Below are 1,153,433 nucleotides of genomic sequence, written 5' to 3'. Positions count from 1 at the left end.
AAAACAAAGACCATATGATTCTCCCAATTGATGCATAAAAAGCTTTTGATAATATCGAGCATCCCTTCATGATCAGAACACTTAAGAAAATTGCTATAGAATGGACATTTCTTAAACTACCAGAGGCCATCTACAGCAAACCCACAGTCAATATCGTATTGAATGGAGTTAAATTGAAATCATTTCCATTTAGATCAGGAACCAGGCAAGGTTTCCCATTATCTCCATTCCCCTTTAACATTGTAATGGAAGTTTTAGCCATTGCAATTAGGGAAGAAAAGGCGATCAAAGGTATCCACATAGGGTCAGAAGAGATCAAACTTTCACTCTTCGCACATGATATGATCATATATCTGGAAAACACTAGGGACTCTACTACTAAACTCTTAGAAGTGATCAAGGAATATAGCAATGTCTCAGGCTACAAATACAACACCCATAAATCTGTAGCCTTTATATATACCAACAATAACCAAGCCGAAAAAACAGTCAAGGACTCTATTGCTTTCACAGTAGTGCCAAAGAAGATGAAATATTTGGGAGTATACCTAACAAAGGACGTGAAAGATCTCTGTAAACACAACTATGAAACTCTAAGAAAAGAAATAGCTGAAAATGTTAACAAATGGAAAAACATACCATGCTAATGACAGGGAAGAATCAACATTGTTAAAATGTCCATACTACCCAAAGCAATATACAATTTTAAGGCAATTCCTGTTAAAGCTCCACTGTCAAACTTTAAAGATATTTAAAAAATAATACTTCATTTTATATGGAATCAGAAAAAACCTCGAATAGCCAAAACATTACTCAAAGCAGGAGGAATCACGCTACCAGGCCTCAGACTGTACTATAAATCGATAGTGATCAAAACAGCATGGTACTGGCACAAAAACAGAGAAGTAGATGTCTGGAACAGAATAGAGAACCAAGAGATGAATCCAGCTACTTACCGTTATTTGATCTTTGACAAGCCAATTAAAAACATTCGGTGGGGAAAAGATTCCCTATTTAACAAATGGTGCTGGGTGAACTGGCTGACAACCTATAGAAGACTGAAACTGGACCCACACCTTTCACCATTAACTAAGATAGACTCTCACTGGATTAAAGATTTAAACTTAAGACATGAAACTATAAAAATACTAGAAGAGAGTGCAGGGAAAACCCTTGAAGAAATCGGTCTGGGCGAGTATTTTATGAGGAGGACCCCCAGGGCAATTGAAGCAGCTTCAAAAATACACTACTGGGACCTAATCAAACTAAAAAGCTTCTGCACAGCCAAGAACACAGTAAGTAAAGCAAGCAGACAGCCCTCAGAATGGGAGAAGATATTTGCAGGTTATGTCTCCAACAAAGGTTTAATAACCAGAATCCACAGAGAACTCAAACGTATAAGGAAGAAAAGAACAAGTGATCCTATCGCAGGCTGGGCAAGGGACTTGAAGAAAATCTTCTCTGAAGAAGACAGGCACACAGCCTACAGACATATGAAAAATGCTCATCATCTTTAATCATCAGAGAAATGCAAATCAAAACTACTTTGAGATATCATCTAACTCCAGTAAGATTAGCCCATATCACAAATTCCCAAGACCAGATATGTTGGTATGGATGTGGAGAAAAGGGAACACTTCTACACAGCCATTGGGAATGTAAATTAATACATTCATTTTGGAAAGATGTTTGGAGAACACTTAGAGATCTAAAAATAGACCTGCCATTCAATCCTATAATTCCTCTACTAAGTATATACCCAGAAGACCAAAAACCACATTATAACAAAGATATTTGTACCAGAATGTTTATTGCAGACCAATTCATAATTGCTAAGTCATGGAGAAAGCCCAAGTGCCCATCGATCCATGAATTGATGTATAAATTGTGGTATATGTACACCATGGAATATTATGCAGCCTTAAAGAAAGATGGAGACTTTACCTCTTTCATGGTTTACATGGATGGAGCTGGAACATATTTGAATATTCTTAGTAAAGTATCTCAAGAATGGAAGAAAAAGTATCCAATGTACTCAGCCCTACTATGAAACTAATTTATGGCTTTCATATGAAAGCTATAACCCAGTTATAACCTAAGAGGGAAGGGGGAGAGGGGAGGATGGACAGAGGGAAGATGATTGGTGGGATTACACCTACGGTGCATCTTACAAGGGTATATGTGAAACTTAGTAAATGTAGAATATAAATGTCTTAACACAATAACTAAGAAAATGCCAGGAAGGCTATGTTAACCAGTGTGATGAAAATAGTCAAATGGTCTATAAAACCAGTGTATGGAGCCCCATGATCACATTAATGTACACAGATATGATTTAATAAAAATAATAATAAATAAAAAATCTCTAGTAACCTCAATCAGAAATGATAAAGGGGAAATAACTGATGCCACAGATATACAAGAGATTATCTCTGAATACTACCAGAAACTCTATGCCCGGAAATTTGACAATGTGAAGGAAATGGATCAATATTTGGAATCACACCCTCTCCCTAGACTTAGCCAGGACAAAATAGAGCTCTCAAACAGACCAATTTCAAGTACTGAGATTAAAGAAACAGTATAATTTTTTTAAAAAAAAGTTTTTTATGTTTGAGTATATTTGTATATAAGAAGGAAAAAAAAATGAACTGATACATACCATGGTTAACATTCATTTCAAAGAGTGGGGAGAGAGGGTCTACAGATTGGAAAGAGAAAGGGGAGAGCTAATATATGATTTGCCACATTGTTAGTTGGGGTATTTAAAAATATAGATATCTGCTGAAAGCAATATAGTGCCACTGTTCACTAATACTTTTTTCATTTAAAACTTCATGTGATAAGACACTGCCTGTGGCTCATGAATGTTGTATGTTAACTTGACTAGACTAAGAGATGCCCAGATAGCTGGTAAAACATTATTTCTGGGCATATCTAGAAAGATTTCTCTAATAGACATTAGCATTTAAACCTGAAAATGAGTAAAGAGCTATCCACACCAATATGGGCAGGTATCACCCAGTCCTTTGGAGAGTAAGGATAGAACAAATCTGTGGAAGAACGGCAAATTCACCCTCTCTCTCCTTGAGCTGGGACACCTGCCCTTAGATATCAGAGTTCCTGGTTCTGAGACCTTTAGACTCAGACCAGGATTTACCCTATCACCCACCCCCCACAACCCCAGTTTTCAGGCCTTCTTGCTTGGACCAGAACTATACCACTGGCTTTCCCAGGCTCCATTTTGCAGATGGCAGATCATGGTACCTTTCCACCTTCATAATCATATGAGCCAATTCCTCGCAATAAATCGCCTTCTATATATCTATATATAACTGCCCTCAGTATTTGAGAGGGTTGGTCCCAATACACCCCTGGAGAACCAAAATTTGCAGATGCTCAAGTCACTTAGAGCTGGCCCTCCAATGATGAGGCGTCCATAGATTCTCTAGCAAGCCCTGATTCATACACTTCACCTGTTCCTTTCACCTACTGCCATAAGCTCATAAACCAGGTTACTCATAGCTAAACTAATCACTCTAGGATTTAATGTGACTCAAAACATTTTACTTATTAAAATACTGCCGAACAGTACCCTAATAGAATCTCCCTAATAATTAATAGTCAAAAGAAAATTTCATCTTGTTTTTCCCTGTATTTCACAGAAGGGGTAAGAAAATATAATCCAGACTTAGGATATCACAGCTTGCAGAATGTGTGAAAAAACAATCTGTGCTGTGAGTTTTCTATTCATTGTAATGATATGGGCCTGGGAAAGGACATATGAAACCAGCACAGTCATTTACCAGATTGTTTTCTGAAACTAGATTCATTGACATATGAGGGCTTTTTTTTCTTTTTTTTTTTTTTTTTTTGCAGTTTTTGGCTGGGGCTGGGTTTGAACTTACCACCTCTGGTAGAAGGGGCCAGTGCCCTATTCCTTTGAGCCACAGGCGCCACCCAACCCTTTTTTTTTTAATGTAAATACTCATAAAGTGTTACTTTCTTTTACTATTTTCTGTAGTAAAAGCATAGTTTTCAAAATCTGGAGTACTTTTGTAACTGCAAAAAAAAATCATTACGGCCAGGCGGGGTGGCTCACGCCTGCCCAACACTCTGGGAGGCTGAGATAGGTGAATTGCCTGAGCTCACAGATTTGAGACCAGCCTGAGCCAGAGCAAGACCTCATCTCTAAAAAAAATAGCCAGGTATTGTGGCAGGTGCCTGCAGTCCCAGCTACTTGGGAGGCTGAGGCAAGAGAATCGCTTGAGTACAAGCTATTTATTTATTTTAAAATTATGACTGACATATAATTATGCAGATTTATGGGCCACAACACGATGTTTTCCTACTTGTATAAACTGTGTGATTATCAAAATCAGGGTAATTAGCGCATCTACTCCCTTAGACATTTATCATTTCTTTGTGACAAGAGTATTTGACAAACTCTGTCCTACCTATTTTGAAATGCACATTATTATTAATTCTGGTCATCCTGCTATGCAATAAAACACCAGAACTCATTCCTCTCATGTAACTGCAGTTTCTTTCTTTTTTTTTTTTTTTTTTGCGGTTTTTGGCCGGGGCTGGGTTTGAACCCACCACCTCTGGCATATGGGGCCGGCACCCCACTCCTTTGAGCCACAGGGGCTGACCTGTAACTGCAGCTTTTTGATCAATTGTTCAAGGTCTCCTCCTCTGTTCCCTCCCCACCATCATGAGTCTGCTCTCTGCTTCTATGAGAACAACTTTTTAGATCCCACATCTGCAAGAGATCATATGGTATTTGTCTTCCTGCACCTGGCTTACTTCACTTAACATAATGTCCTCCAGGTTCATCTGCGTTTTTGCAAATGACAAATTTCATTCTTTTTTAGGACTGAACAATATTCCACCAGGAATGTGCACCACTTTGTCTTTAGCCATTCACCACTGATGGACACTGAAGTTGACTCTAACCTTGGCTATTGTGAACAGTGCTGCAATCACCAAGGCAGTGGAGATATTGTTCAACATTTTGCTCCATTTCCCTTGGATATATACACAGTACTGGGCTTGCTGGATCATATGGTGATTCTATTTTTAATTCTTGGAAGAGCCTCTATATGTTTTTCATAATGACCCTACTAATTTACATTTCCACTAGCAGTACAGAAAAGTTCCGTTTGCTCTACAACCTTGCCAACACTTGTTATCTTTCGATTTTTTTGATATTATTCCACTCCAGTTGGAATGGTTATTATCTCATTGTAGCTTTGATCTGCATTTCCCTGATGATTTATGATATTGAGCACTTTTTCATATATCTTTTGGTCATTTGTATGTCTTCTTTTGAGAAATGTGAATTCAGCCCTATTTTTCGTCTGTTTAAAATATCTGTTTTTGAAACTCTTTAAAACCCTTGAAGCTTCCCAAGATCTGACCTGCATTTTCCTGGAGGGCTCTGGAGAATGCTCCCTCACCTTTTAATTGTTCTTTGGCAACAGGGAAAGAAGTTTATTCCATGTACTATGTGAGGATCGAACTGGCACTGCAGTCCTCCAGAGTAATACATCTACAGATAAAGATAACTCCAAAAACTTAAGGAACAGAATCTTGGGGGAACCAGCTTACATTTAGTTAACTTTGCACATGCACAAAGGTGCCTTCTAGAAACACAAGTTTGACTTCCCAGCTTTTTTATTGCCCATGAGGATTTCTGATAAACTGATTTCCACCATGGAAACTAAGCTAAGAAGTATTATGATATGGCATCAGAGAGATTGAAAAAAAAAAAAAAAAAAAAAAAGATTGACAAGAGATTTGTTGTAATAATCTTTCTGAATCAGCGTGTGCGTCCCAGCAGGATACAGATGGCACGGGTGCTGTCAAAGAAAATATGAGGAGAGATAATAAAAGGACTTTATTAAACTTACAGAGATTAAAGCAGAGTATGAGACATCATAAGAACCTTGGGGCCAGTAATTTGAGCACCACTCTTAAGCCTGAAGAGAGAAGGGGAGTCAGAGAGGGCTGTATGGAAAAGCCCACATTGTAGGAGCTGTGATTGTCCTTTGAGTTACACAATCAGCCAGTTGAGAACCCACAAGTCAGAATCTGGAGGACCTTCCCAACAATGATCTGCTGGTGGTGCCCCCTAACTGGCCAAACCCAACTCACCATGAGAAAACCAGGGAGACTGTGGATGCAACCCCAAAACATCAGCCTGCTCGGTACAGAGTAGAGCTGAGAATGAGGGAGAGTGACTTCACAGAGGTAGAGGTAAGACGCCAGCACAGCGTCCGTCTTACAGAGCAAGGACTGCAGCAGGCTAGACGGATGATGGCTAAAACCAAGGAAGCTCGCAGGGTCATTTGGCGGAGTCCATGGAACAGACATATATCATCCAGATCCCAGAGTGAGTAGCACAAACAGGCCTTTGCAAGTGAGTTCAAAGGACAGGGATTCATTCATTGCTAGGGAATGTGTCCTTCCCAGGAACAAAAAGATCATTAATTTTGGAGTTTGCTTCTCCTAATCTGTAGGAACCAAATACATTACAAACACACACATCTGCGGGGTCAGCATAAACTTGTAACCCCATTTCCTTAGCCACTTTCATAACGGCACCTGACAGAGAGAAAATTGACGGGGAACTGACAGAAAGCAGGGAAGATAAAGGTCCTTGGAATTATTACAGGCCACGTGCACACATTTTAAACACTGTTTCCAGCAAGTCAAGGCCATGCTGCTGACTGACTGTGATGGTCTCCAGTTGGACCAATAATCATTACATGTGTCCAGGAAGGGTCATTTCTCTGTGTGTGTGACATTGACAAACTATGAGCCTGTATGAAGGGCCTGGAGTTTCCTTCCTCTCTTGGTAATATTTCAAAAGTAATCTCAACTGATAGCCAGGACTTGTGACTTTAAGATGACATGTCACTATAAGATTTTACTATATGGTAAATCCAGGATGTTAACCTAAGACCTAAGACTATATTATACATTAATACCAGGATAACAAAAAGTATTACAGAATCTCTTTTATATTGCCTGCTTGCTACAGTTTGCAGCCTCTCACTCCCAACTCTCATGAACACATACACACACACACATCTACAGTGTGTGTATACAGACTTATACCACCTTTCTCACCATTTTATTCAATTAAAAAATCTAATTTGGCTCATTTCTTAGGCTAAAGAGATCAAATTTCCAACTGGGAATTTCAGAAAAGCTCACACTGTATCAGAAACAAAAACTGAAATCTTCTTTCAATAATCAGTTACTATTTGATTGCAGAATGCTTCAATACTGAGGTGTTAGCAAGCACCCCTGGTGATTTTTATGAGATGATTTCCTGCTCCCTAGAGCCCAATTTGTGAAAGAAATTTCAAAAGTGGACTGATGGAAAACTTCAGGCCCAGATGGTTTCACTGGCAAATTTTTAAGGAAGAAATCATATCAATTCTGTAAATTCTATCAAGCATTAAAAAAAAAATGGCAATTCTGCATTCTTTTCCAAGATATAAAAGAGGAAGGAAGACTTCTCAACTCATTTTATGAAGCCAGCATTGCCCTGATACCAAAATAGACAAAGACATTACAAGAAAACTACAGACCTCATGAACATAAATCAGTGTCAGCACCCTCGGTCAGCAGGCTGGCCTTCCGTGAATAAGGTTTTATGGAAATGCAGCCATGTCCTTTTGCTTTCTATGGCAGAGTCAAGCAGTTACAGGTGGGACAGAAACCACTTGGTCCTCAAGTCAGCAATATTCCTGTGTAGGAAACTTGGCCAACTCCTGACCATAAGATGTAAAGTTCCTGAACCAAACAGTAACAAGTTGAGTCTAAAATATTTAAAAGCATAAAATACATACTGACCAAGTTCACACAGAAGGGAATGAGGTGGGAGTGGGCATCAGAGCCAAAGCTCAAAGTGAGGAGAGAACCTATGCACAGGCACAGGGGCAGCAACACCTCCACGCAGGGTGTGCAGGGCCTGAGTAGACAAACAAGATGCTGTGCAGGGCAACCCCGGCCTGAGGTGAGTGCAGGGACCCAAGGGTGCTCATGTTCCAGGAGGCAATGGCAATAACAAAATAGGGAATTAGGCTTGGCACATGTAGCTCAGCAGCGAGGGCACCAGCCACATATACCAGAGCTGGAGGGTTCGAACCCATTTTGGGCCTGCCAAGGAACCATGACAACTACAACCAAAAAGTAGCCAGGCGTTGTGGTGGGCACCTGTAGTCCCAGCTACTTGGGAGGCTAAGGCGAGAGAATTGGTTAAGCCCAAGAGTTGGAGGTTGCTGTGAGCTGTGACGCCACAGCACTCTACCTAGGGTGGCATAGTGAGACTCTGGGGAGGGTGGGAGGGATAGTAGGGGGACCACAACTATGGAGCACATTGCAAGTACAAGTTGGTTCTATCATGCATAGAACACAAATGTCCTAATGCTATAATGGGGTAAATGAGGTGAAAGCTATGCTGATTAGTATGATGTAAGCACTCCAATTTGTACAAATAACCAACACACTGAAATTGGCATAAATGTATTTATGATCTATGTATAAAAGACTTAATTAAAAAAACTATATTTGAAAGAAAAGTTGCAAATACTCAGAACTGATCAGGGAGCTCAAACACCTCACTCCAAGCCTCTGAGGCCCAGAGCAGACACTCATTGGCTTTGGCTCTGTTGCCCCGCACAGAAGCCCTTTGGACCCTGCACCCTCTTCCTCCTAGGTGGATCCTTACCTAATTTCCCCTGTAGAGGTAAAATTGTCACATGCAGCCCTGGACTTATATTTTAAGAGGTCAGCATTGCTGGAGACAAAAAGCTTTCTTTCCCAATAGTTGTGACAAATGTTCCAGGGCTGACACTGACTGTTTCGATTTAGGTCACACAATCATTCTTCCGCCAAGTGGTGTGGAGGCAGTGGGGCAGGAAGATTGGGGTGGAATGCGTTGACTGCACAGGCCAGGGGCAGGTGCTGAGGCTGGAATCTGGTGACTAGGTCGGCTCCTCCAGGACTGAGTGGCTGAGGATGAGATGGAAGTTGGTTCTCTGAAGGAAAACCACTATGGGACTAGAACAAGGAGGAGGAGGGGAGAGCAGAGCCAGCAACACAACCTCACAGATACCACATACTCAGGCAACAAAGGAGAACAGAACCAACGAAAAAGGCAAGGAAGCAGCCATTCAGGTCACAGCACTGCCGCATGCTAACATCATAGGATGCCAAGGAGGGGGAGAGGCCACGAGTGTTTTATGCAGCAAACATTGGAAGAATATTCAGAAAGAAAAAGACTTTGTACGCAGCAATCAGCAGCGACCTTTCAGGGGGCCACTTCAGCATAGTTGGGAAAATGCAAGTTGCAGTCCATGGGCTCAGGACTTGAGCTGATGGAGAGGAGACAAAAGCAATAGGAAAACACTTTCAATTTTTAAGAAGTTTGGCAGTGACAGGAAGAAATGAGATAAGATATTTAAAGGTACAATTTTTTTTTAAGGAGGAACCATGGCCTGTTTACAGGCAAACAGGAAGAAACTAATAAATTATGCCACATTTGGGAACACTGGAAATTTACTCAGATAAAGAGATTAGATAGCTAAATAGTCTGCTACTTGAGCTGTGCTCCAAATGATGTTACTTGCATATTTTCTAAGAAATTATTTCATTCTGTAAGCCAAGAATGTGCAAAGGGCAGGCAGGGTTCTACTCATCAGTTTACAAAAAAAGGCTGCCACAGTGGCTCTGAATAAATTAATTAGTAACCATAAAACAAAAAGAAAAGAAAAGAAAACTGGGGATTCTGGGACAGCCTGTTAACATATGGAAAAATGGAAACACTTTAAGCATGCTCTGTTGAAACAAAGGGTTCAAGGTTGACAAATTTGCACTTGGAAATCCTCGGATTGCAAACCTCCACTATGAAAAAAATAGAAGCATAAAAAAACAAAAATAATATAACAAAAGCTGTGAAAATGCCATAGGGAGACATGTCCAAGTAATTTGGTCTTTACACTGCAGCACTGTATGCTTACCAGGTAAGTCATTCAATTCCCGGCAGATATTTTGCTCAATCATTTATGCAGCAAATATTCAAGTGCCAACTCTGGATTTTGATCACACGCACCTACAATGTGAGTCTCCTTTAGCACAGATTGTGTGGTTTTCAGTGTAATCTAACAATATCCATCTGGGACACTAACAGATCCCCTTGGGAATCTTGATACATTCACAAATGAGAGCATGCTATGCCTGGGGCAGGAGCTGGCTCTCCCCGTCTCCTTTCTCTGTTGTCCTACCTTGAGGATAAAACAGGGTTAGAAGAACAACTGCCCATCTGAACAGTGAGCATCGCTGCATACTCAAGAGGGTCCTTCGACATCTCCATCTATATAACTCTGATGAAAAAGAGTGAGAGGCAAGTGAAGAAAAGTCCTCTCCTCCCACTGGAATTTGTAGGTTTTTGACTTTCCATTTAGTCAGATTTGGCCAAATGTTCAAATGTGTATTAAATCTTGCCCAGGGCATAAAAACAGATGCACAGTGAGAAGGGCTATTGTTCTTCTATTCTACCAATTCTATACAAACACGCATGTTGTCAGGGCACATAATAGAAATTTTACAAGCAAGTTTAGCTCCTCCTTTGAACACAGGAAAGGTGGGTTCATCCCCCAGATGAGAAAGGAACTCTAAGTAAACCGGTTCCCCTGGTCACATTCTGTCCCCTCTGCCTCAGTGCTGCCTCCCTGTTTCCCAGCCAGTAGCTAGCAGGGGAAATTGCAGAGCAGCTGTGAGATCCATCTGCACTGGGAAAACCTAATTAAATAAATGGTCACCTCTGACCATGTCACACTTGGAGCAAATATATCCCCCCCATTCTGTCCCCACCACCTCCTCACAAGAATTTTTTCCTGCCATCTGGTTCCCATTCCCCTCTCCCGACCATCCCTGGGTTGGCCCAGTCCTCCCTCTGCCCACTCCATGTCCTTTACACCTTTTTACAAATGGTTCCATTTGCCAGTGCAGCTTTCCCCCCAGGAAACCAAAATCTCCTCCTTATGCTGCAGGCTTACCTGAGAAAATAGGAAAATCAAGGGTGGAGCAAGATGGCGGCCAAGAAACAGCTTCTTTGCAACCAGGCACAGTGAGATTGGGGAGAAACGACTCCAGGCACCGCTGGCTTGTGGGCTCTGCCCAGAAATATCCCTTTAGGGATGCAAGGAGGCAGTAGGAGACTTCTGTACCCCAGGAGGAGGACGAAAGCAGTGGCGAGGTGGCAAGTGTTTGCGTTAGGTCTGAGGCCATGGCGACTGAGGCAGTTGCAGCAGCAATGAGTATGCAGACAGGGAAGGCCTTCCCGTGGGTTTTTTGTTTTTTGTTTTTTGGACTTGGAAAATAGGTTGAGTTACCTTGGGAGACCTTGGCGAGTGAGCAAGTGACTTTGAACAGCACCCAGAGATGGGGACTGAGGTGTCAGGGAAGACTGGAGCTTTCATTGTTTGGCTACAGGCTGCTGCAGAGCCACTGTGGGAGAGCTGCCTTGCAGACTCAGCCCAAAGGGGTGTAGAGCAAGGCCAGTTCAAGCTCACCTGATAAGTGGGCAGACACTCCGGGAGAGATCCCAGCAACACATGCTTTCCTGGAAAGCAGGCTGAGTAGAGATTTAGGCTCTCAATCCTGCAGGGTTTGAGGGCAAAGAAGTCAGCAGAGGTCCAGTCTCCATCTTATACACTTGTTTCAGCATTATGATTAGCATCTCATACCCCAGAAGATCATCTGTTCACCTGTTGCCCAGGCAATATTCAGCAAGATTTTATATATATATACATACATACACACACACACACACACACACAAGATATATATATACATACACATAAATTTATATATATACACACAAATTTTTCCTATCAGCAAGATATATATACAAAATTTTATATATCAGCAAGATATATATATATATATATATATATATATATATATATATACACATACACACACAAAATACTTTTTTTTGAGACTGTCTCAATTGGTCACCTTTGCTATAGTGCTAAGGCATCTTAGCTCAAGGCAACCTCAAACTCTTGCATTCAAGTGATTCTCTTGCCTCAACCTCCTAAATAGCTGGGACTACAGGTGCCTGCCACATCACCCAGCTATTTTTTAGAGATGAGGTCTTGCTCTGGCTGAGGCTAGTCTCGACTCATGAACTCAGTAATCCCCCTGCCTCAACCTCCCAAGTGCTGGGATTACAAGCGTGAGCCACCACGCCTGGCAAGATATATGCCTAGCAAGATATATATCTTGCTTTGTTTGGGTTTTGTTTCTATTTTTCTTTCTTTTTTTTCCTTCCAACTTTCTCCCTCCTAGATTTTTCTTTTCTTTTTTTTGCTTCATTTTTCTCATATAAATATAATTTTTCATTGTGGCCTTCTTTAATAAAAAGAATTTTGTTTTTTTTTCTAGTTTTTCTGCCCCTGTTATTTGTTTCCCCCTCCCCACACACACACACACACAATTTTATCCTGTAAGGTTTTTGTTTGGTTGTTTGGTTTGATTTATAGTACTTTTGTTTTTCTTCTCTATTTGGTGGAGGTGGGGGTCCTGTGTCTGCTGCAGACATCGAGGGAACCACCCAACCCAGTACCCCCAGAGGTTGGGGTTCTTTAGGTGTGGGTCCAAGTACCTTACTGTACACCTCTATTACTCGTGCCTCTCTCTTTTTGTGCCTCTCTTCTTTTTTTCAATCTTCCCTTTTACTCACCCCCTTTCCTTTCTATTCTTTCTTTTTTATTTTTATCTTTTATCCCTTCTTGCTCTTCAACCTTCTAATCCTTTTAGTCTTGTACCAAAAGGACACATCAACACCTTAGGCCAGAAGCTTAACTTAAAGAGCAAGAGGAAGTTAAAGGAAAAAGTAGGGCAAGGAAACAGACCAAAAGAAAACACTCAGGAGGAAGAAACATCAGAAAGATCCTGACAACATGAAAAACCAGACCAGATCAACACCCCACCCACCCAAAGGGACCATGAGGTAGCTACTGCAGAGGATTCTACCTATAAAGAAATTTTAGAAATGACAGAAGGGGGATTTAAAATATGGATGATAAAAACAATGAAGTAAATTGCATGAGAAAGTCCAAAAGAAATAACCAAAAGGAAATCCAAAAACCAGAATCAAATAAGAGATGATGATTTCTACTGTTCTTAAAGATGCAGTAGCAAGTATCAATAACAGATCAGACAATGCAGAAGAAAGAATCTCAGAGGTAGAGGACAAAGCTGTTGAGCTAACTCAGATAGTTAAAGAATCAGGAAAAAAGAGAGAAACTAGAATGTTCACTGATAGAATTATGGGGCTTCATGTTGCTTTTGAGCATATGAGTTATAGGTATGCCAGAATGGGAAGAACACCCCAGAGGAATGAATGACATACTAGAGGATATCACAAATGAAAATTACCCAAATATCACCAAAAATTCTGACACACTCCTTTCAGAGGAATATTGGACCCTAGGTCATCTCAACTCAAATAGATCTTCTCCAAGACACATTGTGATGAACCTGTCCAAAGTCAAGACAAAAATAAAAGGTTCTTTAAGCTGCCAGGAGTAAGCACCAATTGACCTACAGGAACAAATCCATCAGAGTGACTGCAGACTTCTCTAATGAAACTTTTCAAGCCAGAAGACAATGGTCATCTACCTTTAATCTACTAAAACAAAACAATTTTCAGCCCAGAATTCTATATCCTAAGCTAAGCTTTAAAATTGATGAAGAAATCAAATCTTTTACTGATATGCAAACACTGAGGAAGTTTGCCACAACAAAATCTATTCTAGACACTGACCATCACAATGAACCACCAGCAAAGTAAGCACCCATAAACCAAAGGACAAAACCTAGCTTCCACAATGATGCAAAAGATAAAACTAAGCAATGGACTTTCACAGAAAGTGAAAGATGAACAGACCACCACCACACTTATCAATTATCTCATTAAAAGTTAACAGCTTGAATTCCCCACTGAAGAGGCATAGACTGGTTGATTGGATTAAAACACACACACACGCCATCCATTTGCTGTCTTCGGGAAACACAGCTAGCCTCAAAGGACAAATTAAAACTCAGGGTTAAGGGATAGAAGACAATTTTCCAGGCAAATGGAATTCAGAAGAAAAGAGGGGTTGGAATCTTATTTTCAGATACAAGTGGATTTAAAGTAACTAAAGTCAAAAAAAACAAAGATGGACACGTCATATTGGTCAAAGGAAAACTACAACAAGACGACATTTCAATTCTAAATATTTATGCACCCATCTTAAATGCTCCCAGATTCCTGAAACATACCTTAATTAGTCTGAGCAATGATATCCCATAACACCATAATAGCAGGGAACTTTAACACTCCTCTTACAGAGATGGACAGATCCTCTAAACAAAAAGTAAAGATACAAGGGACTTTAATGTGACCCTAGAACAACTGTTCTTGACAGACCTATATAGAACATTCCATCCCAAGCTAAAGATATATGTTCTTATTGGCCCATCGAAAATTCTCCAAAATTGATCATATCCTAGGACACAAAACAAACCTCAACAGAATCAAGGAAGTGAAATTTTGCCTTGTATCTTCTCAAACCAGAAGGCATTAAAGGTGGAACTCAACTCCAACAAAAATGTTCAATCCCACACAAAGGCATGGAAATTAAACCATATGCTGAATGACAGTTGGGTGTAGGAAGAGATAAAAGAGAAAATCATTAACTTCCTTGAGCATAAAAACAATGAGGACACAAGCTACCCAAACTTGTGGGATACAGCAAAAGCACTCCTGAGAGGAAAATTCATCACTTTAGATGCCTACATCCAAAAAACAGAAAGAGAGCACATCAACAAATTCAAGAACCATCTTGTACAATTAGAAAAAGAAGAACAATCCGATCCTAAACCCAGCAGAAGAAAAGAAATAACCAAAATGAAATCAGAGATTAATGAAATTGAAAACAGAAAAATCATTCAGAAAATTAAAACACAAAGTTGGTTTTTTGAAAAGATAAATAAAATGGATAAACCTTTGGCCAGATTAACCAGAAACAGAAAAGTAAAATATCTAGTAACCTCCATCAGAAAGGATAAACAGAAAATAACAACAGATGCCACAGAGACACAAAGGATTATCTCTGAATACTACAAGAAACTCTATGCCTAGAAATTTAACAATGTGAAGGAAATGGATCAATATCTGGAATCACACCTTCTCCCTAGACTTAACCAGGAAGAAATAGATCTCCTGAATAGACCAATTTCAAGCACTGAGATCAAAGAAACAATAAAAATCTCCCAACCAACAAAAATGCCCTGATACTGATGACTTCACGAGAATTCTATCAAACCTTCAAAGGAGAGTTTATTCCCATGCTGCAGAAATTATTCCAAAGAAGTGAGGAGGAAGGAATCTTCCCTAACATGTTCTACGAAGCAAACATCACCCTGATACCAAAACCAAGAAAAAAAACAACTAAAAAGGAGAACCTCAGACCAATTTCACTAAGGAAAATAGATGCAAAAATTCTCTACAAAATCCTAGCCAATAGATTACACTTATCATCAAAAGTCATACATCATGATCTAGTAGGTTTCATCCCAGGGATGCAAGACTGGTTTAACATACACACATTCATAAACATTATTCACTGTATCAACAGAAGCAAAAACAAAGACCAGATGATCCTCTCAGTAGATGCAAAAAAAGCATTTGATAAAATCCAGCATCCTTTTCTAATTAGAACACTGAAGAGTATAGGCATAGATGGCACATTTCTTAAATTGATTGAAGCTATCTATGACAAGCCCACAGCTAATATTTTACTGAATGGAGTAAAAATGAAAGGTTTTCCACTTAGAACTAAAACCAGACAAGGTTGTCCTCTATCACCATTGCTATTCAACATAGTGCTGGAAGTTCTAGCCATTACAATCAGGCAAGAGAAGGAAATAAAGGGCATCCAAATTGGAGCAGAGGAGCTCAAACTCTCCCTCTTTGCTGATGATATGATCTTATACCTAGAGAAGCCCAAAGACTCAACCACAAGACTCCTGGAAGTCATCAAAAAATACAGTAATGTCTCAGGATATAAAATCAATGTCCACAAGTCAGTAGCCTTTGTATATGCCAATAATAGCCAAAATGAGAGGTTAATTAAGGATACAACTCCCTTCACCATAGCTTCAAAGAAAATTAAATACCTAGGAATATACCTAACAAAAGATTTGAGGACATCTATAAAGAAAATTATGAAACCCTAAGAAAAGAAATAGCAGAGGATATTAGCAAATGAAAGAACACACCATGTTCATGGGTAGGAAGAATCAACATTGTTAAAATGTCTATACTTCCCAAAGCAATCTATAGATTCAATGCCACCCCTATTAAAATACCAACATCATACTTTCAAGACCTGGAAAAAATAATTCTTTGTTTTGTATGGAACCAGAAAAAAAAAAAAGCAATTTTTAGTAATAAAAAATACTAAGGCAATTCTTAGTAATAAATACAAAGCCAGGGGCATTACCCTACCAGACTTTAGGCTATACTACAAGGCCATAGTGGTCAAAACACCATGGCATTTGCACAAAAATAGAGACATAGACATCTGGAACTGAATAGAAAACCTTGAGATTAAACTAACATCTTACAGCCATCTAACTTTTGATAAATCAAACAAGAACATACACAGGGGGAAAGAATCCCTATTCAATAAATGGTGCTCCGAGAACTGGATATCCACATGTAAAAGACTGAAACTGGACCTGCAATTTTATCCCCTCAGAAAAATTGATTCAAGGTGGACAAAAGACCTAAATTTAAGGCATGAAACAATAAAAATCCTCAAAGAAAGTATAAGAAAAACACTTGAAGATATTGGCCTGGGAAAAGACTATGAAGAAGACTTCCATGGCAATTGCAACATCAACAAAAATAAACAAATGCGACTTAATTAAACTGAAAAGCTTCTGTACAGCTAAGGAGACAACAACCAAAGCAAATAGACAATCTGCACAATGGGAAAGAATATTTGCATATTTTAAATCAGACAAAAGCTTGATAACTAGGATCTACAGGGAACTCAAATTAATCCACGTGAAAAAAACCAACAATTTCAGGATTGGATTAAAGATGGTGACCGAATAACAGCTTCCCTGCAACTGGGCACGGTGAGTCTGGGGAGATAAGACTCCAGACATCCCTGGCTGGTGATATCTGCCTATCATCATCCCTTTGAGGATACAGGGAGTCAGCAAGGGACTTCTGGACTCCAAAAGGAGGACAAAAGCAGTGGGAAACTGGCAAGTGGTTGCATGTGTTCGATCGAACTAATCACGCCGGCAACCGTGAGTACAAGCAGCAGTGAGACTGCAAACCTGAAAGGCCTTACCTGTGAACTGTTTCAGTGTTTTTGAACTTGGCACTCAGTTGAACTGCCTTGGGGAGAGCTTAGGCAGGAGTGTGGAGAACTTTGGGCAATGTCTGGGGCCCCAGACAGAGCCACTGAGCTGGGCTGCAGGGAGCCATTGTGTGAGAGAACTGCCCAGGCAAGGTCTGCCCTCAGGGTCCCAGAGCAAGGAGCGAGTGGGACCTAGTAACCCAGCAACTGAGCAGCCTAAAGGTGGGGACTCAGCTGCCTTACAGCCTTAACCCTTAGGGGTAGAGTGAGATGGTTTTGGCACACTGGGGGCTCGGGATGTTGCCCTGGGTAGAGTGCCGTGGTGTCACAGCCCATAGCAACCTCAAATTCCTGGGCTTGGTGCTGCCTGGACCTCCATAAGATCTGTGCCAAGACCCCACAACAACCGGGCCTCCGCATGCCCTGACCAGGAACTGCGGGAGCCGTGCAACCCTGCGTTCTCCCTCCTGTGCCCTCCCAGCCTCCACACTGGCCCATTCATCAGGCCAGGGATACTGGTAGCTGTGTGTCCTCTGCAGCCCTCCCTGCCTCTACGCAGAGCCCTTCTCCTGGCCAGAGACTGCTGGAGCCTTGGGCTCTCTGTCCCAAAGTCACAGGGTGCCAGGCACTCCCAGAACCATGCGCACCACCTCCCACCCTATTGCTGGATCCGGGTGTGTCACACACCAGAGCTGCTTCCACAACCAGAACTCCCTAGCTGGAGAAGCCCCAGAGGAACTACACAGGGTCACTCCCTACAAAGATGAAGCAACAATAGAGTAATCCCACTGGGATCTAATCTTGGAGAGACACCTCCCCAACTCTGAGGACAGCCAGAGGCAATGGTGAAAAACAATCATGAGGCAAAATCAACAGAAAAACTCTGGCAATATGAATACTCAGGGTAGATAAACTCCCCCAGGGATAAATGGGGCAGACACAGCACAAGATCCCATGCACAAACAAATAGCTGAGATGTCAGAAATCGACTTCAGAATCTGGATAGCAAATAAGATTGAATTAGAACTCCAAGCAGTAACCCAAAAAATATCTCAAGAATTCAACAAATTCAAAGACCAAATGACCAAAGATTTGACACACTGAGACAAGAAGTTGCATCCCTCAAAGATCTGAGAAACACAGTAGAATCCCTCAGTAACAGAATGGAGCAAGCAGAAGAAAGGATTTCTGACATTGAAGACAAAGTTTTCAAACTCTCAAAGAGGATGAGAAATGGAGGGCAAAAACAGATCACTCTCTCAGAGAGCTCTGGGATAATTCAAAGAAAACTAATATTTGTCTTATAGGGATCCCCTAAAGTGATGAAGTGGCTTCACAAGGCACAGAGTCTCTTCTCCATGAGATTATGAAGGAGAACTTTCCAGACATGCCAAGAGATTCTGAAATTCAGATAGAAGACAGTTTCAGAACTCCAGCACGACTCAGCCTGAATAAGACATCCCCCAGACACAGCATAATCAATTTCACTAAAGTTAATATGAAGGAGAAAATTCTGAAAGCTGCCAGATGAAAGAAAACCATTACCTACAAAGGGAAGAATATTAGAATAACTGCAGATCTCTCTGCTGAAACCTTTCAAGCTAGAAGAGGATGGTCATCAACTTTTAATCTCTTAAAACAAAATAACATTCAACCCAGGATCCTATACCCAGCTAAACTGAGTTTCATTTATGATGGAGAAATTAAATACTTCAATGACATTCACATGTTGAAGAAATTAGCAATAACTAAACCAGCTCTCCAGGATATTCTCAGACCTATCCTCCATAAAGACCAGTGTAATCCTCCACCACAAAAGTAATCTCACCCAGAAAATTTTGATAAAATTCCAACTTCTACAGTCACAAAAGGATTAAAAATGTCCACTGGACTCTCAAAAGGCTTATCAATATTCTCAATTAATGTGAATGGTTTAAACTGTGCTCTAAAGAGGGACAGGTTGGCTGAATGGATACAAAATCTCAAGTCAGATATCTGCTGCATACAAGAATCACATCTTACATTAAAAGACAAATATAGACTCAAGGTGAAGGGATGGTCATCTATATTCCAGGCAAATGGAAAGCAGAAAAAAGCAGGCATTGCAATCCTGTTCGCAGACGCAATAGGCTTTAAACCAACCAAAATAATTAAGGATAAGGATGGATACTTCATATTTGTTAAAGGTAATACTCAATATGATGAGATCTCTATTATTAATATTTATGCACCCAACCACAATGCACCTCAATTCATAAGAGAAACTCTAACAGACATGAGCAACTCAATTTCCTCCACTTCCATAGTAGTTGGAGATTTTAACACCCCTTTAGCAGTGCTGGATAGATGCTCCAAAAAGAAGCTAAGCAAAGAAATTTTAGATTTAAACTCAACCATTCAACATCTGTACTTAACAGACATCTACAGAACATTTCATCACAACAAAACTGAATACAATTTCTTCTCATCAGCCCATGGAACATACTCCAAAATCGACCACATCCTAGGCCACAAATCTAACCTCAGCAAATTTAAAAAAATAGAAATTATTCCTTGCATCTTCTTAGACCATCATGGAACAAAATTTGAACTCAATAACAACAGGAACCTGCATACCCATACAAGAACATGGAAGCTAAACAACCTTATGCTGAAGGATAGATGGGTCATAGATGAGATTAAGAAGAAAATCACCAAATTTTCAAGACAATAATCAAGACATGAATTACCAGAACCTCTGGGATACTGCAAAGGCAGACCTAAGAGGGAAATTTATAGTACTGAAAGCCTTCCTCAAGAAAACGGAAAGAGAGGAAGTTAATAACTTAATGGGACATCTCAAGCAACTGGAGAAGGAAGAACACTCCAACCCCAAACCCAGCAGAAGAAAAGAAATAACCAAAATCAGAGCAGAGCTAAATGAAATTGAAAACAAAAGAATTATACAACAGATCAATAAATCCAAAAGTTGGTTTTTTGAAAATATCAATAAAACAGATAAACCTTTGGCCAACCTAAGCAGAAAAAAAAGAGTAAAATCTCTAATTTCATCAATCAGAAATGGTAATGATGAAATAACAACAGACCCCTCAGAAATTCAAAAAATCCTTAACGAATACTACAAGAAACTCTACTCTCAGAAATACGAAAATCTGAAAGAAATAGACCAATACCTAGAAGTACGCCACCTACCAAGACTTAGCCAGGCGAAGTGGAAATGTTGAACAGGCCTATATCAAGTTCTGAAATAGCATCAACTATACAAAATCTCCCGAAAAGAAAAGTCCAGGACTAGATGGCTTTACGTCAGAATTCTACCAAACCTTCAAAGAAGAACTAGTACCTATATTACTAAACCTCTTCCAAAATATAGAAAAAGAAGGAAAATTACCCAACACATTCTATGAAGCAAACATCACCTTGATCCCCAAACTAGGGAAAGACCCAACAAGAAAAGAAAATTATAGACCAATATCACTAATGAATATTGATGCTAAAATACTCAATAAGATCCTAACAAACAGAATCCAACAACAAATCAAAAAAATTATACACCATGACCAAGTGGGATTTATCCTAGGGTCTCAAGGCTGGTTCAATATACATAAATCTATAAATGTAATTCAACACATAAACAAACTAAAACATAAGGACCATATGTTTCTTTCAATTGATGCAGAAAAAACTTTTGATAATATCCAGCATCCCTTCATGATCAGAACGCGTAAGAAAATTGGTATAGAAGGGACATTTCTTAACCTAATAGAGGCCATCTACAGCAAACCCACAGCCAATATCATATTGAATGGAGTTAAATTGAAATCATTTCCACTTAGATCAGGAACCAGGCAAGGTTGCCCATTGTCTCCATTGCTCTTTAACATTGTAATGGAAGTTTTAGCCATTGCAATTAGGGAAGAAAAGTTGATCAAGGGTATCCACATAGGGTCAGAAGAGATCAAACTTTCACTCTTCGCAGATGATATGATCGTATATCTGGAAAACACTAGGGATTCTACTACAAAACTTTTAGAAGTGATCAAGGAATATAGCAATGTCTCAGGTTACAAAATCAAAACCCATAAATCTGTAGCCTTTATATATACAAACAATAACCAAGCCGAAAAAACAGTCAAAGACTCTATTGCTTTCACATTAGTGCCAAAGAAGATGAAATATTTGGGAGTATACCTAACAAAGGATGTGAAAGATCTATACAGAGAGAACTATGAAACCTTAAGAAAAGAAATAGCTGAAGATGTTAACAGATGGAAAAACATACCATGCTCATGGCTGGGAAGAATCAACATTGTTAAAATGTCCATACTACCCAAAGCAATATACAATTTTAATGCAATTCCTATGAAAGCTCCATCGTCATATTTTAAAGATCTTGAAAAAATAATACTTTGTTTTATATGGAATCAGAAAAAAACTTGAATAGCCAAAACATTACTCAGCAAAAAAACAGGAGGAGGAATCACGCTACCAAACCTCAGACTGTACTATAAATCGATAGTGATCAAAACAGCATGGTACTGGCACAAAAACAGAGAAGTAGATGTCTAGAACAGAATAGAGAATCAAGAGATGAATCCAGCTACTTACCGTTATTTGATCTTTGACAAGCCAATTAAAAACAATCAGTGGGGAAAAGATTCCCTATTTAACAAATGGTGCTGGGTAAACTGGCTGGCAACCTGTAGAAGATTGAAACTGGACCCACACCTTTCACCATTAACTAAGATAGACTCTCACTGGATTAAAGATTTAAACTTAAGACATGAAACTATAAAAATACTTGAAGAAAGTGCAGGGAAAACTCTTGAAGGAATTGGCCTGGGTGAATATTTTATGAGGAGGACTCCCCAGGCAATTGAAGCAGTGTCAAAAATACACTACTGGAAAAAAAAAAAAAAATACACTACTGGGACCTGATCAAACTAAAAAGCTTCTGCACAGCCAAGAACATAGTACGTAAAGCAAGCAGACAGCCCTCAGAATGGGAGAAAATATTTGCAGGTTATACCTCCGATAAAGGTCTAATAACCAGAATCCACAGAGAACTCAAACGTATTAGCAAGAAAAGAACACGTGATCCCATCCCAGGGTGGGAAAGGGACTTGAAGAGAAACTTCTCTAAAGAAGACAGATGCACAATCTACAAACACATGAACAAAAGCTCATCATCCTTAATCATCAGAGAAATGCAAATCAAAACTACTTTGAGATATCACCTAACCCCAGTAAGAGTAGCTCACATAACAAAATCGCAAAACCAGAGATGCTGGCATGGATGTCGAGAAAAGAGCACACTTCTACACTGCTGGTGGGAATGCACACTAATACATTCCTTCTGGAAGGATGTTTGGAGAATACTTAGAGACCTAAAAATAGACCTGCCATTCGATCCTATAATTCCTTTACTAGGTTTATACCCAGAAGACCAAAAGTCACAATATAACAAGGACATCTGTACCAGAATGTTTATTGCAGCTCAATTCATAATTGCTAAGTCATGGAAGAAGCCCAAGTGCCCTTCGACCCACGAATGGACTGGCAAATTGTGGTACATGTATACCATGGAATATTATGCAGCCTTAAAGAAAGATGGAGACTTTACCTCTTTCATGTTTACATGGATGGAGCTGGAACATATTCTTCTTAACAAAGTATCTCAGGAGTGGAAGAAAAAGTATCCTATGTACTCAGCTCTGCTATGAAGCTAAATTATAGCTTTCACATGAAGGCTAAAACCCAACTATAGCACAAGACTATGGGGAAAGGGCCAAGGAAGGGGAAGGAAGGTGGGAGATTTTGGTGGAGGGAGGGTAATGGGTGGGGCCACATCTACGGTGCATCTTAGAATGGGTACAGGCAAAACTTACTAAATGCAGAATACAAATGCCTACATACAGTAACTAAGAAAATGCCATAAGGGTACATGGAACAGTTTGATCAGAATATTTCAGATTATAGATGAAACCCACACATTGTACCCCTCGATTGCACTAATGTACACAGCTATGATTTAACAATAAAAAAAAAGCCAACAATCCCATACATCAATGGGGAAGAGAGATGAATAGAACCTTCTCTAAAGAAGACAGATGAATGATTAGCAAACATACGAAAAAATGCTCATCATCCCTAATTATTAGAGAAATGCAAATCGAAACCACCCTGAGATACCATCTAACCCCAGTAAGAATGGCCCACATCACAAAATCTCAAAACTGCAGATGCTGGCATGGATGTGGAGAGAAAGGAACACTTTTACACTGCTGGTGGGACTGCAAACTAATACAGTGTTTTTGGAATGAAGTATGGAGAACCCTCAAAGAACTCAAGCTAGACCTCCCATTTGATCCTGCAATTCCATTACTGGACATCTACCCAAGAATGAAAAAAAAATCCTTTTACCTTAAGGACACTTACACTAGACTGTTTATTGCAGCTCAATTTACAATCACCAAAATGTGGAAACAATGTAAATGCCCACCTACCCAGGAATGGATTAGCAAGCTGTGATATATATATATATATACCATGGAATACTATGCAGCCTTTTAAAAAGATGGAGACTTTACATCTTTTGTATTAACCTGGATGGAAGTGGAATACATTATTCTTAGTAAAGCATCACAAGAATGGAGAAGCATGAATCCTATGTACTCAATTCTCATACAAGGATGATAAAATGACCTAGTACCGGTGGGGAGGAGGGGCAGGGGATAGGAGAGGGAAGGGGGATCATGGTGTGTGATACACCTTTTGGGGGTGGGACACAATTATAAGAGACTTTACCTAACAAATGCAGTCAATATAGCCTGGTTCTTTGTACCCTCAATGGATCTCCAACAATAAAAATAAAATAGAGAGGTGCCTGTGGCTCAAGGGAGTAGGGCGCTGGCCCCATATACCGGAGTTGGTGGGTTCAAACCTGGCCCCGGCCAAAAATTGCAAAAAAAAAAAAGAAAGAAAGAAAATAGGAAAATCTTCAAAATACTGCCTCATTGGCATGTCTTGCAATCTATAAAATGAGCCTAGGTTTCAGTCTAAAGTTTTACTTTTCATCTTCTTTAGTGAAGCCTAAACTCGATCCTCAGTAATCTACTTCAAATTGGTAAATCATTGGAGTTCTGATGAAAATAACACCAAAGAAACATCAAGAGAAATATCCGACATCATACATATGGTGGGTACAATTTGACTTTCAGCTTAACTATACACATATATGGGTTATATTCTGTATTAAATTTGAAGACACTATTGCTGGCTTCCTTTGCTCACTTACAGCTGAAATATCAAGTGGTTTATCAGTATCAATAGGCATCATCAAAATTTTTTGAGTGATCAGTCATTCAAATGCTGTAATTAAAGCCTATCATTTAAAAGATCTTTAGATACTGTAACTTAATGCCGGGCATGGTGGCTCACACCTATAATCCCAGCACTTTGGGAGGATGAGGAAGGAAGCTTGAGGCAGGTGTTCAAGACCAGCCTGGGCAACAGAGTGAGATCTCCTCTCTACAAAAAGTTTTTTTTGTTTTAAATTAGCCAGGTGTGGTGGTATGTGCCAGTAGGCCTACCTACTTGAAAGGCTGAGGCAGGAGGATCATTTGAGCTCAGGGAATTGCTTCAGCTTCACAGTCCCAGACTACAGTGAGCTATGATCATGCCACTGCCCTCTGGTCTGGATAACACAGCAAGACCCTAGATCCAAAAAAAAAGAAAAAGAAAACTGTAACTTAAGCTATTGAGGCACTTGGGGATTCAAGAAATTCATTTCCTGTCAAATCTCATGACCATCATGTATCATTCCTGTAAAGACAACTATAGCATTAAAAGAGCCAGAAATATTTATATTCTACAATAGAACTAATTAATCTAGTCTTAAGATAAAAGTTCCTTATAATGTCTGATAAATATCAATAACGAATATCTCAATTATATTCATGAGAATTTAGAGAATTTGCTCACCAATGTATCTTGTGTTTCTCTCATACATTTTTCTTCCTTTTATCCCCAAGTTTTGATGACGTCTATACTAAAGACCAGGCTTTCTATTCATTTTCCTAAGATAATTTCTTGTTCTTCTTGAAGAGGGAGCAAGGAAAATGGAGGTGACAGCAGAACAAAGTGCCATGAATAATGATGGCAGAAATGCCAAAAAATGGCCCACCAATGACAACAAGATGAGATGCTGGGGTCTTTCTCTGATAGGTACATGAGAATTGAATTGATTGACAGCTGACTTGAGTCCAGCTGCTCTTGAAGACAGGCTCCCTCAGCACTTCAATGTCAGATGAAGCTAGTTGAAAAAAATTCCCAAATGAAATCAAACCTAATTGATAAAAGCTGGAAGAACTTCAAAACACAATGCATATAGCAGACATCCTCAAACTGCAGCCCGCGGGCCACATAAAGTGGTGTGAATTGTATTTGTTCCCATTTTGTTTTTTACTTCAAAATAAGATATGTGCAGTGTGCATAGGAATTTGTTCATAGTTTTGTTTTGTTTTTAACTATTGTCTGGCCCTCCAATGGTCTGAGGAACAGTGAATTGGACCCCTGTTTAAAAAGTGTGAGGACGCCTGGCATATAGTGTTGGTGTTAGAGAGAGTTTCTAAGCTTTGGAGAAAGAAGGATTCTTTCACCCAGAAGAGCTATTCCAAGCACCAGCATCAATTAAATGATTGTTCTTACTTTGGGTGGGAATGCCTCAGCTCATCTCAGTCAACCTTCTTTCCTTTCTCTTGATGAATTAAAAATAAGGGACAAATTCAAATAGTGTGTGTTATTCCACTTGTTCATATTTTCAGACATTGCCAATCATGTTAGACAATCACCCTCAAGCCTTTTCATAATATTATCACATATTTATATGCATGTCAGAACTTTGTGATCACCGTCTTCAGCAGTTCTTTCAGGGTTTTTACTCCAAAATTGGACCCTTCAGAAAAAATTATGAACAGAAATAATTTTTCTCCCTTCTAGGTTTAGCCAGCAAACTAAAATATGGCAGCCATCATTTGTCTTTCCATTGTGAAGGAGAATCTCTCTCTTTCCCCCTCCCACTCCCCCTAAACATATTTCTTTTCTGCACCAATTTTGTCCTTTGTTTTCCTCTGCTTACTTTCCCTCCAGGCTCTGTTTTTCATCCCCACACTTGATATTTTAATAACAAGCCTTCTGAAAACATTTTAATAGCACATCAGGACCCTCAGGGAAACAGAACTTGGTTAGCCTAATGATTAAATCTGGTTTTATTGAAAATGTATCTGCTTTTTCAATACAACACAAAATAAGGCCAGTTTTTAAACAACTCATTGTGCTTTCTGAGAACTGGACACAGAAAAGTAATTTAAAAAAAGAGTTTATTAGGAGTGGCAAAGTAGACTCTGACAAAGCCTTAGGACTGAATGAAGACACTGGACCTAGAAGTAGACGTACCATATGTACCCTGGTACGTATGACAAGGTTACCCTAGGGTACATATGATTAAATTACATCGTTTGCATTTGTACGGTAAAGTCTGAATTGCAATTGAGTCCCCACCCAGGTAACATGCCATATACTCCTATATTGTACCCATTACGTGAGAACTTACCAAACTCTCTCCCCCTTCCCACTTTGTGAATTTAACTGAGTTTTTCTCCCATGTGGGCTGGTAGTTGTTGATCTACTAGTTTGAATATGGTATTGAGTAGATGGGATGTTTGCTTTTCCATTCTTGAAATACTTAAAGTGAGAGTCCACTCCCTTAGAGATACTTAAAGGGAACTCGAGGCTGCTGAGATTTTGAATGATACCAAACCAGTGGTATCTGCTCAGTGACTTAATTCTCCTTCACTGTAGCATTAGGAAATGAAGGAAAGGGCTGCCTTCTCCCACAGGAACTCCTTACAATTTCTGCTCTCCCCAACTTCCTGTGCCATTGTATCAGTTTTCCTTATCTAGAAAAAATCCAGCCTTAGATTATGTCTGGCTTGAAAGAGAGTTATCCCTTGGTAGTCTTCTCTCACAAAGATTAATTTCCCTGCAGTGCCTAAGATGATTTCCAACTTGGCGTGTTAGTGCTTGTATCTGTTTCCATTATCCAAAGATGACAAGGCTTGTCATCCAGCCCCACCCGCCACTTTCCCTTTCAGCCATTTACAGCTTGTTTAATTTAAATCAGAGGAGAATTTCCACCCTGTTTGCATGAGGTGGAATAGAGACTCAGAAAAGTGAAAGCGTTTTCCCAAAGGTCACTGCAATACTTAGTGAACAATCCATTTCCATTAATAATTCCAATCTACTGTGCTTTTCTTAAATCATGTATATCATTGATTCAGAGTCAGAGTCTGACTATCTGAGTCCCAAAAGAAAAGAAATTTCTCACAGAGGGCATAAATGATAAGACTTTGAGAGATGATTTACAGAAGCATGAGCAAGTTGAGGAAATATTGACAAAGAATGGTGACATACCTAAAAACTAGAGACGGGAGCTTGCTGGTGGGGAGGCAAAAGCATCACAAGCACAAGCGTTGGAAGACACGGGGAGAAAAAATCATCCTTGTAAGAATTGGAGCTCAGGAGAGGAAGCCGCCTGCAGGAGGAGAAAAGCTCTGTCTCCTCCTCCCTCTGATCTCCGGCTGGTGCTTCTCAGCACCTGAGCTCCACCCCATGTAGACTTTGATAGCTCAATATTCCCCTGCAGTTACTGCCAATATCCCAGGGAGAAGAAGGTTTTTCCCTGGCTCTTCATGATTCTTTCTAGACTGGGCCTGTCACACACACTCAACTGGTATAGCTATTGGCCCCAAGATCCCTCCTAAAAGTGGAATAGAATTTCTTGGCCAGCCTGTGGCATATGCTGTGGAACCTTTATCTTTAGAGTTTGTGTCTGTAAGAAGGTGACAACTCAAAGAGAACTCTAGGCCCAGCTGTGACTTTTAAAAGGCAGGCCCTGCTTCCTTCAACGTTCCTTTTCTTAGCCCTTTGTGATTTCCTTCACCTTCTTCTTTCCCTGATACCTGGTGCCGTTATAAATGCTTCTCCTTTTCTTTGATCAAACTGTGTTTGGGAAATTCGTTTGCCCTGGAGGATAGATCACTAATAACAACTTAATGCATAATCCACCTGACCTCACCTCACCTTACTCCACCTGCAGCAGGAGTTGAATGTAGGCAGTGATCAGAATCAGATGGGCAAGGAGCAAGCCTGTAGAGGCAGAGGTTGTTTTCCAACAGCAAAAAATGTTTTTAATTTTGATGAACTCCAAGTTTATCTACTTTTCATTTTGTTGCTTACATTCACATCTAAGAAGGCTTTGACTGAAGCAAGGTCCCAGAGATTTATATTTACTGCTAAGAGGTCTATTCTTTGACACCAAATCCCCTGAGTTCCTGGCTTCTGCTTACCCCAGTTCTACTTTTGCTTTTCCATCCTAGAGATCTATGAGCCCTCTGTGCTTCTACCAGACCCAGAACTTGGCCTCCTCTTGCTTTTTTCTTAAATAAAACAGATTTATTAAGATACAGTTCATCCATTTAAAATGTACCATTCTACCGTTTCTACTATAGTTAGCGTACTTCGTAATATTGTATTATTTAGTGTATTTCCAAAGAAATTTTTACCATTTTAGGGTGGCACCTGTGGCTCGAAGGAGCAAGGCACCAGCCCCATATGTCAGAGGTGGCAGGTTCAAAACCAGCCCTGGCCAGAAACTGAAAAAAAAAAAAAAAAAGAAAGAAAGAAAGAAATTTCACCATTTTACATTTCCTTCATCAGTGTATGATGATCTGATTCTTCCACAACCTTGTCCACACTTGTTGTCTTACAATTGTGAAGTGGTTTCCATCAGGGTTTCGACTTCCTTTTCTCTGGTGGGTGGTGATGTTCACATCATGTGCTTATTCACCATCTTAACATCATCTTTGGAGAAATGTCTACTGAGACCCTATCCCCATTGTTATTTGGGTTATATGTCTTTATCATCAAGTTTTAAGTGTTCTTTATAGATTTTAGACATAAATCCCTTATCAGATATATGCTTATAAATATTTTCTCTAACAATAGGGGTTGTCTCTTTACTTTCTTGATAGCATCCTTTGAGGCCCAAAAATTTTTAATTTTGATGAACTCCAAGTTATCTACTTTTTATTTTGTTGCTTACACTCACATCTCAGAAGGCTTTGACTGAAGCAAGGTCACTGAGATTTATATTTACTCCTAAAAAGTCTATCATTTTACCTGTGACATTTAGTTCAATGATCTGTTTTGAGTTAATTTTTGTGTATGGTGTGCAAAAAGAGTCCAGTTTTTTTTCTTTGGCCTGTGGATATCCAGGAGTCTTGGCATCAGTTATTGAAGACGCTTTCTCCTATTGTATTCTCCGGGCTCTTCTTGAAAATCAATTCAACATAAATGTAAAGGTTAATTACGGACTCAACTCCATTCCACTGTTCCATATGGCTATCCTAATCTCAATACCGCATTTGGTTGATGAATGTTGCTTTGTGATAAGATTTAAAGTCAGAATGTATGGACCCTCCAACGTTATTCTTTTTCGAGATTGTTTTGGCTATTCTAGGTTCCTTGAACTTTCATATACATTTTAAGAGCAGCCTGTCAATATCTGTAAAGAAACCATCTGGGATTTTGATAAAGATTTGTTTAATTTGTAGGTCACCCTGGGGAATATTGACACCTTAACAATATTAAGTTACCAGATCTGTGAACATAGGATGTCTTTCTACTACTTAGAGCTTCTTTAATTTCTCTCAACATTTTTTTAAATTTTCAGAATATAAGTTTTATACTTCTTTTGTTAAATTTATTTCTTAGTATTTTGTTATTTTTTACTTCAGATTAATGTCTGAAATAAAAAAATAACAAAGTCTGTGAAGCTAGTGAATGATGCCCCATGATAATATCAATGTACACAGCTATGATTTAATAAAAAAAATAATAACAAAAATGACCTCATTCAGTTACAAAGTTTGGGTTTGTCAGATATTTGTTTGTTATTTTTGATGTTGTTCAGAACAGAATTGCTTTTTCAATTTATCTTTCTGACTGCTCATTGCTCTAAACTAGCAATAGTGTATTTGAGATCAATATGCAAAAATCAATTGAGTTTCTATAGAAACTTCAGCCTAATGATCCTGAATCTTGCAACCTTGTTTATTAGTTTGCATAGGTTTATTATGTGGATTCCTTAGAATTTTCTGTATACAACATTATTTAATCAGCAAATAGACATAGTTTTTCTTTTCCTTCTCCAATCTGGAAGATTTTCATTTATTTTTCTTACTTAACTGCCCTGCCTAGATCCTCTAACATAATGTAAATACAAGTGACAAGAACAAACATCTTTATACCTAATATTAAGGAGAAAGCATTTGGTCTTCCACCACTAAGATTGACTTTTACTATGATGTTTTTGTAGATTCCCTTTACCAGTTTGAGAAATTACCTATTTTAAGTTTGTTGAGTGTTTTTATCCTGAAGTCATTGCATTTTATCAAATGCTTTTTCAAGGATTTGGAGATGATTATGTGGAGATTTTTGATCCTTTACTTTATTGATATGGAGTATTACACTAATTTATTTTCTGCTGTTACACCAATCTTAAATTCTTAAGATAAATCCCACCTGATCACAATGTATAATTCTTTTCCTTGCCACTAAATTTTGTTTACTAGTGTTTTGTTGGGGATTTCAGCATCTATGCTCATAAAGAATATTGGTCTGTAGTTTTGTTTGTGCTAGGATTTAAATTTATCCCCTCCAAAATTCATGTGGAAACTTTATTACTATTGTGGTGGTATTAACATGTGGGCCTTCTGTGAAGTGATTAAATCATGAGGACTCTGCTCTGATGACTAGATCAGTGTCTTATAAAAAGGCTGGCGGGACCACCGCTAGCCCCTTTTGCCCTTCCACCTTCGCCATGTGAAGACACGGCATCTGTCCCCTCTGACAGACACAGCAACAAAGCATACCTGGGAAGCAAGGAAAAGGGCTCTCACAGACACCAACCTGCTAGGACCTGGATCTCGGACCTCCGGGCCTCCATAACTGTGAGAAATAAAGTTGTTCTGTTCTTTATAAATGACTCAGTCTCAGGTATTGTGTTATACCACCAAAAATGGGCTAAGATAGTTTATTTGTTTATTTGTCACACAGTGAAGCCATCTGTGCCTGAAACTTTCTTGGTGGATAGTTTTTGGTGACTAATTCGATCTCTTCACTTGGTATAGGTCTATTCGGAGTGCCAGTTTCTTTTTGAGTCAGTTTTGATAGTTTGTCCTTCTAAAGAATTATCCATTTTTTAAAATTACATCATTTGTTGACATGCTATTATCTTCTTGTAATCCTTTTAATTCCAGAAAGTCAGTAGCAATGTCACTTTTTTATTTTTGATTTTGATAATCTGAGTCTTTTTTTCTTTTATTCTTGGTTGGTTGTGTTAAACATTTGTCAATTTTTTTAATCTTTCCCTGGAACCAAGTTTTGGCTTTGTGGATTCTCTGTCTTTTTCTTTCCCCCATTCTCTATGTTATTAATGTCCTCTCTAATTTTGATTATTTCCTTTCTTCTGCTTACTCTGGTTTCATTTGCTTTTCTTTATTTGGTGTTGTTGTGGTAGAAGAATGGGGTTTAATTTGAGATCTTTCTTCTATTTTAATATCGCCATTTGCAGCTACAAATTTCTTTCTAAATACTGACTTAGCAGCATCCCAGAAGTTTGGATAAGTTTTGTCATCGTTTTCATTCATTCAAAGTACAATAGAACCTCCATAGTTGACACCTACCTAAATTGACCAAATTTTCATTGGCTATACATGTATCACATGTACTCAATGGAAGAGTGAACTCTGTATAATTAACCACCTCTGTAAGTTGTAACTTGACCATTTGGACTGTAACATACAAAATTAATTTATCCTCTATAACTTTACCAGTTGAGTCCACTCTACACCAAGAAGTAGAAGATGTGGACTTTAGTCCTTAATTGTATGATTTTTCTTTAGTATAACTTCTTTTTTCATGTTTTATTATTACAAATGTTGGATTAGGCATAAAGTCCCTCTGTTCATCATGTGGAGTGGAAGATTTTTTTCACCATGAAGGATTGGTCTGAATTATAGGTATATCCTACAATTACTGAGAGATTTTACAGTTAATTGAGACATGATGACCCAAAAGAAAGAACTGAAAGAGCTGAGATTGAGAAAAAGATTGATCTACATTTTCTGGAAAGTAGTAGCCAAAGAAAGAGGCAGAAAATTTTGGTGTTAGTAAAACCACACTTAGCAACATTGAAAAATGTAAACGTGAGTAGTTGGTAAGAGAGATACAGTAAGGAACGCAGAGACCTACCACAGAAAAGGAGGAAAACTTCCCTCCATGAGGTCAACACTGCCACGTCAAGTTGGTTCAGACAAATGAGGGCAGTTAACCCCCAAATCTCCAGCAGATGAGATTTAGGAATGTTCTCCAACTCATTTAGGAATGCTCTCTAAGTTAAAAATCAATATCATGCCTCAATTACTAAGTATTACTATACATGTATACATGTATTATCTCTAATACAATATTGCAAGGGAGAACACCCATTTTGTAGATTAGAAAATAAACTGAGTAATCCTCTCAAAGCAGCTAATAAGTAGCAAAGTCCAGATTCATACCAGGTATCCCTGGATCCAGAGCCTGGCTTTTCCCACTGTTATGTAGCCAATCCCCAGGCTTCCCTCTTAACATTTTATTCTTAAAAAGGTAACCCTTGGCTTCACAACTTAAGAACACAGTGTTATTTAGGGAAGACATGACTTTAAAAATTGTAAAACTATCCTCATTAACAAATTCTCTTAGAGGTTTGAAAAACTATTTCCAGAGTTTTCCTGTTTTGTATAAACCTTCCACTTTTCCTCCTCCGCATTCCTCCATCTGATTAAGTCAAGGCAAAGACTATTAGACATGTCTGGTATGAGATCCTTATTAAAATCCTATACGGAGATCTTCACCGTGGTCCCTAAAAAATGCTGAAAAATGCAAATACTTCATTAAGATCAATTTCTGGAGCTGCTGGATGGCCAGAGTGGGGAGAGAAGACAGCATGTATTTAGTGGTCAGTATGCTAGGCATGTTCACAAAATTATCTTCTCTCCCTCTGTCAACAAAAGTGAGAAAGATAAAGGCCATAAGCTAATAAACTGTGGAAGGAGAAACAGGTGTTACAACTTTAAACGCGAGGTCTCCTCCCCATTCATAGAGGGGGACTCATCTCACTCTTGTGTTTCCCTGCAGTTTGTGTGTTGTGTGCTTTTGTTCTACAATAAACGTATGTTAATGGTGAAAAACAAAAACACTTAAAATAGTGGAATGAAAACTGAAGATAAAGTAAGAAAAGTTCATTTGGACAGAGAACTCAACCCTTTAAGAGCTGGAATAACTACTGTGACGTTTCTAATGACTTCTCACAGGATGAGTATTTAGCATAATTTTTCAATTTGGTCAAAAAATATTGCAAATACTGGCATGAATCTCCCCATAACTTTAGAGATTACTGTAAAGTCCCAGGACTTGGGAATTGGCAGGTTGACAAACTTCTGAAGATCACAGAAGGTATCCACACCAAGGTTCAAACCCAGGGCTGAGAGCAACATTTGCACTCTTAACTATATTTTGATTTATAAACAGGATTATTCTTGCATCACCACTGGTAGAAAACTATAGATTGGAAAATTCTTTTCAAACAGCATGACCTTGGGTAACAGTCTCAATTTCTTGAAACTCTAATATCTCATCTGTACAATGAAGACACGAGAAGTCTAAGTGCAGGCATTTAGCACCATACCAGGCACAAAACAGGTTATAAATCCATTTTATTTTCTGCCTTTAATATGTCCATGGAAAATATTTAACTTAGAAGTTCTCTTAATATGTGACTTAATGATCTTAAGACAATTACATTTTGTATTCTATTCTGAATATGATAATTGGGAATGATGAAACAAAAGATTGAAAATAAACAAAATACATTTTTTATAAGAAAAGTTAAAGGTGTGGAAAAATATGTGCAAATTATCTTTGTTAGTTGGGCTCCACGCAAATAAACCACTCTTAATCAACTTTGCCAGTGGTACTTGAGCAATCTAAAAAGCAGAAATTTAAACAGGTATAGATCATACCTCTGCTTTCATTTGGCAACTCTAGAAATGTTCTGATTAAAGGTGTTTCCCATTTGACTTGCTTGTTTCATGCTTCCTGGATAACTGTACCAAAATCTTGGTGAGTGACAGCCGTTCCTATAATTACTTCTCTGAACAAAACATCAATTTTATAACAAACTCATTGTCTAACTATCCTGCCAGCCACTCTTTGGGGAGTGGCTTTTTGATGAAAGAAGCTCTTTTTGATGAAAGAAGATAAAACATCGTTTCTTATGTGGCATTTCCTGTGCACCTGAGGCTTTTTTTCATTAATAACTCAATGAGTCTTTGGAGCAACCTCTGTATCTTGTTATGCACCATGAAGAACAGAAGGTGAAACTTTTCCTGTAGTCTCTTCTAGCCAATTATTCCACTCTTCCCTCTTCATGTGGCCTTGAATGCACAAATATAGAATTGTACCATTTTTAAAAGCACAATTGTACAAGAGCCCAAAGTGATGGCTCCCACACCGTATAAAACACCCACAATGGCATCCTCCTCTGCTCTGCAACAAAGCAGGCCTGAAGAACTCCAACTACACATGAATTATCCAACCATCACGCAGTATTTTGGTGAGCTTCAAACAGAACTCTGATATGTCAGGGAAAATTTTGTTTCTCCTAAAATTATTCATTCAACAAATATTTGTTCACACCACCTACATTTCAGCACTGTGGTGGCTACTGGACAAAATAAATGTGGTGCCTTCCCTCGTGGACATTTGTTATCCAGCAGGAAAGGAAAACATTGAATAAGAAATTATTAGTACAATAAAGGATGTCAAACAGAAAGTAAGTGGTATGAATGGACAGTGCAGGGAATTCAAACCTTGAAAGCATCAGGAAAAGCCCCAAGAAAGTGATACTGCTTCAGCAAATCAAAGGGCGAGAAGGGCTCAATCAAATGGCGATAAAGAGTGTCCCAGGTAAGAGAGACAGTGAAGCCTCAGGACTAAAAAGGGGTAGAACAGGAGAAAAACAACTAGGAGATAAGTGTGGTATCATGGTGCCAAAAAATCGGAAGGGCCCAAATCCCTGATGGCATGTGAATGAGCTTTGATGGGGTTTCTGGACTAGACATCATGAAATGAGTTTAAGAAATGCAGTGATGTGACTAGACTTGCATTCTTAACAATCATTTTGGCTGCTATGCTCTGAGAAAAGAAAACTGGGTCAGAGGGATGGAGGAAATCAGATCGCAGATTCCTACAGAATCAAGACAAGACAACGAAGCCTAGAGGAAGACAGTGTGGTGAGAATACAGAAAGTAAACGGCTGAAAGATGTTTAGGAGATAGGATCAAAAATAATTAGTGATTGATGGGACGTGGGAGGCGGCGGAGAGAGCAAAAATCATGTTAATCCCCAGTTTCTAGGTTAAGCAATTGAAAGAATGGTTGAACCACTCACAAAGACAAAAAACACCTGCAGAAGGCTAATGTGGGAAGGAAGGTGTGAGATTTCATCTTGTTCATATCAAGTTTTAAATGCCTAGAAAACACCCAATAGAGATGTGCCAACACATTTGGACACATTTACCTAAAGGCTCAGAAGGAACCAAGCTAGAAATATAGTCACTGGCTCAAAGAGGATGTCCAAAGCTATGGAGAAGAGAAAATTTTTTTATCCCAGCTGATCCAATGACTCACCTAAAGAATATATAATTGGGTGGTGCCTGTGGCTCAAAGGGATGGGGCACCAGCTCCATATGCTGGAGGTGGCGGGTTCAAACCCAACCCCGGCCAAAAACTGCAAAAAAAAATTAAAAAAAATATATAACATATAATTAAAATAAGTATTTTCTTAGACCTCCATCTCCAGAATGCTATATGAGAATCTCTAGATGATAGATAATCTGGCTCCTTGTCTGTACTTTATAACCTGATGAGCTTTTAAAAACTCTTATCATCAATCCTCCCCCTAGTCCAATTAACAAGAATTTATGAAGGTGGGATTCAATCATAGTATTTTTCTCCAGTCCCCCAGGTGATTTCAGGGTATATGCAAAGTTCACAGCTGTCACTCTAGGCATAGGGCTGGTAATCTGTCACATTGTGAAAGGCTCTAGATGACACAGTCCTCAGACAGACTTGGGCCACACACTTTCAGCCATTCTTCACCCAGGTCTTGGCTCAAAGAAGCATTTTCCCTGACCTGTCTACCTGAGCCAGCACACATGTGGCGCACCATGCACACCCAGCATTCTCTGTCCTCCTGCCTATTTCATTTTCCTTCATAGCACTTATCAGCCTCCAGCTTTCTGCCATGCCTATTTATTTATTGTCCATTTCCCACCCTAAAAATGTGATCCCCACAAAGGAAGAGATGTGACCCATATTTTCCCATGTTCTCAATAGAATCGCAGCACCATTCTAATAGCAATATTGAATGCAACATTATTAAATTAAATACTTAATGTAATATTTGTGGAAGTTAGGAATGAAAAGAGATCATTCAGAGTTCAAAGAGTAGAGATATTTTTTGTTGAAACAGGAGGAAGGAATGTGTGCAGGTGTAGGTGGTTTTATAGCTTACTGTAGAAAGGTGAATTTCCGGTTTAGTGTCTCATTTCTGCCTGAAATAACCACTTAGATGAGAAGTAGCATGATCAGGATGAAATACAAGATGAGAGTTTGCAAATTTTTGAAAATAGTTGAGAATACGGCTAGTCAATTCCCAAGCAATGTTGACGGGGATGTTCAGGTTGGTCAACACGGAGTCATAAACACAATAATCAGCCTCAATGGACAATTTTCTTCAAGTGTGCCCAGTATTGGGAGGTACAGTCATAGAGATTGTGACTAGTTGGCATAATCTGGAGTTAGGGTTTTAATATGTACAAGTGAAAGAAGGATAAATGAGTAAGGAATTTGGGCTTATGTGAGTAACAAGATATTAAATGGAACTTTTCCTTTTGACTCAGTTGGACAAGTGGCTATAAAGGTGAAACAACCATTATGTATCACCCACAATCTGAAGAAAGCCAGAAAACACCTTCCCACAGGACTTTTGAGAAGTGGCCAAAGTGGCCCTGCCAAGTAAACTATCACTCCACTGCCCCCAAATAGCCCATTTTTGTAAAAGACTGAACATCAAGAAGAATCCACTGAAGCAAGCAATCCTTGTCATAGGACGGAGAGCTATGACTTTGACCTTCCATTACAGAAAGAGTGCTTCAAACTTCATGCAAGTGAGCCGAGTGAAGGAGGCTCTAAGAGAATCACAGATTGAGAAGTGTCTACAAGAATGGCATGTTACTATATCCATGGGTATCAGTCTGTGTGTACCTGAATGGGGAAAAATAAATGAGACATGGCAAGGCAGAGAGAGGAAGCATTCCTGGGGACAGACTCCTTGCACTTGGCTTATCAAGGATGTTTGGGTTTCCTGTGGCTAAATGATAGCAAGATGTGAACCACCCTGTTGGGATCCCCCCTAAGTGGACTTTAGGCAAGGGCAAAAGACCTTAGCAAGAAATAGCTGTGAAGCGTCCCATGGGAGCAAACACTGAGTGGCACTGAGAGAGGTCAATCTGAAAATAACTGGACAGTAAGCAGGGCCCCCACAGGCTCCCTGAAACACACACGCAGGTATCCAGTGACAGCAGCAGCCTGGGCACCTTCCACACAGTAAGCACTCACACCCAACAGAGGATCCTAAGTGACACGGGTTAAGTGAGGAGAAAACCTTAACCTCATCTTCCTCAGGCCCCTTCCTCTACCTACACCCAGGAGAAACCGAATGAAAGCGCTGATACACCATCTCTGCAGTCCAAGTTCTACGTCAAATATCTTGCTTTAAGGTAGAAAGGAAAACAGACACTAAACTGGATTCAAGACTATAGTTTTCAATTGGATTGGACCAAATTGGAATATTCACACTTGAAATAGTCCAAAGGAAATGAGATCCGTCTGAAGTATGTTAGAGAATAGAAAAAGGATATTTGTGAAGCGTGACTGAAGTCAGTGGCTAAAGAAAACAGAACTAGTTTTGCCCTCCCTTAGCGTTAAGGCTGTTCAATAAACAATACACCACCAAGACATGGAATCCAAGCTAGTTGAGAAAGTGAAGGCAAGGAGAAGCTGAGGGACAGAAAGAATGAAGAATAGCCACATGGAGTGTCGGGATGAGGTTGAAGGACAGTGGGCTACCTGCCCCATGAGCTGCAAGCCACAGAGAAGTGCAATGTCTAAATGAGTGCTTTCCAAGTTCAAGTCCAAGTCAAGACCTTGGAGAGACTGAGTATCTGAGGTTGAGTAAGAGAAAAAGTTTGGAATATAAGAAGGTCATATAATTGAGGATGTTGACAAAAATCTCTCCCAAAAGATGGTCGATATTGGGGTGGAGGAAAGGACTGAGGGCCACATACTAAAGCCTGGACTGAATGGGGTAAAGTAATCACTAATTAAATAGGTTGTAGTGATGGGGAGTTAGGAATGAGCCTCCAGTGATAAAGGCTTTTTATAGGACCAAGAAGAATTATTGGCCTGGAAGCAGAGCTGAGAAGTTAGGAAGCACGTCTCCACCTACCAAGTCTGCAAGGCATAAACGTGTCTTCAGGTTCGAGGCCGGTGAGGAAACTGTTTATAGCACAGGCTGAGGATTTGGGGGAGAGGGAATTAATAATGGAGAGGGAATTCCAGATAGTTCAGTGGAAGAATTGCTAAGACAGGAGGAATAGAGGAACAGGGGATTGGCAGACAGAGTCAAGATGTGCAGGGAAGTCAGCAGAGGAACACCTGAGGAACACCACATGGGGGACATGACATGATCAGGCTAACATTTTAGATTAATTACTCAGGCAGCTGTGTGGAAGATTTTTTTTTTTTTTGAGGGGGTTCAAGAATCCAAAAGGGAGACCATTTAAGACACTGTTAATTATGATCATGACAAGAAATCTCAAGTGTCTGAAATTGAGTAGTCACAAAGGATGATTAAGACATACATAGGCTAGACTTAACTGATTGAACATGAGACATGAAAGAAGATTTACAATGACTCAAATTTCTAGCCTGAGTAATTGATGGTTGATGGAACAGTGGAGGAAAATCATATTCGCAGGGAGATATGTTCAGATCTGGACATCGTGTCAAAGACTAAAGCCTTAAGCTGACCACCAGTAGTCATTTCTTTCTTAGTCCTAGAGTAGCTTAGTCCTAGTCCTTAGTACTTAGTCCTAGAGTAGCTGATTGTAGAGGGACATATGGCCACTGGACTAAAGATGGAATTTCCAAATTCGTTTATCGCTAGATGTAGCCATATGACTAAGGTCTGGGTATATAGTATAAATTGTGTCCCCCACTTCCGGGAAGTATCCTTAAAAGGAGGGATTTTTTTTTCTCCTTCCTGCTGAGGAATACAGACATAATACTAACCACTTTGGATTATAAACTTAATTTGGGGACAGAAACTACAAAAAGCAGAGCAGTGAGATGGGTCCTTCTCCATCATGATAAATCAAGAAATTTCTCCTTCTTTAAGGCTCTGTCATTTCATAACTTTCTGTTACTCACACCTGAGCCTAAAATTAATAAACACCAGATGAGTTAAGTGTGGGGCGTCTGGGGAATGTCAGGGAGGAATACACAGCATGGCTGGACACGTTGATATGGAACCTGGTGAGAGAGCAGGGCTGGAGACAGGGAACATGGGCCTTTCTGAAAAGCAATCCACGTGATCTATTCAGTTCACCAATAGCCTTCACTAATCTAAAAATGAAAAAGTTAATTCTGTTGTACAAAATAGTCTATAAAATACTCAGAAATCAGGAACTAGGTAAATGTTATTTGTAAATTTGAAAAACTTTCCCCTTGTAGACTTCATTAGAAGCTACCACCTCTTCTCACATTTATTTTGGACTATTTTCTTAAAAGCTCTAGGTCCAAATAGAGATTACACATAGTCAATTTCTTAGAATGCTTCCAAACTGAAAGAGCTAGAGTATTTCCAGTTGTTCTGTATTCACCTCAAAAAATGTTTGAATAGTAAACCAGCATGTATGTGTTTGATTTTCTGGAAATATACCATGAGTTGTAAAAGCCAAACTATCTGGCCTCCTACCCCCAGAGTTCATATGTGTTCGATCAAGGATTACAAACATAATTTTAACATAAAATTCAGCAAACATAAATAACAAGTAAATACACTATGAAAATAAAAATCACAACATGTATCTCAGCTGGTTGTTAGCATAGGGTTATCCCCTAGTTAGGATTGCCATGGCCCCCAGACACTTCTCCCAACACAGAGTAGAAGGCAGTGAATCAAGGCATTGCCAAGATCTAAATGCAAACCCACACCTAGCCCATAAGGGAAGGGGCAATTTCTTTGTGCCTCCAATCATGTAGCCATGGAACCCCACTGGGTCAGGGACAGGAAGATGGATCCATCTTTAGACTCCTGGTACACAGGCTCTTCGTGGAAGAGTATCAGAAACCCAAATGCACCAGAAACTAGTCAAACTAGACTAGAACTCTGAAAGCTCCTGCTGAGAGAGTAAGTGGGATAAGGAGGGGAGAGCAATCTGGTGATAGACTTGGTTAAGAACCAAAAGACCGGTGGGATCACACCTGTGGTGCATATTACAGGGGTATTTGCGAAACTTGGTAAATGTAGAATGTAAATGTTTTGGCACAGTAACTGAGATAACGCCGGAAAAGCTATGTTAACCACTGTGATAAAAATGTGTCAAATGGTTTATGAAGTGAGTGTATGATGCCCCATAATCATATCATTGTATACAGTTATGATTTAATAAAAAATATATAAAAAAATAAAAAAAAGAAATTAAAAAAAAAAAAAGAACCAAAAGACCTAGAGACTTAGTCTTGTTCAGATGCTAATTAGAGCAGTCTGTTTCTTCTTAAATAAAGCAAAAGAGTTGAACTGGGATAGTGGCAGTGGTCTCTTCCACCTTTAACAACGTGCATGTTGGAAATCACAAGTCAAGGCCGCGAGTTTAGCAATTTGCTAGAAGCTTCCTAAATGCAATATATTCATGTATCATCTATTCCTTTTGATCTTGATCTCCAAAAAGTATCCAGATTCTTATTAATTTAGATGTTTTGCTCTACAGAAAACTTTCTTCCATTCACGTCCATTGTTTTCAAATCAACATTTACATCATTTTCTTTGATATTTAGAATGGTTTTATTGCATTTGTAAGTGGAGACCCAAGGTATCACTAAAAATTTCCATGAAGGAATTTTCCTTTTTACAATTAAACACAGTGTTGGGTGAAGCATGGTATAGGAAAGTGACTAAATGCATACGAAATTATGTGGGCTGTTAAGAGATTATTTGGTTGTTTGGGGTCTCCTAGGATACCTAGCTGTTTTTCCACCAACCCACACATCCTCTATATTCCTAATAAAGCTTTTGGAATCTGCTGGGCTTTTTAAGGCTCTCACCAAGCTCTTTCTATGACTTCACCATATCATTAAAAAATCTAAAGTTATTTAGCATAATTTAACAGTATTAGCAAGATTTGTAACTGTATCCAAGGATATGAACTTGTTTGTTGTAACAACCGCCTAAGCAGTCCAAAAGGCCCTTCAAAGAAAAAAAAAAAACATACAATGTTGAATTTTCAGTAGTTTTATTGAAAAATGCCTCTTTTGTTTCAGAAATAAATAATATAAGGCAGTGAAATTCACAATCTGCAGTTAAAATATAAAAGCAGCAATTCTATATTCATAGTCTTGCAAACATTTTCCAACTGCTTTTGATAACTAAGAAACATTATGTTCTGGAAAAAAAGTTCATACTAAATATACAACACAAACATGCACTTCCATCTCTACAGAATTATCTGCAATTTGGCTTAAATGTTAGTGTGTCTACAAGGAGGTTTAAGGCAACTGTATCCAGTCAGTCGATGCACTAACTTCAGCTTATGTGGCTTCAGGTTGTGGTTGTCAAAGATGTGTAAGAACTTTCTATGCCCTAAGGTATGACAAAGATAGAGGTCTAAGATAAATAAGCACGGTGGAGCTGACGGTTCCCTCCATTTTGGTGTCAGGAGGGGAAGTGACTTGAATCGTGGTGTAGTTGAATTGCAAATAAGTATAAGGAAAGATAAACTGCCCTCTCAAAATATACAGTAGCTCTGGGTTCCAGGCCTTACTGCCTAAGAGTCTCACTGAGGCCGCCCACCGGGCTAACTAAAGGCACGTGGCTGGTTCTCTCTTTGCAGGTTTTGAGCACAAAGTATTTTGCAAGCATTTCAAGGGCAAAGGCCAAACCGTCTACACACTGCATGCTGCCAGCTAGGCTTCCTGCGGAAACAGGGTTCTCTACAGTCGGAAAGGGCGCCCCCGGCTGAAACCGCCGAGAAGAAGCGATGTCTGGAAACGCGGGCTCTGCTGTGTCTGACCCCGTCTGGAAACGCCGGCTCTGCTCTGTCTGACCCGCCCGAGCGTCCCCGCACCTCCCCCCGGGGCGCGCGTCTCAGGGTCGCCGCCCGGGGCCGTGGGGCAGGGCGCGCCGCCAGCGCGCAGGGGCAAGTGGCTCCTCCCCGGGCTCGTCGGCGCCGTAGTCCTCGTAGTCCGCGCTGCGCTCGGGCTCCACCGGCACGATGAAGGGCTCGCGCTCGGGCAGGTAGGCCCCGCCCTCGGGCACGTAGGGCTCTGTCCGAGTCAACATTACAGTTATGGCAGGATGCGGAAGGCACACACACAGCAAACGCTAAGTCACCACCCCAGCTGGTGGCGCTCCGGTCCTGATCTCCCAACTATCAACAGACACGTTACCACGACCTGACACTACTTCTGTTTGCAGAGAGAATTTGGTAAAAATCAAATAAGGAAATGGCACTTTCTTTAAAAAAAAAAAAACTTTAAAAGATCCAGCAGTCGATACAATCATTGCACAAAGGCCTGGGAAGGGTCAGAGACTGGGCCGAAGGCTGTAAACGCGGGACCTGGGTAGGATTTTCACAAATCCCCCATGAGTTCAAACTCCTCAGTTCAAAGAACAACTTGCAAAGCTGAGGAGGTGAAGGGAAGTTTTATTGGCTCCTAGAAACTGAATTCTGGAGGTGAAAGGCGACTGTCACCAGGTCATATACAGTACGTGACATTTCCCGTGCCTGCCCCTCACCCAGACGGTTACAGCTGGAGAGGGAGGAGCGCCAGGGACTACAGCAAACAGGAGGAAAGGGTGATTTTAAACTTTGGTCTGTCGTTACAAAACCCAAAGGAGTACACGGACAAAATAAGAATAACAAAAACACGCGTGCCCTGAATCAGACGAATCGCTTACAAGCAAGAGATGAGAAGATTCCATTCGGGGTTATTCCAGCACAGAGCAAGCGGCAGGCTTTGATGCACAAGCTTATTGTAGAATTGATAAGTAATTTTAGTGGACAGGATTCACATACAAATCATTTACAAGCCACAATTAGTTTATTATTTACATTAGACATTTCTCTTTAACCAGATGAAAATGGCATAACCTCCGCTGGTTAGTAGTTTTATTATGCACCTCTTTTCACAACTGAGGCTCCCCATGGCTTTGTGTTTGAACTTTAAAAATAAAAATTTTCTACATTATTACTGAAATGCATCAGGCTTAAAAACTGACACCACTGCTTTTTTTTTTTCTTCATTCAAGTTAGTCTAGAGTCTCCACCCCCCTGTGTGATGCCCACCCAGTTGGTGAACCATGTCTGTGGTGAGATTTCCATACAGACTCATTTTCTAATAAGCACGTGCGCAAACATCTCAGAAACAGGATTTTCATGTATTCAAACTGTAAGCAGCACTGGAGACTTAGAAAATGTGTTAGCCGGAACCTGAAACAGGTCAAAGATGATAGTTTTTAAAAGTTGAATTACTATGTAAAAAATATATATTTATATACATCCATCTACGTATGTAATGGTTAAAGTATACATACATATATATCCATATATTTTCAGTTATTCACACACGATAGTGGCAATTTAAATTTATTTTATTAAGAATCAAATTGTAATTTTGTGACTAGGTTGCATAAGCAACCTACGTGAAGATTAGTTTGGTCATTATGTAATTATGCACATAAATATATAGATATATACATACTCAGATATCAACTACTCATGCACTATTTGCAAGTAGCAAACCATATCAAACAGCAGTATCATTTTTAAAACTTGCAAGATGCTGGAGGGTGCACTAATGAGATGGGCACCGTGACTACACACAGCAGATCTTACTTCCAGATCAGCAAAACCCCCACAAAATCAGGCAGAGGAGACATCTGCCCTCTGTAATTGTCGAACACTGGAATTTCATTAATAATGCTTTTTTAAAAATGATCAAGGCTCTGATTTTTATAAATGTTAATTCCACAGCCTCTGTGGGACAGTTAATTATGTTCGTTTGTATGTACCATGTTATCAAATAGCTCACCTGCCCATGACAGTCCCAGAGCAATGTTTAGATGTGCTCTTGGCACACTCTATAATACAACTGTATTCAACAAATCCCTGTTCTTATCCTTTAGGTTGAGAAAGGAAAGAAAAGTCAATTGGTAGCATTTTCTGAAACCTCAAGAGAAACAAGGGAGGTTTAAGATATGATTTGGAAAGGCAGAAATAGGGATAAAAGAGAAAGTAATTAGCAGTGAAATAATGTTTTCTACTTTGGGAAAGAATAATATTATCACATAATCGAAACAGAACTGAAAGAGTTGATAGCTTCAAGAAATCCTCAAATCAAAATCCTTCCTTCAATCCTAGGGAACTTCATTTCTACAAAGGTTCTTTACTTCCGGTGGATGTGGGTGCCTATAATGGCAACAGCATACCTGGATAGCCTTGGCCGTTGTATGGGATGCTGGCACACTGGGACGAATCACAGTACCCAGGAGGACCTGGGGGCCCTCGGATACCTGAGTTTCCAGGACGACCAGGGGGGCCAGGAGGACCTCTGGAACCTGTGGACCCTGGTGGACCTGATCTGGATTCTCCTTGTGGACCTAGGGTGGAGGTAAGACAACACATTTCCCCTCTTATTGAATACGCCTCCTGAGGCAGTAAATGATACTCACAGTGACATCTTCACAGCCTCAAGACTAGACCGTTCACTAGTGCATAGTAAGAAAATATTTTCTCTAGAGACACCCAGTACGAACCAACGTGTGATGGGACTTTCCTGCCAATGAGTCATCAAAGTTAATGGCAGACATCCACTATGTTAAACAGATTTGTTTAAGGAAAACTTACTTGGCAAGAATTAAGCCAAGTTCAAGAGGAAAGTGGAGTTCTCTGGTTGGCTTCCACTCTCACAGAGATAAAAGCTTCTGATGGGGGGGGGGTCCATCAGGCAGCCACACCAGGCCACTGTGGAAACTCAGCAGTGGCTGCTCCACACCTCCAGTATCGGGAGCAATGTTGTTTCTGGACAAGTGATATTTAGTTATGGTTAGCATAAATGTAAAGATTTAGTCCCTGAGCTGACGTTGGTTACAAGGCTCTCACAAACCTTATGATGAAGAGAAGAAAATTCATTTACAACTTAGTACATTAAATGCACAGAACAACTCAACCATTATTATTTCTTTCCCAAAACATTAGGAAAGAAGCAGTGAATGAAATTTTGTAATGTGTCAGGGCTCTAAATGAGAATATATCTTTGTGGTCGAATGGATGAATAAATTGTGGTATACGTACACCATGGAATATTATGCAGCCTTAAAGAAAGATGGAGACTTTACCTCTTTCATGTTTACATGGATGGAGCTGGAACATATTCTTCTTAGTAAAGTATCTCAAGAATGGAAGAAAAAGTACCCAATGTACTCAGCCCTACTATGAAACTAATTTAGGGTTTTCACATGAAAGCTATAACCCAGTTACAACCTAAGAATAGGGGGAAGTGGGAAGGGGGAAAGGGAGGGGAGGGAGGGGGGAGGTGGGTAGAGGGAAGGGGATTGGTAGGATTACACCAGCAGTGCATCTTACAAGGGTATATGTGAAACTTGGTAAACAGTCTGTGAAGCTAGTGAATGATGCCCCATGATCATATCAATGTACACAGCTATGATTTAATAAAAAAATAAATTAATTAAAATAAATTAAAAAAAAGAGAATATATTTTCCCAGTCTAATAGCTCCATAGTGGAGACTTACCAGAATAGGAAATACAACCATCCTAGAAGGGTAGGAGGCCAAATAGAACAAATAAGAATTCTGGGGAGGGGAATTCCCTCATATATTAAAGTTATAATTAATATTGAATAGAACATACCCATTTTTTGAACACAAGGAACATTAAAGTTACATAAGTTGAACTTCTTGCTAAAACACATACCATGGCTATACACATGCTCAAAGCTAACAGGATCAGGATGCACTTGTCAATCTCATGGGGACTGGGTGCCCTCTTGGTATTAATGCCCTTTCCCTATTTGATGTACTAGTGAACCTACCGGGGGGACCAGGCAGCCCTCGAGGTCCTGGAGATCCAATCCCCCTTTCACCTTTCTCTCCTGGCAAACCTAGACAAGGACAAAGAGAGGAAGCCCGGGGGAAAAATGAGCTGGAGACGTGTCGTTTTCATCTTATCTGACGATACTTAATATTAAGTAATTCATTGCCTTAGTGAAAACAGAGACTAATTTTTCACAGAAGTTCACTCTTTCACCCAAATTCTTTCTAGACATTTGTGTAATTCCAGATTCATGGCCAAGAAACAAAACTGGCTGCAAGTCACGGGGAAAAAATTATTTAAAGGAAAAAAAAGTTTAATATATTTTTAAATAGTAATTAAGAACAGAAATCTTGAGTAAATAATTATGAATCACGAAAAAACATCTTAAAAGACATTTTCTCTTCATTAGCCCTAATATTACAGCATCTAAACCATCAAAATCATACAAGTAGCTTAAGTTTTCTCTGGAATATTAACTCCTCTTTTGACAGAAGTGGGTACCTAGTGTCCCAAAACATCTGGAATCAGATAATCCTATTTTTCTTCTTTTCTTTCAATTGCAGTTATCTACTATGAAATTAAAATAAATAATGATGATAATATAAACCATACAAGTCCAGCACCAGGCCTGAATAAAGGAACCAAAAGAATATGGATCTAAAACTACTTGCCACAGTCACAGCAATTAATAAGATTTGGGTGCTGATTTAGTTTGCCAAGATAGATTTTCCAATTAACAACAACAAAAAAAAATCAGCAAATGGCATTACGTTTACCATGACCTTGTGACAAAAGCACTGTGATTCTAAGAAAATGTCTCCGTGGCCTCTCCAGTTTGCATAGAGAGGGTGACCCATTCACAGACAAATAGCTCTTCTGAGACTGTCCAAACACGACTAGTGAAAACTGTTTTCCATGCTCAGGCTCCTACGTGTTTTCCACCCAACCCAGCCGGTACATTTACAGATCCCTTCTTATCCCTGTAGAGCAACCAGAAATGCCCACCTCGTTCTCCAGGCGGTCCCTGCGTGCCTGGTGTGCCTGGGAAGCCCGGGCGCCCCCCAGGTCCTGGCTCCCCTCTGGCTCCTGCACTGCCAGGGGGTCCAGGAGGTCCAGGGGGCCCTGGTTGGTTCCTACTGGAGTGGTAATCATTTGGAATCTGATTGAGCATCTGATTGAATCTGTTCATTTGACCTACAAATAGAAATATGACTTGTTGACTTCCAGCAAGGGAAGGATGAGGGTGTCTGGTGCTGTCATAATGTCTGGTGAAGTCCATCTCCATCCCACCCGCCTCCAGGAAACATTCTAATTAGAACGTTTAGAATTAGAACCCTAAAAATAAAAAGAAGATGCTGCGGTCACCCAGTACAAAAGGGTTCCCAACAAACAGTCTTTGCCACACCATGCTGACCCATAAGCCACAACCATTATATGAGCATAAAGAAGTTATTAAATTTAATGTGGCTTTCAAATAGTCTCGAGGTTTTTCCAGATGATGTCACTCAAAAAAGAGCCTTTTTAGGGCAGGTGGAGGGATTGGTGGGATTACACCTACGATGCATCTTACAAGGGTACATGTGAAACTTAGTAAATGTAGAATATAAATGTCTTAACACAATAACTAAGAAAGTGCCAGGAAGGCTATGTTAACCAGTGTGATGAAAATGTGTCAAACGGTCTATAAAACCAGTGTATGGTGCCCCATGATCTCATTAATGTACACAGCTATGATTTAATAATAAAAAAGAGCCTTTTTAAATTAAAAAAATTATACCATTTTTGTGTGTGACTAAGGCTATGATAATCAGGTTTTAGTGCAAACTGGAATTCCCTGTGAGATACATTGAAAAATACAGATTTCTAGGCCTTGTCTCCAAAGATAATGATTCATTAGGCTTCAGGGATGGCCCAGGAATTCTGTAACAAGCAAGTGGTTGTAGGGTGGGTAGGTGTTCCTGAGGACCATACTTTGAGAAACACTGATTAAGGGGGAGCCCTCAGTTTAAAGCCCATTCTCATATTATTTAATAGACTCCCTGAATAAAAAGAAAAAGTCTGTGAAAAATAGGGAAATTGATTGTCTATGATCAAATTAATCATGGTGGCCTCCTTCCTTAAGGTCATAGTATAATTTAAAGGTCATAACGTAAGGGATCCAGTGCTTTGGGATTTAAGAAGTTTGCTGCTTCCAGGAACACTCTGATGAAACTCATATTGGGGGTTTTAATATGGAAACTGGAAAGTCCTTTTAAAATACTGTTATTTTCCTATCTGACTAAATTTAAAGATAACAGGCGATTATTTCACCTTGAGCTCTTACTTTACCTTAGCAGCAACCTTTAAAATATCATTAGTTTTTTCTAATCTGAAACAAAACTGACAATGTCTGAAAACAAGAGGTCATCAAAAATGAAACAGAAACATATCTCTTAGGAACTTCGTGATGTGAACTCCACATTTTACTGCAAGTAATTTAAAACCATCCATACGATAAAAAGAAATGTTACCGCTTATTAACTGTTCACAGACTTGTCTTGCAACTGCTCGCATCATGTTCTGGGAAGCAATGTCTCCCTGGTTAATTAAATAAGGAGAGTCATTAGAAGGTTATTTCTATAGTTTTAGAATTTAAGGTTTAACACACAAAATAAAAGTAGATTTTAAAAAATACATACTCTATCACCTTTCTCTCCTTTCAATCCAGATGGACCCTGAAATACAGGAGATTCATACATGAGAAACTAACAAATACGGTCCACAATGACGTGTGAATGGACGTGATGAAATAGAACAAGGTCTGCTTTTTAACGAATTCACAAAATTGACACATGACATTCATAGCCAGGTTACAGTCTGCTTTTCTGTCAAAAGAAATCTGAGTGCTTTCTCTCTGTCTTTCAGAGGAGCCCATGTCCCCCAAAACAATGCATACAACTGTAAAAGTGATGTGCCATGCAAGCTTCTCAGGATGCCAGTCATCATATAAGCTTGGAACTAAAACATATGTGAAGATCGCCCTTGTGCCCTCACACTTTGCTTCATGTCACGGTGGTTGGTTAGCTCAGCTGGTTATCGTGGACCGTCCAGGAGGTTAGTCTTTGTTCAGTCTAAGGACCAGTGGGCTTTTTCAACTCCTTCTTCCAGGGAGTCTTTGTACATTGGGTAGAAAAGGAGCAAGGCATCTTCCTTATGAAGTAACTCAATCCAAATGGTCCCACATCCAAACACAACCACAGAATATTTGTCCTTATTCTGTCATAGGCCTCTTACTAACCACAAAAGGTCTTAGAACAAGTTCCCCTTAGAGTGCTACAAGTTTTTGCCTTTCAGTAATAGATTTTCAGGCTGCAAACTGCTGTCACAGAAGAAACTCACAAACCATTGACCAATCCGATGTTTAGATAACATCCCACATCAAACCACAGCTTACCATCCCCAATATCCCACACCAAACCATGGCTCACCATCCCCAATATCCCACACCAAACCACAGCTTACCATCCCCAATATCCCACACCAAACCATGGCTCACCATTCCCAATATCCCACACTAAACCATGACTCACCATCCCCAATATCCCACACTAAACCACGGCTCACCATCCCCAATATCCCACACTAAACTGTGGTTTGCTATCCCCAATATCCCACACCAAACCATGGCTTACTATCTCCAATATCCCACACCAAACCACGGCTTACCATCCCCAATATCCCATACTAAACCACGGCTTACCATCCCCAATATCCCACACTAAACCACGGCTACCATCTCCAACATCCCACACTAAACCACGGCTACCATCCCCCTGGAAACACCATGGTCCAAACCAAGACTCTGCCTGAACTAATCCTGTGCACTCCTAAGTGGTCTCGCTGCTTCCATTTTACCCTTTTATACGTATATAGTCTGTTCTCTAGAATGATTTTTGTTTTTAAGGAAAATCAGATCATGTCCCTCCTTTGGCTCTAAGAGCTTCTCATCGCACTTAGAATAAACTAAGAATTCTTTATGAGATGGTCCACGCCCTCACCTCCGCCCAGCTGCCTGCCCTCGCCCTCCATCCCCCTTCCCTTCACTCCCTTTGGTGGATAGTCCAGCTTCGTGATGTCTCACTCACATGGGAGACTCATCCCTTGACCAGGGCCTATGTTCACACTGTCCCCTCTCCCTGGAGTCCTTTTCCCACAGATCAAACGGCATGATCCCTCCCTTCATCGCAGTGTCACTCCTCAGAGACAGTTCCTGGCGACTGTATCTGGAGTAGATGGCTTCCCAGCAGCACTGGCTCTCTCACCCCTGACTCTGTTTCTTGTTGCTTCACACCACTCGCCGTCCCTGCCATCCCTGGGAACCACATTATTTATTTACATGGTTTTCATCTATATCTCTCTCTAGAATCTTTACAAAGGCAAGGACTTGGTCTGGTTTACTGTGGTACCCCCTGGCCCTAGAACACTGGCTAGCTGCGTGCACATTGTATGTACTACATGTGCATTGATTAAATTAATAAAATAGTCCCCCAGGGGCTCCTGGAAACATCCACTATAGCACATCAGGTATCACAAGTTATAAGATAGCAGCCGCTTATAACAGCTAGTGACATAAGATTTAAACACGCACACCCATCGCTGTTTTTTACTTTTGAAACTAGAGGAAGATAAAATAAAAGAGTAAAGAAAAGGAGAGGAAATTTGCCATCTTGGAAGGAAGAGGAGCAGGAAAAAGGGAAGAACTGAGGTCCCTTTACATGTTTGAGGATGCAAGAGCATTCATCCCTCAAATATAAATGTATACCAGATTATCATAAGAAAAACGGGAGTTTGTCTATCCCTTTAGCAAAAGTATTCAATTGTTGTGGAAACACTAATATTATTGAATTTGGAGCATTTTGAAAATGCGGGGATTTTTTTTTTTTTTTTTACAATTACTGCTATTTTAAGATTGTTCTAATATGTATTTTTTTAGCTTACTGACATTCTGAGATTGTTGTGCATGGCTTGTAGAGATCATCTTTATTGCCAATATTTATGGTTGATATTTTGTGTAAAAGCAGTGGACATTTCATTCAGGCTTCCAGCTGCAGCCATCAATCACATCAGTAATATTCTTACATACACTGTTGAGGTCATAGTAAAATGAACTAGAACTCTGAATAGGTAGAAAAGTCCCCTGTACTTTTTACTGCTTTCACAAAGTTTCTGCCATGATCCATTAAGGAAAAGAAAGTCGTAAAAGACACGCTTTGGGTGCACACAGATTATAAAGCTTGTCAGGCACCCTTCCAGCCTTCTGTTGCCTGCTTAATTTTATGCAATCATAGAAGGCAGCCGATGTCTCATAAATAATCTACCCTGTCTGTCTAACATTATACTAAACTTGGGTTTATGTAACTTAAACAATACTTAAGAAAAGAGAAGGTCTGTCCAGAGAACAGCCCTGATAAATTTTTGTCTCTGCTAATTGTCAGATTTAATTATCTTTCAGATAAATTTTTATATTTCAGAATGTAATTTAGACCCAAAAAAGTGCTTAAAATAAATGTGCACTTCCTAAATACAAATAAGGACAAGCTTGACAAGCATATGGAGGCCAACAGTTATTACAAATACTTGTGGGGAGTTCAGATAATTCACATTCAGTTTTGGAGATACTAATTCCGGGATGAATGTTCTAGCACCCTCAGTTAAAGAAACAAGAACCACTGGCACAGCTGGGTAATGCTCCCAAAGGGTTAATGTTTGCAAAGTACGGACAGAGGCTCCATGCACCATGATCATGTATTTTTCCATCTTCAGCAGCATACCATTTCTAAATAAAAAGAATCATTTTGCTAACCCAGCTCTGAGTGTTTATACAGGGCAGAAATATGTGTCTTGGGTCATAACCCCATTCTCCTTATAAAGAAACCCAATGACCACAGTTTTCATCCCAGAATATTATAATAACCCAGGGAGAAAAACTCTATAACTGCTACTAAGTCAAATCCCTGGGGTTAGCACAGTTTTAGCCAATGCTTCAAACACGTTGCAGCAGAGATAACTTAAACTCCACACAGCCTTGCGGCCCTCACGCTTCACGACCACGGTGACGGACGGCACAGACATGCAAGCTGTCCGCTCACCGGCCTGCCGTGCTCCCCGGGCTTTCCTGGTTTCCCGCTCGGTCCCGTGACTCCTGGAGAGCCTGGGCTTCCCTGTAACACACAAGCAAACAAAGGAAATGTTACAACGACAAAAGGAAAATCCTATCTAAAGTAAACTACAGAGTGCAGCCTGTTTCAAAAGCTTTTAAAAGAAAGAGCATATAATTACACATTAAGGAAGAATAAAACCAAATGTTAAGATGACATAAAGAAAAACACCTTGATAATTCCAATTCTCTCCAGACTGGGGAGTTGTAAATGTATTTTGAGACCATTTGGAAAAAATATATATATATATGTGTAGACTGTGACCCTAGTAAATGGGTTACAAAGTGGGCCTGCAGAGAGCAATTCCTATTTTTTAGTTATTTCTATTACAAAACCAGAAAAATACTTCAAAAGATAGAGTTTGAAAACTTTGGCTGGGGAAGCATTAAGAAGGTAGCCACTTTTATGCTAAGCTGGACACCATGGTAGCAGAGTCCTCCCTTGTGGGCGAGGAAGTGTATCCAGGTTGGAAATTCATGATTTCTTTTGTCACATTCTTTGGTTTTCATTCTCTTCTATCAGATCAGCCCCTTCACCCCACCAGAACATTAAGAATTTCTTCTTGTTGCTTTTAACACAGCGTCCAGATATTTCCTCCATATACTTACCATAACATTTATAATATCTAATAGCCAACATACCATGTTCTAAAGCAGCAGTTCTCAACCTGTGGGTCACGACCCACAGGAACTGTATTGAAGGGTTGTGGCATTAGGAAGGTTGAGAACCACTGATCTAAAATTTCCTTAAGATAGATTCATCAGATCTTGTAAAAACAATTTTGTACTCTAGCAGTTATATAAATTTTAAACTCATAGTAAATAACTTAAAATGAAAGTTTTCTATGAATTTGCCCCCATCTAAGAACACATGTATTAAATATAATAAAATTATCTTAACATTGGACTTGAGGCTTCATGTCTTTCCATACAGACATGGAGAGAATCCCTCACCTCAAGGAATTTAATCGTGATCTCACGTGGATGCGTCTCATACCCACGCGACTTCCAAAATCATTCCCTTCAGTATATTTTCCTAAGATCTTAATTAGAAGACCCTTGTGGATAAAACTTACTTGCTTAGAACTAATGATTTCACGGTAATAAATGCTCTTGAAATTCAAATATATTAGGCCACCAATATTTAAAGTTCTAGAACAAGAAGTAACCAGTGAGGGTGTTCATGTGGGGATGACAGAACAGAGGCTTAACCAGCTGGTGGCCACGTTAGGGATTTTTTTTCTTTTTTTTTCAAACACAACTTAATTAAACAAAAAGCCTCTGTATTTTAACACATTGGCTTTGCCTCACACATTTTAATTTAGGAAAATAAAAACAGCTCCCTGGCTGATATACTCCATACGGTAGATGAAATGTGTTTCACAGGCAAGTTATTGAGCCCTTCTCTAGACAAATGGGAATAGAGGGTGGGGTGAGAGGACACCAATGTAACCCCTTTGGTTCTTACCGGTGGCCCAGGTGGGCCCCTGGGTCCCATGGCACCGTCTTTTCCAGTGAAGCCCTGTTGTAGAAGTGAAAGTAATTACAGATTAGGGAGGTGACAAGCAAGTGAAAAGATGGTAAACGGTTTGCTAAGGGTGAAGAAAAGGTTTAGTACATGTGCTGTTTGGCAGGGAAACATACAACAAAAACCCTTCCAATTAACTGATCCCTTTTACTAAATAATTAATTGCTATGCTCACTTGTTTGTACAGTTATAAATAAAACCAGTTTAAGAGACAAACTAATCTTCTACCTAGAAAGTCCATTTCTTTCACGATGGCACAACCTCTGTTGAGAGTATGGAGAAGTTTAGAGGAAGATGGGCCCTTTCCACAGAAAAGCCAATGTTCACAGACTGGCCCAGGAAGGATCAAAGTGGGATGAAAGGAACCTTGCTGAGAAAAGTGAGTGCATCATAAAAGGTGACTCCAGGCGGCAGAGTCTTCTGAATGCTGGACTCACACTGTCCACCTGCATTCAGTATTTCCTGAGGGGCGTTTGCCCACAGTTTCATTCTGTTCTGTCGTATCAGCACCCTTTACCCCACCAAAACTGTAAGAATTTTTCCCTCTTGCTTTTAACATAGTTTCCAGACATTTTAGCCATATAGTCAGCCAATACATCAAGTTATAAATCCTAAAATTCCCTTAAGACAGAATCTTCAGGTTTTGTAAAAACAATCTTTTACTCCAACAATCATACAACTTTTCAGCTTGTAGTAATTACTTAAAATGAAAGTTTGTCACTACACATTTAAAGCCCCTTCTATCTAAGAACATATATACCCTGTTTCCCCGAAACTAAGACAGTGTCTTATTTTAAGGTGTGCTCCCAAAGATGGGCTAGGTTTTATTTTCAGGGGACGTCTTATCTTTCCTGTAAGTAGGTCTTATTTTTGGAGGATGTCTTATTTTCGAGGAAACGGGGTACTAAACACAGATAACAGAATTACTTTTAACACATTCTCTTGAGGCCTCACATCCTACCATACAGACATGTCTGGTTGGAGAATGCCGACCACCTGCGTAGAAAACGCCAAGATTCCTTGAGCAACTGTGGACAGCTAGGGCAGGACTAGTCATGTCTCCACTCCTGGTGAATTTCTCTCCTCCTCCCCCCAAAAGAGGAAGAGCTGTCTTCACTTCTGTCTACTCAAAAGACAGAAAATCCTCAGTCCAAATAATTAGTTAATTTTTAAGTAGTCATCTCTCCTCATCTCACACAAAGGCCTCGCTTCCAGCTGGGAAGGGAAAAGCTCTCACAGGCTTCCTCTGGAGCTTGTGCCCTCGTTTATGTGGGGGCTCAAGCCCTTGTACAGCTGTCTCTCCCCATCCCCACTCTCTCTCCCTCCCACCTCTCCCCTCCACTCTCTCTCCCTCCCTCCTTCCATCCTTCTCTCTCTCTCTTCCCTCCACTCTCTCTCATTCTCTCTCTCTAATGCTAAATGACCACTGCCTGGAATGATTCACCCTGATACCCAGTCAGCGCTTATTCCCACCAGCAGATCTCTGAAATCAGCCGAGGATCTCTGAGTCAGATCACATTTTGTAGTTGTTGCGTTCCTATGTCAGGGAAGATTTTGTCTCATTTTCTGCAGAGCATACAGAGTGATCAATTTCATCCCTATACTTGGGTTCTAGCAAAAGTCAGGATCATTTGCATCCCCTCCTTCCCATCCTGTGCTAAGTACCCACACTCCTTAGCCCACTGATTTTATAGTAGGGGAAGTTGAAATTAATTCTTTAAAATTTGTTAGAAATACTCCACCACCACCCCTTACACAGAAAACAAATTTTTTTCAGAAACTTATAGGGAAAATATTTCAGAATGTTTTCTAAAAGATCTAGGCCTGATTAACAAAATACAGATCCCAGATCCATCTGGTAGAACACCAGGCCTCTGAGAGCCACTGAAGAAGCACAGATGCCCCAATAGCATAAGGACGATTTGAATGGCATTTCTTCCATCTAAATTTCTCCACCTACTATATAAGATGCTCTTTCTCATTTTGTTTTGGATAAGTATCATATTTATAAACAATTCTCTTTATATCAGCCTAAAAACTTCCTGATCCATGATTTTTTTTTAGGATAAAACTTATATCTAAGTTGGAATAAGGACTTTATTCTGATATCCTTAGAAGGGCAGCTTGTGGTCCTGTGGATAGTCCCCAAAGCTGAGCCTCATTCTGCAAATCATCTGTGCCGAGAACACCCGCATCCCGTCCCTACCCACGCGATGCTGATAGCAAGGCTCCCTTCTTCCTCAACGGCAGCTCTTGGCCCTGCTCTCCTGGGCTTTCTTCACCTCCACCACTGAATCTGAGTTCTGTTTTTATTTCCAGCTCCTCCATACCCAGAGTCTCTTTAACTTTCCAAACTCGTTTCTTTCCCCCCACTGCACAGCACCCTGTCAGCATCAGGGGCAGTTTACTGGGCAGGAGGTCAGTGCCCAAAGCTGGGAAGGGAAGAGGAGAATGATTTCTTGAAAAGTTTCCTCGCCCTCGTCCCAGGTGACCTAGATGGGCTTGCCACAAAGTTGGACCCAGATTAGAGTTTGAGAATGGATAAGCATCATCCCTCCCTTTCCAAGGATGCAGTAACAGTGGTGACAGCTGCCTGACCACCCGTTTAGGAAGAATGTTGATGGGAAGTGCACACACTGGCTGTGTCCCACCCGGCGCCACGCTGGGCCAGGCGTGGGCACAGCAAGGCTGCACCAGGAGCGGCAGCGAGCAAGGCAGCCTGCCAGCTCTTCTCAGTTGCGATACTTTGGGGTTTGGTTTCTATTCAACAAAGGCTGACTCGTCACCCTTGAACTCTCACTGCTGTCCTTTATTTTAAAATAACAACTCAAAAAAACAAACAAAAATATAAATAAATAAAGTGCCACCCTCAAAATAGTCAGAAGAATGTACAGACCAGGGCCACCTCCACATCCTAAATCCCAGAAGACACAGTTTCCTCTCCGACCCTGTCTTTCTCCCTCAAACTCACAAGAAGGTAAGAGAGCAAATCAAGTTCATTGGCATGTCCTCTGCCATTCTGTATTATCTGAGCAAGTCTTTGCCCCATCCGAATGCCCTGCCTCTCTGACCCACAGTGTCCTGGACGTATTAAGGTTAACAACTCAGGGTTTGGTGACAGCTGTTCCAGCCCTGCTCCCTCGCACCCTGAGAGTCACAGGCTTTAACCTGACTGGTGAGTTAGAGTACAGACTACTTTCAGACTATTTGCAGAATGATAAGATGCTGAAAAGTCATCAGTTTCCTTGTTTTGGGCCACTCTAAAATCTCTGGGTTGTTTTTATTAAAGCATCCATGGTATTCCTTGGAACCAAATGTTTCATAACATCAATGAACATAGCACAGAGGTTGTGTTCACCACGTGCTCACGTATTCATACTAGGACAGTTTGGGTTTCCCACACTACTTTCATCCTGAGTCAAGAGCAAACCTGAAAGCTGCCACAATGGGCAAAGTCCTTATGAAGCACTGCACAGATGAGCAGCTGTCTAGCCCATTGTCAAGGCCTGGAAATGGTGCTGGGCTCTAATGGTACGGAGAGGAAGTCCTGGCGCAGGACAGAAGGGAGAGGTCCATGACAGTCAAGGGTTCTCTCACAGTTACATGAAAACCGCCTTGTCATGACATTTGTAAAGTTAGAGTTTAAAACAATTTGCTAAGATTCTTAAATCTCTTTTTAATCAACTAAAACTCCTTTCATGGACTTCTTTTTCTGAATATGACAAAATGAAAGATTTTCCCACAATTAAAATTTCAGTGACTCCCCTAGTTTCCCACCATTTTGTTTCAGAGACCTTGAGATTGATGTGGGTTGGATGGTCCACTGACATTAACTGTGCAGACTTCCACAAGAAACGTGGAGTGCACATCTCCAGCCATGCAAATTGGATCGTAGACCATTTTTGAATTAATAGCCAACATCATTTCCTACATCTTTACAGCCTGCCCAAGAAAACTTACTCGATCTCCTGGAGGTCCCATTGGTCCTGGTGGGCCAGGTAATCCCGGAGAGCCCTATGTGGAAGGAAGCAAACAAGTGAAACATTATATTTCCAGAGTGGGAAAGAATCCTTATTATCCTCCAAAATGGTCTGAAGAAAAAAAAAAAGTCACAGGGACTCTGAAAAGTAACAGGAAACCAGAGCCAAACACAGGGCCAGACATACAGTGCTGCTCCAGCACCAGGCAGATACCTGACAAACAGCACCACTCAGAGATCAGACCAGGGTGTGGGGTGGAAACATGGGACGTACATATCCAGGTTCATCTGGGTTGACCCAGTGAGGCCCTACAGAGGCGACCTTTCCAATAATACATGGCGGGGGGGGGGGGGGAAGTGGCGGAGGCAACTTGAAGACCAACTCACTGTCCGGCCCGGGAGCCCTGGCTCTCCAGCATCCCCTTTCATCCCTTGGCGACCCTACAGGAAGCAACAGGAAAGCAGGGCTCAGGCGTTTTGCTGAGATTAAGTGAAAAGGGAAGACGTGAGTCACCTCCGAAACCTTCATCACTCCATAAATCCAATGTAAGGATTAAGAGGTGAGCACCTGCTAGCGACTACTTTTGAAGGGAGATGAGTAAAACAGTTTTTTGGATTAATATTTTTAAAACTACAAATGTTATTACAATTTCCACTCACAATGTTATGAGATAATTTTATATAATTATGGGATAACATACCTACTTAAAAGAACATAATTTAACATAAGGGATACACGTTTCTGCATTACTTTTAAGAAATTTTTTAATAAGGTCAAATATGTAGCAATATTTTTTTCTGCACATTTTTTCTTACTATGTGTACTATTTAGATATCTGAACTGAAACAACAGTAAGGTGTTATCTCAGGGACTAGCCTTTTTAGAAAACATTTGAGTTTGTCCAATGCATAAGAAGGTCCTGTTAAACTCAATGTTAGTTAGCTCTTCATCCTCATTTCATACAGAAAGCCTTTGTCCTTACTTGTTCTCCCGGAATAGAGAGTCCATTGGGTCCCTGAGGGCCTGGAGGACCCTGGGGGCCTGGAGGACCTGTATCTCCACGAGGACCAGGGGGCCCCTACAACACACAAGACAGAGATACACAAAGTAATACAGGGCCCTTTCAGGGCCAGCATTCAGCCAGAAACTTGTCTTCATGACTCTAAAACATCAGTCAAATAATCTTTGCAAACACTTCAAAAATCTACAGCCATGGAAGTATTTATTAACATCATCTCTTTTTTAACCTTTACTACTCATTAAAAAAGGGAAAGTGCAATAAATTCACAAGAGGTCTTCAATTTCCATAAAAAATTCTATTAGAAGATTTCTTTTAATAAAAGACATTGAATATAATACACTCATATACAGGTTTGTATACTCATACTTTCATGTAAGATCAAAGGTCTTGATTTATTTCAAGCTATTCCTGATTTCTCATCATCTTAGGCTTATTCCTGTATAAATTAACATGCTCAGGGACAAGGCACCCATCCTGGAGCTCTTTTACAACATGTCCAGGTGGAAAGGGTACGAACTGGGATTCAGACAGACCCGGGTTAACATCCCAATTTCACCCTCTCTTAACTGAGTCATTTGCTTCTTAATGATATAGGGACCAAAGGCTACCCATTATCTTTATAAAATGTTTTCTGAAAAGCTTGAGTTGTCTTATAGAAGAGCAATGTGGTGGGACTGGCAGAAGGGGTGGTGAACCCCAGTGAAAGCAGAAGGAGCCACTCAGCGTTTGTTCTGAGACAGATAAAAAAAAAAAGAGAGAGAGAGAGAGAGAGAGAAGCAGACAGGCTCCTTCCCAGCTCCAGTTCTCTGGCAGGATCTGCTCTTTGAGGTGGGGTCAAGGCACCCCACACACACACTTCTCTGTGTTCTGGAAGAGCCCTACAGCTGCTTCTGCAGATTCCCGTGTGGAATTGTTACAGCTGTGAGATGCACGGTATGCATTTTCTGTTCTGGCTAGTCTATTTTTAAAATGTCTTTTATTTCAGGTTAATGTGGGATTACATGTTAGATTACATGCTTCGCTTTTGTAAGGTTAACGTTCAGATTGCAGTGGTGCTTTTCACTCAGAAAGTGTGCAGCGTACCCGTGAATGTGTCTGCTGAGTGGAAATTTACCCAACCCCTGCAGCCTCTCCCCTCTACTTCAATGTAATAGAGTTTTTCTCTCAGGTGAGCACGTAACTGCTAATCTACTGTTTCTGCTTAAGTACTGAGCACACGTGGTGCTTGTTTTTCCATTCTTATGATATGTGTACTTTGCTCAGGAGAATGTTCTCATCCATCATTTTGACATCCAGAGACAAGGCAGTGGTAACTGTATTACCTGAGGTGCACTGACCCTGAACTAACTTGCTCAAGGTCACATACCCCCTTCATGGAAATCTGAACACCCAGACTTCAACGTGTAGATGAAAATGTAAATGCACTCTGAAATATACTTACAATTGCCCCACTGATACCTCTTTCCCCTCTGGGACCTTTCACGCCTGGTCCTCCCTAAAATACACAATCAGAGCACAGTTTAGTGTGAACATTTGGAAAAGTAAGAAGAAGTTGAGATACATATTTTTGATATATATTTTTTTCCAAGAAAAAGTGCATTTGGGAGATAATTACTTCTAAGCTACCTGCAAAATATTGAAGCAGATATTTCATGTCATACAAATATGTGAGGAAAGAGAATTTCAAAACTTGGTATATTCTAAGTGCCTCTTATTGTCAGTAAAATTTGAAGTTCATTTAAAAATGGGAGGTTTATTGAGAAAAGCAAACATTACTTGAAGATAGTAAAGAGAAATATGTGTTTTGGAATTATATGAATTGTATTCTTCAGAGAAAATGATACATAAAAAGAATATCTTTAATCTCTCAGTATCTCAGAACATGGGCTTCAGTATTATAATAAGAATATAATAATAGGAATTCAGAAACCATTAAACAAAGAAGAAATAAATATGGTAGTCATATCCAATAAATGTTACTTCACAACCAGAGGGGGGAAAAATCCCCACTCCCCAAAACTTCTAAGTCACATCCAGGATATAAGTTCATGTTTGCAAATATAAATCAGGCACGTCACTATTATTTTTTAAATGATGATAATTTCAGTGAAATTTTTATTCTGTGTATAAGAAGCTGGTTTATAATTAACTTAAAATCAATTTTCAGTATCTGCTATGGACCAAGTATAGTAAAATTCAGTGTTCCCATGTTAATTACCCATTTTCTTAAAAGAAGCCAACAAGGCTTAGAGCTATTATTTCAAATCCTCAAAACTCTCCCCAATCGGATGTTGGTATGACCAAACCAAGGGGTTACACATTGATCATTGAGGTCTCACGCAATCCTCAGCCTTTTCCCTTGCACTTTCTTTGGTCTTCTCTCCTCCCATGAATAAACCTGGCCATTCTTCTCACTTAGGTTATCCCAAACCCTACCACTTCCATCCCGAGTGTACAATGTGATCACGTACGGGATGACCCTCTTTACATGTTATTCTCATGATATGTCTGCTGCATTAGGTACACGTGGTCTAGGCTCTTAACACATTGTTCTTGGGTCAGCCTCTCAATCATGGCTTTACACCATGGGTACAAGAAGGTTTCAGAAGATGTAAGGTCAGTCATATAAGTATAGATAAAACCCAGGTTTATATCTTTAAGAGAAAAGCTCTTGGAGACTAGATAATATCATGTGCCTGCATGGCTGGAGAAATATGTTCAATGCCTGAATTAAATATTCTTCTTGATTTTGCTCCATCTCAGACATGTAAATATCCTACAGAGATGGTCTGCAGTTTAGCTTGTATTATTTTTAAAAACATGGATGGATGGAAGTATTTTATGGATCCAAATTGGAAAACAGGTGGCCACCCCAAAAACGTCAAAGGAAGAACAACAGGGCTCATTTTGGTTTCCTTACTGCAGGGCCTGGTGGGCCTGGGGGTCCAATGCTGTCCTGTGTGCACGTGCAGGCATTTGGAAGAGCGGGGCATTTTGCTTCATCTCTCTGAAATTTTGAAAAGAATATTTACCTATAAATTCAGGGATAAAAAAAACGACTTCCCATCCTTACCCCCACTTGCATACGCAAGGACGAATGTTCCATGACTTGCAGGAGTCGTTTCTAGCTGTCATTGCAAGTCACCCTGTGTGGAGACCTGCTTTGCTCCTTTATATCTTTATTTTACACTTTAGGGACCTCATATGACAAAGAAATGTCTACAAAGCCACCAGGACTATGGGAATTTAACCCAATTTTCTCCAATCCTGTGCATCTCAAATATCAACTCCCATTTCATTCAGAAAAAAAAAAAAAAATTCCAAAATTCTTTCCAGGACCTACAAGACCATCCGCATTCTGAAATCAGCGCCCTACCAACTTGCCTACCTCATATCCTATCACTCTGCACCCTGGATTTCACTCTACTCCTGCTCCAATGACCTACTGAGTGTTTTCCTAGATATCTGGAGCACACTGTGGAGATGGGGCCTTTGCATTCACAGTCCCCTCCAGCTGGACTGCTCTGCCTCCATTATCCACACGGTTTGAATCCCGCCTTATCGTTGGAGGCTGATGGCACCACATTGCTATCCCTTGATGCTGATTTGATTTTCATCCTATGACTTTCACTCTTACAGCACAGTATATGTGCTGCATATTTGTTAGTTATTTCTCTCCCTTGCCTTTCACTGGCATACTCACCTCTTACTGGGTGTAACCCTAGCACACAGATAAATCCCTGGCCTATAATAGGAGCTCAAAAAATATTTGTTGCATAATAACACACCCTCTTCTGTGGACACATGCAGGTCCAAAAGCTTCTAATTCTTCACCAGCATTCACCTTTGTAACTATGACTACCTCCACAGATACCCTGAAGGAAAGCCATCATCTCAGAAAGAAACTCGATGGTTATTTCCACCATCTAAAAAACCTTAGATATCCAGAAAGGTGATGGCTTATTCTATAAAATGCTGGCTTTTCACAGATAATAAAAGGGCTTTGCAGTAAGAAGGTTTATCAAACACATTAACTTATCAACACTTTTCTGTTAGGGAGAATTTCCAGATATGATCTGAGCATTCCTAGCTTGTGAGAGAGGGATCACACACAGGCACAGAATTGAGCTGTGGTAGCTGGTGAGCACGTACACACTGGTGTCTTTAGCTCCATCCCGGGGACTCAACTGCTGAGTGCTACTTCCTCTCCCAGACTCAGCGATTTATTCCTGGGGGACAGTTAAAGCCATGACAGGATTCAGTTCTGGTTTACTTACCCTAGAGGGAATATCACAGCATCTGTCTCTGCTGGTCCACACCGGGCTGCAGACAATGTCAAAACTCTGGATTTGAAACTACAAACAACCAACAAAAACATCATTAAAGATGCATGTATATTACATTTCCTCCTTTTGACCTTTGCCAGCTTCTCACACAGACTCTCTCAAGGGTTCAAGCCCTAGAGAGCAACGTGACTCTTACTTCATAAGGAAAGAACTTGAAAACATACGCCTAAGAGTAAGAGATAGTAAAGTGAAGTGTGTTATGTGACATGTATACTCCTGATTCACTTCCTTGGCTAAAATGAAATATGTGCATGAGTTTTGTTTCATTTCTTTAAGAGAAAATTAATTTCTATATTTAAAGTAATTTTAAAACTTACACACATTTAAGTCAAATTTTAAGAGTCCACTTTTGTAGAAAAATAACATTAACATAAATTAAAGAACAATTCCTCACTTACTCTGTAGTTAATGCTCTTCTTTTCAGAAATTATTACTTAGGGGTTGAGTAATAACTTTTCTGGTGACCCTTAACTGTTTCAATACAGTTATCTTCCTGTAATACAGTCTATCTTCCTACATTTTAAAAATAAAACTCTTTTGATAAAAAATAAAAAGTTGTTTAGATAGCATTATTCTTTTTTAAAACTTGATATAATTGTTCCACTTACATATCAAATCTAGCTTTCAACAAAAAGTTCGGATTTTAATCATAATTATGTTAAATTTGGACTAATTGTTTCTATATTGCGAAATCAAAATTCCCCTTTTGAATTAGAAGAAAATCTTATCCCTGGAAGAAAGCTAAATTATCAATAAATAAATAATCTCATTTTTAAAATAATAATAATAGAAGCTAAAGAGATTGACTGGCTTTGCTTTTAAGATACTATGTTTAATGGTTGACATTTACTATGAAGTTAACTAGCTTGCTACAGTGAAAACTGTAGAGTTAGATTTTTACTTCTAAATAGCACTGTAAATAGGGCTGGCATGCTTCTACTAACCTGGGGGCAGTGAACCTCGTGAGTAATGGGGTCAGTTGGCTGCCCTACTATACTGATCGTTTCAGAGACGGACAAATGATTCCTCTGTGATGGAACAGAGATCTGGTGATAGTCACTGCTAGCGTTCACAAATGCTTGATGTTCTGACTACACAAATCTGTATTAACCATTAGCTTTGAGGAACAGGAAAGGAAATATTTTAGACTTCAGTCAATACGCTGGCAACTATCTGTGTTGCATTCTCCAATTTGATCCCATTTCAAGATGACCACATGGTGTTCCCTGGTGCCTTCACATCGCTCTTTGCTTCCAGGAAGTAAAGTACATCATTGTGATCTGTGGGCAGCAAACTTTCTCAACGTAACTTTTCCAACATTTCAATGACCAACAAATTTGACCATTTAATACCAAGGAAAAGATAAAAGAAAACTCACTAAGCGATTTAGAAAATGCAATCTCTATCTTAACACAAGCTACTGAGAAAAATAAAAATGTTTTATTTTTAAAAATAAAAAAAAGTGTTACTTACTGCAGCTGATTTCCTCTCCCCTTTCAGGAGTTTCCCAAGAATTTCATAACCATCCGTCGTGATATTTCCAGCTTCTTTGATGTCTTTTTCTATAATTTCATAGCAATCAATGTAAATCTTAACACTTTTTGAAGTCACAACAATGTGAACCTAAAAAGATAATTTGTTCCCATTGTAAAATTTCAGTAGAAATTTTAATTCTGCATAATTCTAGTCACATATTTCTTTAAAAAAAATGATCCTTAGGCCATTCTCATTCTAAATCAAGAGTCTTGGAATAAAAATCCAAGCACCAGATTGTAATCTCAGGGGTGTAATTTGTTAATAATATGGAATTAGATAAACCACTTAACCTCTGGTCCCATTTTCCTCCATCCACATACGCATGCCTAATTTCTTATTCTCCCACTGTGTATTCTTACAAAAATGACCAGAGATGACAAAATGAATAAAATGACTTTGTAAACTACAAAGAGCTATCCAAGTAGAGGTTACGAAATCATGTACCTATTACTCTACTCAGTACAAAGGAGCCTTAGGTGTCTTTCACTGGTTTTGCTAAATCCACTCTCTAGTTTATCATTCCCCAATCTCAGCCAAAAAATACCTGAACGCCGTATAACTATCTAATACAGTAAAGAACTAGCAGATGTCCTCGATAGAGATTAAACTTGGAAAATCAATAGAATCTGGTATTCAGTTTCCTTTTAAGGAAAAAAGCATATGTTGATACATTTTTTGGTCAAATACTGAGGACATATAGAATAGTAATAAATCTATTAGTATAGATAACCAATAAAACTTCTGTATTTCAACAATGTGAAGAATGGTCCTGGCTAATCCTTGACTTCATAGCTATGCTCAGGGTTTCCACTTATCACAACACAAATACTCAAGTAAGCACTCGATGATTGCTTTGAAAAGTTTGGCAACAAGTTAAAAGGAACAAAAATTCCCTTAAAATGCTCTTGGTCAACAGGCATAAGAACAATTTCTAAAGCTTTATTTTTAAACTAAATATTTTTCCCACATGGAATCACCACCAAAACACATTTAGGGCATCAATGATAAATATGAATTACATATTTCTTTTTTATAAAAGTGACATACAGCTCACTAAAAATAAAGTTTAAATGCCTCCAGGGCAATCAAGTAATACTGAGTTCAAGAAGAACATTATACAAGCACTTCTAGGATATTTATTATCCAAAGAGAATTAAAACTTTTGCTGTAGCCACAGAAGCAAACATTCCCTGAGCATCTGAAAAGCCACAGAACCCGGAAAAATTGTTGTAGAATCAAAACTGTTTTAATTTGTGTCCAAATTGTTCCAAGTACACTTGTCATTCAATGCTAACCATAAAGAAGCACATCCTAAAAGCACATTTTGCTATAATTTGTTTGACGTGTTTTATGTTAACCACATGTACAGTTACACTTCACATTAAGCTCTTCATCTGCAAATCATTGTCCCAAGTATTTAGGGTAACCAGTGTCTGTCCTGACTGTCAAACTTGGTTGGTTCCAGACCAGTAGAAAGAAACAGGGACTTTCTTGTTACTCATCTCCCTTCTCAGGCTCTGCCTTTTTATAAATCTTTTTTCTCCTAGTCTAGTTCTTCCCCTTATCATAAATTTCTCACATTGATCTTTGTCATCTCTTAACAACACAAAGGAAATAGGAAGCTTTTCTTTCTTTCTTTTTTTATTTCAAAATGCTATTTTTGGTTACATGGATCACTTTTGCAATGCTTGAGTCAAGGCTGTAAGTGAAGACACAAAGCTTTTTTATTATTAACATTAAATCATAGCTGTGTACATTAATGCGATCATGGGGCACCATACATTGGTTTTATAAACCGTTTGACACATTTTCATCACACTGGTTACCATAGTCTTCCTGGCATGTTCTTAGTTATTGTGTTAAGACAATTATATTCTACAATTACTAAGTTTCACGTGTACCCTTGTAAGATGCACCGCAGGTGTAATCCCACCTATCACCCTAAGAGACACAAAGCTTTGAAGAGAACCCACGGGAGCAGGTACTATCTGCCACTTCTTAACTAAACTGTTTTAGCTAATCTCTTCTCTTGTCCTCCTACCACCGTCACTAACTCCTGCTCTCAGAGTAGTGCTTATCCTCATCCCAAGGTTGAAGAACTTCAGGAATTAGATGGAAAGTGAAAGGAGGATGCTTAAATCCTTGGCTCAATAAGAAATGTAAATAGCTGATAGGGACTAAAGGTGACACTCGATCCAATGGGATAAATAAGAATAAGTTAACAGCATGGTGTGGGGGTATTGTATACTTGTCACTTGTTAGGACGCTAGATCTTAGATCAAATCTATTCAGCACACACACACAATGGTAGCTGTGTCAAGGTAACGGATATGTGAATTAGTTTGATTATAGACATCATTTCCCAACATCCATGTAAATCAAAACACTTCACTGTACACCTTAACTATATACAATTAGCATATGTCCATGAGAACTCCGTAAAGCTATTATTAAAATAAAGAATGGGGTAGAGGAATGAAGAGGAAGAGCATAGCAAAAAAGGAAAGGAGAAACTAAAAAAAAAAAAGACAGATTAATAAAAAAAAAAAAAGAGGGTAGCAAATTTGGAGAGAAATGACACAGCTCACTTGTGAGGACAAAAAAAATAAGCACCGTATAAAACTCAAGAATGCAAATACCTCTTGGGGAAGGCAAATGTATGAAGAAAGGAAGTCAAAAAGTCAAAAAAATAATTATCTTGATTTGTAATAATTAATGACTATTACTACAGACCTCCAAAAAATACTGCCTTTTTGGCCCAGATAAAATAAAGCATTCCATGAAAGTTGGAATTTTAAAAATAACAGTTACTAAATGGCTATCAGTTGCTTCGTGGAAGATGAGATTCTCAATATCTGCAGTGGGTATGAAAAGAAAAATAAAATAGTTCTTTTTAACAAGTTAGTCAAATGCAATTTTGACAAATGTATCAAGGAGCCAAAAAAGTTCATAAGATCTATGCCAGATCCAACATCTATTATTAGATAAGGATCAGTTAAAGCCAATGACATTTGCTTTCCCAACGAGGCATTTACTTTAACTCACTTCACTATGAAAATCTGTAAACTTTTAAGTAGATACACTATTGTATTCAGAGACTTTTGATTTTTCCTTTATTTGGGGCAGGGATTATCATTAATGTGCACACTGAAGCCTGTTTGAGCTTGATGAGGAGAGACCGTCACCCTCCTTATCAAGAATCTGATTCATGATGAGAAAAACATTCTAGAAAGAAACTAAGATTCCTTGGGAGTAGAAACAGCAAGGAATCCTGCTAAATCTACTCAAGTGGAGAAAGGTTCTTCAGTTTTCACTGAGGAATGAGATTGAACTAGATATTGTTGTCTTTTATATATGGGGGCAGATATTTCTTCACACCACATGGAGAAAATTTAGACCACTTGTATAACAACTGGACTCTTGTTAAGCTAACCGAGTGGTGAAGAAGTGCTATTAAAACGTCCATTCCCAACCTTTTTTTTTTTTTTTTTTTGTAGAGACAGAGTCTCACTTTATTGCCCTCGGTAGAGTGCCGTGGCCTCACACAGCTCACAGCAACCTCCAGCTCTTGGGCTTACATGATTCTCTTGCCTCAGCCTCCCGAGTAGCTGGGACTACAGGCGCCCGCCACAACGCCCGGCTATTTTTTTGTTGCAGTTTGGCCGGGGCCGGGTTTGAACCCGCCACCCTTGGCATATGGGGCCGGCGCCCTACTCACTGAGCCACAGGCGCCGCCCCATTCCCAACCTTTTTCTTTCTAATGCTTCTAGCTTCAGTACTTCTTAAGAAGTATTTCTTATTTGTCAACCAATCATCCTTTAGAAATCTGAAAGAAAGTTTCCACTATTGTCTGGATGTTGACATACAAAAAATTAAGATCACCAAGAATAAACAATCCCCTAGAATGCACCTTAGACTTTTTAATAAGATTTCTTAGAGAATTGTGTTTTTAGAGAATACGTGCATTTGTGTTAAAAATTAATCTCATAAACATTGATCTTAGTTATTTTGGTGGATATCAGCAAATATGGACTGATAAAGATGGTAATGCTGTATTTCACTGGCAGGTTTGTAACTTTTCAATCAATGAACAAGTAAAAGAAGACCACTATTCTCTATAATAGAATAATCTTATCGTGCTCCCTTCGGCAGCACATATACTAAAATCAGAACGATACAGAGAAAATTAGCATGGCCCCTGTGCAAGGATGACATGCAAATTCGTGAAGTGTTCCATGTTTTTTCAAAAAAAAAAGAATAATATTATCAGTTAAAATATAATCCACTATAATTAAGCTATTCAAACTAAATGATGTAAAGGTTCACAATAAAATGATAAGTAAAACATAGGTTAATACTATCATATATACTATATGATTCAAATTTTATAAAAATATATGAGGTCTGACAATTAAGCTTACAAACTCATTCTAGACAAAGTGCCTCATTGCTGAATACCACTGTGGTCACCTTTGAAGTGCTCCTCTTGACCATCTGGTGACCATAGCGATATTCAGCAATGAGGTATATAGCCCTTTTTCCAAGGATAAGTTCACAAACTTAATTGTCAGACCTCATACAACAACAGTGCTAATGGCCATTCCAGAAAAAGAATTCCAGAATTTCATTGAAGGCTGGACTAGGCACTGGTGACATCAGTGCACAGCTTCCCAAGGGGAGTGCTTGGAAGGTGACCATACCGATGTTCAGCAATGAGGTAGGTAACACTTTTTCCAGGATGAGTTCACGAACATACTTCATTATCGAACTTCATAAGCACTTACAGAGTAGAACCTCTATAAACTAATCACCCAAGGGACTGTAACAAACTGGTCAACATAGGGAACTAAGCCAACTATACTGATATGTACATGTCGTGCATATCCAAAGTATGAAAATTAGGTCAACTTAAGGACATGGTCAGTATAGGCTGGTGGTCAACTATGGATGTTCTACTGTATATCAAAATGTCATTAGTAATTATCTCTTGATGAGTATAATTGTTTTAAGTGTTCTTTGAATAAATTAAATTCTCTAAAATAAGGCTTTATTTTTTTTTTTTTTTATTGTTGGGGATTCATTGAGGGTACAATAAGCCAGTTACACTGATTGCAATTGTTAGGTAAAGTCCCTCTTGCAATCATGTCTTGCCCCCATAAAGTGTGACACACACTAAGGCCCCACCCTCCTCCCTCCATCCTTTATTTTTAAAAGATATAGCTATGAATCTACCACTTTCCCATGATAGTTAATAAATAATTTAAAAAATCAGTTAATTTTTAAGACTTTTTTTCTACAAATAAGACTCAGATCATCTTGTTTTTACCTTATGAAAACTTCCATAAAATAATGTCTTTACTTCATCCGTGTCAAACGTAACAGTTTGTACCTCGCCTCTTGTATCCTTGTTAAAAAAGGACAATGTCTTGCTAGAAGCTGTAATCAACATAAAATTGTTATTGAATCACGAGACTGGTATATTTTTTATTGAAAGTATCAGCAAATTAATTCTTGTAGAGATTTCTAAAATATGCAATAGTATCAACTGTGATAAAATGCAATTAGAATATCTACTGATGCGTCACAAAAGTATAAACATAAAAACACATATCAAGTAAAAAATACAGATATACACATACATATTCGGAAGGTTTTTAAAGGGAAAAGAGAAGGAAAGACATGATCAAAACTATGTATTTATGTGTCTTAAAATAAGAGAATAATCCTTACGGTCTGCGATCACGCCCACTTGTGGTCTGTAGTCTCTGTCTGTGATTTGCCAAATTGCAAAAGGTTCAGTGGGAGTTTCCGGAAGAAGTTTGAACAATAATATAATTGTGTATGAAGGAGGGAGTCCATTGGGGTGCAGATCTCTATTAGATAAAATGAAAGGAAGAAAAGAAAAAGATTGACTTAACTTCAGGAACAGAGACTATTTTAAATCTTTGGCCAGAATCTCATTGTGGGTAGTATTAGAAGCTATTTATAATAATCTGGCTCCTTCTGATTTCTCTTTAGAAGGAGAAAAATTTAGGAAACACATCAAAAGAACAAACACTAAAGACTCATTATGTAATTGTAATAGATTATTTATAATTTAACAAAGTCACAAAAGTGTGGGGAAATTACCAGATAGTATTTTATCCTTCTATTAATAAATAATTTTTCTAGACACACAGAAGATCATAAAATGATAATTTTAGAGTCATAGACATTATAACTATGGCTATCATTTAAAGAGAATGAATCTTACTAAATACACTTAATTTGCAATGTCAGGCATACAAGATCATAAAACGGCTTAAGATTTTAATTCCTCTCTTCCTATCGCTAATAGTTTTTCCAATTCTTTTTTTTTTTTTTTGAGACTCACTATGTTGCCCTTGGTGCAGTGCTGCGGCATCACAGCTCACAGCAACCTCAAACTCTTGGGCTTAAGCGATTCTCTTGCCTCAGCCTTCCAAGTAGCTGGACTATAGGCGCCCACCACAACGCCTGGCTATTTTTTTTTTCTTTTTTTGTTGCAGTTGTCATTGTTGTTTAGCTGACCCAGGCCACGTTTGAACCCGCCACCCTCAGTGTATGTGGCTGGTGCTGTAACCACTGTGCTACAGGCGCCGAGCCAGTTTTTCCACTTCTTAATTACTCCCTTGAAATCAAATAAATTCCCTCCACAGCCCACATATTCCCCAAAAACCGATTGTAAATGCTAAGGCCACGTACATGTGCAAATGTTTAGTGATGATAAAAGAAAAAGAATGTGAGTCAATTAAAGGGAAATGTTTCTTGGCTTTAAGCTGTGAGACCAAAAAAAAAAAAAAAAAAAAAAACAAAAATCCAATCCCATATCCTTCCAGAGTTGAGTTAATCATTGTTCGGGGGGAATCTCTGAAGCAGAATTGATGGTTTTCTGTGTGAGACCAATTAATAACACTCTCTCTGAAGGCAAGAAAAAAGCCTCATAGTTCTACCTCCTCGTACCACGTCCCTTCTGGACTATAATGATGTCTAGCTTCTTAAAACACAAGCTCTAGACAAGCTAATGTGATTCCTTTTACGAAGAACTTCTTTATAGTTCTACAAACTTCTATAAACCATAAACTTCTTTATAGTTCTAGAACTATCTTTATAATATTCTGTGTTAAAAATATTATTTCCTCTATATTATCTCAGCTCTCACCCGGCCCGTTTTTCTCCTTCCCTAGTTATCCAGTGCTTGGGGGTGGGAGGGGACAACAATAATTTCATTGCATTTATATGCTTCTTTCCTGTCTGACAAAAGCTCTGACTCTTGGGAGGACAACTGGCTATCCTAAGTTAAAATGTCGTGATCATATCTTAAGGTGACTGGAAGAGTTAGACACTGAGTATTGAGTTTTCACTGAAAAACCTAGAACTTTGAACCACGTGCTTAACCACGAAAGTGTCAGGAACTCGCAGTGTGGTCAAACTACAACAATATGATCTGTGCCTCCTTAAGATAAATTAGTTTCGAGTTTAGTCGGAATTTTCTGTCAGCTTTCCCAGAGTATTTCAAATTTTCTAACTCTGTCCTAAGTTTCTGGTAGTTTTCTTTCCTCTTCTTCCTTTCTCTCCATAAACTAGAAAATACATATTTTTTAACATAACAGAAGTTTTCACATTGATGAATAAAAAATACATTTTTCGGTTATTATTCCCAGGTGTAAACTTTCGTGAAGCAGAGTAACACTAGCAGAGGTCCTCAAACTTTTTAAACAGGGGGCCAGTTCACTGTTCCTCAGACTGTTGGAGGGCTGGACTATAGTTTAAAAAAAATCTATGAACAAATTCCTATGCACACTGCACATATCTTATTTTGAAGTAAAAAAACAACAGGAACAAATACAATCACACCACCTCATGTGGCCCATGGGCCGTAGTTTGAGAACCCCTGATCTAGAGTTACCCAGCAGATTGCTAAAACATCAACCAATAAAAACCAGCCACTGAGTATCTGGTCCTGGGCAAGGGAAACTATGCAACCGTTCGTTCTCCAGAGGTCTGAAACCCTAAAAAAAAAAAAAAAAATGCTTGCTCCAAGTTTTTACTTAATTCCACCCAGTCCTGCACCCCAGGGAGAAATGTTCAAAATAATAAGTTGGCTTCCTATTTTAACAGCCTCCCTTAAAAGAAGCGTAACTACAACTCTACAATATCAGGCTGAGATACTTAGGCCTGGGAATAATGAACTAAGCTTGAGTCTTAGTCTCCTGAGTGCAAAGCACTAATATAACCTGTTGGAAAACAATTAGCCCAACTGTATTTAAGAAAACCTAATTAGGTTATTGGTAAGAAATCTTCTGACAATTCTAGAGTTCCAGGATTCTAGGAAGCCAGAAAGATTTCAAGAACTTCTTGCCTATTAAAAGAAAAAAAACAAGAACCTCCTGTTGTCACACTTACACTGTTGGCTGATTGACAAATGCATTCTTCTGAAGCCTGTAAGCTGAGTAGCTGGGGAAAGACCCTGACTCCAAAGATACACCTTGAACAGATGCAAAATTCTTTTCTGTCAGGTTGTATGCTTCAAGCATCTTAAAACCTTTGTATCAGAAAAGAAAATATTAAAATGAGTACATTTTAACTATTTTATTGATTAAATTTTGAAATCAATTAGCACAAAAGTATAAATGCTTACCTGGTGAGGTGTAGCCATCCAAATAAATAAGTGGGCAACCTGAAATATATAGGGTTCTTTAAGCATGAGGCACCAGCGTGATGTACAAACAGCAGATACGCACAGAAAGCACCAATGTCTGTATTTCAAGTAATGAAACTGCTCATTTATTTCTTTTAAAAAAATTATCAATTTAATCTTTCATATATTATTTATTGTGAACTTCCTAATGTGTAGGAGAAATTATACTATCAACCATTGTCACAAATGTTTTCTGAACATTCTCCAGTTCAATTGGGATTTTACAGTGTTACTATGAATAATAAAATGGAGTTAAAGGGGGAAGTTCACAACAGATTAAAGAACTTCTCTCCCAGAGACTTTGAGAGCCATGCAAAGGTAGGAGGAGTCTGTCCTTCCCCAATGCTCTTCTCTGCCCTGCCCCTGAGCCTCGTGTTGGCCACCAAACATCATGTAATGGCAACAAGTGTTCAGTAGTTTTCTCCCTGGACCCCCGAAAGCCTGGGGTACCAGTGAGTTGCATTCAGGGCCAGTTGGAATGGAAAGTGGGCAACTGTAACCCCCACCCCTTTCACTGGTGCAGCCCCACTCTGGACTTCAGCAGAAGTTTTCACAGTAAACCATTGAGGTTTGTTTTACTCTAACCAGAGTTTTGCATTTTTAATATGATTTTTAATGGGAGGGAAATACTATACTTACAGATCACACCCCTGCTAGGACAAGGGATCTAGACCACCACACAATTGTCTCCATAACCTGATACCCTAGAAATTGGTGCCAATGGAGGGGGAAGGAGATAAATGGGCTTAAATAATCAATCTTTGGTCCTTTACTGTAGTTTAAAAGCCGAATTTGAAAATCTAAACCCACACAAACCCATGGGAATCAAATGAATTTCTGTGGAGCACACACACAGGCCAGTTAGCCCAGGGCTTTCTCAAAGCGTGGATGTTGACAGAGCAAATGCCAATTGATTACTAACGGGGAAAACCTTCATTTCACAGAAATGCTTCTGTGCTGAAAATGAATGTAGTCAAAAGTCCACGGGCATGGGGGGTGCAGGGAAGGGTATATTAAAACAGTTTATTTCCATCTAAGGAAATTACATCTTCCAGGCTAAAACTGGATCCCTGACAAGCACACGGTAAGTTTGATCTCAGTGATTCATCAGGTTCTCGAGTGATTTCCCAGGATCTATTTATGCACAGACTTGACAGAGAATTTTCTAGTCGGCGGTTATTTTTCGAAACCAGGGAGGTCACGGATCCATGTCAACCTTGACTTACTTGAAGTGGCAGTTTCACAAACAAATGTAATAAGATTGTCCTCAATCTTCTCAAAAGACTCGAAGTCATCCACAATGAAGACATGCCGTTCGCTGGGTTTGCTGGCAATGTTGGCAAGCTCGTTATAGTCCACGTCGGCCACGCCAACTACGAAGACACTGAACCCTGCAGAGGGGAATAGACGGAATGAGTCCCAGGCCCCTTCTGCTGCCCTTTAGTGTTTGAAAAATTCAAAATAAAATCTTATCATATACCATGCTTCAGTGTATGCAACAATTCCATTTATGTGACATGAACTCTTTTTAGCGAAAAGGTCTTCCTATTCTCTGGCTGATAAAATTCCATTAACTGGATTTCCTAAAATAAACTCTTAACAATTAGAAGATGAAGCTGTCAGTAGAAAGGCTTCATATGATGCTCAGTGTCTTCCACAAATCCACAGTCCTGACAGACACGTGAATTCTGCAGCCATTAACATGTTAGGCTTAGGTGGCTCAGAAGCCAAGAATGGGATCATTTTAAAATCTGAATTCTGGCTCAGCGACTGTAGCTCAAGGGGCTAGGGCGCCAGCCACATACACCAGAGCTGGGTTCGAATCCAGCCCGGACCCATCAAACAACAATGATGATAACTACAACCAAAAAAAAAAAAAAAATAGTCGGGCATTGTGGCAGGCACCTGTAGTCCCAGCTACTTGGGAGGCTGAGGCAAGAGAATTGCTTAAGCCCAAGAGTTGGAGGTTGCTGTGAGCTGTGACACCACGGCACTCTACCCAGAGCAACAGCTTGAGACTCTGTCTCAAAAACAAAAATAAATAAAAAAATAAAAATAAAATTTGAATTTTTTTTTTTTTTTTGAGAGACAGTGTCTTACTTTATCATCCTCGGTAGAGTGCTGTGGTGTCACAGCTCACAGCAACCTCCAACTGTTGGGCTTAGGCAATTCTCTTGCCTCAGCCTCCCAAGTAGCTGGGACTACAGGCACCCACCACAATGCCCAGCTATTTTTTGTTGCAGTTTGTCCAGGGCCGGGGGCCAGGTTCGAACCCACCACCCTCAGTATATGGAGCCGGTGCCCTACCCTCTGAGCCACAGGTGCTGCCCTAAAATTTGAATTCTTGAAACTGATTTTCTCAGCGAACTCAGGCCCCAAAGCAGCACTTTGGTCACATGGGAAATGGAATCACAATTTCCACTGGCAACAGACTTTCCTTTATTTAGGCTATTACAAACAAACAAATTTTTCACTCCAAAAGCTTAATTTGACATCAGAAAAAATAGGCTATATAACAAATTAACATATAATCAGCTATAAATAAGATAATTTGAACATCAAGTATTCATAATCCCGATTTAAGTCAGCTAGGAACCCAAAGTATGCAGAAGTATGCTTAAGGTTCGTAACATAATGGCAATAAATTATAAAAGATTAGAACAAAGAACACTATTGAAAAGCAATATGACTTAGCACTGGTCATGAGTTATAATTTTAGAGAAAGAGTCATGTTTGTGCTAATGACAAAGTCTGTGTAAGGAAGAACTTCCCTGCAAGAGATTCTGCACAGAATAGGATGTGGGCGGGGGCATTAATCAGAGTACTGAAAGATCTAGTTTCATCTCTAATAACCCCGAGTAACTAATCTCAAGGCTGCTGTTACTAAGAGGCTCTCCGCAAGTTTGACTGACAAGATCTACCCGGAGAGTCTCCCTGAGACCTTGGTGTCCCTCCTGTGCAAGGCACCTCTCAGCGGGCTGCATCAGGTCTGCGTCTGCGTGGATGTGCTGAACAAAAGGCTTCCCCACACCTTTCCTTGTGCAGAAACCAGTGTAGGACGTTTCTGGTGTGGCAGGAGGCCTGCTCCAGGATTATCCCATTATCATTGCTTTCTATAACCTTCCAGCTACTCTGGGAAACTTGGCTTACCCCTTTACCACCCTGAGTCACATCTTACTTATAGAAAGAATACATCATGTCATTTTTGAGCAATTCCAAAGCCATCCCATATCAATATAAACTACAATTACAAGAGTATAGAGTACAGAGTAAAACAGTAACAGCAAAGTAAAATGAGCAATTCTGTCCTCAGCAGTCATTCCTGAACATTTACTGATAAAGCTGTCAAGACAGTGAGCGCTCTCAAATGCGCGATGGGCTTACCGGACTGCTGGATGACCAGAGCTGCCTTCTTGACCTCGTCCTGTGATCGGCCATCTGTGACCACCACCAACACCTTGGGGACATTCTTCCTCATGCCGCTCTCCCAGGTCAAGACCTTCTCCTTGATAAACGTGAGGGCCTTACCTACAGAGTGTAACATAGAACATTTTAGTGTCACATTTCTGGGAACTACCCAAATGCCGTTAGCCATGCCCAGCTGATGAGAGTCTGGTCATGAGAGGGAGGTGACAGCTCAGTTCAACCACTCCAAATGCTTCGGGCAGGGAAGGCCTCCATATTCCATGGTAACTATACCTGTTCTCGTGTTTCCTCCTCTGTACCTAATATTCTGGAGGGCCCCGAGGGCCAGGGCCTTGTCATTGTACGTGTTCAGCTTGAACTCGGACTTGACCTCATCACTGTACTGCACAAACGAAACCTGAAAGGCAACGTGGTGTGACGTAAGCATACGTCATCTCATCACACGTTTCAATCTTTGAGTGATTCCTCTCGCTGCAGGATAAGAAAGTAACGTGTCTCAGACCTGACGGAATATTAGAAGCTAATATGATGACTCTGACTGCCGCTGTCTCGTTAAACATTCTACTTTTCAATCTGTAATGAATTGTCATAGTTGGCATTAATAATGAAAACGCACTGTATTCATACGGGGCTTTTCTCTGGCATATGGAAGACGATGGGTAAATCTAGGGAGTGGTGAGGTCCCAGGATTAGAAATGAGAACGCACCATCTCAAAACCAAATGTTGGTTGAACAGGTGGCTCTGAGCCAGCTGCTCCTTCTCACTGACTACATCTGTTTCTTCTTCATGGTAACATAAAAATGTCACATGGTTGATAATAATCAGCACTCATCACAAACTCAGTTAAAATGTGATTTAGTGGAAAAAGTACACACTTTGTATTTAGGATTCACTGGGCTCAAATTCTAGCTCTGCCAATTAGCAGCTGTGTGATAACAGGCAAGCACTCTAGTTTCCTTATGAGGAATAGAGACATAACTGCATTTACCCTCTAGAGTTGTTTGAAGGCCTAATAATCCTGTATACAAAGTAACTGGTACAAACAAGTTAATAAAATACAGGAGCTATTTTTTATTAGAAATCCTAATTTCTAAAGGGATGAAGAATACCTTGGCTATTGACACATTAAATTAAGAATATAACTACTGAATTTTTACCCTTCTAGATCTGGAACGATGTCTGCAGGATTATTTGAAATTTAGTTTACAGTATTGCAAAAACTACTAGTCCATAAAAGAGGATGTAGTTTATTTGTGAAATTGTTTGTGGCTTATTTCAAAATCTCTTATTCTTGTAATGCCTCTAAGATGCCACAGTGAAGTATAAACTGCAAAAAATCAAGACAAAAATTCACCAAAAGGAATAGGGAAAAAAAAGAAGGAGAGAATTTTTAAAAGAAAAGAAAAAGATACTCCTGCTTTGAGTAGTTGATGATTTGGATAGAAGAAGTTTACACAAGTAATGACAAAATAAAGTAATGGTGTAACATCATCAATGCAGACAAAGTACTTCCAGGGCACAGACTAGCTAATGTCATTAGGGAACCTCTCCAGAAGGTGGAAAATTTGAAGTGCATCTTCCAGATTATAGAATCCAAGAAATAGACATTAAGAGCTTGAGTCAGATTCCTAAAGGGATCTGGGACCCAAGTGTTCATTAGTTCATGTGTATGTTTTGATGGTGATGGAAAGTCTCAAATTTACAGGCAGTTTAGGGGTTAAAGGATGACTTATTCTTTGAGGCCTCTCATGGAAATAGAAACTTCTCTAAGTACTCTACTACAACAAATAAATTTGGAGTGATTCCACAGGGAGATAATTGGTCGTCATCACTTTAGGAAAACAAATGAAATACCATTTGGGTCAATAAAGAACATTCTTTGGGTCAAGATAACAGCTGCAAAGTAATGACGGAGAAGCAGGAGGTCCTTCCCACCCACTCCAGTTGCTTTTCATCACTGAAGCATCGAACTCCACAGAGCAGGACACTCACAATGCATTGAACGTCCACAACTTTGGATGACCTCTCACGAAAATGTATCATTGTTGGAAGTTTTAAGCAGGAAGTTAAACTCAGAATCCTCTAAAATCTCCAACAGGAATATCAGCTAGCCAAAACTACAAGCTAGAGGAATACTTATTTTTCTATTTACTTATCATTTATATCCAATTCCTTCCTAAAAAGACATATGTAGAGGAGGAGATAGCAAATAGTAAAAGTCAAAATAGAGTTCATATTGAAGGCTGTCTACTTAAAAAGAGAAGTTCAGAAGAAATTTCAGGACATTACAAATGAGTAGCCACAGGTGGAATAACACTCACCTGAATCCCAGCGGGACTGATTTCGTCAAAGCCTCCCACGGTATTGAAAATGAATTTTACAACTTTGTTAAAATTATCATCTCCAATACTCCAGGAGGCGTCAGTCAAGAACACAATATCTGCCTTGGCGCCTTTGCAAACTGGAAAAAAAAAAAAAGCAGAAGAAGTCCTAAATCTCATGAATTCTTTCATCTAAATGAAATTACATAATTGAAAAATGTAGTATAATGTCTTGCTTCTCAAACTGTGAGTCAGTGTCAACAATACTGCCTGAGAGAGTGTCAGAAATACAGAATCTGGGGTCCTACCCTAGACTTTCTGAATCAGAACAAGCAATAAGTAGTTAGATACCCAGGTGACTCATACACACAATAAATTTAAGGAGCACTGGTCTAACCGACCCTCCTTTTCTGCTCTGGAATGACTGTATTTATTTAGATCCATTATATGCAAAGATATGATCTTGCCTCAGAGAACATTTCAAGTAGCTTCAAATAATAAATGAAGGAGGGGAAATCAAATAAAAAGCTACAATGTCCAAACTAAAGGAAAGCTATTAGTAGGGTTAAAGATTTTGAACATAATTATTAAAGATTTCGAGCAAATAAGTTACTTTTTAATTTTAAATTAGGGCATGAGATCAGATATGTGGAGGAAGAGTAGAAAATAAGGTAAAAACAAATCTTTAATTTAAATCCCCAGACTTGAAGGCTAAAAACAAAACAAAACAAAATTAACAAAAGTCTACTTTACAAGAACTTAACGTATAGAATGTATAACAAGAGAGAACCCTATGGTAAACTGGACTTCAAATGATTATAAACTGCCAACATAGGTTCAAGTGTAATGAATGTAGTACTGTGGTGTGGGATATTGATAGTGGGGGAGGTTACGCTAGTGTGGGGGGAAGGGGCATATTTGAGAGATGGAACATCTCTGTTCCATCTCCTCAGTTTTACTGTGAACCTAAAACTATTCTAGAAGATAAAGCCTACTTTTTAAAAGACCATATTTTTAAGCTAAGGTTGTTTATTAAATTTGTTCCATTAGTCTAATTTAAAGAAACCCACCATTGCCTTACCCTACAACAGTACACTTTGAATTTTACTGATATAATAGGTTTAATAAAGTTGCAATATTCCAGATACTTCTAAGATGAAAGAAAAATACATTTGAAATCTAGATCCTTCTAAAATGAAAGAAAAATATATTTGAAATCTGTTTCCTATTAAATGATGGAAGCAGAATATGGGAAAAAAGAATAATCCAATAGTTAATTAGCTTAAACTTAATTTGATAAAGTGTTAAAGAACTGCCCCCAAGATACTGACAGATCAGCCTTAATAGATCCGTAAGTCTTCTTACCAGTTTGCAGAAGGTGACAGTTATGTTTCAGACTTTGGTGAATGGAAATTTTTTTAGCTTTGTGTAATCCAGGGTGCTTCTTAGGTCAGAAGCCAGGCATTCCAAAGCTAACAGCCTCAGGGGTTAGGCTGCAGATAGAGCCAAGGGGGTTCAAATGCTTATTGATGCCAGCAGCCAGCAGAAAAAACGCCCGCCATGTGACCGTGTACTACGGAAGGTATTACTTGGCCTTCATCTTCAAAATTGAGGAAACAGTTCCAGCTGAATGAAGGACTGGAATAATTTATGACTGATTTTATTTACTCTAAACTGTGCCCAGAGAAGAAGAGGGACAAATTCCCAGTCACCTTTTCTTTCCATCTAAAAACTCTTCAGCAGGAATAATAAATCAGAAATGTGCTCTATCCATTGCAAGTGATGTTCATGGAACACAAATAAGAAATCTATAAATCCCTGTGAGAGGACTGATGGCCTCCTCAGCTGTACTCACCGTCCCGGGCTGGTGGGATGGTGGGAGGGGGAGGTGGCGTGGGGGGCTCTGTAGGGGCTTCTGTTGGCTTGACGGCTAGAATTTAAAAACCATAATTAGAAAAATGCGACATGTGCATAATTCATATCCCAGAAAGTAAATTTTAAGGGCAACTTAAGTCCTGGATAACAGATCAAGTCTCAGAAAATAAGGCTCCAGCATCATGGACGCTGGCACCCAGGGGATTCTGGGTGCCATCCAAATCCCGTGTTATTGGTAGCCATTCCAACTGACTACAGCTACAGGCAGCAAAGACGCAAAGGGAGAACGTGAGGTCTTCAAGTGGGGTCAACTGAGTAAAAGCCACTAATATAGCCGCATGTGTACCTTTTCGGGTTAGCTGTAGCCTCCGTCCCTCTTTTAGCCCTTAAAGTCTCCCCAACCCTGTAGAAGACCACCCAGAATTGATTCACAAAAAGGTCCTGAACCAGCTTTAGATTCCAGGAACCTGCCATCAGCCCATCATTACTGCTGCCCAGAGGGAGTCACGTAAGTCTCCCACACCTAGAACGGTGTATTCTGAAGGCTTACAAAGACTTTCCAGGTCACTACGAAACTTACTGGTATGTTCTTTGACAAGGACACCTGGTCCCTCAAGATTTGGTGTCTGCACGAAAACAGTGACGCCATAATCGGTCTCTGGTGACAGGCCAGTGAAGCAGTGACTGGTTTCCGATCCCCGCACTGTGATTTCCTGTCCTCTGGTTCCTGATGATGTCAACAGAGGAAAATGCCAGTGTCATCATCAATTATAGTAAAAGAGATTTTGATATATCATTTTTATAAGCAAAATGGCCTCTTTTTTTCTAGAGTCTACAGTGTTCCCACTGCATTCTCCAGTTCATCTTCTCTTTACACACGTACCATCAGCAGGGCTTAGTTTAAGCCTGTAGGACGTGGCTGCCCGGTGAGGTGACCATCTGACACAAAATGTATCCCATCCAATCTGGTAAGTTTTCAGATCGGTTACATTTAAATATACTGCAAAATGAAGAAAGAAACAAGTAGATTTACGTTCTAAATAAAGGCCAAAAGAAAGGCATACTTTTAATCATAACACAATTTTCATATTTTCACTAGGGCTGGCTGAAAAACAAAATGTCTAAAATCATGATATGTTTTCTTATAAGAAATACACATGAAACGTATATGAAAATGTGGTACAGCCAAAACAGACTTTCCTTTCCACCACTGATTTTCAAGGAAGGGATATTCCATATAGGGCCTCTCAAAACTATGAATGTCAAAAGTTTCTCACAGTAAAGAATAAGAAATCTTCTGAAAAGCCATCTGCTAAGTCCTTCAATAGTTATCAAAGCATTTGGTACAACAAAGTTTATCTGAGGGCCAAATCAGTAATCATGATTCAAAAGTTAAATCAATACACTCAGGTAATATATATCTTTATATCAATGTCAAGAAAAACTAAATCATATCACAGATCTAATTTTACAGGACGTTCATGAAATTTCTACAACTTTTCCTTTAAATTGAAAATACAATATTTTACGTGAAATAAACATCATTTCTTTATCATATACATTTTTATATACTCAGTTATATAACCAATTCATTTATATAGATATTTTGTCTACCTAGACACAAAATGACCTGCCTACGTAATACTGAGGAAACTCATATGTTCAGAAAAAGTGAAATTAAAATAGGCTGATCTGGTCATTTGTACCATACTTTTTCTTACAATCATGAAAAGATCCACGACTCACGTGTGGTGCCTTGATCTGTCAAGGGGACACTGAGTCCAGAGTCATACTGAGCATAAACGTTCACATCATAGGTGGTGCTGGGATTGAGATTGTGTAAAGTGTATGATGTCACTTCTCCAACAAAGACTTCCATGGGCTCATTGGAACCTTTAATAAGAATCACATACACAGAAATATGCTGTCAACAGCCCCAAGTTTTCCTTAAAATTAAAGATCTTAATCATAGTCAGATGATTAGTTTAAGTTGGAAGTTATGAACAGAATTAATTCCGTAGCCCTTCTGCACTTGTTCACTATAGCACGCACTGCTTTATATGGTTAATATAAAACTGTAAGCAGACACTGAATTCTTCACTCTCTTATTCTTAAAGCATAGCACAGTACCTAGAATATAGTAGGTATATAATCAGCATTCCTTTGGTGAATAAATTCTTGAGACTCTTTTCTAAGCCCTGCTTTGCTGGCATAGTGTTTTGCATATAGTAGGTGTTCAATTAACACTTTGACTTGTTGTAGAGATGATCTCAGAAATTCTGTTTTGTACCTTATTCCACATAGTTTGGTTGCTGAAAGTCTTCAGTTACGGGCTGGGTGCAGTGGCTCACGCCTGTGATCCTAGCTCTCTGGGAAGCTGAGGCAGGAGGATCCCTTGACCTCAGGAGTTCAAGACCAGCCTGAGCAAGAGCAAGACCTCATCTCTACTAAAAATGGAAAAAACTAGCTGGGCGTAGTGGTGGGCACCTGTAGTCCCAGCTACTCGGGAGACTGAGGCAACGGAATCTTTTGAGCCCAGGAGTTTGAGGTCGCTGTGAGCTATAATGCCACAGCACTCTACCCAGAATAACAGTGTGACACTGTCTCAAAAAAATAAAAATAATAATTAAAATTTAAAAAACGTCTTTAGTTACCAGCTCCCTTTTCTTCTCTAAAGTCTTTCCTATTTCTTATACAGATTCACAATTTCCTTTCTCTTGTCATATCTCCTTCATTTCTTTCCTAGTTCATACTCTTGCTGAATACCTGGAAGATGCCCAGAAAATTTACTAAGAGCATTTATCTTCCAATTTTGCCATGCATATAGATAGAACAAAAATAGCAAATAATTTAATCAAGATGATATTGATTTACATGCAAATGTCAACAGAAATTTTGAAAGCAAGCCTGCCATGAATAAACTACAAGACATAAAATCTATGGCCCAAATAAAATAACACCTGGACGGAAAAGGAAAAATAACAGAAGTTTATATTGATGAAATACGCATTACTTCATGATCATAACGTATAAAGTGTACGAAGACAAGCATCTTTGTGTGATTTTATGGACCAGGTCAAACTTTCCAATCACGAAATTTAGTAAGAATCTCATCTCCATCTATAGTAGCAAGGGCACTTTAGACCATTATTTCCAGAAACATTAGATCTGATGAGAGGAGACTTTTTGTGATAACACAACTATCAGGAGATTCCAATAGTGGACGAAACAAGGAGAAAACACCCTTGTATGTAAAGAGCCCTCCAAAAGCATTTCCATGACAATAAGGTGCTTCCTTACCCACTGGCTTATACACAATTTTATATCCAAGAACCGGAGAAGGTGAAGGATCCCAGGACACTCTGAATCTCGTGTACCATTCATCAGAGATGTGTATGTTCTGAGGAGGAAGCAGTCCCACTGAAAACAAACATGGGCACACATGACTGACTTTTACTGGCACACAGGGAGAGCACAGAACTTTAAGAGTTTGATAGGGCAGCCCCGTCCTCCAGAAAACAATGAAAAAGCATGGGAGCATTCAACGAAAGCTTAGTAGTTTGCCAAATTCAAACAGCAACTCAGACTCAAGACTGTTGATTTTCTGAACAGCCTCCTTAGCAGGAAGAAAGATCCAGAGCTGGTATGTTTTATGGCCCAGAATTACAAAAAGAAAAAAAAAAGAGAGAGATCTCAGGCCACTTTTAGAATGTCATAGATGACAAATGGTTGCAAGCGAGAAGAGCTGGAGACCACAGGGGCCTGCAGATTATTGGAGGACTGTTTTCCTCATCTGTGGTGTCTCATCTCATGAAAAGCATGCACAGACCTTTTTTTTTAATTATTGCTCATCAACTTTCATTAATGTTTATGTATATAATGTGGCCCGAGACAACTCTTACTCTTCCAATCCACGGCAGAAAAGAAAGAAAGTTGGACACCCCGATGCTAGTCCAATCATTTTATCATATACATGTGATTTGCCCAAGACCACATGACTAGCTAATCATTCACACAATGTACTTTCCCCACGCCACTCTATCCCTCACCAAAATAACCTGGAGTAAATCCTTAAGGCTCCAGAGGTACTGCCCCCAAACTTCCTACTTATAAACTCTGTGGTATTCAATTAGAATATTAAGTAGTCACTAAGATTATTATTCATAGCATTGCATGAATAACTAATCCAACTTGAAAACCATTTTTTCACAAAAAAAACTAAACATGGCTGTGGCTCTGCTGGGAAAATTCAAGATCTAGTAGAGTTTTTTTATATATTTTGATAAGCTCAAAATTCTGAAATATGCCATTTCCCCAGAGAAGCATCAAAGTATATTTTAAAATCTATAAGAAAGTGAAAAAAAGGAAGTTTTTAAATCATCTTGAGTCATCAGATGGAGTTTCCACTGACTCAGTTCTGTAGATAATAATAGATTCCTGACCTCAGGAGACTAGAGTCAATGCTAGTCTAGCTTTTCTCTTAGAAGCTTTTAAATGTTACCTCTCCCCAAATCTGTAATGTTGTCAAGATCATTTAAGCACAAGAAGAGTTTGAGCAAGTGAATGTAGAAAGGAACCTGAAATCATGTTACCTAAGTAGATTTTTGCTGAATGAAGTGGAAAAGAGCATGCCAGTGTTTGCCAGCAGGAGAACTCAGACTTAGGGCTCACCCTGCCTTCATGCTAAGCCACTGGCTCTTAGCTGTGGCTGCACATTAGCTAGAATATCAGTAGGCCCGTCCCACACCTCACACTGGTTACATCAGCATCTCTGGGAGTGATACCCAGGCATAAGCATATTTAAAGCTGCTCAGGGAGTTCAATGAACAACCAAATTAGAGAATCTTTAAATCATAGCAATTACCAACAGCATAGAGTTTAAAAGGAAGGACTGAACATTGATAATTCTTTGCAAGTTACTTGATGATGATAAAAATATATACTTTTTAAAAAGCTAAATTTGTAGACAGATGATTGCTAATCATCTTGCTGCTTTATTTATGGCTGAAGACTGAATCACAATGGCACATTTTTCACTGATACTATATTAACTCAACAGCGACGGCCTTAACTGACACCACACAAACTAAAATACCATTCACAGAATATGCAATCGTTTAAAAAAAAAATGAAACATTCTCAAGCAAAGAAAAATATGCAGATTTGGGTCTTTTTCTTCTCTTGTTTCAACCTTTAAAAAGTTAGAAACAAATGCCTTTCTTGTGTTATCATTTTGACAAAATATCTAATATAAATGTAATGCAATATTAATATAGTATTTGAGATGCATTGGCAAAGAAAAAATTTAAGAATTCTAAAAGGTATAAGAAGCAAGATTAAAATCTTAACAATCAAAGCAAAAAAAAATGAAAAAAAAGTTATGAAACATTTACCAGTTCTTCCATTTCCTACTAGATGGCCGCCATCACCATCTTCATACACAGCAGTAACAGTGATTTTATACGGAGTATCAGATTGCAGAGGCTGCAGTATTACATTGTTCCTTCTGCCTGGGACTGTGGTCTATAGAGGAAGTTAAATCACAAATTTATTACCCTCTAGAGGGTTTTTAGATTAAAAGACAATATTCTTTTATATATTCCCATAAACGGTAATAGTTTCTTTATATTTTCTTTTTGTTGCACAATACTCATGGCAAGGCACACCATCTGTGCTGCTTCTGTGCAGCATGGGAGAATGGTTTTAGACTCAGACCTGGGCTTGAATCCCAGATCAGCCACTTAGCAGCTATGGGACTTAATATCTCTGAAGGAAACAGTGAGGATTAAAGGTGATTGCACCTACAACACCTGAGCATCGCCCATACATCTCTGCCCTCTATCTCCCATCTTTATGTATCACGCTTCCATATACGGATGTGCGCTCAGCACCTGCGTGGCACCAGGGGCTGGAAGTCCATTGGTGAGCAAAAACAAATTCAGTTTCTGCCCTCAACAATGTCAGCTTGGCTGATACGAATTAGATGGAAAAAGGGAAATGAAGTCTATACTCAACTATGTCCTCGAAGAGGAAATGAACCAGACATCTCCCAATCTCTCCTGAAAACCTACGCTTCGCTTCTATGAATAACATGGATCAGCTATGCTGGCGAGTCTCAGCCTAGAGTCCCATAACTACAAAGGAGAAACTGTATTTTGAATGCTTTCAGAAAGCAAAGGGAAATTGCATATTCATCCACAGCGAGGCTGAACGAACAGTAACCGTGAGCTTCTCTGCTTTGCAAACTAACCTTTGTAGTACAGTTTATCTCACTGTGATCAGAAACTGTGATTGCCAATTACATGTGTTTCTTATTAATAAGAATGGAGAGTTTAATTAAAGGTTACTATATCAAGTTTAAATAGATGAGATATTTAATCACATGAGGTTCATAGTGGGGGAGAAATGACCTACAAAGATGTATGTGGTACAAAGATGGCAAACCACAGACCTAACTCCTTTACAATCAACATTTTGTATATTCTTCCAGAATCTATCATAGCTGTTAACCAATACATTTCAAATCAAGTGGTAAGTTTTTCTATACATAATGAGGGCTATGGGCTGTGATGAAGCCACCAGAACCTGGTGTCTGGTTTTGGAAAGACCAGGTAACACACTCAAAAAGTTTGCAGCTAACAGAAGAGAATATGTATATCGATTCTAAAACTAAAGTGCACCACAAAACATCACGTTTAGAGAGAAAAGAGAAATCAATTAGCTCTGGGGTATTTAAGGGAGACTTTGTAGAGGAATGAGAGTTGAAGAAAGGGTCGGATTTGGATAATCATATAATGTGAACTTTAACTTGGATATTCCAGAATAATAGGTATCATACACGTATTTCACCAGAATTAGTTTCTATGGTATAATTAGGTGGCTGCAAATATGCAGGTAATCATGACATACGATGGTTTTTCTATCTGATTTTAGAATAAAAATAAGCCCAGAGACATAGCTTCTCCATGGTGTGAGAGGCCAGACTAGGGACATTTTGCTGGTCCCAATTTCCTGGCAGAGAAAGTCATAAAATGCAACTGTCACAGGAAAAGTCAAGCATCAGCTGTATCACAACATTCTTCTAAAGGCAAAGTTTAACTTCTTCCCCTGCAACCGCCAGGGTTATAAATGTGCTGATGTGGGAGTGAAACTCACATATTCATCAATGGGGTCCCCGACAGTCGGGGAATAGATGATCCTGTACTGCCGAACCGGCCCGTCAGCGTGGTCCCAGGTGACAGAGAGGCTGTTGGTCGTCTCCCCAGACACTCTCAGATTCCGTGGTCCACTCCGTGGAACTAAATGAATAAAATCCAGCAGAGTGTGATTCCTGTCTGCCAGCAGGACCGGGTGGGATGAAGGAAGCTGCTCACAGGTGTCCCCCATTCGCTATGATCTTTACTTGTTTATGATAAAAGGCACATCTTCTACAGTTTTAATGTGAAATCATAAACAGTATAAAGGGCTCAGAGCTACATCACATGTTGAACTTTCAGCACCCAGAGTTAGATGTAACCCGAAACATACCGACTAGGAAAAAAGGGGATTCTTTTAATCTCTATGACCACATCCATTTAGTGAAACACAGAGGCCAAGCCCTCAGATTTCCAAAGTGCACATTTGGTGAGAAGATTCACCCCAGGGCAGAGGACAGAAGGAAGCTCCTCCTTGATTTAGGTCCCAGACAAGAAAACAACTGAATGAAATTCACTGGGCACAAAGCACAGCCGTGGACCCAAAGCTCCAGCCTGGGACGTGGATGTGCGGAAGCCCAGACAGGGTCCACCCCGCCTGCACACAGGGGAAAGCTCCCTGAACCCTCCATTGCCACCGGCCTCCCACCCTCACTCACTCGGACGGCCCCTGCCAATCTAGCTACGCAGGAAAGGGATGGAGAAAGGATTTCTGCCTCACGCGTTTGGCCCTGGGCAGGGCTGGGATTCCCCTCTCCGTCTGAGTAGACAGCCACAATGTCCACAGAGTAGAGGGTGTCTGGGGTCAGCTGCTCCAGGTGCACCGAGCGGCTATTTCCTGGCACCACGATCTGCGGGGGGATGGGAGAGGCCAAATTCTGCCTGATGACAACCCAAATGCTTACCAAGTCTTTGGTTAGTTAACTCAGTAATATATATAATAAAAGGTTGAGCCCGGACACATCAGAAGCCAGGAGACCTACCCAGACCACACCCTTAGACGCAATTTGTCCTTGTGAATTCCCTCTTTAAGGGAAATTAGTTCATCCTTGACACTTAGTAGCTTCAATTATCTCCATTTACATTTACAACAAAGATTCTTAAATACAATATCTAGGGCTCATGTTATTTACCAAAAGAACGAACTGCATGTTACAGGTACATAGGAGAAGCATTCCCAGACTGGAGGAGAGATTTTTGTGTTGACATGAAGCCTCTATGCAATGGATAAGGGTAAAGTTGTCAAATTATCTCCTCCCATATGCAGGGACATGAAAATCAATATTCCCACAGAAAACAAACAAACAAAAAAGTATTGCTTATCATTTGTTTGTTTTTTGTCTTTGCTTACTTTTGCAAAGACTTGGAAGTTAAATTAATTTATAAATGTCCTTTTCCTTAGGAAAGCACTATCCTAGTTTCTGGATACTTTCTGATTCTCTGCTTATTCAAGTGAATAATTTTCGATTTTTAAATCATTAATCTACTTACAAAACTAAGTAACATTGTGAAATAAAGATAGATTAAACAATCCGTAAGAGCCAGTGAAGGTAAACTGTAAGATATTTTCAAAGCAAAGACATCTGTATTTTACAACAAAAACCCATATTGATAAGCTCTAACAATAATTCATATTTATCATTAGGGTTTTTAATTCATACAGTAATTTACATTTTCCCAAGATACTCTTTTTATTCTAATCCTATAATTGATACATCTACCTTAATGCATCAGAAACAATGATTTAAGGACGAGACGTGGGCATGTTTGTGGCTTGTGCTCTCCAATGCTGCCGAGCATGACAGAAACAAGTAACTACCACATTCATCAGGAAACGCAGCTTCCATGACAAAATTACTTACAGATTCTGAGGGTCTCGTGCCAGCCACAGGGGAATACCTAATACTGTACTGCTGCACAGGCCCGGGCGCAGGGTCCCAGCGCACATCCAGGCTGTTGGGTGTCGGATTGTACACCTGGACATTTCTTGCCAGCCCTCTCACCACTGAGGAAATGAAAGCGAACATCTATGTTTTAAATCTATTTCACAGTCAAACTTTTCTTATCCCTTTTCCAGAACTTATACTCTGAAATAGGATAAACACTATGACTGCCCTTAAAAAATTCCCAATTACCTACACACAAAAGCTGATTAAAAGTCTCCAAATCCAAATTTAGTAAAAATTAGCAACTACTGCCTTTGTCTACATGGAAGCAACATTGTTTTCAATAAAAACAAGCTGGTAAAAATAGGAGAATTGGATTGGCCATAAAAGGAGGGACATGAGACAAGGAAAAATCAATATGAAAAGGAACTTCATTCTCTAACATAGGTTAATGGAGGGAGAGAGAAGAAAAATGGCCAGAGTCAGCCTTGGGAGTAAAATTGACAACAGCTATGGAGAGCATCTAACTCAGTCACCTGATTCCCATCATTCATTCCTTCTCCACTCAACAAATATCTACACAACACTTTGTGTGATTAAGAGAAAAAGCAAAAGGAGGTGGAAATAGTTCTCAATTAACTGCCCCTGTAGATTTTTAGAAAAATCTACAAATTAATTCTACATACTAACCTCAAACTCTAATTTAAACAATAACACCATCTCCTAGACCACTAATCCTTTACCAAAGGAAGACATCCAGGCTTGCTCTCTGTTAACCATCAGTCAAGTATATTTTTAAAGCAAAAGAAATCTTTATGATCTGCACAAACTCTTTAAGCGATACTTCAAAAAATTGTAAATCCACTGTAAACTGGTTTCTCAAATAAAAGCATTGATTTTTAAGACCAAAAAAGCACTTCAGCAAACCAGAGCAATGTGCAACCAAGTAATGTGATGAACAGATTTCCAGCATTCGCACTATGAAAGCCAATTACAAGTGTCACTTTACATGATTTATAAGGCACAAAGTAAAACTCAATGAATTTCTGTCAGTGAAAGAGAATATCTCAAGTGGCAGACCAACGATTATGCACCCATCCACAAATCCTGAGATTGTCATTTCAGAAGAAGAATGCCATTAGGAAAGTGTCATTTCACATACCAAAATGTTAACACTAGGTAATGTTTGGGAGATGAACAATAGGTAATTATTGTGCTTTTAATTCCATCATTCTGAATTTTCTTAACTTTCTTTAATGAGTCCATATGGTCCCCACAATGAAAAGCAAAAATTATGACAAAAAGTTAAGGTTTCAGTTTTTTGACTTACAAGTCCTTCCAGTATCTGATGTGCGGCCCCCCTCGCTGTCAGCATAAACAGGAACTACCGTGACGGTGTATGCGGTATCCGGCTGCAGGTTCCTAAGAATGGCATAATTGGTATTCCCAGGGATTGGTACCTAAAGATTTTAATAAAATATAAATCATTTGATTTGAAAACTTACAAAAGAAATAATATTTCAAACAATACAATACCATTTCAAGACCAAGTCAAGAAGCAAGCTCTTAATATTGGGATGTGATGTTGTGTTTCTCTGTACCTACACTCCCCCGATTCTCCCCCTCTAGAACTTCCTGGAACAACCACTTCTTCCTGCCCCAATCCCACCACCTCTCTGCTACCTAGGCTCAAAGGCACCAACTATTTACTCTCTGCCAAGTCCTATTAAAGGAATATAAACTTCTTCAACTCTAAAGTTCAATTTTAAATCACTTGGCTACAGTTTAAACAAACTATCATTTTTCACTATAGGAAATAGTTACCAGTTCCTCTGGACCACCTGCTGTCGGTGCATAGAAGAGCTTGTACTGCCGAGGAGTTCCCTCCGCGTGGTCCCAGCGCACATTCAAGGTGCTGGTAGAAGGATCATACACTCTCAGGTTCCTCACGGTGTTCAGAGGTTCTGAAATGCACAGAGATCACATCACAGTATCATCCTAACAACCAGGCATGCATGAAACACAGGTTCATTAACATCTCCCAGGCTCCGCACAAACATCTGTGGAAGTAACAAATCAAGGGCACACACACAGTCTCCTAGGGTCAGGTGCGTGTGCCACACCTATCCAGAAGATACTTTTTCCTAGGGTAAAAAAGTCTTTCTCCATAAACAGATATTGCCCAGCAAGGGTGTTTAAAAAATACCATTTTTTTAAATGAATTTTAAAACATCGGTAAAACTTTGCATCACCCCGGTTTTTCCAGATAAAGATGGGGTTCCATTGCAGCAAGAGTTATTTACAGTAGCTACAGGTACTCTGGTTTCACTTACTGGTCTTTCCTCGCCCCGTCATCCGACCTCCTTCACCGTCGGGATAGAGAGAGGACACAGTGATTGTATAAGGTGTGTTGGGCTTCAGTTTCTGCAGGACCACACTGTTCTGTCGTCCTCCTATTGTGGTCTGGGGGTAAAACAGGTCTTGATGAGACTTACTGGCCTTGTTCTTTCCATCTCACTAACGGGTTAGAAAAAGTGCTTTCTCCAGAGCAGCCATGTGAGACCGATGCCACGTTCTGCCATCAGCCCACAGAGAATGCTTAAAATATATCTCATGGGATCATTTCAAATGTGAAATATGCACTTCACATCATAAAAAGGATTCCAAGCTTTAAACTGGTGACCTCAAAAAGATATTTCAACTTGTTGGCCGCCGGCACTGCAAAATTTCATCCAAAACACATTTCATAGCACTCTTCAAAAAAAAGGCATTCATCATAAGTAGGTTACAAAGGGACTTTAAGACACCAAGGAATTGCATAATTTCAGAGTCTCCACACCATTCAGTATTACTCTTACTAATTTCCAGATGTTTTCTATTTGCTTTAGAAGCACATTAAAATGATTCAGCAAAAGATCTAAAGCTCTTGGTGTTTCCCCTAAAACACTGTCACTCTGACAGCGTTAGCTGTGTAAGACGACGTGACCAGACCCTTTGCCAGGCCACATTCAGGCAGGGGGTTCCCAGGGTCTCCATGATACTAGCTTCGTGGTATGAAACTTTTTAATTGCTTCCAATTATGGAGTTTGAAGTTTTTTATTCATTGCTTAAGGCCATGTAGCTATCTTGTTGAAAGAAAATTTGTACGATTTGTTAACAGTCTACTGAATTCCGATGTTTATGCCATACTAATTAAAATCGCAGGAAAATGGCACGCTGCCCACATGAGCCATGTAGATGGCTGGAAGTGCTAGTACACACCAGATGTTTCCAACTTAGCACCCATCCACCCAGGAGGTCTGAATGCCAGAGAAAACCTCTGTGAATCACTGTAGTTATCCCCAATATGAGCAAATTGAGCTCCAGTGGCTGATTATAATAAATGTCATATGTGAGGGTATGAGAGAAAAGAATCAATATTACTAGAAGCCCTTTTTATAAAGATCTGATACATAACAAGCCTGAAAGCATCTGCTTAAGAGAACTCGTCTTATGAGTAAGCAGAAAGGTACCTATCTACCTACTTCTGCCACCGAACTCTCCAAAAAAAGCTAGCATTAGGGATTAATGCCCTTGATAATTTCATTGACTAGCAGTAAAATGCATGTACCCGTAAGAATAATAAACTCTCAGAGGTTTAATACTTTCCAGAGGACAAGCTCTATGAGACTTTTTCTAATGATAACAAACAACTAAGGGACAGTAAAAGAACCCGTTAGAGCCTAAGTGCCACCAAGAAGGCATATATGGAGGCCAAGGTTCACCTCCTTCATAGTTTTACAGAAATCCGGCCTGGCATAGAAAAAAAGACCTTTGCCAGAATTAAAATATCAGTCCACCTGTTCTCCTAGCCTCTGGGAAGCCAAGGCGGGTGGATCACCTAAGCTCAAGAGTTCAAGACCAGCCTGAGCAAGAGCGAAACCCCATTTGTAACTAAAAATAGAAAAAACAGCTGGGCATTGTGGTGGGTGCCTGGTTGTCACAGCTACTCAGGAGGCTGAGGCAAGAGGATCACTTGAGCACCGGAGTTTGTGGTTGCTATAAGCTATAATATCACAGCACTCTACTTGGGGTAACAGAGTGAGCCCTGTCTCAAAAAAAAAAAAAAAATCAGTCCACCTAATTTGTTTATCTTATTTTTATGTAAAAGTCAATTGATTACAGTTGATGTTTTGTTTATTATTGATAATCAATTTAACTAAAACAGATGAATTTCCCAGTCTAAAACATCAGACTACCTAAGACTTGAGCTATGAAAACCTCAGTAGACCAAGTCAAAAGTCACACTATGGATGGGACAGTTTCTGATTCAGCCAAGCACACATACAATGTAGTATCAGAGACTTTTAATGATATGCTTGAACCACTGCCAGCCTCTACCTCTGCTTACACCTCTAAACTGGTAAAAGACAGGACCCGAGGAGGTTAATAATGCATGTGTCTCTAAAGCATTATAAGTGAATATTATATACAAAAAGTCAACCAAGTTCTGGACCTGACCAATAGAGATATTTGAAATGAATCTGAAGGCGTAATCCTATCTGTGTAAAAAACCATAGCACTTCCTGATTTAGGACAATATGCCCAGTTAAAGTCACAACCTTCACAAAGTTGGAGAAAGACCAAAGGCAGACAACTAAAGTACGGAAGGTCAATGGACAAAGGCCCTACTAAATCAGGGAAGAGAGTAGGAAGACGAAGATGCAGGTTGGGTGTATAGCCCTTCTGTCTTTCTTGGGTACTTCCATTTATTTGGACAATATAAAAATGATAAATAGCATGAATTAGGTGAAGAGGCTTCTGGATCTGGAAATAACAAATATAGAGCATACCCTATGATATACAAAAACCAGAGGAAAAATGGAATAAGTAAAAGAAAATAAACTTTATAAGCAAATTTAGCAAACTTTCAGCACTTAAGTTAAAGGGATGTTTTAAATATCTGTGTAGATTCAACAGCTATCTAGACAGCCCCATGGATAACCCAGCCCTAATAGTTCTTAAGTGAAATGTGGGTGCGTGAAGCATGTGCTCATTGCTTTGAAGCCATTGTCAAGAGCAACTGTCATCACCTGTGAGAGCATCTACTGATCCCCACAATGGCGCCTCGATGGAATGATGGATAAAGAGTCCCATGACTTCATCCAGTACAGAAAAACCTACATCCCTTAAAATGACAGGCGTGACCAGCTAAACATTGAGAGGGGGAAGAATTAGGGGGAAATGGGGTGAATTTATCATTACAGTTTTTATAAAACAAATTACCGTTTGTTCATTGCCTTCCCCCGATGAAGGCTGATAAATGATTCTGTACTTCTGCACACGACCACTAGCAGGATCCCACTTCACCGTCAAGCTGTTAGACGTGGCATTGTACACCTGAAGGTTGCGGGGGCCACTTTTGGGAGCTGAAAGAATATTGTGGAAAAACAGAGTAAGAACACAGAATGTTTCCCCCTTGGGGAAAAAATACACACACACATATATATATACAGTTCCCATGAAAATCAAGAGAATTATATACTTCTAGGTTGAGAGTTAAATTTGACCCCTTAATAAACAAGGCCATTGAATCTCAAATGGCTCCTTAGTATGGAATGAATGCTTGCGTCCTCCCCCAAATGATATGTTGAAGCTCTGACCCCCCAATATGACAGCATTTAAAGATGGGGTGTTTGGGGGGTCATTGGGGTTAGCTGAAGTCATGGGAGTGGGATGGGTCCTTCTGAGAGGAGGCAGGAGGGAGGCCCCCCAGAACCTCGTCAGATAACACTGCCATCTTACACTCCCAGCTGCAGAGTTAGGAGCATATACATTTCTGATGTTCAAGCCGTCCAGACTGACATTTTATCATGGAAATCCAAGTTGATTAATACATTCCTCAGCAAGTATCAGCAAAACAAAGCTTTTCAAAAAGAGGCCCAAAATGGACACCTTACAATTTAAAAGCAGAAGGACTAATGTACTTACAGCAATTCATAAGGTACTTGAAGCATTTTCCCTCATTTATTCATTTATCCTTCATTTAGCATTTATTCATTCAATGATGCACATTAAAGTAAATTCTTACCTGGTGTTGTTATGGGTATCAAACGAGCTAAAAGAAAACAAATGGGGGAAATATTACTAACGCAGCTTTAGCTCTAGTTTTGCATAAATTAACTTCAAAATATCAATGTCCTGTTTGAAAACTGAACACCTACGTGTGCGCTCACTGCCAATCAGGTCATCGCTCTCCGACTCATCGGGATAGATGGCAGTCACGGAAACTTCATAGAGAGTGTTGGGGTTCAGGTTTTCAAATACCAAAGTATTTTCATCTCCATTTAGGATGGTCTTGAAAAAGAGGACAAAGACATATCCACACAAAATTAAGCCTCCGCTTACATCTTATACACTGTTTACATCTTATACACTCAATAGCAGTTTGTCGATATCATTTCAGACAGATGTTCCTCCTCCCACTCTGAAGAATGCCATGAGCTGAAGCGTCATCAGCAGGAAAGGATGCCTATCTAGTAGCAGAAGTAACACATATCCGAAATAAACTTCCCTATAATGAAATGGGGCAGGAAGGGGAGAGCAGAAGGACAGAGAAAGAAGAGGGAGCAATTAAGGGAGTTAACACTACCTCCATCTTATCTGAGCTTCCCGCAGGTGCCCACGTTATCCTGTAGAGAGACACGTCTGTAGCTCCATGATCCCAAGTGCCTCTGAAACTCTCTGGTGTTACGTCAGTAATTCTTAGGTTTGTTGGGGCTGGCACAGATCCTAAGATGACAAAAAAGCAAGACTAAGTTTTTGCATGTGAGCTACAAACTTATGATAGTAGAACTGCCTTGTTACATTTGAATGGACATGAGAAACTGATTAAGTACTTTGCTCGGAGCTAAATATTTCACCAAATATTTCAGCAGTTCATTTGAAAAATAGACATAATGTGGAGCTCTGGAAATTGTATTATTTGGATACAATAAGTTAGTATTGACATTCTATTAAAATAATTATTTAGGGGGAGGGGGAGGTTAGGTGGAGGGAGGGTAATTGGTGGGACCACACCTACGGTGCATCTTACAAGGGTACATGTGAAATTTACTAAATGTAGAATATAAATGTCTTAACACAATAACTAAGAAAATGCCAGGAAGGCTATGTTAACCAGTTTGATGAAAATATTTCAAATGGTATATAAAACCAGCACATGGACCCCATGATTGCATTAATGTACACAGCTATGATTTAATTTTAAAAAATTATTGCTTTTTTATTTTTTAAATGATTATTTTTTAAAGGTACGATTTAGTAATATTCCTCTAACCCAGTGGTTTCTAACCACTTTGTGTCTCCAAGTTTTTGAGGATCTAAACCAGCCCACAGACTCTTTTTCATAACAATACACAAATCACAAACTCTGGCATAGAGAGAGGATGGACCTTCTCTAGGTCATCAGTGACCCCGGACACACACTTGGGCCCTGGGTTAAGAGGTGCTCTTTCTTACCCCAAAATGTCATAAACTAAACATATCATTCACCCAAGATGATGCCCAAGGAAATAGTTAAGTATATTTGTTGTTCAAAATCTATTGTTATAATACCCAAAAAGAGCTTCATTTTTATTTTCTTTAAATACACGCATCACTGCTGTTACCAAATAAGCGTCTACCTTCCTTTAAATGACCTAAAAAGCAACATGCCCTGACCACTGACTACCACGTGCCATCCTGACCACACAGTGAGAGCATCACCCCTGACCACTGACTGCCACGTGCCATCCTGACCATACACTGAGGGCATCACCCCTGACCACTGACTGACAGGTGCCATCCTGAACACACAGTGAGAGCATCACCCCTGACCACTGACTGGCATGTGCCATCCTAACCATACAGTGAGGGCATCACCCCTGACCACTGACTGCCACGTGTCATCCTGACCACACAGTGAGGGCATCACCCCTGACCACTGACTGACACCTGCCATTCTAACCACACAGTGAGAGTATCACCCCTGACCACTGACTGACACGTGCCATCCTGAACACACAGTGAGGGCATCACCCCTGACCACTGACTGACACGTGCCATCCTGACAACACAGTGAGGGCATCACCCCTGACCACTGACTACCACGTGCCATCCTGACCACACAGTGAGGGCATCACCCCTGACCACTGACTGACACATGCCATCCTAACAACACAGTGAGAGCATCACCCCAACCACTGACTGACACGTGCCATCCTAATCATACACTGAGGGCATCACCCCTGACCACTGACTACCGAGTGTCATCCTGACCACACAGTGAGGGCATCACCCCTGACCACTGACTGACACGTGCCATCCTAACCACACAGTGAGAGCATCACCCCTGACCACTGACTGGCACGTGCCATCCTGACCACACAGTGAGGGCATCACCCCTGACTACTGACTGGCACGTGCCATCCTGACAACACAGTGAGGGCATCACCCCTGACCACTGACTGGCACGTGCCATCCTGACCACACAGTGAGAGCATCACCCCTGACCACTGACTGGCACGTGCCATCCTGACCACACAGTGAGGGCATCACACCTGACCACTGACTGGCACGTGCCATCCTGACCACACAGTGATGGCATCACACCTGACCACTGACTGGCACATGCCATCCTGACCACACAGTGAGGGCATCACCCCTGACCACTGACTGGCACGTGCCATCCTGACCACACAGTGATGGCATCACACCTGACCACTGACTGGCACGTGCCATCCTGACCACACAGTGAGGGCATCACCCCTGACCACTGACTACCACGTGCCATCCTGACCACACAGTTAGGGCATCACCCCTGACCACTGACTGCCACGTGCCATCCTGACCACACAGTGAGGGCATCACCCCTGACCACTGACTACCGCGTGTCATCCTGACCACACAGTGAGGGCATCACACCTGACCACTGACTGGCATGTGCCATCCTGACCACACAGTGAGGGCATCACCCCTGACCACTGACTATGGCATGTCATCCTGACCACACAGTGAGAGCATCACCCCTGACTACTGACTACCGCATGTCATCTTGACCACACAGTGAGGGCATCACCCCTGACCACTGACTGGCACGTGCCATCCTGACCACACAGTGAGGGCATCACACCTGACCACTGACTGGCATGTGCCATCATGACCACACAGTGAGGGCATCACACCTGACCACTGACTGGCACGTGCCATCCTGACCACACAGTGAGGGCATCACACCTGACCACTGACTGGCATGTGCCATCCTGACCACACAGTGAGGGCATCACACCTGACCACTGACTGACATGTGCCACCCTGACCACATAGAGCATCACACATGACTACTGACTGGCACTTGCCGGCCTAACCACACAGTGAGTTCTAGCCTAGAAGTTTCACCACAAGAAAGAAACTCTGAGCTTGTTACAGTCCTAGGGGTCCATGCATAACCTTTTCCCTGTGGATCATGATATGCACAAGACAATAATGGCCACATCCAGGGAACAGAATGCTTGGAGACCATACAACTGCTGAAATCCTGGTTCTCACCAGCCCCTGCCCAGCACCCTGGTTGGTTTGCACCACCAGCATGTTTTGATGTCTGCCACCAGTCCTGAGCTTTCATTGTCAATTATTTCTCTCTCTCCTGGTAACTGAAGCCAACTACAAAAAACCCTGAGCCATCAAAAATGTGTTCTAAGAGGCTGAGTACAGCAGCTCTCGCCTGTAATCCCAGCACTCTGGGAGGCCGAAGCAGGTGGATTGCTTGAACTCAGGACTTCAAGACCAGCCTGAGAAAGAGTGAAACCCTGTCTCTAGTAAAAGTAAACTAAACTAATTACTCAAGAGGATTGCTTGAGCCCATATATTTGAGGTTGCTGTGAGCTATGACACCAAGGCGCTCTGACCTGGGGTAATAGAGTGAGACTCTGTCTCAAAAAAAATAATAATAATAAAATGTGTTCTGATAATTACAATAAAAATGCCCACTGAGATAAAATGAGTGGTACCACTAACAACTGCAAAACAAACCAATGATTGATACTTAGAATATCTCTAAATATCATTTGGAAATCATACAGTTTGAAACATATTGAAAATGCTAATCTAGGATGCTACATTACCTGTTTCACTAGCCTTTTTCCTGGTTTCTTTTTCTCTTTGCTATAATTATATCACTTTCATGCACAACTGTCTGTCTACTCATGCACGTATATCCATTCTTTTTTTTTTATTAGTATTAGATCATAGCTGTGTACATTAATGCGATCATGGGGCACCATGCACTGGTTTTCTAAACAGTTCGACACACGTACATCCATTCTTATCTCTAGCTGTGACCTTTACCAGAACCAAGGCCCAGAACACAAACAAAACTTCTAAGAAGGAAGGAAATAATGGAGTCAAAAAAGAAGACAAGGACACACCTGAAGTTAAGGGGCCCATTGTGACATTTGACCAGACACCCAGGTGTCGACAGCTGGGCACTAAAGAGGAGCTACTGAGTCCTTGGTGAGGGTTCTACTGGCTGGGAGGTCAAAGTTCCAGACCACGGATCCCACCATTAGATTCCCGAATGAGGCTGAGCAGCCCATATAAATGTCCACAGTGGAAGCCACCAGCCACGTGTGGTTATCCAGCACTTAGAATGTGGCTAGTCTGAATTGAGATGTGCTGTGCCATACAACATACTCCAGACCATGAAGAATTATTACAGAGAAAATGAAATATCTCATTGATAATTATTACACAGATACATGTGGAGATGGATAATGCTTGGGATACGCCAGGTTGAAGAAAACATGAAAATTAATTTCATCTATTTTTACTTCTATTAGTTTAGATACTAGAAAATTTTATATTGCATATGTAGTGCACTTCTTGGGAACACTGCAGGCTCTAGACCTCAGTTTTTTGTTTTTTTTTTTATTGTTGGGGATTCATTGAGGGTACAATAAGTAGACCTCAGTTTTTTTAACCACTATTTGGATGAGGGCATTACGTGCTGAGGACTGGATTAGATCCTTATGTGCCAAGCAGCCGAGATACCAAGTTGATCAACATAAATGTCACTGCCTTCACCAGGAGGGAGCAAAGGAAGGGAGAATAGACAGAGAAAGACCAACAGACGGTAATAACTGGGTTAAATACCATGGAAGCACCATGAGATGGGGAGACACTGACAACTCTGGAAACCAGGGCAGGAAGGAGGGCCCTTGACAGGACGGTGGGGCCTTGACAGGTCGGTGGGGCCTTGGCAGGAAGGAGGGGCCTTGGCAGGAAGGAGGGGCCTTGGCAGGTTGCCCTGGGGCTTGGCAGGAAGGAGGGGCCTTGGCAGGCTTCCCTGGGGCTTGGCCACCATTCCCTATGGTCCTCTTGCTGGGAGTTTCCCTTCCTCTGAGATGTGACAGTGCACAGTCTCACAGCTGTGCACCTGATCTCATGTGTCATTAATTATCTTTTATCTGCACAAATAAATCATGAACTGTTGAGAGAAAAGATGCTTATGTTTTGTTACCCCAATATCACTTAACATAGAGTAAGACTTCAGAAAATATCTGATACCTAATGCATCTTTTGCAGAACAAATGTCTAACATGAATCTGAGAATGTGCTTTCCTACCCACCCACTTCCTACACACACACACCCCAAAGTAGGTGAAAGATGAACTAGTGATAGTCACTGACAGAAAGAAATTATCATGAAGAGGGCCAGGCGCAGTGCCTCATACCTGTAATCCCAGTACTCTGGGAGGCAAAGGTAACAGGGTTGCTCAAAGCCAGGAGTTCAAGAGCAGCCTGAGCAAGGACAAGACTCCACTTCTACAAAAAACAGAAAAACCCTTTTCTGGGAGTTGGGGTGGATGCATGTCATACCAGCTCCTTGGGAGGCAGAGGCAGAAGGATTGATAAGCCCAGGAGTCTTGAGATTGCAGTGAGTTATGATACTGCCACTGCACTCCAGCCTAAGGGACAGAGCAAGATGCTATCTTCAAAAAAATTAAAAATGAAAAAAGGAACATAAAGAAATGAATTCAAAGATAGAAGATGGGACACTTTCTAACAAGGAAATACATGAAAACAATCTATGAATCCAAGCATTATTAATTAAATACTGGCAGAAAGTACCATTAAGAAATGAAATGACCACTCCATAAGAGCTGCGCCACAACCCCCGACCCATGACCCACACACACTCGGCCTCCGCATGCCCTGACCAGGAACTGTGGGAGCCGCACAACCCTGCGTCCTCCCTCCTGTACCCTCCCTGCCTCCAAGCCAGCCCGCTCATCTGGCCAGGGACTCTGGTAGCCCCATGACCTCTGTAGCCCTCCCTGCCTCTGCGCAGAGCCCTTCTCCTGGCCAGAGACTGCTGGAGCCTTGTGCTCTCTGTGTTAAAGTCACTGGGCACCAGGTACTCCCAGAACCGTGCACACCACCTCCTGCCCTGTTGCTGGATCCAGGTGTGTCACACTTCAGAGCTGATTCCACAACCAGAACTCCCTGGCTGGGGCAGCCCCAGAGGAACTACACAGGGTCACTCCCTACAAAGATCCAGCAACAATAGAGTGATCCCACTGGGATCGAATCTTAGAGAGACACCTCCCCAACTCTGAGGATGGCCAGAGGCAATGGTGAAAAACAATCATGAGATGAAATCAACAGAAAAACGCTTGCAATATGAATAATCAGAGTAGATCAACTCCCACAAGGATCAATGGGGCAGACACAGCACAAGATGCCCATGCACAAACAAATAGCTGAGATGTCAGAAATCGAATTCAGAATCTGGATAGCAAATAAGATTGAATTAGAATTCCAAGTAGTAACCCAAAAGATATCTCAAGAATTCAACAAATTCAAAGACCAAATGACCAAAGATTTTGACACAACGAGACAAGAAGTTGCAGCACTCAAAGATCTGAGAAACACAGTAGAATCCCTCAGTAACAGAATGGAGCAAGCAGAAGAAAGGATTTCTGACATTGAAGACAAAGCTTTCGAACGCTCCCAAACTCTCAAAGAGGAAGAGAAATGGAGGGCAAAAACAGATCACTCTCTCAGAGAGCTCTGGAACAACTCAAAGACAACCAATATTCGTCTTCTAGGGATCCCCAAAAGCGACAAAGTGGCTTCACAAGGCACAGAGTCTCTTCTCCGTGAGATTATGAAGAAGAACTTTCTAGACAGGCCAAGAGATTCTGAAATTCAGATAGCAAGACATTTCAGAACTCCAGCACGACTCAACCTGAATAAGACATCCCCCAGACACATCATAATCAATTTCACTAAAGTTAATATGAAGGAGAAAATTCTGAAAGCAGCCAGATGAAAGAAAACCATCACCTACAAGGGCAAGAATATTAGAATAACTGATACTAGAATAACATCAGATCTCTCTGATGAAACCTTTCAAGCTAGAAGAGATGGTCATCGACTTTTAATCTCCTAAAACAAAATAACTTTCAACCCAGGATCCTGTACCCAGCTAAACTGAGTTTCATTTATGACGGAGAAATTAAATACTTCAATGACATTCACATGTTGAAGAAATTTGCCACAACTAAACCAGCTCTCCAGGATATTCTCAGACCTATCCTCCATAAAGACCAGCGTAATCCTCCACCACAAAAGTAAACCCACCCAGAAAATTTTGATCAAATTCCAACTTCCACAGTTGCAAAAGGATTAAAAATGTCCACCGGACTCTCGAAAGGCTTATCAATATTTTCAATTAATTTGAACGGATTAAATTGTCCTCTAAAGAGGCACAGGTTGGCTGACTGGATACAAAAACTCAAGCCAGATATCTGCTGCATACAAGAATTGCATCTTAAATTAAAAGACAAATATAGACTCAAGGTGAAGGGATGGCCATCTATACTCTGGGCAAATGGAAAGCAGAAAAAAGCAGGCGTTGCAATCCTATTCACAGATGTAATAGGCTTTAAACCAAACAAAATAAGGAAGGATAAGGATGGACACTTCATATTTGTTAAAGGTAATACTCAATATGAGATTTCAATTATTAATATTTATGCACCCAACCAGAACGCACCTCAATTTATAAGAGAAACTCCAACAGACATGAGCAACTTTCCTCCAGTTCCATAGTAGTTGGAGATTGTAAAACCCCTTTAGCAGTGCTGGATAGATCCTCCAAAAAGAAGCTAAGCAAAGAAATTTTAGAATTAAACTTAACCATTCAACATCGGGACATAACAGACATCTACAGAACATTTCATCTCAACAAAATGGAATACACATTCTTCTCATCAGCCCATGGAACATACTCCAAAATCGACCACATCCTAGGCCACAAATCTAACCTCAGCAAATTTAAAAAAATAGAAATCATTCCTTGCATCTTCTCAGACCATCAGGGAATAAAAGTTGAACTCAATAACAACAGGAACCTGCATACCCATACAAAAACATGGAAGCTAAACAACCTTATGCTGAAGGATAGATGGGTTATAGACCAGATTAAGAAGGAAATCACTGGCGGCACCTGTGGCTCAGTCGGTAAGGCACCAGCCCCATATACCGAGGGTGGCAGGTTCAAACCCAGCCCCGGCCAAACTGCAACCAAAAAATAGCCGGGCATTGTAGCAGGTGCCTGTAGTCCCAGCTACTTGGGAGGCTGAGGCAAGAGAATCGCTTAAGCCCAGGAGTTGGAGGTTGCTGTGCGCTGTGTGAGGCCACGGCACTCTACCGAGGGCCATAAAGTGAGACTCTGTCTCTACAAAAAAAAAAAAAGAAGGAAATCAAATTTTTGGAACAAAACAACAATCAAGACACAAATTACCAGAACCTCTGGGACATTACAAAGGTAGTCCTAAGAGGGAAATTTATAGCACTGCAAGACTTCCTCAAGAAAATGGAAAGAGAGGAAGTTAATAACTTAATGGGACATCTCAAGCAACAGGAGAAGGAAGAACACTCCAACCCCAAACCCAGCAGAAGAAAAAAAATAACCAAAATCAGAGCAGAACTAAATGAAATTGAAAACAAAAGAATTATACAACAGATCAATAAATTCAAAAGTTGATTTTTTTAAAAGATCAATAAAATAGATAAACCTTTGGCCAACCTAACCAGGAAAAAAAGAGTAAAATCTCAGTTTCATCAGAAATGGTAACAATGAAATAACAACAGACCCCTTAGAAATTCAAAAAATCCTTAACAAATACTACAAGAAACTCTACTCTCAGAAATATGAAAATCTGAAAGAAATCGACCAATACCTTGAAGTACGCCACCTGCCAAGACTTAGCCAGAATGAAGTGGAAATGTTGAACAGGCCTATATCAAGTTCTGAAATAGCATCAACTATACAAAATCTCCCTAAAAAGAAAAGCCCAGGACCAGATGGCTTTACATCAGAATTCTACCAAATCTTTAAAGAAGAACTAGTACCTATATTACTAAACCTCTTCCAAAATATAGAAAAAGGACTATTACCCAACACATTCTATGAAGCAAACATCACCTTGATCCCCAAACCAGGGAAAAACCCAACAAGAAAAGAAAATTATAGACCAATATCACTAATGAATATTGATGCTAAAATACTCAATAAGATCCTAACAAACAGAATCCAACAACACATCAAAAAAATTGTACACCATGACAAAGTGGGATTTATCCCAGGGTCTCAAGGCTGGTTCAATATACATAAATCTATAAATGTAATTCAGCACATAAACAAACTAAAAAATAAGGACCATATGTTTCTTTCAATTGATGCAGAAAAAGCTTTTGATAATATCTAGCATCCCTTCATGATCAGAACACTTAAGAAAATTGCTATAGAAGGGATATTTCTTAAACTAACAGAGGCCATCTACAGCAAACCTACAGCCAATATCGTACTGAATGGAGTTAAATTGAAATCATTTCCACTTAGATCAGGAACCAGCCAAGGTTGCCCATTGTCTCCATTGCTCTTTAACATTGTAATGGAAGTTTTAGCCATTGCAATTAGGGAAGAAAAGGTGATCAAGGGTATCCACATAGGGTCAGAAGAGATCAAACTTTCACTCTTCGCAGATGATATGATCGTATATCTGGAAAACACGAGGGACTCTACTACAAAACTTTTAGAAGTGATGAAGGAATACAGCAATGTCTCAGGCTACAAAATCAACACCCATAAATCTGTAGCCTTTATATATACAAACAATAACTAAGCCGGAAAAACAGTCAAGGACTCTATTCCTTTCACAGTAGTGCCAAAGAAGATGAAATATTTGGGAGTATACCTAACAAAGGATGTGAAAGATCTCTATAAAGAGAACTATGAAACTTTAAGAAAAGAAATAGCTGAAGATGTTAACAAATGGAAAAACATACCATGCTCATGGCTGGGAAGAATCAACACTGTTAAAATGTCCATACTACCCAAAGCAATATATAATTTAAATGCAATTCCTATTAAAGCTCCATTGTCATGTTTTAAAGATCTTGAAAAAATAATACTTCGTTTTATATGGAATCAGAAAAAACCTCGAATAGGCAAAACATTACTCAGCAAAAAAACACAGCAGGAGGAATTATGCTACCAGACCTCAGACTGTACTATAAATCGATAGTGATCAAAACAGCATGGTATTGGCACAAAAACAGAGAAGTAGATGTCTAGAACAGAATAGAGAACCAAGAGATGAATCCAGCTACTTACTGTTATTTGATCTTTGACAAGCCAATTAAAAACATTCAGTGGGGAAAAGATTCCCTATTTAACAAATGGTGCTGGGTGAACTGGCTGGCAACCTGTAGAAGATTGAAACTGGACCCACACTTTTCACCATTAACTAAAATAAACTCTCACTGGATAAAAGATTTAAATTTAAGATATGAAACTATAAAAATACTTCAAGAAAGTTCAGGGAAAACTCTTGAAGGAATCAGCCTGGGTGAATATTTTATGAGGAGGACTCCCCAGGCAATTGAAGCAGTGTCAAAAATACACTACTGGGACCTGATCAAACTAAAAAGCCTCTGCACAGCCAAGAACTTAGTAAGTAAAGCAAGCAGAAAGCCCTCAGAATGAGAGAAAATATTTGCAGGTTATACCTCTGATAAAGGTCTAATAACCAGAATCCACAGAGAACTCAAATATATTAGCAAGAAAAGAACACGTGATCCCATCTTAGGGTGGGCAAGGGAATTGAAGAGAAACTTCTCTAAAGACAGACGCACAATCTACAAGCACATGAAAAAAAGCTCATCATCCTTAATCATCAGAGAAATGCAAATCAAAACTACTTTGAGATATCACCTAACCCCAGTAAGAGTAGCTCACATAACAAAATCCCAAAACCAGAGATGTTGGCGTGGATGTGGAGGAAAGGGCACACTTCTACACTGCTGGTGGGAATGCACACTAATACGTTCCTTCTGGAAGGATGTTTGGAGAACACTTAGAGACCTAAAAATAGACCTGCCATTTGATCCTATAATTCCTTTACTAGGTTTATACCCAGAAGACCAAAAATCACAATATAACAAAGACATCTGTACCAGAATGTTTATTGCAGCCCAATTCATAATTGCTAAGTCATGGAAGAAGCCCAAGTGCCCATCGACCCACGAATGGACTAGCAAATTGTGGTACATGTATACCATGGAATATTATGCAGCCTTAAATAAAGATGGAGACTTTACCTCTTTCATGTTTACATGGATGGAGCTGGAGCATATTCTTCTTAGCAAAGTACCTCAGGAATGGAAGAAAAAGTATCCAATGTACTCAGCCCTACTATAAAGCTAAATTATAGCTTTCACATGAAGACTATAACCCAACTATAGCACAAGACTATGAGGAAAGGGCCAAGGAAGGGGAAGGGAGGGGGGAGGTTAGGGTGGAGGGAGGGCAATGGGTGGGGCCACACCTACGATACATCTTAGAATGGGTACCGGCAAAACTTACTAAAGGCAGAATACAAATGTCTACATACAATAACTAAGAAAATGCCATGAAGTCTACGTTGAACAGTTTGATGAGAATATTTCAGATTGTATATGAAACCAGCACATTGTACCCCTTGATTGCACTAAGGTACACAGCTATGATTTAACAATAAAAAAAAAAAGAAAAAAATGAAATGACCAAGTAATGATCACGAATGTGATGATCCCCCGTACACATAAAGCATTGATTCTCAAATATGTATCAAATACAACTCACGGGTAGTTTCTTGAGCAGTCACTGGAGGGGACTCGCCTTCATCATACACTGCGGAAACACTGACCGTGTACAAGGTTTGTGACAACAGATCTTTGAGAGAGGTGCTTGTCCGTGATCTGTCCACGTCTACCTATAATAACAGCAGAGCAGTGGAACCACTTTTACAAAGGGTTTAATTGTGATATCTCTCTGTTGTTAGCTGTATCTCTAAGCATATGGACATAAAAATTGTAGTAAGATAAAAAAGCAGGTTTTCCAATTTGCATAAGAATCCAGAAACTGGGCAAGTTCAAATGTTTCCAGAATGGAAGAAAATGTATGTACTATGGCAGTACCTGTGACAATCGTCTAGCCAATAATGACTGCCTATGGATTCAAACTTAACCATTCTTCACCTGTTGCACTTTGCTTTCTTTCTTTCAGAAACATTCTCTTGTGCATGGCAGTATTTCATTTCCTATGTATAAGAATCTTGTGCATCTTGGGAGAATCACCAGCCATTGTACACCCTTTTAGACGGGAATGCGGAATGAAGTAAATGTGTGCCTATGTGCCAATGAGCTTTCGTGGACTCCACACGTGACCAGCAGAATCAGCAACTTAGAACTTCTATGTTCCAAAAATGCCTCTCTGATGAAAATTCTCTCTTAAGCACATGCAAGTTTTAAATTCGTTCACCTGTGAAACCTTGTTAATTTGTTCCCACTTTGAATCAGGACGTCATGGAAACAGCTCTTTTATGCTTCAACATCATCTCAAAAATGTTTGCTTTTGAAGGGCCACCCTCTGACAACATATCCCTCCATTCTCTCTGTCCTGCTCAACTGTCTTATCTTCCCATTATCTGCCAATTCCCCCCACCTCGTTCTTTCCTGCATCCTCCTGTTATTTTTTATTTTTAGAAACATAATGACATTTTTTAGTAATTCATACAATGGGGTGCACCATATGAGGCAATTGAATGGCAAGGAAATACCATTTAGAGTCTGTAACTCTTTATCTATTAAGAGATGATGTTTGGGAAACTAATATCACACAGGAAACATTTTTAAACTAAATAAGAAACAGTCCAATATATTATTGATTTTCAAAAGTGCTTAATATCACAAGTTTTCAACACCAGGTTAATAAAGTGACGTGTTCAACAACACACGCCATCATCTGTACTTGACAAAGTTCTTTTGGTAAACCCACTAAGAAAACAAGTATTTTCATATCCATTCTAAACCTACCTCTTTGACATCCTCTTCTGGTGTTTTATACCGAACGATGTATTTACGCACTTTCCCGGGCACGGGTTCCCAAAAGACACTCATGGTGCTGTGAGTCACGTCTCTGAGTTTGAGATCCTGAGGTCTGGGCAAAGGCACTAGAGAAGCAGGAGATATTAGATCCAGATGCGGTTCTCAACCACAAAGCCCTAGAGCATCCACACAAGCTTTTAAGAAGTTCTTTGGAGAAATCTTAAAAATGTACAGCAAAATGACTGGGGGAAAAAAATGATTATGGTGATAAAAGTACCGTGATTCTATCATATAGAGCTAAATTCTTCCTACGGAGCTTTGAAAAAAGTAGTATATATTTAATTTTTTATCACACTTGCTAACATGCATTTATACGTTAATCTTCTTCCATGGTATTTAAATTAGCTTTTACTGGTTGCTCAGTCATAATAAATCATAATTCATCATAAATGTATAGCTCATGTTTCTTTATCAGATATTTAAATCAGTTCAGCTAGAAAACAACATTCCTAAAGTTATGCTAAGAATGTGAATTAAAAAATGCTTGCAGGTGGGCAGCTCCTATGGCTCAAGGAGTAGGGTGCTGGCCCCATATACCGGAGGTGGTGGGTTCAAAACCAGCCCCGGCAAAAAAATAAAAATAAAAATAAAAATAAATGCTTGCAGGAGTGAAGACTAAAGATGGGCCAAAATTAAGTATCCAATAAGCTTAAAAGAAAACCCACAGAGGCCTAAATGGCTAGAAGAAAACCCAAACAATAAATTTTTACCAGGTCTAACGCAACTTCACCTCAAAAGGGGAGGAGGCTGATAATGAGCAGAGATTTCTCTCTCTGTGTGAGGCCCATCTCCCTCTTTCTAGCTGCCCGTCTGACTCCTCCGCTCTGTCTGTCATTCTGACTCTGCGCATCTCTGTTCCTGAATCCCTACCTCCATCTCCACGTCCCCGCACTTGCGTTTCTTCACTGCGCCGTCTCTCAGCCTCCCTCCCTCTGCCCTCCCTGCCTCCTCTGTTGCAGCCCAGCGTCCCACTGTGACTCTGGCTCTTCTTTCTCGGCACTCTCAAAACTCACGTCCCCATCCCTGTCTCACTCCTCCCCTCCTTCCATCGGCCACTACCCTATTGCCACAAAAACACCAGCTCTAGACAGGATCTAACATACAAAAGATGACTTCAAAATATCTGTTTTCAATGAACTTATACTAATCCACCCTGCGGGGGCTCTTTCTCTTCTCCACCTCATCTCTTCAGTCCCTTGAAAGTCCTTCTAACTTCTTACTTTCCATAGAAATATGGGCTGAGAGTCATCAAATTTAAGCCAAGTCATCCATCCCAGCTCATCCACCTCTCCAAGCATGAAACAACATACCAGCTGGGTAAAGCAAGGGTGCTAAGGGCAATCTTTGTCACTTTTCAAGAAAAAGCACCCAAATGCTTAGTGAAAGAAGCTGGAAGTACAAAAGTTTGGGCAGATTACACGAGAGAAAGGCAAGTCCTGAAGGGGCCACACGCTCTACTCTGCCCTGAGTTATTCTGCAGTATATTCCCAACACCTAGCCCAGTGATGTGTTTTCACTGATTAATTCATTAATCAGTTAGTGAATTGATTAACTGATAATTGATTGATTAATCAGTTAATAAATTAATTCAGTGAAGTAAAACATACTTATTCATGTATACCATAGACTTTCTATTTCAATAAGAACTTGGGACAGCTTGATCTTAATCCCAGCATTTTCCTCTAAAACTGTCTTCACTCAACATTCCCATTCTTACCAGTGGTATATACCATATTTCACAGATCGACAACAACATCCGTGCTAAGAGGTACTATTACTTTATATTCTATGTCCCGATTGACACCTGACCAAGAGCCACAGCAAGACACCATTCATTATAAGATAAACCCCTATACTGGGCATGTTAAATGTGAAAAAGAAAAGAATATACATCTTAAAACCACGTTAACATGCTTCCGTCAGTCCAGAATTTAAATATTTATTCACAAATTTAGTTGTCAAAAGTAATACCTCTGTAACCTACACATGAATTATCAAATTATTGATAGCATCATGAGAGAGAAATATTGTAACGAATGTTACATTTACAGCGATAAGAGGGGAAGGAAAACTAGCAGGAGCTTACAGGTGGCTTCCCGGACGGTGACAGGCTCACTAGTGAGGTCATGCAGGGCGGCCTGGACCGTGACGGCATACTCAGTGTCGGGAGACAGGTCCGTCAGTGGCACATCACTCACCTCGGGCCCCACACGCATCTGCACACAGACGTGTTAAAGGGAAACGGGGCGTTCAAATCAAACATGTCCACTGACCACAGATGGCCGAGTGAAGCCAATTTGATTAGAACACAACTTTTATTTTTCATTTACAAAAGTTCCATTTTCCTTTTCTTCAGGCTAATGTTTTCTAAAATGTGTCATAGGCCGCACACCTACTTTTCCATTTTTCTGTTATGTGTGTACAGTTATAAATTAGTTCATCGGTAATTGTCATATCCAGGGGACTGGACAGCTGTAGAGTGTCCACACAAGCTTTTAAGAAGTTCTGGGAGAAATCTTTAAAATGTACAGCAAAATAACTGGGGGGAAATGATTTATATAAAATGATTTACATAGAGACACCTCTCACCTCTTTGGGTTTTGTCGGTTCTGCAGCCTGAGTGGGTTGGTAGGACAAGAGGTAGCCAGTAGCTCCCCCTACAGGCTGCCACTGCACGCGCATGGTGGTGGGGCCCACGTCGTAAATGTTGAGGCTGACCACAGGGACTGGCACTACGGAAACATAAAAGCTGACGTAAGACTTATTCCTCTCATCCCACTTATTTTTTAAATCATCATTTCCCACTTTATTGATGACATTTGCATATGCTAAATAGAGAACGGGTTGCTGTGGGAAATCAATAAAAGTTAACATAACCCTTCCTATCCACACCCAATCTCATTGTCCACTGCACATCATAATTAAGGCTGCATGTGACAAAAGCTGTGTCCTAGACGGGAAAATGTTCACATTCAGATGGCAAATGGCATTCCAGTGAGCCAATACAGAAGCCAAAATAGATGCCAACTCTTCGAGCCTTTAGTCTCCTTTTCTGAAACATCACTAAGTTGACTATTTTTATTCTTCAATCATAGAACTTCATATATAAGTAACCAACAGAGTGTTTTTTAAATCTTTCTTTCAAAAAATAAATTTTAAATGAGAATGTTACACATTAGTAACTGGAACATCAGAGGTATATGGCTTTTTGAAGGTAAATCCAGAGGCAGTGTAAGAAGTCTGCAACCCTTGTTAACACCCATATCTCTTTCAATTATTTGCTGTCCAAAAGTTGAGTGTAAAGTGGTAAGGAATTCTCACGTTAATCCTGCCGATTATGAAACGCTTCATTTCCTGGCTTCTATGGTCTAGTAAAGTGGTTCTCAACCTTCCTAATGCCACGACCCTTTAATACAGTTCCTCATGTTGTGGTGACCCCAACCATAAAATTATTTTCATTGATACTTCATAACTGTAATTTTACTACTGTTATAAGTCGTAATTTAAATATCTGATATGCGGGAGACCCACAGGTTGAGAACTGCTGGTCACGACCCACAGGTTGAGAACCGCTGGTCACGACCCACAGGTTGAGAACCGCTGGTCACGACCCACAGGTTGAGAACCACTGGTCAAGTATAAGGAGTAAAAGGGAGAGTGAAGCACTGAAGGGACAGAGCAGCAGCCAGTCAGTTCCTGCCTCTGACGGATGCGCACGGCTTCCTCTTACAGGCGGCTTCCCTTCTTCCCCCTGGAGCATTTTCCTATGGACTTGGAAACCCCACCAGGAATAAGAGCAAGGAACATCTCCCCCAAAAGCTCAAAGTCAAAGCCTTTAGAGCTTCTTTCCTAAAGGCTGGAGGCCAGAAAGAAAAAGATCTCACATGCAGCAGGGAGAGCTGGCCCTCAGCAGAGGTGGATAGATCATCTCTGCATGGCTCCTCTTCCTAATCTAGATCCACTGCCCACAGGGTACCTTTCCTCATCTTATGCTGGAAGAGCTTTGTTCTTTTATAAAATGTCACCATATAACAATCAAAGCCAGGTTTAAAGCATTATCCCTGAAAGATCTATTTGCACTTTAAGAAACTTGCTTGAGGCTCGGTGCCCATAGCACAGTGGTTACGGTGTCAGCCACATACACTGAAGGTGACAGGTTCAAACCCAGCCCAGACCTGCTAAACAACAACTACACAACTGTAACAAAAAATAGCCCAGCGTTGTGGCAGGCACCTGTAGTCCCAGCTACTTGGGAGGCTGAGGCAAGACAATCGCTTAAGCCCAAGAGTTTGAGGTTGCTGTGAGCTGTGACACCACAGCACTCTACTGAGGCGGCATAGTAAGACTCTGTCTCAAAAAAAAAAAAAAAACATAAGAAAAGAAAAAAAGAAACTTTCTTGAAAGTACAAAGGCTTATGACCCTACGATGTGAATTACTGTATTAAAAATATTTTTCCCTCCAAATTATTATCACCATGACCACATATTGCACCAGCAGCATCCCCTGATGTCAGAGCAGCCGGGAAGAGCAGAAAACCATTGAGCATTTGGGGAGCGCCTGCATGGAGAAAGCACTTGGTAAACATGTGTTGAATGAGGCCGGGCGTGGTTGGCTCATACCTGTAATCTGAGCACTCTGGGAGGCCGAGGCAGTGGATCTCCTGAGCCCAGGATTTCAAGGCTAGCCTGAGCTAGAGCAAGACCCCATCTCTACTAAAAATAGAAAAACTAGCCAGGTGTGGTGGAAGCCTGTAGTCCTGGCTACTCGGGACGCTGAAGCAGGAGGATCGCTTGAGCCCAAGAGTTTGAGGTTCTCTAAGCCGTGGTGACACAGCACTCTACCCAGGGGGACAAAGTGAGACTGTCTCAAAAAGAAACAAATGTATTGAATGGACAGTAAAGGAATGATTTTGGAAGGCTGGCAAAAACCCTACCTGGGCATTCCCTCTTATCTTAGGAAACAAAACACTGTTATTTTTTAGAAATCTGACTTACAGGTTTTCTCTGTGCCTTTCAGAGGCTCACTGTACTCGTCCTCCACCACGGAATACACATTGACAACGTAGTCGGTGTCTGGCTTCAGATCCTTCAGCACTGTGCTCCTGTCAAGTCGGCTGACATAAAACTAGGGAGAAAGAATAACCAACATGTAAAATCAGTTCCTTTTCTCCTGCTATACTTAGTAGTTTTAAAACAAAGCAGTTAACTGCAATGAGGTTAGAAATTATATTTCAATGAGGTCATTATCTTGCTTTTGGAAACTACTAGATTTTGATAAGATCTTGGACAATCCACGTAATTTATCCTCCCAGCTGTTGTTTCCTTATTTGTACAATAAGCAGGCAAATAATAGATCATCTTTAATGTTTCCCGCCAACTCTATGATTCTACCATAAACTCATGTATAAATTAAGCATCTTCTAATAAAATTTCAATAAAAAAAAATCATATTGATCTTCTGCAACTCTCAGAAACCATAAGAATTTCACCAAAGCTCTTTACCTTTCATTAAGTCCATGGGCTGCCTTGCAAAGTCATTCCTAGTTCTGGTCTGGCCTCCCTTCCTCCCTCCTGCCCCTTGCCCAACTTTATTCTCAGCACCCTCCTGTGAGGGACCCACTCGCAACATCAGGAAGGACTGGGCCGCCTACTCACTTCTTGGCGTCTTCCTCCAGAAACCGGGTAGTATTCCACCTTGTATCGGTCCACACTGTCAGAGGGAGGCGTCCAGCTCACTCTAAAAGAACGATGGGTTCGCTCAGAAATAACTAAGTTAGAAGGGGCTTCCAAGTCACCTACACATGGAAATAAAGCACAGACACTTTTTTCATTATTGCAGCAAGGTGGTGAAGTTTGAAATTAGATCAAAAGAATATTACTCTCTGCATTCAAGCTTGGACACACTTGATTTCACACACTAAGTAGCTACAGTAAATCAGTATCATGACTGAGTCACTGACTGGATGGCTTCTCTGAATGGGTGGCGGGAAGGTTCTTTAGCCTCAGGAGAGTCACACCTGACTGTCTTTCCTTAAAACTTGATCTGCCTCGTCCTTAGGAAGTTTACCAGTTTGCCAGTCACCTGGTCTCAAAACCTCTCCATATTCTTAGTAAACCTTCTCCTCTTTTTCACCTTTGTGGGTATAATCAATAAATAAGAATTTGGGTCCTGACAATTCAGCTCTGTCCTTTGTCCCAATCATTATTGACTCCATCAACTTCACTGCCCTTGTTATAATTTTGATTATACATAGTGTGCTATTTTAAATTTCCCACAGACTTTACGGCTACCCTTCATATAATCACATCTTATCTCCTTAACCAAAGGTCATGCTTTGTGAGGACAGAATCAGTTTTAATTCCCTCGCTGTAAGGGAACTGAACATGAATAAGAGAAAACTAACAACTTTATCACTTAAGCAAGAGTGAAAACAAGCATTTTATAATTTGGGAACATCCCACTACCTCTGATTGAGCTCCCTGGGTGGACGCGGGTGAAATAACTGATACATGACTGTATCTAAACAAATATTAATTCAAATAGAAATATTAAGCTCACTATGGCCAACAGGAAGACGTCCCAAATAGTAATTTAAAGAGAAAGAAATGAATCCAATTGAGTCCCTGAGTGTGATAAATCATTTTCATATAAACTCTTTTTTTTTGTGAGCCCAAACTGGAGAAAGCATTTCCTTTGTTACTATCCTAACCTTTATTGTATTTGGGTCATAGTCAAGCCTACAAAATTATCAGGCAATTTTACTGTCTGGGAAACCAGAATGAATGTAGCAGTTGATTAAAAAAAAAAAAATGAAAACAGATAAAAGATGTTTTCATCCCACTCAAAGCTCTCTCTAGCTGAATAAAACTACAGCTGATTCAGAGCCAGGAGCCTACAAAAATTCTAGCTGCCCAGCTGGACTATTTCTCCAGAGAAAAGGTCAATCTGTGGTTCAAAATCTAAAAAAGAAAATCTGCAAAACTATGGAGAGACAAACTAAAGAAGGAAGCTTCAAATTAATGTATCCTCAGTAACCAAAGTATCTGAATCCTTTCTGCCACATTGTCTGCAGAACTCATTCCAGTTTCTTCCAAAACCAGAGTAAGTGAATGAAGAACAATTTTTTACCATAATCTATATGTACTTAAAAAGAATTTTTCTCATATAATAAGGACCATAATTTCTATCATTAACTTTACGAAACACTTCAAATTTGGTGCTTACTATGTTCTATCCTATGGTTTACACAGATAGTAATCATTCTGTCTTTTGTCACTATAAAACCCAGTTCTGTAATTTTATTTCTAAATCCTAATTCCTTATCCATAGCTACTTTTTTCAAAGACCCTTAAAAACATGTGTAACCATCTGATGCCGACTAAGCAATGTACTTCTCTAGATCTCTTTCTTCTCTGGTAAAGAAATATTATGTAATTCCTCAAAGTCCAAACTCTCAAACTGTTACTTCACTATAATTTAGGAATTTTAAGTGTCAGATCTTATCCTCTATCGTTGAGGCAAAGCAAACTAAACATAAGACCCCTCTTCCATTAGTACTCATATCAGGAAAGCAAAAAAAAGTATCAAACTTTAGAAAACAAAAGTCTGGGAACAACCATCTAATAGCAACATAATAATTAAATAGAGTGAAGATGCTTTACCAAAGAATATTCACCAGAAAAGAAAGCACTACTCTTTCTTTACACCCCCATTTACATATGGGGAGGTGTGTGTGTATGTGTGTGTGTGTGTGTGTGTTTGTGTGTGTGTGGCGTGCAGGTACAGATAAACTAAATGTACACTTAAATAAGCTAGAAGCACTTTCTAGTTTGGTGCCATCCCAAGAAATAAATAAAAACGAAATATCAGGAACTAAAGGAGTGATCGTCACCTGGGGACAGGGTTCCCTCCTGAAGACATTTGGCAACATCTAAAGGTGTTTTTACCTGTCACAGCTCAGCAGATGCTGCATCAACTGGACGGAAGACTGAGACATCTTACAATGCACAAAATAGGCCTTGCCATGCACCACAAAAGAATGATCTGGCCCAAAATATCAACAGTGCTAAGAGGGGGAAAGCCCGGGCTGGACTCACCTGGACCTTTGACACTGTTGCACAAGTTAATGGTGAGGTCGTCCACAATCCTGGAGAGTGACTCAAAATCTGCCACGTTGTACGCGTGGGTGTCGTCAGGGTCAGTTGCAATCATCTTTAACTCGACCTCATCAGCGTTTTTAATACCTTAGAAAATGGATATATTCAAATTAAAAGCACTCCTCAGAAAAAAAAAACAATTAATAGAACAAAGTAAATGTGTTAGGGCTTTCTTAATTGATGGCTGCTTCAAAACAACCATGAGTGTTCATTAATGTATTAATAAAATGATATAATATTTTCCTCAATAATAAAATGATTGCTTATTTATAGTGATAAAATAGAAATAAAAACTAAAATATAAACTGAAAGTTCTTCTGAATTTCCATATTCTAAATGCTGCTAGAACCATTTTCCTGCCCAAAAGTGTCTTTTCTGTGTTTTCTCTGACAAGAAATAATGGACATCAAAAATAAACATGATTCTGTAGAAAAACAAACAGGAATTTTTCCAAAGCTTACTAGTGGCACATTTTTATCTTGATCCATTAATTTTCTTCTAAGAAATGATATAGTTTTATCTCATTACAAGGAGAAAAGAACAAAATGAATTAACTCCCTAGGCCATCATTTTGATAAATCATGTGATAGGGAAAATACATTTGTTTGTTTGTCTCATGTTTCAGATCATATTTTTAACTACAGAATTATTCCCAGCACATTTGTAACCCTGAGGGCATCACTATCCTTTTCAGCACTTACCTATAGCAAAGAGCTCCACGCCTTCATCCTTGAGTTTTTTTGAAGGTGCCTCCACGTCGTCTTGTGATTTTCCATCAGTAATGAGAACCCCAATTTTGCGAGCTCGAGGCCTCATGCCAGCTTGGGTCTTGAAGTTCTGCTGGCGAATGAAATTCAAAGCCATGCCTAGTGGGATTTCCAGAGGAGGACAAGTCACATCGCTACTTGGCCACATGCTTTGACCCAAAGCACTAGCTGGCAGAATGCCCCACCGTCCCCCTACCTGTGAGAGTGTTGCCTCCTTTGTACGGTAAGTTGGCCACTGCCTGCAACAGGCTGTTCTTGTCTCTGTAAGCATTTAACTGCCACTCTGTTCGGGGATCCCCACTGTACTGAGCAAGGGCTAAAATTACACACACAACTGAGGTGAGCATTTGTACAAGCAAAATGGAAACGTCTGAATGTCTTCAGTACTGTCAGAACTTACCAATTTGTACTCTTTTGGGGCCAATCTCAAAGACTTCCACAATACGAGAAATGAAACTCCTCACAGTTCTAAAATTGGCCCGGCCGATGCTCCAGGATCCATCCACCAGCAACACGATGTCTGCCTCGGCTCTAGTGAGGCACTCCATCCCTGACACAGGAATCGTGAGATAAGGCAGTGAGGAGCAGACGGTCGGCAGGGCTGCTTCCTACTCAGGCCTCTGCCAGTCCCTGGAGGCTCACTGACCCTGACTATCCAGGTCTCTACGTGTAACTTGGCTCAATAACATACTCTCAGTATGAGACTCTGACAGTATGATCATGTGATTTATAAACCTCAATTAACCGTCCTGAGAATCAATTCTTCCAAAGATCAGGTCAGTGGCCAATCTTTCCTTCATCTTTAACTACATTTTCTTCCACCTTCATAGGACCTGGAGACTTCAATTAAACATCATTATAAATTTGATGGGCTCACAAACCCAAGAGCTGAAATAAATAGGGGAGAATGTATCATACCACTAACTATAAGGCATTAATAATTTTAAGACAATTTAATGTGATTAAAAGATCAGATGTTGCATTCTTCTGGCAATATTTAATGGACATTAGAAGACAAGAATGATAACATCTTTAAACTAAAAAAGGTTTTAGTGAGCCAAAAAATATCTTTTGAAATAATTAAGCTCCCAGGTAACTACTACCACATATATTATGAAGTAATGAGATACATGACTCTTAAAATTAGACTTTCTTAGAGCAAAGACACATATTTTGAAACCTGGTCCACTATTATATTATTTAGTAATAATATAATTCTATTATTATATTATATATGTATTAACAATATAATAAATATATTATTAATATAAATTAAGTATACTATTAATTAGTTAAATAATTAACATCATCTTCTATGTATAAAAATCACGTAGATACAGATGGTAAAGTTTGCACATTAAAGAATCAAGAAAGATGGAAGACAGTTTAGAAAAGTATGCAAACAAATACATAAACTGAGAGGTGTGGACACAAGCACAAACACTGATACAAAGAAAAAGCTTTGGAAAGAGCAAATAATCCCAACATCCTCAGTGTACAAGCTACAAAATAAAAACATAAGTTGTTAATATCATCATAAGAGAAACAACAGAACATTAATGCAAAACAGCAAGATTTGACACTTTATTTTGTCCACATCCATTGATTTAATGTTCTCTTTTCCAATAATTTATATCACAAGCTATGAATTTTCTAACTTATTGCAATGTTAGCATTCAATCTTTACATCACCAAAAAAAAAAAATTACTAAAAAAACTCAACTTTACTCATCATCATACTCCAAAGTACAAATGTGACTCATGTCTTATACAGCACATCAGGACGGAGGCTCCCCAAATGCTACCGCAGACACCTGCAAGCTGCTGCTGTACCACCCAGATCTACCTTGTCTTAGGAAATAATGAAAAATTTATAGGTAAACTCTGTCCACCATCTCCTCCCCTAATAATGTTAAAAAGTAGCTTCACCTACATCAAGGCTGTAATCACGACAGTGGCAGAAAATGGAAAGGAATGATGTTCCCATTCTACATGCCAAGTCGTGGTTGCCACCTGTTTATACACCTAACTCTGCTTGCCCACCCCAAATGAATTGTTTCTGCAATGACTTTAACAAAAGAAAACTGCATCCTCGTCTCTAAAAAGTGAAAAAAAGGTACAATATTGACACTTAGCCAAAACCCATCTTTAAATAATACAATATTATGTAACTAATGCAAGGCTGACAAGAAAAGCACAAAATTAATAATAATAAGACTGTCCAGGCGGTGCCTGTGGCTCAAGGAATAGGGCGCCAGGGCCATATGTTGGAGGCGGCGGGTTCAAACCCATCCAAAAAAAACTGAAAATAATAATAATAATACTGTCCAAAGTATGTTTAACTGGATATTTGAAAGCGTTTCCTCATTAAGTATATAAATTACTGAAAAAAATTTTTGTGTAAACATTTTATAGTCACTTTTCATTGTACGGTAACCTAAGAATTTATACTTGAGATAGTTTCATAATGTTAAGCAGGGGAATGTAACTCAATTTCTTACCAGAAGATAAAATTGGCATGACAGTTGTGTCAGAAAGGGTTGTCATTTCTTGTCCAACGAGTGGTAAACTTTCTCCTCCATCAAACATTCCAAAAACATTGACTTTATAGGTGGTGCCTGCCCTGAAATGGGAAAGTACATCGTCTGTACGGACCATTGGTCCATGTGGTAACAGTTTTTGACTTTTAGAAAGACATACTTCTTGACTTATAACTTTCACTCAGAAGAACTTATAATATTCAACATAAGAGAAGAAAAATAATTTCCATCATGTTCTAGCTTATGCCTACCCCAGGAAGTATTGAGGGACAGCAGACAGCAAGCCTTCCAGAGAAACTAGAGCCACAGCACCAGCGTCGGCCTTCCCTTTCTATCAGGTGCAGAGCCCCTCCCGTCCCTTTTGCGTGTCAGGGAAGCAGCAGGCTCTTCATTCCTACCGCTTCTAGGCAATGGCTCTTAAGAAAATGATTGAACTGGGAACCTTACAGAGTAATGCGAGGCACTGAGCAGAGCGCCTAACGCAGAGCTCAGTGTATGTCATTCTCCCTACTCTGCTAAAAGTAAGTAACAAGCATTACTATAGATTTCAAGACTGATGAATGAATGATTGAAAAACAAACTTTCCAAATGCAACACACAGTTGTCCATTCTCTCTACTGTAATGAATGGAGGGTGCTGTTCCAACTCTAACTTCCTTGTTTTCCACTATACAGCCTGAAGCTAGACCTTTAACCGGCCCAGCCTTGCCCTCTCCTGCCAGCTGGCACCCAGCATAAAGTCCAGTCTCTTCTGTATCACATGGGGGCAGGATTCGCACTCAGCCTGAGTTTCCTGAGCACTTCCCAAAAGCACAGGAACCTGCACATTTGCACATGGCTAGAATTTTGGTAACGTTGTGTAATACAGATATCAATTTTTCAAAAGCAGGGTGTTACTGAAAAATGTTACTAGTCTCTTAATAATAAAACTCACTTAAACATGACAGAAAATCCTGCTCCCCCAAATTCTGTTGCAGGCGTTTGATTCCTAACCTTAACCCAGCAGCATTGCATAAGAAAGCAGCTGTCACTGATTTTAAACACCAAACTGTCAGACTGATTAATGATTATTTGTATGAAGTCCCTTAATTTACAGAAGTTATTCAATCTTTCAACCCAAATGTACTTCATTCCTACCTAAGTTCCTCCAAAACAACTGTGTTGTCATAGGGTCCAACCACTAACTCCCCCAGCCTTCTGTCTTCGCCCGTAGGGTGGAATGTGACTTTGTAACCCTTCACTTCCCCAGGGGCAGGCTCCCAAGTCACTCGGAAGCTGGACATCGTCGGGTCAGATGTTTTGAGGTTTCTGGGAGACTTAAAACGAGACGCTATAAACACAGAAAGATTTTAAAGTATCAGTGAGACTAGGTTCTCAAGGTTTAACATTAACCCCTACGAAAATGTATATTTATAAAAAAGGTCAAGTCTGGCAACACAAGACATCGTGCCCAATACAAGTCCTGACAACTGACTGCCACCCAAGGAGGAGAGTGACTAATTCTCAGAACACGGAATCAATTCACCTGAAAATTTTACCAGAAACTAGAATGGTAGAAAAGAAACATTCCCTAGGCATCGTGTTTAATAATTACAATTTAATTTATTTAGAATCAGTCTTAAATATTTACAAATGATATATAGAAGTCATCTTCAGATTATGCTTAGTGAAGTAAGCCAGACACAGACAAGTATCACATGATTTCACTTATATGTGGAATCTAAAATGCCAAGTAGAGCGTAGAACAGCAGAGAGGAGAAATACTGGTCAAAGTTTCAGTGCGACAGGAAGACTAAGTTTTGGTGAGATTGCACAGCTAGGCGACAAGAAGAAATAGTAAAGAATTGTATGTTTCCAAATTGCTAAAAGGGTGTGTTTTAAAGGTTCTCATCACAAGAAGTGATAGGTGTGTGAGATGGTTAGTATGAGAATTGGCCTGATTCGTTCATTCAGCAATGTACACGTGTATTAAAACATCACATTCTGCTCCATACATAGATATAATCATTTGCCACTTAAAAATACAAATAAAATTTAAAGAAAGAAAGTCATCTTTTGAAACATTGTATACTTTCCTCCAAAAAAAAATATTTTGTACCTGTTGTTCCTGACCCTTGCCTAAGCTTTCCTTCTCCTGCCTTGTAAATGGGGAGAACTGTGATGTTGTACGTGGTCTGGGGCTGCAGTCGCTTCAGCACTGTGGACGTGACCGTGGGGGGCACCTTCGCCACCATTTGTCTTCCTCCCCCCTGGGGGCGATACACCACGCGGTAGTTGACAACTTTCCCCGGCGCTGCTTTCCACGTGACTCTCATCGAGCTTTCTGTTTCTTCATCCACTTTTAAGGTTTTGGAGTCTTGAGATACTGTGAGATACAAGGAAGATTAAAAGCTAAACCGTGTTGAAAGAGACTAGCTGCCCTTCTCTCCATCTATGTGAAAAGAAACTTAATCTGCGGTTTCTTATATACGTACGCTGTGCCCTTGCTCAGTACCATAATCACTCATAAATCCGTGATGGTGTGTGAGCCTAATCTCAGGGAGGCCTCCGCAAGATGTTTTCACTTTATCTGGCTAACACTGAAAAATGGAAGTTCATATTGCAGGCATTTCCTATTTGCATCCTCAAGACTGTAGTAAAGAAAACATCCATTTCCGGAGATGAGGTTTTAGAATTTTTATTGTTTTCCATCTGTAAAAAATGCTCCCAGGAACAATGCTTTAGGGTCTACTAAAAGTCATGAATGCAGGGGTAGAAATTTTATATAGGTGTTTTCAGAAAAAGTCACCATCATGCTACAGTTGACACTGTTGTTGCAATTGCCATGTACATAAGACGGTGAGCATGAAAGAAGAGGAAATTCTAACACATTAAAACATCACAAGGGCTTAAAGACAAATGGGTGTCGGCTGAGTATTAACACTGTATGTCAGTGGTGTTTGCTTAAGATGTTATCAATATTGTTTATTAAATTATCTTTTACTAATACTTCATAATTATTCATAACTGTCAGAAACAGTTCACCAACATCCACAAACAACCAAAAACATTTTTTCTTATACATACATGCTTACAGTTTATAACCAGGATCATTCCATTCGGTTCTATATCACAGTGTTCAAAAGGACATACACATTTTCAATGGGAAAGACTACCAGGGGTCCTCAAACTGCGGCCCGCGGGCCACGTGAGGCGGTGTGATTGTATTTGTTCCCGTTTTGATTTTTTACTTCAAAATAAGATATGTGCAGTGTGCATAGGAATTTTTTCATAGTTGTTTTTTTTTAAACTATAGTCCAGCCCTCCAACGGTCTGAGGGACAGTGAATTGGCCCCCTGTTTAAAAAGTTTGAGGACACCGCAAACTAAAGGAAATGTGAAATCAACAAAGGATCTTTCCTGATTTTAAAAGAAACTGATGTTCAAATGTGCAAGAACCATTTGAAACAACTAACAATACTGAAGAAAAACTAAAAAAAAAAATACTTTTCAGATCAGACACTGGTCCAGTGACCCCCGTGAGAGATGAGGGGCAAATGAGAATAGCCTATTGCTCACCCCAGCTTGCTGCTTGGAGTTTCTACTCCCCAGTATAAAAAGGAAGAATCCAAATGGAACCTGGAAGCCCCCCTTAATTGATGAGATAGTGCTCAGAGTTTGGAGAATCCAGGGCAACTGGGCCCCACAGAACAAAGAACCATAAAGGAGAGAGTGTCGCAGAGAAAATTAATACTTGAGTCTTCAGTCCAGTATTAACCAGTTCAGGGAAGCAACCCCAGAAAAGGAGCAGAAGGAATCATTTCAGGAGCTCACACAGGGCTAGAAACATTCCCCCTAGCCAGAGAGAAAACCTCATAACTCAAGGGACATCGTGTTGGGCACTCAGGAGGTGACTGCCTCAACAAGGGGGCAAAAATTAGCTCTAAACTAAAACAGTTTAAAAGTGAGCTTCAGAAAGATCAAACTATTTCCAAGTAACTTAACAATATTTTAGAACAAAAAATAAGAATATGAAAATACCTAGCCCTCGACAAAGTAAAATTCACAATGTCTGGCACCCAAGAAGGAAAAAATTGTAATCCATGTCATGAAATGAATGATTGTGTTCCCCCAAAATTCAAGTGGTGAAGCCTTAATCTTCCATGTAATGTTATTTGGAAATGGGGACTTTGGGGAAGTCATTTGGGTTTAATGAGCTCATACAAGTCCCTAATCTGATAGATTTGTGTCTTTATAACAGAAGGAGAAGGCACTTGACAGCACTCCTCCTCTCTCCACATGGCACAGTCTGAGAAAAGGCCATGTGAGGATGTGCGGAGGTGACTATCTACAAGCCAGGAAGAGCGACCTCACTGGGAACCAAATCCTGCCAGACCTTCATCTGGGACTTGCCAGTCTCCAGAACTGTGAGGAAGTAAACAGAGTATAAGAGGGAAAAAAATCAATAGAGACAGAACTCGACAGAATTAGATAAAAGGGGATGTTAAATAGTTATTATAACTACATTCCAAATGTGAATAATGGTAGAAGAAAGATCAAGCAAAAATAGAGATATGGAATATATATATATATATATATATAGAGAGAGAGAGAGAGAGACTCAAATCAGACTTTTAGAGATAAAAAATACCATGTCTAAGATGAAAAACACATAGGATGAAATTTTTAGCAGATTAGAAATTGAAGGAAAAATGATTAGTGAACTTGACTATCTGATAATAGAAACTATCCAATATGAAACAAAAGGGAGGAAAAAGATGAAAAAATTGAGCACAGCCTCAGTGAGCTGTGTAATCACTTCCAGCAAACTAATATGTTGGAGAACATATTGGAAGAAATCATTTTTTATTTAAATTTTTTGAAATTCTATAAATTTCAATTTTTTTCAAATTCTGTCAAAACTATAAACTCAGAGATCTGAAAAGTTTGACAAATTCCAAGCACAAGAAACATGAAGAAAACTAAACCAAGATACATGATATTCAGGTTATTTGAAATCACTGATAAAAAGAAAATCTTGAAAGCAGCCAGATTTTTTAAAGATACAATATGTATAGAAGAAAAATATAAGAAAGATAAAATAGGTAAATTCAATGTATGATTATGAATTATATTTCTGAGAGATGCAAAAATATAATTTTAGCCAAAAGTAAATTGGTTGCAATATGTTTTATGGCTTAAGAAAACTATAACAACTCTCTGCCAATTTTATTGCTTTCTAGAAATATTAAAATCCATTAAAATTGATCTATTCAATTTGATCTTTAATTATCTATTACTATTCTTCAAGTGAGTGAGCTATCAAAAGAAACCATATTTCCAGTGTCTCCCAACATACTTGTTTTTGGTTAAAACAAATCCTTACAGACATTCTCAATCTCAAATAATCATCTTAAATCTCAGAATTTTTGGAAATAGACAAAATATAGGAGAATATTTGAAAAAAATCCCTCTAACTACATTACTTTTATCATTTCTCAGCCACATGAATGGTATCAAATACTTTAGTTATATAGGTCATATCCAGCCTAAGTTTACAATCTGGCTTCTTTTTACAACAAATGAATTTTGCCAGAAATAGAGAATGATTTTCTGACAGGTTTTCATAAATTACACCAGCCAATATATTTCAGACACAAGATTTCATTTACTAACACGGAAACCAATCACGAGAATATCAGAGAAATTTGTTTTTTCATATATTTACATTTCCGATAAGGAGCTTGATTTTTTTAATCTGGTTAATTTAGATACAAATTTAAACTTCTTTCATAAAAAATAATGAATTCCTCAGAAGAATCAGGCCAAAAGTTTTTAGTTTAAGACTTGAAATCAGGATATTGGACTTAGCTGAAATTGCTCATGGCACTTCCTCTAACTTCCTTTGCCAGAAAAATCACCAAATCCCTCTGCTTTTTTGCAAGAATGCCCCAATTCAAAATCTTCTTTTTCTAAAAGAAGAATAAAATTTTCTGCTACAAATACTTAGAAATGCCCTGGCTTAACCAATAATTTTTATTTTAGTTTAGTCTTTTTTTTTAAATAAACTATTTTTTACAGTAGTTTTATGTTCCTAGCAAAAAAAGGTACAGAAATTTCCCACATATTCTTTTCTGCCCCACCCAGATGCACACCCTCCCCCATTGTCAACATCCCCCACCAAACTGGGACATTTGTTACAATTGCTGAGCCTACATTGAAACATCATTATCACTTAAACAAATGACTTTCTAGGAAAATGAATTAAGAAATCCCAAATAATCCAAATGCCAAGCTTTAGCCAATCAAGAAATGTCTCTACTTTGTTCCCATGTTCAGCCTGTAAAAGCTCATTGCCCACGCTGTGGGAGTGAAACCCTCTGAACCTCACCCAGTTTTGAATGCTGCCTGATTCATGAGTCCTTTAATGATCAAATAAACTCTATTAAATTCAAAAAAAGAAAGAAAGAAATTCTGACACATCCTTCACTGGCCAGATGACAATGGTAGGTCATTCATAATTGTGCATAAGAAATATTGAGATTGAGTTAAATCTGAGCCACCAGAAAATTGGGCTTTTGATTTAACCTTATCAAATACAATAAGGTTAAATACAATTTAACCTTATCAAATACAAGTAAAAAAAAATCTACAACCGTTTCAGCAACCACTCATTATTTATCAAACATCTCTAAGTGGCTAAGCACTGTGTTGGTGCTTTGTACATTTTTATTACATTTAATCTTCACAAGTCTAGACAAGATTTTTTAGATGCCCTCAACAGATTAGGCAACTGAGGCTGAAAGGTTATGTAACTTGGCCAAGGTTGTGCAGCTATACATGTGCCTGAATTCTCTTTGTCTCCATGGCTCTTGATCTTTCTACTGATTAGGTCTGCCATTGAATTGATCATTTGACCAGAAAAAATAAAATAAATAAATATGAATACATGTATACATGTGGGCAGTTGAAAGGGATAAGTGAAATTTTCACTATTTCAAAATTCGATATAATCTGTAGAAACTAATGTAATGTTAATTTGAACCAAATTCTTTAAAGATCCTAATGCTTCAGTCCTCATTTACCATATGAAGAAAAAAATGCAAGTGGTTAAACTGTATGTCACTTGAGCCGATAGCTATTAGGTGGCATCAATACACATCCCAACACACCCATGATGTTACCTACATTCAGTTGTGGCATCTCCAGTCAAAGGTTCTCCTTCTCCACTGCTGTAAGTTGCAAATACTGAAATTTTGTATTTGGTCTCTGGCTGCAGATTTTCTATCAGAGTATGAATTGCATCTCCAGGAAGACTTTTTTCTCCAGCCTCAACATCATCATAAAGAGATTTCCACGAGACCCTGTAACCACGAACCATTCCAGGAGCAGACGTCCAATAAGCCCCAATTGATGTGTCCGTGATGTCTTTGGTAACTAAATCTCGAGGTGAACCACGTTCTGCAATAGAAATTTTAAAAAGAATTACTTTTTAAAATATCTAATAGATACTTAAATATTCATTCTTCCTGGTAGACATCCTGACTTCCTAGTCTCAAACTTAACTTCTCTAAAATTGCCCTTCTCTTCAGCTGAGCATGGTGGCTTATGCCTGAAATCCTGGCATTTTGGGAGGCCAAACCAGAAGGATCACTTGAGGGCAGGAGTCTAGCCTGGGGAAAATAATGAAACTTCATCTCTACAGAAAATTTTAAAATGGCCATGGATGGTGATGTGTGCCCGTGGCGCCAACCTCAGGAGGCTGAGGCAGGAGGATCCTTTGAGCCCAGAAGTTTGAAGTTCCAGGGAGCTATGATGACACCACCACGCTTCAGTCCAAGGGACAGAGTGAGACTCTGTCTCAAAAAATATTAATAGTAACAAATTTCTTCTTTTTGAGCTATCTGCTCTGTCAGCAGAACAGATCTATGGAATAAAACTTCACAAATATAGTTGAGTCCTACCTATCAACCTTGCTCCCATATGCCCAGTAAGGTTGTAAGGCCCTTCAGGAGAAGAATGACATATACACTTAAATTTTTTCTAAAGGAAAAAAATATGTGCAAATCCCGAAATTTTATCACACATTTCAGTCTGCCTTATGACATAGTCCATTATTCATACACATTTTATTTCCTTAACATGATCTTTTCCTCTCTGAGTTAATTTAAATAACCTTGGTTTCAATGTATGCTTTACAATAACTGCAACAATCTAATATCACTTGCAAACCTTCATTCCGATCATTGTTGTCTGGTGAAACTTTTACTTGTTTATGCAGTTAAAAAGGTAGAAGTACAAACTTTTAATATAGCTTAACCCTAGTGAAACTAAAAACCACCAATTCTTCTGAAAAACTTAAAAGCAATTAGTCATCAAAATAAAACACACCACTTGTTCTAGCTGATCGAAAACGTCTGCTACTAGATTTTGGCTCTTTCATTCAAAAAAATACAACCCAAATGGAAAAATATGGAAACCTCAACTTAATGGGAGGCACAGATGTCTTCCAATAAAACCCTCATTTTCCATATTTTAAATGTAAGATAAATATACAGATCACTTTATATTGGCTACTTTTACTAGGGTTTATGCCACGGTATGACATAAATATGAAACTATCTGCTTCCCCAGCATACATTTGACCAGTAATTGTATATTCATGCAAATGATATATCACCCTCTTACAAAAGAATTTTGAAGGCTATTATTTTACTTGAGTCAAAGAGTAAATATTAATAACCTAAAACTACTTTTTAATTAAACAATTATATTTCACTATGAAAAACAAAGATAACAATGAATGAAAAAGAAATCTAGATGGACAAAAAGCTATCATATGTGGTTGGAGTTTCAGGGCAAAAAATAAATAAAACAGGAGCTGGGCAGCCTACCAGACCCAGAGCCCAAATGGAAAATTCTAACTCCATTATAAATAACTTTAACTGCTGAAAACACATCTCATCTCTGGAAGGAAATTAGTTACATATTTCACTGCAACAAAGAATACTTATTTTCAGGAACACATTGACTTTGTTCCCTCAGTACTCGAGGCTAATTCCCATTTCAAAGTCTTCTTAGCTGTCTTTGCTACTTAAATGGGCCTACACTTTTACGCTTTCTCTACCTGTAGGAATACGCAAGTACAGCTTTAAGCTGTTTGTTCATTTTTTTTTTATTTGGTTTGATTGGGAGGTTTTCCTGGTTTTTTAATTCGTTTTGATAGTCTCTAAGTTTTAAATGCACAGCATTATTTTCCCCTTGTTTGATATACACTGTTTTTCCACATGTGCCTTTTTTCCTAAGTTTCCTAAATTTCAGTCGGGAAGAGCTGCTATGGAATGACCATACTTGAAAGTGACTGAATGTAAATAAGCTGAATGCTGCATTAATGACATTTTTAAAAATACATAAGACAAATAAAGTTAGCAAGAATGTGGGCAGCATCTTCCAAATCAACAGTCGGGTCATTTAAAAGCAATCATTTCAGCTTCTCCTTTTCCTCAAAGCTGTGCTTCTCAGCCTATTTTTCATTCCACTTTCTACAGCATTAGATTTGTGACATTGTTTATTTCCATGACAACAGACATCAATTTCACAAACACAGGCAAATGAGTTCACTGTCAGAAAAATAATAGGAAGAGAATTGTGGTTGAAGCAAAAATACATTCACAAAGACATTACTGGGCTTAAAACAAAAGGCTGCTGCATCATGAGACAAGTCACCCCAAGGATTTTAATCAACTATGTTAACACTCTCAAGGTCTGGAAAGTTAGAACAAAATTCAGGAGGACTTTTGCCAGGTTTATCAACGTCCTGAAAATAATCTCCCAAAGCACTTTTTAAGATACAAATGAAAAAATCAACTAAAAACTATTCCTGAGTTCTTATTAATGCATGACAACCCTAATCTGGTAAACACAGAAAAAAATCCCTTAAAAATTGTAGTTTCTGCCTCTGGTTTGCAAAGGCACTATTGGTAGACACTGGCAATACAGCATTCTGTACTTGTGATAAAAAAAAAATATATATAGACTCTAAAGAAAGAAGAAAGATACTTTGATCCAGAAGCCAAGATTGGAAAAGATAAACTCCTCCATATGAGTTTTCCATATGTCAGTCAGTTTAATAAGAATATTCCTAAATATTAAGCCTATACTGTTCTCAAACACATGGATAACTTTTTCTCAAAAAGAGAAAAAAAAGGTAGGAGGGAAGGCTGAGTATTCTGCTGCCTTATACCCAAGAATTTTGAGCATTGATATACCCATGACAAATAAATTTTATCAGAATTCTTTAAAACCCTTGAATTTTTAAAAAATGAGATCTTGGTTTGGCTAAACATTATATTACAAAAAATGAAGCAACCAGATCACATGTATCCTGTGGTACAGTTTGCAGAAGGCAGGCTAACCAGTGGCCGAGCTGGTATTGGGGCCAGGTGGGCCAGCAGCCGCGCAGGCCACCAGTGAGCTCCGTCACCTCCTCAGGTTCTGGAGTTCTCAGCATCAAAGTAATGAGGCGGAACCTAAACAGGTGCCCAGAACTGCCTGAAGAGCCAAAGGCTAGTCACTTCCCAGATCAATTAAACTGGAATATTTATGGATGTACCTAAGTATGGTGCTTTCTAAAAATCTTTTAAATCTACCCTGTGGTTCTAAGTCCTCTATGATTCCTTATTCTTTTCCCCATGTCTTTCTTTTGTCTTCTTTGCACTGCTCCTCTGTGAGGCCTAGAGCAGCATCTATTTGGAAGTTCTGCTTGGTTAGTGTGGAAGGAGACCCTAATCCTCACACTTGCTTGCCCTTAGGAAAAGCCTTCTTCAAAATAAAGACAGGTGCAGTGAAAGTAAACGGGTCACAATCACAGGACACATGGCACTATGTAGGACTTCCTGACGGGTTAGGTATTGTAGTTACACTTTCATGCACGACAAGTCACCCCTTTAGGCAGCTGAATGATCTCAAGGCTGGTTCTCAAAGAACTGAGAAGCTGACTTAAGCTTCTTATCACATCTTCCCGTCCTGCAGCACACATCAGGTGTTTTCTGCTCTCTGCTCCCCTCCTTCCTGTCTGGACAGGAAATGACTCTCCATACACACTTGTCATTGAAGAGTTGACCACGTTTTCATGTGGGTGAGGTTCAAGTGTTACCTGGCCAGGCAATTGCTCTGTTTATAATATACTGTAGCTATTGTCCTCAATCAAAGGAACTCCAGACATCAGTGACTACAGGGAAGGCTTAATTGGCTCATCTTGGTTTAGTTCGGTTAGGTTTGTTCAGGAATCCCTTTTAAGAGCACATAAGAGGGAACAGGAAACAGTGAAGAGTAAGACCCTTCTCCAGGGAAAGTTATCGTTCCTCAAAAGGTGAAGGCATAGAAACCATGGGCAGTGAACCGAAATCAGCTCTGGGAGAATTGTTGTCACTTTGTCACTACCTGGCCCTGAACCTGGATCCACTGCTGTTTTAACAGGGACTCCCTCCCTGAGTTCCTCCTCGTCCTCTGTCCCAGGACTTACAAGTGCATGATCGGCACCGGGGTGTGTAAGGCGTTTTTACCTGTGTCACTGTTTTCAATGATATTTAATCTCATAGCACTTTCTTCTGCTCTAGACCACACGCCTGTGCGCTCTGTGCCACTTTCATCTCAGGGAGTTGAAATCCTGGCAACCTTTTCAATTGTCATCTGGAATGCTGATGTGCCTTCATTTTTGTTGCTTTGATTCCATCACAATAGTCTTTCCATATATCCTATTCTTACCAGTATAGTAATACTCTAGTTATAAGGAATGACAATGCATTTCTGTCATAAATTTAAAGGTACAAAATTCTGGAATTTTGATGCTCAGCATTTCTGTGTGTTATCAAACATAGTCACGTAAAATATTTTCATAAATATTCAAAAACCACTTCTCTAGAGCCCACTCACATGTGTCCCTGGACTGCTGCTACAGGAAGTAATTTAGACAGGTGCATTTTTCATGATCCAAACATCTACAAGGGGTTGATTTCTACACTGCTTTTTTTCCACATCCCAGGCCAAAGAACTAATACCTCATTTAAGGAACTTTCCTATGTTTCCTTAGACCTTTTCCATTTGCTTTCAGAAAAGCAAATTATCATCCAATTCAAATATAATTATAACACGAATTAGCCAATGATGATAACTGAAAAATTAATCATCATGAAGTGAAACTGTATTTCATCTTATAGATTATGCCAGCCAGCTTTCAGTGAGTTTCACATGCCACTTTCAAAAATAGAAATTAAATTGAAAATGTAATGTAAACTTTCTTCTAAATCAATTTGTCTTTTCCGTTGGAGCTCAGCTCAAAAGTCATCCAACTTTCCACAGCAATACAGAAGACCTGCTTGTGGAGGACGTTCATGTGGAAATACTCTTGATTTATAACCAATGAATTAGAGCTATGCTTCCAAAGGACAAAGTTCAGTATTGATAAGTTGTCTCAGTTACTTTAAGCTCTATTCAATTCTTTTAAAAATCTTTTAACAATTAAATTACCATTCAACTTCAAAGCCTGCTTCAGCAAAAAAGAAAAGAAAATCACTTCCATAATTATTATCTCTCCAATTTAATTTAGATTTTTCTCTGATGAACAATCAACTCACAGAAAAGGAAATGGGACTGTGCTGAGGTTGCCTGGCAACATCAAAGTTCTTACACCCAGAATGTATGATTTTTTCAAATTATGAGATAGGAAATCTAGGAAAACACAGAGGCTTTGTTGAGTCCATCTCAGAAAGGCGCATGTTACTCAACATCATGCAGGATTCCTGTGACATGCTAAAAACCTCATTGTAAGAAAATGTCAAGCGAGTTAGCCTGGTTTGATCTGCAGGAAGGGACACTGGCAGGTCGCTACAGTAATTGAAACAGAGGAAATTCTGAGAAGTCATATTTTCCTTAGACAAAAAACAACTCTCAAAAATTTTAGAGAGCCATATTATTCCCAAACTGAAATTTTCATTCATTTGTAGTGAATCTCTGAATTAAAGCAGGCATTATTTATTTCAAGGTTCATAAAAATGGCTTTTCCTGTCTCTAATCACTTTTGGTGACAGCTAAAGGTTCCATGAAGACTTAGAAGGCAGTGACATAGACAGTGGTGTTTTAGAAGTCACGTTCAGTCTACCTGACCGGGTTAACAACAACAACGGGCACGGGGGTTGGGAGGAGGACAACGTAAATCAAACCTAATGGTTTGTGCTCAGATGCCTCTGAAGTTTGGGTCTGAAATAGTAACAGACTCTGCCTTTGGGATCCTGCTGCACATGGTACCACAGCCAACTGGGAACTTCCCCAGTGCTAATAAATAAACTTCCCCATTGCTAATAAATCTCTCTTGCAGAGACAAGGGAATTTTCTGATAATTGGCTGCATTTCAAAACCTGTATCAGAAAACAGATTCAAGTCAGGGACGGTTGTAGACCACACCACGTATTTTTTTTAAAAAAATCACTTTCTTTTTGTATCGAAAGCCATAATGTGTTGAGGTAATCTGCAAACTGTGAGCCCTACAGAACGCTCCTGCCTGCTGCCTCCCGCCTCTGGACAGAAGAAACATTCCTTCAAGTTCTGTTCTTACCACCTCCTTTCCCAAGAGAAAAACCGATTAGAAAAACAGCAGCCCTCAAAAGCAGCCTCCTGGCTCCACGTCTGGCATTTCCACTCCCTGCATTTACCATCATATCCTATTCCTGTATATGGTATGTGGATTTGGCTCAGTTAATATAATAAAATGAAATGGAATAACCAGGGGCAAAAATCTTCTATTAATTTAGTCACAACTATGCTTTCACATATTTGTCAAGTTTACCACACATAATGCAATGGGATAAATATGTTAATAAAATCAGGCTGGCAGCATTTTTTGTAATCCTTTACTGTAGCAGACAGCTTTCGTGTAAGTGGGAAAAATATTTTTGATGATTATACTTCAGTTACAAATTAACTATATTTTTTAAACACACCTAAAATTTATCCAGCTTCCCTCTGTCTCAAGAAATGGTAATCAATAGTTTTTAAACAGTATTTTGATACCTGTACATCTTCTTTAGAGATGACTTCTGGTCAGCTGTGTGCAAGTGTGTACCCTCAGACACATGTACAAGTGGGTAGCTTTTCTACATCACTTGTGCCGAGCTACAAAGTTATAAACATTCAACTCTACATCCAATAAAATGTGTTTGCTATAAAGTTAAAAATGCATTTTGTTATAAAAGATTTTTAATACATTATTTGGGGGGGGGGAAATGCCTTAATTTTTAGAATCAAGATTTTTGACAAAGCATGAATATAGTTTTTAAGAGCAAGAAAATGCAAACCAATTTCAGAAGATTAAAAGATATAGTTGGAAGTAAAACTACTAAATTATCTCCAAGATATTCCTTATAAAGAAGAAATATTCACAAATATAATCTATATTTATTATGTAAAAAGTATGATAGAAAGTTTATCCTTTGTATTTTTTTTTTTTTTTGAGACAGAGTCTCATTCTGTCACCCTGGGTTGAATGTCATGGCATCGTAGCTCACAGCAACCTCTGGTCCATGGGCTCAAGTGATCCTCTTGCCTCAGCCTCCCGAGTAGCTGGGACTACAGGCGCCTGCCACAACACCTGGCTATTTTTCTAAAGAATGGGATCTCGCTCTTGCTCAGGCTGGCCTTGAACTCATGAGATCAGGCAATCCACCTGCCTTTGCCTCCCAGAGTGCTGAGATTACAGGAGTGAGCCACCACACACAGCCAGTTTATCCTTTTTAAACAACCCTATGATCCTAGGAACAATCTAAGCTTAAAGCCTATGGAAAGTATATCAGAAAGAGAACTTTAAAAGGTCAAAAGAAAAGGACAAACTTCTCCAAAATTCTAGAGGTTGCTCCAGATATAAAGATCTCATGTTTTTATTGCTTGGATTATGACTCTGTAATTAAGGCAACTTCTATTTCTACTTACTTTCAAAACTTTTGTGTAACCAATCCATTATCTCTAAGATCCTTGAACAACATGGCTTGGAGCTGCACATGTGTCCACTTACATGAGGATCTTTTGCAATCAAATGCAGAAAAGAAAGCCACTTAGATGGGGGCCAGCTTTCCCCACACAGGGGTTCCTCGAGACAACCTCTGAACACTGTGTATGTGGCTTACAGAGGGACAATTCTATTTTTAGACAGCAGTTCCAAAGTTAAGTTATTTCTTTTTAATGAATTTTACATATTTGTTTATATTACTTTACAGTCTCCAGAGAATGTCACTTACATTCTCCCATTTGATCTCCACAATAACCCTGGGGGTGGGGGGGAGGAAAGAGGATAATCATCCCCTCTTTAGACAGATAAACTGAGGTTCAAAGGGGTAAAAAAATTATTCCAAGGTCACAGAGTGAGGTAGCACAACCAGGATTCTTCAGTGCTTTCTATATTTAATCTCTCATTTAAATCCTTTTCTAAAAACATGTCATGGACTATGGGGAGTCAACTCTTGATTGCTATTATTTTGATTAGAATATGTATTTTTATTTGTTTTTAATTCTTAACTAAGTCTTGAAGTTTCCAGTCTGTAAGCCTTGTCCCTGCCAACTACAGTGAGTATAAAACTCTCAGTTCCTGGAGCCATCACCTTTGATGGGTCTTTTGCCTAATATCATTGTGATTTCACATCACAAAAGATCTTTCAGATCCATTTTCTTCCTATAATCTTTTAAGATAAGTCACATAAAATATGATGATAAAGAGAAGGAAAACTAGTGCCCAATAGCCCATTTAGGCCCCCAACTATAGAATCGAGTCAACATCATCATAATCATACACTGATGATGTATCCACGCTCAGTGTGGTTAAATTAAATTTGCGCTTCTCTCTCCTACACTACTTAGTAGTTGTGGTGAGTCCGCCATAAGCTGCAATTACATCACAGAAGATCCTGAGAAACATAAAGCCCCCTGACAATTAACTCTAGAGACCCTAGAAAACAGCTCCAGCCTTGATGCTTCTTGCTAAGGTCTATGCTGCATTAGCTTTGAACGTCTAACACAAAACTGAACTTTAGTGGTCACTTAGAAAACAAATGAACATGGCTTGGACCTATAGCTCAAGTGGCTAAGGTGCCAGCCACATACACCAGAGCTGGTGGGTTCGAATCCAGCCCAGGCCCGCCAAACAACAATGACAAATGCAACCCAAAAATAGCCGGGCGTTGTGGCAGGTGCCTGTAGTCCCAGCTACTTGGGAGGCTGAGGCAAGAGAATTGCTTAAGCCCAGGAGTTGGAGGTTGCTGTGAGCTGTGATGCCATGGCACTCTACCCAGGGCAACAGCTTGAGGCTCTGTCAAAAGAAAAGAAAGAAAAAGAAAGAGGGAAGGAAGGAAGAAAGGAAAGGGAGGAAACAGAAACCTAGATTATCACATTTCTCAAGCTCTCCTGAATGCTTTCATGAATGGCGAATGGAAAAAGCATATGAATGAAAGTCAGAAAATGGGTCCAATCTGGACCTGGATGACAGCGCCAACTGAGTAAACTTGGACAGTCCCAAACCTTCTCTATCCACAGATGTGCCTTCCTGCTCTGAATGCCACACTTGTCTCCCTTCAATAAACCCATGGCTCTATAAAAACACCTCTATTACCTTATACACTCAGCTCCCTAGGCTACTTCCTCCTAATCAAGTTTAATTACTTCAGCTGCTTACGTTCTGCATCTCTGAATAACAGTGATTACGTTGTTTTTCAATATAAATTCCTCTGAAGAGAAAGAATTATAGGCCAGGTGCAGTGGCTCACACCTGCAATCCCAGCATTTGGGGAGGCCAAGGCAGGAGGATCACTTGAGCCCAGGAGTCCGAGACCAGCCTGAGCAACATCATGAGACCCCATTTTCACCAAAAATAACAAATAAGTAAATAAAATAAGAGCCATTCTTAAACAAAGAGAGAGAAAAATATACACATGTCTAGGTTTCATTCTCAAGCTTCCTAAAGGAGAATCACAAGTAAGCTCAGAGATTTTCATAAAAAGAGCAATTACCTTCCAGTGTTGTTCCTTCTCCAGAAAGGGCATCTCCAGCGCCCGATGAATACAAGGCCGTCACAGATAAGGCATACCGTGTCCCCTCCTCTAACCCCCGCAGCACGGTACTGGTGGTGCCTCCCTCCACAGTGACCTCTTGAGTTTCACCTCCTGCCACGGGGGTGTATGTGACAAGATACTGCTTCACTTTTCCTGGCGCTTCACTCCAAGATAACTTCATAGTTGATGTCGTAGGATCAGAAACTCTTAAGTTCCTTGGATTCCCTCTAACTTCATTAAAAACACAACAACAAGAACATCAAAACCCATTATTTAATAAACTGACTTGCAAAACACTCTGTTACTGTCCACATGCATGACAGTAAATTTATATCCCATGCGAGACTATGGCCATTTTAACTTTTGACTAGCCAACACGTATAAGCATTTCTAAATTAGACTCTACACACTAGTAGAAACAAAGCAAAAAGACAACCGGTTCATTTCCATGAAAATCTTACACATAAAATCTTTCATGTTAGAATCTTTCCTATAGAATACAATAGTTTCCCTAAATTTTCCCTTAAAGGAAAACAAAGCACTTATAAAATGTGTACATATTGATGAGTGTTACAGTGTCGATTTCAACTCCTCTAGGAAATATTCAGTAAATACAGTTAATCAAGGTCGTTCTGTGAACATCCATAGGTAACAACCAAGAAATAATGCTGATAGGATAAAAACAATAAATGATAAAAAATGATGCTGTCTCTATGAAAGAAAAAAAAAAGCAAGAGAAGAAAGCCTGAGACCTAGCCTGGGACAACCCCAGGGGCACCTATCCCTTTGCAATTATGCTGTCTGGTATTTCATGACCTTATTTGCAGATTGCCGGTGTGATCTCTGCAGAGTCTCAAGGCACCAAACTTTACGACACTCTCTACTGAGCACACAACTGCCAGCCAGGTTTACTCCAGGAAACAGGAAGATGAAGATTTTCTGAGTCATTTTATAGTGTCTAGCACAAAGATTTCCAGCAAGAGAGAGAGTGAGATAATGAATTCCTAAATGAAGAGAGGAGAGAGAAAGCAAGTGGAAAGAGAGAGGGTCTCCAACAGGAAAAGCTAATGGCCAGAATACAGAGAGAGAGAGGAAGAGTGAAACAGAGGGGGAGGAGGAAGAAAGTGGGAGGAGGGAGAGTGAGACAGAGGGAAGAGTGGGAGGAGGGCAAGGGAGAAGGGAGAGTAAAGCAGAAGGCGTGGGAGGAGGGCGAGGGAGGAGGAGGAGTGAGGGTGAGGGAGGGAGAGTGAAGCAGAAGGAGAGGGAGGAGGGCGAGGGAGGAGGGGGAGTGAGGGTGAGGGAGGGAGAGTGAAGCAGAAGGAGAGGGAGGAGGGCGAGGGAGGAGGGGGAGTGAGGGTGAGGGAGGGAGAGTGAAGCAGAAGGAGAGGGAGGAGGGCGAGGGAGGAGGAGGAGTGAGGGTGAGGGAGGGAGAGTGAAGCAGAAGGAGAGGGAGGAGGGCGAGGGAGGAGGGGGAGTGAGGGTGAGGGAGGGAGAGTGAAGCAGAAGGAGAGGGAGGAGGGCGAGGGAGGAGGAGGAGTGAGGGTGAGGGAGGGAGAGTGAAGCAGAAGGAGAGGGAGGAGGGCGAGGGAGGAGGGGGAGTGAGGCAGAGGGAGGAGGGAGAGTAAAGCAGAAGGCGTGGGAGAAGGGCGAGGGAGGAGGGAGAGTGAGGGTGAGTATGGAAGGAGAGTGAAGCAGAAGGAGTGGGAGGAGGGCGAGGGAGGAGGGAGAGTGAGGGTGAGGGAGGAGGGAGAGTAAAGCAGAAGGCGTGGGAGGAGGGCGAGGGAGGAGGGAGAGTGAGGGTGAGGGAGGAGGGAGAGTGAAGCAGGAGAGGGAGGAGGGCGAGGGAGGAGGGAGAGTGAGGGTGAGGGAGGAGGGAGAGTAAAGCAGAAGGCGTGGGAGGAGGGCGAGGGAGGAGGGAGAGTGAGGGTGAGGGAGGAGGGAGAGTAAAGCAGAAGGCGTGGGAGGAGGGCGAGGGAGGAGGGAGAGTGAGGGTGAGGGAGGAGGGAGAGTAAAGCAGAAGGCGTGGGAGGAGGGGAGGGAGGAGGGAGAGTGAGGGTGAGGGAGGAGGGAGAGTAAAGCAGAAGGCGTGGGAGGAGGGCGAGGGAGGAGGGAGAGTGAGGGTGAGGGAGGAGGGAGAGTAAAGCAGAAGGCGTGGGAGGAGGGCGAGGGAGGAGGGAGAGTGAGGGTGAGGGAGGGAGAGTGAAGCAGAAGGAGAGGGAGGAGGGTGAGGGAGGAGGGGAGTGAGGGTGAGGGAGGAGGGAGAGTAAAGCAGAAGGCGTGGGAGGAGGGCGAGGGAGGAGGGAGAGTGAGGGTGAGGGAGGAGGGAGAGTGAAGCAGAAGGAGTGGGAGGAGGGTGAGGGAGGAGGGGAGTGAGGGTGAGGGAGGAGGGAGAGTAAAGCAGAAGGAGTGGGAGGAGGGCAAGGGAGGACGAGGAGTGAGGCAGAGGGAGGAGGGAGAGTAAAGCAGAAGGCGTGGGAGGAGGGCAAGGGAGGAGGGCGAGGGATGAGGGAGAGTGAGGGTGAGGGAGGAGGGAGAGTGAAGCAGAAGGAGTGGGAGGAGGGCGAGGGAGGACGAGGAGTGAGGCAGAGGGAGGAGGGAGAGTAAAGCAGAAGGCGTGGGAGGAGGGCAAGGGAGGAGGGCGAGGGATGAGGGAGAGTGAGGGTGAGGGAGGAGGGAGAGTGAAGCAGAAGGAGAGGGAGGAGGGCGAGGGAGGAGGGAGAGTGAGGGTGAGGGAGGAGGGAGAGTGAAGCAGAAGGAGTGGGAGGAGGGCGAGGGAGGAGGGAGAGTGAGGGTGAGGGAGGAGGGAGAGTGAGGGTGAGGGAGGAGGGAGAGTGAAGCAGAAGGAGTGGGAGGAGGGCAAGGGAGGACGAGGAGTGAGGCAGAGGGAGGAGGGAGAGTAAAGCAGAAGGCGTGGGAGGAGGGCAAGGGAGGAGGGCGAGGGATGAGGGAGAGTGAGGGTGAGGGAGGAGGGAGAGTGAAGCAGAAGGAGAGGGAGGAGGGCGAGGGAGGAGGGGGAGTGAGGCAGAGGGAGGAGGGAGAGTGAAGCAGAAGGAGAGGGAGGAGGGCGAGGGAGGAGGAGGAGTGAGGGTGAGGGAGGGAGAGTGAAGCAGAAGGAGAGGGAGGAGGGCGAGGGAGGAGGGGGAGTGAGGCAGAGGGAGGAGGGAGAGTAAAGCAGAAGGCGTGGGAGAAGGGCGAGGGAGGAGGGAGAGTGAGGGTGAGTATGGAAGGAGAGTGAAGCAGAAGGAGTGGGAGGAGGGCGAGGGAGGAGGGAGAGTGAGGGTGAGGGAGGAGGGAGAGTAAAGCAGAAGGCGTGGGAGGAGGGCGAGGGAGGAGGGAGAGTGAGGGTGAGGGAGGAGGGAGAGTGAAGCAGGAGAGGGAGGAGGGCGAGGGAGGAGGGGGAGTGAGGAGGGGGAGTGAGGCAGAGGAAGGAGGGAGAGTGAAGCAGAAGGCATGGGAGAAGGGCGAGGGAGGAGGAAGAGTGAGGGCGAGGGAGGAGGGTGAGTGAGGAGGAAGAGTGAGGGCGAGGGAGAAGGGCGAGGGAGGAGGGAGAGTGAGGGCGAGGGAGGAGGGTGAGTGAGGAGGAAGAGTGAGGGCGAGGGAGGAGGGTGAGTGAGGAGGAAGAGTGAGGGCGAGGGAGGAGGGTGAGTGAGGAGGAAGAGTGAGGCAGAGGGAGGAGGGTGAGTGAGGAGGAAGAGTGAGGCAGAGGGAGAAGGGCGAGGGAGGAGGAAGAGTGAGGGCGAGGGAGGAGGGTGAGTGAGGAGGAAGAGTGAGGGCGAGGGAGAAGGGCGAGGGAGGAGGGAGAGTGAGGGCGAGGGAGGAGGGTGAGTGAGGAGGAAGAGTGAGGGCGAGGGAGGAGGGTGAGTGAGGAGGAAGAGTGAGGGCGAGGGAGGAGGGTGAGTGAGGAGGAAGAGTGAGGCAGAGGGAGGAGGGTGAGTGAGGAGGAAGAGTGAGGCAGAGGGAGGAGGGTGAGTGAGGAGGAAGAGTGAGGCAGAGGGAGGAGGGTGAGTGAGGAGGAAGAGTGAGGCAGAGGGAGGAGGGTGAGTGAGGAGGAAGAGTGAGGGCGAGGGAGGAGGGTGAGTGAGGAGGAAGAGTGAGGGCGAGGGAGGAGGGTGAGTGAGGAGGAAGAGTGAGGGCGAGGGAGGAGGGTGAGTGAGGAGGAAGAGTGAGGCAGAGGGAGGAGGGAGAGTAAAGCAGAAGGAGTCAGAGGAGGGCAAGGGAGGACGGAGAGTGAGGCAGAGGGAGGAGGGAGAGTAAAGCAGAAGGCGAGGGAGGAGGGCGAGGGAGGAGGACTGTGAAGCAGCCTGGGTCTTAATGGATATTCCTGGTAAGTGTCTACAGAAGGTCAGTAAAATCCACAAACTCAGATTCACCACTTACCGGCTACATGACTCTAAGTTAGTATCTCATTTCCTTAGCCTCAATTCCCTTATAAAGCTAAGATAACAATAAAAACTTTGTACAGTTCATCCAGGGACTAAATGAAATTAATATATGAAAAGCCCCCTATACAGAACTTGACAGAAATGGGTATTCAATAACCATTCACTATCACTAATACAATATGTCCTTAGCATTATTGTTGCTACTAAAATTTTTTTTCTTTTTTTTTTTTATTAAATCATAGCTGTGTACATTGATATGATCATGGGGCATCATTCACTAGCTTTACAGACCGTTTACCAAGTTTCACATATACCCTTGTGCTACTAAAATTTTTTAACAATAGCAACTATAATGAAAATTATGAATACCTTCTTTTTTCTCAATGAAATAACATATTAAATATCAATAATTAATAGTAAGTATTATACTGTATCCTGGGATCCTAACCATCTCATTTAACTGAAAACAAGTTAATATTCAAAACTCCTCCCCAAAAGTAAAATGTAATCTGTGTTAATGGTGAAGAGAAGTTCAATTTTTATTCAGTCATCCCTTGATTTATATTAGAATATTTAATAATATTATTTTAAAAGAATATTGCACCCACAAATAAATGATGTCATGAGTAAGTTAAAAATTCACATGATTCAAGTATGAAAGGACTACGGTCTAAGATACTCAGATAACTGAGAAGTGTCTCACGACTTCTAAGTGTCTAAGATCTTGGCTGCTGCGAGGTGGGCAGCGCCTCTGTTACCTTCCTCGGTGGCTGCGTTCCCAGTCACTGCAGACCCAGGTCCTGAGATGTACTCGGGAATCACAGAGACTTCATATTTTGTGTCTGGAGTCAGGCTCTCGAGTGTTCTCCTCCTCTGGTTGGGTGGATTGACAACTTCTTTGCTTTCTCCACCAGCAACTGGTCTGTATATAATTCGATACCTTAAAACTCTCCCTGGAGCTTGAGTCCAGGTAATTTTAAAACTATCTGTCGTTTCATCTGTCACCTTTAGGTTTCGAGGTGCTCCTTTTACTGAAATAAAATACATACATGTATGTTCAAACATAAGATGACTGATTTTTTTTATGAAAAATACAAATACTAGCTTTTGATGACACAAGTGTAGCATTTCTCTTAACAAATCGACCAGCAGAGTTTTGACAAAGACCTGGGTCATCACAGTCACTTAGCTGGAGATTAACTAGACCTGCAAACAGCAAATAAATATTCTGCAATAACCAAAAAGAAACTAAGTACTGTTAACTTTTTAATTAAAGATGTGTGCTATAGCAAACTTTTGAAATCATATTCTGTTACATGCTAAGGTTATATTTCTATAAAATTAGAGAATAAAAACAATCCATTTATTTGAATATAAGTAGCCAAGACTTTCTCTCTCACTACAATTTCTCAGGGAAGTAGGAAAACGTCTAACACAGGTTTCCCCTGTGTACCCACGGGACCAAGCTATCTTACCCCATCCATCCCACACTGTTTTTTCTTTGCACAATCACTTGACTTGGAGAATAACTGGACCCTACATAGGATGGATGGAGAAAGCATGTGACAGGTTCCCAGTTAGATCCAATTCGTGAAGCTGAACTGCAGTGCAGGTAACACCCATAGCCTCACAGTTTAAAATAAAATTTTCATTAAGCCCAAACAAGAACATGATTTGGCTTTGTGTTTAGTAAACATGTTTTGATGACCTATTTGCTCAAAGGGGCAAACTGTCCAAATAGAGAACACATTCAGGAAAGGTGAATGGAAGGTCCTTCACTTCTCAGTTCATGGGGTAAAACTCTACAGCACCAATCTTCAGGTACCCCACAAACAATGACAAGTTCACGTGCATGTTCAACACATCGGTCCATCACCCCAGGGAGAAAAAAACGAAATGCATCTCTCCAGAGAAGGAAAGAAAAAAAATGGTAGCTGGCCAACTCACATCCATGATTCATTTTGTATGGCTAGAAAAAAGACTAATCCAGTCAGAATAAATGAGGCTGATAGACAGGTGGGCTCGAATTCTGGGTCAAAGCTTAAGAGAGAGGTAATTTTGTGCCTCAGATTACCTAGCAGTGAAACAGGATGACTTACAGAATTACTGAAGTGGTTAGACGAGATAATCCAGAGAAAACATTTAGCATAGCACCTGATACGAACCAGGAGCTTAATAATTGTTAGCTTAATCAAAGTATTGAATCTGTGGGGGGTTCCATGGTATACTGGTGAGTACTCTGGACTCTGAAAGTATTGAATCAGAAACTTCCTTATTGACTAAAGAAAGCTTAAATCCCAGATTCCACCACAGACAATAGAATTGAAAAGACATTTACCAAATTGTCAAAAACTAGAGTATATATTAATGTAGTCCCCTCTACTCAAGAAACTGGTAGACAAGTTTTCTCTTGAGAAAGACTTTATTCCCATCCCAAAATGCTCCAGGAAAGGGGTCAGCCCATCAGCAGCAGTGTGGGAGTTACAGGAGAAATATCTAAGAATGAACCTCTAGGTTACAGGATCACAAAAAAAAAATCATTAAATGAAGGACACGACACCATAGGTCATTTCATTTATTTGCCAGCCTTCAGGCAGAAATATACCTACAAACCATGCCCAAAAGAAAAATATCAATCTTATCTGAAAAACATTTCAGAGAAAAAAGATGCACTAGCTTTTCTCCATAAGGTATGTCAATGTGAGCCATCCTTATGAGCAAACAGTTCTTTGTAACTATCATAAATTGTTCTTTCAGCCCTTCTCCCTCCTATACTCAGTAAATATACGGAAGAATAATTGACGTGTCTTGAAATCATCTCTACGCTTACATGAAAGAGCAATTGCCTTGTCTTAGCCTTCTGAGAACCAGGTTAAATTGGAGCCTTTTAAATGTCAAATGTAGTGAATTATCTTGAAAATATTCAATTCTATCTAAGAAAGAAGATACTTATAAACAAATCCTGCCTCAAACACTGGGCGAAATTCGTGCTCCCGTGTTCTTGGCAGCCTTATGCACAATAGCTAAAGCGTGGAAGCCATGTACATGTCCACCCCGGGATGAGTAAACAAGACGTCACAAACACGGACGGCGGAATATTACTCAACCTCGAGAAGAAGGGAAATTCTGACATACGCGTCATGAATAAACGGTGAGAACATTATTCTAAGTGAAAGTCGTCTATCACGAAAAAGACAAATACTGTATGATTCCATTCAGATGAGGTTCTTAGAGCAATCAAATGCATGGAGACCACAAGTGGGAGGGTAATTTCCAGGAGCATATTGTTTAATTGATGCAGAGTTTCAGCTTGAAAGTACTAGAGACGGACGGTGGTGATGGTGGTGCCACATGGTGAAGGCGCTCGGCAGCACTGAAATGTGTGCTCAAAAATGACGAAATGGTAACTTTTACATTATGTGTATTTTAGCACAATTTTTTTTTGGGTCCAGGGCTGGGTTTGAACCCACCACCTCCAGCATATGGGGTTGGCGCCCTACCCCTTTGAGCCACAGGTGCTGCCCCTTTACCACAATTGTAAGAGAAAAAATGGTACTATAAGTTTGCCATTAGCATCTTCAGAAGTATTTAAAACGTGACAATCCTGAAGTGTGTGCAGAAGAAGATGGATAAGCGATATTTCAAAAGTGAATTCCAGAATTATTAACAGTTCTCTGTGTCTCTTAACATTACATTTCTCAAAATAAATATAAGGTTTTTTACTTAGAATTTTTTTCTCATTTGCAAAGATCTCCAAAAAGCTGTGTTTTAACAATGCCAAAGCTTACAAAGGCATTCCCAGTTCTGAACTATAAAGCCAATGGCTATTACAGACTGTAACTTTACTCTGTAATAAATCCCGAGTTTTGCAAAGCAGTGGTAGAAACCCCAGCGCACCTTCTGCAGTGGTCTCCTCGCCGGCTAAGGGGACACTGAAGCCATCCTCATACTCTGCAGTCACGTTGACCAAGTACAGAGTCTCTGGCTTCAGACTGTTGAGAACAACACTAGTGCTGGGTGCTGGTGCCACCACCGTGACCTCGTCATCTCCACCAGCTTCCTTGTAGGTGACGTGATATGAAAAAACATTTTCTCCAGCTGGAGACCAGTCAGCTTTGAAACTATAAGAAGTCACCTCAGAAAAACTAAGATTCTTTGGAGGCACATAAGCTATTAAAAAGAAAGAAAGAAAGAAAAGACTTAGTTTAAAATGTTCAAATCTGTGAAACACAAGTGAACTTAATGACTACCTGTTTCTGCAGTGACTTATAGTCACTCGGGAGAATGACGGTCCTGGAGACCAACATTCTCGGTATGTCTGCCACACTTGAGCACTGAGAGAAGGCCTCCCACGTGCAGCTCAAACGTGCCGTCCAGAAAACAGAAAGGACCTGAGTACAACTAGAATATTCAAACAGGAACAGACTAGAATGAACCATCAAAATCTTCCCATTCATCCCTGGTACTTAGATATTAACCTTTGGTGGTCGTTAGATATTTCAAAGTCATAATTCAGGAATTTTTCCTAATGAAAGAAAATATTAAACTAAGCATTTCTTAAACCAAATCATAGGACGAAAACAATGGTTTGTTTTGTTTTTGTTTTGTTTTGTTTTGTTTTGAGACAGAGTCTCACTCCGTGGCCCTGGGCTGCAGTGCCCTGCTTCACAGCTCACAGCAACCTCAAACTCCAGGCTCAAGAGATCCTCCTGCTTCAGCCTCCCTGGTAGCTGGGACTATAGAAGCCAGCCACAATGCCTGGTTAGTTTTATTTGTTTTGTGTTTTCTTTTCTATTTTTAGTAGAGATGGCGTCTCACTCTTGCTCAGGCTAGTCTTGGCTTCCTGAGCTCAAGCAATACACCTGCCTCAGCCTCCCAGACTGCTAGGATTACAGACGTGAGCCACCCAGTCCAGCCAAGAAAGACGATGTTTAACACAACTGCATGTCCTCAGGGGACACACAACCATATTGGAGAAACAAGAGAATACAAGGTTTTTAACAACAAAACAAGCAGTATATATGAATGCCAAGGGGCTGGACCCAGTAGTGTTACAGCACTAGAACAGCCGAGAGAGGCTTGATGGGAAGGATGGAACGTAACTAAACATTGAAACGACCGATTTTAGAAAAATGAATAAAAGAGGGTAGGATATTATAGATGAGAAATGAAGCCCAAAAATGATCCAGGAAAGGGAATGCATAAAAGGAATTCAAAGGTCTAGTACTATATTCTAGTACCCAGCTCATAATAAACACTCAATAAGTGTTTTTTTTTTAATTGGATATAACAAACAGGTTGAATAAAGCTCATTCCTAGTCCTGCTTAAGCATATATGGGTAGAAACATTTCATAACTCTAACAAGTAAACTGTTTTTTCACCAACAAAAAAATGATCCATGCCTAGAAGAAAATCATATTATCAGAGCTAAATGAATTTAATTCAATAGTTTTCAATAACATAGGAAAGCTAATTTCTTCTGTCTATACAAGGAATTAAAGGAGCATATTATCCACAATTGTGGAGCAAAAAAAAGAAAAATACATTGTTCATGAAGAAATAACTTTTACTCTACAAAGTCTACTAACCTTTTTTCTTTATAGCTGCCAATTCTTGTTCAATTCTAAGACAGATAGACTGTGTGAGTTCAAAAGATATCCTCTGAAAAGCGTCAAAGTCTTCCACTGTGAACACGTGGGTCTCAGCAGGAGGAGAGGCAATTGCTTCCAATTCTGAGCGAACAGCATCCTTCACACCAACTGCGAAGATTTCAACATCCGAATTCCTTAGTTTTATAGCAGGATCTCTGAAAGCATCCGATGATTTCCCATCAGTGATAAGAATCATGACTTTCGGTACATTGCTTCTTGAACCCTTGCTAGGCACAAATATTTTCTCTCTGACGTAAGTCATTGCTTTGCCAGTGTTTGTAGAGCCGCCTCTGTAGGGGAAGGTGTTTATGGCTTCAATTATATCTTCAACCTTGTTGAATTTTTTCAAAGTGAACTCAGTGTGAGGATCGCGGCTATATTGGACAAGACTTATCTGTACCCTATTTGGTGAAATGTCAAAACTCTTTACAAGAACTTCCAGAAAGGCTCGAACTTTCACAAAATTTGCAATCCCGATGCTATAGGAACCATCAACCAGAAACACAATATCAGCTTTTATATCCACACCACGTGAGCATTCTGCAAAGAAAAAGAAAGTCCATTAACATACAACACATATGAATCAATCATTGGAATATAGTTATCTGGATTTCCTCGCCAGCATGCTTCTCTAAGAGAAAACTATTGCAAATCTTTAGTCCAAAACTAAGTCCAAAGCAGTCAGACATTCTGTCAAATGGACCTTCACGTATTCCAAACACAGAGCTGGACCCATCTACTTACCCACTTGAACTTTCATTGGCTGAGTCTTCTCCATTATTGAAATGGGTTCACTGGATGTCACCCCCCTCATGGCAAAAACACTGATCTGGTATTCTGTGTCCGCTGAGAGGTCACGGACGCTGAGCATGGTTGTTTGAGGCCCCACACTCAGAGCATGTTGTCGGCTTCCCGCAGTCATTGGTGTGAGGACAACTTTATAGCCGGTCACTGGGCTAGGAGATGGATTCCAATTTACCTTCATATATTTCGATGAGACTTCCGTGGCAATCAAATTTGAAGCAGGCTCGACAACTAAAAAGTTAACAAGCAGACCGATTAATAACAGTGAAAAGCAGCCTTAGACACTGTTCCTCAGGTGTGGAGCTTCGATTCACCTCAAATTAATCACACACACATCAACAGCAGTTGGCTGACACCTTCCTCTGCCCCCAATTCCCCCCATCCCTATCAAACCAGAAATGACTCAGTGCTTGATTTTTACTGAGATTGCTCAGAAGTTTATGAAATAAGAAAGTCTTTGGAAGACAATAATAAAGGACATCTCCTGCCTAATTCTTCTCCAAATCCAGGATTTCCAGTCTGGTTTTAAATATCTCATTCATTGTCTTTATTCTCAGGTCAAAAAGTAGGTACTCAAATATTTATTAAATTAATTATTCACCCAATTCTTTAGAAAATTATCTTTTAATAATATCATGAGTAAAACCTTAATCTTTAAAGCATACCTTATAATATGCCAAGAAAGAACGCATTTAGCAATTCTTAAATAATGAGCTCTAATAATTTTAAACAAATTTTATTTTCACTTCTTTCAGGATAAGAAAAAAGTTCAACTATGTCTACAGTGCTATGAAACACTAGTGAAATAATGGTTTGTAACATGCTTATGGACACACAAATGTCAAACATCTGAAAAGTTTTGAGGCACAGTGGCTCATACCTGTAATCTTAGCTCTGTGGGAGGCCAAGGAAGGAGGATTTTTTGAGGCCAAGAGTTGAAGGCTAGGCTGGACAACATTGTAAGATCCCATTTTTATAAAAATGTTCTTTTAATTTTAAAAATTAGCCAGTAACAGTGGCGCACACCTCTAGTCCCAGCTACCTGAGCGACTCAAGTGGGAAGACTCTTAGAACCCAGGAGTTCAAGGTTACAGTGAACTATGATTGGGTCATGCACTCCAGCCTGGGTAACAGAGTGGGGCCTTGTCTCAAAAAAGAAAAAAATGTATTCTTATTCAATGTGGAACATAGTCATGCATTTAACAGTTAACATAAAGTATTTAAAGGTATTTTAGATAAATATTCAAGATTTGTCAATGGCATCTACTCCTCGGAAAATACAGTCTAATGCAACCTGAAAGAAGGGTATGCAAAAACAGGCACAAGTTTACACATCACCTCCTCAAAAAGGCAATCAGACGTAGAGCTAAAAAATGATGTGAATGAGAAGTAACTGAAGGGAAGCCGCACAGGCACCGACTGGAAGTCTGGCCCGACCTTCGGAGTGAGGCAGAGGCGGAACAGAGAGCAGAGGACTCGGCTAGTCCAGCAGCAGAGAAGGTGCGAAGAAAAGTGTGGACACCTGGGACGCAGCCACCCCTCCCCACACAAGGAGCATCCAAGTGGCAGAGTGACAGCATGGCCACCTCTGCATGCAGCCAACTGCACCTCAGTGAAGAATTAGAACGTTTAAAAGATTGAGTAGAGATTGAGTACAGAAAGGTAATTGGACAAAGCGGAGAAGGATTTGATAATAATACAGAGCAAGAAAGCCAGGCATTAGAAGAAAAGCATTCAGGGCCCGTGAAGTTCTGAGAAGTAGTGGGAGACAGAATTAGGAACAAGGAGCGTCTGCAAAATGCTGGGGCCTTGGAGATGAATGCCTTTATACGAATGGAGATGCAGCTGTTTAGAACTGATGTTTAATCACTTGTTGATTCTGAAGCTAAAAGGAGAGCAATCACAGAAAGACATAAAGCCTTTGAATTGTAACTTTTAATGTTGAAGAGGATACTTACAAAATATCTTAAGAAATGTCCGTGTTTCTCTCTTTTACTTAAAAGTAGTAACTAATAGAAATGGGAAATTTTTCCAGACATAGGGGGATCAAATAGACTTGATCTTTGAAATATATTTAAAAGCTTTGAAATCATTATGCAGAGTATAATGCTGGAAATGTTTTGTCCATTACTGGAAACAATATTATAATTATTTTCAGTTGTAGAATGCTAAAATTAATACCTCTCCAGCCCACCAATGTTTAAATCAGAGTGCAAAATAATCAAGGCAGGACCAGAATAGCATGAAACACGTCTACGCACATTGAATGTCTATTCAATGTATACAAATGGTCTTAAAAAAACAGCAAACCAAAACTTGTCCCAAAATATTTTTTTTAACTTTACAATACTATAAATATTTTATCGAATGTTCCACTCTGCAAGGGGGTGGGATCAAATGGTGTCGACAAGCTGAGTTACTGAAAAACAATGCAAATGGAGTACACGGTTGGAGACTCACCAAAGGATATAGTTAAATAAATCTGTCTACTTCTAGGACACCTGAGAAGCTGTAAATGCTATCAAATCATGGAAAAGGCTAACACATGGAGAACACTCAACAAGCAGTCTACTCACTTTCTTCTCCACTAACCAGTTCACCGAGTTGTTCATCAACACCTGAGCACACCTGGGAAATGATCTCATTCTGAATATCCACAATGGCATCAAAGTTGGCCACGTTGAAAACGTGGTTCAGCGAAGGTGTGGAGGCGATTTGTTTGAGTTCTTTGGCATCTGCCGCTTTAATGCCTTGAAAACAAAAGGACAAAGATATATTGAAACAGGAAATGTGCTGGCTGACTTGGAGCTCTTCGCTTTGTGAGTCTTTTGCCACTGGAGACATTTGCAAACCCTTATGAAGTCATAGACCAGAATTGCTTTGCTTCATAACGAATGAGCAACTATCCAGATGACAAAAGTATCTTATAATTTCACATGAAGTGGCCAGCCAGAGCAGAAAACAAATGGTTAGTGAAACAGAGTGGGCTTTCGTCCCAACCCTGCCATCATATGTCTCTGCCGTCTGTAAAGATAATTCTTTTTTCTTCCAGAGTCCTGAATAAGCTGGAGCCCTCTGAATTCTTCTAGTATTACACAATATAGGAAACACATAAAAAAATACTTAATGATAATACAAGGAGGATCTTTATTAGAATCATTGGCCCAACATTCTTTGAAAAGTAGAGATCTGGCAAAGAATGTGAATACCACCTTGCTTAATGCATACGCTAATGGATTTATATAAGGGAGATAAGCAGAACTTTTACTTAGAGATGATTTGGCTTAATCTACACTATAAAATTCAGTAGACACGTCCAACAGTATCCTTCCTTGAGGAATCCATCTTTCATCTTCCTAAACATTAAGGGTGCTAAAGCAGTTCTAAAATGAAAATAATTAACCAAACTTAACCTACCCAAAGAGAACACTTCAACCCCAATATTACGAAGCTCTCTTGCTGGAATCTCCACTTCATCCTGGGATTTTCCATCCGTAATAACAATGGCCACTTTGGGAAAGCCAACTCTTGCTCCAGCAGACTCCGTGAAAGTATTTTTAACTAAATAATCAATGGCATCCCCTAAAGGGAAAAAGACACACGTTCATTCACTCTGTACTCCACAATTTTGCCAAAGTAAAAAACTCTGTGATTAATTTCAAAATTATTTCATATATGATAATTGTGCAATGTGTAATTTCTTTCCAAAACAGACATGTCCTTTGTTTTAAGCAGTAACAAAATCTGTAAAACATACCTGTCATTGTGTTTCCACCTTTGTATGGTATTTTTTTAATTGCAGCAAGAAGTTCATCCCGTTGGTAGTACTGATTTAAGTTAAATTCAGTCCTGGTATCGGAGCTGTACTGAACAACTCCAACCCTTGTCTTCTCTTCCCCAATGTCAAAAGCAGACACCAGTGCAGCAATAAAGTCTAAAATGTACTTGAAATTATTTCTTCCCACACTCCAGGAGCCATCCACAAGGAAAACCAAGTCAGTCCAGGCACTGACAGAGCATTCTGAAATACATTTGACATACTTTTAAATAATGTTATAGTAAGTCAATCTATCATTAAGAAATACAGCCTAACATTGCAAACATACTGGCTCCTTAAATCATTCTGTTCATTAGAGCATATTCCCCCTTAGCCAGGCATGGTGGCTCATGTCTGTAATCCCAGCACTCTGGGAGACTGAGGCAGGTGGATCGCTTGCACTCACAGGTTTGAAACCAACATGAGCAACAGCAAGATGACCTCTCTAAAAACAAATACCTGGGAGTTGTGGCAGGTGCCTGCAGTTCCAGCTATTTGGGAGGCTGAGGCAAGAGAATCGCTTGAGCCCAAGAGTTTAAGGTTGCTGTGAGCTATGACACCACATCACTCTACCAAGGGCGACAAAGTGAGACTGTGTCTCAGAGAAAAAAGGAACACATTCCCCCATTGTTCTTTATTCTCATCCACAAAAAAATACATAAAGTTTTATTAGCACACATTGTAATGCCTTCATGGAGAAGGCACTAAAAGTATGCAGTTAAATATTTTCCCCAAACCATCAATATTTATTCTAAATCAAAGCATTATGCCAAATATGGACTTTATAGAACTAGGTATGCGTTTATGGAACTAGGTGTCTTTAAGTTGTATATAAGACATTGTACAAGCAAGCAGAGATCAATCTATACAGGGTGGCCATAAAACTTTATGTATATGTAAAGTTTTATAAACTCTATGTTTATGTAAAGTATTTATAACTTCATATATGTGACCCCCTCTCTAAGGACTTATATTCAAGCACTATCAACCTATTTTTATAAACTGTATCCTTACTCTTCCTTCCAAGTAGAAAATCACATAAAACATCTGTGAGACATACAAAAGAAACGCAAGCAAAGTGTTTTCATTCGTTGGTATTTATCAACAAATACAAGTAAGCACAGTTGAGTTGGAAAAAAGAGCACATTTTCATATTCTCTTGCACTTTTCAGTATAATTGTCAGTTAGCAATAGCGTTCACCTAAAGGGTTAATGGAATTTAACAGAAATTTTAAAAAGCATCAAATGATGCAAAATAGCCAAAGTATCTTGTACTAATTGTCAACGTACTTCAATTTGATAACTAAAACCTACTTTTACTAAACAAAGACGGTGAACAATCATGTATAAACGATCACCTTATAACTATCTTTCCTTCTCTCTAGGGTGAAAGTCAGGTTGATTTTCATGAAAGTCTGTATGTAAGACAATGCTAAATCAATTCTCTGAAGGTGTCTATGTCCCTGCAGTCAGCTGGTAGATAATAAAAAAAAAAAAAGTATTTGGCTAGGAAGAGGAGAAAAGGTCCCTGGAAAATTTTGCCAGCCAAATACACACTGCATGCTTAAATAATTTTTGCACATTATTTAATAGATTGATTTAGGTCTATCTATAAAGTCCATATTTGGCATAATGCTTTGATTTAGAATAAATATGGATGGTTTAGGGAAATTATTAGCATTATAACTGCATACTATATACTATATTTCAGATTATTAGGCATCCGAAAGAATGATTAACAGTAACCTGGAGGGAAATTTTCCAGATAAGGAGGTCTTTGTGTCAGGCGGTGCCCGTGGCTCAGTGAGGAGGGCGCTGGCCACATACACCCAGGCTGGCGGGTTCAAACCTGGCCCGGGCCAGCTAAAACAACAATGACAACTGCAACAAAAAAATAGCTGGGCATTGCGGCAGGTGCCTGTACTTGGGAGGCTGAGGCAAGAGGATCACTTAAGCCCAGGAGTTTGAGGTTTGCTGTGAGCTGTGACGCCACAGCACTCTACCCAGGGCGATAGCCTGAGACTCTGTCTCAAAAAAAAAAAAAAGAAGAAGTCTTTCTGTCTATAACATTTCTATTGTCATTCTGAGTCATACATCCAACTTTTACAAAGTGGCAAAATCAGAAGTCCAAGAAACCCCTCAAGGGTCCAATCTGACAAACTAGGAGAAAGATTAATAACTGCAAAAGCCAGACTGCATAAAATTTCTCTCATCTGATTACAAGTGCATCGATTTATCAGAAAAGTCACAGAGACTGGAAAGGTTTCAGCTGCCATCAACCAAAGCCATGTAACTATCCTGGAGATAAGCACTCAGACACACGGACTCAGAGCACTCAGACACACGGACTCAGACACCAACTGTGGGCACAGGCATCTCTCGGCCCCAGCGCTGTGTCTCTCAGACGCTCTGTACTTCTCAGCACTTCCTATTTCTATCACTTTGACCTTAAGAAATGAGTTGAGTCCAGGGATGGGGTCTGTTTTTCACCTACTGCCAAAATTCTGCAGGAACCATGGACATGCACCAGTTCAAAACACTTCCATTAAAAAGAATGTTTAGTCAATAGAATAAAAAATTGGCTAGACAGTCAAAACTTGGGTATTATAACTGCTTGGTTATATATTATTCTTATATTACCTGGGCTACTTCCAGATAAGCTTATGGAAATTAAAATAGAAACAAGAGCAACATACGTATATACCTGGAAAATCAACTGACTCCTCTGAATTCTACAGACCCAAGAGAAAATGTTAAAGTGGACACTCACTCTGTAGCTCTGTTTTTCCAGGTTTCTTCTCCGCCGGCTTTGTTGAACCACCTGTTTGAACTGAATCATGACAGAATATTACAAAAGGAAATGAGCCCCAATATTGTCTTTAAAAAAGAATAAATACATTGTCTTTTGCCTTTGTCTTTCACATGTCTGATCTGTGTGCAGCTTGTCAGAGAACACTGCCAAATAAGCATTCCCTCCCAAATAATTTATTTTTAGCACAGTTTTAGAGATAGTGCAGAGAGACATCAATGTTGTTGCCCAGCAGAGTTTAACATTTTCAATAGGCTTCATTCATAACATTCATTCCTGCTGCTTCCACAGACCAGGGTTCTAAATCAGGAGTGATTTATATCCACTAATAACCAGGATCACGGAAAAAATAGTTAATGTTGATACTAGTTAACTCTGCATAACAAGAGATTAAAATCTGAAGTTGGGAAAGCCTGCCACAAAATAAAAAGTATCCAAGGATTTGAATTGATATGAGTGCTTACTTGTCAGCTGGCCTATCACTGGGACACTCTCTTCTACTTCATCATAAGAAGTTAATGTTACCACATATTCTATTTCAGGTATAAGATCTGATAATAAAGTCTCAGTGGTACTAGCTGCAAGGGTAAATTCTTTAGTGGGCCCATCTGGAAATATAGAAAGAAAAAAGTATGAAGGCAGCAATACGTTTTCCACCTAGAACACAACACCACACACCGTAATGCCCAGATATCTTCAAAATCTGAAAAATTCAACACATACTTTTTCTTCAGGGCATCCAAATATTATTTCTTTTCTTCCAAAACTAAAACTTTGAACTTCAGAAATTCAATAAATGGACAGGTATTGCCTTTACTATTACAATCATATTTAATATTTGAGGATACAAGATTTTTCTAGATTTAAAGGTATACCATAATTTCAAACCAAAAATCTCTCCTTGTTTTTGAAAATGAATGGTAGATAACAAAATTTTTCTAAATGAAGCAGAAAAGAATTTAGTCTTAAATTATGCATTGGAGGGGAGCAGAAAAAGACAAATAAGTGATAAAAAAAAAAAAAAGAAAACTCAAGGAAAACAAACCTCATAAGTTAAGAGTAACCCACACTGGGAAACAATTTGTGGAAAGCAATGCACATCCGTACTTAACTAGGGCTCAGCTGAATGGGTAACCGGGGACTTCTGAATTGACTTAACTGGGTACCAAACACGTTTCAAGGGACAGCATACTAAGTGTTTACTTATATATTGACAATTATAAACGTCCTCCTAGATTCTGGTAATTCTCCATTCCATCAGGATACATGGTGGTTTCTAGGAACTAAGTGTCTGCTGATATTTTTAATTATACTAATTATACTAAATTTTAATCAAAACATAAGTAATCAGGAAAGGTAACAGGTCCTACAGAACCATAGGAAATGGTCTTGGTTTAAATGTGGAACATGCAAAAGCAACCAAGACCCTTGTGGCATAAAGACTCAAGGCCTCTGCTGGGTTGGGTGGTCCCAGTGCCAGTTTGGACGTGTTGTGATTCAGGAACTCCCAGCATCTGAAAGCAGTAAGGATGGCTTCTTGGCCTTTGGCTAAGATCAAGTGTGAAAACAGCATGGACCCTATTCGAACCACTTTTCTGTTTTTGATTGAATGAATTAGTTAATTGAAAATATATTTGGGAATAAAAATTTTAAAGAGAAAAATAAATTCTTGACCCTTTTTAAATTCGCAGATCATATTTGTTTTTTAGGTCCCTGATAAATCAGTATTTAAAGTCACTGGTATTTTTAAAGACCAAAAGAATAGAACATAGTCGTAGTGATAAGTTATGTTGACATCATCCATCTGTATGGTCAACCAGTCAAAATTTCTTCCTACCATTGGCTCAAGTTATTGGAAATGGTTATTTTCCCATTCCACTTTTGAGCTAAAATTTAACTGACGGAAACTGGTTCTTTACATTTGGGCAACATCATTAACACTAAATACAATGCTTGAGAACCACGGAAACAAAGTTTGTTTTGTTTTATTTTCCAAGGATTCAGCCTTGTTTCAACAGAATCCACCTGGCTGAGCTAAATTCTTGCCTTCCATCATGACTGATCCCAACATGATGATTCCTAAGCCCTGGAATGCACAGGACACAGGGTGAAGCGGAACAACTGCATCCCTGATACTTCAAATGTCGAGAAGATTAAGTAATTAAGAACAATCACCAAGAAATGAGAATTCCATTTTATAAGATCAACAATTACTAACAAAAAGTGTCCATTTTTAATAACAACAGCTTAGCACAGCAAACCTTATCAATAAAGCTCAACACAGCACTAAAATATAACAGTGGGTACGAGACTGAAAATTTAAAACCAGAGTCCATCAAATATCGGGTGACCTTGACGAGATCCCTCAGGCTTTCCAAATCTCATCTTTTTCATGATGAACTTGAGGAGGAGGAGAGACATTTTAATGTCTCTGTTCTAAAACCCCAATGTCTTAAAACTTACCTGTTGTGGGGTCCACCGTTATTCGATAACCCACAATTGGATCAACCGGTCTTGCCCATGACATATGAACAGTGTTTTCATCTATAATTTTAAAATTCAAGTCTGAAGGTGGGTCAACTGCAAAAGAGAGAGTTGATATTAGTTACATTTTCCAAAGTCACAAAATGGTCAATTTAATTAATAAAGAATTGTGTTGAGCAAAGCTTACTAAAATTGTCTTTGCATAAATTTGTTTCCAACAAATATAAAAGATATCTTGTTGGATAAGAACAAAATTAAAAGCTGACGAGATACGACAAAACATCAGAGAGTAAACGTATTATAGAAGACAGCACAAAACACTTTTGATTCTTGAGTTGCTAGGTCATTCAAGAATGGCCAGCAAAATCAAGCTTCATAGAAACATATTTTGATACAAGTACATACAAGTACAATGAAATCACACATAATAACCACATATGCAAACAATTCACATAACAATTAAAGAAATTTCGATACATGCTGAGTGCATTTTGAACAAGCATGCCAAATCACAACCTGCTTACAATCATAGGAGTCAATTTAGAACACTGACATAATACTTTCTTTTTCATACTGTGGAAAAGAATCAATGATGTCTTTGGCTCATTCTCTGCACCGCTTCCTTTGTAATTGTTGTTTGATAAATCTCAATCTGTAGCAGAGATGATGAATATATTTTCATGGAAAGGAAGAATCGTGGGAAAGTTTGTTTAAATGTATATTCATATGTAGGCAAATACTGAACAATAATAATGTTAATAATTTGTAAGTCTATAAACAGTAATATTCAGATGTTTATAAAACTATTATTCTGCCCGTTTACACCCACTTGCTGTATGTTCCAAGGTGTAAACCAACATTGTCCTTTCCTTTGCAACAGGTGTCCTCCATACTAGAAATGGCATTTTAGATTAAAATGCCAGTATGGTCCTTTGCAGAACAATGGTTAATTATGAAAAGACAACATCAATGTATCTTTATGGACATTTATTAAAAACTTAAAGAAAACAGGGAAGAAGGATCAGCAATCTGAAGACATAATGGGGCATAAAAACTTGGACAAGTCGATGACAGGAGTCACTGAAAAGTACAGGAAGGATAGTTTACATACAAAACTGCACAGCGTCATGCATGTGTCAATGGAATGTTGGCTTGTTTTTAGTTTCCCACAGTAAACAAAAGCCTCCATGTACAGTGGTGATTACACAAAGACATTTCTTCAATATCTTATAATGATATTCTCTCTGCAGTGTTCACGCCTCCTCATGCAGCCTGGTACTGATTCACTGTCAGTGCATGGTCGATGCATTAAAAACGGTCACTTCTGAAGCAGGTTGACAAAGTAAGATGACCTTCAGCCTTACTCTTCTTAGAATGTTTTCATCTGAAAGTATTCCTTGTGAGTCAGAAGGTTTGCATGTTTTGAGAGATTACAATCTCCTTTGAGGTTTTTACAAAGGTCAATTAAAATAGAGTAGTTGCTTGGAGACCTGAGTCATAGAATTTAACTGGGGTTAAGCATTTATCTAATGCTAATAGCACTTTTTAATGGAAATAAAACAAATTAAGCAAACACTTGCTTTAATGAACTGCTGTCTCCAACTCTAGATTTTTTTTTTAATGGATACATGATAACTAGAATGAATGCTATGTTCTTACTATCCATACACAGGCAGTGAGATTAGACTATTAATCTACATGCAAAGTTTAATTAGTCAACATTCTTCTGTCTGTAATCAGATTTGGAGATTTAGCTGTACTCATCCCTTAGTATAACATGCATGCAACAGATGTTAATAGGACAACAGGTATTAAGAATATCATTATAAAATATTGTTCCAATAGCAATGGCTCAGGACAAATTTAATGCAAAGGCAGATAGAACTGGCCTGAGCACGCTGTGAAAAAAAAATCAGTACATGGAAAAATAGTACCACCAACCTTGGAAGGACATTGACCTGACGCAGCAGACATTAGCTTAAAACTGCTGAAGGGCAGCAGCCCCCTTGTTGATATCCAAATGACCAGGATTCCAGATAAACTGAAAAATTGACTGTGGGGAAAAGTCTTTAACATTTCAGAGGAGTTGAAGTTGTCCACAGAAACTCGGATGTGGTGTGCGGGAATCAAGAGGAAGAGAGAATGGCCGACCAGCATGTGTACAACAAAAAACATATTCAATTTTCTTTTTCCTGATTTGATCACACATACGACCTTAGAGGCTCATCATTCTATTTATACATGCTCATTTATTTTATGAAAAAAATAATAATGTATCAGGTGTGTGACCCATGTGAACATAACTCAAACATTTTCTTTGACATGAAAATAATTCACAACCACCATTATGTCATTACAGAGTGTTCCTAAAATAATGCTGATGCTGGAATAGTTCCAATAAGAACTAGCTATGGCTCGGCGTCCGTAGCTCAGTGGTTAGGGCTGGCTACGTACATCAGGGCTGGTGGGTTCTAACCCAGCCTGGGCCTGCTAAACAAACAAGCAAGAACAACAACAACAACAAAAAGAAAAAAAAAGCTAGGCATTGTGTCAGGCACCTGTAGTCCCAGCTACTCGGTAGGCTGATACAAGAGAATCACTTGAGCCCAAGAGTTTGAAGTTGCTGTGAGCTATGATGCCATTGCACTCTACAGAGAGTGACAAAGTGAGACTCTGTCTCAAAAACAAAAAAAGAACTAGCTATATATGGGTTATAATTATAAATACCCATAACTGCGTTGAATAAGAAGAGAAATCGAGAGAAATATAACTAAAATTATAAATAAATAATAATCTGATAGTCATAAAATGTGCATATGTATAGTGAAGTAACTAAAATTTTAAGTATTTGTAACTCTAGTAGTTTAATTCTGTGTTTATGAATAATACTTTTTATTATCAAGCACTATGCTATGAAAGCCTCATTCTGATGAAATTTTTGTTACATAAATTGGCAGGATTTAGGACATTTTAGGAATGTTAATAATAGCTAACATTTGCTGAATGTCTTCTATAACAGAGAACTAGTTATTTCATACATTGTCTTTTCTTCTCCCCTCATAACAACCCAATGGTGAGCTTCATTCTATCTGTTTTACAGATGAGTCAGTGAAATTCAGAGATGTTATCACAGCGGATAGAAAACACACTTTGATTCCATGGTCTGACTGCAAAACAAAGAGTTTTCTACTCTACTAAATGTAAAAAAGAAGAAATAATTCAGCCAAAAATTAACTTTAGAAACCAGTATTTATATGTGGTTGCCTGTTAATAAATATACACTTTCTTGTATTCTATGAAAAAACATTACTAGAACAAATGATGCCTGATTAATAATAAGTAAGTATATGGTATTCGGATACCTCCAGTTCAGGCATAAATAGAATTTGATATATTTAGGTTCAAATAACTTTAAAAGTGTCTATCTTGATATATAATAAAGAAAACCTTTTTTTAATTAGGGCACCCAAAAAGAGGATGAATCCAAGGATTTACCAACCATGACAGAGATAAATGAATGAAAGGAGGGGGATGGGGGGATGGAAAGATGGAATTTTAAAGGAGAATAGTGATGAACTAGTAAGACCTTTAGTCTGATATTTGTGATAATAGCACTGGAAAAAATAGTACCTGAAGGATAGAAACTTTTAGACATATGCAAAATATGATGAGTTTACTTGATAGGTATTAATTTGTGTTTTCTTTGCAAATTTAGTATAAATTTAATAATACTCCCCATGATCTAAAAATTCCTTTCATTTGTGTTTACAAGATAATAAAACGGCCAGCTGAAAAGTTAATATTTCAGACAAGTGACAGATTATTTTGTACACATTACAAAATGTGTTCTCTCATTAAAGGAAGCCTGGCACTAAACAAAAATCAGAAGACCTGGGCCTTGTCTGTGATTAGAACCTAAGTTTAGATGACCAAGCTGTTCAGCCTCTCCAGGCCTCATTTTCTCATTTGGAAAATGAGAGAATTAAGGTAGATGATCTCTAAGTTCTCCTCTAGTTTGAAATTTCTAAGTTAGTCAGAGGATGATAGAAATATATCTTAATTAACCTCTTAACCTAGACACAAGACAATTAAAGCTTATGAGTTTAAACTCACTGATAAATTGATAATATCTCAATGTTCACGACATGCTATAAACTATAAATCAGACTTACCAAATTAAAACTCTGTTTTTCACAAAATTTGTGTACATCTCAAATTCTATATTAATTAGAAAGGTGTCCATGGAGAAGCATGAATCCTATGTACTCAATCTTGATATGAGGACAATTAATGACAATTAAGGTTATGGGGGGGGAAGCAGAAAGAGGGATGGAGGGAGGAGGGTGGGGCCTTAGTGTGTGTCACATTTTATGGGGGCAAGACATGATTGCAAGAGGGACTTTACCTAACAATTGCAATCAGTGTAACTGGCTTATTGTACCCTCAATGAATCCCCAACAATAAAAAAAAAAAAAAGAAAGGTGTCCAGGAGGCCGGGCACGGTGGCTCACACCTATAATCCCAGCACTTGGGAGGTGGATCACCTGAGCTCACAGGTTGGAGACCAGTGTGAGCCAGAGCGAGACCCCATCTCTAAAACTAGCTGGGTGTTGTGGCAGCGCTTATAGTCCCAGCTACTCAGGAAGCTGAGGCAAGAGAATCACTTGAGCCCAAGGGGTTGCTATGAACTATGATGCCACCACACTCTGGTGAGACTCTGTCTCAAAATGAGACTCTGTCTCAAAAATAAAAAGAAAGAAGGAAAGGTGTCCAAATTCTCAGGTAATACTGGCCATTAACCTTTAGATGCAAAGTGTTACATTTTCTAAGAAATAATTAATGCACTGTATGCTATATGAATCAAAAATAATTCATACATCCTAGGCCATACAGAGCCCTGGCCAAGTTATTATGTAAGGCTGATAAAATCTATTCTGTGGCTAAAAGTTACAAATACCGAAGGCAAAAAAAAAATTATTTTCACCTTTACTTCTATGATACCATAGCGGAAACACGTAGGGAGAAGAAAAACAATAGGACAAAAATGGTTCCACCATAAAAAAGAAGAAATGCAAAAAGTAAACGCCAAAACCTTTAACTAATTCAAAAAAAAGTATTGGGTTTCCAGCATATAAAAAATTAAGTAAATAGAAAATAGGGAGAAAATGGTAGGAATATAAGAGTCCAAGCATGAATCATGAAAGAGGAAAAAAAAAAAAAAAAAGGATTAACTATGTCTTAGGGCCAAGATCAAAATGGCACAGTACCAAATGGGGTTGCAAGTTGAAATTCTGAATCACTCCAACAGCAATATTTCAAAGAAATTCTATTTCAACCCATTGTCCCCAGAAAGGCTTTGGCCACAAATTTTGTTAGCCTTTCAAAAGCTCCTGAGGCCACTTAGTTGGTAGTTAACACCAGGGCTGTGCTGTCCAACAGGAGAGCAACCAGCCATGGGGCCATCAAGTGTTTGAAATGTAGTCAGTCTAAAAGAAAATGTGCTACAAGGATAAAAAACACCCAGTGTCAAAGCCTTAGTAAAAAAATGTAAAAAAAAAGATCTCACTGACAATTCTCATATTAATTGATAATATCAAATAATTGATATGATACTATCAAGTTAAATAAAATATATTATTAAAATTAATTTCTCCTTTCTTTTCTTTTTTAATGTGGCTAGCAGAAAAAAATTATGTTCCATGTATGGTTTGCATTTTTGACTGTAATTATATTTCTATTTCACATGACCAAACGAGAGAAGAAGGCCAAAAAAAATGAGTCCTATTAAAATAATTATTAAATACTGACTTAAAGGGATGGGGAACAAGGAAAGATATAACTTTCAAAGGCAAAAGTACCTAATGGAAATCAATATAAATGAAAAAGATAAAACATAAGAAATACAATAATAATCAGAAAAGAAGATAGTAAAATGTCCTTCCTCACTGCACCCTGCTAACCATTTATTATCCAATTCAGAATTGGTTTTTTTTCCACTTACATCATTTCCACCCAAATTCTTTTGCCCACAATTTTCAAAACTTTCTGATTTTCAAATAACTATGTTCATAATGAGCAATAAAGGGGCTGCTTCAGTGAATTATCTAAAAATATCTTGAATAGAGCTTTCAAGAGTTCCTCAAACAAAATTCCTTCCTCACAGGAACATAGAAAGGAACACGACAGCCACTGTCCTCTGAATGTTACTCTGTGACCTCTGCATCCGTCATCAAGAAAGGACCCAGCGAGCGTCTGTCACTTTGCTAAATGCGCCATACATTTTGGAAACATGCTGTGTTCCCAGCTTTGGGTACCTGCAGTCTGGCAGGAGAAACTCAAGCATATGGGAACTTTGACAACTGTCACGAAGCAGCCCCACTTTTCCCACCTCTAAAAAAGCACAACCCCCCTGGGACGTTCGCAGCTCTCGCACACAGGGGTGTATCTTTTCTCCTTTAATTTTATTAGGGGTATTTCTTTATTCAAAAAAAATTTAAGACATCTTTTGTATCATTACCCCGTTTATCTTGCGGAATAATAAAACTAGTTTGTCAGGTCTCCAAAGATCACGGAAGCAACAGAGAAGTAAGTACCCATGAGGTCAAGGAGCAAAAATGGCTTGTTGGGTGAATACTAAGATTTTAAAGCATCCAGTGCGCACACCGACAGAATCAGGTTGGAAATCTAACAAAACCTCTTCGTTTTCTAGAGGGCGTGGCCCCAGGGATGGTGCTGGAGATCGGTCTCCAGGCTCCTGACCGCCTTTGCGGGAAGTCAGACCCCGGGGCACCCCAGGGCGAGGCAGGAGACAGCCGGGCAAGGGCGCTGGAGGCGGCGCCCGGCTCCTCTGGCGCGCGCTGGCTTCCCGGGCTGCAAACCTTGGCCCAGACCCAACCTGTCTGAGCTGGGCTGGGCTGGGCCGCAAGCCTTGAAGCCCCACGAGCCAGGCGAGTACAGGAGCCATCCCGGGCACGCGGACACCCGGGGTCCCAGATCTCTCTCTGCGGGCGATGGGGGTTTGACGGTTTGGACTGCTGCCCATTTGCCTGCACGGTCCACCGAGCCGACTGAGCTCCCCACAAAACACACAAACGCGCAGAGCCAGCTCTGGGGGAGTCTTTTATTTCGTGCTGTCACCGAGGTCGCAGTCCCGAGCCAGACGGTTACCAGCCAAGGAAGCGAACGAGCTCGCCCGCGCTCCAGGGTTCCTGGTACCACCGGAGGCGTCCTGTGGGTAGAGCTGGGTACAGCCGTCGCCCACTCCCAGGAGCATGGTCCTCTCAGAAGGCCGCAGTGTAGGTGGCAGTGTGGACAGCACACCGCAGAGACAAGTTCGAGGAGGCCACACAGCACTGTACGAAATGGATTAGGCAGAAGACGAAAGAGCTGGATCTGAGAGCTGAGAAACGGACAAAGCTCAGGAGAAGGGGGGTTTCCCTGGAGGAGAGAAACACCACCGCAGAAAGCACGAAGCGCAGAGAAAACAGAGCAAGCAAACAGAGGCAAGAAAGACTCATCTTTTCCTTTCTCAAATTCAGCGTTATCGCTCGGGAGGGGGAAGGAAAAGCCTTTTACCTTCTGCCTCAATGGAAGACAGGAGCAAGGCCGCGCCCAGGGCGGCGAGCGCTGGGGGAAGCCGGGTCCGCATGCTCGGCCTCTGAGCTCACAGCCACATGAAGGGATCTGCGGAAGAAGCAGTGACCGCATCAGAACCGGGTCTGGGCAGGCCTGGACCCAGGTTAGAACCGGAGCCTGGACCCCGTCCAGAACCTGACCATATCTGCCTTAATAACCACAGGGCCGAGCCCAGCACATAATGGGCATATTGTGGAGCAGTGGAAGTCAAGTTCATCAACTGAAGTTTCATGAAGGCGCTAGGAGGGAGTTGCAGTTTAAAGAGGGTCCTGTTTTCCTGGAGTCCTACTTAGCATCCCAGATGAAGGCCTTACCAGCCCCCCACATGACTTCATCCTGCCCCTGCAATGGCTAATTCAGAGGTCATTTAATCCCTGACTCAACGAAATGGCTCTTCCAGCTGGGGAGTTTATTTGGCTGCTTTTTCCTAGCTGGTGAACTCTTCAGGTAGCTGTACCTTAGAGGTGTCAGGGCAATTTGGAAAAGTATAGTAAACTTTTTTTCTCCTTTTTCTTCATTTTGTTCTGCCTACAAATACGCAGCCCTTTTAAGTTCTGAAATGGATTGTACAGAAATATGTAAGACCCAGCTGAAATCTGACCCTCCTGCTTAACTCTTGTTTTCACATCTGATAAATCCTTTACCCTAGAAGGGGGAGAACAACTTTCAAATGGCTAATAAAAAGAGACAGTACCATAGAAGAGGTAAAACACCCTCGTCTGTTTTCCCAAGGTGTTTTTTTAATAAAAATTCTCAATAAGTCTCTCTGCAGTTAACCATTTATTTATCCTGGAAGAGCTCGGGTATGCGTGTGCCTGTAGAGAAAGTGTTCTATTCTGATCATTCCTGATTGTGTAACTAGATTATTAAATTTTAAAGACAAAGAGTCTTACTCATTTTTGTGGTTGCCCAGCACACAGTAGGTGCTTAACCCATGTCTGCAGAATGGAATTTCCTAAAACAGTCTAAGTTCCAATCTAGAGACAAAAGCTACTAGCAATGAACTAGCAACTGGAAAGCTGCCAGGGGCAAAGCATAAAGAGAGAGTTGACTCTGAAACAGCATAAATTATTGTAAGGCAACAGGCCTCTGAAAAATGGAGAAGACCAGGGGGGCTGTCTTGCTTGCGAATCCAAAAGATGGAGCCCTCTTGGAGAAAAGAAACGGACAATCCCCAACCATGTCTTTCCAAATTATTGGCACCAGGAATTAAGGCAGCTTTCCTCAGCCTGAGTGTAAATTACATATTAAGTGTCTGGTCAGCAGGCTGCCAAACTGCTCAGAGCACTTTTTTATGAAGCCAAGATTAAAAGTTTGGCACTGCCCTGGGCATCTAAGGGCTCTAGCAATTTCTTTCTTCCTAATTAACAACTGTTTGACATTTCTCTCTTAAAAGCAAGAAGTGAGACTGGCCCATTGTTCCCATCATCTGGCCTTCACTTCGCCACAGTTATTTCCAACTCGGTTGGCAGTCCTGCTCCGGAAAAGTTAAAGGCTGATGTCGACCCACCAAACGCTGTGTGCAGATTCTTCTTTTAAACAGCTGAACTCAACAGAAACCTGAGCCCTGGAAGGATTTTTGACCCAGTCTAGAGCACCACCTATCGGCTTCCTGACTCGTGGGCGAGAAGCTCGCTTCGTGGTATCTGAACGCGCAGCTTGAGCCAGCCAGCTAGGCGTTCAGTTCATACATGTTTTTAAAACAAAAGGTTTTCTCTCCTTTTTAACCCATTCACTTGAATTCTTAGCAACATTTCACTGAGCATACTCAGACATAAATGTCTAAAAGTGGCCGGGGCGATCCCGTCGTGGCACAGAGGATTCCCCCACTTCACCCTCATGAATGAAAATGAGTGTGCGTGGAGGGGGTGTGCTAAGGGGACCCGACCCCTTCTGCCCCTTGGCTGGAAGAGGACAATTCCTTAACTCTCGCGTCAAGTTACAAAAGGAAACTGCAGACACATACCCAGGGTCCCTCCAGATCCCTTGCGCATCACGCACCCCCCTCCGACCCAACACGACTTTGACATTTGTTAGCCAAGAGGCGGCTTAGAGCTCATTTCCTTTCCTGCCCAGTCCCTCCTCAGCATTCTTTAGAAGGCTTCATAGTCCTGGTCACTGGAGAGGGTGTCCTGGGGAGCCCCAAACTTGTCACCGGAGCGTTCCTTACGACGCCAAATTTGAAGTACCTGCCCTACTCCTGTGCTCCGGTCCGCTCCTTAAATGAGCCTGATGCCCCAGGCTTTCTGAGTCTACACCGGCTAGATTTTGAGCTGGAAACCACCTCAGAGGTCCCACAGACCAATGCATCTGCGGGGAGGAGAGTTGGAAAGGGGACTTTCTCCAGAAGCTGGGGGAAGCAGGCCCAGGATGTGTCCCTTATAGCGAGCCTAAACCACCACCTCGGACACTTTGAAAAATGGAGGAGGACGAAGGCTGAGCCCTTGACCAGGAATCTGCCTGGAGATGCCACACACAGCCGCGCAGCCTGGACGAGCTGCACAGCCCTTAGCCTGCTCTTCGAAGAATTCTGCACAGTGCGTCACCGACACAGTAATACCTTCCTGGCGCCCCCGCTGCTCCACTGCACTCCCGAGTAAAGCCACAGCGCGAGATAAGGAACAAGTGGTGGCCGCAGAGCCCGGCGCGCCCTGCGTTGAAATAGACAGCATCTATGGACAAGATCCCTTCACAAACCCAGACATCGAATGGGCTCCTTTGCGCGCACACTACCGCCCTGCATCGACTAAGAAAAGCGACCTTTGCGTCTGCCCTCTAAACACCAAATGAATGACAAAAGCCCAGTGTCCCGGGGAATTTCTCTGGCACAGCTACACCATTACAAGTCCAAAAGGTCCTCACCCGGGATTCTCCACGTCTCCCGGCAAAGTGTGAGCTGGAAACAAGTTTCCCTGGTTATCTTCGAGAATAATGGAGTTGGGGAAAGGGGACAGAATCCAGACTGACCTGAGGCGGCGGCAGCTACGAGGTAGCAGCGGCGGCAGCGGCTCCCGGCGTCGGAGAAGCTGGCGCTCTGTGCGACCCCAGCACTCTCGGGTGTCAGGCGCTGCTCTGCTCCAAGAGCACCTGGCGGCCGCCTGGGCGTGGGCAGCAGCGGGGAGGTCCGGGAGGAGGAGCAGGAGGATCCCAGGAGGAGCTGCAGGCGCGGCGGGACCGGGGACTGCCCGGGACGGCAGCGGCGGGCGTGCGGGCGCGTCTGGGCCGCTCGCCTGCGCCAAGTGGGAAAGACTCCGCGCCGCGGGCTACTTAATAGAGGGCTGTTCCCAGCTCTCACTTTACTCGGTTACGAAACGCCTGAGAAGGTGGACGGCTGCCACGGGGTGATGTCTGCTCCGCGGCGGTGAGAGAGGTCTACTTTTGGGAACGTGTGCATACTTGGAGCATTCCTTCGGCGTGAGGTGGCGAGCGCAGTAGTAGCGGCGCCCCGCGTGGGGCGGGGAGGAGGGAGGGCGCTGAGCGGGGGACAGCCGCCGCCGGACTCCCTGCCAAGGGAAGCCGCGCACTCCTCCGCTAGGGGCGGAGAGCTCGGGTTTCCCTATCCGTGCGATTTCTTTAATAAATGTGTCTAATTTAAGAAGAATGGAGGAGGGAGCGACTCTGGTTTTCAGAACTGCCGGGATGCTTAACCCATCCACCCCCGCTCCAGCCTCTCCCCATCCCCCATGACCACCACCTACACCTTCCTCCCCCTCCGTCCTGGGTGCACTTAAAACCGATTTACAGGATTTCCATTAACTAACTGTCTGCGCTCGCGGGGCGCCTTCTGTCTTTTTCAATCGCGCTGAGCGGCTATCGGAAACCCGGACTGCAGCCCGCGCGGGGCTTCCGCATCGGATGGGTTTCCCAGGCCTGTCTCCCTCCCTGGGTGCTTTGGGACAGAACTGGGGAGCTTAATTTGAGCCAAGGGAAAGGAAGAGGACAGTTGTGAACCTCAAGGGTCCTCGGAACAGGAAGCCGCTCCACAACAAGTTCAATCCACCATAGAAATTTCTCACTCGGTCTGAACCAAAACCAGCCCGGGTGGACGCCTTTGCCCTTAAAAGTCCGCAGGGTTAAAGGGACACAGAGGACCAAGTTTGACGCCCCCAAACGCCCTAAACACACTTTAGTGGAAGTCGGGGGATGAGGGCGACCCACACTCACCTTGGCACCCCACCCGCGTCCCTGAGCAGGGAGTCCAGCACTCAGGGTTGCCAAATTGTACAAAGGCGCATGGGATGAGGCTTTGGGCGCCCACACCAAGTCATCAGAGAAACGCTACACACGTCTGTGCTGGTCCCAGGCCCTGCACCTTTGGGGCTCTTGAAGCCCAGGGGTTATCTCTGCCAGGCTGAACCACGGAGGACTGGGGTGGAGAGGGAGAGGGAAGCCGAGAGCGGCATCCGCGCAATTAATTGCAATAGGGTAACAGGATCTTGAGGACATCTCCTCAGTGTAAACCCCCTTCTCTATTCGATCTGACGTCTGCAAATGCTAGGCCTGGTAGTCTCCGAACTTGCCTTTAGAATGACAAGAACTCGCAGGGCGCCCCCCTTCCTGAACCTCTCCCCACGCACAGGATGCCTCCAGCAAAAGCCAGCGGAGCAGGACAAGGACTGGAGGGAGGCACTGCAGACAAACGGGAAGGGCCACCTCTGCACATTCCCGAGCACGCACAGCCCACGCGAAGTCCAGTTGGGCAGCTCGCACAAAGAGCCTACACATGCTCGGGCTTTTCCCCCTTCAAATCCTCACCACCAGATTATCTGACAAGCCCCCGGGCGTGAGCACCCGCAGCCAGCGGCCTCAGCAGCCCGGTCGGGTCTGCAGCCACGTCGCCCTGCTACCACTGACACCTATCTCAAGCTTGTGGACAGCCAACCGAGCACCTGGGCCAGCCTTTCGCCCACATCCCCACTCAACAGTTCAGGGAACCCGGTCCAATCAGGCTCAGCGACGCGAGTGGGCAGGTGGGTGGGTGGCAGCCGCAGGGACAGAGCGCAGGAGCGAGAAGTCCCCCAAAACGCTGTTGAGGCCCCCAGCCGAGCCACGCCGCGCCCAAGAATGTCCTGGCGGCCCATGGGCCTGGAGAGGCCAGGGAAGCCCCCGGGACAACGTCACCCCCATCCAGAAAAGGAAAAGTAAAACTGCTGCGTGGCGCGCCCGCCAAGGTTTGCAGTTCGCCCAGTGGTGGGTGGGTGTGTGTGCGCGCGCGCGCTCGAGAGCACTCTGCTTTATGTACTTTAAAAAAAATCGTGATGGCGACGGTACTGACTACTGAGCAAGTAACGCCGTGTGTTCATTTTGTTGGCTTAACAAGAGTTCTCTCTCGTTGATTTGGCTTCAGGCTGCAAAAGCCTCCACCAGTCCGGGAGCTGAGCAGTCACCCCCCTCTCCAGGGAGCCGAGGGCGGTACAGGCTGGAGGCCGCAGCCCGGGAGGAGGCGTCTGCCCAGGGGACCAGCGCTGTGCTCTCCAGGCGGGAGCAGTACTCTGGGGATCCACGTGAGCGTCTTCTCTAGCTCGAGGCCTCGTGGCCCATGTACTCAGATTTAAGGCATTTGAAAATAGTTGCTGCAAAGAAGTGTAGGTAACACAAACCACCGCCTTCAAACGCCCTCTCTCCCTCAGAAAAAGGATCGTACAACATTTCCAGAGTAGGACTAGAGAAAGGGGAAGGAGGGCAGCTGGGCTGAGGAGAATCCAGAGATTCAAGTACACCCATTCCCAGGGGGCAGGAGTGCAATTCCAATGTATCCAAAGATATCTCTCTCTCTCTCTCTCTCTCTCTCTCTCTCTCTCTCTCTCTCTCTCTCTCCTCTCTCTCCTCCTCTCTCCCTCTCTTTCTCTCTTTCTCACTCCCACTCTCTCACTCTCTCTCTCTCACACCCTCTCTCCCTCTCTCTCCTCTCCCCACTTTCCCTGAGGTTCTGCTGCCACCTCGTCTCCCTCCGAGTCCTGGGTTCCCGGCGGTTCTAAGCCCCAGATTTCTTGTCCGACAGCACCATCTAGCGGTCAATGCTAACCTTGGCATCCGAGGTCAACGTTACAGAACGAAAGGGCTGAGTTCTTGACAGTTTGACAAGCCCTGGGTGAATTTTTTTGAAAAAGGTGTCCTTCATCTATTTGATCCTCAGTCCTGACTGACTGAGAGAGGGCCGGGTGGGAGGACGAGTGAGAGAAGGACACACACTTTCCCTGTGCCGGCAATTAACTGTCGGTACCTGTTCCTTCCCCAAGTCTGCCACGTTTGGTCAGTTTTCTTTAAAGAAGGGGCAGGTGGACAAGGGGAGAGGTATTGATTTCAGGAGGAAGTTAGGGCTACAGCGCCGCCCTTAACTTCTGTATCTTAACTTCTTCAAAGGCAAGAGGGGCCTCTTCACTGACTTGTGTGGGGTCAACGTAGCCAGCCTTCCCCCCGACAGGTGAGACAGTGTCTAAGGCGTTTCCATTATAAGTTCTGGCTGACTCACCTTGAAGAGAGAAAAGGGGCTGAAGGGACACTGGTTGTCCATCTGGTGGGGCTGCGTGTATGCTGTCCCGAGTCTGGGCTATAATGGTCTTAGGTAAAGAAGGCCCCTGGGCATAAAGTGGGAGAAGAGGAGGGAGTATTGCACCTGCTCCCGATTCTCAGGGACAGAAGGGACACCTGGCCAGCAAGAGTCAGAAAGTGTCTGAATCCTCTTCCTTCCATCTGTGCGTGCAACTCAAGTCAACACACATTTAACAAGCACTCTCCATGTACCCGTACTGGGCCACGGTCTGACTGCTCAGTTAAGACAGCAAAGGTAGTGAAGGCAAGGACTTGCCCTCAAAGCTCTGTCATGAAACACCTGGGGTGTGGAAGGCAAATTCACGTTGTCCACTTAAGTCTCCCGAAAGATTGTGCCTTCAAAATATTTTAACATTGGGCCGGGTGCAGTGGCTCAGCCTGTCATCCTTGCACTCTGGGAGGCTGAGGAGGGTGAATTGCTTGAGCTCCAGAGTTCAAGACCAGCCTGAGCAAGAGCCCCGTCTCTAAAAATAGCCAGGTATTGTGGTGGGCGTCTGTAGTCCCAGCTACTTGGGAGACTGAGGCAAAAGAATCACTTGAGCTCAAGAGTTTGAGGTTGCTGTGAACTATGATGCCAAGGCACTCTACCAAGGGTGACAAAGTGAGACTCTGTCTCCAAAAATCCATATCTGTTTAACATTAAAAGTAAGACCCTGTAGACAAGCAACCTTTTCCTACTGCCAAAGCTTAGGAATCTGGAGCATCTTGACAGGAAGGAGCAGATAGCACTGCACTCCCCCCTCTTGACAAGTCTGTTTCTTCATAAAGCACTTTGTGCGTGCTTCACCCGTCCAGCTCATGCCACTGAAACAACCTCCCCTACCCACTATGAGCAACTTTAGAGCAGAAAGTAGAAAGTGTATCAGATTTCCCTTCCTGTACAAAGTGGCTAGCTCACACATCATGTGACCTCAAAAAGTCGTGGTTGCATAGGAAACTATGAAGTTTCAAAAAATACTGCATCCACATGCAACATCTTCTCAAGGTGAATCTCAAGATTTAATAAAAGTAAAATGGTGCTAGGAATTTATTTTTCCATTAACTCTGACTTCCTTAAGCAAAGTGTAAAAGACAAAAAGAAATCAATTTACTTAAGAGTTAAGAAAGCAACACTCTTCCACTTTTTTCTCCCTAAGATTCAATACTGTTTTAAGTCACCCTGCCACCACAGGTAACTTGGAATCTATTTATTTTGTAACTATCAAAGTTGCATAAGGTACAAAATTTCGAGTCGGGCCATTGCTCTATATACATCAGCAGTCAGTGTGTCTATACTGACACTTCCAGATTGGTGAAAAACATGAATAGGAACTCATTTTTCAAAATTCAGTCTTGGCTTTCAAATTCCTTACCTAGAAGACTAAAATGAAATCTTGGTGAAAAGAGGTTTCGTTCGTCTCAAATGGAGTTCCTGTATAGAATGACATGTAACCAGACCAGGGCTCCGATTAATAACACGTTCATTTTTTCTTCTTTTCTTTCTTTTCTTTTTTTTCCCAGAAATAAGGTTTTTATCTGTTGTCTCAGCTGAAATGCAGTGACATGTTCATAGCTCACCGCAACCTTGAACTTGGGCTCATGCAATTCTTCCGCCTCAGCCTCCCAAATGGCTAGGATTACAGGTGTAGGCCAGCGCACCTAGCTGCTAATACATTTTTATACATTTACTGCTTCATTCAACTGCGTCTGTAAAGTACTAACACCCAGGGTACCGAACAGACAAGAATGCAGATTGGAATACTCCGAAAAGTAATGTGCAATGCGCCCTCTGGTGGAGAAGAGGGAAGGGACAGCTGTCTTCTGACCGTACTCAATGTTTAAATCATTTTTACCTTGAGCATTCATTCAGCAAATGCTAGTCCTGTAGTCATAATGTTCATTAGGAATTGTGGGAGATTTTTTAAAAGAAAAACTCAAAAAAGCCTTGCCCATAAGAAGCTAAAATGTAGTAACAAAAAACAAAAATAAGCATATGTGAAAGTTAAATATGATTCAAGAGAGGTCTGAAGACTGTGTAATTGAAAGCTGAAGGATCAGTGCAAAAAAAAATAATTTGAGAGGAAATGCGTGGCACAGAAGAATAAGATAAATGACATCACAGGAAGCAATCGGCTCAATACAGGATCTGGAACATTCCACGGGGAAAAAAAAAACTAATAGAATTTCTCCACAAACTAATGATAAGGGAAAAGGAGAGAAAGAGTAGATTGTTATGAAAAAATTATTTAGGGGCTATAACGACCAGACAATAATTACAGTTGTCAGTAACTGTTTGGAACCTGAGATTTCTATCCTACTTGTAAGCTAGCAACTTAACTTGCTGTAGTTTCATGGATGCTGAAAAAACACACGAAGAAATCAAAGACAAAGGACTTTCTTGCTTATAGTGGTAACAGTAGCCAGAGCATTATCATTTACACCAGTTTCTCAGTCCCAATTCCCACAGGGCAACACAGAAAGAGCCAGGTAATATTGCAGACTCCATAGCTAGCACTGTAGGAGTCCGAGCTTGGGGTCTTTTATAAGGGCAGTAAGCCTGCCTGGCCTTTACCTTGGAGAAACACATTATTTTTGTTATACTGGACAGTAAACAAATCTGCCCTTTGCTCTGGAGGCAGAAATTATCTCTCTCTGGAGGCAGAAATTATCTGGAGAAATTATCCAGAAATTTCTGGAGGCAGAAATTATCTCTCCAACTGTAAGTATACAAACATCCTTAAAGAGATCATGTAGAACTCGGGCAGTCAGCGTCTGCTTAGCAGACATGCAGAAACATGAAAGGTCCATGGACAAATAATTCCCAGCATTAAGAATCATTAGGAGTTCTTGGGAGGTAGAAAGTAATGTGTTCTGCACTGGTCCCTGAAGGATTTCTAGAGAAGAAAGATTGTAAAAGGCCAGAGTGAGCATTCTAAGCACAAAGTTCATTAATAAGAAGTCAAAAAAATAGCAGAGAGCAGGCAATGTCTTGGGCAATAATAAAGCAGAGTGGTTTTAGCAGAAAGTTTGTAAACATAATTGGAATAGAGCTTGGAAGTAGCTAAGACTTTATTCCTCAAACACCCACTGTATTTTATATACTACACAAGGTCTTTTACAAAGGTCAGTCCATGGAATTTTATTTTTATCTCTGTGCTGTAGTTAAGGAATTAAGGCTCAGAGAAGTTAAGTTATTTGCTAGTACATTTTGTAACCAGGATTTGAACTCAAGAGCTCTCTGTCATCTACGTCTGTGGTCTTTCCATTACATGTGCATTAAAATGAATGGTGGTTAAACCATAGGAATGATAACAGATTAAAAAAAAAAGACGGAGACTTTTCCTCTTTTATGTTTACATGGATGGAGCTGGAACATATTCTTCTTAGCAAAGTATGTCAAGAATGGAAGAAAAAGTATCCAATGTACTCAGCTCTAGCATGAAACCAATATATAAGCACCCACACTTCCATGTGAAAGCTGTAACCCAAGTACAGCCCAAGATGAAGGGAAAAGAGGAGAGGGAGGTGAGGGAGGGGTGGGCTAGGTGGAGGGAAGGTAAGGGGCCCGACCACATCTATGGTGCATTTCATAAGGGTACATGTCAACTCTACTAAGTGTAGGATATTAATGTGAAAGTGTGGTGAAGGCTATGTTAACCAGTTTGATGAAAGTATTTCAAATTGTATGTAAAACCAGCACATTGTACCCCATAAGCGCATTAATGTACACAGCTATGATTTAATAAAAAAAAAAAAAAAATCTTGTAAAAAAAAAAAAAAAGTCTAGTCTGGCAGCAGGTCTCCGTTTAACACGCTAGGAAAACACCCTGCAACAAGAGACTGGGGAGAGGGTAGCAGAGCCCAGGTAAGAGGTGCTGAGGGTCTCTACAGCAGCAGCAAGCGAAGAGAAACAGGGCGGGCTTTAGAAAGAAAGGGCAGAGAAATATCTTAAGATGATGGGGCAAAGCCAAGTGGTGATGCCATGAGGGAAATTAGGGAAGTAGGGCGGGGGAGCCAGTTTTAGGCACCAGCGTGAAAGGGCTTTACACTTGCCCTATTTACGATCAAAATTCTTGGACATATATTAATACAATTTGAGTAGTGTCTGAGAGTCAAATACAGAAGATATTTTTTAAAGAAATATATTATTTTCTTTTATTCAGGAAATTGCAAACCATAACCAAAAAAAACCTACTAACGAGACGTTTCCCCTCCGTGCGGCCGTTATTCAGAGGGAGAACGGTGGCGCTGCTGTTTCTGCTCTCCAGCAAGCTTGTGCTCGGGCGCTAGGTCCATAACACAGAACACCTTGTGTGATGCAGAAGCTTCTGGGAAACGCTCAGCTTCCTCCGTCCTCCCTCCGTCTGCTGCCCAAGTGTTGGACTCATCAAGCTGGAAGTACAGAAAGTCCCCACGGGTTGTTTAAATTGAGAAAAGCAGTTCAAATCCTCACACAGTCCACTTTTTAAAACAAAATGTGGTTGTACTTTACTGAATGCTTTTTTTTCTTCGTATTTTTTATTTTTCCTTGGTAGTAAAAGCTTGAAAATAAAACCACAAACTGCCTCCAAGATAAGTTCCTGATCTTTGATATCAGGAACACCTAAGGACGTGTTCACAACCAGGACCACAGTTAGAAACCCAAATATTATTTTTTTATTTAGACGTGTGAAGCTGAGAGGACAGGTCTTGCACTTTCTAGCAGTGCTCACTGCTCATTCCGATTCTTTCCCAGGAGGTAAGCTGAGGGTCTCGGTGAGAGAGTGAAGCGTTGTCCCAGCAGGGCCATCGGGTGGGCTCGATACCCATCTCCTCACCTCCTCCTTCTGGCTCTGCCCCACGGGCTGGAAGACCCGCTAGAAGACCACCTGTGGCCTCAAGTGGCCCTGGGAGGTCACAAGCCAGATTGCAGGAAAACAATCACTAATGGGGACAGAAAAACTTTTATATTGATGTGTGAATGCCACCCTCAGACCAGGGTGAGGGCCGGGCATTTGTCCATTTTTAAAACTGCCTGGGTAATTCTGCTGGCCAGTGTTGGCCATGAAGTCCATGCTAAGATGTGCTGGGCACTCAGCTATCACTATACGGAGCAAAAGCAGTCATCTAGAGCTAGTAGACAAGAAAGGCCTAACCACCTGTAAGGTGGGCTCCAAACTAATGGTCCAAATGGGGGTTTAAATTTGGGTTCTGGCCAGGTGCAGTGGCTCACACCTGTAATACTAACACTCTGGGAGGCTGAGGCAAGTGGATAGCCTGAGCTCAGGAGTTTGAGACCTGCCTGAGCAAGAGTGAGACCCCATCTCTACTAAAAATAAAAAACTAGCTGGGCATTATGGCAGGTGCCTGTAGTCCCAGCTACTCGGAGGCTGAGGCAGAGTTTGAGGCTGCTGTGAGCTATGATGATGCCACAGCACCCTCCACAGGGCAACAGAGTGAGACGGTCTAAATAATTAAATAAATAAATTTGGGTTCAGTTGAGCTAACAGTAATCGGGAAAATTTTTATTAGGAACTGCCAACCTCAGAGAAAAGTTGATTGGCCCGGTCATAGAGCTGGTAAGGTCAGCGGCCAAAATCAAAGCTAGTCCCTCCTGCTTCCCGGGTCTGCACCCTTCCCACCGCTGAGTTCCTCTTGGGAGAAATTCAGTTGAATGCTGCCATTGAGTTTCAACCAGACAAAAACATAGTACAGTTTTATTTGCCAAAGGACGATCCAGATGCTATTTATTTCTGGTTCTTACTAATATTAATTCTGAAATTTATCCAAAGATGAGAAAATGTTGCTTTATTTTTTCTGATGAAATACAGAGAATTTTTTCCTGTATTTATATTCAGCAGGTTAGTTTCACACTCACAGAGGAAGCGATGAGATGTGTGGTAGACCCAACCTAACAATGACGGTGTAATAATTGCCACCGTGATGGCAATAATCAGTCATTCTCACCTTAGAAACGATGCAACCCATTCCCTCCTGAGGAGTGGAGCAGGGAAGCAACCTGCTCAAGGTCATGTCTCTGTCAGTGGTGCCAGGATGAGAATCCAGGCCTCACTGCCTGGGGGTCTTCTTCCTACCACTCCAGACACCCTCCTCCCGGGCATGTCATTAATTTTGTAAAACATGTTGGAACTCATTGCCTTCCTGACTCAAGAATGGAGCTGGACTGGAGCCACGGGAGGCTGCCACCCATCACGGTATACCCGCATCTGCTACCATGAAAGCAAGCCGAAACTTGCCGCAATAGGCAGTGGCACTTGCCACTAGATGGCCCTGGCCCACCCGGCACTACCAGGACAGCTGACAGAGCTGCCTCAGCAAGCCCAGGGGAGGTGTCCCCATTATCTGTCTGCAGCGGATACCAAGCAGCACCAGGTCTGTCTGTGTCCACACGCTCAAGGGGAAGGGCAGACCCAGCACGGCGGACTTGTGTCCTGTGACAGGCAATGTCTGCTGTCTTCCCAAGGTCACCTTTGGAAATCCATGGGAACGTTGCCTCGCCCACCTTTAATCATTCCTCTCCTGAGAGTGTCACAACTGGTGCTGTCCTGCGGCAGAGCAACAGGAAGAGAAATAACCGGGGCACTCGCGAGAATCAAGAGGCCGCTGATGTGGCTTCCCCAAATCCTCAGACACCCAGCCCTTCTACCCGCTTGCTCCCCAGATTAGGCCGCTAGAACCACTTTGTCCAAAATGGCTGCACCAGCTTAAGACACAGTGTAAGAATTTTAGCCACAGGGAAAAAGCAAAGGACAAAACAGGGTTGGGGCAGAGGCATAAATGGTGGTTCTTGTTGTCTTTGAGGGAGATTCTCACAAGCTGCTCTCTGACAATTGGCTAGAGCTTCATCACATGGAAACAGCTGTCTGCAAGTGAGGGGTTTGGAAATGTAGTTTATTCTGGACACCCACGTGATCATCTAAAACCCTGAGTCTCTATGACTGTGGAAGAAGGAGAGGAGGGATAATGACTGTACCCCGGATGGAAAGCAATGTCATGGTAAACATCTGTACCATTCTATAAAAAGAAAAATGTTTAAATTGCTCTTAGGGAAGGCAAATAAAATGATATTAGTTCAGAATAATTGAGGAAAATTGTTCTGAAAAATTAAACCTGAATTATTCAAAGGGGTACATCTTTACTCATATTAAATTCACACCAGAATTTAAAATGATACTCACAGAGGGTGTCTAGGAGAGTAACCGACGTGGAGAAGTGGTGGAGAGTTAGTCCTGTATGCACACTGGATGCGAGCTCAGCCTACATTGCTGGAGAATGAAATGGTTAGAAACCGTCTCATCAGTCTGGGCTGCTCTAACAAAAATACTGTAGACCGGCCTGAATCCCAAACATTTATTTCTCACAGTTCTGAAAATCCAAAATGATGGAACGAAGATGCAGGTGAGGGAACGCTCCCTGATTTGCAGATGGGCATCTTCCTGCGTCAGCAGACGGCAAAGACAGAGAGAGGGAGAGAAAGGAAGCCCTTGCTCACATCTCTGCATCCCTGCAGGCTCCATCCCCAGGACCTGCCCACCTCCAAGACACCCATCTCCAACATCGCCACATGGGGGATTAGGGTTTCAACATAAGAATTGGGGGCAGGGGGACACAAACTTTTGACCAATAGCAGGAACTTTTTTTTTCTTTTTTTTTTTTTTTTTATCAAATCATAGCTGTGTATAATAATGCAATCATGAGGTACTATGTGCTGGTTCCATATATAGTCTGAAATATTTTCACCGAACTGGTTAACATAGCCTTCATGGCATTTTCTTAGTTATTATGTTCAAACCCTTATACTCTACACTTAGTAAACTTCCTCTTAAGAAAGTAAATGCTAAAAGCAGAGAGAGGGAAGAAGGGAGGGGGCGTGGCCTTGGTGTGTGCCACACCTTCTGGGGGCAAGACATGATTGCAAGAGGGACTTTACTAACAAATGCAATCAGTGTAACCTGGCTTATTGTACCCTCAATGAATCCCCAACAATAAAAAAAAAAGAAAAAAGAAAGTAAATGCTTTATGTTTATACTACCAATTTAAGTGTATAGATTCCTTTCTTCCGCAAATAGTGATTGGTCACCTTCTGTGGACTGCTGTGGGCACTCGATGTCTGGCAAGCAAGATAAGCCAAACCTTATCCAGTGTAGATACTGCTGCTAACTGACATTAGATTTAATAAGACTTTAAGTGAAACTTTGATTTGTTTCACTCAGTCTGGATAATGGGCAGCTAAGCACAGGGGAATCTCCTCTGCACTTTGGGCTCCAGAAATTCTTTAACTCTTGGCCCTCACACTCATCATGATTTTGAGCTTGGTTTTACTTGGAAGCAGAACTATCCTGTGAGCTGGATGGCCTGTGGAAACAGCAAGTCCCCAGAGAACAATGAGGCCTTGGAACCGTTTTTGGTGACTTCAGTGCCTGGATATGTGTTTTCCCTAACGAGTCATTTATCCCATTAAAACAATTCATAACAAACTTCATTTCATCTTTCCTATCATTGAGGACATCGAAAGAATTACATGACATCTTTTCTATAAACAAACATTACCCTGGAAAGTGAAGAAGCCAAAACAAATGCGGTTATGAATAGAAAGGGAATATAGACTTCCAGGAAAATGTAGGCGTTTTAGGGATGGCCATGACTGAGTCACACTTGAGGCATACAAGTAAGTCTTGTCAGCTACAAACAAGTGGCAGAAGGACTCCCCTATGCTCTCAACATTTAGGACACCTCTTTCTAGCACTTCGAGTTCTCTAGCACATCGCTATGAACTCGATGTGCTTCGAGTTCTCTAGCACATCGCTATGAATTGTGAGTATTCTTGGACATAGCACCGTGCCTGGCTCTGAAGGGCACGTCTCAATCACACCTAAAACCTCACAATTGTGCTGTCTGTGGCTGAGATGGATAGAAGTGAAAGGAATTTATCACAGTGCCTCAGATTACAGATTCCAAAGGGTCTAGGATGACCCAAAGGGGCAGGAAAAGAGATTATATGAGTCTGAGAAACGCCATTGACATGGTAGGTCTGGTGGACCTGCCAAGAGAAGGTTAAACGGAAGAGAATTACCGGGAGGAAAAGCATTGACCACGGAAAACAGTGTTTTTCAACCTCTTTTACCTCATGGCACCCCTGAACCTGTAGTCAAACTTCCACAGCACACTTCAACTACATTGACCAAAAAGAAAAAAAGAGTAAAAAAAAACACTTAGTGTGCTTCAACTTCTCTAAAACTAGCCAGCGTTGTGGTGGGCGCCTGTAGTCCCAGCTACTCAGGAGGCTGAGGCAGGAGGATCACTTGAGCCCAAGAATATGAGGTTTCTGTGAGCTATGATGACACAGCATTCTACCAAAGGTGAAAAAGTAAGATTCAAAAAAAAAAAAAATGTATTCAAGAAAACGTGGTTTGAGATTTTTCAAATCTCAGATCTTAGAAAAATGTTTTTTTTTTTAAAGAATTACATATTTACTGTAAGACAGGCACTTTGTTGGAAACTAGGAATACAGAAATAAAAGGCATTGTGCATGACTTTACAGAGATTGTCATCCAGAGGAGAGGGAGGAGCAAACAGAGCCACAGCTCTGAGTAATAAGTGCATCCTAAGGGTACGCACAGGGACACACAGCAAGGGCAGACTTCTGAAAATCACAGACTCTCACAAAGAGACATGCTTGGGCTGAGCCAGGGTGCTGTAGGAGTCAGTCAGCCAGCTAAAGAGGAAGGGCATCCTTAGTTCAGGAGGTAAAGAGCACAAAAAGAGAGAGAGAGAGACGGTTCATAGGTCGGAAAATTACCAAAATATATCATGTAATGAATGAAAAGGAGGAAATTTAGACAATGTATCAGAAAATATATTCTAAGGTTGTAAGACTTATTAAAATATGAGTTGCTCTTTCCAAGGAAGTGGCCAATGAGTTTGAGAATCCTGAAGACCAAGTTTATAAATGAACCGGATTCTTACCTACGAACAGTAAGCTTATGTTGCTCTACCACGTAGCCACTTATCAGTTCTTCAGTGACTCAAGATGAACACAAATGTTACCTGGTACATGTCTAACATCTTCTACTTTACTTCTTCATGACCTGTTAACTTCAGTTTCTGCATTCAGTGGCTTGACTCCAACTTTCTTCTATTGTTTTCAGTATATAAAAAAAAAAAGCACAGAAAAAACTTGGCTGGCTGACATGCTTCAACGTCCTGGAACATACAGAAATCATTTAGCAGGATGTGTTAATTCATAGTACAAAATTCCCCTCCAAAGAGGTGATGAAAACAATAGAATCTGGTTATCTAACTAAAGATAACATAGACTCATAAAGCAGGTTCTTACAAGCTATCCCACAATACTTCTGTTTCCATTCTATTGGCCAGAATTTAGTCACATGGCCATGCCTCACTGCAGGGAAGATGGGAAATGTAGTCTTGTGCCCAGCTGCTAGTAAAGAATGGGCATTCCAGGATAAGCAAGAGTTCCTGAGTTAAAGATCAAAGTCCCCTATCCCTCACAATACTGGGACCATGCAGATAATACACTTTTAGTTAAAATGTGAATTTAGGATTTAATTATCAAAATTTTTTTCTAATTTGGAGCTGTTTATTTCTTCTTGCAATGTAATCCTAGAGACTCAGATATTACAAAGCACTAAAGGCAATGTCTAACACAAAGTAAGGGCTAGATTAAGGCCGTGGTCAGTTTGTAATAGAATCTGATGGCTACAAAGGAGATAATTTAGTCTAATCCTCCCCCATTCTCCTCCCATCCTCCTCCCCTCCCCCATTCTCACACACACACATATTCATTTATAGTCTTGGTAACCTACACAAAAATAAGAAGATGAATTGATAGAATAGCACTATACAAAAGCAAGTAACATTTAATAAGATATTTACACAATGATAAATCTTTTCACGGAACTGTTTTCTTTTAAAAATTATTTTTAAACCATTCAATTCCACCTTTTTAAGACTTCCTTGAAGCTTCTGGGGCAGATTGTAATGAGTCAATATGCTGAGCTGGTACTGCCTCTAATCATTGGAAGTCTGTATGTAAATTATTTTTTCATTTATAAGGGTTAAAATTCTGTAAACAGTTCCAAACTTTTCAAATAAAAAGTTCTATTTTTGTATGCTTATTTTTCTAATTATTGGTCGTTGATTTGTTATAACCAGGCAAGTTTTGCAACAAATTGTCTACATTCTTGGTGACAAAACAAAATCACGCTCACCTCTTCCAGTTTGTATACAGTTGCCCTCAACTACTTTTCTCAAATTTGCATATCAATATGTCAAAGACAATTGGTTTTCTTTAATAAGTTCAGTTTTTCATGTCCAAGAATGTCACTGAAAACTGGGCAAGAAAACACCAAAAAATTCAACTTTCTATGAACTACAGTCTAAAAAATACCATTTTGGTGTGCGTACTAGTGTTCTATTTTGGTAGATAAGGTATTTCCTGATGGTTAATTTTGCAGGGCAGACCTGAGAAAACCTTGATAAGATTGCTGGTCTATTATGTTTATTTTATTAAAAAGTATCCTGGGTAATTTCCATAGCACCAAAATGATCCCAGGAGGGAAAAAGAGGAATAACTACATATTTCCATTAATTGTAGTATTATAACAATAAACAAATACTATCAAAGACATTTCCATTGGATTTTTCTTTTTTTAGGAAATTAAATAGAAAACAACATTATAATTTACTTGGAGACAAACTGTTTTGAGAAGTGAATTTAGAATCAGGCCAAAAGACTAACTGTATCATGCATTATTATACAAAGAGAACAAATTTGCCTCTAAATAACCTTTAAAATGACTCAATGCAGCAGATCATGAATCATATTATTTAGGCAACTATCTAATGACTGTTTTGGGAACTCTGAGCAAAAGCAAAATCTCTAAGTGTCCCCTTATCCTAAAGTGTTAGCAATGTTTTAGCATCTTTCTCTCAGGGTATCAGCAGTCTAAAATCAGTGATGCTCAAATTTTATTTTTTCTCTTTCAGAAAGAGTTCATTATCACAGAAAAGGCTCCAAGACCTCTTTCCATGAAAAATACTTCTCTCACCACAATCTTTTGGAAAGGATCTTTTTCTTTCCAAGATTAGAGTGGGAACTGTGGGCACATTTGGCAGCCTAGTCATTTAATGTCACTAAAATCTTCAAAACTTTATTTGACCTACAGTGCAATGTGATGAAATTGATTGCCTATTAATAAAAATTGTGTACTACTTCAAACGAAGTGGAACCGTGAGGGGTGGGACTGGAGGTCAGGTCTCCATGTTCCCAGATTCTGAGTTCCCAGTACCAAAGGATGGTTACCAGTTACCGGTACCGAGCGAGCAGAGCAAGCAGGTGCGAGCAGGCAAAGAGCCAAGTTTAAAGGAGCTGCTCGCAGCTGGCTCACCAAAATGTTAGGGCAGCGCGGTGACGACTCAAGGTAGCCGCTAAAATAATTGAACAGAGCAAAAGCAAGTAAATTCTACCAAGAAAGAAAAAGTTTGTTTCAACAGCTCGAATAGCAAGCCTGGCCTTCTCCTAGAAAATGGGCATCACAGAGAGCGCAGTGCTAGGTTATTTTTTTTTTTTTTGTAGAGACAGAGTCTCACTTTATGGCCCTCGGTAGAGTGCCGTGGCGTCACACAGCTCACAGCAACCTCCAACTCCTGAGCTTAGGCGATTCTCCTGCCTCAGCCTCCCGAGTAACTGGGACTACAGGCGCCCACCACAAGCAGTGCTAGGTTTTATATACAACTTTTGAGCGGTGTCAGCTGCTTCTTAGAAATGTCCCAGGGTCCTAATCAGGCTGTTCCCATAACCACTCATATCTATTTGTCTACATCAGAAAGTCCCAGGGGCATTAATTAGACTTCTCAAAACAACCAGCTGTCCCCCACCCCAGATAACCCCTGTAAAGTCTTACACCTTCAAGATCTTAATTAGCCCATTCTCACAACAACTCAGTCCAGTCTGACCCAGGCAGGTTCTAAATAGCCAAAATAGCCTAACCTCATCCACCACTCACCCTGCTCACGTCTAACTCCCTTCCTAATAGAACTGGATATAACACAGCATTGTAACTTGTAAAGAAATGTCTCTTAAGCTACAGGTTTGTGTGTGTGTGTGTGTATCTCCAGTTATGAGTAATGAAATGAAGGCATAAAAACACTACAACTTAAAAATGTCACAGAACTGGTGTGTGAGTTTTCTAGGGATGCTATATCAAAATACCAGAAGCTGGCGGCAAAAACAACAGAAATTTACTTTCTCACAATTCTGGAGGCTGGAAGTCCAAGATCAAGGGGTTAGTAAGTTTAATGTCTTCTGAGGCCCCTGTCCTTGGCTTTCAGGACCACTTTCTCACTTTGTCCTCACGGGCCGTCCCTCTGTGAGCAGATGTTTCCCTAACTCTCTCCTCTCTGTGTTCTAATCCTCTCTTTCCCAAACAACACTTGTCATACTGGGTTAGAACCCACCTGATACCCCGAGGCAATGTAATTACCCCCTTAAAGCCTTGTCCCAAATATACTCACCTTTTGAGTGAAGTACTGAGGGTTAGAATTTCCGCATACAAATTTTGGAAGGACACATTTCAGCCCATAACAGCTGGCTGAATTTGAAAATCAGACAAAGAAGGACCTCATTCCAACCTCCTGTCAGCTTTTGACTGCAAAAATTCTCCGAGTTAAGTCTCTCACATGGCATTTCTTATCTTCACTTTGGTACTCCGAATCATTTTCTATAGGAGGACATTTGCAAAAACAAAAGGAACGAAAATAAACTCATTTACTAGTTTGCTTCGACTTGCTAAAGCTGAGTCAGTCTCCTAAAGAACAAAAAGAAAAATAGCAAAATAGTTCCTCCTTTTATTAAGTGCTACTTTTCAGCTTTCTTTGGAAATATTTGGAACTGAATCAACTCATTGAAAATCCACAATGTATTTTAAACCTCCTGGGGAGGAAAAACTCATTCCTTGAAAGCAACATTGTATCAAGTGTATCAGTTGCACTTTTAGCCACACACACAGCAGGTCCTCTGTACCCTGACCACCCAAGGGACAGTAACAAACTGGTCAACATACAAAGATGTTCAACGTACTGATAGGTGCATGTCTGGTCTATAAAAATTACGTCATTATAAGGAGGTGGTCACTGTAGGAAGGTGATCAACTACACAGGTCCTGCTATAATAGAAAATTTTAGTAACAGGGATTTAAATGATAAGGATCTTTCTTATGTAACAGAGCTGGCAGTTCCAGGTTTGTTAATTCAGAAGGAAGATGAATGGGGCTACTGGTCTCCCACCTCTCACCTTTGCCGAGTCATGAATTGGTTTCTGTCATCCCGTGGATGGAAGCGGGATGCCAAGCACCAGCCCTCCACCCAAGCACAACCTTCATTGATCAAGGAGAAAAAGTTTTCTCAGCAGACTTCCCCTTACATAACACTGTCCTGTTCTTTCCTAGACCACCCCAGGGAAAGAGAAATGAGCTTCATTCTGTTGCTTTTTACAACGGTGCACAGCCAAAATAGGCACCTGCTGGACCGAGAACATTTTTGACTAATTTCCTCACAAGGCCACCATCTGTGTTAATAGCAGTGCATCAAATTATATTTTCACAGAATTTTCATGAGAGAATTTTAATTTATAAACATCATTCTTCCAATGTATTCTGCAATGAATGTTTGGATGTGGGTCACAGGGAGCCATTGTGAGCAATCTGCCCCAGCAAGCTCTGCCCTCAGGGTCGCAGAGCTAGAATCGCGTGGGAGCTGGTAACCCAGCAAGTAGCCTAAGGGTGGGGTCTGAGCTGCCTTGCAGCCCTAACCCTAAGGGGCAGAGTGAGACCGGTTTTGGCACACTGGGTAAGTGGATAGCCACTTCAGCAGTGATTCCAGTGACAAGCACTTTCCTGGGAGAGCTTCTGCTCAGCAAGTTTACAAGTTCAAAGTGCCTTTTAAGTGGGCTGAAGAGAGATTTAGGGTGTCTACCTGCAGGGGGTTGAGAAATCAGCAGCCTCCAGTCATATCGCAACTGTGATTAACATCTCATACCCCAGAAGACCACGTGTTGCCCAGACAATATTCAACAACATATACATACTGCTTTGTTTTTGGTTGTGTTTTGTTTTCTCTGGTTTTTTTGTTTGTTTTTGTTTTTGTTTTTTTGGTTTGGTTGTTTTTTTATTTATTTTTATGTTGTTGATGTTGTTTTGTTTTTTAATTTCAACCTTTTCCGTACAGATCTTTTTTCTTTCTCAATTTTTCTAGTTTAATTATAATTTCCCATTGCTGACTTTTTTAAAAACTAGAACTTCATTTTTGCTAGTGTTTCTACCAGTATTATTTGGTTTTTCACCCAATTTTCTCCTGTAAAGTTTTCTGTCTGCTTGTTTTGGTTTGATTTATAGCATTTTTGTCTTTCCTCTCTACTTGGTGGAGGTGGGGTACTGTGTCTGATCAGGTTAGCAAAGAGCTGCTGACCTCAAGGGAACCACCCAACTGGGCACCCCCAGAAGGTGGTTTTCATTAAAGGTTGTGTCAAAGTATCTTACTGTACACCTATATTGCTCTGTCTTCCTCTTTCTGTGCCTCTGTTCTTTTTGTCAATATTCCTTTTACCCACCGCCTGTCCTTTCTCTATTTTTTTTTTCTTTTCACTCAGTCCTCCTTTCTTTCATCCCTTTCTTGCTCTTCAACCTTCTCACCCTTCTGGTCCTGTACCAAAAGGACTCATCTAACCCTTAGTCCACAGGCACGAGAACTTAAAGAGCAAGAGGAAGTGAAAGGAAAATTAGGGCAAAGAAACAGATAAAAGAAATCACTCATGAGGAAGAATCAGCAGAAAACTCCAGGCAACATGAAGAACCAGTCCAGAACAACCCCGCCAAGGGACCATGAGGTAGCTACTGCAGAAGATTCCACCTATAAAGAAATGTTAGGAATGACAGAAAGGGAACTTAGAATACACATGATGAAAACAATGAAAGAAATGATGGAAACAATGAAGGAAACTGCTAATAAAGTGGAAAATAACCAAAAGGAAATCCAAAAACAGAATCAAATAAGAGATGAACGATATGAAGAATATAGAAAGGATATAGCAGAGCTGAAGGAACTGAAACAGTCAATTAGGGAACTTAAAGATGCAATGGAAAGTATCAGCAACAGGTTAGACCATGCAGAAGAAAGAATTTCAGAGGTAGAAGACAAAGTTCTTGAGATAACTCAGATAGTAAAAGAGGCAGAAAAGAAGAGAGAGAAAGCAGAACGTTCACTGTCAGAATTATGGGACTTTATGAAGCGTTCCAACATACGAGTTATAGGAATTCCAGAAGGGGAAGAAGAATGCCCCAGAGGAATGGAAGCCATACTAGAGAATATTATAAAAGAAAATTTCCCAAGTATCACCAAAGATTATGACACACTGCTTTCAGAGGAATATCAGACCCCAGGTCGCCTCAACTCTAACCGAGCTTCTCTAAGACACATTGTGATGAACCTGTCCAAAGTCAAGACAAAAGAAAAGATTCTGCAAGCTGCCAGGAGTAAGCGCCAGTTGAGCTACAGGGGCAAATCCATCAGAGTGACCTCAGACTTCTCTAATGAAACTTTCCAAGCAAGAAGACAATGGTCATCTACCTTTAATCTACTTAAACAGAACAATTTCCAGCCCAGAATTCTGTACCCTGCTAAGCTAAGCTTCAAAATTGATGGAGAAATCAAATCATTTACGGATATACAAACATTGAGGAAATTTACCACAACAAGACCAGCTTTACAGGAAATACTTCAACCTGTTCTGCACACTGACCACCACAATGGATCAGCAGCAAAGTAAGAACTCAGAAATAAAGGACAGAACCTAACCTCCACACTGATGCAAAAGATAAAACTAAGCAATGGACTCTCACAAAATAAGACGAATAGAATACTACCACACTTATTAATTATCTCAATAAATGTTAAAGGCTTGAATTCCCCACTGAAGAGACATAGATCGGCTGACTGGATTAAGAAACACAAGCCATCCATTTGCTGTCTGCCAGAAACACACCTGGCTTCAAAAGACAAATTAAAGCTCCGAGTCAAGGGTTGGAAGACAATTTTTCAGGCAAATGGCATTCAGAAGAAAAGAGGAGTTGCAATCTTTTTTTCAGATTCATGTGGATTTAAAGCAACTAAAGTCAAAAAAGACAAAGATGGTCACTGTACATTGGTCAAGGGAAAAATACAACAAGAAGATGTTTCAATTCTAAATATTTATGCACCCAATTTAAATGCTCCCAGATTCTTGAAACAGACCTTACTCAGTCTGAGCAATATGATATCTGATAATACCATAATAACAGGGGACTTTAACACTCCTCTTACAGAGCTGGACCGATCCTCTAAACAGAAATTAAACAAAGATATAAGAGATTTAAATGAGACCCTAGAACAACTGTGCTTGATAGACACATATAGAACACTCCATCTCAAAGATAAAGAATATACATTCTTCTCATCACGCCATGGAACATTCTCCAAAATTGATCATATCCTGGGACACAAAACAAATATCAACAGAATCAAAAGAATTGAAATTTTACCTTGTATCTTCTCAGACCATAAGGCACTAAAGGTGGAACTCAACTCTAACAAAAATGCTTGACCCCACACAAAGGCCTGGAAATTAAACAATCTTCTGTTGAATAACAGATGGGTGCAGGAAGAAATAAAACAGGAAATCATTAACTTCCTTGAGCATAACAACAATGAAGACACAAGCTACCAAAACCTGTGGGATACTGCAAAAGCAGTTTTGAGAGGAAAATTCATCACTTTAGATGCCTACATTTGAAAAACAGAAAGAGAGCACATCAACAATCTCACAAGCCATCTTGTGGATTTGGAAAAAGAAGAACAATCTAAGTCTAAACTCAGTAGAAGAAAAGAAATAACCAAAATCAAATCAGAGATCAATGAAATTGAAAACAAAGGAATCATTCAGAAAATTAATGAAACAGGAGTTGGTTTTTTGAAAAAATAAATAAAATAGATAAACCATTGGCCAGACTAACAAGAAATAGAAAAGTAAAATCTCTAGTAACCTCAATCAGAAATGATAAAGGGGAAATAACAACTGATCCCACAGAGAAAGTCTATACCCAGAAATTTGACAATGTGAAGGAAATGGATCAATATTTGGAATCACACCCTCTCCCTAGACTTACCCAGGAAGAAATAGAGCTCCTGAACAGACCAATTTCAAGCACTGAGATCAAAGAAAAAATAAAAAAATCTTCTAACCAAAAAAAACCCTGGTCCGGATGGCTTCACACCAGAATTCTATCAAACCTTCAAGGAAGAGTTTATTCCTGTACTGCAGAAATTATTCCAAAAAATTGAGGAAGAAGGAATCCTCCCCAACACATTCTATGAAGCAAACATCACCCTGATACCAAAACCAGGAAAAGACCCAAAAAGGAGAATTTCAGACCAATCTCACTCATGAATATAGATGCAAAAATTCTCAACAAAATCCTAGCCAATAGATTACAGCTTATCATCAAAAAAGTCATTCATCATGATCAAGTAGGTTTCATCACAGGGATGCAAGGCTGGTTTAACATATGCATGTCCATAAACGTTATCCATCATATTAACAGAGGCAAAAATAAAGATCACATGATCCTCTCAATGGATGCAGAAAAAGCATTTGATAAAATCCAGCATCCTTTTCTAATTAGAACACTGAAGAGTATAGGCATAGGTGGCACATTTCTAAAACTGATTGAAGCTATCTATGACAAACCCACAGCTAGTATTTTACTCAATGGAGTAAAACTGAAAGCTTTTCCTCTTAGAACTGGAACCAGACAAGGTTGTCCTCTGTCGCCTTTACTATTCAACATAGTGCTGGAAGTTCTAGCCAATACAATTAGGCAAGACAAGGAAATAAAGGGAATCCAAATGGGAGCAGAGGAGGTCAAACTCTCCCTCTTTGCTGACGACATGATCTTATACTTAGAGAACCCCAAAGACTCAACCACAAGACTCCTAGAAGTCATCGAAAAATACAGTAATGTTTCAGGATATAAAATCAATGTCCACAAGTCAGTAGCCTTTGTATACGCCAATAACAGTCAAGATGAGAAGCTAATTAAAGACACAACTCCCTTCACTATAGTCTCAAAGAAAATGAAATACCTAGGAATATACCTAACAAAGGAGGCGAAGGACCTCTATAATGAAAATTATGAAATCCTCAAAAAGGAAATAGCAGAGGATATTAACAAATGGAAGAACATACCATGCTCATGGATGGGAAGAATCAACATTGTTAAAATGTCTATACTTCCCAAAGCAATCTACCTATTCAATGCCATTCCTATCAAAATACCAACCTTGTACTTTCAAAATTTGGAAAAAATGATTCTGCGTTTTGTATGGAACCGGAAAAAACCCCGTATAGCTAAGTCAGTTCTTAGTAATAAAAATAAAGCTGGGGGCATCAGCATACCAGATTTTAGTCTGTAGTACAAAACCATAGTGGTCAGGACAGCATGGTACTGGCACAAAAACAGAGACATAGACACTTGGAATGGAATTGAAAACCAAGAAATGAAACTAACATCTTACAACCACCTAATCTTCGATAAACCAAACAAGAACATACCTTGGGGAAAAGACTCCCTATTCAATAAATGGTGTTGGGAAAACTGGATGTCTACATGTAAAAGACTGAAACTGGACCCACACCTTTCCCCACTCACAAAAATTGATTCAAGATGGATAAAGGACTTAAATTTAAGGCATGAAACAATAAAAATCCTCAAAGAAAGCATAGGAAAAACACTGGAAGATATTGGTCTGGGGAAAGACTTCCTGAAGAAGACTGCCATGGCAATTGCAACAACAACAAAAATAAACAAATGGGACTTCATTAAACTGAAAAGCTTCTGTACAGCTAAGGAGACAATAACCAAAGCAAAGAGACAACCTACACAATGGGAAAGGATATTTGCATATTTTCGATCAGACAAAGTTTGATAACTAGGATCTATAGAGAACTCAAATTAATCCACATGAAAAAAGCCAACAATCCCATATATCAATGGGCAAGAGACATGAATAGAACTTTCTCTAAAGATGACAGACGAATGGCTAACAAACACATGAAAAAATGTTCATCATCTCTTTATATTAGAGAAACGCAAATCAAAACAACCCTGAGATATCATCTAACCCCAGTGAGAATGGCCCACATCACAAAATCTCAAAACTGCAGATGCTGGCGTGGATGTGGAGAGAAGGGAACACTTTTACACTGCTGGTGGGACTGCAAACTAGTACAACCTTTCTGAAAGGAAGTATGGAGAAACCTCAAAGCGACTCAAGCTAGACCTCCCATTTGATCCTGCAATCCCATTACTGGGCATCTACCCAGAAGGAAAAAAAATCCTTTTATCATAAGGACACTGGTACTAGACTGTTTATTGCAGCTCAATTTACAATTGCCAAAATGTGGAAATAGCTTAAATGCCCACCAACCCAGGAATGGATAAACAAGCTGTGGTATATGTACACCATGGAATACTATTCAGCTATTAAAAAAAATGGAGACCTCACATCCTTTGTATTAACCTGGGTGGAAGTGGAAGACATTATTCTTAGTAAAGCATCACAAGAATGGAGAAGCATGAATCCTATGTACTCAATTTTGATATGAGGACAATTAATGACAATTAAGGTTATGGGGGGAGGAGGAAAAGCAGAAAGAGGGACGGAGGGAGAGGGGTGGGGCCTTGGTGTGTGTCACACTTTATGGGGGCAAGACATGATTGCAAGAGGGACTTTACCTAACAATTGCAATCAGTGTAACCTGGCTTATTGCACCCTCAATGAATCCCCAACAATAAAAAAAAGAAAAAAGAAGAGAGGAGAGAAAACTGAAAAAAAAAAAATTTGTCTCACTGGTTTTAAGTATTTCTATTCGTAACCATGATGTTATAAATATTTGTTTTTGGAGACTACATTTGTTAAAGTGTTTTAGAGGACCGCTGATTAGGAGTGGTAAGCTCTGTTCACCAAGAAAGGTCGATTTTATCCTCCAACCTTGTGCAATTGGCCCACTGCTTTTGACTTTGCCGATCGAGCTCCAGCTGACTCAGTCAATTAAAAAAGAAAGACAGAAGAAGACAAAACAGCTTCTTAAAGTTAGAAACTTTGTTGAAAGCATTCCTACTTGTAAAAACTTTGTTATACAAAATATCTCTAACAGATTAAAACAGGCTGCAGGCTATGTTAACCAGTTTGATGAAAATATTTCAAATTTCATATAAAACCAGCACATTGTACCCCATGACTGCATTAATGTACACATATATGATTCAATTAAAAAAAAAAAAAAACAGGCTGCAGAATCTCGCTCTGCCACGTGTGATAGGTGATGCGGAAGAATCCTCTGCCTCTCATTTCCTGACACTCCTGCCTAGAAAATCCTCCCTTCTGCATAAGAAGCACATGTGAAGGATAGGCAGAGAGTCACTTTCAAAAGAAAGACATGTGTAAAATATTCATAAACATAATGGAAAATAAAAAGAGATGATATAGGGGATTAAATTGTGACATAGGTCCCAATTCTATCATTTTTTATGATTGCATAAAAATTACATCAATATTAAAAGTGACAATGAAAGGAAATGGTACATGCTGTCTCATGATGATTAACATAGCTAGAGAACACTCATAGGGAGGCTAGAAGACGTGGCTTGGTGACTTTCTACACGACAGCTGACCTGGGGTGTTTACACAGGTACAAAAGAAAAAGGGAAAGGGGGGCACTGTCGGGGCTTCTAAGAGTCTTGGGGCATTCCAGGAGATGTACTGTGGTCCTTGGTAAGATCCTGACTTCAAAAAATATGTAAAAGACATGTTGGGGTCAGTTGGAGAAATGTGAGTATAATCAGTACATTAGGAAATGGTTGTTCATTTATGAGGAGGGATAATGCCCCTGTATTACATAGGATAATACATTGAAGTATTTTTGAGTGAAATTTCATACCGTTTACAATTTAAAATGGTTCAGTGAAAAAATACATACCCGAAATGTATGTGGCAAAGTGAGAACTTGTCGGATATAGACAGTGAGTATTGAAGTGTTGATTATAGTCTTCTAATTTTCTCTATGTTTGAGATTTTTCAAAATAAAAAAAAAGTTTTTAAAAATGAGTATTATTTCTGACCCAAACTTAAAAAAGAATTCTTTAAAAGATATGTTAAAGTAGGCTTAAGAAGATAGAACCTGTAATTTCAAAGTAAAGCAAACAAATACAGCAAGTGCTTTTCTTCCAATGAAAGGCCCTTGTCATTAAAATGAAACAAAACTAGAGATGTTTGATAACTCTCCATATTCATGGCTTGATAAGATTGTGCCAAAAGCACTTCCTTCATGCGTGTCAGCCTGGAAGTTCAAGGTCTAAATCATACCCTAGCAGCTAGTGGTTTCAGTGTTTCTCTCAAACTGAAGAAAACAATTAGCATAAACCTCTGTGCACACAGTAAGAGCAACACAATGGGTGCCATTATCAATGGAAATAATGCCCAGTGTTTATTAAGCATCAGAGAAAGGCATGCTAAGTTGGTAAGTTGGCATTGAAGATAGAGCTTCAGTATCACTGACAGATAAGGTACGCTGCACACACGGGGCTGTGTCGTTATTAAGGGTAGTCTTTCTTTAAGCCAAGTGTCCAACAGAAGTTCATTAAGTCTCTTTCTGTAATACTTCCGACTCTACATCAAAACTTCAAAATTATAAAAGAATGAAGAAAGTTTATGAAGTTTTCAGAAAAGCATCTAAAGGGCAAATATTCAAGGCATAGGAATTCAAGAAGAAGGAAAGAAAGGGGTAGTAAGCTAAGAATAGAAGTGAAAAGTTACTGGATACAGTGGCACACCCCTGTAGTCACAGCTTCCCCAAAGGCTGAGGCAGGAGGATCACTTGGTTCTAGTTGTTTGAGGCTACAATGCAGTGTGATCTTCCCTTGTACTCCAGCCTGGGCAACTTAACCCAGCCTCTTTTTTCTTTTTTAAAAAGGAAAAGGATGGAAAAAGATATTCCATGAGAATGAAAACCAAAAGAAAGCACCAAAGAAAATTTAGGATCGATGGCTTCACTGCTGAATTCTACCAAATAGTTAAAGAAGAAATTATATCAATCCTTCTGAAACTCTTCCAAAAAATTGAAGAAAAGGAAAAATATATAAATTCATTTTATGAAGCTACATTGATACCCTGATACCAAAGGCAGACAAAGACACCCGTAAAAGAAGAAAATTAGAGGCCAATATCCTTAGTAAACATACATGCAAAAATCTTCCACGAAATACTAACAATCTTAATTCAACAGCACATTAAAAAGATTGTTCACTAGGATGATCAAGTAGAATTTGTCCCTGGAATGCAAAGATGGTTCAACATCAATACATGTAACACAGGACATTAACAGAATGGAGTACAAAATCCATAGGATTATCTCAATAGAAGCAGAAAACATATGCAAAAATTCATCATCTTTTCATAATAAAAGCTCTCAGCAAGTCAGGTATAGAAGGAAAGGTCCTCAACATGATAAAGGCTACGTACAGCAAAGCCCTAACATCGTGCTCAGCAATGAAAGGGTTCAAAGCTTTGTTTCTCTGAGGTTAGAAACAAGATGCCCATGGCCACCACTTTTTTTCTTCTTTCTTTTTCTTGCAGTTTTTGGCCGGGGCCAGTTTGAACCTGGCACCTCCGGTATATGGGGCCGGCGCCTTAGTCCTTTGAGCCCAGAGGTCACCCCCAGGGTCACCACTTTTATTCAACATGCTTCTGCAAGTCCTAGCCAGGGCAGTTAGCAAGAGAAAGAAAGAAAGGCATCCAATTTGGAAATAAAGAAGTTAAATTATCTCGGTGTGCAGAGCACATGCTCTTATATTTATAAAACCCTGACCATTCCATTACAAAAAAAAGTTTTGGAATAAACCAATTGAGTAAAGTTGCAGAATACGAAGTCAACATACGACTATCGGCCACATTTCTGTACACTAACACCAAACTGTCTACGAAAGAAATTAAGAAAAAAACTCAGCTGGGCACCATGGCTGACAGTTATAATCCCAGCACTTTGGAAGGCTGAAGCTGGAGCATCACTTGAGGCTAGGAGTTTGACTCTAGCCTGAATAACATACCAAAACCACACCTCTAAAAAACTACAAAAATTAGCCAGGCCTGTTGTGTGTCTATAGCCCCAGCTACTTGGGAAGCTGAGGCAGGAGGATCACTCGAGCCCAGGAGGCTGAAGGAAACTGTAATCATGCCACTGCACTCCAGCTTGGGCAATGAAGCAGACCTTGTCTTTAAAAAGAAAGGAAAGGAAATGAAAGGAAGGACAGGGGAGGGAAGGGAAGGGAAGGAAATTATAGGCCAATATCCTTGGTAAACATAGATACAAAAACCTTCCATGAAATACTAACAAACTTAATACAATAGCACATTAAAAAAATCATTCACCGTGGGCGCCTGTAATCCCAGCTACTTGGGAGGCTGAGGCAAGAGAATTGCTTAGGCCCAGGAGTTGGAGGTTGCTGTGAGCTGTGTGATGCCATGGCACTCTACTGAGGGCCATAAAGTGAGACTCTATCTCTACAAAAAAAAAAAAGATCATTCACCATGATGATCTTCCCTCTATGAAGGGAAGGGAAGGGAAAGAACTCACTGGTAATAGCTAAAATAATAATAGCACTGATAAAATATCTTGGAATAAATTTAACTGAAGAGGTTAAGGATTTGTACACTGAAAACTATAAAACATGGATGGAAAAGATTGAAGAAGATACAAAGAAATTTTTAAAAATCCATTTTTATAGATTAGAAGTTAATATTGTTTAAATGTTCATATTACTCAAAACTGTCTACAGATTCAACATAGTCTCTATCAGAATTCCAAAGACATGTTTCACAGAAATAGAAAAATAATCCTAAAATTTATACAGAACTACAAAAGAACCTGAACAGCCAAAGCAATCTCAAACAGAAAGAACAAAATTGAGGCATCAATATTACTTGATTTGAAAATCTACTACAAATAGCCGGGTGTTGTGGCAGGCGCCTGTAGTCCCAGCTACTCGGGAGGCTGAGGCAAGAGAATCGCTTCAGCCCAGGAGTTGGAGGTTGCTGTGAGCTGTGTGATGCCATGGCACTCTACCGAGGGCGATAAAGTGAGACTCTGTCTCTACAAAAAAAAAAAAAGAAAATCTACTACAAAGCTATAGTCATCAAAACATCCTGGTACTGGCACAAAAACAGACACATAGATGGATGGAACAGAATAGACAGCCCAGAACTTAATCCACACATTTATAATCAATTGATCTTCAATAAAGATGCTAAGAACACACAATGAGGAAAGTACAGTCTCTTCACCAGTGTTAGAAAAATAGGACATGTATGTGCAGAAAAATGAAATTAGACCCTCATCTCACACCACACATAAAAATCAACTCAAACATAAGACCTAAAACTGTGGTTCTACTAGGAGAAAACTTAGAGGAAAATACCATGACATCAGTCTGGAAAAAAAAATTTTAATGTGACCCCAAAAGCACAGGCAACAAAAGCAAAAATAGACAAATGGGATTACACCAAACTAAAAAGCTTCTGTCTAGTAAGGAAAAACAATCAACAGATTGAAAATACAGCCTATGGAGTGGGAGAACAGACTTGCAAAGCCTACATCTGATAAAGGGTTAATATCCAAAATACAGATAGAATACAAACTATTCAGTAGTAAGAAAACAAATAATCCCATTAAAAAATGGGCAAAGTGGGCCACGAGGTGGCTCATCCCTGTAATTGTAGCACTCTGGGGGGCCAGGGCAAGTGGATTGCCGTAGCTCACAAGTTCAAGACCAGCCTGAGCCAGAGGGAGATCTCGTCTCTAAACCTATCCTGGCATTGTGGTGGGCACCCAGCTACCTGGGAGGCTGAGGCAAGAGAATCACTTAAGCCCAAAAGTGTGAGGTTGCTGTGACCTATGATGCCACGGCACTCTACTGAGGGTGACAAAGTGAGACTCTGTCTCAAAAAATAAATAAATAACTAAAATGGGCAAAGAACATGAATGGACACTGTTCAAAAGAAGATTTATGAATAGCCAACAAGTATATGAACAAATACCCAACCTCACTAATCATCATGGAAATGCAAATTAAAATCACCATAAGATATTACCTCACACCTGTTAGAATGGCTACTATCTAAAAGATAAAAGATAACATGTGCTGATGAGAATGTAAAGGAATGGATTCCCTTGCACACTATACTAATGTAAATTAGTATAGCCATTATGGAAAATAGTATGGAAGTTCCTCAAGAAATTATAAATAGAACTCCTGCATGATGCAGTGATACCACTATTGGGTATACATCAAAAGGAAACAAAATCAGTAAGTCATATTTGCCCTACATGTTCATTGCTACATTACTCACAACAGTCAACTTCTGGAATCAAGCTAAATATTCATCAACAGAGGAGTGGATAAAGAATATGTGATGTATAGACAGGAGAAGACTATTCAGCTCTTACAAAGAGGAAAATTCTGTCATTTGTAATGACACCGATGTACCCAGAGTACATACTATTAAGCGAAAGAAGCCAAGTGCAGAAAGAGAAACAGCACATGACTCCACACTTACGTGGAGTGTGAAAAACTCTGACATAGAAAACACAGTAAAACAGTGGCTACCAAAGGCTGCGGGCTGGGGGAGTGGGTGATGTTGGTCAAAGGACACAAAATTTCAGTTAAACAGGAGGAATAATTTAGAGAGGGCTATTGTATGTCATGGTGACTACAGTTAACGACAATATATTGTATATTTGAAAATTACAAAGAGGTTTTATATATATATATATATATATATATATATTTTTTTTTTTTTTTGGAGACAGAGTCTCACTATGTTGCCCTCCCAGCATCCTGGTGTCACAGCTCACAGCAACCTCAGACTCCTGGGCTCAAGTGATTCTCTTGCCTCAGCCTCCGGAGTAGCTGGGACTACAGGTCTCTCTGAGGTTCAGGTTGGTCTCGAACTCATGAGTGCAAGCCAATCCACCCCTTGGGCTCCCAGAGTGCTGGGATTCCAGGTGTAAGCCACTGCTCCCAGCAAGAGGCTAAATTTTAAGTTTTCTCACTACAAAAGAAAAAATCATGTGAAGTAGTACTTATGTGAAGTAGCTACATTTATCTCTTCCACAATGTGTATGAATAGCCAAACCTCATGTTGCACACTGTAAATAGATACAATTTTTACTTATCAATTAAAAGTAAAGAAAAAAACTTCAAAATTGCTTTTTTATAAAATATGTTCCAAACATTAACTCAGTATATATTCAAGGGATGCTCCAACAATATGCATTTCTTCACAAATACTATGCAATACACCCAGGAAGTACAAGATAGCCCTTATACTTCGAGGAACTTGCTATTGAACAAGAGAAATAACCGAGGGCATACTTGCCATTCCACACAGGAGTTAAACAAAACAAGGAGACGAATTGTTACTGGCGAGATCCTGATGTATTTTATTTTTATTTCATTTTTATTTATCTTTTTATTTTTAAGATGAGATCTCACTCTGTCACACAAGACTGAAGTGCAGTGGCGAGATCATACCTCCCTGTGACTTCCATCCTCCTGCCTCAGCCTCCCAAGTAGCTAGAACTACAGGATCCTGATATTTTAAATTTAGATTTTACTGAAACACAGTATTTAATTTTGCGGTAACACGTTTCCTTTTCCTCCCTTTCCAACACTGCCCTCTAGTGGTACATGGCTCCTTTGCAGAGCCTCTGGAGTCCCTGTTGGGTGGAGAAGGGCTGCAGTCCCCACCCCCAGGCACCTGTTAACCAGAGCACAGCACCACCGCCTGAGATCGGCCTCCTGTCCCATAGCCCCTACATCCCTGGTCCGTGGAAAAAACAACTTCGACGAAACTGGTCCCTGGTGCCAAAAGGACTGGGGACAGCTGCAGAAAAAGATGTGGGAACTTTCCACAAATTGTTGCTGAATCTGACTTGATTTGTGAACATAGTTTCAACTGTGAGCCATTTGGGGGAAAGCCTTTGTTCACTTAGAAATAACTGTTGAAATCTTCCAGGAAAATGGCGTCCTGCCAAAAAAGTAGTATGGCTGATGGAAATCCTTATCACAGGATGCACTGGGAAAGGCGGTGATCCCTGAAAAACAAGACAAAGGGGGGAAAAATAGACCTTTCATTACTTTCGTGAAAAATCCACTTCCTGTGTCCAGGCTGCTGCTGAGAGCAGCTTCTTTGTAGAGGCTGCTAAGGGAGGATGAAGCTCAAAGTTCCCTACATCTGGATCTGATTGAAACATCGACCTAAGAACTTTGAAATCTAGATGCAGGTATCAAAAGTCAAAAATCCTGTCCTGTAGTGGGGCGGAGACAAGATGGCTGACTGAAGCCAGCTTTCCACAGAGGCTCCCATCCAGAAGGAGAGTTAAAGGACAGAAATTTAGCAAGTAACCTGGTGGATTAGAGCTGCACCAAGAGAGAAGGTTGAAGAACGCATATCAACCCCGCTGAGGTGAGCTGCGACTCTAAGGATACAAACAAAAGGTACAAAATTTATCACCAAGTGGACAGGAGTCCCCTCCCCCATGAGAACAGCTCGGAGTGCCCCACAAACAAATGAGCAGAGTTCAAAGGTCCTCCTACTACACTTATGGGAGAGACCCTCTAAAAACTGGACCTACCTCCCCTATTAGGGTGCCACGGCGTTCTCCTGCCAGGCATAAAACTGTATAAAACTGTATATATTCTCTACCTGCAACTCTGAGCTCCCAGCACTCCCCTCCACTCTCACTCTGAGGTCTGGAGGCCTGTACTCCAGGAGTCCAGATTCTTGGGTGATTTCTCGAGGGGTGTGGACAGGGCCTAAACTGTAGCTGGTCAGTGCTGACTCTGCGGCACAGGAGTGAGGAGAGGAAGGTTGGCTGAGAGGGAACCACATTGGGGTGGCGGTACCCCGATGCGCAGAGCAACAGCCGTCTTTTGGCAACAATAAGGCTCACTCCCGGATAATCCGAAGCCACACCCCCTGCCTCCCTGGGAAACCAGAGGAGGCCGGGCATCTACTCAGGTGGCAACCACCATGGAACAGATCTGGGACGGAAACTCAGGCCCTGTGCGTAAAGGGTTTGCAGGAGGCGGTACCGGCCAGGGTGGAGTGTGGGGACTAGAAATGCATGCCAGAGCCAGGAAGTTCCCACGGCAGGGCTGACCCAGAGGACCACTTTACTGAGCCTAAGATGCACCCAGCCCTTCAGGGGATCATCAGCCTATAGACTAAGGAAGGCAGGAGGCTAGAACTGACAGCTAACCAAATATAAACTTGCAGGAGCAAAGACATAGCCTGAGGCGCAGGCTCTGGGAACTCAAAACAGCTTCTCTTCTGCAGTGGAATTTAGCAGGTGACAGAAACAAATTCCCGCAAAGTTGTTCTGTTCTGTTCTGTCAGTAACATCAATCAGGGGCAGGGCTGGAACTGAGTGAACACCACGCAGCCTCCATCAAGCGCCCGAGGTTGTCGAGCCTAACCTCTCCCTGCTAGATAGAGGCAGAGCGGCCTGGCTGAGCAGACATAGATTTCCTTGTGATTCAGGCAGGTACAAATACCTGGAATATTTGCTCACTACAGGCAACTGGTCACAGCCCAGCAGGGCTATCAGTGACTAGGTGTGACAGAGGTGCAAGGTGGGGAAGGAGGCATCAACGTTCCCAGACTGAACTATTTGCTGGGTGGGTCCTCCTGACTCCATGGAGCACCAGAGCAAGCCATATCTGAGTAGTCACCAGACCCCTGCAATACAGTTGCCAGAGATCTTTTAAACTCTCCCACCTGAGACAGGTGCTGACTGAGATAATTGATTTGGAGTTTTTGAACTGAGCCAATCACCTGAGGGCAATTCAGGGGGTGCCCTGAGTGTGTGGTTGTAGGAAAGTTTGATTTTCCTTTTCCAATTGTTGCCTGTGGGGGTCAGGGTGACTTAATTGCTGGTATTTCTCCACAGCTGAGACTTCAACCCAGAGTAACTGTTTCACTAGGGTCGGTCAGAGACCAGCTGAAAACAAGACAGAACCACTTATCAGCACCACACCAAAGAGGTCCCCAGTTTCTCAGGCCATAGCACTGTACAGGTCCTCAACAAAGCTCCAGGGGAAAAATGAAATGGTGTAAAACAATCATGGGGCGGAATCAGCAGAAAAACTCCGGTAACATGAATAACCATAATAGATCAACCTCCCCAAGAAAAGATATGTCAGATGTAACTGAAGATACCATTCATAAACAACTGGCCAAGATGTCAGAAATCAAATTCAGAATTTGGATTGCAAACTAGATTAATAGAATGGAGGAAAAATTGGAATTAGAAATTCGAGCAACAATTCATAAGTTGGAATTAGAAATTCGAGGAGAAATTCAAAAGTTATCTCAAGAATTTAACGAATTTAAAGACAAAACCACCAAAGATTTTAACACACTGAAGCAAGAATTTGCAGCCCTCAAAGATCTGAAAAATACAGAAGAAGCCCTCAGTAACAGAGTGGAGCAAGCAGAAGAAAGGATTTCTGACACTGAAGACAAAGCCTTTGAACACTCCCAAACTCTCAAAGAGGAAGAGAAATGGAGAGCAAAAATGGATCATTCTCTCAGAGAGCTCTGGGATAATTCAAAGAAGGCGAATATCCACCTCATTGGAATCCCTGAAAGTGATGAAGTGGCCTCACAAGGCACAGAGGCCCTTCTCCATGAACTTATGAAAGAGAATTTTCCAGACATGCCAAGGGATTTTGAAATTCACATAGAAGACAGTTTTCGAAACCCAGCATGACTCAATCCGAATAAGACATCCCCCAGGCATATTATAATTAACTTCGCTAAAGTTAATATGAATGAGAAAATTCTGAAAGCAGCCACACGTAAGAAATCCATTACCTACAAAGGGAAGAATATTGGAATGACTGCAGATCTCTCTGCTGAAACTTTTCAAGCCAGAACAGGGTGGTCATCAACTTTTAATCTCCTAAAGCAAAATAACGTTCAACACTGGATCCTGTATCCAGCTAAATTAAGTTTCATTTATGATGGAGAAATTAAATACTTTAATGACATTAATATGTTGAAGAAATTTGCCATAAACAAACCAGCTCTTCAGGATCTTCTCAGACCTAGCCCCCATAATGACCAGCCCAATCTGCTACCACAAAGTAAACTCACTCAGAAACTTTTGATCAAACTCCAACTTCCACAGTGGCAAAAGGATTAAAAATATCCACTGGACTTTTGAAAAACTCAATACCCAAAATTTTACAAGACTTATCAATAGTCTCCATTAATGTGAACAGCTTACACTGTCCTGTAAAGAGGCACAGGTTAGCTAACTGGATACAAAAACTCAGGCCAGATACTTGCTGCATACAAGAGTCACATCTTACCTTAAAAGATAAATATAGACTCAGGGTGCAAGGATGGTCGTCCATATTTCAGGCAAATGGTAATCAGAAAAAAGCAGGTGTTGCAATTCTATTTGCAGACACAATAGGCTTTAAACCAACAAAAGTAAGGAAGGATAAGAATGGTCACTTCATATTTGTTAAGAGTAATACTCAATATGATGAGATTTCAATTATGAATATTTATGCACCCAACCAGAATGTGCCTCAATTTATAAGAGAAACTCTAACGGACATGAGCAACTTGATTTCTTCCAGCTCCATAATACTGGAAGATTTCAACACTCCTTTGGCAGTGTTGGATCGATCCTCCAACAAAAAGCTGAGCAAAGAAATTTTAGATTTAAACCTAACCATCCAACATTTGGATTTAGCAGACATCTACAGAACATTTCATCCCAAAAAAACTGAATACACATACTTCTCATCAGCCCACAGAACATACTCCAAAATTGATCACATCTTAGGTCACAAGTCTAACCTCAGTAAATTTAAAGGAATAGAAATTATTTCTTTCATCTTTATGGACCACCATGGAATAAAAGTTGAACTCAGTAACAACAGGAATCTGCATACTCATACAAAAACATGGAAGATAAATAGCTTATGCTGAATGATAGCTGAGTCAGAGATGAGATTAAGAAGAAAATTGCCAAATTCTTGGAACAAAACAACAATGAAGACATGAATTATCAGAACCTCTGGGATACCGCAAAGGCAGGCCTAAGAGGGAAATTTATAGCACTGCAAGCCTTCCTCAAGAGAACGGAAAGAAAGGAAGTTAACAACATCTCAAGCAACTGGAAAAGGAAGAACATTCCAACCCCAAACTCAGTAGAAGAAAAGAAATAACCAAAATTAGAGCAGAAATAAATGAAATTGAAAACAAAAGAATTATACAACAGATCAATAAATCAAAAAGTTGGTTTTTTGAAAAGGCTAATAAACTAGATAAACCTTTGGCTAACCTAACCAGGAAAAAAAAGAGTAAAATCTCTAATTTCATCAATCAGAAACAACAAATATGAAATAACAACAGACTCCTCAGAAAGTCAAAAAAAAATCCTTAATGAATATTACAAGAAACTTTATTCTCAGAAATATGAAAATCTGAAGGAAATTGACCAATACGTGGAAGCACGACACCTTCCAAGACTTAGCCAGAATCAACTGGAAATATTGAACAGGCGAACATCAAGTTCTGAAATAGCATCAACCATACAAAATCTCCCTAAAAAGAAAAGCCTGGGACCAGATGGCTTCACGTCAGCATTCTACCAAACCTTTAAAAAGGAACTAGTACCTATATTACACAACCTGTTCCAAAATATAGAAAAAGGAAGACTACCCAACACGTTCTATGAAGCAAACATCACCCTGATCCCCAAACCAGGAAAACACCCAACAAGAAAAGAAAATTATAGACCAATATCACTAATGAATATAGATGCAAAAATATTCAACAAGATCCTAACAAACAGAATCCAGCAATACATCAAACAAATTATACATCATGACCAAGTCGATTTTATCCCAGGGTCTCAAGGTTGGTTCAATATACGTAAATCGATAAGTATAATTCAGCACATAAACAAATTAAAAACCAAAGACCATCTGATTCTCTCAACTGATTCAAAAAAAAATTTTGATAATATGCAGCATCCCTTCATGATCAGAACACTTAAGAAAATTGGTATAAAAGGGACATTTTTTAAACTGATAGAGGCCATCTACAGCAAACCCACAGCCAATATCGTATTGAATGGAGTTAAAATGAAATCATTTCCACTCAGATCAGGAACCAGACAAGGCTGCCCATTGTCTCCACTGCTCTTTAACATTGTAATGGAAGTTTTAGCCATCACAATTAGGGAAGAAAAGGGGATCAAGGGTATCCATATAGGGTCAGAAGAGATCAAACTTTTGCTCTTCACAGATGATATGATTGTATATCTGGAAAACACCAGGGATTCTACTACAAAACTCTTACCAGTGATCAAGGAATACAGCAGCGTCTCAGGTTACAAAATCAACATTCATAAATCGGTAGCCTTTATATATACCAACAATAGTCAAGTTGAAAAAACAGTTAAGGACTCTATTCCATTCACAGTAGTGCCAAAGAAGATGAAATATTTGGGAGTTTATCTAACAAAGGATGTGAAAGATCTCTATAAAGAGAACTATGAAACTCTAAGAAAAGAAATAGCTGAAAATGTTAACAAATGGAAAAACATACCATGATCATGACTGGGAAGAATCAACATTGTTAAAATGTCTATACTACCCAAAGCAATATATAATTTAAATGCAATCCCTATTAAAGCTCCACTGTCATACTTTAAAGATCTTGAAAAAACAATACTTCGTTTTATATGAAATCAGAAAAAACCTTGAATAGCCAAGACATTACCCAGAAATAAAAACACAGCAGGAGGAATCACACTACTAGACCTCAGACTATACTACAAATCAATAGTGATCAAAACAGCATGGTACTGGCACAAAAACAGAGAGTTAGATGTCTGGAACAGAATAGAGAACCAAGAGATGAATCCAGCTACTTACCATTATTTGATCTTTGACAAGCCAATTAAAAACATTCAGTGGGGAAAAGATTCCCTATTTAACAAATGGTGCTGGGTGAACTGGCTGGCAACCTGCAGAAGACTGAAACTGGACCCACACCTTTCACCATTAACTAAGATAGACTCTCACTGGATTAAAGATTTAAATTTAAGACATGAAACTATAAAAATACTAGAAGAGAGTGCAGGGAAAACCCTTGAAGAAATCGGTCTGGGTGAGTATTTTATGAGGAGGACCCCCCCAGGCAATTGAAGCAGCTTCAAAAATACACTACTAGGACCTGATCAAACTATAAAGCTTCTGCACAGCCAAGAACACAGTAAGTAAAGCAAGCAGACAGCCCTCAGAATGGGAGAAGATATTTGCGGGTTATGTCCCCGACAAAGGTTTAATAACCAGAATCCACAGAGAACTCAAAAGTATAAGCAAGAAAAGAATAAGTGATCCCATCGCAGGCTGGGCAAGGGACTTGAAGAGAAACTTCTCTGAAGAAGACAGGCGCACGGCCTACAGACATATGAAAAAATGCTCATCATCTTTAATCATCAGAGAAATGCAAATCAAAACTACTTTGAGATATCATCTAACTCCAGTAAGATTAGCCCATATCACAAAATCCCAAGACCAGAGATGTTGGCGTGGATGTGGAGAAAAGGGAACACTTCTACACTGCTGGTGGGAATAAAAATTAATACATTCCTTTTGGAAAGATGTTTGGAGAACACTTAGAGATCTGAAAATAGATCTATTCAATCCTATAATTCCTCTACTAGGTATATACCCAGAAGACTAAAAATCACATTATAACGAAGATATTTATACCAGAATGTCTACTGCAGCCCAATTCATAATTGCTAAGTCATGGAAAAAGCCCAAGTGCCCATCGATCCATGAATGAATTAATAAATTGTGGTATGCATGCACCATGGAATATTATGCAGCCTTAAAGAAAGATGGAGACTTTACCTCTTTCATGTTTACATGGATGGAGCTGGAACATACTCTTCTTAGTAAAGTATCTCAAGAATGGAAGAAAAAGTATCCAATGTACTCAGCCCTACTATGAAACTAATTTATGGTTTTCATATGAAAGCTATAACCCAGCTATAACCTAAGAATATGGGGAAGGGGGAGAGAGAGGGGCGGGAGGGGGGAGGATGGGCAGAGGGAGGCTGATTAGTGGGATTACACCTGTGGTGCATCTTACAAGGGTACATGTGAAACTTAGTAAATGTAGAATATAAATGTCTTAACACAACAACTAAGAAAATGCCAGGAAGGCTATGTTAACTAGTGTGATAAAAATGTGTCAGTCTATAAAACCAGTGTATGGTGCCCCATGATCGCATTAATGTACCCACTATGATTTAATAATAATGATAATGATAAAAGCTTTTAAAACTGTAGATGGCCACTGCATAACAAGTGTTATTTTTCAACGATGTATTATTAAAATATATTTTCTTCTTCTATTAAAAATAATACCATTTGTTATGATGCCAATTTATGAAAAGTAACTAATACAGCAGTTTTCAAAGGGAATGAAGTCTGTGTAAAAGCAGCAAAGTTATCCTACGCACTTTTTTTCTTTCCTCTTCTAAGAAGTACCATGGTTCAAAACAGATAAACAATGGACTTCAGAATAAGAGATCTAGGTTTGAAATCTAGTTCAAGAGTGCTTGCTATGTATTTGATCTGTTTTCTCAGCTTCTAGTTCTTGCTAATAATAGTAACAATAACTGACTGGAAAAGATGACCACGTTAATTTATGTTTGGGATTCTTGCTAAAGCAGTATTCTGGTTATCTGTTGCATAATATTATGAAAACAGGAAAGATTAGTCTATAGCCAGTATGTAGGGGCATGGCCATTTACTGTACTGGTCACTGGGGAAGAGATAACAATTGCTGCTTTCTCCAGCTCCTTATGTTCCAACAACACTGGTCTTCTTTCAGCATTTCAGCCAGGCAAAACAATTTTCCTTTCCCTGTAAGGCTTTTCTCTTGACTTTTAGCTGGCTCCTTTTTCTCTGGTCTCAGTTCAAATGTCAGTTCCTCTATAAGCCCTTTTTCTAGCTTCCACCTTACCATTCTTCCCAACAGATCACGCCTGCTGATCTGCAGTTCTCACCATCGGATATTATCATGGTTATGAATTAATTTGTTATCTCCACCAAGCGGAATGTAAGCTCCATGAAGGAATTTGTTGATCCATTTCATAGTTGTTATTTCTGAGTCTTGAATAGGGCCTTATAGAAAGTAGACTTTCAATAAGTAATTATAGGATGAATGGATGGATGGATGGATGGATGAAGGATCTAGTTGAAGGGTCTAGGTGTAGTAAAGATCCTACTCTCTTCATAACCTGACTGCTTTTCAACACTTTCATGATTAACACGTTCTTAGCCTCCATCACCTCTCACCTAGGTTGCTACAGAAGGCATCTCAATGGCTCTTTCTACCATTGGCCCCCTATGGTTTAACCAGGAGCCAGATTAATCCTCTTTGAGCCATGGAAGTCACTCTTTAAAAAGAAATCCTGTGATGACTGCCCATATCACACAGAGTAGAAGCTAAACTCCATGCAATAGCCCACAAGGTCCTACTTGGTGTGGCCCCTTCTTAACTCTCCAACTTCCTTTCATTCACCCACTCAGCAGTATCTGCCCCTACCTTCCTGTTCTTTGTACAAGCCGGACACCTTAGGGCATTTGTTCTAGGACTTCTTTTTCCTAGTGTGCCTTTTGCCCATATACTGTCAGCCCTCTGTATCCGTATGTTCCCCACTTGCACATTCAACCTACCACAAATTGAAAATATTCAGGGGGGAAAAAATGATTGCATTTATGCTGAATATGTACAAACTTTTTCATGTCATTATTCCCTAAACAATAAAATTTACATAACATTTATGCTTTATTAGGTATAAGTAATCTAGAAATGATTTAAAGTATATGGGAAGGCTAGGCGTGGTGGTTCACGCCTGTAATCCTAGCACTTTGAGAGACTGAGGTAGGCTGAGCTCAGGAGTTTGAGACCAGCCTGAGTTAAACAGTGAGACCCCATATCTATTAAAAACAGAAAAATATGGGAAGCTAAAACAAGAGGGTCAAGATGGTGGCTGCGGCCCAAGAGTTTGAGGTTGCTGTGAGCTATGATGCCATGGCAGTCTACCCAGGGGGACAGAGTGAGACTCTGGCTCAAAAAAATAAAAAATAAAGTATATGGGAGGATTTGCATAAGTTACAGGCAACAAATAGGACACAATTTTACATAAAGGACTTGAGTATCTATGAATCTCAGAATGCACAGGGAGTCCTAGGTACCAGTGACCCCGGACACTAAGGCACATTTGCATCTGATTGATCAGCTCACCTATAGCCCCTATTTAAAGCTGACTTTCTCACTGAGACCTACCCTGACCACTTTAAAACTACAACCAATCACCTACTCTCAATGAAAACTCTCGCCTTTTGTCTTTTTTTCCATAGAACTTATCTTCTAACAATCAGTACAATTTTTTTAAATTAACTATCTTACCTGCTACTGCTCATAATGTAAACTTTCCAAGGGCAGGAAATCTTATTTTGTTCACCAATGATTCCCAGGCACCTGGGACAGTGGATGATACACAGCAAGCACTCAGTATCTGTTGATGTGAATCATCAATCCCAAATATAAGTATATACAAAGAAAAGTCCTAAGTAATGGTTCACAAGACAGTGTTCTTCACAAGGGTGCATACCAGCACCCAGGGAGTCCCAAATTAGTTGTCTATGAAAATACTAATCCTGCACATAGCTGTCTCAGGAAGGACTCTGCAAACCCTGAACCAAACTGCCTATAGCAACACAGTTCATTCATGATCCTTTTATTCTCTAGTTGCATTTTGTGTTTCCTAAGTAAGTCTTTCTGAAACACTTCTGTTATGAAAAACCAATAATGGGATCGGAGCCTGTAGCTCAGTGGCTAGGGCGGCCAGCTACATACACCAGAGCTGGCGGGTTCGATCCAGTCCAGGCCTAAACAACTATAACCAAAAAATAGCCGTGACACTAGGGACCCAGGAAATCCTGCCCTCATTGGTTCCTGACTGGAGATACCTACTTGAACCCATTATGTGTGGAAAATACTGAATTATTTTACAGACATTCTACTAAAGCCTAATTCTAAGCTATGGAATGCATCCAATATTAAACACACTCTCACGTAACTGAGAAAAAAATCAGACCGCAGGAGCCAAAAATCAACCTGCTTCCACCAGGTTCTAGCATACCCCAGGATAGAGTCTGAGGGCTGGGTGGTAGTGAGAAGACAATGTGCTTTCAAGTGTCAAACTCAACTGAAGTTGAAGACCATTCACTATATAAGTTTCAGCTGTTAAAAGTAAAATTTCATTAAAGTAACAACACAATAACAGTACTTTATACTTAATGACAAAAGATTATTATTATTTTTTTTTGCTCCTAAGACTTACAAGGCTGACCAAATGTCGAAATTATTGGTGTACTGCATCCTAAGTGATACCAGACAAAGCATGGTTAAAGACTGCTTTATTGGTGGCAGTTAGTACAAGTCAATAAATATTGATCCCCAAAGAAGAGCTCAGTTACTCATCAGTTTACTGGTCCATACAGAGCTAAATGAAAGTGAACCACGTGATCACTGGGATGACTGAAGTCAATCCTGCTTCTTGGGAAATGAAGCCATAGCCAGCTGATATATGGCATATGCTGTTCCTGAAAAGTAAAAACAAAAAACAAACTTACCAGAAATTCTAAGACTTAATTATATAAACCTAACATTTCAGCTCAAAAGTTGTAAGATAAAGGCAAAGTTTGCATCAAGACTACTTTAGTGGGAACACAAAAAGGTATTTTGATAGGTGCTGGGAAAATTTTATATTCAATCTAGTTTTAGTATTAGTTCATTTTCAAAGAAAGGGATATGGCAGAATAATGTATTTGTTAACTTAACAATATGTAAATTTTGAAAAATAAATTTAGAGGTCAAAATATGCAAAGCCTTCCCCAAAGTGTAATAACAATGGTAAAATCAAGGAAGAGTGATATAATTTCAAAATAATCAAATTTGCTGTAAAAATTGCTAATAACCAGAATTTTATCTTTAAAATCATGTACCAGAATGTCTAATAGTCACAATGGTTGAGAAGAATTTAGAATTATCTTGTTAAAAAGCCTAAATGTCACTATATGGTTTTTGTCTTGATCAATAAATGTCCCTTCTATTTTAAATATACTCAATTCAAGCCAAAGAAGGCACATTGGCATGAGCAGGGGAATTCTGTAATTATTTTGGATAATTAATACAATATCTTCATCTTTAAAATGAGGACACATTAGAGACTTCGTGAAAGTTACACAAGTGACAGTATATGGCACTCCTATCAATATGATGGGCACACAATAATTGCTCAAATTGCTTTTCCTTCCCCAGACAGCAATCATTGGAATCCCTACTGCTACTCCATCAATTTGTGATGTACCTCTGCCCACGCTAATGGACCTTCCTGTTCCACAGGAAAAATGTTAGAGCACTTTACATGTGGTAAAAGTATTATTCTGTGCAAGTTTTGTTTCAATTATGTACAGAATTTAGATATAAAATATGCTTTTATTATGCATCACAGCCAAAATGTTTAAAAAACCCTGCTATAGAACAGGTGTTTTCAGGTAAAACAGTCTCCAGTGGAACCAGAGTTACACGCAGAAAACCAACTCCATCACAATCATCAAAGCTTATTGGTGTATTTTTTTTTTTTTTAGGAAGACATCAAAATACTCTTATATAGGTAGTTATGTATCAGTCACCCTCTTGAATATTATATGAGATGTAGGGAGATGTCAGATTCTGGAGAAAGATTGTTAAAATCCACTCTGTTACTTGTAATTATCTGTTAAAATACAATACAAGAGCAAAACCAAAGACATTGTTAGTTATCCTTACTATCACTTTTATAAACCTTCAAACAATCCAAATGCCTTACCACCAACTGTAAGAACCATGGTGACTCTATATAGGAGGGCATCAGCCAGGCCACCCTTTAGGTGAACTGGAATCCCATTATCCTCCTAGGTTAAAAAAAAAAGAAAAGACATTAATAGATATATCACTTGCTTCCAACTAAGTTTCAAAAGACTAACTGTTCATATAAAATGAAATAACACTTTAACCTCTAAAATGAAAATATTCTAAATATCAAAATTAACCTACAATTTTCTTCTTTCTCTACTCCTACCTTTTAAGATAAAAATGCCTAGAAGTCAGCATTCTTCTTTCAAAGCTAAGTTGAGATCCAATACAGTGGTCTTTCTAAGGAATATAATGTTAATACTATAAAATATATACATTGAGCTCAAAAAACTTAAATATAACAAATACAAGAGTCAGTAACTGTCACACTTCAGATTTAGTTATGGGGACTCTTTTTCCCTTAAAAAAGTGGGAAAGGGATTTTGTTTAATAACCGTAAATATTATCCCTACCAACTAGTCCAGCATCTGGCATACATAGATATTTAATAATATATTTGTTAAAAGAAGTATTTATTTATATAGTATATGCGATATAACTTTTTGTATCACTTGAAATTTTATTTGGGAAAAACTAGAAATCCTAATTTTTAAAAAATTTATAATCTAATTACTTAAAAAGATAAATTGCTCTGCCCCACTAAGTTTTTCTCCAAGAGATAACCAATATTAACAGTATGGTACATATCCTTTACTAATTTTTAATGCCTACATTGTCATATCTTCTAATTTATACACATACTTGTTTATCTCATTTCTACCTTGTGGTAATCTAATTACAACTAACAATCTCCTATAAAATATTTCAATACCTGAAACAGCTTTTGCTTCTCTGGAACTTTATTTTCAAAATGCCTGCGTGAAGCAGTGCTTATGGTCCTCTGCGAAATCTGACGGAGAGCCTGAAATGAAAAAACCAACCATGTTCAATCCTTCATAGTATAGAAGAGGGAAGCTAACATATAAACATAGCTGATTTGTCAGAAGCAAAGGCATGGACCAGCATCCAAGTTTTTAAATTTTTTATCCATCCTCTGCTTTTCACATTACATTCTGCAGTGTCCAAACACCATATTTGAGAAGCAGTTCAGTTAAATTCTAACCGAAAAAAATACCCCGTGATCTTTACCTGAATTGAAGCAATAGTATTTTATAGTCCTCGAAGAAAATATATTGATATACACTATTAGAGAAACAATGGTAAACCAAAATACACTAAGCTTCAATGTTTTCATAATATCCTACCAAAGTTATTCAAACAGCAAAATATACTGGCATAATTCCTACTTAAAATGCTTCTCTCATTACATTTTTTTCTAAAAGTATTTGGAGAGTGTCAATCTTTTAAAAAAGATTTGTATCCCGTATCTAATTGAATTAAATAATGAAACAAATATACACTCCATTTTCTATAACAAATGATATTGAGAAGCTCAGTAAAACTTCACTGAATAATTATAAAAGAAAAAATTGTTGTTACATTCTCCTTTTCTTTTCCAAAGATTTGGGAAAGTATTTCAAGCTCTCAGAGTGGGTGGCAGGGTGAAGAGCCCTGCAGCCTCGTGACGGAAGCACCCCTGCGCTTTGGCCCTGCCTGCTCCGACAGTCTCATCCAATTGAATGACTCGGTTTTTAAACCGCCCTCCGAAGCTTACAAAGCTCAGAACCATCGTAACGTAAAACCTTCCCAAACCAGAGGAACACATTTCTGCTCGATGCTTCAGGGTATCAGAAACTCCCCACGTAGTCCTTGGTTTTCTCAGATCAGAGCTACTAACCTCCTCAACCACCCACAAGGTCAGGGGCGGTGTCTCCGGGCCCAGGACGGGGCAAACCTGTTCCTGGCCACCTGCCTAGCCTCGCCAATCCCAGCGTCTACCCGGCAACGGCCGGGGTGACAGTCACGTCAGGAGTAAAGGACACCGACCAAGGTGACTGCAGAAGCCGCCTTCCGCCCCCCTTTCGGGAGAGGGTTTGCTGCAGTGCTCCCTCAGCCCACGGTCCCCAAACCGCCCCCTTCCGAACGCAAGCAGAGACGCTCCTCACCAACAAATTCCGCAGCATCTTGCCTCAGTTACTGCCCACCAACCGCGACAACCGAACACAGAGAACCAAAGGCGCCACACCGGAACCGGAACTACCTCCGGACCTCGCGCAAGCGCGCGGGCGCCTCGCTGTCCGGGAGGGGCGGGGCGGGGGCGGGGCCTCGCGGCTCCGGTGGCTGGGCCGTTTGTACTCCCGGGTCCCGCTCCTGACCTTCCTCGTGCCCTTCTGGGCCCTGGAGCCAAGCTGAGGGAAAGCAATCGATTTTCAAATCAGGGAGACGGGAGTGCGTTTTAAGTACTCTTTTAACAAAGCTTAGACAAACGTCCAGGCTGTCACGTACATTTATATATTTTGAGCGAAAAGGCGCCAAACTGAACATCTTTGAGTCACTGGCGGACCTACAGCTGTTGGAGCTGGATGAAATACAAGACAGAGAGGGTGTTGGTAACACCTCTTACATGGATTCAGTTTTTTCTACGGAAGAGACGGTTGTGGGAGTCGTATTGTACCTGTTGCTGAGAATGTGCCGGGAGGCCAGTTTCTATCGTTGTACCTTCAGATCCGCCCCACTCCCCACGCGAGTTCTTCCCGTGTCCCGAAACTGTGGAAGCGGCTTGCTAAATTCTCTTGAGTCTGGGGAAACGCTGAAAAGGGAAGAAAATTTAATTGGGGGAGAGAAGTGGAATGCAAATCTGGTCTCAGTAATCTGCTGTCTGCTCTCCTGCAGACCGCTACCTTCCTTGGCGGCTGCTGCGAGGCAGAGCGATTGTCTACCGTGCGGAAAGGCCTTCGGTGTATCTTGCGTCAATCTTGCTTAATCTCCATTGCAAGTGTTTAATGTGCAAACAACCCTCCCCGGTGAACAAGTATCTACCCTGCATTGCAATAAATATCTTTCCACCTTCCTACAAAGTTAAAAATTATTCCATTATCATTTCAAATAGAAGCTAATATTATGTGGGCTGGGGAAAGGTGAAATGTGTGGATAAAAATTAGTTAATACTGAAATTCTTCCTTGTAATCCTTGGAGTTTTCTTCTTCACTCTACTGTTTGTTAATAGGTCCATCAAGTTACCGGTCCCAGTTCAAATTCTCTTCAACAAAGTTTATCAACACCCTATTCACGTCTTCCTTAGATTGGGACTGAAAGGTCCTGGTTTTCTACCCCCTCTTACACAGTATAACCAAATCTTTGAGCACTATGACCATGTGCAAATAGCTGGGGGATGAGGATTCTTTTAAAATAGGCTAGACATTGAACTTGTTAAGGTTGTATGTGCTCTATGTTTTCTCCATTTAGCAACTAGATTGTAAATTTCTCAGGAATACAGGTTATGAGAATTTCCTACTATTCCCCAGCACTGTTTAAAGGGGGAGTTCACTAACCAACACATGATTAGTGATATAAATTGGATGACAGATGCAGGAGGCTTAGGAACCTGTCCCCAAAGAACCAAGGATTCACATTAAATGGATCCTAATGTAGACGTAGATCCTTATGTGCTTTTCACTTAGTCAATACAATTCCCCCCTTTTATTGGATCATTCCATTAATACATTTTATTTATTTATAGACAGAGTCCCCTTTTGTCGCCTTGGTAGAGTGCTGTAGTATCATAGCTCACAGCAACCTCCAACTCTTAGGTTTAAACAATTCTCTTCCGCTCAGCACCTGTGGCTCAAGTGGCTAAGGCGCCAGCCACATACACCTGAGCTGACAGGTTTGAATCCAGCCCGGACCCGCCAAACAATGATGGCTGCAACCAAAAAATACCCGGGCATTGTGGCAGGCGCCTGTAATCTCACTACTTGGGAGGCAGAGGCAGGAAAATCGCTTGAGCCCAGGAGTTGGAGGTTGCTGTGAGCTGTGATGCCACAGCACTCTACCCAGGGTGACAGCTTGAGGCTCTGTCTAAAAGAAAAAAAAAAAAAAATACAATTCTCTCGCCTCAGCCTCCCAAGTAGCTGGGACTACAGGTGCCTGCCACAATGCCCAGCTATTTTTTTGTTTTTGTTTTTTTTTTAGCAGGCTCAGGCTGGATTTGAACCCACCAGCCCCAGCGCATGTGGGCAGTGCTCTAACCACTAATCTTCGGGCACCCGGCCTGTTAATACATTGTGATTAAAAACAAGCAAAAAGACCCTCCTTTTTATTTCACTTACTATCCCATTTCTCTTTTCCTTGAAAATAAAACACAGAATTTGTGTATTTGTCTGTCCTTCCTCTCCTCCTGATGTTTTCTTGATCCCATTTTGGGCAGCCTTTTACTGCTTTTGTTAGAATCACAAAAGCTTCCGTGTTGCTTTCAATAAATGATCTCAATTTTCATCTCCATCTATCAACAGCATTTAACATAGGTGATGGCTCCCTCATGATATAATTTTTAATTTGGAGATAAACATGAATGCAATGCAGGATAACATGATGAGTAGTCAGAAATGCAGTCTTAAGTAGCTTCCATATACTAACTACTATTTTGGTGGTTCTATTTTTACAGTTGCTCCTTTTAGTTTCCTCTCCTGGATCCTTATCCTCTCAAACTTTAGTTACAGAATATCTGACCTTTTTTCTACATTCATCCTTTTTGTGAACTCATGCAACCTCAAGGTTTGAAATACCATTTGTGTGCTGACAACTCTCACATACCTCCGGCCTGACCTTTCCCTTTAGTTCAAACACCCTGACTTAAATGTACGAGCATCTCAAATTTACAAGCAAAACTGAATTCTACTCTCCACTCTTTATTCCCAAACCGTTGTAATTTTCCTTAATTTCAACTCCTAAACTTGGACTGTTTTCTGTCATATCCTGTAACCAATTCATTTTAAAATGCTGAATAAAATATTCTACTCATTGCATCTGACTCAGACTCGTCTTTATCTCTAACACTACTGCTACTCCAGGCCACTCAGATTATTGCAAAAGTCTTTTTAAATGATTTTCCTGTTTCCACTCTTTTTCACCTATCTTCCACTGAGCAATGACCCTTTTAGAAACTTAAGTTACATACTATGACTCTGCTCTAAAATTCTGTTTTGTTCACTGGTGTTATCTCCAGGATCTAGAATAGTTAACTGGCATACAGAAAATGCTCAGTAAACAGTGGTTAAATGAATAGAATGCTGCATAAAAGAATTAACTTATTGAGTATAAAAATTTAGAAAATCTTTTTTAATACTTGCACTCCTTCCAAACACTTTTCAGTCCCAGAGGTCCTCATACATGTCTCCTAGCTTCTGTTCTGTAAATTTTGGTTATTCTGAAAGAAAAATATGGCTGAAATTTGCCTGAGTGCCTATCAAATTTTATTGGATCTTTCTAGCCACACTTGAAATGTTACCAGATTTCTGTAATAAATTCATCCTCTGAACCAGAATAGTTTCAAAATAGGTTCCTTTCCAAACCATCAGTTTAGAGTTCTTCTGTAACATTAGAAAATGGCTCTTTTGAAAAATACTTCTTTCAGAGGGTTCTGTAATAGTATAACAGAATTGTCCATGTGTGAGCAGTATGAGGTCAGCAAGGGTTAATCCAAGTCTTGTCAATAAAATGCACATCAGATATGAAATTACTGATACAAAGTTACCAAAGCAGTTACCCAATCTTTTTTCCTTTAAAAAATAAACTAGATGACAACCCTGATTTTGATCCTGTATCTGTAAACACAAAAACAGAAGGAAGCCAGAATAGAGTTTTGTGTGATTTGGATGTGTATCTGTAACCATGTGTAAGCCACTTCCAATTTTACAAAAGCAATATAGTGGAACAGCTTCATGTGAACTTTGATATATAAAAACTACTGGTTAGATTAACAAAGATATTTCAATATAATTACAAATATTTGTTATCACACAGTCCCATGAATCATGTTTGGAAAACAGGAAACTCTGTTGTCTCTTAGTTGCTATATCCTTGTTAAATAATTTACTTAATTGCAAGCCTCAGTCTTTTTTTTTTTTTTTTTTTTTTTGTAGAAACAGAGTCTCACTTTACTGCCCTTGGTACAGTGCTGTGGCATCACACGGCTCACAGCAACCTCCAGCTCTTGGGCTTATGTGATTCTCTTGCCTCAGCCTCCCGAGCAGCTGGGACTACAGGCGCCCGCCACAACGCCCAGCTATTTTTTTGTTGCAGTTTGGCCGGGGCTGGGTTTGAACCCACCACCCTCGGTATATGGGGCCAGCGCCCTACTCACTGAGCTACAGGTGCTGCCAAGCCTCAGTCTTTTAACACTAAAGAGGCTAGAGTAATGATCTTTATCTCTGGTTCTAAAGTCCTTATACTGTACGTGAAAAGGTTTCATAAAACTCTCTCTCTTGAATACTTTATTTACCCATTATTAATTTAATACTTTGCAATATACTTGGGTAAATATTTTTTAAAGTTCCTGACCTTTCAGAGCTTGTAACTATGAATATACACATAATAGTAAATTTAATGCAGACATAAATTACAGTCCAGGTGACTGATACAACTAAAGTTGTAATAAGAAATTTAAGGAAAATAGTGGGCTTAGGTTTTAAAAAGAGAATTTTAGTAGGGTCTGGTAGAATTAGAATAAATGGAGCAGAAATAAAAATGCATTCCAGATTCTGGACAAGAACATGGTTCACAATCTGAATTTGGACTCGAGCACTGATATACTGCAGTAACTATAAAAACAGGGGCCTACATGGGGTGAAGAGAGCAAAAATATTGTTGGAATTAGAACCTTGGAGGTCAGGTCCTGAATCTGTCACCTACTAATAGTGACAAGACTGAAGGCAAGTTATTAATATGTAATCTATACTGGTTTCTTTTAAATGGATTTAACAGTATTCACCATCATTGAGTGACTGTGAAGACTGAGACAACTCAACAAATGTTAATACAGGAGAAAAGGTTGGGTAAGGAGAAATAAAAAGAAACATCTAGGCAGAAAGCACAGCATATGCAGAGGCAAGGAAGACAGGGTGAGCTGATGTGCTGGGACTGCAAATGGGATTCGCAGAGAAAAGATGGAGGACTGAGGTAGCAGAGAACGCCAATTTCAATTATGAATTTAAGTACCTTGAAGGTTCCTTAGGGCCATTTAAAGGTTCAAGCAAAAAATCAAAAGCTGTACTTCAAGATCACTCTTCTCTGAACGACCAGCCTGCACATGAGTTACTAGGCTCAAAGAGTCAGTTAGAAGGCTCTTAAGAGTAATCCAAGGAAGGAGGAAAGCCTGAATTAAATAAATCAGCAGCAAGAGATGTGGCTGAAGGGATGTAGATGAAGAGATGGATGAGAGATGCATCTAAGAGGAAGTACCTACAAAACCCCAGAGTGTAGTTATTTGTTGTACTGGGCAGCTGGAGAGGAGAGCTAGGATTTCTGGCTTACCTGATGATGTTGGTAACGTCATTCACTACATTGAGGAATAAGAGAGAAACCCCAGGCTAGGGTGGGACAATTCCTCTTTGACTTATTAACCCCAGGCTTGTGGGGAATGATTCCCACTTTAGCCTTACTTAGATTAATCATTATTATCCTAATCAATTAACCTTATTTCTCAAGAAATGAACAGTAAATAATCTAGAGCTCAGGAGACACATCATGAACCAAGACAAGTCAGAGTAAATATAGTAGCGGAAATGATAAGGGATTTAAGCTTGTGTGGGGAGAATGTGAAGTAAGAAAAGGGCACACCTTAAAAAAACTCAACATTTTCTATGGTGAGTATAACTAATAAATACGTAATGGAGATGAAGGATCAGGTAAGTAAAAAGAAAATTAGGAGAGCTGTTCACAGAAGCCAGATGCTAACGGTGGAGAGAGAAGGAAAATGCCTAGTAAATGGAGCAAAAAATTCAAGGTGAGGGTGAGTTCATTTGATTCGAAAGAAATAGGAATTGTTCACTATTCTTCTATACTTAGTAAAATGCTTTTCATCTACCACTTTGCTTATCCCTCAAAACAAAACCTGTCAAGTGGGTATTGGAATCCCTATTTGCCATTTAAGGAAATGGTAAGTGGTTTAGGAGATTAAGCAATCAGAAAGTACTGTTTGTAAGCCTAAGGACCACATCCACCTACTTCTAAAAGCCATACTCTTGCAACCGAACCTTTTGGACAGAGGTGGCAGTGAAGAGTGCATGACCCTGACATGAAAGCCTGGCTGAAGTTGAAGACAACAATAAAACACAGACATCATACTTTGTACAAACATACGACAAGCTTAGTTGTACTAAGGAAAACGACACACCCCAGGGATTATTTTAGAGCACTGATTCTCAAGGGCATGGCTGGGGGGGGGGGGGCATAGTTCAAGTGCAGTTTTTGTAAATCCACTTTGTGTGCAATTCTGGTGCTAGAAATAAAGTAGCTCGTCAGGCTTGAAAAGAATGTAGGAGTTCAATCTTCCACTTACCACAGATAGAAAAGCTTGTGATACAAAGACAATATCCTATTAATATCACTTAAAGTATATCAGTTTATCTTATAAAGCCTTTTTTTAATGTTATAAAATCATCAAGGATGAAGGTTAAATGCAATTCAAGGTGTTTCTGGGTTAAGATAGTACATTGGCCTCCCAAATTTATTTTCTCCCTCCCGCTGCAGTAAAATGAAGGAAATAACAAGGTATGAGAAAAACTAGGGATAGACACATCATCATAGATGACCCTTGAAGTCATTATGCTAAAAAATAGAATCCAGCTTCAACAGGTTACATATGGTTTCCATTTATAATATTCTAGAAGATAAAACAATGGGGATGGAAAACAGATCAGTGGTTGAAAAAGGGTTTTGAGTGGGGGAAGGGCTGACCACAAGGAATTATACATGGGAGGTTTTTTTTTTGGGGGGGTGGTACTTCTCTATATCCTATTGTGGTGTTAAAACCCACAGAACTGTACACTACAGAAAAAGAAGTTTACCATATGATAATCAAAAACAATTTTTAAAAAGGAACGAGCCCCAAATATGCATTGGGAGGAGATAGCAACAGATAAGCAATTTCGACAATTCTGGAAGACAGAAAGCAGACAGAATATGACTGACTACTCCAGGCAGAGGAAGCTGCAGTCCAAAGGGACTGCAAGGGTGTTACTGGTGAGAAATGCGCTGATTTGTTGGTTCCACGACCCCTGAGAAGCTCACATTTGGAGGTAAGTTATAGTAAAGAGTAGAGATAGGGACAGGCCTGAAAATGTCAAGTTGAAAATCACATAAAACAGAATGGTCAAATCCCCAAGTCCTGTGCTCCCTCCTCCTCCATCACAAAAATAGGATCTCTCATTTCTATTGCTATCTCCACAGATAGAAGACCAGAAATTAATATATGGAGAAATTAATGGTAGACAACTAGATGGAAGGGCGATGGAGGGGGCAGGCAAGTGGAAAGGTGTGAAACAGAAATCACCACGCAGTGGCTCATACTGTAATCCCAGCACTCTGGGGGGCCGAGGAGGGTGGACTACCTGAGCTTACAGGTTGGAGACCAGCCTGAGCCAGAGTGAGACCCCGTCTTGAAAAAAATAGCCAGGTATTGTGGCAGGGACTTCCACGAAGTCCCAGCTTCGTGGAAGGCTAAGGCAAGAGGATCATTTGAGGCCAAGAGTTTGCGGTTGCTGTGAGCTAAGACACCACAGCACTAGGGTGGCAAAGTGAGACTTGAGACTGTCTCAAAAAAAAAAAAAAAAATCAGAAGGTAAGGTGGAGGACAGGAAGAAGTAGAGTTGAAAGCAGTGAAAAACAAACTTTGCAACTCCCTTCCTTCTGCAGAAGATTAGAGAATTCTTCCCTAGAGAAACTAAAATCCCTGGAGAAAAGTTCCCAGCCCAAGGACTGGCCTCCTACCAACAACTCCCTAGCACAGTGCTTCTCAAAACACCACATGGTCTAGCTGTGGAGGCTGACCTTCCAGCTACTTACTACTTGTCTAAGCTTCTGTCATGAACAAGGTAAAAATCAACTGAATGGTGCTATGCTAGAGAGGCCTATCACTTTCAAGTACTGTCCAGGAACATAGAACTTTCATAAAGTTTTCTGGGAGTGAGTCACATATTGCCAAGACTAACCAGAAATACCAGGAAAATTATTTATATGAAGATAAAAAACAAATTAAAATAGCAACAAAAACATCTTGGTGTCAATAGAGTAGGAAGCTACGCATGCGCGCACACACACACACACATAATATACATATATGATGTATATAAAATATACATATACAGAGGTGTCAAAAAATGTACACACATTTTAAGGAAAAAACTTATTAAAATTGTAATACCCAATATATACCCACTACATCTGTTATTTTGTATCTCCTGGAATGGCAGAAGCCAAACGTGACTTGAGTATTATAATTTTAATTCCTTTCTTAAGATGTGCATACCTTTGGCATCCTCTGTATACACACAAACACACACACACACCCACTCTCTCAGAAAAATAAGATATTCTATCTATGAACTAAGACTAGATATTCTGGAAACAGAATAGAATGAAAAACGTCTTAGAAATTAAAATATTTTTAGAAATGTTATAAATTTAATAGAAGATAATGTTGACAGATCAAACTGAAAAATTCTCCTAGAAAGAACAGAGAGAATAACATACAACTAGCAAAAAACAGAAGAAAACCAAGCTTCAATCTAGGAGGTCCAACATCTGACCAAGATCGGATAGAATTTATTGAAAACAAGAATGGACGCCAGAAGAGGGTGGAACAATGCCCTTAAGACTCTTGACAGTTACTTTTTAAATTATACATGTATTCAAAATATCAATGAATTGCGAGGGTGAATAAGGACATTTTAGACATGTAAAAACTGAGAAATTTACCTTTCGTATACTATTTCTCTGTGTTTGAGCAAGTGTTCTAGTATGCAAGAGAATAAACTGGGACACAGGAGGTCCAACACAGGAGCATGAGAGGTCACGGGATGAGCACTGTGAAGCAGGCCCAGACAGCAGCCAGTACGGATCGGCACAGGACAACTGTGCTAGTAAAAACAGCAGTGTTAGCTGGTATCTGGGTAAAAACACCCTTCAGAACAGTGATGGGACCATAGCAGATCTGACAGAGAAGCTGGAAAAATTATAAGGGATTTATATGAGTGTTAAAACAACAAAACTGGCTCGGCACCCATAGCACAGTGGTTACAGAGCCAGACACATACATGGAGGGTGGCGAGTTCGAACTCGGCCCAGGCCATATAAAGCAATAATAACTGCAACAACAAAATAGCCGCGTGGTGGCGGGCACCTGTAGTCCCAACTGAAGCAAGAGAATCGCTTAAGCCCAAGAGTTTGAGGTTGCTGTGAGCTGTGATACCACAGCACTCTACTGAGGGCCACATAATAAGACTGTCTTCAAAAGAAAAAAAAAAACATGATTATTAAATCCAAGAAAAATAAAATTATGCAAAAAAATGTAATCATGGCACACTGTTTTCTCTACAGTATACAATTATCTATTAAAAAATTAAATAACAGCTAGCGCATTTACGAAATGTGATGTAACTACATGAGAGAAGGCGGAGGCCAGGTGTTAGAGGTGAATCCTTGGGTAACATTACCAAGAAGATAATGTCTGAAACTGTATCAAGCACCAGGAGAACAGGCATCCATGTATTACTTAGACACACTGAGATAAACAACAGAAGAAACAACTTTTGGAGTCAAAGCAATCATGTTTAGGAGGGATCTGAAGGCAAGTTCAGGCGGGGACTACTGTTTTTCATCATAAAGCCTTTAAACTTACTATCTGATACTTTAAACTGTGCACACAGTTTTATAGATATATGAAATTTTATAGATATATGAAAGCAAATAAGGCCACCATGGTCTGATTTGGTTTTAGACAAGATATTTATTTTGAAATTTCAAATTACATTAGGAGAAAAGTGATGTTTATGTTTACTGAATGGTGTATGGGCTAAAAAGGAGTTCATTAACACTTTACTAGATCAGCCAAACTGTACAACAGACACTTGTGCATCAAAATTGTTCTTGTAATAGCAGGACTTCTGCACTCCCGCTACCCACCCCAGCCATGTTCACAAAGAACAAAACTTTACAGCTTAACCAACAAAGATGTAGCATACAATAATTCTAAAGCAAAGTTTCCATGAAGACAGGAGGCAGCAGGCTGAGCAGCGCTCATTAACCCAACCTCTCCATGCTTCTCCTCACCAGCCAGGCTTTTCATTTCTCATGTGCCCACTTTGTTATTTTCATCGCCTTTGCCTCTCTTTCTATTTATTAGACATTCCCCTTGATCTAATAATACCAAACTTAGTCAGCCTGTCTATAACTCAAGTGACAATCTGACCACTTCCTGCTAAGAACAGATGGTTAATGTTGTCAGAGTAATTAATAAATACGAATATGGTAGTTAATTTAACAATGAATGACATTTTATCAAGTCATGGAGAAATTAAGCCTGGACTCATCAACTCTGGGTTAAAGTTTAGTGCTAAACATTAGCAACAATTCTAGGCACTGTTAATTTAGCAAGTTGTCTGAACACAGTAAAATTTTGTTCATTCTTACTAACAGAGAACATATTAACAGAATGTTGTAATATAATCAAGGTTACAAAGCGACTGTCCCTAACCAATAAACAAATAGTATTCACTTGGTTCTTCTCTTGATTAATCCTCTATTACTGTGTTATTTTTATCAATTTATTCTTAAACTGCCTTATGATGTCAGCGAAATGTCATAGCTTTTACTCAATGAATAATCTGTCCAACAGGGAAGCTCTTCATATGTCATAATATGTCCTGTAGAGTAAGGCATTCTTTAATGCCTTCTACTTAGCTTAGTTGCCTTAAATTGCAATGATTATTTAGAAGCTGAATATGACATCAATGTTACCTACATGAGTATAAAGCCTATAAGAAGAAATGTTTTTTCCTTCCTCTATACTTCATAGAGGCCATATGAATGTTCCATATTCTCCACATTTTCCAACAGGAGTCCCTTAGAGCTCAAATGGAAGGAGACAGGGAACTTAAACCATCGATGTACTTGTAAAATAAATAAAACTCCAAATAAATTTTAAAATTCCATCTTATCCATGAGGAAAGTGTTAAAAGAGCTCTTCTACTTTTCTTTAGCAACATCTCAGTCCCCCAGTTAGAAAAAGAGATGCAGGATGGTAGTCCTCCTTAAAAAGCATAAATTCCATCTGGAAAGACTGGATGAAATTCCTCTTCCCCAATGATGTACCCCAGAAAACAAAACTGCCATGCACAAGAAGGCCAGTTTTCAGAACAAATAACATTCTGAAAGACTGACAAAACAAAGAAAATTTTCTGACAAAATAAAAAAAATATATATATATATATACACACACACTATATATATACTCAGAAATCTCAGGATCACAATACATCGAGTACTTCATGCAAGTAATATTTTTATCAGTAAAAAGTCACTATGAATTACAAGTATTTTAAACTGTATTTCATGTTATATAAAACTTAAGTGTGGCACATTTCTACTATTAACTATTACACTGTTTTGTTTCTTTTTTTAAAAAGTATACATTAATCAAAATTGATACATTACCCAGACCTTTTGATTTAAAATATAACTCAAGGAAATCATTACAAACTCTGAATAAAACAGGCATTCTTCTACACAAACATGAGTTACTTTAGGTTAAAAAAAAAAAAAGTTCATTTCAATGTAATTAAGCCACCTCTGATTAATAAATACATTGTTATGCATATGGAAAAATAAGTTTACATTCACTTTAAGTTCCATAGCAAACAAATTATAGCATTTATTCAATACGCAATATTAAAATAATTCCAGTTAGTAAAAAATAAAATTACTTCAACCATATAGATTATCATTTATCATGTACATACACTTCAAAACCCCCAGAATTTAATTAAGGATAGAATATCTTTTTAAAGTGTGTCACAGGAAAACCAAGTGAAAAAGAGAATGTACATACACATCTACATTTGACCTATATGCAGAAATTGAACAAAATACAGAAGAAATTAAAGTTACTACTTTCAAAATTTTCTGGAATATAATTAGTAGTTAAGACAAAACACTTACCTGCAAAATAAAAACAGCTTGAGATACTTCCAATACTGAAGTAATTTTCTGAATGTTAAATACCCCAAGAATGAACATAGTCTCCTTTGAGCAATCACATATGTTTATAGTTGAGGCAGAAGATGAAGGTCTGCCCAACAGTTTTTCCATCTCACTCCTATTTTCTTCCCTTATGAAGTCTCAGGATCAAGGGAAGTGATCACATGTGAAAGCATTCCAAGTGAGCTGAGGTTCCTGACTGCAACTTTGGAACCACATGGGAAGAACAATTTTAAATCCTCCTACCTGGGACCTCCCTGAACTCTTCAGGCATAGTGTTATTAATTCCTGTGCCAGACATAAAGGGAAGTATGTTCTTTGGAATCAAAGCTAAGTTTGACAAAGAACTGTACTGGATAAACTGAGGACATGACCATCTCCCCAAAGATGGTAGTGTAAGCCTTTACACACGACACATGAAAACCATGAAGTGTTTTATTTAGATTTGGTCTTTCTTCATCTTTCTGTAACTCTGAATCCTGAAGGGTTAGCAAGTCTATATACTCATACATCTTGTAAGCCCTCTCTTCACACAAGAGCACACATATACAGCACTATGTGTCAATATAATATCATCAATACAGCACAAACAACGAAGCAGGAGATGCGGTCACATGAAAGAGGCTCTATGCATCACATGGCCTGTCCCAATAAAAAGCAAACATTAGAATGCCATTTCAGTAGTTATAGTGTTGATATAATCAATAGTTAATTTTTTATACCCATCATATATTTTCATAGGTCATCCATAGGAAAAAAAGCAAAGGACAAAAACTGTTTTCAAAAAAAAATGTTATGTGCCAACTTCAAAATGACATACTAACCAGATGTCAGCAGTGGAAAGCTAGGTTGAACAGGACTGGCTTTGATGCACATGCAGTAGATCTGTTTTCAGAATATAAAATTAAATGGTAATGTCAGCAGTATTACTACTGTTTCTATATTTGTGATTAATTACTAGCAGTACAACTCCCAGAAGGAAAGAGATGGATCCAATGGTGATGTAAGCAATCCCCAAAAATGGATTTTTTCCTCCCATCCATGAAATAGTGCTCAAGATCATCCGTTTTCGTCCATCAAAAGAATGTACGGGGTAATCTGAAAAGGGTATAGGAAGACTTTTCCATCTCTGGTTACTTGATGCTTAAAATACAATTTTAAAAGTTGGCATTTTATTGCTTGGAATTCATCTGTATAATTCTGTGACGCACAGGTACCTTACCCATACGTTCTAAATCAAAAATAAAATTATATTATCACAAAAGACTAAATTAGCAAGTTAAATGTTACTAGTAAAAGTCAAAATATTTTACCAAAACAACCAAATTTAAGGGTGATATACTTTTTGAGTTCTTTAGCTCTCATTACACAGAAGAGGCAAAAGGCCTCAAAAGAATGTAATGTGAAAAAGTACTTTAAATGAACAGCAATGAAGCCTCCACAGGAAGAGGAGGCTGACAGATCAGGAGAAAATGAGAGAATCAGAGACTGGAAGTCTCTGCAAGCTCAAAGAGCATGTCTAGCAGAAGCTGTTCTGAGACTCTGAGAGGGGTCTGAGCACAGGTCACACTGTGTGACACTGAGGTTTCAACATACTGATGTGGAGCAACAAAAAGACACAGCGGACAGAAAAAACAGAGTGAAGTGAAGGCTGAACTGAGAGGATGTGTGAAATAAGACCCCAGAGTAGTGGATGAATTATCTACATGAACTAGTTCTAGGATTTTGGCAAGAGGTACACAGAGAAGACAGTTAGGCTGCATCTGTTTCCTGAGTTTCACCAACATTTCATCCCCAAAGATGGGGCCCTATGACTCCAAAGGGCAGGTTCAGTTCTGCCAATTCTTTTTTTTTTGTAGAGACAGAGTCTCACTTTATGGCCCTTGGTACAGTGCCGTGGCCTCACACAGCTCACAGCAACCTCCAACTCCTGGGCTTAAGCGATTCTAACATCAACTCCAACGTGAGGCAGGAATGATTTTAAGAAACTTGGTAAATGTAAATGTAAATGTTTTGGCACAGTAACTGAGATAATGCCGGAAAGGCTATGTTAACCACTGCGATAAAAATCTGTCAAATGGTTTATGAAGCGAGTGTATGATGCCCCATGATCATATCAATGTATACAGTTATGATTTAATAAAAAAAAAAAAAGAAAGAAAGTAAAAGACATTTAAAAAAGAAAAAAAAAAAAAAAAGAGCTCTACTAACCAACATTCTGGGGGACACAGTATCAAGTCACCCATGCTAGTCTCTCACTTAGTATCCTAATCCTAAAAAAAATGGGGTTTAATTCTAATATTTAGTTCATACCTTATATATCCAGTTTTGGCAACTTAACCTTTGATGTTTTGTAGGCCCAAATTCTTGCCCTCTCAATGTCTGAGACTGTAAGACAGCTTGCATTCCTCTTGAATGACAAGTTCTTTATTCAGTGCTGGGGCCCTGGTGCAGACTTCCTGAATGCAAACTGTTACCTAAGAATTCCTGCAGTTCCACAAACTTCCTTCTCTTGTGTTCTAGACTACAAAATGATATCAGCCCTTACTCTTTATATTTTGGAGGCTAATTGTACTGGAGCTGCCTTCTATTTTGGCCATCATCTCAGGATAGTGTTTTTTCTACCAGTACCTGAATTGGGTCTTTCTGTCCAAAATTGCTCCTATGTGAGAGTAGTTTCTAAAACTTGGTTCCTTTCAGTCTGCCACTAGCAGGCCACGTTCAGTTGTGTATACAGGTACAACATTAAAGGACTCAGATCTCAAACAAACTTATTTTGAAATAGAGTATATTAATCTAACCATTTACTAATCCATCATAAACCAAAACTATATACTTATGACTCATTAGGATTACAAAAAATAAAAAGTACAAGATCAGCAAACATTTAAATTCTAATATTTTCATTTACAATATGTGTAAAAAAAGGGCTAGAGATTAAAAAATATAAGGATTCTATTCAGAATAAAAAGAATTATCCAATATTTCCCTCCTAAGAAGACTTTACACCTATGTAGATTTGTGTTGTTCTGACTTCCTAAGTGAACTATCTAGGGACGTGGACTAGGCTGGCAGATGATGGTACCACCATGGCCTTTGGTGTCAACAGCCCAGATATGAAGCCCTTCTAGTTATTACCTGTGTAACCCTGGGAAAGTTACTTAAATGCTACTTTTTTCCTATATTCTTGTCTATAACACTGAGATATGTTACTCCTTGAATTCAATAAAACAGTGAATGGAGAGTACACAGCAAAGTGTTGGCATATAGTTAGAATGAAAAATATTTTTTAGCATTGAAAGTAAACCTAAGTTATTAATGTATAACAATCTAGCTAACGATAAAAATACTTTGATACTACAAACAAATCAATAATTATGAACAATTACATAGATGTGAATTAACACATCTGCTGATTTTTAATATCTAAAAAAGTATATTTAAACAGCCCAGTACCACTGACACTTATTTAGTGTTAGGCACTCAATGGCATTTGCATTAAGCTCAATTACAAATTCCCTTATAAAATAGCTAGCTTATTTATAAATCAAGCACCTATACTCTAAGTAATTTCACCAAATGATAGGCCTGAAAACTCAGTACGAAGTATATACAAATTTAAGAGATGTCTAGAAGGTATAGAAGAAACATTGTAAAAATACAGAGATCTTGTCAAAATGCAGAGATCAAAACTAAAGCACAAGGTAACTTGCCATGTAACTCAGATAAATTTGGACTAGATCCCTTTCAAGCTCTAAGAATCTACAAATACAGACAAAAAGGATACTGTATGTGATATTCAAATAGTAGCGTCCAGCTGGTAATGTTGGATGTAAATCGCTTTTCCGCTCTATGAGACGATATAACTTACGAAAAGTAGGTAATGCTGCAGTACGCATCCACACAATAAAATCCTCATTTATGAATCCATTATTATCCGGGTCAGAGTCCAGCATGTATACTGGGTGAAGCCAGTTCACTGGCTTTGTTGTATCTTTAAAAGGAGCAGGGAAGGGATGAGGAGACAAATATTCAATTATGAGTTAGTCTACTAAAACAAAGATGTACAAAACATAATCTTGGTATTTTTCTTATTTTCAAAAGTATAAATATATTCATATTCTAAGAAGCCTAAAAATGTAGAGAGAAACCATTTCTTCATGGAATAACTTAACAAAATATTTACAAATATTTGGTTAGTATCTGAATTAATTTGTATTATTTACAAATATTTGGTTAGTATCTGAATTATATAGCCTAAAAGTAGGCTATATAGTATATACAAAAAGGCAGATTACTTAATGCAAAGATATTAATTTAATGTGAACAAATATAACATTGTGAAATTAAGGTAGCAAAGAAACAAAAATAAATTTACATAATAATATAGGCTTGTTCCAAAGAAACTCTGCTAAAGTTTTAAAAGAGTATAGCTGAAATGCTTCTAAGAAAACATCAGAAAAATTATATTCTTTATTAAAAGTACACATTTTCTTTAGAATTTCAGTACACTGGCACATTAGTAGGAAGCTGAAGAAAGAAAATTTGTTACTGTTGCTTTAAAAAATATAAACTTTTAAGATTCTAAAGAAAATTTAAAATACATTAAAACTTCTAGTGGTTTTTTTTTGTTTGTTTTTTTGAGACAGAGTCTCACTTTGTCACCCTCAGTAGAGTGCTATTGTATCACAGCTCACAGCAACCTCAAACTCTTGGGCTTAAGTGATTCTCTTACCTCAGCCTCCCAAGTAGCTGGGACTACAGATGCCTGCCACAACGCCTGGCTTATATTTAGAGATGAGGTCTTGCTCTTGCTCAGGCTGGTCTGGAACCTGTGAGCTTAGGCAATCTACCGCCTCCACCGCCCAGAGTGCTGGGATTACAGGCATAAGCCACCATGCCTGGCCTTTAGTTTATTTTTTTTAAGGAATGTCTTACCTTTAAATCGTTCTTCCAGGCTTTCTCCTCCAGGAGGATTTCTGAATTTTACATTTTTATCTGTCCACCAAGCAATACCTTTCTTTTTCAAAGTAATAGGAGTAGGGTCAGAACCATTGCCAATGTGAAACAATTCTAACGTATCTAAAAAACAAGAAAAGGAAGATCTTACTAAATGTCTATTGTAAACCCATAGGACCTACTTAACTTTATAATTCCAGATGGACTTTCCTTGCCTCAGTAGAGGTATAATTCTCTTTTATATATGGCTAAGTTATATGTGATAAGATCAAATGTTTTAATATTAACCCAAATATAACTGTAAGGTAAATCTGCCTGTCCTCTCTTCTAATAATTCATTCCTAATAATTTCTAAATTTTCCATTTATCTGCACTATCCAATACCTTGGCCACTAGCAGGGACATCCAACCTTTTTTCTTTTCTGCCACACATTAAAAGTGTTAAGAGTTGCCTTGGGCCATGCAGTAAATATATAAACTTAATGAAAGCTGATTAGCAAAAAAAAGGTCCATGCATACTTTTTGTGACATCCAACATCACAGAAAAACAAAAACGGTCCTAACAAAATCAGCATGAGGCTAGTGGCCCACAGGTTGGACACCCTTGCCTAGACATGAATGATTACTACCCCCTTAAAATACGGTTGGTTCAAATGGAGTAGATTCTATATATGATATACATCAGATATCAAAGACTAAGCATAAAAAAAAAATCTCTCAATAGCTTTTATATGCTATGTTGAAATAACAGGATCTTGAACATACTGAGTTACTACTAAAATCAATTTCACTAGTTTTTTAATGGTTTTTATTATGACTACTAGAAAATTTACAATTACCTACATGAATAGCATTTATAGTTCACATTATATTTCTACCAGACACATTATATTTCTACCATTTAGAGCTGCTCTAAATGATCAACTGTAGCTCCTTTTCAGTGATATAAATAAAATTAGTGGAAAGACAGCCTGGGTTTTATTTTATCTTATGTGAAATAGGAAAGCTATCAAAATGTTTCTGCTTCTTTCTTCTCAGAGACAGAAATCCATTCCTAAAACATGTTTGCTCAAAAGAAAAGTCACAGAGCATTTTAATACTTCATTCAATCCCTAATTTATCTAATTATACATGTCTCTATCTACGTTGATGTTCATGTCTGCATCATACCATTAAACATACTGTTGGCAATAGCTCCACAAGGAGCGATCGGTTTGTCTTCATTTCTTCGGTAAGGCTCACATTCCTTACTAGGGTTCTGGTTTTCAGAAGGACAGAAAGACAGAAATTATTACCCAGGCCTCTGGGAAGTCTATGAGCTATCCCTAAATTCAATCCCTATATTTTTCTCACTTGTAATGCATACATTTATAATATACATAGGCTATAAATAACACATTTAAATACTCGAAATGTATTCCTTAAAATTACTAGATTACCTTTTTAATATAACCTTTACCCCCATGTTTTGTCCTATATGCATAGATCAAATTAACATCTTTTTGATTTTCATTATCAACACAGAAACCATAACCACAAAGCATTTTCTGCCCAAGAAAAATCAAGAAATTGTCTATTGTCAATCCAAAAAAAAAAAAAGTACTCAAAGGAAGGAGACCAGAGGCACTAGTTCCTTGGGCAAATCCCTTGATTAAACTGGGCCTCACTTATAAAATTACATGTTCAACTAGTAATTTGGGGTTAAATCTCACATTTAAGAAAGAAAGGAAGGAAGAAGTTTAATGCAGATTCCTAGAATATGCTCCTCTTTAAATTGTGCACCCAGGTCCAAGGAAAACAAAAATGTTGAGACAGAACCATTTGCCTGTCCTCCAGATTTGGTTTTGAATTAGTCCCTACTGATGAGCTACTGGTGAGTGTATTTTGTAGCCACCAAATTCTTAACGAAGTTTTAAAAGGAAATATTATTTACCGCCTGTGAATCAGGTACTAAAACAGGCTGACAACTTTGCATTAGGAAAGCTATTTAATGAGTACCTAATATGTATTACATACCATGCAAGGTGTAAGAAACAGAATCATTCCCTGCCTTTTGGCCACTCACAGTATAACAGAGGAAATAGATCAATATAAAATCAACTACAATACTAAGTAAGAGCCATGGTAAAAATGTCTATATTCAGTCAACAAATACTTATCAAATGCCTTCCAACGTGCCAAGCACCAGTCAGGAGCTTGGTGAAGAATGATTAAAGAAAGTCATGCTCCCTGTCCTCCTCAGCTTACAACACAGTTGCAAAGACAGATAATAAATAAGTGAACAAACATGTAATTACAAATCACAGTAAATGTTATGAATATGTTGCACAAGTGACTGATGGGGAGAAGGGGAGGAGGAGCTGAGCTGATTTAGAATCTATGCTAATGATTTTGCTTCACTCTGGAGAATTATCACATAAGGCCTAATAAAGAAGAGTAGGAGCCAGCCACGTGAACAGAGTTTTAAGCAAACAGAACAGCACGTGCTACTAAGAACTTGTTACTTCTGAGGAAGTAAAGTTGAATGTAGCTGGAGCATGACAAGAGGGAGAATAATATGCAAGGAGGTTGGAGGATTATGCTCAGATCATACTAAGACTTGGAGTACCAAGTGTTAATAAACCATTAAAAGATTTCAAGTAGAGAACTGGTATTTATATTTTTTGAACGATCACTACAGCCGCAAAATACTACAGATCTAACCAGAACCCTGTATATACCAGGGAATCTTTAAACAGATGTGTATCTCTCAAAACCTACATTAGGAACTAGCAATAAAACCAGTTAGGACAACCCAGGGCAGCTATATATAATGTTTACCATGCCCGCTCTGGTCACAGCACAGTCCTGAATTGTACTCTAAGAGATTCCCAATTCTAAGAGATCCTAAATTTTTCCAAGCCCCTGAATGTTTGCATTGGCAACAATAACATAAAATACTTAAATGCTAACTTCTACTATGGAAAGTTGAACAACAGTGAAGAAAGTAAGATTGCCTAGTCCACAGATTCCCAAACCAGGCTGGACGTCAGAGGGGTAGCACATTAAAAATAGATATTACAGAGCTCCATCCTTCCAAACACTGACATATTAGACAAGAGAATTCTGGCATTAATATTCTCAAATAGCTCCTCAAATAGTTTTTCAGTAACCCACTCTTTGAATTTTACTGTTCCTATTTCTACAAGTTAAAAAATGAAGAGGTGGGCGGCGCCTGTGGCTCAAGGAGTAGAGCGCCAGTCCCATATGCCAGAGGAGGTGGTGGGTTCAAACCCAGCCCCGGCCAAAAAAAAAAAAAAATGAAGAGGTATGTTCAATTTTAAAACACAACTCCAGAAATTAAAAGCAGCTATCTTACCTAGTGCAGTAGAAATGAATAAACCCAAACAAAACGTATTTACACTCAGAATGTTAGACTCATCAAAATCCTATTACAAACAGATTAATGAAGAAAACAATCCCAATGACACTACGAGAAGCAAGCAGATAGAAATGCACTCCCCTGGCTGTAGGACATCATTATCTCTGCAAATTCATGACAAAAATATTTTAACTGCAAAACCTCACTATGCAAACTATAAAGGACAAGTAAACTTTAATTTCATTCTAACATTATAAAATTAACATTTCTAAGTGAACAGTTACTACGGGTTCTTCACAGATACCACCTTTTCCTATTTCATCATTTTACTTACAACCAAAGCACTAGGATCTCCATTTAGTTGACTATCATCTCTAGACTTCACATAACGACGATGGTTTTGATAGAAATTAGACAGTCCATAATACATAAACACGTTGCCCTAGAGAAACAGAGAAAGAGAAAAAAAAAACTGTCACAAACTTGTTTCATGTATACATAAAAGCTATGTAATTTCGACTTTACTAGTTTACAATTTGTCATGAAAGGTAGTGGGGTGAATTCTATTAGCACTCAGCAATCTAAAATGGTACAATTGTAAATAAGGTTAAAGGTATGTTACCAAAATCCAAGAGTCAACCCTGAAACTACCCTTAATAACTTCAGAGAAGTACTCTTTACGTTAAAAAGCAACCTTTTGCTTTTGCCTGACTGTGCCAGGCCAGTGACTCCTACCTATAATTCTGACAGGTTTAGAGTCCAACCACAGTGGCAATCCCAGCACTTTGGGATGCCAAGGCCAGAAGAATGCCTGAGCCTAGCAGTAAGAGACTAGCCTAAGCAAGAGCTAGACCCCACCTCTACAGAAAGTAGAAAAATTAGCCAGGCACGGTGGCATGTGCCATAATCCCAGCTATTCAGGAGGCTGAGGCACAAGCTAGAGGTTGCAGTGAGCTATGATGATGCCACTGCACTTTAGCCCAGCCAACAAAGCAAGACCTTGCCACAAAAAAAAACAAAAAACAAAAAACCTTCACAGAAAGTATTAGCCTACTATGACCTATTTTAATTTTAAATTTCCACCAAAGTAGCACCAACTTTTCAGAGATATAATGGTCAAACTTCATTATTTTTCCCAATAAATTCTGAAATTGAACTGGGATATAATAAATTTCTCAATAGGATACTATATAATATTAGCAATTAAACTAGTAATCAGCAAAGTAAGGTAATAAGTCCTCTACTAATCATCAAGAAAAGTTATTTATTTAGTGGAGCCAATGTCAAAATAACTTAGGAAAGAAAGATCATCTACATACACACAAGTATTTAGATACTAAGAAGCCATTTTCAATAACTAAAAATGTTTAGAGGTGACAAAAACATTAAGCTATTCTCTCCTTTCTGGCTGCTACCTCTATTTTCTATATTCTTATCCTCAATTGAAGGGATTTCAGTTAACACTGTAAGTACGCTTTGTTTGACTTGCAACCTTCACGTGTGGTATTATTTAGTTAAAGCTTGATTTTCAAATGTTAAACCATGCAAAATGTCCCACTCTATACAAAGAAAATTATTTACATGAAAACCTTTTCAGGAAGGGCAGGAGTATCAAAATTGTATCAAACACAAACAATGAATATGCTTTTAAAAAATATATTCTCTCAATTTAAGATTCAGCATACTAAATTCAATCTGCAAAGTGAAAAACAGATCCTTTCTATTAATTCTCAGTTAAAATAACCTACTTGAAGTTCCCTGAAAAGGCTTTAGTCCATTTCAAAGTTTGGGCTTATGAAGAAACACAAAACCCACCAGAGAATAAATCTAGGATTTATCACCTCTACAGAAAGTAATTTCTGAAATAAGTGTTTTTGAAATGGGGGAGGAGACAAACTGAGCTTCTCAATCACTATAAATATCTCATTAATTCTGCCCTTTCTGACAAAAGCAAAACTTATTGCATCTTTAGAGTTTGCCCATCACATTGAAAAACAAAAGACTTTTAAATATGCTTAAAATTTTTATTTTATCTCTGCTGGAACAAAGTTAAATAATTAAATTTCTGTCTTTTACCAAATTTGTTTCCATGTTTTTTTCAAAGGTGACATTATCCTGTCCTTCACCTCAGTGCAAGAGCACCTATGACCACTAGATGGCAATCTCTGGTTACCAGAGATTATAACATGGTCCCCACTACCTTTAAAAAATGTGAACCGTATTAAGAGTATAATTGTTTTACCATAAGAAATAAGTGAGGTGATGGATGTGTTAATCAGTTCAATGTAAGCATTTCACATTGTATATCAAATCAGTACACTTTACCCCATAATGCACTGTACATAGTTACGATTTAATAAAGAAAAAAATGTGAAGACTAGAAAATCTAAAAAGTTGGTGTGTATTATAGCAGTTTTGCTCCCTGAAGAACAATTCTCAGGTAGGGGAGACTACAAACTGGCCTTCCCATGCCTATTCTGAATCTTCATGTCCTTTAGCACATGCTCAGTTACCAAGAATGGCAGGTCAGTGTGAACACACACACACTGGAGGATTTGGAACTATTTATGGATTTCTTACTACTTATCAAAAAATTAAGATTTTAATAAGTGCTTACATTTTTTATAATTCTTCACAGATCATAAAAATTCAATTAAATGATATGAAAATTAGTATTTATTTTCTAATGTAAAACTTGTTTTAGTATTTTAAGTATGCAAAACAATTTGAAAAATATCTTTCAAAATACAAATATATATAAAGTTGATATAAACTTACGTTTACAATTATAAAATTTTCCAGTGAAAAGATAAAACACGTCTTCAATTTTGTTTGAGTACTATCTAAATCACTCAAATAAATGTATTTAATTTTCAGACTGCAAAGTGGAACAAACAGATAAAGATCTTCCTCAAAAGTATATGGATTCTAGAAAACTAAAGTGACTTCTCTACAAAAGGAAAATACCAAGTAAAAAACGTTTAGTACAATGTCAGAATTTTCAAAAGGATGTTTTTTTCTAATATATCACTTGGAAACACAGACCTCGAATGACTTTTCCAGTGTGAAGTTAATGGTACAAATGCAAGGTGTCACATCAGGAGACAAACATTTATGGCAGGGACTAGAAGGCTCGATTCCGGTATAATCAATCTGCAAGAAAAAAATATAACTAAGCATCTTCTTGGAGAAAGTAGATACCTTAAAACACTCTGAAATACCTTGCTAATAAAGAGGAAGTAAGAGTAATGAAGCAACCCAGATCCCAGACAAACACTGTTTTCGGGTTATCTGTTCATTTAGACAGTGTGAGGCAGTAAACTGGAAAGGGTCCTTCCTCTGTTGTCCTACTGGTTGATCTTTCCAGCAAAGTCCTCTCTCCTTTTGACCAAAAGAAATACATAAATATATTCGTAAATGTAACCATAAATGTAAAATTCAAAACTGGATGAAGAAGATTTAAATCACTATAAAGTCTGAACTATTAAAATTATAAATAAATCTGCATTTTTCTTAAATCTTTCGATCTTAAGATGTGGAATCAACCCAAGTGCCCATCAACACATGAATGGATTAATAAAATGTGGTCTATGTATACCATGGAATACTATTCAGCCACATAAAAGATGGAGACTTTACTTGAATGGAGTTGGAGAACATTCTACTTAGTAAAGTATCACAAGAATGGAACCAAGTAGCCAATACACTCAGTACTAATATGAAACCAAGAGAAAAATAACAACATGCCCACATAAAAGAAAAACACAATTAATTCAAGTAGAAGGGGGGAGGGGGAGAGAGAGAGAGAGAGAGAGAGAGGTAGAGGGAAAGAGACTGGGGTGTTCTCATCTAATGGGCACAAGACAGGGGTCTACAGTATGCCCGCTGGGTGAAGGGTTCAACTACAACTTAGACTTTCCAAATGCAAACAATGCAACCTAATCTTTGGCACCCTCATATCAACCTGAAATTAAAAAAAATCTTTCAATCTTAAATGCTTATCAATCACCTCAGCTTTCCATGGTAGATTTTCAAATAATAAAGCAAAAAAGGGCTACTATTTTTTTGGAAAACCTAAAATTGAATTTGTCTTGACTTTATCTTGGGTTCCTGGCAGGAAGCTTTTTATCCTCAGAATTTCCCAGGTGACTCACACAGAGATGGCTCAAGAAGACAGCTCCTCACCAGGTCACCAGAAAGACTAACAGTATGATTGGGGGCTCCGGCCCAGCCCAAACTGTAGGGAGCAGTGTGGGGCTGGAAATCTAGTTCAACCAGTTAGCCAATGATAAATCATGAAGTTCCAATAAAAACTGAACAATGAAATGAAGGAGAGCCTTCTGATTTGTGAACTTGATGTGCCAACAAGGTGATATGCTCTGAGTATACAAGGAAATGGCATGAAAGCTCTGTGTTTAGGAATATCCCGAACCTCACCCCAAATGTCTCTTCCAGAACCCCCCCTGAACACACAGCCAGTTGGTCAGAAGTATGGATGACCTGGAGATCCCCAAACTTGTGACCAGAGTGGGAAATGAAGCAAGGCTCACAGGGAAACAGCACAGAGGGTCTCGGGAACAAACTCCCTGGATTTGAAGCCAGCTGGAAAGAAGTGTGAGTGGCCAAGGGGCTTGATTTGCAGTTGGTGACAGAAACAGGGGCAGTCTTATTGGGGACTATGCCCTTATACCTGACACAGGGCGGTTACTATGGGAACTGAATTATAGTATATTTTGGGTGATGTCAGAAGACTTGGCCTGATAGCTAAATTTCATATAATGAGCATGAAATTTTGTAAACAGGCTTTATTTTTTATAGTTTTAGGATGACAACAAAATTGAACAGAAAGTACAAAGTTTCCATATACCCCCTGAACCCCCCCACAACACACACACACAACTTCCACCACCATCAACATCTCATACCACAGTGATATATTTGTTATACTCAATGAACCTACACTTACACACCCATCACCCAACATCCACAGTTTGCATTAGGGTTCACTTTCATGCTACATATTCTATGGGTTTTGGCAAATGTAATAATGATACATATCTACCACTTTAAAATCACACAGAGTAGTCCCCCTGCCATAAAAATCACCTGTATGCTAAAAATCCTCATCCCTCTCTCCCTGCTAATCCTGTCAATGACTGATCCTTTTACAGTCCACAGTTATGCCTTTCCCAGAATGTCATATAGCTGGAATCACTATATGCAGCCTCTTCAGATGGGCTTCCTTTACTTAGTGATATGCACTTAGGGTGCTACGTCTTTTCATGCGTTTATTGCTCCTTTCTTTTTAGCACCGAATAATACTCCACCATCTGGATGAACCAGTTCACTTAATCCATTCAACTACCCTACATCGTGGTTGCTTCCAAGTTATAGCAATTATGAATAAATTTCTATGAACATTTTTGTGTAGATGTAAGTTGTCAACTCACTTGAGCAAATACAAAGAGTGCAATTACTGGATTACGTAAGAGGTTTCTTTTGTAACTAATTGTCAAACTATCTTTCGAAGGGGCTATACCATATTGCATTCTCGGTTTTTTTGTTTTTTGTTTTTTTGTAGAGACAGAGTCTCACTTTATGGCCCTCTGTAGAGTGCCATGGCCTCACACAGCTCACAGCAACCTCCAACTCCTGGGCTTAAGCGATTCTCTTGCCTCAGCCTCCCGAGCAGGTGGGACTACAGGCGCCTGCCACAGCGCCCAGGTATTTTTTGGTTGCAGTTTGGCCGGGGCTGAGTTTGAACCCGCCACCCTCAGTATACGGGGCCGGCGCCTTACCAACTGAGCCACAGGCGCCGCCCTGCATTCTCAACATCAATAAATGATAGTGTTGTTACACATTCTCACCAGCTTTTGGCATTGTCGGTGTTTTAGATTTTTATCACTCTACTAGGTATATAGTGGTATCTCATAATTGTTTTAATTTGTAATTCCCTAATGATACTATGAAAATGAGCATCTTTTATATGCTTATTTGTCATCTAAGTTATACACTGAATGTTTGTGTTCCCCCAAAATTCTAATGTTGAAACTCTAACCCCCAGTGTGACAATATTTGGAAGTAGGTTCTTTGGGACATAATCAGATTTAGATGAAGTCAGGACGGTGGAGACCCCATGATGGTATTCGTGTCCTTGTAAGAGAAGGAAGAAAAACTAGATCTTTCTCAATCTCGATCATGTGAGGACACAGCAAGAAGATAGCCATCTACAAGCCAGCAAAAGGGCCCTCACTATGAACTGAAGTCTACCAGCACCTTAGACTCGGACTTTAAAACCTCCAGAATTATGAGAAATAAAAGTATGTTGTTTAAGCTACCCAGTCTATGCGTTATAGCAGCCCCAGTATGCCATTTGCAAATATTTTCTCCTAGAATGTGGAGAAAGTATTTTCTCATTCTCTGAAACAATCCTAATTACCGATACCTTAATAACATAAAAAAATTAAGTCATCTAATCTTTATTTCTAAAAAAAAAAAAAAAAACTGAACACATAAACTTTACATATGGGTGTTCAACTTATTTTTGTAATTGAAAAAAGGAAAGGCGACAAGATGGCTGACTGAAGCCAGCTTTCCACAGAGGCTCCTGTCCAGAAGGAGAGTTAAAGGACAGAAATTTAGCAAGTAACCTAGTGGATTAGAACTGCACCAAGAGAGAAGATTGAAGAACCCACATCAACCCCGCTGAGGCGAGCTGCGACGCCAAGGATACAAACAAAAGGTACAAAATCCATCACCAAGGAGACGGGAGATCCTCCCCCATGAAAACGGCTCAGAGTGCCCCACAAACAAATGAGCAGAGTTCAAAGGTCCTCCCACTACACTCCACGGGAGAGACCCTCCAAAAACTGGACCTACCTCCTCTACTAGGGTGCCATGGCATTCTCCTGCCAGGCATAAAACTGTACATATTCTCTACCTGCAGTTCTGAATCCCAGCACTCCCCTTCACTCTCACTCTGAGGTCTGAAGGCCTGTCCCCCAGGAGTCCAGATTCTTGGGTGATTTCTCGAGGGGTGTGGACAGGGCCTGGACTGCAGCTGGTCTAGTGCTGATTTTGCGGCACGGGAGTGAGGAGATGATAGTCGGCTGAGAGGGAACCATGCCAGAGTGGCAGTGCCCCAAGGCGCAGAGCAGCAGCTGTTTTTGGCAACAATAGGGCTCACCCCAGGATATTCCAAAGCCATACCCCCTGTCTCTCTGGGCAACCAGAGGAGGCCGGGCATGTTCTCAGGTGGCAACCACTGTGGAACAGATCTGGAACAGAAAGGCAGGCCCCGCTGAGTAAAGGGTTTGCATGAGGCGGTACGGGCCTATGGAGCGTGGGGACTAAAAACACACACACAGTGCCAGCTGACTCCCAGGGTGGGGCTGAACCAGAGGACTGCTTTACCTAGCCTAAGACGCACCCAGCCTTCAGGGGATCGTTCGTCAGCCTATATAGACAAAGGAGTACAGGAAGCTAGAACTGACAGCTAACTGAGCTGCGAATACAAAACTTTGCAGCAGCAAAGATGGGGCCTGAGGCGCAGGTTCTGTGAGGGGACTCAAAACAACTTCTCTTATGCAGGGGAATTTAGCCAGGACAGAAACAAATTCCACAAAGTTGTTATGTTCTGTCAGTAACATCAATCAGGGGCGGGGCTGGAACTGAGTGAACACCCCCAGCCTCAATCAAGCGCAGAGTTGTCAGGCCTCAACTCCCCCTGCTGAATAGAGGCAGAGAGCAGTGGCCTGGCTAAGACGATATAGATTACCTTGTGATTTAAGCAGGTGCAAATCCCTGGAGTATCTGCTCATTGGACGCAACTGGGTCACAGCCCTATGGAGCTATCAGTGACTGGATTTGACAGAGGTGCAAGGTGGGGAAGGAGGCACCAACCTTCCCAAATTGATCTATTTCCTGGGTGGGTCCTCCTGACTTCACAGAGCACTTGAGCAATTCATACTTGAGTTGTCAGCAGACCCCTGCGATCTAGTTGCCAGAGACCTTTTAAACTCTCTCACCTGAGACAGTCGCTGACTGAGACAACTGATATGGACCTATTGAACTGAGCCATTTGCCCAAGGACTATACAAGTGGTGCCCTGGGTGTGTAGTTGTAAGAAGGTTTGATTTTCCTTTTCCAAATGTTACCTGTGGGCGTCGGGGTGACTTAATTACTCATATTTCTCCACAGCTGAGACTTCAACCCAGAGTAACTGTTTCACTAGGGTCGGACAGAGAACAGCTGAAAACAAGAAAGAACCACTTAGCCCCACCACACCAAACAGGTCCCCAGTTTCTCAGGCCGTAGCACTGTACGGGACCTCAACAAAGCTCCAGGGGAAAAGTCAAATGGTATAAAATAATCATGGGGTGGAATCAGCGGAAAAACTCTGGTAACAAGAATAACCAGAACAGATCAACGCCCCCCCCCAAGGAAAGACATGGCAGATATAAATGAAGATCTCATTCATAAACAGCAGACCGAGATGTCAAAAAGCGAATTCAGAATTTGGATTGCAAACAAGATTAATAGAATGGAGGAAAATTTGGAATTAGAAATTCGAGGAACAATTCAGAAGTCGAATTAGAAATTCGAGGAGAAATTCAAAAGGTGTCTCAAGAATTTAACAAATTTAAAGACAAAACCACCAGAGTTTGATGCACTGAAGCAATAATTTGCAGCCCTCAAAGATCTGAAAAATACACTAGAAGCCCTCAATAACAGAGTGGAGCAAGCAGAAGAAAGGATTTCTGACCTTGAAGACAAAGCTTTTGAATGCTCCCAAACTCTCAAAGAGGAAGAGAAATGCAGAACAAAAACAGATCACTCTCTCAGAGAGCTCTGAGATAATTCGAGAAGGCTAATATATGCCTCATTGGAATCGCTGAAAGTGATGAAGTGGCCCTGCAAGGCACAGAGACCCTTCTCCATGAAATTATAAAAGAGCATTTTCCAGACATGCCAAGAGATTCTGAAATTCAGATAGCAGACGGTTTCAGAAACCCAGCACGACACAATCCGACTAAGTCATCCTCCAGGTATATCATAACTAACTTAACTGAAGTTAATATGAAGGAGAAAATTCTGAAAGCAGCCAGATGTAAGAAATCCATTACTACAAAAGGAAGAATATTAGAATGACTGTAGATCTCTCTGCTGAAACTTTTCAAGCCAGAAGAGAGTGTTCATCAACTTTTAATCTCCTAAAGCAAAATAACTCTCAACCCCAGATCTTGTATCAAGCTAAACTGAGTTTCATTTATGATGGAGAAATTAAATACTTTAATGACATTCATATGTTGAAGAAATTTGCCATAACCAAACCAGCTCTTCAGGATATTCTCAGACCTATCCTCCATAATGACCAGCCCAATCCTCTACCACAAATGTAAACTCACTTAGAATCAAACTCCAACTTCCACAGTGGCAAAAGGAATCAAAACGTCCACTTAACTTTCAAAAAACTTGATACCCAAAATTTTACCAGACTTATCAATATTCTCCATTAATGTCAAAGGCTTAAACTGTCCTGTAAAGAGACACAGGTTAGCTGACTGGATACAAAAACTCAGGCCAGATATTTGCTGCATACAAGAGTCACATCTTACCTTAAAAGACAAATATAGACTCAGGGTGAAAGGATGCTCATCCATATTTCAGGCAAATGCTAACCAGAAAAAAGGAGGTGTTCCAATTCTATTTGCAGAGACAATAGGCTTTAAATCAACAAAAGTAAAAAAGGACAAAAATGGTCACTTCATATTTGTTAAGGGTAATACTCAATATAATGAGATTTTTATTATGAATATTTATGCACCCAACCAGAAGGCACCTCAATTTGTAAGAGAAACTCTAACACACATGAGCATCTTGATTTCCTCCAGCTCCATAATAGTCAGAGATTTCAACACTCCTTTGGCAGTGTTGGATAGATACTTCAATAAGAAGCTGAGCAAAGAAATTTTAGATTTAAACCTAACCATCCAACATTTGGATTCAGCAAACATCTACAGAACATTTCATCCCAGCAAAACTGAATACACATACTTCTCATCAGCCCACGGAACATACTCCAAAATCGATCACATCTCAGGTCACAAGTCTAACTTCAGTAAATTTAAAGGAATAGAAATTATGCCTTGCATCTTCTCAGACCACCATGGAATAAAAGTTGAATTCAGTAATTACAGGAATCTGCATACTCATACAAAAACATGGAAGTTAAATAACCTCATGCTGAGAGATAGCTGGGTCAGAGATGAGATTAAGAAGGAAATTGCCCAACTTTTGCAACACAACGACAATGAAGACATGAATTATCAGAACCTCTGGGATACGGCAAAGGCACTCCTAAGAGGGGAATTTATAGCACTGCAAGCTTTCCTTAAGAGAACAGAAAGAGAGAAAGTTAACACCTTAATGGGACATCTCAAGCAACTGGAAAAGTAAGAACATTCCAACCCCAAACCCAGCAGAAGAAAAGAAATAACCAAAATTAGAGCAGAATTAAATGAAATTGAAAACAAAAGAATTATACAACAGATCAATAAATCAAAAAGTGGGTTTTTTGAAAAGGTCAATAAAACAGATAAACCTTTGGCTAACCTAACCAGGAAAAAAAGAGTAAAATCACTAATCTCATTAGAAACAACAAAGATGAAATAACAGACTCCTCAGAAATTAAAAACATCCTTAATGAATATTACAAGAAACTTTATTCTCAGAAATATGAAAATCTGACCTTCCAAGACTGAGCCAGAATCAAGTGGAAAGTTGAACAGGCCAATATCGAGTTCTGAAATAGCATCAACCATCTACAAAATCTCCCTAAAAAGAAAAGCCCAGGACCAGATGGCTTCACGTCAGAATTCTGCCAAACCTTTAAAGAGGAACTAGTACCTATATTACTCAACCTGTTCCAAAAGGTAGAAAAAGAAGGAAGACTACCCAACACGTTCTATGAAGCAAACATCACCTTGATCCCCAAACCAGGAAAAGACCCAACAAGAAAATTATATATTCACTAATGAATATAGATGCAAAAATATTCAACAAGATCCTAACAAACAGAATACAACAACACATCAAACAAATTATACATCATGACCAAGTTGGTTTGATCCCAGGGTCTAAAGGCTGGTTCAATATACGTAAATCGATAAGTGTAATTCAGCACATAAACAAATTAAAAACCAAAAACCATATGATTCTCTCAATTGATGCAGAAAAAGCTTTTAATAATATCCAGCATCCCTTCATGATGAGAACACTTAAGAAAATTGGTATAGAAGGAACATTTTTTAAACTGATAGAGGCCATCTACAGCAAACCCACAGCCAATATCGTATTGAATGGAGTTAAATTGAAATCATTTCCACTGAGATCAGGAGCTAGACAAGGCTGCCCATTGTCTCTATTGCTCTTTAATATTGTAATGGAAGTTTTAGCCATTGCAATTAGGGAAGAAAAGGCAATCAAGGGTATCCATATAGGGTCAGAAGAGGGGAATTTATAGCAAACTTTATTTTTAGCAAACTTTTGCTCCTCGCAGATGATATGATTGTGTATCTGGAAAACACCAGGGATTCTACTACAAAACTCTTACAAGTGATCAAGGAATACAGCAGCATCTCAGGTTACAAAATCAACATTCATAAATCAGTAGCCTTTATATATACCAACAATAATCAAGCTGAAAAAACAGTTAAGGACTCTATTCCATTCACAGTAGTGCCAAAGAAGATGAAATATTTGGGAGTTTATCTAACAAAGGACGTGAAAGATCTCTATAAAGAGAACTATGAAACTCTAAGAAAAGAAATAGCTGAAAATGTCAACAAATGGAAAAACATACCATGCTCATGGCTGGGAAGAATCAACATTGTTAAAATGTCCATACTACCCAAAGCAATATACAATTTTAATGCAATCCCTATTAAAGCTCCACTGTCATCCTTTAAAGATATTGAAAAATGATATTCATTTTATATGGAAAATATAAAATGAAAAAAAAAAAAAAACCTCGAATAGCCAAGACATTACTCAGATATTAAAAAAAAGCAGGAGGAATCACACTACCAGACCTCAGACTATAATATAAATAGATAGTGATCAAAACAGCATGGTACTGGCACAAAAACAGAGAGGTAGATGTCTGGAACAGAATAGAGAATCAAGAGATGAATCCAGCTACTTACCATTATTTCATCTTTGACAAGCCAATTAAAAACATCCAGTGGGGAAAAGATTCCCTATTTAACAAATGGTGCTGGGTGAACTGGCTGGCAACCTGAGGAAGACTGAAACTGGACCCACACCTTTCACCATTAACTAAGATAGACTCTCACTGGATTAAAGATTTAAACTTAAGACATGAAACCATAAAAATACTAGAAGAAAGTGCAGGGAAAACCCTTTAAGAAATGGGTCTGGGTGAGTATTTTATGAGGAGGACCCCCCCGGGCAATTGAAGCAGCTTCAAAAATACCCTACTGGGACCTGATCAAACTAAAAAGCTTCTGCACAGCCAAGAACACAGTAAGTAAAGCAAGCAGACAGCCCTCAGAATGGGAGAAGATATTTGCAGGTTATGTCTCCAACAAAGGTTTAATAACCAGAATCCACAGAGAACTCAAACGTATAAGCAAGAAAAGAACAAGTGATCCCATTGCAGGCTGGGCAAGGGACTTGAAGAGAAACTTCTCTGAAGAAGACAGGCGCACGGCCTACAGACATATGAAGAAATGCTCATCATCTTTAATCATCAGAGAAATGCAAATCAAAACTACTTTGAGATATCATCTAACTCCAGTAAGATTAGCCCATATCACAAAATCCCAAGACCAGAGATGTTGGCGTGGATGTGAAGAAAAGGGAACACTTCTACACTGCTGGTGGGAATGCAAATTAATACATTCCTTTTGGTAAGACATTTGGAGAACACTTAGAGATCTAAAAATAGATCTGTCATTCAATCCTGTAATTCCTCTACTAGGTATATACCCAGAAGACCAAAAATCACATTATAACAAAGATATTTGTACCAGAATGTTTACTGCAGCCCAATTCATAATTGCTAAGTCATGGAAAAAGCACTAGTGCCCATTGATCCGCGAATGGATCAATAACTTGTAGTATATGTACACCATGGAATATTATGCAGCCTTAAAGAAAGATGGAGACTTTACCTCTATCATGTTTACATGGATGGGGCTGGAACATACTCTTCTTAGTAAAGTATCTCAAGAATGGAAGAAAAAATATCAAATGTACTCAGCCCTACTATGAAACTAATTTATGGCTTTCATATGAAAGCTATAACCCAGTTATAACCTAAGAATATGGGGAAGGGGGAGTGGGAGGGAGAGAGGGGGGAGGATGGGCGTAGGGAGGGTGATTGGTGGGATTACACCTGCGGTGCACCTTACAAGGGTACACGTGAAACTTAATAAATGTAGAATATAAATGTCTTAACACAATAACTAAGAAAATGCCAGGAAGGCTATGTTAACCAGTGTGATGAAAATGTATCAAATGGTCTATGAAACCAGTATATGGTGCCCCATGATAGCATTAATATACACAGCTATGATTTAATAAAAAATAAAATAAATAAATATGTCAAATGGTATATAAAACCAGTGTATGGTGCCCTATGATTCCATTAATGTACACAGCTATGATTAAATAATAAATTAAAAAAATTAAAAATAAAAAGATAAAAGGCAAGGAAATTAAAACATGTATCTAGAAAATGGAGCTAGCATCGAATTACAAGGTTTTAAAAATAACGGTTGCTTAAGAAAACTTGGTTTTGTCAAATTCTAATAGACTCTACTTAAAAATGTTTTCCATCCAAGTTCATTTGTTTAGTAGTGAAACTTTGTTTAGAGAAAATTTTCTTTCACTGCAAAGAATTGAGGCACATAGCTAAAATAAACTAAAAACACAGGTCTCCTAAGCGGGCCACAACCTTGCACCCAGGACCTGTTCACACATAGCAGATCACTTAAACATCAAGTTTTATGTTACTGAAGGGATGAAAGATGGACCATTGAGAAGAACAAATATTATTTTAAAATCTCTATACATTTTCTCCCTCTTTCTTAACACTAATCTAAGGATTTTTTAAGATACCAGCTGGGGCTGTTTGCATTTTATACACTTTTGAACAGAAACCCCTCAAATTATTCTTTAGCATTAGTTTCTAGGGCAAAGTCTGAAAGAGAAATCATCAGTTACGATTAAGCAAGGAGATAAATTCTTTATTTAACTGAATAAAAAAATCTGAAATCTAATAAATTATACTAGACCAAAATAAAATAGAACATTTTATTGGAATTAAGAATAATCACTGAATACTAAATTACACTTAAGAAAAATCAAAGGCTTAGTGTGTGTCACACTTTATGGGGGCAAGACGTGATTGCAAGAGGGACTTTACCTAACAATTGCAATCAGTGTAACTGGCTTATTGTACCCTCAATGAATCCCCAACAATAAAAAAAATAAAAAAAGAAAAAAAAAAAAAAGAAAAATCAAAGGATAACTATAATATTTTCATCACTATCGATTATAATTTTTTAAATGTATAAAAAAATTACATGTCTTTTGATTCCAGCATAATCTGATAGAACTGTTAAAAAATCCACCATTATCCTTAACTAATAAGCCTTTGTATATGTTAAAGCATGACACACATCAATCACACTTCATGCAGTTTACACAACGCTTTCTTTCATATGCACACCTCATCTGATCCTCACCAAAATCCTATAGTATTATTTCAATTTTACTTAAAAAGAACACATTCAGAATCTTGCCCAAAGTCACACAAGAAGCAATAGCTGGTTCTAGAGAACCAAGAATTTCTGACTCTAAGAACAATGTTCCTTCTATAAACTTCCTTTTCCTCAAGAATAGTTAGTCCCCTTTGCCCTCTAGTAGACTACTTTATCAAAGTCAGCATAACACAAAGAAAACTACTATAAAATTCTACATGCCAAAATGGATGGCATAAAGGAAAAATAACCACTACTTTTCACTGAGAAGAAACAAGGATTGGAACACAGCCATATATAAAAGATGGAAAAAAGAGCAGGGGGCATGTGAGAAGAAAGCACAACATTTATTTAAGAATAAAAAGCATAAATATTTTGGATGTATGATACGTTTTCCGCAGTGGAAGGAAGTGAGCCAAGATTAACAAGGTAAACTTGAGCCATAATTATACACTGTGCTTCACTGACTGTTCATATGCTGAATGTGTACTGACTGCCAGGCATCAGGCGAATAAGCACTTAATACACATCATCTCATTTTAAAAGAACAATAGCCCTGCAAAGCATTTTCCTTATTTCAAACTAGGCAATTGCTATTTAAGAAGGTTTAGTAATTTTCCCGAGATCACTGGACACTATGCTCTTTCCATCATACCATGCTGTCTCATGAAATGAACACACCCTTTGTAGAGAACAGAAAGGTGTCCGGAGTACAAACTCAGGATGTTCAGATTGTAAGAATGAAGAGAAACCTTTTACAGATAATTAGAGTTTGTTTTACTGTTGCTGTTGCCTGGCATCCAAACACATTCGCAAGTACTGTGGAATTCTCCACTATGAGAGTTCTGGAGGAATAAAGGGCCACACCTCCACCTCAGAAACCAAAGGGAGAGATGGATCCTTCCTCTCCCTCACCCCATGGTAGCCAGTGCAAGGACACAAGATCCAGATCTAGCACTCCCACATAAGTCACCAAATCCTGGGAGACAAAAGACAAGAGTGTGTATGACTGCCTGAGCTCAAAGTTCAAGGCCAACCTGAGCAAGATCAAGACCACCTCTCTACTAAAAAAAAAAAAAAATATAGGAAAAATAACTAGCCAGGCATTGTGGTGAGCACCGATAGTTCCCCCTACTCAGGAGGCACAAGGATAGCTTGAGCCCAAGACTTTGAAGTTGCTGTGCGCTATGACGCCACGACACTCTAGGGCTATAGAGACTCTGTCTCAAAAAAGTAAAAAAAAAAAAATAAAAAAGAGTAGGTAGCTCAGCGCCCATAGCACAGAGGTTACAGTGACAGCTACATGTACCAAGGCTGGCATGCGGGAACCTGGCCTGGGCCAGCTAAAACTATGACAACTGCAACAAAAAAATAGCCAGGTACTGTGGCTGGCGCCTGTAATCCCAGTTATTTGGGAGGCTGAGGCAAGACAATCACTTAAGCCCAAGAGTTTGAGTTTGCTGTGAGCTGCGATGCCACGCACTCTACAGAGGGCAACATAGTAAAACTGTCTCAAAAAAAAAAAAAAAAAGAGTATTATTAAATCAGCAGCTAAAGCGGCAGTAGACCAGAAAGAACTCAGCAGCAGCTGTGGCATCTGGCCTTCAAACCTCCCTTACTTTCCACTTGCCTCCAAACCTGATTCTTTGGACTTCACACCCATTTTGGGTAAGAGCTACCCAATCCTTCTCTAATAAATTCCTTTCCCATCTAAGCCAGCCAGAGTTGGTTACTGCTGCTGACAACAAAGTCTCTGAAAATTAAGTAACCCTGAATGCTACAATGTCCTGCAGGAACTGGAGAGATTTTGGGGGAATGTAACGTAATCAAGTATTTGCATACAGATTAAAAGAGAGTCTAGGAAATAGGACTTACATTTCTTCCTGAATGTCCCATCATGATATAATTTTCTTTTCCTAACTATTTAGTGAGTGCCCCACATATTCCAGGCCTTCAGGATCAGCCTAATACCTGACCTCTGGAGTTCAGTGTCCAATATAGAAAATAGTTATTAAAATTAAATGGATGTTTTGATGAAATTAGTAAAATACTATGGAAACACCTAGACTAGTCACAAATTCCTCCATGAGAACTGCTGAGTAGATATTATCTGTGGCACAACGAGAGACCACATCTGATCAAGGGCTTAGCATATGAATAGACCCAAAAGGTATATGAATTCAGAACTTCAAATAAAGTTATAAATTGGAAATAAAAAGCTGAGAATCAGGGGTTCTCTGGTTATCTAACTTTCCTATAATATACCTTAATAAAACAATTAACAATCAGTAATAAGAAAAATTGAGACCTTGGGGAGGGGAAAAAAGTGTCGTTAGACTGCAAAGCAAAAGTTAAAAGGATAATTTTGAGATTTTGAACCACTACAGGTTATAGTATGGCTTTGTAGCCCAGGTGACAAAAGGTGGAAAGGGCCATTCCAGAACTCTACAATTCCTGGTAGTGGCAGCAGTGAGAAGTTCAGGTGACAGCAGGTACAGCAGGCATCAGGTGAGGCTAGAAGATAACATCAACCCTACTCTAAGTACCAGAACAGATAACTTCAGTTTTACGAGTCTAATACTGCCACTGGTTGACACAGCAGTAGCAAATTATTCTTTATCAAGCAACAAGAGAATGCTGTAAGAGCTGACCGGTTGTCCATGTTCTCACCAATGAGGAAGTAATGTAAATTACACCTTGCTTCCTACCCAAGACTCAAAGTGAGTGATACCACTAAGTTCCCCACAGAGGTCACCATCAGTGCAGACTAATTTGTAAATGCAGGCCCTGGTGTGAAAGAAAGTAGGTATGGATTTTGAGAGTAAGAGGAGAGTGAAAGGGTACAAAAGGCTATCCTGGAGTAATGAACATTTTTAAAGCTTGTTTCTTTTAATTTTTAAACTAATCCCAGGATAGATTACATTTTTAAAGTACTTAAAATGCTTCCTTTTTATTAAATAGATAATACATCAATATAGCAAAATACCCTCCTTCCTCTCAAATAGAAATGAACAGGACAGCCAGATTAACCTAATTGTTTTTAAAAAAGCAATGGTAGAGGGCGGCCCCTGTGGCTCAAAGGAGTAGGGTGCCAGCCCCATATGCTGGAGGTGGCAGGTTCAAACCCAGCCCTGGCCAAAAACTGCAAAAAAAAATAAAATAAAATAAAAGCAATGATAGAACTAGGATTTAGTAATCAGATAAAAGGGGTAGAAAAAAGAAATAACCATATTTAAATTATTTAGAACCACATAAAAATTACTGCAGTTGAAGTAAATTTTTAGAAAACTCAGTCACTCAATTAATGACAATTAAGGTTATGGGGGGGAAGCAGAAAGAGGGACGGGGGGGTGGGGCCTTGGTGTGTGTCACACTTTATGGGGGCAAGACATGATTGCAAGAGGGACTTTGCCTAACAATTGCAATCAGTGTAACCTGGCTTATTGTACCCTCAATGAATCCGCAACAATAAAAAAAAAAAAAAAGAAAACTCAGTCATTTTAGATTATTTTTGAAGATTATGTAGTTCAAAAAAAGATTAAAAGCTTAGTTCTGGGCCAGCCACAGTGGCTCATGCCTGTAAACCCAGCAACTCTGGGAATGCCAAGGCAGATGGATTGTCTCAGTTATGAGTTCAAGACAAGCCTGAGCCAGAGCGAGACCTTGTCTGTAAAAATAGCCAGGTGTTATGACAAGTGCCTACAGTCCCAGCTACTTGGAAGGCTGAGGCAAGAGGATCACTTGAGCTGAGTTTGAGGTTGCTGTGAGCTATGACGCCACAGCACTCTACTGAGGGTGACGAAATGAGACTCTGTCTCAAAAAAATAAAAAGCTTAGTTCTAAATTTGTAACTACAAAAAGTTTAATCCTTATATTCTAAAAAATTCTATGGGTTACTTGAAATTTATTGTGTTTCTATAAATTTGAAAGTCTCACTCAATCACCCTACGTAGAGTGCCATGGCATCCTATCTCACAGCAACCTCAAACTCTTGGGCTTAGCAATCCTCTTGCCTCAGCCTCCTGAGTAGCTGGGACTGACTACAGGCATCTGCCACAATGCCTGGCTAAGTTTTTCTATTTTTAGTAGAAATGGGGTCTTGCTTTTGCTCAGGTTGGTCTCATACTCCTGAGCTCAAACAATCCACTGGCGTCAGCCTCCCAAAGTGCTGAGATTACAGGCACTAATTATGAGCTATGCCCTTCAACTACTAGGATTATGAGTCCCTCCTCCCATCCCACCCACACCTCCATAATGCAAAGGCTCTTCTAATCCATTCAATAAATCACAATTTCAAACTTGGAAATAAACAAATTAGGTAATTCATAAATGTAGATTGTCTCTGAAGAAAGGAGAGCAAAAGCAAAGCCAGAGATTATTTTCCAAATACCTACTCCACCCCTGAACTGTTCTTAGTCTTTTACAAAAAGAGCAAAGTGAGATTCAGAAGTTAAATGGCCAAGACCAAAGCTAGTATGTGACTATATCAGTTTCAAGGACTGCTGTAATAAATTATCACAAATTAAATGTCTTAGTACAAGAGCAACTTAGTCTTTCACAATTCTGGAGGCCACAGGAACAAATTCAGTGTCAGCAGGGCCTCCGAGGTTCTGGGTAAAAACTGTCCTTGCCTCTTCCTTACTCCTGGCAGTGGCCAACAATCCTTGCAGTTGTTTGGCTTCCAACTGCATTAACTGTGTTGTTAGATGGCATTCTCTACATCTGTCTTCCCTGTTTCCTTTTTTTTTTTTTTTTGTAATTTCAGGTTAATTTGAGGGTACATAGATTAGGTTACAATGTTTGCATTTGTTAGGTATATACCCGCCCCCAGGAAGTGTGCCATATACCCCACATTGTGCCCATTAAGCAGGAACACAACAATCGCCATCCCTCCTCCCCCTTCCCCCTTCTTGAACTGAGTTTTTCTCTTGTGTGGATGTGAAGTAGATCCTCTACTGGCTTCATATCAGTATTGAGTACACAGGATACTTGCTTTTCCATTCTTTTTTTTTTTTTTTTTTGTTTTTTATTGTTGGGGATTCATTGGGGGTACAATAAGCCAGTTACATTGATTGCAATTGTTAGGTAAAGTCCCTCTTGCAATCATGTCTTGCCCCCATAAAGTGTGACACACACTAAGGCCCCACCCCCCTCCCTCCATCCCTCTTTCTGCTCCCTCCCCATAACCTTAATTGTCATTAATTGTCCTCATATCAAGATTGAGTACATAGGATTCATGCTTCTCCATTCTTGTGATGCTTTACTAAGAATAATGTCTTCCACTTCCATCCAGGTTAATACGAAGGATGTAAAGTGTCCATTTTTTATAATAGCTGAACAGTATTCCATGGTATACATATACCACAGCTTGTTAATCCATTCCTGGGTTGGTGGGCATTTAGGCTGTTTCCACATTTTGGCAATGGTAAATTGAGCTGCAATAAACAGTCTAGTACAAGTGTCCTTATGATAAAAGGATTTTTTTCCTTCTGGGTAGATGCCCAGTAATGGGATTACAGGATCGAATGGGAGGTCTAGGTTGAGTGCTTTGAGGTTTCTCTATACTTCCTTCCAGAAAGGTTGTACTAGTTTGCAGGCCCACCAGCAGTGTAAAAGTGTTCCCTTCTCTCCACATCCACGCCAGCAACTGCAGTTTTGAGATTTTGTGATGTGGGCCATTCTCACTGGGGTTAGATGATATCTCAGGGATGTTTTGATTTGCATTTCTCTAATATATAGAGATGATGAACATTTTTTCATGTGTTTGTTAGCCATTCATCTGTCGTCTTTAGAGAAAGTTCTATTCATGTCTCTCGCCCATTGATATAAGGGATTGTTGGCTTTTTTCATGCGGATTAATTTGAGTTCTCTATAGATCCTGGTTATCAAGCTTCTGTCTGATTGAAAATATGCAAATATCCTTTCCCATTGTGTGGGTTGTCTCTTTGCTTTGGTTATTGTGTCCTTAGCTGTACAGAAGCTTTTCAGTTTAATGAAGTCCCATTTGTTTATTTTTGTTGTTGTTGCAATTGCCATGGCAGTCTTCTTCATGAACTCTTCCCCCAGGCCAATATCTTCCAGTGTTTTTCCTATGCTTTCTTGGAGGATTTTTATTGTTTCATGCCTTAATTTAAGTCCTTTATCCATCTTGAATCAATTTTTGTGAGTGGGGAAAGGTGTGGGTCCAGTTTCAGTCTTTTAAATGTAGACAACAAGTTCTCCCAACACCATTTATTGAATAGTGAGTCTTTCCCCCAAGGTAAGTTCTTGTTTGGTTTATCGAAGATGAGGTGGTTGTAAGATGTTAGTTTCATTTCTTGGTGTTCAATTCCATTCCAAGTGTCTATGTCTCTGTTTTTGTGCCAGTACCATGCTGTCTTGACCACTATGGCTTTGTAGTACAGACTAAAATCTGGTATGCTGATGCCCCCAGCTTTATTTTTGTTACAGAGAACTGCCTTAGCTATGCGGGGTTTTTTCCGGTTCCATACAAAACGCAGAATCATTTTTTCCAAATCTTGAAAGTACGATGTAAGTACTTTGATAGGAATGGCATTGAATAGGTAGATTGCTTTGGGAAGTATAGACATTTTAACAATGTTGATTCTTCCAAGCCATGAGCATGGTATGTTCTTCCATTTGTTAATATCCTCTGCTATTACCTTTCTGAGGATTTCATAGTTTTCTTTATAGAGGTCCTTCACCTCCTTCGTTAGGTATATTCCTAGGTATTTCATTTTCCTTAAGACTATAGTGAAGGGAGTTGTGTCCTTAATTAGCTTCTCATCTTGACTGTTATTGGTGTATACAAAGGCTACTGACTTGTGGACATTGATTTTATATCCTGAAACATTACTGTATTTTTTGATGACTTCTAGGAGTCTTGTGGTTGAGTCTTTGGGGTTCTCTAAGTATAAGTACATGTCGTCAGCAAAGAGGGAGAGTTTGACCTCCTCTGCTCCCATTTGGATTCCCTTTATTTCCTTGTCTTGCCTAATTGTATTGGCTAGAACTTCCAGCACTATGTTGAATAGTAAAGGTGACAGAGGACAACCTTGTCTGGTTCCAGTTCTAAGAGGAAAAGCTTTCAGTTTTATTCCATTCAGTAAAATATTAGCTGTGGGTTTGTCATAGATAGCTTCAATCAGTTTTAGAAATGTACCACCTATGCCTATACTCTTCAGTGTTCTAATTAGAAAAGGATGCTGGATTTTATCAAATGCTTTTTCTGCATCTATTGAGAGGATCATGTGATCTTTATTTTTGCCTCTGTTAATATGGTGGATAACGTTTATGGACTTGCGTATGTTAAACCAGCCTTGCATCCCTGGGATGAAGCCTACTTGATCATGATGAATGACTTTTTTTTTTTTTTTTTTTTTTTTTGTAGAGACAGAGTCTCACTGTACCGCCCTCGGGTAGAGTGCCGTGGCGTCACACGGCTCACAGCAACCTCTAACTCTTGGGCTTACGCGATTCTCTTGCCTCAGCCTCCCAAGCAGCTGGGACTACAGGCGCCCGCCACAACGCCCAGCTATTTTTGTTGCAGTTTGGCTGGGGCTGGGTTTGAACCCACCACCCTCGGCATATGGGGCCGGCGCCCTACTCACTGAGCCACAGGCGCCGCCCGATGAATGACTTTTTTGATGATAAGCTGTAATCTATTGGCTAGGATTTTGTTGAGAATTTTTCCATCTATATTCATGAGTGAGATTGGTCTGAAATTCTCCATTTTGTTTGGGTCTTTTCCTGGTTTTGGCATCAGGGTGATGTTTGCTTCATAGAATGTGTTGGGGAAGATTCCTTCTTCCTCAGTTTTTTGGAATAATTTCTGCAGGACAGGAATAAGCTCTTCCTTGCAGGTTTGATAGAATTCTGGAGTGAAGCCATCTGGACCAGGGCATTTTTTAGTTGGAAGCTTTTTTATTGTTTCTTTGATCTCAGTGCTTGAAATTGGTCTGTTCAGGAGCTCTATTTCTTCCTGGCTAAGTCTAGGGAGAGGGTATGATTCCAAATATTGATCCATTTCTTTCACATTGTCAAATTTCTGGGCATAGAGTTTCTGGTAGTATTCAGAGATGATCTCTTGTATCTCTGTGGGATCAGTTGTTATTTCCCCTTTATCGTTTCTGATTGAGGTTACTAGAGATTTTACTTTTCTATTTCTAGTTAGTCTGGCCAATGGTTTATCTATTTTATTTATTTTTTCAAAAAACCAACTCCTTGTTTCATTAATTTTCTGAATGATTCTTTTGTTTTCAATTTCATTGATCTCTGATTTGATTTTGGATATTTCTTTTTTTCTACTGAGTTTAGGCTTAGATTGTTTTTCTTTTTCCAATTCCATAAGATCTCTTGTGAGATTGTTGATGTGCTCTCTTTCTGTTTTTCAAATGTAGGCATCTAAAGCGATGAATTTTCCTCTCAAAACTGCTTTTGCAGTATCCCACAGGTTTTGGTAGCTTGTGTCTTCATTGTTGTTATGCTCAAGGAAGTTAATGATTTCCTGTTTTATTTCTTCCTGCACCCATCTGTTATTCAACAGAAGATTGTTTAATTTCCATGCCTTTGGGTGGGGTCGAGCATTTTTGTTAGAGTTAAGTTCCACCTTTAGTGCCTTATGGTCTGAAAAGATACAAGGTAAAATTTCAATTCTTTTGATTCTGTTGATATTTGTTTTGTTTCCCAGGATATGATCAATTTTGGAGAATGTTCCATGGGGTGATGAGAAGAATGTATATTCTTTATCTTTGGGGTGGAGTGTTCTATATGCGTCTATCAAGCATAGTTGTTCTAGGGTCTCATTTAAATCTCTTACATCTTTGTTTAATTTCTGTTTAGAGGATCTGTCCAGCTCTGTAAGAGGTGTGTTAAAGTCCCCTGTTATGATGGTATTATCAGATATCATATTGCTCAGACTGAGTAAGGTCTGCTTCAAGAATCTGGGAGCATTTAAATTGGGTGCATAAATATTTAGAATGGAAATGTCTTCTTGTTGTAGTTTTCCCTTGACCAATATAAAGTGACCATCTTTGTCTTTTTTGGCTTTAGTTGCTTTAAATCCACATGTATCAGAAAATAAGATTGCAACTCCTCTTTTCTTCTGAATTCCATTTGCCTGAAAAATTGTCTTCCAATCCTTGACTTGGAGCTTTGTCTTTTGAAGCCAGGTGTGTTTCTTGCAGACAGCAAATGGATGGCTTGTGTTTTTTAATCCAGTCAACCGATCTATGTCTCTTCAGTGGGGAATTCAAGCCATTAACATTTATGGAGATAATTGATAAGTGTGGTAGTATTCTATTCGTCTTATTTGGTGAGAGTCCATTGCTTAGTTTTATCTTTTGCATCAGTGTGGAGGTTAGGTTCTGTCCTTTGATTTCTGAGTTGTTACTTTGTTGCTGATCCATTGTGGTGGTCAGTGTGCAGAACAGGTTGAAGTATTTCCTGCAGAGCTGGTCTTGTGGCGAATTTCCTCAATGTTTGTATATCCTTAAATGATTTGATTTCTCCGTCAATTTTGAAGCTTAGCTTAGCAGGGTACAGAATTCTGGGCTGAAAATTGTTCTGTTTAAGTAGATTAAAGGTAGATGACCATTGTCTTCTTGCTTGGAAAGTTTCATTAGAGAAGTCTGCGGTCACTCTGATGGATTTGCCCCTGTAGGTCAACTGGCGCTTACTCCTGGCAGCTTGCAGAATCTTTTCTTTTGTCTTGACTTTGGACAGGTTCATCACAATGTGTCTTGGAGAAGCTCGGTTAGAGTTGAGGCGACCTGGGGTCCGATATCCCTCTGAAAGCAGTGTGTCAGAATCTTTGGTGATGTTTGGGAAATTTTCTTTTATAATATTCTCTAGTATGGCTTCCATTCCTCTGGGGCATTCTTCTTCCCCTTCTGGAATTCCTATAACTCGTATGTTGGAATGCTTCATAAAGTCTCATAATTCTGACAGTGAACGTTCTGCTTTCTCTCTCTTCTTTTCTGCCTCTTTTACTATCTGAGTTATCTCAAAAACTTTGTCTTCTACCTCTGAAATTCTTTCTTCTGCATGGTCTAACCTGTTGCTAAGTTCCCTGATTGTTTCATTTCCTTCAGCTCTGCTATATCCTTTTTATATTCTTCATATCGTTTATCTCTTATTTGATTCTGTTTTTGGATTTCCTTTTGGTTATTTTCCACTTTATTAGCAGTTTCCTTCATTGTTTCCATCATTTCTTTCATTGTTTTCATCATGTGTATTCTAAATTCCCTTTCTGTCATTCCTAACATTTCTGTATAGGTGGAATCCTCTGCAGTAGCTACCTCATGGTCCCTTGGCGGGGTTGTTCTGGACTGGTTCTTCATGTTGCCTGGAGTTTTCTGCTGATTCTTCCTCATGAGTGATTTCTTTTATCTGTTTCCTTGCCCTAATTTTCCTTTCACTTCCTCTTGCTCTTTAAGTTCTTGTGCCTGTGGACTAAGGGTTACAGGACCAGAAGTGTGAGAAGGTTGAAGAGCAAAAAAGGGATGAAAGAAAGGAGGACCGAGTGATAAGAAAAAAAAGAAAGATAGAGAAAGGAGAGGGGGTGGGGATAAGGAATATTGACAAAAAGAAGAGAGGCACAGAAAGAGGGAGACAGGGCAATATAGGTGTACAGTAGGGTACTTTGACACAACCTTAAAAAACCCCACCTTCTGGGGGTGCCCAGTTGGGTGGTTCCCTTGAGGTCAGCAGCTCTTTGCTAACCTGATCAGACACAGTACCCCCCCTCCACCAAGTAGAGAGGAAAGACAAAAATGCTATAAATCAAACCAAAAGAAGCAAACAGAAAACTTTATGGGGATAAAATTGGGTGAAAAACCAAATGATAGCGGTAGAAACACTAGCAAAAATGAAGTTGTAGTTATTAAAAAAGACAGCAATGGGAAATTATAATTAAACTAGAAAAATTGAGAAAGAAAAAGGGATCTGTATGGAAAAGATTGAAATTAAAAAACAAAAGAACATCAACAACGTCAAAATAAACAAACAAAAAAAAACAACCAAACAAAAAAAAAGAAAAAAATACACAACCAAAAACAAAGCAGTTTGTATATGTTATTGAATATTGTCTGGGCAACACGTGGTCTTCTGGGGTATGAGATGTTAGTCACAGTTCTGATACAACTGGAGGCTGCTGATTTCTCAAACCCCAGCAGGTAGACACCCTAAATCTCTCTTCAGCCCACCTAAAAGGCACTTTGAACTTTAAACTTGCTGAGCAGAAGCTTTCCCAGCTTTCTCGCTGGAATCACTGCTGAAGTGGCTATCCACTTACCCAGTGTGCCAAAACCGGTCTCACTCTGCCCCTGAGGGTTAGGGCTGCAAGGCGGCTCAGACCCCCACCCTTAGGCTACTTGGTTGCTGGGTTACCAGCTCCCACCCGTTTCTAGCTCTGCGACCCTGAGGGTGGAGCTTGCCGGGGCAGATCACTGACAATGGATCCGTGTGACCCACCGCCAAACACTATTAGCTCCGTCTGGCTCAGCGGCTCAGACTGGGGCCCTAGACAACGGCCAAAGTTCTCCGCACTCCCGCTCAGGTCTTCCCCAAGGCAGTTCAACTCAGTACCAAGTCCAAAGACATCAAAACAGTTCACAGGTAAGGCCTTTCTGGTCTGCAGTCTCGCTGCTACTGAACTTACAGTTGTGGGCGGGTTTAGACGGATTGAACACACGCGACCACTTGCCGGTTTTCCACTGTTTTAGTCCTCCTCTTGGGGTCCAGAAGTCTCTCACTGACTCCCTGTATCCTCATAGGAGTGATGATAGGCAGTTCCCACCAGCCAGAGATGCCTGGAGTCCTATCTCCCCAGACTCACGGTGCCCAGATGCAAGGAAGCTGTTACTCGGCTGCCATCTTGCTCCACCTCCTGCTTTTCCATTCTTATGATACTTTACTAAGAAGAATGTTTTCAACTCCATCCAGGTTAATACAAAAGATAAAAAGTCTTTGTCTTTTTATGGCTGAATAGTATTCCATGGTATACATATACCACAGTTTGTTGATCCATTCCTAGGTTGGTGGGCATTTAGGCTGTTTCCACATTTTGGCAACTGTAAATTGAGCTGCAATAAACAATGTAGTACAAATGTCCTTATGATAAAATATTTTTTCCTTCTAAGTAGATGCCTAGTAATGGGATTATGTGGTCAAATGGAAGGTCTATTTTGAGTTCTTTGAGGATTTTCCATACTTCTTTCCAAAGAGGCTGTACTAGTTTGCAGTTCCACCAATAGTGTTTCCTCTTATAAACTCATATTGCATATGAGCACACCCTAATAGCCTCATCTGCAAGAACCCTATTTCCAAATAAGGTCACATTCACAGGTATGTGGAGTTAGGATTTCAACACATCTTTTGGGGAACATGATTCAACCCACAATAGTGACAGAATTAGATCTGTCTAGCTCCAATGCTGACTGCACTGCTGCTTCCCATAATCTTAAATATGTATTCCACCATAATTTAAATATGAATGTCAATTTAAACATTATTATTTTAAAATAAAATTGGTGCCAATCATTAATATGCCAATATTTTAAACAGTACTACCAAATCTTCATATTTTCAGTCTAAAATAAAGATCAAAAGCAAATTTGTCATGACAGCAGCCATCATCCCAAGACCATCCAAACTATTAGTTTGAAATATAATTTTATAATACAAATACAATACAAATATAGTATAAATTTCCATACACACAAGTTTCATATATGGCATTTAACAAATTAAAAAAATAAATTCCCTGTGAAGTTTCACTTTACCCTTTAAAAGTCTTACTGAGTTACCAAGTATAAAAACTGCTTAGGACACAACTGATAAAAAGGGCTTTGTTAAGTATGCCCTGGCTATAAAATAGCAGAGTATATCAAAGAAATGAATAATTAATATGAATAAAACAAGGCTCTGTATTTACGGAAATACATATATGATCTTTCTATACAGAACAATTTTCATAAAGCACTAATATTCAAATAGTAGTGGCCTTTGCCTTTGTATCCATGGTTACTTCTCAACGACATTCTCATGCTGCCTTGTGTCACGTGCCAACCTTATAATCACCCCCTCTAAGTCATCACTGGTCTTATCTCTACCTTGAGTCCCATTTTTATGCCCCTAGATATACTTGGTTGAGTACATCTTCCTTCCTATACATCATACCATCTCTATTTCAAATCCACATCTTTTGAAAATTAAGCCATACATACATGATATTAATCTTTTTTGATTATGCTTCACTAAACACTTGATTAAAAAAAAAAATCCATAGCCCATTGAATCTCTTTAACCTCACAACCAACTGTGGTCATCTGACTAACACCTGTAAATGTACCTACCATCGTCCCAAGCATCCAACCTCAAAATTGTGGTATCATCTTTGACATTAGTCCCCACATTCTGCTAATTCTTCCTTAACAATATACTTACTATCCTAGAGAAGTAAAAGAGAGAAGAAAAAGTACATTGTTTTCTTAAAAAATCAAGAGGAAACAAATAATTTCTAAATATTTTTTAAAACTAAATTGTACATAATGTGAGACCTGAAACTTAGAACGAAGCCAACTAGTTCTGTATTGATGAATGATGTTATTAGATAACTATGTCACATAATCATTCTTACATTTTAATTAATTTTAGAAATTAAACTACAGCAAAGGATAACTGGTGGTGTAGAACAGAGTTGTCCAACCTGTGGCCCATGAGCCACATGCTTATTTTGTGAGGTCTTTTTTTGTTTATCTGTGGTGTTAGAGATCCTACAAAAAGTACTCATGGACCTTTTTTTTGCTAATCGGCATTCATCAGTGTTTGTGTATTTAATGTTTAGCCCAAGACAACTCTTATTCCTCCAATGTGCTGCAGAAAACAAAAAGGGTTGGACACCCTTGGTCTGGAATTTCCAGTTTTTCAGTATAAATGTGTAACAGTACTTCCTTCTAAACTAAGCCTCAAAAAATGTGTGTTTAGGGGTTCCAATTTACGTGTTTTCCCCTCCTTGTGGCAGTATTTGCCAATTTGTTTGCCAAATTTTCGGCAACCCCTCTTGATAGGCGAATTTGTTTTGCCTTTAGATATGGACAGATATCATAGTTACGCAAGTCTGTCTTATAGCATATATCATTTTCCTTGGCTAATTTTAGTAACTCCTTCAGAGCCATAATACCACTCAATAAACTGCTTTTAAGATGTGTTGATTGTGTCCACTGAGTCTTTCATGAATTCATACCTGAGTTCCTATTAGGTGTCAGGCACTGTGCTACTGAATGGGAATACAAAACGGAAAAACATATTGTTTGTGTCAGAGAAGAATTTACAAACTAGTGGACCAGAAAGTCAGATTTATCAGTAAGTATAGTATATAATATGATAATGTTGTGACAGGCCCATAAGTTAGTACTCATAGAATCTTAGAGAAGCAGGTGGGCAAAGAAAGAAAATCACAGAAAAGTTGCCATAGTATTGACAGGAACTAACTTTCAAAAACATGGTAGAAGAAATGGAAGGTCATTTTAGGTAAAGCTATTGGCATGCCACATTCCAAAAACTATAGTAGTTGCTGTGGCTAGAGCAAAAGGTAGGGAGTTGTAGGAGATGAGGCCAGAGAAGCAGAAAGTAGTCTATCATCAAGAAAATTACAACAGATGTTAAGGTTTGAACAGTATTCTGAATGCTATAAGGAGCTAGCTGGAGGAGAAATTTTAAGCAAGAGAGTGAAATATTCAAACTCACCTTTTAAAAATATCCCTCTAGGGCAGCCAGACCAGAAGCAGAGAAAATAGAATGCTACTGCAATATCCTAGACAAAAAATGCCCAGCCTGGGCAACACAGTGAGACAAAAAACTAAAAAATATTCCAGGTATGATAGCACACAGTTCTAGTCCTGGGTACTCGAGAAACTAAGAAGGGAGGATCCCTTGAACCTAGGAGCTCAAGGCTGCAGTGAGCCATGATTATGTGGCTACCTTCTACCCTGAGCGTCAGAGTAAGACCCTGTCTCCAAACAAACAAATCAACGAAGCCACATATCTAATTTGCTTTTTTAAGATAAAAAATAATAAATGCTTTTATTATGAAACCGGGTGCAATACACTATTATAATCAATGTAGAAACGCAACCACTATTAATTCTAGTGTCTGAACTACTAGGCTCTCACATCTAGCTTTCACACAGATGACATACCATTTTACCACCAGATAACTACTCCTATAACCCTGTCTTGGAGAGACTGCTAACAACCCCCAACACCAATTTCTGTGCTAACTTTTTTTCACATAAAACTCTTACTAAAAATGATTATTTTTTCAGCCTTCCTGGAAACTGTGGCCTTGACATTAAGTGGATGGGTAGGTGGCAACTTGGAAGAATCTGCATTAAATGCCTTTATCTCCTTGTTCTTCACCCTTTTCACACTACTGAAGGGAAAATGAGATTAGGACCCCAGCCTTCATCCTGGAGTAGGCGCATGACAGTAATTCCCAAGAATGGCAGGGGATTTGACTATCTGTGCCTTCATGTCAGCAGCATACTGTGTTCCTAAAGCTTTTTACATGAGAATGAAATCTTAATTATTCACTGCTGAACCCAATCCTAACTGATAGACACTTTCCTGATTCACACTCACTTTCCTGATTCGTTATCAAATACCCAAGGCCATCCACAATCTGGCATCAGCTAATTTGCCCTTATTGCTATTTCCTCTATACATATACCTTTTGATTTCCCACCACTAAATCACTGCTCATATTAATCATCTCCCTTGGAATGCACCCAAACCTCTCCTTTAGAAGTGCTATTCATCCTTGAAATTCCAACTTAAACTCGGCTTCCAACACAAAGCTTTCCATGGTCTTTGGAGACAGATCTCCACTACGAAAGCATATTCTGTCTGTGCCACTCACCTGGCAATGATTAGTTTTCCTGTCATGTGTTTGTCTCATCTTCCCTCAAAGATTCCAGGCTTCTTAAGAAAGGATTTCTCTTTAAAAAGAGAGAAAAAAAAAGAGGTCTGTCCTCAAACTTTTCCTATGGCTCACTATGCTCAGAGATGTACTTTGTATACAGAAAATGCCTGAGATTGATTAAAATCCTTGATAAATTTAACTCAGTTTATGAGCTCTTACTACCATGTGATCATTATACCCTTTGCTACCTAAAATTCAAGGGTAGCCTGACCTAATGCTCAGATTGTACTAAAATCTTTTGGGTATAACATCCTATCTTCAGAAAACAAAGTTCATACTAAAGTAAATAGTTCCTATCTTGGAAAGAAAAAAGGCTAAAGTGGAAGAGGAGCTATAGTTCCCTTATTTAAAAAAATTAATGCTTACTAAATGTCAAAAGCATATGAGGCCAATGCAGAATTCAATGATTGTCTGGAGACTTGCCCATTAGCTTAAATCCAAAGACAAAGAACCAGAAACGAAACAGTACAGATGCAGATGAGTAGATTAGTTTAAGAGTGATCCGATTTCTCAGCTTTGTTTAGCTACCGCTGTAGCTGTAACTGTTCATCTAAATCAAATTGGCATGTATTCTTAGTAATTCTCAAAATATATCCTATTCCTAAGAAACAGATACTGAATTTAATGCAGTAGGAAAGGGGAAATTTGAAGGACATGCATTTTTTGCCCCGTGTAGAAGGAGGACTGGAAAACTTCCATTATGAATGTAAATCTGTCTAAAAGAAAATCAATAAGACCTAAACAGGTCACTCACCAAAATGCTGAGTAATAAAGTAAATCATTGTAAGTATTAATCAAATTAAGTTAAAAATGGTATTTTAAATACCCCTTAGATAATGATTCCACACTAAAGAATTTATATGGAGGCTCTCTACAGGCTCTCAAAAAGACAAAATTTTAAAAAGCAACTTTCTTTAGGCTGCTTGAATTTTATCTGTGACAAAGAAATGAAGAATGGTGTTACCTGAGCCAAGATTAAGGGAAAACTGAACTGAAGTATTTGTTATCTATTTAATCTGGAGAACGACAAAAGAACTCATGCATGGACCAGGGATTCATGTTACACCTCAACATTTACTGAGGATTTGAACATGTGCATTAGACCCAGTATTCTTGTAGCAAAAAGTTAAATTTGCTAGTATGTTTCTTTAGAACTGTAATTTAAAAGCAGGAGGCAATTCTCTTCTATAAAGGGCCAGAAAGTTAATATTTTAGGTTTTGCAGAAAAAGAAGCAAGGTTGAGGGTATTGGATAGATTCTTATGAAACAAGAGAGAAAATAAATTTGCACAATTTTTACTGATAAAATTCAAAACATAAAATATTAATGTAAAAAATATATATATAAAGTTCACAGTTCTTTGTTACATAGGTCTACTAATGAGAAGAATGTAATTCTTTTGGGGGGAATAATATTTCACATAATTGGGATTCAAAGGTATTGTTCCTTACCATCAAATCAATTGCAAATTCTCATCTGTAAAATCAATGTAGGTTTCCAGGCCACACAAAACATTCCATCCATACTTACTTTGTCATCCTTTGCTCTAAATATTAAAATTACTTGAGAAACAAGTTTAAAACACTAACACCACAAAACCTTGGTACGGAAAGTTCAGTACTTATCCCCATGTCCAAGCAAGGAACAAGGAAGAGGACAAGTGGTTTGAGGAAAAATAAAGAGAAGTTTACTAATTCGCCAGCAAACGAGAAGGGCCATGGTCCTAACTACAGTATAAGAAACTCAGCACTTTTAAAGGGAATTTTCAGCTTTGGATTATAGCTGTTTAACTACAGCATCTTTGGTGAAAACAACTATGACTTATGCCCAAACAACCCCTCTGAGCCATCTCCTGTGGTACTCTCCTCCCCGAAAAAAAAAAAAAAATTAATTAAAAAGAACACTCCCTCCCCCTTGGATTAATAGTTGGGCAGGAATGCAGGTTAAGATTCCCAAAAAAGGGAAACAGTAAAATGTTTCCCATAAAATATTTTACCCTTTTTCAGGCATTAACTCTGTTACAACCTTAATTTCCAAAAGTCTACTTATAAATAGCTAAAATCGACATGAATATAAAAATCTTCAAACTTCTTAACATAAACCACCTAATCTTTAACAACTATTTCTACAAAGCAATTTGTTCTCCCTTGACTCTTAGCTAAAGGCTAAGTATAAACCAAGATACTGAACACAGATGGGAAATCTAATCTTAAAAATCTTACAACCTTAAGAATTCAACTTACATAGAGTAAAAATATAAATAAAAACGCATTTTTATCAGAAACTACGGCAATAGAAAATAATCAGGATCAAACAATTGAGGACGGTAAATGAAACAATAGTAAGGTGAATAAGAGGAAACCTAGGAGTTTATCAAACGTGGGGAATACAGAGCTAATTCACTAAGATTTCATTCATGAAATGTGTCTTGAACACTTTTAGCAATATTAATTTGTAGTGAATGTTTAGTTTCTAAAATTTACTTTGAATAACAACTTCATCTGATTTTAACCATTAATTTAAAACTAACTTCACACTGATGAATGCTTTTGCAAAAATTAAGAATAACCTTTTTTTCAAGAAATTTTGTATCTCAGCATCACTCACTGACAAAGGCTCTAGACCTTTATGGGAGAAAAGTGAGCCTGACTCCTACAATTGCCAAATTAAATACTCATTCCTTGTTCCTAATAATAAATGAAGATATCAAACCTTAATGTTAAGTGAAGATACTACACGTTCATAGTATTTTCTCAAGAAAGATAAAATTAATAACTGTAGTTTTCTTATATATCCTCATTTTATTTAGATTACGTAAAATCACAAACCGAATAAACAAGATACATAAACCAAACAAGAGGAGGAAATATGCTGCCAAACGTAATTACTAAAATCTAAACACACTCTTTCTTACATCTTTTTCATGGGAGTCCAAGGCATTTTACAAAAGTAATAACTTTTACTATAACATTTCTGGGAGAATGAGACAGATTTACTGATTTTTATACTTTAAGAAATATTAGATTTATATTTAATAAATATTGGATTTCTGATCTTAGCACTTTAAGCTATATTACAAAAGCATTTTGATTTGACAAGTCTCCTTTGCCCTAGTAATATGAATTAATATAGCAATGAAAGTTTTTAAAATAAAATTAAAAAAAGGAACTAAAAAAATGTGAGCAACTTAAAGTATGGAAGTGAATGCTGGCTAGGACTCCTCATTATCCATTTACTTAAGGATAATACTCAACTTAATACTCAACATACTTTTATTGAAACTAGTGGTCAACAAAGGGTAGAGAACAGGCAGAAACAAGTATGTGTGTTTTGGAAATCTTCCTAGGTTTTTCAATAACTCCACATCTGATTCAGAACCACTTCTCTACATATATAACACAAAAATTCTAAAAATAAATATACATAAGTGTTGGTACAAAACTCCCAGTTACTCTTCCATGTCAGTGTTGGTATAAAACTCCCAGTTACTCTTAATAAATTTTTATTTCCTCTTATTTCAAACGCTATATTTTTTAAAAAAATCACATTTTAAGTTGGAAATCATAGAATTTTAGATTTGAATGGCACCTTAGAGATCCTCTAATATAAATCTTTAGTTCTTAAGGAAAAGATTTGGACTTTTCTTTAAGATAATTAAAAATTATGGACTCAAGATTATGCCTGAGATCCTAAACTAGAGAGAGATGGAACTGGGATTTCAATTCCAAGGCCCGAACTCTTCAATGCCCTTTTAAACTAAGCTGCAGCAGACTCTTCAGGCAACTTGAAATAAGAATTTCACATGAGAGTCTGGGCACAATTGGCTCTTGCCTATAATCCTAGCATTCTACAAGGCCCATTTGAGCTCAGGAGTTGAGACCAGCCTGAGCAAAGCAAGACTCTGCTAAAATAGAAAAATTAGCAGGCATGGTGGCTGAACTTATAGTCCCAACTACTCAGAAGGCTGTGACAGGAGAACTGCTTGAGCCCTGGAGTTTGACAAAGCTGTGAGCTAGGTAATAGAGTGAGACTCTGCTTGCAAAAAAAAAAAAAAAGAAGAAGAAGAAAGAAAAAAACTGACACATGAGAACTATTTAAGAAATTTCCAATTCACCTACTGTTTAGTATGAAGAACTTTATTTCAAACTCAAAAGTTTTAAAGTTAAAAGAAGTTGATTTCTGATAATTTAACAAATTCTCACATAAAATTCCAAATTATTGCTACTTTCATCTTATATCTTGAGAAGTTTAAACAAAATGACTCAATTTTCTAATGTTATTTTCTTCTACTTTGCTAACATTACAGTAAAGACCTTAGTGCAGTGTGAAAGCTTAAAGCTGGGAATTAAGACATCTGGGTTTCTGTCTCATTTCTACAACACTCAACTAATGTACTGTCAAATCTCTACCTCTCTTTTTCTCATCTGCTAATTAAGGATCATGATAACTTAGTGCCAGACATCTTAACTATGTTGCTTCTTAATCTCTTATTTTAGAAGATACACATTATTCTACCTACTCTACAGATAGGGAAACTGAGGCTCAAATAGATTAAGAAACTATGAGTTAATTAACTATTAACTCAGTTAATGGCTGAGCTGGAAATTAAACCCGGCTCTGTTTGACTCTTAGAGCCCATGACACCACCATATGCTCATACCCGGATCCGATGTGTGGTCCTAGTGCAGTAAGGAGGACAAGATATATCTGCAAGACCATTAGTGAGATACAGAGGATAAAATAAAAATATATGCAGACACTTTCACTAGTTATTAAACTGAAAACGAATTTTTAGTAAAAGACTTTGAAACTAGGTATGCTACAGATACTATTACTGTTGTTAATAACACTGAGGCAAGAAGGAATCAAAAGAACGTGGTAACCAGTTTCCGTCCTTCCAAACAGATAAATACCCTCAGATAGACAAGAAAGAGGATGATCAGATGCTTAATACGGGACACCTACATGGTATTTACATTCTGTCAACCCATCTTCACCACTGAAGATAATAATGATACTGCGACTGCTGCTCTGGCAGACTCTAAATGGTTCCCCAATAAAAGTTTTTCTGTCATTTTTTATGTAAGCAAAAAGGTCAGTAAAATTAATATCAGCAAAAGGTTTGGAAGACTGTGCACCCTTTGTGCAGTCGCTGGCTCTTTTTGTAATGTTTTAAAATCTACAAAAGGGGGAGAGGGGAAGTCTAAAGCAAAACCAGAAATGAAATTTCAGGTTATCTTTTACCCGTATCATGCCGTACAACTAAAGCATCTAATTAACTCCAAATGAAAGTAGTAACCGTGCACATGCATGACCCAGTAACTTATGACGGTTTCTTTACATAAAAATCAACACTTTCATGACTGTAGGTCCTTCTCCCAACAATGGGCAAGGTGTTAATTCCTGTGTCCTGGGATAATCCCCACACAGGTAATGACACTCCGTGCCTCCAGGTTACGTCTACGTTTTCTCCACTTCTCTTTTCACGTCGTCGAACACCTAACTCCCTAATCCGCACGGAACCACGCAAACCGCCCGTGGAAGAAGTGCTCTCCACCTGACCCCCCTCGGCATTAAGCGTTCATTCCGTGGCTAAACTGTAAATCGTGAGCAGGAGGAAGAGAGGACACTATTGCAAATTCAGGAAACCCACACTCAAGAGAGAAAAAACCACACAGAGAGAACGCTGCGAAGGTGGGGGGGCGCAGGGAGGGACACCCCCACCCCCAAGTCCCCTCCGGGTTCGGGCGCGGAAGACCCCGCGGCGGGGCGACGCCAACCCCCACCGCCGTCCCCTCCGCTCACCTCGATCTCGCGGATGTTGTTGGAGGTGACGAAGATGCCGATGCCAATGGGGATGAAGATGAGGCCGATGATGAAGAAAGTCGGGAGCACCGTGCCAGCCGTGAGGATGGGCTGCCAGGCGGGAAGCCGTTGCTGTTTGAAGGCCGTGTTATCCGGTCTCCGCGTCTTAGCGGTGCCCCCGGGAGCGCACGGGGGCCCGCCGTCCACCTCATCCTTCGCGTTATAGTTCATCGCCATCGACACCCGGGGCGCGGCTCCGAGACGCGCAGGAGGACCGCCCAGGGACCCGCCTGCCGACCCCTACCGGAGACTTGCAGGCGCCGTCGCCGCCGCCGTCGCAGCCGACGCAGCCACCTCCGCTGTGGAGACGGAAGAGGCGGGACACACTTCCGCGAAGGGCCCCTGACCGGAAGCGAGAGTCGGCCGCAGACACCGGAGGGAGGAAAAGAGGAAGGAGGGAGCAGACCCGGGGCCGAGGGGAGGGAAAAGGGGAGGACGATGGAAAGGGGAGGGAAAAGGCGGACGCACCCTGATCATCTGCCCTGTGACGACAAGGTGAGTGGCTCGGCCCCTGGAGCGTGAGGCTACGTGGGCGCATGCGCGGCCCTGGAGCGCGGCCTTGGCGCCTGCGCCGTGGGCGCCTCTCGGCTGGTTCGGCCGCCGCCTGTGTTCGCGCCCCCGGCTGGGTGGCCAGGCGGCGCGTTTAGGTCGCCGATCCCTCTTCAGGCACCGTGGTTAGTCCTGGAACTGCCCACAGAGAGATCTGACACTCTGGCGCCAGACGGTTTTCCTTCCGTCTCTTAAGGGAATTGGAGCGTTAAAAGGCTACATCAAGGTGGCTTGAACGTGGCAGGGTTGGTAGTATTTGCTTGGGTTATAAAACCGCGACGTTCTCTTATTAAAAAAAAAGAATCATTACCCAAGATATAAATATGTGTAAGTTTTAACTGAGACGCATGACAGACAGCCGTTTTGTCCTAACGTCAAGAACCAATAATAGGAATTAGTTAACCCTATTGTCTCTAATTGAGCTGTTATCACTTATTTTTCATCCGTTAATGGTCTCACGTTACTTTTTCTGTGATAAGCTTGTCCCATTTTCTTTTAGTAATTAAAAACACACAAAACAGTTTAAAACGGCCAAGTATTGTAATGACCCAAGCAAATAAAGATATTAAAAAGTCATTAAATCAAGATACCAAAGTCGTACAGAGACTACAGAAATATACAGCACAAATAAACTTCCATTAACTTTGTTTCTTTGCACTTTGCTGTATTTCCGAAATTTCAACAATAAGCATATATATCATTTGTAAAATTTAAATGATTATATACAATCCACATTCTACTAACATCTTTGATATCTAGACCAACCAGTAAATCACATCATCTGAAAAGTAATACCCAAACTTTTTTCAAGACTTTGTCTGCTTGGTCCTAATAATTTATAATGAAATATTTTTTTCAAAATGACAAGTCTCAAGACAATTAAGGTCATGGTGGGGGTGTGGGAAGGGAAAGAAGGAGGGAGGGGTGGGGGAAAGAAGAAAAGTGAGAGAGGAGGGATGGGGGTGGGGCCTTGGTGTGTGCCCCACCTTCTGGGGGGAAGACACGATTGCAAGAGGGACTTTACCTAAAAAATGCTATCAGTTTAACCTGGCTTATTGTACCCTCAATGAATCCCCAACAATAAAAAATAAATACAAAAAAAAAGAGTATGATCCAATCATGTGTACTTGGCAATGTTTGGAGGAATACTTGGTGCTGTCTAATAACTGACTTGCTTGGCTTTGCACTTAGGTAACATCATCTCTCAAATTCTTAGCACTACTAACATGCTTAAGTCTATGTTTTGATCTGTTATGTTTACCTTCGACTCTAGGGTTGAATAATAAAAGAGACAAGGAGTTAACCAATCTGCCCTATGAACAAACATAATTGGAAAAGGCAGTTTTAGTAAAATGGAGTCTTTCCTTTCACTAAGTTCTGTTAATAAAAAGGTGTATCAGAATATGGGGCATAATTCAGAAGTACTGAAGAGAGCTTTAACCTTGAAATCTCTTGCCCAAATTCTTTTCTAAGAGACTTGGTGAGCGACACCCTACAAACCGTAAAAGCTCATTGAGTGGGTTTTGTACAGCCCAGTATAATGTGGTTTACTTTCCAGCCTGACTCTGGAATAGCATCACAGGAGATAGCAGACCCCCTCATCTTAACTCATGCATTCCTTTCTGCTGAGTCCAGCTCTTTAGGCTTAACTCCTTCAACCACCTGCCAACTAAAGAATCCCTAAACCCACCTGTGATTTGAAAGCGCTAATTAGAGATGTCCTGCCTTTCTAGGCTGAACCAATGTATACCTTCCAGGCTGTCTCCTGGTGTTCTCACACCTTCCAGGTGTTGATTTATGATTTTACCTGTAATTCCTGTCTTCTTGAATGTATAAATTCACTGTAGCGCAGACGTGTTTCTCAAGACCTCTTGAGACTATGCTCCCCAGGCCATGGTTGCATATGATATGGCTCAGAATAAACTTCTTTAAACATTTTGGCAGAATTTGGTTTTTCCATCAGCTACATGTAAGGCAATTTGTTCTCCCCATTTCTGCCTATATCATCATACCAACTTCATTTGATAGTTCCTTGATCGATTTGGTATTCTAGCATTCTGTATTGATGATCAATTATTATGCCATAAGGGATTTTTGGTTGTTTTGCTGTTCTAGGGATCTGTATGATCACAATGTATTTATCTGGTTCCTTTTCCAGTTTTGTTTGTTCATGGGAACAAAACTGGTTAACTCCTTGTCTGTGTTATTAGAAATTCCATTTTGACTGAAACAGACTTATAGAACTAAAATCTTCCTTAGGTTCTCATCTAAAACTTACGTTTTCAGATGAGGCCGGAATGGGTGAAGTTGTTTTTTCAGATCTCTTGTTACCTCTCCATTTCTTTTACCACTACCATACAATGCTACCACAATGTGCTTCTCTCACCAGTGAACACATTTTTTTTTCATCTCTATATCATTATCTAAAAGGACTCAGAATTTTATGATTTCCTTGGTCACACATCGTTTTATGATAGTCCTTACTTGGTAGTTGTTCATTTAATCTGCTAAAGTAGGAATTTTTAAAGTGTCAGTGTTTCTAGGGCAACAAAAGAGAATGGTTATCCTCACAATGGGTTACCAGTAGTTGCATCTTCAGACTGTGGTTGCTAAGAGTAACTAAGTGTGTGTGTTCCTGGTACATTTAGATAACATTTGTATTTTCAAGTGGTTGTTCACTTACTGATTCCATAAAAGTGGAATTTATGTGACTAAATGACATTAATGCTATGAGGTCAACATAATAAATATGCAGTGAATGCATGATCCCAAATATAAAAGTAAATCCCAAACGAGAGGACACATGTAAACCCAACAGTCTGAAAAGTTGTGTATTTTTAGCATTTGGTGGGGAAGTTTTATACAGTTTTCATTTTTTAGTTCAATTCCTGTGTCTTGCCCCTGAAGTAGGTAATCAGAAACATAGATGTAAAAAATACAGAATAACAATTGGGTACCTTCAGGAATGAGCAAGAGGAAACTGAAACTAGTCTTTTTACTATTTGGCTAAAGTAGGTTTGCCACATAAATTTGCTTGTTGGGCTCTTTTGATGTTAGGTGCTGTTCAAATCATTTCATTCACATCTGTGACTTACAGATGTTTAAGAAAGGGCTGAGATATGTGTCATAGTTTCTACCAACAGGCATTTCAGAGGAAGTTCTCAGTGACTGGAAATGATTCAAATTGTTTCAAGTGACTGGGTTATATTTTTGCTTGTTTAAAAATACTTTTCCCCCTATTCAGTATCTATGGCAGCTTATTTTCAGGAGAAAGTGATGTAGGATTTGTATACCAAATTAAATTTCTTGTATTTATCACAGCAGAGATTAATTGATTGTATTCATGACATCAGAAACTGATTTTGAAAAGTGACTTTTTAAAATTGATCTTTTTCTGATTTTTATTAGTATATTTATTGAACTCCTGCAGTTAAATACGTAAGAAAATCCTTTTGTTCTCACATTGAGAGATTGTCTGATTAGCCTACAGTCACTGACATGATGAAAGATTTTGTAAATTCTTGAGCAACCAGTCAATTATCAGAAATACAAGTCAAACCAGATAGCTTTAGTGTCAGTAGAGCAAAGAGTAATGTCACCAAAATTCTGTAGTAGACAGCCTCAGAATTCTGTTTTGGAAAGAAAAGAAATGTGTTTCGTTTCTCATAATTCCACACTTCCCGTGAATGAAAGAATATAATTCTAATGAGACTTCAGATTTCATGACTTCCACTGCATAGACCAGGCGTCCTCAAACTTTTTAAACAGGGGGCCAATTCACTGTCCCTCAGATGGTTGGAGGGCCGGACTATAGTTTAAAAAAAAAACAAAAAACTATGAACAAATTCCTATGCACACTGCACATATCTTATTTTGAAGTAAAAAACAACGGGAACAAATACAATTCACACCGCTTCATGTGGCCCGCGGGCCGCAGTTTGAGAACGCCTGACATAGACTGTTTCCGTTAATTCCATCTCCATGGCACCTATTTTTTCAATAGGTGCCATCAATTATAGATAAGGTCTTTTCTTCAAATATGATGTTGCTATCTCTAGGTTGACAGCCAACTGACATCTGTTACATGTATAACAGTGAAAGTAATTATTTTAAAAAGGGGCGCGGAATTAGGAAGAGGTTTAGCTTACTCCATGAGAATCATCAAGAGAGAGACCAAAGTAGGCCAGGCACGGTGACTCACCGCCTATAACCCTGCACTCTGGGAGGCCAAGGTAGGATGATTTCTTAAGGTCAGGAGTTCAAGACCAGCCTGAGCAAGAGGGAGACCTCATCTCTACCAAAAAAAAAATAGTAATATTAGCCAGGGATGGTGGCATGTGCCTGTAGTCCCAGCTACTCAGGAGGTTGAGGCAAGAAGATCACTTGAGCCCAAGAGTTTGAGGTTTCTGTGAGCTGTTTGAGTTGCTGAGAGCACTCTGGTAGCCTGACAACAAAGTGAGACAGCTTTAAAGCAAAACTGAGCTTTAAAAAATGGTCATTCTTGGGCGGCGCCTGTGGCTCAGTGAGTAGGGCGCCGGCCCCATATGCCGAGGGTGGCGGGTTCAAACCCAGCCCCGGCCAAACTGCAACAACAACAAAAAATAGCCGGGCGTTGTGGCGCGCGCCTGTAGTCCCAGCTGCTCGGGAGGCTGAGGCAAGAGAATCACGTAAGCCCAAGAGTTAGAGGTTGCTGTGAGCCGTGTGACGCCACGGCACTCTACCGAGGGCGGAACAGTGAGACTCTGTCTCTACAAAAAAAAAAAAAAAAAAAAAAATGGTCATTCTTATAAATTATATGTTTTGGCTAATTTTAGATTTATTTTAGACCTTTCTATTTTTCTAAGTTTTAAATTATTGGAAGTCTGGGGAGCAGAGGGCATTTCATTATGATTCTTTTTTTTTTTTTTTTTTAAGACAGAGCCTCAAGCAGTTGCTCTGGATAGAGTGCTGTGGCATCACAGCTCACAGCAACCTCAAACTCCTGAGCTCACGCGAGTCTCCTGTCTCCGCCTCCCAAGTAGCTGAGACTACAGGTGCCCGCCACAACGCCCGGCTATTTTTTGGTTGCAGCGGTCATTGTTGTTTGGCGGGTCCGGGCTGGATTCGAACCTGCCAGCTCAGGTGTATGTGGCTGGTGCCTTAGCCACTTGAGCCACAGGTGCCAAGCCTGATTCATTTTTTGAAACACTTGAGTCCCTATCATCTGTGAAGTTATTCTTTTATTTCTTGAAAATCACTTTAATTTCTTCGTGAAGGATGACCTTCATAAAATGGGCTTAAAAGTGAAAGTTGACTTCTTGTGGAGCTTCAGAAGTAAAAGACGTTTTATTAGTCAATCACATTAACTAAATATTTATGACAACAAAGGCCAAGACTAAGGCTTTCCCTCTGACCCACACACCACGAGACACAAGGCAGGAATTCAACAGTCTTACATCATTTTTATTGTCACTGAGTCTTCTGATGGGAGTCATCTGCACTCACTGTATTTTCTTCCTTGACCCAGTTGCTCAGAAAAACATTGCTCCCTTACTTCTGACCTTACCTGTACTGACGCTGCCTTGCTAGTTAATTCTGTCTCAAACTTTGAGATTCAAGTCAGTAGCCAATTTAAGGAACATTTCTTCAACCCCGTGGGCAGTGGTAAGAGCTGCTCTCTGAGGCTCAAGGCAACTTATACATATCTCCATCTTTGCGCTTATCATATATTATCTACAAATACGGTTTTTCTGACTAGATACGAGTTCTTCAAGGTCAGAGATTGTTTTTATTCATTTCTAAATCTCCAATGCTTGGCAAAGTGCTTAGGCCATAAAAGGTACTTGGTAAACCTTGTTAAAATGACCTGAGCTACTTTCAATGAATTCACATTTTAATGAGAGAGACAGCTTGCTGACAAATAATTGAAATACAGTTAAGTCAGTGCCCTATCTGATGGGTGTACCAAGGATTATAGGAGCTCCAAGGAGGTACCATACCTCATTCCCTTTGTGATATAAAAATTAAACTCTAGGGAAGTAGGAATTACAATTGGAGTGATAACTGTGGTTCTCCAGCTGGGGGAATAGAGAAAGTTGAGTTTTATGCTTTACGTCCTGCCACATGCACATGCACATAAATGCTGTGCGAGACTGCGTGCCTTCGGGCAACATGTTCTTTTTCTCAAGTAACATCTCAGCAGGTTGTGGTTGGCATGGAAACAGACGTCTCTGGGTTCCTCCATTTCTAGGACATAATTCAGTTTAGTTCATTTGTCCATTGCCTGCGTGTGCCAGTGCTCCAGTGAGAACCAGTGCTCAGCCTCCATTAAGTGAAAATGAATGCACCTGTCTCACTAAAGTAGGGCAAACCATCTTGTGGCCTAAGAAGGCTCTTGTCTTTACAGAGAGCATATCTTCTTTTAAAATCAGTGATAATTGAGGATCTTTTCTTATTTAATCTAGATCACCTGCATCTGAAACTGTCAGTGGGCACAGAGCTTTCTTCAAGGGAAGTGTCAGCAATCGACCAAGCTGGCGAAGCAGATCTGGCACTGAATGCCTGGAGCAGCCCTGTGGCATTAGGAGACAAGAATTAGGTGCCTACAAAACACCTGGCAAAGTACTTAGGCCATAAAAGGTACTTGGTAAACCTTGTTAAAATGACCTGAGCTACTTTCAATGAATTCACATTTTAATGAGAGAGACAGCTTGCTGACAAATAATTGAAATACAGTTAAGTCAGTGCCCTATCTGATGTGTGTACCAAGGGTTATAGGAGCTCCAAGCTAGACCACTTTGACTAGACATTCCTTGCTGTCAACGAGGTGAAAGAACTGTGCACTGAAAGGCCAAAGAAAGAGAATATGGTTGCAGTCATGGAACGGGTCTTGGAATATTGGGGAAAAGGTGATAGGAAGGGTAACAAAAGGCCACTTCATAGGAGGGGTAATTGCCTTTACACACATTTATCCAGTGTCTTGTGTTCACTGTCAGGAGTGTGCAACTACGGCTTTTAAGAAGCTTACAAACAGGAGAGACAGCTTTTCACACCAACATCAGTCAATATGAGGTAGAATGGGACAAATGAGTTCCTGGAAGAAAGAAAAAAGGTTTTTATCTTAGGAATGCTTATCTCTGAAAGAAGTACTGGGGATAATGCCAGAGGAAACAAAGGGATGATGGGTTGTCTTTTAAAAAAGGAAGGAAAATTATCTGTGAAGTCCAGGTAGGTGGATTCCAATTCATTTTGGATCAGGTAGTTGTGCCTGAAGCCCCACATAATCCACTCAAAGGGAGGCCTCACCTCAGTGTTTGACCTTTTCATAGGTCCTTTGAAAATACAGATTTCAAAAATAGATTTTAATGACATTTAAAAAGAAAGTACCATGCAACGTGTCCTACTGCCAAGAAGCATAGGGCCCAGGCAAGTCGCTCTGGCTTCCCTACCCAAGGGAAAAGCCTCTTTCTTGCTCACTAAAAATGACGCTATCCCAGGGATCAAAGGGAAATTTATTTAATAGCCTGAGACTCCTTCTGTTGGGAAATTATGAAATTAACAGACACTGACTTTCAGTAGCTGCTCTCAAACCTAGAGCACAAGGGCTCCACTCCTCCATAGGAGAGGCCACAAAACTGCCTGTGGGCAAGAACCCCAACATCTGCGCTTTCCCTACAAAAAGCATCTCAGCTTGGACATCACCCTTGCCTGGGTTTTTGATGGGTATATCTTTAAATAATAAACAAAGGAAGCCCATTTCTTTGTCCCAATTAAGGATCTGTAGATCACAGGGCTGATAAAGCGGGTCAGTGTGCAAGCCAACCTCACCCGCAGCCCTCTTTGTGGAAATTATTACCCAACTGCCTCTCTAGAAGCTGGGCTGCAGGCCTCTGGCAAAGCCTCGGGAGCATTCGCTCTGAGTGGTCTACCTCGGATTGGCAGCAGCAACAGAATAATATCTGAATGTTGACTGGTGATGTATTTGGTAAGGATAGAGAGAAACCCTCTAACCAGTTTCCATTTCTTGGAGTCTTCAATTTTCATCTCACTAAAGTATCAAACTAGGGTGTAACTAGGAGGAAAAGTATCCCTCGTTAGGGTAGCCCTGCTGACCTATGGGCTTATGTATGTTGAAAAACATTGTATTTTTGTGAAAATACAAAATGCAAAAGTGAAAACTTAAAAAAAAGATTTTAAATAAAAAGATGGTTGTATGCCCATTTTAAATGATTTTAATTTTATGAATATTATGTTCCAACTCAAAAAAGAATATTGCACAGTGCTTTAATGTTACAATTGTTTTTTTCTGACACTTTAGTGAGATTTTGATAAACAGTTGACTGGAAGTAACACAAAAGGTGTCTTAATTGGTTAAATAATTCCATTACCTGTGAAAGCAGGGAATTACATTCATATAAAAGACAAGTACATATCCATAGATTGACTTGGCTTCAGTGAAAATAACAAACTTCTCATGTACTTAATAAAACTTAAAGAAGACAAATTGAGAATGGTAAGAAAAAATAGAATATATTTCTAAAATTTTTCAATGTACTGTCTTGCTCTTGAAAATCCATTAAACCTGAATTCTAAGAATATCAGATCACATTGTAAGCCTCTTAAATTAGAGAAGCTAATTTACCTGATACTTCCAAAACGAAATCTAGATTAAATAAATACAGTTCTGCACTATTAAAATAACAAACCCTGTGATGGTAAGGTAAAATTCCCCCAAGTAACATAAACAAAAAACAATGCCAGAAAATAATGTATTGTGTCATGGCGTCTATAAACATTTCTCTTCAAATTTGTGAGTCTACAGCATGTCTCCTGGGTAACAAACAGTCGTATCACATAGTTAGGGAGTAAATACTGAAAATTTAAGAAAAAAAAATTAATGGTCACTAGGCCAAAGTGAATTCTACCAAATCATCTCAGTTTTTATAAATTTATTACAGCAATTTTTAGTTTTCCCTCTTTGCCTTCTACTTAGAATTTTTAAGAGAGGCATAACACTGGGGTACATAGGAAGACATATGCCTGAGGTACCTATTACGTTTTTTTAAACTTCCATTCTGCCTTTTGCTACTTTTAGATTTGTTATTTATCAGATTTATTAGCACACACTATCTTGCTATTTTTAAAATTCATTTCCAGGAAGATTTGAACACAGATTTAGGAGAAAAGGCAAAAACATTACATTGCTTGATACACCATTTCCTCTTGCTCTGGAATTGATTTTTATAAGGTGTTAATTATTTCAATATTGGCATCTTCATTAAAGTGTAAACTAGAACTTCCACCATGAATATTTTTGTTGTCCTTAGGTATAAAGAATTATTCACATTTTATGAATATTCCAGGCATCAGACATCTGATGTATTTATTTCATTATCTTTATCAAACCTATTTTATGAAATACATGAGAAAAAAATCTCTGCAGAAGATTCCCTCAGAAAACACTCTCATCAAAAAGACAAGGTAAAGCAATTAGTTCAATTGCTGTGCCTTGGCCTAGAAATACTGATTATAATTATATTTCAGAAAGCAAAATCATTCTAATCAAAAATGACTCTCGTTAGACCGATGATTGGAGATTAGATATAGAAAGATACAGGTGTTATGTGAGTCTAGGATAGTGCCAGGATGGCTCATGTGGACAGTTTTTTCAATTGGATAGAGACATGACTATTTATGATCTCGATCAGGATATAACCAGTCAGTGTTTTCTATTTTCTGTTCATTTTGTATTGCTCATATTTTTAAATTAATCTGATTCCTTTTAACCATCTGTCACTCAGATTGCATTTGGGTTTAAACAGAGGACTTAATCATAACATGGACAGAGAAAATCTCAACATCCGTCTAAATGACTCTGATTGTATCATCATCCTCACTGTCCTTGCAAGAACCAAATTTCATTACAAATTCAGGAGAAAAAAAATCTCTTCAGATCCAAATATACATAAATTACTTTTAATATTTTAATTTGTAGTTAGGAAGTGTGTAAAATATTACTCTCTAACCTTTTCACTATTAGTATAATAAAATTCTCACAAATTGAGAAAAAGATTCAAATACTAATCTATGATATATCAGAATTTTTTGCCATCAGAGGTATAAACTTAGCAACTAACAAGCTTAACTGTGAGTCAAAAAATAAAACAATACTAAATAAAACTATTTTCTAATTGAAAATGTGATTATAGTTCCACATTTTCAGAAAACAAAACCCAGTAACAAAAATTTTTTAAATCTTCACACATACACACTCTAGTTTTCTTTGTCAGAAATCAAAACTCCAGAAGGTTAGGTGATGCTTTCATAATCGTTTAAGCTCGGGCAAGCCTACTGTAACATTTCTTTCATTTTAAAAGATCAAAAATTATTTTAAAGTAAAATACAGTTATTTAATGATAATATATGGTGAGTATGATTTGTCAGTTCCACAAAACATACCTTAAAACTTTCCAAGGTTACATGAGGGTGGAAATCCAGCATTATTCTTTTCCCCCAGACTCACATAGGCCTCCTTTTGTGTACTTAAAAACCTAGACACAACCTGTGAACTGGAGAAACGGCCGACAGTATTCCCTGTGTGGCTTTCAGCCACCCTGTGACACTCAGAAGCATTCTCTCTTTAATCTCAGTGAAGTTCCATAATAAATGGTTCTGAATACAGAAAGTATTCAGAAACTGTTATGTTGACTTTTGATTTATCTTTAAAGTTATCTCTGAAGACCTTATTAATAACATATCCACATTTATAAACTCTTGTAAAAAAAAAAAACCTACATTACTAGAGTTTCAAGTAGACCTTGGATGCACATTGTCACATAAACCTAAATTTAACAGGAGCTCTGATGTTAAGATTTGAGTTATGCACGTTACACTTTTAATCTTTAAAGAATATCTTCTCCAACCTACATGTGGTTATGAAAATCTGTCAAAATCAAGAGAAAAAAGTTATTCTAGGATTTCTTTTATCATTTTTTGAAAGATGCTGACATCTAGGTCAGTTATTTTTGATTCGAGCTTTCATTTGGTTAAATTGTGAGAAATATCTTAAAATATCACGGTACTTAATAAGTCTTGTACATGTAAGTAAAGGAAACAGAAATATAATTGAACTGTCAGTGGAAGCTGTTCCTAATACCCTTACTGGTTAAACTGGTACATCTCCTTTTATGAACTTGTTCCATATGAAAATCAATTCATCCAGGGTTTGGGGGCCCAGAACACCAAAAAGAGCAACTTTAGAAATTAGTTTGAAGTATCTAAAAGTTCTTAAATTTAAAAAAATTTAAAAGCAGAGCATTATTTGTAAAGTATTGAACCATGATTAGAACCATAGCATTGTATAAGCAATAAGAAAACCCCTTCCAGAATCTCCTGCTTCAAAGTTTTACCTGTTGAATTTATCTCTGAAAATTTAGTGTTGTACTTTCTCTTCTTTAGGAATAATAAATTGATACAAAGAAAATAATTATAGGTTACCATTTTAAACACAACAATACCAATACTTTGAAGAACCTGACAGTGTATTCTATAGATATATGTGCCATAGACTATGAAAAAGGAAACACTTCAGGGGAAAAAAAAATCACATTACAAAATATATTATAAAAATAAATTACATAGCATGTGCCCACAGACCTGAAGCCTTTGCAAAAGTTTGAGAAATTTCTTCTGGCACAAAGTTTAAATTGCTCTTGCTACATGTATTTTCATATTATCAGCAAGGCCATTCACCTTTTACATTATCCACGTATTCTCCAAAAAAAAAAAAAAAATCAGTAGCATGGAGGACTGTAGTGATGACGGAGATTTGTTGAAACACTATCCATTCAACAGGGAGTCAGAGGAAGGGCACACACCCAGTATGTGCTTGGTTTACCATTTCATCTGGAGTTCATGCGTAACTGGTGAATGATGATGCTTTCTACAAAGAGAAGAAAGATACGGCATTTTCAATGAAGCTGAAATTCTATCAGTAGTTTATTTGAGAATCAATACCACATCAATTTCACTAAAAGACTGTAGATGTTAAACAACAAACAAAAATAAAAACAGCTACATGAACCGGAGAGGATCCCTGCAGTCCTTTACTGTTCTTGGGTAACTTCTTTATTTTGACATGTGTGCTTTACCTCCAGATCTCGTAAAAGCCCTCTAGAAACCATGTCTACTATGCTAAAAATATTAGATCGACTTGGACCAAGGAAAGAACTGAACGCAAAAATAGTCACTACTACTAATACATACAAACCCCTTAATGGGAAACTAGACTATTTCCCAGAAGAAACCCCATCCTCCCAGCTGAACTCTTTCTGATCTCAACAATGTCCACACCTCTTTATTTCTTTTTCTATGTTTATGGGTTAGAATTTTTTAAGATTATCTTGAAGTAAGTGTTTATTTTTTTTCTTTTATTAAGTCGTATATGCATAGATCACGAATACATGTATGCCTTTGTGATAATCAGTGTGTTGGTTTTTTGTACAAATTGGAGTGCTTATATCCAACTGATCAACATAGTTTTCACCTCATTTACTTAATAACTGTGTTAAGACGTTTGTATTCTATACTTGATAGACTTGATATGAGTTAGAATTTTAATAAGGAAATATTCGTTGTTTATTCCTAAGACGTCGATAAACAGGGATGACTTACTTTTGTCTCTAACTGCTTCTTTTTGCAAAACACTCTATGCTTTTTGCAAAACACTCTATGCTTTTAAATCAAAATTCATTCTTGTAAATTAAAAATAGATTGAGATAGTAATTATTATAGAGTAGTCCTGCTACATTATGGATATTTAATAATGATGTTTATTTTGTTGGTTTTCCTTTCATATTAACATTTCCGTCTTCATGAACATGTATCATCAGCAGTTCTTTTTATTCCATCATTAAGAACCATTGAGGCCATGTACTGTCCTAGGCATGGAACTATTTTGGTGGTCACAGCGAGACAGAGTCCCACCATTCCTGAGATCACACAAAGCAGAGGAAAGAAAGTAAGCCTCAAATAGTTTCTCCACCTGAAAATTGTACTCCCTGCCTGTCAACGTGTGGCACATGTTTTGAGTGCAGAATGTTATATCAGAGTCCATCCAGCATGATGAAATTTCCACCTGTTATTTTCAATTTAATTTCAAATGCGTACTGTTTCTAAGTTTTATTTTTACTTAGGTAGTTAACATATAGATAAACATTAGTTAAATATGCCTACAGGTTAGGTCTATAATTATGCATGGTGGATGATCCTTTGTCAAAAGGAAAATGTGGGTGTAGGGTGGATGCGGGGAGGGAGCTGGGCGGGCATGGAGAGCTTTGCTCCAGGGACAGGTGCCCTCAAGACTGACCTGACCACAACGCAGGACATCAGTGCAGCAGAATTGTACATGTGCCCCATGGATATGTACAAATAAAAGTAAATTTACCCAAAAGTATAAATAAATGAAGGGAAAGCATTAAAATAAACAAACGAAGTTTTCTTAAATTTGTTTCATTAACTTTACCTCATGATTACCAGTAGGTGGAGATATTTCCATTTTTTCCCCTCAGCCTTTTGGCTTGAATTTGAGGTAAAACATTAAAAAAAAAAAAAAAAAGCAATGTAAAATGAAATATTATGTCTTATATGCTTAAGAGTATTTAGTTATGATGGTTTTATAAAGCTTTTAATACATACATATGATATTTCACTGTACCAAGAAGTCTTAAAAAATTATATTTTTCTTTGAAAACTAGTGCTAGTTTCAACTTCTTTAATAACTAAAAATATATCAAAATCATTAGGCAAAAAAATTGAAAACATTAATTAAATGTTATGTAGTTGGTAATTAGCATCCAATATGAAAACTCTCGTTACATTTTAATTTCTGTAGTAGGCTTCAAAGAATATAACAACCTAGGTCTCAAATCCCCCTGACAAAAGTAAAGTATCTTTAATTTCCTTTCCTTAAGAAAGCTTAGATAAAGAGCAAAACCAGAATGTTTCTTACTTTGGATGTAAGTGAGAAGTCTTGTGCCTTTGTTTCTAGATACAAGTTTAATTAACATTTTATGATACTACAACACCTTCTTCCTTCTCCTTGAGGGTGCAAACCTCTTACTTGTACAGTTGCCTTGTCTTAATCCTAACATTTTGAAATTTCAATCATAATAATATCTTTTTAGAATTAGTATTTGATGAAAATACATATGGCAAAAGGGTCCATACATTGAAGAAACAATGTCTTGGTTGGACCACTACATTATTTTTAAATTAGCAAACTGGTAACCCACACACGGTATGTATGCTAATGCTATTAACCAGATTATGTTATTAAACAGGATGTCCCCAAAATACTTCATAATGGGAAATATATAGTAAGAGTTTATTTTACATAAATGCTATTTAAATAATAAAAGATGATATTTAATATCTATGTACATAAACTTTACTTAAAAGGATACTAAATCCAAATTATACATGGAGACGTATTTCATGTCATTCTTAGAGTGGTGAGACAAGATGTATATAATGGCTCTATTAACTGAAACTTATTCAGCAGATTTATTAAATTCATAGTTGCTTGTTTAGCTATGTTTTCTCCAAATCTCTGCTGAATTTACTCATATAAGAATCACCCATCCAATACACAAAACTGCGAGAAATTTTGCTTTGAGCCATTAAATTTTGAAGTAACTTATTATATAGCAAAACTAGTTGCCAGCAAAAACTACTAATGCTTTGGGAATTGATGCCTTTATTTGTACTTTTTTCAAAGGTGCAGGGGAAGAATTCTTGAGTCTCTTCCTATCTTTTCATATTTAGTACAATACAATAAATGTTATAAGCTTTATTGACGTTACAGAGTCACTGACCAAATCTTAATCTACTTTTTTACTGTCTTCATTTCATCCCAGAACAAGACCCAAATGTAGGTCATTTAAAGTCTCTAATATGACCTTAGTAAAATCAGGTATAATGCTGTTGATTTTTCTTTTGCCCATACCATTTTTCTGACATTAGTTATTTATAGAATATTTAATAGGCAGATTGGAAAGGAAGACCATAGTTAATTACCACCTCTATCAGCAAACTCAAAATAGCCAAGTACTGAAATTTGGAGCCCCCTGCTCTGCAGACATTTATTAACACAATTTCCTTTTCTTCTCATTGGAAGAAAAACAATCCTCTAAATCTTAATGAGCATAGACATATGGGAGACATTGAGTTTTTACATATTTTTGACATTAACAATTTACCAACGTGCCCATAAAGACATTTTCTCCTGTATGTTTCTCTCCTGTGTTATCTTGATGGTATTTTCCTTAAGAAACTTCAGGTAACACATAAGTATGTCATTATAACATTATTGTGAAATGATGTGGCATATTGATTCTTTTATTGCACTAGCTATTAAATAACTTTCATGGTAAGGAAGTTCAATGTATGAGCAATGCCTAATTACAATTGATTTCTGGCCTTCCTAAGTGCTCATCCTTGGCTGGATCCCAGAACTACTGGCCAGCCAGATAACTTGAAATCCAAAATTATGCATATGAGATGGGATGGGGAGAAACTTGGGGGAGAATGTCTCTTGAGCATAGAATGGGGCAACCTCACAACAAATTAGAATTCTCTTTCTTCCCAGGAGAACTCCTTGGAAAGTCAAGGCCTCCCTCCCAGGCAGTGCATATGTTTCTACTCTGCCAGACTGCAAGGGAACACTTGAGCTCTGAATTTTAAAAATCGGCGGCGCCTGTGGCTCGGTGAGTTAGCCCCTGCCAAACTGCAACAAAAAAAAAAATAGCCGGGCGTTGTGGCGGGCGCCTGTAGTCCCAGCTGCTCGGGAGGCTGAGGCAGGAGAATCGCGTAAGCCCAAGAGTTAGAGGTTGCTGTGAGCCGTGTGACAGCACGGCACTCTACCGAGGGAGGGCGGTACAGTGAGACTCTGTCTCTACAAAAAAAAAAAACTGCTATAGTACATGAGACAATATTGCTTTAATAGCTAGTTTCTAAATTCACACACAAAACGCAAAACATAGCAGTTCAACATGTTGCAGGACACTGAACCAATGAAGAAACACGGCTTCATCACAGGAAACCGTACACCAAGTGACGGGAGGAAACATAGCCTCTTGGATTTTGCGTCGATTTGGCGGCCTGCATGTAGCCTGCGGCCAGTTCCTTCCCTGCAGGCGCTCTGCCTAGAGGTAGCAGCTCAGGGCTCCCGCTGTTACTCCTCTCCTACTACCAAACTTCGGCTCTGAATCTGCTGCCCTCAGGACAATCTACCCACTGCAAAAATGTCCTACATTCTTATACACCTTCTAGAAATAGGAGTGCCTAGTTACTATTTAAGTTTCTCATTTTCATAAACTGCTTCGGGGTTCAGTCCTGTTATTATCACATTCAGAAATTAATCATAGTTCTTTTAAAACATCTGTTTTAAATGGGAAGTTCAGTAAACTTCCTCTGTTGACTTGGACTTGTATTCCTTCTTTTGGACTCAGCTCCGCTAATTAAAAATACTTCCGCTAATCAGTTCTGTCATTTTATCTAGGAAACTTTTGAAACAGATGATATAAACTCTCTTGGGGTTTTTCAACCACCTAATAGTTTATTTGCTTCCTTCAAAACATTTTCCACTCCACGGTCAGCCCAACTCATCCCCTTTCCTCCCAGGTTGCGGGATTTACCAATAATCACAGTTACAAATGATAACTTCTGTTTTCGGAAAGCTAATCTTTTATCTCTCTAGCATAGATTGCTGTTTTGTAGATACAAGCAAATTTGAACTAGTTCCCTATTTTTCCATCATTAAGTAACAAGTAAAGGATGGAAAAATAGGTATTTGAGCCAAGAGTGCTTAGCTTGTACTTTTTTGGACATAGGTGCTAAATGCCTAGATTGTACTAAGTCTATGGCTGGTCACAAAATAGCATAAAAATTATGTGTGAAAACTAAAGTTATTACACTTTTTAGGTGAGAACAACTATGCATTGAAATTATTTTAAGGGGTGGTGCCTGTGGCTCAGTGGATAGGGCGCCAGCCCCATGTACCGAGGGTGGTGGGTTCGAACCCAACCCTGGTCAAACTGCAACAAAAAACAGCTGGGCGTTGTGGCGGGTGCCTGTGGTCCCAGCTACTCAGGAGGCTGAGGCAAGAGAATCACCTTAGCCCAGGAGCTGGAGGTTGCTGTGAGCTGTGATGCCATAGCACTTTACCGAGGGCAATAAAGGAAAACTCTGTCTCTAAAATAAACAAAAAGAAAACAAAAGAAAGTTATTTTAAGAACTTTTTCACATGTAGTTTCTATGTGGTTATCTCAGTAGCTCAAGATCATTTGGCATCATCATTTTGGTCCACTGAGTGTGAATATTTTAGTTTATGTTTCAATATACACTTTGTTGACTTGAAGTATTTTCATCGTATGAAATAATAATGTATTGGGAAAACTGAATAAATAAGTTTTGATCCTGGTTTATCATTAATAAGGTGATTAGAGATCTCTAAGCCTCAGCTGTTTTGTTATTATTATTTGTAATTATGATCTTTGGGGTTTTTATTGCTGTTGTTCTTTAAAAATAGAGATAATGAACCTCTTGGTCTCTAAGGTCTGGTTCAGCTGGCACCAGCTCTGTGATTTTGCACGTACCTAACATTGGCACAAGTAGAGAGGCCAGAAGTCCTTTTCCCAGCTGAGCAGTTAATCATTAGTTCTTAGGGAAAGTGTTGTAGCGGAATCATGTAAGTTTCTAAAGAACAGGGAAGCACAGCGTGTTTTGACTGTGAGAGTGAATGCCAGAATCTTAAAAGATTATAGCTCAGTGCTGAATGGTAATCCACAACAAAGTGACTCGCCGAAGGGTACACAGCCTTTTTGTGGCAGAAGAGAGCATGGCTCTCGTCTCCTGGTTTCCAGTCTTCTCGGGTATCCAGGCCATTCTCTGGATGTTCACTCTGATAATCTGCCCTAAATCTAAGTCCTGCCTGTGGGTGTTGTCTGGTCATTTAAAATGTGAGCCCCTCTACCCTATTTTGAGATGCTACGTGAACTTGAAGAACATGACAGACCCCTGAAATCTTCTTTCCTAATGTACCCTTCACACTCCTCTGTAGGAGTCAGAGAGGGGGACGAAAGAGCCACTTGGAATTCATGTTTGTGCTTCACAGAAAGCTCTCAGGTCTCATTCTGCACACAGTGGTGGCCTCAGACACAGCACTCCCCAGTCCAGGGGTCCTGGCTGTTGTATCCATTACTGCTATTTTGCCTTTGGAGGGACGTAGAAGTAATTGTCACCCTCCAAAATGACAGTACCTGGATTCCCTCTAACCCCATCACGTCTTTACCTCTGTGTTCTCACACATGATTTGCTAGTTCCTTCCGTGTCAATTTCACAAGGTTTGTGTTGCAAGGGGAGGAATCAAGAGCACCTTTTTCTTGCCCAACTTTCTGCCCTTCTTTAGCTGCCAATTTTGTTTTTCCACAGGGAATGCCAAGCTTCTCACAGAGGCCTTTGCTGCAGCATAGATTCTGAAATAATTTATCTTCCTAGAGGAGGCAATCTTTGTAAAAAGGACTGTGAACAGAGAAGCACTCAACTGACAGAAGGGAAAACAGGAGAAAGTGCAGTTCAGGGAGAAGGAACAGGGTGACCAGGATGCGGCCTGACATCCAGGCAGTCACATAAGCCTGGTGTGCAGGGCTCCTGCCAAGGAAAAGGGAAAGGCACTCAGAAGACTGGGTGGAGGAGCCCAGTCGCAGGGAGCCTCAAGTGCCATACCAAGGAGCGACATTATATTTTGTAGGTAGTGAGGAAACGTTTGGGGGTGGGTTCAAATAGAAGAGTGATGTAATCAACTTGCACTATAGAAAATAAAACAAAGAATAGGTTTGAGGGTTTTGAGGCTGGAGATTATGAGAACAGTTAGGAGTATATCCAAATAACCCAGATGAGAAGTTATTAAAATGTTATTAAACATGGTGAGGAAAATTAACAGGTGGATTTGGCTGCTAGAGATGTCAATGGGTTAGAATAAGCAGGACTAGGTCCAGCTCAGTGGTTCACACCTGTAATCATTGCACTTTTGGAAGGTGGGAGGATCACTTACAGCCAGTTCAAGACCAGCCTGAGTAAGAGCAAGACCCCATCTCCACAAAAACAAATAGAAAAATAGTCTGGTGTGGTGGCAGGCACCCAAAGTCCCAGCTACTCAGGAGGCTGAGGCAAGAGGATTGCTTGACACCAGGAGTTTGAGGTAGTAGTGAGCTATGATGACGCCACTACATTCCATCCCCTGCAACATAGCAAGACCCCCAAAAATAAAAGAAAAGAATAAGCAGGGCTTGCTGAATGAGTCTACTTGAGGGCTGAGAGAAAAGGAGATGCCTAGATGGCTGCCAGGTTCCTAGCCTAGGTGACTGGGTGGATCAGGATACCCCTGCTTTGGTGGAGAATAATAAGAGGAAAAGATTGGGAAGGGAGAAAGGATGGTGTTGGAGTGGTTTTAGACAAGCTGGGTTGGAGACATAGTACAAAGTTGGAAACAGTTGTAGATAGAGGCTTGCGAGTCATCAAATGTGGGTGCCTAGATAAAAAATAAGCAGAGCAGGCACACAAAGTGGGAAGATAGATGGCTTTTGATAGAAATGTGGAGAACATGAACCCTTATCATGTGTGCACAAAATAAGGAGCCAGTCAGGCAGACTGAGGCAAAGCTGTCAGGTCAAAAGAGATCACACGTCTCGGTCGCTGAGGGAGGAACGCACACCCTAACTCTATCCTGACCCTTCCCAGAGACCAGGGGCTTATTTTCTAGAAAAATTGACCTAAGAAGTTCAGGATCTAGGCACAAGAATCAGCAGCATAGACTGAATGCAGGGGACTAAAAAGTTTAAACCCTTCCCTGACCCAGGATGGCTCCCTTTAGAAACTACTATAAGATGTACTTCAAAACAAAGATAGATAAGTGGATGGATGGATGGATGGATGGATAGATAAACAGATAGATGATGGATGGATGGACAGATAGATGATGTATGTATGTATGGATGATGGATAGATGATGGATGGATAGACAGATAGATGATGGATGGACAGACAGATGATGGATGGATAGACAGATAGATGATGGATGGACAGACAGATGATGGATGGATAGACAGATAGATGATGTATGGATGGATGGATGATGGATAGATGATGGATGGATAGACAGATAGATGATGGATGGATGGACGGATAGATAAATGATGGATGGATGGATAAACAGATAGATGATAGATGGATGGATACATAGATGATGGATGGATGGATGGATAATGGACAGATGATGTATGGATAGAAAGATGATGGATGGATGGACAGACAGATAGATGGATGGATGGACAGATAGGTAGACGTCAGATGGATGAAAGAAGTAGAAGATAAGACAGAACAGAACAGAGGACTCCACATATGCAACAAGACAGCAACCATGCTGCAGGCCTAGAGGACAGGAAGGAAGGAAGCAGATGGCTGAACTAGGAAGGCCTCCAAGGAAAAATATGAAGACGATGTGTTTAAGTGTTTGGAAAAATTACTGGTAAGTGTTTGGCGGATCTAGTGGAACATTTGGAAAAAATATAGACACATAGAAAACCAAGCAGATATAAAATTAGGGCAATTATTCCCTCAAAGAGAAAAAAGTTGTAAGGGGTATGGAGCATAACCATGGCACACTACTCTGCTCGACAGTATTTACATTTATGCATTTCTACATTTTTATGTTGAAATGTTGCTGAAATGTTGCTGCCAATTTATCAAAAAATGTGTGATACAATCACACTGGGAGAATGGGAAAAAGGGAAGGGAGAGGGTAAGTGAGAGGGCTAAATCTTCCACAATCAAAATGATAATGGGAAGACAAAAGATATCTAAAATCTGGAAATAAGAAGTCAGGCTATCAGTACATTATTTAGAAATATGAACATAAATGACAAAAGAAACGGCTAAGAGTTGAAAGTGGTTTTCTCCAGAGGGGGGAAACTGAAGGAAGGGGTAAGGAACATCTATTTTCACTGTCTTTTAGTACTCCCTGATACTTAAACTATATATATATATATATATATATGAATTTCTTTAATAAAACCAAAAAGTAATTAAAGAATAAATGAGCAGTGTGAACGCAGAAGAGGGAAAGGTGTTGGGTCTGTGGCTTCCCTGGGCACGGAAGGAGACAGGGCAATAAGCTATAGCGGACTGCACAGCTGAAGGAAGACTTTGCTAAAATGGAAGAGGTCAGAGCACGTTTATATCCTGTGTGGAAATAGCAAGTGAAAAGAAGTTGAGACAGAAGAGAACAAAGACATAGCCGCTGACGGGACCCTGGAGGAGGAGGGCGAAGGGAAACGCTAAACTTCACCTGGGTTGGGGACATTGTGCAAGCCCACCTCCCATTCACTGGGAAATCCTCTCTGTGCTCACCTCCTTCCTGGCCCTCTCTCTCTGCCCTCCAGCCTCCAAAATAAATCTCTATCCCTGTGGTTTTTTCCCAGTCAGAAAAGTCTCATCTTCCCTCAGTATTCTGAATCTAAGAGGGAATCAAAAATATACATCTTTCTACATCTTACGATCTCAGACTTTGTTTCCACATCCCTAAAATTTTCCTCTTCCAACCCTACAGATCAAAGCTATTTTTTCACTTCTTTCTTGAAGACATTCTAGTGAGAGATCTAGGAACACCATTAATGAATCCATTAAAATTGCCGCCCATCAACCAGTCCTCACTGGAGATGTAATAGCAACTCCACTAGAAACTGAATAACCAACCCTGTTTAAGCAGATGACCTAAACATAAAGATGTCATTTTCAAAAAGTGATAAATACCCCTAGGGCCATGACCCACACTGAAACATTTCAGGGACATGCATATGAGGTGGCCACCATCATAGTATGCTGTAGTAGTTGACGTGTCAAAATTATTCTCAGACCAGGAGGACCAGGGTTTCCTCTGTTGCTGTGCAGATTGCATCCTGTGTGTCCCTGAAAGTTATCATCACGTTGAAGTCCGTGGCAAAGGCATAAAGCTCCCCCCGGAGTCCTCCAGCCACCCAGAATTTTTCAAGGTGAGATCGATCTGAGCAGCAACTGTACACATCAGCCATGGCGAGACCCCTTTTATTTTACTAGACAATGCATGCCAGGGCGAAGAATCGATTCTAAACTTTTGATCCTATTTATTCCCAAAAGCACAGCAAATTGCATCTTAAAAACATTATGTTCACAAATGGAAGCTGGAGTTGGCGTGCATGTAATGCTCCACCTCTTATCCCCGGTGGATTTTATTTCTAATATGTGGTTAAAAGTGAAGCCATCCAATACATGTAGAGTTGGTTCTAAAACTACACAGAAAAATTGCTACGGCAGTTACTCCTTATCATCTCTGAAAAGTGAATTCCATTATTCTGCCAAGTTTTCTTAGCAGATGTTCTTTGTAGGTGGCTCTCTCCCAAGACCCAGATGTCTAGACATCCTGTACACGCACTGTTAAGCCTTCAGAACACGCTCCCTGCAGATGGGATGGACTTCCAGGAAGAGAGACGGCATAAGCGTGGTGTGAGCAGGTAAAAAGCAGAAACAGCAGCAGGTGGCAATATGATTATGATAAAAGTTACTGAAGAACGATTGGTGAAGTGAGAAGGAAAGCAGCATCTCATTCTTCGGACACGTATGTTATCATACGGTCCCACTAAAGACTTCACAAAGGCCAGGTAGGCATTAGTAAAAGCAGCGAATGACCTTGCTTTTACAAGGGTTGGATGCTCACATTATTCAAAGGGAAAAACTCCCTTTAAAAAAATACAAGTCGGTACTCTACGTGGCAAACTCTCTTGTTTAAACTTGTCAAAAATCTAATTTCATAAACTATCTTTTTTCTCAGTCTCTCTCTCTTCTCCAGTCTTGAAATCCCATTACGATGGCATGTCCTTAACATGGTTGCTCAACATTGTTTCTTACATATGCTGAGGACTGATGAACAGTGGGGCAACCGAGTTGGGGTCACAGTGGGTGTGCACACTGTACCCTGTCCACATCTACCACCACCATACACGGTTCAAGACCAAAGTCTGCAAGCAATAAAAGAACTCAGACAAGGGCCTCTTTATTACAAAATATTGATGTGCGAGCTAAAACGAATCCAGCATCTTTTCTTTTAGTCTGCCTTTCCTAAACTATCAAAAGCAGGGACTGTCCACATAATTTGGGTGCCTTCACAGTTCAAAGATGGAGAAGTAAAAATCGGTAATGTTGCTGTTATATGTATTTTTGTAAAGTTTACTCAGTTGGCTCAAAAATGTTGGCAAAGGTGTGGCTTCTGTGAGACCTTGCACGCTGAGTTGTGGGTTACTAGCTGTCAGCTCGTTGGTATTTCTCTGACTGTGACACACAACGTCGTCTTTACCGTGGTTAATGTCACAAATACACCTGGCGTTTTGCATTCTGTTTCATGCTTATTAAAACATGCTTAAAGAAAATTATTCAAACATGAATAAAAGTGACAGCAATGATAATTCACTTCTCCACACCACACACACACACCCCAAGTCATGAACTGGTTCTCCATTTGCAAGTAAAGTTAATACTTCACTGAGGAAAATATTTGAACTCCACTAAGCTATGCATGATGTGTGTGTTTTTTTTCCCCCTTGGCATTAGTATCAAAATTTGCTTTCTGCTATTTTCAATCTATTGCCATCTCTGTTGAGTTACAAAAGGCCGTTTGGCAGCTCTATTCAAACTGCTCCACAATTTAAATCAATTGCACCCTTGAATAGAGCATGAGTCTGACGTTAATGGTTCTAAAATTATTGCCAAAGAAATTCTGGTGATTTTTTGGAGGGAGCTAAAATTTCTATAATACACACAGACACACAAATAAGTAAAACTCTGTTTTTAGCATTCCATATTTCATTTTCCACTTTATTTCACACTCAAATTATTACCTGAAATTGTTTTAGAAGCCTGCATTTCTGCAAAATTTTAGAGATTCAGGCCCTGTGATAGCTACATGATTTTTTTTCCCCAGCATATAAAGCAAATTCAGAATTTGATAGAAGCAAATGAGAGTTTTTAAACTACATCTTATTTAATAATAGAATTTTTGAAAAGCAAAGTACTGTGAAACAAGGTCTATTCAATTTGGCTTACAATTAGGAAATATGGCAGCCGGCCTTGGAGAGCATGAGATCCAGCCCCCACGTCTTACTGAACCAAGAGTTGGTGCCTCCTCGGTTAACTGATGGGTCCATTAGACCTGTTTCTAATGATTAGAAACAAACCAGGACTGGAGGCCAGGCCCCGTCCCGGTGTCCTCAAGAGACCATGGCAAACAGTAGTTTTGCTAATTAATTCTGTTCCCCAGTGTCAAAACAAATGCACAAAATAGGAAAGACACATGGCCATTAGTCGGTTATTTTATAAACAAGGTATTTCAAACTTAAATTAGTACACATAAGGCGTTGGCGCAGGCAGAGGGAGGCTCAGGTCACAGCAGTACTGGCATCGGCCACATACCCCCTGGGCCACTGCCCTCAGCCCTTCCCCCCGCTGAGACAGGTCCCGCTGCTGGCAGCAGACTTCTTCAGCTCTATTTTCATAGACTGAGTCTCAGCTCGAGGCTCGAATTTGGTCAGATTTCCTGCTCCTGGAGCTGCCACTACTGGCTTTCCTGCTTTCATACCTTTTGACATAGGAATGCGGGTGGGTGTAGGCCGCTGGGATGACCCGTCCTGTCCTGACTGTAAGAGAGAAAATGTAGAGAGAACAAGGCAGACGGTGAGGTGAGTTCCCCGGGACATGCCGTCCATCTGAACATTAGCAGGAAGACCCACAGGTGACCCTTCTTCAGAGTTGGGAGAAATCTGGAGTTGGTATCTAGACACCCCCCCCCAGATGACCTCCTCTTGAAACATCTTTGCTTGAAACTTCCTTCCCTCCTCAACCACTAGCCTGCCTCCTTTACCCTGATTGAAGATGACCTTAACTTCTAGTTCACAGAGAAATTACAGGTCACCAGGCACAAACTCGGCAGCATTATCCCAACTATCCCCCAGTTACCTCCACTTTCCTCCCTTTCAGATGAAGCAGCAATTTTTTCCCCTCAGAATGACCTTGGAATTTTTTTTATTGTCACTGTTGACCACACCCTGCTTCTTGAAGTGCTACAGATGCTCCCTGGCTGTGATTTCTTACCAGAGTCTCTTCACTTCACCTCCTGACAACTCCTCCTCCAGCACTTGCTGACTTCTGAATGTGAGGGTCACCATGTTCCATTCTCAGCCCCCTCTTAATTTTTCACATTCATGCGTAAGCTATTATTACCCCATGTGTCCAAGCCCTGGGCCCTCTAGGTGTCAATGCTGTCCTGAACTGCAGATGTGTGTTCCCAGCTACTCAGTGGACATGTCCAGCGTCCCCAGATCTCTTAAATACAACATGGTCCAAACATCACTTTCCCTAACCAGTGGATGCCCCCAAGTTTCTCATCCTACCCACCCAGACGCCCAGACAGAAACCCCAGAGCCACCCTCTGTACTCAATTTTTCATAAAAGCATTTCAATTCTGTGTTGGGTATAGCTCTGTCCTCATCTCACTACCATAGTTCAAGCCAACCCCACCTCTAGCCTAGAAAACTATAGCAGCATCCCCGTCCTTAGCCCCTGTGCCCTCTTGTTTATTTTACTTTTATTTTTATTTTTATCTATTTTTAGAGACAGAGTCTCACTTTGTCACCCTCGGTAGAATGCCATGGTATCACAGCTCACAGAAACCTCCAGCTCTTGTTCTTAGGTGATTCTCTTGCCTCAGCCTCCTGAGTATCTGGGACCACAGGCACCTGACCTAATGCCAGGCTATTTTCTTGTTGCAGTTTGGCCGGGGCTGGGTTTGAACCCACGGCCCTTGGCATATGGGGCCTGCACCCTATTCACTGAGCCACAGGCACCACCCTCTTCTTTATTTTTAAACTATTTTCTAGATTTATCTTCCTAAAACATAAATAATGTAATTTTTTCTCATGATCATTACCCTTTGATGGCTCTCCCATCACATCAAGAACCTCTAAAGTCATCTTTTCATGCCGGCATCTACCCCAAGGCCTAAAGTACAGCTGACACTCCACAAATGCTGAATGAACAAATGAGCAAATGAGCTAGCCTGTTTAAGAGGGGTGTCCCAAACGTTTTTTTGATTTGTTGTCCTTGATTTTATAGAATCTAATATACCTAAAATAAGTGGGCCATCATTTGGGCCTTAGAAATCTTAGTTGTTTTAAAATTCCTTTGTGTCTGGCGTTTAATCAATAGTCAAAAATGTTGCCACAGAGGGTAATCGTAACCTTAAAATGGGAATAAAATGTTGCAGCAGAAACTCTAAGTTACAATGACTTACACCTCCACTATCATTTTATAAAATGCAATGGAAAGAAGCCAGACCCTACACAGCCAAGCTGTCCTCTGCGTGGACGAAAAGGCAGCATTGAACCCTCTGAGGAGGATGAACAATTCCAAATGCCGCGTGGCTCCTGTTGAGCCGCTCACGAAAAGATTTACTGGCAAAGCAATTAGTAGTTCACACTTTGAAGTGTGTCTTCAGTCTATGTTCATGAAATAAAGTAAATTATATTAAGGGTATGGGAGAACAAGCCACAGTTTCTATTTAAATTATGAGCCTCCCGTCTTAAGATTTCGGTATCTGTTGTAGAATTTGTTCACAGTCTAGGAATCATCGTTTCTAGCGTGTTGGCTTAGATTAACATCTAAATAGTACACGCCCTTCTTTAATTACATTTACAATTTGCCTCTAAAAAATGAAGAAGACTATTACTGGAAGTATTTTGAAAAGCAGAATGTATTTTCAAGCTCTGGGTTTTGTACTTTGGACATAATTTTTCATAATCAGTCCTTTAGCCTTCCAGCTAGTTATTAAATAAATGTTTATGAAGCAACTGCTTTTATAACTATGATTAAATGAAATAGTTTCTAAGCACATAAAATTATTTCTTTTTTACTTTTAAAAAAGTTTTGTTACTAAACTATTTCAATCTTATTTTTGGAATAAAGTATGACTATTGCCATACACAACCACATATTGAATATTTTAGGTTGTAAAAACATAACCTAGGAATAGCTTTAATGCTTCTTGCATATTAACTGTTTCCCCCAATCTGCATTTAAGAAAGTACTTTAGGCTGGGCATGGTGGCTCACGCCAATATCCAGCACTTTGGGAGGCAAAGGTGGGACAATCACTTGAGGTCAGGAATTAAGACCCGCCTGGGCAACATAGCAAGACCCCATTTCTTTTTTTTTTTTTTTGGCCTGGGCTGGGTTTGAACCCACCACCTCCGGCATATGGGACCGGCGCCCTACTCCTTGAGCCACAGGCGCCGCCCTCAAGACCCCATTTCTACAAAAAGTTAAAAAAAAATTTAGCCAGGTGTGGTGGTGCACATCTATAGGCCCAGCTACTTGGGAGGCTGAGACAGAAGGATCACTTGAGCCCAAGACTTCAAGGTTACAGTGAGCTATGATTGCACCACTACACTCCAGACCCTATCTCTACAAAAATAAATAACAAATAATAAAATAAAATTTGCAAAAGCATTTTAAACATGAAAATCAAATTTTAAAAATTGTCATTATTGTACATTACCATTTCAAAGAGGCCATCTTTGCATTTTGAGGTCTGCATAATAATTTCCATAAGTAAGTGAAATTTTCCCTCAAAGTTGGCCCAATTTGTCAAAGTGTTAGGTCACTTTAAAATTTCATTTCTCAGCATAGCTTATCCTCTAGGACGCATCTGGCGGCTGGTCCAGGCGGAGTGAGAGACGTGTGCTATGTGTTATGGTCAGAGCGACGTTAGTCTCGCCACTCGGCTCTCCCCCACCACCCCACTGGCCTGCACTTCGGAGCCTCTTCTACTCACCACTGACTGGGTTCCTCGAGCGGATGAGGTTGTGACTGGCGTGATGGTAATAGTGCTTGTCACTTTGCTCGCACCAGGTCGTGAGGACAGATGGTTCCTGGGAGAGCGAAGGACGGTGCCAGTGGAAACGTCCTTTTCAGCTGTCACACTGACCGGCCGGACGGTAATAACTGGATTCACGCCTTCAGCTGAAGTCCCAGGGGATCGTTTATACTGAGAACCTAAGTGAATGTGAATTTTATTGTCTTCCGTGGTTATAATATTGGCATTGGAGTTGTACTTCCGTACTGGAGTGGGAACAGTCTGTTTCTCTGGGGTGACTTTGAGGATAGTCCTTCCTACGGGCACTTCCTGGGATTCAGGAGAAACTGCAATTTCAGCTGGTGCTGCTGAAGTAGACACTGTCATGATCTGAATGGGGGACGTGGGCCTGTCCACAAACACGCCTCTTCCACTCTCTGGGGTCTTCTCTCTGGAAAATGTAGTGATAGTGACAGGGGACATGGCTCGTTCTGTGCCAACAGTAGGATCCCCACTTTTCTGCTTTTGAGACATAACGTTGGGTGATGGAATAATGGTTATCCTTGGTTTCTGATTCCCTAAGGTAGGAATGACAGTGGTACTAGAAAAAAATTCTTCAGATGTCGGGCTTGTTATCTCCAAAGTCGCAGTACTGTTCTCATGATCTGGTGTCACTCGAATATGCAGGGGTTGGCCCTGCTTTGGAGAAAGGATGAGCTCTCCAGGGTGCCCTGGGCTGGAATTTGTTCGAGGCCCTTTCTCCTGAGTGATTGTGGGGCCATTTTCCCTTTTTCTCATCCATGGAATCCAAGACTTTCTCATAGTGAGCTCATTTGCCGCAGGAGGATACCTGTCCAGCACAGAGGAGCGTTCCACGGGCTTTTTCAAGCCCACCTGTCGAAGATTACTCATGATATGATTTTCTTCTTGAAAGGACTTCCGTATGAAGACTGCCGGCGTTTCCTCCTCAGCAGCTTCACTGCTGACCGAGTCAGTCTGAACTCCAGTTGAGGTCACGGGAACATCCACCATCCTCCTTCCGTTCACACTGGGCCTAAGAGCTCGGCTGTAGCGCTTGGAGAGCTCCAACTCTTTGGTCAGATTGAGGACCTCTTGCCCCATGTTTTTGTTCTTGCTTTCTTCTTCCATAAATCTTTGTTGAAGGACAGAGTAATCTACTTGGAGCTGAGAGAGTTGATCTTCTTTGTTCATCAGTTCGTGAATTTTCTCTTTAAGAGCTTGCACTTCAGCTTTTAAGTCTCGACTTTTAGCCTCTTCCAAACGAAATCTGTGTCTCAGCTCAGCCTCCTGGCTCACCACCTCGCCTTTCTCTATCGCTTTGTTCTTGGCAATTTGGTGCTTGATTTCTTCTAGCTGCTGGGAGAGGAAGTTAGCCTTATCCTGCTCGGTTCTAAATTTTTGCTCCAACTGATCATACTCATCCTCTGTCTTCATCAAATCCCCTTCAACCACCTCCAGTTGTTGGAGACGTTTCTTCAGTCTCTCAATTTCAAGCGTTAGCTCCTTAATCTTGTTATCTTCTGGGCAGGTAAGCTCAGGTCCTTTCCGAGATCTTCCTCTTGTGATTTCTCTTTCCACTTCCTCCATACCATCCAGTCTCTTCTTTAATAAATCAACACTGCAGCTTAACTCTGAGGATCTTTCTTCTTCACTCTTCAGTTTGCCTATCAGTTCATCTCTCTCTCTCGTCAAACTGTATACCTTTTCCTCCATTTCAGATTTCAGTTTTAGAAGCTTCTTACTTTCTTCAATTAGTTTTTCAGTTACATCCATAACCTTCCCTTGTTCCACCTTAAAATTTTTATTCAGTCCGTCCACTTTTCTTTCTTCCTGCTTTATTTTCTCCATCATGTTTTTCCTTTCATCAACCAGCATCACAGTAAATGACTTCAGCTTCGTGAGATCATCTTTTAGGCTTAATTCAGCCTTTTCCAATCTACTTTCAGAACACTCCAGTTCTTTAACTCGACTCTTGACCACTTCCAATTCATTTAGCAGATCTTTGGTTAAGTTCTTTTCTTTCTCCAGATTTAAATGTAGCTGGGTGCATTCCGACTTACTCTTGCTAAATGCTTCCTCCAGTTTCTCCAGTTCGGACATTCTCTTCTGTAGCTTCTCCACTTCGAGTTTGAGCTCCTTGCTGTGGTGTTCTTCCTCCTGCAGCCTCTTTCTCAATTCCCTGCACTGAGATTCTGTTTTAGTGATTTCCTCGTCTTTCCCCTCCATTTCCAGCACGCGCTTCCGGAGATTTTCCACCTCGGCCATAAGGCTGGAGTTTCCACATTCCCCTTTGGCAATCTTATCTCTCAATTCCTGCAGTTCTTCCTCGGCCTTTTGAAGGTTTCTGTTGGTCTCTTCTAGCTCCTCGATTCTTTGAGTTAAGCCAACCAGCTTGAGTCGAAGTTGCCTGTTGTGAGACTCCTGATTGGCTAATTTAGCGTTCATCTCTTCATGCTCTTGAGAAAACCGTGAAGCCTTGTGTTCAAAGTCCACTTCTAACTTGAGCAATTTCTGTCTGTCTTCTTTGGATTTGGAGGTGATGGCTCGGAGCTTTTCTTCCTCTTCCCGCAGTTTCTGAGTAAGATCCTGCACTTTCTGGCTTTGCAGGCCAAGCTGCTCAATGTGCATCTGCCTTTCATCCACCAGCATGAGGGCAAAGGACTTGAGTTTGACAAGCTCGTCTCTTAGTTTATTGAGCCGTTTCGCATTTTCCTTTTCCTTTCGGGCTTGATAGGCCTTCTCTTGTTCAAGGAGCTTTTTCAACCTAGAAAACAAAATATAAGTCTATGTTAAAAGAGTCATCAGCAGATGGGTTTAAGTCTTAATATTAAATAAAAAACAAAATGCTACTACAGTAAGTCTCTTATCCATAGCTGTGACATATAAGTTTTAAAAATAGCCACTAATGAAACTAATTGGAATTCAGGAAATCAGTTACCCTTAGAGAGGGGTAGTGAGCAGAAGGGGGTCGGGAGGGCTTTTGGGGTACTAGTTTCTGTTTTGCAATTTACATGCTGGTTATACAGGATTGTTTAGCTTACAAAATTTCCATAAGCTGAGTACTTATGAGTACATTTCTGCATGTAGATTATATTTCAATAAAGTAACCATTATGTAAGATTGAGGTTGTACAATACTAGTGACTATTTAGTATTCTAGGCATTAGTATTTATTTTATCCTTACAGCATCCCTACCAGATATGTGTTCTACTGTCATCACTATGAGGAAAATGAGGCACAGGGAGGCTGCATAATCTGCCCCAAATCACACAGCAGGTGGCAGTTCTGGGATTCAAACTCAGCCCGTGGGGCTTCAGAACCTTTACTCCTCCCCTCTGTACTGTCTGACTTAAAGAGAGAAATTTACTTTAAATGAAAGGGAAGGCCAAACAGAAGAACCTTTGAGGTGGCACCCGTCGCTCAGTTGGTAAGGCGCCGGCCACATACACTGAGGCTGGCGGGTTCAAACCCAGCCCGGGCCTGTTAAACAACAATGACAACTGCAACAACAACAAAAATAGGTGGGTGTTGTGGTGGGCGCCTGTAGTCCCAGCTACTTGGGAGGCTGAGGCAAGAGAATGGCTTAAGCCCAAGAGTTTGAGGTGGCTGTGAGCTGTGACGCCATGACACTCTACCCAGGGCCACAGCTTGAGACTCTTGTCTAAAAAAAAAAAAAAAGAACTTTGAGTTTTCTTATTTTGAACCCTTGAAATAAAGTATGCAAATAGCACCTGAGAAGAGCCAGGGTAAGACAGGCTTTCTGATACAAAGGCTGATCTATCTACACTGTTAGTGAGATGTTAGTTGACACCAGGACTGGCACAGGATGTTTTGATTTAAACAATTTTTTTTTCACATGAAAAGTCTTTATTAATCCTCTTGTGAAAAAATCTATACAATGGCTGCAGATAACATCACTGTAGAGTCTTTAGTCCTTCCCCTGTTATCCAATCTCCAGCTCACTTCTTTTTTGCCAGCACCAACATTAGCCTTTGCAGTCCCCCTGACTTTGTTCATTCTGTTCTTGCGTTCCTTTCGCTGCTTTCTTGATGTCTTTTTCTTCTCATACAGGCCATGCCTTGCAAGCCTATGTTTGGTTCATTTTTCTTTGCATAATCCAAAGAATCGTAAATCATGCCAAAGCCCGTTGTCTTCCCACCACTAAAGTGAGTTCTGAATCCGAATACGAAGATGACATCAGGTGTGGTCTTGTACATTTTGGCTAGTTTTTCTCTAATTTCTGCCTTTGGTACTGTTGCCTTCCTAGGGTGAAGGACATCAATGACCATTTGTTTCCTCTGAAGTGGTCGGTCAGTCATGAACTTCCTGGTCCGGATAGTTACTGTGTCATTCATGATGGTGGGCGATCCTCGAGCCAACAATTTTTTTTTTGATACAGAATTAGATAGAGAGGAAGTCTGTACTACTACCAACACACAAATATGGCAGCCATGAAAATTACTATGTTTCACATGTATGAAATGCATTTTCTCTATGGTATTTATGTGTTCCTTTAGAAAGTAGGAATATAAATATGTGAGAGTAACCATTTACCAATCTTGCACTGGTCACTTAATTTGTACCAGTTATTAATAGTTATTTTCATATACCCATGAGAACAGAGTTAAAATTATAATCATAGTCACCATATTTTAGTGTAAGAATGCATTTTAGTAATTAATATGTTTGCCAGAGAAGCACATTTAAAAAACCACTAACATGTATGTATTTGTTTTAAGTACATTTTACTATTTTGATATGTTTTGTACCTTTATTATTCTGGCTGATTCATTTCATATTTTTGACTCGATTAGCTGATAGCCAAGTAAATAGACTTTAATAGTCTCATATTGCGTTGTGCAAAAAATGATTGCACATAGAGAAACTATAAGTAAATCTGGTGTGAGATAATTACTATAGAAATGGCTGTGATGATGTCATTAAGGTTTTTTTCACAGAATTTATTTTTATAAAATATCATTGTGTTTAAGCAGCTCTAAACTAAATGTATAGCTTCCAAAACCATTATGCCATTATGACCTAATCCCTAAAATGAGAGGGAAAGATCATTTTCAATTCCTACAGATTCACATGAGCAATACTGTAATAGCTTCCCTACCTGTGGTCCTTGTGTGTGTAAAAGGGAATTTTACTGACCATCTTCTTTTGGAGTCCAAACAACTGAAATAATGTCACAGAACCACAGTGTAAGACAGTCTTTTCAGCATATCTTCAACATAAAATGCCATTTTCAAACGCTTTGACCTTAACTAGACTATCAGAGATGAATTCATTAAAAACATCGCTACTTTCAATTCTAAGCTTAACATCTTAAAACTTCTAAAATTAATTTTTGAATTTTTTAAGAATACGATGTCTCTGTGCTGTTAGAAGCAGTAGGTTGGAGAAGCTAAATCACAGGGTTTGGAGCCAAGTGTGAATGGGCTCTGCCACTTTCTAACTGTGTGATCTGAAACTTCCTGACCCCCAGTTTTTTCACCTGTAAAGGTGGGAGGGGGGATATGAATACCTCCCTGATGGGATTGTTCTGAAGATTACTTGAGATAGTAGAAATACAGTGACTGACACATAGACTCAATATGTGGATGTAATAAAACCCCCAAACAAATATTAAGATAAGAACTAGAGAGTATGCTAATTCCCTCCATCGAGAGAGACTCTCGGTGCTTTCTATGTTTAATCAAGAAATATTGTTATGTATTATCCTGTCTTTACTAGTAAAACCTGGGGCACTAATGCTTTAACCAGAGAAAAGCAGACGGCGTTCTGATCAGTAGGAAATCCCCTGAGTGAGCGCAGGAATTTGGCTTCTAGGAAACCACATTTTTCAGGTTCTTCTCACTGTGATTGTTTCAGTTTTTCGAAACCTATTAGCTCTTCTTCCTACCATATTTTATCACACCTTAATCCGTTCCCATCTCACAGTTAAATTGGACCTCACAGCAATGCAGGCTCCATTCTCTGTGTACTCCCAAACACACTTTCCCAGTTGGTGCAGCTGAGGGTCAGACTCAGGACCAAAGGGAAGGTGCTGGGCTCGGTGGGGACAGCCTGCCTCAGTGCACACAGACCTGCATGCAGACTTCTACGGGCACAACACTGGCCATGGGAATGACAGAATGAATCATGAGGACTCTGCAAAAAGTAACTGGAATGTGACACCTCACTTGCTGGCAAGAAAGGAAAAAAACAGAATGAAAATCTTTCCACAGCAGAGTGTGGTGCTGGTTCACACCTGGAATCACAATACTTTGGAAGGCCAAGATGGGAGGATCATTTGAGCCCAGAAGTTGGAACCAGCCTGGGCAATATAACAAGACCTCACCTCTACTAAAAATTAAAAAAGAAGAGAAAGTATTTCTAGGTGTTGGGTTTGAATAACTGCAAATAATGATACCATTAACAGGAAATACAGATGGGAAAGGGTTTTTGTAGAAAACTGATACAACAGCGAGATAATCAAGTTGAAATTTAGAGGCAATTAGAAAGGTGGTGCTTTGGAGATGAGTTTTATCCATTTTATAGCCTGTCTGTGCCTTCACTCTATTGCCCTAAAGCCTCCCCGCTGTCATTACCCCAGTCCAAGCCCTAAGCATCTGTTGTTAGTAATTCTGCAATAGCCTCCTGACTGGTCTCCTCACATCTCAGCCCTGCCACTTATTAGCTGTATGATCTTGGACGAGTTAGTTAATCTATCTCTCTACCTCAGTTTCCTGACTTATCAGTCAAGCATCAAAATAGTACCTAATTCACAAGGTTTGTGTGAAGCGCATGTTAGTTAATGTACGAAAAGCACAACAGTAGCCACAGAAGTGTAGTTTTAGATATCTTTATTATTGTTATTGTTTACTCTCACCCAAATACAGCTCTGACCATGTCACTCTCCTGCTTTCTATGGCTTCCTAGTGCTCTAGGCACAGAGGTGTGACAGCCGATAGAGACCCACTTCCAACTCTCTTTGGAAGTGCTCTCAACTTTCCCTTTGTTCTTAAATAAAATTGCTCTTTGTTACACTAAAACTGACGCAGATTGCTTTTACTTTCTATTCCTGCCACCTGTGCCGCTCCAGTTTTATTTTCAGCCACCTTTGCTTCTGATTCGCGCTGTGCCTCAGTTGAACTTTCTAGCTCAACCGAATAATAGAACCAAGTCAGCTAAGTTAGGGGCACCGGGACCCCAGGGACCCCAACATTAGCCACAGCATGACTCTGACTCCTGGCACCCTCGTCCCAAGCCGATACCCCCCCTCCACCCAGTCTCGCATTCTCTGCACGGGCTGCGCCCTCCGCCAGCTGTTTCTTGCTCCTCCTGCGTGCTCGTACACACTCCTGAACACACCTCGTTGATTTTTCATCCTTCAAGTTTCACTTCAATGCCACTTTCTCCAGGACCAACTCCAAGTCCATTAAGTCAGATCCCCTATGGACCCTAAGACCCTGTCGGGCTCCTTTCCGGCACCCCCCGCTTGTCTTCCTGCTGCTACCTCCATCCATGCAAGTTCCATGGAGGCAGGTGCCCACTCTGTCTTGTTTGCTCCCTAACACAAAGCCGGACGCCTGGGAGGGCTGAAGATAAACAAGGGGAAGAAGGAATAAATAAGCTTGAGGTAGAAATACACAGAAAGTTACCCATGTGGAGATGTTTTAACTAAAGGCCCTCATGAAGCTGAGCTGATTATGAATGGATGTCTGTTGAATGGATATTACAGTTGTTACAAGGCCAGTAATTTGACATTATTAGTGGGCATTACACCATAAGTGTCTCTCAACTAGAGAGAGTGGTTCTCCTTGAAGAATGCGGTCATCGTGGTCATTCTAGTTGTCAGTTTTTTAGACAAGAAGTACGTATGTCTCTCAACTGGGAAACCTCCGGTGAGGGAGGCCGCCCTCTGCAGGTGGACACAGCGAGGCACTCTTTACGACCTGTCTACCTGGGGCTTTGGAAGTGGAACAACCTCTGTTTAACCTATAAAACGGCTAAGAAACTATTAGAACCCAAACAAAAACAGCCTAAATTAAGACTTTTTGTCTCTCTCATAGGTTTTTGTGTTTTTTAATGTCCTTTTTGTTTTATTTGCTGATTTGTGTTAGTTCTTTTTTTAAAAATTCTAACCTCTGCTACAGAGAAACAAAAGAAGGGATTTTGATCCACGGTGGGTTGGAGCAGTTCACCCTGGGGTCCAGCAGGAGGAACAGTGTGAGTTAAAGTGAGGGGACTTGGAGGGGGGAAAATCACAGGGAATCGTGGGGCTGTTTTGTCAGCCACCCCTCCCCATGTAGGACTCTCACTGTGCTGAAAGCTTGGTGATTCTTGGATTTTTATTTCCGTGAGGGAGGCGATATTCCCTTAGACATAGAAATAAATGTGATCTCCAAAGAAGAAAATACGTAAAGAGAAAAAAGGAGAAGATAGAGAAAAACTTTGGGAAATGCCCCCAAACAAGGGGCAAAGTGAATGAGAAAAAACCGTCAAGGACAGAGTGATAAGAGGAGGAAGATAACTAAAAAGGAACCCTGGAGCAACCGGGAAAGGCAGGGATGGCGCCTCTTTTGCATTTTATCTAGAAATCCTCATTTTGCATTAAGCAAGCATTCAGAAGCACTGGCACCTGTCTACCCACAAAACAGAATGCCTACAGCATGTTACATCTCTTTTTCCCACCAGTTTTCTAGTAGTTACAATTTCATTCTATACTTCAAACATTAATTTGCTCTTCATTATGGACACCATTTCCATGTCATTATGCTCTTTGAGGAGCAGAATTAGAGGCTTAAGTGTCGCTTGTGACAATTGTTCTGAACTGCCTCCTCCGTTCACCATCCATCCCATTCTTCAGCTCTACCCTGATTCCAAACATATTTGCATAAAAAGAAAACAAACCAGAAGACCAACACTAAGACAAGGAATTAGGACCTAGATTCTCATCAACAGTTACAAGCAGATCCCTGAGTATCCTGAAATAAAATTTATTCTTAGCAAGTTTTTAATTTTCTGCAAGCATTTTATTTTATTTAGTGGATAAAAGACAAGTAAACGATCTAATAGATTTCTTTAAGATTCTCTTGCTTTTCTTAATAACTATTCTTTTTTTTTTTTAACAGAGCCTCATTATGTTACCCTCAGTAGGGTGCCGTGGAGTCACAGCACCCTCAAACTCTTGGGCTCAAGAGATTCTCTTGCCTCAGCTTCCCAAGTAGCTGGGACTACAGGTGCCTACCACAATGCCTGGCTATTTATTTGTTGTTGTCATCATTTTTGTTTAGCTAGCCCGGACTGGGTTTGAGCCTGCCAGCCCTGATATATGTGGCTGACCTCCTAATCACTATGCTACAGGCGCCGAGCCTTAATAACTATTCTTAAATGTATTCTTCATTTCCTATTTCATGCTGACTAAAATTGTATTTTTTAACTTGCAAATCTGTCATTTACAAGCATGTCCAGAAATTTATTTTCAGCTATAAGACTTTAAAAGTATAGACCCAAATGTTCTGTGATTGGTGGTGGTATATACGTTGCTTAAGACAGATCAGATTTGTGCGGTGGTTCATGCCTGTAATCCTAGCAATCTGGAGGCCAAGGTGGATAGAAAGCTTGAGCTTATGAGCTCAAGGCATTGTGTTGGGTGCTGTAGTCCCAGCTCTTAGGAAGCTGAGGCAAGAGGTTCGCTTAAGCCCAAGAGTTTGAGGTTGCTGTGAGCTGTGATGGGGGCAAGCTCTATCAGGGAAAGTGAGACTCTGTCTCAAAGGGAAAAAAAAGACTGATCAAATTGTATAATTTAAGTTGGTGAATTTTGTTGTATGTAAATTATGTCTCAATAAAAAAAAAAAAAGAAAGAAAAAGAAATGAAAGCCTTAGAAAGTGTTCTAAGATATCAGATAAAGGGAGAAAGTTTGCAAACAAATATTATTAGAGAATGACTTAAAATATGATAGAAAACATAATATTGGTTATTAATCTTAAGGCAAAGAGAGGTGAAAGCAGAAATGGGGAAGACAAAGAGAAGAGGGTTGACATTCTCAGTGAGGGCCACAGGAACTGACAAAAATATTTGTTCTGAGGAAGTGATGGTCAAGTCCTAAAAAAATCTCTAGTTCTAATATTATTTCTAGAGCCTGCTTGAAAAGGGGGCTCACTTAAGAGCCCACTCCCCAATGCCGATATTTGCTAATTCCTAATTTAAAAAAAAATAATAAGGGATAGAAGGAAAGGTGTTCTAGGTGTTATGTGCTTGATTATTTCCTTTGTCATATAACTTTTTGTGCAAGGCATTACTGAACCATGTTATAAATAAGAAAAGCTCTTAGACTTAATCCTGAGAAGAGGCAGATTGGCATTTTGAACCAGATATGTTTGTACAAACACTGTGCTTTAATAACAATGCTATTCCATAAACAGATACTGCCTGAACAGTTCAAATTTGTAAGAGTTTACTTAGGTTAACTTCATTTTGCTTGATTCAATCTATCCTAGAATTATCAAGATTATCTGACAATTATCCTGGACTTTGTTCTGTCACCCAAAATAACAGCTTATAGATAGCATTGTGTCAATGGCAAAATAACCCCAATTATTAATAAAAGGAAAGGTCAATGCACAGAGCCTTCAAACACTCTCCAGACCTCCCTCCTGCTGACATCAATCCATTCATGGCATGGACACTGTCAGTCAATTAGCCATGAGCCCACTGGGCGGTTCATTCTTATCTCCTCTGAGCTCCCAGTCCTCCCTTTGAACCTGGTCCAACCACTCCTTCCATATGCTCAGACCCAAAATCTAGACCTTGAGTCCTCTCTTTCTCTCACATCCCTGCATTCGATTCCTCTGCAAATCTTGTCAACTCTACCCTTCAAAATATATGCTAAATCCAATTACTTCTCATCTTCTCCATTGCTATCACCCTGGCCCACGCTACCAGCATCTCTTATCTGGATTTTTGCAATAGCCACTTGATCTGACTCCCACCTTCCACTCTTGCCAACCTATAGTCTGTTCTCTCCCAAGACGCCAGAATGATTGTTAAAAAAAAAAAATCAGATTATGTCACTCTGCTTATAAAAAGAAGAAGAGGGAAGTGAATACAGAAAATGAAGAGGGCAGGATTAATACTTTAGTATTAAAAAATAATGTATATGTGTGTGTACATACACATATATTACTGTCACGCCACTGTAGATATATGTATAACACGTTCCTTCTTATTTAAAGCTCTTTTTCTTATAGTAATAGTCCAGTTAATAAAGAAATGAGAGCAGTGCCTATGGCTCAGTGAGTAGGGTGCAGACCTCATATACCAAGGGTGGCAGGTTCGAACCCTGCCCCAGCCAAATTGCAACAAAAAAAAAAATAGCCGGGCGTTGTGGCGGGCGCCTATAGTCCCAGCTACTCGGGAGGCTGAGGCAAGAGAATCGTTTAAGTCCAAGAGTTTGAGGTTGCTGTGAGCTGTGATGCCACAGCACTCTACTGAGGGCAACAAAATAAGACTCTGTCTCTAAAATAATAATAATAAAGAAGTAATAGTAGCCTGCCACTGTTAATACTTATAGAATACCACCATTTGCAGTCCCCAGTAAAACTATGGATATAGGGAATGTTCATCAATGTCTCTGAAAAAGAAAGACAGCCAGACTGTATACATATACACCTCCACCCATGGCATAGTCTTACAAAAAAACATTGAACCTGAATCGGATCAACTTTGCATAACTAATTACCAGTTTGCAGGAGAGACAGGGGCAAGAAATGGCTAAATGACATCATGATGATGCAATTGGAAAAGTCCACGATCTGAGCAGCGATCAAGAATAAACAACCTGGGCGGCACCTGTGGCTCAAGGGGTAGGGTGCTGGTCCCATATGCCGGAGGTGGTGGGTTCAAACCCAGCCTGGCCAAAAAAAAAAAAAAAAAAACTTCACTAATTGCAATAAAAAAAAAAAGAATAAACAACCTAGTTTTTCCAGTAAATACACTGCAAAATTAAAAGGAAACAGGGAAGTGAACTAATAGATTAAAAGAAATTTAGAGGACATTATCCACCAACTCTAATCTTTGGGATTCTTAGTCAAACTTTTCTAAAATGAGACAATTGGAAAAGTTATGTTGTTGAGGAATTATTATTAATTTTTAGGATGGATAATAGATTGTGGCAATATTTATAAGAGCCCTTATCTTTTAGAAATACATATTGAAATAGATATGAAATCAAATGGTATGTCTGGGCTTTGTATCAAAATAACTGAGGGAAGTAGGGATAGGTGAAGCCAGACTGGTCCTGAGTTGATGAATTGTTGAAGCTAAGTGATGGTCGCATGGGGGTTCATTACACTATCCTCTTTATGTTTGCAAATGTTTGAAATGTTTCATAATAAAGGTTTTTTTTAAATGCCCTTTTGAAATCTCTAGCTTTCCCCTCTCCCTTCAAGTCTCAGCTTCTTTGGTCCCCAGCTATATTTTCATTTTCCTTACAGTGCCATGTGACTCTCACATTTGTCCGTGATTGTGAGTGATTCTTTCATTCATTTCCATGTTTATATATTTGGTTTGCTAGAGATTTTTCCTTTTTCTTGCTTAGATCCATTAATGCGTACTCAACACTTATGCTATATAAAGTATCTTCACTCTGTTCAGTTCCACAGATACTTGTTAATTTATCTTCCCTTTTATTGTCTTCTGCAGGCAAACTTTTTGGGGCGGAGGGTAATCTTATTCTGATTATCCATTCTTGTGATAAACACCTTCCTTGGAACAGCTGTCAATCTATGTTCCTAAAAACTCCAGGCGACACCTGCCTACCTTTTTCCTTCAACTTTCTCAACAGCTCACGCTTTTCAACCATTTTTCTAAATTTATCAGCATTAGCTCCAGAACAGCAATTACCTCTTTGTTTCCTTAAGATGTTATCACTTGTCCCTATCTTACTCCATCAGATCCCATTTTGAAACACTGATGTCACCTGAAAGTCATCCCAGGCTTGTTTCTCAGCCAGGCCATGCTAATTTCCCTTTTCAGCACACCATTCTTTTGCTTTTCTTCAATTCTCCCTGTATGTATGCCTCTCTGTCTTCCAAGAGAGAGGGCAGGTTAAAACCAGCAAGGGCATGATAGTAATTAAAGATGAATGAACCTCAAAAGAACCAAGCTTGCATGCAGTTTGAAGTCTTTAATCACAATGCATTTTTTCCCAACGACAGCAAAGGACAGGGCTCAGCAGCTTATTAACATGATAGGGCATGATTTTACCACATATCTCAGGAAGAAGTGCTATATTTTAATAAAGCACTTCAGTCCCTCATGATAGTGACTATCATAATAATTATCTAGATTTAATCTAATATACCTAATATCCTGCATAGGGCTGGGATTAAAGAAAAGTGGATGAGGCTGGGTTGTGCTGTTCCAGTTAAGACTCTGTGCTCATTTGAAATTCTAATATTTTCTTCACCATGGATGTTTTGCATTAATTTTTATTTATGTATTTACATTTTAGTTTGTTTTTAATCATTAGAGTCTTTTTTTCCCTCTCTCTATTAGTAAGACAGGATCTGGATCTTGCTCAGGATGGTGTGGAACTCTAGGCCTCAAGTGATCCTCCTGCCTTGGCTTCCCAGAGTACTAGGATTATAGGCATGAGCCACGATGCCCAGCTTTAATTTTGGCTTTTTAAAAATAGTAATCAAGACATACTATATTTTAGTGCACTGAGTTTGGAGCCTTAAATTTTGCACCCAAGTTCCTCACTCAAGTCCTAGCTCTGATCACTGACTGCTAGAGAATCATTTTTATAGAGGGAGATATGGTGAATTTTTCTCAATAGGACGCAAATTTTTGAGCTTTTTGTTTTGTATTTATTAGCAGTGGGAATGTGTTTACAAGCACCCTGGTATACTTTTTTCTCTTCCCTTATGGTGAAGACCAGTAGTATTTTAGAGTATCTGATCGCAAACGTCTTGACTCAAGCTCAGTAGAGTGGGATAGAGGGCCTATCTCACCCATTCCCACTCTGAAAAGAAACTTGACAAAAAATTAAAAGAGAAGAAAATAAAATCAGCAAACTTGTTGTAGCAGCTTTTATGGACTGCATTTATTTATTTATCCTTTCATTCATTCTTTAATTTATTTTGGGACAGTCACCCTCACTCACAGCAACCTCAAACTCTTGGGCTCAAATGATCCTCCTGCCTCAGCCTCCCAAGCAGCTGGGACTACAGGTGCCCATCACGACGCCTGGCAAGGTTTTTCTATTTTTAGTATAAATACAATTTCATTCTTGCTCAGACTGGTCTCAAACTCCTGAGCTCAAGCAGGGGTGAGCCACCGTGCCCAGCCAGTGAACTACTTTTATTTCAGAAGAGAAAACCCTGGAGTTACATTCATAATTTTATATTATAAAACTATATCCTATAACTTTAAAAATAATCTACTAATTTTATTACATTTACTTTGATAGTATAATCCAAGTAATCCAAATAGCATACACATACAAATCTCAAACAAATTGTTACTAATGAAGTTTTACTCTTCATCAGATTTCGAGGGGATTAGTTATAATTCTGCTCTAGAATAGGCATATTGACAATGTGTTTTGAAGTCTAGTTGAAGATTATAAACCAAGTATATGCATTATCAACTGTCTGTGAGTTAGCTCAACAACCCACAACAAACTAACTGATTACCCATAATAATTTATCTTTAAAGTACATGGATGGCCACAACTTAAAACCATAAAAAGTTCAAGACTGATAAGTTATTCTTCTTAAAGAGTATGGGATTTCCTACTACAAGGTGAACAACTTGTAAAAAGTGTGAGGCAGCCAGACTCCATTACAAAATGCCAATTTAGTTTTTTGTTTGTTTGTTTAAGACAGAGTCTCTAACTCTGTCACCTGTGGTGACGGTATCTTAGCTCACAGCAACCTCAAACTCTTGGGCTCAAGCAATCTTCTTGCATCATGAGTAGCTGAGACCATAGCTACCCGCCACCACACCCAACTAGTTTTTCTATTTTTAGTAGAGATGGGGTCTTGCTCTTGCTCAGGCTGGTCTGGAACTCCTGAGCTCAGGGGATCCACCTGCCTTGGCCTCCCAAAGTGGTAGGATCATAGGCATGGGCCACCATGCAGCCCACCAATTTTCAAGCAAATCTAGTAACATGCTAATTTAATTTATAAGTGCTACTACACATACATATTTAAAAACAAATCACTTGGCTGGGCACCCCCTCCTCATTGTACTAAATGTTAGGAATGAAGTGTATTAGATGTAGTAAATGTTAGAAATGAAAATGTATATTGCAAGGCTGTGTGAAAAGTGCCATTTATGCTACTGAGAGACACCAAGGGTAGGCTTGTGGATGGAGGAAATCGTGGCTCAGTGCTTTTTTGACTGTCCTTTCCAATGCTCTTCCCCTGCTGTCAAGGGTACAGCCCACGGGGCACCTTTGTGAGAACTAGGTAAAGGTCTCCGTACTACCCTGTTTCCCCGAAAATAAGACATCCTCCCAAAATAAGACCTACTTACAGGAAAGATAAGATGTCCCCTGAAAATAAGACCTAGCGCATCTTTGGGAGCACACCTTAAAATAAGACACTGTCTTATTTTCGGGGAAACAGGGTATGTAACAAGTCCCATGCTGAATGAACTGGATTTCAGCACCCATTGTTTCACTGGTCAGATGCCCCTGCAAGCTAAGCATACATAACTGCAATGGACTGAATGTCTATATCCTCCCCATATTCCAAAATTCATATATTAAAATTCTAACTCTCAATGCAATGGTATTAGGAAGTGGGGCCTTTGAGGCCAGATTACATGAGAAGGGTGGAGCCCTCACAAATGGGATTAGTGCCCTTAGAGAAGGGCTCCCAGAGAGCTCTTTCTGGCTCTCACCTGTGAGAAATACAAGGAAGACAAGCAGTCTGCAAATGAGAAAGGGGCCCTCACCAGAGCCTGACCATACTGCCACCTGATGTCGAGCTTCCAGCCTCCAGGACTGTAAGAGAAAAAATTGTTGTTTATAGCTATCCGTCTATGGACTTTGTTATAGCAGCCTGAACTAACTAAGGTAGCAGCCCGCAATAGTCCTGTGGGCTCTTCTCATCCTTCAGGTTTCAGTTCACATGTCCTCTCTATACTATGTTTTTTCACATTTCCTAAGTTGTTCAAAATACTTTTCCAAAGACCCTCTCAGATTGCTCTGATAGAAGAAGATACTATTCTTTCTTTCTGATGATGTTTATAAAGAATCAGCTAGGTGAATAAATTGACTTAAGAATTTTCTCTAGGAACAGAAAACACTGTGAGTGATAGAAGTTTGTCACCTAATTGTGCAGCCTTCCAGGTGGTCCCTTTACCCTCCCTCCCTAACCCAAACAGGATTTCCATATCCATTCCCAAAGAATGTGTTGTCCAAGTTCATCACACCCAATGATGAATCAGATGCTCCATCTAAGAAACAGTGTGAGTGGCCACGGGAAGCTTTCTCCCTTCGAAAATAACTTAAATGAAGATTTCCTTAAGGAAGCCAGAGAGTGGGAAGGCTATTTAGAGGCAGGTAGGTTTTTTAGTCCCTGCAATCACTGTGTGAGGGTTTTCTCCCACGTGCTTCAGGACAGGAGCCTCTGCCCTGTGGGACAGCATTCTGGTTACCCAGAATGGGAGGGGAGGAGTTGGCAGCTTGAATGAGATTTCCTGAGACTATTTAAACAAGTTGAGGACACTCCACATAGGTACCAAGGACCTCACTTTACTCCACACATCCATTTATAGAGTGGTGGGCAAAACTCATGGTTTTAAGTTTATACATTATTTGAGTTCACAGTATAAAAACATATTCTATTATAAACCTTTTCACTAAGATATTATTAATCTAATTTGTCTCTTGGGTAAATCTGTTTACATAAATAATTTTTTTTAAATAACATAGACATAAATTAAGCAGCGAATTAATTAATGTATTTCCATGCATTCATTTACTTAGAAATGTAAACCTCTCCCTCTTTACAATGTAAGCTGAACTCATTGCCAATGTATTTAAAGGTCTGGAAAAAAATTTTTAAATATAAGGTTGTGTGAAATTTTACCAAACATTTCAAAAATTATTATGGTAACATTTATTTAATTATTTTATCCAGTTCGAGAACAATTTTAAAACTGAAGCAAAAATTAAAAAGTTAAGACAATAAACAAAACCTCAGATTTAATTTTGTATTGATCTTGACTATTAATCTAGAAAAAAAGAAATATGAGCACCTTTCTGTTGTAGAAAGGATGTTTAGCCTTACAAGTAAACACAAGTTCATTCAATCACACAGAATTAAGAATTCAGGAAGATCAAGGTTGTGAACTCAGGACTTGCATCACAGTTGAACTGAAGATTTTCATCACTTTCAACACAGAGACAAAATGTTATTAACAACATTATACAAATTAAATCTACAAAAATGAAAACCATACCCTCTGCCCTTATTTCGAATCTCTATAAAACAGGCCATGAGAATCTGAAATCATGCTGTAAAAATTTGGCTTTGGCCACATGAAGTTCTTTTGTGAACGGCTCACAGGACCCTCCAGCCTACTGAGCACTAAACACCAGCTATTTACTCTGATACACTCTGCTGAACTCAGACAATTTTTTTGGCATTTTGAAAAATTACGGAAGTTGACCTTTTTATGCAATTGTTTAACATAGTGCAAACTTTAGTCTCCTTCCCACTTTGAGATTAAACCCCCTGTTTGCTTTGTTACCCTTATCACTGCTACTCTGAGCTCTCAGACACAAACACGGCTTTCTTTGGATCTCTGAGCATTCTCATTCATTGCCAACTTTCACAAGCCTTTCCACACATCCAAAGAGAGATCTGCAGAAAATCCACATAACAATAACAACAACAACAAACCTTTAAAAACAGTGTATTTACCTCACATTCATGCTTAGCTCAACAAGAAATCATAATTTAGAAGATGCATTTACAGTATATAAAAAGGCTGCCTGTTAAATGCCTTCACAACACAATAGTAGGACTGATGGTAGTTAAGATAAAAGATTTTTCAGTTCTGATACACACTCCCCAAGGTTTCCGTAGGATGAGATTACTTTTCCCCTCCATAGAAAAACAGGATCAGTCCTCATACCACAAGGAGGTGCTTCTTGGCCAGTTCCAATCAAAGATTCTGAGGCTTGAAGGAAAAGTCGCAGTAAGATGCTAATTTTCAAGGGTTTTCACCATCCACACTCAGTGAAACCTGTAGCTCCAAACTGAAAAGCCTGTCGAGTTCTTACAGCCCCTGTCAGATTAGCCAGGGCTCTACAAGGTCCAAACCAACTTCCAAGATGCTCTTTGCAATAACACTTAGAAATGAGTTCACTGCCAAGTAAGCCTATTAACAAATGAACTGCGCATGGACGAGAGTAACTAACATTGCTTAAATCAAAACAGATCTTGACTTCCTTACCTTCATACTAGGAAGCATGGTAGCTTTTGTTTTTGTTTGTGTTTTTTATAAGGGGGTATACTGAAGTTTGCTCAACAGCAGCAAGCCCTGCTCGGCCCCCTACTCCACAGGGAATTAACCGTCACATTCCAGCTCTGTCATCAGAACAATGAAAGGTGAATGTTGTGCGAAACAGCTCGGGACCACTAACTGATGATGTCATTCCTCCCTTATATGGTTCATTATTGTGCAGATTTACTTTGGTCTGTGAGAAGGGGTGGAGCTGCCCAAGACTGGAAGGGAAGGCAGCTCTTAAGAAGAAAAGCAAGTGAACGGGAATTATGCTCCACACTGAGGGAAATGCACTGGGGAGAGGAGGGAAGTCAGGGAGGAAGAATGAGATAAAGAAAAGATATGCATAAAATGTCAAATGGGCCTCACTCCTGATTTCTCAAACTAGCTAAACTCTATACAGTTCTATTCAGCACACCCCGGAATTTAAATAGGGATCCCTCTGGAGCCTAATCTATGATTCAACTAATAGGAGAAAATTCACATCAACCGAGTGCCTGTTAATTGACGTGTATCTAAATGAAAACACTCCAGAGTAGGGTATAGAGTGCCAAGTGCCCTTTAGTTTAAAGATCATTTCGACTTTACAACATATTTATATTTGTTTTCCCTAAAAGTGTTTTTAAATGGAAGAAAAAACTGCCATGCACACAAACAAAAATGGGTGAACACGTTCAGCCACATAGCATTGTTTACACAAAGTTTTCAAAATCTTCTATCACCTTCAAATTAGTTTTGTCCTTTCTTTTTTGCTCTTCTTTTCTTTTTCCCCCTTGTTTTCTTTATTCCTTCCTTCTTCCTGAGTGATATAAATCTAGTCAAAAAGCCATTAGGTAAATTAAAGTCCAGCACAATTTTTTTCTAACCCATATGCATAGAATACATCTGTCACTTTTGCTATGAAATTCCATTTCGATTACATATAAAAGCGTCATGCTAGAGAAATTAATCAAATTAACTTTAAGGTCACTAGGATTAAATGTTTGCAAAGCATTTGTAAGTCCTCATATATCTTTTATCTTACCTAAATATAAGTCATTATGTTATGGCCTAGGGAAGAGTAGGAAGAAAAAACTGTGTTGAGATCACTGCTTTCCTACAGCCCTGATGTTCAATCATGACTTTTGCTTTAGAATACGTCTTAACTTTTCGTTAGCCTGAAGTGAGTGTAATAATTTCTGCATGTTTCAAGGTCACAGTACTGAATAAATGTGATTTGATTAAAGAGTTATATTCAAAGTTTGCAACTTAGTGTAATAGTTACATAAGGAATATTCATGGGCGAAGGTAAAATTACAGATACTAACCAACTAGCTAGTTGTTTTGGTTTTCGTCATTGTTTTGTTTAGCTATTTTAATGTGGTTGGGAAAGCTGAAATTGAGGGGAAGAGGCATCTTGGTGATTGACAGATATAGAGTGAATGTGGGCTTGGAAGGTGACTGAGGAATGATGTGTAACCCCTCTGGTTTCAGTTCACTCAGCTATCTACCACAGATGTGGATTTTAACTTGTGGGGCTATTATGAGAATTAAATGAAATAATGTAAGCCAGGCCACAGAGGGAATACACAATGGGCCACAATAAATAATAATGGAATGATGCACAGTTTATTCCCTTTGATGATGGTAGGCACTTGGCAAAAGTAAACATTTGTGGTCTAATTTTATCACAGGCAATATAAAGCCATTTGAAGAAAAGGGAAGAACAGGTCAAGGCTAGTTAAATAGTCAAGTTACATTGTGGGTTCAAACGAGTTAGAATTCCAAGGAGGCATAGATTACGTTCAAACCACATTAAATCAATATTTACGGACGAATGATAATAGCAAGAGGAATTATTTTATTACCTTTAAAAATTAAAAAAAAAACCCATGAATGTTAATCACAGTCATGTTTTTTTCCCTCCTTGTTTAATACCACTTGAATGGTGGTATTAATACCACCTTTCAAATTAATTTAAAACCTCACTATCAAGACTCATTCAAAATGGCCGTACTTATTAATAACTACCACTCCCTGGCTAAATGATATTACTTGTTGGAAGCCTCTTGGAACCTAGAGAAGATGTTTATTTACATGCTTATTTATTACATTTTTCATTTCATATATTTAGGGGATACATCCAGTTTTGTTACATGGATATATTGTACAGTGAAGTATGGGTTTTTAGTGAAAACCATCATGCAAATAGTATACATGGTACCCAATAGGTAATTTTTCATCCCTCATCCTCCTCCCACCTCCCACTGTTTGGAGTCTCCAATATCTACTATGCCACTCTGTATGACCATGCATATGTACCACTTAGTGCCCACTTACAAGTGAGAACATGAAGTATTTTATTTTTCATTCCTAAATTACTTTACTTTGGATAATAGCTTGCAGTTTCATCTAAATTGCTGCAAAAACCCTTATTTCATTCATCTTTATGGCCGAGTACTATTCCATGGTGTATATGTACACCACATTTTCTTTATCCAAAGAGCAATTGATAAACATCAGATTGATTCCATATCTTTCCTATTGTGAATAATGCTATAATAAACATATAAGTGCAGGTATCTTTTTGATATAATGACTTATTTCCCTTTGGGTAGATACCCAGCAGTGGGATTACTGGATCAAATGATAGATCTATTTTTCGCTGTTTGAGAAATCTTCATACTGTTTCCCATAGAGGTTATGCTAATTTACATTCCCATAAACTGTAAAACCATTTCCTCTTCTCTGCATCTGTACCAACATCTATTGTTTTTTGTCTTTTAAATAATGGCTATTCTGACTAGAGTAAGATTGTTAACTTATTGTAGCTTTAATTTGCATTTCTCTGATTAGTGATGTGAAGTATTTATTCATATGTTTGTTGGCCATTTGAATATCTTCTTTTAAAAAAATGTTTGTTCCTGTCATTTACCTACTTTTTAATGGGGTTATTTGTTTTTTTCTTGTTAAGTTGTTTGAGTTCCTTATAGATTATAGATAATAGTTTTTTTGCCAGATGTAGAGTTGCAAGTATTTTTTTCCATTTGAATATTTCTTTTGCTGTGCAAAAGCTTTTTAAGTAAGTTCCATTGTCTATTTTTGTTTTTGTTGTGTTGCATTTGCTTTCAAGGTCTTAGTCATAAATTCTTTGCCTAGCCTGATATCCAGAAGTTTCTTTTATTTTTCTTTGAGAATTTTTATAGTTTTTTACCTCTTACATTTGAGTCTTTAATTCATCTTGAGTTAATTTTTGTATATGGTAAGAGATGGGGATCCAGTTTTATCCTTCTATATATGGCAATCCAATTTTCCCAGCACCATTTATTGAATATAGGGTGTCCTTTTCTCAGGGTATGTTTTCATCTGCTTCATGGAAGATCAGTTGGTTATAGGTATATGGCTTTTCTGGGTTCTCTATTCTGTTCTTTTGATCTATGTGTCTGTTTTTATACCAGTACCATGCTGGTTTAGGTACTATAGCCTTGTAGTGTAATTTGAAGTCAGGTAATATAATGCTTTGAACAAAGTCAGCTTTGTTCTTTTTGTTTAGGATTGCTTTGGTTTATTTGGGCTCTTTTTTGGCTCCATATGAATTATAGGATTGTTTTTCCTAATTATATGAAAAATTACAATGATATTTTGATAGGAATTGCATTTAATTTATAGATTGCGTTGAGTAATATAGTCATTCAGAGTATTGATTCTGCCAATCCATGAGCATGGGATGTTTTTCTATGTGTGTCATCTGTGATTTATTTTGTCAGTGTTTTTGTAGTTTTCCGTGTACAGATCTTTTACCTTGTTGGTTAAAGATATTCTTGAGTATTTTAATTAATTAATGTATTTATTTTTGCAGCTATTGTAAATGGGATTGAATTCTTGATTTGATCCTCAGCTTGGTTGTTACTTATGTTTAAAATGCTATTGATTTTTGTATATTGATTTTGTAACCTGAGACTTTACTGAATTCATTTATCAAATCTAAGAGTCTTTTGGTGAAGTCTTTAGGCTTTTCTGGGTATAACAATTACACCATCAGCAAACAGATTATTTGACTTCCTCTTTTCCAATTTAGATGCCCTTTATTTTTTCTCTTGCCTAATTGCTTTGCTAGGACTTCCAGTACTACACTGAATAGAAGTGGTGAAGGTGGGCATCTCTATGCCCACAAACAGAAAACTTATGGGAAATGCACAAATTCTTGTAAACATACAATTTCTCAAACATGAATCAGGAAGAACTAGAAATCTTGAACAGGCCAATGAGTATAGGAGTTACAAATATACAACTTACATACAATTTGCACTTACAAATAGAGACTATTACAATAAGTCCCCGAGTTACAAACATGTGACTGATGTACGACTTAAACTTATGAATGGAGACTATTATAGGTAATAGGTAAATTTACCTATTCCAACATACATACAAATTCAACGTAAGTACAAACGTACAGAACCTATCTCGTTTGTAACCTGGGGACTGTCTGTAATGAGATTGAATCAGTAATAAACAATCTCCCAATAACCACCCCCAGGACCAGACAGATTTATAACCAAATTCTAACAGATGTACAAAGAAGAACTGCTGCTAATCCTACTGAAACTGTTCCAAAAGATTGAGAAGGAAAGAATCCTCCTTAACTCATTTTATGAAGCCAGTATCACCTGATACCAAAGCCAGGAAAGGATCCAACAAAAAAGATAACCACAGACCAATATCCATGATGATCACAGATCCAAAAATGCTCAGCAAAATACTAGCAAACTAAATCCAACAGCACATCAAAAAGCATTTTGGCCCAGTGGGTTTTATTCCAAGCATGCAGGATGGTTCAACATATACAGATCAATAAATATGATAGACTCATATGGTTATCTTAAGAGATGCAGAAAAGCATTTAATAAAATTTAGAATCCCTTCATGATAACCTCAACAAATTAGGCATAAAAGAAACACATCATAATAAAAAACCCTGTAGGATATCCTATAGAATTCTCTCACTATTAGATCCTAAAGGGTAGAGACCACATCTTTCTGTGTCTTTCCAGGAAGTATCTTGTATTCACTCATTCAACAAATACTTAATTGCTTGCTCACCAAGGACCAAAAGTTGTCTCAGGCACTGGTGGCTAATTTTTTTTACATGAATCATATACAACCAGATGGGAGGTTTTCCTCTCTTAAACTCTTTAGCATGTATTAACCGAAATGTGTACTGCAATGCAGTGTGATGCACATGGAAAGTATTGTTATTGTGGGTCCCTACAGCAAGTATGGGTGGGGATCTTCTAAAAGAAATCATAGCTTTTTTAATTACTGGATCCCAGAGACAGACTATCCAGGCTCTTATCATCCTTTAAGCATCCGGTTGCCACTGAGCATTATGACTTGACCAAATGACTCTTAAAGTCTTCTTATAATTGTTCCTATTCAGATTGATCAGGAAAAGAAGAAGTAAAGAGGACACGATTCCTGGACGTTCATGAGAAGGATCTAGTTTAGCATATGGCAAGCTGGAAGTTTCTCAGTGTGTGGGTGATCCCTGGGCTTGCCAATTCAATGTGCTTTCATCTCAGGAGGCACTTCTTACAGTAGAGGAAGTTGTGCTCTAGAACTTCAAATAGTGGCTGCAACTGGGGGGTGGGGCTGGAGCGCGCAGGCAGGAAGGACATGGTGGGACACCCTAGAAGAACTGCACCTGCATTTCTTGGTTGCGGAAGGAGGTCTTGGGGTGGGGTGGGCGGGTACTTTTGGATCTCACCCTGGAGGCTTGGAAATGGTATATCAAATGTGACCAATAGTTCTGCCTACAATGATGATTCCTCTTGGGAGAGTGAGATAGTGTAAAACTTCTAGTATGTTATAGATTCCAGAACTCAGACAAATCTGAGAGCTGAACAAATCAGAACGAACCAGAGGGAGGAGTGACAGTGTAGATACGTGGATGAAGGAAGTAAGAATACTGTCTGGATTAGAACATGGGACTGGTGACATTGAAATAAATGACCAAAAAAAGGCAGAATAGAGCATTCTTCCCACACTGGAAGGGGAGCACTCAGAGTCCACCATTTCCTGTTTTCTTTACAATTCAGATCAGATGAATGTGCTTCCTTAAGCATTTAAGGATAAAATAAATAGCTCTTTTCTGTGGCGCCTGGGAGGCGTTCAGATACTTCAGGATGAAGCTGAATATCTCCTTCCCAGCCACTGGCTGCCAGAAACTCATTGAAGTGGACGATGAACGCAAACTTCGTACTTTCTATGAGAAGCGAATGGCCACAGAAGTTGCTGCTGACGCACTGGGTGAAGAATGGAAGGGTTATGTGGTCCGAATCAGTGGTGGAAATGACAAGCAAGGTTTCCCCATGAAGCAGGGTGTCTTGACCCATGGCCGCGTCCGCCTGCTGCTGAGTAAGGGGCATTCCTGTTATAGACCAAGGAGAACTGGAGAAAGGAAGCGCAAATCTGTTCGGGGTTGCATTGTGGATGCCAATCTGAGTGTTCTCAACTTGGTTATTGTAAAAAAAGGAGAGAAGGATATCCCTGGACTGACTGACACTACTGTACCTCGGCATCTGGGGCCTAAAAGAGCTAGCAGAATCCGCAAACTTTTCAATCTGTCTAAAGAAGATGATGTTCGCCAATATGTTGTGAGAAAGCCCTTAAACAAAGAAGGTAAGAAACCTAGGACCAAAGCACCCAAGATTCAGCGTCTTGTAACTCCACGTGTCTTACAACATAAACGCCGGCGCATTGCTCTGAAGAAACAGCGTACTAAGAAAAATAAGGAAGAGGCTGCAGAATATGCTAAACTTTTGGCCAAGAGAATGAAGGAGGCCAAAGAAAAGCGCCAGGAACAGATTGCCAAGAGATGCAGGCTGTCCTCTCTGAGAGCATCCACTTCTAAGTCTGAATCCAGTCAAAAATAAGGATTGTTTTTGAGTAACAAATAAATGAGTTCTTATCTTTAAAAAAAAAAAAAAAGGATAAAATAAATAAAAGTAACTGTCAGTGAACTCTTATAGGATATGAGGAGCTATGCAGAAAATATAAAGAAAATCCGTAAGGCACAGCACTTCTTAACTTCAGAGGAACGAGCTAAGACTAAGTAAAGTTGATCTCTAGTTTGTTTGCAGTTGAAGCTCACATTCAGCCCCTCAATATTATTTGAATTGTTTCTTGGCTAAAAGTTCACATCTAAAAGCTGAGTATGTTATGCATTGAGCATGAAAGACTCAACCTTTGATTAATCTTTTCTGTTCAAACATTTCACCACCATGAAGTACTTTCCAAACACAAGCATTCTTGGAAAAATTGTGCACACACAGTCGAAGCCAGAGAGGGGCAACCTCCAACACCAAGCACCACCTTCAAGTCCCAGCTATCTCTCTGGAATCCAGGATTTGTAATGATAACCTGAGTACCTTCTTCCATCCTGGGAAAAAAGTAAAACTATAAAAGTAATGTAATTATTCACTGTGGTGCTAAGAGACAACACATTTTTATGGCACTTCCTTTCTTAACTCTTTCTTGGTGTATGAATTTGTGTGTAAACAGCATTTACCTGGTATTTATGGTGAAGAGAATGGCTGCCAGCACGGAGCAGCATGGCCCTGAGGGTTTCATTCCAGAAGTATACTCTCCCTTCTTACTTTTCAATATTCGATGTTGTCTGCAATGCTGAAATAACCTACCAGCTCAATTAAAAACTCAATCCAACTACTTTGGAATTTGGGGAACAAAAACTCCCATTCAATTGTTGGAAGTTGTCATTTTTAATCTAATTTCTTTCATAATCTGGGTTCATTTATTCTCTCTGGAATTTATACATCTCACTAACACTTTAGTTCATCAAGAAAAAAACCTACAAGAGACTTTGGTTTGGTATTTTCTGACATAAAGAATGCTTGTCAGAATTGATCAATTGCTTGGGAATACAAATGCCTGGATTACAAGTGAAGTATCAATGTATTGATAAACTAGCAAGGATTTTAAAACTCTGTCACTACAAAGCACTACTATTCACTGAATGTTTGTCACTTGGGTAGATTCTGGGGCTGTAATTATTGACTGAAAATGTATCTGTTAAAGAGGTATTCTAGCTGATTCTAACTGGACAGCTTATTATCTCCTAATGGTCTTCACGGTGTATTTCTTAAAACTTCTCATCTGCTCTGGTTCCTAAATACTGTCTAATTTACAGTGAAAAACAGGCATGAATTTACATTTGTATACAGACATCACTCGCAATCAACTGTTTTATCCAGAAATTATAAAGTAAAACTGTATTAAACTTTCTAAATAAATAAATTTGTATCTATTCTCCACTAAATAATACACAATTACTTCTGTGAAAAATATATACATTTAAGGCCGGGTACGGTGGCTCACACCTATAATCTTAGCACTCTGGGAGACTGAGAAGGCACATTTTCTGAGCTCATGGTTTCAAGACCAGCCCAAGCAAGAGCAACACCCGGTCTCTAAAAATAGCCGGGTGTCGTAACAGCTGCCTATAGTCACAGCTACTTAGGAGGCTGAGGCAAGAGAATCACTTGAGCCCAAGAGTTTGAGGTTGCTGTGAGCTATGACGCCAAGACACTCTCAGGAGTCCTCAAACTACGGCCTGCGGGCCACATGAGGCGGTGTGATTGTATTAGTTCCTGTTTTGTTTTGTCTTTACTTCAAAATAAGATACGTGCAGTGTGCATAGGAATTTGTTCATAGTTTTTTTTTAAACTATAGTTCAGCCCTCCAACAGTCTGAGGGACAGTGAACTGGCCCCCTGTTTAAAAAGTTTGAGGACCTCTGCAGGGCTATAGCGAAGCCACGGCACTCTACTGAGGGCGACAAAGTGAGACTCTGTCTCAAAAAAAAAACAAAAAACCTATAGATTTAAATCTTTTAGTTTGGTAGACTATTAGGTACAGCCCTTCCGAGTATTCTTTTTCCTCAAGTAAAGCAGTTTGTTTTATGCAGCTGTTAGGAAAAAAAATTATTATTCTCCACATTATTCTAATAAGCCAATCCAAGTTGTTTTTAATCTTATCTACTTTTCAAGATATAAAATGTGTCCTGTCACTTCTTTTTAATTTATTCATTTCAATATACACAGTTATAGAAACACAGCAGTAAACTTATGACCTCAGCAAAATTACTTCCTAAGGGTGATGCTTATAGTTATCACATATTTTACTTCTTATAGAATTTTATGTGACTGAAAATCATAACATTGCCTTTTTTTATAGAAAGTAAGACATTAGTTTCCAGCTATAAATTTCATGGTTATAGTATTCTCCTCAAATATAATTTTATTACATAGAATTTATCTGTCCTTTGGAAACTGAAAAAGTAAATGCTAAATTTTCCTCTGAGACAAACCACAACTGTTACATGACTTCTTCTCCTGAAGTGCTAGAAACCAGATTAGGCCAGAGGAAAGAACCCTGACTAAAATATGGTCAGTTGTTCCCCGCATTTACAAATAAATTATCTGTACTACAGATAAAAATTATTATAGTAATAGCCATTACTGAGGGGCAAAACTTTTTCCCACTGATTTGGAGTGTCATCTTTAAGATACCATACTATAAAGTATTTCCAGAAATCCTCAGCTCCATAGATCTGTCTATTCATGTACAATACTACACTATTTTACAAACTGTAGCTTAAAAATTATTTTTTGTTTTTAGTAGAAAAACTTTGTTTATACTACTTTTTAAAACTTCGCCTATTCTTTGCAATAAACATTGGGAAATTAAAAAGAAAATTGACCTTTTTTTTTTTTATACATAAAACGAATATCCCTTCATTTAGTCTCCACACTTTAAAAAAAGCATTTTTAGGATCACATTACATTTGGTATTTTTACTAGGATCATGTTAAATTTGTGGAATAATATAAGGATAGTTAATATCTTTTTTTTTTTTTTGTAGAGACAGAGTTTCACTTTATTGCCCTCGGTAGAGTGCCGTGGCCTCACACAGCTCACAGCAACCTCCAACTCCTGGGCTTAAGCGATTCTCTTGCCTCAGCCTCCCGAGCAGCTGGGACTACAGGCGCCTGCCACAACGCCCGGCTATTTTTTGGTTGCAGTTTGGCCGGGGCCGGGTTTGAACCCACCACCCTCGGTACATGGGGCCGGTGCCCTACCGACTAAGCCACAGGCGCCGCCCCAGGATAGTTAATATCTTTATGATGTGGCGTCCTTTAGTTGTAGAGTAATTACCATAAGGATTATGGTAATCCTTTTCATTAGTCTCGGTCTTTTAGTTTTTATTTATTTATTTTTTTTTAGACAGAGTCTCATGTGGTGTCCTAGGTAGAGTGCCATGGTATAATAGCTCACAGCAACCTAAAACACTTGGGTTCAAGAGATTCCAAGTGCCTCAGCCTCTGAAGTAGCTGAGACACACTGGCGGCCACCACAACTCCAGGCTAGATTTTCTATTTTTACTAGAAATGGGGCCTCGCTCTTATCAGGCTGGTCTCAAACTCCTGAGCCCAAGCAATCCACTTGCTTCCATCTCCCAGATCACTAGGATTTTAGGTGTGAGCCATGGTTGCCCAGCCTGGTCTCAGTCTTTTTGTCTCTAGGCAACATTTAAAATATTTCTTGCAACATTTAAAATATTTCTTTAGGTAGATCTTTTACATTCTTAAGTTTAAGATATCTCATATTTAATATAGTTTTATTAGTTTGTCCTTTGGAAATAAGAAAACTGTTGATTTTTGAATATTGATTCCATGTAGTTTTGTACTTTACCACCTGACTTTATCGAATCCTCTGATTGCAGTAGGTTTTCGGTTTTCCTGCATCTATGATGCAATTAAATACAAAAACAAATGCCTCCCAAACAATAGAAGAGTTTGCTTTTCCAGTACTTTGTGTTGTTCTCAAAATGTCTTAGTTTGATAAAATGTAAAAGTGAGTTAGTGACACTTGCATAGTTTTTCCTCTAAGTGTCTAATACACAGGTGAGCAGGAGAAGTGATCACTTTCAAAAGGTATCATAGGCTGTGCTTTGGGGGTGGGGCTTTATAGTGATCTCGGGATCATAAAACTCTGTGTGATGGTCACTAGGTTATCCTTATTCTGTTGAAGAAAAAAACCAAGAATCAGAGAGGTTAAATAACCCACCCAAAGACGTAGAACAGTAAGTGGCAGAGTCAGGATTTGAATTCAGAGGTATCTGGCTGCAACTGAAATGCGGAGACTAACAAGACCACTGTGTCCAGGTTACAGATTTTGAGGAGCTCTGGCACCAACTAGCTAGATACAGGGGTCCTCAAACTGCGGCCCCCAGGCCACATGAGGCAGTGTGATTGTATTTGTTCCGTTTTGTTTTTTTACTTCAAAATAAGATATGTGCAGTGTGCATAGGAATTTGTTCATAGTTTTTTTTTTTGTTTTTTTTTTTTAAAGAAAACTATAGTCCGGCCCTCCAACGGTCTGAGGGACAGTGAACTGGCCCCCTGTTTAAAAAGTTTGAGGGCACCTGAGCTAGACCAATTTAGGGAAGAAACTGACTGTAGTCAAAGAGGTTACATTTAGCTCAGATGATCCTCTGAAGGTCACAAGGTATTTGTACTCTAGAATCAGCCACAATGCCACATTATTTCTCCTTAGCACATACATGGATCATTTTGCTGGTGATGGTGGTATTAATTACAAACTTCAAACTTACGTGTGCAAGACATAGAATTACCTTCATTATTCTGTATATCTCTTTTCATTTCTATTACTGGCTCCCATTCCATAGGTGACAGAAACTTTGTCTTCCTTAATTCTGGGGAAGCTCATCCCACCCGATTTTCTCTCAGTAGGCTTGAAGACTTTTTAGTCAAATTAGGATTTCCTGAATTAATTCTGGGGCTTCAAGACCTCATTTCCGGAGTCAGGACTAAGTGCTGGGACCATAAGGAAGGAGATAAGAGGTCACCTGGTCATCATCCTTCCATCCTGGCACCTTCTGAGATGTACGCTGTGGTCTCTGATCTCAGCTGTCGCTCTGCTCAGGCTGCTGTCCAAGTCATGGACAGTTCTGCCCGCTGGTCCAGCCCTGCCTCAGCTATTCCCACAGCCTGCCAGGGACGTGGGAAAAACAAAGAGATTCTATTAAAGTTGCAGAAACTGAGGCCGTATCAAGGTCTCTCCAGCAGAAGATATCAGATGCCATTTTTGCTCTATTTCTCCTGAATTCTTGAAGGGAGACCCACAAGTCTTGTCATTCCCTGTGCTATGGACTAAATGGCGCACACACCCCACCATACACTGAAGCCCTAAGCCCCAGTGTGTTTGGAGATAGGGATTTAAAGAGGTAATTAAGATTAAAGAAGGTCTTAAGAGTGGTCCCAATCTGTTAGGACTGATGACTTCATAGGAAGAAGTGCATGTGCCCCCAGAGAAAGGCTACGCAAGCATAGGAAGAGAAGGCTGCCATCTGCAAGCCGAAGGCACCCCCAGAACCCAAACTTCCAGCCCCTAGAACTGTGAGAAAATAAATTTCTATTGTTTAAGCTGCACGGTCTATGGTAGTTTGTTATGACAGACTGAGCTAACTTATATACCCCTGGATTCCACCTGGGAGTTCCTTCAGTCCCAAATTCCCGACACTAAGTCTATCTCGGGATTATATGACCCACCATCTCTGCTCCCCATGGCCTCTGGGGAACAGAGCCTTTTCTTCTGGACTCTCCCTTCCCCCAGCACAGACTTCCCTTCTCTGAAAGGACGCTTCTGTTATCTCAGAGAAGCACCTTCTCTAAAAGGGGAAAAAAGGGGAATGATGAACAAAACTTGGATTCACTTGATCACATGCTCTTTCTACTGCTAGACCCAGATCCTTGCTTCTGAGATCCAGAAGACAAGATACTGACCTCTCTCCTTCAGTTGTGACAAATTTCCACTGAGGGAGTGGTCGCTCTAGGGGGGCTGCTCAAATGGGGACAGGCCACAGAGTATTAGAAAATGCTAGGTAACAAAGATTCAATTCTTGTCACGATCAGTAAATTTTTATAACTGAGCATGGACAAATGATGATGTCAAAGCTATAACAACTGTGTACTTCTATAACTGGACCACTTAGTCTCTGAGGTTGTACTCAAGATAATAGGAGTTCTTAGAAAGAACACCCCCAAAAGTGAATTAATATAGAAAACTGTCTTCTCAGCCAACCAGGCCCAGAAAGAACTGAGTATTGTTCATTGTTGTTTAGCATACACCTATGGTTCTAGTAATACAACAACAATACTTGTGAGCCAATGCTCATCACCCCTCACAAATAACTGTCCATTGTAACCCTATTCCTATAATGTGGATTTATTCTGTCTTAGAATTTCTATGTGCTGGTGGTTGTTTTTGTGTGTGTGTGTGTTGTTTTTTTTTCCCCTAGGCTCCCTTTGTCTTTCGTTCTCTCTGTTTTATACACCTCAAGAATGTCTCAGTGGTCTAATTGGTCACCATTAACCAGGGCACAAGATTTGGCAGGGTTCTTATGATGGGCCACTGCATAGGCCCCACTCTCCTTGACATCCAGACTTCCAAAGGTTGCACAATAGCCACTTGAGAGACAAAACAGCTCAAGCCACGCGTGCTACAGACCTGGGCCTGTCTCGTTCCCAACTGCCCACCTCTGAAGGTACTTGAGTTTGAGGCCTCTGCAACTTTTGTCCAGGACAGCTGCCAACTTGCTGGTCTAATGTGTTGTAACCAGCATTTACTGGGTCACGAGGCAGCTAAGTGAAAAGAGCTCCTCTATTTCTCTTAGTAAGAAGAGGCCTCTTCAATGAACCAGGAACTTGGAGTTTCAAGGAATAGCTGTTAACATTTTGAAAACGTTTTGAAAGAAATCAGCTTTCTCAATGAATTGTTCATATCTAGAGAACATCCTGCCAACCTGTCTCCCCTTACTGGGTTCTCTTTATTTCTAATATTTGATTCCAATGCCATCTTTCAGGCTCACGTCTCTTAGGGCTTTTCTAGAATAAAGAGCTCAAACACCAGGATTGAGGCATTCTTACAGGGCTTGTTGAAATTATATACAGTAAAGTGTGTTTCTGCCCATTTTCTCTCAAGTCTTTTCTTTCTTTCACCACTTTTACTCTCATTGCCAGTTTTCTTTATTATCTCACTCCTTTGTACAGTATCCTTAGGCCACTGACTGGGACTGGTGCAAGTTCAATTGTTGTGGATATAAAAGCTTAAATATATTGAATCTAATCAATTAAAACTCTCAGCTTGGTTCAGCCCTAAGATCCAGAAAACATCTTCACCATTCTTATCTATAGTAAAATGCAACCATAACTGATGCTTAGGTTTAAATATAACCTAACAGGCTCTGAGGTTTTGAGGTACAGAGTCACCCAGGCAGCTGCGGCACTGCAAGACCCTAAATCATCAAATATGACTTAACTGGATTTTATAGTACATTTTAAACATTTTTCAGGAAAGAAAAATGCACTTTCTAAGTATTTCCTATAGCGGTAAAAGTAAACTATATCATAATCCTTCATCAGAAAATTTTGTTCATCAGATAACTCATTTTCCTACACATCTTAATAAAAGTTGTATCACTAAGACTCTAGCCTAAAAAGTCTTTAATCAGAGGCTGTTAGCTCATTGACCTTGAGAATCAGAGTCCTATGAAGTTTGGAGAAAAGATCACACCTGCCCCGGACCCAGTATTTTTTAACAGGTGGGATGTGGTGAAATGAAACTCAGAGGCATTTTTAACCTAGGAGATGCCTGGAAAGATGAGCGACATGCTCACAGATCCTCAGTGGACACGTTCGTCCTCTTCTAGCTTCCCAGGGTTACCTTTTTGAGTTGCTGTGATTGTCTGTTCCCTTCAGGTAAGATGTATAACATCACTTCCTTTACACTCTGTCCCCCCAAACCCCAAAACTTAAACTGGAGCTGCGTCCTAGTGATAGCACAACGTCAACTCAGCCTCCTTTATAGTAATTACGTTTTCCAGTAGGAAGTAGGGTGTATGTATTTCAAAGAAGAATTAGAAGGTGGAGTTTGATGCTGCATTATTTCAGAAACTACAAAACATATCCCAGCTTGGTTATTGGGCCTCTGAATTCTAATCCCTCTCCTTTCAGAAAAACTGTTCCCAGAAATTTTCTTGGTCTGAAAGATACTGACAGTAGTTGGTATATCTCACAACCAAATTCAATTCAGGTCTATGAATTTGAAACCTACTTTTTTTTAAAAACTATCCCAACTTTATTTTTATTTTATTTTATTTTTGAGACAGAGCTTCAAGCTGTCACCCTGGGTAGAGTGCCATGGTGTCACAGCTCACAGCAACCTCAAACTCCTGGGCTTAAGTGATTCTCCTGCCTCAGCCTCCCAAGTAGCTGGGACTACAGGCGCCTGCCACAATGCTTGGCTATTTTTTGGTTGCAGCTGTCATTGTTGTTTGGTGGGCCCGGGCTGGATTCAAACCTGCCAGCTCAGGTGTATGTGGCTGGCACCTTAGCAGCTTGAGCCACAGGCACCGAGCCTATGAATTTAAATCTTAAACCACAGTTCAAGTCACTGGCCAACTTTGCAAATCACCTTTCATCCTCGGTGCAGAGGGCTTCACTTTCATAAGTGCACAAGCGTTCACTTTAAACAGAAGGTAATAAGTTGAAAGTAAAAAAGTTGTTTGTACTGAAAATAACCCCATTCAAACCCTGATTCTGCCAAGTAATTATTGGCAAATGACTTTGGGGAAGGAACTTGAAGGAACTTAACCTGTCTGCTCCTCTATCTGCTGAATAGAGATAATAATTATACATCTGCTAGCTTTATACGGACTGAACGATATGTGTTCAGCTTATCAGGGGGTCAGTAAGAGCTAACTACGCTCAGCACGGGGAAGCCCCAGCTGTGTCCTGCTGACACGTTTCACCTAGTGGCTACTTTCTGCTTGATGAGACTTGAGCATTTATACAACATCAGCAACCTTTTTCTACAGAGTGCTTTATTTAGGTTTTCTGAGCTACCAGTGAGAAAAGTCAATAGAAACGTAAAGAGATTGTGCCAGGGAACCAGACATGAATCTTTCTCCATAAAGAAAATCAAGAATATTTTTGAGGTTACCAGTCCACCAGAGCAAGCTTATAAGATTAGTGCATTCTGACTGGTCATTCCCTCGCATAGGCAAGTATAATAGTGCAGACTGTCCAGTGGACCACCAGGCAAATGCCTGACCCCCTGCACATTGATTTGAAGGAATAACACCAAAATGAGCCCGGAAAGCTTCCCCTTTCTTCAAGCTGCTGTTTCTACAGTCTCTGCTTCACAGGTTAAGAGATTTCTCTGGAGAGGCTGATTTGCACTTTAAAAAAAATGAACTTATACTTGGAAGGCTTGCTGCAATATTATATGATGATGTAATTATTTGTGTAGTCCCAGCTGAGCCTATAAAATCCAAAGGCTTTAAAATCTATATCTGCCATGATAGGTTTAGACAGCACTCCCCATATCTCTCTCTCTTACACACATGCACCCCTCTTCCCCTCAAATATTTCTTTAAGTTCCAGACCACTTTTTGATGTAACTGTGTTCTCTCTATTTTGACATTCTTGGAACAGCCCTAGTGAAGTTTAAGATTAAAATCACAAGGCTTAAAGTTCAGACAGGGAATAAAGTATGAACTTTGAAGGTGATCTCATGAGCTCAGAATTATGCCTTTAAAGGTCAAGTTGCTTTGAAATATGGACCAAACCAAATACGGTGTTTAGACAAGGGAGGTTTTATTATCTAATCTTAATTAATGCAATGAAAGAAATTATCATCTTTATTATTAACAATGCTAATTGAGCCGATATATTTTTTTCATGCCATTTTCTTTTGAATTTGGGACTGTGACTATTTTTAAAAATAGATATGTTGTAAATGAGAATGATAAATTACAATCACAGTCTGCTGACTTAGAATAAAGGAAACCCAGAACATATATTGCCCATTTTAGATACTTAATTTATAGAATTTTTCTACAAAATAAATTTAACCACCTCATGAAAAGTGAAAAATAATTTCTATAGTTTTTACACTTGTAGGGGCTAGGTTAGTGGCAATAACAAGGGGATGAGTTGGGGGCGGCTTTATGTAGTTCCTCCATAAATATCATCGGTCCCCTATCACAACTACCCCAAATAGGATGCAAGCCAAGTAAAACAGTATGTACGTTATTCAAACTCACTTCAAAACAAGTCCCCCGGCTGCTTCTTCCAACAGACTGCTGTCTGGAAGCCTCTACCTTAAAAGTCTGGAGGCACTGTTTGTGCTTATACCTTCATGACAACCATCATTCTGCCTTTTAAATTTTTGTGTCACAGTTTGGACATCAGAGCATTGAGGTAGGGAGCCTACACACAAAAAATAAAACATAAAACAAGCCATTTTGCAGAAAGTATTCCTTTATACAAAAGTGCTAGATGGGCTGCTCTGCATGATCTTCTTTGAGCTATGAAATTGGGACTCAGTGTCTCCACCTGTAAAAAAATGAGGGCCTTGAAAGGGCAGTCTCAGAAATGTTTCGGAATGCTCAGAGCCTCATCCCGGCTTCCTGGCTTCATCAAATACCTGCCTCTGGATGTCTTATCTGCACCTGCTATTGACTGTGTATGTGTATTGAGTGCCTTATTACCAGCAGTCCCCCAGTTACAAACATCTACCCATGCTCGACTCCCACTTACCAACAGGGCTGTTACGGGTAAACGTACCTGTTTCATTTGTTTCAATGTACCTGTTCCATACCAATTCAACTTAAGAACAAGCCTACAGAACCTGTCTGGTTTGTTACCTGGGGACTGTTTCTTTAACCATTTTTCTCTGGAGGAAGGTAAATGACGCTTCCAGAGCAAGTCAGGTGTGGAGAATGCAGCTCAGGTGCTGGGGGCAGCAAGCCAGCCCTGGCTGCCCAGGCCGGGCCTTACTCCCCCAGCCTGGCAGTAAGCAGCCTTGGGGGGGTGGGGGGGAGATACTCGTCTTTACTCCAGCTCATGGGGAATCAGAGGGAAGTGTTTCTGAAAGAAAGTTCTCGGCTCAGTTTTTGCTCACAAAAGGGACTTTTCGGGGGTGGTGCCTGTGGCTCAAAGGAGTAGGGCGCCAGTGGGTTCAAACCCAGCCCCAGCCAAAAACTGCAAAAAAAAAAAAAAAGGACTTTTCAGGGAACGGGGAAGGGAGTGCAAAACAAGAAGCCAACACTGAGGTGAAGATATTGACTAGTTTGATGTAAGCATTCCTAATTGTATATAAAATCAATCAGCACATTGTACCCCATAAACCAAGGCATCAATGTATACATGATCTATGTGTTTATGACAATTTTAAAAAAGTCAAAAAAAAAAAAAAGCCAACAGAGACCTTGGGACCTCTCGGAGAAGATTCCCCCAGCGCCCACACGGGCCGGCTCCTCGCTGGCCGCGCCCACCTGTCCCCGCGGGCGCTGTGACCGCGCTGTCCCCGGGGAGCGTCCAGCCCGGCCGAGCCACCGAGAGGCAGCGGCCACGGCCCGCAGGCCCAGTCGGGAGGGCGCCACAGACTCGCCGCGGGAAAGTTAGCCTCGGGTCAGCCCCTTCCAGCTCCCATAAGTAGATCTAATTATGACCGCTTAGTTCAAAAAGAGGATTTAATCCAAAGCAGATTTAGCGGGGCAGTTTCCAAAGGGCTGCAGGAATCTGAAGCTTGACCTTTGAAAAATCCTGAAGACTTCACTGCCCCAGGAATTCAGGGAGCCAGTCACCGTGGACGCCTCCGATGGCAGAGAAATTTAGAGACGCCAACTTAACATTATCAGGGCGTTAGTGGGGATGTTTAATTTAAAATAAAGTGTCTGTCTCAGCGTGCCTGTGGTGTGCGCACTGGTGGTCAGGGTATTGAGCTAAGAAAAAACATTGACACTTAAAAAAATGTTTACCTATTGAAGTGTAACCTGTTCCATCAAAAACTGTTTTAAGTTATTTTAAAACCATAAAGTGGCTTGAAAATTAAGCAAGAGTCAAAGGTCTCTTAGTGAATTCTTATCTACACTTGATCTTGGCCGAAAGGGCAAAAGGAACGTGATGTCTTATCTAAAACCTGAAAATTTGGTGACATATCCTGGTGGTGTTGATTAAAGAATCAAAAGCACGTTAAGATAATTAAAAAAAAACTATCTTGATTTTTAAAACTTTCTACATAGCTCTTTACTCAGGAGAAGCTTTTTATTTTTTTATTTCAGATTAGTATGAGGGGACAAATAATGAGGTGACATTGTTTGTATTTCTAAGGTAAACAACGCTAATTAAGTTGTAGCGGACACCCTGGGGGTGTGCTGTGCATGGGGGGTGAGAACTCACCAATGCCCCCTCCCGTCTCCCTTTCTTGCCTCCCTCCCTACTTGAATATGTGGGTGTGTAGTTGTTTTTCTATTGGTTTCATATTAGCATTGAGTACATTAACTTTAGAAAGAGGGAGGGTATTGGAATTGCTCACCTTGTGACCAACGTGAACTGAGTAAATAGACGCACGCGTGGCACAGGCTCCCTGTGGAGAGACTGTAAGAGCACTCTGAACTGTAGCCCTGCCCATGGTATGTTATTATTTCTTTCTTTTTTTTTCTTTTTTTTTTTTGAGACAGAGTCTCTGGGTCACACTTAGTAGAGTGCCACAGTGTCATAGCTCACAACAACCTCAAACTCTTGGGCTTCCCAAGATTCTCTTGCCTCAGCCTCCCAAGTAGCTGGGACTATATGCCCCCGCCACAACACCCGGCTATTTTCTGTTGCAGTTGTCTTCGTTGTTTAGCCAGGCCCAGGCCAGGCTCGAACCTGCCAGCTTTGGTGTATGTGGCTGGCGCCATAACCACTGTGCTATGGGCACCAAGCCCATATATTATTATTTCAATGATTCTCATAGAACCCAAAACTTAGGAAAACAAAAGAGAAAGAAAAAGAAATAGCCTAGATAAAAGTCTACATCAAGTTGCTACTTTTCCACCTGACCACAGTCCAACACAGGACACCTAACCAGATGCATGTTACAGGCAAAGTCATGCACCACATGATGACATTTTCACCAACAAAGGACCACGAGATTAGACTGCATTTTTATTGTACTTTTGATATGTTCAACTATGTTTAGATACACAAATAACTATGTTACAATTACCTACAGTGTTCAGTAAGTGACATGCTGTACAGGTTTGCCTAGGAGCAATAGGCCATCCCTTAAAGCCTAGGGGTGTAGCAGGCTATGCCACCTAGGTTTGTGTAAACATGCACTATAATGTTTGCACAAGGACAAAAACACCTACTGACAAATTCCTCAGAACATATCCCAGTTGTTAAGTAATGCAGAACTACGTATGTCCTTCATACTGTTTAGAACCCGGTTTGAAATATCTGTAGCTTGAGGTTAGGAAGTTCTTTGAGGAGGAAGGATTTATTCTCACTGGTTACCCCAAAATACCAAATCAGGTCATCTTTTTGTTCAAACCTGAAGATGGTAAACTTCAGCTTATAGGAACTTCAGCATAAAGAAACCATCAGTTAGAGACATACCCCACACGTGACACTTCAGCCATTGTTGTCCCTTCCATTTCTCCTTCCTCAAGGGATGTCCCAAGTCCAAAAATAAGTAAACAAGATCAATAATTTTTCAAAACGTTTAACACAGACCTGTTCTGTTTCATGATTTTATTTAGCCTTTTATTGAGATAAAAGGTAGGATGTAAACTAATGTGAGAGAACATGTCTCTGTAAGGAAATACATAATAAAGTTGGGTAGCCTTTCCCTAGGGGCTGTCAATTTGCAAGCCCTAAACACAAAAGCAGACATGCTTGGTAATGCAAAGCATCTGGATTCAAAGTCATTGGTTTCAAAGACTGGAATTCACACACATAGCCATTCAGCTAAAAGAAAGGGAAGGAGAGAGGAATTTTAAAGATACTGTGGAAAAGACTAAATACTGCGGGAAAGACTAAATACTGCAGAAGAGTTAACTACAAAGCTTTTCAATCTGAGGTCTCTGCTTCAAATGTGACAATCTCTGGTCTTAGCAAATTAAATACCTACAATAAACACCAAGGCTCAATATGCTCGTTTTTCGTTGGTTTAATTCGATGGGTTATTTTTTTCCACTAGGTTTTGAGAGTTATGCAACCTTCAGAAAGCTAAGCAGGTGGTTCTGTTCTTTAGGTAATCTATAATCAACCAAATATTAAGATTTTCTACACTGGTATTAAGAAGTAATACTATTCATTTAGAATGGTTAAAACTTAAAAGTTTGCCTTCCTAAAGACAAACTTTGGATTTCAACCCCGAAGAGAAAAACTAGATTATTTCAAGTAGGAGGCAATAGGTAGAGAGGCTTTTTACATGTAGGTGCTTTACTGTAGGTTTCTACTTCAAGTTCAAATAGAAGCTCCTTGGGTTTCTTTCGAGCTTGGAGATTTTAGGGTTTTTAACATCCGTGTAGGAATCCGGCACCCTACTCACCTGCACTCCCAGACATATTCGTGGAATAATCTCAGGGGCAGTTTGTCTCACTCTGTATGGTCACAAACCACTTAGAAACCAGAATTAAGCCCTGGACACCTGTCTGTGGTTCCCTTGGACAGGAGAACGATCCCTGATGGGAGGGACAGACTGGGAAGGGCTGGTGGCACCCGGGCGCGCCTTACCTCTCCCGCTCCTGCTCCAGCAGGTTGGTGAAGTCATCGCTCTTGCTCATGTAGTCCGTGTGCTTGTGCTTCTCAGTCTCCAGCTCGTACACGGTGCGCCTATGACACTTCTCCGCCAGCAGCAGCTGCTCCAGCATGCGCCGGTAGGTTTCCTTCTGTTTTTCCTCAAGTCTGTCCAGCTGAATGAGCAAAAGGGTGGGAAAGAGCTTGATATTTTATTCCATTTGCATATGATTCTAAATAATCATGTTTGCGTTGTTCTGGTAATTTATTGCCTGAAGGAGAGAACAGTGAGACTGGGTTTCACTGCCATTTCCCCTTCCCCATCATTTTCTCCTATGCCAATTGGCTTTATAAACTAGCCATAATCATGCCACCGTCACTGGTGGTCTTCCAGCATTTTTTTGTTTGTTTTGTAAATTTCTAGTATGGTTCTTAAATTTTCAGGAGAACAAACTCTTTCACAGTTCTAATGAGATAGTAAAGGCCCTTATTCAGAAAGAAAGAAAATAATATCCCTCCTGATCTCAGAAAAATGAAGATCTCAGCACATACATATACCAAACTTCTTCCCTGGGAAATAATTATCCTTTTCTTAGAACTTACAGTTATGTGTATTTCTAGGAAATGTATATGGAGCATCTAAAGTCCTCTTTTTTCATGAAATGCTAAATATAGGAAGGATTAAAAAACTTACACAAAATACATATCTTTAAAAGAGGTCTTAGCAAATGTTACATGATTTTCTTGTGTCTTTTCCCCTAGCCAGCTATAAAGATTTTCAAGGGGTCATGTCTTGATAATCTTTTTAGTCCCTAGTACCTAGCACAGGGCCTGGAACAAAGTAGATGTTCAGTAAATGCCTGTTAAATGAACCAAATCTTACATTCCTGATATTTTCCTAGCCTGCTCGCTACCCTAACTCTCCCGTCTGGACTCTAGTCAGGGCTTCTCAACTTTGGCACTGCTGAAGCAGGTAATCCTTTGCTGGGGGCATGCTGTGCCCTGAGGATGTTTACAGCATCCCCAGCCTAGATGCTGCTAGTAGCACCATCTTCAGTTGTGACAATCAAACTACTCCAAATTGCCGAATGTCCCCTCAAAGGAAAACCATCACCACCGCAGTTGAGAACTACTGATCCAGGTGAAACCTACATATTTAAAATATACTCTCAGTTTCACAATCAACTCCCCCAAACCCAGGGGTTAGTTCCACACGGTCTCAGCATCGGAGCAGTTCCCCACCATGGTCTATGTTTGCTCTTCAATCATAAAGAGGATTGAGGCTCCCTGTATAATTGCATTATGTGTTCGTTGTGAATGGATCATTTCTGAGGCCAAAGATAAAAGAGGAATTGCTCCCATTATCCTTGGTATCTTCTTCCCAGATCTCTTTGTTTAGAGGCAGGTGACCAGAGACTGGTGGAGATGCCCAAGTTACCTGGTAGCTAAGACTATCTGAGATCATCAGGAATTGGCAAATTTTATTTTTTGTCCTATGATAAATTTTTGTAGTCTTAAAGGGACAAACTATCCAAGAAGTTTTCCTATTGGTATAACTCACTACTACAAAATATTCTCCCCTAAGAACTCCCAATTTTTACAAGCTTGCTTTTCACCATATTTTATAGAACTTATCAAGCATTGCTGAAACATAATCACCATCAAAAATGTAGGAAAAGCAACAAAAATAGGACTCTCCATCCTTTGGAAGGTATGTGAAGATCAACTTCTGCCTGTTTCTTCACACTTTCCCCCCTTTCTTCCTAACAAAGGAGAGATGACTTATTTGAAGGGCATATTCAGATTGGGAACTGGAAATGTACAGCTCAGCTTTTTAATCTCTTAATTTTTATTCTGCCTGTCATACGATGACACATTGTGCTCTGAAGGCTCAAACTCTTCTCCGGGATTTCTCCATACATTCAAAGACGTCTGGAGGGAAAGTGGTGGCATTATTAATTGGATGGTTGACTGAGAAATCCAAAGTGTCACTGCATGTGTATGAGGAGGAAAAAAAACACCACATGGAAGAAACATCAAGTGTTGTGGGGCAGCCCGGGCAGTAGGTAGACCTTAGCCTTCATGCTTTCTGTCCATGTGGGTATTTGAAACTGGTTGTTCACAGTAGCTATGGCCCCGGGCTAGGCCACTGTAGTAGGTTGGGGGGTTCTCTGTGGGTAACGTTCACATCATTCACACTAGCACAACTTGACCCCCAAAGTAACTACATTATCAAGAAGGCAGTCTTTTCATCTCTTAATGCTTAAGTGACTAAGATATTGGTGTGTGTGGTATGTTTTTTAGACAGAATTGCAGATCCAGGCTTTAAACCGAGGAGGCAGTAAATTCTTCTGCTGTAAAGCATTAGCGTGTGAGGACCTAGCTTTTGATTTTAAATCTTGGATATCAAGAACTAATGTAAGTAGCAATAGGTCATCTCTGCCAGCTGCTGTTTCTTATGTCTGGAACTGTATTAAACTCCTGGGAGAGAGCTGAAGTAACCTATCTTCTTGGCTCTGTGCGGCTTGTCCAGAGATTCCGAAGACCACCTCCCATAACTAAGAATTTTCTAGCTTCATTAATCATATGTGCACCAGGCTTCTGGATTTTAGGATCCATGCTGTGGCTGAGAACACCGGAATGGCTTTTCTGTTAGTTCTTTCTTTTTTTTTGGAGACAGTCTCACTATGTCACCCTGGGTAGAGTGCTGTGGAATAACAGCTCACAGTAACCTCAAACTCTTGGGCCCAGGTGATTCTCTTGTCTCAGCCTTCCAAGTAGCTGGGACCAGGTGCTCACCACAATACCTGGCTATTTTTTTTGTTGTTGTAGTTGTCATTGTTGTTTAGCAGGCCCAGTGTATGTGGCTGGCACCCTACCCACTGTGCTATGGGCTCTGAGCCACGGAATGGCTTTTCTTAATGAATAGTGAAAGTGGATTGGGCACCTATTACTTTGGAAATATAGATCTACTTGAACAGAGGTGGAAGGAAAGTTGAATGATACCGTCGTAACATCAAAGGCCAAAACTTTACTAAGGAAGGGGTGTACTTGGTCTTAAGCTAATGAATCAGGCTGGTGGAGAAGTTCAAGAACCTGAGAAGACATTTCAGCACATTTTAGATAAAAGGATCATGGTTTAGGAGGTGGTTTTAGTGCTGTTGTCCGCAAGGAAGAGATAAATCTACTTATGAGAAAATATGAAGTCTTAAAGACCAAATTGGATTTACACAGAAGGGAAATGGATCTAAGTGCTCTCAAAAATAGGGCTTAAGAAGGGAGGTATTTTGAGGTATTTTGGTCTTTGTTGAATCAAGAAGATAGAGACAGGAGAGCCCAGAGAACACAGCAGTGTCACTCCACTCACAAAGAAGGTGCCGGGATCCAGGAAATAGTCAAGAAGAATGCTATAATTCTGCAGATGGTCATTCATGAGATCAGGTGGGGGCCCATACCTTGAAGGAAGCAGCTATTTAAAGTAGTTACATAGAGGATAAACAGACTTGGGCCAGGCACGATGGCTCACGCCTGTAATCCTAGCACTCTGGGAGACCAAGGCAGGTGAATCACTTGAGTTCAGGAGTTTGAGACTAGCCTAAGCAAGAGTGAGACCCTGTCTCTGCTAAAAATAGAAAAATTAATCAGGTGCTGTGGTGGTGCCTCCCAGTTACTCCAGAGGCTGAGGCAGGAGGATCACTTGAATCCAGGAGTTTGAAGGTGCCATGAGCTACGCTGATGCCAGGGCATTCTAGCCTGGAGCAATTGAATAAGTCAGTCTGTCTCTCTCTCCCTCTCTCCCTCTCTTTCCCTCTCTCTCTACATATATAAAAACATGCTTAAGAATTATATATTATAATATATATTATATATATAAAACATGCTTAAGAATTATAATCTGGGAAAATTAGGGTTTCCAGATATATATATATATATTTTTTTTAATTTTTTATTTTTTTATTTTTTTGGCAGTTTTTGGCCGGGGCTGGGTTTGAACCCGCCACCTCCGGCATATGGGGCTGGCGCCCTACTCCTTTGAGCCACAGGCACCACCCTCAGCATATATTACGAATGCAACTTTGAAAATGATAATGAATCCAAGGAAAAAAAAAAAAAAAAACTTTACCCAGACAATCAATTGAGATCCCTCTGGCTAAGATTGAGCAGAATAAGAAATAAGGAAGGAAAAAAATAAAAATATTAAATTTGGGGGGGAATTTTGCTTAAAAATTATCAACTGTGATATTCTGGACTTTTATTTACAAGTAAATGCAGGGGGATTTAATATTGCTGTTTAATTTCTCCCCAGATATTTGGCAAGGGAAAGAAGTCCACCATTCTACCATGCTGGGTTCACTGATTACCTTCTGATGAGTTCTACTAGATAACCTAACTGAGCCTAATTTGGTATAGAAATTAGAATAAGCACTGATTTTTTTTTTTTTTTTACTTTAAGTACAACATTGCCTTTAGGAATAAGAGCCAGAAACCGTTCTCATAGCCCCAGGTGTTTAAAGGAACAGTGACATGTTGGGATTCCTTCCTCATGAATTTGAGAGCACTACTACAGCTTCCAGGTACCGAGGCTTAACGGTTAATCCCGAAGAGATTAATAATCTGTATGTGGGGAAAGAAAACCTTTTCTCTTATATTCTATTTTTCTCACAAAACAGGGCTTCATTTTGGCAGTCCTCTTTGAAAAGAGTGGTTTCTGTCTTTCTCTCTCATCACCCCCTCGCTCATTTTTCCCCAAGGGGGCGAATGACTCTTCATAGTGTTGAGTCAAGAGGAGAAACAAACTGCAAAGTGTGACCAGCTCAGCCAGTTCCAGAAGGACAATTCACAGGACAGGTGTTTTCTGCTCTGCTTCTTTGTCTGCAAGGTAGGAGTATTCGCACCTGCCTACTTTCTGAAGGCCACTCAGAAATTCCTCTGCCTGTGTTCTGCCCGCAGAACTCAGTGGACTGGAGGCAGTGATTTTGGGTACGTGTGTCTGCTCTGCAGGCCTGCCTCTCCCTTGGGGGTCATCCCACACTCTAGAAAAGAATTAGGAATCCCAAAGGAGACCATTTATCCCAGCTATGTTCTCTAAACCAGACGACTATTATAAAACAAATGTGTTTTTGACCTCCATATGTCCTTCACACCTCAAATCTTCCCACATTTGGAACTACTTAAGGGTATGAGCAATTATCATCCTCGAATCTCAGCAAATACTAATTATTTATTAAGTACCTTGTATCTTCCAGACACTATGTTAATAGCTTTGCAAGCATTGCCTCTTTAAATGCCCACAACAACTCTAGGAGGTGTACATCGTGGTTAAAGAAATGCAAGTTTCAAGAACTTCTGTGATCTGCCTACAGCAAGACCCAGCAAGTAGTGGTGGATCTCACCGTGAAAATAGACCCAGCCTGTTGACTGCATGCTGTCATAGAATCATCTCCTAGCATTTTAAGAAAAGATGAGAATACAGCTCCCGCTTATCCTTGTTAACAAAAATTAGAAAATTATAGAACCATCAATCTGCCGGGTGTGCTCTCTAAAGGAGATCCTATCTCGGAGATCTGTCAAACTGAGTTTCTCCGGAGGCCTGATGCAAGTTAAAGTTAGATGTATAATGAGTTTCTGTTCTGATTTCCATTCCTGCTACTAATTTCACATCCGTAAGTGTTTTTACATGAATTCCAGAGAGTCAGTATAGCTATAAAGTTTATATATCTATAAACCAGTGGCCTAATTTGGCATCAAACTTCTACCACAATGTCATAGCATTTTTAAAAATGTGGTATCGGCTCAGTGCCTGTAGCACAGTGGTTACGGTGTCAGCCACATACACCAAGGGTAGCGGGTTCAAACGCGGCCCAGGCCAGCTAAACAACAATGACCACCGCAACAAAAAATAGCCGGGTGTTGTGGCAGGCACCTGTAGTCCCAGCTACTTGGGACTCTTGCTTAAGCTCAAGAGTTTGAGGTTGCTGGGAGCTGTGACACCATGGCACTCTACCCAGGGCAACAGCTTGAGACTCTGTCTCAAAAAAAGTAAAAATAAAAATGTGGTATCATAAGTAATAATAATATTCAATAGTTTCTAACATAATCTTATATACAAGTTATTAAATATAGCCCTCTTAGAATTACTTTCATCTTAAAGAATTTTCCCAAGCATTTCATTGAGATTTTCCCTCAATTATTGTATTTTAACTACTCATATAAGACAATTTTGATTATGATAGAGGCTATAAAATACCAAAAAACAGTGACCTTATAACTATAAATATCAATTATAAAATCAATTTAATTTTAGGTTACTAATTTGATAATAATCCCAATAACTCAATATTAAAACTGATAAGCATTTCAAATTTTTATAGACATCATTTCTTAGAGAATAAGATATGTAACTATAATAATCACATGCAAAAAATATATTTCTGGCTTTAAGTAGGTATATTTAAGGAAAAGCTTCTAAAATTATTATTGAAATATATCCACTATAACCCTTGAATTATTTAATTATGCTTTCATTCTATATTAGTAAATCATAAAAATTTTGCTTTTCAAAGAAATGTAAAAGCATGTAGATGGAAGAATGTGGAGATGTCTCTCTGAGGCTCCCTCCCAGGAAGACCTGTGAGTGTTGGTTATTACCTCTGAAATGGGTTTCTCGTAGACATCTTCTCCTATGGACTTCTCTTGGGCAAGGATGGCATCTCGGTGCAGGATTCGAAGCACTTTCTCCGGCTCCGCAGACCCGTAATGAGCCTCCAGCACCTCCGGCTTGGTTCTCTCCGTCTTCAGCATATGGATCACATCTTCTCTGGCCTGTGTTAGGAAAAGCAGCAAGGTGAGACAGTGGACAATGTAAGTCACATACTGGGCTCACTAAACCAACACGGGGCATGTTGCATCCGTCCCCACCTCTTCAAGGCTAGTGGCAAATTGATTGGGTATTCTGCTTGTATTTTTCTTTTTCTTTTTTTTTAACCAAAAGCAAATTGGCAAGCATACTCTGTTTCAGGTTGCTAGGAAGCAGGCAGGCAGGAAAGAGGGTTTGTGCTAATATTAACTACATAAAAATTGCTTTATCTAAGTAGCAATGACATGGGGGGTGGGAAGGCAGGTAGAGCTGGTCCTGAGATACTCAACCCATTTCAGTGCACATGAGGTCAATGACAGTCTAAAATTTTCTAGTTTCAGCAGAAAGAGGGACAGAGGGAGGGGGTGGGGCCTTGGTGTGTGTCACACTTTATGGGGGCAAGACATGATTGCAAGAGGGACTTTACCTAACAATTGCAATCAGTGTAACCTGTCTTATTATACCCTCAATGAATCCCCAACAATAAAAAAAAAAAAATTTCTAGTTTCCTATTTATGCTTGCAATGTAGTAAGCAAATCTGGTTTAAAATAAAACCCTGCTGCGTCCAGTCTAGCTACAACTTCATAGGTAATTAACAAACAGCCTTTATTGGTGATTTTCTGTTTTTCATCAAGTGATTCATTTTGCACCAAAACATATGTTTAGGAACCCACATAGTGTGAGGCTGTTCTTTTCAATCTAATGTATTCAACCTCCAGACTGTCAGGCAGATGAGTCAGGTTGGTGGGTCAGGCTGGGTTGTTCCTTTGATTTCTTAACACAACATTCACATACTGCTGAAGCTCTCAAGAAAACCACAATTATAGGTTATATATCATATTGTCTTTGGTCCCCATCACATATTGCAAATACATCTGGATATTTTGTGCCAATTAGTAGGGATGATATTTCTCATCATGATGGAGCTGATATTTGCTGAATGTACTTCCATCTGGGCACACACTCGGAGCTGTTTTTCCGATAGTGGTGATGGGTAAGAAGAATCCTGACTTCATTCCAACTGTACTAAAGAACAAACTGGTTGGAAACAGAGTTTCAGTCCATGGTAATGGAATAGAGTTTTCTCCTGTATTAATGCTAACTATAGGTTTGAAATTATAGATCTGGTTCTTGGTATTCTAAAGCAAAAAGCTAACGACATGATTGCAGGAGGGACTTTGCCTAACAATTGCAATCAGTGTAACTGGCTTATTGTACCCTCAATGAATCCCCAACAATAAAAAAAAAAAAAAGTGAAAAAAGAAAAAAGCTAACTAGTCAACCACAGATATTCACAATATGGCTGTTATAAGTTGGTCTTTCTGAAGTTTCTCACTTTTATTGCTCTTTTAGTCACCAAATTCATCCAATTACACATGGCTGAAGACTAATCAATTACTGAGACATCCATGAACTTGAATTTGCAGATTTGCAGTGTCTCTGCCACATTTACATAGGCTTATTTCAAGGAAAAAAAGGAAAATATTTAATTTAAAGAACCTACATGTGTGGACTGTTAGTGAGAAAAAGTCAGAAAATAGTTTAATGGAAAGGCAATGTGTCTCTGCAAAAGGTAGAGGAGCATTCAGTGCAAACACAGTGTCAGGCCAGCCCATTCATCACACTAATTAGAAAAAAGTACCTACTTCATCTAAGTCCCAGGGGTCCTCAAACTGTGGCCTGTGGGCCACATGAGGCAGTGTGATTGTATTTGTTGCTGTTTTGTTTTTTTACTTCAAAATAAGATATGTGCACTGTGCATAGGAATTTCTTCACAGTTTTTTTTTAAACTATAGTCCAGCCCTCCGATGGTCTGAGGGACAGTGAACTGGCCCCCTGTTTAAAAAGTTTGAGGACCCCTGATAAGAGATACAGCCCTGAGCTAGAGGCAGCTTACCTAGAGAACGAAGAGTGGGTTCCATTTTAGCCCCTGTTCAGCCCCTCTCCCAGGCACCTTTGTGCAAGACATAACTCCATGACTGCACTGAAGGAGCCTTAAGTTCCATAGATTGATATTGGTCTTTAGGCAGGAAGTGCTTCTATGTTCATGTGACACAGATGAACACAGATGAACATACTGAACATAGTGTCCCCTACAATCATGGCTCTCAAACCTTACTGCATTGGAATCATCTGAGGATCTTTAAAAAATCCCAATGCCCCAGCCATTTCAGCCCAATTGCATCCCAAATGTTTTTAGAGATGACCCCAGGCACCTGCACATGTTAAAGCTCCCAGGTGCTCCCAGGATCGAGAGTACTTGGCCACACTAATAGTGAAGAGATACAGTGACCAAACTGAGTACAGATACTTGGCACTTTCCAACCCAAGCTTTCCCACTTCAATGCAAGTCCATTTCCTTTTTCTCTTCTTAGAAATGTGTGATCACCTTCTGCCTTTAAATCAAATTCACACCTGAGGTCAATCTTTTGCTTTAGCCAAAACTGAAGGAAATAAATTTTATATTGAAAGAAGAAACAGGACTGTGGATTTAGTGACTTATGTAATGACAAGGAAGGAAAATTGAGAACCACATTGAAAAGTGAAAAAGTGGCGATGATAGAACATTGGCAAGCTGGAAGTCTCGATAAAAAATGACTGTCTCTTTTCCATCTTTAAGTCAGATGAAGTAAAAGCTGTTTTCTAGAGCTCACATTTTTATCCTGTGAAATGTAAAGACTTATGGTGCAGTCCTAGACTGTGCCATCCTGTTACCCATGTGATGAGGGTTCAAAAAAAAATTCTACTGTCCTTTGAAAAAATAAAAATTTTTAAATGTAAAAAGTAAAAAATAATTTACATACTGTCTTTTGTATTATAAATTGAGGTATTAATTCAAAATGAAATGTAAATATTTCAAACAGTCTTCTCATCTGCTATTAAAACAAATTATAGTGGATATCTAAGAAAAGAATATAATAAAAGCAGAACCTCAAATTCTTCAAAATCATTATAAAAGCTTAGAATTCCGGGCAATGCCTGTGGCTCAGTGTGGGGGTGCTGGCCCCATATACAGAGGGTGGCAAGTTCGAACCCTGCCCCAGCCAAACTTTAACAAAAAATGGCCAGGTGTTGTGGCAGGCACCTGTAGTCTCAGCCTCTTAGGAGGCTGAGGCAAGAGAATCATCTAAGCCCAGGAGTTGGAGGTTGCTGTGAGCTGTGATGCCACAGCACTCTACCGAGGGCAATAAAGTGAGACTCTGTCTCTAAAAAAGAAAAAAAAGCTGAGAATTCCTAGTACTCCGGGAGGCAATGGCTGGTGGGTTGCCTGAGCTCAGGAGTTCAAGACCAGCCTGAGCAAGAGCGAGATCCTGTCTCTAAAAATAGCTGGGCATTCTGGCAGGCTCCTGTAGTCCCAGCTACATGGGAAGCTGAGGCAAGAGAATCGCTTAAGCCCAAGAGTTGGAGGTTGCTGTGAGCTGTGACACCACAGCACTCTACCGAGGGTGACATAGTAAGACTCTGTCTCAAAAAAAAAAAAAAAAAAAAGCTTAGAAAATAGATTTGGTCATATAGTTCTTGGGTAATTTTAAAAATTCTTAAAGAAAATGGCTTAGAAGATAGGCACTAAAATATTGGGTAGTGAGATTAAGGGTTGTTTTTAATTTCTTCTTTTTGTTTATACAGGACGTACAGTAGAGCCTTCACAGTTGACAACCTCCCTACACTGACCACCTCCTTAACTGGACTTAACTTTCAGAGACCAGACATGAGCCACATGGACATATCAGTAGAGCAGGCCTAGATCCTTACTCTGACCACCTCTGTGTGTTGACCAGTTTGCTGCAGTCTCTAGGATGGTCAACTTATAGAGGTTCTACTATATTTCCTAAATTTTCTATAGTGAATATGTAATTAATTTTATAAAGAGAAACTTCATAGTTGTATAGTTGAAAAGAGGGAAGAAATACTTCATCATTCCTATTTCTCATAAATGAAACAAAGGCAAATATAGTAGGACCTCTGTAAGCTGACCACCCGAGGGATTGTCACAAACTGGTCAGCACACAGAGGTAGAGGGTCAACATAAGGAAGTAAGCCCACTGTCCTGACGATGTAAATATGGTGCATGTCCAGTCTATGAAAATTAGGTCAATTTGAGGAGGTGGACAGCTCCAGCAGTTCCACTGTATTTCAGACACAGCAGTAAAGATGGCGACAGCACAGCTAATACGCTGGGTAAGAGCACTGAGAACAGAGTGGTGTAAGGATTGCAGGTTTTCCCACCTCATATTTATTCTGACTAAACAGCTGAAGGAGTCACAGCCAAACTGTTTCCATAGAGCATTTCTACAAATGACATCCTGAAAAAATGGTTGTCTCTAATTATGGGTCAAGGTCATGGGGTGGGGAAGGAAAAGCAGAGAGAGGGAAGGAGGGAGAGGGGTGGAGCCTTGGTGTGTGCTACACCTTCTGGGGGCAAGACATGATTGCAAGAGGGACTTTACCTAAAAAATGCAATCAGTGTAACCTGACTTATTGTACCCTCAATGAATCCCCAACAATAAAATAATAATAATAATAATAAACATTACTTCTCAGTGAAAAAAAAAGATCAGAAAGTAGCTCTCAAATGTAATCTGTATAAAATAATCTTGAGAGCATACAGGGGACTGCTACTTAGCACAAGGCTACATGGCCTAAACATAAAGAAAACTAAATAAATCTCAAAGCTACCAGACACATAAGAATCTGAAATAAAACATGGAAATAAAATCCACACAATGGTGCAGTAGAAGGAGCCCAGCTTAGAAGACTCAGACTCAGTTTCCGATCTCAGCTATGCTGTGTGACTTACACAAACTGCTCATACTGCTTTGACTAAATTTGATCATCTATGAAATAGGATCATAATAACTTCCTTATACAACTGTCCACTTGAAATCAGATATAAATACATAAAATGCCTAATTTAGAATGTTGTGCATAGTAGGTGCTGAGTTAATAGTTAACGATTTGCCGTACTTTCTCTTAGGTCTCCATCATTAGCTGACTTCTTGCTGCATGAGGAGAAAAGGAATTTTATAATACATATTTTTTCCCAACTAAATATAACATGTAATACTGATATAGTTTAACTGTCTAGACATTTCAACCTGTTCTTAAGACTATTTTTTCTTTTCTTTTCTTTTTTTTTTTTTTTTTTGAGACATAGTCTCACTTTGGTTGCCCTTGGTAGAGTGCTATGCCTTCGTAGCTCACAGCAACCTCAAACTCTTGGGCTTAGGTGATTCTCTTGCCTCAGCCTCCTGAGTAACCGGGACTATAGGTGCCCACCACAACGCCTGGCTATTTTTAGAGACAGGGTTTTGCTCTTGCTCAAGTTGGTCTAGAACTCATGAGTTCAAATAATATGCTAACCTCAGCCTCCCAGAGTGCTAAGATTACAGGCATGAGCCACTGCACCTGGCCTAAGAATATTTTTTCAAAAAGGAATTTTTAAACCAGAGCAGCCTCATTCCAAAAGTTATTTAGTCTACCCATCTCAGTTTCCTTGTATGTAAATTGGGGAAACCAACCCCTCTACTTTATAGCGGCTTTGTTATGCCCCGATAAAATAATACAAACAAAATGCTTTTAAATCTGTATTAGGGCCTGGCACAGTGGTTCATGCCTGTAATGGGAGACTAAGGTAGGAAAATTGCTTGAGGCTTAGGAGTTCAAGACTAGCTGGGCAACACAGAGCGACTCCCACCCACTCACCCACACACACACGCACACAAAAGAATTAGGCAAGTGTGACGGCATGTGTCTGTAACCTGTAGTCCTAGCCATTTGGGAGGCTGAGTAGGGAAGATGGCTTGAGGCCAGGAGTTGAAGGCTGCAGTGAGTTACGATTGTTCCACTTCATTCCAGCCTGGGCAACAAAGCAAGGCCCTGTCTCTGTAAAAATAATAAAATAAAAAATAAAATAAAACTGGGCAGCACCTGTGGCTCAAAGAGGGCACCGGCCCCATATACCGGAGGTGGTGGGTTCAAACCCAACCCCGGCCAAAAACTACAATAAAATAAAACTATAAACAGGCAGCTATTTCAGTTTAAAAGTTTAAGCTATTCAGTTTTAAAATATGCAAATAGTATTGATATTTATCTTCTTGACCAAATTTTCTTAATAGTCTTTTATTTAATTTTTTTTCAGATTAATATGCAGATACAAGCAATTAGTTTACAATGTCTGCGTTTGTTAGGTAAGGCCCCTGTTGCAGTTGTGCCCGTCACCCAGGAGGTGTGCCCTGTACCCTTAGGTTGTGCCCATTAGCTGAGAGCTCACCAATCCCTGCCATCCTCCCCTCTCTTCTTTCTCTCCTCTCCCTCTTCCCTCTCCCCCCAGCTTGAATTAACTTGACTTTTTCTCTTGTGTGGGCATGAATTTGTTAACCTACTGAGTATTGAGTATATTGGATACTTGCTTTTCCATTCTTGTGATACTTTACTAAGGAGAATGTTTTCAAATCCACCGGGTAAATAAAAAAGATGTAAACTCTTCATCTTTTTTATGGCTGAATAGTATTCCGTGGTGCACACATGCCAGGGCTTGTTAATCCATTCCTGGCTTGATGGCACTTGGGTCATTTCCACATCTTGGCAATTGTAAATTGAGCTGTGATAAAAAATTCTTATGACAAAATGATTTTTTTCTTCGGAGTAGATGCCTAGTAATGGGATTATGGGATCAAATTGAAGATCTATTTTAAGATTTTCCCAATTTTTTTTTAAAGATATCTTCTTTTGTTCCAACTAATGTGAAACACTTATTACTTTTCCCTGTAAAAATACACTTGTGCTTGAACTATATTAATCATGATGTGATATACATATGATGTATTTCATCTTAGAATTATTATCCTACATACTAATTATCTAAGAAAAAGAGGATACGGTGATGTGACCCTGTGCATTGTATATTTGGAAGCACCCCATTCATCGTGAACTTACTAAAGGCTCTTAATCACTGTAATAGAAATTATGAAAGGAAGAAAAATATTGCCTATAAATTACTGCTTAAACCTTAAAAAGGTTTAATATAGTAAATCAATAATTATTGTGGTATCTGTCTAATCAATGGATTAAGAAAGATGACTGTGTTCACAATAATTTTTTTTACTACTTGAAACATATGATTCAATCTATACAAAAAAATCCTGTATCTTGGGGATAAAACTACATCTCCATTTTTGACAAATGTATTAATTTTTCTATAAAGGAATAAAATTTAAAACGTTAATTTTTAATTTAATGTTAAGAAAGCTTCTGTTTTGAACATTACTATTGTCACACGGTGGTTTGTCAGAAGTAGTTCTAAGGCTCTGGGGAACTGTTCAATAGACCACTGTATGTAAATGTCTGTAAAATGATCCAGGGACAAGAAAGGTTTGAAGAGCCCTTCAGAAGAGCTGCTGCTGTCTGCTGTTGACGGGAGAAGGGGATTGGAGGAGAAAGAGACTTAACAAAAATATTCAACTTAATCACTCCTGAGAATGGGGTGGAACAGACGTGAGATTCGGGTATAGGTACAGTCACAACCTTCTCTTCCATCACACGGAGCTCCTCAGTGCCAGAGCAGGCCCAGGGGGGCAGAACAAGGGAGTCCCTGGAGAACTGAACTTCACCAGCTGGTCATCTCAGTTGGCTGCAGAAGGGCTGATTCAAAACATGTGGGGGCAGCAAAGAGCTGCTCTGCAGAGCCTAAGACCCAGGTGCACGTGGGAGTCACCTTAGAAAGTCAAAGGAGCCACTGGGATCTGCTGGGGGAGGAGAGGTGGGGTGGGGGCGGGAGACAGACTAAAACTCAGGGCAGGCAGAACCCACACAGGTGGCACAGATTCACAAGGGGGCTGACTCCCATCATTCATTCCATCAGTTTGTGTACGCGTTGCTCTGGGCAATGCACGGTAATCAGTACTGAGCTATAATTGTATCCTTGGTAATTCAGATTTGAAGAGACACAGACAAGCAATTGAAAGTCCTTTACAATGTGACACAGTATGACTTGGAATGGAAGGGACAGAGGGGACTAAGACCTTCATCTACAAGAATACTTAACTTGAATCTGCACTAACAAAAGAGGCTTCCTAGGGGAAATCAAATCTCACATTGAGCACTTGAGCCAGAAAAAGAAGAGGAAGCAAGATGAGAATGTTCCAGGCCCCAGGAAGACTACACAACGGCCAGACAGACTTAGACGCCTGGGAAGGTGCAGCATGAGGCTGGAATGATAAACTCAGGAAAGCCTTGTAAGCCATGCGCTGAGCCTGCGTTTTGTCACCAACAGTAAGAAGCTTTGGGGTTTTTAGACAGCAGGACAGCAACATAGTCAGATTTGTGTAGTGGAAAGATAATTCATCTGCTGCATTAAAGACAAAGAAATTCCAAGTTCCCCAGTCTGCTGGTGCCGCCCAGAAACTGCGTTTTGAAACATGTCCACAGGGGATTTTAAAGCACAGCTGCATTTGGAAACCACTGCTGTAGGACAGATGGACCAGTTCAGTGTCAAAAGCACTTGAAACTTTGGCTGTGGTAGCTCAAGATTCTTGACAGGGTTATCTGATTCCCAGGGACTTGCTTGCCCCAGAGGTTTCTAGATGTTCTCCCTGTGTTATCAATCCCTAACCTTTCTGTACAAAAAGATCATGGTGACTTCAGACTAGCAGCAGAGACCAGGAAGTTCTCTGGAAACAGTTGGAAGCCTTCGCCAGTTCTAGACAAATGAGAGTGGACCAACTGTCTCAGTTTGCCTAGGACTAAAGAGAGCCGAGTTTTATGAAGCTAGACTTTTGAAAACCAAGGCAGACCCAGGCAAACTGGGACAAGTTGGTCACCCTTTAACAAACACCAAGTCAGAAGGTTTCAAAATGTAGCTTTCTTTACAGGCAAAATGCTATTATTGATTATTGTATCTGGTGATAATTTTAAGTATATTTTATTTTTTTCTTCTTTTATTTATTTATTTTTTTTATTGTTAAATCATAGCTGTGTACATTTGTGCAATCAAGGGGTACAATGTGCTGGTTTCATATAAAATATGAAATATTCTCATCAAACTGTAGCCTTCATGACATTTTCTTAGTTATTGTATGTAGACATTTGTATTCTGCATTTAGTAGGTTTCGCCTGTACCCATTCTAAAATGCACCGTAGGTGTGGCCCCACCCATTACCCTCCCTCCACCCTGACTTCCCCCCTCCCTACCCCTCCCTTGGCCCTTTCCCCATATTCTTATGCTATATTTGGTTATAGCCTTCATATGAAAGCTATAAATTGGCTTCATAGTAGGGCTGAGTACATTGAATACCTTTTCTTCCATTCTTGAGATACTTTGCTAAGAAGAATATGTTCCAGCTCCATCCATGTAAACATGAAAGAGGTAAAGTCTCCATCTTTCTTTAAGGCTGCATAATATTCCATGGTATACATGTACCACAATTTGCTAGTCATTCGTGGGTCGAGGTGCACTTGGGCTTCTTCCATGACTTAGCAATTATGAATTGGGCTGCAATAAACATTCTGGTACAGATGTCTTTGTTATGTTGTGATTTTTGGTCTTCTGGGTATATACCTAGTAAAGGAATTATAGGATCGAATGGCAGGTCTATCTTTAGATCTCTAAGTATTCTCCAAACAGCCTTTTAAAAGGAACGTATTAGTGTGCATTCCCACCAGCAGTGTAGAAGTGTGCCCTTTTCTCCACATCCACACCAATATCTCTGGTTTTGGAATTTTGTTATGTGGGCTACCCTTAACTGGGGTTAGGTGATATCTCAAAGTAGTTTTGATTTGCATTTCTCTGATGATTAAGGATGATGAGGTTTTTTTCGTGTGTCTGTCTTTTTTAGAGAAGTTTCTCTTCAAGTCCTTTGCCCACCCTGAGATGGGATCACTTGTTCTTTTCTTGCTAGTACGTTTGAGTTCTCTGTGGATTCTGATTATTAAACCTTAATCAGAGGTATAACCTGCAAATATTTTCTCTCATTCTGAGGGCTGTTCACTTGCTTTACTTATTATGTTCTTGGCTGTGCAGAAGCTTTTTAGTTTGATCAGGTCCCAGTAATGTATTTTTGATACTGCTTCAATTGCCTGGGAGTCCTCCTCATAAAATATTCACCCAGGCCGATCCCTTCAATAGTTTTCCCTGCACATTCTTCAAGTATTTTTATAGTTTCATGTCTTAAATTTAAATCTTTTATCCAGTGAGAGTCTATCTTAGTTAATGGTGAAAGGTGTGGGTCCAGTTTCAATCTTTTACAGATCGCCAGCCAGTTCACCCAGCACCATTTGTTAAATAGGGAATCTTTTCCCCACTGAATGCTTTTAATTGGCTTGTCAAAGATCAAATAACGGTAAGTAGCTGGATTCATCTCTTGGTTCTCTATTCTGTTCCAGACATCTACTTCTGTTTTTGTGCCAGTACCATGCTGTTTTGATCACTATCGATTTATAGTACAGTCTCAGGTCTAGTAGCGTGATTCCTCCTGCTTTGTTTTTATTTCCGAGTAATGTTTTGGCTATTCGAGGTTTTTTCTGATTCCATATAAAATGAAGTATTATTTTTTCAAAATCTTTAAAATATGACAATGGAGCTTTGATAGGAATTGCATTTAAATTATATATTGCTTTGGGTAGTATAGACATTTTAACGATGTTGATTCTTCCCAGCCATGAGCATGGTATGTTTTTCCATTTGTTAACATCTTCAGCTATTTCTTTTCTTAAAGTTTCATAGTTCTCTTTATAGATATCTTTCACGTCCTTTGTTAGGTATACTCCCAAATATTTCATCTTCTTTGGCACTACTGTGAAAGGAATTGAGTCCTTGACTGTTTTTTTGCCTTGGCTATTGTTAGTATATATAAAGGCTACAGATTTATGGGTATTGGTTTTGTTGCCTGAGACATTGATGTATTCCTTGATCACTTCTAAGAGTTTTGTAGTAGAATCCCTGGTGTTTTCCAGATATACAATCATATCATCTGCCAAGAGTGAAAGTTTGATCTCTTCTGACCCTACGTGGATACCCTTGATCACCTTTTCTTCCCTAATTGCGATGGCTAAAACTTCCATTACAATGTTAAAGAGCAGTGGAGACAATTGGCAGCCTTGTCTGGTTCCTGATCTGAATGGAAATGATTTCAATTTAACTCCATTCAATACGATATTGGCTGTGGATTTGCTGTAGATGGCCTCTATTAGTTTAAGAAATGTCCCTTCTATACCAATTTTTTAAAGTGTTCTGATCATGAAGGGATGCTGGATATTATCAAAAGCTTTTTCTACATCAATTGAGAGAATCATATGATCCTTTTTTAGTTTGTTTGTGTGCTAAATTACATTTATAGATTTACGTATATTGAACCAGCCTTGAGGGCCTGGGATAAATCCCATTTTGTCATGGTGTATAATTTTTTTGACGTGCTGTTGGATTCTGTTTGTTAGGATCTTATTGAGTATTTTTGCATCAATATTCATTAGTGATATTGGGCTATAATTTTCTTTTCTTGTTGAGTCTTTCCCTGGTTTAGGGATCAAGGTGATGTGTGCTTCGTAGAATGTGTTGGGTAATATTCCTTCTTTTCCTATATTTTGGAAGAGGTTTAGTAATATAGGTACTAGTTCTTCTTTAAAGATTTGGTAGAATTCTGACGTAAAGCCATCTGGTCCTGGGCTTTTCTTTTTAGGGAGATTTTGTATAGTTGATACTATTTCAGAACTTGATATGGGCCTGTTCAACATTTCCACTTCGTTCTGGCTAAGTCTTGGTTAGGTGGTGTACTTCTAAATATTGGTCGATTTCTTTCAGATTTTCATATTTCTGAGAGTAAAGTTTCTTGTAATATTCATTAAGAATTTTTTGAATTTCTGAGGGGTCTGTTGTTATTTCATCTTTACCATTTCTGATTGATGAAATTAGAGATTTTACTCTTTTTTTCCTGGTTAGGTTGGCCAAAGGTTTATCTATTTTATTGACCTGTTCAAAAAACCAACTTTTGGATTTATTGATCTGTTGTATAATCTTTTGTTTTCAATTTCATTTAGTTCTGCTCTGATTTTAGTTATTACTTTTCTTCTGCTGGGTTTAGGGTTGGAATGTTCTTCCTTCTCCAGTTGCTTGAGATGTCCCATTAAGTTATTAACTTCCTCTCTTTCTGTTTTCTTGAGGAAAGCTTGCAGTGCTATAAATTTCCCTCTTAGGACTGCCTTTGCAATATCCCAGAGGTTCTTGTAATTCGTGTCTTGCTTGTTGTTTTGTTCCAAAAATTTGGTGATTTCCTTCTTAATCTCATCTATAACCCATCTATCCTTCAGCATAAGGTTGTTTAGCCTCCATGTTCTTGTATGGGTATGCAGATTCCTGTTGTTATTGAGTTCAACTTTTATTCCATGATGGTCTGAGATGATGAAAGGGATAATTTCTATTTTTTAAAATTTGCTGAGGTTAGATTTGTGGCCCAGGATGTGGTCGATTTTGGAGTATGTTCTGTGTGCTGATGAGAAGAATGTGTATTCAGTTTTGTTGGGATGAAATGTTCTGTAGATGTGTTAAGTCCAGATATTGAATGGTTAAGTTTAAATCTAAGATTTCTTTGCTTAGCTTCTTTTTGGAGGATCTATCCAGCACTGCTAAAGGGGTGTTAAAATCTCCAACTACTATGGAACTGGAGGAAATCAAGTTGCTCATGTCTGTTAGAGTTTCTCTTATAAATTGAGGCTCATTCTGGTTGGGTGCATAAATATTAATAATTGAAATCTCATCATATTGAGTATTACCTTTAACAAATATGAAGTGTCCATCCTTATCCTTCCTTATTTTGGTTGGTTTAAAGCCTATTGCATCTTCAAATAGAATTGCAACACCTGCTTTTTTCTGCTTTCCATTTGCCTGGAATATAGATGACCATCCTTTCACCTTAAGTGTATAGTTGTCTTTTAATGTAAAATGAGATTCTTGTATGCAGCAGATATCTGGCTTGAGTTTTTGTATCTAGTTAGCCAACCTGTGCTTCTTTAGAGGACAATTTAAACCATTCACATTAATTGAGAATATTGATAAGCCTTTCGAGAGTCCGGTGGACATTTTTAATCCTTTTGTGATTGTGGAAGTTGGAATTTGATCAAAATTTTCTGGGTGGGTTTACTTTTGAGGTGGAGGATTACGCTGGTCTTTATGGAGGATAGGTCTGATAATATCATGGAGAGCTGGTTTACTTGTGGCAAATTTCTTCAACATGTGAATGTTGTCGAAGTATTTAATTTCTCCATCATAAATGAAACTCAGTTTAGCTGGGTACAGGATCCTGGGTTGAAAGTTATTTTGTTTTAGGGGATTAAAAGTCAATGACCATCCTTTTCTAGCTTGAAAGGTTTCAGCAGAGAGATCTGCAGTTATTCTAATATTCTTCCCCTTGTAGGTGATGATTTTCTTTCGTCTAGCTGCTTTCAGATTTTTCTCCTTCATATTAACTTTAGTGAAATTGATTATGATGTGTCTGGGAGATATCTTATTTTGGTTGAGTCGTGCTGGAGTTCTGAAACTGTCTGCTATCTGAATTTCAGAATCTCTTGGCATGTCTGGAAAGTTCTCTTTCATAATCTCATGGAGAAGAGACTCTGTGCCTTGTGAAGCCACTGCATCACTTTTGGGGATCCCTATAAGACAAATACTGGTTTTCTTTGAATTATCCCAGAGCTCTCTCAGAGAGTGATCTGTTTTTCCCATCCATTTGTCTTCCTCTCTGAGAATTTGGGAGTTTTCGAAAGCTTTGTCTTCAATGTCAGAAATCCTTTCTTCTGCTTGTTCCATTCTGTTACTGAGGGATTCTACTGTGTTTCTCAGATCTTTGAGGGCCTTCTTGTCTCAATGGGTCAAAATCTTTGGTCATTTGGTCTTTGAATTTGTTGAATTCTTGAGACATCTTTTGGGTTACTGTTTGGAATTCTTATTCAATCTTATTTGCTATCCAGATTCTGAATTCGATTTCTGACATCTCAGCTATTTGTTTGTACATGGGATCTTGTGCTGTGTCTGCCCCCTTGATCCTTGGGGGAGTTGATCTACTTTGATTATTCATATTGCCAGAGTGTTTCCTTTGATTTTGTCTCATGATTGTTTTTCACCGTTGCCTCTGGCCATCCTCAAAGTTGGGGTGGTGTCTCTCCAAGATTAGACCCCGGGGGGATCACTCTATTGTTGCTGGACCTTTGTAGGGAGTAACCCAGTGTAGGTCTTCTGGGGCTGCCCCAGCCAGGGAGTTCTTAGTTGTGGGAGCAGCTTCAGAGTGTGACACCCCCGGATCCAGCAACAGGGCAGGGGGTGGTGTACACGGTTCTGGGAGTGCCTGGTGCCCAGTAACTTTGGCACAGAAGTCCCAGGGTTCCAGCAGCCTCTTGCCATGAGAAGGGCTCCATGCAGAGGCAGGGAGGGCTCCGGAGGGCACACGGCTACCAGAGTCCCTGGCCACAGGAGCGGACGGTGTGGAGGCAGGGAGGGTACAGGAGGGAGGACACGGAGTTGTGCAGCTCCTGCAATTCCTGGTCAGGGTGTGGGGAGGCCTGGCAGGTGGGGTAGCAGGTTTCTGTGCATCTCTTACCGGGGTCCGGGTGGGCGCAGCTCTTCCAGAGGTCCAGGAGGGTGCCGATCACGGGTCCCGGTGTAGGTCTTCCAGAGGTCTTAAGTATATTTTAAATGTGTATAGTTTTTCAATCTTTTTTTTTACAAAAGCCCCATAGTGTGCCGGAAAGAATGCTTAGTTCTTGTGCCCCTATGACATAGCTTTTTGCAAACTTCTAAAATGGGGGTGTATGTAACCCTGAGAACATGGGGTGGGATGATTGAGACTTTCAGCTTGAAGATAAACACGGTGTGTCCTCCTAAAGTACTAAGGCTACTGGAAGACCCAAGAGTGGGTGGGGGATAAGTAGTTTAAAACAGGGGATATCAGTACCATTTAATGTTTACCCAAGTTTTCATAACAAAACATGAGGCATTTAAAAAAAATACCCTGGCCAGTTTTGGTGGCTCACGCCTGTAATCTAGCACTCTGGAAAGCTGAGGCAGAAGTTCTAGACAAACCTGAGCAAGAGTGAGATCCCATCTCTACTAAAAATAGAAAAGTTAGTTGGATGTGGTGCTGCCTGTAGTCCTAAATACTCAGGAGGCTGAGGCAGGAGGATCAGCTGAACCCAGGAGTTTGAGGTTGCTATGAGCTATGTGAGCTAGGCTGATGCCAGAGCACTCTAGCCTGGGCAATAGAGTAAGACTCTGTTAAAAAAAAAAAAAAGTCAAACCATTTGTTTGTGGCAGACAGCTTGCAGACTCTCAGTGCAACCATAATCACGAGCAAGGTGGCCCACTCACTTGGCTGGGAAGTTTGAGAAGCCTGCCTCTCCCTAACAACACTACACATGTTCAACAAGACACTCGTGTCAACAGCTGCTGACTTTAAATGAGGAATCCATTTAAAGGGTAAGTCCATTCTGTGCTTATGGAACAACTAGAACACAGTTCCCAAATACTATCACTTCTTTGTATTATTTAGGCAACTGCTTAAATGTGGTCCCAGCCACGAGCCAAGGAGCCCTAGAAATGAGGGTCCTGGAACATCAATTCATGCTCATTCTGTGATCGCTTTCCCATTCTGGGAACTCGACCACTCTGTGTCTATTCGCATAAAGTAATTTATTAATTTCCTTATCTATCTCCTTCTTGGGCTATGAGCTGCTGTGAGGACAGGGACTGTGTCTACAGTGCCTAAAAGTGTGCCTGCCATACAATAGTTACTCTGTAAATATTTATTGAAATAAGGAAAAGTAAAATCAAGTGATATGAAGTCAGAGAGGCATAAACTGGCACTGAAAAGCTCAAAACAACCTTAAATACTTAATCTTGCTCAAAAGATCTAAACAATTGCATTTTGTCAACCTCTTCACTCTTTCATCTGACATCTTTGTCTACAATTTAGGAGTCACTTTGCTCTTCTTAAGTTTATTCCAAAAAGAAAATATGTAAACTGAATAAGGAAAAACATTCCACCCAAATGTTGCAACAGGAAATGGGCTATCTTTATATCTCATGCAAACTGAATTATACCAGTTACCCTGGTTAGCTAAATACTAACATTATAAGTAGATTGAAAGAAAAATTTATGTAATTTATAATGTTATTAGCTATTGCTATAGAGATTAAACCCATTTTTTTCTCCTGAATTTTAGAAAGTTAACACAATAAGTGATACAACAACATACAAGGACAACATTCAGACACAGTTTAAAGAGCCATTGGAGCTAAAAATGTGACTTTATATGGTGAAGAGTAGCTTAAAAGTCTCTGTAGAACTTGTTCATTAAAGATTAGCACTTTGGACTACCATTAAAAGAAATCTTTTATTAAAATATCAGAAGCAGATGCTATTTGTCATGTTGCTTTATTCCTCACCAAGATAGCTTGGATTTTTTAAAGTAAAATTTGCAAAATCTCCGTGATGTTTTTTGCAAAGATAGGAAAATACATACTCAAAATTCATATGGAATCTCAAGGGACCCATGAGATTCCGTATGAATCTCATGCATGAGAACAAAGAGGTCTCTGCTTTCTGATTTCAAAACTTACTACAAAGCTACATTAATTAAAATAATATGTACTGTCCTGGACAGACATATAGATAAATGGAATAGAATACAAAGCCCCCAATAAATTCTTGTACATAGAGTCAAATGATTTCCCACAAGAATACCAAGACCATTCAATGTTCCACAGAGAAAGGAGAATCTTCTCAATAAATGGTATTGGGAAAACTGTACAGCCACATGCAAAAGAATGAAATTGGACCCTTAAAGGATACACAAAAACTAACTCAAAATTAATAAAAATGTAAGAACCAAAATTATAAAAACCCTTAGAAAAAAAGCACAGGAGAAAAAGCTTTATGATATTAAATATGGCAATTATTTCTTGGATGCGACACCAAAGCACAGACAATAAAAGGAAAAACAGGTAAATTGGACTCCATCAAAAAACGTAGAGGCATCGAAGAACACAATCAAAAGAGTGAGAAGTAATCAACGGAATGGGAAAAAGTATCTTCAAATAACATACAACTCAAAACAAGTTTTTCAAATGGGCAAAGGACTTGAACAGATATTTATCGAAAGAAGATATACAAATGGCCAAAAAACACACGAAAAGATGCCCAGTATTACAAGTCATTAGGGAAGACAAATCAAAACCACAATAATTTATACCCATTAGGAGGGCTATCATCGAAACAACCAGAAAATGACTGGTGTTGGTGAGGATGGAAAGAAATCAGAACACTTGTGTACAACTGGCAGAAAAGTAAGAAAACAGTATGACAATTTCTCACAAAGTTAAAAATGATTACTATGTAACCCCGTAATTCCACTTCTGGGTATATAACCAAAAGAATTGAAAGCAGGGACTCAAACAGATTTTTGCACACCCAAGTCCATAGCAACATTATTTACAATAATCAAAAAGCAGAAGACTGAGAATGATGGTGATAATAAGAGGAGTTAAAATATTTTTTTAAAGGTAGAAAAAACTCAAGTGTTCATTGACAGAAAAATGGATAAACCAAATATTGTATATATGTGCAATGGAATACTATTCAGTATCAAACAGGAAGAAAATTCCGACACGTGCTACAACATGAATGAACCTTAAAGATGTTTTGCTGACTGAGAGTCACTTACAGAAGGACAGATACCATGTGATTCCAATTATATGAAGTACTCAGAGTAGTTAAATCACAGAGACAGAGGTAGAATGATGGTTTCCAGAAGCAGTGGACAGTGGAGGAAAGGGGGCTATTGTCTACAGAGTACAGAGTTTCCAGTTTAGGAGATGAAAACATTCTAAAGATGGATGGTGGTGGTGGTAAGCGTCACGACAAGATGAATATACTTGATGCCACTAAACTGTACACTCAAAAATGTTTAAAATGGCCAATTTTATATTGTGTATAGTTTGCCACCATTTAAGAAAACATATAACTATCTTGTTTGCCCCTCAAAAATTCAAATAAGAAAATAAAATAAAAATTATCCCCAATCCTTCACCTAGAGATTAGCAATTATTTTTAAAAAACTAAAATTCCATGTAATAAATTATAAAAATGGAGTCATATTTTTCCCGTGATTAGTTATCTGAATATCGTTGTCATCCATGGATTTAAATGCATTTTTAGTACTTATGTGGTTTTCTTATTTTTTTCTTTTTTATACTCACCAGTATATTAATAGTATGACAGCTGCTGTGTCCTGGATTAGAAATTAGATAAGGTCACAGGTTCCCCCACGCAGTGCTACGATCCTAAGTGTATAATTTCTTAAATTCCAAAAGACTACAAGCTTTTTGTTCTGTGCTAATGCAGACTTTGAGCAGAGTCCTTAAACTGACCTCCTCTGTATGTAATCAGCAGATAGGGTCCAGCTCTCTATAAACCAGGTGAGAAGTTGAATTCCTTAGAACCTGGGGGAAGTCACTGCTCAGGCACAACTAGATGGCATTTTCTTACTCTGGTTTTTCACCCAGCTCAGCAGACTTACTCCTCAACATAAAGCAGCTAGATAAGACCGAGGACAGACTGAGCGTATGTGGTGGACACAACTTTGCTTGCTAGGTTATATTTCCTTCAGCCCCTTCTTACTTTTTTCTATGAAGGACCCATTTTCAGTCAGCCTCTAGAAGTGCTTTCCCCAGTTTGAGTGCAATCCTTCTATGTAATTTCATCTGGAGGCCTGCCGGGCAGGGTGGCCTTGCCACAGAGCTATTCGCATTGGGGACCGACTGAGGCTTTTCCTGGGAAAAAACTCATCCCTAAGGAGGAAGGGCACCATTTTGGCTGAAGGACAATGAAGCAGGGTCAGAGGGGAAGGGTGACTCCAAGTGCAGCACAGAGCCTGTCACTCAGGCTCTTGTCCAGCCCACCCTCCTCCACCCATGCCTGAGTCCCAGGGTGAGGGATTGCCATGAAAGACCCAAAAACTAAAGGAATAAAAACTAAAGGAATTGAAAAATTAGAATTCAGAGCATCACAGCTTCAGCAGTCAGGGGGACGGAGGGGAGGAGCAGCCCACATCACGCTCTCAGTGTGGACATCAGCCTGAGTAGCCTGCAATGAGACACCACAGACGTGAACAGGAGAGAGCCGTGGGGCACGTGTGGGCCACGCATGGGGCTGTGTTGCCAGGGGCACTGGCAGGGTCAGCCATGGCCAGCTGCGTGTGCAGGAGGTAAAAAGGGCAAAATGGCAAATGCCGTGTCGGCCCAGAGGAGCCTGTGGAACCTGTGTGATTCATTCCCTGAGGTCTGCTAAGACTCAGGAGAGAAACTAAAAGGAGCTCGCATTCCCATCCGGCAGGAGAGGGAAAAGCTACCTTTACAAACTCTTGGATCTTATCTTTGTCCCCAGAGTGGTGAGGGCTGGGAATACTCTTCAAAAAGGGAAACTATTTCAGCCTAACAAAATAAGACTACATTGTCTAGATAGGATTTATACACAAGGTTTATGTAAATCACATAACAATGAGTTCCTTTAGGTTTACTCTATCTTTTTTTTTTTTACGTAGCAAAAAATAACATAATTGAACAGAGAAATACATTTCTACAGTAATTGTTGAGAGTTCAATATCTCACTTTCAATAATGGATAGAGAAGTGAGAAAATAAAGGACTTAAATGATACAATAAACCAACTTGTTCTGACAGACATATACACACACCTCTCCCAAACAACAAAAGCAAACAGTCTTCTTCCTGGGACGTTTTCCAGGATAGACGCTATGTTAGGCCATAAATTAAGTCCCAATAGATTGTTTTCTTTTTTGTCTTTTGAACCAGGTTACCTTAATTGCATTTGTTAGGTAAAGTCCCTCTTATAATTGTGTCCCACCCCCAAAAGCTGTGTCACACACTATGACCCTCCCAACCCCTCCCTCCCTCCTTCCCTCTCTCTGCTCTCCCCTTCCCCCACCCCCCACCGTGTACTAGGTCATTAATTGTCCTCATATCAGAATTGAGTACATAGGATTCTTGCTTCTCCATTCTTGTGATGCTTTACTAAGAAGAATGTCTTCCACGTCCATCTAGGTTAATACAAAAGATGCAAAGTCTCCATCTTTTTTAATAGCTGAATAGTATTCCATGGTATACATATACCACAGCTTGTTAATCCGTTCCTGGGTTGGTGGGCATTTAGGCTGTTTCCACATTTTGGCAATTATAAATTGAATTGCAATAAACACTCTAGTGCTGGTGTCCTTATGGTAAAAGGATTTTTTTCTTCTGAGTAGATGCCCAGTAATGGGATTGCAGGATCAAATGGGAGGTCTACCTTGAGTGCTTTGAGGTTTCTCCCTACATTCTTCCAAAAAGGTTGTATTAGTTTGCAGTCCCACCAGCAGTGTGAAAGTGTTCCCTTCTCTCCACATCCATGCCAGCCCATCTGCAGTTTTGAAATTTTGTGATGTGGGCCATTCTTGCTGAGGTTAGATGGTATCTCAGGGTGGATTTGCATTCTCTAATAGATAGGGATGATGAACATTTTTTCATATGTCTGTTAGCCATTCATCTGTCTTCTTTAGAGAAGGTTCTGTTCATGTCTCTTGCCCATTGATATAAGGGACTGTTGGCTTTTTTCATCTTGATTAATTTAAGTTCTCTATAGATCCTAGCTATCAAGCTTTTGTCTGATTCAAAATATGCAAATATCCTTTCCCATTAGGTAGGTTGTCTATTTGCTTTGGTTGTTGTCTCCTTAGCTGTTCAGAAGCTTTTCAGTCTAATTAAGTCCTATTTATTTATTAATTTTTGTTGTTGTTGCAATTGCCAACGCAGTCTTCCTCATGAAGTCTTTCCCTAGGAAGATATCTTCAAGTATATTTCTCATGCTTTCCTTGAGGATTTTTATTATTTAGTGCCTTAAATTTAGGTCTTTTATCTATTTGAATCAATTTTCCAAGAGTGGAGAAAGGTGTGGGTCCAGTTTCAGTCTTTTACATGTGGATATCTAGTTCTCCTAGCACCATTTTTTGAATAGGGATTCTTTCCCCCAGTGTACGTTCTTGTTTGGTTTATCAAAGATTAGGTGGCTGTAAGATGTTAGTTTCATCTTCTGGTTTTCTATTCGGTTCCAGATGTCTATGTCTCTATTTTTGTGCCAATACCATGCTATTTTGATCATTATGGCCTTGTAGCACAGCCTAATGTCTGGTAGCTGATGCCCTTGGCTTTGTTTTTATTGCTAAGAATTGCCTTAGGTATATGGGGGTTTTTCTGGTTCCATACAAAATGAAGAATTATTTTTTCCAAGTCTTGAAAATAGGATGTAGGTATTTTAATAGGGATGGCATTGAATCTGTACATTGCTTTGGGAAGTATAGATATTTTAACAATGTTGATTCTTCCCAGCCATGAGCATGGTATGTTCTTCCATTTGATAATATCTTCTGCTATTTCTTTTCTTAGGGTTTCATAATTTTCTTCATCTATATCTGTATCTATATCTTTTGATCTATTCATTTCTGCCTCTGACCTAAGTGAATTCCATATTTGTAACAAACATTTGGCTAACTTAGCAAAACTGCAGAATTTTTTTTTGACAAAAATACAAGTAAACCTCAGCCATTCTGAATCCATGGGGAATGTTACATTGGATATATACTTTTACAAAAAAACTAGAATGAGCACTTTAAATACTAGAGATTTTCATTTTAAGGGTTTGGGCATAGGATACATCCTCAACTGTTTATAAAGTACTTCTCTGCTTAAAAAGAATATAACATACATAAATCATTGTCAAAAATTCAGGTTGGTCATTATTAAGAATCAAATTTCTTTGGGAGGCTGAGACAGGTGGATTGCTGGAGGTCAGGAGTTCAAAACCAGCCTGAGCAAGAGCAAGACCCCATCTCTAAAAAATAGCTTAGTGTTGGGCGGCGCCTGTGGCTCAGTGAGCAGGGCGCCGGCCCCATATACGGAGGGTGGCGGGTTCAAACCCAGCCCCGGCCAAACTGCAACCAAAAAATAGCCGGGCATTGTGGCAGGTGCCTGTAGTCCCAGCTGCTCGGGAGGCTGAGGCAAGAGAATCGCGTAAGCCCAAGAGTTAGAGGTTGCTGTGAGCCGTGTGACGCCACGGCACTCTACCCGAGGGCGGTACAGTGAGACTCTGTCTCTACAAAAAAAAAAAAAAAAAAATAGCTTAGTGTTGTGGCGGGTGCCTATAGTCCCAGCTACTTGGGAGGCTGAGATAAGAGGATCACTTGAGCCTAGGAATTGGAGGTTGCTGTGAGCTACGACACTACAGCACTCTACGAAGACCAAGAGAGTGAGACTCTGTCTTGAAAAAAAAAATTGACTTTCTAATATACTGAAGATGAATACTGTTATGTGCTACTGAATCCATTTGCTTTTTGTTTTTCTTTTTTAGCAAGTTACTGATGTAAACTTAGAGTTAGGTTTTTGCTTATTTTTACTTCCACTGAAGAGATGTAATATGGTGGGGAAAGCATGTGCTTGGGAACCTTGTATTAGAAATAAGTTCTAGCGTAACCTTGAATGAATGAGTTAGCCTTTCTGAACTCAGTCTCTTCATCTATAAAGTGGACACAGCAGTAGCTCCCTTACAGATTTTGTATGAGCCTATGTATGCAAAATGCCTGGTCGATTAGTTAACCTCACACCTTGGGAGTCAAACAGACAAATTATTGCTCTACCATTTACTATCTCTATGTGATCTTAGCCCGTCGGCTCTGAACTTTAGCTCCCCAACTGTAGGAGAACGAAATACTTGTGAAGTGACTGAAATAATACCTGGCATACAGAAATGCTTAATAAAGGATAATATCATCCTTTTTTCTTTTTTCCTAATAGGGGTAAATTGCCTAACATGGAATAGCTCAATCTATTGGGTGACATAACCAAAGGCTTCTTTCCACAAACTGAATCAATAGGTCAAAGGCCAAGGAAGTTTTTCTCATCCTTGCTGCTGCTGATGCCCTGTGATGGCCCAAACTACTCAACAACACCTGTGATTCCTGTGCCACGAACCTAACAGACCACTGGCAATCCCCGTCAGCTTGTGCTGCACTTCTGAGCCTCCTGTTCTATTGCTGATGTGATTTGAGGAAGCAGCTCTCTCTCTAATTCAAGAATTTGGACTACAGTTTACTCTAGAGCAGAGGTGGGGAACCTGCAGCCTTAAGGCTGCATGTGGCTGCCTGAGTGTGGCCTTTTTTCTTTTCTTTTCTTTTCACTCTGTCCCCCTGGCTAGAGTGCCACGGTCTCAGCCTACCTCATAGCAACCTCACACTTCTGGGTTCAAGCAATCCTCCTGCCTCAGCCTAGCAAATAGCTGAGAAGACAGGAACATGCCACCTATTTTTTTTTTCTATTTTTAGTAGAAACAGGGGTCTCACTTTGCTCACACTGGTCTCAAGCTCCTGACCTCAAGAAATCCTCCTGCCTTGGCCTCCTAGAGTGCTAAGATTACAGGCATGAGCCATAACCCATCCAAGGGTGGCCTTTTGACTGAATCCAAATTTTATAGAATAAATCCTTTTATTTTTACAATACATTTGTATTCCTTTTATATTTTTATTTTATTTTTAAAATGAACATATTCAAAATACCAAAGAATAAAATGAATTTCAGCAAAGTAATATGTCCAGACTGACTGGTACAGGTAGAACATTAGTAAGCCATCAGGGTTAAACTGATGGCTGCTATGCTCAAGAGTTCTAACTTCCCCCACCTGACCACACAAAGCTAGTTGGAGAGAGTTTATCGGATTGAGTAGGCCAGTCTGTTATTAGCTTTTGACAATGGTGCACAGTGTTTCTGTTTGAAGTGGAATTCATAAGTAGTTGCACAGCCTGACTGTATCTTTTAATTCTGTCTGCGTAACAGCCACCACGTCAAAGAGTCCTAGAGAATAACGAAGGAAGAAAACAGATTTTTTTTTTTTTTATTGTTGGGGATTCATTGAGGGTACAATAAACCAGGTTACACTGATTGCAATTGTTAGGTAAAGTCCCTCTTGCAATCATGTCTTGCCCCCATAAAGTGTGACACACACGAAAACAGATTTTTTTTAAATGAGGATTAAGAATCACAATATTATCATGTTTCTGCTAAAGATAAGATGATTTGCTTGCTTTGTAATGCTGCAATATCAACATTAAAGAAATCCAGAGATCATCAGCTTTATAACACTCATAAGGACCACACATATTTTAAACTAGACAGAGAGGTACAAAAGGTTGTATTGTAGAAATTAAAATATGACAAGCAAAAGCAAAGACAGTTCTTTCAAGCAGTATTATTGGAGATAATGCCACTGCAGTAACTTATAAAGTAGCTTATATACTCGGGATAAAGGGAAGCCATTCAGTGACATAAAAATTGTGAAAGAATGCATTGTGAAGTTGTAGGATGCTGAGATCCTGTTTCAAAGTACAAACAACTGCCTCTTTCAAGGAGAACCATAACTTATCAGCAGTATGAATTAGTCTTCGACTTAACAGAACAACTTCATGCAATACTTCAAAAGGAAAAACATATCCAGTATTATAGAATCACTTTGGATGAATTCATCAAAACTACTGACTCAATGCAGGTTTTAAGCTACAATCAGGTCATAATAGAAGATTTTCTTTGCTACTCTCTTGGGGCACTGTTGGGAACAGAACACAGGGAATAGATATCTTCAACAACTTTCAAGATAAATGTCATGAAGTTGGACTAAATTTGGTAAATTTAGTGAGTGTATGTACGGACGGTGCACCTTCCAAGACAGGAAAACATGAAGGGTTTACTGCACGGATTTTTAAGTATTAGCAGATCTAGCTGCTCTCATTTCTCTCCATTGTGTCTTACATCAGCAAAACCTCTGTGTGAAAGCTACTATCTCAAGTGACACTTTGCAACAAGTTATAAGTATTGTTAATTGTATTTGTACAAAATGCAACATGGCATTGTCAGGTGCTTAAAGACACCTTATTTAAATTTCTTAACATGCTAAAGCTAAAGTACTCAGTGTTGGTTTGCTGTATCATTCTAAAGTACATTGGTTATTGCAGGGACAGGTGTTAGCTCTGCGAGAACAGATAGTTAAATTTCATGAAGAACAGAATCAGCAGTGTGAGTTACTGAAAGTAGATTTCCATAGGAATGCAGCCTTGCTGCATGGATACCATGTCAAATCAAAATGACTTGAATATTTCTTTGTAAGGTAAAACAGTCTATATGTTATATGTGGCAAAAAAAATCCAAACATTTCAGGAAAAAAGCTATCTTTTCTCAAGACACTTCTTCAAAAGAAAATTTCAGATGAACAATTTTCCCCAGTTAGCAAAGGTCATCAATGAGAGGGATGATATATGTGACTCATCTGCAGAATACACAGCTGTTAGAGACCTTGTAATCGGAGAATACAACGAAAGTTTCACTGACTTTGAGAATCATGACATCGCACTCAAATCAGCATCTCAGCCTAACCTCGTTGAGTTACCTAAAGAACCACAGATGACATTGATTGAGCTCTCAGTCGATGTCATTTTAAAGATATTGATGCTAAGAAAGATGTGATTGAAATATGGGGGGTGATGCCTGTGGCTCAAAGGGGTAGGGTGCAGGCCCCATATGCTGGAGGTGGCGGGTTCAAACCCAGCCCTGGCCAAAAACTGCAAAAAAAAAGAAATATGGGAAAGTGCAATAGAATACCTACACCTTTGGCAACATGCTCCAAAATGCTTTCTTGCTTTTCAATCACTAATTGCTGTGAATCTACATTCTCCTACCTAATCCAAATCAAGATGTCCTTAGGGTCACAAATGACTGATGCTCGTCTAGAGGATCAAGTGAAACTGCAGCCCTTCATGCCGCACCCCCAAACTGATTTTCACCCTCTTGGGAAGAATAATGCTTAGATTGAGAATACATGTTCTAAATCTAAATAATCTATGTTGAACTGGTTTTACTTTGATACAATATATTTTTAAATAAGTTCTGAAGCAGGTTTCACTCAAAGGAATAAATCTCTCACAATAGAATGTCTGGTCATCTGGTACCTGAAATTTTGAAACAATGGTCTTTCTTGTTACGCCTAAAATTACTGTGCAAATAATTTAATAACAGCCAATACTTACATTACACCCTAGGGTGGACAACATTTTTTTCAGGAGCTTTATTTAGGGTACATCTCTTAATTCTAATCTGCAGGTGAAAAAAAAATAAAGTTCAAAGAAAATTAAATAGTCTGCCCAAGATCACCTCATTAGTAAAAAACAAAACTATCTGATGCTAAAATGTTTGTTCTTTCCATTACATGCTGCTGTGGGGGTTGGTAACAATTTTCTGCAGAAACCTTATGTAAGCACAGAGCAGAGGAAGGGCCAGGAATTTAAAGTCCCTGGGTGATGTTTCCCGTACTAACGTTATCCTCAAGTCATGCAGTTTCCCCACACAACACACTTTGTTTGGCTCACCATGATCTTGCCAACGTGTTTTGAACATTGTCAGTTTTTTCAGTAACTTCCTTAAGAATGCCTGCCTTCCATCTTCAGGCCAGAGCACGTGAGGCAGTGAACCCAATCCTGTAAACTGACTTCTCCGACTCTCCCAACACCCCTTGCCAAGCTGCTGCTGCTGGGAGACGGCCCTGGAGCATGACTTCTTGCAATGTACTTTGAAGTAGATAAAATATGCACTCATGGACATCTGTCTGTTATTTCCTGCACTCACAGCTTTGTTCTTCTCTATTGCCAAAGAATTCTATGGGTGATGTCACTTTTTTTCTGAAGAGAACAGACCATCAGAGCTTTTTCACTGACATAATTAATTATCTGTAGCTTGATTCTGGGCCAGAAAATTCTCAAGGCACAGCCCCTCAAAGAATTAACTCCACTGTGCTTGCTAGTCTTAAACTTTTAAAGAGACAGGGTGCTATATCTTTTTTTTTTTTTCTCAGACACTGATAATGGTATTTTTTGTTCAGTGATATCAAGTAACAGAAAGTGAACTGGGGCAGTATTCTGTGATTTCACAAGGAAGACCTTCGGTTCAATGGGCTGCAAACTCCAAAGGTCGCTGCAGATCAAGTATACAAAGCAAAGCTTTTAGAGCTTAGTCTTAAATGCTACAGGAATGCATCACAATTACTGAATGGACTCTTTGGGGGATCTTGTGAATCTGCAGGCAGAAAAATGAGATCTCAACCAAAGCTAATCGTGTTAAAATTAGCCACAAGGTGAAAGCCTTTGGTTTGTCAGCCATGAAATCCTAAAACATCAATGTATGTAAACCTTAGAAGAGATAAGACGTTACCTGAATGGGGACCATACACTTCGAGAGTTTTTACCTATGTTTTTACAGGTAGATCTATAACAAATTAGCTAGTTCACCAGAAGACTTGTTACCCTCCACTCTTCTGGGTTTCAAGATTATGCAAATGAGCTGTTTCATGTCTGGGTTAAACTAAGGGGGGTGGGTGGGGGGCATGAATGAGCCACACTAGACGACATGAAGGTGGGGGCGCCCCAGGGAGCTGGAGCTGTTTCTTGCCTGCTCTCCACTAGGTGACATGTAAGGTGAGACCCAGGAATCCCCTCAACTTCCTCAACTCTCATGGAAATTACAAAGTCCTATCTCATGCAAAGGATTAACTGAGACCACAGACGTGAATACATATAAATATTGTCCCCCCTCCAAAACGTAATTGTTATTGATTATCTTGTCTACTGCCTGATTCTGCATCAATGAGTTTCAATCCGGCTCTTTCTTCATTATGTGGTAAGTTCCCTCTTTAGATATGCTATCAAAATGTTTTAAGATTTAAAACTATGATGTAAAAATGTTTGTTTTACAAAAACTATGATGTAAAAATGTTTGTTATATAAAAAAAATCAACATTACAGAGTGATACAAGAAAAAACGGAAAGGTGTATACCGATGACGCATCCTCCCACAGAACACTTGCTAGGCCTAATTCCATAACTTGAAGTGGATCTTTTCAGAACTGTTTCTCTCTTTAGCTGTACAAATACAGTAGCAACACACACACGCTCCCGCTTTGCCTACCCTTTCTTGAACCCCAATACTATTAGTTACTTACTATATGCTAGGAAATATGTAAAGTGCTTTGCAAACATTATCTGTCTTAAGCCTCACAATAACCTTATTAGATAGACACTATTTTCATCACCATTCTGTAAATGAGGGCCCTGAGGAAGGTGCAGAAAAGTTTGGTAAGTTGCTCAAAGTCACCTAAATAGCAAGTGGTGGTATGAGGGTGTGAGACCAAGCAATATGACTTTAGATCTGCCAATTAATATGCATATGTCCACATAGAACCTCTCAAATATGTACCACTTTATTTTTTAAAATTCAACAATAAAATGGAAAGTTCAAGAAAATTAAATTCTATTGATTCTAATACTCATTTCAGGATAACTAACAGTTAGGTCATGCTTATTTCTTCTTTAATAAATTGAGTCTCTTCTATTTTTAGGTCCCTCCCTCAATGGACTTTTTCAGTTTTCTCAATTTATTTTTTATCTGAATTTATAACCCAAAGTTTAGATCAAGCATTAATACAAAAATAATTCCGAGGAAAATGTCAATTGTGGTAGACTGGAATTCTAGCATGTTGAATTTGTTGGAAATAATAATCTCCACTGTGATTTATGCCTGTAAGTAATTAAATCAAATCTTTAACATCTCTTTGATTGGTCCTGCACTCTTCTTTCTTTATATTTATGTATTTCTTTATTTCTTTATTTTTTTTTTATTATTTTTTAGACAGTCTCACTCTGTCACTCTGGGTAGAGTGCCATGGAGTCATGGCTCATAGTAACCTCAAATTCTTGGGCTCAAATGATCCTCTCGCCTCAGACTCCCCAGTAGCTGGGACTATGGGCATCTGCCACAACACCTGGCTATTTTTAGAGATAGGTCTTCCTCCTGCTCAGGATGTTCTGGGACACCTGAGCTCAAGCGGGCCACCCATCTTGGCCTCCCAGAGGCCCACACCTGGCCTGCGCTCTCTCTTCATTAGATGTAAGTTGAAAACCTTTTTCTCTTTCCTTTAGTACCTGCACACCCTAAATGAAGCAGTTAGCTGTCTCCTACCTCCTCACTTCTTATTCCTCCCTTTTCACCCTCCTTCCTTCCATCTGCCCATTTATTTTTCATGCAGCAGCTGTGTGTGAGATATTCCGCTAGCTGTGTACAGCCCACCAGAGTAGGGCATACACATCCATAATCCTAAGCCTATGTGACTTTATAATCTAGTAGGAGTTTGAGTAGGAAAGGGAATTCCTACAGCTGATTGTTCCTCAAGCACCTTTTGGCAGGAAGGGAGGAAAGTTCCAGAGGGGAGAGAGTGCTGGGAAGTCATCAGGAGTGATTAACCTCAATTCCGGGTTTTTGACCAACGTAAGTGGTTCCAAGCATTAGCAAACCAGCTGGTTCATATATCACAAGCATTTAGAGCAGGGGTCCTCAAACTACGGCCTGCAGGCCACATGTGGCGGTGTGAGTGTATTTGTTCCCGTTTTGTTTTTTTACTTCAAAATAAGATATGTGCAGTGTGCATAGGAATTTGTTCATAGTTTTTTTTTTTAACTACAGTCCAGCCCTCCAACGGTCTGAGGGACAGTGAACTGGCCCCCTGTTTAAAAAGTTTGAGGACCCCTGATTTAGAGTAAGAAAGAACTTCAATCTCTTCATTTATAGCCAAGGAAACAGTAGTTCAAAGAAATTGATGATTTGCCCAAGGAATACAACTAATTGGTTATTAATCACTTATTGGAACCCCAATCTCCTGATTCTCATACCTGAGATCTCTACATCATGCTAAATCACTAGTAAATACATTGCAACAATTTCAAGTAGGAATTAATTAATTTTTAAAATGTAAAATGAGCATTTTTTGACCAAATTGATTTTTTAAGTAAGTATTTGAATACCACTGGACACATCTGACATCATGTGTGGTCTATGACTATAAAATCAATGCCCTAAAAAAGTAATTAACACTGGGCGGTGCCTGTGGCTCAAAGGAGTAGGGCACTGGCCCCATATGCCGGAGATGGTAGGTTCAAACCCAGCCCTGGCCCAAAACTGCAAAAAAAAAAAAAAAGAAAAATTGGCATTTCACTGAAATTTGATTGTGTGTTCAGCTACGTTATTGGTCCATAAGTGAAACAATGAGATTCCTGAACTCAAAATACTTGATGTGACCTTTTTGCCTTACTGTACAAAGTGTTACATCATGCTTTCTTCTGGTGTGCAGTTCCTGCAGTCAGCCAGCAACCAGGTGCTAAGTCTGATTGTCTTCTTAAGGGAAGATATTGGAAACACTTGATCAATCATCAGTCCAAGTTGGAAACCCTCAGCAGAAGCATGTTACATATCATGGTCCCATTACTTGCAACCCCTTAGGATTTTTTTCCATGCTTGACTAGTCTTAATCTGGCAGCATGACGTTGATTCTGGTAGAGAACCTCTGCTCCAATATATCTGCTTTTTCCAAATAAATGACCAAGCACCACTGGCCAAGATTTATATTAATAGCTCAAAACTTTCAGGGAAAGAACTTTCTTGATTATGATCGAGTCCATAAAATGGCTCCAGGGTCTCCTAGTTTATCCCAAACTCCTGCTGCCAGACATTATTGTTTCAGATAATTGATGCGCGCTGACCTCTACTGAGTTTCTGTGGTCGGGAACCTTATCTGAGCTGTCCTCATCACGCTGCGCTTCGTCATCCACAAGCAGATGGGCAGATGAGAGCCCGGTGCAGATGACTAAACAGCAGAGGCAGGTGGATGAGATCAGCCAGACAGTGGTGCCAGATTTCTCAGCACTGAACTCATCATTTTGTTCAACAGAGGCCAGTCTTGCTGAATAACATGGGAATAGCCTTAGACTTCTTTCAGAGTTCCCCATGACCTTCAAGGCCAACAAATACGTAGTCTGAAAGCTTGCTTCCTGCAGCCACTCTTCACACATGCTTCATCCTAACAGCTAATTTAGCAAGACAACACACGGCTGCAGCAACATAGGCACATCTGTTCCAGTTGAAGTCCCAGTGACTGTCCCATGGACAGCTTTCATTCACGGGGATCACTTCTGAAGGCTTATATCTCAGGACAACTTCACCACGACAGGGCCGTTTGAAGCATCTCTTCCTGAGGTGTCTGGCTTTGCCTTACTAGGGCCACACCTAAGGATTCACCAAGGCCACAAATGAAGGAGATAATTATGGACTTCTGATATGGGAGGAGGCGGCTCTTGGTACTTTTGGCACGACAAGTAAAACCTAGAGAAAATTCATCCCTCTCCAAACTCAAATGTGTATTTGACTCTGCCGTCATCTTTTCTTTCTTTCTTTCTTCTTTTTTTTTTTTTTTGGCAGTTTTTGGCTGGGGTCTGAGCCTGGGTTTGAACCCATTACCTACTCCTTTGAGCCACAAACGCTGCCCATAAGCATTTCTTATTATTTTTTTTCCATCATCTTTTCTAATCCTTTATTTCACCTATCCCCACCTCCTAAAATGCTTTCACGATGCTTCCTGAAACTCACATTCAAACCACAAGTAAACTCTGCTTTGTTTTTTTTTTTGTTTTTTTTTTTAATTAAATCATCACTGTGTACATTGATATAATCATGGGGCATCATTCAGTAAACTCTGCTTTGCTCACAAACTCTTCTTCTGAGAATTGTTCCCTTCACCTCTTTGCTCAATGGCAGTGATTCTCTAATTTGGAATCACCTGAAGCTTCTTTAAAATAAAATACTGATTCTGGCTCCTACCTCCAAAAGTTATTATTAAGTTGCTCTGGGATATGGCCTGGGCATCTGCAGCCAGGTTTGAGAACCACTGTCCTAAAGATTCTCAAGGGAACCCTGGCTCTCCTGAGGACCTGCTTGCCCAGTGGCACAGAAGAAGCTGGTAGTTTTGCTCCTGCTCTCCTTGTACCCGTGGGGGTAGATTAAAGGTAGGGTAGATTTCCTCCTTGCTCCTCATTACTGCTTCCAGGGTCATTTTCTCCCCATTGTCCCTAAAATGAATCTCATGTCATCAGCTAATATCAACTAGTACCCTTTCCGATTCCACTCTGTGCCATTCAGATGCCCTGACTCATCATCCCCCCACCCCTCCTCCCACCTTGAAGATTTCAGCTTCTGGATTGCTGTTATTCTCTCTCGCCCTACTTCGTTCAAATTTCTTGGTGATTTCAACACCCCCTTCGATGGTTATTTTCATACTCTGCCCTCCCAGTTCCCTGAACTTCTCTGCTCTAATGATTCTGTCCTTCACACTGCCTCAGCCCTCACTTCCGTGGCCATACCCTAGAGACAAGCGGCTTGTCACTATTATCAAAATTGCAACCATCTATAATTTCCACTCTCCACCACCATCTTGTATATTTTCAGCTCCCTTTCTCTACCACCCCAATTCCAACAACTCTGTGATGACAGCAAAGTCTAGAACCCATTGATTCCGCCATCTTTTCACTGGCCTTTACCACTCCTTCCCCCATGAGTTCATCTTCCTTCTTATTCAGCTTCAGCTTCAGTTGTGCACACCCTCAGCACCAGGCCCCTTCTCACACATGATTGTGCTCCAAGACCTAATATAAGGAGGTTCTGATCATCATAAATAATTTTTAAAAATCCATAAATAAATAAATATCACTTTTTTTAATTGGCTCTGATTTGTAAGTTCTTTTAAAGATCCTTTAACTATAAAGTTACCTTTTATTTTATTTTTATTTATATATATATATATTTTTTTTTTGAGACAGAGTCTCATTTTATCACCCTCAGTAGAGTGCCATGGTGTCATAGCTCACAACAACCTCAAACTTTGGGGCTCCAGTGATTCTCTTACCTCAGCCTCCTGAGTAGCTGGGACTACAGGTGTCCACCACAACGCCCAACTATTTTTGGAGATGAGGTGGCTCTGGCTCAGGCTGGTCTCAAACTGGTGAGCTCAGGCAATCTACCTGCCTCAGCCTCCCAAGTGCTAGGATGACAGGCAAAAAGTTATCTTTTAAAAAGAGAAGTATAGCTGGAAAAATTCAACAAAAAATGTAGTGAAAAAAGATTACACTTTCCATCTATGAAAATATTTAGTCAACCTACAGAGGTTCTATTGTATTACATTATAGGATAAAAGTGACATTTCAAATCACAGGGGAAAAGAGATGGTTCAATTAATGGTTATTTATCATCTCTCAGTTATAAAACCATTTATCTCCATTCTACTCTGTGATACTAAGCTGGGGATTCTGCAAATCACATTTCCCAGACTCCTGTACTAGCTGCTTCCTGTTGAGGTTCTGCTAATAAGGGTCATCGGAGGGCTGTTAGAAGGTGGGAGGGAAGAAAGGAGATTTCTTTCTATTTGGGCCTGTTTCTGACACTGCTGTTCCAGAGGGAGTCAGCTCTAGCTCCTGGTTCTCCAGATGTCACAGAACCAGCCTCACCAGGTCCCTCAGAGGTACTGCAGAGGGGTCATGCCTCTCAAGGCCTGCTGCTGATAACGTGGGTCTTCCCCTGCTTTCCTCAGCCCTACAGGTGGTAGTTGGTTCTGGCAGTTCTCTCCGGTTACCTCTTTCTACTGTTTCAGCCTTCTAACATCTGTGTAACCAAATCCCTTTACTGATTCCTTTCTGTCTGAAATATCTATTGTGCTTTCTGTTTTCCTGAGTAGACCCTGACTAACACAATAGTCGTCTGTAAAAAAAATAAAGTGGCTTACATTAAACTAAGAGGAATTCCAGATGAATTAACTATTTAAATGAGAAAACTAGCAGGGAAGTACTAGAAGAAAATTTGGAAGAAGTTTTTCATAATCTCAGAGACCTTTCTCATTACATAATCTCAAAGACCTTTCTAATTACTACCCACATTAAAAGCCATGCAAGGAACAATTGATGTCTGACTAATGATAATAATAATAAATTCTGTATAGCAAAAGTGCCAAAAGTTGTCAAAAATAAAAAGTGATAGGGGCTCAGTGCCTGTAGCACAGTGGTTACGGTGCCAGCCAGGGCCTGCTAAAGCAAAATGACAACGGCAACAAAAAATAGCCAGGCATTGTGGCGGGCGCCTGTAGTCCCAGCTACTTGGGAGGCTGAGGCAAGAGAATCATGTAAGTCCAAGAGTTTGATGTTGCCGTGAGCTGTGATGCCACGGCACTGTACTGAGGGCAACATAGTGGAGACTCTGTCTGTCTCAAAAAAAAAAAAAAGAAAAGAAAAAGTGATAGGAAAAATCCCTTGATTTACAGCTGATATCACAAAGAATTATTTTTTTTACTATATATTCTTATTAATAAAAGACCAACGCTCCAAATAGAAAAACGAGCATAGAATAAGGACAGACCAGTAATAGAAAAGGAAATGCAAATATCTCTAAAAACATTTGAAAGGATGCTCAATTTCCTCCTAAGAGAAATGTAAAGTACGGCTACTAGAAAATATCCATGTCACCTATCAGATAAAGGAATTACACCATCAGATTGGTAAAACAATCAACAATGTACTGTGTAGGCAAGAGTGTCAGAAAACAGACCCTTGAAGAGCAACTTTAAAATCTGCATATGCTTTGACTCAGCAATTCCACTCTGGGAACGTTACCAAAGGAAACATTTGTACATGTTTGATAAGATATATGTATAATGTATCCACGCACATTGACTGCGATGGCAAAAAAAGGAGTACAGCTTAAATGTCCATCAACCGGAGACAACCATATGTGTTTAACTATCATATCCTTACAACCATGAAAAAGAACGTCAAATCTCCTTACGTACTAATAGGGATTTCCAAGGCATTTTGAGAAGGGCCTGTTTCAGAGTAGTATACAGAATATGCCCACATTTGTGTAAAAAACAAAAAAGAATATAGTATACATACATGCTGACATTGTATTCTTGTATTTTTTTATTGTTGGGGATTCATTGAGGATACAAGAAACCAGGTTACACTGATTGCATTTGTTAGGTAAAGTCCCTCTTGCAATCGTGTCTTGCCCCCAAAAGGTTTGGCACACACCAAGGCCCCACCCCCTCGCTCCTTCCCTCTCTCTGCTCTTCCTTTCCCCACCCCTCCCTCCTTCTTTCTCTCTCTGCTCTCCCTTCCCCACCCCTACCATGTCCTTAATTGATCTCATGTCAAACTTGAGTACATAGGATTCATGCTTCTCCATTCTTGTGATGCTTTACTAAGAATAATGTCTTCCACTTCCATCCAGGTTAATACGAAGGATTTAAAGTCTCCATTTTTTTAATGGCTGAATAGTATTCCATGGTATACATATACCACAGCTTGTTAATCCATTCCTGGGTTGGTGGGCATTTAGGCTGTTTCCACATTTTTGGTGATTGTAAATTGAGCTGCAATAAACAGCCTAGTACAAGTGTCCTTATGATAAAAGGATTATTTTTCCTTCTGGGTAGATGCCCAGTAATGGGATTGCAGGATCAAATGGGGGTCTAGCTTGAGTGCTTTCAGGTTTCTCCATACTTCCTTCCAAAACGGTTGTACTAGTTTGCAGTCCCACCAGCAGTGTAAAAGTGTTCCCTTCTCTCCACATCCACACCAGCATCTGCAGTTTTGGGATTTTGTGATGTGGGCCATTCTCACTGGTGTTAGATGGTGTCTCAGGGTGGTTTTGATTTGCATTTCTCTAATAGATAGGGACGATGAACATTTTTTCATATGTTTGTTAGCCATTCATCTGTCTTCTTTGGAGAAGGTTCTATTCATGTCTCTTGCCCATTGATATATGGGATTGTTGGCTTTTTTCAGCCTAAAATCTGATATGGTGATGCCCCCAGCTTTATTTTTATTACTAAGAACTGCCTTAGCTATACAGGTTTTTTTTCTGGTTCCATACAAAATGCAGAATCATTTTTTCCAAATCTTGAAAGTACAATGTTGGTATTTTGATAGGAATGGCATTGAATAGGTAGATTGCTTTGGTAAGTATAGACATTTTAACAGTGTTAATTCTTCCCAGCCATAAGCATGGTATGTTCTTCCACTTGTTAATATCCTCTGCTATTTCCTTTCTTAGGATTTAATAATTTTCTTTATAGAGGTCCTTCACCTCCTTTGTTAGGTATATTCCTAGTATTTCATTTTCATTGAGGCTATGGTGAAGGGAGTCGTGTCCTTAATTAGCCTCTCATCTTGACTGTTATTGGCGTATACAAAGGCAACTGATTTGTGGACATTGATTTTTATATCCTGAGACATTACTGTAATTTTGGATGACTTCCAAGAATCTTGTGGTTGAGTGTTTGGGGTTCCCTAAGTATAAGATCATGTCGTCAGCAAAGAGGGAGAGTATTATATTCTTTTTAAAAATTTCAACAACATGTATGTATTACTCATTCAAGATTCTAAATATTTTTAACTAAAATTTCTTTAAATATATAAATCTTACCCTGAGAATTATATTGTCATGTTTTGCTTGATTTTCAAACTGAGGTTTACTGCAGAATCAAAGCCTATCTCCATCCACACAGTTGCCTTATTTTATAATTGCGACATGATCCCTGAGCGTGTGATTACAATAAGACTCCACTTTGGAAGTGACACAGGAATGACGCTTTATGAAAAGATAAAAGAATCTCTGTACACCTGGACAGGACAGAAGTCCTCTCCCCTGAATCCCGGAAGAAACACATGAATAAGTTACAACAAATAACGGAACAAGCCTTTCCGCATTAGCCTAACGGTAGGTGTTCGTATGGAGAATTGCTTTCCTTGCCTAACAACCTTCTACTTAATGTGGAAACAACATTAAAAATACCGTAAGACAAAAATCAATGAAGAGAATCAATGCACTGTGCTCATCAGCCAACCTTGGACATGGGGGGCCTTAGTGCCTCTTACTTCAAATCGCTTGCGTTACACAAAATGAAAGAGAAAAATAAAGCTCTCAACACTTCTCTCAGTGTAAGAGAAGAAACATTCAGGGGACTACAGGTCAGATGACAGGACCACAGATGGGGGGATACAGGGAAAAATAATGCCGGAGCGGTGAGCAGGGGCTGGTCTCGCCTCTCGGGACAATACAGAGCCTCTGAGTGTTGTAAACAGAGGGAAGACTTGATTGATTCTGTATTTTAAAAGGCTAACTCTTGCTGTGATATGGAGAATTAACTAAAGAGCCACAGGCCGGTCAGAGAAGGCTGTTGCTATAAACCATGAGAAAGGTGGTGGTAGTGCCTGAAGTGGAGCCATGGTGGCAAAAATCATGTCCCTCTGTCTGTGTCAGGTCAAAGATTCTGTAGCTTACTCTTCCCCTACATTCTGTCCATTGCCTGGCCGGTATTCCTGGCCTGACACTTATTCCCTTGTCAGTTGGATCAGCTGTCAAGTGGTGGTAGATAATCATAATAAGAATGACCAGGCTGTTGATCCCATTTCTGCTACAGGTAGACAACAGCGTGATACCTGTGAATAGCATTGCGGTGTGACAGCGACACTCAGGAGGGGATGGGATCTCACACCCTATCTAACAGATGACAAAGGGAAGCCTATATCCCTCCCCCACTTGAGCACTTACAGCTCCAGAGAAAAGGAGAGGGTGTGTGATGTTCAGAACTCTCCATGTTCCACTGTTTGGTGATCCTAGAAATATCTCTGAATCAGTGTGCGCTTCCTTTTGGCAGAGGTCCTTACCGGGGTCAACTGCAGTCAGCCTACCTGGTGCCTCAAGCTGACTTATTATGCCACAGCAGTCTATGAGCAAGTCCTGTCAGATACTGCAAAGGTAATCATCTTAGGGCTCACACTTTGTACACAACATTGGACTAATCTGCACCCAAATGCTTGTCCTTTGTAAACTCAAGGCCAAGAGTTTACATTCCATTAAAGGAAAAGGCATGCACTTTTTTGTTTGTTTGTTTTGGTTTTATTTATTTATTGTTTGTTTCTTTGTTTGTTTTGGTTTTAGAGACTGTCTCACTCTGCTGCCCAGGCTAGAGTGCTATGGCCCCAGCCTGGCTCACAGCAACCTCAAATTTCTGGGCTCAAGCCATCCTCCTGCCTCAGCCCCCTGAGTAGCTGGAACTACAGGCATGCACCACACAGTGCCTGGCTAGTTTTCTTTTTCTTTTTTTTTTTTAGTAGAAACAGGGTCTCATTCTTGCTTAGGCCAAAAATCCAGCCAGCCTCTGGCCTCCACCTGCTAGAGTGCTGAGATTATGAGCTTAAGCCACCCAGACTGCACATTTTGATTATTTCAAAGCGTAGTTCATCTGGTACATTGCTTGTTTTCAGGTTTAAAAAGTTCTGTAATCAAGTATGTGTGTGTGTATTTTTTATATGTAACATACAAAGAAACATAAAGCCTATATATGTGTGTGTGTAGGTATATATATATATGTATATGTTTGTTTTTTATTCTGAGATAGCAGGAGCTACAACACGGAATCTCAGGCAAGGCACATTTAAAGTTCAAAAACAAAACCATCACTGTTCAAGGGTCACTCACTTTCACTGGTGCAAGTGTGGGTGCTGAGCCTGTGAGACTGTTCCCTACATCTGCTTAGGAACATAGAAACCTTTCTTTATTGCTGATCTTCTCACAAATTAGCTTATCCTCATTGCACTATGGATTTGCAAGTGTGCTTTTATTATTACTATTTTTAAAGAGCAGGGGGAGGGTGACCACTAAAATTTGTGCACATTGCTTTATGTTTCCTCTCAGGCCCCTGGTCAGGAAATGTTTCACATCGTAGTCAGTATTCCTAGAGATTAAGGGCTGCTGTTTGGAAAGGTCAGCAGAAGTCCTTTCCTGTCAGTACAAATAGCCACACTGTTGAAGCACAAGGATGTGTCCACGGATAGGACTGCGTGGCAGCTGAAAGGACCCAATGACGGTGCTCTTTGTTAATGAAAGTTTACGTCCTTTCTTTTGATTATGCACTAATATCACAGCAAACGGATTTTAACAATTGTCATCAAAGCCCTGCTTTCTCTCTTCAATAAAGTTTGGATAAAAATATTCCTCTGTTGAAAGCCATATGACATGAGTCTCCTTGACACTTGTTTGAAACTGGTCTATTAAAGTGCCTTTCTTGGTGCTTAGAAAGTCAAACTTCAAATCCCAGCTGGGCCAGTGAACTTGGCAAAGAAAGACATTCCGTCTCCTTTGCACTTGTAACCCCACCTGGCAAACTCAAAGATGCCACAGCTCACGCAAGGTTCAGAACAAACCCTCCATCACTGCAGCACCAGGAGGACTCCTGAGGATCACTTGGGCCAAAGAGAGGGGCCATCGCGGGGAAGAAAATACCTAAGGAAGGGCCATTCCTTATCTACCAAGTCTTTGCCCAATGATGTTCAAGAGTGTCGACAGAACTGTTCAGAAGACAGACAGGAATTAAAAAAGAGGTTAAAGACTGCTCCAGGCATCTGCAAACATGTCAAGGTGCTGAGAGTGGTGAGTGGTGTGGCACAGCGACATTCTCACTAATTTGGGCACCGTCAGTTTATGTCCACCATGGTCTGGACATGCTGCTCTGCATTTATTCTTAAAAACATTTAATAACTGTAAAAAAACAGTTTTATTTGAAGTCATAGTATAAACCAGAAGGATGCATCAGACTGCGTTCTGTCCTTACTCTCCCCAAAGGAAGAGAAGAAGGACCATCGATGGCAAACGGTAGTGGCAATGACCCAGCAGCAAGAGCCGGTCTCACGCCCGGGAGAGAAAGCTGAGTCCCCCCCACCGAGGTTTTCACAGGTCTCTGCACGTTCAGAGAAACTTTCCCTAGTAACAGACTATAAAAACAATCCCTGAAAGTATAGTCTTTTTCTTTACTTTTCGATGCTTTAAATTGCCAATTTGTCGACGGCCTTGGCCTAAGTCACGACTTGTCATTACAAGTGATTTCTATTGTCTACGTTGTTAAAATGCTACAGAGAAAAGTGAAGAGCAAGACGCAGCTGGTGGGTGATGCAGACCTTTCAAGGGAAACTAAACTTCAACTCAAGCTGTGATTTAGAGACCAGCAAAGTCATCCCAAGTTTCGTAAACTTCAACATTTGTTGTTTTGTATGGGGAAAAATCCTGCTGACAAATAATTGCTATTTCTTCTCGGCTGTGGAATAGGATTCTCTTTTCAGTTTGAGTTTGCTCTTCTGCTTGGCTGCTAAAACGAGACTAGTACTTTAGCCTTCTGGCATACAATAGGCCCTGTATGCATGTGTGTTGATTTGAAGTGACTCGAAATCACTAGCTTTCAGTCTGTAGCACAAAGTAGAATTATTAAAAAGCAAAACAGTGTGATACCTCAGTTTGGGGGGAGAGAGCCCTGGCTTTGGGATCAGAAAGGTCTGGCCCCCTGTACAAGGAAGTGCTCTTGGGGGAGTTTACTTATACCCTCTGAACCTCTGTTTATTCTTCATCTAACTTCTTGAGTTATTGTGATTTTTAAATAAAATAATGACAACCCTGGCATACATGAGGCAGCACAGGAAGGAGAAGTATAAACAACTATTATTTTTCTTTTACCATTTCCTATCTTTTTTGTAACTTTGTACACATATTATGGAAAAGTTATAAACATGCCAAAGTAAACGGAAGAATCGAAGGAGCCACCTATCTACCTCTCCGTATACTTTTTTTGTGAGGAGGAACTGAAGCATTTTAAAGGAAAATTCCAGGCATCCTCTCATTTCACCTAGGACTCAAGAGATCATGTTCTCAGGGCAGGGTTCCAGCTGGTCCCTAGCTGGGAGACATCTCTGCCACTAAAGTTGGCCTAACACATCCAAGGAGAAAATACATTAAGAGATTCCAGGATGGGTACCGTGAAAAAAACCCAGAGTGTTGACCATGACTTGACGCTTCCTTAGAACATCCCCACATTGGTCATTATGCTGAAGGTTCTGTCAAACCCAAACCTCTGGATTTAACACATAATTCTTAAAAAAAAAAATAATAAACTAGTAATCTTTTTTTATTTCAGAAAATAAAACCCTTTTTATTAACCAATAAGTAATTTTCAAAAAGCATTTATCAAAGTGCTTTATAGACATTGTCTATCCCTCAAGAAGTTTGTGATTTAAAATAGGTTTGTTTGTTTTTTGTTTGTTTTTGATCTGACTCTCAAGCTGTCACCCCAGGTAGAGTTCCATGGCGTCACAGCTCACAGCAACCTCAAACTCTTGGGCTTAAGTGATTCTCTTGCCTCAGCCTCCCAAGTAGCTGGGACTGCAGCCACCCACCACAACGCCCTGCTATTTGGGGGTTGTAGTTGTCATTGTTGTTTGGCGGGCCTGAGCCAGTTTCAAACCCACCACCTTGGTGTATGTGGCCAGAGCCCTAGCCGCTGAGCTATAGGCACCAAGCCTTAAAATACTTCTTAAAAAGAAAGACACGGACAAGTAGAAGTCTTGTTAAAAATAGTCAAACGATGCAGAAAAGTTAGAGATAACTCTACCTATGTGAGGATCTAGGGACCTGAAGTGGATAAAGGAAAAAAAGAGAAACAAACGTGTAGTCAGAGGAAGATCAGAAGAAAGGGACCCAAACATTTTATGTCCAGATTCCTGGGGGTTAGGTGGAGACCTTTCTGGAGCTTCTATCAGTCTAGCTCCCTGTACATGGAAAGTTTCCAGGCCTCCTCCTCCTAAGCTGGTGATGCAAACCATAGGGACTGGAGAGAGGGAGATTCAGGCTCAGGGAGAAGGGCAGGAGCTGAGTCAGTCAGTCTGGGAAGGCCGTAGGATCACATCAACAGAACGAGCCTTGACAAAAAGGGAAACTTTACTCTTAGGGAAGCGGGACAGGGAGGAAGGCCAGGCAATGAATGGAGGCTTCTGCTTGGAGAGAAGCTGAGGCTTCAACCTCCCAGGCAAAATATATCTACTCCAAATCATCTGTGGGGGCCAAAGAGACCAAGGGTAGGGCTGAGGATTATGAGAAGGGAAGTCTACATTTAACATCTGCAAAGCTTTTAAATGTCCCTTTCCAAAAAAAAAAAAAAAAAAAAAAAAACAGTCTTTCCCTGTCCCTATTATTCCTCATATACGCCTCTTTCTCTATCCATGAGCTTGTCAAAAGAGGAGTTTGCCTGAGCACTTCTGGACACCAGCAGTCCACTGTCAACCCTCTCCATCCCTTTGAAACCACATCCTCCCCAGGCCAACCACCCTCCAGCTCAGCAGCAGCCTGGAGAACTATAAATGTCTTCTTCTTAAACATCTCTCCTCCCTCTGATCTGTGATGCAACAGGTTCTTTCCCAGCCTTTTCTCTTTAACCACATCTTCTTTTCCTCTTTGATCAGTTCTCTGAGCCCATCCTTATGCATAGGTCGGCTCTAAAAGTGTCTTGGTTTTAATTTTTCCTCTTATCCTCTGTCCTTTGGCTTCAGATGTGTGCCCTGTTTGTTTGCTCTGTATTCATGCTGGTCGATACAGTAGCCACCAGCCTCATGCGTCCACTGATATTTAGATTAATTAACATTAAATAAAATTAAAATTCTGTTTCTCAGCCTAATGAAATTTCAAGTGTTCACAAACGACATATGGCTAGTAATTAGACATAGGGACAGGGTGTATATACATATATATATATATATATATATATATATATATATATATATATATATATACCACTTCCTTCTTCAAAGAAAGTTCTACTGGATAGCACAGGTCTGGACTGTACCTCCTCCCTGAGCTTCAGATCTGGCGACATTCTCCCTGGCATCTCTCTTGGAAGTCCTTCTGAAATCACAGACTCATACCCCAAGTCCTGCTCCATCCAGCATACATTCTCATAACATGTGTCTGTACAAACTCCAATTTTATTTGAAAATGGCTCCATGTATGTGACAAGAGCACACACACAGTGATTGGGAAATATTTACACAGATATATCAGATACAGTTGTGTTTACTGAAGTAATGGAGACCCCTTTCACAAGAAAAGTATAGGCTCCAGCCATTTGGGGGAAATCTCCTTCTTTCACATATAACCCGAGTCTGTAGTACTTTTTCATGTCCAGAATCCCTTAAAATAATAAAAAGATTTTATGAGATTTTACTTTAATAGTTTTTTTTCTATTTCTTGATGAAACTCTTAAGTTCTCTTCTGTAATGCCAGTGGGCACATTAACTCTCACTGCAGAGAAGCCAACTTTCTGATTCCATTAGGAGCACTGAAAGTATTATGGCTGAGACAATGAAACTCGGACGCCAAAGCTCTTTGCCAAAATACTGACAATACTACTGGACACACGAGATTCTGAAACATAATATGCAGCAAAGAATAAGATCTGGTCCTGATTTTAATCAGAAAGCAACCTGTCTCTCTATTGCCTCCTAAACTTAGCAAAGACATACCCTTCTCAGCACGCTGACTGTTTTGGTGGTGTGAGGTTTCACTGGGCAGCCTTGCTCAGGGTGACCTCAGCCTGAGATTCTAAAGATGGAGCATATTAAGTGCAGGTGAGTCATCAATTTAAAAAACCATAGAGCGTAACTGAAAGCCTCATTCTTCAGAAGCACAGGGATTCTACTGGAGGCCTTCCCATGTGACAAATGGAATTCATTCAGGAAAAAGAAAAGCCATCTTTAAAGTAGAAGTGATCAATGGCACCCCTGTAGGATAAGCCTATTGTGCTTGGATGAGCTGGGTAATTCCATCTGAACCAATTATCACCATCCCCACTGGGTCAGGACATCTCTTATTAAAGATGACAGAAAAGTGGAATCATACTATTGTAGTCAGAACACTGCTGTAAATACTTGTGACCATTACTGTTGATTGAATAATATTATACATAATGACATTTTTACTTTGTGTAGTTCAAAGTGTTTTGCAGACATTAAAATACTAATCGTATGACTGTTTCATAGGGCATATAAATATTAGGCCGTTCTGAGATTACTCATCCATTGCCAGTAGACTGACAATGACAGGCCGAGCCCTTTTTTTAGATACAATAATAAAGGCCAGGGAAGAAGCACAAGACAAAGCTTCTTTCAGGAAATGGTTCTGGACAACAAGATATAAGCACATGAATTTGGGAATGTGTCTGTATGAGATGCTGCGGTTCACACTTTTACCAAAATAATGTAGTATTTCGCAGCAGAAGAGAGGCAAGTGTGGGGAGCACGAAGTTAGAAAAGTCTTCGGACAGGAGGTGAGGCTTCAGGAATAGTGACTGAAGTGGGGGGGCTGTACGGATCCTCACACATTCTGAGTCTTTGGGGGAAGGGGATCTTTTATTTGTCGTCTCCAAATAGAGGCTGATATGCTATGGATCTTTGTCCCCTCTAAATCTCATGCGGAAATCTGATCCCTGGTGTTGGAGATGGGAAGTGTTTGGGTCAGGGGGACAGACCCTTCCTGACTGGCTTGGGGCCTCCTTGCAGTGATGAGGGAGCTCCTGCTCTATTAGTTCACACTAGAGCTGGCTGCTTAAAAGAGCTGGGCACCCCCTTCTCTCTCCTGCTTGCTCACCAGGTGACACACCCGTTCCCCCTTCTCCTTCCACCCCAATCAGAAGCCCCTGAAGCTCTCAGCAGAAGCAGATGATGCTGGCACCATCTGCAGTTGCTACAGCCTGCAGAACTGTGGGCCAAATAAGATTCTTCTCTTTATGAATTACTCAGCCTCAGTTTTCCTTATAGCAATGCAAAGTGGAGTAAGAGGCAGTAGTTTTACCTTCACCGAACACTTCTTCACAAAAGCCAGACGACCCTCTGATGAACCTGGCCCAGACCTTCCCAACCTGTGTTTGATCCTGCTCAGGCTGTTCCCTGAGCTCATTTGCACCTGTACATCCACAGCCTGCCCATTCTTCAAGGTCCAAGTTTTTAAGGAAGCTTCCACTCGCCTTCTGAGATAGTCAGAATCTTTCCTTCCCTTGCACTTGTGTGATTTGGGTTGCATTTACCCTACAGCATAGTCATTCCTGTATATTCCCATCTCTCCTCCCAGGTCATAAGTCCTTTCACTTTGACTGCTGCAATTAATACATGTACCTAGTAGCTAAAACTACACTTGGCACAAAGCAGGATCTCATCACATTTTAGTTATACGTATTATGTATCTTTGCATCCCTTAGACCTCTCACATAATAATGTTTCTTAAATATTGCAAGAGCAATCAATTTTGAATAAATTAATTATTAATTAATGAAAACCCTAATAAAGAATGAATTCTCTCGGTGAGAAAGAAGTATAGATAAAAGGCTCACCTATGGCAGGTGGGAGACAAGGAAAGAGAAATCAGTGAATGATATGAAAATATTTAGGAACCCCAAAAGAATGTGTTTATGGGGCAGGAGGTTACGGAATAGAGGGGGCTTCTAACAATCCACACACATATTATCTACCTCATAGCTTATCTTTGAAACACACCATCTTTTTCTGCCAGTCTTAAAGTGCCAGTGACTGTGTCCTTGACTTAGCCTGGAGAACACCAAAGCCAAATGGAACAGTGGGCATTACCTAGTTTCATTACCTGGTTTCTCTGTGCTTCCTCTAGGACGGGTAGAAGACACTAACTATAATGATAAAGGGGAAAATTATGAAACCCAACTTGAGGTTTTTATTTTTTTCTAAAATACATTCAAGTGAATATATCAAGGGAATTTGCTATATTAAATGGCTTAATCTTTTTGCATTAAAAAAAAGAATTAATTTGTGCCTTGTTCTTGAAACATTTTACAAGAATATCCTTTTGCCAAGGCTTCTGTGTGATGGTTTTTTGATGTGAATGCCGTTTCTTTTGAACTTTTGTCATTTTTAAGACAGCCAAGTTGACTAGCTTTTTTAAAGTGCTATTTTTGGACAAATACAAGGAGAAACTAATCATGGTGCCCAAGTGATGGCCCGGAAGTATTATTTCATTACTTTTGGTTTAGTCTGGGAAATACGTAACCAGTTTTTCACCCAGAGAGTAAAAATGTTCCAGTTTATTAGAAAGTACTTGTTATTGGAAGCCATCAGTGACAGACGTGTAATAATAGAAACCACCTCAGCTACTTCTGTGCAGGCAATGCTGGCCTGTTGTCATGCTGAGGCACCAGGCCTGCATTTGCTGTGGTGTGGCTTGAAAAGTCTCCAAGGCGTCCCTCTCCAAGACAAGGCTCACGGCATTGCTGGTTCTGAACAAGACACCTTAAAATGCAAAAATCTCTAGGAGGGGTAACTCCATTGCTAATACACATCCATTAATGGTACATTTCAAGAGTTCATAAGATACCTAGATTGGTGAACAAAATAGCAAATTTGCCGATGTTGTGAAGAGCCAACACCAACATTGAATGCTGTCTGTAGTGTTGATTCAACAAATTACCATAGATCACTCAACAGATTCCGAAAGTGATAGGATCCTGGTGTACCAGAAAATGCATGGAATTATCCACAGTGTCCAAGATGCTGAAGATGGAGACAATGAGACAGATCAAAAGGGAGTCTGAGAAGGGGAAAATTGGCATAAAAAGCCTGAAAGAGCCTCCATCTCCTCCTGTTCCCCGAATCACTTCCAAGGTAGACTTGATCTTGCTCTCGTCTCCCCAATACCACAGGCCCTTTTCTCTGTGAGTCAGTCCCCCAAAGACTGCACCACCCACAGAGCAGTGAATGAGGCCCCCGGAGCTGCACAGGGCCCAGCCTGCACGGCCACATGGCATCCCCACCTTCCCCATTTTTCTCACTATGTAAACGGCACCAAACTTCAAGGCTCAGATCCCTTTCTGTGTCCCTGATGTGAAAGAAACTTTCCTCAATTTCTTTTACCTAAGATGTCTCATCATTTCACAAAATGGTTTTGGCTCATGAGTTTACAATGTTAAATCTACTTGTAAAGGAAATTCTGGAGGCCAAGAATACATACATAAATAGTTCTGGAGCCCAGGAGTTCTGAGTTCTTTGAATGTCCTCAGAACGTAAGTGACATAATAGGAAAGACCTTGGACCGAGAAATGGGGAATTTGCCTCTGAAGCAACCTTAATTAAATTTCTGTATGACCGCAGGGAAAGACACCTAAACTGTGTGTCACTTTCACATTTGTAACATAAAGGAGGTGAAGGGCGGCGCCTGTGGCTCAAAGGGGTAGGGTGCCGGCCCCATATGCCAGAGGTGGTGGGTTCAAACCCAGCCCTGGCCAAAAAAAAAAACATAAAGGAGGTGAAGTAGATAAGTCACCTCAAAGGTGCCCAACAGGTCCAGTATTTATAGAATCTTGGAACACCATCCCCACAGTAAAAACGTTGAGTCACTTACAGTCACCCTATAAAGGGACAACCAGTGGCTTTCAGGAACCCAGGAAACAACCCATCAAATGCTCCTTATGTGTCACTATATGTCAAGCCACTTGTATGAGGGTAGTTCTCCTCACAAGGCATATTCCTGCCTCTCATTCCAATATCAGCTCTTCAGATGCATTTTTCCCCCTTTTCTCTAGTTTAGGAACCATAGCACATAGCTGTCATATTTTCACCAGCCCACTCCCATTTGCTAATGACAACTGCCTCCAATTTCAGCTGCCACACCCCACCCTCATCTACGACAATACTAACAGAGTACCTTCTACAAGAATACGTATCTACAGCTCTAAATATAGAAACATTCTCATTTTAACAAATCTAAAAATATAAAATTTGTGTTTATTACTTCATATACCTTGTACATCGTACTTACGCATACCTACATACATATCTATAGGACAGATTATTTGTTTTGCACATGAACGCACCATGGAATTTCTTAAAATACCAGGTCCTTCATTTCTCTCTCTCCTCACCAACTGCCCCTCAAATGATGTCTTACATGTTTTACTTATTTATAGATGTTCAAAAATATGTCTATTGTATAAAGTGGGTATCTTGTATTCATAAAAATTAATGAAAATCAGAAATGCACTTCTTTGGAGTCAGAAATTCTGACTAATTTCTTTGATGTCTCAGGTGTGAAGTTTATATTTTGCATAGCTGGGACATGAAACTATATATAACAACATTATGAAAATAGAAGCCACAAGAATCTCTTCCAGAGTCCACCATGATATGATGCCTTCTATAAAAATTGGAGTCTGCAAGAGCGCCTGACTTCATAAGAGAAGTGACTGACGGTGCTGCTTTGAGAAGGTTTCCAAGGCTCTTAAGAGACAAACCTTTGCTCAGGTCAGTAGGTGTTGGCTGAGGCATCTTAAAAAGATGAAGTAATTCTGCCTCCTTGCACAATAAATGTTAATAGACAAAATACTAACCACATTTCTGGGAGTGGTGAAGCTATTTTTAGTAATGGTGGCACTCTGGAAAATTTCATCTTTTGCTGTGAAATGCTAATGTAATTTTTCTCAGTTTGCAAGTGGTAAACTCAATCATGTTTGTTGTTTTCTTAAATTTGACTTTTGTTTCCATTCCTCTTTACCCCAGGGGTTCCTTATCTGTAGGCACACAGAGGAGAACAGGAACAGAGTGGCCCACCCTACTTTAGGGTAGGTTGCAAATTACCTCTTTGATGCTAACAGCACCAGTAAGTCAACAAAGGTTTTGTTTCATCCAATTGTTAGTATTCCCTTAGAGGCTCATACAAGTTAAGAACCTAACAAAAAGGAAAATAGCAACTGCACTCTTAAGTCATCCTCTTTTCAAAAAACCCCACAGAACGTTATTGTTTTTCTACTTCCAGAAATACAATCAGTTGGGGCTCAGAAACTCAGAAGAACCCCACTGTCTCCTGGATCCCTAAAAACATAAACTTAGTGGGAAAGATCTAGCTCATGACAACTAAATAAAGCTGGGGGGCAGAGGCAGAGGAAAGAGCACTGGATCAAGAGTCAGGAGACCTGAGATGGGATCTGGACAAACCATTTAACCCTTCTGGCCTCAGTTTCTTCATTTATAAAACACAGATAATGATACCCATACTTGTGTTGTGATCCTAGGAGATGATAAACTTGAACATGCTTAGGATACTATTAGGTTCTTCATAATGCAATGTTTTGCTTATTCATGTACATCTCAATCTTGTGCCATTATAGAAAATTGAGGCTAAATGTTACCAAAAAATGCGAAAAGACTGGGTAAGAAAGTTGGTTCAGTGAAGACTTCTTTCTCTACCCCTCTCCCTTTCTCAGTACTTCTCTCTCTTTTATTCTACCTTCTAGAAAAAAACAAAAGTAGCAATTGACCTTAACTCTTCCTTCGCATAATCATTACTTTTCTACATTTTTCAACCACAGTCAATATCAAAATCAGATAATTGATTACCTACTAAATGTAGTAAATTATCATCAAAATCATATCAATAAGAAATGTTCTGCTTCTAGAGAAGCTTAAAGTTCGAACTGGCACCTTTTTGTTTATCAGATATTTTATTTGATTTAACAAATATTTATCTACTGCAAACTTGTGCCAGACACAGGGATTTAGAAATGAACAAGGAAGACTTATGTCCTTCCCCCGTGAAGTTCACAGTGCGGAGGAGGGATAGATTCACAGTGTCTTAGTTTATAGTTTAGGAACTAGAGACTCCAGTTGCTGAGAAAGCCCAACTCTACCTGCAGCTCCCCTTCCATTATACTGAGCAGCCGGACGAGGTCTTCCTTGGATAACTCCAGGGATTTCTTAGTCTTCCGTTCACTTTCCCCAGAAGTTTTTAGATGTCGTTTGACAGTTCCTGAGGCCGTGACATCCTCCTCCTTCTTATTTGATTTGTTCTTCTTTTTTGCATCTTCTGAGAGGCTTTTATCACCAGCATTGCTGATGATGGAGGACTTGGGGCAGGAGATATGCCCATTAGATGAACTTTCACCTCCTTGGTTTCGGGATCTCATTCCCACCTACAATACGTGAAAAAAGACAAGATATCTGTTGTCACCGAATTCATTTTCGCCTAAATACTTAGAAACTTATGCAGTACTACAACATAACCAAAAAAGAAAAACCAAATACATATCATTAAAATCCCCAGGAAACCCTTCCAATGGTCTTTGGGGGAAAAAAATGAAACACGATTCTAACACAATAAACACCTTGAGTCCGGTGATCAGGACCAACCTCAGCAAGTGCTCAGTGATGTTAAGAGTGGGTATCTTTGATGCTGTACGATAAGAAGGGCACTTTATCTTTGTGGTCTTTCTCCCCAAAACATCATATACTAGTCTAATAATGAGATGCCAGACAGATCCCAATTAAAAGACATTTTACAAAATTCCTAAGCAGAAATCTTTAAAAATGTCAAGATCATCTTCCATTTGATCTCACAATCCCATTATAGGTATCTACCCAGAAGAACAAAAATCATTTTACTACAAGGACATTTGCACCAGAATGTTTATTGCAGCTCAATTCACAATTGCCAAGTTGTGGAAGCAACCAAAGTGCCCATCAACCCATGAATGGATTAACAAACTGTGGCATATCTATACCATGGAATACTATTCAGACATAAGAAAAGATGGAAACTTTACATGTTTTGTTTACCTGGATGGAGTTGAAACATATTTTTCTTAGTAAAGTATCTCTAAAATGGCAGGGGGGAGTATCCAATGTACTCAGTACCAATATAAAACCAATATACAGTATAAACAACTATACACTCATTGAAGAAAAAGAAAAAACACAAGTATAGTCTCCCAAGAGGGAAGAGAGAGGAGAAAGAAGAGGGGAGGGTTATTGGCGGGATCTCACCTAACGTGCACAGTGTGACGGTGTTCAGCACGACCCCTGATTGAAGGGCTCTACTATAACTTGAACTTTACCTTAGAATTGAAAACAATGTAACCTAAACATTTGTACCCTCATATCCGAAATAGTTATTTTTTTTAAAAAGTTTCAAAATCATCAAAAACAAGAAAACCTGAAAAACAGTTGCAGCCAAGAGGAGCCTAAGGAAAAAGTATAGCTAAATGTGATTCCTGGATGGAATCTTGGAACAAAGAAAAAAGAATAAGGAAAAACTTAAGAAATCTGAGTAAAGCACAGATTTCAGTCAATAATAAGTTTTCAACATTGGTTATTAACTATAATAAATGTACCATACTAACATAAAATGTTAATTATAAAGACACTGGGTGTAGGGCCTATGAGAACCTCCTGTCTTATCTTTGCAATAATCCTGTGGATCTGAAACTGTGCTAAAATACAAAGCTTATTTATCAGAAAATTCAAACCTCAAACCCTGCCAGGAACAAATTGGATGTTACAATGTGCAGAAAAATCCACCTAGGGTGGAGGGGGTTTGAGTGGAAAGAGGAAAAGGGGAGAGCAAAGGGAAGAAGATGATGGTTTAATTTTAAATAATATGGAATTCTATTTTTCCAGAGCTTATTTTTCAAAATCTAGTCTTTTTATGTCAGTAATTTCCAGTAATAAGAGCACAAAGAATTGGGAGAAAATACATCAATTTCAGAATCAAAAGTCTAAACAGTATTTTGAGGTAAAAATAGAGGAAAAAGCCAAAGCAGCAGCCAAGATACGAACTTGTCCCACGGGAAGCATGTTCAAGTCACAACATGATAAATGCCCCACGGATTCTGTCAGTCTCTGAGCAAAAGAGCTCAACCAACAGGTGCGTTACAAACAAACACACTGACTCAAAGGCCAGGGCTCAAGGGCTCTGAGAAGAGCTCCCATATCCTGGGGGCTGTACTATAAAGTTTGCCTAAATCATCACTATAGTAGTTTAGCTCATGGCCTTATTTCAAACTTACACTATTAATAGCCCTTTCTCTAAACAGCTAAGCAACAAGATTTTTATTATTCATTCTAGATAAAACACAGGGATTTTGCTATCTGAAAGTAAATTTCCTTTATAAACCCAACCATACTTAAGAAACTAAAGGAATTTTTATTTAAAAAAATTAGGTTTATAATAAAAAAAAATAAGTACAGTGTGATGTTTCCTTTCAGATAGTGAATATTCGATTCTTCCAAGGAATCTTGAAATCTATTCTCATGCTCCTTTGTGAACTGAACTATTACAACCAAATGGACTCTTTTTATGCGTTGTGAACTTTCTGCAGCACCCTAACTTTGAACAACATAAACCCAAGGAATGGCCTTTGACACAAGGCACCCTGTTTTCTGGTTCACTCAGTGACTAGTTCTCAATTTTAGAGCATCTTTTGTGCTTCCCTGAAGAACAAAGAATAGCTGTTTGTTTGTAACAGAAGCCAGAGCATGTTAAAGCAGACCTACTGTTTCATAGCTTATTTCTGAGCAGAATGGGCTGACTTAAGTTCCAAGCCAAAAACAAAACAAAACAAAACAAAAGACAGAGAGAGATGATGATGAATAGAGTTTCAAATTTAACTCATGACCTGTTACACATCACGGCTAAGACCCATGGGGTTCCCAAGTTGAACTGTGATTTCTTACCACTCCGTACCACATGTGAATTCCTTTTATCTGAAATAACTTTCTCTATAAGATCTTAAGGTTTTTTTTTTTTGAGATTATGCATCAACTATTGATTTGATTTCAATTTCAATTATGAGTTAATGGGGATCCCAGACAATAGTCCCCACAGCACAGCCACTGAGGAGGTGATGTTTTAAACTTCATCATCACAGCCTGAATTTTGCATAGTGTTCGTATTTGACTGTATCATGTAATTAATTATGCCTTATCTTCCTGAATCTTCTACATCATTTATAGGCTAAAAGCATTAGGATATTCCCAAGAAAGAATGAGTGCAATAACTATCTGTGCGATACAGGCATGTACCCAATCATGATGACAATTGCAAACGTACAGAAAGTGGAGTTTTTAGTACCCACTTTCTTTATGTGTAGTTCTTTCTAAAAAATTTAGTCTGAAATCAATGTTTTTAAATAAAATACAATGTTTTAAATAAAATAAAATGTTTTTAAATAAATGTTTTAAATAAATTTCATTATAGTATTATGGTAATGACTTTCATAGAAAAAACACATTTTAGAATTATCGAATTATCTTATATCATTTATCAAGTTAAAAACTTGAGTTTCCTGTTCCCTTCCACATTAATTCACTTTGGCTATTGGAAAAATCTCACGTGGCAGACCCGTGTTGTTAATTATGTCTTAGCAAATATTTTTCCTTTGTGACAATGAAATTTCACATTAATTACTTTTCCTTTGCCATGGGCACATAGATTTTTGTTCTTTCCTGGAAACCCAAGCACAACCTTTTCTCTTTATCATCACGACAAATTCAACGATCAGCACCTGTTCTATTTCTCAGGAATGCAAAGTACTCAGTGATAACACTGAGTCAAGAAATGTTTTAGGAAGAAATTAGCATCTATGAGGGAGAAAAACATAATTTCTCAATAGTGTAGCCAAGCCTTCCATCAGTAACGTCCACCTTGAAATGCTTCATATGATTATTTTGTAGGGAGGAGCGATCCAAACAACAATGGACTTCCATATATCACACTTGGTAACATTCATACTCTTCAATTGCTCTCACTTAATGTTCCTTAAGTGTCAGACAATGTAAGAAGCATTTTACATACAGTATCTCATTTAATATTCACATCAGCTCTGGGAAGGAGGTGCTATTATTCTCAGGTTGACAGATGGGGCCACTGAGATTTAAAGAGATTAACTATTTTTTCCTGTATCAAATAGCTACTCCTACTGAATAGAAAAGCTAGGATTTGAACTCAGATCTGACTCTAAGTATCTATTCACTATACAACTTTCCTCTAAGGTCCTGAACACGTGCAAAATGGAAGGGGAGGGGAGAACACCTCATAAATCAGAGGATGAGGAAGAAGTTACAAGTGCTCGCTAAAATAATGTTTTCTTACTCCCCACTATGGAATTTGAGAAATCCAGGTGTATGTTTTCCTCCATGGGCACTCTTACAAAACACACATAGCAATTTAATTTAGATTTCTAAGCAATAGCACTTTTTCTGAAATCTTTAACCACCTGCAGAACTTATAAAATAATGAGTCTTTCAAAACCCTTCCTGAGAAGCAAGCTGTTCAGTTATCAAGGGTACAGGTTATGAAAACAGGATGCAAAGTCTGACCAGGGACCACTACAAACTCACTGCGTGAAAACCCCAAGGTGAACAATAGTAAACATTTGGTTAGAGTTGGCCCAATCCTGTCTGTTGTGATTACAGGGGTAGCAGGCAGGTGACAGAAAAGGCATCTAGAACTCCATAGGTTTCTCCTTAGTTGATTGGACAGCTGCAAATGTAAGACATGCAGATAACAGACTTTCTGGAGGAAGCCGAGAATGCTTTCGCTTCAGTGCAGTCTACAGCTTTAAAGAAAGTTCTTCCCCAGAAAAAGGTATAAACCAATGGAAGATTCAGATCAGCATTTATAAACATTATTATTATTATTGGAATCAGTGTTATTTGGGGCAAAGATTCTTCTCTTTAATAAGGAAATTATCTTAACACGAACTATACTGACTTTTCCTTTTTTAATAGTCAGCAATACTTGCATGGAATCTGCTGACCAGAGTGTGAAGTAAAGAAAGATCAGACATGCTTCTAACCCCCCCTTTCATCTACCGTCGTCTCCCTTCTTCAGGCCCCGCATCCCCCCGAATCTGCAGCACACATCCTGGGCAATGCCAGAGCTCACAGTCAGATGAGTAATTCCACAGGAACCAGAAAATGTGAAGACTGTGAGTCATTGTGCTAAAATAACAAGTATTTCTAGAGCATATGAGCAGGGAAAAAGAAATAATAGTGTCTAACAATTCTAGTTCCCAGGCTTTCTTAGATTCCCACAATTTTCCCTACTATTTCTCACTCCCGCTCAAGCGCCTCTTCAGAGCTGTGTTTTTCTGCTGTGATTCGACATTTGTCAAAATATTCCCATCCCCACGACCAACAAAAACATCTCTTCTGCATAAATTAGGTTTTGGCATCTTTCCTGTACTTTTCAAGCACCCAGCTCCTCTCCGTTCCTGGCTTTATCTGTATGCATTTTTTAAGACCCTACATAATACATAGGATGAGATGTATTTATAATTTTATTTCTAAAGCATTTTGTAGAACTACAAGGAAAAATTATAAGACATAGTAAAAAGGAAAGCACATAATTACAGAAAAGCCAATATTTTACAGTGTGGCCTGGCAAAAGGCCTGCTGCACGTGGGGCTTCCAGAACATCACCGCAGATCCGCCCTGCTTCTTCCTTTCAGATGGAAATGACAATACCCAAAGCACCCAAAACTGAAGGCAGAAGAAAACATCTGTTCTAGTTTTATGTCATCAGTGAATTTCAAGAGGCAAAAGACCAATTAAATCAACTAGTTCATTCTCCATCAATGCCAGATTATTTCCTGTGTGTATCTTGTTTACTTGGTTAAATCTGCTTATAAATATCCCAACTCATGAAATGTTCAAACATTTCTCATGAGGTTATCATTTATTCTAACAGAACACATTGTTCAGAAATGCCCCTAGGGTTCACCCTAAATTCTCTTTACAATTTTCTTCCGTTATTTTTATCCTATTTATGCAACGAGCCCTGCCAAATGTTTTTTTTTTTCACTTCTCATTATCTACACTCATCAAGCCCTCAATATAGCTAAGGATTTTGCTTATTTAAAGTATTTGTTATCCCACTAGGGCAGATTTATCCAGACAAATTGAAAATGCCTTGAAATAATTTCAAAAAAATATTAGAATTCAGGGAAAGGACAATGTAAGGGTGTATGGCACACCTCCTGGGTGTGGGACACAACTACAATAGGGACTTTACCTAACAAATGCAAACACTGTAACCTAATGGTTTGTACCTTCATATTAATCCGAAAATTAAAAAAAAAAAACAAAAAACAGAATTCAGGGAAGAGGAGTCTTCTGGAGTCACTGCAGTGATATTACAACCAAAGGCTAAGAAAAATTTGTAACTGTGGCAAAATAGAAACATATTATTCCACACCAGCTTAAAACCAGAAAAATATTTTGCTTAATATGGCAAAATATTTTATGAAGTTGAAAAATTCTTCAAGGATGTTATCAACAGACCTAGAAAAGTTTCCAGAAAAAAGACAAAAAGGGACAAGAGAATAAATAAATCAGAAACTACAATGAATAAGAAATATTTAAAAAAAAAAAGGAATATTTTTAAATTAGCATGCCTGAGGATGGAAGAATGCACAAATTGAGTTTTAAGCTTTGATAGTAATATAAGGTGACCTCTTTTACGAGCATTTTGATTTAAATTCCCAGATTGATTGACTCTTTTATCATAATATTTTTTATCATATCTCCTGCAACTGCCTTTGACTTCCCATTCCACCATCCATAACCTAGTATTCAACATCCTCCATTTCCAAAAACATTATATTTACAGCTTTACCTCTCTCATGCATTTACCACATTTATTCACTGACTAAAAATTATGTCTGGGGCCAGGCACCATAGCTTACAACTGTAGTTCTGGCACTGCGGGAGACCAAGGCAGGAGGACTGCTTGAAGCCAGGAGTTTGAGACTGCCTCAGCAAGAGCAAGACCCCATCTCTACAGAATTTAGAAAATGTATCTGGATGTGGTAGGCACCCGTAGTCCCAGCTATTCAAAAGGCTGAGGCAGGAGGGTCACTTGAGCCCACAAGTTTGAGGTTGCTCCTAGCAACTATGATAATGCCACTGCACTCAAGCTAGGGTAACAGAGGGAGACCCTATCTCTTAAAAAAAAAAAAAAAAAAAAGAGTGATATTAAGAGATAAAATTATAATATGTAGTATATTTTATTTTTGTATCTTTGCTCATGAATTTCTTTTTATTATTATTAAATCATAGCTGTGTACATTAATGCGATCATGGGGCACCATACACTGCTTTTATAGACCGTTTGACACATTTTCATCACACTGGTTAACATAGCCTTCCTGGCATTTTCTTAGTTATTGTGTTAAGACATTTACATTCTACATTTACTAAGTTTCACATGTACCCTTGTAAAATGCACCACAGGTGTAATCCCACCAATCTCCCTCCCTCCGCCCACATCCCGCCTCCCTCCTCTCCCTCTCCCCCTTCCCCCTATACTTAGGTTATAACTGGGTTATAGCTTTCATGTGAAAGGCATAAATTAGTTTCATAGTAGTGCTGAGTACATTGGATACTTTTTCTTCCATTCTTGAGATACTTTACTAAGAAGAATAGAAAAAGCTTTTGATAATATCCAGCATCCCTTCATGATCAGAACACTTAAGAAAATTGATATAGAAGGGACATTTCTTAAACTCATAGAGGCCATCTACAGCAAACCCACAGCCAAAATCGTATTGAATCGAGTTAAATTGAAATCATTTCCATTCAGATCAGGAACCAGACAAGGCTGCCCATTGTCTCCACTGCTCTTTAACATTGTAATGGAAGTTTTAGCCATCACAATTAGGGAAGAAAAGGAAATCAAGGGTATCCATATAGGGTCAGAAGAGATCAAAATTTTGCTCTTCGCAGATGATATGATTGTATATCTGGAAAACACCAGGGATTCTACTACAAAACTCTTAGAAGTGATCAAGGAATACAGCAGTGTCTCAGGGTTACAAAATCAACATTTATAAATTGGTAGCCTTTATATATACTAACAATAGTCAAGCTGAAAAAGCAGTTAAGGACTCTATTCCATTCATAGCAGTGCCAAAGAAGATGAAATATTTGGGAGTTTATCTAACAAAGGACATGAAAGATCTCTATAAAGAGAACTATGAAACTCTAAGAAAAGAAATAGCTGAAAATGTTAACAAATGGAAAAACATTCCATGCTCATGGCTGGGAAGAATCAACATTGTTAAAATGTCCATACTACCCAAAGCAATATACAATTTTAATGCAATCCCTATTCAAGCTCCACTGTCATACGTTAAAGATCTTGAAAAAATAATACTTTGTTTTATATGGAATCAGAAAAAAACCTTGAATAGCCAAGACATTACTCAGAAATAAAAACAAAGCAGGAGAAATCACACTACCAGACCTCAGACTATACTATAAATCGATAGTGATTAAAACGGCATGGTACTGGCACAAAAACAGAGAGGTAGATGTATGAAACAGAATAGAGAACCAAGAGATGAACCCAGCTACTTACCATTATTTGATCTTTGACAAGCCAGTTAAAAACATTCAGTGGGGAAAAGATACCCTATTTAACAAATGGTGTTGGGTGAACTGGCTGGCAACCTGAGGAAGACTGAAACTGGACCCACACCTTTCACCATTAACTATGATAGACTCTCACTGGATTAAAGATTTAAACTTAAGACATGAAACTATAAAAATACTAGAAGAGAGTGCAGGGAAAACCCTTGAAGTAATTGGTCTGGGCGAGTATTTTATGAAGAGGACCCCCCAGGCAATTGAAGCAGCTTCAAAAAATACACTACTGGGACCTGATCAAACTAAAAAGCTTCTGCACAGCCAAGAACACAGTAAGTAAAGCAAGCAGACAGCCCTCAGAATGGGAGAAGATATTTGCAGGTTATGTCTCTGACAAAGGTTTAATAACCAGAATCCACAGAGAACTCAAACGTATTAGCAAGAAAAGAAGAAGTGATCCCATCGCAGGCTGGGCAAGGGACTTGAAGAGAAACTTCTCTGAAGAACACAGAAGCACGGCCTACAGACATATGAAGAAATGCTCATCATCTTTAGTAAGTAAGATTACCCCATATCACAAAATCCCAAAACCAGAGATGTTGGCGTGGATGTGGAGAAAAGGGAACACTTCTACACTGCTGGTGGGAATGCAAATTAATACATTCTTTTTGGAAAGATGTTTGGAGAACACTTAGAGATCTGAAAATAGATCTGCCATTCAATCCTATAATTCCTCTACTAGGTATATACCCAGAAGACCAAAAATCATATCATAACAAAAATATGTGTACCAGAATGTTTATTGCAGCCCAATTCATAATTGCTAAGTCATGGAAAAAGCCCAAGTGCCCATCGATCCACAAATGGATCAATAAATTGTGGTATATGTACACCATGGAATATTATGCAGCCTTAAAGAAAGATGGAGACTTTACGTCTTTCATGAATTTCTTTTTTTTCTTTTCTTTTCTTTTTTTTTTTTTGAGACAGAGTCTCAAGCTGTCACCCTGGGGAGAGTGCCATGGCATCACAGCTCACAGCAACCTCAAACTCTTGGGCTTAAGTAATTCTATTGCCTCAGCCTCCCAAGTAGCTGGGACTACAGGCACCCACCACAACGCCTGGCTATTTTTTGGTTGTTGTTATCATTGTTGTTTGGAAGGCCTAGGCTGGATTCGAACCTGCCAGCTCTGGTGGATGTGGCCGGTGCCCTAGCCGCTGAGCTATAGGCACCGAGCCATAAATTTCTTTTCTAAAATGATCTATTCTTCCCTTTTCAGGCCCCCTCTGATTATTTCAACATGTGCCATTTCTCTTTCTTGGCAATTTTACACACTTATTTGTTCTTTATATTAATTATTTGGCACTTTCATATTTACTTATATGACAGTCATTACCTCAAACATATAATCACCTTGAGGAGATTTAATAAAACTTTTTAAAATCATCAAAAGACCAATTGATGGAAATCATTTGATGGTTTGAATTTATAACATTTTAGAACTTACTGTTTCCAATTAAAATGGCCAGATAAAAATATAATTATAGAACTTACTGTTTCCAATTTAAATGGCCAGATAAAAATAAAATTAGAATCAAGAAAGATTTAGATACACTTATAGTTAACAGAGGCCAAAAGTAATTGGTAATACATATTTGGCAAAATTTCTAACACTAACACAATTAAATTCTGCTAAAGTAATACATACACTTTGTGATAAACACGCCAAATTAAATACTTGCCTTTATTTCCACTCTCTCCTGAAATACACTAAAATAAAAATAAACAAAAAGTGACAGAGAAAATAGGAGTATAAATGACATATGTGTCATACCATTTTGGAGCATGGAAAGGGATGGAGGAATGTGCGCTGACTAGGACGCCTGAGTACTGGCAGTGTGGGAGGTGAAAGAGACAGAAACAGCCCTACTTTTCCCCCATTTACCCTCAGGCTAGGGAGGTATCACCTCTACAGGGCATCAGAGTAACCAGAATGCCCCCAGTCACAGAGCCTAGGTGATTGGCAAGATTCAAACCAGATCGCTCCAAGTTGAACTTCTTGTTCTATTCCTGTCACTGAGCCCGGCATGTGGTACACGCATAATCGTAAGCACCTGCTGGCCACCCTTCCACAGAAGCTCTAGTCCCTGCTCTAGCTCACACAGACTCTTCCTTTGCTAACCTCCTATAGCACACCTAGTGTAAATCACCCATTTATCGCCTAATTATATCTGGTCTAGCACAGGTCTTGAAAAGCTTCTGGAGTTAGTCTTGTTGACCCAACCTCAATAGAAACCAATTTGCATAAGAATAGTGTTTGTAGTTTATCTCCCTGAAACAACTAGCATGCCATACTCCTCCCACTTTCCAGCTGAGGAAACAGAGGCTCAGAGCCACACAGCTAGGGAGCGGAACAGTTGAAACTAGGACCCAACTCCTTAGGAGCATTTCCCAAACATAACACCTTGATCAAAGGGTCCGTGACCCTGCAGGCTAGGTATCACACGTCACCTCTTTACACTCATTTCCAGCATCTATAACAGGGTTTTTGTTTTTGTGTTTTCTTTTTTACTTCCTTTAGAGAAATAAGGTTATTATCAATTATATAAAAGAGAAAAGCATTTAGCTACCTAGCAATATATTGCTATGTACAGTAGTGATGACATAAAGACCTTCTTTCTGCCATTTTCAACATCAGTGATTCATGCTTCGACCTCAAATACATTTTCAAATATATTTATATTTATAATACTTTATTATAATAACTATGATGTCACTGTTCCAATGGACATAATATATAATATAATCATTGATTTGATAAAAAAGAGTAAGGGTCTCAGATTTAGATGGCTATGATAACTGTTTGGTTCCTGATAAATTTTGCCTGTACTTTTCCTGTTTGACTGCTGTAATCTTTTCAGACATTTTAATAGCATTGTGTGGCCTCCGGTGGGTGGGGAGGGAAAGGAAAGGTCTCCATTTACTCTAATTAAAGTTGCTAAACATCTGGAAAATTACCAGAGTGCTAGTTAGCCAGGACCAGCATTCCTTCCTATATTTCATAATCTTTAAAAAGTCCCAGACCCACAATTGAATAAGAATCAGTCATTTCTCTGACACCATCAAAACATCTCTATCTATAGCCAGAAAGACAAGTACATACTTAGACTTTTCTCAGCAGTCTATATTTGCTGCATTACTGTTAAATATTACCTTTGTTCTCAGAAACGGTAATGACAAGAGTAACTGGCATTTACTAAAGAGCTTTCTGTGCCCTGAGCAGGGGGGTGAAGCACTTGGCAATGCAGTATATCCCATGGTATGCTCCTAATAGTCCAGTAAAGCAGATACTATAATGTTTCCTTTTATAAAGATGTAAAAAGTGAGGCCAGACACAGTGGCTCACACTATCATCCCAGCACTTTGGGAGTCTGAGATAGGAGGATCCTCTAAGACCAAGAGTTTGAGACCAGCCTGAGCAACAGAGAGAGTCCCTATCTCCACAAAAAATAGAAAAATCATCGAGGTGTGGTGGTACATACCTATCGTCCCAGCTACCTGGGACACTGAGGTAGGAGGATCGCTTAAGTCTAGTCCAAGAGTTTGAGGCTGAAATGAGCTGTGATGACATCACTGCACTCTAGCCCTGGTGATAGAGTGAAACTATCTGAAAGATAGATAGATAGATAGATAGACAGACAGACAGACACATGGAAAGTGAGGCTCAGAAAGTTGAAATAATTTCCCCAAATAATATGGCCATTATCTGGGAAAGGCTGAACCAGAACACAGAATTTTCCCTGTGCCAGGAGAAGTCTGAATAGCAGCTTTTCCACCGTGTACTACCAATGCATTCAGAGCCACCCTTTCATGGGGCCGAAATAAGTTTAATCGCAGGTACAGCATCCCCAAGCCAACTGAAACAATAACCAATATGAAATCCCACTATTCCAGTAGATTCCTTAATTTCCACTCTTGTGATACATTTTTCTTCTAAGATTACATTCTCTTCCCTCTTGACCCCCCCCCACACACACTGCCTTTCTGCTCCTTAATACTTGAGACTTTCAAAGAAGCTAAAGGATAACTTTGCTCTTATAGTCTTGACTTTTGACTTTTTGAAGTGGGAAAGTCATTAAGATTCCAGAAATATAATAATTTTATGACAGCTAGATATGCGCTAAACTTATTTTTTTAATTAGCCAAATTAAGAGAAATTCTAGTTTGTGGATCAGCTAATTCTTAATTCTGTGAAGCCAACTGTACAAAATTTCTCAATAGAAAAATATTTGTCTTTATAGAACAAGTATTCTCAAAAAATGTTACTGCATTTTCAAGAAATGTGAGGCAAATCCCGATTGATGGTCAGTGTGAAAAAGACTAGTTAACATCCCCGGGCGGAAAGACATTCAGTGGTTTGGCAGGTATCACTGCTTCATGCTGACAAAGGGGAGAAATGAAATACTGCAACAATCACCCCATCTGCGTGCTGACCATGACTTCATGTGTTCTAATGTCCTGCACACATATCAACTATATTCAGGTGTTCTTTAAATGCCTTTCCTTCCAAATCCCTAGATGAATACTTAACATAAAAAAACAACTTAAAATCAGGTTGTGATTACTTTGAACCCCTCCTGACTTCTATCTTTTCTAGTTGGCCCTGAGCATCTTTTGTCTTAGATGAGATCAAAGTACAGGGAACATAAATGGAAAACAGACCATAGCTACTTCATAAACCAAGAAAAGAAAAAAGTAAAAATTGTACCTATTAAAACATGTCCTATGAATGCAACTGAAACCACACGATTGTCAAAGATGTTTATGTGGTGTTTGAAGATGTTTATCACTCTGATATTGTCTTAAGAGGCTGTGAATATTGTATCAGTCAGCAAATCTGCATAAACTTAGTTGCCCTATGAATGCAAAGGCTGGCAAGAGCCATGAAGTGGTACAACTTTGGGAAGAGCTAAGTAGTGTGCGCTGGGAAGTCATTGTATCTAAAATGCTGTGCCACAATGCAGGAGTTTCAGACTGAATGTGTAGGCAGGAATTATATAAGAAAATGAGCCACCACCTTTGGAATAATTTTTTCAAACCCACAATGACCCCTAGCCACCTCTCTTCTCCACCCTCCAACTATCCCATGCTAGCAAACCACCCAACCCCACCGTGGACCTTAGACCTCATACACGAACTTCTGTAACATTTGTTTCCCTAACTGGCTGAATCATCCTGGAAATGCTTGTCATGAACCCTGAGGAATCAAAAAAGCTGTACCCCTAACCGCACACACTAATTCTCAGTCTCCTCATCTGTAAAACAAGCATAATACTGCACACATGTACCACCCGCTATACGTATGTGAAACCACAATGCCTGTTCTACTCTCCAAAGTATTTACTAGCACTATTAAGACAAGAAGCTTTTAACTTATGGCAGATTAACTATAAGAGTCACCAAACACCTCTCAATACCCCTATTTAGGCAGCACTTGGGAGAAAGCCATTTTGGTTTCAACTGTGAGCATCTAGCACAAGGTTGGTAAACTTTTTCTACAAAGGAGCAGATATTTCAGGCTGTGCATGCCACCTGGTCTCTGTCGTATCTACTCAGCTCTGCTACTGTAGCACAGACACAGCCACGGACAATATGAAAGTGAATGAGTGTGGCCAGAGTTGACCCTTTGCCCTTAGTTTGCCATCCTCCATCCAGACTAGGAGCCAAAGATGACTGATGGGTCCATTTAAACTGGGAGAAATAGAAATGGTCTCTGCCACTCCCATTCCACTTTACAGTAATTTGAAATATAGCTGAAAAAAAGCGAGAAGAAAAAGAATGCCTCTCCCCCTTCTCTTCCACATAAATTGAGGGAGGTCATGAACATAAAAGGGTTTCCCTGAGTTTGAGGACTCCAAAGGGGAAGAACCTGATATTTTGTTTGATGGCTAAAATTTGAGAGTAATATTCCCACTGACACTGTGTCATAAAATACACAGACAGACCACACAGATCTAGCAGCACGTGTCTCCAAAAAGGAGCTGATGGAGACTAATGCCCTCCAAGTGTATGAAGGAGATACAGAAGTGGCCATGGGCCCAGTGAAGGTGGAAGGTAGCTTGGAGAGGCAGCTGGCAGCCGCCAGGAAAAGTCAACAAGCCAGAGGGCTTCAAAGCAGATCACCCAAGGTGGGGTTAAATGGAAGGCACAGATAGCCTCGAGGGATAGTCCCAGGGTGAGTTATGGTGGAGTTCCAAGACAGCAAGAGAGCTGCTTCTAACCAAGAAGAGACATGGGTGCTGCCTTCACCAAGAGCCAGGCTGAGAGATGACAAGAGGAAACACGGGCAGCCTGAACGTCACTGGCACATGACCTGTGCGGCCACACCAGTTCTATTCTAGGCTTAATGCTCTGCTGTTGCTATCTCAAAATTCTTAATTATGTTTGAAGAAGGGGCCCCACATTTTATTTTTGCACTAAGCCCTCTAAATTATATAACTATTCCTGAGAGCAGCAAGGAAGCCAATCTCAACCAGATATTGGATGTGCTTCCACTGTGCCGCTTCCACCAAGCTAATCATTTTCATGATTCACTAATGCCCAGTGTTTGTGAGGATGGAAAGAAAGACTAAAATAGAATTTTGATTGATCTAGGACTGAGTTATGCAATTGAATATAACCAGGGGGAAAATATTAACAGAGAAAACTGATTTTACCAAGAAATTTCCAGGTTAATTTCTCTATCTCTGGTGTAGAGATTACAGGGCAGGAGCACAGGAAGGGTAACTAAAGGGCAAAGTTGAATGCAACCACAAAGAAATCGAGTACTAGGATTGTGCCCTTGAGTTTTATGGGTGTCTTAACTTTGAGATATTATATTAGTTACAGTTATTTGTATAAACCATAAGGAACTACAGGACTTTCAGGCTATGTACATAAAGGAGTTTTCCTTTAAGTTTCATCACTATTCTTCCTGCTGTAAGTTAAAAAAAAGAAAGGCAAGAAATTTTTGGAGGCAGTGTGAAGAGTGAATAAACCAGAGTGGGAATGGTGAAAAATGAGAGAAGACAACGAAGATCACACAAGGTAAAAGTGATGGGGCTGGGAGGTCTGGCTCAGCTGAAGGCTGCAGCCAGCACCCAACCAAGTAACAGCTTTATTTAATAGTACCTAAACTAGGGTGCTATACTAACAATGTTGCAAATCAGCAGGGAAAGCCAGTGGGAATATTTTCATCTTATAAGGCTGAGGGGAAGTAAGGGTAAAGATTACCTTTAGGGAGAGAAGGCTATGTGCTTTTAGGCAAAAGATATTTACAGAAGCTACATGACTGCTGGCAGAGGGAGCAAGGAGAAAGAATTATTTTTTTAGGAAGGGAGAAGAAGCAGTTTGGGGGTCGTTCCTTGAACGCACCTCCCAGGCTGTGAGGGTCTTGCCACCGCACAATCTGCACACCACAACAAATAAGATTCACGTGGGCCCTGGAAACAGCCAGAGTTCAGGGACTTTCTGACTGGAATTTCTGTGCAGCACCTCTCCGAGCTTTCCGAAGAGAGATTTGTACAGGGTGCTCTGCCCCAGTGCTGTCCGCTGCCTCCTCTGTTCTTTCTCTGCCTTCTTTCAGGCACTTTTCCTAATTTCCCATCTGTGTTCCTTTTCTGTGCCTTCAACTGGCATTACAAATATGTGATGCCAGCGACCCCACTCTGCTCCAGAAGGGACCTGTCCAGTCCAAGCCTCCCTGAAGCGCACCCCCAAAACCTAAACATGACGGTCTCCTTCCAGAATCTTAGAGGTTTAAAAATCAGGTTGGTTACATTTAAATCACACAGCAGCACCTTAACTCTATATTCCTCGGAGACTGTTTGTTAACCTAGTGATTCTTTGGAATTAAAGCAGAAGTAGCCATTTATAAGATATTATGTTGAAGGAAAGTCAAGGAAGAAATTGCTTTAAATCAAATCACTAGCCTATTTTTTAAAATAAATTCTGAGAGAGGGCGAGCAAAAAGAAATTTGCAGAAATATTTTTTTCCTCCTCTTCCCTCTCTACATACTTAATTCACAAATCCCCTTTTTTCTGCTACCAAGTGCCCACTTCCTCTTCAGAGTCTGGGTCCTTATTTCTCTCTTGGTAGAGCCGCGCTGAGCCCTGGGTTAGGCATCAGACGTGTCCAGGCTCTTTATACCTGGTGTTGAGGGTGGCGTAACCCGGGACCAGGTTATGCAGCCTCAGGGCTGTAGGAGCACACAGCAAGTGGAAAACTACCTCTGAAAAGCGAGAAAGGACACTAAGACCAGGGCTTCCAGGAGGTGGGAGGGGACCTGGCTGCTGAACCCGGAAGTTTGCAGGGCCCGTAGAACACGGGTGTGAGGTAACCTAGGTAACCAATGACCAATAGAAAGAGACCACCAGTGACCAATAGGAAAGGACAATGGGGGGCAGCCAGGCCAATGAAAGACTGGCAGCCAATTTCAAACGGAGCATTTGTGCCCTGCAGGCCTTTGCATTGCACTCTCACCTTTTCTCCTTCAAGAGAGGAACTCACTTCCAACTCTCCTTGGAAGTGCTCTGAGCTTTCTTTTTGTTCTTCCTAATGAAATCTGTCACCCTGATAGTTGTGCAGGGTACTTTTACTTCCCATCCACCCTGCCCATGCCACTGTGGTTGTATTTTCAGTTTCCACTCACTTTTCCTTTTAGTTACTGCGTTCCACATGACTCAGTTGAACGTTCTAGCTCAGCCGAGTAATGGAACCAGGTCAACTGGGTTCATGGAATCACGACCCCCAATCCCCAACAAAAAGTACCTAAAGTAGTGGTGCTCGAAGTTCAGTGCACACCAGACCCACCTAGAGGGCTTATTAACACAGATTGTTGGCCCTGACATCTGGAGGTCCTGATTTTGTGAGTCTTGGGTGGTGCTGGAAAATTTGCATTTCTACTGAGTTCCCCAGTGATGCTGATGCTGTGAGTCCCGGGACCACATGTTGAGAAACTGTCCACCGGGCTAGGTGAACAAAGTCGGAGGACCAAGTGAGGGCCAGCAGACTGCAAAGAGGCCCCAGAATTCTCTACCTTTTTCAATCAGCAACTTTCTCCCCTTTCCACTATTAAACTGGAAATACTTCTTGGACAGACAAAAATATTAACTATAACTGTTTACACGGACAGATTATATACTGCAGTATTGTTCATCTCCCATCAAGGTCTCTGTTCCAGGGTTTAGGCTTGTGAGTTACAAAATGACAATGGTGTGTATGTGTTTGTGTGTGCATGTGTGTGTACATGCATGGTTGTGTGTTTAAAGAGACACTTGTTATCAGACTTCAAAAATTATGTATTTAGATTTTATTGAAAAAAATCAGAAGATCTGGTGCCAGTGGGCCAGTAGTCCCACATCACTAATTGAGCTGGAGTGGAGTAGTAGATTACCCATTTAGATGAAGCATTTACTAGCTAGTTTACCACAGTCCTTATCACTCTTCATTACCTCTCAAGCACTGAGATTGAGAGTCAGCTTCCATGTATTTATTAAGATATTTGCACTGTTGGTAGAGAAATTCTTCTCTGTACCTACAGGGAAAATAAAAGCTACACCGAGAAAGTTTCATGTTTCAATTTAAAAAAGGAGGAAAGAATATTTAGCACATAGGGGTTTAGTGCACAACTATTCCGCTGGCTTCACCTGTTTAGTATTCATCTGTCCTCTGAAACCAGGGAGTTTGGGTCCAGTCTGAGCAAGCATGGATGTCAAGCAGACATGAATGGGAGAGGGATGGAGACAAAAGGCAGACTGTGTCCAGGGAGCTCAGAGGAACCTCCTAGAACGGAATTGTCCAAAAAGAAGAAGCTGCACTCCATCCACAAGCTTGATCTAAGAACAATGCCACTTTCCAAGGGCAGGGAGAATGTTATGTATAGCAGGGGATGCATCCTCACAGTGTTTCTACAGGCCCATAGCCAATGCTGAGGCCTGTGGGAGGATGTAAATAGAATAATTTATAGTAAAGCTGTAAATAAAAATGGAGAAACATAAGGAAAGGTTCTGCAAGGAGAATTATTGGCTGTGCAGGCAACAGGAAGTGGATTTGGAGACTTCTGAGTGGTCATGGTTTGAACCAGCAGAGGTAGCAGAGTCATCAATAGACCTTAAAGGCAGCTCTGGAGCAGGACAGTATTTGGAAGGCCTAATGGACACCCTTGGGGATCACCTCTTAAATTAACCCAGAGGAGCACTGGCATTAATTCAGGTAGAAGCAAACAAAAGAAATACTACAGTGATCTTTCACTGTCAACCCCCAGGCTTTCTCAGCTTGAAAATTACGGGTTATATTTCATCCCACAGACTACTTTCGTGGTATCACTACACTATATAATAAACATACTAGTTCCATGATGGGTTAAAGGACAGACACACAAAAAAACTTGCTGCTTCCTTTAGAATGTCAAAGAGTTGTCTTCAATTTTTTTAATAGACCCTCATATTAATCTGAAATGAAAAAAAAAAAGAAGTATTTCCCTTGGGGGGAAAATTTTACTAGTTCAATTCATCAATAAAAAACGTAATCACTTTTCCCAGCATTGCACATTTATATAAATTGTAAATGCTTTGCTAATCTCCTATTATCTTAGGTATATTATAAATTATATTTAAAATAGAAAAAAATAACAAGAAAAATATTTATATCTTATATAAAAATATTGTATGTATATAGTATAATATAAAAAAATCATAAGGGGGGGGCAGAGACAAGATGGCTGACTGAAGCCAGCTTTCCACAGAGGATCCCGTGCAGAGGGAGAGGTAAAGGACAGAAATTTAGCAAGCAACCATGCAGATTAGAGCTGAGCCAAGAGAGAAGGTAGAAGAATGCACATCAACCCTGCTGAGGTGAGCTACGACCCCAAAGATACAAACAAAAGGTACAAAATCCATCACCAAGCGGACGGAAGTCCCCTCCCCCATGAGAACAGCTTGGAGTACCCCATAAACAAATGAGCAGAGTTCAAAAGTCCTCCCATTATATCCCATGGGAGAGACCCACTAAAAACTGGACCTACTTCCCCTACTAGGGGGCTATGGCGCTCTCCTGCCAGGCATAAAACTGTATATTTCTCTACCTGCAATTCTGAACTCCCAGCACTCCCCTCCACTATAACACTGAGGTCTGGAAGCCTGTCCCCCAGGAGTCCAGATTCTTGGGTATTGTCTCAAGGGGTGTGGACAGGGCATGGACTGCTGCTGGTCAGTGCTGATTCTGCTGCATGGGAGTGAGGAGAGGACAGTTGGCTGAGAGGGAACCACACAGAAGTGTCAGTGCCCCAAGGCACAAAGCAGCCGCCATTTTTTGGCAACAATAGGGCTTGCCCCTGGATATTCCAGAGTCACACCCCCTGTCTCTCTGGGCAATCAGAGGAGGCCAGGCATCTTCTCAGGTGGCAGCCACTGGCAGAACAGATCTGGGACAGAAATGCAGGCCCCATGAGTAAAGGGTTTGCCTGAGGCAGTACCGGCCTGGGTGGAGTGCTGGGACTAGAAAACACACTCACAGAGCCAGCAGATTCCCAGGGTGGGGCTGACCCAAAGGACCGCTTTACTGAGCCTAAGACATACCCGGCCTCAAGGGGATCATTAGCCCAGACAAAGGAGGGCAGGAGGATAGAACTGACAGCTACCCGTGCTGCAAATACAAACCTGCAGCAGCAAAGACAGGGCCAGAGGCACAGGTTCTGTGAACTCAAAACAGCTTCTCTTCAGCAGGGGAATTTAGCCAGGACAGAAACAAATTCCGCAAAGTTATTCTATTCTGTCAGTAACATCAATCAGGGGTGGGGCTGGAACTGAGTGAACACCCCCAGCCTCCATAAAGCGCCTGAGGTTGTCAGGCCTCACCTCCCCCTGCTAGATACAGGCAGAGAGCAGTAGCCTGGCTGAGCAGACATAGATTTACTTGTGATTCAGGCAGACGCAAATCCCTGGAGTATCTGCTCATGGGAGGCAACTGGGTCACAGCCCTGCGTGGTTATCAGTGACTATGTGTGACGGAGGTGCAAGGTGGGAAGGAGGCATCAACCTTCCCAGACTAATCTTTTTGCTGGGTGGGTCCCCCTGACCTCACGGAGCACTGGAGCAAGTCATATTTGAGTTGTCAGCAGACCCCTGCGATCTAGTTGCCAGAGAACGTTTAAAGTCTCCCACCTGAGACAAGTACTGACTGAGACAATTGATTTGGACCTTTTGAACTGAGCCAATAGCCCAAGGACTATCCAAGTGCTGCCCTGGGTGTGTGGCTGTTGGAAGGTTTGGTTTTCCTTTTCCAATTGTTGCCTGTGGGGGGCAGGGTGACTTAATTGCTGGTATTTCTCCACAGCTGAGACTTCGACCCAGAGTAACTGTTTCACTAGGGTCAGACAGAGACCAGCTAAAAACAAGACAAAGCCACTTAGCCCCACCACACCAAACAGGTCCCCAGTTTCTCAGGCTGTAGCACTGTACGGGTCCTTGGCAAAGCTCCAGGTGAAAAGTCAAATGGTGTAAAATAATCATGGGGTGAAATCAGCAGAAACACTCTGGTAACATGAATAACCAGACTAGATCAAACCCCCCAAAGAAAGATATGGCAGATGTAACTGAAGATCCCATTCATAAACAGATGGCCAAGATGTCAGAAATCAAATTCAGAATTTGGATTGCAAACAAGATTAATAGAATGGAGGAAAATTTGGAATTAGAAATTCGAGGAGCAATTCAAAAGTCAGAATTGGAAATTTGAGGAGACATTTGAATTCTCAAGAATTCAATGAATTTAAAAACAGTCGGTAAGGCGCCGGCCCCATATACCGAGGGTGGCGGGTTCAAACGCGGCCCTGGCCAAACTGCAACCAAAAAAATAGCCGGGCGTTGTGGCGGGCGCCTGTAGTCCCAGCTACTCGGGAGGCTGAGATAAGAGAATCGCCTAAGCCCAGGAGTTGGAGGTTGCTGTGAGCTGTGTGAGGCCACGGCGCTCTAGCGAGGGCCATAAAGTGAGACTCTGTCTCTACAAAAAAAAAAAAAAACACTAAAGATTTTGATACATTGAAGCAAGAATTTGCAAACCTCAAAGATCTGAAAAAATACAGTAGAATCCCTCAGTAATGGAGTGGAGCAAACAGAAGAAAAGATTTTAGACATTGAAGACAAAGCTTTTGAACACTCCCAAACTCTCAAAGAGGAAGATAAATGGAGAGCAAAAACGGATCATTCTCTCAGAGAGCTCTGGGATAATTCGAAGAAGGCTAATATCCGCTTCACTGGAATCCCTGAAGGTGATGAAGTTGCTTCACAAGGCACAGAGGCCCTTCTCCATGAAATTATGAAAGAGAATTTTCCAGACATGCCAAGGGATTCTGAAATTCAGATAGCAGACAGTTTAAGAACCCCACATGACTCAACCCAAATAAGACATCCCCCAGGCACATCATAATTAACTTCACTGAACTTAATATGAAGGAGAAAATTCTGAAAGCAGCCAGACGTAAGAAATCCATTACCTACAAAGGGAAGAATATAAGAATGACTGCAGATCTCTCTGCTGAAACTTTTCAAGCCAGGAGAGGGTGGTCATCGATTTTTAATCTCCTAAAACAAAATAACTTTCAACTCCGGATCCTATATCCAGCTAAACTGAGTTTTATTTATGATGGAGAAATTAAATACTTTAATGACATTCACATGTTAAAGAAATTTGCCATAACCAAACCAGCTCTTCAGGATATTCTCAGAGCTATCCTGTATAATGACCAGCTCAATACTCTACCACAAAAGTAAACTCACTCGGAAACTTTTGATGAAACTCCAACTTCCACAGTGGTGAAAGGATTAAAAATGTCCACTGGCTTTCAAAAAATTCAATACCAATATTCTCCATTAATGTGAACGGCTTAAACTGTACTCTAAAGAGGCACAGGTTGGCGGACTGGATACAAAAACTCAGGCCAGATATTTGCTGCATACAAGAATCACATCTTACCTTAAAAGATAAATATAGACGCAGGGTGAAAGGATGGTCATCCATATTTCAGGCAAATGGTAATCAGAAAAAAGCAGGTGTTGCAATTCTATTTGCAAATACAATAGGCTTTAGAACAACAAAAGTAAGGAAGGATATTCTTCTCAGTAAAGAATCTCAAGAATGGAAGAAAAAGTACCCAATGTACTCAGCCCTACTATGAAACTAATTTATGACTTTCATATGAAAGCTATAACCCAGTTATAACCTAAGAATATGGGGAAGAGGGAGGGGGGAGGAGGATGAGAGGATGGAGGGTAATTGGTGGGATTACACCTGTGGTGCATCTTACAAGGGTACTTGTGAAACTTAATAAATGTAAATATAAATGTCTTAACACAATAACTAAGAAAATGCCAGGAAGAATATGTTAACCAGTGTGATGAAAACGTATCAAACAGTCTATAAAATCTGTGTATGGTGCCCCATGATAGCAGTAATGTACACAGCTATGATTTAATTAAAAAAAAAAGTAAGGAAGGATAAGAATGGTCACTTCATATTTGTTAAGGGTAATACTCAATATGTTGAGATTTCAATTATTAATATTTATGCACCCAACCAGAATGCGCCTCAATTTATAAGAGAAACTATAACACACATGAACAACTTGATTTCTTCCACTCCATAATAGTCAGAGATTTCAACACTCCTTTGGCAGTGTTGGATAGATCCTCCAATAAGAAGCTGAGCAAAGAAATTTTAGATTTAAAACTAACCATCCAACATTTGAATTTAGCAGACATCTACAAAACATTTCATCCCAACAAAACTGAATACACATTCTTCTCATCAGCCCATGGAACATACTACAAAATCGATCACATCTTAGGTCACAAGGCTAACCTCAGTAAATTTAAAGGAATAGAAATTATTCCTTGCATCTTCTCGGACACCATGGAATAAAAGTTGAACTCAGTAACAACAGGAATCTGCATACTCATACAAAAACATGGAAGTTAAATAACCTTATGCTGAAGGACAGATGGTTATAGATGAGATTAAGAAGGAAATTGCCAAATTTTTGGAACAAAATGACAATGAAGACATGAATTATCAGAACCTCTGGGATACCACAAAGACAGTCCTAAAAGGGAAATTTATAGCACTGCAAACCTTCTTCAAGAGAACAGAAAGAGAGGAAGTTAACAACTTAATGGGACATCTCAAGCAACTGGAAAAGGAAGAACATTCCAACCCCAAACCCAGCAGAAGAAAAGAAATAACCAAAATTAGAGCAGAATTAAATGAAATTGAAAACAAAAGAATTATACAACAGATCAATAAATCAAAAAGTTGGTTTTTTGAAAAGGCCAATAAAATAGATAAACCTTTGGCTAACTTAACTAGGAAAAAAAAAGAGTAAAATCTCTAATTTGATCAATCAGAAATGACAAAGACGAAATAAGAACAGATTCCTCAGACATCCAAAAAATCCTTAATGAATATTACAAGAAACTTTATTCTCAGAAATATAAAAATCTGAAGAAAATTGACCAATACTTGGAAGCACATCACCTTCCAACACTTAGCCAGAATCAAGTGGAAATGTTGAACAGACCTATATCAAGTTCTGAAATAGCATCAACCATACAAAATCTCCCTAAAAAGAAAAGCCCAGGACCAGATGGCTTCACGTCAGAATTCTACCAAACCTTTAAAGAGGAACTAGTACCTATATTACTCAACCTGTTCCAAAATATAGAAAAAGAAGGAAGACTACCCAACACGTTCTATGAAGCAAACATCACCCTGATCCCCAAACCAGGAAAACACCCAACAAGAAAAGAAAATTATAGACCAATATCACCAATGAATATAGATGCAAAAATATTCAACAAGGTCCTAACAAACAGAATCCAACAACACATCATGACCAAGTGGGTTTTATCCCAGGGTCTCAAGGCTGGTTCAATATACGTAAATCCATAAATATAATTCAGCACATAAACAAAATGAAAAACAAAGACCATATGATTCTCACAATTGATGCAGAAAAAGCTTTTGATAATATCCAGCATCCCTTCATGATAAGAACACTTAAGAAAATTGATATAGAAGGGACATTTCTTAAACTCATAGAGGCCATCTACAGCAAACCCACAGCCAATATCGTATTGAATGGAGTTAAATTGAAATCATTTCCACTCAGTCAGGAACCAGACAAGGCTGCCCATTGTCTCCACTGCTCTTCAACATTGTAGTGGAAGTTTTAGCCATCGCAATTAGGGAAGAAAATGCAATCAAGGGTATCCATATAGGGTCAGACTTTTGCTCTTCACAGATGATATGATTGTATATCTGGAAAACACTAGGGATTCTACTACAAAACTCTTAGAAGTGATCAAGGAATATAGCAGTGTCTCTGGTTACAAAATCAACATTCATAAATCGGTGGCCTTTATACATAACAACAATAGTCAAGCTGAAAAAAATAGTTAAGGACTCTATTCCATTCACAGTAGTGCCAAAGAAGATGAAATATTTGGGAGTTTATCTAACAAAGGATGTGAAAGATCTCTATAAAGAGAACTATGAATCTCTAAGAAAAGAAATAGCTGAAAGGGCAGTACCTGTGGCTCAGTGAGTAGGGCGCCGGCCTCATATGCCGAGGGTGGTGGGTTCAAACCCAGTCCCAGCCAAACTGCAACAAAAAATAGCCGGGCGTTGTGGCTGGCGCCTGTAGTCCCAGCTGCTTGGGAGGCTGAGGCAAGAGAATCGCGTAAGCCCAAGAGTTAGAGGTTGCTGTGAGCCGTGTCATGCCACGACACTCTACCCGAGGGCAGTATAGTGAGACTCTGTCTCTACAAAAAAAAAAAAAAGAAATAGCTGAAAATGTTAACAAATGGAAAAACATATCACGCTCATGGCTGGCAAGAATCAACATTGTTAAAATGTCCATACTACCCAAAGAAATATACAATTTTAATGCAATCCCTATTAAAGCTCCACTGTCATACTTTAAAGATCTTGAAAAAACAATACTTCATTTTATATGGAATCAGAAAAAAACTCGAATAGTCAAGACATTACTCAGAAATAAAAACCAAGTAGGAAGAATCACACTACTGGACCTCAGACTATACTATAATTCGATAGTGATCAAAATGGCATGGTACTGGCACAAAAACAGAGAGGTAGATGTCTGCAACAGAATAGAGAACCAAGAGATGAACCCACCTCCTTACCGTTATTTGATCTTTGACAAGCCAGTTAAAAACATTCGGTGGGGAAAAGACTCCCTATTTAACAAACAGTGTTGGGTGAACTGGCTGGCAACCTGTAGAAGTCTGAAACTGGACCCACACTTCTCACCATTAACTAAGATAGACTCTCACTGGATTAAAGATTTAAACTTAAGACATGAAACTATAAAAATACTAAAAGAAAGTGCAGGGAAAACTCTTGAAGAAATTGGTCTGGGTGAATATTTGATGAGGTGGACCCCCCGGGCAATTGAAGCAGCTTCAAAAATACACTACTGGGACTTAATCAAACTAAAAAGCTTCTGCACAGCCAAGAACACAGTAAGTAAAGCAAGCAGACAGCCCTCAGAATGGGAGAAGATATTTGCAGGTTATGTCTCTGACAAAGGTTTAATAACCAGAATCCACAGAGAACTTAAACGTACAAGCAAGAAAAGTACAAGTGATCCCATCGCAGGCTGGGCAAGGGACTTGATGAGAAACTTCTCTGAAGAAGGCAGGCACACGGCCTACAGACATATGAAAAAATGCTCATCATCTTTAATCATCAGAGAAATGCAAATCAAAACTACTTTGAGATATCATCTAACTCCAGTAAGATTAGCCCATATCACAAAATCCCAAGACCAGAGATGTTGGCGTGGACGCGGAGAAAAGGAAACACTTCTACACTGCTGGTGGGAATAAAAATTAATACATTCCTTTTGGAAAGATGTTTGGAGAACACTTAGAGATCTAAAAGTAGATCTGCCATTCAATCCTATAACTCCTCTACTAGGTATATACCCAGAAGACCAAAAATCACATTATAATAAAGATATTTGTACCAGAATGTTTATTGCAGCCCAATTCATAATTGCTAAGTCGTGGAAAAAGCCCAAGTGCCCATCGATCCACGAATGGATTAATAAATTGTGGTATATGTACACCATGGAATATTATGCAGTCTTAAAGGAAGATGGAGACTTTATCTCTTTCATGTTTACATGGATGGAGCTGGAACATATTCTTCTTAGTAAAGTATCTCAAGAATGGAAGAAAAAGTATCCAATGTACTCAGCCCTACTATGAAACTAATTTATAGCTTTTCATAAGAAAGCTATAACCCAGTTATAACCTAAGAATATGGGGATAGGGGAGAGGGAGGGAAGGGAGGGGGGAGGATGGGTGGAGGGAGGGTGATTGGTGGGATTACACCTGCTGTGCATCTTACAAGGGTACATGTGAAACTTAGTAAATGTAGAATATAAATGTCTTAACACAGTAACTAAGAAAATGCCAGGAAGGCTATGTTAACCAGTGTGATGAAAATGTGTCAAACGGTCTATAAAACTGGTGTATGGTGCCCCATGGTCACATTAATGTACACAGCTATGATTTAATAATAAAATAAAATAAATCATAAGTATAATGAAAGCTCACCCCCAATGATTTCTCCTATGACAGTTCATCTACTAAATAGACATTTAAATGGATTTAAAAATTAAAAGGATCCTACCATCCTGAGAAGCTGAGTTAGGAGGATTGCTTGAGGGCAGGAGTTCGAGATCAATCTGAGCAAGGGCAAGACCCCATTTCTACAAAAATACAGAAAAATTAGCTGGGCATCATGGTGCATGCTTGTGGTCGCAGCTACTCAAAAGACCAAGGTAGAAGGATGGTCTGAGCCCAGGAGGTGGAGGGTGCAGTGGGCCATGACGATGCCTCTGCACTCCAGCCCAGGCAAGGAAGCAAGACCATAATCTCAAATAATAATAATGATGATGATGATGATAATAAATAAAGGGAATCCAGGGACATTTGTTAGCAGCAGTCTCAATGCTGAGCATGAACTAGACCTGATCCTGAATAACTCCTAAGATCATAAGAAACTGGAAACATGCAGAGACAAATGGCTGTAGATTAGAACAGACACTGGTGCTAGGGATTGAGCATGTCTCAGATGCTGCTGCTCCAGTTGAGCCTGAGGATGAGTTAGCTCTTTCCAGGCTAAGGGAAGAGCACAAGGACACATAGTTGTCCAGTGGCTTGTTGTGAACCTAGGAGGACTTCAGAATGGAGGACAAATGCAGCAAAATAATAATTATGTGTCTCACAAACCACAATGGATTAACTCAGGCAAGTTGCATATTAGAAAAAGACCCTGAATTTGCATGTGCATCCTTCAATTTGTTCCTCATACATCACTGTTATCCTTTCACATCATAAAAAAAAAAAAAATAGTGAGCCTCGGTGGTAGCCATGGTAACTAAATAACTGGGACTGAGGGCAGAGGAGGGTCAAAGAATGTTCTATAGTTACACATCAAGAAAGTACAAAACACAGGTTATTTTTAATTTTGGCTACATTCCTATAATTTTTAATGTCTAAAAATTAAGATGTACATAAATAGTAAAGGCTGTAGCCATGAGAAAAAAATACTTTCCCAGTAACTCAATACTACCTTCTTATTTTGTTGATGTTTTATTTTCATCAGCTCCATTTGAGCCAAGAAAAATGCCCAAACTGAGTGTTTTCCAAACTTGTGACCTGGGAGGGTGTCCTCTTCCCTCTCCTCCTTGTTTCTGTTCACCTGGGTCCTTCTTAGTACACGCGTATGACTCACCGTCCACAGAACACCAATGGAGAACTGCATTTCTAGGAGTGCTGATGTGTTTGCCTTTGGTCATCCATACCCTCTCATCTAATGATACTTATGGCCAAGGACAAAAATTTGCTAGGCAGCTGAAAACCAAAGAGACGGTGTGGCATAGCCTATGAACAAAAGAACTTGCCCCCACACTGGGCACAGCCAGCTGTCCTCAGCCGAGAAGCGCCTGTAACACTGGATTCCTGGGCCAACCAAGGTAATGGGCCTAAACACCCCTCTGTCTTTTCTGCACGTCTGCTCTAAGGGGGTGTGCCCAAGAAAAGGAGAAATATAACAGAGAAAAAAAAAAAACACTCAAACCTCAGCAAATAAGAGGAATACTTTTTAAAACACTCTATGGTACCATATGCAAAATATATTAACATATGTGAAATGTGTAAAAATAGAGTTTCTCTTCTAAGGACTATAAATAGCTGAATTCTGTTTGAACAAAAGTCCTAGCCAAGACCACAGACTTACAGGCTTTCTATTTCTCTACAGATTCCACTATTGGTTTAGATCATAAACCAGTTTATGCCCTGTATTTGGTAGACGATTGTGATTTTCCCAAACAGTCCCACTGTTTCCATTAGTTTTGTCACTTGCCTATTTATGAATATCATACCCTGAATATAAATGTGTCATTGAAAGGGAAATTTCAGAATAAAATTTCCTGTAGTATAAACCATTTTAAAATGTATTGCTCAAAACTAAATCTGAAGATAAAATTGATATAACTGTTATCTGTGAAATTATTCTCAAGATGTACTTTATTATTTTCATTCAATATGTACTTACTGAGTGAGTTCAAAGTGCCAGGCATTTGACAAAGAAGAGAATTAAAGATGGTTTGTGCCATCAGGGAGCTCACAGTCTTGGGAAATTGTTTCAGTTGAAAGGATAAGTCAGGGAGGGAGCTGGAGAAACTAGTAAGGTCTTTTGCCTAAGGCAGTGGATTGGTAAGTGAAAGGCAGGATATATTTTATCCACAGTGGCTCAAAGAGAGTAAATTTTAAATGTAGTCTTTTTAAAAATTGAAAAAGTTTTACATTTTTGATGTTGAATATACTTTTGAAGAATAAAATTATATGTACAGTGGCAAGTCATAGGCCCATCAACTTTGATCTCTGTTCTTCAGAAGAGGATTTTAAATTATTGGAGATTTGTTTGCTTTTTTTGAATCTTTATATATAAATAAATGGATAAATTATTGTTAGAGGCTTAACCAAAAATTAAATCATGTCTGATTTGATCCAGATTCCCCATTTTTGTGCCTCTGCTGTTTCAGAAAATAGGAACTGGAAGTAAAAATACGGCCTCTCAAACTCATCTCCCCTCCAGGACTGGGGTCCAAAAGGCTGTCCTCAAAGACTCTCACTCAGCTATTTCTCGAGGTCCCCATCTCTCCACTGGGGGAGAGATGAATAACTGTCTCCTAAATACTGTCTGGACAATTACAAAAAGACGTTCTTGCATTTCCTTCTGACTTACTCTTTCTGCTAAGCGGCCTCTGTAGTCATCACTGAAGCTGCTGAGACGTTATCCAAGGCACCAAGGAGGAGAATCTCAGGAAGGAGCAGAGCCTCCAGGGTTTAACTCCCAATGCTCAGCTATCACCAAGCTTCCCCACACTGAAGAAAACCATGGGGCCAGCATCCTGCTGCTCTGAAGCCCTTGGGATCACACAGAAGCCACAGGAGTCACTGAAGCCACTGCTGCGAAAGGCTTCCACTGCAACTGTGGATGTCCCAAATTTGGGAACAGGCAGGATGGCTGCTGAGTTTCTTCTAGGGACAGGAGATCTAGTGTGAGTAATCTGGTTTGAAAGTGAGCTCAGAGGAACCCTAAATTACCTTGAAGCTGTGTTTGCTTAGAAAGCACACTTTTGTGTCACAAGTAAGTATTTATTCTTAAAGAGTTACTTATGGAGATTATGGGGCAGATAAAGCTCTGCCCCCAAGGTATCTTTTTTTTTTTTTTTTTAAGACAGAATCTCATTTTCTTGCCCCTAGTAGGGTGCCTTGGCATCACAGCTTACAGCAACCTCAACCTCAAAGAACCTGATCCTCTTGCCTCAGCGTCCCAAGTAGCTGGGACTACAGTGACCTGCCACAACACCAGGCTATTTTTTAGAGACAGGGTCTCATTCTGGCTCAGGCTGGTCTTGAACTCTTGAGCTTAAGCAATCCACCCACCTCAGCCTCCCAGAGGGCTAGGATTACAGGCATGAGATACCGTGCCCAGGCTTCCAAGGTATCTTTTAATGATGACACATGTGGAGAGAACTCATCTCTTTCTGAGTCATTTGGGTTACCACACTATACCAGAAGTTTGGTGAAGTTTTTACTGGACACTGGCAGAAATCCTCTGGGTATAGATCAAGAAAAACAAGGGCAATGGGGTGCTGCTAAGCCAGCTCTCCGGGAAGACAAAAAGAAGAAAAAGAGAAGTCTTGATTGTTAGCATTTGCAGGTTTCCATGGTGTAAACGCCCCCTTGGTGGCCAGTTTCAAGCTACCAACATGATGAGCATGGAGTTGAGAGGAGCCAGCAGCACCAGCTCCTGCACCCAGGGCCCGCTGGCTCCGGCACACCACTGAGGAAGGGCCAGGTGACTCCTGCGGCCCCAACTCCCTGCTCTTACTTTTCCATGAAGATGGAATCAAATTGGAGACATTTCCCTGCATTCCTAGGTAAACTATTATGAAGACAGAACTTGGAAGACAAATACATCAGAGAAACCTGGCATCACTCACCGCTTCCTTCTTTTAACCCTCCATCTCCCTGACGGGGATGAAGCACATTCTTTTTTTTTTTTTTTTTGTCACTCTGGGTAGCATACCATGGCGTCATAGCTCACAGCAACCTCAATCTCCTGGGCTCAAGCAGTCTTCTTACCTCAGTTTCCCAAGTAGCTGGGACTACAGGCACCCACCACAATGCCCAGCTATTTTTAGAGATGAGGTCTCACTCTTGCTCAGGCTGGTCCTAAACTCCTGAGCTCAAGCCATGCACCAGCCTCAGCCTCCCAGAGTGCTAATAAAGCTCATTCTGACCAGCCAGCTCCTAGTCCAGTGTTACGGCTGATTCAGAGCAGACTGAAAAGCATGAAGGAGGAGGAAAAAATCAGAAGGAAATCATTTGTCTTCTCAAAGTATATGACAATAACTGGGGAGAAAATATGTGCATTTTGTATGGATAAACTTAAAACGAATGGCCTCTGTAAAGAAAACAAGCTGGAGTTTGAACTGCAGTCGATGTTTTGTTCTTGTTTTTCTTTCTTTTATTAGAAATAAAGCTTAGTTCATAAAGATATTGGCTTTCTCATCTTCCTCACACTCCTCGTTTCTGCAATTCTCTTGGCCGGAGACACCTCCCGGGAGAGCCTGGGTCTGTGATATTTCGGTAACAGTTACCGATGTGTTGATACAGTCAGGGATCTCTCCGTGCTCACTATGAGGTAACTGCCTCAAGTACAGTCCAAAAAGATGATGTCAAAGATATATACAAACAAACAGTGACCTTAAAGACTTCCAGCGCATCTCGAATGGAACAAGCAGAACTGTGCTCATTGGTTGGGGGCCCTCACAGTTTGCTAAGAACATGTTTGAGCTGGGGAAGAACTGTCAGAAACCAAGGATTAGTCATTAGCAATGTTGGCTGAGAGACGAACTGGGCATTCCAAAGAAATTAACCGCTAACTGGACATTTTAAAGAAATTAACCTCTTGCTTTATGCCTTAGCGTCTCCACTGTAAGGTGGGAAATCAGGGACTGTTTTGCTTTTTCTTTAGGAGTAAGCTATGAGGTTTTGAGAATTAACTTATTGAAAAGAAAGATTTTAGGGACAAGGCCCTGTGTGCCATGGTTGTCTCAGCCTGTTGCATTGTAACAATTCCTGCATTATCTGTGTTAAACATTCTATTACTGTGGCACAGGGACAGTTGAATGATATAACCAGTTTTGCTGTCATGAATTTTTAGGACATGCTCCTTCCAGATGGGCGTAGTTGTATGCCTGCTAGAAGGTCCTTTGGGGGCAGGAAACAGTAGTTAAAGAGGGTTAATGCTTCATTACAGGTTATGTATAAATAGTGAGGCCGTAAAAGGTACACTACTATGATTTCTGTCATTAATTGAGCTATAATGTGAATCCAACATCTGGACTTCATACATTGGAGCAAGCCTAGTCACAGCAACAGATGCCTATACTCAGCCTGGGGATTTTGCTTTTTTTTTTTTTTTTTTTTCCTGGCTCTCCTTCAATCCACAGCACTTTGATTAGAAAGTTTTAGATAAATTTAACACAAGCAAGGTATAAAAACGGAAACAGAAATTATATTTATTTTTGTCTGCATGTTATAGCTTTGGGGTACTTAACCATTTCTTTCATCCCACAAGACTATAAACTGCTTAAGGGCAACAACTGTCTAATTCATTTTGTAACCCCTGCAGCAATTAGCCCAGGGTGTACACACAATGTACAAGCAATATATCTTTGTGTAACTGGGTTAGGCAGGGCTTGGGAAAATGCAATGGACATCAGCATATTCTGCTTGACCTCCTGGAAAAGATGGCCCTATTCTGGCTCAAATAAATTGAAGAATGTAAAAAATGTGGACAGATGTCTCAAAGGTGCTCAGAATTATAAAGCCTAGAATAGTAGAATGTAGCTTATTAGTGGCAAGATTCTACTCAGGGGCTCTTTGTTAAAAGGAAGAAATTACAGGATTTCCCAGAAATTACAGAGAAATCAGGAAAGCCAAAATGAGTACTATGTTAAGAAACTTGATAAATTTTGAATGGCTCCAATAGGAAAGACAGCTCTGCCAGAGACAAGGGTTACACACAGGCTGCTGACCAATTTGATAGGCCAATATTCCATTCTCCCCAAATAACCTCTAATGAAACATCTCCAGATCTCTGAATTCTCCCCTCAGCATGTTAACACAGAGAGCCCACATCCTAGCAATCCCTGGTTTGCTTGAGCAGGAAATCTAAACTCAAAGTTCTGAGAAAAGGTGAATGGGTAGGAAGCTAACGTGGTCAGGACAGGAGTATGCAAACCCATGGTCTCATTTTCTTAAAGTGCAGAGTGACAGTTACAAGGTGCAAGTGTAGGCAGAAGTCCTTTCAGTACATGGCACAGGACAAAGAAGAGGAAACTTTTTAACACTATGGAATAAAGAATATATTCACCTCTTGGAAGGAGTCAAGCAGCTCAAGTTTGAAAGGATTTAGACCAGTGGTTCTCAACCTTCCTAAAGCTGCTATGTATTTTCACTGCTACAAAGGGCCCGCGACCCACAGGTTGAGAACTGCTGATTTAAACAAATAGATGATCCTAATTTATAAAAGGATACTAAAAAGAAGTTACAAATGTTTACACACCCTAGCCTTTGAGTATAATGTCCCAGAGAGCAACTGCCACTCTCATCCAGAAAGATCATTAGGGACGCCAGCTCACAATATAATAAAACGGGGTTAAAGATACCACACATCTGAACCAGTGCACAGTGAGTACTCATGGCTGTTAAAAGCCATGCAGTCGATAACACAGTGATACTGAGAACCATCGGTGAAGTGGAAGGGCCAGCGAGATTGGCTTCTTGAGATGAAGCATCACATGAGTCCAAGAGACTACACAGGGGAGGGCCCACTGGGAAGAGCCCCCACTGCAGTCTTTGACTCTGCTAACTTCTCGTCGGAAAAGGGTATGAGAGAAGGGTTGAGTTTACTCTTTTTTCCAACTCCATTTCACTTATGTTCCTTCCCAAAATCCACACAAATCCAGTCTGCAAACATGCAGGATCCCAAGCCACTGTTATCAGTGGAGAAGCCCCTGCCTGATTCCTTGATACCCTTTCAAGTTGAATGGAGAACCAAGGAGTTCTCACAAGGGCAATCTGTTTACCATTAGAGAGGAAACAAAGGGAAAAATGTTAAAAGTTAAGCTATGGAATAACCTGGAACTGTGGTCCACAGTGAAAAATCTTGTAGAGAAAGTGGGAAGTTTCTTAATTGTTTAGAAAAATAATTCCTTAACTTATTCTTACACTTTTTAAAATTGAATGAAAAATGAAGAGTATTAGAAAATTTATAGTTAGAATTCATTCTGCTTCTAAAAGATCTATTAAACAAAAATAAAAAGAGTCACTTCGTAGATTTTTTTTTTTTCTTTAGAAATTTTATTTTACAGGCTTGGCACCTGTAGTTCAGCGGCTAAGGCGCTGGCTACATACACCAGGGCTGGCAGATTCAAACCTGGCCCAGGCCTGCCAAATAACAATAACAACTACAACAAGAAAATAGCCAGGAGTTGTGGTGGGTGGCTGTAGTCCCAGCTACTTGGGAGGCCGAGACAAGAGAATCACTTAAGCCCAAGAGTTTGAGGTTGCTGTGAGCTGTGACGCTATGGCACTCTACCCAGGGTGACATAGTAAGACTCTGTCTAAATAAATAAATATAAAATACAACATTGACTTCATCAAAAAGTCAACTTTTCTTTTTGGCTTGGTGCCCATAGTACAGTGGTTACAGCACCAGCCACATACACTGAGGGTGGCAGGTTTGAACCTGGCCCAGGCCAGCTAAACAACAATGACAACTGCAACAAAAATGGCTGGGTGTTGTGGCAGGTGCCTATAGTCCCAGCTACCTGGGAGGCTAAGGCAAGAGAATCTCTTAAGCCCAACAGTTTGAGGTTGCTATGAGCTGTGATGCCATAGCACTCTACAGAGGGCAACAAAGTGAGACTCTGTCTCAAAAAAAAAAAAAAAAGTCAGCTTTTGTCTCAGTTTGTTCAGTTAATACTAAACAGGTTGGATTCCCAAATGGGCTTCAGCCAATTAAAAGAAAACAGTGTTCTTTGGTTATATTTTCATCTTCTCCACTTCTGGTTGAAACCAGCTATGAGTATGTGATTTGCAGAAACCGCTGATTCTACTTACCATATTTGCTAAGTACATAGCCTACCCCTGGCTATTCGTATTAAATCCAGACAATCATTTTAACAGAGAGCTCACACAGGGCTTACTTCTCATTCATACAACAGCTGCAAATGAGCCCACACTGAACCTCACGGGGGTTTCTATCATAGGTGACTCCCCCACTTCAATCTGCTCTGCAGCCAGTCTGTCACTTGCCACTCACTACCTCATTTCCTCAGCCACCACTCCCTTCATGCAGAACACTGCTTTATTAACCATGGAGCCTACATGGACCTCTCCCACTATGTGACTGGCATGGCTTTATCCATACTTTTTTTTTTAATTAAAGTTAACTTGCACATACTGCTGTGTGTGTTTATATATATGATATATAAAAATATATATATTTGCAGTAAAAAAATGTGTACATTCTAGCCCAACAATACTTTATGTAACAAAATTTCAGACAATTAAAATAATTTATAACCCCCTTGGAGTTTGTGTTATTTAAATTTTTACCTGGAATTATGTAACTATTACTTCTATCACCTTAGAACTTGCAACTGGTTAAAAAGAATGAGGCCAGTGTAAAGGGTCTTCCCCTCACTTTCAGTCTGCCATAAACTTGAGGCTGAAGCAGGCTGGGAATGGAACTGAAGTAGTCTACACAGCCTCCAGCCCTACCTGCATGCACACTCCTCCCACCGCTGCAATAACCACTCTACCTGCAAGAGAAGTCCCTCCAACTCACACTCTTCCGGGCTCTCAGAAAAACATGTTTTGCACAAAAGTATTTTTGTGTCAATCCTTTGCTCAAGATTCATAAGTCATTTGCCATTTCCCATAATAAGCTACATATCCTATATGATGTACGTTTATGAAGCTTTTTACACTCTCTCCCACCCTTCCCTTCAAAAACTCCCATTCTCCAACTATGCCCTAGCGACCTCTGTTCCCTGACCACACTTCCTTCTCCAGGCCTCTGGGCCTCCACCCGTCTCCTTCTACCTGCATACTAGTCCACTCTTCTTCAGTCTCAGCTCAAACTTCACTTTCTCTTCCTTGGTTTCCTTAGGACAACTTAGCTACTTTCTTTCTTTCTTTACTCTCCCTGAGCATAGGTCACATGTAACTATGGCAGCTACCGCTTTTATTTGTCTATATCTGAGCTTCTTCAAAGTTGGAACCACATTTTTAAATTTTATACTCCCAGCAACCAACACGGTGCCTAGCACATTGCCTACAACACAGTGTCTGTTAAAAATTGAATAAATGAACCTGCTGAGTTCCTACAGCCTATATATTTGCAGATTCCATTCTACAAAGTCATGAGACTGTTCTTGTTATCACTACAACTAATTAATAATACATTTTTGCACAACTTTATTTTCAATACATTTTGTTTTGTTCATTTATTCAATTGGGGCAACCCATCTGCTATAATAATAACAACACTTGCAATCATTAAAGTACAAAAAAAAACCCCCAACAATAATAAAACTACATGATCCCATCAACACAGTAAGATCATCATTTTGTAACATCCTACAAATGTGAAACTTCCTAAGTAGTCAGAGCATGTATATTGAAATTTATGGGATGGCCATGCCATAGACTACATTGAAAATTAGTTTTCAGATTATATCATTAGACTTAATAGAGATTACAGAGCTAAAACTCAAAATATTTTCTTACTTATAATCACACAATTTTTAAAAATCACAAAATTTCCATTTTATGAAGTTACAAATATAATTAAAATTCCCATGAGAATAAATCCACCCCCTTGTTCCATTTACCATTGAGATCTTTCTTTTCAGAGCCAAAGGCGTGTACTCTGCTAACCACTATGGAGAGGTAGAATCATTTTAAAATATGACAAACTCTTACATTAAATAAGGCAAAGCCCAGATTCTCTACAGTGACATAATGGTGTTTCTTATTAACTGAATGCTGTGGATGTAACCACTACCCATCTTGGTAAAATCGCTCTCTTGCATGTTTAGCCCAAAACACCAATGAGCTAACCTGCATTTCACAGTCATTCACAGAGAAGATTGTGGCCGTATACAATGGCATGCACCCTGGGAGTGTGCTATGCATCTTGGTGGTTTCAAATCCAAGGTGGCTTCTTTCAGCAGTAAACATTTCATGTACCTGAGTTCACACCCCTTAGCTTTCACTTGGACAAACCTGAAAGCTTAAGAAAGCTAGAACTGCCAACTTTTGCACAGTTTCTACCCACAACCATCAATCTTTCCCTGGCAATAAAAGGAGACTAAACCTTGGTTTGCCCCAGTTCACCTGGGAAGAGGATGACTCTTTCAATGCTCTGAGCCAAGGATGACGTTCCCCAGCAAATGCAGACCGGGTGCACAGCGTACTCCCAGTGCTACAATCTGGGGAGTCAGATTCTTCATGCACAATGTGGCACGTTTCCTGGACTGGCTAACTATGGCAGTTGTTCTAAAAAGCTAATGCCACAAGTCTGCCCAGTCATGCAAAACACCTTCCCTTTTGGATTTTTAATATTCAGCATTCAGGAGGGATTCTGGGAAGATGGCTGACTGGTAGCAACCCTCGGCAGAGGCTCCTGAGCAGAGGAAGAAATACTGGATGGAATTGGACTCTATGAAGCCAAAGGTGGGGAGCTGAGCCAAGAAAGAAGTGGGCAAGCTGTAACTCCAAGGAAGAGCATTCAAGAAAACAAATTATAGGTACAAAGCCTATTGACTAGAGGACAGGAGATCCCTCCCCTGAGCAGGAGCCCTGCTGCAGGGCATCTGCAAACAAGCAGGGAACAAAAGACCTCTCATTTTACCTCGCTAGAGAGAGCCACTAAATTCCAGGTTTCTTTCTCCAGGGAGGTCCCACTTATGAACCTAGACACCACCCCGCCAGGCATAAAATTGAATAGATATTTTCCCCCAAAAGTCCAAACTCCCAGTTCACCCTTTCCCCCTCCATGGTGGTCTGAAGTTCTGCCCCCTGCAGAGCACAGAGTGTTTGGTCTTGTCCTGAGAGATCCGGGCATAGCGTGAACCACCAACCATCAGGACAGAATCTGTGACTAATGGGGAAGAAAGAGGGTGTGGGAAGAAAGGGATACTTGGTGGGAGGAGGAGCAGTCCCCCGGTTATGACCTTTCCCAGCCAGTAGTGGTGTTGACCCTCGGTTTGGGCTGTGTCTGGCAGGACAGGGTGCAGAACCCCCAGCTCTGACGGCACCCACAAAGGGAGAATGGTTGCCCTGTTCGGCAACCACTGAGTTCGGCAGACAGGGCTGGTCCCTAGCCCCTGCTGGGCCTACAAGCAGAGGCTTGCTAGGCATGGACTGAGACCTGAGAGCAAGGGCATGGTCCCCTTATTCCAACAGAACCCTCAAGCAATGGCTTGAGGGTTGGTTCACTGGGTGTGAACCAAGACCTGAGGGCTAGGGCGTGGTCCCAGTCTCTAAGGGGGCTCATAAGCAGAGGCTTACTGGATGATGACTGAGACCTGTGGGCAGAGTGCAGTGCCCTGACTCTAATAGAGCCTGTGAACAGAGGTTTGCCAGGCAGTGGACTGAGACTGGCAGGTGGGGGTGTGGTCCCCTGACTCCAACTGATCTGGCAAGCAGAGGCTAGCTGGGTGTGGACTGAGACCAGTGGGCAGGGGTATGGGGCCTGTGAGAAGAGAATCTGACAACTGTGTGGATTGAATCTGACAGGTGGGAGTGTGGATTCCAGGCTCCAATTATTCTGTTGGAGACCCTAGAATCCCTCTCTGTTGAGCAGGGTTTGCACTGCCTGAGACAATTTAATTGGATCCTGTGTCTGGGGCTGTCCACTCAGGGACATTCTGAGATTGACCTTTGAAGTTCTGTAGCAGAAAAGAACTGAAGGGTGGGGGCTGTGGGCACCACAGCTGTTTGTTTCTCTTCACAGTCAAGATTTAAACCTAATACTGTGGTTTCTTAGGGTAGGGTAGAGGTTGGCTGATATCAAAACAGAGCCAGCTTGTGCTCTCTCACCAAGTAGGTCCTCATATCTACGGCCAAAACACTGAAAGACGCCTTTGTAAGGTTGTAGGAGATAAGCCACAATTACAAAGCCTAGCACTTTGGTAAGGGGCTATCTCTACTATCTGGGAACCCCAATTCGATCTCACCCTACCAGTTCTAATAAGCAAATGATGGAAAATAAACATGGTGTAGACCCAACAGAAAAACTCTACCAACATGAATAACCAGAATATATCAACCCTTCCCCCCACCCAAGAAATGACAAAGGAGATACAACTCAAGATGCCATGCATAGACAAATGGCACAATGTCAGAAATTGAATTCAGAGTATTGATTGCAAATAAGATAAATAGAATGGAAGAAAAGATAGAAATTGAATTCCAAAGAGTAGTTCTAAAGTTGTCTCAAAAAATTAATGAATTCAAAGCCCCAGACACCAAAGATATGGACATAATGAGAAAAGAGATAGCAGAACTCAAGGAAATGAAAAAGTTAGTTGAGGAGCTCCAAAATACAGTAGAATCCCTCAGTAACAGAGTTGACCAGGCAGAAGAAAGGATCTCCAAAACTGAAGACAAAGCATTTGAACATTCCCAAACACTCAAAGAGGCAGACAAATGGAGAGCAAAAACTGATCATTCCCTGAGAGAGTTGTGGAATCACTCCAAAAGATCAAACATTCATCTTATAGGAATTCTCAAAGGAGAAGAGGATGGTCTCAAAGGTACAGATGCTCTGCTCCAAGAGATTTTGGAGGAGAATTTCCCAAACATTGCAAGAGATACAGAACTTCAGATAGTAGTTTCAGAAGCCCAGCAAGATTCAATCCAAATAAAGCATCTACTAGACACATTATGATTAACTTTGCCAAAGTTAAGATGAAGGAGACAATTCTGCAAGCAGCCAGACGTAAGAAAAGCATACAAAGGGAGAAGTATCAGAATGACAACAGATCTCTCAGCCGAAACATTTCAAGCCAGAAGAAGATGGTCATCAACCTTCAATCTCCTAAAACAAAACAACCTCCAGCCAAGGATCCTGTATCCAGCTAAACTGAGTTTCATTTGTGATGGAGAAATCAAATACTTTAATGACATAGACATGTTTAAGAAATTTGCCGTAACTAAACCAGCTCTCCAGGATATTCTCAGACCCATCCTCCACAATAACCAGCGCAATGCTCTACCTCCAAAGTAAACTCACCCAGAAATTTTTGAACAAAACCCAACTTCCACAGTGGTGAAAAGATTAAAAATGTCCACTGGACATTTGAAAATCATGACACCCAAAACACAACCAGGCTTATTAATTCTCTCAATTAATGTGAATGGTTAAATTGTCCTCTAAAGAGGCACAGGCACATAAACTCAGACTGAATATCTGCTGTATACAAGAATTTCACCTTACTTTAAAGGATAAAAATAGATTCAGGGTGAAGGGATGCACTTGTATAATACAGGCAAATGAAAACCAGAAAAAAGCAGGGGTTGCCATTTTAGTAGCAGATACAATTGGCTTTAAACCAGCAAAGATAAAGAAAGATAAGGAAGGTCACTACATATTTGTCGATAATTAACATTTATGCACCCTACCAGAATGCTCCTCAATTCATAAAGGAGCATGAACAATTTGATATCTAATGGATATGAACAATTTGATATCTTCCTGCACTATAATAATTGGAGATTTTAACACCCCTTTGACAGTTTTGGATAGATCCTCCAAGAAGAAACTAACCAAAGAAATATTAGACTTAAACCTAACCCTAGAACAAATGGACTTTACAGACCTCTACAGAACATTTCACCCTAATAAAATTGAATATACATTCTTCTCATCAGCCCACAAATCATCCTCCAAAATAGATCATATCCTAGAACACAAGTCTAACCTTAGAAAATTTAAAAGTGTAGAAATTATTCCTTATATCTTCTCAGACCACCATGGAATAAAAGTTGAACAGCAATGGGAATCTTCATACTCAAACAAAGTCATGGAACCTAAATAATCTCAGGCTGAATGATAGCTGGGTCAAAGACAAAATTAAGAAGGAAATCACCAAATTTTTGGAACAAAATGATAATGAAGACACAAATTATCAAAACCTGTGGGATACTGCAAAGAGGGAAATTTATAGCATTGGAAGCCTTCATCAAGAAAACAGAAAGAGAGGAAGCCAACAACTTAATGGATCATCTCAAGCAACTGGAAAAGGAAGAACACCGCAACTCCAAACCCAGCAGAAGAAAAGAAATTACCAAAATTAGGGCAGAATTAAATGAAATTGAAAACAAAAGAATCATTCAGAAGATCAACAAAACAAAAAGTTGGCTTTATGAAAAGATTAACAAAATTGATAAACCTTTGGCCAAACTAACCAGAAATAGAAAAGTAAAATCTCTATATTGTCTATCAGAAATGATAAAGAAGAAATAACAACAGACACTTCAGAAATTCAAAAAATCCTCAATAATTACTACAAAAAGCTCTATTCCCAGAAATATGAAAATCTGAAGGAAATGGATGAATACCTGGAAGCATTTCACATTGTATACCAAAGCAGTACCCTGAACCCCATAAGTGCATCAATGTACAAAGTTATTATTTAATAACAAATAATAATAGATAAAAATAAATATTCAGCATTCGATTCCTTGGTTAATATTGATGTCATACCAAATGAAGTCACCAAACCTCAGAAAGGAGACAACTTGCCTCCCAAAAAGTAGCAAATTATTCAGAGATGCTTAGTCAGAACCAAAAAAGAAATGATTAAGGCATTAAGTTGGCATGAACAAGTCTGCAAACTTGAATAGTATTAAAAGTTTATACATATATTTAGCTAAAACAACTAAGTTTGAATGTAGGTAGAGAGAAAAGAGAGAAAATAGCTATAAAAGTAGAAATTTTTTATTTCTTTAAAGATTTTTTTTTTTTTTTTTTGAGACAGAGTTACATTGTGTTGCCTGGTTTCTACAGTGCAGAGGCTTCATCATAGCCCCCTACAGGCTCAAACTCCGGGGTTGAAGTGATTGCCTCCCTCAGGCTCCTGAGTGGCTGAGACTACAGGCATGCACCACCACACCTGGCTCACTTTTCTATTTTTTGTAGTGACAGGGTCTTGCTATCTTGACCAGGCTGGTCTCAAACTCCTGGCTTCAAGTGATTCCCCCACCTTGGCTTCCCAAAGTGCTGGGATTATAGGCGTGAGCCACTGCACCCTACCTAAAGAATTTATTTTTCATGCAAGCAACGCTGGCAGTAAAGCTTAACACTTAATTCCCTAAAAATTGGTTTTGATATATATTTGTCTTCTTCCTTTGTTTTTAATTGGTAGGAAGCATTTTCAATGAAAACTGTAGCTCACTGCACATGTTAGCTTGAGCCAAATGATTTTGTAAATCTCAGAAGAACTTTGGATGAGGTCAAGTTCACCTAAGGGAAATTGTGAAGGGATCCCTCCCTGAGCATCCACTGGCCATCTGCAGAGGAGACCAGCACTCTGCATCACTGGGTTTGTAGACGTGAGATGATTTCCACTATTCATAGGACAAAATGAAAGATGGAGGCTAGTTGTCTATGGAATAAATAATAGTGAATTTTGAAAGCTAATGATAAGGACTAAAAGGAACTGAAGTCTTTTTTGTATTCCAGGTGTATGTGTTTTGATCAAGGAAACTTTGGAAAAGGTCTTTATTTTTCAATTGTGACTCAAGATCTGTCTAATGAGCCCTCGGCTAAATACCCAGGCAAGTCTACATGTACCAAATCTTCATCTTAAAAGTAAACTATATTTAAAAACTTAAACACACCCAGAGGTCATCACAAATGCAAATCCAGGCTTGTTTTCCTATTCTTTGAAGATTGAGTCCTGGGTGATAAGTACACTTATAAACCTGACTTAAGCAGTGCAAAAGCAATCCATGTAACCAAAATATCTGTGCTCCTGTAATATCCTGAAATCAAAAAAAAATAAAAGAAGAAGAAAAGAAAAAAATCAAATCAAGGATCAATATAAAAGAAAAAGAATTTTCTCAGGATTCTTCATTGGCATTTTTCAAATAGAAAAGGTAAAAATAATTGTTATATTTAACATTTTTACAGAGAGCTGTTCCCTACAAAAAGAATCACACTTTCCATATAAATGAGGGGAAAAAGTCTTTGTAATTTTGCTTCAAAGATAGCTTACCAGAAACTAAGTAAGTTTCAAATTTATGTTTGCACTTGAAATTTCAAATTAATTACATTCACTTTAAACTGGGTGGTAAACACACAGAGTGATTTTGTCACACCCTCCTTCTAGATCACTAATTAGCTGTGGTACCCTTTCCCTACTGAGCATGAATACTTCTCAACACATCATTCGAAAAGCCTCTACCAACATATCAGAGTTCCTGTTCAACCTAACTCATTTACTTGACTTTCAGGGTCTCTGCAGTCATTGAAATGTTTGACATTTCTGCTGTCAATTCTTTTAAAATGAAATGTGATTAATCCTTGTGTGCTCCTACTGTATGTATAAACTTGCAAAATACATCAAATTATTCAACAGACATTTCTGGGTGGTGAAATTGTGTATGATTATTTTTCTGTACACTTATTTTTTCCCAAGTAGTCTACAGTGAACATGTATTACCTTTGCATTAAATTTTTATTTAAAAAGTAAGGGATAGGGCGGCACCTGTGGCTCAAAGGAGTAGGGCACCGGCCCCATATACCGGAGGTGGTGGGTTCAAACCCGGCCCTGGCCAAAAATTGAAACACACCAACAAAAACATACGGGATGACACCATTCAATAAGAAGGTGTCATATTTTTATGAGAGAAAGAGACAGGTAGAAGAAAGAACCAATGAAGAATGTTGGTAACTGAAAGCCTGGTCCCTAATGGTAGGTGTTATGAACTATAAATTGTACACCATCATTCTCAGCAAGGCAAATGTCACAGTCTCACCACCAGCCTCAATCCAAGTCTAGTACACACACAAACTGGTCATCTTGACAAACCAGTGCAGAGTTTGGGGGCTGTCTCTTTTTCTCCTGTCCTTCCTCCCTTTTGCTTTGCTTAAATCAGCTTACCCGATGGATAATCTCCTCTGTGAAATCTATGTCAACCCACTGCAACCTCTTTCCCCCTAGAGATGTATTGTCTATACCTCTCATTGGCACTTAACTTCAACTACATTGTCCTGTTTGGGGGATTCTTTTTTTACATTTAGACTTTGATCCCCCAACTGGATTATTATTTTTGTTTTATTTTGTGAGACAAAGTCTCACTTTCTCATTCTGGGTAGAGTACTGTGGCATCAGACCTCACAGCAACCTCAAACTCTTGGGCTCAAGTAATCCTCTTGCCTCAGCCTCCTGAGAAGCTGGGACTACAGGTGCCCACCATTATACATGGCTATTTTTAGAGATTGGGTCTCACTCTTACCCTGACTGGTGTTCAACTTCTGAGCTCGAGCAATCCATCACCTTGGCCTCCCAGAATGCTAGGATTACAGGCATAAGCCACCATGCCTGGCCCCATCTGGATTTTTAAACTCCATTAGGGAATGGATAATATTGAAAATTCTTTTGTAGCCCTATTCAGTCATTCAAATATCTATTGAGCACCAAGTGTGCACTAGACACTGAGGTGCAGGGATTTATAGGAGAAAGTTTTTTTTTTTTTTTTTTCTTTTGTAGAGACAGAGTCTCACTGTACCGCCCACGGTAGAGTGCCATGGCGTCACACGGCTCACAGCAACCTCTAACTCTTGGGCTTACGCAATTCTCTTGCCTCAACCTCCCGAGCAGCTGGGACTACAGGCGCCTGCCACAACGCCCGGCTATTTTTTTGTTGCAGTTGGGCTGGGGCTGGGTTTGAACCCGCCACCCTCAGCATATGGGGCCGGCACCATGCTCACTGAGCCATAGGCGCCGCCCAAGAGAAAGTTTTCTAAGGGAGAGAAAAAAAATCCTCTGCCCTCAAGAGCTTAAAATCGAGTGGCAGAGACTGTTACTTTGTGTCACATCATAGGTGATGTAAATAATAAGTTATGACAGTGGTGGTGCCAGTAAGGAAGACAGAAACAATGACACACAGCTTGAGCTAGTTTTCCACGGCTGCCATGACAAATTACCATAAATTTCATGGCTTAAACCAACACACACTTGTCATCCCATAGTTTCTGTGGGTCAGAAGTCTAGGTACAGTGTAGCTCAGATGGTTCTTCTGCCTTGGGGCTCACAAAGATAAAATCAAGGTGTTGGAGGGCTGTGCTCCTGCTGGAGCTCTGAGAAGGAAGCTGTGCTCTCGCTCATTCAGGGTGTTTGTAGAATTCAGTTCCTTGTAGTTGTAGGACTGAGGTCTCCATTTCTTTCTGTTATTAGCTGAAAGGCCCTTCCCTCCTACAGTTCTCTTCCTTGGTCTTCATACATAAACCCCAACATCTCAGTGTCAGCAACAGCATGTTGAATCCTTCTCAGGCTTGAACTCTCTCTGACTTCTTTTGTTGCCTCTCTCTTGCCTCCAGCTGGATAAAATTCCCTGCTTTTAAGGATGTTTGGGAGCTCACGCCTATAATCCTTGCACTCTGGGACACCAAGGCAGGAGGATCAATTGAGTTCAGGAGATCAAGACTGCCTGACCAAAATTAGGCCCCATCTCTACTAAAAAATGAAAAATTAGCCAGGCATTGTGGTGGGTGCCCATGGTCCCAGCTACTTGGGAGGTTGAGGCAAAAGAATTGCTTGAGCCCAGGAGTTTGAGGTTGCTCTAAGCAAGGATGACCCCACTGCACTCTAGCCTGGACAACGGAGTAATACTCTTGTCAAGAAAGAAAGAAAAAAAATGGGAAGGGCACCTGTAGTCCCAGCTCCTCAGGAGGCTGAGGCCAGAGAATCTTTTTAGCCCAGGAGTCTGAGGTTGCTGTTAGGTATGATGCCATAGCACTCTACCAGGGGTGACAGAGTGAGACTGTGTCTCAAAAAAAAAGGGAAGGGAAGGGAAGGATGCATGGGACTAGATTGGAACCAACTGCATTATCCAGAATATCTCCCCCCTTTTTAAAGTCCAGAATCTTAATCACATCTACACAGTCTCTTTAGCCATTTAACATAACATACTCTGGGGAGCCACAGATTAAGGTGTGGACACTTTGGGGAGCCATCTGCCTACCACAAAGAGTGATAACAAAGGATAACCATATGGAATACTCCTAACTAGAATTATGGACTCAGGAAATTTAATTGAATTCCATGAAGCCCAATGCCTTTTCTTCTTATGAGAAACATTTCTCATAATGGGCTTGATTTCCTGATGACCAGATGGCGTGCACATTGATAATTTTTTGTTTGTCAGTGTTTCTAATTAGCAGAAACCAATTTTAGCCATAAAACTGAGTTTTCTCCTAATTACCCACTCCATTTTTGTTGGATCAACTAATTTATTCTCGTCTTTGTCCTAACATCAGTCAGACGTTGAGAAATCCCAGGAGTAATAGATGTTTGCCTTGTGGGGGTAGGGGAAGAAAAAGAAGAGTTGTGCACCACCTCATAACACCCCAAATTATGTAACTTCTCCACAGGACAAGATCATATCCTGCTGTAAATAGAAAGAGAACTTAGGAGATGAGTGCCTTAGAAAGAAGGCTGTCTGGCCTCTCTGGGGATGGAAAGAACAGAGTGGTCAGGGACTAATCCTGTGGCACCACAAACAGACTTTCAAGAGATTGTGGAAGGGACAATGCCAAATTCATATGACAGACAGCTCTTTTAACGCTTGTACAGTGCCACTTATTCATCTGAGAAAGCAAAAGGAAATGCTTTCTACCCGGATCCCAGACACAGAAAGAAGGCCAGACTTCAATGCCCCTCCCTGCCCAGGACACAGTGCCACTCCACGGCATCCTTGCCCATGAGGCAAACCAGCTGCCCAGGCCCAGTGATGACATCACACCTTGAGGAATGAAAAAAATAAATTGTGAGGTTTTCTTTCATGGCATGAAATGTATTCAAAGCTCATTTTTATAGCAATGTCCAAGCACCAATGTCAGTTGGGAATAAAAACAACTAAAGAAAAAAAAATTTATGTAATTGATATTAGATTTGGGGTGGCTAGCAAATCAGAAAATTCAGGCAAAGGTACACTATCAACTGTGAAAGAAAAAGATTTTTTGTTTTTTTTTAATTTTTTATTGAACAGTAATAATAATAATAATGCAAAAAAAGAAAAAGATTTTTTATTTCTTTATTTTTTTATTGAGCCATAATCATCATCATCATCATCATCATGCAAAAAAAGAAAAAGATTTTTTAAACATGGTTGCTAATTTCTTTCTTTTTTTTTTTTTTTTTTATTGTTGGGGATTCCTTGAGGGTATAAGAAACCAGGTCACACTGATTGCATCTGTTAGGTAAAGTTCCTCTTAAACATGGTTGCTAATTTCTACTCTCAATTCCAACTCCCTTCTCTCACCAAAAGAAAACAGAGCCCAGAACAGTTTGACTTTCTCAAGGTCATGTCACTCCCTGGCTCAAAGATCGTTCAAGCACTCTACATTGCCCATCAGAATGAGTTTCACCCCTTGGACTTTCATTCGAGGCTTTCTCTTCTTGATACACTTACCTTTCCAATCAAATTACTGATTAATTACTGAACAGCTACTTAAGTCAAGCCAATATGCTGCCAGCATTGGCAGAATAACAAAACAGGTTCTATTTCTTAAAGAGTATGACAGTCCTACTATTTCTCAGATGGACAGTAACTACATAATTAAATTCATCTGCCTGCTATACCCCAAACATACCCTCAACTTTTCTACCTTGTCATCTTTATTCATGCCATTTTACTCAGCTAATCTGCTCTCCCTCTCACCACTTGCTTCTTTCAAAATCCTGCCCATACTCCCAGAGCCCTCTCAAATGCTATCTCTTCTGAGGAAGTCAGACACACACTAACAGACCAGAGGTTCTCAACCAGGGAGAGTTTCCTCCCCAGGGCACATCTGACAATATCTGGAGATTCCATAGATGTTTATGAGTAGAAGCCAGACATGCTGCTAGACTTTCTAGGCTGTGCAGAACTGTGCCCCTCCCCCCCAGCCTACTATGTCAGAAATGCTGGAACAGAAACGCCTTCTACTAGAAAGAAGCAGTCAGTACCTCCTGTGAACTCCCAGAACACCAAATGTGGGAACAATCTTCTGGCATCTATAATATGTATCCATTTGTCATATTTAGCAAATTAATATACAGGATGCTCAGTTACATGTGAATCTCAGATAAAGAACAAATACATTTTTAATATAAGTATTTTCCATTCAATATTTTAGACATACCTATGTAAAAAAAAATTATTCATTCTTTACCTGATATTCTCTTTGCTACCTTTTCACAGTCTACATGTATTCTTTCCCTGAATTATTGGTAAGTGTAATTTCATGCCTATAGGAAGTATTAGGAAAAACCTTTATCAATACAGTGGCAAAATATTTTCCTGTCCTTTCATACCTACGAGTACTCGAGGTCAGTTGGCACTGCCATGTTTCACCAGTTTCAATATCCCAAGATGCCCTTGCCTGTATGCTGAGTCTTCACGCCTCCTGATTCTGTGAAGAGAGGAAGTCCCAGCAGAAAAAAATTTCCAGGCCGTAACTTGGTCAGGTGAGCCTGGCTCAAGTGGAAAAATCAGTGTGTCCAGTTTGGCACAAAACAAAGATATGTACCTACATCTGTTCGTTTGACCATCTGTTTCTCCACATGCACACGTCTTTACAGAACCGTGCTCTTGATACGCAACTTCTCAAGAGCTTAGAGTCAAAAGAAGAAGACTCAGCTGCATGTGGCAATCCCTCCTCTTTCTGTTATAGCTAACCTGGCGCAAAATGCCCTAAATTGGAACAGAATTAAAAACTCAAAATGCCTTAGGCACTGAAAAGATTATCCTTCACCACGTTGTAGTATAGAATTCAAAGTAAGTTCAATAAAGTTACAATTTCCCCCATGGTCTCTAGTGTACTGGTGCTTTTTAAATATATCTCATTCTCTCTCTCTCTCTTTCTCTCTCTCTCTCCTGTTTTATTGATGGCCCTCAGCACATCTCATTCTCTCTCTCTCTCTTCTGTTTTATCAATGGCCCTCAGCACATGTTTAATCTTCCCAGAGGGAAATCATCAGTGGCTAAAATGAATGGTCATTGTATGATATCCCTATCCTAACAACACTAAAAATATTATTTTCTAGAACAGATAGTTTTATAAATGTAAAATTAATCAAACAGAAACATCTCCAAAAACCTGTTCTAATGGAATTCTGGCCTATGCTTATGATTATTCTAATCTGGAAAACTCCAGGGAGAATAGAACTATATCTTCCTTAAAATTTTTACCCAAGACAATGGTTTTCAATGGGGTAGAGAGAAATTTTGCCTCCCCTATTACCACTAATAAAGCCATCAGATCTAGCAAATAAATACCCAAGATGCTCATTGAAATCTGAATTTCAGATAAAGAATAAACACATGTTTAGTATGTGTCCTATAAAATATTTCCGACACACCTATACCATAAAATTATGCATTCTTTATCTAACAAACAAATCAACTGGGTAGCTAGTATTTTATTTTGCAAACTATCCCCAGGGGACATTTGGCAGTAACTAGAAAAAATTGGGGGTGTCAAAACTAGGGAGGATGGTACGGCATCTAATGAGTTGAGTCCACAGAGGCTATTACGCATTCTACAATGTCTATGACAGACCACTACTATGTCAGTAATACTAAAATTGAGACATTCTGATCCAGAATGACCTTTGAAAACATTTAATCTGCCCTCTTCTTTTTATCAGAGAGGAAGAGAAGGCCTGGAGCAGGTAAAGTGGCTCACTCTAAGGCTCACAGCTAATTAATTCCAAAGTTGGTCAAGTTAGAGGCAAACCCAGAAAACTGGTTCCATTTCTGTGTGGCCTGGAAACATTACCTACTAAAGCAGATACTCTTAAGCTATCCAAGAGGAGATTCCTTCAGACTTCTCCAATAGAAAACATCAATCAAGCCCCTGGGTGGCCTCTGGCTGGGAAGAACAGAAGGTATCGGGGTTTGGGATTAAATTTTTGTTCAAATATTTTTCCAAATCTCTTTCTCCATCCCTAATTTTATTGATAGGAAAAGAAGGAAGGGAAGACCGTGAATGCTGGCTTGGCATCAGCCCCAATGATGTTCACTGTGTCCTACTCTCACTTTTTCTTTGACCAACAAAGATAGATTGTTCCAGTCTCTGAAAGAGCCTAACGCTCCTTTTTTTAAGGAAGTTTCTGCTAATACAAACCACCTGAAGAAGTTACAAGTATTACAAAAGGAAAAGGAAGGCACTGATGAAACCTACTAAAGATTATTTGGGGGACAGCCAAATGTCAGAGGCCTGTGAAATAACACGAAGTGGTAGACTGAAAATGTATTCATACGTCAATTCTTGCCACATTCGGTTTGCTTGGAGGCCCCAAAGCAAGCAACATGGCTCATCTAAGTTAAGAGCGAGCCAAGATAATCTAATGACCTAAGAATCTAGGGACACTATACACTGTCTCTGATTCTACTTGGTTTTATTTTAACAGAGCGATTTTTATTACTTCTCTTCTGTAAGTGTCTATAATGATTCCCTGCCACTGCTTACTGAAACATTTTTTAAATTATGAGTTGAATTTTTCAAAATGCAGTTCTCAAAACATTCATTCAGCATGTTATTAATTACTAGTATGAATTTTTGGCAGGACTGGACTAAAGAGGAATAATTGCTTTAACCACATTATCTAACCAAGGAGGTACTCGCCCTACTAAAAGTATTTTTGCATGAAACATAAAAGTGAATTTAGTAAGGGCATATATTCCTATGAAAATATCGGATAAGAGTCTCTTGTTCCTGCTCAGTCCCCTTAGCCCTATTATTCAATGACTTACAAAAGAAATAAGACTTTGCCATTGTCATCGCTCTCACCAGGCCTGCTACAAGTTAAGCTCTGAATCAATTGCTTTTTAATATCCTCTTGAAATATCCACCCTGTCATTATTATCTATATTAATGTCTACATTCCCTTACAGACACATAATGTTCTGCTGTTTTTTTGATCCACTGATTTAATAGAAAAGTATGTCATTTACAGTCTTTCCAATTGCCAAATAGTTCCTGTCTCTGAATATCTAGGTTACACATGCACCCTGTATTCCCAAGAGAATTAGAAGATAATTTTTAGAATCCTCAAGTCACTTATGTATTTCCTGGGAGACAACTTTCCTAAATATTTACATTAACCCCTTCAAGTAAGTTAAATTATTATAGGTAATGCAAATCAAATGTTATTTTAAAAGAAGAAATGCTACTGAGTCCTGGCTCTAATTTTTCATTTAGCTAGACAGCTAATAGAGACAATAGTGCTCCTGTGACTAGAAGTCCCCCAAATTCCTTATGCTATTAGCTCTTCACCTAAAAGACTTGCTCCCATTGAGTTGGAGCAAGTCTAAGGCCTCTTTGTTTAGAACTCCTTCAAGAATTTAGAGTGAGGGTTGCGCCTGTGGCTCAAGGAGTAGGGCACGGGCCCCATATATGGGAGGTGGTGGGTTCGAACCCAGCTCCGGCCAAAACTGCAAAAAAAAAAAAAAAAAAAAAGAATTTGGTGTGATGTCCAGAACTGCAACCTTCTTCAGGAGATAATGAAGCACCCCCAAGCTAACTAGAATTGCCAAGGTATTTCTGCTAAGTCTCAGCAAGTATATGAAGACTAAGAAAGGATAAAGATGCTTTCCCCAGAATTTAGTAGCACCCTTAGAAGAAAGTTGCCTTTTTGCTATTCTATAGGTACTCAGCTATTATATACCTTTTTGGTGACTTAAAAGTCATTATATGTACATCGACATTTTTTTTTAAATAATCTAAACATTGTTTGGCAGAAAGCATATCACATCCTAAAGTAGACTAAATTTTACCTTGGAGTAATGTTGGATTTAAAATCATTTCCATAGTTTAGAATTCAAAATCAATAAATTATTTTACAAAGTAAATACCTAAGAATTTCAGCTGCCTTAGAGTGAAATAATTGTCAGAATTACTAATAATATTTTCATTTGCTACTGAGGGTTCATTTAGAACTAAAGTGGAAAGTTCTTTGGGAAATAGGAATTCATCCTCTATTTCTGAGTCCAGTGTGAGTCAGTCCCAATTACATGTTTTTGTGCATCTCATCTCAGAAGATTAACCGAGGCATTTTGGCCAAAAGACAAGATAAAAGACTTAAGCTTTTCTATTACAAAAAAAAAAAAAATCTGTTGAATCAGAATACTAGTTAGCACTTTTTTTACAGCTTTGATGGACATGGTTTGTTTATAAGAGAGATAAGATATGCTGATAAAAATAGAACTGACTCAAACAAGCTGATGTATGAAGAAATATTTAGTACTTCCTTAAGCTACTTTTTTTTTTTTTTTTTTTTTGGTTTTTGGCCAGGGCTAGGTTTGAACCCACCACCTCCGGCATATGGGACCAGCGCCCTACTCCTTAAGCCTCAGGCACCGCCCAATATTTAGTACTTCCAATGTTTTCTGTGGCCAACATGTTAGGTATATAACTCACAGTTTACCATAATAACCCCTCACAGACATCCCACTCTAACTGACCTTTCACTTTTGTACAAATGTCTCATCAAATGTGAGTCAAAAGAAATCAAGTCTCTCCTACACTTTAAGTTGTAGAAAACATCAGCCCACAAAAAAATATGATAATAGCAATAATTAACATATATGGCCCTACTACGTGGACATTGCACTAAGCCGGCGTTTCTCAACCTGTGGGTTGCGACCCACAAGAACTGTATTAAAGGGTTGCAGCATTAGGAAGGTTCAGAACCTAATTTAGCTCTAAGCTAAATCATCTTGCATAACTATCAGATCTTCCCTGTAAGATGGTACATTAATTCCTATTTTACAGAAAAGAGAGCTGAGGGATAGGGAAGTCAAGAAATTTGTTAAATATTTCTTTGCTAGAACTTGAGCCCAAGCAAGTTAGGGTCCAGAGTCTATTCTATTACTGATGCTCATGACACCATATTGTCTACAGTGTAGTAGAATTATCCCTGGATCTCAGGGACATAATACAATTATTTAATTTCTTTAGACTTCTTTTATTCTTGCATTTGCAAAATGAGGTAATATCCAGATTCTAGGCACTATGTCTAGACATACGAAACATTCGAGAAATCTTACGAGCACCACTCTAACAAGGTTAGAGTATATGCATACAACACAGGTGCTCAGCAGGAGTGAGTGTGAGGGTTCATAGGAGGCAAAAGGAAGTATTTTCTCAAAGGCACCTACAAAGGGTGGCACCTGTGGCTCAGTGAGTAGGGCACCGGCCCCATATACCGAGGGTGGTGGGTTCAAACTCAGCCCCAGCTGAACTGCAACCAAAAAATAGCTGGGCGTTGTGGTGGGCGCCTGTAGTCCCAGCTACTCGGGAGGCTGAGGCAAGAGAATTGCGGAAGCCCAAGAGCTAGAGGTTGCTGTGAGTCCCGTGACATCATGGCACTCTACTGAAGGCAGTAAAGTGAGACTCTGTCTGTACAAAAAAAAGGCACCTACAAGAACTTTCAGGTAGGGATATGGGCCTGGGTGAAGGAGTGGCTGCTCAGGGCCATCCAGATACAGGATATGCTGGTTCACAGCACCTTTCTCCAGCTCTGTGTCTTTACCTCTCTTCCCACAGCCTCCCTGTTCCTTTTTCTCATGCCTCATATTTGTTTCCATGCTTCTCTTTCTTCCCCTACCAACTATGAAGCCCACATGGACCTGCCCTTTCTAAGTATCTCATCTCTTTAGAGCCCAGCTCCAGATGATATCACAACCAGAGGTGATATTTTAAATATTTAACAACCAATCAGAATGAATGTCAACTATAGTGCTAAAGTGAGGTTCTGAGTCCCCATGTGGTGCCAAGCCTGAACCATTTAGCTTCTGGATTCTGAGGAGGCCCAGAAAATCCCCAGGGACAGGCTACCCAGCTAGAATGGCAGGGTTACTGGCCAAACAGAAGGGACTGACCCAATCAGAACAGGGAACAGCTGCAAACAACCAGTGTGCCCCTCCTGGTGTGTACCACATGAATAGAAATCCTGCTGATAATCAAAAATATTTGCAGATGGCGGTGCCCATAGCTTAATGGGTAGGGCGCCGGCCATGTACACTGAGGCTGGCAGGTTCGAACCTGGCCCGGGCCAGCTAAAACAACAATGACAACTGCAACAAAAAAATAACCAGGCATTGTGGCAGGCACCTATAATTCCAGCTACTTGGGAGGCTGAGGCAAGAGAATCGCTTAAGCCCAAAGAGTTTGAGGTTGCTGTGAGCTGCGATGCCACAGCACTCTACCAAGGGTGACAGCTTGAGACTCTGTCTCAAAAAATATACATATATATTTGCAGGTAAGATTAAATCTCATCAACTAAATCTCATGTATTCACATATACATAGAGGTTTTTTGCATAGATACAGCTATTCACAGCGGCTGCTCTTTCCTCTCTCAAATAATTAATTAATTAATTTTTTTGTTCTTGTTTAGAGACAAGATGTCACTTTGTCACCCAGATTAGAGTGCAGTAGCAACATTATAGCTCACTGCAACCTTAAACTCCTGGCTTCAAGAGATCCTCCTGAGTTGGACTCGTAAAGTGCTAGGAATACAGGCATGAGCCACCATACCCCATCTCCTCCCCAAGTCTAAACTCTAAAAACCTCTCTCTCACGTTCAAGCCAATCCCACCGCCCAGTCTGTGTTACTTCCCTGGCATCTCATGGCTCTTTGGGGTTCAGAGACAGGCCATTCTGTGCGAGCAGCCCCCATCCCTTTACTCACTCCAGTGAAATCACCTTCTTATTATCTCCACTTTCCACTATCCCTATCAGGACCACAGAGGCCCAAAAGTAGTTTGGGTGGATGTGGGAAAGTCTGTGTTTGAGGTACAGGGGTCACGGGGGGTTGTCAAAGACTGTGGCCACTCAGACATTTGTTTATTTTTTACCATCACACAATTTCATCTCTACCTGAGTTCTTCACAGCGGCCACAAAATAAAAGAAGAGTACAGGATATGTGAGAAATGTGAAGGTGAAATACTTGGCTCTTGGTAGGGAATAAAGAAATTAGACTGGTAAGAAAAGGGCACACCTGTAAGCAGAAGGCCTCAAGGCCATGTCCAGAGTCTGCAGTCAGGGCAAGGGTGTTCTCACTGCACAACCAAAACTCTCTATTGCGCTCCTACATATCCCATACCTCCTTTTTCTAAATTATAATCTCATGGAAAGAAAAATATTCATTGATTCAACATAGACACTTCTCAGCAATTAGTATTCAATATACAGAATAAGCGTAAATCATTGAATTCTCTTGTTCTTTTTCAACTGGCTACAATGTGTGTGTGGGTGTGAGTGTGCGTGTTGTGTGTGTGTGGTGGCAGTGAAGCTTAAAAGAAAAAAAAATAACTAGGTAATTATGCCCAATTGTAAACATAGCAAAATATCTTTTCTTTTATATAAATATCCAGTTTTGGATTACTCAATTAAGAAAGCAAATCAGCTGAAAATAAACAGACTGAATGAGTTTTCTATGTTAACTCACATACTTCCTCTGAAACTTCCAAAACAGTTTTCTGGTTATTATAAACTAAAGGTCCTTTGCATAGCACGGACCGTTATAATACATTTGACCTAGAAAAAAGCCAGAAAGTCATAACGGGACAGAAATATAGTAAAAGGATTATAGTTAAAAGCAACATAAGTTAAACCTAGAATAAGATATCTAATGCTTCTTATCTTTGTTTATTCATGTTAATTCCCTCAGATTTCATGAGCCGAACTCAGAGTTGGTGAAATTTTTCCTTACCACTCTATTTCCTTATCCAGAGATGTCTGTACACAGTCGTATTTCTGAAAGAAGGTGCTAACTTAATTATGTTAACTAAGAGTTAACACGGGTTAGAAGCTTGGTAGAGAAAGGAGATGACAGCTGAAAGAATTGCTATGTTTCTGCGGCTTTAAAAAAAACAATCCATGCTGCATGAATTAAAACCATGGAAAACTATCATGATGTCTAAATATTTAAAAGGAAATATTATCCTCCACAGAGGTCATTCTGGCACAGAAGTTGGACTGTTCCATGTCTGCCCTTAAGAATCCAAGACATCAGACTCTTGATGTCATTCTTGTAAGCTTATAACACTCTGCAATTTTGATTAACTTATTTTTATGAGACTCGGGCCTGATGCTCAAGTACTTCGCATTATTTCATTCTTTTAAATTAACATCAAGATTTTCTTTCCTATGACTAAGAAGAAATTATGCTGCCGTGGTAAATAAAACATATTTAAGGCATAGTAATTTGAGTTCAACTGCTAAAAATATAATGGGGCTGGGAGGAAATTAATATTGGCATTTTGATATTAACAAAAATGTTAAAGGGCTTTCCGTGAAAATCACAGAAAAAGCCTACATACTAAACATCCATGCCTGCAGGAAACATTTCCTTCTTGAAAGCCAAAATTAATGCCTGGACATTTTGCAAATGTTTGCAAAGCAAAATTTATGAACAGGTCTCTTAGCTTATGCTAAGAACAAAATGATGATATTTTTACCCCACCTCATAGCCAACAAATACAAACCCTGTGATGTGTAAGGACCTGCAGTTCATTAGCAGAAAATGTTATTGCTAACCTATCATTAACACTATCTCACACAGTTCTCCCTAATCTGTACTTGTATATCCAGCAGCCTGTTCGACTTATCTCAAATTCAACAGAACTTACCTTCTGGTCTTACTCTCAAACTGCCTCCTGCAGCCTTCCCCATCCCCACTAATGCCAACCTCATCCTTTTAGTTGCTAGGTGGAAACTCTGATTACTCCCTTTCTCTCACATCCACATCCAATCTATCCAGAAATCTTATAGTTGTATATAGAAAATACATCCAGACTCCACCACTTTTCACCACTACCACTGCCGCCACCCTGAACCTGGCCACCATTATCTTCCACTTGGATATTGCAACAGCCTCCAATTGATCTTCTGGACACGTCTTCCCACCACAGGAGCTAGACTGTGCCTTTTAAAACTTAAATCTGGGAGCCACCACAAGCTCAGGAATAAAAGTCCCTTCCAATTTCTGACTATTGAAAGAACTCAAAGGTGGCCAGAAAGAAGTAAAAGATGGTACAGTTACTTGGGGTTTAGAAGACAATGAAGACATAACACAAGATGGACAGAGATGATAATTGGGCTTCCAAAAACAATTTGTGAAAATTGAACATACAGCCCTAAAATAGAATGTGGACCTAAATACCCAGAAGCACTCACCCTTTGTAAGATTTGTAACAAAAATGAATATAAATAAAGTTAATTGTTCTAATGGAGTGGTAGAGCCAAGAGCCATGTTAGTACTAGCAAAACAGCAGAGCTTCTATAGCATCAAAATTGTCTTGCAAAAGCTTTGGCACCTAACAATATCTAAAAATATATGAAACTTTAGCCACAGTTACCGTGTTACAGTCTAAAAGAAAACCTACGGGCCTTTCCCCTTCCCTCCCATTCAATATAAACAGTCTTCATTTTCTTTCTTTTCTTTTTTTGCAGCTTTTGGCAGGGGCTGGGCATATGGGGCCTGCGCCCTACTCCTTTGAGCCACAGGCGCCGTCCAAAACAGTCTTCATTTTCTATAGTAGTAGATTTTTTTAGATACATTTGCGAGGCCTTGAAGTACTAGAGAGGAAGCTTCCATTCAAAGGCAATTTATCTCAACATATTGCAAACGGTACTAATTTATTTGTCCATTTAAAATATGTAAGTTGTGCTATAACAACAGCAGCTCAAAACTTAAGTCAGGCCATGTTCCTTCTTTGCTCCAAACCCTTAAAAGAGGAGTCAAAGTCAAAATTCTTACAATGTTCTACAAGCCCTCACTGATGTACCCACCTGTCACCTGTCAGATGCCTTCTGCTTTTTTGTTTGTTTGTTTTTTGAGACAGAATCTCACTATGTCACCCTCGGAAAAGTGCTATGGTATCACAGCTCATGGCAACCTTGAACTCTTGGGCTTAAGCAATTCTTTTTGCCTCAGCCTCCCAAGTAGCTGGGACTACAGGTGCCCGCACAATGCCGGCTATTTTTTTGTTGCAGTTGTCATTGTTGTTTAGCTGTTCTGGGCCAGGTTTGAACCTGCCACCCTCGGTGCATGTGGCTGGTGCCGTAACCACTGTGCAATGGGCACCGAGCCTGTCAGATGCCTTCTGCAACTGCTCTTGCCCTTGCTCATTGTCTCCACCCGCATCAGCCATCCTGCTGTTTTTGAGCACCCGAGGATTAGGGCTACGCAACTAGGCTCTCTGCCTGGACTACACCTTACCCCAAAACTCATATGGCTTACTCTTCCCCTCTTTCAAGTCTTTACTCAAACATTACCTGCTCTGCAAGGTATAATCTAACTATCCTATTTAAAATTACGATCCTCATTTCTCTACCCACATCAAGCATTCTTGATTCTTCTCACTCTAGTATTTATTTTTTATAGCATTTATCCCCTTAAAACTTGTGATATTTAAAATGTATTAATCGTGTATGTTAATTACACTAGCACCCGACCTCCAGTGTGTAGCTCCACTGGGGGAGTAATTTTGCCTGCTTACTAATAGATCCCAGGCACCTACAGCAGCACCTGGTGTACAGTAGGCACTCCATAAATACTTGTTGAATTATTTTTTTTTATTTATTTTTATTAAACCATAGCTGTGTACATTAGTATGATCGTGGGGCACCATACACTTGGTTCATAGATCGTTTGACACATTTTCATCACATTAGTTAACATAGCTTTTGTAGTATTTTCTTATTTTGCTAAGACCTTTATATTCCACATTTACTAGGATTCACATATACCCTTGTAAGATGCACCGCAGGTGCAATCCCGTTAATCCCCCTCCTTCCCCCTCCCTCCCCCCTTCCTCCCCTCCCTTTCCTCCTTCTCCCTATTCTTAGGTTATAACTGGGATATAGCTTTCATGTGAAGGTCCTACATTAGTTTCATAATAAGGGTGAGTACATTGGGTACTTTTTCTTCCATTCTTGAGACACTTTACTAAGAATACTTGTTGAATTATGAATGGATGAATGAATGCAGGGGGTTTTCACATAGTGGGAATTCACTGCTAGTCTTCATTCCACGTATCCATTCATCAACAATTTTACTAATTATCAAGTCTCTATTCTATAACCCTAACTGAACTCCATCTTCCTGTCTGACTCTCTGGCAATTAAAATCTAGAAGTATATTTGATATAGTAATCTACAGAAATAAAACTACTGGTATATAAAGAACCTACATTAGGAGGTAACAATCCTTATGAACCCCCCCAAAGCAAACTGATTTTGCTATGTGGTATACTGATGTCCCTAGAAAGACAATAACCCAAGTTGTAACAGAAGGAATACCTAAACAAGGAAAAAAAATGAATAACAATTTTGCAATATGCAGGCATGTGTCTTTTTATATTTTCAATAATAATTAGACATTTTCCATGTAGAAATACTATATATTTCTGAAGAATTATTTCTATGTATTTCATATTTTGTGTTGTCATGCTAACTTTAATTCTCTAATTGTTAATGGTATACAATGAATATTTGTATATTGAACTTTAATTCAAAAAAAAAACAAAGAAGGCATACCTTGTTGAGCTGTTTTGAGGACTTAATGAAATAATAAATGCATAGAAATCTTTTAACACATTTGAAAAAGAGAGAGAGATCACCTAGGTCAGTGCTGTCTAACAGAGAGATCAGTGACGATAGAAATGGTCCCTATCTGTGCCACCTGGTAAAATGGTCACCAGGAGCTATTGGCACCAAGCAAGGCTCTGTCACAAGGAACTATTGAACTCTTAAAATGCAACTAGTACAACTGAAGAACTGAATTTTTATTTTATTTTATTTTATTTTGCTATGTTAATTAATTTAAATATAAGCAGGCACATGTGGCCAGTGATTACTACAGGGACAGCACAGCTCTAGTTTCTCTTTGCCTCCATCTACAGCTTTGCCTCAGAGACCCAAGGCAGATTGTTAACTGTATCACTTTGTTTCTCAGCAAAGATAATTAACAGCTAGTTACTGCTTTCTGGTAACTATCCTCTCTGTGGTTCATGAATGGCCTATACTTTGGAATTATTGTTGCTTTGTCAGCAGAGGTAACACTTTCATAAACCAATTTATAAATCTGATAGCACTACTGTGGTCTAAATCCCATAGCACACTTTACATACTTCAATCCTTACATGACACCATTTCTTTGACTTTCTCACTTAATTTTCCAGCTTTACCGAAGTATCATTGCTGTACTATAAGCCATGAATATTTCAAGTGAGTCATATGATGAGTTTTAAGATAGGACTATGCTCATGGAATTATCCTTGTGCATAACTTAGTTTAAAGCTCAGATGACCAGGGCCACTGCTGACTCCTGTCATCCTCCCTCTGGTTTCCATCTCAAGGTGGTAGAATGGAAACAGATTGTACTCTCTTCTTCCCACTGGAAACATCAAATTGTTAGAGAATTTTTTTTTTAATTCATATAATCGGAGAACAGTGACAAGCTTTGGAGAACCATAAACTTTGAGAAGACCCTGAAAGGTGGAAAGTAGATGGTATTATAAGGCAGATTTAAAACCACAGCCCAAAAAAAGAATAGGAAAGTGCTGCCAGAAGGGTTGGAAATGAATATAAAGGAGGAGAGGGTGCTGTGGAAAGCAGGCAGAGTACTTGATGGCAGACAGTGTGGCAGGAACAGCAGGCTGAATCATGAACTTTCCCTCCACCTGCCTGGTCTACATTTTGATTCAAAGAGAAGCAACAGGAGTCAAGGCCTTCGGCTTGGAACTAAGGGTGTGGAAGCTTGCCTTAGAGAAACAAATACGCATCCTGGATGCCCTGGATGGATCAAGTTTTTTGTTATTATTATTATTATTATTGCTGCAAACTATCAATTAAGGGAGCAAAAGTATTTTTGCTACACAAATATCCTGTATGAGGCTTAAGGCGGGACTTTTGGTGTGCCCCTCTGCTACACTCTCGGAAACTGACTGAAATCCAAGTTGCAGCAGAAAACCTGCCCTTCCCCCTGAGCAGCCTGCAGAGGCGCATGGAACAGAGAGCCTAATAAGGAATCTCAGCTACAGGAATGAATGTTCAGGAATCAGTAAGCACTGGCAGAAGGCCAATACTATTAAAAAGAGATACAACAGCATTCTTTGTTTTTAAAACATGAGGACCATACACCCAGGGACCAAAATTCATATAGAAGTCAGAATAGAATTTTAGAATAATTATAATTCATATCAACAGAAATATCTGAGGGAATATTAAATCCATAGAAAATAATCAGTTAGAAACTAAAGCTATTAAAATTTTGATTTTTTTATTATAGTTTGGGATTCATTGAGGGTACAAAGAATTAGGTTACACTGATTGCATTTGTTAAAATCCCCCCACCCCCAAGAGGTGTGCCATACACTGTTACCCCCCGCCCCTACCCCCTCCCCACTCTCCCATTCCCCTACTCCACCCCTAGTATTAACTCATTTACTGCCTTCATATTAGAATTGAGTACATTGGATTCTTGCTTCTCCATTTGTATGATGCTTTACTAAGAAGAATGTGTTTCACTTCCATCCAGGTTAATACAAAAGAAGTAAAGTCTCTATCTTTTTTAATGGCTGAATAGTATTCCATAGTATACATATACCACAGCTTGTTAATCCACTCCTGGGTTGGTGGGCATTTAAGTTCCTTCCACATTTGGGCAATTGTAAATTGAGCTATGATAAACAATCCAGTGCAAATGTCCTTATGATAAAAGGATTTTTTTCCTTCTGGGTAGATACCTACTAATGGGATTGTAGGATCAAATGGGAGGTCTAACTTGAGTTCTTTGAGGATTCTTCCTTCCAAAAACTTTGTGTTAGTTTGCAGTCCCACCAGCAGAGTAAAAGTGTTGCCTTCTTTCCATATCCACTCCAGCATCTGTAGCTTTGAGACTTTGTGATGTGGGCCAGCCCCACTGGGGTTACGTGATCTCTCAGGGTAGTTTTGATTTGAAAATGTTCATCTTTTACATACTCAATTAGTAGATCAAATAACAGAATGAACGCAACAAATAAATTGTTTGACTCTAACATTAAACCAAAAATTTCTCCTAGAAAACAATAAAAAGTGATGAAGGGATATAAAGTATAAAATAAAAGCTAGGAATCATGTAAAATAAACCCAAATTGTCCTGTAATTCACATGATTGGAATTACTAATAGAGATATTAGCAGGAATAGAAGGACAGTGATATATACACTAATCTCTATGAGGACCAACCAAGTTCTGAATAAGACAAATATTAATTTAAAAAACCTATATATTGTATTAACATTTTAGAAAACCAAGAATAAAGGATTCATATGCTAAAATTGTTAGGAAAGAAAAAATAGAATCTCTCCTACCAAATCTCTGTGATAACACATGAATGAAATCAAAGGAACAAGAAAAAAAGATATCAAACCTGTAATCTGATACCCAACCAAACTATCATTCAAGTATGACGATGAAACAGGAAGGAACAAGAAAGTTTACCACTTACAGTAATTCTTTGATACAATTGTGTCAGGCAAAATAAAGATAAATGTAGTAATAAGGAAGTTCTAAAAAGCAATAGTATATAAAAAATCCACTAAATTATATAATTAACCCTAGATAAGTGTTGATTTTTTTTTAAAACAACAGTAATTTTTAAAATAACAGTGTAGAACTAGAATTCCAAATTACATTTAACATGAGAAGGAATGGGTATGGGAAAGAATATTTCAAGTAAAATTGAAGCATACAAAGATTTTGGTTTTGTGTATTGAACGTAGAGACACTAATTAATTCCGAATATTAATATAAAGACATTTAGTTGTACATGCTAAAAATTTAATAAGGCCTAGAAAAACACAAATATAATTTATAACTTTTATTTATTTGTTTTTTTTTTTTTAGAGACAGGGTCTTACTTTGTCACCCTCGGTAAAGTGCTGTGGCATCACAGCTCACAGCAACCTCCAACTCTTGGGCTTAGGCGATTCTCTTGCCTCAGCCTCCCGAGTAGCTGGAACTACAGGTGCCCGCCACAATGCCCAGCTATTTTTTGTTGTTATTGTTGCTGTTTGGCCGGGGCTGGGTTCAAACCTGCCGCCCTCTGTATATGGAGCCAGTGCCCTACTCACTGAGCCACAGGTACCACCCTAATTTATAACTTCTATACTATCACAAAAAAAAGGTAGAAGAAAACTGAGTTAGTCCAACAAAGGCACAAAAAAAAATTTCAAATAGTTATCAAATATGTAACCCCCACCACCACAAAAAAAATTATCAGGGCCACAAAATGTACAGGCAGTTTTTATGAACTCTTTAAAGAACTACAAATTTAGGGCAGCGCCTATGGCTCAGTGAGTAGGGCACCAGCCCCATATACCGAGGATGGCGGGTTCAAACCCGGCCCCTGCAAAACTGCAACAAAAAATAGCTGGGCGTTGTGGCAGGTGCCTGTGGTCTAGCTACTGGGGAAGCTGAGGCAAGAGAATCGCCTAAGCCCAAGAGCTAGAGGTTGCTGTGAGCTATGATGCCACAGCACTTGACCGAGGGTGACAAAGTGAAACTCTGTCTCTAACAAAAAAAAGAAGAAAAGAAATGGAAATTTATATTTTAAACAAACAAGACTAGAAAAAAGATCAGAATAGTCTTTTTTTGAATCTTAGTTTAAGATTCACTGGGAGACATTTTGATCTCCATTGAATGTTCTGTGATAAGGTGTTAAAGAACTAATTTAATTTAGCTTTTTCAGTATACAATGTGAGACTGTGAAGGCCAAACATACAAACATTTATTTCTTGATAACCACAAATGACCTGTGATTAAGACAGAACCTGATAATTTAAGGAAAATTGACTTGTCTAAAGTGAGAACAGAGAATAATTCATGAATGTACTAATTTTTCTTCCTCCTTTCCCATTAGTCTACATTGGTCTTTAGCTATGACATGTACAAACCAGTGGGAAAACATTAACTATGGTTAATGGACTGAATGGATTTATTTCAGAAGAAATATTTAAAGAACTAAAAGCATCAAATTATCTCCATAACACATATATTGGTCACAGAGACATAATATAAAATAGGCCATAAATTTCACTTCTTCCAGAAACCCCATGTTAAGCCTACAGAGACTGAAAGAAACAGCACATTTCAAATCTCAGTCTCGTAGCCATATTTTTACTTTTCTTTTCTCATCACCTATTTCAATATTTTTCTACCTGTCTAATTAAGGCCTATACCCTAGGGAAGTTGTGGGCATGGGAGAGCCTGAGCTTTTTCAGTCATAGAGTCTGGATATGAAATCAGCTCTGAATACTTGCAAACCTACTCAAATTGAGAAGATAATATGTTGTTTCTGTAACTTTACTTTATGCAGTCCCTGAGGAAGGATTATTTGTGTGGATAACTGTAAAGTGCCTATTTATGACATCATAACATTGCAGGTCCTTAAAAAAATATATCAAACAAATGAAAAATGAAAGCAAAGTGCATTTGAAATTACTAAATATTCCATGGACTCTTAAGAACAAGAAACTTCTGTATTGGTGACGGAAAGGTATTAAATAGGAAATCGATTTTTAAAATTCAAGTGGAAACACAAAGTTCATTACATTACATTTAAAGGGAAATAATGGTGCCTCTCTTGAAAGCCATTTCCACATTTAATAGACAAAAGTCAAATATGACATACTGTAGATGGAAATACATAGTAGAATCTTTGGTGCTTTTCCTGCTTTAATGCGAGTTTCTCAGAAAAATTTTAATCCCTACAAGAGCCTCTAAATGTGAAGGCAATCATGGCAGAAAGACCCCAGTAAGTACAAGCAGAGTTCACAGTCCTTCACCCTCCTTTAGTAAGAATCCAGTAGTTGAGCCTGAAAACTGCTGTGCAAAAAAGGACACTCAGGCTCTCCCACCGACTGCACCAACCTCCCCGGTCTTTGGTCCTCGCAAAGGCACCCAGCACTATAAGGATCCTTTAAGACACATCTTCTGGGAAGCACCTGGGGCTCAAAGGAGTAGGGCACAGGCCCCATATACCGGAGGTGGTGGGTTCAAACCCGGCCCTGGCCAAAAACTGCAAAAAAAAAAGACACATCTTCCTGCCTCAGTCTCCCAAGGAGCAGAATTATACACTTTAATTAGAAAGGTAGAAAAACATTGGAATAGTTGTAAAGAAAATAAAGTAAAATTACAGCCTAAACACTCTACATGGCAAAGTTTTCAATGAATACTGACTATGTACAGGTATGATTGGTGACACCTGGGCATGTTTTTCTGAGTTTACTATAAGGGGGAGTGAATGGAAGTTCAATTTTCCAGGAATAACATTGGCCCACAGACCCAAGCCCCAGCCTGCCTGAGGCATAGTTCTGCCAGTTTACATGCTATAAGCCTTTCCTCTGATAGAGTGGGCAAAGCCTCCATTTGCTTCATAGGAATATTAAGGCAAATGACTAATATAAATTACTAGAAAAGCAATCATATTTTAGTGAATCTCTTTTCTGCACTAACTTCAGAAAGTAAGAAAGTGCAGAAAGTGTGGTGAGAATCTGTCACATTTTAAAATTCTCAGTTCTCAAACTCTTCTAGCACAGGCAGTTGAATTGAATCCAGTATTTATCGAGGATCCCTGTACTTTAGCCATATTTCAGGGTAGTAGAGGACACAAAATAGGTATAACTTTCTGCCTTCAAGAGCTTCCGATTAGATAGGAATACAAAGCAATGAGGTGAAACTGAGCAAACATGCCAAAAGGTATGAAATCAACCACTAAGTGGAAAATAATTTCTTGCCAAAATGTACAAATCAAACAATGTCCCCTTAAGGAAAAGAAAGAACAATGGAATTGGAAAATTCTATTTGTTATTGAGGAAAAATGGAAGTAGCTTCTTTTGCTTTTGGTTGGTTGGTTAGTGGATTTAATAGACTTTGAAATGAAAATGTGTCAAACGATCTATGAACCAAGTGTATGGTGCCCCATGATCATATTAATGTACACAGCTATGATTTAATAAAAATAAAAAAAGGAAAAAAAATAGACTTTGAAAGATAAACAACATTCATATAAACACCAAAGAAGTCTTTTTTTTCTTTTTTTGAGACAGAGTCTCACTATATCGCCCTCAAATAAAATGATTGGCTTCACAGCTCACAGCAACCTCAAACTCTTGAGCTTAAGCAATTCTTTTGCCTCAGCCTCTAGAGTAGCTGGGACTACAGGCGCCCACCACGAAACCTGGCTATTTTTAGAGATGGGTGGGGTCTTGCTCTTGCTGGGACTGGTCTCGAACCTGTGAGCTCAGACAATCCTTTTGCCTTGGCCTCCCAGAGTGCTAGGATTACAGGCATGAGCCGGCCTAGAAGTTGTTTTTTTTTTAAAGGTGCTCACCAAGACTGATGCTTGCTAGTAAAACAGACACTGTACCAACTGGGCATATTTAGTATTTAGAGGAGATACCATTGTTAGAATATGATGGAACAACATAGTCTTCTATCTGGTTATAATTAAAAGAAGATGAAACTCAAGTGGAAGAACAGAGAGGGCCTACATGACTCTACTCTGTTTCATGAAGAGTTGAATATCAATAGGATTCAGATCAGCAAAAGAAATGAGCTACACCAGCTATTCTCAAGGAAGGGAAATTTCACTCCTCGGGGGCATTTGACAAGGTCTAGAGACATTTTGGTTGTTACAGCTTGGGGTCAGGGAGTGTTACTAGTATCTATCCAGTAGAGACCAAGATGCTGATAAAACATCCTACAGTGCACAACACAGCCCCCCAACAATTATCCACCCCAAAAAGTCAATTGTGTTAACATTGAGAAATTCTGAGGTAGAGCTCATGAGCAAAGGCAAGACTATCTGCTACAATTCATGGGGCAGAACAGGCTGGATTAAAATTTAAAACTGATGTGAAAGTTATAAACAGTGGAGTCACATGAAATCCTATTGAGATTATGGTCTTCTTGTGTCCATAAAGTTACAGTTCTGATTTCAAAAAAGACAGGGTTTTGCTATTAAAAACAAATGTTCTGCCAAAGATGCATATGCTAAATCTAATCATGAAGAAACATCAGACAGACTCAAAATGAGGGGCATTCTACAAAATAAATGACCTATAATCTTCAAAAGGGTCACAAAAAAGAGCTAAGGTTGTGTAATGAACGGAAATAAACCAAAGAGACACAACCAGATGCAACATGTGATTCTGAAATAAATTCTTTTACTATGGAAGACGTTGCTGGGACAATTGAGAAACTTGAATGGTTTCTGAGGATTAGATGGTAATAATGTATGAATGCTAATTTCCTAATTTTTTTCATCCTTTACATTTATTTTTTATTTTAAATTAATATGAGGGCACAAGTTTTTAGGTTACATTATTCTCACTTCCAGAGTAAAGTGTCATTTGTAAAAGAGTCCCTCACCCAGGGGACGTGTTATATACCCTCACAATGTACACGTTAGGTCAGATCTCTCCTCATGCCCTCCCTCCTTGTGAGGATCATCCTCCCCCGTTCCTCACCCCTCATCCCCCTCTACCCCTGTAATTTCCTAATCTTGATGCTTGTGTTATAGTTATAGAGAAATAATGAGACCATCAGATTAAAAATTACCCTCCAGGGCGGTGCCTGTGGCTCAACAAGTAGGGTGCCGGCCCCATATGCCGGAGGTGCTGGGTTCAAACCCAGCCCTGGCCAAAAACTGCAACCAAAAAAAAAAAAAAATTACCCTCCAATGGTTAAGGGGCAGAGGGGGTGAAGAAAGGCTTTTGTACCACAGTTCCAACTTTTCTATAAATTCACAATTGTTTAATTTTTAAAAATTATGTATTCCTGGGAAAGCAAAATGTCCATGTGTATGCTAACCAAGCATTTTTTTTTTTTAATTTAAAAACATAGAGGGCAGTACCTGTGGCTCAAAGGAGTAAGGTGCCAGCCCCATATGCCGGACCTGGCGGGTTCAAACCCAGCCCTGGCCAAAACTGCAAAAAAAAAAAAAAAAACATAGAAACACTGTTTTAACAATACCTGTGAAATCTATATGAGAACCTTTTAAGATCTTTTATAGAAGAAAGTAGGGTATAAACACATACATACGTAATACATATGATTTTGCCACTATTACCTCCAGAGGTTATCTTATTCAATTACGAGTTTAAAGGAAGTATTCGTTATCTGTTTGAGCATGTGAACTAATCTATTAAATTATTTTCCAATAATTTCAACTTTTTTCCTTATTAAAAATGATTTATGAGGTAAGTAGCTTGTTTGAGCTCAGGAGTTCAAGATCAGCCTGAGCAAGAGCGAGACACCCATCTCTAAAAATAGCCGGGCGTAATGGCAGACGCTTGTAATCTCAGCTACTTCAGAGGCTGAGGCCAGAGGATTGCTTGAGCCCAAGACTTTGATTTGCTGTGAACTATGATACCACAGCACTCTACCAAGGATGAAAAAGTGAGACTGTCTCAAAAAAAGGGAAAGATTTGTGCTTATTGTGGAAACTTAAAGTCAGCCACTTATCTCTCCAAACAATGATAACTACTGTTAATGGTTGAAATATAGACTTCTAATTTTTCCAATAGAATCGTAAAGATAATTTCTGTAATGCATTTATTTTTACTTAATATATTATTAAATAGTCATTTACTCTCAAGTTTATGTCTGCAGAGATTGTCATTATGTGTAGGTACTGAGAGCAACTCAAATTCTACCTTTTCTTAATAATACCCTATTATTAAAACATGCTTGTTTCTTTTTATTTTTACTTATTTATTTATTTTTACTGTTGGGGATTCATTGAGGGTACAATAAACCAGATTACACTGATTGCATTTGTTAGGCAAAGTCCCTCTTGCAATCATTTCTTGCCCCCCCAAAGGTGTGGCACACACCAAGGCCCCACCCCCCTCCCTCCTTCCCTCTCTCTGCTCTTCCTTTCCCCACTCCTCCCTCCTCCTTTCTCTCTCTGCTCTCTCGTTACCCCCCCACGACCTTGTCATTAATTGTCCTCATATCAAAATTGAGTACATAGGATTCATGATTCTCCATTCTTGTGATGCTTTACTAAGAATAATGTCTTCCACTTCCATCCAGGTTAATACGAAGGATGTAAAGTCTCCATTTTTTTTAATGGCAGAATAGTATTCCATGGTATACATATACCACAGCTTGTTAATCCATTCCTGGGTTGGTGGGCATTTAGGCTGTTTCCACAGTTTGGTGATTGTAAATTGAGCTGCAATAAACAGTCTAGTACAAGTGTGATAAAAGGATTTTTTTCCTTCTGGGTAGATGCCCAGTAATGGGATTGCAGGATCAAATGGGAGGTCTAGCTTGAGTGCTTTGAGGTTTCTCCATACTTCCTTCCAGAAAGGTTGTACTAGTTTGCAGTCCCACCAGCAGTGTAAAAGTGTTCCCTTCTCTCCACATCCACGCCAGCAGCTGCAGTTTTGAGATTTTGAGATGTGGGCCATTCTCACTGGGGTTAGATGGTATCTCAAGATGGTTTTGATTTGCATTTCTCTAATAGATAGGGATGATGAACATTTTTTCATATGTTTGTTAGCCATTCATCTGTCTTCTTTGGAGAAGGTTCTATTCATGTCTCTTGCCCATTGATATATGGGATTGTTGGCTTTTTTCATATGGATTAGTTTGAGTTCTCTATAGATCCTAGTTATCAAGCTTTTGTCTGATTCAAAATATGCAAATATCCTTTCCCATTGTGTAGGCTGTCTATTTGCTTTGGTTGTTGTCTCCTTAGCTGTACAGAAGCTTTTCAGTTTAATGAAGTCCCATTTGTTTATTGCTTGTTTCTAATTTTTTACTATAATAAAAATTCTGCCATCTTATTGCTGTGATTCATTGTTTTCATTAACAACACCCATGCTCTATTTATTGTCACCTTCCAGTCCCACTACCCCAGGACAAGCAGTGAAGGAAGAGGTAACTAACTATCTGTCAGACCCAACAATCTCACAGATTCAGGAATAGTCAGTGTGTGCAAAGAGAAGGGAAGAAAGTAGGACCTCTTTTCTGCTACTTGTAGTTCCCACTGAGATGTGGGAATGTTTTTTCTTCCAGCACTATTTGTTTGGAGGTCTACAGTTGACATGGTGGCCGTAGGTGAACTGTTGGGTTCCCCAGAGAGAGCCATTCCTCTTTCTAAGAGAGTATTACACTCATTAGCTATTTAAAGAAGGTAATATCAGACAGAAGGTTATAGGATCTCTATTTTAAAACAAGTATAATTTAAATTTCTCCATAAATGTATCTCAAGTATAAACCAATGGTAATTTGAATTGCAAATCACCCACAGTCTGGGCTGGTCAGTTCAAGTAGATCCATGGAAGTTGGTGAAGATTGAAGATTTGCTCTAGGAGCCAATAGCTTTCAACAAGGAAAAATGTCATTTATAACCTGAACTAATCATGAGAGGAATCTGGGATGGCTCAGAGCTAACTCAATTCCCTTCTGAAATCAGCTCACAATCCTTGTATTTATAGTGGCTGGACATTATCCATCTTCCCTCCATTCCCTGCAAGCTGGCACATCTTAATATGACATGTTATTATTATATATTATGATGATTGTTATCAAATATGATTATTGAGATAATAAAAAATCTTTTCTAAAGTTTAGAAAGTTAAAATGCCTCTGGATATGGCTTACGTTCTTGACTCTGATAATACCTTAGTGAGTAAATTTTTCCTTCGTGGTCAGGTTTTATACACCAATCAAACTTATTAGAATATCTCTAGGGAAAAAAATCATTTCATGAGCTTCACTCTGTTTTCTAAACTCTAGCTATCTGAGTTTCAGACATTCCCCAAATTTTGATGACAAGGATCAGATCACACCTTAAAGAAGAATTTTTAAAAAGCATGATTATATCTATAAAATGGGAATAATAGTTATTATTCTATAGACACAAAGCATTTAGCACAGCTTCTGGTATGTAGGAAGCACTCAGTAAAAGCAACTGTGATTATTATTATTCTGTCGTTTATTTTCTTTCTAAAGCCAATAGCTATTAGTTACGTTAAAATTAACATTAATGACTGTCATATTTACATGAGCTTGTAGATAGGGTCTATCAGTATCATTGTTCCTAATTTTTCATTCAGTTTAATTGGACTTCAAGTGACAGACACTGGGAAAATTCCTAGACAATTGCTTCTGGAGTTAGGTTCAGGTCACATGCAGAATAAAAGGTCATATGTAACCTTCTATTTGGTGTGATCCCAATTAAGTAAATAAATCAGCCACTTAGTCATTGCAAAATAACTAAGAGAGTTAATTATTGGTAGATAAATGGTAGATAATACAGATGACGAAAATGTCAATTGGCTTGATTTAATCATGCCACATTGCAGACATATACCGAAACATCACATTGTACCCCATACATGTATATACTTACATGTGTCAACCAAAAATAACACCAATAATTTTTTTTCAAATTTTGTAAAGGAAAAAGGTTCTCAGAAGAAATAGATACTAAGGAATGAGCCCAGGAAAGCATAGAAAGTCAACTACAAAGCCCAATGGGGAAGGTCCCGACGGAAGGGAAGGGACAAGATTTGTAGTTATGAAGCTTGAGCCCAGAGGGAAAGGATGGGGGGAAGAAGTTCCCACAAGTCACAGTCTGATTATGTGAGAGAGACAACGAAGGATAATGTGAAACAAGAACGTAAGGATGATATTGTCTAGGATGTTTACAGAAATGGGGGCTATAAATGGACAATCTGATGAACTCACTAAATGCACTGTTAGCTAAATCACTCTGTCTGGCACTCACTAAATAGAAGTCGGAAATAAAGCACAGTTGTTGCCATTATTCGAACTTACACTGTAATTAACGGGATCATGTACAATGCTTGGGCTCGCTCCTCTTTACCTGTGGGTATGAGAAAAGTAAGGAGATCTCACTCAGTTGCACCCAGCATGAAAAATATCCCTTGAGAGGACAGTAGATGTGGGAGGGTGACACTATTCATCTCAGCACACTCTGTGCAGGACCTCCCTAGCCAAGGAGGACCTAGGTTCCAGGCTGGCTTATCATGCTTCCTCCTTAGCCTTACTCTGAGTAACCCGTCACTGGCTTCTTTCAAAAAAGGACTACCCCGGAAGAAAGCATAAGGTCGACACATGAGGTCTTGAGTGAGATCTTAGTCACATCACTGCGTCCTGCCCATGCCCAGAAGATCTCTGCTCTCAGTGCAGCAAGCAGCAGCTCCGAGTCACACGCCTCCCTTACTGGACCCCTCACAGGACACACTGCTCCATAACTAGAGCCCGGGCTTGCAGAAGCCTCCCTCCATTCCCTGAGATAACAGGCAGGATCAATGGGTAGAAAGCTGGCGAAAAGTCCAACATCTTACTCTGGGAGGTCGAGGAGGGTGGACTGCTTGAGCTCAGGAGTTCAAGACAACCTTGAGCAAGAGTTATATTTCATCTCTATCAAAAACAGAAAAACTAGACAGGTGTAGTGGTGCACGGCTGTAGTCACAGCTGCTTGGGAAGCTGAGGCAAGAGGATTGCTCAAGCCCAAGAGTTTGAGGTTGCTGTGGGCTATAATTGCCCCAGCACTCCACACAGGGAAAGAAAGAAAAGAAAAGAGAGAGAGAGAGAAAAGAAAGAAATGAAATAGAAAAAGACCAACATCTGGTGGTGCCAGAGGCCTGATAAGACAAAAAAGGAATGAGTTCTACACAACACGCACCTGGGGAAACAAATCAAAACAGGTGGTGGTCTAGATTCTAGGAAGATAACACAGTAATATCTTGTGGCTTAGACATGAATTCATAGGTCTGAATTAATAAGGTAAATGACCTTGAGAAAGTCAAACTTTCAGAGTCTTAGCTTCATCACCTCTCATACAAAGAGGTTGTAGATCATCTCTTGGAATATACCAGCATCTGCAAATGTTATGGTAAAACAATTTTTTTCTCAGAGTAATTCGTGAACATCAAAAATAGTCCAAAACTTGAGCGTCAGTACCCCTTTCCTGGCTCAGCCCAACCCTAGTAAGTTTGAGCAGTTTTCTGCTACATAGCGATCAAAAGTAAGGAGTTCCTTGGTCCAGGGCCACCTTTTATCCACTTCCTCCCAGGTCCTTCACCCTCAGGATTTAGTCATAAATGGATCCATTTTGGCTATCAGTGTATGTTTTGATAATAACATCACTCAGGAAGTAAGTTGCCATCAATATGTACGGGACGCATTAGTGATTAGGCAGAGTGGACTGTGTTGCCTTGTTACAACAACTCTAATCCAGCAAGGTCCCTCCTAGGAAATCCCACCAAGCTTTCCTTTTTAAAAGTAAAAAAATAAGAGTCTCTAGGTCTGCCAAATCTTTAGAAGTCAGCAGGCAAGATCTGAGAATAGGAGGAAGAGAAAACAATGTGTTTAGACTCTTCTGTTTCTCACAATGGAAGTGCCCTTACTTTTCTTCTGATTGTAAGGATCGTTGCCGTGGATTGTTGAATTGTTTTTCAGGAAACTTGTCCCAGTTGACTTTCTCACCAGCAATATGTAGTGACCACATCCTCCCACCAAGGCCATACGGGATGTTGAATCATTTCGTCTCCGTCAAGGTACTGAGTGCAATAAAACTATCTATCTTCTTTTAATTTAAATGGTTAATTATCAGCAAGGTTAAACAGTTTTGCGAATTATTTATGGCATTTGTGTCCATTTTTCTATTGTGTCTCTTTTTCTTTACTTATTTAAAAGAGCTCTTTATATTAAGGATATTTGTTCTTGATTATTTTTCTCACAAATTGCAGTTTGAATTTTAAATTTGTTCGTGAGAGTTTACAGGGGATATTTTTCAGTGTAAAACTTTTCATTCGGTTTTTATGGAGTCACATATGTTAGTCTTTAGTTTTACCAGGTTGTGTGTGTGTATATGTTGATATTTAGGGCTTTCCCACTTCATCTATATGTGTATTTTTTAAATTCTTATTTATTTATTATTTTTAGTATTTCACTTTCATTTTTAACACTTAAATTTATGGTCCATCTAATACATATTTTGATATAAAGTGTAACATAGAGATTTAATTTTATTTTCTTCCCGTTGGTTCGACGCTATTAATTGAGCAATCCATATTTTCGCTATAGTTTTGAAATGCGTCTTTTTTTTCTAACACTAAATTCCTATATATAGGTGTATATTTTCCTGGACTTTCTACTATTTTCCCTTGACCTCCCCTTCTGATGTGAACTGATTCTACACAACAAGTATTTGGGGAAATAAATCAAGACAGGTGGTCGTCTGGATTCTAGGAAGATACTGCAATAATATCTTGTGGCTTATATATGAATTCATAGGTCTGCTTTAATAAGCTAAATGACCTTGAGAAAGTCAGACTTTCTGAGTCTCAGCTTCATCATTATTTGAATTAATGTGATTTCAAAATTCTTTTCTGTTTTCAGAGATGGGAGTCTCACTATGTTGCTTCAGTTGGACTAGAACTCCCAGGCTCACGTGATCCTTGGTCTCCAGAGTAGCTGGGACTTCAGCCACGTGCCCCTGCACCGGGTCAAAATTCATTTTAATAAAAAAAAAAAAAATTCATTTTAATATGTGGTAAGGCAATATTCTCAACTTGTGCTTCAAAAATTTCCCAGCTCGGGTGGCGCCTGTGGCTCAAAGGGGTAGGGCGCCAGTCCCATATGCTGGAGGTGGCGGGTTCAAACCCAGCCCTGGCCCAAACCCACAAATAAATAAAAATTAAAAAAAAAAAAAATTTCCCAGCTATTATGCCAGTTTGTTGCCTTGGCAGCAATTAGACACTTGAAGTGGAATATTGAATATATATTTTTTCAAAGTACACAAAACTGTAAAAGTCCTAAAGCAAATACGTTGATAGGAAGCATTCATCACCTGTTTCCAGACATATGGAGAGTGGTCACAATTTAGAAAGAATACTCAGCAATGTGGTGGGGAGGGTCGGGCAGAGATGCATATTTGACTGGCTCATTCATGGCCACTAAAGATTTAAGTATGATGAACTTATACGTACATAGAAGATCTTCTTCATCACATTATTTTTTTAAAACGTTAACATTATCACATTAAGTGAAAGAATGTAACTTCCTGATCGTTCTCCACCATTTGCAGAGCTGTGTGGACTTGCTTCAACAAATCAGCCTTTCCATCACTTGCATTTCTGTGGCATTCCCTTAGCCCTTGTTTGTCAAGTCCTGCCTTGTTTTTAGCCTCTATAGTCCCCTTCCCCACAGTGAGAGTCAGTTTACTCCATCCTGATTTCTGAGCCAATCAATGACCTCCCCAAACCACATAAGTGGTCCCACTTCCGTGTTCCCACATCTGTGATCCCACAAAACCATTTACTCACTAGTCACATGGCATTGACATTGCCCTTATTTTACCTGAAAGCCTTGCAAGAGAGTAAAGATAATATAATATTCACCACAATCCCTAGCGTTGTGCCTAACACATATGAGTCTCGGTGAATATTTAATGAATGAGTGAATTATGCAAAATGTGAATCAGGAGAAAGACAAAGAGCTCTAGCCCGGTCCTGGGACTTAGCAGGCCACAACTGTTTTCACGTTGTATTACAACATCTCCAGGACGACTTGCCCTCCACAGCTATTTTGTTCCTGAATACCAACCCCCCACCCTACCCCCATCCTTCCTCTTCTGCTGACAAGCTTGCCCAGACACTCACTGACTCCTCCACCTGCCTGCCGGGACACCACATAACCGCACAGTAGACCCTCAGAGGCCACCTGCTAGCTTAGATCCACTTTTGCCATCCAATACCACTCGTGACTCAGCACCAGTCCAGCCCAGCTTCCAGCTACAAACTGCCCGGGCCTCAACTGAGTGAGCCTCAGTTTTCTTCAAGATGAACAGATTGAGTGGACCTCTCTCTATAATCACAGCCCCAGTCTTTTCAAACTCTCCCACAATCACAGCAATAGCACTGCTGAAATCCATCTCTTAGGAAAAGTATCTGGGAACAGAAATTGAAATGGTAATACGATCCAGATATAAATTAAACTGGAGGAATTTAATCTTTCATTAATACCACATAGAAAACAAGAGCTCTGCTTCTTCTCTAATCTCTCTCTGAAAAAAGACAAAACTCTTCGCTTTCTGAGAAACTGCAAGTCACTTTCATCTGGCTCCCCCCTTGTCCTCTTCACTGTTGGAGCTCAGCATTTCACGTGCTCATTTTGGTGAGAGTCCATGTTAATACATCACCGGGAACACATGTGCTCTGCTGGGACTTTATTCCCTGGAAGATGGAAATGGTGATGTAAATAACAGCATCACTGGAATTTAGAGGAAGTGATTCGAGAAAGAAAAGCTCTGGTGAAATAAGGCAAAATCAAGCAACCATAATCAATATTGCCTTCTGAAGTAGCATGGACACTGTTGAGGTTGATAGGGAAACCTAATGATGCTCAGCCGGAACTGTCCACAGAAACATTAATTAAATGGGAGCTGTGTGTTGCTTTACTACGTGGACAGGAGAGGAGCAAGCCTAGCTCCAAAACAGATTCCCAAGGAGGAGAGCATTTCCAGCTCATGAACTATAATAAGAGCCTGGTTGTGGGTTGGGGTAACAAGTTGCAAGGAGACTTTTGTCAACAGTTATGTCTTATGCCACCGCACACCTTAAAGTAAGCGTTCTAGTCAGTTAATGGAACACATGTATTATTCTAATTGTCCAGCTCCCACTCGGTTACACATTGGTCATTCTGTGATACTCCAGTGAACATTTAAAACGTTTGTTAATTTTTAATTGATATTGTTAGAGAAGCAAAATATGACCATTAAAGGTTTGCAAAAAACCAAGAAACAGGGTAATAATCGCCCACGGTCACTGATTATTATCACCATGTTTATCAAGGAAACAATTATGTTCAGTTCAATCAGGGGAAACTAGTCAGTGGTGGTTACTTTCTCAATTTCATGATACTTAACAGATTCAATTTTATAAACACTTACTGAGTACTTATTTTGTGCAAGGTGATTCTAAAAATGCTGCCACGTCACAACTGTATTTATCACATTAAATTTTTTGAGTTGAGGGCAGCGTCCATAGCTCAGTGGGTAGGGTGACACATATACCACATATACCACATATACCAAGGCTGGTGGGTTTAAACCCGGCCCAGGCCAGCTAAAACAACAACACAACAACAACAAAAATAGCAGGGCATTGTGGCGCGCATAGTCCCAGCTGCTTGGGAGGCTGAGGCAAGAGAATCGCTTAAGCCCAAGAGTTTAAGGTTGCTGTGAGCTGTGACATCACAGAACTCTACCAAGGGTGAAAAAGTGAGATTCTCCCTCAAAAAAAAAAAAAATTTGTTTTAGCTGACATGTAAATATTCCTTATAGAATAATTATATTAACCTTTCACCTTTTGTTTCTTTCTATTGCTTAGAAAATTCGACGCTATAGTATTGTCATGGTTATTTTCATCTCAGTGATGTTCATTTTTTTAATTTCATATTAATATGAGGGTACATATGATTAGATTACAGTATTTGCGTTTGTTAGATGAAGTCCAAGTTGTAAAGTGAGGTTCATTTATCCAAACAATGCATGCAGGTTTTCCTGTAGGTGTAAAAGTCTGTTTGGTAGAATTTCGAAGTAGTAGAATCAATCAGATGCTACCTAAAAATGTAGATTTACAAAATTCTTCAGAGTACATTGACCCACTGACCTGTCAAGTTTCACAGAACAGATCAGGTTGTTTCCAATGCACCTGTTGCTATAAGAGAAGCAAAATGATTAATCCCTTCCCGTTGCTGCTGATATTATGAGAGAAGTTAGGGAGTAGTATAAAAGGGAGCAGTATAAAAGTCCAGACAGGGGAATCCCAGGGAAAATGGGGAACACAGCCAAATTCACAGCACTAAGGAAAAAGTCAAGAATCTAAATAGCACGGAAGAGTTTGTTTAGGATGTCTACAGAAAGGCAAAGTGAACATGTGCTCAAAAGTAGGGCATAAAATATTATGTTGGGCCACAAGGAAAAAGAAACATAGGACTTACGAAACAAAGTCACATGCCGATGATATGACATGACAAAAGAAAGAAAGAAAACAAACAAATAAGCAAAGGGAGGGAAGTGGAGCACCTTAAAACAGTCTTGAAGAGAATAGGTTGCCTCTGACCTGGTCACTCACTGAAAAAATAGAGAGGGCAAGGCCTGGATTTCCAGCCAAGCAGAAAGCCCATTACCAGAAACTAAGGGCAGCAGAGCCAGCTGCCACAAGACCCCGATGCTGAAACAAGAAAGCAGCTGCCATTCAACACCTTATATTCTCAGAGCAGGCTCCAGAATAGCAAAGTGATTAAGAGATTATGAGCACAGGCTGAGGAGGGCAATTGTCAGGACTCATCCCAGACTTGCTAACTGCTTAATAGGGCGAGGTGGGGAGAGGGGCAATTCTCTCAGCCTCCTTATCTGTAAAATACAGAGCACATGAGTATCTGCCTCGTACACTGGGATTGTTAGTGTGTAATATACAAAAGCACTCACTATGCAGGAGCTACTTTATTGTTCATTACGGTCATGTGCCAGAGAGAACAGGAGGCTGGGACTCAAGTTCTGTTCCTTGCTCTGCTTTGTGCTCCAGCCATGTGACTCCTGTACAGAATGGAGGTGCAGTCAGAGAAATGGACCCAGGAGGCAGTCAAGGAGCCTGAGTCCAGATCACAAAGCAAATCCGGGCAGCAATCCTGAGTGTCAGTTCACTTGAGACAGACACAGTCCGTGCAAGGTGTGGAGCGTGCCCACAGCTAAGGGCCAGGTGCACTTGGTTCCTGCCCCACTTCCACCTGCAGAAGACTTTGTAATTTTAGCTGAATGACTTTTCTTCCCTCATTCTATTTTTTTTTATTTTTTTTTATTAAATCATAACTGTATACATTGATATGATCATGGGGTATCATACACTCGCTTCATAAACCATTTGACACATTTTTATCACAGTGGTTAATATAGCCTTTCCGGCGTTATCTCAGTTACTGTGCCAAAACATTTACATTCTACCTTTACCAAGTTTCGCAAATACCCCTGTAATATGCACCACAGGGATCACACCCTCATTCTATTATAATACTGTCTCTTTCAAAACCATGAGGTGGTACTAGAAACTGGTTCTCAACCCCGGATGCACATTAAAATCATACAAACACTTCCAAAATAGAACAATACTTGACCTTCTCATGAAAATTTGAATCAGAACCTCGGGCGTTTGCATTTTTAAAGCAATTCAGTGACTCTGATGCACAGGGAATGTTGAGAATTACACAACTAGATGATCTGATGGTTCCAAGTAAGCTCAGAGTCTAGAGATTTCTATTCTCTTTGGTTTCCTGCAGAATATGGGTGAGCCCAGGACCAAGCCATGTAATCATTGACAGCGTGAGACTCAGAACCCAATCCTGCACGCAATCAGACCAGGTGCCAAGAGAACTAGGAAATATTACAGAAGTCTTAGATAGCTCTTGAGTGAATATGATAAATTGCTAGTATCTTCCATTTATGAGGCATTAGCTAAAGACTAATGTGGAAATTATCACTTAGTTCTCTGCCAAGAGAAATTTAGAATAATTGAATGAGGGAAAAAAAAAAAAACTTTCAGAAGCCAACCAGTCAAATCCATTGTCCGCAAAGGATAGAACACTAATTTTCCTTTGATGTTGTGGCACCTTTTTACATTCAGACAGCACAAAAGAAATCCTGGGTTTATTGCAAGGAAATCAGAAGATACCATGTCACTAAAACAGGGGGCCTTGAGGAAATGTAATATATCTTGCCTTTATTGTTTTTAATTGGTTTGGATTAAATAGATCTGTGACACGAAGCAGTGTACGTGCTTCAGGCAAATGTTTAGCCTGCCAGGTAAGCAGCAGTGTAAGCCTTGTGCATTGACCAATAATAAATGTGTATGTGTGTGCTGGGGGGCTTTGGGTGTGCAGGCACATTGGGGTGTGACAATATACTGTTTTCAACTGATTGGAATCCAATTTCTCAGAGGGTGGTGATTATCTCTTACGCGCATTCATTCAGATGACCCACTTGTCTTGGCAGGACAGTCACTTTCACTGCCTTGGACATTTGACACACTGGAAAGTGGAGTATTTATGGCCACTGGCAGATGAGAAAGCAAAGCGTTATCTGCCCCATCAAAGTTTTATTAGAACTATTCTCCTTTTACTTCAGAGAATTGAAAGTTAAATGTCAGGTATGTAAATAGAAACTCTAAAATCCTGATTATTTCCTAACAGTAGGACATTTGGACACCATGCAGGCAATTCTTGGTTAATAAAGATAAAATAAGTAAAAATAGCCAGTAAAATGTCTTACGCCATGGCTCCCCAGCAGCAAACTGCTGGCTGAAAAAGTCTTAGGTGATTCTCCTTAAACGATAGCAAGCACTCTGTTTTATTTCATTTTTTGAAGGAACAACATGCTGCCAGAACGACAACTCACCACCTAAACAAAGTCACTAGGAGCCAATAAGAAACTTTTATGTGGAACAAGCCTCCTGTCCCCTTCCTTACTGCCTCCTCCAACCAATAAACACACACCCCCACCACCTTCTGGAAGGCCGTGTATTCTACCACCAGCTGGGATAAGTATTTTGTAGAATTCTGTCTTGAGTCCGCTTCACAAAGGGAATGATTACAACCCAGAGACCTACAGAGCATTTACATGTTACAGTAGAAGGCGGGGTTATGAATGGTCAGCAGGAGCAACAGCAGACAAGACCCCAGTGGCACCAAAGAATGTGGCTCCAACAGCAGCCATAATACACCATAAACTCAAATGCTCCCTGCCTCATGTCCTCGGGAATCAAGTCAGTAGTGTAGAAACCGAGAACCACATGGCCAATGGGTAAGTGGCCTCGCCCCCATGGGTTGCCCAACTCCACTGGCCCCTGAAGCTCTTGGTTCCACTTAGGGACCCTGGAGAAGGACCCCTGTTGGCTTCTGGCCTCCAATCTCTTTATTCTTTGCTCTTAGTGTATGGCCCCCCACAGTGCCACAGTCTACACCTTTTATTAAAACATCTCATAGTTGTCTATGTAGGTGGGGGGGGTCTTCCTTGAACAATCACCTGCAATACAAAAAAGTGGTTGAAAATATGGGGCAAATAAGGTCAAATCGCCTAGAATTGAATTTCAAATCTACTAATGGGCAAGTTACTTTACATATATAAACCTCATTTTATTTTCCTATTTTGTAAAATAGGGATTAAAAATAGTACCTCATAGGGTGGTTGGGAGAAACAGTTAAAATCATCCATGTACCTTCTAAGAGTGGCTAACAGGGTGGGGGAGGGGGATTGGAGGAAGGAGGGAGGGCAATGGGCGGGATCTCACCCAATACAATGTGAGGGTGTTCAGCACGCTCCCTGGTGAAGGGCTCTACAACTGGAACTTTACCCTGAAAGTGAGAACACGGTAACCTAAAAATTCGTACCCTCATATTAATTTTTTTAATTAAATAAATATTTTTAAAAAACTTAAAATCATCTACATAAAGCATTTGCCACAATTTCTGGCATGTTGCAATCACGAGTATATGCTAGGCTTTATTATCGTCATTTTTACAAAGTAAATTTATTGCATATTCCATAGGTAACATACATTACAAATAGCTATTATTACTATCTATGGAATGAGCAGAATGTAGAAGGTTGGGATGTCTTACCTAAAGTTGAGGGGCCCCTGGGTGAACCCTACCAGCACAGCTGGCTTCCGTAAGGACTAGAATAACAGGTTATGACCAAAGCAGCGGGTTTGATGGTGTCCAAACCCGAAGATGGTATCTATCAAGACAGCATGTGAAAGTTAAGCTTCAGGGTAAGGCCACTCCCTGGTCTAAATACCAGGCTGCTCTTCAAGCATGTGTCACTTACTAAACAGTTAATGAGACACAAAGAGCCTGGAATGCCTCCAGTGTCACATTGCAAGACTTACAGAATAATTAGGAAAAATCTGAGCTGGCACGACGCTCCCTGTCTCGCCCTGGGGAGCAGACCCTCTTTGTTTTCCCTGAGTGTGTGTTGTCGTCACAGTAACTGCAGAGCTCCCAGATACAGACCCGGGAGTCACTTCCTCATACATACTTAGGCCATGGCACTGAAATAGCATCCTGAACTCAGCAGTGCTCTTCCTTTCCTGTTGTGCTATTGTACCTCAATCAAGGGAGAAAGGCCTAAAAGGAGTCACTTACGACATTATTATATAGAAAAAAAAAGAAAGTCATTTACCCTTATTACTGTATCATGCGTGTGTGCGTGTGTGTGTAAACCTTATTTTTGTACAGATCTTTTAGATAAACAAGGCGAGTCAACGGTCACTAGATTGTCTTGGTGATCTCAGTGGTCTACTGTTACCATTCAAACCATCTTTGAGCCTTACATCTTCAGCAAATTATGTTTTAAAGAATGCGTTTGGCCAACTCTGATAGGTCTGATGCATAAAATTTTTTAAACTTTTCCTTACAAAGGTAAGCAGCAGATAATTCATTTCTTCAGAAGAACCTAGGAAGATCGCAGTTACAATTATCCACAAAAGCAAAAGAGACTGTTTTCTGGGGTAGATGCATTGGGTCCTTGGCCAGTGAAGTAACAAACATCGTTTTCCTCTGGAGGAGCTGGGCCAGAGCATCTAAGCAGGAAGCTAAAAACAGAAAAATTCTTAAACCTTCAGGACGCGAAGTCAGATCACTTGAAATAAATCCTGTATTAGCTTCAGAAATTCTTTTCAGTTTGTCTTTCACAGGCCTGAGAAACACATAAATCACCCGATATTATGCACGTTGACACCATTTCCCAAAAATGGGGAAAAAACCCAAACCTTCTTTTTGCTTCTCAGTACTGCGATGGCTTAAGTAAGGCTCTCAGGGGCGAAGAAGCACGAGGGTGCTGGTTAACGTTGTGTTACTACATTTCTGTTCTGGGAGTTTCTCAAGTTCTGCAATCAACTGGTTAACAGCCAACGAAAGCTGCTCACTGGATTCACGTTTAACTTTCCTTATTCTAAGTCCTTCCACAACAGGCTGCTATCTTTGAAATTAAACTGCCTCAGCTACCGCCACAGAGAAAGCTGTATTTTGCCTGCAGGCTCTTCCCTTCTCTCATTAGTTAAAGACCATTTAAGGAAAAAGAACAGAATCCTACATATTTTCCTGAGGTTCCTATATTTTTTGCCTGAGTGTCTCTAGAATATATTCTTAAAAACCAGGAAGAGTTCCTTCCCTCTTTTCTTTAACTTTTCTTTCCTTCTTCTTTACCTACCTTCCTACCTTCCTTTTTTTCCCTCTTTCCCTAAGAAGGTTTTCATTAGAGAATGACAATTCCAAAACTCAGTTGCCTCATCTTTTTAAAGACTCATCTTTTCTGCTGAGAAACATAAAGTAAAATGAACAGATCTGAATCACGTTTGTCCTGCAAAGGATTTGTTACCACTAAAGTTACTAAGAAACTTCCCTAGTTATGAGTGCTTTATATATTTTTATTAAATTAAGTACACAGAATATTAAGCAGCATATATGTACACATCTTTATAACAGTATGTTTGGCCTTCTAGGAATAGCCTTTCCTCGTTTTGTTTAAGAAAAATGAATAGGATTAAGGACAATGAATAGAAAGAATTCATTTCCATTTGGTAAGGTTGAAGTTAGCTTAAGATAACCTTTTTTGGTCTTTTCGTTTTTATCTGTTACTATGTTAGTAAAACAAAACAAATCATCTAAGGAAAGAAATTTTTAAAAAATGACAACTTTAACAATGCGTCCCTCTGTGGAGGAGGAAGCCCCCATTGTTATACGTCACCCAATGTAGTCGGCTGTTAAAGAGATACCTAAGCATATGTTTAAACACACTTTATCTCTCAGTGCAAATATAGAAACCATAGGACAGTCTGTGCTGTGGGTTATTTCTCAACCTTTTTAGCAATGATTTTATAAGGCAGCAGACTGCTGAGTGATAAGTGAGAGTTTGAAGCATAAATTCCATCCTAAATCATTGGCCGCTGTTCAAACTGTGTCTGCTTGGAGTACCCAGCAGCAAAGTATGTCCCAAACAGGATTCCAAAGTCAAACAATACATTCTTCTGCTTTTCCTATGATCTATGAACTTGAGTTTGCACACTATCTGCATCCAAGAATTTTGTTTGCAACAAAGATTAAAGTAAACAAATAACTCCATTTAAGGTGTAAAGCCATCAGAGCTTAAATTTATTAAAGAATAAATTACAAACTGTAAATTTTAGTAAGTCATTTAATTTTCAAAACAACTCCATGAGGAAAAAGCAATATTATCCTTATGTATAGATGAGGAAAACGAGGCACAGAGATTAATTTTCCCAAGGTCACATTGAGCTGAAAGCGGGATCCAGGCCAGCTGGCTGCCTGTGTGGCTGCCTTTTCTGCTTCTCTCTCTCTTTTTTAACTTACCCTTGTTGTTGCAGCTTCGACTTAGATTTAAGAAAACCAAATATATTTTTATTAGCTTATTATTCAATTGACATATATTTAAAATAATTAATGTTGCTGGCTTTTCTAACAAGTTGTTACTAATCTTTTTTCTCTTACACCAGGGGTGTCCAATCTTTTTTCTTTTCTGTTGCACATTGGAAGAGTAAGAGTTGTCTTGGGCCACACATACATAAACACACAAACACTAACGAAAGCTAAGTAACAAGAAAGAAAAAAATTCTGCACATACTTTTCATGATATCCAACACCACAGATGAGCAAAAAAAGCCCTCACAAAATCAGCATGCGGCCCACAGGTCACAGGTCGGACACTGCTGTCCTAAACCTTTCTATTGAAATAGATCTCAGCCAAAGTTTGCCCCTCTCGCTTCTCATGGTGCTGCCTAAAACTTACGAGCCTAAAGAAATAAGATTAGACAAATGAGTGCAAGTGGGCATTACCAAAACTTTAAAATTACGTGTCTCAAGGTGCCTGTTTAACAAAGAATTGCTCACCTACCAAAAAAAGAAAAACACAAGTGGTATCGTTTAGAATTAAACCCCAAAGTTTCACTTCTAAAGAATAAATAAAATTTGTAACAAAAGGGAAACCATTGTTTAATGGATATAGTAAATATTTCACAGATTTCATTTTTAAAATTCCATTTGAACACCCATTTAGACAGGTAAGGCTAACCTATTGACCATCTTAACATGTAAAGAGAACATTTTTCTTTTGGTAGATACAGAATAGATTGCTTCCAAGGCCTGATTCATGCTTTATCTCATAGAAGTAAAGCTATAGGTTTCATGAATGATTAAAGATAATACTTAGAAATGTCTCCTTTTGAAAAAAAATATCTAGAGAGGAAGAACAGAAAATGGATCATACCATATTTAAATGTTTTAATGTTCAAGAACAGATGCTAACCCATTACCCACAAATATAAGGGGCCATAATGAATTATACCAAAGGTACCTATAAATAGAATCTGGCACCAAAAGATGATGGAAATGGACGAGGTACAGTATTTACAGACATATGTATACACTCGTTATATCCCCTCCTTTCTGTTTCATTCTTGATATATACAACATCATCACCATAATTGGGTACATGAGTATAGTTAAAATGACTCATAACCTTTCTGTGCATAGCAAAACTTTTAAGATATCCCTTGAGAAATTTTTGAGGTAAAAAGCTATTAACCACGCTTACCATTGCTTCTCTTGGTTTTATCCTTATCCATACTTTTTAATGTCATCATCATCAGAAATCTAGAGTCACAAATTTTAATAGAAAAACCACAGAGTCCGTAAGCCAAGTGATGCTTAGGATACTGCCTAGCACCTCATAGACGTCTTAAAATTATTTTGAGTTTAATGAGGAAAAACCCTAGTCCAAAGTACCCTAATTTTTTTTTTTTGTAGAGACAGAGTTTCACTTTATTGCCCTCGCTAGAGTGCCGTGGCATCACACAGCTCACAGCAACCTCCAACTCCTGGGCTTAGGCGATTCTCCTGCCTCCGCCTCCCAAGTAGCTGGGACTACAGGCGCCCGCCACAATGCCCGGCTATTTTATTGTTGCAGTTTGGCCGGGGCTGGGTTTGAAACCGCCACCCTCTGCATATGGGGCCAACGCCCTGCTCACTGAGCCAGAGGCGCTGCCCCAAAATACCCTAATTTTAACAGAGTACGAAATGGTCTGAAGGAATCCTTTCTAAAATGTATGATCCGTGGAAGACACCTCAGTGCCTCTGAAAGAGCCGACAAAGTTCCTACAGGAAGAGAGAATAGATGTGGTCCGGGCAAGGGGATGACATGGGCAAAGGCAGGGCATTGTAATGTTCACAGGGTATGGGCTGCGGGTTGGAGAATGGCCCCTAATCTGAAACACCTGAAGAAGAAGGACCTTGTTGAGTAGTGATGGTGAGACTGGAAAAGCTAAGTAGGTGCCACATGATCGAAAGTTTTCAAAATACCCCAGCCTGGGTGTTTTGGCAGCAACCCAGAGTCCCAGAAGATAACTGAAGAGCAGACACACAGGCACGGCAGTGCTGTCGGATAACTGACCTTGTGGTCGTGGGCAAGAGGATTTGGATGGCAGCGAAGGGTGCGAGGGGAGAAGTATTGCTACCATCGCCAGGCCGAAGGGAACAGGCCTTAGAGTGGCAGAAGACACAGCAAAGGACTCTAAGGACTCTCAAGCCAGAAGAGAAAGGGAGGGCTCCAAAATGACACGGAGGTGTGAACTTGAGCCAACAGGTGAACAGATCTGCGTAGTTCATGGAGTGGAGGAAACCACATGGTTTCACCTGAGCTGTTCTAGATTCTCAAGAGGAAACTGAACCTGGCATCAGTCTCTAGTGTTCAAAAATAAATAAATAAAACTTATAACCATGAAGAAAATTAACGATACTCAGAAATTCACTCTATCAGGAAAGCTGGCTTTCACCCAGGGCCCAATGCTGTGCCTCCCTGTCCACACACTGTCCCACTGACTTCAAAAGAAATTACATGCTAGGACTGATGGCAGATTTTGGCTTTGGCTTTACACATCTATTTGTAAGCCACCGATATAACCCTTCTAAGGATAAAGACAAGAAAAATATAAAACATTTAGTTCAAAACTCTTTCACAACAAAGATTTTCATCTCTCCTAACACACCAGAAGTTTCATTCTTCAAAAACAAGGTTGCCAAAGTGCATTTTGTTCTATTATTATTTGTACATATTCGTTGTCTATGATTAGCACATTTATTTTGTAAACCATTCAAGTAATCAGAATTATGAAACATAATATGTACTGAAATGTGTGTCCTATTTCATTTTCCTGAACATATAATATATAAGCTTAATTGGTCTTTCTTAAAATAGGAACTTTTTTGGAAAAGGCTGATATAGTCCTACTTGTCGACAATGTGTTTGAAACTGGTCTTGGGTAAATTCTTTCTTTATATTGACAAAATAGACTAAAATAATTCCTTATAAAAAGTGTTTCTGTATAATCTTTGATATTACCCTTAGAACATTCATTCAGATTATCATGTTCACTTTAAGGAAAAATCTTTCTATGCAAATCCAGCCCAACTACAGATCATCCAGTGTCAACATGAACCACATCACCAATGTACAGCCACAACTTGTCAGATTGGACATGAAATTAATCACTCTAAGGAATTCTGATAAAAATTGCTCATGGAAAGGGGTAACGAACACCATCCGAGAAAAAGGAAGATTTCCTTCTCGTGACAGTAAATATATTCATATGCATATACATGCAACTTAAGAAGGATATTTTTCCTCATTTATTCAGTTTAAGTTTTGAAAACAGAATTTGTTATGTCTAAATACAAGCAATTACTCAATTTATTTAAAACACACACACACAAATAACATTCTCCTGAGTCGTTACATTTAACAACTGTAAAAGCAGTGATGTGATACCAGCCGTATTTTGTGCCTACTCAGAAGCATTAGAGGTGACCAGGTGTATTGAGGTCAGGACCAGCACAAGGTGTACCAGTGTCATCAGAGAGTTAGGCAAAGGGACACATGTAAAGTAGCAAACGTCTAGCAGTGCCAACACCACACATGGGACTTTCCTCTCATTTACCACACAAGCTGCTCAGCCAGTTTCAATAAATGAAAGTTATTTTGCTTCTAGGAAAAATATCCTCCTTTCTTGCTTAGCCACCCAGAGGTGAAAAGGGCTGCGAAATTACCCTTTGTCCTATTTCTATTACCTGCTGAAAAGTGATAACTTGGCAGAAATATTTTGATGGCTATTAAAACATCATAAGATGCTCTGTGTTTAAAAGGGAATCAGTATAATTCTAAGAAAGAGATGATGTTTCTGACTTTTTAAAATAACAATGATGATCACAATTTCTCCATGTGTTATCACACAGAAGAACAGGAAGAATCAAAGGAAATAAACAAAACAGGGTCGGAGAGAACTCTCCTCTTGTGGAAACAGAAATTCTTGACAGTCAGCAGCTATTTATTTTGGTCTTACCTGATGGCAGCTCGTCTCACCGAAGGTATGTCCTCTATGGAGCTAGTTTATCCTTTGAAGAATTCAGTGGCTTGTCCACAGCCCAAGGCAGATTTGAGTTCTGGAAAACTATCCAGCCCAAAAGAATACAGAGGGGAAAAAAAAAAAAAAAAGCTTTTCCCACTTTCTTTCCTAGGACTAGCCAATAGCTGAAGTCATGCAGGAAACTGGGGAGAGAGGGGAAAGCAGCTTCTTCTCCCTGAAATCCCGGTCAGCAGCAGGAATTGGGAGTTGTTGTCTATCTCCCACCCAGACTTCTGTTTAGAAGTTTTTTCAACTGTTGCTAGGTGTTGTTGGGTTCTGAGATTAGGTTTCTCCTCCTGTGCTCTGTTCACAACCCTCTCGGAGCAGTGACTTTGTTGAGGAGCTGAGCTCGCGCGTGCTATATTTAACCAGTGTTCTCAGCGAGTCAAGCCTGTCGACAGCTGAGAAGTTTGGAGCCGGCTTCACTCAGTTCCTAGGCAGCTGGGTTATCAGTGGTTAGAGTCGCCGCTGCTCGCCCTGGGAGAGACGGCGGGGAAATCGGCAGACCCTTTTAAGGACTGCTGCTCATTTCACAGAGGTAATTACTGTTTGAAGCTCTTAACTACAGACTGAGATTTGGAACTTAGGTTTTAAAATCTGAAAAGAAACAGAGCAGCAGTTGTCTTGGGCAGAGCAATTTCCTAATGCAATATTCTTCTCAATTAGGCTCTCTCAGATACATATTCTGAAATAAAAAATGCTTTTAAAAGTGTATCATGACTGTTGGGAAAATTCCCAGTAAGAGATCATTTCCAAATAGCTTTTGACACGGGCATATTACGTTTGTACCTAGGTCACTTCCACAGTCATATCAGACCTGACCACCTATGTACCTGAATATTAAAATAAGATTCCCCAAAATGAATGACTGTAACATTATGATTTTGAAAGGAGTAGGTTAAGAAGGAAAGTTAAGTGTTCTCCCTCAGCTCATTCATTCAAACTAACACATGGTGAACACTCCGGGAACACCAGGACCTGACATGCCACTGCCTTGTTTTTAACCCTCCAGTCTCCACAACCAGAGAAGGTCACTTCTACCCTGAACTCCAACATGAAGAATGTCTCACAATATTTATTTTGCTTCATTTTGTATCATAAAACAGTATGAATCTGCCAGGATTAAGACTCAAAATGTGTGTTTAACTTGGGACTGCCAATTGCATATGGGAAATTAACAGTAGCGGGAACTGAGGGAAGTCTCTGGTAGAGAAGGAAGGCAGAGAGAGAGAGAGAACCCAAGCCAGCTAAACAACAATGACAACTGCAACAAAAAAATAGCCAGGCCCTGTGGCGGGCACCTGTAGTCCCAGCTACTTGGGAGGCTGAGGCAAGAGAATCGCTTAAGCCCAAGAGTTTGAGGTTGCTGTGAGCTGTGACACCACAGCACTCTACCAAGGGCAACATAGAGAGACTCTGTCTCAAAAAAAGAAAAAAGAAAAGAAAAAGAAAACATCTCCATTCTTCTCATCCCAGTCAGCACCCTGACAGCCAGCATCCTCTCCCCTTACTGTATTTATTACCATGCACACATAAAGTTGCATTTGTCCAGATCGGTTTTTCCTAGTCTGAGCCAACACTGATTTAAAAAAAAACTACAAAGATAAAAGAACTTTTTATTTATTTTTTATTTATTTATTTATTTTTTTTTTGCAGTTTTTGGCCAGGGCTGGGTTTGAACCCGCCACCTCTGGCATATGGGGCCGGTGCTCTACTCCTTGAGCCACAGGCGCCACCAAAGATAAAAGAACTTTAATGTGAAATTGACTGACTCTTCCAGAACACTAATGGATCTTTCAGAAAATTCACCTATTCACAGTCCCCCAAAGTGGATTCTGGTAGGGGTAAAAAGCATGTGACTGAGATGTGGTATCATTCAAAATCACCAAAAATTACAATGGGGTAGGATGCAAGGAGGTTATTGTTTGAAAAATAGGCACACTCCCCCATATACCACATGCAGCAGCCTCAGATCAAAAACCACTGGAGAGAATTCTGGAAACGGATCATTTCACCACTACTAAAGGTTCACTTCATGGACGGATCCAAACCAAAATGAAGCAGAGGAAAGTATAGCCCAATGTCTAGATAACTGAGGGGCAATGACCCAGTTTGTCTTTACTGGCTGAGACAATTCCATCAAAAGGGTGACAGTTATTTCTTCTGCAACTATCCTGGTAATTAGAGTTTTCCATTTTGTTTTACAAAAGCTTAGTCCTCCACTATTGTTTTCCTTAACCTTTGGGTTAGCTGTCTATTGTTGCTTTTAGTCTATTTTTAAACAATGTAGTGACAGGAAATAGCACTGAGTATTTCATATAATTAAATATTTCTGCTACCTGCAAATTATGTTCTTTAATTACACTGGACATATGTGTGTGACTGACTCAGTATTCTACAATTAGACTCTCTCCCTTTCTGACTCTCTCTCTCTGACACACGCACTCTATAAAGTGAATTTATTTTAAAGGCTTCCCTCCCCCCCCCCCCGGAATAATTATTCAGACGAAAGTATTTCCTGCATAATCCACAGAGGAAGCAGGGCCGTTGAGAACCATTAGAGATATGTGTTTTGTATACAGTCAACAAGGAACTGATGTTTCAACACATATTGTTAATGTATTACGGTTCAGCGGCACCCTTTCCCACGTTCTTAAGTGTGAGCATTCTGAGAGCCTCTGGTAACCTTACAACTAAAGTTGGATTTCCCAACTTGAAGAATGAGTCATGGTGAAACTTTTCAATAAGAAGATAGATGGATGCTGTTTACCAGTGGGGGAAAAGGCAAATGAATTGAATTAAAAGAACTGGTCCATTATCTCTCTACGCCCATTTCCAAAACCGAATTTCCCCACCTTGTTTATTTAAATAAGTATAGCGATATTTATTTATTTATTCATTTATTTGAGACGGTCTCACTCAAGCAATTCTCTTGCCTCAGCCTCCCAAGTAGCTGGGACTACAGGCGCCCACCACAACACCCAGTTATTTTTAGAGACAGGGTCTCACTCTTGGTCAGGCTGGTCTAGAACTCATAAGCTCAGGCAATCCACCCGCCTCAGCCTCCCACAATCCTAGGATTACAGGGGTGAGCAACCGCGCCAGGCCTCATATAGTGATTTTTTTAAAAGCAAAGCTAAGTTGTTATTTAATAAGTCCTTTATATCCAGTGTACTCAATACCAATATGAAGCCAGTAGATGAACTAATAATACATTCCCACACAAGAAAAAAACTATTCAATTCAAGTTGGGGGGTGGGGAGACAAAGCAGGGAAGAGAGGGGAGGAAGGAGGGGGATCGGTGTGCTCCCACTTAACGGGCACAATGTAAGGGTATATGGCACACCTCCTGGGTGTGGGACACAACTACAACAGGGACTTTACCTAACAAATGCAAACACTGTAACGTAAGCATGTGTGCCTTCATATTAATCAGAAATTAAAAAGTAAGTTTTTAATATACCAATGAAGAGAAAAACAGACATTTGCTTCAAAATGACGTTTACATTATCAATGGGGGGGCAAGTTTCTAATTGAACTTGCCCTGTTAACATTTATTGCTTGCCTCTGAAATTTGAGTAAGCTCCTGGGTTGCAGATAATGTTTCTATTTGTTCCTTCTTAACTACCCAAGCACCATGATAAGTGCTCAGAAAATGAGAATGCCTGAATAAGCAAATGAACATATAAAAGGTTGAAAAAAGGAAGGAAACTTTAGTGCATACAGAATCTGCCTCCAGGCTCTCTGAGCAGAGTGGGGCCATCATTAGCTACATAGTAAAAGTTGTAAAAATTCTTTGATTGTGGAGTAATTATTTGGAATTTGTTAAGATTTCAAAGGACAGCAGGATTTAAAGATAATAAAAACATCCACACCATACTTACTATAAGCCAGGCAGAGCTGTAAGGGCTTGGCATAGATTAACCCACTTATTCTCACAATAACCTTGTGAGGTAGGTATTATTATTATTCCCCCATTTTACAGGCAAGAAAACTGAGACACAGTGGTGTGAATGAGTTGGCGGAGGTCACATGTTACCAAATATGAGAACCAGAAAACCAGAATTTGAACCAGGAAATCTGGCTTCAAATTAGTTCCTAACCACTTAACTGCCTTTTAAATTCAACTGTCACAATAGCCTGTTCTTAGCAGTCACTGAGGGTTAAAGTGTAGAGACAGACTTCACTATCCCTGAATATATATACGTTGGACTAAAAGTTTAAAAAAAAAAAAAAAAAGAAAGAAATTTTAATTCTACAGCTCTGGAAGCAGATAGAAAAAAAAAAATGGGATGACTTTTCATGATCAGCATAGAAAAATAAAATCTCATTGGAACTGACGTCTTGTTGAATACCACAGAAGAGAAAATTGGACTGAAAAAAAGATAATTGCTTTAAGAGGGGAAAAAAGCCTATTTTTAAGCAAAGGCTATGAGCTATTCAATATTCCCTCTAAAACAAGCAATGCATGATGTTTTATGATGAATGAGTTTACTGCTTAATGAAATTCTAAAATTACATTCTAAAAATAGACTTTTGGTCTATGATTTGATAAGTAATTTTAAAATGTTTATGAGCTATGTGTCTCAAAGATGTAATAAATAAGAAGAAAAAACAGAAAATGATAGAAGAGAAACCATGCATGAGCTAGTTCTCAGGCAACAAAATGATATTGCGAGCCAGTGTGGGGGCTCACACCTGTAACCCTAGCATATTTTGAGAGGCTGAGGATGGAGGATTACTTGAGGTCAGGAGTTCAAGACCAATCTGAGGACTAATAAATAGGCAGAAAAATTAGCTGGGCATGGTGGCTCACGCCTATAGTCCTACCTGCTTAGGAGGCTAAGGCAGGAGGATCTCTTGAGCCCAGGAGTTTGAGGTTGCTGTGAGCTATGACTATACCACTGCACTGTGGTGACAAAGCAAGACACTACCTCAAAAAAAAAAAGAAAGAAAGAAAGAAAAGATATTGTGTTATACTTGATAAAGTCAGGTTTTATAATTTGAAAATATGTAGTGCTTGTATTTTCTACTAATCTAGTTATTCTTCTATTTAGATTTTATAAAACTTTTTTTAAACTAGTGCTAATACTATCTATAAATATTTATAATAAAATAAATACCTATTCTGTTGATTAATAAAATAAATACCGTCATACCTAAAAATAGTCACAAAATAGTAGATTATTTTTCCAACTGCTTCAGAACAAAGAGAGCAAGGCTAGGTTTAAAAAATGTTATAGAATATTATTTTTACATTTGCTTGAGCAAAGTAAGCACTTATGTGCATATACTGGACGTTAAAATTCCTATTTCTCTGCCTATAAGCTTGAAAGTAGGTTATCAGAACTTAGCCCTGAAAGTTACTACAGGACCAAATTCTAAACACATTTAACAGGTCCCAAGAATCCCACCTTTCGGTAGGTCAGAAGATAACATTCTCCTGTGTATATCTCTTGCTTCTTTTCCTACGCCAGAGTCATATTACAATGGTGCTCCATACTCTGATTCCTAGCTGTAATGGGTAACTTTTAACAAGTTTTTAAAAGAGGGTGGGACTTTACTCTCCAAGAAATGTACACAGAATCAGAAAGGCTGTCATTGGGCACAGAGCCACACAGAAAATGCATTTTCTCCACAAAGCCTGTAAGTTTGCCTATAAACACTATATAAGTAACTGTAGTTAACTCTCAAAAACAGGCTTTCTTAGTCAGGTATGGTGGCTCACACCTATAATCCCAGCCACCGGAGGATGATTTCTGGCCAGAAGTTTGAGATCAGCCTGGGCAACATAGCAAGGCCCCGTCTCTACAAAAAAAATTTAAAAATTAGGCAGGCATGGTGGTACACACCTATAGTCCCACCTACCCAGAAGGCTAAAGCAGAAGGATCACTTGAACCCGGGAATTATAGGCTGCAGTGAGCTATAATCAAGCCACTGTGTGACAAAGAGCAACCCTATCTCAAAAAGAAAGAAAGAAAGAAGGAAGGGAGGGAGGGAAGGAGAAAAATAGTGGTTACTATCTGCCACATAGACAATAAAAATGTTCATTGCTATTTCAATTAATGATATTATGATGACTATCATTTCAAAATATCCATTAGCTGAACTCTGGATCCAAATGAGTCTTCACACAGAAATCATAGAAGTCCACTGTTGTCATGAGATAATTAAGAAAAGAATCAAATTTATAATGTTAATATACACTATTAGCAATTGAGATAAGAAATTAAACAAGAATCACAGTGGGAGATTAAAAATAAATCAATTAATTAATTTTAAAAATTGAGCAACCAAAAAAGTAAGGAAATTAGAAAGGCCAGCCTGAGGTACTTAGTTCAAAAACCACTGGAAAACAGGCTTGATCCCTGCTTTCATTAATAAAACTCATTGGCATGTTGTTCTTGCCTGTCTGATAATGAAAGGGAAAAATATCAATGAGTAGATCAACAACTACAGGCCCACACGAGAGAAAAACAATTACATTCAAGAAGGGAAGAGAGGCAGGTGGTGGTTGGGAAGTTCCCACCTGGCAGGTACCATGTAGTGGTATATGGCACACTTCAGGGCGAAGGCCTCAACTACAACTCAAACTTCACCTTACAAATGCAAACAATGGGGCAGCGCCTGTAGCTCAAGGAGTAGGGTGCCGGAAATGCAAACTATGTAATCTAATCATATATACCCTTATATTAATTCAAAATAAAGAAAGAAAGAAAGTTAAGGCATCCGGGCAGCAAAAGCTAAAGGCCAACACAGGTAGTAAAAATAACAGGAAATGCCATCACCAAGGTCAAACACTCAGGTTGAAAAATTCAGGGGTAAGAAATGTTCAGAAACACTTGAACTTGACATCCATGTAACAGCTGAGCAGGCCCTTAAATGCTAAGTATTTGCATTCTTCATTTTCTTCATCTGAAAATGGATAATAATTCACCTTCTGGGAGAGGTGGAACAAATAATCAGGGACAGGCAAGTGTTTTTGAAATAATAAAATATCTGAATACTGCCGCGGACCGCCCTGTAGCGCTGCCTCACTACGGCTGTGGTGCCGTGGGTGCGGCAGAATACTGTGCCTCAGAGCTTTCCTTCCAGTCATCTACCTTGAGAACTACGATGTGAGTCACCCACATGGAGAAAGTTCTTTAAAAAGCCATGTGTTAAATAAATGCAACATAAAGATGAATGTGGAAATGAGAATCATTAGGTAGAGGGAGACAATAAAGAAATAAATTAAAACTACAGAACAGTAATTTTTAAAAAAAAATAAAATTGACCTATATAAGATAAATACAAGTTCCTTATTGTCTCTTTAGCCATTAAAAATAACATGCGAGATGAATATGTGGAAGAAAATTCACTGAAAGTTAAGTGAAATCAGCATGTAATAAAACATCATTCAATGTACTATCTTATTGGAACACAGACAATATTGATGTAGGCACAGATATGTAAATAGATAATGATCTTCCCTCCCTACACCATAGATATGTATTTATACAGAAATGGATATGTCTTTATACAGAAATACATTTCCATATGTATATATGAGTGTGCATGTCTGAAATAAGTAAACCATAGTAATCACAATGGTTCTCTTCCCTTATGTTTTCTAAATGTTTCATATAGTCCGGGCACAATGGCTCATACCTGTAATCCTAGCACACTGGGAGGCCGAGGAGGGTGGATTGTCTGAGCTCATGGGTGCGAGACAAGCCTGAGCAAGAGTGAGACCCCGTCTCTACAACATAACCAGACCAGACGCTGTGGCGGACACCTGTAATCCCAGCTACTCGGGAAGCTTAGGCAAAAGAATCACTTGAGCCCAAGAGTTTGAGGTTGCTGTGAGCTGTGACGGCATAGTACTCTACCCAGGATGACAAAGTGAGACTCTGCTTCAAAATAAATAAATAAATGTTTCATATACACATTTTGTTTTTATTAATATAATAGGAAAATAAAATAATTTAAAATCATTTTCAATGGGCAGTTTTCCAATATTTGCTGAGGTGGAGACTTGAAGCTTCATGTTTGTTATTACTTACATTTCTTCTTATTCCTCAGGATCTCAATGAATTTGCCCCAGGATAATGTAACGATAATAATAATAATTAAGCAAACAAACACAGTTGAATTTTGTGTGGATCTAGCGCTCATTTTCACTAATTGAATTCCTCTTACTATTTGCTCACAAGAAGAAGAAAAATGGTAAGAAGAATTAGGTAATTCCCATTACCTAATAATTTTGAAAAATGAACTAAGGCTGCTTTGGTTTCTTCTGGTGCTACTTATGAATTTTTCTGTTCTTTCAACCTTACACATGTCTGAATTCTTGCCTACATTGTATCATTTCATTTCCTTACTGTAGCTGTCCCCCATGACATTTTTCCTTTGAGCTATAGACTGTGTTGGGGTCTAACTGGAAATCCTGCGTGATGCAGGAAAGAAATATTTTCTCCTTTGTTGCGAACCTGAGGGAAGGTTCCAGCCACTCTGAGGCTGTTGGTCTTAAGTGGTAGGAGACAGAGAAACACTTTTTGTACTTCCCCAGCGATAGCTGAACCATGACATCACTATCTGAATGTATCTCATGCCCTGGGAAAAAGAAGACTTTGTTCTGACCCCATCTGGCAAGATGATTTTTTAAAATCATTTAATCCCTCTGAGCCTATTTTCTCAATTGTTAACTGGGGATAACCAAGCTTAGTCTATGACTCCCCCAACACGACTCCGTGCTCATCCACCACCACCACTGCCATTCCTCCCAGTCATGGTACCAGCAATGATGGGAGCCAGTGCTGGCATGGCGGGAATGGAGCAGGAGAGGAAGGAGACAGCAGTGGCCCCAGTCAATTCCCATTACCTGAAATTATTTTCTTTTTTTTTTGGTTTTTGGCCGGGGCTGGGTTTGAACCCACCACCTCCGGCATATGGGACCGGCGCCCTACTCCTTGAGCCACAGGCGCCGCCCCTGAAATTATTTTCATCACCTAAAATGTATTCCTTGTTATAAGTTTTATTCCTAACATAAATATCTTTTTTAAAAAATATTTTTTACTGCTTAGGTTTTTATACATAATTCTAAGCTGTTGAAAACACTGCCAAATGGCCGGGCATGGTGGCTCACGCCTGTAGTCCCAGCGCTGTGGGAGGCCGAGGCGTGTGGATTGCCTGAGCTCAGAGGTTCGAGACCAGTATGAGCAGCAGTGAGCCAGAGTGTAAGATCCCCGTCTCTACTAACATCAAAAACAGCCGGACGTTGTGGTGGGCGTCTGTAATCCCAGCTACTGGGAAGGCAACGGGACAGAGCATCGCCAGAGGAAGTATTGAAAAAAAGAAGAAAGAAAATGAACAAAAAAAAGAGTACTTGAAATGAAGAAGAATGATGAACAAGCAAGCTGAAATTAAAAATAATAATAAAAAATATATATATATAAAGGAAAGAAAGAAAACACTGCCAAGTATGTGAAAAGAAGAAAGCAGGAATTCTTTTCAAAAGTTGTGGATTTAATTAGATGTAGCCTCACTAAAGGAAAACAAGAAGTTATGATTCTGAGGTCAAATTTTGCTCATTTATGCCAACGAATAGTTAAGTATTCCAAACACAGTTTGTGACTATGTGTGCTTGGAAACTCCGTCATCTGTCACACAGGTGCATTTGAACGTAAGAGGACTGACAAGCATCTGACAGAACATGAATACATGTGATACGGAAGCAGCAGACTTCAGCCACAAACCTGCGGATGTCTTCAAGCTATAAGTAAGTAGAGAGAGCGAGAGGACAGGTTCCGGGGGGAGCTAACACTGAGTGGTGACAGGGGCGTAGCTCAACCTAGTGCCAGTTCAGACCCGCAAACAAGAAGGCTGGCCCAACAATCCACTAGTTTCCTTGAGAAAAGGTAAATCCCATTTCCCTTTATGGGATTCGATCAGGATCTTTAAATGTATGGAAAAAACAAACGTCGAGCACTTTCTCTGTGCAAGGCCCTCTAAAGCAATGGTTCTCAATCAGGAGATATTTTGTCCCCGCAAAGGGACGTCTTTGGTGGTCACGGTTGAGGGGTGGAGTGGTATCCAGAGGCTAGAGGCCAGGGATGCTGCTAGTTATCCCACAGAGCACAGGACTGATGCCCAAAACAAAGAACTATCTGGCCCGAAGTATCACTAGTGCCAAGGCTGAGAAACCCCGCTCAAGGAGATTTAAAAAAATAACAAGAATCAGACAAAAACTACCCTCGGGAGCTTAGAGTCTGGCAATGAAGATGAGTCTGATGCATAACAAAACAGGAAAGCAGGAAGAGCTGTAAGGAACGTACAGAGGAAAAATTACAGCTTCAGGGATCAGTGAAAATGTTGAAAAATAAGACTGTGAGTGTCCATCCGAACATTCCCCAAATAACTAAATTTAAAAGTGCCAGTTATTTTTTATAATTCCTTTTTGGTATAAATAAAGAGAAATTGACCACCAAATATTTATAAAAACATCCACTCTATCCTTGCAACTGTATTCAAGTCTCTGGAAAGCCCAAACTGGAGTAAAACAGAGTCACTATCACGTGGAACCAAGTAGAGTTACGACTCTAATCCCTAATTAACATTATTGAGATTCATTCTTTTCATATGCCTTGAGTGCCAGTTACGTGCCAGGCGCTTTGTAAGACACGGGACTTAGGTGAGATCTTGCCCTTGTGGAACATGCTCTCTGTTGGGACAGACTGACCAGCCAGTACACAACTTCAGTGTGTGATGTCTGTTTCCAACAACACTGAGCTATGGCCGAATAACTCTGAAAATCTCTTTCACGCGTATCACCTAGAAATGCTACAATAGCACAAACATTCTTTTAGAAACCTAGCTGAGCATGGAAGAAACTAGAGAGAACTCCTTGGAGTCAAAAACAAAGAGGGAACAGAAAACCAGAGCGGTTGAGTATAAGCTAAAAATGTGGTCCCTGGGATCTGGGGAGCCTGTTACGTTAGTCCAAGAAACCGACAGATTTTAATGACCAGCTAGGGACAGGATACGAGGCCTCAGGCTCATAGAGATTAGAAGATGAATTACGACCCCTGGATAAAGTTAGAACTGTTGAACCTGAAAAGAGAAAGGAAAAAAATCAACCAAACAAACAACAACAAGAAGAAATTACAGGCACAGGAAAATAAGAAGGAAACTTACCTGTCGTAACCTGGCTCTGGATGAGGGAAAAACAGCCTGTGCTGAGAATTCCTCATCACAAATCAGGCTTCAATGGGTTTGATGAGCAAATACACACCACTCATGTTGTCTAAGAATCCCCAATCCAAGACGTTACATAAGAAGCTCCAGATTGGTAATCCTCAAAGAACACAGCAGAGCAGAAGATGTGTACTTAGGTCAGCTGCCCCCTGTGACCAGCTGTCGCTCTTCACGGCTTGTCCTGAAGCCATGGGCAGCACTGTCACGCTTCACCCAGCTTTGCTTCCCATTCTTCCGTCCTCTGCATTGCTGTGTTTTCCTCGTCTTACTGCCCTATGCTTGTACCTTCCAAATAAAGCATAGTGCGTAACCCTTGTTTCGGTTTCTGCTTTCCAGGGTACCTGAGCTAAGGTAGGAATTCCCATGAGTGAGAGCAGGCCTGTGTGAGGAGCTGTCACTCCAAACTGAGTGGATGACAAGACTAGAAACTACAGAGGGGAGGAGTAATCCTGGCAGGGGTATGGGACAGAGTGGCAGACCATAGGAAAGAGAAGTTTAGGAAACTACATAAAAGCCCAGGCTTTCAGAACAGAGGTCTCAGGCCTAGATCTGGCTTATGGCTATCTGTGTGTTTTCTTAATGTAGTTGCCAGAAGTTGAAAATAAGGAGATGTCATATCATTATATCTGGAGTTTGAAAATTTTCCAAATATCTGTCAGCAATGGGCCTGCCTTCTTCCCTGGCAACCCTCAGTGGATGCAGCCCCTCAAGACAGGACCTGTGACCTCGCATTCAGCACCGTCCCGATTCACTCTTTTCATTCATTAGTGTTGCCTATTTGACCTCCATGGGCATTTGAATTTCTAGCTCCTAATTTAGGACCTTACAGGTTATGATATAAAACAAATAAAAAAAAACTTGGATCCCAAAGTGCTAGGATTATAGATGTGAGCCACTGGGTCTAGCACCCTTCCAGAGTTTTCTTTTTTCTTTTTCTTTTTTTTTTTTTTTGAGACAGAATCTCACTTGGTTGCCCTGGATAAAGTGCTATGGTGTCTTAGTTCACAGCAAACGCAAACTCTCAGGCTCAAGCAAGCCTCCTGCCTCAGCCTCCCAAGTAGCTGGGACTACAGGCGCCCACCATAACACTTGGTTATTTTTTTAGACACAGGGTCTCACTCTGGCTCACACTGGTCTCAAATTCATGAGCTCAAGCAACCCACCTGCCTCAGCCTCCCAGAGTGCTAGGATTACAGGCATGAGCCACCACACCCAGCATCCACTTCCAGAATTTTCAAGAACTATTGTGTCTTTGCTACAAGGGATGGCGGAAAAGCCCAGGAAAGCTAAATTCTGAGGGCTCCGCCTAGCCACATTGCATAGCCAAGTTCAGTTTGTTGTGGCTGAGTCCCACGTTAGTCCAGGGTAACCCAAAAGGCAATCTCTTTCCAATCCAAAATGGAAGGAAAAAGCCTCCCACACAACTATTTAACCACCTTCACCTCTTCAAGCCAAAGCCCACAGAGAAAAAAACCTCAGTTGGATGCCATCTGGGAACAGGTATCTTCTCTTCACTATGAGAAACACTCTGTGACCCAAGTTCTCCAGAATTTCCCTTTGGCAGGTAAAAATCAAAGCCACAGAAGTTTAGGAAAACACTCTCAACTCTAAAAACCTTGCCTTTAAGTCCTACTGTCTTATTAAAGAAGTCCATTACCTATCTTCTTATCCTGGACTTGGAAGCCTCAAGACCCAGCTTTAGAAGTAGCAGACAGCAAAGGAAAATGATTTAAGGAAAAGGAAGAAATAAAATGCATGGGTTTAATACTTGCAAATTGGAGTAACTATAACATATAGAAGTGCTCATTTTGGTAGCACCTGTACTAAAATTGGAACGATAGAAGATTAGCATGGCCCCTGTGCAAGGATGACATGCAAATTCGTGAAGCATTCCATATTTTTAGATGAAAATATTTCAAATTGTATATAAAACCAGCACATTGTACCCCATGATTGCAAATCACAGCTATGATTTATAAATAAAAAAACATATAGAAGGCTGCTTATGCTTAGTCCTGTTCTGAACATAATCAGAGAAGTATTTAATGTCATGCAAAATACAGATTCTTAACACAGACCTGATAAGCCAAATAAACAGATGCCCTTTGTGAGATACTCTGTCAGAATGATTAGATCTTCAGAGGTCAAGGTTCAGCTGTTTTTAAATACTGTTCTAAATATTCTATGGTTTTTGTGATCTTTATCTTTGAAAGGCCAAAAGGTATTCAATATCAAGTTTCCACTTAGGACTTTGCTTACTCATTTGAGTGTCTCAAGCCTAAACTGCAACTCTTAATGTTTTAGAGTGGCATTAAATGGTTTTCCAATATTGAGCAGGGATTGCTGAGAGGTCCCTGAAGCTTGTGATGCTTCACAAGGGCATTCTAATGGGTTCATTGTGCTATTTATTCCATTTAGTACCAGGCATTCGAAACAAATGCATCTCAACGTATATCGTTATTTTAGTCAATTTTGAATAACCCTAACCAAAAAAGTTCTGCATGGCAATGTGTGGCTTTCCAAACATAAACAGAAATGCACACAAATGTTGAGTAATCAGGATTATGAAAAGGAAGAGGCCAGGTGATGAACAAACCTAAGGAAAACATCTGAAGCTTCTTTGAAATGTTAAGAATGAACCATTGGAGAACAACTGTGCTTCAAAGAGCAGCAAAGTATGCAAGGCCTCATCTCACTACCGGGACAGGGATGGGGGCAGGAGGAATCCTATAGCCCCAGTAAATTATTCAGAAAGGAATAGAAGGCTGAGTTCTACCATCTTAGAAGAATTTCTGTTTCCAGCAAGTCGAGCTATGCCCTCCAAACTCTAAACTCCTGAACTTCCAAGATAGTTTCTTGGCAATTTGTGCTGCACAACCACACTTACCAGAAACGCAGCTCCCTGTTGCATACCCAGATTAGATGGGACTTAACAAAAGGAAACCATATGCAAATCTGGATAGTTTTATAAAATATCTGTAGTACTTTATCTGAATGAAAATGGGCTTAAGAAGCCAAATAAAGAAGACATTCAGCTTCACAAATTATATCGTCATCAATACACATTCACTGAGCACCAACAATGAACAAGGCTTGTTCTTAGTGATAAAAAGTGTTTTAACTTTGTCCTTCCCTTCAACAAATTTCATCTAGTTAGATTTATAATTAGAATGTGGTAGATTTATAATTAGAATGTGGTAGATTTAAAATTAGAATACACACAATTATAATTAGGGCAACATACAGTAGGATTAGAAAAAAGAATCATAAATATTGATCTCTAGTGCGGGAGTTTGTGAGGAAGAGAACCCCTTTGTGAAAGGGTCTGTGTAAATCAGAGATGCAGCCGATGAATGTTCTACAAAGAATACACTACCTACAGAAAGTGGGGATTAGCCAATTCTCAATTACTCGTGATTATAGACAAATATTGTGATTCAACTATTATAATTGAAATACACGTATGAGTTCCTCAAATTTCACATATTTAAATTCTAAAAATCCCATGTTTTTAAATATTGTGTGTCAATTCCTCTAAACCATAGGGCCTCAATGAGTGTTTCATAATTCACTTCACAGAAATTTTTTTTTTTAAGACAGTCTCACTTTGTCACCGTTAGTAGAGTGCTGTGGTGTCACAGCTCACATCAACCTCCAGCTCTTGGGCTTAAGTGATTCTCTTGCCTGAGCCTCGCAAGTAGCTGGGACTACAGATGCCCTCCACAATGCCCAGCTACTTTTTGTTGCAGTTTCCACTGCTGTTTTAGCTGGCCAGGGCTGGGTTCAAACCTGCCACCCTTGGCATATGGGGCCAGAGCCCTACCCACTGAGCCACACGCGCTACCCTACCCACTGAGCCACAGACATCGCCCAACAGAAAATTATTTTAAGCTGCCATAAGGTGGTACTACATCCAAGCTGTTGCTGCTAGAAGAGAAGGCTAGATCTCCATCAGAATAGCAAGCAGAGGGTCCCTCACTGGCTTATGTTTGTGGGAACTGGCCTATGAGTTTAGGAGCACCTCCAGCAGTCCCCCATACCCTATGCCTGATAGAAGTCACATACGTCCTAGACCAGGGTTCTCCAGAGAAACATAACCAATAGGATGGATGGTTGGATAGATATGTACATCATTACAAAAGTTTTAAGATACTCAAAAATCAAGAAACACAAACTCCTTGCAGATGGCAACAATTGAAGCCATCCCAGAAACACCAATAAGCCAAGCAGGTTGAAACTCGCATGGGTGAATCATAAAGGATGCTGCTGAATGTGTTTCTTGAAAGTGAAATAATGGACCATAACACAGTCTGTCTCAAACTTTCATTGACAGATAGATAGATAGAGATTTATTATAGGATTGGCTCACACTATTATAGAAACCAAGACTGCCACAATTTTCTGTCTGTGAAGTGGAGAACTAGGAAAGCTGGTATAATTCAGACTGAGCCCAACTTTCTGAGGACCAGAGGGATGGGGTAATAATTGTGTAAATCCTGGTGCAAGTTCAAAAGCCCAAAAACCAGAAGCACTGATGTTTGAGGGCTGGAGAAGACAAATGTCCCAGCTCAGAGAGAGAAGCAATTCACCCTTCCTCCTAGTTCTTGTTTTATTCAGCCCCTCAATGGCTTAGATCAGTATTTTTCAAGCTTTCTTTTATCTCATGGCACACTCAAACCTATAGTTAAGCTTCTGTGGCATGCTGAAATTATGTTGATAAAAAAAAAAAAAGAGAGAGCGGCTCAGCACCTGTAGCTCAAGCAGCTAGGGTGCCAGCCACATATACTGGTGCTGGCAGGTTCAAGTCCAGCCCGAGCCCACCAAACAACAATGATAACTACAACAACAACAACAAAAAAAATAGCCTGTAGTCCCAGCTATTTGGGAGGCTGAGGCAAGAGAATCACTTAAGCCCATGAGTTTGAGGTTGCTGTGAGCTGTGATGCCACAGCACTCTACCCAAGGCAATAGCTTGAGAGACTCTGTCTCAAAAAAAAAGAACATACTTACTGTGCTTCGGATTTCTTTTGAAAATAATTTAGTTAAGGATCTTTAAAAATTTTCTCAGCATACCTAAGACTCTCTCATGGCACACCAGTTGGAAATCACTGGATTAGAAGATGCTCACTTACACTGGTTAAACATGACCTTTTTTACTCAGTCTCCTGATTCAAAACTAGAAACACCCTTACCAACACACTCCAAAATAATTTTTTACCAGCTATTCGGGTATCTCTTAACCAGTCAGGTTAACACATAAAATTAACCCTCACAAGTTCACCCTTGTCAACCTGGCACTCACACACATCTCCTTAAACCATATTTAATCTCCAAATAAAGGCAAAAACAAGGTCATAATTCTACCTAACATGACACAACTATTCTATGTACAACTGAAAACATACAAATCTCTTCCCCAGAAAAGAAGGTAAAAAAAGTCCTTGAATGGTGTTTACCCTTCTCTTGACATCCCATAATTTATATACTATGATGTAAAATGAACAATACTCAAATACTGATACAAGGTCAATACACTGATGGTACATGATAAGGGAATAAGAGAGCAAAGAACTTATTTAATATATAACATATACATATAAACCATAAGGAGGAAATACTCCTGACAATTTTGGTCCTTGGTGTTCTGTAACTGGTCACATAGCTGATATGACTATCTTCATACATAAATATATTACCCATGTTGTATTCCCTTTGCCTTCATCAAGCACCTCCGCTGGTCACAGTTCTTCACTTGGCAGGATGACTCGCATCTTCCTTACTGAAGAGTCCGGGCCATTAGTGGTCCTGCTTGGATAGAGTGGTCACAGTTTTCCATTGACCTTAACCCCAGGCATCACACCAAAGGACTAAAGGGCCTCCAGACATACTCTTCCTCACTGTACCTCCACTATGGAGCCGTCGTCCAATCTCCCTTTGGTATTCCGAGATCAATCACCCAGCCAACACCATAACTCTCTTCATTGCCTGTTGAATCAGATGCATAAGGAGTCCAGACTGGCCAGGTGGCAGTTTTAATCTCCAGTTCAATGAAATCATTAGTATCACCTGATAAAAGTGTCCTTTCCTCTGCAACTAAACCGTTAGGCCAGCAAAATAAACTTCCAAGAACAGGAAGGAACAATTTTGCTGGTGGGTCTTGAGGGATAGTAGTGAGGGTGCCATCCCTTTTCCACCCTCTTGGATCCTTGAATCCTGGCTACTGGAGAAATCATACCATATATTAGACACTGATTCAGAGCACGTACAACCTTTTGGAGAACTTTCCTAGTAACTGGTGTTGTTAGAGTCTTCATAAAGTTATTTTCCCATTTCATCAAGCCAGCTGCTTCAGGTGGGGACCATGATAAGATCAGTGAATTCCTTGAGCAAGGGCCCCTTGCCACATGTCTTTTGCTGTGAAGTGTTCTTTGATGAGAAGCAAGGTCGTGTGGGATACCGTGACAGTGGGTAAGGCATTCTGAAAGTCCATGGATAGTATCTTTGACAGAAGCAATACATGCAGGAAGGGCAAATCCGTATTCTGAGTTAAGTGCCTATTCCAGAGATCAGCATTTGAATTGGCAGACTGAATAAAGGAGCAGTTCAATATAATGAACCTATCACCAGGAAGCTAGCTAATCACCCAGGGAACTGTGCCATATTGGAGGGGGTGTGCTTGGTGCTGGTCTCTGCTGCGGGCAGATTTGATTGGACACTCAGCAGTGACCTTAGCCATGTTGGTGAATGGAAATCTATGTTGCTGAGCCCCGTGTATTGCCTCCAACCCTGACACCATGGTGGGGCTAGGGAAAGAGGTCGACCGGTAACCACCGAATGAGTCATCCTCTCCAGCTGATCCTGCCCTATCCTACCCTTTGCTGAGCTCATCTTTTGGTAAGCATTTATAGGGGAGACAAGTATCTTCACAGGTTTTTCCTATTCAGAGAGGTCTATCCACACACTTTTCCCCCATGTTTCTTTCTTTACCAATTTTCCAATCATGCTTCTTCCAAGTCCCTGACCATTATCCAAACCATCAGCTCTAGCCCAAAAATCAGAATGTAATCATGTGTCTGGCCAATTCTCTTTCTAAGCGAAGTGCACTGCCCAAAGTCCTGCCCACTGGGAGGATTTCCCTTCACCACTGTCCTGCAGGGATATGCCAGGGAGGGGCTGTGGCGTTTCAGCTGACCTCTTTCAGGTGGTGCCTGCACATCATACAGAGCCATCTGTGAACAAAGCCTGAGTCTTCTCTTCTTTCAAGGATCACAGGGAACTCCCCATGAAGCTGTAGGGGCAGGTCGGGAGAGACAAGGCAGTGTAGCAGGAGTGAGGACCAGGGGCTTTTCGGCTACTTCCTCGAGTGACTTATTTGAGCCTTCAGGACCTGCTTGCGTTTGATGATATAGTGATGACATAGATGGCCAACTTCATGGCCTGATGGGGCAAATATTATCCAGTTTAAAATGCAGATGCTGGAAGCCTGGTAACTTGGTGGCCCAGGGACCACCAGCTTCCACTAGGCCTAGTAGCAGCAAGATCTGTCTCTCACAAAAGTGGTTACCTACAGATGATGGCAGGTCATTCCTCCAAAATCCTAAAGGCCTACACTGCAGTTCACACATAGGTACCTGCCAAAGGCACAAAGAGCATCCTTATCTGCAATGACACTTCTGCACCACTGGAACTTCTGGATCATGTGGCCTAAGAGGAAGAGCAGCTGGTATAGTAGCCTGGACCTATTGTAGAAACATCTCTTGTCCTGTCCTACTCAAAACCAGCAACTTTTAGGGTCACTCAGTAAGTGAACTGGAGTGACACACCTGTATGAGGAATATGTTGCTTCTAAAATCCAAATAGGCCCAATGAGCATTGTGCCTCTTTCTGGATTGTAGGAGAAGCCAGATGTGACAACTCTTCCCCCTTGGTATTGATATCTTGATATTCCCCCTACCACTGGAACCCTAGAAATTTTACTGAGGTAGAAGACCCTTGAGCTTTAGTCAGATTTAGTCCCTATCTTCCCACACAGAAATGACTCACTAAAACTTCTAGAGTAGTTACTACTTCTCCCTCACTGCATCATCTAGCATAATGCCGTCGGTGTAATGGACCAGTGGTATCTTATGGAAGGGAAGGAAAATTAAGATCCCTGCAAACTCAATTATGGCACAGGCTGGAGAGCTAAGGGCAATGAAGGTGTGCTCTTGGCCTCTCCAGATAAAAGCAAGCTGCTTCTGCTTGGTCTTGTGGACAGCTAAGAGGAAAAGGCATTTGCCAGAATAATGGCTGCATACCAGGTTGTGTTAATTTGCTCAAGCAATAAAACCACATCTCCTGCAACAGCTACATTTGTAGCTACCACCTGGTTAAGCTTACAGCAGTCCACTGCCATTCTCCAAGATTCATCTGTCTTTTGCATGAGCCCAATAGGAAAGTTGACATCACCCCTTTAAAGTTCTGATGGTGGCACTAATCTCTGCAATCCCTCCTGTTATGCTGGATTGCATTTGGTTTACTTTTTTTAGAGATAGATCTAATGGCTTCCACTTGACCATTCCCGATAATAACCCTCACTCCATAGTTAAGGGAACGAATGTTTGGATTCTACCACATGATTAGTACATCTATCCCCAGTATGCATTCTGGAACTTGGTAAATACCCACAGAATGGGTTTGGGGACCCATTGGCCCCACTGTGGGATGGACCTGAGCTAAAACTCCATTCATCACCTAACTTTCATAAACCCCTACTCTGGAGGGCCACAGTGACATTTCGGGTCTCCTGTAATCAGTGTCAGTTAAGAGCAAGTGCCCAAAAGTCATCAAAAGGTGTGATTATTTTTTCTCCAATGCACAGTTATCCATATAAAAGGCCATAGGTCCTTTGGGGGAAGGCTGAGAGAAAGACTAATACAATAAATTTTTCAGTGGTGCCCCAGGGTCTTCTTCAGGGAGACCCAGCCTCTCTTTTACTCAAAAGGCTCTGAATCTATAAACTAGCTCGAGTCTGCATAAAAAAGGAAAAGTAATTTTCTCCCACCCTTCATGAGTTCTTTTTTCTTAAGATCTTTATTTATTTTTTTAATTAATTTATTTTTATTGTTAAATCATAGCTGTGTATATTAGTGCAATCAAGGGGTACAATGTGCAGAGTTCTTATCTGGGATTCCCCATAACAAAAAAAAAATAGATTAACAAAAGAAGAATAAAAAAAACTTTAATAATGTGTATTTGTATGCCTCCTGCATATATGGGAGATGACCCAAATACATAAGTCTTTGGAGTAGATTTCAAGGGGGTGGTATAAACTTCAGGTTTATATACTATTGTTTGTGGAAACAAAGAAATGACAGTGTGGGGAAAGGCTAGTTACCATGATGTGTTCAGAAAAAGCACAGTAAACAAGGCTGAGATTTGCTAATGGATTTAAGCACCTCCATTGATTAAGAGCCTCTAGTGATTAGTCATCTTGTTCTTCCTGGTGGAGGAAACACCTTACAAATGGAGATTCCCTGTGTAAATACAAATTTCTCTGAGGAAAGAGTAACTTGTTCTCTGTTTTCAAAGCTTCTCCTGTATCTAGAGTTTCTCAAAATATTCCTTATGCCAATGAGGTGTGTTTGAGGTAGCATATTCTGATTTCCTACAGTGGTATTTTGGGGTGGTGAGTCCTGATCCCCATCATATGCAAACTGACGGAGGGGCCGTGATTCTCTATTTTTATGATTCAAGTTAGGCTTTTCTTCACTTGACCTGTAACCTTTCTGCTTACTCAAATAAATAATAATTTAGTAAATTTTCAATATATTTCACTTCTAAAAAATACTATGATTAGTTAGTAGCCAACACCAGAGGTCTGAGCACATCAGACTATTCTAATTATCGCTTTGACTGTTCTTTTCTTTTCTTTCTTTTCTGTTTGTTTTTTTTTGAGACAGAGCCTCAAGCTGTTGCCCTGGGTAGAGTGCTGTTGCATCACAGCTCACAGCAACCTCCAACTCCTGGGCTGAAGAGAGGTCTCCTGTCTCCGCCTCCCATGTAGCTGTGACTACAGGCACCCACCACAACACCCAGCTATTTTTTGGTTGCAGCCATCATTGTTGTTTGGCGGGCCTGGGCTAGATTCGAACCCACCAGCTCAGGTGTATGTGGCTGGCGCCTTAGCCGCTTGAGCCACAGGTGCCGAGCCAACTGTTCTTTTCATTATGATAACTATGCCCACCTTGTCTTTGGCAGATGCGTGTCTTTGGCCCCTCTCACTCCAGAACCCAATTACTTCAATTGCATTTGGGATTTCTAATGGAGTGTCTATGGTTCCCACTGTAAAGTCTGGCCTACAGAAAAAAGCCACCATCGAGCTCTTCAAGGATACTAGGAATCCTCCACCAAATGTATTTTTCAAATTATTGGTAAAAGATCTATCTTCTCTATCCTCCCAACATAGGTGAGTAGGTCGTAGGTAACAAATCGACTCTAACATTGCAATTTCTCTAAGCCTTTCAATCCCTTCCTCCACATCAGTGATTTTTAACTGGTGTGCCATGAGAGGACCTTAGGTGTGCCACAAAAATTTGTAAAGATCATTAATTAAATTATTTTTGAAAGAAATTTAAAGCACAGTAAGTATATTTTTTTTTTACTCTTTTTTTGATCAGCATAATTTAAGTGCACTGTGGAAGTCTCAGGATGGGTTCAAGTGTGCTGTGAGATAGAAAAGGTTGAAAAACACGGCTCTACAGGAGACCAAGGGTGGTCAGGCATTTCCCACTCACAATGAGCCTTTCACGTGGAATCTAGGAACATTCATCAGTCATCGGTGTGTATCAATGTTTCTCAAAGTTGGTCCTTTTTTTTTTTTTTTTAAGACATTGGCTCTCACTCTGTCACCCACATTGTAATCAATGCTGCAATGGAAACCTCAAACTCCTAGCCTCAAGCAATACTCCCGACTCGGCCGCCTGCGCACTGGCTGAGTAGCTGGGACTACAGGAACAAACCACCAGGCCCAGCTTATTTATTTATTTTTTCTATTTTTTTTTTTTTTTTCAGAGACAGGGTCTCTACTATATTGCCCAAGCTGGTCTCGAACTCCTGGCCTCAAGCAATTCTCTCACCTCAGCCTCCCAAAGCCCATCTTTGATCTATATTTCAGCCAAACAAACTATTAGAGGTCTTTCTAACTCCCCAGACTGCAACATTAAATGCAGTATCTCTGCTTAGTAAAGGCCCTCACAAAGAAATCTGGCCTGATCCAACTTTATGTCCTTCCACCATTATCCCACGCCCTTAAATATCCACTCCACACGTGCCCGCTGGGTTCCTGTTCTCTGGAGTGTCGCACACCTCCTCCTGGGTCACACTTCCTTACTTCACTTTTAGGGGCCTGCTGGGACTTGAGTTTGAACTTAAGTATTTTATTCCATCACTTTGCTCCTTGGTTATAGGTCTAGAAGCAAAGAGTTGGGGTGGGGGCTACTGAAAAGAATCCACACTGGTTTCTATGACAACTGCTTTAGGGCAGTCTTACCATCCCCTCTTGCGAAGTGGGGTTAATCCCCTCAGATAGAAGTGAGAAGGCTGATGCCACCTGTGTGGGGAGGCTACTTCCACTGGAGATGAGGACACCTCTTCCACCAGCCAAGAAGACTCTTCTGCATTTAGGGGTTCGATGTCCCCAGCTTTGTCAGTGTCTTCCTGCAAATGCTATCTCAGCTTACTGTGTCCCATTCTTTCCCAGTCAATGCCCTCACTGTAACATCAGACACCTGTGAAACTGGAAATTTAACTTGCATCATAATTCAGCCAATAGAAAGATGAAGCTATGCCACAGGAAAAAAAGGCTCTCCTTCTGGGCACACCTAGAAGCTAGTTTAGCAAAAATGTTCAAAAGGGGCTGGGTGTGGTGGCTCACACCTGTAATCCTAGCACTCTGGGAGGCTGAGGCAGGTGGATTGCCTGAGCTCAGGAGTTCCAGACCAGCCTAAGATAGAGCAAGACCCCATCTCTAAAACTAGCTGGGCATTATGTCAGGTGCCTATAGTCCGAGCTACTCAGGAGGCTGAGGCAAGAGGATCGCTTGAGCCCAAGAGTTTGAGGTTGCTGTGAGCTATGATGATGCCACAGCACTCAACCCAGGGCAACGGAGTGAGAATCTGTCTTCAAAAAAAATTTTTTTGTTTTCAAAAGAATCATAGAGCCACTTATATTCTTGCTGGTTGTGAGTGGCTGATTAAGAGGATCCAAGGCAGATATTTGGCATTTCCCTATAAATAGTTCACACCAGACTATCAGTGTTCTCTCTGCTATTCAAAATAGAGTATTTGTGGCTTTAAGACTAATCAGGTTAGACAGCCAATTCCAGAAAACAGAACCAACTCAGAAAACTCATCTTCAAACTTCTGTCCCTCTAAAATCACTCTTGACACCAAAACCTGTATTAGGAAGATATGAGCACTATCCAGGAACTCAGAGTTCTCTGGAGAAGTAAAATCAACAGGAGATACATAGAGTATAGGAGTTGGCTTGTGTAATTATGGAGGCCAAGGAATCCCCCAACCTGCCATGTGCAAGGTGGATGACCAGGAAAGCCAGAGGCATGATTCGGTCCAACTCTGCAGGCTGGGAATTGAGGGGGCTGGGAAATTAGAGGCTGGGGGATGATGATAAGTCCCAGTCAAAGTCTGAAGGCCCATGGACCAGGGGTGCCAATGACCAAGAACAGGAGAAGATGGATGTCCCAGTGCAAACAAAGAGAGTGAATGCATCCTCCCTCGGCCTTTTTGTCTTATTTGGGCCCTTGACAGATGAGATGATGCCGCCCACACTGGTGACAGGACCTTCTTTATTGAGTCTACCAATTCAAATGCTAATCTCTTCTAGAAGCACCTTCACAGACACACCCCCAAATGATGTTTTACCAGCTCTCTGGGCATCTCTTATATTTCTCCAATTTATAAATATAATTAACCATCATATGTCCACTCTAGCAGATCCCAGATACCAACCCATTTCCAGTCCTCTCCTGAGCTCCCAAAAGCCCCACCCCAAAGCCCAGGGTCAAAAACCTGCTTTTTTCCCATGAAACCTCTAATGCAACATTCCCTCCAAACCCCATAACCCACCATCCTCCCCTTTTCTTGTCTCCGAAGGAGCATCACACAGATGGTAGATGGATAGCAGACAGTAGATAACCTTACCATGCATGGATCACAGGCGCACCAGGTAATGGCAGGAAAACCTCTTCTCTCATTCCTGCTCCAGGAGCGTACTGAGTCCTGATACTCATTTTTATTGTTTATTCCAAAATTCTTTTTGATACGTGGAATTGTCTTTGATACTCATCAAAACAGTGCCGAGGGCACGGCACTCTGCCCAGGTAGCTACAGAGGGCAACAAAAATGTGGAGCATCCCTAATGCCAGGAACAGGCAGCACAGGCCCCACAACTTTGAACATCTCATCCAAACGCCACACGAAAAAATTAGCCTTTACTTGAAATGAACTTAGAGATAGTAGTGTACTGTTCCTCCTCTCTCTGAGAACAGAATCCCTTGCGTAATATATCAACTTATCAGAGACTTTCTGATACTTTACTTTCTAAAATTGCTTTTATACAGTATTATGTATGGGAGTGCAGGACTCCCTGCAAAGACTTCCATTCATTCCATTTCACTTCTCTCTTTTCAATCAATGAAGCAATGGAAGTTATTCAGTAGGAAGTGGAAGGGAGGTGCGCGCGCACACACACACACACAAGATTAGGCAAGGCTCAAGGTGAATATGCGTTATTGATAAATCAAGATATCAAAGTATTTAGACATACAAAAGTACCGGGGGGAGAAGGTATACTTCTAGCTAAGTATATTACTGGGTGAAGAAGAGAAATGAGGTGAAAATCCAGGATATTATCATTAGTATATAAAAGCTCTGTGACTTGATTTGAGTAAAAGATGCCAGACAGGTTGACAGTTTCATACATGTAAACCACTCTTTGTGGTTTTTGTAGACCGTATTTCCTGAGCCTACAGTGCCATTTTGCCCTCTTTAATCTGTGAGAATTCTTCTCATATTGTAAAGCACAGCCAAAATATTATCTCCACAACTAATACTTTGTAAGTCTCCAGCCACAATTAGTAACAGCCTCCCTTATGACTCTCACAGCATTGGGATGGATTCCCATTATGGCTTGTGTCCAGTCCAACTTAGAGTTCCTCTAGCCTGTGAACACCATGTGCAGAAACCACCTTCCATCTTCCTCAGAAACCAGCACAGAAGTTTGCCCATCAAAGTGGTGTTCAATAGCAGCTACGTGTTGAATTAAATCTATAAAGTCCATATAAAGAAACCAGCACAGAAGTTTGCCCATCAAAGTGGTGTTCTATAGCAGCTACGTGTTGAATTAAATCTATAAAGTCCATAGTAACAAACCCTAACCCAACATTATAGCTTGATTCTCCATGGAAAGAGAGATGTGAAAGACATTATACTTCTCCTTTATGACACAGTATTCTAGTGTGACTCGTGAGATTTACAATCCAAAAATAGATATGATACTACAAAGACGTGGCAGAGTGCACTGGTTGTTCACAAAAACCCATTCTCCCTCTCCCCTTAATAGCTGAGGTATACTTAGGTATTTGATTACCCAGCTAGCTGGCATTTCCCGACATCCCTTGCAGTTAGATAAGGCCTGTGACTAAGTTCTCTCAGCCTCAGCAGGACTGTAGTTCACCATTCCTGGGTGTGGGCCTCAGACAAGGGGTGTACCGTCCTCCCCACTCTTTTGCTCTCCTCTCTGACTGGAACCAGGACAATTAACCTCCCCAGCAGCAGCCCTCAGCTAATCACCTCATTGCTTTGTTGGTACCTAAATATTCCACCTTCCCCACCCCTTTGGATGAAATAATTCTGAAGTGCATGCTTTGGGCCATTTTTCTAAAGTTTCCTTACAGAATTTAGCCCCTGTTGCCCCTTGCAATAGCTGGCTTCCCCAGGCCCTCAGTCACTTCCTCCAGTTGCTCCCCACCATCTCTGAACTTCCCACACAAACTGATTCCATCTGAATCTTTGCACTGGGGTCCGTTTCTGGGAAAATGCAAATTAAGACAGATGGCTACTTTGTATTCACCCGCTCAGCCTAAACCAATTCTCCAAGACAGCCATTATTATCAGATAGTGGGATACTGTCTCAATCAGTGAAGAAATTGAATTCCTTGAGGAGGTAAGTAACGTGACCAGGGTCAGTACCAGAGCTAGAATTAGCACTTCCAAAAAAGTGGGCCTTTTACCAGATGTGGAAGTTTTCCCTTTCCTACTGATGCAAATTTAAGTAGATGGCAATGCCAGTTGTATGACCAGAAGACAAACGAGAGCTATCCGGGAACTCTCCAGCCGTGTAACATGAAAAACACAGACACGTGGACATCCCTCCTATTTCAGGGAAATTAGACATAAAATGGATTCGACATTAGTCCATGGTATTTTGTATTAAATAAAATATCTCTAGTAACATTTTTTGTTAAGCAGAACATTATTTTCCTGAACAGGTAGGAAACAAGAAGCACACTGTTATTTGTTAACAAGTTTGCTTAGCGCTATTCAATCAAATCTGGACTAGAGGTAATTCTTTTGAATAAATCTTAAGATGGTCTGCATATATTCTTTCTTTCTTTCTTTTTTTTTCTAAAACAGAGTTTCACTATATCACCCTCGGTAGAGTGCTGTGGCGTCCCAGCTCACAGCAACCTCAAATTCTTGGGCTCAAGCAATTCTCTTGCCTCAGCCTCCCAGGTAGCTGAGCCTACAGGTACCCGCCGTAATGCCTGGCTATTTTTTGTTGCAGTTGTCATTGTTGTTTAGCTGGCCAGGGCAGGGTTGGAACCCTCCAGCGTCAGTGTATGTGGCTGGCACCGTAACCATTGTGCTAGGGGCACGGAGCCCATATATTCTTTCTGATAGAAACCTATCTTTACTCACTTTCCTATCAAAAGAAAAGTGATAATAGGTGAATGTACATCATGGCATAAACAACACATAGCCTTAAAGGACTCAGGAATTTTTGTAGTTGAAAAAAGAATTCAATCTGTCTACCCATGGAACTATTGGAAATTTTGTTTTAGTATTTCAGAAGTCAGTCAACAAATAAAATTTAGAGATACTTGTTGAGATAAGATTGCCTGTTCTACACTTTTTAACTCTACGTAAGGCAAAGCAGGCAGAGAGAGAGGGTAGTCAAAATCTTTATCCCTTTGGCTTAGCTATTTAATCTGTGGATTCTTTTATATTTTAAGTTAATGGTCTGGCAAGAAAAGCCCTGCGAAGTTGTTACACACAGGCAATACATCAGGTTAAATAATGATATTGTAAAGAGCATGGATGTATGACAGGATTTTAGAGGGAGGAAAAAGCTGTCTGTTTACTCTCTACCGCCACGAGATATAATCTAAACATTGCATTCCTAAAAGGACACGCAATCTCACTCACTTTCAGTCTAGGCAACTGCCTTCTTCCCCTGGTCTGAGTTGAACTCTGGGGCATGATCTTACACGTTGGCTATTTGAGGTACACGAACCCTGTGGTCACCCTGCTTCAGCTGAAGCTGATGTCAACACGTCCAGGCCTGAGTGAGGACACTAAAAGCCTAAAGCACTGAATATCTTCAGAAAACGTAATGGGTCAGTTCCTACCCATATTGATGTCAGATTTTTATAGGGAACATTACATCACATAAACTCTGAAAAAGAAAGGAAGCCAGAGTAAGCAGAGCAGTGAACCCGGGTTAGCTCATCTAGTCATATTCATGTGATTTTTATTCAGACAGACAGAGGGAATAAAATGGAAACATGCACACTGGATCTAGGCACATACCTAACTTATACACAGAAAAATGCACTTTGGAAATACGCACTGATCTAACTTAAGGTAAGTGTACAAAATTCTGCATACACATGTAAATGAAAGGACCTCACCTATCTCCAGAAATGTGAAATGTATGTGCTTTTCCTATGTCCAATGTCTCACACGTGAGATACACAAGATATACAAATTTAATGAAATCACGAAATGTAAACATATACTGTACGCTATGTGGTAAATGCACTTCATCTTAAAAATCTTTCTGCCTTTTAAAAAAATTTTTTAAGTAAATCAAATTTATATGAGGGTATAATTTTTAGGTTACATTGTTCTCACTTCCAGGGTAAAGTTCCATTTTAGAAGAGCCCCTCACCTCTGCCTTTTTTTAATTCAATATTTATTCAACATCCTACAGAACCTACTCATTTTAAGCTCTCAAGGTTTAAACATTACTTTACTGAAGATGTCAGACTGCCTGATTGAGCTTTAAAACAAAATTACGCATCAAGTGCTCCAGCAATGGGATAGTGGTATTGTGATCACGTGGGTTTTTCTTTCTTTTTTTTTACGTTCTCATCTACTGGCGATACAAACTTATATATTTACAGGCACAATGATATGATCTATCGGGTAAGGTTTAAAAATACTTCAGAAAAGTTAAGAGCGTATAGATGAAACCCTGACAGAATACTGATAATCAGTGAAGGGGGATTTCAGTGGACCTCACAAGGACTCCCTGCACAGTCACTCCTGGATGTGGGGGAGGTGACGTCTGTGAGCACTCAACTGCCACAGCGTGCCCTGCCGAACGTGCCGATAGGAAAAGTGGCCCTTCATATGTGCAGGCTTCTGTACCTCACTAGATCCCTGTTTAGTTGAATAAAATCCAGGTATCAGTGGACCCACACAGTTCAAACCGGCGTTGTCAAGGATTGGCTGTATTTTCTTCTCTTCTTTTGTATATGTTTAGAATTTCCCATAAGAAAAACATAAAACTAAAATAAAAATTGAATAGGGATAATACAAATTTGACTTCATGAATTTAAATTACCATGTTAAGTATTTTCTGTGATAGATAGTTTTTTGTTTAGGGGGGGATTTTTTGAGAGACTGAGTCTCACTTTGTCTCCCTCGGTAGAGTGCTGTGGCATTACAGCTCACAGCAACCTCAAACTCTTGGGCTTAAGTGATTCTCTTGCCTCAGCGTCCCGAGTAGCTGGGACTACAGGCGCCCACAATGCCTGGCTATTTTTTTGTTGCAGTTTTGGCCAGGGCTGGGTTCAAACCCACCACCGTCGGTATATGGAGCCGGCACCCTACTCACTGAGCCACAGGTGCTGCCCTGTGATAGATAGTATTAAGCAGCATGGGCCTAAAAGGGGGGTTTAGGGATTCCTTTGGGGGGCTCTCTTCTGTCACCCAGGCTGGAATGCAGTGGCCTGATCATAACTCACTGTAATCTCCAACTCCTGGGCTCAGGTGATCTGCCTGCTTCAGCCTCCCAATTAGCTAGCACTACAAACACCCACCACCCAGCCTGGTTAATTTTTTATTATTTATTTTTGTAGAGATGGAGTCTTCCTTTGTTGCCCAGTTAGTCTTGAACTTCTGGCCTCAAGCAAACTTCCTCCCACTTTGGCTTTCCAAAGTGCTGGGATTACAGGCAAGAGGTAGTACACCCAGCCTTAAAAGGTTTTAATTAAATATAGAAGGCTTAGTGCTGGTAGCTCAGTGGTTATAGTGCCGGCCACATGCAACAAGGCTGGCAGGTTTGAGCTGACCAGGGCCAGCTAAACAACAATGACAATTGCACCACCACCAACAACAAAAAAAAAAAACAAATTAGCCAGGCGTTGTGGCAGGCACCTGTAGTCCCAGCTACTTGGGAGGCTGAGGCAAGAGAATCACTTAAGCCCAGGAGTTTGAGGTTGCTGTGAGCTGTAACGCCAAGGCACTCTACCACAGGCGACATAGTGAGACTCTATCTCAAAAAAAAAAAAAAAATTACATATAGAAGCTTCAAAATTATCTTCAGTATGTTCAAATGCTCTATTAAAGTACTTATAAAAAGGTAAGTTTAGGCTCGGTGCCTGTGGCTCAAGAGGCTAAGGTGCCAGCCACATACACCTGAGCTGGCGGGTTCGAATCCAGCCCGGGGGCCGCCAAACAACAATGACAGCTGCAACCAAGAAACAGCTGGGCATTGTGGTGGGCGCCTGTAGTCCCAGCTACTTGGGAGACAGAGGTAGGAGAATCACTTGAGCCCAGGAGTTTGAGGTTGCTGTGAGCTGTGATGTCACAGCACTCTACTCAGGGTGACAGCTTGAGGCTCTGTCTCAAAAAAAAAAAGGTAAATTCATGAATAAAAAATATGATATTCTTAGGAAAGAAGTAGATTCTTATGTTCATCATTTTCCATATTTTTGAACAGGGTTTGCAAAGGTTTAACTAATGTAGTCATATTCATATGATTTTTATTCATATGAATAAAGAAACAAATCAGAGGGATAAAAGCTTCTCAATAGCTCAGTAACCCTGTCTGAAGTTCTCTCTTGCATGGGCATTCTGGCCATTTTCCTGACTATTTATTGATATGTGTTTTCAAGTATCTAGTCAATAAAATACAATAATTACATATGAACTATCTCCTTCTGTTCTGCAGTTTGCAAGAGGAAAAACATTGTGTATTTACGGCAGATAAATTATGCAATTTTATCTTAGTTTAGATGGATTTTTATAATAGGGTTTGTGGTTTACCCACTTATAAGTGAAAAAATTCTTAAAATTATGTACTTTTGTTTTCCAAGTTATTCTAACATTGATGTGTGGTGCTTGAGCGCCACCTGGTGGCTATCCTCCTCTACATATCTCTCCTCCATCCTCTGGCAGAAGGGAAATCCCTGCACCAGCCTGACACTCCACTTGTTAAACTGAAATAAGACATTACTTGCCAAACAAATGGATCATCTGTTCAAAGACTGTGGAATCCTAAGCCTCTTAACACAGTAAGATCCATATTTTTAAATCTATAGATTATTCTGTTCCCCTACAGTTGAATACTCTTAAAGACACAAAAACTGAAAGGCAAAAAAGATAATATTTGTTATTATTATTATTGAGACACAGCCTCACTGTTGCTCAGGCTAGCATGCTGTGGCATCAGCCTAGTTCACAGCAACCTCAAACTCTTTGGCTCAAGGGATCCTCCTGAGTAGCTGAGACTACAGGCACCTGCCACCATGCTCGGCTACTTTTTCTTTTGAGACAGTCTCAAGCTGTCACCCTGGGTAGAATGCCGTGACATCACAACTCACAGCAACCTCAAACTCTTGGGCTTACGTGATTCTCCTGCCTCAGCCTCCCAAGTAGCTGGGACTACTGTCGCCCACCACAACGCCCAGCTATTTTTTGGTTGTAGTTGTCATTGTTGTTCAGCAGGCCTAGGCTGTATTTGAACCCTCCAGTTCCAGTGTATGTGGCTGGTTCCCTAGCTGCTTGAGCTACAGGCACCAAATCATTGTCTAATTTTTCTATTTTTAGTAGAAACTCTTGCTCAGCTGGTCTCTAACTCCTGACCTCAAAGGATCCTCCCACAAAGCTAGGATTACAGGCCTGAGCTACCACTCCTGGCCAAAAATTTAGTAATACTTGCTCTTTTTAATAACATATCATATGTTAACATCCTAATTCAGTATCATGAGTTATTTTCACGCTCTTGGAGGGTGTGTGAGATTTGGAATCAGAAATCCAGATATTGGGGGAGAGGGAGCAAGACGGCATCCGAGTAACAGCCTCTTTGCAACCAGGCGCTGTGAGATTGGGGAGAGAAGACTCTAGGTATCTCTGGCTTGGAGGCTCTGCCCAGAAACATCCATGTGGGGATGCAGGGAGACAGTGAGAGACTTCTGGACCCTAGGAGGAGGACAAAAGCAGTGGAGAACTGGCAAATGGTTGCCATTGGTCTGAGGCTTCTGCAGCTGTAACTACAAAAAGCAGCGAGATTACAGACAGGGAAGGCCTTCCCTGTGGATTGTTTTGTTTTTTTGGATTTGGGCACTTGGTTGAATTACCTTGGGAGAACTTGGGCGAGAGTGCGGGTGACTTAAAAGTATTGTCCAGAGTCCATGACTAAGCCCCTGTGCCTGATAGAGCTAACATTGTTCATCTGTGGGCCCAAGAGCAGCCATTGTGGGAGAACTGCCCTGCAGGCTCTGCCCTCAGAGTCTCAGAGTGAGGCTCAGGCTGGGAGACCTTGGGCAAGTGATCTGGTGACTGTGAGCAGCATCAAAGGCCAGGACTCAGAGGAGAGAGACAAGATGGCGGACTGAAGCCAGCTTTCAACAGAGGCTCCCATCCAGAAGGAGAGTTAAGGGACAGGAATTTAGTAAGTATCCTGGTGGACTTGAGCCTCACCAAGAGAGAAGGTTGAAGAACGCACATCAACACCGCTGAGGCAAGCTGTGATCACAAGGACGCAAACAAAAGGTACAAAATCCACCACCAAGCGGACGGGAGTCCCCCTCCCCCATGGGACCAGCTCAAGAGCCCCACAATTAAACAAGCGGGCAGAAATTAAAGGCCCTCCCACTACACTCCACGGGAGAGACCTTCTAAAAACTGGACCTACCCCCCCTACTGGGGTGCCGTGGGGTTCTCCTGCCAGGCATAAAACGGAATAAAACTTTGGGAATCCTTCGCCGGCAACCCTCCCGGCACTCCCCTCCCGCCCACTGAGGTCTGGAGGCCTGTCCCCCAGGAGTTCAGATCCTTGGGTGATTTCTCAAGGGGAGTGGACAGTCCCCGAGTTGCGACTGGTCAGCATTGACTCTGAGGCGCACGAGTGAGGAGAGGGCACCGGGCTGAGGGGGAGTCACGCCTCGCGGCACTTCCCTGCGGTACAGTGCAGCAACCCTCCCCGGGCACAAGACTGAATAAGACTCTAGCTTCCCCGCTGAGAGCTGAGAGCCCCTACTCTCACTTGGGGTCTGAGGGCCTATCCCCCAGGAGTTCGGATCCTTGGGTGATTTCTCGAGGGGAGTGCACAGTGCCTGAGCTGCGTCAGGTCAGCGCCGACTCTGGGACACGTGAGCAAGGAGAGGGCACTCTGCTGAGGGGAAATCAAGCCTTGGCAGCACTTCCCTGCGGTGCAGTGCAGGAGCCCTCCCCGGACCGTAGTATTGCGTAAAACTGAATGAAACTCTAGCTTCACCCCCCCCCACTCCCAATCGGGGTCTGGGGGCCCATCCCCCAAGAGTTCTGATTCTTGGGGGATCTCTTGAGGGGTGTGGACCCAGCACAAACTGCGGCCGCTCAGTGCTGACTCTGGGGCGCGAGACAGAAGAGAAAAGGGTCGCCTGAGTGCCCACACCAGAGCAGCTGTTCCCTGGAGGTAGATCAACAGCCGTTTTTTCTTTAACGGCAGAACGCTCACTTCTGGATATTCTGAGGCCACACCCCCTGTCTCCCTGGGCAACCAGAGGAGGCCACCCGTGAGCGGGGGATTTACTGACACTGCTCACAAACCCGGGAAGCTTCCAGGGCGGGGCCGACCCAGAGAGGTGATCGGACTCAAACCTCCAACACCAAAGACGTTTGAACTCAAAACAGCTCGTCTTCTGTAGGCGATTTCGACAGGAACAGAGACAGAACCCCGCAAAGTTGTCTGTTCTGTTCTGTTCTGTTAGCAGCATCCATCAGGGACGGGGCTAAGCCTGAGTGAACACCTCCCTCCCATCACCTGCATCAAACACTCATAGATGTCAGGCCCCATCCCCTCCTGCTAGATAGCAGCAGTCTGCGGGGGCCTGGCAGACTTCCTTGCGATTCAGGCAGGTGCAAACCCCTGGAGCGTCTGTTCACTGCAGGCAACTGGGTTAGCCATCTGCAGAGATACCAGTGACTGGGTCCAACAGAGGGGCAAAGTGGGGAAGGAGACGTCAACCTTCCTAGACTGCTCTGTTTGCTGGGTGGCTCCTCCTGACTCCACGCTACACTGGGGTGAGCCGTGTCAGAGGAGTCACCAGGCCCCTGTGATCCAGTTCCCAGAGACCTCTTGAACTCTCTCACCCGAGACAAGTGCCGATTGAGACAGTAGATTCGGACCTTTTGAACTGGGCTAATAGACTGAGGACTTTTCAGGCGGTGCCCTGGGTGTATGGTTGTAGGAAGGTTGATTCTCCTTTTCCAACTGGGGCCAGAGGTGGGCAGGCGGGGTGACTTAATTGCTGATTTTTCCACACAGCTGAGACTTCAAGCCAGAGTAGAAGTTGCAATAGGATCGAACAGAAACCAGCTGAAAATAAGACAGAACCACTTTGCTCCACCACACCAGACAGGGCCCCAGTTTCTCAGGCCACAACACTGTACGGGCCCTCGATAAAACCCCAGGGGAAAAACCAAAGGGAGTAAAATAACCATGGGGCGGAATCAGCGGAAAAACTCTGGTAACATGAATAACCAGAATAGATCAACCCCCCCAAGAAAAGATACGGCAGATGTGATTGAAGATCCCATTCATAAACAACTGGCTGAGATGTCAGAAATCGAATTCAGAATTTGGATGGCAGACAAGATTAATAAAATGGAATTAGGAATCCGAGGAGAAATTCAAAAATTGTCTCAAGAATTTAACGAATTTAAAGACAAAACCACCAAAGACTTAGACACACTGAAGCAAGAACTTACAGCCCTCAAAGATATGAAAAATACAGTAGAATCCCTCAGTAACAGAATGGAGCAAGCAGAAGAAAGGATTTCTGACATTGAAGATAAAGTCTTCGAACGCTCCCAATCTCTCAAAGAGGAAGAGAAATGGAGAGCAAAAACGGATCACTCACTGAGAGAACTCTCAGATAATTCGAAAAAAAGCAACATAAGGATTATAGGAATTTCTGAGAACGATGATGTGGCCTCCAAGGGCACAGAGGCCCTTCTGCATGAAATTATGAAAGAAAATTTTCCAGACATGCCTAGAGAATCTGAAATTCAGATAGCAGACAGCTTCAGAACCCCAGCACGATTCAACCCCAATAAGTCATCCCCCAGACATATCATAATTAGCTTCACTAAAGTTAACATGAAAGAGAAGATTCTCAAAGCAGCCCGGCGAAAGAAAACTATAACGTACAAAGGTAAGAATATTAGAATAACTGCAGATCTCTCTGCTGAAACTTTTCAAGCCAGAAGAGGCTGGTCATCAACTTTTAATCTCCTAAAGCAAAAAAACTTTCAATCCAGGATCTTGTATCCAGCTAAGCTGAGTTTCATCTATGATGGAGAAATTAAATACTTCAATGACATTCATATGTTGAAAAAATTTGCCATAAGTAAACCAGCTCTTCAGGATATTCTCAGACCTATCCTCCACAATGACCAACCCAATCCTATACCACAAAAGTAAACTCACTCAGAAACTTCGGATCAAACTCCAACTTCCACACTGGCGAAAGGATTAAAAATGTCCACTGGACCTTTGAAAAACTCGATACCCAAAATTCCACCAGACTTATCAATACTCTCCATCAATGTGAATGGTTTAAACTGTCCTCTAAAGAGGCATAGGTTAGCTGACTGGATACAAAAACTCAAGCCAGATATTTCTTGCATACAAGAGTCACATCTCAACTTAAAAGACAAATACAGACTCAGGGTGAAAGGATGGTCATCCATATTTCAGGCAAATGGTAATCAGAAAAAAGCAGGTGTTGCAATTTTATTTGCAGATACAGTAGGCTTTAAACCATCAAAAGTAAGGAAGGACAAGAATGGTCACTTCATATTTGTTAAGGGTAATACTCAATATGATGAGATCTCAATTATTAATATCTATGCACCCAACCAGAATGCACCTCAATTTATAAGAGAAACTCTAACAGACATGAGTAACTTGATTTCCTCCAGCTCCATAATCATCGGAGATTTCAACACTCCCTTGGCAGTGTTGGATCGATCCTCCAGAAAGAAGCTGAGCAAAGAAATCTTAGATTTAAACCTAACCATCCAATATTTAGATTTAGCAGACATCTACAGAACATTTCATCCCAACAAAACTGAATACACATACTTCTCATCAGCCCACGGAACTTACTCCAAAATTGACCACATTTTAGGTCACAAGTCTAACCTCAGTAAATTTAAAGGAATAGAAATTATTCCATGCATCTTCTTGGACCATCATGGAATAAAACTTGAATTGAGTAACAACAGGAATCTGCATACCCATACAAAAACATGGAAGTTAAATAACCTTATGCTGAATGATAGCTGGGTCAGAGATGAGATTAAGAAAGAAATTGTCAATTTTTTGGAACAAAACGACAATGAAGACACAAACTATCAGAACCTCTGGGACACCACAAAGGCAGTTCTAAGAGGGAAATTTATAGCACTGCAAGCCTTCCTCAAGAGAACGGAAAGAGAAGAAGTTAACAACTTAATGGGACATCTCACGCAACTGGAAAAGGAAGAACATTCCAACCCCAAACCCAGTAGAAGAAAAGAAATAACCAAAATTAGAGCAGAATTAAATGAAATTGAAAACAAAAGAATAATACAACAGATCAATAAATCAAAAAGCTGGTTTTTTGAAAAGGTCAATAAAATAGATAAACCTCTGGCCAACCTAATCAGGAAAAAAAGAGTAAAATCTCTAATATCATCAATCAGAAACAACAAAGACGAAATAACCACAGACTCATCAGAAATCCAAAAAATCCTTAATGAATATTACAAGAAACTTTATCCTCAGAAATATGAAAATTTGAAGGAAATTGACCGATACTTGGAAGCACGTCACCTTCCAAGACTTAGCCAGAATCAAGTGGAAATGTTGAACAGGCCTATGTCAAGTTCAGAAATAGCATCAACTATACAAAACCTCCCTAAAAAGAAAAGCCCGGGACCAGATGGTTTCACGTCAGAATTCTACCAAACCTTTAAAGAGGAATTAGTACCTATATTACTCAACCTGTTCCAAAATGTAGAAAAAGAAGGAAGACTACCCAACACGTTCTATGAAGCAAACATCACCCTGATCCCCAAACCAGGAAAAGACCCAACAAGAAAAGAAAATTATAGACCAATATCACTAATGAATATAGATGCAAAAATATTCAACAAGATCCTAACAAACAGAATCCAGCAACACATCAAACAAATTATACATCATGACCAAGTTGGTTTTATCCCAGGGTGTCAAGGCTGGTTCAATATACGTAAATCTATAAATGTAATTCAGCACATAAACAAATTAAAAAACAAAGACCATATGATTCTCTCAATTGATGCAGAAAAAGCTTTTGATAATATCCAGCATCCCTTCATGATCAGAACACTCAAGAAAATTGGTCTAGAAGGGACTTTTCTTAAACTGATAGAGGCTATCTACAGCAAACCCACAGCCAATATCATATTGAATGGAGTTAAATTGGAATCATTTCCACTCAGATCAGGAACCAGACAAGGCTGCCCATTGTCTCCATTGCTTTTCAACATTGTAATGGAAGTTTTAGCCACCGCAATTAGGGAAGAAAAGGCGATCAAGGGTATCCATATAGGGTCAGAAGAGATCAAACTCTCGCTCTTCGCAGATGATATGATTGTGTATCTGGAAAACACTAGGGACTCTACTACAAAACTCCTAGAAGTGATCAAGGAATACAGCATCATCTCAGGTTACAAAATCAACATTCATAAATCGGTAGCCTTTATATATACCAACAGTCAAATTGAAAAAGCAGTTAAGGACTTTATCCCATTCACAGTAGTACCAAAGAAGATGAAATATTTGGGAATTTACCTAACAAAAGACATGAAAGATCTCTATAAAGAGAACTATGAAACTCTAAGAAAAGAAATAGCTGAAAATGTTAACAAATGGAAAAACATACCATGCTCATGGCTGGGAAGAATCAACATTATCAAAATGTCCATACTACCCAAAGCAATATATAATTTCAACGCACTCCCTATTAAAGCTCCACTGTCATATTTTAAAGATCTTGAAAAAACATTACTTCGTTTTATATGGAATCAGAAAAAACCTCGAATAGCCAAGACATTACTCAGAAATAAAAACAAAACAGGAGGAATCACACTACCAGACCTCAGACTTTACTACAAATCGATAGTGATCAAAACAGCATGGTATTGGCACAAAAACAGAGAAGTAGATATCTGGAACAGAATAGAGAACCAAGAGATGAATCCAGCTACTTACCGCTATTTGATTTTTGACAAGCCAATTAAAAACATTCAGTGGGGAAAAGATTCCCTATTTAACAAATGGTGCTGGGTGAACTGGCTGGCAACCTGCAGAAGACTGAAATTGGACCCACACCTTTCACCATTAACTAAGATAGACTCTCATTGGATTAAAGATTTAAACTTAAGACAAGAAACTATAAAAATACTAGAGGAGAATGCAGGGAAAACCCTTGAAGAAATTGGTCTGGGTGAGTATTTCATGAGGAGAACCCCCCGGGCAATTGAAGCAGCTTCAAAAATACACTACTGGGACTTGATCAAACTAAAAAGCTTCTGCACAGCTAAGAACACAGTAAGCAAAGCAAGCAGACAGCCCTCAGAATGGGAGAAGATATTTGCAGGGTATATCTCTGACAAAGGTTTAATAACCAGAATCCACAGAGAACTCAAACGCATCAGCAAGAAAAAAACAAGGGATCCCATCGCAGGCTGGGCAAGGGATTTGAAGAGAAACTTCTCTGAAGAAGACAGGCGCATGGCCTTCAGACATATCAAAAAATGCTCATCATCTTTAATCATCAGAGAAATGCAAATCAAAACTACTTTGAGATATCATCTAACTCCAATGAGACTAGCCTATATCACAAAATCTCAAGACCAGAGATGTTGGCGTGGATGCTGAGAAAAGGGAACACTTCTGCACTGCTGGTGGGAATGCAAATTAATACATTCCTTTTGGAAAGATATATGGAGAACACTCAGAGATCTAAAAATAGATCTGCCATTCAATCCTGTAATTCCTCTGCTGGGCATATACCCAGAAGACCAAAAATCACAACATAACAAAGATATTTGTACCAGAATGTTTATTGCAGCCCAATTCATAATAGCTAAGTCATGGAAAAAGCCCAAGTGCCCATCGATCCACGAATGGATTAATAAATTGTGGTATATGTATACCATGGAATACTATGCAGCCTTAAAGAAAGATGGAGACTTTACCTCTTTCATGTTTACATGGATGGAGCTGGAACATATTCTTCTTCGTAAAGTATCTCAAGAATGGAAGAAAAAGTACCCAATGTACACAGCACTACTATGAAACTAATTTGGGACTCTCACATGAAAGCTATAACCCAGCTACAACTTAACAATAGGGGGAAGTGGGAAAGGGAGGGGGGTGGGTAGAGGGAGGGGGATCGGTGGGATCACACCTGTGGTGCATATTACAGGGGTATTTGCGAAACTTGTTAAAGGTAGAATGTAAATGTTTTGGCACAGTAACTGAGATAACGCCAGAAAGGCTATGTTAACCACTGTGATAAAAATGTGTCAAATGGTTTGTGAAGCGAATGTATGATACCCCATGATCATATCAATGTATACAGTTATGATTTAATTAAAAAAAAAAAAGAAAAAAAGAAAAGGCCAGGACTCAGACACGGGGTAAGAGCAGAACTCTTGGAAGGCCGCCATGCAGCCTCAGCCCTCAGGGACATAGAGTAAGGCTGGTTTTGCCGCACCAGATAAGCAGGCAGACACTTCAGGAGAGATCCCAGCCACAAGTGCTTTCCTGGGAAAGCTTCCGCTTAACCGAGGTTAAAGTGTCTTTAAGCAGATTGAGGAGAGATTCAGGTTCTCAACCCTGAGGGGTTTAAAAGCAAAGAAGTCAGCAGAGGCCTCCAGTCTCCATCTCATACAGCTGTATCAGCATTGTGATTAGCAACTCATATACCAGAAGATCACCTGTTGCCCAGACAATATTCAGCAAGATATATATATACTGCTTTGTTGTGTTTTTTTATTTCAACATTTCCTCCTAGATTTTTCTTTTTTCTTTTTTTTCCTTTCTTCATTTTTCTAGTTTAGATAAAATTTTCCACTGGTGCCTTCTTTAATAACAAGAACTTCATTTTTGCTAGTGTTTCTACCTGTTATTTGTTTTTTTATCCTGTAAGCTTCTCTGTTTATTTTTTTGTTTTGATTTATAGTGTTTTTGTCTTTCCTGTCTATTTGGTGGAGGTGGGGTACCGTGCATGTCTGCTCAGACTAGCAAAGAGCTGCTGACCTCAAGGGAACCACCCAACCCAATACCCCCGGAGGTTGGGGATTTTTAAGGTGTGGGTCAAAGTACCCTACTATACACCTTCATTACTCCTGTCTCCCTCTTTATATGCATCTCTTCTATTTGTCAATATTCCCTTTTACTCACCCCTCCTCTTTTCTCTTTTTCCTTTTTTTGTTTTTTTAAATCTTTTTCCCTTCTTGTTCTTCAATCTTCTCATCCTTTTAGTCCTGTACCAAAAGGACTCATCAAAACCTTAGGCCAGAGGCATGGTAACTTAAAGAGCAAGAGGAAGTGAAAGGAAAATTAGGGCAATGAAACAGATAAGAAAACAATCATGAGGAAGAATCAGCTAAAAAAATCCTGGCAACATGAAAAACCAGTCCAGAACAACTCCCCACACACATACCAAGGGACCATGAGGTAGCTACTGTAGAGGATTCCACCTATAAAGAAATGTTAGAAATGACAGAAGGGGAATTTAAAACACAAATGATGAAAACAATGGAAGAAATTGCTGAGAAAGTGGAAAATAACCAAAAGGAAATCCAGAAACAGAATCAAGTAAGAGATGAATGATACAAAGAATATAGAAAGGATATAGCAGAGCTGAAGGAACTGAAACAGTCAATCAGGGAACTTAAAGATGCAATAGAAAGTATCAACAACAGATTAGATCATGCAGAAGAAAGAATCTCAGAGGTAGAAGACAATGGTCTTGAGATAACTCAGATAGTTAAAGAGGCAGAGAAAAAGAGAGAGAAAGCAGAACTGACAGAATTATGATAGAATTATGGGACTTCATGAAGCGTTCAAACATACGAGTTATAGGTATCCCAGAAGGGAAGAATCCCCCAGAGGAATGGAAGCCATAGTAGAGAATATTATAAGTGAAAATTTCTCAAATATCACCAAAGATTCTGACACACTCCTTTCAGAGGGATATCAGACCCCAGGTCACCTCAACTCAAATGGAACTTCCCCAAGACACATTGTGATGAACCTGTCCAAAGTCAAGACAAAAGAAAAGATTTTGCAAGCTGCCAGGAGTAAGCACCAATTGACCGACAGGGAGCAAATCCATCAGGGTGACTGCAAACTTTTCTAATGAAACTTTTCAAGCCAGAAGACAATGGTCATCTACCTTTAAATTGTTCTACTTAAACAGAACAATTTCCAGCCCAGAATTCTAATCCTGCTAAGCTAAGCTTTAAAACTGATGGAGAAATCAAATATTTTACTGATATGCAAGCATTGAGGAAATTTGCCACAAGACCAGCTCTCCAGGAAATACTTCAACCTGTTCTACACACTGACCATCACAATGAACCACCAGCAAATTAAGTACCCAGAAATTAAAGGACAGAACCTAGCTTCCATAATGATGCAAAAGATAAAACTAAGCAATGGACTTTCACAAAATAAGATGACTAGAACACTACCACACTCATCAATTATCTCAATAAATGTTTTGGGTTTTTTTTTTTTTATGTGTGTGTGTGTGACAGAGTCTCACTACATCATCATCTGTAGAGTGCTATGGCATCACAGCTCATAGCAACCTCAAACTCTAGTGTTTAGCTATTCTCTTGCCTCAGCCTCCCAAGTAGCTGGGACTACAGGTGCCTGCCACAACACCTGGCTATTGTTTTGTTGCAGTTGTCATTGTTGTTTAGCTGGCCCAGGCTGGGTTCGAACTTGTCAGCTTCAGTGCACGTGGCCGGCACTGTAACCACTGTGCTACAGGCACTGAGCCTATCTCAATAAATGTTAATGGTTTGAATGCCCCATTGAAGAGACATAGATTGGCTGATTGAATAAACACAAGCTATCCATTTGCTATCTGCAGAAAACACACCTAGCCTCAAAAGACGAATTAAAACTCAGAGATAAGGGTAGGAGACAATTTTTCAGGCAAATGGAATTTAGAAGAAAAGAGGGGTTGCAATCTTATTTTCAGATACAAGTGGATTTAAAGCAACTAAAGTCAAAAAAGACAAAGATGGGGCTCGGCGCCTGTGGCTCAAGTGGCTAAGGCGCCAGCCACATACACCTGACCAGCAGGTTCAAATCCAGCCCGGGCTCACCAAACAACAATGACGGCTGCAACCAAAAAATAGCTGGTGTTGTGGTGGGTGCCTGTAGTCCCAGCTACTTGGGAGGCGGAGGGAGGAGAATCGCTTGAGCCCAGGAGTTGGAGGTTGCTGTGAGCTATGATGCCACAGCACTCTACCCAAGGCGACAGCTTGAAGCTCTGTCTCAGGGGACTTTAACACTCCTCTTATAGAGCTGGACAAAGATATAAGGCACTTAAATGAGTCACTAGAACAATGGTGCTTGATAGACACATATAGAACACTCCATCCCAAAGCTAAACAATATACATTCTTCTCATCGGCCTATGGAACATTCTCCAAAATTGATCATATCCTAGGATGCAAAACAAACCTCAACAGAACCAAAAGAATTGAAATTTTACCTTGTATCTTCTCAGACCACAAGGCACTAAAGGTGCCTCCAACAAAACTCCAACAAAAATGTTCAGCCACACACAAAGGCATGGAAATTAAACAACCTTATGCTGAATGACAGTTGGGTGCAGGAAGAAATAAAATAGGAAATCATTAACTTCCTTGAGCATAACAACAATGAAGACACAAGCTACCAAAACCTGTAGGATACAGCAAGAGCAGTCCTGAGAGGAAAATTTATCACTTTAGATGCCTACATCCAAAAAACAGAAAGAGAGCACATCAACAAACTCACAAGCCATCTTATGGATTTGGAAAAAGAACAATCTAAGCCTAAACCAGGCAGAAGAAAAGAAATATCCAAAATTAAATCAGAGATCAATGAAATTGAAAACAACAGAATCATTCAGAAAATTAATGAAACAAAGGGATTGGTTTTTGAAAAAATAAATAGAATAGATAAACCTTTGGCAAGACTAACTAGAAATAGAAAAGTAAAATCTCTAGTAACCTCAATCAGAAATGATAAAGGGGAAATAACAACTGATCCCACAGAGATAGAAGAGATCATCTCTAAATACTATAAGACCTTATATGCCTAGAAATATGAAATGGATCAATATTTGGTATCACTCCCTCTCCCTAGACTTAACCAAGAAGAAATAGATCTCCTGAACAAACCAATTTCAAGCACTGAAATCAAAGAAAAAATATAAAAATCTCCCAACAAAAAAATGCCCTGGTCCAGATGGCTTCCCACCAGAATTCTATAAAACTTTCAAAGAAGAGCTTATTCCCATATTACAGAAATTATTCTTAAAAATTGAGGCGGAAGTTAACTTCCCCAACAGGTTCTACTATGCAAACATCATCCTGATACCAAAACCAGGGAAAGACACAACTAAAAAGAAGAATTTCAGACCAATTTCACTAATGAATATAGATGCAAAAATTCTCAACAAAATCCTAGCCAATAGATTACAGTTTATCATCAAAAAAGGCATACATCATGATCAAGTAGGTTTCAACCCAGGGATGCAAGGCTGGTTTAAGATATGCAAGTCCATAAACGTTATCCATCATATTAACAGAGGCAAAAATAAAGATCACATGATCCTCTCAATGGATGCAGAAAAAGCATTTGATAAAATCCAGCATCCTTTTCTAATTAGAACACTGAAGAGTATAGGCATAGGTGGCACATTTCTTAAACTGATTGAAGCTATCTATGACAAACCCACAGTGATATTTTACTAAATGGAAAAAAACTGAAAGCTTTTCCACTTAGAACTGGAACCAGATGAGTTTGTCCTCTGTCACCATTACTATTCAACATAGTGCTGAAGTTCTAGCCAATATAATTAGGCAAAACAAGGAAATAAAGGGAATCCAAATGGGAGCAGAGGAGGTCAGACTCGCCCTCTTTGCTGACGATATGATCTTATACCTAGAGAATCCCAAAGACTCAACCACAAGACTCCTGGAAGTCATCAAAAAATACCGTAACGTCAGCTCAGTGCCCGTAGCACAGTGGTTACAGTGCCAGCCACATACATCAAGGGTGGCGGGTTTGAACCCGGCCCAGGCCAGCTAAAGAACAATGACAACTGCAACAAAAAAATAGCCAGGCATTGTGGTGGGCACCTGTAGTCCCAGCTGGTTGGGAGGCTGAGGTAAGAGAATCGCTTAAGCCCAAGAGTTTGAGGTTGCTGTGAGCTGTGATGCCACAGTACTCTACCTAGGGCAACATAGTGAGATTCTGTCTCAAAAAAATGTAGTAATGTCTCAGGATATAAAATCAATGTCCATGAGTCAGTAGCCTTTGTATACGCCAATAACAGCCAAGATGAGAAGTTAATTAAGGACACTATAGCTTCAAAGAAAATGAAATACTCAGGAATATACCTAACAAAAGAGTTCCGAAGGACCTCTATAAATAAAATTATGAAACCCTAACAAAACAATAGCAGAGGATGGAAGAACATCCATCCAGCATGGGCTCATGGCTGGGCAGAATCAACATTGTTAAAATGTCTATACTTCCCAAACCCATCTACAGATTCAGTGCCATCCCTATTAAAATATCAACAATGTACTTTCAAGACTTAGAACCAGAAAAAAACCCATATAGCTAAGGCATTTCTTAGTAATAAAAACAAAGCCTGGGGCATCAGCATACCAGACTTTAGGCTGTACTACAAGGCCATAGTCGTCAAAACAGCATGATACTGGCACAAAAATAGAGACATAGACATTTGGAATTGAATAGAAAACCAGGAAATGGGGCAGCACCTGTGGCTCAGTGGGTAGGGCGCTGGCCCCATATACTGAGGGTGGCGGGTTCCAACCCGGCCCCAGCCAAACTGCAACAAAAAATAGCTGGATGTTGTGGCGGCGCCTGTAGTCCCAGCTACTTGGGAGGCCGAGTCAAGAGACTCACCTAAGCTGGGAGTTGGAGGTTGCTGTGAGCTGTGACACCACGGCACTCTACTGAGGGCGATAAAGTGAGACTCTGTCGCTACAAAGAAAAAAAAAAAGAAAACCATAAAATGAAACTAACATCTTACAGCCACCTAATCTTCAATAAACCAAACAAGAACATACACTGGGGGAAAGAATCCCTATTCAATAAATGGTGCTGGGAGAACTGTAAAAGACTGAAACTGGACCCACACCTTTCTCCACTCACAAAAATTGATTCAAGATGGATAAAAGACCTAAATTTAACCCATGAAATGATAAAAAGTCTCAAAGAAAGCATATGAAAAACACTGGAAGATACTGGCTTAGAGAAAGACTTCATGAAGAAGACTGCTGTGGCAACTGCAACAACAAAATAAACAAATGGGACTTAAACTGAAAAGCTCTGTACAACTAAGGAGACAACAACCAAAGCAAATAGACAACCTACACAATGGGAAAGGATATTTGCAAATTTTCAATCAGACAAAAGCATAATAACTATGATCTATAGAAAACTCAAATTAATCTACATGAAAAAAGGCAACAATCCCATACATCAACGGACAAAAGAGATGAATAGAACCTTCTCCAAAGAAGACAGACAGGGCGCCTGTGGCTCAAGCACCTAAGGCGCTAGCCACATCCAGATGGCTTCACACCAGAATTCTATCAAACTTCAAGGAAGAGCTTATTCCTGTACTGCAGAAATTATTCCAAAAAATTGAGGAAGAAGGAATCTTCCCCAACACATTCTATGAAGCAAACATCACTCTGATACCAAAACCAGGAAAAGACCCAAACAAAAAGGAGAACTTCAGACCAATCTCACTCATGAATATAGATGCAAAAATTCTCAACAAAATCCTAGCCAATAGATTACAGCTTATTATCAAAAAAGTCATTCATCATGATCAAGTAGGCTTCATCCCAGGGATGCAAGGCTGGTTTAACATATGCAAGTCCATAAACGTTATCCACCATATTAACAGAGGCAAAAATAAAGATCATATGATCCTCTCAATAGATGCAGAAAAAGCATTTGATAAAATCCAGCATCCTTTTCTAATTAGAACACTGAAGAGTATAGGCATAGGTGGCACATTTCTTAAACTGATTGAAGCTATCTATGACAAACCTACAGCTAATATTTTACTGAATGGAGTAAAACTGAAAGCTTTTCTTCTTAGAACTGGAACCAGACAAGGTTGTCCTCTGTCGCCTTCACTATTCAACATAGTGCTGGAAGTTCTAGCCAATACAATTAGGCAAGACAAGGAAATAAAGGGAATCCAAATGGGAGCAGAGGAGGTCAAACTCTCCCTCTTTGCTGACGACATGATCTTATACTTAGAGAACCCCAAAGACTCAACCACAAGACTCCTAGAAGTCATCAAAAAATACAGTAATGTTTCAGGATATAAAATCAATGTCCACAAGTCAGTAGCCTTTGTATAAGCCAATAACAGTCAAGATGAGAGGCTAATTAAGGACACAACTCCCTTCACCATAGTTTCAAAGAAAATGAAATACCTAGGAATATACCTAACGAAGGAAGTGAAGGACCTCAATAAAGAAAATTATGAAATCCTAAGAAAGGAAATAGCAGAGGATATTAACAAATGGAAAAACACACCACGCTCATGGATGGGAAGAATCAACATTGTTAAAATGTCTATACTTCCCAAAGAAATCTACCTATTCAATGCCATTCCTATCAAAATACCAACATCGTACTTTCAAGATTTGGAAAAAATGATTCTGCATTTTGTATGGAACCAGAAAAACCCCCGTATAGCTAAGGCAGTTCTTAGTAATAAAAATAAAGCTGGGGACATCAGCATACCAGATTTTAGTCTGTACTACAAAGCCATAGTGGTCAAGACAGCATGGTACTGGGACAAAAATAGAGACATAGACACTTGGAATCGAATAGAAAACCAAGAAATGAAACTAACATCTTACAACCACCTAATCTTCGATAAACCAAACAAGAACATACCTTGGGGGAAAGACTCCCTATTCAATAAATAGTGTTGGGAGAACTGAATGTCTACATGTAAAAGACTGAAACTGGACCCACACCTTTCCCCACTCACAAAAATTAATTCAAGATGGATAAAGGACTTAAATTTAAGGCATGAAACAATAAAAATCCTCAAAAAAAGCATAGAAAAAACACTGGAAGATATTGGCCTGGGGAAAGACTTCATGAAGAAGACTGCCATGGCAATTGCAACAACAACAAAAATAAATAAATGGGACTTCATTAAACTGAAAAGCTTCTGTACAGCTAAGGAGACAACAACCAAAGCAAAGAGACAACCTACACAATGGGAAAGGATATTTGCATATTTTCAATCAGACAAAAGCTTGATAACTAGGATCTACAGAGAACTCAAATTAATCCACATGAAAAAAGCCAACAATCCCATATATCAATGGGCAAGAGACATGAATAGAATCTTCTCCAAAGAAGACAGAGGAATGGCTAACAAACATATGAAAAAATGTTCATCATCTCTATCTATTAGAGAAATGCAAATCAAAACAACCCTGAGATATCATCTAACCCCAGTGAGAATGGCCCACATCACAAAATCTCAAACCTGCAGCTGCTGGCGTGGATGTGGAGAGAAGGGAACACTTTTACACTGCTGGTGGGACTGCAAACTAGTACAACCTTTCTGGAAGGGAGTATGGAGAAACCTCAAAGCACTCAAGCTAGACCTCCCATTTGATCCTGCAATCCCATTACTGGGCATCTACCCAGAAGGAAAAAAATCCTTTTATCATAAGGACACTTGTACTAGACTGTTTATTGCAGCTCAATTTACAATCGCCAAACTGTGGAAACAGCCTAAATGCCCACCAACCCAGGAATGGATTAACAAGCTGTGGTATATGTATACCATGGAATACTATTCCGACATTAAAAAAAATGGAGACTTTACATCCTTCGTATTAACCTGGATGGAAGTGGAAGACATTATTCTTAGTAAAGCATCACAAGGATGGAGAAGCATGAATCCTAGGTACTCAATTTTGATATGAGGACAATTAATGACAATTAAGGTTATGGGGGGGAAGCAGAAAGAGGGACGGAGGGAGGGAGTGGGACCTTGGTGTGTGTCACACTTTATGGGGGCAAGACATGATTGCAAGAGGGACTTTGCCTAACAATTGCAATCAGTGTAACCTGGCTTATTGTACCCTCAATGAATCCCCAACAATAAAAGTACTTTGAGTCCAAAAAAAAAGGCTCCAGCCACATATACCTGAACTGCGTGTTCAAATCCAGCCCGAGCCCACCAAACAACAATATCAGCTGCAACCAAAGAATAGCCGGGCATGGTGACAGACGCCTGTAGTCCCAGCTACTCGGGAGGCAGAGGCAGGAGAATCGCTTGAGCCCAGGAGTTGGAGGTTGCTATGAGCTGTGATGTCACAGCACTCTACCCAGGGTGACAGCTTGAGGTAGAGTGTCTCAAAAAACAAAAAAAAACAAAAAAAAAAGAAGACAGACAAATGGCTAACATATGAAAAAATGCTCATCATCCCTAATTATTAGAGAAATGTAGATCAAAACCACCCTGAGATATTATCTAAACCAAGTAAGAATAGCCCACATCACAAAAATCTCAAACCTGCAGCTGCTGGCGTGGATGTGGAGAGAAGGGAACACTTTTACACTGCTAGTGGGACTGCAAACTAGTACAACCTTTCTGGAAGGAAGTATGGAGAAACCTCAAAGCACTCAAGCTAGACCTCCCATTTGATCCTGCAATCCCATTGCTGGGCATCTACCAGAAGGAAAAAAATCCTTTTATAATAAGGACACTTGCACTAGACTGTTTATTGCAGTTCAGTTTACAATCACCAAAATGTGGAAATAGCCTAAATGCCCCTCAACCCAGTATACCATGGAATACTATTCAGCCACTAAAAAAAATGGAGACTTTACATCCTTTGTATTAATTTTGGTTGGAAGTGGAAAACATTATTCTTAGTAAAGCAGCACAAGAATGGAGAAGCAAGACAATTATAAGAGGGACTTTACCTAACAAACGCAATCAGTATAACCTGGTTTCTTGTACCCTCAGTGAATCCCCAATTAAAAAAAGAAAGAAAGAAAGAAATCCAGATATTGGCTCAGCACCTGTAGCTAAGTGGTTACAGTGTAACCTGGTTTCTTGTACCCTCAATGAATCCCCAATTTAAAAAAGGGGCGGCGCCTGTGGCTCAGTGAGTAGGGCGCCGGCCCCATATGCCGAGGGTGGCGGGTTCAAACCCAGCCCCGGCCAAACTGCAACCAAAAAATAGCCGGGCATTGTGGCGGGCGCCTGTAGTCCCAGCTGCTTGGGAGGCTGAGGCAAGAGAATCGCGTAAGCCCAAGAGTTAGAGGTTGCTGTGAGCCGTGTGACGCCACGGCACTCTACCGGAGGGCGGTACAGTGAGACTCTGTCTCTACAAAAAAAAAAAAAAAAAGAAAGAAAGAAAGAAATCCAGATATTGGCTCGGCACCTGTGGTTAAGTTGTTACAGCGCCAGCCACATACACCAGAGCTGGCAGGTTTGAACCTGGCCCAGGCCTGCTAAACAACAATGACAACTACAACAAAAAATAGCCAGGCATTATGGTGGGCACCTGTAGACCTAGCTACTTAGGAGGCTGATGCAAGAGAATCACTTAAGCCCAAGGGTTTGAGGTTGCTGTGAGCTGTGATGCTACAGCACTCTACTGATGGCAACGTAGTGAGACTCTGTCTCAAAAAAAAAAAAAGAAAAGAAAAAGAAATCCAGATATTATGTGTTTAATGTGATCCTTGAGCCAGTGAAGAAAACTGTCCCTGTTTTGAGTGTAACAAAAAAATTTTGAGGCTTGGTGCCATAGCTGAGTGATTAGGGTGCTGGCCACATACACCAGGGCTGGCGGGTTTCAACCCTGCCTGGGCCTGCCAATCAACAATGACAACTACAACAAAAAAATAGCCAGGCATTGTGGCAGGCACCTGTAGTCACAGCAACTTGGGAGGCTGAGGCAAGAGAATCATGTAAGCCCTAGAGTTGGAGGTTGCTGTGAGCTATGACGCTACAGCACTCTACCCAGGGCGACATAATGAGACTCTGTCTCAAAAAAAAAAAATTTTTTTTTTAAATACTCTCTTTTCTACATACTTTTTTGTATCCTTTCCCTAATCAGTACAAAAGGGTTGTTAAGTTAAGAGAATAATAAAGAAATAAGCCTAAGCAAGAGGAGAGACCCTGTCTTTACAAAAAATTGAAAACAGGCTGGGTGTGGTGGCTCATGCCTGTAACCCTAGCACTCTGGGAGGCCAAGGTGGTGGATCGCCTGAGCTCAGGAGTTCTAGATTAGCCTGAGGCAGACTGAGACTCCTGTCTCTAACTAATTTGGGACTCTCACATGAAAGCTATAACCCAGCTACAACTTAACAATAGGGGGAAGTGGGAAAGGGGGGGGTGGGTAGAGGGAGGGGAATCGGTGGGATCACACCTGTGGTGCATATTACAGGGGTATTTGCGAAACTTGGTAAATGTAGAATATAAATGTTTTGGCACAGTAACTGAGATAACGCCGGAAAGGCTATGTTAACCACTGGGATAAAAATGTGTCAAATGGTTTATGAAGTGAGTGTATGATGCCCCATAATCATATCATTGTATACACTTATGATTTAATAAAAAAATTAAAAAAAAAAAAAAAAAAAAGAATAGCTGGGCTTTCTGGCAGGTGCCTGTAGTCCCAGCTACTTGGGAGGATGAGGCAAGAGAATCACTGAGCCCAAGAGTTTGAGGTTGCTGTGACATCATGGCACTCTACCAAGGGTGACAAAGTGAGACTGTCTAAGAAAAAAAAAAAAAAAAACAAGAATTGTATACTTAGCTGGGCGTGGTGCACACCTGTAGTCCCAGTATTCAGTAGGGTGAGCCAGGAAGGTCCCTTGAGCCCAGATCAAGATTGTGGTGAGCTTTGATGATAGCACTACACTCTATCCTGGGCTACAGAACAAGACTCTATTTCAAAAAAAATAAAATAAAATCGTCCCTATTCAATGTGGCTTGGGTTTGTTTAACGACTTACAAACTATGTCCCCAGGGGAGCAGTCTGTCAAAATTTGCACCGTGAACAAACTTGCTTCTGCCCAGGTAAGGGACTACGGGGGTCACCAGGCCTGTCAGGGAGGTGAGCAAACAGGATCAGGACCCAGAGGGAACCCGCGCCTCCAGAGGTCAAAGCTATAGAGAGGACAGCAAGCAGGGTCAGGACTCCGAGAGGACCCGTGCCTCCAGTGCTCAAAGCTACAGTTTGCAGAACTCCATCCTTGAATGTTAGGCTTCTTTCTTTCTTGTTTGCAAATCAGAAAATTTAGGACACGTCATCTTGTCAAATCATTGCTTTCTGTCTCTGAACCTCCAGCGAATCTTTCTGCTGAGCCCTGAAAGGTGTTAAAAGTGGCAGCCAGAGATAAGACCATAGTGGAGATGTTCAGGCCAGGTTTATTGCAAGGGGAGGGTGACCTACCTAGGCTTGCAAAGGTGGCACCTGCACCTGGGGATGGTTAGAGATCCCTTTTATATGGGGCCATAGTGGGAAAGAAAATTCCCCAGCTCACCAAGCTCAAGGTTTTGGTGAGTTAGGGTCATTTGGCAGAACTTTTCCTCGGGTCAGGAAAGTTCATGTGGCTGCGATAGGCCTTCCAACAACCCCATCGTTTTACCAAGATTTTCTTTTGGCCAGGGCTGTGTTTGAACCCACCACCTCTGACATATGGGGCCGGTGTCCTGCTCCTTTGAGCCACAGGCGCTGCCCCTTTACCAAGATTTTCTAAGTACATTTGCCACCATAGTCCCCATAGTACCTGCCTTCATTTTCACCATACTCCTCCCCAGGCAACTCAGTTGCTCTCTTCCATGTCTTCCTCCTCTCAAAGCATGTTTATCCTCTGAACACAAGTTTAAACCATGCCCGTTCCTGAGTACAAATACTACCAGCCTGAGAGGATCCTCCCATCCCCTATATACCCACCAGCCCTGAATCCCACGGGGGTTGGGGGCACAGACTTCCTGAGAAGAAGGGAGAAAAAGAACGTGGAGCAGAAAAAATAAGATGTAACCACTACAGTCACAGCAGGAACAAATGAGAACAAACTGTTCAGCAAAGTACGAAGGCCAGTTCCTCTAGGGGTGTAGGAATACGGAGGGAAAAAAGGACGTGGCACTCTAACGTGGGAGTTAGTGAAATGACAGGCTGCAGAAAGTGGAAAGCCACTGACTTTTTTTTTTTTTTGAGACAGAGCCTCAAGCTGTCGCCCTGGGTAGAGTACTGTGGCATCACAGCTCACAGCAACCCCCAACTCCTGGGTTCAAGCAATTCTCCTGCCTCTGCCTCCCAAGTAGCTGGGACTACAAGCGCCTGCCACAACGCCTGGCTGTTTTTTGGCTGCAGCCGCCATTGTTGTTTGGCGGCCTGGGCTGGATTCGAACGTGCCAGCTCAGGTGTATGTAGCTGGTGCCTTAGCCACTTGAGCCACAGGCACCAAGCCTGACTTTTCTTATAAAAAAACACAATGGCATGATTTGATCTGGGATGTAGGAAGGTTTATTAGTCATCGGTGTGCTAATAATGCTTCTCAAAGTGTGACCTTTGGCAGACCAATATCAGAAATCACCGGAGAACGGCTCCTGTGGCTCAGTGAGTAGGGCAACGGCCCCATATACTGAGGGTGGCGGGTTCAAACCCGGCCCTAGCCATACTGCAACAAAAAAATAGCGAGGTGTTGTGGCGGGCGCCTGTAGTCCCAGTTACTCCGGAGGCTGAGGCAAGAGAATCGCCTAAGCCCAAGAGCTGGAGTTTGCTGTGAGCTGTGTAATGCTACAGCACTCTACCAGGGGCAACAAAGTGAGACTCTATCTATGAAAGAAAAAAAAAGTAAGAAAGAAATCACCTGAGTACTTGGGTTTAAAAATGCAAATTCCTTGGGTGGGTGCCTATAGCTCAGTGAGTAGGGTGCCGGCCATATACACCGGGCCTGGCAGGTTTGAGCTTGGCCTGGGCCTGCTAAACAACAATGACAACTGCAACCAAAAAATAGCTGGGCGTTGTGGCAGGCGCCTGTAATCCCAGCTACTTGGGAGGTGAGCCAAGAGAATCGCTTAAGTCCAAGAGTTGGAGGTTGCTGTGAGCTGTGACTTCACAGCACTCTGCTGAGGGTGACAAAGTGAGACTCGTCTCTTAAAAAAAAAAAAGGAATCTCTGAAGGTGGATCATGAGTATCCACATTTTAAACACACATCACAAGTAGTATTTCCGCATTCTAAAAAGCTGACAACAAATGAGGTAGTGTTTTTATAGGAAAAAGGTCTCTAACAGTAAGCCTACACGATTCATTTTCAAAATGCTTTACAGGGAGTCCCTGGGTTATCAACAAGATAGGTTTTGTAGGTTTGTTCTTACATTATTTATATGTAAGTTGGAACAGGTACATTTACCTATTACCTGGAATAGCCTCCATTCATAAGTGTAAGTCGTACATCACTTGGATGTTTATAATTGGGGTATTTACTTTAGTTGCCTCCATTCGTAAGTGAGGGTTATATATGAGTCAGATGTTTGCAACTCGGGAACAGTCTGTAATTGGAAACTTCCCACTTACTCCTCATGTATTTTGTCTGTTACTAGCTGTTTATGGGGAAATAATTTAACCTCTCTGAACCATCGTTACCCAGACTGTAAAAAAGTAAAATTTGAACTAATTAGTCTTCTGCGTCTTTTAAACATTATGACACCATGATTTGTCAATTCTGCTCTTTGAAATACTTTTATACCAGTACACTGTCAAGGGTTAATTTGGCAGGCATTGTTGCAAGAAGAAAGGGCCTGGGGAAAAAATGGCAAAAATATTTCCTGTCTCCCAACTCTTCTCAGGCAAGTGGTCAGGAGGGGCAGGGAATGTGTCTTGTTCTTTATGCCACAGAAGGCTGCTCAAAGGGATCACCTGGGGAAGATCACAAGACTATCTCAGCTGAAGAGGGGATAAATCCAGGTGGAGGCCATGATACTGCATTGGCCCAAAATGGGAGTGTGGGATGACAGCCTTTAAAAGCTCTGTGCTTTACTCAGAAGCAGAAAGTTGGATTTTGAGACCATTGTCTGCCACTTTCCACCTTTGCCAGCAAAGTAATAAACTTCTCTTTCCTCTCTTCAGCTGCATCAGAAAAAGAGGGATAAGCAGCTTAAGGAGAACCACAGAGCTATAAAAGGTTCTGATTCCATAATCCTATCTTGGGCCAAGATAATATCATGCCCTCTGCCTGGATTCATCCCATCTTCAACTGAGACAGTCTTGTGACCTCCGCCCCGACGATTCCTTTAAGCTGCCCGGGGCACTGAACAAGAAACCTTCCGTGCCCCACCACCACCACCACCACCACCACTCTCCTGAAGCAGGGACATAGGTTTCCATTATCCAAAAGTTGGGAGACAGAAATATTTTTGCCTTTTTTTTCAAGCCATTCCCCCTCCAACACTGTTGGTTACTCAAACTTTGCACATACCAGAGAAAAGACTTTTGACCTAGTTCTGGGAGAGAACTTCTGAATCCTTGCAATATTCTGCCTAAGAAGAGTGTTTTTATACCTCAGGCCCGGAGCCATTCTGTATGGGGTTGGCCTCTGAGGGGCTAGAGACTAAGTAGCTAAGGTCAGTCACGCGGCCACTGCATACCTATGTGACTGTCATTACAAATCCTGAACCCTTAGTCTGGAGAGAACTTCCCTGGTTTGCAACACTCCACACCTGCAGTCACACGTCATTGCTGGGAGAATTAAGGGCATCCCAGGCAAGGTCGCTGGAAGGCAACAGGTGGAAGCTGTGCCTGGCTTCCCCTGGACGTCAGCTCTGCACCTTTTCCCACTGTGAATTTTAATCTGCGTCCCTTTGCTATAATCATGAATATACCTGCTTTTCTGAGTTCTATGAGTCCTTTTTGTAAGCCCAAGGGTAGTCTTGTAACCCCTGATACAACAGCCTTTCAACATTATGGTATTTTAATGTGATCTTCAACTCCAGTAAGCTTTAAAATTAAGTATGACATTTTGAATTGATTTTTTTAAGGTTGTAGAAATTGATTAGCTTTATTAAAATAAAAATGTAAAAATCACAAGGTGAGTCATTCATTCTAAAGTAAAGCCCCCATCCCCTTTTTCTTTCTCTATTTGCATATTCTTTACAGAAAATCAAAAGCAAGGCCCAGGAAGGAGAGGGTGCCCACACTAGGCCTCGCTACTGGCTAGAATTTAGAACCAAGGACAAGAGTTGCTTTGGCTGAATCTTGGTTTCGCAAAAAGCTTACAAATACAGCTTTTTAATACGCCTGTTCCATTCCCTTTTCTGGAATTCTCTCCGTCTTCCTTTTCGTCCCAGGGTTACCATCTCGTGTCTTCTAGAGCTGTGGAGCTGATGCCAGTATGTGGCTTTATTAAAAAGAAAACAGTCCCAGAATCTTGTCCTTCGTTGTGTCCAGGAAAGAGAATAATCTTATTGTAGGTTTTTGATCTGTTACAATAGTTCAATGGGATTTTTTCCCGTCTAAGTCAACAGAGCCTGCCAATGTTTCAAATCTCTAATAATAACTCGAGAAAAACTTATAATGCTGATTTGTGTGTGTGTGGAAATGGAACACAATTTCCCCGCTAAATTTGGCAAGACTAGTCAGGATAAAGTCAGATAGATAACTTAAAAAATAATCCGTGACAATCTAAAAACTATCTGTAAAATGGGGATGAGAAATTAAAGGTTGATTACAAGCCACTCTCCAAGCCCTTCTAAAGGGCCAGCTCTGGTCTGGAATACTTTGGCTCACAGCTCCAGCCTGGATGACCACAGGTTTTAAAGGCATCACTCCTGAATATCATAGATCTCACCTTAATTCACTCCACTTTGAATACTTTAGTTTCCAAAGCTATGACATAACATTCAACTTTTAAGAATGTCTTTCTATAGAGAGTACCCTGAATTAGACATATAGAATTAGTGCCATTAGAAGATCCAATATAATTTTATATTACTTTACAGTTAACAAACTTTTACACACATCACAGGCCCTGTTCAGCAATGTTCCTGTGTATTTACAAACACATAGCTGTACATATATACATGTTAACAAAATACAGGGCAATCTAAAAATTAGATTCATCTCAGTACTTTTTTTTTATGTTATTCAACCAATACCTTTTAAAAATTACTTCCCCATAGGGGCGGCGCCTGTGGCTCAAGTCGGTAGGGCGCCGGCCCCATATACCGAGGGTGGCGGGTTCAAACCCGGCCCCGGCCAAACTGCAACCAAAAAATAGCCGGGCGTTGTGGCGGGCGCATGTAGTTCTAGCTACTCGGGAGGCTGAGGCAAGAGAATCACTTGAGCCCAGGAGTTGGAGGTTGCTGTGAGCTGTGTGAGGCCACGGCACTCTACCAAGGGCCATACAGTGAGACTCTGTCTCTACAAAAAAAAAAAAAAATTACTTCCCCATAATCTAAAGGAATTCCCTTCTTCAGAAATCAATATGGTTTCTATTTGTATGTTTCCCTGTGAGGATTTACTTTTCCTCATTCCTGGACATCTTCCCCAAACCATATTCTGGTTTTGCCTCCAATTTAATACCACAGTGCAGCCTCTCTTCCTGGGGTTTGCATCTGGGAGCGTCTCTTAGGCTGCTGGGTGTCTCAGGAGTCCAGCTCCAACTGCCCTTGATTTTCACTGAGTCTTAGCATAAGCTGCTGTTCATAGTAAAGGCTCTTTGCATAGTTTATTTCTTACAATAACTTGACAGCGAGGACCTCAGATTTCACATGGACAATTGGCTTCTGGTGGGAAGCGCCCGGATGGAGACACCACTGCCCGTGCTCACGGAGTTTTTGATCACCTGCACATACACCTTCCCGTGGTCTTTGGAGACAAGGCAGTGGTAGAGAGCATCGTATCTGACTTCTAGGAAAATGGCCTCGCAACCCGCGTAGTTGCCACTCTTCAGGAAGTAGACAGCTTTGGAGGAAATAAGCACACAGTAGCTGTCAATGTTCTCCATGGCTATGAAGAATTCATCTTGTATGTTGTCCGTGAGTTTGAAGAGCTGCTCCTGCCCTTCAGCCTGGCTCTCAGAATAGCAGGGAAGTAGCACCTGGGGCCCCATGCAGCAACGTGGCTTCCGAACCCTCTGTGCTTGAGTCCTGTGAACTGTTTCGGTGTTTTTGGACTTGGCACTCAGTTGAACTGCCTTGGGGAGAGCTTGAGCAGGAGTGCGGGGAACTTTAGGTATTGTCTAGGGCCCCAGACTGAGCCACTGAGCCAGATAGAGCTAATAGTGTTCAGCTGTGGGCCGCAGGGAGCCATTGTGAGAGAACTGCCCCGGCGGGCTCCGCCCTCAGGGTCCAAATTAATGTTTTATCTTGCTACTCTTTGACCCAAAATCTACTAGAAATTTGTCCTAAGGAAATCATATGAAATAAGAAAAGGACTACAGGTATATGAATTAAAATGTTCATTATAGTGTAGTAGAAAATTGAGAGCAACCTAGGTTTCAAACATTATAAGAACAGCTTAGTGATTGATGATATGTCCACGAAGCAGAAGAGTATATAGTTATTAAAATGTTTAATTAAAGAACATAACTCTTGACTCGGCACCTGTAGCTCAGGACTAGGGCACCAGCCACATACACCGGAGCTGGCAGGTTCAAATCCAGCCCCAGCTAACTACAACCAAAAAATAGCTGGGTGTTGTGGCAGGTGCCTGTAGTCCCAGCTACTTGGGAGGCTGAGGCAAAAGAATTGCTTAAGCCCAAGAGTTTGAGGTTGCTGTGAGCTGTGATGCCATAGCACTCTACCCAGGGTGACATAGTGAGACTCAATCTCAAAAAAAAAAAAAGAACATAACTCTTACTGAATTGTGTATGTATGTGGGAAAAAACTAAAAGAAAATATGGACAAATAAAAGATAATGACTTGTGGTGGTATTTGGGTATTTTTTAATTTTATTATTGTCCTAATAAAACTACTTTCATAATAAGCATACATTTTTAAGCACCTAATTATAAATTAAATTTAAATTTAAATAAATTATAAATTTAAATTCCCTGGTTTAATACTAATTCAATTTTTAAAATCTGAACTTCTGAAAATCATGGATCACTGATATATACTCATCCATTAACTAAAATAGAAACTTGAGGTTCTATGTGGAATCCCTTAAATATGGAATTAGGAAATAAAATGGAGTGTTGGGGAGACAGCATTACATAATGGAAGAGGGTGAAATTTAGAGCCACACCTGAGTAGGTTGTGATTAGGGATGAAAGGAGGTTAAAAGATCTACAGGGAGGTGGAAGAGAATTACAGCCTTCTAGACAAGAAATCTGGAAAGGGCCCAGAAGTGAAACGAGGAATTTAGTGGGGAGGGGGGTTAACATACCAGTTAACCAAGTATGTGCTGTCCCTGTAAAATATAACTTCTAGCCAGGCACAGTGGCTCACACCTGTAATCCCAGCACTCTGGCGGGCCATGATGGGTGGATTGCCCAAGACCATGAGTTCAAAACCAGCCTGAGCAAAAGTGAGACCCCCATCTCCAAAAAGAATAGCTGAGCATTGTGGCAGCATCCAATCTACTTGGAAGGCTAAGGCAAGAGGATCACTTGAGCCCAAGAGTTTGAGGTTGCTGTGAGCTGTGACAGCACAGCACTCTACCAAGGGCAACAAAGTGAGCCTCTGTCTCAAAAAAAAACAAACATATATATATATGTGTGTGTGTGGTCATGTATATAATGTTTAATATATATTAAACACATATATATTTAATATATATATATTAAAAACATCTAGCCTGTGATCCATGACCTCTAGCCCATGAATGATCTCCCCCCATAAAACAAAAACAAGGATCCCCAGCACAGAGCAACGCACACCATGGTTGTCACAAACATCACAAGACTAATAGACACAACCACACCATCTCTAGTAAAATAACAGATAATAATTATTGACAGAGTAAAGAAAATTGAATTTATGTGATATCTGAGATGATCCATGACCAGTGAAACAGCCTGCCCAAAGGCTGAGGGGAGCCACTGGAAATTCTTACAGATAAATGTAGGAGAAATGAGGATGAAGGTATTATATTGGTATATTGCCTCTGGGTGGGGTCTCACTCACCAGGGAGGCCCTTTTCCACTCTCTGGAAAAGTCTGTGCTTGTTTCTGCTTGACTATTTTTCTTCATTTTAAATAAACTTTGCTTCTATTCTGCTCCACTGGAGTCCCAGCTGCCTCATTTCCACTCCCCCAGCATCTTCTCTCCCTTGGACTCAGCCAAACTTGCAAGTTCTGCTGGGTGAACCGGAGAAGGTCCACTGCAGGGAGCCAGGTCCACTGGGCAGGGCAGAGGTGAACTCTCACCCAAACGGGCTGCTCCTCCACTTTACCTGCTACGAGCTTTGAACAGTCTCCTTCACCTCGCAAAGCCTGAGTCTCCTCATTTGTGAAGTGAGAATAATAATGACAACTACGCTGTATAATTATTGCAACAAGTAAATAAAGTATTCAGTACAGAGCCTGGCACTGAAGAAGAGCTGAATAAAGGTGAAGTTCCTTCTCTCTCCCTCAGTTCTAATCTTTAGGATTCTAGATGTTAATCTCTGTATACTATGCATTTTAAAGTGCTTTTCATCCTAGGATACCTAGTTTCAGTGTCATATTACTTACAGAGCAATGTAGTCTTCAGGGCATAAATAATTATGGCTTAATAGATATGAAAAGAAATGTTAATTTTAGGTGATTGATTTAAGGGTTGATAAATGCATACATTACATTTGGGATTTTTTTCAACTAAGTCATAAATCTAATTTTGAAAATCAAATATTCTTATTAAAATCTCTATTACTCATTTTCAAATCCAAAACAGAGCAGCATTAGCATAATAAATATGCATAAGAAGGCATTAATGAACCAAAATCAATAGCAATAATAAAAAAAAGAGAGAAATAATGGAATAAAATAATGGATAGAAACTCTTACCACAGCCACTGTCACTGCCTTCCAAAAGCTTCCGGGCATTGTGTTTTGCTAGAGAATTCAAAGATGGAAAATTTTAGAAATCTTTTCTCTATTTTTAGGTGCACAACAGAAAATTGTGTTCAAATTGTCTTTCCTTGGTTAGTTCAAAAGCAAGTTAAAAATGAGAGTGCACCACTATTTTCCTCTGCTTTGCGATGTTTCGTTGCCCATCTAGCCTATCTGATGATGTTGCTTTAGTTGTGTTTCCCTGTGGGAAGTATTGTCTCCAACCAAACCATGCTCTTTATTTGGTCAGACAGGAGATTCAGAGAAAAACAAGTAAGCCAATTTCCATATTTTTACTAGTGGGAGTCAAATATGCATTGAGGAAATATTTGTCATGTTCACCATATTTTTGTCATGTGCTTATCTCGTGGAGCCAGTGTATAACTTAGAAAAAAGAATGGGCGCTGTGTATAATGCTGGAGAAATGCTCCCTGACGCCCACCTTCCCTCCCACAGGGTTGCCAGGACAATCTTCCTAAATTCTAAATCTAGCTCAAGTTTTCTTAAGGTCTCCTTTTTACACGTATCGCCTGCTTAACATTCAGACTTTCCAGCCTGTTGGCAACCATCTTTCCCCTCAAAGCACCTCACTAACAGGGCCCGACTGGTCCAGCTCTGTGTCTTTGCTCATGCAGCTGTACCTGCTTAGTATGACTCTCATCCAAACCCTAATCATCTCACAAGACGCAGCTCAAGCTCTCTCTCATTCATCAGACTTCTCCTAGTCCTGATAGCTCACGCTCCCTCTGAACGCCCACAGCGGTTCTTGTCTGAACTCTTTACAGCACTTAACAAAATATTCTTTGTCCTTTGGCCATTGCAAGTAGCCATGGCCTTTTCATGATCCACTTATTGAAAAACTGTAATATGTGGAAGCAAAAAGTGATGGTTATATCTATGGTCAATTATGTTATTGTTTGCTATTATTTACTTCTTTTTTTTTTTTTTTTGGGGGGGGGGGGTTGGCCAGGGCTGGGTTTGAACCCACCACCTCCTGCATATGGAGCCGGCGCCCTACTCCTTTGAGCCACAGGCGTCGCCCTACTTCTTCCTTTTTAAATGAAATATTAAGTCTCCACCCCCTTGACTTTGGGACTGGACATGGAAATTGCTTTGGCCAATAGAATATTTGCTACCTATGTTACTTCCAAACAGAAGCTTTTAGAGAGACTCCACAGTCACCTACTTCTTGTGTCCTTTGCCTAAAGAAAATCACACAAGGCTCCCCTTCAGTTTAGGTCCCTAAATAAGATAATGGAGCAGCCCCAGCCTGCAGTCTGAATAAAGTGACAGCATTCAGCTAGCAGCTGATAACATGCACCTAAGGCAAGAAACAAGTATTTGTTATTTTAAACCACTGAGAATTTGACATTGTCATACAAGGAAAGCTGACCAGTAAAACATCCAATTAAATGTCTTATTTAATTGACAGGTAATCCTGTGGCCTGTACTTTATTATCCTCACTTTACAAATGTGAAAACATGGGTTTCAAGCCCAAAACACACAGCACTGAAAGGTTTTAGAATCAGACATATCTGGCTTCAAAGTTAGATTCTGTCACGTATAAAATACAGTACCATAGGCAAGATACAATCACACTAAAACTCAGTAAAACAGAGATAATACTTAAGTTCTTCTCACAAAGTACACTCCTCACAGCTATGATTTAATAAAAAAAAAAAGAAGGAAAAAAAAAGAAAGTGCACTCCTAAGGGATGCTGGGAAGATTAAATTAAACAATGTGTTTGAATGACCCAATGGTTTAATAAATGGGTGTTTTAATTTATATTACCCCTACATTAGGCCCTGAGATAAAGGCTTAGAAGTAGGTAGTTTAGGAAACATGTGTAAGGACTGAGGAAAAGTGAAACAGAATGAGAAAAAGAAAATGATAAGGTTACAATTTGGGGAAATAGGCTCAATCCCACTAAAATACCATGTGGGCAATGTCCCAAAGACCAAATAAGATCCAACCAGGCTCAACCGTTTCACAAATTAGAACTCATGTTTAGGCCAGACACTGCAGCTCATGCCTAATCCTACCACTCTGGGAGGCCAAGGCGGGAGGATTGTTTGAGCTCAGTAGTTGGAGACCAGCCTGAACAAGAGCAAGACCCCTTGTCTACTAAAAATAGAAAAACTAGCCAGTAGTTTACCAAGTTTCACATATACCCTTGTAAGATGCACCGCTGGTGTAATCCCACCAATCCCCTTCCCTCTACCCATCTCCCCCCTCCCTCCCCTCCCTTTCCCCGTTCCCCCTATTCTTAGGTTGTAACTGGGTTATAGCTTTCATGTGAAAACCCTAAATTAGTTTCATAGTAGGGCTGAGTACATTGGGTACTTTTTTTTCCATTTTTGAGATACTTTACTAAGAAGAATATGTTCCAGCTCCATCCATGTAAACATGAAAGAGGTAAAGTCTCCATCTTTCTTTAAGGCTGCATAATATTCCATGGTGTACATATACCACAATTTATTAATCCATTCATGGATCGATGGGCACTTGGGCTTCTTCCATGACTTAGCAATCATGAATTGGGCTGCAAGAAACATTCTGGTACAAATATCTTTGTTATGATGTGATTTTTGGTCTTCTGGGTATATGCCCAGTAGAGGGATTACAGGATTGAATGGCAGATCTATTTTTAGATCTCTAAGTGTTCTCCATATCTCTTTCCAAAAGGAATGTATTAATTTGCATTCCCACCAGCAGTGCAAAAGTGTTCCCTTTTCTCCACATCCGCGCCAACATCTCTGGTCTTGGGAGTTTGTGATATAGGCTAGTCTCACTGGAGTTAGATGGTATCTCAAAGTAGTTTTGATTTGCATTTCTCTGATGATTAAAGATGATGAGCATTTTTTCATGTGTCTGAAGGCCACGCGCCTGTCTTCTTCAGAGAAGTTTCTCTTCAAATCCCTTGCCCAGCCTGTGATGGGATCCCTTGTTCTATTCTTGCTAATGTGTTTGAGTTCTCTGTGGATTCTGGTTATTAAACCTTTGTCGGAGACATAACCTGCAAATATCTTCTCCCATTCTTAGGGCTGTCTGCTTGCTTTACTTACTGTGTTCTTGGCTGTGCAGAAGCTTTTTAGTTTGATCAAGTCCCAGTAGTGTATTTTTGAAGCTGCTTCAATTGCCCGGGGGGTCTTTTTCTTTGCCTTTCTTACAGAGACAGAGTCTCATTCTGTTGCCCAGGCTACAGTGCCGTGGCATCATCCTAGCTCCCTGCAGCCTCCAACTACTGGGCTCAAGCCATCCTCCAGCCTCAGCCTCCTGAGTAGCTAGGACTACAGGCGTATGCCAACACACTCCACTAATTTTTTTATTGTTTGTAGTGAGTCGATTTTCCTATGTTACCCAGGTTAGCCTCAAACTCTTGGCCTTGAGAAATCCTTTCACCTAAGCTTCCCAAAGCACTGGGATTACAGATGGGAGCCACTGTGCTTGGCCTTGACTTTCTAATCAAAATTATTACACTAATCTCATTTGTCAGAATTGTCTTAATTATTGTTGGGAACCAGCCCCAAAGTATACCATGAGTTCTCTCCCAGTAGTTGGCAGAGATGGGAGGATGAGGAAAAATGAAAAGTCAGAACACAGAGAAGTTAAGAGCAGCTGGGTCGAGATGGCTAACCACCTTCAGACGTGAGGTCTGTGGACAACCCCTCACTCCAGGCCAGCTCCATTTTTATTACACACATCACTGTTTTAATAATCAATATAATGGGGGAAGGCTAAACCCTCATGTCATGGTTCTTGCTGGGCTTGCATTTTCTAACCAAACTATTTCTTTAACTAACTACATTAATTAGACGTATTTTCCTCTTACTATTATTGCTCTAAGTTATTATGATCTTCACACAAACAGAGCATATGACAGGGAACACAATCAAAGCAGACCCCAATTAGAGCACACACAAATGACAGCAGCGGCAATTAGCACTCGGGAAGCCTTGTGCTCAGGAAGTCCGGCACTTCTCCCCATACTGAGATGGCAGAAGAAAGGAGATGCTTTTCTCCTTATCTTTTCCTGATTTTTTTCTTTCTTAACGAGGTTTAGACATTCGTGTCTTCAATGCGTTTTGCATTCCCTAACTCCCCAAACCACTCACTCTCCCTGAGAGGGCAGCCCCACCAGGGTGAGCGTTGCCTGCTCAGTGACCTAACAGTGGGAGGGATGAACATTTCCCCACACAGTCTCCTTGTCTTAAAGGGCCAGGCTCACAGGCTGTGCATTTTACAAAAGATTTTAGATTTCTCTGATCTACATCTCTCCTGTCTCAGTTCCCTTTTGCCCATCATCTACAAAAATGTACTTAATTCAATTCCTAACCTACTTATATTAGTTTTAAACTTATTAAATCATTATTTCTAACAATGCAAACATCAAAATATAACTCCTCCCTTAAGTATCCACATGTACACTGCAAATTATATAAACTGAAGTTCTTAAAATACATGTATTCCTAAATCAGCAATTTCTGTTATAAGAACTTCTTTTTTTTTTTCTCAGTTTTTGGCTGGAGCTGGGTTTGAACCTACCACTTCCGGCATATGGGGCCAGCACCCTACTCTTTTGAGCCACAGGAGCTGCCCATAAGAACTTCTTTTTAAATTCAGCACATGTAAAATGTTAGAAGTTAATTGTCCTTGTTTTATGGAAATTTTAGGGACATTTGGTTTATAGAAGCATCTGTTTAACTCTATAACCATTCAAAACAGAGTACCTCTAAATCCAGGCTCAGTGGCTCATACCTGTAATTCTAGCACTCTGGGTGAGGTGGGTGGATAGCTTGCACTCACAAGTTTGAGACTAGCCTGAGCAAGAGCAAGATGCTGGTCTCTAAAACTAGCCAGGTGTTGTGGCAGGTCCCTATACTCCGAGTTACTTGGGAGGCTGAGACAAGAGGATCACTTTAGCACAAGAGTTTGAGGTTGCTTTGAACTGTGACACCACAGCACTTTACCAAGGGCGTCAAAGTGAGATTCTGTCAAAAAAAGAAAACAGAAATTATAATCTAATTTATTAATATTTTCTAGAGATAAGAAAACATATCATACAAATAAGTTGAAAGGGCCTTTCTGAATAATAGACAGACGCAAAGACAGATAGGTTTAGACACACAAAAAATTTTGAGACTCAGTTCTACAACTTCAGCCATACATTGAGTAAACACAGAAATACAAGACTCGATGGTGCAGATATAAAGGGGCCATTTTCCTTCCCAGTGAGCATAAAATTCTTAATTGATTTGAACTCAAAATAAACAAACAAAAAACCCCCCCAAGAAACAGATGTTCTGTCATTTTTCACACAACAGAAATATATCTCTACCATCCATTTACAGAGATCACCAAATACACTATACCATAAGACCAAGTCTTGAATCATTGCAGCTAACAATAAGAGATACCTATTTGTAGTGTGTGAAACAGAAAGAAAAAAAGTACAAAGTCAACAGAAAGGAAAAACTAGAGAAACAGAGTCAGCCAAATTCAAGTTCTACTGACATGTAGGATTATTTTGGGATCCAAGAAAAAAAAAATTGCCTAAGTTAAGTGACTCATGTGGTATAATTTCCCAACAACTCAGAAATTTGTGGGAAACAATAAATTTCCCACAACTTTACCTGGCATTGTCCCTGGGCATCTCAGTGGATGACCATCAAAACTGTTAAAGATAATTTTTTTAAAGGTAAAGTTATGACTATCATACAAATATAAAATTAACACATATCAAAGATTCAGCTCATTTAATTAATGTAGGAACCAGTAAGATGTTACTTGCTCAAAGGAGAACTTAAAGAAATTAACTTGTTGATAGATATGAAATAGGCCTCTTGGGAGAAAGGGAAATCAATTGCCTCCCCATCAGACAAAATTTATTTGTATTACTTCCGGTTTTCTCCGACTTAGTGTTTTATTTTTCGGTTTTGGGGGTGGGTTGTTTTTTTGTAGAGACAGCGTCTTATTTTATCGTCCTCAGTAGAGTGCCATGGCATCACAACTCAGCGCAACTTCCAACTCCTGGGCTTAGGTTATTCTCTTGCCTCAGCCTCCGGAGTAGCTGGGACCACAGGCACAACACCCGGCTATATTTTTGTAGCTGTTTGGCTGGGGCCAAGTTTGAACCCGCCACCCTTGGTATATGGGGCCGGCGCCCTACCCACAGAGCCACAAGCGCCGCCCTCACTTAGTGTTTAAAATAGCATTGTTAAGATTCATGTACAGAACCCTCAAATATCAAGTAATCTGGAAGTGTTCAGTAAAGAATGCTTAGTATTCAGGCTTGATGTGGTGGTTCACACCCATAATCATAGCATTTGGGGAGACCACTAAGATGGGAGGTTTGCTTGAGCCCAGGAGTTGGAAGTTGCAATGAGCTATGATCACACTGCTGTGCTCTAGCCCAAATGACAGAGCAAACTCTGGCTCAAATTTTAAAAAAAGAAGAAGAAAGAAGAAGAATGCTTAATATTTCATTGAAAAGACACTCAGTAATTTTTTTATATTTTTTTTGTTTGCCCACTCAATCCTTTGCAAGTTTACCTAACAATACAATGAACCATTATTAAGACTTAAAAAATAATAATAAACATTTTTGTGCAAGGATGTGGAAAGATCTCCATTATAATTAAGTGAAAAAAAATACTAAGGAGCAGGAATGGCCTTATAAATGTAAAAGAGTGTGTGGGAATAGAGAACATATACATTTTGGTATACGTATGAATAAAATATCTCTAGAAAGATTTTAAAACTGGGGGCCTCCAGCAAAGGTAACAGGGTGACCAGGAATCAGTGATGAGAAGCTTCTCAGAGACCTATGTTTTTGAATTTTGAAACTTGAGATCATAATTCCTAGTCATTTAAATTACATTTTAAAAAATAACATAAAGACTGGATACCTGTAGGTTTTCAAGTAATCATGGCAATATCCTTCTTTTCAGATTCTCTTTTTGTTACCTATTCCCTAATTCTTCAAATACTTTTAGATACATAAGGTTTAATATGTCTAAATATTTATATTCTTATAATCCCACTTTCATCAGAATTTTGTAGCAAATTTTTAATAATAGCTGGATGATTAAAGTGGTAAAATTTATATATATTTTTTTGAGACAGAGTCTCACTATGTCACCCTTAATAGAGTGCTGTAGTGTCACAGCTCACAGCAACCTCAAACTCTTAGGCTTAAGCGATTCTTTTGCCTCAGCCTCCCAAATAGCTGGGACTACAGGTGCCCGCCACATTGTTTGTAGTTGTCATTGTTGTTTGGCAGGCCCAGGCTGGATTCAAACCCACCAGCTCCGGTGTATGTGGCTGGTGCCCTAGCCGCTGAGCTACAAGTGCCGAGCCTATTTTGTGTATATTTTACCCCTGTATATTTTACCAGTCTTTTCAAAAAAAGTATACCTTGTACTTTCCAGGCACTAGGATGATTCCTTCCCTGCAACATATGTAGGCTGAGTCCCTCCTTCAGTAACAGATCATTATTTCCCTGGGTTTGTCAAGGATGTGTGAGGAATGCTGGGATAGATGTTATAGAAGCTCTGGCTGGGTCAGTAAGAGAAGTAAGCTGATACCAGCGGACTCTTCCCAAACCAGAGACTAGCACATTATAGCAGATCCATAAATCTTTGTTGAATAAATTAATGAATTGCTTTTTCTAATATTCAGTTAGCACTGTTTTCATATTTGAAATATTTGAGCTATTCATCATCTAGTATTTATCCTGGTTCTCTGATCTATCAGTCACAGATCAGACTGCCATAAGCCATAAATCCTCCTGGATTCCACTTGGAAGGAGAGGTATCCAATTAATTCCTACACACAGGATTAATCTGAGAGACTGACTTACTCTTGTCTCCTGCAAAGATTAGAAAACATTTGAGCCTTTAAGAATTCTTTTTTTTTTTTTTTTTGTAGAAACAGAGTCTCACTGTACCGCCCTCGGGTAGAGTGCCGTGGCGTCACACGGCTCACAGCAACCTCTAACTCTTGGGCTTACACGATTCTCTTGCCTCAACCTCCCGAGCAGCTGGGACTACAGGCGCCCGCCACAACACCCGGCTATTTTTTTGTTGCAGTTTGGCCAGGGCTGGGTTTGAACCTGCCACCCTCGGCATATGGGGCCGGCGCCCTACTCACTGAGCCACAGGCGCCGCCCGAGCCTTTAAGAATTCTCACGAAAATCCTGTGTACTTCTCATGACAGTAACTTTCCCTTTCAATCAGACAGTGAATGCAATTTAACATAAAAATATCCAGAGAAGACAAGGGAACTCTCTCTCTTTGTGACTCCACAAAGAACACAGTTATGTACTAGGAACTCTTCAAACACAGGCAAAAAGCTTGAACCTCACAAATATTAATCCCAGGAGATTTCCCAAATGTACTAATATATTCAAGTAGTATAATTCTGACACCAAGTGGCAAAAAAAAAAGTATAACCTCTTTGATCAAAAAATACAGAAGGTATTTTTATGGGATATTTGGTTGACCAAAGAAGGTACATACAGCCTTTCAGTCAATGATATTAGTCCATTTCATTTTCTTTGCTTGTCACAGAACCCCTGAAATTAGGTAATTTATAAAGAAGATGAGCCAGGGGCAGTGGCTCACACCTGTAATCCTAGTACTCTGGGAGGCTGAGGTGGGTGCATTGGCCGAGCTCAGGAGTTTGAGACCAGCTGAGTGAGAATGAGACCCATCTCTACTAAAAATAGAAAAATTAGCTGGGTGTGGTGGTGGGTGACTCTAGACCCAGCTATTAGGAGGCTGAAGCAAGAGGATCACTTAAGCCTGGGAGTTTGAAGTTGCTGTGAGCTATGATGCTACGGCACTTTGCCCAGGGTGACAGAGTGAGACTGTCAAATAAAATAAAATAAACATAAAAAATAAATATAAAAATAAAATAAAACAAATATATAAAATAAAATAAAATAGAAGAAAGAACATTATTATTGCTTTCTACCTAAAGTTGTTGTGAGAACTGTTAGTAACAGAAAAAGAAAATCATTATTTTTTTCAAACTAGAGACAGCTTGTTTGCAGCCTTGCATGGTGAGACCGGGGAGAAAAAGACTCCAGGCACCTGGAGGTGGGCTCCAGGTGGGAGCCCTGACTTGTGGGCTCTGCTCAAAAACATCCCTTCAGGGTCACAGGGAGGCATCAGGGACTTCAGGACCCCAAGAGGAGGACGGACGCGTGGAGACACGGCAAGTACTTGCATGTGGGCAGAGGCCAGCAGGTGCAGGATGGCAGCAGTGGCAGCGACAGTCTGCAGACAGAGAAGCCCTGTTCTGCAGAGTTTTTGTTTGGTTGGTTGGTTGGTTCTTCGTTTTTTCCTTTTTTGGACCTGGGTACTTGGTTGAGTTACCTTGGGAGAGGTTGGATGAGCAAGCAAATGATTTTGAACAGCACCTAGGAGTTGGGACTGAGCCACCAGGTGGAGCAGAGCCTACACTGTTTGGCTGCAGGCGGGGCACAGCTGTTGTGAGAAAGCGGACTCAGCCTTCCAGACTCAGCCCTCAGGGTCCTCATGTGAGACTGGTTCTTGGGGGGCCTGATGAAGCGTGGCAGCCACTTCTGGGGAGATTTGAACAACACATCTTTTCCTGGGAAAGCCACAGCATAGCCAAAGGACACGGTTTGGAAAGGTTCAGGCATGTCTATTAAGTAGGCCGAGGAGAGCTCCAGGCTCCCAACCCTGGGGTGGGGGGTGGGGCGGGATTGAGGGCAAAGAAGTCAGAAAGATGGGACCAGGTCTCCTGGGCAAGGCAGAGATTTACAGTCTCCATCTCATACAGCTGTGTCAGCATCGTGATTAACATCTTATACTGCAGAAGATCACCTGTTGCCCACGCAGCAAGATATATATATGGAGAGAGAGAGACAAAGAGATTTATATAAGGAATTTAAAAAACTATATATATGTAGTTACATATATGTATAACTATACATATGTATATGCATATACATAGATAGTTATATACATATATAGGTTTTTTAATAGTGAATTTTATATTTCTTTTTATTTATTTATTTTTTTTATTGTTCGGGATTCATTGAAGGTACAATAAGCCAGGTTACACTGATGGCATTTGTTAGGTAAAGACCCTCTTGCAATCGTGTCTTGCCCCCAAAAGGTGTGGCACACACCAAGGCCCCACCCCCCCCTCATTCCCTCTCTCTGTTCTTCCTTTCCCCACCCTCCCTCCTTCTTTCTCTCTCTGCTCTCCCCTTCCCCCATCCTCACTGTGACCTTAATTGTCATTAATTGTCCTCATATCAAAATTGAGTACATAGGATTCATGCTTCTCCATTCTTGTGATGCTTTACTAAGAATAATGTTTTCCACTTCCATCCAGGTTAATACGAAGGATGTAAAGTCTCCATTTTTTTTAATGACTAAATAGTATTCCATGGTGTACATATACCACAGCTTGTTAATCCATTCCTGGGTTGGTGGGCATTTAGGCTGCTTCCACATTTTGGCGATTGTAAATTGAGCTGCAATAAACAGTCTAGTACAAGTATCCTTATGATAAAAGGATTTTTTTCCTTCTGGGTAGATGCCCAGTAATGGGATTGCAGGATCAAATGGGAGGTCTAGGTTGAGTGCTTTGAGGTTTCTCCATACTTCCTTCCAGAAAGGTTGTACTAGTTTGCAGTCTCACCAGCAGTGTAAAAGTGTCCCCTTCTCTCCACATCCACGCCAGCATCTGCAGTTTTGAGGTTTTGTGATGTGGGTCATTCTCACTGGGGTTAGATGGTATCTCAGGGTGGTTTTGATTTGCATTTCTCTGATAGATAGGGATGATGAACATTTTTCCATATGTTTGTTAGCCATTCGTCTGTCTTCTTTAGAGAAGGTTCTATTCATGTCTCTTGCCCATTGATATATGAGTTTTTGGCTTTTTTCATGTGGATTAATTTGAGTTCTCTATAGATCCTAGCTATCAACCTTTTGTCTGATTCAAAATATGCAAATATCCTTTCCCATTGTGTAGGTTGTTTCTTTGCTTTGGTTGTTATCTCCTTAGCTGTTCAGAAGCTTTTCAGTTTAATGAAGTCCCATTTGTTTATTTTTGTTGTTGTTGCAATTGCCATGGCAGTCTTCTTCATGAAGTCTTTCCCCAGGCCAATATCATCCAGTGTTTTTCCTATGCTTTCTTTGAGGATTTTTATTGTTTCATGCCTTAAATTTAAGTCCTTTATCCATCTTGAATCAATTTTTGTAAGTGGGAAAGGTGTGGATACAGTTTCAGTCTTTTACATATGGATATCCAGTTCTCCCAACACCATTTATTGAATAGGGAGTCTTTCCCCCAAGGTATGTTCTTGTTTGGTTTATCGAAGATTAGGTGGTTGTAAGATGTTAGTTTCATTTCCTGGTTTTCTATTCGATTCCAAGTGTCTATGTCTCTATTTTTGTGCCAGTACCATGCTGTCTTGACCACTATGGCTTTGTAGTACAGACTAAAATCTGGTATGCTGATGCCCCCAGCTTTATTTTTATTACTAAGAACTGCCTTAGCTATACAGGGTATTTTCTGGTTCCATACAAAACGCAGAATCATTTTCTCCAAATCTTGAAAGTACGATGTTGGTATTTTGATAGGAATGGCATTGAATAGGTAGATTGCTTTGGGAAGTATAGACATTTTAACTATGTTGATTCTTCCCATCCATGAGCATGGTGTGTTCTTCCATTTGTTAATATCCTCTGCTATTTCCTTTCTGAGGATTTCATAATTTTCTTTATTGAGGTCCTTCACCTCCTTCGTTAGGTATATTCCTAGGTATTTCATTTTCTTTGAAACTATGGTGAAGGGAGTTGTGTCCTTAATTAGCCTTTCATCCTGACTGTTACTGGCGTATACAAAGGCTACTGACTTGTGTGTGATTTTATATCCTGAAACATTACTGTATTTTTTGATGACTTCTAGGAGTCTTGTGGTTGAGTCTTTGGGATTCTCTAAGTATAAGATCATGTCGTCAGCAAAGAGGGAGAGTTTGACCTCCTCTGCTCCCATTTGGATGCCCTTTATTTCCTTGTCTTGCCTAATTGTATTGGCTACAACTTCCAGCACTATGTTGAATAGTAAAGGTGACAGAGGACAACCTTGTCTGGTTCCAGTTCTAAGAGGAAAGCTTTCAGTTTTACTCCATTCAGTAAAATATTAGCTGTGGGTTTGTCATAGATAGCTTCAATCAGTTTTAGAAATGTGCTGCTTATGGGCGACGCCTGTGGCTCAGTGAGTAGGGCACTGGCTCCATATGCAGAGGGTGGCGGGTTCACACCCAGCCCCAGCCCTGCAACAAAAAAAAGCCAGGTGTTGTGGTGGACGCCTGTAGTCCCAGCTGCTTGGGAGGCTGAGGCAAGAGAATCGCCTAAGCCCAGGAGTTAGAGGTTGCTGTGAGCCATGTGACGTCATGGCACTCTACCCGAGGGCGGTACAGTGAGACTCTGTCTCAAAAAAAAAAAAAAGAAATGTGCCGCTTATGCCTATACTCTTCAGTGTTCTAATTAGAAAAGGATGCTGGATTTTATTGAATGCTTTTTCTGCATCTTCAATAGAGGATCATATGATTTTTATTTTTGCCTCTGTTAATACGGTGAATAATGTTTATGGACTTGCATATGTTAAACTAGCCTTGCATCCCTGGGATGAAACCTACTTGATCATGATGTATGCCTTTTTTGATGATAAGCTGTAATGTATTGGGTAGGATTTTGCTGAGAATTTTTGCATCTATATTCATGAGTGAAATTGGTCTGAAATTCTCCTTTTTGGTTGGGTCTTTTTCTGGTTTTGGTATCAGGGTGTTGTTTGCTTCATAGAACGTGTTGGGGAAGATTCCTTCCTCATCAATTTTTTGGAATAATTTCTGTAGTACAGGAATAAGCTCTTCCTTGAAGGTTTGATAGAATTCTGGTGTGAAGGGCATTTTTTGATTGGAAGCTTTTTTATTGTTTCTTTAATCTCAGTGCTTGAAATTGGTCTATTCAGGAGCTCTATTTCTTCCTGGCTAAGTCTCGGGAGAGGGTGTGATTCCAAATATTGATCCATTTCCTTCACATTGTCAAATTTCTGGGCATAGATTTTCTGGTAGTATTCAGAGATGATCTTTTGTATCTCTGTGGGATCAGTTGTTATTTCCCCTTTATCATTTCTGATTGAGGTTACTAGAGATTTTACTTTTCTATTTCTAGTTAGTCTGGCCAATGGTTTATCTATTCTATTTATTTTTTTAAAAAAACCAACTCCTTGTTTCATTAATTTTCTGAATTATTCTTTTTTTTTTTTTCAATTTCATTGCTCTCTGATTTGATTTTGGATATTTCTTTTCTTCTACTGGGTTTAGGCTTAGATTGTTCTTCTTTTTCCAGTTCCATAGATGACTTGTGAGTTTGTTGATGCACTCTCTTTCTGTTTTTTGAATGTAGGCATCTAATGCAATAAATTTTCCTCTATTGACCAAAAATAGAAAAGTAAAATCTTTAATAACCTCAATCAGAAATGAAAAGGGGGAAATAACAACTGATACCACAGAGATACAAGAGATTATCTCTGACTACTACAAAAAACTCTATGCCCAGAAATTTGACAATGTGGAGGAAATGGACCAATACCTGGAATTATATCATCTTCCTCAAATTAACCAGGAAGAAATAGATCTCAAGCACTGAGACTGCAGAAACAATAAAAAAGCTTCAGTTAAAAAAAAAAAAAAAGCCCTGGACTAGATGGCTTCACATCAGAATTCTATCACACCTTCAAAGATGAGCTTGTACCTATACTGCAGAATCTATTTTAAAACATTGAGAAGGAAAGAACATCCCCCAACAGGTTTGTGAAGCAAACATCACCTTAATTCCAAAACAAGGAAAGGACCCAACTAAAAAGGAGAACTACAGACTAATTTCACTAATGAATATCTATGCAACAATACTCAACAAAATCTTAGCTAATAGTAGGCTTTATCCAAGGGATGCAAGGCTGATTAACATATGCAAATCCATAAATGTAATACATGGTATGAGTAGAAGCAAAAACAAAGACCATCTGATCCCCTCAATAGATGTGGAAAAAGCATTTGTTCTGAGGAACAAACTGTTTGGAATCCTAATGGTTTTATAATACTTGGTTCAAGATTAGAGAATGTCTTGAATTATATACTTGCCCATAGTTTTAAGAGATACATCTTTATCCTTGTAATAAATTTCTCCTCCTTGCTAAATCCTTTTTTATTTTTTTTAGATAGAATCCCACTCTGTTGCCCTTATAAAGAGAGTGTCATGGTATCAACTCACAGCAACCCCAAATTCTTGGGTTCAAGAGATCCTCTTGCCTCAGCCTCCCTAGTACTGGGACTACAGGCGTCTGTCATGACACCTGGCTAGTTTTTCTATTTTTAGTAGAGAAGAGGTCTTGCTCTTGCTCAGGCTGGTCTGGAACTCCCAAGTTCAAGCAATTCACCTGCCTAGACCTCCCAGAGTGCTGGGATCACAGATGTGAGACACCACACCTGACCTCCTTGCTTAATCTTGCTTTGGTGAGTTTGTTATTTTCTACTAAGTAAGCATGGCTTAGCCATTGGATAAGCTCAAACATTAATAACTCACCTAATATTTATCCTGAGTAATTAAAATTTTATTCCTTTAAATATCTGGGTACCACTCTTACATAATGTAATTTTACACTCTAAGATAGATACTGTTTTTCACCAATAAAGTAGCTGGCGGGGGTGGAGGGAGGAGTGTAGGATGTAAAAAACTATTAATCTTGATTCTTTTATTAAGAGGAAAATACATTTTTGTAAACCTACAGAGAAAAAGGATATATTTGAATTTTAAATTCTATAAATATTTAACTAGATTTTTCCCAGTTAATTAAATTAATAGGTATACTATGAAAATTATGTCTCACAAGCACAAATGTATCAAAGGGAAACTATGACAGGTAAAAAAAAACTCATCTAGTGTAGAGATCAAGAGAGGAAGACTATTATGTTTCTGACAGGCCAGCTCTCACAGTTTATGCATGTCACACCATAGTCATTGCATTTAAGAAAAAATGTAAATCAAGTTTTGGAAGTACTTGTTCAAATTTAAAATACACAGAACTTTTTAAGAAAGAAATCATGTAGCACCCCACCACCAAAAGATATTTTCTTTGTCTATTTTTCCACTCTAATACCTTTTTTACACAGATAATGGATAATAACTGTGCAGGTTTTTATCTTGCTTTTATCCACAATAAGTGATAAACATTTTTCTCATTACTAAACAGTTTCCAAAACTATTGTCATTGATGATTGAATGACAGGAGGATAGGAGGGGAAAGAGACAGGTTGTCTATGTGATCTGAGCCCTGTTCAGTCACACAAATACCATGTTTTTAAAATGTTCTCTTGCTCTATAAAAGCTTTTTGAGACACATGGAGCCAAGTACAGTCCTTTATATATGCAGATACTCTCCTACACAAATAGAGCAAACACAATTCTGTGAGTGGTTTGCTGACTAACAGGAGTAGAAAGGATGTGAACAGAAACCACGGTTCTATCCTAAGCTTGGGTTACTTCTATAAGTTCCTCCAACATAGTGCCACAGTTTGCTATGATCCTATCTCTCAAAAAAGTATACACCATAGAGTATACACGAATGGTCAGAGAAATACGTATCCTTAGTTTAGAAGAAAATGTATCAGGATGTCTACTCAAGTCCCTCAAACCCTTCACATCTAGATATGGTCAGCTAGAACTGCTATTCCACATTCTATGAAACTTCCTGACATTCTTCAATCTTTTTGAATATCTGCTGGGAGGAACCTTGTTCACTGTCACCTCTGCTCTGATGTTTGTTTCTGCATAATCTATTTCTGTTTTGCAGCAAGAAAAACGAGGTAAGAAACTCAGCCTTTTTCTTTTTTTTTTTTTGTAGAGACAGAGTTTCACTTTATTGCTCTCGATAGAGTGCCATGACGTCACACAGTTCACAGCAACCTCCAGCTCTTGGGCTTAGGCCATTCTCTTGCATCAGCCTCCAGAGCAGCTGGGACTACAGGTGCCCGCCACAATGCCCAGCTATTATTTTTTTTTTTATTGTTAAATCGTAGCTGTGTACATTAGTGCAATCAAGGGGTACAATGTGCCGGTTTCATATACAATCTGAAATATTCTCATCAAACTGTTCAACGTAGCCTTCATGGCATTTTCTTAGTTATTGTATGTAGACATTTGTATTCTGCATTTAGTAAGTTTTGCCTGTACCCACCAGCTATTTTTTTTTGTTGCAGTTTGGCGGGAGCTGGGTTCTAACCCACCACCCTCGGTATATGGGGCCAGCATCCTACTCACTGAGCCACAGGCGCCGCCCAAAAACTCAGCTTTTTTCTAAGTTCAGAATACACAAGGAGGTTGTGGGGCGAGGGGGAGAGAGAGAAAGGAGGTATTTGCTTGCCAAATCCTTCATTATTTTAGCAAAAATTTACTGAGGATGGAGAGAGGAATGTGTCTGAGGAAGGGCTTATATAGCATAAACACAAACTCAAATAGCACCCTGGATGCTGCTGTGCTTAAAATTCCTCTACAGATTGCACTGGTAATTTTTCGGCAATTGTTTTGCTCCTTTGCCCTCAAGCCATCTCCTTTCATGTCCAGCCTATTTCTCATTTCTTCCTTCCCAAATTGCTCCAAGAGTTCCAATTTTCCTCCCTCTACTGCAGAGCACTAACCAACAGACCCAAGAAGGGGATAAGCAGAATAATAACACCTTTGGTTTAACAGGATCTAACCTAACCTTCTGATTTAAAGAACAAAGAATAAAAAAGGCAATTCCTCTTCTCCTTACAGAAAACCACCATTTAAAGGCCACCAAGATAATAAGAAATTCATAATTCATTTTTGATGAGACTAGAGACAGCTCATATCCAAGCCACAATATAATTGGAAGAGAAACCAAAGCCAGAGAAGAGAAAATAATGTCAAAAGGGAACAGTCCTCCACTCTACCAGCTGAGCCGGTCAAGAGAAGGGAAGAGAAGGGAGACGGTCAGAAAGGAATAGAAAAAGGATGTCTGTTGCTGAAAATCTTAGAAATAATCAACAATGTACATTTCTCATAAGCAAAGAATTCTGTATTATTCACGGTTCTTCAGAGAAGCAGAAGCAATGGGAAATATATATATATATACATGCGCATACATACATACATAATTTGTATATATTAATATACTATAAATTTATATAGTATATATTTTAATATATTATAATCTATTGATTCCGTTTAAATGCTATACATACATATACACACATCTATCCTAAGGAATTGCATCTCACGCAATTATGGAGGCAGGCAAGTCCCAACATTTGCAGTATGAGTGAGCAAGCTTTAGACCCAGTACAGCTGATGGGTTAGTTTCAGTCTGAGTCCAAAGGCCTGAGAACCAGGAGAACTGATGGTATAATTTCCATCCAAAATCTGGCAGGCGTAAAACCTAGAAAGAGTTAATGTTTCAGCTTAAGTCCAAAGGCAATCAGGAAGGAAGAATTCTCTCTTATTTAGAAACAGTCAGTCTTTTGGTTTTATTAACACTTTCAACCAACTGCTTGAGGCCATCCCCTACATTGGGGAGGGAAAGTCTACTTTATTCAGTCAACCTATCTAAATGTTAATCTCATCCAAAAACACCCTCAGAAATATCTAAAATAATCCTTGACCAAATATCTAGATATCCCATGGCCTAGGCAAGAGACAAAATTAATTATCATGATCTGGAATGCCATAGCTCATACCTATAATCTCAACACTTTGGGAGGTAAAGGCATGAGGATTGCTTAAGGCTAGGAGTTCAAGACCAGCCAGCCTGGGCAACGTAGAGAGATCCAGTCTCTGCCAAAAAAAAAAAAAAAACTTTTCTTTTTTAATTAGCCGGGTGTGGTGGCATGCCTCTGTAGTCCTAGGAAACTGAGGCAGGAGGATTACCTGAGCCCAGAAGTTCAAGGTTACAGTGAGCTGTGATCTCACCACGGCACTGTATCCTGGGCAACGGAGAGAAAACTTTTCTCCAAAAAAAAAATAATAATAATTATCATGATGCACACAGAAGTATAAACCTGAAATGACTTGTCAAGAATAAGAGCCATACATACATAGACCAGTAATAAGAACATTTAATTTTTTCTAAAAAAAAAGCAGAGATAGGAAACCTAAATCATAAATAACACAGATTTTTCAGGAATTAGTCTGCCTCTGGGCTGGTGGGACTGATACGAGGTGAAGACAAAAGGAAGGAAGGAAGAGAGAAAAGGTGGGAGAAGAAGGAAAGAAAGATTTGGCTTCCAGCCTGGCACAGTGGCTATGCCTATAATCCCAGCACTTGAGAGGCCAAGGCGGGTGGATTGTCTGAGCTCACAGGTTCAAGACCAGCCTGAGCCAAAGAGAGACCTGGTCTCTAAAAACAGACGGGTGGTGTGGCGGGTGTCTGTAGACCCAGCTGCTTGGGAGGCTGAGGCAAGAGAATTGCTTGAGCCCAAGAGTTTGAGGTTGCTGTGAACTAAGACACCACAGCACTCTACGGAGATTTGGCTTCCAAGGAAAATTTTTTCAAAGCTGGAATTTGGCCCTGATGCCTTTCCCACATACATCTCCAGAAAAACTTGAACCTGGAAAAACTCACTTCACAGAAAAAAAATCTAAAAGGAACCAGCACAGAATTCATTCATATCACATTATATCCTTAAGCAGAGGTCCTCAAACTGCAGCCCGCAGGCCACATGAGGCGATGTGATTGTATTTGTTCTCATTTTGTTTTTTTACTTCAAAATAAGATATGTGCAGTGTGCATAGGAATTTGTTCATAGTTTTTTTTTTTTGTTTTTTTTTTTGTAGAGACAGAGTTTCACTTTATTGTCCTTGGTAGAGTGCCGTGGCGTCACACAGCTCACAGCAACCTCCAACTCCTGGGCTTAGGCGATTCTCCTGCCTCAGCCTCCCGAGTAGCTGGGACTACAGGTGCCTACCACAACACCCAACTATTTTTTTTGTTGTTGTTGCAGTTTGGCCGGGGCTGGGTTTGAACCCGCCACCCTCAGTAAATGGGGCCAGAGCCCTGCTCACTGAGCCACAGGCGCCACCCTATAGTTTTTTTTTAAACTATAGTCCAGCCCTCCAACGGTCTGAGGGACAGTGAACTGGCCCCCTGTTTAAAAAGTTTGAGGACCCCTGGGTGGTGCCTGTGGCTCAAAGGAGTAGGACACCAGCCCCATATGCCAGAGGTGGCAGGTTCAAACCCAGCCCCAGCCAAAAAACTGCAAAAACAAACAAACAAACAAACAAAAAAAGTTTGAGGACCCCTGCGAGAGAAATGATGACAAAATGAATGGTAAAAACTGAGCAAATGAGAAGAACTTGCAGAAAATATTGCCATAAAGCATATGAGAATTATGATCAGGGTGGCGCCTGTGGCTCAGTGAGTAGGACACAGGCCCCATGTACAGAAGGTAGAGGGTTCGAACATGGCCCCAGGCAAACTGCAACAAAAAAATCGCCAGGCGTTGTGGCAGGTACCTGTAGTCCCAGCTACCCGGGAGGCTGAGGCAAGAGAATTGCCTAAGCCCAAGACCTGGAGGGTGCTGTGAGCTGTGATGATATAGCACTCTACCAAGGTTGACAAAGTGAAACTCTGTCTCAAAAAAAGAAGAACATAATGAAGTAATTATAGCTTTTTTGTTTTGAAACAAAGTCTTGCTCTGTTGCCTGAGCTAGAGTGTCATGGCATCAGCCTAGCTCACAGCAACCTCAGTTCCTGGGCTGAAGTGATCCTCCTGCCTCAGTCTCCTGAATAGCTGAGACTACAGGCGTGTGCCACCATGCACAGCTAATTTTTTCTGTTTTTAGTAGAGATGGGATCTTGCTGTTGCTCATGTTGGTCTCAAATTCCTGAGCTCAAGCCATCCTCCCACCTTCCAGAGTGTGCTAGGATTATAGGCATAAGCCTATAGGCCCTAGTATTTACAACTATTAAGCAAGAATACAAAACAAAGATAAGAGAGCTCTAGAAAGATATGATAATAATAAAGCATAACCACTGACAGATCATCAACCAATCTAACCAAGAAACCAAAAGGAGATGAACAAAGCATAAATATAGTAAGTGTAATAAAAAGAAAATAACAATAAATTTTTAAAGAAATTAAAATACTCTTAACAATTTTTTCACATCAAATATATGTTAAAATGAATAATTTTCTTTTTTTTTTTTTTCCTTTTTTTTCTTTCTGAGATAGAGGCTCACTATGTAGCCTGGGGTGGAGTGCTGTGGCGTCACAGCTCACAGCAACCTCCAACTCTTAGGCGTAAGTGATTCTCTTGCCTCAGCCTCCCAAGTAGCTGGGACTACAAGTGCCTGCCACAATGCCAGGCTATTTCTAGGTTGTAGTTGTCATTGTTGTTTGGCAGGCCCAGGCTGGGTTTGAACCCGCCAGCTCCAGTGCATGAGGCTGATGCCCTAGCCGCTGAGCTACAGGCATCCAACCTAAAATGAATAATTTTCTAAGAATAAAATTTACCAAAACAAATCCAGGAAAAGAAGAAAATCTAAACAAGACAATTATCATAGAAGAAAGAAAAGAAGACTATAAGAGAAAACTCTCTCCAACAAACGACCTGATGAATTCATTTGTTTTTTATTTTTTATTATTTATTTATTACTATTTTTTATTGAGACAGCATCTCACTTTGTGGCTCTTGGTGGAGAGCTGTGGCTTCATAGCTCACAGCAACCTCCAACTCTTGGGCTTAAGTGATTCTCTTGCCTTAGCCTCCCAAGTAGCTGGGACTATAGATGCCTGCCACAACACCCAGCTTTTTTTTTTTGGTAGAGACAGGGTCTCACTCTGGCTCAGGCTGGTCTCAAACCTCCAAGCTCAGAGCAATCCACTCCCCAGGGTCCCAGAGCAAGGATCGGGCAGGAGCTAGTAACCTAGTGACTGAGCAGCCTAAAGGCGGGGACAGAGCTGCCTTACAGCCTTAACCCTTAGGGGCAGAGTGAGTGGTTTTGGCACACTGGAGCCTCGGGCTGTTGCCCTGGTTACAGTGCCGTGGCGTCACAGCTCATAGCAACCTCAAACTCCTGGGCTTGGCACCGCCCAGACCTCCATAAGAGCTGTGCTGCGACCCCCAACCTACGACCTGCGCCCGCAGGGCTTCTGCATGCCCTGACAAAAACTGCGGGAGCTGCGGGAGCTGCGCAACCTGCCTCCTCCTTCCTGTATCCTTCCTGCCTCCACACCGGCCCGCTCGTCTGGCCAGGGATACTGGTAGCTGCGTGCCCTCAGGAGTCCTCCCTGCCTCTGCGCAGAGCCCTCCTGGCCAGAGACTGCTGGAGCCTTGGGCACTCTGTGCCAAAGTCACTGAGCACCAGGCACTCCCAGAATCATGCGCACCACCTCCCACCCTGTTGCTCGATCCATATGTGTCACACACTGGAGCTGCTTCCACAACCAGAACTCCCTAGCTGGGTCAGCCCCACAGGAACTACACAGGGTCACTCCCTACAAAGATCCAGCAATAATAGAGTGATCCCGCGGGGGTCTAATCTTGGAGAGACACATCCCCAACTCTGAGGACGGCCAAAGGCAACGGTGAAAAACAATCATGAGGCAAAATCAACAGAAAAATGCCGGCAATATGAATAATCAGAGTAGATCAACTCCCTCAAGGATCAATGGGGCAGACACAGCACAAGATCCCATGCACAAACAAATAGCTCAGATGCCAGAAATCAAATTCAATCTGGATAGCAAATAAAATCGAATTAGAATTCCAAACAGTAACCCAAAAGATATCTCAAGAATTCAACGAATTCAAGGACCAAATGACCAAAGATATTGACACATTGAGACAAGAAGTTGCAGCCCTCAAAGATCTGAGAAACACAGTAGAATCCCTCAGCAACACAATGGAGCAAGCAGAAGAAAGGATTTCTGACATTGAAGACAAAGCTTTCCAACACTCCCAAACTCTCAAAGAGGAAGAGAAATGGAGGGCAAAAACAGATCACTCTCTGAGGGAGCTCTGGGATAATTTGAAGAAAACCAATATTCGTCTTATAGGGATCCCCGAAAGCAACGAAGTGGCTTCAAAAGGCACAGAGTCTCTTCTGCATGAGATTATGAAGGAGAACTTTCCAGACAGGCCAAGAGATTCTGAAATTCAGATAGCAGACAGTTTCAGAACTCCAGCATGACTGAACCCGAATAAGACATTCCCCAGACACATCATAATCAATTTCACTAAAGCTAATAAGAAGGAGAAAATTCTGAAAGCCGCCAGACAAAAGAAAACCATTACCCACAAGGGGAAGAATATTAGAATAACTGCAGATCTCTCTGCTGAAACCTTTCAAGCTAGAAGAGGATGGTCATCGACTTTTAATCTCCTAAAACAAAATAACTTTCAACCCAGGAGCCTGTACCCAGCTAAACTGAGTTTCATTTATAATGAAGAAATTAAATACTTCAATGACATTCACATGTTGAAGAAATTTGCCATAACTAAACCAGCTCTTCAGGATATTCTCAGACCTATCCTCCATAAAGACCAGCGTAACCCTCCACCACAAAAGTAAACCCACCCAGAAAATTTTGATCAAATTCCAACTTCCATAGTCGCAAAAGGATTAAAAATGTCCACCAGACTCTCGAAAGGCTTATCAATATTCTCAATTAGTGTGAATGGTTTAAACAGTCCTCTAAAGAGACAAAGTTGGCTGACTAGATACAAAACTCAAGCCAGATATCTGCTGCATACAAGAAGGGATGGTCATCTATATTCCAGGCAAATGGAAAACAGAAAAAAGCAGGCGTTGCAATCCTGTTCGCAGACGCAAAGGCTTTAAACCAACCAAAATAAGGAAGGATAAGGATGGACACTTCATATTTGTTAAAGGTAATACACAATATGATGAGATCTCAATTATTAATATTTATGCACCCATCAGAACACACCTCAATTTATAAGAGAAACTCTAACAGACATGAGCAACTCGATTTCCTCCAGTTCCATAGTAGTTGGAGATTTTAACACCCCTTTAATAGTGCTGGATAGATCCTCCAAAAAGAAGCTAAGCAAAGAAATTTTAGATTTAAACTCAACCATTCAACATCTGGACTTAACAGACATCTACAGAACATTTCATCCCAACAAAACTGAATACACATTCTTCTCATCAGCCCACAGAACATACTCCAAAATCGACCACATCCTGGGCCACAAATCTAACCTCAGCAAATTTTAAAAAACAGAAATTATTCCTTGCATCTTCTCAGACCATCATGGAATAAAAGTTGAACTCAATAACAACAGGAACCTGCATACCCATACAAAAGCATGGAAGCTAAACAACCTTATGCTGAAGGATAGATGGGTTATAGACTATAGAGATTAAGAAGGAAATCACCAAATTTTTGGAACGAAACAACAATCAAGACATGAATTACCAGAACTTCTGGGATACTGCAAAGGCAGTACTAAGAGGGAAATTTACAGCACTGCAACCCTTCCTCAAGAAAACGGAAAGAGAGGAAGTTAATAACTTAATGGGACATCTCAAGCAACTGGAGAAGAAAGAACACTCCAACCCCAAACCCAGCAGAAGAAAAGAAATAACCAAAATCAGAGCAGAACTAAACAAAATTGAAAACAAAAGAATTATACAACAGATCAATAAATCCAAAAGTTGGTTTTTTTTTAAAGATCAATAAAATAGATAAACCTTTGGCCAACCTAACCAGCAAAAAAAGAGTAAAATCTCTAATTTCATCAATCAGAAATGGTAATGATGAAATAACAACAGACCCCTCAGAAATTCAAAAAATCCTTAATGAATACTACAAGAAACTCTACTCTCAATAATATGAAAATCTGAAAGAAATCGACCAATACCTGGAAGTACACCACCTACCAAGACTTAGCCAGAATGAAGTGGAAATGTTGAACAGGCCTATATCACGTTCTGAAATAGCATCAACTATACAAAATCTCCCTAAAAAGAAAAGCCCAGGACCAGATGGCTTTGCATCAGAATTCTACCAAATCTTTAAAGAAGAACTAGTACCTATACTACTAAACCTCTTCCAAAATATAGAAAAAGAAGGAATATTACCCAACACATTCTACGAAGCAAACATCACCTTGATCCCCAAACCAGGGAAAGACCCAACAAGAAAAGAAAATTATAGACCAATATCACTAATGAATATTGATGATAAAATACTCCATAAGATCCTAACAAACAGAATCCAACAACACATCAAAAAAATTATACACCATGAACAAGTGGGATTTAACCCAGGGTCTCAAGGCTGGTTCAATATACGTAAATCTATAAATGTAATTCAGCACATAAACAAACTAAAAAATAAGAACCATATGATTCTTTCAATTGATGCAGAAAAAGCTTTTGATAATATCCAGCATCCCTTCATGATCAGAACACTTAAGAAAATTGGTATAGAAGGGACATTTCTTAAACTAATAGAGGCCATCTACAGCAAACCCACAGCCAATATCGTATTGAATGGAGTTAAATTGAAATCATTTCCACTTAGATCAGGAACAAGGCAAGGTTGCCCATTGTCTCCGTTGCTCTTTAACATTGTAATGGAAGTTTTAGCCACCGCAATTAGGGAAGAAAAGGCGATCAAGGGTATCCACATAGGGTCAGAAGAGATCAAACTTTCACTCTTCGCAGATGATATGATCGTATATCTGGAAAACACTAGGGATTCTACTACAAAACTTTTAGTAGTAATCAAGGAATACAGCAATGTCTCAGGCTACAAAATTAACACCTATAAATCTGTAGCCTTTTTATATACCAACAATAACCAAACTGAAAAAAACAGTCAAGGACTCTATTCCTTTCACGGTAGTGCCAAAGAAGATGAAATATTTGGGAGTTTATCTAACAAAGGATGTGAAAGATATCAATAAACAGAACTATGAAACTTTAAGAAAAGAAATAGCTGAAGATGTTAACAAATGGAAAAACATACCATGCTCATGGCTGGGAAGACTCAACATTGTTAAAATGTCTATACTACCCAAAGCAATATATAATTTTAATGTAATTCCCATTAAAGCTCCATTGTCATATTTTAAAGATCTTGAAAAAATAATACTTCGTTTTATATGGAATCAGAAAAAACCTCTAATAGCCTAAACATTAATCAGCAATAAAAACAAAACTGGAGGAATCATGCTACCAGACCTGAGACTGTACTATAAATCAATAGTGATCAAAACAGCATGGTACTGGCACAAAAACAGGGAAGTAGATTGTCTGGAACAGAATAGAGAACCAAGAGATGAATCCAGCTACTTACCATTATTTGATCTTTGACAAGCCAATTAAAAACATTCAGTGGGGAAAAGATTCCCTATTTAATAAATGGTGCTGGGTAAACTGTCTGGCAACCTGTAGAAGATTGAAACTGGACCCACACCTTTCACCATTAACTAAGATAGACTCTCACTGGATAAAAAATTTAAACTTAAGACATGAAACTAAAAATAGTTGAAGAAAGTGCAGGGAAAACTCTTGAAGGAATCGGCCTGGGTGAATATTTTATGAGGAGGACTTCCCAGGCAATTGAAGCAGTATCAAAAATACACTGCTGGGACCTGATCAAACTAAAAAGCTTCTGCACAGCCAAGAACATAGTAAGTAAAGCAAGCAGACAGCCCTCAGAATGGGAGAAAATATTTGCAGGTTATACCTCCGATAAAGGTCTAATAACCAGAATCCACAGAGAACTCAAAAATATTAGCAAGAAAAGAACACGTGACCCCATCTCAGGGTGGGCAAGGGACTTGAAGAGAAACTTTTCTAAAGAAGACAGATGCACAATCTACAAACACATGAAAAAAAGCTCATCATCCTTAATCATCAGAGAAATGCAAATCAAAACTACTTTGAGATATCACCTAACCCAGTAAGAGTAGCCCACATAACAAAATCTCAAAACCAGAGATGTTGGCATGGATGTGGAGAAAAGGGCACACTTCTACACTGCTGGTGGGAATGCACACTAATACATTCCTTCTGGAAGGATGTTTGAAGAATACTTAGAGATTTAAAAATAGACCTGCCATTCGATCCTATAATTCCTTTACTAGGTTTATACCCAGAAGACCAAAAATCACAATATAACAAAGACATCTGTACCAGAATGTTTATTGCAGCCCAATTCATAATTGCTAAGTCATGAAAGAAGCCCAAGTGCCCATCGACCACGAATGGACTGGCAAATTGTGGTACATGTATACCATGGAATATTATGCAGCCTTAAATAAAGATGGAGACTTTACCTCTTTCATGTTTACATGGATGGAGCTGGAACATATTTTTCTTAACAAAGTATCTCAGGAATGGAAGAAAAAGTATCCAATGTACTCAGCTCTACTATGAAGCTAAATTATAGCTTTCACTTGAAGGCTGTAACCCAACTCTAGTACAAGACTATACAAACGGTCTATGAAACTAGTGTATGGTGCCCCATGATCACACAGCTATGATTTAATAAAAAAAAAAAAAAAGAGAGAGAGAGAAAAAAAGAAAAAAGCAAGACTATGGGGAAAGGGCCAAGGAAGGGGAAGGGAGGGGGGAGGTTATAGTGGGAGGAGGGTAATGGATGGGGCCACACCTATGATGCATCTTAGAATGGGTACAGGCGAAACTTAGTAAATGCAGAATACAAATGCCTACATACAGTAACTAAGAAAATGCCATGAAGGGTATGTTGAACAGTTTGATGAGAATATTTCAGATTGTATATGAAACCAGCACATTGTACCTCTTGATTGCACTAATATACACAGCTATGATTTAACAATAAAATTTAATAAATTTTTTAAAAGTGAGATTCTACCTCAAAAAAAAAAATATTCCAAATCTGGGAGGCGCCTGTGACTCAAGGAATAGGGCGCCAGCCCCATATTCCAGAGGTGGTAGGTTCAGGCCAGCAACAAACAACAAACAAATCTTTAAAGATTAGATTATTCTAATATTATTAAATGCCCTGGGGAATACAGAATGAATATTTAACAAATTTTTTTATAAAACACAACATTGGGCTGAGAAAGGTGGCTCATACCTATAATTCTAACACGCTGGGAGGCCAAGGCAGGTGGATTGCTTGAGCTCAGGAGTTTGAGGTTGCATTGAGCTAGGACCCCATGGCACTCCACGTAGGGCACAAAGTGAGACTCTGTCCCTAAATGAATAAACAAATAAATAAAACACAACATTCATACTAAAATTTAAAGATAACACAGGAAAAGAAAACCATAGGACAAACATATTTATAAATGTACTGAATGTAACATTAGCAAAGGGAATTCAGTAGCACATCACAGGAACAACACAATAACAATAACAACAACAACGACGAACAAATGTTGTCTATTCCAAGAATGCAAAGATAAATCACAACTTCAGAAAGTTTCTAAATATGACACAAGCCCCAAACCAGATAATAAAAGATTTATAAATTCAATCACTTTAAAAAATCTAAAATATGGGCCAGGAGCAGTGGCCCACACCTATAATCCTAATGCTCTGGGAGGCCGAGAAGGGTGGATTGTTTGAGCTCAGGAGTTCAACACCAGCCTGAACAAGAGCAAGACCCCCATCTCTACTCAAAAACAGAAAAACTAGGCCAGGCGCAGTGGCTCACACCTGTAATCCTAGCATTTTGAGGGCCAAGGCGGGTAGATCACCTGCACTCAGGAGTTCAAGACCAGCCTGAGCAAGATCGACACCCCCCCCCCCCACTCATCCCCGTCTAGCCAAGCGTTGTGGCAGTGCCTGGAGTCCCAGCTACTTGGGAGGCTGAGGTAAGAGTTTAAGGTTGCTGTGAGCTATGATGACATCACTGCACTCTACTCTGGTCAACAGAGAGAGACTCTGTCTCAAAAAAAAAAAAAAAGAAAGAAAAGAAAAGAAAACACAGGGCAGCTCCTGTGGCTCAGTTGGTAGGGCACCGGCCCCATATACCGAGGGTGGCGGGTTCAAACCCGGCCCCGGCTGAACTGCAAACCAAAAAATAGCTGGGCGTTGTGGCAGGCGCCTGTAGTCCCAGCTACTCGGGAAGCTGAGGCAAGAGAATCGCTTAAGCCCAGGAGTTGGAGGTTGCTGTGAGCTGTGTGAGGCCACGGCACTCTACCGAGGGCCATAAAGTGAGACTCTGTCTCTACAAGAAAAAAAAAAAAAGAAAAGAAAACACAATTGATCTCTTGGAGGAGACAGAGAGTAGAGTGATGGTTACCAGAGACTGAGAAGAATAGAGGGGAGAGGAGGATAAATCAAGGATGGTTAATGGGTACAAAATTATAGTTAGATATTAATAGTTAGAATGAACAATAAAGTGACTATAATCAACAATAAATTAGGGTATACTTAACAAAACTGAAAGAGTGGAACTAGAATGCTCCTAACACAAAGAAATGATAAATGCCTGAGGTGATGGATACCCCAGTTATTCTGATTCATATTGTAGGATACCTATACAAAACATCACGTGTACCCTATAGAGATATACAACTCTGCCCTTGAGTATGGGTTGGACTTAGTGACTCACTCACTGCCAGCAGATAGAATACCAACCACAACAAAAGTCACCTCCAGGACTAGGTTACAAACAGACTACAGCTTCCCTTTTTTTCTCTCTCTCTCTTTCTCTCTTCACTTTCTGTTACAGTCTAAGGAAGGTAGATGCCATGTTGTAAGCCGCCCTGAGAGGCCCTGTGGTGATGAACTAATGTCTTCAGTGAACAACCAGTGACAAACGGAGGCCTACTAACAACCACGAGAGTGAGCTGGGAAGTAGACCATTCCCTCAGGGGAAACTGAGCCCTGATCTTTAGCATAAAATTTGCTTCCTGCTTGAGAGTCCTGGAGAATCACGAGAACAGCATGTGAGTTGCGTGCGTGCAGGAGATCAGAAAACTGGCCTCTAAGAGAGAATGTACATGTGAGGTGTGGCAATAACAATTATAGTAAAGATTCTCTAGATTCCAAAGGTGCCTTGACGCTGGAGGCAGAGGTTGTGCTCAAGGTCTGCAGTTTTGCAAATACAAAGGTGGAGACATTCCATCTGACCTTCTCCACATCCTCCCTGATCAGCAGTTAGGGGGTTAGTGTTGGGCAAGCAGCTTTTGTTTACTCCTTCACATTTTATGATAATAAATACAGACCTGAGGTTTACTCAGGAGGGCTCCTCCCAGAGTTCCGCAGTCCCCCAACACAGACTCTGTGTCAAGCCTCATCTCACACCAAGACCCTCTCATCTGGTGACCCCAAGCCCCTTTAATCCCCCAGTCAGGACTTCAGATAAGCACACAGCCCTGCCTGATACCTTTTTTGCAGCCTATGAAAAATCTTGAGACAGAGGCACCCAGATAAACTGTACCTGGATTCTGAACCCACAGAAGCTGTGAGGTAATAAATGATTGGTATTTTAAGGTGCTAAATTTGGGGATAATGCATTATGCAGCAGGAGATAGCTAATACAAATTGCTAAGATAAGATCATTACCATAGGCTGGGCCCTGTGGCTCATGACTATAATCCTAGCACTCTGAGAGGCCAAGGCGAGTGGATTGCCTGAGCTCACAGGACCAGCCTGAGCTAGAGCAAGACCTCGTTTCTAAAAACAGCCAGGTGTTGTGATGGGAGCTACTTGGGAGGCTGAGGCAAGACTGCCGTAAATATGATACCACGGCACCACCAGCCCTCCCCCAAAAGCCAAAGGCAACACAGTGAGACTCTGTCTCAAAAAAATAAAATAAAATAAAGGAATAAAAATTTTTAAAAGCTCATTACCACATGGAGTTCATAAATAGATGACACAAGTTTTAAATGTCAATATTACAAAAATTTAACATTTTGGTTAATTGTTAAGGCTCAGAAAATCTGGCCTATACTTGATTTCTAGCACAATCTTTTTCCCGAATCCCCAGTAGCTTCTGACCCTCTGATAAGACCTCTGCAAAGGAGCACCAGTGCCTTCCTCTACTCTTTCCAAGCACATCAATTTCTGAAGAAGTGTGCGTTTTAACGACATACATCTCACTTCATTAGCTCCCAAACCCCACATTAAATTTTGCTTTCCTGGATGAGTTTGGTAGCGATCATTTTCATGAGCTCTGGGCAACTGAGCAGGAGCTTCACACAGTTTGCTTTCTCCGAGTTTGTTTCAGGCACTTTTCTGTGATTTCTACACCATTAACATTTTCCCTCTATTTTAGTGCTAGTCTTCAATTCAAGAAAATTAGTTCAGTTATTTTCCAAAAGCTAAACAACATAACATTGCAAAACCACTAGCAGATGTTAAGACTTATGTGTTTTCAGGATTACAGGCGAGTAAGCAGTCTGGTAGCTGAGGGTATGACCTCCACCTAGTTAAAACCATAATCTCCAAATTGCATATCGATCACATTGCCCCCATTGTACTTCTCAAGCCCAATTATTTCTATGAGGTGTACCCAGGCTATCTCTAAATAGATGACCCAACAATAGCAAAGCAAACTATCTTTTGAAGGAATTCAGCTAATTTGAAACACCAAAGTAGGCTAAATATAGATAAACCCCAGGCGTAAGCATTATATCCTAAAATAGCCTTTATCAATCTTGTATCAGTGCTGGATTACATTTTCAACTTCTTGTTTTTAAACTCCTACTACCTAGTCCAGTCCTAAAGAAAACTTTTGTCTACTAGTAAACAATTGAAGAAGGAAGGAAGGTGAATATGGGAAGAAGAAAGGGGAATTTTATTAGCTTGAAAGGTAAATATTATCTTAACATTTTGCCTATAATTTGCTAAGTGTCCCCAAAATGTTATGTCTTAGAAACTTAATCCTCAACGTATCAGTGTTGAGAAATGAAAGCTGCACCTCATGGGTGGATTAATGCCATTATAAAAGGGCTTGAAAGAGAATTTACACTGTTGTCCTTTGCTTTCTTCATGTTGAGGACCACAGTGCTCCTCCCCTCCAGGGGATGCACTTTTCAAGGTACCATCTCAGAAGCAGCCCTCCCCAAAAAGCCAAAGTTGCCATGACTTGAAATTCCAAACCTCCAGACTGTGACTAATAAATTTTCTGTTCTTTATAAATTACCCAGTCTTGGGTGGCACCTGTGACTCAGTGGGTAGGGTGCCAGACCCATATACCAAGGGTGGCGGATTCAAACCTGGCCCCAGCCAAACTGCAAGAAAAAAAAATAGCCAGGCGTTGTGGCCAGCGCCTGTAGTCCCAGCTACTTGGGAGGCTGAGGAGAATCACCTAAGCCCACACTTTGGAGGTTGCTGTGAGCTGTGATGCTACGGCACTCAACCCAAGATAAAGTGAGACTCTGTCTCTAAAAAAAAATAAATAACAAATTACCTAGTCTGGTTCGCTGGGCTGCGGTAGGGACAGCTCCTCTCCAAGCTTCGCAATGCCTCCCAAGGACGACAAGAAGAAGAAAGATGCCAGAAAGTCAGCCAAGAAAGACAAAGACACAGTGAACAAATCTGGGGGCAAGGCCAAAAAAAAAAAAAGTGGTCCAAAGGCAAAGTTCGGAACAAGCTCAACAACCTAGTCTTGTTTGACAAAGCTACATATGACAAACTCTGTAAGGAAGATCCCAACTATAAGCTTATCACCCCAGCTCTCTGAGAGACTGGAGATTCGAGGTTCCCTGGCCAGGACACCTCTTCAGGAGCTCCTTAGTAAAGGACTTATCAAACTGGTTTCAAAGCACAGAGCTCAAGTAATTTACACCAGAAATACCAAGAGTGGAGATGCCCCAGCTGCTGGTGAGGATGCATGAACAGGATCCAACCAACCATGAAAATAAAACTTTATTGAATAAAAAATATTAATTAATTAATTTAATTAACCCAGTGTGTGGTATTTTGTAATAGCAGCCCAAACAGACTGAGGCATTAAGTAATCCTTATCATCTTACGCATCCTTGTTTATCCAATTTTTCTACCTCCAAAGGAAGCTTAGATACAAGTTAGTAACATGTTTAAAGATACTGAACATAATTCCATGTGCTTGAATACCAATAAGATTATTTGCATAAAAGTATCTTAAAACTGTTAAAATATATGTAGTGCAGAATTAATTCTATCATAATTATAATCATTTAATATTATCAAAACTATGACCTTTCCAGTGACCTACACAGTGTAAAAGAAATCTTAAGGTTAATAGCAGATAAAGCAGGGAATTTAGAAACACACATTTTCCTACTAAAATGTTTAATACATTTAAGTCATCATTTTATAAGAACAAAGAATGTGTTCACATATGCAAAGCACTTAATACTTAGCACTTCTATGAAGCTTCTTTGTCTTTTTTAATATCAAGAATCTTTTTGGCTTGGCGCCTGTAGCTCAAGAGGCTAAGGCACCAGCCACATACACGAGAGCTGCTGGGTTCGAATCCAGCCCGGGCCTGCCAAACAACAATGGCAACTACAACCAAAAAATAGCTGGGTGTTGAGGTGGGCGAGTGTAGTCCCAGCTACTTGGGAGGCTGAGGCAAGAGAATTGCTTAAGCCCAAGAGTTGGAGGTTGTTGTGAACTGTGATGCCAGGGCACTTTACGGAGGGCCATAAAGTGAGACTCTGTCTCTACAAAAAAAAAAAAAAATTTTTTCTTATTTTTAAAACAGTAGCTCAGATTTTTAAAATCAATATTATATTTGATGATTAGAAAGTAATAAAATCATTGCTCTGTTGTAAAGTTTTTATAAAATAGAAACAAAAATTTCCCACCATAATGCAGGTAAATTAAGGATTGAGTTCAGGCTGCCACCAAAATATTTAGTCCTAATTGTGTGACCTTTGTAGATTTATAATAAATCTTGAATGCAGGCATCCAGTTAAACACAGCAGATTGAAAATACAGAATTTACTGTCTCTCCCTCCTAACCTCCCACTAAAATGACAGTAAGTAGATTTTTTTTTTTTTAACCACAAGGAGAAAGGGATTTAAAAGAAAGATCACAGCAACAACATTTTGGAGGCTGGAAAGCACATGGATAAGTGGTAATACCTTAACCCAGAGAATACTAAAACTTAAGCCAGTATAAGGAAAATCCAGAAACAGACTGCAGATTCTCAGAAATGCTCAGAAAATTGAGGCAATAATTGCTCTGGAAAGTCAAAGTTGGTACAGATGGATTTAATTTTTTTTTTTTTTTTGAGATAGAGTCTCACTTTCTCACCCTCAGTAGAGTGCTGTGACATTGTAGCTCACAGCAACTTCAAACTCCTGGGCTCAAGTCATCCTCCTGCCTCAGCCTCCTGTGTAGATGGAACTACAGGGGTCCATCACAATGCCCAGCTAGTTTTAGAGATGGAGTCTCTCTCTTGCTTTGGCTGGTCTGGAACTCCTGAGCTCAAGCAATCCACCCACCTTGGCCTCCCAGGGGGCTAGGATATAGGCACGAGCCACTGTGTCCTAGCCTGAATATGCTTTTCAATTGCAGAGGTCCAATCTGTGGTTTGCTCCCAGAAGGTAGACATTTCCAAATTTGAACAATATTCATAAAATAGATGAACTAGATAAGTATAACATCTTGGCTGCAGCCAATGGACAATATTCCCTGGAAGTTTATCCTGTTCTGATCCACTTATTAAAGTCCCTCTTTTCTTTAAATATTGTGGGGGGTGGAGGGCAGGGTAGGGATAATAAACTTTAAAAGTTCAATAAAAGAGTTGGAATATAAAGTTTAGGAAATCTCCCAGAGCATAGAAGAAAAAACAACAAAAAGACGGAAAATAGGAGAGAAAATGTTTAAAAAATTAAAAGATCAATGTAAAAAATCTAACAGCCTACAAAAAAGAGTTTCAGAAAGAACAGAGAGAAAAAGAAGAGAACATTTTCAAGGAAATAATTAAAGAAAACTACCCAGAACTTTCTAAATTGAAAGAGACTAACATATCCCCAGCATAACAAAATATAAGAAAGGGGTGGCACCTGTGGCTCAAAGGAGTAGGGCGCCAGCCCCATATGCCTGAGGTGGCAGGTTCAAACCCTGCCCCGGCCAAAAAGTGCAAAAAAAGAGAAAGATCTACAGCAAGATAACATCATAATAAAATTTCACAACACTAATACAAATGGTCCTAAGAGATTCTGAGGTGGAAGAGGGAAAAAACATATTTTAAAAATCAGAAGTCAATATGGCTGGGGGAGCTGGGCACAGTGGCTGACAGCTATAATCCCAGCACTTAGGAGGCTGAGGCAGGTGGATTGCCTGAGCTCACAGGTTCGAGACCAGCCTGAGCAAGAGAAAGAACCCCTGTCTCTAAAAGAAAATAGCCGGGCATTGTGACGGAACCTTGTAGTCCCAGCTACTTGGGAAGGTAAGGCAAGAGAATCGCTTGAGCCCAGGAGTTTGAGATTTTTGTGAGCTAAAACACCAGGGCACTCTACAAAGGGTGACCAAGTGAAATTCTGTCTCAAAAAGAGAGAGAGAGAGGTCACTATGGCTGATGACTATTCAAATGCAATTGCAATGCTTTCAGAATTTTAAGGGAAATCATCTGTATCTTAGAATTACATGCACAGCCAAACTTCCAAACGAATGTGTGGGATAAAAGAACATTTTCAGACATTTAAGTGATACCGGAATTTCGTCTTCAGTAAGTCCTTGGTCTAGATGATTCGAAGAATGAATCCACAGACCACAGATCACTGGTAAGACAGGATTTATTTATTTACAGAAAAGAATACAAAAACACCAAAGCTTCTGGCAGAGAGAAAACACAAGTTGGGAGGAAAAACTCTCTCTCTGGGGCTGGGTTTCCAAGGGTATATATTGTCTCCTAGGGTCCTCTGTAGTTACATTTAGTGGGAATGGTAGTTAAATTTAGCCTGCAGGGCCCTCTGTAGTTACATTTAGCATGCATGGGTCCTCTGTAGTTAACATTTAGCATGCATGGGTCCTGTGTAGTTACATTTAGTGGGAATGGTAGTTAAATTTAGCGTGCATGGGTCCTCTGTAGTTACATTTAGTGGGAATGGTAGTTAAATTTAGCGTGCAGGGCCCTCTGTAGTTACATTTAGCATGCATGGGTCCTATGTAGTTACATTTAGCATGCATGGGTCCTCTGTAGTTACATTTAGCAGGCATGGGTCCTCTGTAGTTACATTTAGCATGCATGGGCCCTCTGTAGTTACATTTAGCATGCATGGGTCCTCTGTAGTTACATTTAGCAGGCATGGGTCCTCTGTAGTTACATTTAGCATGCATGGGCCCTCTGTAGTTACATTTAGCATGCATGGGTCCTCTGTAGTTACATTTAGCATGCATGGGCCCTCTGTAGTTACATTTAGCATGCATGGGTCCTCTGTAGTTACATTTAGCATGCATGGGCCCTCCGTAGTTACATTTAGCATGCATGGGTCCTCTGTAGTTAGATTTAGCAGGACTAGGTAGCAAATGAATGGCTATAATCCCTTTCATTCCCAGGCCTAGGAAACTTGCATGAAATTGACCAGGCCTAGGAAACTTACATGAATTTGACCTGGCCTATGAAATAGGGGTTCCCTCTTCAGCCACAGGTGCAAGGGGATGGAAGCCCAAGGTGCTGGTGTCTCCCCAGCAGGAGCCTGGCCGCTGGTGGGGGGAGGGCCTGCCTACCTTCCAGCCGGCTGGTTCCCCTTCTTGCTGCCACCTACCAACACCACCAAGGCGGAGGCAGCAGGTCCACCCCTCAGCTCCCCTGAGCTGGCTGGGGCCTGCCTGTCCTTATCACAAGCTCTTTAAAAACTCATCTACCATTGACCTTTGTATTAATTGTCTTTTGCCAATTCCCCTAAAACTTAGCAGTTCAAAGCAACAAAAAATTGCTGTGTCCCAATTTCTCTGGGTCAGCAAACAGTTTAATTATGGGTTTTCCCTGAAGGTCTTTCATGTGATTGCCAGTCAAGCTACAGCCAGGGAGGCAGTTATGTCAAGTAGAAACTGCTGGAGAAGTTACTTCCAGTATTTCTCACATGGCTGTTGGCAAGTCCCAGTTCCTCGCTGACTGTTGGTGGGAGACCTCAGTTCAATACACAGGCCTCTCCGCAGAGCTGCTTAAAACGAGGCAGCTTGCTTCTCATAGAGCAAACAATCCAAGAGATAGAGTAATTTCTCACAACAGAAGCTGCAGTTTTTCTAATTTAATCTCAGTATTGAAGTAACCATCACTTCTCTCATACCTTGCTGAGGGAGGATTACAGCAGATGTGAACAACAGGAGCAGGGATCAAAGGGGGCCTGACCTCCTGGAAGCTAGTAGAAGATACATTCTGCCATAACAAGGAGATAAACCAAGAATGAGGAAGATGTGGGGTCCAGGAAGAAAGAGAGAAAGAGAATCCCCCAAAAGGTAGTGAAATAAAAACCTCAGGTGGACCGTTGAGCACAATTAGTAGAGATTGGAACAGGAAGATGGAGGCCTCAAAGAGGGCTGTCCCTAAGAAAAACTTAAACAGGGCGGCGCCTGTGGCTCAGTCGGTAGGGCGCCGGCCCCATATGCCAAGGGTGGCGGGTTCAAACCCAGCCCTGGCCAAACTGCAATCAAGAAATAGCCGGGCGTTGTGGCGGGCGCCTGTAGTCCCAGCTACTCGGGAGGCTGAGGCAAGAGAATCGCTTAAGCCCAGGAGTTGGAGGTTGCTGTGAGCTGTGTGAGGCCACGGCACTCTACCGAGGGCCATAAAGTGAGACTCTGTCTCTACAAAAAAAAAAAAGAGAAAGAAAAACTTAAACAAATAAATTGGAAGCCAGGGAAAGGATGAACAGACACAAAGATTGCTACTGTTAGCAAATTTTGGGAGGTACAGTTGTGAAAAGTATATGTAAAACTGGCTGGGTACAATGGCTCACATTTGTAATCCTAACATTCTGGGAGGCCCAGCCAGGTGGATTGCTTGAGCTCAGGGGTGAGACCCTGTCTCTAACCAGGGGGTTATGGTGAGCGCCTATAGTTCTCAGCTACTCTGGGAGGCCTGCGGCAAGAGGATCACTTGAGCCCAAGAGTTTGAGGTTGCTGTGAGCTATGGTGTAACAGCACTCTACCTGGGCAGGAAAGTGAGACTCTGTCTCAAAAAAAAAAAAAAAAGAAAAGAAAAAAGCCAGACACAGTGGCTCATGCCTGTAATCCTAGCACTCTGGGAGGCTGAGGCAGGATTGCTTGAGCTTATGAGTTTGAGACGAGCCTGAGCTGGAACAAGACCCTGTCTCTAAAAAAATAGCTAGGCATTGCGGTGGGCGCCCGTAGTCCCAGCTACTTGGGAGGCTGAGGCAAGAGAATCACTTAAGCCCAAGAGTTTGAGGTTGCTGTGAGCTATGACGCCACAGCACTCTACCAAGGGCAACAAAATGAGACTCTGTCTCAAAAAAAGAAAAAAAATAAAATATATAAATGTAAACTAAGCAACCAAAATCAATTTCTAACTCCAAGTTAAGCAAATGAATTACCAAAAAAGGAAGTGTAACCTCTGTATGCTGCATGAATAAAGTAATAATTTAAACACTAAAAACTGAGCTTATAGAAATTATTATATAACTCAACATGGTGAGAAGATGAAAAGAGAAGAAGTGTTTGTCAACCTCAGGGTGTATTTTTCCCCCCTGAGGGTATATTTGGATAAAGGTACTAATCATCATCTTTCATAGTTGACAGCCAATAGAAAATATCAATTACAAACTTAGTAATTAGTAAGTATTAATTACCAACTTAAGGGTAATATTTAGATACATGAAGGAAAATATCAGAAAAAAAGCTAGAAGATTTGAAATGGTGAGGAGAATCTTGTGTGGAAATAGTGAGACAGTAGCCTGCAGCTTTTCTTTCACATTATTGACTATTTTGTTTTATTAACTATGATATACACCTATAACTTAGATTTTTAAAATACAGTAACCTTATTTTTCCTGAATATAATTTTAAATTCAATTCAACTTTAAATTCAGCACTAAGTTAAGTAGACAGTGATTATATTTGTTTTACCCATAGTAAAATAATTTTATTAGACTATATATATAAATATTCTGAAAATAAAATTACACACATTGAAAAATATGGTAACAAATAGGAAATTATATTAAGAAAGTGAACTATTTTATGAAGGTTCTGAAATGTAATATTATTATATAGTATTTATATAATACTATATACTGTCTTTAAAACTGATAATTTTCAAAATGCTGTTACAAAACAAGCAAAAATGGATGCATCATAGTGGTTGTTCTTATGAAAATTTAGATAGAATGGATTTGACCCCAAAAAGGAGCTACTCATTATATTATTAAAGTACCACTCAAGCTGTATATTAAACTTTTTCTTAAAAGATAATTTACTGTAAAAAAACTCAAATATTAAATATTTATTAGCTCTTTTATAATAAATGTAATGTTATTATTTTGAATACTTAGGAATAGTCACGCTTTTTGCTCATCTTGAGTGTAACAGAATAATTCCATTTATTTTGACATGTAAAAAATAGTTTACATCAAGTAAAGTCTCTTTACAGGAAGGAAGGAAGGGAGGAACACAGGGTGAGAGGGGAAAAAGGGAAAAAATACGTTTCAGAGTGTACATATTATTTTTGTTGTTGTTCTTTTTTTTTTTTGAGAGTACAGATTCTTGAGCGTGTAAGTCACTTCATTCCAGAACAGATGAGAGAAGAAAGGCTCTCTATTATTATTCCCCTTGCCTACCTTAACATTCAAACCTCAATAAATTAGAACGCAAGCAGGAGCCACTAGCCAAGACCAACTGAAATACATATATTCTTTGCCCAAATGTGGCACTCAAACAATAGAATAAAGTTGTGTATATCACCACGTTTTACACAGGTTAAACGAAAAGTGCTGGTGTTTCTCTTATTGCTAGAATCTTTGGAGTCCTGTTTATTTATAGGTCCAATTACTCTATTGTTTTGTTAAAAATCAAATGAATACTTTATGGTTTTTGGCTGGGGCTGGGTTTGAACCCGCCACCTATGGCATATGGGTCCGGCACCCTACTCCTTGAGCCACAGGAGCCACCCAAATGAATACTTTAAATCTCTTTCATTTCTCTCCCCCTTCTGTTTCCTTTTCATCCTATTCACTTCCGTTTCTGTTTCTTTTACTTCCCTTTCTTTTCTGTTCCCTTCTCAATAGAACAGTAATGAAGAGGTGAATGAGGTATTGTGCAGAGGTGTGTCAGCTGCCCAAACCCCAGGGGAGAGTGCAAGGTGAGGAGGAGGAAGCAGGATGAGGCTCACCAGTGCTGTGCCCACTGGTACTGACAGATGTGGGGTGGAGGGAGGGCGAGCACAGAGATGGGGAGGGAAGGATAAGTCGATCCATAGAGCCAATGTACTTAAATTGAAAGTAATGAGAACCAGATTTTCCTACTGGTGGAGAAGGCCCATACCTACTGGAAAGGCTAAGACCAAAAAGAACTCTGATGTGTTGAACTGGAATTGGAGGCATCCTGTTTAGGTATGATTTTGAGATTTTCTTCAACAGAACTTTCCCTATATAATTCCTATCTCAGTCAGCCTCAAGCCAGTAGGCACTATGACAGCGCCTGCAGAGATCTTCATTAGAACAGGTAGGGGGTAGAAACTATTTTTCTTCTTGTTTTCTCTTAGAGATCACCAAATAAAATCTAAAAGAAAAAGAATATCTTCCATAAAAATTAAAAAAAAAAAAAGGCTGGGTGTAGTGGCTCACACTTGTAATCCTAGCACTCTGGGAGGCCAAGGCAGATGGATCCCTTGAGCTCAGAAGTTCCAGACCAGCCTGAGCAGGAGACCTGTCTCTGCTAAAAACAGAAAAACTAGCTGGGTGTTGTAGTGGGCACCTGCAGTCCTAGCTACTTGAGTGGCTGAGGCAAAAAGATTGCTCAAGCCCATTTGAGGTTGGTGTGAGCTGCGATGAAGCCAGGGCAGTCTACCCAGGGTGATAGTGTGAGACCCCATCTCAAAAATAAACAAACAAACAAATGCCAAACCTTGAAATTATCCACAGAATATTTTAAAAATGCAAATACAATTACTTTAGTATAAATGTATATGTAATGATTCAGTATATGTGATAAAATATATATCGGTAGCTCATACACAAGTCAGATCGACAGCAACTAAAAAACAAAAAAGTAAAAAAAGAAAAAACATATGTATATATGTCATGCTGTGGCAATGAAATAGAAAAAAAAAAAGCCTGCAGATTGATTGCATGAAAAAATATCCAGTGAAAGTTGAAAACAACATTCTGGCTGGCAGTAAAATTGCACAGCTGGTGCCATTTGGGGAATAAAAAGGAAAAAATATTTTTAAAGCCTAGTGATATTTTTAGAGGCTCTCAAAAGGAAAAAAAAAAAACCCTCCAGTTTCTTTAAAATATTTTTTGTTAACTTGAAATCTCATGCTGTTTTCCCCATAGATTTAATAATTCCAGTCAATATTTCAAGGGAATTTTTATTTTAGAACTTGAAAACATGTTACTGAAAATTATATAGTATGACTAGGTGAGAAAAGAAAGCAATGAAGGGAGAAAAGCCCTACTAATAATTCAAATATATTATAGAATAACAATAATCTGGCTGAGTGCAGTGGCTCAAGCATGTAATGCTCACACTCTCGGAGGTCGAGGCAGGAGAATCACTTGAGCTAAGGAGTTTGAAACCAGCTTGACCAAGAGCAAAACCCCATCTCCACAAAAAATAGAAAAATTAGATACACACCTGTAGTCTCAACTACTCAGGAAGCTAAGACAGGAAGATCACTTGAGCCTAATGAATTTGAGGTTACAGTGAGCTATGATGACACCACGGCACTCTGTCTCCAAAACACACACACACACACACACACATACAATAAGGCCGGCCACAGTGGCTTACGCCTACAATCCTAGCACTCTGGGAGGCAGAGGCAAGATTGCTGGAGCTCAGGAGTAGAAGACCAGCCTGATCAAGAGTGAAAATCTGTCTCTACTAAAAAGTAGAAAAAATTAATGGGGCATGGTGGCAGGCACCTGTAGTCCCAGCTACTCAGGAGACTGAGGCAGGAGGATCACTTGAGCCCAAGAGTTTGAGGTTGCTGCAAGCTAAGCTGCTGTCATGGCCTCTAGCCTGGGTGACAGAGTGAGACTGTCTCAAAAAGAAAAAAGTATCAACATGGGGGAAGTGTAGCTATTTCCTTCTCTTCTTTTGCCTTCAGCTGCTTCCACAAAGCTTTCCAGTAATGCCTACTCAACCTTCTTGCTTTATTCCTTAGGCGTGGAAAAGAAAGGCCTAAAAAGAATTACTGTGTTTTGGCTCGGCACCGGGCCAAACTGCAATCCTGCACACAGTTTGAAGCGGTCCGTTTGATGGTAAAGAAGGGCTCCTTTATCTGTATCTACCACAACCTGGATGGGAAATCTTCCCAACCACTAAACTCCCTTACACTCACCAAACCCTGTTATTTGGTTTCCCAACTGCTTTAGTTGTCAACTAATGGGTATTAGGTAAGAGACATACAGAATCCATCACACAGATCACTTGATCCGTTGAGTTTCCAATGATGGAAATATTGATCTTTTAAAAATTATTAATAAAGTAATCCTCCAGCACACACAGACACACACAGGCCTATTATGTGCTTGGCTAAAGTAAGCCAGTTATTGGGAGAGCTGTGATTATGAAAGTTCCAGAACTTTGGAGAAGGATGACCACATCCTGGCTCTGTAGAAATTTACCAGAATTCGGCAGCACCTGTGGCTCAGTGGGTAGGGCGCTGGCCCCATATACCAAGGGTGGCAGGTTCAAACCCGTCCCCGGCCAAACTGCAACAAAAAAGTAGCCTGGCGTCATGGTGGGCGCCCGTAGCCCCAGCTACTCAGAAGGCTAAGGCAAGAGAATCGCCTAAACCCAGGAGTTGGAGGTTGCTGTGAGCAATATGCCATGGCACTCTACTGAGGGCGACATAGTGTGACTCTATCTCAAAAAAACAAAACAAAAAATAAATAAATAAATCGAAACTAGTAGATAAACATTACAGGCCCACATGAGAGAAAAACTCAATTAAATTCAAGAAAGGGGGAGGGGGAGTTCAATATGTTCCTGCCCAACTGGAACATGGGTATATGACACCCTTCCTGGGTGAGGGACATGACTGCAACTGCAGTTTGACCTTACAAACAATTAATAATCCTATGTACCCTCACGTTAATCTGAAATTTTAAAAACTCCCTAAAAAATAATTAGAACTAATTGATCAATGCCCACATTCCCATCTGGTAGTTAAACTCCATGGAAATCAAGCAGGTGGGAGTGGACAGGAGGTAGGGGTAAATTCACACCTCACAGTGAGGGGCATATTTATAACTTGGACTCACACTGTACAAAACCAAGTTATATAATCAAAACATTTGTGCTCCTGTAATATTCCTAAATAAAAGCAAATTTAAAAATATTTTAAAGTCACAACCTATTTGATTCTTAATTTAGAAAAATGAAACAAAGCACATGAGCTGCCTAAGGTTGCACGGATAAAATAAGTATATTTATCTACACAGGGTTAAGCAAAGTTGTTCTGTGGATTTAATGGAAAATTATTTAACTGGCATAAAATTACAGTAATCCTCCCTTATTGGTGAGAGGTACATTCCAAAAACCCCACTGCATGCCTGAAACCTTGGAATTCAGTAAGGAGTTGAACTTCTTTTCTATTGATAACCTATAGGTCATTGGGAAGGTCGTAAGATTCCGGGTGATGTCTGAGTACTCAGAACTCAGGGATTCCTCTGTCCCTGAGTAAAGGATCTTATCATGAGTTCCTCAAATAATTTACATACTGATTAATGCATCACTTCCTGACTCTGAAAGGGACTCTGGCATTTCTGAATCATAAAGTTTACTGATTATCTTGTTTGTAGACATTTTAGCCTGTATGTTGCAATCTGTATGCAATGATGATAACCTCTGCGTTGTTCCCTCCCACATGAAAGGACAACTCCAACACAAGTAATGCCCCTCTCCTAAACTTTCCCATAAAAGCCTTCCTACTAGAGAGTCCAGAACATGCCCAACTTCTTGGTTTGTTTTCCTTCATTCCCACATTTGGCTTCCATTAAACCTTTATAAAATCATTTCTACCCCAACAGCCTTCATTTTGATCAACATCAGCAATTGGAACACATTTCTGTTTATGTCTTCCATGCACAATTTTAAGGCCTTTTCCATTTAAATAAGCATTTATCATGAACTGTGGCTGTCACTTATGTAGTTTGATATTCAACAGCAAAACTAGCCTGACTTTATTTTTCCTTCTTCACAATTTCATGAGTAAAAGATCTGTTCTTGAATTTTTATGGTTTCATGCATTACATTTAAGTCTTTAATCCATCTTGAGTTCATTTTTGTGTATGTTGAGAAACAGGTGTCCTGTTTCATTTTTCTGTATATGGCTATCCAATTTTCCCGGCACCATTTATTGAACGGGCATCCTTTCCCCAGTGTATGTTGTTATCTGCCTTGTCAAAGATCAGTGTTCTAAATAAATGGTTTTATTTCTGGGTCCTCTATCCTGTTCCATTGGTCCCTATCTCTACTTTTATAAAAGTACAATGTTGTTTTGGTTACTATAGCCTTGTAGTAATTTGAAGTTAGGTAATGTGATGCATACAGATGTGTTCTTTTTGTTTACGAAAGCTTTGCTGTTGAGCCTCTTTTTTGGTTCCAAATGAAGCTTAGGATTATTTTTTCTAGATCTATGAAATGATGATGCTAGTATTTTGATGTGGATTTCATGAATCTGTAAATCACTTTGGGCAACATGGATTTTAACAATGTTCGTTCTACCAATCCAAGAGCAGGGAGGTTTTTCCATTTGTGTGTCATCTGCAATTTCTTTCATCAGTGTTTCGTAGTTGTTGTAGAGTTTGTTAGCCTCCTTTGTTGAGTATGTTCCTAGTTATTTTATTTTCTTCGTAACTTTTGTAAATGGTATTGAGTTCTTGATTTTACTCTCCACTTAACTGTTATAAAGTACACAGAAATGCTGTTGGCCTGGCGAGGTGGCTCACTCCTGTAATCCTAGCACTCTGGGAAGCCAAGGTGGGAGGATCACTTGAGGTCAGGAGTTCAAGATCAGCCTGAGCAACAGCAAGACTTGGACTCTACTAAACATAGTAAAAAATTAGCCAGGCTAATCCTTCTAAGGAGGATTGGTATGATACAAGGCACCTGCTATGTTCAATATAAGAAATATTGGGAAAACACTAGTCACCAGGACTCACGGAACCAAAATTGCATCTGATGGCCTCAAGGGCCATATATTTAAAGTGAGTCTTGCAGAATAATGAGGCTGCATTTAGAAAATTTTACTGTTTGTGTGACTGCGAAAACACTGTGGCCCATTTACACAGGATGGTGGGCAAAGGTTTGGTAAACTTTGAAGTCATCTAAGCATCTTCTCAAAAAATACAACTTTAGGAAACAGTCAACATTTGTGTTAAACTATGTTCTTCAGAAATAAAAGAGAGAAAGAAAACCAATAAGAAACTTACACACATACCACACATAGAGGGAGAAAGATAAAGTGATTATCTCACACGTATGGATGTTTAGTAAAATGATAGTAAGAAGAATTGATAAGGAAGCTAGTTATAAAATGAGACTTTTATCCTTAGTTGAGGCAAAGGGGTTTAATGTCCAAAACTCAGGCCAGGTGTGGTAACTCGTGCTTTGAATCTCAGCTAAGGGAGGATAAGGTGGGTGGACTGCCTGAGCTCACAAGTTTCAGACCAGCCTGAGCCAGAGCAAGACCCCATCTCTAAACATAGCTGGACACTGTGGCAGGCACCTGTAGTCCCAGCTGCTTGGGAGGCTGAGGCAGGAGAATCACTTGAGCCCAAGGGTTTGAGGTTGCTGTGAGCTTTGATGCCACATCACTCCACTGAGGGCAAGAAAGTAAGCCACTGTTTCAATAATAATAAAAATAAAATAAGTAAAGTCCCAAATTCAGAGTGCTAGTTAATCCTTGTATTGTTTTACATTCTGAAGATTTAAGTTTGGTCAAGCTGCAGAGGAGACAAAGTAGTTCAAAAGTGAAGTTAATGAAAAATCAAAGATCTTAATCAGCTTTAGCTTGGAGTCAGCATTAAGAAGAGCACTTTCAGAAAATTGTGTTACAGTCCCTCTGCTGTTATTACAAAGAGATAAGAAGTGAAGAATCAATAGCCAGAAAGATGAAGGCAGCTATCAGCAGACTACAACAAGGAAAATACAATAATGATAGTCCAGGAAAGTACCATTTTATATACATTATTTCATGTTTTAAAATCTGCTTCTAGGCACACTGATTGTATTACCTATCATTACCACATGGTGATAATCAGAGAGCATAAACTTTGGAGTCTAGGTGGATCGAGGCTCAAATTCCAGGTCTACAATTTTCTAGCTAAGTTGCCTCGGCAAAGTCATTTAAACTTTGAGTCTCAGTTTCCACTTATAAAATAACACTAGAAGTTTATCAAATGTTGGTTAGGAGCTCTGACAGTGTACATAGCACATCATAATGGGTGCATTGTCTTTGCATAAATAAAATTGTGACATTACCCTGAAGGTGTGGGCAGCAGCATTATTACCTTTGAGGTTACCTGCTGAATCAGTCTGGGATACGGCCCAGGAAACTCTTGTTTATACTCTCCCATTGATACTTAAGTGAGTTAAAATTTGAGAACCATTGCCTTAAAGCTCACATTCTTTCTTTCTTTCTTTTGAGACAGAGCTTCAAGCTGTTGCCCTGGGTAGAGTGCCGTGGCATCACAGCTCACAGCAACCTCCAACTCTTGGGCTTAAGCGATTCTCATGCCTCCGCCTCCCAAGTAGCTGGGATTACTGGCACCCACCACAATGCCCGACCATTTTTCGGTTGTGGCTGTCATTGTTGTTTGGCAGGCCTGGGCTGGATTCAAACCAACCAGCTCTGGTGTATGTGGCTGGCACCCTACCTGCTTGAGCTATAAGCACCAAGCCCATTTCTCTTTCTCCTTTTCTTTCTTCCTTTCTTCTTTTTTTCTGAGACAGAGTCTCACTCTGCCATCCAAGCTAGAGTGCTGTGGGTCATAGCTTACAGCAACTTCAAACTCCTGGGTTCAAGCAATCCTCTTGCCTCAGCCTCCCAAGTAGCTGCAACTACAGGCAAGGGCCACCATGCCCAGCTAGTTTTTCTATTTTTAGTAGAGATGGGGTCTCACTCTTTCTCAGACTGGTCTCAAACTCCTGAGCTCAAGCAATCCACCTGCCTCTGTCTCCCAGAGTGCTAGGATTATAGGCGTGAGCTACCGTGCCCAGCAAAAACTCACAATTTTTTCATGTGATCATTTCCATTAATGAACGTGAAAGGATCCAGCAAACCATCTGCAGAACCTATTTACCCATTACACAGGGAAGGCACCAGGCCCAGGGCCAATGATACTTTTAAAGTCTTATGAAACAACAGTTTTGTTGTTGTTGTTGTTGTTGTTGTAGAGACAGAGTCTCACTTTATCGCTCTTGGGAGATAAAGTGGCATCACACAGCTCACAGCAACCTCCAACTCCTGGGCTTAAGCGATTCTCTTGCCTCAGCCTCCCAAGCAGCTGGGACTACAATGAAAATGTTTTAATGATCTTTCTTTTAAGTCAGAAGAAAGGCCTGGCACAGTGGCTGGTGCCTATAATTCCAGCACTTTGGGAGACTGAGAGGGGAAGATGGCTTGACTCTAGGAACTCGAAGTTACAGTGAGCTATGATCATGCCACTGCACTCCAACTGGAGCAAAAGGGCAAGACCCTGTCTTTAAAAATATAAATAAGAAGAAAAAAAAAAGGAACATAATGATTATAATAAACACTTAACAATGAGTCCATATGGATTACATTTTGTCTCTATACCAAAGAAGTTGTAAAATTAACTACCTTAAATTTAAAAATACTGTTTTACATACGTGCATAACATTTAAGTCTGACTAAAAAGGTTTGACATATTTCTTATGGAGGAAGGGCATCATGAAGTCATAGAACCCAGGGCCCAGGACAGTCATAATGTAGCCCTGGTCACCTAAAAACTTCCCCATTTAAAAATTCTGACACTGAAGGTGCCTGGTAAGAACTGACTCTATCTGGTTATTTTGAGGCTATATTCACTGGTAATTTTATTTTATTTTTTAAGGCAAGGATGAAACAAAGTGTATTGAGGAAGACAAAGGCAGGCTTACAGAGAAAGAATGTTTACAAAGCAGCTTTTGTGTGTCTATTCGCCATAGACGGCGAACGGGGCCTCCATAGCCAGGGCAAGTAGGCAGAGAGGCCCATTTACAATTTTTAAAAGATTAATTTGAGTATCACTTAATTTGACCTTTACAATTGTAAGCATTAAAATGGCTAATAAATCACCTGATAAGAACCTAGGGAAAAAATCTGCAACATGGAAGAGGGACAGAAAGAAAATTTGACTACAGAGAAGAACTGGAAATAAAAAAGGAACACAAAAAACATAGTAGGATTAAACAAGAACAAAATAGGATAACCAACAAGTTGAAAGTGAAATGGAATATCAAAAAAATTATGTTAGAAGTTGTGAAACCAAAAAAAAAAAAAAAAGTTGTGAAACCGACCATCTTCTGAAACTTGTATTTAGTCAGACTATATCCTGCACATCTCAGTGCATTTAAAAGAATAAGATTAATAGTTGTGTTTTCAAAGAAATATGTGTGTTAAAACTGGATCATTATGTTATTAATAATCATTAAGCTCTACCAACATATAACATGTATCAGTTTGTCCAAAAAGTTTTATATATAGCTTTTTTGGGGGGTAGGGGGGAATGCAGAGTCTCATTCTATCACCCTGGATAGAGTGCCATCACATCATAGTTCACAGCAACCTCAAACTCTTGGGCTCAATTGATCCTCTTGCCCACCTCCCAAATAGCTGGGACTACAGGCCTCCACCCAACACCCAGCTATTTTTAGAAACAGGGTCTTGATCTTGCTCAGGTTGGCCTCCAACTGCTAAGCTCAGGTGATCCACCACCACTCTTGCCTGCCAGAGTGCTAGGATTACAGGTGTGAGCCGCGGCCTTTGGCTTATACATATATAGCATTTTAAATGGAGGAAACATCAGCTGTGATACCAAAGAAGAATTTGTAGCTGTAGGGATGAAAATACAGAGAGGAAACTTTTGTTATTATGTCGGGCAACAGACTCTAGTCTTCCTTCTGTCACTTCTCAGCCTTCTCAAAGCAACCCAATTATTCCAGCCTTGTAATTTTCAAAGCCACACACTGGTTCACACCTGAGTTACTGATCCATGTTGGAGTATCTTTCCTAGATTTCTACCACAGTGTTATTTGGGACAGACGTTTTCTGCACATCTAAGAAGATTGTGTTACATGGTCTCTAAGGAGCCTGGGTTCTAGAATTCCGTGATTCTAAATTTTACTTGGGAAAGATTATTTTAAATACGTCGTATTTATTGTTTGTTTATTCAGTAGGTATTTCCCAATATCTACTGGTGCAAAATTCTACTCAGACAAAAAGTGCATTGCAGATGAAGGGTGAAACGTGTTCAATGGCTCTGATTTAGAAAAGAAACTGAAAGAAGGGGAAGTGGTTGGAGCTTAAGAGAGAAGGTGAGAGGGTGGTGCCTGTGGCTCAAAGGAGTAGGGCACCAGCCCCGTAAGCCAGAGGTGGTGGGTTCAAGCCTAGCCCTGGCCAAAAACTAAAAAAAAAAAAAAAAGAGAGAGAGAAGGCGAGAATGCTATATGCTATAAGATGAGCCTAGTGAGGGGGGTAAGCAGGTCCCAGGACTCAGGATTTTATCCTATGAGCAAGGAGAAACCTCTGAATAGTTTTTAAACAGAAAGTTGCTGTGATCTAATTTTTTTTAAAGGTTACTGTGGCTTTTGTGTGAGAAATGGGGCGAGAACAAAAAATGATGTGTTTAAATTTATGACTAGTATGGTTGAAAGGTTATAGTGGCTATGACTAGGGTGGAAATATTGAAACAGTGTAAAAAATATGAATAGATTCAAAGAGAGTAAGGAAGTAGACTTGATTAAAAGAAAGAAAGGGAAAGTATGGGAGAGAGAGAAAAAAAAGAAGAAAAGAGGAGTAAAGAGAAACAAAGAGAAGCTCAAAGGAGTAGGGCGCCAGCCCCATATGCCTAAAGGTGGTGGGTTCAAACCCAGCCCCGGCCAAAAAAAAAAAAAAGAAACAAAGAGAAAAGGAGACATGAGCTGGTCCCAGTTTTCTTGCTGGTGAAAGTGGGCAAGTGACAATGCTCTTCACTGAGCTAAGAATCCCAAGAGAATAGCAGCTTTGGGAAGGCTGCCTGCATTTTGTCTCTGTCCTATTTTCTTCTGTTTACATGGACTGTTGGAGGATGTTGGCCCCCTTGGTCGTCACCATTTATTATTCTTTCCTGGAGGATTTAGACTTCATGGAAGACTGAGGAGGTTCTTAATATGAGGACTCATAAATACATGTATGTGTCTTTGAATCAATTTAAGTAGGTGACAGTTACGCTGGTGAATTGCCTGCAAAGTTGTCAAATGTATGGTGTGGTCAAACATTGTAAAGGTTATAAAGAGTAGGACCAATACTTTCTGCTACAAAAAAAATCCACTGGGCTGGCTGGGTACCTGTAGTTCAGTGGTTAAGGCACTGGCCACATATAGCGGGGCCGGTGGGTTTGAACCCAGCCTGGGCCTGCTAAACAAAAAAAAAAAAATTAGCTGAGTGCTGTGGCAGGTGCCTGTAGTTCCAGCTATTTGGGAGGCTGAGGCAAAAGAATCACTTAAGTTCAAGAGTTGGACGTTGCTGTGAGCTGTGATGCCACGGTACAATAGCGAGGGTGACAAAGTAAGACTCTGTCACACACACACACACACACAACAAAAAAATTCCACTGGCTTGAGAAAAGTGGGCCTCTTGAGAAGGCACTAGGGTAGGGGACCTATAGAATATGTGGCAGGATTGAGTTAAAGAAGGAAGAACTCTATATTTAACAGCAGGAAACAACAGAGAGGTACAGATGCAGATAGTCTTTGGTATACTAAGAGAATCCCCATCTTATGGCGTGTATCTCTTTTTCTTTTTGTGTGTGTGTGTAGAGACAGTCTCACTTTACTGCCCTTGGGTAGAGTGCCATGTCGTCACATGGGTCACAGCACCTCCAACTCTGGGCTTAGGTGATTCTCTTGCCTCAGCCTCCCGAGCAGCTGGGACTACAGGCACCCGCCACAACGCTCGGCTATTTTTTTGTTGCAGTTAGGCCGGGGCCGGTGCCGCGTTTGAACCCGCTACCCTCGGTATATGGGGCCGGCGCCCTACCCACTGAGCCACAGGTGCTGCCCACGTGTATCTCTCTTTAAAGTAGAAATCAAGGAATTACACTGAGAGTGATAAGGACACAGTTGAAGAAGTGTGAACCAGTTGTCATGGACAGCTGGAGATGATGTCCATTTGGTCACAGAGACATTCCCTATGAGACGGCAGCCGTGATGTCTTAGTGGAACCAGTCTTTTCTACTAGATGACTTGTCACTCTGCTATGTCCCAACAGGGAAGGCAAGTCATAGCATTTACTGAGGGTGAGAATTTTAAGAGAAAAAAGCAGGAAATAGCAGAGAAGAAGGGAGTTGAGAATAGAATCAAGAAAGTAAATGAAATAACATACCATGCCGTCTAAACTAAGTAGAGAGAAAGGTCAAGAGAGAAAATGAAGGAGTCAATGGGTTGAGGGATGAGATTAAAAACGGTCACAGTGGTTGTGGTTGTAGATGGAATATTTGAATTATAGGTATAACTTGGAGATATTGTGGGATTCCAGGCCATCACAATAAAAAGGATATTGCAATAAAGCAAGTGACACGACCTTTTTGTTTTCAGTGCCTGTAAAAGTTGTTTATTCTATCCTACGGCCTATTATGTAATAGCGTTATCAATAAACACACAATGTATATATCTTAATCTTAAAAATAGCTCGTTCAGCCTGGGCAACATAGTGAGAGCCCCATCTCTACAAAAAATGTAAAAATTAGCTGGTCATAGGGTTGCATGTCTGTAGTCCCAGCTACTCAGGCAGCTGAGGTAGGAGGATCCCTTGGGCCCAAGAGTTTGAGATTATGACCTATGATCATGCCGCTGTACTCCACACTGGCAACAGAGTGAGGCCCCATCTATAAGTGAAATGAAATGAAATAATTTATTTCTAAAATATTCTAATGGTCATTTGAGCCTTTAGCAAGTTGTAATCATTTTTGCTGGTGGAAGGTCTTGCTTCAGTGTTGATGGCTGATGACTGCTGAAGACTGGGTGGGCTACAGCAATTTCTTTTTTTTGGAGACAGAGTCTCACTATGTTGCCCTCGGTAGAATGCTGTGACGTTACAGCTCACAGCAACCTCAAACTCTTGGGCTTAAGCGATTCTCTTGCCTTGGCTTCCCAAGCAGCTGGGACTACAGGTGCCTGTTAACAACGCCCGGCTATTTTTTAGAGACGGGGTCTTGTTCTTGCTGGGGCTGGTCTCAAACCGGTGAGCTCAGGCAATCCACCTGCCTTGGCCTCCCAGAGTGCTAGGATGATAGGCATGAGCCAGGGCACCCAGGCCCCACAAACGTATTTTGTAAATACTCGAAGGTTGAACTTAACTCCTTGATTCATGGGCTAAAAAATGGATGTTGCTTTAGCAGATGTGAAAACGATATCAATCTCTGTGCACACGGCCATTACAGCTCTTAGATGACTAGGGGCACTGTCAATGACCAGAAGTAATATTTTGAAAGAAATCTTTCTTTCTGAGGAGTTCTCACTAGTGAGCTTAAAAATGTTCAGTAAAGTATGCTCTAAACAAATGTGCTGTTCAGGCTTTGTTCTATTTATAGAGCAGAGGCAGAGTAAATTTAGCACAATTCTTAAAGAGATTGTTGGAAAAGTAAATGAACACTAGCTTCCACTGAAAGTCATCAGCTGCATTAGCCCCTACCCAGAGTTACCCTGTCCTTTGAAGCTTCGAAGCAACACGTTGACTTCTCTCTAGCTAGGAAAATTCTAGATGGCATCATTTGCCAAGAGAAGGCTATTTCGGCTTGGCGCCTGTAGCTCAGTGACTAGGGCGCCAGCCACATACACCCAAGGTGGTGGGTTCAAGCGTGGCCCAGGCCTGCTAAACAACAATAACAACTGCAACCTCCCCCCAAAGAAAAATAGCCGGGTGTTATGGCAGGCGCCTGTGGTCCCAGCTACTCAGGAGGCTGAGATAAGAGAATCACTTGAGCCCAAGAGTTTGAGGTTGCTGTGAGCTGTGACGCTACAGCACTCTACCGAGGGCGACATAGTGAGACTGTCTCAAAAAAAAAAAAGGCCATTTCATCTACATTGAAAACCTGTTGTTTAGTGCAGCCACCTTCCTCAGTTATCTTACCTAGATCGCGGGAGACCTTGTTGCAGCTTCTTGTCTCTTCTTCACCCTGGACTTTTCTTCGGCAGCTCTCGTGCCTGTCTTGCAGCTTCATTAAATAAGAGTCAGCATCTTGGTCTGGATTATGCTTTGGCTGAAGGGAATATTGTGGCTGTTTAATGTTCTATCCAGATCACTTAAGTCTGCTTTGCTTTCTTATTATTTTTGTGTTCGTGGGGTAACATTTAATTTTCTTTTTCTTTTTTTTGCAGTTTTTGGCTGGGGCTGGGTTTGAACCTGCCACCTCTGGCATATGGGGCCGTTAGGCGCCGCCCAACATTTAATTTTCTTTAAGAACTTTACCTTTGCATTCACAACTTGGCTAACTTGGCTAAGAGGCCCATCTCAGATTTCACCACTAAGCTTATAACCTTTTCATTTAAGGTGAGAAACATGTGACTCTTCCTTTTTCACTTGGACACTTAGAGGCCATTGTATGTTTTTTTTTTTTTGAGACAGAGCCTATGCTAGAGTTTTAATAAAAATTGAATGCATAACTCAAAGAACTGGTTTTGCAATTGAAAGGCATTCTTCATACATCTCCGAGCTTTGAAAATGTTACGTATAGGCAAGGGGTGGGGGGTGGGGCGCAAAAAAAAAAAAAAAAAAAAAAAAAAAAAAAAAAAGAAAATGTTACGTATAAGGAAGGTGTAATTGAATATTTTTGTACATACACTAAATATATACAATAAATATATATTCCCAAATACACCTAACTTTGGGAATATCCTAAATCTGAAAATTTCTAGGCCCTGAATCCTGGATAACAGTACACATGACACTAACAACTCTCAGTTGATCATACTCATATGGCAAAACATTGATTTTTAGAAACTATTTTTAATGTATCTCTGATTATGGAAACTTGTAATACTACTTGTAATTGTAGACTCATAGAATTTGAATAATTGAATTGGAAAAGCTTTTAGGAATTGTTTAATTTAGTGGTTCTCAGAGTGCAACCTTGTGATCAGCCGCATCTGTATCACCTGGAAACTTGTTACAAATGCAGATTCTCAGGTCCCACTCCAGAGCTACAGAATCAGAAACTCTGGAGGTGGGGCAGAGCAATCTGTTTTAATAAGCCCTCCCAATCATTCTTATTGCATGATAACATTGGAGAACCATTGGTTTAATCCATACCTCTCATTTAAAATTGGAATTATGGAGTCCCACAGAGATTAGCTGAAAATAATAGCACTTAAAACAATGGGCTTTGTCTGAAAGATCCTAACTCAAGTTGCTTAAAAGACTTTTTAAATACAACTCTACCTTGTTCCCCGTTCTATGCAGTATTATAACAAATTACGACTATTTAGCAACTTAACACAAATTCTCTTACAGTTCTGTAAGGTCAAAAATCTGTCTTGCTAGGCTAAAAACAAGGCGTGTTTTTTCTTTCAGGAAACTTTAGGGGAGACTCAATGGCCTTGCCTTTTCCAGCTTCTCCCACCCACATTCCTCGACTCCCAGCACCTTCCTCCATTTTCAAAGCCATTTCAATACGTATGCATTTTAATATGTAATAATTATTTATTTTATTTTCGTTGTTGTTATTTTTTTGAGACCAAATCTCAGTATCACTCTGGATAGAGTGCCCTGGTGTCATCATCGCTCACAACAACCTCAAACTCCTGGGTTCAAGTGATCCTCTGGCTGCAGCTGCCTGGGACTCCAGGCCAGCCCACCATGCCGCACTAGTTTTTTCTATTTTTGGTAGAGATGGGGTCTCACTCTTGCTCAGGCTGGTCTTGAATTCCAGAGCTCAAGGCATCCTCCCAGCTCGCCCTCCCTGGGAACTAGTATTACAGGAATGAGCCACCACACCTGGCCAAAGATTTTTTTTTTTAAACTAGACTATGGAGCCTGTACTAAGGACCAGAGGCTCACAGTCGCCTGTTACCTGTTCTACAAACCTCAGGATATTATACTGCCATTGGCACAGACACAGAACTTCACAACCGGATCATATCCCCAGGCAACAAAAGTAACAATTTGTAATAATAAATTATATTCATTACTTTCACTGTATCAGGAAAGTTGACTGGTTCATTTTAGAAAAAGATTTTTAAATGTCTTAATAAGGTTCCTGCTTAACCCTGGGTCTACAGGACAATTGAATTAGAATAATTCAATCCCCAAACATGGCACTTCATCATACCCCCCAACCCCTGCCCGTACATAATTTTAATTGCTGTTAACTTCTCATTAACTACAGGATTTTTGTTCGTTTTTTCTTTTTTTTTTTTAAAGATAGCTATTGCAGAACTTGAAAATGCTGATTCAGGACTACAAACCTACGAGAGTTTTAGTGACGGAACCGTGGGGTAAGGTATAATCATTTTCTGCGTTTTCCGTATTTTCATTAATGAGAATATATTATTTTTATAATAGGAAAAAAAGGGGCGAGGAGGAAAAGAAAAATCAAAATGCTGTCACCTGCAATTATAAGGCCTGACTGGGAAAGCATGGTTTTTGAAACCTCGTAAATGACAAAGGACTTTCCCCCTAAGCCTGCCATCCCCAACGTCCCGGTACAATCTTCCCTGATGAACTATTTTTAAAAGTTCTTTAAAAATAAATGTGCACACAAATCTCTTTCTAAGCATGTGATCGCACTACCTCACTATCTTTTTCCCTCTCGGTTGGCTGCGGTTTAAATTCCGAGGCCTCCTGGAAGACCCGAACTTTTCCCGAGGCCCGGGCGCGTGTGGCGCCGCGGGAGCAGCTCCACCGCCGGCCCAGCGGCGCCGCGCTCGCACCGGGGCCTGCCCTGGGCCGCGGCGGCCGCACTCGGTAGGAAGCGCCCCGGCCGAGCCGGCGCCATGCGGGGCCGGCCCCGCCGACGGCCCGGGCGGCCGGCACCCCCGAGGCAGGGCGCAGCGCGGCGCCGCAGCCCGCTCCGCCCGCGAGCCCAGGCCCGGCTCCTGCGGGGGAGCCGCGCTGGGGGCGGCGGCGGCGGCGGCGGCGGGGCGGGGGCGGGAGCCGGGCAGCAGCTCCAGCGCCCGTGGGGGAGGAGCGGCGGCGGCGGCTGGAGCTGCGGTGGCGACCGACGCGAGGCGGTGGCACAGGAGACCCACCCCTGTCCACATGGACAGTCGCGAAGGCCTCCGCTGATGCATTCACGCCTGGGCGGGGTGGGCGGACGGTCGTAGCGCGGCCGCGGCTGGACACGGAGCGAGGGGCCTGGCGGAGCCGGACGGTCGCGGAGACCTCGCCGCTCCGGCGCGGCGGGTGCGGCCATTTTACGGCCCGGCTCTGAGAGAGGCGCGCTGTGTGCTGGCCCTGGTCCTCCTTTCTTGGGGCCCCGCGGCTCAGGGAAGCTTTTCAGACTGCCTGGGCGGGCGGTGGATGGGGAGTCGTGGGCCGAGAGGAAGCAGGCCCGGGAAGCGCCGCCGCCGCCGCCGCCGCTCGCGTTCCCCCGGAGGGGCTTGAGGAGAAGCGCAGGCCGCGGGCCTCGCCGCCCGCCAGCCCGCGGACAGGCCCGGGCGCGCCCGGCCCGCTTTTGTGTAGGCCCGTCTGGAAGAGGGAGCGCCGCCCGCCTGCCGGCCGAGCCCGAGGCCCGCAACCCTGCGGCGGCTACCCTCCTGCGGCGCGGCCCCTCATCCCGGCGAGCACGGCGGCGGGGTGGGCCATGGATTAAGGCGGCGGCGGCGTGGGAGGAGGAAGATGGCGGCCGGCAAGAGCGGAGGCAAAGCTGGGGAAACTACTTTTCTGGAAGGTATGTCTGTCTCTGCCCTGGCGGGGTGGGGGGAGAAATACGGGGAAACGCGGCCCGTGGAACGCTGGAGGTTCAGTTTTCTTGGCTGGGCGGGCTGGGGGGCGGCGGGGGGACCGGGGACGGGCATGGCGGGAGGGAACGTGTTCGGAGCGCGGCGGGTTCGAGTCTCCGCAGCTCGGCGGCGAGGCCGAGGGGGCCGCGGGGCGCGGGTGGATCGGGATGGGGCGCGCGCGGCCTTTGAGAGGGCGCGCTTCAGTCTTGGACTTTTTAAAACCTTTTGGTGGTGGCCTAAGGAGGAGAGCAGCCTGCATTCAGATCTTTTTTGGTGTTCACGGAAAGTTTCTGATGGCTAAGGTTGGGCACCGGTGGGGGCCGGTCCCAGGAGGGAGGCGAAGGGTAAGTGTAGGGGAGGCCTGCGTTAGACCCCCTGGTCTTTCTGCTTCCTTTGGCAGCCAGTGTTCAGACGAGGGTTGGGCTTCTCCGATATTCTCATGGAATGCATTTTGCCAAAACTATTTTACAAAATAATTTAATTGTAGAGAGAGAGTGAGGTTAACGATGTCAGTTTTGGGACCATCACGAAAGCTCACAAAGAAAGTTTTGGTGTTTTACTCACTTGTGAGGGGAAAGTTAAACATTTACTTCAAGTGGACTAAGCCAGTTTTTAAGAAAAGCTATATGTTTTTGATGGGGATAGTGGTAATGAATAATACTATTGGCTTTTTGCCCGTGTGTGTATATAGACTCCGAAACAGCTAAATTTTATTGCAGTTGTGGACCAGTAACTTAAAAAATGCTCACATTATATAATTTGACCGTGGGTTCAGTGTTTGCACTGGTAATTGAGTTTATCAATATGGCATTTAAGAAAATGGGCGTCTTATGGGGGCAAGACATGATTGCAAGAGGGACTTTACCTAACAATTGCAATCAGTGTAACCTGGCTTATTGTACCCTGAATGAATCCCCAACAATAAAAAAAAAAAAAAAAAGAATTACCTACTGTTTGGGTAATTTTGCAAAGATGGTTTTCATTGCAGTATGTCATGAGCGATACTTAAAAAGCTTTAGCAATATTACTGAGTTAAGAATGTACAAGTTAACTTAAAATTAAGAAAGAACCTTAGTAGTAATAGGCTCGATAAAAAGGTATTAAAGACCTTGTCTACTGGTTTACCAACAGCACCTCCCTTAAACAGTGCCTAAAACACAATAGGTACTCAATATTAGTCTAACACAGTGGTTCTCAACCTTCTAATGCCATAACCCTTTAATACAGTTACTTCCTCGTGTTGTGGTGACCCCCAACCATAAAATAAGGGGGCCACCACAACAAGAGAAACTAACTGTATTAAAGGGTCACTGCATTAGGGAGGCTGAGAACCACTGGTCTACTGGAAGAGGCAGGACTGATGGAGTATAGGTGAAGGAGAAAATGATCTTGTTGCAGCCTTTATCTAAAAGTGGTGAGCGCTTTATGTGAGATTCCTGATAAGCAGATAGGAAAAGCTTGTGAGTTTTTCTGCACTCATTTCATATTACCTACCTCCTTCTGGATGGTGCAGGATAGGTACTTGTCAAGAGGTTGACATGGTGCAACTTGTTGTCACCAGAGGTAGTGGTGCTGCTACCGCGGACTGATTTTGTTTTGAAATTGGAAACTCAAAAGATGACTCACTGGTGCTTATTGCATATGCTGATGATTATACTTTGTGCTGTAGTAAATTTTGGGCTTCTTTAGACTTATTATTCAGTTTGAGTTCTGATTGGATGAACGTAAGAAGAATAAAAAAAGCATAAATAAAGCCAACATATACATAGTTGATGTGAGTTTCAAACTGTCACTTTTATTCTAATTTAAGGGTCTTTGAATGTACAGGTGTGATAGTATAAAGAAACCATATGGTAACTTGTTTAGCACATGAGCCTAAGAAAAAGGAAGGATTTCAGTTCTTCATAATCAATTTTCATATACTGTATTGAATCTTTCCAAATAAATGATATTTATTACTGCATCTGTTTTCTGTTGAACTTTACAAGATTCCTCTGGTTACTTACACTTTTAATGATAAATCGTCCACTGTAATTTGCGATACATTATGTTTTATGTTTTCAAAATGTTTTCCATAGGCTCTTAGGATTTACTCTTCAAACATACACACATTATCCTTTCTTTGCTTTATAGTAGACTTATTGAAAAATTGGGGTAGGTTTTCATTCATTCATTCATCAGATATGTATAGCAGCCTTCTCTATTAGTCTCTGTACCGAGGTGAATAGAAGAGTGCATAGGGAGGCTGGGGGCAGTGGCTTACACCTGTAATCCTAGCACTCTGGGAGGCCCAGACCAGTGGATTGCCTGAGCTCATGGGTTCGAGACCAGCCTGAGCCGGAGCAAGACCCCTGTCTCTACTAAAAATAGAAAAACAGAGGCAAGAGAATCCTTTGAGCCCAAGAGTTGGAGATTGGTGTGAACTATGATGCCACAGCACTCTACCCAGGGTGACAACTTGAGACTCAGTCTCAAAAAAAAAAAGAAAGAAAGAAAGAAAGAAATAATAATAAAATCCATTTTTTAAAAAAAGAACAGTGTGTAGGATAGTCAAAGTCCCTATCTTTGTAGAACTTAGGTTTTAATGGAAAAGATTATCAATAAGTAAAAAAAAAATATATTTAAAACAGTGTTACTCCAATTTTGAGAATTTAATTTTATTGACATATCGTAGATACATACATAGATATACATAGTTTCAGAGTGCATGTGATACTTTAATACATTCGTATAATTTGTAACAGTCAAATCAGTGTACATAGGCTATCTGTCCCCTTAAATATTTGTCTGGTTTTTAAGCTAAAAACATTCAAATTATTCTCTTGTAGCTATTTTAAAATGTACAGTAGATTATTACATAGTTACTCTGTGATCTAACACTACATCTTACTTCCTTATTTCTTCCATCAAACTGTACGTTAACTCAATTTTCATATTGTTCCCTTCTTCACTTTATTCAAGTATATTCAGACTTCATATCCTTCTGAAAATGTCATGGTGCCACCCATGTTTGCACTCACAAACACATGGCATTACCTTTTATTGTTTTAGTTTTTGTATTGGCACTTATCACACAATATATTTATTTATTTAGACAGAGTCTCATTTTGTTGCCCTTGGTAGAGTGACACAGCATCATAGCTCATAGCAACCTCAAACTCTTGGGCTCAAGTGATTTTCTTGCCTTAGCCTCCCCAGTAGCTGGAATTACAGGTGCTTACCACAATGCCGGGCTCTTTTTTTTTTTTAGAGATGGGATCTCATTCTAGCTAGCGGCCCTCAAACTCCTGAGCTCAGGCAATCCGCCTGCCTTGGCCTCCCAGAGTACTAGGATGACAGACATGAGCCATGGTGTCTGGGCCTTTATTTCTTTTTCTTTTTCTTTTTCTTTTTTTTTTTTAGTTTTACTAAGTCACGTCTGTCATAAGCTTTGTGAAAGCAATAACTATCTGTTCACATGTGTTTATTGCACCTGGAACATACTTGTTAATGAAATAAAACAGACGATAACAGTGTGATAAAGACTATGGAAGAAGCAGTAATGATAGAGAAGCCATTTTACTTCCTGTTAAAGTCAGGAATGACATCCCTGAGGAAGTGACTCTTGAGTTAAATAAACACCCTAAGAGGTGCTTCAGAGTATGGAAAAGGATATGATATGTATAGAGGTTCAGAGGTGATAAATGGTTCCAAAAAGGAGGTCATTATGGGTGAAACACAGCAAACAGAGGAGAGTGACACTAGGGACAGGAGATCTATCATCAGGATCATGAAGAACTTTTATTTCATTCTCAGTCATGGGAAGTCATTGAAGAGTTTGAGATAAGGGTATGTCATGATAAGATTTAAAGGAAAGCGAGGAATTGAAGGGTTTTAGATTCAGATACTGGTAGAAAATGCCATTTACTGAGATGGAGAAGACTGGCAGAGAATAAGGGGGAAATTAATAGCACCACTTTGTCCTATTAAATTTGAGATGTCTTTAGAATGGGTACAGGCGAAACTTACTAAAGGCAGAATACAAATATCTACATACAATAACTAAGAAAATGTCATGAAGGCTATGTTCAACAGTTTGATGAGAATATTTCAGATTGTATATGAAACCAGCACATTGTACCCCTTGTTTGCACTAATGTACACAGCTGTGATTTAACAATAAAGAGAAAAAAGAAATTTGAGATGTCTGTTTGATACCTTTGTTCTAAAATATATTTTATATCCTTGTAACTGCTAAGTAAAATTCTGATTCTGTTACCTTTTATAGCTTCTCTATGGAAAAGTAACTGCACTGGCTACTGTTGTACCTTCTTTATTTTGTTTGTATAATTTCACGTTAAAATTCTATGACTTTCATTAGGCTGCAGCTTGTGTTGAATTTTTTGCTTCCCCTACTTTCTTTTGCTTCTGTTCACTTCCTGTTGCCTCATGTCCCTTTTCTACCTGTGATGGGTGGTTTTGGCAAATTTCTCTTCTGTGTTTGTTCATTTGTTCAGTGGATATTTATTGAGCACCTACTATGTTCACAGCACTGCAATGAGAGTCATAATGGTGGGGGGGGGGAACATCGTTTCTCCATAAAGTCTTCAGTTAGTCTGGTGAAGAGAGTCATTAATCAAATAACTATACTTTGTAAATGTAAAATTATAAATGTCAGGTTGAGCATCCCAAATCCAGAAATCTGAAATGCTCCCAAACCCAAAACTTTCTGGACACTGACATACTCAAAGGAAATGTTCATTTCGGATTTCAGATTTTTAGATTTGGGATGCTCAACTGGTATAACGTAAATATTCCAAAATGTGAAATATGAAACGGTTTTAGTCTGATGCATTACAGAGAAGGTATGCTTAACTGATAATGATGAGAACTGGATCTAATCAGGTGGTTTAAAGGGTGTATAGTAGAAGGGTGGGTGGGAAAAAAAGAGCTTTGTAGGCAGAGGGAATAAAGTAAGGGCGCATGAGATGTTTGGGGAACTTAAAGGAGTTAGGTGTAGTGCCAACATGGATAGTGGTGCAGGATGAGGCTGGAGGTGACGTCATCAAATTTGTTTCCAAAACGGTTATTAGCTACCACCTGGCTTAGAGGGGAAACACATTATCTGGGAGACCACTTAGGAGATGGTTACGCTCCAGGGCAAAGGTAACGGTAGCTAACCTTTCTTGGGATACTCCCTGTCTTCTTGATTCCTCTGTGAGAGCTCTGACTAGTCTGCTTACTTTCATTTGCTTCTTTTTCAGACTGCACTTGTTCATATCCAGCTTTCTTTTCCCTTGCTTTTTTTTTTTGTTTCTTTATCAGCTGAATTGCTTCACTTATACATTTTCTCCCATTTTTTTCTGAAGTAGTTTTTTTTCCTTTGCCTTTCCTTTCTAATATAATATATATTACTACTTTAGTTTGTTTCTCTTTTCATTTTGAGTCATTCTCTCTTTATGAGTCTTGTCCACAAGGCTGAAAAGACTGGTGTTACACTACTGCAGTGCTGCCTTGCTTACCGGGGCCAGCAAAAATGGTTGTCTCCAAATGAAAAGTGTTTTTCATTTCTTCTGTATATTATGTGTAAACTCAGTCTAGAACCTACCCAGTTTTGCAGTTTTACTGGGGACAGGAAAACTTCACACTGTCTGTTGAACAGTTTTCCTAAATGATTGGCATTCCATGGAGTATGAGCAAGGTTTTTAGTTTCTGCCAATTTAGGGGAAGACACCTCTTTATCTTTTGATTTCACTACTTTCACAAACTACATCATAGTGTCATTCCTTATTTCTTCTTTAAGTATGTTTACTTCCTGGTTTCATCCCAGTTGAAATGATGATTTTGTTTATCAGTGGTTTTCATGTACTCACATGAAACTGTGGAGTAGACCTCACTTGGAATAAAAGAGATTTTTCACTAGAAATGTGTTGAGAGCATGAACTCAGAAGCCAGAATCCTGAAGTTGAATCACTGGCTGTGTTCCTTATTAGCTGTGTAGCATTGGACAGATTACAGAACCTCTCTGTGTTTTCTCATCTGCAGAACATGGATTAATAATTGTGTTACCTTAGAATGCCATGAGGATTGAAGGAGTTAATATATATTTAATACTTAAAACTACATCAGGCATGTAATAAGCCTTCTGTTAGTTGGTATTACTTCTTTTCTTAGCAGATAAAGAATTTATTTCCTTGCTTTTGTTTTCTTTTTGTCTTCTCTTTTATTTGAGTTTTAGGTTTATTTATTTATTTATTTATGAGACAGAGTCTCATCATCAATGAAGAAATACATTAAGAGGGCAAAAGGGGAAAGCCAAAGATCTCTTAAAAGCCCAACCGCAGAAATTACAGTGTCACCTTTACCACATTGTATTGGCCAAAAAGACAGAGCCAGCCCAGGTTTAAGGACAGGGGAAGTAGACCCCCATCAATCAATAAGAGTAGCACAGAATTTGTAGCTATTTTTAATCTCTACAGCTGTCTTTCCTTTCCCATACCTACCTGGTATTTTCCCCCATTCTGTCAATAGTCTTAGTATTTCTCAAACTTGAAAATGATAATTCTTTTTTTTGAGACGGAGTCTCACTTGTCACCCTCGGTAGAGTGCTGTAGCATCACAACTCACAGCAACCTCAATCTCTTGGGCTCAAGTGATTCTCTTGCCACAGCCTCCCAAGTAGCTGGGACTACAGGCACCCACCACAACGCCCAGCTATTTTTTTGTTGCAGTTGTCATTGTTGTTTAGCTGGCCCAGGCCAGGTTCAAACCCACCAGCCTCACTGCATGTGGACTGTTCTACGGTCTCCGAGCCTGAAAATAACAATTCTTATGAAATCTAAAAATTTCTAAATTTTGTTCAGTTTAGAAAGCTAAAGAAAGAAAAAACAAAATAGGCAACACAATTTGTAGTTTGTTTGAAAAGTATACGTAATAACAGAAATAGTTTAGCTTTTAATTGATTAGGAACTGATGCAGAAATTTCTGAAACAAGGCAAACATAAGAAAAAAAAGAGGAAGGATGTTACATAACTTTTCCTTCCTCTTTTCTTTTTGGAGTTGTTATTGCACTCTTTCTCATTATCATTACCCAGACTCTTAGAAAACATAGCCAAACTATTAACAATGCTAAAAATTAAATAGTATCTTGATGCAAAACATCTGTTAATCCACAAAGTCAAACTGATTATGCTCACAATTATAGCACACTTAGACATTGAATTACTTGGAGTGATGCAACATTGGAAGATTCATTACTGTGAACTGCAAATTTTGTTTGCAAACATTAGGTAAAAAACAATGACAGCAGTTATAGAAAGTGATACATAATCTGTACCATATCCATTTTATAGTAAAAACAGTCATGAAGTTTTCTCTCTGTGGCCCTTTTAAAAAGGACTGTTGGGTGTGGTGGTTCACACCTATAATGCCAGCATTTTGGGAGGCCAAGGTCGGGGGATCACTTGAGGCCAGGAGTTCAGACCAGCCTGGGCAACATTATCAAGACCCTGTGTATACACAAATAAGAAAAATTAGCTGATGTGGTGGCAAGTGCCTGTAGTCCCAGCTACTTGGGAGGCTGAGGCAGGAGGATCACTTGAGTTAAGGAATTGGAGGCTACAATGACCTATAATTACACCATTGTATTCTTTTTTTTTTTTTTTTGGCCAGGGCTGGGTTTGAACCCGCCACCTTCGGCATATGGTACTGGCGCTCTACCCCTTTGAGCCACAGGCACCGCCCTACACCATTGTATTCTAGCCTGGGCAACAGAGACTGACCCTGTTTCTGGGGGGAAAAATTCTCCTTTTCTCATATTCTTTGTTGTTGTAAAATCTCACTGATAAAAATTGTTAGGAAATATTTCACATCTGTGTGAATGTAGATAGAATTACATAACAAACAGTTGTGTTCTACTTCCTAGCCTAAAGAAGAAAATATTACGAACAGTTGAAACTGAAGCTGTAGGCCAGTGGTTCTCAACCTTCCTAATGCCACGACCCTTTAATACAGTTCCCCATGTTGTGGTGACTCCCAACCATTGTGGTTGGGAGTCACCACAACATGGGGAACTGTATGTTTATTTTTTTATTTAGAGACAAAGTCTCACTTTGTCGCCCTCAGTAGAGTACTGTGGAGTCACAGCTCACAGCAACCTCCAGCTCTTGGGCTTAGGCGATTCTCTTGCCTCAGTCTCCCGAGTAGCTGGGACCACAGGTGCCCGCCACAATGCCTGGCTATTTTTTGTTGCAGTTTGGCCCGGGCCGGGTTTGAACCCACCACCCTCGGTATATGGGGCTGCACCCTATTCACTGAACCACAGGCGCCGCCCACGAGGAACTGTATTAAAGGGTCGCAGCATTAGGAAGGTTGAGAACCACTGCTGTAGCTCAGTGGATAAGATGCCTGCCACATACGCCCAGGCTGGAGGGTTTGAATCTAACCCTGGCCAACTAAACAGCAATGACAACTGAAACAAAAAAATAGCTGGGCATTGTGTCAGGTGCTTGTAGTCCCAGCTATTTGGGAGGCTGAGGCAAGAGAATCGCTTAAGCCCAAGAGTTTGAGGTTTCTGTGAGCGATAATGCCACAGATGCCACAGCACTCTACTGAGGGCAACATAGTGAGATACTGTTTCAAAAAAAAAAGAAAGAGAAAGCTGCGGTACATCCGGACTCACCCCTGTACCCCTCACCCTTATCTCTTCTGCTACTTTGTGTGTGTGTTTTCCTCCCCTTCAGGGGTAGCCACCATCCTTAATTGGGTGGTATTGTTCTCATAGTTTTTTTACATTTCTTATGTATGTATCTCTTAACTTTACATATGACTATATATGCACAATTATATATATATCATATATATATATATTTTTTTTTTTTTGAAACAGAGTCTCAAGCTGTCACCCTGGGTAGAGTACCATGACATTTTAGCTCACAGTAACCTCCAGCCCTTGGGCTCAAGCGATCCTTTTGCCTCAGTTTTTCTATTTTTCATACAAATGCGGCCTTGCTTTTGCTCAGGCTGGTCTGGAATTCCTGAGCTCAGGCAGTCCACCTGCCTCGGCCTCCCAGAGTGCTAGGATTATAGGCATGAGCCATTGCGCCCAGCCTGTTTTGCATGTTTTAATTAGAAATCATGTCATATCATATTTATTCTTTTTTAACTTTTTATTCTTAATGCATTGTTGGAGAGATGCAACAACATTGATTACAGTAATCCTAGTGCTTTCATTTTCATTGTCGTTTAGTATTCCATGGTATGACTATAATAGCTTATTTATACATTCTCATATTTGTGTAAATTTAGTTCATATCCAGCATTTTACTGTTACATACATTGCTGCTATGAACATTTTAGTATGTCTTATATTGCTACTATGAACTCTTTTTTTTCTTTTTTAGAGACAGCGTCTCAATTTATTGCCCTTGGTAGAGTGCGTGGTGTCACAGCTCACAGCAACCTCCAAATCCTTGGCTTAGGCGATTCTCTTGCCTCAGCCTCCTGAGTAGCTGAGACTACAGGTGCCCACCACAATGCCTGGCTATTTTTTTGTTGCAGTTTGGCCAGGGATGGGTTCAGACCCACCACCCTTGGTATATGGGGCCGGCACCCTACTGAACCACAGGCACCGGCGGCTACTACGAACTTCTTTTTTTTTTTTCTTTTTTTGTAGAGACAGAGTCTCACTGTACCGCCCTCTGGTAGAGTGCTGTGGTGTCACATGGCTCACAGCAACCTCTAACTCTTGGGCTTACGCGATTCTCCTGCCACAGCCTCCCAAACAGCTGGGACCACAGGCGCCCGCCACAACGCCCGGCTATTTTTTTGTTGCAGTTTGACCGGGGCTGGGTTTGAACCCGCCACCCTCAGCATATGGGGCCGGCGCCCTACTCACTGAGCCACAGGCAGCCGCCCTACTACGAACTTTTTAAAAAATTGTTTCCTTGTACATATGTATATTTCTCTAGAGCAAAGGGTGGCAGCCTTTTTGTGTAAAGAGCCAGGTAATAAACATCCTACACTTTGTAGAGCACAGAGTGTCTGTCACCGTTACTCAACACTACCATTTCAGTGAGAAGGCAGAGAGAACACAAATGAGCATTGCTGTCTCAGAGAGACCTTACTTCTTCACAGTGACGTGGAATTTCATATAATTTTTGTGTGTCATGAAACATTATTCTTCTTTTGATTTTTTTTTTTTCTGCCAGCCATTAAAAGTGTAAAAGCCATTTTCTTAGCTCATGAGCAGGACAGATTTGGCTGGGTCCTAGTTTGTTGACTTCTGACCTAGGGTATCCCTCAGTAGGGCATGTGCAATTTCAGCTTCTCTGGATGTTGCCAGATTGATTCCAAAGTGAGTTCAGTAGCAGTTTTTAAGTTTTCCTGTTTCTACTTATAACATCACATGCTTGATGTTTTAATTTTTGCCAGTCTCCTGGGGTTATCAGCTGGTAGTTTGAATGATAATACTTCTGTGTTTTTCATTTTTGTTTTTTTTTGTCACTCTGTCACCTGGGGTAGAGCGCTATGGCATCATATTTCACAGCAACCTGAAATTCTTGGGCCCAAGCAGTCCTCTTGCCTCAGCAAGTAGTTGGGACTCCAGGCACCTCAAAACCAGCTGGCTTATTTTTCTATTTTTAGTAGAGATGGTGTCTCACACTCTCGCTCAGGCTGATGTTGAACTCCTGAGCTCAAGCAATCCACCCGTCTCAGCCTCCCAGAGTCCTAGGATTACAAGTGTCAGCCACGGCGCTTGGCTGTCCATTCTCTTACACTACCACTGTGCAGTTGTAAAAACCAGAAAATTAACATTGATTATAATACCAACCAACTTATACCTGTTAACCTAAAAATGTATGTTTTTGTTTTTGAGACAGAGTCTCACTGTGTCGCCCTCGGTAGAGTGCTGTAGTATCATAGTTCACAGCAACCTCAAACTCTTGTGCTTAAGCGATTCTCTTGTCTCAGCCTCCAAAAGAGCTGGGACTATAGGCACCCGCCACAACGCCTGGCTATTTTTTGTTGTTGTCATTGTTGTTTAGCAGGCCCGGGCCGGGTTTGAACCTGCCAACTTTGGTGTGTATGGCTGGCGCCATAACCACTGTGCTTTTTTTAGGCACCGAGTCCTAAAAATGTTTCTCAGTAGCAAAAGAGTAAAACCTTTTGGTTCAGAATCTGATATAGAATCAGGTATTACATTTATTTGTAATGACAAGTATTACATTTATTTGTCTCCTTTGATCTGGAAATAGCTTTTCAGGCTTTCTTCACCTTTGTTGACCTTGACAGACAGAACGATTATTTTGTGGTTTGGGTTTATCTGATTTTTCCTCATGATTAGAGTCAGGTTATACATTTTTTATAAGGAATGTCATACGAATGATCTTTTGTCCTTCTCAGTGTGTAGTGTTTAGATGCCATGATGCAAGTTTATCCTATTACTAGTGAAGGTAACTTTGATCACTTAGTTAATTTAGGTGGTGTTTGTCAGATTTCTCTACTGAAAGTTACCATCTTTATTACTAATGTGTGTGGAGAGATGGTTTCACTCAATAAATAGCTTGTTTCTCATTTTAGCACCTGTTGATGATTCCTGCTTGATCAGATACTAGTAAAATAGTTCCCAAATGATGATCTTCTTATAAAAATTTTCTTTATACATTTATTAGTTCACAGTCTACTAAATATATGTTCCTTAACTGTAACCTGGAATTCCTGGGGTCAAGCCATCTTTCTGCCTCACCCTCGTAAGTGGCTGGAACTACAGAAATGTGCCACCATGCTGGGCTAATCTCTAAAAATTTTTATAGAGGGTAAAAATTTGATTTAAAAAAATGTTTCTTTATCCGGGCTGGTTTGGACTCCTGGCCTCAAGTGATCCTCCTGCCTCAGTCTCCCAAAGTGCTGGATTATAGGTGTGAGCCACCACGCCCAGGTTTTATTTAATTATTATTTAATTAATTTAAATAGAGTCTCACCCTGTGCCCTGGGGTTGAGTACAATGGTGTTATAGCTCTCAGCAACCTCAAACTTCTGGCTTCACGTGATGCTCTTGTTTCAGCCTTCCAAGTAGCTAGGACTGCAGGCATGTACCACAATGCCCAGCTGTTTTATTTTATTCAGGCGTTATAACCCAATGCTATTATTATTTATTTTTGCTAAAATTATTCCAACTTTAGCTATTCGGGGTTCTTTCAGATTGATTTCTGTAACCTTTTGACATGTCTCATCTCTTCCTTTCTTAAAAAATAAGTTCCTTGCATTCTGACACTGCACAGTACTCTGTGTTCATCTTATTTTTCCTGCCTCTTCTGTAGAATCAGTCATTTCTCCCAGGAGCCCTGGCTCCTTTTATTGGAGAGAATAGTGTTTACAAACCAAGATCTGGCAGTAGGTGTGCTCATTGCTACTGGAGCATCAACTAGACCTTGTCAGAGAACAGAGCCGTAGCTCTGTTTACTAACCCATATTAAAAACACACATCCACCTGTATATGTGTTAAATAAACATGAGTTCAGGGACTAAATTCTGACTAATCCAGCATCACAGGGTTCCTCGTAGCTTAGTTGCTTTTTTTCTTGCTTAGTTGCTTTTTTTCTCTGACAGATCTACTTTTTATTTACTTAGGTTTTCAACCTCAGTATACATATTTCAGATTTGCTGTTAATGACTTGTTTCCTCCTGTTTCATGATATTTTTTGAAACTCCTTCAGGACTTGCATTAAAATTTTGTATATTTTGGAGAGCATTCATATTTGCTTCTGTTAGTCATTTTGAAGCTTTTCTTCCTTTTATTTTATTTAATTTATTTATATTTTTGTTTGAGACAAAGTCTCACTCTGTGGCCCTGGGTAGAGTGCAATGACATCATAGCTCACAGCAACACCAAACTCTTTGGGCTCAATTAATTCTCTTGCCTCAGCCTCCCGAGTAACTGAGACTACAGGTACCCTCTACAACACCCAGCTAATTTTTCTATTTTTAGTAGAGACAGGGTCTCATTCTTGCTCCGGCTGATCTTGAACTCCTAACCTCAAGCAATCCACCCACCTCAGCCTCCCAGAGGCGTGAGCCACCTCTCTAGGTCCTTTATTTCCTTTTTGTTTTGTTTTGGTTTTTTGTTTGTTTTGAGACAGAGTCTTATTTTATTTATTTATTTTTTTTTTTGTAGAGACAGAGTCTCACTTTATTGCCTTCAGTAGAGTGCCATGATGTCACAGGACTCACAGCAACCTCTAGCTCTTGGGCTTCAGTAATTCTCCTGCCTCAGCCTCCCGAGCAGCTGGGACTACAGGAGCCCACCACAATGCCCGGCTATTTTTTGGTTGCAGTTCATCCGGAGCTGGGTTTGAACCCACCACCCTCGGTATATGGGGCCGGCGCCCTACTCACTGAGCCACAGGCGCCACCCTTGAGACAGAGTCTTAAGCTGTTGCCTTGGGTAGAGTGCTCTGGTGTCACTGGTGTCACAGCTCACAGCAACCTCAAACTCAGACTTAAGCGATTCTCTTGCCTCACCTCCCAAGTAGCAGGGACAATGCCACAACACCTGGCTATTTTTTTTTGTTGCAGTTTTTGTTGTTGTTGTTGTTATCATTCGTTTTGTTTGTTTGTTTGTTTTAGCTGGCCCAGGCTGGGTTCGAACCTGCCAGCCTTGGCGTATGTGGCTGGCGCCCTACCCACTGACCTATGGGCACCGCCCATTTTCTTCCTTTTGAAAGCATTTTTTGTTGTCATGAAATATAGATAAAATGTGTCATTTTAACCATTTTCGAGCACATATTTGTATAGTTCATTGGCATAAAATATATTCACTATATTATGCAATACCACCAATATCCACTTTGGAACGTTTTTATCATCTCAAATAAAAAGTTATCTATTAAACAATACTTCTACATCTGTTCCTATCCCCAACAAGCCCTGGTAACCTCTTTTCTACTCTTCATCTCTGTAAATTTGCCTATTCTTTCTTTTTTTGAAATAGGGTCTTGCCTGTCGCCCAGCTTAGCTCACTGCAACCTCAAAGTCCTGGTGGGCTCAAGCCATCCTCCTGCCTTAGCTTCCCAGACACCGAGCTAATTTAAAGACAGGGTCTCAGTTTGTTGCTCACATTGGTCTCAAACTCCTGGGCTCCAATGATCCTCTTGCCTCAGCCTCCCAAAGTGGTAGGAATGAGCCATTGCACCCAGCCATATTAACCTGTTCTCTTACAGCAGTGGTTCTCAACCTGTGGGTCGCAGCCCCTTTGTAACAATGAAAACACATCCTGCATATCAGATATTTACATTATGATTTAGAATTAGCAAAATTACAGTTATGAAGTAGCAGTGAAAGTAATTTTATGGTTGGGGGTCACCACAACATGAAGAACTGTATTAAAGGGTCGCGGCATTTAGGAGGCATTAGGAAGGTCTTACAGGTATGTTATATAACTATAATCATATGGTATTTGTCCTTTTGTGTCTGGCATGTTTCACTTACTGTAATGCTTTCAGGTTCCTCGTGTGGTAGCGTGTATCCAAGTTTCATTTCTTCATGGCTGAATTAATTCATTGTGCGTGTGGTATACGTGTGTACATACATACCATTTTTCATATTGTGTCTATCCATTCATCTGTTGATAAACATTTAGGTTGTTGTACCTTTTGGCTTATTGTGAATAATACTGCTGTGGACCTTAGTGTACATGTTTGTTTGAATTCATGCTTTCAATTATTTGGGGGTATATACCTAGAAAGGGAATTGCTGGTTCATATGTTAAATCTGTGTTTAAGTTTTTGAGGAACTGTCTCATTCTTTTCCACAGTGGCTGCACTGTTTTATTACTATCAGCAATACACAAGGGTTCTGATTTCTTCCACATCTTAGTCAATACTTATTACTTTCCATTTAAAAAATAATAATAGCTGTCCTTTCAAAGCACTGACCATAGAGTGGATATACTTTAGTTCAAGTCGGAAAAACCAGAGCCAAGTGTAAGATACCACAATTATCCCTATTCTCTTTTTCTTCTGTGAATTTCTTTTATTTTTCTTAGTTCTCCTAGTCAGGCTGTTGCCCTTGAGGTCTTTGGTTTTCATTTTGAACTCTCATCTCACTACTGCCCCAAATTTAATCTTTTTAAATTCCTGGTTCTTAGATATCAATTGTTTGTTAAATGGCACCAAGGGAAATGCCAGCTTTGGACTTCATTGGTCTCTCTAGTTCTCACTTTCTAGATATTTATGGCGTCAGGGGGTTTTAGCAGCATATTTATAAAAACCTTTTAACTTGGAAGGACCAAGTATTTGGTGTTCTAATCTAGTTTTTCTAGTTGTCAAGTTAACCATATTGCTGACACAGAAAACCTTGTCTGGTTTTTCTTCTATTATGTGGCAGGGAGGATCGAGTTTAAGGAAAAGTCTTAGTGATGGAGATATAGGCAAGCAGGCTATTTAGAGATACTAATTTCTAGAATCAGTGATCAAAGGTTGAAAAGGTTGAAATTGAGGACAATTTATATAAGCATACATAATCATCTATTCTCCATTTTTATTATATTTTAACTAATTTGAGCTTCTTTGTGTAGCAAATACACGTGTATGGATGCCTGTAAATTAATAAAAATTGATTTTAATGTGTTCTTTTTCTCTTAGAGGAAATAATATATTTATAAGAAATAGATAAAAAGCAATCAAATTAAAAGAAAAATCTAGATTAATCAAAGAGCTTGGGAAATGCTTGAATTTGTTTTGTATTGAATAGCTATATTAGTGAATACTTATCCCAGTTTGTTTTTATTTCAGCTTTGGCTAGATCAGAATCTAAGAGAGATGGAGGTTTTAAAAGTAAATGGAGCTTTGATCATGAAGAAGAAAGTGAAGGAGATACAGATAAAGAGTAAGAATTTTTTTTCCCCTCAGATATTTTCTAAGATGAAACTTTTCATTAGAAAAAACAATTTATATTTCATGTAAATATTCTAGTAGTATGGTATTTTTTACTTAATAACATTTAACTTTTTTGTAGTAGTATTAAGAAAAAGAAAATGCAGTTCTTTATTGGTAAATAGTTTTGCTGTTGCATTTCTTCATCTTTTGAAATGTGTAAATATAATACATGTAACCTTATGATTAAAAATTAACCATAAAACAGAAGATTTCAAATTAAGACATGTTTTTGTTGTTGTTGTTTTGAAAGGCTGCCTGTTGAAGCAGCAATTTGAAAAACTACCTTTTATCATTAGGGAACCCAGATAAGACTCTTGGATTTTATACGAAAGTTTAAGTGTTACACTATCTTTTTCCCCCCTATTTATGGCTCCCCCTGCCAATGTATCTCAGATCAGATTTTTCACCAGAGAAAACAGAACCAGTATAAATGATAAAAACAGGTGTTTACCCAGACAGAAGTTAAGCAAAGTGTTCATTACACTTTGTTAATGTACTTGGAATGACTACTGCGTAAGAATTTTAAATAATAGTTTTAATAGAATTTTTTGCATGTCATGAGTTTTACATTAGAAATTCAATATTGCTTTTAGCTTTTTGATTTATTTATCTGGTTTTCTGGTGGCCTAAAGAAACAACAAATTCAGAGACACAAGTATATACACAAAGTTCTACCAAAACTATAAATATTTTTTTGGAAATTTTTATACAAGGAGTTATTCAGAGTATATTGGCTAAATATTGTAGGTGTTTTCACTTCTGTCTGGGCAACAGCTCCATTCATCATTACCACTCTGTGTGCTTTCACCTTTGAGATGTTGGTCTTAAGTGAAGTTTTATTTGAAGGAGAGCTTTGACCTGGTAAGTTTCTCATTTAAAGTCGTATTTTGTTCTTTCCTTCGTTTCTTTTTTCTTTTTTTCTGATTATTTTTTAATATAAAATGATTTTTATCACCTTCACTTTATGTAGTTTTAAAATTTTTATATTAAATCTTTAAGCTGCATAGAAAGTATATCACTTTTTTTTTTTTTGCATTTTTGGCCGGGTTGGGTTTGAACCTGCCACCTCCAATATATGTGGCCAGCACCCTACTCTTTCGAGCCACAGGCACCTCCCGAAAGTATATCACTTTTTGAATATTTTTGTTCAGTGTTTACAAGAGAGAATTTTAAATATTAAGTTGAGATGTATATTAACAGTAGTGAAAGAAAACATTTTACATTTTTTTTATAAGTAGCTAGAATTTTACTATAAATACCTTAGCAGAGTTGTCTTCAAAAAGGTATATTTCACTTCTATTTTCTTGCCATAACTATTGCTAAAAAATTGTCTTTTACATATCATTGTATACAGTTATGATTTAATAAAAAAAAAAAAATTGTCTTTTAACTGCTAGCTGTCCAGTATATTTCATTTATGAAATGTTCTCTTTGGTTAATCACAGGTCCTAAGGACAGTTTTTTGAATATGTACAGATTAATGTGTTATCTCTATTATATATGTTAGTAGATATATTAATCTGATTTTTGATAATCTCAGGCCAGTGATTCATCAGCAAAGTGTTGATATTTCTAAGAATGGTGGAGATATAATTTATTATGACAGTACCATTGGATTTATTTTCTTTTGATTAGTTAAGGTTTTCTTCTCTTACTGGTTTGTTTCTTCTCCGCTGTTTTCTCTGTCTTCTGTTATTTTCAGTCCACCACAGAATGGGAAAATGAGAATAAATAAAATCCATAGTTAAAAAACAAGTCAGGGGCGGCGCCTATGGCTCAGTCAGTAAGGCGCCGGCCCTATATACTGAGGGTGGCGGGTTCAAACCCGGCCCCGGCTGAACTGCAATCAAAAAATAGCCGGGCGTTGTGGCAGGCGCCTGTAGTCCCAGCTACTCGGGAGGCTGAGGCAAGAGAATCGCTTAAGCCCAGGAGTTGGAGGTTGCTGTGAGCTGTGTGATGCCATGGAACTCTACCAAGGGCCATAAAGTGAGACTCTGTCTCTACAAAAAAAAAAAAAAAAAGTCAGAAGTGTGTGTTCATTCATGGTAGGGAGCATCAGCAGACTTTGGCCCATGGCTTGATCTTTCCTGTTATCTGATTTTATTAATACTTTAATTCGAACATAACCACACATATAGTTTATGGATGTTTTCATACTACAATGGCAAAGATGAATAGTTGCTATGTAGACCACAGGGCCTGCAAGCCTAAAAATTTGCTTTTTTGACCCTTTCCCTGAAGTAGGTGAGCATGGATGATAAAACTTCTGAATTTAATGTTTAGATTGTGATTATTACTAAGGTTTTTTTTCCCCTTTATTTTCTATGTAGTGGGGCAAATCTACTCAATGTAGATGAAGATGAGGATTCTGAAACCTCAAAAGGAAGAAAGGCAAGTGCAGCTTTAAAATTTTTTGTTCAGGTTACATACTAAAATTTGTTACCTCAAAAGAAGCTTTAATATTTTTAAACTGTAAGCCTCAACCACTTACTTCCCTGCCCTATAGGCAAAGAATGTTCCTAGTTTCTTCTTTATCCCTTCAGAACTATTTGATACATTATAAAGAAGATGTGTATTTCTACAGCTCCCCTCCCCCTTTTACACAATTGGTAATATACTCTGTGCAGTTTTCCCTATCTTACTTTAACTTTATGTGTCTTGGAGACTGTGGTATCATACACACACACACACACACACACACACATATGTATATATATGGTTTTTGTCCAAATGGCTCATGGCTCATAACTCCCATAGTCCTTTTTATAATCTTGGGGCTCTTTAGGCTTCAGGAGCAGACCTCAGGAAATAGAATTTCTCTGGCTTCCCCTGCCTTTCTGATTGTGGGTCATAAGATCCTTATTCCAGAGAGGGTCCCACCCCATAATCTGAAGGTTAATTACATTTCCACTCGATCGTCCAGAAGAGACAAAAGGACTGGGTTCAGAGAGCTTCCAGTAGCTAAACAGGTAGGTTCCTGGAGACTAGCATTCCCTGTGTTCCTTCCTCTAGACCTCACCTAATGCATTTCTTCAACCATAGCCTTTTGTAATATCCTTGTGATAAACCAGTAAACTAAGTAAATGTTTCCCTGAGTTCTGCGAGCTGCTTTAGTACATTGATTGACTACAAAGAGGGGATCATGGGAATCCCATTTTGAAGCCAGTCTGTCAGAAGTTCTGGAGGCCTGGACTTATAATTGCTGGAAAAGAGGGATTAATTTTGGGGACTGAGTTCTCAGCTAGTGGGATGTGATGCTATCTCTGTATAGATAATGTTAGAATTGAATTAGAAGACAGGATACCCAACTGGAGTCTGCTGGTTGGTGTGGGATGTGTGGTCACAGAAGTCTTCTGGTTGATTGTTGTGGAGTTTCAAGGAAAGCACAGTTTGAGGAGAGTTTTTCCTAAAATAGAGACCATTCATTCGAGTTTTTACTAGTTTTCGAGAGAGAGTCTCCTTTGTTACCCACTGTGGAGTTACTGCAGCATCATAGCTCACAGCAATCTCAAACTCCTGGGCCCAAGTGATTCTCTTGCCTCAGCCTTCCAAGTAGCTGGGACTACAGTTGCCCGCCACAATACCTGGCTAGTTTTTAGGGATAGGGTCTCACCCTTCCTTAGGCTGGTCTCAAACTCCTGAGCTCAGGCGATTAACTTGCGTTGGACTTCCAAAGTCCTACTATAACAGGCATGAACCACTGTGCCCTCATAAGTTTTTAAAAAGCACTCTCATTCCTTTCAGTGTGTGCTTAAAGTACTGTTTTGTGTGAAGTACTGTTAATCAGTACCACCACACTGATACATATTTACAGTGTTGGCCAACTTTATTATTATTTTTTTTTTTTTAGAGACAGAGTCTCACTCTATCACCCTCAGTAGAGAGGTATGGCATCACAGCTCACAGCAACCTCCAACTCCCGGGCTTAGGCGATTCTCCTGCCTCAGCCTCCCGAACAGCTGGCACCACAGGTGCCCGCCACAACGCCCAGCTATTCCCCTGCTGCAGTTTGGCCAGGACTGGGTTTGAACCCACCACCCTCAGTACATGTGGCCAGTGCCCTACTCACTGAGCCACAGGCACCGCCCAGACAACTTTAATTTTATTCTAAAACAATGTATGTAGCTCAGCACCTGTAGCTCAGTGGTTAGGGCGCTGGCCACATACACTGGGGCTGATGGGTTCGAACCTGGCCCTCGCCTGCTAAACAACAATGACACCTACAACAAAAAGACAACTGGACATTGTGGTGGGTGCCTGTAGTCTCAGCTACTTGGGAAGCTGAGACAAGAATCACTTAAGCCCAAGAGTTTAAGTGATTAAACTCTTAAATTCGGCACTCTACCAACGGCGATACAGTGAGACTCTGTCTCAAATAAATAAATGAATAAATAAATAAATAAAACAATATTTAAATTAGCATTCTGTATGGATTCCTTTGTATAAATGCAAGCATGTCTATAGGGTGCATTCCTAGAAGTAGAGTTGCTGAATCAGGACAGGTACATTTCTCATTTTGGTGTATACTTGATTTATACTTTTTATCAGCAATACCTCAAAGTACCTGTTTTTTCACACTTTTGTCACAATGCTATCAACCCTGTAATCTTCGCTAAAGAAAAATAGTGTCTCAGTATGATCTTAATTTACAGTTCTTTTATGAGTGAGGTTGAACACCTATTCATATGTATAATCCATTCCTGTTTCTTTTCTGGTAATTGCCAGTTAATATTATATATTAACTAAAATTATAATACTATAATATTAGTCATAGGATCTTTTTATTTTACTTTATTTTATTTTATTTCATTTTATTTTATTTTTTGAGACAGAGCCTTAAGCTGTTGCCCATTACAGCTCACAACAACCTTCAACTCCTGGGCTCAAGCGATTCTCTTGCCTCAGCCTCCCAAGTAGCTGGGACTACAGGTGCCCGCCACAATGCCCAGCTATTTTTTGGTTGCAGCTGTCATTGTTGTTTGGCGGGCCTGGGCTGGATTTGAACACGCCAGCTCAGGTGTATGTGGCTGGCGGCTTAGCCAGCCTATTTTAGCGAGCCTATTTTATTGTTTTTTTAATTTCTGTTTTTAGAGACAGAGTCTTGCACTGTTGCCCAGTCTGGAATATAGCAGCAGGATCATGGCTCACTGCAGCCTCCATCTTCTGGGCTTAAGCAGTCCTTGTGAGTAGTTGAAGTTTTAGGTGTGAGCCATCATGCCTGGCTAGAATTATTTTTATATGGAATCTAAGACAATTTTTTTCACATTTTGAGATCTCTGAAATGTAGATGCATCTTATAATAGTAGTAGTATGACATCATTTAATTTATTTTAAAACAATTTTTTGCATGGTATTACATATGTTGGGTAGATAGTGAGGGGCCACTGGCTGGGGGCAGGGTGGTAAGTACCCGAAAAGAAGGAGTGAACTGCCAGTCAGAAGTTATCCAGCTGGCTACAAAAGCTGCCAAGGATTTCCCACCCCACATGGGTGAGGTAGGATCTGGAAGATGATACCAAAAGTAACTTTTGGCCAGTTACATGTCATTAGCATAAATCTGCATTGTGGCTCTCCCCACCCCCACCCAGTGGACTTTCAGAGAGGCTCCTGGATTTCAGGAAATCTGTATGCACAGTGAGACAATTTTAGTTAACAGTCTTAAGTCTCCTGTGTAACATGGAAATGTATCTTTCTTTTGCCCAATAAACTGCCTCTTGCTTGCTTTGCTCTAGGTATATTATGTTGTCATTCTTTGGCAAGAGCACACCAAGATCAAAGAACAGACCATTGGCCTGACACAGACAGTAATGGTGCATCTTTTTTTTTTTTTTTGAGACAGAATCTCATTGTGTCACCCTGGGTAGAGAGAGTGCTATGGCATCACAGCTCACAGTAATCTTAAACTCTTGGGCTTTAGTGATTCTCTTGCCTCAGCCTCCCAAATAGCTGGGACTATAGGCATCCGCCACAATGCCCAGCTATTGTTTGTTGTTGTTGCTGCAATTGTCATTGTTGATTTTAGCTGGCCTGGGCCAGTTGGAACTCACCAGCCTTTGTGTGTTTGGCTGGCGCCCTACTCACTGAGCTACAGGTGCTGCCCAGTAATGGTGCATCTTATAATGGTTTCATAGCTTTGAAATATAATATTTTTGGAGAAACTAGCCCTTTGCTGTGATACTAGTAGGTAATATTTTAACCCAATTTTTTTTTTAAGTCAACTTTAGTATTATTATTATTATTATTATTTTGCAGTTTTTGGCCAGGGCTGGGTTTGAACCTGCTACCTCCGGCATATGGGGTCAGCGCCCTACTCCTTTGAGCCACAGGAGCTGCCCCTTAACCCAATTTTTTGCTAAGACTTTTTCTTTGTGTTACAGTGGTTGCCTTGGGAAGAGGTATTTTTTTCTGTTGTCACATATATCATTTTTCTTTTAAGCCTTTTGAGTTTATAGCCTTTGTTCAAAATGAGGTAATTTAATTACTTATTTGTTTTATCCTATTAGATATTTTAAAGTACATTAAAGTAATACTGACATAATTACTAATTAAATAATATTAAAATTATTTTGTTTCCTTGCTGTTTGTTTCTGGTGACATTATCAGGTATGTCCCACTAAGAACATGTGTTTAAATTCTTGTGGTTATTGTGTGTTTTGTTTTTGTAAGAGACCGAGTCTCACTCTATTACCCAGACTGGAGTATGGTGGTGTGGTCTTAGTTCACCGCAGCCTTCAAATCCTGGGCTCAAGACATCCTCCTGCCTCCGCCTCCCAGGTAGCTAGTACTACAGGCACATACCACCCATGCCTGTCTAATTTTTCTAATTTTTTTTTAGAGATGGGATCTTTCTGTGTTGCCCAGGCTGGTCTTGAAATCCTGGCCTCAAGTGATCCTCCCACCTTGGCATCCCATAACTTACTGTGTTTTAAAGTCAGTAAGTTGAAATTATTTATTCCTGGTTGGTATTCTACCAACTGTATAGAAAGTTAGGTTTATTTTTTTAACTTTGTTTTTTATTTTGAGTAATTGCTTTTTACTTTCATTTACTTTGTAATTATGTAAAAAAGATTTTAGATGGTTACAATGTCACATCTACAAAGAAATTATATTCAGAAAAGTCTGGTTTGGGTCCTTATTCCTTTGTCTTTTCGCCTATGTTTTGTTTTAAAAATTATGTAACTTAGCCTTCCATTATTTTTTCTTATTTTCAAATATAGGCATAAACTGTACCTCCCTTCTTAGAGAAATTATCCATACTGTCAGCCACCTTGATTTTTTTTTCTTTTTTAACTATATATTCTGTAGATTCTACAGCAAAGTATTCAGAGATCTTTATCATTCCTATTATCGTTAAATAGTACTTCATTTGATGGATTTGCTGTGAATGTTGAGTTAGTCCTCTCTTGATAAAAAGAGATTTTTCTTAGTCTTTTGCTGTTATACCGAGTGCCTTACTAAAAAAGCCCTGTTTGTATGTGTATTTTTTTCGTATCTGTGCAGTTTATTTGTGGGATAGATTCTTAGAATCGCAGTTGCTATTTCAGAGGGTAAATTCACCCGTAATCTTGCTAGATATTGCCAAATTCCCTATTCATGTGAGAATTTGCCATTCTCATTAGCTGCGAGTTCCTAATTCCCCATAACTTTGCAGAATGCATGTTCAGACTTGAATTTGTGCTGATTTTGAACATAGTACCCTCTTCACATACTATTTCACAATTTTAGAGAATTTTCAGTACTTTTCTCGAGTTTTTTTCTCTACAGCATCTCTATTTTGTTACAGTTTAAGGAATTTATTGAATTTGGTGTTTTCCTTTCTTTCTCTCTCTCTTTTTTTTTTTTGGAGACAGTCTTCCTATGTTGTCCTTGGTAGAGTGCCTATGGCGTCACAGCTCACAGCAACCTCAAACTCTTGGGCTTAAGTGATTCTCTTGCCTCAGCCTCCCAAGCAGCTGGGACTACAGGCACCTGCAACAACGCCGTGCTATTTTTTTGTTGCAGTTGTCATTGTTGCTTAGCTGGCCCGAGCTGGGTTTGAACCTGCCAAGCTCGGTGTATGTGGTCGGCACCGTAAATCACAACTGTGCTACGGGTGCTGAGCCAGGTATTTTCCTTTCAATACTATAAAATTTTTCTTGATATTCACACTGAAAAAGTATAAGATTTTTCACACCGTGGTGTTTCTAACCTTTATTTTAACACCTGGTTTCCCTAATGTGCTGCCTTTTAAGCTATTCTTTAGGTAGACAGGAAAAAGTAAACTTTGTAGAGAAAAATGAAAGATGTTTTCTATTACTAAATTAGGACATTGGTCTTCATATATATACTTGCTTGCAAATTTTCCATAATATATTTTGAGAAGTACATGTTTTTTCTTTCTTTTTTTTTTTTGTAGAGACAGAGTCTCATTTTATTGCCCTCAGTAGAGGGCTGTGGTGTCACAGCTCACAGCAACCTCCAACTTCCAGGCTCAGGCAACTATCTTGCCTCAGCCTCTGGAGTAGCTGGGACTAGGTACATGTTTTTTCTTAAGGCTGTAAATATTGATGCATTAAAATAAAGCGATAGGACACTTAGAGACTGATCTATAGAGATCACTGAATACATCAGATTTGTTATTATCTCTTAATTATTATTATTTTTTTTTTTTTAGAGACAGAGCCTCACTTTGTCACCCTTGGTAGAGTACCGTGGTGTCACAACTCACAGCAACCTCAAACTCTTGGGCTTAAGCGATTCTCTTGCCTCAGCCTCCCAAGTAGCTGGGACTATAGGCGCCTGCCACAACGCCTGGCTATTTTTTTGTTGCAATTTCGCTGGGGCTGAGTTTGAACCCACCACCCTCGGCAAATGGGGCCAGTGCCCTACTCACTGAGCCAGAGGTGCCGCCCGTATTATCATTTAATTTTAAAAATCCATGATATACTGGATTGTTATTGCAACTGAGTTTACAGTTGTCAAGATGTGGAAGCAACCCAAGTGTCCACTGGGTTGGTATTCCATGGTATACATGTACCACAGTTTATTACCCATGAATGGATTCCATTCACTGTGGTGTGTACACCATGGAATACTATTGAGCCTTAACAAAATGGAGACTTTCCATCTTTTGTATTAACCTGGAGAGAGTTGGAGAATATTCTCTTTAGGAAAGTATCACAAGAATGGAAAAGCAAGTATCCAGTGTACTCAATACTAGTAAGTAGCCCATAGACAATCTAATACATACTCACATAAGAGAAAAACTCAAGTTGGGAGGAGGGGGAGAGGAAAAGAGAGGAGGAAGGGAGATACATGGCACAGCTCTTGAGTGTGGGATGCCACATCAAGGACTCTACCTAACAAAGGCAAGCATTGTAATTAATGGTTTGTACCCTCATACTAATGTGAGATTTAAAAATTTTTTAAATTAACAATTTTTATGTAATTAAATCCATATTTTTGTGTAATTAAATCTTTTTATTACCCTGTCATACTTTACTGTAATAGAGAAATTTAACATTAAATAAAATTTCTGTTACGAAGTTTTTAAGGTTTTTAAGTCAGATTGGGTTATAATTAATAAACATTTGATCTAAAAAGTATATTCTAAAAATATTCTACAAATAATTACAATTAAGCTTATTGTGTGAAGTAATATTGGAAACATTTTTAAAAATGAATGAGGCTGGTGTTTTCCTGTTTTCATTCAGTTCATGTATTCATGAATACATTTATTTATTTATTTATCTATTTTTTAGAGACAGAGTCTTATTTTATCACCCTCGGTAGAGTGCTGTAGTGTCACAGCTCGCAGCAACCTCCAGTTCTTGGGCTTAGGCAATTCTCTTGCCTCAGCCTCCCGAGTAGCTGGGACTACAGACACCTGACACAATGCCCAGCTAATTTTTTGTTGCAGTTTGGCCAGGGCCAGGTTTGAACCCTCCAACCTTGGTATATGGGGCTGGCGCCTTAACCACTTAGCCACAGGTACTGCCTGAATTTATTGCCTGAGTGAAACTTTCAGAGCAATTTTTTTTTGATACATAAGTATTTATGGGGTAATTTTCAAACTTTTTTTTAGATAAAAGTGCTGAGAAATCTTAGTCACCTAATAAATAGATGAATATGGAAGTAGTTTTGCTATGGTATTATCATTTAGTTCTTTCCTTTTGAATTAAATGCCAAAAATGACACAGTAATTGTATGAAAGGAATTCTTATAACCCTGACTGGAGTGCAGCCATTTTAGAAAACCTTGTCAGAAACCGGCAATCCCCTCCACAGACTTCCTGGAATGCCTCAAGACCAGAGTTCCTGGAAACACTCTCCCCATATCCTGCCGGGTACTAAAGATACCCTGCACTGCACTAGGAGAGTGAGCTGGGGCAGTACTCCAGGCTCACCGCTCCATTTCAGCTATACTGATGAGGCTGACCTGACACCTAGTCAGTCTCCATTCTCCTTTTTCCCCCTCTGTTAAAGTCTTTCCTTGTCCCTGAACTGGCCTCCTTTCCTTTCTTGCAAACCCGCATCCCCTTGTATGCCAGAACTTCTCAGTAATCATACATTAAAAATTAAAAATAATTTGTAATCTAGTCTTTAGAGGCCCAGTGTGACTCAATGCCTGTAATCCCAGCACTCTGGGAGACCAGGGTGGGCGGGGCGGTCGAGTTCAAGACCAGCCTGAGCTAGAGCAAGACCCCTCTCTAAAAAACAGCCAGGCGTTGTGGCGGGCACCTGTAGTAGTCCCAGCTACTTGGGAGGCTGAGGCAAGAGAATTGTTTAAGCCCAAGAGTCTGGGGTTGCTGTGAGCTACGACACCACGGCTCTCTGTTGGGGGAGTGGGGTGAGACTGGATCTCAAAAAAAAAAAATCTAGTCTTTTGAGTTACTGGCTTTGTTATTCTGGGGAAATGCACTTAAAAAAAAAAAAAAAAACTTTGCCAAGATTTGAATGGCTAGTAAGTTATACTTTTTACTGACACCACTGCACTGTAGCCAGGCAATTGAGCAAGACCCTGTCTCAAAACAAAAATTAAAAAAGCAAAAGCAAAATAAAAGAAACAGTTCCTGAATTGGTTACCAAGTATTTATATTAAAATAACGTAAGGTGGCTCGGTGCCCATAGCTTAGTCATTAGGGTGCCAGCCACATACACCATGGCTGGTGGGTTTGAACCCAGCCTGGGTCTGCTAAACAACAATGACAACTACAAAAAAAAAAAAAAAAAAAAAAAATGGCTGGGCGTTGTGGCAGGCACCAATAGTCCCAGCTACTTGAGAGGCTGAGGCAAGAGAATCACTTAAGCCCAAGATTTCGAGGTTGCTGTGAGCTGTGATGCCTGGCACTGTACCTAGGGCAACATAATTTCTCAAAAAAAAGAAAGAAAAATTATTGCGTGGCTATATATTGTTCTTTGTATTGCAAATTCCAGGAATTGAAGGTAATGAGCAGGGCTACAATTTGCTGCATTTTAGGTGATTTATCAGCTAGATAGCAAACTATGGGCATGGAAGAAAAGAAAAAACAAAATGCCTTTGAAAGTTGTCTCCAAGCATGGCTTGGTATAAGACTGAGGTCCTGTATACATGTCTCTCTAAGCCTGATAGATTTTGCTTACCTTGGTTTATTATTATGTAGGCCCATTTTAGGGTCATTAGGATAGCCCTTAGCTATTATCTCTGTAGGTATTGCTTTTCCAGATTATTCTTTCTGGGCCTCCTAGTAGACATAGTCTTAATATTCACTAATTGAGCAAGTATGTATTGAGTGCACTATTCTAGGTGCTGGAGCAAAACTGATAGTTTTTTTGGTTGTTTTTCCTATAGAACCTAAATTCTAGTAATTTGCTGATTACTTAATGAATGTTATAGGGAATGGTTTTGACATTTTTAAATGCTAGAAAAAGCAATCAAAAGAATACTATTTTGGGCGGCGCCTGTGGCTCAAGGAGTAGGGAGGGCGCCGGCCCCATGTGCCGGAGGTGGTGGGTTCAAACCAGCCCCAGCCAAAAACCGCAAAAAAAAAAGAAAGAATACTATTTCATGACATGTGAAGATTATATGAAATTCAAAATTTGTGTCCATAACTAAAGTTTCCCTGGAAAATGGCCAGGCTCGTTTGTCTGTGTGTTGTCTGTGGCTGCTTTTGTGCTACAATAGATTTGCGTATTTGAGCAGAGTAGATAAAACAGACTATGCGACCAACAAAGCCTAAAACATCTCTAGCCCTTTCCAAAAAACATTTACTTATTTCCTATGTCTTTGTTTACACTATGTAAATATAGGCCATGGATTAATATCCAGTTGAGAGAAACACACAGTAACCCCCCAACCCCCATCCTTGAGGGCTACATTCTAGGACCCCAAGTGAACTCCTTAAACCTTGGGTAGGTAGTACATACACTATAGATTGGGATGAGGAATTGTGGAACCATTGTATCAACAAAGTAGCTATCGCCATGCTTTCTAATTAGGTTGCCAGAATGTGAGAGCTTTTGCTCTGTATACTACTCCTGGCTTCATCATATGCCCCACAGCATTGCCATATAGTTTCAAAGTTAATTTGTTTATTCATGTTTTATGCTCTAGGGCCTTATTTGCACTTTTATGAATTAGTATATATTTCTCTTGCCTGAATGTTATTCTCAGTCTCAGAAAAATTCAATGATTTAGCAAAACTTTTATAAACAATCTCAGTACCTATTGATAGGAGAATGGTTAAATTAAAATATTTTCAGACCACGGTTGACCATGGTTAACTGAAACCACAGAAAGCAAAACCACAGATAAGCTTTTATGTAGCATTTTTGTGTGGGTAGTATATTATAGTAGTTAATAAAAATATCCAATTCTACGCCTGCTAATAACTATCACTTTATAGAATTGTTGTGAGAGTTTCATGAGACTGTAATTTACGTAGTGCATGGCACTAGCTTTTTTTCATACATAGCTACATTTTGTTATCATTATCACACAGTGTTATTGGATCTTTGTAAACTGGGGTTCATTTGCAAATTTAGTTGCAGATCTGATGTTAGAAGACCCCTGATTATAGTTGGTTTTCCGGTAGTGTGATCTGGTTTTGAACAGATGGATTGATCTTTTCAGAGTAGTTCTCCTGGTGCTATGCTTACATGCCTGGAAAACGATCTTAAGCTGGTAGGAGGCAGTTTACAGTTTAGGAATCTTCAGACTGAATATGTTATCTTGATTTTAGGAGTACTGTACTCTATGAGATAAGTAGCCACACAGTTTTTTGCTTCTTTGTACCTCTTTCCTCCCAGTAAATTTAAAGTAGATTCATAAGATAGGAGCATAAATAAAATGATGGAAAACAATTAGAAGAGTAGTAAATGTGCCAGGTCTCAAATAACTCATATGTTGTGTTTTACTTCAACAATCGCCTGTGAATTTTCTGTAAGCTAGAATTGTATCCTATAATTTTGTAATTGTGTGAAAAGAATTTTCATAAATTTATACTCTTAATGTGCTGCTGTGTAGTGATTTTTTTTTCCCTAGAGCTACATTCTAAGTGTAATATGGTAGGGACTCTTTTTCTAAGGAAACTTGATGATACAATAAATTATGTTTTTCATGAAATGCATAGTTATCTGAAAAAGCTAGAAGTTGTATTTTTGTGGCGTGAAGTATATATAGCTTTTGATAGCAACCTATGGGCAACAGAACTGGGAAATTTAAGACTTTGACGATCTGTATCTTCTTGCTTTGGGTTGATTTGGGTTGTCAATAGCTATGCCCAAATGCGTCCTCAAAAAAAAATTTGGAAAATTTGTAATCACTTATACAGAAACTTGGTTGAATTACCTGTTATGTACCTATCTATATATTTGGATAGATAATTTTGGCTTAAACAATTCTTAAGAGGAAAGATTAATTTGCACATCAATGTAAAGACATTTTTAGTATTTCAGATATATTTTATTGATTTATGAGATATTCTGTGCCTTAATGGTTTTAAGCCTTCATTGAAGTAACATTGTTTTCACCCTTTGTTAAGAACCACCATTTATATTTCTACAAACAGCACTATAAAGATTCCTCTTGCAATGTAGTATATAGGAAAGCATGCGTTTTGGAGTCAGACCAATCTGTCTTTTCATCCATTTACTTAGTTTGGGAAAGTTACTTTGCTTTTTAAGCTCAATGGTCTTTAAAACATAGGGATACAATTGTTACAAAGTTTAAATGCCATATGGTGGGCTTTCTCTTTGAAGATACCTGTGTTTCTAACTGGGAACTAATAGTTACTGACTTCCTACTTGTATGTCCATTCTTGGGCCAGGCAATTTGTATGTGATGTCTTTGTTAATGCATGTAATAACCACATGGTTACAGGGAAAGTTACTTGGCTAGCTGTGACGTTTGCTATACCACAGTAGTAACAGTCCATTTCCTGTTAAAAAAAAAAAAGTGTCACCAAACCCAGAAGTGATTATATTCTCTTCCTAAGGGTGATAAAGTAGTGATAGCCCCATTAGCTTTATCTCTTATAGTTCAGTTCCTATTTTCAGTTTTTTCTCCAGATATTTGATCATGTTATCTTATTTCTTTATGAGCCTCATTATGAATGATAGATACTACATATGAAAAATGGCTTCATTTGTGGCTTAGGATAATCTCTTACTCTAGAGAGGATGTACATTTACTTTAGTCCTAATGACCAGTAGCACTACTAATCTCAGATTACCTCAGTCCATGGGTTCTCACATGTGATTCTCTGATCAGCACATCAGTGTCAACTGGGGATTTGTTAGGTTATTAAGTATGAAATGTCCTGTTTCCTTAATTACTAAGTTTGACAGATGATCTCTCTTGACATTTCACTTTGGCACTTTTATTTTTATTGTGAGGTACTTCCTCATTCTTTCAAACACACATTTTAGTTTGCAATTATCCTTCAGATTTTTTGTAGAGCAATTTTTGTGAAGCCATGAATGTGAGTTTTGTATAGAACAAGGGCAACACAGAGTACCAGCAAAGTGTGTAGGAAAGATGTGCCTGATGAACATACAGTGTGTTCATGGTTTAAAAAGTTCTCTTCTGGTGGTTTTAATCTTGAAAATGAGCCATGTGGGCAACCTGAGACCAAGGTGGATAATGATGAGCTGAAGTGGAAATGAATCCATCTCTACCTGTGTGTGAATTAGCAACAAGGTTTGATGTTACTAACATATTGCACCCTTTGAAGCATATCAGCAATGTAAAGAAGTTGGACTAATGGGTTCTGCATGAAATTAAGTGAGCATCAGAAGATAACTGTCTGAAAGCTTGCCTTTTCTTTGCTGTCACAACATAAAGCCAAACCATTTCTGTACTGTGTTGTGATATGTGATGAAAAATTGATTCTTTTTTTTTTTTTTTTTTTAATTTAAATTTTTTTTTTTTGCAGTTTTTGGCCAGGGCTGGGTTTGAACCTGCCACCTCCCATATATGGGGCTGGCGCACCACTCCTTTGAGCCACAGGTGTTACCCAAAAAAATTGATTGTTTTTGATAATTGCAAGGATTCAACAGAATGGTTGGATAAAGGCAAAGTGCCGAAAGATAGTTCTAAATTAAATATTCATCAAAGAAAGCTAGTGGTGTCTATTGGTGGTCCAGCACTGAAATTATTATCCATGGCAGCTTCATGAAACCAGGTCAGTGCAACCAGTTGTAAGATAGAGAGTATGCTTGTGATTATGCACCCAAGCTTGGTCCATAGAGACCGGCCAGTCGTCTGGCAAGACCGTGCCCAAGTACATGTTGCACAAATAGTGCTTCTAAAGCTATAGAGGCTGGAGTTGGAGGCTCTCTGTTATCCGTGTATTCATCAGACTTTGCACCTAATGCAACTAATACCATTTCTTGTAAGAAAAAATACTCAGTTTTCAACAAGTTGTGGACACCTTTCATGATTTCATCTCCAGGCTTCTTTGCTGCTGGCATAAACAAGCTACTGTTGAGATGGCAAAACTGTACAGATAATTTAGGCACATACTTTTATTATTGTACTGCTTCTTGCTTGAGACACAAGCTAAACTTATGATTCAAAATAATACATTTCATATTTGATTACTAATAGATGTGCAAGTTCTCGGGCCTACCTGGGAACTACTGAATCAGAAAAAAAATGCAAGGGTGGGACATAACAATTTGTTGTAACAAATCATCCAGGTAATTCTGATATATTCTATAATTTGATAACCGCCTTAAGCCAGCTAGGAAGTGAAATGATTAGAAGCTGAATTTCAGCCTGTGAGTACTATAATAGTTCTCATTCATCCTTATTTGAAGACTATAATCCTAATAAAAAATTTTTAATTTTTTTTTTCCCCCCAAGACAGTCTCACTCTGTTGCCCTGGGTTGGGTGCCATGGCATCATGGCTCACAGCAACCTCAAATTCCTGGTCTCGAACAGTCCTCCTGCTTCACCCTCCGGAGTAGCTGGGATTACAGATACTTGCCACAATGCTTGACTAGTTTTTTCTATTTTTAGTAGAGACTAAAAGGTCTTGCTCTTGCTCAGGCTGATCTTGAACTCCTGAGCTCAAGCAGGTTTTGAACTTCTGAGCTCAAGCAATCCACCCGCCTCGGCCTCCCAGAGTACTAGGATTACAGGCATGAGCCACCATGCCTGACATAAATTTTTTTTTTTTTTTTTATCTATAAAGGTTTTATTGTGCACAGAGGGAAGGGGGTTTCAGTCCTTCTTGGCAGCTGCTTTCCTCATGGCGGCCAGGATGTTGCTCAGCTCCTCCCGCTTCCTTTTAGCACGGATGTGTGTCCCCACTCTTTTCTTGATGAACTTGAGGGCCCGTTTGTCCTTGGAGACCTTGAGCAGCTCCATGGCACGCCGCTCATACGGGGCAAAGCCACACACTTCTCGGATCATGTCCCGCACGAACTTTGTGTGTTTGGTTAGGCGCCCGCGACGGCGGCTGTGCCTCGGTTTGCTCACGTTCTTGGTCACCTTGTGGCCCTTGTTGAGACCCACGGCCATGGGGTAGCGCAGAGCCATGGCTGCAACAACAGCGGGAAACTCCAATGGCGGCCGTGGCGGAAGGCTGACATAAATTTTTTAATTAAAAAAATTTTTTTGAGACTCTTGCTCAAGCTGGCCTCAAACTTCTGGGCTCAAGTGATCTTCTCACCTCCAAGACTACAGGTGCATGCCTCTGCACCTGGCTCCTCAAATGTTAGGTGTTTATGAGGCCTTCTGTATTTGGTGGGTCTAGGACTCCACTCTTGTTTCCCTAGCTATTTGAGTCTATTGGAAGTTTGATTCAGTTTCTCAGCCCCTTAGTTAGCATCCTCTGGAATCAACAGGTGCATCATGGGAAAGTAGCTTCAAATTTGGACTTAGCCCTCTGACCTTGTTCCTCATAGTCTGTTACCTCACAAGACAGTAGGAAATAAACCCTTGAAAGAAAGAGGAGGAGATAAACAGTTTGTTAAAAACAGATTGATTTGGGCGGCGCCTGTGGCTCAGTGAGTAGGGCGCCGGCCCCATATGCCGAGGGTGGCGGGTTCAAACCCAGCCCCGGCCAAACTGCAACAACAACAACAAAAATAGCTGGGCGTTGTGGCGGGCGCCTGTAGTCCCGGCTGCTCTGGAGGCTGAGGCAAGAGAATCGCGTAAGCCCAAGAGTTAGAGGTTGCTGTGAGCCGTGTGACGCCACGGCACTCTACCCGTTTTGTGAGACTCTGTCTCTACAAAAAAAAAACAACAAAAAAACAAAAAACAGATTGATTTTTGGATTATGGCATGTAGATGTGCCAACAAATGAGAATGGTGTTGGTGTTATGAAGTCTCTTCATAGGAGGACTTCTTTTTTTTTTTTTAGTTGTTTTGCTTTTGTTTTTGTTTTTGAGCACACTATGGCATTTCTATAGAACAGCGATTGTTGACCTGTGGGTTGCGACCCCTTTTTAACAATGAAAATACATTGTGGCATTAGGAAGGTTGAGAACCACTGCTATAAAATTAACTGGGGAAAGGGAGCCTGGTGCCTGTAGTCTCAGCTACTCAGAAGGTTGAGGAAGAAGGATTGCTTGAGGCCAGGAGGTGGAAGCTGTGATGTGCTGTTTATGCCAGTGAATAGCCACTGCACTCCAACCTGGGCAACATAATGAGAAACCCTCTCCAAAGAATTTTTTTAAATTATATTAATTCAAAAAATATATATCTGGAGAAAAAGTTAATTTATTTTTCTATTTTCTTTTTTTTTTTTGGTCGGGGCTGGGTTTGAACCCGCCACCTCCAGCATATGGGACCGGCGCCCTACTCCTTGAGCCACAGGCGCCGCCCTATTCTGCTATTTTCTTATAAAAGAGTAAATAATGTTAAGCTGTTTTTCAAATATAAAATTAAAGTAGATAAGAATGATTTTTAAAAGTGTTTTGGGGAAATTGTCACTAAGAACTGAAGAACTTTTGTCTTAAAGATTCTGAAGTCACCTTTCAAATGTCTCGTGTAATGAATGCAACAAAGGCAGGTTTCTTTGTTGAGAAGACTTTAAGGGGGCATCCTGTTATACTGTGATCTCCCCAACGTGACTGTTATTATTTGGACCTATAAATGTATGAAGACATTATTTCAGTTTTTGTGTTTATATAGAAACATTCTTGTTAAGGCAAAAGTCCTTAGAAAAAGCACAAGTCGAAATGACATCTAATTGCCATATTTGGTAGTATTGTTCTCCAGATAGCAACAAGGACTGTTAAGCTGAAGAAATGCTTATTTTTCATTGTCTGGAGAAAACTGTGCTAAGATTCGCTGCCCTAATTTTATAAGATATCTTTGGAGAGATTTACATGAAAAGAAAATAATGTAATAGGCCTCCATGTTTGTCCTTAGAAGAAAAGTATCACAGTTGAACTGTCTTAGATCCATGCCTGTGCCACCCTTCTGCCTCATCCCTAGTAGCGCTACATATTTACTGCCTTTTTATAAACGGATTTTCAAATAGTTGTTGATAGATCATCATATTACGGCATTTATTGACTCTTTAACATTTATGGATCTTTTTTACAGTTAAATCGTCGATCTGAAATTCTTGCTACTAGTTCTGGTGATTTCATCTTGAAGACATATGTAAGACGAAACAAGACTGACAGTTTTAAAACTTTGAAAGGCAACCCAATGGGACTTAACATGTTGAGCAACAATAAGAAATTGAGGTATAGGTGCTTCACCACACATTCCTACAGAAAAGATAAAGAAAGGGTTTGACACCAAAAGCTAACTGCCTTTTTGACCAATAGGCCCAACTTTTGACATTGTTTTGAAATTGTCAGTAGGGACTAGAGATAGGATAGTTCCTGTGTGTGGGTTTTTTGTGGTTTTTTTTTTTTTTTTTTTGCTTTGAGTCTTTGGGTGTAAGATTGATTGCAGTGATTTCTTTGTTCTGAATAAAACATATGGAAGAAACATTTCAGTAGGCTGGGATCTCATGAGTTTGCTTTCATATAGTTAGTAGAATCTCAGTTATAATATGAAAAGTAAGCAGATGACACCATAAGGCAGGTAGTCATCTTAGGAGATGTTAGGATTATGTCCACAAGGAACTTTTTTTTAAAATAAAGATTTCTTATTATTCCTCTTCTCTTACAGATATAACTCGCCTTCTCTAGTGGTTGACGTAGTGAACCACTGCTACTGATAGGATTGGTCTATTAGTAACACCCCAAGAATAAGGTTGAAATTACTATTTTATGTGTCAAATTATACATAGACAACTGGATACATAAAGGCTAAGTAACTGTCGAGTCAGTGGCAGAATTAGAAGTAGACGTTAAGACTCCTGATCTATGTTATTCTACTATTCTCCTGTATTGTTTTCGAGTTAGATTAGAAACATTTATTTTAAAGACAAATGTAGGAAGTGGAGAATTGCTAATGGACAATTTAACATGGCTAATTGCATTTATCTGTAAACCTTTTTTTGTTTGTGATAAAGATTTTTCTGTGCTTAGATTTTAAAGATTTGTTTCGTAAGTGTGTAATTTTTACCTGGTCAAATTATTTTTTGTTTTTTAAATCTGCAGTGAAAACACACAAAATGCAACGGTATGTTCTGGAACTGTAGTTCATGGTAGACGTTTTCAGCATGCTCATCCACAGATAAAAACAGCAGCCCAAAGGTAAGGATTCTACTTGTCTTTGCTGAGTATGTACATACTATTCTCTTTAATGAAGTTTTTCACTATTTTTTTCCCTTTGTGAAACTTTACTGTTACCACTGTCTGTAAAGAGATGTATCTCTGAAATACCTTATGACCTGGAATTTTATATCTGCTTTTCAATTAATCACATCTTATAAAGACTTTTTAAGTAAGAGCCGTTCTCTCGCATTACAATTTAGAAGATTTAAGAAGATATTTAAATTAAATGGATTCTTAACATTGACTTTACAGTGTTTAACTAAGGTGTCTTCAGCTGGTAGTTTAGCCCTAAAGACAACACTATAGTAAGTAAGGTTTACAGGATTTCATAATATCAAAACAAATCACATTGTTAGTTTTAAATGTGTGAGAAAATGTTTATTTTAGTAGTTCTAGTTAGATCCAGGAGTTTGTTCTCATTGGTCTTGAAAGTACTGCTTAAACCTTGAAATAATGAAAGTAACAGTTAGGGAAAGCTTGGCATTTTAAATGCTTTTGATGACTATTTAGAACCACTTTTGGAATGTTATATTTCCTTTTAGTTTGACTCAAGTTCTTTAGCTCCAGCTGTTGCAGAATCCATTTATTGCATTATAAATAGTTTTTTTATAACTTATAAGATTTAAAGATTTGGTGTATATTTTAGATGCTATTCTTCATTCTTTTCATACGTCCCATTTAGGCTGTTTGTTCAGAAAATATGCCTTTAACTTTTTTTTAACTTTAGGAACCCTTGCTATATATGCTACTTATATGGATTTGTTATTACATAGTTTTTTGGCTTAAAAACCTTAAATTTCTCTGATACTTTTAAGGTGATAAACCTTTCTTTTGCTTAAATATATGTGTTTTGTCGTAGTTTTCACATAAAGTACTTGAAAAATTCAAAACTTTAAAAGGACAGAAAGAGAAATTACTGCACATAACAACAATTTGCTTGCTCTGTCACAAGGTCCACAAACAAGTCAAGCTCTCTGGTCTACATGTTGTGGCATAAAAATGAGAATAAATAATGAATATAATTAGGGGAGGGAGAACAAAGTGACACTCTTTCTCACACACTGGTCACTGATAAAGATGTCTTCTTAATATTCTGAAAATGAAAGTTGAAATGCAAATGTAAGATTTATAATCAAGCTAGGTAATACATGAACAACCAAAATTATTAAATTATTAGTGGTTTTGAAATTATTAAGTAGTTTGGGATTCTTTGCATAGTGCACTTTTTTCCTTCTCCATCCCTCATTTCCTTGTTGGTAATGTTAAAAAAATGGTTACAGTCTGGAAATTGGGTTGTTTTGTTTTATTTGAGGTCTTGGCACCTGTTTACTCTGTATTGTCATTGCTTGTTTTTATGAATGATTAGGTTCATATACTAATGAAATATATACTAATATATACTAATGAAATATTGTTTCTTATAAAACAGCAACCTAAGCTGGGTGTGGTGGCTCATGTTTGTAATCCTAGCACTATGGGAGGCCAAGGCAGGTGGATCACCTAAACTCAGGAGTTGGAGACCAGCCCGAGCAAGAGCAAGACACCATCTTTACTAAAAATAGAAAAATTAGCCCGGCATTGTGGTGGGTGCCTTTAGTCCCAGTTACTTAGGAGGGTGAGGCAGGAGGATCACTTGAGCCCAGGAGTTTGAGTGTACTGTGAGCTAGGACACCACTACACTCTACCCAGGGTGACTGAATGAGATTCTGTCTCAAAACACAACAACAACCTGAATTAATGTATATTTAAAAGAAACAGTCCAGGAGGTGGCAGCAGCTCATGCCTGTAATCCTAACACTTTGGGAAACTTAAGACAGAAGGATCCTGTGAGTCTGGAGTTCTAAACCAGTCTAGGCAACATAGCAAGAACTCTACAGAAAATAAGAATTACCTGGGGATGGCTGTGTAGTCCCAGCTGCTGGAGAGCTGAGATAGGGTTATTGGTTGAGTTTAGGGGTTTTGAGGATACGGTAGTGTGAGCTGTGATCATGCCACTGCATTCCAGCCTGGGTTAAATAGAGTGAAACCCTGTTTCTAAATGAATATCAAATAACCAATCCTGAGTGGAATATTTCACAAGAATGATTAGAGGCAGTAAAGAAAACTATAAAGGGTCAAGTCAGCAGGACAGATTCTACTTAATTTGTCTTTTATTTATTCTGTACAAGAGTAAACATTTCTTTTTCCAACTGTGGTCTTCTGTCATTAAAAAATGTTTGTTGTTGAATGACAGGTTCATGTAGAGCAGTGGTTCTCAACCTTTCTAATGCTGCAGTGTATTTTCTTTCTTTTTTTTTTTTTTTTTTTGGTAGAGACAGAGTCTCACTGTACCGCCCTCAGGTAGAGTGCCGTGGCGTCACACGGCTCACAGCAACCCTAACTCTTGGGCTTACACGATTCTCTTGCCTCAGCCTCCCGAGCAGCTGGGACTACAGGCGCCTGCCACAACGCCCAGCTATTTTTTTGTTGCAGTTTGCCCGAGACTGGGTTTGAACCCGCCACCCTCGGCATATGGGGCCGGCGCCCTACTCACTGAGCCTCAGGCGCCACCGCAGTGTATTTTCATTTTTACAAAAGGGGGCATGACGCACAGGTTGAGAACCCCTGAATTAGAGTTTTAAAATTTTTGGCTGGGCATGGTGGCACTCACCTGTAATCTTAGCACTCTGGGAGGCTGAGGCGGGTGGATTGCTTGAGCTCACGAGTTGAGACGAGCCTGAGCAAAAGTGAGACCTCGTCTCTACTAAAAATAGAAAAACTGAGGCAAAAGGATTGCTTGAGCCTGCGTTGGAGGTTGCTGTGAGCTATGATGCTACGGACTCTACCCAGGGCGACAGCTTGAGACTCTGTCTACAAAAAAAAAAAAAAAATGTTTTTTTCCTTCTTTCAAAAACATTGAGTGATGTTTGTGGTACGTACCAAGCATAAGTTGAGTGAAGAGTATTCAAAGATGACTATGTCAGCATTCCTGTCCTTGAAGTTCAAGTTTGATCAGGGTAGAGATTGATTCGGATATCACTAAGGAAAGATTAAAGGAGCTTTTGAGTGTACCAGGTATAAAAGGACACTTCATGCAATGCTTTTTTTTTTTTATTAGTTAGCCAACAGATTTATTTTATGTAGATCTTTTTCTTAATTCATCGCAAAATCAAATTTCATGTCATATTAATGTAAGTTTATGATTCTTTTTCTTACACTTGAAAAATTTTTAAATACATGTTTTTATGAATGTTTATGTAAAAGCAAGTTACCATATTTCATTATTTTTATTTGCTAGGATTGAATTAATATAACATATGATAGAAATGTTTAAGTTAATATGGGGATTTGAGAATTTTTAAAACTATGTTTTGCTTCCAGTTTTGAATATTTAGTTCCTTTCATAATAAAGAGGAATAATTTTGAGATATGAATCTTATTTTATTCTAAGTTGAGGGCTTATATAATTTTACTCTTGAATAATTGATGCTGATAGCTTTCTGGAGTTTCCATGAACTTTGGAGAAAGTAGAACTGTATACATTAGTCATGTGATAACGGGCCATGATTTTAAATCACAGGCCTTTCCTTGGGTCCCAAATTATGTAATGTATTTAATCTAAGACTTTTGTATAAAAGTTCCAGAATAAAGCCTTTTTTCACACAAGATCAAGTAATCATATCTGGTCTTACAACTAGAATTACTAAAAATTTTGTAACCTTTAGGAAATGTTATTGTTCCTTGAAAACTGTTTACATAAATCTACAATGGTCCTCTTCTTGCATTCAGGGTTTACAGTTACCAGTAGTTAACTATAGTCCAAAAAATATTTTAACTTAACCATTCCAGAACTACCCTGTTTCCCCGAAAATAAGACAGTGTCTTATTTCAAGGTGTGCTCCCAAAGATGCGCTAGGTCTTATTTTCAGGGGACGTCTTATCTTTCCTGTAAGTAGGTCTTATTTTTGGAGGATGTCTTATTTTCGGAGAAATAGGGTATTAGTAGATACTGATTCAGTTTCTAAGTTTGCTATGATAGCATCATTAAATTTTTTTTTTTTTTTTTTTTGAGACAGAGCCTTAAGCTGTCACCCTGGGTAGAGTGCTGTGGTGTCACAGCTCCCAGCAACCTCCAATTCCTGGGCTTACGCGATTCTCCTGCCTCAGCCTCTTAAGTAGCTGAGACTACAGGTGCCCGCCACAACACCCAGCTATTTTTTTGTTGTAGTTGTCATTGTTGTTTGGCAGGCCCAAGTTGGATTTGAACCCGCCAGCTCTGGTGTATGTGGCTGGTGCCTTAGCCACTTGAGCTACAGGCGCCGAGGCATCATTGAATTTTTCAAAGATCGGGAATGATGTTCAGGAAAGGGAAATACATACAAATTCATAAAAGTACAAAGGCATCAGGGCATAAAATAGGAATAGATAGATTAACTTGGTACAATATGGTAGTGCTGTGGGGCTTATGATAAAGCCAAGAGTAGTGTACAGAGCAAAGAACAAAAGTATTTTCAAAAATAAAAATAAATTATCTGCCCATGTTCTGGCACTGTAAACCAGAAACGTGAGTAAAAGCTGTCTTATTTATAGAATGGTTCCACCAATGCTTCTTTCCAGTGTATTGATTTGGTACTATCCTCAGTTTTGGGCACTAACCAGTGTCTTGGAAAGTTTCCCCCGAGGATAAGGGGAGGACTACTGTATTTAAAAGAAAAACTTGAAATATTTGATAGTTAAATAAAGCCTTTTCAAGAATTTTTATAGTTATTTAATTCATCTTTCTTCCTGTTAAATATTTGAGAAGATTGTTTAGATTAAATTATTATGTGTATTGACAAAAATTGGGGAAAAATTAGACAAAATTCAAAACATAGTAATATATGTAAATGTGTTTAAAACAAATTGATCACATTATAATTTTGCCTTATTGACTATAGTTACAACAACTACAATGATATATCAACAATGAGGTCCTTCCTCTTACATTTTTTTTCTTTTTCATGTTTTAAGCAGTCTGGACCGAAACGAAAGGTAAGCTTTAATATTGATGAAATTAGAGTATGGATATAGCTATTAAATATTAAATTACTTACGTGCCTTGAAAAATACCCATTGAATTGGAGTTTATCCTTAAAGCTTATTAATTAAAAATATTTCCTTATCTGACACAATTGTGCATATTTATGGGATACAGAGTTATATTTCAATACATAAGTACAGTGTTTAATGATCAAACCAGGGTAATTATAGTTAACTGTATTCACCCTTCAGTGCTATAAAACACCAGAGAATTCATTTCTCCTATCTAGCTGTAATTTTGTATTTAACTAACTTCTCCCTATTCTCCCCTCCCCCTACCCTTCCTATCCTCTAATACCAACAATTCTCTCTAATAAAAAGAAACTTGTCCGGGTGGCGCCTGTGGCTCAGTCGGTAGGGTGCCGGCCCCATATACCGAGGGTGGCGGGTTCAAACCCGGCCCCGGCCAAACTGCAACCAAAAAATAGCCGGGCGTTGTGGCGGGCGCCTGTAGTCCCAGCTACTCGGGAGGCTGAGGCAAGAGAATCGCTTAAGCCCAGGAGCTGGAGGTTGCTGTGAGCTGTGTGAGGCCACGGCACTCTACCGAGGGCCATAAAGTGAGACTCTGTCTCTACAAAAAAAAAAAGAAAAAAAAAGAAACTTGTCCGTAGTATAACATGTTTGGTTTATGTTGGTGGTGTTTTAATATTCTCAATATACAGTTTTCTATGAATGATTATTATATATTCTGATGTTTGACTACGTTCCTTTAAAAATAGAATATTTCGATGCCTTAATAGTAAAGTTGCTTTCAGTTACATCACAAAATCCTAGTTTTTATATATTAGTGATAACACTCTGGTATTTACATGTTATAGTAGGCTGGAGTGAGGGAGAAAAGTGGAATTTAAATACTTAAGCATGAAGTTAGAATTTTAAACCTCAAAAATACTCTACTCTGACCCCCAAATGTGTGACTGTATTTTTTCAAACCTTCTTCTGTCACTATTTGTTCCTTTTGTAAGAACATGGACAAACACATATTCTTTTAGAAGAAATATGAGTAACATGAATGTCATGGATAAGTTTTTTATGAATGCACATTTCTTTGAATAGTGAAACAGTTTTAATTGTTAAAGCCAGTGTCTATAAGAGCAGTTTCTTTCTCTAAAGGTATGTATGGGGAGTATCTTTTGCATGTGCGTGTTGTATTTTTCTTGGTTTGAAGAGATTTTCAGAAGTCTTGAGACACCTTGTTACTCTTCCTCCAAATGGGTTAATCCTGCTTGTGTTAAAGCAGTAATTTGATGTAATCTTTGCGTGTCAAAAGAAGGGGCATTCTGGAATTTTGTTTAATTCTTTTTAAAGTTTCATAATAGAAAATGACATTGTTAAGATTTTCCTACCTTTTTTCAGATTTTTTCTATGTAATTTTTAATGCCCTTAACATATGAAGTCATAATGAAAATGCAGCTCTGTATTCTGAATTTTCACCTAACATGTCCTCAACGTTTTTCCATGTCATTAATTTGGCTTCTAAAGAATAAATTTCAGCAACTGTGTAACAGCTTGTCCTGCAGATATACATGACTTATTTACCCACTAGCCCATTTCTGGTTGTTTTATACTATTTTATGTGACATACCAGTGAACAACTTTGTTTGCATCTCTTAGAATAAATCTCTGGCCTATGTCGAACAGTTTGATGAGAATATTTCAAATTGTATATGAAGCCAGCACATTGTACCCCTTGATTGCACTAATGTACACAGCTATGATTTAACAATAAAAAAAGAACCAAAATAAAAATTATCAATAACAAAAACCTCTTGAAAATAAATGTCACACCTTATCTCAAAAAAAAAAAAAAAAAAGAATAAATCTCTGGAAATGGACTTTTTGCCAAAGTTACAAGTGTTTTTAATGCTTTTGATAAGTGCTGATAAATTGTTTCTCAGAGAGTTGGAACTCATTCATAATAACAACTTAAATTGCTATCTGAAGTGTCTGAAAATAAAATTATATTCAGATAAGGGCGGCCCTTGTGGCTCAAAGAGTAGAGCGCCAGCCTTATATGTCAGAGGTGGTGGGTTCAAACCCAGCCTTGGCCAAAACTAAAAAAAAAAAGAAAAAAAAATTATATTCAGATAATACTATCTTCCTTGGAGTAAGAATCATCTAAGCCTTTGGAAATAATAAGCGTGGAGCAAGATGACAGGCTACAACTCTAATAATAATAATGATTTTAAAAATAATTATTGATCTCTAATCGAGATACATATTATCTCAATATGTATACATATTATATATACATATTATCTCAAAAACATGAGATACATATTATCTCAATTGATATTAGGCCAAAATAGTCACAGCAGCACCTACGATTAAATATCTAGTAATAAAATTAATAATGAGTAATCCCTTATAAATGTATGTAAAGAACCTAATCTGAGGCATATATTACATTCCTTGTTGGTATAAGACTTTGTTATTTGATCCCGGAGCTTCTTAAGATAAAGTGAATTTTATGTGATTGTAGTCAGAATCTCAGTGAGTTTGTTGTTATTTTAAGAAATTTAGCAAATTTGCGCGGCGCCTGTGGCTCAAGGAATGGGGTGCCGGTCCCATATGCCGGAGGTGGTGGGTTCAAACCCAGCCCCGGCCAAAAACCACAAAAAAAAAAAAAAAAAAAAGAAATTTAGCAAATTGACACTAAAGTTCATTTAGAAGAGTAAATATATGAGAAGAGTAACAAACTTATCCTTTTCCTTTCTTTTTTTTTGAGACAGAGTCTCACTAAGTTGCCCTTGGTAGAGTGCTGTGTATCACAGCTCACAGCAGCCTCAAACTCTTGGGCTTAAGTGATTCTCTTGCCTCAGCCTCCCAAGTAGCTGGGACTACAGGCTCCCGCCACAGCACCTGGCTATTTTGTTGTTGTTGTTGTTGTTGCAGTTGTCATAGTTGTTTTAGTTGGCCCAGGCTGGGATCGAACCTGCCAGCCTCATTGTATGTGGCCGCCGCCCACTGAACTAAAGGTGCTGCCAAACTTACCCTTTTTAAACTAAGATAAATGAGGGAAGAGAAGAATGACTCATCTTGCCACGTAATAAAACCTACTGTATAGAAAACGGTGATAATACATGGAAACAGTAGGAAAAGACTAGTAAGATAGTAAACAAGTTAGAAAGGCCAGATGCATTCAGTGTCAACAAACCTCTCCAATAAATAAGAACAACTCATAGTGCCTTTTAAGCTTGATTTTAATATTTGCACATTGGGTGACAAAATTTTGGCTTACTATAGGCTCTACCTAGTGGCCAGTGGTTCTGTTTTGACAGCATTACCATCCTTGGTAATGACATTGAATATTTGTGCACTTGTTTGAAATGATGAATATATTTCTGATTACATACTACTTTTTGGGTATACATTTTTACTTATTCCAAGTGTTTATTGACCACTGTGGGCATAAAGATGCAGTGATGAACAAAACAGACAAGATCATTGCACTTCTATAGTTTACATTCTGATGGGGGCAAAGACTACGAATAAACAAATAAAACATGAAATAGTTCTGTGTAGAGAAGTATATGTTATAGTTTAATGTTACACTATAAGGTTTTGGATATTACGTGACTTATTTAGCACACTGTCCCTTATTAACAATGCATGGGTTAATATACTGTGTCCAATTGCAAAGAGGACAGTTGAGTTAATGTATCATTTTCATCAGTCCCTGCACACATGTATGATTTACCATCTCAAATGATTTACGTCAGTTATTTTGCTGAACACTTGTGCTTTTAGTATCCCAGAATTAAGCAGGTTTGAACTGAATATAAAATTTGTATTTCCAAATTTTATGGCCACCTATAATGAACTGTCAAGTAGTTATTTTCCTTGTTGATAATCTTTAGTATTTCACAATATGTTTCATGTATATGTTTCAAAATATATGTTCACTGGTTTAAAAATACATGTTACTTAAAGAAATTTAGCTAACCCTCACTAGGGAGTTTACCACAATAATATCATATTTTGCTGCAGGTTTATTGCCTCTGTTTTAAAGTTGGCATTTTAATTTTTCCAAAGTATAGAGTTATAAAAATTAGGGTTTAAAATCATCAATTCAGTTTGGAGAAAGATTATAGTATGTTCTCTAATATGAAAGTGTATGGAATATAAAAACATGCATTTTATTTATTTTTATTTATTTTTTTCATGTATTTTATTTTAATCCTGATAAAGTGTAGTTAGCCGAAAGCCTACCCTCTGTTTCTGTTTTTTAAGAGATGGGCTCTCACTATGTTGCCCAGGCTGGACTGACTCAAATTCCTGGCCTCAAGTGATTCTCCTCAGCTTGCCAAGTAGCTAGGATTACAAGTACATACCACTCCCCGGCTCCTACTTTCTTTCTTATTAAGACTATTACTACTGGGCGGCGCCTGTGGCTCAGTGAGTAGGGCACCGGCCCCATATGCCGAGGGTGGCGGGTTCAAACCCAGCCCCAGCCAAACTGCAACAAAAAAATAGCCGGGCGTTGTGGCGGGCGCCTGTAGTCCCAACTGCTTGGGAGGCTGAGGCAAGAGAATCGCTTAAGCCCAAGAGTTAGAGGTTGCTGTGAGCCGTGTGACGCCATGGCACTCTACCCGAGGGCGGTACAGTGAGACTCTGTCTCTACAAAAAAAAAAAAAAAAAGACTGTTACTACTACTACATCTAAGACAAATTCTTGTCTTTATAATTTATATCCTCACAGATTTTAAAATTTTGGAAAGGTAGAAACTGCCCACTTGTACCAGATGTTGCTCTGCTCATCAACATTGATTGCAGTTTGCTTAGATTCATACTTTATGATTGCCATTTAATGATTATGTGACAATAAGCAAATTAACCCCATTGTGCCTCACCTTCTTCATCTACAAAGCACTAATAATAGTATTTATTTATGAGGTGTTTATGAGGATTAAAGGAATTAATAGATAAAAAGCACGTGGAATAGTACATGGCACATGACATTTAATGTTTGCTAGCTGCTATTACAGTACGCTACTATCACCACTCATTTTGTTCTTTTGTTATTTTCATATTTGATTTCCATTTTAAGCGCTTTAACTTTTTTTTTTACTCATATAAGAATATGAAATTCTTACAAGAAAATTTCTTTGGGATTTTTGTTAAACTAAATTGCATTACTTTAGTAAAGAAGATACAGATCACTAGTGTGAATAATTTTACAAACGTTCTTAGCTTTTATTTTTAATTCCTTGTTTAAATAAAATGGGAATGCTTTTAGAAGCTTTTATTTAGAGTGGGAACATACCCAGCTTCTTAGCTCTCTGTTCTGTTGCACTTTTTTATAATTCTTACATAATCTTTTTATCTCATAATTAGTTACAAGGTTTTGACTTTCTTTGAAAATTTGTGTCTGTTTGGATTCATGTAGACATAGTATTTAGGACCCTTCGTGACTAAAGATTTTTAAAATCCTTGAATTCAATTCTATATGAGATTTGACTAATTTAATATTTTAAAGCAAATAACACTCATATCCCTGCCCTATTGCAGTCATATCACAACACTAAAATAATTGCTTCATGATTGCTGGTTTTGTACATAACAATTTTAGAATTATCTTCAAGACAGTCCTATTCAACATTTATTCATTCATTGATTTATTTTTTCATTGATTTATTTTTAAACAACTAAAATACATTTATAGTAAGATTGGACAAATTGAATATTATTAAACTGAGAATTTTTTTATTCAAACTAAGAAATGTTGACAACAAAGTATTATGAGTTTTTTAACATAGTTTTTATCAACTGATTTTGAAGGCAGTTCTAAAAGAAAAATTTTAAAGGTTTTTTTCATCTGAGGAATAAATATGTATAGCTTTCCAAGTGAACTACTTTGAAAGGACAATAATTTGGATTCAGTTATTAAATATTTATTCAACAGTTTGACTTGTAGGCTCTGATAGATTGACATTGTAAATAAAATATAGTCATTGTTCTTGGGGACCCTGTAATGTATTTAAGTATTCACATATTTATAAAATACAGTTTTGCTATTTTATAGTACTCTTTTTTTATATGGCAAAGAAGCTATGATTTGCTTTTAACAACATATTGTAAGGGGCGGCGCCTGTTGCTCAGTGGGGAGGGCGCCGGCCCCATATGCCGAGGGAGGTGGGTTCAAGCCCAGTCCCCGCCAAACTGCAACCAAAAAATAGCCGGGCGTTGTGGCTGGCGCCTGTAGTCCCAGCTGCCTGGGAGGCTGAGGCAAGAGAATTGCGTAAGCCCAAGAGTTAGAGGTTGCTGTGAGCCACCGTGTGACGCCACGGCACTCTACCCGAGGGCGGTACAGTGAGACTCTGTCTCAAAAAAAAAAAAAATAACATATTGTAAGTATCCCCTTAACGTTTTCATTTTGAAACAATATTTTCTGTTAGAATAAAACTATATGAATTTCCTTTTCTAGGAAAGAATATCCACCTCATGTCCAAAAAGTTGAAATTAGTCCCATAAAGTTAAGTCGGCCCCAAGGTGTTGGTAAGTGTGCAGTTTTATTTGTTACATCTGTAAAGGGTATTGAATCGCTGTATGAAAAGTGCAAACAGATGAGACATGGACTTTAGAATATTCCCAGGTGTAATAGAAATTGGTAGAAAACTTTTTTGCAACTGATTTGAGAATATCTTTTGTGGTATATTTTCAAGGGATAGTTGCAGTCAGGTGATTACTATTTAAAATCTTTTGATCATAGTAGCATTTTTATGTTACAAATCCATATATTAACTGTAGCTGAATTGTAGCTTTGAGATTGGTTTTCCTGAACTACATTATAATGTCGTATTATGTAATTATCTTTTCATTTAATGGTTTTTATTTAGAATGCATTAAGGAACTACTCAATTAAAATCGGGCCATGCTTAGTATTACTGTGTTAATAGTAGATGGTAGAAAACCAGTGTAAGTAAAAATTTATATTTGTATTGATTGAAACTATCTTTAATATATTGGTGTTATATTAATATAAAAATAAAATAAGGGCACATAACTTTATAAAAATATTTTACCATCCAATTAATTTTCTTTGTCTGCAATAATAACTCTTAGTATGTGTCCAGCTTGCTTGTCCTAAGCCATTGCTTGTTTAAATGGCTCTGATGGCTCTTAGTTCCAAAATCTAATGATTATAAACTACTAGACTTTCCTGATAGCTAAGAGTGTGTTTTTTAAATACTCATCTTCTTTCTTTGCTTTGGTTGAAAAGTCTTTTATACATTTACTGGACATGCCTCTTTTATAAAAAGAATATTACAAGTTTAGTTTTATTCTTTCTTAGTTATGTGCAGTTATTATGAATGTGAATTATCATATTTAACAGTGGATATTAATGCTAAGTTTATTAAGTTTTGTAATAGTGATCCTCCCTTCAACATTCATTGTTTTACACCTTTAATCTTTATCAGACTCTTTACTCTGTACTAAATGCCATAAAGTCAAATGCTTTATATTCATTATGTATTTTATCCTAGCTTTCTATCCCCCATAAGCTAAGTTATACATTTACCTGTATTTTGTACAGAGGGGGAAACAGAGGCATGAAAGGATTACATAACTTTCTCAGGGGCACAGAGCTATTGGTAGAGCTGGTGTAGAACCCAGACATGTTTAGTGCTAAATAACGTGCTCTTAACTGTGCTTTACTATTTTCTTGCTTGGTCACAAAGAAAATTACCTTTAATCCTCACAGAAGAATTAACTTGGCAAGAGGTATTGTCATTTCCATTTTACATGTGCATTTCAGAGAGGCTTAAGTGATATGGCCTATTAATACAGTTTTAGATGGCAGTTAGCCAGGCTTGTTACAGATAATTTAAAAATTTTATTTAACATACAATAAATAGGTCAGAATATTCTTTTTTTTCTGTTAACTTGTGATTAGTATTTTCAGATAATTTTAGGCTTACAGAAAAGTTGCAAAATTAATACAGAGGGGTATCATTGACCCTTCACCCCAAGTCCCCTATTGCTAACATCTTTATAATCATAGTACATGTACCCAAAACCTAATAACTTAGCATTGATGTGGGGTTCTTTTCTGAGACAGAGTCTTCCTATGTCGCCCTCTATAGAGTGCGATGGTGTCACAGCTCACAGCAATCTCAAACTCTTGGACTTGCCTCAGCCTCCCAAGTAGCTAGGACTACAGGTGCCCACCACAACGCCAGCCTATATGCTGGCCTAGGCTGGGTTCAAACCCTCCAGCCTCAGTGTATGTGGCTGGGGCTTCAACCACTGTGTGCGCCCAGGCCTTTTTTTGTTGTTATTGTTCTTGGCAAAGCTATAGGTTTGTAGAACTTGTTCAGATTTTGCCAGTTTTTCACTAATGTCCTTTTTCTGTTCTGGTATCCCACCTTGCATTTAGTTGTCATGTTTTCTTAGTTTACTTGACCATTTTGAAGACTAGCAGGCAGTTGCTTTGTATGTTGCCTCATCTTGGATTCGATGATGCTGTCTTAATAAATTTAGTCTATTCTTTTTTTTTTTTTTGAGACAGATTTACTTTGTTCCCCTCAGTAGAGTGTCCTGGCATCATAGCTCATGGCAACTTTAAGCTCTTGGCTCAGGAGGTCCTCTTGCCTCAGCCTCCCAAATAGCTGGGACTTCAGGTGCCTGATACAATGCCTGGCCAGTTTTTCTATTTTTAGTAGAGATGGAGTCTCACTCTTGCTCAGGCTGGTCTCAAACTCCTGAGCTCAAGGGATCCACCCACTTTGGCCTCCCAGAGTGCTAGGATTTTATAGGCATGAGCCACCACACCTGGCCTTAGTCTGGGCATTTTTGACAAGACTTTCACAGAAACAATGTGGCTTTTTCAGGGGTCACAAGATGTTGATACGTCTTATTATTAGTTATGTTAACCATGGTCACTTGCATAAGATAGTTTCTACTGGGTTTCTTCACTGTAAAATTACCAATTTTTTTCTTGGTACTTAATAAAGATCTTATAAGAGATACCCTGAGATTGTGAAAATACTGTTTCTCCTGAAGCTTTTACCCACTGATTTTAGCATACAATGCTAGATCTTTCTTGCAGCAGTTGCAGCTTGATATTTGTCTAATGGTGATTTTTCTGTTTTCTTCGTTTCTTTGACATTTATTAACTGGAATTCTGTAAAGAAGAGCTGTGTCCTACCTATTTATTTGATTATTTATAGCTGCGGATTCATCGTTCTCATAGGTAAACTTTAGGAGAGGAATGTTGGTATATTTAACTTGGAAACTTTGTTTCACCTCCTTTGGTATTAGGTGGATAGATGAAGATTGTACTTTATTTTGGGATTTCCTTTAGAAATAGTTTTTAAAGTATTGAGATTTCAAACCCAGCATCACTAGTTACTGACATAGCACCTAGAATAATTTACCCGTATACATAGGTCACTGTCATTCTATAATTCTTAACACCCAAGGCTATTTTCTTTATTATCATTTTTGCCCCCTTTATTTTGAATTTAAGAGGCACTTAATATGAACTTAGATAAGTTGTAGCCATATTCTAGCACTTACTATCATTAGCAGGCAGTTCTTCAGTATAAAATTAAAGCTATAAGCTGTTAAGTATAATTTTTGGTCTCACTACATGTCCTATTTTTATGACTGTATCTCAGCCTGGGCATGGTGGCCCATATCTATAACCCCAGCACGTTGGGAGGTCGAGGCAGGGGGATTGTTTGAGGCCAGGATCTTGATGTCAGCCTGGGCAAAATATCAAGACCCCTATTTCTACAAAATTAAAAAAAAATTAGCCCAGTGTGGTAGCTCACACTTGTAGTCACAGTGACTCTGAAGTTTGAGGTGGAAGGATCACTTGGGCCCTGGAATTTGAGGTTGCTGTGAGCTGATTGCACCAATGTACTACAGACTGGGTGACTGTCTCAAAAAAAAAGAAATTTCATTTTTTTCCCTACTTTCTCTTTTGTTTCTTTAGCTTCCTTTTTGTTTTCCTGACTGATTTTTTTAATTCTTCAAAACGAGAATGAATAGATATATGCCATCACTGAATATACATTTAATTATATTCCTAATATAATTATATCGTGTGATTACAACTCAATCACCTGATTTAGCACTATGTAATTCATATGCACAGTGGAAAAAATATCCCCTCCCACTCAATTAGTCCAGGGTAACTGCTCTTAGTTATTTTATTACATAACTTTCAGAACTTATGTATGTATATATGTGCCCCTTTTACAGTATGTACGTTCATACTAGGTATACTGTTCTATAACTTGCTTTTTGAATTTGTTGCGGTATTTCCTGGTTTCTGTACTCTCATTTAAAGATATTGGAATATCAGAGGAAAGCCAATGTGGAAAAAGCAATTAAGAACTTTGAAGGAAGTTTAAGAATCAAATATGGATTGATTCCTTACATGTAGGAATAACTTCCTTACAAGTTAATGTGTCCGAGTCTCTGTAATTAAATAAAAGTGAACATACAGTGACCCACTATATATTCATAATTATAATTTCATTTTTAGTGTTTTGATATTATAAATAATATTATACTAGCACATGCATTTTGTGTATTTGATTTTTTTATTTTTTATTTATTTATTTTTTTGTAGAGACAGAGTCTCACTTTACTGCCCTTGGTAGAGTGCTGTGGCGTCACATGGCTCACAGCAATCTCCAGCTCTTGGGCTTACGTGATTCTCTTGCCTCAGCCTCCCGAGTAGCTGGGATACAGGCGCCCGCCACAACACCTGGCTACTTTTTTGTTGCAGTTTGGCCGGGGCTGGGTTTGAACCCGCCACCCTCGGCATATGGGGCCGACACCCTACTCACTGAGCCACAGATGCCGCCCTATTTGATTTATTTTTTACATCAAATTTTTTACATCAATCATTTATTTTTTACAAATAAAATTGCAAGGATGAAAGTTATGTACTTTTTTTTTTTTTTAATAGAGAAACAGGTTCTTGCTCTGTTGGCTAGACTGAAGAATAGTGGTGTGATCATAGCTCATTGCAACCTCAAACTCACTGGGCTCAAGTAATCCTCCTGCCTCAGTTTCCTGAAGTGAAGACTACAGGCTCATACCACTGTCTGTGGCTGATTAGTTTTTTGTAGAGACAAGGTCTCACTATATAGGCCAGAATGGTCTCAAACACTTGGCCTCAAGCATTCCTACAGCCTCAGGCTCTCAAAATGCTCGGAGTACAGACAAGAGCCACTGTGCCCAGCCTAGGCACATTTTTAAGATACATGTATTTTACTGCCAGAATACCTTGTATAAAGTTTATAAGCTTCTATCAGTTTTATTCACAGAAAAATTGGCTTTTACAGTGAAAATGCATATATCTACAAAATAGATTATATAGATAATACCTTTCTATTCTAAACACTTAAGCAGGCATATCAATAACTTTAAAAGTTCAGTATGTATTTACAGTATAATTTTTTATTTTTAAGCAAAATTTATATACAACAAAATATACAAATCTTAAGTGTACTGTTCAGTAAATTCTGACAAATATTTATCTCTTTTTAACCCCTGTGAAGGCTTCATACAGATGTTGTTGTCACCTCATTCTCTTCCTCATTCCCCACCCATTCCCCCTGAAAGGTAACCATTGTTCTGATTCTTCCCAACATGGATTAATTTTACCCATTCTACAACTTCATAGAAGTGGAATAATGCAATATGTACTCTTTTATGTGACACTTCTTTCGGTATTATTATGTTGGGATTCCTTCATGTTGCTGCATGCATTGGTAGTTTGTTCCTTTTCATCATTCTAGTGTATGATTGTACCAATTTATCCCTTTTCCTGATGGTGGACACCTGAGTTGTTTTCATTTCTTGCCTACTATTAATAAAGTTGCTCTGAACATTCTTTTCATAGAGGCTTTTTTTCACTTTGGATTTTAAAATTCGCTCTATGTCCACTCTTTATGTAGATGACTTGTTCTTATCCAGTAATATCTTCCATCTCCTCTTTCCTGCATTTCTGGAAATAGTATAGTGTATTTAAAAGGGTACTGTGGCTGGGTGTGGTGATTCACCCCCCACACCTGTAATCCCAGTGCTGACAGAGGCTGAGGCAGAAGTCTCACATGAGCCCAGGGGTTAGAGATTACAATTAGCCATGGTTGTGCCATTACACTCCAGCCTGGGCAATAGAATGAGATTCTATCTTTAAACAATAAAAATAAATTTAAAACACATTAGCTAGAAAGTCCAGCAGTGAATATCTTAAAATTTTGGTGTTCCTACTGTGTGATCTGGGATAAACACTCTGTTATCCCTAAAAGAGGGATCCAGCTAAAGGAGTGTCTCAAGTACCTTTCTGGAGCAACTGTTAAGGATTTGCTACATCATGAGTTAGCAAAAATCACTTTCATGATCAGTTGGCTAGTAAAACTTCACGTGAGCCACTTACTAACTATTTGCCATTCCTGGGCAAGTCAAGTCTTAGGCCTTTTGCCATTTTGTTTCTGACTGTAATGGGAGACTAGCTAATTTTTACTTGAATTACCATAATCTTCTCAAAGTTTAGCTCTTTCCCCAGAGGGCAGAATCCTAAACGAATTCCTTTCTTAAAAACTTTTATTTTTAGGGCGGCGCCTGTGGCTCAAAGGAGTAGGGTGCTGGTCCCGTATGCCAGAGGTGGTGAGTTCAAACCCAGCCCTGGCCAGAAACTGGGGGGGAAAAAAAAAAAAAAAAACATTTATTTTTAAATAGATTTAAGGGGTGGGGTACAAATGGGTTTTTGTTACATGGATGAATTATATAGTGGAGAAGTCTAGGCTTCCGGTGTACCCAACACCTCAATAGGGTACATTGTACTTAGCAGGCAGTTTTTCATCCTGTGCTCCTTGTGCTCAGTCTCCAGGGTTCATTATGTCACTCTAAATGACAGTACATGCCCGCTTCTTAGCTCCCACTTATTAGTGAGAATAGATAGTGTGTGGTTTTTTTGTTCCTGGGTTACTTAACTTTGGATAATGGTCTCTAGTTCCATCTAAGTTACTATAACAGGTATTATTTCATTTCCTTGCAAAAGTTTCATCTTAGCATTGTGGATTATGTCATCCCTTGCCTTTTCTCTTATTTTTAGAACCTTACAGATAGCTTTGATTTAGAGATTCATATTTTAATATAATTTTTCTCTACCTATTCCCAGTAGAAGTCCTCAGTTATCTCAAAGCTTGGGCCATTTGTTTCCCCCCTTTGTTACTTATGGTAGGGAAAGAAAATGTGTTTTTTGTTTGTGTTTGTTTGTTTTTGGTGGGAAGAGAGCTGTGGCTGCCTGTGCACAGCTGCCTACCCTGATACTGGTTTTTTTAATGTCATTCTCTAAGTAGGATCTGGCAGAAAACTAATTAGATACATATTTGAGCAAAATGATGTGCAAAGATAACTGTATGGCTTATAAAAACTGATTGTGTTTATAAGGATAAAGCTTTCCATTGTGTAAATTGTAGAATTTAATAAGGTCAAAAAACCTTGGGAGTTGGGGGCTACCCATGTTTTAAGACTGCTGTACATAAATTAAAATTTTCGGATAATTGTTTGCGTTTCAGATAGCTGTGTTTATACATTTTCTGAATCCTAAAATGTTATCTGCCTCTTTTTTTACTTAGAATGCCACATTGTAACTCTTTTAATAATCACTTGTATAGAAACTGCTTTTTAGGGGCCGCACCTGTGGCTCAGTTGAGTAGAGCACCAGCCCCACATACCGAGGGTGGCAGGTTCAAACCCGGCCCCGCCCAAACTGCAACAACAACAACAATAACAAAAATAGTCAGGCGTTGTGATGGGCACCTGTAGTCCCAGCTACTCAGGAGGCTGAGACAAGAGAATCGCCTAAGCCCAAGAGCTAGAGGTTGCTGTGCTGTAATGCCACAGCACTCTACCCAGGGCAACAAAGTGAGGCTCCATTTGTATAAAAAAAAAAAAAGAAAGAAACCACTTTTTATATCAGCAAAGTTTGTCAGCCTTCATAGAAATAATAACCTTGGATTGCATGCTCTGGACTGAAGCAGCTTCTCTGTAGCCTCAGGAGAGAGAGGGAAAATAAAAAAGAGAACATAGTACCTCTCCTCGGCTGAAGGCTTAATCTTTGTGGTTCTAGATCTATTCATGAATCATTATCTCTGTGCGGCAAATGGATGAGCGATTTCCAGATAAGTCATAATAAGGATACCATCTCTTCCCTGAGCCCTGTACTTTCATCTTTCTTCTGTATCATATGGTTTTATCTCTCTCATGTGATTCATTAATCCAAGTAAACATTTGTTAAGCATTTTACTTGTTAGTTTCTAGATGCTGGGAAAACAAAGTTTTTCCCTTAACCATTAGAATCGTGGAGAAGTTTTAAGTATTAGAATGACCGTCAAATTTTTGTGTTCAATCATTTTGTCTGTAGAGGGGAAGGATTTGAAGGGAGCAAATTGGAATGAAGAAGACCGTTAAGGCAAGAGTTAAGCATCTGAAATATAGTGGCAGTTGGGTTTGGAGAGAAGAGAGAGAATTTAAGAACTATTAGAAATTAGAGTTACCTTGAAGGTGAGGAAGGAGGGATGAGTAGTAGTTCTCAATTACTTAGAACTCTACCTTTGGTGTCTAGCAAAATAGAAGCACAAAGAGTGAGGTGATAATCACTTACTGAAACTTTGTGTGATTACCCTAAGCAAGAATGCTATCAAACTAAATTATTAATATATAATGTTGAATTTTATTTGTGTATACTTTTATCTAAAAAATGGAAAGATAAAAGGATATTAACAAGAGGAACATAGAAATATGTAACAAAACTGGGATTATTCAAGTAGGATGTTTTATAGACTCATTAACTTTCTTTTTTTGAGACAGAGTCTCACTCTGATGCCCTGCCTAGTGTGCTGTGACATCATAGCTCACAGCAACCTTAAGCTCTTGGGTTCAAATGATCCTCTTGCTTCAGTTTTTCTGTTTTTAGTAGAGATGGGGTCTTGCTATTGCTCAGGCCTGTTTGAACTCCTGAGCTCATGCAATCTACCTACCTTGGCTTCCCAGAGTGCTAGGATTATAGGCGAGAGCCACTGCACCTGGCTGATTCATTGACTTTTATTTTTGAAACATGTTGGGCTTTTTGCATAATTCATGAGTTGGTCCACAGTATGAAGAATCCTGCTTTGAAGAGTGAAGAGAGTAGCCAGTATATGACTGTTGGCTTAATTTTAAGGTTCTTGGTTATTCTTTATTGCGCCTTTTGAAACCCTAGTTTATTTTAACTAAAACTAGTATTTTTTTCATTACAAAGATTATAGGGAATTTATAAAACTTAATTTCATTGCTTTTTTCCCCCTTTAGAACATATAACAAGGAAAACAGAAGAATCTGAATCACACATGGAGCCTGAAATTAAGAGGAAAGTGCAACAGAAACGGCACTGTAGTACACACCAGCCTACTCCTCTGTCTCCTGCTTCAAAAAGATGTTTAACACATTTAGAGGTAGGTAGAGAAATTATTTATTACTAATCAGATAGTATTTTTATTATTTTTAGTACTTATTAAATTCTATGTAATCTTTTTTATATAAGACCAAAAGACACCTGGAAATGTTATTTAGGCAGACTTTTCTGCCTTCAATAAACCATTTTCTTACCTGTCCAAACTACAGAATTTTTTTTTTTTATGAAAACAGTTTATCTGTGCCTTTCTGTATTCACTCCAAGTTGTAACACACTCCAAGTCATTGCTCTTGACCAGAACTTTTTTGAAATAAATTTAAGAAAAGTTAAAAATAGAGTCCCTGGTTTGGTGGTTGTAGCTGTACCACAGTGGTTACGGCGCCAGCCACATACACCAAAGGTGGTGGGTTCAAACCTGGCCCACACCAACTAAACAACACAACAAAAAATAGCCAGACATTGTGGCGGGCGCCTGTAGTCCCAGCTACTTGGGAGGCTGAGGCAAGAGAATCGCTTAAGCCCAAAAGTTGGAGGTTGCTGTGAGCTATAACGCCACGGCACTCTACTGAGGGTGACATAGACTCTATCTCAAAAAAAAAAAAAAAAAGAAGAGTCCCTATTCCTCTCCCAGACTCCCTGGTTGTTCCCATTAGCTTTACAGTCCTTTTCTCTGTGCCCTTTTACCTCTTCCTTCCTCCCCCCATAACCATTTGTGTATATATATTTTTCCATACCATCTGAGTATGTACCACCTAATAGTTCAGTGTGCTTCTTTTTTTTAAGAACAATACAATTCTTGTGCTTCACTGAGAAGAATGTCACAAATATAAGAGGGATTTTATGTAACAAATACAAGCAGCATAACCTGGTTCTTTGTACTTTTAATGATTTCCCAACAATAAAATATATTACATTGTAAATTTAAAAAAACTCAACAAAATAAAAGGTTGGATGTGGAGGCATTTTTCTATATAACCAGAGTGCAGCTATCAAAATCACAAAATTAACATTGATTCAGAATTATCATTTGCCATAAGCCCTATTCAAATTTGACAAGTTAATTAATAGGTATTTCTATACTCACTTATTAATAGGACTTTTAATGTAAAGTAGAGCTTTTCCTTACTACCCGTTTACTTCACTATTTATGTCAGTGTGGACACGTGGATTCTTGTTTTACTCAAAGGGCTATAGTTTATAACTTCCATTATTTTATTTTGATACTAAAATTATTCTAGATGTTGTCCACACTGGCCCTTGTTTATTTTTGACATGTCTGCTTAATTCATTGAGTACTTGTTTACTCTTTGGTATAAGAAGACTGATCGTGTATTTCCCTGTCTCAGCCCTCGAGTCACGTATTTGTCCAAGGAGTCATTAATGCTTCCCTTAAGTAGAGAAGATATTTGGGCACTAGTTATGTTCATTGATACTGGTATCATTGTTTCTAGGCCCTCTCAGTGGACAGAAGGAAATATATATATGTGTGTTAATAGTTAATGCATTAATAACGCTAATTGTAGCCCAACACTACGGTGTTTTAGTCTTTCTCACTTTGCATGTAACTCCCTCCTCTCATAGTAAGAAACCTGACTCCTAGTCATCCCCATGTATTTACCTATTTGTTCAGTTTTCTTTATGTGATCAGTCTTCCGCCATGCCAACTTAAGTGTTGCTCAGGCCATCCTGACATCCTGCACTGCCTGGCCCAGGTGACAGAGGAGGAAGGATGAAAGCTTCCCAGACACAGCACCCTTTCTCCGGAGGCATGCCAGCTGGAAACCTCAGAATTTTTTTAATGCCTCAAATAAATTTTTCTTTTCTTACTCTTTATTCCCATGCCAATTGTTCTTATTTTTTTCTTAGTGGTTTTTCTTTCCACGTATAGTCTGAAATTCCACCCTCTTTATTGCTTATAGGAAAAGATTTTGAATTTCATGACATTAATTGGAATTAAATGTTTTTAGGATATATAATAAAAACAACATTTTCTCAGTAGTGTCTCCTCAATAATACACTCATTGTTTCTAAGTATAGTTGGTTATTTATGGGTAGCGACTTACAAATAGTATGTGATATATAATTTGGAATTATTTTATTCTGTAAAATTCTTCCATTGACCAAAAGGGGGAAATGAGATTTTAATCAATTTTTGTTTTCCAAAAGAAATTATACATAACATAAAATGTTATGAAATTTTACTACTTTATATAAAGTCTGCTAAAACTAATTGAGCAATGTTGAGATTCTAGTCGTTAGACCAGTAGGTGGATAAAATTCTTAATCTCTAGTTTTTATCCTGAAACATGTTATTTTCCATTGAGTTGATCTGCATTTTGTTCCTAAGTTGTAAAAAGTTCTAACATATAAGGTGAGGGAAGGCATATACTAATAGCTTAGGATATATTTTATTCTATATTTTAATGTTGAGAATTTTAATAGTAGAGATATACTTCTTTCTGTTTTTGTATCAATTTTATAAAAGGAAATAACTGGAAGTATCACTTTTCTGTGGAGTTCTTTTCACTTAGATATATCCTATTTATCTTTATTATAGACAGTAAAGTATTGGAGCCAGTCAGCACTCAACCTTGATCCATATCCTCAGATTCTTAAAGCCAGAATTAATTTATATATAGCTGACTGCTGGACTAGATGGTCTTGAAAATTTCTTGCAGCATTCTGATGCTAAATCCCAAGTAACATGACTTATTCCGGATCTCATGGTAGCCATGGTGGGGATGTGGGGGACTTAATTTTGAGGCTTGGAGGGGGGAGGGGTTTCCTTTTTTTTGAAATAAAATGCCAGAATCTTTTATGTCTTTTGTTCTTTTGGAACTTAAAGTTTCTGAACAGCTTGAATATTGTCCAAAATGTGGAAAAGAAAAAGAAAATCAGACCAAATGCCAAAGTTTTGGTGTTCTTTTTCCTAAGGATTTGCAAAGAAATTGCAGACAAGCTGTAAGTTTGAATGATTCTACCGGACCATTATTGAGAACATCAATTCATCAGAATTCTGGAGGACAGAAATCACAAAACACAGGATTAACAACGAAGAAGTTTTATGGCAACAGTGTGGAAAAGATTCCAATTGATATTATTGTGAATTGTGATGATAGTGGACACAAGTATTTACAGACTAATGGAAGAGTCATTTTACCTGGCGCAAAAATACCCAAAATCACAAACTTAAAAGAAAAGAAAACAAGCCTGTCAGACCTAAATGATCCAAGTAAGTATTTTGCTTTCTTTGATAATATTTACTTCAATCCAATATTTATATCTATACATACATACATCTTTTTTTTTAATGCCAGTATTGGTATTAAAAAACTTTGTTCTCATATGGTCCATCTTAAATGTTTGAAAAGTCCGAAAACCATAGACCTTGGCATCAATCTTAGGTCTGAAGACTGATTGTGCCTTGCTTTCTGACTTTGGCCAAGTTAATTTAATCTCTCTGAAGTAAATGTATTACTGCTGATTGTGTTTTTAAAGGAGTAAATAAAAGAATATATATGAAGTGGGCGGCGCCTGTGGCTCAGTGAGTAAGGGCGCCGGTCCCATATGCCGGAGGTGGCGGGTTCAAACCCAGCCCCGGCCAAAAACCACAAAAAAAAAAAAAAAAAAAAAAAAAGAATATATATGAAGTGCTTAGTGTAGCCCAGTAAAATATTTGATACATAGAAAGGACTCATGGGAGGGAAGCGAGAAAGAGGAGAGAGAAATTGTTTGTAGGCAACAGATGTCTGAAGAAAACCAGAATCAAGAGACTAGGTGTCCTCAGAGAAATACTGATACTCCAGTCGCAAGTATCTTTTTATTCCCTATTTCCAGTTTCCAGAATCTCAACTCTGCTCTTGATTTCCTTGAGTTCTCCTCGCATTGTTCATTTATTTTGCGTCATTCTTGAAAACCCAAGAACTTTAACCAAGACATAAATTAAATCAAAGCTTTACTAATCTCATCATTGAAAAATCAAATGGATTGTGAGGATTTTATAACATTCTCAAGTCATTTAATATTTTGTTTTGTTACAGGAAAAAGATTTTATTATCATATTTGAAAACATTTATAAAAAAAAAAATAGGGCGGTGCCTGTGGCTCAGTCGGTAAGGCGCTGGCCCATATACCGAGGGTGGCGGGTTCAAACCTGGCCCCGGCCAAACTGCAACAAAAAAATAGCCGGGCGTTGTGGCGGGCACCTGTAGTCCCAGCTACTCAGGAGGCTGAGGCAAGAGAATCGCTTAAGCCCAGGAGTTGGAGGTTGCTGTGAGCTGTGTGAGGCCACGGCACTCTACCAAGGGCCATAAAGTAAGACTCTGTCTCTACAAAAAAAAAAAAAAAGAAATAAAATTTATCTCTAATCCCCGCCCACAAACCCCAAAAGGACTCAGTAAAAATTAGTTTCCTTACCACTTTTGTGCCTCTCCTAGATCTTTTTCCTGTCTTTGAATATATTTGTATGTGTGTGGATGTGAAAGGCAGTCCTGTTGTAATAAATAGCAAAAGATGAGAAATAATTGGAGACAGTCTGAATAGAGTATGCACTATAAAGGGGGGAAGACCTGGTATAATACTCTATAGAGTGATTGTCAAGATATTTAATGATGGGAATGAAGCAAGCTGCAGACAACAGTGTTTATTATACAAGATGGAAGAATGAATATATAGTCAGTTTTAAAAAATGGAAGCCAGGCACAGGGGTGCTATCCTGTAGTCCCAGCTACTTGGGAGGCTGAGATGGGGTTTGAGTCCAGCCAGGGCAACATAGTAAGGCCCTGTTTCATTTTTCTTTTCTTTCTTTCTTGTTTTTGGAGACAGAGCCTCAAGCTTTAGCCCGGGGTAGAGTGTCGTGGCATCACAGCTCACAGTAACCTCAAACTCTTGGGCTTATGCAGTCCCCTTGCCTCAGCCTCCCAAGTAGCTGGGACTACAGGCACCTACCACAATGCCTGGCTATTTTTTGGATGTAGTTGTCATTCTTGTTTGGCAGGCCCGGGCTGGATTCGAACCCACCAGCTCTGGTGTATGTGGCTGGCGCCTTAGCCACTTGAGCTACAGGCACCAAGGCAAGGGCCCTGTTTCTTAAAAAATAAAATAAAATAGAAAGATTATGAAAAACTAATAGGCAAAAAAAAGATTGAAAAGGGGAAAAAAACATACTATGCAAAGTTGAGGATGTGCCCTGGAAAAAAACCACAGAACTGTGGCTGTTTTTCTGAAGGGAAATTGGAACTTTCAGCATTTTAAAGGCATATAGTGGGGAGGGGAAAGGCAATGAGACAAAATGGTTGCATTCTCGTGAGACCCAGGAAAATTTACATCTCTGTTTTGCTGCCTGTAAAGGTAAACTTGTGATTCATTATTAGCGTGGAATCCAATAGACTTTAGTTTTACGAGCTACTAGACAGCAAGCTGTGGACCTAAAGTTACAATTTTCATTTCCTTGGTTATGAGAGGTCAACAAGGAATTTCCTTAATGAGTGATTTAGAGAGCCAGTTCTTTACAGGTGCTTGAGGCCTTTACCTTTTCTTTTACATATGGAGTTGGGGGAGGTGGTCCAGAAATTTTTATTTTCTTTTTATAAGGTGTTAGGGATAGATGATAGATTTTTATCAAATATACCTTCTTTTACAGATTTGACTTTGGAAACATGTAGATATTTTACATAATTATAAAACAAAATTAAATTTTAAAAAATTTAAAAACAAATTCAAAGACAAAATGAGCAAATGAACTTAATTACATAGAAAAAGTAAATAACCCTAGTTCACATGTCTGTAATTTTAAATGCCATTTCCCAGTAAAAATAACCAGAGCTCCTCAGAAAAATAGTTGATCTAGGTCTGGAGCATGTAACATAAAAATAACCTAGATCATCTATCAGGAAGCAGTCACAAACTAATAATGGACCTGTCAAAAAAGACTTGGAGCTACAATGAAAGGGCTTCCACTAACCACTGAATGGACTGCTTGAGTTACAAAATGAATCATTACTATTAGCTAGTCATTTAAATATGTCAAATATTCCACCCCCTCACAACCCCACTTGCCTGGCTTTAACAAATATATGTCTAATATATTAAATTCAAGTAGTTTATCATGATGCCTGCTAATATTATAATTATTGATGATGGGCTTTTTTCCTTTTGGAAAAGGGAAAAAGCCCTTTGTTTATTTGTAGGCTTCAGAGTTCCAGACTGTATCTTGCTCTGCTGCCTCAGCTAGAAGGCAGTGACGTAATCATAATTATCGATGATGGGCTTTTTTCCTTTTGGAGGTTGCTTAGGGTTCTAATGTGTTATTCTGAAAGTTGGTGAATAAAGGGGAAAATATTAGGAATTTTTTTTACATGTCGTGCAGAAGTTTTAATGTCATTCAAGCACCATAAAGATAATTATAAGCCAGGCACGGTGGCACACACCTGTATTTAGTCCCAGCTACTTGTGAGGCTGACGCATAAGGATCACTTGAGCCTAGGCCTTGGCTGCACAATTTAAAGATGATAATAATTATTGATAGAACACTTTTCCCTTTTAATATATATTTTTGTGCTTTTTTTTTACAAACATCATACCTCAATAGACTTTTTAAAAGCTACATATTTATATGTTTTTTACATGTCATTTGCTTCTTGCAGTAATTCAGTGAAATAGGTATTCTTATTGTCCCCAATTTCACAGCAAAGAGTAATTAAGCCAAATATAACTAAAGCAGCAAAACCCTAACTTTTAAATACTGCATGTGTAGATCTGCTTAGATCTTCTAATATGTCCTGTTAGGCTTTCTGTAAATAAAAGACCAGTTCTGGAAAAGATACAAGCACCTGAGATTGGACACCAAAATAAAAAAGTGGAAAAAAACTGGGGATGATGCTTCTCTGGGACATGTACATTACTCAGTAAATATTAACGAAACTTTTATGTGTGGGATACTGTAACAGAAAATTCTCCTATAAATTCATGCATTTTTCAATACATGATTTTTTTTTATTTTTTTTTTCCCACATGTAAGGTACTGTTTTAGGCCTAGGAGTATAGCAGTGAACACGACAATGTTTCTATGTTCTTGTAATTGATAGGTAGTAAGGAAAGATAAATGAGCAAGTAAATATCCACAATAAAGAACAACAGGAAATTTAATTTAGTTTATATGACTGAGTTCCTGTGTACTTAACTTTAGATTGAGTTATCAATCAAAAAGTGATATTTAAGCTTATAATTGGTAGCAAAAATTGCAGGTTGACAGAAGCACAGTCCAGACAGGAATAAGCTTGTAATTGTGGGACAGAAATATTAGCTAGTGTGCCTATAGCATACACAGAGGAAAAAAAGAGTAGTACGAGAAAAATGGACAAATAGGAGCCAGATGATGTAAATCTGCACACCAGACTAAAAAGTTGGTGTGGACTCAGGTACAGTATGGGTGGCTCTAGGGAGTTATATAGAGGTGGGTATGATAAGGTGCAATAATGAGTGCAAAGTGTAAGAGCAAATTGCTTTCATAATGCCATTTCTTAACCCACATTTATTTACTCCACAAGGTACATTAAGCATTAGGCATTGGTCCAGATTTTCCCAAGGACTTACTAAGATTTTAGTGATTTCCTGTGTAGGCTAAAATTGCTTGGTTACATGGAGTTTTGCATATATTTCAAATGCATGCTATTTTGTAAGTAAGTTGTATGCAAATTAGTTTCACACATTAAATTTTTGGAACTCTGAAGCCTACAAATAAACATTTAGTTCTTCTTGTAACTTGCTTATGTTGCTGTGTGGGTGAGTGGCAACAGACTATGGAATCAATTTTATATTTGCATAATAAGGTATTTATTTTTAAAACAATTCCCAAGTTTTATGCTTTCTTCAAATTTAACTTTTCATCAGATAAAGTAGATAATATCTTTAATTTTTTCTTTCTGAGACTGTATCTTGCTCTGCTGCCTCAGCTGGAATGCAGTGACGTCATCATAGCTCACTGTAACCTCACTCCTGGGCTGAAACAATCTTTCTGCCTCTGTCTCCCCTGTAGCTGGGACTATAGGCAGATGCCACCATGCCTGGCTAATTTTTTTCTGTTTTTTTTTTTTTTGTAGTGACAATGTGTCTCATTATGTTGCTCAAGTTGGTCTTGACCTGTTGGCCTTAAGAGATGCTCCCACTTCAAACTCCCAAAGTCCCAAGATTATAAGTGTGAGCTACCATACCTGGCCCATTGTTTTTTTCTCAGTTATGAGAAAGATCAAAAAAAAAAAAAAAAAAAACTAGTGTATTTCTCACTGTGGTAATTTATTTACTTTTTTTTTTTTTTTTATTCTGACCACTAGACCACCAGGGATTATGAACATTCCTAACTGACAGAAATGAAATATAAAATTACAATTTTAATATAAATTTGAATATAAGCTGTAAATTTTTTTATAATTTTAGTTATTTTGTCCAGTGATGATGATGATGACAACAGTACTAACCGAAGAGAGAGTTTATCTCCTCAACCTGCTGATTCAGCATGTTCTTCCCCAGCACCATCTACTGGAAAAGTAGAAGCAGCACTAAATGAAAATACCTGCAAAGTAGAGCATGATCTAAGAAGCAGTCCAGCTGACCCAGAGTTAAATACAGTTACATTGTCAAGAAAAGCAAGAATGAAAGACCAGGTACTTTTCACATTTGTTCAGATTAAAGTCTCCCTTTTAGGGTGTAAATATTTTTTTTAAGGGCAATTTGACAGTGTCAGTAGGAGAAAAAGATTGATTACTCTTTAAGTGGCGCTTAAACACCATGTAGAAAATTATTTGAATGAACATTAAACCATATACAAAAATAAATTTCAATTAAACTTAGGGCTTAAAGTATAAAAAAATTCAACAACAAAAAAAAATAGTATCAATCTTACAGCAAAATCTTAGTGTATGTATAGATAAAGGCTACCAAACGGGGAAATCATTTTAACTTGGACTTGTTTTTACAGTAATATTGTTATGTTTTATCATATTGTGTTTCATTTTATAATTTACTATATAAAAATTTCACAATGGAAATGGGTAGCATGAATAATGTTATAGCTAGGTATGCCAAGCTAGCTACTCTAAAGGCCAAGGCTAGAAGATTGCTTGAACCACATGTTCCAGGCTACATTGACCTATGATTACACCACTGCACTCCAGACTGACTGACAGAGCAAGACCCTGTCTCTTAAAAAAAATTCTATATGTGTATGTCTGGGCTTATAGGAGTACAGATGAAAATATGGAAACATAACATACTTGGTTAAGCTGGGAACCTTAAGAAATGAAAAACAGCATAAAGCAATCATAAGGGTAATAAAAAATATGGATTAATATTTTTATATAATCTTAAGGAATGCCTTTCCAAGCATGACAACACAAGCAAAAGAGTAAATGAAGAGATGAATATTGGCTTGGCACCTGTGGCTCAAGCAGCTATAGTGCCAGCCACATACACCTGAGCTGGTGGGTTCAAATCCAGCCCAGGCCCGCAAAAACAACAATGATGGCTGCAGCCAAAAAATAGCCAGGCATTGTGGCAGGCGCCTGTGGTCCCAGCCACTTGGGAGACAGAGACAAGAGAATCGCTTGAGCCCAGAAATTAGAGGTTGATGTGAGCTGTGATGCCACGGTGCTCTACCCAGGGTGACAACTTGAGGCTCTATCTCAACAAAAAAGAAAAAGAGATGACTATATTTGATTAAGTGAAAAGTACTGAACAGCAGAATTCTACTCCAAGCAGAATCTGATAGGTAAATGTAGATGGGAAATTATGAACTTTGTGACAAAGTATAAATTGGTCCTTTACATGTTTTTAATTTTCTAAAAATCAAGACATAGAAGCAACCCATAAGAAAATGAGTAAAGAGAATGGGGTTTCAAAAAAGGGAGTAATCCAAGTAGTGAAAATGAGATTAAAATGCCATTTGTTAACTGTTGAAATTGCCAAAAATATTTATCGTACAATAGTATCTCATCTTGGTCAGTGTTTCGGAGTCTAAAGTGATATGACTTTGCTAGAGGGCAGTTTGGCAATAATTCTATGTGTATCGTAGTTGAACTGCAGAAGTGCTCTTTGGTAAATAGTTTGTCATGGGGAAAGATCAGAAAGAACTTAGATGTCCAGCACACAAGAATTTAGTCAAATAGTGGATTTCCAGGTGATGAAATTTGTAGGTAAGTACTTTTCAGACTGGCACACTAAACCATCAGGGTACCTTGTTGTTCTTATCAGTGATGCTTCATAGGGAAGTGTGGACCATTCAGATTCTAGCCTTAGTCCTTCTACTGTGGATTCAGCAGAAACAGCTCTTAAATTGTCTTTTTTTTTTTTTTTTGAGACAGAGCCTCAATCTGTCCCTCTGGATAGAGTGCTGTGGCATCACAACTCACAGCAACCTCAAACTCTTGGGCTTAAGCAATTCTCTTGCCTCAGCCTCCCAAGTAGCTGGGACTACAGGCGCCCGCCACAACGCCTGGCTATTTTTTGGTTATAGTTGTCATTGTTGTTTGGCAGGCCCAGGCTAGATTCAAACCCGCCAGCTCTGGTGTATGTGGCTGGTGCCTTAGCCGCGGCTACAGGCGCCAAGCCTGTTTTTTTGTTGTTGTTTTTAATCTCTCTCAAGTCAATCCCTTGACTTCAAGTGATCCTCCCACCTTAACCTCCAAAGTGCTAGGATTACAGGAGTGAGCCACCGTACCTGGCCTAAGTAACTTCTCAGGTGAAAAAATCACTCTAAAGCTTTAAAAAAATATTTAGTCATATAGGGAAATATTCACGATAAATCTATTAACAAGCCTGAGAAAGCAATTTACAAAACCACAATAGTATATATGATAATTACATTTTGTTGTAAATATTTTTGCCTATGACAGTAGGTCACAGAATGTTTCTAGGTAGATAATAGGAATGGTGCGCTTTCAATTTCAGCTGGCTTGTTCAATCTTCTTCGTTTGAAGTATTTTCTTTCTTTTTTTTTTTTTCTGTTCTTCCTTTAGAATTCTCTTGCCTTTTACCTCCCAAGTAGCTGAGATTACAGACACCTGCCACAACACCCGGCTTTTTTTTGTTGTTGTTGTTGGTAAAGACAGGGTTTCACTGTGGTTCACTCTTGCTCATACTGGTCTTGAACCTCCGAGCTCAGACAATCTGCCCACCTCGGCCTCCCACTGCACTGGGAATACAGGCGTGAGCCACCACGCCCAGCCTGCAGAAGACTTTTTGTTTCCCCTTTTATTTTCTGTCAAGCTTTTTTTTTTTTTGTAGAGACAGTCTCATTTTAGCGCCCTGGGTAGAGTGCCGTGGTATCACACAGCTCACAGCAACCTCCAACTCCTGGGCTTAGGCGATTCTCTTGCCTCAGCTTTCTGAGTAGCTAGGACTACAGGTGCCTGCCACAATGCCTGGCTATTTTTTTTGTTGTTGTTGTTGCTGTTTTGGTGGGGGCCAGATTTGAACCCGCCACCCTTGGTATATGGGGACGGCGCCCTACCCACTGAGCCACAGGTGCCCCCACTTATTTTTTATTTTTATGATGATAATAAAGATACTGAAATACTATAATTCCTTTTAATTTATACTGTATACTTATATAAAATGCATTGTTCTTGGCAGTAGTTTATTGTCCACAGTGCTTAAAGAACTTTTTTTTTTAATTTTGAGAGAATCTCGCTCATTAATGCCCAGCTTAGAACCCAGGCAGTGTGTTTATATTATGATTAATTTGTATTTAGAAATGACTATGAAATCATAAAACTATAATTTAACAGATCTAATATAATTTAAATGTAAATATTAAAAATACTTTTTGTAATGGAAATAGCCATTCCCCTAAATTCCTTCTTTTCTAAAAAATGACTGTTTTAATTCAAATACTGCTACCACTACCTACCACAGTCACTAGCAGCATTTTACTCTGCACGAAGTACTCGGCTAATCTGTTTGTGTGTGTTAGCTCACTGAGTAGTCACTCTTTTCATGTTTTAAAGTTTAGGAAACCAAAACCTTAGCTTTATGAGATCATTAAAAGAAAGTGTGGCTGTTTGAACCCAGGCAGTTTGATTCCCTAAATACTGTTCTTGACTGCTCTACTATTACTTGAATTTGAAATATTAATAACAGCTAAAGTATAGCTAAGTAACAAAGAAGGAATTTACTATCATACAGCATAAAAACCAGTGAATTATTTTATCTAATACTATTAAAGGGAAATTTAATGTGATGTGTGATGATCATTGGGTCTTATTTGCATATGTGTGTTTAGTTTACAGGCTTATTTTAGTAAATTATTAAGTGAAAGCTATCTTTTTCATTTCAGTTCGGCAATTCTATTATCAACACACCTCTAAAACGTCGTAAAGTGTTTTCTCAAGAAACTTTAGTTGATCCTTTATCTTTAAGCTGCCAAAATTCCTTTGAGAGTATCATTTTGAACTGTCGAAGTATACGTGTAGGAACACTCTTCCGGCTATTAGCAGAGCCTGTAATTGTAAGTACATTCTTAAGCTCTTTATTGTATCAATTACTAGCTTTAAAGATGTAATACTTAAAATTTGTTAGGTTAAAAGATGTAATTTAATAGAACATCAAAATTATTTTAAGATTTCAAATTGCTTTATGGGTATATAAATAGTAGCATCTCATTATTAAAAATCAGTGTATAAAAATCTATCGTAATGTTTAAAGTAGTAGCATATTCATTTTAGGAAGATACTTGTGATAATCAATGAGTTAGAAAAACTTCCAATTTGTTGTTTTTCTGTTGTAATGTGGATGAAAAGAATATATTAAAGAATTGTAGTCAGAAAATTCAAAAGCTTTGGGGTTTGCTAAAAATTGTATTATAGCATTAAACCTCCTAGAATTAGATTATTGGAGTACAGTGACTGCCTGAGAGGCATTGTTCTTTATGGTAGTTTATTGTCCGTAGAGCTTAAAGAATTTTTTTTTTTAATTTTGAGACAGAGTCTCACTCTGTTGCCCAGGCAAAGGTACTGTGGCATCAGCCTAGCTCACAGCAACCTCATACTTCAAGGCTCAAGCCATCATCCTGCCTCAGCCTCCCAAGGAGCTGCTACTGCAGGCACCTGGTACAATACCTGGCTAATTTTTCTGTTTTTAGTAGAGATGGGCTCTTGCTCAGTCTGGTCTTGAACTCCTGAGCTCAAGGGATCCTCCCACCTTGGCTTCCCAGAGTCCTAGGATTACAGGTGTGAGCCACCTCGTCTGACCTGAAAGAAGTTTCTATAGTCCTCATACCTGTGTACTTTTTATTCTACTGCTGCTAATTCAGATTTTTGTTTTCTATTGGAAATTTTAATATGATCTCCTTAATCAGCCTTCTTAGTCATTATTTTTCTTTCTAATGTGTTCTAAACATTCTTGGTTTAAGGTTAATCTTCCTAAAGCACTGAATTTGTTCTGTACTCCTTTATTTTACAATGCCCTAACTCAGTGTCCCTCTTTGTTTCTAAATGTTGGCTCCTAGTATTGTCTCTTACACATAAGGCAGTGTCTTTAAGAGAATATATTTTACCACAGCAGGAAAGTTAAAAAGTGATTTTATTATTTAAATTATATTGAATAAATACCTATTGTTTTCTGTTTAAAGTTCATGGTTCTGGGATATAATATGATCAAAAGAAAAAAATACAGATTTGTTTATAGAAGCAAATGAAACATGGACATGGTTTCTTAGCAGATCAAACCTCCATAGGAATCCAACAATTTTTTTTCCATCAAACAATTTCAGCTTCTCACAGTTTAAAAACTAGAATGTTACAGAATGCCCAGAGTTTAAAGCAAATTATGAGGTCTGACAATTAAGTTCATGAACTCACCTTAGAAAAAGTGCTGCATACCTCATTGCTAAATATATTATAGTCACCTGTAAAGTATTCCCTTTGCGAAGCCAGGCACAAACATCATTGGGGGCCAAGTAGAGAAGGTGTTCAATGCAGTACTTGTTCACTGGCTAAACTTTCCTCACAGAGCCATGAGTTTTTGGCCAAGATTTGCATTGAAGATTTTCCTGTTTCTCTATCCATTGTTAATACTTGGCCTGCTATGCTTCTCACAGTCAGCCAATGATTTTGACACACAGTTCAATGAATTTTTCCAGTGTTTTCATCAATTCTGCTGGTTACTGGCTGCCCTGACCTTTCTTTATGAGAGACACTTTCTTTATCAGAGACGCTTTCTCTCCCCTCAGAAAATGTTCATTTATGTATACCCTGTCATTTTCTCCATGGTATTATCTCCATAAACTTGGATTAACATGTCCCTGGTTTCACTTCCATTCTTGCCAAGTTTAGCAAGAAATGTATGAATGTTTGTTATTCTAATTCAAGCTCCAACATTCTTTTAGTAGCACACAAAAACACACAACAACAACGAGTGCCACATGTTGACATGAGCACAGCTGTGAGACACTGGGGTACTAAGGTTATGAAACCTCACCAAATGGTTTATACAGTACTGCCAGTGTAAACACACAGTGGCAAGTTCGCGAATTTAATTGTCAGGCCTGTACATATAGACTGTCTACCCTTTATTGGTCAGAAGCATTTACAATATGCCGAAGTTTTCAGGGGTATATAAATTTCATGTCTACATACCCCTGCAAGCTTTCATAGTCACATTATCTTTCCTAGTTTCTGTCAGTTAACAAAAGCATCACTCTACGTCAACTTCATACAAAAGTGTCCTGGTGCACCTATAGGTTTTATGGCTTTCCTCCACATCAGAGCTGCTATTGTACACTTTTTTGATGAGCTATATTTTGCTGGTGATCTAGACATTTAACCGAAAATTGCATATTTAGTTTCAAAAGTATCTATTAAGAGACACATTAAAATTTAGATTTTTTTCATAAAAATTACAGATTAGGTTGTATATGTTGCAGTGAAGACTAACTTTGTAAATTTAACTGAAGAAATAAAAGACGATATGTGTAATATAAAAATGTTTCTATGTCTTAAAAAAATTAAAGTCCTAAATACAATATTTAGCCAAAAAGTACAATGTAGAAATTTGCAGTATGTTGTTAACCTTCCTTATAGCATGGAATTTTCCCAAAGGACACTGTTCATTGAACTTGTTAGTGGAACCATAATTTCTTCAGATGGTTTTATTAAAACGGTTATTTGATATTTTCTTCTTGAACATAACTTCCTAATGTTTTGTAGTGAAATGATTTATCTGCCAAGTTACAATTAATCTGAGAAATAGATTTGAAATGTTTTATAAAATCCCACACTCTTTTATTATTAGATAATTTAATCATTTTAAATCCGTTCAGGAATAAATTGGCACTATTGAGAAATGTTAGTTTCATTTAAAATTAAATACTTTCATTAAAAAGTAAAATGGTTTAATACTGTTAGGAATATCATATATACAAAAATACAAAGCAGTCCCTAATTTTATAATGATAATATATAAAATCAAAGTGTTCAGTCAATTTAAATTTAGAAACTTTTGTGATATAGATGAAATAACCCAATGTCTGTTTATAGTGTTGATATATACCAGCAGTTCTCAACCTGTGAGTCGCTACCCCTTTGTAACAATGAAAATACATACTGCATATCAGATATTTACATTAAGATTCATAACAGTAGCAAAATTACAGTTATGAAGTACCAACGAAAATAATTTTATGGTTTGGGGGTCACCACAACATGAACTGTATTAAAGGGTCGTGGCATTAGGAGGCATTAGGAAGGTTGAGAACCACTGGTATATACAATTTAATTATGCACATTTTTTTAAATGTTGGGACTGGTTGTAATTCCATTTCTATTGAAAAGGTTCATAAAGAGAACTAAATGAATTATCATTGATGAAGCACTTATTACAATAAACACCATAAAACATTTGCTATAAAGTAAATAAACATAAATGTGGAAAACTACATAGGATGCATACATTCAATTATACCTACTTTCGAAGGTGGTCATGCTCTTTTAAAAATAGTTCAGTTCTTCTGTTGTTTACTCCAGACCCACTTTTGTATGACTCAGTACCTTTTCGTACTGATCCACGAGAGTCTCTCTTTCCCATATTGCCATAAAGTTTGCTTTGGTTTTATGGAATTCGTGTGTATAATCAAATTTATAAATTTCTTGCATCCTTTATTTTTATGGTTTCTTTTTCTACACATAAATTTTTGATCCATTTGGAATTTATTCTGGATATGAAGACTGAGATTGAAGTTGTTTCTTACTCCCTGCAGTATGTCTCTATGTCGCTGTAATGTATGCATTAACGCATTCAAGGAGGGCACACCTGCACTGTTAGTATATTCTGCCATTTTATCATTTACCCCTGTACGCCTTGCCAGTCGTTGTTCAATCTCAATTGCCATTGTCTCGAGCATTCTGTCCTGGCTTGATCCATTCAAAAGGGGTGTTGTGTCAGAACTATACCTGTCGCATCTTCCATCTCTGGCATTGCTATGACTGTAACTTGTACATAGTTTACTGCAGGAAACCAGTTTCAGGTCAAGTTCATTTTCCGGAAAGCTGTCAAGCCTGTTTCCTGAAATCTTCCCAGTAATTGCTGGTTCCTGCCACCATTTTTGTTGTCCCAGTTATGCAAAATTTTAAGATATAAAGATTTAGACATAACTTTCAATTTCTTCATATCATGCAATAATTTTATTTAAATGCCTTATATTATTATTGTTTGTCGTTATCATTGTCACTTTTTTGGTTGTGTGACATATTTTTTTGAAGCATATAACACATGTGCCAGAATGCTTCCCAACTATTCCCCTACAACTATTCATTCTTTTTTTTTTTTTTTTTTTTTTTGTAGAGACAGAGTCTCACTTTATGGCCCTTGGTAGAGTGCCGTGGCCTCACACAGCTCACAGCAACCTCCAACTCCTGGGCTTTAGGCGATTCTCTTGCCTCAGCCTCCCGAGTAGCTGGGACTACAGGTGCCCGCCACAACACCCAGCTATTTTTTTTGGTTGCAGTTTGGTCGGGGCCAGGTTTGAACCCACCACCCCCGGTATATGGGGCCGGCGCCTTACCGACTGAGCCACAGGCGCCGCCCCTATTCATTCTTGATATCCCCAAATAATGTGTTACTTTTCATTGAAACCAATTAATGTATTACTTTCAAGTGCAATCTTTAGAAGGTATGTTTTGTGGCACTCTAGACTTTGGAATTATTGTAGTAATTACTGAATTTGTATTTCTTTACTTTTTTTACATTATGAAAATTTTCAAACTGAAAAGAATTTTACTTCCAAGCTAAGTTCTCCCGTTAGCATTTTACTGTATTGTATTAGCTTTTCCCATAGCTATTCATCTCTATATATATATCAATCTATCTTTTTTAAATTCCAGATTAATATATGGGTTCAAAGGATTAGGTTATTGTTTGCATTTGTTAGGTGAAGTGCAAGTTGTAGTTGAGCCCTTCACGCAGGAAATGTGCTGTATACCCCTGAATTGTGCACATTAAGTGAGAGCTTACTAAACCCCCTCCTCCTCCCCTCGTCACTCTCCCCACTTGAATTTAATTGTGTTTTTTTTTCTTATGTGGGCATGTAGTTGTTCATCTACTAGTGTCATATCAATATTGAGTACATTGGCTGCTTGCTTTTCCATTCTTGTGATACTTTACTTAGGAGGATGTTCTCCAAATCCATCCAGGTAAATACAAAAGATGTAAAGTCTTCATCTTTCTTTATGGCTGAATAATATTCCATGGTGTATATATACCACAGTTTATTTATCCATTTATGAGTTTCCACATCTTGGCGATTGTGAATTGAGCTACAATAAATGTTCTAATGCAAATGTACTTATGATAAAATGATTTTTTTTTTCTTCTGGGTAGCTACCTATTGATCGTATGGTCTATTTTTAGCTCCTTGAAGATTCTGCATACTTCTTTCCAAAAGGGCTGTATTAGTTTACAATCCTGCCAGTAGTGTAAAAGTGTTCCCTTCCCACGCCAGCATCAGTCTATCTTTTAAAAAATGCATTTTAAAGCACTGCCTGCTTTCTTAATTCTCTTATCTGCTGTAAACATGCAAAATCATCATTAATTCAGGTTGCATCAGGCTTAATGTGTTTTCTCCACATTGAAACAGTTAGTTAGAAAAATCACTATTTTATAACCACCAATAATTAACCAGTTCAGACAAGGATCTTTAATGGATGCTAAAACCATTGTGTGAAAGATTTTTAGGGCATGGGATATTCACAAGGTTTCAAGTATCTCTCCACAAATTTTCCAACTCCAAAGGGAAAAGATAATGGAAAGACCTGGCAGTCTATGCCTTAAGAAATGATTAAGCTTTATCAGTGGTAGGACAGGCTGATAAGCTGCATCTTCTGATGTGATATAGTGGGTGGTATCAGCGCCTCACCTGTGTGCTTTTTTTGGTAATTTTTGATGCGAGGAAACACAAGTCTAGGATATTGGATGTTTTATAGAACCTCCCTAGAGTGGGAAAGGTTTCTGGTCTTGATTGGAATAGGTAAAAAAAGATAAATACAACCTTAAAAAAGAATTGTAGAGGGTGGTGCCTGTGGCTCAAAGGAGTAAGGTAATCGGCCCCATATGCCGGAAGTGGCGGGTTCAAGCCCAGCCCCGGCCAAAAACTGCAAAATAAAAAAAGAATTGTAGAGTGGGGAAAAATTAGAACAGCAGTGAAGGATAATTCTGAGCAGTTTGGAAATTTGAGTATGAATTATATGTTGAATGAAGTTAATCTTGATTTCTTAGATAGACTAATGATTGGTTGTAAAGGAGAATGTTCTTGAGAGACTCTGGTAGAAGGAATTAGGGCAGAAATGTTACAATGTCTGCTGCTTTATGATGGCTTAGCAAACGGGAATGAGTGTATGTGTAGAAAGACAGAGAGGATATGTCAGGATGGCAACAGTGAATCTAGGTCAGGAGTATTCAGGTATTCCTTGTAATTATGTCAATTTCTCTGTGAAGTTTTAAAGATAAACTGTAATACAAGAAACATTCTAAGTACTTGAAGAAAAAAGTAAAGTACTGCCCTTCTGAGAGAATTGGGGGATTTTTCATCTTGTACACATGGTAGATGGCTTAGATTTTTCTGCCCTCTATAGATTTAAGGTGCAACTAACATGTTATTTGGGGTGTATGTAGCAAAATCTTTATACATCTGTGATCAATACTAATCTATTTTATTTTTTAGTTTTGTTTAGATTTTATCAAGATACATCTAAAAGGTAAACTACTTTGTATCTTTTTTATTCATTAACTCTAGATCTCTTTATAGGAATAAATGAGATTAAATGACATTCATACATTTCATTAAGATGATCAGTCATTACATATATCTTCTTAACAAAGAACATATATCTTGGTCTAATTTCATTATGTAGTATCACAAAGCCTAAATTTTTAGAACCCCCTTTTCATATGGGAAAAGTGTAGATGCTTCTTTAAGGTAGTTGCAAAGATTTTTCTTCATTTCCCATGAAAGTTCTTGGCAGAGCAGTAATAAATACATGCTTAACTTTAAAGTTATATTTCCCCACAATTTCCTTCATTCATGATTCGCTCTTAAGAATTGATTCCTTTTCCATTTCCATTTGTTTTCCTTCAGAACCAGAAGGTGATCCTGTAGATATTATTTTACATACCTCTGATCTAACTAAATGTGAATGGTGTAATGTCCGAAAATTACCAGTAGTGTTTCTTCAGGCCATACCAGCAGTTTATCAAAAGCTGAGCATGAAACTGCAAATGAATAAGGAGGATAAAGTTTGGAATGATGGTAAAGGAATAAATAAGTTAACAAGTAAGTTATGTAGAACAGATTATAATAATACATATAGTCTGTTGAATAGAAGAATGTGGGTGCACTTTGATAGACGCCTTAGTTGTGTGTTATCTCCGGTCCTTGTATTATCTACCACTGTCTTGTACAGTAGGCATTACTTCCTCCATCGTACAGATAAGGAAAAACCCACAGAAAGTGGAAGGGCTGAAGGTAAAACCTAGGTTTACCCATTTAGGAAGTTCTAAAGTGGACTAAAACTAAGACGACCTGGGGAGGGGGAAACTTAAAAGATCAGACTCTTTAACACTGTGTAGCTGAGAAAAATGATTTTTTTTAACTGATAAGATTAAGTATAAATAAACCATGTACATCTGAAGCCTTGAAACATAGCCTGAATAGAAGTTTTCAAGTTCATAGAATCTTTACAGTACAGTCTTTATAATACACAGGTATGATTCTCTTCTGTAGTTTGTTTCCCTTCATCTCTAACATTTATGACATAGTATGCCTGCTTATAAAGTAAATACATTTCAGGAGTAATTAATTGCTGATTCAGCTTAATAATGAATAAATAGTAGTTATCACTAAAGTTGGAAGAGTCGGCACCTTAGTGAACAGCAGGTTTGCAGTGAAGTTTTCTAGAGCTACTGTCAGTTCACTTGGCAGTTTCCTATTTATATTTGACAAACAAGTTAACCAATGTAGGATTTTATGACTACAAATAGATTTGGAATTTATTAGATGAAGTAAATTAGTTACAATCATGAATAGCTTTGTTCTTAAGCTGTTGCTAGAGTAATATGCCCTGGTTCCTTCTCTTAATAACCTGGGTAACATTACCAGGTAATATTCACTAGTCTTTATTCTAGAATCTATTGTGTATATTTACTATGTGCCAAACATTATTGTGGACGTTTATACCAGGGTTCCTAGAAATAATTAGATGTTACTCTTTTTTACATTATCTATTTACTTGTTTTGTTCTTTTAAACTTATAGTTATATTTGTTTCTTTTCAGATTTGGAAGAACAATATATAATTTTAATTTTTCATAATGGCCTCGATCATCACTTCAATATAATATTTGAAAATATTATTAATGACATTGGTATAAAGAATAATATTTCCAATTTTTTTGCAAAAATCCCCTTTGAAGAAGCCAATAGCAGACTTGTTGCCTGTACAAAAACCTATGAAGAAAGCACGAAAGGAAGTTGTGTGCAAAAAGAAAATAAAACTAAAACTGTAATTATATTTTAAAGTGTCTTAAAACAATTTTAAATAATGGATAGTTTTAAAGAGAAACATGTTTTATTACAATACTGCTTGTTTCAGTGTTAAATCTTTAAATTCCATTTCAGAATTACTTGCTTTTATATGAGATTTGTAAATGATCTTGGGTCAAAACAGTTGTGGGTAAGTGTGAATGAGAGTACGTGATGCAGGTCTCAGGAGTATTTTTTGTTCTCTATACTCCAGTCTTACCTTTACTTTTTATCTTTTTTTCTCTCTTCCTTTACACCATGCGCGCACACACACACACATTGCTATATGCAAATTTATTGTTACCCTTTGTCTTGGGTTTGAAGGAATTTTGGTCCCTAATGTGTTGTATGTTTATATGTAATACAGACAGGCATATGTGGTTGAAAACTTGGGAAGTGAAGAATACACAATTATTTGACCTTGGATGTCAAAATACGTATTCAATTCTAGAGTAAGTCTTTGTTATTCATGTATTTAGGAAATTTTTTGTTTGTTTATTTTGTTTTGTTTTTGAGACAGCGTCTCACTTTGTGGCCCTGGGTAGAGTGCTGTGGTGTCATAGCTCACAGCAACCTCAAACTCTTGGGCTCAAGAGATTCTCGTGCCTCAGCCTCCAGAGTAGCTGAAACTACAGGTGCCTACCACAACACCCAGCTTTTTTTTTTTTTTTTTGAGAGGGTCTCACAATTGCTCAGGCTGGTCTAGAACTCCTGAGCACAGGCAGTCCACCCACCTCGGCCTCCCAAGTGCTAGGAGTATAGGCTTGAGCCACTGCACCCAGCTGTCTTTAGGAGACTTTGAAATTCCCTGAACCCAAGACTATGGTAGTACTGTAATGTTAGTAAAATATATGCAGTTTTAAAATTCTATCCCCTAACACAGCAAGTAAATTTTGCTGGCCTAATATATTAGAACTAAATCTCTCAACTTGGCTACAAACTTGGAAATATGGCCATTCAAGGCACAATCTTGGTAATATTGAGCAAGACCTCACCAGAGAAGCGCTATTCACAGAGTTAGTGGTTTGGGAAGAGAAGGAATCATTCTCCTTCTTTTGCAGAGTTGGCTACTAGAGATAGTGTCAAAGGCAGAAAAAAGCAGCAGAAGCCATAGGATACCTGGGATGGACTCAGGTTTCAATGGAAGGGTTCTCTGCAAGGATCCCATTTCATATAGCTGAAGCTCCCTGGCCTGTGTTCCCTGAGCCTCTGCTTCTATACCTTATGGATGGCTGAGCCATTGAACTTAGGTAGACCTCTACTCCTAGGAGAAAAAAACCACTTTGGTTTTTGGAAAGGTTCTCTGAATCTTTGTAGCATAAGCTAATTTAATATAGATGGTTGAGATCTTAAAGAAAGGTTGGAAAACCATTTTACATACATAGGGTATCACTAGTTTTGCCTCTTTCTTGTTTGTTTTTTTCCTTCAGTTTATTTTTTGTTTTGATAGACTTTTGTTCTGTTTTGTTAGGATATAGTGGCATCGCAGCTCATTCCAACCTCAAAGTCCTAATCTCCTGCCTCAGCCTCTCTCACTACATGTGAGGCCAAGGCAAGAGGTCTGCTTGAAGCCAGCCTGAGCAAGAATGACATCTCATTCTTGCTCAGGCTGGCTTCAAGCAGACCTCTTGCCTTGGCCTCACAGAGTGTTAGGATTACAGGCATGAGCCACCATGTCTGGCCCTGTTTCTTGTTTTTATTTTATTTATTATTTATTTTTTTGAGACAGAGTCTCACTATGTCGCCCTCGGTAGAGTGCTATGGTGCCACAGCTCATAGCAACCTCCAACTCTTGGGCTTAAGCCATTCTCTTGCCTCAGCCTCCCAAGTAGCTGGGACTACAGGCACCTGCCACAACACCCGGCTATATTAATCTTTTTTAATTGAAAAGTTATCTTGCCTCAGGCTTACCCTTTTCATTGAAAATTTTTCCAATTGACTTTGTGAATTTCCTTATTAAATTTCTTTTTTCAGGTATCCTTTGAATCTAAAATGCAACTTAGAAACAAACAGGAATTCCAGTTTTTTGATGATGAAGAAGAAACTGGAGAAAGCCACACCATCTTCATTGGCCCAGTAGAAAAGTGAGAGACTTGCTTTACCTTTGCAGTGCTCTTAAATTGCTTTCACCATTTTATTATGTTTCAGTTGTATATATATATATATATATATATATATATATCTGTATAGATTTGTTTATTTGCTTGTTTCTTTATGTTGTTATAGATTGATAGTATATCCACCACCTCCAGCTAAGGGAGGCATCTCCGTTACTAATGAGGACCTGCACTGTCTAAATGAAGGAGAATTTTTAAATGATGTTATTATAGACTTCTATTTGAAGTAAGTTAATTTTCTACTAACCTTTTAGCAAATCTTTAGCATTTTATCATTGTTTATCTTTATTTTCTAGAGTCACATTGTTTCAGTTTTAAATTTCATCACTACCATTTACTGTGTGACATTTGGGAAGTGATTTAATCTCTCTATGTGTCTGCATTATAAAATAAGGGTAATATCTAAAATAGTTGTGAGAATTAAATGAGAGAATGCATGCCTAGTCCTAGGAAAAATACATAGCCACATAGAAAGTATTCATAAAGAGCAGCTTATTAGGTTGTACTGTTAAAGGTTTTAACTCTTTAGAAATTTGCTCCTAAAAATAGAAAAACTGAGGCAAGAGGATTGCTTGAGCCCAAGACCTGGAGACTGCAATGAGCTGTGATACCATGGCACTCTACCCAGGTGACGAGACCTCAAGACTCGGTCTCAAAAAAAAGAAAGAAGGAAAGAAAATTGCTCCTACCCTAAGTTAGGTACATGTTGAGCAAGTGCAAAAATATGAGTTCATTCATTTCCTTTAATAAGTGTTCGTGAGTGCCGATTATGTGCCAGGTACTATATTAGAAGGAAACACAAATGTGGGATTAAAGAATGATAGAAGAAATAACATGGTACAGGCACAGCAGATGAAAGAATGTTTCATTCCCTTTGGGGGCTGGAACATCTGCAGGACCGGAAAGCTTTCCTGAGAGAGCTTACATGATGACTCAATATATACATGTATGCCTGTGTGCAGACTGTTGACGCATGTATAAATTGGTATATGTTTACCAGTTTTTGGTATAAAATGGAGTATATGTAGTATATGAAACAAATGGAACTTAGTATATCCAATACTTTATAATATTTATAATATTTTCTAGTGTTTTGTTTTCCTTAAACAATTTTTTTAAATACGTGTCAAAATCTGTATTGATTTTATAGCCTACTAATAGTTGCAACCCACAGTTTGGTGGGGAAAAACACATTCATTGTTATAAAGAGTGAAGTTTGGGGTTTGGCGCCCATAGCACAGTTGTTATAGTGCCAGCCACATGCACTGAGGCAGGCGAGTTTGAACTCAGCCTGGGCCAGCTACCCAGCAAAGACAACTGCAACAAAAAAACAGGAGCTGGGCATTGTGGCAGGTGCCCGTTGTCCCAGCTTCTTGGGAGGCTGAGGCAAGAGAATCACTTAAGCGCGAGAGTTTGAGGTTGCTGTGAGCTGTGATGCCACGGCACTCTACTGAGGGTGACAAACTGAGACTCTGTCTCAAAAAAAAAAAACAAGGGTATAAAACGGTGGTTCTCAACCTTCCTAATACCTCCTAATGTTGCAACCCTTTAATACAGTTCCTCATGTTGTGGTGACCCCCAACCATAAAATTATTTTCGTTGCCACTTCATAAACATAATTTTGTTACTGTTATGAATCGTAATGTAAATATCTGTATGCAGGGGCGGTGCCTGTGGCTCAGTGAGTAGGACACCGGCCCCATATGCCGGGGGTGGTGGGTTCAAACCCAGCCCCAGCCAAACTGCAACAAAAAAATAGCCGGGCGTTGTGGCGGGCGCCTGTAGTCCCAGCTGCTTGGGAGGCTGAGGCAAGAGAATCGTGTAAACCCAAGAGTTGGAGGTTGCTGTGAACCGTGTGAAGTCATGGCACTCTACCCGAGGATGGTACAGTGAGACTCTGTCTCTACAAAAAAAAAAAAATGAAAAATAAAAAAATATATCTGTATGCAGGATGTGTTTTCATTGTCACATAGGGATTGTGACCCACAGGTTGAGAACCACTGGTATATAAGAACTCAACAACACCATCAACCAACAGGATCCACTCAACATGGGGATAATATATTCTCTTCAGGGTAACTGTATCCTCTCTTCAGGGACACCGTTTTTCCTTTTAATGATGGAATATGTTTCAGGGAGATAAAATGTGTCATATACTTTCTGATATAAGAAACTGCCCTAGATTTTAAATGCCTAACTTTTCCAGACCCCTTAGAAATCTAACACACATTCAAGGACAAAATTAAACCAAGTTCTTCCTAGCTGGGTCAAAAGCTGTTATCTAGCTGGGTGCAATGGCTCGTGCCTGTCTGTAATCCCAGAACTTTGGGAACCTGAGGCAGGAAGATTTCTTTTTGTTGTTTGTTTGTTTTTCTTTTCTTTTCTTTTTTTTTTTTTTTTGTAGAGACAGAGTCTCACTGTACCGCCCTCGGGTAGAGTGCCGTGGCGTCACACGGCTCACAGCAACCTCTAACTCTTGGGCTTACGCGATTCTCTTGCCTCAGCCTCCCGAGCAGCTGGGACTACAGGCGCCCACCACAATGCCCAGCTATTTTTCTGTTGCAGTTTGGCTGGGGCTGGGTCCGAACCCGCCACCCTCGGCATATGGGGCCGGCGCCCTACTCACTGAGCCACAGGTGCCGCCCTGTTTGTTTGTTTTTCTTTTGAGACAGAGTCTCACTATGTTGCCCTGGGTAGAGTACCGTGGCATCACAGCTCACACAACCTCAAACTCTTGGGCTTAAGTGATTCTCTTGCCTCACCCTCCCAAGTAGCTAGGACTACAGGCACCTAGCACAATGCCTGGCTATTTTTTTTGTTGTAGTTGTGATTGTTGTTTGGCAGGCCCGGGCTAGATTACAACCCACTAGCTCCGGTGTATGTGGCTGGCGTCCTTAACCCCTGAGCTACAGGTGCCGAGCCAACAGGAGGATTTCTTGAGCCCAGAAGTTTGAGGCTGCCGTGAGCTATGTTCCTGCCACTGCACTATGTTCCTGCCACTGCACTCTAACCTGGGCAGCAGAGTAAGACCTTTTCTCTTTAAAAAGGAAAAAGCTTATCTCAGAAATGCTTGAGAAACATATGAAAAGATTCTTAAGGACGCTAATCATCAGTAAAGTCCAAATCAAAACCACGGCACCATACCACCTCATATCCATTGGGATGGCTATTGTTAAAGAAAAAAAAAAAAAAACAGAAAATAAGTGTTGGTGAGGATATGAAAAAATTGGAACCCTTTTACACTGTTGGTGGGGTTATAAAGTGGTACATTTGCTATGGAGAACAATACATAGGTACTTGGGAAATTAAAAATAGAACTACCACATGATCCAGCAGTCCTGCTCCTGGGTATACAATCCCGCACTATATAATGATGTCTTGATCAGTGGTGGGCCCTGTATCTGACAGCAGTCTCATAAGTATATAATACTGTATTTTTACTGTACCTTTTCTACGTTTAGATGTGTTTGGGTACACAAATACTTACCATTGTGGTAGATTTGCCTACAGTATTCAGTACAGTAACAGGCTATACAGGTTTATGTAAGCCATACCATCTAGGTTTGTGTAAGTATGCTTTATAATGTTTGCACAACTTTGAAATCACCTGATGCCTTTTTTAATACATATTCTTATTGTTAGGCAATTCAGGACTATATTCAAAAGAATTGAAAATAGAGTCTTAAAGCGATATTTATTATTGCAGTAGTAGCTAAGAGGTGGTAACAACCAAACTGTTCATTGATGAGTGAACAAACAAAATGTGGTGCCTATGTGTGTGGAATATTATCCATCCTTTAAAAGGGAGGAAATGTCACATATTACAATATGTATCAACTTTGAAATGGAATTAGTCACAATGTGACAAAGACTATATGATTCCACTTAAATGAGGGCTCTACAGTAGTCAAATTCATAGAAACAGAGAGTAGAATTGTTGGTTACCAGAGGCTGGGGGAGGGAGGAAAAGAGTTGTTTAATGCCAGATGAGATTCTGGAGATCTTTTTGTGACAGTGAATATACCTCAGTATAACTACTGAATACTACTCAAAAATGGTTAAGATGGTAAATTTTATGTTTTTACCACAGCGTAAATGAAAAAGCTCTCTCTCTCTCTCTCTCTCTCTCTGCTGGGTGCAGGGACTCACGCCTGTAATCCTAGCACTCTGGAAGGCCAAGAAAGGTGGATCACTTGAACTCAAGAGTTCAAGACCAGGCGGCACTTGTGGCTCGTGGGTAGGGCGCTAGCCCCATATACCAAGGGTGGCAGGTTCAAACCCAGCCCTGGCCAAACTGCAACAAAAAAATAGCCGGGCGTTGTGGCGGGTGCCTGTAGTACCAGCTACTCAGGAGGCTGAGGCAAGACAATCACTTAGGCCCAGGAGTTGGAGGTTGCTGTGAGCTGTGTGACACCACAGCACTCTACCAAGGGCGAAAAGTGAGACTTTGTCTCTACCAAAAAAAAAAAAAGAGTTCAAGGCCAACCTGAGTAAGAGGGAGACTCCTCTCTACTAAAAATAGAAAACTATCTGAGCATACTGTAGTCCTAGCTACTTGGGAAGCTGAGGCAAGAGGATCACTTTAGGCCAAGAGTTTGAGGTTGCTGTGAGTTGCCATGGCACTCTACTCAGAGTGACAGAGTGAGACTCTGTCTCCCAATATATATAACATATATATATATATATTCTTAGTCCTAATGTATATAAGACTTTAATAAACCAAGTTCCTGAAAAGCCTGAAGGGAATGGATAGTGTTGAATGGCGTGTTCTTTGACTGTCAGGGGGGGTCGAGTGGGTTGATGCTACTGCTCAGATCATCTTTATCCTTAGGGATTTTCTGCCTGCTTGCTCTACCAGTTTGAGAAAGAGTTAATGAAATCTCCAATTATAATTATGAATTTCTCTATTTCTCCTTTCAGATCTATACCAGTCTTAGCCACGTGCATTGTGAAACTCTTGTTAGGCACATACACATTTATATCCTGGAGCATTGACCTTTTTGTCCTTAATGTAATGTCCCTCTTTACCCTTGAAAATCTTCCTCGTCCTTAAGTCTACTTTGTTAAACATGAATATAGCTACTTCAGCTTTGTTTTTATTTTCATGGTATACATTTCTTAATCCCTTTACTTTTAGCCTACTTATTTATATTAAAATGATTTTTTGGGCTCAGTGCCTGCAGTATAGTAGTTAGGGCGCCAGCCACATACACCAAGGCCGGTGGATTTGAACCCAGCCCAGGCCTGCTAAACAACAATGACAACTGCAACAAAAAAAATCACCGGGCATTGTGGCAGGCACCTACAGTCCCAGCGACGGGGGGGGGGGGGGGGGGGGGGGGGGGGGGGGGACTGAGGCAAGAGAATCATTTAAGCCCAAGTGTTTGAGGTTGCTGTGAGCTGTTACACCACAGCACTCTACCAAGGACAACATAGTAAGACTCTGTCTATAAATAAATAAATAAAATGATCTTTTGTTTTTTGAAAGCATTCAGCTGAATCTATAGGAGTTGAACACCTGTATTTTTTTTTATGATGTAGTTTAATCTGTTTAAATATTCTGTACTTTTTTATATTATGATAGAGATTTTATAGTGACTTGTTTATAATCCTGGAGGGCACTTCCTGTTTTAGTTACACCTTAAAATGAATTTCATATAATAAACGTAAAATACCTACAGGTCAGCTTTCTCTGTAGAGAATCTACAGGTAGATTCTGTATACCAAATGATAAAGGGTATAAAATTCATGATTTAAAAAATTGTATGTGAATTTAAAAGAGAAAACTTTTTTGTCACCTAATAGTCTTGTTCACATACATTTTTCTTAACTTCCCTATTAAAATGAGTAACTTCTACTACTGGAGCTGCTCATTCTTGTCCATTTCTAGCTTTTACTATCATAATTGGAAACAAACTGTTAAACAGATTTGCCAACATTGCAAGAAGTAGAAGGGCTTTGCATCTGGAAAATGTTACTACAGTGAAGAAAAGGATTATTTTAATAAAAACTACTTTCAAAGTAACTTTCATAACGTTGCAGATTAACCTTAAACTCTTTAAGTCACGATGTCGTGGTTAGGTTTTCCACTTTATGAAATAGCAAGTTAATAGCTTCACTATGCTTCAGTATTTATTTATGCACTAATAGAAATTAATTCAACCAAATGGAAGAAATTCCACAAATTTTCGTAATAAACTTGGATTTTTCCTTTAATTCTGAAATAAGATTTAAGGTTAGTCTTACTAAAATTAATAGTTGATTTTTTTTGTTTTGTTTTGTTTTTGATGTAGAGTCTCACTTTCTTGACTAGGTAGAGTGCTGTGGCGTTATAACTCACGGCAATCTGAAACTCTGGGATTCAAGTTATCCTATCATCTCAGCCTCCCAAGTAGCTGGGACTACAGGCACCAACCACATCTTCCAGCTGTTTTTTAGAGATATGGTCTCGCTCTTGCTCAGACTGGTCTTGAACTCACTGGCTCAAGCAATCCGCCCGCCTCAGCCTCCCAGAGTGCTGGGATTAAAGGCGTGAGCCACTGCACCTGGCCCCTAAAATTAATAATTTTAACACATGTACATTAAAAAAGCCCAGAACTATAATCACAGAAGTTCTTTTGGCTATATAAAAGAAAGACGAAGCTACTTATTTTTAAAGGCATAAATTTCTTAACACTATGAGGTAGAATCAATTTTTTTAATTTAAAGATGTTTTTCCTTTTATTTATTTATTTATTTTTAGTTTTTTTATTATTAAATCATAGTTGTGTACATTAATGCAATCATGGGGCACCATACACTGGTTTTATAGACCATTTGACATATTTTCATCACACCGGTTAACATAGCCTTCCTGGCATTTTCTTAGTTATTGTGTTAAGACATTTATATTCTACATTTACTAAGTTTCACATGTACCCTTGTAAGATGCACCATAGGTGTAATTCCACCAATCACCGTCCCTCCACCCATCCTCCTCCCTCCCTCCTCTCCCTCTCCCCCTTTCCCATATTCTTAGGTTGTAACTGGGTTATGGCTTTCATATGAAAGCCGTAAATTAGTTTCATAGTAGGGCTGAGTACATTGAATACTTTTTCTTCCATTCTTGAGATACTTTGCTAAGAAGAATATGTTCCAGCTCCATCCATGTAAACATGAAAGAGGTAAAGTCTCCATGGTGTACATATACCACAATTTATTAATCTATTCATGGATCGATGGGCACTTGGGCTTTTTCCATGACTTAGCGATTATGAATTGGGCTGCAATAAACATTCTGGTACAAATATCTTTGTTATGATGTGATTTTTGGTCTTCTGGGTATATAACTAGCAGAGGAATTATAGGATTGAATGGCAGATCTATTTTTAGATCTCCAAGTGTTCTCCAAACATCTTTGCAAAAGGAATGTATTAATTTGCATTCCCACCGGCAGTGTAGAAGTGTTTCCTTTTCTCCACATCCACACCAACATCTCTGGTCTTGGGATTTTGTGATATGGGCTAATCTTACTGGAGTGAGGTGATATCTCAAAGTAGTTTTGATTTGCATTTCTCTGATGATTAAGGATGATGAGCATTTTTTCATATGTCTGTAGGCCGTGTGCCTGTCTTCTTCAGAGAAGTTTCAAGTCCCTTGCCCAGCCTGTGATGGGATCACTTGTTCTTTTCTTGCTAATACATTTGAGTTGTCTGTGGATTCTGGTTATTAAACCTTTGTCAGAGACATAACCTGCAAATATCTTCTCCCATCCTGAGGGCTATCTGCTTGCTTTACTTACTGTGTTCTTGGCTGTGCAGAAGCTTTTTAGTTTATAAAAAGGTCCCAGTAGTGTATTTTTGAAGCTGCTTTAATTGCCCGGGGGGGTCCTCCTCTTAAAATATTCGCCCAAACCGATTTCTTCAAGGGTTTTCCCTGCACTTTCTTCTAGTATTTTTATAGTTTTATGTCTTAAGTTTAAATCTTTAATCCAGTGAGAGTCTATCTTAGGTAATGGTGAAAGGTGTGGGTCCAGTTTCAGTCTTCTACAGGTTGCCAGCCAATTCACCCAGCACTGTTTGTTAAATAGGGAATCTTTTCCCCACTGAATGTTTTTAATTGGCTTGTCAAAGACCAAATAATGGTAAGTAGCTGGATTCATCTCTTGGTTCTCTATTCTGTTCCAGGCATCTACTTCCCTGTTTTTGTGCCAGTACCATGCTGTTTTGATCACTATCGATTTATAGTAGGGTCTGAGATCCGGTAGCGTGATTCCTCCTGCTTTGTTTTTATTTCTGAGTGATGTCTTGGCTATTCGAGATTTTTTCTGATTCCATATAAAACGAAATAGTATTTTTTCAAGATCTTTAAAGTATGACAGTGGAGGTTTAATAGAGATTGCGTTAAAATTGTATATTGCTTTGGGTAGTATGGACATTTTAACAATGTTGATTCTTCCCAGCCACGAGCATGGTATGTTTTTCCATTTGTTAACATTTTCAGATATTTCTTTTCTTAGAGTTTCATAGTTCTCTTTATAGAGATCTTTCACATCCTTTGTTAGATAAACTCCCAAATATTTCATCTTTTTGGCACTACTGTAAATGGAATAGAGTCCTTAACTGTTTTTTCTGCTTGACTATTGTTGGTGTATATAAAGGCTACAGATTTATGAATGTTGATTTTGTAACCTGAGACGCTGCTGTATTCCTTGATCACTTGTAAGAGTTTTGTAGTAGAATCCCTGGTGTTTTCCAGATATACAGTCATATCATCTGCGAAGAGCAAAAGTTTGATCTCTTCTGATTTTTCCTTTTTTAAATTGAATTATCCCTTTATTCAGTTCAGTTTTACAATGTAGTTTGGTTCATCCATATGGATGGACTTACAACTGGTTCGCTACATTGCAGTAATTATTATAGAATTCAGCAATGGATTTAACTGTCTTGCACAGAGTTATTGTCTTATGTTATGTCTTGTAAGGGTATGTATGCTGAGTTGCCTGAAAGCAAGAATTATTTTAAGTTATGTCCTTTTCATTAGAACTTGAGCTTGGAATTATCAAACATTAACAATAAAAGAAACAGTTCTCAAGAATGTGCACTCTAGGAGGACAAATCTCTTAAGCATTTGCTGTTTCTGTGTAAGAACTTTGGTAAAATGCATACGGTCATAAGCTTAAATTTGCATAGTTCCTGTGAGAAAGAAACTTCTTTTTGTGATATAAAGGACCATAGTAACTAGTTTTGATATAGATCTATAGAGAAAATAACTAAGACAAAGAAAAATTAAGACCACTCTAAAAAGTCACTGTTACAACCTCATCACTGTCTGTGTTCTATTTATTTTCTGTTTTCATAAAGGTCGTATATGGCTGAGTCTTCATGGTTTATTAGCTGAATTGTCTAAAGTAAAATAAAGAATACATATCTCTTTATTGAGATATACTCCACATGCCATACTGTTCACCCATTTAAAGTGTACAATTTCGTGATTTTTAGTATATTCAGAAGTTGAGTCAATCAATATTAGAACATTTCATTACCCCCCAAACCAACCGAATACTTGCTGGCAATCACTCCCTATTTCTCTTCAACCTCACCCCCAGCCCTGGGCAACCACCAGTCTCTTCTTTATCTCTATGAATGTGCATATTCTGAACAATTTGTATAGATGGAATCATATCGTATATGGTCTTTTGTGAATAGCTTCTTTCATTTAGCATAATGTTTTCTGGGTTCTTCTGTGTTATAAGTATTAGCACATCAGTTCTTTTTATTCCTAAATAACATTCCATTATGGATATAACATTTTATTTTTCTATTCATCAACTGGTGAGCATTTTTGTTTATGCTTTTTGGCTATAATGAATAATGCTGCCATGAAAGTTTATGTACAAATATTTGTGTGGGCATTGCTTACTTCTTACTCTTGATCTGGACATGCCCTCGTCTTAAAACATTAGATAAACATTAAACCTTTCAAATTATAATTTTACTCTCAAAATTATATCACTATCACTTTGCATTGCCTAAAGATAATCTGGTGGTTATCATTGCCTAGAATGTGAAGTAAATTTTGCTAATAACATCTTTAAGTTCTAAGGAATAGAGATTGTTGGTGGTAGCTAAATAGATTTGATCTTTGATTGACTTTTTAATATGAAGTGAATGGTTACATTCATACTATTTGAATTATTTTTGTGTAAAATAGATATTTGGTGCTTGAAAAACTGAAGAAAGAAGAAGCTGACCGAATTCATATATTTAGTTCCTTTTTCTATAAACGCCTTAATCAGAGAGAGAGGAGAAATCATGAAACAACTAATCTGTCGTAAGTCAAACTCTGAAAATATGTAACAGGTGTAATATGTCACTTAAATTTAACTTTTTTCAAATTTAAATCACACAATTGAAAGAAAACACAGACTGTGTGGTTCACTTAGTTGTTTGTTTGTTTGTTTGTTTGTTTTTAATTCTGTAGCCAGGAAGGGAACACACCGAATCAATGACTTACTTGCTGGGCGGCACCTATGGCTCAGTGGGTAGGATGCTGACCACACACTGATACTGCCTGGTTTGAACCCAGCCTGGGCCAGCTAAAGCAACAATGGCAATTGCAACAATAACAACAAAAAATAGCCAGGCGTTGTGGCAGGCGCCTGTAGTCCCAGCTACTTGGGAGTCTGAGGCAAGAGAATCACTTAAGCGCATGAGTTTGAGGTTGCTGTGAGTTGTGATACGACGACAGTCTACCAAGGGCGACATAGTGAGACTTTGTCTCAAAAAAATAAATAAATAAAAATGACTTAATTGCTACATACAGATTATTTTGTCTTACCTTAGATGTTCCGTCCATAATACATAAGAGAAGAACCTATGAATCAGTACTTTTAATAAGCACTTTGGTAGATTCTTCTTAGACAAATTAAAGAAATACTGTTCTTCATGTTATGCCTGAGTTATTTTGTTTATAATTCCCCTCAAGTGATGGCATGTAGTTCTGCTACTTGGTAATAATTGGTCAAAAGGTACACTTAAAAGTTGGTTATTTTTTTCATACCTACTACTAAATGTCTTGAATTGATAACTGCTGTGCATTATAGAAATAGTATTTCCTTTTTTTCTTTTTTTTTTATTTTTTGTAGAGACAGAGTCTCACTGTACCGCCCTCGGGTAGAGTGCCATGACGTTACACGGCTCACAGCAACCTCTAACTCTTGGGCTTACGCGATTCTCTTGCCTCAGCTTCCCGAGCAGCTGGGACTACAGGCGCCCGCCACAACGCCCGGCTATTTTTTTGTTGCAGTTTGGCTGGGGCTGGGTTTGAACCCGCCACTCTCGGCATATGGGGCCGGCGCCCTACTCACTGAGCCACAGGCGCCACCCGAAATAGTATTTTCTACTATTTCAGCAGTTCCTAATTTTGCGTCTTAGGGGTGATGCAAAATGATTGATTTCTAACCAGTCTCACAGTCTAGACTGTTCCATCTACTGTCAGATAAGGCTTATTTTTCCTGTATCTCCTCAGTTACTGTACATCATGCTGTTATAAATCTCTCAAAATAGTTGTAGTACCAGTTCTGCAGTAATAAATGTAGTAGAGAGGTCTAGGCAAGATAAGCACTGGAATCTGTGCGAGTTAAATATCTCTTTCCTCCAGATTTGTTGATGGGGAATCCCAGGCCTTCCTAGTTCCCGTCTGAGATGCTCTGTTTTCTTTCCCCAACTTGTCAAACCATTTTATACAACTGTTTTAGCTGTTACATCTGAATCTTCATAACTTGTAAGGCACTGCATGTAATCTGAACCACTGGAGATATTGCAGAAGCTTATAGTTTATTTCTGTTTTACAGCATACAACAAAAGCGACATGGGAGAGTAAAAACATGGACCCGGCATGTAGATATTTTTGAGAAGGATTTTATTTTTGTACCTCTTAATGAAGCGTGAGTAAGAATTTCCTTTATGTAAATGTGATGGCAGTTTTTTTAAATGCACTTAGGAGGTAAAGAATTCATCTGTTTTTACACTTCTTTCTAAATTTGTTGTGTATACTGATATTTGTGCTGACTATTTTATGGAAACTAATGCAGTTTCCTGGTGAATCGTGTAAGATGTTGAATTTTGCAAACATAAACTAAACCTTTCTAAGTTCATTTTATTGGTAAATGTTTAAATAATGTCATTTAAAAAAAGTGGTGCTTATAGTCTAGCAGATAGCCTATAGAAATTTTATATACAAATAGGTGATTAGGTCACAAGAAGGAATTAGAATCTATTTAACTTTTATTTTAAACAGAGTCTAGTTCTGTTGCCTAGGCTAGAATGCAGAAAACAGATTCACTCTATAGAGTAATCAGACTCTTTTTGTTTAAAATTATATTTAATCATGAGACCTGCACCGTCTAATTAGCCTGACCAACGATTAGTTCAAAAAGAGAGCTGAAAAGGTACATAGTTTTCAATCACAATGTCATAGTAAAATTTAAAACCAACTTTAAAGCTAATCTTTAATTTCTTCATTCTCAAAAAAGGGTTGGTGGGGTGTTTCTTTGTTTTTATTTTGAGATGGTTCTCAGCCTGGGCTGAACAGCAACCTCAATTTCTGGGCTGAACCAATCCTCTTGCTTCAGTCTCCCAAGTAGCTAGGACTTCAGGAGCATACCACCATAGCTGGCTGATTTTTATGGTTTTTGTGTTTGTTTGTTTGTTTTGTTTTGTTTTATTGTTTGGGATTCATTGAGGATACAAAGAATTAGGTTATACTGATTGCATTTGTTAGGTAAAGTCCCTCTTATAATTGTGTCCCACCCCTAAGAGGTGTGCCATACACCATGACCCTCCCTCCCCTTCCCTGATTTTTATGTTTTTTTTTTATAGAACAAGGTCTTGCTGTATTATTCAGGCTGTTCTTGAATTCCTGGCCTTGGCTTCCCAAAGTTTTAGGAGTACAGGCTATGAGCCACTGTGCTTTGCCCCAAAAAGGGTTTCTTGACATTAATTTATCCTACAAAGTGACATGTGAGCTGCCTACTGGGTGAAAGAGGAGGGGAGAGCCATTTGTCAGAAATGAATTATAAAAACTGAAAGTGGAAATGTAATGAGACACTCACAATTGAGAGAGGCACAGCCTTCTCGGTTACTGTGTTGGGTCAGGGGAAGTTACTACCAGTGCTTCTAGTGATCTTGGTAAAGGGTAGAGAATGTCTAAAATGTAGGGCCACTGAAAGAGTGTGTACAAGGACTGTACCATTTGTATTTGAAAAAACCTACAAATCGGGCAGCGCCTATGGCTCAGCGGGTAGGGCGCCGGCCCCATATGCCGAGGGTGGCGGGTTCAAACCCAGCCCCGGCCAAACTGCAACAAAAAAATAGCCGGGCTTTATGGCGGGCGCCTGTAGTCCCAGCTACTTGGGAGGCTGAGTCAAGAGAATTGCCTAAGCCCAAGGATTTGGAGGTTGCTGTGAGCTGTGTGACGCCATGGCACTCTACCGAGGGCAATAAGGTGAGACTCTATCTCTACCAAAAAAAAAAAAAAAAAACCTACAAATCAAGAGGGCTTGTTTTGTTTTGGAGTGTTTTTTTTTTTTAATAGGTAAAGCTACCAATAATTATATACATGAATTATATTAGATAGGCTGCCATGTATTTCATCTATTTTTAACTTTCTGGTGGTACTAATGTTTTTTAAACTTACGTTTCTAAGCTGTTTATTAAAATTTGTCAGTTTCAAGTCCATGAGAGCTTTAAAAAATGCCCCAATACTTGGCAAGGAGCACAAATTTGATATTTGTATCTAATACATCTAAAGATCTAATACATCTTACCTGTTCTCACCTCTCTTCCACTGATGATTTAAAATTAACATAGTTGCTGTTAAAAGAGATCATTAAAGCAAAACTCTGGCTCTTAGAGGTTGGAAGTGACTGTCTGATTCAGCTTTCTCTTTCGGGGAGGCAAAACAAAATAGGTTTTTTCATAGTTGTTAGGTGAGGCAAAAGTTGTAGCTTGTCCATATGGCATAGTTAAGAAATGTTAAGAACTGTAATAGACTTCAGTTACAGATATTGGTTGAGAATCACTTTTTTTATACCATATTTCATCAATTTTTAAAGCATATGATTTTACATTTTAACATTTCTAAAATTGAGATATTTATATACAGACACATGTTAAAGTTGATGAAATAAGGAAGTTGGCATGTTCTTTCTACTACTCTAATAGCACTTTGTCTACCTACTAGTTGGCCCTTAAACAAATTTCTTTAGTTATAATAAAGAACCCATAATCCTAGCACTTCTGGGAAGTTGGGGCTGGAGGATCTCTTGAGCTCAAGAGTTCCAGACCAGCCTGAGCAAGAGTGAGATTCTGTCTTTACTCAAAATAGAAAGTATTTAGGCATGGTGGTGGGCACCTGTAGTCCTTGCTACTCGGGAGGCTGAAACAGGAGGATCACTTGAGCCCAGGAGTTTGAGGTTGCTGTAAACTACACTGATGCCATGACACACTAGCCTGGGCAACAAAATGAAACAGTGTCTCAAGAAAATTGATTAACAAATATTAGCTGAGACTATACAGCTTCTTATTGGTGGCCTACACTGTGTCGTTGGGAAGTGAGATACCTGAATCCATCTATATCATGAGACCCACTTGAAAGCTGTAACTCTTTACTAGTACTTGAATTTTTCTAACAATGACTATGTTTGGTATGTTATTTCCTTTTAATGTATTTACCGTTCAATAGGAAACAAAAGATTACTTGTATTCATATTTTCAATATTAAGCCCTTTCCTACCTTGTTGATAATAATAACCCAAATATAGTAAAAGTTAAAAAACCTATACGTACATTACTTAGTGTTGAAAAATTACACAGTCTAATTAGACTTCTAAAGACATTTTAATCTTAAGACCAGATGGATTTGTATCCTTTATATAAAGATGCCAAAGGGAAGCCTAATGGGAACAATGAATTATAAGGTGACATGATTACCACAAAAAGATGAATTTTTCATTCCAAAAATAAGGAAAGGTTCAAAAGATGGTTTGCAAAAGTGAATATAGGTTACATAATTCTAACAAAAATTATATTATTTTGGAATAGACATCATATTCTCTTAACAATCATATAAGTAAGCTGATTAAATGGAGAATTGAAAAAATTAGGCATTCTTGGGTGGTGCCTGTGGCTCAAAGGAGTAGGGCACCAGCCCCATATGCCGGAGGTGGTGGGTTCAAACATAGTCCCGTCCAAAAACTGCCAAAAAAAAAAAAAAATAGGGATTCTTTTTTTTTATTAAATCATAGCTGTGTACATTAACGTGATCATGGGGCACCATACAAATTAGGCATTCTTAATAAATTTGTTCTCAAATTTTTTAGGAACAATCATTTCAACTGATAGGTATTGCCAAATATAAGAAACTTTTCTAATACTATATTTAGTAGTTTCATTTGTATTTTACAGTGCACACTGGTTTTTGGCTGTTGTTTGTTTTCCTGGTTTGGAAAAAGCAAAGTATGAACCTAATCCTCATTACCACGAAAATGCAGTCACACAAAAAGGTTCAGCCGTAGAGGACAGTTGTACTCCTCCTTCAGCCAGTGAAATGGACAGTTATTCACAAAACTCTTCTCCCAAGCCTATAATTAAGAAGATGCTAAACAAAAAGCATGGCATAGCTGTAACTGATTCTAATGCTGGACAGGAAGAAAATGACCCTCGTTACCGGAGAAACATATATAGTGTGAAAAAAATAAATCATACTCCAAGTGAAAATGAAGAATCAGATATAGGAGAGTCTGTGTGCCAGAAAGTTGCTGATAGGACTAAAAGTGAGAATGGCCTTCAGAATGAATGTTTAAGTTCTGCATCCAAAACAGGTATGTACCTAAATGTGTGTGGGTGGGGGGGGGGGTTGTTCTTGTTACTGTTGGTTTGTTTTTGTTTTGAGACAGAATCTGTTCCATTTCCCTAGGTAGAGTGCAGTGGCAGTGGGCGCCATTGTCATTGTAATTCACAACATCCTCAAACTTCTGGGCTTAAGTGATCCTCCTGCCTAAGCCTCCTGAGTAGCTAAGGCTACAGGCACATGATTTTTCTGGTTTCTGCTGCCTGATTTTCCTGGTTTTTTATAGAAATGGGGTCTCTTATCTAGACTGGTCCCAAACTCCTGACCTCAAGGGATCTTCCCACCTCATCTTCCCAGAATATTAGGATTACAGGCATGGGATGCCACACCTGGCCCAGTGTTGTGAAAGAATGAAGAATAAATTGAGTCTTTTAATAAATAGGATAAAAATATCATTTAAAGAAGCTTGGCATCTGTAGCTCAGTGGCTAGGGGGCCAGCCACATACACCAGACCTGGCGGGTTCGAATCCAGCCCAGGCCTGCCAAACAACAACTACAACAAGCAAAAAATAGCCGGGCATTGTGGCGTGCGCCTGTAGTCCCAGCTACTCGGGAGGCTGAGGCCAGAGAATCACTTAAGCCCAAGAGTTTGAGGTTGCTGTGAGCTGTGACACCACAGCACTCTACCCAGGGCGACAGCTTGAGACTCTGTGTGTCTGTCTGTCTCTCTCTCTCTCTCTCTCTCTCTATATATATATATAGATATAGATATATATAATTTAAAGAATTAAAGTTTTTTTGAAAGTTTTGTTGAGGTATAATTTAAACGACATTCACTCGTTTTATGAGTATAGCTCAGTAAGCTTTGATAAATGTATGCAGTCATGTAATCACTACTGCAACCAAAATGTAGAGTCTTTCAATCATCAGAAGTCCCTTGGTGCCCCCTTTGTAGTCATTCTCTTTTCCTTATCCCTAGAGAATGCAGTTTTAGGATTATAGTACAAGGTTTACATTTTCCATTTTTAGAAACTTAGATTTGTTTTTATTTCACAAGAAGTTTATTGAAAATAATTCCACAATCTTAGATCTATAAGGCAAATTACTTCAGTCTTCTCAATTTATAGATTGCTAAGAGATCAAGTGGCCCAAGGCAGAAATTAAAGCTTTCTTCTCCAAAACAGTTGACATTCCAGTTAAAAGCTTAGTTCCACTCATGTCTCACTCTCCTAAACTGTTATCAACGGGAAGAGGGGCACTGATTTCATCTCTGCTTTTTTATTTCCCTTTAGCTCTAATAAGTTGGTTTTTTTCCTTTGAGTTAGTTCCATATTTTTGATGCCTATTAAAGAAATGTATAGTTTCTGTTCAGATTTTTAGTTTGATATCACATCAATTGTATAATTTTCTCTTTAACCCATTAGCAAAATAGTTACTCCATAAAAATCCAAACATGTTGTAATATGTGCCTTGCAAACTTACTAAACTGTGAATAGATGTAATAAATTCTCTTTGGATGAAAAAAGTTGGTATAGAGCATAAAAGACATTATGTGGATTTTATACTTTAAATGGATATATTATGTGGCATACAAAATAAATTTCAGTAGCGCTATTTAAAAAAAAAGAAGTGTCCATTTGATCAATAATCTTATGTACTTTAATGTGAATTAAAATACAAAATGAAGTCAGGCACAGTTGTTTGTACCTGTAATCCTAGCTACTCCAGAGGCTACGACTGGAGGATCAATTGAGGCCAGGAGCAAGGCCAGCTTGGGTGATATAGTGAGACCCTGCCTCTGAAAAAATAAACTTAAAGCAATGGGCCAGAATGTAAGGCTTCATATATACAAACTCCAGAGATTCCTAGTGCCCTCTCTTACAAATTAATTTTCTGATTGCGTTAATAGCTGGTTAAATTTGAAAAAATAACCTCAAAAATCCTAGCGGAGACCAAAGCAAAAACTAATCTGTATTTTTAGGAACAAGATCTTACTCTGTTGCCCTGGCTGCAATGCAGTGGTATAAACATAGCTTATAGCAGCCTCAAACTCCTGGCGTAAGCGGTCCTCTTGCTTCAGCCTCTTAAGTAGCTAGGACTACCAGGCATGCACCATCACCTGACTAATTTTTTTTTATTTTGTATTTTTTGTAGAGACAGGGGGCTTGCTATGTTGACCTGTTTAATCAGGCTGCTGTTTATTACATTTATTCATTTTTATTATAGTTTATGCACTTATTAATACTTTGTTTTGATTTTAGTATGTGTATATGATAATTTATATCTTCCTTAAAATCAGACTCTAAAGCGACTTTCACAAAATATGGGTTTATCATTATTGTATGGGTAAAATTTTGGTATTTTCTGTCTTTTTTAATGATGACTTTAATCCATTCCTGATAGTGTCCCACACTTTGAAAAATGTTGCTCTAGGGTAGGTCTGCACATTTTTCAGTAAAATCTACTGCTTTCCTTTTTTTTTTTTTTTTTTTGTGGTTTTTGGCCGGGGCTGGGTTTGAACCCGCCACCTCCGGCATATGGGACCGGCGCCCTACTCCTTGAGCCATAGGCGCCGCCCAAGATCTACTGCTTTCATCAGATACATTGAAGAGATTGTTGACTGAAAAGTACTTTAGTAAGAGTGCTTTCTAGAGGTACCTTTACTAGATGAGTTAGGAAATATGTACATTATACAATTGCATACTAAAAGTTGGGATAGGAAGGGCTTATAAGATCACATTAATGTACACAGCTATGATTTAATAACAAAAAAAAGAAGGGCTTATAAAAGTTTTTGTGATCTAATTAATTTATCCATAATTGAGTTCTATTTGGTCTGTGAGTATACTTGACAGGATTTAAATAGTTTATTTTAGACAGCTTTTTTTTTTTTTTTTTTTTGTAGAGACAGAGTCTCACTTTATGACCCTCGGTAGAGTGCTATGGCCTCACACAGCTCACAGCAACCTCCAACTCCTGGGCTTAAGCGATTCTCTTGCCTCAGCCTCCCAAGTAGCTGGGACTACAGGCGCCCGCCACAACGCCCGGGTATTTTTTGGTTGCAGTTCAGCCGGGGCCGGGTTTGAACCCGCCACCCTCGGTATATGGGGCCGGCGCCTTACCGACTGAGCCACAGGCGCCGCCCTATTTTAGACAGCTTTAACATAATTTTAACTTATCAAACACATGTAGACACAAGTGTTGACTACTGGTGTCATAACCTGCTGTAGTAAATAAGGGGATTGTGTCTTATTGTCAAGGTTGGGTTTATATGATCAGCTGTAGGAAAATAACCATATGTGCTATCACTGCTTCCCCTGGTGTTTTTTCATTTGGCACCATAAGAAGTGGCCAGGTGCAGTGGCTCACACCTGTAATCCCAGCACTCTGGGAGGTGGAGGTGGATGAGTTGCTTGAGCTCAGAAATTCAAGACCAGGGTGGCGCCTGTGGCTCAGTGAGTGGGGCGCTGGCCCCATATACCAAGGATGGTGGGTTCAAACCCAGCCCTGGCCGAACTGCAACAAAAAAAATAGCCAGGCCCTGTGGTGAGCGCCTGTAGTCCCAGATACTCGGGAGGCTGAGGCAAGAGAATCACCTAAGCCCAAGAGCTGGAGGTTGCTGTGAGCTGTGACAGCACAGCGCTCTACCTAGGGTGACAAGGTGAGACTCTGTCTCTAAAAAAAAAAATAATAATGTATGCCAAAATAAATTTTATCTTGTCTAAAATACCTAAGTCATGTTTTTGAAAACTTCAAAATGATATTCTTTGTAGTAAACTGTATCAGTGTTTTTGGCATTAGTCTGTGATCCTTTTTCATTGTTTTCATGTAAAGCTTATGTTTCTTTTAAACATTTTGTGTGATTAACTTCTTTCAGCAAAATGATCGGTTTTTATTATTTGTATTAAAAGCAAGCCTGTTAATTTTAATGATGTCCATTTTTTACCCTATATTGAGTAATTTCCATATTTTCTCAATTTTAATTATAAAATCCTACATTTCTATTTTATGTTCTACAGTTTTCTGACTGTTCCTGTTATTGGACATTTAGGTTATTTTCAGACTATTGTAGCTTTCTTTATTAGTTAAAGATATTTGGCATACTTAGCAGGAAAATATTTATCTACATATGTGTACGTAAGTATACATACATGCAATCATATTACCTATACCTAGTTTTTAAATTTATTTTATCTTAATTAATTTATTTTTTTTGACCCAGAGTCTCACCCTAAGCCTTGGGTAGAGTGCCATGACATCATAGCTCACAACAACATCAAACTCTTGGGCTCAATGAATCCTCTTGCCTCAGCTTCCCAAGTAGTTGGGACTATAGGTGCCCGCCACAATACCCAGCTAATTTTTATTTTTTTTCTTTGTTTTTGAGACAGAGCTCACTTTGTCACCCTCAGTACGGTGGTCTTATTCTGAGTGTCTTCTCTGTGCAAGTATTTTTTTTTTTTTTTTTGAGGTAGAGTCTCACTATGTTTTTTTTTTTTTGAGGTAGAGTCTCACTGTGTCACCCTCAGTAGAGTGCAAGGATATCACAGCTCACAGCAACCTCAAACTCTTGGACTTAAGCAATTCTCTTACCTCGGCCTTCTTAGTAGCTGGAACTCCAGATGCCCACTATAACTCCCAGCTGTTTTTAGAAACGGGGTCTCCTTCTTGCTCAGGCTAGTCTCAAATCTGTGAGCTGAGGCAGTCTACCCACGTTGGCCTCTCAGTGCACTAGGATTACAGGCATGAACCACCGTGCCCAGCCCAGCTAATTTTTCTGTTTTTAGTAGAGATGGGTCTTGCTCTTGCTTAGGCTGGTCTTGAACTCCTGAGCTCAGGCAGTCAGGTATGAGCCACCACGTCTGGTCTAGTTTTTAAATTTTAATGAATTTTAGGTCCTGAATACTAGAAACAGCTATGTAATTGACATGTCAACCTAAGATTTTAGTTAAAGTAACTTACTTATATTTGTGATATTACATACTAAAGCACATTTTCTACTTTTAACTACTGTATCAGTTAATTACTAGCATTAATTTCAACAATATATCATGAGTTCTAGGCATGGCCTTTTTTTATTATATAATGTTTCTTTTTGATACAGATAGCTTACGCAAAATCAGTGTAAACTGTGGTGATGAATCACCTGAAGGTGGTAAAATGCTTGAAGATGACCTCATTGACTTCTCCGAAGATCAGGATAACCAGGTAGAACTTAATGCTTGCTGAAAAGTTCTAGTGTTTTATTTGAATACAAGTTTCCCTTGAAAGTTTTATAAACATTTCCCTTCAGCCAGTAACTCAGTGTGGCTTTTGGATTTGGATCACATCTCAAACCACAAATTCAACTTTCAAGTCAGAAGTTGCCGGGATAAATTTATTAGTGCTGCTGTTGCTCTTACCACTGTGGAATGGACTGAACTTTAATATAAAATTAATTCTGCCAATCCAACCTCGCTACCACCACTACCCCATAAGCAGTTTGTGGGTCATATATAACTCTGACTTAACATTCAAGAAGCATGTGTTTAAATTTTCAGTTATGTGATATACCACAACATCTAATTTTTTTTTTTTTTTTTTTTTGTTGAGACAGAGTCTCACTTTACCGCCCTGGGTAGAGTGCCGTGGCATAACACGGCTCACAGCAACCTCCAGCTCTTGGGCTCACACGATTCTCTTGCCTCAGCCTCCCAAGTAGCTGGGACTACAGGCGCCGGCCACAATGCCCGGCTATTTTTTTGTCGTTGTTGCAGTTTAGCCTGGGCTGGGTTTGAAGCCACCACCCTCGGTATATGGGGCTGGCGTCCTACTCACTGAGCCACAGACGCCACCCCATTATCTAATTTTTTTCTCATTTTTCCGGTGCCTTTTTTTCTGTCCAATTTAATGTGTGCCTATCATGGCAGAAGCAGAAAATATTAAATTAAAATTAACATAGGTCAATTCCAGTATTTTCTTAGTTTCTCATTTGCCCTAAAAACATTATTAGCAGTAAGAATAAAGTACTTTTGAAAATATTTTATAGCTTCTGTTAATAAGAATTTTATTCTGAGAGAAAAGTGTGTAAGAATCCTGCAGCATGCTGGATCTTCAGTTCTCTGAGTCTTCCTTAGTTTTTAGTTCAAACTGAGTTCTTTAATAGTGAAGATAGCTTTATACCACACCATTTTTCCTTTTTGGTTATTACTTTTCTTGTGAACAAAGCTATGTTTTGTGATAACCCTTGGTTTACCATGTATGGCTATAAAATACAGTTTTTCTTTCCAAAATTATAGGGATTGCATTCATTATAAACTTATAAGGAGCACTTACTTACTCTTCAGCTCTTTTGGTGATAGCAGTTAACTATGAACCACCTAATCCAACTGTGCTTTATAATTGCTGTTATTCCTACTGTTGATTATTCCATTCATAAAGTTACCAGAAGCTGTCTCAAAATGGGTTACTTATTTTATATTCTAGAGAATCTACACAGTAGGGACACAGTGTCCTTAAGTTAGCTTCTCTCACGTGAAGTGAAAATACAGGTGTCTAGAGGAAAATAATGTTTCATAGAAAACCTTTAAATATTTCTGATGTGAAAAAATTATTCACGTAAACTAATATAAGTTATTCATGTCCTATTGTGAAGCAGCTGTCTTAGCAAGCAAACTAAATTTTTGTAAAAATAAAATTGTCCAATAATTTTTATAGAAGAGTCAGTCATAATATATTCGATCTTTAAGATTTATTCTGGGCTTGGCGCCTGTGGCTCAAGCGGCTAAGGCGCCAGCCACATATACCAGAGCTGATGGGTTCAAATCCATCCCAGGCCTGCCAAACAGCAATGACAACTGCAACCAAAAAATAGCCAGGCATTGTGGCGGGTGCCTATAGTCCCAGCTTGGGAGGCTGAGGCAAGAGATTTGCTTAAGCCCATGAGCTGTGAGCTGTGATGCCATAGCACTCTACCCAGGGTGACAAGTTGAGGTTCTGTCTAAAAAAAAAAAAAGGCTATTTTGGCTACTTGTTGCTGTCTGCCCACCCCCGCCACACATGCACGCACACACTGTTGTGTTTGAAATGTATAGTTCTGTCGAATGTCAGCACTTTAGCATTAGATAGTTGGAATCCAGAAACATAGCACATTTTCTAGTGTCTGATCACCTAAATGGAAAATTTCTTTATGTTGGTTTCAAAACTGTCTGTCCCCAATGATGCTGTTTTGTTAGATTGCATATGCATACATTTAATTTTAACAATAGGCTGTTTTTTATAGGATGATAGCAGTGATGATGGATTCCTTGCTGATGACAACTGCAATTCAGAAATAGGACAGTGGCATCTAAAGCCTACTATCTGTAAACAGTAAGCATTAACTGTTTATCTTCCAAACTACATGATAATTTTAAGTTAAGTATATTCATAAAGTAAAACATAACTGAACAGTTTTTATTTTACTTATTAAAACAAGTAGTTTTATTTAAACAGAACTCACAAATGCTTTCAAGGTCACTGAGGAAACTTAGGGCTTTCTCCACAGGAATTAAGGAGTGGAAAATGGGTATTCATTTCAGTGCTCCAATTACCAATTTTCCCAGCCTCTCCTTTCACAACTCTGCAGACTCAGTTTTGATTATGAACCACTATTTCTTAGGGCAGTGATTCTCAACCTTCCTACTGCCGCAGTGTATTTTCATTGTTACAAACGGGTCATGACCCACAGACAGAACCACTGCCTTAGGGTATATAGTTCTTTGAAGCAGAAAACACTACATATCAAAATAGAAACACAGGGTTAAAGTTTATCTTGGTTTCATAGCTACTACATGAAGTCCTAAGAGTTCAAGCAGTCTAAGAGACATGTTCCAGACGGGGACCCCAAATAAGAGTGAGTGAGTGCTGGTTTCAGAAATACTATATTTTGCCCTGCACGGTGCACTCCTCTATATAATGCGGACCCATGTTTTTGGCCCAGACTTTCTGTTTCCATGCTCTTTTAGCATGTTTAATAACTGTTAGCTTAAAGCTTAACAGTGTCCAGAAACTTTTGACATTTTCCAAGGGATTTTTCAGTAATTTTTGTAGAGATATCAGTGTCGATGAGAAATACGCCACTCTTCATTGGTCAAAACTTTTTTTTTTTTTTGAGACAGTTTTATTATGTTGCCCTTGGTAGAGTGCTGTGGCATCATAGATCACAGCAACATCAAACTCTTGGGCTTAAGCGATTTCTCTTGCCTCAGCCTCCCAAGCAGCTGAGACTACAGGTGCCCGCCATAACGCCCAGCTGTTTGTTGTTGTTGTTATCATTGTTGTTTAGCAGGCGTGGGCCAGGACTGAATCTACCAGTCCCAGTGCATGTGGCCGGCGCCCTAATAACTGAGCACAGGCGCCAAGCCCAGTACTGCTTTTGTTGCAAGTTCATCGTAAGTTCAACAAAACTGATAACTGTATTCCAGGGTATTATTTTGCATACAGATATTGTTACTGCTTTCTAGAGTTACACTTTAAACACATTAAACATAAATATAATAGCAAATAAATATTACCCATGTATAATGCGTATCCTTATTTTTCCCTCAAAAATTTGGTCAAAAAGTACACGTTATTCACAGCAAAATAAGGTGCATGGTTCTTCTGAAGTCTCTCCAGAGACTCTAAACTTCTTAGATTAAAGCATTACCTATTTCCAGGCTACATCTTCTTTGACTTTTTTTTTTTTTTTCAGTGAAGGTTAATAGAAACTCCATGAAGAGACTTTGAAAAGCAAGCTTGATTTATAAAGGAAAATAGAAAGACCTAGTATAGTTAGGGGATCTGCTCCAAATTTCATAAAATCTTAAGAAGAACCTAGATCTTTATAAACATTTGGGGGACTTTTGGCACTATATTACCCTTCTACCTTCTTTGAGTTTATGACATAATTTTGCAGAATTAAAATGTTGAAGGTTTCATATGAAGTGGAATCTTGGAAAAAACACAGCATTCTTTTTTTTTTTTTTTTTTTTTTGTAGAGACAGAGTCTCGCTTTATGGCCCTCAGTAGAGTGCCGTGGCCTCACACAACTCACAGCAACCTCCAACTCCTGGGCTTAAGCGATTCTTTTGGCTCAGCCTCCCGAGTAGCTGGGACTACAGGCGCCCGCCACAACGCCCGGCTATTTTTTGGTTGCAGTTTGGCCAGGGCCGGGTTTGAACCCGCCACCCTCGGTCTATGGGGCTGGCACCTTACCGACTGAGCCACAGGCGCCGCCCCAAAACACAGCATTCTAAACTAATTTTTTTATGTGATGACTACTTCTATAAACCTATAGTAGGTTTTAGTTAAAATTGGGTTATTCTCCATCTGCTTTTGCATGGTCTTTTATTGATTTGGAGTATGTGTATGTTCAAATTTTCAGCATTATTTTGACTTCTTGCTGATTTTGAAATATTTTTAGGAATGAACTATAGAATTTTACTGTAAAATATTTATAACTAACATGGTTAAATTAATATTTTATAATATTTAACCAGAAATAATTTAAGTATTATTGGGCTATAAGGTCCACATTTTGTTTACTGAGAGGCATACAAAGGGAATTTTAAAGGTTTTAAATTGTGTTGTAAATATGCCACTTTTAATCTTTTTATACCTTTGTAATATTATGAAGTCTTTAACTTTGGTTATTTGTACCCTGCAGACCCTGTATCTTACTTATGGACTCACTCAGAGGTCCTTCTCGGTCAAATGTTATAAAAATCTTAAGAGAGTAAGTTCAGAATTACACCTCGCATGTTGTTTTCTTTTCTGGTGGGGATACGGTATGGGTACATTCTTACTTTATGTGTATTATTGCAGGTATTTGGAAGTGGAATGGGAAGTTAAAAAAGGAAGCAAAAGAAGTTTTTCCAAAGATGTTATGAAGGGCTCTAATCCCAAAGTACCCCAACAAAACAACTTCAGCGACTGTGGTGTATACGTGTTGCAATATGTAGAGAGCTTTTTTGAGGTAGGTTTTAGTTTTTTGGATCAGATAAAACACATAATAAAGGGTGGTGCCTGTGGCTCAGTGAGTAGGGCGCTGGCCCCATATACCGAGGGTGGCAGGTTCAAACCCGGCCCCCACCGAACTGCAACAACAACAACAAAAAAAAAATAGCCAGGTGTTGTGGTGGGCACCTGTAATCCCAGCTACTTGGGAGGCTGAGGCAAGAGAATCACCTAAGCCCAAGAGCTGGAAGTTGCTGTGAGCTGTGATGTCATAGCACTCTACTGAGGGCGACAAAATAAGACTCTGTCTCAAGAAAAACATAATAAAATAGTACATTTGACTGCATGTTAGTAAAAAAACAAAAACCAATGTGTTAAGGAATTTGAAAATTATTGTTTCAGAAGTTATTTCAGGGAACAAAAACTTCAAATTGGGGAACTTTCAAGGCATAAAAACACTGTATTTGTAATTCATCAAATCCAAGGCTTATTCTGATTGATCAATTTACCCTTTCTTTTTTTTTTTTTTTTTTGGCCAGAGCTGGGTTTGAACCTGCCACCTCCAGCATATGGGGCCAGTGCCCTACTCCTTTGAGCCACAGGCGCCACCCCAATTTACCCTTTCTAATGGGTCTTTCCACCTTAAGAAATCTGTCCCATGATTCAGACTGCCTCTTTTACTCTCTCTTCTCCTCTTCACAGAAATATTTCTTTGAAGTCTTTGGGGTTTTTTGTTTGTTCTGTATTTGAGACAGAGCCTCACTCTGTTGCCCTGAGTGCTGTGACATCATAGCTTGCAGTAGCCTCAAACTCTTGGGCTTAAGCAATCCTCTTGCCTCGGCCTCCCAGTTAGCTGGGACTATAGGCACCTACCACAATGCCTAGTTAGGTTTTGCTCAGGCTAGTCTAGAAATCCGGAACTCAGGCAGTCCATCCCCTTCAGCTTCCCAGAGTGGTAGGATTACAGGCGTGAGCCACTGCACCCAGTCTTTCTTAAAAGTATTTATATTCACTGTCACCATTTTCACAAATCTACTTAAACTTCTCAATTACCTAAAATCTGGCTTCATTTTTAACCTTATGAGAAAATTGTTCCTGATCTCCCTGTACCTTTTGCCACCGTTGACCATTTCCCCTCACTTTCTGGTTTGACTTCAGATGTGTAGTTCCACACATACCTCCCAAGATTCTAGTTGACAGTTTCTTGACACCTTCCTTCTTCACTCATCATCCAGCATATCAACCACCAAGTCCTGTGAATTCTCACTTAATGTCAAATGTGTACATTTCTTTAAAAAAAAAAATTTGTCATTTTAGGTGTTGAATCATTTATTTCAGGCTAGCTGCCAAGCCTTTTTTTTTTTTTTTTTTTTTTTTTAATAAAGAGACGTGTCTTGATCTGATACCTATGCTGGAGTGTAGTGACACAATCACAGCTCACTGTAACCTCAAATTCTGGGGCTTAGGTGATCTTCCTGCTTTAGCCTCCTGAGTAGCAAGGACTATAGGAAGTGCCACCAGGGCTGGCTCATTTTTGAAATATTTTTATAGATAGAGTCTCAGTTAAGTTGCTCAGGTTGGTCTTGGCCTGGCAGACATTTTTATAAAGGGCCAGATGGTAAATATTTTAGGCTTTATGGCTATACGGTCTCCATTGCCACTCTCAGTTTTGCTGTTGTGTAGTGATCCACAGACACAGTGTGTAAATGTGGTGGTATGGCTGTGTTCTAGTAAAATTTTATTACAAAAACAAGCAAAGGGCAGAATTCGAGCCACTGGCTGTAATTTACCAGCCCCTGATCTAGACTGTAACCTCTATAGGCAGAAACCATGTCTTAACTACACGGTGCCTAGGACAACACCTAGCATAGCGCCAGCATGTGGTAGATACTCACGTGTAATTGCAAACACATACTGAATTAGCTATTGTTTTTCTCCCTTTTTTTTGCAATTAAAGTGTTTTATTCCGTCTAGAGTGCAGATGGGGTGAGATTCCTTTTTTTAATTTTGTAATGCTTATGTGATTAAAACCAAATTGTCATTTACTGTAATTTAAAATATGCATTTAATGTTTTTATTTTTAGAATCCAATTCTCAATTTTGAACTACCCATGAATTTGGAGAAATGGTTTCCTCCTCCAAGAATGAGAACAAAAAGAGAAGAAATCCGAAACATAATTCTGAAGCTGCAGGACGATCAGAGCAAAGAGAAAAAAAAGCATAAAGACACTTACTCAACAGAAACATCTTTAGGCGAAGGAACAGAACAATATGTCAACAGTATTTCAGATTGACCATTTCTGTTGCTTAATCAGTTCTGCCTTCAGAAACTAAATGACTTTCAACTGTGGGTATAGACAGTAAAGAACTGAAGTGCTCACTACTCAGAGTGACTTGGAAATTTTAATGCTTGTATAAATGTCATATAATTAATTTCCAAAGGAGTATGTATTAAGTAAAAGTCTGTAAATATGTTAATGAGGCCAATTTTTCCAGCATTTATAATTATTTTTTTCACTTATTAGGAAGCTTTTGTTGTGTATTTTCTGTTAATAGTACTTAAAATTGCAACTTCTAAACACAAAATAAAAAGAAAATATTTATAGGAGTAAACGATTGATATTCTTTAGTGAACGTTGTATAATTTCTCAGTGGGTGTGACATATTTCATGGAAATACTCAAGTATCTATGATAATCTTTTGACCCTTTACAATATTTTCATAACTCAAAATGTGAAAATAAAACTAAATCTAAAATATGTTAAACTAAGAAGACATCTTCATATGCTTGTATAGCAGGATAGAAATAATATCTTTTCAATTCATATTCTCTGTTCAGACAACACAGAAATTAATAAATATTTATAATTTTATGCAAATACTTAAGCAATAGTCAGAGCAATTCCAAACAAGGAATCTTGAATTACACTACTAAAAATAACTAAGTGTGCTTGCACACATCCTTGTCATATGCATTTTCAAAGACATCAGAGACTCAGGTTAAAACTGTTTTGGTAAGTGCAGCTTGAATTTAAATATCCCATGTTACCTTTCTATATTACAGCTAAAAGTGTACATTACAGTCTATGTGATAGAACTTTTGAGATTTAAAATATATATATTTTTTTACAGTCTTTTTTTTAAACAATTAATTTTTAAATATACGTATCAAAAATAGTTGAGAATGAAAAGAAGGCCCTTTTTATCATTGGCAGTTAGTTATTTTATTTAGAATGTGGCCATCTCTGGCATTGTGACCAACATTTTAGGCTATTTTCTTAAATTTAATTAAGTCCACAGGACGTTTGAGGTGTTATTTAACAACAACCAAAACCAGTCTGCTGAGATGCACCCAGTAAGCAGAATATTAAAATGTGAGCTTATGGGAGGTCACTGCCAAGTGGTGTAAATTCCAAAGTAGTTTCTTTGTTGCTTTGAACTATCCTCACAAATTTTTAAAATTTTTGATTATTTCTTTTTAGTGTTAACCTAGAGCTATTAGTTCAGATATCTTAACTAGCTTGGATGTGAAAAATAAGAATTTGATTTTTTATTTACTGAATGGCAAAAAGCCTTTTTCTTTTTTTGGCAAAATGCTTTTGGATCTCAAACTAAGACAAAAAATATGAAAGTTTTTTTTTTTTTTTTTTAATCTAAGAGCAATAAGTACAATTGGCATGTTTAATTTTTTTTTTTTTTTTTTTTTTGGCCAGGGCTAGGTTTGAACCCGCCACCTCCGGCATATGGGACTGGCGCCCTACTCCTTGAGCCACAGGTGCCGCCCTTTTTTTTTTTTTTTTTTTTTTTAATAGAGACAGAGTCTCACTTTATCGCCCTTGGTAGAGTGCCATGGCATCACACAGCTCACAGCAACCTCCAGCTCTTGGGCTTAGACGATTCTCTTGCCTCAGCCTCTGGAGTAGCTGGGACTACAGGCGTCTGCCACAACACCTGGCCATTTTTTTGTTGCAGTTTGGCCGGGGCCAGGTTTTAACTTGCCGTCCTCAGTATATTGGGCCGGCGCCCCACTCTCTGAGCCACAGGCACCACCCTATATTTAATTTTTTATTTTTTTTTATTTATTTATTTATTTTTTTTGGCTGGGGCTGGGTTTGAACCCACCACCTCCGGCATATGGGACCGGCGCCCTACTCCTTGAGCCACAGGCGCCGCCCAATTTTTTAAATAAACTATTTTGTTAGAATTCGAAGATACTGAAGAAATATTCAAAATCCTTAATTGTTTTAATTTCAAATGATTACCTTTTGCACTCCTAGATAATTTTTAAGAAGATAAAAATATAATTTGTCCCTATGGCCAATTCAAGTCAATTATGTTTTGATGTGAAACATATAGATGGATGAATGTGAGCTTTGTAGAGGTAGAGCACTCAGCTATTTGATGGCATTTCTCCCACTTTATGTCCAATTTTATTTTTGGAGGTTATACTGATGACTTTGCAATATATATATTGAAATCTTCGGAGACTGCCAGGTTGGGGTATCTGCACATTCACTTGACAATTGTGTGCTCTGGTAATTCTGTGTAATTTAAAGTGTATATCAACCTTTTGAAATGTGTTGTTAGTACCTAGAAGCTGTGAAACAGAACTTTTAGAGGATTGTTACTAGACACTGAAACTGCATGACAAGTATCTGGTGTCTTAACTAATTAGATGGAGCTGTTGTATTGGTTTTCTTGTTGGATAGAATAACAGTTAATCATTTTTAGAAGAGTTTTAGATTACTTGCCATAAAATTTGTATGTCTCAGCTCTGGTAGAGCAGAGGTGGTTGTGTTTAGTCTCTTTGATGTTACTATACCCACTGCAGACAGCTGAAAACATAATGGTATTATTTCAAGCTCACGTAAGCCAAAAACAGTTAGCTTTTCTTTACTTAGAATCTGTGCTTAAATTCTTAGTCAATTAAATGTAAGAGGTTTTATTTGAAAGCATAAAATTTTCTAAATTATAACCCATTTTAAGTCCCCAAAATGAATTCTCTATTTTTTCCTTAAAAACCATCTATGATCTCTGAAGACTGTAAGACAATGTAAAAAGAAGAATATTAATTTTCCAAAAATCAAAAAAATGTACTTAGACAATTCACTGAACAAGAAAAATAAAGAACATATTTTAATGTATAATATACGACCAAGACTTGTTGGAGTAAAGATACTGGATTATGATAATGGAAGGGAACAAGGAAGAAACAGAACTCTTGAGACATGAGGCAACGTTGTGCTGCGTGTCTGGAGGAGAGAGACCACAAGGCTGGCCGTAGATCACGGGAAGGACAACAGGAGAGGGAGGAGGTGATTGTGAGAGCACACTGCAGACTGTCTAGGCAAGTGAAGGCAAGTGAATAGTTTTGACAGTTGCAGACAACCAAGCACACGGAACCAAGACCAGACTGTCTCAGGAAATGTACTGACATGCTCCAACAGTGGTTTCTGGTCCATCTGTTATTTTCCTACTTTCTGGAAGAAAAAAACTGGTTATGAAAACCACTGTTCCAAAACAAATTAAATTTAAGTGTAAAGGGAGAATTGGTTGGTGAAGTGAAATCAATGTGACTATAAGGAAAGTAACCCTACATCAAGGAATAATGATGTTATCTAAAAATACCACTGGGAAATCAATATGTAATGTACTCAAAGAAATATGCCATAGACCCATACATGGCATCAAACACTCATAAAGAAAAGTGGAAAGCTTAGATGTCTTTATTGCAAATGTTACAGTTACGTTATTTAGAGATGATTACAATGAGGAGAAGGGTATCCCAAAGTAGAATTTTTTTCTAGAAATGTGCATAAACATCACCAGGGAGTTGTGGGGGGGGCGCTTTTCAAACCTCATATACCCAGTGTCTCAATCCCAGTGGTGCCAAATATTTTCAGAGTACATCCCAGCTATTTTGCCTACTTCCTGGGGGCAAGCCACTAATTCAAAGGATCACTCTGTGTCTTGATGGTTATCAAGTTGCTGGTCCCGAAGATAATGAGGCTTGTCTGCAGCTTCTTTTCTCAGACACTTTAAGATACCACTTCACTTCCTCCCAAATTCCCATCATGAACTTGACCATGAGTTCATTAAATTGCTGTTACTAAGCCTGGAGAAATTAAAGTACAGATTGAGTATCCCTTATCTGAAATGCTTAGAACCAAGGTTGGGTTTTCTTTGCTTTGTTTTGTTTGTATTTTGGAATATTTGCATTATATTTAACTGTTGAGCATCCCAGATCCAAAAATCCAAAATGCTTCAGTGAGCATTTCCTTTGAGTGTCATGCTGGTGCTCAGAAGGTTTTGGGTTTGGGAGCATTTTGAATTCTGTATTTTTGCATTTGGGATGCTCAACCTCTGTTAAAGTACTCACAGATTAAAGACTTGCAAATGTCCTGATTTTCAAAGGAAGAAAGTAGTTTCTACAAATTATATAGCAGTATACATCAACTCTTGGTAAGATTTTAAGGTGAATTACTAGAAGTCTAACTATCCATTGTGCCACAGAGCCAGCTCTAAGATCAATTATGAAATAGCTGGTTTGTGAACTTTAAGTAGGGTTTACCAGGAGTCGGGGGCCCAGTAAAGGTTGGTGTATGTATGTATATATATATACATTTTTTTTTTTTCTTTGAAAGCAATTTATTTGTTTCTGGGTTAAGAATACAGGGAAGGAGGGCGGCGCCTGTGGCTCAGTGAGTAGGGCGCCGGCCCCATATGCCGAGGGTGGCGGGTTCAAACCCAGCCCCGGCCAAACTGCAACAACAAAAAAAAAAAAATAGCCGGGCGTTGTGGCGGGCGCCTGTAGTCCCAGCTGCTCGGGAGGCTGAGGCAAGAGAATCGCGTAAGCCCAAGTTAGAGGTTGCTGTGAGCCGTGTGACGCCACGGCACTCTACCGAGGGCAGTACAGTGAGACTCTGTCTCTACAAAAAAAAAAGAATACAGGGAAGGAAACAGCCTGTAACCTGTTGCACATCTTTCCTCCCTGGTCTGTGCCTCTATGAATACTTTGTACAACACCAAGCTTACATTGTCCCCTCAAGTGTCTTCTCACACTCTACCAGACGCAGAGCATAGTGTTGATCAGGGGAGAAGGTAAACCAGATGCCCCACTCACAAGGCAGGGCCCCCCACAGTTATTCAAACTTAACTGGTGGTCCTACTGATTTTCTTAAAACTCATGAACAAGAAGGTCATAAATTATGTTGATGCAAGTCCTAAAGCCACTTAACCTTACAGACTTGCAGTATATACGGTCCTTTCCTTTCTAAGTCTCAGGGTGCCTGCGGCACCCAGACTGCTCCCCTCTGGGTCCCCCACATCCCAGGGTGGCGATGGAGGAAGGGCAGGCCAGGCCAAACCTAAGGAATAAGTCTTTTCTGGGCTCAGACCAGGAGCCCGCAGGTCTTGAGGACCTCTGTGTATTTGTCAATTTTCTTCTCCACGTTCTTTTTGGCCTGTTTCCGTAGCCTCATGACCTGTTTTTTCTTCTGGTAATGGATCTTAGCCTTCTCCTTCCTCTGCTCCTCCAGGGTTGCTGTCACTGCCTGGTACTTCCAGCCAACTTCCCGTGCCAGGCGCCCCAGGTAGGCAAACTTTCTTGTAGGCTTCAGATGCACAACTCTGAGGGCAGCAGGAACCACCATCCATTTTTTTGTCATAGGGTGGTGGGATCCCATCGAACACCTTGAGGCATCCAGGGCAGCCTGGCCATGCTTGGTCTTGTGGGGCAGCATGCCTCTCACAGTGTGCCGGAAAAGGCGGCTGGGGGCCTGGAAATGGTAGGGGCCACGGGATGGGTTGGCCCACAAAACGGATAGTTGTGTTCATCTGTTACAGATACTTTAACTTGTTTCTGTAAAAATTGCCAGACATGTTGATGCCCTCAAAACGCACAACCACCACCTTCCAGCCCAGCAGTACCTGTTTGGCCACAACAGCCGCCAGGCAGACTAGAAGATGGCCTTTGCCATCCAGCACCAGGACCTGGCCCTCCACTATCTTAGCAGCTGCTTGGGAAAGAAGCATTTTATATTTTTCATAACATTCTGGACTAGTTAATATGTAGAATGCAGGTAGACCAGCAATTCTCAAGTGTGTTTCATTACTTAGTTTTAATGGATAATAGATTCTGTGGTCAAGAAAGTTTAGAAAACAGATTTTCTCAGCACCAGGAGCTTGGCCGTATGTGTATTTGATGAGGGCATTAAAGAATAACTGATGTCGGTGATACTACAGGGTCGATGGCAAGTTCGTTTTCACAGATTACCCGGCCTCAGGTGTTCTTTTGTGGCAACACAAAATGGAGGAAGACATCTCCTTTGAACCCTCATATGACTGGAGGGAAGGAATGAAGGAATGTCACACAGGGTCACCAAGAAGAACCTGAGCTTTGCCAAGTTCCCCTCAGCTTCTTACAATGAGATTATACTCTTTCGTCTTTCAGTCATATTTCTGCATGACTGTCCATGAAAACACACAGGTTTCCCCATTTCTTTATGTCTTCATTTTCCAAGTCTCCTGCGTCATGTAAAATGTATATTAAACAAAATGGTTTGCTTAAAAAAAAAAAAGGAAAGTTTAGAAAACAGTTTAGACTAAGTTAGCAGGTTTCTTTATGGGACATGTAGGAGCCTCTACTGTGCTAACATGCAGAATGCGAGGCATGCACAGAGGACAGCTCACGACAGAACTTGGCTGTAGCCTCTTCCTCTCTCAGCCTGGTTCTCACTACTCCCTCATAAATATCACTCATCAGGAGGCATAGACTTAACCGTGTGGCTGGGGCAGGCAGGGGTTTGAGCTGAACTTAAATAGGAGTGGCTTTTGAAACAGATTTGAGGATTTTTTTAAAATAATAATGGTTGGGCATATGATTTAGAAACTTTTTTTTTTTTTTTTAGAGACAGAGTCTCACTTTTTCATCCAGGGTAGAGTGCTATGGTGTCACAGCTCACAGCAACCTCCAGCTCTTGGGCTTAGGTGATTCTCTTGCCTCAGCCTCCTGAGTAGCTGGGACTACAGGCACCTGCCACAACGCCTGGCTATTTTTTTGTTGAAGTTTGGCTGGGGTCAGGTTTGAACCCACCACCTTCGGTATACAGAGCCGGCACCCTACTCACTGAGCCACAGGCACTGCCCTGATATAGAAACTTTTTATTTTTTTTATTAAATCATAACTTTGTACATTGATGCATTTATGGGGTTCAGTGTACTGCTTTGATATACAAGGTGAAATGCTTACATTGAACTAAGTAACATCACAATGGTTTGGAAACTTAAAGAATAAGTGACTAGTGTCTTGGAGAAATTAATTTCCATGAGGAGCATTTTTCTTTAATCATGTGATGAAAATAATCATAGTAATGATAAAATTAGTAATCTGATTCTTTTGTACAAGTTGATTTTTTTTTTTAAACAGTCTCACTATGTCACCCTCGGTAGAGTGCTGTGGTGTCATAGTTCATAGCAACCTCAAACTCTTAGGCTTAAGCTATTCTCTTGCCTCAGCCTCCAAAGTAGCTGGGACTACAGGTGCCTGCCACAATGCCTGGCTATTTTTTTTGTTGCAGTTGTCATTGTTGTTTAGTTGGCCCAGACCTGATTCGAACCCACCATCCTCAGTGCCAGGTGGCCGGCACCATAACCATTGTGCTATGGGCACTGAGCCATATACAAGTTGATTCTTGTCAAAAAGTGGATTTGGTGACGATAAACTTTTGTAAGATCACCAGATCCCTTTCTTATACACAAGAAATTGTGGGAAACTATGAAAGTGAATTGAAGATTATCTGGAGGCTTTTTTCTGTTTATATCGGAACCACTTAACTGCTACATTAAACCTCCTCCAACTTCCACTTCATCTATTTTGAATTAAATCAAAATACACAAACTATATCTGGAAGCATTTTTTCTTCTAAAGAAATCTGTGCAGAAAAGTCCTACTTATAAGCTAGAAAGTATTAATATACTTCCAATATTTTTAACCTTACAAATACTGAAAATGAGGCCAGGCGTGGTGGCTCATGCCTGTAATCCCAGCACTCTGAAAGGCCAGGGTGGGTGTCCTGCCTGAGCTCAGGTATTCAAGACCAACCTGAGCAAGAACGAGGCCTCATCTCTAAAAATAGCCAGGCCTTGTGGCAGGCGCCTGTAGTCCCAGCTATTTGGGAGGCTGAGGCAAGAGAATTGCTTGAACCAGAGTTTGAGGTTTCTGTGAGTTATGACACCACTGCAGACTCTGTCTCAAAAAAATAAATGAATAGGCTGGGAGTGGTGGCTCACACCTGTATCCTAGCACTCTGGGAGGCCGAAGCAGGTGGATTGCTTGAGCTCACAAGTTCAAGACCAGCCCGAGCAAAATCGAAACCCCCATCTCTACTAAAAATAGAAAAACACTGAGGCAAGAGATCACTTGAGCCCAAGAGTTGGGGGTTGCTGTGAGCTATGATGTCACAGCACTCTCCCAGGGCGACAGCTTGAGACTCAGTCTCAAAAAAAAAAAAATATGGGTGGCGCCCGTGGCTCAGTGAGTAGGGCGCCGGCCCCATATGCCGAGGGTGGCGGGTTCAAGCCCAGCCCCGGCCAAACTGCAACAAAAAAAATAGCCGGGCGTTGTGGCGGGCGCCTGTAGTCCCAGCTACTCGGGAGGCTGAGGCATGAGAATCGCCTAAGCCTAGGAGTTGGAGGTTGCTGTGAGCCGTGTGACGCCACGGCACTCTACCGAGGGCGATAAAGTGAAACTCTGTCTCTACAAAAAAAAAACAAAAAAAAATAAAAAATAAAAAAATAAAAATATATATATAGTATTTGTATATACATACATACTGAAAGTTGTTAAAACCTATTATAAAATGCATTATGTTTTCAAAATTAGCTATATATATGGTGACAGCGGAGGATTTGATCAGATTAGATGAGAAGAAATTAATCCTCACATACTGAATAAATGTTTTGAGTACCTATCTTATACTAGGTGTTGCCAGTAAAACAGGGAGCCAAAGGTCTAACCATCTTTCCCCCTCATAGAGCGTCCTTAAGTATAATGGGAAAGGCATCGATTGTTAACCAGCCTCACAATTTTTTTTTTTTTTTGAGACAAGAGTTTCACTCTGTGCTAGGATTACAGGTGTGAGCCACCGTGCCTAGCCAATCAGCCTCACAAATTAATAATTTCAAATAAGTGCCATGCAGGAAAAGTATAGAGTGTATTAAGACAAAATAGCCTATCTGGGAAGGTTTAGGAAGTCTTCCATGAGGGCGACATTTGAACTACTGGTAAACAAAACTCAACAAAGGAGGCACTTGTAGACTGTGCAAAGGCCCTGAAGCAGGAAGCTGGGTGTTTGTCTGAAACGTTAATGGGCTCATTTTTTAAAGCATGTACTAAATGCCAGACATTGATGAATTCATTTGTTCCTCACCACAATCTTATGAGAGATATACTATTATTACTCCCAATTTCCAGGACAGGTCCAAAGAAACAGCTTTACTGGCAAAGCTGGACTTCAAATTTACAATCTTAGAGGTGAGGTTAATCTGTACTAGATAAGATGAAAATAGATAAGATGTACAAGGTCTGACAATTAAGTTCAGAAACTTGCCACATGTAGGTTCGCAGAACTGAATAGAAAACTCGGTAAGGATTTATAACCTTGGTATATTGGTGTCTCACACTTGTGTTCGTGTCAACGTACAGCAATGTCTTGCTGAGTGGCATTCATTATTGTCTCATGATTTTGTGCCATTGTGAGAATGTTGGAGCTTGAATTAGAGAAATAAACAAACATTAAATTTCTTGTTAAATCTGGCAAGAGTGGAAGTGAAATCAGGGACACATTAGTCCAAGTTTATGGGAATAATGCTGTGAAGAAAACAGCAGTGTACACATGGATTAAATGTTTTTCTGGGGGGAGAGAAAGCATCACTGATGAAGAGAGGCCAGGGCAGCCAACAAAGAGCAGAACTGATGAAAACATTGCAAACATTTGTCAAATTGTGCATCAAAATTATCTGCTGATGGTGAGAAACATAACAGACCAAGTAAACATATGAAGTGAACATTTATAGAGAAACAGGAAAATCTTAACTGAAAATTTTGTTTATTTTTTCTTTTTGCAGTTTTTGGCTGGGGCTGGGTTTGAACCCACCACCTCCGGCATATGGGGCTGGCACCCTACCCCTTTGAGCCACAGGTGCCACTCCTGAAAATTTTGGCATGAGAAAAATTGTGCAAAAATGGTCCTGAAGGAGGTCGCCGATGAACAAAAGCAAAGGAGAGTCAAAGTTTGCCAAGATCCTTTGGAGAGGCGAGACAATGTTTTGGGCCATGTTATCACTGGTGATGAAACACGAGTGTGCATCAAAGTGCACAGTGGAAGTCAGCCAGTTCTCCATGACCAAAATAGTTCCTTCAGTCCAAACAATGTTGCTATTCTTTTTTTTTTTGTAGATCAGAGTGATAGTTGATTATGAATTTGTACCACCTGGACAAATAGTTAACCAAGTTTACTATTTGGAAGTGCTGAAAAGGCTGCATGAAAAAATTAGACAAAAATGACATGAACTTTTCTCCAACAACTCGTGGCTTGTGCATCGTGACAACGCACCAGCTCACACGGCACTGCCTATGAGGGCATTGTTACTCAGTATACGAATATCTGTTTTGGAGCACCCTCCCTACTCACCTGATCTGGTTCCAAATTACTTTTTTCTTTACTGGAGGATAGGAAATATTGGAAGGAAGACATTTTGATGACATTCAGTACATCAAGGATAATATGACATCTCTGATGACCGTTTCTGATAAAGAGTTCCAAAATTGCTCTGAAGAGTAGAGTGGGTGCTGGCTTAGTGTGTAGCTTCCCAAGGGAGTATTTTGAAGGTGACCATAGTGATATTCAGCAATGAGGTATGCAGCACCTTTTATATATAGGATGAGTTTGCAAAATTAATTGTTAGACCTCATATGTATTTTTTCAGAGATGCAATGTGGCAGAATCTTGATTTTTATTGAAACTGGCTATATAGGGGCTGTTGAATTACGGTGTTTTTGCTTTTGTTATTTCTGTTTTTGAGTCCAGGTGTCCCTCTGTTGCATGGAGTGGAATGTAGTGGCACAATCTAGCTCACTAGCTCACTGCAGCCTTGAACTCCTGGGCTCCAGCAATCTTCCTGCCTCTGCTTCCTAGAGTCCTAGGATTATAGGTTTGAGCCACTGTGCCCAGCTTTTTATAACCCCTTAAATAAAATTGGAGGAGTCCTGTGTAACTGGGGCTTAGAGTAAGGTAGAAAGGTAGGCTGAGACTTAATCACGCAGGGCCTTGAAAGCATGTTCAAGATTTTGGTTATATCCTAAAAAGTCACTAAAGCATTTCAAACAGAAGAATAATACGATCAAATGTGAATGTTGAAAAGATCACAATAGTAGTGAAAGCATTACTAGGGCACAGAACGAGTGCAAATTCCAGTACAGTATTTTCAACTTATTAAAAATTACTATATTTAGGGCAGCACCTGTGGCTCAGTGAGTAGGGCACCAGCCCCATATACCGAGGGTGGCAGGTTCAAACCCAGCCCTGGCCAAACTGCAACAAAAGCTGTGGCGGGCACCTGTAGTCCCAGCTGCTCGGGAGGCTGAGGCAAGAGAATCACGTAAGCCCAAGAGCTGGAGGTTGCTGTGAGCCATGTGACATCACGGCACTCTACCCGAGGGCAGTACATTGAGACTCTGTCTCTACAAAAAAAAAAAAAATTACTGTATTTAAAGTAAAGCATGGTTATGACTGATCATAGGAATGCTGAAATAACAAGACATAATTTGGATATTCCATTTGAAATGTTCCCTTAGAAACAGGCAAGAAGAACAGAAAAGGGTGTTTCTTTGCCTCAGCCAGCATTTTCTATTTTCTGTCTGAAGAAAAGATTATGAAAGACACTTACGTGTACACAGCTGAAAAACCAACCGAAAACAAGCCAGGTGTGGTAGTGTGCACCTGTACCCTTGTAAGGTGAATTGGTCTTATTTGTGCTCCTTGAGGTATGAGGCGCTGAGAAGGAACATTTCCAGTACTTGGGCTGCAGTCATGCCTTAAAGGAAAGAATGTGCCTGAGGGTCCTCGCCAAGTTGTAGCTGGAGACAGATCATCTGCCTGGGGCAATGGACCCTTGCACTTAATCCCCTACCTCTATTTACACAATAACTTTCAGTTAGTCATATAGGACAACCCAGCCCTTTGTCGTTCATCTCCATTGTTGTTTATCTCCAAATAGGATATTCTTGGTTTAGAAAGGTGTGTACGTACTTTGCTGTATTAACACTGATAAGGAATCTTTACCTTTTGTCTTCCTTGTTCTTGGATTATTTTTATCTGATGATTTTGAGTATATAAAAAGTGAATAAAGACAGTTGATCGCTGATGTGCCTGAGCAAGCAGTAGCCATCCCTTTTAAAATCAATCATTTCGTCTGAGGTGCTATCTCTGGGTCATCAACTAGAAGCGTGGTGGACAGCAACACTGCAGTCCCAGCTACTGGGGCGGCTGAGGCAGGAGGATTACTTACGAACAGGAATTTGAGGCTATAGTGCACTATGATCATGCCTCTGAATAGCCACCACACTCCAGCCTGGGCAACATAGTGAGACAGACCCCAACTCTGTGTGAAAAAGAAAAAAAGAAGAGAAAGAAATGACTAAGTGAAGATATTATTGAGAGAAAATTGACTTTAGAAGCCAAATTATAAAGCACATGACACTACCAAAGAAAAAACTTTAAATTTTTTTGGAACACTAATGTTTTAAATATAAACATAAAATATAAACATAAATATAAACATAAACTGGGTAGGGTGCTGTGGCATCACAGCTCACAGCAACCTCAAACTCTTGGGCTTAAGCAATTCTCATGCCTCAGCCTCCCAAGTAGCTGGGACCACAGGTGCCTGCCACATGCCTGGCCATTTTTTGTTGCAGTTGTCATTGTTGTTTAGTTGGCATGGGTGGGGTTTGAACCCGCCAGCCTCAGTGTATATGACTGGCGCCATAACCATTGTGCGATAGGCACCGAGCCTATAATATAAATGTTTAAATATAAATAGAAAACATGAAATTAGGATGAAATACCATTCCATTGTCTTTGCAGGAAAAGTACTTTATTGGTGAGAACTAAAGCAATTTATTCATTTATTTTTTGCAGTTTTTTTGGCTGGGGCCGGGTTTGAACCCTCCACCCTCTGGCATATGAGGCTAATGCCCTACTCCTTGAGCCACAGGTGCCACCCCTAAAGCAATTTATTATAGTTGACTTTGGTAACATTTCCAAACATGTTTCTTAGGGAAACCATCCTGTAACGTGGCCAGCTGGGCCTTGTGTCTTGGTGTCTTCCATCCTGTTCCCCTGTCATAGCTAAGTGGATTTAAGGTGGACACCTGATTGTGAGTTAGTTTGTAGTGATGTGTCCCAGCAAATAAAAAGCAAACGGAACAAAAAAGGCCAATCAGATCTGATTATTGGGAATTTAGATAGAAAATAAGGAAAGAATTTGTAAATTGAAAGGCGAGAGATGAGTGTGTTAAGAAGTATCTAACAGGCTGGGTGCCTGTGCTCAGTGGTTAGGGCGCTGGCCACATGCTCCAGGGCTAGCGGGTTCGAACCCATCCTGGGCCTGCTAAAAAAACAACAAAAAAAGATGTGTTTAATAAATTATCTTATTTCTTTCTTTCTTTCTCTTTTTTTTTTTTTTTTGTGTAGAGACAGAGTCTCACTTTATTGCCCTCTGTAGGGTGCCGTGGCGTCACACGGCTCACAGCAACCTCCAGCTCTTGAGCAACCTCCAGCTCTTGAGCTTACATGATTCTCTTGCCTCAGCCTCCTGAGCAGCTGGGACTACAGGCACCCACCACAACGCCCAGCTATTTTTTTGTTGCAGTTTGGCAGGGGCTGGGTTTGAACCCGCCACCCTCAGTATATTGGGCCGGCACCCTACTCACTGAGCCACAGGCGCTGCCCAAATTATTTCTAAGAGGGACATTCCCCCTACATGCATGCACATTTGAACCTCTGAAGTAAGGCTACATTGTATCAACTAAGGAAAACTGAGTTACATCAGAGTCACCCAGAAGGTTTGATGAAACAGATGGCTGGTCCAGGTCCCCTGACTCTGATTCACTGCAGATCTACATTTCTAACAAGTTTCTGGGCAAGACTACAACATATGAGGCTTCTTAGTAATGTTTCCAGCCAGGTGTATGAAAACTTCTTGATGCAGATAAGACCAACAAAAGCATCAAAGCATCAGGATTCATAAAATATTATAAAAATTACTTGATAGTATTTGTTCAATAATATTTATAATTATGACTAAACAAGTGAATAACAGGCATGTGGTCATACCATAAAGCTTGACTTTTCTTATTATTATGATCTGGATTTTAATTATCTTTATAACCTGTTTTAACTCTGTACGTATTTTTTGACATTTTTCTCTATATTCAGATTATCTTTTGTATACATCTATATATAATGTATATAATATAATGTGTAACATATGTATAAAGACTTTTTGTTAATTTTTTAAATAAAAACTAGGATAATTGATATAAACATTTTTCAGCATCTTTTGTCTCAGCATATTTTGTGGCAATCTACCCAGGCCATGTGGTGTAGTCAAAGTTCATTTTATGATGGACCATAATTTATTTAGCTATCCTCTTTCTCTCTCAATCCTAATAGGCTTGGTGGTTGTGCTTTAGCAACAATTGCAAAACCTCAGAATTTACCCTTCCCCAAAAGGCTTTGTTTTTTTGTTTTTGAGACAGTCTCACTCTGTCTCCCTGGGGAGAGTACTGTGGCGTCACAGCTCACAGCAACTTTAAACTCTTAGGCTCAAATGATCCTCCTGCCTCAGCTTCCTGAACAGTGGGAAGATAGGCCCCTGCTATAACACCCCGGCTGGTTTTTCTATTTCTAGCAGAGATGGGGTCTCACTCTTGCTCAGATTGGTTTCAAACTCCTGAATTCAGGTGATCCACCAGCCTCGGCCTCCCAGAGTGCTAACATTAATGCACTGGCTTGTTGCATAAATTTTGAAAACAATCTCTAACATTCTCAATTTGAGGTTTAAAAAATGTAACATGTTTGTGGGAGGAACTATTTGGAGGGTTTGTATTGAGACAGACTGCTTTATAATTATTTGGTTAATTTTGAAATTATTAGCATGATCAAATTGTGGTGATCTAAATACATTTCTCTACATTTGTTCTAAAATATCAAAAGCAGGGCCGTGCCTATGGCTCAGTGGGTAGGGCGCCGGCCCCACATACTGAGGATGGCGGGTTCAAACCGGGGCTTGGGCAAACTGCGACAACAACAAACAGCCAGGCAAGGGGCAGCACCTGTGGCTCAAAGGAGTAGGGTGCCAGCCCCATATCTCGCAGGTGGTGGGAACTTCCTGTTTAGTGACTACTCAATACTTCCTTGATCTATTTCAAGACCACTATTTTGGCTGGGTGAGGTGGCTCATGCCTGTAATCATAGCACTTTGGGGAGTGAGGCCAGAGTGAGGTCGAGGCTGGAGGATTGCTAAAGGGCAGGAGTTCAAGACCAGCCTAAGCGCCTGTAGGCCCAGCTACTCGGGAGGCTGAGGCAAGAGAAGCGCTTAAGCCCAGGAGTTGGAGGTTGCTGTAAGCTGTGTGAGGCCACAGCACTCTACCAAGGGCCATAAAGTGAGATTCTGTCTCTACAAAAAAAAAAAAAAAAAAGACCAGCCTAAGCTGCTATGGGCGCAGAGCTGAGAATTATCTATTTATAAAAGACATTTCTGGGGTGGTGCCTGTGGCTCAAAGGAGTAGGACACCAGCCCCATATGCGAGAGGTGGCGGGTTCAAACCCAGCCCTGGCCAAAAACTACAAAAAAAGGAGACATTTCTGCTTTAATTTTAGTCCTTCATTGAAAATTTTCCTTCCTTCCTTCCTTTCTTCCTTTTTCTTTCTTTCTTTCTTTTTGATACAGAGTGTCACCCTATCTCCTTGGCTAGAGTGTGTGGCGTCAGCCTAACTCACAGCAACCTCAAACTCCTAGGCTCAAGTGATCCTCCTGCCCCAGCCTTCCAAGCTGGGACTATGGGCACCCACCACACCTGGCTAATTTTTTCTATTTTTTGTAGAGACAGTGTCTTGCTCTTGCTCAGGCTTGCTCTTGCTCAGGTCTTGAACTCCTGAGCTCAAGTGATCCACCTGCCTTGACTCTCAGAAAGTGCTAGGATTACAGGTGTGAACCACTGCCCGGCCATATTGAAACATTTCTAAAGTATATTAGCCTACTTTCTTTCCAGAGTAAATTCAGGATAAACATCCTTTAATCTTTTTAGAGAAATACTTCATGATTTCACAGTGATTACATTAAACATTAGGGTTTTTCCAGGATAAGCTATGGTAGATGCAGACCTTGATGGCGTATGAGTATGGGTTAAAGGGGGAGAAGTTGTAAGACTATCTCTTTAGCAACCTGCTTATTTCCTGCAATTTATTTCCCTATAAATTTCCCATGATTAAAGTTAGTGCAGATTTGTTAATAATGGAGGAAAAAACCAAACGTCTCTTAGAAGTTACAGTGTCATAAATATCTCACTCACTTATCCGTTAAATAAACTCCTGAGCACCTACTCACTCCTCTTTTGTAAAATGGGGATAATAACAGAACTTCTTTGCATTGGGTTCTTGGGTTAAAGGCAAATAGAAATAAACTATGGCTCACTTATCCAGAAAAAGAATGCACTGAAAGAACACTACACAGCTCACAGAATCACTGGGAATAGTGGAGAACAAGCAGTGAAAATGGGAAGGGCCGTCTTTAGGATGCCATTGTTGACACTGTCACTAGCCGACTCCGACTCCCACAACCATCTGCGCTGCTGTGAGTCATTTCTCTATCTCCACGTCTTTTTCCTCACTTCGTCCAGATTCTAACTTCCAGGTGAAAGCATGCAGTGGGGTGGAGAACATCTGGTCTTGGGGCCACAATGTGGCCTTCTGGATCTTTGAGTGACGTCTTTTGATGGACTCCAAATTTTATAGAACAGATCCTTTTAATAAAGGAATTTGTGGGCCACATGTCATGGCTCATGTGTGTAATCCTAGCGCTCTGAGAGTCCAAGGCAGGTGAATCACTTGAGCTCAGGAGTTTGAGGCCAGCCTGAGTAAGAATGAGACTTCATCTCTACTAAAAATAGAAAAACTGGCTGGCGCTGTGGCAGACACCTATAGTCCCAGCTCCTCGGGAGGCTGAGGCAAGAGGATCACCTGAGCCCAAGAGTTTGTGGTTGCTGTGAGCTAAGATGATGCCATGGCACTCTAGCCAGGGCAATAGAGTGAGACTCTATCTCAAAAAGAAAAAAAAAAAAAAGTAAGCTCATACTAATCTGAAATTTAAAAAAGGAGACAGTTCATGTAATAATTAAAAAAATAGTTAAAGGAATCTGTTCTGTGAGGTCTGGATTTGGTTGAGGGGCTGCACTTGAGGATCTGGAGGGCCACCTATGGCCCTGAGGCTGCATGTTTCCCACTGGGCAACAGCCCTAGCTGCCAGGTAGTGGGGAAAAGAGCCTTGGCCTAAATCAGTTTCCAAAGTGTGAGGTGGGCTCTGCCTCCATTAAGAGACAAAATTAACATGTCTCCAGATAAGATGGAGTCCATTAAATTAGGTAGGCAGAAAGCAAATGCTTACCACATTGCATCATAGGGCTGCGGAGGTTTAAGAATGATTTATGTTGGTGGGGTGTGGTGGCTCATGCCTATAATCCCAGCACTCTGAGAGGCCGAGGTGGGTGGATCGCCTGAGCTCAGGAGTTCGAGACAAGCCTGAGCTAGAGTGAGACCCTGCCTTTAAAAAAAAAAAAAAAAAAAAATAGGGAGGTGCCCGTGGCTCAAAGGAATAGGGCACCAGCCCCATATGCCGGAGGTGGTGGGTTCAAACCCAGCCCCGGCCAGAAAAAAAACTGCAAAAAAAAAAAAAAAAAAATAGCTGGACATTGCGGCAGTTACTTGTTGTCCCAGCTACAGGTAAGAGAACTGCTTGAGTCCAAGAGTTTGAGGTTGCTGTGCGCTATGACGCCATAGCACTCTACCGGGAGTGACAAAGTGAGACTCTGTCTCAAAAAAAAAAGAAAAGAAAAGAAGAATGATTTATTTAAAGTCCTTAGCACAGTGCTGGCACGTGGTAAACATTCAACAAATTTTAGTATTGTTATTTTTATTAATTCAACGAGGCAGCCAATAACAGGGAAGAATTTTTAATTTAAAAGCTCAGTCTTGGCTCAGCGCCTGTAGCTCAAGCAGCTAAGGCTCCAGCCATGTATACCAGAGCTGGCGGGTTCGAATCCAGCCCGGGCCTACCAAACAACAGTGACAACTACAACCAAAAAATAGCCGGGTGTTGTGGTGGGCGCCTGTAGTCCCAGCTACTTGGGAGGCTGAGGCAAGAGAATTGTTTAAGCCCAGGAGTTGGAGGTTGCTGCGAGTGCTGTGTCGCCACTGCACTCTACCCAGGGTGACAGCTTGAGACTCTGTCTAAAAAAAAGAAACACAAAACACCTCAGTCTTTTAGAGGGTTATTAGAGGGAGAAACAGACATTAGAGAAAAACATAATTATAAAACGACTAGCAAGTGCTACAACATAGGTATGAAGCAGATGTTCCAGAAAATGGGGAAAAGAAAAACTAATTCTGCCAGAAAGTCAGGGTGGAGAACACAGTCAGTAACCCATGTTTTGAAGATTGAGGAACGTCATGAATTAATATGGGAATGTTTGAATTCCTATGACCGTATAGGCATTTGAGGGGCTCTGTATACCATATGAATGAGCTTACGTTTTTCTGAAGGGTGTTATAGAAAAACCTACTTGATGATCCTTATTATAGCATGTGAAGCAGACATTCCCCAGGACCATCATATTTGGCATGGGGCAGTTTCAATGGGATTTGGCAGTGGGGCAGAGAGACTGACCTTGTCAATACAGCATAGGTGAGTGGGAATTTACAGTCAAGGAGGAGGGTGTGGGTTAGTGCATGGAAAATTACTAAAAGTATTACTAACAGGTACCATTGGGGCTCAGAGGGGTTCTGGCTGAACCAATTTTTACTAAAGATAGGCCGCAGTGATCAGACATCAGACCCAACTGAGGGACAGGAGACGAGGAAGAGCCAAATCAGATACCGAAGGTGATCAGATAATGTGACGGTGGGACTGTTTGCTAAACTGACTGAGCAAAGTTCTTGCTACAACTGGACGTATGAAGGAAGTGCACAGCTGGGCTAGCAGAAGGTTCAGAAGCCTAACTACGGTTTGGTCAAGCAAAGAATCTTTGCCGAAAGCACCAGGACTGGGCAAAGGGGATGACATAATCAGATTTGGAGGAGGGGTGAGAGAGCGGATGTAGAGAGCAGATTAGCATGAGCAAGCAATGCCAAGGGTTTACAAAAAGACGATGGTCTGTACTAATGGAAGATGGAGAGGAAAGGCACCCCTGGAAATACTTTAAGACTTAGAATGAATTGGATTTTGTGACTCCAAAACCAGGGTTGAAGCAGGAAGGAGCAGGAGGTGATTTCAGCCCCATCAGCTGGCATGACTCTGCATAGTCAAAATAGGGCCTGAGAATTCAGAGAATTCAGGCAGTTGGGAGGGAAAGGGAGTTTCTGTGATGTACCTTTACTTGTTCAGCCTGCTGCATTTAAGAGTTGGCAACATGGGCTGGGCTCAGTGGCCTGTAATCCTACCACACTGGGAGGCACGGTGGGTGGATTGCTTGAGCTCACAAGTTTGAGACCAGCCTGAGCAAGTGCAGGACCGTCTCTACTAAAATTAGAAAAACTAGCTGAGCATTTTGGCAGGCGCCTGTAGTCCCAGCTATTTGGGGGGCTGAGGCAAGACAATCGCTCAAGCCTAAGAGTTTGAGGTTGCTGTGAGCTATTGCGACACCATAGCACTCTACCTAGGGCAATAGAGTAAGGCCCTGTCTCAGAAAAAAGGAGTGCAGTTGGAGCTGTTAAAGTGGGCATCAGCCAGGGAAGGTGCAGAGAGCTTTACATACCTGTCATATGCCAGCCAGTCCTACAAAAATGAAGACACAAACCCACAACATTTTGCATATAACTTCAGGCAAGTTCATGGAGCTCATATCTATGATAGAGAAACAGTTTAGGAATTTCTGGGGTGGCACAATACCCAGGGAAGAGTACGGGTATTGCAGATATTTAATGGGTGAGAATGTATCCCTATAGTTAAGTGATGCATGACCATATAAATACGAAATAAATTGCTAAGATGAGTTTTGGTAACAAGTTACATCCATCATGCTTAATGATAGTACATACAATTTTAGAATTGCCAACTCTTATGCCATTTGTGATACCTGCTCATGTTAAAAACAAACTTTTTTTGCTATTTGTTCATCCATCTGTCCCGTTTATTCAATAGCAACACTAACAGTAGGCACTATTTAATGAGTGTTTACCATGTGAAAACTACTGTTCTGGGTGCTAAGGAAACAAAGACCAGTTTACAACTCCAAGAGCTTTACCATCCAGTTGGGGGAAGCTTATGTTATAAGTAAACTAAGTTGCAAAAGTGAAATATCTGTTGGAAGAGATCTGTGCAGTGAGTGTTTTAAGCCCAAGTTGGAAAGAGGGCCAAAGTGCACCTTAGGATTTGTAACAAAGGAGTTTAGGGAAAGCTTCCTTAGGGAACAAATAGGCTTTGTTCTGCAGGATGAATTAGATTTAGCTTGGGCTCCACAGTAATAAATAACACAGTAGCATAGCTATCTGTTGTGGGACACACAAGCACTTCAGAATGGCTTGAGTACAAGAAATGGAGAAAGCCAGGGTGCAGAAATGAGATTGGACAGCTAAGCTGGGCTAGGATAGAGGGCCGAAATGCAAGGGAGTTCAAAGACAGGTGACATAGTGTGAACAAGTCTCATTTAGGACAGCTTTGTGGGGCTCAGGACAGTGAATAGAGGACCACAGAACCAAAAAAAAAAAAAGCATTCAAATTCAATGAAAAGAAATCTTTATTTGCTAGGCAAACAAAAACAGCTAGTTTGTGACTGGTGGCACAAGACAGAAGGATCTTCAAGTCTTTGAACTGTATACTACGTGTGGTGGAATACCATCACTAGGAGTTTAAACACAGGACAAGGCTGGGCGTGGTGGCTCATGCTTGTAATCTCAGCACTCTGGGAGCTGGAGGCAGGTGGATTGCTTGAGTTCAGGAGTTCAAAGGTAGCCTGAGCACAAGTGAGACACAGTCTCTACTCAAAAAAATAAACTAGCTGGGCTTTGTGGTAAGTGCCTGCAGTCCCAGCTACTGGGGAGGCTGAGGGAAGAGCATCACTTGAGCCCAGAAGTTTGACGTTGCGTGAGCCACGATGATGCCACTGCACTCTTCTCAGGGTAACAGTGAGACTGTCTCAAAAAACAAACAAACAAAAACCAAAAAACCCAAAAAACTAAATAAACAGAGGACTAGATAACCAGACTTTTATAAAAGATGAACTGGTGACACCATAGAGACTGGATCAGAAGGGGACAAGGCTGGGAAAGGAACTGGTTAGATGGCTAAGGCAGCATGTAAGTCTTGCAAAGATGGTGACCTGAAAGAAGACAATGGCTTTAAAGAGGAACTGGATACATTAGAGGTATGTTGCAGAGCTAGAAGCAAAGGATTGAAGGGGGAAACAAAGGACAAACAAAAACTCATGAGCCACAGAAAACTTGAAAATATTAATATATCGGCTTCTATTGGTTTGCCAAAGGCTTTCGAAATTAAATCCAAAATTAAGTCAAGGCAGTGAACTGAAACGACGATCTTCATCTTCTTTCTTTCAATTCGTTTTGAAATTTAGTTTCATGAGTTACCTTCCGGCAATTGGAATTAAACTGAGATTGCTGTCAATTATTTCCTTTCCAGCTTTCACTTCCTCTTTCATTACTTCCCTATTTGAATCTTTGTATTTTATTGTTTTAGTTGAATGCTAAAGCATCTTATCAAAACTTAGTTCACACACCAAAAGAACTGTGGCGCCTCTGAATATCTGAAATTTGTCTCCTCTTCAGAACTTCCAGATTTCCGTAAGCTTCCAAGTTGCTACTTACAAATGTTGCCACACAGTGCGATCGTCCTGCGTTAAGTCCGCTTTTTTCCAGCAGAGACGTGTAGCCTTATAGTCAAGATTATTTCATTGTCTTAAAACAAGCTTCCTTTCGTCACAAAGGCGATGTATGGTTTCATCGTATACTTCACATTTGCACAAGGACTTCATTTTTAATTTTAAAAGATGACTCACAGATATGTCACTTATAAAACCGTAAAATTTAAAAGACCGATACTAAAGGGGGTGTAAAAAGCAAATGCAGCGGCGGGGGTGGGAGGGGAAAGCCGAGAGGTGCAAAGTCCAGGTGAGGCCTGGTCTCCAGAGCCGGACTGGAAAGCTGGCAGCGCCGCAGGGTCGCAGCCGGCGGCTCCGGGGCCGGGTTGGCGGTGGCCGCGCTCCCGCTCCGCGCGGGGTCCCGAGGGCCGGGGCGCAGGTCAGCGACCCGCGGCGCCCGGTTCCTCGCCCTCTCCCTGAGAAGCTCTGTCCCCGCTCGCACGGAGCCCGGACTGCTGAGACTGCCGCGGTCACACCCCCGCGGCGCCAGAGGCAGCGCGAGGCACGAGCTCGCCCGGCCGCCCCCGCCCCCGCCCCCGCCTCGAAGCCCCGCACAGCGCAGCACCCGCCCCGGCCCGGAGTCCCCGCGCCGCGGAGCGCCCGCCCCGGCCCGGAGTCCCCGCGCCGCGCAGCGCCCCCCCCGGCCCGGAGGCCTCGCTCAGCGCGCGCCCGGAGCCCGGCTCGGAGCGCGCCCCCGTGCCGCGCGTCCCCGCCCGGCCCGGCCCGCCCGCGGCGCCCCCGCCCCTTCGGGCGCTCCGTAGCCGTGACGTGCGCGCGGCGGGCAGGGGACTCGGCGGGGCGCCGGCCGGCGGGCGGAGACGGACCCGGGCGCTGTCCGAGCAGGAAGCCAGGAGCAGCCCGGCGCCGTCGCCGCCCGCCCGGTGCCCGTCCGCGTCGTCGCCCTCTTCTCTCGCCCTCTCGCGTCTCGCCCCTCCCTCCGGCCTCACCGGCGACAGGTAGCCCCGCCGCCGCGCACCTGCCTTCGCTCCCGCCCCGGTGAGTGTGCGGACCGCGCCGCGCGGCCTCGGCCGTCCCGGGTCGGTCTGCGTCGGGCCTCCTCGGCCGCCCGGGACGCGCCGGGAGAAGCAGGTGGCGGCGGCTCGCGGGGAGACGAGGAGAGGGACCCTCCGTGGGTTCCTCAGAGACCTCTGCGTGTGTCTCTTCTGCTCCCGGGTGGAAGCAGAGCCTTCAGGTGTCCGTCTCTGGCTGGACGCTCCGTGATAGTTTTTTTTTTTTTTTCTTTCGTAAACACGCTTCCGAGTCAGTCCTGGAAGAGTCCAGTTTGTTCTGAGATATGAAGATCAAATGATGCCATTTACTAGGCTAATCATGTAGAAGGCCAGGTCGGGACTTTAGAGCTTTATTTTTAGTCCCTGGGTGGTCCCCTCACTACCTTGACTATGTTAATTTACTGCTAGGCTGCTAAACAACAACTTATCTCCAAAACTCCTTGAACCGGTCAAAGTGCTCAAACTCTGGGATTTTATACTAAGTAGGAAGCAATTTGATAGAGTCATTGCTAGGATATCTCAGAAATATTTCCACATAGTTTCAAAAAGCGCATTACATTTTTTTTCTGTTTTAAACTTTTTTTTTCTGTTTTTATTGTTGGGGATTCATTGAGGGTACAAGAAACCAGGTTGCACTGATTGCATTTGTTAGGTAAAGTCCCTCAAAAAGCGCATTACATTTTATGTGACATAAAGTATGTGGTGGACGGATGCTTAGACCCTCATCTACAGATATTAGTGGGGAACCCCTGCCTCAACTTAGTAGACTCCTTTGTACGGGTTGTTAAAAGTTTCATTTGCTGTTGCTCTCTGGTGGTGTAGGTGCAACATATCTAAATATAGTTACTTTGAGAGTTTTAAAAATGAATATTCTTAAGGGTTAGCCGAAAGTGTTTCCAGACCATAAAATGTGAATCTTGAACTTAGACTGGTAGTACTCATGGTACAAAGGTTGGCAGCAGAATAGTCTTTCTGTACAAATTAACTGAACTTCATAGATGTCTTGAGTTGTAGATTTCCAACTGGAAAATGTTTAGTGAAAAAAATTACCTTCCAAATGTTACAAAGTGGGCTCTAGCCGGAGCTTGAAACAATGCAGCCGTTCACAATAGCTCATTGACTTGTAAATAGCCAGCTCATTTGGAGTATTTTAAGTTGTGCAGGAATTATATGTACAGTGGTAAACAGACTCATTTTCATCTTGAGCACATTTGCTTATTTGCATTTATATTTTTTATGTGGCATTCTATTTATTATTCTCTCAGCTTTTTAACATTTTTTTCCCCAAAAATTAAATGTAAAAGGCAGTAACAGAGGTATGAATAATTTTTAAGGAAAGATTATCATGGTTAAAAACTATGTACTATACAAAACAATATATTCATATTAAGCATATAATGTATTCCTTACTCGGGCCTAGAAACATGAACAAGAAAAATGTAATGAACAATTATAACATTGAATGTAAATTAATGCAAGATGTTAAAAACAAAGATCATAAATCATAACCCATAGGGTTTTTCTGGAATGGATTTTTTTCCCTGTTTATGTTTATGTGATCGAATTTTAAAATAACAGTGGCCAGGAAATCTGAGAGAGGCTGAAGGCTCTTTTCTCATCCTGTTGTGACTTTGCCTGGAGTCTGTGGTGTATCATGTAGCCCATTGTTTGGACAACTGAGCTGTATCTGAGTTCCCTAATGCAGCTTTCTTTTGAGAAGGCTGATAAATGGGAGGTAGAAGATGAGCATGAAGTGCCATCATGGTACTATTAATGTTTTTAATAGATGAATGGACTGAGGTTGGCAGTTAGCTTTTCTTGTTAGAGAGTTTTTAAAGAAAGTCAACAGTTAAAGTGAGAAGAAAATGTTTCAGAGGAATTTTGAAAATGACTTTTATTCTTTGGTATTTATTTATTGGTATTTATTTGATGAGTATGCCTGCTTTTGTAATGATTCACTACAGTCCCAAGGTGTGTCTAGGTTGGTTCCTGTGTGTCTTCATTCATTCAAAACATATTTTGAGTGTCTGCCACAGATCAGGCACTGTTGTAAGTGCTGGGGATACACTGATTTAAGACCAAGTCCCTGTACTGAGTAACATTTTATTGTTGTTTTGAATTAAGTTAATTATAGACTGTTCATACTAGTATGTAATCAACAGGGCTGACCCTAAAGTTGGGAAATAGACACTTGTCAAAGTGGTGCAATTTGAGGGCTACTAAGTGACTTATTTGCTCTAAAATATTACCCTCCAGACTCCCAGTCTGTTGGGATATGGTGCTGTTACCAGCCTTCTCCTGATAACTGTAAGTTATGTTCCATTATTTATCACAGTTTCAGGAAACAAGGCTGAGAAAATTAATGAGACCTAGAGTTGGGTGTGGTGGCACATACCTGTAGTAGTCTGAGCAACTTGGGAAGCTGAATTGGTAGGATCACTTTAGCCTAGGAGTTTGAGGCCAGCCTGGGCAACTTAGTGAGACCCTGTCTTAAAAACAAAGAAAAGAAATGAGACCTAAGACTAATAATGTTGGAGAAAAGGTTGGCAAAGTAGATTTATTTATTTATTTATTTAGACAGAGTCTCACCCTGTTGCCCTGGGCAGAGTGCCATGGTGTCATAGCCCACAGCAACCTCAAACTCCTGGGTTCAAGCTATCCTCTTGTCTCAACCTTCCCAAGTAGCTGGGACTATAGGCACCTACTGCAATGCAGAGCTTGTTTTCTATTTTTAGTCTTCATGTTGGTCACGCAGGTCTTGAATTCCTGAGCTCAAGCAATCCATCTGCCTCTGCCTCCCCCAGCCCAAAATATAGTTTTAATACCAGTTATTGTTTATTGAGCTTTTGCTATGCCAAGTAAGTACTTTCTGTATAATATGTGAGTTTAATCACTGTTGTTACCTGAGTAGGGGTGTCATTATGACTTTGATTTTACTGGTTGGGACACTGAGCCCCAGAGGTGTCCTACCATTGTACCAGTATGAGTGGTAGGTCCTGGAGACGTAGGGGGTGGGGGAGGAAGAGTTGGGGGAGTCAAGAGAGCAAGGGTGGGAAATTGGAGGGGTGCAGGAGAGAAGGGTCATTAGCCTAACTACTTGGCTCTCAGGCTTCATCTTCCCTGTGATAGCCCTGGGGCTCCAGAGTTGCATTTTGCACAGGTAAGTGCTTCTCTGAGCTCTTGGGTTAGAAGTTAGGCAGACCTGAGGCCCTGGTTTTGCCACTCATTAACTTGGTCAGATAAATGAGTTGCTCTGGGTTTCAGTTTTCTTGTAGGCGACAGTATTCCCTAGCCGGTGTGGTTCTTGTGAAGACTGAATGCTGTAATAATGTGTGTAAGCGCAGCTCAAACTGCTGCAGTATACGTTATTACTGTTAGGAGTGTGTGTGTGTGTTTTGCCATGTTTAACGTGGAATTTTCATTCAAAATGAAAACAAGCAATATTAGAGATCTGGGTAGACTCTTAGTAGTTGTGAAATTCAGGGGTGCATCAGAATTACCAGGGGAACTAGTGAGAACACATAGGTTGGGAAGCTTTTTTTTTTTTTTCTTACACTGGGTACATTAGTGCAATGAAGGGGTACAATGCGGTGGTTTCATATACAATCTGAAATATTTTCATTAAGCTGTTTAATATAGCCTTCATGGCATTTTCTTAGTTATTGTTTGAAGACATTTGTATTCTGCATTTAGTAAGTTTCACCTGTACCCGTTCTAAGATGCCCTGTAGGTGTGGCCCCACCCATTACCCTCCCTCCACCCCACCCTCACCCCTTCCTTCCCCTCCCTTGGCTCTTTTCCCATATTCTTGTGCTATAGTTGGGTTATAGCCTTCATATGAAAGCTATAAATTAGCTTCATAATAGGGCTGAGTACATTGGATATCTTTTCTTCCATTCTTGAGATACTTTGCTAAGAAGAATATGTTCCAGCTCCATCCATGTAAGCATGAAAGGTAAAGTCTCCATCTTTATTTAAGGCTGCATAGTATTCCATGGTATGCATGTACCACAGTTTGCTAGTCCATTTGTGGGTCGATGGCGCTTGGGCTTCTTCCATGACTTAGCAATTATGAATTGGGCTGCAATATACATTCTGGTACAGATGTCTTTGTTATATTGTGATTTTTGGTCTTCTGAGTATATACCTAGTAAAGGAATTATAGAATCGAATGGCAGGTCTATTTTTAGACCTCTAAGTGTTCTCCAAACATCCTTCCAAAAGGAACGTATTAGTGTGCATTCCCACCAGCAGTGTAGAAGTGTTCCCTTTTCTCCACATCCACACCAACATCTCTGGTTTTGGGATTTTATGATATGGGCTAATCTTACTGGAGTTAGGTGATATCTCAAAGTAGTTTTGATTTGCATTTCTCTGATGATTAAGGATAATGAGCATTTTTTCATGTGTCTGTAGGCCGTGCACTTGTCGTCTTTAGAGAAATTTCTCTTGAAATCCTTTGCCTAGGGCGGCGCCTGTGGCTCAGTCCGTAGGGCGCCGGCCCCATATACCGAGGGTGGCTGGTTCAAACCCTGCCCCGGCCAAACTGCAACCAAAAAAAAAAAAAAATAGCCGGGCGTTGTGGTGGGCGCCTGTAGTACCAGCTACTCGGGAGGCTGAGGCAAGAGAATCGCTTAAGCCCAGGTGCTGTGAGCTGTGTGAGGCCACGGCACTCTACCAAGGGCCATAAAGTGAGACTCTGTCTCTACAAAAAAAAAAAAAGAAATCCTTTGCCTAACCTGAGGTGGGATCACTTGTTCTTTTCTTGCTAAAACGTTTGAGTTCTCTGTGGATTCTGGTTTTTAAACCTTTGTCGGAGGTATAACCTGCAAATATTTTCTCCCATTCTGAGGGCTGTCTGCTTGCTTTACTTATGTTCTTGGCTGTGCAGAAGCTTTTTAGTTTGATCAGGTCCCAGGTTGGGAAGCTTTGGTGGGGCTTGGGCATTAGTATATAATATGCTTCCTTGTTGATTTACTTGTACACCAAAATTTGAGAACTGTTGGTTTACACCTTTTCTTCCTTAGGGAGGGTTTCAGTGAGAATAACAGCAAATTGCTTGGATTAACCAGGCAGTGAATGGTAGAAAGAAGCAAACTATCTGGTTACCAGAATCTCATTGGTTGTTTTTTTTAAAGCTTATTTAGGGCTTTTATAGCATTTATATTGAGATGACAGTGCTGTGTTAAATTTCACACCTCAACTAAATTGTAATGACTGTTTCAGCTTTTTAGCCAGCTTCCTTTGGAAGTGAGTTCTGTTTAATTTTTTAACAGTTACGCAAATAGCAATGAGATATAAATGCTTGCTTAAAAATGCTTGCTTATATAGATTTTAAGAGTTTTGAAAAACTTTTTAATTGGATTTTTTAGAGGGTGTACTGTTAAATAGTCAGACTTGGTATTGTTAGTCTCATCAGGCAAAGTCCCAACAGGAGAGATTTCATCCTTGATGGTTCAAGGAGGCTATTTGTAGAGGTTCAGGAACAAACAAGGGTGGCTAAGCACCCAGGGACTTGTAATAGCAAGAAGCCCTTAGCTCTCCAGAGATTACTGGAGCAGAGAGCTGATCTTGCGGAGGAGGGCTCCAGGGAGCTGTGGTTTTGAAAGGTGAGGAGTGAGAGGAAGTTCCCTGGCCTCTCCTCCCCCTGCCGTCAGTGACTCCCAGTGCCCAGCTAGGAAGCCCACGTGAGGATCTTTGCAGGCTTGTCCAGCTCAAGAGTCAAGCAAATAAGGGACTGAGGGTACAGTGGAGCAAAAGGAGAATAACTAGGACCTTAATTAGAACCTCTGGGAATTTGTGACACTTCCTTGGTGCATTTTATTTTATTTATTTATTTTTGGCTGGGACTGGGTTTGAACCCACCACCTCCAGTATATGGGGCCAGCGCCCTACTCCTTGAGCCACAGGTGCCACCCTCCTTGGTGCATTTTAAAAGCCTTTCAGCATTGTGATACATCTGCACCACTTGGGACTACTTGTCTTACACAGGCTTGTAGAAGATAATCTTATCTACTTCCTCATTTAACCAGTTTTTCATATTTTAGGAACTTTGGTAATCCATATAGTCCAGTGAGAAACATAACTTACATCTCTTAACATAAAACACTTATTAATAATTTTTTTTTTTTAATAGGTTTTTTTTTTTTTTTTTGTAGAGACAGAGTCTCACTTTATGGCCCTCGGTAGAGTGCTGTGGCCTCACACAGCTCACAGCAACCTCCAACTCCTGGGGTCGAGCGATTCTCTTGCCTCAGCCTCCCGAGTAGCTGGGACTACAGGCGCCCGCCACAACGCCCGGCTATTTTTTGGTTGCAGTTTGGCCGGGGCCGGGTTTGAACCCACCACCCTCAGTATATGGGGCTGGCGCCTTACCGACTGAGCCACAGGTGCCGCCCTATTAATAATTTTTTTATCCCTTGATGAGTTTTCTGAAATTTCCTTCATTGGGTTGTCTTGGTTTAATGGAATAGATGTTTTTTTCTTTAAAAATCTCTTAGTGACTAAATTAAAAAACTTTTTTCAAGAAAAGTCCTTTTGAAAAAAAAAAGAAAAGAAAAGTCCTTTTGTTGGGTTTTAAGACTGCTGCCCTGGTCCTTGGTTCTTGGAATGCTCTTGGTTGAAAAATGCCCAGATACCGGAAAGTAAAGGGAAACGTGAAACAATGTTTATTGATAAAGAGAAAGGTAGATTTTCAGACTAAGAGCATGATAGATTTGCCATAGAGAGCAAACGGCCCCCATCATCACAAGGAAAGGGCATGGGTCATGGCTGCTGATCGTCTTTTATACTTTCTGGAACAGACCTACCTCATGGTTCAAAGGTCACCTGGAACCAGGGTCTTTCTATGCACTTAGACCTCCCCACGAGCCTGAGAGCCCATTGAGAGTGTGGATTACAGTGTAGATTTAAGCTAATGAAATGATAATTGGTCTAAAGGTTGTTCTATATCACCTTTATGACTCTGTTGCACCTGTTGCTAGACTAGAGCGGCCTCTGCATCCCTTTGCATTTGGCACACAGTGTTCTGATTGATAGGTTGGTAGGACTGTCCTTCCTCCCACTTGTGAGCCATCTCTTGGGACAAAATTAAGGTGGCTGCCACCAAGATGGAAGCCTGTGAGTCCCTGCCTTGTCCCCTTCCCAGGAGAGCCCTTCCTGACTAACTGCCTAACACTTTGTTTTCTGGAATATATACTTCTCATTCACGTGGACCTTTCTGATGGCAAAAATACCAGCACAGTGTTGTTAATAATGGTTAATAGAAGCAAGATTATTGTGAAAAAATTGTCCTTCCTCCTCAGGTTCTGTGTAGATCTGTTGCTGTTTGCTGTTATTTAGATATCTTTTGCTAATGCCAGTTCTATTCAGGCCAAGAATTCAGGCCAAGAATTCATACTCTTCATTTTGGATTCCTGAAGGTTACTAAAGAAAAACGTTTCTCTTCTTAAAGAGATGGTGTGAAGGATCCTAGTTTATAAGCAGTACTCCCCCCAGAACAATTAGGTTATGTCTCATATTTTCTTTCATCACTTAAGGGTTCCAGGGAAGAAGAAGTGCAAGATCTTACCCAGATTAGGAAGCAACTAGAGGGGGTTATGTGTAGGACTTCCAGAAAAGGAAACGCCATATTGCCCAGGGTTGAGCAAATTAATCAAATAGCAAACACCTGTCTATGAGAAGTTAGCATACAAATAAAGGATACCTCTGTATGTAAATGTCATAATTGAGCTTAAAAATGTGTTTCTCAGCTTGTCCCTTTAAAAAAGAGTATGGTGAAAACGAGAGACAGATCTGGAATCCACTGAATAGCACCTGGATTTGGATATCGTGCATTTAGAAATTTTCTCTAAGTGGGCCTTTTCTTTCTCTTTCTTTTTCTTTTTTTTTTTTTTTTTGAGAAAATGGATTTCAAGCTTTTGTGGGATCTTCTAAAAACGTATTGTTTATTTTGATGTGACACCAATGGAATTAGTATCCTGCGGAGAGAGTTGAGGCTGTTGGTTTTTCCATGTTATGTTCTTTGAATTTCCCTGATTTGAGGACTGAGTTATTCCAGAGAGAACTTTCCTCCTCTTCCTTGTTATTTTTTTTCTAAAATTAGATGAACCAGCTGTGTTTTGGCTTGTGGGCATGATTTGCTGTCTGTTATCCTTTGGGTCTTAGTAATTGGGGGAAGAACAAAGAATGTGTGTGTTTTGAAGAGGAATGTATTAGTTTCTCTGCTTTTCCTGTTCATCATGGCTGATGTTGAAGATTAGAGGAACAAAATGGTTTATGTATCTCTTATGCTTGTGTTTGAGGTTTCAAACAAAACCCGGGCTGTGTTGGCCACTGAGATGATGGAGAGAGCAGAAGAATGTAAAGTGTAAAAGTAGGCCTCGCGTATCCACATGGCTAATTGAGGAGGTTAGAAAGATCTTCTATCAGAGGGGGAAGGAGGGTGGAAACAAGGCGTTTGACCCACTGTTGCTGCAGGTTTTTAGAAACCAGAACAAAATGTTTATTTTGGTCAGAATTCTTTTTTTTTTTTTTTTTTGTAGTTTTTAGCTGGGGCTAGGTTTGAACCTGCCACCTCCGGCATATGCGGCCAGCGCCCTACTCCTTTGAGCCACAGGTGCTGCCCATATTTTGATCAGAATTTTATATTTCATAGGGATGCATTGTACCAATAAGCTTGTTTTTTAAGAGCACGGGAACATAAATTGGCAGTTATACGATAGTTAATTTAGTGATTTAATGAGTCATTAAATGGAGATAGCCTGATGACTGCATATGGTGATGTGTGTCAGGAACTGGGTTATCATTTATGAACTGATCCAGGACTTTTTTACTGTATGGCATGTTGCAGGTCACTGTGAGTGAACATGAAAGGCTTACATCAGATGGGTTGGGAGGTTGGGAGTATGTTCTAATGATGAATTGAGTGAATGATATAAAATAATCACAGAACAGTACAGTTACAACACTGGGTCAGGGATACACCACTTGGAGTGTTTTGCAATCTTTCCTCATTTTATTCTCTTGTTGACCTCTGAGGTGGCTATTCTTATTATCCCTTGTTGCAGCTGAGAGAGCTGAGGTCTAATTAACTTACCAAAAGACACCTTCGCTAGGTGGTCTGGCTCCAGGCTTTATCCCATTGTAATTCTGAGTTCCTCTTTTCTATAATTCTGAGTTGCCCTTCTTGCTATATTGCCCAGGCTGGTCTCAAATTCTTGGGCTCAGCCCACCTGCTGGAGTTGTTGGGATGACAAGCTTGAGTGCGTGTCTGGTCTCTGTGCCTTTTTAAAGACATAGAGCTTTGAAAATCCCATAAGGATTAATCCATTCTATCTTTATGTATCTACACAAGGGATGGTAGCACTCACAGCACTCATGCAGCTGTTAACTCAATTTCAAGTTCAAGGGAGGCAGCTTCTCTGTGGTACCCACTTTTTACCCACCCTCAGATTCCTGCTCCACCAAGGGCTCCAGGCTCTGCTACCAGCTGATGGCAGAGGGGAGACCTGGACACAGGAGCCTATGCAGTTCCTTAACAGCTCTTAAACCTCTTAACAGCAACCTGTTTTAATTACACATTTGATGTATATGCTTTCAGCAAATGTATTCCTGTACAGTTTTGTGTAAATTAAATAATGAATTACAGCTGTTTTACCGTCCTGGGAAAGCTGCTTATTTTAAAGGATCTCAATAGTGATTTCTTTTGTAAAAAGAAGAATCTTTTTGTATAACAAATGAGTGTTTTCTAGATTGTACTAATAAAAATATGGATTTTTTTCATACATTACTTTTGTATAAACATATGTCCAACTAAATACACATTTGATATAAATATGCCAAAATGAAATTTGATCTCACTGTGTTTCATGTTAATAATAAAAACTATTGAAAAATAGTTTTTTTCTTGAATAAATATCATTTGTTGAATTTGCAACTGCAGTTTACTTCAGTAGGTGTATCTGTAATAAGAATGATGTTCTTTTAAGCAGTAGGCTTAGGTTCATAATGGTGTATTCTTTTTGTGTTGTAAAATTCATTAGGTAAATGCTAGTGTTCTGCTGTTAAAATATCAAAAATCAGTGTTTTATGTAATTCCAAAATAAAGTCTCTGAAAATAGAAGTACATTTTAGAGAGATAACTTATTTTAAAACTGTTACAGTTGAAAACTTAGCAATTTTTAGAAACAATTTTTGAAAACATATTTTCTGGTAGCCCTGGGTCAAATATTTATTTCCTGATATCATGATAAAGAATCCTTGATCCCAGATTCTTTGTAATCTGTGCTTTGTCCCTAACCACGCAGCAGTGACTGCTCTGTAACCTAATTAATGGATGTTAATAGATCCAGCGGCCTCTATTTAGAGTGATTTAGGTCATCATTCTTTTCCAGCCTCTTCAGCTGTGGACGTGCCTGGGTGGCCCTGCGCCCCCTCTGGTCTCCTGCATCACGTCACCCGTTTTATTGCTGATTTTCCTCTGCCTTTGCCTTTAATGTTCCTGCTTTGATAAAATCCTGCGCTTGGCTCTCTGCTGTCTTCACTCTGTTCTTATTTACAGTAATTTTATCAGCCCATGGTTTCAACTGTCATCTTTATGTTTATTTTTTGAAAATTTCTTCCTGTGTCATCTTGACTAGCATTTCCCAGAGCAATGTGCTATAAATACCTTAAAATTTCAGAGTCCCCATCCAATCTACTTTCAGAAGCTTGCATCACCTGTTTTCCTCGGGGCACCACCATTACCCTCCGGCAGTGTTTTTCAACCTTTTTTATCTCACCGCATTCTTGAACTTACAGTTAAACTTCTGTGGTACAGTTAAATTATGTTGATCAAAAAAAGAAAAAGAGTAAGAAAAAGAAATATATTTACTGTGCTTTAAACTTCTTTCAAAGATAATTTAATTAATGATCTTTAAAAATTTTTGTGGCACACCAGTTGAAAATCACTGCCCTGGGATTTCAGCTCGACCCCCCCTCCTTGACCTTTTCCCTTCCTCACGTGGCAGTTAGTTGCCAGACCAGGTTCTGCCTCTGGGAGGCCTTGGCTTCCTACCCCCTCACCTAGCACCCGTGTGTACAGCTCATCCTGCGCGTTGCCACTGGAGTTTTCACAGCCCAACTGATTCTCATATTCTGTTGCTGAGTAAGAACTTCTAGAGGCCCTTCCTTAGTATGTGTCAGGATCTGCACTCTTCCTGTGGGGTGTGAAACTCTTTGTGACCTAGTCCTGGCTCATGTTCTCACTACCGCCTTGCCCTTCTCCGCTCTAGCCGCTGGTTCTCCCTCAGACGGGTCTCCAGTCCCCTGTGCCCTTGCTCCTGCTCAGACCCACCCTTGGTCTGGAATGCACTTTAGTCGTTCTTGCTCATCTTTCAGGACTTGCTTCTGTTAAATCTTTGAAAGCAGCCCCCCAGCGTTACTGTTCGGATGGTACCTGTGTTCTAATGTCCGCCGCAGCTTACGTGACATCTGTGCATCTTCATTCTCGCTGTTATCACCAGATTGTGAATGACTGGAGGGTACGAGCTGCCTGGCAAAGGGCTTTGTAAGGTTTCTGTACATCAGTAGATCTCAGGTCTCAGGACTCTTATTTTATACTCTTAAAAATTATTGCGGTTGCCATAAAGATTTTTTGATTACCTGGATTATTATTATTATTTTTTTTGTAGAGACAGAGTTTCACTTTTATGCCCACAGTAGAGTGCTCTGGCATCACAGCTCACAGCAACTTCCAGCTCCTGGGCTTAGGTAATTCTCTTGCCTCAGCCTCCCAGTAACTGGGACTACAGGCACCCGCCAGAATGCTCGGCTGTTTTTCGTTACAGTTTGGCGGGGGCTGGGTTTGAACCCGCCACCCTCGGTATGTGGGGCCGGTGCCCTACCCACTGAGTCATAGGCACCGCCCTATGTGGATTATATTTATCAGTGTTTACTGTATTAGAAATTTAAAAGTTATTTAATACATCTAAATATCAATAATGAATGCATATTAACAAAAATAACATTTTACAAAAACTGTTTTCCAAAACAAAAAGTGAGACAAGTGACGCTACTGTACCTTGGTGTAAGTCTCTCTAACGTGTAACAGTAGTGCGAGTGCACTGTTGCGTTTGTGTATCCACACTTGTTACTCATTCCCTGTGTTGCTGTGTTGTGGTTGGAGTATTGTATGTGAAGAAATCATGGCTTCGCACAGACACGCTGTTGGGAAAAGGAGAAGTATGTATTTAACCTTTTCAGATAATTATACATATTCTCTGTTTATGTTTCGCCCAAACTCAGCAAGTAGTAATTTCTTAAAGTTCCAATGAAGAATCTTAAATGATAATCAGTGAACATTTTGTACGCTATTAAATTACAATTCACTGGTCTGTTTCGTACCTAGGTGGACCTTTTATCCATGCATGGTTTTATGACGTGATGTATCAATCATTTGGAACATACTGTTTCACTGAGTTATGTAGCTCTTCCATATTTAGGTAGTATTTAAAAATCATACTCTGGTCTCATCCGAAATATCTGTAAGTTTCGGAAGGCTGTTAATACTCGTGGTGGCCGATATTAAGTTCTGCTTTAATACTTTTAATGGGAAAGCTCAAATTTCATCTTGCCAGCAAATATTGTCAGTTGTTTTCCTTGAAGGTAACACAGGCTTCACTACTTAAACCAAAAACAACGAAAAAATCCTGGCAAATTAAAGTCTTCCAAATACCCAATAACTTACACAGATGTGTGTGTGTATACCTTATATATATGTATAGAGATTATATAGATGCAAACTTAAAAATTAATGTACCCTAACAGGAGGTTATTAAATTATATATTTTTATTTTTTTTAATTTTTTTTATTTTTTTTGTAGAGACAGAGCCTCACTTTATGGCCCTCGGTAGAGTGCCGTGGCCTCACACAGCTCACAGCAACCTCCAACTCCTAGGCTTAGGCGATTCTCCTGCCTCAGCCTCCCGAGTAGCTGGGACTACAGGCGCCCGCCACAACGCCCGGCTATTTTTTGGTTGCAGTTCGGCCAGGGCCGGCTTTGAACCCGCCACCCTCCGTATATGGGGCCGGCGCCTTACCGACTGAGCCACAGGCGCCGCCCGGTTATTAAATTATATTAATTATAGGAATTAAATCGGGCAGCGCCTGTGACTCGAAGGAGTAGGTCCCTGGCCCCATATGCCGGAGGTGGTGGGTTCAAACCCAGCCCTGGCCAAAAAAAAAGGAATTAAATCATATATATTATGTATTTCAATATGTGAAGGCTCAGACACTCCTATAACCAAAAGCAGAATAAAGCAATCAGTTGCTCATATCCATGTGTAGAATAATCCTGAAAGCAGCAGCTTCCATTTAGACTGGTATGTAGGTGTTATGATCGCATGATTAACACTGCTCTCTAAAATGATTTTTCCGGGCAGCGCCTGTGGCTCAGTCAGTTAGGCGCTGGCCCCATATACCGAGGGTGGCGGGTTCAAACCCGGCCCCCGGCTGAACTGCAACCAAAAAATAGCCGGGCGTTGTGGCGGGCGCCTGTAGTCCCAGCTACTCGGGAGGCTGAGGCAGGAGAATCGCTGAAGCCCAGGAGTTGGAGGTTGCTGTGAGCTGTGTGAGGCCACGGCACTCTACCGAGGGCCATAAAGTGAGACTCTGTCTCTACAAAAAAAAAAATGATTTTTCCGGAGTGATGAATACCTTTTGGTGTGGTTCCAAATAAAGGACAGTCTTTTAATTCAGTTTATGTGATACTGTATTTCTGGAAAAGTCTGTGTATGAGTATATTAAAATAATGCAAATACAAATATTTTAAATACTGGATTATGTCCTGGGTTCACTTCTGTATATTCTCTTCTAAGTTTGCTGTTTATTTTGCCTTTTCTACATCACTAATGGCATCAGAATCATTTGAAATTTTGAAATAAATGATTAAAAGCCCTTAACCCTTTACCCACAGGAGCTAGACCAGCCTGGAGCATGTCTAAGTGAGACACTGAAGCTTTTAAATTCTACATTCTGAATGGAAAATACAAAGTATAAATGAGATAATAAAAATATTTATACCGATGTAATTTAGAACTATAATAGTATAGTTCTTAAGTACATTGATTTACAAATTCCATTCTTAAACAATTAAATTCACGGAAACTTCTTGCATTTTTAAAAAACGAATTTCCTACAAAAATCATGTTTTGCTTCCCTAGTCACTTTACTACCAGCAATTTTTTTTTTTTTTTAGACAGAGCCTTAAGTTGTCGCCCTTGGTAGAGTGCAGTGGCATCACAGCTCACAGCAACCTCCAACTCCTGGGCTCAAGTGATTCTCTTGCCTCAGCCTCCCAAGTAGCTGGGACTACAGGTGCCCACCACAATGCCTGGCTATTTTTTTGGTTGCAGCCATCATTGTTGTTTGGCCAGCCCAGGCTGGATTTGAACCTGCCAGCTCAGATGTATGTGGCTGGCGCCTTAGCTGCTTGAGCCACAGGTGCCAAGCCTTTTTTTTTTTTTTTTTTTTTGAGATTAACTCTGTAGCCTAGGCTAGAGTGCTGTGCTGTCATAGCTCACAGCAATCTCAGTTTCTTGGGCTCAAGAGATACTCTTGCCTCAATCTCCCCAGTAGCTGGTGCCCACCTCTACTTGGGGCTAGTTTTTCTATTTTTAGTAGAGGCAGGGTCTCACTCTGGCTCAGGCTGGTTTCCAACTCCTGTGCTCAAGAGATCCACCTGCCTCAGCCTCCCAGGGTGCTAGGATTACAGGCATGAGCCACCCCCTGGCTGGCCTACTACCAGCATTTTTTTAAAAAAAGAAACACTTGAAGGTGTGGTACCTGTGGCTCAAGGAGTAAGGGCACCGGCCCCATATACCAGGGCTTGCTGGTTCAAGCCTTGTTCTGCCCCAAATGGAAAAAAAAACAAAAACAAAACAAACAAAAAAAAAAGCACTTGAAGAATTTGCATTCTCAGGGGCCATGCTAATTTTCTCAGTAGAGTTCCAGTTTTAGTACACATGCATGCTTCTGAAGTGAGCACCTCTCAGCATCCTTATGGCCATCTCTGTTGCAAAATACAGAAATAACCTTTTTGCCTGTAGTTTTAGAATATTGAGGTATCACTAATCGGGGCTATTTTGGATCCGAATTTAAATATAGGAAGTTTTCTTTATTTCATAAGAGAGAGCTTTTCTTCAGATGTAAATAATCCATTTTTATGCCTTTTGAGCACTGGTTCTCAACCTTCCTAATGCTGCAACCCTTTAATACAGTTCCTCATGTTGTGGTGACCCCAACCATAAAATTATTTTCGTTGCTACTTCATAACTGTAATTTTGCTACTGTTATGAATCATAATGTAAATATCTGGTATGCAGGATGTATTTTCATTGTTACATAGGGGTCGTCGTGACCCACATATTGAGAACCGCTGCTTTAGAGAATAGTGAATCTGGGAATAAGCAAAAGCTAGAAGCAAAATGTATGAATTCTTTTGCCACAGAGAGATTACCATAAAGATATTAAAGAGATTCTATAAAGAGAAAACATACCCAGAAAGAATTTTCTTGTTTATTATTTAAGTATTTGTTGTTCTGTACTTAGTATTTAAATTTCTAACCTACCCTCCCCTACTTCATAAAAATTTTCCGGTGACTATAATTGAAAGCTGTATGGTTTTAATTGATTAATATTTCCTGATTTCTTGTCACATTGACAAGTTAGCTGAATCTTGACGGATAACAATATAAATAAAAATGTTAGTATTGACAAAGATAGTATAGGTGGCTTTCCCCAAGAAATACACAGAAATGTAAACTTGTAAAGACACATAGGCACATTAGCAATGCTTTTCCTTACTGAAGTTTTCTTTGTAAGAGGATTCTGGGAAGCACCCTTTTACTGGGTCTGCTAAAGTGCGCATGTGTTTCCCAGGAGTTTGATTAATGAGTAAAAAGGAAAGAAATGAGTGAATGGGTATTTTAACTGGTTACATTTATCTGTACTGGTATCTATATTTGGATACCAGATTTTTTTTTTTTTTGTAGAGACAGTCTCACTTTATTGCCCTTGGTAGAGTGCCGTGGCGTCACATGGCTCACAGCAACCTCCACCTCTTGGGCTTATGTGATTCTCTTGCCTCAGCCTCCCGAGCAGCTGGGACTACAGGCGCCCGCCACAATGCCCGGCTATTTTTTTTGTTGTTGCAGTTCGGCCGGGGCTGGGTTTGAACCCACCACCCTCGGTATACGGGGCCGGCGCCCTACTCACTGAGCCACAGGCGCCGCCCTGGATACCAGATGTTAACAATGTTTCTCTATAAATAAAACTTAGGGGAAAAGCTCATCTACACAAAGAGAATGAGCAATTAAAGATTCCCTTAGATTGTATAAGATAGCATGAACTTTTTTGCTTACTCCTCTCTGCAATATAAACGAGAATTTCCAAATAATCATATGAACATGAAATTGGGAGAATTCACATTTGCTGCTGTCACAAGTCAGAGGATATGGTTCTGGGCTGGGATGCCTTTGCTACATCCTAGACCCTTAAATCCCATATCTTGGAGGATGGGCTCTGTGTCAGTGCTGTTTCAGAGGTCTCTGGGTAATTATCCATAGTTCAGTCATTATCTTTTTTTATATTAAATCTGTGTAAATAAAACTTTTTTTGTCAAGTATTAAAGAAACTCTTGGAGGCTGAGGCAAGAGAATCACCTAAACCCAGGAGTTGGAGGTTGCTGTGAGCTGTGATGCCATGGCACTCTACCGAGGGTGATAAAGTGAGACTCTGTCTCTAAAAAAAAAAAAGAAACTCTTGGTGACCAGAATGTTTTAAAAATTTATTTTTTGTACACTAATTATTAAAATGTGTTGTGGCTTGTTGAGGAATTAAAAAAAAAGTTCTGTTTTTTTTTAAACAGTGTCTCACTCTGTCTCCATGGGTGGAGTGCCGTGGCATCATCATGGTTCACATTAACCTCAAACTCCTGAGCTCAGGTGATCCTCCTGCCTCAGCCTCACAAGTAGCTGGGGCTATAGGTGCCCACTGTAACACCTGGCTAGTTTTTTTTTTTTCTATTTTTAATAGAGATAGAGTCTCCTTTCTCAGGCTGGTCTTGAACTTCTGACCTCAAGGAATTCTCCTGCTTCAGCCTCTGAGAGTGCTAGGATTATAGGCGTGCGCCACCCTGCCCAACATGGTACACTTGGTAGAAAATTTGAAAGCAGAAGCTAATTAATTCTGTTGAGCTCAGTTTTCTGTTTCCTGCAGATCATATTTAAACTGTTCAAAACAAGTCAGTCACTGTTTTATCTTTATCTTAAGGAGCTCAGGCGAAGTTTCTGTAACCTCTTTTTGTCTCCTGTTCATCATGAAGATTGTATGTGTCTAACCTAAATCGCTCTTTATTTGTATTTTGTCTCCTGGAAATGTAGGCCATTCGATCCCTGGTACATGTGCACACAAACACACAGCCCTGCATACGCAAACATGTGTTTAAGCCTTCTCGTTCACATAAAGACAAATTCTTTCTGATTTTAGTCTAAATAGCATAATTTACATGAACACTTTTCACAATCCATTGAGAAAACTAATTTTGTGTGCTAGTTTAGGTTTTCTCCAAGGGGAACATTTTACGTTAGGTGTTACTGTTTCAGTAGCCTCCTTCTGGATAAAGAGAAGAGTGGTTAGGAAGTAACTAAAATCGGTTTGGACAGTACACAGTAGAACAAACGTTCAGATTCAGGAAGGGGTGGGAACAGATGGGGCTAAGAGGACATGTGGAGAAACAAGCTCTGGAAAGAGTTTTGGGTTGCGTTCCGGTGTGGGTGGATGAGGGTACAGATGTGTTTTCAGTTGGAAGGGCAGAGTATTGAAGAATTTTGTACATATTGGGTTATTTTTTTCTATCAGGCAGATTGTCCTGATTTCTACGGAATGGAGGCAATATTGTGGCCTTTAAGAGACAGTATATGAACTGTTGGTGATCTCACAATTTTATTTAGTGTATTGATTACTAAAGCACATTTTTCAGTTTCCCTGTTCAAAGAATTGGGTTTTTAAGTGTATTTACCTGAGATGTCTGTGCTGAAACCTAGACCCTTTTCAGAAAGTGTTTGAATTATAAGTTGATATATTTTTAATATTTTTTTTAAGAAATAGAGACTTTGCTACCAAGCCAGAAGTACAGTGGTGCAGTTATAGCTCACTGCAACTTTGAACTCCTGGACTCAGGCATTCATTCCTCCCATCTCAGCCTCCAAGTAGCTGGGACAACAGGCACATAGCACCACACCTGGCTGATTTTTAATTTGTAGTAGTGGGGTCTCACTATGTTGCCCAGGCTGGTCTTGAATTCCTGACCTCAAGTCATGCTCCTGCTTGGCCTTCCAAAGTGCTGGGATTATAGCTACAAGGAATTACACCTGGTCCCTGTCTTTGTGGTTTTTCTTTCTTTTTTTTTTTTTTTGTTGTTGTTGCAGTTTGGCTGGGGCTGGGTTTGAACCCGCCACCCTCGGTATATGGGGCCGGCACCCTACCGATTGAGCCACAGATGCCGCCCCTCTTTGTGGTTTTTCCTTCTTTTTTTTTTTTTTTTTAGAGACGGAGTCTCACTTTGTTGCCTTCAGTAGAGTGCCTTGGCGTCACAACTCACAGCATCCTCCAACTCCTGGGCTTAAGCCATTCTCTTGCCTCAGCCTCCCGAGTGGCTAGGACTACAGGTGCCCGCCACAACGCCTGGCTCCTTTTTTTGCTGAAGTTTGGCTGGGGCTGGGTTCAAACCCCCCACCCTTGGTATATGGGGCTGGCGCCCTACCCATTGAGCTACAGGCACTGCCCTCTTTGTGGGGTTTTGATGGTTAAATAAGGACTAAGAAATTGTCATAATTATGACAGAGAATCTATTAGAAGTGAACTAATACATATTGGTATAAATAGTACACTGTTGAGTGGTCAGATTGAAACAGACTCTTAACCAATTTGAAATTTCATATCCTCGTAGGGCAGGCTATTTATTTACATTTGAGGGATTTTTTCTTTCTTTCTTTTTTTTTTTTTTTTGAGACAAAGTCTTACTATGTCACCCTCAATAGAGTGCAATGGTGTCACAGCTTACAGCAACCTCAAACTCTTGGGCTTAAGAGATTCTCTTGCCTAAGCCTCCCAAGTAGCTGGGACTATAGGCGCCCCACCCCAGCGCCTGCCTATTTTTTTGTTGCAGTTGTCATTGTTGTTTAGCAGGCCCGGGCCGGGCTTAAATCTGCCAGCCTTGGTGAATGTGGCTGGCACCCTACTTACTGAGATATGGGGTGCCGAGCCATTTGAGGAATTTTTTTAAAACTTGATTGAATGTCCCCAAACTTTATATAAAATTATGAATATTTCTCCAGTTATGATTAGTAGTAAGTAAAAACTGGAATGTTTGGATTACTGCTGAACTCTGTAACTCTACAATTCCTGAACCATTGTGGGCAAACTGGGGTTCAGAATGAGAGCCCCATCATTGGAGAAGATGGTAGGAACCTGGAATTAAGGTGAAAGGGAAAAGAGTACTGAGGGGATTCAACATATTTCTGAACACAGAAGAGAGTGATCGTATGTCAACCAGCATTTTTTAGTGAAAACAGAAGAAGGCTTGATCCCTGGCTGTATTGTGGGTTTTAGACCTGTTTGTTCATTTATTCATTTAGAGCCATTTGTCTGCTGGGGAGAGGCGCTGTGGCGAGTTCTAGAGAAGGATTTGTGAACAGTACAGACATGCGTTCCAGTGGGGAGGTGGCCATGAAACAGTGACAGTAGAACCTCTGCAAGGTGACCACTGAGGGACTGTCACAAACTGGTCAGCACAGGAGGAGGTCAGTGCAGGGATCCAGGGAGTGGCCACTATGGAGGTTCTCCCGTGTTTGTCCTATGACTGTGCTTCAGAGCGATCTGTGGGTGCTGTGAGAGCTTGCGGTAAGGGAAAGATGCAAGAAAGAGCAGGGTTAAGGTGGTGGCAAAACATCAGGATGGGTAAAGGATGCCTATGGGGAATAATCTAGCCCCCTCCTCTCCCCGCACCCCCTGACTACAAAATCAACTCATTGTTTGTTCATTGATGTGATTAGGAATCTGATATTTCTGCTATGTGGAGGTGATCATTAGTTTTTTGGAAGCCTATAAAGATTAAATGTATGTTAATCTTCATAAGGTTAAATTCATTTTTAGACCTGGAATTGATGATTTTTGTGTGTTCTCTATTGTTGCTGTATAAAGAAGAATAACTACCCTTGTGATACTGCTGTAATTAATTTAGTAACTGCTTGATGAATTATGTAGATGAATATCCATTTATAGTCCAAAGCAAATTTTTACTGAGGTGGCATATGTAACAGGTAATACATATAAACCGTGTTTTTTTAACATAATAAAATAGTAATGAATTATATACTTATTTTTCCAAGGTTAATATAATTTAAAAGCATGAGAGTTAATGCTTTTATACCAAATATGATGAATGAATTTATACTAATTATAGCCCTATACAAATTTAAATAACTGATAGACACCCCTCCATAAGTTAGTAGTTGTAATAAACTTATGTTTTATTTTCGACATGTTTCTTTCATGCATTTGTGTGTCTTTTTGCCACTAAACTGGCTGATAGCCTTTTATTTTCCGTTGGCTCTTTTTTGCCACTATTAGAGAATGAATGTAATTTAATGTTTTATGTGACTGTTTAGCACTTTAAATATTGAAATATATTGAAGCAACACGGGTTTACTTTTCATGTGGTAATTGTCTTCTACCTTTTAAAACATAGCTTCTTAAATAATAGTTAAAATTCTGTGGTATATTTCTTAGATATTTTCCTGAATGAGGTAGATCAAGGAATTGAAGTCTGCCCCTTAATTTTTAATCCCTTCTCCCTATTTTTATGAAATAGTGCTTAAAAAATTTGGCAGTTTAGGAGGGGGATTATTTTATTTTACATATACAAGATTAGACTTTGATACTATCATTTATACATTGTAAAGAAGGTATTGCAGAATTTAGTTCTGTCTCAATGGACTAGCCAGTTTTCTCTGATAAGTATGATCCTCCTAAGACTTGGAGTTTGTGGTTGCTGCTGGTAAGATGGGAGTGTGCTTTGTGGCTGGGCTGAGCTTTCTTCTGTGGCTTTTAGCAGGCATGGAAGAAAGTGTGCAGGGCACCTCTGGGTCGGGAGCACGGATGGAAGGTACTTCTGCTTTGCCTCCTGGCACCGGAGGCTGGGCTGGCCCATGTCCCTGGATGCGTAGACTGAGACGTGTTGGCGGCTGTCCAGATTGGAAATACACCTTCTCAGGTTCCAGGCCCACCTGGGCTCTCTGCTGTGTGGGGATAGCAGCACCTGGGTGGACGCCTGCGTTGTCTCTGATCGGTCTCCTGCCTTGGGGGCTGTGCTGCTTATCTACCGACAGTCTGGGAGCAGATTGCCAAATACAGGTCAGGAGGTTTATATGACCTGTAAAAGGATCCGCTCCTTTTCCAATGAGGCTGTTCAAGGCTTGAGCTTTATCTCAGTTGTTTTAAGGTTATTTTGTTGTTGGTTAACAATTTTGATGTCTAGTCAAAGTTTAATAATGTGTTCGTTGGAGAGAATATGGCCTGTATCAGAAATTCATAATGCTACCTATAGACAGGAATGGAAAATTACCTTTCAATGGAGTTGAATAGTGTATTTCTTTTTTTTTTTTTGTAGAGAAAGAGTCTCACTTTATGGCCCTCGGTAGAGTGCCGTGGCATCACACAGCTCACAGCAACCTCCAACTCCTGGGCTTCAGTGATTCTCTTGCTTCAGCCTCCCAAGTAGCTGGGACTACAGGCGCCCGCCACAACGCCCGGCTATTTTTGGTTGCAGTTCAGCCGGGGCCGGGTTTGAACCCGCCACCCTCGGTATATGGGGCCGGCGCCTTACCGACTGAGCCACAGGCGCCGCCCTGAATAGTATATTTCTAATAAGAGTAATTTGTAACATTTGCAAGGTAGTTTGAATCTTGATGTTTAGAGCACGTTGGTGTTTTTTGTTTTGTTTTCACGGAATGTGTAGCATATCAGTACTTTAAGATTTCATACTATTCATCTTTCATTGCTCAGTTCAAAGGAACATTTTTTTGTCCTTGCCCTTCACCCATCCCTTGCAGCCGGTGCCTGTGCCTACTCCGTGTACTTGTGTACATTGCAGTGTACTTGTCTTTCTGTTTTAGTGGGTTGTAAACATTCCGATTTTATTCCTGTGTCTTCAGGGCCTGCTGCTATACTCTGTTACACTAGATCCGTGGTTCTCAACCTTCCTAATGCCGCATTGTACCCACAGGTTGAGAACCGCTATAGTAGATGCTCAGTTGCTGGCACAGTGGCAGGCGCCTGTAGTCCCAGCTACTCGGGAGGCTGAGGCAGGAAGATCACTTGAGCCTGGGAGTTGGGGGTTGCTGTGAGCTGTGATGGTGCCACTGCACTCCCGCCTGCATGACAGAGTGAGACCCTTTTGTTAAAAAAAAAAAAAGGAAAAAAACGCTCAACATAATGTCTATTTAGTAAATAAAAATAATTCTGTTGTAAGTTTGAACTGTGAATATATTGTCTACTTCTTATAAAAGTTATTTTCTCCAAATATAAATTCTAGGTCATCCCATTAACATAAAACCTCTTAGCGGTAGAAGTAGAGAGATTGAGACAGTCCAGGGTGTAATGAGCCAGGGCCCTTAACAAGAGCAGCAGTGGTCAGAGGGGTTTTTAGGGAAAGCGAGCGGTGGCCAGCAGTGTTTCCTTAAACGCTCTTAAGCTGTTTCTCTGCACAATCATTTAAAACCAGAAAGCCAGTTTCAGTTACTTGTGCACATTGTTTTCTTTCTTAGGTTTTATGAACTCTTTTTGGCCTGAGGGTTGGACAGGTTTGACCATGTGAGAGAGATTCTTAGTTATAAACACATTTTCACTTATAGCCCCAATTTGAGTTTCTGTAGAATTTATTATTTTTTTAGAAAGAAATCATTTTTTTTTTTTTTTTTGGCCAGGGCTGGGTTTGAACCCGTCACCTCTGGCATATGGGGCAGGCACCCTATTCCTTTGAGCCGCAGGTGCCACCCCCTGGGAGGAAGTCATTTTAAAGGTAACACTTTTTTCCCCCTGATTATAAAAGCATTAAGTATCCTTTGGAAAATTTGAAAAATACGAAATGTGTAAAGGAGAAAATAAAAATTATTTATGTCACCAATTAGAAATATTAGTGTTTACATTAATGTATTTAAATCAGATAAATGTTATACTCTGTCTTCAAGGTCATTTTGTGTTATTTTTTGTAATTAACTGTGATTTATCTGGAATTTTGGACTGTGGTTGGAAAGTTATTTTAAAATGGTAATATTTAATCACTTTCCTTTTTTTACCACTGAGAAAGAAAAATTTGACCTTTTAGATTGTTATTAGGGAAGGCTTTATGAAGAATTCTTTGTATTCTGAATTAAAGCCCCCCAAATCTTTTTGAACAGTATCTTTTACATTGTGTTTATTTATTTAATTAATTCATTTTTGAGACAGAGGCTTACTCTGTTGCCCTGGATAGAGTGTCATGGCATCATCATAGCTCACAGCAACCTCAAACTTTTGGGCTCAAGAGATCCTCTTGCCTATGCCTCCCTAGTAGCTGGGACTACGGGCGCCTGCCACAAGGCCTGGCTAGTTTTTCTATTTTTCTTTTTTTTTTTTTTTTTTTTTTTAATTTGGCCGGGGCTGGGTTTGAACCCGCCACCTCCGGCATATGGGACCGGCGCCCTACCCGCTGAGCCACAGGCGCCGCCCTAGTTTTTCTATTTTTCGTAGAGACAGGTCTCGCTCTTGCTCAGGCTGGTCTCAAACTTCTGAACTTAAGCAGTCTACCTACCTCAGCCTTCAGTGCTAGGATTACAGGCGTGAGCCACAGAGCACGGCCCTTACATTGCGTTTATTTTAAGTTAATCAACTAGTAACTGAATGCATTCTTTCACTAACAACAAACGAAAATTAATACAGCTATTGCCATTGCCCTGGCCACCACCAGGTTACACTTCTCTGTTCAGATCCTAAGCACTGCTCTCATTTGGGTGTGTATACATCTGTATCTTTCACTGTTACTTACATTTTTCAGCTTGTAGAAAAAAAGTTGAACAAAATTAACAAAACAACAAAAAAAAACAGAGATTTTTGTATGAAGAAACACTTTCCTCCACCAAGTTCATTTGAATATAGTTTTTATTTGACTTAAGCGGTAATGCAAAGAAAAAAAGGATTCTTTATTCTTCATTTCCCAGAATCAGATGATCTGAAGGCTTGGGAAACCTTTTCCCAAGGTTTTCCTTTGGGGAAACTTGACCAAACACAGTTTATTTACTACACTGTGGAACCAAGATAAAAATAATAAATATTTTTATTTTATTATATTCTGATTTAAGGGAATAGAGAAATAAGAATAAATTTTAGAGTGGCTTGGAAAGTAGGCAAGTAATGAATTAATTAGAATTCACATACACTGCAGAGAAAAAAAACCTTTGAAAGTGAACGAGAATATAAGGTAATCCTTTCTCTAATTCCTCCTACTGCCATTTTTAATTTTTAGAGGTGACATCTTGCTCTGTCACCCAAGCTGAAGTGCAGCGGCACAATTACAGTTCACTGCAGCCTTGAACTCCTAGGCTAAGGTGATCCTCCTCTGTCAGCTACTCAGCTGGGACTATAGGTACCTGCCACCATGCAGAGCTAATTTTTAAATTTTTTTTGTAGATTTGGGGTCTGGCTTTGTTGCTGAGTAGTCTTGAACTCCTCGTCTTAATTGATCCTCATGCCTGGGCCTCCCAGAGTGCTGGGATTACAGTGTGAACCACTGCTCCTGGCTTCTACTGCCATTTGACTTTGCTAATTAATTAAATTCTTACTGAAAAATGCTTTTTAAAAAGATGTGCATCTTGAAGACTATATTTAATATTTTTATTGAAAGTTATCTTTCATTTTTAATACATTAATGGGTCTGTTTCACTTTAGGAACTATATTTTGTGTTCATTAACATTTTTGGGTGAAGGTTATAATAGGACACCGTAAAGGTGTGATGTAAAATAAAGTGCTACTTAATGAGTGTTTTGTTCTTTACAGAGACAAGTGAAGTATATGCTGGATTTGAAGTTTTGTAAAGATGAACTATAATAACAACACGTTTGTTTCCTTGGAAGCTTTAATTTTAGCATCTGAGACCATATAGTCTCTACAGGCTCTAGCTGAGCACATAGCTGTGTCTAGCCATTGGGGTTGAAGAGGCTGTTCTCTACTAACCTGTTCAATGAACAGATATTTAATGATTCCCTGTGCGTGACGTGATATACTGTATGAGGTGCTGGCTATTTATGAATAAGCAGAGATTAAAATTTAACAACAAAGCAAAGAGAGGCTAAGGCTATGTAAAGTTAAAAGGCAGGTGTAGAGAAAGGAGGGCCTAATCCTGAGAAGGGATATGCCAAAGAGTTGAAGGAAGAGGGGAGATTCGCTTAATTTTTGAAGCAGTAAATAGAAATGTGTATCTGAAGAACAGGGGAGAGGCCTTGTTGGTAGGAGGAGTGCAAATCGTGTATGTGGTAGACATGCTGAGTGCAGAGCAGACCCTGGGGGACATTGACCCATTCAGTGCAATGAAAGGTGCACTGTCTGGAGTGCCTCCATCTCCAGTGTGGAGGGACCTGCTCATCTCAGCTGGTGATAACTCAGCTTTCCAGGTGTTTAAGATTGCCCTGTGTTTCTTCTGGTGTCTCTTGGTGAAACTGTTTCTATTCAAGATAAGATAAAACAAAGGGCTGGGGGGGAGTGGGGTGTCACCTAAACCGCACAAGGGCAGATGAAGACCTGTGCTAGAGTTCAGAGTGAAACTAATTATTCTGAGTAACCTTACTCCAAATATTACTGTGAGGTGAGTCTCCTGTGTGTGGGCTGGATAATAATGGAGATGACTTTGGAACGGAGTTCACGCGTCTCTGGCTTAATGGAATTTTCATAAACACTTCCTTTTGCATTTTGAATCTGAATTTGTCCTAGGCCTTACGTTGCGAGGTGGTGATGGATTGAAATTCGACTACTATTCATTAATTAGCTTACTTAGTGTCGGTTTAGAATAGTTTTATGGTGCTGTGGATTTATCTTGATTCCTGTCTTCACTTACCATTATATTCAAGATGATGGTGTCGTTTTGCTGCTGCTTCTGCAGAATCTTGGACAAAACAGCATTTCTCTATAGTTGGTTGAAAAGAAAAGTTATAAAGAAAAATATTTCTGTTTTACTTATTTAGTGGGGTGATGATTACAGATCTCCAGGTTCTCCTTTGCTTCTGTCAGTTTGGTTTGCCCTGCTGAATAACTTCACATTTCCTTACCCAGCTTGTTCCTGTTACTGTTATGTTTTTCATCCTTGCTCTGGCAACCCATCTCTAGATTCAAGTTTCCTTTCTCTTCTTTCCCTTTTAAGTCTGTTTTTGATCTGTCCTTGTTTTCTTGCCCTGTATCTATTATTTTTGTGCTTACTCTCTCTATAGCCGAAAACAGATTCTCTCTGTCTGACCAAGGGTTCTGTCCTCATGAATCTCCCTGAAATCTACTTGTTGCAAATTTAGCTTTGCACAGAAGAACAAGTGATAGTCTTTGATATTCCCAGATAGCTTTTTGGGCTTGCTTTCTTCAAAGCCTCAGTTTTCTCCCAAAGTTTTAGTTTTCTCTGTCCTTGGGAAATAGCCTACAGGCACAAGGTCTTGTTTTGATTTTGAATGGGAAATATTTCATGGTTCACATAATCGGATTCACTGAACGTGTAGCCCAACTTGCAGAATTAGGGCGTTGAAGTAGGCCTGTTAAATTGGGCTTTCAGCATTCCTCCCTTTGTTTCTTCCTGTATTTTGATGACAGCTCACAGGGTGGAAGTGTTTATTTTAATAATGAAAATTTTACAGAGGGCGTAGTTCTGCCTCTCAGATGGCATTTGGTGTCACATTTGTCATTGCCTTTTTAAGAAGCACCCCGTTTGTCTCTGCAGTGCCGGCACGCACCACAATTAGGGCCTTTGGGCTGTGTCTAAAATGTCTGTAAAATCGATTGACAATAAAGGCAAGGGTTTTCCGTTCTGATTATCATTCAGTATTTGCAAGCATTGTTGCAAGAGTTGAAATGTATCTGTATCAGAACACAATTATATGACCTTTACTCATATTTGTGAATCTTCCAAGTGGGAGGGGAACAAAAAGGTAGGGTGTGTTTTAGGGAGAAGTCAGAGTTCTGTCTTAAAGTAGAAGGGATGAAGGAAGAGGGTTGAATCTAGTTCTTGTTTATCAGAGTTTGGCCCTAGGATCATGGTAGAAGGATTTTTTTTGCATGAGTGGTGTGAAGGGGGAGACTTTATTGAGGGCCTGGGGGTTGGGAGGGAAGTTTAGAATAACCAGGATTGGCCTGGAGAATGGAGGTGAAGTTGAAAGCCAGAATTAATACTGTAATAGAATCAGGCTGAAAGCCAACAGACCATGGGATGTGGCAGTAACAAAAAGGGAAGTTTGTACTTCAAAGAGGCAAAGGAAAAAGGAGAGTGGAGCAAAGGACTAAGTATCAGCTTGCAGGAGGTTGAGGGATATTGCTATAGTTTGAAACTTTTTTGTAGATAAACTGAAATCCATTTGTTTAATTTGTCAGTCCTTGGAATTGGTAGGGGATGGACAAAGTGTAATGGCGTGAAGAGTCACTTTGTAATTTATTAAATTTTTATATTCAGTGTATACTTTCAATTGTCCTCCAAATAAGGATTTGTATAATAACATATGTATAATGTTTTCATTAAGTAAATACAAGTCTTCACTCATTTAGTCATTTATTCAGTGGATATTTTACTCTTGCAAGTCAGGAAAAAGAGAGAAAAGTCAATAAATATAGTCTGTTCTGTTGAAGGGTGTACAGGGGATGAGTTCAGCGTACTGTGGAAGCTGAGTTGGCCTGCACCTGCTCTTCCCAAGTTCACCCTCTGAAGCACAGGGGATGAGTTCAGCGTACTGTGGAAGCTGAGTTGGCCTGCACCTGCTCTTCCCAAGTTCACCCTCTGAAGCACAGGGGATGAGTTCAGCGTACTGTGGAAGCTGAGTTGGCCCGCACCTGCTCTTCCCAAGTTCACCCTCTGAAGCACAGGGGATGAGTTCAGTGTACTGTGGAAGCTGAGTTGGCCCGCGCCTGCTCTTCCCAAGTTCTCCTTCTGAAGCACAGGGGATATGTTCAGCGTACTATGGAAGCTGAGTTGGCCCTCACCTGTTCTTCCCAAGTTCGCCTTCTGAAGTACAGAGTGGCAGGCTTCCTCATGTTCAAAAAGAAAGTCATGGCCGCATATAAGCCATAAGAAAAGCTGCAGACTCTCCTGCGGTGCTTTCTTCCAGGGAAAGCAGTTTGCTGCATCGTTATGAAAATTCTCCTGCAGTGTGTTCTTGGGCGTGGTAGAGCAGTGAGCTGTAGTGTTATGAACGTTAAGTTCTTAATGGGTTAGATCTGTGCATCTTTTCTTTTGTGGTGAATTTTTTTTTTGTTGTTGTTGTTCTTTGTAGGGTTTTTTTGGTTTGTTTTGCTTTATTTTATTTTATTTTATTTTTGAGATGGAGCCTTAAGCTGTCATCCTGGGTAGAGTGCTGTGGCATCAGAGCTCACAGCAACCTCCAACTCCTGGGCTCAAGCGCTTCTCCTGCCTCCGCCTCCCTAGTGGCTGGGACTACAGGTGCCCGTCACAATGCCTGGCCATTTTTTGGTTGCAGCCGTCATTGTTGTTTGGCCATCCTGGGCTGGATTTGAACCCACCAGCTTGGTGTCTATGGCTGGCGCCTTAGTTGCTTGAGCCATAGGCACCAAGCTGCTTTATTTTATTTTGTTTTGTTTTCTGAGTCAGGATCTCTTATGTTGCCCAGGCTGGAGTCCAGAGGCTGTTCACAGACCCCATCATTGCACCCTACAGCCTTGAACTCCTCCTGCCTCTGCCTCTCACGTAGTTGGGACTATCGGCGTGTGTCACTTGGGGCCTCTTTTAACTTCTCCTGAGGTTTTCAAATTGTATAAACCCACAGAAGGCTTGTTGTCTGCCCTTCATATGTAGATTTGTAATCCGCCTGTGTAGAATTTTTGTGTATGATGTGAGCTATTTTTTTCTCCAGATGGATTTCCAGTTGTCCCAGTAGTATTTGTTGAGAAGTTTATCTGTCCCCTTTATTCTTCATTCCTCACTTCTGTTGTAAACCCAGTGTGTATTTGTATATACGAATCTTTATGTGATTGGTCTGTCTAGTCATTAACCTCTATCCCACTGTCTTATTATTGTAGCTTTATAGTAAATCTCACCTACCCATCTAGTTCTTCGAGAATGTCTTGGCTATTATTGGCTCATATAAATTCTAGAATAAGCTTGTCAGTTTTCCTCCCAGAAAAATGGGAGGAATTTTAACTGGAGTTGCACTGAAGCCAGAGATCACTTTGGAGAGAATTGACATTGTCAAGTATTGAATTTTGTCATCTAGAATCATAGTGTATTTCCTGATTTATTTAGATCTTTTAATTAATTTCTCTTAATGTTTTATAGTTTTCTGTGTAGTGTTTTTATATTCTTTATCTTTCAACTTTTAATTTGCTCCAGTTTTATACTTTCAAAAGATTTGTAAGAACAGAACTCTACAATGAATTCCTACATACCCTTCACCTAGATTCTTGAAATGAACACTTTATCACATTTTCTTTTCCCCCTCTCTCTTTTTCTGTCCATATACAAATAAACACACACACACACATCTCACCCTTACAACTTTTCTCCTGAGCTTTTTGAATGAAAGTTGTAGACTTTCACGCTGCACTTTTACTCCTAGACACCACGGTGTATATTTCCTAATAACAATTATTCTCCACAGGTAACAGTTAGCAGTGATGTTTAAACTCTGCAGATTTTTCTTCAGAGTGCACAGATGATCCTGAGTCTGTCGTTCACAGCGGCCATGAGCCCCACGTTACAGGCTGTACTCACGTGTCACGTGCTTTAGCCTGTGTCATCTGGGGCTTTTCTTTATTTTGTGTTTCATGACCTTGAAATTTTTGAATAATTCAGTTGTTTTGTAAAACACCTCTCGGTTTGGATTTGCCTGGTATTTCCTCATGATGAGATAAAGATTGTACGTTTTTGGCAGGAGTACCACGGACGTGGTATGATGTCCTGGGGCTGTCTGCAGCCTTGCATGTAAGGTTACTATTTTCTGCTTTGTAATCGTTAAGTATCTATCTTTGGGATAATGCATGCATTTTAAAATTAGATTATTTATAGGTATTTGATAGTATTTGATGCTGTTATACATGATATCTTTGACATGTTTTATAATTCTTTATTGTTGGTATATGGAAATGTCATTCATTTCTGTACGTTGATCCCACAGACTTACCAAGCCATCTTGTTATACTTTATCTGCATATTTAAATAACATTTTAAAAATACAGTTATGTCTGCAGATGGGTAAGTTCATTGCTTCCTTTCCTGTCCTTATCTCTCTTTTCTTTTTCTTGCCTTGCTGAGCTAAGCCCTCAAGTAAAGTATTGAATACGAGTAGAAATCCTTACCTTATTCCTCTTCTCAAAGGAGAAGTGTTCTAGTTTTTACCTATGAGTTTTCTTTTTCTGTGGATGCCTAGATCAAATCAAAGAATTGACCTTCTCCTTTTATTTTCCTGAGTTTTTAAAAAAATCACACTTGACTCTTGAATTTTTTTGTTTTTTTGAGACAGAGTCTCAAGCTGTTGCCCTGGGTCGCCACTCACAGCAGCCTCCAACTCCTGGGCTTAAGTGACTCTCTTGCCTCAGCCTCCCAAGTAGCTGGGACTACAGGTGCCCGCCACAACGCCTGGCTGTTTTTTGGTTGTAGTTGTCGTTGTTTGGCAGGCCTGGGCTGGATTCAAACCCGCTAGCTCTGGTGTATGGGCTGGTGCCTTAGCTGCTTGAGCTACAGGTAGCTCTTGAATTTTATCAAACTTTTATACTGTTAATGTGATGAATTCTCATGATTGAGTTTTAAAAGTCACATTTGTTAGGCATTATTTACATACAGTAAAAGTCACCTTTTTAGGAGGACAGTTTGAGATAAAGAATAGTTCCACTTAACCCCGAAATTCCGTCCTACCCCTTTGTTGTTAATTCCATTTCCCTTTCTTAGCTCCTGACCGCCACGGATCTAATTTCTATCATTATAGATTGGTTTTGCCTGTTCTAAAACTTCACGTAAGTGGGATCTTTTACTATTCTGTGTATTCCTGGTTTCTGACGTGTTTCACTTAGCATGGTGCGTTTGAGAGTTGTCCGTGTTGTCGGGCTGTCAGCATTTTGGTCCTGTCACTCACCAGTTTTCCATCGTGTGGGACATTTGCTTATCATTTGTTGATGGACGTTAGAATTGTTTCCAGTTTAGGGTAATCACTAATAATTCCAGTAATGGTAAGCAGAGGGTTCCGATTGTCCTGTATCCCTGCTAGCATTTGGTGTGGTCGGTGTAACAGTGTTTAGATTTTCTGGTGGGTGCGTAGTGGTATCTTAGGGCTGTAATGTCCACATCTTTTCCTGCTCCTCTTTGACATCCATGATAATTTTGATGATCTGCTGCTGGAGTAACCCAGGTGTGGTTGTAATATGTTACACTTTTTACTTGTTAGTGAATTTGTCTCGCTGATACAGTTGGTCTTTGGTACCCATGGGTTCCACATCTTTGGATTCAACCAACTGCGATTGAAAATACTCAAAGAAAATCGCATCTTACTGAAAGCGTGCAGGCTTTTGTCCTTGTCATTGATTTTTAAACAATGCAGTATAACTATTTATATAGTATTTACATTGTACTAAGTATTATAGGTAATCTAGAGATGATTTAAAGTACGTGAGAGAATGTACATAGGTTATGTACAAGTGCTGTGCCATTTTGTGTGAGGGACTCGGGCATCTGGGGAGTTTGTAGCTATGAGGGATCCTGAAGCCGGTCCCCTGTGGATACTGAGAGGCAACTGTGTTTGTTTATGAGTTTAAGTTTGTATTCGTGAGTTTTATTATCAGGGTTGCTCTGCCCTCAGAGTGAGCTGTGGGATTTTTTGCATGAGCGTTGTGTAAGGTACAAGGTGAGCAAGGAGGTATGTGGCACTTTTTCTAGGGTAAGGTCATAAACTTAATTGTCAGACCTCACACATGTCATTTTGTAGAAATTACTGGAGAAGCCACATGGCCCTGCTGTTTTCCTTGTGGAAAAGCTTTTAAGAACACACTTAAGTTTATGGAGTATTAATCTTATGTTTATTCTTTTGTTAACTTTGACAGGTTAGGGATTTTTTTTGTCTGAAATTTCAAATTTCAAGCTTATTAATATGAAGTTGCTAACAATGTCATTGTGGTTTTTGATGTCTGCAGCATCTGTTTTCATTCTTGGCCTTGGTTATTCTTGCCTTGTATTTCTTTGTCTTTCTAGTAGTCAACTTACATAATTTTTTAGTCTTTGGTGAATCCAGCCCTGCTATGTTTTGTATTTGTAAAGTTAGAGTTAAGCCCACTAATGAGCCGGCAATGGCAGATGAAGACGCTGCAGACCTTTCCACAAATGTTACAAATTTGATTGCAGAAGTCTGGATTAGATTTTGATTTTGATGAAGCTCATTTCATGAACTATTTTGTTAGTGCTCAGACACAAAGTTGCAAAGACTTATATATAGTCTTTTCTTAACCCTGTCTTTTCTATAAGTCTTATGGGTAGTTTTGCAGAATGTAAAAGCTTTGGACTGTTGTACAACATACTGCTATAAGTTGATATTATGGAAGAAAAAAGTGCATTTAGAGTTGAGTATATATGCTCGCTAGGGCACTGGCCACATACACCAGGGCTGGCGGGTTTGAACCCACTCAGGCCTGCCAAACAACAATGACAACAACAACAAAAATAGCTGGGCATTGTGGTGGGCATCTGTACTCCCAGGTAGTTGGGAGGCTGAGGCAAGAGAATCGTTAAAGCCCAAGAGTTTGAGGTTGCTGTGAGCTGTGACGCTACGGCACTCTACTGAGGGTGACATAGTGAGACTGTGTCTCAAAAAACAAACAAACAAAAAGAATTGTTGAGTATATGGTATTTCATTTAATCCTTACAGTAATAGTTTTACATCAGTATGGCCCACTGTATGTAATGGCTTTTTAGAGTAGCTCTTACTGAATCAAAGCTATGCTTGTTCACTTTTTCAAATGCTGAATTATACTATGCTGTAATTTAGTTAACACGCCTTTATTGTTAAATATTTAACTTTTAAGTTTACTCTTTTTTTTTCTCCTTTCTCCTCTTCCTCCCCACCCTTAACCTCCTCAACCACCTCCTTCTCCTTTTAATCACCACTTAAGAGAATAGCTTTATAAACTTCCTTTAAAAAATTAATGGCGGTGCCTGTGGCTCAGTCGGTAGGGCGCCAGCCCCATATGCCGAGGGTGGCGGGTTCAAACCCAGCCCTGGCCAAACTGCAACAAAAAATAAAAATAGCCGGGCGTTGTGGCGGGCGCCTGTAGTCCCAGCTACTCGGGAGGCTGAGGCAAGAGAATCACTTAAGCCCAGGAGTTGGAGGTTGCTGTGAGCTGTGTGAGGCCACGGTACTCTACCGAGGGCCATAAAGTGAGACTCTGTCTCTACAAAAAAAAAAAAAAAAAAAAAAATTAATTTCCTGTTTATAATTGATACATAATTGTACATGTTAATAGGGTACAGTATGATGTTCAAATGTATGTTTCCATCATATAATGATCAAACAGGGTAATTGCCACATCCATCACTAAACATTTTATCGTTTCTTTGTGGTGATAGCATTCAAAGTCTAGCTATCTAGAAATACATTCTTTGTCGTTATCTGCAGCGTAAGAGAACAACGCCAGAACTGCTGCTTCATGTATGATCATAACTTTTTGCCTGTTGATGGACCTCTCCTGGTCCCCCTCCTCCCCTCCCCAGCCACTGGTAACCACCATTCTACCCTCTCCAGTTCATGAGGTCGACTTTTTAAGGTTCCAGATAGTGAGATCTCACGGTATTTGTCTTTCTGTGCTTGGCTTTCACTTGACGTAATGATCTTAGTTCCATCCTTGGAGCTGTACGTGACAGGATTTCATTCATTTTTTTTTTTTTTTTAATCACCGAATAGTGCCTTGTCCTGTATCTATACCACATTTTCTTTCCCCTTTGATTTGTTGATCTTATATAAACTTCTGATTCTTTTCTTAAGAATAAATGCCTAGAAGTGAGAATCTTAGGTCAGAACGTCCAGACATTCTTAAGGCTCTCCATATGTGCATACTACTATCTTGCTTTTAAAACTATTGTACCAGTTTACGTTTTTCATGACAGTGCTTAAAAGGTGTTGGTTCCACCTTGCCTTCATTAGTATTGAGTAGTACAAAACTTATTTTTTTTCTAAATTCGTAGGAAAAAATAGTATCTCATTTTAATTTGCGTTTTTGGATTGCCGATTAGATTGCCAACTTGGTCACATTATTGCTATTGTTTTTGTGAGACGGGGTCTTGCTCTGTTGCGCAGGCTGGAGTGCAGTGGTGTGAACGTAGCTCACTGTAGCTTCTAACTCCTAGTCTCGAAGCTGTTCTTCTGCCTCCGCCTACTGAGTATCTTGGACTACAGGCTCATGCGCCCAGTGCCTGGTTATTTTTTTTTAACTTTTTTGTAGGGACAGGATCTTGCTATGTTACCCAGGCTAGTCTTGAACTCTTGTCCTCAAATGAACCTCGCGTCTCAGCATTCCAAAGAACTGGGATTATAGATGTGAGCCACTGCATATGGCCCACATTAATTTTCCTATAAAAATATATTTATTGGTATATACATTTCTGGCATCTTTTGTGTTATAAGTACATTTTAAATTAAGTATAGGTATAATTATGCAAGTATATGACTTTTTTAATTACTAGGTTTATTTTTCTCCCACACCAGCCTAATAGCTAAATTTTTAATTGTAAGGAATAATTGATTGCAATTACAAAAGTCTGGAGTCCCCACTGGTTGCAGTGGCTCACATCTGTAATCATAGCACTCTGGGAGGCTGAGGCAGGTGGATTGCTTGAGCCCATGAATTTGAGGTTGCTGTAAGCCATCACACCTTGGCACTCTGCCCAGGGCATTGAGTGAGTCTCTGTCTCAAGGAAAAAGGAAAAAGAAAAAAGAAAGATTTGGAGTCCTGTGAATTTCTCCTTTTGATCTCTTGCTCAGTTGCAGAATTTTCTAGGTAAGATTTAATATATTTTTTTTTTTTTTTGTAGAGACAGAGTCTCACTGTACCGCCCTCGGGTAGAGTGCCGTGGCGTCACACGGCTCACAGCAACCTCTAACTCTTGGGCTTAGGCGATTCTCTTGCCTCAGCCTCCCGAGCAGCCGGGACTACAGGCGCCCGCCACAACGCCCGGCTATTTTTGTTGTTGTTGTTGCAGTTTGGCCGGGGCTGGGTTTGAACCCGCCACCCTCGGCATATGGGGCCGGCGCCCTACTCACTGAGCCACAGGCGTCGCCCAAGATTTAATATTTTAAGGAATTATGAACTTAATATGTATATGATTCTGTTCATGCTGGATAAAACTCATGATTTCCATGCCTTGTAAGGCTGTGAAGCCTGATTAAGTATCTGGAAATTATGAATTGTAATAGTATGTGATAAAAATGGAGTAAGATGTGCTATCTCAAGTAGTAAGAAAATGTTCATTTTTAAGTGATTAAACATAAGTTCTCTTATATTCCTTTTCTTGTAGGTTTGTTCTGTTAGTAAAAAGTACCTAATCAAGGAGACTTTGATTTTTCAGCTGATTTAAGAGTGGAAAAAATAACTTGGGTTTTTTATAACCCAGAAAATAATTGGGTTATTTCTAGCCCAGATTTTCATAAGGATCTATTTGAATACCTGTGAAGCAGAAGTGTTTGGGGTGAACATCTTTTTTCTTTTTAATTTTAGCTCGTGCATTTTAATCTTTATTCCACTTTGAGTTTTTTTTTTTTTTTTTTTGAGACAGAGTTTTACTATGTCGCCCTCGGTAGAGTGCTGTGGCATCACAGCTCGCAGCACCCTCAAACTCCTGGGCTTAAGCTATTCTCCTGCCTCAGCCTCCCAAGTAGCTGGCATTACAGGCACCTGCCACAACTCCTGGCTATTTTTTGTTGCAGTTGTCATTGTTGTTTAGCTGGCCAGGTTTTGAACCCGCCAGCCTCTGTGTATGTGGCTGGCGTTACTTTTGAGCTACACTAATTCTACCTATTTTAAAATGGCTTTCACAGTGCCATTTTTTAATTTTGGAATAAAAAAAATTGCATGTAAAGTAATTATATATTAAAATGAAGAGTTTTTCCTGTGGCAGAGTATTTCTATCAGTTGGCTCTGATGGAAATACACTGGCACAGTTGAGTTGACAGCCGGTTGCTGGACAAAGGGGAGCCTTGTCCCTGGTGCCCTGTGTTACGTGGCTGTGGATGAGTCACTGAACTTCCCTGCTTGGTTTTGTATTTGGAAATGAAAATAATAACACTGATTACCGATTGTTCATGTTATAACAACAGTCAAATTCTGAAATTCTTCTGAAAAGTTGATATGTCAGTCAGTTATAAACACTGTTATTATTTGGTTCTAAATTTGTGTTTTGTATTAGGATGGATGTATTTCATGGCTTGATCCAATCCAGTGCTTTTAAGTTATTTTGCTTTAGAGCAGCAGTTCTCAACCTGTGGGTTGCGACCCCCTTTTAACAATGAAAATACATTGCGGCATTAGGAAGGTTGAGAACCACTGCTTTAGAGATACTGATGAGTTACCCTGGATGATGAGATGGGTTTTTCAGTATCTTGTTAGCAAAAGGAGCTATTACATTATTCTTGAGAAGATAGATTGGACTATATAATTATTTTCTTACAAAGGAAGGAAAGAAGAGTTTGTATCAGAGAAATTAAGATCTTAAACCTTATTTCTGTTATTATGCCACAAAGTAACAACATTGTTTGCTCTCTGGCTTATTCAGAGTAGTAGAGTTTCTTTAAACTAGTTCTGTACCTGCTTTAAAAAACCCAGATGTAGAACTTTTTATTTAGATTTTAAAATATGGCATTAGCAAATATAGCTAAAATGTTAATTTTTTTTTTGAGACAGTGTTATTATGTCACTCTCGGTAGAGTGCTGTGGCGTCACAGTTCACTACAACTTCAAACTCTTGGGTTTAAGTGATCCTCTTGCCTTACCCTCCCAAGTAGCTGGGACTACAGGCGCCCGCCACAATGCCCGGCTATTTTTTTGTTGCAATTGTCATTGTTGTTTTTAGCTGGCCTGGGCCGGGTTTGAACTCACCAGCCTCGGTTTATTTAGCCAGTGCCCTACCCACTGAGCTATGGGCGTCTCCCTAAATTTTTTTTTTTTTTTTTTTGTTGAGATTGTTACTCTGGGGTGGGTATAATGTGTGAAGAATGATCAACAGTAGTAATGGTTCTGATAGTTTGGGTATGTATATTTTTCCTTTATTGTGCTTTTTCATTTGTTATATGTATTTGAGCATTTTTATGAAACTTATTTTCTTTTCATAATGACTTTAACATTTAAAAGATCTCAAATGATTGTTCCATACCCTAGGATCTCTTTTCCTTTAAGGAACATACTTCCATTATTATAATGAACATTAGAATACATGCAAGATGAACTGTGAACCTAAATAAAAAGAAAATTAGAATACAAATCAGTGGGAAAATAATTTAGTCACCCGATATATCTTATAGCAAACGTTTAAAGATTAAGTTAAAGGGGCTGGGTGCAGTGGCTCACATCTGTAATTCTAGCTCTCTGGGAGGCTGAGGTGGGTGGATTGCTTGAGCTCAGGAGTTTGAGAACAGGTTGAGCAAGAGTGACACCCTGTCTCTAACGATAACAACAACAACAAAAAATAGCTGGGTGTTGTGGCAGGCACCTGTAGTCCCAGCTACTTGGGAGGCTGAGGCAAGAGAATTGAGGTTGCTGCGAGCTGTGATGCTACGGCACTCTACTGAGGGCAACATAGTGAGACTCTGTCTCAAAAAATAAAATAAAATACAGGTTAAGTTGAAATTCTTATGTGAGAAATAATTATATTAAATATTGAGGCTTTAAAGATAATTAAAATGACAAATAGGAAATTGTCAGATGAATCAAATTAAACATTCTTAAGGCAATGATGAAAATAGCAGTGAATTATTCTATGAAGTTTTTTTGTTAAACGGGGATTCTTGTTGAACATGGAGAATTATTTGCATACATTTATATCTTCTCTGTCTTCTGAAGCTTCATTAAGATGACAGCATAGGAATTTTTACAAAATTATAATTTTACAAGAGCAAAGAGATTAAAAGCAGCAGCAATAGGAGATGGACATTTCAGCACAGTTTCGGAAGATAGACGGCAGCTTAGAGCCATAACAATCTGATTTAGTTAAGCAGAGGAATCTCTGCTCTGAAGAATCTCTGAGATCTTGCAGAAGGGAAACTGAAGAATCTTTGAAAGACTCAGTATTCAGAGCCTCCAATTATTACAGAAAGTGAGGGCAATGATTCAGGATATAAAATAGTGTTACTTGGGTGAAAGACTGTATGTGAAGAGGTGTTAGGCCTCCCGGTTCTTAACTGCCTTGCTGAGCTTAAGCTGGACTTCATCAGGGGGAGACCAACAGGTGGTAATAGTTGGGAACATCCCTACGGGAAGTTGAGTGATACTCATTTACTCTAGAACAGCGGTTCTCAACCTGTGGGTCGCGACCCCTTTGTAACAATGAAAATACACCCTGCATATCAGATATGAATAACACTAGCAAAATTACAGTTTTTTAATGCAACAAAAATAACTTTATGGTTGGGAGTCACTACAACATGAAGAACTGTACTAAAGGGTCGTGGCATTAGGAAGGCTGAGAATTGCTGCTCTAGAAAAGTCTGTTAAGCCTCCAAATCCTTCCATAGAGTTGCTAGTCAGTTACACAGTAACTTCTAAATATGGATGGGAAACAAGGTAGGTGGAGGAAGACCTTTTTGTTTTTGAAAAACAGAAGCAATTAGAAAAAAAAATAAGGAAATGGACAATGATGGGAGATTCAGAATGTGACTGTACAAATTAAATTTTCAGTAGAGGGATTCGAAAGTCAAGAGCAAGAATGTAGAATAAAGGGGGTAAAGAAAGAAAAAGGAGAAGAGGAGAGAAGAGCAGCAATCTCACAGAAGCACAGCGTTGGATTATAGAACTTTTGGAAAGAGAGAACAGAAAACAGGAAGATACTTTAAAAAATAGAAATGATATCAGAACATGTTTGCGTGGGTGGCACAATGAACTCAGGCAGTGCACATGCTGCCAAGTTACCACGCGTAGAGCTCCCGGGTCATGACATGGGCCTTCAAGCCCTAGGGGATCAGGAACCTGAAAAGCGTTTCAGTTCTCCAGTATGACCTCAAAATACGGAAGAAAAATGACTTCTAAACCCAGAGCTCAATTATGTGTGTGTGTCCTCAATCCGTAGTATTAAGTATGAAGGTGGAATAAACATCTTCTGAACGGACTCAGATATGTACCCAGGAGAGGAGTTGAGCCGCACCCCAGAGTGGCTTTAAAGGAGGAGATTGGCGGGAGGTGGTGTTGTTGGTTATACGGGGTGGCCAGGAAGTTCATGTGCAATATTAAATCACACACTATTTTAAATAGCACACGAACTTTATGGCCACCTTAGATAAGCCTTTTTGAATAGTATATTCGGCTTTTTGAAAATAAAATGTGTTCTTTTATCACCTTAATAAAATTAATGTACCTGTGCATCCTCGTGAATCGCTGTATTAATATTTAATTGTGATAGATTGTAATTGTGAATACTGCTTTAAGTGAACAACTAAACTGAAAGGGGAAAAAAAAAAGCATTGAGTGAGAAGAAATTCATCCTTCATGAAGAATACTCAGTTCTAATAGATTCTTTTCCAGGATGGTAGTTCTTGTGTGTTGAGACTAAATTGTAGCTGAGTTGAATTTTAATTATTGAATAATCATTGTGTAATTGTGTCCGGAGGATGAATGAGATTATAAAACAGTAACTGAGTACTGGCACTATTCTGACTTAAAGTTTTTGGATCTATCCGAACGTTGTAACCATGGACTGGAAATAAAGTTGATAGTGTGAAGGCTCCAGACTGAATTAGGTGTTGGAAGGCAGCAGCTTTGAAGGAAATGGTGGGCAGCTGTGTTAGTGGTTAGGCTAAAGGCAGAGTGCCCAAAGCACAGTAGAAGAGAAGGTTTTTATTGTGAGAGCTGCTTTAAAAAAAAAAACCAAACAGAAAAACAGTTTGCGTACTTTTAACTCTGGGGAAACTGAAGCCCTTTGACCCTATAAATAACATTCCTTTGAGATACTGTCATGTTTTATGAGCTGGGAAGACATAAGGAGCTTTGGATCATGTAATCAGTATTTTACATTTTAGAGTAATTGATTATTTTTCTTTGGGAAAAATTAACTATTTGAATTACTTTTTAAGTGCCTCAACAAAACCCTTGAGCTTTCATCAAACACATTTTATAAAGGATCATAGTAACACATAAATTGTGTTTGTCTCAAGTCCTGCTTTGAAAAATCAAAAACCCGGGCATATTATTTCACTCAGAGACACTCCCATTGTAGCGTTTGATTTACTTGGCTTACGGAAATCTACTTAAAAAAACAAACAAACAAAAAACCCAAAACTAACTCCCACTTAAACTTTGCCAACTACTTGGTTAAACTTTGCATTTTTATCTATGTTTTGAGAATGTACTATACCCTGTATTTCCTCAACTTTATTAATCCAACACATTTTTGAGAAATGCTAATTTGACAAGCAGTGAATATATCTGATTTGAGAAATAGTTACAGACCAACAGATTGGAGCAATAGAAAAATCTACTTGAATAACAGCATTAAAAGATGATTACTGTATTGAATTTGCTACTTAGTGGATTTCTGACACAAAATCCCACCAAAATTGTGGTCAGTTCATAATCTTTAAGAATTAAATGTCTCATGTATGTATTAAGTTTCCATTTAATTTTATTTGACACAGTTACTAAGCCTATTAGTTTTTGTTTATACATTCACTAATTATTTGCTACTAATTAGTTTTTGTTTATTCATTCACCTATCTTTGGTGTTTCTTCCTTCTCATATTGGATTCTTGCATATAATCTCTTTTGCCAGAGCTGGTGGTCTTTCTAATATGCAAATCTAATTAGATGGCTGTCCACTGAGTGTAAGACTGCCTTTATCTGTCCATCTTTATCTTCCGCTAACCTTTTCCCTGTTTTCTCTCTCCATAAACCCTCCATTCAGACTAAGTATAGTAACACTTGCATCCGGTGTTTCAGCTTTCTGTTTCACGTCTTTGGATTTCTGCTTTTTCTATTCATTTGTCCAAAATACTCCTCCTCCCTGCTTCTCTGTTGAGATACTTAGACATTCAAGATCCAGCTTACTTTCCTCTCTCCCTAAAGCCTGAGTCCTCCTGGGACAGTTCCAGCCGTGATGCTCTCACAGCGGATGTTTTACTTTGGCTCCTCATCTGCATGGACCACCTCGGTCAGGGAAGAAGGAAGATGTTTGTAGGCCAGAGACCGATAGGAGGATGGGGAAAGCAATGTGGACATAGTGGAATTTGAGCCTATTTTTCTAGTTTATCATCAGTGTTTGAAATTGCAAGATCAATATTAAAGTATTAGTTTTAGGGTGTTAATAATGGAAGCATGCAAGCAAATGTAGCTTTTTTTGTTTTGTTTTTTTGAGACAGAGTCTCACCCTTTTGTCTCAGGTTAGAGTGCCTAGCTCACAGCAACCTCAAACTTCTGGGTTCAAGTGATCTTCCTGCCTCAGCCTCCTGAGTAGCTGGGACTACAGGCAGCGGCCATAATGCCCGCCTGATTTTTCCATTTTTAGTAGAGATGGGGTCTTGCTCTTGTTCAGGCTGGTCTTGAACTCTTCAGCTGTGGCTTCCCAGAGTGCTAGGATTATAAATGTGAGCGACCTTGCCTGGCCAAATGTACTTTTAAAGCAAGAAAACATTTGCATTTACCCCTTCTAATTAAATAATGAAAGGTAGTGTTTGTGTGTACCCTAGGGTTTGAATTAGGATATTTCTTTTTTTTTTTTTTTTTTGTGGTTTTTGGCCGGGGCTGGGTTTGAACCCACCACCTCCAGCATATGGGACTGGCGCCCTACTCCTTGAGCCACAGGCGCCGCCCAGGATATTTCTTTATTTCATGAAATTATGGCATTTCTTGCTTCTTGATTTTTGCCTGTTTTGGCATCTTATGTTTTTAAATGGGGAAAAGATGAGTGAGGAGGAGTGAACGTGGCCTGACTTCACCCCCTGTACTGTGCCTCTCCCCCAGATTGGGGTGCCTGGAGCATTACCCCTGTGTCTGCCTGCCCTCGCAATCAGTTCAGGTTCTTTAATGGCGGCAGGAGGTATGTTGTAATTTTATTTCTCTGTGTGTGTGTGTGTGTGTGTGTGTGTGAGCGACAAGGTCTCATTCTGTCACCTTGGTTGGAGTGTGGTGGTCTCAAGCTTATTGCAGCCTTGAATTCCTGGGCTAAAGGGATCTCACCCATCCTGAGTTAGCTGAGACTACAGATATGTGCCACCATGCTCAACTAAATTTTTAATTTTATTTTTTGTAGACATGAGGTCTCATTGTATTGCCCAGGCTGGTCTTAAATTCCTGGCCTCAAGTGATCCTCCTGCTTCAGCCTCTCAAAGTGCTTGGATAATAGGCACAAGCTATTTCAGCCGGCCTCATTTTTTGTTTAGAAAAAGTAGGCTTTGGCTTTTTTGTTTAGAATGAGAAATACTAATTTTTTTTCTGGTGTTGTGCCTGGCACATAGTAGGACTTCAGCAAATCATTTGAAATAATTTCACCCCATGACTCATAGCCCTGTCCTGGCTCCATTCTCCCCAAACAGTCCTACCGCAAGTGAGTGACACTATGTAGTGGAAAGATGATTACATTTGTAGGAAGACATAGGCTTTTAATGCTTACACAGTCTCATCAGCCTGTTGCACTCCAAGTAGTTTTTTTATATTTATAGTCACAAGGTTTAAGTTTAGTTTCTCTGATAACCAAAGTGAGAAGAACTAAAATCAAATGAATCCCTCCGTTCTCTGCAGGCCCTGTTTTGGAATGAATTTTTCAGAGACTTAACATTTTATGTTCTGATCGTTTTCTGTCCCATTGGTGGTTGCTAGTTGAGAAATAAACATTGTTCCTCAGGCCTGTATGTATTTTTCAGTTTGTCCTTTTAAAAGTTAGTGAAATGACTGTTGCCCACAGGGGTTGAGAAATACTATTAAATAATGTACCCTTGACAACTTTTAATCCTGTGACACTCGACTGATTTCGTGAAAAAGATTTATTGATTCCATTAAACATGACTGCCTTGTTTTTTTCTTTAAACCCAAGTGTCTGGAGGAGTCAAGTACAATATTTACTGTTTCTTCCCTAGTTATCGAGACTGTTCTGTCAAAGACCTATTTCAGTAAATAATGAGCTTTTTTGGAGTTCCCCTGTGAAGTGGGAATTCATAGCTAACCACCGACATTTACCTTCTTTTCCTTGGATTCTTATTTCTTTATAAGAATCTACCCTGAGACGTGTCGCTGAGATCTTGCTGATTCTTTAACCAAAGAAAATTCAGAACGAGCAGGGACTGAACAAACGTGAGTAGGTGAGCACGGTCACTGGGAAACAATGAGATGTGTTCTCCAACAACACCAAGTCAGGCCAGGCCCTGGGGGCTGCTGAACAGAACTGAGGGGCCCAACTCAAGGGCCTGCAGGAACAAGGTGATCTCTTCAATCTGTTTTCAGTATTTCAGCAAACCTAATGAAAGGTTCGTATTTGCTGTGATGAAGCTAAGGTGTGAAATTTCTTTGCTTTTAGTTTTTTTCTTACTGCAGTGATGCTGGTTATTTTGTGGTTGGCAATACTGTAAGATTAATGTAATGTGTGCCAGACATTCTTCTGGGGTTCTACATTTGTAGCAGTGTACAAAACAAAATCCTGGCTAAATAAGTGGGCTGTCTAAGTCTGTCAAGTGTTATATACTATAGGAAAAACAAAGTAAGGAAGCAGAATTGGGTGTTCTGGGTTTGAGTGGGTAAGTGGGTTGCTAATTTATTTTATTTTATATTTATTTTATTTTATTTTTAGACAGTCTCACTATGTCACGTGGTAGAGTGTTGTGACATCACAGCTCACAGCAACCTCAAACTCCTGGGCTTAAGTGATTCTCTTGCCTCAGCCTCCCAAGTAGCTGGGACTACAGGCGCCCGCCACAACACCTGGCTATCTTTTTGTTTTAATTGTCATTGTTGTTTGGCAGGCTGGGTTTGAGCCTGCCAGCTCCGGTATATGTGGCTGGCGCCCTGAACTACAGGCTCCGAGCCTGTGGGTTGCTGTTTTAAAGAGGATAGTCAAGGAAGCCTTACCCCTAATGCTGTCTCTCCAGCAGAAGACCCAGTCAGATCAGCCAGTGCCAGTCCTGAAGTGGGCAGCTCTGTGTTTTCCTCCGTGCAGCCAGGAGTCACGTGTGGGTCAGTGGAGTGGGAGGGAGAGTAGGAGTCCACAACACCAGAGAGGTCACAGGCAAGGGGAACAATTTGGGGAGGGTCTCGTGGGCCGTTGTAACGAGTTAGGCTTTTATGCGAGACAGGAGGCATTTGGTGAATGTTGAGCAGAAATGCAATATGACACGTTATAAAAAGTGTTAAATTGTTCCAGTGACAGCTGAGTCTGTTGGGGTGAAGGGGGCAGTGTGGAAACCCATCAGGAGCTGCTACCTTAGTGAGAGATGTTGTTGCGGGCCAGGGTGGAACTGGTCATGCTGGCAAGAACTAGTCAGATTCTAGGTATAATGTGAAGGTAGAACCAATAGGATGTGCTGTGAGATTGGATGTAGAATGTGAGAGGAGGAGAGAGCCAGGGATGATTCCAGGTTTGGGCGTGTGCACCTGTGAGAGTGAAGTTGAGGAACAAATTAAAAGGGGGGACAGGTGGTCAGTTCAGGATACGAAAAGCAGGTGACGATTGTTGATTTCCCAAGCAGTGGTATTGGTCGGGCATTACGTCTGAGTTCAGGGGAAGGTGTCAGTTGGAGGTGGACATTCGGACATTACGGGCATTATGTCTGAGTTCAGGGGAAGGGTGTCAGTTGGAGGTGGACATTCGGACATTATGGGTATTAGTCTGAGTTCTGGGGAAGGTGTCAGTGGAGGTGGACATTCGGACATTATGCGCGTTACGTCTGAGTTCAGGGGAAGGTGTCAGTGGAGGTGGACATTCGGACATTACGGGTGTTAGTCTGAGTTCAGGGGAAGGTGTCAGTTGGAGGTGGACATTCGGACATTACGGGCGTTACAGGGGAAGGTGTCAGTGGAGGTGGACATTCAGACATTATGGGCGTTACGTCTGAGTTCAGGGGAAGGTGTCAGTGGAGGTGGACATTCGGACATTATGGGCGTTACGTCTGAGTTCAGGGGAAGGTGTCAGTTGGAGGTGGACATTCGGACATTACGGGCGTTACGTCTGAGTTCAGGGGAAGGTGTCAGTGGAGGTGGACATTTGGACATTACGGGCGTTACGTCTGAGTTCAGGGGAAGGTGTCAGTTGGTGGTGGACATTCGGACATTACGGGCGTTACGTCTGAGTTCAGGGGAAGGTGTCAGTTGGAGGTGGACATTCGGACATTATGGGCGTTACGTCTGAGTTCAGGGGAAGGTGTCAGTTGGAGGTGGACATTCGGACATTACGGGCGTTACGTCTGAGTTCAGGGGAAGGTGTCAGTTGGAGGTGGACATTCGGACATTACGGGCGTTACGTCTGAGTTCAGGGGAAGGTGTCAGTTGGAGGTGGACATTCGGACATTACGGGCGTTACGTCTGAGTTCAGGGGAAGGTGTCAGTTGGAGGTGGACATTTGGACATTACAGGCGTTACGTCTGAGTTCAGGGGAAGGGTGTCAGTGGAGGTGGACATTCGGACATTACGGGTGTTAGTCTGAGTTCAGGGGAAGGTGTCAGTTGGAGGTGGACATTCGGACATTACGGGCGTTACAGGGGAAGGTGTCAGTGGAGGTGGACATTCGGACATTATGGGCGTTACGTCTGAGTTCAGGGGAAGGTGTCAGTGGAGGTGGACATTCGGACATTATGGGCGTTACGTCTGAGTTCAGGGGAAGGTGTCAGTTGGAGGTGGACATTCGGACATTACGGGCGTTACGTCTGAGTTCAGGGGAAGGTGTCAGTTGGAGGTGGACATTCGGACATTACGGGCGTTACGTCTGAGTTCAGGGGAAGGTGTCAGTTGGAGGTGGACATTCGGACATTACGGGCGTTACGTCTGAGTTCAGGGGAAGGTGTCAGTTGGAGGTGGACATTTGGACATTACAGGCGTTACGTCTGAGTTCAGGGGAAGGTGTCAGTGGAGGTGGACATTCGGACATTACGGGTGTTAGTCTGAGTTCACGGGAAGGTGTCAGTGGAGGTGGACATTCGGACATTATTACACGGTAGTACCACTGATGCCATTTTTAGCCACGTTGTTGTGTTTAAAGCCTTACGACTAAGTAAGATAGTGTTTAAAGCCAGGAAATTACATTTGGAAGAGAAAACGCCCAAGACTTTATGCCAAGGATTGTAATGAACAGCGAGGTAAGGAGAATAAGAAGGGGTTGAGGGCAGTCCAGGAGGAAATCCCGAAGGGCAGAAGGAGGAAAGGGAACAGCGTGCATCAGGGAGAGGTTTCCGTGGGTCAGATGAGGATTTATAGAGAGTGTGGTACCTGCGCACTCTGTGCAATGCTCCTCAGCCCTAGACAAGACCGAAACTGTAACTTTTATAGCAACATGGATGGAACTGGAGGCCCTTATCTTAAATGAATAATTCAGAAGCAGAAAGTGAAACACTGGATGCTGTCACTTACAAGTGGGAGGTAAATAATGCACATTGTAGAATAGTAGATGCTGGAGACTCAAGGTGGAGAGGGTGGGATGCTGGGGGGTGGGCAGACAGATTGGTTTTAGATAGGAGTAAGAATACTTTGGCGTTAGTAACAGAACAGAAAACACATGGGCACAGATACTGATTGGTAAGTAGATGTGGTGGTGAGAGCTTGAGGCATAGGTAATTATTTATTTATTATTATTATTATTATTGTTTTTTAGAGACAAGAGTTTCACCTTGCCACCCTCAGTAGAGTGCCGTGGTGTCACATAGCTCACAGCAACCTCCAGCTCTTGGGCTTGAGTGATTCTCTTGCCTCAGCCTCCCAAGTAGCTGGGACCACAGGCGCCCGCCACAGTGCCTGGCTATTTTTTTGTTGCAGTTTGGCTGGGACCGGGTTAGAACCCGCCACCCTTGCATAATGGGGCCGGTGCCCCACTCACTGAGCCACAGGCGCTGCGCCATAGTTATTTTTAAAGATGAGAAAATCTGCATTTGTGTTTCTAGAGATAGTATAGTGCAGTGGTTCTCAACCTTCCTAATGCCACGACCCTTTAATACAGTTCCTGTGGGTCGCAACCTGCAGGTTGAGAACTGCTGGTTTAGTAGATACTGCCTTCCCAGCATGCAGTGGTGTGTGGTTGGAAATAATCAAAGTGGCCCTTGAAAAGAAATTTTAAAAAATAGTTTAAGTTTCTCATGTTGTAGAAAATCTAAATGTACTTATTGCATGTTTATATTGATATGTCATTTAAGAAAGAAATGATAACAGAAAGGTATCTTACAAGTGATTCAAGAAATGAAAAGTTCCAATGAAAAGCTCCCATCCTGGGCGGCGCCTGTGGCTCAGTCGGTAAGGCGCCGGCCCCATATACCGAGGGTGGTGGGTTCAAACCCGGCCCCGGCCAAACTGCAACCAAAAAATCGCTGGGTGTTGTGGCGGGCGCCTGTAGTCCCCGCTACTTGGGAGGCTGAGGCAAGAGAATCGCTTAAGCCCAGAAGTTGGAGGTTGCTGTGAGCTGTGTGATGCCATGGCACTCCACCTAGGGCCATAAAGTGAAACTCTGTCCCTACAAAAAAAAAAAAAAAAAGAAAAGCTCCCATCCTTTTGACTATCTCCTTGATTCTCAGCTCGTTATTTAAATGTAGTGTTCACTGAAAGACAAAATTAGCTTTCTGTAAATGGTACGTTTACCTTTTAGCACAGGCCACTCAAGGTAATTTGAGTTTTTTTTTTTTTATAATCTTCTCACTAAAATATTTAAATACAAATAAAAATTTAGACTTCACAAGCAAGAAATAAATATGTTAATGTTTACAAAAGAAGTAACGAGGGTATTATATATCATTTAAACTGTATTTATGTCTTATGCCATTAAAAAATAGGGAGGACAACATGGTATTGTGTAACAGTTGTTTTCCAGATCTGGTGACAGTTATGAACCACTGTACAGGGGAAGTTCAATTAGGCAAAGCCGTGTAGTGAAGTGGTGCGAGTTTGGACTTGGGATCACACAGGGTTCAAATCTGCCTCTGCCCTGGTTTCTGAGCTGTCTCTGTTTGGGCAGGTTGCTTAAACTTTTGAACCTCTGTTTCCTTTTTTATAAAATGGGGATGATAGCCGTCTCCTAGAGTTGCAAAAATTGAGATGACATAAAAATTGTACATTTTAGTACAACGTCTAGTGCACAGTGGGTTTGTGAAATGTGATTTTGTTGTTTCCTTTGACTAGCTGAGTTGAACTCCATACTAGCTGTGAGAAAACAATGGAGTTTGTCTTTAATTCTGTTATTGTGTGATACACACATGTACACGCATGCACACACAGATACACACTCGCGCAGCCTAAGCTCAGGTTACTGAAGTTAGTACAGCTTAAAAAATCCTTAGTCTTATGAATTACATGAGGACTTTATTGAATATCTTAGATTTTATTGGCTCATTCATGAAAGAATGATAGACATAGTTGAACAGCGTCATCTGCTCTGTCTTTTTTTTGTAGAGACAGAGTCTCACTTTATGGCCCTTGGTAGAGTGCCGTGGCCTCACACTCCTGGGCTTAAGTGATTCTCCTGCCTCAGCCTCCCGAGCAGCTGGGACTACAGGCACTCGCCACAATGCCCAGCTATTTTTTGGTTGCAGTTTGGCCGGGGCCGGGTTTGAACCCACCACCCTCGGTATATGGGGCCGGCACCTTACCGACTGAGCCACAGGCGCCTCCCTGCTCTTTCCTTTTAATTTGTGCATCTCTTAGTTGGTTCTTCCTGATCACTAATATTTGAGATTTTATTTTAGTATTATCTTTTTCTTTCATTTAATTAGTTCCTATCTCAGGAGGAATATATTGCCTGGATTGGACTCAGGCTCACTTTCTTTTTTTTTTTTTTAATTAATTATTTATTTATTTACATTTGGGAGGCAGTCACTCTCTTGCCCAGGCTAGAGTCCTGTGGCGTCAGCCTCACTCACAGCAGCCTCAAACTCCTGAGCTCACGCCATCCTCCCCCCTTGGCCTCTCAGAGTGCTGGGATTGCAGGGTGAGCCACCAGTCCTGGTCCCAAACTTCTTAAAATGATCTCGCTGCTTGTAGGGGAAAATCTTCCACTTACATGTGGGGAATATTGGGGAAGAGTTAAAATGCCAGAGATACGTTTAAAAGACTGAGGGTTGTTCAGGCTTCTTACCACCTTGGTTAATGACAGAGTAGGGTTCTGCTCACTGGCAGACCTTTTAGTCTTTGAAAAATCTGTATCAAGCGCTGTGATTTAAACTGTAAAGTGTTTCAGTTTGAGCAGAGTGGAACCTCAGCTTGAGCAATGTGGAACCATTTTACACAGGGCTGTCTGGAGAAAGAGGTCTTTCTTTGGTCTGAAGAACACCTTGGTTCTTGGAAATTTGGTTGTTCCTTTCATTAACCACTTTTTGGGAGCCCAGCATTATCCCTTAGTAGAAAAAATGAATTAAAGTCTTAAGTCTTTTACTAATTCCTTTTTTTTGAAAAGACTAACACATTTTTTTGTTGTTGTTTTGAGACAGAGTCTCATTTTCTTGCCCCAGGCTACAGCTCTGTGGAGTCAGCCAGCTAACACCAACCTCAAACTCTTGTGCTCAAGTGATCTTTCTGCCAGAGCCTCCCAAGTAGTTGGAATTACTACAAGTAGGTGCCCACTACAAGGCCCGGCTGATTTTTTTATGTTTAGTAGAGACAGGGTCTTGCTCTTGCTCAGGCTAGTCTTGAACTCCTGAGCTCAAGCAGTCCTCCTGCCTCAGCCTCCCAGAGTGCTAGGATTACAGGCATGAGCCGTTGCACTTGGCATAACCAGCAACTTTTAAGAAGTAACTTTCAAGTCTAGCACAACTAAGTCTGTTTGGGATGTACTCATTGGATAATAAATCACCTGGGAAAAATTAATATCTTGGTATTATATTCTGCTATTTTAACATTGGTGAAAGACACTTTGAGCTTTTCAAGTAAGCTGGAGTGTTTACTTTCTGAAGTATGCAGGGGTTTTTCTAGAATAGTCTTACTTTTTTGGCTAGCTTGTCTGTAAAGATTGTCTACTTGTAATATTTGAATTATGTCTAAATCCAGATCTGTTTGGTGATAGTAATTTATTCAGGAGTTTCTGCCCGAAACATAGTTTATGATTTCTTCTCTAAAAATCTGTAAGAAATTCATTAAACCAATTCTCACAATTCAGATTACATGGCATTTTTAGTAGTTTTCCTGATATTATCATTTTTCAAATCTTCTTTTAAGACATTTTAAAATATTTAATAACCATATGATAAACTTAATAATAAAATGTTAAATACTGGCTTTTATTTTACGCTCTTTTTTTTGGTTGGCACATTAATCTTAGCTCTACCAGTTGAGATGAAGTTAGCCTTGATGTTTGCTGTTTTTATGAATCGAGTGGTAATGCACTTAGCTCCAATTGTTCCATTGGAGTTTCTTTAGGTTTTTGGAAGTCACTTTGTAAAAATGGTCACTTAGCAGGACCAGAGCTCTGATCATGGGACCTTCAGAGGGTTGTTGTAGCTGGTGTAGACATTTCTTTTTCTTATACTGAAAAACAATTGATCTCTGTATTTTCTCATCAGTATCTCAGCCTAAAGCGGTGCCTGGCACATAGTAGGTCCCGAATATATAGTCATTGAAAAAATGATCAAATAAATATCAAAATCACATCTTTATTAAGTTGAGATAGTTAAGTTTTGGATCTTATTAATCTCAAGATGTTTTGTTTTTGTCCTGAGTTTGGACTTAGTGGCGGGAATTCTCTCCCCAATGTTTATTGTTAATAAACCCAAGGTGGTCACAATTATTTAAATACCAATGTTCTCTTAATTCATAATAACAGTATTATAACAATAAGATAATTCCCATACTTTGTACTGAAGAAGTCTAACTTCTAACTAGGGTGTGTCTCTAGGAAGGCTTTCTCAAAGGCCTTCTCAGTGACTGAGGGGAACCCTGTTGAAATGTTTTTTGAGAATTTTGGTTTAGAATTTATTTGGTATAAATAAAATTCTTATGGCTCTGAAATGCTCAATGGAAGATTGTGCTAGGTACACACAAAAAGCACAGCCAACAGTTGCCTGGTACTCAGGTTCCTCACAGTACCTGGACATTAGGGAAGCTCATATCAGGATAGTCTGATACAGGTAAGAGGAGTTGCCAGGTTGAAGTATGTGTGCCAATGGTGCACATAACATTGTCTTGATCAGCAAGGCCAGTGCCTGGCCGGAGGAGAGAGTAATCTTCTTAAAAGGCAAATTTGGGCTCAGTGCCCGTAGCACAGTGGTTATAGAGCCAGCCACATACACAGCGGCTGGCGGGTTCGAGCCCAGCCTGGCCAGCTAAACAACAATGACAGCTGTGACCAAAAAATAGCCAGGTGTTGTGGGAAGTACCTGTAGTCCCAGCTACTTGGGAGGCTGAGGCAAGAGAATCGCTTAAGCCCAGGAGTTGGAGGTTGCTGTGAGCTGTGTGAGGCCACGGCACTCTACCGAGGGCCATAAAGTGAGACTGTCTCTACAAAAAAAACAAAAAAAAAAAAGAAATTGAGCACTCGATACAAGTAATTTGGGCTTGGGCTTACAAGATACCAAAAGGAGGACAGAAACAGGGTAAGCAGAACCCTTCCAAGACTACCTTGGAGTCCTCCATTCTGCAAGGACAATCTACTTAGCTATCTACCCTGTACCATGCACCGTCAGGTGCGAGGGTATAATGGTGAGAAACTCAGGCAGGTTGTCTGACCTCAGGGAGCTTTCAAGCTAACAGGAAAACAGTCACTTGGAATAGAAAGGTTATCTTCAATTCTGGCGGTGGGGACAAGAGAGTATGGAGGAGGTGGGGTAGACGTATCAAATTTGCCTTTTTTTTTTTGAGACAGTCTCACTATGTTGCCCTTGGTAGAGTGCCGTGGCCTCACACAGCTCACAGCAACCTCCAACTCCTGGGCTTAAGCGATTCTCTTGCCTCAGCCTCCCGAGTAGCTGGGACTACAGGCGCCCGCCACAACGCCCGGCTATTTTTTGGTTGCAGTTTGGCTGGGGCCGGGTTTGAACCCGCCACCCTCGGTATATGGGGCCGGCACCTTACCGACTGAGCCACAGGCGCCACCCTGAGTGCTCAATTTCTAATGCCCTCACTAGTAAAATGTAAGGTAGTGGTATATAACACAACTGTAGTTTTAATTAATTGATTAATTACTTTTTTGAGGCAGAGTTGGCTCAAGAGATCCTCTTTTTTCAGCCTCCAGAGTAGCTGGGACTACAGGAACCCCGCTATTTTTAGAGACGAGGTCTGCCCCTTGTTGAGGGTGGTCTCGAACTCCTGAGCTGAAGCGATCTGTCCACCTCTGTCTCCCAGGGTGACAACTGTCCTTTTTAAAGGGAATAGGAACATGAGTGTGTATGTTTTTGTCACTCTCACCTCTAATACGTTTGTTCCCCATGGAGCCTCTTGGTTCTCTGTTTTTTGCCTTTTAACAAAGAATGAATGAAAAGTGAGTGAGGTGCCTCTGACAAGCCTTCTGTAGTTCCCCTCTGCATTGTGGTAGTGCTTGCTTTAAACATGCAGTATCAGTTGTCAGTTAAATACTAAACATAAGATAATTTTCAGTTGATAAAGATGCATTACCTCTTTTAGAAGAACTTTAGGAATCTCAAGAATTTTAATTTCTAACCCCATTGATTCTTATCATTTCTTTAGTATTTCTGCAATGTGTATGAGGTAAGTTTTAATGTGTTTAAGGCTTCTGTACCACAGCACCAGGAAGGTAGACTGTCGTTTGGAAATTCTCTTTGCTCTTCAGGGACAGTAGCTCAAGCCTTTAATCCCAGCACTTTAATCCTTCCTGAGGTGGGAGGATCTCTCGAGGTCAAGAGTTTGAGATCATCCTGGGCAACACAGTGAGACCCATTTTCTAAAAAAAAGGAAAAAAATTAGCTGGGCATATGCTAATTTTAGTTCTGTAGTCCTTGCTGTTAGAGAGGCTGAAGGAGGAGGATCACTTGAGCCCAAGAGCTCTGCACTCCTATCTGGGTGACAGAGCAAGACCCTGTCTCTAAAATTAATTAATTAATTAACTTCTCTTTACAATGTCTTTTTAAGTACCCTTCATATGCAAACATATTTAGTTAGAACTAACAAAGATTACATAGGTGTTCTGAAAGATTTTCTGGTAGCAAATCTGGAAGAATTTTATCTTCTTTGGTGGGCTCAATAAATCAGACTTCATGAATGCAGGAAAATTTTATATTGTAAATATTTATGATTCCAAAAACAAATGAAGACATCATAAAAGATAGTTATTCTAGTAAACCATACGCTGGAAGTGTCCAAGCTTTTTTCTTCTCTGCTACACATTGGAAGAGTAAGCGTCGTCTTCAGCCACACAGTAAATACACAAAGACTAAGGAAAAATGCCACAAACACATGCATGAAACCATAGAAATTCGTTTTCTCACTATTGTGGCGTCTGGGCATCTGAGGCCCGTGCATGGGCAGGGCTGAGTTCTGGTAAGCATCTTTCCTGGCTTGCAGGCGGATGCCTTGCTGTGAGCTCACACAGCCTGTCCTGAGTGTACGTCTTCTTATCATAAAGCCGCCAACCAGCCTCATTAGGACCCTGCCGTTCTGACCTTGTTTAACCTTAATTACCTCCTAAAAGCACTGTATCCAGATGTAGTCACATCAGGGGTTAGGGCTTAAACATAGGAATGTAGGAAGAACAAAATTCAGTCCACACCAGACACATGCACTTAGTTCTCAGTTCATCACAAGGGGTACTGCAGGAGGGGAGAGATGGGACTCAACTCTTGACTACAGCGAGGACAGCAGAGGGCTATGGCCAAAGAGCAGAGTGAGGGGGTCAGTGGACAGGTGGAAAATTACCAAGAGGAGACGTCAAGGGTATGCAGATGCTTCTAAACTGACTTACCAGGATTCTTGCTGAAGGCAGGTCAAGGACTTAACATTCTTGGCTGGGGAGTGGTGGGGCTCTGGAACTTGATCAGATATCAAGGGTAGGGGGTCTCTCTAAATTCACTTTGCAGAATTCTTGATAAAATTGGGCTGTGTAGGCTTGGCAAGGACAGGACAGAGAGGGAGAGCTAAGGTCAAGGCCTTGTCAAGTAGAGGGCTCAGAGGAAAGTTTGGTTCAAGGAGAGAGTTTATCCCTACTCAGCAGTTTTTGTATACACAACCTTAATCGTTCCTGGTGTTTCTTATTCCAGAGACCTCTCTCTGTCTTCCAGAGAATAACCCCTAGATAATTTCTCCTCGTGGTCAGGGGGCAGGGTATTTGCCCAGCAGTGTGGAGTATATGTGGTTGGTGTATGGAAGTCTCTTTCTCAGAAAACTATCACCTACTCTTTGTTATTTTAGGTTCCTTTCACTCTGGTTCTAGAACTACGTTGTACTGTAGTTCGTGTGTCTTTTGAGGATTCTGTGGCATAGTTTGGGTTGGTTTTCATCTTTCCATTTCCTGACTTGGTATTTCGCTCTCCTAGGATTGCTAAGTTAGTTGCCTCTCAACCGTTTGCTTTCCAACTCACAAAACGTTGCTGATGATAGGCTCTTCTTTGGTTCTCCCCATCCTTGTAGGGCTGATATCTTTTTATAGAGTCTCTTTACTTTTGATTTAGGGGTTTGATGAAGGAGCAACGTTACGTACATGACTTTAAATTTGTTAACTGGGAAGCTGCAATAAACAGTTGAAATTGGGAAAGCAATTTGAATAGTTCCAGGGAATTCACCAATCTTTTTCTTTCTTTCTTTCTTTTTTTTTGTGAGACAGAATCTCAGTCTAGTCGCCCTGGGTAGAGTACCATGGTGTCATAGCACACAGCAACCTCAGACTCCTGGGCTCAAAGTGATCCTCTTGCCTCAGCCTCCTGAGTAGCTGGGACTTACAGGTGCCCACCACAACGCCCAGCTAATTTTTTTATTTTTTGTAGAGCTGGAGTCTTGCTCTTGTGCAGGATGGTCTTGAGCTCCTGAGCTCAGGTAATCCACCTGCCTCGGTCTCCCAGAGTGCTAGGATTACAGGCATGAGCCACTGCGTCCGGACAAAATTTGCCAATCTTTTTTGGATTTGGGGTTTTTTACTTTGCTGTGATTTTTCTTTTTCAGATAATTATTCCTAAATGATCCCCCACGTGTATTCTGTCATTTCCCTTTGTCTTTACAAGTACTACAAGACCATTGTCTTGAAATTGTTGGCTTCAAATAAGGGACATGGGGGTGCAACCAGTATCTGTTGGGTGGCATTAGAATGGTGATCTCAGTTTTTTGTCACTTAATCCTCATGGCAATTCTGTAAGGTACGTGATATTATCCCACAGAATGGATAGGGATGAAGATAAAAATCAGAGAGGTTAAGTAACTTGCTTAAGAGCTAGCCAAAATCCTAGAGCTGAGTTGCAAGTCTAGGTTTTAAGACCTTTCAACTCTTTATAGTCTACCCTTTCCTTTTACGTGTCCCAAACTATGTGAACAATTTGTTCATTCACCAGTGAATATTGGGTTGCCTGCTGTGTTCTGGGCCTTAGGGACACAGGAATATTCCATGCCCAGATGGAACAGAAGTGCCATGGTCAGATTTACCTTTCGGTGGGATTACGAATGATCTCTGGATTGACAAGAATAGAAACAGACAACTCAGTTAATTACTGAAGGCCCAATAAAAGGCAATGTTGGTTTGGACTAGGATGGCAGAGGAGATGCGGAGAAGTAGGTGGATTTGAGAGGCCTTTGGGAGATAAAGCTAGTAAGATTCTGTGGGTAACATGAATTTGGAAGGAATTGAGGATGGCTCCGGGTTTGATGTGAACTGAGTATTGACAGTGCCTTTACTGATATGTGGAGGAACAGGCTGGGGTGTTGGACCAGTGTTCCATGTATTAGATACATCCAGGAGGAGGTGCCAATTAGGCAAGCAAACGTCTGGGAACTAAATGAGTCTGGGCTGGAGAAATAAATTTGGGAATCGCTCACTTATAAATGGCATTTAAAGCTGTGGGACTAGATGTCTAGGGGGAGAGCATGGATGTGTATGTGGTAATGTGGCTCCAAAGCAGTGTTGTTGACTCACTTCTCTGGACAACCCTGATGTAGTTTGTTAACTTGGAATTATACAAAACCTAATAGCATTTGCTGGATAGGGACAGCAGCCTACCCTGTAGCCACTGCATGGTTAAGGCATTAACCAAGAGCACATTGCAAACACAGTGTAATTAGCAGCTTTTTAACTGAACCGTGTGCCAAACATCCTGTCAGGGGAGATTATACATGAAAGTGTCTGCGTGGATATCCCAGATTTGAGAGGAAGATTAAAGCACATGAATCAACTCCTCTTTAAATATAGATAAGTAATGAAAAGATAAGTTCCCATTGAGATATTGAAACAGGACATCTGGGCTCACTTACTAGAGGATTGACTATCATACACTTGTCTTACAGCATCCAAGTATTTTGCATGTCATGGATTTTCCTGGCTACTTTAAAGTACATTTAATTGTATATAGGTCATTTTCTTTATTTATTCTTGAGAGAGACCAAGTCTCTGTAACCCTAGGTAGAGTGCAGTAGCATCATCGAAGCTCTTTGCAACCTCAAACTCCTGGGCTCAAGGGATCCCCCTGCCTCAGTCAACTGTATAGCTGGGATCACAGGCTCATGCCACAATATCCAGCTAATTTTTCTGTTTGTAATAGAGTTGGGGCCTTGCTCTTGCTCAGACTGGTCTCCAACTCTTATTTATTTGTTTATTTTAAATAGAGGCAGAGTCTCACTTTATTGCCCTTGGTAGAGTACTATGGCGTCACAGCTCACAGCAACCTCCAACTTCTGGGCTTAGGCAATTCTCTTGCCTCAGCCTCCCAAGTAGCCGAGGACTACAGGCTCTTGCCACAATGCCCGGCTATTTTTTGTTGTATACCTGCCACCCTCGGTATATGGGGCCAACGCCCTACCCCCTGAGCCACAGGTGCCACCCTGGTCTCCAACTCTTTTAAGCTCAAGCCTTCCTTTTGCCTTGGCCTCCCAGAGTGCTAGAATTACTGGCATGAGTCACCATGCCTGGCCTGTGTGTAAGTCTTTCCTTAATGAAAATCAACAAGAACAACAAAACAGTTTTTTTTTTTTCTTTGAGGAGAAAGAAAGGGAAGGTTTATTAATTTGCCAACAAATGGGGTGGATGGAGACACCCTGTCTTAACATGCTGTCATCCTGTGTATAAGCCGAAGGACAGTGTGAGAGGAGGGGAGGGGTCTCAGCTTCCTTGTAAACCCAGTATGTTGAGTGGTTCTGTAAGAGCCTCCATAGGGAGCACATTCCTGAATTCTCAGAGTGGGAGGCAAAGTGTTCTAGGGGAAGTAACCTCTTTTTTTATCTTATTATATTTATTTGTCTTTTTAGAGACAGAGTCTCATTTTGTTGCCCACGGTAGAGTGCTATGGCGTCATAGCTCACAGCAAGCTCCAGCTCTTGGGCTTAGGCGATTCTCTTGTCTCAGCCTCCTGAGTAGCTGGGACTGCAGGCGCCCGCCACAATGCCTGGCTATTGTTTGTTGCAGTTTGGCCGGGGCCGGGTTTGAACCTGCCATGCTCCGTATATGGGGGCCGTGCCCTACCCACTGAACCAGAGGCGCCACCTGTCTATCTTATTTTTTAACTCTTAGCTGTCTTTACACAATAACATCTGCTCCTATGACTGTTTAATTTACTGTGCAAACCAGAATTATTTAGGTAGTAAGAGGCGTGCTCTGATAAACTATGCTGGGACAGCAGGTGAAAACTGTGGTGGCTTCTTTTTCCATTTTAGTCAGTGTGTACCACGCACCGGAGTCACGGCTTCAGGCAGTGGGGGTGGGGGGTGTTACCTGAAGGTGGAGCAGCTTCTGCTGGGCCTTATCTAAAGGACAAGGGGGTGTGGCCAGGGGCGGGAGTGGGGTGGGGGGAATTCTCTGTGGCCGGAGCAGATGTGTGTCTGTGAGTTGCGATGACCTGAACTTTCAAAACCGATATATTATTTGTTTTATATTTCTAGTTATTCATGCTGTTTCATTTGTTCCTTTTAAATAGGAGACAGTGGATAGCCCCCTTCAAACATGGAGGATGGAAAGCCCGTTTGGGCACCACACCCCACAGATGGGTTCCAGATGGGTAACATTGTGGACATTGGCCCTGACAGCTTAACAATCGAACCTTTGAACCAGAAAGGCAAGGTGAGTTTCTCAGAAAGATGTCAAAATGTGATTTCTTTGAAAAATAGTGTTGGTGTTTTTTTTTCCTTCTAAAGATAGGTGTCTGCCATCTTAATGAAGAAGTAGATATTCTTGGCACAATACAGGGAAAGCAAATTCCTGTTAAGTGAATCTTAGTTTTCTGCTGACTTCTTTGATTAAATCAGCAGTACTCTAGGGGAAATATGGGGTCTTCAGAATCAGAAAGAATCATAAAATCAGAAATGTAGTGAGCCTTCCATTCCTTCTCCCCCCACACCTCTTTCATCCTCCAGTTGTTTTATTTATTGTTGTTATTACTAAAGTGATCAGCAGTAGTTGTATCTATAATGTATTCAACATGTTACGAGGTAAAAAATATAAAAAGTAGGTGGGGTGATAATGCCAAATTTTGCTTTTACTTTAGCTTCTTGATAAGGTCTGTTTAAATAGCTTTTTATTTACTTACACTTATTAGCATGGATTTGGATAACTATATTTCTGTTAGGTAAAGGCACTTAAACCTATCCATCTACTATTATTTTTGTGTAATGATAGTTTTTAAAATGTAAAAATACGCGTCAATTCTGTGTGTATCAAATCTTTTTACTTTTATGCTTTGATGTGAACTAGATATTGCAAAATGCAAGTTTGGGGGAAGAGTGACCACGAGTTATGAATCGCTTACAGAGAAGGCATCAGTTGTAAATCTCTTTCTTTCAGTCTTCATGGGAACTGGTAGGGTCTGTTTTTGTGGGAGAACTTCACCCCTTTCAGTTTAATAAGTATTCCTGCTAAACAGACTAAATGAAATTTGTGGATGTCATTTGTTTACTTTGGACCGCACACGTCCATGAATAATTTATACTCTGCCGATACTTGGTTAACTAACGCCATATGACTGCCATCCTTCTGGGAACATTAGAAAAACAAGGTGGATCTCTCTTGAGGTCTTTTCACAGAGAAAACTATTCTGTTACTGTAAACAACCCAGGAACTGAAATGCATAATATATAATGTGCCATGTTAGAGGAGGCCAATTAAAGATACCCTCAGGAAAGGAAAGACAAAGTGTTTTTGGTTTTTCCCTCTTATTAACAGGTACCTATTTGTACTTACCATGCAGTACATGTTAAAAAAAGAAAGAATTAGAACAATAAGCAAATTACTTTATATATTCAATGTCTTTTGATTTTTTTTTTTCCTGAGACAGAGTCTCACTCTGTGGACACAGGCTAGAGTGCTATGGCATCATCACAGCTCACAGCAACCTCAAACTCCTGGGCTCAAGAGATCCTCCTGCCTCAGGCTCCCAAGTAGCTGGGAGTACAAGTGCCTGCTATGACGTTGAGCTAATTTTCCTATTTTTAGTAGAGACCAAGTCTTGTTCTTGTTCAGGCTGGTTTCAAACTCCTGAGCCCAAGCAATCCACTTGCCTCAGGCTCCCAGAGTACTAGGATTACAGGTGTGAGCCACTGCACTTAGCCAAAGTCTTTTGATTTTTATTTAAAATATTTTATGAGGATTGTAAATCAGAAGGCCAAAATGAAATGCAGGGTATATTCCCAAACATTCTGTTACATATATTCTGTTATAGCCACAGATGACAAAATAATTCATTTCAAATACAGAAGAAACTTGATTTGTGCGGATATGCTTTTTCATATTTCAAATATTTTAATGTGCTTTAAGCTATGCCTTATTAGTCAGGTGCATATGCAGAACCAATAAAATAGTTTAAATTATGGAGTCATGCAAATTTTATGGATCTGTAGGTAATTCTGTATACTAAAGTGGAAGCTTCTTTTCACAGAAATCTTTTTTGAGGATTAACAAATTCTCAAGGATTACTTTTTATTTATTTATTTATTGAGACAGAGTCTTACTTTGTCACCCTCGGTAGAGTGCCGTGGCATCACAGCTCATAGCAATCTCAAACTCTTGGGCTTAAGCGATTCTCTTGCCTCAGCCTCCCAAGTAGCTGGGACTACAGGCACCTGCCACAATGCCCAGCTATCTTTAGTTGCAGTTGTCATTGTTGTTTAGCTGGCCCAGGCCAGGTTCGAACCTGCCAGTGTATGTGGCTGGCCCCATAACCACTGTGCTACAGGCACCGAGCCAAAGATTACGTTTAATCTTAACTTTCTCCCCCTAATTTCTGATCCTGGTGTTAATAAGCAGTGTCATAATAATCAGATTGTTAAACAGATGCATAAGAGGAGCAATCTCTTGCTTAGATAATTCATGGTCAGAGATTATCAGCCTTTAAATGTCATTAAGGAATTAAGTGCATAAAACGATGGGCCAGTTGGATGCACCTGTGTGCTGGTACAGCAGGCGCATCACTGTCACTGGGGGTAGGGGACACAACCTTTGATAGTAACAATGGCTTTTCAAGTTTTTAGTTTATGAGAAAGAAATAAGATTTTACATTGCATGAGGCAGTATGTGTGTATGAATTTATAGGGAATGGGGAAGGAGACAGAAGAGAGAAGACTTGACTGTAAATGTATTTACTACTGATCTGTACACTTTAAGATGGAAAATTATTAAAAAGATCAACTGTATATGTCAGTAGTGTGAGTCGCGTGTGTACTTACAAATGAAACAGTTGGTCAAGTGCAGCAACCGTAGCCCATGCTATATAGTCTGATATTTTCTAATACCTTTTATTTTGTTAGCAATGCTATCTCGACCCTCTGAATTGATTTCATATTCCATCTTTGCAGCAGGCTGACCTACAGACTGAAGCCGTACCCACGCGGCGCATAAGGTCTGAATTTTCTTCTCCTGGTCTCCTTTGCTGGTCTTACGTCTTGTCAGGCGCTGGTCTCGCCCTCATCCTCTCACCGCACTCTCACTCTGCGCGCCACGTGTCTGTCCGTCCTCACCGTGACGCTGGCGATGCTGGGTGCTTCATACGGTCGCTCACGACCACGCTTCTTTTGCCCACAGGGCCACTCTCTATGGCCCTTTGCTTAGCAAGCACTGACTTTCTTTTATGAGTCACCCTGAGGTCACCTTGTTTTTGAAGTTTTCCCTCTGATGCTCTTTCCTTCCTCCCATGTGATACAATTGATTACGTTTTCCTTTGAAGGGTGGTATAAATTCTTAGCTCTCCTGTAATCTTTGTTAGGGATGATGGGTTATGTTCAGCTCCCACTCCCTGCTAGACGGTCTTATCTTTTCAAATTTAGGGGCTGTTTTATTTGTCTAGTCTGTCACCTTTTTATAGGAGAAAAAAGCCCCTTCCTGCTATGAGGAAACAATTGTCTTAATGAAACAGATTTTCTATTGATGGGAAGAGGAAGATGAGGCTGGTGGTGATTTGGGGCAGGAAGGAGGAGAGTGAGAAGCCTCATCCCTGGTCCTTCACGCTGCTCTCAGCCTCTCGTTGTCACTGCCCTCCCTCGGGCCCCCATCTGCTAACCTCCTGGAGCCTTTTTATTTCGGTGGCTGCTGACAGGCTGGAACTTCTCCCTGGAGTCCCATCCGACCTGAGGAGTCCTTGCTCTCCTTGCCATGGCCGTGGAAAGTGGGCACGCACACCAGTCTGTGGCATTAGCAGTTACTTCTGAATGCATGTTCCTGTAGAATCATTGTTATAAATTATGAATTCTTTTATATTACTGTTAATATACTTAACACACATTATGGATTAATTTTACCTTTGTTATCTATCCTACAAACATTTTCATATTTATAACAGTAAGAACGTGTGCAGTGGATTCCACATAACAATTTTCTTTTTTTTTTTTTTGTTTGTTTTTTTTTTTTGGCCGGGGCTGGGTTTGAACCCGCCACCTCCGGCATATGGGACCGGCGCCCTACCTGCTGAGCCACAGGCGCCGCCCCACATAACAATTTTCTAAGTTGCATCTGACTTTGAACTGAGGTCGTCCTGACCACCTGTCTTAACTCTGTGCCTCAGGGGTGGCTTTGTCTTACATGCCTGCATATCTGTACATATGCAGAGAGAGAGAGACCTAAAAATGTTATTTTAAATTAATTCAGCCATTTTCCTTAATGTTTTATTGATATGGCTGGAAACTTCAACCATAAGAGTAGCTGTAATTGTTTGAGAACTACTGCATAAATTTATAAATAACTATTAGAATGACATGGATTAAAATTTAATTCTCTTTAGATGTAATTTGAGATCATTTGTTCTCTCTTACAAGATGCTATCTTAATTCCATGAGTCTACCATGGCATTTAAGTGGTAAAAGAAGTGGACATTTATTCATGGATACCTTTAATTTTATGAGTCAGATATTTTTCTATTCTATTTCTGACAGTTTTTTTGTGTAGGCATTTGCGTCAAATATGTTTTATTCAAACAGCAGCATTTATTAAGTAATAGTCTATTCTGTTATAGCTGACTGAATGTTATTATTTTCTTTTTAAAAACAATATAATTACTGTATACAAATATTAAAATTTCCAAAAGTTTTTAAATGGCATTTCTGTGTAAAGTTTTGATATAAATATACTTCTTGTTTTTCCCATTTTAGGGGTTAGAGCCTAGGATGCTTATTGACTAATTTCCACTGTTGATTTCATGCCTATGGTAACAGTAGATGATATTTATAAGTAAAGCTAGTATCTTGGTTTTGGGTTAATGACTTGTTAAATTGTAGGTTCTATATTATTTTTTAATAAAGAGCATATTGTTGGCATTATTACAAAGTATGCAACCAATTAAACTTTATTTTTCTTACTGTTTACAAGCTTCAAGTTTAATGAGCTCTTGTTTTGCTTGTTAGACGTTTTTGGCTCTCATAAACCAAGTGTTCCCTGCAGAAGAGGACAGTAAAAAAGATGTGGAAGATAATTGTAAGTATCAAGTTAAAAATTAGTTCTTAGCACAGAAAAGCAACTGTTCTTCCAAACATAAATTAGTGTTAGAAACCACCCTGGTTCTGAAAAAATTAGAAACCACCCTGGTTATGAAAAAATTCTAGGTTTTTGACACAAGGGTTCGTACCAATGGAGAAATTAAGAAGGCCTGAGTTTATTGTCTCATATTTGGATGTCTCGAATGTCCTTTTAGTGTTATTTCACTTGTGCAAATGTGGGGAATGGTAATAATTTATAGGAGGCTTGAACTAAAGGTCTCTCATTAGTGGTTTTGAAGGTGATTGTGAACCTCATCGGGAGCCAGGTGATTTTTATGTGGTATGTGTGATTTAGTGATTTGGAAGTTGAGTCAGTAAGAGTTATTTAGTGTCAGTGTTTAAAGCAAATATTTTTTAAAAATACTGCTTTAATGGTTGTGTGCGGTGGCTCACTCCTATAATCCTAGCATTTTGGGAGGCCGAGGCAGGAGGATTGCTTGAATTCAGGAATTCAAGACCAGCCTGAGCAAGAGTGAGACCCTGTCTCTACAAAAAATAGAAAAATTAGCCAGGGGTGGTGGTTTCCCTGTACTTCCAGCCACTCAGGGAGCTTGAGCCCAGGAGTTTAAGGTTGCAGTGAGCTATGATGATGCCACTGTGCTTCTAGCCTAGGAAGCAGAATGAAACTATCTCAACCTCCCCCAAATCCCAAAAAAATAGTTTAATTATTACTAATTGACAAATTCATTTCAGAACATTATAGTAAAATACAGTATTAAGTGGAGTTACAAATAGCATGTAGGTGACAAAAACCTTTATCTACTGAGCAGGCCGTTTTTATTCTCACATTTTCAAGATTAAGCAGTAATCTTATTTCATTTGGTGGGGGTGCGCATTTAAGAATCATGTGCAGTTGTCATGAATTTCATTAAAGGTATCTGACAAACTCTCCACTTAAAGAAAAAGGAGGAAGTTCGTACTGATTTTCTCTGGAGTTTGCATTTGAGTAACCCTGGAAGAGCCCTCTCTATAAATGGGCAGCTTGGAATAGTGAGGGTAATGGGAGAGCCCTGGCCTGTGGAGTCCAGCAGCAGAATTCTGATCCTGATGGTGCCACTAGGAAGCTGTCTGCCCGTGGGCAGTTCCTCCACTTTCTGAGGTTCTCAGCTGTGTAATGGGAGTGATAATGTATGTGTTGTGTGCTTAGAGATGATGTATTGAAAATGCTTGGCACACTGGTGGGTGCAGTGGCTCACGCCTGTAATCCTAGCACTCTGTGAGGCCAAGGTGGGTGGATTGCTTGCGTTCAGGAGTTTGAGACCAGTCTGAGTAAGAGTTAGAACCTGTCTCTACTAAAAATAGAAAACTAACTGGGTTTTGTGGTCGGCACCAGTACTCCTAGCTACTAGGGAGGATCTCTTTAGCCCAAGAGTTTGATGTTGCTGTGAGCTGTGATGATGCCTCAGTGCTTTATCCATGGCAACAGAGTGAGACTCTGTCTCAAAAAAAAAGAACAAGAATAAATAAATAAAATGCTTGGCACAGTGCCTGACTTTTAATAGCCTCCCGGTAAATAGTAGCTGTTACTATTAGGTGTAAGAAATTGAAAAAAAAAAAAAAAGATGGAGTTCCTTTTCTTTCTAAAATTGTGAAAGAGTTTGTTTGATGAGATTTTTATTTTTGTATTTATTTATTTACTTGTTTTGGAGATAAGAGTCTCGCTCTGTTGCCCCAGCCTAGAGTGCCACACCCTCAGCCTAGCTCATAGCAACCTCAAACTCTTGGGCTCAAGCAGCCCTTCTGCCTCACCCTCCCAAGTTGCTGGGACTGCAGGTGCTTATTACAATGACAGGCTAAGTTTTTCTATTTTTATAGAGATGGAGTCTCACTCTTGCTCAGGCTGATCTCATACTCTTGAGCTCAAGCAATTCTCCTACCTCAGCCTTGTAAGAGTGCTAGGATTATAGACATGAGCCCCGCCACCCAGCCTGTTTTATTCTTTTTAGAAAAGAGGGCTCACTGTGTTGAGGCTGGTCTCGAACTCCTGGGCTCAAGTGGTCTTCTCTCCTCAATCTGCCAGCAGCGTGTCACTACACCCGGCTTAGTTGATACTTTTTTTTTTTTTGGAGACAGAATCTCATTATGTCAGCCTCGGTAGAGTGCTGTGGCTTCACAGCTCACAGCAACCTCAAACTCTTGTGCTTAAGCGATTCTCTTGCCTCAGCCACCCAAGTGGCTGGGACTATAGGTGCCTGCCACAACGCCCGGTTACTTTTGGTTGCAGTTGTCATTGTTTACCAGGCCTGGGCCGGGCTCAAACCTGCCACCCTTGGTGTATGTGGCCAGCGCCCTTTCTCCCTGAGCTATGGGTGCCAAGCCTAGTTAATACGTTTTTCAACAGCAATCAGAACAAAATAAAAAGAGGAATGAGACTATATCAAACCAAAAATAGGAGAAAATTATTTTCATTTAAAACTTTGCAGAGTGTGTAGATCTAACTAGAGTTTAATCCTTTTCGGATTTTAAGGTATATGTAGCTAAATGTAATAAATGGTTTTGACTTATTTTTAATATTTCTTACATCAGTATTTTAAAAGCCCCCCTCTGTTTACTTCATCTTGATATGTTTTCTCTGCCTTAGTGTGGATTTGCTGCCTTGCTAGGTGTTTCTTGGATGCTTCTTGGTGGCACAGGGTTAACGTGTGGCTGTGAACCAGAAGTCCCTTTTCTGAAACCCTGCCATTACCGTGTCTTTGAAAGCTGAATAAAGGATGTAGGTTTTCCGGCTGAACAGGTTCCATCACTTCATTCTTTTGCCTGGGGCTGCCACACTCCCCTCACTACTGCCCTCTGCCAGTGGTACGTGGCAGTGCTTTTTAGGGTCTCACATACATACTTCCGAGATATTTTTCTCTGTATTATCGTAACAATGCGATGATTAAATGACTGATGTCCAAGTGCTCAGAAGTATGTGGTAAAGGTTCTGTTGAAACAGAGGCAGATGTCTTCTGATAGTGCCCTAACAGTGTAGCAAAATTCATTATCTACTTTTAGCTCTAAGTTTTCTATATGAAGAATTTTATATGTAGAGATTACTATGTTAATTTTACTTTTTCATTTGACTGTTGGTCATCAGTACCAGAAAATAATTCAGGGATGTGAAGTCACTAATGAAAGGGAAAATAATAGCATTTTATGCCAATTTTAAGCTACAATTACTTACATAGAATAAAGTATTCTTCATGAGTTATTACCTGTTAGATGTTGAGTATATAAAAAAAGGATTCTATAAAATTAGAATCCTAAAAGTTGCCTTGTTCAGTCTCATTTTCAGTAATGAGATATAAATGTAGAATTGATTGACTTCTGTATTGAAGTTTGTGGGTTCTTTTTCTCTTTAAGGGAACAGAAGCTATAATAATTAAGCAAGATCCTAAATGCTCGGATAACTCCTTATTTAGATCCTTAAATTGTAAAATGAAGTTATATCTAGGCAACTTTTCCATATGTTTGTTACATATTTATTTATTAGACCACCATGTTTATAAAGAAACAAATTGTGTATGTTCTTTTATTATGTCTTATTTTAATAATTGTCTTTAAAATTTTAATGTTCTTATCTGGGTCTGGCTCATGCCTATAATCCTAGCACTGTGGGAGGCCGAGGTGGGTGCATTGCCTGAGCTCCTGGGTTGGAGACCAGCCTGAACCAGAGCAAGACCTCGTCTTTAAAAACAGCCAGGCGTGTGGTGGCCGCCTGTAGTCCCAGCTGCTTGGGAGGCTGAGGCAAGAGCATTGTTTAAACCCAAGAGTTTGAGGTTGTTTGAGCTGTGACGCCTCAGCACTCTACCCAGGGCAACAATGTGAGACTCTGTCTCAAAAAGAAAAAAAATTTAACGTTCTTTTGAGAGTAGTTAAATCTGTGGAATAATGAGGCATAAAAGGTAAACAGTTCAGAAGAAAGCTTGCGAGCAAATAGTCAAACAAGTCATCCCAGGGTGACTGCCAGGGGAGTGCAGTAGGAAGGAGTTACTAGGTGGAGCAGGAAAGCCGTTTCTGAGACCCGTGTGAACATTCCTAGGTCACACCTTTAGGGAGGTGCAAGGCAGTTAAGACTTACTTTCATTTCAGCAAACCAAGGGTTGCAGCTATTTCCCTGTTTTTCCTTTTTCATAACCTCATGAATATGGAATAGTCTGAGTAGCATGATTTAAGAGAAAGACCTTCCTGTCCAAATTTTCGTTGGTATTGGGAGATATTTTACCAGAGAAGCATCTCTGAGAAGGCAGGTGGTGAGCGTGGCGGGAGGTAGGAAAAGGAGACCAAGCCTTTGATCAGTACATTACGATTAGCTTTCCTGGGTGCACTGTAGGATTAGGAGTTCTTAGAGAAAGCAGAGATAGAACCACCAACCAGGTATCTCGGAGGCAGGTGAGAGAGAGTGGTTCAACAGATTGCTTTGGTTAGAGAGCCGCAGGCTGACCAGGCTCCTGCAAGAGGACGGTAGAAGAATAGCAGAGCTGTTGAAATGTAGGTGACCAAATTCCCAAAGCAGATACCCCAGTGCTGCCTGACCTGCTCCAAATCCTTCCTCAAGTCAAGAAAGCTGTGAGGAGTCTTCACTCACTCCTCGCTTTCTTCTAGTCCACTCTGAGTAGCAGTAGAAGGCAGTGAGGCGTGCGTCCTTGGAAAGTGAACCGGCTGCATAACATGAGTGCCGTGAGCTCGGGCAGCCTTTGTGGAGGTTGGTGTAACAGAGGCTCTTGTTTGACAGAGCTGGTCCAGCATCCAGTTGTGTTTTAGGCACACATGCAGTGGGGGCAAGTGTGTGACGTCAGTGAGGCGTCAAACAAATGAAGCAGGCAGTGTCCTGCCCTCACAAATCTGGTTTAGCAGCCAAAACCAGATGTGTAAGCATCAGCATCATACTGGCAGAATGTGGGAAGCAAATCAACAGAGTCGGGAGAAGAGTAGTTTTGGTGTTGGTGGTGAGAATGGGGAAGTGTCGACTGTGAAATAATCTTTGAACTTGACCTTAAAGGACAAGTAGATTTTTGACCCCTACAAGGATATTCCAGGTGGTAGCCAACACACACATGATACCTGGGTTTGATAAGTAGTTTAGTTTTCCTACAAGTCTGACCATATTAAAGTGAGTTGTGGAAAATTATATGAGAAGGTTATGAATGGAGGTTTAGTAAGAGCCTTGATCAGGCTTAACTGTGGGCATAGACCGTGGAGAGAGACCCGCTGATGTTTTCCTGAGGAGGAGAGAGATTTAATTAGGGCTGTAGTTTTTCATGTCCTGAGCAGTATGGATTAGAGAGGAGAGGGGCTCGGGCAATAGGTAAATAAGAGGAAATGAGACCTCAGTGGGGTTTGGAGCAGTAGACAGGGAAAGAACAGAGAGCCGTGCAGAGATTCAGACCATACTGATGTCTGAGTGTCGACGCTGAGTTTGGCGCTAGACTGTACCTTTCAACATGTCATAAATGCTTGGAAACTGGGAGGGAGGAGACATTTCTGGTGCTGACTGAGGTTTGCGATTTGGGTGGCTGATAACACTGTCCGGTCAGGAGTGGTCTTTGTGTCCTGCAACTCCAGGCCGGAGTGCAGCTCAGAGGATTGGAGGGTTGGACAGTAGACTGGGAGTCAACTCTGTCAGCTTCGTAGAACAGACATCAGAAAAACAAGATACCTATTCTGATTCTGCCATTAATTAGCTTCGTGTCCGGGGTTAAGGCATCATTTCTCTAATATTTGTTTCATAATGTCAGTTGTGAGGGACTGACTGAATGACCTGATGCTCTATCTCCATTCTAAATTTTATCTTTGGGGTTTTATCTATAAAATTATAAGCATCAAACTGGAGTTGTTTCATCACTGTTATATCAGAAGTGTATTAAGTAGTGCTTTCTTTCCACTTGAATTTTACTTGACTTCTTAACTAACCCTCATCAATGGGTAGTAACTGGTACTCACTTATTCTCCTAGTTGGAAATTCATTATTTAAAATACCACAGTAATATGTAATGTAACTTAGACGCATTTTAAATCATCCTCTGAGAGTTTAAAAAGATGGAATTAAATCTAACCTAATAGGTGAATTTTAGGTTAGATCAAACTGATTCAGATTAAGATAGTATTATTTTCTTTTACTTTTTTCTTCAATTACCTAATGATTTACAAATTTTATGTTTTAGGTTCATTAATGTATTTAAATGAAGCCACACTTCTTCATAATATCAAAGTTCGATATAGTAAAGACAGAATTTATGTAAGTATTTTACTTATGGTTTGAATTTTACATGATATGGTTTGATTTTGTCAAGCTTGAAATTTTCTGTCAGAAAATTATGCCTGATCTGAGTTTGTTGAATAGACTGTGAGTTTCCTGATGACAAGGGTTTTTCTAATTTACTGCTCTAACTCCAGGGCTAACAAGAAGCCTGGTACAAAATAGGTACTTAATAAATATTATTGAAGTTAAATGAATTCAGAGCATCATCGATTATCTTTTATACTTAAAAATATCCAATTCGAGTATTTAAAAAGAACTGTGATTTTGAGTTTTGATTTTTTTCTTAGTTTGGTGTATGTCTTAGGTCTGTTTAATTAATTCACTTTCCATGTTGTTATGTAGAGAATGTAAGGCAACCTGTAAGAAATGTATGTTGAAGTTAAAAATTTATGTGAGGAAAAATGTAAATTAGAACAGAAGGCTGTATCTGAGGAAGAATCAACACAGAAATGCTGATCAAGAAGCCTAAAGAGTTACAGTATTTATTAAACCCTATTTATCCCATTTTAAAAATCTAGATATTAAAAAATGAAACACAGGGCTTGGCGCCTATAGCTCAAGCGGCTAAGGTGCCAGCCACATACACTGGAGCTGGTGGGTTCTAATTCAGCCCAGGCTGCCAAATGACGACAACTACAACCAAAAAAAAAAAAAAAAAGCTGGGCATTGTAGCAGGTGCCTGTAGTTCCAGCTACTTGGGAGACTGAGGCAAGAGAATCACTTAAGTCCAGGAGCTGGAGGTTGCTGTGAGCTGAGATGCTACAGCACTCTACCCAGGGCGACAGCTTGAGGCTCTGTCACCAAAAAAAAAAAAAAAAAGAAAGAAACACAGTATTTTCTTTTTTTTTTTTTTTTTTTTTTATTGTTGGGGATTCATTGAGGGTACAATAAGCCAGGTTACATTGATTGCAATTGTTAGGCAAAGTCCCTCTTGCAATCATGTCTTGCCCCCACAAAGTGTGACACACACCAAGGCCCCACCCCCCTCCCTCCTTCCCTCTTTCTGCTTTTCCTCCCCCCCCCCCGCATAACCTTAATTGTCATTAATTGTCCTCATATCAAAATTGAGTACATAGGATTCATGCTTCTCCATTCTTGTGATGCTTTACTAAGAATAATGTCTTCCACTTCCATCCAGGTTAATAGGAAGGATGTAAAGTCTCCATTTTTTTTAATAGCTGAATAGTATTCCATGGTATACATATACCACAGTTTGTTAATCCATTCCTGGGTTGGTGGGCATTTAGGCTGAAGAAACACAGTATGTTCAATGTAAATAGTCAGGGTTTACACTAAGTCATCCAGATGATGCTTAACTAGTATGTTATAATTATAATTTAATTATCCTATTTTAAAAATGTAGATGTTAAAAAATGAAACAGTGTTTTCAATGTTAATAGTGAGGGTTTATACTAAATCATTCAGAAGATGCTTAACTAGTATGTTTTAATTATAATTATTCATTGAACATGTGTGAGGTTTTATTCTAAAAAGACCTAGTTGTAGATTCTTGTTGGCTAGGGATAAATTACTCTACTTTAGTTCTCTGTTATAAAGCTGGGACTCTTCATTATTTTTGAACGAAGAAAACATATGGTTTCTTTGACACTTACTAGATCAAATGACAGTCTTAATCTTCTATATCACTATCAGTTTGCCTAATTGTACTTACTTAATTCTGACTAAATTACATTTAGTCTCTGCCATCTGTCCAAGGAGTGACAGCTGGGAAATAGAACTCATCAAGTCTACTCCAAAGGAGGTTACTTGCCATTTTCTGGTTGTATAAAATATGAAAGACTTTACTTTTTCCCTTGATTTAAAAAAAAAAATTAACTCAATAAAAGGTATATTTAGGTTTAAATGTCTATTCTTGAGTAGAAATATATTTAGAAGCAAAATTCACTCAGCTGACTCACGTTGAGCATCTTAAGTGTGCGGAATTCCAAACTTAAAAGCGACCTTAAGTTGTTCATTAAATATTTAACCCACATGCCTAGAACCCATGTTCTAGGCCAGGGGTCCTCAAACTGTGGCCCGCAGACCACATGAAGTGGTGTGAATTGTTATTTGTTCCCGTTTTGTTTTTTACTTCAAAATAAGATATGAAAAAACAAACAAATAAAAAAAAAAACAAAATAAGATATGTGCAGTGTGCAAAGGAATTTGTTCATAGTTTTTTTTTTTTAAACTATAATCCGGCCCTCCAGCCATCTATGGGACAGTGAATTGGCCCCCTGTTTAAAAAGTTTGAGGATGCCTGTTCTAGGCAATGGTTAGCATATGTTGTTTTGCAGAAATCTGGGACCTCATGGTCACCTCAGAGCTAAATCAGCCCTTGGCATTCAGTGCTATCAGGGGATGGGCCCAGAGGGTCCCACAAGCAATATTAAACTCTTTGCTAGCAGGGTGAATAAAGTATGGGAGGAACGGAGATGACTAAAATTCAGGTGTCGGATAGAAGGAGGGGAGTAGATTTAGTAAGCAGAGTCAGCAGAAGCAGCCTGAGTGGGCAGAGGTCTCTGTGATGCCTCACACCTGGGGCAGCATGTGGGCGAGAAATATTTTCTTGGAGGCAGAGCTAGGTGGGAAGAAGTAATCTTGGCTTTGGATATGCTGAGTTTCAGGTGCCCGTGGATGAGAAGATACAGATATTCAAGAGGTAGAGGACAGTTCCCTATAGAGACCAGGGAATATTTAGGGCCAGTCTGGTAATCCTGGTTATTTAGAGAATTAAACTTTGCTGTATTTTATTTCTCTCTCCCGTAAGCCTTATTTATCTTTAAATGAAAGTAGTAATTGGACAGTGTTATGTTTACTCTTTCCTTATGTAGACATATGTCGCCAACATTCTGATTGCAGTGAACCCATATTTTGACATACCTAAAATATATTCCTCAGAAACAATAAAGTCATATCAAGGAAAATCACTTGGGACAAGGCCACCTCATGTCTTTGCCATTGGTAAGTTTAGTTGTGTTTTAATTCTTTCCTTGTATTGTGTACAAATTTACTTAGTTTTTCTTCTGGGTTAATGAAAAATAGCATGAATTGAAGGTATATTTGGATTGATGTGTGTGCATCCTGGGTACAGTAGGCGTTTCACACAGGGCAGGGAAACATACTTTTGCAGCCAGCTCATGGGACAGTGATTCATCATGAGCTTTGTTCAACACCTATGTTCTCTCAGACATATTTGCCCACTTGAAAGTAGGACTTATACAAGCTGACCCACTGGTGCTTACTGACCCTTCAGCATGGCGAGCCTCACCTTAAAGTTGCCCTCTTCCCGGTTGGAAGGCCCTGACTTTACCTGCCCATCAGCGCATCCTCTGTGAGCATGTGACCTGGGCGGGATCTGAGCTGCAGGAGCAGGCGTCACCTTGCATCCAGGCTTTATAAAACTGAGAGACTGGTTGGCATGTGCTTCATCCTGCTGGAGAGTCTTCCTGGAAGACAGTAGTTGTGTTTATGCCTTTCTCACCTGTCTCTCATCTTGAAGCTGTGCAGCTCCAAGGCAGAGAGATGGAGTTTTCAATCAGAAGTAGAAATTGCCCTTCCCCCCATGAGTGCAGCGGTGGCAGCTGCCCTTTGCACCCAGATGTAACCAGTAGCTAAATGATGGGTTTTTGTGCTGGTTTGCAGTGTGGTCTGTTTCCCTTTGGGCTTTCCTGCCATGCTCATGTTTTGGCCTAGCCCGGCTTCACTCCCAGATTTGGTTGCCCTACATGCTGGTACTACCAGGCAGAGTGAATATGTCAGCCATATCCAGGGCCACAAAAATTTAATTTTGGTTGTAAGAAGCTCTGATGGGCATCAGTATGTTTTGTATCAGCCTGCAAAATGGTGCCCAATCCTTAGAACCTGAATGTGAGAAAGCTTATCCCAGGAGAGAAGCAGTATATTTGAAATGTAAATAAGTCAGCTTTAGTTTTAACCTTTTATTGATTAAAAAAATGTTTGGAATGATTTTATAAAAGGGGGTGGAACAGGTTGCTGATAAATTGGACAAAGGGTTAAGGGATGTCTATGCCCTTGCATATGATTTGCACTCCCTTCTCAGAGGGAAAGCCTTCTTCATGGGTGTGGGTAGCATGTGGTCTGAGATGAGAAATAGTCCTTTAGAAGCCAAATTGGTCAGGCACTAATTTTGAATTAAGATTGTTTTGAGACTGCTTTACCACCATAAAATTATTTTCAACTTATTCTCTGTAGTCTTAAAATTTAGGATATTTTATACCCTAAATTGTTGGAGTGTAATGAAGTTAGTTAAAAATTATATGTATAAGGGCCAGGCATGGTGGCTCACACCTGTAATCCCAGCACTCTGGGAGGCTGAGGGAGGGGGGATTGCCTGAGCTCAGGGGTTAGAGATCAGCCTGAGCAAAAGCAAGAGCAAGACCCTGTCACTTAAAAAAGAGCCAGGTACTGTGGTGGGTACCTACAGTCCCAACTACCTGGAAGTCTGAGGCAAGAGGATCTCTTGAGTCCACAAGTTTGAGGTTGCATGAGCTACGAGGCCACAGAACTCTACCGAGGGCGACTAAGTGAGACTCTGTCTCAAAAACAAACGAACAAACAAACAAACAAACAAACAAAAAAAACAACTTATATGTATAACCAATGGCAAATCTAGGAAATCTGAAGTAGTTAATTTTCCCCATCTTTGAAATGCTGATAGATTCTGCAAGATGTTTAAATTTAATAGTATTACAGGAAAAACAACCCCTTGGATTTATTTTGCAATTATGTTTTTTTCCTCCAGAATTTTTGCTAGCCAGATTTCTTAATTGGGAACTTGTTATTTCTTGCTTTTCACTTGGGACTTCATTAGTTACGCATAGTGAGCATTTTTTATCCCTCTGCAGATCTGCTTTGGTATTAGGGAGAGCTGAGCTACAACTCATAATTATGGAGACGCTCCACCACAGATTTCATTTGTTGTTTGTTCACTGGATTTTATATTACTTACCTAAAGGGTAAGGACATAGAACATTGAGAGTAAATATTTTTCAAGATGTTTTGAACACTTCTGAGTGATTTCATTTAAAAATTTTATTAACTATAAACATACATTTATATTTTTAAGAGCAAGGGCTTCCAAAGTGAACTATCATTTAGTAACTATTATATTTAATGTATTCATCACTGACTTGGTATTTTGACTGTAGCTGATAAGGCTTTTCGAGACATGAAGGTGCTCAAGATGAGTCAGTCTATCATTGTATCCGGAGAGTCAGGAGCTGGTAAAACAGAAAATACAAAATTTGTTCTAAGGTGAGTATCCAGCTAACATGACATATTTTGAACAGATTGATTTTTTTTTGGTTAAAAAATGCATGATGTTAGGTTTTTCAACTCAGCCATTTCTAAGTGTGCAGTTTTGCAGTGTTCAGTATGCTCATGTTGCTGTGCAGACAACTCCAGAGCTTATCTTTGTGCAGAACTAAAACCTGCCCCGGGCGGCAGCTGATCTCTGTGCGCCTCCCCCCCACCCCCGCCAACAACCACCATTCTGCTGTCTGTTGCCGTGGATTTCACTATTTTGGATACTTCATATAGGTGGAATCACCCCGTATTTGTCTTTCCCTGACTGGCTTATTTCGTCAGGCTCAAGATTTATCTATGTTGTAGTGTGTGCCGGAATTTCCTTCCTTTTTAAGGCTGAATACTATTCCATTACAGGTATATGCCACACTCTGTTATTCCAGGCATTAGTTGATGGACTCTTGGGTTGTTTTTACCTCTTGGCTATTGTATCAATAAATACTGCTGCTGTGAGCATGGGTGTGCAATGTTTCTTCGAGAATTTGAACAGGTTGACTTTTATCGCCTTAGCACTTCCACACTTTAACGCCTTCCACACTTAGTTTGGAATGATGTGGGCGCTACACCCTTAAGATACAGGCATGTATCTCAAAGCTGATCCACAGATTTTTGTAAGTCGGCTCTGACACGTTAGTCACACAAGGATCCTGGAGGACACCAGTACTGGTTGGCCAGAGGAAAATCTAGGCATGTTCCTTCGAAATCCAACATCTGCATTCTATTCTCCATGTTTCTGCTGTTGGTTTGGTTGTGAGGCCATTTTTTACCTGAAACTTACGATAGTTTGTCTGCCTTATTTCTACACTCCACACGGTGAAATATCCCCTTCACTGCCACTAAATTAAATTCTACATTTTGTTTAGAATCATAGAATTTTACAGCTGGAAGGAACCATAGCACTCATTATAGTTTAGTGCTTCTAATTTACACACCCAGGGAGGTGAAGTCTAGCTGCTAAGCTCCTGCTAGGACCAGCACATTTGCCAGTGACATTCCTATTATATCAAAGTTCTTAGTTGATTGCCCTGTGTTCAGACCATTTTTGCAGTTTTGCTGTTTATTATGTAAATATGTATGCCTTTTGGAGTTATTTATTTAAAACCAGTTGAAGTGCTTTGGGCAGGTTGAGGCCAAAAGCTCAAGGCTAGTGTGAGAAACGAAGCAAGACCCCGAACCCACCAAAAAAATTAAAAAATGAGCTGGGCTTTGTGGTGGGCACCTGCAATCCCAGCTGCTCAGGGCCTGAGGCAGGAAGATTGCTTGAGAGCAGGAGTTGAAGGCTGCAGAGAGCCATGGTCATGCCGCTGCACTCCAGCCTGTGTGACAAGAGCGAGACCCTGTTTCTAAAAAAGAAAAAACAGTTGAAGAGTTTGTTAAGGGCTGTTATACATGGGGTGGACAGAAAGTTCGTGTGCAGTTTGCCATGTTAAACTATTTTAAATTGCACGTGACCTTGATGTCCACCCTGTGTGGTATTCTGGTTAATGAATACTTTCCAGTGCTCGTGGACTTCTGAGTGGCTCAGTTTCTTGTTCTTTCTCTCCTTTGTGTATTAATAATAGTCCTGTCATGAGTCTGTGGTTAATATATGAAAATGAACAAAAAGTTAAACTGTAAACGTAATAATATAGATTTATTTTGTAAGTCAAAGTTTATTTTTTGCTTTGAAATGTGCCAGGGAAATAGTTGTTCTGTTGTGTTTTATCTTTCAGTGTAACAATGCGAAGTATGATAACTTTCCAGCTGTTTGTTGGCAAATTGCTTTATTTTCTGTAGCCATAAAGATTGAATTAATAGTATATCACAAAAGGCCTTAGACTCTCATATAGTTAAATGAATATACTCATTAGTCCCGTACTTTTATATATGTGTGATATGTTTAAAGCCACATAGTTGGTTAAAATCAGAATATTTCCAAAAATAGTTTTAAAAAATGATGTTGACTTAAATGTTAGAGGCAATTCAGTAGAATTTTAAATAAATTTTAAAAGGTATCACAAAATAGTTTTATTTAAACATAAATTTGTAATTTTTCAACAAACTGTTCTAATGATGATCTAGGTTTCAGTTTTCCGTGTGTTAAGTAATATTAAAATTACACCGTATACAATATTATTGTCATCCACATTTTTTTACTTTATATTTTAAATAGATACCTGACTGAATCCTATGGAACAGGTCAAGATATCGATGATAGAATTGTTGAAGGTATTGTTAACTTTTATTTTTGATTGTCAGGAGTGTTCTGAAGTTAACTTTTAAGAATCTGTTCAGTGGTCTGGAATGTTCTCTCAAACATGCAAAAGACTCTCCTGTCTCCAGAAACCTTTGCTCGGATATACCATCTTCTCATGGATCTAATGTCTGTGGTCCCTCTCCCACCCCTCCCCGTGGGAGTGCCGAGAAGGCAGGGATTGTACCTGACATGTGGCGTAAATTCCCTTGAATGAATGAAGGGAATACAGGCAGCTTACCGACCTTCGGTTTATTTTGTGGACTTTGTGTTTTGCAAAGAAGGGAAGAGGAGGAAGGGTTGTTTGGTATTAAGGTCCTTCTTTTGGAGAAATCATTTTAATGAGAGAGTTTACTTGGAAGACAAGAGTGTGTGAATGGATTTCCTTAAGCTTTCCCTTCTTGGATACAACCCTAGAAAGTCTCCTGTGCCTCAGTCTGGAGAGTGCTGGTCTAGGCTCCCATGACGTGGAAGCTGCACCCCTCCTTCTGCAGTATAAGCTCCCACTCACTCACACCCTTCTCCTTAATCCAATCTCTGCGTGGAGGTTGGATTGAACACTTTTGCCTTAAATCTTTTGATGGCCTCATATTGTTCTCAACATAATGCCCCAAAAGTGTGACTTCATCTAAAGTGCTGTGTGACCCATCCTGCCTCTTCTGTCTGTCTCTTCCGACTCCTTCCGCTGTAATCACGCTGGTCTCCGTGGAGTTCTCTGAGCTGTTCTAGGCTGCTCTGGACACTCTCTCCTCCCTTCCTCACTTCCCCCCACTAGGTACTCAGTAAGTGTTTTAGTAATGGTGTGATACTAACATTCATGTGATACAAGAATTATCTGTAATTTTAATATTCAAGAATGAAGTAGGTATTATTTTGTCCCCACTTTAAAGAAGAAAAACTGAAATGGTGATCAGAGTCTCAGTAACTTGCTGAAGATGGTATAGCTCATCATTTGTGGAACAGGCCTATGAACCCCGTGCCATACTAAATGCATATTTTAAACTTTAGACATTTTAAAACAATTTATTTGAATAAAAATGTATTAGGGGATTTTTTCATGCATTTTACAGGATCACACATTACAGTTGTGTGTTTTCCACAGCTGTAAAATATATATGTAGATGAATCTACATCCATCTCTAATATTTTACTTACATGTCAATAAATTTTTTCGTGTTTTTTAATATGAAGAATTTTCTAGTTTTATTTACAGTTCTCACTGCGATTTTACAATGCACTCAGTTATGAGGATCTCATAGCTAATGCTTTATTCATAGTAAGGCAAACTTACATTAGTGAAGGAATCATCCTTAAAAATTGAATAAGTTCAGAAAAAAGAACAAATTATGGGTTAACTCAAGAAGAGACTCATTAGTATTCTGACTTGCTTACTTGAGGTACAGACTGGCTTGTGAGTTGGACATCAGCCCAGTTTCTTCCATGGTAACGTGCTGTGCAGCATGTAATATGTGAGTGTTGGGGAAAGTTGGGAAGTACGTTTCTGTAGCCCCTAACGGACAATAGCAGAAGTAACAAAAAAGTGACAGAATCTTTTGATACCGTCTTTAATGGAAATTTGGTTGTTGATTTTGGAATGAGTATACACATAAGATTAATAACATTAATATGGTTTTCTGATGGAGAAGTTCTTAAACTCTTTTGCAGTATTTCATTTATAATAAATTCATCAGCACAAACTAATGGGCCTTCAGTAAGGTAGTGTGTTCTTTCTGCCTGTTACTGAGTCCCCTTTTGTCAACAGCCGGTCATATGGCTTTCTGAGTCAGTTGACCTTGTTGACCTCAGTTTTCCTGCCCATCTGAAAAGGGGAGAATATATGCTAACATTTCTTTTGGTTTTAATAATTTCTTATTCATTTTGGCAAGTGAAACGTCTGAGGAATGATCTTTAAAAGGGTTTGGAGACAAGGTTAACTTTCTCCTCTAGTTAGAATAAGAAAAATGGATTCGAAAGGCTTCATGAATACTCTAACAAACTTTGTGAAGCAATTTGAGGTTGTTGATGGAGAGCATGTAAGATTAACATACTCTTCTCATACATATAATGGAGACTCTGGTGAGTACAGGAACAGATTCTGTAGAATGATAGTTACCAGAACTTGGGAAAGATGTGTGTGTGTGTATTGGGGGAGCAGGTGGTGGGAGGGTTAAAGAAAGATTAGTTAATCAGTACAAATGTGTATAGTTAGAAGGAATAAGTTCTGGTATTTGATAGTAGAGTAGAGTTACTGTGGTTATCAACACTATATTGTATGTTTTTGTGGTTTTCGGCCGGGGCTGGCTTTGAACCCACCACCTCCAGCATATGGAACCAGCGCCCTACTCCTTGAGCATATATTATATGTTTTAAAACAGCTACAAGTGAGGACTTGAAGTGTTTTCAACACAGAAATGATAAATGCTCTGACTTGGTCATTACATGTTCTGTGTGTATAACAAAACGTGTATCCCATAAATGTTTGCAATTGTTATGTATCAATAAATTATTATTATATTTTTTAATTTTTTTATTGTGGGGGATTCGAGTACAAGAAACCAGGTTACACTGATCGCATTTGTTAGGTAAAGTCCCTCTTACAATTGTGTCTTGCCCTCAAAAGGCGTGGCATACACCAAGGCCCCACCCCAATAAATTATTTTTTTTTAAATGGAAAAAGAATAGACTCTGGTAATCCTTAGCCAGTCCTGGTAAATGTATGTGTGTGTGTGTGTGTGTGAGAGAGAGAGAGAGAATGAGAGTATAAAATAAAAGCCTTTCTTAGGCATTTCTATAAAACTTTTAATTTGGTGGTGCCCATAGCTCAGTGGGTAGGTTGCCGGCCACATACACCGAGGCTGGCGGGTTCAAACCCGGGTTGGGCCAGCTAAACAACAATGACAACAGCACCAAAAAAAAATAGCCAGGTGTTGTGGTGGGACGCCTGTAGTCCCAGCTACTTGGGAGGCTAAAGCAAGAGAATCACTTAAGCCCATGAGTTGGAGGTTGCTGTGAGCCCTGATGCTATGGCACTCTACCAAGGGCGACATAATAAGACTCTGTCTAAAAAAAAAAAAAAACTTTTAATTTGTTAAATTTCACTGAATGTGCATGTAAAAATGTTAAATCTGGAGATTATGTTAATACACAAAATGTTTTAGGCAAGTAATAACTTTTTTGCCTTTATTTTGACATAAGATGTTTATAGTTTTATCTGTTTTACTGAGTACTCTTGTAGGGCTTATATATTTGTTAAAAGCTTAAAATGTTGGGAGTAATTTTTTTTTGTTGTTGTTGCAGTTTTTGGCCAGGGCTGGGTTTGAACCCACCACCTCCGGTATATGGGCTGGTGCCCTACTACTTGAGCCACAGGCGCCGCCCTTAGGGAGTAATTTTTAAAGTTGAGTTATATATTTCATGACTTAGTGACTTCTTAAAATTTAGTCTTTCTCATAACATTTGTATGTTTTTAATATATTTTGAGTAATTTCTCATTTTCTGTACTTGAATAGTGCCTGAACATAGTGGGTAATAAATATTTCTGGAATTTGACATTACATGTGAATTCTTTCATGTTATTTTTTATAACATTTTTAGTCATATATATGTATTAACAAATGGGGATATACCATAAGTACTATTTTATAATTTTCGTTCATGCTAATTTTTTGATGGAATATTTTTATTTCTCAATAGCTAACCCACTCTTAGAAGCCTTTGGAAATGCAAAAACTGTTCGTAACAATAATAGCAGTCGATTTGGAAAATTTGTAGAAATACATTTCAATGAAAAGGTACGTGAGAGTGAGTTTTGGGATGATAGGTGTGGAGAGTGTTTGTGAAAAATACAAGGGTCTTGATAGAACTGATGCTGTACTTGAACTTAAGGTAAATGCCTTTATGTTTTTGTTACTTAGATGGTTAGGAGAATATATACATGTTTCCTATGACAGCCAAAAGCTCCCCTACAATTTATTACACAAACTGTGGATTTGACTTCAGCATTGAGCATTAATTAACACCTGGTCTTGTAAGATATTCTAGCACTGATGTTAAGGCACCGTGCAAGGTCATTCTGATTCTATAGGGGCTCAAACCTTCGCAGGATCTAGGTAGAGACTTATGAGGATGTTTCAGATGGAGGTTGACCTCTATAAGTGCTGTAAGCTTACATATAATTATCTACTTTCCCCTCTTTATTTGATGAGTATTATAACCTCTTTGATAAGTGTTTATTAGAAAAGGTACATAATTTAATATTAGTAAGTTATACTTCAAGACTTTAAATGCAAACATAATTTCTCTTCTTTTTGTTTTCTAGAGTTCAGTTGTTGGAGGATTTGTTTCACATTATCTTCTGGAGAAATCTAGGATTTGTGTTCAAGGCAAAGAAGAAAGGAATTATCATATCTTTTATAGGTTATGTGCTGGTGCTTCTGAAGATATTAGGGAAAAACTTCATTTGAGCTCCCCAGATAATTTTCGGGTAGGTTGGAACAAAAGAAATTGTATACAATTTTTGCAAATTGAATTGGCTTTCATTGTAGAATTTTAGGGAATGTGTATATACCTTGCATTATATCCAGTGTAACATGTTGGCATGGCTGCCATACTGAGGAAATCTCTATTAAGGTTTACGGTTGAGTCTATAATACAGTACTGTGTGAGGGAGTGCATAAGGAGATAGTACAAGGATAGTTGTTAAGCCTCAGAGATCAATTAGAAATCTGTAATAATTCTGTCATATTAGCTTTTAATGTATTATCGACTTCTCTGTAAAAAAGTTTGACCACTGAATTAATATTAGTAAAATGTCCATGATTGTGTTTCTTTATTCAGCAACAAATATTTATTGCTTGCTGATCGGGTATGAGGCATTGTGCCAGCATTAAAAAGGTAATGAGGACAGTCCCTGCTCCTGAGCGACTTAGAATGTTGTGGGAGACACAGACAGACACACACACACACACACACACACACACACACGAGTCTGACTGACATGTACCATGATAAGAAGGAGATGTGTGTAGAACATTGCGGCCCAGGGTTTTAGAAAGGTTTAGTGGAGGAACTGATTGCTTGATCAGAATCCTGAAGGAGTTTCAAGTGTTAACTCGGCAAAGATGCAAAGGGCATTCCTGGTATTTGCAGTAAAATAAAGAAAAAAGGCAAGAAACACCTTAAAGGGCAAGTCAGGAAGTGGAGGGAGATGAGGCTGGGGAGTTTGGTACCTTCTCTGAGGGGCTATTGAGAAGCAGAGGGAGTTAGATACAGGGATCAGATCAGTGCTTTGCTTTGGCTTCTATATGGAGAATAGCTGTGGGAGGGGTGGAGGGGGATGGATAAAAGTCAAAATGAAGGGTTGACTGGTTGGGAACCTACAGCTTTAGTTGAAGTTAAGTGTTAGTAAAGTGCCTGTTTATGATTAGTGATGGCCGAGTTACAGAGAAGGGGATGTGTGAAATATTAGGAGATAAAAGTAGTGGGACTCAGACACTAAATATTGTAGGGAGAAAGAAGAATCTAGAATAATTTTCAAAAATTTGACTCGGGTAGCTGGGTGGATGTAAATACCATTGCTGGGACAAGATGTAAGGTTTGTGGAATATAGGAGAAGTTCAGTTTTGAGCCTGTGTATTATCTAAGGGAAATAAATGTTCAGAAGATAGTTGAGTGGACCAACCTGAAGATAACTGCCTTGCAGTATGCCGGGGTACGGATTTGGGAGGAGCCAGCCCTCTGGCGAGAGTTAAAACATTAGAAGTGAAGAGATGAGATTATGCAGGGTGTTGGCATAATACAGTCAAGTAGGTGCAGGGTCCAAACTGGAGTGGATGGGGATGAGCAGGTGAAGATGTGCCCGGGAAAGGAAGTGAAGTTGGGGTTGTGAGAGCAGCACAGGGAGAGCTGAGGATCCCAAGCCGAGGTCATAGAGCTCCAACAAGTGGCCACTGTGGGTGGTTATGTAATTTATAAGTTCCCAGCAAAAAATAGTGTCCCTGTGCTGGGTATGGGAATGTGGGTCATGTAATATTCACCAGGTGATTCCAACAGTCCTCCTTGGGCTTAAATCTTCCATTTGAGAATCACAACATACGTATTTCTCAGTGCTCTGTCTCCCTCTCTTTCTCTCTCTCTGCACATTTGATTTTGCAGATAGCTTTTCTTTTACTTCAAGCAGTTTCTTTGAATGTGTATTTGGAGATTTTAAAATGTCATAATCTGAAAATACTTTCTAAATCTATTTATATACTTCTAAAATGTCCAGCCTCCTCTAGAACTCTCCAAATTAATTGGAATTTGAAATGAGTTGCCCATATTGTCTTCATGAAGGTAGAAGAGGCATTTCTCTGTTATGGTTTTTAGGAAGGGGATACGAATTATTATGAGTCATATGAAATGTAACAATGAGGATGTGACTTTGTTGACAGTTAGTTGATGGTAAGGGGATGTGACTATTCTGGTATGAATCTAGCATTTCTTTCCACTTGGAGTCTTGGAGACATACCCTTTCCTGGCACAATGGCAGCATCCTGAAAGGGCAGCTCCTGATACTTACCAGGTCAGCGGGTTTCCTGCCTCTCCTCTGAACCAGAAGGCGTGATTTCCTTTCTCACTGGAGAGTCTTTCTGGTGGTTATGAGGGGCAGTAGGGAAACAGTCTCATATGCATCTGCCGTCCATTGCATATTCCTCTCAGATGTGCGTGCGCGCACACACACAGGCGCGCACACACATAGGCGCGCACACACACACACAGAGACACTCCTCTGCCCCTTTCCCCAGGTAAGTCTGCCTCAAAGTAATCTGAAAGATTATTGGTTAATTTTCTCAGATTTTCCAGTAGTTTAGTTGTGACTCATAGAGCAGATTATAAAAACAAAGGAGAATTGCCCTCGTATTAACCTGAAATTAAAAACAAAACAAAACAGAATTGTGAGGAAATAAATTCCTTTGTCTAAAACCAAAAAAAAAACCAACAAAAAAAGAAAGGAGAACTCTACGGTGGGTTGAAAACTCTAAAATTGCTTGCTTTTTTTGGATACTACTTTATACAAATTAGTATGTAATAATTATGCAGGTATCGCTGTTTGAAACATGTTAATTAACACATGCACTTTAGAGAATAAAAGTTTAAAATGGTAGCACTATTTAAACCTTTCACACGTTTTTTTTGCCTGTGGTTTATGAAAATATTTGTAATAGTCTTGTAAGGGTCACACAATATAAAGAAAATGTGTATAGAAAGAGAATGGACAGCGGGAAGAGTGACAGTGTTCTAGAGAGATAAAAGTTGGGAGAAACCAGTATCTTTTCTAGCTTTTAATATTAAGTCCAGCAGGCTGGGTGCCCATAGCTCAGTGATTACGGTGCCAGCCACATACACCAGGGTGGGTTCAAACCCTGCCCGGGCCTGCTGAACAACAATGACAGCTGTAAGAAAAAATAGCTGGGTGCTGTGGTGGGCGCCCATAGTCCCAGCTACTCGGGAGGCTGAGGCAAGAGAATCGCTTAAACCCAAGAGTTTGAGGTTGCTCTGAGCTGTGATGCTATAGCACTCAGTGAAAGTGATATAATGAGACTGTCTGAAAAAAGAAAAAGAAAATATTAAGTCCAGCTGTCCAAACACTAAGTATTTGACAAAACGTTGCCAGTAGGGAGATAAAACACTTGGTAGTAAAGAAAGTGTTTGTTCTGGCTCTGTATGTTAAGTGCCTCTTATTCTACTAAGAAAAGAGCTCGTTTCTGAAACAGTCAATTGAAAATGCTTACCAGCATTATCCCTTTCCATTTTTCTTTTGTTTTTCCTCAAATATTGTAGGGTAGAAGAAAAACCTCTATGCATATAATTTTCTAGTTTTATTGTATTTTAGTATTTCCTTATAATGGAGGGGGAATGATGGATGCATTGATTATCTAAAATGTTAATTTATCCCTTAATCATTCAATTTACTATACTTTTTTTTCTCAGTATATATATGTGTGTGCGTGTGTGTGTGTGTCTGTGACATACTATATTTAACTTTGGAATTCATGGCACAATACAATGGAGTCATGGTGACCGGATTTAAAAGAAGCTGGATGTTTAAAAAATTTTCCATCCTGTTCTCCATGTACTTGCTGACTTCTTCCTGAATGTGGGGAATAGATTCTTCTTGAGACCAATATACTAATTTCTTCTAAAGTACTTCCCTTCTTCTGTGTTTTGAAAACATTCAGTTTTTAGAAGTCTCTGGGATGCAAAGTAAATGATTGAGATAGGCAAAGCTTAAATTATTTGATTTACAAGTAGGTATTGTAATTTCTGTATAATCATTGTTAACTGTCAGTAAATGTGAAAGGTGTGTTTTGAAAAAGTGACTCTAAACATCAGAAATCAAGAAAATCAAATATAATGTTTCTTAATTATTCAGAATTTAAAATTCACGTTACTGGAAGTATTAAACCACAGTGTGAGTCCTTATTTGAGACACGACATATTAACTAGGAAGTAAGTTTTCATTATCTCTAGCACTTATTTTATAGATTATCTTTTAAAAAAGATATGTGATACTGAGAAGATGTAAAATTATTGCCCTTTATTTATTATTATTATTATTATTATTATTTTGAGACAGAGCCTGAAGCTGTCACCCTCAGTAGAGTGCTGTGGCATCACAGCTCACAGCAACCTCCAACTCCTGGGCTCAAGATTCTCTTGCCTCAGCCTCCCAAGTAGCTGGGACTACAGGCGTCTGCCACAATGCCTGGCTGTTTTTTGGTTGCAGCTGTCATTGTTGTTTGGCAGGCCTGGGCTGGATTTTATCCCGCCAGCTCAGGTGTATGTGGCTGGCACTTTAGCTGCTTGAGCCACAGGCACTGAGCCATTATTATTTTTTTTTAGAGGCAGAGTTTTTACTTTGTCGCATTCAGTAGAGTGCTATGGCGTCACAGCTCACAGCAACCTCCAGCTCTTGGGCTTCGGTAATTCTCTTGCCTCAGCCTCTGGAGTAGCTGGGACTACAGGTGCCCCCGCAATGCCCGGCTATTTTGTTGCAATTTGGCAGGGGCCGGGTTCTAACCTGCCACCCTTGGTATATGGGGCCAGTGCCCTACTCACTGGGCCACAGGCACCACCCTTGTTGCCCTTTAAAAAGTAGGAAATCTTTATGGTATTGATTTTTATTTTAATCATTAGGATTTTGAATATTCCTGGTTTGATTAGTAGGAATAAAATGCCTATTAAATATAGAAATATTGTTTTAATTCAGAGATGAAACAGCATTTATGTTTAGAAATTCTTTACAGTTAGCACTGTTTGATAAGTTATATTTTCTTCTGTATTATTTCTCTGTAGATCATGTATGTTAATTAGATTTTAAATGTTTTTGTCATAGTATTTAAACCGAGGCTGCACTAGATACTTTGCTAACAAAGAAACCGACAAGCAGATTTTACAGAACCGCAAAAGTCCTGAGGTACAGTAACATTTTTTTCCTTAAAATTTTTAATGGAAAACAAATCATGCTGAAAGATATATTTTTATTTTGGAGCCCAAGTAAGATTTCTTGCTATAAGGCTTGTATCTTAATGCTCAGGTCGAGTCTTTCTCTCAGTGCGATGCTTCGTGCTTGTCTCTGCGTCTGCAGAAGCAGCAGGGTCTCCTCCTCCTTGGTAGCCTCCACGGTACACTCTCCCTTTGTTCTTTTTCCAGGTAGGAAGGTATTAAACTGACTTGAGTTATTCTTGCAGCATTTTTAAAATGTGCTCTCAGATTACCCATTTGGGATTAAGTATATGTCTTTTATAATTTACTGTTTCCTTCAAGGCTGAAGTAACCAGGGGTGTCCAACCTTTTTTGGGCCACACATTGAAGGAATAAGAGTTGTCTTGGGCCATGCATTAAATAAACACTAATGAGAGCGGATGAGCAAAAGAAAAGCTCTGCGCATATGTTTTGTGACATCCAACACCACGGATAAGGAAGACGGGCCTCAAATAATGTGCATGTTGCCCATGAGCCACGGGTTGGACAACACACAGAGGCATTCTTGTGAAAGGATGCTAATGTATTATTGTATTTCTGTTTCAAATATCGTATTACTATCATGTGTTATGAAAAGTTTTGTATATTGAGCTCCTTAAATTATATTTCCAAGAGTAATTGGATATAATTGTCCCATTAAGTATTATTATTCCCCCCACCCCCCCACTATCCAAAATTCCAGTAGACTTTTTTTTTTTTTTTTTTGTGGTTTTTTTTTTGGCCGGGGCTGGGTTTGAACCCGCCACCTCCGGCATATGGGACCGGTGCCCTACTCCTTGAGCCACAGGTGCCGCCCCCCATTAAGTATTATTTTTAAAACACTAGATCCTTAATCTAAAATTTTATAACCCTTATAAATTTTTATGTGGATACTTAATAAGTTACACTAAGTTGTGTTTATGTTAGATGCTTAAATTATGAACTACTAAATAAAGATTAATGATAGGGGCTAGTTAATATTGCTTTTGTTAATTTTATTAAAAGATTTATGTCAAGTGTTTCATTAAACAAAGACTTACATTGGGCTCAGGTTTTTTTTCTATTTATTTTTTATTATTTATTTATTTTTATTAAATCATAGCTGTGTACATTAATGCGATCATGGGGCACCATACACTGGTTTTATAGACCATCTGACACATTTTCATCACACTGGTTAACATAGCCTTCCTGGCATTTTCTTAGTTATTGTGTTAAGACATTTACATTCTACATTTACTAAGTTTCGCATATACCCTTGTAAGATGCACCGCAGGTGTAATCCCACCAATCACCCTCCCTCTGCTTAACTCGCCCCTCCCTCCCCTCCCTTTCCCCCTCCCCGCTGTTCTTGGGTTATAACTGGGTTATAGCTTTCATGTGAAAGCCATAAATTAGTTTCATAGCAGGGCTGAGTACATTGGATACTTTTTCTTCCATTCTTGAGATACTTTACTAAGAAGAATATGTTCCTTGGGCTCAGGTTTTAATGCTCCTACATTAAGAGCTAGATAATTTTGACTCCCGTTAAGATGGGTGAGATGAATTATGTCTTTAATATATTCATATAAAAGAACAGGAAGCAAATAAAAATTTCCATTATTTCAAATTCTAAGCAGATGAACCTATAGTTAATTTTTGTTTAATTTGACATTCTAAGTGTAATTTTAGACACAGATTTCCGAATCATAAATCATAAATGTCATGCTGTAGTCCTGGTTGGACCTTTAAGAAGCAACATAAATATTCATGGTCTCTTCCTTTGTCTGGCTGAAACTATATTTTTCCAAGATGCTAAAAAATAGAAGTTGTATTCTTTTTCTTAAGATACTGGAGATACTTCCTAGTGGGATGTTGCTATCCTAAAGGAGGAAAAAAAGAATATAAATCTGATCTTTTGGCATAGAAAAAACTGAGTAGAGATTAAAGGAAACTGGAGTTTACTCCAAAGAGCAGCATGTACCCTCCACAGAAGAGAAGTGTATTCTTTCTGATTCAGAGTCTGTGTACTTTGTCCAGAATCTTACTCGCATGGTTGGGAGGGAGTGTATGTGTGTGTTTGTGTAAGTGAACGGTGGATTAATATGTTTAACTTACTTTTTATGTCTTCTTTATCAGGAGGATGAGGTGATCATTTTGACTAAACCCTTTGCCTAATTCCATTTGATTGTCTTTAATCTGTGTGTAATTTTTAGAAGAATGCAGTATTTTTAGTCTGCTCTATAGCAAATATGTTCATGAACTTTTGATTAGTTAACAGTTTTTTAGTGAATCAAGCATTCAAATGAAAGACTAAAAATCCCGCATGGTTGGTGTTTTCTGTTAAGTTTTGCTGCATGTGATTGTTTCCTTTGCTTCTTTTAAGAATAAAATTGAATTTCATTATCTAGACATTTTCCAGAAATTTTTGCATACACATGACCAAGCATTTTCAAGAATTTTGTGGAAAGGCAATTGTAGCTGGAAAGCCTTTCTTTTTTACTGGAAGAAAAACCATCTTGTAGAGGTATCTTTAGTGAGCAGCTGATGCTCTGCTGCCTAATTTTAATTTTACTTCTTCATGCTCAGGTTCTGGAAAATTTCTAGTTTGATCTTTCTGTGACCAGTAACTTTTGTGTTTCTCCTAATTTCTGCAGGCTTGATTTTATTCTTCTTTTACAGGGTTTGTTTTCGGTTCTAACAAATGAATACTGTAGGTGCAAGTTCACTTAGGAAGGGAAACACATTTTTCTTCATTTTTTGGGAAACATTTTAAGTCATTACCTGAGTTCTTAAGAGAGAGCATGATGCCTACTAATATACTTTAGCTCAAATGTGTGTGTATATATATATATATATATATATATATATATAGAAAGGTTAAAAAAATAATTCTCAGGCTATGACAATTGTCTCAGCCTGTCCACTATTTACTGCTGTTTAATTTTGGTGAAATTGATAGTTAACCTAAAGAAGTATCATGCTAGTGGTTAGATTTAATTTTTTATTACAATTCATATGTTTTTGTCTTTATTTTTAATTAACAAATAAAAATTATATGTATTTATACAACTCACTGGGGAACAATGTAATATTTTGGTATATGTATTCATTGTGGCATAATTAAATCAGATTAACATAATCATCACTACCTCAGTTCTTTTTGATCTAAGGATGTCAGTTTATCTCAACTACTGATATTCCCTTCTCAGTTTATATCCTTTTTTTTTTTTTTTTTTTGTGGTTTTTGGCCAGGGCTGGGTTTAAACCTGCCACCTCTGGCATATGGGACCAGCGCCCTACTCCTTGAGCCACAGGTGCCGCCCTATATCCTTATCTAATATTCTAGCATTAAAATGCTTTACAAGGAAAATTGTGTTCTAATTGAAAATCATCTAGCTTCATTCTTTTAATTGAAAATTTTATTGAGATAATTGTAGGTTCACATGTAGTTGTAAGAAATAGTATAGAGGCATCCTGTATACTCTTTACCTAGTCATTCAGTTTGTGGTTGTTAGAATGCCGAAGTTTTCCACTGACAGATTTTATTTTTGCATGTTATATAGTGCATTAATGGGCCTGGTATCGTTTTAGTCTGCTTGAATAATGTAAAGATCAGATAATTGATGTCTTTTTGCTTTATAGTATCTTAAGGCAGGTTCCTTGAAAGATCCTCTGTTAGATGACCATGGAGATTTTATCAGAATGTGCACAGCCATGAGGAAGATTGGTTTGGATGATGAAGAAAAGCTTGATCTCTTCCGGGTGGTAGCTGGTGTCCTGCACCTTGGAAATATTGATTTTGAGGAAGCCGGCAGCACTTCAGGTGGTTTTTTTTTTTTTTTTTTTTTTTAGATGGATAAAATTAGATAGAATTTCTTTTCTTTGTCATATGAAAATTGAATCTGTTCACGTACAGGTTTGTTAACAATTTTTAGAAATTTCTAGGATATACTGCGTTACAGGTGAATCTCCCAAATGAAGGATGCTTCATAATCAGTCATTATGAGCTCTGTTTCAAACACATCATTGATACTGGTGAGGAATAAACCTTCCACTTTTGAAGGTTAAGTAACTGACTACTGGTGTCATATTTTGTTAAATTTTCCAGCTGATGTTATACTTTTCTGACAGGTGAGCAGATTAATTCTTTGTCATCAATTAAACTGTTTTTGAAATTTCTCAGATTCATGGTTCTAAACTTAGATCAATTAATTAGGGAAATTTAATATATAAAAGCCAATACACTTTATTCGTGAGAAATGAAAATAAATCAAAATTTTTATTTTTATGCAAATTGAAGAGTATTTAAATGACCGATGACAGCAACTTTTCAGATCTAGTGTCTCAATCTGTACATAAGCAGTAAGACTTTGCGTAATTCTAAATTTGATCAAGGAATCTAGGACTGGTAGACGGCGTATGGCCCATGGGCTCAGTTGGGCTCCCTGTGTCCGTGAGGGCGTGTTTCTGGGACTCACCCGCTCACCTGTGTGCTGTTTGTACCCCCTCATGCTCATGGCACAGTTGAGTAGTTGTGACTGCTCTGCTCTAGGGGCAGAGTTAAGTATTACCCTTCAAAGCCTAAAACTTTTACTCTCTGGCTCTTCAGAGAAAAATCTTGTCTACCATTGTAGTAAGACATTATTTTGGAATCTTATACCAAGGATAAGTTAGGAAAAACCTAAAGCATCATTTAATATGGCCACCAGTACCATGGGCTTTCTTGGCGGATCTCAGAGGCTCTCTGAGCATTTGCGCAGTGAGAGAATCCAAGAGAAGGGCTGTTAAGGTGCAGTTCCCACAATGGTTTGCATACAGGGAAGGGGCACGAAAGGAAGGGAAAGAAAGAACATTTTAAAAATGCATCTTATGTGCAAAACCCTTCATAGTTTGTACATTGTCGTAAACATCATAATCATAATGTGCAATCATGACTATAATGAGACAGGGGATATCGTTTCCATTGTACAGGAGTGGGACCTGTGTGGACGTTAGGCACTCTCTGTGTTCACTGATGAAGTTGTAGGTGTGACAGCCTGCTCTACTCTAGTCTAACTCAGGCTTGTGGTAATTGACCCTTCGTACCCCCAGGCTGCTAAAATTTGTGATCTGTGAGCTAGCAGACTAAAACCCTGGTAATGACTTTCAGACTCAGAGCTCTGTGATGCTATGGAGTCAGGAGAAGCCGCCTAGTGTACAAGGTGAGAGCGCAGGGCCCTGGTGTGCCCCGGGCAAGGAACTTACTTAACTCTTTCCTTACTGGAAACCGGGGATGACAGTTCCTGCCTCATGTTTTGAGGAGGAGGAGTAAATGAGTTAAATACCTGTAAAATAATACAATTATTTAGGCCTGGCATAGAGTAATCACTATAAGTAAAATTTAAATACAGATTATTTTCAGTTTAAAATAAAAAAATCAATCAAAATTAGGTCTGTTTTTAGTGTGAATAAAATAATTTTTAGTCAGTTTCTTAGAGGGATCAGAAAATTTATTTTGAAAATATAGCGAATGTTAGCATACATTTCATTTGCTCCCTGACATTTTTATACCAAGGGTGCATATGGGAAATTCCAACATGAAAAGCTCTTAAGTTCAAAATAATTACTTTTAAAATGTGCTGGAAGTGATAGGTGGCATTTTCACACCTCTTACTGTTATCCTGTGCTGGAAAAGCGGGTGTATACAGAGTCATAAATGCTGTGTGATCCAGTAGCTGCAGAGCCCACTGGGGTTAAAAGACACATCACACATATTTGCATTATCTTTTATTTTTCTTCTTAAATTTCCTGCTGCTGAAGTAAAATGAGCAGAAAGCAGGGAAGATTGGAGTGAGACGGTGGATCAAGAGAATTAATAAACTAGATTATTTCTGTTTTATTGGCTAAGATTCTATTATATTAATCTTTATCTTTTCTGTGACTGTTCCTACAGATCCAAATGGTTTTTTCTTTCTTTCTTTGCCTTTTTTTTTTTTTTAAACAGGCAGGTTCGTACGCTTACCACCCAGGCTTCAGTGCAGTGACACAGTCATAGCTTAATGTAATCTCAAATTCATGGGCTCAAGCAATCCTCTTGCCTTTTCCTTTCAAGTAACTAGGACGACAGTGCATTCCACGACACCTGGCTAATTAAAAAAAAACTTTTTGTAGAGACTGGTGTCACTATGTTGCCCTGGTTGGTCTTGAACTCGTGGTCCCAACCAATCCTCCTGCCTTTGCCTCCCAAAGTGCTGGGGTTACAGGGACCACATCAGGCTATCTAAGTGGTTTCTTTCTAATTAGAAGTACCTTTTTTCCCCTTTAGCTGCATGTCCTAGCAATTTGGCATGTCCTAGCAATTTGAAAACAACTCAGCATCTTTATAATTATTTTATTAGAAGGTTTATTCTCCAGTAAACACTTGTAATGCTCTAAGTTGGCATGAGAACGTTTTTACATGATAAAAATGCAGAGAATATTTGTTGGGACTTACTGTGTTTTTAAAAGCCCACAGAACAGGCTTGGCGCTTGTAGCTCAGTGAGTAGAGCACTGGCCACATACATGAGGCTGGTGGGTTCGAGCCTGGCTGGGACCTGCTAAACAACAATGACAACTGCAGCAACAACAAAAAAGATAGCCGGCTGTTGTGGTGGGTGCCTGTAGTCCCAGCTACTTGGGAGGCTGAGGCAAGAGAATCACTTACACTCAAGAGTTTGAGGTTGCTGTGAGCTGTGACACCATGGCACTCCAGCAAGGGTGACATAGTGAGACTGTCTCAAAAAATAAAAAAAGATCTGAACAAACATTTCTCCAAAAAAGATATACAAATGGCCAAGCAGCACGGGAAAAGGCACTCAACGTCACGAGCCCCCAGGAAAATGAAATAAAAACCAGGACGAGCAGACACTTCACACTCACAATGACGGCAATAATCAAACACAGAGTATTGTTGAGAATGTTGAGAATAACAAATAACATGTTATTATAACAACAAATTAAAAAAAAATATTTGAAAAAAAAAGTGCAAAAAAAGGACACAGGTTTTTTGGGCGGCGCCTGTGGCTCAAGGAGTAGGGCGCCGGTCCCATATGCCAGAGGTGGCGGGTTCAAACCCAGCCCCGGCCAAAAACCACAGGGGAAAAAAAAAAAAAATTTGAAGAAGTTATTTTTTGGAAGGGAGTGACATGAAAACTTTTAGGGTATTTTGCCTTTCTAAAACCTTTTTTGTAACTTTTCTTAGCTTTACGTAATTTCTAGAGGTGTATAAGAAACTTTGCAATATAGCTGGGCGTTGTGGCAGGCGCCTGTAGTCCCAGCTACTCTGGAGGCTGAGGCAGGAGAATCGCCTAGGCCCAGGAGTTGGAGGTTGCTGTGAGCTGTGTGATGCCACAGCACTCTACCAAGGGCGATAAAGTGAAACTCTGTCTCTACAAAAAAAAAAAGAAACTTTGCAATATAGTAAAACAGAAAAACTATTTAAATGAATTAATGAATATTGGTGGCTAGTTTTTTGAGAGTTACATAATTTTAGATAATGTGTATGTGTATATAACCTAGGCATGAGAGGTAGGCTCATTTTCATAGAATTAAAGGTTCAATACATTCTCAAAGCATTTCTCTCTTCCTTTTTTGGTAACAGCTTTATTGAGATTTAATTCATGTACCATATACTTCATCCATGTAAAGTGTACAGTTCAGTGGTTTTTAGTGTGTTCAGAGTTATGAGCCATCGCCAGAGTTTTACCTATTCATGACCGCACAAAGAAACCCTCTGTCCATTAGGAGTCTCTGCTCCTTGTCCGCGACTCTCAACCCCAGCAGCCACGAATCTTCCTCACGTCTCTATGAGTGTGCCCGTCCCTGGCATCCCATATAAAGGGAGTCATACAAGAAGTGGCCTTCTGTGAGTGGCTTCTCTCACTAACATACTATCTTCAAGGTAATCCGTATTGTAGCAGTTGGTAGTGCTTTGTTTCCGGTGATGTTTCATTGCACGGATCTGCCACATTTTGTTTATCCGTTTGTCAGTTGGTGGACATTTGTGTTAATACTTTTTAGCTACTGTGAATAATGCTGCTAAGAACATTTGTGTACAGATTTTCATTTGATATCTGTTTTTGTTTCCCATGTGTACGTACTGAGGAGCAGAATTGCTGAATCACATGGTAACTCTGGTTAACCTTTTGAGGAGCTGTCAGGCTGTCTTTCAAAGCTGCTATTGCATTTTACATTCAGTATTATCAACAGTGTCTGAGGGTTCCCGTTTCTCCACATTCTAAACAATACTCTTCTGTTTGATTATCGCAGTCATAGAGGGTGTGAAGTGTCTGCTCGTCCTGGTTTTTATTTCATTTTCCTGGGGGCTCATGACGTTGAGTGCCTTTTCACGTGCTGCTTGGCCATTTGTATATCTTTTTTGGAGAAATGTTTGTTCAGATCTTTTCCCATTTAATTGGATTGTCTTTTTATTATTGAGTTGTGAGAGTTTTAAAAAATATATTCTAGTCGTAAGTCCCTTGTTAGATATATATTATTTACAAATCATTTTTCTCATCCTGTGGGTTATCTTTTTACTTGTTTGATAGTGTTCTTTGAAACACACAAGTTTTTGACTTCTATAAAGTCCAGTTTATTTATATCTTTCTTTAGTTGCTTATACTTTCGGTGTCACATAAGAAAGGAGGATTTATTCTGAGATCATAAGGTTTACACTTAGGTTTTTCTCTAAGAGCTTAATAGCTTTACCTTCTAGATTTAGATTTTGGATTTCATTTTGAATTAATACTTGTACATAGGTGAGACAGGGGATATCTGTTGTATATGGATATCCAGTTGTTCAGTACTTAAAAAGCTATCCTTGTCTTAATGAGTTGATCTCACTTTTTTTTTTTTTTTTGTACAGACAGAGTCTCACTGTACCGCCCTCGGTAGAGTGCCGTGGCGTCACACGGCTCACAGCAACCTCTAACTCTTGGGTTTACACGATTCTCTTGCCTCAGCCTCCCGAGCAGCTGGGACTACAGGCGTGCGCCACAATGCCCGGCTATTTTTCTGTTGCAGTTTGGCCGGGGCTGGGTCCTAACCCGCCACCCTCGGCAAATGGGGCCGGCGCCCTACTCACTGAGCCACAGGCGCCGCCTGATCTCACTTTTTATATTTCGTCTGAGACTGATCTATTGAATAGTTTGTGGATTTGTCATGATTAAAATTCTCATTATGATTTGCACACATTCTTTAAGTTTTGAAGTTAGGTACTCCTAGAATAAATCATTTATGAACAATAATCTTTGAAAATATTTGTAAAATGTTTACTATTTTTAATATCGTACTTAATTTTTATACTGTGACTACTGTGCACTGGGCACTATTCTAAGCCCTTCACACATATTAACTTTATTGATCTTCATCACCATCCGATAAGGGAGGTACAATTATTGTCCAAATTTTATGGATGAGGAAGCTGAGTACAGAGTAATTAAGTAGCTTGTTCAATGTTTAAATCCTAGAGCTAGATCATCCAGAGACTAGACCACTGTTGTTTTATGTAATACTTTAAAAACAGCCTCTGTCCATAGAGATAAGGCCATAGACATTATGTACAGGTTGAGCATCCCTAATGTGAACATTTTTGAAATCCAAAATGCTTGAAAATTTGAAACTTTTTTTTCTAAGTGTCTTTATTTTATTTTTTTATTATTAAATTATAGTTGTGTACATTAATACAATCATGGGGCACCATACACTGGTTTTATAGACCATTTGACACATTGTCATCACATTGGATAACATAGCCTTCCTGGCATTTTCTTAGTTATTGTGTTGAGACATTTATATTCTGCATTTACTAAGTTTCACATGTACCCTTGTAAGATGCACCGCAGGTGTAATCCCACTAATCACCCTCCCTCCGCCCACCTCCCCCCACCTCCCCCCACCCTCCTTCCCTCATCCCCATCCCCATATTCTTAGGTTATAACTGGGTTATAGCTTTCATGCGAAAGCCATAAATTAGTTTCATAGTAGGGCTGAGTACATAAGATACTTTTTCTTCCATTCTTGAGATACTTTACTAAGAAGAATATGTTCCAGCTCCATCCATGTAAACATGAAAGAGGTAAAGTCTCCATCTTTCTTTAAGGCTGCATAATATTCCATGGTGTACATATACCACAATTTATTAATCCATTCGTGGATCAGTGGGCACTTGGGCTTTTTCCATGACTTAGCAATTATGAATTGGGTGGCAATAAACATTCTGGTACAAATAATCTTTGTTATAATGTGATTTTTGGTCTTCTGGGTATATACCTAGTAGAGGAATTATAGGATTGAATGGCAGATCTATTTTTAGATCTCTAAGTGTTCTCCAAACATCTTTCCACAAGGAATGTATTAATTTGCATTCCCACCAGCAGTGTAGAAGTGTTCCCTTTTCTCCACATCCACGCCAACATCTCTGGTCTTGGGATTTTGTGATATGGGCTAATCTTACTGGAGTTAGATGATATCTCAAAGTAGTTTTGATTTGCATTTCTCTGATGATTAAGGATGATGAGCATTTTTTCATATGTCTGTAGGCCACGTGCCTGTCTTCTTCAGAGAAGTTTCTCTGCAAGTCCCTTGCCCAGCCTGCGATGGGATCACTTGTTCTTTCCTTGCTTATGCATTTGAGTTCTCTGTGGATTCTGGTTATTAAACCTTTGTCGGAGACATAACCTGCAAATATCTTCTCCCATTCTGAGGGCTGTCTGCTTGCTTTACTTCCTGTGTTCTTGGCTGTGCAGAAGCTTTTTAGTTTGATCAGGTCCCAGTAGTGTATTTTTGAAGCTGCTTCAATTGCCCGGGGGGTCCTACTCATAAAATACTCGCCCAGCCCGATTTCTTCAAGGGTTTTCCCTTCACTCTCTACTAGTATTTTTATAGTTTCATGTCTTAAGTTTAAATCTTTAATCCAGTGAGAGTCTATCTTAGTTAATGGTGAAAGGTGTGGGTCCAGTTTCAGTCTTCTGCAGGTTGCCAGCCAGTTCACCCAGCACCATTTGTTAAATAGGGAATCTTTTCCCCACTGAATGTTTTTAATTGGCTTGTCAAAGATCAAATAACGGTAAGTAGTTGGATTCATCTCTTGGTTCTCTATTCTGTTCCAGACATGTACTTCTCTGTTTTTGTGCCAGTACCATGCTGTTTTGATCACTATCGATTTATAGTATAGTCTGAGGTCTGGTAGCTTGATTCCTCCTGCTTTGTTTATATTTCTGAGTAATGTCTTGGCTATTCGAGGTTTTTTCTGATTCCATATAAAATGAAGTATTATTTTTTCAAGATCTTTAAAGTATGACAGTGGAGCTTTAATAGGGATTGCATTAAAATTGTATATTGCTTTGGGTAGTATGGACATTTTAACAATGTTGATTCTTCCCAGGCATGAGCATGGTATGTTTTTCCATTTGTTAACATTTTCAACTATTTCTTTTCTTAGAGTTTCATAGTTCTGTTTATAGAGATCTTTCATGTCCTTTGTTAGATAAACTCCCAAATATTTCATCTTCTTTGGCACTACTGTGAATGGAATAGAGTCCTTAATGGTTTTTTCAGCTTGACTATTTTGGTATGTATAAAGGCTACCGATTTATGAATGTTGATTTTGTAACCTGAGATGCTGCTCTATTCCTTGATCACTTGTAAGAGTTTTGTAGTAGAATCCCTGGTGTTTTCCACATATACAGTCATATCATCTGCGAAGAGTGAAAGTTTGATCTCTTCTGACCCTGTATGGATACCCTTGATCACCTTTTCTTCCCTAATTGCGGTGGCTAAAACTTCCATTACAGTGCTAAAGAGCAGTGGAGACAATGGACAGCCTTGTCTGGTTCCTGATCTGAGTGGAAATGGTTTCAGTTTAACTCCATTTAATACAATATTGGCTGTGGGTATGCTGTAGATGGCCTCTATCAGTTTAAAAAATGTCCCTTCTATACCAGTTTTCTTAAGTGTTCTGATCATGAAGGGATGCTGGATATTATCAAAAGCTTTTTCTGCATCAATTAAGAGAATCAGATGGTCTTTGTTTTTCAATTTGTTTATGTGCTGAATTATTCTTATCGATTTACGTATATTGAACCAGCCTTGAGATCGTGGGATAAAACCAATTTGGTCATGATGTATAAGTTGTTTGATGTGTTGCTGGATTCTGTTTGTTAGGATCTTGTTGAATATTTTTGCATCTATATTCATTAGTGATATTGGTCTATACTTTTCTTTTCTTGTTGGGTCTTTTTCTGGCTTGGGGATCAGAGTGATGTTTGCTTCATAGAACGTGTTGGGTAGTCTTCCTTCTTTTTCTACATTTTGGAACAGGTTGAGTAATATAGGTACTAATTCCTCATTAAAGGTTTGGTAGAATTCTGACATGAAGCCATCTGGTCCCAGGCTTTTCTTTTTAGGGAGATTTCATATGGTTGATGCTATTTCTTGATATAGAACTTGATATTGACCTGTTCAACATTTCCACTTGATTCTGGCTAAGTCTTGGAAGGTGACGTGCTTCCAGGCATTGGACAGTTTCCTTCAGATTTTTATATTTCTGAGAACAAAGTTTCTTATAATATTCATTAAGGATTTTTTGAATTTATGAGGAGTCTGTTGTTATTTCGTGTTTGTCGTTTCTGATTGATGAGATTAGAGATTTTACTTTTTTTTTTCCTGGTTAGGTTAGCCAAAGGTTTATCTATTTCATTGACCTTTTCAAAAAAACAACTTTTTGATTTATTGATCTGTTGTATAATTCTTTTGTTTTCTATTTCATTTAATTCTGCTCTAATTTTGGTAATTTCTTTTATTCTACTGGGTTTGGGGTTGGAATGTTCTTCCTTTTCCAATTGCTTGAGATGTCCCATTAAGTTGTTAACTTCCTCTCTTTCCCTTCTCTTGAGGAAGGCTTGCAGTGCTCTAAATTTCCCTCTTAGGACTGCCTTTGCGGTATCCCAGAGGTTCTGATAATCCGTGTCTTCATTGTTGTTTTGTTCCAAAAATTTGGCAATTTCCTTCTTAATATCATCTCTGACCCAGCTATCATTAGCATAAGGTTATTTAACTTCCATGTTTTTGTATGAGTATGCAGATTCCTGTTGTTACTGAATTCAACTTTTATTCCATGGTGGTCCGAGAAGATGCAAGGAATAATTTCTAGTCCTTTAAATTTACTGAGGTTAGATTTGTGACCTAAGATGTGATCGATTTTGGAGTATGTTCCGTGGGCTGATGAGAAGTATGTGTATTCAGTTTTGTTGGGATGAAATGTTCTGTAGATGTCTGCTAAATCCAAATGTTGGATGATTAGGTTTAAATCTAAAATTTCTTTACTCAGCTTCTCATTGGAGGATCTATCCAACACTGCCAAAGGAGTGTTAAAATCTCCGACTATTATGGAGCTGGAGGAAATCAAGTTGCTCATGTCTGTTAAGAGTTTCTCTTATAAATTGAGGTGCATTCTAGTTGGGTGCATAGGTATTAATAATTGAAATCTCATCATATTGAGTACTGATTCATAATTCGGTAGCCTTAACAAATATGAAGTGACCATTGTTATCCTTCCTTACTTTTGTTGGTTTAAAGCCTATTGTGTCTGCAAATAAAATTGCAACACCTGCTTTTTTCTAATTATCATTTGCTTGAAATATGGATGACCATCCTTTCACCCTGAATCTATATTTGTCTTTTAAGGTGAGATGTGTCTCTTGTATGCAGCAAATATCTGGCCTGAGTTTTTGTATCCAGTCAGCTAACCTGTGCCTCTTTAGAGGACAGTTTAAGCTGTTCACATTATTGGAGAATATTGATAAGTCTGGTAAAATTTTGGGTATCGAGTTTTTTGAAAGTCCAGTGGACATTTTTAATCCTTTCGCCACTGTGGAAGTTGGAGTTTGATCAAAAGTTTCTGATTGAGTTTACTTTTGTGGTAGAGGATTGGGCTGGTCATTATGGAGGATAGGTCTGAGAATATCCTGAAGAGCTGGTTTAGTTATGGCAAATTTCTTCAACATATGAATGTCATTAAAGTATTTAATTTCTCCATCATAAATGAAACTCAGTTTAGGTGGATACAGGATCCGGGGTTGAAAGTTATTTTGCTTTAGGAGATTAAAAGTCGATGATCACCCTCTTCTGGCTTGAAAAGTTTCAGCAGAGAGATCTGTAGTCATTCTAATATTTTTCCCTTTGTAGGTAATGGGTTTCTTACATCTGACTGCTTTCAGAATTTTGTCCTTATTAACTTTAGTGAATTTAATTATGATATGCCTGGGGGATGTCTTATTCGGATTGAGTCATACTGGGGTTCTGAAACTGCTATCTGAATTTCAGAATCTCTTGGCGTGTCTGGAAAATTCTCTTTCATAATTTCATGGAGAAGGGCCTCTGTGCATTGCGAGACTACTTCATCACTTTCAGGGATTCCAATGAGGTGGATGTTAGTCTTCTTCGAATTATCCCAGAGCTCTCTGAGAGAATGATCCGTTTTTGTTCTCCATTTCTCTTCCTCTTTGAGAGTTTTGGGGCGTTCAAAAGCTTTGTCTTCAGTGTCAGAGATCCTTTGTTCTGCTTGCTGCACTCTGTTACTGTGGGATTCTACTGTATTTTTCAGATCTTTGAGGGCTTCAAATTCTTGCTTCAGTGCATCAAAATCTTTGGTTGTTTTGTCTTTAAATTCGTTAAATTCTTGAGACAACTTTTGAATTTCTCCTCAAATTTCTAATTCCAACTTTTGAATTGCTGCTCAAATTTCTAATTCTAAATTTTCCTCCATTCTATTAATTTTGTTTGCAATTCAAATTCTGAATTTGATTTCTGATATCTCGGCCAGCTGTTTATGAATGGGAATCTTTAGTTCCATCTGCCATATCTTTCCTTGGGGGGGGGGGTTGATCTATTCTGGTCATTCATGTTACCAGAGTTTTTCGCTGATTCTGCCTCATGATTATTTTACACCATTTGATTTTTCCCCTGGAGCTTTGTCGGTGACCCGTACAGTGCTATGGCCTGAGAAACTGGGGACCTGTTTGGTTATGTGGGGCTAAGTGGTTCTGTCTTGTTTTTAGCTGGTCTCTGTCCGACCTTAGTGCAACAGTTACTCTGGGTTGAAGTCTCAGCTGTGGAGAAATACCAGCAATTAACTCACCCCGCCCACCACAGGCAACAATTGGAAAAGGAAAATCAAACCTTCCTTCAGTCACACACCCATGGGCGATTGTCTCAGTTCAAAAGGTCCAAATTACCTGTCTTAGGTGGGAGAGTTTAAAAGGTCTCTGGCAACTGGATTGGAGGGTTCTGGTGACAACTCAGATATGACTTGCTCCGGTGCTCCGTGAAGTCAGGATGATCCACCCAGCAAACAGATTAGGCTGGGAAGGTTGATGCCTCCTTCCCCACCTTACACCCCTGTCACACCCAGTCTCTGATAACCCCGCAGGGCTGTGACCCAGTTGCCTGTAGTGAACAGATACTCCAGGGGTTTGCACCTGCTTGAATCATGAGGTAATCTATATCTGCTCAGCCAGGTTGCTTCGCTCTACCTCTATCCAGCAGGGGGAGGTGAGGCCTGACAACGCTTGATGGAGGCTGGGGGGTGTTCACTCAGTTCCAGCCCCACCCCTGATTGATGTTACTACAGAACAGAACAGAATAACTTTGTGGGAATTTGTTTGTGTCCCTGCTAAATTCCTCTGCAGAAGACAAGCTGTTTTGAGTTCCCAGAGCCTGTGCCTCAGTCCCTGTCTTTGCTCCTGCAGGTTTGTATTCGGTTAGCTGTCAGTTGCCTCCTGCCTTCCTTTGTGTATAGGCTGACGATCCCTTGAGAGCCAAGTGCTTCTTAGGTTCAGTAAAGCGGTCCTCATGGTCAGCTCCGTCCTGGAAATTTCTTGGCTATGCGTGTTCCTTTTCTAGTCCCTGTGCTCCACCCAGGCCGTTACTGCCTCAGGCAAATCCTTTACTCTCGGGGCCTGCGTTTCAGTCCCAGATCTGTTCCGTGGTGGTTGCTGCCTGAGAAGATGCCTGGCCTCCTCTGGTTGCCCAGGGTGACGGGGGTGTGGCTTTGGAATATCCGGGAGTGAGCCCTATTGTTGCCAAAAATGGCTGCTGCTCTGCTCCTTGGGGCAACGCTGCTCCAGTGTGGTTCCCTGTTAGCTGAACGTCCTCTCCTCACTTCCGTGCCGCACAATCAGCACTGACCAGCTGCAGTCTAGGCCCTGTCCACACCTCTCGAGAAATCACCCAAGAATCTGGACTCCTGGGGGACAGGCCTCCAGACCTCCGAGTGAGAGTGGAGGCGAGTGCTGGGAGCTCAGAATTGCAGGTAGAGAATATATACAGTTTTATGCCTGGCAGGAGAATGCCATGGCACCCTAGTAGGGGAGTTAGGTCCAGTTTTTAGAGGGTCTCTCCCATGGAGTATAATGGGAGGACCTTTGAACTCTGCTCGTTTGTTTGTGGGGCACTCTGAGCCGTTCTCGTGGGGTAGGGGACTCCCATCCTCTTGGTGATGGATTTTGTACCTTTTGTTTGTGTTCTTGGGGTCGCAGCTCACCTCAACAGGGTTGATGTGCCTTCTTCAACCTTCTCTCTTGGTGCAGCTCTAATCCACCAGGTTACTTGCTAAATTTCTGTCCTTTAACTCTCCTTCTGGATGGGAGCCTCTGTGATACTCCATTTGTTAGAAGAAGGAGGCACAATTTGTTATTTTCATACTTAAAAAAAATTCAGATTAATATTAGCGTACAGATGTTTAGGTTACATTGTTTTCATTTCTAAGGTCAACTTTTTTTTTTTTTTTTGAGACAGACTCTTACTCCGTTGTCCTGGGCAGCGTGCCAGGGCATCATCATAGCTTCCAGCAGCCTCAGTCTCTTGGCTCAAGGAATCGTGCTGCTTCAGCCTCCTGTGTAGCTGGGACTTACAGGGCCCAACCATCATATCTGGCTAGTTTTTTTTATTTTTAGTAGAGGTGGGATCTCACTCTTGCTCAAACTCCTGAGCTCAAGCAATCCATCCACCTCAGCTTCCAGGTGTGCTAGGATTACAGGTGTGAACCACCATGCCCAGCCCAAAATTTGAAACTTTTTGAACACCAAAATGACACCACAGGTGGAAAATTCCACACCAGACCTCATGTGACAGGTCATAGTCCAAACACAGCTGCACAATACACAGTTTAGTTAGCTTCCCTAAGGGAAAAATGACCCTCCTGGCTTCCTTCAGCTGAGACTTAACTTTGCCTGACACACCCAGATTCCTCTGTGTAAGTACAAAAGGTCAAAACATGGTGCAGGTTGTGCAGGCTGGACTTGCTGGGCTAATCCCTCACAGTGCACCTGTGGGGCCAAGGCCTGTGTGCCTTACTCATTGTGCTTTTTTGCTTATTCTCTACTTTGTGGTGTAAGGATGATGTTGAAGATGTCATAAAGAGGCCTGCAGATACCCCTTGGGTATCAATAATAAGAAAAAGGAAGCTTCTATGTTTATCTGCTGCACATTAAGTCAAGCTGTTGGGAGACATTGGACAGCAGTAAATATGTATAAGGTGTGCATGATCATAAATGATTTTCATGTTTAAACATGGGTCCCATCCCACGATTTCTCATTAAGTATATGCAGATGTCCAAAATCTAAAAATACCCAAAATCTGAAATACTTTTGGTCCCAAGCATTTCAGGTAGGGGATCTCAACCTGTACAGGTGATAGCTATTGCCCCTTCCCCATCTCTTCCTGCGCCCAAGCAGACCTGAGCACGTGCACACATACACACATGCACTGTAGGTGGACGTCCATACCCAGCTGTCCTACTGTGCACATGTACACACATGCACGTGTACATGGATGTCCATACCCAGCTGTCCTACTGTGCACATGTACACACATGCACGTGTACATGGACGTCCATACCGAGCTGTCCTACTGTGCACATATGCACATATGCACTGTACATGGACGTCCATACCCAGCTGTCCTGTGCACATGTACACACATGCACTGTACATGGACGTCCACACCCAACTGGCCTACTGTGCACATATGCACACATGCATGTGTACATGGACATCCATACCCAGCTGTCCTACTGTGCACATATGCACACATGCACTGTACATGGACGTCCACACCCAGCTGTCCTACTGTGCACATATGCACACATGCACGTGTACGTGGACGTCCACACCCAATTGGCCTACTGTGCACAGGTACACACATGCACGTGGACATCTGCACTCAGCTGGCCTACCGTGCACACATACACATATGCATGTGTAACTGGACGTCCATACCCAGCTGGCCTACTGTGCACACGTACACACATGCACGTGGACGTCCGCACCCAACTGGCCTACTGTGCACACATACACACATGCACACATACGTGGGCATCCATACCCACCTGGCCTACTGAAGTGCTTTAGAATGTTAGCACCAAATCATTGCTTAACGTTTCTGGGAATCATGAATTTTGATGATAAGATACTGTATTTCTCTAGAGGTTAAATACATTATAAAGGATGGTAATCCATCATTCATCTATCACAAGGTCATAAAAAATGAAACAGAGGCAGTTAAATATTGATGAGCTGAAGGGATTATACCATGGACTACCTAGAGTGAAGGTCTTCCATTTCCTTTAGCAGTATGGGTGTCTGAAAAGGATGGTAAAAATACGAGGTAGATTTAAGACTTATTAACAAATAAAGACTTGTCTATTTCCTAGTTTTACATAAGTGAAGTATAATTCTAAGAAATTCTTGAAAATCTGGTTTATATAACATTTAAAATTAAAATATATTTTCATTAGGTGGTTGCAATCTGAAGAATAAATCTACTCAGTCTTTGGAATACTGTGCTGAGTTACTGGGTTTGGACCAAGATGATCTCCGAGTGAGTTTAACCACACGAGTCATGCTAACGACAGCAGGGGGCACCAAGGGCACTGTCATAAAGTAAGTTCCTGAACTCACTGCTCTGCAAAAATTCTGCCTGGTGTTTGTCGAGGAAAAACCATTTTTTGAGAACACTGAGATTTCAAGTTGATTTTTATACATTATTCATTCTTTGCATTATAATGTTCTTGAACCTGAGCTTGATAGATTAAAATACTTGCATCTCAGTCTACTAATCTACCATATAAATAGGGTTCAGTTTAGCTCTTAAAGTTGTTTTTACAGATATTCTGCGTGGCACACATTTGGATAAGGTAAAAGAGGTTTGCTTTTGTATGACTATGAAAATAGGAGCTAATACTGTAAATCAATATTTGACTATTTTAAGCAACAGATCATTTTACTATAAAGTGATTTTCCATGCACATGCTGTGTACTAAAACTTTTGTCAAGTAGAACTCACTTTACAAAATACTCAACAGATGAAAATTCCAATACCTTTCAGATTCTTCATTGAATCTGCACACGATAAGAAAATTAGGGCCAAGATTTTTTAAATCAGTACCTAAGAACTTGTAGTTGTGCCTGGGTATGTGTATACTTTTGGCTCAATTGTCATACAGTTTATGTATTTCTAGTTTTGATACCGTAGAATAAAATTTTTGTTCAGGCTTCTTATTATGAGGCCCTGTATTATCTTCATTTGTTGGGGAGGGAGTCAGATCCTCTATTCCTATGGTCCCCAACCCATGGGCTGCGGATCAGCAGGAGGCGAGGTCTGCGGATTGTTAGGAACAGGGCTGCAAGCGGGAGGTGAGTGGCAGGTGCGGGAGGGAAGCTTCATCTGTATTTGCCGCCACTCCTCGTCACTCACATCACTGCCTGAGCTCTGCCTCCTGTCAGATTAGCAGCGGCATCAGAGTCTCACGGAATGTGAACCCTGCTACAAACTGTCCACGAGGGTCTTGGTTTTAGGCTCCTTTTGAGAGTCTAATGCCTGACAATCTGAGGGGGAGCTGAGGCCATGACGCTGGTGCTGGGACCTTCTAGTTGCAGGAAAACTCAGGGCTCCCACTGATTCCACATCATGGTGAGTTTTATAATTACTGTATATTATGCATTACAGATTATATGTCTCATTATATATTGCAATGTGATAATAGAAATAAAGTACACAATGAATGTAATGTGCTCGAATCATCCTGCTCTAGATCACAGAAAATTGTCTTCTATGACTAGAGTCCCTCGTGCCAGAAATGTCGTGGACTGCTGCTGCTAAGTAAGATAGGCAGGAAGCTCTAGTGAAAAATTTTCAACCTATTAAGACAAGAAAGATTAAAAAAAAATCTTTTAGCTGCTGAGAAAATTGGCTACCTCTTATACCTTTTAGATATATTAGCAAGATATGCTTAACCTGATTCTTTGCTAAGCTAATTCATAATTATTCGTACTGTGAAGACAAACCCTGGGAGGGGTTGGTAGAGCAGTGTCCACAGTTGTTTGGTTCCTCACAGATGGCTCTGGAGTCCAGGGAAGGGCTGGGGAGGCACAGTGAGTGGCCTTGTATTATCTCTCCATTCCCCTTTCTGCTTTGCACCAGAGCGTTTGTTTTACATGTTACATGGACAGGGTGCTTGCATGCATTTCACTTCAAGAAGGGATTTCATTGCAGAAATATAAGTTTGAAAAGCACCATTTAGAGGAAATTCAAGTATCAGGCTGACCAGAATGGCTTTCAAGGCTCATTCCAAAATTTTTTTGATGTTTTTGAGCAGATGGTGGCCCATGCTTAGCAGTATGGTAGCATCTAGCATGGTGTTTGGAAATTCACTTTTATGCTGTTCTCTCATCATTAGAGTATAATTTTCTTGAGCATAATGGCTGTGTCTGCACCTGCAGCCTCTAATACTATCGTACCGTGCAGTTACTCATGTTAAATAGCAGAGTCGGAAAATTCAAATTTTAAAATGTAAACATTTTTTTTCCTAAACGATCTAAAGAAGTTATCAGTCTTTAAAGTGATCCTGAGGGCGGCGCCTGTGGCTCAGTGAGTAGGGTGCTGGCCCCATATGCCGAGGGTGGTGGGTTCAAACCCAGCCCCGGCCAAACTGCAACAACAAAAAAATAGCCGGGCATTGTGGCGGGCGCCTGTAGTCTCAGCTGCTTGGGAGGCTGAGGCAAGAGAATCACATAAGCCCAAGAGCTGGAGGTTGCTGTGAGCTGTGTGACGCCACAGCACTCTACCAAGGGCAGTAAAGTGAGACTCTGTCTCTACAAAAATAAAAAATAAAAAATAAAAAAACAAAGTGATCCTGAATTAAATACTTCTTTTGCATGTAAATAATGTCAAAAGGACAGTTTTTCCTCTGGATAATTTTTTATATATTCAGCATACATGCATATAAAGTGAAGTGTAAATTAAGGTTGAAATGATTTTTCAAGCCTAAAGTTCTTTAACTTAATGATGGATTTTCTGTCTAACTTCACATAACTCCCCTTCTCCTGGGGTTTTCTACTTAGCCACACTTATCTGTGCCTGTTCACACATGACCCTGGATAACCATTTCTTTTGTTTTCACGATGCATAGATTTGGGTTTACTTTGACCCTGGGTATCGGGTATTGTTTTCAGTCTGCTTTGGTATGGAGTTTTCACTGGCATAGTCTTCTTTTCCAGGGTGCCTCTGAAAGTGGAACAGGCAAACAACGCCCGTGATGCCCTGGCCAAGACGGTCTACAGCCATCTTTTTGATCATGTGGTAAACAGGGTAAATCAGTGTTTTCCTTTTGAAACATCATCCTATTTTATTGGAGTCCTAGATATTGCTGGTTTTGGTAAGTAAGAGTTTTTTTTTGCGGGTTTATATTAGTTTGATAATTTTTTTCACACGTTAAAAAAAAGTTTGCTCTTGAAAAACCTTTCACTTGATAGATGTTCAATTATATGTCCACACATCCGTTTCATAATATGACTTCAGTAGGAAGCCAGTGCTTAAATAAACAAAGGAAAGACTTATGGGGATTAGTTTTGGTCACACCAATGTCTAAAATTAAAACATCTTGATTGAAATTACTATAGTTGGGCGGCGCCTGTGGCTCAGTGAGTAGGGCGCCGGCCCCATATACCGAGGGTGGCGGGTTCAAACCCAGCCCCGGCCAAACTGCAACCAAAAAATAGCCGGGCGTTGTGGCGGGCGCCTGTAGTCCCAGCTGCTCGGGAGGCTGAGGCAAGAGAATCGCATAAGCCCAAGAGTTAGAGGTTGCTGTGAGCTGTGTGACGCCACGGCACTCTACCAAGGGCGGTACAGTGAGACTCTGTCTCTACAAAAAAAAAAAAAAAAAAAGAAATTACTATAGTTAAGGATATCACTATACTCTTAAATGAGTTCAGTTAAATAAAAGTAAGCTCTTGAGTGCTACCAATAAAGATAGGAAGGTCTCCAGGCCTGGTGGTTCACATGTAATCACAGCTATTGAGAAGGGCGAGGAGGGAAGATTGCTTACTCTTAGGGATTTTACGCTGTAGTGAACTAAGACCCCAGCTCCTAAGAAGAAAGACAATAACGTCAACTAAATAAAGATAATAAATGCAGATAATAAAGTCATTAAAACCATTGACTAACATGGAGTGATGGGTATGAGTTGACTGTGTAAAAATTCATCCCTAGGGTTGTTAACAAATAGCTATTTCAAGTTAATTTTCTGTCAAATGAAAAAGGTCTCAAGATGATTAATTTGAGAGCAAGTGTAGAGTGCTCCGTGGGAAATGAAATGGGTCAGCCGCGTCTGAACGCTACTGTGTTGTCCGAGTGACCGTGTTGTCTTGGCTTTGTGACATGGGCTTCTGTCTGGCTGTGAGGAAGTGCTCCTTTGTGGTCTGTTTGCCTTTCCCAGGGAAAGGTGTGAGTGTTCATATTCCAGGAGGGACAGAGTTTGCCTTTTGAACTTAGATATTTTAAAATTTACAATCAATCATTACCTTTTGTTCAAAGGTAGAGAAATGCTCATCACTAACTTAAGATTTCATGATCTACATATTTGTTTCCTGTTCTGTATTAGTTTTAGCATAATGTACACAGAACCATAAAATTTTAGAGCCGTAAGATCTTAGACATCATATAGTATCTCTTAATATTAGAAATAAATTTGTATCCATAGCATTTTCGATAACTGTAAGATTATCAAATTATACCAGATTATGTGGGAAAAAGTCTTCTAAAGCACTTGTATTTTAAGTAATTTTTGTGCTTTAGATTGCTTTAATACCTTTGCTTCATAAAGTTGTTATGAGTAGCTTACATTTTGTAGCTTTTGGTGTATAACATTTATCTCATCTGACTAATACCCTTTTTGTCAATTGAAGCAGGGTATTTTTAATACTTAATTTTAATGCCCTCAAAATTTAAAGTCTTGAAATAAGAACATTTGGGAAATATAGAACAATTATACCTTAGCAGTATAGGTTTCTGACAAGAATGGTAAAAATACGAGGATGGTAAAAATACGTTTTTTAGCCTAATTTAAAAGTAAGCCATTAATACAATAACATTCTATGATATATTTATATGAAGTTGGTCTGATAATCATTCTTGGCTCTGGTTTATGTTTTCAGAATACTTTGAGCATAATAGTTTTGAACAATTTTGCATCAACTATTGCAATGAAAAACTTCAGCAATTTTTTAACGAAAGGATTTTGAAGGAGGTAATTGCCATTGTACTTTGAACTTAAGATCTGTATTATGCTATTTTAAATTTCAAAGAGGAGAGACAAGCTGCAGCTACGCCATCGATGGGCTTTGATGAGGTATAAGGGACGGTGGCTCAGGGAAGCCCAGCAGGGGCCCCTGGAGCACATGGGAATTGTTATTGGTTCACAATTAACTCCTGCTAATACCTAATACGGGCCGCCTCCCACGAGTGAACATCTGTTGTTTCTTACCAGTGACTTTCCCTAGACTTGAAGTTCTTGTTTTTCTGATTCTATTGTCTCTACTTCTGCTACCGCCAGATAACTCTCTACTGTCACCCTTGTCCTTGGCACCTCCTGCCGTTCTTTAAAGTCTCTCTGCTGCCCTTCTGCTGCCCACTCACCTGATCTCTACCTGGAGCAGCAGAGCCACCAGTTCAGCAGATTCCACGGAGTCGCTGGCCTGGAGTGACTCTGGGACGTGCTTTCCCTGCAAGGGTCCCCTGTGGGCGGTTCTTTGAGGACTGCCAGCCTATGAATGGCTTGCCCTTTGCCAGGCACCATCTCTGGTCCAGGAGGGAACTTCTGGCCACTACTCATGCGGATAACCGTAGATGTAGCAGACACTCAGAATCCAAGTGTAGGAAAGTTACTTTGTAATTATTAGAGTACAGAAGGTAAAGGTAGCTTTGAATCAGTTTATTTGTGATCAGGCCCAGAATTCTTTCCCTGAATTTACATCCTCCAGCGTTTCCTTACGAGAACCCTCGACTTTCCTTTCCTTGTACTATTGGAGATATGTTTTATTGAAGGGGACAGTAGAGTTAAAAGGACCTCAGAGGTCATCTTGCCCAGCCCCTTACTTTACGGATAAAGAAACTAATACTCAGAGCATTTACTGTAGTCACTTCCGCAGGTCTGAGCCCCGCTTCTCTGCCTGTTGGCCCATAACACTGTACTTGCTTCTTAACAGCATGGCTGTATTCTAAGTTCCATCCTCCACTGTGGCCAGGCTGAAATGCACAATTTTTCCCCTGTTTCCATCCCATTCTATCTTTTCCCACATTTTTATTATGTCTGTATTTTCATAGGCTTCCCAGAACATTCCAGCTTTTGTATATTTACTTATATACTATAGTTAAAGGCATTCTGGGATAAACAAACAGATAAAACAAGTGCTTACCAGTAAGATAGTTTCTTGGAAAATATTTTATCCAGCCACATTAGTTCTTCTGTTACCATGGGAAGTTTCACTTGTGCGTCTTTCATTTACGGTAACTTAATGCTTTCCTTCCACACCAACCCAGCAGGAAGCTTTATCTAGAAACTTCATAAAGAGGAGACACTACCTTGATTTACGTTTACTGTTACGACAGACATCCTTTAAAATGTGAATTTGAAATTCAGATTAAGTTAAAGTGGACAGTGCCTTCCAGAATGATGGACACCACCTTTTTTAGTGTATCTCATTGGAAGAAATATTTAAATGTTCAGGAAACAATGTTAGAACACATTAACTTAAGCTCATTGCATAGTTTGCTTATCTGTGATAAAAGTTTAAAAAAATTTTTAAAGAAGATAGCTAGACTTACATCTAAGGACTCAACTTTGATTTATATATTTATTCTTCTAAATTACACTTATTTTTCCCAAAGCGTGCCAAAAATTGTATACACATTTTAAGAAAAGGAAGACCTGTGTTAAAATTGTAATACTCAAGTCATATTTGGCTTCTGCCTTACAAGAGGTGCTCAGACACGACTTGTATTAAGCATTACATTTTTTTTTCCCCGAGACAAAGTTTCACTCTCAGCCCTGGATAGAGTGCTGTGGTGTTCTAGAGCACAGCAACCTTAAACTCTTGGGCTCAAGAAATCCCTTGCCTCAGCCTTCTGAGTAGCTTGGACTACAGGTGCCCACCACAATGCCCCTGGCTAGTTTTTCTATTTTCAGTAGAGATGGGGTCTCACTCTTGCTTAGGCTGGCCTGGAACTCCTGAAGTCAGGCGATCCACCTGCCTAGGCCTCCCAGTGTGCTAGGATTACAACCAGAGCCCTGTGCCCTGCCTAACCGTTATCATTTTAATTCAATTTTTTCCTTTCGAAATAATACTTTTTTGGTCACTTTGTGTATATTATTATCAGTGTGCATGTATTAGGGCCCATTTGTAGTTAATTGCTCTTTCCTTGATTTTAGTACCTGTTTGCACATGTTCAAAATCTGTTCCACCTCTAGAAAACTGTTTGGTGCTGTGCTAGCCATTATGCACCTTTGCATTCTAATAATGTTATATTCAAAACCAGCACAAAACACTGAATCTTTCAGATCACACAGTGTTTTCATATCTATGATTATGATTATTTTATTTTTAGGAGCAAGAACTTTATCAGAAAGAAGGTTTGGGTGTTAATGAAGTGCATTATGTGGATAATCAGGACTGTATTGGTATGTATTTTTTAACTGTCTTTGAGAAATAAAGGAAGACAGTGAATATATCGACTAGTGGTTTTTTCTGTGCTCCGTGGTTATCATCACCAGTTGTAAGACTTAGTTCTTTGGTGCTGCTTAGGTGTTTTCCCTGAAAAGACATCAATTTTAGCTTTGTTGAAAGTTTTTAAAGTGTTTATCATGATGCGTGTTTTTGGTAACGTGAATTATTTAAGAGGAAGGCTCCATTGCTTAGGCAGCAGAGGGATTTATCATCTCACGTGAAGAAGTTCGTGGTTAGGCCAGGCTGTAGGCGAGGTGTGGCAGGGTGGGCTCTGGCTGTCTGTCTCTGCTGTGCCTTGTGGCACCCTCTGACTGACTGCAGATCGGCTCAGGAGCTCTGCGTGTCCCCTCTGTGTGGCAGGGTGGGCTCTGGCTGTCCGTCCTCTGCTGTGCCTTGCGGCACCCTCTGGCTGACTGTGGATCGGCTCAGGGGCCCTGTGCGTCTCCTCTATGTGGCAGGGTGGGCTCTGGTTGTTTGTCTCTGCTGTGCCTTGCGGCACCCTCTGACTGACTGTAGATTGGCTCTCTGTGTGTTCCCTTCAGATAATACTGTGTAGCAGGAGAGCAGGGGTTCTTTTTTCTGTCTTAGCAGGAAGAAACCTTTCATTAAACACCACCTTTGCCCCAAGCTGCTTTCAGCCTTCCTTTTCTTTCTCTCTCATCTCTGTTGGATAAGCCTTATTTTGAAAACCCGATTTGAAAATCTAGTTGGTAACTCATGTGTTATCTTTGGACAAGATAATATAATAATGATGTTGCTTTGCATCAGTGTAACTTTTCTTTTCTTTTTATTGTTGGGGATTCATTGAGGGTACAATAAACCAGATTACGTAAGTGTAACTTTTCAAAGCACTTTCACATCCTAGCTGGTCTACTCACCATTCCCTTGACTTGCCATCTCCTTTCTTGCCTGGTCTTCGTGGTCTGGAACTTCTCCCCTCCCATTTATTATCTTTTAGTTCATCTTTACCCCCTATAATGGATTTATCAGAATACTTGTATTTAGACCTTGGTTCAACACTCCCCCTCTGTCACTGTCACTAATTGCCCAAGATGCATCATTTTCTGCCCAATGTAGTTAGAATCTTAATTTCTCTTCCTATAGCTCTACCCCACTCAACAATTCTTGCATACTGTGTTTAGGAAGTTTACATGTGTTTTGAACAGGCATATAAGTCAAATGAATTAATGGAAGGAGCATAAAGCTGTGCTGTTACCGAGAAGTTCTGCACAGTTTCGGAATGTATTATTACAGAGCTGTGTGTGCCAAAGCTTCTGTATTTTTGCTTCACTTTGTCTAAAGATGTCATCTGGAAAAGGCGGACTTTCTGGTTCCTTAGCCTCTTATCGTACTTTACAAACTGAACGGTTATTATATAAGTTACCTTCTGTATGGACTTATTTTTCTAAAACTTAAAAATTATATGTTATTACTTTCTGACAAATGACTAGATTTGAAATAAAAATCCATCTTTCCTCTATAGCCTTTGAGAGAATTACAGAATTATCTGTTATGTTGCTTCCCATTGATCCTTGAAATTTGTGATCAGTGAATTGTTCACATATCTGTAAAATGTTATGTTTTTGCTCAAGTGTATTTCCATTGTTTGAAATAGATTTAATTGAAGCAAAATTAGTGGGAATACTGGATATTTTGGATGAAGAAAATCGTCTTCCCCAGCCGAGCGATCAGCACTTCACATCTGCCGTTCACCAGAAGCACAAGGAGCATTTCCGCCTCACTGTGAGTTGAGCATTCTAAAATTCAGTCTCGGTTGGGGGGAGAGAAATCATTAAAATGGTGCACCAGATATTAGATAATTAGAATCATAAATTTAGTAGGGTTTAGAGCAAATATGCTATATCCAGCACAGCGTCTTACGTAGATGGTCATTTACAGTTTCTGTATGTTTTGATAATAACAGTTTGTGTAATTAAGGCCCTTTCCCTGGATGAAAAGTACATTTCATCAAGATGAACAAAGAGGTTTACCCGCTGTCTTCATGTTCTCCCTTCTGAGCTAAGTGGCTGTCAGTGGCTTTGTTTTGTGTCCTGTGACCCTGATTGTATTCCAGGGTTAGCAGCTGGTGTCAGGAGCAGCCACCTGTCTGCGCATTTGGGAGACCAGCAGTGTAGAGCTCTGACTGGTGGAAGCAGCCCATATGAGATAGTGGTCAGCCAATTCAATTTAATCCTCTTTCCTAGGGAGTTTTGAATGGAAAATATACTCAGTGAGGGAAATAGGAGCTGAAGCAAAGGAAGGATTAGGTGGAGTGAAGGGGGAGCCAGGCCCAAAGAGCAGCAGCAGGAGATGAGAGGGGCGCTCCAGAAGAGCCAGAATCCTGGGGCCTGAATCCCTGAACTGAAAAGTGGGGCCGTCCTGCACGAGGCTGGACTGGGTGGCTGTGAGGGTTTTCCTGTGTTCACCTAGTTCTGTTTGTCTTTTCCCTCAACCGTTTTCCCCTGAGGTAATACAAGCACAGCTCTATCTTTGGGCTCAAAAAAAGCCTGATTAGCATAGGGAAACCTGGATGTTGCTTGGAACTGTGAAGATAGGTGTAAAGCCCCATCTTACAGATAATAACAACGGTGAAAAAAGAAAAAGGAGAGAGAGGAAAGCTGCGTAGAGTTGCTTGGTGGGGTCAGGGAACTAACAGGCAAATATCTCCCATACTTACATTATTTTGGTGTTGTGACATAACGATTGTTGCTTTGATGGATCCAGGAGTTTAAGTGAATGGTAACAAGTATTTTTGTTTCCATTCATCCTTAACAAAAGCAGTGTAAATAGATTAAATGTATTTACTTGAATAGCTGATATAATTGTAATTCCCTTTGGTCTGAAATCTCTACAACTACCTGCTCCTTTGACTTGGCGTTTTTCCTATATTTTGTATTATTTCTTATAATTTTGAGCCTGTTTCTGTTGCCTCAGTGGAAATAAAAACAAAGAAACAAAAAAAGTATCCTCAACAAAAGTTGCTAAAATTGAAGGTATGTATCCAGTCCTATTTATTCACAACTCACTACTCCTTGTTATGAGCAGCCTGCAGATACGCAGTTACCTTTACAAGGGCTGATTACCCGTTAACAAAATTGCACCCAGGATCTCAGAGGTGTGTGACTGAAGGACAGGAAACAGAAGCTTCAGGAATGGGCTCTGATTGCTTTTTTTCAAATGAGAACCGGAGAAAAACAGTAAATCCTTATATATGTAGGCTGTTTCTATTGTATATTTTTGAAAGTAAGCATAATAGCTATTTAAGGAGCATTGAGATGGGCCAGACACTGTTCTAATACACTCATTTGTGTTATTTCATTTAGTTCTGTTAGTCTCTGCACACTCAGGATGAGGGAACATTCAGGGAGGGGTTAAGTGACATCCTGGTATGGTCTGTGAAGATGGGCGGGTTTGGCTGCAGAGCCCACACTCGGACTGGTTTTCTTGGTTTAGTTTCCTCATTTTTAAATGAGATTATCTTTCTTAACCTTTGGTTATTTTGAGAGTCAGACATGATCTTGGATGCGAAAGCATTTCAGAAAATTTAAATATGACACAAATATGAGATACTTTAATTAAATGGTACAGCCTTAAAATGGTTGAGTTTTCTTGAAATAGATTCAGGCTCATTGTGTAAACTTGTTAGGGTGTGCGGTTCAAAACAGTGGAAGAGGCCTGGTGAAAATTTCCAGTGTTTACCTGGCTGCCCATGAGAATCGCATGATATAAATGGTGTGGGGGTTGAGAGATTTAAAAGTTCTGGGGGTGACCCTAAGCACCAAAGTCAGAACCACTGCTTTAGAAATAGGTGGGTAACTTTCTGAAATGCTGTTGTGTTTTGCATATGCTTCTAAATAGGGGGCTTTTGGTTTTTTTTTTTTTGTGTGTGTGTGTGTTTTGTTATTTCTTTATTTATTGAAAAAGAGTCTCACTTGGTCACCCTCGGTAGAGTGCTGTGGCATCACAGCTCATAGCAACTCAAATTCTTGGGCTCCAGTGATTCTCTTGCTTCAACTTCCCAAGTAGCTGGGACTACAGGTGCCTGCCACAATGCCTGGATGTTTTTAGAGCTGGGGTCTCACTCTTGCTCAAGCTGGTCTCCAATTCCTGGCTCAGGTAAACCACCCACTTTGGCCTCCCAAAGTGCTGGGATTGTAGGTGTGAGCCACTGCGCCCAGTCTGTGTGTTTTGTCCTTTCTTAAGAGATTACACCAAATATTTGCTAGATTTCACTGCTACTTTAAGGCTTCCTAGAAGTTTAAAAACCTTCGTAAATTTGTGGGCATTGTGAGCTGCTCCCTTAGAATTTCACATGTTCTTCATCTCAGCTGTTTTCTAAAGGAAGATTATGTAACATATTTTTGATAGCTTAATAACTCTTGTATGTATTGTTTTTCAGATTCCAAGAAAATCTAAGCTGGCCGTTCACAGGAACCTCAGAGATGACGAAGGCTTCATCATCAGGCATTTCGCAGGGGCAGTGTGCTATGAGACTGTGAGTGTAACTTTCACAGGAGCAAACATTCAGTGTTGATGCTGCACTGTGCAATATGGTAGCTTGTAGCCTCATGGGGCTACTTAAATTTAAATTTAATAAAATTAAAAATTCAGCCCCCCAGTTTGCTGCCACACTTCTAGTGCTCAGTGTTTACGTGGACGGGGCAGCTGCCCTGGCCAGTGCAGACAGAGAACGTTCCCATTATCACAGACCCGTGTTCAGGGATATCCTTACAAGGTGGGCTGAAACATTCCTGTCTGATTTATTTTTCAGACCCAGTTTGTGGAGAAAAATAATGATGCTTTACACATGTCTCTTGAATCCTTAATATGTGAATCCAGGGATAAGTTTGTACGGGAATTGTTTGAATCATCCACAAATAACAACAAAGATACTAAACAAAAAGCAGGGAAACTTAGCTTCATCAGCGTGGGAAACAAGTTTAAGGTATTTGTGTTAAATATTTGATTTTTTTCCTGCAATTAAAAATGAAATACAGTTTTATTAATTATTATGATTGTTTTATTATTCTAAAGTGGATAATGTAGATCACTGTTAGAAACGCCTGCATTGTTGATATTTGTATGGAAAATATCATAATGGAGGCCTCGTAATTGAACAAGAAAAGCTCACAGTTTTCTGAATGTGTTCTTTCTTGGTTCTTAACATATCTCGGTTGCTTCTCCTAATGTTCTTGCTTCTGCAGACTGTCTGGTTGACCTTCCAACCTTCTCTTTCCCACGTGTTTTCTGTTTCCTTCCTCATTCAGCAGTTTTGTTTTGGCTGGAGTAGTCCAGCTCGGGATGGCTAGAGAGGACTAGTTGAGTTGAGAGGAAAAGCAGGCACAGCCAGGGGCTTCAGGTAAATGACCGCCTTCACGGACTCCTATTTATATAGTGGCTGCCATGTTGAAAAGAGCCCATCTCCAGTTGATGGTTCAGTTTGTAATTTGTTTTCTGACATTATGGGCGTGCATATTGTGCTAAAATTTGATTAAAGTTTTTAATAACTTACATAAAAATTTGCTTGGGTGTGGCATACTCTCCAACTTGCTTATTAGACATTAAAGAATGTTTCATTCTTTTTTATTAATTTTGGATCGCGGATTTATTCTTTGAGTTCTGACAAGGAATGTTGCAAGGTGTGTCTTAGAACACTACCAATTGTTTCTAATTGTTGAATATTTAGCGTGGAAAAATAATTTAAAAACTTAAACGTTTTAAAACTATAATAACAAACTACAATATGCAGCACAACGAAACAGAATTAATTTATCTCATACATTTCCATATAGTATAATTGTATATGTACTTTAAATATTAAAAATGATATAATTAGGAAGAGTATTTAAATGTCAGAATACTGTGCTACTTACTAAAAGTATAAGCCTCTGTAAAAAAATCCCTTTGGACTGAAATGGGTTCTAAATAGCTAACGTGATAAAATCACGTTTATAAGAGTTTTTTATAAGCTTAGACATAAACATAAAGGAAAGTTCATAATACATTTTTAGGTCATGAATAAAAAACCTTGACTTTTATTTTAAAGCCTTGACTTTTGTATAAGTTATATTAATTGTGAGTTCCTGATTCTCTCACTGAGCAATAATTTTTCCCCTTATTTAGATATTCTTTAATTTCTGAATAGGCATTTGAAAACATTGGTTTTAAAATAGTTTATTAGCCTATATGAAACAGCTGCCATTTATGAAGTGTTTTCCTACTATACTGTTATAGTGGTATTATAGATAGGAACAATACTTAAGTTTTTAGATAATATCAATAAAAACAAACATTCTTAAAATTCTTCTTTGGTTTAAATAATCCTTCATGTGGAGCCTTGAAAATGCCTTGCTGTATTTTTTTTTTTAAACTTTATTTTATTTATTTTATTTATTTTATTTTTGCAGTTTTTGGCCGGGGCTGGGTTTGAACCCACGACCTCTGGTATATGGGGCCAGTGCCCTACTCCTTGAGCCACAGGCACTGCCCGCCTTGCTGTATTTTTTACTTTAGACCAGCAGTTCTCGGCCTGTGATTCGGGACCCACAGGAACTGTTTTAAAGGGTCATGGCATTAGGATGGTTGAGAACCATTGCCTTAGACCAGGGGTCCTCAAACTGCGGCCCGCAGGCCACATGAGGCGGTGTGATTGTATTATTTGTTCCCATTTTGTTTTTTTACTTCAAAATCAGATATGTGCAGTGTGCATAGGAATTTGTTCATAGTTTTTTTTTTAATCTATAGTCCAGCCCTCCAACGGTCTGAGGGACAGTGAATTGGCCCCCTGTTTAAAAAGTTTGAGGACACAAGCTAGACTATGAAAAGATGCAGCTGAGTGATACTGAAAATATCCCGTGTATGTTTTTCTCTGAGTTACTTCGAGATGAAATATTAATAGTAATTCTTAATTTCAGATACAGTAGAAGAGCTCCTTAAATCAAGTTTGAAGTATGTAAGGCAGTTAAGAACAAAACTGGCTATTATTTACGGTAACATTTAAATTACTAACATCACTAGGGACCAAAAATTTTCCACCAAAAGTACTTTTTCAGGGTATTAAAACATACCCTTTAACTGTTAGTGTTTTAGAAATATTTTCCCTTTTTCTGGAAATCTTATCCTATTATAAATATGAATAAAATAAAAATAGAATGTAAGCGAAGCGTGAGTTACATAAGGTCGTTTACCCTTATGCCTTATGGTCCTTGACCCCTGTTCCTCCCATTTTTCTCAGCTACTATTAGTTTATTTTTGCTGCTTTTACTCTTTTGCCTTTATCTCTGTTTTTGTGGAGAACACTGTGCTTCATCTGTGGATTAAGGAGCATGGATTTTGTAATAGTATTATTTCCAAATTATTGGCTCTTATACTAGGAGTCCAGATTGATTAAGATTGTCATAGCTGAAAGCAGAAAGAGGAACGGAGGGGGGTGGTGGGGCCTTGGTGTGTGTCACACTTTATGGGGGCAAGACATGATTGCAAGAGGGACTTTACCTAACAATTGCAATCAGTGTAACCTGGCTTATTGTACCCTCAATGAATCCCCAACAATAAAAAAATAAATAAATTAAAAAAAAAAAAAGATTGTCATAGCTCTGTCATCCAGATAAGCAGGGTGTGACTATCCTTCTTGAGTTCAGTGACAAACTCCATTTTAATAGCTTAAATCTGTCAGTATATATGAAGTATACTGTGGTGGTATCACGGATAGGAGAATGAAATTTGGTGTCAGGCTTATTTTGGAATCGTGGCTTTGCCATTACCAGCTCTAGTAATGTCGGGCAAGTTATTCATCCCATGGGACCTCATTGCTTTCCCCTGAAAAATGAAGCTAATATATCGTTAATCAGGATTAGTTTGTTTTATACTTAATTAGGATTACACATGGTAATGCCTATGAAAAGTTTTGAGTAACCTTAGCATAGAAAGCATTCAGTGCAGGAGGCCTGTTACTAAGTACAGCTGTGATTAGTACAATACCCCGTGTGTTAACATAAAAATTAACATTTTAATTTGTCTTCTGTAAGTAGCATAATAAGCATGTGAGGGCTGGGTGTGGTAGTTCACATGTGTAATCCTAGCACTCTGGGAGGCTGAGGTGGGTGCATTGCCTGAGCTTATAAGTTCAAGACGAGCCTGAGCCAGAAAGAGACCCTGTCTCTAAAAATATCCAGATGTTTGGCTGGTTCCTATAGTCCCAGTTACTTGGGAGGCTGAGGCAAGAGAATCTCTGAAGTCTAAGAGTTTGAGGTTGCTGTGAGCTGTGATACCACAGCACTCTACTAAGGGTGACAAAGTGAGACTCTTGTCTCAAAAGACCCCTCAAATAGGGCTTAGCGCCCATAGCTCAGTGGTTATGGCGTCAGCCACATATACCAGAGCTGGAGGATTCAAACCCAGCCCCGGCCAGCTAAGCAACAGTGGCAACTGCAACAAAAAATGTGGCAGGGGCCTATAGTCCCAGCTATTTAGGAAGCCGAGGCAAGAGAATTGCTTAAGCCCAAGAGTTTGAGGTTGCTGTGAGCTGTGATGTCACCACACTCTACCCAGGGTGACAAAGTAAGACTCTGTCTCAAAACAAACAAACAAACAACCCCCCAAATAATAAAAACATTAACAATAACAAAAAAAAAGCATCTCAGTGTAAAATCCAGTTATAAGAATTTTACACAATTAATTTACTTTGCAAAGTAATAAAGCAAATAAAGGAATTTAAGTACTGAACCAGAGTAAAATTAAGATCAATATTATAAAAACAGGACAGCATGCTAACTTGTAGTGTTCATTGTCAGTTTGTTTAAGAAAATTGTCCAAATTTTAAAAAATAGTTGCAGTATGAAATGTTTTAAAATAGCAAAGAGCACTTCTGTAGGTAGTCAGGGCAATATTGTTTGTGCTAAATGTTACATAAAACAATTTCAATATTTTAAACATGTCTTCATTCTCACTGGTGTGGGCGACGTTCAGACGCTGGGCCATTCGCCTCTCACTAAACGCAGCCCGCCCACCCCCCATTTTCATTGTCTGCATGTTTCCTCATTCATCCTACCTACAAACGTGTATATGCTTTTTAGCATTGCTAATTTTTAGTCTTTTAATTTAAAAAGTTCTGTGTAAGTGAAGTACGTCCTTGTCCTTGGTGTCCACTAGCCATTTTGCACGATGCTGTCTGGTGGGTGGCTTGTGCCCCAGGAGGTGGCTGAGCTGAGCGCGGACGTCACTGCATGCTCTTTTATGTAACATTGGAGATCTAATATTAGGCCATGACACTGTGATTTGGCTTGTTGGAATAAACTGATTTCTTTTCTTTGACAGACACAGTTAAATTTGCTTCTGGATAAACTTCGAAGTACTGTGAGTACTCTTAAAAAGAAAATAGTTTTTTAAAAAATGTTCCTCTAAAAGTGTGATTACTAATTATGCCTATTCCAGGTAAGCACAGTAACACTGGGATAATTAGAAATACATTTTAAACCATATTCCCTTTATTTAAAAGAATAAATTTTTAAAATGGTTACCATTTTGATGGGATTTGTTGTAGAAAAAGGTCACACACAAATGTATGTGAAGCCAGATTATTTCAGCAATATATAGAACTCTTTGAATGTTAAGATTGTCCTGTAGTTACAGGAAGGTGTTAAGAATCAGTAATTTAAAAAAGAATTAATTATAGAGGAGAATGTAGTTTTTTTAGGACTAAAGATTAAACATGTAATTCACCCTTAGTTTATTGCTTTTGTAGTAATATTTTTGAGACATGGCAATGTTGAGAAAATGGACATAGTATTTTTTATGCCCCATTATAAAGGCAGAATTTAGTAGGAGCCTATTTTTTACCTGTATACTTTAGTGATTCACCCTATTTTTTGAAATGGAAACAAACACCATTGAAAGAAATTTAATACGTGGTTTATATAAAAGAAGCATAATTCCAAGGTAATCATTTTATACAAATCCACGGAACCTAAATGTTAAGGGGCATATTATTTATTCCTCTTTTCTTGGGGTAATTTTGAAGAAATATAGCATATAAAGACACTTAAATACAGAATAAAATCACATATATATTAACACTAACATATTTGAATGTATTAGACTTTCCTTTTTGCAGTTTTTGGCATTTAAATATAAAATGTAATATTTTTCAAGTATTATTAGTTTATAATGCAAACATTTATTCTAACCTTGAAATTATAAAAGTGTGCCAAATAAATTTAATTCTTTAAGTAACTGTTTTTAAAGTTCCATATAAAAAAGAAAAAAATAACAAAAGTTTCATATGTTCATGTTAATTTGCTTTGAAAGTTGCTGATCTTCATAGAAATAGAAAAAGGGATGCTGTTAATAATATTTGCTTTCTCAAAAAGTACCTTTATTTTCCCAGGGAGCAAGCTTTATTCGTTGCATCAAACCTAACTTAAAGATGACAAGCCACCACTTTGAAGGTGCTCAAATTCTGTCTCAACTTCAATGTTCAGGTATGTCCATATTTTCATAATGTGTGTCCGTGTGTGTGAGTGATCGTAGCTCAAAGATAGTGTGGCTCCAGCTTATCTCTGTCAGCCTCTCTCCTCTCTGTGCTCTAGCCGTGCTTTCATTTTAGTTCCTTAAATGTCCATCTTCCCTCCCATCTCTAGCCTGTGCACTGTGACAGGACCAGCCACACTTCAGTGTCTCCACGCAGAGCCTAGAACTAAACTGAATTCTGGAGAATTTCTCTTATAGGAATGATTTCCTTTGTGTGTTTCATGAATTAGTATTAAAATTATAACAGTTGATATGTTCACAGTAACAAAAGTAAACAGTACAGAATATGATAAGTAAAAAGAAGTCTTAGGTTCTCAGGGCTGGCCCTTTCGCTTTGTGTCTTGGACATACTTTTTATACTGGTTAAATCACCTCCCCGGTGAAGGACCCTACAACTTGGTGTGAGTTGACACACGTAGACAGTGTCACTCAGTCTGCGTGTGTCCTTCTATTAATCGGGGAAAAAATACTGATTAAAAAAGCTCTTCTCTGTTCTTTTTAATTAATATATTCTTTGATCAGGTTAGTTGTGCTATAATTTAATCAATCCATATTTATTTACGTTTGTTTCTATTAACAGTGGTCCTGAGGACATCTGAACATTATCCATGATTATCTTTGTCTATAATCTATAAGTATAAAAATTTGTAGGATAGATTTACTGAGCCAATGGGATAAGTGCAGTACTACCAAATTGCCATCTAATAATTTTACACTGGTTTACTCTTCCACTAAGAATGCACGTGTGTGTTTGTCTACACTGTTACTAGCTCCGAGTACTACTGAATTTTTTTTTTTTTTTACATTGTTAGTCAGGTAGATTGAAATTCAAAAATTCACTCATTTAAAATTTTATTGTTTCATTTTTTGTTTTTTTAATTTAAATTGTTGACAGCCAGAATTTATTTTGGGATAATGAGTGAGGTAAGGATCTACGGTTATTTTTGTTGTCCCAGTGGCTGGCTGTTTGTCATAACACCTTTTATCGAGAAATCTTATTTTCTCCATTGATTTGAGTCGTCCCAGAGATTGAAATGCTGATTGTGTTATAAACAGAAGTTCTGGCATTACTTGCAGTTACTGAGTCTTTCTCTGCCTGTTAACACTGTTCTCACTGAAACGCTCACATTGACTCAAGGCTTAAATTAAACACTTTCTAGAGTTACACTGAAACTAGATATTCATCCTATAGACTCTTCATCCTAATAGATGAGCTCCTTTGAGAGGTGAGTGAAAGGGGGTCTCTAGGGTGAAATAGGGCACTCTCTTTTCTTTCCCATTTTCTTTGTTTAAGTCCTGGCTAGAAGTTGGGAGTGTATTTGACAACTTTTTGCACACTGTCTCAGAAAGCTTGTTCTAAAATTAACCTCAGGGATGTGGGCTTTGCCTTATTATATACTGTGTTTGTGACACACAGGCTTTTAGCAGAAACAAAATAACAAGTTAAGTTTGAGCTTTCTAAAGACCAATAGTTTGCCTCTAGGAAATGGTTAGTCTTACTGGTTTTATATGAGTTTTGATTGCAGCAGTTTTAGGTGATGGATAAGTTGTCATATCATATTGAGTATAAATATTATATTTCCCTACGCAATATTTCACTACTGATAATTCCTGTAAAGTTCACCTTTCTAAACATGAATTTGTAAAATTGTTTGCTCATTCAAAAGTTACTGTGGACTTGTGTACAGTGATTGGCGGTGATCTGTGTGTGTTTATGAATCTAGGTATGGTGTCTGTTTTGGACTTGATGCAAGGCGGTTTTCCATCCCGAGCTTCCTTTCATGAGCTCTACAACATGTATAAAAAGTATTTGCCAGACAAACTTGCAAGACTGGATCCAAGGCTATTTTGTAAGGTACAGATGTACCCAGTTTGAAATTTCTTAGCTGTAAAGTTGTCTTTCCAGTTGACATTTAACTTTTTGACTTATTTCTTTTAGGCTCTTTTTAAAGCTTTGGGATTAAATGAAATTGACTACAAATTTGGCTTAACAAAAGTGTTTTTTAGACCTGGCAAGGTAAATATATTTTTATTTTAAATTTTAACATCATGAATATGGATAGTTAGGGTTAGTGAATATTTTTTAAGTACTTAAGTGATGTGTGCTATTCTTGACTTATATGGTCACTAACAGCATGAAATATTTGTGTGTGTGTGTGATTTCCTTGCTTGTGAGAAGTTATAGTGGGTAATGTTCTGAATGTATTTTTTACAGTATTATTCAGCTTTTGAAGTATTAGAATCAGAGCTCTATTTGGTTGACATTTTACTTAACTAAGGGTTAAATACTTAGTTAAGTATTGAAAGAAACTACTTTCATTTTAAACATCAGAAGCTTTTCTGAAACATTAAATCCTCAGTGATTTGAGATTTTTCCAGTACTTTTGGGTCTTCATTGTGAAAACAAGCCCCACTGAAATATTTATATAAATAAGGAAAAGGAAATTAGAGTTCATGCTGATCTCTCTGAAGCTCTAGAATAAATAATTGTTTAAACACCTTTGAATGTAACATGATTTTTTTAGGCTAACACATGGTCCTGTGTAGTTTTAGTATTCCCACGTTCTTGTACTAAGACTGAGTTACAAAATACTTCGTAACTAAGGAAATTCAATACAGAAATATCTAAATGCTATTTGTAATCTGTTAGTGGTACTGTTTTCACCATTCCTAACTTATTTAACATTGATTGAATAATTGTGTCCTCATAATTTTTAACATGATTATTGCTATTGATATAAAGCTAGCCGTACTTGCTGGATTTAGCAGAATCATTAATAAGTATCTCTAGTGTCTTGAAAGATAAATTAATTATCAGAAATAAATCTGGTTTTACACTTTTGGACAGGAGATGAAAGGAGTGTATGTAATACTGATGTATACATGTCCCTATGAGTATATATTTTTTTTTTTTTTTGCAGAGCAACCATACCATTTTCTACACAAGAAAATTTAACAGAAAAAGAATATATGAATATTCATAGTTGGCTTAGCTTTAATCATGCATTTATCATAGACTTGACACTTCAGAATGGTAGTAATTGTTTAAGAATTAATAGCCTGACACACAAAGCACCTTGGTCTTGTTTATTTCCAGAAAAATTATCTGCAGGATTTGTTGAAAGCCTAAGGCAGTGGTTCTCAACCTGTGGGTCGCGACCCACAGCAATTGTATTAAAGGGCCGTGGCATTAGGAAGGTTGAGAACCACTGACCTAAGGCAAAGATTCAAAGTTTTTTAATCTTTTTGTTACTTTTAATTTAACTTTGAACATAAGCAGGCATTATGTTGATTGATTGGTGTGTGACATTGTTATAGTGGGTAATTTGGTAAAGGGTAGAAATGATGGGAATTTGGCATAAGTAGTGCCAATAAATCCCAATTTTATTTGGGTTGTCTGTTTTTTAGTAGTGATTTCTTGTCTCTGTCCAAAATGGGGATGGGAGTTGGGAGAGACAGAATAGTTTTGATGTGGTACCTCCTACTGTACAGCTGACCTTCACTTAGCCAGAGTTAATAAGGGTATCTGGAGATGTGCGGGAGCCAATTCAGAGATATATTAGTCCTTTTCATTTTTTTCTCAATAACTTGTCAATAACTAAGTCCTGTAAGGCTTTTTTTCTGCTTTTATTATTGAATCCGCTACCTAGCAATGAGTAGCCTCCTTTATATCCAAAAATGTTTGAAGGAAGGAAGAGAAAGGAAGCCACATGTGGGCATGTGTGTTTGGGTTTGCTGTACGCGCTTTACAGACGTGTCTGCGTAATGGCATACCACCATTTTCAGAAAGTTAGATTTTGGACTTGAATTCCCTTTGGTTAGTGTCTTTAAACACATTTATCCTTTAATACTGACATTAAATCATTTTAATTTCCAGTTTGCAGAATTTGACCAGATTATGAAGTCTGACCCTGACCACTTGGCAGAGCTGGTTAAGAGAGTCAATCACTGGCTCGTCTGCAGCCGCTGGAAGAAGGTGCAGTGGTGTTCTCTCTCCGTCATCAAATGTAGGTGCTCTCCTTCCCACCCCGGGCCTTGTTGGTTCAGAAGTGAGCTGGTTCGTGGCGTGTTGTGAAGCTGTCTCAGAGGTGAAGGCTGGGCACCAAGGACCGACTCCTGTTCACACTATGTCCCTGGTCCTTAAGCGACACCTCGTACCTCGTATATGATAAGCTAGTGTTTGTTAGACTTTACAAATTTTTTGAGTGTGCAAGACTTACTTTATCTGGATGTGTTATAGGAGTGTTAATTTCATTGTGTCCTACACAAAACAGAACTCACTGATTTGATTCTCTCCCCCCCACCCTGTACTTCTGACACCATCCATTCATCTCACAGACTTAAGCCAGAACTTCTCTTTCCACCTACGAAGCATCTGCAATACACAGACCCAAAATTTCAAAATTGTAGTTGTCTCTCTTGTCTTACCCCCGAAGTCTTAACAGTCACCACGTCCTGCTGATTCCTCCTCTGAATACTGACCTTCCTTCCTTTTCCTTGGTGGTACCTCTGGGTATCTCCTTCCACCTTCTTGCATCATAATTTCACTAGCTCTCGAACTGATTTTCCTGGCTTCCCAGAGTTCTGCTCTAAACTAAAAGCCTTTTAGGTCTCTCCTTTGTAGAAGGCAAAGTCTAAGTTCTTATAATTTTTATGTCTTTAAAGGTCATGAGGTTTCCATGTATTGCTTTAGCCTCTTCCCCTACATTCCCTTCTTAGATCCTGGTCTTTAACAGGGAGCCAGTCACAATCCTGAAAGACGCAACCCCAAACACCATAATCCTGAACGCTGGAATCCCAAAAGATTGAAATTCTGAAAATAGTATACTTTTGGGAACAAAAATTAGAAAATTACTTTAATGGTACTTATTTAATTTTTTTTTCCAACAAATTCCCTTTTTATTTATTTAGCTAGAAGTTATTCTTTATTAAAATCACCAGGAATTTTCAACACAAGATTTAACATCTTAATGACCACCAAGGCCTAGGCTCTGGGACTTGCTCTGCCTCTCCTAGTCCTTAATGGGGTTTAGTTGGAGAGACGTCATGAACAGAGACCAAACCAAATGGTGGCAGTCCTCCTTTCCCAGTCACTGGACAAGCTGCTCAATTCTTGTCCAGAGTAGGAAAGAGTACTTAAGAAAAATCTAATAAAGAATTTAACATAGCATTGTAAGATCTCTCTTAACAATTTAGATTTATCAACAGCATTGGTCCAAACCCATTTGTTTCTGATCTGAATTTTTTCATTTTGCAATTTACTTTTTGTGTATTTTTAATAATCTCACTCCCTGTGCAGTTAATGAATCAACCTAATGCAAAGAAAAATCCCTCAAACCCCAAAAGTGTTATCTTATTCTAGAAAGAGGAAACAGAAGTTTTTCTGCTCCTTTTCTACTCAAGATGAACAAACATCCCCCCAAAGTTAAAATGTTACTTCTGGCCTTGGAATGTACATACAGACAGCTTTTGATGGGCTAATTCAGTTAGAAAGGGCAGCTGGAACCTTTATGCAGGCTGCCTTCTTTGCAAATTTCTTAAAATCAACTCTTGAGAATCATTCATGATTGTGTACAAAGGCTCTAAGCTCCACACAGCTTCTGCTACTTCATCTCACAAGCTAGACTCAGAGGAGGCATTTGAACTGTCAGGAGCAAAAGCAGTAGCAGTAGCCCCGCGAGGTAGGACCTCAGTAACTCGAGGCTTGTCAATGATCCCAGCAGTCCAGTTCCACTTTTCCACAATGCCAACAATCCATGCTTGGTGACCCTCTCCATACTTGGAAGATTTGATTTCAGAACAAAAGCGAGCCGCTTGTTCTCTTGGCAGACAGATTATTAATCCCCCAGAAGTTTCAGCTGAGGTTCCTTGAGGGAGCCCATACCTCCCACTGGCCTTGCTGATGGCAGCCATCTTGGCAATGATTGGCAGATTATGAATGACAAAGGACACTTCATTTCTTTGTTGTTTTGCGAGGTTCTGAGAGTGTCCTAGAATGCCAAAGCCTGTGATGTCTGTGGATGTGTGGGCATTAAATGTGTGCATTAATCCAGCAGCAATTCTGTTTAGGGTAGCCATGTTGAACATAGCTTCCTGATAGGCCAGCTCTACCCCTTCTCTGGAGACCACCATCTTTACTTTATTCCACCTTGCAGGATTATCAAGCCATTGGTGGGCATTGACGGCAACTTGGGTTCCTAAGGGTTTGGTTAACACACGCACATCCCCAACAACAGCACTGTCAGGCATTATGAATTCATTTGGCTGACACACCACTGTGGCAACACCACCAATGATAATCCAAGGATTGACCACTGTCTGTCCACCACTCACTGCAGTCCCTCCTTCTTCAGCAGCATCCCTAAAGGCCTTGATCATGAGTGGTGTTACCTTTTCCCTTTCCTCCTCACTCATATCCTGGCTGACACTGAGTAACATTAGCATATTGTCACATTCAGTAATGCCCATAGCGTAAAGGTCACTCAGCACATTGGCACAAGCTATGCGCCCCATCATGTAGGGATCTTCCACCAAGGGGTAAAAGAAGTCTGTGGTCTGCACCAGTGACAGGCCCCCATACCTCAGGGGGATGATGCACGAGTCCATCCCAATGCCCAGGGCTGGAAGTGTTGGGGTGGGGCCCGCCTCGGTTGGCAGGCCGGCATCCGGGGCCGCCTCTTCCTGGCCTCCTACCAGGCTCCGGCTCAGCAGGTGCCACAAGTCTGGCTGCGTCAGTTTGAGCAGTGTCTCCTGAGGGACCTTGCAGCCTCAGCCTTTCATGCCGGAGAAGCCTGTCAGCCGCCAGCTCGGGCTGAGGTCCAATGCCTGGGGCTCGAAAGGCCCGTAGTTCGAGAAGCCCCGGCCCAGAGACAAGCCGGCTGGCCCTGAGGAACCATCCGCCGAAGCCATCGCTTCCCCGCTGGTGCCCATAGCCGAGGCTTCGCCATCCCGCCGGTTCACGCCATGTGATGCCTCCCTGATGTTCTAATTTTTTTTTTTTTGGTGGCAGAGTTTCACTTTGTTGCTCTCTATAGAGAGCTGTGACTTCATAGCTCACAGCAGCCTCAAATTCTTGGGCTCAAATGACCATTTTGCCTCAGCCTCCTCATTAGCTGACTATGATGATGCCACCACACTCTAGCCTGGGCAACAGAACAAGACACTGTCTCCAAAAAAATTTTTTTTTCAAGGTCAGGTTATCCTAAGACATTCTGGGTAACTCCAGGTAAGTAGATTACTGCAGGATTCTCAGAGGCTTCACTCTGTGTGATCATTGCCAATCTTCAGAAGGGAGGCATCATGCATGGCTTCTCCTTAACTCATTTGACAGACAAATCCTTTTTTCAAGACACCTGTTCATATTTCATAGAACAAATGTTGTCTAGGACAGTTCAAGAAACACTAGGGTAGCATTATGAGGAAATAATGCATTTAAAATGTAAACCTGGCCATATAGATGATATGCTCTTAATTTTTACAAAGTATAAGAAATTTTGAGCTTTAAGTTAGTGATTGTTTTAAAAAAGTATAAGAATATGGGGAAAGGAGAGAGGGAGGGGAGGGGAAGGATGGGCAGAGGGAGGGTGATTGGTGGGATTACACCTACAGTGCATCTTACAAGGGTACATGTGAAACTTAGTAAATGTAGAATATAAATGTCTTAACACAATAACTAAGAAAATGCCAGGAAGGCTGTGTTAACCAGTGTGATTATGAAAATATGTCAAAATATGTCAAATGGTCTATAAAACCATGTATGGTGCCCCACGATCACATTAATGTACATAGATATGATTTAATAAAAAACAAAATAAAATAAAAATAAAATGGGAAAACGAGAAGAAAAAGAAACTAAAGAAACGTTAAACTTCCTTATTTTTATGTCTGATATATGTTCATCAGTTTATTTCTTGAGGATTGACGTTTGGAAATAAGTAATTTTTTGTATATCATATGCCCAGTTTAAACAGAATAATTTTGTTATTTTATTCTTATACATAGTGAAAAACAAAATAAAATATCGAGCTGAAGCCTGCATTAAAATGCAAAAAACTATTCGAATGTGGCTTTGCAAAAGGAGACACAAACCTCGGTAAGATGAATAGTGCCTAAAATAACCCTGCAAAAAACCTAATTTCCCGAATGTAAACTGGCAATATAGTCACAATGAAAGCAGTTTGGATACTTTGGGAGTTTTCTCATGTTCTTGACAAAATGTTATATTAACCTGTTATTTGTAATATTTATTTGAAATTAATTTATTCATTACCTTATTATTTGCCTCATTCTATAAAAGGCTTTGAAGTAGTTTACAAAAATGTAAACACTATCACAAGTTGAAATAAATGGTTGCAGGAAGCCCTTTTCTTTTTTTTTGAGACAGAGTCTCACTGTGTTGCCCTCAGTAGAGTGCTGTGGCATCACAGCTCACAGCAACCTCAAACTCCTGGGCTTAAGCGATCCTCTTGCCTCAGCCTCCCAAGTAGCTGGGACTACAGGCGCCTGCCACAATACCCAGCCATTTTTTTGTTGCAGTTGTCATTGTCTAGCTGGCCCGGGCCAGGTTTGAACCTGCCAGCCTTGGTACATGTGACCAGCGCTGCAACCACTGTACTATGGGTACCGAGCCGAGAGAAGCACTTTTATTTTGTTTATTTTAATTTTATTTGAGTTTCTCGATGATGTCAATTGACCATATTTTTCAAGATCATGCATAGGAATTGTCTCACTGTAAATTTAGTCTTTATTTCTTACTTGAATTGTTCATTTTAGACTTTTTAAAAAAAGTTGGAGGTTTGAATATCTGTTGATTCATCATACCTTTTCAAAGAGATTAGATACGTCTTCTAAATTCTTCTGTAATTTGAATTCTCAAAGTCTATAGACTAAATATAGAAGGCTGTAATCCTGTTAGCAGGTGTCAGTGTCTCTGTTACCCACATTTAATTATTTTAACCCTCAACAAGAGATCTGAAAAAGAGAATTCTAAATAATATTGAAAACAGAAGTGAAATTTTCTGCTCAGTGATATGTGATTAGTATTTTATAAATGAACAATCTACCTAAAGCATTAAGGTGAAATTAAACTCTGATGAAATATGATCTGTACAGCATTGATGGCCTGGTGAAGGTGGGCACCCTGAAAAAGAGACTTGACAAGTTTAATGAAGTTGTAAGTGCGTTGAAAGACGGAAAACCAGAGATGAATAAGCAGATCAAGAATCTTGAAATTTCTATCGATACTTTGATGGCCAAAATTAAGGTATGTAATTTTAACTCAAACAACTTTGGCTTTTTATTATAATTTAATATCTTTTGTTATTGGTATCGAAATTGTATAGAAAATGTTCTTATTTTTCAAAGTACAAAATGTTAATGAGTGTCAAGTTTCCATGATGGCAAGTGGACATTCATCATATTATCAACTCTTCCCTATGGTTGAATAATTCATGGCAAAATGTTAAAGAAGACAATTTTTATGCAATTTTATTTGTTGGTAGGAAAAATAGGTCTCTTGTCAGAAGAACAACTGAAGTGCTGTAGTTTGTTGGTGAGCTTTTGCATATATCATAACAGGATTAATGCAAATAATTTTTATTTGTTTCATGCTTTTCTGCTTTCGGAAACTAATTTTTAAATTACAAAAGTAATGCAATATTGAACATTTAGAGAGAATTGACAAAACTCTTGCTACCCCCCATGCTGATATTCAACTAGAATATTCTTGCATGTTTCCCTTGCAATCTTATGTGCGTACATTTTACATAGTTCTTATCATAATATGCATTTCAGTTTATATCTCTGCCGTTGTGCTGCAGGCCTTCCTTGTTAACACATTATCTGCATAGAGACTATAACATAATTTAACTGTTATGCAAGTAGCAATTAATTTCCTCTCCAATTTTGTAGGAAAAAATGGGTCCTCTTTTTTGATTTTTATTCATTTGATTACTAATCGTGTTGAAATTGTTTTCTGTATGCTCATTTGTTAACCTTATTTCAACTGTCCGTCCTTATCTTTCCCTCAATTACATGTTAGTCTTAATGCTTTTCTCACAACAGGGCAGTTACGCAGAATGTAATAAATCCTTAAAGTGGGTTTTTCATCTTTTCTCTGCAGATATTTTATTAGAAAGTAGTAAATCTTGGACATAGAAAGGAGAAAAAAGACCAGTGAAGGAATAAAAAAGCTCTGGATAGACTTGGCTGATGTTACAGACTTGTCAGGGGCCACCCTTGTTCATGTGGTATTATCATCAAGGAAAATTAACTCAGCCCCAGTGTTTGAAGGCTAACTTAGGAAAATCATCCAACAATTCGAGGTGTATTTAGTAATTTCCTAAATATTCGTTAAGTACTCTTTGAACATTATTATTAAAGACGAGTAACCTTTGGCTAAATTCGCAAATTTTACTTAAAAAATAATTTTTTAAACTATAATATATTACTTTGTTCATAGTACACCTTTAGATATCGATTACTTGAACAATAGAAAATAGAGTCAAATATTTGTGCACAGAGATGACTTTCTAAAAAGATTTTTCATTAGTGCTTTTGTAAAAGGGCTTATTGCTTACAGCTTTACCGGTTTGTGCTGTATACATGCATGTTGGAGTAGTTCTTTAAAAACTGTGGTAAAAACCTTAAGATGTATCATCATAGCCGTTTTTAGGTGTTCAGTGAGTATCGTTAAGTATGTTCACATTATTGTGCAACGCGAGAGAGGACTTTCTAAGCGCCCGTCCCTTGCTTTGCTTTTTAAGTCCACTATGATGACCAGGGAGCAGATACAGAGAGAATACGACGCGCTGGTCAGAAGCTCTGAGGATCTGCTCAGTGCGTTACAGAAAAAGAAGCAGCAGGAAGAGGAAGCAGAAAGGCTGAGACGCATCCAGGAGGAAATGGAGAGAGAAAGGAAGAGGCGGGAAGCAGACGAGCAGCGCCGGCGGCTGGAGGAGGAGGAGAGGCGGATGTAAGGCCCCCCGCCCCGACCAGGCGCCGGCGGAGAGGCGGACTCGGGTTTCTGTGCTCGTTGATGACTATTCTTAAAACCGTAGTCTTATTTTAATGAATTAATCTTGGAATAAGTGCGAAAGTTGAGAAAATCAGCTTGTTTTAGACGAATGACAACCTAACATGATTTTTAACAGTAATGTGAATTTTGCAGTTTTGGCCAGGGCTGGGTTTGAACCCACCACCTCTGGCCTATGGGGCCGACGCCCTACTCCTCTGAGCCACAGGCACCACCCAGTAATGTGAATTTTGGTTAGACTCTTATACCTGAGGATTTCTTTTTTTAAAGCTATGCCCTGCACGTTAATTTATAAGCTAGATAAAAGGCACTTCTGCTTTTCTGCAGTTTTAAAACTGATAGCCTTTTGGAAGATTGCCGCGGTAGGCTAGAGAGGAGTGCGCGTCGACTTGGAGAGGGAGCAGAGGGCAGCCTGGGGTTAGGGCCTTACAGCCAGGCTCTGCAACCAGGCTCATCTAGAGATGTTAAGAGTTGTAGAATGTAATTGTGTTTGTTTTATGTAAGGAGAATTACTGTCAGTAGAGCTAGATTTTGTCTTATTCAGAATAAATTGACGTATGTGATTAGGAGGTTAGTTTGAGCCCCCAGTCTATTGTCCATTAATAGCTACATTGCGTTCTGAAGGATTCCGTGTTTTCTATTATTTGTTGTTAGGAAACTTGAGATGGAAGCAAAGAGGAAACAAGAAGAAGAAGAGAGAAAGAAAAGGGAAGATGATGAAAAGCGCATTCAGGTATATACTTAACTGGAATGAGTTTCTGTCGAAGTCGGATCTATAGCGTTACAAAAGAAGTGAAAATGAGATGTTTATTTGCTAGATAAGCTGTCGCTGGATTATGCCACAGGCAAAAGGCAGTTTCTGAAGTGGTTATGGGAAGGGACTTTGGAGGTAGGACGGTGGGTTCAAACCCAGGCTGTGTTATGGACAGAAGTTGTGACGTTTCACACGTCCTAATGAGTAACTGTGGGTCACAGTTTACTCTGTAGAGTAGGGCAAATAATAGTCTTACAAGCATTCAATGAATTAACACATGTTAAAGTATTTACAATAATGCTTAGTTCAGTAAATACTAATATTGTTATTGTATTTAGGGGAAAGTCAAATGAACATTCACTTTTAAAATACTATGTTTTAAAACATTGTCATATAACTTTGTAGATACTAGTATTTGATAAATAGGGAACCAGTTAACCTCTCCACACCCAGTTTTCATCAAGTCTCATGTCTGAGAATGGGTGGTCAAGCATTTGGTTGTCCCTTTGTCATGGCTTTCTCAACACACTGTCCTCAGACTCGGCACTTTCAATTCCTGTTACCGTCCGTCTTGTTGTTGGTGTTAATGTGATACCTGGGATGCTCATTGTTGGGGACGCTATGGTTACCCTCATAAAATGGTCAATCTGTGCTGCTTCTGCCTCCCCATAGATTTGGGAATGAGGAAAAATGGGGATATGTTTGGAGCATTAATCACAATACAGGAGAAAATACAGACAGAAGATATTTCTGGCTAAACAATATCTATTCCTTAGTGAAGAATGTGTACAGAACAATTATGCTTTCTGTGTTTTAAGTAATCACAAGAGTCATCCTGTGCAATAGTGAAGGCCTCTTGGTGAAATGCCCTTCTGTCCTTGTAGGCTGAAGTGGAGGCCCAGCTGGCCAGACAGCGGGAGGAGGAGTCCCAGCAGCAGGCGGTTCTGGAGCAGGAGCGGAGGGACCGCGAGCTGGCTCTGAGGATCGCCCAGAGTGAGGCTGAGCTCATCAGTGACGAGGCCCAAGCTGACCCGGCGCTCCGCAGGTACTGGGCTCCTGGGGGTAGCACCCTCTACTTTGCTTTATTCACCTCTCAGCTTCTCATTCCATCTGGAAGGAAATAGGAGAAAATCATATTCCACAGGTCTTGACATATATTTCAAATAAAATCATTTGAAGATTATTTGTATATGCTTTTAAACTTAAGTGAATAAAACAGTTGATTTTCCACAAAATTGTTAAAATGTTGAAAAATAAAACTGTAGTCCGGGCATGGTGGCTCATGCCTGTTATCCCAGAACTTTGGGAGCTAAGGTGGGAAGATTGCTTGAGGCCAGGAGTTAAGACTAGGCTAAGCAAGAGTGAGACCCTGTCTCTATAAAACTGAAAAATAGAAAAAAAACAGCCTGGTGTGGTAGTGGGTGCCTGACTCAGCTACTAGGGAGGCTGCGGCAGGAGGATTGCTTTGAACCCAGGAATTTAAGGTTTCAGTGAGTTGTGAAGATACTACTGTACGCTAGGCCAGGTGACAGCAGAACCCTATCTCAAAAAGAAAAAAAAAAAAACTATAAAATTTTATTAATGTTCCTGTTAAGAAAACATTTTGATTTTGACTTTGAAATTGTCTGAGAGTATTGTATATTAGGTAGACACCTAATTTCCTTTCCTTTTCTTTCCTTTTTTTTTTTTTTTTTTTTTGCAGTTTTTGGCCAGGGCCGGGTTTGAACCCACCACCTCTGGTATATGGGGCCAGCGCCATTGAGCCATAGGTGCTGCCCTAGACACCTGATTTCTACATACCTGTCACCAAACACAAGCACAGTGACTAGACTGAATGCAGTTGGTTATGTTTGAGACTGAGATTTTCTTCCTGATGCAAAAAATATTCTGAACATTTCATATAACCTCACGAACTTGAAATGAGGAGAAATTTACCCTGCTATGTCTCAGAACAAGCAGATTTCCCTTTCCAAAAAGGAAGATAAAATACATTGAAATATATTGGCTTCTCAGGACTCCAGATTCTCCTGAATATTATAATGGACTGTGGAAGAAGATGGAGGTTCTTATTAAAAGTTGCAGAAGAGTTTAATAAAACAGATTATTTTTTTAAACACTTAGAATGTGTAAACATTAGTTGCTTTAATTATTTACTTCTAAAAACAAAACAAAACTAGTCTCTGCCACTCAGAACTTCAGAGCTCTGTGTATGACAAAATGTAATTAAAGGACAACCACTAGAAGGAGCTATGTCCTTGGGAAAGCTGCAGTTGCAAGTTAGTGGTCAGATTTTATTTAACTAAAAACAAAGACAGGAGAAAAGGATATGTTAAGCTGCCTTCACTCTTTCTCTGGAAAGTAACTGCCCTGGGGAGGGCTAGAATCTAATTGTGTTTCAGAGTATTAGTGTTTTATGTATGAATAAGGTTATACAGACAAAAGACACATGTATTATAATAACTATTAATCTGTTGGGTTTGAGTCCAAAATTTGGCTCTTTATTAACATTTTACTGTATTTAAAATTTTTTATCCTCACTATGGCTTCTGTACGTGCAGACTTAATCCCTTTCACTGGTGTTATGTCAGAATGGCTGGGAGCCTTTGTGTGTACCTGAACTGAGCTCTCCCAGCTGCTGGCCCTGCTGTCTGTGGGTTGACAGAGCTGGCTTTGTCATGGCTGAAGTTCCTTTATAAGGGACTTGTTAGTGGAGTTGCCAAGCTTTGTGTGCATGCATTTGAAATTCTCTGCTGTATCTAGTGCATAAGACATTGGCTCAAGTGTAGACTCCTTCCTGTTTTCAGAAGGCTGCCCTTCTTCCAGGGTGAGTAGTCTCCAAGGAAGAGTAGACTATTTCGTACTGTTAATATAAATGACCAATTACCTGTGATTTAAGTAAAGCAGAATTAGTGAGGTAACGGGACCACTGTTAAGTAATGAGAAGTTGGTCATGCCATTACGACTTGGAAGGCAGAGGATTAGTTTTCTTTCTCCTGTGGGACAGGCCTGTGCCTGGTGTCCCCTCCTCTGGGGTGCCCTTCAAATCCTTTCTGTCTCTTCCAGGAAGCTGTCCCTGACCCTCAGGTCCCCAGGAGCGCACCTTCTTCTGACCTTGCTGGTCACTTCACGCTCTGCACTACAGGCATTAGCACTTTATCATGGGTGATAGACTGTACTGACACTCCAAGTTGGGCAGTTGAATGTTCTCTGTGGGCTGTAACTAAATGTTTTTAAGTGTTTATTTTGCCTTTGTTAGTACTGAATTTTGTTCTATAACAAATTCATGTGTGAGAACTCGCTAAGTAAACCCATTCTTTTTTTTTTTTTTTTTTAGTATAAGTAGAAAATTGCCTTTATTATTTTTTCATTAAATCATAAACACGTAGATCATGTATACATTAATGCTTTTATGGGGTACAATGTGCTGATTTCATATAGAATTAGGAACGCTTACATCACACTGGTTAATATATACATTATCTTGTTTACTTAATTATTGTATTAAGACATCTATTCTCTATATTAATGGATCTGGTTAATATATTGCATGAAATGTTGTTCTTGGCTTCTGTGATGTGTTAAAAAATGTATGAGGATTGATTCTGCCACAATTTACATTTTAAGTTATCTTTTCAGCTTGGAGTCCCACCCAGTGACATCTACGTGAGAACTATTTTCTACACATGTGATATGTTTTAAAATATGATCTCAATTACACATGTGATCTTTGATGCAAAGCGAAGGTTTCAAATTATCTAAAGTACTGTCCAGATTCTATTAAACACTAACCTCACAATATATGACTTTTCTAACCTAAATGTGATGTACTATATAATACTCTCTAATTTTCACTGGATGCCTTTATTTTTTCCCAATCATTCTAATGAAGATTTAAAAATATATTAAAATTCAGAGTAAGCTTACATGTAGATTAATGATGATTGAGTTTTTTTTAAATCAATGAGTAAAGAAATTGAAACAAAATTCACACAGTCAAAATTATCACAATTCAGATTGGTTATGATACTAACTAAAATATGTTCTTTTCACAGAAATGATGGAACAAGACCCCAAATGACGCCGTATGTTGTTTCCATTTACTTTTTTTTAATAGGTTGTGGATAGTTTGGGGAGAGAAGTAGATTCCTCATTGGAGCAAATTTCAAATTAATTTATTTTGTTAAAAGAGAATGAAATAACAGTTTAATTTTTCATTTTTTTTCTTGCCTAGGAAAAAATGTCTAACGTTCCTGTTTGGTGCCTAATCACTGGAGTTCATGATTTGGTTTCCTTCTTTCTATTGTCTTTGTGTAAATCATAGTGCCCCCTTTGTTTTACGTGCTTTTAACTATTTTTTTTACCTTACATCTTTATAGAATCAGATGTGGAAGTAATAAGTATAAATAAAATATTTAGTTTTCAATATATATGATAGTTCATTGTATTATATCTAAAGCAAGTCATAAGCTGAAGTTATTTTTATAGTGTTAATTTTGGTGCAAATGTACCTTTTTAAAAAAAATCTCCCCATAGAGAATCTAGGTAACAGTTAGAATATAAATTAAGTATATTTTGCATATATTTTATGTATGCCACGTGTAGATACATATAAGTTTTGAAACATATATAAAATCTGAATTTTGCACAGCTTTAAGGACTCCAGCTGTAACCTTTCCAGTGATGGTTCTCCACTCAACAGACTCCAGCACCAACCCGTGTTTCATAAAGGATGCAATTTATATAAAAGGAAAAATAATAGGATAGTCATTTACAATAAAACATATTTATTTTAATATGAAAGTACTTGCACATAACTGCATTGGGAACAGTGAAGTGATCAGCTATTTTTACTGATACACAGAATCACAGTGAACGCTGTAGCTTTATGGGCACATCCGTATAGCAGTGTTGTGTTGAGCACTAAAATGCCACGGCCTTGTGAACAGTCCTTGTGAAGTTCTGGATAGAGCCATCTGCAGTCTCCTCTCAATCATACAATATTTGTACCTCTAGAAAAATTTTGAGGATGTTAAAACCAGGCAAGAAAATTAGGAAGGAAAGAGCAAGGAAATAATGAAGTTAACAGAATATCGTGGAACAGAATGAAACTATTCCACAGAATTAAACAAATATTGAGAAAAGTTATACTTCTGTGAGAATTAGAAGAAAAAGAAGTTTTTGCCTTTGGGAAAAAGTTTATCCTTAGACGGTCAGAATGCATCAGATCTTTCATTTAATAAGTCTTTGTATTGATATTCTCTTCTTAAAAAACATGCTTTGATTACAATTTTAGAGCTTTAAACACATCAGATTCTTTTTTTAAACTCTGACACTATAAAATACAACATCTCGGTTTACCGCCATCCCTTGTCTGATTAACATTTACTAAGCAACTCTGGAGCAAAAGTCCTGATGAAGAATCTATATTTTGCCACTCATATTCTATGCATAGAAAAACATCATAGTAGCATAGCTTTCAGGTTTTATTTAAAAGTTGCTACTGCAAAAATGGAGATGTGTTCAAATAATTATAACTGGATTTAAACAAAAATTTTGTTGTGTTTATAGATTTGTTGAAAAGCATATATCGATGTTTGTAAATATCTATATAATTGTGAATGGCTAATGAGTCAATAATCATATTGAAAATATTTTAATTATGCTTTTAGATCTTAAAAGTAATTTATATGCTGTGTCTTTTATTTTATAACCGTGTTGTATTATCATTTTTCTTATAGGGAACAAATGGCCAAGGAAATGTCAGAATTGTTGAGTAGGTTAGTGCAGGGTGATTTGGGGAAATGAGTGTTCACCTCAAAATCATGTTTTTAAATTACTGTTGATTATTTGGGCCAGATCCTGTTACAGTGGTTCTCAACCTTCCTAATGCCACAGCCCTTTAATACAGTTCCTGTGGGTCACGACCCACAGGTTGAGAACCACTGTGTTACAAGAATAGTCTGCTCTTCCCATGTAAGTTTTCTGTACAAGAAATACCATATCCTCTTTACTCTGCCCAACACAGGAAAAAGATAAAAAGCAATGTTTCTATAAACTGGCATTTCTCAGAAGGGGCACCACTGGCATCTGGCTGGGAGAGTTCCCTGCTGGTGCTGCCCTGCTTGTTTCTGGCCTCCCCAGCTCAGCCTCAGTGGGGGGATCCTTCTCTCTGTCAACCGGCTAGAGTGTTTGTTGCCCCTCGTCTGGGAACTACTGTGGCTAATCCGAGGGCGTGGCTCCCCAGGGGCGCTGAACCATAGAGCACGCTGAAAAACCACTGGTGTAGATTGAGCCACCAAAGAATGTAACTTGAGAGCAGGATCTGGTCCTTTACCTTTGTAAGTTGATAAGAATTTAGCATGTTAATTCTCAGTGTTGAAGGTATAAAGTTAATTCAAGGTGTTACTGTATTTTTAAAGATCAAGTCAGTTTTGTTACTACATTACTGGATCATTTACGTGATTGTCTTCATAGCAAGTCTAAATAATCAGTAAATTATCTTTGTTTTACTGTTTCAATAATCCAGCAGTGGGAGTGGAGAAGCATTTAAATGTGTTACATTGATTACTTCTTTGGATGCTGGCTGTGTTTTTTAGCAGATGTATTTTTGTTTGAGGTAATATGAATGAAAAATTAGTGATATGAAAACTGTACTGTAAGCAATATTTGAATAATGTTATTTTTAAAAAGCATCAAAACACACCTTCAAAACACACCTTGTGTATATTCTAAAACCTCAGGTATATTCTGACAATCTGCAAGACCGTATATCATGTAAATTTACTTTCCTTTTCAAAAGAAAAGAAGGCAGCAACAATAAAATACATAATAATGTTCAGCTTCCCTCCTGAGTAATCTCAAATTCTGTGCAAAATAAACACAAGTCTTAAAGGAAGGTTGAGAACCACTGTTGTATTGTAATAATGTTCAGATTCTCTCCTAGAAAGGCCTCCCGGAAGGGCTAGAACAAAAAAGAATTTGTTTTCTTTTGATTCATTGTTTCTTAGGGATTTAGAAAAGAAAAAGAATATTTGAATGAATGTTAAAGCATAATTTTTTTGTTAAGGATATTAGACATTGGGCGGCACCTGTGGCTCAAGGAGTAGGGCCCCGGTCCCATATGCCCGAGGTGGTGGGTTCAAACCCAGCCCCTGCCAAAAGAAAACAACCAAGATGACAGGATAATAGACATTGCTGGCACACAGCTGGCTCCTTTTGAGCAAAGCAGTTAGGAACAAGAAGCTACGTGGAAAGTTGCCACATAGCTCATGAAAGTGTAAGATTCTACAACAGACCTCAAACATTTTAATCATGAACATACAGCAAAGACTAAGTGGCCAAACATTATTCTTCAGCCAGTCTTATGTGTAACTAACAAGCACCATGTCACACAATTTGAAGTATGTGGGGTAATGCGCGCTATCTTTTATTCTCTAAAATGAAAGCATATGTAGGCCCTTTAAAGAGGCAAGGTACCTCATTGATTTGTTAAATTTAATATTGAAAGGGTAATTTCCTTTACTTCACCAAGAAGGTAGCATTTTCAAGCATCCTCTTCAGAAACATCAGTCTTGTGTGTGTCCTGACTGCTTGCCAGGATATAAAGGGAAAACAATCCAAACTGAAATGATCAGAAGTCGGAGCTTGCTGTGGGCATTATAGCTTGGCTGTGCCTCTTTCAGAGGAAGCACCATGCATGTTCCCCTAGCAGGTGATGAAGCTGTATTTTCTTCTGTGATACTGAGAAACAATATTTTAGTTCTCTAATATTAGTTATTTTAACATCTGTGCCACCTGCTTTACATGTCTTGAAATGTGACGTGTTTAAACAATCCTTTTGTTACACTGAACTTAAAAGTCATATGGCTTATTCTGAGTGTTCTCTCTGTGCAAGTATAAATTTTTTTTTTTTTTTTGAGGTAGAGTCTCACTGTGTTGCTCTCAGTAGATTCCCAGGGCATCACAGCTCACAGCAACCTCAAACTCTTGGGCTTAAGCAATTCTCTTGCCTCAGCCTTTCAAGTAGCTGGGACTACAGGAGCCTGCCACAATGCCCGGCTATTTTTAGAGACAAGGTCTTGCTCTTGCTCAAGATGGTCTCAAACCTGTGAGCTCAGGCAATCCACCCACCTTGGCTTCCCAGAGTGCTAGGATTATAGGCATGAGCTACCATGCCTGGCCCAAGTATAATCTTTTGCTGAAAAATAACATTCATTACTACAGAAAATAACTTGTTCAATATTTTCTGAGTAATCTCAAATTATGTGCAAAATAAACACAAGTCTTAAGCCCTGAGTAACCCTATGTTGAAAAGGCTCAATTTATCCCATTTTATTGAGCACTTTAAATCTCTTATCTTTTCCTGTACGATGTTCCTACTAAATGGGGCATGATACAACACTTGTGCCCATTGAAATCTGTTACCTACGTCATGAGCTACAACCTCTTCCTTTAATTTACTAGGAGTCATACTATAACTCATTAAATATGAGAGCATGGTTTTGTCTGCTTGTAGAACTTTTCTGCGTGTTGTAATTAACAGTGGAACCTGAACAGTCAGAGGCTTTCCAGGCTTTGCGTGTCGAGTGCAGTGGGCTGCAGTGTGGCTGTTCACCTGTAACATCCTGACCCTGGGGAGATTCAGAACCAGGATGTGCGTGGAGTTGGTCCATCTGCAGCTTTCCTTGTTCTTTGTGGTGACTGTACTGTGTGGCTCACGGCTTATAAACAAACCGTTTCTGTGCTTCTAATGACCTTTTAAGTGTGCTGAGGATTTCTTTTTCAATTTTGAGCAATGTGTGTATTTTTTAACTTTGGATGTTCATGTATCCATCAGTATGAACATCTAAACTGAAGTCTGGGGGAAGTCTGTGGTTATAGGATATTAGAATTTAAAATGGAATATAGCTAGCAAGTAGCTTGCTGGAGAATTTCAGTTTAAGTACACCAGTGTTCACCTCATCTGTCAAAAAGATACAAAAGTTCTACGTTTTTCTAGTAGCTGTTTCCAGTTCTCACCTTTGTGTACTTTCTTGACTCTTTAGTTAATGTTTCCTTCATGTTTCTAGTTTAAAAATGCAAAAATATGTAATAATTACAGAGGTCCTGCCGTACAAGCCACCAAGGCAGCTGCTGGAACCAAGAAACACGATCTTAGTAAATGGAAATATGCAGAACTCCGTGATACCATCAACACTTCCTGTGGTAAGTGTCTGTAAAGGGTGAAAATTAGGAAGAGTCCATAGTGATAGGTAGTAGGTACCTAGATTGGGGTGGGATGTTTTTATATATGTAAAACTATATAAAACCACGGGCAATAGCTTTCACTAGCCTCTTTGTTACTCTCCCCTTGATATAAAAACTTAATTTTTTCCCACAAAGCTAAAAGAAAGATGTTATTAAGTTAAATTAATTTTTCCTATTCTTGCTTAAGCAAGATAGGAGAGCAAAGACAAACTGTGGTGTGGGCCGTACGAATGACCAGCCCTGTGACGTCACTTGTAATCCCTAAGTACCCGGATATCTGAGTCTCAGGTCCATCACTGCACAGTAACATGGAGCAATGGAGGGTTTTCTACTTAAAGCTATTTTTCTTCTAACAGAACAATTCAGCTAAAGTACTGTATCCAAAGGATCCTCAGTAGTTATGTTCTTCTTTAAATCACAGTGTTTGAATTCTAGACATTAGGACTGGGAACAGAAGCATCATAGTTGTACAGAATTCTCATTATGTTCTTTTCCTTCATACTGAGTTTATCTGGGTAACTGGCAGCATTAACTGTGTGGCCTGTAAACCTGAATGTATTTGAGCACAGTGACTTTGTATTTTGTTGTCAAGGCTTGTGTCCTTGGACAAGTGACTTCTCAGTACCAGGCGCTAACCGATGGCGCAACTGGAGCTCTTAGACAAGTGACTTAACATCTCTGATTCAGTTTCTTTATATATAAAAAACCTGTTTTAGTCCAGAGTGCTTGTGCAGATATAAGATAGTAACAGTGAGGAGAGAGTGCTCTGTAAATATGAAAGATAATATCATAAAATGCTCATTCCTGTGAATAATTATCTTGCTTTTGATTTTGTACTATTAATTTAAAAATTAAAAAATGTTAAGTGTATGTTTATGCCACACAATAGTTAGATAATTATGTTAGATGAGTAAATTAGGATATTAATTCTTCTTTTTCTGCTTGCCTTTTTTTTTTTTTTTTTTTGGCTCTTTCTATGTAATCAACAGATATTGAGCTCCTGGCAGCTTGCAGAGAAGAATTCCATAGGAGACTAAAAGTGTATCATGCTTGGAAATCCAAGAACAAGAAGAGAAATACTGAAACAGAGCAACGTGCTCCAAAGTCTGTGACTGATTATGGTAAAAACAAATCTGTATTTTTGAACGTTTCAAAGTGTATGTATATAAATGTGTGCAGTTACATAAGGCATTTCAGTAAAATGTCCAATATATGTTTTCTCTTACTGCAGAACTGTAATTCTTTGACCTTCTTACAGCCACAATGGCCTATCTTTTATAGCATCGTTCTATTAAATATGTCTTTAAAGTCATATTTGTTAAGCCATATTGAATTGACTTCTTAAAATGAATTCTAGTGATAAGAATTTTCTTGTCTATAGTAAAGAGATTGTGTGTATCAAGATTACATGTGAAAATTTAAAGATTCCCATGAATCTTTGACTTTACATATGAAATGGGTTTTACATATGAAAATGAGTATTTTTATATTTGCTATAAGGGATCATGTTTAATTTTTATTTTTATTCTTATTTTTTAATTTAATATAGCTCATTTTTTTTTTAATCTTTTTTAAACTGTAGTTTTACGTACTTTCTTGTTCCTCCCAGAATATGATTATTGCCTGGGAAAAAAAAGGAATTGGTTCAGATGTTCTCCATTAATACTTGAATTCCTTTGTTTAAAAAAGGAGATTATTTACTGCAAGCATTATTTTTACAATACTGTGAAAATTTGAGTGAAAAATACTAACCTTGGTTCAGACCAGAGTTCTGCCCTGATTTTATTTTATTTTTTTGACTGGGATCCTAAAAATGGATATTGTTACTTTGTTGTGCAAATGGCTGAGTTGCATACTTGAAATCAGAAAACAGAGTAGGATCGATGTAGTTAAAAACACACACGAGCTTTAACATTAACTGAAGATACGTCGTGTGACACGTGTGTTGTACTTTTAATCCTTAAAGCTCTACTTGGAAATTCATTTTAGTTTCTGAGCTTAATTCTGGTTAATGTCAAAGTGACAGCAGATGTAACATCTTTTTTTAAAGTATATTCCCCACATTTTATAGTGTAGCTTAGTAATGCGTGATCCCAGTTGACTTAGAAAATGAGCTCTTGATTATATTTAGCCCCCTTCACCACCTTCTGAGTAAATAACAGCAGTGTTTAAGCAAAATCAGTTCAGTGTTTCTGAGTTGTGGCAAAGAGTGGATGGAGCGAGGGCAGAGTTCTTATTAATAAGGGAGATGGTGTGCCAGTGATGGCTCAAGGGCGCTATCGGTCAGACCATGATGACTGAGGAAGGGCGGTGAAGGATCACTTATAACAGGGAAGCCCCTCCAAACAGTATGATCCCACGCTCTTCTCCGGTTCAAAACTTTTTCTCTTTAATTGAAAAACAGCAGGATGATCGCCTTACCTGTGTGGTCACATTACCTGACTAAGCTTCTGACCACAAGTTACCTTTGTTTAAAAAATGGCAAAGGACTGTTCTTTTCAGCTGTAATCTTTCTAGCTGTAAGTGTTCTAATCACTACCTTTAGCTTGATGGACTTTTATTATGTTGTATTTCAAAAATTACATGTCTGAATGATTGCACTTCTTAAAAAGAAACTAATGTTGTAATATTTGACACACCCATTTACATGAATATACAAATATTTCTTGTGTTTTTAAACCAAACTTTGATACCTTACTCATCTACCTTTGCCCAAAAGGGTGCAAGTCATACATGGCTCAGTGTGCTGGTTCAAGACCCGTTTCCGTGCACAATATGCTGAGAGAACTAAAGAGTGGATTAGGAAAATTTCCTAAGGCAAATATTAACAAATTTAGGAATTTGATGTGAACACCATCCACATATGTTTAGCAGCTTTCAGGGAACTGGATTATGAGCCCTTTTCTGGATAAAGTGTAACTTCTGCTCTGAAAAGTACTTATCTTGCTTTTCTTTTTCTTTTTCTTTTTTTCTCCTGGAAGATTGATTCTGACACAGGAGCATGTAGCTAAAAGGAAAGGTGAAGGCACCAAGGTGCTTTAACAGCTCACGGCGAGAATTCTGTACTTAGATGGTTTCCCAACGGGGCAGCTAAACGTCCACCCTTTACAAGGAACTGCCACATGCTCTATTGTTTAGGAGGATTAGAATTCTTTAAATTGAGAAAATAAAATGATGACAACTCACGAATAACAAAAACGTAACCTGATATTGTTGATTTAAAGAGTAATAACACTAAAAAAATAAGGAGTAATAACACCGACAAATTGTGGTGAATTTTTCTGATAATGAGCTCCGACCCTTTTCCTGGTGAGGACGCTGTCTCTCATCTCCTTTGCTTTAGAGAGAGATTTCTCAGAAATAATTTATGGGCCAGTGCCAAATGACCCAGCCAATATTTATAATGTTTAATTGCTTAAAACAAGGATTTTGGAAAATAATTTTACTTTATAGTTCCTAAAATAAAAAATGGCATATGTTTAAAATTTAGACAGTTTGAAGAAAGTAAGACATACTGGGTGTATAAAAAAAGTAGCAATTGTTTTCTCTAAAGCGTATCATTTTCTGATTAATTTATGATTCTGTGTGTGTGTGTTTTTTTTTCCCTCAGAAAATTCTAGTAATGTATTAGTGATGTGAAAAAGGTGCTGTAGTATCTATTAAGTCGTCTTGTGAGGTTTTTGTTTGGATATTGCTATCTTCCAAAATTACAAACTAAGTTTCATTTTAAAATTTTGGTTCTTTTATATATGCCTCAATCAGAATTTCCTAAGACATAATCAAAATGTCCTTTTTTTCCTTACAAAAATCAGACACACGCATTTACTCACAGTTCATTCTGAGAGTATTTGGCTTGTAGATAGGATATTTACTTGTTAGTCACCACCTCAATTGATGGGAAGGCTTTATAAATTAGAAAAAGTGCTCATTTAATAGTTTTGGCATTTTTGTCTTTTCTTCAATGTAAAATATTTGTCCACAGATTTTGCACCATTTTTGAACAATTCACGTAAGTCAATGGTGGTAACTCATAAGCTAACTGGAAGACGGGTTAAAATACTTTATAAAACACTAACTCCTATTAGAAATTGTTTTGCTACAATTTTGAGTAGAATTGTGCAACGTTAAAGTTGCATGTCTGCACTAAGATGGCTTTTAATTTGAAATGATGCTTTTATTTGGATCATTCTAAAATACATAGGCAAAACAAAATCTAAAGTATATTTTAATCAAATTATTTCCATTTAAAAAATAACTAGTATTTTAAACTGGAAGTGTATGCAATTCTTATTGTAGCAAAACTATCTTAATATAGCAGCTGCTCTTTTAGAATAAAGACTAACTTTTAGGTGCTGGTTTCAAACATTGGGATGGTATGTGCATTTCTGTCTAAGGAGATTTGAGTTTGATGATGTGCACAGGTTTAATCATGGTACCCTGTAACAGGAAGAGGAGATTATTCTGTTATTTTTATAGCTTCCTATGATGTGCATTCTTTGATAATTTAAAAGCTTTTGGTCACTTTGGTGTACAGTAAATTTCTTCCAGAATCAATTGAGCAATATGGTTGGGATATAATGTCATATTCATTTGTCAACTGGTTTTTTAAGTACTACTTATAATTTATAGAGCTACATTGGAAAGTTAATTCATACTTTTGAAGATAATGTGATTGGATGTGAAAAAAATTGTTTAGAAGATGAACGTCAAGCTTCTAATGTCTGTGTCACTGTACTTTCCCAGATAGATAGTAGTTTGCAGCCTCCCCCCAACAAAATTTCAGTTCTCCCATTAGTAGGAAAAGCCATCAAAGACTTTCTGTTCTGCTTCTTAATTTTATCCAATGTATTAAGTTATGGGAGGCTATATTGTTAAAAGAATAAAGTTAGTTAATGAATGACTGTCAGTATCACAGTAAATTTCCTATCAACTGTACATTAATTTCAATTCATGACTTAAGATGGAGAAAAGGTGTTTTTTTTTAACCCTTTTAAAATATTTTAGTTTCAAGTCAGTGTACTTTCCACAGTATAGGTAATTGTTACAACTTGAAGCGGAAATTCAGAACTATAAGTAGTTTGGAGGGAATAGGAACGAAAGGAAAAATAAGCACATCTCTGTTCACCTGCCAAAGACGATGCAGCTTCTTAAAGTCACTGATGAAACTGGGCCTCTAACTCTTCCGTAGGCATCTGTAGCTGTGCTAGATGCTCTTTTTTTGCTTTCTTTGGTTTATAACTAACAAATTCACCTTCTATAAAGCTTTTTCTGTTTCTTGGTGTGAAACATAGGATAAGAATATTTTCATCCTTTTGGTATTTGCAGATTGTTACAGAAGTCACGTGGCTGTTCTCGATTTTTATGTCACAGATGTATATATCATATAGTTTTCTTTTGGCACAGATTTTCCTAGTGAAATTCTTAATTGAGTCGTAGTAAATGGTCTACTTTTAAAGTTATGAGTTTAAAGCATATTAAACAGGCTAACCAGAATTATGCTGCTAAATATGTAAAGTCATTGCCCCTGGGAAATATTTACATTTGCAGATAAAAATAAAAACCTAATTGTTCAGTAATGAAAATTGAGCAAGGGAGGACAGATTGATAAGAGTGCAGTGCCCAGTACTGGCAGAAAAGCAAGGGTTCTTCTTTTCTGTTGGTGAGGAGAGTGAAATGTTATATATGTTCCACTTTCTTCATTGGATTTTATTCCAAGAACAATCTGATTTCAGAGTAAGTAAATAACTTTGAGGGAAATTTCATGCTTACCGTTATAGGCAGTTTTTTTGGGGGGGGGGGGAGGTTTGGTTTTAATTTTGGTCATAAGGTTGTCTAAATATTATTAGTATCTGTGTTATCATGGCATTTAAATCCAAAATCAGTTGGCAAAACAAAGTTTTTACATGGCTTCTACTTTTTGTAGAAGTTATGATTAAATGGACAAGTGTCTACTCCTTAGATTTTTGAAAATCCTGTTTATTTTGTTACATAGTAAATAGTCCAACAAAAGTTATTCTGCAACCTTCATTTGAACTCTTTGGAGGAAAAAATATAAAACTAGTAAATAATACTAGTTTGCTTTCCTGCCTCATGAGTTCATTTTAGTCCTTTGTGGAGATCTGCTGGGGTTTGTGGTTGCCGGTGGCTGTGGTGGCGGCGGTGATGGTGGTGTGGGTGTGTCTGCAGTGCCAATGAGCATCCTTAGGGGATGACGATACTAAGAAGTAGGACTCTGGATTGTATTCATTTATGGGCAATCTGTTAGAAGCCTTTCTTCTCCCTTTATGTAAATTTTTTTTGGGTACGTGCTAGAATGAAAGGCAGTCTTCCTTTCCCCTGAGCTGCTGGTGTGACTCGCCTTGTTGTGTGCAACAGCTCAGCAGAACCCAGTGGCTCAGCTCCCTGCCCGGCAGCAGGAGGTCGAGATGAGCCGGCAGCAGCGCTTCTTCCGCATCCCCTTCATCCGCCCGGCCGACCAGTACAAGGACCCGCAGAGCAAGAAGAAGGGCTGGTGGTACGCACACTTCGACGGGCCCTGGATCGCGCGGCAGATGGAGCTGCACCCCGACAAGCCGCCCATCCTGCTTGTGGCTGGTGGGTACGAGGCCCGTGTAAAAACATTTCATAAAGCAAGGAAAGATTGTACTCAATGTAATAATTCATTCCATTTCAAGGTTGAGGTATGGACTTCTGCAGTTAAATCACATTTTCAGTTCATTGAGGATTAGCTGATTTAGGATGTGAAGTTGCTGGGATTAACTCTGTCCTGTGGAGTGCACAGAGACCTGAGGTGTTCGGAACACCTTTGTTTGGCGTTTGGTTATGTCCCCTGATTTGTAACTAACTTGAGGAAATGCTGCCCAGTTACTAACCCTGACACCTTGTTTGATCAACTGAAGAATGCCAGGGGTCCTCAAACTTTTTAAACAGGGGGCCAATTCACTGTCCCTCAGACTGTTGGAGGGCTGGACTATAGTTTAAAAGAAAAACTATGAACAAATTCCTATGCACCCTGCATATATCTTATTTTGAAGTGAAAAAACAAAACGGAAACAAATACAATCACACCGCCTCATGTGGCCCATTGGCTGCAATTTGAGGACCCCTGGATTACACATTTCGAAAGAGTCCTTGCCTTGATGGGGGACAAATTTAAGTTGTTGGTGAATTGATTAAGCAGATTTCCATCTTTTTTTTTTTTTTTTGTAGAGACAGAGTCTCACTTTATGGCCCTCGGTAGAGTGCCGTGGCCTCACACAGCTCACAGCAACCTCCAACTCCTGGGCTTACGCGATTCTCTTGCCTCAGCCTCCCGAGTAGCTGGGACTACAGGCGCCCGCCACAACGCCCGGCTATTTTTTTGTTGTTGCAGTTTTGGCCAGGGCCGGGTTTGAACCCGCCACCCTCGGCATATGGGGCCGGCGCCCTACTCACTGAGCCACAGGCGCCGCCCATCCATTTCTTTTTTTAAATTAAATCATAGCTGTATACATTAATGCGATCGTGGGGCACCATACACTGGTTTTATAGACCATTCGCCATATTGTCATCACACTGGTTAACATAGCCTTCCTGGCATTTTCTTAGTTATTGTGTTAAGACATTTATATTCTACATTTACTGAGTTTCACATGTACCCTTGTAAGATGCACCCTAGGTGTGGTCCAGCAGATTTCCATCTTACTGGGAGAAAATGCAGTCTTAGAAGGTGTTCAAATCTATGAGAACTGATAGGTATTTGCGGAATAAAATTGATAAGAAATGGTCCTAAAAAGAGCAATGTTAATCTTCTGCCATCCCGTGATTGCAGGCAAGGATGACATGGAGATGTGCGAGCTCAATCTGGAGGAGACGGGCCTGACTCGGAAGCGTGGCGCCGAGATCCTGCCCCGACAGTTTGAGGAGATGTGGGAGCGCTGCGGGGGCCTGCGGTACCTGCAGAGCGCGGTGGAGAGCAGGCAGGCGCGGCCCACCTACGCCACGGCCATGCTGCAGAGCCTGCTCAAGTAGAGGGCTGCAGAGCTGGGCAGGGGGTAGGGGCCACCAGGGGGTGAACCGTCCGTCATCATGCTAGAGTTGCTTCTATAAAGTGACCAGAGTTTGTTAATCGTGGCTTTTTGTAGATTTGTTGAAGGTTAATCATGGCAGTGAATTTGGAACCTAAAACTTACTTTTCCCCTTACCCAGCTGTAACTCTGAAACCTTCATATTTGTTTCACTTGGACAGATTCTGACATCTCCTTATCCTTTGCCGACAGACTACCTTACATCTATCAGAATTGTTCCCTAGGAAAAGAGTTTTTTTAAAAAAATACAAAATACTTGCTTTCTAAATATGGCCTAGTACCATCAAACTGGAGTAATGAGACATTAGTTAAGATTTCTTACAAGAATTAGGGTACTTAAAATGATTCAGGCACTGATGCTTTGTTCTGAAAAGTGGTGCCTTTTCTTTACTTTTGGTAGAAATTCATAGAAATTTCCATCAGAAGTGGAAATTCTGATTTTTTTTCTCCTTTGCAGTGTGTCTTACTCTGAGTGGAGCAATTCTTTCTAAGTTCAGGAGTTCTAGAAAGAGCCTTTATGTATTTGATGGACTCTGTGATAAAGAAGGTACTGATCGTATCCCGCACAGATTTGTTTCATGCTATCCAAATATTCCTTTTACATTCCATGGACAAATAAAGGAAATTCAGGTCATTTAAATGCCTGAAAGTTTTGAGATAAGTTTTATTTAATTTAGAAAAGGAAATGGGTTTTAGGTGCACCATGGTTTAAACTGGACTGAATTCAACTGTTCTTTCAGCTTCATCTCAAGTTATGATTTTTGTATCAGAATATTGTCCAAGTTGTTTAATAGGATTTAAAGTAGAATTATGTTTCAAATATCTTTCTTTTTTTTTTTTTAATTCCTAATGTCTTTTTGGTCTTTGAGATTTTGGTAATCAAAGGGCTGTTTCATATGCTTTGTAATTCAAAAGCCCTTGTGTTTAGTAATTGCTTGTTTTATGTAACTCTGTGTGTTGTTCTGATCAAATATCAGCAGTTTGAAGCCTAATATTTATGACTTTCGTATTAGGAATTTGGAGACAAGAAATACATCAAACAGTTATGTTGACATAATCCTAAAGAGTCTTGTTTGTATACTAGAATAAAATTAGAAAATGAAATGATTCTCTGCACCTTTTCCTCCAGTTTTTAGAGACCTTAACCTTTGAAATGAAATTCCAGTGATTTTTTTTTTTTTTTTCTAGAAAGATTACCTCAGTTTGGAAAATATTTCCCAGCTGACTAGGTTAGTGTTTGAGAGCACAGACACTGTTTTCAGAATTGCTTCTCTCATACTGTGTGTCTTAATACAGAAATATTTATTTATTATACTACTGTGCAAATGATTGTCTTGTGTTAAAGTAATTAAAATGCTATTAATTGAGAATGTGAATGTGATCACCTTTTGGAGGATGTATTACTCCACACACACCCCCTGCTGGGCCCTTCGATTGATGACAGAAGGTTTAGTTACTGAAATAAAAGACCTGCTCTCTCTCTTCCATCTCTGGCCTTTAGTTGGTGTTTTTATTTGTATAGGATATGGAAGGATAAACTTTGTTTACCTTGGTTTAGTAACAAGAAAAGTTATTAAACAAAATTTAGTAACCAAATGGATTTTTAATGACTTGTCCTTTAGTACTGTTTCCAGAAATAGTTTTCTGTATCTTTTAGATATGTCTATAGGCACCAGATAGAAAATTAATGAGAGTTTAAAATTATTAAGTTGAAAGAACTTGACATTGTAAAGAATTTGTAAGAAATACATCACCACAAAAAATTGTTGTAAGTCTCTTCGTTTTTGACTCCAATGGTTAATAAAATTAGTTAATCTTTTTTTTTTTTTTTTGTGGTTTTTGGCCGGGGCTGGGTCCGAACCCGCCACCTCCGGCATATGGGACCGGCGCCCCACTCCTTGAGCCACAGGCGCCGCCCTAAAATTAGTTAATCTTAAGCCATTTTATTTCTAATTATGTCACACACTTGTCCTAGAACTTATCTATTTAAAATAGTCTCCTGGGTTAATTCTGCATACTGGGAGAGCTGCCCTAATTCTGACAGACTTGAGTTAACCTAGATACAAGAGATGTACGTCCACATAGACGCCCTTTGCTGGCGGAACTTCGCAGCCTGTCACCCTCTTAAGGGAGATAGCAGAAACGCTGTTCTGAAAGATGTCAGTGCAGCTGCTTTACCGTGTTCATGAGCAGACTCAGACATCCTAGGTGAACAGCGTAGGAATAAAAAGTGAAGTAATTCATATTTTAATTGGTCATTTTAATTGAGACTTAAAATTAGAAGTTTAAGTCGTCCTGTCCAGTCTCTTCCATAGTGGATGCTTTGCAAAGGTGGGCACTGGTAGAATATTAAAAGTAAGAGGACAAAGAGTTTTCACATTCAGTGATAATGTGATTCCTAATTGTGCTAACACAGTGTCAGTGTGTATTATGAGCTGTGGGAACTCACTGAGTAAAGGAAAATTCTCTAATCCACGTATGTTGGGAGAATACTGAGTTTACTTAGATGTGAAATTGAGGAGATGGCATGTTCTCAGACGCTTACACAAGGAAGAAATGAACTCATGCACACAGGATCACAGGCCCACTCAGGATGTTCTATTGCTACCTTTTGCTTCTATTAATTTTTATAGGCCATTCTTTCTAGTAACGTATTGAATCCCTTTGTTTTTCAAGCAACCAAGAAAAGATCATCTTAAGTAGAATTTAGGTGGTGTTCATGGAAGCTTGGGGAATAGAAACCCACAGGCAAGAATAATAATGAGTATTTATTATCTGTAGAGCTTTGTTAATTGGATATTAAAAATAAGATATCTTCATTCACAGGTTATTACTGTGGTTCTCAGGGAACCCCAAAACATACAGATCTTTTATTTTTTTCTTTTTTATCTGAAGTAGTTTAGTTGAAGAGTACTTGGATCAGCGGAATAAATATTCATTGAATTGGTGAGCCACTTAATACGATGTTAGTGAGAGACCTTTTGTGGATCAGAGAGGTCAGGTGATTCAGTTCTAGACTGTGAGAAAGATAGACATGCCTTTGCTCCAATTACACATATGTGGCAGAAAGCATCATAACAAGCAAACATGGTTTTCTAGCCCCTGGAGGACTTAAAACAGTTGCTCCACCACCATTTCCACATCTTCTGAAGGGAAGACGGTTCGTGCCTATCAGGCCTATCGGCGCCAGTAATGACAAGTAGCGAGAGTTTCACAAAGTCTCCTAGAAGGTAAATGGACGAGTGGGGAGGAGAGAGTGGAGGATATCTGAAAACGAGAATGGGCACAGATTGGGGGGGAACAAATGGAAGGGAAGAGCCCAGGGGCAGTGGAGAAGGTGGCTGCCCTACGCTACCTACCCATTGGGGTTCAAAACACTGATAACGTTTTAGGCAGCAGAGTGGTCAGAGTGGTCCTAGTATTTGTGAAGTTTTAGAATGAATTGTGTATGACATGAGAGCCAGAGCCTACGGTTATTAACACTTGGATCCAGATACACCTGGAGCATAAATTCTTGGCGAATGGGAATTTCGCTGCCACCCAGGAAAAGGTCAGCGCTAAGCAGGCGTCTGGATGTAAGCCTCCTGGGAGGGGGAAACAGACTCACCAGGGTAAAGCCCACCCATGCCAGGACCACGTGTTTGGATAAAGTTCAGTTCAGTTCAAATCAGAGTATTCTTTCCCCCATCACCGGCCTAATACAGGACAGAAGTTTAGTCGTCTCAGAAGTTTTGCAAGAGATAATCAGGAAAAATTAATGCTTATTCAAAAGAAGAGTCTTTCATCCTAATTTATACAAATGCTCACCTTTAAACCACAAATAGGCTTATTAATTAATGAATAACAGTAATTAATATTAATAATTAAAAGTTAATAACTTTTCCCTTCTGAAAATTCAGTTAGTTGCAACTGTTACTTAATTTTTCCTGATTTCATTAACACTGTGTATCTAATACCTTCCTAAAACACTGATGTACTGGAAATGCAAATAAATGCTGTCTGCATAGAACTTTATCTTTCATCTTGTGCTTTTAATAGAGTTCTGCGGTGTCGTGAACAACGGTGAATGTAAATGCTGTGCTTGTTGGCTGTGTCTCAGATGGGAGGAGTAAGCGGGAAAAGCCTGAGTCCCTGATGCTTCAGCAAGGGACTCAGATGCCTCAAACGTCTTTGAATTTTGGCCCCAGCCTTCTGTGTGATCTCTAAGGAGCAGACAGGACTGTATGTGAGCCACCACTACATTTTGCCTAGGCAAACCAAATGTTGGCTTTCTTTCCCCAGCCCTTGCTGATCTGTGAGAAGACAGATAAAAACTGGGAACCCAAAGAAGTCTTTCTCCCTAAGGCTTCAGATAATAGTTGGTCTGTATACACAGCCTATTCCACACCCTTTGTCTTGAACCTACCATGGTCCTGGTGGGGCTTCCTTTTTTTTTTTAATTAACTATATTTTGTAATCAAATTAATTATGAAGGTACAAATGTTTAGGTTATGTTGTTCTCACTTCCAAGGTAAAGTTCAAGTTGCAGTCGAGCCCTTCACCCAGGGGGTGTGCTGAACACCCTCACACGGGCACGTCAGGTGAGATCCCACCAACTGCCCTCCCTCTGCCCCTTCCCCCCAGCCCCTCCGCCTTGCTAGACTATATTCCTGGTGGCTTCTGAGAGTGGAAGGGGAAAAGATGGATGATCTGAAGAGTGAGAGGCACGGAACACAAAAGAGGACCCTTCCCCACAGAATATAGTTTTTACTACTATTTCCTCATCAAAAACTGTATTTCCTCCACTAGTTAGAGCACAACTAAAATGTAGGGATAGTGGCGGAGCCTTTCTTTTTTTGGTGAAATTTTTTTTTGTGTGCTTTTGCTTGGCCTGTTGTGCTTCTATCAAGTTTGTTTTTATGGGGAATGGCTGTGAGGTGGCAGGGCCCCCCTAGCCTGGGGAGATGTTCAGGGAATGACCCCCCTCCCCCAGCTGCTTCTCCTCCTTTAACAACAAACATTATTTTCTCCTCTGCCAGAAGTAGCCCATGGATACGTCTCTTATTACCCTGTTTCCCCAAAAATAAGACATCCTCCGAAAATAAGACCTACTTACAAGAAAGATAAGACGTCCCCTGAAAATAAGACCTAGCGCATCTTTGGGAGCACACCTTAAAATAAGACACTGTCTTATTTTTGGGGAAACAGGGTATCAGCAAGCACGTGGCTTTTCCTCCTTTAGGTTAATCCTTTACCCTGGGTGTTAAGATTTACCTCGTTAAAGATACTTTATAAATGAAGCTGTTCCACAGTTCAGTGCTGGCTGCAGGCATCAGCTGCACCTGTCCTACCCCATCTTTTGTGTCTGTCTTTCCCATTTTCCACCATTCCCACTCAGGTTATTTCTCCTTACCTGCTGTTCTGTGAAATGTTTTCCCCTGGGAAGTTACAGGGATGTGGAAGTAGGCAAGGGAGCTTCCTGCCCTCTTTCTCTGCTCTGTGGCATCTGTCATATTTCAGTTTGAAGTCATTTTCTCATAGATTTTCACTTTGGGGGGAGGATTGATATGGAAATAGTGATGGAAGCTACACATTTTTGAAACCAACAGGAGTGATTTTTTTCAAGGTTTTGGGACCCTGCCCCATGTAGGAATACCATTGCCCCACCCCCATGGTCTTCGTTATTAGGAAATGTTTTTATTTTTGAAGTTTACTATTACTTATATGTTGTTATCAGTGTTTACTATTTTGCTGTATTCTGGCAGCATTAAAATCTTCATCTTTAATAGCATGTATTGAATCCATAAAACAAATCTAGGGAATATCTAATAAAACACAGAATAACTTTATTATAAATCTATGAATATGATGATTTTATTTTATTGAAATTAAGGTTTGTAGCAAATATATTTGATAATGGAACAACCGATAGAGACTCAGAAGGATTCATTTTCATTAAGTAGCATATTAAAAACGGCCTACCCAGGTTACACTGGCGCCAATCTAGGCACACACACACAAGAGTTAGTGTGAGGGATTATTCAAGGAACTTACTGCAAGACACTTCATCTATGTGGAAAACAGGAGTCGGTTCAGTCACGTGACACAATCTTACCTCCACCACCCTCAGCATAGAGTTTCCCTTTAAAATAGCTTTGTGTAGTAACAAGAAAAGTCAGTTTTTCATGGTTTGTATGTCTGAACCTCAGTTCCTCTTTCTTTTAGAGAACAATTTAAAAATGATTGGCAATAAAAAACCTAACTGTGTAAGAAGTAATTGCTTATATAAAATTAGTATGTTTAAAAACTGAAGACTGAAGTGTGTGTGTGTGATCAGACGTTGTAGTGTGGCGCGTTCACACACACACCACAGTGCTCACACCCCAGGTCTATTCTTGAGTTTGGAGAGAAGGGCATCTCCTTACACAAGTAATCATCTCGTAGATGTACATTGTAGCATACGAAGAATTTGTTTCCTGATACATTGTTGACTCCCCAAACAATAAGTAAGCTGCACTTGTTACAAATGATCTTGAGTAATATTTTAAGGGCAACTAGAAGCAAAACTGGTTTACTATCACCTTGACTAGCCTCCAAGAACGGTCAAAATGTTCACTGATTGTATCTGGGGTTTTGATAATAAGCGTCTTTTTCTTCAAAATTTATCAGTCATCAAGTACCTGACTCCCCCTAGTTGAAACATTCTGTGTGCTGGTTCCCAGTGTTGACTGTGTCTCTGGATTCTGGTGACCAGTGAACATACCTGCCTGTTTTCAGAAAGTTGACAGAGTGGATACAACTTTCCCTGAAAAAGCAAATTGTCTCCCTCGAAATAGCCTAAATGACAATATGTGTGTTTTCATCTTTTAATTTCCTTCCCAGTCTTGATGGTTAAAGTCTTCATATCCTACAGTCAGTAATTCGAGATTTCTTTTCCTGGTAACCTGAAAAGAAATAGTTTTAAGAACTTAAGAAATGCCACTTGAGGTCATTGGTTCCCTACATTATTACCTCCCCTGGTGGATGACAGGGTACATGCTGGCCATTTAGAATATTTCCCTTGAAAGGTTGAAGAGGCCCTCCAAATATTCCTAGCTTTAGAATCTAGTAGAAATCTATTCCATCTCTTATTAAAACTGTTTAAGTTCTCAGGATGACCCAGCTCTGCAGCAGGGGTGGCAGATAGTCTGTGAAGGTGATCATGTCCCCTTCCAACCACAGCAGACATCACTAATCTATTATAGAACTCTTCCCTGTGGGACTCAGACGTGTCCCCAGAATCTCTCTCAACACAGCAATCTCCCTGGTGATGCATAAGCAGCCTTGGTATTTAACATTTGTCATTCCTGCCAAGGAACAGGATGCAGTTCTTCAAGTTTACTTCCTACCGTGACACTTTCCACTCAGTACTTCAAGATTTAGTAGGTATTTCCTTTGTCCTGGACATTTTATCAAAATCAGATCCTGTGTCCTGTTGGCATTTTATGGCCCTACTCGGAACTTTTTCTGTTTCTCCAATTACCTTGGTTTCAAGAAGTTAAAAGTGGCGCACATTCCAAATGTGAACTTGTAGACAAAATTATGGTTAGCATTTGGTGTGATTTCCTCAGTATCCCTGATTGTATATTGATTGTGATAACTTTTTCAGGTGCAAGCTTTAAAGCATTTGTTTTCACCCAGCAGTATAGATCTCAGGCAGAGTGGACATTGGCTGATGATCCTCCATTGTTACCATCACAGACTATATTTCTACAAGAAAAGGTTGTCAATATTATACAGTACTTGTTTTTTTTTCTCTTTGTGAGAGGGGGGTCTCACTGTATTGCCTGAGCTAGAGTGCAGTGGTGTCACCACAGCTGGGTGTAATCTCAATTTTTTTTTTTTTTTTTGCAGTTTTTGGCCAGGGCTAGGTTTGAACCCACCACCTCCGGTACATGGGGCTGGCACCCTACTCCTTTGAGCCACAGGCACTGCCCCTGGATTGCTTTTCTTATTCTGTTGTTTTATCTGCACATTTCAGTTAGCACTAGCCTTTTGTCTGTCCTTCTTACATAAGGAAATACCTTTTTCTCCTCCCCTTAAAATAGTAAATGAAAAAGCCTGACAAATAAAGGAAAAGTGTTTTACCTATTTCTGTTGGGCTACAAAATCCAGGCACAGAAATGCTTTAAATTTCCTTCAAAATTCAAATTCAGTAATTAAGACCAACATATAAAGGAAATTAGAATTTACCTTGTTACTGCGTTGATTTTTGAACTTTTTAACATGAGTTTTGTATGCTTGGTTTTTAGAGTGATCTGTTGACCTGCAAAAGGAAGCAGAATTGTGATACCTATTTCCTGGGCTTAGCAACAGCTTTCCACTATTTTAGTTTTCAAGTGATGATGAGGGAAAACGGACAGCGTGTTTTTGCAGGTGTCTTCCATTTGGGTTGGAGGAAGCGTGCTCTCTGCATCCCCAGCCCCCCTCCCCGAGTTTCACCTTTCAGTTGGCCACTACTTCTCAGGCGGTGGTCTCAGAAGGACTGAAGGACGCGCATGGGGAAGATGAGGGTAAGTTCATTTGTAAAAAGTAGAGTTATTTTTCAAGTTAAGTTCGGAGTTGTGGGGGCTGAAAAACAACTCCGTAAATAGTAATTTGTTCATAAAATTTAAACCACAGTATCCCCTTAGTAACGGCTATTCTTATAAAGTCAAAAGTTAAATGTTCATGAGGACGTGGAGAAAAGGGAACAGTGTGTAAACACTGTTCTTGGGAATATAAATTAGAAGAGCCATTATGGAAAACATTTTTCTTCAAAAAATTTAAACTAGAACTGCCCTCTGCTCCAGCAGTCCTACTGTGGGTTGTGTCCTAAGGAGGAGAAGTCAGCGTAGCAGAGAGATCTGCACGCCCATGTGTGCTGCGGCAACATTCACGACCCTCAGATGTTCCATCAGCCGCAGTTCTCAGCAACACATGAGTGGATTCAGAAAACGTGTGATCTATACAAAACGTAATGCAATTCAGCCGTAAAAACAAACGGAGTCCTGCCATTTGTGACAATGTGGATGAACCTGGATGACACTGTGCTCAGTGAAGTCACCACTCAGGAAGACGCATACTGCACGGAAGAGCTGATCTCACAGAAACAAAAAATAGAATAGTGATCACCAGAGACAGGGGTGGGAGGGGGCAAGTGGGGGACATTGGCCAATGGCACAAAATCACAGATAGGAGGAGTAAGTTCTAGTGTTTTCTTGTACAGTAGGGCTTTGTCCGCACACTGAGGATATCAGGGCTTAACGACTAATTAACAATAACGTATTTCAAAACAGCAGAGAAGACTGCTTGCCCACTAGGAGATGATAAATACTCGAGGTGATGGATATTCTGAATGACCCTGGATTTTATCATTACAAATTGTGCGCATGAATCAAAACATCACATGTATCCTCTAAATATGTCCATTATGTGTTGATTAAGATTTAGAAAAATTAAAATTTATTTTTGAATTTGATGTATATAATTCCAGACCTTTCCAAATAGACGTTTTATAATTTCCATTGGTAAGACATTTTGCACTCCTGTTTTTCCTCTTTTACATTAAAAATGGGTCTAATATTTGGGGGATACCTTCCTACATGTGTTCCCTTAGTAGCTGTTCTCTTTTCTCTCAACATGCTAGGATAATTTCCGGGAAAGCGGAACAGAGGAAAATTCTGTCTCAGTGCCAGGGCTCAATGGGAAGAACGCAGAGGAGTGGGGAGAGAGGTAGAGTTTAAGGAGATCAAGTTCCTTTTCTCCCTTTCACACCAAAGGCAGCATTTTTGGTTCCTATATTCACCCTGGTTCGGAGATATGGAGGCTCTGACACTACCAGGGAAGGGGTGGATACCTGGGACCAGAACTAAGATCACAGGTGAGGGATTAGAAACTCTCCCAAGGAGCAGGTGAGACCAGGAAAGTCACACGCACTATAATATATTCCAAGGGAACTGAGCTGCCTAAAGCAATCGCTCAAATTATTAATCAGATGACATTTTAAGAACTGGATTAGACTCTGTTGAACTCCAATGCCCTCTCCTCTCTCTCCTAACCTCTCCACTATTTGGTGGGAAAAGCTCAAAGGGAAAGTAGTTGACAGTTTTCCAGAGGAGAACATGATCCTCCCTCCCCCATCTAAGGCACAGCATGTTAGTGAGCTTCTGACCTGTGGTAGTTACAGCAAGTTCTATATTATTAAAATGTCCTCATAGATGGTCACTTGGTATCATCATTTACTTAATCTGGCCCCTCTATTTTCAAATATTTTTTTCGTTATTATAAATAATGTCACAGAGAACACGCCAGGCCTGTTAAGTTAAAGGACAAAAGCATAAATCTTTAGATCTGAAGAGGACAAGTCTAAATAATTGATTCCGATGTAGATTTGCATTTTCTGTGTATGTGTAATGATAATTGTGATTAATAAAAGTCAAAGTTATCACATCGAAAAGGCAAGTTGCAAGTAAGTTGCTGGTATGTCAGAGTCTATGTGTAGAACATCTGAAGTGGAGGCGGATGGAGGCTGCACGGCGCGTCGTCATAAAGACTGAACAGAGGGAAAGGATCGAGGGGCAAACAAAGGTGAAGATGGAATGAATGACAGTGACTTCATAGAAGGGCAAGTGACTGCGGCCACCAAGCTGCTCTGGGCGTGTCGGTGGACTGTCTCAGGCACCTGCCCTCAGTATCGTTTTCCCATCCCTTCACTTTCAGGGAGCATAACAAAGGTGCAGCTGAGTCTCTAGTTCTTTAGAGAACGCTGTTTTCAAAGGTGCACCGCCGAGGGCGCCGGCAGATTGGCTTCTGAGCTCAGGCTTCAGTGCCAGGTGGGGAATCTCAGTTTCTCCCCACAGGGCGGTGCCTTGTCGATATCAACAGCTTAATAATGCCAGTAGTTGAACAGTGCACACTCAGGGGTGTCTATTGTGATCTATCCTTTGTCTAAACTCATGAATTTATTCCTATTATCCCTATTATATTGGTGAGAAATTGGAATCTTAAAGAGGGGGTTGGGAAACATGGCTTAACATCATACCTCAGTAGGGGCAGAGCTCTAACTTGAACTTGGGTCTAACTTTAAAGCCTCTAATTTTTTTTTTTTTTTTGGCCGGGGCTGGGTTTGAACCCGCCACCTCCGGCATATGGGACCGGCGCCCTACCCGCTGAGCCACAGGCGCCGCCCTAAAGCCTCTAATTTTAACCAGTGCCTGCTCCATGGTTAATCAGGTTTTAATTTGTCAGCTGAACTTCATACGAGCAAACTCATCACACACGAGGGCATTGTGTGAGGAACTGAAATTCCTGATGGGGGAGGGATCCAGGAGGGACCTTCAGAGCACCACTGTGTCCTGACTCTTCCCCACTGACAGTCTGGGTGAAGCAGCTCCTGGGGCACAGGGCTTTGTCCGCACACTGAGGATATCAGGGCTTAACGCTTAACACGTAAAAAAGAACATTCAGCCAGGCAGTTAAAAAGGGCAGAACTGGATTGTATGCAGATTTCCATGATTCCCTGAAAAGAAGTTATGAATCATTCCTTCCCTCCCCACTTAACAATATAGCAAGTCCTTCTTTATTATTACAATGTCCTCATAGATGTCACTTGATATCGTCTCTGCCCACATCTCTTCCCCTCTCTCCCTGCCTCCTTCCCTTCCTTTCTTCCCCAGCATCTAACATGGGGACTGGTCTGTGGTGCTCAGAGTGGAATACTATTCAGCCATAAAAAAGGTAGAGACAACATCTTTTGTATTAACCTGGAGAGAGTTGGAGAATATTCTCTTTAGTAAAGTATCACAAGAATGCAAAAGTAAGCATCCAATACTAATATGAAGCTAGTTGTTGAACTAATACATGGCCACATAAGACAGAAACTCCATTCAAGTTTCAGGGAGAGGGAGGAGGGGGAGAAAGGGGTGTTGGGGAGCTCCCAACTAATGAGCACATGTAAGCGTATATGGCACACCTCCCTGGGTGAGGGCACAAAGGGACCTTACCTAACAGACCCTGACATTGTAACCTAATCGTTTGTACCTTCACATTGATCTGAAATTTTTTAAAAAAGTTTGTTGAATCAAATGACTCTAAGGAGCATTGGTATTCCTGTGTATTTTAATACCTCAAGTCCATTGTCCCCAGAGACAGGCGCAGGAAGTACAGCACCGCCAACCTTGGTGAGAGCTGCGCACTTCCAGGTCACCCCTGCTTTACTGAACTGATCTCACTTCTGACAATCTTACAGGCGTCCTCAAACTTTTTAAATAGGGGGCCAATTCACTGTCCCTCAGACCATTGGAGGGCCGGACTGTAGTTAAAAAAAAAAACAACTATGAACAAATTCCTATGCACACTGCACGTATCTTATTTTGGAGTAAAAAAACAAAACGGGAACAAATACAATTCACACCACTTCATGTGGCCCGCGGGCCGCAGTTTGAGGATCCCTGAAAAGTGATCTTTCTTACTGAAGAGAGAGGGTTGTTTAAAACTACAAATTTTACAACCATCTGAAACAGCAAAAAGGGCTGAGTAAAGTAACAACTGAATCCGCTCCTGTGGACACACACTGCCTGCAGCCCTCCTCTCATCCACCTGGTGAGGGCCTCGCTCAGGGGCCATTTCTTTTCAATTGCACAGTGGGCAGGTCCGAGGGTAGTGCGCTAAGTGGGGGTCACAGTGACAGATAAGCTCCTTGTTCTGCTCTTTCCCCCCTTGTCACGGCTGCCCTTGATTAGTAAAAACACTTTTAAAAACATTACACAAATGACATATACTCATTATTTGAAAACCTGGACCCATTCCACTCCTTTCTACTGTTACCAGAATGGCAGTTAGGTGTGTCTATTATCCCACAGGTTTGCTGTGCATTTATTTACAAATTATACTGAACCATAAAATCGCCAATATTTGAAGATTTGTGACTGACAAAATGGCAATGCTGTATAGTCAGACCTAATATAAGTGCATAAATACATAGTCCATTAATTGATTACATATACCGGATCATACTGTGATTTGCTTTCCCACTTCATGACAAGCCTTATTATTATTATTATTATTTTTTTCCTGTGGCAGCTCCAGCAGAGCCGTATTTTTGCTTTTAGGTGCTGTATTCCATGCAGAGCAATACACCACACTCTAGATCAGGGGTCCTCAAACTGCGACCTGCGGGCCACATGAGGCGGTGTGAATTGTATTTGTTCCCATTTTGTTTTTTACTTCAAAATATGTGCAGTGTGCATAGGAATTTGTTCATGGTTTATTTATTTATTTTTTTTTAACTATAGTCCGGCCCTCCAACGATCTGAGAGATGGTGAATTGGTCCCCTGTTTAAAAAGTTTGAGGACGCCTGCTCTAGATTATTCTACTGTTGCCTTGACTGCCCAGTTGCTTCATGATTCAAAGGTACGATGCTGTGAACATGTCTGTGCTCATCTCTCAGGGCACAGGTGCAACTATCTTTGCAGGCGTAACTGTCCAAAAGTGGAGTACCTGAGTCACATTTAAAATGTTACAGAGACAAATTTCTCTTTGAAAAGGCTCTTCCAATTTGTACACCCACCAGCAATGCTTGACAGAGCTAATTTTCCAACATGTTACCCCACACTGCGTATCATGAGCCATTTTCTGCCAAACTCTTAAGCAACAGATGATGTCTTCTGATTGGTTTGGGGTCTCCCTGAGTTATAGGGGGCACATCTACATCTTGTTGATTGTTTGGGTTTCCTCTATGAACTGCACCTCTGTGTTCTTTGCGCCTTTTAGTATTAGGATGTTTTGTCTTTATTGAAACATAGGAGTTCTTATTATTATGGGAGTCCACCCTTTGTCAGTAATATAGGTTGTATTATACAGCAACTCCTGTTCCCTGTTTGTTCAGAAGGCCACCTATACCCTAAAGTCTGGTTCGTGAATAAAAGGCCAATTGTATCTGGCCTCCTTTTCCTCCTTCTAAAGATTTCTCTTGGCTGGGCGTGGTGGCTCACGCCTTTAATCATAGCACTCTGGGAGGCCAAGGCAGGAGGACTGCTTGCGGCCAGGAGTTTGAAACCAGCCTAAGCAAGAGTGAGACTCTGTCTCTGCAAATTAGAAAACTTAGCCAGATATACCCTTGTACAAGGGCATATGTGAATCCTAGTAAATGTGGAATGTAAAGGTCTTAGCAAAATAACTAAGAAAATGCTACAAAAGCTATGTTAACTAATGTGATGAAAATGTGTCAAACGATCTATGAACCAAGTGTATGGTGCCCCACGATCATACTAATGTACACAGCTATGGTTTAATAAAAATAAAAAAAAAAAAAGAAAATTTAGCCAGGCGTGGCCGTGTGTGCCTGTAGTCACAGCTATTCAAGAGGGTGAGGCAGGAGAGCTGCTTGACCCCAAAAGTTTGAGGTTGCAGTGAGCTATGGGGAGGCCACTGCACTTTAACCCAAGCAACAGAGACTCTCTCTCAAAGAAAAAGAAGAGGGGACAAAAAAGGTCTCTTAACCTTTCTGTGTCTGAAAATGAAGAACTGATTAAACACATCATGGCACATCTAGAGAATGGACTAATCATCAAAAATGATGCCACAGAAAATATTTCACAACATGGGGAAATGTTCAAAGCAGACAAAGCTGACTACAAAAAGTCCGTCTGATTCTATTGTGCTTCAGAAAATTCTGTATAAATCAGTTCTGTATAAACATGGACCCCAAAACAGAATAGTTGACGTGATGTACAGGATTTTTTCATCTTTCTCATGATTTTCTATATTTTCCAACTTATGATGAAAGCTATTATGTTTGCAAACAGGTAAAAAGTCAAATTTTATTCCCCCCACACACAATTCAGGTAGTAGACTGGGCATTTTGTCTTGTAAAGCTGGTGTGGGTTCATTCTTCCCCTCCCAGTGGTCTTAAGTAAATGCTGCTGAAAAGCCTAGAGCCGGCTCTCAGGGGTGGTCCCCAGGCCTGCAGCATCATCTCACCTGAGCCCTCCCCAGACCGACAGGATCAGAAAGAGAGCACGCAGGCCCAGCTCTGTGGTCTTAACATACCTTCTTCTGGGTGATTCTGACACTCATTGAAGTTTGAGAACCATGGGTTTAAAGAACCGTAGGAATTTATCCAATGATGGCTTTCTCAGAAGTATGACAGGTAATAGAAGTGCTGAACTTTTGGGGTCCGTGAAGTCAGTGCACTTGACCTACCTGCACGGAGCTCCCTTTCTCTGGATGCCCTCACATTCCTCTGTGCCAGGGGCACAGTTATTGGGGTCCAGGGGGTCCAGCTGCCCCTGGTGCTCAGAGACGGGTTTGCAGCGACACTCTGCTTCTGCTGTCCACTCATTCTTTACACACTGGGCAAATTCGCCACAGGCCAGGACTTTGCAGGGGTCTGCTTGATCAGCTGTAAGAGATAAGGCAGAGTTTAACGAACGCCTGGATACCTGAGCCATGACACTAGAAGCTGGTGAGGGCAGGAGACCAAGTAAGTCCATTTGCCATGACCCCTTTTTGTAGTGGGTTGTACGGTAGTGACATCAGACGGGTGATAAGAGAACCATACTCTGTATCTTCAAAAACAAAAAAAAAGTGTCTCTAGACACAGGTGACGTGTTTACTTCTGGCTGTACCTGGAGACTGTGTTAAAACACATTCTTGAGCTCCACCCTCAGGGCTCCTGATGCAGGAGGAATATGGGTCTGAGAATATATATTTCTGAAGAGGTTTTAGGTGATACTGACATACCTGATCCTGGAGCACATTTGATAACCACAGCAGTAGGCAATTAAGATTTTTTGGTTAGGGTTTTTTTAAAAAACTAGGAAAGTAGTCAGTCACTTATGAGGACAGTGTTGAGAATGCAGGATGATTTCCTGATTTTTTAAAAATTAAATCATCGCAATCATGGGGCACAATGTGGTTTTATATACAATTTGAAATATTTTCATCAAACTGGTTAACATAGTCTTCACGGCATTTTCTTAGTTACAGTGTTAAGACATTTATATTCTCCACCTAGTAAATTTCGCATGTACCCTTGTAATGATTTCCTGATTTTAAAAATAAGTTTTTCTTAGTCTCTTGCTCAAGTCCTAATGTCAGAGATTCATTCTTTTGAATTATTTGCTTCTTCCCTACTAACAAGTAAACAGATCCTCTTCTTTCTTGTCATTAATTGCTCTATTTTACTCTATTCTCAATCCTGCAGGATTGTCTCATACTCTTTAGAAACTGGATTATGTACCAAGAAAATCTCAGAATATTTAGCCCTGGAAGGTCAGTGCCCTGAAGCCCTTCCTTGTCTTTGTGGAGCTGAGCACATGCAGCTGTCAGCAGGGAAGCCGACGGCTGGAGCCCCCAGTGCTAATGGCAAAACCAGCACAGGTCTCTTGGCATCAGACCCCTGTTCTTTCTGCCCTGGGAAGTTTTCCTGTTTAATCACATGAGCTGTTTACTCTTCAGAGTATTCTTTTAATAAGCACCTACTACCCTGTTTCCCCGAAAATAAGACAGTGTCTTATTTTAAGGTGTGCTCCCAAAGATGCGCTAGGTCTTATTTTCAGGGGATGACTTCTCTTTCCAATAAGTAGGTCTTATTTTCGGAGGATGTCTTATTTTCGGGGAAACAGGTTATGTGCAGGGAACTAGGCAGTAGCCAATCTTATGTAAAACAATTTTTCCCCCAAGAAATTTAGGGGAAATAAATGCCACAGATAAGTCTAGACAAGAAGCCCTGTAACTTGTCCAATATAAGAGCTATACATAAGTTCTAAAGAAGGTAAATTTAGAGACAAAATCACAGGGGGATGCTTTGAACTGAGCATTGAGCAGAGTGGGTCACAGCTGTGCATGCAAAGACTGGGAAAGGCATCCAGCTGGAGGCGGCAGCGTGAGGAGGGACACAGGTGGGCAGAGGACAGAAGTGTGAAGGGAGAACAGGGAAGCCAGTTAGGAAGGAGCGGAGACTTGGGAATGGGAAGGAAGGGAACTAATGAGTGCTGGGAAGTGAAGGCCATTATCTGTGTGCTGTGCAGGTGGCACCTGGAGCCACAGGGGATTTTTGAGCAAAAAGGTATGATCTGTATTGTGCTTTAGAAGATATGTTACTAGAACTTAGAACTTTTAGAAATAGCATGATTTCAGAGATCATCTGGTCCAAGTAGGAACATATGCTGAACTCTAATTCATCAGGATTTGGGAAGTTTCATAATAAAAAGTTCAGTAGCTAAATAAGTTTTAAAAAACGCTGTGTGAAATAAATACAGAGGTACCAAAAAAATGTGTGCACATTTTAAGATAGGAAAGAACTGCATTACAATTGTGATGCTCCAGTCATGTTTGACTCCTGCAATTACAAGATACATACAGTATACAAGATAACAAATGTTATTGGTATATATTAAGTATTATGATTTTTTTTTTAGTTTTAGAGACAGTCTCACTTTATCGCCCTTGGTAGAGTGCCGTGGCATTACAGCTCACAGCAACCTCCAACTCCCAGGCTTAGGCGATTCTCTTGCCTCAGCCTCCCGAGTAGCTGGGACTATAGGCACCCGCCACAACGCCCGGCTATTTTTTGGTTGTAGTTCAGCCGGGGCCGGGTTTGAACCTGCCACCTCGGTATATGGGGCCGGCGCCCTACTCACTGAGCCACAGGTGCCGCCTGAGTATTATGATTTTAATACTTTTTTTTTCCTTGTGGTGGAAGGGAGCGCAGTGTGACCAGCCTGAATGTTTGGATAAGAGCAGGTCCTTGAAAACATGTTTTGAGTCTCCCAGCGAGGTAGGGCTGCCAGAAGTCTTTATTTAAGTTGTATTTTCTGCAGCCTGTGGACCCTTTTTGAACAATCAGGTCTGGATAATGTGAACTGGCTTTACCTGCCTCACGGTTCCTAAAGCTGGCCATGTTAAGGGAACTTTGTCACTATTTAGGAAATAACTCAAATTCTCATTGACAACTCAGATGATTTCATGTCCCGAGCCTGGTTGCATAAGTAACAGCTGTCAGCAGCTTACACTCAGAACTGAGGGGGAATAGTCAGAGTCCCATTTCCTGCTCCCTGCCACAGAGAAATAACATTCAACAGGGAAAGCTGACCGAACCTAGACCGTGCTACTCTGAAGAGTGATAGGAAATGTGTGATAACCAAAAGAATTTCTCCATAAAAGCACATATTTGCATTTGGCCATGATTTCGTTTAGCCCAGCCAGAGTATGCATCAGCAAAGCTGCATGGTACCCAGAAGGCATCTTTGGAGAAATGAAGTTATCTGAATTTGGTGGTCCTGAATTGTGTATATTTGAAGAATAAATGCGACCAGTCAATAAAACACTTGCTTCCTCCCATGTTATTATTTAGGACCAGTCTACACAGAAGGAGTAGGGAACTTTAAACCACTGAGCTATGGGTTTGTTTGCTGTATACGCCTCCACGTGTCACACAGGCAAGACGATATTCACTCATTCAACCAGTAGCAACTTAGTCTTCAAAACCTTAAGCACTAAGAATTTCAGACAGGTTCATTGTTTTAGATTTTTATCTTATCATATTTAAAATTTTACATCTCAGATTTTAGAGCTAAGGAGTAAAGTGAGCCAATTAGAGTGGAAAGGCAGGCTAGATGATTGTTGTCAGATTATGCCTCTTTGGGCTCCTGTTCCCTGATTTGGGTCTCACTCCTACCCCTTTGTGGGAAGTTCCAGGGAAGGGAAGGGCTGGGCCCAAGGGAGAGCGGTTGGATCACTTCCTAATATGCCAATTACACACAGACTCAAATGGAAGACACTATATATACATTCATTTGTGAAGCGACTGTTGTTACCCTAAAAATAGTTCCCCTACCAATTTTGATGACCCGCTTTATTGCCATCATTTTTCAAGGGACAACTGAAACTTTGGGCTTTAGGCAAAGACTGAGAATTGGATGTGTGTTGATTCTGGGGAGCAAGAGCCATTGGACGAGATAAAAGATTGATTCTATGATGAATGAAAGTTTCACTTGTACGAGTTTCTTAAGCGAAGCTTTTCCTATGTGATTATCATTTTATTTCTTTGTTCTATCCTTAGAATGATGGACTCACTTATGGATAGGCCATACAAATATTGGTTTCTTCTTTTTCAGGCCTTGTACAAAACAAATTAGTCTGTACGACCCACTTTTTGCTCTTGATTCGGTCAATAGTAATGTCTGCCTTATGTAGTAACAACCTAGAATGTTCTATCCTGAACATGTTCTAAAACTTGAAAAGAGGGGGGATAAGGAGATTTGAAATCAACAGATTAGGAAGAAGAAAAGTAGATGTCATTTTCCAGAGGGATACTTTCAACTCATACTCAAAATTGTCAGTGGATCTGAGGGAGTAGAATCCTCATGATTGGTGTGTAGACTAATTGGTCTATAATGGCTTTAGCTTCCTAGATTTGCTTAAGTTCCCTCTAAACAGATTATTTTTCTGGGTGACACTATAGAGAGTTTTCACCATGAACCTGCACGAGCCACATTAAATAAATACCTAGTATGGTTTGGGGCAACCTCTGGGCTTACTATAATTGCTTGCTGACAAAATAACTTAGTTTTCTATTCTTCATCCATGTGGACAGCTCTTCTGCAGAGTTCATTTGACATTCTCTCTGCAGAGGCAGCCCAGGGCACTTGGCCTTGGTGAGTTAGGCAGTACCAGTAGCTGCTAGTCAGCAGTTGACAGAAAAGCTCCAGGTCCATCCTGGCACCTAGAGATCCTGGCCTGGTCCATGTCAATTTTGGCTGTGGCCAGAACATGCAGTCATTCAATTTCAGGTCTTGTACCTGAAGTGTTCCCAGGGATCTACTCCAGTTTCACCAGGAACAGAAGGGGCACTAATAGGGGCTCACCTTGGTCAGGGCCATTATGTGCCAGGCACTTTAAACATGTGTCTTCATTAATATTCACAACCACCTCGCAAATCCATAGATGGCGACGACTTCCTCCTCCTCTTCTTCTTCCTCCTCCTGCTTTGTTTCTTTTTCTTTGAGACAGAGTCTCACTCTGTCACCCTGAGTAGAGTGCTGTGGCATAATAGCTCACAGTACTTCAAACCCTTTGGCTTGAGCAATCCTCTTGCCCCAGCTTCCCAAGGAGCTGGGATTACAGGTGCTTGCCACCATGCCCGGCTAATTTTTCTATTTTTTAGTAGAGATGGGGTCTCACTCTTAGGCTGGCCTCACACTGCTGAGCTCTGGCAATCCACCTGCCTCGGCCTCCCAAAGTGCTAGGATTACAGGTGTGAGCCACCGTACCTGGACTCATAGAGACATTTTTGACATTTTCATAAAACTTAAGTCCATTTTAGTCAGTAAATACGACCCAAGATTAACATTCACACCTGTTTACATAATTCTATTCATTTTCAAATATGTGGTTTCCAGGAGTCTCCAAGGAGCTCAGGGGTAGGGGGCCAGTGAAGTCCCCTCCACACCAGCATCCCCACTTTCATCCACTGACAGATCAGAATTTCAGGAATGCTTTCCTTTGAATAAAGGCTCTTCCAGCTGAACAAAAGCTCAAAACATTGTCTGCCACCATCCTTCCACGAGGCAGAGGCAGAATGCTTCCTGTGGGAAGTACAGTGTGACAGTACAGGTGCTCCAAATTATTTTTTCTGTTGCTGAAATATGACAGCTCTGAACATGGGCTGCAATTCGTGAGCTGCCATGTAGGGCTTACACATATTTGTATCATTCTGAGATTTTCAGTGTAAGTGCATGTTAGGGATCAGTTTCTCCCTTGGATTTGCCTCTATAACGTCTACTGTGTGCATTTCAGAGAACCTGAAAAGCATTCCCAAATGGCCAACTGGGGATGTCACTCAGCTCTTCATCATGTGATGGAAAAAAGCATTTAAATGCATGTCACCTGCCCTGCAGGGAACATTTTGATGCATTTTACAGTTAAAAGGGTTATGGTCCTGTCATCAAGAAATTTATGAATTCTTGGAGGTCATAGGTTCTCAATGGTCCAAGTCTGCTTTTTGTTTTTTTTTCTTTTTCAAATTTCCTGTTTCTGGCCCAAAATTCATTTATGCTTGTCGGCCCTGAACATAGGGCCTCCACGACTGCCAGGCCTCGGAGTGAAGGCGTCAGACGCGCATTTCTCCCACTCAACTTCATGGCCCCCCTTCCCACGTCCACACTGTTCCGATGCGCTGGGTATCGCCTGCCTTTCTCTCTCAAACCTTCATCATTCCATCGTCTCCTCCTCTCGAGCTATCGCCATCTCACTCATGTGTTGCACAGAAAGCGAAACAAACATCTCCCTTGACTGGGCCCCGTCCAAGGGCGGGATTTCAGCTCTGAGCGTCTAAAATTCAAGCTGCCCCTGGGCCCGGGGCCGTTGGCTCTGTCCTGCAGACGGGTTTTTGTTTTTATTTTCCCGGCTGCGATGAAACCTCGCGCTCGCCAGATGGCGCTCGGCAGCAACAGAAGCAGGACCGGGGACGCGGGGGACGCGCCGAGCGTCCCCACCGGGTTCTGCCTCTGCGAAGCGCCGGGCGCCGCTGCGGAGCCGGCGAGGTCCGGGAGGACGTCGGGCGGTGGCGGGAGCGGCTGATGGAGCCCTTAGGATCCGCAGTCGCAGTGGCAGCTCGGGCCTGCACAGCCCGGAATGGGACGAAACTCCTGGATCACCTTATCTCATTTCAAAAGGGCAGAGCTGTGGCCCCAGCGCCCCACAGCGACCCGAGCGCTCGGGCGGCAGCGGGCCCCGTGCTGGGCCGCCTCGCCCACCAGCGGTCACGGCTTTGTGCTCAGGGTGGTGGTCGCAGCGAGGAGGAGAGGGGGTCGTGCTTTCCCCTGGGGCATTAGAGAACGGAAAAGGTTCTCATCACAATCAGTAGCCACCTGCGGGGGCGCACAGAGCTAGGGCACACCGTGCTTTTAGGAACCCATGAAAATGTTTTCTTTAAAATCGGCAGAAAGAAATCAATACAACCCAACCTGGATTAGATTGGTCTTTAGAGCAACGCAGTTCTATGATATACTTTTAAAATACTCTTAATTAATATTAACATTTGCATTAATGAAGGGTACAGGTGAAACTTACTAAATGCAGAATATAAACATCTGAACACAATAACTAAGAAAATGCCGTGAAGGTTATGTTAACCAGTTCGACGAAAATATTTCAAATTGTATATGAAACCAGCACATTGTACCCCATGATTGCATTATTGTGCACAGCTATGATTTAATAAAAAAAAAAAAATTCATGAAAGCAAACAGGGCCTAGAGCCGGGGAAGTCTGCCTGTTCTCAAAGCCTGCATATCACGTTCACAGAGTGCTTGTGACTTAGCATTTAACAATTGGAATAAATACATCCCTCTGCTGAGGGTTCACCTGAGGCGTAACCCAGGGACCTCGTCTTCTGCACTGGCCGTTTGGAGGGTTTGTAAGATTTCTTTTTGTAAAGAGGCCATAGGGGACAGTAGAAAGGCGCCCAGACCTGGCTTTGAATCCCAGCAACAGGACTGGGGACCTGTAAAGGGTTTGACTTAGACGTCTCTGAGACCCAGTTCCTCTGACTATATAATGGGGGGAACTAATACAGACTTTGCATGTTTATTAAGATTAAAAATAGTGTCGATTATTAATAGTAGCTATTACCATTGTTTCATTGTCATTATTATTTTGAATGACCTCTACCGCCTTTTCTGGGCTGGTGATTAGATGGGAGTCTTGCAATAGATGCATTTTCTAGATTAAATAAGTTGGTTGATCCACACTTTTGCAGAAGCATCCTGGGTGCCAGACAGTAATTAATTTCATCGTTTACCATTTACCAGCCTTCAGGGCTGCCCACTCTGAAGGAGGCTTCTTGAGAATTCAAGGAGACACTAAGTTGTATGTGGCTCTACATTTTTGAAATCTTCAACCTGCACAACCGTCGGGCACAAAAGCTCTCCATGCTTCTGAGGAACTTTCATAGCTGTCCAAGTGAAAGACACCTTCAGTTTCTGGGGATGCTGGCGGAATACTGAGCAGCACGTGATTTATTCGGTTTTTCAGCTGATGTATCACAGAAAGTTCTAACACTGGTTTGTACCTTTTGTATCACAGATTCATTTATTCAGAGGATTTTCCAAGGTAAATGGCAAACCAAATGCAGTAATAACAGCGTGTGGCTGCTCCACCCGGCTCCTCTGTGGGTGTTACTTGGCCTCACGGATTGCTAACTCTCGTCCAGAGGGCATATCCAGGAATCCAAATGCTGATCTGAATGTGAAATGATATTCACCGAGAAATCTCATAAGATTTTCAAATTCTCTCTTCTTCTTTTTAGTTGAAAAGGAGTTATGGAATAACGATCCCCCCCCCCCCCAGCATTGCTGCCACCAACTACTTTCCCATTATGACATTAGGCAAAAAGGAAAGAGAAAGACTTGACCGGAATTTGTTTCAAAATTTGCAAATCAAACTAAATAAATTGTCTGGGTATTGGCTGTAAATACAATAAAATTGGAGGCGCAGACAAGAAATACAGTATTATTACCCCAGACTGAGGTAGCCTCAGCTGCCTTCTCCCTAACTCCAGGCCCTGGGCCACCCTTTTCTTAGAGCAATTAGTTAAGACAACTTGTAATTGCAAATTCTTACTATGCCCCTTTGAAATGTAAATCCTCTAAAAAGCCTTTGGCCACTTTTACTGTGTGAGAATAAGGAATGTTTTTCTCAAGGGCCTGGGAGCCTTCCCTTTGAAATGTAATTATCCAGTTTCTGGAAAGGAAGGAGTCTGGACACTCAAGGGCAACTTGCTCTAAGTTCTAAAACAGGAGGTGATCAGAGCTGTTGACTTTCTCACTTTCCCTTGCATTCCAACTTCACTGAAAGGTCCTGAAGACCCTTGTAATGGCCCTGCAAAGGGTTCTAATGACCCTTAACTGTCCGCTCTAATGAGCCCTACCCTTTGTTCACTCACAGCTGCAAAAACGGGGGGCCCAGCCTCTGCTTTCTCCTCCCTGGCTTTCTGCAGTGTCAACCTCTCCTGCTTTCCCTCCTTCCTCACTGCCTTTCTGACAATCCTCCTACCTCCCTATTAAATGTTGGGGTTTCTCTCTCTTTCTTTCTCTCTCTCTCTCTCCCTGATTGCCTTGGGCCATTTTTAAAAACCCATTGTCTGGCTGCAGCATTTTCCAAATATATATTTGCTTTTTAAAAAATTATTATTATTAAATTACAGCTGTGTACATTAATGTGATCATGGGGCACCATACATTGGTTTTATAAACAGTTTGACACATTTTCATCACACTGGTTAACCTCCCTCTCCCCAGCCTCACTTAATGTCAATTTCATTTAGAACTGGTTTTCCCCCAAATATTTTTGGAGTCTTTTTAAATCCTCAAGGGACCTTGTTTTTTTTTGCCTCATTCTTCACATTTAAAATAAAAAACAAATTAAACTACGTACCACCCTTTGTCCTTATTGATATAGTTTTACTAAGTATTTTTTGAAATTTACAATATTTTATGAATGATAAGCTGTGTTCTTGTATAAACTTGAGAACACTTTAAAGGCTTATCTAGTATTTACTTTGAAGATGTTTTGAACTTTACCAAACAAAATTTTATTAAATTTTAATTTTAAAAGACTATACTTCATGGGGGTGGAGGGAAGAAGAAAGAAAAAGACATCAAAGTGGTTGCAAGTAGATTTGACAGGGGTTTTTAGGCAACTTGGCTTCAAGTGAACTGTCTCAGTCTGGCCTACCCTTCCCTTCCTTCCAGGCTGGTCTCCCTTTGTCCCTACTGCCTGTCCAAAGCTGTGATCACAGTGGCACAATGAAGAAGCTTGATGTTCCCAGAAATGTCTGCATTTTCCCGTGCCTCCCCAGTGTGTTCCCTCGCTGCTCAGTGGGACTGTCTGAAGCCTGCCGTGACAGCCCCTCACCACTATACAAGTAATTGCCCTCTGGTCTGCACGCTGTAACTTTTCTGTACACATTCTGATTATAGTACTTGACAGACTCTATTATCACTTTTTTTTTGTATATGCTTCTCTTTTTCTTTTTAGGCATGGGGCTCCTTGAGGACAGAGATGAGGTGACTCATCTCTGGGTCCCGGGGAGTGTCCCAGTGTCTGACTTGTGGCAGATGAACCATAACTGCTCACTGGGGTCTAAATGAGCAGGGATCCAAGTCACGCTGGGGGTGTCACCTGAGTTTTCTGTATCAGCAGAAGTCAGGGCTAGAGAAAGAAGAGGCTGGGCAATTGTTGATGACTTAAGAGAAATTATCTGATATTTGGAAATGAGAAGAAAAGTTGACCACATGACCTTTAATGTCTTGTCAGAATACGAATAGTCCCACCTGGTAGACAGGGACCACCTGTGGGCCAATCTGACCAGCTGCCTGCCTTTGTACAACCTGCAAGCTAAAAATGCTTTTTAGATTTTTGAATTGTTAACTTTTAAGTGGGTATGTAAGGACTTGCAAGATACCTTTGATTTTGCCTTTTGGCTTCCAACGCCTAAAATACTATCTGGCCCTTTTAAAAAATGTTTGGCGGGCAGCGCCTGTGGCTCAGTGAGTAGGGCGCCGGCCCCATATACTGAGGGTGGCGGGTTCAAGCCCAGCCCCGGCCAAACTGCAACCAAAAATAGCCGGGCGTTGTGGCGGGCGCCTGTAGTCCCAGCTGCTTGGGAGGCTGAGGCAAGAGAATCGCGTAAGCCCAAGAGTTAGAGGTTGCTGTGAGCTGTGTCACGCCACAGCACTCTACCGAGGGCGGTACAGTGAAACTCTGTCTCTACAAAAAAAAAAAAAATGTTTGGCAATGCACAGAAGGCAGTAATTTTGTTTGACTCACTATTTACTACTGAGCACGACCTGGACTTTTTACAACTCTATAAAGTTTGAAGTTAGTGTCTAAGAAATTTGATGATACAAGGATTGTATTGTCTGTTTTATATTTACCAATCTTATTTCATCATCCTCTTTTGTTCTCTGGCTACATAAAATCCCATTCTCCGTATCCTCTCTAAACCATCTTCATCATTCGAATGATTTCTTTATTATTAAGTTAAAACTGTGACATGTGCTCACAGTTCTGCTTTCTACATTTTGAGGGGGCTTCTTTGAGGGGAGGCAGGGCTGGGCCGGGCCATGGTTCTGGAGGCTGGAGCCTGGGGGACCACTCTCCTTGAGGAGGGAGGACCTCCCCCCAGTGTTGGGGAGCAGCAGTGTGAATTTCCTCGTTCCTTCAAGGAAGTGGTCAGGGAAGTGAAATCGTGAGAAATCCAGTAGCTCAGATTTGCTAAATTTGGCCATCCTGGCTGGAAAAAGACGAAAATGATAGAATGCCTGATGATTAAATCTACCCATTTTCCAAGGGTAGATTTTTGGGATTCTTTCCCAGAGACAAGCTAAGTATTTATTCCTGAAATGTCGTATTTTCAGCAGCTGCCCTTTTCTCTCTGAAGATTTCTGTCAGAGAGAATCTTTTTGGCAGACTGGAGCAGAATCCTTGAGTTCAAGCATACACTCATCAAAACCTGAATCTGGGGCACTGCTTGTATTTGCTAAAGTGACCCCCTCTGGTATTATCAGGGACCGTGATGGTCAGAGCCACGCTGGCCTCTCTGCCTATGTGCTGGGGGCAGGTGCTGCTGTGCGAGCCTTTCATACCTGAAAAGACCACCCCAGCAATAGAGCCAATAGCCAGGTAAATTGGAATTTGAGTCCTTTTTCTCCAGGAACCTGAAGTAATTATCTTCATTCAGGGTTCAGTGACCTGAGAGGTGGCACGATCCATGGGTTGCACTGGTTAGTTGTACTCAGAGGAGATTTTAATCAGCTCGCCTGTCAGTCACTATGACAGCTTACACTCAAATATACCATCAAAAGGAGAAAATATAGATCAGCCAGTCACACTGGAAAACTAGGAGTAAATAGCTGTCACAGTGCTAGATTAAAAAAAAAAAAAGATTGAAAATAATCTGCACATTTTCCCCTAATTTGTTTTAAAATTTAGACACCTGTTTTTCCTATAATTAAAAAAATTTGGTATGTATTTCCCCAACTAAAATTGCAGAAGGTTACTGATGCCAGAAAGACTTTACTGCAAATGTACAGGGTTTTTTTTTTAAGAATAGTGTTTTGAATTTTATGTTTAAGAAATTTTATAAGATATGAAGACTCATAGAATCAAGAAATTAATTAATTCCGTTGAGAAGCAACGGTGGTGGGTTTTGGTGCTGTCTCTTCCTTGCCTTAGAATCAGGCTGCAGATGGCAGGGGAGGAGTGAATGAGGGTTGTGTGTGCTGAGTCTGCGGAGGTGTGAACCTCACCACCACACCCCTCCTTCCCCTCTGCAGCCCCCTCCTTCCAGTGGTAGCTCCTACTGCTGTGTCCCTGGTGCCCTGAGGTCCTGTCTTCCCAGCTCCGGCTGCTAAGTCCTCACCATCACCAACTATCAATAACCATCTCCTTGACCAACCCAGAGGGACTAGAATTCTTTACGTTTATTTCTGGCTTTTTGGAGGGGTTTGTTTGAGACAGAATCTCACTCTCTCACCCTGGGTAGAGTGCCGTGGCATCATCATAGTTCATGGCAAACTCAAACTCTTGGGCTCAAGCAATCCTCTTGCCTCAGCTTCCCAAGAAGCTGGAACTATAGTTGCCCACTACAACACTTGGCTAACTTTTCTATTTTTAGCCCTGATGGGGCTTTCACTCTTGTTCAGGCTGGTCTTGAACTCCTGAGCTCAAGCAATCTGCCTATCTCGGCCTTCCAGAGTGCTGGGATTACAGACATGAGGCACGAACCCAGCCTTTTACATTTATTTTGACTCCAGCATTCTCTCTTCTGTTCAGGCTACCAGGTCTTAACAAACTGAGATTTAAAGGGACATTCAGTGCTCCCTTCATAATGGGACATCCCTTGATGATTCCCAGCACCCAGGCATTTATGGGCAGCCTGGCCCATGGGAAAGTGGCCAGGAAGAACTCCTTAGGAATGAAAAGGGCACAGTTGTGATCCCAGCACAGTTCTCAGAGTTCTTTTCCCAGCATACTGCACATTCCGTTGGGCAAGGACCGACTTTCCCATGTTAGGTGTGACATAGTGGTGCGTGAACGCTATTGTTTTGGACTCAGCAGGTAGAGAAAATCAGGGTCCCAGGCACCAGACCGAGTGCCCACCTGTTGGTTGCATTGGGGAGTCTATCCTTATACTTTGAAGTAACAAAACCAGGACCCAAAGTTGCGAGTGAGGAAACCTACGTGTCATTGAGTGCCCTGTGCCCCGTGATCTCCCTGCCTGCAGAAACCTCCTCCCCTCCACCTCACTGTGGGTCAGCAGGGGAACCTCCTCCCCTCCACCTTACCGAAGGTCAGCAGGGGAACCCCCTCCCCTCCAACTCACCGTGGGTGAGTGGGAGAACCCCCTCCCCTCCACCTCACCGTGGGTCAGTGGGGGAAACTACTCCCCTCCACCTCACCGTGGGTCAGCGGGGGAACCCCCTGCCCTCCACCTCACTGTGGGTCAGCAGGGGAACCCCCTCCCCTCCACCGCACTGTGGGTCAGCAGGGGAACCCCCTCCCCTCCACCGCACTGTGGGTCAGCAGGGGAACCCCCTCCCCTCCACCGCACTGTGGGTCAGCAGGGGAACCCCCTCCCCTCCACCGCACTGTGGGTCAGCAGGGGAACCTCCTCCCCTCCACCTCACTATGGGTCAGCAGGGGAACCTCCTCCCCTCCACCTCACTATGGGTCAGCAGGGGAACCTCCTCCCCTCCACCTCACTGTGGGTCAGCAGGAGAACCTCCTCCCCTCCACCTCACTATGGGTCAGCAGGGGAACCTCCTCCCCTCCACCTCACTATGGGTCAGCAGGGGAACCTCCTCCCCTCCACCTCACTATGGGTCAGCAGGGGAACCTCCTCCCCTCCACCTCACTGTGGGTCAGCAGGAGAACCTCCAACCCTCCACCTCACTGTGGTCAGCAAGGGAACCTCCTCCCCTCCACCTCACTGTGGGTCAGCAGGGGAACATCCTCCTCTCCACCTCACTGTGGGTCAGCAGGGGAACCTCCTCCCTCCACCTCACTGTGGGTCAGCAGGGGAACCTTCTCCCCTCCAGCTCACTGTGGGTCAGCAGGGGAACCTCCTCCCCTCCATCTCACTGTGGGTCAGCAGGGGAACCTCCTCCCCTCCACCTCACTGTGGGTCAGCAGGGGAACCTCCTCCCTCCACCTCACTGTGGGTCAGCAGGGGAACCTCCTCCCCTCCAGCTCACTGTGGGTCAGCAGGGGAACCTCCTCCCCTCCACCTCACTGTGGGTCAGCAGGGGAACCTCCTCCCCTCCATCTCACTGTGGGTCAGCAGGGGAACCTCCTCCCCTCCACCTCACTGTGGGTCAGCAGGGGAACCTCCTCCCTCCACCTCACTGTGGGTCAGCAGGGGAACCTCCTCCCCTCCACCTCTCTGTGGGTCAGCAGGGGAACCTCCTCCCCTCCACCTCACTGTGGGTCAGCAGGGGAACCTCCTCCCCTCCACCTCCCTGTAGGTCAGCAGGGGAACCTCCTCCCCTCCACTCCCTGTGGGTCAGCAGGGGAACCTCCTCCCCTCCACCTCACTGTGGGTCAGCAGGGGAACCTCCTCCCCTCCACTCCCTGTGGGTCAGCAGGGGAACCTCCTCCCCTCCACCTCCCTGTAGGTCAGCAGGGGAACCTCCTCCCCTCCACCTCACTGTGGGTCAGCAGGGGAACCTCCTCCCCTCCACCTCTCTGTGGGTCAGCAGGGGAACCTCCTCCCCTCCACCTCACTGTGGGTCAGCAGGGGAACCCCCTCCCCTCCACCGCACTGTGGGTCAGCAGGGGAACCTCCTCCCCTCCACCTCACTGTGGGTCAGCAGGGGAACCTCCTCCCCTCCACCTCACTGTGGGTCAGCAGGGGAACCTCCTCCCCTCCACCTCACTGTGGGTCAGCAGGGGAACCTCCTCCCCTCCATCTCACTGTGGGTCAGCAGGGGAACCTCCTCCCCTCCACCTCACTGTGGGTCAGCAGGGGAACCTCCTCCCTCCACCTCACTGTGGGTCAGCAGGGGAACCTCCTCCCCTCCACCTCTCTGTGGGTCAGCAGGGGAACCTCCTCCCCTCCACCTCACTGTGGGTCAGCAGGGGAACCTCCTCCCCTCCACCTCCCTGTAGGTCAGCAGGGGAACCTCCTCCCCTCCACTCCCTGTGGGTCAGCAGGGGAACCTCCTCCCCTCCACCTCACTGTGGGTCAGCAGGGGAACCTCCTCCCCTCCACTCCCTGTGGGTCAGCAGGGGAACCTCCTCCCCTCCACCTCCCTGTAGGTCAGCAGGGGAACCTCCTCCCCTCCACCTCACTGTGGGTCAGCAGGGGAACCTCCTCCCCTCCACCTCTCTGTGGGTCAGCAGGGGAACCTCCTCCCCTCCACCTCACTGTGGGTCAGCAGGGGAACCCCCTCCCCTCCACCGCACTGTGGGTCAGCAGGGGAACCTCCTCCCCTCCACCTCACTGTGGGTCAGCAGGGGAACCTCCTCCCCTCCACCTCACTGTGGGTCAGCAGGGGAACCTCCTCCCCTCCACCTCACTATGGGTCAGCAGGGGAACCTCCTCCCTCTACCTCACTGTGGGTCAGCAGGGGAACCTCCTCCCCTCCACTCCCTGTGGGTCAGCAGGGGAACCTCCTCCCCTCCACCTCACTGTGGGTCAGCAGGGGAACCTCCTCCCTCTACCTCACTGTGGGTCAGCAGGGGAACCTCCTCCCTCTACCTCACTGTGGGTCAGCAGGGGAACCTCCTCCCCTCCAGCTCTCTGTAGGTCAGCAGGGGAACCTCCTCCCCTCCACCTCCCTGTAGGTCAGCAGGGGAACCTCCTCCCCTCCACCTCTCTGTGGGTCAGCAGGGGAACCTCCTCCCCTCCACCTCACTGTGGGTCAGCAGGGGAACCTCCTCCCCTCCAGCTCTCTGTAGGTCAGCAGGGGAACCTCCTCCCCTCCACCTCCCTGTAGGTCAGCAGGGGAACCTCCTCCCCTCCACCTCTCTGTGGGTCAGCAGGGGAACCTCCTCCCCTCCACCTCACTGTGGGTCAGCAGGGGAACCTCCTCCCCTCCACCTCACTGTGGGTCAGCAGGGGAACCTCCTCCCTCCACCTCACTGTGGGTCAGCAGGGGAACCTCCTCCCCTGCACCTCTCTGTGGGTCAGCAGGGGAACCTCCTCCCTCTACCTCACTGTGGGTCAGCAGGGGAACCTCCTCCCCTCCACCTCACTGTGGGTCAGCAGGGGAACCTCCTCCCTCTACCTCACTGTGGGTCAGCAGGGGAACCTCCTCCCCTGCACCTCTCTGTGGGTCAGCAGGGGAACCTCCTCCCCTCCACCTCTCTGTGGGTCAGCAGGGGAACCTCCTCCCCTCCACCTCACTGTGGGTCAGCAGGGGAACCTCCTCCCCTCCACCTCTCTGTGGGTCAGCGGGTAACCTCCTCCCCTCCACCTCTCTGTGGGTTAGCGGGTAACCTTCTCCTCTCCATCTCACTATGGGTCAGTGGGGGAACCTCCTCTTCTCCACCTCTCTGTGAGTCAGCAGGGGAACCTCTTCCCTTCCACCTTGTGGGTCAGCAGGGGACCGTCCTCCCCTCTAACTCACTGTGGGTCAGGAGGGGAACCTGGCAGTCTTTTGGGCAGTAGCTTTTCACCTGTGCACAGCACAGTGTACATATGAGCTACTTTGAATATTGGATTTATCCCCTTTAATTTATGTAGATGAATTTATACAGTTCATTGTTTAACTTTTATGAAATTCGTATTTGAGTTTCTAATTCTGCTGTCCTGAAACCCTTTCTTTGAAGTGTCTTTCACTTCCTAAGTGGCTCACCACAGCCATTGTTTGGGAGACTTCTTCCATTGGTTTGTAACTGTGTTTAAAATTTAGATCTTGTCACTCTCCAGGTATCTAGTAAGGAATTGGGTAGAACTTTGATACTTTACCGAAAAGCTCCCTGTCACATGTCAGTGGCTTTTGCAAAGTATCTCCCGTGTAGTTGCCATGAGCAGTCACTCCACACTGACAGCTTTCATTCTCACTCCCTGTAGCATGTGGCTTTACCATGTCTATTTCTCTGGAGGTTTTTGAGCTGGTTCAGGTTCAGGGTTGAGCCACCTCTGAAAAGCAGGCAAGTAATTCCTCAGGGCTCCCCGTGTGGCCTGGCCTTCTACTGGTCCTGCATTATGAGTAAGAATTGGATGTGGGGGCAGCGCCTGTGGCTCAGTCGGTAGGGCGCCGGCCCCATATACCGAGGGTGGCGGGTTCAAACCCAGCCCCGGCCAAACTGCAACCAAAAAATAGCCGGGCGTTGTGGCAGGCGCCTGTAGTCCCAGCTGCTCTGGAGGCTGAGGCAAGAGAATCGCTTAAGCCCAGGAGTTGGAGGTTGCTGTGAGCCGTGTGAGGCCATGGCACTCTACCAAAGGCCATAAAGTGAGACTCTGTCTCTACAAAAAAAAAAAAAAAAAGAATTGGACGTGGAACCATGGTACAGTGTTCAGCCCCAGGCATTTGTAGGTGGCTGAGTGTATATTCGTCATCAGCAGAGACTGACACTGATGTTAGCACCGTCTCGTTTTTATTGCCATTGACTTTTTAGAGGAAAGGTTGCATAGAACTGTTGACAAGAAATTAGTAAAAATAATTTTGGTTGCAACCTTCACACAAATACCTTGTCACATTCCTTTTTATCGTTTTTTGCTGGTTCCTGCCCAGGCCATGAAAGAATAGTTAATTGTGACAATATTGCAAAAATGACAGCTAACGTTTACTAGGTAACTGTTGGGGCTCAGAAAATAGCACCCCCAAAGGAAAGCCTGAGAAGCAGCCTCTGAAGCAAAGGCCACTCTCTGGCCTTCTGCCCTCCTGCCTCTGGCCCCTCATTCCCCCCTCCCCACTGCTAGCCATAGAAACTAAGATCCCTCTTCCCCAAGGCAGGTCATAGAAACCAGAGCCCCCTTTTCCCAAAGCCAGGCACAAAAGCTAAAAATATTACTGTAACTTTCCCTCTGTTGTGTCTGTGTAAAAACTGGCCATAAAGAAATCATCTGACCTACGTTGTTTGGCTGTCCATTATAAGATCCCATCCCAGGAAGGGTCCTGCCCAGTACCCTGGGGTGGGGGGACGGGGGAGAAATGCCACGCAGAGAGGCCGAGGACAGACTGGCCTTGCTGGTGTCCACACTCCGTCTGTCATGTCCTCTTTGTCCACTCACGTTCCCACACAGCTGTCTGTACTTGTTTGAACCTAAGCATAGCAGTGGACAATTTCCCCGTATTTTTGGGTCTTCCTTCTGAAGGCTCCTATGTATACACGAGAAATAAATTTGTACGCCTTTTCTCCATTTAATCTTTCTTCTGTGAGTTGATTTTTCAGCAAAACTTCTGAGGCCCAGGGAAACTCGGTCCCTGGCCCCTACACAATCACAATTTGTCCAACCCTGTGCTAAGTGCAGTACATTTTCTTTTAGTCCTCACTAATGTCACCATCTCCGTTTTCCAGTTGTCGAAACCGAGAGCTGCGGTTAGTTAGCTTGCAGGACCCACATTCAGGCTGGGGACTTGCAAGGCCATTGCTATGCTGTGCTTCCTTCCAGCATCACCCGTGTCCCTTACACAACCCTGGCAGGACACAGGGGGCTTCCCTAAGGCCCTGGTAAGAGGCACCTGCATGCGAAGCCAGCCCCCATAACTAACACCTCACTCGCTCCTCACACTGACCTACTGTTGCTGCCTGGGTCCTTAAGTTAACTGTCATCTCCCAGTGGGAGGATGGAAGGGAGGATGGGCCTCCCTTACGCTTTCCAAAAGGTGCTCATGTACTTCTTGTTATCTCTATCAACGGCTGAAGAAATCAGCCTCTGGATCCTAACCAGCTCCTTCCGAGGAACAGGCACCATCTTACCAGCATTTAGAAGGCCTTTGATTTCTTAGGGGGTCCAGAGGGCTTACTAAGTGGCTCCATTCAGAGGTAAGTACTGGCTGGCTCAGGACCTCCGGGCACAGTCTGTCTTTTTAACGATTCTGTTTACTAAAGTACAGGAGGCAATTTTCTTAAAGTTGCTCAAAGCCCTGCTCTGCAAAGATAAACGTCTCCCACGGAGCCTTTTGGTTTGCATTTTGCCCCAGGCCTTTCCCTCCGCTTTCATTGTTAGTCCACTGAGAGCCGGAGAGGGTGTTAAAGATTCACTTCACTAATTCATAGCCAATTAGGAAGCTTTGTTTTGAATCTGACGGGAAGTGCCTCTGGGCCCTCCTGCCCTTGCACTCCAGGGCATAAAAACTTCCTTCAGTTGGTTAGAAAACAGAAACTAATGGTGAAAACAGTTCCCAATTTGGGCATAGCTGGTTTCAGAGGTACCCACAGTCTGCTTTATCATCAGAACACATGTTTGCCCGCTGTTCCGTAGCCGTGGGCTAAGCCTCCACATCTCTAGGAGTTTTGTTCCATTCTTAACACTTCTTTGTTTTAATCTGCATGGGAACCTGATCTAGAACACACAACTGGGAAGCAGACATTCTGTTTTAATTTCCTTATTCATGGCAAAATGACTTTCTCCAAATTTCAATTTTGTATTTAATGATTATTTTTCTTTTCCTTGAGATGCTATCTCAGTTTCTTCCTGGATTGTGTCTCAAAGGGGCTATCTGATACGTAGTTAACCGTGATTGAAAGGTTTCTTAGATAGGAATCTCCCAGGCTGCTTCAGAGCAGGGAGAAAGTGCTTTGACTTCCAGCAGAATGTAAATTAGCATGGCTAAGGGCTACATTAAGAAAAAAAAAAAAAATCTTGCCTGTGGTCAAGTGGGTAGGGCGCCATATGCCAGAGGTAGCAGGTTCAAACCCAGCCCCGGTCAAGAAAAAAAAAAATAAGAAAAAAATCTCTTAAGCAAAGCATAAGTTTTGTTCTGAGGGTAAAACAGAGCTCTCAAATTGGGAAGCAAAAGGTGTGCTTGTTATTTGCTTTTTTTTTTTTTTTGTTAAATTGATGTATGAAAACTTCAACCTGTGTGTCTAAAGACTTTACTTTTCTAATAACATCATCTGTAGCTTCCAAAAGGTTATTTTATCAAATGTGATTTTAGTTTGATTTTTATGGCCTAAGGGTTGAACTGCATGCCTAAAAACAAAGCAAAACAAAACAAAATGAGTATAAAATTCCCACCACTTTCTGGGCTGCATTCTTTTACCTGATTCAATATCGAGAGAGTAGCTGTCTATTTCCAGGTCAAGTTGCTGGGCTGCCACAAAACGAAAATCCTCCAGGACTCCATGCACTGCCTGGCTGAGGTTATATGGCACCGACTGGGCAAACCTCATTTTGCTATTCACGATCACGCTCCCATTTCGAAAGTTAAGTATTTCGAGTTGCTTAAATCCGGTAAGATTGGATCGCAGATATGGAACCAGCTGCAAAATAAAACACGGTTATTTTCTCTTAGTTGTGTTCTGAGCGCTCAGCTGCTGCTAATTCCACTTAGAGTCACTTTTCATTATCTGGGACATAAATTTCAGTTCTTTTTAACTGTTTACATTTTTGTTTCTGGATGTAATGGGAGGCCAGGACACCACCCTACTTAATGATCTATTTGCAGTGATTATGTTCCAGATTTCCACGTTTCTATCAGTGGATTGAGATGGATGGACAGTGATTTTCTTCATGAAGAATGGTGGGAATAGATGATTTTTAAAAATCCAGGCCAATGCTATCTGCAAAGCTGAAATGCCAGGTTCAATCAGTTATTTAAAAAAAAATTCAAGCAAATAAAAACAGTGTTCCAAACTGAGCCGGGAGCAGACTGACCTGCGCCTGTGTAAATGGGACATCTGCTGGGAAGCGACCAATTTCAAATGATCCACAGAAATAGACAACAGCTTAAGGCTCAGCGTGTCTGTCTATGCAGCAAGTGGCTCCTGGTGAACACAAATGTGGGGCGGGGGAAACGGTAGGGAGCTGGCAGTCAGGAGGCCTGGGTTCCAGTCCTGGAGCTGTCCCCGGCTAGCTGTGTGACCTCGGTCAAGCTTGCAACCACAGTGCCGTGGAGGGGCTGTGTTGTACCTCCCTGCCCTTATCTGAGATGTGAGGGAAAACAGAAAGCAGTGAGCCCTTTCCAAACTGAATAATAGTGATCTCGAAAGCATGTTCCGGGGCCTGCTGCTCCAGCTTCTCCCATCTGCCCCTGTGAGCTGCAGCCATCCTGAGATCATTTTATAAAAAGGTTTGAAACTCAGCCACGTCTGCCTTGTCATGGCCCGAACGTGAGCCCCTTACTCATGAACTGCGTGTTGGTGAGCCCAGAAGGCATAAGAGATGCCAGCTGCCATCACCCAGGCTTGGCCCACACCTACTTTTTCTTTGTCCCTGTCCCACCCTACCAGAATTTTGACTCTGACCCTGCCCACATTCTGGTATCTCCTTCACAAGGTTACTGGGTAAATAAAATGAAATTTCATCTAAGGTGTGGAATTCCTTTTCTCATTCTCCTCTCTTCTGAATTCTCCTACTTTGGACCCCTTCTTCACGTCCTAGCATTTCTCTGGCCTCTGCTGGGGACTCCCTGTCCTCTCCTAGTGTGCAGATGGTCAGCCGGCCCTTCCCCTGACTCAGTGTCTTCACAGGCCAGAAGCTGCCTAGGGGACCACATGTTTAGCCTCCCTTACAGCACGGCATGGCCATGTGACCAGTTTTCACCAATAGGATTTGAGTGGAGGTGATGAGGGCAACTTTGGTATCACCTGGTTAGAAGGAAATTGCTTTTCCTTGGTTTCCTGTCTTTTGGCTTCTCACAGTGGAAGCAGGGATGTGCCAGTGACCTACCTTTGACCACATGAGGGAGTGGACACCTTTAGGGTTGGCAGAGCTATAAGGTTGAGGAACTGCAGTTCTTGAATGATACTGTAGAGCAGAGCTGTCCCACTCGTCACGGGAGAAATAAACTCATATCTAACTAAAGTCGCCGTGTTCTCGATCTCTTCATTGTAGCAGCATCGTGTGAACCCTAATGCGTGCACCACGGCTAGGGTCACAGGGACTCTGTTCCCTGACACCCTCCTTGTATCTACGCACCTCAAGGTGGGGGGTGGGAGGTGGAGGGGATGGGTCAGATAAGGTCTTACTTTAAAGCAAATGTCTATTGGAGACATTGTTTTTTTTTGAGACAGAGCCTCAAGCTGTCACCCTGGGTAGAGTGCTGTGGCATCACAGCTCACAGCAACCTCCAACTCCCAGGCTCAAGCAATTCTCCTGCCTCCGCCTCCCAAATGGCTGTGACTACTGGCGCCTGCCACAATGCCCGGCTATTTTTTGGCTGCAGCCGTCATTGTTGTTTGGAGGCCTGGGCTGGATTCGAACCCGCCAGCTCAGGTGTATGTGGCTGGTGCCTTAGCCGCTTGAGCCACAGGTGCCGAGCTGGGACATTAGGTTTTATGTGGATTTTAATTTGTATAATGATTATACAAATGATTGTATACAAAGCATATCAACATTTTTTCTACTGTGGTCAGAAATCCCTCCATCTGTGTGAGGTGTGTCGCAGTCTCCCTGTGAGTGGCAGGACTGCGCATCACACAGCTCAGCAATATTTTTTTTTTTTTTGTAGAGACAGAGTCTCACTTTATTGTCCTCGGTAGAGTGCCATGGTGTCACAGCTCATAGCAACCTCCAACTCCTCAGCTTAGGCGATTCTCTTGCCTCAGCCTCCCGAGTAGCTGGGCCCACAGGCGCCCGCCACAACGCCCGGCTATTTTTTTTTTTATTGTAGTTCGGCCGGGGCTGGGTTTGAACCCGCCACCCTCGGTATATGGGGCCGGCGCCTACTCACTGAGCCACAGGCACCACCCAGCTCAGCACTTCTTGTTGGGTATGTATTTTTCATTGTGCAGAAACAAAAAAAACATATGAGTTTTGCAGTGTTTGATTGTCAACGACATATGTCATTGTGATGAACTTCTCACTTTCTCTGTTAGAGACCAGAGTGATAAGCCATTGATTCTTTTTCTTAGATTTACAAGAGCTTGGGAAACTGAAACAGGAGCTTTACCCTGAACTCTCAGCTCCTTCGCTGGCTCATTCCATCTTTGTGCCCTTTTCTTAGATGGCTACACTGTAAGAAAACTTCACTCATGCTGTTTTTAGATTCCAAATTCAGCATGTGAGTGGTTATGTATAATTCCCGGATAAACTCAGAGAGAACTATAGTGAAAAGATTTCAGGGATGACTGTGTTCTTGTGAGGCTGGGTGGCAGTGACCTTCCTGTTGGCTGCCACAGAGCTCACTTTCCTGGTTAGATCCGAATCCACTTTTCTGGCTAATGTCTCCAGCAATGGTGGTCTCAGAGGCTCCTCTGCTCTAACCTGCATCACTCAGGACAGCCTATGATTGTATTATACAGCAACAACAAGAAAACGGCAGAGATGGAGCGTTGCCAGCAGTGCCCACTCACCAGTTCTGTGAACTGCTGCTCCAGGGCTTGGTACTCCAGGGAGCTCTTATTGAACAGGTCGCTGGAGAAACGCATGTTGGCCACACGCAGACTGAAGAACACCACCAGCTCCTGGCCCTTGGTGGCAAAGGTCATAGAGCTAGTGGTGACATACTGCACCGCTGGGACAGGAGTGGTGTCCTCCAGGGAATGATCTGGGGTAGAAACACAGCCATTGAGTCCTGGGACCTCATACAAGGCAGGAGTGTCGGGCAGATCTGTTTTGTCTAGGTCTCTGCCAAGACAATATCTTGGCTGCTCATATTTGAGCTGCTGTCATCAGAAAGGCAGATGGATGTGGAATTTCCAGGGCCAGTTGGCTGGTGTCAGAATAATCATGGGTGGGGATGATGAGCCCTGGGATTCGTACTGTCTGGTCAATGGACATTGTGTCAGTGACACTGTGGTCAGCTAGAGAGAAGATTCAGTAAATAAAGGTCGAGTTTCTGATAGGGAAGTAAAGGTCACAGCAGGCCGAGACCAAGAGCTGTGGGGAAGAAGCCCCCGAGATCAATTCATTAGATCCAAATATTCCCCAAAGAATAGAAGATGAAAAAGAAAATCCAAAGTTAGGCTTAACTTTAAAAAAGGTACAGCATCTCAATGGTCAAATTTAAAAAGGGGAAGAGAGAGCTTGGTACAGAAAGGGCAGACAGGCCTGTGTCTCAAAGCGCAGGTCCCTGCACCCACGTTATTCCGGCCCCATCCTTCTGCATAGTGAGAGGAAAGAGCACCTGCTCCTCAAAATTTCTGGAATTTACTGCTCAGTCAGACACAACACACCTGGGGACAAGGTAGTACAAACTAAGTCACAACTTGTGCCAAACCACAGCTGGTATGGGGACAGATTTAGATCCTACCTCCCTGCTTGGAACTCCCGGACAACTACCTGGGCAGATACTTTATTCACCTTCCAGTCACACGAGCCTGCATTTTATGCGACTGAAGTTTTTAGTTCTAATTATTACATTTTGGTAGGTTACCACTTAAAATTTAAATGATCCAAATTTGGGTAATCTCGTCAATTTGCCAAATAGTGCTGAGAGTGCAAAGGTGTAAGTGGCATATAGAATTCAAATGCTTTATCGATCATATAACTTGCTAAGTATTTAACAATATTGAAATCCTTCGCCACTGTTATGTTATTATACCCTGATCATTTCCACCTCCACTTGGTGTTTCTTGGGTAAGTACACATTGAACTACTAAAGTCCACTCTGTTGTTGGTACAATATCAAAATGAATACGTATTTATAAACGGATAAAGTGGTTATATGAAACTTTCAGATAAAGAAATTGATGGATTATTAAAATATTCTAAGGAACCTAAGCCCAGAGCTGCTGATGACATTTAAAACATCACATGATCAAAACAGGGAGCTTTCTGTGATTATTTCTGCGGCATTTTGGCAAATACACAGGAAAACTGTTGAAATCCAAATGCTAAGCATGATAAATGGACTGTCTGGACGCAGATATAATCTGTGGACTCTCCATCAGCTAATTTACTACAGTGAAATCACCAAAACTGAAACCCCAAGTGATAAACAGCTCTGAAAGGTGGAATCATATTAGTTTTATTACTTTCTCAAAATAAACCAGTCTGTTGGTGAGTCATGACCAGATTTCAGAGAAGCACTGTCTTTTCTCTCCCCTGGGCAGAGGACCTAGGTGTGTTTTCCTATAATTCACTACCTATCATGTTTCCTAACATTTAAGATCCCTCTAAATATACAATTAAAGTTTTATTCAAACCTCCATGACTGTGGGCTAAATATGTCCACTCAAAATTTGTATGTTGAAGTCCTAGCTCCCCAACAGGATGGTGTTTGGGGACCTTTGGGAGGTTGTTAAGTCATAAGGGTGGAGTCCTTGAGAATGGGACTAGTAGCCTTATAAGAAGAGATACGAGGGAGATGCCGTCTCCTCCTGCCACGGCAGGATATAGCGAGGAAGCAGCCGCCTGGCCACCGGGAGAGCCCTCCTGGAGGGAGAAAGAAGAGCAGCACCTGCCACGTTCAGGGAACAGGTGCCTGTGGGGACAGACTGGGAACAGGGGGAGAGGAGGAAAAATAAAATATAAAATAGAGTAGAATCAAGAATAGTAGAAAGACCAAACAGACAGACGGTTCCTGATAGGAAACTGCCTAAGCCAAGATGTTTGGGTACAGCTAGAAGGGGAAGAGTTTGCAAAGGGGTTCTCTCTCCTTGGTGAGGGGAGATCCATTGTCCTCTTTGCAATGCACTACCTGCTTGAAAAGAAACAAGACTGTGCTGGTAGCTTGTGCTGGCTGGCTTTGCGGTTTAGTGCCAGCTGAGTCAAAGCGCTTTCAGGTTCTGGGAACCACTTGCTAGTGGTGAAAACCCTACCCAGGGCTGGGGTCTTCATAGTGCCCTGATAGCTACGGTGGAATTCTGTACCCTCAACCAAGTGCCAGGCTAAAGATATTTTCAAATACACAAACTCTTGACAATTTTTCCCAGGTACCGTTTCTTAGGGTGTGTTTACCTAAATGAGGTGGTAGTTAACTAAGAGAAAGAAATGTGATATTGAGAAAAGTTGGGGAAATCTCCAGGAAGGAGTGAAGGATTCTCAGGTGCTCCAGGTATAAAGGGTAACCGGTTAAAATTAGATTAATCTCAAGAGACAGGTATATGAGATGCTCATCACCAAGCCGCCAGTCACTGTTCCAATTAAAAAAATATTTTTCAGCTTTATTAAGGTATAACTAACAAATAAAAATCATGTGCAATTTTTTCTTAATGTGACATAACTACTGGAGGATGTGATACGTAGAAGGAGGAACAGCGAAGGAAGGGGCCAGGGAGTCCGACCCAGGAAACAGACCAAGGACACTCTAAGGATGATAGGAACAGGGAAGACCCAGGTGACATCTGTCGAAAAGTCTGGAAGAGCAGCAGTCGAGAGAGAAGGAGAGGGGGTATCCTAAATCTGAACTAAGGTTTAGCTGATGTGGGAATTGATACTGAAAATTGCAATGAAAAGTTTGGGAAGAATTAGCAATAAGTACAAAGAAAATTCAGCAAATGAAAAAAAGAAAACATAAACTCCAGGAAAACAGAAAGGAAACACAACAGACAGATCAGCTGTGGATATTTAATATAAACACTGAATGTTAATTTAATTCTTTTTTTGGGGGGGGTTTTGGCTGGGGCCAAGTTTGAACCCGCCACCTCTAGTATATGGGGCTGGCGCCCTACTCCTTTGAGCCACAGGCACTGTCCTGTTAATTTAATAATAGTTATAATAACACCATATTGGGACGTTTGGTGGAGAGAGAGAGGTTGGTATTGTAAAAACCCTAAAGCCTTATTTATAATAGTAGCAAGTCCATAAATGACATATGAAACTGATGACTCACATATACGGGGAAAAGTAAATGCCGGGAGAAACTGAGTTACCAGGGACTGCTTCTGGGAGAATGGGACTGAACGGTGAGGTGTGAGATAGGAAAATGCTGTGTTTGTCAGAACACTTCAATACGATTTACCTTAAAAAAAAATTAACCTTCTCATTTTGAGATAGTTGTAGATTCAAATGTAGTTTTAATCAATAATCCAGAGGGCGATGTCCATGAAAACTGTACAGTAAGAAATCTGAAAATATGTTTCCATGAGAGCAACGAATTCTGATTCTGGCGAAAAGCATCAGAATTGGCCCTTTCAGAACCCTGGAAAGGAAACAAAAGTGTGCAACCAGGGAACGGTTAATTAAGAACAAACAGCTGAATCTCAGTCAAAGCAGCGAATTTTGCAGCATTTTGAACTCCCCCTGTTCTGAACTATCCCCTGCTCCCCAGCTCAGGGGCAGCCTTTGAAATAACAGCCCTGGTTCCCAGCACCAGTACCCCAGGGAGCAGAACAGGCTCATTCACAAAGAATTGTAGTTTCTGGTTTCAACCCGTCTCTGTTTCTACCTGTGTTTAGCTTTTCCTAACTAGAACTTTGCCCTTTATACCTGGGGGGCCTCTGGTGAAAACACACAGGCACGTGCACTAATTGCCACCCTGTGAGGTGATGGGTAACAGGTTGGCAGAACAACAGACCAAACAGAAATTGGGGAGAGAAGGCGAGGGAATGAGGTGCTGTGGGGAACAAGTGCTTTCAAAAGTCTGACATTTTCCTGGGCACCTGGGACGCCCACATGCCCAGGGCTGCACTGCGCTGAGGAAGGATCTGAGAAGAACCTAGACCCCCGACCCCTTCAGACTTGCAAGAAGGAAAAGCTCACGGAGGTGGTTGCTTTATGTTTGCGGGATTTCTTTTTGGGATGCTGAAAGCTTTCGGGAATTAGAGAATGTTGAGAGTTTCAGAATGTTGTGAAAAAGCTAAAAACCACTGAACCAATTGCTTAAAAATGGTTAAAATGGTGAATTTTATGTGTCGTAAATTTTCTCTTGATAAAGAAAAAATTATGCAGCGATCCTGTGTACCCTCTCCCCGGTTTCTCCTGACATTAACATCTGGCAAACCTGTAGTAGAATTGGGATGCTGACATGATAGTCTAGACGAGAGAGCCCTTTCCCTTCATCCATGAATTCCCTCATGTAGCCCTTTTATAGTCACCCCCACTTCTGTCCCGCCCCACGCTCTGTTTAACATCCAGCACACACTAATCTGTTTTGTATTTCTATAATTTTGTCATTTCACGCATGTTATGGAAACAGAACAATATAGTGTGTAATTTTGGTGGGTGGCCTTTCTCCCTCAGCATAACTTTCTGGAGATTCACCCACAGTGCGTCCACCAATGATTCCTCCTTTTTATTGCTGAGTAGCCTTCATCAGATGGATGGACCACAGATGGCTTAACCATCTACCCATTGACGGACAGTTGGCTTGCCTCTAGTTTTTGGCTATTACAAATAAAGCTGCTATAAATATTCATGCACATGTTTTTATGTGAACATGAATTTTCCTCTTTCTACAATATGTGACCAGGAGTGTAATAGCTTGTGTGGCAGTTGGATCTTTGATTTTTGGAGAAACTGTCAAACCACTTTATTGCAGGGCGGTGTCTCCACCAGCTGTGGGTGAGGGATCCCGGATCTCTGCATTCTTTAGCATTTGATATTGTCACATGCTTTTTTTTTTTTTATTCTCACCTTTCTGATGAGTGTGCTATGATCCCTCACTGTGGTTTTAATTTGCATTTCCCTAATAGTGATTTGAGCGTCTTTTCTGTGCTTACATGTGCATCCCACCTGTATATCCTATGTGGGCAAAATGTCCCTTCTTGTCTTTTGCTCATTTTCTCACTGGATTTTTTAAAAATGGTTAGTTTTGAGAGTTGTTGTCAACGGTATATTCTAGATAGTTGTCACATACGTGGTTTGCAAATATTTCCCTCCATTCTATATCTTTTCTTCTCATCCTTTCAAGTGTCCTTGGCAGAGCCACAATTTATCCAAGTACTTCTTCAGTATAGGGTATGTGAGGCAAAAAGGAAACACAGATCTTACGCACCAATGTTCCTAATTAGGGTGCCTTTTCCTGACTTTCACGGTCATCTTGTGTTTGTTTTGTAATAATGGTGCATTTAGCAGACGGAATAGGGGAAAGTACATTTATTTCATCTTCCTGGAGGTAGAAATCTATTTGACTTTTGAAATGATGTCCTGTTGTTATTAAAAAAATTGATAAAAATATGGGATAAATACATGTTATGATTTGAATGTCTCTTCTAAAGCTCATGTTTAAATTTAATTGCCAGGGTTGTTATCAACTGGAACAGTTAAGAGGTGATTAGGCCATGAAGACTCTGCCCTCTTGAAAGGAGTAACGTGGTTGCCATGGGAGTAGGTTATTTGAGGCCAGTAAAGGCCAGTTTGACCCTCTCTTGTTCTCTTGCTCTCACCCTCTCTTGCCCTTCTGCCTTCCACCTTGAGATGGCACAGCACGAAGGCCTGCCCTAGACTCAGGCCTTGACCATGGACACCTTCCAGAACTGTAAAAAGTTCATTTCCTTTCTTTATAATCTGCCCTATCTGTTGTAGTCTCTTATAGTAACACAGAACAGTCTAAGGAGATAATTTGACTGAAAAGAGTCACGCAAATTTTGACAGGCTTTAGGACATCATTAAAAATTGACATGAATGAGAATAAAGTTCACAAACTGATCATAGAAGAGATGATAAATATAAAAGGAATATGGAAGAGAGCCAACATCTATATATTTTGTATCCTTAAATGAGAGAATAACAGACAAATGAATCAGGACAAGTTTTCAAACCTATGATGGAAGAAAAATTTTTCTGATATAGAAAACGAACAAACGTGAATTTAGAGGTTCAAACAATATCAAGAAATACCCAGAATGGAAGCAACTATGCAAGTTATCCTTCACTGTGGTCTGATGTTCACGTCTCCTCCAAATTTATATGTTGCAATCTTAACCCCCAAGATGTTGTTATTGGGAGGTTGTGGGGGTGGGGGCTTGGGGGAGGATGAGATCACAAGGGTGAACTCCTCATGATTGAGATCAGTGCCTTTGTAAAAGAGACTCCAGGGAGCTAGCTAATCCTGTTTGCCGTGCAAGGACACAGTGAGAAATTGCTGTCATGAGGAACTCGTCCTCGCTGCACACTGAATCTGTCCTTTCCTTGATCTCAGACTCTCCAGCTTCCAGGACTGAGACATTAGCTTCTCTTGTTTATAATCACCCAGTATAAGGTATTTTGTTATAGCAGCCTGAATGGGCTAATACATTACTCAAGAAGGAAAAGTATTGAATCCCAAGGATTGAAACAAAGCAAAGCTAATTAAAATAAAACAAAACAAAAAATTCCATGTGGGCAACCTGTTAGAAAAAGGAAGCCACATACTGTAGAAATAGCCCTCCTCCCCCCCAAAAAACAATCATGGTGGTGTTATCTGATCCTGTAGCTGAAGATAACGGAAGCAAAGTTGGAAGTGAAAGAAAGGTGATTCAGGAATTTTTTAAGTGTATTCAGCCAAGCTGTTGTTCACATTAGAAAGTTACAGGCAGTGAGTAGCTGCATCCTCAGAAGCTATGGTGCTCCCCAGCCCTTTCTGAAGCAATTGCCTGAAGTATATTACAGACAACCACAAGACAACTCAAAACAGAGAATTGAGGAATGAAGAAACTGTGGTGGGTCTGCGGGTGAGACCTAAATCCATTTAAATCTGAAAATCTGTCCATGGGGAGATGGGGTACAGAACCAATTCTAAATTAATAAACCTTGACAATGGCAAAACACTTACCTAATTACCAGAACTTGGGGTATGGAGGATTGAAAAGGGATGAACCATCAATGTTCTGATAATTACAGCTTTTATAGCATTACATCAAAAATTCTGCCTGACGTTGAAATGTGTGGTGTAAATGACAATGATGTCAAATTAATATTTCAGGTAATCTTTTTAACATTTAGGGATCTTTTAAGAATAAATATTTCATGATATAAGAAAATATTTATCTTAAATCCAGCAATTTATTGAGTGTCATTTCTGTGTCTTTTTTTTCTATTAAAGTCAAGTAAAATTAAAGGTGGTAAATTTTATTAGAATGGCAATGTAGAAAAATGACATTTTTGTAAAAGTGCTTCTATCTATCCTTTTATGTTTTAAAATACTAAATATTCATATTATTTTAGATTGAGAGAGAGCTGGAATGATAGATATCCTTTAGTTACTTTTGAGTAGTAAAATTTTAGCTTCATCATTTTACTTTTTTGGAATTTTTCTCTAACACTTAATATTTTAAATAACAAGTATGCATTACTTTTTTGGGAGATAATGATAACTTTTTTTTTTCCTTGAGACAGAATTTTATTTTGTCACCCTTGGTAGAGTGCCATGGTGTCATAACTCATAGCAACTTCAAACTCTTGGGCTCAAGTAATTCTCTTGCCTCAGCCTCATGAGTAGCTGGGCCTGCAGGCGCCTTCCACTATGCCTGGCTATTTTTAGAGATGGGCTTCTTGCTTTTCCTCAGGCTGGTCTTGAACTCCTGGGCTTAAGCAATCCACCTGCCTCAGCCTCCCAGAGTGCTAGGATGATAGGTGTGAGCCACTGTGGCTGGCCTGATAACTATTGTTTTTTAAAAAGCCTATTATTGTGTCTAGAAAAACAAGTACCAAATAAATACTAGCTCATCTCATTCTCAATTCCACTTCCCAAGATTCTTAGAGCCCATGCTACATTTTCCTCACAAATATATATATTTTTTAATTTTTGTAAACCTCAGTGACCCATCTGTGTCTATTGTAGCCTATAGCTAAGATAGAGACTCAAACTAAGATTGACCAATACTTGAATGGACAAAGAAAATATATATACACAATAGAATCTTAGTCAGCCTTAAAAAAAGAACTTCTGTAACTTGTGACAACATAGATGAACCTGGAAAACGTTAGTTAAGTGAAATCTCCTAGGCACTGAAAGACACACCGCATGATCTCACTAATATTTGGTATCTTAAAAAAATCAAACTCATACAAGTACATAGAATGGTTACCAGGGCCATGGCAGGGGAAGACTTGGGGCGATATTGATCAAAGGATACAAAATTCCAGTTAGGCAGGGGGAATATGTCCAAGAGCTCCACTGTACAACATGGTGACTACAGTTAATAACACTGTACTGTGTAGAAAAGGTCCAAAAAAGCAAATTTTGGGTGTTCTTACCATAAAAAATGTTAAGTATGTGAGATAATGCATATGTTAACTAGTGGGATTGAACCTTTCAAAAATTAAATATGTATACATATTTCAAAACATCAGGTTGTACACAGTAAATATATACATGTACAATTTTTTTTTTTTTTTTGTAGAGACAGAGTCTCACTGTACTGCCGTGGCGTCACACAGCTCACAGCAACCTCCAACTCCTGGGCTTACACGATTCTCCTGCCTCAGCCTCCTGAGCAGCTGGGACTACAGGCGCGCGCCACAACGCCCGGCTATTTTTTTGTTGCAGTTCGGCCGGGGCTCGGTCTGAACCCGCCACCCTCGGTCGGTATATGGGGCCGGCGCCCTACTCACTGAGCCACAGGCGCCGCCCCACAATTTTTTTTTTTTTAGAGACAGAGTCTCTAAAAAAGAGAGACAGAGTCTCACTCTATCACTTGGTAGAGTGCTATGACATCACAGCTCACAGCAACCTCCAACTCCTGGGTTTAGGCGATTCTCTTGCCTCAGCTTCCCCGTAGCTGGGACTACCGGTGCCCACCACAATGCCTGGCTATTTTTTTTGTTGCAGTTTGGCCGGGGCTGGGTTTGAACCCGCCACCATCGGTATATGGGTCTGGCACCCTGCTCACTGAGCCATAGGCGCTGCCCTACGTGTACAATTTTTATTTGGCAATGAAAAAAAATAGCTTCTTGGGTGGTGCCTGTGGCTCGGTGAGTAGGGTGCTGGCCCCATATACTGAGGTGGTGGGTTTAAACCCGGCCCTGGTCAAACTGCAACAAAAAATAGCTGGGCACCTGTAGTCCCAGCTACTCGGGAGGCTGAGGGAAAAGAATTGTCTAAGCCCAAGAGCTGGAGGTTGGTATGAGCTGTGATGCCACGACACTCTACTGAGGGCAACAAAGTGAGACTCTGTCTCTAAGAAAAAAAAAAAAGCTTCTTGGTCATGTGGGCTAAATGTGATATTTTCAAATGTGTGTATACACTACATAAAGGTCTTGAGCAGAGCCCCTACAGAATGAAAATATTTTGCTACTATCTTTTTTCTTATTAATAATAACATTAAAATAACATCTGGAGTAAAACTGAAGCCGGTAATTTAATTCCTAAACCCTGGGAAAATACGTTGTGCCTTCTTTCCATCTTAGTTAGCTGTTTCTATGAGGTTATGGCCTTAAAATCCACTCTTCAGCCTTGGGAGTAGGCGTGAGAATGGGCCAAGAGGAAACTAATATTTATTTGGTACCTGTTTTCCCAGAAACCCCATACAAAGGAAATTTTAAAGACACTCTCCATTTTTCCTAAGCCATTTTGTAAACTGGCTGGTCATATACTTTTTACTTTCTACTTGAGGTGAAGTTTTGTAGTCCTTGAAGTCTCTGTCTAGTTACATCTTTTCTAAGTGATTAAAGTGAGTAATAATTAAGAGAGGAAGGCCCAGTGTACAAAGATGGGTGTCAGCTTGACTGGTGGTCATGATTAGAATGGAATGTTCATGTCTGTTTTCTTTACTCTGTGGCTTTCCTCTTCTTAAATCATCAAAGGCACATTTTTTTTCCATCTAGTTCATTACATTTCTTCCTCACTATGTAACATTGCTGAATCTGTAAAACTGTATTAGCATTAAGCAATACCTCATATAATACAAAAACGATGGCTCTCGGGGCCAAATCAGACCTTAGTATTTTCTGTCTTCCTTTTGAAAAACATGGTGACTGTTTTCAGTGTAGAACCAGCCCCTACAAGAGGAAGTTGTAAGTGTGCACGTGAAAAGGGAGCCTGTCTACGTCTTTCCCTGGTTGGCTGGTGGCCTTAATAAAATTTGTGATTGTCTTCTCTGGAGAAATGAACATGTGAGACAAATGAAATCATTATGCCATCGGTTCCATGCGCAGTGACGCTGTGGCCTTGAACAGCGTGGTCATAGTCCATGTGGGTGGTTTCTGAATTACTTACTCTGATATTATTGAAAGGTTGTATTTTACCAGGTCTGATTTGCAAAGTGAAATAATCAACATATTCTTCTATTAATAATTTCATATGTGCCTGAGACAGTAATAACGATTAAAATAAAATGTGAGTTTGGGAGTGTGCAAGCCATGTGAAACCTCTGTGGTTTGGTAGCCGGCGTCTGGGATGCCTTTCATGACTCTCACCTCCTGTTGTTCTTTTCCCTGAATGAACTTCCTCTCACTGCAAAGGGCCATGCCATAGAATTCTGTGGAGGGAGGCTGTATGGTTCCGAGGCTGGGTTACATTACGTAAAAGGCAGTACTTTTTTCACCTTGCTTTCTTGGATCAGTTGTTCTGGGGAATCAGCTGCCATGTTGTAAGGATGCTCAGGCAGCTCTATGAAGAGGCCCATAGCAGGAAGGACTGAAGCCTTCTTCTAACCAACTTGCCAGCTGTGTAAGTCACCTGGGAGGCACATCCATCAGACCCTGAAAAGTCTTATGAACACTGTGGCCTTGTTTAACATCTTGACTGCAGCCTCATGAGAGACTAATCCAGAACCACCCGGCTCCTAATTTAGAAGTCACTCCTAAATTTCTGATCTATAGACCATGTGAGAGATAGGTATTTATTGTTGCTTTAATCCACTAACTTTTGGGGTTGCTTTCCGTGGAGCAATAGATAACTGATACACATGGAAACCCTTAAAGACCCTGCAGAGTTTTGAGTCTGTCACTCTCTGGCATTTATCAGAATATCATAAAGAATCTTTCTTTGGTTTAGAAAAACATATCTTTCTACAGTGTATTTTATAAGGATGCATCGTAATTTATGTAAAATATGCTGACATGAATGTTGTACAGTCATCTGATCTTCAGCGGGGACGTTGGACTTCACCCTCCTATTTCTGGGGATGTTTTTGAACAGGGTGCATGTTAGTATTTACGGTAGGAAGCAGAAGAGCGGGTAGAAAGGACACAGAGAGACAGACGCAGATTATACATTCAGTAACGTGGTTTCTAACACTGGTTTTGCCACTCTGACTAATCTAGGTTGTAGTAGGTAATCTCCATGCTAGGGGCTCAACCCTTACTCTAATACCCCTTTTTATACCAAATACAGAGGGTGCCAAAAAATGTATACACATTGTAAGTAAGGGAAAAACTTTATTAAATTTGTGATACCCAAGTCACATTTGACTTCTGCAATTGTAAGAGGTGCTCAACGTGACTTGTATTCATCTTTTGTTATTGGTATATATACAGTATTACAATCTTAATACAGTTTTTTCTTTCTTAAAATGTGTATACATATTTTTGCACCCTTTCTATTTTGTAATGCCCCCTTTATGATCCTGAAATGAGCTTAAATCAAGAATGTAACCTAGATAATACCCAACTTCAAAATAATCAATGCATTGTTCCAACTGTCACATAAAGTAGAAATAAAAGGACAATACTTATAATAACGTAATATGTATTTCAAAAGGTATTACAACGTCATAATATAACAAGTTAGAATCTTGTACCTGTCTGGGAATATCTAAAAATACCACTGTGGATTTCACAACTACAAATGCAGACTGATTCAGATACTGTATTTGTAACATAAGTATGATCTCCACTGTCACAGAAGCAAGTGATTTTCTGAAATGATGGTTAACTCTTAGTTCAATAAAACAAAAACAAATGTCTCTTAGTTTATGAATTAACTGCATCCTAGAAAATTCGGGTTTAATCAATATTTTGAAAATATACTTTGTGAATTATACTTATGTGAAAAAAGGAATCAGGGGGAAAAATCTGAAAGACCCTAGACCCTCCAGGTTACCAATCTGTAGAGACCTGTGTCTTTTATTGTCTTTGCAAGCTCTTAGTTGTAGAAAACGTATACTATTGCAAGTTATTCTCGTCCATGGAAATGCAAAGGATTTTCATCAGGTGGATTATAATTGATTCTCTCCCTGTGCACACTGACCAATTTTGTACCTACTTGTACATTTATTTCCTCATTTCTGATTGCTGATCTCGTGTTATTTAAATTCTCTTTCAAACTGGTCACGAGATCTTGTTTGTTTATTAATTAGTTTGTTAAATATAACCTTTGTCACATACTCATCTTGCATGAGAGTCATGATCTTTTACCTATTAAAAAAGTTTTATTTTAATGGGAGTTAAGGTCTAGGCTTAGAAGTTTGTGGATTTGATTTTCACAAATTAAATGTCTGGCAACACACATAAAGGTCTTGTTGGAATGAACTCTTTGCTGTGTGGTCCTTGCTGCGTATCTCAGAATTAACTCTTCCAACTATTTATTAGCAGTGGCCCCCATGATTATAGCAACCACAAAGTGCCCTCCCCCCTTGCCAATTTGCAAAATATGTATGTCTCATAGACTAGCACCACCCCCACTGAGAATTGCTGCTGACAGTGTTGAACTTCACCTGCCCTTGAAGACAGCTGCAGCGAAGACCCAGCTCTCCCATTCGAACATGTTTGTTTCCTGAAATCCTCTCTCTCTTTTTTGTTCTGGGAAGAAAAGGGCTAACTGCAAAGAACCACCTTTCCTCAAATGGCTTAGTTAAGACTTGTTCATTCTTTCACGACTCCTGTAGGATTCAGGATTTGCTCCCTTGTTTACCTGCCTCTATAAAACCCACAACTTCGAGACATTTATGTTTAATCAACATCCTTGTGAATGAAAAATGCAAGTTCCCTACCACGCCGAGAGAACCACTGGGCTATGCTAACGTGGAGTGCTCCACAGAATTGTTACAAAATAGATTAAACAGGGCCAGGCGCCGTGGCTCACACCCGTTATCCTAGCACTCTGGGAGGTCAAATTGGGTGGATTGCCTGAGCTCACAGGTTTGAGACCAGCCTGAGCAAGAGCCAGACCTGGTCTCTAAAAAATAGCCCAGTGTTGTGGCTGGGTGCCTGTAGCCCCAGCTACTTGGGAGGCTGAGGGAAGAGAATTACTTGAGCCCAAGAGTTTGAGGTTGCTGTGGGCTATGCCAGGAACATAATGCTCCCTGAGGGCAGAGCCTCGGTCTACACCTTCGCATCCCCTTGCATAGAGTGCTCCGCATTACGTCCAAGAAGGATTTGTGTTCGATGTGTGAGTGGGAAGCTCAGATTTTGGGGTGAATTGGTGGTGGTCGGTCGCTGGTGGGTGTCCCGCTTCTAGAGCAGGCAGAGAAGCCTGCAGTGAAATAGACTGGGGGTGTGGGGCATGTTGTGCGCATACCCGGAATGAAATGTGTTCTCTTCGGATTGCACTTCTGATGTCCCGAATAAGTTAATGTAGTTTTGTTTGTGTCAGGAAAAATTGTGAAAGACTTTGAAATGGGTTTTAAAGATGACTGGGCATTTTGCCAGTAGAATGCTGAACATCGCCTGGCAGGCCTGTGGGTGATTTAATTTTGGAGGATTCTGTGCTTTTCATTGTTTTGGACTGAGCTACTTTTATGACTGAATAAGCCATTGACAACTAATGGTCGTGCAAATAATTTTAGTCCATAGAGATGCAAGTGAATTTTGTTTGATGGAGATGCCATTAATTTTCCTTCTGTGGAAAAGATGATTCTCAACATTACATTTTATTGCCAGGTAGATTTTGACCAGTTTTGCATCAATTTGTGAATTTGTGTCACCCTTCTTGATTGCTTATATCAGGAGTTGCCAAACTTTTTCTGAAAAGGGCCAAATAGTAAATATTGAAGGCTGTATAGGCCAGACGGTCTCTATCACAACGATTCAACTCTGCTGTCATAGCTCTAAAGTAATCACCGACTGTATGAAAATGAGTGTGCACGGCTGTGCGCTAATCAAACCTTACTTATGGGCAATGACATTGAATCAAATATAACTTTCACATGTCCTAATTACAACTAAATGTTGTAATTCTTTGGATTTCTGCAACCATTTAGAAAAATAAAAAACACATTTAGCCTGCAGAATGTACAAAAACAAATGTGAGGCTGGATTTCACCCACAGAACTACAGCGTGGCAATCTCTGGCTCATTCTTGGTCTGTTCTCTGGATTCTCCTTTTTGACCCAATCATAACATCTAATTGTTTTCCTCATTAACTAATGAGGTAAATTAAATCTTCAACATATGTCGATTTTATATTTGAATGAGAGTCAAGATTTTAGCCCTTAAAAAATTATTGCTTAGCATTTGCCAAAGGCAGTTAATAGAGTTCAGCTGAGGTATTTGGAGACCATGAATCCAAAGGCTGAGAGATTATTTGGCCTGGGTGAATGCTAGAATTCTGGGGAGTTTTCATAACTTCATCAATACCTGGACCTTTTTGCAAAGAAATTGAAATAGGACCTCAAGAGAGGAGCCCCTGACTGGGTATATTTCAGAAACTTTCCAGGTAATTCTAATGTGTAGCCAAGATTGAGAATTAGTAAATTTCAGAAAGTGGTATTTAAAAAAAATTTCTTGGTATATCAAAGGCAAACTGTTTGAGATATAAAACATACAATAAATAATGGCTAGGACTTCTGTGATATTAATAGTGTGTGCAATATTCTTTTAGTTTGAAGCATAATAGAAAGAGCCAATTAGATGAAAAAAGATTATAAATTGCTTCAATTAGTCTCTTGTTACAGTTTTTCTAATTGCTAGGAGCTTGGCAAATTAAGATTGCTGCTAGAGACTTTAGCATACATTGTATTTATTTAAACCGTATTTCATTCCATAAGGAATCCAAGGTAAAGACCCAGCAGTGTTAATGAAAAACTGTGAGGTGTGATGGTTTTCTATTTTCTGAGTGTTTTTAGTTTTTTGCATTAGAAAACTTGGAGTCTTCTTGTAGTGGGAACTCTAAATTCTTCAAATCTCTAAGCTGTGAGTGACTTCACGCTATCCTTACTAAATGGAATGGTTTAGCTACAAATTACCAAGTAATTTTATTCTTGCAAAGGAATACTATTTTATATCTTACAAAGTTCTTCTGTATATTTTGTTCACTATGATAAATGGTTTTAATAAATGTTATAAAAGATATTTATATGGCATACAAATTTGTAATTTATCTTGGACAACCAACCAAAACTTTCCTCATCATTTGATTCATCAGTTACTTGAATCCTCAATCATGCACATCCGGTTTGGCTTTCCATCTTGGTTCTCCCTCCTCTACTTGGTTTGCTGTGTGTCTGGTCCCATTTTCCCAACTTTCGTATATTCATGTGCACTGCAGGTTTGCTGTGTCAGGAAGTCTTTTCTTTTAAGATTATGCAATTATTATTTTTTTTTTTTGTGCTTTCTCCATGTTTTCTTTGAATAACTCCCAGGATATTCTTTAGTTGCTGAAATATTTTGCTATTGTTTTCTTTTCTATATGTTCATTCTTTATTTCATGTATAGCTATTAACACGCTTCTGAGAAAGGCAAGGTGGGTATTGTTATCCATTTACAGGCGAAGCATGTAAGGCTCAGAAGAATTAAAAGCCTACTCAAAATTAAATTATGACAGAATAAGCATGAAAGTTCAGTTCTCTTAAAATATCCATTTTCTTTCCACAGAAAGTACCAAAGCGATTTTGTTCTTTGCCAGAACTTCATTCATGCATTTACATATGCATTGTTCTTTTTTTATTTTTTTGAGATAGCGTCTCTGTCACCTTCTGTAGAGTGCCGTGGTGTCATCGTTCACAACAACCTCAAACTCTAGGTGCCCACCATAAAGCCCGACTGTTTTCTAGAGATGGGGTCTTGCTCTTGCTCAGTCTAGTCTTGAACTTGTGAGCTCAAGCAATCCACTCTCCTCGGCCTCCCAGAGTGCCAGGATTACAGGTGTGAGCCACCATGCCCAGCCTAGATACGCATTGTATATTTATTCAACAGAAATTATTGAATATTTACCATTTTCCAGGTATTTTCAAGACTCTGTGGCAACAGCAATGAACAAGATAAATACCTTCCCTTCTGCAGGTGCATACAGTAGGTGAAAATACTGCAGTTACTGCAGTGTACTGAGCACCATGGGTGTATGTTCTCATACCTAATGGTCTTTGTAAGGTGTTATCACCTCCCCTGTGCACATAAAGAAACAGAGGCACAGAAAGATTAATACAGTCTTAGTATGTCGTACAATATCCATGATGAGGTCCTTAGCAAGGCTGACATTGAGGCAATGTGCCCACAGCTTCAAAGAACCACTGGAAGATTTGCAAGGTGCTAGAGCTAATACACATTGTGGAGAGTTGGATGGAAAAGGGGTAGGGACATCCGATGACATGGTACTGTTGAACCTTTGTAAATTAATGCTACTTATGGTACAGAACAATGCTCTGCCCATCAGGGCACATGGGTGTACTGATATGTCATATAAGACACAAGGTCAGCCTTTTACTTTTCTTTTTTATTTTATTTTATTTTTTTTTATTAAATCATAGCTGTGTTCATTGATACGATCATGGGGCTTCATTCACTAGCTTCACAGACCGTTTACCAAGTTTCACATATACCCTTGTAAGATGCACCGCTGGTGTAATCCCACCAATCCCCTTCCCTCTACCCACCTCCCCCCTCCCTCCCCTCCCTTTCCCCCTTCCCCCTATTCTTAGGTTGTAACTGGGTTATAGCTTTCATGTGAAAACCCTAAATTAGTTTCATAGTAGGGCTGAGTACATTGGGTACTTTTTCTTCCATTCTTGAGATACTTTACTAAGAAGAATATGTTCTAGCTCCATCCATGTAAACATGAAAGAGGTAAAGTCTCCATCTTTCTTTAAGGCTGCATAATATTCCATGGTGTACATATACCACAATTTATTAATCCATTTGTGGATCAATGGGCACTTGGGCTTTTTCCATGACTTAGCAATTATGAATTGGGCTGCAATAAACATTCTGGTACAAATTATCTTTGTTATGATGTGATTTTTGGTCTTTTGGGTATATGCCCAGTAGAGGGATTACAGGATTGAATGGCAGATCTATTTTTAGATCTCTAAGAGTTCTCCATATGAATCTTCAAGTCACTTAAATTTCATTTTCCCGGTGGTGTAACTATTTTCAAATGCAGGAAAGGCAAATGGATCCCCTGACATTTTGGTTAGGGAGAGTCTGAAAGCTGAGATTTGAGTAATTGCCCAGGAAGAAGCCCAGAGAACACCCTTTTACAATGAAAACCCAGGCAGTAGAAGTTCTGAGTTAGGGAAAATCACATCAGGGTATTTTAATAATAGTGAGCCTGACAACTTAGGAAACTCACATCAGGGTGTTTTAACAATAGTGAGCCTGACAATTTAGCAAAAGCTTGTTTTTTATTCTTCATAAAATTTCACAACAAAAGAGTAATTATGCTCATTAGCCATAAGCTTTTTCTCAGAAGAGCAGCTCACCCTGTTAAACCTCTGGCCTCGATGAGGCCGGTGCTGGAATTAATGAGCCGACTGGAGAGACTGAGGCTGAAGGGGCAGGCTGCTTGTAATGGGACGGAGCACACTGAATCAAGATGAGATTGGGCATGGGGTTCCATGTGGTCCTGGGGGATGAGCCCCTCTCCTTCCCACCCTGGGAGCAGGTCTTGCCAACCACACCTAATATGCTTCAAGCACGATAGTTTCAGACACAACCATACACTAAATATTTAAAAAGACATGCCACAAAATGTGCCAATTTGAAGGAGACATTGCATTCATGAATACTAAAAAGAGGACAAAAAATTGTTAAATATGCATACAAGATAATCCACCCTGATGTAATATATATTAAAACTTATGAAACAGTTTTTCTTTTTTGTGTCAGAGTCTCACTTTGTCACTCTGGGTATAATCCTATGATGTCATAGCTTATAGCTTTACCTCAAACTCTTGGGCTCAAGTGGTCCTTTTGCCTCAGCGTCTTGAGTAGCTGGGACTACAGGCACCTGCCATGATGCCTGACTAGTTTTATAGTACAGACAGGTCTCACTCTTGCTCAGGCTGATCTCAAACTCTTGAGCAAGCAATTCTTCTCTTAGCCTCTCAGGGTGCTGGGATTACAGGAGTCAGCCACCACGCCTGGCCTGAAAAATTTTTCTAGAAAAATTAGAGCATGCAGTTTATAGGTCTATTAGGATGAGAAAACAGTAAATTCAAAGGCACAGCCATTGGAGAGAGCAGGATATATCTTATCTAGGGGCTAAAAATCAACATGGCTTGGACACGGCTGGATGTGAGTGAGGACCCCTGGGGATTCTAGGTTCTGGTGTGGTCACTGTCACTGATGGTGGCTATGTTCACCCAGACAGAAAACAGAGGGGCAGAAGCTTCAGTGTTTCCAATTTGTAATCTGACAGAAGACGACAAGCTGTCCAGTGCATCTTATGGGATGGTTTAGAAATTAATTAATTAAATGAAAAGGCAGGAAAGAGCTTTAAAAATGTTAAAGCCCAAATAAAATTATAGTGACAGCTATTAATGTGAGGTGGTGATTCTCTGAGTTCCCCCCACTCACCAAATCAGAATCCCACGTGAGATTTCTGGGGATGCAAATGTGCCCCAGATCTACTGAATCTGTAAAGCTGGGTTTAGGGCTCTATGATCAGCATTTTAGGAAGATGTCCAGGAGATTCTGGTTCATGGAAGTTTGTGAGCCCTGGAAGGGGAAGGTTTCCACGATTTGTTATGGGAGAATTTGGGGGTGAAGTACTATGAGGCAGCCCCAGCTCTGCCCTGCCCTTGAGGAAGACGGAAAACAACACTTCCCTTCTGCCCTCAGGCCTGTTGGTTCCTCCTCATCCACAGGTTCCTTTTTCTTATATTTTTGCTGGTGAAGACATGGAATCAAGAAGAGCTGCACAAATTCTTATGTCTAACACCAAAATCTAGTTAACGGGGGGACTCTGCTTAGTTAAGTAGTTTAATTAAAGGCAAGAAAATTCAACTTTAGGCAGAAGCTTTGAACTCTTGACAAGTAAGAAATGCACAAGGTGATCACATGGAGGTTCCTTTAGAAATGTTCTTACCCTTGACATTTAAAATTCAAGGGCAATGTCCTTGGTGAGAGTCATTTGGGAAAAAGAAATGACTTTTTCTGCTGCTTATTGAAAGAACTTATTAGAAAGCAAATGTTAACCATGTTAAAAAGCATGTTTGAATTTCCAGATTATTGTCAGTCTAAGCTGGTCAACATCATTTTTGCTACATCTTAATGGAATATAAATCTCTTATTAGGAAGAGAACTGGTATAGTAGTTTCTAGTGACTTTTGAAAAGTTATAGTCATAGAAGATATTTGTATCTCAGCCACTTAAAATAATCATTTCTTGCCTCAAAGCATTTGTAAGTAGATTCTGTAAATACATAATTTAAAGATATTACTATAGTACATTGCGTTCCATCAGCCAGAGGGAATCGTTATATACATAGAAGGGAAGAATTCGAGAGACTGGTTCTAAATTTCTGTTCTTAAAAGATAGTTTAGAAACACCACCTTTTGGGGAGATACTTTAATAGTTCCACTTGGAGCTAAATTTTCAAACTCAAATCTCTAAGTATCACTTATCTCCAAGTGATCTTCAAAAGGCACTTGCGCTGCCTGGCATGCATTAGACACCTGATTGATTTCATGTCTTGGTATAGACAATTGTACTTGAAATATGGTACTTATTCTGTTATAATTTAAAATTCTTTAGATTTTAAAGAATTATTAAGGGAAATAAATTATATTTAAAAAATCATCGCCTAATCCTATATTAAAATTAAGTCATAAAAATATTCGGCTCTACAGAACATATTGTAGGGTGAAGGTCGTGGTGGGTGGGAGAATTTATAGTATCCTGAAGACTGAATGCAGAGGGAATTTGAACAGTAAGAAGGACATTTGAATAATTCAGGCAACAGATTGCTATTTACTACCTCAATAAAGAAAATATGTTCCAACTCTCTGTACCCACTAATGAAGAACACCCAAAGGATGACTACCTTTCTAAGCAATTCACCTCCTTCTACTTTGAACTTAACATGTTAACTATGGTTTTGAGATGAAATGTTACATTGAGGAGGTTCATGTTTTGCATTTGTGACTCTGCATCAAACGTAACACTTCACAGTCCTGAGTGTCACCAAAGGATAGATGGGCACATCTCCATATTTAAAATCCAGGGACATTGTTGTTATCCATCTTCTATCACCCATCCCTCCATCTATTTCTCCATTCATCTAGAACAGGCATCCTCAAACTTTTTTTTTTTTTTTTGTGGTTTTTTGGCCGGGGCTGGGTTTGAACCTGCCACCTCCGGCATATGGGACCGGCGCCCTACTCACTGAGCCACAAGTGCCGCCCCATCCTCAAACTTTTTAAACAGGGGGCCAGTTCACTGTCCCTCAGACCTTTGGAGGGCTGGTCTATAGTTAAAAAAAACAACTATGAACAAATTCCTATGCACACTGCACATATCTTATTTTTAAGTAAAAAAACAAAACGGGAACAAATACAATCACACCGCCTCATGTGGCCCGCGGGCCGCAGTTTGAGGACCCCAGATGGAGCATGTGCCTGGGGCTGAGGAAAACAAGAATATGGATAAGAGTTAGTATAAAGAGATTGGGGGAGAGGGAGGGGAGGGAGGGGGAAGAGGGAGGGTGATTGGTGGGATTACACCTGCGGTGCATCTTACAAGGGTACATGTGAAACTTAGTAAATGTAGAATATAATTGTCTTAATACAATAACTAAGAAAATGCCAGGAAGGCTATGTTAACCAGTGTGATGAAAATGTGTCAAACTGTTTATAAAACCAGTGTATGGTGTCCCATGATCGCATTAATGTACACAGCTATGATTTAATATTAATAAAAAAACAACCAAATGAGTTCTAACAACTTTATTAAAGATTTATATTTTATTGAATAAAATAATGAAAATTAAAAAAAGAGATTGAGTGAAATTGCTTCAATTTAAGGACAGCTGCATCAAGATGTTAGCATTAATTGGAAAGTGTCACAAGTGATTATGCTGTTTAGTACTTTATTGAGACTGATAGGTTTGGGTGCACAAGGAAATATTTCCCTGGTGTGCCTGAATCTACCTGTTTCAATAAAATACTAAGCATCATAATGAATAAGGAATTTGATAGCAACCTTTGAATTACATAATACACAAGGAGAGAACCTCCTGCTTTTAATTAAGTACAAGTAATAAAGGGAGAGTTTTGAAGTACAATGACCTATCATTAGGTCATATTAGATATGGGGTAACTAGATAGAAAAAGCTCTCAGTTAATGTTGGGTGAGCAATGTTTAGTGATGTTACTGTAAGTGGCACCTTGCTTGTTACTGAAAAATGGGACCCCTTATTTGGGCTCTGACTTAAACCTAGGCCTGTTTAGTAAGTCCTTGCCTTTCCCCACTCCACTCTGTTTCAGGAAGGTAGAAGTATGCTGACCCTTGTAGGCTGCATTTCAAAGGCCTCTATACAGTGTGGTTTATGGCTGAACTTGGCCAATGCGGGGCTCTGGTGGGCAAGCACTCCTCTTCCCTCTGTGCATCAAGTGGCTGTTCCAACAACAAATCTTTCTCTTCTGTAGCCCTGGCTTCTATGGGTAGGCAACCCAGGCTTCCAGCTCCTTTCAGGTGAGCTGCATCCTGAATTCTAATCATACCAACTCCTCTTTTGTCTTTGTAGCTCAAGGCGGAGTAAAAGAGCCCTGCTTTTCCTAACTTCTCTTTTCCTTTTGACTTCTGGCTCTTTCTACTCTTTGAGTATCAAGTTCCCTATATTAAGTTCCTTGTTTCAAAATCAACACACAAAGATTAGTAGTATTTCTATACACTAAAACTCTCCAAAGAAGAAATCAAGAAAACAATTCTATTTAAATAGCTACAAAAGAAATACTTAGGAATAAATTTAACCAAGGAGTTGAAAGACCTATACACTGAAAACTATGAAACATACATGGATAAAAGACATTGAAGACACAAAGAAGTGGAAGGATACTCCATGTTCATGGATTGTCAGAATATTATTAAAATGCCTCTACTATCCAAGGTGATCTACAGATTTAATGCAATCCCTATCAAAATCCAAATGACATTTTTTCATAGAAATAGAATAGAAAAAAACCCCTAAACTTTGTATAAAGCCACAAAATACTCCAAATAGCCAAAGCAATGTTAAGCGAAAAGAATAAAGGGATCACGCTATCTGACTTCAAAGCTGCTACAAAGCTATAGTAATCAAAACAGCATGGTATTGCCATAAAAGCAGATACATAGAACAAATGAACAAATTGCTCAGCCAGTATCAGCTGAGAGCTCTATCTAGTTACCCCATTTCTAATATGATGGGACCCACAAATGCACAGGTCATTGTACTTCAAAACTGTCCCTGGACAAATTCCCATAGAATTGGAGGCAAGGCCACTGAAGGTTGAAGATTACTTACTGCAGGTCATGCATTTGGGAAGAAAATTCAAAACTGGGAAAATGGCCTTAGAAAAGAATGATGCTTGTAATGTAACTTGTCCTTGTCAAGCAAAATAGTTATCAATAATGAAGGCTAGAAGATTCCATTACAGGGATATTGCTATAAATTGCAGAGAATGCTGAATTGGATCTCTTGCCCAGCCAGCATTTCATGTTAACAATGAGGAGGTACAATGAAACTCCCCAAAGGAGAAATGAACTGAGAAGTATATTAGTTGGTGCACGAAGGCTGCAAAGTGAAAAACAGATACAAATAAAGCAAGCAGACAAACCAACAACTCTTAAGATGATTTGAACGTACTGGGGAGTTTCATACCATTCAAATATAATGAAATGATGGATAAAATTGATCCACATATAACTCTTTTAACGTATAATTAAATCACAGGAAGATTTTTCTCACATTTATTTTCTTTTGCTTTTAGCCTGGAATTAAGGACTCTCACAGAGGGGCCGTCCAAGCAGCAGGTTCCATTTAAGCACTGAGTCTGAAGGCAGCCAAGGCCAGGTATCACAGTACTAGTTTCCTACTTTTCTTTGGTGATGCCTAAATTCTCCTTTGTCTGAATAAGAAAAAGACCTCATTAGGAGGGACATTCAGTGAAAAGATTAACCTGGGCTGAAATTCAGCTGGGGCTTCCCATGAGTCTTCACCATTTGCCATTCCCTGGGAGGAGAGGGAGGATCATTTGACTTTTAGTCAGATGCTATAAGTCTTGTTGCTTAAGTGTTCTCAGTCTCATTTTCGTGGGAAGCCACTCAAAATATTTAGGCTGAGAGCAACATGGAAATCACAAGCAAAACTTATTGGAAGGTCAGAAGATTACAGGTACGCTGTACTGTAGCAAACCAGCTTTGGCCAACTTAAAAGATAAGCTTGCTTCTCTTAATTGGGTCTGTTTTTCTCCTTTCCTGGAGCTAATAGGCCCTGTCCCAACCAGGTCCTTGATGAAATGCTACTCTTTTAAATCAGCTCTTCCAGGAAACTGCCCAAGTAGCAGCCCCAGCTTCTCTTCCAGGAAGCCTCTGTCCTCAGCATTGATATGTCTACCTGTCTGGGCATCCTGCTTAAGTACGGTTCACTGCTGGTCTATTTCCAAGGTCTTTGACTCCTCTTGGTTTGCCCTCCACATCCTCTGATAGAAATGAATGTTGCTCACTTTAAAAAGGCCCTTTGGCTCCCTCAGTTTTGTTCTTTCTGTCTCACTTTCCTTGCTCTGGCCTTCATCCCCCTCCATGCCACTCCATTCTCTCAGCGGTAGCATTTCTTGCATTGTTTTATGAATACCGTGTATCATGGACAACCACCTCTTTCTAAATTTAACATTCATAAGGTGCTTAAAACAAAAAGGGATGCATGTAATTTGCTTTGTACCTTTCAGACACTTAGGCTTTCAAAAAAAAATTTATTGAAAGATCATTCAAGAATGTCACAGATACACAGTCTGACTAACATTATTGCAAACTCTCATGCAAAGCTGCCAAATCAATGGGCAATCTGCCATCCCAAATGAAGAATGAAGATTGGTGTCAGGATCTAAAGAGACACATGTTCTTATATATGTGCACATATTGTGTTCTCACCACACAAACACGAAACAGGTAGCTAAATGAGAGACAGGATATATATCAGCTTGACTGTAGTAATCAGTTTGCTATGTATATTAATACATTATGTTGTTTATCTTAAACAAACATAATTTTTATAACCCCCCAAAACAAGAGACATGTGCTCATTTCAAAACAAACAAACAAACAAAAATGCAAATAGGCATATTCATTTACTTCCATTTATCTCTCTTTAATTTTTTCCATCCCTATCAATGAAGTTTGGCAAGTTTTGGAAATGCTAACTTTGGATGATATGTTGTAAGCATATTAAAATTCTGTGGCTTAGCACTTGTTTTAATGTCTCAAATAGCATAAAGCTCTTGCTAAAACACATGATCTGGAAAAGATTGTTTTTAACCTGGTAATACAGAGAACTTGCCAACTAGGAATGGAGAATTGTTATTATTCTATCTCATTCATTGCCAAGGAAGAAAATTAGAGGAAGAAGAAACTAAAAATCCACTTATCTTGGTTAACTCAGTGGCCAAAACATGTTAAATTTTCTCTGAGATTAATGAGATCCATTTAAAGTCAAAAATATCACTTCCTGACTTTTCTATATTTAAGGTCAGATGTGAACTGTTACTTTGATAAGTGCATGACAATTCCAGAAGGTTGCTTAGTTCCCCTTTCTAAACACTAGCAACTGCATGCAATTTACAATTTTCTGACACATTTACAAATGCAATTTAAATTTTTTAAAAATTAAAAACTGAAGGAAACTATTCATGGGAGTTTGTATCCATGCCTCCCACTCCATTTATAAATGCTCTGGTTATTTGTATCTTAGGACTGCTAAGATGTCACTTTCCCTCAATGCAAGAGTGCTTCTTTGATTAAAATACTGATTATATGTGACCAACCAGGCAAAGAAGGAAATCAAGTATCTGATCAAAACTATGCTCTTTGCTGATAATATGATCTTACATCTAGAAAATCTTACAAATTTAACCTCCTGGAATTGATAAATAACTTCAACAAAGTCTCGGGCTACAAAATAAATGTACACAAAGCAGTAGCTTTCATATACTAAAATCAGTCAAGCTAAGAGTCAAATCAAAGACACAATATCTTTCATTAAGAATCAAATCAAACATGCAATATCTTTCACAGTAGCAACAAAGAAAATAAAATACCTAGGAATATACTTAACAAAGGAGGTGAAAGACTTTTATAGAGAGAACTAGAAACACAGAGAAAAGAAATTGCAGAAGATGTAAACAGATGGAAAAATACACCATGCTCATGCATTGGCAGAATCAACATTGTTACAATGATACTACCCAAAGTGATTTACAGATTCAATGCAATCCCCATAAAAATACCAATGCCATTTTTCACAGATCTAAAAAAATCAATTCTGTGCTTTGTGTGGAACCAAAAGAGATCCCAAATAGCTAATGCAGCCTTACATAATAAGAAAAAAGTAGGAGGCATCACTTTGCCAGACTTCAAGCTATATTACAAGGCTATAGTAAACAAAACAGCATGGTACTGGCACAAAAACAGAGACATAGGCCTATGGATCAGATCAAGAGAATCCAGAGATGAAATCATCCTCCTATTTCCATCTGATTTTTGACAATCCAGATAAAAGCATACACAGGGGAAAAGAGTCCCTGCTCAAAAAATGGTACTGGGAAAACTGGATAGTCACATGGAAAAGACTGAAATAGGATCCATACCTCTCATCACTCACAAAATGTAGCTCATGAGGATACTATAACAATTCTGGATGAAAATGTTGGTAAACTCTTACAGATACTGGCCTAGGGAAAGAATTTATGAAGATCCCAAAAACAATCACAACAACGACAACAACCAATAAACAAATAGGACCCAATCAAATTGACAGCTTTCTACACAGCCAAAGACAAAATCAATAGAGTAAAAAAAAAAAAAAAAACAACAAAAAACCTACAGAGTGGGAGAAAATGTTCACATGCTGTACATCTGATAAAGGACTGATAACCAGAATCTATAAGGAACTCAAATCAGCAAGGACAAATCAAACAACCTCATTAAAAAACGGGCAAAAGACATGAATGGAAACTTTTCAGTGAAGATAGTCTAATGGCCAACAAACACATGAAAAACTGCTCAACATCTCTACTTCTGAGGGAAATGCAAATCAAAATCACGGTGAGATATCACCTAACTCCAGTGAGAATGGCTCTTATCAAAAAGTTTCTAAATAACAAGCACTGGCGTGGAAACAGAAAGGAACACTTACACACTGTTGGCGGGACTGATAACTAGTACAACCTCTATGGAAAGTACTATGGAGATACCTCAAAGAACTGAAGTAGCCCTACCCTTTGATCCAGCAATCCTACTACTAGGTATTCACCCAATGGAAAAAAAGCCATTTAATAAAAGACACTTGCATTTGAATATCTATAGCAGCACAGTTCACAAAGACGTGGGAACAACCCAAGTGCCCATCAGTACTTGAATCATTAATGTCATGTAAGTATACCACGGAGTATGAGTCCACAATAAAAAATGATGATCTAGGCCGTCGCTGTCTAACGCCAGCGCCGCCTGTAGCTCGCAGAGCTCCAGCCAAAGGAGAAGAGGGGTAAGTAAGGAGGTCTTTATACCATGGCTCCTACAAGGCAGACTGCCCGCAAATCCGCCGGCGGTAAAGCACCCAGGAAGCAACTGGCTACAAAAGCCGCTCACAAGAGTGCGCCCTCTACTGGAGGGGTGAAGAAACCTCATCGCTACAGGCCTGGTACTGTGGCACTCCGTGAAACAAGACGTTATCAGAAGTCCACTGAACTTCTGACTCGCAAACTTCCTTTCCAGCATCTGGTGCGAGAAATTGCTCAGGACTTTAAGACAGATCTGCTCTTCCAGTGCACAGCTATGGGTGCTTTGCAGGAGGCAAGTGAGGCCTATCTGGTTGGCCTTTTTGAAGACACCAACCTGTTTTGCTATCCATGTCAAACGTGTAACAGTTATGCCAAAAGACATCCAGCTAGCACGCCGTATACGTGGAGAACATGCTGTGCTTAAGAGTCCACTATGATGGGAAAATAATTTCATTATAAAAAAAATTTCTCTTCTTCCTGTTATTGGTAGTTCTGAACGTTAGATTCCCCTGCCCCCCCACCCCATGGGGTCAAAAGATACTTAAGTATATGATTGCGACTGGAAAAATAGGGGACAGAAATCAGGTATTGGCAGTTTTTCCATTTTCATTTGTGTGTGAATTTATAATACAAAATGCGGAGATGTGCAGCATTAATGCAAGTCAAAATGTTTCAGTGAACAAATGTCAGCAGTTCAACTTTATAACAATTATAAATAAACCTGTTAAAATTTTCTGGACAATGCCAGCATTTGGATTTTTTTAAAACAAGTAAATTTCTTATTGACGGCAACTAAATGGTGTTTGTAGCATTTTCATCATACAGTAGATTCCATCCATTCACTATACTTTTCCAACTGAGTTGTCCTACACACAAGTACATCTTTTTAATGTTGTCTGTCTTCTGTGCTGTTCCTGTAAGTTTGCTATTAAAATACATTAAACTGTAAAAAAAAAAAAATTGGTGATCTGGTATCTTTTGTGACAACCAGGATGGAATGGGAGACCGCTCTTCTAAGTGAAGTATCACACGAATGGAGAAACAAGTGCTGCATTTACTCAATACTATATTGGAACTGGTTGATCAATGCTTGTGTGAGCATATGGAAGTAAAACTCAGTGGAGTCAAGTCGGTTGGGGAAGAAGGAGGGGTCGGGCTAATTCACACCTCGTGGGTACAGTACACACATTCTGTGTGAAGGTACACTTATAACTTTGATCTGAAATGTATAAAAGCAAATTACATAACCAAAACATGTGTACCTCCGTAAAATTGTGAAATTAAAAAAAATATAGTGAACTAAAAAAATTGCTGATCATATTGTGTACTTGTACTATGCAACTCTCCATTACCAATCAACATTCCCTCCTCACAGTCTCGTGTAAGCTTGTCTGCTCTTGGTTACACTCCGGCCTCAAATCACTTGCATGATGAGTGCCACCTACTCTTTGTAAAAATGCGTAAAGGAGCAGCAGAACCACCTGCCTTCTCACTCTGATTCTGTTAATATCCATGTGGATTAAGATAAGGGAACTTCTATGGGCAGCGCCTGTGGCTCAGTGAGTAGGGCACCGGCCCCATATACCGAGGGTGGCGGGTTCAAACCCGGCCCTGGCTGAACTGCAACCAAAAAATAGCCGGGCATTGTGGCGGGCGCCTGTAGTCCCAGCTACTCGGGAGGCTGAGGCAAGAGAATCGCTGAAGCCCAGGAGTTGGAGGTTGCTGTGAGCTGTGTGAGGCCACGGCACTCTACCGAGGGCCATAAAGTGAGACTCTGTCTCTACAAAAAAAAAAAAAAAAAGATAAGGGAACTTCTGGCAGAAATTCTTATAGCTATAAATACACCATGTCCCAGTGACTTGAGGAGTGATTAGTGAAGGGATGGAAAACGATGGAACTCCTTAGAGGCTACCTTGACCACCTAACCTACACCAGCCCCCTGGCCTCTTTCTCCAACTTTCCTCTGGACAACTTTCTCTCTATTCTCATCCCACTGTTGAGTGCATATTTCCTTTCTTCCATAATGAATTTCTTTTAATTTTATAGATACTTACTACCTATCACCACTAACAGGCAAGCACACTTTTTCCATTGTGATCAAGGAGTCCCATCAGGCAAACCCACCTTTTTTTGCAGCAGCAGAATTGTTAATTATTACCTGATTCTGCCTGTTCTAGTTCTGGCTTTCATCTTTTCTGCTGATGTAATGTATAAACTACCCTCTGGTTTTCTGTTTTTTTTTTTTTTAACCACTATGCTGAGCTCCTTCAAGATACAGTGTGATATTTTATTTTATGTATCAATGCGGGTAGGCCAGGATACCTAGATATTTGGATAAAATTAGTCTAGATATTTCTCTGAAGGTATTTTAAAGATGAGATTAACATTTAAATCAGTGGACTTTAAGTAAAACAGATTACCCTCCATCATGTGGTGGATCTCATCCAATTAGTTGCAGGACTCTGTGGAAAAAAGACAGACTTCCCCAGAGGAAAAGGGAATTCTCCCAGCAGATGGCCTTCTGACCATAAGGGACACCGTCTGCTATCTCCCCTGCAGATTTTGGATTTGCCTCCATAATCATGTGCGCCAATTGCCTACTACAAACCCATCTCTCTCTTGAGAAAGAAAGAATTTTGTTCATGGTGTTCCATTTTCAATTCCAGGTTGGGAAGACATCTGGGTCTCATGTGTAACACAGGTGACTATGGGGGTGGGTGTCCATGTGCATGGTGACCTAGACTGTTAGACTCATCCTTTCTCTCCTTTTAGCATTATCCAAAATAGTCTCTGGTTTTGTTTGGTTTTTATCTTATTAATTTATTTTAATTTAATTTTACTTATTTTATTTTATTTTTTGACACAGAATCTTGTTCTGTAAACCAGGCTGAGGTGTGTGGCATTATCATGGCTCACCGCAACCTTAAAGCTCTTGAGCTCAAGCAATCTTCTTGCCTCAGCCTCCTAAGTAGTTGGGACACAGGTGTGTACCACATACCTGGCTAATTTTTCTATTTTTGTAGAGATGAGGTCTTACTATATTTCTCAGGCTAGTTTCAAACTCCTGGCCTTGAGTGATCCTCCTTCCTCAGCCTCCCAAAGTGCTAGGATTAGAGGTATGAGCCACTACCCCGGTCTTATTTTATTTTTTTTAAAAATAAAATGCCTCCTATATCTTCTTTCCTCTATTCTGCCTCCAGACCTACAATACTTCACAACAAATATGGGGCAAAGACTCTATTGGCTTCCGTCCAATCTGCAGCCAGACTGACTTTCTAAGCCCCATTCTATCACTCCCCTCATTGGATGAAAACCCAGAACAAACTCCTATTTCTGACTTTCAAAGCCCTACTTGGGATGTACCCTTCCTCTCCATCCTGCTTTGCATTCTTCCCTGAAAGCCACTCCAACTTCTTTAACTTTGCTCATGAAACTTGTCTGACTCAGAGGGCCATCCCCTGTCTCTTTAGCAAAGGCCTGTGCTTCCTTCACAGTTAAGGGTCCTTTAAGTTGTTTTTATATTTTATACATAAAATTTTACAATCTATTTCACATGTAGGTCTTGAATGAAGGAAATAGGAAGTTCTTCATTTCAGAAGGTGTTCTCTGTGCTTGCTGAAAAATTATGTTGAAATTTTGTTGCTTTTGTCATGAGGAGTTAGCCAATATGAAATTTTAATTTATCCCAAATCTGGGCCTTGGAGATATCACAGACTCAGGTAACAGGGGATCATCATCTGAAGGTGGGACTGCATCTTTGATAGCTCCATAAGAGGAAACCCCAGATTAGATGATTCAAATGCAGAAATTCACCTGTTACAGTTCTGGAGACTGGAAATTTCACAATCACGGCACCAGCAGCAAACCCAGTGTCTAGCAAGGGCAGCTGTCCTCTAGTTCTGGGTGCCCAACCCCCAGGCTACAGACCTTGCTGGTTCTTGGCTTGTTAGGAACCGGATGCACAGTAGGAGATGAGTGGGTGGGTGAGTGAAGCTTTATCTGTATTTATAGCCACTCCCCATCGCTGGCATCACTGCCTGAACTCTGCCTCCTGTTAGATCGCCTCTCCACTGTCTGTAGAAAAATTGTCCTTAGTGCCAAAATTGGAAGGTTGGGGTCTGCTGCTCCAGTCATAGTCTTATATTCCCACATGGTGTGGTGGGAGAGACACACAGAGAGAGAATCTCTCTCCTGTCTCTTATGCATGCTGTGCTCCCGTGACCTAATCACTTCCCTAGGGCCCCACCTGCAGACTGGGCCCCTACCTTCACACTGGGGACTGAGGTTTATCTTCTTTAAGTCTTACAGTAACATTTTTATTTTTTTTGAGACAGAGTCTCAAGCTGTCACCCTGGGTAGAGTTCCGTGGTGTCACAGCTCACAGCAACCTCAAACTCTCTGGCTTAAGTGATTCTCTTGCCTCAGCCTCCCGAGTAGCTGGGACTACAGGCACCAGCCAAAATGCCTGGCTATTTTTTTGTTGTAGCAGGCCCGGGCTGGGTTCAAACCCACCAGACTTGGTGTATGTGGCTGGTGCTCTAACCACTGAGCTATGGGCGTGGAGCCCATTAACCTTTCTTTTTTTTTTACAATCTATTTCACATGCAGGTCTTGAATGAAGGAAATAGGAAATTCTTCATTATAGAAGGTGTCCTCTGTGCTTGCCGAAAAATTATGTTGAAATTTTTTTCCTGAAAAGTGCCTCAAGGGCGGCGCCTGTGGCTCAGTCGGTAAGGCACCGGCCCCATATACCAAGGGTGGTGGGTTCAAACCCAGCCCCGGCCAAACTGCAACCAAAAAAAATAGCCGGGCGTTGTGGCGGGCGCCTGTAGTCTCAGCTGCTTGGGAGGCTGAGGCAGGAGAATCGCTTAAGCCCAGGAGTTGGAGGTTGCTGTGAGCTGTGTGAGGCCACGGCACTCTACCGAGGGCCATAAAGTGAGACTCTGTCTCTACAAAAAAAAAAAAAAAAAAAAAGAAAAGTGCCTCAATTTTCTACATGTGCTAGCTGAGCAATATGTTTTTAAGTTAAGATTTCTTTTAAAATTGTCATAATAGCTTAATTTTGAAATGCATTAAAGTGTTTATTCATGCAGAGATGTTCTCCTTGTCGTTAGAGCTGTTTACCAGTGAGGGACGATCAGGGAACAGAGCTCAACAGGTTTTTTCTAATTGTTTGGGTGCACCAAATATGCAAGAACACAGACTCAGCCGGCTTGGGGGGGTCTCTGTGGGGGGCTGCAGAGCTCCGTGGTGTGGTGCGAGCCTGGCTCCCAGCCCAGAGCCGTGGTTTTCTGGCGCAGGCAAGGAGTTGGCATTTTGGCTAGAGTTAGGAAGATACAAACACAACTCCTGCAGTGCATCCGGGGCCGCTCTGAGAAATGCGAGTGCAGATGCTAACCCGAAAGTGAAAAATATGACAGGCACCCCCAAACTGAAATTAAAACAAAACAAATAAAAATACCCCACCCCACTGGGTTTTTGAAATGAAACCTGTAAATCAGGATGTGTAGGAGGAGAAAGCTCTCACCACTGCCACCAGCTCTACAGATCCCAGGTAATCCCAAGGACAGTTTCTGAAAGAAGGTCACACATTGCTGAGCCCTGACCTGACGGGCACAGTGTAGTGTACACCGCCGAGCCCTGACCCGATGGGCACAGTATAGGGTACACCGCTAAGCCCTGACCTGACAGCACAGCGTAGGGGTACACCGCCGAGCCCTGACCCGACAGCACAGCGTAGGGGTACACCGCCGAGCCCTGACCCGACAGCACAGCGTAGGGGTACACCGCCGAGCCCTGACCCGACAGCACAGCGTAGGGGTACACCGCCGAGCCCTGACCCGACAGCACAGCGTAGGGGTACACCGCCGAGCCCTGACCCGACAGCACAGCGTAGGGGTACACCGCCGAGCCCTGACCCGACAGCACAGCGTAGGGTACACCGTCCTCCTCCTAGGGGAGGGGCACAACGACAACAGGGGCCTTACCTCACAAACACAAACGCTGTAACCTAATGGTTTGTACCCTCACATTAATTTGAAATTTAAAAATATTGTACATGTTACAAACAAAAAATAAAAAGTTCATACAGAGAAATCCTGAGGCCCTAGGAACTGGTCACTTTACCTAGTTAGTGTCCTGTATTTATCAGCCTCTGCTGTCCTCTTCTCTGTGAAATTCTGGATAGATCAATCAGAAGCATTACTCTTGATGGATACTTAACAATCTTTCTCCCTGCGAGCCAGCAGGGCTGGATGGGAGTGATAAAAGTGACCAGGCCCATGACCTGAGAACCAGGGAAGGCTGGCATCTTCTTGGAGGTACCCACTGGCCCTATTGACTACGCAGAGGCAACAGGAAGGTAGTGTTTGGGCTTTTGAGAGATGTAGCCAACACCCGTTCACCAGCCCAGTGCCGAAATCGCAGACCCGTGTGCTCCCTTCAACAAGCCTGCAGCAAGCCAGCTTCTCTTGCTGAACCCATGTGTGGCTTCAGAATTCTTCATGTAGGTTTTATCTCTTAAATACCACTCGAATCAGTTTGCTTCTATCCATTTCCCCTTCCATCACTGAAGTCCTAGCTGTTGACATTTCCAGCTGGGATTACTGTTAAGACTGTTCTAATTGATGGCTTCCCTTTGCCCACCTCTAGCCAGTGCTCCACAATGCAGTCAGAAAGAGCTAGTTCAACTCAAATTTGATGCGTCAGGCTTCTGTTGACAATATTTGAATGGTTCTTAGCAGGACTTACAAAGTCTCCCCTTCCAGAGCGTCATCGTTCTCTCTCTAACTTGCTGTACTCTAGGTCTGCTGGCTGTTTTCCCTTCCCCTCAATATACTATGCCTCTCCCTGCTCCAGACACTTCCATCTGCTCCAAACCCTCTTCACCACTCCTCCTCAGTTTTTATTTTTGCCTTCTTGTCATTCAGATCTCAGTTTAAATGTTATTTCCGTAAGAGATTCCATTGGCTACATAGACTTGATAATAAAGAACATTTAACATTTTATTATTTTAAATTGTGTACCATGTATCCTCTGTATTAGCAGAATTTCATAATATATAATGTATTTCACTGTTTTCTTAATTTTTTGAGATTGGTTGTTAAACATTTACCAGCACACCACTCATGAGTGTTGGTGGTCACTGGGTTTCCTCACTGGGTTTCTTGAGATTATCTCTGAAATAAACTGTTTGTAACTGAATCCTTGTTTTAGAGTCTATTTCAAGTGGAACACAAACCGTGATGCTCCTGGAGTACTTTGTTCACCAGTTTATTCCCTGTCTCTTAGAAGCACCATGTAACTGTTGAATGCATAAATGAATGAGCACACCATCCCAGAAGCCACTGCTGACTCACGCGGTTCACTGACGTGCTTTAAACGCTGGCGTCTACTGGCGCATGAAGAGTTTTGTGGGATCTGTGGCCTACAGTGTTCCTGGAATTCACCTGTGATGGACCAGTTTCCCACCTAAAGATGTGCAGAAGGGCCGGGCATGGTGGCTCTGGCCTGTAATCTTAGCACTCTGGGAGGCCAAGATAAGAGGATCCCTTGAGCTCAGAATTTCCGGACCAGCCTGAGCAAGAGTGAGATTCCGTGTCTACTAAAAGTAGAAAAACTAACCAGGTGTTGTGGTGGGCACCTGTTGTCCCAGCTACTTGGAAGGCTTGAGCCCAAGAGTTTGAGGTTCCTCTGAGCCAGGCTGAGGCTGCACTCTACTCAGGACAACAGTGGGACTCTGTGTCAAAAAAAAAAAAAAAGAAAAAATGGGTGTGCAAGAATCTCCACAATCTCTCTGGCGGGATCAGTGTGTACTAGTGCTAGGTGGGGTAACACTCCAGAAGAGACTTGAAAGATTTGGAGGGGGAGAAAGAGAACCTGAGGGAGGATGAAGGAGAAACAATGGCATTAAGGTGAGATGAAGTTGTCAAGAATTACTGGAAATGGCTTGGTGCCCAGCATCATCTGAATAACCCAAATTACCTGTGTTCATATGAAGGAATATCAACAGTCAGGGAAGGGAGAGTTGCAATTTCTAACCACAACCACCTCAGTTTTTGTCCTTGCAGAAGTGGCAGAATTTCTTTTAGAAACACGCGGTCTGTGTTTAGTAAATTATTGGAAAGAGATTAAACAGACCACACTACTTTGCATAAAAATTGGTTAAGAACTTGGGAAGGGAGCTGGGTGCAGCCTGGAGAAAGGGTGATCATGAGGAGAATTTTGAGAGAATAAAGGCTTAACAGCCTTGAGCAGCAGGAATGACCAGTGACAACCCCCCAGTCGAAGATGTAAGGGACATGTTAGGCCAGGGCTGTCTATGTCTAACTTGAGGTTGCTTGCTGGGCGGTGCAATGTGGCTTCCTTCTTCCCTTATTACTGCAACCTGTGATAAAGTTGCAGCTACCCATAGATACACTTTCTCTGAAAGGGCGTGAGGGCTAACTACACAAATCTAGACCATTCATCTCTAGAATGGGCAGGGGAGAGAGAAGAGAATGACTCAGGCAGGGAGAGACAGTAGTATTCATTCAGCAGAGGGCAGAAAGCCAGAACACCAATTTTCTTGGGAATTGCCAAAATGTGGGACAGGGCATTGAATTTCCCAAACTGAAAACTTGAAGGACATTAACTTTCCCAACATCTTGACAAATCTAGAAGTTACAAATTTGAAGGTTTGAAGAACTTCAATTTCCTTTTTGTCTTTTCCTGGGCATTGTGAAGATTGTATCTAGGGAGGGATATAATTGCATGTCTCTGATGAATCACCCTCTCCCTCTTCTAGAGGACATTTTCCCTGTGGGCTTTCAGAACCTTTTTATAAGCAGTATACTGCTAGGAAAACCTCACTCTCTGGTAAGGAAGAACAGGCCAAAACATTGACCACAGTTACTTAAAGTTCAGCTGACTTATCCTTACAAATCTTTTCACGTCCTATTATTTTTTTCATCCTATGGTGGAGCAATTTAAAGAACATTTTTGCCAGGGCCTTCCTGATTGAGAGCCAGGAAAGGCAAAATTGTTTTTGGCTAGGACAGCGGCTTATTGCAAATCTCTTTCACTGTAGGCCTACATTTCATCTATGTGGTAGTTACATCAGATGAGTTGGAACTGTTAGTAAAGCTCTTTAGCATTCTCGTTTTGACAAAGTATTTACCAGTAAGGAACATGCTTTACACATGAGGTTGTCTGTGGAGTCACATTGGAGCTCACACAGGAAGGGCCATGTCCCCTGGGATTTTCCCGTCTGAGACTGATAAAACAAATAGGGTCCGAATAGGATGACAGCAGTGGCAACTAGTTAGGAAACAACACTATGTACCCGACCCGGTACTGAGCGCAGGAACTCTTAAAAAAAGAATAAGAGCACATGCTTTTACTTCTGGAGTTCAGTCTTGGAGAGGTCCCAGACATGCATATCAATACTTTCAATACTACATGGCAAATGTTTGCTACAAGCATGTATGAGTTTTTGCTATAATGTCAGTGAACAGATGGTAATTATGAATTCTTTCCCAGGAAGCAGTTGTGGAAAGCTGCTCAGAGGAGGTGTTAGCTGGAACTGAAAGCATGAAATGGAGGTCAACAGGCTATAAAAATGGGGGTGGGGGAAAGGTAATACAGGCACAAGAAAAAGTGACTTGTGTGAAGGCACAGAAGCATGACGAGTGATGACATATTTTGGCGGTGGTGAACAGTGTGACCAGAACCGATCCAGAATATTGCTTCTGATTGATTTGGCTCTGAGCTTCTTAGTGGACAGATTAATCTCATCAACTCTGACCTTCATGGATATATTATGATAAACATCCATTCACTCTTTCAATTCATTGAGCATGTATTAATTGCCTGTTAATATATGGCATCTGGCAGGGCACTGACAGTATAGCAGTGAGTGAATGGAGAGAGACCATACTCCCTGATCTCACAAAACAGCAGCAGCTGGGTTTTATATTGAATTCATTCAATTTAGCTCACTTCACTGATTCCCCTTGTTGGAGTCAATGCTGGGCTGAGATAAAAGTTGGCAATGTGTTGGTTATAACACATGGCCTGGATGGGAAATAAAAGAGAAATCAATGCCTAATAGTAGTGTGGCTCTGTCTAAAGTTTGATTCTTCACTTAAAATACTGAAAATTATGAAGAAACCTAGCTTATGTTTTAAATGGAATGTTTTATAAGTGAAAAGTCTATAATTTGGGAGGGAGAACAGTAAAGAGCTTCTCTCTTGACAGATCAGATGATGGTTCTAAAGAGCTAGAAGAAATGTATTGCCACCTACACATGCCTAAACCAAGCCACACCGTACCACAAAAGACTTTCTACCATGAAGACTTGATGATATTTCTGACCAAGTGAGATACATGTTGTGTAGAAGACAGAAGGTTGAGTTCATGACTCTCATTTTTATGAAATAAGAGTGATTGGAACAGATACTCCTGCAAAACAATGGCTCTGCAGAAAAGAACAGCTTAGAATCACTACTCTAAAACACATTGATAATAGAAGACCGTGCAGTTCTGTTCAGCATACCAATTCATTTAGTGTCCTAGGGGCATATTTTGCAAGTCTTTTATCTCAGGGAATTAACTGTTAAATTAAACTGCTTAAGTTGAAAGATTTCTATGAGTGCTTTACTGAGATTTTAATGGCTTAGTGGGCGTTTGGTGACACTAACCTTAAAAATTTCCCAGATAAAATTATCTCAGTAATACCATGGCACAGAACGTTAGAGCCCTAATTTTCATTTTACCTGTACATGGGAGAGACCCAGAATTGTTCTCTGAGGGAAGGAAGACTTTGTCTTGTCCAAAGGACTCTTTTTGCCTTTTTCCGTGTATAAATGGGATGCCATCTTATCAGGAATGTTTCCTAGTTATGGTCTTGATTTTTTACTCATTTCTATTTCCAGCTGGGATGATTAGGAGAACACATGGAACTGCCATTAACTGGCTCTATAGAATATTTGCACTCTAGGCCCAAGTCAGCAAATATAACTCTTCCTGCTCAATACTAATCAAAAACTTGGTTATGAGATATAATTTTTACTCATAGAGCGTTGACTGGGGATTATGCAGCACATTCATCCTTCTAAATACTCTTAAATCAATCCTTGAATTAAGGCAGACTGTCAGGACCTGACCCTTCTGAGAGCTGCTGTAATGAACCAGTCTTTGGCATTCATTGCACATTCCCACAGAGGGCCTTAAAAGAAACACCTGACACTGGTTTTACAATGTAGGAAGGTTCATGTGGAAGGGCATGGTCTACCATAACCTCCTTATGAAGACTCACCAGAGAAATAAACAATTCTCCTAAGCAATTACTGTGCTGTAAGCATGCAGATCTAAGTTACATGGTTGGGCAGGGCAGGGTGGCTCACACCTATAATCCTGCACTTTGGGAGCCTGAAGAGGGAGGATTTCTTTCTTTCTTTTTTTGTTTTTTTATTGTTGGGGATTCATTGAGGGTACAATAAGTCAGGTTACACTGATTGCAATTGTTAAGCAAAGTCCCTCTTGCAATCATGTCTTGCCCCCATAAAGTGTGACACACACCAAGGCCCCCTTCCCCTCCCTCCATCCCTCTTTCTGCTTTTCCTCCCCCCCATAATCTTAATTGTCATTAATTGTCCTCATATCAAAATTGAGTACATAGGATTCATGCTTCTCCATTCTTGTGATGCTTTACTAAGAATAATGTCTTCCACTTCCATCCAGGTTAATACGAAGGATGTAAAGTCTCCATTTTTTTAAATAGCTGAATAGTATTCCATGGTATACATGTACCACAGCTTGTTAATCCATTCCTGGGTTGGTGGGCATTTAGGCTGTTTCCACATTTTGGCGATCGTAAATTGAGCTGCAATAAACAGTCTAGTACAAGTGTCCTTATGATTAAAGAATTTTTTTCCTTCTGGGTAGATGTCCAGAAATGGGATTGCAGGATCAAATGGGAGGTCTAGGTTGAGTGCTTTGAGGTTTCTCCATACTTCCTTCCAGAAAGGTTGTACTAGTTTGCAGTCCCACCAGCAGTGTAAAAGTGTTCCCTTCTCTCCACATCCATGCCAGCATGTGCAGTTTTGAGATTTTGTGATGTGGGCCATTCTCACTAGATGATATCTCAGGGTTGTTTTGATTTGCATTTCTCTAATATATAGAGATGATGAACATTTTTTCATATGTTTGTTAGCCATTCGTCTGTCATCTTTAGAGAAGGTTCTATTCATGTCTCTTGCCCATTGATATATGGGATTGTTGGCTTTTTTCATGTGGATTAATTTGAGTTCTCTATAGATCCTAGTTATCAAGCTTTTGTCTGATTGAAAATACGCAAATATCCTTTCCCATTGTGTAGTCTTTTACATGCAGACATCCAGTTCTCCCAACACCATTTATTGAATAGGGAGTCTTTCCCCCAAGGTATGTCCTTGTTTGGTTTATTGAAGATTAGGTGGTTGTAAGATGTTAGTTTCATTTCTTGGTTTTCAATTCGATTCCAAGTGTCTATGTCTCTATTTTTGTGCCAGTACCATGCTGTCTTGACCACTACGGCTTTGTAGTACAGACTGATATCTGGTATGTTGATGTTGTACTAGTTTTCAGTACTGAGGTATGTTGATGCCCCCAGCTTTATTTTTATTACTAAGAACTGCCTTAGCTATACGGGTTTTTTTTTCTGGTTCTATACAAAACACAGAATCATTTTTTCCAAATATTGAAAGTATGATGTTGGTATTTTGATAGGACTGGCATTGAATAGGTAGATTGCTTTGGGAAGTATAGACATTTTAACAATGTTGATTCTTCCCATCCATGAGCATGGTATGTTCTTCCATTTGTTAATATCCTCTGCTATTTCCTTTCTGAGGATTTCATAATTTTCTTTATAGAAGTCCTTCACCTCCTTCGTTAGATATATTCCTAGGTATTTCATTTTCTTTGAAACTATGGTGAAGGGAGTTGTGTCCTTAATTAGCTTCTCATCTTGACTGTTATTGGCATATACAAAGGCTACTAACTTGTGGACATGGATTTTATATCCTGAAACATTACTGTATTTTTTGATGACTTCTAGGAGGCTTGTGGTTGAGTCTTTGGGGTTCTCTAAGTATAAGATCATGTTGTCAGCAAAGAGGGAGAGTTTGACCTCCTCTGCTCCCATTTGGATTCCCTTTATTTCCTTGTCTTGCCTAATTGTGTTGGCTAGAACTTCCAGCACTATGTTGAATAGTAAAGGTGACAGAGGACAACCTTGTCTGGTTCCAGTTCTAAGAGGAAAAGCTTTCAGTTTTACTCCATTCAGCTGTGGGTTTGTCATAGATAGCTTCAATCAGTTTTAGAAATGTGGCACCTATGCCTATACTCTTCAGTTTCTAATTAGAAAAGGATGCTGGATTTTATCAAATGCGTTTTCTGCATCTATTGAGAGGATCATATGATCTTTATTTTTGCCTCTGTTAATATGGTGGATAACGTTTATGGACTTGCATATGTTAAACCAGCCTTGCATCCCTGGGATGAAACCTACTTGATCATGATGAATGACTTTTTTGATGATAAGCTGTAATCTATTGGCTAGGATTTTGTTGAGAATTTTTGCATCTATATTCATGAGTGAGATTGGTCTGAAATTCTTCTTTTTGTTTGGGTCTTTTCCTGGTTTTGGCATCAGGGTGATGTTTGCTTCATAGAATGTGTTGGGGAAGATTCCTGCTTCCTCAATTTTTGGAATAAATTCTGCAGTATAGGAATAAGCTCTTCCTTGAAGGTTTGATAGAATTCTGGAGTGAAGCCATCTGGACCAGGGCATTTTTTGGTTGGAAGATTTTTTATTGTTTCTTTGATCTCAGTGCTTGAAATTGGTCTGTTCAGGAGCTCTATTTCTTCCTGGCTAAGTCTAGGGAGAGGGTGTGATTCCAAATATTGATCCATTTCCTTCACATTGTCAAATTTCTGGGTATAGAGTTTCTGGTAGTATTCAGAGATGATCTCTTGTATCTCTGTGGAATCAGTTGTTATTTCCCCTTTATCATTTCTGATTGAGGTTACTAGAGATTTTACTTTTCATTTCCAGTTAGTCTGGCCAATGGTTTATCTATTTTTTCAAAAAACCAACTCCTTGTTTCATTAATTTTCTGAATGATTCTTTTGTTTTCAATTTCATTTATCTCTGATTTGATTTTGGATATTTCTTTTCTTCTACTGAGTTTAGGCTTAGATTGTTCTTCTTTTTCCAATTCCATAAGATGGCTTGTGAGATTGTTGATGTGCTCTCTTTCTGTTTTTTGAATGTAGGCATCTAAAGCGAATTTTCCTCTCAAAACTGCTTTTGCAGTATCCCACAGGTTTTGGTAGCTTGTGTCTTCATTGTTGTTATGCTCAAGGAAGTTAATGATTTCCTGTTTTATTTCTTCCTGCACCTATCTGTTATTCAACAGAAGATTGTTTAATTTCCATGCCTTTGTGTGGGGTCGAGCATTTTTGTTAGAGTTGAGTTCCACCTTTAGTGCCTTATGGTCTGAGAAGATACAAGGTAAAATTTCAATTCTTTTTATTCTGTTGATATTTGTTTTGTGTCCCAGGATATGATCAATTTTGGAGAATGTTCCATGGGGTGATTATCTTTTGGATGAAGTGTTCTATATGTGTCTATCAAGCACAGTTGTTCCACGGTCTCATTTAAATCTCTTATATCTTTGTTTAATTTCTGTTTAGAGGATCTGTCCAGCTCTGTAAGAGGAGTGTTAAAGTCCCCTGTTATGATGGTATTATCAGATATCATATTGCTCAGACTCAGTAAGGTCTGTTTCAAGAATCGGGGAGCATTTAAATTGGGTGCATAAATATTTAGAATTGAAACATCTTCTTGTTGTATTTTTCCATTGACCAATATAAAGTGACCATCTTTGTCTTTTTTGACTTTAGTTTCTTTAAATCCACATGTATCTGAAAATAAGATTGCAACTCCTCTTTTCTTCTGAATTCCATTTGCCTGAAAAATTGTCTTTCAACCCTTGACTTGGAGTTTTAATTTGTCTTTTGAAGCCAGGTGGGTTTCCTGCAGACAGCAGATGGATGGCTTGTGTTTTTTAATCCAGTCAGCCAATCTATGTCTCTTCAGTGGGGAATTCAAACCATTAACATTTATTGAGATAATTGATAAGTGTGGTAGTATTCTATTCGTCTTATTTTGTGAGAGTCCATTGCTTAGTTTTATCTTTTGCATCAGTGTGGAGGTTAGGTTCTGTCCTTTAATTTCTGAGTTCTCACTTTGCTGCTGATCCATTGTGATGGTCAGTGTGTAGAACAGGTTGAAGTATTTCCTGTAGAGCTGGTCTTGTGGCGAATTTCCTCAATGTTTGTATATCCGTAAATGATTTGATTTCTCCGTCAATTTTAAAGCTTAGCTTAGCGGGGTACAGAATTGTGGGCTGGAAATTGTTCTGTTTAAGTAGATTAAAGGTATTAAAGGTAGATGACCATTGTCTTCTTGCTTGCAAAGTTTCATTAGAGAAGTCTGCGGTTACTCTGATGGATTTGCCCCTGTAGGTCAACTGGCGCTTACTCCTGGCAGCTTGCAGAATCTTTTCTTTTGTCTTGACTTTGGACAGGTTCTTCACAATGTGTCTTGGAGAAGCTTGGTTAGAGTTGAGGCGACCCGGGGTCCGATATCCCTCTGAAAGCAGTGTGTCAGAATCTTTGGTGATACTTGGGAAATTTTCTTTTATAATATTCTCTAGTATGGCTTCCATTCCTCTGGGGCATTCTTCTTCCCCTTCTGGGATTCCTATAACTCATATGTTGGAACGCTTCATAAAGTCCCATAATTCTGACAGTGAATGTTCTGCTTTCTCTCTCTTCTTTTCTGCCTCTTTTACTATCTGAGTTATCTCAAGAACTTTGTCTTCTACCTCTGAAATTCTTTCTTCTGCATGGTCTAACCTGTTGCTGATACTTTCCATTGCATCTTTAAGTTCCCTAATTGACTGTTTCAGTTCCTTCAGCTCTGCTATATCCTTTCTATATTCTTCATATCGTTCATCTCTTATTTGATTCTGTTTTTGGATTTCCTTTTGGTTATTTTCCACTTTATTAGCAGTTTCCTTCATTGTTTCCATCATTTCTTTCATTGTTTTCATCATGTGTATTCTAAATTCCCTTTCTGTCATTCCTAACATTTCTTTATAGGTGGAATCCTCTGCAGTAGCTACCTCATGGTCCCTTGGCGGGGTTGTTCTGGACTGGTTCTTCATGTTGCCTGGAGTTTTCTGCTGATTCTTCCTCATGAGTGATCTCTTTTATCTGTTTCCTTGCCCTAATTTTCCTTTCACTTCCTCTTGCTCTTTAAGTTCTTGTGCCTGTGGACTAAGGTTTCGATGAGTCAGTTGCCGGCGGGTTTAGACCGATTGAACACATGCGACCACTTGCCTGTTTTCCACTGTTTTAGTCCTCCTCTTGGGGTCCAGAAGTCTTTCTCTGACTCCCTGTATCCTGGAGTCCTATCTCCCCAGACTCATGGTGCCCAGATGCTAGGAAGCTGTTACTCGGCCGCCATCTTGCTCTCTCTAGAGGGAGGATTTCTTGAGGCCTGGAGTTCTAGACCAGCCTGAGCAGCATAGAGAGACCATGTTTCCACAAAAAATAGAAAAATTAGCCAGGTGTGGCAGGTTAACCTGCAGTTACCCTACTCCAGAGACTGAGGGAGAAGGATCATTTGAACACCGGAGTTTGAGCCTGCGGTGAGCTATGATGATATTTCTAGTCTGCCTCTAGCAAGATGCTATATTAAAACACCACCAACAACAACATGGGATTGATCATATTTTCCTCTTTGCACAGCCTGCTAAGAAGCTAAGAGCCAAATCATGAACCACGTAAAGCAAAATTACAGAACTCTATGATATTTTTTTGTATACAATTTTCCCTATAGCATTGTCTGATTAAAAGAATTATTGAGGAGAAACACTACATAAAATTAACTATTTTACAGCAAATGATTCAGTGTCACTTATTAATTTCATAATGTTGTGCCTTCTCTACTGCTATCTAATTCTAAAACATTTTCATTTCATGAAAAGAGAGGTCTTTGCTTTATTTTCTCTTCCATTTTTCTTTCGATTCTTTAAAATAAAATTTTATGTATTATATCCATGTCTCCATGTCCAAAACCTTTTTTCTTTCTTTCTTCCATTTCTCTCTCTCTCTCTCTTTTTTTTTTTTAAGGTAGAGTCTCACTCTGTTGTCCAGGGTGGAGTGCAGTGGTGTGATCCTAGCCCACTGCAGCCTACAAATCTTTTTTTTTTTTTTTAATGGGGCAGGATATTAATAAACAAAATTAAAAATATCGAATTACAAGCCACACCATAGGAAAGTGAGAAGGGGTAGTCAGGAAATATGAGAAGAAACACAAAGGGTCATGTTGTGAAAGCCAGATGAAGGGGTTTCATGAAGGGAGCACTTGACAAGAGCTTTGTGCCAGAAATGTCAAATACAATGGAGATGAAAATGAGGCTGCTAAATTGATCAGTGAGGAATTTGTCTGTGACTTTTGTGAAAGTCCTGCTCCAATATCATGTGGTTAGAGGTGAAAACTTGTGATTAGGAGGTAAGATAGCAGAGACTCAGAAGCCTAGACTATTTGGAAAAATCGAGAGAGTAGTATAAAGGAGAAGAGGCTGTGGTTTGAGAGCAAAACAAGTTTAAGGATATATGTGTATTTTAATTAAGGATAGTATTGCTTAAGTCAAATATAGTACAATAGAAGGGAGAAACTTGAACAATAGTCCTGTCTCTGAGGCCAGTGTGACATTGAGCAAGGTACTTCACAACTACAGTTTTGGTTTTCTCAAACCAAACATAGTGGCTTCACTATATTATCTCTAAGATTTCTTCCAACTTTGGTGTACTATGGTGTATTCATGAGTGGATGGAAGGTATAAATAAAATGAAAACAGTAAAGTAATTTGCCAATATGATAAGGCTTTCATCATTACATAGTAGGTAGACTATTATTTTTACTAATCTACCTGGAATGCTGATCTTATAAGAAAATTTCATGATATAAGGCAAGAAAAGAATCCAGATAGCATTGCATATCAGCAATCATTTCACTAAGTTTTGTTTTATTTAAGCAACTCTAAAATGATTTGGAACTCAAAAAACTTGTTGATATGGATTGTGGTTAATTGTAAATGGCAATAAAGTCTTCAAAACTTTTCCCATCAAGATATAAAGTTCCCTCCTTTTGAATCTAGGTGGGCTCGATATCTGTGATGAAGCTCAAGCTACCTTGTGGAAGGACCCTGGCTAGAGAAGGACTGAGGCCCCAAGCCATGAGCTCTGGGTGAGCACTGATTACCCAGTCAGGTGAGTCATTGCCAGTTGAGATATTCCACCTGACACAGCATGGAGCAGAGAAGAACTGTCCCTACTGAGCCCTGCCCAAATTTCAGACATGTGGACAAAATAAGTAATTGTTTTAAGCTTGTAATTGTAAAACTGGTTTGTAACACGACAGTAAGAAACGGTGTTGGTAAATGAACATTTATTCACTGATAATCATGCAAACCAAATCCAATTTGTACAGATTGTTCTTCTAACATGCCATATTTACGTTCTTGAAAAACTCGGCATTCTCTAAAATTGCATACTAATTGCACACAGGGTTTATGAGGAAAATGGGGTTGAGGCAAACTGATCAAAACCTGTAGAATTTTAAAAGAGAGCCCTAATAAAATCATAATAATTTTATTAGAAATACTGCCCATAACACATCTCCACTGGCATTTGCTCTTAGAATTGCAATGTATCCTTATCAATCTTGTATCCTGGGGCTCCTGTTTCCTTAAAGATATTTTAACTTGTTATTTTTCCAGAGAATAGGGGTTCTTGGAGCCACTAAATCAGCTACTTTTTGCATTAAAAAAGGCTCTTTTGTAGTATTTTTTAGTCTCCTCCACCCAAAGTCTTCATATATTGCTAAATTTTTCTCTTTAACCATGAGAAAGTTTGATTCTATTGCCTCAAAAATTAACCTTGGGATTCAAAAGTAGATCAACAATACAAGTCAGTGTTTACTGACTTTCTTCATGTATGTCAATTACATATGTGCTAATTTGGACTAAAGAAACACCTGCAGCAGAACAGACAGCATCTACGGCTAGCCTGTAAGAGGCATGTGGTAAGGTACATGCCAACTGTAAAGGCCTGTATGTATTACGCTTTCATGATCATGATCTACCCTGTGCTGAAGAATGCTCAGAAGTCAGGAAGCTCAGAAGAGACTGTTATTCTGGGTGGGCAGCAGTGGGTGCTGCTTTGGTTTCTGCTTCCTTGAGTAGAGCCACCAGGAAAGAGCTGCAAGTGTTGGCTGTGGGATAGGGAACCAGAGCTGGAGGAAGGATGTGGGCATGTTCTTCCCTCCAGAAGGGGGTGGTTCTATGAGTTGCTCTTCAGTTGTAAATGCTGGTGAGAGAAAACCTTCTCCTGAGTTAAGGATGGCTTTGCACTGGTCTTTAAGGCAGGGTCATGAATGGATTCCTCAACTAGGATGTTGTCATCTAGCACAGATTTTGTGGGAATAAACTCACCAGGTAGACCATGCTCTGCTCTGTCCACTGTCTCAACCGTGGGTTCACCCAGGGTAAGTTCAGGACTCAAAGTAGCATCCTGAAGGATGAATTTGAAAGACATTGTAAGAGAAAAACTCAATCCAATTCAATTGAGGGGAATGAGGGAGAGTGAGAGGGGAGGAGGGGGTTTGGTGTGCTCACACTTAATGGGCACCATGTAAAAGTATACAGCACACCTCTTGGGTGTGGGATACAACTACAATAGGGACTCTACATAACAAATACAAATATTGTAACATAGTTGTTTGTACCCTTACATTAACCTGAAATTAAAAAAAGAAGAAAGATCTTAAGATGGGACATTTTTTTGTTTTTATTTTCACTTAAATTTAAACAAATCATTTTGTAATTGAGTTGAATTTACTATGAAGGAAAGTTTTGATGTAGAAAGTTGTTCTAAAAGGAAACCATGCATTGATGGCATTGATCTAGTGGTAAAATATGATCTATTGGCTTCTTGGATAACTGAGTCTGCGCAAATAGGCTTTATAATAATGAAAATACTTTGAATTGTGTTAATCATGTTAGAATTTGTGAATTCTTTCATTTTAAGAAGGAAAAGAGCTTACTCAGCTCTTCTATGTATGACAACACTGGTGATAACTTCTGGCATAAATTAAATAAACATAGCTTTAAACTGAGTACAAAAAATATTACTACATTTATTACTTTTACTTTCTAAGCTATTAATTGGTATGTGTCAACTCCTCCATAAAAACATATATAGATAAGACCCTCAGAATTCAAAATCTAATTTATAAAGTATGAATTATATTTATTTATTTCTGAAAGTCGTAGTTAAATAATATATTCTGCTTTAATTATCCTTTTCAGTTCATAATAATGTGTTTGCTTTATCAAAAATGAGCACATCCTGATTATAACTGAAGCAAAGATGTAAGTAAAGGAAACTTTGAATTTTAGGATATTGAAATGCAAGTTGGACTATATTTTATTAATATAGATACTGAAAGTGGGTTAACCAAGTATTGCCTATAAAAACAGAGAAGAATTATAATTAGCATTGCAGAGGGAATTTTTTGCTCATTTAGTCCTTAAGCTGATTTATTTTTTGATGAAAGGTTTTGAGACTTTGTTCCTATTTGATGAACATCAGGACAATAAACTCACTTACCATTGTCATATCAGCAAGGGGCGTAGGCAGTCCTGATTGGGTGTCAGGACTGGAAACTGGCAGAGATCCAACAATTTCTGTGGGTGAAAAATCACAAGGTATGGGTGTATCTTCATTTTTTCTTTTGTGGTTGGGGCAATAAAATAGTCAAGGCTGAAAAATGTATCAACAACTAATCCTTAAGGTGCACTACAATAAAAAAGTCATTAATGTGATTAATATATTGAAGGACAAATGTGAAGGGTGCACCTTGCATGCTTATGTGGTCAGAGTAGTTATTACAGTGGGATTTAGGGGTATTCAGTCTTATTCTACAGATTTGGACCAAGAAGGATGGCTATTTGGCTAGACCTGTGAGGATATGACTAAGCTGATAAAAAATAAAAGGCTAGAATAAATACTGGAACTAATGACCATTTGGGAATACCCACTTCTGTCTTAAAGCCTGATTTTCAGATCACCTGCGAGGGATCAAAAATCACAAACCTACAGTATCAGATGGTCTCGGGCATGAGTCTGAAGCTGACCTTTCCTTGTCTATATGTTCCTCTGTCCCTGCTTCCCAAGAGGCATTTATGAAGTTGTCCAGTGTTAAGAGTTAATATGAAACCAATATATACATAATTACATGGCCACATGAATGATAAAACACAAATATAGTCCAGCAAGGGGGAAGGGAAGGGAAAGTAAAGAAAGGGAAGAGGGGAAAAGGGAAGGTGACTGGTGGGATCTCACCTAATGTGCATAACGTGAGGGTGTTCAGCACGCCCCCTGGGTGAAGGGCTCTATTATAACTTGAACTTTACCTTCAAAGTGAGAACAATACAACCTAAAAATTTGTATCCTCATATTAATTTGAAATAACAAAAAATAAAACAACAACGATAAAAAAAGAGTTGCCTATCTAAACCAGAAAAACAGCACTGTCAAAGAGAGAATGACTGTTTCATGTTGTACTGAAATGTCATTTTCCCTGTCCACTTGGTTTACTCTTTACTGAGTGTAGAGGACTTCCAGTTTCCTGGGTCCCCCCAGGTAGCCTCTGAGGATGCTGAGGAGGCCTGATTATCCTGCTGATTTGTTTACATCTACTGTCCCTTCCTCTCTCTCTGCTACTTTCTGCCCCAGGAGGTTGACTTAATGTGGTCTATATCAGCGGTTCATTGCCCTCTGTCTATGGGATGCTTGGATTATTAGGCAGCCCTTTGGGCCTGGATATAGCAATGAGGCTTTGCTGCTTCTGGGCCCTAATCCTTTAGTGCAAGCAAACCTGTATAAATAGTCCCTTTATCAAAATCTCCTCAGATTTTCATAATTTGAATGTGCCATCTGTTTCCTGCTGGGACCCGACCAATTTACTAGATGCAGAAATGTGTTTTGGTTGTGCAGGGGAACCATGGTGGTTCTCCCTGCCTGAGATCCCCGGGCTGACCATGGTCCATCTGGGTTGAATTGAAACCCTTGAATTCTCCAAGCACTATCCTTGGTATAAAGTAGTTACCAAAGACTCATCAAATGACACACAGGCTGGAGCAAGGGAAGACAGATATGGAATCATACGTGATGTGCCTATCACAGTAATGACTGGCTTTGTAAGGCCCAAGTTAAAAGACAGTTTCCACGAGACCCTCACGCTGCCCAGTGTGACCACCGACTGACCGTCAGTGAACTGAATCGCTCCCACATCCAGGGATTGTTCTTCCTCCAGTACTTTGCGGATGAGCTTTTTGAGGTCTACAGCTGAGAGGGAGATTTCAGGTTGCTTGTCCTCCACAGTTCCACGAAGGACTCCCTCGCTTTCAATTTTGTTGGAATCGAAAGACAGGAGGTCACTTGCAGGGCTCTTTGCTTCTGTGCTGTCTCTCTTAAAGGTGGCTGTAAGTCGCATCTCTGTGGAGCTTGAACTGTAGACGGCAGAGGACACCCCCCAAACCATTGTTAGATACCTCGTAAAAAGAGTCACTACATTGCTATAAAGCTCAGGACAGCTTCCTCCTCTTTCTTGATGGGCCCTTAAAGCATATCCCACTTTAAAACGTTTTAATATTTATCAGAAATTTGAAATGTGAAAATAAAGGAATTGACACATATTATAATTCTGAAATAGAATGCTTACCGGGGCGTTAAGTCCAGTTAGCAGAAGGACTACCTACCGAATCCAGTGACCATAGATTTTTACTTTAGGTCTTGTTGAAAACGTGTAATTGTAAAGAGTTGCTGGTACTGACCAGTGTTCTTGGTGTTGTTAAGCGATGCATTGCCCATCAGGAAGAAGGATGAAGGGTCCTTCCCTGCACAAACTCCCCTAGTGTAGAATACGGCAGTGGGACAATGGATACATATGTTGTAACCGAGTCACAGCTTCATTTCTTAAGACTATTTCTCTTCTACTTCTGTTCCAAGGAGTATTTTTTAATTAAAAAAAAAAAACTCTAAGTGAAACATAACACTCTTTCTCCTCAACCCGCTTTTAAAATAACATCTTAGAAGGAAGGTGTGAGAAAAGAGGGAGGGAGATAGTACACATCAACTGTATTTATTACCATATTTATTAATTCAATGCTTGTTAGCATGTCAAAATGAAACAGGATTCTCTATGCCCCTGTCCTTGAGAATCAGCTTTTGAATTCATGTCATAAATCCACACAGAGGGGTACAGAAGTGTTTGAAAGGCCATAGGAACTGACAATGTCTGTTTCTGCCAGTGCTTCAGCCCGCCCAATCGTTCAGACTGTACAGTTTTTTATTTCGGTAGTCAATAATGGAGCAAAAATTGGGTTCTTATGACTGAGCTCTCCAAGATAAGAGGAGTCCTTTTTCTAATTCATATTGACCTTGGAACCAAGGAGCAAATTAGTTTCTCTGCTTTACTCCAGGCTTAAGGTGGTTGCATGTGTGTGTGTGCATTCAGACACACAACTTTCCACTGCAAATGATGTTTAAGAAAGAGCTCAGGCTTGCTTGTACCACAGACATGTGCGTTTATGCTTTGCTAATGAGACCCGAGTTTTATAGTATCCTGTCCACCTGACCAAGTCAATGTTTGCATATAAAGCAGTGGCTTTGACTAGACTGGTTCTTTTTAACTACTGAATAATTCATCAATTACTTCCATTTAGATAAGAAAGCATCAGAAAGACATTGACTTATTTCAGACATTATATATACAAATTATTTGTACAAAACCAGCCTTTAAATTTGCAGGGGGGAATATGCCATATTTCAAAACATGAAAAATAAGTCCAAATTACCCATCTTTCTCTTTCTTTGGTCTTCAGTGCACCAAACACAAGAGGAGCATGCAAGGGAGAAAGAATATTTATGACATTTATAGAGATAGTCAATGAATTATTTCACATACACGGAAGACCTAGTCCCATTAGTTGTTTCTTTGTTTGTACAAAATGTTAAGGAAACTTAACATTTAAACTACCATTAAAATTCAAATGGAAATTTTGAGAGCCATATGAATCTCAGAAATTAAACATCATATATGTTTTTGTTTAGGGTTTCAGCTTTAGTTCAAAGATTGTATGTACTTTTAGTGGTCTTTGCAAACTTCCTGATTTCCTCATATTCTTCTTAAAGAGGTTGCAAATATATCCTAGAAATCTTACATTTTGGGTGGTGCTGGTGCCAGGTGTTTTTTGAAAATTGTTTTTTAAATGGATTTCTTACCTCCTGAATGACATTAAATGATTAGTTTGTTCCTGAAGGTAATTTTCTAAGGAAGAACCCTGGAAGTGGGGTTTGTTGACTGATTATTTTTTGAATAGCTGTGGTCAGTAAACTTTAAGGGATTGGTCTATTCACCCTGGGACAGCTCACAAGAAAAACCACCACCTGCTACTGAGAGGGAGGGAGCACCAGGCAGCTTATGTGCATTCTCACCAGAACTTTTCAAAAACATAATCCCCACTTCACAGACAAGAAGAGGGAACAGAGTGGGAAAGTGACAGCTGCAAAGTGGCACAGCCAGTGCTGAGACCCTGCTCTGCCTGACCTCGAGCCTGGGCTCATTTTGCCACCACTTGCTTGTGCCTGAGAAAAGTCCCTTTGGTCACCAAATTGATGAATACATTTTGCTTTCCTTTGGGCATGTGCAGAGGGTGCCAAAAAATGTGCACACATTTTAAGAAAGGAAAAAACTGCATTAAAATTGTAATATTCAGTATGTCCCAACAACAATAAATGAATACAAGTCATGTTTGACTTCTGCAACTACAAGAGGTGCTCAGAGTTCAAACAATCCACCTGCTGCAGCCTTCCAGAGTGTGGGATTACAGGTGTGAGCCACGTCACCCAGCTCTTACCCTCCTCTTTTGTTTGTTTTCAACGTCCATTATACCATGTTATATCCATATATACCCATTGTTTAGCTCCCACTTATAAGTGAGAGTGTGTGGTATTTGTTTTTCCATTGCTAAGATTATTCACTTAGGAAAATGGTCTTCAGTGCCATCTAAGTTGCTGCAAAAGACATTATTTTGTTCCTTTCTACAACTGAGTAATACTCCATGGAATATATTATATACACCTTATTTTATTTAACCGCTCATTAACTGATGGAAACTTAGGTTGATTCCCTGTCTTTACAATTTGAATTGTGCTGTGATAAACACTCAGGAGCAGGTGTCTTTCTTGAACGATAACTTCTTTTCCTTTGGGTGGATATCCAGTCATGTGATTGCTGGATTGAATGGTAGGTCTCCTTTTACTTCTTTGAGGAATCTTCATACTGTTTCCCATAGAGGTTATACTAATTCACATTCCTGTTAACAGTGTATAGCATTCTCTTTTCACTGTGTCTGTGCCAAAATCTGTTGCTTTTTGACTTTTTAATAATGGCCATTCTGGTAAGTATAAGATGCTATCTCATCGTGGGTTTAATTTGCATTTCCCTGATTATTAGTAGCATTAACCTTTTTTCTACCATTTGTTTCTTGGCTATTTCTCTTCTTTTGAAAAAAATTTGTTCATGTCTTTGGCCCACTTTGTAATGAAATTATTTGTTTTTTTTTCTTGCTGACTTTTTTGAGTTCCCTGTAGATTCTGAATACTTGTCCTTTGTCAGATGTATAGTTTATGAATATTTTTCCACACTGTGTAGGTTATCTATTTACTCTGTTGATTATTTCCCTCACAGTACAGAAACTTTTTAGTTTAATTAAGTCCCATTTATTTATTTTTCTTGTTGCCGTATTTGCTTTTGGGGTCTTAGTCATAAATTCTTTGCCTAGACCAATGTCCAAAGGAGTCTTTTAAAAAATATTTTCTTCTAGAATTTTTATGGTGTCAGGTCTTACATTGAGATCTTTAATTTATCTTGAGTTAATTTTAGTATATGGTAAGAGACAGGGATCCAGTTTCATTCTTCTGCATGTGGCTGTCCAATTTTCCCAGCATCATTTATTGAATAGGGCATCCTTTCCTCAGTGTATCATGTCTACTTTTAGTACCATGCTGTTTTGGTTTCTATGGCTTTGTACTATAATTTAAAGTCAAGTAATGTGATGCCTCTAGATTTGTTCTTTTTGCTTAGGATTGCTTTGGTTATTTGGGCTCTTTTTAGGTTCCATATGAAACAGGATTTTTTCGCTAGTTTTGTGAAAAATGATGCAAGTATATTGATGGGAATTACGTTCAACCTGTAAATCACTTTAAGCAGTATGAACACTTTGACAATATTGATTCTTCCAATCCGGGAGTGTGGGAGGTTTTTCCACTTATTTGTGTCATCTATGATTTCTCTCATCAGTGTTTTAAACTTCTTGTAGAGAGCTTTTACCACTGTGAATAAGTACATTCCTAGGTATTTTATTATTTTTTCACAGCTGTTGTAAATGGTATTGAGTTCTTGATTTGACTCTTAGTGTGAAACTGGTATTGAGTTCTTGATTTGACTCTTAGTGTGACTATTATTAGTATATATAAATGCTTCTGATTTAGGTACATTAATTTTGTAACTGGAGACTTTACTAAATTTATTTTCAATTCAAGGAGTCTTTAGAAGGAGTCATCTTTATGATTTTCTAGCTATAAGACCATAATATCAGCAAACAGGGATAGCTTGGCCTCCTCTTTTAAGATTTGGATGACCTTTCTTTCTTTTGCCTGATTGCTCTGGCTAGGACTTCTGTATTATGTTGAATAGAAGTGGTGACAGTGGGAAGCCTTGTCTTATTTCAGTTCTTAGAGGAATGCTTTTAACTTTTTCCCATTCAGTATAATGTTGGTTGTGAGTTTGTCATATATGACTTTTATTATTTTGAGGAATTTTCCTTCTATGTTTCGTTTGTTGAGGTTTTTATCATAAAGGGGTGGATTTTTATCAAATGTTTTTTCTACATCTGTTAAAATGATCATGTGGCTTTTGTCTTTAATTCTGTTTATGTGATGAATCACATTTATTGCTTTGCATATATTGAACCATCCTTGCATCTCTGGAATGAAACCCACTTGATCATGGGGAATTCCCTCTTTGATGTGCCATTGAATTTGATTTGCTAGTATTTTGTTCAGGAGTTTTTATCTATGTTCATGAGGGATATTGCTTTGTAGTTTTCTTTTTTTGTGTGTCCTTTCCTGGTTTTGGTATTAAGCTGATAGTGGCTTTGTAAAATGACCTAGGGAGGATTCCTTTCTTCTCGATGTTATGGAACAGTTTTGGTAGGATAGGTGCCAGTCCTTCTTGGTAGATAAGTAGAATTAAGCTGTCAATGTCTCTGATGTGGGCATTTTTTTTTAAAGGGAGATTTTTTTAATTACTACTTCAATCTCATTATTCATTATTGATTTGTTTAGGATTTCTATATCTTCCTGATTCAAGCTTGGGAGATGGTATGTTGCCAAAAATTTACCCATTTCCTCCAGATTTTCTAGTTCGTTTGCATAGTGGTTGTCAAAGTATTGTTAGATGTTATTTTGTATTTCTGCGGTATCAGTTGTAACATCTTCTTTTTAATTTCTGATTGAACTTATTTGAATCCTTTCTCTTCTTCTTTATTTATCTAGATAGCAGTCTACCAATTTTGCTAATCTTTTCAAAGAACCAAATTTTTGTTTCATTTGTTTCTGTATTTTTTGTTTGTTTGTTTCAGTTTTGTTTAGTTCTGCTCTGATCTTTGATGTCCTTTTCTTCTACTAGTTTGGGTTTGGTATGCTCTTATTTCTCTTGTTCCTTGAGGTGGGACATTAGTTTATTCAATCTGTAATCTTTCTGTCTTTCTGATGTAGGCATTTAGTGTATGAACTAGACTCTGAGCACTGCTTTTTTTGTATCCCAGAGACTTTTTGGTAGCTTGTGTCATTTTTGTTGTTCAATTTGAAAAGGTTTTTTAATTTCCATCATGATTTTGTCACTGACCCAGCAATCATTTAGCAGCAGGTTTTAATTTCCACGCATTTGTGTAGTTTTGACAGTTCCTCTTGAAATTGAGGTACAGTTTTATTTCAGTGTGATCTGAGAAAGTACATGACATAATTTCAATTTTTTTTTTTTTTGAGACAGAGCCTCAAAGTGTTGCCCTGGGTAGAGTGTCGTGGCATCATAGCTCACAGCAACCTCCAACTCCTGGGCTTAAGCAATTCTCCTGTCTCTGCCACCCAAGTAGCTGGGACTACAGGCACCTGCCACAATGCCTGGCTATTTTTTTTTTTTTTTGGTTGCAGCCATCATTGTTGTTTGGTGGGCCCACGCTAGATTCAAACTTGCCAGTTCAAGTGTATGTGGCTGGCGCTTTAGCTGCTTGAGCCATAGGCACCGAGCCCATAATTTCAATTTTTTATTTGTTTATTAATTTTTTTATTTCAGATTAATATGAGGATAGAAATGATTAGGTTATATTGCTTGTGTTTGTTATATTGCTTGTGTTAGCGTCCAGGTCATAGTTGTGCCCCTCAGCCAGGAGGTGTGCCACATACCCATATATTGTGCCTGTTAGGTAAGAGCACACCAGATTTCAGTTTTTTAAAATTTGCTGAGACTTCTTTTGTGGCTTAACATATGACCTATCTTGGAAAATGTTTCATGTGCTGATGAGAAGAATGTATATTCCCCAGGTAGTGTGTTCTGTAAATATCTGTTTACTGATTCATTTTCTTTCACTGGAGATCAGTTTTTACTTTCCATAGATGGAATCCTATTTTCACTTGGCTTCTTTCACTCAACACAGATATTTTGAGATGTACCCATGGTGTGTGTTTTCCAATATTTCCTTCCTTTGTTAAGAAGTAGTCTATAGTGAGAACATGGTAAAATTTGCTCTTCTATTGCACTGTGATGGAGGTCTGGGTTGCTTCTAGTTCTTGCCTATTAAAAATAAAGCTGCTTTATTGTGCACAAGTCATTGAAGGAGTATACCCTCCAATTATATTAAATGATTGTTAATAGTTTTCTACTTTTGCTGTAAGAGATAAAATAATATTTAAAGTGTATCTTTCACTGTTCATACCATAATTTTGTTAATAATAGATGTCTTAACTCCTCAATCACATTGAGAGAATCAAACGAGGTCACTGATATAAAAGTACTTGTTAAATTGTAAATCAGCTTTTATAGAAGTGAGCTGGAGGAAAGACAGCAGCAGGAGACTCATAGGGTTTTAGATCTTCCGTGGGTATTTGGCCCCACAAGAAAGCAATTTTCTTCATAATAAGTTTACTTTACAATATTCTAAGCATTGTTATTAATGTTCAAAAGTTAGCCATCCTCATAAACTTATCATTTATTGTATTCAGGGGTCAAGATATGTTCTGGTTGATAAAGTCTTCACGTCATAATGAAATCATTGGGAAAATGTGATCAAACTTACTTTATAAGCATCTTAGGTAAAAATAAGAATTAATCTATATGGAGATAAACACTTGGGAAAGAATCACCTTTAAGGGATATATCTTTAAAATTTTAACCTTGCAAAATTTCATCACCTAAAGATTTGGTTTTCTTCTGAAATAGATTTAAAAAAAAATTAGATTTGCATTTCTTGAAGAGAAGGAATAGTGAGCATTTGAATCTTCACCAAGAGAACTGTTCTTATGTCTTTCCTTTAGCTCTAAATTAGAAATTTGTTCTTTAACTGTGGTGATTTATTCAGAAGACCTTGCCACCTATGTAAAATATTTTCCTGTCAGCACTTGTTTTTCTCTCATCCATCTGATTTCACGTGGAATACTTCAGAGTAACATCTTGAAATGAAGGAAAATGAGTTTGCTTTAGTATATGTTAAGGGTTTAATCTTCTATAACTGTTACTTTTTGGTATTTACATTCTTTGGAGTTACACAAATCAGAGGGGCCTAATTGCTTTGGAAGAAACAAACACCAGGACAGCTCCCCCAACGTGATTTGTTCTGCGTCTGTAGAACCCCGGCACTGTGCACCTTCTTGCCTTGAGATGGAGCAGGAAGACTTCTGGTGAGACTGACAAATCCCTCTCAGGGCATGGAGTCTCATTCAGCTCACACAGGGCTGATATTTACTCTGTGGCATGTTTGAAAAAATACCATATTATGACCCCACGTGTGTATGTTTTGAATAATGAGAACTTAAAATGTAAATAATTTTTCCAGAAATCATGAACCCACTTTAGTGTTGGGGTTCTGCTGGACACATGCCAGCCTGTGCCAAAGCCACAGGGACTCATCAAGCCTGCCTGTAGTGTGGCACTATTTTATGGTTTTATTTCTTTTATTTAAACTTTTAAGTCAATAATTTTTGAATGGTAATGCATTACTATGGTTTGGTCGTCAATATAAAAGGTGTATTTTGGGGAGTTTTGTTTCCATTCCTGCTTTCGTTCACCTCAGTTTTCTAGCTCCCTCACCACTCTAGGGACCATTTTTTATTAGGTTCATGTGTCTCCCTTGGGCAGTGCGAGTTGTTTAAATGGTGATGATATTTAACATTTGATAGGAAACCAGACAATCAGACACCAAGGCAAATGCCACTTTTTGGGATCTGTCTCTCCCGAGGTATTTTCCTAAGAGGTTTTTTTAATAACAACATTGGCAGGGACAGCAGATGGACCCTCTGCTGAGAGCAGTATCTGGCTCCTGTAAGGAGGAAGGAATACAGCTTCTTTCTTACCTCTCAAAAGTTACCTAGACTTATGTGCTAAACAGACAATTTCTTTATCTGTAACATATTCAGCTTGCAGGATTTTGCAAAGCTAAACAATTGTGGAAAAAAATTCGTCATGATACTGCTTTTAAGAAGAGGATAGGAAGAGAATAATTTAAAAATTGAAAAATTAAGAGGAGTCTGATTCTCTTACTTACCTAAATCCTAACACATGAATCTTTTTGAATCCTGGAAGTTTCTTGAATACCTTTTGCATCTGCAGGAAGAGAGAAATTTTTTGAATATTCTTTGGTTCTCCTGGGTCAGATCTTTACCCAACTGAGAAAGCCTAAACAGCTTTGATGAGTTAGGGGGAAACTGGAAATGGAAAACTGAAACGATGAATGAAGTTAAAAATCTTTGTTTTCTGTTATTTCTGAAACCCAGGGGAAAATATTTTGCTATTTATTAAAAATCTGCAATTAGATAGTTCTGACCTGCTCTTATGATTACATAAAATATGAAATAACTTCAAGGTGGCATTTGGAGGAAAATCGTTTAGCTATAGAATTTTCACTTATATACACAGAGTAATAATATTTTTTGAGTATAACTATCCACATTAACTCTAATATTTTAACCACAATATTTTCTGAATTCATTATATGATGTAGAAAATATCTGTAATGTTAAAGGGATTACTACATTCAACATGGCTGCTGCACATAAATAAAATGGTAGAAATACATTCCCATCTAATAGACTGGATTTGTTGTTAGATTCATGGGGCACCACAAGAAATCTAAATTAATTTGACCTTACTGCTGAGGCTGTCACCAGAATACTTTACAACTGCTATACCCAGTAGCCTCCTTGCCCACCACAGCCTGGCTTCTGCTCCTGGTTCTCTGTAAGCCGCTGTCTCTGCAAATGGCATTTTCCATTCATCCTCCACAGAGTCCCGGGTCTTTCTTGGCTTTTCTTCCATCCCTCTGACCAATCTCTCGGTCTTCTTAGCTCCACCTGATTCCTGTCTCCACACTTTGCTTTAAACATTAGTAGGAGTCTGCAGGCTGCCACCCTCAGCCTCCTTGTCTTGCCCCTCCGGTTTATTCCTTAAGTTTGACTATGGGCCTGTGTGAAGCCCTGAGGATATGTCACATAGGCCTGCACTGCCCCATCCAGCTTTCCCATTGGAAGGCTGGGAGGCAGGAGAGACGAGGAGGAAGAGCTGGTGATCTGGTGGTGAAGCTTGGGAGGCAGAACAGGGTGAAGGGGGAAGCTGAACAGGTGCGCGGACACGAGCCCTGTCCTCTCTTCCCTGTCCCCTCTCTAATCTCCTTCTTGCTGGGGGGTTTCATTTTCTCCCTTGGCTTCAATAATCACCTGACACATAGCTTTAGAGTTTTCTGCAGGAGTATTTCAACATTTGCCACTAAATAAATTTGCCCCAACCGGAGTCCTTCTGTTCCTCTCAGATCTGCTTTTTGTCCTAGCCTCTCTACCTCAGGGTGATGAGCTCCAGCATGTTCCATGCCCCAAAGCCCAGCGTCTCTAGAAATCTTTCCTCTATGGCCTCTCACAAGGCAGCCACCAATTCCTATTGGTTTGAACCTCCCAGCGTTTTTCGTTCCCACAATGTCCTTCTCACACACAGGGCCGGCACACTCTCTCAGTCCTTCTCACAGGCAGGGCCTGCACACTCCCTCAGCCCTTCTTATATGCAGGGCCGGCACACTCCCTCAGCCCTTCTCACATGCAGGGCCTGCACACTCCCTCAGTCCTTCTCACACGCAGGGCCTGCACACTCCCTCAGCCCTTCTCACACTCAGGGCTGGCACACTCCCTCAGCCCTTCTTATATGCAGGGCTGGCACACTCCCTCAGCCCTTCTCACACTCAGGGTCTGCACACTCCCTCAGCCCTTCTCACACGCAGGGCCTGCACGCTCCCTCAGCCCTTCTCACATGCAGGGCCTGCACACTCCCTCAGCCCTTCTTATATGCAGGGCCAGTACTCTCTATCAGCTCTGTTCCTGCACCACTGAAATGGGATTATGTGTGTGGGTGACCGAGGAAGGCAGAAGAAATGGCTTTCTGGGCGTGTGGGCAAGGGAGGCGGTCTCTCCCTGAGTGGAATCTTTGCTAAGGGAATCATTCCATATTCTGTTGCTCTTTGCTAAAAATCCCTTGCTGGGCTGTGCTGCCTATTGAATAAGGCCCAATTTTTTAGAACGGCATTTAAGACCTTATGATATTTGCACACTCATACCTTTCCTCCAAGTTGCCTTATCATTCCATTTACACTCCGTGTCAACATTATCCCCTTGGCCAATAGCACACCCTACCTTGACACTAAACTGACCTGTGTCCCTCCCCACGTACAACTGGCATTTCTCTTTCACCAGCCTCTGGTGAACTATTTTCCCTTAGTCCAAGATGCATTTGCTCATTGGCCACCTCCCTCCATGTCCGTTTTCAAAGCCAACGCCAACATCTTCTCTACTGAAAAGCACTTGCAGGGCACACAGCCTGTTGTTTCAGGGGTTTTTCCTCTTTCTTTTTTTTTTTTTTTTTGTTTTTTGAGACAGAGTCTCACTATGTTGCCCTCAGTAGAGTGCTGTGGTGTCACAGCTCACCAGCTCACAGCAACCTCAAACTCTTGGGCTTAAGCAATTCTCTTGCCTCAGCCTCCCAAATAGCTGGGACTATAGGCACCTGCCACAATGCCCAGCTATTTTTTTGTTGCAGTTGTCATTGATGTTTAGCTGGCTCAGGCTGGGTTTGAACCCTCTGTGCCCTCCGTGCATGTGGTTGGCGCTATAACCACTGTGCTACAGGTGCTGCCCAAGGGGGGTTTTCCTCTTGACTACCCTGGAACTTACTGCGGTACACCCATAAAAGGCTGTGAGGTACATTTCCATCCCCCCTGAGGTGATGCTCTTGGCCTCAGGGGCCAGGCCTTGACTGAATCAGCTTTGTTTCCCTCCCACTTTCTAGCAGATTATCATTCACACAGTAGGGACTCAGCAAATTTCAGCTGAGTTGACTGCATCTCTTTATTCTCTAAACTCATCAACATGCCATGGTGTTGTCCCTGTAGCTGAGATAAAACGCCAATTCTGCACTGTTGCGCCAAGGCCTGGAGCAGTGATGCACAGACAACCCCCCAGTCACCTGTACTGGGCTCAGGAGCACATCGTGAACAGTTTTTCCCCAGCTGACTGATTTGCCTTCTAATTATATTTTCTTATGCCAACACTAAAGATAGTTTTCATTCCTTAAAGGAACTGCAGTGATGATGGCAGGCTCACTTTTTGGGTGACAAGGAGATACTTGTGAAGGCCGGCCTGGGTTTAAGCATCTGTTTTAGTACTTTCTAGTTGCAAGACTTTGAGTATTGCTGAACTTTCTGAGACTTGGTCTCCTTAGCCAAAATGGAAAAACAATACCTACCTTGTAAGATTGTTGTAAGGAATAACTAGCAAGTAAGAAGTGCCTGGCACACAGGTGGGCAGGGAGTCAGGGAATTGGTGCCACTGCTCGTTTTCCCCACCTCTCCTCCTGGACTACTGGCTGCCAAAGGCCAGACTTTCTCTTATTTCCCCAGTGACCACACAGCATGGAGCCTGGCAAGGGCAGGTCAAACCTTCAGGTGGTCATTTTTGAATGACCTAGTGAGGGGAAGGACAAGATGAAGGCCTTATAGAGGTCAGGGGCAGGGAACCTGGGTAGGAGGTTTCTTAAGTCTCTATCCTTACCCTATCATGGGGTCAACAGAGAAGAACTAGGAGGTCAGGCTCTGCAGAGCTGGTTTTTACTCTGTGGTCAGACAGGAAGGGCTCTGTACACCTTCAGGTCTGTCCTGGCCTCCTGGGACAAATAGGTTTGGGGCCACTGGGAATTTGTCATGCCATTCCAGTGATAGCACCTGGAACTGAATGCTTAAGTATGAGCTGCAAGTTCTTTTTTTTTTTTGAGACAGAGTTTCACTATTTTGCCCTTGGTAGAGTGCTGTAGCATCACAGCTCACAGCAACCTCAAACTCTTGGGCTTAGGCAATTCTCTTGCCTCAGCCTCCTGAGTAGCTTGGACTACAGGCGCTGGCCATGATGCTGGCTATTTTTTGGTTGCAGTTGTCATTGTTTAGCAGGCCAGGGCTGGGCTCGAACCCACTTGCCTTGATGTACGTGGCCAGTGCCCTACTCACTGAGCTACTGGAACCGAGCCTGAGCTGCAAATTCTGCAGTAGGAGATTCAGCCCTTGAATCATCCCTCTGTCCTGTCTGCGATTCTATGCAATTCATTCTGGATTATATGCATGAAAACAGTCAACTAAGCACAGAATTGCCTTTTTGGAGGTCTGCAGCATCAGCGTCCACAACCGGAGGCACTGCTGAGAGCTGCTCCCCTCTCCCGGCTGGATGGCCCTGGCTCACGTGGAGGGCAGTTGTCGCTCCTTTCCCTGCTCCCTTTTGAACCCATCTGCCATTGATTAAGAATCAGCTTTGCTTAGGAGTGTAGTAGAGAAGGCATCTAGGGACGGGATGACAAAAGCCTCAGTTAATTGTGCTAAATAAGCTTCTGGGGACCTTCCACTCATGGGGCAATAGCCACTAAATTGCTAATTAACCTTATTAATAACGCTAAATGCACAGGGCTTCCCAGATTCTGCCAGAATCTAAGTTAACAGGGCTGCAGAAATGCAGCCCGTGTTGAGTCCTCATGAATGTTTGCACAGCAGAAAGCTCCTGACAACAACTAAGCGATTCCTTTTGACATTTGTATTAAATTGCTCATTAGGTTTATTGTGGAAATTTAATTACCACTAAGCACTGTCCATTAATTCCTGATTAGTCCCAAATGGCTGTACTGAGGCAGGCGGTGGGGGGGGGGGGGCTGTGTTAGGACGGATTGGTTATTCCAGGGCAGGCTGGGGGGCAGGGGAGACCCCCCTGGGAGACTGGAGAGGGAACAGCTGCTGTGAGCAGGGGGGCTCTGTCTTGGGGGAACTGGTGATGGTGCAAATGGAAGCAGCGGGGATGACATGGCACCAGCCTGGGCGAGACAGATTCTTCTTTGACTAATACGTTTTTCAGAGTCCAGAAGGGGTTTGCCCACTTAATGATGACAATAGTTATTTACTCATAGATATATATTTGGGAAAAGTAGGAAATATAGTACTGTGGTTAGGAGTGTTCTGGTGCCAGGCTGCATGGGTTGGAATCTTGGTTCTGTCAGATAATAGATATGTTATCTGGGCATGTTAATCTCCTTGTGCCTCAGTTTCCTCTTTTAAAAAGGGGAATAATATTACTTACAGGATTGCATGAAAAATTAAGTGAGTTTATATGTATGTATATATAATATAAATATAATATATACAGAATATATATATATATATAAAATATATAAAGAATTAAGAGCACTGCCAGCCATTGAGTTGGAAAGGGACTGTGGGGTCATCTTCTGTAATTTCTATGTGAGGAAATCAAGGCCAGGGAAAACTAGTGTGCCCCAAATTCTCATGGATGATTTTTGGCAGAAACAAGACTAGCGTTCAGGTTTTTAAAAAGCCTCAATGTATATGCATTATTCTACATCACGTTGTTTTAGGTGCTTAGAAAATTGATAACAAGTCAGGAAAGAGTCTGCGTCCAATTATCCAACTTTGAAGCTACTTCAGCTGCACTAAGGATTTTCTGAAAAGAATGTTTCAAAGAAAAATATGGAAACGTTAACAAGCTATTCTTTAATTCATTTTATCTAATAATCCATGTCCAAGTACTTCTTTGGTTCATAAACACTGCAGGCTGATTCTTTCTCTTTGAAGTTTTTAGAAAGGATTATTTGCATTTTATTGACAGAGCGCTGCTGTGAGGAGAGGTTGGAGGTTATGAGTGCTTCATTTCTTCATCTCTCCAGGTGAGAGAAGGAATGTTTTAAGTTCTCCAAGCATGAGGAGTGGGGCCTACTTTTCCCCAGCCATACTGAGTGAGATAAGCAGTTTATGGTTATGTAATCTCATGGATGCTTCATTTTTAGTTGTGTTTATACAAATAACTGCTGAGTAGTTAACTGCATCTCAAGCTCTGTATTAGGACATTAGGCTTCAGAGATGTTTTCAGAGAACAGTCTCTGCTCTCAAGGGGAAGCTTATAGCCTGGTGATAGTGAGAGTGGCAGGTGAGAAAGAGAGATGGTAAAGGCTGTAGATGTGTGAAAATAATCTTGAGACAGGATGATTAGTGTTGTACCAGCAGTGGGCACCAGGTATTAGCAAGCCCAGCAGAGAGGTACTCAACCCAGAATGAGTGAGGGAATGTTCCATGATGAAGTCCCTAAAATGAGGCTTGAGAAGTGGCATTTTAGACACAGAGGGCAGAACACAGAAAGGCTAAGAGTGAGGAAAATTTGCAGAGAGTTTGTATTTCTGAAAGCTAGTAGTGTAAAGGAGGGGAGTAAAAAGGAACCAGTATAAAATGAGGCTGGAAAGGAAGGCAAGGATCATATCACAGTATTGAGATGCTGTGCTCACAAAGTGGTTGGCTTTATCTTGTAGGGAGTTGAAGAGTAATTGAATTTGATCAAGGAGAGATATATGATTATGATCAGAGACGTAAGAGACATCATAAAAAAGCTGCTTGATTTCGTAATTGATGACATGGATAATGGAATTGCCCTCCATCTATCACCCAGAAAAAATATCATGTATTAAATGGCAAAAATAAAAATGTTATGTAAAGAAAAAGTATTATGGGGGGGCATAGGCAAGATGGCTGACTGGAGCCAGCTTTCCACAGAGGCTCCTGTCCAGAAGGAGAGTTAAAGGACAGAAGTTTAGCAAGTAAGCTGATAGTTTGGAGCTGAGCCAAGAGAGAAGGTTGAAGAACGCACATCAACTCTGCTGAGGTAAGCTGTGACCCCAAAGAAACAAACAATAGGTACAAAAATCCATCACCAAGTGGATGGGAGTCATCTCCCCCATGAGAATAGCATGCAGTATACTTTCTACAAATAAGCCAGCAGAGTTTGGGTCTCCTCCTATTTTATCCCATGGGAGAGACTCTCTAAAAACTGGAACTTCTTCCCCAGTGTGCCATGGCATGCTCCTGCCAGGTATAAAACTATATAAAACTGTATATATTCTCTACCTGCAATTCTGAGCTCCCAGCACTCCCCTCCACTTTCACCTCAAGGTCTGGAAGCCTGTCTCCCATGGAGTCCAGATTCTTAGGCATTTTCTCGAGAGGTGTGCACAAGGCATAGGCTATTTTAGGTTTGTGCTGATTCTGTGGCACAGATGAAATGAGAAGATGGTGGACTGAGAGAACCATATGGGAGAGGGAGAGGTGGTGCCCCCCAGCACAGAGCAGCAGTGGCAGCAGCAGGAACAATAGTGCTTACACAACTGGGGATATTTTGGAGAGATACTCCCTGCCTCTCTGGGCAACCAGAGAAATCTGGGCATCTTCTCCAGTGGAAGCCACTGGAGGAATAGATCTGGGACAGAAGCACAGGCCCCTTGAGTTAAGGGTATGCCTGAAGAGGTACCTGCCTGGGTGGGGTGTGGCAGGGATGTGCAGAGATGGTATAGTCCCAGGGTGGAGTGGAGTCAGAAGGACTGCTTTAGTGAGCCTAAGAAGCACCTGGTCCCCAGGGGATCATAGTTGAGACAAAAGCAGACAGGGAAAGAGGCAGGAACTGAGAGCTGAGTCTGAGCTCTAACTGTACCCGCCCCAACACAGAGAGCAACAGAGACAGACATGCCAGCTCCGGGCAGCAGCACAGACTGGGGCTGAGTCACAGTTTCTGTGAACTCAAACAGCACTTGGTTCATGGGGGAATATAGCCAGGACAGAAACACAAATTCTGCGAAAATAGAAGAGTCAGCAACATCAATCAGGGGCAGGGCTGGAACTAAGTGAACCACCCCAGCTTCCATTAAGCACCCGAGGTTGTCAGGCCTCAGCTTCCCCTGCTGATGGTGGCAGATTGTAGTGGCCTGGATGAGGAGACATAGATTTCCCTGTGACTCAGGCAGGCACAGACCCCTGGCACATCTGCTCATTAGAGGGAACTGGGTCACAGCCCTGTAGGGTTACCAGTGACTGGGTGTGACAGAGGTGCAAGGTAGGGAAGGAGTCATCAACATTCCCAGACTAATTCATTTGTTAGGTGGGTCCTTCTGACTCCACAGAGCAATGGAATGAGTCATACTCGAGCTACCAGCAGATGCCTGCTATCTAGGTGCTGGAGACCTTTTGAACTCTCCCACTTGAGATTGAGTGCTGACTGGGACAATTGATTTCGAACTCTTGAACTAGGCTAATCACCTGAGGACTATCCAAAGTGGTACCCTGGGTGTGTGGTTGTAGGAAGGTTCGATTTTCCTTTTCCAATTGTTGCCCGTGGGGTGCAGGGTGACTTAATTGCTGGTATTTCTCCACAGCTGAGACTTCCATGCATTCTCTGGTTTCTCTTCAGATCGTATAAATCTTTTGCCTTTTACCAGAATAACTGATTCACTAGGGCAGGACAGTGACCAGCTGAAAATAAGACAGAGCCACTTTGCCCCACCACACCTAGCAGGTCCCCAGTGTCTCAGGCCATAGCACTGTAAGGGTCCTTTGCAAAGCTCTAGGGGAAAAGGTACAGACACAAGTCCAAGCTCTTGGGCAAAGGGCTGGTTAATCATTACTCCAAGAACCCCCAACCCAAATTCACCTTATATGCTGCTCATCTAGCCAAATGGTGTAAAATAATCATGGGGCAGAATCAGTGAAAAACTCTGGTAACACGAATAACCAGAGTAGATAAGGAACGACACGGCAGACACAACTGAAGATCCCATTCATAAACAAATGGCTGAGATGTCAGAAATGGAATTCAGAATTTTTATTGCAAATAAGATTAATAGAATGGAGGTAAAGTTGGAATTAGAAATTCAAGAAACATTTCAAAGTTGTCTCAAGAATTCAATGAATTCAAAGACAAAATCACCAAAGATTTTGACACATTGAGATAAGAAATTGTAGCCCTCAAAGATCTGAGAAATACAGTAGAATCCCTCAGTAACAGAATGGAGCACGCAGAAGAAAGGATTTCTGACATTGAAGACAAAGCTTTTGAATGGTCCTAAACACTCAAAGAAAAGTGGAGAGTAAAAACGAATCATTCTCTCAGAGAGCTCTGGGATAATTCGAAGAAAACTAATATTCACCTTATAGGAATTCCTGAAGGTGATGAGGAGGCTTCAAAAAACACAGATGGAGGCTTCGAAAAGCACAGATGCTGTACTTCATGAGACAATGAAGAAGAACTTCCCAGACATACCAAGAGATTCTGAAATTCAGATACCAGTTTCAGAACCCCAGAACCACTCAAGCCAAATAAGATTATCTCCTAGGCACATTGTAATTAATTTCGCCAAAGTTAATAATAAGAAGAAAATTCTGAAAGCAGCCAGGTGTAAGTAAATCATAACCTACAAAGGGAAGAATATTAGAATGACTACAGATCTCTCTGCTGAAACCTTTCAAGCCAGAAGAAGGTGGTCATCAACTTTTAATCTCCTAAAACAAAATAACTTTCAACCCAGCATCCTGTATCTAGCTAAACTGAGTTTCATTTATGATGGAGAATTAAATACTTTAATGACATTCACATGTTGAAGAAATATGCCATCACTAAACCAGCTCTCAAGGATATTCTCAGACCTATTCTCCATAATGACCAGTGTAACCCTTCACAACAAAAGTAAACTCACTCAGAAACTTTTGATCAAATTGGAACTTCCACAGTGGTGAAAGAATTAAAAATGTCCACTGGACTTTCAAAAAACTCGATACCCAAAATTCTACCAGGCTTATCAATATTTACAATTAATGTGAATGGTTTAAATTGTCCTCTAAAGAGGCATAGGTCGACTGACTGGATACAAAAACTCAGGTCAGGCGGCGCCTGTGGCTCAGTCAGTAAGGCGCCGGCCCCATATACTGAGGGTGACAGGTTCAAACCTGGCCCCGGCCAAACTGCAACCAAAAAATAGCCAAGCATTGTGGCGGGCGCCTGTAGTCCCTGCTACTCGGGAGGCTGAGGCAAGAGAATCGCTTAAACCCAGGAGTTGGAGGTTGCTGTGAGCTGTGTGAGGCCACGGCACTCTACTGAGGGCCATAAAGTGAGACTCTGTCTCTACAAAAAAAAAAAAAATCTCAGGCCAGATACCTGCTGCATACAAGAATCTCATCTTACCTTAAAAGATAAATATAGACTCAGAGTGAAGGGATGTTCATCTGTATTCCAGGCAAATGGAAAGCAGTAAAAAAGCAAGTGTTGCAATTTTATTTGCAGATATAATAGGCTTTAAACCAACAAAAGTAAGGAAAGATAAGGACAGTCAATCCATATTTGTTAAGGGTAACACTCAATATGATGAGATTTCAATTACTAACATTTGTGCACCCAACAAGAATGTGCCTCAAATTATAAGAGAGACTCTAACAGATATGAGCAACATGATTTCCTTCAGCACCATAATAGTCAGAGATTTTTAACACTCTTTGGCAGTGTTGAATAGATCCTCCAACAAGAAGCTAAGCAAAGAAATTTTAGACTAAACTTAACCATTCAACAACTGGATTTAACAGACATCTACAAGCATTTCATTCTAACAAAACTGAATACACATTCTTCTCATCAGCCCACAGAACATACTCCAGAATTGATCACATCTTAGGTCACAAGTCTAACCTCAGTAAATTTAAAGAAATAGAAAATTTTCCTTGCATCTTCTTGGACCACCATGGAATAAAAGTTGTACTCAGTAACAACAGGAATCTGCATACTCATACAAAAGCATGGAAACTAAATAACCTCATGCTGAATGATAGCTGGGTTATAGACGAGATTAAGAAGGAAGTTGCCAAATTTTTGGAACAAAACGATAATGAAGATACGAATTATCAGAACCTCTGGGATAACACAAAGGCAGTCCTAAGAGAGAAATTTAAAGCACTGCAAGCCTTCCTCAAGAGAATGGAAAGAGAGGAAGTTAATGACTTAATGGGACATCTCAAGTAACAGGAAAAGGAAGAACATTCCAATCCCAAACCCAGCAGAAGAAAAGAAATAACCAAAATTAGAGCAGAATTAAATGAAATTGAAAACAAAAGAATTATACAACAGATCAATAAATCAAAAAGTTGGTTTTTTGAAAAGGCCAATAAAATAGATACACCTTTGGCTAACCTAACCAGGAAAAAAGGAGTAAAATCTCTGATTTCATCAATCAGAAATGGTAAAGATGAAATAACAACAGAACCCTCAGAAATTCAAAAAATCCTTAATGAATATTACAAGAAACTCTATTCTCAGAAATATGACAATCTGAAGGAAATTGACCAATACTTGGAAGCATGTCACCTTCCAAGACAGCCAGAATGTAGTAGAAATGTTGAACAGGCCTATATCAAGTTCTGAAATAGCATCAAGTATACAAAATCTCCCTAAAAACAAAAGCCTGGCATCAGATGGCTTCACATCAGAATTCGACCAAACCTTTAAAGAGGAACTAGTACTTATGTTACTCAACCTTTTCCAAAATATAGAAAAATCAGGAATACTACCCAACACATTCTATGAAGCAAAAATCACTCTGATCCCCAAACCAGGAAAAGACCCAATAAGAAAAGAAAATTATAGACCAATATCACTAATGAATATAGATGCAACAATATTCAACAAGATCCTAGCAAATAGAATCCAGAACACATCAAACAAATTATACGCCATAACTAATTGGGTTTTATCCCAGGGTCTCAAGGCTGGTTCCATATACATAAATCTACAAATATAATTCATCACATAAACAAATGAAAAAACAAAAACCATATGATTCTCTCAATTGATGCAGAAAAAGCTTTTGATAATATCTAGCATCCATTCATGATCAGAACACTTAAGAAAATGGGTATAGAAGGGACATTTATGAAACTGACAGAGGCCATATAGAGCAAACCCACAGCCAATAACGTATTGAATGGAATTAAACTGAAATCATTTTCACTGAGATCAAGAACCAGGTAAGGTTGACCTTTGTCTCCACTGCTTTTTAACATTGTTATGGAAGTCTTAGCCATCACAATTAGGCAAGAAAAGGTGATCAAGGGTATCTACATAAGGTTAGAAGAGATCAAACTTTCACACTTCGCAGATGATATGATTGTATATCTGGAAAACACCAGGGATTCAACTACAAAACTCTTAGGAGTGATCAAGGAATACAGCAGCATCTCAGGTTACAAACTCAACACTCCGGCCCCAGCCAGGGACTCGCAGGCAACTGCGGGCCCAGTGACCCACGCCCGCCCGAGCCAGGGACTCCACCAGCCACTGCACGGCCCCGTGCCCCACGCCCACCGGGCCTCTGCATGCCCTGGCCAGGAACTTCGGGAGTCACACAACCCGTGTCCTCCCTCCCGTACTCTCCTTGCCTCCACATCGGCCCAACTGACTGGCCAGGGACTCTGGAAGCCCCATGCCCTCTGTAGCCCTCCCTGCCTCTGTGTGGAGCCTTCTCCTGGCCAGTGACTTCTGGAGCCCTGGGCTTTCTGTGACAAAGTCACCGGGTGCCAGGCACTCCCAGTACTGTGTGCACCATCCCCTGCCCTGTTGCTGGATCTTGGTGTGTCACACTCTAGAGCTGCTCCAACAACCATAACTCCCTGGCTTGGGCAGCTCCAGAGGAGCTACATAGGGTCACTCCCTACAAAGATCCAGCAACAATAGAGTGATCCCACTAGGGTTTAATCTTGGAGAGACAACTCCCCAACTCTGAGGACGACCAGAGGCAATGGTGAAAAACAATCATGAGGCAGAATCAATAGAAAAACTCTGGCAATATGAATAATCAGAGTAGATCAACTCCCACAAGGAACAATAATGCAGACACAGCACAAGATCCCATGCATAAACAAATAGCTGAGATGTCAGAAATCGAACTAAGAATCCAGATAGCAAATAAGATTGAATTAGAATTCCAAGCAGTAATCCAAAAGATGTCTCAAGAATTCAACAACTTCAAAGACCAAATGACCACATTGAGACAAGAAGTTGCCCTCAAATATCTGAGAAATACAGTAGAATCCCTCAGTAACAGAATGGAGCAAGCAGAAGAAAGGATTTCTGACATTGAAGACAAAGCTTTCAAACGGTCTCAAACTCTCAAAGAGGAAGAGAAATGGAGGGCAAAAACAGATCACTCTCTCAGAGAGCTCTGGGATAATTCGAAGAAAACCAATATTCATCTTATAGGGATCCCCAAAAGCGATGAAGTGGCTTCACAAGGCACAGAGTCCCTTCTTTATGAGATTATGAAAGAGAACTTCCCAGACATGCCAAGAGATTCTGAAATTCAGATAGCAGACAGTTTCAGAACTCCAGCATGACTCAACCCAAATAAGATATCTCCTAGACACATCATAATCAGTTTCACTAAAGTTAATATGAAGGAGAAAATTCTGAAAGCAGCCAGACAAAAGAAAATCATAACCTACAAGGGAAAGAATATTAGAATAACTTCAGATCTCTCTGCTGAAACCTTTCAAGCTAGAAGAGGATGGTCATTGACTTTTAATCTCCTAAAACAAAATAACTTTCAACCCAGGATCCTGTACTCAGCTACACTGAGTTTCATTTATGATGGAGAAATTAAATACTTTAATGACATTCATATGTTGAAGAACTTTGCCATAACTAAACCAGCTCTTCAGGATATTCTCAGACCTATCTTCCATAAAGACCAGCATAATCCTCCACCACAAAAGTAAACTCACCTAGAAACTTTTGATCAAATTCCAACTTCCACGGTCCCAAAAGGATTAAAAATGTCCACCGGACTCTCAAAAGGCTTATCAATATTCTCGATTAATGTGAATGGTTTAAATTGTCCTCTAAAGAGGCACAGGTTGGCTGACTGGATACAAAAACTCAGGCCAAATATCTGCTGCTACAAGAATCTCATCTTACCTTAAAAGATAATTATAGACTCAAGGTGAAGGGATGGTCAGCTATATTCCAGGCTAATGAAAAGCAGAAAAAAAACAGGCAATGCAACCCTATTCGCAGATACAATAGGCTTTAAACCAACCAAAATAAGGAAGGATAAGGATGGACACTTCATATTTGTTAGAGGTAATACTCAATATGATGATATTTCAATTATTAATATTTATGTACCCAACCAGAATGCACCTCAATTTATAAGAGAGACTCTAACAGACATGAGCAACTTGATTTCCTCCAATTCCATAGTAGTTGGAGATTTTAACACTCCTTTAGCAGTGCTGGATAGATCCTCCAAAAAGAAGCTAAGCAAAGAAATTTTAGATTTAAACTTAACCATTCAACATCTGGACTTAACAGACACCTACAGAACATTAGATCCCAACAAAACTGAAAACAGATTCTTCTCATCAGTCCACGGAACATACTCCAAAATCAACCACATCCTAGGCCACAAATCTAACCTCAGCAAATTTGAAAAAGTAGAAATTATTCCTTGCATCTTCTCAGACCATCATGGACTAAAAGTTGAACTCAATAACAACAGGAATCTGCATACCCATACCAAAACATGGAAGCTAAATAACCTTATGCTGAAGGATAGATGGGTTATAGAGGAGATTAAGAAGGAAATTATCAAATTCTTGGAACAACAATGAAGACACGAATTATCAGAACCTCTGGCATACTGCAAAGGCAGTCCTAAGAGGGAAATTTATAGCACTGCAAGCCTTCCTCAAGAAAAAAGAAGGACAGGAAGTTAATAACTTAATGGGACATCTCAAGCAACTGGAGAAGGAAAAAAATTCCAACACCAAACCCAGCAGAAGAAAAGAAATAACCAAAATCAGAGCAGAATTAAATGAAATTTAAAACAAAAGAATTATACAACAGATCAACAAATCAAAAAGTTGGTTTTTTGAAAAGATGAACAAAATAGATAAACCTTTGGCCAACCTAACCAGGAAAAAAGAGTAAAATCTCTAATTTCATCAATCAGAAATGGTAAAGATGAAGTAACAACAGACGCCCCCAGAAATTCAAAAAATCCTTAATGAATATTACAAGAAACTTTACTCTCAGAAAAATGAAAATCTGAAGGAAAATGATCAATACTTGGAAGCACGCCAGCTGCCAAGACTTAGCCAGAACGAAATGGAAATGTTGAACAGGCCTATATCAAGTTCTGAAATAGCATCAACTATACAAAATCTCCCTATAAAGAAAAGCCAGGACCAGATGGCTTCACATCAGAATTCTACCAAACCTTTCAGAACTAGTACCTATATTACTAAACCTCTTCCAAAATATAGAAAAAGAAGGACTACTACCCAATACATTCTATGAAGCAAATATCACCTTGATCCCTAAACCAGGGAAAGACCCAACAAGAAAAGAAAATTATAGACCAATATCATTAATGAATATTGATGCAGAAATACTCAATAAAATCCTAACAAACAGAATCCAACAACACATCAAAACAATTATACACCACGACCAAGTGGGATTTATCCCAGGCCCTCAAGGCTGGTTCAAAATACGTACGTCTATAAATGTAATTCAGCACATAAACAAACTAAAAAATAAAGACCATATGATTCTCTTCATTGATGCAGAAAAAGCTTTTGATAATATCCAGCATCCCTTCATGTGCAGAACACTTAAGAAAATTGGTATAGAAGGGACATTTCTTAAACTAATAGAGGCCATCTACAGCAAACGCACAGCCAATATCGTATTGAATGGAGTTAAATTGAAATCATTTCCACTTAGATCAGGAACCAGGCAAGATTGCTTATTGTCTCCATTGCTCTTTAACATTGTAATGGAAGTTTTAGCCATTGCAATTAGGGAAGAAAAGGCGATTAAGGGTATTCACATAGGCTCAGAAGAGATCAAACTTTCACTCTTCGCAGACGATATGATTGTATATTTGGAAAATACCAGGGATTCTACTACAAAACTTTTAGAAGTGATCAAGGAATACAGCAATGTCTCAGGCTACAAAATCAACACCCATCAGTCTGTAGCCTTTATATATACCAACAGTAGCCAAGCCGAAAAACATCAAGGACTCTATTCTGTTCATAGTAGTGCCAAAGAAGATGAAATATTTGGGAGTATACCTAACAAAAGATGTGAAAAATCTCTATAAAGAGAACTATGACATTCTAAGAAAAGCAATAGCTGAAGATATTAACAAATGGAAAAACATACCATGCTCATGGCTGGGAAGAATCAACATTGCTAAAATGTCTATACTACCCAAAGCAATATACAATTTTAATGCAACCCCTATTAAAGCTCCACTGTCATACTTTAAAGATCTTGAAAAAATAACACTTCTTTTTATATGGAATCAGAAAAAGCCTCAAATAGCCAAGACCTTACTCAGAAATAAAAACCAAGCAGGAGGAATCATGCTACCAGACCTCAGACTATACTATAAATCGATCATGATCAAACAGCATGGTACTGGCATAAAAAGAGAGAGGTAGATGTATGGAAGAGAATAGAGAACCAAGAGATGAATCCAGCTACTTACCATTATTTGATCTTTGACAAGCCAATTAAAAATATTCAGTGGGGAAAAGATTCCCTATTAACAAATGGTGCTGGGTGAACTGGCTGGCAACCTGTAGAAGACTGAAACTGGACCCACACCTTTCACCATTAACTAAGATAGACTCTCATGGATAAAAGATTTAAACTTAAGTCATGAAACTAATAAAAATACTGGAATAAAGTGCAGGGAAAACACTTAAAGAAATCGGCCTGGGTGAATATTTTATGAGAAGGATCCCCTGCACCATTGAAGTAACACCAAAAATACATTACTGGGACCTGATCAAACTAAAAAGCTTCTGCACAGCCAGTAACACAGTACATAAAGCAAGCAGACAGCCCTCAGAATGATATTTGCAGGTTATGTCTCTGACAAAGGTTTAATAACTAGAATCCACAGAGAACTCAAATGTATTAGCAAGAAAAGAATAAGTGATCCCATCTCAGGGTGGGCAAGGGACTTGAAGAGAACCTTCTCTGAAGAAGACAGGTGCACGGCCTACAGACATATGAAAAAATTCTCATCATCCTTAATCATCGGAGAAATGCAAATTAAAACTACTTTGGGATATCTTCTAACTCCAGTACGATTAGCCCACATCACAAAATCCCCAAAACCAGAGATGTCAGTGTGGATGTGGATAAAATAAAGTACTTCTACATTGCTGGTTGGAATGCAAAACTAATATGTTCCTTTTTGAAAGATGTTTGGAGAACACTTAGAGATCTAAAAATAGACCTGCCATTTGATCCTACAATTCCTTTACTAGGTGTATATCCAGAAGACCAAAAGTCACATTATAACAAAGATATTTGTACCAGCATGTTTATTGCAGCCCAATTCATAATTGCTAAGTCATGGAAGAAGCCCAAGTGACCATTGACCCACAAATAGATTAATAAATTGTGGTATATGTACAACATGGAATATTATGCAGCCTTAAAGAAAGATGGAGACTTCACCTGTTTCATGTTTACATGGATGGAGCTGGAATATATTCTTCTCAGCAAAGTATCTCAAGAATGGAACAAAAAGTATCCAATGTACTCAGTCTTACTATGAAACCAATTTGTAGCTTTCATATCCAATTGTAGCCCAAGAAGAAGGGGATAGGGAGGGGAGGGGAGGACGAGGAAGGGTGGAGGGAGGGTAATTTGTGGGACCACACCTATGGTGCATCTTACAAGGGTACAAGTGATATTTACTAAGTGTAGAATATAAATGTCTTAACATAATAACTAAGAAAATGCTATGTTAACCAGTTTGATGAAAATATTTAAACTGTATGTAAAACCAGTATATTGTAAAAAGAAAAAAAAATTAGGTCTCCACATTATAAAAAATAAATATTGTCTTCCAAAAAAAAAAAAGAAAGAAAAAGTATTATGAATTAAAATCCATAATTCAGTCCAGTATGTTCTCCAATTGGTGCCCCATGTGGTCATTTTGTTTTATTTTAATACACTTTATCAAGGTCTGATTGAGATATAAAAATCTGTATGCATTTAGTATACATACATCTTGATGAATTTGTCTGCAAATGTATGTCCTTGAGACCATGATAATGGTTGTTTAGACATGTAAGAATATCTGTATAGCAGCTTTTAGTTGAATGAGATTTAAAAATTTACTATCATTTAAAGAAAATCTAAATGCAAATATGATAGTCCTCCCTTATTTCCAGGAGATATTTTGTAAGATCCCAAGGGCATGCCTGAAACCTCAGTAGTATATCTATACCTATATATACTATGTTTTTTTAATACATATATATCTGTGATAAAGTTTAATTTTATAAATTTAGGTACAGTAAGAGATTAGATAACAATAATTAATAATAAAACAGAACAATTATACCAATATAGTGCAAGAAGAGTTATGTGTGTGGGGTCTCTCTCTTTTAAGAGATCTTAGTGCACTATACTCACTCTTCTGTGGTGATGTGAAATGATAGGGGGCTGATGTGATGAGACATAGTGAGTCGGATGATATTGGTATTGTGACACAGTGTTAGGCTATTCTTGACCTTCTGACAATGTGTTGAACTTATAAGTTGTCTATTTCTGGAATTTTTCATTTAATATTTTGGACCAGGGTTGACTGTGAGTAACTGAAGCTATGGAAGGCAAAATTGTGAATGGAAAAGCTGGAATGAAAAATTTCCTGGGATCCTTTTGTCCTAATATTCTGAGACCCATTATTAGTTTCTCTCTCTCTCTTTCTTTCCTGTTTTCTCTTTGATGGTTAAAATGAATGCCTGGTGGCAAGAAGTTGGAACAGTTAGGCAAATGGGTTTAAGTCCTGTTGGCTCTCAGATTCTCAGCCGTGACATAAATGTGGTCATACAGGCCGGGTCCACTCACCTGAAGCTGGGACTTTACTGCTAGCTCCTGGTAAGATGGGGACTGGGAATCAGCAAGCTCTGCCTTGAACAGCTGGTTCACCAGAGAGATGCTCAGCTCCACCTTCTGCTCCAGAGGGCCCTCAGACACAGTGAATTCTCTTTCTCCTTTCTGAGTAAAAAAGAAAAAGGGTGGGGGAGTTCTATTTGTACAAACCACAAACAAATGGCTATATTATATAACATATATTGATATTATCTCAAGGAGTGAATCATAAAGGTTCAAGTGCTTTTTGAATAAAAGCCCTATCAACTAGAAGTGGCCTCTGAATTTCAGTGAGAGATGAAGTATCAGAGCTGCGATGAACAGTCTGTCATTTTATGACTGTGTCATTTTCATGAAAGCATCGACTTACATGCATACACACATATCCTCTACACACATATGAACACATGCACACACACATATTTATTACACAGTTATTGCTGGTGCATCACCAGGATTGTCCGACGTCACTGTGTTACTTTATAAATACTACAGTGAGGGTTGCATTAGACAAAATAGCCTATAGATGCTGAGATATTATTTGATACATTTTTTTTTTTAGAGAAGAGTCGACTAATTTAATTAGAACATTTGAGCTTAAACTTCACATTGACATTTTGTAGTTAGAAAGTACTATCATGCCAAGAGAGGCTCATCCTTCTTGCCCACTGGCCTGGGAACCAGCAGGGGCTTCTGACTGCTCTGAATTCACATGGGCTACCAGGGCCCAGAGCAAGCCTGGAGCTGGTTTCAAACTTGGGTTTGACAGATGTTCAGTGTTGGGTGCCCAGATGGTACTGAGATCTGCTCAGCTTTCCCTCAAAAGAAAGAAACATGTCTGTGAAAATGTAATGTCTCTGGTGACATACGTGGTTTCTTACAGTGAAGTTAGAGTTAAGAAAGCTGAAAGTGGAGAAGGACCAGGGGAGACTGCCATGTAGGGGATGATGTGTTTCCTCCTCATTTCCCGTCACAAACGCCCCTTGTCCACGAGTATGGACAACAGCACAGCCTCCAACTTCAGCAGGACACAGGAGGATGTGGATTCACACTTCAGAGACTTCTGATGTTTGTTTAAAAGAGCTTCATTCATTCAAAAATCATGCACTGAGTATCCGTCTGAGTGTAGCACAGTGCTGGGATCAGTGGGCCATTCAAAGAAAAGTGTGGCACATGATATTCTCTAGAAACTTACTGGTTCACTAGGCAGATTTGAAGCTTATGTAAGACATTTATTTTTATTTTTATTATTTTTTTTTGAGACAGAGTCTCACTTTTTCCTCCTGGGTAGAGTGCCATGGCATCATCATAGCTCACAGCAACCTCAACCTCTTGGGCTAAAGTGATTCTCTTGCCTCAGCCTCCCAAGTAGCTGGGACTACAGGTGCCTGCCAAAACGCCCAGCTATTTTTTTAGAGACGGGGTCTTGCTCTTGCTTGGGCTGGTCTCAAACTTGTGAGCTCAAGCTGTCTACCTGCCTTGGCCTCCCAGAGTGCTAGGATTATAGGCATGAATCATGGCACCAGGCCAAGACATTTAAATAAATTCTTTAAATATATTAGTGAGAAGTATCTTACTTAGCCTCAGCCACCAGATTCATTTTTCATGTGTCTCACCTAGCACCTTCAGACATATGGTGGTTTACAACCCAGACTTTTTACCCTGGTGTTTAAGGTTCTCCACAATCTGATTCCAACTTGTTAGAAAAATTTTAGTCTGAATTCTCTGTCCTGACTGCTGGATCTTCTATTCATGGTGTGAGATGCTTCATTGCCTGTCTCATCTGCTGCCTGGAGCTCCTCCTCCCTGGACTCCAGCCCCTGCCTCCTGCCTCCAGCAATAACACACACACACACACACACACACACACACACACACACACACACACACAGCCTCCTCTTACCATCTGGGGTAGAGGAAATCTTCCCTCTTCTGAACCCCTCTTTTGGCATCGGTTAGCATCATACCTGCTCATTTGGCCCCTATCATACACTCCCCTAGAGCCCCTTTTTATACGCAGACCTTGCCACCCGACAGGTAATCAATCCCCTTGATTCCACATAATTCTCATTCTTCCATGAATCCCAAAACAAAAAGCTCAGGGACATTTATGCACAAACTCTCAGAGAGCACACACGACTAGGGTCACTCCCCTGCAACCTGTCCTAGCATATCATTTTGTCCCAGTCTGTACGCCTGCTGTCTTCAGCCAGCTTTAACACTATTTTCTGGTACCTGATCACATTAGAAATTCCCTGAGAGCAGGGATGGCGTACTGTTCATCTCAGGATCTTCAGTGCAGAGCCTGACGTGTAGCACATCAGCAGATTTTTGTAATGTTTGCTAAATGAAAGGCTAAGTGATAGATGCAGGTGGTGAAAAGGATATTAGGAGGATGATGCAGTGAATATGACATGAAATATTAGATGGGACACGGGGATGTAAGAAAAGAGAAACGACAGACTGCAAATGTTGTAGGGAATATATATTGAATGATAGTCAGCAGTTTTTTTTTCCAACAGCAATTTTCACTGTTGATGGAGCAGCATTTTCCAGAAAAATACAATATTTTCATTTTTCGTTCATGCCAATAGTTCAACCAAACCCCCAGTCATCTGGCTTAAAGGGTAGATAGAGTGATCAGCAGGGGCTAATCCCTGATTTCTCATGGAGAGCTATGGAGACTAAGCTTTGTGCCTTTGTCCAACAGCTTTGACTTGTGACTCCATCAGGGGTTAGAAGGAAGCGGAAGGACCAGAGCCGCCGCCCAGCCCAGGGCATGAGGATGAGAAGAGCCCGGCTCCGGCCCGCTGCTCCTTATCCTCACGCCACGTCCAAGTCTCTCACACTCAACTGATGAGAACAGGGGCTCCCTGCTTTGGCTCTGAGTGTCTGCTCTCAGACTGTTGAGGGAAATTACAATCCCCCCCCTTTTGATAACCAACATTACATTCTGCAACCATTTTCTCATCTGCACACATTTTTACTCAGAGAGGTGACAAGTGCTCCTCTTTGCCTTAGAACATGATTTATTTTTCCAGCTTGACGTACAGGATTTTGATCAGTTTGATTTCTGTCTGACGTATTCATGCCAGGTAAGATTGAGAACAAAACCTTCACTCTTGCTGTCAACAGGGGATTCCACTGCAGTGGGGAAAGACCTCAGTAACCGATGGATCGACCCGTTCATTCTCATACTTGGTGAACACTAACTACAGAATATATAAGGGCCAGTTAAGTACTGGGGGGAAGGGCCCCTGCCCTCCAGAGCTTATATTAAGTTGTTTCTTATAGTTTTTCCCACTTTATCCTAGTCCTCAATCTATTTTTCCCCTCTCTGTTCCTAGAAGAAGTGAAAATAGTGTGACTAGGACAAAGCCACTGACTCTTAATTACAGTGATAAAAATACAGCACTGATATCGCCGAGTGGCCAGCTCATCCTTTCTCTTTTCTTGTTTTGCTAAACCAACAAAACCAGGCATGTGAAGAGCTAGGATCTACCGTCGGAACTCACTGTTGTGTCACTGAAGAATGTGTCATCAGGAGTGAGAGGGAAGGGTTTGAATGAGACATCGGCAGCATCTGTGGAAATTAAAATTACAGACACAAAAATGAGTCTGGAGAAGCTTAAATTAGAACAAGGGCAAAATCCCATATGCTTTTTCTGTCATTCTTCAATTTACAGATGTTTGGTGGATTCTAAACTCACATTTTTAAGATCACATAAATATGTCCTTGAAAAAATATGACTCATACTTTGTAAAAATCTTAGTTAAATTCTTCATTCTACTTCTTTAGGACCCAAGTTTTGTGCTACCCTAGATACGTTCCAGTCTCATGCATTTGCCTGATGAGATACCATTAATTTTTCTTTGTGAGACTATATAAAAGTTGTGTAGACAGATATTTACCTTGAACGTGTTCTTTTGAGAAAAGTTTTCTTAGGACACTTCCTAAGTCTTTAAAATTTAGATTGCTTTAGCAATCATTGAAGCATAGGATTTTAATCAGAAATTCCAAGAGACGAGAGAACATAAAGTTGCTGTTAATTTCACTCCTTTTAGGACAGACCACTATAAGCCGTGCCAGATATGTGGCAAATGTCTGGATGCATTTAAGGATCTCTATAGAATGGAAGTCTAAGATTTTTTCATGTTTTAAGAAAAGGGCATCATTGTATCATGAGAAGAAATACATTTCTATTTATAAGTTATTATTTTTAAAATGCTCAGGGGAAATAGTGTTATAGTTAATTGGCTTATGTTTAGGTGGAAGTAGCTTTCCATTCAATCTTAATTAGGCAAACACATAGAATGCATTACTGTATATTTGTGTTTAGAAAACAGGATATGCCTCCAAATGAATTTCTCTCTCCTCGCTTTCTGAAGAGTATGTGATATCTGGGAATCAGCAGTCACAAGGGGGTCACTTGTAACTGTGCGGTTCTGGGAAGTCATTGTATTGGGTGTGGAATTGTGGTTCCTAGTGATGGGGGTGCAGGAGGGTGGTTACCAGAATCATCTGGGGAAGGCCTTTCTTTCTTTGCCTAATAAAATACATATCAAAATCTCAAAGGATGTGGTCCCTGTCATCTTCCCCTTCAGCCCTAGCTGAAACACCTGCTATCAGCATTTGGGATGGTGTGTTTCTGTATCCTGACTTTCACCAGACGATGAACCATGTAAAGTGTCTTCAGGCTTTATACTTCTATAAATAATCTGTTCATACCAAATTTTTTTGGTTACAATAAAACGTTCTTGGCTATTGTATTGGAAGAATAAATTTTTTGTTGCTATTTGGGTATCCTTCCATTTTTGTTGCCTTAAAAAGAGAAATTATCCACACTGTGAAAACTCAGAACAGATATAAGGTGGCCAGGGCTTATCTTCCGGGCTATTTTGCACTCCGTCTATTTCGGAGATGTCTCTCTCTTCCCCTCTGAGGCACCTCATGCCATTTCCCCGTCAAAATCTTGTCTCAGGAAACATTATTGTAACTGAATTTGTCAGTTAAAATATAGCAAGTGACTCCACTTAATGTCCTTCTCTCCTAGGGAGTGTTGCATTTACATTTTAAGGGTTCAAGGTTCAGGTTAAAGATAAGGGAAACCGTTTTTGAATTGCACACTGAAATATCCATGTTCCAGTACCCCTGTAAGTTTTACCAATAATGATGATAGAGGGACTGGGCTAGAGAGTGAAAGTTAGAAGAAAAAATAGTTTTCTTTTGAGTAAAGTCTTTGAAGCATCTCCAAGTGTACACTGTTAAGAAGATTTTCTACTTTCTATATGGAATCATATAGAAAGGTGCTATCTCTGAGAACTAGGATGAGAATTGCTTTCATCGTACTTAGGGTCTGGAAGGCTTTGTTTGTAGCTGCATTTTAGAAATTGCTATTATTTTTTAAATTTCAGATTAATATGAGGGTACAGAGGATTACGTTTACGTTTGTTAGGCAGAGTCCAAGTTATAGTTGAGCCCTTCACCCAGAAGGCGTGCCGTATACCCTTAGGTTGTGCCTGTTAGGTGAGAGCACAACCCCTCCCCCTCCCCGCCCCTCCCTCTCTCCTTCCCCTCTTGTGATGGGCACTGGGGCTGCTTCCACATCTTGGCGATTGTGAATTGAACTGCTATAAACATTTGAGTGCACATGATAAAATGGTTATGATAAAATTATTTTTGTTCTTCTGGGTAGATCCCTAGTAATGGGATTGCTGGATCAAATGGAAGGTCTACTTTTAGCTCTTTGAGGATTCTCCATACTTCTTTCCAAACAGGCTGTATTAGCTTGCAGTCCCACCAGCAGTGTAAAAATGTTCCCTTTTCTCCACACCCTCACCAACATCTGCAGTGTAGCTGCATTTTGGAAATAATCTCAATAGTAGAAGTATCTGCATGTGAACCTCAGCCTTAGGTGTCCAGGAGGTCTGAGGAAATAATGCTAAAACATTTGTGGTTGGAACTCTAATATATAGTGGTGATTTGCCATGTCGTATTGTATCATTTGTCCACTGTCCTCTCAAAGTTTTTGTAAAGAACAAAATGAAAAAGAATTTATATCAAAGAGTTCATTTTAACTTACCGTTTAGTGTATCTTACTAAATTTACACTTGTTTCATGAAAGCTTCTATCAGCTAACATATACTAACCTTACATTCTAAAAATAGAAATACAAATTTCAATTCTCTCACTAATTTTGGTTATTTTCTGGTATTAAAAATGTAGTGCAAAACATTTTTTATATTATTCCTTTTATAAATTATACTTTTTGAATAAGACATTATTAGATGCCTCAGGTCAAGTTTGAGCTGTTTACAAGAGGCATTAACAAGTATGTGGCTCTTCTTTTTATTGTTAAAAATGTATTTTACTATGAACATTTGTAGAATTGAAATTGACCTAGGATTGCTGTACTATTAGCTACAAGTCAGTCTAGAAATGGCAAATTGGCTGAACTTACAAAAGATACTAAGATATAGTCACAGCTTTCTGAAATACTGAAATATGGCTTTCTCTGCATGTCAGTAAATAAAGAAATGGGAAAACATTATTATCAATTGTTTAAAAATCTCTATTTTCTCAATTTATAGATGTTTGGTCATAAAAATTTGGTTTCTTAAAACATTATTACATAACTAAAAGTCAAATATACTGAGAAAAAAAATTGTCTGAAAGATAGTTTTACATAGTATGAAGTCTGACAATTAAGTGTGAGAACTTGCCCTGTAGGCTTACGTTGGCAACACTGTAGAAACAGCTCAGAAAGGTTTCATAACCTCGGTATATCAGTGTCTCACAGATGTGTTCGTGTTGATGTGTGGCAGTATCTTACTAAGTGGCATTCATTATGTGCTGTACGACACAACTCTGATAGTTATTATAGAAAGAGTTCCAATATTGCTTGAAGGGTGCTGGGATCAATGCATAGCTTCTCAAGAGGAGCATGTCGAAGGTGACCATAGTGACATTCAGCAATGAGGTATGCAGCACATTTTCTCAGATGAGGTCTCAGACTTAATTAGATCTCATATATTTAAAAGTATTCTCGAATTACATGGGAAAATAGAAAAGCTGCAGTAGAAAAATACATGAATGAGAAATTTTAAAAATCTAATAAAATAGGAAATATTATTTTCCCTTTCCTTTTGGCGAACATTAAAATAAATAGTAACATTTAACATTGGCAAGTTTGCAATGAGGTAGACTCTTTTGACCAGTGTGTTATTTAAATTGTAACACCATTTCTTGGAGAAAGGAACACTTTTACACTGTTGGTGGGACTGCAAACTAATACAACCCTTTTGGAAGGAAGTATGGAGAATCCTCAAAGAACTCAAGTTAGACCTCCCATTTGATCCTGCAATCCCATTACTGGGCATCTAACCCAGAAGGGAAAAAATCCTTTTATCATAAGCACACTTGCACTAGACTGTTTATTGCAGCTCAATTTACAATTGCCCAAATATGGAAACAGGATCCCCCCGACCTAGGAATGGATTAACAAGCTGCAGTATATGTATACCATGGAATACTATCCAGCCATTAATAAAGATGGAGACTTTACATTCTTTCTATTAACCTGGATGGAAGTGGAACACATTATTCTCAGTAAAGCATCACAAGAATGGAGAAGCATGAATCCTATGTATTCAATTTTGATATAAGAACAATGAATGACCTAGTACATGGTGGGGGGTGGGGGAAGGGGAGAACAGAGAGAGGGAAGGAGGGAGGGTGGTGGGGTCTCAGTGTATGACACACCTTTTTTGGGGGCAAGACACAATTGTAAGAGGGACTGTACCTAACAAATGCAATCAGTGTTAACTGGTTTCTTGTACCCTCAATGAATCCCTCACACACACAAAAAAAAGTTCTGGAAAACTAATTTGGCAAAATCTATCAAAAGTCTTAAGATTCATAGTTTTTGATTTAGTAGTAATGTATTTCAAGAAAGCAGTGATTTGACAAAGATTTATGTCTAGCTATGTTTATTAAAGCATTATTTGTGGCTGGGGGTGGTGTCTCACACCTGCAATCCCAGCACTTTGGGAAGCTGAGGCAGAAGGAGTGCTTGAGCCCACGAGTTTAAGACCAGCTTGAACAATATAGTGAAACTCTGTTGCTACAAAAACTAAAAAGTTTAGCCAGGCATGGTGGCATTTCTGTAGAACTTGCTACTCAAGAGGCTGGGGCAGGAGGATCACTAGAGCCCAGGAATTTAAGGCTGCAGTAACCTATGACCATGCTACTCAACTCCAGCTTTTTTCAAAAAATTAAATAAAATAATAAAATAAAGCGTCATTTGTAATGGGCTTTAAACACAACAAGGATGGAATGGTTGCATTGATTTTATTTGTATAAATACAATAGAATGTTGGAAGTCATCAAAATGATGATCGAAGTTTTAATGCAACCATAAAATTCTCTTTACATCAATCACGTTAAGTGAAAAAAAGATACTAACTCTAAATATGGTCTTAGTAATACATAAACATAATAAGAAAAAGATGGCAGAAAATAGGCAAAAAATGACAATATTGTTTCTAAATTGTAGATGATCGAAGATTTGGTTTTACCTTTTTGTATATTTTCTAAGTTTTATACAATAAAATTTAAATTATTTTATAAGGTTAGGAATATGAGTTAGTTTTGAGAAAGTCATTATAAATCTGTTAACTTCAACTAGGTATTGCTTTGTAAATAACATGCTTTACTGATGATTTGGAAGTTTGGAAGCAGACGAAATAAGAGCTAACCTTACCTGTTGGAAGCACCGGGGCCTCACTGGGCTCTCCCAGTGTCTCTTCTGTAGATATTTCATCTTTCCTATTAGGACAATGAAAAGAAACCAGAGGTGGTGACAAGGATCTTGATGACAGTAGGGGACATATGTTTAAATTTTCCTATACTGAATAGACCTAAAAATGAGAAACAAAGTATAGTTTAAAAATGGATTTACCTTTTTATTATAGAGGTAATATTTGAATGTATTCTCACTGAAGAAAAATTCAAACCACCTCCTAAAATAGTTATGTTTGACTGTAGGGTTTTCCATACGTGTTGTGTTTTGTGTGGTCTCGGGAGTTCTCTGTAGTAGGCAGCATTGATCTTTGCGGCTCAATGTTTTATAGCCCTGCTGTATTCACTCTGGGTTCTTGATAATCAATGATGTATTCTGTGACTGAAATATTCCTGCTAAAATCCCAGACCCTCAAGCCTACATATCTAGAGACCTTAAGCTTATCTTATAATGTAATTCTTGTGGTTAGAATAATGGGAGAGAAGTTGATTTCTAGATAATGTAGGTGGATTAAATCTCTATTCTGGACACAACCATTGTCTACAATGGCAACCAGTCAAGGACTTGGGGACAGGCTTGCAGTAGCATGTAATGACAGTGTGGCATGTGTTCTGGGAGCCGATCCAAAGTCATGGTGGTAAAGCTGTCTGCATATAATGTTAGCCCATTTTAACAGGTGTTATTTAGAAGGGAGTATTGATAGTGATATTTTTTGAAGCTCACTGAAAAATTTGTTGCTGTCCACTATTAGGTACCACAGATTTGTGTCTGTATAACACAAAAGCAGTTAACCAATATATTGGTTATTATCTGTGGCTCAGGCTTATGGTACAATCAAAGGGAATGGCTAGATGTTCTGTTGTTTCAGAGTCATCTACAATGGTCATAGCCGATAGTACCACCTACGTATCTCTGCTACACCCAATTCTGCCAAAGTGCTAATTAAGTATAATATATAAAATATTATCAATCAGCCCAGCACTGCCTCTGACCAGCCGGAATGAATGTCAGATGTAAACATGGGTGACCACAGGGGTGCACACAGGCCAAATATAAACTAAGACCAGAAGGGAGAATGGGGACCGAAGACCCTATGCTTAGCAAGGGAAAACACCCGCAGAAGAGGGGAAAACCAGAAATAAGCTGAGCAAGGTGGAATGAAACCAAGTTAGCTAGCCTTCGTTTAATATAGCAGTTGAATTACCTGTCTGGGAAGTTTCTGCTTTTACTGGAAGCCTGGCCTGCAAGGGATACAGTGTACAAACACCCCTGCTGGGTCTGTAAGCACTGTGGAGAACAATGGCCGTAGCAGAAGCTGAGTGCAAGGCCTGGGAAGGAACATTAACCAGGCCGTTCCCTGCCCAGTCAACAGTCAAAGCAAATACCCACTGTGGGGATTTGTATTATGACCAGGGCAGAGATCAAGGGAATAGCTCAAGTCCTGAGATATGGGCAGGAGGGCTTGGGAGGGAAATGCCTCCAGATGGAGATAATGTGAAAATTCCTCTTTTCCACCAATTCTTCCCAGGAGGCCTGACTCCACATGTCTGCTCTGCAGAGAAACTAGAGGGGGTCTAACCTCCCCCAAGGAATCTGTGTGCGTGACCACAGACAGGAGGCTGCCTCTACAGAAGGCTCAGGTTCCGGATCTCTCAAGGCTGTCCAGACCCTTAAAGTTAGTGATTATAGATAGAATGAGAACTAACATGTTTACTCAGAGAAACTGCTGACATTTTTGTTCCCTTCCTCAGCTTACCCTCTGGGCTAAATGAAAAAATAGCCTTCAATAAAAGCTGAGTGGAACACACACTCGGGGCCACTCAGTGAAGCCCCATAAGCTACCAGTGGACCCCTGTGCCTACTTTTTAAAACTCTATTCTCTGTATCCTGTCTCTTTATCTCTCACTGCTTTTAATTTCATTTTTTCCAGTTGATCATTGCCATTTCCACAAGTCTCGAAGGACCCCGCACTCGGGGCAGACCTCTGGCAGACTCCATAGTGGAATCTGGGACCAGCTATTCTTGTTATTTTTTTCTGGTATTATACTATGTACTCAATAAGTAGTTTTTAATGGAGAGTATATTAATAAACTCTCATTATATCAAATATTATTGTGTTTTCTGACTTAGACAAGTTTTAAAACTTCGTAGATCTTTGTTTAGAGCTAGAGCTCCCTGTCTCCTAAGCCACTTGCCCCCTGCTTTTTCCCAGGAGAGTATTAGTAAAATGCTGCTGTTGCTTTAGTTACAAGTTAATAGCTCATGTGTGCAAGACTCTGTGTGGGATGTGGTCTCCTTGTCCTTTACTAAAAGGCGTGATTCTGCCACTAAACTGCCGATCTATACTACCACCAAGGAGCTATGAATTGGGAAGCTGAGCACTTGGTTCTTTCACTAACTTTTATTTCAAAGTCATTTGAAATTGGCAGATTTACGGGCTAGTCAGGTGAGAAAATTTTCTGTTTCATCTTCTTGGAAAGGTTCTAAGTAAAAGAGAATTTCTTTTCTTTCTTTTTTCCTTTTAAAAACAATATGGTAACCATAGCCAATGTAAAATGTTGGTTTTGTGCTTCTTCCTTCTCTCCAGCAGTGCTGGCAGGCACAGCAGTGGGTAAAGTAAATGCTTTCCTTTCTTTCTCTTTCTTAGATAATTGTTTCTTATAATTATTAATGTTTGTAAACATTTGGTATATCCTTTTGAGTTTTTTCTTCTGGATAGACTCTGCTTGGCTCTCTTTCTTTTATCTCTTTCTCTCTTTTGAAAATGGAGGAACCAGTAAAGCATCATCGTATACAAGGGTCACTATAAATGTTTTGAGACAGACTGTGTCAAAGTCCATTATGTCACTTCCAAGAAACCCAGTTGACAGTGACCTTTCTGATTCAACCATGCACGTTTCAACTTGCTCAGCTTTTTGGCGTTGCTGAGAGGGCTTCATTTGTGTCTTCCATCTGGATTATACATTTTTGATTATTTTGTATATCTCAAAACTTTCACAATGACCCACGGACTTAAATCAGAGGTGTTGATATGTCTGTGTCTTGTGAATCAAGGTAATGCTCCAGTATTAAGATTTTCCTAAGTCACATTGTTTTAGAATTCCTAAAGCAGAGGCTTGATAGACATGACTGACAACATCAAACACATAAGGACTTCGCTCAGTTTTATGCAGGAGGTGGAAAAGTAGGAAACAGACTATACTCTTGAGGAGTTTATACTCTCATGGGAAACAGGAGATAGAGAGGAAAGGTTAAATAAAAATCTAGGTGTTGAATGAGGAGTACAAGTACAAAGTACGAGGTTCAAAGCAGGGAGAGCTGCTGCAGCTTCAAATAGGCTGTTAAGACATCACCCAGGGTGGGACTCTGCCTGGGGCTTGACCAAGAGCAGCATTTGTTTGGGAGGGGTGTGGGAGGCAGGTTCTTCCAGGCAAGAGGGAACGGCTTAGAGCCCAGATGAGGGGGTGTGTCTGTGCTCAGTGTGTGTGTGGGGTGTCAGCAGTTGGATCATGGCTAATGGGAGGCTGAGGTGGAACTGTCAGAGGTGAAAGGTCTTGACTAATCAGGTGGGTTTCTGCCTCAGTCAAGGTCCCGGCAGGAAACATACCTCAGTCATTTGAACACAGCTTAATGAAGAGATAACGTACTAACTTGTGGGAACAGTGGAAGCATAGCCACAAAGGAGAGTACAGTGCTGGAGGGCAAGTGACAGTGGGGTGCTAACACTGCCCCTAGGCCAGAACAGGGGAGAGTAATACCCTGAGGCAGAGACAGAGAAGGCCCCGGGGAAAGAGCTGCCTGACAGGAGCTGAGCTGAGCTGAAGTCGAAGGAGATGGTGACCCTCAAGGACTCTGCAGGTCTGTGTGTGTGCGTGTGTGTGTGTGTGTGTGTGCGTGTGTGTGTGTGTGAGAGAGAGAGAGAGAGAGAGAGAGAGAAAGAGAGAGAGATATCCCCTGCCTTCATTCTCATCCTGGTGCTAATGAGAGGCCAGAGGGCAGGGACGCTGACCGTGCAGTTCTGACCATGCAGCCTCCCGCACACAGGTGGGCTGGAGCAGGGCGGGGAGTGGACATTCAGAAGGGCAAGGAGAAGATGTGCGAATCTTTTGAAAGTCATTCAGAGAGGCTTGATATAACAAAAAATATTTCAGACTTAACGAATCTAGCAGTAGTTATGCAAGTTAAGGAGAAGAGGTTAGGGACAGGGATCCCTACTAGGGAGAACGGATTGGACATTTTTCACAGAGTAAATTAACAAGGTCTTGGATGAAGTGGATGGCAAAGGGAGTAGGAACAAAGGTGAAAGGCTTTCGAAAGTCTCACCCGCAACTCAGATGGCCTCATTTGTGTCTCTCTTGGTAGTTTTATCTTCAGATTTAGATTTCGGGATGTCGTATTATGCATGTAGTTTGTGAGTTTAGAGTTTGACAACGACATCTCTCTTCTTTAATCATTTCCCCTTTCCTTTCTCTTCCTCCTTTCCTTGTTTTTTTGCATTGTAATTTTCTTATTTGATAGTCAATTCTTGTTGAAGATATAGCTCAGTGCTTTAGTATTTTAATTTGAGAAATACTAACACTTTACAGAATACCAAATAACAGTTCAAAATTCAGGCCACACTCCGATTGTATTAAATATTTTCCTGATGTAACTAACAGTTTATTATACATTCTAAAAATAAAATTATTTTAATGGCTCTAGATCTTACAAGTGAAGATACACATTAAATACATATCAGCCAGTGACTAATTCATTTTATCTGAAAACAATGCAGATATATATCCCAACCCATAAGGTCTATCCATTGGCCTTTTATATTCCACGTATCCTCAGCACAATATATGCATAAATTGTCTGTCAGAGTAACCTACACAGATCTTAATGGCTGACATAAAATTAAAAAGATATAATTGCTTAGTTTCACTCTATTATATGATCTTTCTAAAGTCAAGAGCACACAGCACTCTATTTTGGATACTTACCTCTCAGGAAAGCTTCTCTGTTTTAATCTCTGCAAAGAAAAAAAGGTAATTTTACCAGGAGATAATGAACGGAAGAGCTGAAGTCTCTTTTCTATTTTCATTCCCTTCTCTTCAGCTACATTTCAGCCTGTCTGTACAATATTATTTTGCAAGAATAAAATTCCTTTTGGCTTTTATCAGATATCTCCAAGCATTTCTTCCTTTTATTTTGGAGACAGAATCTTACTCTGTCACCCTGGTTAGAGTGCCGTGGCATTCAAAGCAACCTCAAACTTTTGGGCTCAAGTGATCCTCTTGCTTCAGCCTCCTAGTAGCTGGGACTATAGACATCTGTCACAATGCCTGGTTAGTTTTTCTATTTTTTTTTTTTTTTTTTTTTGCAGTTTTTGGCAGGGGCTGGGTTTGAACCCGCCACCTCCAGCATATGGGGCCAGCGCCCTACTCCTTTGAGCCACAGGCGCCACCCTAGTTTTTCTATTTTTGGTAGAGATGGGGTCTCACTATTGCTCAAGCTGGTCTTGAATTCCTGAGCTCAAGCAATTCACCTGCCTCGGCCTCCCAGATTGATGGGATTACAGGTGTGAGCTATCATGCCTGGCCAACCAAGCATTTCTTTAACTAACCCTCTTGCTGATGGAAACCACTTCAAGGGGGATAGGGGCTGGAGGCCTGGGAGCTCTTTGACTAGAGTTCTGATAGCCATGCAGTGCTTAGGCTCACCTGCTGTAGAAGATCCAGGTGCTCCTGGGAGTTACTGAAGTTTTTCCCAATATCAAAGAGGCAGAAGGTCTCCTGCTGGCAGACGCTGACCCAGTCCTGGTATTCCATTGTGTCGGGGATGCGATCCAGAAAGACCCGATACGCTTCCCACACCACTTCCTGACACACTGCAATACAGATCCATCAGGGTGGAAAGTGGCCACATCTTCAGAGACCTCTTTACCCCCACGCCAATACAATCTCACAACATGGAAAGCTCTTTCATGGCTTATGTTGACACCCTAAGTAACAGCCCCTAGAAATGAATTCATTTAATGCATACTTATTGAGCACCTACTATATGCTATGGAGAAAAAGAAAAGAAAGAAAATAGGGATTGGGCATTTATTTAAAGGAAGAGAAATCAGTATATTGAAGAGTCATCTAGACCCCCATGTTTTTGCAGCACTAATCACAATAGCCAAGTTGTGGAATCAACCCAAGCCTTCAACAACAGAAGAATGGATAAAGAAAATGTGGTGTATATACACAATTGGACATTAGTTAGCCATAAAAAGAATGAAATCCTGTGATTCTACCACATGAATGGAACTGGGAGATATTACGTGGTGAATCCTGTGATTCTACCACATGAATGGAACTGGGAGATAATACATTGAGGGAAAGAAGCCAGGAACAGAAGGCTAAACACTTGCTTGTTCTCATTCATATGTTGAAGCTGTTCTCATGGAAGTAAAAAGAACAGAGGGTACTAGAGGCTGGGGAGGGTAGGGGGAAGGGAAGGTTAGGGAAAGATTTGTTAAAGGATACAAAATTACATTTAGATAGGAGGAATACTAGTCATCTAGAGTATGGTTCGATGACTATAGTTAACAATAATATATATTTCAAGTAGCTAGAAGAGAGGATATTGAATGTTCCCAACACAAATGATAAAAGTTTGTGATGATGGATATGCTAATTACCCTAATCTGATCACAATACACTGTGTGTAGAGAAATGTAACCAGGTACTCCATAAATATGTACAGTTATTATGTGCCAATTAAGAAATGTAAAGGAAGATGGGAAATATGGGGTGTGTGTGTGTACATGTGTGTAGACTGCAGTTTTAAATTAGGTTGAAGCTGGGCACAGTGGGTTATGCCTGTAATCCCATGACTCTGGGAGGCTGAGACAGGTGGATTGCCTGAGTTCACTAGTTCAAGACCAGCCTGAGCAAGAATGAGACCCTGTCTCTAAAAAAATAGCCAGGACTTGGGCGGCGCCTGTGGCTCAGTCGGTAAGGCACTGGCCCCATATACCGAGGGTGGCAGGTTCAAACTCGCCCCGGCCAAACTGCAACCAAAAAATAGCCGGACCTTGTGGTGGGCGCCTGTAGTCCCAGCTACTCCGGAGGCTGAGGCAAGAGAATCGCTTAAGCCCAGGAGTTGGAGGTTGCTGTGAGCTGTGTGACGCCACGGCACTCTACCGAGGGCCATAAAGTGAGACTCTGTCTCTACAAAAAAAAAAAAAAAAAAAATAGCCAGGACTTGTGGCGGGCACATGTAGTCCCAGTGATGTGGGAGGCTGAGGCAAGAGGATCACTTGAGCCTGAGAGTTTGAGGTTGCTGTGAGCCGTGATCCCATGGCACTCTACCAGGGGAAGAAAGTGAGACTCTGTCACACACACACACACAAAGTTAGCATGGTTGAGGAAGATATCACTTTAAAGGTGACTTTTCGAATAGTTTGGGAAAAATAAAGGCCCCAAGCTGGGGACTACTAGGAACATTGAAGGAGCAGTGAGGGTGTCAGGGTGGCCAGAGCGGGGCTGAGAGCACTAGAGTATGAGGACAGAAGGGTGAGGGAGGCGAGCACAGACAGCGCCTGTGGTAGACCGGCAGACTCCACCCTGTAGTCTGGGAACCTGGCTGTATTTGAAGACTGTCCAAGAGATACACAGGGACACAGACACTTAAAGGGAACCAATTTCCAAGTCTCAAATAGAGGAGCTCAGGGAATTTCACCCTAAAACTTGACTACTTGGTATAAAGAATATTTTCAATTAAAGGAAACTTGAGATCAAAAAAGCATAGAAGGGGCTTTCCCATCTGCATAAACCAGATGAAAGAGGAAATGGGCCTTCCTTCCTCTCTGAGATCTCAATGTGTTGGAGAATGCAACCGAATGTGGCCTAAATCATTTAAAATGTAATACCTGTCTCTCTGGGTAGTTCACAGTTAAATCTATTTCCCCCACCTGTTCATCCTCCTTACCAACTATTTATTGCCCCTGAACAGAATTAGCTATACTCCTCTAAATTTTCTCCTTTCCCTCTAAAAGGTGGATATAAAGCAGCTTCATGGGGGAGATTGGGTAATCACTCTGTGACCCTCCCCACGTTCATGATAAATAAATCTTCCCTTATTCATCTGCCTTAATTGTGGGTTGATTTTTCAGCAAACTTTTAGGGCAAAGGCAGCTTTCCCCTCACCCCTACACACCTTCTTGTGCATGCTTTCCTAAAATTGGTCTCCCTGAGAACACACCTCTCCATTTGCTTTTCACCTTTCGTCACATCCTTCCCCATTCATCCATCTCCAATCCTACTGGGGCACAGCCCCTCCAGGTTGCCCCACAAAAAGACAATTTGAAGGAACAACATTGAGATTAAGAAAGCGAGTGAGCCTCCTGGAGGGATAACGCACATTTTTGACAACTCCAGTGATTTCTGATTCTCTGCTTTCAACAAATTGGAAGGAATCCCAGAGGAGCTGACAGCTGATAGATCATTAAAAATAGTCATGAGAGATCATGATGTGATTAGCGGCATTTAATGCCAAAGGAATTTGAAGAATAAGGACACTGCTATAATAAAAATTCATCCGTCCCTATCTACTCATTTATGTAAACAAGTTTTCTCAGCACTTAACTGAAACTAAGGAAAATAATCAGTGCAAAATCGACACTAAACTGTCACATTTTAGCCATGCACAATATAAATAGAGACAGAGTGCATTTCCATTCACTGAGCCACAAAACCAAAGCAATCTCTTCAATCTTGAGGTGGGTGAACCAAAATAAAATCCTCAGGCTCCCCCCGGGACTGACCAACTGGACCCCCTTTTGGCTAAGGGGATGCCTCAAACTGAGTTGCTAGCCCAGAGAAAGGAGGACAGACAGGCTCATCATGCCCCTGCCCCTTCTTAGAGACGCCCTCTGTGAGACACACCTGCAGGGCCTCAGTATTCACAGCACACCCCTGAGTCTGGGCATCTGGCTGGTGGTTTGTCTCTGCTTGTAACTCAGCATTCCTTTTCACAAACTCCTGGTCTAATAGACAGAGCCTAACTCTTTCAGCCAATTATCAACTAAAGAATCTTTAAACCCTCTATAACCTGTGAGCTCCCACTTTGAGATGTCTGATCTTTTGGACCAAACCAATGTATGCCTTCCACATACTCATTATGACTTCACCTGTAATGCCCATCTTCCTGGAATGATTCTACCACAAATCTTAGAGCATTTTCACCATGTTGCTTTAAGCACTGGGAAAAGAAATAACTCAATGTTCCATTTGATTTAGGCATATGGGAGCTTTCTCCGCTACGTTTGAAAGATGTCAACAGATAATTTTGTAAAAGTAGCACAAGAACGAAACTCTGTTCCTTTTACTCTGTGAAAGGAACGCTGCTTTGTAGACAGCTCTTATTTCTTATTTTGTTGTGAACCAATTTGTTAGATTTGAAAAACCCATACTGATGAATAGTAAAATTTCCTATCACCTGGGGGCAGCCACAGAGATAATGGCCTGTCATTGCTGTGGGGAGAAAAACTGTGGTTAGTTTTATTCAGGGAAACAGAATGAAAGGGGCGACCTAATCAAGGAAAAAAGCGGTAAGAATAAAAACTCAGGAGCTAAAAATGTGGTTGCAGCAATAAGTAGTCTATTCTGCAAATACCTGCAGTGAATTCTGAGTGTTGTAAAGAATTAGAAGTCATATGGCAATAGTTAGAAATAGTTGCAGTCATAGTGAGATGCAAATACTGTATGTTTATACTTCTATCCCTGAAAAAACAAGAAGGAATTTACCAGAGTTGTTGTCTGATCAATGTATAGGCACACTCAAAGTGAGTGACTGACACAGTCACTGTCTTTTCCTCACCTCCCCTATGGTTCTCTGTCATCTGTACCCACCAACGAGGATTTACTGAGCTCCTGCTTTGTGTGCACTTGACCGTCTATAGTTAGAGTCCTCCTGTCTGTGATCCAGTTCTTTCCATTTTTCTGTGGGTGTGGCTTCCGTCAGAAAGCAAATATCTTTTTATTTCCATATAAAATGCGACATATAAGGAGCATAAGGCTTGATATTTTTGAGACTGATAGTTAAATCCAATAAGAATGCCTTGGATTAATTTAACCCATGCACAAGAACTTTGTTGGGTGTCAGCAGTGTGAAATGGGTTCTCAGTTGTCATAAGGTGTAACATGTCACAGGCTAGAATTGAACCAGCTTGTTCTAGACATTGGGCTTTAAATAGAGGAGGGTGGCTCTGCTGCTTGAAATGGAAGTGAACATCTAGCGTGACGGAGGTGGCGTCAGTGACACCCTCAGCTTTCACAGGGAAGGTGAGCTGAGTTTAGGTGGAAGCCCAGCAGCATACTTTGTATTATTTGCAAATACCTGGAGAATTTTAATGGCAGCTACCAAAGATTTTTTTTCTTTTAATGAAGAAAGAAACCATGGGAAGGAACTTTTTTCATCCATGGTGAATTAAGGAGCTTAGGGAATTTCACACCAAAGTTGACATTTGGTATAAAGAGTATTTTGAATTACAGGTCTTAGATCTCTAAGAATCTCTTAGATCTCTTGGAAGGGACTTTCTTTCTATCTGCATAAACAGATGGACCCATCAGTTAACTTCCCTCCCCTCCCTGTTATCTCAATATATTACAGGGGAGAAAAAAAATCAAGAATGCAACCAGACCTGACTCAAATCATTTTAAACATAATACCTGTCTCAGGTTCATTTACATTCTCCCAACTATCTATTCATCTTCCCAGCTACCATTTGTGGTCCCTAAACAGAATGGCCTGTATTCCTCTTCTCTCCCTCCCTGCTAAAAGGAAAGTATAAAAATATCTGGATCCCCTTGGGATCCTGGGTAATTGTTCTGTAATTCTGTCATGCACAAGGTAAATAAACCTCTTTCTTTTATTAATCTGCCTTAATTGTGAGTTAATATTTCAGTGAACTTTTGGGAGAAAGGGCAAGTTTTCCCTCACCTCCACGTAAGTAAATGAAAAGGCCAGCCACTGATGGCTGTGCTGTGATTTAATTCCTTCGTGATTTCCCAGGAAGGATTCCCTAGAATCCTGTTAAGCTATCTTAGGATAGGAACTGCACGGCAACTCTGCTGGAAACTATTGTCATCACGTTGTCATTCTGTGAATACACTGCATTATATCTTGGTAACTACTCTTAACTTGTGTGTCTTCTGTGCTCCAATGGGGCTTCCTGGTTTCCAAACATCAGAAGGTTTTGCTGAGTCAGCAACAAACACCTTAGAGAGGACATGGATGCTAATGTTGCTTTTGAAAAATGAAATCTTAAGTCATAAATCAGCTTGCTTAGATTCCTGACATTGCAATCCTCCTGCACTTCTTATTCATAAGGATAATATTAAAATTCATCAGTGAGCTTTGGCAAAAATAAAAATAAAGAGGTAAAATCTGGGTGCCAAGGCTTTCTGGTGACTTGTGAATGCCCTAAAGGGTCCGTGTTTCACAAGTCATTCTTTTAAACGATAAGAGCTGATCTCTACCATAGATTTGAAATTTATTCATTACCATCAGATCATTGGGCTGATTTTTACAAAACTTGTGGCTAAACCCTGGGAGATTTGGGCAGCAGACGACTTGGAAGGGAAGGGAAGGGATGAAAATATTAACAACAAAGGGCTAAACGGTTTCATTTCTGTCCTTACCTCTCAATCTATAATATGCTTGAAGACTGGCTAAAATCTGTTTCATGGATTCCTGCGGACAGACTTTAACCCCTGTGGGGTAAAATGCTGATCTTTTTGTTCGATGCTTTGTCAAATTGTATACTCGCCTCAGGGCTGACAGTTTGTACATTTTTTCAATACTTTCCGTTCTTTCGATTCTTGGGGCTTTGTCTATGCCTTTATTTTCAGAATGATATGTTTTAATGGAGATATCTGTAAAAGAAAGATTGATATCCTGGTGAATATATACATTTATGTGATATAAGGGACATATATGGATAATTGAATGAGATAAATTAAAAATTAAAATTATCTGGCTTATGACATTTATACTTTGGCGCAACTGCCAAATGTAATATTCCAAATGACAAGGCATTTTCAGAAATAAGAGAATAGTGTAATGAGCTGATCAAGATAAAAAAAGCCAACATCTCAAATCATCCATCTTGCCTTTAAGAACTGCCAAATATTGAAACCATTTCCCACACATCTCTCTAAAAATCACTCCCCACTTAGCACTCTAGCTTCCCGAGAGATGCTTCTTTTGATAGACATATTTATAATATATTTCAAGTGGGAAATGATAGAGCCCTGTGGTACCAGAGGTGTGCTCCTGACGAGGAAGTGGGGCATTTCTAAAAACCCGAGGAAAAAAATGCAACGAAACAAACTTTCTGGCAGCCCTCAGATTTCTATCCTGGCAGAGCTCAGAGGATGGCGATCTGGCTGAAAGTGAGTTAAGGCAAGGATAGATCTTAGAGTTGCATTTACAGAGCAAACTTGCTATTTTATGGGGGTGGTGGTGGAATAATGAAGGGGAGGACCCAGAGAACGGGCTAGCAGAGAAAGTAACAGCCTCAGCCGTTTTCCCCGGCTGGCAGGCCAGGTCTACCAGAGTGAGGTGTAGGCTTCATTTTTGACTTTCAAGATCTCTCATAATAATGACTTACATTCACGGAGCTCCATTTTATTTTGAATTTTTTATACATGTTAGATCATATCATTCTCACAGAAGCTTTACTGCCCGTAGTATAGATGAAACAGATATAATTTTTCTCAGTTTACCGCGTAGCAGTATACTGAGGCTTGGAGGTGGCAAAGCATGTCATCAGCAGGGTCAGATCTCAGGCCCTCTCTTCCCTTCCATCTCTTTTATCCATTCTACCACATAAGAGAGGAATTATGGATGAACAGTTGGGACTGCTTACTATATATGGTCCCTGGAGATTCCAAACGTGGTTTACAGTGATTCATATTTAATATTCCCATTTACTAGGGAATGCTCTCAAACCCAAATCTTCTTGGTACAGATGAGGGGAATCAAGCAGAAATCCAAGAGGGTAGCTGGTGAGCAGTTCAAATCTTATCAAAAAGTGTAAAAGTCTCTCTACATGTAGGTGTGGAGAGAATCCTGGTGGGAACACGCCTTCTCTGCCATTTTGAGGAGTCTCAGAGTGGAGTGTCAGAGTTGGGTAGTGGTGAATTCTTAGGAAAGAATCTCCAGGAAGGAAGGAAATTGAAGGATTGATTGGCTCACTCAAAGACAAACTAGTCATAATCTTTGGGTTTGAATACAGGCACCAGCCACTTTTGAGATCCTCAGTTAATTCCAATAGGCAGACAGCTTTGGGAACCCCTGCTTTATAGCTCTCTATGGATGCTTCCAGCTGGAAAATCAGGATCACCCACCTCAACCTGGCTTCCGTAACATGAAAGTTACCACATCCAAAGGAGAGGCAGAGGGAGGGGATGCTGGAGAAAAGGAAACTCTGCTCTGACTTTCTGCCTTTCTCTGGGCTCTGTTTCCTCATGTGGGGTCCTCACCCCCAGAGGGCTTCCAGTAAATTCCCCCAGCAGCAATGGGAGCAATGCATCTGCTCTCATTCCTATTGAAAAGTAGCCTCCTCTTTGTCTGGCTGGCTGAGGCCATGTGCCTGGCCGGAGGGCTGCTGCCAAGGGACCCCTGGTGCTATTGGCCTGAGCTGAATAATCACAGGGCAGGGGACTGTAAAGTGGCTTGTCCTAACTGTAGAGTCAGAGTCAGGTGTTTTGGAGTTGCCCGCATGGCAAAGTGAAGGGTGCCCATTCACTTTCGGGGCAAAGTGCAAGAGGGGGATAGAAGTCACACACACTGATGTTAGTGCCCTCTGCAGTTAGTAAATGTGAGTTTTGGTATAGGAATATTAATTTTAGTAATCTTTTCAAACACTTTTAGATTATAAAAGTATTGTCATAGTAAAAAGTAAGTTTCTGTAATTCTGTGTAAATTGCCTTTAGAGTGGAAGGAGCAGCTGTGTCTTTGAGTGATTCTAGGCCTGTCTGGTGTGGCACAGACCACACTGAGGGAGGCTGTGCCCCGACAGGCCATGTCCATCTCATTCCTGTCACAGTACCAGCTGGCAGTGGGGGGGGGGGGGGGGCTGTGGTTGCACTGGCCTCTTGTCCACCTCGTCATCCCCACAGTCTTCAGTCCCTTGGGGTTGGTCCTGTTCTTACATTTTATGTTATGCTCTGTAGAGTGAACTGAATAACTTCATTCACCCTGGTTCTGGGAACAGGGTATATTGTATATATCAAAATAGAAGAACAGATTTGGAATGTCCCCAAGACAAAGAAATGATAATTGTTTGGGTGCTGGAAATCTTAGTTATCCAGATTTGGTCATTACATATTGTGTGCTTATATCAAAATACCACATGTACCTTGTAAATATGTACAACTATTATGTAGCTATGAGAATTACAAAATAAAATAAAAGTGTTGGGCACAGTGTGAATGCACAATAAGAACTTGTCCACCGTAGGATGACGATAGTTAATAATAATATATGGTTTCAAGTAGCTAGAAGGAGGATCAGTATTCCCACACACAGAAATGATGAATATTTGAGAGGATGGGTATGCTAATTACCCTGCTCTGAGCACTGTGTGTTATCCGTATCAAAAGATCACTGCGCACCCCACGAATATATACCGTTGTCATGTGTCAACTCAAAGACATTTAAAAACACTCAGAACCTTACACAGTGAGCACTCACATGTAAGATATTACCATTAAAATTTTAATTAAAAAATCCCTCCTTTGTCGGATAATCTAGGCATTTCACTTCCTGGCATCTTGCATCCATCCTAAAATGACCCTTCCCTGTCCCACTCTTCTGTTCTAGAAGAGACCATGCCTGTGCCCTGAGCCTTCCTGTGCTTCCTCACTGCCGCTTTGGTTTGTTTGCATTTCCTGCCTGAGGGCCCTCTTCCTCCTCCTGTTTGCTGCGCTCCTAGTTTTTTATAAGGGCCAGGTGAAATACCACCTGCTCTTCTGAGCTTTCCCGGGTCTCACATTCAGAGTTCACTCATTGCTCCCACTTACTCCTGCAGCATGGTTCATATCTCTGTGAATTATCTACATATATGTATCAAAACATCACTGAGTACCCCGGGAGCATGAGTATCAGTTTACCAGTATTCTTTAAGTGACTACTATGGGCCAGGCCCACTGGGGTACGTTACGTGCCAGGTACACTGGGGTACACAGTTGTAAACTTGATGAACAAACATCATGGAACTTGTATGGTAGCACTTGCTTCATCTTGCCTTGAATACTAATTTGTTGTAAATACATGAGTGTCTTCCTTTAAACTGAAAATACCTTGAGGGTTTGTATTATAATCCTGTCTTCCCTTCCCTGTTCACCCACTACACTGTTGAGACTGTGACAGACATACAATGTATATTAATTAAGTAACAAGGAAAAATGCCCATGGAAATATTTATGGTTTTTAAAAAATATATACGTATGAGTTAGATTTGTTTTGAAAACCATTGCACCATAAAAAATAGCTTCATGTGTTCTGTCCACCCACATTATCACAACTTCCCTTTTAAATTTCTGCCCCTTCCTTAGTGTCTAATATCAGAGGCTAAGGACACAGTCATCTTATTGAAGATAATATCCTAAGTGAAAAAGCCGATAAAAATTCTTTTGTGAGTGAATACAAAAGAATGGACAAGAGATAGTTTATGTATAAAATGTGCTTCTAGGCCCTTTTAATTTATCCATAAATAAATAAATGATAAAGAATCAGTTAAGAAAGTGTGTATCACTGGGAGAAATACCAGCATTGTCTGGCTCATTACAAGGACAGGACTGCAGCTCTCTTGCCTCTCTGTTATTGAACCTGATAGATAAAACCACACTTATGTATGTATGGGGTATGCATCACTTCTTCTAGGAAATGTTCATAAACTTTATTGTCAGACCTTATATATTCTGCTTTCTGTCACTAATTTGATGATTGGTCTCAGCTTCTACCTAAAACCAACACTCTCACTTAGGCACTGCACCCCATCCTTTCTTACCCCTCAAGAACATTCTTCCAGAAACTCTTTACTCATCTCCACGCATTATCATTTTCAGTTTTTTCTATGGGATCAGTCTTAGAAGCAGAGAAGCTCACAAACATGCTATTACTTTTCCTTTATTGAAAAGCCCTCTCTTGATACCATTTAATACCTTCCAGCTACTGACTCATTTTTCTATTTGCACTTATAGTCAACTCTTTATAAGATTTTTCTTGCCTGGTAGGTTTAAAAAGTTTTGAAAATGTTAGAGGGCTGTAAAAAAGCATGCTGATTCTGAGAGGGTGGAGCAAGATGGCAGCTGAGTAACAGCTTTTTTGCAACTGGGCACAGTGATATTGGGGAGAGAAGACCCCCTAGGCATCTCTGGCTGGTGAAATCTGCCCAGAAATATCCCTTTGGGGACACAGGGAGACAGCGAGAGACTTATGGACCCCAAGAGAAGGACAAAAGCAGTGGAGAACTGGCAAGTGGTTGTGTTCGTTAGGTCTGAGGCTGCCCACAGCTGTAACTACAGAAGCAGTGAGAGTGCAAACAGGGAATGCCTCCCCTGTGGGCTGTTTAGATTTTTTGGACTTGGGCACTTGGTTGAACTACCTTGGGAGAACTTGGGTGAGAGTGCGGATGACTTTAAGTGTTGTCTAGGGCCCTGGACTGAGTCACTGACCTGGAATGTGGCTAATATTGTTCAGTTGTGGGCCGCCTGTGCAGCCATTGTGGGAGAACTGCCCCTGCAGGCCCTCAGGGTCTTAGGGTAAGGATGGGGCTGGGAGACCTTGGGGAATAATCTAGTGACTGAGCAGCCCAAAGGCGGGGACTGAGACACTGAGGAAGAACGGAGATTTCAGTGTTTGACACTAGCAGGGCTACCTTACAGCCTTGGCCATCAGGGGCATAGAGTCAGACCAGTTTTGTGCACTGCATAAGCAAGCAGCCACTTCAGGTAGGATCCCAGCAAAAAGTGCTTTCCTGGGAACACCTGTGCTTAGCCAAGGTAACAGTTTAAAGTGTCTTTTAAGTGGGCTGAGGAGAGATTTAGGTTCTCAACCCTGTGGGGTTTGAGAAATCAGCAGAGGCCTCCAGTCTCCATGTTGTACAGCTGTATCAGCATTATGATTAACATCTCATACCCCAGAAGATCACCTATTGCCCAGACAATATTCAGCAAGATATATATACTGCTTTTTTTAAATTTCAACATTTTCCCTCTGGATTTTTTTTTTCTTTCTTTTCTTCCTTCATTTTTCCAGTTTAAATATAATTTTCCATTGGGAAAGTTTCATTTATAATGTTCTCTAGAATGACTTCCATACCTCCAGGGCATTCTTTAATAATTAGTACTTAATTTTTGCTAGTGTTTCTGCCCCTATTATTTGGTTTCCCCCCAATATTATCTGGTAAGGTTTTCTGTTTGTTTTGGTTTGATTTATAGTATTTTTGTTTTTCCTCTCTACTTGGTGGACATGGGGTGCTATGTCTGAACAGGCTGGCAAAGAGCTGCTGACCCAAACCAGCACTCCCAGAGGTTGGGGATTTTAAAGGTTGGGTCAAAGTACCCTACTATACACCCACATTACTTTTGTCTCCTTCTTTTTGTCAATATTCCATTTTAACTCACTCCCTCTCCTTTTCTTTTTTAAGTATTTTTTCCCTTCTTGCTTTTCAATCTTGTCATTCTTCTGGTGTTGTACCAAAAGAACTCATCAAAACCTTAGGCCAGATAAGAGGAAGAGGAAGTGAAAAGAAAATTGGGGCAAGGAAACAGATAAAAGAAAACATTCATGAGGAAGAATCAGCAGAAAAATCCTGGCAACATGAAAATCAGTCCAGAGAAACTCCCCAAGGGACTGTGAGGTAGCTACTACAGAGGATTCCACCTATAAAGAAATGTTAGAAATGACAGAAGGGGAATTTAAAATAGAGATGATGAAAACAATGAAGAAAATTTCTGAGGAGGTGGAAAAGAACCAAAAGGAAATTAAAGAACAGAATCAAATAAGAGATGAACGATATGAAGAATATAGGAAAGATGTAGCAGAGTTGAAGGAATTGAAGCAGTCAATTAGGGAACTTACAGATGCAATAGAAAGTATCAACAGCAGATTAGACCACACAGAAGAAATAATTTCCGAGGTAGAGGACAAAGTTCTTGAGTAACTCAGATAGTTAAAGAGGCAGAAAAGGAGAGAGAGAAAGCAGAATGTTCAATGACAGAATTATGGGACTTTATGAAGCATTCAAACATATGAGTTATAGGTATCCCAGAAGGGGAAGAAGGATGCTCCAGAGAAATGGAAGCCATTCTAGAGAATATTATAAATGAAAATTTCCCAAATATTACCAAAGATTCGGACACACTTCTTTCAGAGGGATATTGGACCCCAGGTTACCTCAACTCTAATAGGGCTTCTCTAAGACACATTGTGATGAACCTGTACAAAGTCAAGACAAAAGGAAAGATTTTGCAAGCTGCCAGGAGTAAGTGCCAATTGACCTATAGTGGAAAATCTATCAGGGTGACCGCAGCCTTCTCTAATGAAACTTTTCAAACAAGAAGACAATAGTTATCTACCTTTCATCTACTTAAACAGAACAATTTCTAGCCCAGAATTCTATTTCCTGCTAAGCTAAACTATAAAATTGATGGAGATATCAAATCTTTTACTGATATGCAAACATTGAGGAAATTTGCCAAAACAAGATGAGCTCTACAGGAAATATTTCAATCTGTTCTACACATTGACCATCACAATGGACCACCAGCAAAGTAAGCACCCAGAAATTAAAGGACAGAACCTAGCTTCCACAATGATGCCAAAGACAAAAGCAAGCACTGGACTTTCACAAAATAAGATGAATAGAATGTTACCACACTTACCAATTATCTCGATAAATGTCAATGGCTTAAATTCACCACTGAAGAGGCATAGATTGGCTGATTGGATTAAAAACACAAGCCATCCATTTGCTGTCTACAGGAAACACACCTAGCCTCAAAAGACAAATTAAAACTCAGAGTTAAGGGTTGGAAAACAAGTTTTCAGGCAAATGGAATCCAGAAGAAAAGAGGGATGCAATTTTATTTTCAGTACATGTGAATTTAAAGCAAATAAAGTCAAAAAAGACAAAGATGGTCACTTCATATTGGTCAAGGAAAAATACAACAAGAAGACATTTCAATTCTAAATATGCACACAACTTAAATGCTCCAAGATTCTTGAAACAGATCTAACTGAGTCTGAGCAATGCGATATCCTATAATACCACAATAACACGGGACTTTAACACTCCTCTTACAGAACTGGACAGATCCTCTAAACAGAATCGATTGGCTGACTGGATTAAAAAACACAAGCCATCCATTTGTCTGCAGGCAACACATCTAGCTTCAAAAGACAAATTGAAACTCTGAGTTAAGTGTTGGAAGACAATTTTTCAGGCAAATGGAATTCAGAAGAAAAGAGAAGTTGCAATCTAATTTTCAGATACATGTGGATTTAAAGCAACTAAAGTTAAAAAAGATAAAGATGGTCACTTTATATTGGTCAAGGAAAAAACACAACAAGAGTTGTGTTTTAATTAAGTCTAGGGAGAGGGTGTGATTCCAAATATTTTAATTCTAAATATTTATGCACCCAATTTAAATGCTCCCAGATTCTTGAAACAGACCTTACTCAGTATGAACAATACGATATCGTATAATACCATAATTACAGGGGACTTTAACACTCCTCTTACTGAGCTGGACACATCCTCTGAACAGAAATTAAACAAAGATATAAGGGACTTAAATGAGATCCCAGAACAACTGTGCTTGATAGATGTATATAGAACACTCCATCCCAAAGACAAAGAATATACATTCTTCTCATCGCCCCAAGGAACATTCTCCAAAATTGATCATATTCTAGGACACAAAACAAACCTCGACAGAATCAAAAGAATTCAAATTTTACCTATATCTTCCCAGACCACAAGTCACTACAGGTGGAACTCAACTCCAACAAAAATGTTCAACCTCACACAAAGGCATGGAAATTAAACAACCTTCTGGTGAATGACAGTTGGGTGCAGGAAGAAATAAAAGAGGAAATCATTAACTTCCTTAAGCATAACAACAATCAAGATATAAACTACCAAGACCTGTGGGATACTGCAAAAGCAGTTTTGAGAGGAAAATTTATCACTTTAGATGCCTACATTCGAAAAATAGAAGGAGAGCACATCAACAAACTCACAAGCCATCTTATGGAATTGGAAAAAGAAGAACAATCTAAGCCTAAACCCAGCAGAAGAGAAGAAATATCCAAAATTAAATCAGAGATTAATGAAATTGAAAAGAAAAGAATCATTCAGAAAATTAATGAAACAAGGAGTGGGTTTTTTAAAAAAATAAATAAAATAGAAAATGTTTGGCCAAACTAACTAGAAATAAAAAAGTAAAATTTCTAGTAACCTCAATCAGAAATAATAAAGGGGATAACAACTAATGCCACAGAAATGATAAAGGGGAAATAACAATTGACGCCAACTGATTCAGAGATCTCCGAATACTACCAGAAACTCTATGCCCAGAAATTTGACAATGTGAAGGAAATGAATCAATATTTGGAATCACACCCTCTCCCTAGACTTAGCCAGGAAGAAATAGAGCTCTTGAACAGACCAATTTCAAGCACTGAGATCAAAGAAACAATAAAAAATCTTCCAACAAAAAAATGCCCTGGTCAGGATGGCTTCCCACCAGAATTCTATCAAACCTTCAAAGAAGAGCTTATTCCCATACTGAGGGGAAATCATTCCAAAAAATTGAGGAGGAAGGAATCTTCCCCAACATGTTCTATGAAGCAAACATCACCCTGATACCAAAACAAGGAAAAGACCCCACTTAAAAGAAGAACTTTAGACGAATTTCACTAATGAATATAGATGCAAAAATTCTCAACAAAATCCTAGCCAGTAGATTATAGCTTATCATAAAAAAAAATCATACATCATGATCAAGTAGGTTTCACCCCAGGGATGCAAGCCCGGTTTAACATACACAAGTCCATAAATGTTATTCATCATATCAACAGAAGCAAAAACAGAGACTATATGATCTTCTCAATAGATGCGGAAAAAGCATTTGATAAAATGCAGCATCCTTTTCTAATTAGAACACTGAAGAGTATAGGTATAGGTGGCACATTTCTTAAACTGATTGAAGCTATGTATGACAAACCCACAGCTAATATTTTACTTAATGGCGTAAAACTGAAAGCTTTTTCACTTAGAACTGGAACCAGACAAGGTTGTCCTCTGTCACCATTACTATTCAACATAGTCCTGGAAGTTCTAGCCAATACAACTAGGCAAAAGAATGAAATAAAGGGCATCCAAATGGGAGCAGAGGAGGTCAAACTCTCCCTCTTTGCTGATGATATGACTTTACAGTTTTTTTTTTAGCCAGGGCTGGGTTTGAACCTGCCACCTCCTGACGATATGACTTTATACTTAGAGAACCCAAAAGACTCCTAGAAGTCATCAAAAAATACAGTAATGTCTCAGGATATAAAATCAGTGTCCACAAGTCAGTAGCCTTTGTATACCTCAATAACAGTCAAGATGAGAGGCTAATTATGGACACAACTCCCTTCACCATAGCTTCAAAGAAAATGAAATACTTAGGAATATACCTAACAAAAGAGGTGAAGGACCTCTATAAAGAAAATAATGAAACACTAAGAAAAGAAAAAGCAGAGGATTTTAACAAATGGAAGAACATACCTTGCTCATGGCTGGGAAGAATCAACATTGTTAAAATGTCTATACTTCCCAAGGCAATCTACAGATTCAGTGCCATCCCTATAAAAATAACAATGATGTACTTTCAAGACTTGGAAAAAGTGATTCTGCGTTTTTTATGGAACAAGAAAAAACCCCGTATAGCTAAGACAGTTCCTAGTAATAAAAACAAAGCTGGGAGCATCAGCATATGAGATTTTAGGCTATACTACAAGGCCATAGTGGTCAAGACAGGATAGCACTGGCACAAAAATAGAGACACAGACATTTGGAATTCAATAGAAAACCGGGAAATAAAACTAACATTTTACAACCACCTAATCTTTGATAAACTAAACAAGAACATACATTGGGGGAAAGATTCCCTATTCAATAAATGGTACTGGGAGAACTGGATATTCACATGTAAAAGACTGAAACTGGACCCACACCTTTCTCCACTCACAAAAATTGATTCAAGATGGATAAAGATGGATTCAAGATGGACTTAAATTTAAGGCATGAAACAATAAAAGTCCTCAAAGAAAGCATCAGAGAAACACTGAAAGATATCAGCCCGGGGAAAGACTTCATGAAGAAGACTGCTGTGACAATTACAACAACAACAAAAATAAACAAATGGAACTTAATTAAACTGAAAAGCTTCTGCACAGCTAAGGAGACAACAACCAAAGCAAATAGACAACCTACACAATGGGAAAGGATATTTGCATATTTTGAATCAGACAAAAGGTTGATAACTAGGATCTATAGAAAACTCAAATTAATCCACATGAAAAATGCCAACAATCCCATCTATCAATGGGGAAGAGAGATGGACAGAACCTTCTCTAAAGAAGACAGAAGAATGGCTAGCAAACATGAAAAAATGCTCATTGTCCCTAATTATTAGAGAAACGCAAATCAAAACCACCCAGAGATACCATCTAACCCTAGTGAGAATGGCCCACATCACAAAAATCCCCAAACTGCAGATGCTGGCATGGATGTGGAGAGATGGGAAGACTTTTACACTACTGGTGGGACTACAAACTAGTACAACCTTTTTGGAAGCAAGTATGGAGAACCCTGAAAGCACTCAAGCTAGACCTCCCATTTGATCCTGCAATCCCATTACTGGGCATCTACCTAGAAGGAAAAAAAATCCTTTTACTGTAAGGACACTTGCACTGGACTGTTTATCGCAGCTCAATTTACAATTGCCAAAATGTGGAAACAGCCGAAATGCCCACCAACCCAGGAATGGATTAACAAGCTGTGGTATATGTATATCATGGAATACTATTCAGCCATTAAAAAAAATTGAGACTTTACATCCTTTGTATTAACTTGGATGGACGTGGAAGACATTATTCTTAGTAAAGCATCACAAGAATGGAGAAGCATGAATCCTATGTACTCAATTTTGATATGAGGACAAGGAATGACACAGGGATCCTCAAACTGCAGCCCGTGGGTCACATGAAGTGGTGTGATTGTATTTGTTCCTGTTTTGTTTTTTTATTTCAAAATAAGATATGTGCAGTGTGCATAGGAATTTGTTCATAGTTTTTTTTTTTTTTTAACTATAGTCCGGCCCTCCAATGGTCTGAGGGACCGTGAACTGGCCCCCTGTTTAGAAAGTTTGAGGACGCCTGACCTAGTACATGGTGGGGGGTGGAGGAAGGGGAGAGCAGAGAGAGAGAAGAAGGGAGGGGGTGGGAAAAGGAAGAGCAGAGAGAGGACGGAGGGGGTGGGTTCTCGGTGTGTGACACACCTTTTGGAGGCAAGACACAATTGTAACAGGGACTGTACCTAACAAATACAATCAGTGTTAACTGGTTTCTTGTACCCTCAATGAATCCCCAAGAAGGAAAAAAAAAGATTTTTCTTGCCTTTTCCAGACAAAGCAAGTCCTACATGAATGAGAATCCCTTGATAACACCTGCATGGGTACTAATACCCCATCTTCTCTTTCTCTCTTTCATCTTCTTTATATTTCAACATATGTGATGTGCTCATAGAGCCTGGCATATTCAATATGTAAGGTGACACTCTGCCAGAAGGTGTCACTATCTAATGCATTTTTTTTTTTATCCATTTTATTTTTTTTTATTTTTTATTTTTTTTTAATTTTTTTATTAAATCATAACTGTATACAATGATATGATTATGGGGCATCATACACTCACTTCATAAACCATTTGACACATTTTTATCACAGTGGTTAACATAGCCTTTCCGGCGTTATCTCAGTTACTGTGCCAAAACATTTATATTCTACATTTACCAAGTTTCGCAAATACCCCTGTAATATGCACCACAGGTGTGATCCCACCGATTCCCCTCCCTCTACCCACCCCCCCCTTTCCCACTTCCCCCTATTGTTAAGTTGTAGCTGGGTTATAGCTTTCATGTGAGAGTCCCAAATTAGTTTCATAGTAGGGCTGTGTACATTGGGTATTTTTTCTTCCATTCTTGGGATACTTTACTAAGAAGAATATGTTCCAGCTCCATCCATGTAAACATGAAAGAGGTAAAGTCTCCATCTTTCTTTAAGGCTGCATAGTATTCCATGGTATACATAGACCACAATTTATTAATCCATTCATGGATCGATGGGCACTTTGGCTTTTTCCATGACTTAGCAATTATGAATTGGGCTGCAATAAACATTCTGGTACAAATATCTTTGTTATGTTGTGATTTTTGGTCTTCTGGGTATATGCCCAGCAGAGGAATTACAGGATTGAATGGCAGATCTATTTTTAGATCTCTGAGTGTTCTCCATATCTCTTTCCAAAAGGAATGTATTAATTTGCATTCCCACCAGCAGTGCAGAAGTGTTCCCTTTTCTCCACATCCACGCCAACATCTCTGGTCTTGAGATTTTGTGATATAGGCTAGTCTCATTGGAGTTAGATGATATCTCAAAGTAGTTTTGATTTGCATTTCTCTGATGATTAAAGATGATGAGCATTTTTTCATATGTCTGAAGGCCGTGCGCCTGTCTTCTTCAGAGAAGTTTCTCTTCAAATCCCTTGCCCAGCCTGCGATGGGATCCCTTGTTTTTTTCTTGCTGATGCGTTTGAGTTCTCTGTGGATTCTGGTTATTAAACCTTTGTCAGAGTTATACCCTGCAAATATCTTCTCCCATTCTGAGGGCTGTCTGCTTGCTCTGCTTACTGTGTTCTTAGCTGTGCAGAAGCTTTTTAGTTTGATCAAGTCCCAGTAGTGTATTTTTGAAGCTGCTTCAATTGCCCGGGGGGATCTCCTCATGAAATACTCACCCAGACCAATTTCTTCAAGGGTTTTCCCTGCATTCTCCTCTAGTATTTTTATAGTTTCATGTCTTAAGTTTAAATCTTTAATCCAATGAGAGTCTATCTTAGTTAATGGTGAAAGGTGTGGGTCCAATTTCAGTCTTCTGCAGGTTGCCAGCCAGTTCACCCAGCACCATTTGTTAAATAGGGAATCTTTTCCCCACTGAATGTTTTTAATTGGCTTGTCAAAAATCAAATAGCGGTAAGTAGCTGGATTCATCTCTTGGTTCTCTATTCTATTCCAGATATCTACTTCTCTGTTTTTGTGCCAATACCATGCTGTTTTGATCACTATCGATTTGTAGTAAAGTCTGAGGTCTGGTAGTGTGATTCCTCCTGTTTTGTTTTTATTTCTGAGTAATGTCTTGGCTATTTGAGGTTTTTTCTGATTCCATATAAAACGAAGTAATGTTTTTTCAAGATCTTGAAAATATGACAGTGGAGCTTTAATAGGGAGTGCGTTGAAATTATATATTGCTTTGGGTAGTATGGACATTTTGATAATGTTGATTCTTCCCAGCCATGAGCATGGTATGTTTTTCCATTTGTTAACATTTTCAGCTATTTCTTTTCTTAGAGTTTCATAGTTCTCTTTATAGAGATCTTTCACGTCTTTTGTTAGGTAGATTCCCAAATATTTCATCTTCTTTGGCACTACTGTGAATGGGATAGAGTCCTTAACTGCTTTTTCAATTTGACTGTTGTTGGTGTATATAAAGGCTACCGATTTATGAATGTTGATTTTGTAACCTGAGACGCTGCTGTATTCCTTGATCACTTCTAGGAGTTTTGTAGTAGAGTCCCTAGTGTTTTCCAGATACACAATCATATCATCTGTGAAGAGCGAGAGTTTGATCTCTTCTGACCCTATATGGATACCCTTGATCGCCTTTTCTTCCCTAATTGCGGTGGCTAAAACTTCCATTACAATGTTGAAAAGCAATGGAGACAATGGGCAGCCTTGTCTGGTTCCTGATCTGAGTGGAAATGATTCCAATTTAACTCCATTCAATATGATATTGGCTGTGGGTTTGCTGTAGATAGCCTCTATCAGTTTAAGAAAAGTCCCTTCTAGACCAATTTTCTTGAGTGTTCTGATCATGAAGGGATGCTGGATATTATCAAAAGCTTTTTCTGCATCAATTGAGAGAATCATATGGTCTTTGTTTTTTAATTTGTTTATGTGCTGAATTACATTTATAGATTTACGTATATTGAACCAGCCTTGAGACCCTGGGATAAAACCAACTTGGTCATGATGTATAATTTGTTTGATGTGTTGCTGGATTCTGTTTGTTAGGATCTTGTTGAATATTTTTGCATCTATATTCATTAGTGATATTGGTCTATAATTTTCTTTTCTTGTTGGGTCTTTTCCTGGTTTGGGGATCAGGGTGATATTTGCTTCATAGAACGTGTTGGGTAGTCTTCCTTCTTTTTCTACATTTTGGAACAGGTTGAGTAATATAGGTACTAATTCCTCTTTAAAGGTTTGGTAGAATTCTGACGTGAAACCATCTGGTCCCGGGCTTTTCTTTTTAGGGAGGTTTTGTATAGTTGATGCTATTTCTGAACTTGATATGGGTCTGTTCAACATTTCCACTTGATTCTGGTTAAGTCTTGGAAGGTGGCGTGCTTCCAAGTATCGGTCTATTTCCTTCAGATTTTCATATTTCTGAGAATAAAGTTTCTTGTAATATTCATTAAGGATTTTTTGGATTTCTGATGAGTCTGTGGTTATTTTGTCTTTGTTGTTTCTGATTGATGATATTAGAGATTTTACTCTTTTTTTCCTGATTAGGTTGGCCAGAGGTTTATCTATTTTATTGACCTTTTCAAAAAACCAGCTTTTTGATTTATTGATCTGTTGTATTATTCTTTTGTTTTCAATTTCATTTAATTCTGCTCTAATTTTGGTTATTTCTTTTCTTCTACTGGGTTTGGGGTTGGAATGTTCTTCCTTTTCCAGTTGCGTGAGATGTCCCATTAAGTTGTTAACTTCCTCTCTTTCCGTTCTCTTGAGGAAGGCTTGCAGTGCTATAAATTTCCCTCTTAGAACTGCCTTTGCAGTGTCCCAGAGGTTCTGATAGCTTGTGTCTTCATTGTCATTTTGTTCCAAAAAACTGGTGATTTCTTTCTTAATCTCATCTCTGACCCAGCTATCATTCAGCATAAGGTTATTTAACTTCCATGTTTTTGTATGGGTATGCAGATTCCTGTTGTTACTGAATTCAAGTTTTATTCCATGATGGTCCGAGAAGATGCATGGAATAATTTCTATTCCTTTAAATTTACTGAGGTTAGACTTGTGACCTAAAATGTGATCAATTTTGGAGTAAGTTCCGTGGGCTGATGAGAAGTATGTGTATTCAGTTTTGTTGGGATGAAATGTTCTGTAGATGTCTGCTAAATCTAAATATTGGATGGTTAGGTTTAAATCTAAGATTTCTTTGCTCAGCTTCTTTCTGGAGGATCGATCCAACACTGCCAAGGGAGTGTTGAAATCTCCAACGATTATGGAGCTGGAGGAAATCAAGTTACTCATGTCTGTTAGAGTTTCTCTTATAAATTGAGGTGCATTCTGGTTGGGTGCATAGATATTAATAATTGAGATCTCGTCATATTGAGTATTACCCTTAACAAATATGAAGTGACCATTCTTGTCCTTCCTTACTTTTGATGGTTTAAAGCCTACTGTATCTGCAAATAAAATTGCAACACCTGCTTTTTTCTGATTACCATTTGCCTGAAATATGGATGACCATCCTTTCACCCTGAGTCTGTATTTGTCTTTTAAGTTGAGATGTGACTCTTGTATGCAACAAATATCTGGCTTAAGTTTTTGTATCCAGTCAGCTAACCTATGCCTCTTTAGAGGACAGTTTAAGCCATTCACATTGATGGAGAGTAAGGATAAGTCTGGTGGAATTTTGGGTATCGAGTTTTTCAAAGGTCCAGTGGACATTTTTAATCCTTTCGCCAGTGTGGAAGTTGGAGTTTGATCCGAAGTTTCTGAGTGAGTTTACTTTTGTGGTATAGGATTGGGTTGGTCATTGTGGAGGATAGGTCTGAGAACATCCTGAAGAGCTGGTTTACTTATGGCAAATTTTTTCAACATATGAAAGTAATTGAAGTATTTAATTTCTCCATCATAGATGAAACTCAGTTTAGCTGGATACAAGATCCTGGGTTGAAAGTTTTTTTGCTTTAGGAGATTAAAAGTTGATGACCAGCCTCTTCTTGCTTGAAAAGTTTCAGCAGAGAGATCTGCAGTTATTCTAATATTCTTACCTTTGTACGTTATAGTTTTCTTTCGCCGGGCTGCTTTGAGAATCTTCTCTTTCATGTTAACTTTAGTGAAGCTAATTATGATATGTCTGGGAGATGGCTTATTGGGGTTGAATCGTGCTGGGGTTCTGAAGCTGTCTGCTATCTGAATTTCAGATTCTCTAGGCATGTCTGGAAAATTTTCTTTCATAATTTCATGTAGAAGGGCCTCTGTGCCCTTGGCTGCCACTTCATCAGTCTCCGAAATTCCTATAACCCTTATGTTATTTTTTTTCGAATTATCTGAGAGCTCTCTGAGTGAGTGATCCGTTTTAGCTCTCCATTTCTCTTCCTCTTTGAGAGATTGGGAGCGTTCGAAGACTTTATCTTCAATGTCAGAAATCCTTTCTTCTGCTTGCTCCATTCTGTTACTGAGGGATTCTACTGTATTTTTCATATCTTTGAGGGCTGTAAGTTCTTGTTTCAGTGTGTCTAAGTCTTTGGTGGTTTTGTCTTTAAATTCGTTAAATTCTTGAGACAGTTTTTGAATTTCTCCTCGAATTCCTAATTCCATTTTATTAATCTTGTCTGCAAACCAAATTCTGAATTCGACTTCTGACATCTCAGCCAGTTGTTTATGAATGGGATCTTCAATCACATCTGCTGTATCTTTTCTTGGGGGGGTTGATCTATTCTGGTTATTCATGTTACCAGAGTTTTTCCGCTGATTCCGCCCCATGGTTTACTCCCTTTGGTTTTTCCCCTGGGGTTTTATCGAGGGCCCGTACAGTGTTGTGGCCTGAGAAACTGGGGCCCTGTCTGGTGTGGTGGAGCAAAGTGGTTCTGTCTTGTTTTCAGCTGGTTTCTGTTTGATCCTATTGCAACTTCTACTCTGGCTTGAAGTCTCAGCTGTGTGGAAAAATCAGCAATTAAGTCACCCCGCCTGCCCACCTCTGGCCCCAGTTGGAAAAGGAGAATCAAACCTTCCTACAATCGCACACCCAGGGCACCACCTGAAAAGTCTTCAGTCTATTAGCCCAGTTCAAAAGGTCCGAATCAACTGTCTCAATCGGCACTTGTCTCAGGTGGAAGGGTTCAAGAGGTCTCTGGGAACTGGATCACAGGGGCCTGGTGACTCCTCTGAGACAGCTCACCCCAGTGCAGCGTGGAGTCAGGAGGAGCCACCCCGGAAACAGAGCAGTCTGGGAAGGTTGACGTCTCCTTCCCCACTTTGCCCCTCCGTCGGACCCAGTCACTGGTATCTCTGCAGATGGCTAACCCAGTTGCCTGCAGTGAACAGACACTCCAGGGGTTTGCACCTGCCTGAATCGCGAGGAAGTCTGCCAGGCCCCTGCAGACTGCCACTATCTAGCAGGAGGAGATGGGGCCTGACATCTTTGAGTGTTTGATGCAGGTGATGGGAAGGAGGTGTTCACTCAGGCTTAGCCCCGTCCCTGATGGATGCTGCTAACAGAACAGAACAGAACAGACAACTTTGTGAGGTTCTGTCTCTGTTCTTGTTGTCGCCTACAGGAGACGGGCTGTTTTGAGTTCAAACGTCTTTGCTGCTGGAGAATTGCGTCTGAACACCTCTCTGGGTCGGCCCCGCCCTGGAGGCTTCTGGGTTTGTGAGCCGTGTCACCGGTGGCCTCCTCTGGTTGCCCAGGGAGACAGGGGGTGTGGCCTCAGAATATCCAGAAGTGAGCGTTCTGCCGTTAAAGAAAAAACGGCTATTGATCTACCTCCAGGGAACTGCTGCTCTGGTGTGGGCACTCAGGCGACCCTTTTCTCCTCTGTCCCGCGCCCCAGAGTCAGCACTGAGCGGCCGCAGTTTGTGCTGGGTCCACACCCCTTAAGAGATCCCCCAAGAATCAGAACTCTTGGGGGATGGGCCCCCAGACCCGGATTGGGAGTGGGGCGGGGGGGGAAGCTAGAGTTTCATTCAGTTTCACACAATACTACGGTCCGGGGAGGGCTCCTGCACTGCACCGCAGGGAAGTGCCGCCAAGGCTTGATTTCCCCTCAGCGGAGTGCCCTCTCCTCGCTCACGTGTCCCAGAGTCAGCGCTGACCTGACGCAGCTCAGGCACTGTGCACTCCCCTCGAGAAATCACCCAAGGAGCCGAACTCCTGGGGGATAGTCCCTCAGACCCCGAGTGAGAGTAGGGGTTCTCAGCTCTCAGCGGGGAGGCCAGAGTCTGATTCAGTCTTGGGCCCCGTATGCCTGGGGAGGGTTGGTGCACTGAACCGCAGGGAAGTGCGCGAGGCGTGACTCCCCCTCAGCCCGGTGCCCTCTCCTCACTCGCGCGCCTCAGAGTCAATGCTGACCAGTCGCAACTCGGGGACTGTCCACTCCCCTTGAGAAATCACCCAAGGATTCGAACTCCTGGGGGATAGGCCCTCAGACCCCGAGTGAGAGTAGGGGCTCTCAGCTCTCAGCGGGGAGGCCAGAGTCTTATTCAGTCTTGTGCCCGGGGAGGGTTGGTGCACTGCACCGCAGGGAAGTGCCGCGAGGCGTGACTCCCCCTCAGCCCAGTGCCCTCTCCTCACTTGGCGCGCCTCAGAGTCAATGCTGACCAGTCGCAACTCGGGGACTGTCCACTCCCCTTGAGAAATCACCCAAGGATTCGAACTCCTGGGGGATAGGCCCTCAGACCCCGAGTGAGAGTAGGGGCTCTCAGCTCTCAGCGGGGAGGCCAGAGTCTGATTCAGTCTTGGGCCCCGTATGCCTGGGGAGGGTTGGTGCACTGCACCGCAGGGAAGTGCCGCGAGGCGTGACTCCCCCTCAGCCCGGTGCCCTCTCCTCACTTGGCACGCCTCAGAGTCAATGCTGACCAGTCGCAACTCGGGGACTGTCCACTCCCCTTGAGAAATCACCCAAGGATCCGAAGTCCTGGGGGACAGGCCTCCAGACCTCAGTGGGCGGGAGGGGAGTGCCGGGGATTCAGGGTTGCTGGCAAAGGATTCCCAAAGTTTTATTCAGCCCTATGTCCGGCAGGAGAACGCCACGGCACCCCAGTAGGGGAGGTAGGTCCAGTTTTTAGAAGGTCTCTCCCGTGGAGTGTAGTGGGAGGGCCTTTAATTTATGCCCGCTTGTTAAATTGTGGGGCTCCAGAGCCGGTCTCATGGGGGAGAGGGACTCCCATCCGCTTGGTGGTGGATTTTGTACCTTTTGTTTGCGTCCTTGTGATCACAACTTGCCTCAGCGGTGTTGATGTGCGTTCTTCAGCCTTCTCTCTTGGTGAGGCTCAAGTCCACCAGGATACTTACTAAATTCCTGTCCCTTAACTCTCCTTCTGGACGGGAGCCTTTGTTGAAAGCTGGCTTCAGTCCGCCATCTTGTCTCCCCTCCTCTAATGCATTTTAATACACTGAAATTGAACATAAACTATAACAACGATCACCTCTGTGAACTTGGATTTTATCATTTGCTGATGGGAGTGGTGGCGACAGAGATGATTTTGTAGCAAAATAGACCATTTGAAGAAGGGCTGACAGTGATCATGGTAGTATAGGCTTCTTTGAGCTGAGTGGTTCTTGCGAAAGGCCTGGCAGGGAAACTTCCAGAAGGATAAGGAAAGTGGCTGACATGCAGAAAGTTTAACTTGAGAAGGGTGGTCTTATTTTGTTTTGTTGTTTCTGTTCATTAGCTGCTGTACTCTGGAACTAACCCAGATTCTGCAACCCAGTAGAACTATGATATGTTTGAAAATTAAAGGAACAACTGCTGGATTCAAACACTAAATTCAAACATTTCTTTATCCTAAGAAACAGTAAAATCTGGCCCATGATGGGAGTGGTGGTTCTGAAATGGTGAGCTTTTGACCCTTCATTTATTGTTTAAATATTAGATTCGGATGGCAGATGTGAAGGCCAGATCTTTAGTCGAGGTGTCCTTTCCACTCTGGGTTGTAGGCTTGTGTTTATGAGGCCTGTGTTGACTGGCACCCTTGAAGCCACTGCAGGCTATGTCATCTCCTTGTCATGTCAGAGAAGAATTTATTCATTTATTAAAAATTTTCCTGTTTTTCTTTTTGTTCTTTCTCCTCTTAGGGAATTTACTCACTTTATCTTCCTTCCCTCCCTCCCTCCCTCCTTCCCTCCCTCAAAGCTTTTTTTTTTTTTTTTTTTTTGTAGAGACAGAGTCTCACTTTATGGCCCTTGGTAGAGTGCCATGGCCTCACACAGCTCACAGCAACCTCCAACTCCTGGGCTTAAGCGATTCTCTTGCCTCAGCCTCCCGAGTGGCTGGGACTACAGGCGCCCGCCACAACGCCCGGCTATTTTTTTGGTTGCAGTTTGGCCGGGGCCGGGCTTGAACCCACCACCCTCGGTATATGGGGCCGGCGCCTTACCGACTGAGCCACAGGCGCCGCCCTCCCTCAAAGCTTTTGAAAATCAGATGCCATGGCTTCCTTCCTTACCTTCCAAATTGGCATTTGTTTGGCAACAGTACTCCCTACTGAGAATGGAATCAGTGGTCTCTTCTCTCAAATAACTAGAGTGGCTTCCTTCTTTTCTTTTCTTTTCTTTCTCTTTCTCTTTCAAGAGGACTTGCTATGTTGCTTAGGCAGGTCCTGGTCATGAACTCCTGGCCTCAAGTGATCCTCCCATTTAAATTTCAGTCTTCCAAAGTGCTGGGATTACATGTGTGAGCCACTGTAAGGAAGTTTGTTGCTTTCATTTGGGTAGTAGAGTTCGCCTCCAGTCATAAGCTGTTCACAAAGTTTCCATTTCAGGCTCAGATTTGCCCATGAACCCCTCTCTTTTTTGGTTATGTAGTCAAGTACATGCTTACCAATCTGTTTAGACCAGTCCTCACCAAACTTTCTCATCTAGAGGAGTATTTTTTTACCATCTAACCCTACCAGTCTACAATATAGGCTTACTATACACATATAGTGACAATTATAGACAGTAAGAATAGGAGAATGGGCTTTCTTGGCAGCATTGCTATGAAAGCAACAGACATTGGTACTTAGCAAAACCATTATGTCTTCCTAAGGGAAAAAGCCTGTCCTAATGAATGAATTAACAGGAGCAGAGACAAAATTTACTGGAATTCCAACAGAATGAAATCTCCATTTCAAGAACAGAACTCTATAGAGAGAAAATGAATGACATTTCAGGACCAAATCAATGACTGGCAGTTTTCAAAAATAATAATTTAATTTTGCACATGTTTTTCTACCTTTACTGAAAAAGAAGTGAAGGGCTGTGGCCTTTACGCAAGTGTTCCTCTTATTTGTGATCCATTATATCCTGGTCCTCCCCCTACATTAGTAGATTCTCAATTACACACCTGAGAAAATTTTTCCAAAGAGCAAAGGCAATTAAATACACATTGTGCTTAACATACTGAACATGTACCAACAAATTATGCAGATTCACTGGATGTTTTTTTCAGTCTAGTCCAGAAGTGTTGGTAGGTTTTAAACACACTGTTCTCTGAATAATGAAGTGGGGAACACAGAAGCTTCTGCAACCTGCTCTTCACATGCAGTTTCCGATATACGTACACAAAGCCAACCCCAGTCTATGACCTGAGTCAAGGCGAAACTTGTTGGAATAAATGATACAAAAGAGGAACACAGAAAGTAAGGAAATGGCAGCTATTTCCTTTAAGGAATCATGGAGTAATAAGCTTTTCCAATAGTCAGATTATCAATGGCAGGTGGGGTGGACGCCACATCACTTCTCTCTCTGAAAGCTTTTGAAAATCAGATGTCATGGCCTTCCTTACCTTCCAAACAGGCATTTGTTAACAACAGTACTCCCTACTCAGAATGGCATCAGTGGTCTCTTCTCTCAAATAACTAGAGTGGCTGCATTATCTTTCTGTTCATTGAAAAATCTGGTTTAGCTATTTCACTTGCAATGTCAAGAAGAGAGGGGTTCGAACAGTGGTAAATCATTACAAGAAAGGAGAGGTTGCTACTCCATACATATGTATGTAGATTGAGTCCCACATCATGGCACTAAGAGAAGAAAAGGAAGAAGAGGAAGAATCAAATCTATAGGTGAGATGCTGAGGTATGAAGTAGCACGTTTTGTTGAGGGCATGTGCAGCTTGGTGAGCAGGGAGGAGCAGAGCTGAAGTTGAAGGTAGAGGTACAGAAAAGAAAGGAGATTGCCTCTTTTGTGTTCAAAGAAGATGATCCTCTGAGCAGGTGGAGTTGCCAGTTCTTCAGGTCAGGTGAATGTCAGGGAGTGAAGAGGCTGGAGTCTGGCAGGGCTGTGTCCTCGCTGTTCCCTGAACTGCCTGCCCCTCCCAGTAGGGAGCAAGCACAGGGCATGGTGAGAAGGGGAGGTGTGCTCTGAAAGCTGACTGCTCTGTGTTCTGGGAAAGGGAAGAAACACAGGCAAGGTCCTTGTTGTGGGGTGGTGAGAAGGTGCAGTATAGCCAGCCTTCATCTAAACCAGAGATCACTTGATAACGCAGCCTCTTGGCCAAGGTCCTCTCACATCCAGCTGTCAGCTGCTGAGGTGCCGCTCCTGCTTTAAGTCCAGAACCACACCTCTAGTGGTGGGGAAACGCCCTTGCCTCCCAAACAGGGGCACAGATGCCCTCCGGTATGCAGTGTTGTGCCAGGAGCTGTGAGAAACCAGTGGATCAGCACACTGCATCTTCATGCAATGCTAAATTTACTTGTGAAATTTAGCAAAAAATATAAAATGTTAAGGATGAAGTGAATACATGGGCAGATTAACAAAATCCATTCTCCGCACACATAGGCCAGTCTTGAAAGTTAGTGGAGTAGGGGATTTTTATAATATAGAATATGGTCAATTGTAGAATGTATATTGCTTTGAAAAAATGGTGAATGGAGTTGGATTAATGCTGAAGTCAAGATGAAGGGAACAGGCTGTGAAAATGAGGTGAGAAAAGTTCTGTGGGGATAAGAGTTTGCACATGGCCACCTTGTTGTCAGGAACTGACGAAAGGGAACCAGTGATTTCTTCAGCATCTGAGATTTTCTTAGTACACTCAGATCATTCTGATACCTTCCCGTATGTGTAGGTCCAGCTCCATCCAGCCACTCCCAATCATTATTAACTTAAATTCCACTGACCTTTTTAATTGCATGGCTTCCTTCCTTCTAAACCCTTTATTTGTGCTTTTTTGACACTGTCTTTATAGGTTTTAGGATGTGGAGTTTAAAGACAATTTATCACTGATAAGGGAATCAGAATGAAATTTTACCAGTAAATCTGAGCTGTATGGATGATGAGTTATAGTTGTACCTCATGAATGCATGAAACATACTTTTCAGAGCATTCTGACAGCCAAGCTTGACACAACGGTTGGAAATGAAAGGACTATCCCAGAGGGTACCAGGTCATTCATGACCAGAAGGCAGATTCAGCCTCCTCATCTGTGAGGCTGACTTGCAGGTGGGTGGGGTCAACAAATAAAAGGAATTCAGAGACTTACTAAGAGCCCATAAAACACATTGTAAAAAATTCTGGAGTAAGCTAACTTGGAAAGCTGGGATGCACTGAGGAAGTACCAGGGCCCAGAAATGTGAATTTATTCATGGAACTCAATGCTTTGGGCCAAATACCCACTTTCTTTGTGGTCCCAGCTTTAATGGGGGCTGGAACACAGGGGATTTTTCTCCTTGTGGTTGCTAGGGGGGCTATATATTTGGAGGCATACTTTATTTCATTCGATCCCTATCATATCTGAAGTGGTTAAATCAGAGTCAGCTTAAATTTAGTCAGGCATTTCTGTTTTCTGGAACTTCATGCTATCCATGATTATAATATTACAAACCTTTTAATTTACTGCTCTCACAAAGTCATACTTAAAAATTGATGCACTTAATGATATATAAATATACAAAACAAAAGTCAATAGACAATACAAAAATAAAACCCAGAACAGTAGATACATTTTAAGATAGCCTTCTTGATTGAGAGAATGAGCAAATAACAATCAGTAAAGAGAGAAGATTTGGAAAACATGCCCAAATTCCACCTAATGGACATCTATACAGCATTGTATCTCCACCTTTTCCTGAAACACGGGAAAAATAAACAAAAATCAGATATATACTGAACTAAAATGAAAATCTTGATAAAATTAAAAGAACTATATTATGTATATTATGTTTTCAGACTAACAGGAAGAAAGCTAGAAGTCAGCTTAAAAAACAACTGGGGAGAGCAGAGAGAGAAAGAAGGAGGGAGGGGTGGGGAAAGGAAGAGCAGAGAGAGGGAAGGAGGGAGGGGGGGTGGGGCCTTGGTGTGTGCCACACCTTTTGGGGGGTGAGACACAACTGTAAGAGGGATTTTACCTAACAAATGCAATCAATGTAACCTGGTTTTTTGTACCCTTAATGAATCAACAACAACAAGAACAACGACAACAACAAAAAACCCAAACAACTGGGCAATCTTCAGATATTTGAAAATTTAAAAGGTCCTTCCAAATAATCTATAGATCAAAGAAGAAATTACATTTTTGTTAAATGATAAAATTGCTACATAATAAACCTTGTGGGATGAAGTTCCTAAAAGTAAAATTGCATCATTAAAATACTCATTTTAGAAAAAGAAAAGAGTTTCATATTAATGACCTATACCTCCAACTCAAGAGGTTAGCGTAAGAAAACAAAATAAGCCCAAAGAAAATACAAGGAAAAAAGAACAAAAAGCAGAGAGTAATGAAATATAAAAGACAGCATAAATATGAAAGAGAAAGAAAGAAATATAAAAGTCAAACATTTTTCCTTTGCAAATACTAATAATCAAAACAAACAAACAAACGAGATTGATTGAGTAAAGAAGATGAAACCAATATCAGAATTGACATTATGCTTTTTGCAAACATTCTATAAACATAAAAAAAGATAACAAGAAGATATTATGAATATTTTGCCAATCAATTTGAAATATCCTATAAAATGAATAAATTTCTAGAAATATATAATTTACCATAACTAACTCAAGAGATAGGATAATTATTATTATAACTTAAAAAAAATTGACAGGTCAAGTATCTTTTCACAAATATCTTTCTCTCGGAGGGAGGGTGATTGGTGGGATTACACCTACGGTGCATCTTTCAAGGGTACATGTGAAACTTAGTAAATGTAGAATATAAATGTCTTAACACAATAACTAAGAAAATGCCAGGAAGGCTGTGTTAACCAGTGTGATGAAAATATGTCAAATGGTCTATAAAACCAGTGTATGGTGCCCCATGATCGCATTAATGTACATAGCTATGATTTTAAAACAAACAAACAAATATTTTTCTCTGGCTTTTACAATGGGTTCTACCAAACATTCAAGTAGAAGATAATTCCATTTTAATACAAACTCTTCAAAACTGACAGCGGTGCCTGTGGCAAAGGCGTGGGGAGCCCGCCTCATATTCTGGAGGTGGTGGGTTCAAACCTGGCCCCGGCCAAAAACTACAAAAAAACCAAAACAAACAAAAAAAAAACTGACAAAAGACATCTATGAAAAAATTAAATGGTCAAGCTTGCTTATAAATATGAGTGTAAAATTAGAAATAAAATATTAGCACACATAAAATCTGGCACCATTTAAGCAATATATGACCAAGCTTGATTTATCTCAGGAATGTAAGGTTGGTTTAATATTTGAGAATTGATTGAGGTCATTTATCACATTAATGAATTAAAAAAGAGAAAACAGGCAATTTTAATAGATACAGAAAAACAATGAATTTTACATTCATAATTAAAAACTCTTAGTAAATTAGAATTAGAAAGGAACTTTACTTGGCAAAGAGCATTTACAGGAATGAAACAGACAAGCCAAAAAAAAGGAAAAGAGGGAGAAAGTAAGCATCATACTTAATGATGAAATATAAAAGCAGTTGATGGATACTTAGATTGTTTCCTCATCTTGTCTATTCTGAATAATGCTGTAATAAGCATGACCGCAGATCCCTCTAGGTGCTGCTGACTTCCTTTCCTTTGGGTATACACCTTGCAGAAGAATTACAGGAGAGGGATTATGGGGTGCATAATCCTATTTTTAATTTTTCGAGGAACCTCCATACTGTTCTCCATGATGGCTATATGAATTTATAACCCCACCAACAGGTACTAGGGGGTTCCTTTTCTCCATACTGTCCATAACACTTACCTCTTGTCTTTTTGATAATCATTATCCTAACATATGTAAGGTGATAGTTCATTGTGGTTTTGATTTGCATTTCCCTGATGATTAGAGCACCTTTTCATACCCATTGGCCATTTTCATGTTTTCTTTGGAAAAATGTTTACTTAAGACCCTTGCTTGTTTTTAAATTGGTCTATGAAGTTTTATTTTCTTTTTCCTCTTTTGTGACTGAGTTGTATGAGTTCTTTTTAAATTTTGGATATTATCCCCTTATGAGATATGTGGTTTGCAGATGTTTTCCTCCAGTCCACAGGCTGTCTTTTCATTTTGGGACCATCTTATGGAAATTGGTTGTAAATGGAATTAAAGTGATAGGAGGTAGAAATAACATTAACAAAGATATGAAATCCTTTTATTCTCAGAAACAAAAGAGAATAAGAAGAGTTTAGGTAAATTCAGAGGAACTCTGAAGTGGAAAAAAGAGATGTCAAATGGGGTCAAATGATTTTGGTCTCCTCAGTAAGTAGGAGGAGGTGATAATGGTAGCAATAGCAGTTGTCACAGCCATCTTAGGAGCTAGCGTGATTGACCATCTTTGTAGCAAATGCCTCCACAAAGCTTTACTCTTTGAGGCAGATGCTGCTATTACAGACAAAGAAACCATGAGAGTGAAAAGTATTTGAGATTGAGCAGCTTGCAAGGTTACACAGTAAGTGGCAGAGCTGTTTGGCGCAGAGTTATGTTCTGTGCAAGCCTTAGAAAGTCTTGCTTCAGTGAGTGAGGGGAAACAAGGCTGTAGGCTTAAGGTGACAGGGGAGGGTTGGCAAAGTAGGGTGGGGGACTTGGCAATCACAGGTTATGGTGGCCGACTAGCTTGTAGGGCCCAGCTAAGGTCACAGTGCATGCATCTGTTTCATGAAAGAACTCTGTTTATCTGGGTTTCTCTAATATTTGGCAGCGCAGGAAGGAAAGGAGACAAAGAGAAAGTGAAGTTTTCCCAGAGTGGGATTCACAGAGCAGATGGGACAGAGGTGAGGGGGTAAGGTCCTTGTTATATTACCCAGAAGGCTGCGGAGAGCTGGCCAGCAGCAGGCTGAAGAACCAGAGAGACTGGGAGCGAGACTGGAGACAGGATGTTCTGATTAGAATAACATATGATCTAATAGACGGAAATTATTAACAAGGGGTGTTTCAGAATCTGATATCTCCAGAGAATGAAACTACTACAAACCTGGAGGTGAAGTCTCAATGTTTTGATTGGGGGGGGACATAGTTTTGGTTTAGAAGAGGCTTTTCCATTAGGTCCTCTAAAACTCATGAGCAAAGTACTGCCTTTAGATACCTAACAGAATCTCGGGTAAGCCACCTCCTCCTGAACTTATACTCTAATAGTGCACACTTACTGAAATGAACAAACATAAATAAACCAACTCCAGTTAGTTGAGGAGTTCAAAAACCTCACACCTCATTCTTAATGAATAACAGAAGTCCTAAGATAGGAGCTTCCTTTTCTAGGGTAGAGGGGAAGGATATTACCTGGAGATCAGTCATGAAAATAGAGGTTAGAAATAGCTCAGGACCAGCAGTCATCTGGTGCGGTTAGCAGAACAAAGTTGGCTTACGAATTAACAGTAAAAGCCATATTAATTTCACTTGTCATATTATATTGGACTGATTATTTGATTAAGTAGATGTAAGGTAGAAATGGATACAGCTCACATTCCAGCGTTAGTCCTGACCCTCTCAGCTCAAATGATTTTAGAAATATTACTTAGGCTTTAGAAATATTACTCTGCCTTATGCTCTGAACCATAAATGAGCAAAAATTAGATTGAGCTTTTATAAAAAAATAAGCTAAATGCTAATTAACATAATTACTGTCTGCAAAGTGTTTTGATCAGGCCTGAACTGATCTGAGTACAATGGATTAATAACAGTGTCACTCCGTTTCATAGTTCAGCTAAATTAAATGCAGCTTTTGTTTGTTTATAAATGCAGCTGGAAGGTTAAGGCAGACATATTGGCCTGACACCTGTTATTCAATATACAGAGTTAAAGTATTTCTAAGGTAGAAACTCTTCACTCATTTTAAAGTCTTGACTTTTCTCCACAAAATTCCTTTATTTTAGTTTTCCTTAACTTCTCTCCTAAGGGCAATTATAAAAATAGATGCTGGCTGTGGTGAAGAGCATTGCAATGCCTGAATGAAGAAACCAAGTTTGAATGAATGAAGATGACTTTACAAAGGCACACGGTCGACATCCTCAAGAATGACTGAATGTAAATGGGAAAATATTTATCTGCTGAATACAAGCATATGCTCAGAAGCACTGTCACTGTTCTGTGGCCCTTTCATATTCTTCTAACATTTGCTATGGCTGGAAGAGAGAGGCAGTGCAGGGGTTCAGAACACTCTCAACAAATAATTATAGTGGGTGTGCTGTGGTTCGGTGCCTGACAGCAACATTTCCATATGTGAATTTTCATTGCCAGGCTCTGCCAGGCACCTCATCAACCCCCCATTAAGATAAGCTTGGGCACACTGGTTGCCTTGGATCCAGAACAAAAGGTGCACCCCTCCCTTTATTAAAATGGTCTCTCTGCTTGGTGCTTTTGTTCTGTGAGGCCAAAATTCTATCCTTGAATGAAAATATCTTGGACAGTGAGCTCAGACCCAATGGTTCATGAAAACCATCCACTTTGGGAGGTTAAAACTCACATTTTGGTTAAGAGGCTCTCCTTCTTTTCAACAAAAAGGTTGGTATAATTCTCCCCATCACTGTGGAAGTATGTTTGCTACCCTTAACCAAGAAGGAGTGGTAGGGGTGGAGACCTCAGTCACCCCTGAGTCTGATATTTTGTAATATAGTGATGAGGTCAGGACATTTTTTATGGTTTTTACAACACATATGCTGAATTATAATACAACCTGGATACTGTTATGAAAAACAAACTTTGTTACCTCAGATGGATTATTTTAAGATGGCATAAAATCTTGGAAAATAATTGTGACACCAAAGGTATATAGGATCCAAATTGCCAGAGATAATTAGCATGCAAATCCAGCTGATGGGCAAGATGGCTGCAATCTCATGATTGACAGAAAGGGTGAAAAAAGCAGTAGGTTAGGCTAGCCCTGTCTAATTAGCTCACATGTAACGTTAGTCCTTTAGCATGATCAGAGACACAAGCACAGAGGGGCAGAAAGGCAGCCTTTGCTGGTATTTTTGAAGCGAGTATGGAATCCAATGGATGGTTTCCAGTGCATTGCATGGTTTGTTCATTTGGGCACAAAATATTTTCAACTTACACAACTTCGGTTTTAGAGACATCTCAGATATAATTGAGCAAAATAATCTACCATGGAAATTTTGAATTATGCTGGTTGGACACAAGCACAGGTGAACAAAGTTAACGTGACCGCCACTGGGCAGCCATCGCCGGCACTCGAATAAAGCCACATTCTGTTAACGAAGCCAAGTGAAGGGAAATACATTCCTAGGTAGTTTTTTTAAATAAGAGCTACCCCAGTAGGCAAAGATTAGCTGGAAGTAGAGTCTTCAAATGCAAATTTCCTGACATTTCACAGCTACTAAAATAATTATCCTACCTTGGTGAACTAATTATAACTTAGTAAAAGGTTTCCTTTAGTATGACCAAAAGGCACACACTAAGATAAGCACCATTTCCATTTTCCAACTTGCCAAAGGTGGATTTTCTCTTTACTCTTTTTTTCTACAAATTGAATGTCACAAGCAATTAAATGAAATTATTTATGTGAATTGGAAAGCAGGAGCATAAAGCCGGGCCGTGCATATTGGATGCAATTGGTATTCCCAATATGAATCCTGCACAAAGGAGCTTTGGTGTCTCCATGAAGCAATTACTCTTTGAAACTCCTGAACTATCATTTGTTGTGCTAAGACAATTTTATTTAATGAATGTTTTGAAATCAAAGCCATTTCACCTTTATGTATCTATGACAAAACTATATTCAGAAGCCATAAAGCTTAAAGGAAATCTTCTGAAATATTGACATTTCTCTGAATCTCTTCCTATTCTGTATCTAGCACTGTATTAAGTACATGGTAAGCGCTCTCTGGAATCAAGTGGGAAAGAATCACCTAAGGGCATAGGGAAACTTTTGAGAAGCAATTTGACAATATGAACTGAATACCGTAAAACTGTGTATACTGCTTTAATCCAATCATTTCGCTTAAGTGAATTTATCCTGAGTGTTAAATACTGAGAGCGCCTTATGCACAAACTAGTCATTGTGATGTTATTTGCAGGAACATAATAATTAGGAACAGTTCATTCTCTTTTGTTGAATATTTAGGGAAAGCAAATCTTGACACATCTACCAAATGAAACATTGTGCAGTCAGTAAAATGATGCTTGTCAAAATCAGATAACAATGGAGACCACTCACATGCTGTAACAGAAGTCCTATAAGCCCCGTAAAAAATTCTATGTGCATTTTGGGGGCAAGACACGATTGTAAGAGGGACTTTACCTAACAAATGCAATCAGTGTAACCTGGTTTCTTGCACCCTCAATGAATCCTCAACAATAAAAAAATAAAATAAAATAAAATATATGTGTGGTTAAGCTGCAATCACGTGAAAATAAATATATTTAGGAAAAGAACTAAAAAGATATATGAAGCTGCCAGCATAGGTTGTGTTTGGATGGAAGTATTACTTGAGAGTTTTTCATCTCTGTTTTTGTTTTTTTAAATAACAGAAATGATTATTTCCAAATACCAGGCATATGGGGAGAATCATAGGCGTGATTACCCAATATAGGGTACATACAATTAGGTTACATTGTTTGCCTTTGTAAGGTAAAGTCTGAGTTGTAGCTGAGTCCTTCACCCAGGAGGGGTGCCATATACCTCTGAATGGTAGCCATTAAGGAGACTTTATCAAAGCCCTACTTTTAATTTTTTGAGACAGAGTCTCACTATGTTGCCCAGGCTGGAGTGCTAGGGCATCATAGCTCACAGCAACCTCAAACTCCCGGGCTCAAGTGATCCTCCTGTCTCAGCTTGCCTGGTAGCTGGGACTATAGGTATCCACCACAATGCCTGGCTAATTGCTCATTTTTAGTAGGGACAAGGGTCTCATTCTTGCTCAGGTTGGTCTCAAACTCCTGAGCAGAAGGGATCCTCCTACTTCAGCCTCCCAGAGTGCTAGGATTGTAAGTGTAAGCCACCATGCTGGGCCAAAACTTTTTTATCTCTCTGATTTTTTAAATTTATAATTTTTTTAAAAAGAATCTAAATGTAAGTAAACATCCAACTGTTATGCTTAACAGCTAGTGGTATTGAACTGAACTTTTTTTTCTCTTTCCAAACCATTTTCTATGTAAATATACTCATGATGAAAATAAATAAATAAATATACTCATGATGATTAATTAGTCACAAGTAAGAAACAGTCTGGCTAAGCTATGTAAGCTCTGCTTAATGTAGACTTCACTAACTGAAGATTAAATATAACACATATTAACATATATGAGATTCTTATGAAATAAAAAAGCCCCAAACAATTAGCATATTAGGAGTTTTAAAATGCAATTAGAGCACATTGTTTCACAGAAGTAGGCATATAACAAATTGTAGCTTTCTTGGCGAGCTTATTTCATTTAACTTGTTACGTATAATTACGCTATTCACAATTGTGTGTAATGGCTGAAATGTATAATATGAAAACAGAAGACATAGTTAAATTAGTTAACATAATTAATTAAACAAAAAATCAGAGCTGAATTTTCTGTTCAAGTTTATGAAATAGACAAATTGGTTTGCTTTATCAGATTAAGCTCAGAATATGCTGGAATCCTATAATTTGTTTCTAATTAAATATTTTTATAAATGTAAACATATGTAATTATAGTTGAAAGAAAAGGTAAGTAAACTTTGCTTCATCCACTGTCACTTATAGGTAACAAAACATGAAAAATACATTTTCCGAAACTTTTTTCTTCCTCCAAGGAGTGCAGCCACTCCCTTGGGGAAGTTGCAAAGAAAACAACTGATGGAATCACAGTTATTTTGTGACTTACACACACAGTAACTATTTGTTTAACTTTTCCATGGACTTTTCAAACCAATACTTCAATTAAAATATTCATTGTTTGAAGCTATTTCATCCTTAAAGAAGAACTGAATATTACTGATTTCAAATGTATTGAAAAGATTGAGTATGTTATAATGATGACGCTTATCTTTTTAAAAAATCAAGCTTTCTTCAACAGGTTTTTAAAAAAATACATTATTTTTTTTTAAAAATGCCTGTTTTATGGCTTGCTTTAACTTCAGATTCAGTTGATTTACCATAATAATTGACACCACCGTTCTTTATGAATACAACTGGAAAATAACCAAGCTTCTAAGGTGGTTGTCATTGTGAATTCTGAAGATGAAGTTCGTTTCCTATTTTCTAAGGGAAGGCAACTCATGACTTCATCATAACAATGTAAGAAATGCAAATACATTTTTTTGCCTGATTGTAAATGACTTAATACATTATTTGTCGAGTTTAGGTGAATGTATAGAATTAGTTTCAGGGACCTATTAATGTTGATATTAAAGATATGAATCATATTGAATGTCTTATGACAGCACATAGGATGCATTCATCTCTCCTATTTTGTTAACATACACTGTACTTTAGACTACGTTATAAATATTAAATTAAATGAAAATCATTTCTAATAATCATTAATTGAATCAATCAACCAACCAAGGAGTATTTCTTTAGTGCCTACTATATATCAGCCCTCTGAGATAAAGTTGTGACCTTATTGATTCTGAATATGCAATTCTACAAATACATTTTATAGACAAGAAATTAAAAAATAAACATTTAAACAACTTACCTTCAATGCCTTGAACTTGGAGAAAAATCCAAAAGACAAAAATAGCCCTTCTATTCTCCAAATACATTCTGGCCTTTGTGCATTGGTAATTCTGACAATAATCACAGAACAACCTCACATTTCATAGAAAAACAAAAAAATGACAGAAATACAAAAAATAATTAAATATTGATGCCAGGTGATTGAGGATAACCTTTTTGGTCCACCCTTCTGTGGGTGCTAATTTATGAAGAATGTGCAACAGTGTCTGTTTCTAGAATAATCTGCTTATCTTCCCCTCAGGTGTAATCTCTGCTTAAGGGCCAGCTGGAGGAACCTTTATCTCATTAACCTTCTGGAAGAGCATCTGCCAGCCTAGCTCCAGGACCCTGAATACCATTATAAACAAGTGTCCTTAGATAGACTTTTTTTCTTAGCTATTCACCTGTTACAGTAACTCAGAGAGCCAGGTGAAGTCCTGCCAAATGCAGACGAAGGCTGACAGTTAGGGTCAGATGTTTTCCAAAATGACATGCACAAGAAATGCCCATTGAAAGAGCTTAATTGCTATCCCTAAAGTACCTGGTCATTCAGTATGTGTTAGTCTCCGCAGGTAGCAAAGCTGTCTCCATTCCCTCTTACATACTGCTTTGTAAATCACTTCCTATCTGGCATTCCATAAAGATGGCTTTTTTGATTTGAGGGTGATTTTGGTTTTTAAAATCTGCACTCATGCACAAAGTTTAAAGAGTCAAATACTATTTCTCATAAAGTTTGTGGAAAATAACTAGGCCTGCTTTTTACCCACACCTTTATTTCAAGGGCAGCCATTTTTAATTCATTAGGCTAATTCTTCTAGTATTCTCATTGTGTTCTTCTAAATAGTATGCTTCTATTAGTTGGGGGTTGTGGTGGGCGCCTGTAGTCCCAGCTACTTGGGAGGCTGAGGCAAGAGAATCGCTTGAGCCCAAGAGTTTGATGTTGCTGTGAGCTATGACATCATGGCAATCTACTGAGGGAACAAAGTGAGACTCTATCTCAAAAACAAAACAAAACAAATAAATGGTATGCTTCTATTACTATTTTCTAGGTTTTGTTTTTAACTACTATCAAATAATGGATATTGAGAATATCTTTCCTTCCACATGCTCTTTCCAGTCACACAAACATGTACTCATCTCATTCCTCCATCCTTCTGCCTCAGAATTACCATATTCTCAGTTAATTGAACACTCAGTCTTATGTTATTTTTACTGTGTGTGTGCTGCGTGTAGCTGAGCCTGGACTACACTATAGTTACAACTCCGTATTGAACATAGTGCAGGGATAAACATTATCTTCAGAACTTTCCATAGACGATCCACATATTTCTCAATATAGCATTATAAGAATGTACTATTATCTCTATTTTAACCCTGAGGAGAATAAGGCGCATGTGGAAAACCAGGATTTAAGCCCGAAGAGTGTAGTTGAAGATTCTACACTCTTAACCACCATTCCTCATGATGCTTTTTGCAATTGACCCTTACTTATTTTTTTAAAAAAATTTTCTTAGTTTTCTAAATACGAAATAGTAAATTATCCCACTGTCACCTTAGATGTATAAATTTCCTCTTCCTAGAGCAAACACTTCAGGCTCTCTGCCCTTTCCCATGGCTTCCTTGGCCTTCCCTGTCGCGCAGTGTTTAATTTCTTGTCATTGTTTCCAGCAGGAGTCCCACTGCACAATCCCAAGTGCTCCTATCCACCTGTCTCTTGTGCTGGATCCCATGATTTCTGGATCTTGTGCTGTCTTCTTGCTGAACTTGGTCTCTCTTGTTTCAGCAGGCACACGCTCCCCTGGATCACTGACAGTTCATGGTAGATGAATTTGAGATCTTACCCATTTGAAAATGGTTTCGTTCCCAGCCTCATGCTTGGTTGATAGTTTGACTGGATACAGAATTCTAGGTCAGATGTAGCATTTGCTGAGAATATTGAAGATTGTAGAAGTTCTAAAACTTAATTACTGTTGTCTCTTTTCTTTTTTATGCTTTTCAAACTTAAAAACCCCATTATGATTATTTTCTTGAGGGATTCAGTGGTAGCAAAGGGTAATAGATTTTCAGCTCTCATCTTCAAGTATAGATGATCTTGCTAATATTTAGGAATATTATCAAATTGGTGTAGAATCCTACTTACAACAGTGTATCTTAAAATGAGAAATGAAGTAAGTGGAAAGTAAATCTATTTTTAGGCATTATATGAAAATTATCTGAAAATGCCATAGAATAGATACATACTTACACATAAATATCTCTATCAGATATTCATGTAGGTTGAAAAGCTGGTTGGTGCTAACAGAATTCTTTTCCCTTGGTTTGGGTTATGCTTATGTTTCTAACCCTGTTGAGAAACATTAGTTTCTCCCTCGCTCTCCCTCTTTAGGAGAGAAAGCAATGATTTCAGTTATGGAAACAAATTCCATTTAATGGCCTTTAATGAAATGTGTTACTTAACGAAAAATGTGGTATAGACTAATTTGTGTTCTTCAATATATCTTCAATTGTAGATATTAATATAAAGGTAGTTAATTTTAAAATAAAAAATGTTGAAAAAGGGTGGTGCCTGTGGCTCAAGGAGTAGGGCACCGGTCCCATATGCCGGAGGTGGCAGGTTCAAACCCAGCCCCGGCCAAAAAGCACAAAAAAAAAAAAAAAAAAAAAAAAAAATGTTGAAAAATTTCTTTTTATGGGTTAGTAGCTTATGCATTTCCCCACTCTCTCCTTTTTTACTTAGAGACAAGGTCTCACTTTCTTGCTGGGTTGGAGAATAGTAGCGTGATCATAGCCGACTGTAACCTAGAACTCCGGGGCTCAAGATATTCTCCCATCACAGGCTTCCAAAAAGCTGGGACTATCAGTATGTGCCACCACACCTGTCTATTCTTAAAATTTTTTTTTTTGTTTAGGGATAGGGTTTGCTATGTTGCCCAGGCTATTTTCAAACTCCCCGGCTCAAACAATCCACCGGCCTAGGGCTCCCAAAGTGCTGGGTTTTAGGTATAAGCCACTGCACCTGGCCATTTTCCCCACTTATGGTTAAAAATCTCTGTAACTAATATTAATTACTTTCACATAGAAAGCAAACAAGAGTGATAAACATTCATTATTCCTGAGACAATGCTTTCTGGGACCATCTAAATACTGTTGTGTTTAATTACCGGTCACTGTTAATTAATCCAGAAGTGCTTTTTCAAGGTAGTTGACTGTCAATAATTATACATTCTTAAAGAGGTAAGCTTCCCCCTTTGTTTTCTGACAGAACTTCATTGGTGCATTTAAAATGTACAAGGTAAGGCCAGGCATGGTGGCTCACGCCTGTAATCCCAGCACTCTGGGAGGCTGAGGTGGGTTGATTGCCTGAGCTTACAAGTTCAAGACCAGCCTGAGCAAGAGTGAGACTCCCTCACTCTCTAAAAAATAGCCGGGAGTTGTGGTGGGTGCCTGTAGTCCCAGCTACAAGGGAGGTTGAGGCAAGAGAATCGCTTGAACCCAAGAGTTTGAGGTTGCGGGGAGCTATGACTCCACAGCACTCTACTGGGGGCAACAAAGTGAGATTCTGTCTCAACAAAAAGTACAAAGTAAGTTGGAAAGGGGAGTATGTCTTCAGACGTCTTCATCTGAAATCAGTAGATATAAATAAATAAGCAGCATTTATCAAGATGAATCAGTTGACATCACAAAGAAACAATTCCACTTATCAACTGAGACGGATACATTGTTTGAGCTGCGACTAAATACCAAACTCTTAGATGCTTTACATGCATATATGACTTTTTCCCAGCTCCATTATAAGGGAAGTACTATTTTTATTTCCACTTGAGAGATGAAGAAACTTAGGCTCAGAGATTCACATCACCCAACTATGTGACTAATCAAACTGAAGCAGAGTTTCTACCCACGATCTCCAATTGCAAAGCCTGCGCTTGCTTTGCAGCTCCTCACTGTTGCATCTCTGTAGGGAAAACAGAAGCTAAGAAAGCAACTAACACTTTTTGGACCCATTAACAACATTGAACAAAACAGAAGCCATTGAAAATGCAGGGTCCTGTGTAAAGTTCACTGTCTGTATCAGTCTTTTCCTTCATTTTGTATCTGCCTACTTGGACACGAATAAGATAGCGGCACAGAAATCTGGAAAGTTTTCTTCTCTAGAAGGGTGATTTTTCTTTGGCAGAAGGACTACTGTTCTTTAGTGTAGGCTGTTCTTTGCTCACATTGTTGATTGTTGATTTCTCTCTCCAATCCAGGCAGGCAAAGGGAGAATTCTTTTTTTTTTCTTTTTATTGTTTTAGGTTAATTTGAGACAAGGAATTAGGTTACAATGTTTGCCTAATTCAGACCCATCCCTAACAGGTGTGCCATACACCCAGCATTGTGCCCATTAAGTGGGAGCACACCCATCCCCCTCCTTCCTCCCCACTCCCCCCTCCCTGGTTCCCCTGTCCCCCACCTTAAATTGATTTGAGTTTTTCTCTTATGTGAGCATGTATTAGATTTTCCACTGGCTTCATGTTAGCACTGAATACATTTGATTCTTGCTTCTCCATTCTTGTGATATTTTACTAAGAAGTATGTGTTTCAACTTCATCCAGGTTAAGACAAAATATGTAAAGTCTCCATCTTTTCTAATGGCCGAATAGTATTCCATGGTTTCTAATGGCCAAATAGTATTCCATGGTATACATATAACACAGCTTGTTAATTCATTCCTGGGTTGGTGGGCATTTAGGTTGTTTCCATGTCTTGGTGATTGTAAATTGAGCTGTGATAAACAATCTAGTGCAAATGTCCTTACGATAAAATGATTTTTTTTCTTCTGTGTAGATGCCTAGAAGTGGGACTGAACGATCAAATGGGAGGTCTAATGTGAGTTTTTGGACAAATATCCGATCTTCCTTTCAAAGAAGCTGTATTATTTTGCAGTCTCACCAACAGTGTAAAAGTGTCTCCTTCTCTCCACATCCATGCCAGCATCTGTGGCTTTGAGACTTTGTTATGTGGGCTATTCTCACTGAAGTTAGGTGATATCTCAGAGTAGTTTTGATTTGTATTTCTCTGGCAATCAGGGACAATGAGCATTTTTTCAAGTGTTTGTTAGCCATTTGTCTGTCTTCCTCAGAGAAGGTTCTATTCATATCACTTGCCCAGTGGCAGATGGGAATGTTTGCTCTTTTTTTGTTGATCGAGTTTTCTGTAGACTCTAGTTATCAACCTTTGGTCACATTCATACCCTGCAAATATCTTTTCCCATTCTGAAGGTTGTATTTTTGCTTTACTTGTTGTGTCCTTAGCTGTGCAAAAGATTTTCAGCTTAAAAAAAAAAAAAAAGATTTTCAGCTTAGGTAAGTAGCATTTTTTTTGTTGTTGTTGTTTATGTGATTGCTGCTGAAGTCTTCATCTTAAAATCTTTCCTCAGTATGACATCATCAAGAGTTTTCCTCACAATTTCTTCTAAGATTTCTAATGTTTCATGTCTTAGATTTAAATCTTTTATCCATCTTTAGTCAATTTTTGCAAGCGGTGAAAGATGTGGGTCCAGTTTCAGTCTTTTCCAGGTGGTTATCCAGTTCTCCCAGCACCATTTGTTGAATAGGGATTCTTTTCCTCACTGTATGCTTATACTTTGGTTTGGTTTATCAAAGATCAGATGGCAACTAGAGACTGGTTTCACCTCTTGGTTTTCTATTCTGTTCCACATGTGTATGTCTCTATTTTTGTGCCAATACCATGCTGCTTTCATTATTGTGGACTTGTAATATAACCTGGCGTCTGGTAGGGTGATGCCTCTGGCTTTATTTTCATTACTTAGAATAGCCTTGGCTATATGGTTTTTTTTCTGGTTCCATACAAAATGAAGTACTATTTTTTCCAGTTCTTTAAAGTATGATGTTGGTATTTTAATGAGGATTGCACTGAATCAGTAGATTGCTTTGGGTAGAATAGGTATTTTGACAATGTTGATTCTTCTCAGCCAAGAGCATGATAAGATCTTCCATTTGTTAATGTCTTCTGCAATTTCTTTTCTTAAGGTTTCATAATTCTCTTTGTGAAGATCCTTCACCTCTTTTGTTAGGTATATGCCTAAACTATTTCATTTTCTTGGAAGCTACTGTGAAGAGAATTGTGACCTTGATTTGCTTCTCATCTTGGGTATTTTTGGCATATACCAAAGGCTACAGATTTGTGGACATTTATTTTATACCCAGAGACATTACTGTATTCCCCGATGACTTCCAGGAGTTTGGTGGTTGAGTCTGTGGGGTTTTCTACGTATAAGATCATAATATAAGCAAGCAGTGAGAGTTTGACTTCCCCTGCCCCTATTTGGATACCCTTTATATCCTTCTCTTGCCTGATTGCATTGGCTAGAACTTCTAGTACAATGAATGCTTTGTGATTTCCCATAATTCTTTGAGCAAATGTACTACTTTCTCTCTCTTCTGCTTCTTTAACTACCTGTGTTAGCTCAAGAACTTTATCCTCTAGCTCTGAGATTTTTTCTTCTGCATGGTCTAATCTACTATTGATACCTTCTACCATATCTTTAAGTTCCCTGATTGACTCCTTCAGTTACTTAAGCTCTGCTATATCCTTTCTATATTCTTCATATCTTTCATCCCATATTTGATTCTGGTTTTAGATTTCATTTTGGTTATTTTCCACTTTCTCAGCAATTTCCTACATTTTTTATCATTCATATTTTAAATTCCCTTTCTGTCATTTCTATCATTTATTTGTAGGTGGAATCCTCTGTGGTAGCTACCTTATGATCCCTTGGTGGGGGGATGCTCTGTTCTGTTTTTTTGTGTGTGTGTGTTGCCAGGATTTTTCTGTTGTTTCTTCTTCATGAGTGTTTTCTTCCTGTCCAGTTATTTTCCTTACTTTTTCCTTTCACTTACTCCTCCTCTTTATCTTGTCTCTGTGCTTAGCTGTTGAAGTGTCCTTTTGGTATTAGACCAAAAAAGAAGAGAAGAGTGAAGAGCAAGAAGGAGAAAAGATAGAAAAAGAGAAAAGATAAAGAAAAGGAGGTAAAAGGAAAGATTGACAACAAGAAGAGAAGAACAGAAAGAGAGACAGGAGTAATCATGGTGTTCAACAGGGTTCTTTGACCCACACCTGCAATTCCCAACCACTGGGGGCTAGAATGAGTGGGTCACTCAAGTTCAGGAGCTCCTTACCAGCCTACGCAAAAACAAGACTCCACCTCCACCAAATAGGGAAGAAAAAACAAAAACAAAACCCAAACAGCAGTATATTGCAGTTCGGACCTACCAGTAGTATTTTCCCAAAGTCAAAGCTAGAAGGACCCCATAGACCAGGGGATCAAGGTGTCCTTGAGCCAGGCCAATGTTGTGGCACTCCAGCCTAGGACTCAGAGTGAGGCTTTGTCCCATACATGGCATACAGATTGACAAAGAATAAAACAGATCATAAAAAGATAAACAACATTAAAAGTAAGGAAAACTAAAAATAAAATAACATAAGATTTTAAAAAGGGGAGTATATCTTAGTTGTTATGTGAGAAATTTATGTGAGAAAAGAAAAGTAGCAAAGTTTTTATGTATAGAGAGAAGAAGAGAGAAATGGAAGGAAAAGAAAGAATAAAAGGGAAGAAAATGATAGCAAAAATGGAGCCCTTAATATTAAAGAAACTAAAAATGGAAAAATAAAAATACAACAAAAGAAAATAAACAAACAAAAAAACCTTAAGGGGAAAAATTGGGAAAAAAGGAATTAAAGGAGCATAAAAACTGTAACAAAAGTGCAGTTCTTACTGTTAAAGAAAGAAATAATGAAAAATTATAAGTACAAAAAAAAAAGGAAAATCTAGGGGAAAAATTAGAAAAAAAGGAAAAAATATATTTTGCCATATATTGCCTCTACAACAGGTGATGTTCTGGGGTATGAGATGCTAATTATGATGCTGATATGGCTGTATGGATAGGGGTTGGAAGCCACTATCTTGCAAAGGAGACCTCATCCCATCTTCCTGATTTCTTTGCTCTCAATCCTCACAGGGTCGGGAGCTTAAAGCTCTTGTCATCCTACTTAATAGACACATCTTGACCCTTCCAGAGTCCCTTGGCTACAAGGAAAGCTTGTTTCATTCAAGTCTCCCCATGAGTGGCTCCCAGCTCAGCAGGTGCCACCAGAAACATCCTTGCACAGGGACCCTGCCAGCTGTTTGAAAACCACAGCTAAACCAGATGGCCTCTACCTGCCTTCTGTGCTGGTTCTCTATTGCTCTTGACCCCTTTTGTTGGTTCCTGGAATCTCCTGTTCCCTCCTTCTGCCCCTGAAGTGATTTTTCTGGGAAAGCTCCCCAGCCAGAGGTGGCTAGAGATCATTCTCCCTAAACTTATCATGAGTGGCTACAAAAGAGATGTCTGTAGTTCGCCATCTTCCTCCCTCCAATGGGGGAATTCTTGAAGTATTCTTGAGGTGATTCTTGAGATCTAGCAACCCAGGGACAAAATGATGTGTTATTAATCAGGAATAGCTGACCATTTCTAGAAGGAACTGCTCCTAGGAGGAGCAGGTAGGCAGTGCCATGAGTATTAAATTTGTGATCTTGAGAGAATAGGTTATATCATCTCTGGGAAAGACTCAATAGCCTTCTCTGTACTTCTGGGTGTTTTGAATAAATGTCTTTCTTGATAACACAATATTCATCTTGCATGGCTCAAAGAGTTTCCCTGGATTTATTACTCATTTCTTAGGAAGGAGGCACACAGAATCACACACCCGGATGATACAAATTGAAGTGTCATTTAAGGGGGCTTCTATTTCCTGTGTTTGCTTTCTGGATTCATCTCACTTTAGCTGTTAAAGGCTATAGGATTAAAGGAAAAGGGATTGCTCAGGCATAAAGAGAGGAGAAGTAACAGATGGAATCTACCAGAAGCTAACTGCACTGTGGCAGGAATGAAGGGAGGCAAACGTGAGGCCACACAATGACAGTTTTAATGAGGATGTGAACCACAGCAACCCAGGGACAGAAGCCCGACATCCTCATCCACCCTCATTATTTTCTGAGAGTATCTTTTGCTGAATCCTAGTGTGTAAGGACTTCAGTAATCCCATCCTTTTGTGGAGATAAAGCAGGTCAGCCTTCCTTCCAGGGGTGTTAACACAGGACTCTTCCCTGTGTCGCCTCCTTGCCCCTTTCCAAGTCCTTGCTAAAAATAGTAGATGGAGAATGAACTGAACTAGTCTCTTCTTGGTAAAAATAATTATAAGCTGTCTCTTCTTGGTGAAAATAATTATAAGCTGGTTGGAGAGGTAGGATGGTGGCTGAATAACAGCTTACCTGCAACTGGGCACTGTGATTCTGTGGAGATAAGACTCCAGGCATCTCTGGCTGGTGGGATCTGCCTATAATCATCCCTTTGAGGATACAGGGAGTCAGTGAGAGACTTCTGGACCCCAAGAGAAGGGCAAAAATAGTGAAAAACTGGCAAGTGGTTGTGTGTGTTCAATCTGTCCAATCCCCCTGGCAGCTGTAAGTACAGCAGCAGTGAGACTGCAAACTGGAAAGAACTTACCTGTGAACTGTTTTAGTGTTATTGGACTTGGCACTCAGTTGAACTGCCTTGGGGAGAGTATGAGCAGGAGTGTGGAGAACTGAGCCCAGACTGAGCCACTGAGCCGGACAGAGCTAATAGTGTTTGGCTGTGGGCTGTAGGGAGCCATTGTTAGAGAACTGCCCCTGCAAGCTCTGCCATCAGGGTCAAAGAGCAAGGATCAGGTGGGAGCTAGTAACCTAGTGACTGAGCAGCCTAAAGGCCGGGACTGAGCCGCCTTATAGCCTTAACCCTCAGGGGCAGAGTGAGACCAATTTTGGCACACTGGGTAAGTGGATAGCCACTTCAGCAGTGATCCCAGTGACAAGCACTTTTCTGGGAAAGCTTCTGCTTAGCCAAATTTAGAAGTTTGAAGTGCCTTTTAAGAGGGCTGAGGAGAGATTTAGGGTATCCCCCTGTGTGGTTTGAGAAATCAGCAGAGGTCTCCAGTTGTATAGGCATTGTGATTAACATCTCATACACCAGAAGACCACTTGTTGTCCAGACAATATTCAACAAGATATATATACTGCTTTGTTTTTTTGTTTGTTTGTTTTTGTTTATTTTGTTGTTGTTGTTTTGTTTTTTAATTTCAACCTTTCCTGTACAGATTTTTTCTTTTCATTTTTTTCTTTCTTTTCTTTCTCCATTTTTCTAGTTTAAATACAATTTCCCATTGCTGCCTCCTTCAATAATTAGAACTTCAGGTTTGCTAGTGTTTCTACCCCTATTATTTGGTCCCCCCCCAATTTTATCCCATAAAGTTTTCTGTTTGCTTGTTTTGGTTTGATTTATAGCATTTTTGTCCTTCCACTCTACTTGGTGGAGATGAGGTACCATGTCCAATCAGTTTAGCAAAGAGCTGCTGACCTCAAGGGAACCACCCAACCCTGCACCCCCAGAGGTTGTTTTTTTTCTTAAGGTTGGGTCAAAGTATCCTACTGTACAGCTATACTGCTCCGTATCCCTCTTTCTGTGCCTCTCTTCTTTTTGTCAATATTCCCTTTTACCCACCCCCTCTTTTTTCTCCATTTTCTTTTCATTCATTCATTCTATCTTTTATCCCTTCTTGCTCTTCAACCTTCTCATCCTTCTGGTCCTGTACCAGAAGGACTAGTTGAAACCTTAGTCCATAGGCATGGGAACTTAAAGAGCAAGAGGAAATGAAAAGAAAATTAGGGCAAGGAAACAGATAAAATAAATCACTCATGAGGAAGAATCAGCAGAAAACTCCTGGCAAAATGAAGAACCAGTCCAGAGCAATCCCTCCAAGGGACCAAGAGGTAGCTACTGTAGAGGATTCCACCTACAAAGAAATGTTAAGAATGACAGAAAGGGAATTTAGAATACACATGATGAAAACAATGAAGGAAATGATGGAAACAATGAAGGAAACTGCTAATAAAGTGGAAAATAACCAAAAGGAAATCCAAAAACAGAATCAAATAAGAGATGAATGATATGAAGAATATGGAAAGGACATAGTGGAACTGAAGGAACTGAAGCAGTCCATTAGGGAACTCAAAGATGCAATGGAAAGTTTCAGCAACAGGTTAGACCATGCAGAAGAAAGAATTTCGGAGGTAGAGGACAAAGTTCTTGAGATAACTCAGATAGTTAAAGAGGCAGAAAAGAAGAGAGAAAGCAGAACGGTCACTGTCAGAATTATGGGACTTTATGAAGTGTTCCAACATATGAGTTATACGACTCCCAGAAGGGGAAGAAGAATGCCCCAGAGAAATGGAAGCCATACTAGAGAAGATTATAAATGAAAATTTCCCAAATATCACAAATGATTCTGACACACTGCTTTCAGAGGGATATTGGACCCCAGGTCACCTCAACTCTAACTGAGCTTCTCCAAGACACATTGTGATGAACCTGTCCAAAGTAAAGACAAAAGAAAAGATTCTGCAAGCTGCCAGGAGTAAGCACCAGAGGTTCTGAACAGACAAATTTCAAGCACTGAGATTAAAGAAACAATGAAAAGCCTCCAACCAAAAATGCCCTGGTACAGATGGCTTCACACCAGAATTCTATCAAACTTTCAAGGAAGAGCTTATTCCTGAACTGCAGAATTGAAGAAGAAGGACTCCTCCCCAACACGTTCTATGAAGCAAACATCACCCTGATACCAAAACCAGGAAAAGACCCAAACAAAAAGGAGAATTTCAGACCAATTTCACTCATGAATATAGATGCAAAAATTCTCAACAAATTCCTAGCCAATAGATTACAGCTTATCATCAAAAATGTCATACATTATGATCAAGTAGGTTTCATCCCAGGGATGCAAGGCTGGTTTAACATACACAAGTCCATAAACATTATCCACCATATTAACAGAGGCAAAAATACAGAACATATGATCCTCTCAATATATGCAGAAAAAGCATTTGATAAAATCCAGCATCCTTTTCTAATTAGTGCCACATTTCTAAAACTGATTGAAGCTATCTATGACAAACCCACAGCTAGTATTTTACTGAATGGAGTAAAACTGAAAGCTTTTCCTCTTAGAACTGGAACCATACAAGGTTGTCCTCTATCACCTTTACTATTCAACATAGTGCTGGAAGTTCTAGCCAATACAATTAGGCAAGACAAGGAAATAAAGGGAATCCAAATGGGAGCAGAGGAGGTCAAACTCTTCCTCTTTGCTGATGACATGATCTTATACTTAGAGAACCCCAAAGACTCAATCAAAAGACTCCTAGAAGTCATCAAAAATACAGTAATGTTTCAGGATATAAAATCAATGTCCACAAGTCAGTAGCCTTTGTATACGCCAATAACAGTCAAGATGAGAAGGTAATTAGGGACACAACTCCCTTCACCATAGTTTCAAAGAAAATGAAATACCTAGGAATATACCTAACGAAGGAAGTGAAGGACCTCTATAAAGAAAATTATGAAATCCTCAGAAAGGAAATAGCAGAGGTTATTAACAAAAGGAAGAACATAGTATGCTCATGGCTGGGAAGAATCAACATTGTTAAAATGTCTATATTTCCCAAAGCAATCTACCTATTCAATGCCATTTCTAATAAAATACCAACATCATACTTTCAAGATTTGGAAAAAATGATTCTGGTTTTGTATGGAACCAGAAAAAACCCAGTATGGTTAAGGCAGTTCTTAGTAACAAAAATAAAGCTGGTCGCATCACCATACCAGATTTTAGGCTGTACTACAAAGCCATAGTGGTCAAGACAGCATGGTACTGGCACAAAAATAGAGACATAGACACTTGGAATTGAATAGAAAACCAGGAAATTAAACTAACATCTTACAACCACCTAAACTTTCATAAACCAAACAAGAACATACCTTGGGGGAAAGACTCCCTATTCAATAAATGGTGTTGGGAGAACTGGATGTCTACATGTAAAAGACTGAAACTGGACCCACACCTTTCCCCACTCACAAAAATTGATTCAAGATGGATCAAGGACTTAAATTGAAGGCATGAAACAGTAAAAATCCTCAAAGAAAGCATAGGAAAAACACTGGAAGATATTGGCCTGGGGAAAGGCTTCATGAAGAAGACTCCTGTGGCAATTGCAACAACAACAAAAGTAAGCAAATGGGACTTCATTAAACTGAAAAGCTTCTGTACAGCTAAGGAGACAATCACCAAAGCAAAGAGACAACCTACAAAATGGGAAAGGATATTTGCATATTTTCAATCAGACAAGAGCTTGATAACTAGGATCTATAGAGAACTCAAATTAATCCACATGAAAAAAGCCAACAATCCTATATATCAATGGGAAGAGACATGAATAGAACCTTCTCTAAAGATGACAGACGAATGGCTAACAAACACATGAAAAAATGTTCATCATCTCTGTATATTAGAGAAATGCAAATCAAAACAACCCTGAGATATCATCTAACCCCAGTGAGAATAGCCCACCTCACAAACTCTCAAAACTGCAGATGCTGGCGTGGATGTGGTGAGAAGGGAATACTTTTACACTGCTGGTGGGACTGCAAACTAGTACAACCTTTCTGGAAGGAAGTATGGAGAAACCTCAAAGCACTCAAGCTAGACTTCCCATTTGATCCTGCAATCCCATTACTGGGCATCTACCCAGAAGGAAAAAAATCCTTTTATTGTAAGGACACTTGTACTAGACTGTTTATTGCAGATCAATTTACGATCGCCAAAATGTGGAAACAGCCAAAATGCCCACCAACCCAGGAATGGATTAATAAGCTGTGATATATGTATATCATGGAATACTATTCAGCCATTAAAAAAATGGAGACTTTACATCCTTCATATTAACCTGGATGGAAGTGGAAGACATTATTCTTAGTAAAGCATCACTAGAATGGCGAAGAATGAATCCTATGTACTCAATTTTGATATGAGGATAATTAATGACAGTTAAGGTCATGGTGGGGGTGGGGGAAGGGGAGAGCAGAGAGAGAAAGAAGGAGAGAGTGGTGGGGAAAGGAAAAGCAGAGAGAGGGAAGGAGGGGGGGTGGGGCCTTGGTGTGTGCCACACCTTTTGCGGGCAAGACACGATTGCAAGAGGGACTTTACCTAACAAATGCAATCAGTGTAACCTGGCTTATTGTACCCTCGATGAATCCCCAACAACAACAACAAAAAGAATATGGAGGGAGCCAACAATTAATGTACTTATGACATTACTTCACCTGACTCTCATTCACAGTAGTATGGTGTAATTAGGGATATTATTTGTATTGCATTTGATAAAATAAGAGTATCACGTTTTAAAGTGAGCATGTAAAAATCAAAGCTGATTCTTTTCTTACTGCAACGCAATACCAATAAAGGAATTTCAAGCTCTCCAACAACAACAACAACAACAACAACAACAACAAAAATTATAAGCTGAGCACTAGGAAGAAAAAAAACACACAAACCGCTGACTTTTTTTAAATCTTAAAGTTGTCAATCTGTGCATTTTGAAGCACAGATTCTAAAAAAAAAAAAAATCAGCACACCTGCTAAGAGCATCTATAAGATATATTTGGTGTCAGCAAATTATGTATATTCCCTTCTGTATGTGGTTAAAGAGGTCATTATACTTGTTGTACGTACTAAGAGTGTCATAACTTGAATTTTGTAGACAGTAAAACTGAGTTTAAATGATGCAATTGAAAAACCTTTAGGTCTGAATTGCTCCAGTGCTCACTGCTTGAGCACTAGGAAGAGTGAATGGGCAGGAGGTCAAGGGCTGCAAAGAGAGCTGGGAAGATGAGTGATGAGGAATGGCTGTCAAATCTGGGATGGGGGGGAGACCAGGATCTTTGGGAGACCATTTCAATAGCATAGTGGGAAGGAAGTCAGTTTGTAGTGCATTACATAGTAATTAGGTGGTGGAGCAGAGATAGTAAGACTTCTCATTATGTAGCCTCTTAGCAAAAGGTAAAAGAGAATTAGTTGGGTAAGCTATTTGAGCCAAAGCATTAAAAAAAAAAAAAGATGGTTTAGAGGCAGAGGAAGAGGGGCATGGGAGAGGTGCACGTTTGTATGTTTGTGGCATAGTTGAGAATGGGGGGTGAGGGGAAAGAGAGAGAGAGAGAGACAGGCTAGCACCAGATTTTTTTCTGTTTAACAAAAATTTGCCTAAAAGTAAGTTTCTGAATTGCTTCATTTTTGTAGGACTCAAAGGAGTGTTAGAAGATTAAACACACAGACATCACCCTGCAGGGGCTTACAATCTAAAAGGGATATGATGCTCACAGAGATAATGAAATGAACTCACCAGACCAGCACCTTTCAAAGTGATGCCAGACAAAAGGTGTTATCCAAACACTTTAACCATAATAACAAACATTTCTGAGTACTCACTAAGGTGTCAGAATCTAGCCTAAGCACTTTAGATGACTTGCTTTAATTTCTCTGTTAACCGCATTAGGTGAGAACCATTATCATGCTGAATATGAGGAAACTAAAAGTGTAAGCAGACTAAGGAAGTTTTTTTTTTTTTTTTTTTTTTTTTTTTTGAGACAGAGTCTTAGTCATGTCCTGGGTAGAGTTCTTTTTTTTTTTTTTTTTTATATTACATCATAGCTGTGTACATTTATGCAATTATGGGGTGCAATGTGCTGGTTTTATATAAAATTTGAAATGCTTTCACGAAACTGGTTAACATAGACTTCACCACATTTTCTTAGTTATTGTGTTAAGACATTTATATTCTACACTTAGTAGATTTAACATGTACCCTTATAAAATGCACCATAGGTGTGGTTCCACCAATTATCCTCCCTCTCCCAATCCTCACCCCTTCCCTCCCCATCCTCTTTACCCTTCATCTTGGGCTGTAGTTGGATTATAGCTTTCATATGGAAGTGTGGGTGTTTATAAATAGGTTTCATGGTAGGGCTGAGTACATTGGAAACTTTTTCTTCTATTCTTGACATACTTTGCTAAGAAGAATATGTTCCAGCTCCATCCATGTAAACATAAAAGAGGGAAAGTCTCCATCTTTCTTTAAGGCTGCATAATAGTCCATGGTGTACAATTTATTTTTTATTTTATTTTATTTTTTTATTGTTGGGGATCCATTGAGGGTACAATAAGCCAGGTTACACTGATTGCAATTGTTAGGTGAAGTCCCTCTTGCAATCATGTCTTGCCCCCATACAGTGTGACACACACCAAGGACCCCCCATCCCTCTTTCTGCTTCCCCCCCATAACATTAATTGTCATTAATTGTCCTCATATCAAAATTGAGTACATAGGATTCATGCTTCTCCATTCTTGTGATGCTTTACTAAGAATAATGTCTTCCACTTCCATCCAGGTTAATACGAAGGATGTAAAGTCTCCATTTTTTTAAACAGCTGAATAGTATTCCATGGAATACATATACCACAGCTTGTTAATCCATTCCTGGGTTGGTGGGTATTTAGGCTGTTTCCACATTTTGGCGATTGTAAATTGAGCTGCAATAAACAGTCTAGTACAAGTGTCCTTACAATAAAAGGATTTTTTTCCTTCTGGATAGATGCCCAGTAATGGGATTGCAGGATCAAATGGGAGGTCTAGGTTGAGTGCTTTGAGGTTTCTCCATACTTCCTTCCAGAAAGGTTGTACTAGTTTGCAGTCCCACCAGCAGTGTAAAAGTGTTCCCTTCTCTCCACATCCACGCCAGCATCTGCAGTTTTGAGATTTTGTGATGTGGGCCATTCTCACTGGGGTTAGATGATATCTCAGGGTTGTTTTGATTTGCATTTCTCTAATATATAGAGATGATGAACATTTTTTCATGTGTTTGATAGCCATTCGTCTGTCATCTTTAGAGAAAGTTCTATTCATGTCTCTTGCCCATTGATATATAGGATTGTTGGCTTTTTTCATGTGGATTAATTTGAGTTCTCTATAGATCCTAGTTATCAAGCTTTTGTCTGATTGAAAATATGCAAATATCCTTTCCCATTTTGTAGGTTCTCTCTTTGCTTTGGTTATTGTCTCCTTAGCTGTACAGAAGCTTTTCAGTTTAATGAAGTCCTATTTGTTTATTTTTGTTGTTGCAATTGCCACAGGAGTCTTCTTCATGAATTCTTTCCCCAGGCCAATATCTTCCAGTGTTTTTCCTATGCTTTCTTTGAGGATTTTTATTGTTTCATGCCTTAAATTTAAGTCCTTTATCCGTCTTGAATCAATTTTGTGAGTGGGGAAAGGTGTGGGTCCAGTTTCAGTCTTTTACATGTAGACATCCAGTTCTCCCAACACCATTTATTGAATAGGGAGTCTTTCCCCCAAGGTATGTTCTTGTTTGGTTTATCGAAGATTAGGTGGTTGTAAGATGTTAGTTTCATTTCCTGGTTTTCTATTTGATTCCAAGTGTCTATGTCTCTGTTTTTGTGCCAGTACCATGCTGTCTTGACTACTATGGCTTTGTAGTACAGCCTAAAATCTGGTATGCTGATGCCCCCAGCTTTATTTTTATTACTAAGAACTGCCTTAGCTATATGGGTTTTTTTCCAGTTCCATACAAAATGCAGAATCATTTTTTCCAAATCTTGAAAGTACGATGTTGGTATTTTGATAGGAATGGCATTGAATAGGTAGATTGCTTTGGGAAGTATAGACATTTTAACAGTTGATTCTTCTCGTCCATGAGCATGGTATGTTCTTCCATTTGTTAATATCCTCTGCTATTTCCTTTCTGAGGATTTCATAGTTTTCTTTATAGAGGTCCTTCACCTCCTTCGTTAGGTATATTCCTAGGTATTTCATTTTCTTTGCAACTATGGTGAAGGGAGTTGTGTCCTTAATTAGCTTCTCATCTTGACTGTTATTGGTGTATACAAAGGCTACTGACTTGTGGACATTGATTTTATATCCTGAAACATTACTGTATTTTTTTGATGACTTCTAGGAGACTTCTGGTTGAGTCTTTGGGGTTCTCTAAGTATAAGATCATGTCGTCAGCAAAGAGGGAGAGTTTGACCTCCTCTGTTCCCATTTGGATTCCCTTTATTTCCTTGTCTTGCCTAATTGTATTGGCTAGAACTTCCAGCACTATGTTGAATAGTAAAGGTGACAGAGGACAACCTTGTCTGGTTCCAGTTCTAAGAGGAAAAGCTTTGAGTTTTACTCCATTCAGTAAAATATTGGCTGTGGGTTTGTCATAGATAGCTTCAATCAGTTTTAGAAATGTGCCACCTATGCCTATACTCTTCAATGTTCTAATTAGAAAAGGATACTGGATTTTATCAAATGCTTTTTCTGCATCTATTGAGAGGATCATGTGATCTTTATTTTTGCCTCTGTTAATATGGTGGATAACATTTATGGACTTGCGTACGTTAAACCAGTCTTGCATCCCTGGGATGAAGCCTACTTCATTATGATGAATGACTTTTTTTGATGATAAGCTGCAATCTATTGGCTAGGATTTTGTTGAGAATTTTTGCATCTATATTCATGAGTGAGATTGGTCTGAAATTCTCCTTTTTGGTTGGGTCTTTTCCTGGTTTTGGTATCAGGTTGATGTTTGCTTCATAGAATGTGTTGGGGAAGAGTCCTTCTTCCTCAATTTTTGGAATAATTTCTGCAGCACAGGAATAAGCTCTTCCTTGAAGGTTTGATAGAATTGTGGTGTGAAGCCATCCGGACCAGGGCATTTTTTGGCTGGAAGATTTTTTATTGTTTCTTTGATCTCAGTGCTTGAAATTGGTCTATTTAGGAGGTCTATTTCTTCCTGGCTGAGTCTAGGGAGAGGGTGTGATTCCAAATATTGATCCATTTCCTTCACATTGTCAAATTTCTGGGTATAGAGTTTCTGGTAGTATTCAGAGATGATCTCTTGTATCTCTGTGGGATCAGTTGTTAATTCCCCTTTGTCATTTCTGATTGACGTTAGTAGAGATTTTACTTTTCTATTTCCAGTTAGTCTGGCCAATGGTTTATCTATTTTATTTATTTTTTCAAAAAACCAACTCCTTGATTCATTAATTTTCTGAATGATTCTTTTGTTTTCAATTTCATTGATCTCTGATTTGATTTTGGATATTTCTTTTCTTCTACTGAGTTTAGGCTTAGATTGTTCTTCTTTTTCCAATTCCATAAGATCTCTTGGAGATTGTTGATGCGCTCTCTTTCTGTTTTTTGAATGTAGGCATGTAAAGCGATGAATTTTCCTCTCAGAACTGCTTTTGCAGTATCCCACAGGTTTTGGTAGCTTGTGTCTTCATTGTTGTTATGCTCAAGGAAGTTAATGATTTCCTGTTTTATTTCTTCCTGCACCCATCTGTTATTCAACAGAAGATTGTTTAATTTCCATGCCTTTGGGTGGGGTCGAGCATTTTTGTTAGAGTTGAGTTCCACCTTTAGTGCCTTATGGTCTGAGAAGATACAAGGTAAAATTTCAATTCTTTTTATTCTGTTGATATTTGTTTTGTGTCCCAGGATATGATCAATTTTGGAGAATGTTCCATGGGGTGATGAGAAGAATGTATATTCTTTATCTTTGTGGTGGAGTGTTCTATATGCGTCTATCAAGCACATTTGTTCTAGGGTCTCGTTTAAATCTCTTAAATCTTTGTTTAATTTCTGTTTAGAGGATCTGTCCAGCTCTGTAAGAGGAGTGTTAAAGTCCCCTGTTATGATGGTTTATCAGATATCATATTGCTCAGACTCAGTAAGGTCTGTTTCAAGAATCTAGGAGCATTTAAATTGGGTGCATAAATATTTAGAATTGAAACATTTTCTTGTTGTATTTTTCCCTTGACCAGTATAAAGTGACCGTCTTTGTCTTTTTTGACTTTAGTTGCTTTAAATCCACATGAATCTGAAAATAAGATTGCAACTCCTCTTTTCTTCTGAATTCCATTTGCCTGAAAAATTGTCTTCCAACCCTTGACTCGGAGCTTTAATTTGTCTTTTGAAGCCAGGCGTGTTTCTTGTAGACAGCAAATGGATGGCTTGTGTTTTTTAATCCAGTCAGCCAATCTATGTCTCTTCAGTGGGGAATTCAAGCCATTAACATTTATTGAGATAATTGATAAGTGTGGTAGTATTCTATTTGTCTTATTTGGTGAGAGTCCATTGCTTAGTTTTATCTTTTGCATCAGTGTGGAGGTTAGGTTCTGTCCTTTAATTTCTGAGTCTTACTTTGCTGCTGATCCATTGTGATGGTCAGTGTGTAGAACAGGTTGAAGTATTTCCTGTAGAGCTGGTCTTGTTGTGGCGAATTTCCTCAATGTTTGTATATCCGTAAATGATTTGATTTCTCCGTCAATTTTGAAGCTTAGCTTAGCAGGGTACATAATTCTGGGCTGGAAATTATTCTGTTTAAGTAGATTAAAGGTAGATGACCATTGTCTTCTTGCTTGGAAAGTTTCATTAGAGAAGTCTGCAGTCACTCTGATGGATTTGCCCCTGTAGGTCAACTGGCGCTTACTCCTGGCAGCTTGCAGAATCTTTTCTTTTGTCTTGACTTTGGACAGGTTCATCACAATGTGCCTTGGAGAAGCTCAGTTAGAGTTGAGGTGACCTGGGGTCCAATATCCCTCTGAAAGCAGTGTGTCAGAATCTTTGATGATATTTGGGAAATTTTCTTTTATAATATTCTCTAGTATGGCTTCCATTCCTCTGGGGCATTGTTCTCCCCCTTCTGGAATTCCTTTAACTCGTATGTTGGAACACTTCATAAAGTCCCATAATTCTGACAGTGACCGTTCTGCTTTCTCTCTCTTCTTTTCTGCCTCTTTTACTATCTGAGTTATCTCAAGAACTTTGTCTTCTACCTCTGAAATTCTTTCTTCTGCATGGTTCTACCTGTTGCTGATACTTTCCATTGCATCTTTAAGTTCCCTAATTGACTGTTTCAGTTCCTTCAGCTCTGCTATATCCTTTTTATATTCTTCATATCGTTCATCTCTTATTTGATTCTGTTTTTGGATTTTTTGGTTATTTTCCACTTTATTAGCAGTTTCCTTCATTGTTTCCATCATTTCTTTCATTGTTTTGAACATGTGTATTCTAAATTCCCTTTCTGTCATTCCTAACATTTCTTTATAGGTGGAATCCTCTGCAGTAGCTACCTCATGGTCCTTTGGCGGGGTTGTTCTGGACTGGTTTTTCATGTTGCCTGGAGTTTTCTGCTGATTCTTCCTCATGAGTGATTTATTTTATCTGTTTCCTTGCCCTAATTTTCCTTTCACTTCCTCTTGCTCTTTAAGTTCTTGTTCCTGTGGACTAAGGGTTACAAGACCAGAAGGCTGAGAAGGTTGAAGAGCAAAAAAGGGATGAAAGAAAGGAGGACCGAGTGATAAGACAAAGAGAAAAAAATAGAGAAAGGAGAGGGGGTGGGTAAAAGGAATATTGACAAAAAGAAGAGAGGCACAGAAAGAGGGAGACAGAGCAATATAGGTGTACAGTAGGGTACTTTGACACAACCTTAAAAAAACCCCATCTTCTGCGGGTGCCCAGTTGGGTGGTTCCCTTGAGGTGAGCAGCTCTTTGATAACCTGATCAGACACAGCACCCCACCTCCACCAAGTAGAGAGGAAAGACAAAAATGCTATAAATCGAACCAAGACAAGCAAACAGAAAACTTTATGGGATAAAATTGGGTGAAAAACCAAATAATAGCGGTAGAAACACTAGCAAAAATGAAGTTCTAGTTATTGAAAAAGGCAACAATGGGAAATTATAATTAAACTAGAAAAAATGAGAAAGAAAAAGGATCTGTATGGAAAAGGTTGAAATTAAAAAACAAAACAACATCAACAACATCAAAATAAACAAAAAAAACAACCAAACCAGAAAAACAAAACAAAAAAAAAAACAAACAAAAAAAACACAACCAAAAACAAAGCTGTATGTATGTGTTATTCAATATCGTCTGGGTAACGCGTGGTCTTCTGGGGTATGGGATGTTAATCATAGTTCTGATACGACTGGAGGCTGCTGATTTCTCAAACCGCAGCAGGTAGACACCCTAAATCTCTCTTCAGCCCACTTAAAAGGCACTTTGAACTTGTAAACTTGCTGAGCAGAAGCATTCCCAGGAAAGTGCTTGTCGCTGGAATCACTTCTGAAGTGGCTATCCACTTACCCATTGTACCAAAACCGGTCTCACTCTGCCCCTGAGGGTTGGGGCTGCAAGGCACCTCAGACCCCACCCTTAGGCTACTTGGTCGCTGGGTTACCAGCTCCCACCCGAATCTTGCTCTGTGACACTGAGGGCGGAGCTTGCCAGGGCAGATCACTCACAATGGCTCCCTGTGACCTACAGCCAAACACTATTAGCTCCGTCTGGCTCAGCGGCTCAGACTTGGGCCCTAGACAAGGGCCAAAGTTCTCTGCATTCCCGCTCAGGCTCTCCCCAAGGCAGTTCAACTGAGTGCCAACTCCAAAGACACCAAAACAGTTCATAGGTAAGGCCTTTCTGGTTTGCAGTCTCCCTACTACTGAACTTATAGTTGTGGGCGGGTTTAGATCGATTGGACACACGCGACCACTTGCCATTTTTCCACTGTTTTAGTCCTCCTCTTGGGGTCCAGAAGTCTCTCGCTGACTGCCTGTATCCTCACAGGGGTGATGATAGGCAGATCCCACCAGCCAGAGATGCCTGGAGTCCTATCTCCCCAGACTCACGGTGTCCAGATGCAAGGAAGCTGTTACTCGGCTGCCATCTTGCTCCGCCTCTCCATGGTGTACAATTTATTAATCCATTCATGGTGAATGGGCACTTGGGAGTCTTCCATGACTTAGTAATTATGAATTGGGCTGCAACAAACATTCTGGTGCAAATATCTTTGTTATAAAGTGATTTTTGGTCTTGTGGATACATACCTAGTAGAGGAATTGAAGGATTGAATGCCAGGTCTATTTTTAGATCCATAAGTGATCTCCAAACATCTTTCAGAAAGGAACGTATTAGTTTGCATTCCCACCAGCAGTGTAGAAGTGTTCCCTTTTCTCCACATCCATGCCAACATCTCTGGTTTTGGGATTTTGTGATATGGGCTAATCTTACTGGAGTTAGATGATATCTCACAGTGGTTTTGATTTGCATTTCTCTGGTGATTAAAGATGATGAGCATTTATTCATTTGTCTGTAGGCCATGCTCCTGTTTTCAGAGAAGTTTCACTTTAAGTCCCTTGCCCACACTGAGATGGGATCACTTGTTCTTTCTTGCTAATACGTTTTAGTTCTCTGTGGATTATGGTTATTAAACCTTTGTCAGAGACATAACCTGCAAATATCTTTTCCTATTCTGAGGATGTCTGCTTGCTCTACGTACTGTGCTTCCACTCAAGGTTGCTCATTGTCTCCACTGCTCTTTAAAATTGTAATGAAAGTCTTAGCTATTGCAATCAGGCAAGAAAAGGTGATCAAGTGTATGCATATAGGGTCAAAGGAGATCAAACTTTCACTGTTCACAGATGCTATGATTGTATATCTGGAAAACCCTAGTGATTCAACTACAAAACTCTTAGAAGTGATCAAGGAATACAGCAGCATCTCAGGTTACAAAATCAATACTCACAAATCTGTAGCCTTGATATATACCAACAATAGTAAAGCTGAAAAAATAGTCAGGGACTCTATTCCTTTTACAGTAGTGCCAAAGAAGATGAAATATTTGGGAGTTTATCTAACAAAGGACATGAAAGATCTCTATAAAGAGAACTATGAAACTCTAAGTAAAGAAATAGCTAAAGATGTTAACAAATAGAAAAACACACCATGCTCAGCGCTGGGAAGAATCAACATTGTTAAAATGTCCATACTACCCAAAGCAATATGCAATTTTAATGCAATCCCTATTAAAGCTCCACTGTCATACTTTAAAGACCTTGAAAAAATAATACTTTGTTTTATATGGAATCAGAGAAAACCTTGAATATCCAAGACATTACTCAGAAATAAAAACAAAGCAGGAGAAATCATGCCACCAGACCTCAGACTACACTATAAATCAATGGTGATCAAAACAGCATGGTACTGGCACAAAAACAGACAGGTATATGTATGGAACAGAATAGAGAACCAAGAGATGAAACCAGATAGTTACCCTGAGTCTTTTAAGGTTAGATCTGACTCTTGTATGCAGCAAATATCTGCCCTAAGTTTTTGTATTCACTCAGCTAACCTGTGCCGTTCACTTTAATGGAGAATATTGATAAGTCTGGTAAAATTTTGGGTATCGAGTTTTTCGAAAGTCCAGTGGACATTTTTAATCCTGTCACCACTGTGGAGGCCGGAGTTTGATCAAAAGTTTTGAGTGAGTTTATTTTTGTGGTAGAGGATTGGGCTGGTCATTATGGAGGATAGTTCTGAGAATATCCTGAAGAGCTGGTTTGGTTATAGCAAATTTCTTCAACATATAAAAATGTCATTAAAGTATTTAGTTTCTCCATCATAAGTGAGACTCAGTTTAGCTAGATACAGGATCTGGGGTTGAAAGTTATTTTGTTTTAGGAGGTTAAAAGTCAATGACCAGGCAGCGCCTGTGGCTCAGTGAGTAGGGCACCGGCCAAGGGTGGTGGGTTCAAAGCCAGCCCCGGCCAAACTGCAACAAAAAAATAGCTGGGTGTTGTGGTGGGCACCTGTAGTCCCAGCTACTCGGGAGGCTGAGGCAAGAGAATTGCTTAAGCCCAGGAGCTGGAGGTTGCTGTGAGCTGTGTGAGGCCACGGCACTCTACCAAGGGCCATAAAGTGAGACTCTGTCTCTACAAAAAAAAAAAAAAAAGTCAATGACCATACTTTCTGGCTTGAAAAGTTTCGGCAGAGACATCTGCAGTCATTCTAATATTCTTCCCTTTGTGTGTAATGAATTTCCTACATTTGGCATCTTTCAGAATTTTCTCTTTCATATTAACACTAGTGAAGTTAAACATTGTATTCCTGGGGGATGCCTTATTCAGATTGAGTTGTCCTGGGGTTCTGAAACTCTCTGCTATCTGAATTTGAGAGTGTCTTGGCATGTCTGGAAAATTCTCTTTCATAATTTCATAAAGAAGGGCCTCTGTGCCTTGCTAGGCCACCTCATCACTTTCAGGGATTCCGATGAGGTGGATATTAGCCTTCTTTGAATTATCCCAGAGCTCTCTGAGAGAATGATGTGTTTTTGCTCTACATTTCTCTTCCTCTTTGAGAGTTTGAGAGCATTCAAAAGCTTTGTCTTCAATGTCAGAAATCCTTTCTTCTGCTTGCTCCACTCTGTTACTGAGGGATTCTATTGTATTTTTCACATATTTGAGGGCTGCAAATTCTTGGTTCAGTGCATCAAAATCTTTGGTGGTTTTGTCTTTAAATTCATTAATTTCTTGAGACATCTTTTGAATTTCCCCTCGAATTTCTAATTCTGACTTTTGAATCGCTGCTCAAATTTCTACTTCCAAATTTTCCTCCATTCTGTTAATCTTGTTTGCAATCTAAATTCTGAATTCAATTTCTGACACGTCGGCCAGCTGTTTATGAATGGGATCTTCAGTTACATCTGCCATATCTTTCCTTGGGGTGGTTGATCTATTCTAGTTATTCATGTTACCAGAGTTTTCCTGCTGATTCTGCCCCATGATTCTTTTACACCATTTGACTTTTCCCCTGGAGCTTTTTTGATGACCTGTATAGTGCTATGGCCTGAGAAACTGGGGACCTATTTGGTGTGGTGGGGCTAAGTGGTTCTGTTTTGTTTTCAGCTGGTCTCTGTTTGACCCTTGTGAGACAGTTACTCTGGGTTGAAGTCTCAGGTTTGGAGATATAGCAGCAATTAAGTTACCCCGCACCCCCCCAGGCAACAATTGGAAAAGGAAAATCAAATCTTTCTACAACCACACACCCAGGGCACCACCTGAATAGTCCTCAGGTGACTGGCTCAGTTGAAAAGGTCCAAGTCAATTGTCTCAGTCAGCACATCTCAGGTGTGAGAGTTTCAAAGGTTTCTGGGAACTGGATCGCAGAGTTCTGATGACAACTCAAATATGACTTGCTCCAGTGCTCTGTGATGTCCGGAGGACCCACCCAGCAAGTAGAGTAGTCTGGGAAGATTGATGCCTCCTTCCACACCTTGCACCTTTGTCACACCCAGTCACTGATAGCCCCACCAGGCTGTGACTCAGTTGCCTCCCTTGAGCAGATACTCCAGGGCTTTGTTCCTGCCTGAATCACAAGGACATCTGTATCTGCTCAGCCAGGCCACTGCTCTCTGCCTCTATCCAGCAGGGGATGGTGAGGCCTGACAACCTCGGGCGCTTGATGTAGGCTGTGGGGTGTTCAGTCAGTTCCAGCTCCACCCCTAATTGATATTACTGACAGAACAGAACAACTTTGTGGGAATTTGATTCTGTCCCTGCTAAATTCCTCTGCATAAGAGAAGCCATTTTGAGTTCCCAGAACCTGTGCCTCAGGCCCTGTCTTTACTCCTGCAGGTTTGTACTCTAGCATGGTCAGTTCTAGCTTCCTGACTTCCTTTGTCTATAGGCTGATGATCCCCTGAGGGCCGGGTGCATCTTAGGCTCATTAAAGTGGTCCTCTGGGTCAGCCCTGCCCTGGGAATTTCCTGGCTCTGCACGTGCGTTTTCTAGTCCCTGCGCTCCACCCAGGCCGGTACCGCCACAGGCAGACTCTTTACTCACGAGGCCTGTGTTTTAGTCCCAGATCTGTTCCTCAGTGGTTGCCTTATGAGAAGATGCCCAGCCTCCTCTGGTTGCCCAGGGAGGCAGGCGTTGTGGCTTTGGAATATCCGGGGGTGGGCTGTATTGTTGCCAAAAATGGCTGCTGCTCTGTGCCTCAGGGCACTGCCACTCCCGTGTGGTTCCCTCTCAGCTGACTGTCATCTCCTCACTCCTGTGCCACAGAATCAGCACTGACCATCTGCAGTCCAGGTCCTTTCCACACCCCTTGAGAAATCACCCAAGAATCTGGACTCCTGGGGGACAGGCCTCCAGACCTCAGAGTGAGAGTTGAGGGGAGTGTTAGGAGCTCAGAATTGCAGGGTGAAACACCAAACTCATTTAGACCAAATGAGCAAATAAACAGATAAAAAGGCTACCAGACACACAAGCCCACAGATGCACAAACAATCAGAAACACATAGACATGCAGACAACAACAACAACAATAACAACAACAAAAAACAACTACAATAAAAATAATGATAATCTTAAAATAATTGAGAAAAACAGGGCAAAAACATACAAACAGGGAGACAGGGGTTGTGGCTTCAGAATATCCAGGAGTCAGTGCTATTTTTGCCAAAAGAAGGCTGCTATTCTGCGCCTTGGGGCACCACTGCTCTGGTGTGGTTCCCTCTCAGCCGACCATCCTCTCCTCACTCCTGTGCTGTAGAGTCAGCACTGACCAGCTGCAGTTCAGGCCTTGTCCACCCACCTCGAGAAATCACCCAAGAATCTGGACTCCTGGGGGACAGGTCTCCAGGTCTCAGAGTGAGAGTGGAGGGGAGTGCTGGGAGCTCAGAGTTGCAGGTAGAGAATATATAGTTTTATACCTGGCAGGAGAACGCTGTGGCACCCTAGTAGGGGAGGTAGGTCCAGTTTTTAGAGGGTCTCTCCCATGGAATGTAGTGGGAGGACCTTTGAACTATGCTCGTTTGTTTGTGGGGCACTCAGAGCCATTCTCATGGGGGAGTGAACTCCTGTCCACTTGGTGATGGATTTTGTACCTTTCGTTTGTATCCTTGAAGTTGCAGCTCACCTCAGCAGGGTTGATGTGCGTTCTTCAACCTTCTCTCTTGGTGCAGCTCTAATCCACCAGGTTACTTGCTAAATTTCTGTCCTTTAACTCTCCTTCTGGATGGGAGCCTCTGTGGAAAGCTGGCTTCAGTCAGCCATCTTGTATCCACCTCTTCCCCACAACTTTCAAGGGAAGAGCCAATGACAAATCTGGAGGTCGATCAATCTCTGCAGATACTCCAGCTGAGAGGTAAAGGAAAGCTCAGGGGGATTTCCCTGTACAACGAAGAAAAGTTGTTGAGGAATACTCTTTTGTCTGTCTGTCCATCTTTATTCCTTTCTTTGGGGCTTCATAAGATTAGAAATTACTTTAATCTTGGGTGGCACCTGTGGCTCAAGGAGTAGTGTGCTGGTCCCATATACCAGAGGTGGTGGGTTCAAACCCAGCCCCAGCCAAAAACTCTCTTAGGCATCCAATCTTTTTGGACTGGCTACCTGATGTGATCTTGAGAAACATACCTCCTGGATGGTGGAGACTGAAGAGTACTACAGTTTTATAATAAGTTTTGACAAGTGATAAAATGCATCGCCCAGGATGTTCTTTAAAATGTTTGTAAAAATTTCCAGTTCTTTGTACTTTTGTACTAGTTTTGTAAAAATTAAAGTAAGATCATGAAAATTCTGGGGCTATTTTCACTGGATTTTGTCTTAAGATTTGGACAACACTAGGTTTTATCTGGAGCCTTGTTATGCCTAACACGGTATGTGTCTCATTTCTCTCTAACTTACTCTAATTAGGCTTCTATCCCAGCACTCCATTGAATCTAGTTTGATTGTCAAGATCATGAACAACCCACTTTGTCAAATCCAGTGGCCACTTCCCCACTCTTCTGCTTGACTCCTCAGGCCTCTGCACCAGCTCAGCCTCTCTCTTGTCCCAGTTCAGATGCTTCCTTAGAAAGTCATTTTTCCATTACCCAGTTTAAAGTAGCCCCACAGTAACTTCTTCCCCATCACTCTGTGGAATGTGCAATGTTATGTGCATAGCTAATAAGCTGTGGAGTGCCACAGAGTTCTTCCCTAAAATGATCTTCAGTGAATGTTAATGACATAATGCCCAGGGGCAAGTGAGTAATCACTGCTATGAAACGAAATAATCACATGGCCTGGATCTTCAGCGAACTGGCTTCTCAGAGAGCCTAGTGAGAAGGAGGGATTGCAAACTAATGTAATCTGTCTGGAAAGAAGTATGGAGAATTCTCAAAGAACCAAAAATGGACTTTTCATTTGATTCTGCAATCCCATTACTAGATATCTGTCTAGAAGAAAAAAAATCATTTTACCTCATGGACATTTCCACTAGAATGTTTATGCCAGCCCAATTCACAGTTGCCAAGATGTGGAAACAACTCAGGTACCCATCAAACTGTGGTATATGTACACCATGGAACACTATTCAACCATAAAAAGAATGGAGACTTTACATCTTTTGTGTTTACCTGGATGGAGTTGAGACATATTCTTCTTAGTAAAGCATCACAAGAATGGGAAGAAGTATCCAATGTACTCAATACTAATATGAAAACAATATATGAACAATTACATGGCCACAAGAGAGAAAAACACAAATATAGTCTAGCGAGGGGGAGGGGAGGGTGATTGGAGGGAGGGCATTTGGGGAATCTCATCTAATGTGCACAATGTGAAGGTGTTCAGCATGCCCCCTGGGTGGAGAGCTCAACTACAACTTGATCTTTACCTTAGAAATGAAAACAATGTAAACATTAGTACCCTCATTTCAAGTTAAAGAAAAAATAAAAACTAAAAGTTGATCTTCCATTTGATCCCACAATCCCACTACTAGGTATCTACCCAGAAGAACAAACAGCATTTTACCACAAAGACATTTGCACCAGAATGTTTACTGCAGCTCAATTTGTAATTGACAAGTCATGGAAGCAACCCAAATGCCCATCAACCCATGAATGGATTAAGAAATTGTGGTATATGTATACCATAGGATACTATTCAACCATAAGAAATGATGGAGACTTTAAATATTTTATGTTTATCTGGATGGAGTTGAAACACATTCTTCTTAGTAAAGAATCTTGAGAATGGAAAGGAAATCCAATGAACTCAATACTGTTATGAAGGCAATATATAAATAATTACATGCTCATAAATGATAAATCACAAAAATAGTCAAGCAGGAGGGAGGGGGGCAGGGAGGGGGAAGGGCATTTGGTGGGATCACACCCAATGTGCACAGTGTGAGGGTGTTCCGCACACCCCCTGGGTGAGGAGGTCTTCTGCAACTTGAACTTTACTTTGGAAGTGAGAACAACGTAACTTAAAAATTTGTACCCACATATTAATTTGAAAAATCAAAAAGAAGAATGGATGGGGAATCCTTCAGGAAACTATCATTTTCACAAATGCTCATAGGACAGCCACTGGGAGGAAGGGAGCCTGAAGTTATATTCTTTGACAAGTATCTAGAGTGCAGGTATTCGTGACATTGGATAGGAGCAGCCCTGTACAACAGCTGCTGGCTGCTCTGGGAATAAGGTTCACATCCTTTGCAAAAGCCAAAGCTCTTGGTGAGGACTTTCTCTACGCTTTCTTCAGCACTTTCTATACACCTGGTTAGAAAGCTGCCTCCAGAAAGAGAAAGGTCAGAGTTCTTCTCGCAAAGCTGCCCTGGTTCTGTTCTGATACGAGAATGAATGGGGAACTCACCCCAGGGGTCTGCACCACTAACCCTGCCTGAATACTCATAATCGTATATTCTGGATGCATTCGTCCCTGAACTTGAGGAATGAGCCTGAAGTAAGGTACAGTCAGATGTTTCTTCGCAGGTTCAGACTTAACGGTTCCAGCTGTGGTTAGGTGCTCCATCCTGGGGCCGGGCCTTCTTCAGCAAGGTCAGCTGGTCCTGCTTTCTCTCTCTCTCTTTTCAAAGACTCCATGAATGTCACCTTGGCTCCACCTGGTCTTCTCTGGCTATTACTATCTAATGCTGGTTTGCTTATTCACCTAACAAATACTTACTATGCTTTTCAAGGGTATCACGTCTACCCTTGAAGGTATCCCATCTTGAGCCACAGATGGCAATGTTAATTTTGAGATTTCCGATAGACAGACTACTTGTATTACTGTATCAGCAGTTGGATAGCCAAGCCAGAGGTTCTGATTGTGGGTCAAGGCCAGAGATTTAGGTGCATATCTTTAAAGCCTGGGGATTAGATGAGGTTACTTAGAAAGTGAGAATTCACAGTCATTTAGATGGGAAGGATGATATCACCAAGGTGCCATTTATTTCTTAAGCGACATCAGGAGTTTGGCCTTAGTAATGGGACGCTGGTTGGTTTCAGCTTTTCCTGCTCTCCTGTACTCTGTCAAACTCTTCTCTGCCCCAGCATCCATTTTCCTGCCTAAGGCAGGCCCCCAAAGTCTCTAGAAATTAGTCACATTCACCTTCTACCTTGGGTTAACTAATTTACTTACTCTTCAAGTCACAGCTCAAATCTGTCATACTATATACTTATTCCTTGAGTTCCTTGGAGAATGATTCTCCATGATCAGTTCCCTGTTAGGACTTTTAAAGCAGGAAACAGTGAGTCTCCCTGGGCTGTAGTTATCCTGAGTTTCATATCTTTTAAAGCTCTATTCCTGTCTGGCAATGAATGATGGGAAAGAACTTGCTCATTGTTTTCCTAGTTACTGATCGGGGGAGAAACAGTGGCTCTTTAAGGCATGGAGTCCAGGTATACACTGACCCTCCTGTTCTGCCCCAACCCATGGCACTGCGCCACACAGAAATAGTTTCTATCCTGCTGGTGCCCAAGTGAGTAAGAGAATATCCTGTAGGGGCATGTTGCTGAGCCCAGAGGGAGATACTGTATGGAAAGGAAAGAATTAGCAAAACAGTTCTAACTTGCTCATGGACCACGTGGTGAACACCGTTTGTGTGCTTTTTTCATTTTTTTTTTTTTTTTTCCAGTTTTTGGCCGGGGCTGGGTTTGAACCCGCCACCTCTGGCATATGGGGCCAGCGCTCTACTCCTTTAAGCCACAGGCACCACCCTAATTCACTAGTTCTTAATGGAGATATGATTGGCCCTGGAGGCACTGTGGAAAATTTCAGGGGTGTTTTGTCACAGTGATCTGGGAGTGACAATGCCAGTTAGTGGGCAGGAGTGCCAGACTTCCTGCAGGTGAACGACAGTCCCCCATGATGATGATTTGGCTCACACACACCTGTAATGTCCCGTGGCTATGACTAAGAGTAAAATCCGGTCTTCATGATTTTTCAAGCTTAGAATCTACTTTTGCCTTGCATATAAACAGAAGATTTTTTTTTTTTGGAGACAAGAGTGTCGCTCTGTCACCCTGGATAGAGTGCTGTGGTGTCATAGCTCCCAGAACTTCAAACTCTTGGTCTCTAGCAAGCCTCCTGCCTCAACTTCCTAAGTAGCTGGGACTAGAGGCACTTGACACCATGCCTGGCTAGCTTGTTTATTTTGAGTAGAGTTGCGGTTTTATTCTTTCTTAAGCTGGTCTTGAACTTCTGAGCTCAAGTAGTCCACCCACCTCAGCCTCCCAGAGTGCTAGGATTATAGGTGTGAGCTGCCATGCCCAGCAGAAAATAATTTTTGAATGTTTTGAAGATGGTGGCATTTCTAAGAACACATCTGTCACATGAATTGGAGGAAGACTGTACTTCAATTTGCTTGGAATCTTGTTCAGTGTTTTTCGCCATTTCAGACATGTGCCCCTGTCTACACCTCTTGGCTCGTGGTGGTCGTACCTGCCATCTTAGTGGTAATGCCCCGTATCTGTGTCAGAATGCAGCAATTTATTACGTTTTCTACAACGACCATGTCTAAGCATTGTCTTACTGAAACACTTACCACTTTATCATAAATTACCTTTCTCCCATTTCTTCTTTATATTACAGTTAAGATATTACATTAATTTTTATTATAGTTCTTCTTTATATTACAGTTAAGATATTACATTAATTTTTTAAAGTATCTTCGTATACAGCATTACCTGACTTTCATTTCAAGACTTTTAAGAGGAAGCGAATGCATGTTTGTAATAGAGAGGGGGTGTTTTATCCTCACCATGCCCCATGATGCAGATGACTATACAAGTAGTTTTCTTCATTTTCACAATCAAACCCCCAAATAAACAGGCCATAATGAGTCCAGGTCACATAACTGCTAAGGCAGGGGGTCAAGGTTAGGACCCCAAATTCTGGATTTCAGAGCTACATTCTTTTTTTTGCAGTTTTTGGCCAGGGCTGGGTTTGAACCCACCACCTCTGGCATATGGGGCCGGCGCCCTACTCCTTTGAGCCACAGGCGCTGTCCCCCAGAGCTACATTTTTTATCAGTATTTTTGTTTTTCCTGTCACAGGAAGCCAAAAAAAAAAAAAAAAGGTAGGCAAAGCAAGAGCAGGATTCTAGACAAGTCTTAGGAGTTAGCAGGTGGATGGTTACAAAAATGTAGAGCCATACAGTCTGTACATGGAGGGTCTTGGACCAGGGCTGGTAAGGGTGACCGAGAGAACTGCTGGCTGCCCCTGGGGCTCCAAGTAAGGGCAGTGTGGCCTCCTGGTGCTCACTCTGAGTCAGTGACAAGAGTGGAGCCCAGTAGACTGCTAAAAATAGTCCCTCAAGAAAGAAAGGATGAATACCTCACTGATAGCTGAACTTACACCAGGGTCCCAGCCACACCCCTGATGGAATTGATGATGTTATTCAATATAGTATTATTCGGTATAATATATTATTACTTTCAACATTCAGTTTTTATTAAGCATGTAGCATGGCCCTATGCTAGACACTTGAAAGGTTAAAAAAACTTTGACCAAGTTCCTTTACAATTTCTTAAGAATGTTTTTAAAAATCAGACCAGCAAACAAAACAGCTTGGATTATTTTTGCAGTCTGAGTTTATCTGCAATTTTTTTGATATGTTAATATTAAAATAGGCTGAATTTCTTCTTGGTTAGTTGGAAATCTCTCTTAAAAATAGATTATGAGTCGGCGGTGCCTATGGCTCAGTGAGTAGGGCGCCGGCCCCATATGCCGAGGGTGGCGGGTTCAGGCCCAGCCTCGGCCAAACTGCAACAAAAAAATAGCCGGGAGTTGTGGCGGGCGCCTGTAGTCCCAGCTGCTCCGGAGGCTGAGGCAGGAGAATCACGAAAGCCCAAGAGCTGGAGGTTGCTGTGAGCCGTGGGGTGCCACGGCACTCTACCAAGGGCAGTAAAGTGAGACTCTGTCTCTACAAAAAAAAAAAAAAAAAAAAATAGATTATGAGTCTTGAGAATCAAGAGAACTTTTCATGTGGGAACATATATATATATTTTTTTACATATATACTTTTAACACGTTTGTATTTTTTAACAATGGGGCAAAATGCTCAGGGTGGCTGGGCTTTGTCAATGAAGACTAGAAGAGATGGTTTTAAAAAATCTCCCTGTCTGGATTTATTTCATGTGGGCCTCAATTGCCTTGCCTGACTTTACATTTAGGTTGGAACCTTCTTCTTCAGCGACTGTTTTGACATTTGTTTGTGTCTAACTCGGAGATCCTGCTGGGTTTGAACAGAGGAGATGCACCATCCAGAGAACTCGGTAGGTTACTCTATTAAAATGTATCTGCCTCTTTGGTTTTGAGACAATTGCTTGTAGCAGTTCTTGGCTTATTTGTTAACAAATTTTTCCAGAATGACATAGGCAGGGGGCAGTGGCATGCACACTTTAATTGTCTGCTCTTGCTTCAAAAACTTCATCTGAAGCTTTCCATTGGTTTGCTGCTATCAGCCCAACATTGCTATAATTCTCCTTTTAATAAATTTGATGTTGTAGGCTTATTAAAACCCATAACCTATATATGTTAGGCTAAATAAAACATTTTTATGTATCTGTAGGATTAAAAAAGGTGAGAGAGTTGGGCGGCACCTGTGGCTCAAAGAAGTAGGGCGCCGGCCCCATATGCCAGAGGTGATGGGTTCAAACCCAGCCCTGGCCAAAAACTGCAAAAAAAAAAAAAAAAAGGTAAAAGGTGAGAGAAAAAGATAGGAATGCATTTCACATTGAGGCAGCATGATACTGATAATTTTATTTGAGATATTTTTGCCTTTTTCCTATATGAAGAATATGGACAAGGCATTTCTTATTTATAATGTGTGGTCAGGTGCTGTGCCCTGGCCTCAGTCCAAGGGCTGGTGAAGGTTATTAAATTTTATGCATGAGTGATTACCAAGCATTTATCTTACTTTAAAAATGAAAGTATGAAAACCCTCTCAAAATCTGTTCCCAGCTTACAGATGGCTTATATTTCTTCCAATAATTCTTAAGTTAGCTATTTGAAACTTGGAAATCAGTTCTCCATAATATTGTATTATTCTTATATGTCTAAAAACGACTATGATATACATGGACAGACATTTTCTGTGAAGGACAAGGTAGTATTATTCTAGGCTGGCTTTGCATGTCATATTGTCTCTGTCCTGACTATTCATGATGCCATGTGAAAGTAGCCAGCCACAGGAATGCATAAACAATCAGGTATAGCTGTATTCCAATATATTTATTTAGTTTCAAATACTGCAACTCAATTTACATCTATTTTCACATGTCAAAAAATATTATTTTAATTTTTTCAATTGCTTAAAATTGTAACACCTATTTTTAGTTCCTTGGCTGTAGAAAAACAGCCCTTCACATTTGACCCTAAGCAGTAGTTTGCAAAGCCCTGTATATATCCATGTAATGCATGTATGTTGAGAAACTTGAGGATTCTGTAGGAAAAAACCTTTTATATCTAATTGGAAATGTCAGAAACACATCTGTTGTAAAATGATCTAAGCCAAGTTGGCAGCACACAATGAATAGGTTTTTACTGGCAGAAGGGAGAGCTATTATTATTTTGATGTAGCTAAGGGCTATAGGCCTCCCGCAACCCTACCTCAATATACAGTAGGTGAGCTAAAGGATAAGGGAGTCTCGCACTGGATTCTGCACTTTCATAAACATTAGCAAGCAAGTGGCACAAAGTGGTTATGCAACTTCTCACAGTCTCAGCCAAGTCTCATTCTCAGACATGGGTGGAACTTACAGTGATGGAAGATAATGTTCTGTGGTCAGGTTTCAGATAACCTAGGAACTGTGTGACAGAATTCTCTGTTAAAGGCAAAACCTAGAACACAAGAGAGCCCCAGGCCAAGAACGTCACTCCGAGGGGGTAAGCTGGCAGGTGACCAGATTTACACAAAGGCAATTGACGAGGTACTCATATGGTATTTCTAGCCGATCTATACATCTTGGATGTCTCTCTTCACCAGTGAAAAGTGATTTCAATTACCTTTTACACTGATTATCAAACACTTGAGTGCCAGTGGGAGATTAAAATAGTTAAAAATGCTATGGTAGCTGCCTGTGGAATATGCACTGCTTCCAATTAGCATCACTCAAGTACTAACCAGCTAGTCATGAAGGGAGCCTGGTTAGGCTGAAATGTGAGTTCCTGTCTAGGTATAATTAAAGAACATTACAAGTTCTTTGCTCATGTATTTTAAAATAAATTACAGATGTTATGTGAGGAACAATTACCTCAACAAGATCAAAGATTCCTTTTTCCCATTCCATTCTATCTACTAAGACCTGAGAAAGGGAATTCTTTTTTAAAAATTATTTCGGATTAATATGAGGGTACATATGACTAGGTTGGATTGTTTGCATTGAGAAAGTCTGAGTTGTATTTGAGTCCTTCACCCAGAACATGTGCCATGGACCCCTACATTGTACCCGTTAGGTGGGAACTTACTGAACCCTTTGCCCCCTTCTTCTCCCCTGTGTTTTTCCTCTCATGGGCCTATGTTGTTCATCTACTAGTTTCAAATTAATACTGAGTACATTCGATGTTTGATTTTCCATTCTTGACATACTTTACTAAGGAGAATGTTCTTCAACTCAATCCTGGTAAATACAAAAGATGTTCATCTCCATCTTTTTTCATGGTCGAAGAGTATTCCATGCTATAACTATACCACAGTTTATTAATATATTCATGGGTTGATGGGCACCTGGGTTGTTTTCACATGTTTATGATTGTGAATTGAGCTGCTATAAACATTTGAGTGCAGATGTTCTTATGGTAACGTTATTTTCTTTTCCTTTTGGGTAGATACCTAGTAATGGGAGGGATTATGTGACCAAATGGAAGGTCTACTTTTAGCTTTGTGAGGGATCTCCACTCTTCTTTACAAAAAGACTGTTTTAGTTTGTAGTCCCACCAACAGTGTATAAATGTTTGGGAAAGGGGAGTCTTTGCAAATCATTGGTTGTCCAAGAAAGGAACAGGCAAAGGCTTAGGTCGGAGGAAGAGCTACCTCCTAGTTCTGTTATGGCAGAACTGTCAACAGTAGAACAGTCAAAATACCTACCCAAATAGTTCCTTACTAGTTCCTAACTATTCCTTAATAGTTTTAAGGAATTAGAGCTGAGAAATATTTGAGGACAAGAGACTTCTGTAAGTAGAAACCTATGGAGACCAGTGTTGACTCCAGGCCAATTCTTTATCCATTTCTTCTCTTCCTTAGAAGAGACTATCCCTGCTAGTGCACAGACTGACGCTTCCCTGAAAGGCTCTGCTCTATGCCAGCACATCTCCATGGGGTAGGAAACAGTTTTGTTGTTCCCTTTCCTCTCCTTTTCTGACCCTGATCCTCTACTGAGTTTTATAAAAATTTTTTTGAAAGCTTTATGAAGTGGAAAAGAAACAGTGGATAAAAATAACAAAGGATTATTGCTGAATTCTCTAAATCACACTAAAACGGACCCTGAGATGGAATTGTGATCCTTTCCCCCTTTCTATATTTTAAACATTTCTCACCTTTAATATAGCATTAATTAGAATGTTATGTTACCAGACTCTGATCCTTCTTAGTTGTTACTTTCTCTACAATTGCATCTTTATAATTAGGTTTATATTTTAAAATTATGAAATATGTAAAACATACCCAGAAATAAAATGGAACTCATGGCCAATCTTGTTTCAACTGTGTTTCCCCCTAATTCCACTAATCCCATATTATTGTCAAGCAAATTTTATATTTTTCTTTTTTGCAAATTTTATATTTTTCATCTACAAATATTTTAACTTGTATCTTTAGAAAATATGGGCTCACTTCAAAAACTATAGTTGCAATATCTCTCCAACCAAGTTAACAAGAATTCTTTAATCTCATCAAATATCTAGTCAGTGTTCATAATCTTAATTATGTCCTAAGAGTCACAAATTACAAATGATTAATGCTATTTGAGTCTCTTTTATTCCATAATCTCTTTCTTCTCTCTTCTCTCTCTTATTTACAATTTGCTAGGTGAAGATACTTTTGTATTTCTTAGTTTTCCTAGTCTGGGTTTTGCTGATTCATACTTGATTTTGAGAATTCTAATTATTTCTTAATATTTTAATTATAAATGTAGTACACAATACTAGAGGATATTTTGACTGTTCCACTGTTACGACAATTCTTCTACTAGAACTTCTTTCAATTGTTGGAACTCCTCTGAGGAGCAAACTGGTGATTCTTCTGTGGACTAACATATATCTTCCCTCCCTCCACCTCCACACTCATTAAACCAGTGATTCTTAGTGGATAGACTGGTCTTGAGAAGCTGATTTGGAAATTGGTTGTGTTGCCAAATGCCTGAGGAGGCTGGTCGGGAGGGAGGTAACGGACTTAGTGAAGAATTGTCTCAAATATTGTACTGGTTTTGACTATTACCCTCAAATTCAGGTAGGCAAGAAAATTGTTTATAAACCATCTGAGAATGAACTCAATTCTGTTTTACATATAATTGCAAAGTAATTGCTTATTTTTTTTTTAATTAAAAAGAATTTTTTTTTGAGACAGAGTCACTCTGTTGCCCTGGGTAGAGTGCTGTGGCTTCATGGCTCACAGCAACCTCAAACTCTTGCTTCAGCCTCCCAAGTAGCTGGGACTACAGGCTCCTGCCATAATGCTGGCTAATTTTTCTATTTTTTGGTAGAGATGGGGTCTTGGTCTTGCTCAGGCTGTTCTCAAACTCCTGAGCACAAACAATCCACCCACCTTGGCCTCCCAGAGTGCTGGGATTACAGGTGTGAGCCACCATGCTCCGTCTGTATGTTTTTATTATACACTGAATTTTCTACCAATGGAGCTACTGACTAACTGGAAGGAAGATGGAGCTCTGTTTTGTTTGGAAGTCTCCATTTCTGAATACCTCCAGTAGCACCGAAACACACACAGCTTCTAAGCTGCTGCCACAGCATGCCTGCTAGTCTGCTCTGTGCTTTGGCTGCTGCCCTCGCAGGGCTGCCTCTGAGTACAGGCACTTAATCGCTTCATGTCCTTTCACTCAGGCCTCCTGAATGTTAATGTGATGGTGCTTTTGTAGTCTGCCCAAGAATTCATGTTTATATTTTTCATTATAATTTTTAATATTCCCCACTTATTACAGTTGGGTATTATATTAATTATTTTCAAATTATGTACATAGGCAGGGTATATTATCTGTGAATTTTATTCCAAGATGGTAATTGTGAGGCTACGAGATAGTTTATTAATGAGGATGTTGGGTCTAATGGTTTTGAGCCTTATAGTGGTAGGCCATTCTAGGCTGTCTGACCAGTCCGGGGACCACTGAATAATGGAAAGGTTTGAACAGCAGAGTTTATATAATAATAGCTGCTTACTTGATATGATAGGAAGTCTTTCTTTCCAAGTGCTTTACCTAAATCAACTTCTTCAATCCTCCTAAGGGCTCCAGGAGGTCAGGAGGGGCCATGTCACACTTCCCATTTCATAAATGAGGAAACAGAGGGACCCAGGGGTGACGTAATTCCCACATCACACAGCTAATAAGTGTCAGAGCTGGGACAAACCAGGGAAGTGGGGGTACAAAGTCTGCTTTCTTAACCACTGCATTTGATTGCTTTTCTTTTGAAACATAATTCATTGAGTACAAAGGAAGGAAAATCCAGTGTATCAGCAGAAAATGCCTGGAGATGTCAAATTCAAAGGGAAAGTGGATCTGCATCTAGCCTTTTAGAGACCAGAGGAGCTGAGTGGGCGATAGGGTGGGAAGAAAACATTTGAATGCAAACTAGCCCCAGGCAGCAACTGTAGAAATACCTAAGTGAGTAAATGAAGTACTTCCTGGAGTTTCCAGATGCAGTTACTTTAAAATAGGCCTTTGTAGTGGAGAGACATTTGAATGACTCTTTAGTTATGCAAACAAATGGCAAATAGATCCCGGGGGCTTGGGGTTGGGGATTGATGGGGGCAGTGGAAGGAATTCTTCCAAGACCTCTTCTCAGCGAGCTAGGTAAGGACCTGGGTTAGATCACTGTGTACAAGAAAGACAAAGCCTTCCGGAGAAGAAATCCTGGCTCCTTCTCCTTGCTACTCATCTAGGGTGCCAGGGCAGGTAGCCTGAACTTGCTGGTGGGAAGGGTACTGTGGTCCCTCAGGGGTTCCACTGCGGAACAAGAGGGAGTCTGCGCCGATGAATTCTCACATGAACAAGGGCCTTGGAGAATAGAGAATAAAATTATGGAAGAATTTAAAGTTAACAAAGAAAGCAAACTCTGGGCATCTATACTATACAAAGGACTGCGCTGGGTGCCTCTGTGCAGTGTAGCACACCTGGCTGGGAAGCTTAACAGGAAGTTCATAATGGGAGTCACTAATTTGCCTACCCAGGACCACAGACTCCTAACTACAGCTGTTAGTGAAGATGCCTCTGGTCCAAGTAACCATTGTGACACTTTATGACTGGGGCTAGGATGGAAGAAGGTGCTGGGAACAGAAGTTTTACATAAATTGACGGGAACCATATATAAATTCTAAGGAACCATATACATGTTACTGAAGCATTAACTATGGAAACAGATTTACTCTGTTCCCTCCTGAGCAAGGACCTGGCGGCGCTGTTACTCAGGAACAGCTCCAGGAGCTTCGTCCTGTGTGAGGAGTCTTCTGTTCATCCTTCCATCCTCTGCAGCGTCCTTCACAAGTGTGAGTCCTACGCCAGCCTTGTCAGAATGATCGTTCCCCTCTGCCTGCTTGTGTTTGAAACTGGCCAGTGCTTCAAAGTTCAGACTGTAATTAAATCAGTTGTTTCATATAACAGGTACCAAATAGAGGTTGGTTGAGTTTAAAAAGCATTCTCTTTAAAAATGAACATATCTTAGAGAAAAGCACTTGGACATTCATGCCTCTGTTTAGTGATTCACAACTGGAGGTTCCTGTGAGTCTGGAAGGTGGTTAGTGTGACTCTTGAGCTGTTTTCAGTATTTTAATAAGTCTAATGGAAAACATACTTTACCCTCTAATGAAGTTGGGAGGCTAACTGCAATGTCAAGTTTATTTTTGTTTGTAATCATATGAACCCTAACAATAGCATTAATCTCATAGCCTAGAATTGTTTGGTAGCAAGTGATGGAATATACGCAAAAGAATTTTTTTTTTTAAAAGGAGAAATTTAATGTAATGGTTATTGGGGTATCTTGTATGAGTCCAAAGTAGGAAGCCTAGCTAGGGTCTTATGAAGAATTGACGCTGGTGTAAGGGAAATCACCAAAAACCAACGTGGGTATTTTGAGAACACCTGGTCTCTCCTATCTGCTTCTGCCTATGTGTGTTTTATCCTCTTGTCTGCAGACCGGATACTTGGGCTTTGCTCATACATGACTGTTATCTGTTAATGTCTGTAAATCATTTTAGAAATCTTCAGTGGAGATGGTATGTATATGTTTGTGTACATACATGTATAGACAGACATATCCCTATGGTCTGTGTACGTGCACGCACATGCCTAGGTATGTGTATGTATATATACATCTCTACATACATTGTTGATTCAGACCTGAAGGACCTTTAGTTACGATTTGAGGTACCCAATTTGGTATTCTTCTTGGGGGAGGTGGTAATTGGCAGTATACCCTAAGACTAGGTTGTTAATATTTGAAAGAACTTAACCAGAAATCCACATTCCAAAGACAGTTACCACAAGTTTCAACCATGTTTACCTCAGATAGGTTCTAGACAGTTTTAACGTTAGCACAAAGGGCATTTGTGCTAATGACTTTCCCTTAGCAAAATGTGGTGATGTTCACCATATGGGATTGTCTAGAAATATATGTATAGCTCTTCTTTCCTGGAGAAGATATAAGATTACATTTTTCATTCTTCTTAGTAAAGCATCACAGGAGTGGAGAAGCAAGAATCCAATGTACTCAGTTCTAACATAAAGGCAATAGATGAGCATTTAATACAAGGGGTGGGGTTAGGGGAATGAGGGAGCAGGGGGAGAGGGATGGGGGTCATGGTGTATGGCACACCTCTTGGGGGAGGGACACAATTCCAAGAGGGACATTATCTAACAAGTGCAATCAGTGTCACCTAATTCTTTGTATCCTCAATGAATCCCAAACAATAAAAACAAACAAAAAAAGAACCAATAAGAAATAAAGATTACATTTTTGGAAGGGCGAAGGTCTTAAGACTCAGCTTAGCTCTGCTTATGGATTCTGTCATCGAGTTGTGATGAGAAGTTTAGTTGAATTGTGATGCTAAAATATGCCTCTGCCTTTAGTGAAAGAATGTAATAGTTGTAAACCATCAACCAATTTTAGGCTAGGTTTTACAAGGAGGATGTACTATGATAACTCCCAAACTGGTCCCATCTCAGCCTTTAGGTCTATGTAAGAATAAGACTCTTGGACTCCAGATGACTGGATTTTCCCAGTTCTATTCCCAGATTCTCTGGAAAGAGCCTCAGTCAGCTCTTGGTTAAGGTGTCCTGGTTCAATCAGCAGCGGCCAAAGAAGTTTCTAGGTTGTGTAGTAGATGGTAGAGCCACACACACACACACACACACACACACACACAGACACACAAGCCTCTCAACAGGAGAAAAAAGTGTGCACCACATAAGAATGGCATCTGGGCTTGGCTGTGAATGAAAGGTGGATTTTATAAATGGGGCTATTAACAAGGTAAATTCTCTGAGATCTCATGTTGATTGATTCAAATCTGTATGTGTCTTTGATCCAGAAAAGGATATAAAATTCCTAAAAATTCAGCATTCTGAAATTAGGTTAAATTCTGGGCAGCACCTGTGGCTCAAAGGAGAAGGTGCCAGCCCCATATACTGGAGGTGGTGGGTTCAAACCCAGCCCTGACCAAAAACAGCAAAAACTGTTTTTTTACAGACAACAGAGTTTGATTGGCAAAATAGTAAATGGGTTCTTGATGTTTAATTACTTTTTTTTTTAGTTCATTAGTCAAATAAGTATCGAATCCCAAACTCATCCCAAGATCCACAGCACAATGCTGGAATCTTTTCTTTTTAATGGTTTTATCAGAGAGGTGAACTAGACCACTTGTACACAGAACAAGGGCTCTCCTGAGGACAGAAGGAGGGACAAGGATACTGTGGAAACTATTCAGCCATAAAAAGATGGCGACTTCACATCTTTTGTGCAAACCTTGGTGGAGTTGAAACACATTCTTCTCAGTAAAGTATCATGCGAATGGAAAAGCAAATATCCAATGTACTCAGTACTAATATCAAGCCAGTAGACAATCTAATTCATGCCCACATAGGAGAAAAACTCATTTCAATTCAAGTTGGGGGGAGGAGGACTGAAGGAGAGGAGAGAGGGGAGGAGAGTTGGGTTTTTACTGTTTTACATTTACTATTATGCCAATCAAATGGGCACGAGGTGGTGTATATGGCATACCTTTTGGGTGTGGGACATAACTACAGGAGGGACTCTATGTAACAAATTCAACTATTGTGACTGGGTTATTTTGTACCCTCACATTAACCTGAAATAAAAACAAAAAAAAAAAAAAAAAAAAGAAAAGAGCAGAACTCAGCAGATGAACATAGACTGTTTTCATATTTATATCTAAGGGCAACTCTGCCTGTTTACAGGGAACAAAACAAACAATATCCAATTAAAATTTTGTTGTGCAAAATTTGTTTTGCCTAGACCAGCAAGGCTTTTTCTATGGGCCATCTGCTGAGACCTATAGCTTTGTTACTCAAATGCTTGTTTAACCTCCATCTGTGAAAAAGGGGTTGCTAAGTAAATTAATAGAGTAAACAAGGGACATGTTTTGCTGATGAACAGGGAAAGCTTTCAGCTGAAAGATTTGCACTCAAACGATGAATGTGCTAATTATAAATATGTTATCAGGTGAAGCTCTGTCCCAACTTGCCTTTGTGACAGTGTTTCATTGCTTTCTCCTGAATGTTTTGAAACCTGGTTCCTTTAAGAAATGTTTTCTCTGGATGTTTTTCCTTAACAGATATTGTTTTAGTTTTGCAAGATGGGAAAGTTCCGCTTGTCTTTTGCCTCCTATAAGTAGTGAGCATACTTAACACTACTCAAATGTACTGAAAGATTTAAGATGATGACTATATGTTATGTGTTTTTACACAATCACATTTTAAAAAGAATAACTAAAAATGACATAGAGTCAAAAGACTTCTAAATATTATCTTCAAATCCTGAAAGTGAATCACATAAAGAAAATAGAGATTCACCATTAAAAACATGATAAAATAAAAAAAGAGTTGTTTTCTTTCCCCAAATTTTCATTATATGAAAATGGCTTCTTTCCCCTCCTAATTATGATGAATTTCTGATATTTTGGTATACTAAAAAAGCTTGAATACACATGTTACCAAGTGAAGAGAATCAATACGGTGGCTGGAGAGGTGGGGGGAAGATGGGGTAGAGGTGGATGAAGGAGGCAGCTTGGCAGAGGGAGCACAAAGTGAGGGAGCTAGAAAGGGGAAGAGGGAGGGGAAAATGTTAGAAAAAGTGATGGGCAGAAAGTGGGGGGATAAAGAGAAGCAGGAGGAACGAACTGAGAGGTGCAGAAGAAGGGAAGGGAGGACAGAACTGGAAGAAAGGGGGCAGTGTGCAGGGCACAAGGAGTTTGTAGAAATCCATTAATATCCTTCTGATATTGTTAATCATGGAACTCAAAATAGGCTTAGCAGTGGACGTGGAGGGGAGAAAACCTTTCAAACTTGGGCTTCTCCCTTCGTTACTGCAGGAAGCATCAGGATGGCATCAAAAGAGGTGTCTGCACAAAGGCTGCCCTTGGCTGTCTTTACCAGCTAATTGGGTTAGCTCTTCCTGCTTGCACCTGGCGCCCCAGCCCAGGCTTCCATTACACAGGCTTCCTCCGGGCGAGATGGCAAGTACTGGCTGATTTGGAACGTAAAGCAAATGATACAACCTTGAGCCAAAGGCATATGTTTGTGAGCAAACTGTCTCTCCTAATGCCATTTTTTAATTCTCTGCTTCTCTCCCCACCTCTCTCTCTCTCTTACACACACACACACACAAACACTGCTGGGGTTCTGCCCTGGGGGCAGGGTCCTTTAAGACCCGTGGAACTGGTGGCTATCCACTGAAGAAAAAAAAAAGTTAAAAATGGTGAGAGATGAAGAGACAGGACATGCAGAATAGCGTTTTCAAAGGTGGGAACACAGGTGACCACTGCTAGCTTGTGGGGTTCCAGCGAGTGGTCCTGGGGGTTAGTTCCACCCAGCTTTTAGTGAAGGCTAAACGTTAGCAGTTTCTGTGAGTAAACATGTTAGTTCTCACTCTATCTATAATCACTAACTTTATTTTATTTAATTATTTTTTTTTTTTTTTTGCAGTTTTTGGCCCGGCCTGGGTTTGAACCTGCCACCTCTGGCATATGGGGCCGGCGCCCTACTCCTTTGAGCCACAGGCACCTGAGGAAGGGAATAAAATGTTAGCAGTTTCTGTGAGTAAACATGTTAGTTCTCATTCTATCTATAATCACTTTATTTATTTATTTATTTGTTTGGTTGTTTTTGGTCGGAGCTGGGTTTGAGCCTTGCCACCTCTGGCATATGGGGCTGGCGCCCTACTCCTTTGAGCCACAGGTGCTGCCAATCACTAACTTTAAGGGTCTGGGCAACCTTGAGAAATCCAGAACCTAAGCCTTGTGTGGGGGCAGCCTCTTGTCTGTGGTCACACACACAGATCCCTTGGGAGAGGTTAGACCCTTCTAGTTTCTCTGCAGAGCAGACTTGGTAGAGTCAGGCCTCCTTTGAAGAATTGATGGAAAAGAGGAATTTCCCCCTTACCTCCACCTGGAGGCATTTCCCTACATGGTTAGGGTACAAGCCCTCCTGCCTGTATCTCAGGGTTTGAGCTGTTCCCTGGATCTCTGCCCTGGCCATAATGCAAATCCCCACAGAGGGTATTTGCTTTGACTGTTGACTGGGCAGGAGTTGGCCTAGTTAATGATCCTTTCCAGGCCTTGCATGCAGCTTCTGCTATGGCCATTGTTCTTCAGAGTGTTTACTGACCCAGCAGGGGTGTTTGTACGCTGTATCCCTTACAGTCCAGCCTTCCAGTAAAAGCAGGAACTGCTCAGACAGGTAATTTTACTGCTAGTTTAAAAGTAAGCTAGCTAAACTTTTGTGTATTCTGCCTTGCTCAGCTTATTTCTCTGTTTTTCCCTTTTTCTGGGAGTGTTTTCCCTTGCCAAGAATGGGGTCTTTGGTCCCCATTCTCCTTACACACACACACACACACACACACACGTGCATGCAGAGAATAGATGCAGAGAGAATATAGTTACACTGGGAGGATATGCTTGATGGGAACAGGGAAGTCCCCTAACTGCAGCTTATGAAAAAACTCATATTCTAACAAGGTCTTAGCACGTCCTATAGCCTCTGTCATACCTGTGCATTTGTTTGATGATTGTAACATAAATATCAGATGGTATTTTCCTCTTTACCTAAGTGGTTAGAGAATCAAAGGTGGTTTTCATACCACTTCCCCCCACTCCTTTTTCAATCTGGCTCCAAAATTATGGATGACTAGGCAGAGGGTAAGTTCTCTTTACTCCTTTAGATGATTGATTTTCTGGTCATGAGTTTTCCAGGGAAACTTCTGTACTTGAAGAGGTCATTTGGAAGCAGGAAATTAATGACAATCTCTCTTATTTTCCTTGGCAACACTGGGAGTCCAGACTCTCTTGTGGATTGGAGCTGTATCAGTGGCCTCTTTTAAGTCTGTATACATCTGCATGGGCTGCACTGTGCCTGGACTCTGGGACCCATTATGCTAATGGGTGCTTGTTTTCTCACCTCACTTTTCTGTCAAAGCTTTTCTCTGAAGCTGGTTTCATTATAATTTTAAAAATACCATCTGTCTGAGAGTTTTTTCTCTTTCTTTTGGACAGATTCGTATCTGATTTCTTTCAAGCGATTCTATTGAACTTCTCCCAGTGCAGAGAGCAGCCACTATCCAGCTTCTGTCCAAAGTCACCTTTTTCCACATTATGGCCATGCAACTGTTGGTGGACTTTGTCACTATTAACCTTGGGCTTTTGTTGCAGTGATTAAACTCCTTTATTGGCTTATCCAGCTTGACACCAGCATAATTTGCCTCACATCGCTGTCTGTGTACAGTTCATTGCTTTCACCCATGTCTGCAGCACAGCTTATGGCCCCTCCCCCAATAGCACCTTAGAGAGATGTCCTTGGGTCCTTTGTATTTTGCTGCATGTGGTTTTGTTCTACTGTGTTGGTTCCAGCCAATGCTTGTAGTGGCTCCTGATGTGTTATTCACTGCCTTTCAGCTGTTAGAATTTTTGGTAGTGACTTCTTGGAAATGAAACACCAGAAAAATGTGGCAATTTTCTGGGTGACCATTGTATTCTGGTTTTCTTTTGTTATTTCCTCTGAAGAGTTTCCCTTCCCCTAAATCTTCCTTTTTTTTTCTTTTTTCGATGCACTTATCTTGCTTTTAACAGCTTCAGTAATTCCCATATTGTAGGGTTCTCCAGGTCTCTCTGCTTTCCTAACTTCTCTCTGTATCATGACTCTCTTGTGGGAACGCCCTGCCTGTAAGTGCACCCACAGGCTGTTGGTACTGTAATGGGAGGCTAGCTAAAGGGAAGCCATTTTGCTTCCAGTATGCTCTTAGCTTGTTCCGTCTTCAAAGTTTAGAATTAACCTCCTGCTTGCTTATGCAGCTTCTGGGCACAAGATTTAGAAAACACCTTTGAGATAAAACAGATGAAAAGTCTGGAATAGGCCAACCACAGGCTATTGATGACGAGATCTGCCTGATGACCTATTGTTTGCTGACAACTGTGGAGAGAAGTCATGGTGATTTGTGCAAAGCTTGCTTTCTGCACCAACTGCCTTCCCCTTCCCCTTGTTCTTGCACCTTTAGGTGATTCTAGCTGTGGGTTTGTTGGGAAGAAACATATATTCTTGATTCTTCTAGCCTTTACCATAATTTTCAACTCTTATATAAAGTGTGTTTCTGATTTTAGGAGTCAAAATATTGGTAGCCCAATGACTTACAGACAGACCCATTTCTTTGTTTTTAATTTTAATTTTTAATTATAAATTGACTAATGATAGTTGTATATATTTATGGGGTAAAAAGTGATGTTATGATTTATGAATGTAATGTGGAATAAATAAGTCTAGCTAATTAACACATCTATCATCTCAAATACTTGTAATTTTTTTGTGGTCATAACATTTGAAATATATTCTCTTAATGATTTAGAAATTCACAATGCACTATCATGTACTATGTTCACTACACTGTGCAATATATATTAAAGTTCAAAAAAAAGTTTTCCTGTCTGAGACTTTGTACCCTTTCAGCCTCATCCATTTTTGATATTTCCTTTTTCCCAGCTTTCTGAGGTGTAATGGGCAAATAAAAGCCCTATTTCTCTTCTTAAATAAAGCAAAGTCAGTCTCAGTATTTGTGGATGGATGACCATCCAGAGGTCATAAGGTAGAAGATATATCATCATCCATTCACTTACCAAAATTTTTTGGAGTGCCTCTTATATCCCTAGTGTTTGTTATAGAAAATTAAAGCCACAAAATTTGTAAGAAAAGCTTCTGCGTTCATACAACTGCATTGCAGAAAGGAGGAGAGAGCTCACCAGTTGGGGACCATCCTACTGTGTTATTTTACATGAAAAAATCACAGGTGTTCTTTGGTCCTGAGGGTAGCCAAGACCATCCTCGAGATTTGCTTTCTGGTCAGCAGGAGAGAAGCAAAAAGATCTTTGTGACACAGGTGGGGAAGATGCTCCTCAGAGGGAAGAAAAGCCGATCTTCTTGTCACATTATCATCCTTCATAAGGCTCTTTAAAAGCCTTGAGTTTGATGGCAATATTGAAAAAAGGTTATAGTATTTGTCTGGTAAGATACACAGGATTTGTAAACAGGTTATATCATTTGTCAAAAGAAGTAAGACATAAAATCTCTTTGTTAGTTGAGGTCTTTACCTTCTCGGAGATGTGAAGTTCTGCTGATTATGGAGAAGTTGATTTCTTATCTCATCCTACCAGGTGCTAGGGGGTGTGCTGTCAAGCAGAATGTGTGGCTGTGCCTTCAGGAGTTTCACCTCATGGAATAAAATGTAAAATTAAAAAAAAATACCACTATAGTACCTTTGAAAAATGATATATTAAATCTTAGTATTAAACTACTTGTTGCCAAATCCAGGAGCCCTCTGTCTAGTTATCTTTATTCTTACTGAGTGTCTTAGAAATAGCTGCCAATAGGGGATATTTTAAAGATTTTCCCCTCTCTTCGTTGTTTTGTCCCTCTTATCCTTCTTCTACATGTTTTCCCAGTTTCAAAAATTTTCCCAGGAGCTGGGTGCAAACCCTGGCCAAAGATTTCCACCAATTCCTAAATATTTCTCTTTTTATTTTAATCTGAATTCCCCAAAATTCTGAAGATGGCTAAAAAAACCCCAAACTTACAAACAAATAAACACAAAACCCCAAACACATCTCTCACTTTCTTGCTGTAATTTTGAGGTTTACTGGCATCGTTGTAGATGGTCTCAACACTCACCCTGCTGGTTATCTTCACTTCATGTTTCCCCACCCCAGGCTTCCAGGAGAAATTGCCCTTGTTATTTATTCTCTAGTTCAGAGTCTATCTTCGTTCTCTACTACCCATCTCTCGAATTATTGTTTTCAAGTTCTTTGAATCTGCCTCTTTCCTCCAACCCTTATTCTAGAACATTCACTCTGCTATTCCACATACACACTGTACTATGCTTAACCTTAGCATGAAGTACACCAACTCTGTATGCCATGTTTGGAAAAAAATGTCTTTACTCTCTATATAGACATATTCTCCTGATGAACACCATATTCAGTCATGTAAACAAACAGGATGTCAAGCCCTTTATTTTCTATGAGAGTCTCTCCTGATTACTCTAAATCTTTTCTTGTGAAAAGTCTGAGCTTCCTTATCTGAGAGGTTAAAAGCGTAAAGTAAGATCAGATTAAGGGGCTATCCCAAAGGAAAATTTTCCCCTGGCTGTGAGATAGTTTGGATGGCTGATTTTTCTCCTCATTTTGAATCTCTTAGTTGATGTCAGTTGTTCTGTGTCTTCGTCTCTGTGATTTACCTGAATTCTATTTGGAAGCTTCCTGCCAATCCTGCAGAACTGGGACTCTCCTGACTATGTGGACCCTGTGATCTGGACACACTCAGGCAGGACCAGCTACTTAATATGCAGGGCCCAGTGAAGAAGGGAGATGCAGGGACTCTTGTCAAAAAAATGACTGAGAATTTCAGGACAGTGACCTAGAACATTAAACCAAGTGCAAAGTCCTGTGGGCCTGCCCAGGTCACACACTCATGAAGTTGGGCCACAGGCCTGAGAATATTTGACCAGTTCTTCCCCTATCAGTAGAATTTATCCTTCTTGTGGTTAAAGGCTCCAAGTTAAGACACACATTAAATGTATTTATTTTATCGTGCTCCTAAATCTATAACTTTGAGCTAGTGAACTACATCATTATGAACATTTAAAAATTTTTATTCATTCATTTTCCCCTTAGAAAAGTTCTTTTTTCTTTCCCTTTTGTTTCTGCCAGCTTTATTGATGTATAATTGACAAATAAAAATCATGTGTATTCATGGTGTGCAAGTGGTGTTTTGATACATGTCTACCCTGTGAAGTGAACATCACAATCAAGCTAACTAACTTATCCATCACTCATATGTTATAGGTACCATGTTTTTGTATTTGAGAACATCGAAGATCATTCTCTTAGTAAATTTCAAGTATGCAACACAATGTAGTAACTATGGTCATGCTGTTGCACATTAGATGTCCAGAACTTATTCATCCCATCTAACCAAAACTTCGTACCCTTTGACCAATATCTCCTGATATAAAAATTTTAAATTCCAAAGGTAAGATTGTGAGAAATCATAAAATCTCAAAGTGTACAGGTCAAGTTGATTGCATCTTTGAAATTCTAATAGCAAATTCAGCCTTAGTGATAAGGTAAAATAAACATTTGTGGAGGGGTCGGAACCTCGATCCACACCAGCATCCTGGGGACTGCTACAGGAAATTTGCTGCAGATATTAAAGCCTTTTGACTGAAGGAACCTATCCCCATTAAAGGCTGAGGTCTGGGGAGACTGGAGTTTATCTTGATGCATAATCCAGATTAGTCCAGTGGACAGAGCAGTGGCAGTGTGTGGACATTGTGGTCAGGAGCTGATTGGGGGTGCAGGGAAGAGCACCCAAGGTGCAAAGAGATTAGGCATCTGGGGTGAGTGCTGGAAGAGAGGTGGGATTCAGGAATGGAGGCCAGGACTAGGGGTGACTCATGATCAGGAAGGTTTGAGTGAATGTTGGGAGAATACAGTGGGAGATTCTGTGACTCCAAAATGCTGCTTTCCCACAATTTACATTTTCCTGGCTATTACCATGACCAACTATGTGGCCATCACTCCTACTGTCACGTCCAAGGCTGTAGGTCTTTCCCTGACCAGTACCGTGACAGCTGCGGTTGACATGTTGCAAGTGGTTTTGTGCCTGCCCACATCTGAGCAGCTGGGATGACGGGCTGTTCTTTTTTTTATTTTATTTTATTTTTTATTGTTGGGGATTCATTGAGGGTACAGTAAGCCAGGTCGGGCTGTTCTTTCTTAACATGTCCTGGGACTCTTGTTTATTCCTTTTGAAAACATGTATTATTATTTTTTAAGATTCTTGGCACCTCATTGGCTGGGTGGTAAGGGGGATTCCCTCCTACCTCCCCATCTACTCGCCCTGTGGTTGGGTGTTCTCCCCAAGCCTTTGCTCTCTGCCCCTCATCTCCCAAAGTCTCCAGACCCCAGAACAAAACTAGTGATGACTGTGTAGATGGTGACAGTAAGTGCGGGAACTACGGTGCCTTCAAGAGCAGATTTAGACACCCCTTTTCTACATAGGAAATCTAGGAGAGCTACTGGTCAAATTAACTCTCCCAGGGAGCTGTGAAGCTAGCCTCAAATACGGTTCTGAATGAATTGGAACAATGCTGTGACCTTATTTCCAGGACAATTGAGAACCTTCATGGGCGATTTGTGCTCTGAAATTCATGATTGCTGACTGTGGCCAATTATACTGAGTGCCCCTTCCTTATCGCAGACAGAGAAAGAAGTAATTGTGGAAACTTACCTAGGGAGGGATCCATAATTCAATTTCCTGGGACTGAGTTGGAGAACATCCAGGTAGTTTTGAAAATTCTTCCAAAACTTTTTTTGAGAAGGTCATAATCATTGGATGCCTTTTATTATGTTAACCTACTTCCAGAATAAACTTGTGCAAATTGATTTTCCTCTCTTCAAAGCATGGGTTCAAAATTTCCTTGTGTTTTGTTATAGTCAGCTCTCTTCCAATTATGTAAACTCAGTCTCATTTCTTTTATTATTATTTTGTCATTTGAAGTACAATGAAAGCTTCATGAAGGCACGTACCATATTCAGCTTTTCCCCACTGCTTGCCCTAGCATCTAGCAGAGTCCTCGTAAACGTGTTTAATGGGTATTTGTTGAATGAATAATTAACAAATTATGATAAACCAGAAATAGTTTGGATTCAGACAGCATAGGGGACATTTAGAGGACTGGAAATAGGGCTACCTTATTCACCACAGGGAAAGAGATACTTCTTTGGAGAGAACTCAATCTGAGAAAAGAAAACACTAAGACAAACTTCAGTGTTGGTAAAAAGACCGTGGACTAGAATCTTACAGGAGGGAACTGAGGGATGGCAAAATGTTGTCACGCAGGCTGTAGTCTGTGGCAGCCTCTTTGGGCTGAGCTGTGGGGTAAGTGAGGTCTCATTAAGCTTGAGTGAAAATTAAAGGAACTATACCTCAAATATCAGCTACGCTGACAACAGTAGCTTTTACAGTGATAGCAGATGGCATCAGTGTCTGCAGGGACTGCCCATGGCCCTCCTGCAACACAGCACAGTTAGCAGATACACACTGTCAGCACTTGCCCTGGGCCATGGCTACATTTATGTTAAGGATGCTGGCGGTGGTGAGCAGAGTAGCAGAGATGTCTCCAGTGACATCACTGTGGGACAGGTAGCAGGAAATAAGAAATGGGGGATGCCAGGGACAGTTGAGATGATGCTCCACCCTCTGCTCTGAAATGCCTGATCCACAGTACTGGGCATGTTCAGAATGTTCACAGAGAATTTGCACCGGGGGTAGGGGGAGTAGGTGTTTGCAGGTTCGCTCTGGAGGGAGGGAAGGAGGAGAATTGTGGTTTTGCAAGGTTCTTCTCCTCCTCGCCTGCTGTTCTGCCCTCTTCCCCGGGATCAGTATATGCTGGGAAATGTGAATTAGTAAGGAGATGTTGATAGGGCTGGCATTTTCTCCACCTGCAGTTTCACCACTGGGGGTTTTGCACAGCAGTTCTGGGACCCACAATGTCTTGAAATCAGAGAACCTAATTTACTCTCCCACTGCAGATAAATACAACCTTTTATTGAAGAAACAAAGTCCTTTGTTCATCACAACTAGTAAGAGAAGCCTCCTGAAAACTTCCTTTGTTCATCTGCAGAAAACTGAAGAGCTTTTTGCTTAGGCAGAGCATACACCTGCAGACAGAGCAAATATATGTCAGGCTCCTGTGTAATGTTGGGACGCCACATTCCAGCAGGAAATCATTTATGCAAATAACCTTTCCACAATCTTAATTTTGCCACTTCTTTTCTGCCTGAATTTGTGTTGTTCGTTTGGATTCTACTGTACAGAGACCCTGCTCCTCCCTCCCCTCACGGAGAATCTCCTCCGGTTGGTGTCCTTATATCCACCACACTGCCCATTTTTCTATCTGAACGTGATCCCCCCTACAAGTTTTTGTTTTGCACTTCCAGAGCTCAGAGCATTCAGCCTCATGCACACCCAATTCCCTTCTCATCAGTGTCTGTGCTCTCAGCCCGGGGAGCTGGCTGACTTCTCCCAGGCGCCCTTTTCCTGGGGTAGGGGAGCTGGAAAAGTCTAGAATTTTCCCACTCCAAGACATTGTCAGGTGTGCTGTATTCACCAAGCTTGTCAAGCCCTGTCAGAGTTGGCAAATTAGAAACTGTAGATGCATTTAACTTTGTTACAAAAGACAAACAGCTGCAACATTCCCTGGTCCTGTCAGCTCTGAGTGTTTCTGGAAACAAACAAAACCAGAATTTTATCTTGAAATTTGGCAGGGCAGGGAAATAAACACACTGGGGCTCCTGAAATGTTCCCTTTCTCTTCTCCAGGGACTTAACATGCTCTGCCTACAAGCGAACTAAATTTTAAAGAACACTTTGCTATCTCTATTCAATGTTTAACTTTCTCCTCCATACTTTTCCTATCAGACCATGAGGCCAATGACTCAGGAGGATCAGTCCTATTAATTATTTGTTTTTTGCATTGACACCCTAGAAAAAGTTAATTCAAGGTGGATTAAAAATGTACATGTAAAATCTGAAACAATTAAATTCTGGGATCTCCTTTTATCCTAATAAAGTGATGGGGTCTCTTTTTATCCTAATATACTCTCTCCAGTATTAACCCCTGAGGGACTGACAGCATGCAGACGTAGAATGCTGTGGGTGAAGCACCAGGAAGTTCGGAGAGCCGTAGAAGCCTTTGGGTCTATCGGATAACCCCTGCAGTCCAAGGAACAGATGGCCATTTGCTATGACTGCTTTTTGTGTGATGCTTCATGTTTTACCTGCTAAAAAATAAGCACAAACTGGTATGAGAAAGATGTAGGTGGGTGTGTGGAGGGGAGAGAGAGAGAGACAGAGAGAGATGGTCAAACGTGTATCTTAGGATTTTGTGGCATGGTTCCTAAAAGAAATTATAGGTATCTCTAGTAAAGTAGCTGGCAGGGAAGCAGTGTTTTGGTGTTCCACATTGTCAAAGCTTGACCAGATGTGTACTTAGAACAAGCCAGAATGCTGAGGAGGTGCTGCTCATTCTGATGGGACTATATGGTCACTGGCGAGTCAAAGTAAAAAGTATAAAACGAACTGAATGTGACGTAGGGCTGCACGTATCAGCTGATGGCTTTATGACCCTTTTATCCAGGGATAAACCTGTCACAACCCCTGCTAGTGGCTTCTGCACGCTAGAGGAGATGGCAAGGACCTGGATAAAGAGCTGAGGCATCGGACTCCCATGGAGGCAGGTGGAACCAGAGTCCTAAAATTGGACTCTGACGTTCCTCTGGCCATGGGTATGGGTTTCTAATGCCAGCTGCTTAACAAACAACTCCCAAATGTGTAAGATCAAAGATGCTAGAGGTTTATTTCTTATTCCCCAGGGGCTGATCCTGATGGGGAGATTGTGCTCTCCAGAGCAGTGATTCAGTGCTCCACATGCTGATGAAGCCCAGGTGAATGCAGTTTGGAAAGCTCTGTGGACGAATCTGTGGTTCCACCCCACTGGGCTAACAAAAAGGCTAACAGCGTGTCCAGGGAAGAGCGTTTTATGTAAGAGATCTTGAAACTCTTCTTGCTGTGAGTTCAATTTCTTACAATCTCCATTATACTAATTCTAATTTACTTCTCCAATATAGACTCCACAAGCAGAATACAAAGTGGCTCTTTCTTGTCCCAAACCATGCTAATCACTCACTTCCAGTATTACACGTGCATTAAGATTCTGCTTCTCAAAAAAAAAAAAAAAAAAAGATTCTGCTTCTCATATCTTCACAGCAACTTTTTCTGAGGATGGTATTGGTTTTTATAATTTATCTTCTTGCCAGAGGAACAGTGATGATTTAGGTTTAACTGTTCCATAATTGTTCCATTATTGATGGAATAATTGTAGTGTTCCTTCACCTTAATAAGACTAATTATAGTTTCCTTTATAACTTTAATGGCTTGTTATTGATATTTGATTTCATAGACAAAATAGTTTACAGATTGAGTTATATGATCTCTCTATGTATCAAACATTTTTCCGTTTCTTTCAGAGGGTCATAATGGCAAAAATACTTACACAGTCACATCAGGCAGGAATAAACTCTGCTAAGGAAAATTCTTACTTAAACTCTAGTAAAATATGGCTGTATCCTATCCTATCCTTCAAAACCTGTTACTGAATGCTGTTTTATTTGGTCATAAGCATAATACTTTCCATCTCTCAGACTCTGTATCTTCATAACTTCAGAAAATGTTCCCTCTACTATTTTGCCAATCGTTTTATAGTCTATAAATAAAAACAATTATAGAAACAAAACAAAAAACACTGTTACTGAATAATTTTAGATGCAATGTGCAAAAAACTTCCTACAAATGGGATTGGCAATTTTTCCTGTGTTAATGACATGGGATGCCTTTTACACTGAAGCTACCATCTCGAGATTTAGCTTAATCCAGCAGTTCTCTACTTGTGGGTCGCCACCCCTTTGGACTGTATTAAAGGGTTGTGGCATTAGGAAGGTTGAGAACCACTGGCTTAGCCTTTCAGGGTGAACATCTAAATATTAATTATTTCAAAACCCAAACCCAGAATTTTTGGCGGTTGTGTTAGCATAGAGAAAGATTATGTTCTATATTATATTTTACAGTATTATGTAACAGGTGATTTTATCTGATTACCTCGAGATCCGTTTGTGATTAATTTATTGTCAGGCTCTGGGATTCGATGTTGTTCATTTTGTCTGGGTGGGTCGAAGTTCCACAACCGTAAAGGTGACAACTTCAGCTTTAAAATTCTTCTAGTTCACTGCCATTTCATCCATATTTTATGAAGTGATATTCAGTTTGATATACTTTAGGACATTTGATCAATACTGGAGCTTCAGAAAAGGATTAAATCCCACTTGTGGGTACTCCCCTTTAGATTTACAATCAGTTAGGACTATACATCTGACCAGTAAAGGGCCTTGCAAAATGTTACATCCACTCCGGCTGTCCAAAGCCAAAGGATAGATGTTCTTTGAATCAACTTCATAGAATACTGACTATTCAGGAATCATTGCTTTCTACAGTTCTAATCATCTAATACCAATCCTTTTCAAAAGCAGTCACCTGTATGCTTCTTTGAACTCTGCGTATTAAGCCAAATCATCAGAATGCTTCTTACCTAGATAATACCAACATGCCCTGCCCTTCATTTGAATTTCTTTATAAAAATTATCTTTTTAAACATTTAAATAGATTTAGGAGACACAAGTAGTTTTATGTTACATGGCTGTATTGCATAGAGAAGTCTAGGCTTTTAATATACCTGTCACCTGAAGTGTGTACATTGTACCCGATAGATAATTTTTCATCTCCTAGCCATCCTCTGCACCTGTTCCGAGCCGCTAGCATCTAGTAAGTCACTCTGTACGTCTGTGCATCCTCATTGCTCAGCTCCCACTTACTTGTATATAAGTGAGAACATGTGGTATCTGGTTCTTTGTTCCTGGGTTATTTCACTTAGAATAATAATTTACAGTTACCTTCAAGTTGTTGTAAGAGATATTATTTCATTCTTTTGTATGGCTGAGTAGTATTCCAGGGTACATATATCACATATTTCTTATCCAGTCAACCAGTCGCTGGTTGGTGGGGACATATGTTAGTCCCATGTCTTTGCACTTATGAATTGTGCCATGATAAACATTCAGGTGCAGGTGTCCTTTTTGTAAAATGACTTCATTTCCTTTGGGTAGCTATTTGGTAGTGAGGTTTCTGGATTGAATGGTAGATGGACTTTTAGGTCTTTGAGACATCTTCGTATTGTTTTCCATAGAGCTTGTGTGAAGTTATATTCCCACCAACAGTGTCTGGTGTGTGAGTGTCCCCTTCTCACTGCATCCCAACCAGCATCCACAGGTTTTTGACTTTTAATAACGGCCATTCTGATGGGGGTAAGGTGGCATCTCACTGTGGTTTCAATCTGCATTTTCCTCTTGATTGGTGATGCTGAGGATTTTTCCTGTTTGTTGGTGATACATTACTCTTCTTTTGAAAGATATCTGCTCATGTGTTTTGACCACTTTTTAATGTGGCTGCTTTCCTTCTTTTGTTGATTTGTTTGAGTTACATATAGACTCTGGATGTTAGACCTTTGTCAGGTGTATAGCTTGTGAATATTTTCTCCCATTCTGTAGGTTATCTGTTTACTTGCTTGATTATTTCTTTTGCTCTGCAAAAATTTTTTAGTTTAATTAGGTTTCGTTTTTTATTGATTTATTTTTGTTTTTGTTGTATTTGCTTTCGGGGTTTTAGTTGTAAATTATTCACCTAGGCCATTGTTTAGGATAGCTTTTACTAGGTTTTGTTCTAGAATTTAATGGTTTCAGATTTTACATTTACATTTTTCATCCACCTTGAGTTAATTTTTGTGTGTGATGACTGATAGAGATTCAGTTTCATTTTTCTGCATGAGGCTAATTTTCCTAGCACCATTTATTGAATAGGCTCCTTTTCCTAGTGTATGCTTTTCTTTGCTTTATTAAAAATCAGTTAGTTTTAGGCATTTGGCTTTGCTTCTGGATTCTCTATTCTGTTCCATTGGTCTACCATGTCTACTTTTATACAAAAGCCATGCTATTTTGGTTGGTATGGCCATTTAGTATAGTTTGAGTCTGGTAATGTAATGCCTCCAGATTTTTGCTGAGGATTGATTTTCCTATTTATGGATTTTGTTTTGTTCAATATGAATTTTCGAGTTGTTTCTTATAATTCTGTGAAAAATGATTACTTTGGGCAGTATGGACATTTTGACAATACTGATTCATCTAATCCATGAGAAAGTGATACTTATACATTTGTTTGTGTCATCTATGATTTTTTTCACCAGTTTTTTGTAGTTCTTCTTGTAGAAGTTTTCTACCTCCTTGGTTAAATATATTGCTAGGTATTTTATTTTTACAGCTATTGTAAATGGTAATGAGTTCTTGATTTGATTCTCAGCTGGTATATAGAAATCCTCCTGATTTGTGTACATCTGTTTTGTAATGAGACTTTACTGAATTCATTTACCAATTCTAGGAGTCTTTGGAGTCTTTTCTAGATACAAGAGGTTTTCTAGATACAAGATGACATTGTCAGCACCTAAGGATAGTCTGTCTTCCTCTCTTCTCATTTGGATGCCCTTTATTTCTTTCTCTTTCCTGATTGCTCTGGGTGGGACTTCTAGTATAACATTGAATGAAATGGTGACAGTGGCAATCCTTGTCCTGTTTCACTTTGTAGGGGGAGGTGCTTTTGCCTTTGTCCCCACTCAGTATGATAGTAGCTTTGGGTTTGTTATATATGGCTTTTATTATTTTGAGCTGTGTTCTATGGCTAGTTTGTTGAGGTTTTTATAATGATATGGTGCTGGATTTTACCAAATGCTTTTTCTATATCCACTGAGATGATTAGATGGTTTTGTTTTTAAAACGAAACAGGGTCAGTCTTGCTGCTATAATAGTTATTGGCTTGGTCATGATTTCTATTTCTATCTGATTCGAGCTTGGGAGGTGGTGTGTTTCTAAGAATTTATCCACCCCCTCTAGATTTTCTAGTTTGTGTGCATAAAGGTGTTCTTAGTAGTCATGTGTGATATTTTGTATTTCTGTGGTACTAATATAATGTCTACTTTTTCACTCCTTATTGAGTTTAATCAAATCCTCTCCTTTTTCTCATTTGCTAATCTAGTTGATTTTGTTTACTTCTTTGAAGAAACATTTTGCTTCATTGGTTATTTGTATTTTTTTGTTTGTTTTAATTTTATTCGTTCTTCTCTGATCTTTGTTATGTTTTGCCTTTTGCAAGCTTTGGGTTTAGTTTGTTGTTGTTTGTCTAGTTCCCTTATGTGTGATATTAACTTGTTAATTTGTGATCTGTTTTTTTGGTATAGGCTATAAATTTCCCTCTTAACACTGCTTTTCCTATATCCCAGAGATTTTGGGAGCTTACCAAAAACCACAGTGAGCTATCACTTTACTCCTATCAGAATGGCCATTGTCATTTAACTATATATGTGTGTGTGTGTATTTTTTGTTTAACTAAAAAAAATATATATATATTTTTAGAGACAGAGTCTCACTTTGATTTCATCATTGACCTAAGGTGTTGCTGGAAATGTTCGGACCAGAGTCTCATAAAGGTCATTTAGCATTATGTTGTTTAATTTCCATGTGTTTGTGTGGCTTTGAATATTCCTCTTGGAATTGATTTCTAGCTTTTTTTTTTTCACTGTGGTCTGAGAGGACACAAAGTATGATTCCAAGTTTTAAACATTTGCGAAGACTTGTTTTGTGGCCTAACATGTGATCTATCTTGGAAAATGTTCCATATCCTGATGCATGGATGTTGTTAAATCTTGGGGTAGCATGAACTATAAATGTCAATTAGGTACATTATCCTAGAGTCACATTAAATCCAGGGTTTCTTTGTTGATTTTCTACCCAGTGATCTGTCTAGTGCTGTGAGTGGAGTGGAAAAGTCACCCACTGTTGTTATGTTGCTATTTACTTCGTTTCTTAGATTTCATTTCATTTGTTTTATGAATTTGGGCATTCTGGTGCTAGGTACATATCTGTGTATATTTAAGATTGTTGTATCTTCTTGTTGAATTGATCTCTCTTTCATTATATAATGACCATGTTTGTCTTTTTTTTTTTTTTTTTCACTGTTGTTGATTTAAAGTCTGTTTTGTGTGATAGGAGATTAGCTACTCCTACTCATTTTTGGTTTCTATTTGCATGGAACATTTTTTCCATCCCTTTAACTCAAGTGTATGTAACTTTTTGTCAGTTAAATGGGTTTCTTGTAGACAACAGATATTTGCTTTGTGTTCTTTTATCCATTCAGTCAACACACATCTTTTAAGTGGGGCATTTAGATCATTTGCATTCAATGTTTTATAAGTGAGATACTTTTCCAGTTATCCTGTTGATTGTTAACAAAAGTTTAACCTTCTATCCTCTCCTTTCATAAAGGTCTCATGTAAGATATAATCATTTTTTGAAGTTCTTTGGAATAGTTTTTTGTGGCTTCCCTGCATATCTCCTTAACATTGTTCATAGTCTCTTACATAAATATGTTTGGGACAAAGTCTTCTTAGAAACTGATGAACAGTAATCTTTCTATGAGACAATGTTGCTCTTAAACTCATTTTAATAAAATATTTTTGCTTCTAGAAAGTTCAGTTTTAGTCAATTTTTGCAGATTTTCTTGGTTATGCTTTTCATATTATTTCTTTCTTTTACATGTCCTCATTTTTTTTTTTCTGATTTGATATTTTTGCTTGTATGTTATTTACAAGTCCAAATGTTGAGTTTGGTTATGTTTTTTGTTTTTGTGTTATTTATTACTCATTAATTAAAAATGGCTTTTGAAGTCCTGCTATATTCTAGGCACAGTGCTAGGTTATTTTATGGGAGGGTAGTGGTTACAGAACTGAATATGAAGACATTGTTTTTGTCCTAAATACTTAAAGAGTTTGCAACCTTTAATTTTATTGTGAGCTGTATCAAAATATTTTGAAAGAATTTAAGTATAAATCTATACCCCATCTTTACCTGCTCTTGGGATGCCTTCAGCTCTCCCCTCTCCTGCAAAAGTTCTTTCTCATTAGATATCAAAGTCCACAGAGTGTGTGTGCTAATTGCTTCTGGGCATGTGCTCTTGAGTCCTTGTTTCTTTTGTCATTTTTTCCTCCTCTGGTTCCTTTGCAAACGGTCCTTAGAGTTTCTTGAATTATTTCCCTCCTGCTGTGGTTCTCTCCTCTACTACTGTTGCTGTCTGTTCCTGGCTGTGCTTTTCTCTAAACTATCCTACACCAAGGCATCCCAGAATAAAACTGTTCTGCCAACATGAGTAGCATCTCTTTCACTTTAGTTCCATCTCTCTCCCCTCATTCTGTCATGATGAACCCTAAAATGACGCCATGCATGCCCAATGTTGTACTTCCACAATGCCCACCTCCCTAGTTTTCATTTGCAGCTCAGTCTTTGAGACTCTGAGTTGAGTTTTTGCCCCCAAATACCCTAGAGCTTCTCACAATTCTTACTTTATATTGATATATTCACTAGATACAATTAAATGAATGTATTGAATGAGAATAAATTAAAATGAGATTTTAGAATTTTTTCTCTACTGTTGTCAGATGTCTTTCCATTAGTCTTATCCCTCTTGGTTAGCACTGCACATAGTTTGGTTGATGATGTTTTCTATCACAGTTACTAAAACCATAGAGGAAAATTATACTTAATGATTTAGTGACTCACAGAAAAGAATGCATGATTATCTTTCCAAAGCCCTTATTCAGTTTTTTTTTTTTTTTTGGTGAATCAAGAAGGCAACTACTGATTTTTATTGATGAGTTGGTTTTTGCTGTATCTATATTATATCCTTTGGTAATTATCATAACAGCACAAGAGAAGGTAGTTAATATTCTTTGTTTATAATTCAGGATCCATAGGACAATTAATTATCTGTAAGCAAATTGAGAAGACTTGTCAAGTTATCATTTTAGTGCAGAAAATTAAACATTATATGAGGAAAGTAAGAAAAATTCAACTAATATAAGCAATGAAGGAATAAAACTTATTTTATAGAAAGAGATACATGTAAAAGCATTTCAAAACATATTAAAATTATTTATTTACTTTTAAAAATAATCCTTTTTGAAAAAAAAAATAATCCTTTTTGTGCTCCTTGGAGACTTGCCAGAAACATTTTGCTGAATTATTCATTAATTTAATGTTAGCGGTAAAACTACACTTTGGATTTTATAGCCATATCAAAGTACTATGCTGATAGCTAAGGGAAGAATATGCTGAGAGCTGGATATGTCTTAGACATATGAGAAATCACCATGAAATGTGCCTAAGAAATAATTCAGCATAACATGTAGCAGTTCTTTCTAAGATTCTGGAAGACTTTTTTGGAAATAATTTTTGGAAATAGCAAAGGAGCTCCATGTTGCCTTTATCAGTCAGGATAGTAGGATATCAGGATAGTTTGAGTTTATGAGATAAGGGCTTTTTCAATGGGAACTAGACTTTACATAATTCTTGGGGGACTGTGAATGAAGATCTTCATGGGAAGATCAGAGGAGTCATTAACCAATCTGCCTGGTAGAACAGAATGAGTGGACAAGTCAGAGCTTAGAAGGAAATCTGTAAAGCCAAGCTCATCCAGCTGTTGAAGTGGGGCTGTGAAGAAGCATCTTAGAAAGTGCTCCACGAGCAGCAGGTTCTTCTGTATCATTACTGCCTCTGTACAGCCAAAGGTTAGGTGGCCAGCAGAACCGGTGACTGAGAAGACCAGCTGATTGTAGAGTGGAAGAAAGTTGAGTCTCAGCATACACTTCGTCTGCTTGTAACAGTACCTTACCACAAAGCCTTCTGAAAGTAATGTATCTGGTTCACTTATGCCTTCCAATACTGTGCAAACTCCTCTTTTGGCAAACTCTTAACATAGAAATACAGAGAAGATAACACTGGGAAATATAGTTTCCAACTGAACCAAGTTGACACAGCAAGATCCTACAGGGTCTTTCAACCATGAAAGACTCTCCCAACTCTGTCCAAAGGATGGACTGCAATGGAAAGAGTTCCAGTATGCATTTCCACTACACTATAAACTCTATAAGTCCATGACCAGGTTTATCTACTTCTTAATGGTAATGCTTAGTGAACAGCTGTCATAGTGCCTGGCTTAGAGGAGTTGCACAAACACGTTGAATGAAAATAATTGGCTTTAATTCAGAAGCCCTGAGTTTAGTTCTGTTTCTGCTGTGCTGTCAGGTCTCTTGGCTCTCAGCTTTGTACTTGCTGTTTTAAATGGGCCTCTGTATTGTGTGTGGCTGGAAGTCTGGAAGCCATATTTCCTATGGACCCTTGATTCAGCCAATGGGAGAACTTGCATAAGGTGATAAGGTAGGCATAAGAGAGAAGCTGTATTTTTTTTTTTGTTGTTGTTTTTTGTTTTTTGCTTCTGGCTACAGCAGCTACAGGAGCAGTGGCAAGTGACTGTGGGCTCTAGCAGGGAAAGAAATGAGTACAGAAGTTTCAGCAGAACTACTGGCTCCTGGTTTCCTGTTGGGAAGCATGTGGCTCTCATATTCCTGCTCAGGGGTATGGTGCTCATTGGCTCTCACCAACATCACTTTCCTTTTTGTTCCTCAAGCATTAGGGTGGTCATGATTTCCTGGTCATTACCACTCAGGAAGAATGACCTATCTCTCCCTCTGAGACATACTTTTGCTTTTCAATAAATGTTGTGTCTGTGATTACTCTGTCATTGGCTTGACTTGACATTGGGAACTGGGAGACAAGGGAACATCCAGACAGATCTAATAACCCTAATTGCACATCTAAACTCACATTAAATGTTCATGTTGATCTGCCTCCTTCTCTTCAGACTCTTGTATCATTTCATCCTTACATTTTCCAAAGTCCTTAATATATAGTGTCTTGCATCTGTGCAATATTCTTAAGAGGTAGTGTAGACTGAGTAAAAGAAAACTTTTATTATATTTGTAACTAGGAAAAGATTCATATACAAATAAACTCAAGTGAAAGATTTATTCCCTATTTCTAGAGACACTTAGAAGATTGAAAAGTTGGCATTTTATTTATTTCTTTATTTTTTTGGTGGCAGGGCAGGTCTTAAAATTAAGATTGCCTTCTCTTTTCATTACTTTTCTTACTGACCCTTTTGTTTCTTGCATTTCTAAAACTTTTTATGCCATTTTCAGTAGCAGAGTACCAGAGAGCTGTCTTTAGTTAAGCCTCATGTATTTGACACCCATCTTCTCGAGCAGGTGAAACACGAGTTCTGTGTCAGCTAGGTGAGCTATAGTGGCGAGTATTTCAGACCTGGGGGAAGGCAGTGTCATGCTCAGCCTATGTGGTTGTATTTTAATCCTGATGGGCCTGTTGGCATCACTTACATCAATCCAAAAGAGGCACCTTCCCTATGAATATGCAGATTCCACTTCTGGATAGAAAAGGTCCCATCTAAGCCAATCATGCTTCAAATCTCAGAGTGAAGCTTCTGTCAGAATTAATCCCAAGTTTGAAACTGACTTTCAACAAGAAGGGAAATTATACTTTCTGTCTTGCTTTCATAAACAATTTCAAGAGCTTTTAGTTCTAATATTTTATATTTGATTCGATACAGTTGGCCATGGATTCTATACCTGTGGATTCAACCAACTTCAAATTAAAAATATTTTTATGGTGCATATTACAAGGGTATTTGCAAAACTTGGTAAATGTAGAATGTAAATGTTTTGGCACAGTGACTGAGATAACGCCGGAAAGGCTATGTTAACCACTGTGATAAAAATGTGTCAAACGGTTTATGAAGTGAGTGTATGATGCCCCATAATCATATCATTGTATACAGTTATGATTTAATAAAAAAATTAAAAAAAAATATATATTTTTAAAAAGATAGTTTTGTCTGTACTGAACATGTACAGACATTTTCTTGTTGTTATTCCCTAAATAATACAGTATAACAATTTACATAGCATTTACATTGTGTTCTATGAGAATTCTATGCATTTTATACAAGGAACTTGAGCATCTGTGGATTTTAGTATCCACAGGGGTCTTTCAACCAATCCCCCATAGAAATTGAGGGAAAACTGTGGTGACTTTAAATGAAATATATTTGTTTTTCCTTCAAAAAAAAAAAAAATCCAAACAGCTATTGGATTGGATTGATGACATAAAAAGTTTATTAGAAAATGTGATCATTTCTGTGACTTTATACCATGCTTTAATAAGTGATAATTACTTAAATGGTGCTTAAAAATTAGAACTGAGGTAATCTCAGAACTTTGACCTGGCCCATCGAGTTCTACAGCAAAGAAGGAAATTGGGATGTGGAGTGAGATTTTGTGTTTTGGTATAATTTTTCTATTAAATTACTTATAGGCACTTAAAAATTTTGCACCTTGGTTCCATTGTAGAGATAATGAAAGTCATACCTGTATCTACCATGCTTTCCCATTTCTTGGTTTCCATCTTCCCATAGCACAGTGAAGTTTGATCATGTCTCTTTTCTAATTGTCCACTGAAATTTTTACCGAGATTTCAAGAGAGTAAAATTCACAATTACTTTCTTAGCTATTTTTCTGCAGTCACTATGCACGCTTTGAAATTTCTCATCCAAGGTTTTGAAACAGAAGCCGTTTAAGAGAGGTTACAAATTTACATATAATAGCATAAAATAAACTTTTGATGAAGAGTGATGGACTGTACATGAAAGGCTGGTAAAGAACTGGTCTCATCGCTTTACCTACAAGCCTCATTGAATAAGTGTGTTCTCCAAGCCATGAATAGTCATGCAGACTATTTATCTCAGGAATGCCGCAGGGAAACAAGAGAGTAAAGCAACAAAGCCTTTGAAGTCTGGACCATCTGATAGGAAGCACTCATCTCTTTATGACATATAGCCCCTGTGCAAATACGTGTCCAGTGATGTTTCAACACTTTACTGACAGATAATTTGCAGCAAAAATACGAACTTGTTGACTTCATTAAGAGGAGAGTTTTTGAAGGTGAACAGGCAAAATGGTACTTGGTTTTTATACATTCAACACGTAGTCATGTGACTTTTTTTCCTCCTCATTTTGTGTATTATATATATGTACAGGCAGAGAAGTTTTTTCTGGGTTAAACTATCTCTTAGAATCCAGCATACAGTCCGAAACTCACCTTAACATTCTTTTTCAAGTTGATGCAAGCATATGTTAATATTTGTCCAAGTAGGCCAATTGAAAAGATTGAGTCTATTAAGAATCAGAACTTTTGGTTACTCAAACTCTTGCATTGATTCGTCAGAATAGATAATTAAAAGTTTTTTATAATCACAAATATCATTTATAATCCTGGAGGAAAGCACTGAGTACATGCAGTTGAGTAAGCATAAATCTATGGGAGATGATTCAGTGAATTTTAGGGCAAAAACTGGAAATTTCCCAACAGGCGTTGATAGGAAAGTAAATTCAGATTTTGTTAAGTACCAATGGTAATTTGAATACATTCATTAATTTATTCATATATTCACTTTTTTTCCCTGAGTGTCTTACCGTGTGGCGTTGGGTGTTACTTAGGTTATCCAAAATAAAAATGATATTTTATTTGAGAAGCTTCCAGGTTATTATTAGTTTTTCAGGTTTAGATAATATATGTAGGAAAAAGGTTTTATTAAGAAAGGGTAAAAATTGAGAAGGTAAATGAGAAGGTAAAAATTGTCTTCCATTTCTGAGGGAGGGAGTAACATAAAATCAAATACAAAAAAGCACTTTTATCAGTGAGATACAAAGGGCACCAAAATCGGACGAAACATCTATTGATAGCCTTACAAGTCTATATAAGTCTTATAAGACATACACAAATAAAGCATTGAAAAAGGAGGCTTAATTACTTTTTTTTTTTTTTAAGTAGAAAGCTAAGTCACCAGTTGTCCTGATTGTTCTTGCTGAATTTCTTGATCGTGCAGGGAGCTCACCGGCTCCTGCTGAAGATAGATGGCCAGTACGTGAGGGTTCTCCCTAGAGTGTGTGGGATGTGTGTGTTTGCTAGTCTAGCATTACAGAGGAAAGTTTTGTAAAATTTGGTGTGAGACTCCGAATTTAAGAGTCGTTTTGGCTTCATGTAGGTACACAAAAATATTTACAAAGTAGGACGAAAATAGTTCGATTTTGAAATAATTTGAAAGCATAGAACACAGCTTATTAAAAAAAAAAGTCTTGCCTAGAAAGAGGGCAGCAGAGGCAGTTTTTCTAATTTATATGAAAATCTAAGGTGTCTTATTGGCCTTTTCAGTTAGAATTCAAATCACTTTTGCAAAGCGATAACCCATTTATTTAAATTATGGTCAGAAGGAGAATATAAAGGCATCCTGATAGTAAGCCATGCTTTAGAAGCTGCATAAAATTCTATAAAAATTTCAAAACTTAGCTTTTGGATATATACTGATGAGTCAGTGTGACATCTGAAATGATGGTGATAAAACCCACAGGCAGATTATTCATTTTTCTGACTTTCTGTAGCTGATGGCTGGAATTTTCTGAGCGGTGGAGAGTGGCTGAGCAAATTTTCTGTGTCTCAGTGCACGGGTAGCAAACTGGGCAGAATGCATGTCTCACTGGGAGTGCTCTGTGCTCAGGGCCCAGGGCCTGGTTTGTCTGTTTTGCTGACTTACCTGAGTTCTGACTCCAAGGGTCGGGAAGGATCTTTTAGCTCCTTGTCTGCGCCTGTATTTGGGTTGTTTTTTTTTTTTTTTTGTAGAGACAGAGTCTCACTTTATGGCCCTCGGTAGAGTGCCGTGGCATCACACAGCTCACAGCAACCTCCAACTCCTGGGCTTAAGCGATTCTCTTGCCTCAGCCTCCCGAGTAGCTGGGACTACAGGCGCCCGCCACAACGCCCAGCTATTTTTTGGTTGCAGTTCAGCCGGGGCCGGGTTTGAACCCGCCACCCTCGGTATATGGGGCCAGCGCCTTATCGACTGAGCCACAGGCGCCGCCCCTATTTGGGGTGTTTTTAACAGGTAAGTTTTTGGGGACCATACAAAAGCCTAGTAGAGAATGCCTAAATTCTCACTATAGGATGAGAATTATGTTTATGCAATTAACTGAATAACAGCAGCCTTTCCACAGCAGCGTGATTCAGGTTCCCTTTGCTAAGCAAATGTTAGACAACCAACCAACAACTAACCAGTCAACCAACCACAAAACAAACACATACACAAAAGAACCCCACCCAACCCCAGTAACACTTTCAGCCCCTTTATTTTTTATTTTATTTATTTATTTTTTTGTAGAGACAGAGTCTCACTTTACCACCTTCAGTAGAGTGCCATGATGTCACAGGACTCACAGCAACCTCTAGCTCTTGGGCTTCTGCGATTCTCCTGCCTCAGCCTCTGGAGCAGCTGGGACTACAGGCACCCATCACAACGCCTGGCTATTTTTTGGTCAACTGAACAGCCCCTTTATTTAAGTCCGTTTCTCCTTCTTCTTGCACTACCAGCACGCTCTGAAATTTTTATTATGTTCTGTGGTTTCTGATGTGCGGTTCAGAGCTCCGTCGCCCCTTCCTTGTGTCACAGACTACGTTAGTTGCCTAGGGCTGCCGTAACAAAGTGCCACGGGCTGAGTGGCAGAACAGAAATTTATTTTCTCACCATTATGAAGGCCGGAAGTCCAAGGTGAAGGTGTTGGGAGGGATGGTTCTTCTTTCTTACTTCTTCCTTAACATACAGATGGTTGTCTTTTCTCTGTGTTTTCACCTAATTTTCTCTTTGTGTGTGTCTGTGTCCTAATTTCCCTCCCCTCTTTTTTTGTTTCCAAATATCTATTGAGCACTTTCTTTCAGACTTTATTCTAAACCTGAGGATATAATAGGAAACAAAACTTAATACATGTCCTCATAGGGCTCATGTTCTACAGGAGGAGACACTGTTAGAAGGGGTGTAAATCTCGTTAGAACACAAAGCATGGTAGAGAATCACCAATAGCAGGTGCTAGATAGGGAGGCCGGGGATAGCTGTTCTGAAGAAGTATTTTAGCAGACAACTTAGCATCAGTGTGATAACTCAGGGAAGGTCATGGGGAAGGTCTTGGAGGCAGAGGGAGTATCAGGTATAAGTGCCCCAAGGTGGAAGTGAGCTTGGTGCTAACAAGGCCCCAAGGAAGGCCAGCAGGTGTTTAATGACTAAAGGTGGGAAAACCTGGGGCCGGAGAAGTGGGCAAAAGCAAGATTGTATAGGATTGATAGTTTTCGGTAGTTTACACTAAAGAGTTTGGGTTTCATTTTGAATTTATTAGGAAGCCACTGGAAGGTTTTAAGTGAGGAAGTGATGTGATATGCCCTTTCATTAAGTCAAACTTAAATCCACTCAGAAACACCCAAATGGAGGCTCAGAATACATGCCTGTATTTGGATTGCTACCATGGGAGTAAATTATTTCCCCAAAAACCTATGCTGCAAAGCAACGAAAGGTTCTTTTTATCTTCAACTAGTAGAGACTAAGGGAGCTTTTAGTGAAAATGTTGCTTGTGGCGCCAGATTTCAATTTTGTTAAAGTTAATAAAAATCACGATCATTTTAGGGAAAATGTTGGGGCTAGTATGAGAGTAACGTTGCTTCAAATTTGTTTGCTATGTTTGTATTTATCTTACGTGCAAGACACCACTTCATATTTTGACCCTGTGTTAGGATAAACACAGCCCTTACCCCATAAGACCTTTGGTCTCCTTATACGAGGATCATGGCTCTAATTCATCAGCAGAAACATAGTTTGGCAACACATGGGTTTCTAATTTATGAGCACCCTTCCTCTTGGGTCCCAGGGTGGACAGGGGTAGGGGATGAAATCATTGGTCAGGGATGATCTGTGGTCAGAGAACATGGGGAAATGGCAGGTCACAGAGAGCAAAGCAGTGACCTTGGCATTATGAGCAAAAAGTCCAAACCAACAAAGCCACAGAACAGCTCAGAGATTCAACTCTCTCTGTCACTGTGTGTCATAGTCAGACTGCATTGCAGTGACACATTTTTTTTGTTGAGACAGAACCTAAAGCTGTCGCCCTGGGTAGAGTGCTGTGGCATCACAGCTCGCAGCAACCTCCAACTCCTGGGCTCAAGCAATTCTCCTGCTTCCACCTCCCAAGTAGCTGGGACTACAAGCACCTGCCACAATGCCTGTCTAATTTTTGGTTGCACCCATCATTGTTCAGTGGGCACGGGCTGAATTCGAACCCGCCAGCTCAGGTGTATGTGGCTGGCACCTTAGCTGCTTGAGCCACAGGTGCTGAGCCTGCAGTGACACTTTTTAAACTCCAAAATTTCACATGTGATTCTCAAGCTGTGTGAAGTTATGGAGAAACTTTTAGATCTTTGATGTTTTGGGAGTTTAAAGACTCAGGTCTTCTCTGAACTTTGCCACCACTGACTTATGGCCATCACTGGGACACGCATCTCTGGATTCGCTTACCCTCATCTTTGATGCCTCTTCCAGCGCTAATATTTGATTTGGTAAGTCTAAGAATTTCCTTTATTTTGATAAAGCTGTAAGATAGAAATGATAGGAAAACTGAGTAAAAATTAAAGTAAAACTTTTTGCCAGTTTTAGTCTGACAAGAATTACTGGATTTCACAAAGAGAACTAATCGAGCTTAACCAGAGTTCTTGACGCTGAGTGGATCTCCTGCACCAGGCTGTCACCCCCAACATTTATCAATCACTAATGAGCTGGAAAGGAAGAGGAGGACTCTGTGATGACCCTGAGCCAGCAGTGTAAAGATTTATCCACATGGAGGGCCAAGGAAGGGGGCTCTAACTGAGAATAAAGAGGCATTTACAAAATCTAGTGAACTACTTCAAAATGAGATTGTTTTTGGCTTGCTCTACTGATAATGGTGGTAAGGTAATCTTTGGCTTATTGAAATCATTGTCTGTTTAGCTATTAAGCACTGATTTATGTCCTATATAATAAATCTCTTCTTAGGAGTTCTTTTTGGCACATGTGAATGGGCTTGGGCCTCCTAGTTTGAAGCCATGGTAGCCATTCACTTCATAAGGGTGAAGTTGTATAAACTGCATTTGCCAGCCTTCCAAATACCAACATGTAAAGCTTGATCTTTTTGAGTTTGTTTATCCTAGTAACTGCCAATTTATCTCCCACTGTGTACAACATCCACACAAAGCCACTGTTCTTTTCTATTTTACTAGAGTTGGAATACTGTGATGCGAATAAAGCCAGCAGAAAAATAATCCAGCTTCACATATGGGGCTGGTGATTATGGAGCTGAGAGGTCCCATGACAGACCACCTGCAAGCTGGAGACTTTCTGATGCCAGCAGAGAGGTTTAGTCCAAATCAGAAAGCCTCAGAATCAGGGAAACTGATGCTGTGAATCTCAGTCTGAGGCCAAAGGCCTTAGAACTCAGGGGGCCACTGGTGTAGGCCTGCAGTCCAAAGGGCTAGGAGGAGGACAGAATGAGGAAATCCTTTTCTCTTTAGGAGAGAGAGAGAGCAAGGAAACCCTTTCCCCTGGTACAAGCAGAGGCAGAGCAGCTCCATGAGCTCCTCTCCACTTTCCCATAGAGCAACCCTGACTGGCCGCTGAGGGCGAGTCACACACACACCCTCATGCCCGGTGAGCCTGCGAGGTCACTATCATATTACAAAGGCTTTGCCGCAGTTCATCTTCCTCCCTGTGTACTTTACATTTGCCTTCCTGGGTTAAATGAATGGAGTAGAATTTCTAACAAATTGTATAATATCTAAAATATATTTAAATTAACCCCATCAAGAAATTAAAAGTCCTGGGGTGGAGACAAGATGGCTGACTGAAGCCAGCTTTCCACAGAGGCTCCCGTCCAGAAGGAGAGTTTAAGGACAGAAATTTAGCAAGCTACCTGGTGGATTAGAGCTGCACCAAGAGAGAAGGTTGAAGAACGCACATCAACCCTGCAACCTCAAGGATACAAATAAAAGGTACAAAATCCATCATCAAGTGGACGGGAGTCCCCTCCCCCATGAGAACGGCTCTGAGTGCCCCACAAATAAATGAGCAGAGTTCAAAGGTCCTCCCAGTACACTCCACGGGAGAGACCCTCTAAAAACTGGACCTACCTCCCATACTAGAGAGCCAAGGCGTTCTCCTGCCAGACATAAAACTGTATAAAACTGTATATATTCTCTACCTGCAATTCTGAGCTCCCAGCACTCCCCTCCGCTCTCACTCTGAAGTCTGGAGGCCTGTCCTCCAGGAGTCCAGATTTTTGGGTGATTTCTCAAGGAGTGTGGACAGGGCCTAGACTGCAGCTGGTCAGTGCTGATTCTGTGGCACAGAGTGAGGAGTGGACCATCAGCTGAGAGGAAACCACACCAGAGGGGCGGTGCCCTGAGGCACAGAGCAGCAGCCGTTTTTGGCAACAATAGGGCTCACTCCCAGATATTCTGAAGCTACCCCCCTGTCTCCCTGGGCAACCAGAGGAGGCCAGGCATCTTCTCAGGTGGCAACCACAGTGGAACAGATCTGGGATGGAAACGCAGGCCCCGTGAGTAAAGGGTTTGCTTGAGGCGGTACCAGCCTGGGTAGAGTGTGGGGACTAGAAAACGCATGTGCAGAGTCAGGAAATTCCAAGGGGAGGGCTGACCCAGAGGACTGCTTTACTGAGCCAAAGATGCACCCGGCACTCAGGGGATCATCAGCCTATAGACAAAGGAAGGCAAGAGGCTAGAACTGACAGCTAACTGAATGCAAACCTGCAGGAGAAAAGACAGGGCCTGAGGTGCAGGCTCTGGGAACTCAAAACAGCTTCTCTTCTGCAGGGGAATTTAGCAGGGACAGAAACAAATTCCCGCAAAGTTGTTCTGTTCTGTCAGTAACAGCAATCGGGGTGGGGCTGGAGCTGAGTGAACACACCCCAGCCTCCATCAAGCACATGAGGTTGGCAGGCCTCACCTGCCACTGCTGGATAGAAGCAGAGAACAGCAGCCTGGCTGAGCAGATATAGATTTCCTTGTGATTCAGGCAGGTACAAACACCTGGAGTATCTGTTCACTACAGGCAACTGGGTCAGAGCCCTGCAGGGCTATCAGTGACTGGGTGTGACAGAGGTGCAAGGTGAGGAAGGAGGCATCAACCTTCCCAGACTAATCTATTTGCTGGGTGAGTCCTCCTGACTTCACGGAGCACTGGAACAAGTCATATCTGAGTTGTCACCAGACCCCTGCAATCCAGTTGCCAGAGACCTTTTAAACTCTCCCACCTGAGACAGATGCTGACTGAGACAATTGATTTGGACCTTTTGAACTGAGCAATTGACTGAGGACTATTCAAGTGGTGCCCTGGGTGTGTGGTTGTAGGAAGGTTTGATTTTCCTTTTCCAATTGTTGCCTGTGCAGGGCAGGGTGACTTAATTGCTGGTATTTCTCCACAGCTGAGACTTCAACCCAGAGTAACTGTTGCACTAAGTTCAGACAGAGACCAGCTGAAATCAAGATAGAACCACTTAGCCACACCACACCAAAAAGGCCATAGAACTGTACAGGTCCTTGACAAAGTTCCAGGGGAAAAATCAAATGGTGCAAAATAATAAGGGGCAGAATCAGTAGAAAAACTCTGGTAACATGAATAACCAGAATAGACCAACCCCCCACCCCCAAGGAAAGATATGGCAGATGTAACTGAAGATCCCATTCATAAACAGCTGGCCGACATGTCAGAAATCGAATTCAGAATTTAGATTGCAAACAAGATTAATAGAATGGAGGAAAATTTGGACTTAAAAATTTAAGGAGCAATTCAAAATTCTGAATTAGAAATTCGAGGAGAAATTCAAAAGTTGTCTCAAGAATTTAATGAATTTAAAGACAAAACCACCAAAGATTTTGATGCACTGAAGCAAGAATTTGCAGCCCTCAAAGATCTGAAAAATACAGTAGAATCCCTTAGTGACAGAGGGAAGCAAGCAGAAGAAAGGATTTCTGACATTGAAGACAAAGCCTTTGATGACTCCCAGACTCTCAAAGAGGAAGAGAAATGTAGAGCAAAAACAGATCATTCTCTCAGAGAGCTCTGGGATAATGCAAAGAAGGCTAATATCTACCTCATTGGAATTCCTAAAAGTGATGAAGTGGCCTCGCAAGTCACAGAGGCCCTTCTCCATGAAATTATGAAAGAGAATTTTCCAGACATGCCAAGAGATTCTGAAATTCAGATAGCAGACAGTTTCAGAACCACAGCACAACTCAATCCAAATAAGACATACCCCTGGCATATCATAATTAACTTCACTTAAGTTAATATGAAGGAGAAAATTCTGAAAGCAGCCAGACATGAGAAATCCATTACCTACAAAGGGAAGACTATTGGAATGATGGCAGAGCTCTCTGCTGAAACTTTTCAAGCCAGAAGAGGGTGGTCATAACTTTCAATCTCCTAAAACAAAATAACTTTCAACCCCGGATCCTGTATCCAACTAAACCGAGTTTCATTTATGATGGAGAAATTAAATACTTTAATGACATTCATATGTTGAAGAAATTTGCCATAACCAAACCAGCTCTTCAGGATATTCTCAGACCCATCCTCCATAATGACCAGCCCAATCCTCTACCACAAAAGTAAACTCACTCAGAAACTTTTGATCAAAGTCCAACTTCCACAGTTGCAAAAGAATTTGAAATGTCCCCTGGACTTTTGAAAAACTCGATACCCCAAATTTTACCAGACTTATCAATATTCTCCATTAATGTGAACGGCTTAAACTGTCCTCTAAAGAGGCACAGATTAGCTGACTGGATACAAAAACTCAGGCCAGATATTTGTTGCATACAAGAGTCACATCTTACCTTAAAGGATAAATATAGACTCAGGGTGAAAGGATGGTCGTCCATATTTCAGGCAAATGGTAATCAGAAAAAAGCAGGTGTTGCAATTCTATTTGCAGACACAAAGGGCTTTAAACCAACAAAAGTAAGGAAGGATAAGAATGGTCACTTCATATTTGTTAAGGGTAATACTCAATATGATGAGATTTCAATTATTAATATTTATGCACCCAACCAGAATGCACCTCAATTTATAAGAGAAACTCTAACAGACATGAGCAATTTGATTTCCTCCAGCTCCATAATAGTTGGAGATTTTAACACTCTTTGGCAGTGTTGGATAGATCCTCCAAGAAGAAGATGAGCAAAGAAATTTTAGATTTAAACCTAACCATCCAACATTTGGTTTTAGCAGACATCTACAGAACATTTCATCCCAACAAAACTGAATACACATACTTCTCATCAGCCCACAGAACATACTCCAAAATTGATCACATCTTAGGTCAGAAGTCTAACCTAAGTAAATTTAAAGGAATAGAAATTACTCCTTACATCTTCTCGGACCACCATGGAAAGAAGTTGAACTCACTAACAACAGGAATCTGCATACTCATACAAAAACATGGGTGTTAAATAACCTTATGCTGAATGATAGCTGGGTCAGAGATGAGATTAAGAAAGAAATTGCCAAATTTTTGGAACAAAATGATAATGAAGACACGAATTATCAGAACCTTTGGGATACTGCAAAGGCAGTCCTAAGAGGGAAATTTATAGCACTGCAAACCTTCCTCAAGAAAATGGAAAGAGAGGAAGTTAACAACTTAATGGGACATCTTAAGCAACTGGAAAAGGAAGAAAATTCCAACACTAAACCCAGTAGAAGAAAAGATATAACCACAATTAGAGCAGAATTAAATGAAATTGAAAACAAAAGAATTATAATCAATAAATCAAAATATTGGTTTTTTTGAAAAGGTCAATAAAATAGATAAACCTTTGGCTAACCTAACCAGGAAAAAAAGAATAAAATGTTTAATGTTATCAATCAGAAATGACAAAGACGAAATATCAACAGACTCCTCAGAAATTAAAAAAATCCTTAATGAATATTACAAGAAACTTTATTCTCAGAAATGTGAAAATCTGAAGGAAATTGACCAATACTTGGAAGCATGTCACTTTCTAAGACTTAGCCAGAATCAAGTGGAAATGTTGAACAGGCCCATATCATGTTCTGAAATAGAATCAACCGTACAAAATCACTGAAAAAAGAAAATCCCAGGACCAGGTGGCTTCACGGCAGAATTCTACCAAACCTTTACAGAGGAATTAGCACCTATATTACTCAACCTGTTCCAAAATGTAGAAAAAAAGGGAAGACTACCCAACACGTTCTATGAAGCAAACGTCACCCTTATCCCCAAACCAGGAAAAGACCCAACAAGAAAAGAAAATTATATACCAATATCACTAATGAATATAGATGCAAAAATATTCAACAAGATCCTAACAAACAGAATCTGGCCACACATCAAACAAATTATACATCATGACCAAGTTGGTTTTATTCCAGGGGCTCAAGGCTGGTTCAAAATACGTAAATCTATAAGTATAATTCAGCACATAAACAAATTAAAAAACAAATACCATATGATTCAATTGATGCAGAAAAAGCTTTTGATAATATCCAGCATCCCTTCATGATCAGAACACTAAGAAAATTGGTATAGAAGGGACATTTCTTAAACTGATAGAGGCCATCTACAGCAACCCCACAGCCAATATCGTATTGAATGGAGTTAAATTGAAATCATTTCCACTCAAATCAGAAACCAGACAAGGTTGCTCATTGTCTCCACTGCTCTTTAACATCATAATGAAAGTTTTGCCATTGAAATTAGGGAAGAAAAGGCGATCAAGGGTATCCATATAGGGTCAGAAGAGATCAAACTTTCGCTCTTCGCAGATGATATGATTGTATATCTGGAAAACACCAGGGATTCTACTACAAAAGTCTTAGAAGTGATCAAGGAATACAGCAGTGTCTCAGGTTACAAAATCAACATTCATAAATCGGTAGCCTTTATATATACCAACAATAGTCAAGGAGAAAAAACAGTTAAGGACTCTATTCCGTTCACAGTAGTGTCAAAGAAGATGAAATATTTGGCAGTTTATCTAACAAAGGATATGAAAGATCTCTATAAATAGAACTATGAAACTCTAAGAAAAGAAATAGCTGAAAATGTTAACAAATGGAAAAACATACCATGCTCATGGCTGGGAAGTATCAACATTGTTAAAATGTCCATACTACCCAAAGCATTATACAATTTTAATGCAATCCCTATTAAAGCTCCATTGTCATACTTTGAAGATCTTGAAAAAATAATACTTTGTTTTATATAGAATCAGAAAAAACCTCGAATAGCCAAGACATTACTCAGAAATAAAAACAAAGCAGGAGGAATCATGCTACCAGACCTCAGACTGTACTATAAATCGATAGTGATCAAAACTGCATGGTACTGGCACAAAAACAGGGAAGTAGATGTCTGGAACAGAATAGAGAACTAAGAGATGAACCCAGCTACTTACCGTTATTTGATCTCTGAAAAGCCAATGAAAAACATTCAGTGGGGAAAAGATTCCCTATTTAACAAACGGTGCTGGGTGAACTGGCTGACAACCTGTAGAAGACTGAAACTGGACCCATACCTTTCACCATTAACTAAGATAGACTCTCACTGGATTAAAGATTTAAACTTAAGACATGAAACTATAAACATACTAGAAGAGAGTGCAGGGAAAACCCTTGAAGAAATTGGTCTGGGCGAGTATTTTATGAGAAAGATCTCCTGGACAATTGAAGCAGCTTCAAAAAATACACTACTGGGTCCTGATCAAACTAAAAAGCTTCTGCACAGCCAAAAACACAGTAAGTAAAGCAAGCAGACAGCCCTCAGAATGGGAGAAGATATTTGCAGGTTATGTCTCTGACAAAGTTTTAATGACCAAAATCCACAGAGAACTCAAACTTATTGCGTGAAAAGAACAAGTGATCCCATCGCAGGCTGGGCAAGGACTTGAAGAGAAACTTCTCTGAAGAAGACAGGTGCACGGCCTACAGACATATGGAAAAATGCTCATCATTCTTAATCATCAGAGAAATGCAAATCAAAACTACTTTGAGATATCATCTAACTCCAGTAAGGTTAGCCCATATCACAAAATCCCAAGACCAGAGATGTTGGCGTGGATGCAGAGAAAAGGGAACACTTCTACACTGCTCGTGGGAATGCAAATTAATACATTCCTTTTGGAAAGATGTTTGGAGAACACTTAGAGATCTGAAAATATATCTGCCATTTAATCCTATAATTCATCTAGTACGTACATACCCAGAAGACCAAAAATCACATCATAACAAAGATATTTGTACCAGAATGTTTATTGCAGCCATATTCATAATTGCTAAGTCATGGAAAAAGCCCAAGTGCCCATCCATCCACGAATGGATTAATAAATTGTGGTGTATGTACACCATGGAATATTATGCAGCCTTAAAGAAAGACGGAGACTTTACCTCTTTCATGTTTACATGGTTGGAGCTGGAACATATTCTTCTTAGTAAAGTATCTCAAGAATGGAAGAAAAAGTATCCAATGTACTCATCCCTACTATGAAACTAATTTATGGCTTTCATATGAAAGCTATCCAGGTATAACCTAAGAATAGGGAGAAGGGGGGAAGGACGGGGAGGAGAGAGGATGGGCAGAGGGAGGGTGATTGGTGGGATTACACCTGTGGTGCATCTTACAAGGGTACATGTGAAACTTAGTAAATGTAGAATATAAATGTCCTAACAAAATAACTAAGAAAAGCCCAGGAAGGCTATGTTAACCAGTGTGATGAAAATGTGTCAAATGGTCTATAAAACCAGTGTATGGTGTTCCACGATTGCATTAATATACACAGCTCCAATTTAATAATAAAAAATGAATAAATAAATACAAAAAAAAAAAAAGAAACCCTTTCCCCTCTCTTTAAAAATCTATCTTGGCTTCTAGAGCAATTAGATGGTTAATTTCCTTTTTGTTACAAGAAAACCAGTAATGCATGCTTGGGACCCAGTTCACTGTGCTATTCTAATCATAATTATCTCTTTAAAGACCTTATCTCTAAATAAAGTCACATTTTCAAGTAATGGGTGTTAGGGCTTCAACATAAAAAATGTGTGGGTGCATAATTTGATCTATCACAGCGACTTTTTGTGCAAGTAGTAGAAATGGTCTGTTTTTCACAGGAAATTGCTAACGGTTCACTTTAAATACCTTGACTTTGTAGGAAAACGTCTGCTATTCATTATTAATGGCCTTCACTCTATTTTTGTCTTCTAAAAAAGCATTTTCAAATATCTTTTCTTTTATTGTGAGTCCCACAAAGAAACACATTTTGCATCATAATCTATTATACAATGTATGTACATGTATTAATGAGATAAAAATGCGTTAATGAGATAGTATTTTCACCATCGTCTGTACAATCCACTAATTTGTATTTCTATCATAGTGTCATCTATTTTATGAAAAAATCATAGTTTGTAATTATAAAATTGATTTAATCACCCATTATAGACTAAAAGGTTCAGTTTATAAGAAAATACTTAGAAACAAAAGCAAGTATCCCATATACCCCATACTAATATGAAGCCAGTAGATGAACTAATATGTGTCCACACAAGGGAAAAACTCAATTTAGTTCAACCTGGGGAGAGGAGGAAAATAAATAAGGGAGGGGGAGGGATTGGTGCTGTCACCTAATGCACAATGTACATGGCACCCCTCCTGGATGAAGGGCACAACTACAACAGGGACCTTACCTAACAAACGCAGACATTGTAACCTAATCATTTGTGCCCTCATATTAATCTGAAAAGAAAAAAAAGGAAAGGAAACACATCTTTGCATTGAGCTTTCTCTACTCTTGAGTTCTCTGACCTCAGCCAGCCATGGTGAAGGCAATCTCATGAGTGTCTTCCTTTTGGTAGGAAGAGCAGCTTCTAGAATTGGGTATGAGTTGAGAAATTTTCATTCTTGACCATGATACCTAATGTGAAATTTGCCATGTAGTCCTCCTGGGAAATATGTTAATATTCTAAACAGTTCAAAGTTTGCTTTGAATCATTTCTCCTCACCCACTGTCATCTGGACTCTATGCATATTCTGTGACATGTTGTCCCATTTTCTGACAATGTCGTGCTGTGCTCATGCTGACTCAGGGATATACAGGGGGCAAGGTGGGCGAAGGCACTCTAGATCCCATGTTGACTTTTAAACCTTAATCCATGACAGATGATACCGGGGGACAGCATTTTATTAAAACTAGCTTAGACTGGTGCTTACCTTTAGTATTCCTTACCCAGATCACAGTGACTAGATGATTTCTCCTCATGCCCAGTACAGACAGTAAGATTCTGATTCTCTTCTTTTCCCTGTCTTCACTGGTCACGGGGGAGGGCATCTAATCCAAGGTGAGAGTTTCATGAACATTTGGAATTGGGGTTGGGAGAGAGCAAAGAGAAATTAGAAAGACTGTAAGAAGGCCAGTGTGGCTGAGGTATAGGAAGTGAGGAGACTAAACGTTAGATAAAGCTTAACAGGTGATGTTAAGGATTTTAGTTTCATTCCCAGCGTGATGGAAAGCCATGCAGAGTTTTCAGGGAATGGAGCTGAAAAAGGTGTGAGTGTGTCACCTGTTTTACATGATGGGAGGTCAGTTGAGCTGCCGTGCAGAAACAATTGGAGACGGCCAACGTTTCAATGGCCCAAGCAAGTGTGATTACAGGATCAGGGAGATGTTGGTGGAAATGGAAATAGATGTATTGGTAAATTTAAAAGAAATCATCATTATCATCATCATTGTCATCAATTTCCCTGAGTTGACTGAGCTTTTTGGTTCCTTCCCTTTTTTTCTGAAGGGCTTGCTAATACTCATGGTGGAGAAATTCTCCCAGTAGAAGACAATGTTTAGGTTGAATTTGGTAGTTACGACCAAGATGTTCAAGTGGGTATTTTACCTAAGATGTAGAACAGCAGTTCTCACCCTGTGGGTCGCAAGCCACGGGAACTGTATTAAAGGGCCGCAGCATTAGGAAGGTTGAGAGCCACTGATGTAGAAGTTGTGCCTCACTTTAACCATCAAGATGGTTAACTAATTCATGTATTTGTATTTGACTGACTAGTCAGAGAAAGAGATAGGATTTATTTTAACAATGGGATCATGTAGATGCTGGATAGCAATATGTTTAAAGGATAAGCCCAGGAACATTTTTTCTATAAATTGAGAACTCATTTTACAGGTCATGTGTGACTCTTCTAAATTATGATAAGATATTTAAATGCATATTTTTCTGCTTTTCAATTATGACATTTATAATATCAATAGAATAAAAATCATAAAAATAAACATGATGCACACATACATTTAACTAGAGTGATTACTATTAAATAAATGATACGGTTGTCTGCTCTGATACTTAATTTTCACTTTCAACATAAAAAGGAATAGTGTGGTTTTTTTTATTTTTAGTGGAGGAAAGACTTCCTGGGAAAATCCAAAAGGGTAATGGAAATTCATTATTACAAGAAGACAGCATCTCACTTAGGGTTTGTTTGGCTCTTCTCAGAAAAAGTTCCTAGCATATTTTAAGAAAAGTATTAAAATTAACAGATTTATCATTTTTTTTCAGCTAAGTTTAATGACTGACTTAACTGATACATCTTTCTGCCTTTCACTGCCCAAACTTTAGTGGTCATTTTTTTTTGTTATTAATAAAAATGATTGCATGAAACAACCCATTATACCTCTTTCTGTGGTATGTGAACCATTCTCTCAAATACTCTAAAAATTTGCATGTCATCTGATAGCAGACGTTAAAAAATGACTCTGTTGAGAAATAAAACTCAGGGGCCCATGACTATCTCTATGCTAAGCCTTCACTTAACAAGAAATTATGTCTTTGGAAGTCACCAGCAACTATTTTTGTAGAGAACAATATAACTTATCCACAGTGTGCTTTTTTTTTTTTTCCTAAGACAGAGTCTCACTTTGTTGCACTCGGTGGCGTGCTATGGCGTTACAGCTCACAGCAACCTCAAGCTCTTGGGCTTAGGTGATTCTCTTGCCTCAGCCTCCTGAGTAGCTGGGACTACAGGCGCCCGCTACAACACCCGGCTAGTTTTTTGTTGCAGTTTGGCCAGGGCTGGGTTTGAACCCTCCACCGGCCCCATGCGCCCTACTCACTGAGCCACAGGTGCCACCCAAAATTCTGGCTTTTTTTTTTTTTGAGACAGAGTCTCACTATGTCACCCTAAGTAGAGTGCTGTGGTATCACAGCTCACAGCAACCTCAAACTTTTGGCAGCCATATTTTGTTGCAGTTGTCATTGTTGTTTAGTTGGCCCAGGCTGGTTTCAAACCCGGCACCCTTGGTGCATGTGGCTGGCGCTATAACCACTGTGCTATGGGAGCTGAGCCTTATCCACAGTGTTTATTGAAAAAAAGAATAAGCAAAACTGCTATAGAAAATAAATCCTACTTCTCAAACTATGAATTTAATCAGAGTTTCTTTTGGTATTCCATGCTCATTTTTAATTCTGATAAAAAAATTTAGGTCTTTTTCATCCTTACTTTTGAAACAAATTGGTGAATACTTTTTTGGGGAATAATATGCATGTAGAAATTATTTTTTCTTGGCACATTCTAATGTCTGAACTTGTTTTTAAAAGAATAAATGCCATGTTTGTACTTTAAATGCATAATGTCTATTTAGTAGCTGAAGTTAGACAAAAGTTGGTGATATAGGTTAAAATTTCAGGGGCAATTTCATATGTCATGAACAGTGAACGTTTTAATCATTCAACAATGAACTTATATTTTAAGGGTGGATGTAAACAAGTGATTAATGATTGTAACCCCAGTGGATAACTGACCATTTGTGTGCTAGATGCTTGCAAGGGTCTAGTGGGAGTAGTAGGAGGGTGCAAATCTGGACCAATGGGTGTGCAGGTGGACCATTGTCTAAGGAAAGCATGGAGGAGGGTGGATTCCAGGCAGAATGTACAGGAGGTAAGAGGGAATTTGTGGCCATGCCCCCAAATTAGTACAAAGAACACAGAGCGTGGAAGTGTGAGTGATGGCACTGGGGAGTGCCATGGCATTGGGGAGCAGGGGTTGGCTGCCATAGGGCTCAGATACTACACCAGGAAATTAGAACCACACCTAGAAAGATTTAGGGAGGTAAGTGAAATGCTCACATTAGTACTTTAGAAAAATGCATGAGTCCCTTAATGAACACTTACTGTGTCCCTGGCTCTGTTATTTTATCTAGCTCTCAGGAAATATTAGCCCATTTTACAACCTAGAAAAGAAGCCCCGAATGGTCAAGTACTTGCTCAGGGCATAGAAGTTGGGAGCAGCCAAGATTGGATTCAGACCTAGATGTAACTGGTTCTAATTTCATTTCACAAACAGCATGCAGTCTGCCTTCTCTAAATTCTAAAGGAACCAACAGTTAAACAGACTGAATGAATTTTTATAAACTCACAGGTATGTTCACTTTGAGAAGTTGTTTCACTATCTATTGTTTTCTATTAGACTTGGCCTATTACATGCACTTCTTTTTGTTTTTTTGACAAAGTCCACTTTGCTGCCCTGGGTACAGTACAGTGGCATCATTGCTCACAGCAACCTCAAACTCTTGTGACTCAAGTGATCTCTTGCCTTTAGTCTCCCAAGTAACTGAGACTACAGGTGCCTGGCTATTTTTTTTAGAGACAGGTCTCTAAAAAAATGGTCTCACTCTTGCTCAGACTGGGCTTGAAATCCTGAGCTCAAGCAATCCATCTGCCTTGGCCTCCCATAGTGTTAGGATTACAGGCATGAGCCACTGCACCCAGCCTACATGCACTTCTTAAGTAAATTTTTGAAAAAAATTCCAGAATGTCATGGAAAATTCAAAACTGACTGACAAGTTGAATAGTAGTGTCATGATATATTGCCAAGACGTAGGGAGATGAGAAGTCTAGTGGAAAAAGAGTAGGACGGACATGTTCTTGGCGGCAGAGGGAACTGGGGTACACCAAGAACGAATTAGATTTTTGCCTGAGGCCTTGGGGGAGAGATGAACATAAGCTTCTTGAGTTTCCATTTCCTATTTGGTAACAGAAATAATAGTAGCCACTCTTCAGTATTGTTGCGTAGATTAAAAGAATAGACTATTACTACCTTTGATCCCTGTATCTTGATTTGGAAATACGGGACATTTTAGGAAAGGTGCCTTTGTGTATTGGGGGAACATACAGGTGCTATAACATTTAGTTCTATTTCAGAACATTCATAATTCTGTTAAAACTTTCAGAAGGAGCGATAATAATACACACGTAACTGTCCACTACCCAAAAGTACATAGATCATAAAATTTATGTGACTTTTTACTGTAGTGTGTCTATGAGGATTAACATATTTATTGAAAAATTTGAGACATAGGAAAAAAAATCTCATGAAACAGGTTACCTATTGACTAGTGACCGAATAAAATAAAGTCCTAAAAGAGAGGGCAGATAAAGTCATTACACACGCATAGTTGTAAAACTGGGAGAACCAATAGGCAGAGAACAGTTTAATACGGATTAACAAAGGGGTAGTGGGAACCACAGAAAGGAAATCGAGATAAGAACATGGTCCTGGCAGTCTGTGGTGGTGGATGCGTAGTTCCTACATTTATGCAGAGTCTCCTAACTGAAGCAGCCCACCACGGAGGGCTCTACGGGAAAGGGTTTTGCTAGGCACGCGATTCCTTTGGGTTGGAATTTTTTTGTGGGGACATTTGGTTGTACTACTTTAACTAAAATCATTTGTAGTGTTGTGGATTAGAACTGATGTATTTAGATCAATCAATGTTTTGCTCCAGGCACAATGCTGTAATTGCTTTATGGGCAACCAGTGGGAGCCAGATAGAAAGAAGAAGTGGGCAGATGAAGACAGACTGTGAATGTGCCCCAAGCCCCCCATGTGACTGGCCAAAGGCTGACAACCCGAACTGCCTCTGGAGAATAATTCAGGATGGGGGAGAATACTCATTACATGTGAGTCACAAAAATTAAGTTGCAAACAGCCAGCCACTGGCCCGTTAGACAGGAACTAGAAATCTGGATTTTGTTTGTAGATATTTTTAGAAAAAGCATTGGATAGACTCTTGGCTATCACAGTGACAAATGAAGAGTTTCCCATTATAAGCTGAATCTTATGAACGAATCGCTGTATTTCTATTTCTCTCCTCTGAACACAATTAATTCAACCATGTAAAAATTAATAACCTACTACCCATCCTATGTTGTTTCTTGCTCATTTTTGGTTTAGATTAAAGCAACACTGATTGTTTCGTTTGCTTTTCTTGTTCTGCAACACAGACTTAAAATTCCTCAGGACAAGAATTAGGTCTGATTACTCTTTGAGACTCTAAGCTCCTGGAATTGTGGCCTACAGGTCTTTATTTTGTTAATTAAATAAAATATTTTATTTTTAATTGACAAATAAAAATTACACACATCTATCATGTACCACATAATGTTTTGAAATATGTAAATCTACTGTGGAATGGCTAAACTGAGCTAATTAGCATGCAGTGCCACTTATTATTTTTTTTTGTGTGTGTGTTTTAAGAACACTTAAAATATACTCTTAGAATTTTTTCAAGAAACAAAACATTGCTATTAACTATAGTCACTATGTTGTGTAGCACATGACTGGCAGTTCCTAATACTTGTCGATTAATTGAAAATTAGGGTGGTTGACCTTCAAGCTGCAATTCAAACACAAGTAAGCACAACTTTTGAAAAAGGTCAAATTCCAAATGATTAAAAACTTGGTATCAGAACACATGTAAATTCTCAGCTGCATTTTTTAAAGAGTGAGCTATAAGAATCCTGAATAGGCGGGGGCAGTATATATTCATTTATCATCATTTTAACCAACAGATGTTATGTGCCAGGCACTGTAATGGGACTTCAAATTGTTCTAAAACCAGGTTCTTGTTCTCACACAGTGCAAGGCAGATTATGCAAATCCTTACTGGGTTTCCCACTTTCAGTCACTCCCTGTTGAATTGTCTGCCATGATTGAGCAGGTTTCTGATTTTTATGCTTAGAAGACTTTAGCAGGGTGAGGGAGAACCGTAAGTGTACCTTAACCTACAGAAACTCAGCTCGATCGAGTGACATCTTAAAAGTAAAGCCAAATACTCTAAGGGGAATGGGTTCTATCAGGAGAAAAAAGTTTATTCTTCCCTCTGGAACAAAAGTTGATTTCTGCATTTCTCTGGGGTTAGCAGTTACAGTTTGGTCCAGAGCAGTGTGGAGTATCAGTACCTTGTAACTGTTGTCACTGATTAGAGAGAGCAGTTAATATGTGATCAGAGTACCGTCTTGGTTAGTCAACACTGCTTGGTGCCTTGCAAAGAGCCTCTGAGTTGATCTTCCTGCCTCTGTTCTCACTACATTCAGTCCCATTCTTCACATGTCAGCTAGAATCCTCCTTCTGAGGGGATAAACACTGTATTGTTTTACTTTTCTGCTTACATGAAGGTAGCAGCATTTCAGCACAATATCTGAAGCCGTGGCTACTCGTCTGGGCCCGTCTCTTGGAACCCTCTGTCTCACACTGTATGCTCCAGTTGTCCTAAACTGTTTACATTCCCATGCACAGCAACCTGTTATAGGCTGCAGTGCTTTTGAATCTCTTGTCTCTCTGGATGCTAGGCCATTTCCAATTCCTCCTTCTCCTGTTGAATGTATTATAAAACATGACTTATACATATAGGTTAAATGTCAATAAATTTTGTATCTCTTTTCAGGAGCCTTCCAGACCTCCACAGACAGATGTAATCACAGCTGGCTTTCAACTTCTGTTAGTAGATATTTTACCCCCCTTCTTTTAAAAATCATTATTGATGTCATATTGCATTTCAAGGATCTGTGAGAAATCTGAGGGGTTATTACCCCATAGAAGGACTCTCCAGAAGATCTGAACCAAATGTCAAAGAATCCTGGGCTACTAGATTTGTAAGAGATTTGAGTAATGAGAAAATAAGGGTTTGGGAAGGCTGAGGTCAGTTATAAGAGTTTTTTTAAATTTGTTTTATTTTGTTTTATGGAAGTAGATTTAGCTACCTCATCATTTGTGATTTGTCTCTTTAAGAACTTTTCATTTATTTTATTTTAGTTTTAAAAAGCTGACAAAGTTGTGTATATTTATGGTGGATGACATGATGTCTTGACATATGCATACACTGAGGAATAGCTGAGTTGAGCTGATTAACAGGTGTGTCACCTCACACAGTTGTCATTTTGTGGTGAGACCTCTTCCAATCCACTCTCTTAGCAGTTTTCGTCACTACAGTTTATTGTTATTAACTACAGTCACCATTTTATACAGTAAATCTCTTGAATTTATTCCTCTTATCAAACTGAAATTTTGTGTACTTTCACTAAGATCACCCTAGATTCATTCATGTGTTTGCAAATGACAGGATTTATGTCTTTTTAAAAGACCAAATAGAATTCCATTGTGTATCTGTACCCCATTTTCTTTATCAATTTGTCTGTGTGATTTAAGTTAAAATTACCACGCCTTTCCTCTTTTGGCTCTAAATGATAGGGTGAGGAAATGATCCCAGTGTGTACTTATAAATGTGACTGCCTGATAAATAAAAAACTTTGATTCAACAAAGATTACCAGGTGGATAATTAAAGGTCAATGATTAAAATTTGACTCTGGACCTGTTGAGGCAAATTTTGCCCAACAAATATTTGTACCATATCTCCTAGCTGCCAAGCACCTTGGGAGATACTGAGATAGTAGAGACAAAAGCCTGCATGGCCTCTGAGTGTGCGGCCATGGGGATTTCAGAAGGGGCACAGGAGCCTGTGATGGGCTGAGAAAGGAGCTGTCATGTGGGAGAAGCAGGTTTTATAAGATGGAAGCACAGATGGGAGGGCCAGGCTGGGCTTTTCTGAGGCAATAAAGAAATGCAAGGATTCTGTCAGGCAAGGCTTGGGGGTGTGGCATAGGAAAAGTGATGGACGCATGTTTACTTTGCTCATCACGCTGCATCGTAAATATTTCTTAAAATCTCTAGCTGGGATATGTTCTGTTGGAAGAATTGTTTGAAAGTTCAATATATATTTGGTGTCTTAACTTTGGGTCAGTATCGTTTGTGGTGTATATACTCATGGGAAGGCGGTGAGTATCCGTCACCTACGCTGTTGGCTGCCTCATTCAAAACAGTTTTCAAAGCATGATTTTCCTTTATGAATATTTTATTAAATTGTAAGTCATCATTTAAATGATAAAAATACTAATTGATTCTTTGCGTCTCCTGCTTCAAGACATTAAGTGGAACGTACACTGTCATGGTCATTTGCTATGTGAAATTAAAATGTAAAAGATTTGCCGTGTAACACTCAGAATTAAATTTGTGTCTTTTCCCTAGTTAATTCCTTGTCTCTTACATGTAGGGACATCATAAACTGACATCAGTTTTAATATTACAGTCACATGCTGGCTGTAAACTATGCCAATGTATGTTTTATATTATTCTAGAAATAAATGATTCTTTGACTGTGATTTCTGAGGATGCATTTTACATAAAGAAAATAAATGTGCAGTTGGAAGGAGAATGGTTGTGCTGGTGTAGGAAGGGGCCTCAGGGAGCCCGATTTGCACAGGCCTGGCTTTCTGTGCTCAGCCTTTCTTCTGCTCTGATTAGCTCAGGGTTTGTCTCTGCAGCCACAATAGTATTAGCTAAAATGTTATAGCAAAAAAGGTGTGTTCAGTCTATCTCAGTTATTGTGGTTAAATTATGCTCGTGGCTGCTGATTGCCAAGTTTATGGTAATACAAATTATAGGTTTAAGTTAACCTGGCCTTGGTGTATATCTTGTCTTAAAGCAGCAGTTCTCAACCTGTGGGTCACAACCCCTTTATAACAATGAAAATAGGTCCTGCAAATCAGATATTTACATTACGATTCATAACAGTAGCAAAATTACAGTTATGAAGTAGCAATGAAAATAATTTTATGGTTGGGGGGTCACCACAACATGAGGAACTCTATTAAAGGGTCGAGGTATTAGGAAGGTTGAGAACTACTGTCTTAAAGGGATTTAAGGAGCTGTATAATTAATTTTCCTTATGTCCACATTCAAGTCCTCCTTGCAGTCTGCTTTCCATGTCCACTTTGCCTTCATAGGTGACTAACTTTGGACATAGGATGGCAGCCTAGATCTGGATACTGATGCAAGGATGGAGAGACCCCGGTGGGCGTTCTGCATGAGTGCTGGCTGCTTGAGTAGGCTTGTTTAGGACACGAGGTCTGTGCTGCTTCCTCAGCCCTCTGAAGTGTGATTACCCTGCCATGTTAGAGCCCTTCATAAAACCAACATTTTAACCCTTTGGATATTTATATTTCTTTTCTCCAAAATGCTAACATACTTTTAAAAAGATTATTTTATTTAGCATAACTCATGTGGGAAATAGGCTGATGGCCGGAACATTTTGCTATTTGACTTTTCTCCAAATGGCAACTCCCTTTCTCCTTATTCTTCCAGAATTTTTTTTTTTTAATCAGGGAACAAATAACTTTCCTTAGTATTTGCCAAAATGCTCTTGGTGCTCTGAGTGTGCTTGTAAAGCATTTCAGAAAATAATCCCCTAGTGTGAGAGGTGAGAAGTAACAATTTCTTCCTCTGGATGCCTGTGGATATTAAATCAGGATTAACTCTTATTTCTTAGAACTATACGCATTGTGTGGGAAGAAAAATCAAGAGCCCAGAATAAAACGATAGAGGTATTTTTTTCTCCATTTTTTGTCTAAATTCTCCCCTAATACCCCAAATTTTCCAGTTCTCTGGTGTCAACTTTGACTTCTTTCTGTGGGCATGGCTTTGTGGAGGTGGAGGGGGCCTTCCATTCCTGAGCAGCTGTGGGGGGTGTTCCCACTGTTTTTCTCAGGACCTTTATGACGTCTGTGCGGCCCAGAGCAAGAACACAGATGAATACTCAGATACTGTGCACCTACCAAAATTATTTAAAGCTGAAGTCTTTAAATTAATTTAAATATTTATTGACTTTTATTTAACATTTATCAGACCATTTGTAATTCTATTCAATATCCATTTAGTTGGCAATAGAAAAATTACTTATGTCATTTTACGGAGGTTAGACGTGAAATCTTAGAATTCATGAAGTGGGTATGCAGATGAGCAACTCATTGTTTTTGTCCTGATAAAGTATGTGGACAACTGCTTTGAAAAATATTTCATCCTGGAACAGGTGAGATGTTGTTGTTGTATAACTATAAAATCTGAAGGCTCATAATACGATGGCAAAGTTTATCTCAAACCCTCATATCTAATAATAGTATACTTTTTAAATATTATTATCATAAATTTATAGTGCTTATGGAGATGAAGCAAAATTCTTTGTTCCTATAATTTATATCATTATTATAAATTTAATTTTAACTTAAACATAGTTACATCTATCAAAGAGGGGATTCAACTTTTGTGCATCTGGCATGAGAATGGAAAGAAAAAATAAGTAAGTATTTACATAAGGATAGTGTCTCAGGTTAGACCTTGAGATAGGAATTTGAGGGTAGGTAGTTTTATTTGGGAGTGATCCTACAGAACACTGTGAGGAGGATGTACTGGTTAATTTTATGTGCTGACTTGGCCATAATTTATAAGGGTCTTTATATGGGATATCCAGGTAGGTGGCTAAACATTATTTCTGGATGTGTCTGTGAGGGTGCTTCGGACAGAGATTAGCATGTGAATAGATAGACTCAGTAAAACAAAGTGCCCTCACCAATGGAGGTGGGCATCATCAAATCTGGTGAAGGCCTGTATAGGACAAAATGGCAGGAGAAAGGCAAATCTGTTTCCTATTTGATCTTGGACAGCTGTCTTCTTCTGCCTTGTGCTATTATAATTCACCCCTGATAAATCTATTGTTCTACACAAGCAATAATAAAAAGAGAGGTCATGTGAATCTATGTATAAAAAGGAACAAATCATAGCTTCAACAAAAACGAAATACCTAGGAATATACCTAACAAGGGAGGTGAAGGACCTCTACAAAGAAAATTATGAAATCCTAAGAAAGGAAATAGCAGAGGATATTAACAAATGGAAGAACATACCATGCTCATGACTGGGAAGAATCAACATTGTTAAAATGTCTATACTTCCCAAAGCAATCTATCTATTCAATGCCATTCCTATTAAAATGCCAATATCGTACGTTCAAGATTTGGAAAAAATGATTCTGCATTTTGTATGGAATCAGAAAAAAATCCCATATAGCTAAGGCAGTTCTTGATAATAAAAATAAAGCTGGAGGCATCACCATACCAGATTTTAAGCTGTACTACAAAGCCATAGTGGTCAAGACAGCATGGTACTGGCACAAAAATAGAGATATAGACTTTTGGAATCAAATAGAAAACCAGGAATGAAACTAACATCTTACAACCACCTAATCTTTGATAAATCTAACAAGATCATACCTTGGGGGAAAGACTCCCTATTTAATAAATGGTGTTGGGAGAACTGGATATCCACATGTAGAAGACTGAAACTGGACCCACACCTTTCCCCACTCACAAAAATTGATTCAAGATGGATAAAGGATTTAAATTTAGGCATTAAACAATAAAAATCCTCAAAGAAAGCATAGGAAAAACACTGGAAGATATTGGCCTGGGGAAAGACTTCATGAAGAAGACTGCCATGGCAATTGCAACAACAAAAATAAACAAATGGGACTTAAACTGAAAAGCTTCTGTACAGCTAAGGAGACAACAACTGAAGCAAATAGACAACCTACACAATGGGGAAGGATATTTGCATATTTTGAATCAGACAAAAGCTTGATAACCAGAATCTATAGAGAACTCAAATTAATCTACATTAAAAAAGCCAATAATTCCATATATTAATGGGCAAGAGACATGAATAGAACCTTCTCTAAAGAAGACAGACCAATAGCTTACAAACATATGAAAAAATGCTCATCATCCCTATATATTAGAGAAATGCAAATCAAAACCATCCTGAGATACCATCTAACCCCAGGGAGACTGGCCCACATCACAAAATCTCAAAACTGCAGATGCTGACGTGGATGTGGAGAGAAGGGAACACTTTTACACTGCTGGTGGGACTGCAAACTATTACAACCTTTTTGGAAAGAAGTATGGAGAACCCTGAAAGAACTCAAGCTAGACTTCCCATTTGATCCTGCAATCCCATTACTGGGCATCTACTCAGAAGGAAAAAAATCCTTTTATCATAAGGACACTTGCACTAGACTGTTTATCGCAGCTCAATTTACAATTGCCAAAATGTGGAAACAGCCGAAATGCCCACCAACCCAGGAATGAATTAACAAGCTGTGGTATATGTACACCATGGAATACTATTCAGCCATTAAAAAAATGGAGACTTTACATCCTTCGTATTAACCTGGATGAAAGTGGAAGACATTATTCTTAGTAAAGCATCACAAGAATGGAGAAGCATGAATCCTATGTACTCAATTTTGGTATGAGGAAAATTAAGGACACTGTGCGGGTGGGGGGAGGGGAGAGCAGAGAGAGAAAGAGGGAGGGAGAGGTGGGGAAAGAAAAAGCAGAGGGAGCGAAGGAGGAAGGGGGGTGGGACCGTGGTGTGTGCCACACCTTTTGGGGGCAAGACACAATTGTAAGAGGGATTTTACCTAACAAATGCAATCAGTGTAACCTGGTTTCTTGTACCCTCAGTGAATCCCCAACAACAACAACAACAAAAAAAACTTGGCTGAGTATTTATTTAATACATTGACATAACAAATTGAGGTACTAAGTATATAAATCTTTTATACATATGAGGATTAGATACTCATACCATGGTATTATCAAAAAAGACATATATATATATAGACCGTGGAGGCAGTTATCAATACATTTGATTATTTTGATCAAATCTGAGAAGGTGGCAGCATGCTTAAGCAGTCTCTGCAGGGGACTGGCTCCAGAACCTCTGTGGAGACTAAGATCCTAGCATGCTCAAATCTCTAACATAAAATGTCATAGTATTTGCACAAGACCCATGAACATCCTTTAGTATACTTAAAATAATCTCTGTATTACTTATTTCCATTTCCATTACACAATGGAAATGCTATGTAAGCACTTACTATGCTGTATTGTTTTTAAATTTGTGTCTTTTATTGTTGTGTTTTTAATTTTTTTAAAAAATATTTTTCAATCCTCAGTTGGTTAAACTGGCAGATATGGGAATAACAGATACTGAAGGCTGATTATACCAGGAACTGTGAGACCTAGAATGGTTGATAGTCCCATCAATGTCATTGAGTCATGGAGTTTTATAGATGGAAATTTCTCTAATGTACATTTGTAATTTATCTTTGTCATTTTTTGGATGAGGAAAGAGGATCTCATTTATCCATTGTTCTAGAGCTCCTAATACCCAGATCTGCTTCCTCCTTAAAACTGTCTTCCTACTATCTGGCTGAAGGTCTAACACTGCAGCCACTTAATGGTGGCCAGTAACTGGAAGTCTTCTGTGGGAGATTGAGTTAGGTGATCATGGATTGGTAGTATGATTTTCAGGTAACTTAAAGGGGAAAGTCTCTTTCATGGCCAGTTTTTACTTCTTATCATATCTCTAGTAAATTAAACGTAGGCTTAACTGAATATAGGGAAGGATTAAAGTATTTCATTAATGCTTGCTTTTACCTTGATAACACTTTTATTTCTGGAAACAAAAACAGAAACAAAAAACAAACAATAAAACAACAACTCTGTAATATATTTAAAGCAAGAAATAAAGTTTGATTCTGAGAAAAAAAGGAACAAATCAGAATTTTCAAAATTGCTTTATTTTATGAGATTAGTTTCTTCATTATTTATTGAAATATGGATTTTCCATGATAACCTAATTATTGATCATGTACCAAAGTAGGTTGGATTATGCATTTTGAACACTACATTCTTGATTTCAGAAAAGTGATAGTAATGTTTCAACTTAAAGAGTCTTATTTTTGAAAGCGATATCATTACAATGACAGAATACAATTCCCAGTACTTAGGAATTTTCTTTTTAACTGCAGCTGTCCGAATATAGCTAAAGAAAAGGCCAAATCTGCATGATGAAGCTTAGCAGTGCCATTAAAATGCTGCAAGTCTGCTAAATAGTGTGTTCCTTTTCACTGTTGAGCCTTTCTAATAAAAAGAAAATTATAGAGATGATTATTAAGAATTAGAAAATATGCCCCATCAGGGAAAAGTGAAAGAACAGACATCATTTGTCCTTAAGACTAAAGGTCATTTTCATAATTGCCCTCAAGTATTTGCATAGCATTTACTCCAAACTATAATACTCCACATACATATCTTCACAAAAGAAAATCAAAGAAAAGATCACTTGGAACTGTAGGAGGATGGATTTAATTAGATTATAAGGAAGAATTTTGGAAGGATTTAATTAGATTATAAGGAAGAATTTTGGAAGGGGCACTAAAGGAACTTAAAAATTGTAACAATGAACTGAGGGAAGTTTGGGGTCTTATGTTGAGGTCTTTAAAATATAGGAGAACAATACACTTTCTACCATCATAGGGAAGAGGAATGAATGGAATGAATTCGTACGATTCTACCCAATATTGTGACTCTTAAAATCCATCAGGCCATTTTCAGTGTTCACAATCATTTCAAAATCTACATCGCATACTACAGGATACTTTTTTTCTGTGTGTTTCTAGTAATTTTATTTGATTATTATTTTTCTAAAAGCCTTTTTATTTTTCAGATTATTTAAAATAATCTTAGACTCACAGAAAAGCTGCGGAATGTACAGAGAGTTCTCATATACTGCACACCTAGTTTCTCTTATTGGGAAATTTAATGTCGGCATGTACATTACATACGTCAATATGGTCTATTTGTCCCAACTAATGAAACAATACTGAAAAATTAGTATTGACTAAACTCCACATTTTATTCAGATTTTGTGTATTTTACCTAGAGTCCTCTCTATTCCAGGATCCTGTTCAGTAGACCATGTTCCATTTAGATGTTATATCTTTTTAGCTGGTTCTTGGTTGTGACAGAGGCTCAAACTTCCCTTTTGATAACAGTTTTGGGAAATACTGGTCAGGTCTTTTGGAGAATATGATTAAAGACTTTAAAATATGACCCATGGTGGAAAAGGAAAAAGGATAGACATTGTTTAGACTCAAGAGTAAAGATCATTTAGTCCTTTATTTCTTCAATAGGTATTTGCCTGATTTTTGTAAACTACTCTGTTTAGGATTATTGACATACAAAAAAGCCTGGACATATTTAGTGTGTACAACTTGAAGAGTTTGGAGGTAAGTGCACACCTCTGAAACTACAACCACAATCAATGCCATAAGCATTTCCATTAACCTCCATAATGTTCTCCTTACCAGCTATAGATATTTGCATTCTCACCAATAGTGCGCAACAGTTCCTTTTTCTCCACATCCTCACCAGCATTCATTACTGCCTGTCTTTTGGATGAAAAGCATTTTAACTGGGGTTAGATGATATCTCATTGCGGTTTTGACTTGCATTTCTCTGATGGCTGATTCTGTTGGGCATTTTTTCATATGCCTGTTGGCCATTTGCATGTCTTCTTCTGCCCATTTTAAAAATCAGACTATTTTTATTTTTTTCTGTTGAGTTTTTTGAGCTCCTTATATTCTAGTTATTAATTCCTTGTTAGATGACTAGTTTGCAAATAATTTCTCCTATTCTATTTGTTGTTTCCTTTGCTGTGCAGAAGCATTTTAACTCAATGTGATCCCATTGGCCCAATTCTGGTTTGATTGCCTGTGCTTTTTAGGTATGACTCAAAAAATCCTTGCCCAGACCAGTGAATGGTTTCAGATTTAAGAGTTTAATCCACTTTGATTTGATTTTTGCATATAGTGAGAGATAAGAGTCTAGTTTCATTCTACCACATATGGATAGCCGGTTTTCCCACAACCAATTATATATTGAAAAGACTGTCCTTTCCCCATTGTAGTACATTCCTGGCACCTTCATGGAATATAAGTTCACTGCAGATGTGTGGATTTATTTCTGAGTTC

At 40.0% G+C, this 1,153,433-nt stretch overlaps 9 protein-coding genes, 2 long non-coding RNA genes, 3 other non-coding genes and 2 pseudogenes across 27 annotated transcripts; 6 read left to right on the top strand and 10 right to left on the bottom strand.

Annotated features, from left to right (window-relative positions):
• Nucleotides 1-42,968: 42,968 nt before the first annotated feature.
• On the bottom strand, nucleotides 42,969-170,032 carry COL12A1 (collagen type XII alpha 1 chain). The gene is made up of 66 exons (XM_053602255.1): nucleotides 169,696-170,032; nucleotides 166,669-166,776; nucleotides 159,073-159,189; nucleotides 157,074-157,217; nucleotides 156,571-156,630; nucleotides 153,741-154,004; nucleotides 153,401-153,565; nucleotides 152,560-152,733; nucleotides 149,924-150,214; nucleotides 149,117-149,719; nucleotides 147,425-147,697; nucleotides 144,286-144,558; nucleotides 139,104-139,376; nucleotides 129,244-129,516; nucleotides 124,176-124,442; nucleotides 123,215-123,407; nucleotides 122,040-122,161; nucleotides 119,939-120,088; nucleotides 119,735-119,854; nucleotides 119,473-119,637; nucleotides 118,712-118,858; nucleotides 116,270-116,409; nucleotides 115,610-115,739; nucleotides 113,204-113,346; nucleotides 112,701-112,830; nucleotides 110,543-110,679; nucleotides 109,311-109,440; nucleotides 97,731-97,870; nucleotides 97,303-97,435; nucleotides 97,170-97,196; nucleotides 96,365-96,507; nucleotides 93,433-93,562; nucleotides 92,924-93,063; nucleotides 92,430-92,559; nucleotides 91,076-91,218; nucleotides 89,935-90,064; nucleotides 89,176-89,318; nucleotides 87,414-87,543; nucleotides 85,321-85,440; nucleotides 83,767-83,913; nucleotides 82,904-83,020; nucleotides 82,601-82,747; nucleotides 82,001-82,075; nucleotides 80,146-80,285; nucleotides 78,097-78,220; nucleotides 77,782-77,925; nucleotides 75,624-75,788; nucleotides 74,338-74,376; nucleotides 74,103-74,241; nucleotides 71,409-71,551; nucleotides 71,005-71,114; nucleotides 65,616-65,765; nucleotides 64,074-64,151; nucleotides 62,717-62,803; nucleotides 61,238-61,291; nucleotides 59,758-59,853; nucleotides 59,162-59,215; nucleotides 58,756-58,809; nucleotides 54,736-54,789; nucleotides 53,200-53,271; nucleotides 49,750-49,785; nucleotides 49,582-49,648; nucleotides 48,077-48,265; nucleotides 47,070-47,138; nucleotides 45,447-45,617; nucleotides 42,969-43,282 (listed from the first exon to the last, which is right to left on the bottom strand). Exons 2-66 carry the CDS (start codon nucleotides 166,739-166,741, stop codon nucleotides 43,104-43,106), a joined length of 9,366 nt encoding a protein of 3,121 aa, XP_053458230.1. The 5' UTR covers nucleotides 166,742-166,776; nucleotides 169,696-170,032; the 3' UTR covers nucleotides 42,969-43,103.
• LOC128595033 (U6 spliceosomal RNA) lies at nucleotides 69,815-69,921 on the top strand. Its single transcript, XR_008382727.1, has one exon. It is a non-coding gene; the product is annotated as a U6 spliceosomal RNA (small nuclear RNA).
• A 7,489-nt stretch (nucleotides 170,033-177,521) lies between the features above and the next one.
• Nucleotides 177,522-187,514, bottom strand: LOC128594841 (uncharacterized). The gene is made up of 3 exons (XR_008382636.1): nucleotides 186,796-187,514; nucleotides 178,782-183,462; nucleotides 177,522-177,651 (listed from the first exon to the last, which is right to left on the bottom strand). It is a non-coding gene; the product is annotated as an uncharacterized LOC128594841 (long non-coding RNA).
• Nucleotides 187,515-211,944: 24,430 nt separating this feature from the next.
• On the bottom strand, nucleotides 211,945-215,654 carry LOC128594170 (cytochrome c oxidase subunit 7A2, mitochondrial). The gene is made up of 4 exons (XM_053602724.1): nucleotides 215,508-215,654; nucleotides 214,274-214,363; nucleotides 213,416-213,500; nucleotides 211,945-212,147 (listed from the first exon to the last, which is right to left on the bottom strand). Exons 1-4 carry the CDS (start codon nucleotides 215,523-215,525, stop codon nucleotides 212,089-212,091), a joined length of 252 nt encoding a protein of 83 aa, XP_053458699.1. The 5' UTR covers nucleotides 215,526-215,654; the 3' UTR covers nucleotides 211,945-212,088.
• Nucleotides 215,655-225,326: 9,672 nt separating this feature from the next.
• On the bottom strand, nucleotides 225,327-273,045 carry TMEM30A (transmembrane protein 30A). Its single transcript, XM_053602845.1, is given in 9 exon segments — nucleotides 225,327-228,693; nucleotides 231,383-231,589; nucleotides 232,534-232,677; nucleotides 233,725-233,812; nucleotides 236,250-236,357; nucleotides 238,961-239,068; nucleotides 272,492-272,772; nucleotides 272,775-272,859; nucleotides 272,861-273,045. Coding segments are annotated over 9 exon segments (1,383 nt in total). The 5' UTR covers nucleotides 273,029-273,045; the 3' UTR covers nucleotides 225,327-228,499.
• On the top strand, nucleotides 273,002-341,365 carry LOC128594231 (uncharacterized). The gene is made up of 3 exons (XR_008382516.1): nucleotides 273,002-273,046; nucleotides 279,544-279,718; nucleotides 341,282-341,365. It is a non-coding gene; the product is annotated as an uncharacterized LOC128594231 (long non-coding RNA).
• Nucleotides 281,301-602,690, bottom strand: FILIP1 (filamin A interacting protein 1). Of its 4 annotated transcripts, XM_053602836.1 has the most exons (9): nucleotides 602,348-602,690; nucleotides 599,690-599,819; nucleotides 547,144-547,191; nucleotides 397,686-397,967; nucleotides 347,913-348,086; nucleotides 341,262-341,440; nucleotides 301,049-303,854; nucleotides 297,801-297,858; nucleotides 281,301-285,020 (listed from the first exon to the last, which is right to left on the bottom strand). In XM_053602836.1, exons 3-9 carry the CDS (start codon nucleotides 547,180-547,182, stop codon nucleotides 284,980-284,982), a joined length of 3,579 nt encoding a protein of 1,192 aa, XP_053458811.1. In that variant the 5' UTR covers nucleotides 547,183-547,191; nucleotides 599,690-599,819; nucleotides 602,348-602,690; the 3' UTR covers nucleotides 281,301-284,979. The 4 variants fall into 4 exon arrangements, with proteins under 4 accessions (XP_053458811.1, XP_053458808.1, XP_053458809.1 ...); XM_053602833.1 differs by lacking the exon at nucleotides 281,301-285,020 and having other exon boundaries at nucleotides 297,011-297,858; XM_053602834.1 differs by lacking the exons at nucleotides 281,301-285,020; nucleotides 547,144-547,191 and having other exon boundaries at nucleotides 297,011-297,858.
• LOC128594228 (40S ribosomal protein S6-like) lies at nucleotides 325,739-326,556 on the top strand. The gene has a single exon (XM_053602846.1). It carries the CDS (start codon nucleotides 325,775-325,777, stop codon nucleotides 326,522-326,524), a length of 750 nt encoding a protein of 249 aa, XP_053458821.1. The 5' UTR covers nucleotides 325,739-325,774; the 3' UTR covers nucleotides 326,525-326,556.
• On the bottom strand, nucleotides 387,761-387,973 carry LOC128594965 (small nucleolar RNA U3). The gene has a single exon (XR_008382670.1). It is a non-coding gene; the product is annotated as a small nucleolar RNA U3 (small nucleolar RNA).
• On the top strand, nucleotides 499,805-499,907 carry LOC128595055 (U6 spliceosomal RNA). The gene has a single exon (XR_008382746.1). It is a non-coding gene; the product is annotated as a U6 spliceosomal RNA (small nuclear RNA).
• A 27-nt stretch (nucleotides 602,691-602,717) lies between the features above and the next one.
• Nucleotides 602,718-711,615, top strand: SENP6 (SUMO specific peptidase 6). Of its 7 annotated transcripts, none has more exons than XM_053602839.1 (24): nucleotides 602,718-603,446; nucleotides 619,269-619,362; nucleotides 621,743-621,803; nucleotides 638,431-638,576; nucleotides 639,444-639,539; nucleotides 644,553-644,570; nucleotides 651,045-651,115; nucleotides 659,939-660,081; nucleotides 662,976-663,273; nucleotides 668,475-668,701; nucleotides 672,370-672,540; nucleotides 679,246-679,279; nucleotides 679,660-679,854; nucleotides 680,855-681,081; nucleotides 683,076-683,185; nucleotides 683,328-683,444; nucleotides 693,410-693,529; nucleotides 695,052-695,144; nucleotides 698,665-699,080; nucleotides 704,155-704,258; nucleotides 706,312-706,400; nucleotides 708,718-708,786; nucleotides 708,876-709,026; nucleotides 711,092-711,615. In XM_053602839.1, exons 1-24 carry the CDS (start codon nucleotides 603,395-603,397, stop codon nucleotides 711,299-711,301), a joined length of 3,312 nt encoding a protein of 1,103 aa, XP_053458814.1. In that variant the 5' UTR covers nucleotides 602,718-603,394; the 3' UTR covers nucleotides 711,302-711,615. The 7 variants fall into 7 exon arrangements, with proteins under 7 accessions (XP_053458814.1, XP_053458812.1, XP_053458815.1 ...); XM_053602837.1 differs by having other exon boundaries at nucleotides 644,550-644,570; XM_053602840.1 differs by lacking the exon at nucleotides 644,553-644,570.
• On the bottom strand, nucleotides 636,082-636,472 carry LOC128594229 (60S ribosomal protein L36-like). Its single transcript, XM_053602847.1, has one exon. The coding sequence runs from the start codon at nucleotides 636,412-636,414 to the stop codon at nucleotides 636,097-636,099; it is 318 nt and encodes a 105-aa protein (XP_053458822.1). The 5' UTR covers nucleotides 636,415-636,472; the 3' UTR covers nucleotides 636,082-636,096.
• Nucleotides 711,616-716,398: 4,783 nt separating the features above from the next.
• Nucleotides 716,399-717,041, bottom strand: LOC128594637 (60S ribosomal protein L13a-like; annotated as a pseudogene).
• Nucleotides 717,042-734,004: 16,963 nt separating this feature from the next.
• Nucleotides 734,005-890,936, top strand: MYO6 (myosin VI). Of its 5 annotated transcripts, XM_053601865.1 has the most exons (36): nucleotides 734,005-734,214; nucleotides 792,898-793,040; nucleotides 797,804-797,873; nucleotides 804,079-804,152; nucleotides 807,011-807,140; nucleotides 809,348-809,453; nucleotides 811,657-811,712; nucleotides 815,431-815,528; nucleotides 816,056-816,220; nucleotides 821,111-821,191; nucleotides 824,863-825,043; nucleotides 840,034-840,178; nucleotides 842,795-842,952; nucleotides 844,730-844,821; nucleotides 847,179-847,251; nucleotides 848,913-849,040; nucleotides 851,697-851,792; nucleotides 852,069-852,242; nucleotides 856,613-856,651; nucleotides 857,682-857,775; nucleotides 859,549-859,679; nucleotides 859,764-859,841; nucleotides 861,702-861,831; nucleotides 865,826-865,916; nucleotides 866,936-867,086; nucleotides 868,588-868,796; nucleotides 869,511-869,589; nucleotides 870,495-870,655; nucleotides 873,247-873,273; nucleotides 873,663-873,692; nucleotides 875,349-875,387; nucleotides 878,711-878,814; nucleotides 879,846-879,977; nucleotides 882,839-882,865; nucleotides 885,232-885,450; nucleotides 886,667-890,936. In XM_053601865.1, the coding sequence occupies exons 2-36, from the start codon at nucleotides 792,924-792,926 to the stop codon at nucleotides 886,864-886,866; spliced, it is 3,885 nt and encodes a 1,294-aa protein (XP_053457840.1). In that variant the 5' UTR covers nucleotides 734,005-734,214; nucleotides 792,898-792,923; the 3' UTR covers nucleotides 886,867-890,936. The 5 variants fall into 5 exon arrangements, with proteins under 5 accessions (XP_053457840.1, XP_053457842.1, XP_053457843.1 ...); XM_053601867.1 differs by lacking the exon at nucleotides 882,839-882,865; XM_053601868.1 differs by lacking the exons at nucleotides 873,247-873,273; nucleotides 873,663-873,692.
• On the bottom strand, nucleotides 863,332-864,760 carry LOC128593652 (selenide, water dikinase 2-like; annotated as a pseudogene).
• A 2,831-nt stretch (nucleotides 890,937-893,767) lies between the features above and the next one.
• IMPG1 (interphotoreceptor matrix proteoglycan 1) lies at nucleotides 893,768-1,056,800 on the bottom strand. The gene is given in 20 exon segments (XM_053603577.1): nucleotides 893,768-893,845; nucleotides 895,134-895,206; nucleotides 902,125-902,323; nucleotides 922,146-922,365; nucleotides 925,399-925,677; nucleotides 925,680-925,723; nucleotides 925,726-925,863; nucleotides 925,866-925,924; nucleotides 972,287-972,369; nucleotides 973,468-973,544; nucleotides 975,127-975,371; nucleotides 976,719-976,739; nucleotides 983,745-983,803; nucleotides 1,002,520-1,002,669; nucleotides 1,006,059-1,006,126; nucleotides 1,011,306-1,011,370; nucleotides 1,016,327-1,016,355; nucleotides 1,017,047-1,017,213; nucleotides 1,023,017-1,023,250; nucleotides 1,056,734-1,056,800. Coding segments are annotated over 20 exon segments (2,355 nt in total).
• Between the last annotated feature and the right edge of the window lie 96,633 nt (nucleotides 1,056,801-1,153,433).

Source organism: Nycticebus coucang, chromosome 9 (assembly GCF_027406575.1).
Source record: "Nycticebus coucang isolate mNycCou1 chromosome 9, mNycCou1.pri, whole genome shotgun sequence".
Taxonomy (NCBI): domain Eukaryota; kingdom Metazoa; phylum Chordata; class Mammalia; order Primates; family Lorisidae; genus Nycticebus; species Nycticebus coucang.
The sequence above is the reverse complement of the archived record's forward strand: the minus strand, read 5'-3'. Positions and strand labels throughout refer to the sequence as shown.

Bases quoted from the DNA above. Each gene is read 5' to 3' on its own strand.
- LOC128594170 (XM_053602724.1), bottom strand. The intron at 213,501-214,273 runs GTATTGAAATAT...TTTTTAACCTAG, and splicing joins AGAAGCAAAAGCTGTTTCAG to GAGGATAATGGGATTCCAGT. The intron at 212,148-213,415 runs GTAAGGCATTTG...TTTACTTTTCAG, and splicing joins CATGGTTCTTACAGTTGGTG to GAACAGCATATGCCATATAT.
- LOC128594228 (XM_053602846.1), top strand. From the start codon at position 325,775: ATGAAGCTGAATATCTCCTTCCCAGCCACTGGCTGCCAGAAACTCATT.
- MYO6 (XM_053601865.1), top strand. From the start codon at position 792,924: ATGGAGGATGGAAAGCCCGTTTGGGCACCACACCCCACAGATGGGTTC. The intron at 861,832-865,825 runs GTAGGTGCTCTC...TCTTATACATAG, and splicing joins TTCTCTCTCCGTCATCAAAT to TGAAAAACAAAATAAAATAT. The intron at 873,693-875,348 runs GTATGTTGTTTC...TTTTTCTTATAG, and splicing joins ACAAGACCCCAAATGACGCC to GGAACAAATGGCCAAGGAAA.
- FILIP1 (XM_053602833.1), bottom strand. From the start codon at position 547,182: ATGCCCGGAAGCTTTTGGAAGGCAGTGACAGTGGCTGTG. The intron at 397,968-547,143 runs GTAAGAGTTTCT...CACGTATTGTAG, and splicing joins AGGCAGTGACAGTGGCTGTG to GTGGGAATGAGATCCCGAAA. The intron at 297,859-301,048 runs GTGAGTAGAAGA...TCTCTCTTACAG, and splicing joins CTCGAGGAACCCAGTCAGTG to TCAGGACAGGACGGGTCATC.
- COL12A1 (XM_053602255.1), bottom strand. From the start codon at position 166,741: ATGCGGACCCGGCTTCCCCCAGCGCTCGCCGCCCTGGGCGCGGCCTTG. The intron at 96,508-97,169 runs GTAAGAATTTAC...ATATTCTTTCAG, and splicing joins GATACCCATAACAACACCAG to CTCCCAAAAGTGGCCCCCGC. The intron at 43,283-45,446 runs GTATGCTGTTGC...TGACTCGGACAG, and splicing joins CAACGGCCAAGGCTATCCAG to AGCCCTACGTGCCCGAGGGC.
- LOC128594229 (XM_053602847.1), bottom strand. From the start codon at position 636,414: ATGGCTCTGCGCTACCCCATGGCCGTGGGTCTCAACAAGGGCCACAAG.
- SENP6 (XM_053602837.1), top strand. From the start codon at position 603,395: ATGGCGGCCGGCAAGAGCGGAGGCAAAGCTGGGGAAACTACTTTTCTG. The intron at 693,530-695,051 runs GTAAGTCAAACT...TCTGTTTTACAG, and splicing joins CATGAAACAACTAATCTGTC to CATACAACAAAAGCGACATG. The intron at 704,259-706,311 runs GTAGAACTTAAT...TGTTTTTTATAG, and splicing joins CCGAAGATCAGGATAACCAG to GATGATAGCAGTGATGATGG.